At 41.3% G+C, this 1,153,433-nt stretch overlaps 2 protein-coding genes, 1 non-coding gene and 1 pseudogene across 3 annotated transcripts in view; 1 reads left to right on the top strand and 3 right to left on the bottom strand.

The window, feature by feature from the left end:
- Nucleotides 1-271,441: 271,441 nt before the first annotated feature.
- On the bottom strand, nucleotides 271,442-281,466 carry LOC142452477 (small ribosomal subunit protein eS7-like; annotated as a pseudogene).
- Nucleotides 281,467-459,637: 178,171 nt separating this feature from the next.
- Nucleotides 459,638-1,047,866, bottom strand: PKHD1 (PKHD1 ciliary IPT domain containing fibrocystin/polyductin). Its single transcript, XM_075554069.1, has 67 exons — nucleotides 1,047,815-1,047,866; nucleotides 1,046,229-1,046,306; nucleotides 1,045,286-1,045,430; nucleotides 1,043,915-1,044,023; nucleotides 1,036,950-1,037,007; nucleotides 1,029,826-1,029,904; nucleotides 1,028,071-1,028,145; nucleotides 1,026,179-1,026,243; nucleotides 1,025,650-1,025,689; nucleotides 1,024,599-1,024,669; nucleotides 1,021,469-1,021,570; nucleotides 1,016,968-1,017,063; nucleotides 1,012,346-1,012,487; nucleotides 1,006,940-1,007,054; nucleotides 1,005,187-1,005,465; nucleotides 1,004,192-1,004,281; nucleotides 1,003,993-1,004,083; nucleotides 1,000,616-1,000,758; nucleotides 997,385-997,512; nucleotides 995,270-995,445; nucleotides 993,751-993,889; nucleotides 984,247-984,374; nucleotides 975,198-975,382; nucleotides 974,152-974,274; nucleotides 969,746-969,851; nucleotides 968,274-968,549; nucleotides 964,340-964,470; nucleotides 955,183-955,315; nucleotides 947,533-947,728; nucleotides 946,719-946,786; nucleotides 943,253-944,842; nucleotides 938,919-939,062; nucleotides 932,963-933,179; nucleotides 921,534-921,684; nucleotides 862,744-862,900; nucleotides 844,805-845,017; nucleotides 809,797-810,007; nucleotides 808,465-808,622; nucleotides 805,693-805,884; nucleotides 799,254-799,383; nucleotides 797,170-797,187; nucleotides 796,798-796,832; nucleotides 796,421-796,551; nucleotides 774,775-774,887; nucleotides 772,482-772,587; nucleotides 769,583-769,717; nucleotides 757,540-757,675; nucleotides 752,748-752,994; nucleotides 732,662-732,839; nucleotides 731,172-731,367; nucleotides 714,788-714,853; nucleotides 711,079-711,207; nucleotides 670,974-671,114; nucleotides 653,559-653,672; nucleotides 652,258-652,345; nucleotides 633,339-633,493; nucleotides 631,820-631,972; nucleotides 628,374-629,252; nucleotides 627,460-627,628; nucleotides 625,375-625,532; nucleotides 519,504-520,521; nucleotides 507,021-507,156; nucleotides 503,936-504,023; nucleotides 496,158-496,265; nucleotides 487,554-487,712; nucleotides 480,366-480,488; nucleotides 459,638-460,011 (listed from the first exon to the last, which is right to left on the bottom strand). The coding sequence occupies exons 1-67, from the start codon at nucleotides 1,047,864-1,047,866 to the stop codon at nucleotides 459,674-459,676; spliced, it is 12,099 nt and encodes a 4,032-aa protein (XP_075410184.1). The 3' UTR covers nucleotides 459,638-459,673.
- Nucleotides 1,047,867-1,053,271: 5,405 nt separating this feature from the next.
- Nucleotides 1,053,272-1,053,402, bottom strand: LOC142454097 (small nucleolar RNA SNORA18). Its single transcript, XR_012785624.1, has one exon. It is a non-coding gene; the product is annotated as a small nucleolar RNA SNORA18 (small nucleolar RNA).
- Nucleotides 1,053,403-1,141,591: 88,189 nt separating this feature from the next.
- The window catches only part of IL17A (interleukin 17A), a 19,448-nt gene continuing 7,606 nt past the window's right edge, over nucleotides 1,141,592-1,153,433 (top strand). The window contains exons 1-3 of the mRNA XM_075553771.1: nucleotides 1,141,592-1,141,643; nucleotides 1,142,761-1,142,830; nucleotides 1,149,793-1,149,805. Coding sequence (XP_075409886.1) covers nucleotides 1,141,592-1,141,643; nucleotides 1,142,761-1,142,830; nucleotides 1,149,793-1,149,805 — 135 coding nt within the window. The remainder of the gene's footprint in view (nucleotides 1,141,644-1,142,760; nucleotides 1,142,831-1,149,792; nucleotides 1,149,806-1,153,433) is intronic.

Here is a 1,153,433-nt window from a genome sequence, read left to right as displayed (position 1 = left end):
GATTAAAGTTCTAGCAAAAGTAAAGGGCTAACAGGAGGGTGGCGCTACCCAGGTACCTGGAAATGTAGGCTATTAAAACATGTACATATGTAAATATATTTATGATTATGGGGGCAATAGATTTGTATGCATATATTTATAGGTTCAGTAGTAGGGTAGCAGATGGACATTGGGCCTCCTCATACATAATCCCCCAATACAATAGCACCTCGCCCTGCTAAGCAGCCATTGCAGGATACCCATCTTCCCGACATGATCACTGAAGACAGCCGTGTGTGTAAGCAAATGTGGTGAAGAAAGCTGATGGTGTCCGGCTATCAAAAAAAGATATAGCGTCTGGGGTCTTAAAGGCTTGAAGGCAAATAAGCGGCCATCTAGCTCAGAAGCAACAAAGCCCACAGAGAAGAAGCACACGGCCTAAGCGAATACAAGGTGTTGAATGGACCATGTAGCAGATACAAAGGAACAAAAACAATCATTGTGTGATCACCTTCCTCACATAATGGCTGAAGACGAAAGTGTGCATAAGCAAGTGTGGTGAAGAAGGCTGATGGTGCCCGGCTACTGAGAGATATAGCATCTGGGGACTTAAAGGTTTGAAAGCAAACAAGCGGCCATCTAGCCCAGAAGCAACCGAGCCCACACGGAAGCAGCACACCAACATAGGTGACCATGAAGGACAGAGGAGACCAGGTCTCCAACATCAAAGGTGGGGTGGTGGTGAGAATCACATCACTGTGAAAGAGGGGGAGTGCATGATGGGGACCCAATGCCCACCTGTAGACAGCTGAACACCCCTTCCAGAGGGGTAGTGAGGAGGAGATGGGCCACTCAGGGTTCAGTGTAACAACAATGAAACTCAAAACCTTCCTCTAGTTCCTGAACGCTTCCTCCCCTCCCAATCATCATGACCCCAATCCTACCTTGCCTTGCAGACCTGGTTGTACCAGAGGATGTACAGCGGTGCAATGGGGATCTGGAGGCACAGGGAATCTAGGACAGACGAACCCTTCAACACCAGCGGTGGGAGTGGCGACACCAGGAGGGAAGGGCATGTAGAAAGGGAGAACTGATCTCGGAGATCTATGTGTAACCTCCTCTCTGGGAGATTGGCAAGGGGGAGGCGGGTGAGGGGAGACGCCGGGGAGTGTAAGATAAGATATAATAATTATTTATAAACTATCAAGGGACCAGGGGTGGGATCGGGGAGGGAGGGGGATGGGGGGAAAAATAGGGAAACCGAGCTGATTCCAGGAACCCAAGTGGAAGGTGAATTATGAGAGTGACGAGTGCAACGAATGTATAAGGGTACTTTTCTCAATTGATGTATGTACAGATTGTGATAAGAGCCTTATGAGCCCCAATAAAAAGATTTAAAAAAAAAAAGAAAATGATTAGGGCAAAGAATGTACAGATGTGCTTTATACAATTGATGTATGTATATGTATATGTATATGTATGGATTGTGATAAGAGTTGTATGAGCCCCTAATAAAATGCAAAAAAATAAATAAATAAATAATTTTTAAAAAAATGTTAAAAAAAAGAAAAGAGGAGAAAAAATGATTAGGGCAAAGACTGTACAGATGTGCTTTATACAATTGATGTATGTATATGTATGAACTGTGATAAGAATTGTATGAGCCCCAATAAATTGTTATAAAAAATGCAAGATAATATGGGGCCATAACTTTCTTGACTGTCCCTTTAACCTCCTTATTCCTTTCTGCAGAGTGAGTGTGGAAGAGATCAGCTGGCAAATTTCCAGACTCCACTTTCAAAATGCTGGGGTCCCAGGAGATAACTTATAAGGTCTCGGTGTTAGGCTAGCCCAACTCCCTGAAGTCTGGCACACTCAAATGTATCAAATTGTCTTGCTGATCAAATCAGAGTTGGTTAGCACACTTTGTGAGGTCAAAAAGAGTGGAGCTCCCTAATTACAAAAGGTGCATAGGAGTCTCCACTCAAGGTAACGGAAAAGGAAACCTGTTTACATTTGATACTTAACAGAAGGCAACCAGGAAAGGGGGTCGTGTAAAGCAAAAGAAAGGGCACAGAGGATCCCAAGTGGATGTACCCTGGATCATGTATTTTAAAAGAGTGAATAAAATGACTTAAGAGTAGTCTCCATCTCTAATCACCAAGGTTCTCTAGTGACATTACTAGATAATTGTTTGTTGTCAGGCGAGTGTTGGCCTTGACATTGTGGGACGTTAGCAGCTTTCCTAATCTCTACCCACAGGACGCTGGAAGCATCTCCCAGTAAGTCATGTCAGCCCAAAACATCCACAGACCATACCATATGTCTCCGTAAAGACAACCTTCCTTCCAGCTTCTCCCTCTCCCCATAGTCCATGGAGAACCACTAAAGTGGATCAATAGAATTCACGACAGAAAGAGCAGAGACATCCTCCAAACGGAAGCGTCCCCACAGGTCCCTGATAGAAAAGGATTGTGGAAGGTCGCAGCTTACAGCGGGAGCCTTACATCCATGTCGAGTCTCCACGGAGAGTCAACCTCCACTGAGCTCTTTCTGACTACTGACCAGCGATGCAAGAGCTCTCTCGTTGTACAGAGGCGAGCTACCCTGCTGGCTTCTGTAGTCCTTAACGGATTTAAACACATTTAACCACTTACGGTGTTTAAGATGAAGCCCTTTTCCACTTGTGCTCTGGCTAGCTCTCACATTGCCATCATGTATTTGAGGCTTCCGTCTTCCTGGCCCGGACTTGCCCCTTCTCGAGGACTGACTCCTGGAGCTAACACCCCTTGACTTCCATCAGCCCACCCTACGCCATCCCCAAGGGACTGCTGCACTCTGCTGAGACTTGCTTCCACCGAGCCAGTGCAGATGCTCCTCCCTGGAATTTTGATAAGAGGGTGGCTGCACTGAAGCCTGGCCAGAGGTATGCAAACCCAACCCATGCTCAGGTTCAGGGAGACATAACCGGTGGTCTCAACGCAGAGCCCACGGACGTGTGTTGCTCACAAGCAGCATTGAACGGAATCAGAATCACGGCAGCTCCTAACTTGATGGAGCAGCTCTGCAGAAGCACATCGGAGGATTTTAGGTATCGATTAAGCACAGTAATATTAATATGATTCTTGCCTCGAGTCAACTGCTTTCTTCCGAATACTCCCAGCAGAGACGACGAGAGTCTCTCTGATTCCAGCTGAATACTAATGTGGTAAACTTTCAGTGACCATTTGACCCAGGTCTTTTCTGCCTTTCTCCATTCTGCTCCTCCCTCCCCTCCCGGCCACCCCTTCTCTTCTTAACTCCGGAGAAAATAGCTTTCCAGGTTTCATGTGGGGCTCACGTGTCTCCTCGGCTTGCCACTGACGCAGTGACTGATGGTCCGCAGTGCTGGCTCCCTTGACCTCGTCAACATCAGAAACTGCTCTCAAATCTCAGTCATCTCTGACAGCCTTTGAGCAGAGAAATGAGACAGTCTTCCTGAGACAAAGGCTTCTGGCCTGGGGTAAAAAATTCCTTTTGAAAAAAAAATGTGCACACTCTACAGACCACACTGCTTTCCATTCATCTTGCAGTCTGCCCATCCATCCCCAACCCCACATTAGCTTGCAGACATTACATAGCCTTTTCTATTTCTTGCAACCCGGCTCGCAGTAGCTCAGATGTTTTTATATTGTAATGGCTGGTCCTAGACTAGCCTTCGGAGCAGAGAAAGCTAGTGAAATCTACGGCAGCAGCTAATGAATGACTTTTGATGACCAAAGTAAGCGTTAATCACACATCTTAGGGTGACACCCATTAGTCAGCCCAAGTAGGGGGACCAAGGAGAAAGACATAAGAGGAAAGAAAACTATGACCTGAGAAATAATACAGAGAAAAATCAGTTTGAGTCAAAATGATAGTCTGGATTTTTTTTTTTAATGGGGCGAGAGTGAGTAAAAAGGATTCTTGGTGGTGCTGTGGGTAAACATTGGACTACTAACCCTAAAGTCAGTTCAAAACCCACCAGCTGCTACACCAGAGAAAGACCAGGCCATCATATGCTCAGGTAAAGACTAATAGTCTCAGAAATTCTAGACAGGGTTGCTATGCATCAGCACGAACTCGATGGCAGTGAGTTGTTTATTAGTTGTTGGGTTGAGTAGCTTATTTATTTATTTGGTATAATATGTAAATAGAGGCTGATTATGTGATCAGATAATTAAAGCAAATGAAAAACAAGTCCGGACTATGGATACTTATTTTTCCCCATTTAGTAAATATACTGTCCTGATGTATTTAATCTCAATTTTCTTGTCTAAGTAATGAAATAAAACGACTATTCCCCCACCTCTGATGGATTCCAGTCTTTGTCTATTCACGTTGAGGAATGACGAGAGTTATTTAGGTCATTAAAGAAGAATACAGTAAAATAACAAAATACATATCTTTTTCTATTGAGCTCTTTGTAGTCGGTCAGTTGATAGCATCATGGGCCTGTGGCACAGGTAGCTGCCTGTTCTCTAGAGCAGCACAGAATAGTAAGTCTGTACTTGTAGCTGGGAACAGGCTATCCAGCCCGAGGCTACCTCCCCTTCCCATGGATCCATCCTCTGCATCCATGAGAAACCATGCGATTGAGTTCTGATGAATGGAGTGGTGGTGGCCCTGAAGTGCATCACTTAGAGCCAGCAGTTCTCAACCTGTGGGTCGTGACCCCTTTGGGGTTCGAACGGCCCTTTCCCAGGGGTCACCCAATTCATAACAGTAGCAAAATGACAGTTATGAAGTAGCAACAACAATAATTTTATGGTTGGGGCGGCTGTCACCACAACATGAGGAACTCTATGAAAGGGTCAAGGCATTAGGAAGACTGAGAACCACTGACTTAGAGATTGACAGATTGGGTCAATAAAAATACTGGTTGCTGAGTGCAATAAAATTTTGGATAATTTCATGATATATATTAAATATTATTCATTGTTTATCTGAAATTCCAATTTAACTGAGCATCTTTTTTGTACCCTTTTAGCTGACACCCCTACTTCCCATGTAAGATTTTCTCTTGATGTCTACACCAAGAACAACTTGGAAACCGTGTTGAATATACGCGCCTCCACCTGTCTGGGCTCCTGTTTTCCTATGGGTAGCAGAGCTCTAATCCTGCCTCTGACTGGAATTTATGCAAATAAAGAAATCTCCCCATGATGTGTGAAGTCACTGCGATCTCCTCCTTGGTCTTGTCTGGCTTACTTTTGTAAGATTGCAGTCATTTTTTTTTTTTCAAAGGGACTTTTCCTTCAAAGAGAAGCAGAGACTTTCTTTGCTCAAAGAGACCTTCAGGGCCACATTGTCCAAGTCAAGGTTTTCATAGAAGACATAGTTGAGTCTAGACATAGGAAATCACCTCATTCTGTCCCCTCTTTATGACAGAGCCAGGATTCGAACTGTGTTGAGCTAAATTCTGAGCACTAGTGGTACAGATGGTGGAGGTTTACAGTGAAAGTCTAAAGTCCATGTTGATTGCCCACATAGATTCAGCCTCCACTGAGGCTTTTCGCCCCCTTGATGGGCAATGTGAAAATCTTGCCCTATTGCCGAATATATTTTTAAGTAGGGTACCGGCACTTCCTTAGCCCTACCTGGGAGGGTTAATCTTGCTCTGAGGAACTGGCCTGAGTATGTCCTTGGACTCCAAGTCCCATGGTTGTTAGTCCAGGAACCCTGTTGGCAAAGTGGATTATGTTCTGCATTGCTCATCACAAGGTTAGCAGTTCAAAATCACCAGCCACTCTGAGTGAGAAAATTGAGGCTTTCTATTCCCATAGCGATTTACAGGCTCAGAAACCCACAGGAGGGTTCTGCTTTATCCTACAGTCACTATGAATCAGGATCACTCAATGTCAGTGAGTTATAGTTATTAGTTATATCCTGACTAGAAGGACCAGAAGGCCTTGAACCCACCTGAAATTTTTTTCTAATCTGCATTAGTATGCCTGTCCCGAACATGGTCACTTGTCCACTTCTGTAGTTCCACCTCTGACCTAAATGAGTTAATCTGCCACGAATCATACTTTCTGTGGCAGTTTCATTGAGTTCCATGTCCTGTCTAAGTAGTCAAGTGCTGAATTCTTGGGCACCTTTAGGATCTCTTGTTGATGGTCTCCCTCATCCATTTGGTTTGCTATTGTTTTGTCTTTTCACTATTTAAGAATAAACAACTGGGTCTTCACCAATTATATTTTAATTTGAAATATCCTTTCCCCTCTTCTACCTATTTGTCTGCCTGATATCTTTCTCATGTATTCATTTTGTACTCCCAAGTAATGGATATATAAGTAGTACCCACTTCAGATGTTAGTCTTTTATTTGTTTGATTTTTCAGGGGGCTTTTAGGACACAGTATTCATAAAGTCTAAAGTAAAACCTTTCACTCAGGACCATTGGAATGATTCCACACAACAAGGTGAAAGGCTGACGTAGCAGACATGATGGAGACTGTCCTTAGGGTCTCTGAACACATGGGGGTCTGCCCTATGCAACTCCACTCTGCCCTTGAGCACTTAAGGAGCCAATGTTATCAAAGGCAATTGCTTAGCACATTTCATCCTCAGATGGTCCTGTGAGGTGAGTAGTGTTGAGCATTTTTCTTATCCCTATTTAACCGAAGAGAAAATTGCGGTCCATGGAGGTTAAATGACTTGGATAAAGTCACAGGGAGTTCATGGCAGAAAGCAGAGCTGGAGGACAGTCAGAGAGCTCCGATCTTTTGTTCCTGTAAGCCACCCACAGAAACTCTGAGCTGGCCCTTTCAATTTGCCCTCCTGTGAGAGGGAAGGGCCTTCCACGCCACCTCCAGGGGCACATGGGGTGCTGTAGGCACTGCAGCTCAGAGGCTCCATCATGCACTTTGGCCCCCAATGAAGCTGTTGCCACGGTTTCTCCCTCTTTGCCCTGCAGGAAAGCACCGCGATACTGGGGGACCTCATTAAAAGAGACACATTAGCAGGAGGCAAAGTGCAGGGGGAAGAACAGGGAACTGTTCTTCACCACCCCCACCACCACCACCTCACCCCCGTCTGCCTTTACTTCCCTCCAGCAGTTCGGTTGCTCCACTCTCCACGCGATTCCTCCCTCCCTGCTCCCCCAATTCCAAATTCACTAAAAATAAATTCACCATTAGCTCCACCACTGCCTTCTGAAGGGGCACAGCAATAAATTGAATTTCCAATTTAAACTGGAACTAGGCAAGAAGAGGCTGTGCGAGGGCTGTTGGCCCATGCTGCCAAGCTAGAGCAATCGTTCCGACAAAGCAGAGAGGCGCCTGCTACTCGGATTCCCGGTGTTTTCTTCCTAGTAGAGATGGATTTGCATTCTCTTCTAAGCCGGTCCAATTGCCAGGGCCAGGCCCTGAGGCCTTGGATTCGGTCAGGGTTCTGCGGGGTCTGTGCCTGGGAGACTTGCTGGTTGGAAACAAGCAGGGGGCCTGGGAGGCTTGACTTTAATCCTCAGCTGTGCCTTGGTATTTTTTCTCATTAAGTGTATCAGGGTTATCGAAGCTGGGAGAATGGTTCCAGATAAATTCCACAATCCGTGAATGTCGCTTTGTCATTTTCATTCCTTTTTTCCCCCCTCTCCCTGAGAACAACCTGATTATTGTGATAATCATCCTACACCACCTGGAATTTAGCATCCCAGATGAGCTGGGATGAGAGCCCGGGACCCCACCACAGCAGCAACAATGGACTGAGCTCTTACACATCATTTTGAAACTTTTTTTGTTGGTCTATCAAGTTCAGGCTATCAGAGTCCCAGCTGCTTCAGATGCACATGGCTTTTGAGAATTACTGGGGAGGAACTACCCATTTTACAGATAACTGTAGAACTAGAAAGTGCTTAATCAGATGGGAAGGATACCTTTGGAGTGAGTGAGCGCTGTTTCATTTATATCAAACCTATTGTCATCAAGTGGATTCCAACCAGCAGCAATTCTATATAGTATTTATGGGAGCAAATTCATTCTCTTTGCTCCTGCTAAACAGGTTGATGAGTTTGAAGTGCTGACCTTTTGGTTAACAGCTGAACGCCCCACCACTACGTGACCAAGGCTTCTACTTTATATATAGCCTACTAAATCTATGGAAGGTATTTTTTTCTTAAAGTTAAGCTCCTATATTTGATTGGCAGAATGTGTATAAAAACCAATGACACACAAAAAAGCCTGTTGACTCTTAGGAGGGTTTTCTGATCGAGTTTGATGGGGTGCCACACCCTGGCCCCAAAGTCTGACTTTGTTGCTCTGCTCCCCTTGCTGTTCGGTTGCATGCCCTTAGTGTTTCACCTTGGTGGTGGGGTCAGATCGGAAGCAATCCCCTCTCTGTGTCTCCAGTGTTGTCTCCTGTAGCACTGTGGGTCAGTGAGGGATGTTGTGTCTCATAGTGAGGTTGGCCGTATGGTCCTCTCTGTGCATTGGCTGCTCTGAGTAGGAATATTGTCTTCAGGGCTTGGTGGGTCAGGATGTGCTCCACTCTCATTTCCTTCCCCTTCATTTGCTCCCGTGTGCTCTGATCAGGCATGTCCCTCTCCCTAAGCTGTAGCTTCAGTGCTGTCCTCTGAAGTGAATTCTTCTGTGGGGAGGGGAGAGGGAGATGGGGGAATGGGGGGTGGCGGCTGGGATTGGGGTTGGGTTTGGGGCCAGCCCCTCAGATGTTGGGATGTGGTTGGGATTGGGGCCAGCCCCTCAGATGTTCTGGGAACTTAAAGGTGATTAAGATATTTGTTGTGCTTAGGGACAGTTGTTCTCCACAATTTACCTCTCCCAAAAGACTTTTGGCAAGATTAGGAGACAATTTTGCTTTTCACAACTCAGGTGGGAGTGTTGTGCTAGTGGCATCTAGAGAATAGAAGCCAGAGAAGCTAGTAAACTTTTCAAAATGCACAGGTCACTGTCCACAGCAAAGAATTACCTTTGGTCCAAAATGGCAGGGGCAGCAAAGTTGAGAAATTTGTTGTAGACCAAACCTATGGGTCCTTTTCCTACTCAATTAGCCAATTGAAATAAAATGGACACTGCAAAAGAAACAGAAAGGGTTTCTATTGTCTGTGCTGAAAAGGGGCAGTGTGGGAGATCCTGGCTGAAGAGTCCTCTAAATTGGGCCATCGGTATCTGGGTCCTTTATCCCTTCTGATTTCTGGAATTCTGACTTCCTCCCACCTACACTCAATTGGGTTGGCAAGAGAAAAAAAACCAAAGAACAAAGAAGTCAGGCTTGTAAATGTTGCATGTAGAAAGAGATTCATGTCAAGAAATGGCTTACACATTTGTAGAAATAGGTGTCTGATCTGATTCAAACCAGGCTTCACCTGAAAAGTGTAAGCGGATGAACAAGAAGCGGGATGACAAAGCAGAGACGGCCTGAGGTCTAAGCTGGAGGATGCAGAGGTTCAAAGTCAGCTGAATGAATCCACTTTTGGTAGTCCACTGATAGCTCCTGGGATTGGAGCCCCAGGAACTAGATGCAGGCAAGACCCAGCTCCTGCAGAAGGCACAGGATCAGAGAGGCTGGCTCTCCTTGGTCTCTCTCTTTTACACAAAAAGGCTGATGACACCAAAAAGGTGCCACCAGGCTGCACCACAATAGGTTGAGCTCTGCCTTTACTCTTACACAGAAGTGTCTAGTTGACATACTATTTAACCATCATGCTGCCTCTCTCTACCCTCTCACCCAGTCCTGTCTATAAATGGAGATGTTGTTGGTGAGGCACACTTTCCAGGTGTCCCCTAGATGGAATGCTCTATTGAAAATGCCTCAGGTGGAATCTTTCCATGACACCGAGCTGATTCTGACTCATAGGGGCCTTTTAGGATAGACAAGAACTGCTCTTGTAGGTTTGTAAGATTTACCTCTTGGCAGGGGCAGGAAGTTTCATCTGTCTAGCAGCTGGTGGTTTGGAACTGGTGACCTTGAGGCTAGCAGCTGAACTCAGAACCCACAATGCCAACAAGACTCCAAGGCAAGTCATAGCAAAGGGAACATTGGTCTCAGGGTTTCAAAACTATTCTTAGGAAGCTGGGCATCTTCTGAAAGTCGTTTTATGTTTTCCAATAGAGAGAGTTGTTATGTCATTGAGTTGGTTCCAATCCATAGGGACCTTATGCAGAACTAAAAGAAACACTGTCTGGTCCTGTGCCATCCTCAGAATTGTTCCTATGCTTGAGCCCATTATTGCCGCCAAGTGTCAATTCATTTCCTTGAGGCCCTTCCTCTACTTTACCAAACGTAATCTCCCTAGCCAGGGACTGGTTTCGCCTGACACCATATCCAAGGTATGTAGGACTAAGTCTCGCCATCCTTGCCTTTAATGACCTGCTGGCCTTCCAAGACAGATCTGTGTGTCCTTAGAGCAGTCCATGGTAATTTCAACATTCTTCCCCAGAATCACATTCAAAATGCATTGATGCTTCTTCAGTCTTCCATACTCCAATTTTTACATGTATATGAGGCAACTGTGAATGTCATGGCTTGGGCCAGGCACCCCTTAGTCTTCAAAGTGACACCCATGTTTTTCAATACTCTAAAGAGATCTTATGCAGCAGGTTTACCCAGTGCAATGTGTCTTTTGACCTCTTGATGGCTGCTTCCATGAGCCTTGATTGTGGACCCAAGCAAGACAAGCTCCTTGACAACTTTAATCTTTTCTCCATTCATTATGAGGTTACTTATTGGTCCATTTGTGAGGATCTGGGTCTTCTTGACATTGAGTTGTAATCCATACTGAAAGCTGAACTCCTTGATCTTCAAATGTTTCAAGTTCTACTTGCTTTCAGCAAGCCAGATCTTGTCATTTGTGTATCACAGTTTGCTCATAAGTTTCCCTCCCCTGATGCTGCATTCTTTTTTTTTCCCCAAATGGGTTTTTATTAAGGAGAGAAGGTGATAGAGAAGAGAAAGAGAAGCGAGGAGAGGAGAGGAGAAAGAGGGGAGAGAGGGGGGGAGGGAGAAAGAAAGGATTGAGAGAGAGAGACCACAGCAAAAGAGCCTGATGCTGCATTCTTCATACAAGTCAGTTTCTCTGATTATTTGCTCAGCATACAGATTGAATAAATATGGAGTGAGGCCACAACCTGGTCATGCACATCTCAAGATTTTAAAGACGCAGTTTTCCTTGTATGTAATTGCACAACTGCCTCATGATCCATGTACAAGTTGTGCGGGAACACAGTGAAGTATTTTAGAATTCCCATTCATCTAAAAGTTATATATAGTTTGTTATGGTCCTCATAGTCAAATGCCTTGGCATAGTCAATAAAATACAAGTAATCATCTTTGTGTTCTCTGCTTTCAGCCAAGATCCTTATGACAACAATAATGATATCACTAGTTCCATGTGCTCTTCTGAATCCTGTCTGTCAATGGACTGCTGCAACTATTGTCATTCCACTCCCTGTCAATGTACTTCTGCAAATGTAATTGGGTGATCTTCGGCAGAATTTTGCTTGGCCGTGATATCATTGGTATTGTTCCATTCTTTTGAGCATTCTCTGGGCTCACCTTTCTTTGGAATGGGTACAAATATGGTTCTCTTCCTGTCAGTTAGCCATATACCTGTCTTCTAAGTTTCCTGCCATAGACAAATGAGTGCTTCATTTTATTGAAATATTTCAATCAATATTCCATCAATCCTGGAGGCTTGTTTTTGACTAATGTTTTCTGTGCAGCTTGAAGGTCTTCCTCTGAGCAGGAACATCATTGGCTCTTGCTCGTAGACGACTTGAAATGGTGAATGTCAACTACTTCCTTCTATTTGGCACTGTGACTCTGTACGTGTTCTCTCTCCCTCTCTTTATCTGACACTTCCTGCATCATTCAATGTTTCTCATAGAATCTTTCAAGATTTCAACTCAATACTTGATTTTTTTCTTGAGTTCTTTCAGCTATGCTGAATGTGTTCTTTCCCTTTGCCTTTCTAATTCTAGGTCGTTGCACATTTTGTTATAACACTTAGCGTTTTTCCTCTAGTTCCTAAATGCTTCCTCTCCCGCCCCTCCCACTGTCATCATCTGAATCCTACCTTGCAAGTCTGACTAGACCAGAGGATGCGCACTGGTACAGATGGGAACTGGAAACACAGGGAAGCCAGGGCGGATGAGCCCCTCAGGACCAGTGGTGTGAGTGGTGATACTGGGAGGGCAGAGGGAGGGTGGGTTGGAAAGGGGGAACCTATTTCAAGGATCTACATGTGACCTCCTTCCTGGGAGACATACAACAGAAAAGTGGGTGAAGGGAGACATGGGACAGAGCAAAATATGACAAAATAATAATTTATAAATTATCAAGGGTTCATGAGGGAGAAGGGAAGGGGGAGGGAGGGGAACATGAGGACTTGATGCCATGGGCTTGGGTGGAGAGTAAATGCTTTGAGAATGATGAGGGCAACCACTGTACAAATGTGCTTTACACATTGATGCATGTATTCATTATGATAGGAGGTGTATGAGCCCCTAATAAAATGATTTTTAAAAACACTTAGTTTTGTTTTCTTGAACTGCCTTTCGAAATTTTCTATTCAGGGCTTTGATTTCCTAATTTCTTCCATTCGCTTTAGCTAATTTTCAGTTAAGAGCAAGTTTCAGAGTCACTACTGACATCCACTCTGATCTTTTTTTGTTCTTTCCTGTGCTTATGCAGATGTTTTGCTTTTTTCAGGATGGATGTTCTTGATATAATCCCACAGTTTACCAGGCCTGCCATGAATGTTCTGTGGGTCAAATCTATCCATTTCCTTTTTTTCTTTTCTGTATTTCTCTTTTTTCTTTTTTAACATTTTATTAGGAACTCATGCAACTCTTAACACGATCCATACATATACATACACCAATTGTATAAAGCACATCTGTGCATTCATTGCCCTCATCATTTTCAAAGCATTTGCTCTCCACTTAAGCCCTTTGCATCAGGTCCTCTTTTTTCCCCTCCCTCCCCGCTCCCCTCTCCCTCATGAGCCCTTGATAATTTATAAATTATTATTTTCTCATATCTTGCTCTGTCTGGGTCAAATCTATTCTTGAGATGCTCTCAAAATTCAAGTGTGGTAGACTCAAGTCTTAGTTTGGATCTTGTTCACTTGTTTTAATTTTCTTCAGCTTTATCCTGAATTTATAAATTAGCAATTGATGATTTGTTCCACAGTCAGCCCCTGACCTGGTTTTAGCTGCTGATATAGAGTTTTCCCAGCATCTCTTCCCAAAGATGTAGTCAGTTTTATTTCTGTGTGATCCATCTGGAGAAGTCTGTGTATATATTTCCTTTAGTGTTGTTGAAAAAAGGTATTTTCTATGAAAAAGTGATTGGTTTTGAAAAATTCTGTCATATGATCTTCAGTTTTGTTTCCATCACCAAGTCCACGTTTTCCAACTACGATTCTGTCTTCTTTGTTTCCAACTTTTGCATACCAATCTCCAATATATATCAATACATCTTGATTGCATGTTTGTTCAATTTCTGATTGAAGTTGGTAGAGTTCTGCAATCTTTTCATCACTAGCTTTTGTGGTTTGTATATAAATTTGAATAGTAGTTGTGCTGACAGGATTTCCTTAAAGACAGATAGCTATAATCCTATCATAGAGAACATCATACTTCATGATTGGTTTTGGAATGTCCTTTTGGATAATGAATGAAACACCATTGTGTTATTTCCGGCACAGTAAATCACATGATTTTTTTAATTCAAAATGGCCAATCCTAGTCCATGTCAACTCACTAATGCCTAGGATATTGATCTTTATATGTTCCATTTAATTTTTGATGGCTTCCAGTTTCCTTAGATTTATACTTTGCACATTTCAGGTTCTGATCATTAGCAGATTTCTGCAGTTGTTTCTTCTTGCCTTGAGTTGTGCCCCATCAGCAAAGAAAGATTCCAAAACCTCTACTCCCACATGCTTTACCCAACTCAAGTCACTGTGGTTGACTTTATTCAGAGAAATCAGTTTCTCCTCAGTCACCTGGTGGTTCATCCCCAGACACTCTCTCCAATCATGTTATACTTTGATCCATCAGGCCTTCAGTATTCGATAATGCGCAGAAACTGTACATAGAATTTTTAGTGACTTCTTCCTCTGAAGTGAAGAGCCACATCCTCCATCTGTTCTTAGTCCAAAAGCTCCTCTGAAACCTGCTCACTTTGGGTGTTCCTCTTGGCATTTGAAATACCAGCGAAATAGCTTCTCGTCTCAGCAACACGCCAACCACCACAACAAGGCAAAGGGATGCACAAGTAGTGGGGATGGAGATAGAGCATGACATGATTTGAACATATCTAAAACCAACAATCATGGGATGAGGACTGATGTCTTCTCTCTTCTACCAGCCACCATCACTCTCCTGTGCCAAGGGCTATTTTTCTTCTACTGGGCAAGAGGGACACGCTTTTTATTTGTTTTGTTTTTTTCTATTGAAGGCAACTGACAATTGTATTTAGTGATAACACTCCATTTGAGTCTGGAGAAGAAAAAAAGACGGTGATGTGTGAGAAAACTAGGGTTCTTCCTGAATATGCTGAGGTCTAGAACAGTGGGAGCCAAGGATCTTGTTCAATATTCTTTCTTTGTATTCTCTCTTCCTTAAAAAATACTTGATGTACAGTAAGTAGAATCATTAGGTTTTATGTTAAGGGTTGAGAAAGTCTATTCCATGGGCTTTATCCCATCAATCGCTGCTGACATCACACACTTCACCAGAAAGAAGCATTGTAGCCATTGCATTAGAGGTCAGTTAGTGAAAGGTTCCATCAGTACAACACTTGAGAGATGGTATAAATATACAAATGGCCTTGACAAAGAAAAGAATGCCTTACTCCTGCTCTAGGTGGTGAACCTTACTGGCAGAAGAACAGATTTAAAAGCCCTGGCGTCTTATCTTCCATCCACATACCAAGTTACCTTGAAAATTCATTTTCTCAACATAAGCCTGGGATTCTTCATCTGTAAAATTGTCATTGAATAGACGATTACAGTTATCTTCCAATTTATTAAATAGACTAGCTGTTTTTACAGCTCCTAATGCCTTCTGGACCTCATCCTCCTTTCTCACTCAAGAAGTCAAGTAAAAAAATGAGGTGTGTCTATTTCACCCTTTTGTCCCTCTCTCGAGATGAAAACAAGATGCTTAAGAGGGATTAATTGTACGCTAGATGCTGAGAAGAGGAGACTCCCACCTTTCCTCTTGGCCCGGACACTGGCCATGCAGACACTTGAAAAGTATGGAAAGAGGCGGGACCAGGAGAGTGAACTGAAGGCCTCATCAGACATTCTTCTGTGGGATAAGAGTGCCTGCTAATCTGTCAGATGCTTCTTCCCCACGTTGAGGGGAAAAATAGTCATAGAAAGCATCTTTTGTTTTTCTTTTATTTTCCATTTATCCTTAAGGTTAAAGATCCAAACTGGAAAGAAAGGCCAGTGTGGATGTCAAGAGAGACTCTGAAACTTTCTCTTGAGTGTAGATTGTCTCGAGCAAGAGGAAGACGCCATCGATGACTAGATCTGAATGGAAGATTTTTAAAGCTTGATAGGAGAAGAAGGAAACAAATACTCAAAACACAAAACTTAATGCACTTGGGTTGACTTGGACTCATAGTGACCTAAAAGGTCAGGGTAGAACTTTTCCTGTGGGTTTCTAAGACTGTATAACTTCACGGGAGCAGAAATCCTGTCTTTCTCCTGCGGAGCTGACTGTGGTTTAGAACTGCCAACCTTTAGGTTAGCTGCCCCCTGTGTAGCCACACACTCCTAGAGTTCCTTCCATCTTTCTTTCTTCTTCTTTTTATCAAGAAAACAAAATACAGTATTATAATGAAATTTGGAAAGACTTGAAGTTGGAAAACCAAAAGAGAAGAATATGGACATTATTTCTTAAGCCAGAAGACCCGAAGGAAGAAAAAAATAGGCAGCTCTGAGCTGTAATACTGACGAAGCTCAGGCAGCTGCCAGAGGCGTCAAACGAAAATGGAAGGTAATTATAGTCACAGTGTGAAAAACAATTGATTGATATTCAACCATTTCAGGAAAGTGGCATACAATCAACACCTGACGATGCACTATAAGAATGGCAAAAATAACACTGAAAACAAAACAAAACCCCAAAACCACCAGTACACACACAAAACAAAACAAGGCTCCAAAAATGGACAGAATACCAATGGAGATGTTTCCACAAATGGATGCAACACTGGAAGCACTCATTTGTCAAGAAATCTGGAATATAGCTAGCTGGCCAACTGGATGGAAGATTTCCGTATTTATTTTCACTTTTCCCATTCCAAAGAAATGTTATCAAAGACAATATGGAAATTACGGAAAAGAATTATTAATGTTATCATAATATTAATACCAATGATCAAATATGCACATGCAATTATTATAGATACTTCTATATAAATACTAACTATAGTGTTGATGATGTATTAATATTAATGCTAATGTCAATAACTATTAATAATATTTTCTTAAGCACCTAAGGTTTTGCTAAAGATCATTAAAAAACAGTTTCAGCAATACATAGTCAGGGAGCTGCCAGAAACTCAGTCTAAATTCAGAAGAAGACAGAAGAAGTGTCACTGCTGTTAAGAGATAGATCTTGGCTGAAAGCAAAGAATGCCAGAAAGACAGTATCACATAGTCAGTATGATTCACTGATTAGGTGAGATGCATTAGTCTATGTGGATGATAACAAACTATGGATAGTATTGTGAAGAATGGGAATTCCAGAACACTTCATTGCGCACCTATGCAAACTGCATACAGACTACGAGGTAGTTGTGCAGAGAACAGGAACACCTGTGTGCTTTAAAATCTGGAAAGGTATGCGCCGGAAGTTAACCTACATCAGGGTTTGCCAGCCTCATGACTATTGACTTTTTGGATTGGATGGTTCTGTATGGTGGGTGGCTTTCCTATGCATTTTAGAATGTGTAGCAGTACCTCTGGCTCCTACCCATAAGATGCTAGTAGTACCCATCTCAATTAAGGCTAACAAAAATAACTTTCAAAACAAGATGTACTTCCATGAAACACTTATCATTTTGTGATTATTTACTGATTTCTGAAAGATTCATAATGCAAACACAATTCATATTTTTATTAAAAATCATTGAATTCACTCCTACACTTTTATTCACATTCATTCCTTGAACCTCTGCTGTTTCCCAGGCACCATGGAAGGGTGCAATGCTGAGGATGAGCTAGTCCCAGATCCTAAGGATGAATGATTTAGCAATGAAAATAACACATGAACTACACAATGGGCTAACAGAAAGCAAGTTATACACAAGAACAAGACTTCTCAAGACTATATTTTCCAAAAATATCTAAAGAATATATTTTCTAGGTCACTGGGGGAAGTTTATGATTATTTTTTAGCTGGTTCAAGAGCAGAAAAATATGTAAGTGAAACGTATCACTGAACGCATTCTTTTGATCAGCTAAATTTCTTTCTTTCAGAACAAGATTTTATTACTAAAGAAAATACTGACACGATTTACATCTTTGTAGAAAGTCCTCCATCAGCTGGGCTCCTCTGACAAGCAAACAGGGAGAAAGATATTATCCCTCACATAGAGGATGTGTGACAGGCAAATTGAAGAAATGATTGAGGAAGAATTCATGGCTTTGGAGGCAAATTATCTGAGTTTTGGAATATAGGTAGGTATATTGATCAGAAATAACTACGATGTTACATAAATACGTGATCTAATGGTGGATTAACACAATGAAAATGGGTCACTTGTAGCATATATAAAGACATATGTAAAAAAATACTCTTTCAAACATATAGTCTCCCCACCCTCCCATCCCCCAGGTCTGTCTTCAAACCTAAGGTTATAGGTATGTTTGAGATAGAGTCAAGTTCACATAGTGGAGTTTCCATATGGGAACCCTTTGGGAGCTTGGTGTGCCCCTGGAAAATCCGGGATTCAATGCCCTATGGCACTTGGCCTGGGTTCCTAGGGTGTGTGCAGAAACTCTGGCCAACGTGGCGTATCAATGCATATTTTCAAAGATACTCCTCTTGGAGCCTATGAAAGTATTGTTGGCCATTTTCCCCCTACCTGGAAGTTGGTTCTCGCCCCTCTTTTCTACCAATAGATGAGTACTTGTTTTCTCCCAGCTGTGTCTACCCCTTTCCCCCTCTCCTGACTTGGCTTTCTCATCCATATCCCTCATCCCTCTGACAGGGATGTCTATGTGTCTGGGAGGACCTCATCATAACTTTGCACGGCAGTCATTAAACGGTCAACATTTTCTTCCCCCATTGACAATTTGATGCCAGCTTATGTGAAGAGTGGCCTTCAAGATATACACCTAGAGAGGATGGTGCATTGGCACCAGTCAGGCTCTCCCCAAGGCTGTGTGGCCGCCCTGCAGATTGGATGCCCTGCGATCCTGGGCTATGCCGCTCCTGTTGCTTGCTCCTACAGCAGTGTACTCATAAAGTATTTGTTCTACAGCATAAGGTCTTCCAGATCCCTCCAGGTCACGAGGTGTTGTCTGATTTCATCACTATTTTTAGGGACGGCAGCATTCCATTGGATGCATATAATAGTTTTTTAATCCACTCTTCTACTGTTGGGAATTTAGACTGTTTCCAGCATCTTGTTATTTGAACTGTGCTGCAATGAACATGGAAGAACGTACTGCTGTACATAATCTGTCTCTTATTTCTTTGGACCTATATACATTCTTCAGTGTAGTCCCATTCCTCTTCAGCTTTTGTAACCATTTATGAAACACCCATAGATTATTATAACCATTATTGAATGGCTGTTGTTTTTAACTCTGTAGTCCCGCCAGTGTCTTCCTTTAGTGTGATCAATTTTTGTTGACCTCATCTTCCCTGCATATTACTTTCTCGCTCACTTGCCAGTGCGTGCTCACCTCCTACATAGAGATTTCTCCTCCCTTTCTCTTTCAGCCCAGTGGCCATCAAAGGGTGTTTCCTTTCTTGAGAAACCCTTTCTTGACTTTTTATAATAGTGATCTCATACAACATTTGTTCTTCGGTGATTGACTAAGTCCATTCAGCAAAATGTCCTCCAGGCTTACCCACGTTAATGTTTCACATGTTCATCATTATGAATTAACTTTGCAAAATATGTCATGGTGTGTATGCACCATAGTTGGCTTATCCATTTATCCATGGGTAGCATTTAGGTTATTTCTATCTTTTTTTGAAATTGTGAGCAGTGCTGCAATGAATATGAGTGTGCAGTCAGCTATCCATATTGTGGCACTCATTTCTATGAGGGATGAACCAAAGAGTGGAAAAAATTTGATTGTGTGGTATTTCTATTTCCAATATTTTAAGGAAAGGTTTAAACCCCTTGCATTTTTCTTAGCTAGAGAAGAAGATTATCAATATCTTATTGTGTTACCTTGCAATTCTTTGCTAGTGTTGTGCATATGCAGATGCAGTATACAAATGGATATCCCTTTTAGAAAGAAAATAAACACAAACTTGCAATCAGACCTTACACGCTGCATTGTGCTCAACTTTTTCCGTGCACTTTTGGGAGTAAAGGTAGTTCTGTGAAGACAAACTTGGCAATCCTGGGTAAATTACTTTGCCTCTGTGGTTCTGTTAATTTATCCGGTAATTATTGGGAAGATGAAAGGAGAATGTGCACATAGCAAAATCAAAACACGGCTATTACATGCTAAAAATTCTATAAATTCTATCATTCAATTGTGAGATTTCTTTGTTACTACTCTTGTTTTTCCAACAATGTAAAAGTCTTATTTAAGCATTTATTAGGTATCTCATCAATAACCATTTTTTGGAAACACAGGGTTATGTTTTCATGTTTGTATGAGTGTGTGTATATGTGAGTTTAATTATTACTTAAATAATTTACTGGTATATACATTTATGTAACTTAATTAATTTTATAAACTAGCATCATATAAGGTTACTGGGACAAGAGCATATTTAAGGTTTATTGGTACATATTGCTAATTATCCCCCCAAATCAGTGGGATACATTAGCTAACCATTAACGCATTAACTACCATGGTATGAGAATTTCAGGATTATCTCTTTCCCCAAACCTCAGCATTAATATTTATAAGGGAAAAAATGTTTGTCTGCTTCACAAATTATTCTTTCATATAATCTATGAATTCTGATAAATCAATAAATGTGATGGAATTGATATGCCTATTGGTTAATATGCTACTTACAACTTTCAAAACTCTATTTAAAAAAGGCTCTCTAAGTGGGATGTTTATTCTGATGTAAAAGAATGTAAGGGCACTTAATCAGGCATTTGGTAATATACTTTGGTCTCTACAGTTACATTAGATGGAAAACGTGAAATATATTCCTTCAATACAATTCCTTATTTTATAAGCCAGACTACACCTAGACTCCCAGCTGCAGAGGAGACATGCTCAGAGCCACCACAGAACTTGAATAGATATTGTGAGTTAAATAATTCTCTCTTACTGCAAATCACAAGACCTGTAACTGTTTTTGAAAACCCCGGTGGCATAGGGGGTGCATTTTGCCAAGTTGACGAGAGAAACAAACCCAGAGACACTCATATGTGTGTAAGAGAGAGCTTTATATCAAAGAGCAATTGTATGTTGAGGACACATCCCAGCTCAGTCCAGATCAAGTGCATACGTCTGCTGTTAGCCCCTATGTCCACTACTAGTCCATAAAGTCCTCTTGAGACTCATGCAATACATGCATTGATGTCAAATGCATGAAGATCACAGGCTGGTGAGTAAAAAGTCTTGTAATTCCAGTGGCGGTGGAAGAATCTCGGCATTGCCTCCTCCAGCTCTCCGAGTGTGGCTCCTCAACAGGACGGTGAAGCAGAGAAAGAATCAAGAGAGAGGAAGTTCCCAGAATCCTCATGAGAAGGCCATGCACACAAGGAGGGATCACCAGGCTGTGACCTGACGGACAGGCTAAACTCCATCCCTCCATTCTTTTATCAAGTTGACATGAAATTGTGTAACTACCACCGTGGGTCATGCAATGGGATGTGAACCTTAATGCCAACAGTTTGGAACTAGCAGCTGCTCTTTGAAAGAAAAGCAAGGCTTTCTACTCCAGGAAAGAGTTAGACTCTCACAAAACCAAGTCTAAGTTCTTCCCTGCTCTATAGGGTCGTTATGAGTCAGAACTGACTTGATTACAGTCAGTGAGTGTAACTGTCTCTGGAGGTGGAAACAATCTAAGAGACGAGACTGCTAATAACTTTGCAAGGTATTTCCCACCAACCCAGGACAATAATTACACATTGCAGGACTATTTGAGTACAACATGGCAAAGACACTACTGTCTTCAATCCCAGACTATCTGTTGTAGTTTAAATCTTCTCCAGATTTGACGGGGAACCAAGGATAGGAATGTTGGTTTCTGAATGTTACAACTACCTCCTATCAAAGCATCAAGTGGTTTCATTTAGTTTCTGGGTATGATCCAATAATGCAATTCAAGCAAGTTGCAAATTCCTCTTGGCAATTCCTATTAGGACTGCTGAAACCAAAGACCAGGTGTTACCTATAAATCTCCATCAGAGAAATGAGAGGGATCCAGTAACAGTGGGTTTTACCCACATTATCTTTAAATAATAAAACAAGACCACACACTTACCTAAAACCAATATAATAAGAATGTGTCTCTGTGAAGCCTAAATAATCACTTAGAAAGTGAATCTTTCAGTCTGTCTAAACAAGTGCTTGCAACACTTTTACTGATCGACTTAAAAAAGAGAGAGGATGTAGTATTTTCAGAAAGACCAGCTGTTTGACATCATATGATTACAGCATCTGCCAAGGATCATCAAACATTGATTGTGAAAAGATAATATGTAAAAAATTACTATACCCCTTTCAAATCCACCCTCCCAGTGTCACCACTAGTCCTGAAGGGATCATCCACCCTGGATTTCCTGTGCTTCCATTTCCTATCTGTACCGGTGTACATCCTCTGGTCTAATCAGACTTGCAAGGTAGAATTGGGATCATGATAGTAGGGGGAGGTGGAAGCATTTAGGAACTAGAGGAAAGTTGTATTTTTTATCATTGCTACATTGAATTCTCACTGGCTCCTCTCATCCCTGAGACCCTTCTGTAAGGGGATGTCCAGTGGCCTACAAATGGGCTTTGGTTGGGTCTCCAGTCCGCACTCTCCCTCTCCCTGTCATTTACTATGGTAAGATTTTTGTTCTGATGATGCCTGATACCTGATCTCTTCAACACCTCGTGATTGCACAGGCTGGTGTGCTTCTTCCATGTGGGCTTTTTTGCTTCTGAGCTAGATGGCTGCTGTTTACCGTCCAGTCTTTAAGACCCCAGACACTACATCTGTTGATAGCCGGCCACCATCAGCTTTGTTCGCCACACTGGATTATAAGAATCTACATGTGACCTCCTCCCTGGGGTACAGACAACACAGAATTGAGTGAAGGGAGACGTCGGACAGGTCAAGATATGACAAAATAATAACTTATAATTATCAAGGGTTCATGAGGGAGTGGGGAGTAGAGAGGGAAGGAAAAAATGAGGACCTGATGTCAGAGGCTTAAGTGGAGAGCAAATGTTTTGAGACTAATGAGGGCAATGAATACACAGATGTGCTTTACACAATTGATGTATGTATGGATTGTGATAAGAGTTGTATGAGCCCCTAATAAAATGATTAAAAGAAAATAAAATTTAAAAAGGAGAGGATATATACTAAATAAATAAAATATTATTTTTCATTTGAGATAAAAAGGGTGATTAAATGAGAAGGCTTAAGCTTTTAAAAAATTCCTATGTCCAGTGCCATAACTGCTGGCTATGACTATTATTCTCTCATTGCACTGTGTTTTGGGGCTAGGGGAGGAGTTCAGTAGAAGAGGAAAGGGGAAAGGGAGAGGAAACGAAATATAGATTGTGGTATTGCCAGGTGTGGGGAGAGTAAAAGGAGCAATCAAGAAAGGACAGAGGAAGGGAAGCCTGGAAGGAGGGAGGAAGACAGGAAGGAAAAAATGAAAGGGAGCAACAAAAAGTAGTAGGCTTGCCTGGTCTAGACCTCAACCTCTGAGTGATTTTGGTCTAACATCTTTCCTGTCTTAAACCCTCCGTAACACCCATGTCCACAGCCCTCCCCCAAGTCACACTGTCTTTCTCAGAGGGTATTGCTCAAGTGACTCAACTAGCACTCCATAAGAACGCACGGCTGGATGGAGCAGCGGAACAAGTTATCTACCGCTCCTGCAGGAGCTCTCAGGAAAAGTCATTTGTCTTTTCTCACATGCTCATAAATAACACGCTGCTCCAGGTGTTTAAAGACCCTGACACAATTACCTTTCATTCTCTCCCAAACCCCAATCAAAGAGAATGATCAACTTTGAATGACTTTTAGCTTGACACATCCATTTTTATCTACTCCAATTTTTAATTAATGATGAGTGCTGTGAGAATGGGCAGAAAAATTAAAGCAGGCGTGATGTTCTTGAAGAAAACAGAGAGGTGATATAAATTAAAGGGGTGAGATTAGCATACTATCATCAAGATTGGGTAATCACTAGGAAGTGGAAAAAATTAGGCAATTTCAAAATAACCGAGTTCCTCATGTTTCCTGAATACAATCATGGGGATTGCACTATGTTAATTTATCCAATAGGTTGCTTATAACTATTGACCATTCATGGCCAGAAAATTAAAACAAACGTATTTCAGAGAATAGAATCACTGTACCGACAAAATCGTACTAGCAAAAACATAGGTACTGTATGTGTTTACTCTGTCTCCACATATCTTATCTCCGTCCATTCTTTCACAGAATATAACTTGTATCTGTTCGCCATGCTTAACAATGATCCAAGGTACAACCATCTCCAGCCTATGGTAAACCAGAACCCAAATCAAACTCACGGCTGTAGAGCTGATTCTGATTCATACTGACCATATAGGATACAGGACAGGGTAGAATTGCCCCTGTGGGTTTCTGAGATTGTTACTCTTTAAAGAGTAAAAATTCTCATCTTTTTCTCAAGGATTGGCTGGTGCTTCTGAACTGCTGACCGTGCAGTTAGCAGCTCAACACATAACCACTAACTTACAGGGGCTCCTAGGGCACTATTCTGGTATTCGTACTGGTCTGGACCCTCCCATCTATTTCCTATGTGGTACCAAAAATGGCCTTTTTGAAAATATTAAGCTGTAGTTTATTTGTAGGTTACTTACAGTGGGAGTAAATTCTAACAGTGATATTTAGGCTAAAGAACTGAATCGTTGAGGTGACAGCAAAGCACCAAGGAGCCCAGTGAGGCAGTGGCTAAAGCCTTCACCTGCTAACCAAAAGGCTCTTAGTTTGAACCCACCAGCTAGCTGCTCCGTGACAGAGAAAAACGTAGGGTTTCCATGAGTCACAGAATGACAATGGCTAACGGATATGGGTACAAAAAGATCAGCTCAATCCGATATCTGGCACCTTCTTCCATCCTGTACCTCTCAGTATCTTATCAGAGATAATTTCTATACACTGTTCATTTCTTGGAGAGTGCATACAAAACCCACCAACTTATTATTTATTTAGGACTTGAGTTCTGTTGTATTTTTGGCAATTATGAGTAGTACTGTTGTAAACATGCATATGCAAATTTGTGTGTGACCATGACTTGTCATTTCTCTTGAGTAGATATGGAGTCCCTGAGCAGTGCAAATGGTTAACACTCTCAGCTGCTGTGTTAATTTGGATAGACTAGAGAAACAAATCCAGAGACACTCATATGTGTGTAATAGAGAACTTCATATCACAGAGCAATTGTACATTAAGAAAACACCACAGCCTAGTCCAGATCAAGTCCATAAGTCTGATAGTCCATTGAGAGTCCAGTACCAGCCTCTTCAGACTCACGCAACACATGCAATGGTACCGAATGCAGGAAGATCACAGGCCAGTAAGTGGAAAGTCTTGTGGATCCAGTGGCAGTGGAAGTGTCTCAGCGCTGACGTGGGGTGTTTAGCCTCCAGTGAATTATTTACATCCATTGCGCCTCTAAACTAGGTCATCAAGCTGTGACCTGATCAACAGGCTAAACCCCACCCCTTCACTCTTAATATTGTCAAGTTGACATTAGATTATATAACTACCACAGCTGCTAACCAAAAATTTGCAGGTTTGAGTCTGCACAGAGGCACCTCTGAACAAAGTCAAGGTGATCTACTCCCCCCAAATTAGCCCTTCAAAACACCATAAAGCACCTTTATACTCTGACGCACATGAGGAATAAGTCAGAACTGATTTGACAATTATTGGTGGGTAAATGCCCTGGAATTTGAGAGCTGGATTATATGGCCAGCGTATGCATAGATTTACACATACACAAAAATGCTAAATCGGGTTCCAGTGTGGCTGCATCATTTTGCATTTCTATTCTCATTGTCTAAGAGAGCAATTTACTCACTGCCCTCAGCAGCACTTGATTAGATATATTTTATTTTGATCAAGAGGTATACCATTGTGGTGGTTGTTACCTGGGGTCCAGTTGACCCCAGACTCATGGAGCCCCCATGCAAAAAGAGGTTGGAACTTTAAGATCTGTGGATTTTTCATTAGCCGGATCTTTTAAAGTAGATCTCCAGATTTTTCTTCAGTTTGTCTTAGTCTGGAAATTCTGCTGAAATCTCACTCACTCACTCACACATTCACTCACTCAACCACCCACTGCCAGCCAGACTTTTCAGATTCATAGCAACCCAGCAGTGCAGTGGTTTACGGATTGAGTTACTAACCACAAGGTTTGTAGTTCGAAACCACCAGCTTCTCTGGAGACAAAAAATGAGACTTTCTGCTCCTATAAAGATTTACAGCCTCCTACACCCACAGGGGCAGTTCCTTTCCATTCTTTAGGGTTGCGAGGAGAATTGGATCATGGCAACATGCAAATCATCCTAGACAAATGAGATGTGGCAGTTTTAAGCACGGAGGCAGGAATCAAACCCAAATCTCCTGAATGCAAGGCCGAAATTCAACTGGCCACCTATAGGCAATAAGAGCAGGATGTCGAGAAATGGGGTCACGGTTGTACAGCAAATTCATGACAGCGTTTAGATTAGGACCCCAGCTGCATTCGCTCTCCATTATTGAATGATTCCTTATATGCCTCCCACTTTTGAAAGGCACAAGTAGAACGAATGTACAAAATGTCATTAATCTACTGCATGAAGAACTGGTGAACCAAATTGTATTGATACTTGGACATGGAAAATATTCATTTACAACTTCAGCACCATGCTTTGATTATTGGTCATATTTATCAATATTAGGGATCTCTGGGTGACATTAGTACTTGCCTGCTAAATGAAAGGTTGGAGAGACGTGTCTATCTAGAGTCACCTCAGAAGAAAGACTTGGTGATTTCATTAAAGAAACCAGCCATCGAAACCCTTCTGGAAGATAGTTCTACTCTGACTCACACAACGTGACACTGTGAGTTGAATTCAACCTTGGTTCCTGAATTCAAGCATTGACTCAACTTGGTTCCTAAGATTAAAGATAGGAACAATTACTTTCAAACAAATATGTAGGCCTTCAACTGTACTACCTCTTAGTTAGTAAGGTAATGGGAAATTCTCGCCCAGGAATCAGAAAGTTGGGTGGGAGTTTTGTATGACATTTCTGAGAATTTTCCAGAACATTAGCTTCTTCAGCTGGAAACTGAGCAAATAATGGTAGGTGATCTTGGATTTTTGCTCCCATTCTCATGGGGTTTGATTTTGAAGGGAAACATGTGTGATTTATAAAAACAAAAAAGGAAAGAGTCCAAAATATTTTTAATTGACAATAAAATGTAGAGAGTGCTTAAATTGGTTATATTTAAATGACTTTCCACTGATATTGCTTTACGTTCTTTTGCATGGATTATTAGCCATAGTATTATAGAACACACATCTAGAGAAATTTCTCCATGTAGGTAATTTATAAGCCATACATTAGTATTGTGTGGTTGTTAATTCTCCTTTCCACTTGAAAGTGGTGTTTTCAACACTGTTATTTATTTAAGATTGGTTTTTCTTCAGCCAGCAGTTTTTGACTGCGTTTATTGGAGCGATGATGATTATAATAATGATTTCATCTTCTGTTATTAATCTTCGTGTACTTCCCTTTCATTTACTTCCCTTTTCATTTATTATTTATTATACTATTATTATAGAGTCAATATTAAAATAACATTTAAAAGAACCCATTGTAGTCAAATTGAGTCTGACTCAAAGCAGCTCTATTGGACAGAGCAGAATTGCCCCATAGCGTGTCAATAGCTATAATTCTAATGGACGCAACAACTGTCTAATCGCTCTTCCTTGGGGTGACTGGAAGGTTCAGCTGCTCTGCCAACTGCTTGATCACTGTGCCAGCAGGGCTCCTTCAGAGTTAACATTAAGTAGCAAATATCAGGGACAGGTAGAGAGTCTTCTCAAGACTTCCAATGTTTGTCCAAGATCGATTTTATTCTACAAAACTTTTACATTGAATTTACCTGTACCTATAGGAATGCAATGAGACACATGCTCATTTTAGAAAATCAGTAGGGCATTACATCGGCTTCCTGGTACTTTTCACATAGTTCATCTCATGGGAACTATAAAGGGGGGGATACTGTTGCATTTGGGATGGCTATTGATGGCTAGGTTTCCATATGTGTGAAGAAGCCAGATGGCGTAGTGGGTTAGCTGTTGGACTTCTGGCCATGGGGCTGGTGTTCGAGCCCACTAGGCCTGCTCCAGCAACGATGACGCCAGCTGCTCCCCTAAAGAGCTGCAGTCTCAGAAACTTTGAAGGAGCAGGCCTCCTCGTTCCTATCAGTCAGAAGCAACTTAAAGAATGGGTTTGGTTTGGGGTTTTATCCATGTGTGCATGCAGTATTATCAGGACTGTTTTGCTATTGTGTACTCATTCTATATGTACATGTAAGATGATGTAATAAAAGGTGACCTGTGAATAATTAATTATATGTGTCCGAGATCTGCATTTCTATGTGACATCTGTGGGATTTCTCCACTTGGGGGTAGAGGCCATGATTGCCATCCGGTTGCTATGTACCCTCAAGCTGGTCTGACTCATGGAGACCCTGTGTGCTACCATGAAGCACGCCATGACCCAGTCCTTTGCCATCCTCACACTGTGATGTGAGAGCTCACTGGAATAGCCACTGTATCAGGCCATCTTGTTGAAGGTCTTCCTTTATTTCACTGTCCTTTCCACGTCTCTCCTCATCATATTTTCAAAGTACAGGAGACTAAATTGTGCCATCCTTGCTTCTAAGAAACACTGGCTGCATTTCTTCCAAGAGAGATTTGTTTGTTCTCCTGGCAATTCACAGCACTTTCTATGTTCTTCTCCAACACCATCGTTCAAATGCATCCATTGTTCTGTGCTTTTCCTTATGTATTGTCCAACTTTCACATGCATGTGAAGCAATGAAAAACACCATGGCTTCGGTCAGGCTAATTTTAGTCTTCACAGTGACATAAAATGAGGCAATGATAGTGTCTTATACTCATATAACCCTTCTTCAAAACACAATTTAATATAGTGAGTTATTTTGCTGAATGACTTTTTAAATGCAATTGTAAACTTCAGTAATTTAAATACTTCTATTTCTTAATCTAAGTGAGCCTCTCTATGTATCTATTTACATGCAATGTGGTACATGTGCGCTCTGCGCCCGTAGGAATTCTTACTTCTCAAGTCACAATCTTTATACCTCAGTCCCCTTGCTCTTTTTTCCCATCACCTGCCCCCTATATTATTAGAAAAGCCCATTTTACTCATGCAGGGTTTACTGTCAGAGAATGGTGGCATAGTCTCTTATTAAAACTTTATTGCCTTTTCACAAGATTGGTCTGGCCATTTCCAACTCCCTTTGAAGTATCATCATAAATAATTAAAAATAAATATTATACCTATGAAAACAAATGAGGAAAAAGTCAATTCTGGTCGTTCTTTGTGATATTTCCTTCCCGTTTCACATGAGAATTTATTCCCTTAATTGTGACCATTTGTGAAGGATCTTCTGACCCTTACGATCAGTGTCTTTGGGTTTGTGTGTAAGCAAATGTAGGTAAATACAACTATTATATATACTTATATACTTATACTTATATATACTATTATATATACATATATTTTATGTGTTCATATTTATTTGTTTACATAGACATATATACGAGGGCTTTTAAAAGTTCATGGAAAAATCCAATTTTCTTTTAAATTCCCCCTTTCATGGATTTCTTGAAGCCCCCTTAGATGTACTCAGCAATATTTAGGTTTATTCTTCTATCCATTATTTCTAGGAATTAGGGAGCACGTGAGTTTATGCTTATGATGCACATTACTTTATTAAAATATATGGAGTGATCTTGCATAGATTCATCGCGTACGTAAAATGGCATGCTTGTTCTTTTAATTTAGAAGTTTTAACATTATTTAAAGACTTGGCTGAGGGAGAGATTAGAATTTGGAACAAGATCCATTGCCTACCACGATTAATTTTGACCAATAGGCTGAGGGAGCGGGAAGTCCCAGGGATAGTTGAAGGCAGACAGAAAGGGAGCAAGAGAGACAGAAAGCACGCTTGTTAGCCATAGACTCCGCTGCTCTTTTCCGGAAAGGAGGAAGAACAAAAATGCGAAGGACCAACTAACACTGGTCTTTTAGCTTTTCAGGGGGGAAAAGAGAGAGAGAAAAGGAGAGAGCAAAGGGAGGGATGAGGTGAGGGAAGTTAGGGAGAGGGGTGGGTGGTAATGGGGGAGGGAAGAGAAAAACTTCAGGGGAAAGAAAAAAAAACAACCTCAGCAGGCAATTAGACTAATCTTCAGCCAGCCAGGCTTGTGGGTTCATTGTTTGGTATTTGCTGGGGCCCAAGCTGTGTGCCCTGGAGGGAAGACCTTCTAATCATTATCTGTCTGTTTTATTACCCAGCCAAACTGGGCCCAGTTTTAAATAAAATATGCAAAGGTTTCTTAAATTATCACCTGGGGCAAGGCGGATCGCCTTTCTTGCTGTACATGTTGTTAATCTGTGAAATGCAAATTCCCTTCATCTTATAGTTGGGCTTTATTAACTTTTTTGAATTTAAAATTTCTCGAACAATGAGTTCTGTCAGCTTCTGAAATTATATTTTCTCTCTTTTTTTCCCCTTCTCCAACACGGAAGCGAGTTTAAAGCATAAAATCACCAGGGGAAATAAGAAGAGTTTCATCTCGCTTTCAGAATTTAATTGGCTCCTTAGCAATTATTAGTTTTTGCTGTTAAAGTCATTTTTTATTACTATAAGTATTTTCTTAAAGAAGCCACATTACCTTTCTTGGTGGGAAGCAGAATGACACAGATACCACCCCCACCACCATCACCACCAAAAAGAGAGAGAGATTTAGAGAGGAAGGGAGGTTAGGAGAAGGGAAGGTATCCACTTCAGAAGGCATCCAAAGAACTTAAGCTATTCATCTTCCCAGGCTCAGAAGTCGGGAAATTTAACCCTTGCTTCATTGATCTCCTAAGTCAACCAAATGTCTAGTCAAATAAGCTAAAGGTCATTAGCTTTTTTAAAAATTCTGACTTATATCTCAAGCACCGGATCATCAGATCTTGCTTTTTTTGCACCTCTCACTCCTATGGTATCACCACTCCCTTCTTCTCCCGGTCCCTCATTGATTCATAAAATAAGATATGACGCTTGCACTGTTAGCGCTGTTTCCTTTGGAGACCACAACTCTGCCTATGTGTTCAAAGGCCATGTTTCAAAGCCTATGTGATAGTGAAAGGTGGTGGTGGTGGTGGTAGAACGAACGTCTGGGGGTCTGATGAAGAAAGGATCCAACATGTGCTTCTTTCTGACCATGTCCTACCACACCTACGGATGGCATCAGGTGTTCTAGGGGCAGTTCTAGGGGTATAGAAAGACAAAAAGGACAGATCTTTTGGGAAAATAGAAGGCTAAATGAAATATATGTGTATAACACAAACTACCATGGAGAAGGGGTTTGGGAAAGTCTTCTTTAACCTGCTAATGAAACACTATTTAGTTCTAGGTATTGATAGTGCCATTCTATCTAATATTAAGAAGACAAAGACAATATGTTGGAAGATGTTAGTGTAATATTTCCTTTGTTTCATATGCTTTCTTGAGGGAATTTAATTCTGCCCCAAACTTTAACTCTGTAGTTATTTTTGACTGTTTGCACATTTTTGAATCTCAGTAGTAACTACAGAGAAAACACTCACAAAGTTCTTTCCCTCATTTTTGAAGTTAGTGTTCAGACCTTAAGTTGTATACATTGCAAGTCTTTCAAGTTTATCCCTCCCTTTTCACAAAAATACCACTTCTAATAATCTTTCAAAATAAACAATCTAATGTAAATACGAAAAGACTAAGACTGGTAATTATATTTCTGGCTAACTGACTCCCGGCTCCTTGTTTGATTTTCACCACATATTATATGGGCAGCTTTATGAAACATTTATGCTGAATCTCAAAATAACAGAAATTTGGGCTGGAATAAATGTGAAGAATTTGGATAACTTTAGGAAGACACTTTGAAAATTTAGTTGCGATGCATTGAGAATACTCAAGGGAGGTATATCCTAAATTCTCCAATGACACTTCTTTCCAAAAAGACAACCCAAAAAATTGCAGATTAGATCTTTTCTGCTGTAGTAGTGTCAAATATTGATATGTTTGGAAGCATTGACCTATCTGGCCAATAGAAAAACATCAGCCAACATATATTTATAGAAAGCGATCGCCCCATTGTATAATTCAGATAATTAGGAATTAACATATGTACACACACCAACACAACAAAACACAACAAGATATAATAGTAATAAATGTTGCTGTTTTATGTTGTTTATTACATTATCTCATTTAAAACTAAATCACTGTCCAAGTTCCCACCAGCTGCAAGAAAACTTCTAGCCAATGTATTTCCACTGCTTCACATATTTCTTGAGGAGTTTGTAGTCTTGTGATTCCTAGGCTTATGTGAACATTCTTGAGAGAGTAAGAAGCCTCAATTATTTTCTGCCACACGCCAAGTTGTACAGCGCTGCTTGGACCAGGTTCATAAAATCTGATCATCTTTCAATTACCTCGAAGGGATCCAGCCTGCCAGCAGTGATGTTACTTGGAGGACTGCAGTGTGACTGACCCACACCATGGTATTTTCCCAGATGCTTCTGAAGGAAGACTGAACGAGGATGGATGTATTTGAATTGTGGTGCTTAAGAATATTCAACGTACCGTGGCCTGTCTTGGAAGAAGTACAACCAGAATGTACTTTGGCCATGTTGTCAGAAGGGACCCGTCCCCGGAGAAGTACCGCGTGCTTGCTAAAGGAGAGGGTTAGTGACAAAGAGGATGGCCTTCGATGAGATGGTTTGGGACAGGGATTGGGACAGTAGGCTGGAATATAAGAATGATTGTGAGGGCGGCGCAGGACCAGGCCTTGTTTCCTTCTGTTGTAAGAGGGCTGCTTTGAGTCAGGACCAACTCCATGGCCCCTAACAGCAACAGCAATTCTGTCCAAAGCTTTATATCTCAAGCCATGTGCAGTAACATATGAAAGACAATCATCTTGCCTTTTTTAATCCACAGGTATTGATCATATACATATATATGCATACATATATACATATATATACATATAAAAACATGTCGTATGTGTGCTAGAGGTTTTAGAAACATTCTGAAAAATTGGGAGTAGTAATGTTTAGGGGAGTAGAGTTGTTGATTTTGAGTAAATGGTTTGGGGGGTTGGGTTATCAAATAGTGATATCTGATGCAATAGCTGTAAAATTTCTAATTTTATGGAGAGTGTGTGGAAAACAAAATAGGCAGGGGATAAGTAATCTGGAGAACACTCAAGATTTAAACAGGTTCTGTAAGATTCTAAAACACAATTACTTTGTTAATAGTATGGAATTGAAAGTATGTCTTGGTTTCTCAGATACCAGTATCCATGCTTTGGGCAAGGCAGGTGGAAAAGAAGAAAAATGTCCTGCCAATAATAAACAAATGTTCATTTCTAAAATGCATTTAACCTAGTGAAGTACCTTCACATACATAATTTCCTTTTATCCTGAAAATAAAATCATGTAAATTAGAAACTTAATTAATGGTAGCCTTAGAAGTAGAATACAAAGGTTGGAAAAGCATGGATTGGGGATTTACGTAGCTCTTGCTTTGAATGCGCACTCAATCACTTAGCCTTTTGGGACTTTGGATAATTTATGTAAGCTATAAAACGCTTTACTTTTATTAATTTGTAAAAATATGGAATACAAATCCAATCATATAACATTATACTGAGACAAAATTGCAATAGTACTGATCCACAAGTAGATACTTAGGTAGACATTGGCAGAATAAGAGTGGGAGGGTCACACAGAGTATATCTATTAGGTAGGAAGAGGCAGGGATGAGGCGGTGGTGGGGAGTTTTGTCCCCTCTATGCCTGAAGGCCTCCTGCCGGAGGTTGGAGGAGGATCTGGCAAGCCTAAACCAGCCATAAAGACTACTGGGTATTCTCCAGTTCAAGCCTAAGCGAGGTGGATGGTACACCTGGGTGACCCAAACTAGACAACAGGTAGGCTTAATTCAGCCAATGGTATCAATCAATACCTTTTAGACCCCACCTCTCAGCCATAGGCCTCAAATACATGGACCACAAGACCACAGGCTCCTGTTTTCTCCTTCTTCACCCTTCTGCTCTGACTCGCGGCAGTCTCTCTGGCCTCAGACTACCATGAGTGGGTGCACAGTCCCACGCGGTTGCCCATGTTCAGTGACTGTAAAACCTGAAACTTCTTCCGTCCTTTATAAAAACCCATTTGGATCACAAACCAGGCTTGGGAGTGAATTCTTTCTCATGCAAAGCCAAGAACTGAGGTATTTCCCACCCGAGGAATGTAAGTTATCCCCAAATAGATAGAGATTTGGCAAATGGTATTTGTGTCTGTGCATTTACCTCTACAAGGCACCCTGGTGTCACTGTTAGGTAAGTGGAAGAATGCTGACCAATCGTTTGGTGGTGGCTCAAATCCACCAGCTGCTCCAAGGGGGAAAGATTATGTTAACTGCTCCTGCCAAGATTTACCACCTTGGAATCTTGCATAGTCAGGATGCGTCAGAACTGACTTGATGATAACGGGTGGTGTTTACCCTTGCTGGAAATATATCCAGGGGGAAAGATGAAGCTTTCCTTTCCCACAGACAGGTTTGGAAACCCACGGGGGTAGTTCTACCCTGCTCTCTAGAGTTGCTGTGAGTCAATATCAACGCACGGCTGTGAGGCGGGGTTTGTTTTGTTTCTGTAAATATATCCACCAAAGTGGTGGAACGTACAGGGAAAAAAGTTATGAGAATGTCTTGTTGTGGTAGGTTCTGGCTCATGGAGACCCTACGCAGAACAGAATGAAACACTACCCAGACCTGTGTGCTCCTCACCATCATTCCTATGCTGGAGCCCATAGCTGTAGCCGCCTAGGGGTAGTGAGGCCATATTATTTAGGGGTTTCCTCTTTTTTGCTCCCTATTTAATTTACCAACTTGATATTCTCCAAGGACTGGTATCTTCTGACAACATGTCCAAAGTACATGAAATAAAGGCTCTCTAGGAGCATTCTGGCTGTACTTCTTCCTCTAAGGAGCATTCTGGCTGTACTTCTTCCAAGACAGAGTTGTTTGGTCTTTTAGTCGGCCATGACACTTTGACTATTCTTCACCAACACCACAATTCAAATGCATTGATTTGTCTTCAGTAGTTTGCATGCAGATGAGGCACCTGAAAATGCCAGGCACACCATAGTTCTCAAAGTAACATACTTTGATGTTACTTTAAAAAACTTAATACTTAAAAAAACACTGTCTTAGAAGTAACCAAATATTTTAAAGGAATAGTTTGCTGGGCCTGGGGCCTCGGGGCCATAGTATTGCTGGATAGTATAGTTCACAAAGACAAGATTCTACATCCCAATTCAGTGAGTAACAACACTAGTGTTTTAGAAGCATGTGAGCAGCCATCTAATGTGTGATGATTGGTTTCTCATGTTGGGGGAAAGAATTATGAAAATGGAAAGACGTGGAAACCATCCAAGGGAGGGCAGTTTCCACACACTGAAACCTGAAGACCTAGAGGGTGCCCAGGTAGCAACACCAACTTCTCTGAAAAGAACCACATTAGAAGGTCTTAGAGAAGCCAGAGAAAAATGTGACACAAAACCCAAAATCATAAAAGTGACTAGTTTCTTGGTGAGCTAGAGACTGTAGGTACCCCAAGACAATTGCCCTTAGTGACGTTCAGGTCTAGAACTGAGCTCACCGCCCCCATGCTAGAAGAATAACCCATTTCAGGAGAAAAAAAGGCAGCATTTATCCGAAAATAAAATACAGAAGATTAAGAAGAAAGAAGGACAGAAGCAAGAGAGGAATTGCTTCAAACTGACACAGAAAGCAAGTGCTAAGCCTCAAACAATGCTTTTCTTTAAAATTCTTTTTAAAATTCATTTTGAAAGAAGAAAGGAGTTAAAAACAAACAAACAAACAAAGAAAAAAAAGCGAAATAAAGACCAAGCAAGAAACCACAATGATTTTTTATTTCGTCCAGAGTTGTTTTCTACCAAGAGAAGCACCGCGCAACCTCACTGTGTTGTGATTCAGGAAAGAGTCTTAGCCTTGACCCTTCATCACTCATCCTACCCCTCTCCCCAGAGATACCAATAGTGCACATCTATGTAGGTACAGAGTTGCCACCACCATCCAGGGATTGAGAAGTGGTGTCCCCTGTCGCTTTCCAAATTTGCAGCAATGATTTCTTACTCTACATTTCCCAGCTACTCTGGCAGGCACAAGATTCTATGTGTTCTTGACCACTACCCACTAACCTCATTTGCTGGTAATTAACACACTGGAGAAGAACAAAGTGAAAAAAGGAAGGATTGGCAACACAGAAATTATCCCCAAATAAAATCATAAAGAAAAGTAAAACCTAACAGATGTTGATGAGTGGAAAAATAACCAAGTGTCAAAAATGGTCTTCATTAAATTTCCATGATGGTACATGGGTAAAGAATTGTCATCCTCCATAATATCGGGCCCTTCCTAAGCTTAGAGAAACCTAGCAGATGTTTTAGCAAAATGTTGGTTTATAGGACTTGGTGGATTCTAGCTACATGCTGATTTAATCTCTTGCAAAGCAAATCTTAGTAACATTTAGTTGCTATTGTTGACTTTGACTCAGAGTGGTGACATCATGTACAATAGAACAAAACATTGCCTGATTCTGTGCCACCTTTGCAATGATGGATATACACTCATCTACATTCAACCCAGAGAGTTTTCGTCTGTTAATTTTCTGAAGCAGATTGCCAGGCCTTTCTTCCCATTCTGTTTTAGGCTGAAGACTCCACTGAAGCCTGGCTACTAGGAATGATGACTTGACTGGTGTTTGAAATACTGGTGGAATACTCCCAGGATCATCACAACACAGAAGCCACCAGTGCATAACTGACTAAGACATGGTCATGGAAACATTGAATAGCTTACCTAATAGATTATTAGAAATTAGCTTCTTTAACTGTACATAAAAATTAAGACCTATGGAACTGGACTGACAAAAGAGCAATTAAGGAATTCCATTCTTTTTAAAATGTGATAATATATCAGAAAAAGGTTTGAAATGAATCTTATAGCACACTAATCTTAGTCACAACAAAACATTGAATACAAGAATTATGGCTTGCATAATAAAATATGCTTAATCTAGCTATGTTTATTTAAATACAATATATGTATATGTCGAGACAATACACCTAAATTCAGCAATATGCATACAGCATGAAAAAAACTATGTACATATTTTTGCACTTAGTAGCTTGCATTTTATTTGCTTCTCTCTTGTCAAGTGTAATCATTATTTAAAGAAGCCCAATGGCTTGTGGGTTAGGTATTAGATTGCTAACCGCAAGTTTGGAAGTTCATATCTATTGTTGCACTGAAAATGGATAACTGCACAATGCAGTTGTCAGTAAAATATGTCTGTCCCTTCAAAGAAACATACAGTGTCAAATGAATAGCATCAAAAGTGCTATGGACATTGGTGAAGACATCTCTTTGGAAGGCATGCTACAATATTGAGGTGTACTAATATTTTTGAAAGCAAATCTAGACAGAAGAACATAGAGACTTAAGAAATCTACCTTAAGAAGAGTAATGGAGAGGTTTGACAGCCAGAGAACTACTGGCGCAGAAGAAGGATAAAAGAGAATTTCCTCTTAAAAGGCTTTTGGGAAGCTAATAACAACTAAGGAAGGCCATAGTGAGATTAAAAGTAAGGGATAGAAAGGGAGGGTAAAGAATAGTGAAGGCAAAATCCATCTAGCTCTGGTGGCTCTTCAGGTAAACACTGGAATGCTAACCCCATGGTTGATGGGGAAGCTACATGCTCCAGTAAAGAGTTAGAGTCTGGGAAACTTAATGCAGGGTCACCGTGGTCATTACATAATCTGGTGTCAATTTGAGGATTAAGAATGTAGAGGTGGGGTCTAGTTTATCAATCAGGATATAATTTGTGTGGGCATAGTCTTCTCCTGAGGATTCTGGGAACTCTGGTATTCCTCCTTGGAGGTGGGAGATGTGCTCTCTCTCTTTGCTCACTCCTTGTGAGACATCTCTGTGGAGAAGACTCATGGAGAGAGGCTGATGGCAGTCAGAGCTTCAGAGCTGAAGGAACCACTTGGAGACCACTGCCAGCAATGAGATGTTTGCAACAACACTGAACCCACAAGACTTCCCACCCACTGCCCTGTGACCCTCCTGCATTTAGTATCATTGCATGTGCTTTTTGAGTCTGAAGAGGACTTTATAGATTGGTATCAGACATGTGGGCTAATATCGGACTTATGTACTTGATCTGTACTGGGTTGTTTTCTCAATGTTCTATTTCTCTTGTATATAAAGCTTTCTTATACACATATGAGTGTGTCTATGAATTTGTTTCTCTAGTCAACCCAGACTAACAGTCACTGAGTGTCAGAATTGTCTCCATGGAAGTGGGTGTTTTGTGGACATTGAAGATCGTGTTTTGTGGACATTAAGGAGAGAAAATGTGGTTGATCTACGTACAAGAGCACTCATTTGAGACTTCAATAGTGAGCTGAGATGAGATAAAAATGACACATATTCTTAACTCTTTGTTTATGCCGTCTCCTCACACTAAACTGTTTTCTCTAAATCCTTTTCTCTTTATGAATTAACATTATTGTTTTAGCAGAGAATTTCCAAGTTTGTCGGATCATAAGGATTACCAGGTGTTTATTTGAACTACAGATTCCCAAGCGAAATCTCAATCAAGAGGACTGGAACATCCGGTGACTGCACCAGCCAATGCGTGTTTTTAAAAAGTTGTTTCCAAGTTGCTTTGAACTCATAATAACCCCAAGAATGTAAATCAGACTGTTCCATGGGGTTTTCAAGGCAGTGGCTTTTTGAAACCAAAGTTTGAAGCTTGTGTTCCAAGAGACTTCTGGGTGGGTTTGAACCATCAAACTTTGGGTTAGTACATAGTAGTTTAACTGTTTTTGCTACTTCAGGACTCTTGGTAATTCTCATGATTAGATAAGTCTGGGACACCTGAGTTAATACATGAAGTGACATTATAAAGCTAACTTTTCCACCAATTATTTCATATTTTGGGCTTTGCTTTGAATCTAAGAATTATAAATTCCTTAGGGGCATGAGTAATGCCTCATGTTTCTTTTATATTCCATAGTACAAGCAATAATGCCATGTTAAAATTAGATTTACATAATAAAACATATTGATTAGTTAAATTTCTTATTTTAGAAACCCCTATTATTCACCATATGAGTTTGTAATGGAGGTTTTGAGCATATATCAGAGGTATCATAAGAACTATGTTTCTTCCTAATGGCTTTACATATTCTATGTGACAATGTTTATATTAATTATGAAGCTATTCTCAGAATGAGCTGAGAGAAGACCCTTCTCGATGTCCGGGGCCAGTGCATCAATCTCTAAATTTACCTCTAGAAGAAAAATTGAAAATCATGTTTATAAATATAAACTTTCCTATAGTATCTGAATGCATGCCATTGCTGACCTAATGTCCTAGGTAAGTATTCAACCCTGCAGAGCCCTCCTTCTGGTGGACTTCTCCTACTTGGCTGGTAGATGAAGCTATCGATGCAATGAGCACCTCTGAGCTTGAAGCAGACTTGCCATTCTCTGATCTTTTTCGTTTACACTCACTCTACACATATTTGTTGAACAGCTATTAATGTCCAGCATTTTTCCAGGCATTGGGGATGAAGCAGACAACACAAGAAACACTCATGATCTAGTGGGAGAGACAGACAATAAAGAAATAATCAAATTAGAATTTGTTAGGGCACTGAAAGAATGGGATAAGGAGGAAGAATAAATGGGGGGGGGTGGATATCCTAATTTGGATGAGATTGAGAAGACCTTTTGAACTCCAATGAATGGAGAAAGTTCCAGGTGGAACCCTGGTGGGTAGATAGAAACAATATGGCAGAGTCTATACTAAAAACTAAACTGCCATTGAACCAATTCTGCCTCCTGGCGACACTCTATGACAGGGTAGAGCTCTCCCTGTGGGTTCCTCAGACTGCCACTCCTTAGGGAAGGAGACAGCTTTGTCTTTCCCCTGAGGAGTGACTGACAGTTTTGATGAACAACCACTTCATCACCAGATTCCACAGAACTGCCATCTCTTGGCGGTGAGACTACACTCTGCATGGAGTGAGGTAAGCCAAGTGAAGAGAGGTGGAGGATGTTACCAGGAAGCCAACTGAGTGGGAGGGTAGCCTGTAGAATTTAAAAATAACAGATAACACTTATAGGACCTTGAGTATACTTCAGATTCTGTTCTATTTTATAGATGCTGACTCCTTAATGCTGCAAAAGCTCTTTGAGTGTCTGCTGCTATTATCCTATTGTAAAGATGATGTGTCCGAGGTGGAGAGAAGGAAATTTAATTGCTTAGGGTTGTGTCTATGGTCATCCCAGTCATCTACCTCATTCGTCTGAAGACAACTAGTCCCCAGTACAATGGTTGGGACTAGAAGCCAGATCTCTCTGTTGTCATCCACTTCTCACTACATCAGGAAGCAACAGAGAAATGTTCCTCCCACAGCCTACTTTGTAGTCTCAATGTTTTTTGACCTTTCATTTTTCAACTCCTGTCTACTACCTTATTGTGAGGTTTCATAGAAAAATTCAAGATCTTAAATTTGCATAGCCTGTAAGCGTAACAATGGGGATTTGATTTTATTTACATACTTTCACCTATTTTACTACCCATAAAATCAGATTTTGTTTGATGTTTTCTCTCTCTTTTCCCATCCACACTTTGGGTACAGAGCAAATGACACATAAAGGAATAAGGCATAGTTTACAAAATTTCGTTCTCCAAAACCCTAACTGTTAACAGTCAGAGATGTGAGTTATTGGTTATTGATCTAGAGATCACAACCTATGTGTCTAACAGACAGAATTTAAGTATTAATTTAGCCTAAATGCATGTAGCTTTAGTGCACAATTTCTGAGGAGGTTATCATAGTAACCAAACATTCATACTTCACCTACCGTCATTCTTCTGATCCCATTTGAGGATGATCTACTTTCCTTCGTCAGTTCTGGGGCTATCAATGCTTAGAAAATATCTATTGATATCACTACATGAACACAGCTCATCTATCAAAAGTTTTCCCACTTATATTTTCAGAGAGCAAAAAAGGCATTCAGTGTGTGTGTGTGTGTGTGTGTGTGTGTGTGTACGCGCACATTTCTTATTGTCTCCCGGTGTCATTTAGAGGTCATCTTGAGTGCTTCATGCTTTCCTTTGAAAATAACAGAACCCATTCCTTGAAATGAAAACATTGTTGAGGGCAGAGTGTTGGTGAGAAGGAGTTGGAGAAGAACAGAGGTGGTAATGAAGATCTTGCATTTTTCTATGAAACCTCACAATAAGAAGGTAGTAGACAGGAGTTGAAAAATGAAAGGTCAAAAAACATTGAGACTACAAAGTAGGCTGTGGGAGGAACATTTCTCAGTTGCTTCCTGATGTAGTGAGAAGTGGATGACAATAGAGAGATCTGGCTTCTAGTCCCAACCCTTGTCCTGGGAACTAGTTGTCTTCAGACGAATGAGGTAGATGACTGGGATGACCATAGACACAACCCTAAGCAATGTAACTCATCCTATGTCCCCATTTCTTCATCTCTAAAATGGCCACAGTATTAATACTTGCCTCGTAGGATTGGTGTAAGAGGTAACTAATAGACACATGTAAAGTCATTGGATAGTGTGTGACAAATAACAAATGTTCAATACATATCTGCAATTATTATTATTAATTTCCTAAGACCTCATTTTTTCACAGAGAAGTGTGGATTTCTAATTTTATAAGTTGATGGGTCTTGCACAATTTTGAAAAGAAGGAATATAGGTACTCACTGAAAATTCTAATGAGCCTCTCTATTTCTTGTCCAAAGCACACAACTCCTTGTTGTACAGAGATTGGTTAAGAAATATGTGAGTTCCCCCTGCTCACAATAATAAAACCCAAATCATTTATTCAGACATTCAAAAGTTTTAGGAACCTAGAATAAGCTCAACTTTCTAATCCTATTTCCAACTACTTCCTACCGACCAGGAGCCATCTTTTCTTTCTAATATAAGAGGGCTTCAAAACACTTATCTTTTAATTCCATTTTCCCTACAAACTTTTTGAAGCCTCTTTTTACTTGCCTTGGGATATTTGGTCATTTTCATTTCATGTTTACTGTCCCTCCTGTGTTCTCCGTAACTCACATCTCAAACAGAAATTCTGGCCTTTATTCAAGGCTCAGTTCAAATGCCAATTCTTTTGGGAAAACATCCTTGCTCTTCCACAGGGCAATGTTAATCATTTTATTTTTAAAACTTCCCCTGTCCCGGTTTGTGTTTCTCTTAGGAAATCGCTTGTTTCTTTCAGTATAGTCATGTTTGTCTTATAACCCCCTGTGGCTTCGTAAAGGTGGCCACAAATGTTTTGAACTCTTCTCAAGAGAAGGGCTTTGTGTCCCTTTCTTTGAAACCAGTGGGCACTGTAATCCTTGACCAACAGGATATGCTGGAAGTAAGCTTGTACCAGTTTATTGTCGGAGTCTTAGGAAATTGGTGGATTCCACGTCGTCTCTCTCTAGAACATGCTGCTGGGGGAAAGCCAACTGGCATAGTGCTAATCTTCACTGCTGTTCTGGAGACCCATATAGGCTTTCCTTTGGACAATGTTCAAGGAGCTTCTCTATTCAACAATTCCTCTCAAGATTCCAGAGATGGGCGCACTCCGGGTCAGTTATGAATATGCTAACTCAAGGCGACCGTAGAGACTCTGCCTGGCAAAGAATCACCTACCGAGTATTGCCTGAATCTGGGACTGACAAAATTGGGTGATATAAGAAAATGATGGTGAGAACAATTGTGTTTTAAGGAAGTGTGCAATGCAGCCACAAATAACTAGAACGCATTTTCCCTTCTGTTTTGGGTTCTCTGATATCAGAAGCTTTATAGTCACCTTTTTATCTCCAAAGCCACAACTGCTAGTCCCAGGTTCTTGCACGGGTCTAGGTTGTTGAGGGAATGGTGCCCAGACTCTCAAGTGTTTGCTTTCTATTTTGTTTTCCTCAAGCGGTGCTTTTTAAACCATGGTCACTCACCAGAAGCCCAATTTTTAAAGATTATTAAAATCATGGAGTAGGACCATACATATGTGCCATCCAGTTATATTTATCCTTCTTTGAAATGAAAAAATAATGAAGTGACAGGGAAAGGATAGCACTTCTTTAATTTATGTCTGAGAGATAAGTGAGTAGATGAATGAAAATATTTCAATATGATCTCATGGAAGTGTGGACTGTTTCTTTTAAATTAATTAACGGAGGAAGAATCTCATTATTTTGAACTGTGACTTTCTTCTTTACAGGAAAAAATAAGAACAGCTTTAAAATGGATACTAATAATTGTACCATGAGGAGATACTTGCGGACCACCTTTTCTGTGTTTGACCTGATCCTAACTCTGAGTGAAGGCTAGGTAAAATGTCCGTGATCCTGACCTGGTTTCTAAGGGGCTCCTCACCTTCATTAAGCAAAGTTGAGTCATCTGCATATGGAAGGCTGTTTGTAAGCCTTCCCCCAATCCTGATGTCACACTCTCCTTCATATCATCTAGCCTCTCAAAATATTTGTTCAGCACACCGATTGAATAAATACGGTGAAAGGATGCATCCCTGATGCACACTTTCCTGGATTTAAATCACACCTATTCCTTTGTTCTGTTTGCACATCTGCTTCTTGGTCCATGTACAGGTTCTGCATGAGCACAATGAAGTGTTCTGGAATTCCCATTCTTCTCGAGGCTCTCCATGGTTTACTATGGTGCACACGACTGATTACCTTTGCATAGTCAATAAGACACACTTAAACCTCTTTCTGTATTTTCTGCTTTCATCCAAGATTCATCTGACATCCCCAATGTTATCCCTTGTTCCATGTCCTTTCCTGGCATCTCTCATGTACTGCTGCAAATGATTTTGTATGACCTTTAACAATCTCTTACTTGCTTGTAATTTTAATGATATTGTTCTATAATTTGAGCATTCTGTTTGGCTACCTTTCTTTGGAATGAGTACAGTTAGGAATCTGTTGGTCAAGTAGCTATCTTCATAATTTGTGAGCATAAACCTGTAAGTGCTTCCTCAGCTTGTTGAAATATTTCTGTTGGTATTCTATCAATTCCTAGACACTTATTTTTGGCTAAGGCTTTCAAGGAAGCTTGAATTTCTTCCTTTAGTATCATTGGTTCTTACTCATCTGCTACCACCTGAAATGGTATAAGGACAACTAGTTGAAGCACTTGCTGATGAAGGTCAAGGTTTATCACCTTAAGTATGGATTACAACTCTATGTAAAGAAGACCCAAATCCCCCAAACTAGATTAGTAGGTAACAGTATGGTTCAAGAAAAACAAAATCCTCATAACTGGATGAATAATATCACAATAAGTGAAGAAAATTTCAAGGATTTTGTCTTACTTGAATCCATATTGAATATTCATGGGAGCAGCAATCATGACATCAAATTGTGGGACCCATTGCAATGTGTGTATCTGCTGCACAGACCCCTTTAAAGCACTGAAACACAAAGATGTTACTTGGAGGATTAAAGTGTGCCTGATGTGAACCATGGTATTTTTAATTGCTTCATATGCATGAAGGTTGGACATGGAATAAGAAAAATCAAAGAATCCATACATCTGAATTATGGTGCTGGTGGAGAATATTGTAAGTAACATGAACTGCCAAAAAGCAAATATATCTAGCTTGGGAGAAGTACAGTCAGAATGCTCCTTTGAGGCACAGATGAGACTTTTTCTCTCAGACTTAGGATATGTCAGGAGAGACCAGTCACTGGAGAAGGAGATCCCTGGAGAAGGGCATCATGCCTGGTCAAGTGGAGGCGCAGTGAAAAAGAGGGAGGCTCCACAGTAGCTGCCACCGTGGGCTCAAACATTTGTGCGGATGGCACAGGACTGGGCAGTGGCAAAACTCAGTTGTCCTTACGGTTATTGTGAATCTGAATGGAATCATTGTCACCTAAAGACAATAACTCTATGATTAAGTGCAAGTTTCAGAGTCTCTTATGACATCTACTTTGGTTTCTTTTCTCTCCTGTCTTTTTAGTGACCACTCACTTGCTTTCTTAAGGTTCTTCCACAGCTCATCAAGTCTCCTGTGTTCAATGTACCAAATCTATTCTTGCGACATTCTTGAAATTCAGGTGGGATAGATTCAAGTTGTAATTTGGCTTTCATGAACTTGTTTTAATTTTCTTCTATGCCAACCTGAATTTACATATGAGTAATTGATTGTTTCACAATCAAGTCTTAGCTTGGTTTTAGCTGCTGATATTGAGCTTCTCCATTGTCTCCTCCCACTTAGGTATTCATTTTGATTTCTGTGTACTTCATCTGGAGAAGCCAATATGTAGCTACCGTTTATGTTGTTGAAAGGAGATATTTTATATGAACAAGTCATTGGTTTTGTAAAACTCTATCATGTGTTTTCCAGTTTATTTCCTATCATTAAGACCATGTTTCACTTACTGTTCCTTTCTCTTTGTATTTCAGTTGCCAATAATTATCATCAAATCTTGATTACATGTTTTACAACAAATCTTGATCACATGTTTTATAAATTCCCAACTGTAGATGTTGGTAGAATTCTTCCAGTCCTTTATCAATAGCTTTAGTGGCTGGTGGATAAATTGGAGTAATAGTCATATTGATATTATTTCCATGAATGCAAATAGATATAATTCTATCCAGACAGCATTGTACTTCAAGGTAGATCTTGAAATGTCCATTTTGATGATGAATTAAAAGTCATTCCTTTTAATTTTATCATTCCCAGCAGAGGAAACCATATTTTTGTGTAATTCAAAATGGTCAATACCAGTCCATTTCAGCTCACTAATGCCTAGGCTATCATTTTTTTTGTATTCCATTTCCGTTTTGATGACTTCCAATTTTTCCTATATTCATACTTCATACATTCCAAGTGCTGATCTTTAGTAGATTATCGGAGCTGCTCTTCTCACGCTGAGAATGAACAAATGAAGATTCTGAAGTTTTTCACTCTCATAGGTTTGCCTCCAGTCATATCATTATGGTCAACTTTACTTTGATAAGACAGCTCTTCCTCAGTCATGTTTTGAGTGCCTTCTGATCTGAAGAAGGGCTTCTCCTCTGGCACTATCTCTGACAATATTCTGCTTATATTAATTAGAACTTCAGTAAGTGAAAATGTCAATGCTGTTTTCAGTATTGACTGTCTTATTTTCTCTGAAGTGGAAAATTAATTCCTTCTTCCTAGTCTGTTCTTACTCTGGAAGTTCTGCCGAAACCTGTTCACTTTGGGTGACCCTGCTGTCATTTGAAATACCAGTGACATAGCATCCAGCATCATAACAACACACAAGCCATCACAGTACAACAAAGTGACAGACAAGCTGTCTAAAGCTAACATATATAATAGAAATCATAGTAGTCACAATACTAAATGGCTTAAAATTCGTAGATCATGGAATTTCCCCATGAACTTTACAAAGCCCCTTCAAATAGTCTTTAACTAAACTGGATATTGTAAAATATTGATATTCTAAGAAGGAGATATAATGAAGTATAGGATAGTCAAAGAAATGAATTATAGGTATCATTTTACCAAGGAAAGGATATGTCAATCAAACAAAAAATATATATGAAACCATATATATGAAACAAAAATATATATATGAAAATATATATGAAACCATAGACATAGCATATGTTTGGGCATATGTTTTGTTGAGCACAGGAAAGAGCCCAGTCTAGAGTGTGCATGCTGAGAAGGGAGAAATAAGGTTGAGCAGGTTACATGGAAGAAAATCATGAACAAGATTTTCTAAGATCCTTCAAGTCTTTGTTGAAAATACAGGTTTACTAGTCTATGGCTTTGCATAGTTCATAAGTCTTTCCATCCCTGGATACTTAAGCAAAGGCAAGACTTTGCAGAGATAAATGAGCCATGCTTGAGCACAGGGTTTTAATGACTTCTGCTCAAACACTGATATGACCTTTGGCCTTTGGGGGCTTTCATGCAGACACTATCTTCGCCAGAATTGGGTCAGAGGGCAGATGTCAAAGAGAGTGTTTAGCAGTTAGCAGTCTAGCATTGGGTCGGATTTCTGAGTGCAATCACAGAAATGGCTTTCTCCAGATCTCCAGGAATGGGAACCCTAGGGATACAAGCTAGGCATCCAGGATTGAGAAGGAAAAGAGCAAATCTTTGCTGTGACATATTCTAGATGGTAAGGGGGAGAATTTAAAAGTCTGTTCATCTTTAAATGCATACCACAGACCCACTTTTCTGCATCTTTAATGATTGACCTTCATGTATCAGCTGTCTTGCTAGTAATTCCAGCTCAAATCCGATGTAAATACTCTGAGTATCCTTATTTATATTTGGGTATGTTTTTGTTTGTTAAAACCCATGTCTGCTGAAGACAGAATAATGAGCAATGTAGACAGGAGTTCTGCCCTCATGGAGGTTACATTTTATCTATCACAGGTACAAGACATTTTGTGGCTAATATTAATTTACAAATTTGATAAGCAATTTAGGTAAGTATGGGGCATTAACGAGGCTTGTTAAGGGGAAGCTAATGCTCACATCGCAACTCCTCAAGAATCCAGGTTTGTATGAGAGATAACTTACGACAATAGATCATTTTTTACCTCAACCTCAAGAAAGAAAGGAAATTTTCACCTTTGCACAGGTTGAAGCTAAGTGCATAAGCCACGTGTCCCGCCTCCTGGGACAGGGCAATGCCACCACCTTCTCTGGTGACCCACCTCTACGTTATAGGAGATTAGTGAGCCATTTACCTAAATCTCTACACGTAACGGAGGAAAGAGAGCTAATTTGATTTCAAAAGCTGCCAGCAAAAGGGTTAAAAAAGAAATGTTGCTGGGCAAATAAACTAATTGAAAAAGTCAATTGACCAAAACCTATGGTTCCAACAACATTTGGTTAAATGGCATGGGCTTGAATCACATCACAGTGTTGGTCCTCTGAGGAACATGAGTGGTGACTGGAAAATACCAGGCTTATGGAAAATTTTATTTTTATCAATATTTGATACTCTTGTTTAAAAAGGAGCACTACTTTATATGGAATAGAGGGTTTTACAACTGTTATTGCTTGTCTATGAAGTGAATATTCTACTGGCATCAGGAAGTTTGATAAAATGGTCAAAAAGGATTCACTGTTCAAGCGATAACTCTAGAATGTTATCTGTGAGTATCATTGCTAAGAACCCATCTGACATAAAATAGCCAGTAAGGGTTCCATTTGTTGCTAAAGTATGCTTTTAGCTGACTTAATGTAAGTTTTAAATAACACATAGAAACTATTTATAAAGTGTCCATGTAAATCCTCAAAGGAAATATCACAATAGGCTGCAGTTCTGAGGCACGCCTCTTATTACTTGGGTCACATTAACCATATTAAAAAGAATAAACAAACAGCAAACACTTTTGAGTCTGTGTGATCTTCCTTGGCCCTTCTCCTCCTTCCACCTACCCATTTCTAGTCTGTTTCCTTATATACTGGAAAGGGCGTCTTCCTCTTTCTCACTGCAGTAACTTCCTGAAGCTGAGGAAGCATACGCACAGGATCACAGACTTACTACCATAGAACTTTATTTTTTCAGTGCCCTCGAGGTCAGCTCTGGAGGGGGTTGCAAGTTGTGCTACTACTAACCCAAAGGTCAGCAGTTTGGGCCTGGCAGCCACTCCATAGGAGAAAGATGTGATGTTCTGTTTCTGTAAAGACAGCCACAAGATCCCACAGTAGTAGTTTTGCTCTGCCACGCAAGGTTGCTATGAATCGAAACCCAGTGCCTGGCAGTGAGTGAGCTAAAGAACCGAGTCCAAAACCAAATGGCAGTAGGGTCTCGTTCCCTCTGAAGGCTCTAGAGCAGATAGTATGTCTTGGGCTTTCAGTATCTGGTGATTGCTGGCATTCTTGGGTGTGTACAATGACCTTATTCACTGTTTGTATCTTCACATCACCCTCTCCTCTTTTGTGCCTTCTCACCAGTGATCTCTCTACTCTTTTTTTCTTAAAAGACTACTTCTGATGGGACTTAGCACCCACTCGTGATAATCCAGAATAATCTCCTCCAAAGATCCTTAACTTAATCACGTCTGCAAAGACCCTCTTCCCGATAAAGTAACACATACAGGTTCCATTGAGAGGCTTGAGAGGCCCGTTTCTAGTCTACCAGACGTTGACATTCTTTTGCGTGGATAACTCGTTTATATTCCCTAAAAGGATGTAAGCTCCTAGATGATAGGGTAAAACATTTTTTATTTCTTTATCATGTTTTACACAGTGTTCGGTGCCTAATGGTGATGTAATTAGTTCTTTCTAATTTTTTGTAAACATGCACAATAACATTAGGTAATATGGGAGAAACCCACTAACTCTTTGGAACAGAAGAAAAGTCATGTACAATTGCAAGCTTGAGAGTTGCCAAATTTGACTCTCCAGCCCTGGGGAAGCCTCCCTCACATATGCCACAATGAGGCCTCTCACTGCCATTCAGTTTGTGTCAACTCACTCACCTCTAGGACAGGGCAGAATGGCTCTTGTGAATTTCCAAGACAGTAACTCTTTACAGGAGCAGAAAGCCCCATCTTCCTCCTGAAAATGATGCACAGGGATTCTGGAACCCAAGTCACCACACCACTCCTCTCTTTGGTCATATTGCTTCTCTCAGTTCATCAGCAACTACTCCTTACGTTGGGGCAAACCTCATGTCCCACTGAAATGCACATTATATCTTGTACGTGTCACTAGTATGTTCCCCAATCACTGAAACTATTATGACTCGGCAGCTTAGATCTCAATGAGATAATACAATAATATAATCTTCCATTAAGTCTCATATAATAACTATTAAATCTTATGAATAAGAACCTCCAAAGAATTATGCATTTTAATAGCAGTGAAATGGGGATTCAGAGACCTATGGCAACAGCGATGACTTAAATGTGTTAAATCAATTTCCTACTATCACATGTGTCATACGTGACCAAACTTGAACTTTGGTCTGCAGATGACAAGTCCCGTCTTTTCCCATTGTGCTGCAGAGATGCCACTAGTCATGCTACAAGCGTGTTCATGTTTCCCACCTAGGGGATAAACTGGCCCTGCTCCCAAAGGTGGGGGCATTTCACTTTCTCCCACTCACATCAATTTCCTCTTTCCTTTGGTAGATTTAAATGTGACTTGGCCCTGGCTCCATCTCTTTCGAATGGCTTCTCCAGGGGATTGTTTGGCCTCTCCTGTCTATGGCAAACGGCAAACACACTTCCCTACACCTTCTCCTTATTCTTGGAACTTCGGAGCACAAAAGGGAAACTTTTATAACACGTTCCCCCTTACAGCCATAGAGCTCTAAGAATGCCCCGACCAATTTATTTATTACCAAAAAAAAAAAAAAAAAGAAAGTAGGAAATACTCTTCTAGACTTATTTTCTATGTGCAGAGTTTAAGCCTGAAGCACATTTTTTTTTACTGCTGGCAATAGGGGGTTCTAATGAAAATGCTGGCCCAACCTCAGCCATAGAGGTGCTAGCAGGCACTGCAATAATAAATAATGTGGGGACTATTTTACACTTCAAGGCAATTACATGTTCAGCCATCTCTAGGAGAGCTGGCCCATGAAGGGTGGCATCAGGTTTCTGTGACAAGTGTAAAAGACCCATGACTCATGACTGCCAGAAGGCACAAATGAATTACAAGAGCTGAGTGAAAGCCACGTAATCACTGATGCTAGGTTAAAAAAATAGTCTGTTTATTTGCAGGTGAGAAGGATGGCAAAGTCTAGCCAGGGCATTTCTGCCAGCTTGGGATTTGACCAACAAGCCCGGAGGTGCTAAGTGTCAGGCAGTGCTCTCTGTGAACTCAACGGACACTGCCACATGCATCTGGACATGAGTTTTATTCTTGACCTTTCCTTCATCTATAAGTCTGTTTTCGTTGGACAGTAAAGTGATGACTTGTTCCCTGAGGGACGAGGGTGTCAATGGGACCACAGATCGTTCCGTGGCCAGGGGGACACACGGTGACGGTGATGGAGCATTCACTGATGTAGTTTGTCTGTTCAGCCTCTCTATTGATCAACAAGCCCTGTCTTGCCTTTCAGGTGCTAGTCATTTTTTCTGCAGCTGAGAATAACGGCCGTGGTTCAGGTGTCTCCCCCGAAGGCTATTCACCTGTAGGTACAGGAAGTTGGCTTTGACTTCTCTTCTGCCTTAAGCGACTTGAACAAACATGAAGGTATAGGAATGAGTTAGGTCATATGAGTTACAGCACCCCTTCCCCTGCCTAGGTGGCTGGGTCTGTGCTCGCTGACAGTACTTAGCACACTCTACTGCCACTGGGTGTACCTTGGATGCATCCTCAATTTCAACTGTAAGCGTGATGAGAACAGTTGAGCCTAGTTGTACACCTAAAGCAAAGTACTTCCTGAAAATCCAAACCAAACTCCCTGCCATCAAGTTGGTGCCAACTCATGGCTATCCTACAGGACAAGGTAGAACTGCCCTGTGGGTGTCTGACACTAACTCTGGGAGTAAAAAGTTGTGTCTGTCTCCCACGGAGTGGGCTGGTGGCTTCAAACTGCCGACTTGCATCAGTCCAACGCACAACCATGGCTAAATCACAACTTCCAGTGCTTCTAAGTATGTTTAATGAAGTGGAGAAGTGAGTGGTCACATGGGTTAAGTCATCCCATGTATTTCTTTCATGACCATATCTTGCTGATCCTATGTGCAGGGTTGGATTTGGTCATTTTGACATGATTCTGCTCTGGATGAGGTCCCATTGCGGTAGAGAGGTAAATGAAATCAAATGGTCACAATATAGTGACAAAGACTGGATCATAGTGGCATGGACCAGGTAGAAAGTTGGCCAAAGGGAGGGGTGATAAGTCCAGCATATAGCACTTATGAACTCTATTGTTCTGTAGGTATAGATGATCATATTGAAGTTACATTGTTTTAGTGATCGGTTAGTTTCAATTCATTTATTTAAGTCTTCCAAAAAATCATCAGTTGAATCTCTTGTGTGTTATCACTTCAATAATTCCTCATACAGAATGTTTTATCTAGATAGATTTGGAATAAAACCCACAAGTCCACTGCCCTTGAGTTGATTCCAACTCAGCAACCCTGGGTGGGGTCCTGAGACTGTAAACCATTCCAGGAGTATACAACCTCCCAAGGAGCTGGCTGTGTTTTGGAACCAACCACCTTGCAGCTAGCTCCTCCACAAAAACTTAACCCACAGGTGGGTCACAAGACACATGGCTTAACGCTAAATGAAAGGCAATTGAATATCAATCTTACAACTTTAAGTAATTCAACCTTGGTGTACTAATGCAAAAAAGGGAACATAGTTCAGTAATCATATTCTTTAAAGTTTCTGATTGGAGTCTCAACCTGGTTTCCCACAGTCTGAATGGAAAGCAGTCAGAAACTGCATTTCAGGTGAGTGTGTGTGCACATGTGCGTGCATGTAGAATTGTCAGAAGCCTTAGCGAGCAGAGGAAGGGTTCTGTGACCTTAGCTGCAATGTCTTCTTTAGATCATACCTGAGGCCACCATTTGGGGGCTTCTTCTTTCTGGACCATTCTTCTTTAGTAGGCTGAAGCCAACCTGGCAGACCCCTCATGAGAGCCATTTTGGGGCACACGTTTCGTCACTCAGGGAAAGAAGGATGGAAAGCCTTTGAATTGGAAATTCACATTTATTCTATTTTAAACTTTAACATGAGTAGGTTCTGTATCCTAGTTTCAAGTATTATTTGATGAAATGACTTTCAAGTTGTGGTTTTGACATACCGACTTCCTGAAATGTACTATCCTTGATAACAGAAAACCCAGTGAATTAAATAAGCTTAAACTCATCCTTCTGCTGTCTGAGCTATGTGGAGATACCTTTATAAATACTGTATTTAATTTTTGCTTAATAAAAAATCTGAAAGTGAATCACAGTATTTCAGAGAGGATCTCTTTAAATATTTGCAAGGTAGTATTAAGTAACATATCGGAGTACATGTATTATTGCAGATGTATATATTTTTCATTTCCAGACAAAGCCATGATTATTCCAGAGATTTAAAGTAACATGCACTGATTTATTATCACTGGTTATAAAGGCTTTCGCAGTGTGCACCGAGCATCATGTTAGCATTGACGTGTCAATCTTTGAGTTGAAGGATGGCACGTCCAAATCCCAGAACAGCCTTAATTAACAGAAAATAATTAGCATCATTTCCCCAGCAGAGAATATGAGAGATTTTTTCTTTCTTTCTTTCCCCCTCCAACAGGATCCATTGATTGATAATTAAGGAGGAGTTCGTTGTAATAAAACTCCCAGTATTGCAATTTCTAATTGGCCTTTCAGGACATTTTGCAGTTACAGTTACTTTGTTCCAGGCGTTTGCTGCCTTTTGAAGAGTTTTAATAAGAATCTTCTCTTAAGCCAAGGCTCTGCAGGAGATGCAGGACACGTAGGTAGTGGCACACTGGAGCACTTTATGGTCAGGTGGGCCGAGTGGAGGCTGGAAAGCTTTTTGTTTCCTTTGATGTTCTTGGGGACACCATGGGTTGCCCCTTCAGGCCTCAACTTGTTCAGGGGACAATAAGAGCAGCCTGAGGACCTCTCTCTGCAGGATGTATTCTGCAGTGGAAGACCCTTTGATAGTTATCTATGAGTGGGTTATTTATTTCTTTTTTCTTTTTTTTTTAAGCAGAAAACCTGCCTCTTTCTACATAGTGCACAAATCCATATTGAACTCTCTCTTAAATACTTCCAACTTTTCCTGGAACCTAGACACAAGAATGTATCTCTCTGTCAGTCTTCCTAAGGTTTTCTTTCTCTGGCCTTCTGTATGGAAGACACATGTGTGCATATTTTATATTCTTATTGCAGAAAAAAAATTGGAAAATATTCTGATCCAAATATACCTTTATAAAATGGCTATAATTTGGGAGTATTTCCTTCTTCATATGCTTTGTTCCATCTACTTTTCTCCACTCTCCAGTTCATGCTATTTTTTAAAAGATGCATGCATTTCTAAAATTTCAGTTCATTTCTCCTTCTTGAAACCAGTAAAGTGATGCTGAATTTTGACTGATGTGGGAATCTCCTTTTCACGGTAGTTCCTGGACACTCATTTGACTGAGCAAAAGACTCCTATATGTTTATCAAATGCAATTTCTCTATGTGTGGGTGCTCATTTTCATCTCAGATGTGAAAGAGTGAAAGCAAGCACTGACTTCCCATCGCTCTCGTGTAATTTGGAAGATAATCAGATGTGATTTATAAATTTTAGGAAGGAGCGGTCTGATATTAATTTCACAATAGTAATTATTAACTGTTCCTACTCATTTAACTGAAAAAAGAGATCTAGGCGATGCACCACTAACACATACAATCCATGGATTATTTGATCGATTTTTGAAAAGATAATAATCCACCCATAGGCAGAAGCTGAGAAGAAGGAAATTTAAGTGTTTGAAAATCTGTTTTAAGTTATAACCATTCATAAAGTTTCCCATAGATTGTGTCAGGTGTTCAATTTCAAGAGAACAAGAGATTTAAAAATCAGGGAGAAAATGTATTGAATGGACACATGTAATACCTGTGGTCACTTCCTATAGTTGCATAAACTTATGTTGTTTTCTAAAAATATTAACAATCTCTTGGAAGTATTAAATGAAAGTAAATGGAAATTTCTATCTAGGGCTACATGGATTCTATATAACGGGAGCCTGATGAGCTCACTGAGTAAACGCTCTTGTGCTAAACAGAAAGTCAGCAGTTTGAATCCAGGAGCTGTTTTGCAGAAGGCCGGTGGGGACCTGCCTATGTACACATTGACAGCCTTGGAGACTCCATAGGGGGCCCCACTTTGCCTTATGGGATTGCTGTGAATTGGAATGGACTCAATTGACTCAGTGGCAACAGGTTTTTTTTTAATTTGTTTGTTTTCCAGTGTAGTAGATATTCATCATTTTGATTATGAAAAAAAATTTGGAGAAAATATAGTACAAGGAAATCTTGATTTAGAATACATTTGGCAAATAAAATGTGGTCAATGTTAAGACAACCTCTATTGAATTAAAAATTCAGTGCAAGTACACTAGTCGGTACCTTATTTCATTGGCCTGAAAACAACATGTGCGGTACTTCTGTTCTCCTTCAGTGTCCTGTTGTGTAGTGAGTTCCTAAACAGCTTGCAAGTAGACACAATTGGTCTTTATTTGCTTAGAGCAACATAGGATGCAGGAAAGTCAGGTATAGGAGAAACTTCTCATCATTATCATGTGTGGCTAGTTGGCTCCTCTTTTGGCATGAGACCCAAAGAACTGGGTGGTGCCTGGTTAAAATTACTAAATTGTTTGATCCAAGATTTTATACAAGAGTCTCAATCCAAAGGAAGAAAATGAAGAGCGAAATTTCAAATGTTAATGAACTCTAGACTTTCTGGACTCCTAGAGGCTGGATGAACTCCTGAAACGATTGAACTGAGACCATGTTACACCAAAAAATGTTTCCTGAAGTCTTATTAAAACTAAGAAATTGTTTCACTTAACTAATAAAAATATCTACATTGAACATTATATCTTTTAAGTAATTATGTATATTGGGTTCATATGAGTAACAGCAATTCAGAAGATTAGATAGGAGCCATAGGTTCAGTGAGAGTCTGCTACAGGGAGAAAAGAGAGTGAGAATCATTGCATACCTCAAAGAATGTAACCGGTGTCACTGAATTATAAGTATCAAAGTTGTGGGATTTGTGAATATTGAATTAATATGTGGTGCATGCACACTGGAGTCACTAACATCTCTGGAATTATATTACGTGTTTGGTTTTAGGCAGTATTTATAAAAGAAGTTAGCAGTTTCCTGGGCCCATACAAATATCACAATAGTGCTTTATTTGAACAACATAGCTTCCTACTGGATATATAAATCATGGTGATTCCATGTATATAAAATTAGAAATCTGCTTGATAGTGGTCTCCATGGCTGATATGTGTATATATATATATATATATATATATATATATATATATATATATATATGGCTGTCTAATATATATGGCTGTCTAATATATATGGCTATCTAATATATAGGCTGATATATATATATATATATATATATATATATATATATATATATATATATATATTTGAAATATACCACCAGGTCAGAACTTCTTTCAATTTTTAGTTGAACATGCTGACCATTTGCACCACGCGGGGTCAGTAAGATGCATCATTTCTAATGAAGTCTTTCCCTGTAACTAAGTACATTTACTGATCATCACTCCACATGGACCAATTGCATTTGAGAGAGGATGTCTCTCCCACAAATACAAGATCATAGTAGAGTCTTTTCTGTTGAACCACATCTATGTCTTGGTTAACATTCTATAGTGCTTATATTGAGTTAAGAAAATTCAAACCTAATCCCAAGATTAGCCATTTAGATTAGAAAGAAGTAGGTGATTAAAAAAAAAGAATTTTACTTGTAAGTTTCCTTCATTTTAACATTAGTATATGCATATGACTATATCACTAATTAAAACATAACTCATATTAAATGTGAGGTGAAGACACACATTCAATACATTACATACAGTATTGCATTCTGCACGTGAAAAATGGTAAGCGTTGGACTGACAAAACACAGCTTTCAGATAAAGATTTCTTTAGGGATAGGGCCCATATGGCAGGTAGTGGTTCATCCAGGCAGTGAGGGATCGTTCTGTCTCGAGTTCAGAATGACCGGTCACCTGTGCTATTTGTCCTGCTTTGTCTTTGCTTTTCTTACATTTGTTCCTATTTTGCCAAATATTTTGGATCCAGAAATGTTGCTTAAAGGAACCCTGGTGGCATCTTGCATCACACCTGAGCTGCTAACCAGAAGGTTAGCAGTTTGAAACCACCAGATGCTCCTCGGGAGAAAGACAAGCTTCCCACTCCAGTCTTGGAAACTCACAGGAGCAGTTCTGCACTGTCCACAAGGGTTGCTATGAATGGGAATCCACTCGCCATTGTTGTTGTTGGCAGGATTGATAAAGTGGTGTACATGACAGTGCTAGACCTGCCATGCATTTGCAAATATAAATAGTATCAAGAAATCCAAATTCCAGTGGTATAAGCACAATAGGATTTTGTTTTCTCTCACTTGAGAGTCTTTAAATAGACAACCCAAGACTGATGGAGCTTTGTTGTACCCACTCCTCAGGTTGCTGCACTGCCTTGAGCTTGCCACCCATAATCTCTAGGAAGCCCTCCCCAACTTCATGGCTCAGGCTGGCCGTGACTCCATATTAGGCAGCAGGAGCGCCAAAGGATGCAAACCAAGGGCAGTGTACATGATTTATATCGTAAGTAAAGTTCCTTCCTTACTACTACAAAAGAATATCTCTACTCATTCCACATTAGCCAAAATTCCGAGGCATACAACTACAAAGGAAACGGGCAGCATTTTATTCTGGAAGGCATGAGTCCGGTTAAATGTCTAAGATGGTAAGAGAAAAGCGAGACTGGGTCACCGGATCAGCCAAATGCTCCAAAGAAATGACGGAAGAGCTTTTTGAAAAAAATCAGATTCCCTAGAAATAGAGTGCAAGAATGGATCGGTGTGCATGTGCTGATGATGTCTCAGAAATCTGAGACTTCACCTCAGATGGTTATTTTGTTATACATCTTAGCATATAATCTATTTTACCTTGTACCCTCATATACTTCTGTATGAACAAACAGCCTGTTATAGGAGGTCCCCAAACTGCTCTGGCAAGAAGATGCTGAAACAATGAATGATTTCTTGGGAAAAATAAATATTCAAATACTTGAGTCTCTGGAGTGTTGGCATTTTCCCTTCATTTTTTTTCCTGTTAATTGTTTTTGTTTTTTCCCCTTAATCCTTGATGTCCACTTAAAAGAAAGAACTCAAATGGATTATAATTGTTAGAATTTGCTTTCCCTTCGAAACAAAATAAAAGAATACGACTTGTCCATAAGGCTATCAAAAATCATTTGGAACATTTGGAACAATCAATCTACTCCAAAGCAATTTTATGGCTATATAATGAGATCTAATTGCTGCTTTATTAGTCTGGCTAATATTAAAAGTGTCAGTAATTGCTTTGCATTTAAGTTGCTTTTCCAATTTAAATTGCATGTCCAATACATTGCCATTAACTTATGTACTTCTTTTATTTAATAGATTTTCCTTTTCTAGTCCACATTTATAGAATTTCCTTTTCCCAACTATTTCAAATGGAAAAAGGGGAGAGCTGAGAATAAAGGATAATGCTATAGAGTAAACATTTATCTTTGTGGAGTGTGCAGTACAACTTTCCACATTGTGCACTTAGGTGGAGTACATATAGAATGAGGTGTCTTTATGCCATTTTTTAATTGTGACACCCAAACCAGATCACTGCCATTAAATCACTGCTAATTCACAGCAAGCCGCTGTGTGTTTCCAAGACTGTACCTGTTTGTGGGAGTAGAAAACCCAGTATTTTTTTTTTCCAACGGAGTGGCTGGTGGTTTCAAGCTGTTGGTGGTTTTGAGCCACCAACCATCAAGATTGCAGCCCAGCAGTAACCACTGCACCACCAGGACTGCTGTCTAATTGTGATAGTTTGGAATGAAATAATAAGTAATTCAAATGCTATCAGTTAGAAACGCCAGATTAGTCATTCATAATTCAATCAATTCAATGATATTAATAGATAAATTGATACTTTCTGAGATGATCGTGTGACTGGCTAATGTGAGAGGGGGCTCAAAGAACCATTTATACGGTTACTGCAAACTGCAGTATGGGAGTGTATCCCATTTGCTGAGTATGAATCACCAGGTTCATGTTCTCTGGGGGAAAATATTTCCTAAAAACTGCATATCTAATGATGTGTTATCCCATATCACTTTGAGGTAGACAAAATACAGTCTCGTAGAAGTCAACAGGGAGTTCACGTTAATTTTGGAGACTTTTATGTGCGTGTTTTATGGATAGCTTATGGAATCTGAATTTTCACTTCAGGGACCAGATTAAAAATTAAACTGTATTTCAATTTGATCATTCTGCCTTTTAAATGTATATGATATAATTTTCATCATAATTTTCAAAAGAATGGTAGTCTTGGCAAAATTGTTATTCTTTTTGGTACTGAAAACTTTAAAACGCGTTCTCTTTGGGTTGTGGTTCCTTTTTCCAGTATACTTATCGTGACGAAAGCATGCATTCTGTAGTCAGACAAAGCTAAAATGCAAGCTCACAGGCATCCGAAGTTTGGGTGAAAGAATAAGTAAGCACTTTTATATAAGACCTACTTTTATTAATAATATTATTATTGGTATCCTGAAACAAAAGTTTATAAAATAAAATTCAAGTGGATTACTGTTCTATAATTTAAAAATATCTCAATAATATCTGACCAACAACTGGTATGGGAGTCCTGACAGTCATCATATTTGCCCCAAATATTTTATCTGGAGTTTAGGGAGTCTTTGATTACTATCTATGAATGAATGAATTTTCAGACCTAAGATAAATGTTTGTTGAGGGAAATGTAGCATACTTACTTTCAGATATCAATAGCTTCTTCAAATTAGAAGCTGTTTATGATATTTAATGTTTTTTTTAGGATCTCTCCCATAATTTATCACCAAAGATTGTTAGTTTCAGCAGAAATATTGCTCCTGCAGGAGTTACAGGCTCAAATATAACATTTGAAAAGAGCAGGTAGGAGCCACTAAAGAGGACACTGGAAAATAGACAGATGCACTCTCCGGACCCTTTGTAACACAGGTGGAAGAAACCAAGTGAAACCGATGGATGGCATCCCTGGAACCCCAAGTTTCAGAGGAAAGAAATAAAATGTATGTCAGATACGAATGAGAGGAAAAGGCTGACAGAAAACAGCGAATATGGAGTGGCAACCTGCTGACCTGTAGTGTGTAGGCATTATTGAAAAGTTGAGTGTCCAAACAGGGAAAAGAATCAGATCATTGGTCCCACTTACCAAGGACTGCACTGGAACCACATCAATCATCGGAACCAAAGAGGTGTGGCCTCCTCTCTGACCTCACCCAACCTCCCAGAGACTGGCGCTACCTCCCACCCTGCAGCACATCCACTGGCAGAGTTGTGATGCCTGCTTTCCTCTTCACTCTCGTATTAGTTCATACCTCTCGCTCACAGGTTGTTCCTTTTCCACGTGTTCTTTTATTCTGTGAACACGATGTAAGTATCCCTCTTCTCTGCCGCTCTTGCAGGTAGCAATACATATGGAGTGTGGGCTGGTTTCTGCTCAGCTGGCTTTTGTTGCAGCAGCATTTTTGCCACGACTGCGCTTCTTTTATTTTTCCCTATCTTAATCCTTCCCTGTGTCACTCATCATTTTCTTCCCTTTTCCCGCTCCCCGTCCCTTTTGTTTAGAGCCCAAGGAGCAGGAATCCCTCCTTCCCCCGGCTGCCCCCATGGTCCACAGCCCCCCACATCTACTCTCCCGCAGGTCTTCAGAGCGAGCCCTGAGCTTCATGCAGGTAGGTGTGACACTGTGCCACCAGTTATTTATGTATTTGTTGATTCCATTTGTCTTTCTCTTACCCTTTTTTCTTATTATTGTTGCTTTATTTTTTTTCCATCTCTACTAGCAGTTGGGAGCCAGTGATCCTACCCTCATGCCCAACACACCTGTCACCCATCCACTGGGCAAGTGCTGCCAGCAACTCTAGCCAACACCTGCCAAGCTTGCTCTCAGCTGCTCTGCACAATCAAGAATCACAGACATGCATCCACTTCCCCACCTGATACCCTATTCCCCGGAGACGAGTTATGAGGATCCCCGTGTTGCAGCCAAACTAGTGACAGGAGGAACACACCTTCCCTGTTGTCTCGGTGCGATAAAACAAAAGGAAACAAAGCACCAGGGTAAAGCCAATGTATAACTAATTTACAAATGCAATAACACTACAACATCTTGGAGACAATAGAGAACAAATTTCATACACACAAACGTACAAGAGAGTCCAAATACATGACCAAAATACTGGGCTATAAAAGCTTCATGATGAAGAAATACTATGAAACTGCTTGATTTTAGGTGTCCAAGAGAATGATGTTTAGGTTATCTGCAATGGATTGAGAAAAACTTTGAAGAAGCCCCAGACAAAAATAAAGAAAAACACAGATAAACTGGCAGAATTAAAAAACAATAATGACAAAAAAAGAAGAAATTTAAAAATAAATGGAAAAATTTAAAAAGCATACTATAAAAAAGCAGTGCGTTAGAGAAACAGTGTGTCCAGAGAAACAAAACCAGTGGCCTTCATACATGTATAAGAAAGAACTTTATATCAAATGGTAATGTATCAAGAAGGTTCCCTATCTTCATTCAACTCAAGTCCATGGGCCCAGTGCTCCCCAGTGCATCCTTCAGACTCACATAAGTATAGTGCTATGATGCAGAAAGGTGAAGTGAGATGCAGGAAGATCACAAGTCTCAGTGGATATTTATATGCATGCATTTATATTTGCTTCAAATATAGCCATGACTCTAGTAGAGCATAAACCAATACTGAACCCACTGCCATTTAGTCATTTCTGATTCATAGCATCCCCTATACAGAGATTTCAAAACTGAAAATCATTAAGGGAACAGACTACCTCATCCTCTTGAAAACAGAGCACAGGGGGAAATATTATGAAAACTTCTTAGCTATAATGAAACTATTTAACACCTTGAAGTAATAAGTCACAGGCTCCAGGGACAGTGGACCACAGTCTTGGGGGACATCAAGATCAATTGGCATAACATGGTCTATAATATTCTACATCCATTGGAGTGTAGTGACTGGGATTCTAAAAGTTTAAGTGGTCATGTAAGGTCTCTCTGTGTCATTTAAGGTCTCTCCTTGTCCAAAGAAAAGAGAAGAAAATTAAAAATGCAGTGGAATAATTAGTTCAAAGACCAATGCCTATTATCCTGAGGCCAGAAGAATTAGATGGTGCCTGACTACCCATTTAAACCACAGAAATCACAGTACTAGATCCTGGAGAAAATAGAGTAGGAGAAAAATGTGTAACATCTCAAATTCATAAAAATTTTCAGGCATATTGACCTTATGAAGATTGAATCCCTGAGGTTAGGGCCTTTAGACCATACTGATGCTATTTTTCCTCTTATTAGCCTGTCTGTTTGGCTTAACGTTAAGTCATGAAGTAAGTTCAGGTCCCAACTTGAAGAATGTGTTAAGGCCATGGTTTCCCTGGGCAAAGGATGCCCTGTTGGTTTACTTGCTCTGGGATAAACTCAGAAGGCAGAAAGAGGGAGGGAGGAAGGAGGAATGGGATGGGAAGGGCGTGGTTACATAGTGAAGACTGCAATCAAGGTCATGAAGCAACATGTGTATTAATTGATGCATGGAAAAGCAGTTTGCTCAGCAGATGGACTTTGGACACGACTTAAATCTTACCTCAGTCCAAGAATGGTTTGTTCTAATAATGTGGCAATGTATGATACTCACCTTCCGGACGTGATCACTGAAGACAAAATGGGTGCATAAGCAAATGTGGTGAAGAAAGCTGATGGTTCCCAGATATTAAAAGATATCGCATCTGGGCTCTTAAAGGCTTGAAGTTAAATGAGGGGCCATCTAAGAGCACAACAACAAAAACAACTTCTCCCACATGGAAGAAGTACACCAGCCTGTGTGATCATGATTTGTTGACAGAAATAGGTATCAGAAGTTCAAAAACAGGGTGCTGGAGCAGCCATGTGGAAACCCATGCCAGCGCTGAGATGCTTACATGTTCACAGAATCAGCTTTCCTCCTTGCAGTCGGTGTCACTGCGTGTGTTTTGTGAGATGGAGGACTCTGTAGATCAGTGTGTGACATATGGGCTAATGTTGGACTTAAGGGCTTGGACAGCACTGGGTTGGGATGCTTTCTTAATGTACGCTTGCCGTTTCTATAAAACTCTCTCTTATGTACATATGAGTTTCTGTGGATTTGTTTCCCTAGCTTACCCAGACTAACACAGCCGACAAGACCTGTCAATGTCTCAAGCACCTCACTCTGTGTGCCATACACAGGTTTATTCCTAGAGTGCTCTGTTACTCCCTTCTTCAGGTGCCATGCACACACTATTTCAAGAACCCTTCCCAACTTTTTCCCTCTGACCCTCCTTCCTTGCTTTACTAGTTTTTATATCCCTGCCTCCTTCCACTTTATACCAACTTCCTCAGGGAAGCCTTTTCTCTGTTTCCCACATAGAACAGGCTTAGGTTTTATACAACCATTGACGCAAAATTACTGGGGATGGGACAGCATGCGATGTATGTATATATTTATTTATAGTTTTCAAGAAGACGGTTTAAATTACCACTTGTGTTGAACACTAAATTATGAACTCCCCACAGGCAGATTCTAAACTCTGAAAACCTTTCCTATTTTGTTCACTATTTCATCCCTAGAACTTTTCAATGATTTAGCTGCATTTATCGATCAAATACATATTTACTATATGGATAACATAGATGAATAACGCTATGCTAGGAAGAATCAAAATGCATCAATGGTTCATTTCCCAGTTACAGTTGCTTCATTGCGCATTTTTGAGCAAGTCACTGCATGCATCTGGGATTCAAGTTTTGGCTTGTGAAAGAAGATGAGCAGACTAGAGAAAGGTCTATTTCCAGCATTCCATGAGCCTGTGATTACTTCTACTGAAACTTCTCCCCGAAGTGTGGGTCTCAAATAGATATTGGTCGAGCTTATGTGCCTATGAAAAGTAGGTCTGATTCAAGATGATCTTGTATCATTTACTAGTCATTTTCCACACAGTAATTATTCTGACGCGAATGTGGCAGAAACAGCTAAGCATGGGTTTTATGTGTTAGGCTCTCAAAGCCTAGCACTGTGCCTGGTAATTTTTGGATGCTCGCTGATGTGGAGACCTTTAAAATTCGAACGCCAAAGTACACTCAAATTTCCTTATCACTCTTCTCACTGACGCCAAACAGTGGTGACTGAAACCAATATAGGAGTTTAGAAGATCAATATTTTTCATTTTTTTCTTATTCTGGTCTTCTAACTGCTTTTATCATCGAAAAGACCACAGGTCAAGAAAAGACACACACACACACACACACACACACACCCCAAAACAAAACGGAAAAACAAGAAAGGTTAGAACTTACAGCCAGGCATCCCAGGTAATTAGATTCATTCCATCTGAACTCCATCATCAGCCAGGTCCTCAGAGTCAGTCAACAGGAGACTCTAGGGAAAAAAAACAGAGATTTTCAAAAAGTTAGCTGATTTCATGCAGCATTTTTGAAAGCAAGCACTCTGGGGCTTTTTTGTCTCTTTTCCCCCTGCCTGGTTTGGTCCTGCATCTCCATCCAACATGCTGTGATGCTGGCAATTTGTTAAATATCGTGCAGACCCTCACCTCTGAGTGGAGCTTTATATCTTGCACATGTTGGGTAGTAATTGGGGATTTGTGTTTTCCATGGGGAAATTTAACTGAGTAGCAAGGTTTGTTACTCTTTTATGAAAGGATTGCTATTTCTTTCCTTTCCTCCCGCCCCCGCCCTCCCCCCCCCCGCCCCTTTCTTCTCTGGGTGAGCTGTTGTGATCTCAGACTGGGTTTGTTTTAAGAAATGACCTACCCCAGCCCAGGAAAGTGGTTATGATGTTAATGCTGATTATTTATTGCTTTGAATGAGAGATGCCTGGCCCCTACTCTATGGTCAGAAGGACGCCATCAGAACAGAGGTGTGCTGGCTTGTAATTAAGCATAGATGAAAATAAATTGGCTTGACTCTTTTGTAATGCTTAGTCCAGAAAAAGAAAAACAAAAAAACAAAATTTTCTCAATAGTCAAATTTCTTATTCGAATTGAAGCTCCTTAAGAGAGGCTTGTGTCCAGAGAATCGGCCTAACTTGGGAGTCCCTAAGTAGATTTTGTGCTGGGCTTCTAACCACAAGCGTGGCCCTTCAAACTTACCTGGAAGCTTTGCAGAAGGTAAGACTTGGGACCTACTTCTGAAAAACACAGCCATTGAAAACGCTAAGGGGAATGATTCTACTCTGACAGGCACCAGTAGTCCTGAGTAGGAGTTACTGACAACTAATCTTGGCTGTCTTGGTTAAAAGTATGGCGACCTAGGTTCAGCACACATTTGCTAATCGAAATGTTGGTGGCTTGACCCCATCAGCCACTTTGCAGGAGAGATATGGTAGTTTGTTTCCATGAAGACTGCAGCCTCGGAAATCGATGAGGCAGTTGTACCCTGTCCTACAGAGTTGACCATGCGTCTGAATTGACTGGAAGGCAATATTTTTGGTTTTTGCTAAAGGGCAACAGTTCTCAACCTGTGGGTCGTGACCCCTTTGGGGGTTGAATGACCTTTCACAGAGGTCGCCTTATTCGTAACAGTAGCAAAATGACAGTTATGAAGTAACGATGAAAACAATTTTGTGGTTGGGGGTCACCGCAACATGAGGACCTGTATTACAAGGCCGCGGCATTAGGAAGGCTGAGAACCACAGCTAAAGGGAGGTCAATGGGTGGCACTACTTTCCATACTTTTAATCCCGCAAAGCAAAGCGAGAGGCCAGGGCTCATGTGCACGTGTTCATTTGAAAACCGATAATAGAAAAGAGAAATGAAAGACAAGGGGAGAGTGGGATGTGGGCAGGAAGGAAACTCAATGTAAGGGTGCACTAGCATGTTTAACACGGGCCTATACATCTGGTACTCACTGCCATTGGGATGTTTCTAAGGAGTAGTTTAGAATGTCTTTCACATTTATCAACCAAGGTTGGGAAGGAAGAAGCATTTCGCCGCTGTCATTCTCTGGTGACTAAGACTTGCATCCATGTATGTTAAGTAACTTACCATTTAGAGTTTCATATGTAGGTGACAAGTAGGTCCCACAAGCATCCACACCATGGTGTTCCTAAGCACTGGGTCCGATTAAGAAACACAAAGTTCTTTCTAAATAACAGTAATTGTTGGCATACTAGGAAAGTTGTTAACCTTCCTAATGCCGTGGGCCTTTAATACAGTTTCTCATGCTGTGGTGACCCCCAACCATAAAGTTATTTTCTTCGCGACTTCATAACTGTCATTTTGCTACTGTTATGAATTGGGCGACCCCTGTAAAAGGGTCATTTGACCCCCAAAGGGGTCGCGCCCCACAGGTTGAGAACCATTGACTGTGCTAGGGTAGCATAGATTGTTAGGAGTTGAAAATAGCACTTGGAAAACAAAGACGTTTGCACATCGCTGCTCACTAGTCTTGATTGGATCCCCTGGTGAGGCTGAAAGAAGGTAAGGCAGTACACAGCGTATTCAGGGTGACAAGAGGGATTCCTGTCGTTTCCCCAATTGGATTCCTGTCGTTTCCCCAGAGGCTAGAAGCTATATGGCCCTTACTCACAGCAAGGTGGTACACAGTGGGTTGACCTCCATCTCTCCAGCAAGAGTAAGCAGTAAAAAGTCATTCAATCTAATCTAAAAGTCATTCAATCTGTGAAGATGGTCTTGTTATCCAGTCAGGGAACTAGAATTTCCATGGCCCAAAAATAGAAAGGAAGTGCTCAGTGGTATGCTATTTAAAGATTAATCAGATTCCCCAGGGCAAAAGTGAACTCTGATTTTCAGGGTTTGCCAATTTCTATGGGGTAAATATTCTTGTTATGGCCAGTTTCAAGCTCCAACATGTCAACGAATGAATAGATGGGAAGATAGGCACACAAGCTTCTCTTGATAACTGGTGTCGGTCAACCTCAGCTACCATGGTGACGTCATAGTTGCACAGTAGAGCGGAAGGCCTTAAAGCAGAGTTGTTAAGAGCAGAATATTGAATATATGAATGTAGAGGTCTAAATTCTTTCTCAATTACATGGGCAATTTTGACAAATGTCCTGTCCTATTTATGCTGTAAGTTTTATCCCAAACTGGGCATAGAAATAATACTCATTGGAAAAGTTTGTTGTAAAGGTTCAAGGTTGAGTCACTTAATCAAAGCATTTATCTATGTATCTATAAGATTACTTAACCAAAGCATTATCTATGGTGCCTAGCACAGGGTGGATATGGGGTGAAGGAAGCCACTACTGGGTTATATATGAATTGAGAAGGAAGGAAAGAACTTTAAAGTAAAGGTTGCACAGATCAAAACAAAATAAAATAGGTAGGAATATCGCTACCCTGTTCTATTCCACCTACATTGGGCATAACAAAAAATAAAAAATTCCTCCTAGAAAATTATTCTTAGAAAAAACAGTAAGAAAAAATAGAAAAACCTTTTATTAGCTTACATCAATATTAGTAATAATATAGTTTTCTATGGCCCATCTTCTGGGGGCTTGGATATCATTTTGTTATAGGAAAATTATGTGAGGTTTTATGGATATGTGTCAACGAAATAGAAAAAAGTCAGTATATTTAAGAATTGAGATATTTAGTAGTAACAATTACATTTAAATAGTGTGCTTACTATATTTAACATATATATATATATATATCAGTACATTTATAAGAGCTTTTAATACAACTGAAATTCATCAACAATATGCATGTGAAAATAAGGACATTGAATAAGGAATTCTAAAGTCAAATTGATGTATTTGGACCATGGTGTTGGTGTAAACATTGAATGTACTATGCACTACAAAAAAAACAAACAGATCTGTCTTGAAATATGTATAGTCAGAGTGCCCTTTAAATGCAAGGATGTCAAGACTTTGTATCACATATTTTGGACTTGTTACCAGGAAAGACCCGTCCCTGGAGAAATACATCACGCTTGCTGAAATGGAGGGTCAGAGAAACAAAGGCTGTAATAATCAGCTCAAACATATGAATGATTGGGAGGATGGTGTAGGATCAAGCTGCATTTCTTTCATCCATAGAGTGTCTATGTGTTGGAACCAACTTGACAGCACTTAACAACAGAACAATATATATTTTAACTAAGAAGTTTTGACCTGTCAGCTATTTCAGTTTACACACTCAGATAAATATGATTTTTCTTCAAGAGTAATTCAGAATGGAATCACTGTATATTAGTTCCTGGGTTAGAATAAATGGATGAGGGCTGATTATATAGTTTGTTAAAGAAAGAAATAGAACATAAATGTTGTAGCTTTCTAAATGAAAAATATTTTCTCCAAAATGACTTTCTCTAACTTGTATTCCAAGCAATATAAACTTGGAACTTAACTTAGCCTTTTGTCTATCGTTCTCCTTCTAAAGCTACTTCCTACACCCAATCCTGTTGGTCTTAAAAATTGTTTTGCCTCACAGTATCAGTGAACATTAAACAAGAAACAAGGACATAAACACAATGCTTTTTTTTTTAACACAATGCTTTAGAACAGGCCGTGCTACATGGTAAATTGCTTCTCTGTGTATGTGTCTATCTATTTTTCTTTCTATTTATGCATTTATCTATGTAACAATGTATTTATATATGTATCTATCATCTGCCTATTTGCGCACCTATCACCTCCTCAGCTATACATCTATCACCTACTTACCTATATATCTATCATCTACCTTTCTCTCTACCTGCTTACGTAGCTCCTTTATTACACTGACACCATTAATACCTCTTCCATTTAGCTCTGTATGTGTGCTATCACTGAGCTAGAACCTGCCCCCTTTTTATTCAGACTGGTCTCTTATTTTACATTACCTGGAAAAATAATGTTGAGCATGCCTACTTTTGAGGCAACCTAAAGAATTTAGTGATTAATCTTAAATGCTCAGAAATTCTTGAATAGAATGAAAATGACGTTAGGAAGGCATAATGTGAAAATCCAAATATATTTGCCCACAAAGACATTGGAGAATCCCACAGTGTTTTATTAGACCCACAGGAATTTAGATAGAAAAACAAGCATGTTGCTTCTGTGAAGGGAGAAGAGCCATTCTATTCTTTGGTGCAAGCGGACCAGATATTGGTAGCAGACATTTGACATTTGGTTAGCCCCAGTTTCTACTGCAGAGTAAGACCATATTGAGTAAGAGGACCCTCTTAACTTAAAGGTGATTTTTGTTTAACAGATTGCAGATTTTTAACCTGGGGTCACAGTATGCGCTGGAAGAAGGATTTTCAAACCTGTGCCCAACAACACAATCAGCTCTATTATGGGACTCGTTTCGTGTTACATCCACGCTTTATTGAGTCCTGCTCTGACACATTGGTTCTAAAGGGATTTGTGTGTTTGCTTGCTTTTTATCCCCTCAGAGGAGATGTAAGTTTCTGAGAAATATCAGTTTTTTACCCACCATACTCTCTAAAACAAGATTAAATCTGCAGCAGTCTATGTTACGGCACCACCAAGGTATCACCTTAGAATTGCGAAGACCCACTATAGTTTAGAATATTTAAAAATATTCAGAGCCTTTATACCCATTGCTTCCCTAGGAAAGGAGCAAGATAACATAATATAGGTGAGTTGAGAGAAAGGGTAAATTGATTTTATTGGCAAACAGTATTTTTATGACTCTGTGCAACTGCCTAAAGCAGTATATGGAGTTACTTATGTGTGTGCCTGCTTTGTCTAACAGAATTCATCTTTTAAAATTCATGTTTGTATCCTGGACACTCAGCTGGCACATAGTGGGTGCTCTACCAATGCCTGACTGAATAAAACATATTTAAATGCCCTAGTCTTCTCATTTTAGCTCCTGGGGGTACAACAGCAGAGGTATTCATTGATGACCTCCATTCCCATTCAATATCTCCTATTCCATTGAGTTACAACAGGTATACATCCACGTGTAAAGCTCAGTTGTATAGGCACTGACAGTTGATTCCCAAATCCTAAGACATATAAAGATGTGCAGAAGTTGAAGCCCACGATACTCTAAGGCCAGTGTCTAATGCCTCCCAGATACGAATGCAGGATCAAAAGGAACCTATATTGTCACTAGGCAGTTGTATATAAGTACTGGCCTGCAGTCACTTGTGTGCTAACATTTTACTCGAGAAGACAATCATAAGTTACTCATTCCCTGAACATTGAATACTGGTGACTGGGTTAGATAGTGGAGAAGACACAGGAAAACAAAGATGTGGTCTCTGTTCTCAAGAGGCCCACAATATAGCAATTCGTTGGTCTCAATAATGTAATATGAGTCAATATTGTTATTAACCTAAGTTGGACATTGAAGGCATATAACATGCAATGGATTATACTTTAAGAGTCAAATGATGATCTGCTCTCATAGGAGTACAGCCTTGGGAACCATGTGGAGCAGTCCTGAGTTCTTATCTAGGATCACTGCTCTGTCACACAGGCTCACTATGAGGCAGCATCGACTCAATGGCTTACATAGGAATGTTGTAAAAATCAGGAGCTACGGTATCTTCCTTCAAGGACTCACACCATGTGATACACAGATGTGAAAAGTAGGCGTCAAAAGAAGTGGGTATTGTAATTGTGTTCTTTTTCCAAATACAATGTGCTAGTACTTTAATTGACTCAAAGGGATTTCTACATAATGAAAGAACTTGATTTTGTTCAAAAGAAGCTTCATGTGGAGAGAAAATGTTCTGATTCCACTACTGTTTACTTCTTGGGTAAACTTCATCCCTCTGAGCCTCAGCTTTTCCTTTGAGTTAGAGGAGCTCTAAGGCCTCGTGCAACTCTGAGGAAATGCCAATGTACAGGAATACTATATACAATAAATACAACACCATGCACAAAATGTAACCATGTCTTGGGGTGAAACTCAGATCTTAGAGTACAGGCAGAATCTCAGAAACTCAGTGAAACTCATGATCTGAGACGGGTTAAACTGTAAATCTAAAAGAACTTGCTAATTCAAGTATAGTATTCTACAGTTTCCGGATGAGACGTTATTCAGAGAAAACTGGGGTGATATTTACAGTATCAGGCTTTGAAAAATTTTATTAGGTATGAATCTGTAGCTAGAGAATTTCCTTTTGAAGTTGTCAAAAGCACCAGGACAATTATGTCACTAAATTGTGTGGCAAATCACATTTTCCTACGCATACCCTCTTCTCTGTTACATATATATATAACTTGATGCCTGGCATTAACTTGTCAGTAACTGATCAACTAAGAAAAGAAGGTCATAGTGGGAAGCCAAGAGCCTTTTTATTTCTTAGGGCATTGCTTTTTTTGCACAGTTTGCTCTTCTGTTTTCCATGTAGTTAAAAAAATTATAATACCCCCTTGCAAGTTTGACAGTGATTAATGCATATATGAAAAAGAGAGAGATGACTTATACGCTATCACAAAATATCCAGCAATGAGGACAGAATCAACAGAACAACCCTTCCAACAGCAAAAAAAAGAAATAATATAAATCAGTGCAGAGTTTAGACAAGAGAACGAGGTAAAAAATCAAGGCATTAAAGAGTTGGTTCTTTGAAAAGATCAACAGAATCGACAGACAGATGGCAAACCTAACCAGAGAAAGGAAGGAGCAAACATCAATAGCCAGGATGAGGGATGATACTGGGAATATAACAATGGTCCCAATGAGATTAAAAGGATAATCACAAAGTACTATGAAAGTCTGTATTCTAATGACTTCAACCATATGGAAGACATAGACAAATGCTTGTAAAGACAATCCCTCCCTAGATTATCACAGATAGACATCAAGAACCTCAATAGGCTCATTGCAAAAAGAGAAATTTATTTGGTTACCAAGAAATTACTCATGATAAAAGCTCCCCGACCAGATAGCTTCACAGGAAAATTCTACCAAGTATTCAGGGAAAAACTGACACCAATCCTCCATGAACATGGAAAACGATGGCAAATTCCCAGTACATTCTACAAAGCCAGCATAACTTTGATATGCAAACAGGGTAAGGATCCCACAGGAATAGAGAACTACAGAGCAATATATCCAGTGAACATAGATGCAAAAATCCTTAACACAATATTGGCCAATAGAATACAAAAGTATATAAAACATATTCATTATTATCAGATGGGATTCATTCCAGGTATGCAGGGATGGTTCAACATCCAAAAGCCCATCAACATTATCCACCGCATCGATAAAAAAAATGATAAGAATCACATGATACTATCGATAGACACAGAAAAAGCATTCTTAATTAAGACACTCAAGATGGTAAGAAGGGAAGGCAAATTCCTCAAGTTAATACAAGCTATTTTTGAAATCCAACAGCCATCACAATAGTCTATGGAGAAAAGAAAAATATAATACCACTGAACAAGGGGACCAGACAAGGATGCCCCTTGTCCCCACTTCTATTCAACATCATACTGGAGGTCCTGGCTAACAACATGAAGCAGCAGACGGACATTAAAGGTATCTGTCGGGGAGAGGAGGAGGTGACACTATCGCTATTTGAAGATAACATGATTCTATACATTGAAATACCCCAAAGCTCCACAACAGGAATACTGGCAGTGATAGAGGAATAGGGCAGAGTGGCAGGATGCAAGATAAACAAACAGAAGCCTTTTGGTTTGCTATATACCAGGGACAAGACCAGGGAAGAGGAGATCAAGAAGGAAGTACTCTTCACAATAGCCAAGAACCAATTGAAATATTTAGGGATATATCTAACCAAAAAACCAAGAGATTTATACAAGGAAAACTACAGAACCCTCCTACAGGAAACCAAAAGCGATCTCCACAGATGGAAGAATATCCCATGGTTGCGGATCAGATGACTCAATATAGTAGAGATGTCAATCTTACCCAAGGCACTGTACAAGTTTAACACTATCCCGATTCAAGTACCAACAACCTTCTTCAAAAAATTGGAAAATTGACCACCAATTTCCTATGGAGAGGGAAGAAGCCCAGAATTAGCAGAGAACTCCTCAAGAAGGACAAAGTTAGAGGGCTCGCCTTACCTGACTTTAACACCTACTACACAGCCACAGTGGTCAAAACAATGTGGTACTGGTATAATGACAGATACTCAAACCAATGGGAACAATAAGAAAACCTAGAAATAAAACCATCAGCATATGGACAACTGATCTTCTACAAGAGCCCAAAAAGTATCAAGTGGGAAGCGGATGCACTCTTTAGCAAGTGGTGCTGGAAACAATGGATCTCACCCTGTAGAAAAATGAAAAAAGACCTTTGCCTCACCCCTTGAACAAGAACAAACAAGGTGGATCACAGACCTACAAGTAAAACTCCAAACTATGAGGACCATCAACAAAGGAATCAGGACAACCCTAAAAACCTTGCTGCAGGGAATTCATAGGCTAACTGTAATAGGAAAGGGTACACACATAGATGAAGATGAAATCGACAAATAGGATATATTAAGGACAAAACACCTGTGTGTATCAAAAAATTTCGCCAAGATGATAACACGAGAACCCAGAGGCTGGGAGAGGATTTTTATCTATGACACTTATTACTAATATTTGCAATTCCCTCCTAGCCTGCAAAAAGAAGAAAACCATTAACCCCCTCAAGAAGTGGGCAAAAGACCTAAACAGAAATGTCACTAGGGAGGAGACACCAATGGCCAATAAACATATGAAAAAATGTTCCCGATCACAGCCATAAGAGAAATGGAAATTAAAACTTTGAGATACCACCTAAGAACCTTGAGGATAGCCCAAATCAGAAACTCAGAGAGCAGCAAATGTTGGAGGGAATGTGGCAAGATAGGAACTCTCCTGCCGTGTGGGTTGTTTGTAGATACATACAGCCACTGTGGAAAGCCATCTAGTGATATTTAAAGCAAATGGAGATTGAGTTACTTTATGATATAGCAATCCTTCTACTGGGTATATACCCAGAAGAGGTAAGAAATAGACCATGACAAGCTAGTTGTCTGGACCAGTTAGTCGTCTGTGCTTCAATGTTTATTGAGGTGCAATTCACACTTGCCAAGAATTGGAAACAGCCTAAATTTCCATTGATAGAGGAGTGGATTAGAAAACTCTTGCACATACACACAATGGAGTACTGTGCATCACTAAATAGTACTAATGATCCCATGAAACCTGTTTTCTCATGTGAAGAGTTGAAGAAAATTATGCTAAGCAAAGTTACACCAATCACAAAATGACAAGCACAAGAGTCCTAGGTGTAGAAGTAAGGCCACTTACCTCATACTTTATGGGTTGGGATACATACAGGCAATTGGGTGGGGGACAGACCAAACCCATGGACATATGTCATTCCAACACAAAGAAGAGGGAGGGGAGGGAGAAAATAGGGGGGAGAGGAGATGGCACTGCGGGGAGCAGGTGACTAATCCACCCAGTGGGAGGGTATTGTTCATGTCTCCACAGAAATGGGAGTGTGAGTGCAGACCCCACCACAGTGCACCAAACCATGAAGGGAACATAACCACCTGGAGCAACTCATGAATCAAGCAATCTACAGGGCCAGCCCCACCCAGAGCCAAACTGACCCCCTCCCTAGAAGGAGGTGCTACAGAGGACACTAAACCCACAGGCTGGGGAGAGGGGCTGGCCTGCCACAACCACACAGAAGCAAACCAAGAAGGAAAAAGGGAGAATTAAGGCCCAGTCCTAAGGGAACACCAAGTCCTAAGGACAACAACCCTGAATGGAGCTTCTAAGGCACAGAGAGGACTGTTGGGCTGAAAGCAGCTTGAGACATGATTGATGTCCCCTCACTGGAGCATATCATGACAGAGGACGATCCTGGGGACACATGGCAGGGAGGAAGACTGGTCTGACATATGCACCCTGTTAACATAACCGATCCGCAATGGGAGCAAAGCCAAACCACAAAGGCCTTGAGGAGGCCCTCAAACAGAATTCAGGCTCAGAGGGGCAGTTCCGGAATCCCCCAGAACTGGCAGGGAGGTAGTCAGAAAGGTCAGCAGACAGAACTGGAATTATACATGCTTTTCCAGTTTGTTTGCTGGGTTTCTTTTTCCTTTCTTTTTATGCAACGTTTTGTTTTCCATTTTTTTTGTTTGTTTCCATTATTGTTGTTTTGCCTACCAATATAAGATAGGCATGGAAAGCAAGCCTGAGGAGAAAGCAAGGGGCCAATGGTTCCAGAGGGACCTGGGGGGAGGAGAAGGTGGGCGAAAGGAGCGGTGAGCAAACAACACCATAGACAGGGGAACAAATATGGAACTAAAGTCAACAACCAGGAGGATGTAGAGATCCTGCTGGTATCAGAGCAACAGCAGTCTAGCTGAGAGGAATTACTAAGAGGCAGAAGAAGGGTAAGCATGATGGTAGGGCAGAAAGAAAGTAACAGGAAGCAGAGGAAAGCTCTAGGAAGCAAAGCTATGGATAGAGGTATAAATATAGGTGTTAATGCATGTAAATATATTAATTCACAAATATAGAGTTATTTTCTTATGTACATATATTATTATGGCAACACATTGAAGAAGTGGATAGACTTTAGCCACTGCTCAAGCCCTCCCTCATCACAAGAAAACTTTGTTCTAACAACCTGGCATTCTGTGACACTCACCCTCCCAACACGATCAATGAAGACAAAATGGTGCATAAGCATATGTGGTGAAGAAAGCTGATGGTGCCCAGCTGTCAAAAGATATAGCATCTGGGGTCTTAAATGCTTGAAGTCAAAGAAATGGCCATCTAGCAGAGAAGCAACAAGCCCACATGGAAGAAGCACACCAGCCTGTGCGATCATGAGGCGTTGATGGGGTCAGGCGCCAGGCATCAGAAGACCCAAAGCAACAACAAAAATACATAATGTTGAGAATAAGGGGAGTTGGAGCAGAATCCCGAAATCCATCTGTAGATAACAGGACATCCCCTCACAGAAGGGTCACCAGGCAGAGATGAGTGAAGCAGGGTGCAGGACAGCACCAACGAAACACACAACATTCCTCTGCTTCTTTGGGGCTTCCTCATCCTCCATTATCATGACCCCAGTCCTGCCTTTTATTTCTGGCTAGAATGACGGAGCATGTACACTGGTACAGACAAGAGGTCACGATACAGAGCATCCAGGTCAAATAAACCCCTCAGGAACAGAAATAGGACTAGTGATACCAGGAGGGTGGAGGCAAGGTGGTGGTGGAGGAGCAGAAGAAGGGGGAACTGATTACAATGATCTATGCATAACTACCACCCCCAAAACAAGGAGATGAACAGAAATATGGGTGAAGGGAGACAGCAGTCGATGTAAGATATGAAAATAATTTCTAGTTTATGAAGGGCAGGGGTCACAAGGGTGGGAACGAGGGTAGGGAGGGTAAAAAAGAGGAGCTGATATCAAGGGCTCCAATAGAAAGTAAATGTTTAGAAAATGATGATGGCAACAAATGTACAAATATGCTTGAAGCAATTGATGCATGGATTGTTATAAGAGCTGTAGGAGCCGTCAATAAAATGATCTTTTTTTAAAATGCCCCCTTGCTTAAAGCACCAAGGATTTGGTAGATTATTTATTACAAAGGAAATGAGTGTTGTAGCTCCGCACACCCCAAATAAAAATTACCTCAAACTGCACTGTTTTATGCTCTAAAGGCTTCTTAGGTTATGGTCAATCACTCCATATTATTTTCGACCCTTTTCTCAGAAAGAAGGGGGTTGGATATCACAGATGATGCTTATTTCAGTAACTCACTGCCATTGATTCTATTCCAAAGCAGCTGCCACCCTTACCCGGCCTAGCATTAGTAAGGCTGTGTCTTAGATTGGATTCTCTAGAGAAGCAAACCCATTAAGCTTGCTGTGGTTGCTAGGTGCTACCAAGTGGTTCCAACCAATAGTGACCCTCTGCATAGCAGGACGAACCACTGCCTGGTTCCGCGCCATTCTCACAATTGTTCCTCCTGCCTGAGCTCATTACGCCAGCCACTGTGGCCACCCATCTCCTCGAGGGCCTGTTTTTGCTGCCTCTCCACTTTATCAAGCACAATGTTCTTCTCCAGGGACCAGTGTTTCATGATAATATGTCCAAATAATATGTAACCTGAAAGTTGATCATCCTTGCCCCAAAGGAGCAACCTGGTCATACTTCTTCCAATATAAATATAAATATAAATATAAATATAAATCTGTTTGTCCTTTTAGCACACCATGGTATTTTCACATTCTTTACCAGCACCACAATTCAAATACATTGATTTGTCTTTAGTCTTCCTTATTAAATGTCTGACACTTACATACATTTGAGGCAACTGACAATACCATGGCTTGTATATAGAAAGAGAATTTTTTTAGCAAGATATGGCTTATACAGTTGTAAACATAGCTAAATCTCACCCAGTTCAAACTCAGCTTCTCTTGATGCATGGTAATTGATGAAAAAGAAGAAGGATGACAAAACAGAAGCAGTGATGTGTGTGTATTGTGCAGGCTGGTGGATGCATAGGTGTGAAGTCAGGCAAATGAATCCACCATTGATAGTTTGTGTAGGTGATAAAGAGATGATTGAAGAAATAGACCCAAGATCCAGCCCTAACAGAAGATGAAGGGTCAAAAAGTATTAAACTCTCATCAATCTCTCTCTTTCCGGAAAAGGCATGCCATCAATGAGGTGTCATCAGGATATGAACCAATTGATAGGTTGAGCTCCACCCTACCCTTACTCAATTACCAGCTGGCATAATCCTGAACCACCACCATGGCTTAATTTCTGTCTCAAAGGACAATGATGGTGGCCAGGTAGAAACTGAGGACTATAAAACTCTGGGGACACCTAGTTCTACTTTGTTCTCTAAGCAACTAAGTGACCAAATCCCACCACAAAATGTCAGTCCAACTCAATGCGACCTTATCAAAAGTATCCAAGACTGTAAATCTCTATTGAAGCAGATGCCTCCTCTGTCGCTGTCGGGGAATCACTGGTGGATTTGAGCCACCAGTGTTGGGGTTATCCCATAGCACAACCCGTAAGGGCTGGTTAGTTCTCAAGTTTTTCTAAGGATTGAGGTGAAGGGGGCTAATTTTGGTTTCCAGAAGGCCCTTTCCCTTCTTGAAATCGATGCAAACATTTGGCCACTGTAGTTTATACATATCATAGTTTATGGCAGATTTGCTAATATGCACAATTACTTTAAGCCCTTTAGTGATGATGATGGTATGTGGACACTTCATGTCATTTATAGAGTGACCTGGTGGTACAGCGGGTTAAGTAGTGAACTGCTAAACAAAAGGGTGGTGGCTTGAATCCACCAGCTACTCCCTAGGAGAAAGATTGTGGCGGTCTGCTTCCATCAAGTGTTACAGCTTCAGAAACCATACAAAGCTGCTCTATTCGGTATTATAGGATTGCGACAAGTTGAATCCACTCTTGACAGTGGGTTTGGTGCTTGTGATTTATACTCTTAGAGAGCAAGTGGGGAAAATGCTAGCAGAGGGTCATCAGCTGATGGAACACTTTGTTCAGGTCAATTGTGCTCACTCTGATCATCCACCCTTCACTGTTTTTCTCTGCACGCTCACTTCTCCCTCCCACCAAATGCCCCATGGGCTTGACGGAAACTACTCGTCTCTCAAACTTCTGCTTAAGCATGTCCTCATTATGAAGACATTTGACTATCGTCCTCTTTCCAGAAATAAATTGCCCAACTGCTCATGTGTGCTTTGTGTACAGTATAAAAATTGGAACATCTTTTCAATCAAATTCATCTATTGCCTCTCTCCTTTGAACCCATCCAACTCTGTGTCCCTCATGAAACCTCAGTGTGCGTTTTATTTCAAACCTACAATACCTAAAGCACAGAAGACAGAGAACTTATTGCAAGAAGAAATAAATGAGTGAAGGAAATCATTGTAATTCAGCCTCAACCCTCACACACCAAAGATCCAGTAAATATTTTGATCTGGATGCTGTTCCTTCCTTCTTTCTTTTTTAAAAAACATTTTATTAGGGGCTCATACAACTCTTATCACAATCCATGCATATACATACATCAATTGTATAAAGCACATCTGTACATCCTTTGCCCTAATCATTTTCTTTAAAAAAAAAACATTTTATTAGGGGCTCATACACCTCTTATCACAATCCGTACATATACATACATCAATTGTATAAAGCACATCTGTACAGCTTCCTTCTTTATTTCTGCCCTTGTAAATACGAATGTTTTAAAGTGATAGAAAGCGTAATGAGGTAATTTGATATTCTCTGACAGCAAATGTATGCGGTTTCATTTCAAACTATGGTGTGATAGTCACCCAAATGTACATTGTCTGATTTCAAATTTTTTCTTGGACACTTAAGCATTTGGCACGATGCTGTTGCCTTTGCTCACAATAACTGCTTTGGAACTTCTCTTGCAAAATTGCTTTTGCAGTTCTGTTGGACCTTCTCCACGTGGCAAACCTTCATTTTCTGAAGTTGAATTCATTTTCTGGAATAACCAAACCATTAGAATGGAGCCAAAGTTGGCAGATGACTGACTGCTTATAATGTATAATGCCATTTTGGGCTATTTTGTATACTATGCCTCAAGAGAATGGTGCCTTATGTAATTATAAATTATCCTAACTGGGAGAATAATTAGAATTATGATGCAATAACTGGCTTACTTCCTTTCTTCTTCAGAATTTGATCGTATAAAGACTGCTGTGTCCTTTTTACTGCAGAGTTAATAAGTAAACATTTTTTCAAGTGACCACTTTAGCCGTTGAATCCATAGGAACACACACACACACACAGAGACACAATCTATCCAGTTTCGATTCTTAAATTAGCTTAATGTAATATCCATCATGATATAAGAGGGGACTTCAAGCTCTTAAATAAGAGTTGTGCAAAGGACACTTTCTGGAAAAACGGGCTATATCCTGGGCTACTGACTGTAAGATCAGCAATTTAACCCACCAGCCGCGGCACGGGAGAATTGTGGAGTGAAATTTAAGAGGGCTTAGTGTAGTTCCAAAACTGTTATTTTGAGAAAAACTGTTATTGGGAGGCAATAGAGAAAAAATATGGCAAAATGGTGTTAAAAGATAGTTGAAATTTTCCTTGAACTTTTTGAAGCCCACTCATATTAAAGGGGAACCTTGGACTTTTACCTACAGGGCTGGGCCTACCTCCAGTCTCACTGTCTAACAGCTGTCAGTCTTAGGGGTAAATGACCAAGGTTCAGTTTCCCTATCTCTAAAATATATTTTTGTATACATGGCCTACACCCCTGACAGAGATGTTCGAACATTATATAGGGGTAAATAAAAAATACTGTTCTAGATCAGGCATGCACTAGTTTATTTCAAACAAAGCATGTCTGTACATGTCTCTATAATCAGTGATGGCTTCAAGTAAGTTCTCTCAATCATACAGTGTCTTCATCTTGTCAGGATGCTTCTGTAAATATAATCCTGCAACTGTAAATATGATCCTAATAAATGTAAATTCAATCCACACAGTCATTTCTGAGGGGATCTGCTGGGCCACTTAAATTCAAGGCAGAGAAGTCAGCTCAGAAGTCTATGGTGACTGATTTCTAAAGGTAATGTCAGTATATATTCTTGATGGACATAGCATGATCAAAGGACTCATTATGACAAATTCCTAAGAAAACTGGATATTGCATTGGTAAGCTTAAGGCCAGGAACATTGTACTTATGATATAAGTATATTGTTTTTCTCATCATGGCAACATACATACTTATTCTTTGTGGGTAGTAAGGTTGTCTTGTGAGAATTCCATTGGACCCGTGTCTGTCTTTAAAAATCACTGCTTTGTAAACTCTGTAGTCTGACAAAGGTACAATTCTGATACAATCCCACATTCCATATATATGCAGCTAGATTCTATTGGACCAAACACACGACCACAAAACAATGCTCTTATTTTTCATACCATCTTTTGTTCTCTTCTAGCCACCTAAATTTCACCCCACAATTCTCCCAGGAAGAGCCTGTGGGGTGTAAATAGTTTATCTCAAATTAGTAGCATAGCATATAGTCCATTTTGCCGAAAAGGGTCCTTTCCACAACCCTCAGGTAACAATACCTCTCCAAAGTTTCTTTAAAAATAAAATAAAATAAAGCCAATAGGTCTCATTTCTTTCCACCTTCAAAATGACCAATCTGCCCAAGTCTGTACCAGACTCTGTCTCTCACTTAATATGAATGATATAGGTCTACATTCACCAAAGCCGATTTTGTTGCTGTACTTAAGGATCCCCCACTTGATATTCCCCCGGACTTCCTTCTAGTGAAGATCCTGAATGTATCCCTCTTAAATGCGTATTATCAACCAGGAAATAAGCTTGGGATTGTCTCCCTTACTTCAAACATTTTTCATGTCACCTACATTTCCTTTTAAGTACATCTCATTTCTTTATTCAATAACTGTAAAATTCACAGAAAAAATTATTCAATCACCAGACCCAATTTTTAATTCATATTTTCTTCTCAAATCATTCAAACTGGATTTCATTGATAATAGGCTAATTGCAGTCACCAATGACATCTATGTGGACAGATTTACAAGCAACTTATCTCTCTCTCTTTATTCACTCCTTCACTCAGCAGATTTGTGAGTAGGCAACAATGCCATTACATTGGATGGCTGTCATGATGCCACATTCTCTCTGCTTCTTGGTACCTGCACCTGCTCCAGTTCTTTGCTACCTGTTGCTCCTTTCTCATCTTCAAAATTTTGGATGATCATATTGTGACCTCAATCTTGAACTTCCAAATACTCTAGGAATGCCCCTCCCTTCACTGCTTCATTTTCAATATTTCATATAGTTATGACAGCATACCCTCAATGAATACTTCAGGAGTTTGTACCTTATTCAAGCTCTTAAAAAATGTATGAGTATGCAGTGACTCTCCACCTTTATAAATTCAATTTTTGACTCTCTGGACTTTTGTCCACTTAGACTTTCTTCACTGGCTGCTTGAGGCAGACTGGACAGATTGACTCAGCAACTGTCTTTACATGAGTTCACTCTTAATCCTCTCAAATGGACAAACAATTATATAACTCCCACAGATGCTACAGTGCCAACCAAGTAAGCAAACAAACAAAACAAAACAAAATCAATGCCACGGAGTGGATGTTGTCTCATAGCACCCCTATAGGACAGGATACAACTGCCCTTACATAGTAGAAAATAAATTCAATCCATCAACCAGTCTATAAGAATACAAGGTTCAGTACTGTGGTGAGAACTGATGCCTGGCTGCTGTTGTGATCTTGCCTCTGAGAGTAATCCCACCCTGCATCTGTGGAATCCTACATCAAGTGGGCACATCACCTCACTACCTTGAGGAAGAGTTGACACTCCTCCAGCTCCACGGACAGGTGATCAAATCTCACTTATCTCCTATTTACCACTCTATTTCTTCTTTCTTTATTTGCTCACCCTTCTAACTTTACCACCGCAGTTAGTCTCAATAAGCTCAGGTTGGTTTTAGGGTTTGTTTTCTTTCTTTCTTTTTTCTTCTTTATCCCTCTTTTTCCTCTTCTTGCCCTCTCCCCTCTTTCCTATCAAACGCCACTACCGGCCTCCAGGCCACTACTCTCTGCCTAGAGCAAATCATCCCAAATAGCAGGTGTAATTCCAGCCTGCGCCCTGTGGGAGTGCTGTACACCACACGGGGCAGCTGTGACAGCCATCTATAGCATGGCATGCTGCTGAGGAAAACTCCGCGGGACCTCTAAATGATCTCGCAAACCAGGGCAATCCTGGCCAGCATCACTGTGTCCCTCCATTACAGTGGCACACAAACCTGACATCTTGGGGCAGGATTTAAACACCTCTTGCCCCATATTCAGGCAATCCGAGCTCAGGTATTGCTTTATTCTTTATTTCCTCATTCTCTCTCTCTCTTCCCTCTTTATCATCACGGCCCACCTTAATGAGCACAGTTGAGTTTTGTCCCCTTCTTTCTCTTTGTATTCTTTTTGTTCTTTCTTCTCTATTTGTTCTCTTCTCTCTCTCTGCTTTTCTGATTCTCTCTTCTCCCTCTCTTTCCTTCCACATGCCACTGCTGGTTTCCAGAACCCGGCCCTCTGCCTAGGGAAACTGCCCGCCCAGTGGGGAGAGCTGAAGCCTTCCCCCTGTGACAGTCCTGCGCACAGCATGTAACAGTGCTCCACACGGCATGGCATGGGGTTCAGCTATCTCGTTATGTATTTTTTTTAATTTTATCTCCTTCACTTTCTTTTTCCTTCTTTTTCTTTCTTTGTTTAGTCCTTTGTTCACTTTTTCTTCTTGTGTCCTCTTCTTCTATCTTCCCTGTCACAGTCTCATCGGGTTCAGTTCTCCTCTTTTTTCCCCCTGTTTTCACTTTAGTTTAGTCTATGCATTTGATCTGTGTGCGTGTCAGTGGGTTTTAGTTTGCTTGGCATTGCTGCTCCAGTCTTTGTTTTCGTTTCCTTCTCAGCTCCCTCTCTTTCCTTTCACAGGCCACTAGCTACCTTCAGGTCACTCCTCTCTGCCTTTGGCAGCTCTGCAGGCCCAATGGGGGCGCTCGCACCTACATTTGTTGGCTTTACACGCAGCTGGGGAAATCACCCCACTACTCCCGTACACCAAGCAGCAGGGGGTTCTTCCCTTCAAAAAGTGGGGGGAACTCCAGGCTAAAACCTGAGGCCATACAAGTGGCTGAGGAAAACTCCTGCCCACCACTGGTGGGGCTCCATGCCACTGCAGGAACATCCACTCAACCTCCAAGGTGATCTCTCTGTCTATGGTAATTCCCCCTGCCAGCTACAGAGGTCAATTCCAAGGAGGGTACACCCACCTGCCCTCCTCGACACTCCAATTGCATACAGAAACACCACAAGCCACCGAGGTGCTCCAGGCACCGTGAGACTTACTTAGAGATCAGACAGTGAAGCGACACTAGACTATCCAACTCACATTTCAAATACTTTTCAGCTAGGATCAGAGTGAAACCACAGGAAGATATAGTGATATCCTGACATCTCAGTACAGCTACTGGCAGGGAGTTTGTAGAAGCACTCGAACAAGTCCCCAAAGAAAGGGCCCATTGTTCTTTGACTCTGGAAGATGGCTCTAGGCTCCTCAAAAACAACATGTAAACAGCAACAAATCCTAACAGCCTCAAGAAAAAAGCAGGAGAAACAGAAGACAATGCTGGAAGAAGTCATGAACCTAACAATGTGCATAGAAGAAGCAGATATTGACCTGCTACAGAAAGAAATTTTCAGAATGCTGTTTGGAGTCATACAGGATATGAGGGAAGCAATATACAGAAAAAGGATGAAATGATAGAGGAGATCATGGCAACACACCAGGGGAAATACAAGACTTAAGGGATGAAATAACAAAATCCAGTGGCAAATTGACAGACTTTGCCAACGGATTTGAGGAGGCAGAGGATTGCACTAGTATCTTAAAGGATAACCAAGCAGACCTCAGCAAATGGGCAAAGCAGTCAAATAAGACAATCAGAGCAGCTGAAGAAAATTTGACAGCCATGCCTGATGCTATGAAGAGGCACAATATTAGAATAATTGGGCTACCAGAACAAGACACAACAAAAAAGTCAACAGCAAAAATAGCTAGGGAAACCTTAGAGGGAAACTTCCCCAGCTTAATAAATGAAAATCAGGAAACCATTTAGGAGGCTTAAAGAATACCAGTCAGATTGAATCCCTAGCCACCAAGACATAATTGTAAAATTATCTTATTGTGTGGAAAAGGAGCAGACCATAAAAGCAGCTAGGGAAAAGCAAACAGTCACATATGAAAGTATCCTAATACGAGTATGTTCAGACCTATCAGCAGAAATGATGAAGAAGAGGAGGGAATGGAGTAACATATTACAAAACTTGAAGGAAAACAACGCAAACCCAAGAATACTTTACCTGGCCAAATGATCTATTACGATAGATGGAGAAGTAAGTTTACCCATACAAGGACAACCTCAAAGAATACATAAAAAGAAACTCAGTCCTACAAAAAGACCCTTGCTAATCCAGTATGGGCAGAAGATCAACACTCACTGAGGGGAAATAAGAGACAATCACATAGAACAAAACCACCCATAGGGCGACAAAGAGAAAACAGCCCCCAGGATAGCATTGGCTCAATAGTGGAAAGAAGGCAAACACAGACCCCCACACACAACAAAAGTGGATAAGGTAGGTAGGTATGAAAATACCCAACACAAAAGGTACAAGATGACATCACAGAGTCCACAGAAGAATGTAATAACACTAAATATCAATGACCTGAACTCAGGCATTAAAAGGCAGAGGCTAACAGGCTTGCTCAGAAAACATAGCCCATCTATCTATCTGCTGCCCACAGGAGGCACACCTCAAGCTTGCAGACAAAAACAGGTTGAGAATAAAAGCCCGGAGAAAAATATACCAAGCAAATGGCAATGCAAACTATATAATGCCCAAGCATCAATAGAACAAGAAGCAGTGAGCATAATAAATATATATGTGCCCAACAAGAGACCCGCAAAATTTGTAAATCAAACACTCAAAAAGATGAAAAAAGAAATGACAGGCTCAACAACTATAGTTGATGACTTTAATACACCACTCTCTGAAAAAGACAGATCACTGGGAAAGAAACTCAACAAGAAGGCTACAGATCTAAACAGCACAATTGGATGACTTGACTTGATAGATATTTTCAGTGCTATCTACCCACATGCAAGAAATTCACATTCTTTTCAAGCCCACGTGGCACCTATTTGAAAATAGACCACATCCTGGGACACAAGTCGAACTTGAGTAAATTCAAGCACATAGAGATTAAATAGACATTTCTCTCTGTTCATTGTGCCATAGAATGGAAATTAACAGAAAGACAGTGAAGATGACAAGGGAAAACAATTGAAGGATGAACAATGTTCTATTACAAAAGGAGTGGGTATTGCCGCAGATCAGAGATAAAACCAGGAAGTTTCTAGAAAACAATGAGAATGAAAATATAATGTACCCAAACCTTTCGGATACAGCAAAGGCATTTATCAGAGGAAGGCTGATAGCAATAAATGCACACATGACAAAAGAAGAGAGACTCATGGATGATATCGTGGCACAAAATTTACACCAGTTAGAGCAGAGTCAACAGAACAATCCTACTAATAGCAAGAGAATAGGTATAATAAAAATCAGAGCTGAGATACAGCAGAGGGAAAAGAAGGAAAAATATGGAAAAAATTAATGCAGCTAAAAGTTTGTTCTTTGAAAGAATTAATGGAATTGATTGACTGCTGGGAATCCTAACCAAAGAAAGGGAGTAACAAATGACAATTGTAATAATGAGGGATGAAACAAGGGACAGTACAACGGACCCTAATGAAATCAAAAGGATAATTACACAGTACCATGAAGGCCTATACTCTATGAATTCAAAAACTTGGAAGACATGGACAAATATTTGGAAACACAATCTCTCCCTAGTCTACCACAGATGGATGTTAAGAACTTCAACAGCCCATAGCAATGGAAGAAATAGACAAGGTTATTAAGGGATTAACAATCAAAAAATCACCTGGGCCAGATGGCTTCACAGGAAAATTCTACCAAGAATTCATGGAAGAATTCTCACCAATCCTACACAAACTCTTTTAGAACATTGTAAAAGACGGAAAACTCCCTAACTCTTTCTATGAAGCTACTATATAACTCTGATACTGAAAGTGGGCAAAGATCCCAGAAGAATTGAGAACTACAGATCAATAACCCTAATAAACACAGATGCAAAAATCCTTAACAATATACTTGCCAATAAAATATAAAAATATATTAAATAACAATTCACCATGACCAAGTAAGATTCATACCAGGGATGCAGGGATGATTCAACATACAAAAGACAATCAGTATTATTCAACACATTGGCAGGAAAAATGATAAGAACCACATGATAATATCAATAGATGCGGAAAAATCATTAGAAAACATCCAACATGCATTGCTGTTTAAGACACTCAAGAAGATAGGAATAGAAGGAAAATTCCTCAATATTATACAAGCTATATTTGAAAAAACAAGAGCCAATGTGGTAGGTAATGGAGAAAAGACTAAACCAATTCCACTGAAAAAGGGGACTAGACAAGGATGCCCCTTGTCTCCACTCCTATTTAACATTGCACTGGGGGTCCTAGCTAACAACGTAAGACAAAGAAAAGACATCAAAGGTATTCATCAGGGGAAGGAAGAGGTGAAATTATCATTATTCACAGATAATATGATTATATACATCTAACATCCCCTAAAGTCTACAAGTGGAGTGTCAGAAGCAATAGAGGAATATGGCAGAGTGGCAGGATACAAGATCAACAAACAGAACAGAAGTATATAGGACTGCTCTACACATCATACACAATCACAGAAGATACAATTAAAAAGGTAGTCACCTTTATAATAGCCAAGCACAAATTGAAATATATAGGGATTTACCTGACTAAAAAAATTAAAAATTTGTATGAGGAAAACACTCATAAAACACTACTGTAAGAAATCAAGAGTGACCTCAACAAATGGAAGAATTCTCATGCTCATGGATTAGAAGACTCAGTATAGTAAAGATGTCAGTTCTGCCCAAGGTACTATAAAAGTTCAATGCTATCCCAATATGAATACTACCATCCTTCTTCAAAGAATTGGAAAAACTGATTACCAACTTCATACGGAAGGGGAAGAAGCCCAGAATTAGCAGAGAACTCAAGAAGAAGGACAAAGTGGGAGGACTTGCTCTACCTGACTTTAGCACATATTATACGGCCACAGCAGTCAAAACAGTGTGGTACTGGTATAATGACAGATATTCAGACCAGTGGAAAAGAGCTGAAAACCCAGAAATAAAAACATCAGCATACAGGAAACTGATCTTTTATGAGGACCCCAAAAATATTCAATGGGAAGCAGATGCTCTCTTTAACAAGTGGTGCTGGAAAAAAATGGATATTTACCTGCAGAAAAATGAAGCAAGACCTTTACCTCACTCCCTGCACAAGATTAAACTCAAGGAGGATCACAGACCTTGAGTTAAAACCCCAAATAATTAGGGCCATTAATGAGGGAATTGGGACAAACCTGAGAACTTTGGTACAGGGATTACATAGGCTACCTGAAATAGGGAAGAATACAAATACAAAGGAGTCACAAATAGACAAGTGGGATATACTGAAGATAAGTCACCTGTGTACATTGAGATAATTCACCAAGAGAGTAATAAGAGAGTCCACCGAGTAGGAAAACATCTTTAGTAATGACCCATCAGACAAAGGTTTTATAACTAAAATCTACAATACTTTGCAAGCTTACAATGAGAGAAAAACTAACTGCCCATTGAGGAGGTGGGCAAAGGCCCTGAGCAGAAGATTCACAGAGTCTGAAATTGGAATGGCCAATAAACATTCCCTATCATTAGCCATAAGAGAAATGCAAATTGAAACAACTATGAGATACCACCTAACACCCTCAAAAATAGCCCAATTAAAAAAATCAGAAAGCAACAAGTGTTGGAGGGGCTGTAGTGAGATAGGAACTCTCATCCACTGCTGGTGGACCTGTAGGTATGTACAGCCACTATGGAAATTGATTTGGTGATTTCTAAAATGGATGGAAATTGAACTACCATATGACCCAGCAATCCCCCTACTGGGCATATGCCCAGAAGAGGCAGGAAGCAAACCACAGCCAATGGTCATCATGGCACAGTTCACAATTTCAAAGATTTGGAAACAACCCAAATTCCCATCAGAAAAATGGATTATAAAACTGTGGCACATACATACAATGGAGTACTATGCATTGCTAAAAAGCAATGATGAACGCATGAAGGATAGCAACGCATGGGAAGAACTGGAGGAAATTATGCTAAGTGAAGTAAACCAAGCACAAAAGGACAAGGACAGCATGAATCTGCTGAGGTAAGTTTATATATATATATATATATATATATATATATATATATATATATATATATATATATATATATATATATATATAAAATGCAAAAGGGCACAGGGAAAAAGCTACTGTATACACACACTCCAGGGGTGAGGTCCAGGTAGTATGGCAGGGACCAGACCAAATCCAGGGGTACATATGGTAGCCAACTTAAAAGGAAGTGTGGGGGGAGGAAAGTTTTAAAAAAAGGGGGGTGTTATGTGCCAGAGGAACAGGGTATTTATGCACCCAAGGGGAAGGTATTGTTTGTGTCTCCACAGGCAAAAAGGGATCAGACTTAAATCAGGTGTTCCGGGATGTGAATGCAGCATGCCAGCATGGAGAAGGGAGCCAGTTGGGTGGCCTGAGGGTTTGGCCTAATACCAGCTACATGGACAACTGTGCCTCCCTCTAGAAGAATCTATTTTGGAGGAAAGCACTAAAGCTGCAGCTCAAGCAGAGGGACATGTCTGATCAGAGCACATGGGAGCAAATGAATGGGGAGGAAGAGAGGGTGGAGCACAACCTGGCCCAACAGGCCTGGAGGACGATATGCCCACTCTGAATAGGCAATGAACAGAGTGGACCATATGGCTAATCCCAGTATGAGACACAACATCCCTCACTGACCCATGGCCTACAGGGGACATGACTGGCCTGATCTGACCCCGAGACACCAAGGAAAAACACTAAAGGTGTGCTGTAGCGCAACTGGGGGAGCAGAGCTGGGAGCTCCTGAGGGAGTGCAAAGGACAAACTTTGGGGTCAGAGTGGCACCCCATTGGACTTGACTGGAGAACAAGCTTAGAGGTCAAAAATCAGACCTTGATATATTTAAAGGTTTTTCCTTCTTTTTTTAAATTAAAAAAAATTTTAATTAATTTATTCTTCTATGGGCTTTGGTTTTCTTTTTGTTGTTGTTGTTGTCATCATTGTATTCTTTTTTGTAGCTTTGTCTTGCTATGCCTTATTTTCTGGTGCATATTATTATCTCAGCAGATCTATCTAGATAAGATAGGCTGGATGAACAGTCTGGAGGAGAAAACAATAGGACTGATGGTTCCAAGGGGGGCATGGGAAAGGAGGAGGGTGGGAAAGGGAGGTGGTGTTGACCAACCCAGGGAGCAACAAGTGATACAAAGTTAGTGGCCAGGAGGGTGAGAGGCCTGGTAGGGACTTAGCTAGGGCAATGTAACTGAGAGAAATTACTGAAACACAAATGAAGGCTTAGCATGATAATGGGACAAGAAAAAATTAAAAGGAAAAAGAGAAAAGAACTAGGAGGCAAAGGGTATTTATAGAGGTCGAAATACAGGCATGTGCATATGCAAATATATTTATATTTATATAGGTAGGAAATAGATCTACATGCATATATTTATAGGTTTAGTATTAAGGCAGCAGATGGACATTAGACCCCCCATTCAAGTACTTACTCAATGCAAGAACACTTTGTTCTATTAAATTGGCATTCCATGATGCACACCTTCATGACACCATCACTGAAGACAAATGTGTGCATAAGCAAAAGTGCTGAAGAAACCTGATGGTGCCCGGCTATCAAAATATATAGCATCTGGGGTCTTAAAAGCTTACAGGTAAACAAGCAGCCATATAGCTCTCAGAAGTAACAATACCCACATGGAAGAATCACACCAGCCCGTGTGAGCCAAGGTATAGAAGGGAGCACATATCAGGCATCAAAGAACAAAATGTTATATCATTGCAAATGAGGGTGAGTGCAGAGTGGAGACACAAAGCCCATCTGTAGGCAACTGGACAACCTCTTACAGAAGGGTTGTGGTGAGAAGATGAGCCAGTCAGGGTACAGGGTATTAAAAATGAAACATACAACTTTCTTCTAGTTCTTAAATATCCCCCCCCCCCCAAATCCCAATTCTACCTTACAAATCTGGCTAGACCAGAGGATGTACATTGTTACAGATAGCAACTGGAAACACAAGGAATCTAGGACAGGTGATCTCTTCAGGACCAGTGGTGAGAGTGGCGATATCTGGAGGGTGGAGGGAAAGTAGGGTGGAATGGGGGAACTGATTACAAGGATCTACATATAACTTCCTCCCTGAGGGATGGACAACAGAGAAGTGGGTGAAGGGAGATGTCAGACAGTATATTATATGACAAAATAATAATTTTTAAATTATCAAGAGTTCATGAGGGAGGAGGAGAGCAGGGAGGGAGAGGGGAAAAATGAGGAGCTGATATCAAGGGCTCAAGTCGAAAGCAAATGTTTTGAGAATGATCATGGCAACAAATGTACAAATGTGCTTGGCCCAATGGATGAATGTATGGATTATGATAAGAATTGTATGAACTCCCAATAAAATTATTTTTTTAAAAGAAGAAAAAAATTATAAAAATTAAAATACCCAAATGTTAAATATAGAAAATGAATATGGATAACTCAGTTTCTCATTTTCTTTCCCATATCACAGCTTTTAAAAAAACATGAATTTTACAAGCAATGATTATAAGGTGTCCAAAACAGAACAGAGTCTTAGAAGCAGAGAGGTGAAGCACTTGAATATTAAATCAAAGGTCAGCCTTTCTAACCACCATCTGCTCAGTAGGAGGAAGATGTGGCAGTCTGCTCCCTTAAAGATCGACTGTCCTGGGTGCCCTATGGGGTGTTCTCTCTACTATTGGGTGTTATGAGTCAGAATCAACAGAAAGGCAACAGGTGTTTTTTTGTTTGTTTTGTTTTCCCATCTAACAGAACTGTAAATCCTTCCTTCCACGTAGCTCTATTGTGCTCCACCCTTTCCATCTTCACAAAATGGAGAAAGCGCTTTGTTTGCATTGCACTTTGAGGTCAAGACTGAAAGAAGATCTGGTAAGTCCATAGTATTATGAGTACAATGCATGTAAAGTGGCCTAAGCTATTTGCACAGGAAAAGAACATGCTTTAATCCATTTAAGGGCCTATGTAAGTAGTGAGGTCTCCAACCCTTAATCCACCTCATTATGTCGAGGTACTGAAGCAAAGAGGGCTTGATTCCTACAATTATGGGCTGATAAGGTACACTGACTACCAAAAGGCAGATTAGGCAATGATATTCTAAAGACGCCACTTCCAGCCGGTAACCACATGACACTGGAGCTGAGCATATGCTGAGAGAGCTCATTTCCACAAACAATCGGGTCTGAATCTGCCTAAATTGTTTCTGACCAAGTCACCATTTAAGGGTAGGCATTCATCATTCTCACTGAGGGCTAGGCATTTTTAATACCCCAGAACCTCTGGCCATTCTTTTTTTTTTTTTTTACTCCTAGCTATTGATTATGTTAGGCGCCATCACACATTTCCCACTCATAGTGACCCTATGTACAAACAGAATGCAACACTGCTGTGTCCCGTGGCATCCTCAAAATTGTCCTTATGCTTGAGCCCCTTGCTGAGGCCACGGTGTCCATCCTTCGCCTTGAAGGCTTCCCTCATTTTGCTGCCCCTTTACTTGACCAAACATGATGTCTTTCTACGGGGACTAGTCTTGCCCGACATCATGCCGCCCCAAATCCATGAGATGAGGTCTTACCATCTTTGCTGCTAAAGGATATTCTGGTTGTGTTGACTAACGGCCTATTATATTGTTTTTATTAGACACCAGGTGAATTGATTTATTTCACATTTGTAACCTCAAATAATTTCCCCAATATTTTTCACCCAAGACCTCTCTCTGGTTTCCAGTAATCCTTGTTGTATGTTGTAGATAATTAAAGCAGCCCATCTTAAATAAAAGATCATTGACTTCCTGCTGCAAGAGCTTTTTGTTCAAAGTTTGCTTGCTACTGCCTATGACTGTGGCCAGCAACTCCACAGCAAAGTTCACATCTTCATGTATTTGGAAACAAATCAATAAAAATGTCAAGTCTGTATGCCTGCCAGTTTAATGGAGATTCCATTTAAAATATATACCATTATTTTCCTTAACTAATTATAAATTTGCATTTTTTAGTTCAAGATTCTCTTGGAGATAATTGACAAGTCTTTTAGACCTATTTGACCTTACTAAGGTTCAAATACATCGGAAGAGACTCTGAATCTTGTTCTTCCTTTCAGCGCAGCTAATACAAATGGAAGACCTGATGACATCACAGAACAGAATAGAGAATCCCCCAAGGGCAGCTGGAGAAGAGAAAGTAAAACATTATAATGAAACATGCAAAGACTAGAGTGTAGCCTGCTTAGTATCGGAAACTGAAAGAACTCAAGATAATAATGCAAGTCTTCATTTGCAATATCGACAGATTCTATAGGCAAAACATTGAATGATTCCGAATCATCACCAGAAGATGAAAAGAATGCATATACCAAGACGAAGTAGTAGGTTTTCCTCCATTTCAGGAGTTAACTTATGAACAAGAACCAATGCAGGTGAAGGAAGAAATCTGAGCTGCCCTGAAAGTGTTCACCTAAAACATGACTCCAATAATTAATGGAATACCAACCGAAATGTGGCAAGAAACTGATGAAACACTGGATACACTTACTTGTCTATGCTGGGAAATGTATAAGACAATAAGAAGGGAAGATATAGCGACGATGAAAAATACAACCTTCCTCTAGTTCCTAAATGCTTCCTGCTCCCTCCACCCCGACTCCTACTATCATGATCCCAATTCTACCTTGCACGTCTGGCTAGACCAGAGGATGTACACTGGTACAGATAGGAACTGGAAACACAGGGAATCTAGGGCAGATGAGCCCTTCAAGACCAGTGGTGTGAGAGGTGATACTGGGAACACAGAGGGAGGGTGGGTTGGAAAGGGGAACTGATTACAAGGATCTACATGTGGCCTCCTCTTGGGGAACGGACAACAGAAAAGTGAGATGTTGGACAGTGAAAGATATGACAAAATAATAATTCATAAATTTTAATGGGTTCATGAGGGAGTGGGGAATGGGTTGGGAGGAGAAAATGAGGACCTGATACCAGGGGCTTAAGTGGAGAGCAAATGATTTGAGAATGATGAGGGAAATGAATGTACAAATGTGCTTTACACAATTGATGTATGTATGTATTGCGATGAGTTGTAATAGCCCCGAATAAAATAATTAAAAAGAAAAGAAAAAAATCCTCACTATATTTACTTTTCTTAAGGTTCTTCTCTACATGATCCATTGTCATTGGATGGTTTCTAATGAAACTAATATATAACTATATCTTTAATAGTACAAAAGGTGATATATGACATAGTTCAGTCCATACAGTTCATTAAAGTTTCCTATGATTTAAAAAAATAGAATGGAAGATATCCATATTTGTGCCCATTCCAAATAAATGTGACCCAACAGAAGGCTCAAACTATAGAACACTATCATTAATATCACATGCCAGTAATTTTTTTCTTAGGATCACACAAAAAAGGTTGTAGCAGTAATGAACAAAGAGCAGCCAGGGACTAAGGCCTGATTCAGAAGAGGAGTTTTCACAAGGGATTTTGACTCAAAGTAGAGAATATCAGAAATATGTTTATTTGTGCTTCATTGACTATGCAAAGATATTCAACTGTGTGGACCATGATAGACTGTGGATAACTTTGGGGAGAATTAGAACTCCAGAATACTCCATTGTGCTCCTGCAAAACTTGTACATGGATCAAGAGGCCTTTGTACAAACAGAACAAGAGAATATGGCATGATTTAAAATCAATAAAAGTGTGGGTCAAGCGTGTATCCTTTAGCTATATTTGTTCAATCTGTTTGCTAAGCAAATGATATGAGAAGCTAGATTATCTGAAGAAGAATGTGGCATCAGAATTGGAGGAAGGCTTATTAATAGCCTGTGATATGCAGATGACACAACCTTGCTTGATGCACGTGAAGAGGATGGAGATACTTGCTGATGACGATCAAGGATCACAACCTTCATTTTGGGTTACCAAAATTGTCAGTAGGTAACATCATAATCAATGAAGAAAAAGTTGAGTTGTCAATGAGTGTTTTCTTGCTTGGATCCACAATCAATGCTCATGAAAGCAGCAGTCAAGAGATCAAAATAATTTTTGCATCAGGTAAATCTGCTGCACACGAATGACCTCTTTAGAGTACTAAAAAGCAAGTACGTTACTTTGAGGACTAAGATGTGCCTGACTGAAGTCATGGTATTTTCCATTGCCTCATAGACATGTGAAAGTTGGATGCTGAGTAAGGAAGACTGAAAAAGAATCAATGTATTTTAGTTTGGTTCTGAAGAAGAATATTGAAAGTACCAGGGACTGCTCAAATGACAAAACAATCTGTCTTTGAAGAAGTAAGGCCAGGGTTCTCTTTAGAGGCAGAGATGGTGACATTTTGTGTTACCTACTTTGGACATACTGTCAGGGACACCAGGCCGTGGAGCATGCCATCATGCTTGGCAAAGTGGAGGGGGAGCCAAAAGAAGAAGAAGGCCCTCAACAGGATGAACTGGCATTAACCAAGTGACTGCCACAATGGGCCCCGACCTGCAAGCAACTGTGAGGGTGACACAGGTCCTGGCAATGGTTTGTTTATTGAGGATAGGGTCATGATGGGTTGGAACTGACTTGCTGGCACCTAAGAAGAACAACTACAACCTTAATCGTTTCCTTCATGTTTTGCTGTGATATAAAAATTTGGTACATTCTGATCTGCATGAAGGAACACAGTGGTCATGTATGGGACTGATAGCTGCAAGGTCAGCAGTCACTCCCAGGGAAAAACACTTTCTCATTCTGTAAAGGGTTACAGTCTCAGAAACCCAGTTCAACCCTGCTCTATGAAGTTGCTATGCATCAACATGGACTCCATGGTTGTGAGTTTTGTTTTTTAGATTAATAGTCTAAAGACCAATAGAGACTTCTGGTTACCTTGAGAAAAAATGTTTTAAGTGAGTCATTAAGCTTTATTTGACTGTAAAATGTGAGACACTGAGTATTCTTTTTAAAGAATTCTTTAGCTATTCATTAAAACTTTACTTTGTAGTCCAATCTAGACCTAAAAGTTGGTGGTAATTATTCATGTATTTTTTGAAAGTTACTCAATATTTAACTTTTATATTTGACTGAACTTAGTATTAAATTTCTGCCTCTTAAAATATGAAAAAGAGTAAATTATCAATGAATATGTCTTATTACAAATATAAACTTTTTGTGAATGGTTTCATTGATTCATCTGTTATTACTCAGCATTTCTGTGATTGCTCACCTTTTCAGTTTCCCTATCATCTTCATCTTTTATACATTGTCTCAGTAAATTAAAAATATAAAGAACATTGTAAGTCCTGGGAGTGTCACTTCTTGGGAGGTAAATGGTATTTTGTTTGAGTTACTCATTGTCTTGTGTATTTAAATGCAGTGTAACATGATTCAACTTTATATTGAATCAAATTAACTTCCCTCCTTTCCATACATACAGTTACACACTTGCCATAGCATTACATAATATGAATCTCCAAAAACTGTTCAGGTTCTACCTCAGATGTTCAGGTTCTTGGGTTTAGAGGCGTGGTTCCAGGTGAGAGTTGAGGGAGCAGAAAATTGAGTTTTTAAAGGAATTCTCATAGCAAAGACTAGAACATGTGGAACCTGTATAAGGATTTTCTGATCTTTTAAGCATCTTGGGAGCTCAGAGCCTACATAAAGGGGTTATCCAAATTATGAAGACTTCTAATTCCAGTTCTTGGGGAATCTCATTTTTGTAGTCACTGCACCGATGGATGGCACAATCAGACACATCAGTATTTGTTCTATTTCCACCATACTTCTCAGGATGTTCATCTATATTTTCTATGATTGCCAGGGGATTGTTTGGAAAGGAAATGCTCTTCGTTCCAGATTTTCTACTGTTTGTTTGATCAAGAACTACTTTGGTGGTCTCTGAGAAGAAGTACTTGGCTATGAACCTAATGGTCCGTCTTTCTAATTCCACAAGAGAAAGATATAGCAGTCTGATTCCATGACGTTATAGGGCAACTCTGTTTTGTCCTATACAGTCGCTGTGAGTGAGAATCAACTAGATGGCAATGGATTTGGATTTTGGTTTGAGGTCCTAACTGAGCATCTGCTTTGTGTTGAATTACATATTTCCCAGTTACGGTCAGATTGACTCTGACTCATGCCAACCTAATTGTGTCAGCGGAGAACTGTGGCAGATTTTTCACAACTAGATCATGAGGTCTTTCTTCTCAGGCACCTCTGAGTAGACTTAAATTGCCAGATTTTCAGTTAGTGGTCTAGCATAAGTATCACTCAGGGACTGTTAGTTAAATTCATAAACAATTCCAAACAAATAAGAAGGAATGTTATGCACTGAACCCTCCTGACCCTCCTGCAGACAGTTTCCATAAGGACTTACTTTCTGGAGGCAAAGGTTCTTATAAGAAAGCAGACTTCTAAGAGAAACCCATTTGAGTAATCACAGCCTCATATCACCCCTTAAATCATGCCATGTCAGAATCATACAATTGAGTTTGGATTAGACATGGGAAAAGTCACTACTCTGTCCTAAGGAAATTCCATTAGCAACAGAGAGTACAGAGGTCACATTTACCTATTTGGAACAGCTGTGTATTGTTAGATATTGGTAACTGTACACAACACGTGTCAACCAGTTTAAAATTGTACCTGTATTCATAAAACCTATCTGTAAGACACAGAGGAATCAGATGAGGTTTTTCAGGAGTGGTCAGGTGGGATAGTACAAATCATGAAAAAAGAGTGCAGAGAAGTGAGTGTCTTGAGGCTCGGTCATGCTGGATGATCATGAAAGCACCCTCAGCTGGAATCTTCTTCTTGGTATGTGATGGCAAGGTTGCTCATTCTTTGAGTCAGTGAAGGCCTGCTGTACAATCACAATGTATCTTGGGGATGGCCATCGATAGTCCTGCTGGGGATCGAATTGGCACACAACTGAGTACTTACTGAACCCAGTGTTTACCCAGTATTTTGGCCATTGAGAAACCATGTAGTCTGTGGCAAGCCAACATATATATAAAACATCAAGAAAAGAAAGGCAGAAATTAATCAATTTAATGGATAGCACCGATGAGTTCTTTTAATAGACTAGATATTTTACCAAAGAGAGAGTCTTGGTGGTGAAGCGATAACGCTCAATGAGAAAATAATGAAAATGTCCAGACACTCTTAATAGCTAAATTTTCCTTTTATGTGTATATGGTGTGTTACAGTAAACTCTTACAGTGTTCCCTTGGAAGCTTACTTTTGTCTTCAATATTGCCATTTCAATTTCTAGTGCAGTAGTATATGTGATTATATCGTAAAAGGAAGTTAAAATTTTAAGCCATTGTCCTAGGGTTAATTATTCATTAAATAGGCTAGAAACTATCATGATATTATTACAACAGTTATAAAGACATTACAAAGAATGTTTAAGATCTCTGCATTTAAACATATAAAATATTTTGGATAGACTTTTCATATGGCCCTTTGTGCTCATGAAATATATAGTAGGGCACATTTAAGATCGAATAGCTAGAAGAATATTCAAAGTGGGCCATGTTTATCTTCTCGTGCTGCTTGTGCTCTCACAATGGTCAATCTTCATCTACATACTTGGCACTGGCTGTGTTATTCAACTGATAGTTTCACAGGTGTTGGCAAAAGCTTATATCACTAATTACACCTAAATGAGATGCCTCAAAGAAAATGTGAGGAGAAGAACAATATCTGATTGCTCCACCAAGCTTTTAATACCCTAAGGAAAAAATTACTATTTGTAGATTAAGGAAATAATAAGTATACATAAAGCTCAATGCAATAAATGTTGAATACTCTATATTACTTGTCATTTGTAAGCCACTGACTCCTCACCATGTAAAGATCACTCCGGTGTGAAAATGTTCATATTACAATTGATAGTACTTTACATGTTTCCTAATTAAAAGTTTTCTAAGATTAAAACTTGACATTCTGTTTATTATTATGAATATTAAATCAGGGCCAATTTGATTAATCTCATCTACTCAAGGAAAAATATTTTTGTTGAAAGTCGTTTTTTAATCCTTTATAGCTTTCTGTTATTAAAAAAAATCATTAGGAGCTCAGAAACCAAAAAACACAAAAAAATTACCATTGTGTAGACTCCAGCTCTTTATGACCCTATATTGGGTTTCTGATACTGTAAATCTTTACTAGAGGAAATAGTCTCATCTTTTCCCCCAAGGAGCTGCTGGTGAACTTGAACCATCAACCTTGTGCTTATCAGTCTAGTACTTACCATACAATGCTACTAGCTCATAGTTTTCTCTAAATTGTAAAAAGTAGGAGAGCAAGGGGGCGTATACTGTGATGAACATATTTCTATATGTAAAGCAATATAATAGGAAGAAAGTTTTATGGACAATATACTAGCATTTTTTGAAAGATTTGCCAAGTTGAGACATAGGCTATTTAGTGTTTCCTTTCATCAATATAAACACTACATTTCTTTGGTCATGGGAGTGAGGATTTGGGTTACATGCTTTGAGGCGGTTTTGACTCATAGCAACCCACAGACAACAGAAAGAAGCCCTGCCTGCTCTTGTGCTACCAGCACAGTCTTTGCTAGCTATGAGCTCATTCTCCCCGTCACTGTGTCACTGCATTTCGTTGAAGGTCTTCCTCCTTTTTGCTGGTTCCCTAATTTACTGAGAATTACGGCATTCTCAGGAACTGGTCTCCCCTGATAACATGTCCAAAGTACATGACAACGTATTTTGCCATCCTGTCTACTTAGGACTATTCAGCTTGCACTTCTTCCAAGAGAGATGAGTTCGTTCTTATGTTAGTTTATGGTGTGTTCAACATTCTTCACTCACATCATGAATCAAGAGCATCGATTCGTCTTCAGCGGAAGCTAGAGTTCTCTATATCAAACAAAATCCTCCGGGATGCCTATCATGCTGGCCCCACACTGTCTCTGAGCAGCAAAGCTCACAGGCGCTATTCTCAGTATCTTCCTCTGACCAGCACCATTCCCGTCATCTAGAAATGCATTTGAAATCCAGACTCTTGGCGTCTATCCTGGACCTACTGAGCTATGAACCCTAAGGCCAGAGCTCAGCAGTTTGTGGTTTAGCCCTCCAGGTTCACTTGTTGCATGCTAAAGTAGATCCGGGTACATTGATAGGACTGCCCATAGCAATATTGCTCATAAAAATTCTAAAGTGGAAATAATCTAAACATATTATTAACAGTTTAGTAGGTAAATAAATCATGGCACAGTTGCACAATGGAAGGTTACACAGAAAAAAATGAATAAGTGACAGCTACTGACAGCAATATGGAAAAAACCATATAAATGATATTGAACAAAAGAAAAAAGAGGAAATATTCAAGAACTAAAATATAGTTATGTGTTTCATTGGGGAGGGAGGGGATAAAGAGGAGCTGATACCAAGGAGCTCAAGAAGAAAGAAAATGTTAAAAAAAATTTTTAAAAAGAAAGAAAATGTTAAGAAATGGATTGTGGTAGGAATTGTACAATAATGCATGATGTGACTGATCTATGGAATATTATGACATCTGTGAGAGCTCCCAATAACATGATTAATATATTTTTAAATTTATGGTTAAAAAAGAGGCAACATGTAAAAAATGCATATGATTCTATTTATATAAAGTTAAAAAGCTATGAGGTTTGCATTAGTGGTAAAACTATGAAAAGGAAGTAAGGATGTGGCTACTATAAAATATGGAATAGAGATCCTTTCTAGTTAGGGAGAAGCCGTGACGGTGGGGGCACAGGGTGGAATGGCATTAGTACATGGTGGTTTCTCAAGAGATGGCAATTTAGTCATTTCTGACTGAGTAAAGTTATATTGGTAGTTACAAGAATAGTTTCTTTTTAATTACCCATTCACTATTAATTTGGTTTTTGTGCTTTAAACATTGTGAATATATGACAACTATAAAATATGCTTCTTCCATATCTAGTTTGTAATAATGTCCTTGTTAAGTGATTGGAAACTACTCTGGTGAAAATTACTGTGTACCAAAACAAAAAAGAATGTTATATCAAAGCAAATGGAATTTTGGTCTAGTTTTCCACTCTGTAGTATTGGTAAAGTTTATTTATAGTTTAAACAATTTACATATAACTATAAATTGCACACACATACACATATAGAGACAGTTTGTTGTTTGGTATCATCTCATAAGTTTTGACTCATAGCAAACTTATGCACAACGGAATGAAAGAATGAAACCCTGCCCTGACCTGTGACATCCTCAAGATTGACATTGTGTTTGAACCTATTGTTATAAGTACTGTGTCAGTCTCTCTACTCAAGGCTCTTCCTAATTTTCCCTGACTTCTCTTTTACCAAGCAGGATGTAGGCACTGAGAACTACTAATAACTTGCCCAAAATAAGACAAACTGACAGGCAAGTGGTCATGCATATATCATAGTGAGTCACTGAAAAAGTGAAAGACCTGCAATGAGTTGGATTGACAAAGTTGGAGCAATAATGGGCCCCCTAATGACTACAGCTGTGATGGGGTCATAGGATTGGGCAGTGTTTTATTCTGTTGTACAGAGTCACTATGAATCGGAACTTAACAGATGGCCCCTAGAAACATATATTTGAGCCCATCCATACAGCCACTGTGCCAATCCATCTTTCCAAGCGTCTTCTTCTTTTCCCTCCCCCTGTACTTTACCAAGCATGAGGTTCTTTTCCAGGCATTGATTTCTCCTGATAACATGTCCAAAGCACATGGAATGAAGTCTCGCTAACCTTGCTTCCAAGGAGCATTTTGGGTGTACTTCTTGCAAGACAGATTTGTTTGTTCTTTAGGCAGTTTGTAGAACTTTCAACATTCTTCACCCACACAATAATTCAAATGCCTTGCTTTTTCTTTGGTCTTCCATATCCAATGACCAACTTTCACACGAGTCTAAGGCTATTTAAAACGTGATAGCTTAGGTCAGGTGCACTACACTCTTCAAAGTAACCTCCCTTGAAGAGGTCTTGTACAGCAGACTTAGCTAATGCAATGCATTGTGTGATCTCTTAATTGCTGCCACAAGCAAGACAAAGTCATTGACAACTACAACTTTTCTCCATTTATGATACTGTTATCTTTGGTCCAGTGGTGAGTGTTTGAGTTTTCTTTACATTGTGTTGTAATGGGTACTGAAGGCTGCACTTTTATATTTCCATCAGCATGCACTTCATGTCCTCTTCACTTTCACCATGCAAGCTTATCTCATCTGCGTGTTGAATGTGGTTAATAAGCCCTCCTCCAATCTTGGAAGCGACCTCTTCTTCATATAATCCAGATTCTTAGATTAGTTGCTCCATATACAACTCAAATAAGTACGGTGAGAACATAAAAACCCTGGCCCACCTCTTTCCTAATTTAAACAGTGCAGTATTCCCTTGTTCTGTTTACACAATGACTTCTTGATCCATGTACAAGTTCCACATAAGCACAATGAAATGTTCTGAAATTCCCATTCTTCTCAAGGCTATCCATAGATTGGTATGGCCCACATATTCCAATGACTTGGAATAATCAATAAAACACAAGGCAACATCTTTCTGGTATTCTCTGCTATCAGCCAAGATCCATCCGACACTAGCAATGACATGCTTTGTTCCAAGTCCTCTTCTGAATCAGGCTTGAGATTCTAGCAGCTCCTTGTTAATTTTACTTCTGCGACCATCATTGGAGATCACCACCAACATGTTACTTGCATGTGTTGTGATAGCATTGTTCTATGATTTGACTATTCTGCAGGTCACCTTTCTATTCTGCAGGTCACTTGCTATTATAACACTTGCAAGTAACATGTCGGTGGCAATCTCCAATAATGGTCGCAGAAGTAAATTGACAAGGAGCTGCTAAAATTTCAAGCCTGATTCAGAAGAGGACTTGGAACAAAGCATATCATTGCTGATGTGAGATGGATCTTGGCTGATAGCAGAGAATATCAGAAAGATGTTTCCTTGTGCTTTAATGATTATGCCAAAGCATTGTACTGTGTGGACCATAACAAACCAGGGATAGCCTTGAGAAGAATGGGAATTCCAGAATATTTCATAGTGCTTATATGGAACTTATATATGGATCAAGAGGTCGTTGTGTTAACAGAACCAGGGAATACTACATGTTTAAGTCAGGAAATAGGTGTCAGGATGTTATCCTCTCACCATACTTATAAATCTATACGTGGAGAAAATAATCTGAGAAGCTGTGTTATAGGTTGTATTATATGCTGTGTTAGGCCAGCTTTACTTGAGAAACAGATCCAGTGACACTCACACATGTACAAGAAAGAGCTTTATATCAAGAAAACTTCCCATCCCCATCCAATCCAAGTCCTTAAGTCAGATACTAGTCCATAAACCCTTCTTAAGACTCATGCACTTCATACAATGATGCAGACTGCAGGAAGTTCACAGGCTGGTGGGTGCAGAGTTGTATGGATCCAAGGTGAATGGAAAAATGGCAGGGCTCTGGAAGTTTCAGTGTGGCCAACCAGCAGGAGGATGAAGGGGACAAATAGGAGGAGATTCCCAGAGTCTTCTTTGTGACAAAGCCACATCTCTTAGGGGACAACACCAGGCTGCAACTTGATTGACAGGTCCGACTCGACCCATAACCAGGCCTATTTGACATAAAATCTTTTAACTATCACATTAGCAGAATTTGGTGTTAGGATTAGAGGAAGGCTTATTAACAACATACAATATACAGATGACACAGCCTTCCTTGCTGAAAGTGCTGACAATTGGAAGAACTTGATTATGAAGATCAATGATTGGCATCTTCAATATAGATTGCAGCTCATTGTAAAGAAGACCAAAATCCTCACTAGACCAATAGGTGACATCATGATAAATAAAGACAAGTTTGAAGTCAAGAATTTAGTTTTTCTTGGATGCTCTATCAGTGCTCCTGGAATCAGCAGGCAAGATGCATTAAATGATACATTGCATTGGATAAATATGCTGCGCAAGAACTGCTTAGATTCCTAAAAAACAGCGGGGTTACTTTGAGGATTAAGATGCACCTGATCCCAGTTCTTGTACTTTCGGTAGTACAGCACCTTATATGCATGTGAATAAGAAAGACCAAAGGTAATCTATGAGTTTAAATTTGAATGTCTAAGAAAAATAGTGAAAATACCATGAACTTACAATAGAACCAACAAAGGCTGCCAAAGAAATGGCTGCATCATAGAGGCTGCAGCAATGGCCTCAAACTTAGACACAATTGTGAGGATTGCCAAGAACAACCAGTGTTTTGCTCTATGGTGCATAGTGTCACTGTGGGTCTGACCCTAACAATCATATATTGCACACATATGTACCTACATATATGTGTGAATATATGCATATATGTACACACGTGTGTAAATATAGAGGATTCTATTTTAATCAAATATAACACTTCTGCCCTATCTGCAGCAACTAATCCCAATAAAACTCGTCCTTTTGGTAGGCTTGGCAGTGATTTATATTTTGTGGGAGCCTGCATACTTAGTGGCCATTGCCATTTGCATTGGGAAGAAGGTGCTTGAAAATACAGTGAACTTGAATGAAAGACAAGTTGAATGATCTTGGGAAAATAATAAAAATGCAAGTAAGAAAGCATGACAGCATAACGAATGTACTTGGTAATTTTTGCTTTTTAAACTATTGTACTATTCCTTGAATCACTTTGAGAGCAATGTATAATACAACTGAAGAAGCCCTGGCTAATTATAAACACAATATAAGATTTTGCCAGTGTTCATCTTCTGAAATTGCTAATATATATCTATATGAAATCTAATGCTCAATTGTTTAACCATGAAAGTGCTACACAATGAGGTAGTTATATCCTGATGGACCTACCACACTCCAGTTCTTCCTCATCTTTGTGGTCATAGGACTTGACCAGAGAGTAGCAAGAATTGGACAGAGCTACAGCTATGCTTAGTGTTGCCCATTACACCTCTAACGTGCATTGCAATGGCTGCCCAGAACTCACAGACAAAAACATAAAGGATTTATTAAGGAAGTTAACAATCTATAATACCATTGAGAAATGCTCAGGATTGAGTTGCTCATCAGGACATATTACAAAGTGCTTCCAAGTCTGCAGTGCCCAAAGGGGCCACCACTCCACTGTCAACTTAGTCTGGAGGCTTTTAGCTCCAGCTCAGTGTGGGTCAGCAAACCTAGCTCCTTAAATTAAGTCCCCAGAGGCACTTTGCTGCAGTAAACTTCAGTTGGAAGTCACTCAGCCCACTTCCTGGGCCAGTAACTCAATTTATCCAATTAAGCGGCCAGAAGCACCCCACCCCGAAAGCCAGCCCCCTGCACAAAAGCACTCAGCTTTAGTTGCCCATGGGCTGGGAAATCATCACTCATTCCATTGTTGGGATCACTGTTCTCCTGCTGCTCGTCTGGTATTACAGTTGTCCTCTGGATTCAGGAGGCACACTGCGTTGGGGAGTCAAGCCCAGTCTTCACACCACTCCTGGCTCTTGGTGGATCCCTCTGCCTCCTTCTCAGAGGACTCATTTTCTACACAGTGGGATGCCACTCTAGAGAATTCTGTTTGAAATTACTTAAAGGTGATTCCTGTCAGTGTCTTCCACCACTTTCTTACCAGACCCAGGCAGGAAAAGGCTCTTTGATAGGAATCAGACATTGGTAGAAGATCCACATTAAATAATTCATTACCCCTGCACAGCAACAGGAAACAGGGGAAGTCTGCAGAAGGTCTCCTTCTGTTCATTTCATAAACTTTGAAGATTTTGACTTCCCAGTTTGAGAACCTCAATGAAAGGAGTATACCTGGCATAGAAAATGTCTATGCCCACAGGTGAAATCTAAATGAGACTAGTAATGTCTACATGATTTTTAAAACAGACCATAAGGACAGCTTCCCCAAAGAGGGCCCTCAGTCACCGGCACATCATTATCACCCAGAGAGCTTTTACAAACCCCTCACACTAGCTCTCACCCTCAGAGATTCTGACTTAACTGACCTGTGGTCTAACTAAGGCATCAGAACCCTGAAAATGCCAAATTTGAAGTGATGCATAAAGAAAATGATAAGTCAACACAATTCCTTGTTAACTCTTAGCCTCGACTCACAGGTTTTGATAAACTATTGGCGTCCATGAGGACGGAAAGCCAGATTTAGGGGAGTAGACATTCACATCTACTGGGAATGTGTGTTTGCACAAAAGGACACCAACCTTGAGCTCCCTATGGGCCTTACTGGAATCCTGGATACTTGCAAGGGTCCTCAGAGTATCTCACAGCTAATTAAAGAGAACCCCTCCTGGGCCTCTCTTATTTACAGCTTTGCTTCTGAAATCACCCCCCTTCAGACTTCCTTCAGAGCTGCTCTTATTCTGTCCTACTCACTAGAGAAAAAAGAAAACCAGAAATGGAGAGAAAGGAGTGATAAGACATTGAACCAAGGGTTCAGGAACCCCAGAGGTTATCTATGTTCACTTTGGGGTAAGCAAAATTCACCTGAATATACATCTGTCCCTTCTCCCAACCCCTAATCTCCAATATACATTACCTCATACTCCAATAAATTCCAGCGACAAGTCTAAAATGCACACCTGGTATAATCATCATCCATTAATAGGGTGGTGCATGGATAGATTTCAATAATTTTATGAACCACTGCCCTTCCTTCAAATGGTATGTAACATAGCAATTGTGCCTTCCATTTGTGTGTATAACGTGGTCAATTTTAATTAGATTATTTTAAAAACCTAATACATATCCTACATTGGTCACCAATTAGAATCCACCAGCCCTTCAATAGGAGAAAGATATGACTTTCTACTCCCATAAGGAGTTAACATCTTGGAAACCCACCATGGCAGTTCTACCTTGTCCTCTAGGGGCTGCTATGAGTCAGAATCAACTCGATGGTAGTGAGTTTGGTTTAGCCCTTAACAATACATTCTTCGGGGCACTGGGAATATAAAAAATTGTCTTGGTCTTTGGGCGGTGTTTAGTACATTGAGAACACTGTGTGTACTTTAATTTAGGCATAACCCCCTCATTGTTTCCTCATTGTTTTTTTTAGAATCTCTTGTTTTTCAAATTATACCAAAATTTTCTGTAATACAATTTAAATTTTAATATTCTCACCATTTTCTCATCTCCCATTCCTTTAGAGATGGATAATCTTGATAGTATCTTATGTATCAGGCAAGTACAGACACATATTTTGTGTGTATGTGTGTTTGTGTGTGTATAAACACACATATCATAAAGAAAGATGAAGAAAGAGATCCTAAAACTGAAAAATGTAAACAAAAAATCAACTTATATTTCCCATTTAGGAATGTGTATTGGACATGTTTCCAGGTCACAAAACTTCTTCCCAACCCCCACCTCGCCACTCTGCACAAATCCTGACGTCCTCAGTCCTCTACCTTCCTTCTTTCACCTAGGACAAGGCAGAGAGAGCCCTGTTATTGATTCCCTCATCCCGTCCTTTCAGAAAACATTTCCAAGGCTCTGAGGTTGCTTCATATGCAGATTTGCATCTTATACAGATTTGTCCAGAAACCTGTCCTTTTAGGTGTGCCTGCACTTTGTGTTCTCCTTTGTACTCCCTGCTGTTGAGTGTATTCTGACTCACGGTAACCCTACATGGCAGGGTTGAACTGCCCTTTTGGTTTCTGAGACTGTAACTTTTTATGGGAGTAGAAAGCCGCATCTTTCTTCTGTTGAGCAGCTGGTGGTTTTGAACTGCTGAACTTGCAGTTGGCAGCTCATCTCCTGAGGCACTTCCAGGGCTCCTTTCCATTGCAAGGAAAAAAGGGGGTGGTGGATAAAAAAAAATGCAGATAGATTTAGCACTAAAATGTACCATCTGTGTCAATATGTGTCACTATATGAGGGTATAGATTTAAATGTGTGCACATTTCTTTAGTTTTCATGCCAAGGCATCCAGTGCTGCAGCCATGGCTTCCTCTGATCCTCAAAGAAAGTCTTCCTGGAATCACCAAATCCCTTCTTAGAAGTCAGGTGAAAACATCTGTGGAAACAGACCTGCTTTGAGTAGAAACAAGCCAGACCTTCCGAGCCTGGCTTCTCAATGAATCCTTTTACATCTGAAACAGTGCTGGGGTGAAGGCCACTGGAAGCGGTCTTAAAAAGGAGCTCCTTTTATCTTGCACCCCACAAAACCTTTCTCTTATGCTTCTGATTACTTCTTGTTGCAACACAAACATTTGAGATTAGCCTTTCCCCTCCTGGACACGCCCCCTGTGGAAAAGATTCTTTCTGGCTTGAGCCCAGGTACCAGGACTGTGGATGAGCCAGTAAAGTTTTAATTGGATTAAACTTTGTGGGTCCCTCCACCCCACAACCTTCTTGCTGGAAACTTTCTTGGCAACTTAACAGGATAATATGCAAGGAAGATATGTGGGATTCCGCAAGGACCCCTGTCTTTCCCGCGGGAGACTACACCTGGGCCAGCTGTAAGGAGCCACAGAATAACAGGTAAGTAACTAACTGCCAACAACCCCCACTGCAACTGTCACCAACCCCCCGGCTTTGTGCAATTCAGAGAGGAAATTCAAACCTGAAATTTTAGCTGCTCACGCTGATTGGATTCAGCAGGAGACTCCTGAACTTGTGGTGGAAGTGCCAGAGGGGGAGCAAAGCCACTTCCCTGGTCTTTAATTCCCTCCGCCAAGAAAAATCAAAATCTGTCCATTTGGCACGTTTGAGAAGGGAAAGGGGCAATACAAATTTTCCTTAATAAAATAATGCTGGCTATTAAAGAGCAGTCTTGCCGATGTCACTTGACGCCCTTCTCTCACAGAGCTGGCGGGCACAGGGCCAGGGTGTGGGGAAGTGCAATTGGAGACATTAGTTACACCTCCTTAGATAGGGTAGCAAAATCATATTTGATAAATGAAAATAAATCCAGGCAGACACCCTTTCCAAATAGTTTTTAGAATTACCTGTCCCTTCCTGACCCTCTTCTTAAGCGGAACCCTTGGTGAGTGAATCCATTGTGCCGCTTCTTCCAGGCAGAGCATTTCAGTGTGTCCTTAGAGAATGCCGTGTTTGCTGAGCATCATCTTCCTGAGCAGCAGGACTTTCTGTGAAAACTCTTTTCAGGAAGTCCTTTGCTGGAAATAGCGTGTTTAGAGATGCGGGTAGGTAGCAAGTGATCCTCAAGATTTTGTCCAGAGACAGAAGCATGACTGTCCCAAAGAGCAGCCAAAGGAAGATACCCATTACCTGTCTTCATTGGAGTTAAGCTTTTGACGTAGATGATCTTGGGAGGCAGAGAGAGGTGCTTAGATTCCCACTAAGAGGCTGTAAGACGCTGCTTGTGGTCTTGTCTTGGAGGGCAGGCTTTGATACTGACTAGGATAAACAAACTACCGAGCAGAAACCTGACTTCCCTGGAGTTGATCTGTACTCACAGGACAGAGTAGAACTGCCCCTGTAAATTTCCAAGCCTGTCAATCTTTATGAGTCACTTAGAAAGTGGTGAGCAAATGCAGGCACAGTTGAAACCAATGTGCTTAGGATAAATTTCATGTTTCCTTATATTTATGTGCTTTCATATTTCTTTACATGCAAAGAATTTTATCATTTGGAGGACAGTGAATCAATAGTTCTAATTCTACTTAAAAGTAGAGGAACGGGTGAGGATTGTGAAGACATAAAAATAAAATTAGATGTCCTGGGAACAGCACATTCTTTTAATATTTTCCAAGTCTTCATCTTACAGTACCCAACAATACCAAAGTACATAATCTGAGAATTCTGGAAAAAGGATCTCATGGCAGAGTCATCACTGGGCAGTGGAAAGGTGCCAGGAAGTGTAAATTCCACACCTGGGTTAGTAATTGTGTGATCTCTGATTAATCCACTACCAGTTTATCAGTTTGTCCTACGGCAGTAACTTCCATGTTGCTATGATGCTGGAAGCCATTACTGTTAGATGCTGACCAGTCAGTTCCAAGTCATAGTGGCCCGACGTCCGACAGCCAGAAACACTCCTCAAGCCTCTGCTATTTTCACAAATGACGTTATATTTGAGCCCATTGTTGGAACCACTGTGTCAGTCCTTATCCTTGGTGGTCTTGCCCTTTAACACTGACCATTTGCTTAAAGAAGCAGGATGTCATTTTCCAGAGACTAAGCTCACCTGACAACATGGCCAAAGTACATAAGACAACGTCTGTCTGCCATCCTATCTTCTAAGGATCATGCTGCATATACTTCTTCCAAGATAGATTTGCTTGCTTTGGTAGTCCAGACTCCTTTCAATATTCTTCATCAAACCCTAATTCAAATGCATCTGTCTTCTGCTGTCTTCTTTATTGAATGCCCACGTTTCACATGCATATGAGGCAATGGAACAGATCACAGCTTGAGTTAGGCACACCTTAATCTACAAAGTAACATCTTTGTTCTTCAACACTTTAAAGAGGTCTGTGCTGCAGAAGTGTCCAATGCAATGCATCCTTTTATTTCTGGACTGCTGCTTCCATAGGCATTGCTTACAGAGTTGAGCAAAATGGAGTCCTTAACATCAGTCTTTTTTCCATTTATCATGAGATCTATATATCTAGTATGAGCATTTAAAATATATACCGAGTTACAATCCATATAGAAGGCTGTGGTTCTTGATCTTCATCAGCAAGTGCGTCAAGTCCTCCTCACTTTCAGACAGCAAGCTTTGTCATTTGCACATTGAAGTTGTTAATAAGCCTTCCCCCAATTCTGATTTCTTTTTTTTTTTTTCTGTTTCAGATTTGGGAACTTTTGCTGAGAATAAAAAGGGAATAAATATGGACACAACCTTGACCACACTTTTCCAGATTTTTGCACATAGTGTGCCCTTGCTCTGTTTGAATAACTCTTGGTGCATGTGCAGGCTCCACAACAACGTAATTAAAGCTCCTGCAATTACTCTTCTTCTCAACTTTACCCAGAACGTATTGTAATCCACGCAGTGAAGCGCCTTTGCATCATGAATAAAACCCAAGTAAAATTCCTTCTGGTCTTTTCCACTTTCCGTCAAGACCCATCTGAGAAGAGCAATGATGTCTCCACTTAAGCGTCCTCTTTTGAATTTGGCTTTAATTTCTCCCAGCTTCCTGCCGATGTACTGCTGTGACTGTTGATGAACTACCGACCCTAAAATTGTACTTGTATGTGGCAGTAATGACATTGTTCTGTAATTTCTGTCTGCTGTAGGAGCACTTTTCTTTGGAGTGAGTATAAATATGGATTGAGTCCAGTTGGTGTGCTGGGCATCTGTCTTCCAAGTTTCTTGGCAAAGATGAGTGTGTGCTTCCAGTGCTTCGTCAGCTTATTGAAACATTTCAATTAGCAGTCATATCTGGAGCTTTACTTCTCTCTAATGTCTTTGTTGGAGTTTGTTCTTGATTATATGCTGAAATGGTTGACTGTCCATTGGTGCTTTGGATACAGAGACTTTGTATTTTTTTCATCTGTTTTTATGCTTCCTGCATCATTCAATATTTTGCTCATAGAATCTTCTAATATTGCAACTTGGGGCTTGAATTGTTCTTCCCTTCTTTCTGCTGAACCTATGCTGAATGTGGTGGTCCACTTTGGTTTCCAGTTCTAAGTCTTTGCAGAATTTATTACAATACTGTACTTTGTCTTATGTCCTTTGAGAATTTCTGTTCAACTCTTTCACTTCATCATTTTCACCATTTGTTTTAGCTTCTCTACCATGAAGAGCAAGTTTCAGAGTCTTTTCTGACATCCACTTTGATCTTTTCTTTCCTTTCTGTTTAATGGTCTTTTGTGTTGCTCAGGTATGTTACTCTTGATGTTACCAAGCTTGCCGGGTCTTCTGTGTTCAATGCATCAACTCCGTTCTTGAGATCTTTTCCAAATTCAAGGTCGGATTTTATTATCTTAATTTCCTTCAACTTCAACCTTAAATTGTTTGTGAGCAATTGTTGGTCTGTTTCACAATCAGCTTTTGGCTCATATTTACCATCATCTTTTTCCCACAGACATTGGAGAAGTCAATTTGATTCCTGGGTATTTCATCTTATACGGTCCATGTGTACAGTTGATGTTTATGTTATTGGGGAAAAAACCTCTTTACAATGAAGGGTTCACTGATCTTTCAAAATTCTGTCCTTGACCTCTACTTTCATTTTTGTCACCAAAGACATATTTTCCAAATACAATTCCTTCTACTTTGTTTCCACCTTTTATATTACAATCACCAATATTTATCAATGCATCTTGAGTGCATGCATTTTTTTAAAATTTCAAACTGAAGGTATTTGTAGAATTTCCAATTTCACCATCCCTAGCTTCCCTGATTGGTACATACATGTGAATAATATTTGTATTCACTGTACTAAATGCTAAGTGTGCAGATAGTATTCTATTATTCTATCATTGTATTGCAAGATAGATCTTGAAATATTCTTTTTGATGATGAGTATGGCACCATTCTTCTTGAAGCTGTCATTCCTGACATAGTAAACTACACGGCTTCCTGATTCAAAGTGGCCACTAATACCTATCATATTGATATTTATGCATTCTATTTAATTTGTGATGACTTCCGATTGTCCTGGATTCATATTTCATACATTTCATTGTCTAGTGGTTAATGGATGTTTGCAGCTATTTTTCCCCTCATTTTTGAGTCATATTTCATCAGCAAATGAAGTTCTGGAAAGGTCTACTCCATTCCTGTCCTCATGGTTGACTCTATTTTGAGGAAGAAGATCTTCCTAGTACAGTTTGGAGTGCTTTCTCACCTGGGTGGCTCATCCTCTGGCACTGTATCTGGAAGCTCTCTGTTGCTATGCTCAAGAGTGTCAGAGCCTGCTCTGACTGAATATATCACAATTTCCTGCTGCTATTCAGAAAAAATTGTCAATGGATAATTCCTCAGCATTGGATAAACTATTCCTTATTTTAGTCTGTTCTTAGTCTGGAAGTTCTAACGGAAAATTTTCACCTTGGATGACACTGCTGGCATTTGAAATAGAAGTGAATATCTTTCAGCATCACAGTAGCTTGCAAGAGACCACAGTGCAACAAACTTGAAGTTACAACACTGGTATTTTACGCAAATTGCTCATTGTGGACAAGTTTTAGCTAATCTCTCAGACTAAGAAATACTACCTTATGATCTAATTCTGGGGGAAATAAAACCTGCCAGTGAAAAGCTTATGAATAACTGCAAACACCATTGGATATAATGTCTGGGGGTGAGCTCCTCAGGTTAGAAGACACTCAAAGTTCCACTGAGGATCACATGCTCCTCAAAGTGATGCTGACTTTAATGGCAAGGAGGAGCAAAGCTTTGGAGAGCTTTTTATTCTGATATGTTTGACTCACAATAAGAAAAACACACCTTCAAACATCCATTACTAATCAGAACATAGAATGCGCGAAGTTTGCATCTAGGAAAATTGAAAAAATCATAAAAAATGAAATGGGACACGTGAAGATTGATGTTTTAGGTGTTAGTGAGCCAAAATAAGCTGATATTGGCTATTCAGAACCAGATACATACATGACCTCTTATACTGGGAATGTCAACTACAAGAGGAATGGTGTAGCATTGGTTTTAAAAAATCAAGGTCTATCCTGAAGTGCAATATTGTCAGGGATATTATATTTCTACATGCACAAGCACAATAGGGAAACGGAAAGTATTGTATTGTTGTATAGGGTTACTCTGAGTGTGAGTATTGGTCCTGGTGATGTAGGGAGCTGGGCTGTTAGGCACAAGGTCAGAAGTTGAACCCACCACCACTCAGCAAACAGACACAGGAGACCAGCTGTTCCCACGATGGTTTACAGCTTCAGGATTCTAAAGGAGAAGTTCTGTTCTGTCCTAGAAGATTTCTGTTAGTCAGGATGAACTCCATGACAGCATGTGCCTTTTGAGGGTGTGGGATTATGAATCTGAGATAATTCAGTGTTGTTAACAAGAGCAACAAAACAGGAGACCAGGGCTATTACTACTATTCAAATTTATGTACCAACCACTAAAGCTAGTGAAGAAATCGAGGAATTCTACCAACTTCTTCAGTCTGAAATTGATCAAACATGCAACTAAGATGCATTGGGAACTATTGGTGATTGAAACATAAAACTTGTGGTAAAGAGGAAGGTAGTTAGAAAATATGGCCTTGGTGATAAAAACTATTGTAGAGATTGCATGATAGAATTTTGACATACCAATGATTTCTTCATTATACACACATATTTACATTGTGAGCAGCAAGGGTACCTCAATTTTGAGGCCGTCTCTAGAATGGATTTGACATATTGAACAGAAGACCCATGAGCTGTGCGATGACATCAAATACAAAAAGATTATGAGATCACTGAAAAAACAGGAAAGTACAAAAAGGCCAACTACTCTTTAACATAGAGTAGTTAATGCAGACAGGAACAAAAGGAGGGAATAAAAATACAAGTTCAAAGAGTGACATGAGGATACAAAGTAAAATATTACAATAAAATTATAAAAAAAGAGGACATAGTTATCATAGCATAAGCTAAAAGATCTGAAGCAAATGTCCAAGGCTCAAATTGCATTATTGAATAATTACATGAACAAATAGTTGAATGATTCCAGAAGCATCAAAAGATAGAAGAAGACACAGACACTTTGCTAAAATAAATTGCTCAACATACAGCCACTTTAGGAGGTAGCATATGACCTATAATTGAGATGTTGAAGGAAGGAGTCCAAACTGCACTGAAGGCGTGGTTGGAAAGTGAGGCTCCAGGAACAGCATACTTACAATGGATGGCCCAGCATTGCTGACAGGAAATTAGGAAGCTGGCAGCCTGGCTAACTGACGAGATGAAATCCATATTTAAGCCCATTCTAAAGTTAGATGATATAAGGGGTTGGGAAATTATCAAATAATGTAACAAAAATTATAACTCCTGGGTAAAAGTTTGCTAAATACTTTTCAAAAATGATTGCAACAATAGATCAATGGTGGAGTACCAGAGATTCAGTTGGATTCAGAAGAGACTATGAAATAAAGGTTAATTGATATCAGTTGAAATCAGAGCAGATTGTTTGGAATACTGAACAGATATTTACTTTAATTGACCAAGAAAAAAATTAGACTGTGGATCATAACAAATTATGAATAACATTGGGAAGAATGGGAATTCCTAAGCACTCAGTGGCGCTCATGAAGTCATTCAAACTTAGCAAGGGGATATTGCCTACTTTAAAACTATGAAAGGTTTCTGTCCGGCTTATATGTTCTCACCATGCTAATTCAGCCTGTACAGTGGGAGAATAATACAAGAAGCTAGACTTCATGAAGACTAACACTACAAAAGACCAGGACACCCATTAACAACCTGTCATGTGAGAAATGACTTGTTGAAAACCAATAGGACTTGAAACACTAATAAAGATCAAAGGCCACAGTCTTTAGTACGAATTACAGTTCACTTCAACATAAGCATACACACATAGCCCCTGCCCCCCCCCCCACACACAAATGAACCAATAAACATCATGGTATGCAGACAAAAGATTGAAGTCCTTAAGGATTTCACTTTACTTGGATCTACACTCAATGCTCAAGGATGCAACATTCAGGAAAGTAAGCAGCTACCCATTGTGCATTGGAAAATCTGTTGCCAAAGATCTTCTTAAAGGGTAACCCAATGCAGTCTCTTATGAAGGAAGGAAAACACCTGTTATGCTATTGGCACTGTTATGAGTATCCAAATTTTCAAGGTACCCTTCTGTCGCACAGCTGTAACATATGAATAATAATTGTATTTACTCCGGAGTGTTGTGGTGAAGACAGCATGGGGGTGTTTAGCATGGGATAACCAGTAATGCTTGTTCAGTTTTATCAGAGACTCCCACTGCAAGGGTTTGATTATGAATTTGGGTGAGGCTGAGACAGTGAGAGCACAAGATTCTTCTGTGGTCAATGCTTTCAGAATTTGATCTGAAAGTCATCTTCCATAACATTACCGAGTACGAAAATGTACACTAAGTGAGAAGTGTCCAGTCCATTGTGGCAGCTGGTAGCCTGCATCTTTTTAACAGGTGGGAGGCACTGTTTATTCCTTACTTATTGAATAACCACCCCAAGAATAAGTTGGAATTCGTCTTCATTAGAAAGGAAGCCTAGGCAATTCTGGCTTGAGTTGCTAGTAGAACCTTCCTACAAATCAGGAAGGAAAAAGTGAAATGACAAAAAGCCAAGGCATGGGGGAGTGGGGAGGGAGAAACAGAAATCGAGAAACAACAGTTCCTGTCCCCCCACCAAACAAATTTGAAACAAGATTTATTTTGTCATGGCCCTGACATACAAAAATCCAGGGAGTAGTGGAAGGCTGTGGGAGAGTGGTGTACTGTTATCTTACACTGTAAACCATTTTAAAATAAAATATAAAGTCTCTGTACTTTGATGTCAGCTGACTATATATATATATATATAATTTAAAAGAATGCTAAGAACAGGAATTTTCTACCTGGGACTCTAAATCCATAGCAGGTGCACATTGTGACTTCAGGAGTCTCTGAAAGCTAAAACATGCATAAGTAAAATAAGTAAAATGTATGCTTTATTTTGGTGATGAGGTTATGATTCTCAAAGAGTTTTCTGTGTCTTCAAAGGGGTCAGAGCATACTACTTAGGTTTATAAATGAAGACGATATTTTCTATAAAAAGATTATCTTCATGTTGCACAAGACAGTCAGAAAAGGTATTGCATAGGTACTTGGCTTCTTAGTAAGAAAGATATTAGTCCTCACTGTATTAGGAGTCAAAGGGAATTGTAGGAGTGGTGTGTGCTGCAGTTCTTGGGCCTCTGGTCTCCATCAAGGAGTTTGGCTTAGTGACGATTCTTCCCCGCTCTGGGCAATCAATCCTACTTTGGCCATAATTTAAGCCTGAAGATAGCCTGGCATCTCAGAATCATTCCTATTCCCATCAGACTCCCTTTAGTTTCTTAAGTAGCTGTCAGCTTCAGCTCTGTCTTTTCTTTCATGTCTCTGACTTTACCTTGAGAAATGCTATGTCCATCTTCCTCTTTGGTCACAAGGAGAGTAGGATGAGACAGTGAATGGTTCGTTGAAACCGATTTCCACCCGGTGGAGCACTAACATTGAGTGAAGACAGTTGGATTTTACATAAAGTGTATTATACGGAAAGTAGCATAAGGGATCGTCCTGAATATTATTATCTAACATCAGTGAAGTTTTCATTGAGTGTACCAAGCACCATATTGAGAAGTTGATGAACATTTCCACATGTACTCCACATAATTCTCTCAAATTAGTATAATGATCGGTTTTCAAATCAAAGAAATTGAACTCAGAGAGGTTAAGTTACTTGTCTAAGGTAGTACAAGTAGCAAAACCCAAAATTTGTGATGCTTAGCAAAATCTGCTTCACTTCAAAGTTCAAACCTTTTCTGTTATTTTGTGGTAATGAGTTAGATCCTAGTTTAGCTTCTATCTGCTAGATTTGGGGTGACATGCAACTGTAATTCTGAAAAGCCCCCCTCCTCTGCACCCAAGGTTCTTGCATGCTCCTGTGATCCCTCCTACCATGTCTTTAATGGGCTAACCCCAGACACTGACAGGTAGCAGATATAAATAAGGAATGTGGTCTGGGAGGCACCGTGCCACACTGACATATGTAGTGTGTGTATAGGTCCGAATACTTTCAATAATGAACAGAATAGCCGAAAGATGAAAGGACTTTCATTTTCACACTTAATTACAAGTTTATACAGAGCAGATGTGGGGCCTGAAATATGCCTCCTCTCTTCCTATTCCACCAATTCTAGTCTGTAGCTTTTGCTCCTATGTTCCCAAATGATGGCTGCACCTGCTGTCATTGTGCCCATGTTCCAAGAGGAAAGGAGGGGAAAGGAAAAAGGGGCGGTCAGATACAAATAGAGTATAATGAGCATGCCAGCCAACTCTGTCCCAGATCGAATCACCTAGCCACTTGAGGAAGATTGGAGTTGCCAATGATTTCATCTTGCCTGGATCATTAATTAATGTTCATGGACGCAAGAATCAAGAGATCAAAAGATACATTGCTTTGGGTAAATCTGGTGTACTAGACCTCTTTAAACCGTTGAAGAGCAAGGCTGTTACTCTAGCTATTGTATGTTCAAGAGCTGCAAAAGCATGCAAACAATGGACATGTAAAAAGGAAGACTGGTGAAAGATCAATGCACTTGAGTCATGGTGTTATTGAAGAACATTGAAAGTACCATGGACTGCCAGAAGGACAGACCAATTGGTCTTGGAAGAGGGACAGGCAGAATACGTCTTAGAAATGAAGATGGAAAGACTTCTCCTGTTCTTTGCATATCCTAGTAGGAGAGAGCACTCCCTTGAAAAGTGTTTAGTAACGTAGAAAGGTTGTGAAATAGAGGGATTATTGATAAGACAGAGTGATATGGTGGCTGCAGCCATGGGCTCAAATGTATCAACAATCGTAAGGGTGGTGCCGGACTGCGCATTATTTCGCTCTGCTGTACATAGAGGGGCGATGAGTCAGAACCAAATGATTGTCACCTAATACCATCTTTTTCTCTTCCTTCCTTGGAGCATCATTGTTTCCTCTCTTGCATAGTCTAAGAGCTTTCTACTTCACTTCCTTCGCCATAGCTGCTAGAGCCAGACTATCCCAGCTAACATGAAATTGACCAAATCACCCCTTCACTTGACACTTTTTGAAGGATCCCATTGGCATTTCTCTCTCCACGTATTACCTTCAGCTGAAGAAACGTTAATGGTGGAACATTTGGGAGTTGTCCAGTGTGGTCCTCATCTAGTGTGGTATCTACTGAGGTTGGCCTGTGTGTGCCTATGTGAACATTCATGAGGCTTAGTGTCTCAGAACTCTTCGAGTCTCAGAGCTCATAAGCACGTGTCCAGCAGCCCTCCTGAGATGTTAACCCCTAGGCAGTTGTTCTGAGCTGCTTACAGTACCTTGTTGTTCACTCAGATAATTTGCTCAGAATCTTTCTGCTTGGAATACCCTTGCCTTTCTTCCTTCTGGTGGCTCCCTTTCCCAACTTCTTCATTCATCTGTAAGTGGTCTTGGGGAAAATGGGTTCTTTGACTAAATTCCAAGTCATGCTCCCCATTCACAGACTGAGTTGACATTTCAACTTACCATTTCTTTCTTGATAGATTTTCTACTATTTTCATCATTGGGGAAGTACTAGGCTTTATTTATACATTATATCTTCTAGATGATACATGAAAAGTGCACATGTTTGCTAAATTAAGAAACTGATGAATTATTCACTAAATAAATGACATATCTCTGTTATAATCACATCTATACAACAGCCTATGCAATGTCCATCAATATTCTATTATTATAAAATGCTAAAGCTGGGATAGACTAAAGAGGGGTTAAGAGGTTCACTGTAGATGTGCAGAAGTTGTTATGGTAAAATGAGTATTACTATCAAGATTACTAGTTTCCTTAGCCTGAGGGTCAGTCTAGTGGACTGCACTAATTATTTCAGGTGGATTATTGTTAGATGATGTATATTATTTTGAGTTACGCCGAAAAAACATTCTGTAACATTTTTACATGTAAATGGAATTCACTGAAACCGAAGTTTATGCAGACTGAGTCTTTCTGTCGCTTATAACCTATGGCCTCTACCATAGCATTCCAAGATAGAACTAAGTAAGTATATGACAATTACAAGATTCATTATGATACCTCAATTTTTGCAATCACTTGTCTTGCTTTTTGTTTTTTCCCTTCTCTAATACAGTGGAACCCACTAAAATGAAGAGTTTTGGCATAGGAATTAGGCACTCCTCTAAACTGTGAGATGGAAAAGTTTGTCCTTTGATGTTAACTTTACTAAATGGCCCAGACACCTTAACCACACAGATGATTACATCACACTCCTTTGTGTTGTGTAAAAAGCCTAGATTAAGGAGATTAAGAAGGGAGCAGGTCATAAGTAAAAGTGATTGAGTGGGGTTGGGGGGAAGGGAGCAAATTCTTTCTATCATTTGAAAGCAGTCCGAGTGATATTTTTGTTTGTTTTGCTCTTGCCATTATTTGGGGGAGGAGCAGCAGAGAGATTTGTAAATCACTCATTCTGCTCTGGAGTCGGAGTTATTTTTTTTTAATCTCTAGCAAATGTAGGATATGAGTTACAATCACATGGGTTTTCCTTCTTTTTCAACCATAGTGTAAGAAGAACCATCAGGCCATTTTTTTTTAATGGTGCAAAAACAAAAGATACAAACATACACCTTACTGACATGCTTTTACAGATACGAAGGGAACTTAAACTTAATGATTAAATGCATGGCATATTAAGCCACAACCTCTAGGACTGGCATGGTAATGAAGAGTTTCAGCATTCATTTCAAAGTTTTAGACACCTAAGGCAAAATAATATGTATTCTATAGCGTATATAAGAATGCTGTTTTTAAATTATTCAGAAGTCATGAAATTGTATAGATAGATATTCCTTTACTAGGGAGAAGTGTTGTCTGCTAAGTGGACTACTGCCCAGTTGTCAGTTCATTTCTGGAGCAAATGTAATTTGTCCGGAAATGTAAATCTATGGATCACATTTTCTGGTTTGAAACATACCAATATTAATAGGATAACTTCCATGCCTTCTAGCTGATCTAGAAATATATCTGGGTATATCTTTCTATGCTCACTTTCTAACCTAGCCAGATAAAAGTAACCTGCACACACATGCAAAAGTCACAATATTTGAACACATTGGCAGATACTTTTGTGAACATACACTGCTCACACGTATGTACATATACAACAAGAGAAGACATGTGGGCACTAATTCAAGACACACAGGCATGCATAAAAGGATATACACATAAATGTGTACATGAAGGCACTCAGGAACTCAGGAAGTGTGTACATTAGGTGCATGTGCACAGAGTTACACACGAGGATACACATATGCATAAGTCTACAGAAGCACACATGAGAAAATGAGCAAAATACAAATGTACACACTGTTTCAGACACCAACAAAGACAGGATACACATGTGCACACACACAGGGCATGGATTCACACAGGCAAATAAACACACATTCAAACATGGATACTCATGCATGTGCCGGCATGAAAGACTTACACACCTCACACTCAAGGTCATTAATCCTTGTTTCTTCCTTGGTTTCAGTCACAGAAATGTGGTTCTTAGCCTCTCGTTCAGTTCATGTGCTAATCAATCTTCTCTCTTCTCCCAGGAGCTCATTAATGCTCCCCTCATTTTGACTGATTGCTAAAGCATCTGGCTCTTTTCTTCAACCTACACCCAGCCCCAAACCCGCTGCCGTCTAGTTGATTTTGAGTCAGAGCTCATAAATTCCTCATCATAGACTTTGATCAAGGAGCACATTTGAAGTCACCTTCATTCTTTATAGACGGTCATGTTGTAACCTGTGCAGCCCATGCGTTCCTCTAGAGGTAGGCAGACGAACACCTCTATAATGAGAACCAGAATCTCGAGGAAGACATGCAATTTAACATTTTCCGGTAGCTACATTAAAGAAGAGACAGAGGTAAAATTAATTTTACTGATATTCTGCTGTTGTTAGCTGCCATTTGGTAGGCTCCCACAAATAGCGACCTTGTGCACAACAGAGACACTGCCCACTCCTGTGTACCCTCACAATGGTCCCCGTGCTTGAGCCTATTGTTGAAGTCATCTCATTGAGGGTCTTTGTTGCTTGTGTTTCCCCTATACTTTACCAAGCACAATGTCCTGCTCCAGGGACCCATCTCTCCTGAAGAGATGTCTAAAGTATGTAAGGCTAAGTCTCACTATTCTTGCATCTAAGGAGCACTCTGGTCATACTTCTTCTGAGACTGTGTTTGTCCTTTTGACAGTCCATGGAATTTTCAACATTCTTCTTCAGCACCACAATTGAAACGCCTTGATTCTTATACAGTTTTCTTTAGTCAATGTCCATCTTTCCCACGTATATGCGGCACATGAAAAATACCATGACTTGTTTGAAGCAACATTAGCCCTCAAAGTAACATCGTTGCTTTTCAATATTCTAAAGAGGCCTTATGCAGAAGATTAATAGAATTCAACACAGTTTCAATCACTTGACTACGCTGCCATGAGCATTGACTGAGGACCCAAGCAAGAAAAATAAAAATCCAACAATGTCAACATACATGGATAATGTCTATTTATCATGATGTTACCTGTTGACCCAGTTGTGAGGATTTTGGTCTTCTTTACATTGAGTCAAAATCCATACCGATGGCTGCAATCCTCAACCATCATCAGCAAGCGCTTCAAGTCCTCCTCACTCTCAGCAAGCAAGGCTGTATCATCTGCATGTGCAGGTTGTTAATAAGCCTTTCTCCAATCCTGATGACACAGTCTTCTTCATATCATTCAATTTTCTGGTTATGACAATGATTGATGATCTATTTTATTTAATCTGATGCAAAGATGATCAATTCGATCTTAAATCTTTAAAATTATTAATGGCATATTTCATTTTAGTTATTATTCTAGATTTGGAAAGTCAGTGTTTATTTTTACATTTCCAGTTGCTGTTGAGTAAGTTCCTAGCGATACTGAACCCGTGTGTGTGTTAGAGTAGAACTGTGCCACACAGGGTTTTCCATGGCTGGTTTATTTTAAGTTCTAGCACTGGGCTCTTCTTCCAAAGCATCTCAAAGGTAGACAGCAATCGCTTCATTTATTATTCTTTTTCATTTGGAACTTCATGGGTGACTACAAACGAGTTGATTCCAACTCACATTGACCCAGTAGAAGAGAGGAGAACAGCTCCCTAGTGTTTCTGATAGCTGTCAATCCTTACAAGAGTAGCAGCCTCATATTTCTCCCTCAGAGTGGAGGGTAGGTTCAAATTGCTGAGCTGTGGCTATGCCACCAGGGCGCCTTGTATAATGTAGGAACTCGATTTTTATCTTTAACATATTATGATTCAGACTAGCTACAATTCAGACACCAATAGTCATCCTTGGTAGCTAATAGCTAACATAAGAAGGCATTCAACTGTGAAAGTTGGCCATTGAATAAGGAAGACTAAAGAAAAATCAATGCATTTTTATTGTGTTGTTAGGGAAGCATATGGAAGGTAATGTTGCCTGATATGAAATAAAGCAAAAACTAGAACAAATGAATCTGTCTTAGAAGAAGTACTCAAAGAATGGTCCTTAGAAGCAAGGACTCTAAGAATTTCCCCCACAATTTTTGGGCAGGTTATCAGAGACGGCTGGTCTCTGTAAATGGATATCATGAGTGGTAAAGTAGAGGAAATACTAAACAAGATGTGCTGCAACAATGGGCTTCAATATAAGTACAATTGTGAGGGTGGCCCAGGACCAGCAGTGCTTTGTTCTGTTATACAAGGGGTACCCCCACCCCAAAGGAGGCTTTTTCTAAAGATATGTATTTAATATTTTTGTTTTTTAGAAAACCTTATCACCTTCAAAATACTCTTCACTACACTTAATACATTTGTCGAATCTGCAATTCCATTTTGGAAACATTTTTCAAACTCATCTGTTTGGATGGCTGACAGCATGTTTTTCTTCACCTCTTCTAGGACCTTTAATCACTGTCCTTTCACATCCCTCTTCATTCATGGAAACAAACAAAAACAGTCTTAAGAGCAAGGTTGGGTGAGTAAGATGTGTGGGGCAAGAGAGGCATGCATTTTTTTAAACCAAAAACTGCACACTGGCTATGTAAGCAGATGGCAAAACCAGTCTCCCGTTTGCCACAAATCAGGCTTTTTTTTTGACGGACACTGTTACGCTATCTTTTCAGAACCTCTAAATAGAAAGCTTGATTAACAGTCTGACCTGGTGGAAGGAAACCCAAATGCATTCTCCCCCTCACATCAAAAACAAACAAACAAATGAGCATCGTCTTGATCTTTGATATCACTTGCCAAGTTTTTGGGTGTGGTAATGTTGGCGTCTTCCACTGGCTTGATTGATGTTTGCTTTTGGGGGTCTTAAGAATAGTACCATGTCCTATTACCAATAATGACTTTGGGGAAAATGTCTGAGTCACTTCAGAGATGTTTTTTCAAAGCATGGCATATTTTCATTTGATGCTCTTTTTCCTGGTCAGTCAGAAACCAAGGCACAAATTTCTCAGCTACCTTTCTCATTCCCAAATCTTCTGTTAAAATTCATTGAACCAAGCTCCAAGATAGTCCAGATAACTCCCCCATCTCGTCACTGGTCCATGTAGATCTTCAAGTGCAAGTGCATAAATTTTGTTGACAGATCATCTGTTTGGGAAGTTGACAGATGTCCAGAATAATCTTTGTCATCAATTGATATTCCACCTTTTTTGAAACCAGAAAACCATTTGTACACTTGAGTTTTTCCCATAGTGCTATCCTTGTAAGCTGTGTCCAACATCACAGCAGTATTCTGCAGCATTTTTCCTGATCAGGAAACAAAATATTATAGCTGCTTGCTATTTGCTTAAATCAGCAATCACAAAAGCCAAGGTTTCAGCAAAACTGTTTTACAAAAAATTCACCGTGACCAGAGAAAACCTTTCCAGGTGCAGCCCCTAGAAGCACTAACTCAGAGCAAGTTGTTGGATGCTCATTTAGCAAGAAAAAATGTGTACTATGAAATCCCCACCCACTGTAGCTCTCCCCCAGGTATTTTTGTGTACCCCCTCATACATAGGGTCACTCTGAGTCAGAACCAACTCAATGGCATCTAACAACAACAGTGACTAAAATTATATAGCGCAGTTGTAGATATTTCAAAATCCCCTCTAGATCAAATCAGAGTACTAGAGAACCAGACACTCACGGCTGGAAAGCTTAGAGCCTAATATTGCTTCATTACTAGCAATTATTGGTATGAAACTCACCTAACACCAATATTCATCTTGCATCTTTTTACTTTCCCCTCTGCTTAATTTTAATAGCTTTTTATTGTGAATTGAGTACAGGTTTATAGAGCTGATCATCCGTTTTACATTCAACAATTCGAACACATTTTGTTTCTTTTCACTGATCGCAATCCCTCAGTGCACCAACACTTAGTCTATTTCTGACTTGTGTTTCCAGTTTCCATCCCTCTTTCTTTCGTAAGCCTGAATTTTGTCCTTGGTTAAATGCTGTCCTTTTGATCTTGACACATTAATTATCCTAAGGTGTACATACTTCACATATCATTTCTCTTATCTTATTAGATGTTGTTATTCGATGATATCAAGTGGGTTCCATGCATAGCTTCATAGAGATGTTATGTACAACAGAACAAACAGTGCCCCGCCCTCCACTATTCTCACAATTGCTGTTATGCTTGAGCCGCCTTGTCAGTCTATCTTACCAATGGGATCCTTTCTTTATTGCGCTACTTTACCAAGCAGGGGCCTTTGATCCCCTTACAGACTTGCTTATTGTTGAACTGGAAATGGAGCCACAGAGATAAGTTTCAGACCTGAAGAGAGATTGAGTGCCATAGTCAGGTCTCATCATTTCCTAACGTAACTTGTGTGAGTCTGGGTAGACTAGAGAAACAAAAGCATAGACACTCATATGCGTATAGGAAAGAACTTTATGTAAGAGCAATTGTATATTAAGAAAACTTCCCAGCCCAGATAAAGTCCTGAAGTCCAATATTAATCCATATAGCCGATACCAATCTATAAAGTCCTCTTCAGACTCATGAAACACATGCAAAGATGCCAAATGCAGGAAGATCACAGGACAGTGGGTGGAAGGTCTTGTGGAACCAGTGGCAGTGTAAGCATCTCAACACTGGCAGGGCTCTTCATGTGTCTCCTATGGCTTCAGAGCTCTGGCTCCATCAGTCTTTCTGCATGTGTCTTCTCAACAAGGATGTCTCACAGGGAATGAGCCGGTCTCCCAACTCCACAGCAAGCGACTTTTCCACTTAGCGCCTCCAAATGAGGCCATCAAACTATAACTTCATTGACAGGTAAGCTCCACCCCTTCCCTAGCAAGTCTCAAATTGACAACAGAATATGTAACTACCATATAAACATTATAGCTGGTCTATTTTTTTATTATTTAGAGTTTTGTTACTTATTTTTCTTCCACTTCCCAGGGCCTTTTAATAGCATTTGTTTTTAGAGTGGTTGGTAGAGATAGCCAGGCACCATCTAGTTCTTCTGGTCTCAAGGTTTTGGAGACTGATTTTTAGATTGCCTTAATCATAGAACTAATTGTTTCTATGTGTCTTAGATGTTCGTCACTCTTCTTTCCTCCAAACATGCCTAAGATGGCCACTTAGTAGTTTTAACTACCATAATTATTTACCAATGTAGGGCTGTTTTTTGTGGACTATGTTATGCCACTTGACCTTGGTGTCCTCAAAACTATGGTCCTGATCTCTCTGATTCAGTGACTCATTCCCTCGAGATGTTTGGCTATGTGTAAGAAGTCTTTACAATGTTGTCCCTGCATATTTCACCACATTCATGGATATTTTATAGAAAACTTTATATACATATTTATGTCATTATAAATCCTTTGTTGTTCTTATAGTAAGTCATGTTTTAAAAAATGAATAAAAATTACGCCCTTGTTACATATGGCATTGATTCTCCATGATAATTTCTCCCCGAAGGCTTTCCTGACACCTCACCCTTCCCCCAGGTTTAGTCCTTTACTTGATACAGTTCAGTAGGTTGCCATGTAGTCGGTTGACGCTATTAGCATGCATGCATTCTCTAAAACCATAGTGCTGTACAATAACACCCCAAAGTTTATGGGACACAGCTGATCAGAGGCACCACACCCCATAACCTCAGCAGTGACATATTCACAACAACCAAACTATGGCAACAGAATGGAAACTATAGCACAGTTTTCCACATGTTAAGTTGCTAATAGATAAATACTACAATTAATATGTCACTTGCTCAAGAAGGAGCCCTGGAGTTGGCTGTTGGAAGTGGGCACTTGAATGCTTTCATTTATGAGTTCATGTGAACTGGAAGATTTTCTCAAATCTGAAGGAAAGTTGGAGTGCCAGGTGAGGCTGGGTGTGGCCCATAATCGTTTTCTACATTCACATTAGTTTTCACATGGATGAAATCGCATGTATGGAAATGTGAAATCCCTATTATGCTCAAATTGCTCCCTAATATTAGCAAATTCTTGTTGGAACACATCTGCATTTTCAGAAATAAGGGTTTATAGCAAGACCGAATGCAGCTATTTCTATTATCACCATGGTTGCATCTATTTGTTTTTTTTTGCTTGTTTTCCCACACTACCTATACCCTGTTCTAGTTCTTTGAAGAATCACATTTCCTCTTGGTGTCATCTATGTCTTCCTAACTCAGTATCAGGCACACAGGGGAGTCCTCAATGAATGATTCTAATTTCATTAATCCAAATTTCATTTGATAGCCTCGTATTTGACAGTGAGTGAATTCTCCAGGGGGCAAACACCATACTCTGTGCATCCTGGAGCCATGCTGCTGCTTGGAGCTGAATAATCTGAGAATCACATGGAGACCAGACTCTTCTACAGTGGACACATTTGTGGCCAATAGCTGTCTATCCATCGCCTTCAACTGGTTCCCTTTGCTCAGGGAGACATTTCTCGTACTAAGAAAATGTCGACTTAGTCAATGGCTTCAGTGTCTTAACAGAGCAGACTAAGGGGAGCCAAATCAGGCTAAGGACACAATGGCCAGCATTGTTTCTCCAACCTTTCTCCAGTCCCTCCTCCAGTATGAAACCCTTCCTGCCAAGCCATTCGCCCATCAGGGCCCTCCCAGTCCTGGCCGAGTGCACACAGTAAGACACCCAGTGAGATCAGCATTCTTTTCTCGTTGGTGCTGCTGCAATAATTCCTCCCCCCAGGCAGATGGACAAGTGAAAATCCTCATAGGGCAGTTAGGATAGCAGCCGAGGATCCACTCTGGAAGATTCAGAACATTCCCAATGGTCAGGTCCTTTTTGCGTGCATAAATGATGTTGGCAAGACAGTAAGAGAAATGAACACACCTGTTGAATCCATAACATTTGCTTTGTTGTCTTTGCATAATACCAAAGAGTTTTTCACTTAATTTATGGTTTGGGGCTGTTATACACAAAGAATACGAATCTCCATGAGGGTATTATTGCCCTCTACTGGGTGTATGTGGTAATTTTGTTTCACTGGAGCCTGCACATGACAATTATGTATCAAAAGACAGCTTTTATGTGACTAGTTGTTTGGGTTTGTTTTTCATTGTTTTTTTTTTTTTGCCTTTTAATCTTTATTATATGAACCCTTTTCAATTGTCCTTTAAAATAGTTCCGTGAAATGACTAGACCATACCATGCCCATTTTACAGATGAAAAAACTGAGACAGCAGAGTAATGTACTTACTCAATAAAACAACCTAAAAACAAGCCCATTGCCATAAACTTTATTCACACTCACAGCAACCCTTGATAGGATTTCAGAAACTATACATCTTTATGGGAACGCACACATTCATTCTTCTCCCATAAAATGGCTGGTGAGTTTGAACCACCAACCTTGCAGCTGGCAGCCCAATGCATACATGGCATTGCCACTAGGACTCCAATATACTTACTTGAAAGCAACTATGTCCTGGGCATTGTGCTGACAAGTTCCAAAGATCAGGGAACATCTAACATGTTACAGAAAACATACATACAGAAGTAACTCTAATGAGAATAAAAATAATGTAAAAGCTTAAGATTTATTAAATGTCCATAATATCTTGAGTATAAATTATGTGTCCTATCATGAATGACAATATTGAGGTTAGAGGTGAGTAAGGCATTTTTCAGGTTCCCAGAATGCTCTGGGAATTAAGAAGGGATAATTTGCATCTAATGCAAATTGAGGAGGACTTTATGAAGTAGGTGTGGCAGAGGATTTCTGCTTGGTTCTTGAAGGGTGGGCAAAGGGAAGTAGAATGGCGTGGATCTCTTTCTCCTTTAAATACGGCGAAAAGCCTCATTTATTAAGAGTATGCAGGTATGGGATTTTTGCCCGGAGTTTTTCTTTTATGCCAGGGCAATTATGAAAGCCCTGGAGGGCAAATCCTTACCCTATTCCAGATATTCTGTAACTGGTAGCTTCAGAGAGTCTCCATGACAGGATGAATGACAGGGACACAAAGAGTTCTCAGGGCTTACAGACCTATGGCCTTGTGCTCCAGAATATAGGGAACCTGGAATGGTGCTGGGAAACGGGGGAGGGGGGAAGGAGCAGAAACGTAAGGTAGATTATAGAATGGGTCTAATACTTTCATTGATAAAGGAAGAATTGTTTCAACTTTTTTTCCCCTCTGGAGCTTTTCTGTTGATTCTCCTGCAAGTTCATGAAAGAAGGGAAGGAATATGGCTCCCAATGAGACAGAGGAAGAGAGACCCCAAGAAGCAGTGAGAGGAACAGACGCAGGGAAGGGAGAATTGGCAGAGGGAAAGGGGGAGCGACAGAGAGAGGGAAGCAGAGTGATGTGAACAGAGAGATACTGAGGTCCAAATGAACCTTGAGTAACCATGGCATGAAAAGACCATTTCTAAAGAAAAGACCATTTCCATTGATTCAGTCTTAAACCGACGAGACAGCAACATTACATCCAGTTACTTCACCCATATTTATTGATCACCCAGTGCAGCAGTTCTCAACATGTCGGTGGTGACCTCCTTTGGGGACCAAACGACCCTTTCATGGGGGTTTCCCAATTTATAACATTAGCAAAATTACAGTTATGAAGTAGAAATGAAAATAATTTTGTGTTTGGACCACAGCACGAGGAACTGTATTAAAGGGTCGCAGCATTAGAAAGGTTGAGAACCACTGAGCGAGTGGACCTCTGTATCTATTTGTTCACCAAGAATCTAGTAAGTGATTAACATAGTAGGAACTGTGCTACTCACTGCCATCTGAGTTTCTGAGACTACAAATGTTTACAAATTTATAAACTATAAATCTTTACAGAAGTAGAATTCTCTTCCTTCTACACAAAGTGGCTGGTGGTTTTGAACTGCCCACCTTCCAGTCAGCAGCCCAAGGTATAACCCATTATGCCACTGGGGCTCCTAGGACTTATATTAGGCATAGGGAATAGAAAGATGAATACACTAAGTCTCTTCCCTTATATCTCTCGTTATCCTTTGCTTCACCAGCTGCCTACCCATGAGGGTGGATTCAACAAATGCTGGATTCAGTTACCTGGGTGTTGCCTCCCTCTCAGCCAGGCCTGGGCTGGAAGCACCAGTTCAACCACTTTTCCTGGCCATGTTGAGATGACACACAACCGCAAGCAAGACAATGTGTCATTGGGTATCCTCATGACTCAAATCCAACTCTCCTCCTCTGAGGTTAGGAGAAGGAAATAAAGTCCCATTAAAAAGAAGCTTCCTTTCTTTCACTCTGAGTCATACTCTTGTCTCCTCTACAAAGTCACCACCATATTGTCTGTCACTGCGGCCCTTATTGTTGACCAGACACATGTGGCTCATGAAGCTATCATGAGGTTCATTTATTTTTCAAAGTCTGACAACACCCTATCTTCCTCTCCTGATGCCTACACGATATGGTTTGGGAAGAGAGGAGAACCAAGCAAGTTGACCTGGGAAGTAGTTGAAACTGCACTGCAGTTCCACTGTCACCAGGAAAGGCTCTCTGAGGGGGATGTAGGTGGCTTTAATCCTTTAAAATCGAACAATAAGGAGAAAGCACGTGCTTTGAGAATGTTGATGGCAACAAATGTACAAATTCACTTGACACAATGGATGGGTGGATGGGTTGTGATAAGAGTTGTACGAGTGCCCCAAAAATGATTTTTTTTATAAAAGGAAAGAAAAAATAGAATAAAGTCTATCTTAATGCATTTTGCTGAAAGTTGAGGCTTGCTTTCATCTAAGTGGGTTTTATTTCTGCTAGTTGATTTTTACCTTTGTATTCATGGAAGATGGCTAAGAAGACTGATTTTAAATGACAGGCCATATTCTTATGGTTTGGGCAATTTGTCAGATAAAAGTGAATGACTTAGAAATTGGAAATGATATAAAGGAGGATAAAGTGCTTCTAGAATTCTTTTTTTCCTATTAAAAATCCGCTTAAAGTTTCAGAATGTTTTACCTCCCCAGATACATGTAAAGGTTGACCTCAGAAGTATCTTGTACAGATTTTGAATTTCAAGAGTCATTAAAAAGACAATGAGGACCTGACATAACAACAACACTGATCGCTAAGGAGGTCCCTCTGACTCATCATGGACCTAAATGTAAAACTAAAATCCATATTTCTTGAAAAATTGTACCCAAATAGTTACGCTAACATAGGTGGCACCTTCCTTTTCTAAAATATCCTAAATGGTGGCTTATACCCCCCAAATAAGAAGGAAACAACCTCCTACGAATGGATACTACTTTCCATTTAACCAATATAGACTGATTTTAAACTCATAACATTGACGTTGTGTTTTTCATTTTGCCACAAATCAGTGGCACATCATCACAGACCAGTCCTGGACCAACCTGTGATAACCCCACGCAGAATTATTATAGGTTTCAATGATCCCGAAGGAGGCATTGTATGTTGAAAACAAGGCCATGTGGGCCATGTTGCCTTGTTACATAAAATCCTGACTGTAGTTTCATGTGACGCTTGGGTGACACTGTATAAGTGACTCTGAAACTTTTCCCCTGGTAACAGTTACGCAGGGCCCGTTAGTTAGTTGACCAAAGCACCAAACAGAGGTCTTTGTCATAAATCAAATATGATATTAGTCCTGTTATCTCCCTTCCTCCTGGCATCTTTTATTCACTGAGACAGTCAGAAGAAGACATGATATGAAGAAGGCACTCAATATAGGGTTATGGGATTGAATAGTTTTGACTATGACCTCCTAGTGCAACATTTTATTGTCTATCACCCAATTTAATAATTGCTTCCTCTCTTGTCTCCCTTAAAATTGTCTATCTCTTTTTGAATTTAAGGGTAATAGTACTTATATGTCTTCTAACATCTTCCTCGTTAGTGCAGGTTATACACTAAAGATTCAGTGAATACTGATTTTTAGTCAATTATTAGCCCCTTTCTCTGGGTGCATTGAAAAGTCCAAAATGTGTGTGTGTGTGTGTGTGTGTGTACCCATTCTTATAAGACTCCCTCCCCCATCCCGCTGAAATCTCCATCCACCTTGAAACTTCAGCAATAATTCTGAGTTTACAAACATTCAGCAAATATGATCAGATTGCACGTTTGAAAAAAATATTTCAAGTGTGGTAACTTGTGTGCCAAAGGCAAGGGTTTATTTATTTATTTTTCTTTCCTCTCTTTCGTTCCTAATAACTCAGTGAGAATTACAAGAAGTAGCGCTTCATGAAGTTCCATCATCCTTCACGGGTGAGAAGGTATAACATTGCGTTCTGTTGCTGTGGCTGCAGCACTTGAGCCTATTCCAACTCGGCACCCCAAAGCACAGGCTGAAACCCCTCCATGGGGCCTCTAAGACCAAACTCTGCATGGAAACTGACTGCGGCATCTTCCCCTTGCAGCATGCTGGGTGCGTTTGAGCCACAGACGGTTCAGTTAGCAGCCACGTGTTTCACCAAGGTGCCACAAGCCCTCCTTCTACCTGGCACAGGCGACTGCATTTTACTTACTCAGTGATGATCATACTACCTTGGGCTTAAGTATTTTATTTTGTAACATGCATACCCACAAACTTGGGGAAAATGAAAATGACTCATGGAAATACACATATAATTTTACGGTTTAGTTATATTGGTAATTGCAACTTAACCAGCTTTTCTGCCCGTCCTGGAGGGCAGTGGATTTACATGCAATAATAACATTTTCGAGAAATGGATAGAAAACAAGAGTTGTCCTCAATGAATAAACTAATATGCAGTACAAATAAGGAAGCTACTCAATGTGTTTGTTTGTTTGTTTTTAAGATTAAGGATAAATTGTTCACTCATCAAAAAAAAAGCGTAAGTGGGATGTCTGATCCAGAGAGCATGTGCGGTGCAGTGAGTTCTTTGGATGAAAGACATACCATTCTCTTTATGAAAGATTAGAGGGACGTGTTTATAGAGACTGGGATGAGGAAGGATAAGGGCTCCTCAAAGGATGTTTCCAGAACTTTTCATACTTGGAATCTTCATCATTACTTGGATCCAAATCATAGAAATGCTGGACAATTCATAGGAGATAATGTCATGATACTGGCAAATTAAATGAGATTATTATGCTTAGTCTTTTCTTTTCACAAAATCTATTGAATGCTATACTTTGATCAAGGCATTGTGAACAAACAGACCTACTAATTTATAGCACTGGATATAGCACAGTCACGAGTCATATTGGGATATAAAGAGTATAGTCTATGTGTATCAATGTGTATGTTCAATAATACCTACTGGTGGTTGTTCGCTAAATACAGCTTGATTCTGCACAACTTTCCTCAAACTCTTAGCTCACTGCCAATTCTTGGTCACCATGTAATGGGATCCAGTAGCGATTCCCTGTGGATTTCTGAGATTGTAACTGTTTATGGGAGTAGAAAGTCTACTCTTTCTTCTGCAGAGCTGCTGATAGTTTTAACTGATGACCATGTGGATGGAAGCCCAACTTATAAGCACTGCACCACCCAGCTCTAAATATTGTAACTGAGTTATGGTCAATTAATATGGTCCTCTAGCCATGGTTCTTTATAAGATATATTATTATTCTGAACTTTATACAACACCTGTAGCTATCTTCCAGTTTGGGAAGGCATTCTCTACTGTGCTGGACAGGCATGGGTGGGATAGAGAAGTGAACTTGGTTCTGGGTGTGGGCTAAGCCACATCCTTTGTTTCCTTGAAGACTCCACGTTAGTACTGGGTGAGAGTCAGGCCACACCCATGTTGTCCTTGGATGTAGATTGGGGCCGCTATACAGATCTATACACACAATGCTTCACCTGGAAAGTCACACCTCTATTTTCCTGAGCTTGGATAGAAACCAGAAGACTTCCTGTGGCTTTTGAGCATTTGGGCTTCTGGCTCTGGACCCTGAACTTAGTTTGCTTCTGCCTGACCCTTGGATCTTGGACTGAACAGTACCCCCCACCGAGTGAGACATTTCCTCAAAATTTTATGAGTTTCTGTGAAACATTATAGGGAATTATAGAATCCAAGGACACTCAAGGGAGATGTCGGGGAAACTGGGACAAAGCAGTGTCTTGGGAGAGCTGAACACTTTGGAAATATGAAATATCCAACTCCATGGAACTAGTCTGGTAGTAATTCTTACAAGGAAAGTATTACTACAGCAACCAAAGGACATGTTATTGCTAATCAGGCTGCTGGTCTTTGTAAAGAAGTTATAAATCTGAACTAGTCTAATGTGCTTTTAACAATTTGTTATGTAACTTCCATCGTTGGATTTATCTAAACCCTTCCTGAGCTTATTTTTACTTTAACATCATACACAATTAGCATTATAAATTCCATGTTACCCGATTACACGTAAGAAACTCCTTTAAAACCACAAGAATGTCCCGTTAAATTCACTACCATGCTCCTGTTGTTCTTATGTGCCCTCGAGTCGATTCTTATTCACCATGATCCTCTCTAAAAGGAAACACTGCCCAGGCCTGGGTCATCCTCATCATGGCTGTCATATTTAGTCCTTTGTTGCAGCCACTGTGTCAATGTATCTCCTTCAAGGTCTTCCTCTTTTTCACTGCCCTTCCACTTTGCCAAGCATGGTGTCCTTTTCCCAGGGTCTGGTCTCTCCTGATAGCTTGTCCAAAGTTCATGGAAAGTCTCACCATTCTTACCTTTGAAGAGTGTTCTAGGTATACCACTTTCCAGACAGATTTGTTCGTTCATTTGGGAGTCCATGACACTTTCAATATTTTTCACTAGCAAATGCATCATTTTTTTCTCCAGTCTTCTTTATTCAGTGTCTAACTTTCAGATGCATACATGGTGAACAACAAGGCCATGGCTTGGGTCAGGTAGACCTTAGTCCTTAGAGTAACATTTTTCCTGTTCACATGTTAAGGAGGTCTTGTGCGGGACATTTACTCAGTGCAGTCATCGGGTGTCTTGACTGATGTTCCGTGAACATCAATTGTGGATCCTTGACCAGTTCAATTTTTTTCTCTGCCTATCATGATTTTCACTATGGGTCAAGTCGTGGAGATTTTGGTTATCTTTACATTGAATCATAAAGCCTATTGAAGAATCCATTTCTTTGATCTTCATAAGCATGATCTTCAAATCCTCCTCACTTTTAGGAAGCAAGTTTGTATCCTCTGTATCAGCAGGCTTTTAAATGAGCTTCCTCCAATCCTGATGTTTCATGAACTTGTTGAAATATTTCCATTGTTACTCTCTCAATCCTGGAGCCTTGTTTTAGGGTCATTCCTTCAATGCGACTTGAAATAGTTGATTGAAGACCAGTGTGTTTTACTCACTCACTCACTCTCACTCACTCACTCTCACTCTCTCACTCTCCCACTCACTCCCTCACTCACTCTCACTCACTCACTCTCACTCACTCACTCACTCACTCTCTCACTCTCTCTCTCACTCTCTCACTCTCCCACTCACTCCCTCACTCACTCTCACTTACTCACTCCCTCACTCACTCTCACTCACTCACTCTCCTACTCACTCTCTCACTCACTCTCACTCACTCTCTCACTCACTCTCACTCACTCTCTCACTCACTAAAAAAAAAAAAGACCAGTGTGTTTTGTACAGTGACCGTGTTTTCCTTCCATCTGCTTTTGGTGCTTCCTGCATCACTCAATATTTTACCTAAGGGATCTAACATTGCACTCCGAGAACTGAATTTTTTCTTTAGTTTTCTTTCATGGTAAAATATGCTGGGTATGTTCTTCCCTTTTGATTTTCTAATTCTAAGTCATTGTACATTTTATTATAAGACTGTGTCTTCTTGAGCTGCCCATTTAACATCACTGTTCAGCTCCTTGACTTCATCATTTCTACCATTTGCTTTAGTTTCTCTATGATCAAGAGTAAGTTTTAGGGTCTCTTCTGATATCCACTTAGACCTTATCATTCTTTCCTGTCTTTTTAATTACCTTTTCTTATCCTCATGTATGATTTTATTTTGGGGGATGGTATTTTATTCTGAATTGAAACATTTAAAATCAATCATTTTATATACTTCCACTTTTTGAAAACATATGATTAAGACACATGATTGACCAAGGTATACATGTTGAAGGGTCATCTCTGGGAATCACAAATAGTGTTGATAAACTTATTCCCAAGGTTCATTTTAATCCCTTCAGGATGAAGGTCTTAGGCAGCCTCTTGGCTTGTAGGCAGCAGCCACAGCATCATTGATGGTGAACAAGGAGTCGCCCATGAGTATGCCTCCCTCACCCAACCCCTTGGACGAGTAGATGGCTATGGAGTTTGGGAACACATCGTGTTCTGTAAATCTCATTCCCAACACATACATCTCTTTTGGAATCTCACTGGTTGTCGGGATTTTGCGGTCATCTGAGCCCCCAAAATAAAGCACACCTTCTGAGGAGTACATCTGTTCTTATATGGCAGACAATCCTGTGCTTTGGATAAATGCTCCATCAATCTGTCCAATGTGAAGGCCATGTATTATGCTCTTGCTGTAATTCCACAGCTCATCAGGTCTTCTGTCATAATTATTTAATGAGTGAAGTTAGTTCTTGAGATGTCCTCAAATTCAGAGGGGATATACTCAATGTCCTAGTTTTACTCTTATGGATCTGTTTTTATCTTCTTCAACTTCAACTTGAACTAGATATGAGAAATTGATAGACTGTTCCACAATCAGGACTTAGCCTCATTTTGACTGTTGATACTGAACTTCTCAATCTTCTCTTCCCACAAAGGTAGTCAATTTGATTTCTGTGTATTCCATCTGAAGAAGTCTACATGTATGTTTGCTCTTTGTGCTGCTGAAACAAAAAGCATTTGTGATGAAGAAGTGGTTGGTGTTGCAAAATTCTGTCCTTCAAAATTCTATCTTTTGGTCTCAAGCTTTATTTCTATCACCAAGGTCACATTTCCCAAATACTTTTCTTTCCTTTTTGTTTCCAATTATCAATACATATTGAGTGTACATTTGATCAATTTCAGACTGAAGACATTGGTAGAATTCTTTATTTTCTTCATCATGAGTTTTAGTGGTTGGTGGATAAATGTGAATAATAGATGTACTAACTAGATTTCTTCATGTGCAGACATTTATTATCCTGTCACAGACAGCACTGTACTTCAAAATAGATCTTTTTTTGACAAGGAATGTGATGCCATCCTTTAGAACTTGTCATTATAAGCATAGTAAACCATATGATTGTCAGATTCAAATGGCCAATGCCAGTCTTTCAATTTATTAATGCCAAGCTATAGATCTTTATATGTTTCATTTCATTTTCATTACTTCCTAGCTTCCTAAATTCATACTTCATACCTTGAAAGTCCCAATTATTAATAGATATTTACCGTGTTTTTTCCCTTCTAATTTTGTGTCACGGCTCCTTAGCAAATGGATGCACTGAAAGCCTTTCACCATCCTCATCATTAGGATCAACTATACATTGATAATTGGCTCTTTTAAAGTCATATTTTGAGTACCTTTCAACCTGAGGGACTCATCTTCTACCACCATATTTGGCAATGTTCTCCTACACCTCATACTATTTTCATTGCCTAATTCTTCAGAAGTATACATGCTATTCCTTCTTCACAGACTGCTCTTAGCCTGTAGGCTCAGCTGAAACCTGTTCATTTGGGGTCTCTTGCAGTATGTGAAATACTGGTGTGTTAGGTGGGCCTGTCTAAATAAATAAAACCAGGGAGACTCCTACATCTATAGGAAACGACTTTATATCAAAATGACATTTTATACCAAGAAGGCATCCCAGCCCAATGGAACTCAAGTCCTTAAGTCTAACGCGAGCTGAGACCCTCTTTAAACTCGCAAAGCAGCAGGGGCATGAGGCAGAAAGGTAAAGAGGGATGCAGAAAGATCACAGGCTGTGCGTGTAGTCTCATGGATTCGAGATTGGTGGAAACATGGCACAAAACATCTCTCAGGGTTGGGTGGCCCACATGGAGCCACCCTTGGAGGCAGACATAGAGCCCCAGCAAGCAGGAAGGCAGAGGGGCAGGGAGAGAGAGGGACGGTCCCAGTTTGGCCGTTATATATAGGCCCCACATCCAAGCGGGCATCCTCAAGCTGTGACCTAATCAATAAGTTAAACTCCATCCAGGGCCAGGAGTATCTAGTTGACTTAATATTACCACATAATACTACCACAACTGGTGACATTGCTCCCAGCAATACAGCCAATCACAAGCCACCACAGCGCAACAAACTGACAGACAAGTCGTGGATGGTATCTAAACTTACTACCCGATAGTCCCCAATTTTAACATCACTAGGTAAGCTCCAACTCATAGAGATCCTCCTGGATAGTTAAGACTGCCTCCTGCGGGTTTCCAAGACTGTAAATCTTATTCACATATGTAACTTTCCACTTGTTCTCCTCTAGAGTTGCTGGTGAGTTTGAATCACCGACTTTTAAAATTTGAACAGCTGACTATGTTAAATTCTGGGCCACCAGAAATCTCAGATGCTACTACTTCACTTGGATACCAAAAATTCAATAAGATTCCATGTCATTGAGTCAACTTCCACTCACAGTGACCCTGTAGAACAGGGTCGAACTTTCCCCTGTAAGTTTCTGAGACTATTTATGGGAGTAGAAAATCCTGTCCTTCTCCAGTGGAGCAGCTGATGTTTTCAAACTGTGGATATTGCAGCCTAGTGAGCAGCCATGATACCACCAGGGCTTCTAGATACAGACAGATAATGAATTTAGTGAAATATGTCCTGTCATCAGTGAGTTGAAAAGAACTCATATCAGCCACTTTGAATCTGACTATCATATAGTTTACTATGCTGGGAATGACAATCCAGAAAAGGTGAAGCATATAAAAAATGCTGTATCAGCATTTGAGAAAGGCTTATCAACAACTTGCAATATGCAGAGGATACAACCTTGCTTGCTGCAAGTAAGGAGATTTTGAAGCCCTTGCTGATGAATGTCACAAATTTCACCCTTCATTACATTGCATTACAATGTTACATTACAATTCAACACAAATAATACTCTTATCATCACAACTGGACCAACAAGTAACTTCATTATAAATAGAGAGAAAAGTGAAAGTGTCAGGATTTAATCTTACTTGGATCTACAATCAATGTTCATAGAAGTAGCAATCAAGAGCTCAAACAACACATTACATTTGGGTAAATGTGCTGTACAAGAACTTTTTAAAATACTGAAAATCACAGACGATACGTTAAAGACTCAGGTGCATTTGATCCAAGCATGGCATTTCAATCACCTCAGATGCATCTAAAAGTTAGACATGGTAAGAGGAAGACTGAAGAAAATTTGATGCCCTTGAAATATGGTGCTGGAGAAGAATATTGAAAGTATCATAGACTGCCAAAAAAACAAAAACATACCTGTCTTGGATGAAGTGCATCCAGAATGCTCCTTAGAGGTAAACATGGTGAGATTTCTCACACAATTCCTACATGTTATCTGTCCAGCACAATCCCTGGGAAAGGACATCGTACTTGGCAAAAGGAAAGGGCAGTCAAAAAGAGGAAGGCCCACAAGGAGATGGAGTGACACAGTGGCTGCAACCATAGGCTCATGTACAGGAACCATTGTGAGGATGATGCAGGCCTGGGTGGGGCCTCATTCTGTTGTAGATAGGGGTGCTATGAACAGACTTGATAGCACCTCCCAGCAACTATACAGGAATACAATTGACTAAGTGGTCCCACGTGACTATTATTCGAAGAGCTCAACCATTGACAAACATAGACAGATACATGGGCGCAGGCACGTTCATTTATTGAAACCCAACAAGCAAATACCCCTCAGAATAACCAACTACCTTGACCTCTGAGTTTGAAGCCTTATGACTATAGCCTCATGAGGAAAACCATCCAATCTACATAACAATCAACAAGAATTATGGGTTGTAGCCTCGTCAGGTGAGTTGCAACTGAAGCCTTCAAAGCTTGCAAGTGGTCATCTGACACAGCGATTATGAGTCTCCGCTCAGCAGGAGGAAACAGCACGAATACAGCCAGAAGCTCTGAGAAGAAACAAGTCTACATAACTCACAACCTAGTCTGTCCAAAGACTAGAAGAACAAGATGTTTGGTGCCTGGCTATCACCACTCACTCTTTGGATAGGGGTCAAAATGATTGTCATCAAACAGAATGGGAGAGAAATATGGAATAGAACTCACAGTCTCAGAGTCTATTCCCCAAGGTCATCTTTTAGTAAAATAACAGAGTGACACACAAAATGAGGATATTACTCACAAGATTGATGTCCTAATTAAAAATTCCCAGGAGACCAAAAGATAAGCAATTCTTTAAAGCAAAGATGAGAAGACAGGAACACAAGAATTCTGGAAAGGAACAAAACTGAACAGAATGAAAGCAAAAATTGACAGATTTTAATAAATGTTACTAATGTAACTGAAATTTTGTATGGAAATTACCCAATGGGAACCTAGCATACTATAGAAACTTTCTCAAAAATTCAATATAATATTATATTTTAAAATATATATTTGTGCTATAATCCTTTGTCATACTTCATCGCTATCTCGGTAATTTTCCAGACTGATATGTTTGAGTTTTTATGGTAGACTAGAATATGTGTGTATGTGTGTCTGAAACATTTTTTATTTGAAGTTGGGAAAAGGTGCAGTGAAACAAAACTGAATTATGAGAAGAGAATGGGTTTCAAGTGTTTCTCTGCCTCTAATTAGCTGTGGAATTGAATGCGACTCAGTTCACATTCCCAAGTTTCAGCATCGTCCTTTTCATACCTTAATTACTGAGCTAGATATTACATAGCATTCCTTTCTGTTTTATCATTTTAGGTCCAGGCAAATTCATAATCTCATCACACAACACTCTGGAATGTATCATGATGGAAGAAGCAACTATCAGTCGGTGACTTGAAATTAATATAGTTGATATATGTAAACGGCAGCAACAACAAAAAATGAAAACCCCTCCCATTAAGTCAATATCCATCAATTAATATATAAGATATATAGTCATAAATATGGCGATTCTAGCTATGATTCCTTATGTGATGTAACTCTGGGTGTTATGCGGGTGTCTATGACCTCATTTTGTAAGTTCTCTGCCACAGGATTAAGGTGGTGTTAAGTCCTCAGTTTAATAGAGGGTGTGAACCGAGAGAAATCCCAGGACCATGCAGAGCACACACAAGACCTCGGTGTAAAGCGGTAGAGGCCACCAAGACCAGAGACCACTGAGATCAGAGGCAGCAGAGATGGTGGCACCAACACTCAAAGGAGCAGTGCCGTGACTATGGAACCCTTTCTTCCTCTATGGCCCGAGGCTGTGGGGCTGGCAACCAGAGTGACAAGCAGAAGCCAAGGGCCACGTGACCGAGAGACTGAATTCAGGAGAGAGGCTGTTGGCTGAGGAAGATGTTGCTGTGGACCCAATGCATCTGTAATGCTTATGGATTCTGATGTGTGGCACCCTATTAACTTCCCTTATTTGTGAGTATTGTCTGGGAGTGCTGTCATCATTGCAATGAATGATGGAACCCAGCACAGGAATGCCATGGGAGGAGAGGTTGGTGTCAGAATAAGATAAAGGATGGAGGGTGAAGAACTATCTAACCCTGCAGCCACCATAAGGTTATCAGGACTATACAAGTTGACAGGAGCAAATAGCCTCATTTTTCTCCCAAGAAGGTGCTGGTGGATTAGAACCGCCGATCTTGCTGTTAGCAGACCAAAGTTTATCACACAGTACTACCAGGGCTCCTTCCATATGGTGATATTAAAGGTAAATCATATATTATAATAGCTAAGAAGACATGTTTTAAATACTATTATATCACTTGATAGTTGGTACATTTCTACATACATTATTTTATAAGCAAAACGACCCTTCAAGTTGTGTTACACAGGTAACTTTGTACAATTTTTATATGAAAAGACTGATGCCAAAAAGCACACCACAAGTCACACTGGAATCCTGACAGAGATGGAGCTTCAGTCAGTACTTTTGCCCCCTGGTGCGAACTGCTCAGACTAGAGAAGCGAAGGTAACTTTCCTGGGGCAGAAGGAAGCTTACCCACTGTGAAGCTCAAACGTCACCCCAACCAGCACCTCAGTGAACCCTCGCAGCTACGGATGTTAAATGCAATCTATGCCAATTCACAGCTCTCAGGAAGAGGCACATCTGTTCAGGTGGTTGGTTTGTAAGATAAAAATGAATAGATGTCATGTTTGTATGTAACTTAAATTTTTCAAAAGCTATTCAAATGGGTTGTTACATAGAAGTTCTCAAAGACTCAAATTCGGCAGGGTAAACATTCTTGTAGGTGGCGAACTGACGCTCAGGAAAGTTGCCTGATATCCCAGCACCACCAGACAGAGAGTGACAAGGTGCAATCAGGGCCAGGATTGGGGATTCTGACACGGGATTGGGGATTCTGACACGTCACGCAAGAAGCCCAGGAGGCTCAAGCGTTAAGCAACTGGCTGCTGAACAGAGGATGGGTGGTTCGAACTCACCACCCACTCGGCGAGGTAGAGATGTGGCAATCTACCGTATTCCATCCCAGTTCTCAAAAATCACTGCTCTCCAGTCAAGTCCCACTCAAATTGACCTTCACGGGCAGATTTGAACTTCCTCCATGAGTTTCCATGATATGACCACTGATCTGAACAGAAAGGCTTCCTGATTCTCCCAGAGTGCCTGGGAGTTTCAAACTGCTAGCCATTAGCACCAGCTTGTCACCCACTCTGCCAGTAACCCAGCTCCTCCTTAACGAAGAATCCCCAGAGAGATCGACTCTGCCCTCAAGGGTCGCCATGTGTCGGAAGTAACTAGATCGCAACATGTTTATAACACAAGGTCAAGTCATTACAGAGGGCAACCCACTGTCCCAGAAATGCTCAAAACTCCACTGCCATCGAGCTGGTTCAGGTCACGGTCAGGCCATCCTGTGAGTTCCCTAGACTGTAACTGTGGGAGTAGAAAGCCCTGTCTATCCCCAATCGGGCTTCTGGGTGCTTGGAACTGCAGACTCTGTATGAGTCACATTCCAACTTGTGGAACTGCACACCAGCTCCCACTGTCCAAACATGCTAGAACTGGGACATTCCCAAGCAAAGGAGGATGAATCGGTTACTACCACGACATTGTCTAAAATCTACTCAAACTGTCATAATGCAGATTTTACCTCAAGGCAGTCAGTGAACAGGGTTTTTTGGGGATCACTACTTGACCCATCTTGTTATCAAGATGAAATAGGAATAATAATGATAATTGTGTAGCCAAGATCTTGATTACGATACTAATCAAAACATTTGCCATAACAATGTCAATTATCATTAAAAAGCATTTCCTTACTTACAGTATGGGAATGAAGCCAACAATATAATAAACCACCCACGATGGAGTGAGGGGCAGTTTCCTTTGCTCTGGAAAAGGACCACATAAAATAAACGCTGTATAATTATTTCTAAACTGGTGCATTTATTTATTTATTTTAAATTCCTTGGTCCTTTAACTACTGCCGTTGATCCCAAAATAAAAGTGTGCCACTCACCCAGAAAAGGAACTGATTGATAAAATGTAGACGTTTGAAGAAATGGTACCCTCTCCAGTCATAGTCCTAAATCAAAGACAACTGCATAGAATTCTTCCATATGCTACTCCTTCTGAGGTACTCTATAGTTGCAAAATGCTTTACAACTGCCCTTCGACTGTAGATGTGTTGTGTTGCTCAGTCTCCCAATGTCAATAACTTTGGTGAATTTATTCCAGCACTGAGCTCTTTTTCACCCCTGTCAACTTCGATGATATCAAATTAGTTCTCATTTCAATATTGACGAGGATTTTGCTTGACAGCGTGAGTGACCTCCAGCTTCTTCCCAAGGACATCCTCTTTATCTGGAGAGTGAATCGCAAAAGCTCTTGGAGTTCCAGCATTTCCAATGAAACCGAGTCAGGGAACAAAGGAAAGACTCGTGCTGTAGGATATCTGAATTACACCATCGGAAGGACTGTCTTAAGTTAGGGTTTGAGGAAACCTGGATGGGCTAACTTAAGCCAGTGAATCTCTCTTTTTGGAAACTTTGAAGAAACTGCATAGAACTCAATTAATTTAAAGCTAGCTTTTAAAATAAAAGCTGTGGGGAAAAGTTACTCATCGGGTGAGAGTAGCTACATATGCAAGGTTTTCATGTCAGTAAGCATCAAATTCTGTTTTGAGTCTCAGTTCCTAAAGCTAAAAGATTCTTCTAATCCAATTCCTTTCATTGAGGCTGTTTGATTTCATAACTCCTCTATATTTTATATGAGATCATTCATTCTTTTGTCATTTGTTAAAATAACGCATTGTTAAGGTGGAAAGCATCAAGAGCATCTCCTAGGAGCATGTCTTTATTTTACAGATGGGAATGTCAAATGATTTGTTCAAACCTACACAACTGGCCCAGCTGTCAGTTCGTTACTCTGACATGGCATGTGTGTTGCTGGTACAGAGCTCTGAGAGGAGTTGTTAAAACACCATCAGGGCCACCCATGGTGGGCAAGTTTCTGTAGAACATCCAAGCGGAACAATCTAGGGATAATGACATGATAATCTACTTCAAAACAAAATAAAACAAAACGGCCTTCAGGATAGGTGACACTTTAATTTAAAGAAAACAAAAATCTTCAGAACTGGACCAATAAGCAACATCATGATAGAGAAAAAAATGGAAGTTGTTGAGAATTATACTTGATGTAGCTGCACGATCAATGCCCTTAGAAGCATCAGTCAAGAAACTCAAACGACCTATTGCCTGGGGTAAATCTGCTCGATGAACGTGCACCTGAGCAAAGTCATAAGAAATTCGGGTGATGGTGCGGGTTAGACATTGGCCTGTTAAGCACAAAATCTGTCCTCCAAACCCAGGAACCTTTCAGAGGGAGAAAGATAAGGTTCTCTGCTCTGATAATGCTTTAAAATTTCAGAAAACTTACATAGGATCAGCACGTCAGAATCAACTTGATAGTGTGCTTAGTGGGTTTGGCATTTGGACACAATTCACTGCATTTTGCCTCACTAGAGTGGGACAATGAATCAGAGACCAAAGAAGAATTAGTGCAGTTGAATTGCGGCATGAGTCAGGAATATTAAGAACACAGGCATTGCACTTTTCACTAATGGAAGGTCAGGGGCTGCCGGCATCCAGCAAGCACGTCAGCACAATTTTTCCAACAGCACGTGCTTCCTTTGTGTCTCTGTGCTACTGTCGGCAGTTCTCACATTTGAGTCATTTTCATCCCGAAATTGCACAATGATATGCTAGTGTGCAGTACCAGTGTAACCTCCATGTACACTGGAAGCAGACAGACCAAAGATGGTGTGACTCACTGTATTTCTATAATTGGTGAGCCATAGGCCACTGGACGAAGGAACTAATCTGTCTCGTAGTGAGCACTGTTAGAATTCCCCTTAGGGTATTTGACCAGGTGATTTGGTTATTAGGGATAACCGTGGCTCTGGAGAAGGTTATCATTGATGCTAAAATAGAGGTCAGAGAAGAAGAAGCAAATTTTCAATGCGATGCATTGACACTTGGCTGCAACAATAGGCTAACACATAACAATTGCGGGGCTGGCACAAAACACAGCTGTGTTTTGTCTGTTGTACGTAAGGTTGCTATGTTTGAGTTGACCTCAAGGCACCTGACAACTAAACCGGGATATTGAAGTCACCCTAGAATATAGACATACTGCCTCATTTAATTGTGTGCTTTCTTACTACTTCATTCTCCTGGCTCCATTACTGAATTTGAGAGACATCATTCTGTGTTCATGGTTATGTGTTGGGCTGCTAACCACTAGGTCAGCAGTTTGAAATCACCAGCCACCATGCAAGAGAAAGAAGAGGCTTTCCACTCCCCTAAGGAATCAAAGTCTTGGGAACCAACAGCGACAGTTTTACCCTGTGCTACAGGGTCACTACGAGTGGACATTGGCTGGAGGCATTGGTTTTGGAAGCATATACAAGTAATTACAGCAGGCTGATGGGCTGAAGGAAAGAAATCATCTGTTTCTGTACGTTTCCTGTGCTAGGGCTCCCTGCGATGGCTCTGTATCCCTACTCTGAGTTGTCGGTGTCTCTGCGGACGTTTACATCATTCTTTGTGAGCTGCAGTGACTAGGGTGCTATGGAATTCGTAGTGAATAACAGTTTCACTGCCAACTGAGAAGCTAGCAACAGCTCTGAGATAAATTGTGTGAGCAAAGAAAATGTAACTGCAACATCATAAAATGATTTTCTAAAAATAAGTATGACAGCAGACACACGTGGATGCAAATGCTATTCTGTGGATCTACTCTCATTCCATTGGCATGTTTTTGGAATTCTACATTACAAGATCTTCTTAGTTTTGATATTTTTATGCATACAAGTTATTAGTTTGAGCATTATCATCACACTTAAATTTAAAAATAAAAGTTAAATAAATTTAAACTCAGAAATATAGCTTGTTTTTCCACTGATCTTTGCCTTATTTATTTCTATTGAACATGATGTAGGAAGAATATTTTTTACTTAATAGAATTGGTATGATGAAATAAGAGTTAAGGGTAGAAAACAGTTCACTAATATCTCAAAATCAATTCTTTTACATTTGAGAAGACAAAAAGAATGACTGTGGTTACTGAAAACCTTCAACTGTAAATGATCATCAACCAATGGATCTAGAAGAGCAGGGATGTGCTACCATACATAAATTCCAAGTGGGGGCTCTGAAGGCTAGCATTTTCTGATGGGCACCTTCTAGTGTGTTGGTTCTTTGTACCATAGGTTTCCAAACTTATTGGCCTACCATCTGTCCTTGTCAGAAATATTTAAAAAAATTCTCAGTACCCCCGGTGATGTAAAGGTTTCCTACTCTAACCTATAATCCAGTATAAAGTGTAAGTATTTTCTTTGGCAGCACTCCCCCGGCCTCCAACACACACACACACAGAGATACGCACCCCAACCCTGGATCATTACAGGGCCAACCAAAAGGTGGTATCACCCGCTTTGGAAAAAACTGCTCTATATGATAACTTAATTTATCCACCCCTTCAGGACTACCATAAACGTTCCAGCAATGACTACTAATTAAAAGGCTTTGTGGGTGTTTTTATTTGTTTCATTTGTGTTAGGGAAATTCAATTACAATTGAATGGTGGTATGAAGTCAGAGACTATAATCTACTCTTCAATCAGCCATAGCCCTGCATTTTGAAATGGAATTCTATTCAACTACTAGGTGCTGATTCAGGTCCTGTAAATGATGGGGGAAAGATATATTTGAGTCAAATCTAACTTGGACAAATGGTCTGTTTAATAACTAACTGTTTATTGGTTAGAATTCCACATTGCACATAGAATGTAAGCATGGTATTCCTCATGGAGTGGTAGGCATGTGAGAAGGGCCATCTTTGTTGATACCCTTCATCCCTGGCCACACACTAGCAGTCAGAAGGATCCCCAGTGAAAGTGTTGACAACCAAAAATGCTCCAAACATTTCCAATTACTCCTTGTGGGTAGGAGACAAGGCACTGCTGTTCCCAGTTGAAAATTGCTAGTCAGACAAGAATAATACAAAGTGTGGGGACAATACACTACGGGTTATTGTTACTTCTGTGGCCCAGAATAAATTATTTAAATTATTGTTTAAATAATACATATTTAATTGTGTCAATATTTAAATTAATATTAAAATATTAAATTATTATCAGTCTCTGTTTACATAATGAAAATAATTATATGTAATCTCATGTTACTTATTGTTAATTGGATAATAATTAATGTAATAATACATAACGTGAATCATCTCATAAATAGTACACACGTATGCTATAATTAATTAACTCCTATTTTTCTTCTCTTCCTAATTTTAAGTATTCTTATCAAAGAAAAGACAAGACTTAAGTGCTGGGAAATCAGGGCTGTTGTGGCAGACATGTCCAGATGTGACACAAAGGGGCTTAGAAAAACAATTTGGGAAATGAAGCTCTTCCAGAAATGGAATATTGTCCTGACTATAGAATCGGGGATTTAGTATGGTTGAAAGTTACATGAATAGCTCACTTACCTGAATGTTTATAGTTTTTAAATAGAATTTGTATTTTAGAGGGATCTTTTTCTAAAGTTTTTGGACAATTGTGCAGAAAGTAGTGAGAGTTCCCATATGCTCCTTCTCCCCCTTACACAGTTTTGCTGATTATTAAAACATTTCATTCCTGTGGGAGGGAAATGTTACAACGAATGGCTCAGTGTTGGTGCATTCGGGGCTATGTGGTAGCATTTTGAGTTAATCACTGCACTGCTAACTGAATATTTGGTGTTTTAAACCCACCAGCCTTTCCGCAGAAGAAAGATGTAGAGGTCAACTTCCTTAAAGATTTACATCCTCAGTTCTACTCTTATCCAATAGGATCTCTATGAGTCAGAATCAACTCAATGGTAGTGAGATTGCTTTAGTTTGGTTTATTGATACATTAGGATTAACTAAAGTCCATATGTTACTAAAGTTCATATGTTACTAAAGGGTACACTCGGTGTGTTATTGTCCTATGGGTTTTGGTAAATGAATAAGGTTGTGTGCCCATCATTATAGCTTTGTTGGTCTTACTATCAGTACCCCTAGAATAGTGTGTGTCCCACCTCTTCATGACAGAACGTGTAATCTTCACTTCCATAGTAAGTTTGCCATGGTGTCCACAATGTCCAGTTTCAAATGAATAGGTCCTATCAGTTGCAAACTGGATGATAACCATCTCTAACTTCCACGATGTAGAAACGGTCTTTAGATTTAGTGGTTTGGGACACTAGACAATTATGGCAGGGGAAATAACAAAGAATACATATACATATACATATACATATACATATACATACACATACACATATACATATACATATACATATACATATACATATACATATACATATACATATACATATACATATACATATACATATACATATACATATACATATACATATACATATATACAAACCTGTTTACTGATTTCCTACTCAGATGTTCCAGGCAGTAGTCAGTGTATTGTAAGCATGAACTAATTTAGTTCTCACATTAATCATGTGAGAGAGTTACTGTGATTGATGCTGTTTTACACATAAGAACCTTGAAGCCCAGGACTGGTAAGCAAGCCATTTGATGTCAGGTGGCACAGCAGTAAATGGTGGGCCAGGATTTCAATCAAGGTAACACGGCACAAGACTTAAGCTCTAGCATACATTCCCACACTTAATTTGATTCACTGCCCTCTTTTGTCAGAGAGCAAAGTAACAATAACTCAGTGCCCTGAGTTTTTTAGATAGACCATAATCCAAGAAAAAGTGTCTGTATCTGCTTTTGGAGCCTCCCCCGCCCCCGCCCCGGACTGTCCCAGCGTGCCCACAGGGCAGACTCCCTGACCGTGGGAAACATTACAGTCTAGGAAAGCAGTAGGTAAAGTCTCAAAGAGGGGCTATTCTTGTTGGTATGTCCCAAAAGATGATTGGGTATTCTCTAAGCAGACAAGACGAGGAATAAAAATAGAACCCTAGACAAATGTAATAGTTTTTGAGAAGGCATAAAAATGTAAAAGCTTAAAACATGTAACACCTTGTGTGCTGTGGCCCCATCAAAACGGACAACTTGAAGTTATTTATTATGGAGACAATGTTAATGGCGGGAGTGCAGTTTATTCAATATGACACCATACCCAAAGGCCGTAACAGCAAGAAGCTTCTACCATCTCAAGGTCTGAATGAGAAAAGAATGGCCACCTAGGACCCCCAGAATATGGAAACTGGCCTGATAAGAGCCCTTGGTAGAGGAATTCCGTTAACCTACAGAAAGCTAGCATGGAGAAGGGAGACATAAAATTACTATCCCAATTTCACTCTCTTATTGCCCTCTGAGTTTGAATGCTGCCCATTCGTTGAACCCAGCGAAAATCCAGAAGGCAAATTCATCCATAGATTCTGTCCCTAAAGGTCAGCATTCCAGGGCACAGAGAAGGGAGAGAATAGAGGACAGAGGCCCTGGAGAAGCAAATGGAAGGTCTCCAGAACTCAAGGTCATGTGTTATGGAAGAGTTTCAACATATTCTTGAATGGCTTTGGGCAGCCTTAACTTCTGAGTAATTTCCAAAGGTCAAGCGTGCTGACTGACAGTGGAATTACCTATCTATTCCCGAGAGAGAGAACATCATAAACTATAGTTATATTTGATGGAAATCTGTTCCCAGATGTTTCTGAAATTTGAGTCCACACCAATACAGTAGTAACTTAATACTAGCTCATATTGAGCAGGTTCAAAAGCAACTTTTCTCCAATTGCCCCTAACTTAATTAATATTTTCATAATTAGCCAGGAGACTTCCTGAGTGAAGATGAGATATTTGGATACTTTTAGCTATTAGTGAATTATCTGGGCACAGAAACAGCCCTATGTTTCTTTCAGGCCGAAAAATAAAATAAGCTATTATCATCTGCTTCTAATTCAAAACTAGACAGAGTGAATTTGATTCAACATTATAAAAAAAATCACCTTTTGGCTGAGATCATGCATGGAAATATTCAACCCCAAAGGACAGACTTTTGGAATATAATATGCAAGCAAAAAAAAGTATGCTGGGTTAAATGGAAGAAAGAATATTCCAGTTGAAATCTGTAAATAATATGAGCTTACCTATAAATGTTCATTTTTGCAAATTACCTAAGAAGAGGATTACAGTGATACAAACAAGGGAGACAGGATACCTACCCCTATGGAGAAACTGAGTAGGGTTTGGATAATTGAAATATTGAATGATAATTATAATAGATACCATTTGTATATGTCCAGATATGCTAGCAAGCAAACTTACCAAATCCTCTCTTTACGAGGCAGATTTTCTTATTAGCTTTATTTTATGTACAAGAAAAACCGTGCTTTCTAGAGGTTAAATCCGTTTTGAAGGTTTTATATCTAACAAAAAAAGAAACCCTGGTGTTGTAGCAGTTATGCAATTATCTGCAATTAGAATCCACTAGTCACTTTGTAAGAGCAAGATCGCTGCCTTGCAAACCCTGTGGGGCAGTTCTACCCTGTCCTGTCAAGTCGCTGTAAGTTAGGACGGACTTGAAGGGAATGGGTCTGATTTATTAGTTTTATGTCTGGCAAATGACATATTGAGCCACAAACGCAGATCTTTGGGACTCTCAATGTCAGTACGGATGTGTGGAGGGTAGTGAATAGAAGGTAACATGGCAATAGGCATACTGATCACCAATGATCTGAATGAACTGATTGGAATACCCAGCAATGATAGATCACTTTTATGGGTGGATATATAGTGTTGTCCTTCACTGTGTTCCTGTACTTCTTGATTTTCTTGAGTAGAATTCAGAACCACAGGCAGATTTCATTTGTTAAATTGGCCATAGCTGGGACTCCACATAGTGGGAATCTACTTTCCTACAGGCCAAGAACATCAAAGGTTGATAACAGTCCTTACAAAGCTTGTGCTCCTTAAGAAAGTGTTTTTAAAGGTGACCAATCAACTGATATATGGAAAAATATTAAAGTGAGAAGATGTGAGATCAGTCAATTAATACAAGTAAAATACATACTAAACCTATTAAATTTTTAGACTAAACTCTCTCTTGAGATTATTATATTTGTATTTATGCATTTTGCCTAAAACTGGAAACCTCATATGTCTGTTGCTCTGGGATTAGGTAAATAAGTCTTGGGTATAAAAAAAAGCCCGCAACACATGAATAGTTATTGAGTTATTGACTGTGTGAAGTTCATGAGTTCGTGCTTAAAAAAAAATCTCACTGCCCTGGGGTTCATTTCAATTCATAGTGACCTAATAGGATATAACATGCCTACAGAAACAAAACAAAATAAAAAAATCCTTACCAGGAAAACCAGCAAGAGCAATATCTCTCCTATTCAATGCTAGGACACTACGCTCCCAGCATCTTCCTAGCACCCAGGGGAAGCCTCTGTCTATAAACGATATGAGAAGCCCTCTGGAAAGCACGGGAATGCTGTGTTCTTATACTGGCCTTCGGATCTGTCAGGGTACTGCCTTGTTCTCCCATCTCAATCCCATCCGGACATTTGCATCTATGCAGCAATGTAGCTGAATTGCTGTCTCTCGACGATTGTTGTTGTTGTTGAATTGGTTGACTCAAAGCAACCCCATTGGTAACAATGAAACAGCCCAGTTCTGAGTCATCCCCATGACCTGCGGGACATTTGAATCCGTTGTTGCAGCCTTTGTGTCAATCTATCTCAGAGGATTTCCCTTCTTTTCATGGGCCCTCTGTGTATGTTAACAAGCGTGATGTCTTGTTCTAACAATTGATCATTCTTAATGTGAGGTCCAAAGTAACAGAATCAAACTGTTGCCTTCCTGTTTCTGTTTCCCTTGCTCACATATGATCTCTTAATCACCCCGTACTTATTTTGTGAAGATAGAGACCTGGTAGTGATGTGGGTTATGAACAGGACCGCTAACTGCACGAGTTCCAAATCACCAGTAGCTCCAGGGGAGAAAGATGAAGCTTTCTGCTCCTGTAAAGGTTTATAGCCTTGTAAGCCCATAAAACACTTCGACTCTACTTTAGGATGGCTGTGAATTGGAATCAACCCACCAGCAAAGGGTTTGACTTTGGTTTGCATTCTATAGAAAACCCGGGTAGCGTAGTGCCATGGTGAAAGTGCTTGGGTGCTAAACAGAGCTCACTGGCTTGAACCCACTTGGTGACAAGCTGCTTCCCTAAAGATTGATAGTCTTGGAAATGCTCTGGGTCACTGCTACTCTGTCCTATGGTGCTACTATGAATCTAAAGGAACTTGACAGCAGTGGGCTTGGTGTGGGGGTTTTGATGCTTAGTCTATAAGAAGGTCCATTGGTAGTGCAAATGGGTTGTGCTTGGTTACTAATCAAAAGACAGGCCATTCAAATTCACCCAATGGCACACAGAAAGAAAGGCTTGGAAAGTGCTTCCATAAGGATTCATAGCTAAGAAAACCCAATAGAACAGTCCTACTTTGTAATCCATAGGGTCACCATGAGTTGGCATCAACTTGATGTGTTTTGGTTTTTTTCTGCAAGATTCCATACCAAATGTACATTATGTTAGTTGGGAGAAACAGTGAGATCAATGGGCTGCAAATAAATATAAGCTGCCTTTTTTGCTGCTCCACAGTATTTATACTCGGGAACTTAGGAGCATGGGATGGGTCTTTCCTGGGGGCTCAGGGTGTATTGAAGCAGGCAAGGAGATCCTTCTTTACCTGGGAGCTGAGCTTGGTAAAACATGAACCCAAGGTACAATGGTAGTGGTTGAAAAAATGGTAATTTTCCATAGTAGGTGAGTAAATCAAATGTAGGTTAAGAAATAGATAAATAAAAGGACCAAGGATGTGACCAGACTGGGAATATTGAAGGAATGACTGAACTTCCTTTTCTTTTTCCTGGCTTTATCTTGACAAGTCCAATTTTGTAAGGAGAACCTGACTTTTTACCATTTATGACCTAAGTATGTTTCTTTACTCAATGCTTTTCAATAGAAAGCTCAGTATTAAAATACTAAACTCAAATACTTTATCACTAGCTTTCGGTTTTGCGTTTGATCACTCTTTCCATCTGTACCTTTTAAAATTAAGATAACCATCTCTGACTCACACTCTAGCTCACTATGGCAATGATGAAAAGAGTTCTGAGATATTTCAGAAAGTACAAAGTGTTACATTAGAGTATGCAGGGAAGATTAAAACAAGTCCCTCAATTCTCTTAGAACTATTTACTTTTATCTATTTGATCATCATGTTTGCCTTTCATGCAGATGCATATTTTACACATCTTCTTATTTTTATACATGTGAGTATATATGTTATCCTCCTATAGGTATAGGTAAAATAAACTCCACATATGCACTTGGCTTATTATTTCTCCTCTTTTGTACATCCTCTTTACCAATTGATTAAAAAAAGTTTACCATCCATACTTAAGTAACTGGATGTAGGGAAGTTACTTAAGTAACTGGATGTAGGGAAGTATAAAAAGGATGTATAAAAATGACCTACGCACCAGAACTTGGTTAGAAACGTTTATAGATTATTTATTTTTGAGGTTGAAAAAAGAATAATTGTCTTTTTTTCACACTAATATCCTATAGTGGACCTATATAGAAAGCATTTAACCAATCTATAGAATAGAATTTCTGGATGTTCTAGGCTTTTTGTTATATTGGCATAAAACTGTCTTGTCAACAAAATATGTAGAACTGTCATTACCCCTTGCCCGCATTCTATTCACTAGGGCAGGGCCAGCATGCAATAAAATGTAGAGCCAACAGCTCCCTGAGACGTGATTAGAGTTGTAACAATTTCACCCCGCTCGGCTTATTCTCAACCTGTTGGCTCTCAAGGGCCTCGTGCTGCTGTGTGATGAACATGTTAGTGCAATTCCCTCATAGGTGAGAGCTTCTCCTGTAAAATCTGTGCGGAAAGAGGGGTTTTTGTTTGTTTTTAACAAGCTCAGGCAGATACACATGCAACAATGAATTTTTTAAAATGATTTACTCAAAATTGAAAAGAGACTATAAATTTGGTGTCTGAATAGAGAAAATAATGACCCGCTTCTGGAGACAGAGCATTTGAATAAGAAAGCACGGGTCTAAGGAGTGATAAATAGGGAAGGCAGACATGAAAGGGAAGTAGTGATTGTGCACTAGCCTGGACAGCACCAAAGTCCAGGACCTAAGCCTAGCTGTGTGTTTGTGTATATGTATGTTGACAGATCTCTCTGCAACAAAGCAGTTTTGGAGATCTGGAACCCTCAGTTAAATAGCACTACAGATTGGGTAAGAAACCCTGGTGGCCTGTGGGTTAGGAGTTGGGCTGCGCACTGCAAGGTTGGCAGTTCAAGCCCACCAGCTGCTCCATGGGCGAAAGATGAGGCTGTGTGCTTTTGATAAGATTTAGTCTAGGGAACCTTATATAGTGTTTCCATGAGTTATTTTTTAATGAATTGGCCTCAAATATAGTATATAATTAGCAGTTTCATTATGACACCATCTTTATCATGATCTCTCTCTCTCTTTCTATACACACACATACACACACACACACACTCACACAGTCCTGGTGGTTAAGAGATGGGCTACTACTTGAAAAGTTGATGATTCTAACAAAAAACCATTACACCAGAGAAAGATGAGGTAGCTGGTATTCATAAAGAATTATAGCCTTAAAAATCCCAGAGGGTAGCTCTCCTCTGTCCTATAAAGTCTCTCTGAGTTAGAATCTACTCAGCGGCAACTGTTATAATGCATTCTTAAAGGCTAAATAAATACTTTAAGTCTGGAGCGCTCACTCTTTGAACGGCTGGCCATTTGATAAGTATGACCACTAGAACCAGCAGGGTTAGTTCATAGAAAACATGCTGGCATAGAACTCTTAATAAGGGTTAGTCAACATTTCACTGCACAGAGCTGCACTCCCTCCTAAGCTGGAAAACAAAAAAAAAAAGTACAAAATTCCTTGAGACACATAAGATTCCAGAGATTTCCACATCCCTCTCTTTATCTGCACGCACATGTCCCTGTTCAAAAAGTAAGGAATGATAATTCCCACTCCTTTCTGTAGTGATGATATTTCTTCATTGATTTTTACGTTGAAGCTTATATATGTTCTGAACTACCTTGTCTATCTTTGAGTATGTTATCAGGTGCCGTCAAGTTGGTTCCTATCCTTAGTGAACTAATGCCCCACAGAACGAAACACTGTCCGGTCCTGCGCCATCCTCATAATTGTTCCTGTGCCTGAGTCCATGTTGCAGCCACGGTGTCCATCCATTTTCTTGATGAAGTTCCTCTACTTTGATGCCCCTCCACTTTACTAAGCATGATGTCTTTCTCCAGGGACTCGTCTCTCCTGACAATATGTCCAAACTATGTAAGACGAAGTCTTGCTATCCTTGCTTCTAAAGAACCCGCTGGCCATACTTCTTCCAAGAGAGATCAGTCTGTCCTTCGAGCAGTCCCTGGTTTAATATTCTTCCCTTTTTCCACAATTCGACTTCATCTATTCTTCTGAATAAGTATTTCTTATAAGGCTGCATACTCTTTCTTGTTCAGAAGAAAACAATCTGTTCACAAAACTATCTCTGAACTATAAAATTAATGCACAGCAACTTCCAATTTTCCTAGATTCCTACTTCATAAATGCCTCCTTCACATTACTAGACGTGTTCAGCTGTTTCTTATTATTTTGAGTTGTGTCCTATCGTGAAAGAAAGTCCTGAAATCTTTTCTCCACCTCCTTTACGAGGGCTTTCTCTACTTTGAGTAGGTGACTCTTCACAGTGGGGTTTTGAGAGCCTTTCAACTGAAGGGACCACTTTTGTGGCACTTTATCTGTTAATGTTCCTGGCTATGTTTCTGCTGTTATTCATATGGTGTGAGTGACCAGTTCCTCAGGAGTGGGCAGGATATTTCTCCTTCCTAGTCTGTTATCTATAAGTTTTACTGAAATCAGCCATGCATGGTCGACCCTGCTGCTATTTGAAGTATGGGTTAAATAGCTTTGAGCATCAGAAGACCATGCAAGTCATCCAATTACAAAGCATAGTTCTTATTGTTAAAGTTGGCTCTGATTCACGATGATCTTACAGGTACTATATAGAAGGAAAGGAAAAGTTTCCGGTCTGTGCCTTCTTCCCAAGCATTGGAATGCTTGATTCCATCATTGGAGCCACTGTGCATTTTGAATGCCTTCCAGACGAGGAGAAACATCATTCTGTTTGGCAATATTGTATTGTGATCTATAAAGTGTTCATACGTTGATTTTTGGCAGTAGATCACTAGATACTTCTTTCTTTTGAAAAAAATCATTTTATTGGGTTCTCTTACAGCTCTTACAAAATTCATACATCAATTGTACCAAGCATATTTGTACATATCTTTCCATCGTTGTTTCAAAAATATTTTCTTCATGAGCCCTTTATATAAGGTCTTTTTCCCCTCCCTCCTCCAGCCTTCCACCCTCATGAGTCCTTGAGTAATTATATATTGTCATTATTATTTCATATCTTACACTGCCTGTTGTCTCCCTTTACCCACATTTCTGTTATTCATCCCCTCGAGGTGGGTGTGGAGATGCTATGCACAGAGAAGACCATAGGTCTGGCCTCACCACACAATATGACATTCCCTCACAGACCCATAATGCTTGTGGAGACAGCACTGGAGACACTGTGCAGAAAGTGTACCCGTTCTGCCCCATGCACAGCTGGGTGAAACACAAAGGGAATGTAACAGGGCAGCAAGCGGTTCAAAGTAACCAAGTCCCAAGGAATCCTGAAAGTAGACTTCTCGCTTGGGGACAGGGCTTGGCACCTCATCAGACTTGATCAGAAAAGACACCTAAAGGTCAGCAGACAGACTTGGAACCATCTACTGGTTTTTCTTCTTGGGTTTTTGTTATTGTTGTTGTTTTTGTTTGCTTGTTTCTGTCTTTGTTTTCCTTTCCCCTATATCTATAAAAGATAGGCAGGATGAACAATCTGGAGGAGAAAAGAATAGGATCTGCAATTCCAGGGGGACATGGGAGAGGAGAGGGTATGAGGAAGAGTGGGGAACCAACAAACTCAGGGATAAGGGAACAACAAGAGATATATCTTTCCAGTCTTCCTTAGTATGCATCTCCATTAAAATCTGTGACCCTCCTGGTAGTTCAAATACCAGTGGCATAGTTTCCTGTATCATAGCAACATTCAAGCCATCACAGTATGGCACATTGGCAGGAAGCTGATAAAAAAAGTATTTTAACTCCCAAATTCTGAAGTAGAGAAAAGAGAATGAATAAAACTTAATTGATCCCAAAATATAGGAAAAGCGGAAAAGCAGAAAGGTTGACAAACTGAAATACACACTAACCACAATCCAGAAGGAACAAAGTCACTCATATAATTAGTTATCCCTCTAAGGATGAGCAGGATGACATTTTCTTCCCGCTGCACAGGTGGCACCCATCTAATATTGATATGGAGCTCCTAGCATGAGGACAAGGACAAACATATTTTGTTGAACTAGTGAATTTTTACATGCAATTCCGTGGTTATCTTTCCCCAGATTAATTATGACATCAATCACATGCTACCACCCCTTTTTTGACTCCAGCTAAATATTTCTGTCATACATCATGTTATCAGTGGAGCTCCTGAGCCAGCCCTTAGCCGCACCTCTTACTTTCCCTGAACTAGTTCACAGGGAGGGCTGGAAATGGTAGAATGCAGGTGTTATCCTCTTTTTGTTCCCTTCACTGCTGAGTGATGATTTTAAACACGTGACATCATAGCAATGAATTTCAATTTTCTCATCTTGTGACACAAACATGATATTGAATTATGAGTGTGAGTGTTAAATTTCTGAACGCAGGTTGAATCCCTTGGGTCTTTCCAGTACACATTAGACACTCAATGAATATTAGTCATTTTCCCCTTTTTTCTGTCTTTTAGATTCATATAACACACCTTCTCAAACTAAATTTACAGAGTTGGATCAGCGCTTTCATTCAGGCTTCACAAAGCCTAGAAAGAGTACAGGAACAGAGGTCCACATACAGGTTAGAAACCATCTCATTCCTTATCTTTTAGTGACTTCAGCGATGATGAGGGATAGCAAAATGTATTCCTGTCCAAAAAGTCTTATGCCAAATTGGATTTATCCAAAGGAATGCATCTAATTCAGCAGTATACATCCAAATTGCCTTTAATGTTCATTTGTATGTGCTCAGTATTTAATAATGAAATACAGCCATAGCAACAATTTACAGCTCTTATTGATAATATTGCGTTGATATCACTACTTGTTATGATCATTGACTAAATTAAAGCTTATCCCTCTGCCCCCTTTCTTTTGTTATACTTTAGAATTCTTATTATTTTATTCAGAAAATGTTTACTAGATGTGTATCACACACTAAGCCCTTAAAGGGGAAATTTGTATGTCAAATAAAACATCTTCCCTGCCCCATGAAAGTTCAAACTATTAATGATGAGGCAAGCAGGTCCACAAACAAATTAAGAAGAGGAGGCAATAGGATAGAGGGAGTCCCTAGAGAGTGCAAAAGGGGTAATGCTCTGCGGTTTTAGAGATCCAAGTCCACCCACAAGCTACTCAGAAGAAAGATGTGCTGATCCACTTCTGCAAAATCAGTCATTGGAAACCACGATGGAACATAATGTTAACTCTGACAAACACGGGGCCATCGGAAATCTGTGTGACCATGACAGCAAATAGTTTTTTTGCTTACAGGGAAATGCATGCTGCAAGGAGGTCACACAAGAGAAAGTGGATCGTGGAGTGATAGCAGGTAGATCTAAATGTCTACTCTTGAATGTTCAGATCTAGGCAGATGAAATGAATGTGATAAAGTAGGAGGGGCAGAGGAGAATAAAAGTAAGGCAGGCAATTGGTGACAAAAAAAAATTGTGAGGATAAAGGGCCAAGGGTTTTGGTTAGATGTGCAAAGTATATATGAAGGTAAATAAAGTATTCATACTAGAGCAGATTGGCTCCGATAATCCCCCCAAACCTGAGCCCTAGTTGTTCCTCAACAACTTAACTTGAAGAGTCTTTGATTGTGTCCATCAAAATTCCTGAGGGTTTTGCTGATCAGCGACATGTCTTCCTAAAAGACGACTATTAAAATCCCTGGGATGGGTAGAAGTATGTACAATTTTTAAAGCATCACACTTGAGATTCTCTCAAATTAGAGTCACGATTATAGACTTTTCTCAAGGACATATTCCCCTGCTATCTTCCAAATCACTAACTGAATGGTTTCCTTACCCTTCGGTTGAGATGCAGTGGGTGTCTGTCTTAGAATCCCAGTCCATTCTCCTGTATCCATTTCATTTGACTGCCTTCCATTTCCTAAGCCTCCACAGTGGTTGTGTTACACAGTTGTTCCACTTGGTTAAAAAACCTTTGTTATCTAGGGTTACTTGTAAGCTTATGTTATCATATATTGTGCTTTCATTTGCCACATATTCTTTGGCCCAAGTCCTTCCTGTACTGTATCATGGGAAGGCTCACTCATGGCTATACTGCTGGATTTTTAAGCCTTCTCTGGTCAGGACCAAAGGAACAAGGTGGATATCCAGTCAGAGCACACTATAATATTAATAAAAACAGTCTTTCTCACTTACATTGAAGTGTCCAAGTTGCATATTTAAAACTAAAAGTTTAAAAATGGAGGAAGAGAAAATTAAAATGAATTTCATAACACTGGTAACTTTATAGAAATCATATTGCATATATTCAAAGATAATGTCACTTTTGTGCTCAGAAATTATTTATCAAAGTATATGCACATGCACACACACTTTCCCAGTTTGATATGAGAACAAAACACAAATAGAGAAAGTAAACTGTCTTCCAAACAATATTCAAAGGTTAACAGCAGCATCTAGCCTTTACAAACCATGCACAGATTGTTTTTTTAATAAAAACTATGTGTCCTTTTGAAAAGGTAAACTTATAATAATATGTCTCTAAATATAATAATTTTTTCAACAACATAAAACAAATATGTATACTTGTACCTCGCCAGATGGGATACGTAGGAATCAAATGGACTACACGTGAGGAAGGAGACAATGGAGAAGCTCCATAGGGGCTGTCTGTAGAACAGATCACTATTTGCTCATATGTAAGTTCAAATAAAAGCTATAGAAAATAGAATCCATTTGAGATGTGAGTAAAATTACAACCTTGAATATATCCCCATCTGAATTTAGAGATCATCACAAGAATTGATTTGATTGACCACACACTAATGACTAATGACCAGATGGATTATCAAGGAGAGCACACATGAAGAAAGGAAAACACCATTAACAAAATAGAAAAAGGAAAAACAAATTAAATTGACTATGTAAAATCATTAAATAGCATTTATAATAACATATGCTGGACAATATTGTGGAAAATGGGAATTCTAGAACACTTGCTTGTGCTCAGGTGGAACCTGCATTTAGAATAAGAGGCAATCATTTAAGCAAACCAATGAATACTGTGTGGTTTAAAATCAGTAGGTGTTTAAGGTGTAACTGACCAGAATCAGTATTTTCAATCACTTTATATACATTTTGGGGGCAATGAATAAAGATGGCTGATGGAGATTTGATGCCGTTGAACTTAGGTGCTGGCAGAGAATATTGAATATACCATGGACTTCCAGAAGAATAACTGGGTAGTCTGTCTTGAAAGGAGTATAGCCAGATTACTCCTTAGAAGTGAGGATAGCAAACTTACTTTGGACATGTTACCAGGAGAAACTAGTCCCTGGAGAAGGATATCAAGCTTGGTCAAGTAGGGGATCAATGAAATAGAGCAAGGCCCTTGACAAGATGTTTTGACACAATAGCTGTGAAAATTGGCTCAAAAGAGCAGAGATTATGATGTCATTAAAAGAATGATTTAAAAGCAGCTAAGGATTACCCTCCCCACCCAACCCCAACTCCACACAATCAATTTATGTAGCTCTTCCGGGCATTCTGCTTTTTGAGGGAAAGTACCACAGTCTTTTTTCTTATATGTATATATTTCAGCAATTACTGATATGCTGTGAAGTATCTGATGTGTTTATGAAGTGTATTTTCACGGGGCCAGGTGAGGGTCAAATTGATCACATTTCTTAGATGAGTTTGAGTCCATTGAGATTCATGGTGAGCCCATATATGCCAGTGGAAAGGCTGCCTGCCTCTGTACCATCTTCATAGACCATTGAGCCCTTTGTAGCCACTCTGGGGAAATGGAGGCCTCTCCATTTCAGAGAAAGCTTTCCCAAGCACCTTTACCAAGCAAGATGTCCATCTGCAACAATTGACTCTTCTTGACAACACTGCCCAAATAAATGAGTTGAAGTCTTGGGCAATATTTTATGATCCATCGAGAAGTTTATTAGTAACTTTTTTTAAGTAGATCACAGACCTTTCTCAACTGGGGGAAACATTTTGGTTGTTATTGTTTTTGTAGTCTGGCCTACCTGCTATTTCTCACCTTTCTTTAATATGACAGTAATTTAGTGTACAGGGTCAAGCCATTAGTGTTGTCATTTGCAAAGTCCTGGGACAAGTGTTACTAAACTCTTTGGCTTTTCCATGAGATGTACTAATGTGATTTGCTAAAATGGGAGCTTTCTTTCTATAGTCATATCATCTACATCTATTTGAAATGTAAAGACAGGAACACGGGGGTGGAGGGGGCTTCAGTTCACAGGGTCCTCTTTGTTCTATTCTATACCTCTGCTTTACTCGATTTCCCCCCTGGTATTCCATACTTCATTTATCCTTCTCTCTGAAAACACCATGGTATATTTTATGAACAACAATTAATCAGTAAAATCTTCAACTTGGTGTCAGATCAAGCTGGCCCTAAATAAGCACCGCAGCTGTCAACAACACTGAGAGGTGCAGGTGGCCATTGTAGGGGACAATTTTCAAAGGGCTTTCAGGAGATTGTCGCGACACAGATGAATCCTGGAGCAGTAACTGTGCTCATTCCTAAATGTTGGAATAGAGGAAACAGAAGGGTCTTGAATAAGCTTTGATTTTAAGCTTCCTCTAAATTAGGATCTCTTGCAGCTCCATTGCTATTTGGAGATTCATAACTGTACCGTTGATTCTGATAGTGAGTGTGTTGATCAATGGCAAACATGGATTTTAGGAAGGAGCTGCTTCTTACTAGGAGAAAGAGTATTTTGAGAATTGGGAAAATTTTCAAAGGTCTCCTGGATTTCCCTAAATAGACAGGTACATGAATAAATAGGCCCAAAATATTTTTTCAAAGCTCAGGTTGAAGGGCAATTCAGTCGAGCTACCCTAACAGAGACGGTATTTTTGTCTATTCAAATGTGTTTGCCCTGGAGCCAAGCAGCCAGCTGTGTGCTGCTGGGTGATGTATGAAGCAGAAAGAACATTGTCTAATTTTTATATCCAGTTGAGCCTGAAGTACCTTGAGATGAGGAGGGAGGTGGCACATCTGATTCCCACACAGGGATTATTATTCATGCAAGAACCTCTCATCAGCTATCTTTATCTCCATTAACCCCTAAACTACTGGGTGGTATACCAGAGGAACTAAAAAATACTAATTAAAATTAAGTGGCTGCATGCCAATTAAGGAGAAGTATTTTTTACTTGTCTCACTTCATTTGGAAGGGTAGCAGTTGTGCTTTAAGAATACCTGGTGGGGTGGTAGTTGGAGTGCTTGAATGTTAACTGAAAGGTTTGCTGTTCAAACCCACCAGCTGCTCCATTGAGGAAAGATGTTGCAATCTGCTTCCATAGATATCTACAGCTTTGAAAACTCTATGGGGAAGTTTTATTCTGTCCTATAGGGTTATAATTAATAGGAATCGGCCCAAAGACAGTGGGTTTGGTTTCACTTGTAGAATAATTGTGTTTTATTCATTTATTTATTTTATTTTTTAGCTACGGATAAATATCACCTAATTCTTTTCCCAAACATCTTTTTCACTTTTAATTTCATTTGAAAACGTCGCCCATTTTAGGTTTAAGTGCTCTTGTAGATGAAGGAATGCCCCACAATTGTAATTTCTTCTTTAGTGATAGCCTTGGGAAATCCAGGCGTGCTGGTGGCACAGTGGATTACACATTGGGCATATGGACACAGAAGGTCAGAAGTTTGAAATCATCAGTCACTCCTAAGGGGGAAAGATGAGGCTTTCTACTCCTGGAAAGCTTTGCAGTCTTAGAAGCCCACAAGGGCAGTTCTACTCGTCTAATAGTATCACCATGAGTCAGAATCCACCCAATGGCAGTGAATCTGGTTCTGGTTTGAGGATGGCCTCTCTCCGTAGGTCATTTATCTCTGTTTTTATGGGATTTGCGTTTGGTTAGGTTTTAGCTTTCTCATTAAGTTCCAGTATAGAACCTTTCAGTTATGGTCTCAGAAATGAAATCAAATCCTCAAGAAAAGGAAACAGGGCCATGTCCTTTGACAAAGACCCAAAGAGGAGAAGGGACTGGATTGCCCACATCTAGGGCATAATGAATTGCCCTAAAATTATACTTATTTGACTGTTGGTGTGATGGAACTATCTACAATGTATCTCTGTAGCAGAAATAGAGTTAAAGGGGAGATTGAGGCAATATCATGAAATAAATCAGGACTCCAGCATGCTCTGTCCAGTGAACTTGGTCTATGAAACCACTAAATGGAATTGCAGTGTGTTTGATTCAGTTGTGATGCAAGGTATTTCAGGTGGCATAAAGTATATAATAGGTACTAAAATATGTCTGTAAATTTCATAGCTATCTGTAGATACAACTTATGGAAACTCACATGTCAAAAAGAAATGTGGCATATGGGTATTAAAACAACCCGCTGCTTTCCAGTCCATTAGCCACCAGGAACAGTGTGCCCGGCCATGCCATTCTCTGTGTGAGGAAGCTAGTGGCAAGGAGGACGAGCTTTGTTAGTGAAACTGCATACCACATCCTGCTTCTGGGGAGTTGGTATGACTGGTGCCTAAGTGCCACCCAGTTAGAAATAAGCTATGCTGCATTAAGAAATAGAATGCATATACTGTCTAAAAGCATGGGATTTTTGAACCCAGAGTAACGGGATTCAAATCCCAGTACTATACCTTTGTGACTTTGGGCCAGTAGTTTAACCTCTGTGCCTCAGTGTCATCATCGATCGATGAAATGGTGTGAAAAATGACATCTACCTCTTAGAGTTCTCATGAGGCTTAAATTAGTGTTTGTAAGGAGCTTAGGAAAGCACCTGACTCATGCATTGCTGTTTTATTACTTTTTAAATTTAGTTTGTAATTAGTCATGCTTTTATAAGATCTGGATATATATTATTTTTTGTTGTGTGGTTGTGCTAATTTCAAAGCAGTCCCTTGCCCTCAGTGAAATGCCTTTAGCTCAAGTCTTATTTTCCTGTGTGCCTGTCTATGTGCAGAAGGTTCTGGTGAGTCTGTTCCTCGCTGATCTGTTCTATCTTTGGCTCGGAAAGGGAATGGAGCTGTGCTGAGTACACACAGCATGCCTGGTTCTGTGTATTTTTCTCACAATCACTCTGCAAAGTGGTGTGATTGGTTCCATTTGACAAATGAAAAGGTTGAGAAAGATCTTGCTTCTTCTCTGAGTCCCAGCATACATAACATGAGGACAATGAAACCAAGGAATGGGCACAATCAGAAGGCTCTACAGTGACTCTGTCTTTGTGGAGCATCTGTAACGTGCCAACAAAAGCTTGGCAACTTAACCTCCCCAATGGCTCTCTAGCAGGGAGAACAGGCCATAGGTTCCAGGAAAGATGGCAGTCCAGAAAATCCTATAAGGGCTTCCTATGAGTTGAAATTGACTTGATGGCACCTACCAACAAAAGCATCGTTATTCAAATGTGCCCAGTCATTACATATGTAAGACACAGATCAAATACTGAAAAAGCTCTTTTGACCCCTTTCTGGGATCTCCCTAACGGACAGCAGGGAAGGGAAATCCTCCCAATGGCAGAACCTCGAGCAGTGCACCTGGCCATCCAATTTGCATATAAGGAAAAATGACCAGATGTGAGACTGTATACTGATTCATGGGCTGTGGCTAATGGCTTGGCTGGATGGTCATGGAACTGGAAGGACCATGATTGGAAAATTGGTGACAAAGAGGTGCGGGGAAGAGTTATGTGGATAGACCTCTCTGAATGGGCGAAGAAAGTAAAGATAATTGTATCTCACGTGAACGCTCACCCAAGGATTACCTCTAAAGAGGAGGACTTTAATAATCAAGTGGATAAGATGACATGCGCTGTGGAGACTGGTCCTCCTCTTTCCTCTGACACTCCTGTTATTGCCCAATGGGCACATGAACAAAGTGGACATGGTAGCAGGGATGGAGGTTATGCAGTGGCACAACATGGATTTCCACTCACTAAGGCTGACTTGGCCACTGCCACTGCTGAGTGCCCCATTTGCCAGCAGCAGAAACCAATATTAAGTCCAAGATATGGGACCATTCCTCGGTGAGATCAACCAGCAACTTGGTGGCTGATTGATTACATAGGACCACTTCCATCATGGAGGGGACAGTGTTTTGGTCTTACTAGAACAGACACCTACTCTGGATATGGATTTGCCTTCCCTGCACATGATGCTTCTGCCAAAACTACTATTTGTGGACTTACAGAATGCCTCATCCACCGGCATGGCATCCCACATAGCATTGCTTCAGATCAAGGAACTCACTTCACAGCAAATGTAGTGCGGCAATGGGCCCATTCCCATGGAATCCACTGGTCGTATCATGTTCCTCATCATCCTGAAGCTGCCGGCTTGATAGAACGATGGAATGGGCTCCTAAATACACAATTACAGCGCCAACTAGGTAGCAACAACTCGCGGGGCTGGGGCAATGTTCTCCAGGAAGCAGTATACACTCTAAACCAGTGGCCAGTATATGGTGTTGTGTCTCCAATAGCCAGAATTCATGGGTCCAGGAACCAAGGGGTGGAAGCTGGAGTGGCACCACTCACTATTACTCCTAGTGATCCCCTTGCAGCATTTTTGCTTCCTGTCCCAGCAACCCTGTGTTCCTCAGGCCTGGAGGTCCTGGTCCCGAAGGAAGGAATTCTCCTACCAGGAAACACAGCACAAATTCCTCTGAACTGGCAGCTGAGAATACCCCCTGGCCACTTTGGACTTCTCATGCCTTTAGATCAACAGGTCAGGAAGGGTGTCACTGTGCTAAGTGGTGTGTTTGATCCTGATTACCAGGGAGACATTGGACTGGTGTTACATAATGGAGGTAAAGATTATGTCTGGAATCAGGAGATCCCATAGGCCGACTCTGAGCGTTACCGTGCCCTGTGATGAAAGTAAATGGTAAATTACAGCAACCCAATCCTGACAGGACTTATAATGACCCAGACCCCTCAGGAATGAAGATCTGGGTCACCCACCAGGCAAAAAACCACAGCCAGCTGAGCTGCTTGCTAAGGGCAAAGGGAATACAGAATGGGTAGTGGTAGAAGGTAGTTCTACCTATCAATTATGACCACGTGATCAATTGCAAAAGTTAGGTTTATAATTATCAATGTATTTTCTTTTTATGTGCTTATTGTATGCCTTTCCTTTGTTCAGATATGATATATCAGATACAATTGGACTCAGTGTGTTTTCATTTATATATGATTGATGATAAGTGTGATTTCATCAATGTCCAGATATTATAAAAGGATATATGGCTAAAGAATTGTGTACAGATGCCAGGTTGGCAAGGGGTGGATTGAGATAGTTAGTTTCTTGTACCAGCCTGACTGATAAACACGTGTAAGATTAATTGAAGGGCTGAGAGATAAATGGCTTGGAAAGCCTCGCCTTTCTTATCTCTTGCTCTTTGATCATCCTCACTTGTTCTGTGCCTCAGTTTGCAAGCTACACTACCTGTGGGACACCTAACCTGTGAACTGTGTCACTGTAATTTGAGACCCCTTTAAGACCTGCCTCACCAGAGAATTGGAATGTACATCTCTGGAGTTGGGGACTGACTGTTGGTGACCTGGCTGACAGTTGGTGACCTCCTTTGCTGTTGGCTGCCTGTTCCAGGATTACTTGAATCTCTCTACAGAGGACTACCTGGTGGCCCTCAAGACTTGAAGGACTGCCAGTGTCTCACAACTCTCTCACAGGAGTGAGTTGCACTGAGCCATGTGTACTGCTTTATAGTTTAACTGTTCTTTTCTTGTATTATATATCAATCTATCTGTATATAATTTAACAGTTCATTTCTTGTGTTATCTATCTAATTATCAGAAATCTGGTTTTGTCTTTCTAGAGAACCCTGTCTAATACACACGCATTGTCTAGAATAAGTTAGGAGGTAGTCTCAAAGGATTTCCAGGCTCGCTTCTTTAGGAGCAGCTTCTTTCAGAGAGTTAGTACACCCAGGACTTCTGCAGGGATTATAAGAGATAACTGCCCCAAAGACTCTGTTCCCAATCAAAGTCAATAGGAATGGGATGGGTAGTATTGTAATCATGAGTTTGTCTACCAAATAGCTCTAACTCTTCTGTAGCATCCAGCAGGATTGAAGTTGCATGTGGTTGTATGACTCAGCCTGGACTGTGGAAAGAGACATGGCCACTAGTGAGCAGAAGATGAAAACACCTGATGCCAGGTTGAATGAACAGGAGATCAGCCTTTAGTTGCTGTTCTGGTGAGTACAATCCACTTTGATGGTGTTCTATTCACTTAGAACACGGTGTGACCCTAATCCTCTTGTTGTGAGCAGCTCATCTCGAAGGGGTTTGCCTGAGAGAGCTGAGCTGCTCTCCTGAAGGTGATCATTGGCACGAGGAGTCTTAGGGGAATGTGCACAACACTTGAACTTGAACACGACAGTAGCAGCTGGGTGAGTTTTGTTGTTGCTACTATTGTTTGAGTGCTTCTTGGGTTTTAAGGTCCCTATGCATGCCCCATGCATTTCCAATTCCTGGTGTTCAAAGGACAACTGGAGTTACTTTTGAGACCTTCCAGTTCGGGCTGGGGCAAGCAAAAAGTGGGCAGCTTTTGAAGCAGCTTTAGGGAAGAGAGAAACCTCAAGGAATTTGGAAGAGCTTGTTCAAGATCTCTGTCTGAAGCGGGGGAGGTCACGCAGACCTCATGCATCTGAGACTTTGGCAAAAAGACTAGGAGGAGCAGCACCAAGATGGGGTACCTTCTCCTCAGCTGGCTGGAGACTGTGGAATTGTGGAGCACAGAGACAGTGTGTTCACCTGTGGAGAGTCAGGCCAAGGGACCATGTGGGTAAAGACTGAGAATCAGAAAGAGACTTGGCTACCATGTGGCTGAGAGGATGAGAACTGGAGAAAGACACGTGGCTGCTGGCTGAGGAGACCAATGACTTTTTTAGTACTTTCCTACTTACACATGATATCAGCTGACTGGGAGTCTTCACTGTCAAGAGGTGAAGCTATGCAGTATGATGTACCAACCCTCCTGATAGAACAAACTCCTAAGTGAGAACGTCTCTTTGTATTGATTCTTCCAATCTCCCTAATCCTCGGACTCAAAACCAAACTCACTGCCACTGAATTGGGTTTGACTCAGAGAAACCTGATGGGACAGGATAGAACTGCCCCCCCTATGGGAAGTTTCTGAGACTTATGAAATTTTTAGAGGAGTAGAAAGTCTCATCGTACTCCTGATGGATTTGAAGTGCTGACCTTGTGGTTAGCAGCCCAATTCTCTGGGCCCTGAGGGTGTTCCCTAAGCTGTGGCCAGCAAGGTTTGACCACCCTGAAAGCTGTCTGCCTGAGGATTTGGTTAATGGCATTGGCCACGTTAATCTAAGGCTGCATCCGGCTGCCAGAGGAAGTTGTAATTCTAGCCTGCAATAACTATCTCCATGAAGATATACTTTGGATCAACGGAGAAGGTCTTGGAAATTTTTTAAAGGGTTGATTCAATATGCCAAGCTAGCAGGGGCTCATTCAGACGTTACTTCAATGTGAAGCAATGCCAAAAGACTGCTGTGCTGCAGAAGGCGTATTTTTTCTGTTCAGAGGTAGCTCAAAAAGGGCTCAAAACACCTCCAAATATCTAGAACTACCAAATACCTTCTCTCACTCGTTATCAATATATATTTTTCCACTCAGAGCACAATGCATTTTAAAAGTGAGGACACTTCATGTGCTATAATGGTAAAACTAAACAGGTACAAGCTCCCTTATACAACACAAAGGAAAAGTGGACAGAGAGGACAGGAATTATGGGCTTCAGTGGACATCCTAATTTGAGATTAGGTGGTGTGGTGGTTACACATTGGGCTGTGATACGGAAGGTGAGCAGTTCAAGGCACCAGCCACTTCACCGAAGAAAGGGGAGGCTTTCTATTCCCACAGAGAGCTACCCACAGATCTCAGACACCCACAGTCTCAAAAACCCACGGGAGCAATTCTACTCTGTCCTACAGGGTCCCCATGAGTCAGAACCGACTTGAAAACAGTGAGGTTAGGTTTTGGGGTTGGTTAATAGCAGAGTTGTTTTGTTGTTGTTGTTGTTTTTCATTTGGAAAAATTAAAGCCATGTGACTGGCAGTGAGGATGCAAGAATGGAAAATATGACAGCATTATAGTTTGGTTACTGCCAAAGACATACAAAGGAGCTTAAGGTCACTATTGCTGAAAGACCTACCTCAAGTACCCTTTCAGAACTCTGACGTGGTCAAAGGAAACAATGTTATTTAAGATGGACCATTTAATATCCCCCTTACTCCCTCCCATTTTTTCTAACTTAGCTAATCTTTCAGACTTAGCTAAATCTTTGCACAGATAACTTAAAATTAAAAAAAAAAGAAATCCTCTCTGGTTTTAGAAATGGAAAGGGCAATTAAGTCTAGAAAACAGAAATTAAGGTCAGAAATCACATGAACCAATGTCATCAATGTACAGGGAGATATCAGACTAAATATATGGTCTTGGAGTTAAGGAATGAGACTTAAAAACTCAGACAAAGTCAAGAGATATGATTCTGTACCTGTGTCAAGTATAGTATTTGGACTTACATAAAGTCAACACCCTTAAGAGAATACAGCAATCTAAATAAGTACATAAATTCATGAATAGGATGTAAAAAAAATCTAAAAATAAGTGTGTCTTATTAAAACAGCATGAAAGCTGTAAGGAAAAATTTTTTCTTTCTTCTTTTTATTTTCTTTTGAAACAAGAATAGGCAGATTTGTAAAAGATACAAATATATGTAACTAGAATAAGAAATAAAGTCTTTGGTATTTTATGAAATTTAATTTGATATGATAAAGATCTGAATTAGACCTAGAGAAAAGATTAGTCAACAGAAATAGGTCTCCGGCAATTACCCAGAATACAATATGGCAGGGGTGGGGGAAGGCTGGAGAACATGGTGCATAAGTCAAGAGACCCAGAAGTTAACATGAAAAGATTCAGAAAAGCAGAACAAAGTTAGTGGTGATCAAAGGCTATTTAAATCAATAATGACTGAAAATTTACCAAACAAAATTATAGAATGAACCTCCAATCTCAAGACTCACAATGAGTACAAATCAGAACAAAGAAAAATAAGCCCTCACAATTCTCGTGCTAGAGAAACCATAAAACTCTAAACACCAGTGGGCAAGTCTTGTTGAAACACATTTTGGGGATTCACCTGGGAGTTTGCGATTCAGTACTTCCGGGGTGGGACCCAGTAATTTGCATTTGTAATAAGTTCCCACGTGTGCTGCTGCTACTAGCTAGAGGCCACACTCTGAGAAGCTTTGGGCTCTGAAAGACTCTCCTTGTGAAGAAGTCATCTTCTATGTGTTCTCTTTCTTGCACCCATCCAGACTCCCCAGTATATTGTATATAACACAAATAGGCGGTTAGGTTATGTTTTTAATATAAGTGGGATGAGCTGAGGTTAATAACTATACTTGTCTCTGGGTAAAAGTCCTTTATCGAAGTGTGATCCAGATATCAAGAGTATGAGTCAGTTCTTTTCATTTTTGTTTAAAAATATACAACCCAATCTCTGACTGTTGGGACTTCAAGGAGACAGTGGGCATCAGAGGGGGAAACTGTGAGTAGAACAGGTTGCTAAGAGGACCAGACGGGGCACGTGACAAGAAACCTCTGCTTTGTTACAACTTTCTACAAGCCTGACACCAACATGCATTCATAGCTAATACTGCATGTTGCCCATGAGCCAGACATTATCAGCTTGTTTTCCCTCCTGAGACCCCAGGAGGAAGGGGACACAGAGGGGCCAAGAGCCTGCCGAACTATGTGAGGTGATGCCACAGAGTTGGGAATCAAATGCTGGTGGTCTCACTCCAATACCCTTGCTCTTTGCCACCGTGCACTGCTACCTCGCATATTTTTACTTCGTGAAACTATATGGGAATGAGCCACATAGGATTTGTTTGTAAATACATGTACTTCCTGGACATTTCCAGGAACATGAGGTCTTATCAATTAGGGGATTATGGATTAGGAATTGGAAAAGATGATACACTAAGTGGATATTCCACTCTGCCCAGAAGACCATGCACCTAATGACCCCAAGGAATGAATTGCACCCATTATCCATGGGAAAGGACATCATACTTGGTAAAAGAGAGCAGCAGTAAAAAGTAAATAAAAAGAAAACCTTTGATGAATTGACACAATGGCTGCAATAATAGGCTCAAATATAAACAATTGTGCAGATGATGTGTGACCACCCACTGTTCGTACTATTGTACATAGGGTCTCTGAGTTGGAACACACTGAGAGCAACTAACAACAACAACAATTGCCCGTTTTTCTTTTTGTGGAAAACATCCATTGGCTGCTCAAAGGGTGATATTTCTCTAAAACCTGCTTAATTTTGGTAGCTAGAAAATGCCAGGAAAAGCATCCTTCCTGAAAAAAACAATAATTACAGCAGGAAGGAGTGCTCAGAGCAATTTTCTTTGGTGAAACCATCATTGATGGCATTTACTAAGGAAACTGTTGCCTCTTTCTTGACCTCATTTTAGGACTAACAGTAAAACACATCCTGATCCAAAAATAGTCACTAATGTGTAAAAATGCTGAGTAATATCTGAAAAAAATCAGGGATTTTTTTTAACATGAAGAAAAGTCACCTCTATTTTCCCAGAATAAGCTGTTGTGGATTTCTTTTATTTATTTTCGTGGTTGTTATTAGTTTTTCTTTGTAATTTTCTTTGAACGAGAGGAGTGGCTTGAGTGCCATATGTACACCTTCATTCAGTTTCGCTCGATCTTCTTTCAGAGGCTGTGGAGAATTACCCACCTTATCAAAATGCAAGAGGAAAACCATATGCTGGAGAAGTCTTACTCCTTCTTACTCACTGGATAAGAAGGAATTCCACAGATCTGGCCTTCATATCAAGAGTTACATAGGTTTAGGAAAAGCAAGAATCTCAGACTAGAGATATTTGACATTTCTTTAAGGAAGTGGTTCTCAATCCTAGCTGCTCATTAATATTAATATCCAGTGCTTCTACCACAAGACAGATATTCAATTAGTCTGGATTGGACCTTTAGTATCAGTCTCTCTCTCTCTCTCTCTCTCTCTCTCTCTCTCTCTCTCTCTCTCTCTCTCTCTCTCACACACACACACACACACACACACACACACACACACATCACAGAGTACAGATGATTAGAATGACATGGCCTCGCTTCACATTTTTTTTCCTCTCATCCAACACACCCTTGGTGAATGAAAAAAATAAGGAACAATGAGTTGCTAGAGAAGTAAAGAGTAGGTCTCTATCAGGTTTCTTTTTATTTTCCATTCACTACAGCACTTTATTTCTCCTTACACATCTATCAGATTTCTTATACTAATGTTTCTCAGACTCTGGTCCTGACCAGCAACGTCAGCATTACCCGAGACGTGTTAGACATACACCTTCACAGACCTCATCCAACTCCTACAGAATGAGGAACTTTGAGAGATAAGGCATATTTTAAAGAGTGTCTGATACCTCAAGTTTATAAACCATTGTTAACATCTTGTTATTCCAAGTATAAGCCAACCTCAGTGTCATCAATGAAACTCTTAGAAATGCAAAATATCAGGCCCCACGTCAGAATTACAAAATCAGAATTAGAAATGTAACAAGACCCTTGGTTCATTTCCCCTGCATTCTAAAGTTTGAGAAACACTGGGTTAGAAGGAGAACTCTATATATTTAGGGGAAAAAAAACTCAACTTTTTCAAGATGCATTAATCAAAACAACAGTAGCTATTATAACAGAAACATTGAGAAATCTCAATGGCTTAACAAAATGGCACATGTGAAAATTCTATTTAACATTTAATCTGTTGCATGGGGAGTGGAGTTCTATACTCTCATTCTGGGGGCAAGAGATACTACAACCCTAGGCTTCTAACCACTCTGCAAGTCAACATGCAGTGTCAAAAGGGGATGGGAGCAAGAAGGAGGCAAGGACACATTTCTTTGCTGTTGATTTTAGTAGTAAGAGTCAACCCCAACTCATGGCCTCAAACCTGTTCATTCCAATTCAACTACTTGCTGAGAATTTGCATTTCCACCCCAGATACACTGAACCAACATTTATATATTAACAAGGTCCCTAGTTCTAGTCTGACTCCCAGTCAGAACTAATTTAGTAATTATGGGGTGGATACACAAATTTTCAGTTAGAAGTTAATCATAATGAACTATTTTAAAGTCCTGGTGTAAAAGAAGGAAAAGTTTTCTGATCCTCTGTTATTTCCATGATGTTTAATATATTTGAGGTCACTGGAGATTTTTAATGGAACCCTGGTGATGTAGTGGTTAAGTGTTGGGCTGTATTCCTCTTAGTGAGCAGTTCAAAATCACCAGCAGCTCCACAGAATAAAAACTGCTCTGTCTTCTCCCTTAAACCGTTACAGCCTCAGAAACCCCCAGGAACTCACGATAAGTTAACATTGATTCACTGGCAATGAGTGAGAAAAATTCTAAAAGGAGTCTTGATTAAGTTCTCAGCTGCTAACTGAAAGTTGGAGGTCAATCCACTTGGGAATTCTGTGGGAGAAATTCCTAGTGATCTGTCCCTATAAAGTTTTCAGTCTAGAACATCCCATGGGGTAGCTCTACAATGTTACATAAGGTTACTAGGAATCAACATTATGACAAAGGACAACAACCCCCAAACAAAAATCTCACTGTCATAGAGTGGATCCAATTTATAGCAATCCTATTTAGGATTTCTGAGTCTGTAAATCTTTACAAGAACAGGCAGCCTCATCTTTCCCCCAGAGAGTGGGTGGTGGGTTTGAACCACTGAGTTTATAGTTATGAGCTCAGTGTTGAACCGAGAGTATTACCAAGGCTTCCTGACAACAGCAATCAACGCCAAACCAAACTCACTGCCCTTGAGTCATTCTGATTCACAGAGATGCTATTGGACAGAGGAGACCTGCCCGTGTGCATTTCTGAGACTGTAAATCTTCAAGAGTCGAAAGCCTCATCTTTTTTCCTCAGAGGGGCTGTGGTTTCAAACTGCTGACCTGGTGGTTAGCAGCCAGCTCTTAACTATTATGTCATCAGGGCTCCTAGAGAGTCTAAAATCACCACAGAGGAAGAGAGGTGGGGCTCTCCCCCCTTCTGGAGAAGTATATTGAAAGAAACATTCTGTACCTTATAATTGTGTGTTGACATTTTAGTATGAATTGCAGATATCCTCCAATAATTTGTGAGTTTTAATTCTTTTGCCTATCACTTCTCTGTCAGTTTGTATTGTGGTGGTTTGCATGTTACTGTCATACTGGAAGTTAGATCTCCAGTATTTAAAATGCCAGTCCTGTCACCCAAGATTATCAGGTTTCAGCAGACATGCTAGACTAAAATTAGACTACTAAGAAGGAATAGGCTATCTCTACTATGAGGCATTCGCCATTGAAACCGGATGAACAGTAGAAAACTGTCTAAATAAATGGCTAGGCAAGCAGAAGACATCCAAAACATGACTGAGGAAGAGCTGCCTTCTAATAGTAGAGTTGACCGTATGATGTGGATGGAGTGAAGACAGGACTCCAAATGAGAATAAATAGCTGCAAACATCTATTAATAATCAGAACTTGGAATATGTGACTCTAGGACATGTCTAAGTCTTCAGAAATAAAATGAATGAATGAAGCTTGATATCCCAGACCTTAGTGAGCTGAAATGAACGGGTATTGGCCATTTTTAATCAGAAAATAATTGTGTTTTCCTATGTTGGTAATGACAAATTCAAGAGGCATGGGGTCACATGCATTGTCCAAAGAACTATTCAATATCTATCTTCAAGTACAATATTGTCTGTGAAAAGAAAATACATTCAAAGACAACCAATTAATACAACTTTTATTCAAATTATATATCAAACACCGAAGCTAGTGATGAAGAATTTGAAGAATTTTATTAACTTCTGAAGCTTGGCACTGAGGAAACACGCAATTAAGATTTATTGATAATTATTGGCAATCAGAATGCAAATGTTGGCAGCAAAGAGGAAGAAAATGTATTTGGAAAATGTGGCCTTGGTGATAGAAACAAAGCTGGAGATAACATGATAGGATTTTGCAAGACTGAAGATTTCTTCACTGCAAATGTCCTATATCAACAATATAAATAATAATTGTACACATGGATCTCAAGCAGGAATACAGAGGAATAAAATTTACTACATCTGTGGAAAGGACGATGCAGAAACTCAACATCAGCAGCCAAAAAATGACTAAAGGTACACTGGGGAAGACATCATTGATTGTTCATATTTAAGTCTAGGTCAAAAAGTTTAAAAATTAAAACAAGTCCATAAGAATAAAAATACAATCTTGAATATTCCCCAGATAAATTTTGAGAATATCTCAAGAAAAACTTGACTCACCGAACACTGACAGAAAACCTAACAAACAGTGGGATCACACCAAGAACATGATATCTGAAGAAAGCCAAAGTATCATTAAAAAGACAAAACAGAAACTAAGTATCAAAGAGGATGTCAGAAGAGACTGAAACCTGTTGAAAGTACTGGGACTAAGGCAAAAGGAAGAAATTCCAATGGAAGTAGAAGAGTTGAACAAAAGATTTCAAAGGGAAACTCCAGAAAGCAAGTGAAAGTATTGTAATAAATTTTGTGTAAAAACCTATAGATAGAAACACAAAATGGAAACACACAACATACCTCAAGCTGAGAGAACTGAAGAAAAATTCAAGTCTTGAGTTGTAATATTGAAGGATTCCATAGGAAATATACTGAATGCTGCATGAAGCATCCAAAGAAGATAGCAGGAGTACAAAGAGTCAGTGTATCAAAATCATTTGATCAAAGCCCAGTGCTCCTAATGCATATACTTAATGAAAAATGTGGTACTGTTGGGGTGGACAGCCTCTTGGTTTTAACAACTGAGATAGTTAACGTTTATTTTGCCAAACTGGCTAATAAACACACGTGGGGTTAATTGAAGAGCAGAGGGATAAATGACTCAGTGAACCTCTCCTTTCTAGTTCTTGGGTCTCTTCCTTTGAGCTGGTCAGACCAGGGTATAGCTGCCTTAGCTAGTTCCTTGCTTCAACTGGTTAGGCTCACTTCCTGAAAGACATCCCTGAGGAGAAGCTGCATGGACTTACACTGATGCAGCCCTGGGTGCTGGAGCAGCTCTGTAGAGACCCATGTCAGCGCTGAGATGCTTACACTTTCACTGAATCAGCTTTCCTGCTGCATTCAGCATCATTGCATGTGTTTGTGAGATGGAGGAGGACTTTGTGGATTGGTGTAGGACATGTGGGTTAATGTTGGACTTGTGGGCTTGGGCAGCACTGGATTGGGATGTTTTCTTGATGTGCACTTAACCTTTATATAACACTGTCTCTTATACATGAGTTTCTGTGGATTTGTTTCTCTAAAATACCCAGACTAACACAACTTTATATAAATCCCTCCCTTTGAGTGTGCACAGGGCTTGTCATATTCTTTTAACCAAAAGAAAATGGTAAGAAAATGAGTTTTATACAACTTTATTTTGTGAGTTTCTCCTTTTCTCTGATGTGAGCTTTGAAGTAGTATGCTATTAGGAATCCTAAAGTCAGAAAGAAATTAATTCTGCCAACAACATGAAGGATGTTACAAGCAAATCTTTCACCAGGAGAGATGCGAATGGTCATTGTTGGTATCATGATTTCAGCCTTGTGAAACCCTAACCAGAGGATGGAACTAGACCAGATTCTAATTTTTAATTCACAGAAACTGAGAAATGTATGTACATTTTGAATCAAGCTATCAAATTGTGATAAATTGTTATTCTACCTAGAAAACAAAAATAACAAACTAAAATTTCACCAACTCCACAATACGTGTTCAAATCAGTTTTTCCTGATTTAGTCATGACTAATAAAGTAAAACTGGAATGAACCCGGATTTGTAAAATGTGAGTGAACTGCAATAATAACTGGATTTAGAAAAACATGGGACAACACTTTGCTAGGTATTTAATCCCTCTCTTAGAAAACAGGGACAGTGTAGAGTGTCATAGCAACCAAATCTTTTATCAATAGAGTTTGATGCAATGGCGGCACTATTCAAAGATGGCAACCAAAGAGACCACTTTGTTGTTGTTTTACCAACAGTTGTGTTGGCATATAATTCATATAACATACAATTTAATAGTTTAACTAAAACCAGAGTAGTACAATCATCCTAATAATCAGTTTTAGAAAATTTTCTTTATTTTTGTACTCATCAGTATTAGCTATCCACTTCCCCCCAACTACCCTTGCTGTAACCCCAAGAAATCATAACCCAGTTATGATCTTTATAGATTTACCTATCTTGGATTTCATATAATGAAAACCATTAAATAAACAAACAGAACCTAAAAACAATAACAAAGTAAAACATAAAAATGTCAATTGAAGAGAAGGCAGAAAAATTAAAAACTAAAAGAAATTTAAATGAATTACAAGGGAGAGCAAATGATTAGTGCTATATAGATGCCACTTTGCCTGTGTCTATAGAGTCTTGGTAATAATCTAATTTCATACATCAGACTCCAAAAAGGTCATACTTTGCCTTTTCCAAGTCTCCAAGGCTGTATCCAAATTTTAAAGTTTGGAGCCAACTCTGGGAAGAATGTGATGAGGTATGGGTAACTGTTGGGAATTTCATGGGAACTTTAGTGTTTGTGGCCTAGGAGGGGGTCTGAGATGTACAATAAGGCCTGCCTGGAGACGAATCTTCCACAAATGACAATACATCCTGCCCACCAGATGCACCTCAGAGTTGTCACAACTTCTGGCTTGGTGCCTTGGCCACCTCAACCCGTACCAACTATGCTGTGCAGTTCCACCACCTGTGCTGTTTGGCTTCTTGCTGCCAGCCCCCTCCCATACCTCATGGCTACCCCCTGCCAGCCCCGCCCCCAAGTCACCATGCTGCATGCTCCCTGCCACCTGCCCATGCCATGCACGTCTCATGTGATAGGCCTGCCCAGTGCCACCCTCACTACCACAACCACCCTGCCCACACTGCCTGAAAGGGCTATCTGAGCTGCCCTACAAAAAGATAATTCCAGCTGTCTGGGTAGAGAGTATAAACCCAGTGAGACAGATAAATAGCCCAACCCCCCAGCACAGTTGGTACTAATTAGTCCATAGAATCATTCTTACTAACCACCCATAAAGAAAACACAGGGTTCCAGGATTACCCCGAAAATGGTGTCAAGCTGCAGCAAAATGACATGCATACAGCAAGCCAAATCAGCAACTACTACGAGAAAGCAAGAGAAACAAAATGCAACATCTGAGGAGGACCTGTTCCTAGTGACATACATAGAAGAAGCAGACTTTGACCCGTCACAGAAAGAAATATTCTGAATGCTGCTTAAAGTCATACAGGATATGAGGGAAGCAATACAGAAAAAAGATGGAAGAATAAAGAGGATAGAGTCCACATACTGAAAGTATATACAAGAGTTAAGGGACATGCAACAGAATCAATATCAGGTAAGGGACCTCATCAACAGGTTGGAAGAAGCTGAGAACCATATCAGTGATTTCAAAGATATCAAAGCAGAATTCAACAAATGGGAAAGGCAATAAAACAAGATAGTCAAAGAAGCTGGAGAAAACCCAAGAACAACAAGCGATGGTATGAAGAGAAATAGGAATAATATTTGAGTAACTGGGATACCACCGTAAGACATAACAAAGAAATCAATACCGATAATAGTATGGAAATTCCTAGAAGAAAAACCCCAATTTGTTTAATGAGAATCAGACAAGCATCCAGGAAGCAGAGAGGATAACAATTTGACTGAACCACAAGAAAAATACACAGAGGCATGTAAGAGTGAAATTACCCAACTTTGAAGAAAAGGAGAAACGCATAAGAGCAACTAGAGGAAAAAATGCAGTCACCTATAAGGATATTCAGATAAAAATATGCTCAGACTTATCAGCATAAACAAACAAATAAAATGAACAGCAAATACTTTTAGGAAGAATAACTTCCTTCTTCAAAAGGAGTGGATACTGGCCCAAATTAGAGATGAAATAAGGAAGTTTCTAGAAGCAATAAGAATGAGAATTCAACATACCAAAACCTGTGGCATACTGCAAACACAATTATCATAGCATGTTTGATAATGATAAATGCACATATGAAGAAGTGAGAGCGATTTATGGTTGATATTCTATCACAAAACCTTCAACTTTGGAAGAGAGTCAACAGAATAACCCTAATAACAAAAGAAAAGAAATAATAATAAAAGAGATAAATGAGTGGGAAAACAAGAAATCAATGCAAAACTTCAATGCAGTAAAAACCTGGTTCTTTGAAAAGATTAACAGAATCGACAAACCATTGGCAAATCTAACTGAAGATAGTGCAGGAACAGACATCAATATCCATGATTAGGGTTAAACAGGGGAAATTACAATAGACTCTAATGAGATAAAAAGATTAATTATACAGTACTCTGAAGGTCTGCACTCCAATGAATTAAAAACTTGGGTGACATGGACAAATACTTGGAAAAACAATACCTCCCCAGGTTATCTCACATAGATGTCAAGAATCTGAACAGACTCATGGCAAAAGAAGGAATAGGTAAAGTCATCAAGGAACTACCAACTAAAAAATCCTGGCCCAGGTGGCTCACAGGAGAATTCTACCAAACATACAGGGAAGAGCTGATACTAATTCTATACAAACTTTCCCCAAACATAAAGGAGGATAAACTTCGAAATGTATTCTATGCAGCTAGAATAATACAGATACACCAACCAAGCAAGGATCCCACAAGAATAGATACCTCACAAGTAGAGACTGATATTTCTAATGAACATTGATGCAAAAATCCTTAACATAATTTTGGCCAATGGGATACCAAAATATATAAAAAGAACAATTCATAGTGACCAAGTGGGATTCTTACCAGGGATACAGGGGTGGTTCAACATCCCCAAATCCATCAACATTATCCATCAAATTGACAAATAAAAGGACAAGAACCACATGATACATGATAGTGTAAATAGATGAAGAAAAAGCATTTTATAACCTTCAACACCCATTTCTAATTAAGACACTTAAGAAGATAAAATTTTAAGGAAATTACCTTAATATCATTAAAGCTATATATGACAAACCTACAGTCAGTGTTACAATCAATGGAGAAAAGATGAAAACTTTCCCACTGAAAAAGGGGACCAGACAAGGGGACCCCTAGTCCCCACTTTTATTCAACACTGTCCTGGACAATGGAAGGACATCAAAGAAAAGAGGAAGTGAAACTTCCATTATTTGCAGATATGATTTTATAAATTGTGGACCCCAAAGACACAATGGGAGTGCTGGGAGTGATAGAAAAATATGGTAGAATGGAAGAATACAAGCTCAACAAGCAGAAGTCAACTGAATTGCTGTATACAGATGATAGGATTACAGTAAAACAGATCAATAAGGTAGTACCCTTCAAAATAGCCAAGAATAAATTGCAATATCGAGGGACATACCTAACAAAAAAAACCCCAAAATATGTGTATAAGGAAAACTACAACATTATTACAAGAAACCAAAAGAGACCTTCACAAGTAGAAGAATATTCCATGCTCATGTATTGGAAGATTCAATATTGTAAAGAAATCAATTATCCCTAAGACCTTATTTAAGTTCAATGGAATCCCCAAACAAATATCAACATCTTTTTTCACAGAAATGGAAAAAACTCACTATCAGCGTCACATGGAAAGGGCATAAGCCCAGAATTGTAAATGAACAACAAGAAGAATAAAGTCTGAAGGCTTGTATGACCCGATTTTTAAACTTATTATACACCCACAGTTGGTAAAACAGCCTGGCAATGGTATAATGGTAGATGCACGCACCGATGCCATGCATAGTAACAGAAAATCCAGCAGTAAAATCAACAGAATACAGGCAGCTGATCTTTGATAATGACCTTCCAAATATCAAATCAGAAGCGGATGCCCTTTTTAACAAATGGTGCTGGAAAAACTGGATATCTACTGACAGGAAAATTAAGCAAGACCCTTACCTCACTCCATACACAAGAATAAATTCAAGGTGGATCACAGATCTCAAGGTAAAACCCCAAATTATCAGGATCACCAAAAAGAAAACGGGAATAAAGGTAAGAACTACGGTGCACGGAATACATGGGCTATCAGAAATCAGGAAGGATACACACTCAGAAGTAAAAATCGACATACTAAAGATAAAACACTTGTTTACATTGAGAGACTTCATCAAGAGAGCCACAGACTGGGAAAAGATATTTAGCAATAATTCTACAAGTATATCATAAGAAAAAAAAAGAATTGCCAATGAGGAGATGGGCAAAAGACTTGAACAGAAGATTTATAAGGAGGAAATTCAAATGGCCAAAAATATGAGAAAATGTTTTGGATCATTAGCCATCTGGGTAATGCAAATTAAAACAACTATGAGTTACCACCTAACATCCACAAAGATAGCCCAATTCAAAAAATCAGAAAGCAACAAATGTTGGAGATACTGTGTTGAGATAGGAACTCTCATTCCCTGCTGGTGTTCTTGTAGATATGTACAGCCACTGTGGAAAGCCATTTGCCAATTCCAGATTGTAGACTTTGGACTGGGGGTTGGGGGGGTGGGAGGGCTGTGCTAAGCATCTCTTCTGAACTGGTTGGGGTTTACTCACAAGGGGGCCACACTGAAAGCCTTAAGATGTAACTGGGTTGGGTGGGGGCACTAGACTGCTTCATCGCTGACTGCAGGAAGAACACTGAGGGATTTGTAGGATACATGCCTTTCACACATGAATGCTGAGATTTAAAAGGGTATAAGTGCTGTTGGGTAAGCCAGTCCTGGGATATGGAACTCTGAAAGGAAAGGGTATTAGGCTGTTGGATTACATCAGGTCCTGCTCACTATGTAACAGAGAGAAATTCATCTACTTTGGTTAGGGCAATAGTTAGACTTGGAACTCTTTGTATAGTCTCTCGCTCTCGCGCTCTCTGGTGTCTATGTATATAAGATCGATAGAATATGAAATCCCAAGGAGACAGCGATGGTACTGATGGTTCCAGGGGGAGTAAGGGATGGGAGGAGGTAGGGGGTTTCCCAGTGAGTCAATAATGACAGGGACTGGGGAATAGCAAGGGTTAGGAAATTGATGGTGAGGAGGGTATAATTTTCTTGGTCGTGTTTGATCAATCAAAATGTATCTGAGAGGCATTACTGACAGATGAACAATGGGTAAACATGATTGTGGGGTATGAAGAAAGAAAAAGAGGAAATAAGAAGACACTAAAATTATATATATATAAAATTATAAATACAGATATTATATACATAAATATAGAAATTTATAAGTATATGTGTATTTGTCTATATATGTGTATATATATGTAAATACAACAAGGAAGTCGATGGACTTTGAGCCTCTACTTAAATCTTCCCTAAATACAAGAATGGTTTGTTCTAATAATGTGGCACTAAAGGATACTTACCTTCCCAACATGATCGTTGAAGAAAAAAATGGATGCATAAGCAAATGTGGTCAAGAAAGCCAATGGTGCCCAGATATAAAAAGATATAGCATCTCGGGTCATAAATGGCATGTACAAATCGAGAATTTAGGCAAACTGGAAGTCATCCAAAATGAAATGGAATGCATAAAGATCAATATCATAGGCATTAGTGAGAGGAAATGGGCTGGTTTTGGCCATTTGGAATCAGAAGATCATATGGTTTACTATGCTGGGAATGACAAAATTAAGAGGAATTAGGTTGTATTCATTGTCAAAAAGTACATCTAAATATCTATCTTGAAGTACAATGGTGTGTGAAAGAATTCTATTTATTCCCAATCATGGAAATTCAATCAATGCAACTATTAAGCAAATTTATAACCAGCCACTAAAACTTGTGATGAGGAAATTGAAGAATTCTACCTAAGTCTTCTACCACTTGTCTGTCCACTTGTCATATTGCAATGGCTTGTGTGCTTCTGTGATGTTAGAAGCTGTGACCCTGGTATTTCCAATACCAGCAAGGTCATTCAAAGTGAGCAAGTGCCAGCAGAGCCTCCAGATTAAGACTATAAAGAAACAGTTGGCTGTCCACTTTGGAGGAAATGCCACTGAAAACCGTATGCATGGAATGGAAACATTGTAGGCTACTGATGGTCTAAAGAATGGACACAGAATGCTATTTATCAGGGACAGTCCAGGGGACAGGCTCCTCAGGTCACAAGGCACCTGAAATATGACTGAAGAGGAGCTGCCTCAGAGTAGACTTCACCATGGTGACGTGGATGGATTAAACTTTGGGAGAGTAAAGCTTTCCAGATCTTCAGTGGTGATTAGGCACACATGAAAAGCACAAAGCATGATATCCTAGGCAGTTGTCAGCTGAAACGGACCGCTACTGGCCAACTGGAATCAGCATATCAAATGATTTATTATGCCAGGAATAACACAATTATGAACCCACCTTGCAAACTAATGATGAAGAAATTGAGGACTTCTACTAAGGTCTTCAGTCTGAATTGATCAAGCATGCGATCGAGACACATTAACAAATATTGGTGATTGGAATGCAAAAGTTGGAAACAGAGAGGAAGGAATATCAGTTGGAACATATGTCTTTGGTAATAAAAAAGAAGCTGGAGGTCACATGAAGAATTTGCAAGACGAAGAATTGTTCATCGCAAAAACTCTTTTGCAACAATGTTAAGAGGTGACTATACACATGGACTTCTCCAGATGGAATACACAGAAATTGATTGACTACATTTTGGAAAGAGATATGGAGGAACTCAATATCAAAGAAGCCATAAACCATGAGAATGGCATAGGACTGAGCAACACTTTTCTTCTGTTATGACCACCTCACTATGTGTCAGAACCTATTTAATAGCACTTAAAGTCATGCCACTGCCATTGAGTCAGTTCTGACCCAAAGCAGCCCTATAGAACTGAGTAGAATTGGCCCTATGGGTTTCTGCAACTGTAACTCACTCAATGGGAGTAAAAAAGACAAGTCTTGGCAAGTCTAACACACACTGAGACTTCATTAATTACTTCATTAATTTATCTAATATTTATTGAACGTTTGCTAGGGCACACTGTCTGGAAACATCGGGATTTTAAGATATGGATTAACAAAGTAAGGCCTAGGAAGAAAATCTAGCGTCCTGTCTGTTTTAATAAATAAAGTTTTACTGGAACACACTCATGCCCATTTGTTTCCATATTTTGACTGCTTTTATACTCTGACAGCAGTGTCAGGTGATTGTAACATACACCATATGTGTCACAAACCGGAAAATATTTATTATCCTGTGCTTTGAGTGACTATTACAAGGATAATGTAATTATGGATCAAGGCATGGACGGAAGGATGGCTGGATGAAGGATGGCTGGATGGAGACACAGACAGCTTTGTCAAGTCATGTATAACAGAATGAAATATTGCACATTGTTGCATCACCCTCAACATCGCCCGTACATTTGAATCAATCCTTGGGGCAATTGTGCCAACCCATTTCATTGGTCTTCCTCATCCTCATTTGTCCACTAGCTCACCAAACATAATGTCCTCCTCCTGTGATTGAGTCCTCCAAGTGAATGTCAAAAACAAGCAAGTCATACAATATTGCATTTGGATTCACTGCTTGATATTTGGCAGTAGATTGCCAGACTTTTCTTCCCAGTCTGGGAGTGCTACTAAAACCTGTCTAATATGCATGACCTTTTAGATAGTTGAAATACCATCTGCACAGTGCCCAGTGACATGTAAGCCACTGTAGTAGAAGAAACTGCCAGACAGAAGGAGGAAAGTAATTATAGCTCTCATTTTTGAGAGCTTAGCATGAGGCAGATGTTTAGCTAAATCCTTTAGATGGATTCTCTTGTCCATTTCTCACACCTAGCAGAGAGCAACTACTATTAGTTACGTAGGAGGGGTCTAGGGGAGGAGATGAGTCAGTCAGGTTGCGATGTAGCACCGATGAAAAATACAACTTTCCTCTAGTTCCTAAATGCTTCTTCCCCCCCTCTCCCCACTATCATGATCTGAATTCTACCTTGCAAGTCTGGCTAGATCAGAGGATGCATACTGGTACACATAGGAACTGGAAACACGGAATCCAGGGCAGATGACCCCTTCAGGACCAGTGGTGTGAGTGGCAATACTGGGAGGGGAGAGGGGGAGTGGATTGGAGAGAAGGAACCAATTACAGGGATCTACATGTGACCTCCTCCCTGAGGGACGGACAACAGAAAAGTGGGTGAAGAGAGACATTGGACAGGGCAAGATATGACAAAATAACAATTTATAAATTATAATGGGCACATGAGGGAGGGAGGAGTGGAGAGGGAGGGGAAAAATGAGGATCTGATGCCAAGGGCTTAAGTGGAGAGCAAATGTTTTGAGAATGATGAGGGCAATGAATGTACAGATGTGCTTTATACGATTGATGTATGTCTGGATTGTGATGAGTTGCATGAACCTCTAATAAAACTATTAAAAAATATTGTATTATCAAAAGCTTAGTTAACAGAACTAGGAGCACAGTGCAAGCAAGGCAGAGTCAGGTTTGAACGCAGGATGCCTGAATCCTAGCTCAGGAAGGTTCCATGTTCATTTCCCTGATCGGTGTGATAAGAGGCACTTCCTCTCTCAGCAGCGTGCAAGTGGGATTTAACAGGAATGCCAATGGTTTTAAAGGTCTGGCACTGGGTAGTGACACAGTAATGCTAGATTATTTTAAAACAATCATCCAAAGGACTATTTTCCCCATAGCTACCCAAACAGTTTTTCTTTTAAATACATCTGGATAAATAGTCCAACTTTGATCCTCTTTCTACATTTTGCATGCTTGCTTAGGCTCACTCAACATCAAAAAGTATCTTAGAAACTATCTGCAAATAGTGTAAACTCAGGTACTGCTGGAGTGTTTAAAAGCCATAAATTCAGTTAGCTAACTTACTCTGTCCTGAGTGCCTCACAAAGCAGTGAGGGTTACACAATTTCTGCAGAATTCTCAATATTAATATCTCCATTTTCCATGTTCTACAAATCCTAAAATGGCATATGCTCTGAAAGACATTTGGGGGAGGCAGAGGGAGTAGATTGGAAGTTCCCACCCAAAATGATGAATCGCTTTCTGTTGAAGTGCTGTTGTGTTAATTCGAGTGACATTTTGACAATAGCATGCTGTCAGTCCAATGGTTTGACCTCTACAACAACCTCTAATTATTACTAATTAAATAATTAATTATTCATGGACATAGATGCCATTAGCATAGCAGAGATGCGTCAGAATATGAGTTATATGCGGTTTATGAATCTTCAGAAAATAGATTCTTTAATAAATTAATAAAGGGGCTCTGGGGTTTCATTAAAAGGTGGCTGGAGGGTGTGCTTGCCTGTTTCCAAGGAGACCACAGGTGGTTCGTTGCATTTTTTTTTTTTTAAGTTAAACTTGTTTGGGCTAGATGATTTTTTTCCACCCCTTTCTCAGTGCTCTGTCCTCAGGCAGAGAAGAGAACATTTTAATGAAACCCCTGTTGTCTTCATATCACTTTGATCCCCCTGTGTTCTCTCCCGTCTATACATTGGCCAGTCGGATGAAGGGCTTCTGATTTCCGCCCCGGTATTGAAAACTGTGGCATGCCCTCCATGAATAAACCACATTGCAGTGGAGATCCAGTGAAAGAGAAAGACGGAGCAAACAAAGGGATGGAGGAATATGCATAAATTCAAATGACACCGGCCTCATTTACCCACTTAATTACCCTGACTCCTGACTCTTAGCCATTGCGATTATTTTCCAAGTGAAGCCTGATTTAAAGAATTTAGAGGGAAAGTAGACTCATCTCCTTTTTCCTATGCCTATCGCCCAACCCCCCGCCCACCCCACTCCACAATCTTTTTGCCACATGGAGTTCCGCTCCTTCGTTATCTTCCCATCATAATGATCATGGTAATATTAATATCTTCCAGCACTGCTCACTAAATAGTGATAAAAATAGTCATATTAATGTTTTCCAACATCCATTTTTTGATGCTCTGAGGCGCATCATAAATTCTGTCTTTGTTTAAGCAGTGGGGAACCCACAAGATATCATTACAGTTATCAGTAGAACTCAAGGGCATTCTCGGTAAGCTGACGCCTAAGTGAGGCTGTGTCAGCAAGCATTCCAGGCCCATGGATGGAGCAAAACATTTAGAACTGGATAAAATAGAAATTTTATACTGTTTCAATGTTTTACCTATTTGGGAAGAGATAGCTGTTTTTGTTTTTTATTTTTTCCTTAGCCTGTTAGTTATTCTCACATATGACAGAGTTTATTGCCCACACACCACCTTTTCCCCCAACTTCCTGGAACCAGTCAAAACTAGGCCTTAAAAGTTAACTGGGCCCATCCATTTGTTTTTGTTATTTCTTCCATCTTTTAACCCTTCCTCCAGAAATAAGAAGCGGTCAATTTCAAAATGCTCCCTGATTCATTATCCTAATATGATCTGGAATAGTGAAAAACCCCACCCATTGCCCTCAAGTCCACCCGGACGTGTATCAGAGGAGAACAGTGCTGAAGATAGGTTTCCAGGGCAAATTGTTCCAGAAGTTTCTCTTCTGGCCTTTCTTCCAGGATGCCTCTGGGTGGACTGGCACTTCTGACTTAAGGGCTAACAGCTCAGGACATTAACTGTTTGCATGCCCATCCACGCAGATGGGGCAAAAAGACAGAAAAGGCAACTGTCACTTTACTGAGCCGTTGAGAAAGCCACGCTGAGTACATTTTTGTCACTCACAGGGCCTACTAATTGGAATAAAATCTTTCTCTAGAAACCTGTAGTAGAAAATACCTGCTAATAGTGCGCTTGATTTCCTCCCATTTCCGTTTACTTCACCCACTTATACAGAGAACCAGCGCAGTTTCAAGATTTCGAGTGGCCCAATCACAGGGCCAATTATCAGTCATTGAGTGACCTGAGATCACCTGTGTTCACCTGGAGTGCAGATTTAATGGGCCATTCTCCTTTTCCAGTGCCCTGACTTGGTTTTGTTTCGGTGGTAGTTACACAATTTCATGTCAACTTGATAAAAGAATGAAGAGGTGGAGTCTAGCCTGTCAATCAGGTCACAACCTGATCATCCCTTCTTATGGGCCTGGCCTTCTCATAAGGATTCTGGGAACTTCCTCTCTCTTGATTCTGCCATCAGAAGAGGCAAGCCTCTCTCTCTTTTCTCTCTCTCTCTCTCTCTCTCTCTCTCTCTCTCTCTCTCTCTCTCTCTCTCCCTCCCTCCCTCCCTCCCTCCCTCTGCGTCACCTTCCTGTTGACAAGCCACTTCTAGCCAAGCTGATGGCAGCCAGATCCCTGCGATGCTTCCACCACCACTGGATCTATAAGACTTTAACCCACCGCCCAATAATCTTCCTGTATTTGGCATCATTGCATGTGCTGTGTGAGTCGGAAGAGGAATTTATAGACTAGTATTGGACATATAGGCTAATATTGGGCATAGATCTGGGCTGGCATGTTTTTTTAATATGCAATTACACTTTTATATGAAGGTCTTTTACACACAAAGGAGTGTCAATGAATTTGTTTCTCTAGTCAATCCGGACTAACACAGTTTCTTTTTAAAATTCGTTTCTTTTTTAATTCTCACCTTCTCTCCTCAATTTCACAGGCATATTTTTCTTCTGTTCCTCCACTATCTCCAACTCCCTCATTATTCTACCTAGTGATTTTCTTGAAGTATTTTGCTATGTGTATTCATACATATAATCAGAAAAATTCCCTTAACTTTTAATGTCATTTTTCCACAATCTTTTTGAAGCCCCATCATAGATAGAGATGGCACCCTTGGTTTATAAATATCTGGACCGGGACATATAATCAAGAGATGTAAAATAATATCAAGCCATTAATGTTAATTAGTAACACAAACGGATGTTTACTAATACTTGGTATAGGAATACGGATCGTTTTAGGAAAATATTATCAACTTCATAGGCATTCAGGGCTCCACCCCACTTTCTAACAAAAATAACTCAGGGAAGATTAAAGCCTTAATTCAACACATACTTTATTTCTGTATTTAGTTTTCACAAACTACATCTTTTTAATGTAAAACTGACATTCTGGCATCACTCTCATGAGCAGCGGAGTCAGCTAATCAACAACAGTTTATAATAACATTGCTCCACAATAATTAATAAAGGCTGAAGTTCAGTGAACAGAAAAGAGGACTCCCCAATCACAGTGAAGACGTAGTCATTTCCATGTATGAAACGGAGAACGTTTAAAGCTCTGAGCACTAGAAAAAGGAATTCAAGTACTTGGTCCTTGTCTTGATTGCGCCCATTTTATCTATTCTTGGAAATTTTTTTTCTTCTAATATCTTTGTCCCATTTCACTAGATGAAATTTGTTCCTCAAATGTTCTGGCTTTCCAAAGTGCACTGGTCCTGTAACATCCTCATGTCATGTTACTATCATAATCTAATGACGCCTATCCTTTTTTTTACTCCCATTCTCAAGGACAGATCATTGCTGAGTGGATCCAGCATTTGGGAAGAAGGTAATCTCTTGAAATTCTTGCCAAGTGTCCAAGTCCAACTTTAACTTCCCGGTCTCTGACAGTGTCTGTGCAAGTCCATGGAATTACTAGTTTTCCGTAACATGAACTCAAGAGTTTGACTTGTTCATGCAAAATGTTAAAAACACCAAGTGAGCTTTTAGAGATACTGTCTCTACTTTTCCAGGCCTGAAACTAACATTAATTATAAATCATCATATATGAGGGGGCTTCAAAAAGCCTGGGGGAATCCTATTATCTTTTAATTCCATTTTGCTACAGATTTTTGGAGGCCCCTCATACAGCCCACCCAACCATGAAAAGTACCACGTGCTATGAGCAAATCATCATTCTGAATCTTCTTTGCCAACTTGGAAAATGCAAGTGGAAATGAGAAATGAAGACCCAGTGCGGTTTAGAGTTTGTAATTTAGAAGTGCATTTTTGACCCATGAAAGATCTTTAAGATTGGCTTCACAGTGACTCACTGATCTTCCCTTTCAGCAGGTATGTCTTGCTTGCACATACTGTCTTAAAGACTGACTGCCCTGTGCATATTGCCGTCTGACTCCCATTGAGGCAGCAGTCAGAGGGTCGGTGAGAAGCCGAGCACTTTCCCTTCTGTACAGGCTTGGATACGACTGAATCTTCCACCTCCCTCAGCATCTTTCACCACCCTTCCTCATTTTCTTTTCTCTTCCCCTTCACTCAACGAAGCCCTGGTAGCATAGTGGTTATGCATTGGGTTGCCAACTACAAGGTGAGCAGTTTGAAAGCGCTAGCCACTCTGTGAGAGAAAGACAGGGCTCTCAACTCTTGCAAGGAGTTACAATTTCAGAACCCCCCAGAGGCAGGTCTGTCGTCTCCTATAGGATGTCTATGAGTCATTATCGACTCAATGGCCACGAGTTTCTTTTTGGGCACCCAGGCACACATGCTTGTTGCTCAGGTAGAGTGAGGTAATCTAGAAAGCAGCAGCATCATTTTACTTTATTCCTATAATGAAAACAGTCAGTACATCACCTAGCACATGATAAATGTTTGGTGTTCAATAGATACACCAAATAAAACTACTGAGAAGAGCAACACATTAGTGCAATATAGGGGATTTCACAGACTGTTAAAAGGATATGTATGGATGTGCTTTATACAATTGATGTATGTATATGTATGGATTGTGATAAGAGTTGTATGAGTCCCTAATAAAATGTAAAAAAAGAAAAGGGAGAAAAAAAAGAAAGAAAGAAAAGAAAATGATTAGGGCAAAGAATGTACAGATGTGCTTTATACAATTGATGTATGTAAATGTATGGGCTGTGATAAGTTGTATGAGCCCCTAATAAAATGTTTTAAAAAAAAAGGATATTGCCCTTGCCAAGGTGAGGCGCAGCTAAACTTTGAACCAAATACATTTTACTTCTGACCCAGTCATGCTTATTCCTACCCTTTCCACTTTCTCTTATTGTGTCCATAACTTTGTCATCGCTACAAGTCCTCCTGTCTTTATCTCCCCTTGTATCAGGCACTGTTTCCCCTAAGCTGACCTCACACACCATCCCACGCTCTCCTGGATATTCTATTTAGCATTCTTCCAGGAGTGTGCACCAGGCATTTACCTCTCCAGAAAAATAAAAAAGCTACTCTTGTAAAGAATATTATTAACAATGATACTTTACATTTATATACTCATTCACTTTTCTCCATTGAGCTAGTAAATGATAATTGATAATGTATTATTTTTCTCTGAGGCATCAGCCTTTTAATGGGAAATAAGCTCTCATAAAAATTTAGTCTTAAAAGCCCTGTGGTGCAGTTCTACTCTGCCATATAGGGGTCACTATGCATATGAGTGGACTATTGGCAGTGGCTTGGATGATTTGGTGTAAATTCTTTAGTTAGAATTGATTACATAATAATGGTGTTTCATAGTTCTTTGCAAAGGAATCTCCCGTGTTTCTCAAATTAGTATACATATGGTTTGTCCTGATTCCTTCATTAGTGACATTTAATATTTTTCAGTTAGTCATATGGTTAGGTCATTAATTTGTTTGAGAATAGAAAACCCTAGGACTGGATCTCTAATTATTATTATTATTATTATTATTATTATATCTGTTTTCAGGGGTCCTGGAGGTATAGTTGTTATGCATTGGCCTCTGTCGTAGGTACATAATATGTTGTCCATTTAAGATTTATGAGGGAAGGGGTGGAGTTTAACCTGTCAATCAGGTCACAGTTTGATGACCTCATTTGGAGGCATCAAGGAGAGAACTCACTGGAGGTGGGGCACATGCTCAGTCCCTGTGAGACATTCTTGTTGACAAGTTACATGGAGACAGCTGGATGGCAACCAGAACCTCAGAACTGGAGAAGCCAGGTGGAGACCCCTGCCAGTGCTGAGATGCTTACACTGCCACTGGATCCACAAGACTTTCCACCCACTGGCCTGTGATTGTCCTGCATTCAGCATCACGCATGCATTTCATGAGTCTGAAGAGGAAATTGTAGATTGGTATTGGACATATGGGCTAATACCGAACTTATGGATTTGATCTGGACTAGGCTGGGATGTTTTCTCAATATTCAATTGCTCTTGTAAATAAAGCTCTTTCTTAAACACATATGAGTGTCTATGAACTTGTCTCTCTAGTCTACCCAGACTAACACCACAGGCTGTTAATCAGAAGGTCAACAGTTTGAAACCACCAGCTGCTCCACAAGAGAAAGATGAGGCTTTCTACACTCATAGAGAGTAACCGACTCAGGAAAAAGTTCTACTCTGCCATAAAGGGTTGCTATGCATCAGAATTGACTTGATGACAGACGTTGTGTGGGTTTTATTAGTTTTCAATAACTGCCATTTAAAAAAATAACAAATTTGGTAAACTAAAACAACATACACTTCCCACCATCCAAATCTGTTTAACATAGTTCTTGCCAGGCTAAAATCAAGGTGGTGCTAGGACTGTTGGTAGAATCCATTTGCTTTCCTATCCCAGCTTCTAGAGGTAGCCAGCATTCCTTGGATTGTTATTGCCTTTGCCATTTCTTTCCTTTATCATAAAATCTGACAATACCGCATATCTTTGATCTTTCAACCAGTTAATCTCCCTTTGAACACAACCAAGAAGGATGACTTCTTTGTTGTGTATATTTCTGCCACAATTTTTAAAAATTCTCTAATAACAATGAGTACATGGAAGAAGAAAATGTTCTAAACTTGTTTGTTTTAATGATTATAAAACTCTTCCTGATATTATTGAACTATTAAATTGTATGATATGTGGATGAAGTGCCAATAAGTCTATGTTTAAAAATGCACACTGAATATGCTAAAAGCCATTGAATTATACTATTAAAGGATGAATTTTATGGTATATTAAATCTTAGTAAAGCTCATTTCTTAACAAAATAACCCCCCCGCAAAAAAACAACAAAAAAGGAGGATCTTAAGGGATTAGATTAGATAAGTACCTGAATCTCACTGTCTTCTGTGTCTTTGGGCGCTTCTAAAGCTAGTTTTAGCTGGAAAAAAGAAATTGAACTTTGTGGAAATTCAAAAGTACAAGGAAAAGTCACAGAATATTTGTGGAACTTTCCCTCTAACTCAGACCTATAACTGGGAAAAGACATGGATGTTAGCAAACTGACTAAAATGTCCTCATTTCCAAGGTGACTTTGATTACATTATTGAGGATAGATTAGTAAGTACTAAATATATAACCTTGTTTGTGGACCTTAACTATTTTCCTTTATCTTCAAGATATTTCTAGACTTGTTGACTCTTATTTGAAATATGTCTTAAATGGTATCTCAAATGCTGAAGTTTGACCATATGTCACTACCTCTTTGAGGGATGGGATCAGATTAAGCATCACAGTAAGTTCTTTTTACCCCATTGTTCTTATTGAGCATCTCCCACTCATAAAAAGCATATTATAAATATGCTGCCCTTTCTATTGTAACCCAGTTTGATAGTTAGGTTTATTGTGCCAATTAGGCCTTCATCAGAACATGTGGGTAGAGGTTAATCAGGTCATAGTTTGATTGGGAGACAACTGAGATAAATGCTTTCTGAGGCAAACATTACATCTCTTTTTCTCCCTAGTGATCAGATTTGCATGGTGTTGCTTGAGCTAGTTCTTTGCCTCAACCACGTGCTGACCTACCCGTGGTCTGAGCCAACCCATGACTTGCATTTCCTTGCTTTGCATCACTAGAGTGTGAGGCTCCTTTCAGACCTGCTTGGCCAAGCTGCAGGTGGATCGTGTTGATGTGTGGTCCATTGCTAGAGTTGGAGACCCCATCGGGGACTGCTCTACTGACTGTTGCTGCCTCACCCTGCTGTCCAATGCCTTTGGGCTGACTCTGCCTGTCTTTCCTGAGGGCAGATTCCACTGTTTGCTTCCTTGACCTTGGATCGGCAGCCCATGTGAGTAGAAGGATATTCAGCATATTACTGTTCCACCAAAGTGAGTTGAACGGAGTCCTCTGTACTGTTGTGTGGACTACTTGGCAATTATATTCCTTCTCACTGTATATATATATATATATATATATATATATATATATATATTCATAATCCATATATATATGTGTGTATATATATATATAAAATCATAAGTGTCCTGATTTTGTTTCTCTAGAGAACCCTGCCTAACACATCCAGTGATAGAATAAGTGTAGATGGCTTCAAAGAGATTATGGAAAATTCTCTGATATCTCTATTGTATTTTTTCATGAACTTCTTGAAGCCCCCTAGTGTAATATACACCCTCTTCTCATGAATCAACTAAGTTTGGTTCCATAGACAAGGTTGTAATTAAAAACTTAGTGTTATGTGAAAACGGAGGATGAGCACACCAGATCACAAAACAGAGAATATCTGCCTCATTATACAACAGTGAAATTACATCATTATATCAGTGCAGAACACTGAGAATCATGGTCCAGTCAAGTTGACATATAACCTTAACCATCACAATTAGCTTTACTTTTAACTAGCAGCTCTGTTTTCACTACTGCCAGATGTACCTCATCCATATTGTACAATTGTTGCAAATGTGAAATGTCAGATGGAATGGTTGATAAGTGAAGAGAATGAGTGTAGTTCTTGGGTATATAAATTAAAACCTAAAAACACATAATTATCAAGTCAATTCCACCTTGTAGTGCCCAGAAGGACAAAGTAGAAGTAACCCATGGGGTTTCAAGGCAGTCACATTTTTATTCCACGAAGAAATTTGTGAGTACAAGCCCTGACCTTTAGATTGGCAACTGAGTGCTTGAACTACTGTACCACCAGTGATCTCTTGAAGATATATGTATGAAAACCACAAAATGGAATAATTACTATTGAGTTCGTTTGAACACTTTGTGATCGTATGTGTTGCAGACTAGAACTTTACTCAAACCTACAACCTTTCAATTATCAACTAAATTAACCACAGATATGATTCAGGAACTCCTGAGTATACAGAAAGATAGATATAACATATGCACATGCAAAATATATACAGCTATATTTAAAACCATGCATTGTATTACATATATCTAAAGAGCATGTAAGTGCTATGAAATTTACAAGTGGAGATGTAAAATTTCCCAATACACATGATATCTGTTATGTCTGTATAAAACAATATGTGTGTAAATTATGTGAACATGGTACACACCACAATTTCTGAAACTCACTGCTATGCAGTCTTTTCTGAGTCATCACAACTCCATAGAATAGAACTACCCTGAGGATCTCTGAGGCTGAAATTCTTTACAGGAGCAGAAAAACTGATCTTTTAAAGAACAGCTGCTGAGTACAAACTATTGACCTTGTAGATAGAAATCCATGGCATAATGAATTATAGCTTCAGGGTTCCTTACAGTGTATGAGTGTATTTGTGTATATCTGTATTTATATTGGTATACACACACATACAAATACACATACATACATACACACATGTATATATCTCTATATCATGTAAATTTAAAGTAAACAGCAAGAACATGTAAATTATTTTATAGGATATATAATATATGAAGAAGCTTTAAAAAGTTTATAGAAAAATCTCCTTTTTCCACAAACTTTTGAAATTCCCTTGCATAACAATAATGTATGTATTATCTATAGTGAGGCATATTTCATAATATGCATGACAACTTATATATGTAATATATTTAAAATATGATTCTATTGCTGTTATAAGTTAAATTTCATAGATATAAACAATATATTTGCATACCATTTAAAATGTATTAAAATTATTTTTATAATAGAAAACAATCCATTAATGATACAAATATATTTTTAATTCGGAACTTTCTGGACATGAATACACTAGAAATTACAATGATATATAGTTTTTAAGAATAATTTTATTGGGAACTCATACAACACAATCCGTACATACATCAGTTGTGTCAAGCACATTTGTACATTTGTTGCCCTCATAATTCCCAAAATATTTGCTCCCCACCTAGTCCTTAGTATCAACTCCTCATTTCCCCCCTCTCTGACTGCTCCCCTCTCCCTCATGAACCCTTGAAAATTTATAAATGATTACTATTTTGTCATGTCTTACACTATCCGAAGTCTCCCTTCACCCACTTTTCTGTTGTCCATCCCCCAGAGAGGAGATTATATGTAGATCTTTATAATCAGTTCCCCGTTTCAACCCCACCTTCCTTATACCCTCCAGTATTGTCACTCTCACTATTGGTCCTGAAGGGATCATCTGTCCTGGATTCCCTGTGTTTCTGGTCCCTATCTGTACCAGTGTACATCTTTTGGTCTAGCCAGATTTGTAAGGTAGAATTGAGATCATGATAGTTGGGGGAGGAAGCATTTAAAAACTGGAGGAAAGTTGTACGTTTTATCGTTGCTAAACTGCACCCTGACTGTCCCGTCTCCTCCCTGAGACCACTCTGTAAAGCGATGTCCCATTACCTACAGATGGGCGTTGGGTCTCCACTCTGCACTCCCCCTCATTCACAATGATATGATTTTTTTGTTCCTTGATGCCTGATACCTGATCCCTTCAACACCTCGTGATCACACAGGCTGGTGTGCTTCTTCCGTGTGGGCTTTGTTGCTTCTGAGCTAGATGGCCGCTTGTTTACTCTCCTTTAAGACCCCAGACGCTTGTTTACTCTCCAGCCTTTAAGACCCCAGACGCTAGATCGTTTGATATAAAATGTCTCCATTTGGACTAAGAATTATAAAATAGATCAGATGCCATTCTGTTGTTGTTATTTTGTTACATGGTATCTACTTGGTTCTGATTCATAATGACCATGTTGACTATGCACAACCGACTGAAATGTGTCCCAGTCCTGTGAAATCCACACAATTATTCTTATGTTTGAACCCCTTATTGCAGGCACACTGTCGATTCATCTTGCTGAAGGGATTCCTCTTTTATGTTGCCCCTGCACTTTACTAGGCCTGGTATCTTTCTCCAGGGACTGGTCTCTCCTGAAAACAAATCTGAAGAACATAAGACTAAGTCTCACCACCCTTGCCTCTAAGAAGCATTCTGCTGTACTTCTTGCAAGGCAGACGTGTTTGTTCTTTTGGCTGTGCATGATACTTTCAATATTTTCACCAACACCATAATTCATATGCCTTCATTCTTCTTTGGTCTTCCTTATCCAGTATCAGCTTTCACATATGTATGAGGCAATTGAAAATACCATGGCTTGGTCAGGCACACCTTAGTCCTTGAAGGAAACTCCTTGCCTTTCAACATTTTAAATTGGTCTTGTGTAGCAGATTTACCTGATGCAATGCGTCTTTTGATTTTTTGACTGCTGTCTCCATGAGTATTGGTCTTGGATCCCAGCAAGACAAAATCCTTGACAACTTCAATCTTTTCTCAATTTAAATTGTTAGAATTTTGGTCTTCACATTGAGTTCTAATCCACAGTGAAGACTGCAATCCTTGATCTTCCTCAGAAAAGTCTTCAAGTGTTCCTCACCTTCATCAAGCACGGTTGTGTCATTTTCACATCTTTGTATTGCAGATTGTGAAGAAGACTTCTTCCAATTCTGATGCCATAACCTTCTACGTACAATCCAGATTTTCTGATGATTTGCTCAGCATTCAGCTTGAATACGCATAGTGAGAGAATGCAATGCTGATGCACACCTTTTCCGAGTTTAAACCATGTAGTACTCCCTACTTGTACTTGCACAGCTGCCTATTGATGCATGTGTAGGTTCCACATGAGCACAATGATGTGCTCTGGAATTCCCATTCTTCTCAGGGCTCTCCATAGTGTGGTATGACCCACACAGCCAATAAAACACAAGGCATATCATTCGGGTAGTCCCTGTCAGTTAATTGTTGCAACCATTGTTTGCATGGTTTTCAGCAACATTGTATGTGCTACAGTATCAAGGACATTGTTCTCTAACTTGTGCATTCTGTTGCATCGCGCTTCTTTGGAATGAACGTAAATATAGGTGTCTTCCGTATTTGTTGACCTGGTAGCTGTTTTCCAGACTTCGTGACACAGATGAATGAGTGTTATCTAAGGCTTCATCAGCATGCTGAAACATTTTAATTTGTATTCCATCAATTCCTAGAGCCCTGTTTTTGGTTAATGCCGTCAGTGAAGTTTGGCTTTCTTCCTTTAGTTCCATTAGTCTTTGATCATATGTTACTTCTTGAAATGCTTAAATGGTGACTAGTTTTTTTGTGGTAGAGTGACTGCATTTCTCCCCATCTTCTTTGGATGCCTTCTACATTGTTCTATATCCGATCCATCAAATCTTTCAAGATTGCAACACGAGGCCTATTTTCTTCAGTTCTTTCTGCTTAAAACATGCTGAGTGTGTTCTTCATTTTTGGTTAACTCTAGATGTTTGCATAGTTCAGTATAATTCTTTGTATTTTGAGCTGCCCTTTGAACTTCTCTGTTTAGTTTTTTTACTTCATCATTCCTTCCATATGCCGTAGCTACTCAATGACGAAGAGCAAGTTTCATAGTCTCTTCTGACATTCATTTTGAAAATTTTTTTTCTTTGCTGCCTCTAACATTCTTCATATATGATGTTCTTGTTGTCATCCCACAACTCATCAGGTCTCGGTAATTAGTGTTCCTTGCATCAGATTTGATCTTGAGATGATCTCAAATTCAACTGGGATCTACTCCAGGCCATAAGTTGGCTCTTGTGAGCTTGTTTTAATTTTCTTCACCTTCAACCTGAACTTCCATATTGATGGTCTGTTTCACAGTTAGCACTTGGCCTCGTTTCAGCTGCTGATATTAAGCTTGTCCGTTGCTTCCATTTTAATCAAACTAAGTGAAAGATGTGGTACAAGAAAACACTAGACTAAACTATCATTAGTGAGATATAACAGATCAGATTTATCATCATATTAACTAAAAGACTGGTAACACTACCCTTTTGGGGGCACATATGAATGTCCAATGGGATTAACAGGAAAACAGCAAACAAAACAAAATAAATTCTGAAGAACGTGGGTTACTTTTCATTGTACCCGATTATCCTCACATTGCAACACTATTAACATCCCTAGATTTCACTTATTAGATTCCGCTGCATGACCAATCATTGGGAAGGCCAAATTGTCAAAGCACACTTAGGGCTACACTTCTCCTACTGAGAATTGCTATTGCTAATATGGAGTGGATTAAATATGCTGCTAATTCAAATATTCACTTTCAATTTATATGATTTGGATGAATAATGTATTATTTAAAACTTATTTCTATGCTTCTACCCGTTTACTGCGAGATAGTTGGAGGGAAGGCAGGCCACACCTAGGGAGGTACATGAGAGCCCAGCATAAAGAAGGGGAAGTGGGGCAGGTGGAGGGAAAAGTAGGGTAGGGAGAAACCGAGTGGATGGCTTGGGGGGAACAGGGCACTAACCCACCCGGGGGAGAGTATTGGTTGTGTACCCATAAAACTGGAACATGCATACGGACCCCACCATGACACGCCAAAACAGGAGGGCAATGTAAAGTGTGGAGGAATACACAAAGAGACTGGACCATATGCCGGCCCCAACCAGAATTAGCCCAACCCCCACCATCAAAGGGAGTACCACAGAAAATGAAAATAGATTGTCTGGTGTGTGAAAGGAACTGACCTACCACACCACACCCAGAAGGAAGCTTAAGCAAAGGATGGAGAAAGAATGGAGTGGAGCACACCTGGGCCCACCAAGCTCAGAGGATGATAGCCTGGCTAAAAGGGCCCAATGAACAGAGAGGACCAAATAGCCAGCCCCATGGCGAGATGAGACATCTTGCTCCAGCCCATGGCCCTACACGGAACAGCGCCTGAGACACAGCGGGGGGTGTGCGACTGAGCTGACCCCACCACACTGAGGCAAAATACTGGGGGCGTGCAATGGAGCAGTTGGGGAAGCAGAGCAAGGAGGTCCCGAGGGAATATAAAGGATGGACTTTGGGGCCAGGATGTGGCACCCCATCAGACTCATTCAGAAAACACTCCTAGCGGTCAACAAACAGACCTCAAACTACTAACAGGCTTTTTATTTTTGCTGTCATTTTGTGTTTTTTTTTTCTTTTTCTCTTCTTTTAAGTGTTGTATGCCACTGGCTCTTTTGTTTGTTAGCATGTTGGTGCTGCTGCTGTTAATGCCATGTTGCTGCTGGCAATGCCATGTTCTTATGTTGGTGCTGTTGATGCCATGTTCTTTGGTGCTGTCAAAGCCATCCACATTTTAATTCACATATTACTATATCTGCAGGTCCACCTAGGTAAGATTGGCTGGACAAACAATGTGAGAAGAAAATAAAGGGGCCAACGGTCCCAGAGGGACATGAGAGTGCGGGAGGTAGGGGAAGGGAGGAGGTGTTGGCCAACCCAGGGACAAGGGGACAAGGAATGGTTCAAAAACCAGTGGAGGGAGGGCATGGGAAGACTGGTAGGAAGTGACACAGGGCAAGGTAACTGAGAGGAATTACTGAAACCAGAATGAAGGCTGAACATGGTAGTGGGACAAGAGGAAAACCTAAGGAGAGGAAAGGAGTAGGAGGCAAAGGTCATGCATATGTACAGACATGTACATATGTAAATATATTTATGATTATGGGGGAAAGAGACCTATGTGCATATATTTATAGGTTCAGTAGTAGGGTAGCAGGTGGACATTGGGCCTTCTCACGCACACTCCCTCAATACAATAGCACCTTTCCCAGCTAAATGGTCATTCCATGATACCCACCTTCCCTACATGATCGCTGAAGACAGACTGTGCATAAGCAAACGTGGTGAAGAAAGCTGATAGTGCCCGGCTATCAAAAAGATATAGCATCTGGGGTCTTAAAGGCTTGAAGGCAAACAAGCAGCCATCTAGCTCAGAAGCAACAAAGCAAACAGAGAAGCACACAAGCCTGTGTGATCACGAGGTGTTGAAGGGATCAGGTAGCAGACACCAAAGAACAAAAACCATCATTGTGTGATCACCTTACCCACATAAATGCTGAAGACGAATGTGTGCATAAGTAAGTGTGGTGAAGAAGGCTGATGGTGCCCGGCTATTGAGAGATATAGCGTCTGGGGACTTAAAGTCTTGAGAGTTAACAAGAGGCCATCTAGCCCAGAAGCAACAAAACACACATGGAAGCAACACACCCACATGTGTAATCTTGAAGGGCCGAGGGTGCCAGGTTTCAAGCAACAAAGGTGGGGGGAAAATCATATCATCCTGAATGAGGGGAGTGAATGATGGGGACCCAGTGCCCATCTGTAGACAACTGGAAATCCCTTGCAGAGGGGTAGTGGGGAGTAGATGAGTCACTCAGGTTTCAGTGTAGCAATAATGAAACTCACAACCTTCCTCTAGTTCTTAAACGCTTCTTCCCCCCAACTATCATGATCCAAATTCTACCTTGCAAACCTGGTTAGACCAGAGGATGCACAGTGGTACAGTTTGGATCTGGAAACACAGTGAATCTAGATAGATGAACCCCTCAGGACCAAAGGTGAGAGTGGCGATACCGGGAGGGAAGGGGGGAGGGGTAGAAACGTGGAACTGATCTCCGGGAACTACATATAACCTCCGCTCTGGGGGATGGGCTACAGGAAAGTGGGTGAAGGGAGACAACGGGCAGTGTAAGATAAGATAAAATAATTTATAAATCATGAAGGGTTCATGAGGGAGGGGGGATAGGGGAGGGAGGAGGGAGGGGGAGGGAAAAAGTAAAATGAGCTGATTCCAGGAACTCAAGCGGAAGGTGAATTTTGAGAATGACAAGGGCAACAAATGTATATGGGTGCTTTACTCAATTGACATGTGGCTTGTGATAAGAGTTGTATGAGCCCAATAAAATGAATTAAATTTTAAAAAGCAGGTTTCTATGTACAAGCTAAGCCCAACTTTCATCTCATACATATAACAGTGATGCAGATGAAACATTTGGTATATTTGCTCTAATCCCAGAAGTCTAAAAACCATGCATCATGAAATAGTTAAAGATGCAAGTCTACAGTGAAATACATAGATCTTCTCTAACTCAAAGCAGCCTCAATAGGAACATTTTCAGTATGTTCATTGTCTTCATCAATAAGGCTCACTATTGGCCTGTGACAAGTACACTCATGCTCCCTGCCTTGGATAGTCTTCCTCACAAGTATTTGCACAGAGGAAACTTAGAGTTTAAATATATTATGGGACAGCTTTTAAGTGGCCACACCAAAAACTCCCTGCCATTGAGTAGATGTCGCCTCACAGTAGTCACCGAAGCATCATCTAATGACTCAAAGGCCTGAGTACTGTTTACTTCTGTTGCACTTAGTGTCGCTGTAAGTTGGAACCAGCTCAGTGACGCCTAACATAAGCATTACTAATAATTCATCCCCAAGAGCCTTTTCAATGACTTCTCTTTTTAGATCAGCTGACTCTCCTTCCAATGAAGTGTCTACCTGGCCTGAAGAGAAGCTCATTCCACTGCTACCCAGGATAACTGAGGCTATTTGAAGTCAATTCATCACCCTAAAATCTATAGAAAATATATCCTTCTTGTCGCCTGATTTACTCCTCTGTTTGCATTGATAAATACCCTAACTAATTTTCTGACTGGGACATTGGTGATTCCGTGGTAAGATTTTCTTCTATAAAGAACACCAAACTCAAGCACTGGTGGTGTTATCATCATAAGTTTGGCTGCTATCCAGAGATGAGCAGTTTAAAACTACCGGCTTCCCCACAGGAGAAAGAGGAGGCTTTCAACTTCCATAAAGATTTGTAGCCTCAGGTGCCCAAAGTTTGACTCTGTCCCATAGCATCACCCTGAGTCAAAATTGACTTGGTGGAAGTACATTTTTGGATGAGGGAGACAATGCAGGTCTGCTGCTGCTGCTGGGTAAGCATTGAACTGCTAACTACAAGGTCGGTCGTTCAAACCTCCCCTGTCCCTCAGCAGGAGAAAGATGAGGCTGTTTGCTGCCATGCAGATTTTACCCACTCAGAAACCACATTTAGAGTTGCTGTGAGTCGGATTCTGTTTAATGCAGTAGGAGAACTGCCTTTGAGTCCAGTCTGATGCACTTCATGCACAGCCACCGTTCATTTGCCCGGGGATGTTAGTGTGTTGACGTGATAAGGTGCTTTCAGACTAAGACAGACTAGGAAGAAAATTCTGGCAATCTGCTTCTGAAAAACTAGCCCATGAAAAGGTTATGGATTGCAAAGTCTGTCTCCCCAACTGCTTGCTGGCTGATGACACAAGACCAAGTCACATTTTGTTCTGTCATGCACGGAATGATTAATTATGAGTTGAGGTCCAACTCAGGCAGGTAAAAACAACAGCAGCAGAGGTTGAGCATCCGTAACTCTTCCTATCCCTAATTTTTTTTTATATGCATCCTCTCCTCCTCCTTTTAGACAACATTAGCGGTGGGGAGATTTCCAGTTGACTGTGTAACTGACACACTGGGCCCTTCCTGATTCAGCCCAGTTCCTGTCCTCCTCCGCCTCCTGCTTGCTTCTGAGTGGAACGCACGCCCTTCATCATTTTGATTGTATGTGATTTTCCCTTTCATTACAAGCTCAAGGCTCTGAATGGGTCTCTTGTGTGAGAGGAGAGACACTGTTCTTCATTTAATGAGATTATTTACAATAGGAAAAATAGCTTTAAAAAGAGAAGGCCGGGGAGGCTGTTATCGGAAGAGGCCTGAGTGTGAAGCCCTTCTTTTATTAAGAGTCTGGCACCCTCTGCACCTTTTCCTGGCTACCTGCCAACCGCTCCTCCACTTGTGAGTAGCCCTTCGGTTTTGTTACAGTTTCCATAAGATACTGCAGTTGCTAGGCTCTGTGGTGTGACTCATTTCCGCAACAAGAGTGCTCCGGTACATTAACAGCTCTGTCTTCTTTGATCAAATGACACCAGGACATCCGTTCTCATGGCCAGCCTCTTCAGATGATTAGTCTTTTCCCGGGCACAACCTCATGAAGAGCAGAATGCTGGCTGTAGAGGCAGTGGCCCCTGGCTCCAGAGGCTGATTGAAGCCGAGGCTTGAGGAGAAATCCCAGGCCCTGTCCTAGCACAGACGAGGCTGATGTGAACATTTGAAAACCCCGTTCCTTTTGAGCCGATGGGCAATATTGCCTTCTCTTCATGGGCTTAGCCCTCCAGACCCATATCTGGAGTCGGAACTCCCTCTGCTCAAGTGCAGAGCTACACACATACCCTGGGTAGCCCATGGCATTGGAGCCTCAGCCAAACGTAGAAGCAAGTGATACTCTGGTTGGGGCATAGGGCCCACAGTCAGACCGCCATGGATGAGCCGGGCAAGTGTAATATCTTGATTTATTCGTCCACGGACATGGTGATGCAGCCCCAGTACGTGGATCAGAGATCATTGGGAAGATCATTGGGGGTGGGGTGGGAGTCATAGAAAGCATTTAGAACCGTGTTCAGCTTGAAAAAAACGCCCTGAATGGTGGCTATTGCTATTTATGAATACCGGGGGCTCACGTATCTTAGGCTTACATAAAAGCAATGCAAGTAGTTAAGCTCCCAGCTGCGAACAGAGGTTGGTGATGTGAACTCACAGACAAGCCTAGGAACACAAGGCTTAGAGGTCTACTTCCAGACGGTTACAGTCTTGAAACACCCACGGAGCCTAGTTCTACTCCGCAACAAATGGGGCTGCCAGGAGGCAGAATCAACTCAACTGCAACGGGTTGAGGTCCCCTCAAAAATCACTACCATCGAGTTCATTCTGACCTATAGTAACCTTATAGGGCAAAGCACAACTGTTTCAGTGGGTTCCCAAGGCTGGGAATACTTTCAGGAGCAGAAGTCCTCTCCTTTCTCTTATGGCTGGTGGGTTTGAGCAAGCAGTCTTGAAGATAGCAGCCCAGCGTGTAAACCACTCTGCCAACAAAGCTCCCTAAGGTACCCTCAAACCCATACCAAACTCACTGCCATCCAGTTGATGCCAAGTCAGAGCAACCCTATAGGACAGGGTAGAGCTGCCCTTGTGGGTTTCTGAGACTGTAACCCCAGCTTTCTCCCATGAAGTGCTGGTGGTTTGGGAATGCTGAGAGTTCAAATCCTATGGACTACACTATCAGGATCGATCTTACTTAGGAAAAACCTGCCAGTAGTGTTGTGAGCTTCACTCTTCCATATATTTCCAAACATTTCTGAGTATACTAAAACTAATGATGATCCTATGACTGACATGTATTGTGTATTTATCACGTGCTACACACAATGAAGGTGTTTTGCATATATTAAATTATTTAATCATCACATTAGCGCTCAGAAATTGGGTTTTCATTACCTCATTTTTTAGAGGGAGAGCCTGACGCTGAAAGAAAGGAAGCAACTTCACCAATGAGCTAAAAGGCAGCAAGTGACTCAGGGAACACCGGTGTCGGATTGGAAGTATACACAACTGTGGACATCTGCTTACATTCATGGCTGCAATGTGTTGTTGTTGTGCTTCATAATTTTAACACCCAAAACATATTTCTCTTTTTAGTTTATTGCTAATTGGGAGTTAATACATATATCATATTACTTCATAATTCCATCATGTCAAGCAGAATTGTACAATTGCTACCACAATGTTTCCAAATATTCTTTTTCTACATAGACTGCTTCACATTGTCTCCCCATCCTCCTTCCCCCTTTTATCACTGAAGCTCCCTCCCCTGAGACCCAAATTCTACTTGCTGTCCCTATAGGTTCATCAATCCTGGGTTTCATATACTGAAACACAGAAAAACATAGAACACGACTTCAAGAGGGCAGCGTCCAATGATATAACACCTCTGAGATACACTCTACTGTGAACAGACAAAAACAGAACAAAAGTATAGAAGAAGATGTTGTCAATCAGATTAGGTCCAGTATGCATCAGAGGGGGGATCAACTGGCAAAGTTTTAATTGTTCTACAACAAACATGGGGGAGCAAATGTCTGTTCATAATCTGTTTCATATTTCTTGTGGGTATATGCTCATTAATGGTATCACTGAATCACACGGTACTTCAATTTCCATCTATTTTAGGTATTGTCATCTTGACTTCCACAGTGGCTGTAGGAATTTACAAGCTCACCGGAAGTGGATAAGAGGTCCTATCTCACCACACCCTCTCCAGCATTTGTTGTTCTCGGTTTCTTAAAATTGAGCTGCAGTTGTTACGGGTGCTAAATGGTATCTCATGATTGATTTGACTTGCATTTCCCAGATGGGTAGTGAATGGGAGCATTTACTCATGTGTTTATTAGCCATTCCCGTGTCATCCTTTGTGAATTGTCTGTTCAGGTTCTTTGCCCACCTTCTCAGAGGACTTTGAGGGTTTCGTTATTGTTGTTGTTGTAGACTTGCAAAATAATGAAGATTTTAGTTGTGGTAGTTACATAATCTGGTGTCAACTTGTGGAGGGGTTGGGGCTAGCCTGTCAATCAGGTTACAGCTCCATGACCTCATTTGGAGGAGCTAAGGAGATAGATAGCTTATTGGAGGTGGGATACAGACACACCCTCCCTTCAAGGCAAGTCTGATGGGGCTACACTGATATAGCCTGAGCCCTGAAACAGGACGAGCCACATGGAGACCCATACCAGCACTGATATGTTACCACCGCCACTGGATCCACAAGACTTTCCAACCACTGGCCTGTGGTGTTCCTGCATTCAGTGTCATTGCATGTGTTGTGTGAGTCTGAAGAGGAATTTATAAACTGGTATTGGACATATGGGCTAAAGTTGAACTTATGGACTTGAACTGGACTGGGCTGAGATGTCTTCTCAATATTCAATCTCTCCTGCATATATAACTCTTTCTTATTCACATATACTTGTCTTCCTACATTTGTCTCTCTAGTCAACCCAGACTAGCACATAGTAATTAGTCCTTTGTGCTGTTATGACATTACTATCTGTTCCCAATCTGTGGGCTCTCTCCTTACTCTTTGTATATAGTCTTTCGATGGACACAGTGTTACCCATATTCCAGTGTTCATTCTTAAATCTTTGTGGAAACAGAGAGCATGACATAATGGATCCTTGAGGGACTATAAAAATAGGTGGCTTCCCCTGCTGTGTTTACAAATGGAATGGAAGTGACAAACTTTTCATTAAAACATCATACCCACAAAGATATATGTTCAAAATAAAGCATGATGCGTTGCCCCTAAGGTGAAAACTAAGTGGAGGAGAAAGGAATCAATCATATCCTCTCGTGAGTCCCGAAGATCAGTCAAGATGGGTCAGGCCCTCGGCTTGTCCGGTGTCCTAGAAACTAAACACCCCCAGTTCTGTCTACTTGTAAGTCTGTAAGCCCTGTGTCCTGGTTAGTGTATTTTAAAACACACGCGGTATTGATTTTAAAAGTAATACACTACTATTACTGCTGCTTTCTAATATGTAGGTGGCATTGTTAATGGACTACATTTCCCCACCCATTTCTTTCTGGTCTATTGTTTCATTTATCTCCCCCTTATTTTATTTATTCAATTTTCTTCAAATTGCACCGTTTGTTACTTGGCCTCAAGGGGAGCTGGCTATTAAAACTACACTAATAATTTTAATTGACTTAAAATGATGTAAGAATAGCACAGCTGCCAAGAAATAGGACCCTTCAAATAGGTGTTCCAGCAGGAAGTATGTGTTTGTTTGTTTGTTTTTTAAAAGGTGGCCTAAAGCTCTGAGCCCCCCCCCCCAATTTCGCAGCACTTCACCAAAAAATGAATGTTCTCAGCAGGAGGCGCATGTGAACCTTCGCTAGAAGGCGGCGATGTACTCCTCAAGGACACAGAAACGTCGATGTTCACAGCAGATCCCCAGGGTCAGGGCCACCAGGACAATGCAATCACTCATTGTGATAACAGCCTTCCCTGGAATCACAGCCTTCCCTGGAATCACTCTCAGCAGACACGGGAAAGTGACGAATACAACTGTGCACCCTTGTTCAACCATCTCTCTTCACCTTACCATGACACGTGTCTGTCCTTGCCCAGATCTCAGATACATGCTTTCCAAACTACTGACTAGTCACTAAAGAGAGAAAAGAGAGTAAGTGGGCATCTATATCAGAAAATCAACTTATCCACAGATAGCTGGGAGGAGATGGATAATGGGTTTTCCAATGATATTGACTAAAAGCCTTAGCTTTTTTTTTCTTCCAAAAATATGAGAAGAGTAATACTTTCTTTGCAAGGTGTCGTAGAAAGAGATGATACGTGAGAAAATATTCAATAATTACGATGCATGACACCTTAACGAAGGCTTGTATAATAGGTAAGAGGTCTCATTTGGTGGCTCCTAGTAAGTGGAGTCCAGGGGAATGACCCCCCCCCCCAACCAAAGCAGTGCTAGCCACGGAGGGATGGCAGCCATGGACTCTGCCTTAAGACAGAGACAAAGAAAGGCACAGCCCACACCATATTGTAAAGCCCAAGGATTATTAAGTCAGACTCCTTTGTTCTACAGTGAATAAACTGAACTCCAGAGAAAAGTGTACTGACCCAAGACCGTCATCTGTTTATGGACAGAAACACAATCAGAACTCGACTCTCTGTGGTTTGTGATCTATATTTCATTACTCGATGGTATCACTCTTAATGCTTTATGTACTAGAACTAGGAGGCAGTCCCCACTTCTCCAGACCATCCGATCATTGTTGGAAGGCATTGTTTATTCATGTGCAGTGACACACGCGTATAGAATAGGAATTATTTAACCCCACATACCAGCTCAATTGTAATTCTGGTAAGTGAACAACACTTACCTAGTCAAAAGCAATCAGTCCTTTCTCAGTAGATAACAGAACGCAATAGGATGGGTACGTCCTATTAAGATCACAAACGATCTCCTCAGGACAGAAGCTAATAGTTGTCAAGTATTTTGAATTTTCAGAGCGGTGCCTGAGTAGCTAAGTATTAAATAAATGTTTGATGAATTAAAGTAAAATATATCCATGAAGAATGGATAGACTTGAGAATTATGGCCTTTGGGGGCACACAGCAATAAATAAAGCTGGGGATGGTTGTGGGGAGACAGAGGTTTATGTCACACGCTCCATTGCTTCATACACTGAGCTAAGGAGGATGGCTTACACACGATGTAACAGTAAGATGGGCTGAGAAAGCAGTTAGGCATGTCAGGTGCTGACAAATACCCTTTCCTGGTTCGTAAGAACAGAGATTTCGTCAAACTGTTCTCGCTATCTGAATGCGTATGAAAATTTCTACTTGAAAATGTTTAAGAACAAGTTGATAGCTATGAACAAAGAAAGTAAAGAAGAACAGGCGGGAGGAAGAAATGAAGTAGGCAAAACGAAATACGAAGCCTTTAAGATGACACTTAAATACCTATACGTTTTACACTTTGCTTTGAGTTGCCTACTCGATGAATTCAAGAATATGTTCATAGAAGTTGTTCTCCCGGTTGCTAAAAGTGAATGACCCCACTAGTACACATGTGTAGCATGTTAATGAAGAAAATGTTCCCAAAGTGATGGTATAACTCTTCTCAATGTGACGAAACTTTGAATTGGATGAGTTGTGAATTAAATGCCCCCAAAAGCCTGTTTTTCAAACTTGTAACATTTTAGAGTTTACCTCTCTTCTTCAGAAACCTAGCTTTGTGTAGTTCATGCCATCAGACTAGACTACCTGCTAGTTCACTAAAAAAAATGAAAAGTTTCCTCTCAGCATACGTTTGAGTAGGTTTTCACACTGAAGTTAGAGCTGGGGTTGTTGTCAAGATCCGTAGAGTCGGTTCCAACCTATAGCAACCTTACGCACAACAGAACGAAGCACTGCCCTGTCCTGTGCCATCCTCCCCATTGTTCCTAAGCTCGAGCCCAGGAACCGGGTCAACCTATCTCCTTGACGGTCTTCCTCTGCTTTGCGGCTCCTCCACTTTAGGGAACCTGTCGTTCCCCAGGGACCGGTCTCTTCTGACAACGTGCCCACAATATGGAAGATGCTGTCCGGCCATCGTTGCCTCTAAGGAGCACACTGCCTGTAATTAGAGCTAGCACATTACAATCTAGCCTAAGTGTGGGTCGAGTTTGTGCTGAGACAGCACCAGAGAGAGTTCCTGACAGCAGTGGGTACCATGGAGACACACTGAGTTCTTCTACATCGACTATTGTGCCTTTGAATGCAGTCTTCACAGATGTTAGGAGTTTCGGACTTGTTAGAGTATGTCCTCCATCAATTCCCCCCCGCCCCCCAGCACTCTGATGACCTCTAGTCTGCTGTAGTTTTGAGAAGCATGGTGGATACAAGCTCCTAGCCCAGGGTTGAAAGTGTTCTACTTCCTGTTTGGGGTAAAGGATTTCTGCCTCTCCTTTAGGACTTGTTTAAGAGCTAGAGCTTGGCCACCCAAAGCCTTTTCTAGAGAACTGGACCTTGAGTGAAGTTTTGGCAGCAACTGACTGCTGCTTCATGACTTTCGGAAGGTGACTCAGCTTCTCTGTCTTTGTCACCATTTTTAAAAGAGGATACCTGAACCTGATCATGTATGACGCTGTGACAACACAGTGGTTAATGTTTGGTTGCTAATAAACAGTTCGGCAGTTCGAAACTACCAGCTGCCCATGGGGTAAACACAAATTGGTCATGGGTTTTTGTTTGTTTGGAATCTGAGAGTAAATTAATTTTCTTTCTTAAAAATACTTTTTTTGGGGGCTCTTACATCTCTTATCACAATCCATACATTCCCCCAATGTGTCAAGCACATATGTATATATGCCGCCATGATAATTTTCAAAGCATTCTCTTCCCACTTGAGTCCTCGATATCAGTTCCCCATTTCTTCTCCCCTCTCTCCCGCCTGCCCTCCTTCATGAACCCTTGATAAGTTATAGATTATTTTTCCATATCTTACATCATCCTCTGTTGCCCCTCACCCACCTTTCCATCATTTGTTCCCCTGGGAGGGGGTTCTAGATTAATCCTTGTGATTGGTTTCCCCTTTCTCCCCCCACCCTCCCCTAATCTTCTTGGTATTTCTACTCTCCTTGTTGGCCCTGAGGGGTTTATCTATCCTGTATTCCCAGTGCTGCAGACTCTTATCTGTAGCAGCTTGCATGTTCTGGTCTAATCTGATTTGTAAGGTAGAATTGAGGTCATGATAGTGGGGTGAAGAAAGCACCAAAGGAATAGAGGAAAGTTGTGTGTTTCATTGCTGCTATACTTCATGCACCCTGACTGGCTCATCTTTTCCCTATGACCCCGCTGTGAGGGAATGTCCAACTGTCGACAGATGGGCATTGGGTCTCCTCTCCATGCTACCCCCACCCCCATTCACCTTAGGTATGGTTTTATTCTGGGTCCTAGATGCCTGATACCTGATTCAATCTACTGACACCTCATGATCACACAGGCGGGTGTGTTTTTTCTATTTGGGCTTTGTTGCTTCTCAGCTAGATGGTTGCTTGTTTACCTTTAAGCCTTTAAGACCCCAGACACTATATCTTTTGATAGCCGGACACCATCAGCTTTCTTTACCACATTTGTATATGCTCCCATTTTGTCCTCAGTGATCATGTCGGGAAGGTGAGCATCACAGAATGCCGGATTGTCAGGACAAAGTGTTCTTGTGTTGAAGGAGTACTTGAGTTGAGTCCCAATGTCCATCTGCAACCTTAATTCTTAATGTATAGATATGAGTACATAGATCCATTTCCCTCTCATTATATCTCGATACATATCTACATGCCTGTATTTAGGCCTCTACAAATGTCCTTTGCTTCCTAGTTCTTTCCTCTATTTCCTTTTACCTCCCTCTTGTCCTACCATCATGTTCGGCCTTCATTCAGGTTTAGTAATTCCTTGCTTCTACATTGCCCTTGAATGAGCCCTACCAGGCATCCTATGGCCTTCCTTCCATTGATTTTAGTTCATTTGTTGTTCCCTTGTCCCTGGGTTGGTTTACCCCCAACCCCCTTCTTTTCTCCCACCTCCCCTTCTCCCTTCTCCCTTCTCCCCTGGAACCATTGGTCCCATTCTTTTCATCTTCAAATTATGTATCCTGACTCTTATCTAGATAGACATGCAAACACATTAATAAGTGCAAAAACCAGGCAATGTCAAATAAAACAGCAAATGAAGTCAAAACCAACAAAACAGTAACAACAGCAGAAAGCAAGAACAAAATAACAATAACAAAAATAAAGCCTATAAATAGTTCAAGGTCTGTTTGTTGGCCTTTATGAGTACTTTCGAGTTGAGTTGATGGGGTGCCACACTCTGTCTCCAAAGTCTATTGCTGGTATTCCCTGGGGATTGCTTCAGTCTGCGCCCCCTTCTGCTCTGCTGTGTGCCCTCAGTGCCTCGCCCCAGTGTGATGGGGACAGACAGTGAACTATTCCCACAGTGTCTCCAGTGCTGTCTCCTGTAGCACCATGGTTCTATGAGGGACACCATGTCCAGTGGTGGAGTCACTCCTACCGTCCTCCCGTGCATTGTCTGCTCTGAGCAGGAACATCGTCCTTGGGGCTTGGTGGGCCAGGATGTCCTCTCCTCCCTCTCCATTCCTTTTCATTTCTCCCTGTGCTCTAATCCGACATGCCCTTCTCCCCAAGTTGTAGCCCCAGTGCTGTCCTCTGAAGTGCATTTTTTTCTGAGCCGGGGAGTGGTGTTGTCCAAGTAGTTGGGATTGGGCCCAGCCCCAAGGACCTCTCTATTGGCTCCATGGTACATGCCGGTAGGTTGTATTCATGTCTTGCTGCTTCGGGTTGAAGCCTGGTCTCTCTCTCCCTTTCCCGTGGAGATATAAACAATACCCTCCCTTTGGGTTGATTAGTGTCCTGCTCTCCACCCTTCCCGTGTCTTTTTTTCCCCTCTTTCTTCCCCCTCTTATTTACTTGGCTGCCGTATGTGTCCCTGGATTGGGTTGGCCCCTGCCATAGCTGCTAGACCTCACCCCATGCCTGTTTCCCCCACCCCCGACAGTAAATTTCAAAGGCATGTAAGGCATGCGTCTAGTCCTCCCTGTGCCTGTAGTATACATGAGTGATCAATCTCACCATTCTTTGCTGCTGAGAAAATTGTCTTCAAAATTGTCCTCAATGCAGTGTGACAACTGGTCAAATTTGGCATCTTTAATCACATGATTTCTGATTTAACCTTAAATGAGTCTGGTGAACATACGCTTTATCAAAATTCCTCTATAGCCAAAATTCTGGCATCTTATATGCTTTAAGTTAGTCTGGGGTAATAAAATTAAATGACTAAAATGAGATGTTTTTATTCATGTAGTTTCAGACTTTTGCTGATAATGTTCTGGCTTCCTACTTGAAAACTGAACTCATGTCTTGCAGTATCCCAACTTATCTTATGGACTCATATCACTTACGAATGTATAGGAAGTTCTTCCACTCTGCACTGTATCCTATTTCCTACACTTGTAAAAAATGAACTAGACAAAGAGCTTGCCCTCAGGGAGCTTGCTTTCTTGCAGTGGAATGAAGGAAGTTCTATGAATAATGAAAATGCAAGGTAGCAGGTGAGGAGCCACAAGAATGAAACACAGATGGCATGAGTGGGGTTCAGGCAAATGTGTCTCACAGGATTTCAATATCAAAATGTACACAAGATGAAATCTATTAGAAGTGTAAAATGTTTTTATTGTATAATCACCACCACCCCACCCCCAATCCAGGGTGATGAACAAAAGAAACATGGATGAAGGGAGACAGCGGACGGTGTAGGATATGAAAATAATAATAATAATAATAATAATAAATAATAATATATAATGTATCTAGGGTTCATGCAGGTGGGGTAGGGGCAGGAAAAAACAAACAAACCAGGAGCTGATACCAAGGGCTCAAGTAGAAAGAAAATGTTTCTAAAAGGATGAGGGCAACATTTGTATGCATGTGCTTGACCCAATGGATGTATGGATTGTGAGGAGAGCTGTAAGAGCCCCAGAAAATGATTTTAAAACAACCACCACCATTCCCCGCCCCACCGTTTTTTGGGGAGGGGTGTCTGGTTAACCTGATTATTGGCTTCCATAAGTGACAACAAAGAATCTACCACTAGTCAAGGGTAGTACACCAAGTCTGAGTATGTTCTGCTGACTTCCCAGTGACTGTTTCTCCTACAGGGACAAAGTCAGGGACAAAGCTGTGTGAAGGACCTATTGGGCAAGGTTACTTGCTGCAGCTTGAACTCTGGGAGCTGGCTTAGAGACAGAGGGAGCCATACAGCTGAGTAGCTGTTAAGGGTGGCATGTCTCCAGCAGCTTCAGGTAGATTTGCCCTGGGGAAAGAGGGGCATTGGTAGTGGGTCAGGGCGGGGCTTCTTTCTGGAAGTGAAGCAATCAGAGTCAGAAGAATTCTGATACTTCTGTAATATGTATTAAACTCCAATCCCTGTGGTATTTAAGAAACTTGATGCTACCCTCGTCCTTTTAATGAGAAAGCATACATTCAGAGGACTGAGAGAAGAAGACAATTTTTTTTTAAAGAAGCAACTTTCACATCATCCAAAATGTAGTTCCAGGAAGCACAATCCGTGATTGGCTAGACATCACTAATCCTCATTTTGAGGACCATTGCTTTTTCTTGTCTTTCCATTAACTTAAATCACCATCGACTGGCCCCCTCCCACCCACTGACCCCAATCTTTCAGACATCACAGAAAAACTCATTGTACAATTATTGATCCATCCACATGGTAAAATATCTGCCAATCCTTGCAAGCATTGCACGCCTTGTGCCACAGCTAAACCTCTTGTTTCAACTTACTCTTTCACTCCCACCTGGAAAGTTTCAATTACAGGGGCGTTTCGAAGGGGCCCCATAACAGAGCTGTTAACAGGGTGATGAATGGCTGTGCTCAACGGAAGGCGGCTTAGGTGCAATTTTAAATTGCTCTCTCTATGCAGTGAACAAAGTCAGGCTTAACTAACTTGCTGTCAGCCTGTGTCTGAGTTCATTCGCTTTAAAAGGGTGGAAAGCCCTATGTTAGCACTGTTTGGAAGTGTTTAATTTATATACTCAATTTCTTAAAATGTAGAGTGTCAAAATGCTCTCTTAAAAGTCAAACTTGGCTTCCCAACAAATTCAGTTTTATGTCTTGAAAATGGATATAACTCATGACTTCTCTATACCTATGGAAACCTGCCCTCCTCCCCAGGAAACTTTACAAATATATATATATATATATATATATATATACATATATACATATATACACACACACACAAGATACAACTTCATAAATAGAGATATTTCTAAATAGACATAAAAAGAGAGATTTTACAATTATAGAAGTGCATATCTCTTTTTCAGAGATAATATAGAATTCTAGGGTAATGCACTTGTGCTTGCTCTGCTGGTGTTTCTGTACCTGCCATCCACAGACAGAGCCCTAAAAAAAAACCGAATGGGGGGTGTGGGGGTGGGATGGAGCGAATGAACAGGAAGAGGACTGATGAGTGAGGCACCAAAGGAGTGCAGAAAATGCACGATTTCATACCTCTCTCTAAAAATCTCTATTTTAAATTCTTTCTTTTCTTTCTGTGGGCACTGATGACAATGGTGACATTTCTAGACAAAGAAATATAATTGGGCTGAACCAATAAAATCAGGTGAATGTAAAAGACAGTTATTTGTTTTCAGTCACTTGACATTCTCCATACCCTTATCTTTAATTTAACTCTATCCAATTCCCTCAGTACTCACTGAGTGCATACTATGTCACTAAGACTGGCAATGGGACTCTTGACAAAAATGAAGTTAATACCTGCGCTTCCATAGGACACACAGCTTGATGAGAGAAGCGCGCTCACCGGAATATACACATCCACAACAAAGACCTAATCCACACAGGGTTGGTAAAAGGGACAAGGGGCTGGTGGGTGGCTTGGGCAAGGCTTCCAAAATGAGCAGGTATATGAAATAAGTGAAAAACACTCACATGGGGGAAGAAAGGTTGAAAGAACCTGTATCACGGCATATAGTTAAAGGAGAGTCTAGGTTTATACGGAAATGATATATAATCCAGTGGGTTATAATGTAGATTTTAAGGCAACAGATACAAAAACACAGAGAATATGGAATCCAGAAAATAGGTAGCGATCTCCCATTTGGAAAGGGAGCCAGCACTGCCTTTCATGCCTTCTCTCTCCGCCATTCCATATTAGATTGGACACATGGGACAGGACAAATGCTTCGTTTCATTTTGCATTAGTAAGCAGAGCAAAACAAAGAAAGCCATGGGCTACTGCTGAGGTCTACTGCCAATAAATTAGAAGTACAAAGGTAAGTCAGAGAGACTGAGTTTTTCTTCTAGTTTACGTCTCATGTGGATATTCGTAGGCAGAAATGAGCATTGCATGAACTAAACATGTTTTCAGTCAATTGTTAGTTTGACTTTGGTCAAATACATGAAAGTCCCCAAAGGACAACCACACTGGCAAGCCCAGTAATTCCACAAAACTGTGGGAGATCAAAGCCAAGTGCTGGTTGAAGCCACTAAATTGGGGTGGATTGTGATGCAGAAGCAGACAGTCTCTTTGGCTAAAAGAATTCACAATTCCTCCTAACCCGGTGTCAAATCCAGTTCATCAAGGATTTGGTCCCTCTGGATCCTCTTCGGTTTTCGTGTTATCCCCTCTGCTATCTATTTTTTCCAACTTTTAGAGCTTTTCTTGTGAAAGAGAAACCGGTTCAGTTCCTTCATATATTTGCCTCAAATTTAAGAGTAGGTCATCCAGAGGGTTCTAGATGCCCAAGAGCTGAACTCAATGATCTCTCTTTTGAATCATGAAGAAGGCCTCATCCAGAAGTCCTCCATGCCTTTTAATCTCAACAGTTCCCTTTACTTTCTTTGAGGGAATTTTGAAGTTTTAGTCATCTTTATGTAGTAGTTAATAACATTGTCAATTAAGCCAATGAGATTCCCTTTACTGACAGGCAGTTGGTGACTTCTTGCTTTAGGTCAGCATTATTCTGCAGTTCACTAGGTTACCCTTAGGTTAGCTAGATATTCATAGCTCAAAAACAATGAAGTGAAAGCTCTTAACAGAAAATTTTTTTCAAGCACACAGAGTATTATAAGTAAATGGGTAAAAACCCAGATTTAGAAATCCCAAAGGAAAAAAATATACTCAGCATTTGCCAAGGTGAACTGCAGATACAACTCAATGAGAAAATGTTGAACTACACAGAAAACGTCAACAGAAAATGAAGAGAGTATACAGAGTCACTACACCCAAAATAATTGTTGGATAATCAACTACTTTGGGGGAAAATATCTGTCAAAACCAATGTTACTGATGGAAGAAGTGCAAGCAAACTGCACCAGAGGTATTGATGAAAAACAAGACTACAGACTGGAGCATGTACACAGGTCCAGCTATGAGCTCTGGACACACGGAATCCAGGACAGATAAAACCCTCAGGAATGGCAGTGGGGGAAGGTAGGGGAGAAGGGGCAGAAGTGGGGAACCGACTACAATGACGTATAACACCCCACTCCCCATCTCCCCCACTCCCCAGGGGGACCAACAACAGTAACACGGAAGAAAGGAGAGAGCAGACAGTGTAAGATATGAAACTAATAAGAATGTATAATTTATCAAGGGTCCATGTGGGTGGGAAGAAGGGGAAAAAAGAGGAGCTGATACCAAGGGCTTGACAGAAAGAAAATATTTTGAAATTGGTGATTGCAACCTATGTATAAATGTTCTTGATACAATTGATGTATGGGTTGTTCTAAGGGCTGTAAGAGCCCCAATGAAATGGTTCAAAACCAATAGTTCCAAAGCAAAAGATGTCACTTGGAGTCCTCAAGTGTCGCTGTCTCCAGCATCATATTCTTGTGCAAGCCAAACAGCAAATAAAGGGCATCAGAGAGAAAAAAAATCAATTCCTTAAAATTATGAGGGTCATGAACAGTTTTGAATGTACTACTGAATAACAAAAAAATCACTAGCGAGCATGCTCCACAGATGCCAGGAGGTCCAGCATTTTTCTCGTTTCTTTTGAGCACATTAGAAGGAGGTACAAGTTCTTGAAGAAGGACATTAAGTTTGGTAAAGGCCATAGTGATCACAAAGGAGACAGACCCTTCACAAGACGGACCGATGCCCTGGCTCCAAAGACGTCCTCAAGTGTACAGCAACTGTGAGGATGGTCCACGACCAGTGTTACTAGAAGTCAGAATCAACCCAACGGTGCCTAACGACTTACCGACAAAGCACGGGGCACTCTCCTGATCAACTGACCATCTCAGTTCATTTGCTATGAACATACTGTTTCTGTCAGTTGTGTAAATGAAACATCAGTGAATTGCTTCCTGCTTAATTACTGGGTAACGGAAGCCGTGGGTCTTTCACCCTATTCGGATTGAGCAAAGCAATGGGTGTACAGATAAGCATGCCTGGGATGTAGCTAATCCCACTTGTATGAACAGGATAAAGACAGAATTAGGTAGAAGTGAACAAAATAAAATAACCCCCTTGATTTTCCACAACTTCACGTTTTAAGAAATTAAAAAAAAAAAGGGGGCGAAGGCATATCCTGGGGAACTTCCATTCACATCAATTTCGGAGGCAAAGACTGAAGCCAAGAGCCGGCGATGGAAGACTCAGAGTTGCAACTGTTTAGTTTAAATAAACAATTAGCGCCAGTAGTCTGTTGGCTCAGCAGCCAATATGGAAATCAGTCTTAATAAATTATTTTCTATGATCTTCCTAATCTGCACAAAGTAACTCTTGATTGCAACGCTGATTCTTTTTTTCCAAGAGGATCTTAATGGCTGTAAATAGCTATCAATTAACTTTCTATTTCCTGTTATAAAATGTGAGCATTACAATAGTCTTAAGTCACCAGTGGTTCTAAAAGGAAAATTACTTTATTCCTATGACCTCCTTTACATGGGGCATAAATGTAGCCTTTATCTATTACTATCATAACCACAATGGGACTAATCATATTCTGATAGTAAGTTAAATTAAGGAATTATTAGGAAAGTTATTTTTATTTTGAGTCTTAGGAAATCTGGATGTAACCCAGAAATGACCCAGTTGAAGTCTTGTGTTTGGGGACTTGGATATGGTAGGACTGAGTCTAGTAAAGAGGCCTAGTGTGCTTGGTAATATTCTCATGTTTGTTACATATATTATTCTCAGAAAATATTGGAGTTTCTTTTGAATTTGTTTTCCTAATGAAGAAAATCAGCTGAAATGAATGAAGTAAATTTAAGCAGCATCACACCATCAGTCATAAATATCTCAATAGTAAAGGAACATATTACCATTAGCATTCAAAATGATCAACAAAGCTGCTCAAGCTGCCTTGTTTACGGAACCGATTTATCAATTTGAGTTTGTCTTATATTAGTGCTGATCCATTTCCTTTGACTGCAAGACCAACATATTTTTTCTTGAATAACTGCTTACTTCTTAGGAACTGATCTATTTGTGGAGTAGTTGGCCAGAGGGAGGAGTGAGGAAATTGAGTTCACCTAATTACAATATAATGTTTTGTTCTTCTTAGTAATTTATGCAGAATATCTTTAAAAAGTCCTTTTGTGAAGAAAATATAGCATGTTTATTTATCAGGACAAAGTGTGGGCCATCCCTGAGTTACGTTTGTTTGACTTATGGACAAAGCCTCTTTGCTCTATAACGTGATTCAAGTTTGCTCTCACTTTGAACTAACGGAATGATCCCCTACACCCCCAAATCTCAGCACCACGATCATCTTTGCTTGTGGCACATGTAATTTTAAATCACCGAAAATGCTCAAGCCTTGTGCTGCCCTCACTCAAGAACCAAACTCACTGTCTCCCAGTGCACTCCCACTCAGCCACAGTAAGAGGCACTACTGGGGCTTTCTAAGGTCATCGACCTTTGCACAAGCAGAATGCCTTATTTTTCTTGTGAGGATTTGCTGGTGGATTTGAACTGCTGACCTTGCAGTTAGAAGCCCAATGAGTAATGCACTCTGCCTTAGGGCCTCTTTTCCTTTCACAGATGGCTAAATAAGAATCTTATCTATGAACCTGTTCTGATTTATCTGCACATTATAAAAACTTGGTTAAGAATAGATCTCTTTGGTAATGCAGGAACAGCCTATACACGAACTTGCTAATGTATTTCAAAACAAAGATTGTGTTAATTTTCATGTTAGCTGTTGGAAAAATATAGGACTTTTTGAAGTCACCCTTAAGACAGAATGGACTCTTTCAGGGTTTTCATGGCCTGTCTTGGCCTTCTGGCTTTGGCTGCTTAGTTAATGCCTACTCGTCTTTGATGCCCAACTCAGCTATCAATTTTATTAATGGCCTGCTGTGGCAAGGCCAAATACTCTGATGGGTTTCATTGCTTTATTTTCATGTATTCATCTGGCTGTTTTTATAAATACCTAACTCAAGCAGACCTAAATCCTCAGAACTTACACTTATTGCAACTCTAGGAGTCACATTATTGGTTGACACATTATTGGTTTACACAGAAGTATGGTTAACTGGCCCAAGTTCATGTAGTCCGTAACTGGAAAGATTGGCGTTCAAACATATCCTATTTTTTCAGTTCATATTCTTCTCTTTTAAACCATAACTAAGTGACCTTTTACTTGTGAGTTTTCTATACCAGATCAAGGGTTCCTTGAGCAGAGAAGTCATTTTTTAATTTTCTCTGGATTTTGATTTCTTAGCAAATTGCCTATTCCCAAGAGCTGCTCAATAGAGAATATGTCCTTTACAGGGACTTCATGCCTTTGACCATGGCAAGGACCATAGCAGGAACAGCAGAAGCCATAAAAAGACCTAATTGAACCATCCAACCAGAACCCATTAAGACTATCATAGCCTGTAGGGCTGACACAGGGACTTGTGATTTCTGTATTAAGCTAGAAATTAGTAAAATGCAATAGAATGCAACAGTGATTTGTTTTCAGTTGAATTCTAGAAACAGAGATGTGAGTTAGGGATGCTTTGCTTGTTCAGTTTCCTGTAGCTATTTCTAGATTTCTTTGTGGCAAGAGACTTTAGTTTCACCACATGCGGTGTGGGACAGTCAGGCCCAATGCTCAAAGTGCCTGCAGTGTTTTACGCTCAGAGGGCTTCAACTGCCTCTCCTTCAGAGAGCACTCAGATGGCCACCTGAGCTTTAGAACAACTGGGTCTTCCCATCTTTCAGTACATACCTTATCCTGAAGGTATCATGATGCTCCAGTAAGTGATCATCTTTATTTTAACCCAGGCATATGCTGTATGCTTTCTGGTCACATAGAGCTATGCTTAAATTCTAGCTTTGTCATTCACCTTATCTGTGGAATAGATGCTTAGCTTCTCTAAACTATAGTTTGTTCACCTTTAAAATGGAATTAATGAGAGTTCTCATCAGATCATTATGTGGACCAAATGTCAAGATGTGCTTCAAACACGTCTCAAGGCCACATGCTCATCAAGACTGGGGTAGACCATACATTTAGGTTGTCAGTACCTGAATTCAGGGCCTGACTTTATAACCCTTAGTTTCCCAACAAGGCATTCGATAGTTTCAAATGCCTGCCTTTATGAACCTTGCTCCCCTACAGTCTCTGTGCTTTCCCTGCTGAAATCCAAAGAGTGGGAGCGACTCTCCTGCACTGTGCTGTAAAACATTTTTTTTTCTTATTCTGCTATGCACTGGCTGCTGTCAACACCACACCAGAGCAGCTACTCTGTAGGTGGTGACCAATGATAATTGATTATGTTTATGGTTCATTTATCAACTACCCTACCAATAAGGAGCTCTGGTGACACAGTAATTAAGTGCTTTACTACTAACAAAAAGGTCAAAAGTTTGAACAAGGAGTCTGGGAGAAAGGACTTGGAAATCTCCTTTATTAAACATTACAGCTTGAGAAACCCTCTAGGGAAATTCTACTCTACACTGTGGGGTTTCCATAAGTTGGCATCAACTCAATGGAAAATAGTATTTTCCTAATCCAATGACACTAAGTTTTCTGGCTTATCTCTTGATTTGCTAACAGTGTGAAGGGGGTTCGAGGCAGCAAAATGGCTCCACTCCCTATATTCTATGGAAACCTAATTTGATAGAGGAGTTCTTTATCACTTGGGGCTTCTGCTGTGGTCATCATCATCAGTTCAACCAGGAGAAAAGAGCATGGAAGAGTCCAAGGGGAAGATTTTTTATCAATCAGGCCTAGATGTGCATCCCCGGCACACCCAGTCTTTATTGCAGCAATACTGACAAACCATAGACCTGGGAGGAAGAGCAATGTGAATCTTTTAGCAAGATTTAACAGTTAGCAAGTTTTCACTGCACTTATCGAAGAAAGGCAAAACTACTAGTAATTTTAATTTTTCTAATATATTAGCACCTCGAACCATGTCTGATTTTTCTACTACACTATCTTTTTTTTAACATTTTATTAGGGGCTCATACAACTCTTATCACAATCCATACATATACATACATCAATTGTATAAAGCACATCCGTACATTCTTTGCCCTAATCATTTTCAAAGCATTTGCTCTCCACTTAAGCCCTTTGCATCAGGTCCTCTTTTTTCCCCCTCCCTCACCGCTCCCCCCTCCCTCATGAGCCCTTGATAATTTATAGATTATTTTGTCATATCTTGCCCTATCCGGAGTCACCCTTCCCCCCCTTCTCTGCCGTCCGTCAACCAGGGAGGAGGTCACATGTGGATCCTTGTAATCGGTTCCCCCTTTCCAACCCACTCACCCTCCACTCTCCAAGCAAAGCCCCTCACACCCGTGGTCCTGAAGGTATCGTCCACCCTGGATTCCCTGTGCCTCCAGCTCCCTTATGCACCAGTGTACAACCTCTGCCCTATCCAGTCCTGCAAGGTAGAATTCAGATCATGGTAGTTGGGTGGAGGAAGCATCCAGGATCTGGGGGAAAGCTGCTATTACACTATCTTTATGAGACTGCCCACTCTAATTCAGTGTTTAAAATTCCCTTCTCCCCGCTCCCACACCAAAGCCCTGAATGGCAGAGTGCAGTACCATTATTTTCACTAAGCTGTTGCTCAGGCTCCATCTCAGCAGGAAGAGAAAGGTAAACAGCAAATGTTCTCTACCACAGAGCAATTAACATACAATTCTATATGGTTAGCGGATGAAGAGACCAGGCTTATACCAACAAGTGATCCTAAATCAGTGGCAAGGACGGTGTAAGAGGCCTGGTAGGGATTGATCAGGGGCAATGTAACTGAGAGGAGTTACTGAAAGCCAAATGAAGGCTGAACATAATAGTGGGGCAAGAGGAAAGTAAGAGGAAAGAGAGGGAAGAATTAGGAAGCTAAGGGCATTTATAGAGGTCTAAATACAAGCATGTACATATGTTAATATATTTATATATGATGGTGGGGAAATAGATCTATGTGCATATATTTATAGGTTTAGTATTAAGGTAGCAGATGGACATTGGGCCCCCACTCAAGTACACCCTCAATGCAAGAACACTTTGTTCTATTAAACTGGCATTCCATGATGCTCACCTTCCCACCACAATCACTGAAGGTAAATGTGTGCATAAGCAAATGTGGTGAAGAAAGTTTATGGTGCCCAGTTATCTGGGGTCTTAAAGCTTGAAAGTAAACAAGCGGCCATCTAGCTCAGAAGCAAGAAAGAACACATGGAAGAAGCACACCAGCCTGTGTGATCAAGAGGTGTCGAAGGGATCAGGTATCAGACATCAAAGAACAAAAAGTCATATCATTGCGAATGATAGGAAGTACCGATTGGGGACCCAAAGCCCATCTGTAGATAACTGGACATCTCCTTACAAAAGGGTCTCAGGGAGGAGTTGAGCCATTTAGGATGGAATGTAGCAATGATGAAACATACAACTTTCCTCTAGTTCTTAAATGCTTCCTCCCCCACCACTCCCCACTATCATGATCCCAATTCTATCTTACAAATCCAGCTAGACCAGAGCATGTAAACTTGTACAGATAGGAATTGGAAGCACAGGGAATCCAGGACAGATTGTCCCTTCAGGACCAGTGGTGAGAGTAGCAACACCGGGAGGGTTGAGGGAAGGTAGGGTAGAAAGGAGGAACCGATTACAAAGATCTACATATAACCTCCACCCTGGAGGATGGACAAGAGAAAAGTAGGTAAAGGGAGACATTGGACACTGTAAGATGTGACAAAATAATAATAATTTATAAATTATCAAGGGTTCCTGAGGGAGGGGGTGGTGGGGAGGGAGAGGAACAAATGAGGAGGTAATATCATGGCTCCAGTAGAAAGCAAATGTTCTGAGAATGATGAAGTTAACAAATGTACAAATGTCCTTGACACAATGGATAGATGTATGGATTGTGATAAGAGTTTTGTGAGCCCCCAATAAAATGATTTTAAGAAAATAACCTGAGATAAGCAAATGGCACACCCTTGCTTGCTGAAAGTGAGGAGGACTTGAAGCACTTACTGATGGAGATCAAGGATTACAGCCTCAGTGTGGATTATAAATGAATTTAAAGAACACAAAAATCCTCACAACTGGACCAGCAGGTGACATCAGGATAAATGGGGAGAGGTTTGAAGTTGTCAAGGATTCCATCTTGCTGGGATCTGCAATCAGTGATCATGAAAGAAGCAGTCAAGAAATCATTTGCTGAATCCTCTGCACAAGACTTCTTTAAAGTATTGAAGAGCAAGGGTATGACTCTGGGTAGGAGTATGTTTTAGGTATGGCTCTCATATCTTGGATTCAAGCCATGGTATTTTCCATCGTCTCATATGCTTGTAAAAGTTGCGCACTAAATAAGAAAAAACAAAGAAGAATCGATGCATTTGAATCATGGTGCTGGCCAAAAATATTGAAAGTCCTATGGATTGCTATGTTAGTCTGGGCTGACTAAAGAAACAAATCCATAGATATCCATATATGTAGAAGTAAGAGCTTTATATACAAGAACAATTGAATATTGAGAAAACATCCCAGTGCAGTCCAGATCAAGTCCATAAATCTGATATTAGCCCATATGTCCAATACCAGTCTATAAATTCTTCTTCAGACTCACGAAGCACATGCCATGATGCCAAATGCAGAAGATCACAGGCCCGTAGATGAAGTCTTGTGAATGCAGTAGCAGCAGAGGCATCTCAGCGCTAATATGGGTCTCCACATGGCCTGTCCAGTTCCAGGGCTCTGGCTGCATCAGCTTAGCTCCATCAGGCTCATCGTGCATAATGCTTTGCAGGGAGTGAGTGTGTGTCCTGAGGTCAGCTATTTATCTCTCAGCACCTCCACAGAGGTCACCAAGCTGTGACCTCGTTGACAGGCTAGACTCCACCCCTCCATAAGTTGACACCAGATTATGTAACTACCACAATAGCCAAAAGAACAAATCAATATATCTTGGAAAAGGTACGGCCAGAATGCTCCTTAGAATGGATTGTGGCAAGACTCGATTTCGTGTAATTTAGAGAGACCTGGGTAAAAGATATAACGCTTGTTAGAGGGGCAGTGAGAGAGAGGAAGAGCCTCAAGAAGATGGACTGACACAGTGGCTGCAACAGCGGACTCCGGTATTACAACGATGGTGAGGATGGCACATAGGCACATATGGCGCTTCCTGTTGCACATATGGGTCACTATGAATTGTAGCCAGTTTGACAGCATGTAACTAACACACATACCTAGTCTATTGGACCTCATTTCCTGCACTTTCCAAAATGTCATGCCCCCTCTTTGGGTGCCCCCTCATTGGGTGCCCCCTCTTTGGGTGGACAACCAGTCCAACAAGGAAGGTTTTCTCTCCAGACTTTTCAGAATTTCACAAATGAATTCAAAATAAAAGTCATTAAATGACTGGTGTTTGTAAAAATCATACCCATGCCTCTCCACCAGAAACTATCTTCCTGTGGAGACAGAGAGATTGAAACTGTTTTGTTGTTTTCCTATTTCTGCTTCTGCTTCATGATCCTATAAATCTGGAAAGTCACTTAGTTTGTCATAGTGATTGCTCAACTTTAGGGAGAAATACACATACTCATATATATAGTTTTATCCCATGTGTATATGTGTGTATTATATGTGTATGGGAGTTGTAAAAAGTTTGAGAAAAAATAGAATCAAGAAATAATGGAAGTTTTTTCCATGAACTTTTAAATATATTATTTGTGTGTATATATTTATGTATATGTTTAGATATGTAATTTGAAATGTGGATGTGTATATACTAATGTATCCACATGGATGTGCACACCTATGTTTCAAATTTCAGTATTAAAGAAATTTAAGATATGTTTTAAGTATACCCTGTATATACATGCCTTTAACACATATATTGAAGCATTTGAATTATGTATTATTATATGTTAATGAATTCAAGTTATAGTGTCCATTAAGAATATCAAGAGAAGTATAGATTGCCAGAACCAACAAATCTGCCTTGGAAGAAAAACAGGAAGAATGCTCCTTGGAAGTGAGGATGGTGAGATTTCATCTCATGTAATTTGGACATATTTTCAGGTCAGTCTCTGAAAAAAAGCATTATCCTAGGTCAAACAGAGGCTCAGTTGAAAAAAAAATAAGAAGACTCTCCATGGATTGACCCAGTGGGTGCAACAATGAGCTGAAGCGGACCAATGGGGATGAGGGCCCAGGCAGTGCACCCTTCTATGTGCTGTGCACAGGGTCGCTATGAGTCCGAACTGAACTGATGACGTCTAGGACACACACTGCACAGACACAAATGCACACAGAGCTTACTTCTTGGCAATTAAGTCCAGTGATAACTGTTTTTTAGGCATTAGTCATAATCACTTTTTAAGCAGCAAAACCTATTCCTGCTATTGAATGAGTCTCAGATGCCCTGCAGATTTCAGTAATGTTGGGTAATGCAGCTGTGTGCGGTAAAATATTTTACAATGCCTATAAAATGCTGCCTCTTGACATGTTCAGCAGTGAATCTGTGGCACCATAGAGCAATTTCAGGGCTTTTCATTAAAAACCAGATACCATTTACAGTTTAAACAAGAGGCATCTTCAAGATTAGGAGAGTCCGCAAGCTGCAACGCATTTGAGTTCTGAACTGGGTGGAAAGGCCTTTCAGGTGTTTCTCGAGAAGGAGACAAAGGCACAACAAATGTGAAGAAAACATCACAGGCGAAAACTGTATCTGCTCTACACTGGCTTTCGGTGGGTCACAGAGGGCTAGCACTTCCTCCTGCTTCTCTTCTCTGCCATCAACGATCAAAAGCTCTGACTTGCAGTACAGCTTGTCTGAAAATGCCGTTTCCCAGAAAACAACGAGAAAAACCGAGTGGATTCCACAGATTTCATTTTGTTATTGAATCATTCTCTTTTGACTTCAACTATTACTTTTCATTGACTCTGCTGATGAGATCATCAAACTAATCATTAACGCATTCAAATAATTAGTGCACACTTGATTTGTCCCAATATGTGCCAGACAACTGGATGCATGGGGGATATGACAAAAGCAAAGATGATTAAAAAAAAAAACTGTTCCTCCAAGAGTCCATAGTGTTGCAACTATAAATCTGAAACTCTGGCATTTCACTTGATGGAAAGGTCTAAATGATCATTTTTACTTCGTGTGATAGGTAGGTTTATTGTGTCATCCTGGCCAAGGAACACATGCAGGTTTAATCGAAGGACACCATAATTGAAGGGCAGAGAGGTAATGGCTTGGCAAGGCTCGTGTTCCTTGTCTCTTGTTCTTTAATGAATGGACCCGTGTGCGACTGCCATAGCTGGTTCTCTGCCCCAAATTGTGAGCTATACTACCTGTAGGACACCCAACTCAGGTATTGTGGCACTGTAGCTTGAGGTTCCTTCAAGACGTGCTTTGCCATGCTACTGGTATATACATCGCTGAAGCTGGGGAGTGTTGGGCCTGTGGTCTGGTTGACTGTTGGTGACCTGACTTGCTGTCTGCTGCCTGTGGCCGGATCGCCTGAATTGCTCTACAGAGGACTATCTGCCTCCCTGACTTATGCCTGGTGGCCCTTGTGACTTGAAGGACTGCCAGTGTATTAACTGTCTCATGGAAGTGAGTTGCACTGAGCCATTTATACTGCTCAATAGATTAATTGTCTGTTTATTTCATATGTTCTATCTATCTATCTATCAAATCATAAGTGTCCTGGTCTTGTTTCTCTAGACAACCCTGTCTAACACACTTGGGTTTTCTAGAATGTTCCCAAAAGAAACCCGTACAAATCTAAACTCATCTTTTTTTGTTTATTCCCCCTAAACCAACTTTTACCCTTTACTAAAAGAAATTATTGTTAAACATCCACTGCAAACCACCATAAATGTGTCCGTTAGTTCTGGTTATACTTACCTATGACAAAAAAGAAGGTGAGGGTTTAGAAGCATTGCTCTGCAGTGCTCTCAAATGGCCAGTGTAAGCACAGCCTTTCTGGAAGAATGTCCTCATTTTACAATGCCCACTGCCTGTCAGAGGTCTCCTCCTTCAATAAATTATTCCTTGCCATGTAGATTCTGTTTCTCAACCCTTACGGTAACATTGTAAAAAAGTCACAGATTCTTGGAATTCATGAACTCCATCCTTAAATTTCTCTTCTCAGCTCTGATGACTACTGAGTTTCAGTTTAAATCTGAAACCTGAGTTCAAGCCCAGACCCTACTGCTAACCAAATACATAAGCACTTAAATCTAAACAACCTTCAGAACTCAGTTTCCTCATTTGTGATGCAAGAAGAATAAGGCCCAACTAGAGTTTTGCTGACTATTGGAGAAAAAGCAGCGTTTATTTGGATATGCCAGTTGCCCATGAGTCAACTTGGAATCACTGTGACCCCAACATGCTAGAAGAGGACTGTTGTCAATAGATGGGTTTTAGATGTGGCTTGGTAAGCCTTTCTCCTAAGGTATAAATCCCTAACTTTTGGGTTAACAGTTGAGCACATTAACCATTGGATCACCCAGGGACTTCAGAGTATATAATAAAGTCATGTATAGCGGCAGACTCTTTGTAAGTATAAATTATGGGTGTTATGCCTTATTAAAAGAATCATTTATTTCTTGATTTCCAGTCTTGTGTCTCAAAATTACTAAGAGCTCGGTTTAGAACCAATTGTTTTCTTTTACACTTGAAACCATTGCTTTTGACTCTATACGCAATATGGTGTTGGGACATAAGCAAAACTCAACACTCATGCTTAATCCTGAAGTGGCATTCTCCATGTGTTTCCTGGCATTCTACTTCCTCTCACATCATCGTAATATTGAGAGTTGGTCACTTAGGATGAATAGATGTAATAGAAATAACAGTTAACCTTCTTCCTTCATACTTTCATCTGTCAAAAATGTGATGTATGTTAGCGTGTATTCCCTATGCAGTGTCATGCTAGACCCTGGCCTTGCAAAGATAACTTGCACATATGTTACCTGTCCTCGAGGATCTTACAGTCTGGTATTGGACACGTGAAGCACATAAATAACTAAAATACAGTAGAATCTGTCTGCACTCCTCCTGAAGCCCTCTTTATAGCAGCTAGTATGTTCCCATAAACAAGTAGCTTTATCTCTCTGAACCTAAATTTTCTCATTTATTGAATGTGGCTACTGCATATAACTATTTTGAAACTGAAGCTAATGTTAACGAGACACAGAATATTCAATAAATGCTGATTGTTCCCTTCCTACTTGAGTTCATGTACTTGGGCCCAGATTACCCCAGGCTGGACTAAGAATGTGGACAAAGGCACAGGCCCGATTTTAATGATGGGCACAGTTGTACACCCTGTCCAGGTGTCCTTCCCACATTCATTGATGGAAGAGGATGTGTTGGGAGCTTTCCATGCATAGCTGAAAGCTATGATGAAAGCTCCAATGTGTTTCTCAATGGAAAGAAAGCCGGATGATTCAATCATAAGTGGTGAGGGGCAGATGGTAGAGAGTTTGCATGAGGTGGAATCCTAGCATTGCCTTTCGTTGCTGTGTGACTAAACTGGGACACCTTTTACATCACCCCCTTTGTCTTACTTCCTTGCTTTGTAACGGGAAGAGTGATAGCTTCCTCTCCTTCTATGCAAGGACATTCTTCCATTCCCTTGCTCAGTGTTGAACACTTGAACTGTGTCTGGTACACTTTGGGAGCGATAAGAAAAGACCTATACCATTCCAGCCTTTCATCTTGGAAGGTCAGCAGCGCTAAAAGAAGGTAGGCATCACCAAAATATTTAAGAGAGAGAAAAAAGTGGTGATTGTGAAAAGAATGAATTCTCCGGCAAGGTAACTACAGGTGACATTTGAGCCAAGAAGACAGTCGTTCAAAGATTAAAAACAAACAAACAAACAAAAACATTTGTAGGCTTGAGTTCTATGCATATACTAATTCATACAGTACACTCACTACCATTACCTTGATTAAAGAGTTCACTGAGAAACACGCTTTAGAATGAAACTCGGGTCACCCTGGTACCAGAGGCTTCATCTCTTCCCTGGACCACAAAGTAGTGCAAGATGATGGTCCAGTTGGTAGACTATCCTTTGCTCTCACTGCAACCCACTTCGGAAGTAGCGCTGAAGACCTGAAGCAATCCTGCAGGAGAGCGAGAAGCAGGTTCAGTAGCAGGTGCGATTGCAGGCCGTTATCTTTCCGTGCCTGTTTGCTAGATCCGAGTGCCTCCTTTTTCTCCAGACGCTCGTTCAGGATCGTAAGCTGCATGCCTCGGATGGAAAAAGTGAAAATGACCTAGGGGCAATGGATTCGGCATATGTTCAATGGGTCATTCTTTGCAAACGTATCTTTGGGGTTGCATTTTGTGTAGGTCTTGGGGAAAGGTGACATTCAGCAAAATATCTGACGGTGGTCATGATGATGAGGATGAAGGTGATGATGGTGATGAGAGAGAACCGTGATGGAGATATTTTATTTTCGACAGTGTTCCCAGAGATTCTCAGAACACAGCCGGGAAATGTAAATATTGGCCCCACTGCAAAGCTCAGCCTGGTCCACAGAGACATGTATTCATGGTTTTTATTGGGGTGCTCCAGTGCAGCGATGTTTCTGTTTTCCTTCAAAACAAAAACCATAAACTGTATTTCGTTGTGAATGTCTTTCATGATTGGAGATTTCTTTGAACTTCACCAACTTGCATTAACTCCTAAGCTGATGCACTTCTTTCTCAAGTTCTGAAGGTTTGTGAAAACAATTTTTCTAGCCAATGTGTTTGCATTTACTACAAGTAAATTTTGTTTAATCTTTTAAACAAGTAGGCTAATCTTGTAATAAAATGATTTAGTTTTACAGATAATTAAAACCCGAAAGCCTCCTTCTGTAAAAATGATCTATGTAAACCAATAAAAGTCACTTTGGGGCCTGGATAATTATCTGGATAATTATCTCAACTCTTTTAACTCTGCCGTTCCGGGCTCATAGTAGATGCTCAGTGGAAATTTCCTGATTGATTTGCTTTTGACTATGAAGACATGACCACATACTTCTGAAAGCCCAATGCCCTGAGCCTTCAAGAAAAAAACATTCATTTACAGCTGCTTGTCCTAGAAGCATAAAGCCCTATAGATGAAAAAGTTTTGTAATTATAAAAAGAGAAAAATAATCAATGAAGCAAAAACTGAAATAAGACAGAACCTTCGGAGCCCCAAATTATGGGCAGGAACTTCAAATGATGGGAAGTCATTGTGTGCTTTGTCAATGATTTCTGTTGTCCTAAAGCCACTGAATCAAAAGGTGTCTCTTACATAAAACTCCAAACCAAATTGATTAATGATGGCATTCATGATATTTAATGAATATAAGTTTTTACATTTTTCCCATTGAAAAAGATATATATGAAACATTTTCAACATTTGCCTATAGGTTAGTATAGGTCCCGGGAACTTCATGGTGGTTAATAATGCTTTGGTTTTTAGAAATAGAAAATGGAGATAATATCTACCTTAAATAGAATATGAGTCAGCATTGACTAGAATGATAATATGTATTTTAAACGGAATATGCATCAGCACTGAGTGGATCAGGAATATCTATTTAAATGGCATATGAGTCAGAACTGACTACATCTTAGGCATATAACAACAGCATAAACAGAATATGGAATAAAACCCTTTCAGAGCATCCATTTAGGACATTAGACCTCAATTCACTTCTGAGATGATCAGGGTTGATATAAAAAGTTATATTTAGTCCCTTTCCACTCTCAAAATGAAGCCTTATGGGCACAATCTGATTGTATTTTGTTCCACATGCTTTTTCACCTACAATGAAGTGCATAGATCTTAAGTGTTCAACTTGATGAATATTGATAATTATATAACAGCCATATAAACACTACCCCAATCAATATACATATTTCCATTAGCCTATAAAAGTTCCCTCATGTCTGTTTAAAAATGATTCTTTCTCCTTCAGAGGCAAGCATATTCTTGATGTATGAGATTTTCAGTAGTACAAAATATGGGATGATAGTGATGTTGGACGTGTCACGGAATTCAGTTCAGACACTATCACTTCATCTACAGAATAGGAATAGTAATATGCTACTGCTGGAGCTGCCATATTCCTATTTGCATTTTCAGAGTTCTATTTCTTTGTGATTTCTGTTAGAGGCTCTATAAATTCTCCAGTGACAACAGAGAGAGCCCCACTGTGAAGGATCAGTAGAAACTTGGATCAAATGTTTCTGATCACATATTGTTTCTAATTTCTCTCCCTACTATTATGAGTTTCTTTTTTTAAAAAAATAGGAGTTATTTCTTAAACTCTGGTGGCACAGTGGTTGTGCCCGGGACTTTTAGACTAGCAACAAGAAACAAGTAGGTGCTCAGAGGGAGAGAGAGGAGACGTTCTGCCTCCTAAAATGTCACAGTCTTAGAAATCCACCAGAGCAATTCTATCCTGTCCTCCAAGCTCACTTTGCGTCCGAGTCATCTCAATGGCAGTGATTGAGAGTCATTTCTCACGTGTTTCAGACAATGGTAAGCCTAGAGGAATAAAGACCATCAAAGCCTTTAGTGAAATGATTGGCCTTCTTAGACATTTTTGGTTCCACTTGTCACTCACCTGGGTGGGCCTTTCCTTAACAAGTTGTGTCTTTGTGATACATGTAAACATGACTGTGTGTCCAGGGGAACATTCATGTACCAAATACCAAATAGAAGGTCTAAATAACATGGTGTGTCTATTGTCACAGTCATACTAAAATGTTAAATGACAGCCCCAATCTCCAAGTCGTGGGATTATAATTTAAATACATTTAGGAGTAAAAGCATCAACCTGCCTGTTGGGACTGAATACCTACAGGACTTGTGGAAGGACCATTTGCCTTAGTCTCAGACAACCTCAAGATGCCACCTACTAGTCCCTTAGTGCTGCTTTTTGCCAGCTACCTATTGTTAACTGCAGTGCTGTGGTGGAATTAAGGGAAACAATAATGTCTGCTAATGTTGTCAACACCTTGGCAATATCTGCCTTTCTTCAATTACTTTTGTTTACAAATTACTCCTAATTTTGTTCTTAAGAGCTAGTTAAGAACAAATGCTGCTAGGATTGATGGGAAACTAACTGCATGATTAAGTAATTACGTTTTTTAAAGCTTGCCTTACACTAGGACTAATGATATGTCACCCAGTAGCAGAAACCCCAGATAATGAATGAGAAATGTTTATATGTACTTAGTTGCTTTGAAATCTCCCTTCACGCTAGAGCTGGTGCTATGCATGGGGCAGTGGGACAAAGGCCCGGAGTGACAGCTCAGCCTCCTTAGCCTTTGTGCAGAAGGCAAACTCCCAGGAATGCCTCTTTTCTGCCCCAGTCAACACTTTATTTTGTGGAGGGCTGATTGTTCAGTTGGTTTGCTGATGCAAATGGCGCCTCATTTCGTTGAATAAAGACATGGATGAATTTCTCTAGAGGTGGTTGTCCTTTCTCTGCAGGGACCAGACTTAGAGCTGATCCCTGGAGCACATAGAATAGAATGCGGAGTCTCTCAGGGACACGGTTTAAGGGCCAAACTATTAGCTGAGAGGTTAATAGTTAAAACCCACCCAGAGATGTCTTAGAAAACAGGCCAGGCCATAGCCTTCTGAAAGGACAGAGCTTTGGAATTCTGTGGAGAGCATCTCCTCTGACATGCATGGAGCCACCAAGAATTGAATTTCACATGAAAGCAACTAACTACAGAGGAGAATTCGTGACCAAAGAAGCTCTATAATCTGTCTACAACTATGCACTTTCATGGTTATATATCAGGGTGGTGGGTGTTGAGGGCTCAAAGCAAGGAGAGGGGCTAGGAAGTATATTCACATCCACTCCTGATGATTTCTACATAGCTTTAGAGCTAGAGACAAAGATCAACTCTTTCCTGAGCTATGGTGGAGGAGGTAGAGTTGGAACTCATTTTTCAACACAGAAGGTTGATGTGTCTTCAAATATAGAGGCTTCAACTGTCCGGCAGTTGTCTTTTCTAGGTAAAGATAGTGGGAAAATAACTTAAAGTCCATGTGTGTGCATAAAACACTATGTCTCAATATGTAATTTTATATGTAAATAATATTTGAATGTGCATGGTTATAGTTTGTGTATCATTCAATTAGATATGTACTTATGCGTGTCAACGTAAAAATATATCATTGAATAAGTTGATATAATTATATGGCATTTGTTTCCAATGCCTCCAATGTAAATCAGTTTGAGTCAAAAAAACTCTTTTTGAAAAATAGAAACCAGTTTGTATTACTGCTACCCTTATTATTAGTTCCTTTATAAAGCCTATTTTAATGTATCATTGTCAATATCAAAACAATGAAGTTGGAATTGTCATTAGAGTTTTTCAGTATGATTCCTAATACTGACACACATTTCTTTAAACAGTGAACCACAGCCGGCTACAGGGCAGTGTTTTGAACAATAAATCATAACATTGAACATCTGGGAGTGAACATCTGAGAAAGAAAACAGCACAGTGCCTGCCACAACATGGTCATGTAGTGCACATAAGTGTCAGAGCACATGTACAGTAATAGGTGTTTTTTAGGGTGATGTTGAAATCACATCAAGGTGAGATGGTGGATGGTGGCCAGAGGTAAGTGCTCAGCTAGTAACTAACATGCTGATAGCTTGAGTCTCTCCTGGGGTGTGTCTCCGAAGAAAGGCCTACCAATTCTACTTTGGAAAGGTCACAGCTTCTAAATTCCTATGGAGCATAGTTCTCTGAATCGCACGGTGCTGCCATGAGTCATAATCTACTCAAAGGCAACTAGCTTGCCTGCCGTTTTTTAATGTGAGGTTATCATCGATTGGGTTACATTTGCTGTATGTTTAAATTAAAACCGTCTGGCTCACACCGCTGGCCAGCTGCTGCTTGACTTTCTGAACAGCTTTCTCAGACTACTGTGGAGGGCAAATTAAAAGTATCAACCTTGTAGGCTGGCGGTGAGAAGTACATGCGATGGTAAATGGCATTCTTGCCACTGTCCTGCACATAGTAGGCATAGACTACATGCTGATTTCCTTTCACAGGAACCACCGTTTTATTCAAACATTGACTAATAGTGACCTCTCAGAGAAGCAACAGACTATGCGATTTTCTCTACTTGTGAAACGCAGACTAGTTATCTCTTACTGCCAAGTAATAATGACTGCAATAAACCGAGGGACTTCCGTTTAAATAAGCGGATGATTTTAGCTGACTCCAGAAATGTAAATGGACCCTCATTAAGGAATGCCTTAATCGTTCTTCCTGTGTCTTCTTTATAGACACATTATTCCCTGCCTTGAGGTGACTACATTCAATGTATATACATTAGGATATGAATGTACATATGCATATACATTTTCAGTGTACCACCTTTACTGGAGAAGAACAAAGGATAGTCATTAATTCAGGCTACAGAAATCACTTCAAGGCCTCCTATTTGCATCTGAATAAGGTCTCCCTGCCTTCATTATAGTCGGGCACTCAACAAGTCTGATCTGATTTCAACCGTATTTCATAAGCTATTCCCTTTCCCCCAAAGTACTACCCTTTATATCGTATAAATTTTTGGAGCATTTATTTTCTGTACTTTTTGACAATGCTAGCTAGCACTCTTTAAAAATCCATGGTAATCATACTTCTCAGAGAAAGGTAGCTAGCTATTGAATTTAGCTGGTGAATAATTTTCATCTTCATTATGATAGGTAATAAAGCATAATCTAGCTGGACAAAGAATCTCTTAGAATTCCACCACATAGGGACAGCTCTTGATTGATCACAACAGAGATATGCTGATAAAGTTCTTTCTAAGATTGCTTTCATATGTTTGCCAACATGGAATGGATCCATCTCATCTTATTACCCCTAAGTTCCATGAATTATATTTGAACATTTAGGATGTATTAGATATGTTGATATTATATCCTTTAGATTCACACTCTAACAATTGGTCATCGGCTTGTTGGACTACAGTGACTTTCATGTTGCTCCGATGTTGGAAGCTATGCTACCTACATGTTCAATATCAGCATGATCACCCACGGTGGACCTGAGGATCTACTTCTGAAATACATGATGAGGGACAATTATATGAAGAGCAGTGGAAAATTATCTGATAATAGTGTCAGAAGATGAGCTCCTCAGATTGGAAGACAGTCAAAATCCAGCGAGGGAAAAGCTGCCTTTTCAAAGTAAATTTGACCTCAATGGTGTGGACGGAGTAAGGTTCTCAGGACATTAACTTATTGGTATGGCACGATTCAAAATGAGAATCAACCACTGAAGACATCCATTAATACTTGGAACACTGCATATGCAGTATAAATCTAGGAAAATGGGAAGTCATAAAAAATGAAAAAGAACACATAACGCTCCCTATCTCAGTGAGCAAAATAGACCAGTCTTAGCCACTTTGAAATTGGCCATCTGTGACTGATTAGGCTCTATCAACTACCTATAACTTTGCACTTTTGTGGTTGGGGAGATGGGCATTGAGGGAACAAAGCACGAGGAGGGGAAAGGAAGTACACGGACATTCACACCTGATGACTTCTATGTCCCATTTAGGAATGCTTGGCTTTGAGATCTGAGGGACGAAGATCATAATATGATCTATTATGTGGGAAATTAATTACAAATTTGAGAAAAACGGTGTCATATTAATTGTCAAAAATAACATTTCAAGCTCTAACCTAAAGTACATTGTCAGTAATAATATTTATACACTCAGAAGGAATAACAGTTAATATTAATAACATTCCAATCACACACTACCAATATATTGCTGATGGAAGATAGACCTTGGATGAAAAGGGAGTAAGAGAGACTTAGCTGTGTTTTAATAGATGCTTACTGTGTCAACTGTGTTGACGATATAACAACTTTCAAGTCTGTGGATTTGTAATGAACTTGGATGGCTATTTGAAGAATGGGACTTCAGAAACACTTAATAGTGTCATGTAGAACGTACACATAGATCAGGAGGCCGTGTTTGAACAAAATAAGAGGTTTACAATCAGGGAGGATAGTATCAGGGTGCTATCCTTTCACCCTACTTGTTCAAACTCAATAGAGTTTGTAACTGTAAATGCTAGATTATATTAAAAACACATCAGGATTTGCTGAAGACTCATTAACAACTCAAGATGTGCAGATCTCACAGCCTTGTTTGCTGAAAGGGAAAGGGACCTGAAACAGATACTGATGAAGATTGAAGACGACAGCCTTCAATACGCAACTAGAAAAATTAAAAAGCACTTACAAGTAGAATAATGACATCATGATAAACATAGAAAATATTGAATTTGCTAAGGATGCCATTTACTTGGACCCACAATCAATGCCCATGAGAGCAGCAACCAAGAAATCAAACAATGCACTGAGACAATCTGTTACAGCATTACAATGCAAAGATGCCACAGGGAGATTTAAGGTGTGCCAGAACTGAACACTGGTATTTTCAATAGTCCCATGTACATGGGAATGCTAGATAATGAACAAGGGAAACAGAAACAGAGTTAACTATTTTAAAACATGATGGAGAAAAATACTAAATGGCTTGCCAGAAGAATGAACAAATCTGTCTTAGAAGTAGAATAGTATGTTCCTTAGAAGTGACAGTCAGACTTCATCCAACACACAAGTTTCAGTGTATGTTATCAGGAAGTATGAGTCCTTAGAGAAAGACAAGCATCTTGATCAAATACAGGATCAGCAGCGAGGAGAAAGGCCCTTGAGGAGACAGGTTTATACAGGAACTTGAACAATGGGCTCAGTCCAAGCAAGGACTGTGGGGATGGGTCAAGGTTCTTATTCTGTTGCACATGGGGTCACTATCAGTGGGAACAGACCTCATGAGGCTAACATCAACACTTTAGTAGCTCATGCATGATGTGCTTTTGCTGAATGTTGTTAGCATGTGTACCACATTAGAACACTCTCTACCTCAGGCCAGAGCAATGAATCATGTATTTTCACCAGACATTTCTCTGTTTTTATATTTATTGTTATTTATTCTAGAGGCCTCATTGTATATACTATTGCTTTATTGCCCTAAATATGTAATAAGTAGTTCTTTTCTTTTGTATTACACAATGTATAGCACACAGCAGGCACTCAATAAATATTTGATAATTTGCTTTTACACAGCACCTGCATATTGTCATTCCACTTCCTAAATCTGTATTTCAATAAAGGAGGAAGAAGAATATGAGTTAGTGAATATTTCTATAAAAGGACCAGGAACCTAATCCCTCTACTATAAAACCAAAATGGGTGAAAAGAATTGTACTTTTGTGCTGAACTGAGAAAACATTTTAGACGAAGCCCTACGTCGAGCTAGAGGGGATCTTAAAGTTAATTTCCTCAAACTACCGCCTTGAACAAATGAGAAAACTGAAATCCTAGGGTGACAAGTAATTTAATTTTTAAAAATCTGTTTTATACTGTACCTGGAAAAAGTGTCCCTTCTAGTATTTGTATAATCTATTTCATATTTCCCAAGAATTTTTATAGACTTTTTAAAACCTTTATAACTTGTTAAATTCTCTCTTTTGTCATATTAGTAAACTTTGAAAGTTCACTTGCTCAGTTTAGAGAAACTTAGAACCAACACCTACATTTTAAGTCCTCTTTTCTGTGTCCTCTCCCATACTTAATTTTACATTGCCAATTCAGACTTTGTCTTTCATTCACACATGCACACACACAAGAACACATATATGAATCAGCCCAGTGAATAGGAGTTGTTCCAATGGAAATATATGGAAGTAGAAAAGAAACATTCCAAGCAGAGGGAAAAATATGCTCAAATATATGAGTTACAGGAAACATGCTAATTTCATAGAATATAAAAAAGGTTAGGGTTTGGAAGGGATGAGAATCTAAATTTCAATCTATGCATCCGGATCTATATAAAAACTGATCTGTCTGTCCATTTACCTAGTTACGTACTCATCTGTCTATTAATCCTTTGACCAATGCATCTATCCACCAACAGCCCACTTATCAATCACTCTCTTTCTTACTCAATGAACTCAATACAGTACTCAAATATTGACATCGTTAGGTGCCAAAGACCAAGCCATTATGTGAAAATTGGTATTATACAAAAGTGGAGGAAGACCACCGTATATCACTAAATGGAAGATGGCCATACCATTACTCATATAACGGTCAGATTCCATCATTACTTAAATGCTGTATTATAATGTATTGTGTAACTGAAAAGCAGTCAGATAGAATTTTAAAACTATTGTGGTAGATGCAAAATGTTGAGTAACAAGATTGTCATTAAGTAGGGAATAGGTATATATTCAGACTAGGTGCATATTCAAAGCTAAGCACATTATCCTTTTCCAAATAGCACCACATCTGGAATTGCTCCAGTGGTCCCTAGTATAGTGAAGGCTGTTCCATTCATCCAGATGTGCAAGCTGCACTTCATCAAGACGAGGCCTGTGCCTTATCCCTCTCACTCACCATATCAATTTATCACCGAAGCCAGGCAATTCTCCCATCTTAGTTTCTCTCTACTCATTCATAAATATTTAGACAGCTGTTGTCTTAGTCCATGCCATGACCTTATCATACTTCACTGTTACAGTATTATACTTGATGTTTGTAACTTCACTCTGCCCATCTATTCCAACCCATTTTTGACCCTACATCTAGCATGATCTTTAAAAGAATAATGTAAGTTTCATCATTTGCCAAGCTATAAATCATAATAAGTTTGCCAGCCCTGTAATGGTTTCCTATTGCTATAAGCATTAAGTTCAAAACCTTTGGTCAACTTTAGATAGGTATTCCTCATATTTTAATGTGTATAAACATCACCTAGAGATTTTGTTAAAAGCTGATGGTGATGTGGTAGGTCAGTCAAGTATTATTTATGTCATACAAAAGTCGAGGAGGACTTATCTTTACACAACTGGTGTGTCGTTACATAATGTTAAACCCAGGAAATAATGGCTCAGCTGATACATAATCTTAAAAATTACAGTTAGTATTAGCCAGGACTTACATCCCAGTCTCCATCATTGCCAGACACATGTATCATCTGTGCACGGTCAAACAGTAGATTTTAAAACTGTTGTCATACATATAAAATGTTGGATCAGTAAATTTAATAGTTTAATAATCATTGAGACTATGTTTTCAGTAAGATCTCTGGCAATGCCAACCCTGTTGGATGACAGTTGCCTACCCGCTTGGGCATCTATGCCTCTGGCATGATCCAGCCACAGATGGCTACCTCTTTCCAGTTCTTCAGCATGCTCCCTCTCATTCAGGGCTTGGAGCATATTGTTTCCTCTCTCTGGAGAGTTCCTTCCATCTTCATTTCTTTCCACTCCCTACTCCCCTGTGATTCCCTCACATTCATTTCTTAATACTTCTCGGCACACCATATCAGATTCCTGCCTGTATTTTTTTCTTCACTGCATTTGATAGAGTTGATAGTCACAATTTTAAACTGTGTGATTATTGTTAAATTCTGTCATCCCTAAATAAACTCCAGATTCCATGGACATTCAATTTAGAATTAATTCAAGAACTATGCATTGTGGATCTGTCTCTCTCTCTCTTGGGCACTACAAGTTGGTGACATTGATTCCTTTCTGACTCTAGTGAGAGATGAAACCAGAGATCTAGTTACAGGATGGAGATGACACAATAGAGAATTTTCTGCAACGGTAGCTGAATGAGCAAGGCAACATTCAGGTACTGATGGTCAAGTTTGAAGCACATTATTACTGGGTCTGTTTGGCTTATCATTAAATGCTGAGATAGTTAAGGTTTATTGTGCCAACCTGGCCGATAAACCCATGTAGGGTTAATTGAAGGGTATAGGGATAAATGGCTCCGTGAGCCTCATCCATCTAGTTCTCTGTCTCTTGCTCTCTGATGGTCAGACCAGGGTACAGCTGCCTTAGCCAATTCCCCGCTTCAGCTGGCAAGACTCACTTCCTGCGAGACATCCTCGAGGAGAGGCCACACGGACCTACCCTGATGCAGATCTGGGTGCTGGAGCAGCTGTGTGGAGACCTCTGCTAGCACTGAGATACATGCTCACTGATTCGGCTTTCCTCCTGCAGTCGATGTCATTGGGTGTGTTTTGTGAGATGGAGGAGGACTTTGTGGATTGGTGTTGGCCAACTGTGTTAATGGATTAATGTTGACTTGTGGGCTTTGGCAGCACTGGGTTGGGATATTTTCTTGATGAGCACTTACCCTTTATATAAAACCCTCTCTTATATACATATGAGTTTCTGAGGATTTGTTTCTCTAGTCTACCCAAACTAACACAAATACCCACCTTGCTCAATGGCTGATGCATAATTAAAGTTCAATAAACATGCATTGAATAAATAAAACATTAAAAAATAACTTGAACATGTGTCTCCAGATTTTCTGGCTTCCCTAAACAAAAAGATCTAATGAAAATATAATTGAAGCCCCAAATGTGAGCAATGTTATGTAATTTAAATTTTCCTTTATGTTTTTCAAAATGTAAGATGAAACAGGGTCATGAAATTTTAATATATTTTAGTTAAATCAAGCATGTTAAATATTATCCTTTCACATATATCTAATACATTACCGTCATCTTGTCCAACCCTCATTAAAACACAGTGTGTGTTATGCCTCTTATTTATACATTTCAATTTTGACAAGCCACATTGTAAATGCTCAATAATCACATGTAGTTATCAAACCAAAGTTATTGCTATTTAGTCTATTTCAACCCCTACCAACTCTACATGACAGGGCAGTACTTACCTTGTCATTTTCTGAGACTGAAACTTTTTATAGGAGTAGAAAGCCTCATTTTTATCCCATAGTGTGTCTGGTGGTTTCAAACTGCTGACCTTGTGGTTGTGGCTACCATGTTGGAAAGCATATCTCTAAATCATTTGGCCTTTCTCTGGAGTTCTTAAATGATCACATGACTACACACGTGAAGAGTCTAGGAGAGAGTGCAGTCAACAGCTGAAACTGTTTCACCCTTCCAAGACCCACACACAAAAGCATTATTTACCAACTGTGTATGGGGTATACACTGACCCCTAGCAGTTGAGAATCTATTGCATTACAAACTTTGGTGACGAAGAACATCAAGTAGCATTGGAAATAGGGACTAAGTACAATAATACAGCTTTATACTAATATACCTGAAGGGTAGAAAGTTTTAAAAAAATGTATTTAATGTGGAATCTTGAAGGAAAGTGACAGGAGGAGTTCTGGTTTCCTATCATCGGCACACTCTTAATTTAACACTGACAATTCCAGGTTATTTTACGTAATCTGTATATATTTACATGTATTCCCACCTGCTGATGACAAGAATGAGCTCTTTAAGAAACCATTCAAGACAAATTCTCTGTGACTACTGGAAACGTCATTCATACAGGTGTAATTTCGACATTAATCAAGTGCACCTGTTCTGTACTGCACATGGTGGATAATACTGTATGAGTAGTGCACCAAACCTATCATTTCCTTTGTCACTCTGGAAATCTGAAGTTTACATACTAGCCGGTAGGCTTATTAACACACTACCTTATTCAACTCACGTATGCATTCTTTCAACAAGCATTTGTGAAACACCTGTGTGTATGGACCCTTGTCCAAGATGAGGACACAGTGACCGACGAGACATGGGATCCGTAGTCTACAGTGTCATGAGTCTAACATAACGACAGAACGTAAAGCCTTGCAGTGTATTAACTCAATGCATTGTTACATCTAATTTAGAGAAACTGGGAAATAAGTGTGTTTTTGTTGGGCCTTTAGAGATTCTCTATGCCAACAGTGTAAGCCAGTGTTTCCTGGACTCCACCTCCTAAATTCCAGGGAAGGTCACTTTCATGGTTTGTCCTCAAGTCTGTGAACAAACATTGGCATCAGCCATGCAGCAGGATCCCAGCAGCTTCCTGCAACAACATCTGCCGCAGTCTCTGGATTAGCAAGGAGGAAGGAAGCAGAGTGAAGAGATGCCTAAGAGGTTATCAAACGTGTTCTGTCGCAGGCCTTTGTTAGACCTTTCTTATGGATTTCTGCGGTTTAAACTCTTGCTGCTCACCCAATGGGGGAGACCCTAAGTCGAGCTCTGATGTCTCTTTTTTTTAAAAATCTTTTTATTGGGGCTCATAAGGCTCTTATCACAATCTGTACATATATCAATTGAGCAAAGCACCCTTATACATTCATTGCACTCGTCACTCTCATAGTTCACCTTCCACCTGGGTTCCTGGAATCAGCTCGGTTTCCCTTTTTTTCCCCCCATCCCCCTCCCTCCCCGATCCCACCCCTGGTCCCTTGATAGTTTATAAATAATTATTATATCTTATCTTACACTCCCCGGTGTCTCCCCTCACCCGCCTCCCCCTTGCCAATCTCCCAGAGAGGAGGTTACACATAGATCTCCGAGATCGGTTCTCCCTTTCTACATGCCCTTCCCTCCTGGTGTCACCACTCCCACCGCTGGTGTTGAGGGGTTCATCTGTCCTAGATCTGATGTCTCTTACTCTGACTGTCAGCATTGTTCCTCTTTCATTGATTCTTCCTCTTAATCATGATGCTGTCACTCTACAGAGTATCTCACCATCTTTAGATATCCCCAGGTCGCTAGAACTCTTCTTTTCCTTTGACCAAAAGGAAAGCTATACAGACCCTCTTTTAATATCCAATTCTTTTGGAAGAGAGGAAAGCCCCAGAAGAAGCTCTAAAACCATTAACAATTAGGCTTTCTTTTTTTTTAATTCTTTCCACGCATTTTAACAGGGCCTGTATTTCCTCAGGAAGGGACAGAGTTTGGTTGGTTGAGAAGTCCTCTGCAACTCTCTATCCGGAATCACGTATCGTTCCCCATGGTCTGGGTCTACTGCTTAGTATAACCCACTTTGCAATTCACATGCTATAAAATAATGAATATTTTCCTCTGAATTTATCTATTATTCTATGGCAGTGTGGATCCGTTCAGGGCTTCCACCCTCCCTTTGGTGAACTGACACATGGGCATACATTTAAGCACTAATGAGAGAAAGGTTCTTGGTGGTAGAGTTTCTTGGCCTTTGATTGGGCATTTGTTTAAATGTCCCTGAACACTGCGTGACCAGTGAAGAGGGTGCATCTTCCCAGGGAACATGAAGCTTACCCGGAGATGGCAAGAAACTGGTACACTAGATGAACATATGCCAAGTGTATGTGGCATTGGTATTCATGAATTTTAAATAATAAGCCTCCATAGGCACAGCTTTAGTCTGATTTTCATATGTATATTTCCAAGTCTGTTTAAAATGTCCTAAGCAAATAAGGAGATAGAGTATATGTCTTCCTCGGGGGAAGTGCAGTCACTTGGGATGTTACTTTTGGAATGCACGGAGGTTTGGTCCATGCAGTTTCCATCACGTCATCCCAAATAACTGCCTCCTTGAAAATGGAAGGAACATGGATAGAATCATGATTTTAACATATGCAATCATGCCGTAAGAACACACTGATCCATGCTTTTGTTTCTTCTTCTGGTCCATTTTTTAAAAACTTATCTTCTTCACTAGAAGTCAGTAATAACAAGAGGTCTTATGCCCCCTCTTTGAATCTAGGCTTTTATTCATTTAAGTCTGTTGGGATAGAAGGTTTAGATGAGCATGATATTTAAGGTGTCTTTTTTCTGGAGAAAAAGTGGACGGCGATATGCTACACAAAGGATCATATACTCCCCTGGACTTCATGGTCACTCAACACAAAGGATCATATACTCCCCTGGACTTCATGGTCACTCTACACAAAGGATCATATACTCCCCTGGACTTCATGGTCACTCAACACAAAGGATCATATACTCCCCTGGACTTCATGGTCACTCTACACAAAGGATCATATACTCCCCTGGACTTCATGGTCACTCTAAAGACACTTTCTCAGCGAAGTAGAGCCCTAGGTTTCAGAAGGCTACAGGTTACAGGACCCGTACCTACATTCATTTGTAGGCTCCACAAAGATGTAGCTTCTAACGAGTTCTTTCATATCACTGATTGGCCAGTATATGAAAAGCTGTACCCTCAGGCAGAGTGGATATGAAAGTGGATTATGATCACTCTCCAAGACAGCCCAAAGAAGGATACTCTTGACCTCACAGACTTTCCTGAGCAAGCCCTTGGCAAGCCCTGTGGTCTTCTGTCATATCTCTACTTGGGTGGTAGGTGGGCCCTGAACCAATTTTATACTCGACCAAAGTGTATGTAATTTAATCCAATCCTTTCCCTGTTCCTCTTTTATAGCCCTGCCTGTGACCATGTTGAATGGATCTGCCTTCAATCATGATTTTGTGATGGATTTCCTGTTTTGCATACTTTCTGATTTGAGCATGCGGTTGTGAATTCTTAGACACCATTATAGCCTCATGCTGATGGTCTTTCTCATCTGGATCTTTTAGTTTTGTCTTGTCTTCTCTTTGTCTCCTGTTTAAGATTTAATAAACAAGTTTTTTTTTAATAAACAGGTCTTTATAGGATATATTCTAATTGGGCATCTCTCTTCCATCTAAAACATCATATAGAAATTAATAATTAAAAATCATTAGAATTCTCACCATCTAGTTTGAAAATATTCTGTTTTCTTAATAAATCGCTTTTGAGTTTTTGTTTTTTAATTTAAAACAATTTCCTCCCAGCCACTTTGCTAAAAGTTGGGCAGATGGATGGATTATTCACATGAATTTAAGACATTCTCTCAGGATTATCACTATTGATTACTATGTTACTGGATATTTGTGCATACTTCGTGATGTTTGACTAATGAATTAGCAGTTTTAACAAAATTGAACTAGAAAATTCTGTTGAAATTTTATCTTCTAATGTTTCACCAAGTGTGTATGCTTGGGGCATTGACAAAGGCTCTTTTTAAATGGCCAGATTTGATATACAGAATTATCTTATCTTTGGGTAATTAAATAGCAAAATACTGAATGTATCACCTACTGCCAATCTTGGTCAAGTCAGGATGGGTGCTTTGGGGTAGCTTGCTTGTCACTTTTCTGAAAGTTAGCTCCAATCTTGCCATCCTTGTTAGCGTCACCCCCAATCTTCTCCCATCTTCACTCTAAATAAGCTGGCCCCCAAACAGCCCAGGGCACTAAAGATACCCCTGTAGTTTGTAACTATCCATACATCCTCCCTAACGTCTCCTTTCTAGCACCTCCCATAGGCATTAAATTAGATCATTAAATGGGAAAGCAATACACAGTCATTGCTTGCCTTCTTATCCCCCTTCCACTCCTCCCACTTCCAATGGAGGGAAATCATACTTGGAGAGGGTGCCAGTGTCCATGACTCTGGGCACAGCTTCTCTTCCAACCCCTGGATTCCTTCCCAAGCTCTAGTTTTACTACCTACCTGGGAAAGTAAACAAGCAAGTGATTTTCTGGACATTCGTGAAAGACTGCCTTACAGATTTCCTAGCAGAAATCTTCCCCGGGTGCTTGTATGTTTTACGTCTTGAAGGGGAGTTGGCTGAGCCAAGAATAGCTTATAAACACCTTGGAGTGGCTTGGCCAAAAGTCCAACATTCTTTGATTTCCCCCAAGTAATTTTATGTTGCCACTTATTTTCAGTTCCAGACACAGATGGTGTGGTGGCGGAGGAAAACTCTTCACAATCAACTGGCCTGGGCCTGAAGTGACTGCTGATTGAAGCTGATAAGCACTAGGCCTGGTGACAGAGCTTGTCAGAAACACAGGAGGGGCCTAGGGTTGGACGTTTAGGCTTGACCCTTTCAGAGAAACGGGAGCTGACAGGAGTGATCTCTGCAACATGGGACAGAGTGATGACATGAAAACAGGGACATGTTTGGGATTGAAACGCTGGGCACGGTTATGTCACTTTTAATGGCCAGAGAGATGACAGGAGAGTTGTACTAACTTGTCTTGACTTAAGTTGTCCTTTGTGCTAAAAGCCAGCGCTAACTAGGGGCCACATATCAGGAAAACCATTCCCTCTCCAAATAATCCCACCCCCTCCATATAGTCTGAAGTACAAAACAACCGACATTCTGTGCCATCTAACTGTGATTTCTAACACGAGCCTCACGTTAAAGTCACCTCGAGCACTCACGGCCTGGCCCCAGGAGACTCACATTTATATTGATTTGACCCGAGGTACAGGCTCTATGATTGGCATGAGTTACAAGCACCCCCAGGTAATTCTGAAAGTGTAGTAAATTTTTGATAGTCTCTACATTAGATGAATGAAAATGAAAAGTAAATTCCCTGGGAAATGGGCATAATTTCTGAGCCAAAATACAGTGGCTTAAATAACATATTGCCAAGGAGCTCAAACCTGTTCATATTATATTATGATGATTGTATTACTTATTGGGTAATGAAAAATATATATAATATTAAAACCAAACTCACTGCCATCAAGTCTATTCTTACTTTTTGACCCTTCTGGACAGAGTAGAATTATCCCTATGGGTGTCTGAGGCTGTAATCTTTATATGAATGGAAAGTCTCTTCAATCTCCTGTGAAGCATCTGGTGAGTTTGAGTTTTGAGATGCTGGTCTTGCAGTTACCAGCCCAATTCATTATGTCCTATGCCACCAGGGTTCCTTGAGCAATATATATATATATACACCCTGATATTAAACAAAGTTAAAAGAATTAGGAAGGGGCGGCAGGTGCCATGTCGGGCCGTGAAGGTGGCAAGAAGAAGCCCCTGAAACAACCCAAGAAGCAGAACAAGGAGATAGAGGAGGAAGAGAAGGCTTTCAAGAAGAAACAGAAGGAAGAACAAAAGAAACTGGAGGAGCTAAAGGCGAAGGCCACGGAGAAGGGGCCCCTGGCCACAGGTGGAATTAAGAAATCTGGCAGAGTCAGCTGTTCTTGGTGACTGAGACAATGATGGCCCTTGATTCCACTCCTGTGTAGACATCTGGATTCCCTGCTAGAACATTTGTTGACACTTATAGTTAGAATGCAGTGTTGTCTTGGAGCCTGCTGTACATTTAAGAATAAACTTTTGTAAAAAAGAAGAAAAATCATACAATGTTTAGTTCTTCTCACTCAGCCATTCCTGTCTTAGCTGTGAGGTCAGAGTGAACCCAGTCCAGAGCCTTCCAGAGCTGCTCTTCAGTCTTTGTGATGCCCAGAATTCTGTACCATCTGGAATTAAAGCAACTTGTTTGAAATTAAAAAAAAAAAAAAGAATTAACTTAGTGCACCCAACAAGTCATTTGATGCTTCTGGGAAGTTTTTACCATCTTCTTATTCAATGTCCTTGTTATAAGAAAGTAATTTGTTCTCATTGTGAACCTCCCCCAAAACAAGTTTAATTTAAACAGAGTTTTGAAAGATTTGAGAAGTAGAAAATCCATCAGAACAGTTTATGCAGATCCACGGATGGGACCAAAGTCAAGCACCTTCTATTTTTCATCTCAGTATGGGTGGAAGCGTCCACACATTTTTAGCATCTTTATATTCTAACCCAGGGGTCGGATAAATCTAGCTGGGGAGAGTCTAGATCAGCGGTTCTCAACCTGTGGTTCTGGACCCCTTTGGGGATCAAACAACCCTTACAGAGGGGTCACCCAATTCATAACAGCAGCAACATTAAAGTTATGAAGTAGTAACAAAAATAATTTTATGGCTGGGGGTCACCACAACATAAGGAACTTGATAAAAGGGCTGTGGCATTACGAAGGTTGAGAACCACAGCTCTAAATGATGAAAAAAATCAAAGTGAGTTCATGTTCTCCTGTCCCTCTTCCTGGCCTCTTGGGATTTAATTTTCATGTGAAATTATACCTTCCAGGAAGAACCCAAGAGCCATCATTTCTTTAGCCTAACTTTATCAATATATACCTGTCCTTAAAGTTATTTACATTTTAACTATCAACTGTAATAGGGACTAGAAATAATGTCTCAAAAACTAAACAAATAAAAAATCCTAAATTGACTGCCACCGAGTCAATATGAACTCAACCTGACCCTATAAGGCAGGGTAGAACTTCCCCAGTAGGTTTCAGACACTGTAAAGAATGATGAGACTCTCTACTTCTATTAAGAGTTACAGTCTGGATAGATAAATGATAGATAGATAGATAGATAGATAGATAGATAGATAGATAGATAGATAGATAGATAGATAATAGATAAGTTAGATATGTGTGTATATAGAAATTTTTTCTTCCCATCTCACATTCATGTGCCTTTATGCTTTCTTTTTATTATATGGATATTTTACCTCTATTTTATCAAACACATAGCATATCATTCTAAAGTTCAATCACATCAAGTGGAATTGTACAATTGCTACCAAGCATTCTTTTTCTGCATGGATTCTTTGATGTCATCTTCCTTTCTCCCCCCACCACTGTAACCCCTCCACCTGAAATCCTAATCTTACTTGCTGTCTCTATAGGTCCATCCATCCTGGGTATCATATATCAAATACCATATAACACAACTTCAAGAGGGTGGCCTCCAATGACATATTTCCTCTTCCCTCCCCTTGGAATGTTACTTTTCTAACTCCATATCTATATCTCTCCATTCTCACAACTCTAATTTACATGGATCATGCATTCATATGTGTTTACATGTGTGCATATACTCGTATATCTGGAACTTAAAGACAAGGTCTAATTTTCATCATAAATGTCAGTATGGTTACATGGAAAAGATCACCTCAGATGAGAGGGCTTAAGATGTAAGTGTTAGCTCAAATCCCCTCTGAACAGAGCAACTTCACTCTTAAAAATGGACTAATCTGAAGAACAAAACATGCACACACACACAAATTCAACAATAATTGTCTAACAATTTTGTTATGAAAGTAAAAAATCAATGAATATAAAAATATTTTAAAAGTATGGAATATATTACATTATACTAAATACTGTTAAGGACACTTTGCCTAGGAACAGTATAAAAATATTTTTTAAATGAAGTTACTTGTCAACCAAGGATTAGAGTTTTCTCAATGGTTCTACGTGGTAGTTAGAAGAAATTAGCTTTAAGAGCCCTCCAACCTGATATAGGTCTAAGTCTGAAACATTTTCTCAATTTCGCAAAAACATAATTCTATCTACCAAGTTTGGTTTTATGGCATAGGAATGAGTGTCCTGACCCTTTTGTAGAAATGCTTAATAATTCATATTCTTCCTCCTTTTAGTTGAAATACAGATGCGGGAAAGAGAAATAACAATATGCATGTGCCATGTAAAAGAAAATTCCCACATATTTATGGAATGTTGTCTGTGTGCTATTCATTGTAGGATGCAGAAGGAAGGGAATTCCTATTACAGATTTAGGAAATAAGACACAAGTATATACAATACTGCTACTAGAATAAATAGCAATAAGCATTTTGTGACAAGACATGGGCATGGGGATGTTTAGTCTTACAGTACGGTACACATGCTGAGCATGTTCATACAAGCAACCACTCTGAACTGAGAGACGTTAGGAAGATTCCATGTACTCCAAGTGGAAGCAGCTAATGTGGGGCTAACTTGGGTAGAACTGTTCCCGGTAGGGTTTTCAGGGATCGAGTTTTGAGCAGTAGGTGGCTAGCCCTGTCTTCCAAGGTGACTCTGAACAGATTCAAACCTCTGAGCATTCAGGTAGCAGGCACACGAATTTAATATATGCACCCACAAGGTCTGAAGGCTAACTTCCTTCCTCAAGGATAGATTTAAAAAATTGAATTCAAGCTCTTATTCATGTTGACAGTCTCTATTTTTGTTCCATTTGATAATCATAACAGACCCTGTTTTTCTTACATTGGTGCATTCAGATTCTTGATAATCATTTCAATGGAAGGATAATCTATTGCAAGATCTGCATACTTCCCACTGGTCATTTGTTTGGATTTACTCCTTCTCACACTTGCTGTAAGTGATGTGCCGGGATGAATGACAAGTGAGGTATTGATTGGTTCCCCTAGGATTCTGTAAGTTTGTTCTTATGGATGAAAACCCTCGAACAAGGCACATTTTGCTTTCCACAGAGGAGTCTCTTGGTGCACTCAGCATGAAGGCAGACCTTTAACTTTTATGTAGAACTCAGCTTTGTCAAGCAGGATGTGCCATGATTCTTCCAGGGTATCAAGAAGGGTAACATATCCTCCTTCTGTCCAGACAAATACAAGGTGACAGAAAGCATCCTGAGGTTGATACTCCAGAGCTCCATAGGTGCCCCACCATCCTCTAACCACCCCCAGGTCATATGACCAGAGGCATCCTCTCTTATTCACCTTCCTCAAGCAAATAACAGTGGATTAGGGAAGTTTGTTCTTGCAAGCCAACATTATAGTCTGGAGAAGGTTATATGATCATATAATCATTTATTTTCAGGAATTCATTATACTTCCAGGCTAGTGATTTTTGTATGTACTTAGGGTAAAATTCTTCTAAGGCATTTTGCTTTTCTACCTCTATCCTTGCTCTCTCTCTTCAGGGAGTTAGTTGCAGTTTAGTTGGAGATGAAAGGTATTTATACCCCAATATATACCAAGTAGAAGTACTGGGTGATCGAGTGAAGGCCAGAAAGAGAGTCTTCTGCCCAGCGACCTTAGAAAGTGGACAGACAGTTGAGGAAGGCTTTATGGGAAAGCCGGTCTGACAATCGAGAGGCAAATCTGAGCAGAACAAGGGGAGAAATGAGAAGGATAGCAGGAGTTGGGATGGAGATAAAGTGACTCCTGACAAAAGTCCTGGTCCCCATCATAGGGACATTCCATAGTGCCAATCCAGGTGGAAGCGAGCCTCCTTCCTTACCGGTTTTGATAAAGATGGTTAGACCACCTCCTATTTCTAATTTGCCACAAGTTCCACAGAGGGTGGAGATAAGAGGGCCAATGTCTCCCTTTAGGATGAGTCCCAGTAGCCGGGGGAAACCACACACAAACAAGGAGGTTGCTTCTTTGCACCTCCATATATTTATTCATCATCTCCCTCCAGGGAACACGAGTTAGCCCGGAAATGTCCGAAATCTTAAATTCTTCCCAGTTCTTCCAATTGTTTGGGAGTTAACCTGTATCCAACTGTATCAATTACAAAGAGAGAGAAAACAAAAATCACAACCAAAAAATCGAGTCTTTTGCTACCTTGTGGTTCAGCTTGGTGCCCACAGTTCATGCTTGTCTGCTGCTGCGCTACTGCTTTTCATTCCGGTCCCCTCTTCTACAGGAAGTAGCCATCGTACCTTTTGAAATGCACATACAAGTACACATGTGTGCAAACACCCATGCCAGCACACACGAGCGTGCGTACACGCACACACAGGCACGCACGCACGCACGCACGCACACCGAAATTTGGATTCTGCTCTTTCTAATTACAAATCACCACCTGTGGTAAAATTATTGAAAAACAGATGAGCTTTTCATTCCAGCAATAGCCTTAAAACAAGCAGCACTTCCAGCTGCCAGTGTGATGTATTGACACCACAGAGGGCAGATGAGGGATTAATTAGGTCTGTCCTTGCATATTGCCAGGGGAGCACTTCTGTAGAGGTGATTGAAAACTAGAAAGAGTGGCATTAGTCTTCATTGTTGGTTAAAGGCAACAAAAATAAAGATGCAATTGAGTTGACGGAGCTTCAAGGTATGTGGCTGAGTCATTTGGCGGTGTCAAAACGATCAAACGATAATTAATTAGCCAAAGTGCTCTATTGAATTCCTCAATTTTAGTGAAGAATTCCGCATCTAGGAACAGAGAAGACAAGGCATCGTCATTTTCTGCTATTTGCTGGCTTGGAGTGGGGAGGGGATTTGTTGAAGGAGACCTTGAGTTTTCCTCACACTGAAATGATCCGCACCCCATGTTGTAACATTGCTGTAGTTTCCCTTTCTGCTGTAGAACAGCCATGCTCGTCCCTGCATTTCTATGAGGAGAGAAATTACTGGCATGCAACAAGCCTTCCCACTCTGTGGATTTTTTAAGGAAGCCAACCAACCCTGAGGTCATTTTGGCTTTCAACCACTTGCAAATTCCCTATAAGGTTTTCTATTTTAGAGCTTTAGGAGTAGTGCAACGGGTCATAAAATCGTGAATAATATCTAATTATAGTCAGCATCCATTAGCTGAATGCCTACTATGTGCAGGATACTGCTTTCTGATCCGTACTTAGAATGTGCATCCTAGGAAGCATATGATGCAAACTGTTGCCTATAAAGATGATTTAATTTTTTTTCATGTTGTCTGTAAATTTTGTTGCTCACATTATTATTTTCTAAATTGGTTTCTGAGCCCCAAGGGAGCAGGGAACAGGTTTGTGCTGTTCTCTTTGTATGAGACCCAACTCGATCTCTTAATGGTTCCTTGATGAGGCTCATGATTCAACCGGTTCTAAGCGAAAGCAGAACTAAGCTATATTAATATTTTGCATTTTAATGTATTGGCTATAAATTAGCAGATTTCTCTCCTGCTATTATGTGTAATTTGCATTTATTAGCTATAATTTAGTATTGGTTACTGTTTTTGGAATTTGTAAAGTGCTTTGTTTTCTCTATTACAAATTACTACTCACAAAGATGCAGAGAAGGCACCCCGCAAAGAGAAGGCACTGTCCTAGGGAGGTTAACCAGGACCCCAAAGAGCATTTCATGTTTTAGCTTCTCAATTTTCCAAAATATTGTAATTTTCAGGAAATCTTTGAGAATGGGGATTTTCTCAAATGCCATCTAAGAAAGATTTCAAGTAAAATTGGCATTTCGTCTCTTTTTAAAGATATATGTAAAAATCTTTATTTAGTAACTTTTCAAATATAAATCACTATTCTGGAGCAAGGAATTGAACTACATGGATAACTGGTTCAAAGATATGAATTAGTTATGTAGTTTAGATATTTTTGGTAAATACTTTCTTGCCTAGAGTAATCACATAAGATATAACCATAAAGAACTCTGCCCCAGCCCCCAACAATTAAGAATATGGAAATTTATGCCCTATGTATCTGGGAGTTGGAAATTTTTTCTTGGACAAGAGATATTGCCAGAGAAACATACATCCCCTTTTTCAATAAAGAGAGGCATTCCAAATTGAGAATGTTTTCAAAAAGAAACCATTAGGTTCAGTAAGGAACATCCACTGCATTTTAAATGGAGACCTGGAGGCAAAGTTTGCGGTTCAAACCCACCAGGTGCTCCTCGGGAGACCAATGAGGCGAGGTGCTCCAATGATGCTTCAGAGTCTGGGAAGCTATATTGGGTAGGGCACCAGTTAGAATCAAGTTCGTGGCAGGAGATTGGTTTTGGTTTTCCATTTTCATCCCCCTTTTTTCTAGCCCATCACCAGGACTGATAAAAGTATGGGTATAGGGTCTCTGTGAGTCAGAATGTACTCAGTGACAGTGGGTTTGCTTTGGTGAATCTGTGTCACAAAATCATTTGACTGATTGCATTTTTGTTTGTACTTGGGCCATTTATGTTCATGCAATTATTATCTGTTTCCAATAGTAAGTCCCTTAGGGACTGAGACTTATTAAAAAAAAATGCCAACTGGGAAATCTCTTAAAGGAGAAGCCAGCATTAATTTTAAGGACTATGAAGATGTGAATGTAATGAAGTGCTCTGTGATCTTGCCACACAGCTTGCAGCGTGGTCCTTTGATCACATGACAGAATCAAGCCCACGCATGCCAATGCAACCACGCATGCCAATGCAACCACGTATGCCAATGCAACCACGTATGCCAATGCAACTACGTATGCCAATGCAACCACGCATGCCAATGCAACCACGCATGCCAATGCAACCACGTATGCCAATGCAACCACGCATGCCAATGCAACCTCAAGGCCTAAATGGTGTGAATGGTGGTGGGAAGCTCTTTGCACTTACAGAATGAAATTAACCATCGCCACATACAGTACTACCAAGGCCCAGGGTACCGTTGCCTTGTATACTTTGGATGTGTTATCAAGACCAACACTTGGAGAAGGATATTGTACGGTGACTATGGATTGGAATCTTCTGGAAGGCAGAGTTAGATTTGGAAAGTAGAAGGTCATTAAAAAAAGAAGATCATCAATGAGATGGATTGACAGAAACCTTCAACAATAGGCTTATGTGGTAACAATGGTGAGGAAGGCACAGGACAGGGCAGTGCTTCATTCCGTTGCACGCAGGGTCCCTACGAGAGTAAAACCAACTAGAAAGTAAAGCACAACAACAACAAAGGAGTAACAATGAATAAAAACACAGGGCAGGAATATTCACACAACATGCAGCAAATACTGACTTACTTAAACAAGCAACCATGGCTGATACTGAGATGTTTCCTACAAAGAGCTTTCATAGACCATCACATGGAAACCTAAAACAACTCTGTAGAGTAATTCCAATTATTCTGTTTTATGGATCACTACAAAGCAACGTACTCAATTTCTCTCCGTGCTGTATCAGTGGAGGGCATATTGCTCACCTTCTTTCTATCTTGTTGAAAGTAAGTTTGGAGAATAAACATTTTGCCTGCTTGAAATCCCACATGCAACTTCCTTCTACAGTTGTTGAGATGAACCTCAAAGGTGAAACATTTCTTGTGAATCCTGGATGCGTTTATAGTGTGTGTTTATAGATGTGCTTGCTGCTCTTTCATGTTCGAAGGAGCAGAATTCGGCTATGCCTAGAACCTAGAATGGCTGAAAATACCAATAGCGTCTTCTCTTCTCAGCACAGGCAGATCTATAGATATTCTTTGGGGACCCCCTCTGCAAGCTCAAAGAAGCCCTGGTGGCTGTTGCAGGTAAGCATTGGACTTATAACAAGGTCGGCAGTTCAAACCAACCAGCAGGTCAGGGGGAGAAATCTGAAGCTTAGAAGAGCCTCCAAGTCAGTAGTCTTCATTTGGTGGGGAGGGGTCTCAGCGTATTGTATAGCGTCAACATTGTCATGTTCACTTCAAAAAGGGATCTTGTACTGTTGCTAATTTGTGAGCTGCAAACTACATATGTACACTCTCAGTAGTAGTTTAGTAGTGGCTTTTTGACGAGGTTGGAAATGGTGTTTCTAGAACATTTATACACAGAGCATGAAAAGTGCTTTTGAGCAAGGAAAGCAGTGGAACTTTAATTCTGAGCCAAACTTACTTCCACTGAGCCAATTCTGACTCATAGTGACTCCACAGGACAGAGTAGAACTGCCTCTGTGGGGTTCTGAAACTGTAACTCTTAATGGGTATAGAAAGCCAAGTCTTTCTCAAATGGAGTGGCTAGTAGGTTTGAACTGTTGACCTTGTGGTCACCAGCAGGCCTATGTGTGAGCACTACTCCATCAGGGCTCTTTTAGTAGCAAATCTTAAAAAAAAAGTTCTACAAGGAAAAGCCATGCCATGAGAGTTAGCAGTGTGCCCTATTGTTATACTGAAATGAGGGTATTTCCTATTCTCTTTGTGACAGTACTGCTTTTCTATCTGTATTGCACATGCAGACAGGTCTGTGCCTCAAAGTGCAAGAGAGCCATAAGACTGCTGGGAAAGAAGTATGTACATGCGCTGTCAACAACCATTCTATGCGTGCTACTTTCATCTGTGATAGAACCAGCCAAACATATGAGACACGTGGTATTGGCACAGCCAAAGTCATTGGTATTAGTTTTAGAAAATAAACAGTGAAAAACAGCAGACGATTCTCACAAGGAGCCACTTACTCTTCCCCATCAGGTTGCTCAATATCCACGGCAATCTTTGCAGCAAAAGTAGATATCACATCTAAATAGCCATCAAGAAATCTCTATATATTTGCTCTCACCCTATCTCACTAGACCAGTCTGCCTTGGCTGGCCTCATGTTAGCACTTCTTTTGACTCCCCTCCACGGACCTGTCCTGTGGTGCTAACAGAAACCTGGACTGGTTTATGTCTAGCTGGAAAGTACTGCAATCCCTGCATGGGGCTCACTCAGTCCAAAGCCCTGGGTAGACAAGAAGTAGAGCTCTGTAGCTCTCCTGGCAAGCCTCCTGCCCAGAGGCATTCTGGTCTACCATGATCTAAGAAGCCCTCTGGACCAAATCTCCCAAGCCTTGGTCAGCAACCTCTGCATGGGGAAAGGCAAGCCTAAGTCCTGCTGTTTAGTAGCAGACAAACATCTGGAATGAAGGCAGTTCCTTTCTCTCTGTAGGCTAAGAAGCGCAACAAAGCCATTTCTGTGTGCAAGGACCAACCAGCCCAGCAATCTCCCATCTACAGCAGGAGGCTCACAGCAAAGGCATCCATGTCCGCAGGAAAATCGGTACTTCAGACACTCCTTGATGGCAATGAGCCTTCCCTGCCCGCCTCCCCAACAACAGCGACAATAACAAAAACATCTGTGGGACTGTCCTTTCTACAAGGAGCTTCCAAAACTAAAAAAATCTATGAAACTTTTAAATGAAAAGATCATAGAAGTTTTCCATGAACTCTGAAAGCTCCTCCTAGAAGCCCACCAGAATGCAAAACTGACTAACCCCCTACCTGTGTGTTTTGCTGCCATGAGGTCAATCCTGAGGGGTGAATTTTAAAGCCACCATTTGCACAGTCACCCAACTCCTCACAAGATGGGGACCCATAACAACTTCCTGGAAGTCACTAGATGGTGGCCAGAAAAGCCTAATAAAAAGGACTCACTCGTTGCCCCACAAGCTTCTTAAGAATACTTCACTGAATGAAAGTTAAGTCATAAGGGGGGAAGATAAGGGCCTTTCAACAAACGGATCGAGAAATCTCTTAACCTGGTTCCATTTTCTGGTCTCCCCTATCCTCATTTCTAATTTAATTCCACTTGCCTTTATGTATCAGGCGTCCATTTGCATGTTGGGAGTTTGAAACTATAAGCAGCTCCACAGGAGAGAGACAAGCTGTCTCCTCCTGTAAACAGTTACAGTCTCAGAAACCCACAGGGTGGGGGGAGGTGTCCCTTGAGTCAGCATTGACTCTCTGGCAGTGAGTTGAGTTTCTCAGATCACTTACAGAAGCCAAGGGAACCTAAAGACAGGGTTTCCTAAATATACAATTTCTCAGATCAATCCTAGTATCACTTGTAATGAAAAGATGTGAGACACCAATGACAACTGTGAGGGTGCTATGCCAGTGCTTTGCACACGATTGGTGGATAGGGAATGCCACTAGTATTTTTCTGTAGCTGACATGTCACAAGACAGTGCTGAGAAGGCTTGGGCAGGCTGTCCAAATATCTGACAAAATTAACTGGCCAGCAAGAATCTGTGCAAGGAATCAGCTACATTCTAAAATATGCTCTAGAACATTGTAGGCCTTCAGAAAGTACAGAGTCCCAAATAAGATGGAAGTCCAGTTTAACCAGTTTACTATGCCCCCTCCCCTTTGATGGTCTGCCTGGGCCACTTGTCATTTCCCTGCTCCCCTTGTCTTAACCCAGTGACTTATGGCAGATGTTGTGCAATTATTTTCTTTGCATATTTTCAGTACTTTTTTTTTTATTATCTTGACATACTCACTCATAATAAAGCTTAGCTGCCAATCATTCTTAAGAGAGTACAATCTATTTATTGTCTTGGTATTGTGAAAAGTGTACAGGTTTGTTTGTGAGTCAGAATGTGATTTCCTCCTTTGTCTCTAGCTTGGATATGCTATATCTCAGAGCTGCAAATTCCCATTTTAGTGGGGATGCTTGGTGGTTGGGTTTCCATGATACCCATTTTCTCTCTGAATTTTCTAACTGTTGTGTGATTCCTTTGTCTTAATTCATCAGTGAGCTATATGCTGTTGATGTACCTTTCTACCTCACAGACATTAAAGATCAGTAGACACATAATCTCAAAAACGATCAAATGGAAACCTTCTTCAGTCTTCCAACTTCTGTTGTAAAACCCCGAGATACCCCCGATGACCAACATGTCCATACAAATCGCCTTACACTGGGCGTTGTGAACAGAGAGGCAAATAATAGCCACAGATAACCTCAAAGCCAGGCAAACACAAGGCAAACCACAATCCCTTTGCTCTATGGAAACATGTCAACAAGTCATCTTCCACTAGGGTTATTCTCCCAGATGGCTTAGGGAAGGAATGGTTCGAGATAAATGATTCTGAATCAGTGATTTTGCCCACCTGAGGACATTTGGCAAGGTTGAGAGACAATTTGCTTTTCATAACTGAGGGTAGAGAGCTAAGCGTCTTGGTACACAGCCTATGATACCTAAACAGCGCCCTAACACAAAGAATTGTCCAACCAAAAATGTCAACAGTGCTGGGAGTGAGGTTGATTCAATACTGATCTAGATAAATGTAGAAATAAGAATTTAAGTCATCAACGGAAAGATAATTTTATCTTGCATGAGAATTTTATCTATGAGATGCCATTTGATGAGTCATTGCCTTTCATTTGAGTGTTTATATTGGGAGGAGTTGAGAAGATGGGACTGGGATAGACAAATAAGCTGAGCCCAGAAAGAAATAGAGCAGCAGCTGTAACGCCTCCCATCTACCCACTCAAAGTTGAGTTTTCTGTTTTTGTTTTCCTGAAAGTCTCTTCTTTAAGAAGAAAAAAATAATCTGATTTGGAATGCCTTCAGTTTCTTTCTTGCATTGCCCTCAACTAAGGCTTGCCCAAACATCTTCAAAGCATTTTTTGACTGATCAGTCTTTGAATTGAGTTTCTCATAAAGCAGGGTGAACACCCGTGCTTTGTTTAGATGTCAGGTTGTGATCTTAAGTGATTCATACCAAGTAATCCACTGTTCCTGATTATATGGATCCTACAGGAAAGGTAAGTTGGGAATGCAAGAGCTCTTGGTTATCATGTTTTTTGGGGGAGGTGGGGAGAAAGAGGTAATAATTATTCTTATTTTATAAGACATTTAGAATTTATTATGTCCAAGACACTGTACTAGATGCTATGTCCTTGATGTAATTCACACTATACCACATAAGAAAGGCCTGGATATTGACTTCTATAACAGTGATAACCAAGAACACTCAGTTCTGCTCTGTAACACACATTTGACTCTGGTTGGGTACGTCAGAGCAGTTGGCAACACTCCCCTTCCACCCCCAGCCCCCACCCCGCATCCCTGACCCAGCCCAAAGTCCCTGTGGAGGGCACCCACAGTTAAAAAGCTTGGCTCTTAGATTAAACAGTGGCAGTTACAATCCACCCCAATGTGCCTTCAAGAGATGGGTGCTTCCCAATGAAGACATAGCCTTGAATCCCACAGCCTTGAATCCCTTACTTCAACACAGGCCATCGCCGTGACCCCAAATCATGCTTCCAACAACAGCTCTCTGGGACTGCTGAAAGGAAGCACTACAAGATGCATGGTTTATAACCACCACCACCCCCCCCATGGCCTCGTACATTCAGGGAGAGGCAGTCCACTGTAGGAGGGAGCAGAGTTGGGACTCGAACTCCACCCTTTGCGATCTCCCCAAACCTGGGTGCGAGTTCTAGGTCAGAGGACTCTGGTGGGTCATCAATGGAGATTGGAGAAGCCGAGCTGATTGTCCATCGGGTGGAGTAAAATGACACCTGGATCTTAGAGCTCTCAGTTTAAGAATCATATCCTCACAGAGCTAAAGGTTTTTGGTATAGTGGTTATGTGTTCGGGTGTGATCCACGTGGTAAGCAGTTTGAAACCACCAGCAGCTCTTTGTGTGAGAAAGACTGGGCTTTCTACTCATGGAAGCAGTTACACTCTCAGAAACCCACAGGGGTCGCTATGAGTCAGCACACACTCCATCAGAGTTTGGAGTTTGTTACTAAACCCGTATTTTACCGTTGAAATGAGGTCCAGGGAGCAGAACTGGTGGGTATCAAGCCTTACCCTCCCATCCTTGGTCTCCCCATTTGTCCCATCCACGAGTGCTTTGCCTAACTGCTTTGAACAAGATGTTGAAGACTGCATCTCTCCCAGCCCAGCACAGGAAGTGGAAACCTCAGTCAGGTACTTTGCTGAAGTCCATGATTTGCATTTCAGGGAAGTGGAGCCTTTTCTCTGGAATTCCCTTGCTCCTTTGCTTAGACAAAGCCTTCACTTACTTACTTTAAGGCCACCGTCAAAAGCTGTCAGTACAGTAGGAGGAGCACACACCGTACAGAATCTTTTTTTTTTCTACCCCCTACCTACTTTTCAACTTGGCTGGATAAAACTTACCAAGTGCTAAATCATAATATCAACGGGTTAGAATTAATTGTGATGTTTATTTTTGCTATATTTGCCTCAGGTTCTAATGTGTGCTTTCACAAATCTGACAAGCAATTTTTCCTAGAATACCAGACACTGTTCAGTCTCCATTAGCCACGGCTGGATTTGAACCAGTGACCTCTAGGTGAAAGGCCACACATCATATTACTGATGCTCCAGGCCATGGAGTTCACTTGCTGGCTGTTTCTTTAATGTAATTGCCAACAGCAAGCACAGCAGTGGGAATTCTCCTGACTTTGTGGTCCCCAGGTCTTAGAGATTCAGCCTTTGAGAGCTCTTCTTTTATGCCTTGCAGTTTAGACCTATTAACTAGCAGCATTTCTGGGGAAACTGCAGAGGAATAAAGCTGGTGTATATGCAGCCCTGCTCTCCTGGAGAAGGAGGAGAATATCAGGTTAGAGCCATCTGATTTCCTGTCAGGCTGGCTGATGGCTCTAGTCTCTAATGCCCATGTTAAAGGAAATATTTGAGAGCATTAATGATTTGCCAGTACCATGAGACGTGACGAACAGTTTAAAAATACTGCCCCTCGATGGGAGAAAATGTATTTCTATTAAGGGACCAGAATTGTGCTACGCTTGTTGGAATTTTTGCTTGTGCACAGGAATTTAGCTCGAGGTCTATGTCTGTCACTAAAATTGACAACTGCCTATGGCTCTGCACAATTGAAACGTAGATCTTAAATTTCACATCATTATCCAAATAAAATATATCTGCCAAGGGGCACTGGTATTACACAGTTAGAGAACGGTGATACCAGTTGTCTGATTAACATATTGAGAGGGTTGTAAGAATTTCTCAACTATTTTCCAGAGGGAGACTGACTGGGGAGCCCCGATTAAACGAACTAATCGATCAGGGTTCCTTTACTAAGTACAAAGACGCTCAGCAACATAACTCAGTGAAGGTAGTGTTTTCCCTTGTAGATAATAGGAGAAATGCAAAAAAAAAAAAAAAAAGATGATGATGAGGAGGAGGAGGAGGAGAAAAGGGATTGGGGGTGACAATAAACCATTTGCTTAGTCCTGTATTTTAAAGGGGGAGATGGGAAACGTTATCCTCCCTCAGATTATCTGGTCCAGAACGATGGCTCTTGGGTCTCAGGTTTACTCGAAGTACTTCGGAAACTCTCCCTCAAACTTTCTCTTTTCAGAGTTTAATTGAAGTATTTGGTGCGTTTGTTGGGATGGAGCCCTGCAAACTTGTGGTCTGGAACCCTAGTGAGGGGGTTGATCAGGTTCCCCATCCCGCCTTTGGACATCACCAAAGAAGGAGCAAGGAGGGCCACATAGCCTTTAGACTTGGGATACCAATGCACAGAACCTCCTAGACCCGGGTGACAAAGTTAGCTGTAACACTGGTCACCGTGAAAGCCAGGGAGAAGCAACAACAGAGAATCGACAAGTGTGGATCAGCAGAACCAGGAGACAGTGTGCTGGGTTTCCTAGCCCACAGGACGAGAAAGATGAGTGCCTGTGGACAGGAGAGTAACTGGAAGTGTGGCGTGCCTCCGGGCATTTATTGGCAGAGTTAAGGACCTTTGTAATATTTCCCCAAGCAAGATAGAAGCCAGTCTGAGACGCTGAAGGACTGAGAGGCTAAAAGGTCAAGGAACAGAGAGGCTTGATAGGAATGAGGCTATCCAGATAAAGAACTATGTCCTAATAAACCCCATGACAGTTGGTGTGGTCTGACAGTCCTGAGCGGCTATAGAAATGAATGCCTGAAGGCAGTGGAAAGTAGAGTGCTGTTGGAGGTCACGTGGGTCAGACTTGGTCAAAAGGTTGGAGGAAGGAGCAATGTGTGGCCTCCACTTCGCGGAAGTGAGCCTTGGCCTGTTGGTCTGGTTTACCCTTCCCCTCCTGAGAACTTAGAAGAGAGTAGATGCCTCCACCAAACCGTATTTTACAGTTAGGAATATTTTCTAGCACTAAAACACTACTACCCACCATTTTTCTCACTTGATTTTCAGTTTATGGTTTAATTTAAAATATTGGTGGACGGGATCCAAGATCATAACGTGTCTAACACACGGGTTTAGACAAAAGTTAGAGATAAAGAGTTAGAGAATCAGATGCGTTTAATTTCTCAAGCAAAAGTAACCTTAGTGAACAACACTAGTGTAACTTTTTATTGTTTCAGAGGAGAAAACGGGGAGCAGCAGTTGAACTAACGTAACACCAAATGAGTTATTGACATTTATAATGAGCTTCAAGAGCTAATGACTGGAAAATGGATGATACTATTATCTCCATGGCATTTGAGATTTATTTGCCTTAGTTTCAGCCTTGTACAATGTTTTCAGAAGTATCAGTCCTTAATAATTTTTATTAATCTACCCTCTCTTCCTATTTTTCCTAGTGTATTTGTGAAGTTGCTTTCAATTTTTCAACACAATTCTTAAAATGATGGCTAGACTCGTGTTCCTCCCACCTCCAAACCTCGTGTACTTTAAAAAATAATCATTTTATTAGGGGCTCATACAACTCTTATCACAATCCATACATGCATCAATTTTATAAAGAACATTTGAACATTCAATACCCTCATCATTCTCAAAACATTTGCTCTCCGCGTAAGCCCCTGGCATCAGCTCCTCATTTTTCCCCTTCTTCCCCACTCCCCCCCGCCCTCATGAACCCTTGATAATTTCTAAATTATTATTTTGTCATACCTTACACTGTCCGAAGTCTCCAGTCACCCACTTTTTTGTTGTCAATCCCCCAGGGAGGAGGTTATATGTAGCTCCCTGTAATCGGTTCCCACTTTCGACACCACCCTCCCTGGACCCTCCTGGTATTGCCACTCTCACCACTAGTCCTGAAGGGATCACCCATCCTGATTGTTTCCAGTTCCTATCTGTACCAGTGTACAACCTCTGGTCTAGCCAGATTTGTAAGGTAGAATTGGGATCATGATAGTGGGGGCAAGGGGAGAGGGAAGTATTCAGGAACTAGAGGAAAGTTGTATGTTTCATCTTTGCTACACTGTACCCTGACTGGCTCATCTCCTCCCCAAGACCCTTCCATAAGGGGATGTCCAGCTGCCTACAGATGGGCTTTGGGTCCCCGCTCTGTACTTCCATTCATTCATAATGATATGATTTTTTGTTCTTTGATGTCTCATAACTGATCCCTTCAGCACCTCATGATCACACAGGCTGGCGTGCTTCTTCCATGTGAGCTTTGTTGCTTCTGAGCTAGATGGCTATTTGTTTACCTTCAAGTCTTTAAGACCCCAGACGCTATATCTTTTGGTAGCCCGGCTTCATCAGCTTTCTTCACCACATTTGCTTATTCACCCATTTGCTTATTCACCCACTTTGTCTTCAGTGATTATGTCGGCAAGGTGACCATCATGGAATGACCGTTTAATAGAACAAAGTATTCTTGCATTGAGGGAGTACTTGAGTGGAGACCCAATGTCCTTCGGCTACCTTAATACTAAACCTATAAATATATGCACATAAATCTATTTCACCATCCTCATACATAAATATATTTACATATGTACATGTCTGTATTAGACTTCTATAAATGCCCTTTACTGCCTAGCACTTTCCTCTATTTCCTTTTCTTCTTCTACTATCATGCTCAGCCTTCATTTCGGTTTCAGTAATTACTCTTGGTTATATTACCCTTGATGACGCCCTACCAGGCCTCCTACACCTTCCTCACCACTGATTTGGCTCATTTGTTGTTCCCTTGTCCCTGGGTTTGTTAACACCACTTCCTTTCCCCCACCTCCCCGTATCTCATGTCCCCCGGAACTTAGTCTTGTTGTTTTCTTTTCCAGATTGTTCATCCAGCCTATTTTATTTAGATAGACCTCCAGAGATAATAACATGCACAAAAACAAGAAGAGCAAAACCAAGTAACAAAAGAAAACAATATAACAACAACAACAAAAAGGCAATGACAAAACACAACAAGAGCCAAAAACACACTACCACAACAACAGCAAAGAAAAGCTTTTACTTAGTTCAAAGACTGACTGTTGGCCTTTAGGAATGTTTTCTGGTCAATTCTCATAGGGTGCCATGCCCTGGCCCCCAAGTCTATTTTTGGTATTCCCTGGGAACTTCATTGCTCTGTTCCCCTTGATTCCTGTACTTTTTACTAACACCATCCATGGGGTTAGAATATTCACTTTTGCATGGTAGTGTAACTGGTCTGCTAAGGCTTAGAAATGCAAGGCTGCAAGTATTAATCCAACTCTTATGGTAATTCACTGTGAGACCAAAGATAACTTACCCATCTCCTTCTTCTGCTGCTGCTTGACAGGAAGTGGGGTTTCTCATTCATTTCTCAGTTGTGCTGAACAATGAGATTTGCTTCCATGATTTTCAGGTAAAACACAAGAGAACAAAGAGTGTTTGGGTCCAGTAGATCCTCACTTTGACTCAATATCTGAATCTGAAAAAAAAGGAAAAGAGCAATATCATTAGCTGAAATTAATTATAAGGATTAAATATGTGATTTATTTCTGAAAAAAAAATTGGGATTTATTGGAACCTAAGGATCTTTCAGAGTCTTTCCTGCCCTCCTTTTCTGGGTTTCCATCTAAGACATTATCAAAACTTTTGTACCTCTCAGTCTATGTTGTATTACACATAGCAGTGATTTCCTTAAAATTCTAACCAGGTGTAAATGCCTGCAAGATCAAGCATTCCATCTCATATACATTTGCTTCCTTAAAGCATCACATCTATCCCCAATGGAGACACATGTTCAGTATAGTGTTTATTTACCATTGACTAGAACAATAGATTTGGATAGATTCCCAAAGAGGAATGAACTGAAGTGCTCTCCTTTGGATGTTAACTACGACATTGTGTAGGCTTGCCTTGCTGTTAGGTTTTTTATTTCTGTTTTTTGTATTGTATCAACTACTGATGAGAACATTTTTCTCCAGGTCGTGCCTCATAGACCATGGGGTAGGTAAGAGGTTGAAAAACTATAGTTCATAGGGCAGCTGCCCTTGGTTGTATAAATAATTTGTTTTGCAGTATGATCCCATCATTTTCTGTCTTCCTTATGGCTACTATAGTTGGACTGCTAACTAAAAGTTAAGCACTTCAAAACCTCCAGCCACTCTAAGGGAAATATGGGACTTTCTACTACTACTGGCCCTTTACTGAAAAACTTTGCTGAACCCTAGTGCAAACTTTATAATATTGTCTATGCTATGCTATGCTGTGGAGCCCTGATGGTGAACCGTTTATGCACTTGGCTGCCAACTGGAAGGTCAGCAGTTCAAATCACCAGTCACTCCATGGGAGAAAGATGAGGATTTCTACTCCCATGAAGAGTTTCAGGGGCTAAGAGACTTTCAGGGGAAGTTCTCTATTGTCCTGTAGGGTCACTGCAAGTCATCACTGACTCGGTGGCAGTGGTTTTGAGTGAGTATGTTATACTACACTATAAGACACTATACAATTGCTTGCTGCCAACAAGGAAATGAATAAAAACCAAATGGTACAGAAGTCAATATTAGCTTTTAGCTCTCTGGTGACTTATTCAAATGAATTAAGATTTGTTTATCAATATATCTTTTAAAAATGTCTTTAATATACAATTTAAGTGGCTAAACAGACTTTGGAAACTCTCATTAGGCATTCTAATTGTCTTTATAATTGGCAAAGTTACAAGGTATAAGGAACAAGCATAGAACCTTTTCACCGTAAGCATTGGTTTATATTATCTTCTGGCTTTCCTTTGAACCAAGTCTTGAACACTTGAGGTCCTGCTACCTATGTCTACTCACATTTGATTAAATCAGATCCAATGGAAAATCTTAATTGCTTTCATTTGCCAAGATCCCATATGACATTCTTGGATTCCAGAAACCATGGCCTAATTCCTGCTACTCGCGGGTCTATGTGAAAGGAATGTCTTCAATTGGGCCAGTGAGACAGATTCTGTACACAGGCACAGCCTTTGTTTACTCTGACACTTGCTGAGTGTCATTTTGGTTGTTGCCATAACCTTGGGGATTGTGTATCTCCCTAGAGAAATGTTGGAAGATTGGGGGCTAAAGAGTTAAAAGAGAAACAGAGAAAGTGAGATATGAGAAGAAAAAATCCCTGTCCCTTGAGCTTTCTATTTACTTTGCTTTAAAAAAAAATTTCCCCCTGGTTCTTACTGAGCTTCATCAGTAGTTTTTGAAATAATAAAGTGTGTTACCCTGCTAAAGACCCAAAGAATTTTATACTACATACAACTTCCCTGTGGGTCTTAAATTTAGTCTGATCAGTATTCATCGTTTCTCTGAAGAACAAACAAAAATACCATCCCACTGGGAAGACAGAGGACCTCAAGCATGAATTGGATGTCTTTTGTTCTTTCACTCTTTCCATCCCTTGAATCCACAACCAGCTCTGCTAAAGACAAATAACCAGCAAATGACGTGAAACAATAAAGCACCAGCCATTTGAAACTTCCCTAGGAAAAGTGGTAAGATTAGGACAAATATAGATCTCTTTTCCAGAGTGCCTCAAAAACTTTTTTTTTAAGCCATGCCACAAAGATGGAGGAAACTGGGCAAATATGTACAACAACAAAAGTAAGTAGAGAGATACAATGATTTGAAATAGTTATAAATTTATGATATATTAATTTTGACAACCATTACCCCATTACCTCACTTTCCTGTATTTTTACTGTGAAGTTTATTAAAAGACAGAGAAGAGAGAGACAAGACTGATGGCATGTAAAATCTGGCAACGCAATATTTTGTCCTGCCAACAAATTAATTGAAAAATGGCATGAAGACCCATGGCCTTTCTTTGATTGAGAATAAGAATCGTTTTCCTTCACTCAAAATCAAAGACAGTAAGAGAGTTTTCATCAGCCTCAATTCCTCACCCACTCCTTGCCACCAGTTGAGTGAGGGGCTAAAGTTAACTGAGCTGAATGCAATTAAGTATTATTATAGAATGCAAGAATTCTCCAACTATGGTAAAAACCCATTTTATTTCATTTCATTCTATCAGAATCCTAGAATAACTATTTCATTTTCTAAGATGTTGGGAAATTGCCTGTCTTCTATAATTGACTCATTTATGATCTGAATCAACTGGTTTCTTCAAAAATTAAATTTTTGTTTTCAAAACACTTGACCATAGATGTGCTGTGTCTACTTTCACTATTAAGTGATATAGAATCAAAGCCTTGTCAGAAATATCTCTCGAGATTCCAAGCAGGGGGTGAGATGCTTTTCCTTGGCATCATTGTATTCCACTCAGCATAGACTAGGCATCCTGAAGTGACACAGAATTTGAATACACGTTTACCTTCTATGCCTCCACTTGATTTTTGTTGTTGTTTGAAGGACCAAATCGGTTCTGACTCACAGAAAGCCTACGTAGAACCGAGCAAAATGCTGCCCAGTCTTGTGTTATCCTCACAATCATCGCGGTGGCTCAGTTGTTGCAGCCATTATCTTAATCAATCCATCACCCAGAGAGTCTTTCTCTGTGGGAGCTGACTCTCACTGTTTTAGAAGTGAGCGGCCTTCTTCATTGTTCCATTTGCCAACCAAGTGTCTATCACAGTTTTGTTCATATGTTGTAGGAAGTCAAGTTTAATCCAATAGTGAATCTTCCTAATGCATCTTGGCATTATATTAAAGAGCACTGGTGGCACTCAGATGACCATGGATCAAGCCCCATTTTTGCCACTTGTTAGGATGATGAGCATCACTTGAATTCATTTTCACTTTGAGTTGCTTAATCCTTTAATCGGTACAATAGGGAAACAACTCTTTTTTCTATTAGCAGATGGATAATATAAAGAAACGGGTCCTTTATAAGGGCCCTTTAGAAGTGAGGGGGTGCTGGGTAAAAGCAGGGGTGATTTGACTCCATGAAAGATGGACCTGTAGTATAGAATATTGAACAAGAAGGGGAGAAAACATGACGTCCACATGAAATAGCACCCATACGCAGAGACAGAAACGCAGTTGTTTATGCTACTTACTTGGAGGCTCAGGGTGGAAAACATTAGAGCATTATAAAAAATTAAGTTTCTTAAGGTCTTTTCTTACAATTCCAACCTTGTGTACCAACATATGCTAGGTTATATTTTACACCCTTGGGGAAAAGTTTGTCTTTTTAAACTCTCTTAGAAAGAAACTATCTTATCTTAAACATGATTTATTTTAAACATATTTAAGTGTAGAATTTATATTCTCCAATAGCCTTCACCAACATTTTAATATCACCCCCAGAGAAGACAGTCTAGGAACACACACAGTAACGCAATTATATGAACATAAACTGAATTCAGAAGTTGTACAACTCTTTTCGCAAAACTTCTTTAAAACAAGTTTCTTAGCAATTGCAATTGATTCATCTATAACCATTAGGACATAAAACTTGTGAAGCCTGTGGATACAGGTGAAAGAAGTACAGCAAAGACCTGGGATGATCAGAGACATAAACTGATTGAGATATATTGCCAATTAACTGAATGCAGTCCTTTTGGTGAGAAAGACTTGGCCTATGAGTTAGTTCTCTATCCTCAAAATAAGTACTGACTAAGGGTACTGTCCTCTGTCGGCAGTTCCTGATGTGTGCTACGGACATTTTCGCTAACTAGTACCCTCCCTGGCCTCTTTGACGGGCTTGATTATGAAGCATTGAATACCAGAGTTTGAGACAACCATTAAATGACCCCATAGCAGCAAGTAGCCAAGCTTCCCAGAAAAAAAAAGTCAAAGGACAAAAGAGGTAGAACTCTTGTACCTACGATAAAACCGCTAACATATATGACATTATCTAGGTCAATTGTGAAGCATAACTGATTATTTCATCTGTCCTTAAATGTGAGCACTCTCTTACCTCTCTCACTGCCACCGCGTCGATGCTGACTTATATTGGTCCAATAGAACAAGTAGAATTGTCCCTGTGGGGATTCAAGGCTGTAACTGTGTGTGTGTGTGTGTGTGTGTGTGTGTGTGTGTGTGTGTGTAATACTTTATTCAGTCATTTTTGTTTACAATTGAAACTCTGGGTAATTCAAAATTAACATTCTTGCCAGTGAGCTTCTTATAAACTCCAGAAAATGTTCCAACCTTGCAATCTACATTGTCCTGTTGAGTTTGGTTCAGATGAACCTGTATACGCCTACTGCAGTCCGGCTCTACTAAATTCAAGATTCTCTTGGCCACAATTTCACTTGGGAAGACCATCTTCAAGGATGATAGCATCAAGCACAGCTGTCAGAGTACGTCTGGGACACTCTGACATTTCTTTATGGCTTTTCAGAGTTGGTTTAGGCAGAATTCTCCTCTGAGCAATAAAGACATGACGTGCTTTCCACTGAATTTCTCCTCCACTTGACATACTAACCTCTGGTTCACACACCAACTTAACTCAGCTGAGGAACAGGAAGAAAGATTATAATAGCTTTCCTGCCACCACCAACCTCGATTTCCTTGCTTGCTGTTATTTTCAGCTCCCTAAACTGAACCTTTGGGTTTGAGTTCATCTTCAGCTCAAGAAGAGCCTGAGAAATGCTAGACTTCAATTCAACCGAAGTTTTGCTATTGGCTTTTACAATATTTGCCCTTGAACTGAACAGAGCCATTTTCATGCTGAGCACTGGCCTGGGAAGAGGAGTCTGTAATGCTTTAAGGAAGTAGCAAACCTCTTTTTTCGCCCCTGGAGAGGCTGATGGTTTTGAACTGCTTACATTCAGAGTAACTGCCCAACAGTGACCACTGCACTATTATTTCTTTAGGAAGTTTCCAGTGCTTGTACAATTGAACTTGCGTAGTAATTTCCTCATCTCCAGTCAGGGAGCAGAATAATAGTGCAGTCATAATCTGGTTACAGAATTTTGTCTATTAACCCCTAACATTAAAAGATTAGTCAAAATATTTATTTAGAACATATGGAGACCTCAAGGGAACAAAGAAGATCCAAGTAACAGTTTCTTGAAATGTCTGCTGTCCTTGTACCAATTAATTGAAGAAACACAGCTTCAATATCTATACTCTATTACAATAATATAAAAGCCAATGAGATTAAATTTCCAGATAAATCAAGCACATATAATAGTAGGTAGATGTAGGAATCAACATATGAATTGGGTATTGTTATATTCCTTCAAAGACACACTCAAATGAAGAATGTCACTGTGGTATAATTTTAATTCATGCAGTATCATAAAGCAACAGGTATAATAATAAATCCATTACCATATACTGAATTCGTCATGATCTTTTATGGAAAATGTGCATGCATTGGGCTACATTACCCTGCAAAACAGGGATGTCTACTGCCATTTTATGGATGCAAAAACAGAAGTTTACAGAGGTTAAATAATGCTCAAGTTTACCCAGATTGTGAGGAGTAAGCTGAAAGCCAAGGAATAGAAAGGTCAAGTGTTCATTGACAATAGGCACAGCTTTCTTTAGTATAAAATTAACATTGGCTCATTACCATCTTATTTCAAATTCACTTCACTTTGTTTCTGTCACCTTTGACTCTCTTATTCTCTCAACAAATTTCCTAAGTGCCAACTGTCTTTAACTGTTCTCGAATGAGAATACATACAAGAATTTTTAGAGGCATTCTTATTCCCTATGTAAGAGTTCGAGTAGTCAAACATATATATTATTGGAAATATATAGACAAATTATGCTTCTCCTCTGAAATTATTAGCAAAGTTCCCCATTCATGAGAACAAATAAAATAAGAGAAATGGGTAGCTACTAAGGGGATCCAGCGGCAGTATAGATACGCATCGGAATGCTAACTAAAAGGCTACCTATTCAAAACCCAGTTTCTCCTTGGGAGAACAATGAGGCTGTTTGCTCCGGGAAAGATGTGTAGTCTCCTCTAAGAAACCCTATATTTGGCTGCTTGACTGGGAATGGACTTGACAAGGTTGATTTGGATTTGGGGTAACAACTGGGACATACGAAGACCATTTTCTGTGCACAGACTTTAGGGAAGAACTTGATCATCAGATGTCCCTAGAGCAGGAAGGGCACTGGATACAGGCATTTGAATGATGAAATCGAGATGGAGTTTCATTTATTTGCTGACAAAGGTAAACTGACAGCAGGACAAAAACTAGCTCCGAGTGGCCATAAATGAACGGATTCCTTGCCCAAGTAAAACGGACTTGGGAGATAGAATTGCCATGTCCTTCCACGTGTTAATGGATACTTTTTATTGGGGGGGGGGGAACGACTTCCCGTCATAGTATTCAGCTCACAATCACTTCACTATGCAACTTTCATCAGGGAAGAACCTAATAATAGCACATCCAGACAAGCTTGACCCCCTCAAAAAAGAAAAAGTCAGCCTCATCAAAGCTGAATTAATTGCATCTTATTAAAAGTTAAATGTACCTTGCAATTAGACGTGCTCAGTGTTTCTCTTGGAAGACTTTGATAAATATCTGGGTGGTGTGGTCTCTGGCACGCAGGCCATCAAGTCCTGAATGTTTGGCTCTTCCCATGCTCATAGGTTGTTCAGGAGTGGGCGCTGCTTGGGGTAAAAGGTCCATAGGTCTGCTTTTAGATCAGGAAGGACAAGACTACGGATACCATTTAGTTTCCTCACTTCATCCTCAACATTTAGGCTTGTCACTGACACAGGTATGCCAGGTAATAAATAGGTAGTGGTTAAAGGGAGGAGTAATTTGTTCAGCCACAATGATGCTTTACCAGGGTGTCCTAGTAAAAATAATGTTAATTTCAGAAATTAAATAGGTGAGACACCGATATAGATCTTAGTTAAGAACATAAAGGGAACGCACCATTAATAAACTATGAATTGGTTCTGGGATTAACTACTCAGGAAACTCACATCAACACCAAATGTTGACATCCAAAGCTAATGTAAACACTTAACATGATCCAATATATAATACTTTCCTTCTTGTTTTCTCATTAATTTGGAGAACTGAACTCAGATTTAATTTGAGGGTCCACTCACTAAAAGGGAGATTTCACCATGTCTTGCATCAACCTCATTATCCCACAAGATAACTGTCACATCATCATGCGTAGACGACTGGTACTCAGAGTATTATTTATTTTTATTAGAGAAAATTTGTAATTAAAGTAGTATTTTATCTTATGCCAGGTACATGCCACCACTGACTTTAGAGAGAGAAAATGAGTTGCTGTCAGAACCAGCCAGGAGTTCCTGTTTCCCTCCCTTTTATCTCATGTCTGTGCTGAAGGTTGGTACCTGTGCTTTCCCCATTCTCTAGTTGTCATTGTTCCTATTGCCTTTCTCCAGTTTGGGCGGCTGTCACCCCTCCATGCCTTTCTCCCCAGCAACTTCAGATCGGACCGGCTTTCTTCCCTCGAGTGGAACTCACCCTGTCAACCCTAACAATCAACAAAAGACACCCAAACATCCAAAAGCTCCCTCATTACTCACCGAAACCTCACGGTTTACTTGTGCCACTGCCAACTGCGTTCTTAAAAATACACAACACACCCATCCCCATAAACCCACAGCAGCATTTTCACTAAGGGATGAAATCCTGGAACATTTAATTATCTTGAAAGCACATGGTAATTAAACACTTCTCCTAACGCTGGGAAGCTGGGGTGGAGATGGAAAGAAAGCTAGGGATTGGAATCCATTATGGGGCGGAGGGCGGCTTCTGGTGGGTCGATTTAAGCAGATTGAAGCTGGGCAGTCGCACATAACCGCCTCAGGTAAGGGAGCGCTGTGTTCCTGTGGGGTTATCAGACGGGCCAGGCCTTGAAGGCAGAGCAAAGCCCTTCCACTGGGAAGTTCTTCCTAAGTGCTTGCATGGCATCCGTGGGATTATCCCACCCCACTCACACATCATCTGGCTTTAAACTCCAGGCCCTCTGGCAAAGAAGAGGCGAAACCCACTCTCTTCCCTCCTCCCTTTTATCCCATGGTTCTGCCTTCCCCATCCTGTTTCCTAGCAGCCGCTGGCTGAGGCCTGCCCTTCGCTGCCAAGCACCAGGCTGGATTAGCTGCAAGCCAATAGCTGGGGGTCAGGATTAAGAGGCCAGTGTGCACTTTAATACAAGCTGCCTATAATTAATGGCATTATTAATAGCTTGACTGAAAAATTCATTAAAAAATCCATTAAAAATAAATACCCTTTTACAAAAGGCATTGCCTTGGGTAAGAAAAACAGAAAAAAAGATAAAGGAAAATTGATTGGTGGCTTTCAGTTCACAGAAAGACAGACCATAGTTCAAACTGATTAAAATTGAACATTTTAGATTAAGCACCCTTGCCAAAATATTCTCTGTAGTTACCCAATACGAAAATATTATGGTGTATCACATATTTATGCTTTTATACAGCACAGGTTGGGATGTAAGACATAAAGGTAGCTGTTTGAGATAACTTTCTTCTTGAGTTACTCTCTGGGAGAGCAGAACGTCCTCTGAATACTGGTTGATGGTTGTGAAAAACTCAGACCTTTAACCGGAAAGGGTCTGCAGAGAAGGTGGATTATTACTTTCTGCCTGTACATTCTCAACATTCCCCATTGTTCAGCATCCTGACTATTGCTTAGATACAGATCTTTTCTCTTTTTCGTTCCTTTTTTTTTTTTGTAGTCATACCAGAGCTCTCCTCCTCCCTAGATCTGGCTCTGTAACTTGGAATCGATCTTATTGAGTTTTGCCTCAGCCCAAGTAAACAGTGTTGACGGTGATTGGAATGTCGGTGGTTCGTCTGTTTACCCAAAGAAAAGTGGAGACGAAACAGAAAGTCCTGATGGATGCAGGCTTTGCCTCTGAATTCTTCTCCTTAGAGGATTGTTTGTGTTGATAGTAAATCTGATCTTTTGGGTCAATTTCGCTCAGGGTCTAATCTGCTCATTGGTGTGAGAGGAACATTGTCTTTCAGAGGTACAGCCGACCATGCCCTCTCAGGGAAAAAGACCTCCTTCATGAGCCTATTTGCTGGAAGAGAGCTTTTATTCACTTCACCTGTTATGTTGGGCCTATAGAGCACAAAGCCAAGTGGAGATTAGGCAATTATCTGGTTAATAGGATCAACATAGACAAGCAGTTCATTCAATGGGCATTTCTGACTGCACACCACGCACAGCTCAGCCCTGGATGGGATGAGGGGCACAGGGCGAGAGAAAATATACTGCTACTTAGTCTGTAACATGATAAAGGAAATCGGACCGAGACTAGCAACCAATGCACAATCTATAGGCTGGGTTTGTAGGTCTTCATGTCACAGGAAAGAGAACAAGTTAAAATTTATAGCAAGTGATTTAGTTAGGGAGCATTTTAAAAAGAAGATTAATCACTTTCTATAAAGCTTGAAGATGTCATCACCTTTAAACAAAATCATTTCAGAGAACCTACGCAGATTTACTTTTTTAAACGGGTCCAATCCCTCGTGTTGTTACTACCCGGAAGTTCCCACAATTTGTGCAGAAGGTGGCGTTCAACTAACTCCTGGAAACAAGGAGAAGCCTATTTTCATGTGGATCCACTTCGACACCCACAGAGCTTATCTTAAAATGTTTCTACTGCTGCAGCTCAGCTTTCCACCTCCTCTGAATACTTGGTACTTGCAAACGTCTTTAATGGTAGGAGCACAACTGTAAGACGTCAACAGAACTGTGAGCATCCCAATAGAAAGATACCGATCGTAAAAAAACAAAGGGGAAACGCTTTAGCTCAGTGGCTCTCCACTTTGGGAGGTAATAAAATATGACCCTGATTAGTGGGGTTCTGAGGACCTCCCCAAGTAGAAAGTGCTGAGCCCAGCAGCATTCTCATTCCCTACCCTCTCTCTTCCGATCTGGCACTCATGGTGAGTTGCTCCTAACTTACAAAATGTGCAAGTCTCGGTGCTTTGGGTGAATCTCTTGTCTGCTGTCGGCGATCTTCTGATAGGCTCAATGATTAAAAAAAGACAATACACATACCACGGGTTGACATTTGAGAGGGAAAGAAACTACATTATTTGGTGGTCCATGGTAGGAAAGGCATCTGGCTCATTTATTTCTGTATTTGCTCATGGGATCAAGGAGCTATTTTGACACATCTTGGAGACAGACTGCATTTGCGCGATCTAAAGAGAAGGGTAAAGGCACAGGAGGACATCTTCTGGAAGGAGACTCTGCAAGGGTGAAGCAACAGGGCAGGTGAAAATGACTCAGGGATAGATGGGGGCTGCGTTGATATCCCAGTCAACTGTTGGTCTCTGCCTTCATTAGGTCAAAGTTAGGGGAGACTTTGGTGAGGAAGAGAAATGTCTGAGCAACCAGGAAAACAAGGTCTAGAAAAGGCCAAGAAGACTGGAAGTTCCATCTTTTATTGTTCAAATTCTAGCCACTAAGTGAGTAGCTGAGCACTTTACTCTTGACTACCAGGCCTCCTTTTAAAGGGGACATTTCAAGAGCTCTGAGTTAGAAAGTTTACCAGAGTCAAGCACTTAGAATGTGTCCGCTCCTAGCAAAGAAGAACCAAATGATTAAAGATGTGAATTAGGAAGGATGTTCCAGACACAGAGAGAAAAGGTACCAAGGTTTCAGAAGTTTAAATAATATAAGCATTATCCTTCCTCATTTCTACTAAATCAACCCAAATCTGATGAGGTGGATTCCAACGGGTTTTAATCTTTATTCTGGCTCTTCAATTAGTTCAGACATTAAATATGTATATATGTATTTACTGAGCACTACCTTTGGCAGAAAATTATGAAATGAAGAGACAACATTGCACAAAATAGACAAAAACTCATGCCATCAGGTAGCATACATTCCAGTGAGAGAGATAATCAACCAGGTAGAAAAAATGTCTGCTGTGTTAGACAGTGACAAGGACCAGGAAGAATAAATAAATAAATAGAGTAAGATAGAAATGTCATAGGGGATCTTACAGCATTGAAGCAGGCCTTTGAGTAAAGGCCTGAAGCAGGCCAAGATATCTAGAGGAAGACCCTCCAAATACAGAGGAGAGCAGGGTAGATTTCTCAAAGGCAAAGTGGAAAAGCTGTGCTCTTTCTAAATTTAGACATCCCGGAGGGCATCGCTGAGACTTTCTGGTGGCCATAATTGAGCATCTACCCCACTACTAACCGAAGGATTGGTGCATTTGAACCTCTCCCACGGCTCTGTGGTTGGAAGAGCTGGGAACCTGCTGGCATAAAGATTACTCCCACGAGTCTCGTCAAACCCTTTGACTTGGTGACATGGTGTCAATGTGAATCTGAATTGACCAGGTGGCACACTACAACAACTAGGCCATTGGATGCAGGCAAATTGCATTGAAACTTTAAACTGCATCCAACAAACAAACCAGAGTCCTTGAGGAAGGCAGGCGGTGGATAACAAAACAACACGTTTTCAGAATCACTGTTTGAGTCTCATATTAAGGTGGCTGCTGTCATCCCCAAAGACTGTTTTCTGCACTTTTAATAATAAACTGAGTGGAATTGGGGTGGGTAACTATAAAACTGACTTGGTTTTGCTAAAAAATAAAAATAAAACTGCTATAAATTTGGGATATTTATTTTTTTACTTCTCTATAAGATTATAATACTAAAGCATAACTACTGTGGGCAATTTCATCCATCCATTCATCTACAAAGATGCATTGAAATGACAAAGATGCATTGAAAGTCTACTTGGTGCAAGGTTTTCTTTATAGCCCTCAATAAAAAAAGATTAAAAAAAAACAACAGGTCTTTTTCTCAGAAAGTTCTTAGAGCCTAAACTGGGCACAGACAAGTTGGGAAAGGTGATGTAGTACAACCCAAGTGAGGTAGGAACATGACGATGGCAGTCTGCATCCACAGTTTCGCAAGAGAACATTTCTAACCTGAGTCGTGCTGTTTGTCACGGACGGAGCCAGTTGAAGGAATAGGGCGGGACGTTTATTAAATTTGGGGAAGACAGATAAAACTCAGGAAGGCATGAAAGGCAGTTAATGAATAAGTACTCTGGATGGTTTGGAAAAGAACCCATGAAAGATAAGACTGGACAAGTTAGTAGAATTCAAGAAGACCTGGTGCCACCTTAAAAAGATTTCTTAAAAAAAATTGATCAATAAAGTGATATTATTGGCTATATATTCTGGAATGATTACTCTGATAACAGTGTCAAGATTCTTAGTAGTAATCTGGAGGCATAGGAATCAATTAATGAACTGTTGAGGTTGAAGTAATTCAGATCAGAATTAGGTAAATTTGAATTATGGCCTTATAAATGATTCTAGTTCTAAGTGTAGCAATTGAAGCAAGAGTAAAAAGGTTGATATGAAGATGAGACATTTAAGAGATGAAATGATGGACTTATTAGAGAGAAAGCGAAAATTCAAAGAAAGCTATAGAAGCCTGGCTTATCCAAACTGGAAAGATGGCAGTAGGTTTACCAAAGGGAGAAAGAGCAAATTTCAGGGACTTGATGAGAAACCTCATAGGGAGGGCTAAGAGGGAAGTTGCTTATATGGATCTCATGAAGCAAGCTCTGGTTAAAGCTAACACAGTTCCTCTCTGGGTTCTCAGGACACATTCACGGTGCCTCTGTCTTGATGGCTGACCCGTAGGATTTAATTTAGTTCATTTTTAATGCATGCACCACAAAAGAGTAAATTCCTGGTGAATAGCAACGCTGAGAATGTCCTTTATCTTAGTGACTCCCTTGCAGTGTTCTGCAGCTTATTTACATCCTTACACGGATCCACCCTGATAAAGGGTCTTGCTCACCTGTGGAACATATTCTCATGGAGTCACGGAGAGAACAAATTCAAAGTAAAAACATAACCTCTTTCCTCAGGAAAGCATGTTGCAATAAAATAAGTGAGGGTACCATGACTATTAGTAACTTTTGAAAATTCTTTGTGACAAGTAAAAATTGTGTGTAAATGTGTGTGTGTGTGTGTGTGTGTGTGTGTGTGAGGGAGAGAGGGATGGAGGGAGAGGGAGAGGGAGAGGGGGAGAGAGAGAGAGAGAGAGAGAGAGAGAGAGAGAGAGAGAGAGAGAGAGAGAGAGCTGCTATATGCAAGTAATCACTCTGTCCTGTTATACACCCCATCCATATTAACAGATATACATTAAGTTGTGGTGATTACATAAATTTTCTGTCAACTTGAAGAAAATTAAAGTGTAGGGATGGATGTAGCCTGTCAACCAGGTCACAGCCTGACGGTGCTTTCTCGTCAGTGTGATATTCTTATACAGTATGTGGGGGGGGGGTGCGCCAGATGCTTACAGACATCCTCCCTGAGGACTGTTAGTCACCAGACTACAGGGTAGGCCTCGCTCCCTGCTGCTGTTTCTCCCTGAGGCTCTCAACCAAGCATTCTCTCCCTACAGATAATAGTCTCTGTTGTTGAACCAGGGAGCAAGTCAAACCAGCTCTGTGACATCCAAAGTTAAGCTGCCATCCTGACTCTAGAATCTGCCCATCTTGTCACATGTATACCCCCAATCCCTCCTCTTTCTATTGCATGTATGGCCCTAGACCTTCCCATTCCTACGGGCACACCCCTAGCTCATGCCCTGCCTGTCACGCATGCGCCTATCATACATGCCCTTCCTATGATGTGTATGCCTATTGTACTGCCCTTTCCTATGACGTGTGGTGTCCTGTAATGATGCCCCCTGAAGGAGATATAACCCTGGTCAGCAATAAAGTTGAGGCTCCCTCCTGTTCTCAGACTGGGGGCTCTCTCCTGTTCTTGCGGCTGGGCTGCCCCCTCGAGAACCATCACGCGGGGCTGAGGTGAGCATGCTACCATGAATGTGTCTAATCCCATTTATTTCAATACTTCTCTTCTATCTCTCATGCTCTCTATAACTTTACTATGATCTTTACTTATTATCGCTGTACAACTGCGCCTACTGGACCTATGATGATGTGTCAGGGGCTGGCTTCCCCTGATAATAAGGAGGGTCCTTGGAACAACTGATCTCTCTCTGCCTTCACCTACCTGTTGATGAGCCACACGGAGACTGTGTGAGCCCTGTGATGTGGCTCACAGACTTCACACCCACATGGCCTATGATCTTCCTCCATTCTGCATCATTTCATGTGACTGCATGAGTCTGAAGAGTGGTGAATGGACTAGTATCAGACTTACGGACTTGATCTAGACTGGGCTAGGATGTTTTCCTGATATACAACTACTTCTTGATATAAAGCTCTTTCTTACACATATGTGTGTCACTGGATTTGTTTCTCTAGTCAACCTGGCCCAACACAGACTGGAAGATAAGACTTGTAAGACTGACAAGGATTGTGGAATTATTGGCATGTAAAATTGTTGGCTGGATTATAACATTAAAAATAATTTACACAATTACTGAATGCATTCGTGTTTCAGACTATTAACAACACATGAGGGGACTTAAAATTTTATAGAAAAATGGAATTAAAAAGTAATGCCGTTTATCCATGAGTTATTTGAGGTCCCTTATATTTATCTTTATTTGTCATCAACTATAAACTCTATGTCATCAGACAAAATAAGATCAAGGACTTACTGTGGATAGGACTATAAATTGCTCATGGCCAGGTTCAGAGTGAGCTAAAGAAAATTAAAATAAATTCATGAAAGGAAAAATATGACCTTAATAATATCCTACCTGATTGAGAAATCGTCTCAAGAACAGATTTGAGACATTAAACAGAATGACAGAAGACAAGAGGAGTTATTGGATGACATCAAGAACAGTAGATGTGAATAAATCAAAAGGCAATTAAAGTGATGGGAAAGAAGTCAAGGATCAAAACTGATGCCAGATGAAACTCTGAATGTGCTTTTGAACAGAGAGAAGCAAAAGTGATTGGAAGAAATGGAGTAAAAGAGCTGCACAGAAACTTTTTTAAAAATTATAAATGTTATATCAGGAGCTCATACAACTCATCACAATCCATACATGCATCAATTGTGTAAAGCACCCTTGTACGTGCACTGCCCTCATCATTTTTAAAGCACTTGCTCTCCACTTAAACCCGTGGCATCAGGTCCTCTCCTTTCCCCCTCTCTCCCTGCTGCCCCTTCCCTCATGAGCCCTTGATAATTACAGGGATCTGCATGTGACCTCCTCCCTGGGGGATGGACAACAGAAAAGGGGGTGAAGGGAGACATCGGACAGGGCAGGATGTGGCACAGAAACTTTTAACAGGCCTCCCGAGAAGACAAAACATTACAATAAACTAAGTGAAGACCTGGGCTGAGAAACCAAAGAGAAGAATACACTTAGCATATCTCAAGCCTTAAGTTATAATGTTGAACAATTCTATAAGCAGGAAGCAGCAAAAAGATTATGTAAGCAGTACACAATTACTATCTAAAGATGTTCAACCATTTCAAATGGGAGCATATAATCAAGAACCAATAAAACAAAAAGAAGAAGGCTAAGCTATAGTTCAGGTAAAACTCCAGGGATTAAATAAACATAACGGGGGGAAATCAACTGAAGTATTTCAAGAAATTGATGCGGCACTGGAAGCACTCCGTTGTCAATGACGAGAAATTTGGCAACCAGTCATTCGTGCCTATTCCAAGAAAGGAGACCCAACAGAATGTAGAGAATACCAAGCGATTTTATTAATGTGGTATTACATAATTTCCAAAGAATTTGATAAGTAAGTGAAGGGGTGGAGTATAGCCTGCCAGTCAGGTCACAACTCGATGATTCCTCCTTTTGGGTCTTTCATCAGGATTTGGGGAATTTCTTCATTCTCCCGGGAAGTGTGCCTCTCTCTCTCTCTCTCTCTCTCTCTCTCTCTCTCTCTCTCTCTCTCTCTCTCTCTCTCTCTCTCTCTCTGCTTCAGATTCCTGTTGAGAAGCCACACTTAGAAAGCTGGAGGAGTCATGTAGAGACTTGAGCCATCACAGAGATGCTTCCACCACCACTGGATCCACCATACTTTTCACCCACCTGTCTGTGATCTTCCTGCATTCGGCATAATTGCATGTACTGCATGAGTCTGAAGGTGAATTTATGGACGAGTCTTGGACACATGGGATAATATCACATTTATTGGCTTGATCTGGACTGGGCTGGGATGTTTTCTCAATATACTTTTGCTCTTTGATATAAAGCTCTCTCTAACACACCAATGAGTGTCTCTGGATTTATTTTACTCGTCAAACCAGACTAACACAATTAATATGACACAAGAAAAATTTTGTTGAAGATCATTTAAAAACAATTGTAATGGTACATTGATAGGAGCTCCCAGAAATTCAAGACAGATTCAGAAGAGGACATGGACTGAAGGATATCATTGCTGAATCCAAAAGGACCTTGGGGGAAAGCAGAGAGCACCAGAAAGATGTTCACTTGTGTTTTATTGACTCTACAAAGGCATATCATAACAAACCATAAATAACATTCCAAAGAAAGGGAATTACAGAGCACTTTAATTGTTCTCATGTGAATCATCGACAGACACCAAGCATTAATCCTTCTGACAGAACAAGGGAATACATACAGAATTGTTAAAAATCAGGAAATGTTTATGTAAGGGTTCTATCCTTTCACCTGCCTATCTAACCTGTATTCTGAGTAAATAATCTGAGCAGCTGGACTATATAAAGAAGAAGAAAGGATCAGGATTAAAGGAGACTCATTAACAACCTTCGATGTTAAGTTAGCGCAGCACAGTTGAAAGCAAAGGGGACTTGAAGTAATCACTGGAGATCAAATAACAGTATCTTCAGTATGAATTACAACTCACTGTAAAGAAAACATAAATCCCCATAGCAATATCACAAGAAATGGAGAAAAGATAGAAGTTGTCAAGGATTTCATTTTACGTGGATCCACAATCAATGCTCATAGAAGCACCCGTTACCAGCCCTCACTGCTTGTGTAAATAGTATCCAGTTATTTAAGAGTTTAATCTGAACAAGTTAACAATTCTTATATTGCAGTCTGAAGCCAGCCTGTACTTGCATAATTTCTTTTTCTCAACAGTGTTTTAAACTCTAAGCTATTGACTAAATTACCGACACTATCATATAGAATTACTGTATGCCCCAGGGGGATAATTTATAATGTGCTTTATCATAAAATGATAATGATGTCACTAAAAATAACCAGAGACATATACAAACCATAGATGTATGAATGAATGTGGATTCTTGCCCAAATTTAAGAATGACTAGTCCTTTGGACATGGCTGCACTCAATGCTTGGCCTCACGAAGGAATTATTGATGATGTGGATGCCATAGCAAAATGCGGTAAAGAAAACAGAGGGTGTCCAGTTACCAGAAAGAATGATGCCTGGGGTCTTAAAGGCTTGTCTGCAAGTAAGCAGCCATCTCAGTGAGGCATCAACTAAGTCCACACGGAAGAAGCCCACAGGCCTCTGTGACCCAAGGATTGTAAACAATACAATCCAAATCCAAAGGAAAGAAGAGTGTCAGAGCTTTAATTGCGAGCACCAAGTTTGCAGAAGGTTATGGATGACGGTGGAAGCCCAAAATCCATCACCAGATTTCCACATGGCTTAAGCCTCCAGTTAATCACCTGTGAACACAGTCCAAGGATGTGAATATCTTTGCTATCAGGCAGAAAACAGTATAAAGGTGATTGTGGCAGGTATAGTTAGGTTACAATGTAATATTTTATCATTTGATCTCCCTTTTGAACCTTCTTAGACTTGTTTCACTTTTTAAATATTTATTGCTTTCTTTTTGATTAAGGTATATATATATTAATCATTATTGGGGGATTTTGTTTGTCCATTTGCTTCCTGTCTGCATTTTGTATGATTTTCCGTATATGAAAGCCAAGATAGGCAGATATAGAGAGAGAATAATTGGATTGATGATTGCTATAGAGACAATAATTGGATTGATGATTGTCAGGGAAGTCGGGAGTGGGGTGGAAGGTGGGATAGGGAGCTAACAACAATGAGTACAAGAAAAAAATATTGTGAAATTGATTATGGTGAAATGCTTGAACTGTAGGATATGTGAAGAATATGCCAATAAAACTACTTAAAAATTTAAAAAACCCTCAAACGACATATTGCCTAGGGACAAATCTATTGCACAAGACCTCTTTAAAGTGTTAAAAATCAAAGAGGTCACTGAGAACTAAGGTGCACCTGACCCAAGACATGGTATTTTCCATAAGCTCTTGTGCATGTGAAAGACAACAAACAAGGAAGATTGGAGAATTGATGCATTTGAATTATGGTGTTGGCAAAAAATAAATTACCATGGACTGCCAGAAGAACAAATACATCTATCTTGAAAGAAGGACAGCTAGAATTCTTCTTAGAAAAATCAGGAGACTTTGTCTCAAGTACTTGGATGTGTTATCAGAAAGGATCAGTTCCTGGAAAAGGAGAGACTGCTTGTTCCAGGAGAGAGTCAGCAGAAAGGTAAGAGGCCTTCAATGAGACGGACTGACACAGTGGCTGGCACAATGGGCTCAAAGATAACAATGAGAAGATGGTTCCAGGTGTTTCGCTCCGTTGTGCATAAGATTGCTAGGAGTCAGAATCCGCCCCCTGGCACCCAACACAAGGTTTGAGGTGAGGGAAATTCTCCATGGGAAAGTAACAAACAGCTCGCCTATCCTACAGAAGCTGAATAGGTGAGATAAATGGTTTCCTTTGCACAATTTGAAGGATCTGGTCTTCTTTCACCCTAACCATAGTCCCTGATGTTATGTGCTGAGTTCGAAACAACAGGTTTGGTCTTTGTATGCAGCAGGATGTGATCTGCAGTCACCGAATTCAGCTGCTCTCAGCTTTAGTATGAATTCCTATGTAACACGTAAATGAATAAATGTGGAATTCGAGGGAAGGAGCAACCAGGGAACACAAGAAGCCCGAGAGGAGAACCATTGGAAAGAGGGAAAGGGGGCACCATGTGGGGATTACCAAAGGAACAAAGCCAACCCTAGAGGCAGTGGCAAGCTTTCAGTAGGAGGGAGGCTTTGTGGGGTGGGTTTCAGAAGTATTTTCTTGGTATTTATATTTAAATTGAGGAAATTAACTACACCCCTTTTGACCCTATCTGAGAGTTGGAAAGAGACACTGTATTAGTCCTGGTAGACTACAGAAACAATCCATAAACACTCATATGTGTAAAAGAAAGAGCTTTATATACAAGAGCAATTGAATATTAAGAAAACATCCCAGCCCAGTCCAGATCCAGTCCATAAGTCCGATATCAGCCCATATGTCTGAAACCAGTCTATAAATTCCTCTTCAGACTCATGAAACACATGCAATAGTACCGAATGCAGGAAAATCACAGGCCAGTGGGTGGGAAGTTTTGTGGATCCAGTGGCGCTGTAAGCATCTCAGTGCTGGCAGGGGTCTCCACGTGGGTCCTTCAGCTCCAAAACTCTGACTTCCTAAGGGTAGCTTCATGTCTGAAGCGCCTCAGACATGTCTTACAGGGAGGGAGCAGAAAGAAAATGTCTCCCAGAATCCTTAGGAGAAGGCCATGCCCACACAGAGGCCTCATTGGCTATGGCCTGATTGACGGGCCAGACTCCACCCCTTCACTCTTAATCCTCTCAAATTGACAGAAGATTACATAACTACCACAGATGCCATGTTCCAGACTCTCAGAAATTGGACATATGACTCTTTTAAATTATCATTTGATTATGTACTTAAAAAAATTAAAATCAATGGGCCAAAACATGAGGATGTGAAAGTCTCTCTGTAAAGAGTTCTCCTGCAAAAGAATATGGCAGGTCTTCCTTTATAAGTGAGTGAACCTAGAAAGTGGACATAGGGACTAGTCAGTCATTCCTTGCTATAAAGACAGAGGATATGGATATGGGTAGGCTATTGGGGTTGAAGAAGGACAGAGTACAATTTAAGGGACATGCATAGCCTGATTTCTCCAGTTCTTGGCAAGTCACCTATATAAGATAAATTTGTTGCTGAAAGGAATTCCATTCATACTTAAACAAAAGTGATCTTTTTAATTTTGACTAATTGGGAGGATCTAAGCAAGTATTGATCAGGACTTCTAGATGAAAAGACACATGCTCAGTGATTTGGCAAAAGCGTTTATGGAAGCAAGAAAGAGCGTATTCTCAACTTCAACATGCTGAGACAAGGAGAGGAGGCCGAGAATGTTGACTTTCAAGTGAAAGCAAGCCAGAAAACTTCAGAAATAGGAATTAAATAAACACCGGCTTGACGGCACCTGATAGGAAAGACTGAGTGTCTTCTAATTGTTTCAAAACTCGTCATGACGACTGCCTCTCCACCAAGTGTGAACTCTCCAGTTTGGGGTCCTAGAAGAGGGTCCTAAGGCTGTCAGGAGAGCATTACAGAGCATGCCATTCGGCTGCAGTTTCTGGCTGTCTACCTTCCTCTGTGTAATCAACTCCACTTTTCCCTGCACTTGTCAGACCAGCACATCAGCTCCTAAAGCATGTGCCTGTTCTGTATGCAAATGATATCCATGAGTATTGACTAAGTTTGCAAGAGGAATTAGGATCTGTAATAAATGCTTTAGCAAAGAGGCTTTGGGGAATAAAAATGTGTCTTCAGGCAAAATTCTCATAAACTAGACATCATCTTTGATTTACAGTTTATAGTATTTTCTTCACTGTATCCAATATCCCCAGCTTGAGGGCGCCTGCTCCGTGTGGCATGATTGACTGCCCAAGGTGGGAGGGTAGTGCGGTGCACTGAAGTTAAGTCAATGGAGTTAGAAATTGAGGACAATACACAAGCAGAACTTTATTAGTCGAAAAAAGTTGAAAAGTATTTTTCTATCACTTCTCACACTAGGCAGGAAATTATTTTTAAAATGTAACTTCTGTTTCAGAAGAGGGAGTCCCCACCATGACCAAGTACAAGGGGTGGGCAGTGGGCATGCTATATTAATCTCCCTCATGTTATCTATCGTCTTTTTTGTTATTATTCCCACTACGATTTTTGTTATAGAAATTAGAAAAGGCCATGGCAGGGAAGCATACTCTGGGGTATGATTTATTAGAGATTCATGTACCGAGAACTTTAAATGTGCACACAAGACCCCTTCAGTATTGATGGAAAAGACATCATTCAGTATCCCAAGCCTCTCTTGGATATTGGGAATAGACGCTGGAAGGAAGGAAATGAGGTATCATTAAACAAATGGCATTCAGTATCAATTCTGCTCAAGGCACTGTGCAAGGACCATCATTAGGCTATATAAACCAGATGTTCTAGCATACAGTGGAAACACAGCCCAATAACTGAAGCCTATGAAAGAGGGAGCTCTTAACCATGAATCAATAAAAAGTCGAAAGGGTAGAAAAGGACCCCTAAATGGGTGAAAGAACAGCTTGCCTTTCAATGTCACTGAACCACACGCACATATGCAATGAACAGAATTTGCCATGAGAATAAATGTGTAAAATAGATAAGAATCTTATTCTACAGATTCAGATAGATGGGCATAGGCATGGATGAGATACTTGTCTAGAGCAACGCATGGCATTGTTAATTTCCAGTGAGTGGATTCTAAATCATGGCAGCAGCGTGTGTGCCCAGGAGAACTGCTCTCTCTTAAGGCTGTAATCTGTTGGAAGCAGCTGCAATGCTTGCTTTCTGAGAAGTTTCGGACCAGATTTGAACCACCAAACTTTTCACCCAGTAGTTGGGTGCTAAGCCATTTGTGCTATGGGACTTCTTTAAGTTCCTTGTGCCTATTGTGCATTGTTGAGTCAATTTTTCCCTCCTAGTGACCCCATGTAGCCGAGCAGAAATGCCTCATAGTGTTGTCTAGGTGTAGTCATTGCAAGAACAGATAACACGGTCTTTCTTCCAGGGAGCCAAGCGATGGGTTTGAATCACCAGATGATGACATTTGGGTTCATAGCAAGGAGTCACCAGGGATGCTTGTGATTCCTCGCTGTGGAGTTGATCTGGATTCCCAGTGACCCTGTACTTGAACTGCCCTGCAAGGTTCCCAGGCTGCAATCATCTCCAGAGCAGATAGCCAGGTTAGTTCTCCCTTACAGCCATAGGCCATTCAAAGCACTGACCTTTCGGTTAGTGGCTCAGCCTTAACTATCACACCTCCAGTGAGTGCTCTTTGTGAGTTCTTTAAGGTAAAAAAAAAAAAAAAGAAAAGAAAAAGCCAAACCTGTTGCCATCATATCAACTCTGACTCACCGCAATCTTATAAGAAAATAGAACTGCCTCTCAGTAACCTCTGTGGAATCAGACTGCCGCATCTCTCTCCCTCAGAGTGGCTGGTGGTTCCAGCTACTGACCTTTCAATTCTGAGCCAAGCGCTTTAACTATTGTACCAGCAGGGATCCTTTTAAGCTCCTAGGACCCATTTATTCAAAGAGGCAAATAGACGGTCGAAAGTATCTCTGAGTTTGATTGCTACCATTAGTAAGTAATTTGAAGTTAACTGTAATTTCCTTACTTTTCCTCTTTATTATATTTCAAAATTATATGTAGGTGCCTGACAACCATGCAACAGAAATTACTAGGATACGTTCTCGTGAGGAATAAAAAGAAATCTGAAGGGGCAAGATTATGGTTATCGTGTGGGTTGCATAATGTTTCCCAACAAAAATCTCAGAGGATTGCTCCTTGCTCCCCTGGAAGCGTGAGCAGGTGCATTGCAGTGATGAAAAAAGAAGAAAAAAATCCCTCAGAGCAACTTTTCTGGCCTTTTCCTCCCAAATGCAGGTTTTAGTCTTCTTAAAAATTCCTGCTAAACTTCCATTACTGTCCTGTGTCCTGTGAGAAAAATCTATCAGCGTGACCACTTTGAAGTTGCCAAGACAATCAGCAGATCTTTCTGAGCTGACCTCGTTGCTTTGAATGTAACGGGCTCAGCAGATGCCCCAGAAAGCCGCTGTTGATTGGACTTTGCTCTCTGGATCTTATTGATGAATGCACAACTTGTCCCCACCTATGATCTGTTCCATAAAATCGTCTTCAGTAGCTTCTGCCTTGTTGAAAAGATGGATGGGGGGATCAGCTTATCTGTGTGTTCCGTTTGGGGCACTCATTGAGCTGAATGATGGTTCTTCAAATTAGAACGACTGAACCATCTGAGACCCCGATTCCACTGCGCACTCCAACAATGGTCATTCTGCAGTCTTGTCCTACTAGTTCTGAACTCCACTCAAAGCTTCATCCTTTATCGTGTTTCAGTCTGTTGTTTCTTGGTTCGTCTTGGAAATCTTCCCAACCTGCCTTAAAACGCTTCATCTATTTAAACACAAGTGTCCCACATGGGACAGAATTCTGTGAACTTGTTGCAAAACTCCAATCATTTGAGAAGCTGTCCACATGAGTTTCATTAAGGCGTTGATATTAACCCTGGTATTAAAATAGCATCCTCCACTCCACCCCACCAGGGCAGGAAAAAATGATTTTTAAGGCACCCTCAGAAGATCAAGACATATATGACTGCTTATATAACTGAAAGAACTTGTCTGCAGTCATCCACCCATTGCAGAGCCACGCTGAAACATGTTTGGGGTTTGGTATCACCTGTGCATGTATGAACTTGGATCTTAGTGGCAATGTTTTCAATGTCACCATAGGATGTTAGCAGCGGTGGAACTGAAAAGAGGACAGCCAGGGAATCTGCTGGAAGGTAGTCTTCTGAGAAAGCAAAGGTTCTTTCCAGAAGTGAGCACATGGTAAGAGCAACTATCATGCGCTACTTCGGAACCCTGAAAGGTGTGAAAGGATGCCTTTCTGCAGACGGCATCAGAGCAGCCCCCGAAGGGCACTGCTTGACTCCCACCCCCGCCAAAGGCTGGAAACACTTTTATGGTAGCTTTCCACCAGCTTTTGAAAGGACTTCTGTGACTTTGGTACGTATAGTGGTTCCAGATGATCAGCTCTGTTTCTGGATTTAAATTTGGTCATCCTTGAAAAATGTTTATGAATTCCTGGGGAAATCCCTGCTCTCACAGAATTTAGGTTTTCCACAAGTGGATACACTGGCTGGCATGCAGTCTAAAATGGAATTTCTCCTTCTTCAGAGGCTTCTTCCTGAAGAGATGCAATTTTCAACTTCCTTTTTCTAACTAGGCTGGGCATGATCACGTGTGAGGCTCTGCAAATATTTCCATTCAGCGTGTCCTATTTGAACTGCCTATTATGCTTTCACTGGTCTTAATTGCACTGTCTGTCCTGTTGTCTTAATGGCTCACAAATATGCCACATTTTACAGGAAAACATGTTGATGCTAATATAAAACAGCATATTTATCTCAACACAGCTGAGATCATTAAATATGGTTCTCCATACAACATAGCAAGAAAGGTAAGTGTTGTGTCCTATAAAGGAAAGGCAGGAGCTTTCATTTTGATTACTTTGCATTAGTGTGATGATCCAGATGGGCATTACTGAACATTTCCCCAATGACTTTTTTAAATATGAAATTAGGGAGAAACTACACAAATGGTTGCTGAGTGGTCAACACTGAAGCGCTGTACTTCCAGCCAAAGGATGCTGGTTCAAACCCACTCAGAGGCACATTTGAAGACAGTTCTGGTGATTTGCTCCCCAAAGTTCCCAGTCTTGTAAACCCTTTGGAGTAATTTTACTCTGTCCCTTGAATTGTAATTGACTTAATGGCAACTAACACTCAGAATTCACTGCTATATAGTCTATTCTGACTCATAGTGACCCTATAGGATAGGTAAGAACTTCCTCTGAGTTTCTGAGACACGTTAGGGTGTAGAAAGCCCCATCATTCTCACAGAAGCCAGCTCATGGTTTTGAACTGCCGACCTTGTAGTTAGCAGTCGGCCAGGTCACTAACAATATGCAACACATAAAGGACGTCAGGAAAGCAGATGCATCTGGTAGGGAGATCAGTTTCCGAAGGTCTTGCTGCTGGTCTTGGTCACACTCACTGCCATCAAGTGAATTCCCATCATAGCAACCCTACAGCACCGAACAAAACTGTTCCCCTATGGGTTTCCGAAACTGTAATCCTTTACAGGAAAAGGAAACCTCATTTTTCTCCCGAAGAGCATCTGGTGGTTTGGAACTGTGAACCGTACAGCAGGTAGCCCAGGGCATAATCTGTATGACACCAGGGCTCCTCGTTGTTATTAGTAGCAGCTGTCAACACGTTGCCCAATGATCGGCTATTGTGATGCTTGGAGTTTAGCTTCGTTTCCAGAATAAAATTCCCAGGGCTTTCTGCTTAGCTTTCATTCAAAAGTTCCATGGAAACTTTTTAGCACATGCAAGTCTGTGCAGCATGCAAGTCCCTCCATGTAACAGACTGGTGAAACAAGGAATAGAACCACGAGAGAACTCTACCATTGACTGAACCCAAAGTCTGGGGCTTCAGTACTCGAAACCTTGGGAAACCACTGCACAGGTTAACGTTCATCTATGAGCCCGAGAGAAGCAGAAACGATGGAGAAAGTCCCCCTGCAGTTGCATGTGGATGGGGCTGCACACACTGACAGTAAAAACCCTAACCCCAAACTCCACCACTACGTGTCTGTGGAGATCAGTTTCTCCCTACTTGCTCAGGTTTTTATAACATGACCAGCACAGTGAACATGCCTGGATGATAAGGGTTATGAATAACAAGAGGAGGACAGGTTGAAAATAGACAAGATTTCTGCTCTGATGGTAGAACTGGAATGAGGTCAACGCTTTTCCCCTCTCTCCTTTTCCTTTCCCTCTCTGGCAATGACCCCTGAAGGCCAACACAATTTATAAGAAACAAAACACGCATGCTCTCCGACATGTGTGATGTTAGTTCTCCCCTCCCTTTCCTTTCTGTTAAACTACTCACTCTCAGGACTTTTTCCAGAACATTTGTAAAGCTATGGATTCTTCCCCTTTGGAAGTCCCAGTTGAGTCATAAAACACAGACAGTCAGAGAGGCAAGTCTGGCCCGTCCAGGCTGGCTTTTGGCCTACTGAGCAGCAGCTGATTCTGTGAACTTGACTTGCATAAAGGAGGTGCGATCCCTGTTTGTATTGTGTGAGTGTATTAATCTACCACCCATGTCAGATGGCCTTTGCACTGAGTGTATGTGAAAGGTTCAGCCTGTGAGGTTGGTTGAGGATTTGGGGGAGGGGTAGAGAAAACTTGGCTTTTCTTATCTCTTTCAAATTGGTTTGTCTGTGTCTGCTACCATGTGTCTCACTAAAAAGGAAGAGGGGCAATCTCTTGGGGGGCTTTGAGCACAAGGCGCCAAGCCCATCAGTGGAGGATTATAGCTCACAATCTGTCCCTTAGCGCTTTATACACACCCATTTAAAATAACTCCAGTAACAGGATCTTTAATTGACTGCGGGGATGGTGGGGGGCTTCTCAGTATGATTGTCATTTTGGTTCAAAGGAGAAGAATGAAGTTGATTCTGTGCCTTGTGTCCAAGTAACAATATGTGAAAGGATGCATTTAGCCCTTAATCCTGGTGGAGGGCCTGAAAGGAGCAGAGCCTTTAACAGCTACACAGTGTTCTGCTCTGGAGCTGTTTTCCTGATTTATGTCTTGCTTGTTAAAGCCCTAACCGTTCCCTTGATTGTTCCGAGAAGAAAAAGAGAAAGGAAGAAAGAAAGACAAATTGGTATTAGTAACTCACAAAGCAATGACTCCGCACTTCAAAATGAAATCCACTCAAGGCTTGCAGGAGGGGATGTGCGGCCTGGAATATTGTGGGAGCCGTTAGAAATCAGAGCCTTCGTGTGTCACAGCTGATTTCTGGTGGAGCAAGATGGAATCACAGAATAGGGTAAAGGAGCACACCAGCTCTGAGTGAGTTGATGCAGATGAAGAGAGCATTTCCTTTGCTCTGGCTGTGCCTGGTCCCGCCCTCGGCCATGTTTACATGAGTACCACAGAGTTTTGAAACTGGCATGGAATGGCATTGATCTGGATATTTATAGCAAAAGCATCAAACCGTTTGTCATTTCCATAACTGTGTCAAAAGACAACATAAATGAAGATTCCTTATCAATGCCCATTTTCCACCACAGCACCCCAGCATGAAACCGAACTCAGAATACACTATTATAAGAGAGGGAGAGTGGGAAGGAAAGAAACTACACATGTGCTGTAAGCAGGTAGTCTTTCCTTTTATTCAGAAAAAAAAATAAAGGTGTGTCCTACCTTTCTCTCTTCTTGCCAGATCATAGGACTGCTTGAATCATCGGGCACACTGTTAGAAAATACAAGAGTAAGTTAAAGAAATACAAGAGTAATTTAAAGAAAGTAAGTTACACAATCATAGAAACCCTTATTAAGCAAAAATCTCAACATATGAAGCTGTTGTTTCTTGACATCTCCTCTCTCTCAATCTCTACATTTTGGAGGTCAGTGTTGCCATCTATTTAACCCTTTCCCAAGAATTATGCACTCATGTTTCGATTTACACCTTGTCAAAAGGGCCGTTTGGGCATCTTCCCAGGATTCCAATCGTGTTTCTTAGACTAAACGAACCAGTTCAGCCATGGACGGTGGATGGCAATTCTCATAGGACAGTGCTTGCTACCCTCAAGGGCAAGTGCATTATCAATGTGGGGGAAATCCTGTGCTGCTGTATTTCAGATATTTTTCTTACCAACGGAGTTTTCAGTTTTTAAAAACATATTCCTAATAAGCTTGTCCCATGATTATCCTGTTCCTGTTGAGAAGAATCTGTCCCTTTTAGAGTCCCCCGAAATGTCACCACAACCTTCTGAGCTGATATCTTGGCCTCAGATTTGACTAGCCTGGAAGATCCCCTTGGAAGCAGCTGTTGTAACTGAGCCATGCTCTCTGGGTCATATTGGTACTTTCAAGACTTGTCCCCAGTTTTGCTTTATTTCAGAAAATCGTCTTCATTAACTTTGACCTTTCCCAGCAGACCAATGGAAAGATCAGCTCTTTGTGCTAACTGATCTTCATGTAACACTTTTGGGATTCACAAGCTAAAAGCTTGGTGAAGTTTATTGAAAATACGAAACCCTAGGGGATCCTGATTTCAGTCGCATTCCCATCAATGGCAAGTCTATGGTATTTTTCTACCAGTTCTGACAGTTCAGCTATAATTTCTTCATTCACTGAGCATGGCCATCTTCGCTCTCAGCTCTCTTTTAAGGTATTCTCAACTTTTCTAGAAACACTCCATCTATCTAAAAACTGCTATATGTGGGGCAGCACTCCTATAATATGTTATAAAGCTTCACTGATCAGGGGAAATGCCCACTTGAGTGTTGACTTTACCCTGACCTCAAAATTGTTTTCCACACCCCTGACCAAGGTACAAAATGTTCTTTTGGTTAAGAAACTGTGGGAAGTGTAAGGAAAGTCTGTAACTGAGAGGACATATCTGTAGCCATTCACTGATCACAGAGACATGTTGAAACATGCTGTATTTGGCATATACTATGCATGTATGAATAAGAAGAACAATACTGTTAGACTTGTCTGTGTACAATGAATAAAATCTTCCCAAGTTGCAAAGGATAGGGGCACTGTAGGGACTAACTGAAATTATGCTAACAGGTATCATACTCTCTGGTTGTCTCCAGAGTGGTGAGTGACTTACTTACTCATCCGTGTCTCTTCATAGATCAGTCTATGTGGGACAGATCTAGAATTCCATTTTGGCAAGGATATGTATTTTCTTGCCATATCAGATCATGATTCCAGATATGTACATAAGACTATATTTTGATGCATAGTTGGTCAAGGAAGGCAAATACATGAATCACGTCAGAATAAATACCAGTGGCACATTGTACCGTGTGAAGTACTTTCCATGGCCAAGTAATACATACAGGAACAATATTTAAATGACTAAAAGAACAAAATACGTCATCAAACTGGTTCCTGTTGAGTCCATAATGACTTATAGTAACACTGTAGGACCAAATAGAACTGCTCCATAGTTTCCTAGGCAGGAATCTTTATGGAAACAGGAGTGCCATATCCCACCCCATGGAGGGACGGGTGGATTCACGTTCACACTTTTCAGTAGCAGCCATGCACTTAACCACAGCGCCACCAGGAATCCTCTAGATGTTGTTGTTAGGTGCTGTCAAGTTGGTTCTGACTCTTAGTGACCTCGCATGAAACCAACGCTACCAATCCTGGGCCGTCTTCACAATTGTTCTGTTGGAGCCCATTGCTGGAGTCACTGTGTCAATTCATCGCACTGAGGTTTTTCTCTGGCCCTTTAACAATCATGACGGCATTTTCCAGGGACTGGTGCCTCCTGATAACATGTCCAAAGCAAGTGACATATTCTTGCCTTCCTGGTTTCCAAGGAACATTCTAGCTGTACTGTCTCCAAGACAGAGTTTTCTGTTGTTGTTCTTCTGATGGTCTATAGTAATTCACTGTTCTTTGCCAACACAGTAATTCAGTTATCCTTTCAGCTTCCTTATTCATTGTCTAGCTTTCATATGGGTATGAATCCACACTTCCATTGAGACTTACCAACAATTGTGATGCACAGTGACCCCAGGTAGAATTTCTGAGGCTATAGACCTTTTCTGGGAACAGACAGCCTCATCTCTCTCCTTCAGATCAATGGTAGATTTGACCTGCTGACCTTGTGGTTAGTGGTCCAATGTTTTACAACAAAACTAGCTTAAGCAACAGCTTAGTCTTCAAAGCAGCTAGTTTGCTCTTCACTACTTTAAAGACGTCTTATGTAGCAGATTCGCCCAATGCAATATATCTCTGACATCTTGACTACTACTTCCATAAGTACTGATTGTAAATCCAAGTAAAATCACATCCTTGACAGCTGAAATATATTTTCCGTAGTTATGTTGATGTTGTCCATTTGTGAAGAATTTGGCTTTCGTTATACTGAGTGGGGATCCTGAAGGGTGTAGACTCTGAGCTTCATCAGTAAGCACTTGCAGTCCTCTTTGTTTCCAGCAGCTGGGCTATCAAGGAGTCTCACTCCAATTTTGATGCCACATTTTCTCCTTTTCCTAAATTATTTGCTCAGAATACAGATTAAGGAAGTGTGGTGAGAGGATACAACACTGGAGTGTACATATTTTACAATGTTAAACCAAGCACTATTCCATTGCTCATGTCATAAATCTGCCTTCAGGTCTATGCGCAGAGTCGGCATGAAAACAATGAAGTATTATGGAAATTCTATTGTTCTCAATGGTTTCAACATGCCCCCCCACCCCCCTTATCTAAACAGTAGAGTGTCTTTGCATTCGTTCAATAAACAAGTACACATCCTTCTGGGAGCTTTCATTGTTAGTCAAGGTCCATCTGACATCACAAATGATAGCTTCTGGTTCACATTCTCTTCTGAATCAGGCTTGAATTTCTGGCAGCTCCCTGTTGTTCTGTGCTATTTTGTTTTAAACTTCAGCAAAATTGTACTTGTGTGAGATTGAGATAGTAATGATATCGCTCAATCATCTCCAAATGTTACTGCCCCACCTTGCTTTGCATTGGACACAAACATGGATGGCTTCGTGGCTTAAAAACAAGAATGTGCTTCCAAAAAGGCACCCAGGTTTTTAAGCATTTCAATAAATATAGATCAATTCCTTGAGCTTTGTTTTTCACTAATGCCTTCAGGAGAGCTAGGCCTTTGCCCTTCAGTACTACTTGGCTATTGATCATGTGCTACCTCCTTAAGGGCTTGGTTGCCACAAATTCATCTTTAGTCCAGTGAGTTCGTGTATTCCTTTCAACTTCTTCAGATGCTTCCTGGCCCATTCAGTTTTTTGCTTGAGTATTTTCTTCAGTTATTTTAGCCTGAGAAATGCCAAGCATGCACTTCCCTTTTGATTCTCTAATTCTGGGTCTTTTAACATCTCATTATAATACTTTGCTTTGTCTTATAAGCCACTCTTTGAAAGTTTCTCATCTTTTTTTTTTTACTTTATCATTTCTTCCATTCATTTTGATTATATTGTGTGGATTTAATATAGTGAGATCAAATTCCAAAGTAAGTCGGAGATCTAAAACAATATTTACATATGTGCATAGCCCTTAAACCCAAATGAAACACTTGAAAATAAATCCTTAGGAGTCTTCCCCATAAGGTTCCCAAGGTTTAAATCCGTGTGGAAGCAGACTGCCCCATCTCTCTCCCACGGAGTATCTGGTGGGTTATAACCATTGATCTTTTGGAATGCATCAAGCAATTTTACTAGGACTCCCTCAGAGAAATTCCAAGCTATTATTTAAATAATTCCTGAAAATCCAGTTTTGAAAGGAGTCAGTAATGAACTTATCATCCCATGAGGCTACACAATCTGCTATCTAACTAACATCTGTCCAAGAGAAGATCAAATGACCATGAGTTGCTCCGTGTCCTTTGCAGACTACTAAGCTATCCCTTAGTTCTTCCGAGAAGTAAACCCTGGGGATTCTATTAATATTACAAGAACAACATAGCATCTTCATTAAGACGAAATGTTATCATCACAAAAATATGGAATAGAGGGAAAACAATTCATGAGCAGTACTGGAATTGACTCCATGCAGTCGGTTTTGCTGGGTGTTGGTTATGTTGTCTATCCAATCTCATGGATTTCCTAGATTGTGGCACCAGGGTACACAGCCAGCCAGATGAATGTGCAGTAAAGGGGAGGCCTTATTGGGGGGTACTTAATAGAGCTCTGGTGGCATAATGGGATGCATGTTGAGCTGCTAACTATGAAGTCAGCAGTTCAAAACCATCAGCCACTCCATGGGAGAAAAACAAGACTTTTTATTCCTGTAAAGAGTTACAGTGCCCATAACCCACAGAGGCAGTTCTTTCCTGACCTGGAGGGTCATTATGAGTCAAAATGGACTCGAGGGCAGAGAGTTAAAAAGAGTTTCTTTACATTAAAACATATTAAAGGTAGGTGTCAGTAGCCCATTTTCATAGGTACTTTCTAATTTTGTTATATAACATGAAAATATTATTAATGAACATTCTCCTATTCTAGTGTTACACATTGTTTATTTTCATCTCCAAGCTAGACAGGCGTTGGATGAAATCATAGGTTTTGTATGGATACATTGTAAAGTTGGTCACTGCCCAGGGTTTCAGGAGAGGAGTACAAGAGTCTCCCAATGTGGACTGCATAGTTGTTTTGTTGTTGTTGTTGTTGTTGTCGCTGTTGTTCTATTTCATTCTTTTTACTTTGAGAGACCCTACCAGGTCCTTTGGTTGTTAACGAGGAATTGATCAGAGTCTCCCCAAGGACATTTCTAATATTTCTTTTACCCAATTAGTGTATATATGTGTGTGTGTAAGAGTATACCCCCTTGTTAAACCGAGCAATCAATAAAATATTTCCTTTATGCCAACTGTCCAACTTGTACAGATTTCTGCGACCAATATCCCAGTCACTGTTACCTTTTCCTAAAGAGATTTCATAAGTGAACCCTTAAATATAAGTCCATATGGGCTCTCTCAAGCCCTGTCATTTAGGATTCAGTTTTCTCTCTATGTATATTCACAGTGTTCCATCAAAGTATACTCTTGACACACTGGAATGTGACACATTTTGCAACTGTGAAATTTATACACATTGTAAATGAAACTTAAAAAAAAACACTCTCTTTTCTTGAAACCAGAGTAACAGCTTCAACTTATCCCGAAACCTAAAATATTTAACCATGTAACTTGTCAAAGTGCATACTCGGTCCTAAAAAGGTTTTCTATGTACAAAGAACACTCATGAATGTTAGTAAAATGGAACAAGTTTGTAATTTCCTGCAGGAAAAGCTCAATTTTATCTCTCTTTGTAATATTGCATGGTCTTTTTACAGATTGTTTAGAGGTGCCAGGTCGTAGTCTACATCTCATCCTGACCCTCCCTAAAACAGAACAAAATGTCGCCAGAACTTGTGCCATTCTCAACATAATGAGTATATTTCAGACCATTGTTGCAGCCTCCAAGGTAATCTACCTGATCTCTCCTGCTAACAGACAGAGTAAGAAAACAAAATCTCACCAGCCTTGCTTCTAACGAGCATTCTGGCTGGGCTTCTACCAAGAAAACTTTGTGATTCTTCTGGAAGTGCAAGGCGTATTCAGCATCTAGATCATTAAGGTCAAGGCTACTTTGAGGTGGCAACCCTTCACCAGCAACATATAGGTGTCCCATCCATCCCGAAGCCCTCATCTTCTGGCACGGTATCAGATGATGGTCTCCTGTTGTTCATGAGGCATCCAATCGATACCTTCTTTTAGGAAGTAGATTTCCCGATCCTTCTTCATCATCTATCTGAACGCCGCTGAAATCTAGCTGCCATGGGTGACCCTGATGATGTTTGAAGTACTGTTGGTATAGTTCCTAGCATCATTGCAGTATGCAGGCCACAACAATAAGACAAAAATGATACAGAGATGGCACACTTTCCCCTTGAAATATTTTAAATTATTTATTGATTTGAGAATTGAATATGAGTCTATAGAATAAAATAATGATGTAGTGTTGAAGTAAGATATGTTTTTCATTGATTCTGAGTAAAGAGATGCCAGTTTTCTTTGGGTGTGTTAATGTCCCCAAAGGAAACAAATCGAGAGAGATCAGGTCAGGCATTGGAGAAAAATGGATAATTAATTCTCATTAACTTTAAAGGTGCAAAAGGGTGTGTCAATCTAGTGCTACAAGTAATAGACAACAACTAGTCAGTAAGGAATCTTCTAGGGACTTATAGCAGTGAGCAGTATAAGACACAACATAGCCAACCAAGGTCAAAATGTACTCCAGTCCAAATCCATGTACACCAGGCTACATGTTCTAAATATGGGCCAGCACTGCCCTGTTTTCTTTTGAGTTGGTTGTTTTGCCTTGGCAGTCACAACAGGACATTGTACCACTGCCAATCTAAGAAACTCTGTACTGGAATATGCAACAGTAACAACCAGTTCGGTTACTGAAGTAAAGTCATGGAGAAGAGTAGTTGCTGTTGTTGTTTAGGTGTTGTGATCACAAAGACAAAATGAATTCTTAAATTGCCTTAAAAAGAGCAGATCATGCTCCTATAATGTGAAGGAGTCTCAGAATAGAACTTGGGGAATTCTTGAGATCTATTTATCCACTCAAGTACGTTCCAAAAGTATAATTCCTTAGACACATGAGAGCAAACACTACCAAAACTGTCTTTGGGTCTCCTACCCGGGCGCCAGCGTGGGGATGTGCCAGCTGCTCAGCTGCTTATCAGCACTTTTCCTGCTCTAGCGTGAACACCAGGCACGGAAGTCAGCTCAGATCGTGGGTGGAAGGTGTCATAATCAGGATAACACTATTGTTTCATAGCAGCCTGATAGGCTTTAGTCTCAGCTAAGCGCCATGCATAAAATTCCCTTTAGGTATTGTACTAAATCATAACATTTTAGATTCTTTGGGAAAAAATGGAGCAATTTTATGCATACAATGTGCTCTACTGCAGAAGGATGATTATGCACTTGCTCTGTCCTCTTGTGCATGAAGAAAGTGCCAATGTAGATGTGCTTTTCTAGTGGTCAGGATCTGCCTCTCATCTGCCGGTTTGTCCTTCCATGTGTGGCTGTGATGGGAAGAGTCATGTCACTTCCATTTCAATCCCACGTGTGTTACCTACAGTGCAGAGGGTTCAGTGGAGCTTCCAGACTAAGATAAAGTAGGAAGAAGGAAAAGGCAGAGCAGTTCTGAGGGATAAGTCACAGACAACTTTATGAACCACTTAACTTTGATAGCGTGCAGAAGATGAGCTCTTCAGTTTGCACTAGCCCAAACAAAACTCACTGCCATGGAGTCGATGCCAACGCAGAGTGACCCAATAGGACAATGTAGACCTGCCCCTATGGGTTTCTGAAACTGTAACTCTTTAAGGGAGTAGAAAACTCCCTCATTCTAATTCTGGACCTTGTGGTTAGTAGTGTAACACAAAAGCACAATGCCACCAGCGTTGCGAATGATAAAAAAATAATTCTAGCAACTTCTTCAGTTCTATATTAATTAAACATGCAATTAGGATGCATTAACAGATACTAGTGATTGTTATATTAAAGTTAGAAATAAAGAGAAAGAAACATAAGTCGGGAAAACATTCCTTGATGATAGAAATAAAGCTGGAGAACACATGATAGAATTTTGCAAAATAATAACTTCTTAATTGAAAATAACTTCTTTCAACAACATATGGTAACCATGCATATGGATTTCTCTAGCTGAAAGACAAAGAAATAAAACTGACTACATTCAGAAATTCCATTTTATCAGCTAACTCAAAGCCAGAAGCCAGCTATGAAATACATCATCAAGTGCTCATATGCAAGTTCAGGTTGAACCTGAAGAAAATTAAAACAAGTCCATGTGAGCAAATCTACAACCTCAAATAAATCACAACTGACTTTAGAGACCATATTAAGAACAGATTTGATATGTTGAACACTAATGACTTGTGGATTATCATTAAGATGATCATACTGAGGAAACAAAAGAGTATTTAAAAGACAACAAAGAAACAAAAGAAGTTAATGTCATAAGAGACTCTGGACCTTGTTCCTGAATGAATAGTAATAAAAGTGAAACAACTGAATAGAAAATTTCAGTGGATAGCTCAAGAAGATAAAGCATTAAAACTCAAGAAGACAGAGATAAATAGTATAATAAAATGTGATTTAAAAAAACTAGAATTAGAACATCACAAGGGAAGAACATACTCAGCCTATCTTAAACTGAAATAATTCAAGAAAAAATTCAAACCTCAAGTTGAAATATTGACAGATTCTATTGAGTTATCTAGGGTGCATAAAAAGAAGATGTAAAGAACACAGAGTCACTGTACCAAAAAGAACTAGTCAACATACCACCATTTCAGCAGGTTGCATATGAGCAAGAGCCAATGGTGATGAAGGAAGAAGTTCAAGCTGCTCTGACATCATTAACCCAAAACAAGACCCCAGGAAATGATAGAATACCAACCGAAATGTTTCAACAAGTTTATGAAACATTGGATCCTCTCACTCACATGTGCCAGTAAATTTGAAGACAGCTACTTGGCCACCTAACTGGAAGACATCCATATTTGTAGCTATCTCAAAGAAAGGTAACCCAACAGAACGCTCAAACAGAACACTATCACTGGTATCACATGCCAGCAACATTTTGGAGAAGCCTATCAAAAAACAGACATAGCAGTACATTGACAGGGAGCTGCCAGAGGTTCAGAGGAAGATGTGGACTAAGGGATAACATTTCTGATATCAAATGGATCTTGGCTGAAAGCAGAGAATAAAGGAAATATGTTGACGTGTTTTGCATTGACTGTACCAAGATATTGGACCTAGTGGATCATAGCAAACTATGGACAGCCTTGAGAAGAATAAAAACTCCAGAATTCTTCTTTTAGCGCTGGTAGAACTTGTACATGGTTCAAGAGGAAGTTGTGCGAATGGAACAAGGGAACACTGTATGATTTAAAGGCAGGGAAGGTGTAAGACAGGGTTGTAGCCTCTCACTATACTTTTTCAATCTGCATGCTGAGCAAATAATCAGACAAGCTGGCTTATATGAAGACAAAATGTGGCATCAGGATTGGCGGGAGATTTATTAACAACTAGGATGGGCCAATGACACCACCTTGCTTGCTGAGAGCAAGGAGAACTTGGAACACTTGCTGCTGATGATAAAACAGTATAGCCTCCAGTATGGATTACAACTCAGTGTCAAGAAGAAGAGTTACATCATGATAAATGCAGTAAAGGTTGAAGTTGTCAAGGGTTTTTTTCTTTCTCAGATCAGTGCTCATGGAAGCAGCAGTCAAGAGATCAAAAGAGATACATTTCATTGGGTAAATCTGCCCCACAAGACTTTAAAGTACTGAAAAGCAAGGATGTTACTTTGAGGACTAAGATATGCCTGACCCAACATGGTATTTTCAATTTCCTCATATGCGTGGGAAAGTTGGACATTGAATAAAGAAGGCTGAGGAAGAATGGAGGCATTTAAATTGTAGTGCTGCAGAATATTGAAAGCACTGTAGGCTGCTAAAAGAACAAATGAATCTCTCCAAATAAGGACAGCTAGAGTGCTCCTTAGAGGCAAGGGTGGCAAGACTTTGTCTTACATACTTTGGACATGTTGTCAGGAGAGACCAGTCCATAGAGAAGGAGGGTTCTAGAGTAGAGGGTCCAAAAAGGAGAGTAAGGCCTTCAAGGAGATGGATTGACACCATGGCTGCTGCAATGAGCTCAGCCACAGGAATAGTTGCGAGGCTGGTGCAGGATCAGGCAGCATTTCATGCAGTTGTGCAAAAATTTAGTAGGGATTGAAACTAGCATGATGGCACCTAACAACAACCAAGAAGTATGTCCTTTTCCAGGGACTGGTCTCTATTGATAACATGTCCAAAGTACATGAGATGAAGTTTCACCATCGAAGCATTTGACTATGCTTCTTCGAGGACAAACCTGTTAGTTCTTGAAGTTCATGATACTTTAAATATTGTCCACTAACACCGTAATTCAATGCATCAATTTTCCTTTGGTATTTCTGATTCAAGGTCACTTTTCACATGGATACGACTTGATTAAAAATACAAAGACTTGGCTCAAATAAACCTTGACCTTCAAGATAGCATTCTTGCTCTTCATCATCCTTACAGATTTGGACAGTGCCATAGGTCACCCGTTTATTGACTACTTCAATGAGCATTGACTGTTCATCCGAACAAAATGAAATCCCTGCATATCAGTCTCTCTTTATTTATCATGGCATTGACTATTGGTCCAGTTGTGAGGACTTTGTTTTTATTTATGTTGAATTATATTTCCTACTAAAGGCTACAGTCTTTCATGTTCATCAATAGCCGCCTTATGTCTTCCTTTGGCAAGCAAGGTTGTATCATCTGAATATCTCAGGTTGTTAAAAAGATTTCATCCAATCCTGATGCCTTAATTTTCTTCATAGAGTACAGCTTTTTGGATAAGTTGCTTATATATGATCTGAGCAAATATGTATTTCACCAAAGGACACACCTTAAACACAGCTTTCCTGATTTTAAACCATAGAATAGTCACTTAATTCATTAGCATGATGCCTCTTTTCTATATGTGGTTTGAACCTGATCACATTTTAGTGTTCGGGAATTCTCATTAATCACAATACTATACATAGTTTTTTATGTTCTACACAGTCAAATTCCCTTGCAGAGTCAATAAAACACAAGCATACATCTTTCTGGTATTCTCTGATTTTAAACAAGATAAATCTGACATGAGTATTGGTATCCCTTGTGCCACATCTTCTGATTAACAGGGGTTGAATTTCTGAAAGCTCCCTGTCAACTTCCTTGTGAAACCCTTGTTCGTTTATATTTTGCAAAATTTTACTTGCATGTAATATTAATACTATTGTTTTATCAATTGTGCATTTTTAGGTCACCTTTCTTTGGAACAGACACAAATATGTTTCTCTTCCAGTTAGTGGTCCAGGTAGGCGTTGTCCAAATGAGTTGGAATACAAGTGAGTGTTCCTAGTACTTCATCAGCTGGTTAAAGAATTGTATTTGATATTCATTTGATTTCTGGATTCTTGTGTTTTCACTAATGCCTTCAATGTGTCTTGGAATTCTTCCTTCAATACTATTGGCTCTTGATGAAATGCTACCTCTTAAGATGGTTGAGTGTTGAAGAGTTCTTTTTGGTTCAGTGACTCTGTGTTGCTTTTATTATTCGTTGGTGTTTTCTATATCATTCAATATGTACACTACGCAGATAATCTGAGAAACAGAACTCCTTAAAGAAAGATAAAGCACATGACTTGGAGAGAGGCTCATTAACCACCTGAGATATTCACATGACAAAGCCTTACTTGGTGAGAGGGAATCGATTTTGAAGTATCTGCTGATGAAGACCATAAACACAGCCTTCAGCAGAGATTACAACTCAAGGCAAAGAAAGCATGAATCCTCACAGTTGGACCAGCAAGCAGCAGAATGATAAGCACAGAAAAGAGTGTATTTGTCAACCATTTCATTTTATTTGGAATCACGAACAAATTTCATGAAATTCAGAGCCAATAAATAAAATAATGTTCTGCATTGGATAAATTTTTAAGCAAAAAAGACTGGGGAAAAAAGTGTCCCAGAACAAAATGTCATTTTGAAGAATAAGGTGCCCTTGCCTCAAGACATGTGTGTTAGTCTGGGTAGTCTACAGAAACAAATTCATAGACTCTCATATGTATCTAAGAAAGAGGTTTATATATAAGAGCAATTGAATATTGAGAAAACGTCCCAGCCCAGTCCAGATCAACTCCATAAGTCCAATATTAGCTTATATGTGTGACACTAATTTACAAAGTCCTCTTCAGACTCATGAAACACATGCAATGATGCCGAATGCAGGAGGTTCACAAGCCAGTGGGTTAAAGTCTATGGATCCAGTGGCGTTGTAAGCATCCCAGCACTAGCAGGGGTCTCTACATGACTTCTCCGGCTCTAGAGGTCTGGTTGCATGAGGGTACATCCATATGATTTCTCCAGCTCCCAGGGCATAGTTCCACGTATCTTATGAGTAGAGCATCTCTCAGGGAGTGAGCAGAAAGAGACAAGAGTTCCCACCTCCAACAAGGAAAATACAGGAGTTCCCAGAATTCTCAGGAGAAGACCATGCCCACAAAGCGGCCTCAGTGGTTATATCTTGATTCACAAGTCAGACGCCACCGCTTCACTTCTAATCCTCTCAAATTGACACCACATTATATAACTACCACAACAGGGTATATTTAATCACCTGTTATGTCTGTGAAAGTTTGACCATGAATATGGAAGGTGGGAGAATAATTAATGAATGTGAATTATGATGTTCACAAAGAAAATTGAAAATGCCATAGGTGGCCAGAAGAATGTATAAGTCTCTCTTGGAGGAAAGCATCTTAGAAGCAAGGATAGTGAGACTTTGTCTCATATACTTGGAACACATTATTAGGCTTTTATAGTCTCTTGAAAAGGACACTATTCTTGGTAAAATAGAGTCAGCAAAAAAGCAGCAGACCCTCAGTGAGATGTCGTGACACTGTGTCTCTAACAAGTGGATCAAACATTTTGGAGGCTGATGTAAGACCAGACAATGTTCCTTTATGTTGTACACTCAGTACAACATAATGTAACCAACTTAAAGGCACCTAATAAAAAATAATAAATATGTTAATTATGAAGACTTGAAGCATATTTTACAATGGTTAGTCTTGAATAGCAAATTAAAATATTTTAAATGTATGAAACTAGATTCCTTTATCCAACATTATAATTTTCATGACAACTCTGCAGCAAATGTTCTATTATCTCTATTTTACAGAAACAAAATGTTAAGGCTCAAAGTAAGTATTTCAAAGCCATAGCCATTGTTGTAGGAACTGATTATGACTTTGGAGCACTTCAACTAGTGGTGTGGCAACCAGGATCTCGTTTCTTAGGTTCATCTTGAGCTGGCATTTTCAGTGAACCCATGACTTCTCCCAAATTCCTATCCCTTAACCTTTGGATTTTGCAGATATGATAAACTTTGAAGCTATGGGAAATTAAGGTTATTAATCAAGTGATAGTCGAAGAGGAAAATATTCTTAGATTAGGCTCCAATATCCCACAAATGTTCTTAAAAATATAAGGCAGTGCATCTCCTCCCGGCGACCCTTAGGTAAGGTGATATCCAGTTGCCTGCAGATGGGCTTTGGGTCTCCACTCCACACTCCTTTTCATTCACAATGATATGAATTTTTGTTCTGGGTCTTTGATGCCTGATACCTAATTCTATCGACATGTCACGATCACATAGGTTGGTGTGCTTCCTCCATGTGGGCTTTGTTGCTTCTCAGCTAGATGGCCGCTTGTTTACCGTCAAGACTTTAAAACCCCAGATGCTATATCTTTTGATAGGTGGGTACCATCAGCTTTCTTGAAACATACAACTTTCTTCTAGTTCTTTAATCCTTCATTTCCCCATCTCCCCCCAACTATCATGATTCCAATTCTACCTTACAAATCTGGGTAGACCAGAGCATGTACACGGATACCGAAGAGCTGGAAACACAGGGAATCCAGGACAGATAAACCCCTCAGGACCAATACTGAGTAGCCATACCAGGAGGGTAAGAGGAAAGTGGGGAACCAATCGCAATGATCTACATATAACCCCCTCCCAGGGGGGATGGATGTTAGAAAACTAAGTGAAGGGAGACACCAGTCAATGGAAGGTATGAAAAAAATACTAATTTATAAATGATCAAGGGTTCATGAGAAGAATGGAGGAGGGAGGGGGGAAATGAGAAGCTGATACCAAGGGCTCAAGTAAAAAGAATATGTTTTGAAAATGATGATGGCAACAAATGAGCTTGACACAATGGACAGATGGATGGATGGATGGATTGTCATAAAAGTTGTATGAGCCCCCCAATAAAATGATTTATATATATATATATATATGGCAGCAATAGAAGCTAGTCAAACAAGAGATGATAATGCTTACAGAAGAATGGTTAAAGAGATTCAAAGCTGTTGGCTTCAAATACGGAAGATGGGTCATGACTAAATAAATATAAACAAAACGAACGCACTGTCATTGAGTCAATGCTGACTCATAGCAACCCCCTATGGCTTTCAGAGACAGGAAATGCTTACAGGAGTAGAAAGCTCAGTCTTCACCCCAGTAGTTGTTGGTTGTTTGTAACTCCTAGCCCTGAGGATTGCAGCCCAACTCCTAACCATTACACCACCAGGGCTCTTTATCTAATGCCCGTTGAAGAGAAATACGAGTCTTTGGCGTTAGCAAGCGAGAATTTATTCTCTCATTTCTAGGTTAGGAGGTTAGAAATGTAGGGCATTAGCTTTCACTGTCGGTCATCCTGGGGAAAGTTTGTACTATTAATATTCCTCTGGTCTAGGACAGTGGTCCTAAACCTTCCTAATGCCGTGACCCCTTAATACAGTTACCCCCACAACCATAAAATTATTTTGTTGCTATTTCAAAAGTGTAATTTTACTTCTGTAATGAATCGGGTGACCTCTGGGAAAGGGTTATTCGACCCCCAAAGAAGTCATGACCCACAGGTTAAGAACTGCTGGCTTAGGAGTTTGTCAGTGCAGGGTCCGGATCCAACGGATGCACTCCATTCTTGGCCCTACTTTCTTGAGATTAGTGTTCACTCAATCTGTTTGCTTCTCTTCTATTATCTCTTATAAGATAAATGGTGACACAGGCCACACCCAGTGAAATCCCCTGGTATTGGGTGAGGGCTGTGACTTGATTAAGGGTGTTGCATCCCATTCAAATCAATTTATAGTTATTTATAGGTATAGATTGATTGATCACATCGGATCACTCCAGGGGGATGAAAACACCATTATATAACTCTCTACATTTGCCTCATAAACATCATCGAGTTTAGGATTATAACAACCCATAGAATAGTTGCATCATACTGAGAATCATGCTAAATGGTTGACATATCTTTTGGTGTGAAACAATTCAATCCATAAACTAATCTAGAGCCATTTCTCTTGAATTACACTAAGACCCTTTGCCTGGCATTTCTAGGATTTGCTCTCTTTTAAGTTACATTCCCAGCAGTCCAATATGATGACCAGATACTAATTGCAGGGCTTGTAAGAGATTAATGTGGCATTAACAATTCAATGCAAAGTAAATGGAATTAAAATATTAAAGTATGTGCTTTGAAAATTTCACAGCTTTTTCTTTAAGCTGGCAATGATAGTTTAGATTTTCCTTCAGAGGAAGGAACTGACGGTTTCAGAGAGGTTAGGTGATCTGCACAAGATCAGCAACTAGGGAGAAGCAGAACCAAGCGGAAGGTAAGTTCTGATTAGGAGACTGGTATAATCTTATAAACAACATTCAGTGTGAATTTGGAATTGGAGGGTAAGTCTTACAGGATTTTGTGGGATACATTGCTTGTTTCCCCCAGAAGTTTAGCGACAGCTGTTTCTTCTTAATTAAAAAACTCCAGCCCAGTGTTCCTTCCCTGAGCTGAGCATCATTAAGTTGACTTTCTTCTTGCCTCCTCCACCCTATGTAAACTCTGATTTACATCGAACCAGGAAACACTCTCAACAGATATTGTTTGCTCAACAGTGCTTCAGGCAATACCAATAATGAATAGCTAAATAATCATAGATTATGATTATTTTTGCTTTTGAATGTTTACTTTATGAAAGAACCCTAATCCATTATCAAATGGTTAGTGAACTTTTTACTGGAAGGACATTCAGTTTTAAAATGGTTCTCCTTTTTACCAGGCCAGCAAAATCAAACCTTCTCCCGATCTTCTTTAACCACAACCCCTGAAAGACTCTGAGGTGGGTCTATTCGTAAATAATGAATCAAATGTTGATAAATTCAAATGGTCATTTCTTTACACCTATCTGTCAGGCTTATATCTTCCTTCAGTGGCATCTTTGATTTAAGCTCGAGACTAGGATCAAGCTCCTATTTTGTCTTATTTCTCCTATTCACCATCCCACATCTCACTGAATTTCTGCTGGTTTCTTGACTCTGTTGTAATAGTTTTCCTTAATGCCTTTGTTCTTACTCTTTTATTGCTAAAATAAATCCACCCATCCATTCATTTATTTGGAGACTACAGAATTTATTTTCTGAATGCCTATGCTTCAGACAGAAGGCTAGTGCTGACCGGGTTATTACAGAACATAAGATAAAGGGGGATGGGGGACAGCTACAAAATAATAGGTGTAGCGATAACTTAGTACACATCTGCTCTTGGGGAAATACCTAAGTTGCGTTGGTTGAGGAAGTATGCTGGAGGGGGAGATCATGACTTATCCATCATTGTAGAACCTGAGAGTGACTTGCATATAATATGAACTCAATAAATGTTCATAGAATTAATGAAAGGAACCTGTGATTAAATGCCTTCTGGGACACAAAGTTACTATGAACTCTTCGCTTCGATTTCACTTTGCACCACAAATTTTCATTGTCTATCTAGATGGAATTAATTGAAGAATAATAGAAATAACCTGGATATTTTAAGTTTATAGCCTAAACATATTTCCTTTCTCTACTGACTTAACTATACTTCCTGCCCTCACTGAGTAAATGCAATCATTTCAATGCTGAATAAAAGTTTTGTGGTTAGATGCACTAGATTTTGATTTCTGATTCTGCCATGTATGACTAATGTGACATTCGTCAAGTTGCTAAAACTCTAAAAGCCCCAGTGGTCTAATGGGTGTTAGGGTTCCTCATAAGCATTAAAGGCAATATTCTTCAATGGGCATAAAACAGTGCTTGGTAAGTACTCAATAAATGCTAGTCCCATTTGCATCCTTCCATTTTCCTTTGATGATATTGATATTTAGCAAATAAATAACTAGCTGAAAGTTGATGCCATTATGCATGAATTATTGAATGTCTAGTTAGCTTTTGAAAAGTAGTTAAAATCCACATATTAGGTGAGGAATTAAGAATTTAAACTCTTGTCAATTAAATATCCTTCCTGTCCTTTTGTTCTACGGCCTCTTCACTAAACAATAAGAAGAAAACGCAGGCATATGCAGCAACCTCCCTCCACTGATTTTCTTCTATCTTTTTAGGGGTTGGACTATCTATGTGATGCTCTTGGATCTTTCAGGTTACAACTGTATTTAAACAACATAATGGTATAATTTGAAAGTTCATGCATATTGGAAAGTTGATGATGCAGAGATATATCATAGAGGCCTCCAACTAATCATTAAACTCATCTTCTTTTCACTTGTGCCAATAGTTAGACTACATTTCCCAGACTCCATTGCATTTAGGTGAGTTGTAATCCTTGGTATATGCGTGCACGTAACTTATGCCACTTCATGATCTGACCATAAAATCATCCCATGAATCATTATCTATGATATTACATTTCTTGGCTGACTGGAAAGAATAAGTCCACAAAATGAACTTGGAGAGATGGCTGGCAGGAAAGAGCTTGGATCCATGAATCCCCGGAAAGCTTCCCAGGAGCTGTTCGGAATTGGAATGAGAAATATACTTTTTATGCTACACCATGGAGATCTACATACTCTTTTTAGAAATACCTAGTACCATGCCTTTCCAAACATGACCCACAAGATAAAGGCTGAAAGGTGTCATTCTAGCCCTCTCTTTACTATTGATTTTATGTGATGCTTTCCTTAACAAGGTTTAAATACTGTTTAAGGGAATATATTATTTCTCAGTCTTCTTTTGATTCTTGGTTCATAATATAGTGTCTAGAAGATGTTGACCATGATTAGGAGTCGAGTCAATCAAAAACAAGAAGAAAGAGGAGGGGGTGGAGAAGAGGAGATAGTCACTCAATATAAAAATGACAACTCAAATAATTGAATTTAATATGCATTTGTTTTTATAAGGAAAGCAGTCTAGCTAGCCTATGTACATAAACTACTCAGTTACACTTTTTACATTCAGATCTTGGAACAAATACTAAGTTGTCATTAGCCGGGTTACTTAACCTCTCTGTAGCACAGCACTCTCACTTGTCAAATGATAACAACCATCAAAATATACCTTGGCATTACCCCCATCTGTTCTTGTGGGGCTTTTGAAGAAGTTGTAGTTACCAAGCGCTCTGGCCCAATCGGTTGTATTTTTGATCGTCCCATGTTCATGTGAAAGTTGCCGAATAAAGAAGACTGAAGAAGAGCGGATGCATTTGCATTGTGGCACTGAAAGAACCAGGGACTGCTAAAGGAGTCACATGTCTTGAAAGACGTCCTGCCAGAGTGCTCCTTCGAGACAAGAATAGTGAGACGCCTTCCATACTTTGGACCTGTTGTCAAGAGAGACCAGTGAGGAACAAGGGAGGCCTGCGAGGTAAAGTCGAGGGTCCGTGAGGGCGATGAAGGCCCTCCGTGAGATGGAGTGGTGCTGCGCTTGCAACAATGAGCCTGGCATGGCAGCAGTTTTGAGGATGGCGCAGGCCTGGCAGTTTTCTTTCTGTGGACCATAAAGTTGCTGTCCATCAGAACCGACTAGATGGCACTTAATAACAACAAAAGTGCTCCGAGCCAGACCTGGTCACAGCAACTACCCTCTATTGACTCATCTGTGACTGGCAATGTTCTGGTTAGCATTCCGTTTTTAAAGACCGAGGATGTGTTTTCAGAGAGGTCGGTGTTTGTGAATGTAAACTGGAAGGCTGCTTTTCTAGCATGTGTGTTTGTAGAGAAAGACTGACCCTGCTTACCTGAAACCCTTTTATGAAAATAATTTATGAAGAAGATAGTAATTCAGCCCTTAAAAAAGTCATTCTACAATGGCAAAAGCTACCAGGAAATCACAATACATCTTTGTCTAAAATGATTGCATATCTATAGCTGGTTGATCATATCATACCAGTATTTCAAACCTCAACTCAAATATTACCTCATTCCCAAAACTTTATCTAAGGGCCCACCAGGAAGTTATTTGGCCCTCCCCAGAGCTTCTGTATTGTTTATATTTGTCTACTATAAACTGGATTATCTGTAGGCTTTGGTTAGCCCTCTTCCACCCACTAAAATATAAGTTCTTTGAAGTCAGAGGCCATAGTTGCTCACGATTCTATTTCCATCCCCCTTGAGCTGAAAGCACGAATGGCAATGGGACACACAGAAGCTTTCACATGCATATGGCGTGTGTTAGGCAGGGTTCTCCAGAGAAATGAAAGCAGGGCACTTATGATTTTATACATAGATGGATAGGTTTATTCCACAAGAAGGAATATAACCACACAGCAGTACAGAGTGGTCAACTCAATTCCATGGAACAGTTAATATACTGGATGTCTTTTAATTTATATGGGCTGATGGGTCCAAGGTTAAGGAAGTCGACAGCAGAGTCCTTTTTGGGAAATGTAAGCAGCAGCAGCAGGGTGGGTCAGCAACAGTCAGTAGCTGGGAGCTTAGCGAAGCAGGCCCAGATGGGATATCGAATGCAAGCAATGCAAAGTGACAGGCTCTACTAGCCCCAAGCTCAAAGGATGGATGCACTGACAGCGTAGCGAAGCAGGTCTTGAAGGAACCTCAAGCTCTAGTGACACAATCCACAGGTTGGCCTGGCCCACGGGTAGTACAGCTCACAGGTTGACTCAGAGAATTAACTAAAGCAATAGCAGGCTCAGGACACTCTAATCACCAGAGAACAAGGGAGAAGGGGTGGGCCTTATAGAGACATTTATTTCTTTGTCCTTCAATTAAACTGTGACCTGATTAATCCCACATGTTCCTATTGGCCAGGTTGGCTCAATAACCGTACTTATCACTGTCTACCCCTTGCCAACTTGGCACCTGTACACAATTCTTTAGCCATATATAATTTCCAGACATTAATGAAATCACACACCTAACATCATACATCTGTCATACATATAAATAAAAACACATTGAATCTAATTGTACCTGGTACATCATACATGAACAAAGGAAAGATGTTCAATAAGCACATATAAAGATGAAATACTGACAGTCACAAGCCTCGCGTTTGCAATTGATCACATGGTTGTAATTGATAGGGATAACTACCTTCTTCTACTACCCATTTTGTATTACCTCTGCCCTTGGCCAGCACCTCAGTTGGTCGTGGTTCTTTGACTGGTGGGGTGAGCCAGACCTTCATTCCTGAGGGGTCTGGGTCATTAGATGTCCTGTTAAGGTTGGATTGCTTTAATTTACTATTTTCTTTAACCACGGGGCATGGTATCACTGAGAGACAGCCTGCCCGATCTCCTGGATTCCAGACCTATTCTTCTTTATCTCCATTCTGTAGCATCAGTACAATTTCTCCTTGGTCAGGATTAATCACATCAGGTAGTACAGTGACATCTTTTGTGACCTGTTGATCCAAAGAAATGAGGAGCCCAAAGCAGCCAGGGAGCATTCTCAGCTACCAGTTCAGTAGAATCAGTGCTGTTTCTAATGGGAGAGTTCCTTCCTTTGGGACGAGGACCTCCGGGCCTGAAAGTAGATCACTAGGAGTAATAGAGAATGGTGCCACGGTAGCTTCCACTCCTTGGTTCCTTGACCCATGAATCCTGGCTATTGGAGACACAGCACCATATGGGGCCATTAGTTTAGAATATATACAGCCTCGTGGAGAACACTGTCTCAGCCCCGCAAGGTGTTGACACCTAGCTGGTGCCATAATCATGTCTTTAGGGGGTCATTTCATTGTTCTCTCAAGCCAGCTGCTTCAGGATGATGAGGAATATGCTGTACCAGTGGATTCCATGGGCACGGGCCCATTGCCACACTGCATTTTCTGTGTGGTGAGTTCCTTGATCTGAAGCAATTCTGGGTGGGATGCCATGCCAGGGGAGAAGTCATTCTGCAAGCCCACGCATGGAAGGGAAATCCATATACAGAGTAGGTATTTGTTCTAGTAAGAACAAAACGCTGCCCACTCCATGATGGAAGTGGGCCTATGTAATCAACCTGCCCCCAGGCTACTGGTTGATCTCTACTAGGAATGGTTCCATATCTTGGTCTCATTTTTGGTTTCTGCTACCGGCAAATGGTGCATTCAGCAGTGGCAGTGGCGGAAGTCCATATGTTGTGCCCATGCATAGTTGAAAATACCATGACTTGGGTCAGAACACTTGGTAACTATTAATTCCTCTGCCGTCTAGTGGTAGGCCTCCCCCACCCAAAATATCCAACAAGAATAATACAAAGTATTTACTAGAAGAGGCAACTCTAAAAAAATATTGCTTATTGTTTTTTAAAGAAAGCTTTTGGGGTGTTCAAAATATTCTCTAAGTTTTTTTTGTTTTAAAGAAAATCCAAAAGGAAAAAATAGTCAAAAACCATTGTTGTAGGCACTCTGGACTTCTTTACAGCACTGGAAGTAATTAAGGGCACCCTTGTCTAACTTTGAAACATACTTACACAGTGACTGCTGCTTTACGGCCCAGTGCACATAAGCCAACTCAACCTCCACGTCAATGACATGGGTTAGTGATTTTTATATGTGTACCCAGTAGATAACTGGCCATTTGACTCGGAACCACCAGCCTTAGTTCAGAGGAAGATGCACCTGCCAGGAGAGGGAAATTCTTATTTTCTTCAATTGATTTCTAACGGATTTTGGTGAACACTGCTAGTGGTCCTGTGGAACAAAGGTCTACTCTGGAAGTCAGGGGTTCTGAGCTCTGGCCAGGACCTGGCTCCAGATAACTCATTTCCATTTTCTGAGCCTCGCTTCTCCAAAATGGGTTAATAAGGGATGAGGAATGGAAGCGAGGCTAGATAGCATTCCTTTAAATATGGATGACTCCTTGAGGGCACACAAGCTATAAACTCCACCTCTTTAAAATAATTGCGTGAAAGGCATGCATGAGTCTTTGAGTGGTTCGGGTGGTTAAGCGATTGGCTGCTAACGGAAAGCATGGTGGTACTAGTCCACCTGGGGCCTCTGGGAAGAAAATCCTGGTGATCACATCTAAAAATCCAAATCACTAAAACTCTACAGTGAAGCACATCTCCATGCTGACACACACACACACACACACACACACACACACACAGGCTTGCCTTGAAACAACCACGTATTTCCAGTTGCCTTGAGCCTCTTATAAAAATATATAAAGCTCACGAAGAAAAATTTACCACATCTTGTGGGCTAAGTGTATGCGCATCCCCAGGCCTCTGGTAACGCTGAAAGTGAGATTTGAGCATAAGGCTTGAATGAGTGACTCCTGAAGGTTATCAGGTTATCATGGCTGGGACTTCACTTCACTCAAAAGCTGGGCATTGCCTAGAGATGGCTAAGCCATGTGAATGTCTATTCAGTAATGCAATGGTGTAGAGAATAAGCATTCGGTTACTTATAATATTCAGCAAAGCTCCTGTAATTATAATGATGCTGATATTTGAGCTGCTCTCTACAACTGATCATCTTTCTTCATGTATAGAGACATATCTGGAGGGCTTCCACCTATCTATAGATCTGGAATCCAAGATTTTGTTTTCTTACTCAGACTCGCAGTTTTACACGTCTTTGCCAACTAGAAAATCTGGTGAGCGCACAGGCTATTTTATTGGTAAATTGTCAAGTGGAGAAAGATGACTAAAAGGCAAAGGCCTCTTTTATGCTCACACATGCTTGTAGGAAAGCAACTGCCCCCCTCCGTCCCCCCCGCACAGCCAAACTGCAGACGGGGTTGTACACATTAGCATTGATCAGGACAAATGGCCTATTTTCCATCAGCTGGAGTCAGCTGCCTCACACGTGCCTCTGCCCAACTGCCTCCCCATTGTTGTCCAGGCCTCAGCAGCAGGAGGCGGAGGCCATGTGGAGCCGCTCTCACCCTCTGGCCCCCAACCCAGGCCTCTCCATCACACCACAGACAGACACTTTCCAAGAACGTGAATGGGGATCCACAAACCTCCCCACTGGTCGCTCATTAATCTGTCTGTACAGACATTCCTCTGCCTCCTGGCTAGCCTGGCCCATCTCTTCCACCCCAGGAGGAAAAGACTCAGAGTGGAACCACTTCTAATGAGCAGTAAGTACCATTCAGGGAAGTGGACCCGTTACTGACATCTGAGTGTTAGATAGATCTGAGTTCCCTGGGCGGCTCTCTGTAGCTCCAGAGCATATGAATTTCCATGAAAAATTAACTCTGCAAATAGTGGCCACGTCCTCAGTGGGAGGCAGTCACGAGCAGAGGTCTGCTCGGTGCTTGGGGAGGATCCTGAGGAAGCAGCTTAAAGCTGTCCTGTAGCTGCCACAGAGTTGCCCCAAATTCCTGACAAACAGGATGTAATCATGTGATCCCTAAGGTTTTCATTGGCTGTTGAAAAAAAAAAAAAGGTTATTCAGGGCTTTCTTTGTAGTCTATGTGAATCTGAAAGCTCTGACAAGACAAGTTCTGTTTCACAATAAACACACAAGTCACTGCTGACCTTGCCATTTTGAAACTGCCCTTACGGTGGGGAGGGGCAGGGGGGGAGATGGGACATCAGAGGATGCTGATACCAAGGAGTTCCAGAAGGGAGAAAATGTTTGAAATTGATTTTCGCCATAGTAATTGTACAGTGCTGCTTGATATAATGGGCCTCTAGAATGGTATCATGTCTGGATTGGATCCTAATGAAGGGGCTTGGGGGCAAAAAGAAGAAGGAGAAGGTGTTTCAAAGTTCATCTTTACCTTTGTGAAGCTGCCTTCCTCACTGGAGAAATAAAACATAGCTGCCTGAAGAGGGAGGACATTGCCCGTTTCCACCGAATGTCAAAGCCAAACACAGTTTGATTCCAAGCTGGAAGTGTTGGGGAAGTACTGAAGGGCGAAGTTAGATTGGATTCAAACTTTACAGGATTTGCAGAAATAGAGAAAATAGTTTACATAACAAGGGCAGGGAGGGGGAAACATGCAAGCAAGGGAGCCCGGGCAGTTGCAGTGGATTTATGCAGCAGTGAATTGGAAACCCATCTGGAATCCGCTCACAATAGCCAAATGGAAACACAACCTAAACTCCCATCAACAGATAGATGGATGAACCAAACGTGGTGCACACATACAATGGGATATATAACTTAGTAGCAAAAGAAATGGAGTCTGGATCAAGCTGCAGGATGGGGCACACATTATCCTGAGCAAAGGGAGTCAATCACAAAAGAACAAATATCGGGTCACCTCACTAACTTGGTGTGGATCAAAAGGCAAATGTATTAAGTGCTAAGAATTGAATTGCCTCCCCCACAATAATATGTCAGCTTGGCTGGGTGATGGTTCTCGGTGGTTTGGCAATTATGTAATAATGCAGTTTGGCAATTATAATTATGAAATGATGTCGCTTTTTCCCATGATGTTATCATGTGATTGACCAGTCAGTGGCAAGGGGGTTGGGGTGGAATGCCACACCCTTATTCAGGTTCAGCTGGACTGCTTTGACATTAGGGGTGCTTCCCTTCGTTGTAACCTGCATCCCCTTGTATCTTATAAGAGATAAAAGAGGAGAGAAGCAAGCAGAGAAGGAGGGAGTTTAGTATCACCAACCAAGAAGAGCCAGGAGTGGTGCCCCTCCATCGAGAACCTCTTAAGACTAGGGAAGGTTAATAACAATATGCAAAGAGATCTCCAAAGAAGACCAGGTCCACAGAAGCAAAAGGAACAAGGACCTATCACTAGAGCCAGGACAGAGAGAAACATTTTCCCCTAGAGCCTGCAACATTAATGTAGACAGTGTGGATAAAATGATCTGTTGTTAAAGTCACCTACTTGGGGTATTTATTTTATAAGCAGCACTTAGATAACTAAGACTTGGGGCAGAAAAGAATAGGGGTGCATGGTGATAGAAATATTTCCTTGATTAGGTTCACAGTTGTGCAGTTGATTATTAACTGCTCAAAATGAACTGTACAGCTATAAACAAAGAATTTGGAAAAAGATGTGTGATAGATATGTTTACACAGAAAAATGACACGCACAAAGAAAAAAGCTACTGAGGCCATATATGCATGATCTCATGGGATTTGATTCATTGGGGTGAGGGATAGCATGATGGTTTTATGGAATGTCCTAGTTAATTGGCTTAATGATGTGTTTAGTGCTTCTGCTATACTGCCTAGTTAAATGTATAAATGCCTGAATTCTTAAAGCTTGCAAGTAGCCAGCCAAGGTACAACAATTGGTGTCCATTCACCTATAACAACAGATGAAAAGGCAGAGTCATGAACAGAAAGAAAATCTGAAATGTGTGGCTAATTGGTTATATGAACAACTGCCTCCATTGCCCCAAGGTCAGAAGAGGTTCACGGTGTCCAGGTCTGAACATGTTGAGCAAAGATTCTATAGAAAATTTCTGATCAAAGTGGGTGAAATGCAGAATAGCATTTCAAGTTCTCATAGATGTTGGAGATTCTGGAGTCATGAAGGGTAGATGAACACAAGGAACTATTACCCAGAAATAATTTCTAAACCTTAAACTGTAAAAACATACTCTGAAGTCATCTTAAAATGGAATAATAATTCAGCTGGTCTAGTACGAAAGACCATGTAGGAGCTATACATATGGGTTCAACTGGACAATAGCCAATTAGACCAGGGCCTGAGGAGACAGTGAGTTTATGGAACAAGAAACAGATCATTCAGAAAAGGAGGGTGCGGATGGGTTGCATCACTCAAGGAATGTAATCAATGTCACAAAAGTGAATAAGTGGAAATGTCTGTTTTCCTGTATATAATCTCAGCAACAACACAATATATGAAATCTGAGAAGGAACAAATACACAAGCATTTCAGCACCTTCTGAACATCTCTACTAAATCAGATTTTTTTCCTTTTCTGGCCTTCAACCCTGCTAACTTTTGAATCATTTCTTGAAATCAATGCCTTTCACCAGACTGACTGAAGTGACAATATCAGAAGATTAGAAAGCCTGGCCTGTCCCATAGTAGGTGGAAATTACATTTATAAATTTCTGCTTTGAAGCTCCAACAACACTCACTTCAGTCCATTTTGACTCACAGAACCCTACAGATCAGCTAGAACTGCCCCTGTGGGTTCAAGGCAGTAACTATTTATGGGAACAGAAAGTCATATTTTTCTCCCTCAGAGTAGCTGATGGATTTGAACTGTTGACCTGTTGGTTAGAAGCCCAACACGTAACCTCCATGCTACCAGGGCTCATCAAGTCAAAAACTTTTTCTCATAAGAAGCCATAGGGCACATAGAGCTTCAGGAATATTTGTAGTGTTGGTGAAAGGGTCAGGAGAGTTTCGATAAAGTCTCATATCCAAACATGGACTTTTAACCTTTTCTAGATCAATTTCTGCTGAATTTTGGTGTCTTCTCAGTCTTAGTATTTCTATTAAAACTCACTATCAGATCCTCATCATAGAAAGTGGCCCGGTTTTGAATGGATGTCTGTAATTCTTTGTTAGTGATAGATATGAGACGCTGCCTCAAGCATGGCTGCTACTTCCTTGTTAGCTCTTGACCTGACCTGGCATTCAGAATGAAAGTTAAAAGTGTCCACACAGTGGTCTGAACCCGTAAAGCTATTCCGAAAGAAAAAAAGACCTTCTGAACTGATCCTAAAAAGCCTGCCAGCGTAGGAGGTCCTATGTGGTAAGTCTATTTTGTCATATTGGGTTACCATGAGTTGAGCTCCTGCATGGTGCAAAAGACTTGAGCTTGACTATTAACCTAAAGTTTAATGGCTTGAACTCACCCAGTGACTGCAGAAGGAAGACCTGGCCATCTGCTTTCAAAAAGATTAACCTCACAGAGTAGCTCTACTTTAGGGATAAGGTAGCCATAAGCCAACATTCTGTGCAATGATAGTCTCAGAAAATCACAGGGACAGCTCCACCCTGTTCCTGTGCCCTGACATTATGAGTTAGAATTGACTTGATGGCAGTGAACTTGGAGCTGGGACAAAAACAACACCTAATATGACTTTTTATTGCTCAGAGCCATCCAGAAAAATCACAGAAGAAAGACCAGGAGATCTATTTTTGTAACAATGCCAGCGAAGAAATGTCTTATGCCACGGATCTATTCTGTAACGCATAGAGAACCCATGAGTCAGGATTGGCTTGACAGCAGCTGGCAGTGTTAAAAAAATAATCTCATTAGACAGAATGTACGAACAGTTTATTTTTTATCATTTTATTAAGGGTTCATACAACTCTTATCACAATCCATACATACATCAATTGTATAAAGCACATTTATACATTCATTGCCCTCATCATTCTCAAAACGTTTGCTCTCCACCTAACCCCTTGGCATCAGCTCCCCATTTTTCCCCTCCCTCCCCACTCCTCACTCCCGCATGAACCATTGATGATTTATAAATTATTATTTTGTCATATCTTGCCCTGTGCAACATCTCCCTTCACCCACTTTTATGTTATCCATCCCCCAGGGAGGAGGCCACATGTAGATCCTTATAATGGGTTCCCCCTTTCTAACCCACCCTCCCTTCACCCTCCCAGTATCGCCACTCACACCACTGGTCCTGAAGGGATCATCTGCCCTGGATTCCCTGTGTTTCCAGTTCCTATCTGTACCAGTGTACATCCTCTGGTCTAGCCAGATTTGTAAGGTAGAATTAGTATCATGAATGGTGGGGGAGGAGGAAGCATTTAGGAACTGGAGGAAAGTTATATGTTTCACCATTGCCACATCACATCCTAACTAGCTCATCCCCTTCCCTAAACCCTTCTGTAAGGGGATGTCCAGTTGCCTACAAATGGGCTTTGAGTCTCCACTCCACACTTCCCCTCATTCACTATGATATGAATTTTTTTCTGATGAAGCCTGATACCTGGGTGGGTTTATTTTAAAAGATAAAGACAGACATGTATGACTGCTTTACTGTGGTTTCAATTCTCAGGTGAGAGGATAACTTCATATTCAATACATACCCAGGCAGATATTGAATGTATACACAAACATCTCAATGAGTAACTCCTCCATTCCACACTGCCCAGGACCCACTCAGTCTCCATCGACAGTAATGTGAAGCAGAGGTGCAGCCTAGATTCTGATTCCTGGGGGCCCCATGAGTCACCAGGAACATGGCACAAGAAGGAGCCTAATTTTGGATCGTCATTTGGTTCATGGAAGTAGAAGACAAGCTTGCTCCCCATTACAATGGAGGGAGCTAACACCAAGATGTCCAGATTCCCAACATGAGCTGCTTCTCACTACACTCCCTCTCCAGGAAATGTAGAAGGATGGTCGTAAGCGTTGTGCTCTGTTCAGCATCTCACACACTGTGTGCTTGATTATAACTGTTGATGCAGCCCTTTCCCTTCAAGAGTTGAATGGACACCTCATGGAGAACAGGACCCTGGCAGGACCATGGGGGACCATTCTGAAGTTGCTGCTTCACTGTGCTAGATGGTAGCCTAGGGCCCAGCAGAAGTCTCATGCTGTTTCACAAACAGCCTGGTGAACACCCAGGGAGTAGCTTAGGTGAGAAACTGCTTCATTAAACAAAGAAGGCTCCGTTTGAATAATAAGGCGATGTCTTTTTGCTTTTGAGTGGGTTGCATATTTCTAAGAGCTATACAATCAGCTCCCCTGTCAACCCATACACCACTACGAGGGACTGCAGAGGTGGTGCTGTCGTGGTGTCCCTGGAGAGCAAGGGGCAGGGGCCAGACGGTACTTAGGGTGACATTGTCAGAGTGAGCGACATCGAAATAACAGTCCATATGTTTTTCTGCAGTGCTTCAGCAGACATTGATTCTTTTCTAAAATTACCACCTTTCTTTGTTAGTTCTAAGAACAGAAACATGTTCTGTAAGGCCAGCTTACTTGTATCAATATACCTACAAGTGCAAAACTCTATGCCAATTTACTTTTCGGAACTTTTCATGTGCTCCAGGCAGGGCTGTCATTATTACCTAATTATAATGATGCTTCACATCACATGGTTTCCTCTGCCTGAGCTACCAGCAGGTGCTTCTCTGTTCAGTCGCTGCTGGTGTTTTCATAGTTGCTGGTTTTGTCAAATTCTCTGGTATTCTGGCTATAATATGGTGAGAAGTCGTATTTGTGAACCTATAATAAAAGCTTTTTTTTAAATGAACTTGTAATTAAAGGAAACAAATGAAGATTGGTAGTTTTTTCCAAGGACTTTTTGAAGCTCCCTTGGCACATCTGATTTCAGTGGAATTTAGAGGTTTTATACTGTAAATATCTTTAAATGGCGAAACACACTAAATCTTCCATTTGGTAGAACTAAGCTGTTTAATAGAGATATTTTATATTGTATTATTGTTAACACATCACTAATTATCCCTTTTAAAATCATCTAGGAATATTTTGTCATGACACAGGGATTGTGTAAATTGGACGCCACATAGATACCGATAAAGGAAAACAACACAGGCCAGAATTCAATCACACAAAACACTTTCTGGAAATGAGCCCCAATATGTTGCAAGACCGGATGCTGGCCAAGGTTCATCAAAAGGCTCTGCTCATGCATCTCCAGTGGAGAACACTGACCCTCCCGAAGCTCAGCAATGGCCCTGAAAGATGACTTCCAAGTTCCATTGAAGACATCAGAGAAAAACAAGTCACCAGGAAGAGACTGAATATCAACAGGAACATTTTAACAAGTCAAAGAAAGCCTGAGTGGGAACAGCAGAATGGGAAGCTGAAGGGAGTGCTGAAAGCCCTAGCACTGTCAATGGGATGGGGGACATTGAGGAGGAAGACTTGGGAATTCTGTGCAATGTTTGCCCCCGGGGTTACCAGTTCCAGATCATTTTCAGGTTGAACTCATCAAAAGGGGTAGAGCATCCTTCCAGCGCCAAGAGAAGCCCGTCAGTGTCACACAAGGTAAGATGCACACGCAGAGATAAATGTACCCGCTTGCCAAAGAGTGGGGTGACAAGATGATATCCAATGACAAGAACTTTCAGTGGGCATGGATGATTTACTCCTTCAGTGACAAACATGCAGGCTGCTTTTCTGCCAACCATTTGCCTTTCATACCACAGATACACAACATCCATATCTGTAACTGGATTTCAGAAGAGGTGGATACCCAGAGCATGCATAACCATTGTAAGGGCCCCGTGTTGCTTTGAAAAGTGGAAAACATTGGTAGCAAGACAGAGGCTGCACAAACTATCGAAGCTGGAACTATTGCTTTGATGGAAATGGAGAAGCAAAAGGGGAGGGGCATTGTGCAGAGATTTCTCCATATGATATTGTTTTTTGACTAATTGAAATTGATATTCTGCAGACACAGGAGATGGAAACTTCACCGGAGGAAAGAGAACTTTCACGAGGTGGCTAAGCGCCTTTCAAAAGATGATCCAGTGCTGAAATATCCCTAATGAGATGAAAACAGAGTGCATGTAAATGTACCTTGCACCAAAAATAAATGAATGAATAAGTGAATGAATGAATGAATAACAACAACTCAGAATGGGTTTTGTAATGCCCTGGAAACTGAAGGAAAAGTCTGTCATGGACATAAAGTCTGTCATGGATATAAAGTACTTTGGGTTCATGTTCAACAGTTCTCCTGACATATCACCCACTAACTAAATTCTGGCAGTGATAAAATATAAAAGTTAACCTAGGAAAGTTGAAGTGAAAGAAACCTTTCTAAACACTAGCCCAACTGGGCTTATTCAAAAGGACTCTAGGGTCCAAGAGACCGTGGATGGAGTCGTTCTCTAGAGCACTTCTCTATGTTTCTTCCTCTTTCTTATCCTATTTCTGCACCAACCCTCAGCCCCAGAGAGGAAAGTATGCCACAGGAAGACACATTCATCTGGTTGGTGGAAAGAAGCCTTTGCTGTCCACTGCCAATGCTTTGGGGGATGAGGGAGAGTCCACATCTAGCCCTGATTCAGAGGACATTTGCATTCATCACCGATCCCTGTTTCTTCAAACCAATCCCTATGTTTTCCCTAAAGTTTATTGAAAAACTATTTTAAAATATTTACAGTGCCATCTGGAATGGTACGAGAGCTTCTGAAACTAAGCTGATGGTCAATGAGAAGCATCTGGTTCCTGAAGAAGAACTTAGGCCTGACATGCTCTGAGGTATTTGAAATCTCATGCCAAGTCTTCTTGGGCAATATTAGAAACAGCACAAACAGCCATCCGCAGGCCCTGGTCAACAAGTCAAAAAATAAAGAAAAACAACATAGAGTGAAATATCAGAATTCACCTTTGTAAAAAGGTCTGATGATGTTTTATGTAAAGCAGTTAATCTATTTAAACACAAGGTATAATGTGTGTATGCGGAATGTGTGTGTGTGTATGTGTGTGTATGCAGACACGCACTTGGTAATTGTGTAAAAATGCCTATAGAAATTTGACAGAGTTGAAATCAATTGGCGGCAGGTAAGAACTAGGAGCTTTTTTTTCTTTTTAAATTTTATTGTGTTTGAGGTGAAGGTTTACAGAGTAGATTATGAGTTTTACCTTTAACAGTGTATACATATTTTATTTCAACTCATCCAGTTGAATCCCCACAATGTGCCCGTCTTCCTGTGTTTCCTGTTTCTACTCTCCCTCTCCTTACCCCATGTCCTTGGGTACATGCTGTCTTCTTTTTCTTAAATGATTGATGGTTCTAACAAGGACATGGACCCGGTTCCAGACATGGAGGGCATAAGGACCATTGTCTCTATCCAATCTTTTTAATGGTTTTGAGTTGTGATTCTTTTCAGGATCTGCTGAAGGGCAAATGGCTCTACTGCTAACCAACCAAAAGATTGAATACTTTACTTTCTATAAATCTTGGCCAAAATTTATTTAAAGGCACTCAAAAACAAAACAAAATAAAAAAAACATCAACTGTCATCAAGTCAATTTTTGACTGATAGCAACACTACTCATAGTGGATTCACTCATTGCCATCAAATTGATGCTGATTCGTAGCGACTGTGGTAGTTACATAATCTGTTGTCAATTTGAGACTTAAGAATGAAGGGGTGGAGTTTAGCCTGTCAATCAGATTGCAGCATCATGACCTCATTTAGAGGCTCTAAGGACATAAATAGCTGGCTGGAAGTGGGACACCCACTGACTCCCTGTGAGACATTCCTGTGTAGAAAAGACATGGATTCATGCTAGAGCCCTGAAGCTGAAGGAGCTACATGGAGACCCCTACCAGCGCTAAGATGCTTCCACTGATACTGGTTACACAAGACTTTCCACCCACTGGCCTGTGAACATCCTGCATTCACATTCATTGCACATGTTTCATGAGTCTGAAGAAGAATTTGTAGATTGTTATTGGATATCTGGGCTAATACCAGACCTATAGACTTGATCTGGACTGGGCTGGGATATTTTCTCTATATTCAATTGCTCTTGTATATAAAGTTATTTCTTATAAAAATGAGTATCTCTGCATTTGTTTCTCTAGTCCACCCAGACTAATACAATGATCCTATGGCAAAAGGTAGAACTTATCCTGTGAGTGTCAGAAACTGGAGTAACCCTTTTATTGGAATAGAAAGCCCCATCTTTCTCCCACGGAGTGGCTAATGGCTTTGAACAGACATTAATGATCACAGCCCAGGGTGGAACCACTAGGCCTCCAGGGACCCTTGCTTGGGCACTACTCCGAGGTAAATACAGTGACTCGGGGATCCAGATCATAACAAAGGCTGCCCTAGCTCAGCAGCCTAACTCCAATGGACCTCAGAATACAAAGTTATAGTCTATTTAAATCTAGTTAATAAATGAATTGGGCACCACAATATCCAAAAATATTTTCGCTAACTCTGTTGTGAATTAGGTAAAGTCTTGCATAACAGGTCATCTGGTGATACTCAATAATTCGTGCCTATTTGTCTGTACTTATGCCTTGCACTCCCCTCAATGTCCCCTCCCTTACTTTTATAGTATGGTTCCTGTTTCCATTCTGCCTTCTTTCCTAACCCTTTCAACTTCGAGTTGGGGTGAATTCTTCCCTTTTGAGTTTATATGGTTGTGTATTCTACCACAGGGGTGAGTTCAGTTCCTGACTTGAAAGGTTACCAAAGGCCAACATCCAACCCATCCAGCCCATCCCTGTTCAACTGGTAAGCTTGGTCTCTTTTATGATTTTGGATTCTGGTCTACATTTGTGTTCCACCTGTCTAGAACCTTTCGATGTGATCCTTTACATGGAGACTAATGTCTGTATGGTCCATTAGTTCATTGGACGAATGATTCCATTTCTTTTGATTTCCATCATTGTTCTTTTCTCTGGAATGGAAAAGGTTGGTTGCCCCTTAGATGGCTACTCTTTAGCTTTTAAGACTGGTCACTATTCATGCATATAAGATATATAAGATTGTCTTTGTGAACCCTGCTATGCTGCTAGACCTTATTGTACTCCAAGACTCTGATCCTGACTTCCCAGGCCCAGTGGTTATTCCATCAATGAGATTAGTTTTGTGTAAAAAGTATATCTAAGTTTATCACCTGTATGGTCCACTACAGTCATAGGTATATTTACAACAAATATATACATATATATACATAAAACTATCCTCTGTTATCACATGAATACTTCCTCTTACTTATTCAGCCTGTATGTCTATCTAAGCATCTACTCATAGATCACAAATATTGCATGATTGTGTATATAATAGCTTCTGCCTCTTTTGCCTTTAACCCTTGCAGATTTCCCCTATGCCACTGTCATTTTTTTCCTGTCCCCCAAGTCAATACATGACTACCTTCTTGCCTGTGGCTTTCCCTCCTTCCCTTCCCTTCCCACCCCTAGTAATTATTAAAGTATGCTTGTTTTCAGAAAAGTATGCTTCCTTTAGAGTAGTTCTCAGCCTGTTGGTCGTGACCCCCTTGGGTGTTGAAATACCCTTTCACAGAGGTCGCCTGATTAATAACAGTAAGAAAATTACAGTTATGATATAGCAAAGAAAATAATTTTATGCTTTGGGGTCACCACAACATGAGTAACTGTATTAGGAAGGTTGAGAACCACTGCTTTAGACTGAAAATATTTTCTTGAGTTTTTTATAATGGTAGACTTATACATTATTTGTCTTCTTATGATTGACTTATTTCGCTTGGTATAATATACTCCAGGTTTATCTCTGTTATGAGGTGTTTCACAGGATCATTATTATTCTCTGATGTTGCATAGTACTCCATGGTGTGTATGTATCAAAGTTTTCTTACTCGTTCACCACTGATACCATGAGTTTGCTATTGTGATTATGCTTCTGAAAACCCACTAATCTTAATGACTAAACAATTAGTCACATATACTTTACCCACATTGACTCATACCCAAATCAAATATGATCACTTCTAGATCTTTAAAATGGGAATAAGACCAATCCACATTCAATGATGTTGACCTGAAGAATATGCTTTAAATATGTGCATTTCACTGGAGCAATGACTATGTGCTGGCTCTGGGCTAAGCATTTTTATATGTGCCAGGTCCCTTTATTTTACCTCAGTCTTTGGAAAAGGGTACCAAAGGAGTCTATCTGAGCAGTAGTGGGCAAACTCAGCAGAGGGCTTCTTCATGAAGTATTGAGAACACATCTGAGAAACAGCACAGTCAGTCAAAGGGTGTTTGTCAAACTGAACCAGGGAGCAAGGTTTTTGTCCTCTGGGTCTGGTCTTATCGTCCGTCAGCCTTACCTTTGACCATGGTTGCATGGAAATCATGTTTGACTCTAGTGCAAAAGCCACCTGGGAGGAAGAAGCAGAAATAACAACTAAAAAGAGTGAGTCTGAGGAAGTGTTAGCAGAGCCTGAGGGAGAAGAGAAACGTGGTGCTGTTTGTTGACTATGCACGGGGCTTTGAACTGAAAGGTTCATGGTTCAAAACCACCAGACTCTTCTCAGGAGAAACATGAGGTAATCTACTACCATAATGATGTACAGCCTCTATAGGATGACTACTTACAACCTTTATAAGAAACTCTATAAAAGAAGCAACTCAGTGGCAACAGTTTGCTTGTTTGTTTTTGTTTTGTTTTCTTCTCAGGTGACCATGTGGTTTCGACATGGTGAGTGTTCCTGAACTTTTAGCAGCCAAAACAATAGTGCACTGTAGAAGATAGAGTGTCCAGAGAAGGGCTAAAGGTATGTGTCAACACCAGGGATGATAACTTATAGAATTTTCAATAAACTTGTGATACCATACATACAACTATTGATATCTACTCATCTGCAGCAGAGGACAAAGTAAAGAAACCAAAGACTCCAAGAGGAACGATTCTGCAGGATAGTCTGCATAAAGCAGGATGTCATCTCTCCCGAGACCAGAGATGGATGGTGTGTATATGAGGTAGTTAGTTTATTGTGCCAACCTGGTCGATAAACACATGTGGGGTTAATTGAAGGGCGGAGGGATAAATGGCTCAGTGAGCCTCACCTTTCGAGTTCTCGGGTCTCTTGCTTTGTGATGGTTGGGTCAGGGTGCAACTGCCTTAGCCAGTTCCCTGCTTCAGCTTGCAAGGCTCACTTCCTGCAAGATATCCCTGAAGAGAAGCCACATGGACCTACTCCAATGCAGCCCTGGGTGCTGGAACAGCCTGTGAAGACCCCTGTCAGCACTAAGATGCTTACACCTTCACTGATTCGGCTTTCCCCCTGCAGTTGGTGTCATAGTGTGTGTTTTGTGAGATGGAGGAGGGCTTTGTGGATTGGTGTCAGACATATGGGTTAATGCTGGACTTGTGGGTTTGGTCAGCACTGGGTTGGGATGTCTTCTTGATGTGCACTTAACCTTTATATAAAACTCTCTCTCGTACATATGCATTTACATGGGTTTGTTTCTCTAATGTACCCAGACTAACACAACTATTGGTATCTACTGATCTAGCAGAGGAAAATGTGAAGAAACCAATGACTCCAAGAGGAACGAGTCTGCAGGATAAATAGTCTGCACAAAGCAGGACATCGTCTCTCCCGAGAGCAGAGATGGATGGTGTGTGCATAACTTACTCCTCTTTCTAATCAGACTGCAAAGATAGATTTTGATCGAATGAGAGAAAAACATGGGTAAAGTCTGCAAATTCCTAAAACATAATGAAAAAGACTGATTTACTGGACTGCTGGACACTGGAGGACTCCCTGAAGTGATTGCCCTGAGATACTCACCAACCCTAACCAAAGCTAACCTGGAGTTCACCTGGTAATCAACTCACAAAAAGACTGAAACAGAAAGTCCTCCGTAAAAACTCACTTACATGACACCGAAAAGTGAACAGTTACTTTGAAACAAAAACAAGACTGTAAGGGAACAGGTAAACTAGATTAGCGGAGATACCACACCTGGAATGAGACTGTTTACTCATTTTGAAGAATGTAACCCTGGCCACTGAATAACTTATACAACAATTGTGTGAAAAAATATATAGGAATGTCTTTTTTTCTTTCAGAACTTTTATTTAATTAGGTGCTGAGGTGACAGAAATAGGCTAAATACTAACTATAATAGATGATATCTATGATACACACACTGTCTTTGACTGGATTCTCTAGAGACAGAAAAGTTGTATGTCTGTGTATGTTTATTAATTAATTATTTTAAATAAATAATTTTACTGGGGCTCATACAACTCTTATCACAATCCATACATACATCAATTGAGTAAAGCACCCTTATACATTCGTTGCCCTCATTATTCTCAAAATTTGCTTTCCACTTGGCTTCCTGAAATCAGCTCATTTTCCTTTTAACCCTCCCTCCCTACTACCCCCTCCCTCACGAACCCTTAATAACTTATAAATTATTACTCTATCCTATCTTACATTGCCTGGCGTCTCCCCTCACCCACTTTCCTGTTGCCCATCCCCCAGAGAGGAGGTTACACATAGATCCCCAAGATTGGTTCTCCCTTTCCACACCCCCTTCCCTCCCAGTGTCGCACTCTCACCGCTGGTCCTGAGGGTTTCATCTGACCTAGATTCCCTGTGTTTCCAGATCCCTACTGCATCGCTGTTCATCCTCTGGTCTAACCAGGTCCACAAGGCAGAATTGGGATCATGATAATTGGCGGGGAGGAAGTGTTCAAGAACTAGAGGAAGGTTTTGAGTTTCATTGTTGCTACACTGAACCCTGAGTGACTCATCTGCTCCCCACAACCCCTCTGCAAGGGATGTCCAGCTGTCTACAGATGGGCATTGGGTCCCCATCACGCACTCCCTCTCATTATATAGGAATTTTTATAGGAATTGCTATAAAGGTTTACACTAAAGATCTGCGTAAACCTTCACCTAAACACAGAAAATAAGCCAAGTGAAATACATTCTGAAAACTTCCAAATTTACTATAAAACAGATCCTTTGAAATGGTCTAGTGCTTTACATTTGATGGTAAACGAGAGAGCTGAAGATGTGTATATTGGTTATACATATTTTATATGTTGGTATTTAATGGCCAAACCTACTATAATCAAATGTTTGTTTTCAGTGTCCTTTGGAGAATACAACCTATCAGGCTTTTAGCTACTTGTTTTTAGAAGTTGCTCTTAAGGACTGCATAGCATGTACAAGGAGATGTTCTACATAATTGGAAGCTAGATACTGACACACCAATCAGAGAATCTGGGTCACAAAGGAGAAATGCTCCTGATTTCCTGGACATTCACTAAGGAAAACACATTGCTTCAGGCAAGCTCTGATAATAAGTTACTAAGGAAAGAAATATGAATTGATCATTTCCAGATTCATTAGTTTACGGCTGACTCCAAAGGTGCAGAAAGGTGTCAGAGCATTTGAAAATTAAAGATGATCAAATATTAGGTTTTTTTTGAAGCTCTGGCTTCAAGGAATTTGAACAATGTAGGATATCAAAATGCATAATCTAGTTTGCTTGCTGGAATGTTTTCTGTTTATCTCTGAATAATATCTTGATAGGAGATAATATAATATTCTTAGTCATTTCCCTACCACATTATCCCTTCATGCCACTTGCCAATCTTAAGTGTGAACTTCTTTGCGTTCATCCGAGTGGTCCTTGCTGTAATTGATTGTTGCTTTGTTTCCCCATGTTGTGTACTTTATGATCTTGCATTCTGAAATGATCAAATTGTTTGGCAGTTGGGTGAAAATGGTAAATGGATATTCGTGCTGGATTACTAACCAAAACATTGGGGTTTCAGACTCACAGAGGTGTCTTGAAAGCAAGCCTTGGCAATGTACTAATGAAAGGTCACAACCCTGAAAATGCTGTGAAGGATTTCTCTTTGGCACACCTGGGGTGGCCGTCAGTCCAAATGGTAACTGACAGCAATTGCAATCCTAGCGTGGCACACTGAGGCTGATGCAGCCCTTCATAAGCAGACCCCCCATAACTACCAAACAGGAAAGAGCTTTATCAAAGTCATGGGTGGGTGTCCAGAGATATTCCTTGTTGAAGTGTGGCATTCAATAAACTCAGGAAGATGATTGTTCTTCAGGTTTTGCAAACATGATTGGGGCCAAGCAATCATTTTTTACATTAAATCTAGCCCCCTCCAACATCAGTTATTAAATACCTATCGTATAAATGGGAGAAAGACTGGGCTTTCTGCTCCTGTGAACAGTTAAGAGTCTAGGAAACCCCTGGGGGATCGAAATAAGCCGGCCTTGACTCCATGGCGGTGTGTCTGGAGTGGAATCATATTGCGGAGTTCTGCTGACTGTGATGCAGGTAACACTGGGTCAGGAAATATGCCCTCGAAGCTTGTGAGTAGGAGGAGCCAGGTAAAGTGCATCAACCACCACTGCAAGATACATAATGTGAATTTATGCTAAACACAACAGGGGGCAAACCTATACGCCATTGATGAAATTAAGGAAAGCCAAGGAGGAGGGGACATTTGAAGTTTACTTGACAATGAGTTAGAGTCTATAAACATAGAAAGATGCACTTCTATCCAGGGAGTGCATGTTAGCAAAGACATGGAGGGAGTAAAGAGTGAAAAAAAATTTTAATTCTTTGAAACCTTTCCAGCTAACAGGACTCCTATGTGCATATGTTTCTAGATATGGTTTAACATGTGATTTCACATCATTACACAGTACCCATCCATTCAGATACGCTGGCTATTTTTTATTCTATTCTGCTCTGCACCTCCTTTTCTTTCCCCTCTCTCCTGCCTCACACACTTACACCCTAAGATCATCACCACCCAAACTACTATCATTACCAGAAAATGTACTGATATCCTGACTGCTTATTTGGGATTTACTAGCAGTCTTTTGGACATATAATCATAGCGTATCTTTTGAATAGAATTTCCTCTCAGCAAGCACCTGCAGCTAGCTTTCCTTTCTAAACATTGTCCCCAGTCATCCTGTCTGCTCCATCCCATGTAACTTACAGGAAAATTCTGGGTAATACTGGATCATGACAATACCTTAGTTAAAAAGATCATAATAATTTACACAGATTGCGAATAGAGGCCATGAGAATTGTGGACTGCATGAAGTTGTGGTTCAGAGTAAAAAGAAAGTATGGGAATACTCACTTTGGGGGGCCAGGAGAGAGGAATCAATAAAAGAGGCTCAAAGGAGCCATCAGAGAATTGAAAGAGAAAAAGAGCAGGGTAGCACAAGGTCACCAAACGCAAAAGGAGAGTCCCGAGAGGACGGTGAGTTAATAACAAACAGAAAACAGATGCTCAGAAAATGTTCGATGAAGTCACCTGAAGAACATGTGTTTGAGTTGGGTACCAACCATATATTAAAGATGCGTCTAGGTTATCTATGGCTGCCATGAAAGAAATGCCACAAGTTGGCATAGACAGTCAAATTTATTCTCTCACATCGTAGGATGCAAGAAGCCCAAATTCATAGCACACGCTCTAGAGCAGCGCTTCTCAACTTGGGGGTGGAATGACCCTTTCATAGGGGTTGCCTAAGACCATTGGAAAACATATATTTCTGATGGTCTCAGGAACTGAAACACTGCTTCTCTATCCATCTCCAGGCTGTTCCGCCCACATGCAGGTGTGCGTACATACAAGTACCCGGCATGAAAAGTGTTACCCTTGCTACACCATGCCTCAAGACAAAAGTTCATTTATTTGGCACTAGAAATAAATATTTCACAATATATAACCACATATTGTTTGGTAATTAATCACTATGCTTTAATTATGTTCAATTTGTAACAATGAAAACACTTCCTGCATATCACATATTCACATAATGACTCATAACAGTAACAAAATTATAGTGATGAAGTAGCAATGAAAGAATGTGATGGCTGGGGGTCACCACAACACGAGGACCTGTATGAAAGGGTTGTGGCATTGGGAAGGGTGAGAACCACAGCTCTAGAAGAAGACTTTCCCTTTCTGTTTTTGTCTCAGAGACAGTCCTGGTTTCCTTTCTACATCTTTGGCCTTGGGGTTTCTTGGAAATCACCATGTGCTTTAGCATCAATCTTTCCCTCTATCCAGCAGGCACTCACTGCTGGGACCCTGGACCAAAGAACATGTTCTGCCTACTGTAGGTCTTATTTCTTGGTGATTCCGAGGCCCCTCCGTCTCTGATTGCTTTCCTCTCCTTTGATTTCTTCTAAGGTAAAAGCAGATGAAGGCCACAACCCAAGGAAGTTACGCTTCCGTTAGATTTCCCCTGTACCATCAGTGATGGTGTGGCATCCCATCCTAATCCCCTTACAACAAATGGGCTAATCACATCAGAGGGATGAATGCATCAGTGAGAATCATGCAGAGCCAATTTGACATATATTTTTAAGGTGACAAAATTCAATTCATGACAAGGAGGAAACAGAAACTTAAAAAGAGTTAAAGTAACTCATTTAGGTTCATACTGCCAAAAAATGAGGAATCCCACATTTAAACATGTGTACTAGACTAGAAAGTATGTGAACTAAAAGTAACATTGAAGAATGTTCTAAAATTAGCCAGCAAAACTAGACAAGAGCAAATCTCATGTGGCTTTCTATCTTCCTCAATAATGCTTACAGAATACCTACTGTATCAATGGGGTAAAACAGGGCAAACGTGTGGATGGCACAGGACCAGGGAGTGTCTCCTTCTGTTGTACAGCATCTCTATGAGTAAGAACCAACTCCATGGCACCTAACAGCAGCACCTGCGTGGTGTAGTCGGGAAGGGATTTACTGAACTGGGAAGTGTTATACATTAAGAAATCTAGAGGTGGAAATTAATTCAATGAGTTATAAAACTGGAATAACCATGAATAAAAGAGGTGGGGGAAAGGAAGTGGGTTTGACAAACCCAGGGACAAGAGAACAACAAGTGATCCAAAATCAATGGCGAGGAGGGTGTAGGAGGCCTGGTCGGGCTGGATCAAGGGCAATATAACTGAAAGGAATTACTGAAACCCAAACGAAGGCTGAACATGATGGTGGAACAAGAGAAAAATAAAAGGAAATAGAAGAAAGAACTAGAAGGCAAAGGGCATTCATAGAAGTCTAAATATAACATGTGCATATATAAATATATTTTATATGACAATGGGGAAATAGCTCTATGTACATATATTTATAGGTCTAGTATTAAGGTAGCAGATGGACATTTGGCCTCTATTCAAGTACTCCCTTAATGCAAGAACGCTTTGTTCTATTAAATTGGAATTCCATGATGCTAACCTTCCCGACATGATCAGCGAAAATGAAGTGGGTACATAATCAAATAAGTTGAAGAAAGCTGATGGCGCCCGGCTACCAAAAGATATAGCCTCTGTAGTCTTAAAGGCTTGAAGATAAACAAGTAGCCATCTAGCTCAGAAGTAAAAAAGTTCACATGGAAGGAGTACACAAGTCTGTGTGATTATGAGGTGTTGATGGGATCAGGTAGCAGACATCAAAGAACAACAAAAAAAAAACCTATCATTGTGATGAGGGGGAGTGCGAAATGAAGCCCTAAAGCCCATCTGTAGGCAACTGGACGTCCCCTTACAAAAATGTTGCAGGGAGGAGATGAGCCAATCAGGGTGCAGGATAGCAATGATGAAACATACAACTTTCCTCCAGCTCTTGAATTCTTACCCCCCCCCCCTTATCATGATCCCAATTCTACCTTACATATCCTGCTAGATCAGAGAATGTGCACAGGTACAGATAAGAGCTGGAAATACAGGGAATCCAAGACAGATAAACCCTCAGGATCAATAATGAGAGTAGCAATACCAGGAGAATAAGGGGAAGGTGGGGGAGAAGGGGGAACCATTCACAATGACCTACATATAACACCCTTCCTGGGGGACAGACAACAGAAAAGTGGGTGAAGGGAGACATAGTAAGATATGAAAGTGTAAGTTATGAAAAAATAATAATTTATAAATTATCAAGGTTTCATGAGGTGGGAGGGTGGGAGGGAGGGGAAAATGAGGCGCTAATACCAAGGGCTCAAGTAGAAAGCAAATATTCTGAGAATAATGCTGGCAACAAATGTACAAATGTGCTTGACACAATGGATGCATATATGGATTGTGATAATAGTTGTATGAGCCTCCAATAAAATGATTTAAAAAGATGAGATGACAAAATGGAGGATGTCTCTGTGCCTGGATTTGGGTAAAAAGGTCAACAAGTTCGATAAGAGTAAACGAGGTGTCATGATATAAGGCATATTCAGAGAGTGTGATTTTGGAATTTAAGACAGAATCTGGGATGCATTTGCAAAGAATGACGGTGTCTGAGGCAAGGGTACACAGAACAGCTGTTGCTGAAATACAGTGGAGACTGGGGTTACTGCATTTGCGAAACAAAAGCCACAGCAATGGAGTATATGTAAGGACAATATACCAGAACTATTTAGAGATAAAGAATTTTTTCTATATGTTTTACTTTTGCACTTAATTATCTGGAAACATTTTATTTGGCGTTGTTTGGAACAGCTAGGAAAGGAAATGAGAAATACTGAATTCCCTGTAGTCCATCTATTCTACAGTGAAAGTGGAACAATTGAAAAGAAGGACAAACGTTTATAATTATACGTTTCTTCGGTATGAATTTATAAGTTATTTATTTGAATTTAACTATTCACATGACCATTTGATACTTTCTATGAATAGATGAAGGAATTCGGTCCCCATAAGAGAAATTTATGTACAGAGAAGCTGCATGCTATCGTCAAGAATCCCAGCTTCAGCCTGGATGCCAAAATCTCTGCTTCAGGACAAGCCAGGACAGTAATATTCATATATATGATTCATATATGTATAATATATACACACACACACACGCAGAGGGGGAGAGAAGACACATCATAGAGCACTCATTGTCTACTGGGCAAAGTGAACAGTGATTTACAGTGTATCATAGATAACTTTTAAAATATATCTCAATGATCTTCACTTCCTGATATTCATGCACAGTATAATTTTCTCTCTGGTGTAAATTGGACGCAAGGACTTTGATTTTTTAAAATTTTTGTTTCGTTTTTGTTGTTACCCTTTAACATTGTTAATTGCCTTTTAAGTTTTTGTTGTGAATTGGGTAGGAATTTACGTATCAGGCCATCATTTTGCGTTCAGCAACTTACATAATTTATGAAACCTCCCAATGGGCTTCTTTTGTGTTGCTTTTAAGTGCCTTCAAGTGGGTTCTGGCTCATAGTGACTCCTACGTACAAACACCGCCGGTCCTGTGCCATCCTCACAATGGTTCGTGTGTCTGAGCCCATGGTCGCAGCCACCGTCAGTTCACCTTGGGACGGTGTTCGTTTCTTTTGCTGCCCTTCGAACAATTTTATTATCTTTCACCAGGAACTGGTCTCTCCTGATGTGTCCAAAATACAGGAAAGGAAGGGGCATTCTGGCTATATGTCTTCCAAGACGCATCTGTTTGTTTTTTGGACAGTCCATAATACTTTCAGCATTCTTCACCAGCAGCATAAATTCAAATGCATCATCTTCCCCAGTCTGTCCTATTCCAGGTGCAACTTTCACATGCGTATGAGGCTATAGGCAATGCCATGGTTTGGATAAGGGGTACCTTAGTCTTCAAAGTGACATCCTTGCTTTTCAACACTTTAAAGAGGATTTTTTTTTGTAACAGCTTCACCCAATGTAAAACCCATTTGATCTCTTGACTCCTGCTTCCATGAGCATTGATTGTAGATCGAAGCAAGATGAAATCCCTGACAACTTCTGTCTTTTCTCCATTTACCTTGATATTACATAATGACCCAATTGCGAGGATATTGTTTCTTAACATTGAGTTATAAATCTTGTTTACTTGATATTGAGTTGTTCTTAACAAGCCTTCCTCCAATCTGAAAGCCACTTTCTTCTTCATCTCATCCAGCCTCTCTGATAATTTGCTCAGCACACAGATTGAATAACTGTGGTGAGAGGAGACATTTGTTTCACGCCTTACCTGATGTACAGTTTCCCCGTAAACACAATCTGGTGTTCTAGAATTCCTATTCTTCTCAAACTTATGTATAGTTTGTCATGATCCACACAGTTGAATTCCTTTTCACAGTCAATAAAACAAGTAAACACCATTCTGTTACTCTCTGCTTTCAGCTGAGATGCATCTGCCATTATCAATGATATCCCTTTTTCCATGTCCCTTTCTGACCCCAGCCTGAACCTCTGGCATCTCCCTGTCACTGTACTGTTGCAACCATTGTAGGTTGATGTTCAGCAAAATCTTACTTGTGTGTGATATTAATGACATTGGTCTATGATTTAAGCAGAGGAATAGACTATTCACCTCTGAAGAAAACCTATTCTCGATCTCCTCCTTTTATACCCATCTCCCTTCTGGAGGACATTAGCTTCCCCTTCTAACAAGTTGGAACCCTGGTGGCCTAATGGGTTACATTAGCCTTTAGCCACAGGTTGGCAGTTCAAAACCACAAATTCCTCTGAGGGAGAAAAATGTAGCCTTCTATTCCCAAGAAGAGATACAGTCTTGGAAACCCACAAGAGTAATTCTACCCTGCCTTATATGGTCCCTAGGAGTTGGAAGTGACTTGGTGGCAGTGAGTTTGAGTTTTTGAGTTTCACCCATTTCAACCGCTGTCTACCCTCTTTAGTCTATTATTTCCACTGCCGTCCCTCCAGCCCCCTCCTCTGATAACCATCCACAAGTTTTGCTTTGAGAACCATATCTTAACATTTTAAATAACAGTAGTTTCATACTATTATTGTCTATTCTGTGATTGAGTAATTTCACTCAGTAACTTTTACCAATGCAGTATAATGAAAGAGTGGGGATGGTTTTTATTAGACTGGGTTACAAGTCTGTGGTTTCTGTCTTGTAATTACTATCTGGCCTTTTGCTTGCACACTCCGATGGAGAGAGATGCTATGTTGTGAACAGTCTTGTGGAGCAGGATGAAGCGTAAGGAACTTCTAAGCATCGGCAGCCATTCAGGAAGGAAGACTGGCAGTCCAACAGTCCTGCAAATAACCCTGTGATGAGCTTAGAAGTCCATCCTTTCCCAAGTGAGTCTTGAAAGCCTCCTGAACCCAGTCAACACCTTGACTGAAACCTCATGAGAGAACCTGAGAGAGGTAACATAGCTAAGCTGTGCATGCTGATCTGATACACAGAATCGGTAAGATAATAAATCTTGAAAAAGCTACTAAATTATGAGATAATTTGTTATTCAACAATAGATAGCTGGTTTGCAAGGGCCATTTTAGTTACAGTTAGCTATCTGCTATCCCAGCAAGAAAACAGAAGTTTACAAGTTACAGGTATTAAATAAGTACACACTGAGTACCTAGTAGAGGTGGATATTAACCAGAAAGATGGAATTTTACAGGTTTGTACAGTGCTACACAATAGATGGCACAGTTATAAACTGCATATTTTTAACAATATTCCCGATATGCTATTATTGCGCTGCCAATCATGACCCTAGTGCTCCAATAAGGTTGAAGTAATTCATCTTAAAACAAACTATCTTAATGCAAAGTTTTATAGTTCCCAAAAGTTTTCATCATCATTAAACTCATTTTTGGTACTAACTTGCAATTTCTTGAAAGAGCCCAGAGGGTGTAGTAACCTTTCATTTCATTTCAAAAGGTGATGAGAATATATGTCACCTGATCATCTAATGACCTCTGGTGGATGAATCTAAGTGATGATAAATGGGTTGCACTGCAAAACATTTTTGAGTATCTTGCCATATATTTAATATTTCACCACCAAAATTCCAGGCCCAAATTGTGGCTCTTCTTTCTAGAAATCCTTAAGATTCAATTCTCTGACCTACTTTCAGAGAGACCAAGAAAAGGGAAACTTGAATTATCAATATATTCTTAGATAAGTTTGAATGTTCTGGAATTCTCTTCTTTCTTTAACATTTGCACTGAAGTATTTTCCTAAAAGCTGTAATTTTCCTGAAAATATGTGGCTATTTCTATACATATAAATTTTAGATTTTAAATGGACATAGGAAAATAAAACAAAACCAGTTTAGTATGAGCTCATGTGCTGGTGTCTGGTGACAAGAACATCAAGGCATTTTCATAGATGATAAATGTGCATGAAAGTACGGCATGTGTGCTTAGGAGTGTGTGTGTGCATGCGCATCTGTGTGTGTGTAAATGTGTTATTTAAGTATGATAAGTGTGTAAGTGCATGAATGAGGGCTGTATGTGGTGGTGGTCTAGTGGTGTAGTGATTGAGTTGGGCTGTGATTCACAAGGTTTACAGTTTGAAACCATCAACCTCTCTGCTGGAGAAAGATGGAGCTTTCTACTCTTATAAACAGTTCCACTCTCAGAAACCTACAGAGACAATTCTATCCCGTCCTATAGGTTCATTATGAGTCAGCATCCAATCGGTGGTGAGTTTGGTTTGAGTTCTTGGGGGGTGTATATAGTTTGGTGTATGAGTGTGGCTGCATGGTGTGTGTGTGTGTGTGTGCGTGCATGTGTGTGCATGTGTGTGTGTGTGTGTGTGTGTGTGTGTGTGTGAAAACACTCTGATGGCAGTGCAGATGAATGGCCATACTTACTAATTTCATAATCTCTGCTTTTGGCTGAATCTTTCCTCTTAATCACTGCCTTATTCTTTACGCTTCCTCTAATATGCCTTACAAAAATATGCCAAAAGACTTAAAGCTGCAAGGGACCTTAGTTAGGCAATTCTCCCTCTATTTTATAAAGAAAATAAAATAAAACTGCAATTGGGTTCAGAAAGAACAGGCTAATACTGAGGTGGGGGCCCACCATACTAGCAAAGATCACTTACGGGGTATCTGATAAGGGTCGGGTCTGTTCTAAGAGCTTTACCTGTGGGAACTCATTTACTTATCAAGACATTTTACCAGGAGGCACTATAATTATTCCCATGTTCTAGAAGAGAAAATTGAGTAAATGAGGAGACAATAAATCAATATAGGCTTAGGGATGGATCCAGAATTAAAGGTCAGATTTGAGTATCTGAATATTAACCTATACTCATGGCCTATCCATGTTAAGTGCTTATTTGTCTGTTGCCTATATAAATTTCCTTAAGAAAATCTAGACAGGTTTATCAAGTTTTAGTCCCAGTTATTAAATGCTCAGTCTTTAGAAAGACTCCATACTACACTCATCTGATTTTTCTACCCAAATGCTATATTTGATGGGCTCATAACAGCATTTCATAGAGAAGAGCTTTCTTATAATACCAACCAAACACTAATCTGAATACTTAATTCTAGTCCCCATGGTATAAATAAAACTCATGTGGTTCTACAAAATATATAGATGTGTTTCACCTGTGATACATAAACCACAATCTCCAAAATCTTTAAAATGATGCCATGATTGTCTCTGTAGAGTAATAAACGCAGTCATATGTGATGCAACTTGTCATTTTGTAATCTTTGTATATGACTTTTTAAAAATGGGAGAACTGTAAAATTACTTGGAGCATAAAGACAATTTCAGTGTGAGCAAAGTGGCTGAATTCTATTAACAAAAATATAGATATCCACATATCACTAACTCCTGCAAGCTAATTGTTCTCCAAGCTAATTGTTCTTCACATCTTCTAGACTCACCCTATCTACACTAATTAATCAATAAGACAAATAATATCTTATTTACTCTTATAATAGTTTATGTACTGGCATCTCACATTATAGTTTATTCTGTCAGGGAATAAAATTTTGGACAAGTGTTACCTGACAACTGGATCATGGTCAGGGTGGCAAAAGTGCGTGGTACTAGCCAAGAGTTAAGAGGAACATAAGACCACACTACACTACTTTGAATGAGTACCCATAGCAAGCATTCTGTGAGTAAGTCCTGTTAATCACATTATTATTGGTAAGATTGAGCCTAATTTCTGATCAGGTGAGGAAGACTACACACAACAACCTCCATGCAAGAGGAAAAAAGAATCCTCTAAGTCAAGTCAGCAATCATTTTTGGTAAGGTGCTAGGTAATATTTTATAATTTATAGACCATATGGTTTCTCTTACCAGTATTCATGTCGACTATTGGAGCACCCCTCCCAGACTGGCATGGGTTGTGTATGAAACTTCCAATTGCAAAAGTTAACTAGCTAACCTTGGTAGTCCTCAGGCGATGCATATGGTTAACACGCTTGGCTGCTAGCAGAAAGGTTGGAGGTTCAAGTTGACCCAGAGGTGCCAGAAGAGAAAGACCTGATGCTCTACTCCAAGTCATAACAAGCTCGTGAAAGCCCCATGGAATATGGTTCTATTCTAGCACACAGCATGTTAAAAGTCTGAGTCAGCATGATGGCTTTTTCTTTTTTTAAAATTTTAGTCCCCTTAGGGCTATAGTTTGCCAACTTTGCCTTAAGTTACAAGCACAATATTAAATTCCTTTCAACATATATTTATTATTTGATTAGATATCTATCATTGATTTATTTATAGGTTTGTTGACATTGGGTGTAACACCTTGTGGCAAAACTCAGGCAAGAAGCAATTATGAGATCTTAGTCAAAGGGTTTATGTCAAGTCCAACCAAACTGCCTCCAGAAATGTGGCTTCCTTGGCTATTTGACTAAAGCTTTGGAGAGTGCTGGGCCACCATTCTTGAATGTTTTAATCAAATGTCTATGGAAAATCTTGATTACAAGGGAGAAAAATGCAGAACATAACTTCAAATTCTCCAAGGAATCTAGGTTTTCAGCAGCCGCTGAGGCTGGATAGGCCCTAAACACTATTGACCCGAGATACTCTAAATGTGAAACCTTATATTTTTATTTTAAGAAGTCTTTTAATAATAAAATAGATAGATTTCAGTACAGTATGTCTGCTTTGAGCATTGGGCTCGCTTACAGACTGATGTTGGTGAGATCAAACTGACAGAGAGATGGCAGCTCCGTGGGTCGGATGAGACGTTTAGGAGGCAGTGAGGGTAAGATAGTAGTAGGAGGGGGAGAGGGGAGTAGGCAGTGGTCCATTGAAGGGATTGCAGTGATGAGATGAAACAAAGTTGTGATGTTGATGAATGTGAAACTGATGTTCTGCTTTGTCAACTTTCCAGTAAAAAAATTTTTTTCAAAGCTGGTGTAATAATTTGGAAAAGTAGAGTGAAAATAAGACTGCAACTTGAAGAGCACGACCAATGTGATGGCATTGTGCAGATGAAAATTTTTAAAAATGAAGTATCTCTGTGCATATATTTATCAAAATAAATAGAGCATTTATTTTTTGCATACTTTTCTTTTTTTTTAAATCCTTTTATTGGGTGCTCATACAATTCTTATCACAATCCATACATATATTGTGTCAAGAACATTTGTATATTTGTTGCCATCATTCTCAAAATATTTTCTTTCTATTTGAGTCCTTGATATCAGTTCCTCATTTTCCCCTTCCCGCCCCGTTCCCCCCTCCCTCATGAACCCTTGATAATGTATAAATTATTATTATTTTGTCATGCCTTACACTGCCTGACAAGACATCTCTCTTCATCCACTTTTCTGTTGTCCATCAACCAGGGAGGAGGTTATATGTAGATTCTTGTAATCGGTTCCCCCTTTCCACCCCACATTCCCTCCACCCTCAAGGCATCGCCACTCTCACCACTGATCCTGAAGGGATCATCTGCCCTGAATTCCCTGTGTTTCCAGTTCCTATCTGTATCAATGTACATCCTCTGGTCTAGCCAGATTTGCAAGGTAGTATTGGGGTCATGATAGGGAAGAAGCATTTAAGAACTAGAGGAAAGTTGCTTGTTTCATCATTGATACACTGCACCCTGACTGGCTGATCTCTTCCCCATGACCGTCTGTAAAGGGTTGTCCAGTTGTCTACAGATGGACTTTGGGTCTCCACTCTACACTCACCCTCATTCACAGTGATTTGATTTTTTTTTGTTCTTTGATGCCTTATACCTGATATCTTTAAAACCTCATGGTCACACAGGCTGGTGTGCTTTTTCCATGTGAGCTTTGTTGCTTCTGAGCTAGATGGCCACTTGTTTATCTTCCAGTCTTTAAGATACCACATGCTATATATTTTGATAGCTGGGCACCATCAGCTTTCTTTATCACATTTGTTTATGCACACATTTGTATTCAGTGATCATACATGGAAGGTGGTCACCCACTGATATGATTTTTTGTTCTTTGATGCCAGATACCTGGTCCTTTTTACACCTCGTGGTCACACTAATTGTAGATTTTAAAGAGTGGGTTAGAAATTCAGAAGCACTAGTGCTTTATTCAAGTTGCACTTTTCAAATATGAAGAAATGCATGTGTTCCAGCTACTCCCAAAGGGGTAAAGAGATGCAAGTGAAACTTCACAGAGATGAAAATTCTATCAAAGTGACAGAACATAGATGTGCTAGCATTTAAAATCCATCACTCACTCATAGCCAAGGCCCTGCAGATGCATAGTGACTCTACAGAACTGCCGTATCAGTTTCTGAGACCATAACTTTTTACAGGAATAGAAAGGTCAGACTTTCTCCTACTGAGAAGCTGGTAGTTTGAACCAGTGGCCTGTGGATCTCAGTCAAACATGTTACCACTACTCCATTAGGCATCCAGAATCATCAAAATATTATGTAATCAATTCTAAAGCATCATGTGACCCATCCCTCACTTTATACAGACTCTTTTAAAGTTTTTATTCCCTGTTACAAATGAGAGTCAGAGAAACACCTCAAATCACCTATTTGAGGAAGTCCTTCTATGACTCCAGCCTTCAAGAATAAAGCTGTTTCCAAACGATGGAAACAATCCAGGTAATCCAGAGGGATGAATGGCTAAGCAAAATGAGTGCAGATGCACGATGGTGTGCTGCTCAGACACCACAAGAAATGAAATCCTGACGCATGAGACAACATGGATGGAATGTAGAAAACCTATAGTTGGTGAGATTGGTAGTCACAAAACACCAGTAATTGTGAGATTCAACTCATACAAAACAACAAGAAGAGGCAAATGTACTATCTCTGCTGGCAGAGAGAGTAGAAAGGTGTTGAGACCCTCTTATTGGGAGTTACCTGGGAGTTGAGACCAGTGTGTATTGGTAGCTACCAGAGGTGGCCACTATCTGGGGAAAAGAAGCCATTGTATAAGATGCAGTGGGTGTTTCTGGTGATGGGAAATTTGGAAATGGAATAGAGGGTGGCTGCATATCAAGATTAATGTAGTTGATACCAGCAAATTATAGATTTGAAAAATCTTTAATTATAGTTTTATAACAAGGAATGGAGTGTTCCCTAGAAAAGAGAGAGAGAGAGAGAGAGAGAGAGAGAGAGAGAGAGAGAGAGAGAGAGAGAGAGATTGATTGATTTTGGATGTTTTCTTTTCCTCACCTGTAATTTGGTTTTATTTGTGATTCCATCACTCAGATCTGAGAAATGGGAAAAATTTATGTTTATTTTTTTTCTTCTTTGTATTCTGAGTTTGGAAGCCAGTTCCTCTGCAAATGCTGACCGTTTTATCAGCCATTGTTCTTTTATTGTGAAAATGTTTACTTATTATTTGGTTTAGATTTATTTAAATTATATTGTTTAAATTTATCTTCATGATTAAATCCTTTCTTGTTTCTATCTATAGCCAAAAACCCTCAAAATCCAAATTCACTGCCAGCAAATTGATACTCATGGTGACCCTATGGGACAGGAGAGAAATGCCCCTGTGGGTTTCTGAGACCACAAGGTTTCTGAGATTATAACTCTTTATGGAAGTAGAAAGTCCCATTTTTCTTCCAAAGAGTGGCTGGTGGTTTCAAACTGCTGACCTTGTGGTGATCAGCCCAAGGAGTAGCCCACTAAGCTCCTTACCAATAACCAGTGACTGACAAATCTGCTCCTAAACATGGCAGCCCATGTACCTCAGAGTAGAAGCAAGCTCTCCATATGGGTCTCAGTAACTAGTTTTTCAGAAGTAGGTCAGCTGGAATTTATCTTTTGGATGAATTTGGGACTCTGGCCTTTTGGGTAGCTGAGTGTGTTAACAGTTTGCTTTGCTCACAGACACCTTTCTCAATTCTAACACCGTTCAAACTCAAAGGAAGGGGTAACTATTGCTCATCAGTATCTATACTGCTCTCTAGTTTTGTTGGTGAAAGAAACACCTGAACTCACTGATATACTTCTATTCCCTACAGAAACATTTGTTTCAGATTCCTGCTTGAGATTTTAAGCCTGACTAAAGTTTAACAGCCCTGTGCTCACACATGTCTGATTCACACCTGGTTCATTTTTTACCGTCATTGAATAACAAACAGTTGAGTGTCACAGGAAAGAAAGAAGTGATAGAGTGAGATATAAGAAGCAGACCATTTTTCTTCCCCACTTCCGCACTTACTCCCCTTGAAATCTGAGCAGGGGCCAGTTTGTAAGCCACTAGGCTGCTAGCATCCCCATGACAAGATCTAAAAGACAAACTGATTTACACTTCCCACCTATTGAATGGAGCCTGTTTCTTCCTCACCTGGAAGGGTTTTCAGAGACAGTATAAAGGTGTTGAGCCCCTCTTCTCACCTGAGTTGTACAGAAGGGCAGCAGAGAGAAATAAGAGACTAGTCTACCCAAACAAGTCCTAGTAGTGTGTTGGGTAAAGCATTGGGCAGTTCAAAAGCACTAGCGGATCTGTGGGAGGAAGACCAGGCCATCTGCTTTTATAAAAACCTACTGTCTTCAAAACCCTTAAGGGAAGTTCTATTCTGTCCTATAGGGATGCTGTGAGTCAAATGTAATGCTTTCTTAGTCTACCATAAATAAGTTGAAAATTTAGCATCCAGCTGTGAAACTTACTCCTGCCAGGCCTTGGGGCCTTGTTTGACTTCTGCCTCCTGTTCCAATCGCATTTCTAAGGAAATGGGAAAGGTGGGAGAAGAGAGTGCTCACTGACTCCTTATTCCTTTTCTCTCCGCTTCCCTCTCTTGGAAGTTCTATATAATCGATCGTTGGTCATTGAAACTAGACTCATATTCTTAGAGTATGTTAATGATTAGAAATCGGAAAAGATCAACTCTTTGTGAATACAGAAACTGTGAAAGTGATTAAAAATCTGATCCGTGTGATTTTAAGCCCTTAAAGGGACCACAAGGAGCCTTAGTGCCCCTGTTGGATAGGCGCTGAACTGCTCACAGCAAGGGGCCAGTTCAAACCCATCAGCTGCTCTGCATGAGTAAAATGAGGCTGTCAGAGCAGGTAAAGATTGACAACCTTGGAAACCCCGTAGCAGTGGTTCTCAACCTTCCTAATGCCAATGCCGCGACCCTGTAATACCGTTCCTCATGTTGTGGGGATGCCCCAATCATGAAATTGTTCTTGTTGCTATTTTATCACTGTCATTTTGCGACTGTTATGAACCTGGCAAACCCTGTGAAAGGGTTGTGCTGCGACCCACAGGGTGAGAACCATTACGGAGGGTTGCCCGGTTGCCATGTGTTGGATTAGACTCGACAGCAATGAGCGGCAGGCAGACCACATTGCCTTGTAAACTGGCATAGATGATACAACATGTAAAATGAAGGAAATATTAAAAGAAAACAGCTCTTAGGTGTATATAATCAGAATGATAAATTAATAGTGGATAATATAAACCAGAAGTGTTAAGGGTGATTTTCACTCTTTGTTATACTCAGCATACATCATTGGTTGTAATAAAGAGCAGCCAAACATCAATAAAATCACATAGCAATTTAATCCCAATTTTTAAGAAGAAAAAGGCTGGGGTTCAGGGAAATTCTGTTTTCTTGTTAATTTTCTAAAACTCCTGTAATTATGTGCAATTACCTATTATGTCGGAAAATGGTTCTCAAAGATGTAGAACCTATGTTGTGCTCTTAAAAAAAACTGTACAAAATATGCAATTTAAGGAGAGAACAGTTTGAGTGCGGAGAAAAATGAGGCTACAGCTGTAGGATTTTGTTATGCTTTTAGCTCCAAATCACACAACCCATCAAATTATTTATCCTACAGGCAGGCGTTGTACTGCGAACATTGAACACAATTGCAAATTCCAGGAAAAGAATGTGTGCATTTTAATTTCCTCTGATTTAAACAAGCTCTAATTTCATTAGCCTTAATTTTTTTTACCTTCACAAATGGAAAGAGTTCATTTCCAGTTCTAAGACACAAATGACACTAATCTCTCCCTATGTTTTTCCCTCTTTCCTCTATAGAATCAGGCTATCGAGGATCCAGTGCCGTGGGGCTGCATGTCCATCTACACAGGTCAGGGAGCTGCATACACATGCATAACACGCTCGCCCTCACATACAATCTGAGCTTTGCCCCCAAAGAATTCACGGTGCCCCTATGAATGCATTGCTCCCCTCACATGCATAGAGATGGGCTTGCTGTGTTTCACTTCTTTTGTTTCTCTGGCTCCTCTGCTTCAAGCAAATCCATCCTCCAGGAACCCTGCTTAACATGCGAATATGTTCCCAGATGAAGAAGACCTGTCACTGCATCCAGGGTAGGGAGCACGGGAGTGGCGGCGGTGGAGTGGGGTGGGGTGGAAGGTTCTCTCGAGTCATACTTTTGGGTTCGTTTGAAAAAATCTTGACTTTGCAATCCCCTGTAATTAAAACTCTTCTGCTCTAAGATTTATCGGTGCAACAGTGAGCGTGTTTTCAATGTTTCTTTACAGCAGCTACTGGAAATCTCGTACAACGCCTCAGGCAGGCTGCTGCGGCTGCTGTACTTTTTGGGGTCTCTTCTCCCTATGATAAATGATCTTAACTTCAAAGAGAAGTTGCAACAACTCTCCCAGGGGAAACCCTGATTGCTGTTAATATACGTTACTCTCTGTTGCGGCATCTCAAATGCCGCTTAAATCTTCCTCTCTCGATGTCGTTCGGGTGGGCAGATGCAGAATTTAATTGAAATATTGGATAATTATTTCCCCCCAAAGTTATAATTACTTTCATTGTATGTAGGGAAGCCAGCTTACTGAATAGATAGCATGCTCTCCAGTTGCGCCATCTATAGGAGGGACCTTCCAAAGTTAGTGGGAAAATGGAATTAGAAGGTCCTGCAATTTTCCATGAATTTTTCAAAGCACCCTCATACAGGTTGGGGGGGAAATGTCAAAGGCATGGTGGTAATGTGTTTTCTCCTCTCTCGTTCCATCAATGTCACACAGACTTGAGTCTGCTCCACAACCCCTTCAAGTGGAATCCGTGATTTCACCTAACTATAGTCCCTAAATGTCCCTAAAATGATATATGGGAGATAATATGATGACCGTTATTTCATACTTCATATTGTATTATTCCCCTTCAAGTCTTTCTCCAGAGATTCTCTGCAAGCCTGCTTCCTGAAGTTGCATAAAAATGAGAATTTTTTCCTAAAAAGGTGCAAGTGGACATGTTTAATAGTTTTGGTTTATGACATTAGCAAACTCCACCCTCTCCACCCACTCATCAACCCACTCCCAGCGCAGAGTGCATCAATCCTTCTGGCAAGTGAATGTTTATGCGTGTTCCTGGCTTGTAAGCAAATCACGATAAAGATGGATGAGTGTGTACAGATTAGAGCCTGGCCCTTTATCCTTTGAAAGGGTTAAAGTGAAAAGGGGGCTTGTTGAAACTGGGGAGTCGGCAGGGTGGGGTAGGAGGGAAGGAAAGGGGAAAAATAAAAGGTTAGTGTTTTCTGTCTATTAAAAGGGGTATTCTGTTCTGAGACCAAATTGGTCACGCATTCCAGAAGCGTTTCCTGGTGGAGCAGAGTCTGACCAGAGCACCTGCCTTGCTATTGTACTGGGTCTGACTGCTCTCCTCCAGCCCTTTGCTTTATACCCGGCAGGATCTGTCACTTATTATGGACACATTGCTCATGGGCCCAGAACGGCTGTGTGCCACCGGGAGGATGGGGGTGGGGGGCACTTCAGCAGCATGATCTCCACCCACAACCACTACGTCCTCCTCCCCTTTGTTTTTCTTCTCTAAATACCTAAAGAATAAGGACATAGAACCCAATGACATCACGGTGGAGCACACAAAACGAATTAAATCATCTGAACTCAGGGGACAGAGAGGTTAATATCCCAAACGTGAGAGTTACGGGTCCAGCGTTTCTGGAGGACGGAAGGAAAGGGGGTGTCGTGGCCAGCATGCTGCAGGTGGGACCCATTAGCTCTGTAAGACTGTAGGTAAATAATCCGACCTGGCCTGTGGATCCTGGAAGAAATTTCCCGGGCACCCAGCTGTGTTTTTCCGTATCAGAATATCTCTATGGCGATAAGCCCTGGACATCCTCAGCACTGGGGGAAAAACACCTTATCCAAAAAGGATGTCATGAGCCTTATCACTGTGCGTTTCAACTCTATTGTGTTAAAATTTTTTTAAAGACATGGTCCTTAAGAATACCACACATTCAATGTTTTTAAGTTCGGGCTTTAAGGGATTGGTCGGTTCCTCTTTCACCTAGTCATTTTATTTTCTTCATTCAAAAAATAGATCATGAAATAGAAAAAAAATCACATTTAAAATTTTTGTTGTCGTCATTTTAAATTGTATTCTTTCGAATGTGTGTGCATCGGAGGGAACTGAATGTGATGAAATCCAGTTGTGGATGGTTCCCATTGCCCTGTGGCTATCGGGGCAGATGAATGAAAGGTGGTTCTTGTTACCAAGTCTTCCTACTCTAGGGTCACCCTCTCTGGCCTCTAGAACTGTCCCGCTGAGCGTTCGACAGAGAGATATGCTGATCTTGGCTTCTTTGTTGATTTCTCTGGGCAGACGTTAATTGTAAAAAAATGATATTAGAAATAGAGGTAGCAGAGAAAATATCTATGAACTTGTCATTTGCCTCCCCCCCCCCCCGGCCCCCTTTAGTTTATATCTTTTGTCCTGAGTTTTGGCTAGAACAGAGCATCCCTACTCCCTTGTGGCACAATGGCACTTATGAAAAGGAAATCCCTTCCTTTGTGCAAAAGAACTTTTAAGAAGTTTCCACTCAGAAGCGCCTGAATTAGGCCTGGAGCGCTACCAGGCCTGTTGCCGATGAGGATTTGTAAAAAGGGAAGACGGTTCCTCAGTTCTCAAGAGAGAAGGAAAGGCCGGGGACTCGATTTTGAACTGTTCTCTCTTTGGAGCTCTTGGCGCCTGTCTGCTCGTCAACTCTAACTCATGAAGACCCCGCGATGGGTAGGAGAGGGCTTCCCATGTTCTGGAAGTGGACTGCACGCCTTTCCCCCACATAGTGGCCACTGGGTTCAAGCCACTGACCAAGAGCTTGACCACTGCTCCACAGACTCTCCTGTGGTCCTTACTTGTCGCATATGACAATGGACATGCTTTATTTCATCATGGGGGTCTCTGGGAAAAAGAAGAGACCTCATTGAATTTCTAATTCTTCCTAAATAACGTCCCACTCATACTAAAGGATAGCAGTTCGAAACCACCAGCAACTCTGAAGGAGAAAGTTCAGGTTTCCATCTCTCATAAAGAGTGACCTGGAAACCCACAGGGCTAGTTCTGCCCTGACTGAAAGGGTCTGAATAAGTCAGAATGAACTCCATGGCAGTGAGTTGAAAAGAATTTCTTGACATGAAAACACCTTGTGCATATTCCTCTGTGAGACAAAATCGAAGTATTGCAGTGAGTTTTTGGTTTTCTTTAAGTCATGAGTAAACCTTCTTCATAGATTATTAAAAGTTTATACAGCTATTAACTTTTGTAATATTCCTAATCTCTTCTTACTTTGCCATGGGGTACTGGGAGGGGTCTATTAAGGTTTGCCTCAGGTGATAGTTTGCGCTACTAAACTTCCTCAGGGTCAAGGAGTAAATCAGAATATCAACATGGGTTTTTCAGGAGCTCTTCAGAGTAGTTCAGAAATACTCTTTGGTATACCACACTCTCTCTCATAATTTAAGAATTATCTTCCTCAATGCAGTCTAGGAAGGAGATCTGGTTGCACACAGTTAATCTCTCGGCTGCTAACCAAAAGACTCGCTGTTCGAAGAAGCTCCTGCTGCTCTGTGAGAGAATGATGTGGACGTCTGCTTTTGCAAAGGCCTGCCACCCTGGAAGCCCTACCTGCTTGTTTCCATCTCATTTGATACAGCCATGATGATTTGGAGTCTACTAATGGCAATCTGCTAGAGACTGAAGTATTCTACTGAGCTCACTGAGTTCGCTGACATATCCTCTGCACCTCCCCGCCTATTAGCTCCTCACCCAGCTCTTTTTCCTCACTCTTGCATATTCTCTAACATACAAATACAATTTCACCTCCTATAGAAGGCCTTTTCTGGTTTTAATCACCAATTGATAATGTACCCCTCTGTAACCTCTAGTCAACATCGTCTGTGTTTGCAATTCTGATGGTGTGTGGACATCATCGCACTGGTCTTCTTTACCTCCTCATAGAGGTTTCCCTTAGGAAGGGACTTAAGCTATTCATGTTTGTGTCTTAACACTGAACTATGAAACATGGCACATGATTGGCTGTCTACTAGATGTATGGGCTCTGGTCCCCTATACAAGTAGCCCCGTTCAAGTAATGATCCACCATCTGTCTTTCAGTTTGTCACAATGCGGTTGCTTGCATGTTGATGTGATGCTGGATGTGATTTCACTGGTATTTTTAAATACAAATCGATGAATCGGTTTTAGTGGCATTTTCATACAGAGAACATGCTATAAAGAAGGAATAGGTTGTGCACTACTAAGTAATTAGCCATTTATAAATATAATAATAGTTATAATAGCTATCAAATAAAAGCCCCATAAACGGCATCAGAACACTACCAGAAGGTAAGTTCCTCTGATCACAAGGCATTCAAATGATACTGGAGAAGAGTTACCTTCTCAAAGTAGAGTCAGCTACAGTGATGTGGATGGAGTCAAGCTTTGGGAACGTGCCTTGGCCACCAAGGTGTGATTCACCATGAGATGAAACAACTGCAAACACTTGTTAGTCACCAGAACATGGGATATATGAAGTATAGCAAGTTGTGGAATGGCATCAAGAACAGCATACATAAAAACAGCAAAGGGTCATTAAAAGGACAGGAAAGAAAGAAAAAGTCAAAATGGATGTCATAAGAGACTCTGAAACTTGCTCTTGATTATATAGTTGCTAAATTAAGTGGAAGAAAGATAAATATAGTTAAATAAAGTTTCTAAAATTTCCAAGGGAGTTCAGTAAGGCAAAGTATAAAAATTAAAAGAGCAAAGGATTTGAGTTAGAAAGACAAAGGCAGAGACACTGCTTGGCATAGCTCAAGCTGAAAGAATTGGGAAAAAGTCAGGCCTCAAGTTTAAATACCAGAAGACTCCATCGGCAAAAATATTGAATGATTTAGGAACCATCAAAAGAAGAAGGAAAGGATACACAGAATTACTGTGCCCCAAAGACTTGCCAACATTCCATATTTTATGAGGTAGCATATCATCAAGAACCAATATATCTAAGCTGCACTGAAGTCATTAGTAAAAATCAAGGTTCCAAGAAACACCAACTGAATACCAAGAATACCAATGGGAATATTTTGACAAGAAGATAAGCACTAGAAACACTGATTTACCTATTCTGAGAAATATGGAAGCCTGATTGTAAGAGATCTATATTTTACCTGGCAAACAAATTAGAAGAGATCTATATTTGTATTCTTTCCAAAGAAAGATGACCCAACAGATTTCAAAGAATATTGAACAATATCATTAATATCACATGCAAATAAAATTGTGCTTAGGAAAATTCAATAATGGTTGTATTAGTACAATGATAGGGATCTGCGGGAATTTTAAGCTGAATTTAGAAGAAGACATGGCACAAGGAATTTCTCTGATGATTTCAGATGGGTCTTGGCTGCAAGTAGAGAACACCGGAAATATATTTATTTGCATTTTATTGATTTTTCAAAAAATTTCAACTGTGTGGCTCATTAAAAAAAAACCAACTATGGATAACATCAAGAAGAATGTTCTGGATTCCAGAACATTTCATTGTGTTCATTGAGATTCTGTAGATGGACCAAGAGGCAGTTTTCTGAACAGAATAAAGGAATACTATGGGATTTTATAATCAGGAAAGATGTGTGTAGAGGCTGTATGCTTTCACTATACTTTTTTGTGGTGGAGGGAGTATGATGAGCAAATAATCTGAAACACTAGTCTCTGTGAAGCAATATGGGGCACCAGGTTTGTGTGAAGGCTTATCAACATTCTGTGACATGCAGAGGACACAATCTTGTTGCTGAAAGTGAGGGCACTTGAATCACTGGTTGATGAACAGGTCTACAGCCTTCAGAATGTTGATAAATCCTCTGTTTATCATGATGTCACTGGGTTTAAAGCATTGAAGAGCAAGGATGATATTTTGCAGATTAAGGCACATCTGACCCAAGTCATATTGCAAATGACTCATATACATGTGAAAACTGGACTCAGATACATGGGAAACTAAGGTAGACTCAAGAAGAATTGATGTTATTGAGCTATAGTGTCAGTAAAGAATAAACAAATCTCTCTTGGAAGAAGTTCAGCCACAATGTCTCTTAAGAGCAAGGACTGACAGATTCTGTCTCATATACTTTAGACATATTATCAGGAAAGACTCATCCCTGGGAACGGATACCAGGCACAGTAAAGTGCAGGGTCAATATAAACATGGAGGACCATGAAGGAGATTGACACAGTGGCTACCACCTTGGACACAAACAAAACAAGGTGAGGATGGTGTAGGACCAGGCAGTGTTTCATTTTGTTATGCCCAGGGTCATTATGAGTTGGAACTGAGTTGATGGAAGCTATAACAGCCAGTAGTGACATATCCGGAAACCTTAAAAGTTCCTTTCTGTGGATAAGCACCGGAACTGTCCCTCAGACCCCACCTGGTTCTCCCTGCTGTCCATCTCTTTTGTAGCCAACACCATTCATTGATGAATACATCGATTCGGAAAGTACTGAACACTTGTTCCTGGATCAGCATTATGCTATGTGCTGAAAAGATACAGACCAAAAAGAATGAAGGAAGAAATAGCCTCTGCCCTCGAGGTACTCAAAGGCTGATGGGAATACTGCCAGCAAATAAATGAAAAGATGGACATAAACCAGGCACTACAGCTTGCCTTAATGTTCCCCGAAAAGCAAATCTGAGGGGCAGGAGGCTGGTGGCAGGGTAGGTCAGCAGAGCTTCCTGGTGGAGGTTGAATCTGAAGAGTCTGTTGACGCATGAGTAGGCATTAACTAGGTGGAGAATAGTGATGGATCAAGTTCAACTAGGCGGAGAATAAGGATGGATCAAGTGCACAGGTGGGAGGAGTGCTGCCATCAATAAGATCAAAATGGGGAAAGACATCTGCCAATCAGAGAAGACCGCAGAACCAAGGTTTGCAAGTAGTTCAGTCTGACAGTTATGAGATTAGAGGGAAAAAATGGTGAATGACAAAGCGCGTGGAGGAATCAAAGATCCCTGATGATGTGCTGTGTTAATTAATATGGAGGAACTATCCTCAATGAAGGACTGTTAAAAGGGAATGAAGGAATTAAGTGGAATGATCAGATTTCCAGGACAGAAGTGAGAAGAATATGAGGCCGAAGAGGTTGACAGAAGAGACGCAAGCAGGAAAGGATAAAGGTGGAGTTAAGAAAATTGAACTTTATACCAAATTGGAACATGCTCTGGTAATAAATGATGAGGGCTAGCAAATAATAATCATAATTATAATAAACACAGAAGCACTGACATACGAGTATGTGGTCTGGTTTTATATTGAGGGCTGAGTGGAGGTTCCTGGAGAAGGCCGATCCTGGCAGAAAAAAAGAAAGTGCGAAGGAGAATCGAGAAAATAAACAGAAGACCCAGCACTCAAAATATTACTGCAAATCAAGGTTCTAAACAATATGAAAAAGCAAGTACTAGCAAACACAATAGAAATAAAATCCAGATATAATCCAAACTCATTATATTGTCTTTCCTTTACTGTGCTTCCCAGTTGTGATATTTTACAAGCTGTGAGGCAACTGTGCCGAGCAAATCTATCAGTGCAATTTTTCTAACAATATGTGCTCACTTAGTGTCTGTGTGTCCTTTTTTGGTGGTTCTCACAATATTTTAAATACCCAACATCTAACCTACAGCAATAGCAGAGGTCCTTGAACAGACTAAGGTATAATGTAAACATCACTCAGAAGATATTGCTTAAAATCATAGCAACTTTTATGAAAGTAAACTCACCATGGGAGGCCATTGTTTCTCAGCATACAAGGGGTCCCCCACAAAAAACAAAATTTTTTTCAAAGCTAAGTATTTTCACTTTTTTTTTTTTACAAAACAACATTTTCCCATTCAAAGTACTCTCCATTATACTGAATACATTTAAATTTGTCAAATCTGAAATTCCGTTCTTGGAAATATTTTTCAACCTCCTGTTTGGATGGCTGACAGCAGCTCCCTCATTTTTTCTTCACCTCTTCTGCATAATCAGATCTCTTTCCTTTCATGTCCCTCTTCATTTGCAAAAACAAAAAGAAATCACACGGAATGAGGTCAGGTGAGTAAGGTGTGTGGGGCAAGAGAGGCATGTTATTCTTTGCACTGAGATGGCTGTGTAAGCAGGTACATTGACGTGGTGGCTAAACCATTCCGTGTGCCACAAATCAGGCTTTTTCCCACTCCCTCAAACACTGTTAAGTAATCTTCTCAAAGCCTTTCAATACACAGCTTGATTAACAGGGTGACCTGGTGTAATGAACTCCAAATGCACTAGCCCCCTCCCAATAAAAACAAAAAAACAAATTAGCATCATCTTGATCTTTGATTTCACTTGACAAGCGTTTGGGGGATGGGGTGAGAATGCCATCTTCTACTGGATTGGTTGATGTTTGTTTGGGGGGGTTTTAAGAGCAGCACCAGGTCGCCTCATGAGTATTGACCTTGGATAAAAAGCTTGGATCACTTTGAAACTCTTCTTTCAAAGCACGGCATGTTTCCACTCGACGCTCTCTTTCCTGGTCAGTCAGAACTGGAGGCATAAATTTTGCAGCGACCCTTCTCATTCCCAAATCTTCCAACAAAATTCGCTGAACCGAGCTCCAAGAGAGTCCAGATAACTTCCCCCATCTCTTCAGCGGTGCACTGGCAGTCTGTGAGCACAAGTGAACAAATTACACTGATATTTTCATCCATGCGAGAAGTTGACAGACGTCCAGAACAAGATTTTTCATCAACATTTTACCTTTTGTGAAATGAGAAAGCCACTTGAGTTTTGGTTTTATTCCCCCACAGTGCTGTCCTTGTAAGCTGTAGTCAACAAAACAACAGTGGCGGCGCCAATTTCCTAAGCAGGAACCCATTCAGAGGCACAAGCTGTTTTCTTTAATTGGACGTCACCAAAAAATGAGGTTTGAGTGAAACTGCTTTTATGAAAAACTTCACTGTGACCAGAGAGAACCTTCCAAGGTGACACCACTGGATGCGTTAACTCAGAGGGAGTTCCTGGATGCTCACCCAGAGGAAAAACATGCACCACACAAGCTCTGCCCAGCAGAGCTTTGTCTTCATTTTTGTTGTTTGTTTGTTTGTTTGGTTTTATTTTTTGCGTAGTCCCTTGATATCTTTCACCTATGTCTACACACTTCTGCAGACAGCGATTCCATCTCTCTAAACCTTTCCTCAAATAATTTTGATTTGATTTACCTGACACAAAAGGACAAGTATAACATGAGTCCGCTGAGGTAAGTTAATTTATTTATATATAAAAAAGAGAGAATAGAAAGGTAAGTGCAAAAGGGGCACAGGGAAAAAGCTACTGTATACAAACACTCCAGGGGTGAGGTCCAGGTAGTATGGCAGGGGCCAGACCAAACTCAGGGGTAGATACCTTAGCCAATTAAAATGGGGGTGGAGGGAGGAAAGGGGAAAGGGAAAAAATGATGTGTGATGGGGGAATAGGGCACTGACCCACCCAAGGGGAGGGTATTGTTTGTGTCTCAACAGGGAAAGAGGGACCAGATATAAAGCCAGTGCCAGATGACTGCAGTGTGCTGACAAAGACTCGGAAGCCAGTGGAGGGGCCTGAGGGCTCGGCCGCCATACCAACTATGTGGACAACTGCCCCTCACCCCAGAAGAATTTACTTGAGAGGACGGCACTGAAGCTGCAGCTAGGGGAAAGGGGCAAGTCTGATCAGCACAAAAGAGAACAAAAGAAGGAAGAGGAAGAGAGTGTTGAGCACATCCTGGCCCATCAGGCCTGGAGGACGATATCCCCACTCTGAACAGCCAATGGACAGAGTGGACAATATGGCTGATCCCACTAGGAGACACATCGTCCCCTGATGGCCCAGGGCCCTAAGGGGGACAACACTGGAGACTCAGAGCCGGGACTGGCCCAGACTGACCCTGTGACACTGAGGCAAACCACTAAAAGTGTGCGACACAGCACCCGTGGGAGTAGATCAGTGAGACCCCGAGGGAGTACAAAGGACAGACTCTGGGGCCAGAGCATGGTACCCCACTGTACCTGACTGAAGGACACGACTAGAGATCAAAAATCAGACCTTTATCTATTTACAGGGTTTTCTTTATAAAATTTTTTTCTTTTAATTAATTTATTCTTCTATGGGTAATTGGTTTCCCTTTTTATTGTCATGGCTGTGTTCTCACTCATTGTCTATCTTCCAATGACTTGATTTTTGGTGCATATTATTATCTCTACAGATCTATCTAGATAAGATGGACTGGATGAATAGTCTGGAGGAGAAAACAACGGGACCAATGGTTCTGGGGGGACACGAGAGAGGGAGATGAGGGGGCAGGGAGGTGGTGATGACCAACCCAGGGACAGGGGAGCAATAAGTGATCCAAAATCAGTAGCAAGGAGGGTGTGAGTGGCCTGGGAGGGAGTCAGCAAGGGCAAGGTAACCGAGAGAAATTACGGAAACCCAAATGAAGGCTAAGCATGATAGTGGGACAAGAGGAAAGCAAAAGGAAATAGAGGAAAGAACTAGGTGACCAAGGGTATTTATAGAGGTCCAAAGACTGGAATGTACATATGTAAATATATTTATATGAGGGTGGGGAAACAGATCTCTGTGCATATATTTAGAGGTTTAGTGTTAAGGCAGCTGATGGCCATGGGGCCTCCACTCAAGCAATTACTCAATACAAGAACACTTTGTTCGAATAAATTGACATTTCATGATGCACACCTTACTGACATGATTGCTGAAGAAAAATGTGTGCATAAGCAAAAATGGTGAAGAAAGCTGACAGTGCCCAGCTACCAAAAGATATAGCATCTGGAGTCTTAAAGCCTTGAAGATAAACAAGAGGCCATCTAGCTGAGAAGCATCAAAGCCCACATGGAAGAAGCACAGCAGCTTGGCTGACCACGAGGTGTAGAAGAGACCAGTTGGCAGACATCAAAGAGCTAAAAACCATATCAGTGGGTGCTCACCTTCCTGACACAACTATTGAAGACAAATGTGTGCATAAGCAAATGTGGTGAAGAAAGCTAATGGTGCCCGGCTATTAAAAGACATAGCATCTGGGGTCTTAAAGGCTCAAAGATAAACAAGTGGCCATATAGCTCAGAAGCAACAAGGCCCACATGGAAGAAACACACCAGCCTGTGTGACCATGAGCTGTCAAAGGGATCAGTATTAAGCATCAAGGAACATAAAATCATATTGTTGAAAGGGTGGGTGAGTGCAGAGTGGAGACTCAAAGCTCAAAGGTAGCCAACTGGACACCCCTTGCTGAGGGGCTGTGGGGAGGAGATGAACCAGGCAGGGTGCAGGGTAGAAACAATGAAACATATAACTTTCCTCTAGTTCTTAAATACTTCCTCCCCCCCACTATCATGATCCCAATACTACCTTGCAAATCTGGCTAGACCAGAGGATGTACATTGGTACTGATAGTAACTGGAAACATATGGAATCCTGGACAGATGACTCCTCCAGAACCAGTGGTGAGAGTGGCGATGCCTGGAAGGTGGAGAGAATGTGGGATAGAAAGGGGAAATTGATTACAGGAATCTACACAGAGCCTCATCCCTGGGGGAGGGACAGCAGAGTAGAGGGCAGGTGGAGACGTCATACAGTGTAATATATGACAAAATAATAATAAAATATGAATGATGAAGGGTTCACGAGGTAAGGGGGAGTGGGGAGGGAGGGGGGAAATGAGCAGCAGATATTAAGGGCTCAAGTAGAAAGCAAAGGTTTTAAGAATGATGATGGCAACAAATGTACATATATACTTGACACAATGGATGTATGTATGGATTGTGATAAGAATTGTACGAGCCCCCAATAAAATGATTTTAAAAATAAATAAATTTGTTGGGAGCTCTTACAACTGCTATAACAATGCATACATCAATTGTATCAAGCATATTTGTACATATGTTGCCATCATTATTTTCAAAAAAGTTTCTTTCTGTTTGAGCCCTTGGTATCAGCTCTTGTTTTTTCGCCCTTCCCTCCCACCCTCATGGAGCCCTGATAAATTATAAATTAGTATTATTTTTATATCTTACACTGCTGCTGTCCCCTTTGACCATGTTACTGTTGTTTGTTCCCCTGGGGACGTGGTGAGGGGTTTTATGCATCGATCACTGTAGTCCTCTTTAAGTGATTGGAAATCAGGAAGGTGACTGAAAGAACTGAGGTGTGACTGACTTGAGCCATGACCTTTTCAATCACCTTGTACGTATGTGAAAGTTGGATCTTAACTAAGGGAGACTGAAGAAAATCTATGCTTTCAAATTATGTTGGTGAAAAAGATCGCAAGTTCCACGAACAAGCAAATCTGTCTCGGAAGAAATAGTAAGGCCAGAGTGCTCCTGAGAGGCAAGAATGGGGAGACTTTGTCTTCTATATTTTAGACATGTTGTCAGGAGAGACCAATCCCTGGAGAAGGACATCGTGTTCGGTAGTGTGGCAAGGAAAAGCCGGAGCCCTTGGGAAGATGGATGACACTGTGGCTGAAACAATGGGCTCAAGAGTTGGAACCATGGCGGGGCTGGCAAAGGACCAGCAGTATTTTACTCGGCTGTGCGCAAGGTGGCAATGGGTGGGAAATGACTGGATGGAACCTAACCACAACATAATTTTGAAAATAAATTTCATATTTCTTGAGAACATTTAAAACTGTTTTTCCCCTTCTCTTTAGAAATAACCACTGATATGCTGACAGCAGCAAGTAGATTCCTACCCATAGTCACCCAGTAGGACAGAGCAGAACAGCCCCATAGGACTTCCAAATCTGTGGATTTTTATGGGAAGGATTGCTATATCATTCTCCTTGTGGGAGGGCCGCTGGGTTTGAATCACCGACTTTCCTTTCAGAGAGGAGTGCTTTAACTAGTGTGCCACTAGGTTGTAAAAATAATCCGCAGCAGTGCTGGGTCATAGGCCCAAGAAGTCCAAATTTATGGATTATAGTCAGTGATCATACCATACAGCCTCGAGTCCATATTTCCTGATGGCTGACTGTTCAGTGCACACTCACTATGATGAATAGAAATGCTTGAATATAAATATTTTCTTTGGAGAGTCACGCCAAGGTGTGACTTCAGATCTCACTAGATTACCCAGGGTCTCAGTGTCCTCCTCTGTAAAATGGTCACAGAAAGAGACACACCCTCACAGGGTGGAAAGTGACGCAGCGAATCAGGTCAGCTGGTCCTGTAAGCTGCTCCCTGGGAATAAACCAGATGCCTGTGGAAGCTGAATGGTGTTTTCAGTCAATTAGGGGAATTTGGGGCATTGGAGCTCTTATGCCCTAAATGTTCACTTAGCAGGCAGGAAGCCCCATGCACCTGGCCATCATAGGTAGCACTCAGCTCCCCTTCTCACAGCCTCCCACGGTTATATGTGGTGAGATGCTCGTTCCTCAGCAAGAGATTGCCCTTGTAATAAGTTGGGTTTGTTTTTCTTTTTTTAACTTCTTAAGAAGCCTAGTATCAAAACGAGTTCATGGTATGATCTGTCCCTTTTACACAGACCCTAACCCATAACCTTTAATATTTCAATGCATTTTTATAATACTGTATTCATTCAATCATTCAAAAGTCTGCACCAAGAATACGCCATGTGCAATGCACTGTGGTAGCGAATATGAGCTGTTGCGACCTCTGAGTCATGGGAATGGTCAGGGAAGGAAAGCCAAATTGTTGCTTCTTTTGCAGAAACTCAGCACATTCTAGCATGTTTGTAGCAGCGGGGAAGAAAATGAAAAAGGTTTCATTGAAGGGCTATTGAAAGCCTAACACGCATCCGGCACTATGATAGGGTCTTTTCCATATAGCTGATCCTCACTTCAATATAGTGAAATTCATCTCATGCCATTTCATTTCTTATTTACAAATAAGGAAATAGAATGCTGAGAAATTAAGATAACGGGTTCAATGGGAGCTCACTGGCTCCAGAAGCCCACATTCCTTTCCCTGACTACTCTCTCATCTTCATCCCAGTAACTCTGACTATGGATTCTTTGCGCCTATTGTAATGATGAGCTACTGAGAACATAATGACCTTGAACCACCTCTTAGCCCTGTACTGCTACAGTAGAAATACCACAAGTGTATGGCTTTGAGAGACAGAAATATATTTTCTCATAGTACAAGAGGCTTGAAATCCCAATGCAGGGTGCCAGCTACAGGGCACAGCTTTCTCTCTCTGTTGCGTCTGAGGGAAAGTGCATGCCTCCGTTCAGCATCTGTGGAGGCAGCATCTTCGGGAGCTCTCCTTGTTTCTGGGCATCCATCTTCCCCCGGGGCTTGGAGATCTCCAAAGCAGGGATTCTGGTTTCAAATGATCCTCCCTGCTCCTTGCTCTTAGTTTTGGAACCAGTAGGTCCCTCTCTCTGTTTGTTTCTTCCTCCGACTAACTCCTACAGGATAAGAGCAAATGCAGTTCACCTACCCCCAGGGAAACTCTCATTTCTTTTGGGGCTGTCAACTGAGTCTGAATGTTGCAAAAATAAAAAACCAAGCCTGCTACTATCAAATGGATTAAGATTCATAGTGACCCCACAGGATAAAAGAGAACTGTCCCCTGGGGTTTCCAAACCTGTCAATATGGCATGATTTAAATCAGGAAAGGTGTGCACCTGGTTGTATCCTCTTACCAAATGAATTCCGTCTGTATCCGGAGAAAATAATAAGAGAAGCTGGGTTAATGAAGAAGACTGAATTGGAGCAAGGCTAATTAATTAACAACTTGCCATGTGTGGATGCCACAACCTTGCTTGCAGAAGGTGAGGAGGACTTGAAGCATTTTCTGATGAAGATTAAGGATATCAGTTTTCAGTCTGGATTCAATCTCAAAAGACCCAAATCCTCACAAATGGACCTATAGGTTCCCTGGTGAAAAGTTGAGAAAGATTGAAGTTGTCAGAGTCCATCTTTCTTGGAGTCCTGATGAAAGCTCATGGAAACAGCAGTCAAGAGATCAAATGGCACATTGCACTGGATGAATCTGCTGCATCAGGCCTCTTTCAAAGATTGAATAGCAGGGATGTTACTTTGGGGACTACAGTGTGCCTAACCCAAGCCATGGTATTTTCAATTGCCTCACATGCATGTGAAAGGTGGACATTGAATATGGAAAACTGACGAAGAATCGATGTATTTGAATTTGGGTGCTGGCAAAGACTATTGGAAGTAAAACGGACTGCCAAAGAACACAAAATTCTTCTTGGAAGAAGTACAGCCAGAATAACCCTCAGATGAAAGGATGGTGAGACTTCATTTCACATACTTTGGAGATATCAAAAGAGACCAGTCCCTGGAGAAGGCCATCATGCTTAATAAAGTAGCAGGGCAGCGAAGAACAGAAAGACCTTCAGCAAAATGGATGACCACAGGGCTCCCACCCTGGGCTCAGACATGTGCAGGGCCCGGCAGTGTTCCTTTCTCAGGAGCGTACAGTGGCTCTGAGTCAGAGCCAGCATGACGGCACCAAACTACAGGAACAGCAAATCTTTACAGGAGCAGACAGTTACTTCCTTCTACCCAAACGGTGTTGAAGTCCAACTTTTGGGGGCTTTTTTTTTTTAAACGTTTTATTAGGGGCTCATACAACTCTTATCACAGTCCATACATATACATACATCAATTGTATAAAGCACATCTGTGCATTCTTTGCCCTAATCATTTTCTTTTTTTTTTCCCTTTTCTTTTTTTACATTTTATTAGGGACTCATACAACTCTTATCACAATCCATACACATACATACATCAATTGTGTAAAGCACATCCATACATTCCCCACCCCAATCATTCTCAAAGCATTTGCTCTCCACTTAAGCCCTTTGCATCAGGTCCTCTTTTTTTTTTTCCCCTCCCTCCCCGCTTCTCCCTCCCTCATGTGCCCTTTGTAATTTATACATCGTTATTTTGTCATATCTTGCTCTATCTGGAGTCTCCCTTCCCCCCCTTCTCTGCCGTCCCTCTCCCAGGGAGGAGGTCACATGTGGATCCCTGTAATCAGTTCCCCCTTTCCAACCCACTCACCCTACACTCTCCCAGCATCGTCCCTCACACCCTTGGTCCTGAAGGTATCATCCACCCTGGATTCCCTGTGCCTCTAGTCCCCATATGCACCAGTGTACAACCTCTGCCCTATCCAGCCCTGCAAGGTAAGATTCGGATCATGGTAGTTGGGGGGAGGAAGCATCCAGGATCTGGGGGAAAGCTGTGCTCTTCGTCGGTACTACCTTGCATCCTGACTGACCCATCTCCTCTCCTAAACCCCTCTATGAGGGGATCTCCAGTGGCCGACACTGCACTTCCCCCTTCATTCAATGTGGTATATATTGGGGGCTTTTTTTTTTTTTACCAACGATTGATCATGCCAGATCACATACTATGCCGAATTCATACATTTTTTGAGGGGAAATAATTCAATCCGTGACAGCCCCTAAACTACACAACTGTGGTACATTAGAGAAAACCTTTAGGAATCATTTGGCCTATTCCTCCCTTTCATTAAAAAAAATTACACAGTTCCCCTGGGTAATTAAAAAAATCATGTTATAAAACCAGAAAACCAAACTCAGGGTCATGGAGTTCGTTCCAACTCACAGACGAGGATAAAATGTGACTGTCTGCTTGTTAAGCCCCTTGCATTATTCCAGCAGCCACCAGGGGCGGAATGACCCACTTGGGGAAATGTTGACCTAAGGGAATGCCGCAGCAGCCATGCTTTCATTTCTTCCATGAAGAATTCACTTTATAGGAGTTAGCATGAGTCTGAATTTTCTTGCCAATTAGAATGGCCAGACTGCTTAAAGTAAATGGATAAGGATTGCCTGAAAGATATATAGATAATAGCAGTCAGAAGGAATGAGAAACAATAAGATAAGAGAATCAAGAATAAATTTAGAAAAATAAGTGAGATTCTCACACCAAGCCTCACTGATACAGCACATACTCTTTAGGTCATGATAGCCCAGGTATAAAAATGAAGCCACATCAATGTTATCTCTCTGGCTACCAGTTGCATTTGGTACTGGGGACCCACCAGCTTCACTTTCTAAATGTCTAATAGAGATGTCTCACACTTCTCAGACGTCTTCTTCTAAGACTTTCAGCCCTACTCAATCCAAGGCTTCCAACCTCATTGTAGTTCAGGAAGTTGACTCACCACAGTGACTCTTGCCCACTTGACCATTCAGGCTGCCCACTGAGACTCTGGTCCAGGTGCACCTGCTAGAGCAACTCATCACCTAGGAAGAGGATGGTGAGCCTGGCACTTGATATCTAAAGCCGTTGTTCTAAGAAATGTTTCTGCTTGTGCCCCAGTATGCTTCTTTTAATTTGTCTTCTACAAACAAGTACGCATGTTCTGTAGCTGAAATCCATTAGCATACTGATCTTAGGACCCACATCAGAATCCTGGAAGTCAATATTTGCTAGGCATATGACGTTGCCTATCGGAGTAGATATGAACTCCTAAAAGACAGGTCCACAGATCCCAGCGCTAGCACAGCTCATGAGCACAATAAATGTCAACCAGAACTGTGCGCAAGAAGTTTTCCCAAAGTATTTCCTTTAAGGTTGCCTTACTTGTGAGTCATCAATACTCTATGACTCAACTTCCTTACTTGGTTTCCATAGTGACGCACTGGGTCTCCTTTTGGCAAATGACTTCCAAATCATTATACCAGAGCATCCTGGCATCATTGGGAACTCTGGAGACCTCTTGTTCCATTTTACTTATAGCATCAGGTACTGTTGTCGAATTAGAGAGAGGAAGACATAACTCCAAACAGAAGCAGTGTGGTAGCATTAAAACAGGGAATGGGCATGGATGTGTTATTGATATTTCACATAATAGTTTTTCAAAGTTCAGCAAAACTATTTTTTTAAACCATCTATTTTTTGAAAGGCCCATCTAAGGAAAAAACAATGGCAACTTTGGGAGAAAATTTTAATTTATATGACTCCTGGACACAATAATTGTGTTATGCCAGGTTGACTAGAGAAACAAATTTCAGAGACACTCAGATATGTAGAAGAAAGAGCTTTATATAAAAGAGTAATCGTGTATTAATAAAACGTCCCACCCCAGTCCAGATCAAATCCATAGTCCAATATTAGCCCATAAGTCCAATACTAGTCTAAAAATCATCCAGACTTGTGCAGCGACATGAAATTATGCAAGATCACAGGCTGGTGGGTGCAAAGTCCCATGGATCCAGTGGCAGTGGAACCATCAGTGCTGGCAGGGGTCTCTACATGGCTCTTCCAACTCTCAGAGTGTGGCTCTTGAACAGGAAGGTGAACCAGAGAGAGAGAGAGAGAGAGAGCGCTATTGCAGGTCTCAGCAAGTCTCCTGTGGCTTGTCAACAGGAAGAGAGAGAGAGGAAGCAGAGAGAGAAAGGAAGTTCCCAGAATCCTCACAAGAAGGCCATGCCCCCAAGGATCCACATCAGGCTGTGACCTGATTCACAGGCTAGACTCCACCCCTTCATTCTTAATATCAAGTTGATATGAGATTATCTAAGGGTCAAGACCCCCTATAGGAAGACATCTGATTTCCTTCCCTTTATAAATAAGAACGTGACCCTAGATGATACAAACCACTAACACTTCACTACTAATCAGAAGTTTGGTGGTTCGAACTCACCCAGGGCTACAACAAAAGAAGGACCTAGCATCTACTTTTGAAAGGTCACAACCTTAAAAAGACCCTCTGGATCAGTTCTACATTGCACACATGGGGTATGAATCAGTCAACTTGACAGTCGTGGATACAGTTGGAAAAGATACCCACTATAATTAGCCCTCAATGCAACATCTTTGCTCTCTCACCTGTCTCAATATGTCCGGAAGAAAACTGAAAGTCAATTAATCATCTGACTTCTTAGCATGTTAGTTTCTTTTCCAGAAGAATAATATATACAAATTATGAAATAAATATGATACGCATAAAAAACGATACTTCGCTGCCCCACCACATAGCAACAGATCAGCTGTCATTGTATACATAAGGCACAGGACAACTGCACTCAGCGACAAGGGGTGTTCCCTGCACAATTATAGGAGGTTCCCTTTGATTCCAATGTTTGCTGGGGTTGTTTGAGATTCTAGATATTTCCCTCACACCAGCTGGATGGGAACGTCCAATTTCACATTAGAGTTTTAACCAGGTCCTCTGGTTTCAAACTACCAGTTCCATTGCCTTGGACTAGAATTCTGCTCATAGCCTGGTTAATACTTCACAGGTGGCAGTGTTTGGAAACTGCCTTCAGAGAGTGAGTTTACAAAAGCACACCAGGCACCCTCTGTGGAAGTATTTGTGCTAAATTCACAATCGCTTTATTTCTTTTCTTTAGAGTCCGATGTAGTTTACATCTGTTTGCCCCATGAGCCCACTCATAAAACAAGAGTCGAATTAACAGTTTGTGAAGATTCTTGGGGACTTTATATGTTTGTGAAAATGAAACTAAGTCAGCCTAACTCTCATATAACTGCCCCTGCCTGCTGCGCACAGTGCCCAGCACCCAGTGGGCTCTGTTAAATGTTGTTGACTGACTGATAAACAGTTTTCAGGACCCTAATTGGCCAAGGCCCCACCGGTTGCTCTAAAGAAGCATTGGTTTGGGTGGGGTGTGCACCCTGTATCACTCAAACACATGGAGGACTAAGCTAAAGTGACTGTGTGTAGACATAACACATATAACACTGGCAGGTGCCCCCTCTCCATCCTGGAAAGTCCAGGTTTGAGACTGGGGCTCTCAGAGGTTGCACTTTGATCCAGTTAATATGAGCTAACATGTGAGCCCAGTGGTCACGGGGGCAGATGATTTCACTTCAGTCGTTAGGAGAGTCCTAGAACTCAACAGACATGTGTTAAGCAGCATTGTACTACATTGGCTACTGGACACATGAAAATGAAAGGCATGTGTTCTATTTTTCACAAATCACAGGCAGTAGGAGGGATACTGTGTGATGACTCACATTTGAGCAGTGAAGTGTAGATGGAGGCTTGGAAGGATATCAAATGTACATGAGTTGTGTGTCTGGGGTGGGGAGGGTCCCAGGAAGATTTCCCCTGATACATTTGGGAGAAGAACTAGAAGGGATCCTGCTGAAGACCCCAGGGTGACATAAAGTTTGGAAGAGAGGTTGGTACAGGAAAGGGCAGGAGGCTGAGAAAAGCTGAGTCAGGGAGTTTGTCTATATGCGCAGACGGTAAAGGGATGCCCCCCATTCTGTTTTCCAGTCCTTCCTTCTATTTTCCTAAGAGGTCCTGAGGTTGTGTAGTGGGCACTGGACTCGCTCTTATTCTCATAGCTCAGACTCTCCACTGTACTTGGAAAGATCTTTCACAAAATCCTTTCCCCTTTTGACCTCAGTAACTCCCTTGGCTCATTTCCCTCCTCTGTGAGATTCTCTGTTTTACCAGAGAATCTCTGGTTTCCTCTAAAACCCCTCTCAAGGTTGGGGTCTTCCCACATATCTGTTCAGACCTTTTAGATCTATATCTTGTCTCTTAATGATCACATCCAATGCCATATCATTTTTATTACTTTTATTGTGATATATATATATCCCAAACTCCTTGCTACCTTGCTCTTGGGTCAATTCGAACTTAAAGCAATGTTATAACACAGGCTAGAACTTCTCGAGTGGATTTGCTACGCCCTAACTCTTTGCGGTAGAAAGCTTGCTTTTTCTCCCAAAGAGTCACAGGGGGTTTTGAATTGCTGACCTTGTGGTTAACAGCCGAATGTGCAACCATTGTGCCACCGGGGTTCCATATATATATATATATATATATATATATATATATATATATATATATATATATATATATATATTGCAATTCAGCATTTTTTTCATGTACAATTCAATGGCACTAATTACACTCCTGGGGTTGTGCGACATCATTGCGATCTCATCTGTTCTCAGAAACTCGGTGCCCCTAAGCAGTGATCTGCTTTTCCCTCTTCCTCTCACCCCTGTAACCACTAATAAACATTACTTCCTATATACTTCCCATTTTAGAAAAGTGACCTCATCTAATATTTAAACTTTGATGCCTTACTTTTCTCACTCAGCATGCCTTCAAGGTCCATCCGTGGTGTAGCATGAATTAGCACTGCAGTGCTCTTTGTGGTTGAGTAACATGTCATGACATGCATGTACCATGCTTTCTTTATCCATCCGTCCGATGATGGACAATTCTAAATATGAACACTCTCATAGTGAACTTGGCAGGGTCATATCTACTAGGCCTACTTTTATGTTGAGGAATTCTGTTCTCAGCCTGCTCTCTCCCCAGATGACCTGTGCGGATCCTGCTATGGGCTTAATACCCACTCACACCTCCAACTTCATGTGGTTAATTGTCTATTGCCTTTCACTCTCCAATTGTTGCTTCTACATGTTTTGTCTACTTCAATAAACAGCATCACTAACCACTCAAGGACTGAGATAAAAATTTGGGCCTCATTCTTGATTTTCCTCTCTTTCTCATATTTCACATCTAAACCACATTCAATTTCTGTTAACTTACTGCCTCAATAAATGGATATTTTAATTACTTCTTGTCATCTCAATGTCTTAAGTTATACTAAAAAGAGTCATTTTCTCTTGCATGGACTATTGCAATTGTTTCCTAACATTTATTTATTTGTCTTTTTTTCTATCTTGCGAGTCTGCCCTCAATAATTTTTTATACAAATAAAATAAAATGTTGTATTTCCTTTAACATATAGGCATATATGGCTGGGATGTTTCCCCAAATGGCTGAAGATCACATGCTAACATGCAAAAGACCCATATTCCTGTCCCAGAGGGGAGAAGTTGAAGTAATGGACTTGTCTTCTCTCTATTTCTTCTAAGATGTAAAGATGAAATAGTCGAGCTAGATCCTAGCAAGGTTACAGCCTGGATATGCAGATTAACTTCTTTATTAATGTTACTATACCTCACAGGGTACTTCAAGACCTTTTTTATACCTAACTTAACCCTCTTATGAAATTATTTTCAACCCATAATACCAGATCCCTGCAAGAAAGCAGTCCAGTCCTAAGCAAAAACCAAGCAGTAATGGACTTTAGATACTAGAACTGTACTTCAAGTTAGTGATACTGCTAGATGCACCAGATTCTGTATGCTAGAAGCAGATTCATCATCCTGGAGGCTTCGTGAACCAGTTTATATAGTTACTGAGCACTGATACAGTTGGAAAGGTGGCGTGCTATCTTGTCTTACAGGATACCATAAGGAACAAAGACTATCTGTTCTCCCAGAATACCTTCCAGACCCAGGTGATGTCTATATTCAAATGTAAAGTAAAATAAGAACAACAAACAAGCTGAACACTCATCCACTAACAAATACTGATTGAATGCCTTCAGGACATCAGCCCAAACACACACACACACACACACACACACACACACACACACACACAATGAAAAGGGAGTCAAATGTCGCCTCCTCTCCCATACTAACTGTGCCCTCCTGCCCTCCCCCCAACTCTCAGCGTGTTAAAAATCTCTCCTAGATAAGCACCGAGTGGAGACCTTGAATGCTGTGCAATAGTCATTCAGCGAAACCCAAATTAACACTAATTACATTCTGACTTGCTGTGGTGCAACCAGTGTGACTTCAGAAGGGGAAACGGCATCCGTGACACTCGGTGGCATCATTCTGACACATTTACAGACCATTAGCCAGCACTAGTATCATTTCAGAGGGCTTGTGTCAAATCCATGAATCCCAAGTGGTGCATCAGTTAAGTACTCAGCCGTTAACTGTTAACTGAAAGGTGGATGGTTCGAGTCCACCTGCTGGATAAAGAAGAGGCTGCCTGCTTCCCTAAAGATTTACAGCCTTCAACACTCAGCAGGGCTGTTCTACTTAGTCCTGTGGGGTCACTAAGAGTCAGATCGAATTCCACGGCAACGAGTCTGGTTTGCCGTGGTTTTTGTGTCAAAGGCAGAGAGCATTGGGGAGTGCCTCTCAGTCCCGTGTGATTTGAGAATCAAAATGCTGGGCTTTAAGCAGGGCAAGGGTTTGCGCTGGGGTTGGGGATACAGTCCTGACTTACCTCACTCCCTAAATGTAGGTCAGTCACGCAGGATTTGTTTTGAGCCTTCTTAAAAAAATATCTAGAAATAGATTTTGGAAAAGTGGGAGGCTTTATCAGGAAATGCCATTGCCTTGTTAACTCGCAGAAAGGTGACTTATTAGTGTTGAAGATTTGTGGCCACATGAGAGATGCTTCTGGGCAAGATCAGGGGCTTGTTTCTGTTCCTGCAGCTTCAGAATCAGTCCTCCCATGTGCCCAGGCTACTATCAGAGGGGTATGCATGTCGACTGACTCTGGGAACGAAAGGAGATACGAGGCCACTGAGTTTGTCTGAAAACTTTCCTGGATCCAAGAACTAAACAAGAAAGTATTTCTAGAACTAGTCCAGACCCTGGACACTCCCAGTATGGTGCACAGAGCAGAAACATAGGCGCCCTTCAAGTGCTTGTTAGAAATGCAGACTCTCAGGCCTCTCCCCTGCCCCAGCCCCTCTAAATCAAGCTCTGTGTTCTAATAAAAATCCCCAGGTGAATTCCTATGCACATTTTTTGGTTTTAAAATGCACAGTAATCTAGTCTATAATCCACCAAGAGTTTGGTGATTTCGTGGTCGAATTCTTTGTCACCCACCACCACCAACTGCCATGGAGTTGATTCAAACTCATAGTAGCCCTCTAGTAAGGAGTAGAGCTGATCCATAGGGTTTTGCAGACTGAATATTTACAGGAGCAGACCACGTAATCTTTCTCCAGTGGATCAGCTGGTGGGTTTCAACCACTGACTTTACAGTTAGCCATCTTCCAGTGCTTAACCAATTGAGTCACCAGGGATACCTGAGAATTTCATTCCCACCCAATGCATCTCATGTTTGATCACTACCTGCCTATCATTTGAGACTTGCATGATGCTGAAGAGATTTCAGCGGTGCTTCCAAACTAAGATGGACTAAGAAGAAATGACTAGTGATCCACTTGCGAAAATTACCCAAGGAAAACGCTATAGATCAGCCCAGTTCAGTGTGAAGCCAGACACGAGAATGGTGCAGGACTTGAAAGCATTGTGTTCCATTGTGTATGGGTCACTCTATGTGGGAACTAACTCCCAGCAGCAGACTCTGCTCCTGGGTGCAATGCCATTTTTCAAGATAAAAGAGCAGTGAAAAGAATTTATATATTCAAAGTGCCTTACTATACTCCGGGCCAGTGCTCCCATATCTGTCTTGTCTCCTTTTTTGCTGGAGCTAGGGCTACAGAAGAATATGAAAACAGTATGGTTTGCTAAAAGGACAAACTGATCTGTCTTGGAAGAAGCATGGTTACAGTGTTCCTTAGAAGCAAGGATGGTGAGACTTCATCTTTATACTTTTGACATGTTGTCAGGAGAAACCAATCCCTGAAGATGGACATCATGCTCGGTATATAGAGGTTCAATGAAAAAGAGGAAAGTTCTCAAGGAGATGGACTGACACACTGGCTACAACAATAGACTCAATCACAGGAACAGGTCTGAGGCTGGCACAGGACCAGGAAGTGTTTCATTATGTAATGCATAAGGTCACTATGGGTTGGAACTGACTTGCTGGCACCTAACAACAACAACAAAAATAGCAATAATAAACTTCCTATTTCCATCCCCTTTTAGAATCTCCCACATTCCACCCACATAGTCATTTATATCCTGCAGGAGAATTCTGCAACTATAGCACTTGAAATGGGAAAATCAATTAACTTAGTTCCAATTTTCTGAGTAACACCTATTCTGGATGTAGGGATTAAATTAAATAGTGTATGTAAAGATCTTTATGAATACAGCTTTCCTCCAGTTCTTAAATGCTTCTTCCTCCCCCCTTCCCCCCCCCCCCAATACCATGATCTGAATTCTACCTTGCAAGACTAGATAGAGCAGAGGTTGTGCACTGGTGCAGATAGGAGCTGGAGGCACAGGGAATCCAGGGTGGATGATACCTTCAGGACCAGGGGTGTGAGGGGCGATACTGGGAGAGTATAGGGTGAGTGGGTTGGAAAGGGGGAACCGATTACAAGGATCTACATGTGACCTCCTCCCTGGGGGACAGACAAGAGAAAAGTAGGTGAAGGGAGACACCGGATAGGGCAAGATATGACAAAATAAAAATTTACAAATTATCAAAGGCTCATGAGGGAGGGGTGAGCGGGGAGGGAGGGGAAAAAGAGGACTTGATGCAAAGGGCTTAAGTGAAGAGCAAATGCTTTGACAATGATTAGGGCAAAGCATGTACAGATGTGCTTTATACAATTCATGTATGTATATGTATGGACTGTAATAAGAGATGTATGAGTCCCTAATAAAATGTTTAAAAAATATCTTTATAAGCTCTATAAAGCATTAGTTATGCCTCAGGTCATTCTCCTCAAGGGGACTGTTTTAAAGCATATGTCATTCATGAAGGGACTGGAGTCATGCATCTGTCTATAAAACTATGGTTGCCTAGAGTTTGCTGTGATGCGGGAAGCTATGACAGGATTTCAATCCATGGTGGACAGGTATCAGTGGAGAATCCAGGGTGAGAGCATCCAGAAATCTAGGCTTGGAGATCTCCTATTGAAAACACAACGATCAAAGAGAGCGCGCTGATAGAGCACTGGAAGATGAGCCTGTGGCCGGGGGACACACAAAGTAAACGAATCCTCATGATTGGATTATACCTGGCTACAGGGTGCTTTGCAGAGTTTTTTTTTAAAGTAAATTGAAGGTTGTGACAATCCTTTAAGCAAATCTATTGGTCCCATTTTTCCAATATCATGTGCTTGGTGTGTGTTTCTGTCATATGTTGGGAATCATCAACATTTCAAACTTTTCTTGAATGCTATTGCACTTTCAGCAGACCCCTGCATGGTCTACGCATAACTTGTCTAGGTATGAGGGAGCCAAAGTTTTCCTGGACATGTGTTGTTTCCGCATATCCATTATTGCCGTGATCAGGAACTGAATTTTCAGTCTCTCTAACGTGTCCCTGACCCAAACCCAGAGAGAGCCAATGTTTGCTTCTGCCTCACTGTGATCCAATATGGGGCTTCTGAATCTTACAGCACAGATGAATTCATCTGTATCTGGAGGAGCAACTGGCGGGTTTAAATCTTGGGACCTCGTGATGAGTGGCCAAAAACCAACCCCAGAACTTTGAGCACATACAAAAGTGTAAAGACAGCACAGGACACCATGCTGTCACACTTGGGATCACCACAGGTTGGAGTCAACTAGAAGATCATGATCCCAAACCTGTGTGAAGGTGAGGGGCATGGGCTCGGAGGCCATTCTTGTCCAGTAACATCGACTCAATTCTGACTCACGGTGGCTTCGGATGTGTGCGAAGTTGAGCTGCTTCATTGCATCATGCAGGGGGAGATTATCCAGTTTGTCGTCCCAGGTAGCTCTGAGTGCGCTTCCAGGAAATCACTGCTGGGGTTCAGTGCGTTTCCAGGAAATCACTGCTGGGGTTCAGTGCATTTCCAGGAAATCACTGCTGGGGTTCAGATTCTAGCTGTTCCATTTCCTGGGTGTCCGTGTTTGACTCAGATTCCTCAGTGCAACATACTTCTTACCACGATGTCCCTAGGGGGCGCCAACAGTTTGAATCTGCTCACCAGAGGTACCTCAGTAGAGAGGCCTGACATGATGCTTCTGAAAGATCATGGCCATTGAATGCTGTGAAACGGGGGGCACTCCGGGAGCCATGCATCGTCATGACTCAGAATCGACTGCACTGTAAGTGCTTACCACGATGCAGCTGCCATGAGATGTGAATGAGTTAACATAGGTGACATGCTTAAACCTGCCTTGTCCTATGTCACCATGATTACCAGTAGTCTAGTATGTCCAAAAATGTCAACCTTGATTATTACCATATGTGGACCACTACCAGATATCTTTGCCTACCTTGTCCATAAGGGAAACGCCGAGACATTGGATAAATGAAAGAGGAAGAAGTCTCAGAGGCGTTCCAGAGTGAGAAGAGGAGAGAGAAAACAGAATCAAAGGCAGGCTCAGTGAAAGCATCCCTGGGAAGATAAAAAGGTAGACTTTATAAAACTGCAGAAAAACAGAGTAAGCAGATGCCTACTTGTGACTAGGGAGAGCCAGTACAGAAGCAAGGCCTCCAGCAGGTGCTTATCCACCGCCGCGGAGGGAATCGATAGCATTTGTCACAGAGGTTAGTACTCCATACTCTAAGAATAAATCATCATGCTCCAACTTTACATAAATGAACCCAAGTTCAATAGAAGCTCTCTTTACACAACACAGTAACATGATGGCAGTGAACTGAAGTAAGCACCTACCCCAGATCTCCACAAAGTTCTCCATGTAACTGCATTTAATGCAAATCCTCATCTCTCCATGGAGGAATTGTAACTCCAGCCACCAAGTCAGAGCCTAATGCCCTTCCTGATCTCATACGGGAACTTTCATAGGATCCTGTGAAATTCAATGAAGGTCTCTTTCCGGAAGGCCTGGGCCTCTTCATTTCCACCATTGTTCACTTGCACCCTCTCTGCTTCAGGCACGGTGCCTCTCTCCTTGGGTGTCTGTGTATACGTGTGCTCCATGAGGTTTGGAATGGCTGGATTTTCAAAAGCAGGTGGCCACGTCTTTCTTCTGAGGCACCTCTAGGTGGACTCCAACCCCCAGCCTTTGGATAACCAGCCAAGCGTGTTTAGTCTGTGATGAAGTTCCCGCCGCTGTCGTCATGCCTCAATTATCCTCAAGTACTAATTACACAAGAACAGTTCCAGAGTTAGATAGATAAACAAAAGATTTGTGTTTGACTCATTTAAATCTTTCTGAAGTTCAAAGGACTCCACAATCCCCAGAGGAATTTCATGATCAGCCTTGTTCACTGACACCAAGGAGTTGGGACAAGCAATGGGGGGAACACGTGTTTTGGTAGAAAGTAACTGAGTAGCATGTATGGACACTCTGGCCACTGAAGTTCTGGGAGGCACTTTTGGATCAGCTGGTCCATCTGTGTAGTACCGACAGTTCTATGCCCGGGGAGAGACCGAAGAAGTGAGCTCATAATAATGGTGGAGCTAAATGATTACTTCTCTCCCTCAGTCATGGAAATCCTTTCTCCCAATAGACTTGGCATGTGTGAAATGTGGATTCACAAACGAAAAGAAATGAGCCAAGGATGAAGTTCTGCAGACTGGTCTCTCCTTTGGTTCGTAAACCATCTCCCCAAAGCACGATGACACGCACTCGCCCACACACAGTGTTCAAGGTGTCAATATGTTTTTTATTTCATTCGAGTTCGCGCCCTCCCTGTTTCTCCGCTACTCACCTCTCTGTCTCTGCCTCTCTTGAATTATTTAATGCTCTTACCCAGTTAATCTAAATTAGAAGGGTTTTGTGTGTGTTATTTTTTAATGGGGGATGGGAGGAAACTGAAAATAGTCACCGAAGCTAGGATATATTACACCAACTGCTCTCGCCTCTGGTGGTTACTGGAGTTTCCTTTGTTGTCTTGTGTGATTGTTTCATTTATATGGCAGGTTAGACAGCGGCAGACTTCTGTTATTGCCTTTTCTCAGTGGTGGATTTTTTAGGCTCAGATCCCCCTGAGGCAGCCACTCCCCAGCCGCAGCAGCTGCTTACAAGAGGTGCTGTGCTGTTGCGCTCCATGTGCACACCTACTGGAGAAACATCAACAGCGATGCTATTAAGGGGCAGAGAGTGTCTCCAGTTTAAACTCTTTCGGCCTTTGTTGAGAAAAACTGAGAGAGACAGATGAAAAAAAAAATGGCTGAGAGAGAGAAATCATGAACAAGTCACAGCCTCCAGATTTTTTATGTTCCACTTTTGCAGATGCTCAGTTGCATTTTTCTTTGTTCCTTGCTTTCCCTTAGATTTGCCTCCACCCTCTCTGTTAAGGGGGTTCTGATCCTTGCAGCTATCTCTCAATAATCAGAAATAGCATTTTAATCAAATTGCCATATTCTCTGCCATCAGGTTGGCTTTGAGTCGTAGCAACCCAACAGGACAGAATAGAACTGCCCCATGGGGTGGGTGTCCAAGGCTGTAAATCTTTATGGAAGTGGACTACCACATCTCTCCCACAGAGCAGCTTTGAACTGCAGACCTCTCCGTGACCAGTTCAGTGCTGAACTCTGTGCCACCAGGGTTCCTCTGAATTTTCCTAGAGGTTTCTGAAAGTGGAAAAGCCACTGGTAGTGGGGCAAGGTTTTTTGCCACGATTAACCAACAACATAGGAACCCTGGTTGGGTAGTGGTTATGCTTGGGCTGCTAAGCACAAGGTTGGCAGTTCAAAATCACCAGCTGCTCAGAGAGAGAAAACAAAGCTTTCTCCTCTGGTAAAGCATCACCGTCTCGGAAACCCACGGGCGGCTCTATCCTGTGCTGGGTTGCTGTGGGCCAGCATCAACTCCATAGCAGTGGTTGAGTTGAGGTTGAGTTGAGAAAGTACGCATTGTGCTTACTTACCAATCTTAAGTAAACAATTTAGCTTTTTTTTTCCCACAACATCAAAGCTTGTGCTTCAAGGTATAGCCTGCATCTGTTTCCCTCCCAACCCAACAGCACTTTGCTAAAGAATTAAAGCCTCTTTTCCAACTTACAATCCCTGACAGGGATCGAGTACCCAGCAAAAGGTCCTCAGAGACATGCTATAAGACCATGCGGAACTGTTCACTACAGATTAGCAAATACACACAAGGAAGCCCATGCTTACCTTGCTTATTGAGTAATCATCTCCTGTGTATGAGGATCCAAAATTTATTCCTCGGGCTACTTTTTAAAAAGTTTTCCCAGGAAACTTTGGGTCATTAGCAACTTGCTAACTTTCCATTACTCTTGCCGCAAATGTAGCCACAGAGCGTCATCCTTGGCAAAGAACTGCGGGTGAGGAGATTTATAGAGGGAAAGAGAGTGAAACTTTGTAAATTGAACAGATTAGATGGCTGCGGTAACACTCAGAGCGATACATTAGCACTGAAAATTTAGAGGAGACACCAAAGAATGAAATTTGGTCATTAGGAGAGGATGTCCATCCTCCAATTTTGCATCCTTCAGGCACTTTAGCAAATTTTTCTTTTCTTTTAGCCCACTGAACAGAAAGCCAGGGCAGAGTCTCCAAGATGCCACTGTGACACTATTTCATATTTTTGTCTTGTTTTGCTAAGAGCACTAAGAGAGTTTCACAAGAACATCAGGGCTACTGAAAACCAACTTCACTGTGAGCACCTTCTGTGTGCATAGCACTTAAGTGCCTACTACCACACTCCAAAGTAGAGATTTGGAAAACAATAACAACAACAAACATAAGTTACAGGAAGACACTTGGGCCAAGATTACAAAAGAAAGGCAGGTGACGTCTGTTCCCATCAAGGCCAGTCGTCAGATGACTATGAATTCACTCAGTGACCACACAGGACAGAGTAGAACAACTGCAAGTTTTCAAGGCTGTAACCTTTACAGAAAGGTGTGTGAGTGGTCTAGTGGGTGAAAGAATGGGCTGTTGTTAACCACAACATCGGTGGTCCAAACTCATCAGCTAGTTCGTGGGAGAAAGATGAGGCTTTCTGTTTGTGTAAATCTGTGTAGACCCAGAAGCCATTTGAAGCAGTTCTGCTCTTCCCTCTAGACCAGAGTCACTGAGAATCAGAATCCACTTGATAGCTGGGACTTGGGTTCAGGCGCTTAATCTTTGTGGAAGCAGAGGGTCATTTGTTTTTCCTGAGGGGTGGCAAGTGGATTCAGACCACTAATCTTTCAGTTAGCTGCTAATCTCTCCTGCAGGACCAGGGCTCCTTAGGAGGTGGCTAAGGACACAACCCCTAAAGATGGTCAAAGAGGTTTTCTAGCTAGACATGGCTTAGGGGTGGTGATGTGGTAACTGAGAAAAATTAGTTGAATTTGAATAAGTCTAGAAGCTAGAAAGAGACGTTCAACCATGTCTCCTTCCATCTTAAATCTGAGCTCCGCTGCCTCAAACATTAAGCACTCTCCTAAAAGTTAGGGTTCAAGTCCACCTAGAGGCTATGCAGAACCATTAAGGTCATGGCCTAGAGAACCCATATGGGACAGTTCAACTCTGTGACTTGGAGTTTCCACCGTACCTTACAACAAACAAAAAACTTGATGGCATATTTAAGAACATCCCCCAAAGCATGGCTGTTTCCTCATTTGAGTATATGTGATCAATCCCAGTAAAGGTTCCCAACCTATCCTGTGTGCAAACAGAGTCTGCAGTAAGCACGATGACCGGCAGACCATGGAGTGTCAGTAGGAGAAAGATATTCAGTGTTTTGTGACTTCAGTTGCATTTCTAATCTTGATTAGTCTATAAGGAGATTTTGAGACATCTTTTAAATTGCAAATCACTTTCACAGAACTATATTATGCTGAGAACATCTTGAGCAATTTAATAAATAATTTCATTAACTATATATAGAATGGGACAAAGAAGTGTTCTAGGTACAATACATTTGATTTAGAATAATATTTAATTCAAAATTGTACATTCTGTTACATAGTAACAGTTTCATCAAAGCAAACATTTTTATTTTTCCTATTTAGCAAATATATCTTATTTAATAAGAGCCCCGGTGGCATAGTGGTTATGCATTGGACAGTGATCTGTAGGTTAGCAGTTTGAAACCATCCACATATCCATGGGAGAAATATGAGGCTTTCTGATGCTGTAAACAGTTACAATCTGAGCAACTCAAAGGGGCCAGTTATACCCGGTCTGATAGGGTTGCTATGAGTCAGAAGAAGGAGAACAGGAGGAGGAGGAGGAAGAAAAGCAGCATATTTAGTAAAAAAAAAATAGCATTAGTTGGCTGCAAATTCATTTTTTAAATATTGAATTATATTTGGAGTTTTGTGGCATATGTGTTAAAATTTAGATTGAAATCTGACTAACAGCATTATAATCTTTTAAAACATTACAGATTATTATTTTTGAATTCTTGCATTTTGCACAAAATAATTATTTAAATGTGTTTTTTAGTGTTTTTAATGGTCAAATTGAGAGGAAACTAACTTTGGGCTTCTACCTGTGTTGTGTCTCTTGGAGGGAAATAAAATGCCTGTTCAGTGTAAGCTGCCTTTGCATTGATTTGGGATCCTTGGGGAACTCAGGGCATAGTAGAACTGGGCCTTAAGAGGGTCTGAGGTTCGTTACAGAAGCCGATTGTTCCAGCGTTCTCCAAAAGTGCACTGGGAGATTCAAACCACTGACCTTTCTGTCATCAGTTCTACACTTAGCTCACCGTGCCACCAGATGTTACTCCCAAATCAAGCTAAACTCCCTGTCATCGAGTCAATGCTAACTCCTCATTGCTAGTCATTTCGGACTGCGGGCCATACGAAGTGCTGCCCAACGCAACACCACTACAGCACCAGGGCCCATAAGAGAAAACTTGGCTTTCTCTTCCCGCAAGCACAGGGGTTGCTCTGAGTCAGCACTGGTCCAGTTTGCTTTGGTCCAGATTTTAGAGTTCATCTTTATTCCTAATAACTGAACAACCAATGGGCCTTAATCATTTTTTATGTTTCCTATATTTATTCTGAAGGACTGAAGACACAGTGATGATGTTTAGGACAGAGGCAGTTATGTGAACAGAACAAGGGAATAGTGCATGGATTAAAATCAGGAAAGGTGTGCATGAGGATTGTGTCCTCTCACCACACTTGTTCAAACTATATACTGAGCAAATCATCAGAAAAGCTGAATGATATGAAGAAGAGTGTGGCAATGGGTTGACAAAATTTTGCTTGCTGAAAGGATCCTCTGAACACTTGCTGATAAAGATCAAGGATGCTAAACTTCAGGATGGATTACAACTCATGGTAAGTAACATCAACATCCTCATGACTGCACCATCATGATAGATGGGGAAAAGGTTGAAGTCCTTAAGGATTTTATCTTAGTTGCATCTGCAATCAATGTGAATGGGAGCAGCCATCAGGAGATCCAAAGGTGTGCTGTTTGAGGTGTCTCTTCTGCACAAGACCTCTTTAGAGAATTGAAGAACAGGGATGTTATTTTGAGGACTAAGTTGCACCTGACCCAAGCCATGGTATTCTCCTGTGCATCACAGGCATGTGAAGGTTAGACTTTGGATAAGGAAGACTGTAGAAGAATAGATGCACTTGAATTGTGGTGCTGGAGCAGGATGTTGAAAGTGCCATGCACTGCTAAAATGATAAACAGATCTGTACCGGAAGAAGGGAGGCCAGAGTGCTCCTTAGAGGCAAGGGGACCAAGATTTCATCTTATATACTTTGGACATCTTGTCAGAGACCAGTCCCTGGAGAAGGACATCATATTTCTTAAAGTGGAGGGGTGGAGAAAAAGAAGATGGACCCTAGCAAGATGGACTGGCACCGGGGCTGCATCAATGAGCTGCTGCGTAGGAATAACTGTGAGGATGGCACTGGACTGTGCACTGTCTCCTATTGTCTCAGTTGGAGTCAACCCAACGGCACTGAACAAAAACAACAACAAATCACCACTGTCGATGACAGGACATTTTAAGTCAGCTATTTAAAATCTACTTCCCAGGAAAGTGGTTACACATTGGGCTGTCATCCAAAAGGTCCTCACTTTGAAAGGTCCTGATTTTGAAAGCAGCAGCTGCCTCCCCCCCTTTCAGGATAAATCCAGGGCTTTCTACTCCTGCAAACGGTTGGAGTCTGGGAAACTCACAGGGACAGCTCTACCTTGTCTTATAGGATTGCTAATGGATCAGCATTGACTTGATGGCAGTGAGTTTATTATTATGATTTAAAATGTTGGATCAGGCATAATGCAGGATGAATTCCTGTCCTTGGTTAGCAACCTGTAGCCTTTGATTTTTAAGCATCGTCTGTTGTTATGAAACTTGTCCATGTTTTCCCTCTTTAAATGTTTCCCTGAAATCTTACCTCTCCTCATGGCCACCGCAAGAATATTAGAAAAGAATGGTTGCATAGGGCTTGAAATAGCAGTAATCTTACAGAGAAGTTCCTTGGTGGGCCCAGTGGTTTGGAGCTCAAGTACTAACAGAAAGGTTAGTGGTTCAAACTCACGAGAGATGCCTCCTAAGAACTACCTGGTGAACTGCTTCTATGTGGTAACAGACTTGGAGACCTGCTAGTGTACAGCTCTATTCTGCACATACGAAGGCTCCAAAGGAGAGAGAATCAACTGACGGACAGCTGCTTTGTTTTTTACTTGAATCTAAAGTAATTCAGGCAGTCTTTCTTCCTTGGTGCCACTGGGTGGATGCAAACTACCAACCTTAAGTTTGTAGTTGAGTATAAACTATTTGCCCTGTTCAGGAGCTCTCTGTGTATTATATATCCCTAATTATTGGTGAAAGAGTACCCTAAAGAAAGAACTAACTGCTTAGATAATTACTTAGATTGGGTAATATTCTGTTGGTTCTTACTGGCCACTATTATTTTCTCTCAGGATTCATAAGACAGTCTTTAAACAGTGTTGATTCTTTTGTGGGGAGTGGAGCGAGAATTAAGGGCCTTGGTAGGTTGTTTGGAAGATATACCTTTATCTCTCTTAGCCATCACCCCAGAAACTTTAGGTATTTAATTTTCTTGGCTTCTTTTTCGCTCTGTCAAACTTCCTTTAAGACCAAGAGTCACAGTTCCCTCATCCCTCATCTCTGCAGAGATAAAGGCGAGGTCAAGACTATTTGAAACCGGCATGAACATCCCTTGCCTCAGACAGGAGAATCCTAATTAATAATTATCACAATAATATTGTGCTTTGCATTTTGTCCAGGGACATCTGAACAGCTGAATGTTTTATGAACATTATTTAATTAAGCCTTAGGACAACCGTGCAAGGGGTCCTGGGAAACTAAGAGATTGACTTAATCTGTTGGAAGGTAAGGCGACCTGCCGGGAGAAGCAGAGCAATAGCCCAGGAGGAGATCAGCTGGGAGGTTAAGCAGAAGGGCAAATGGAAACCAACATGCACTCAAACAGGTCTATCCAGCCATTCACATGGCGGAATTTTCATGTCTGAATTTCTCAAAAAGGCTCTTGTGGGGTTTGGGTGTGTCACTCCCCAAGAGTGAAAACACTATATTCTAGGGCCATTTACCGACAAAAACGCCAATCTTACACTGTTTGTATCCTCAGTCCCCTTCTCTTTCTGTGTGCCCGTTCTCCCCATGACCACCTCCCATTGTTGGAGTGTCTCAAGATACTCAAATACGATGAAGGGCCAGGTTCCTCTCCACGTCAAGCGCAGAGCACATTTCACCATGTCCCTGTGGTCTGGTCTGGAGAAGGTTCTTCCAAAATCATCAAGACCCTTTCCATTCTTGCCCAAGAAGTGCAGATGCCTCCAGGTATGTGGGTGGGCGGGGGAGGCAGTGTGGGCACCGCGGCTGGTTGTGCTCCACTCTAGGAGCTGGACTCTGGAAAGGTCTAAATCAAAAACAAAACAGGGCCAGCAGTTCCACCTGAGCTTCTAGAAGCTCTCTTTAGAAACATGTCTATGGGACTGGATAAAGGGGGAATAATATTTGACTTCAATGTAACATGTAGAAAAATTTAAATCATAGAAACTTTGAATCAAAATGTTGTTTCCCTGAGAAGTTCTACTGAAATAAGTTGCCTTAACAGCCCAGCGAGACCTCACACTATGCTTTGCTGAATCAAAAGAAGTCTGATGAGACCTTTTCTCCCGAATCAGTTGATTTTCTCCCTTCAAATGTCACCAGCCTGCCCTAACCCTCACACCCCTGTGGAAGTGCTGAGCATGTCCCCTTGCTCCAGGCTTTTTCCTCCTTCGTTCACGGCTCCCACTTGACCTCTCTGGTCCCAGCGCTGCCCAAGGAGAAAGCAGAGAAGTGAACATGCCACTGGACACTGAGGTAAGCATCAGTAATGGATTGTTCTCGTTCATCAATTGTTGCAAACCCATTTGGAGTGCCACTGCCTGCACTTTGAGGGAAAAGACCAGACTTTTCATTCCTGTCTTCCAGTGCTAACAAAGAGAGGTGGCCATCATCACAAGATAAAGCATATTTAGAATTGCCCCGGCTCAGTTGTGTGTGTGAGCTCCCCTCTGCAGAGCGAAAAGCCGCGCAAGCTTAAAGGCAATGATGGTGTGGATGTACACACACATTATATTTTCATTTCTTTTTGCCATCAGCTTTTTGAGGACCCTCTCAGATGTACAAGGGGACTCTGAAAAGCTAAATTAATATTCCATCATCTTTCGATTCTACATTTCCATGGACGTCTCTAAAATCATATAGAACATTTATAACATTACAGATAGAACATTTCCCCATCCCACTACAAATATTGAAGATACTGCCTCGGACACGAGGACATGAAATGCCACTGGGGGTGAGGGCGAGTGCTCTTCCGTGAAGACCCTACAGAGAATGCCTGGCCTGTTGCGCATTCAGGTATCCAGGCATCAAGGGCTGCTTTGTTCTCCTGCTTACCTTCTAGTAGAAGGGCATCCTCCCGAGATTAGACTCGGTGCTGGTGGCCTGGTGGCTACACACCAAAAAGTCCCCAGTTCCAACCCCCTAGCTCTCAGGGAGAGAGTTGACACTTTCTGCTCCCCTACAGATTTGCAACTTCACAAAACCCAACTTAAGGTGACCGTGAGATGGAATTCTCTCCACTGGAGTAAGTTTTGGTTTGGAGTTTTCTCTGAGGCTAAAGCAGAGTCTCTATGGCCAGTGCCGTGCTGCTATTCTTCCCCGCAGCATGTGAGAAAGAATGGCCCTGAGCCCCTTAAACCTCAATTATATATATATATTTTAAAAAGATGTTTTGCTGACATCTAGAGGCATTTAGGTAATAACACGTATTAATAATGATTCTTTGTATTTGCTGGGTATCTTGCATCGAAGGCTCCCCCAGCTCTTTAAACACATTAATTAATTACGCATCACAGCACCCCTGTGAGGTAGAGTAGGTAAAGCATTATTATGTGCGAAGGATTTATTGATTTTTTTTCAAAGCAATATATAGCTGAGGCTCAGGCAGGAGATGGGGGAAGTACCACAGGAGCATGAATTAAGGAAGAAAAAAAATGAGAGCGAGAGCGAGAGAGCGAGAGAGCGAGAGAGCGAGAGAGCGAGAGAGCGAGAGAGCGAGAGAGCGAGAGAGCGAGAGAGCGAGAGAGCGAGAGAGCGAGAGAGCGAGAGAGCGAGAGAGCGAGAGAGAGAGAGAGAGAGAGAGAGAGAGAGAGAGAGAGGAGAGATGAAAAATAGTGAATGTAAAAGGAAACAAATAAAACTCAGAATTACCCCCACTGTGCTCTTTAGAAAGGGATGATCGCTTCGCATGTTCCGAGAGCCTGAACATTAACTAACTGGGTAGTTAGCAACTTTTGCAAGGACTCCTAGGAAACCAGAGGGAATCATCAGTGCAATTCCCAAGCCGGCGCTCTCCATGTTACTTACAGTACACCCTGATCTGGATGGTCCCTGGCCGGGGTGTCACCTGAGGGCCTCTGACAGTGGAAGGGGCCTTTTGGAGACTTGGGGGAGGGCAGAGAAGAGAGGCAGAAGAGAAGGACGGAACAAATGACAAACAGGTTTCTGTGCAACAGCCTGGTCGCTTGCAGGCTGTGGAAGTTAAACTTTCACCAAGCACAGCTACACAAGTTGGCGATCTTTTGAAATTCTTTTAGTCTTGTTTTATGGCAGTAGATCAGCTGCCTTTTTATTTTATTATCTTATTTTAAGGGTAGCTTTTCTAGGTTCTAATTTTAGGCCTCATTCTTATTTATTTTCATGGAGCTAAAACTTCTGGGGCTTACTATTCATTCCAAGCTGAAAGGTACAATGACAATTTAGGAGGGAAAGTGTCATAAAACCAGTAGCTTGCAGACAGCAGGGCATGATGGAAGGCTGAAGAAACAGTTTATAGTCTGCACATAAGTTATTGTACAGCTTTGCTTTTCTGAGCACAAAAGGAAGTTGCATTTCAATCAACTTATTTCCCTCAAAACTCTTAAACTCATTGGACTTTGGCGAAGGAAAACTGGAATGAGGAAGCAAAGTGAGCACAAATTAGCAGAGATGGCTCCTGGGGATCGGGGGTGAGGGTGGGGGGGTGACCTACCTTCTGCAGTCCTGGCGGCAGAGCAGTTGTGCTTTAAGCTGCAGTCTCACAGGTGGAAACCACCAGCTGCTCCACTGGAGAAAGATGGGGCCTTCAACTCCCAGGCTCTGAAATTCGCAGGGATCATTCTATGCTGTCCTATAGGGGCGTGGTGAGTTAGTATCAACTCAACGGGAATGAATTAACTTCTGGAGAGCAGACATGACAAGAAAAAGACCAGCCTTATCTCCATCACCTCACATTCACGATTACTCTTCCTCCGGCTGCCAGCTCCTTTGATCCCATCTCTGCTAACCATGCCCATCTCCGCAAAGCCACTGGAAACTCAAACCCTCAACCGAGGCTCAAAATTAGACAAAGTGGAAATGCAGGACCAAGGGAGGAACGCTGGCCTCTAGGGACACACTTACTACCAGCGTCTCTTCTGTTAGGATTTTGCACTTGATGTTGCCATGCTGAAAGAAATGCTACCAATTCTAGCATGACATTATATATATATAATTTGTGAGTTCAACACCTCTGGTCTACCATGGTAATCATTACATACTTGACAAAGGACTGGAGGTTTGCATCCATCCAGAGACATCTCTACGAAAATCCCAGGCAACTCCTTCCAAAGGAAGAGAGTCACCACTGAAAAAGCCTGTGGAAGACAGTTGTAGTCTGATGCACATGGAGTCACCCACCATGAGTCAGATTCAACTCCACGGTGCTTGGGTTTCTGGGTTCGGGTCCACTAGGTACTCATTCATCAAGCTGAACTCCAGGCATCCTCTACACAGTGGACATTTTATTTGGGCGAGTCATTTTGGATCACGGTCTACTATCAGCGGTTCTCAACCTGTGGGGTGCAACCCCTTTGGGGGTCAAGGGACCCTTTCACAGGGGTCACCTGATTCATAACAGTAGCAAAGTGACAGTTAGGAAGTAGCACAGAACCTAATTTTATGGTGGGGGGGGGGGGTCACCACAGCATGAGGAACTGTATTAAAGGGTCCTAAAGGAATTAGGAAAGTTGAGAACCCCTCTAGATAAAGTTTAGATAGAGACAGGGCTGAGAGTGACATGCTATTGAGCTTAAAAACCCTGAGAACTTCAGACAAGGGCTATGGACAGGGAGGAAAGAAAGGTTTATTGGAATAATGGGGTAAGAAACTAGATGAAGTCATTGATTTCTTGGCCTGTTTCAATGACTGAAATAATAATAAAAATAGAATCTTTCTTCCTCTCTACCTTCTTCTCTATCTTCCCCCTGACCTTTGTTTGATCTGCTGCTCCCAGACAATATATCTGAGCTATAATTCGACCAGGCTCTGGGTTAAGGAGGTTTTAAGAGTTCACATGGGAATGAAAACGCCATCAATAACCTCGTTTCTCAGAGAAAAATGTCTGTAGAGTAGCGACCGTGGGAGGCAAACACAGATTTCCAACCCACAGGGGCCAGCAAGTTGTTTGAGGCTCGCAGCGACCCTGTGTCTGTCAGAGTAGAGCTGTTTTTAGGGTTTCCATAGCTACATTTTGGGGTGGGAGACCACGAAGCTTTGCTTCTGAGGTTCTTCTGGGGGGACTCAAACCCCAGACTTTTTGGGGGAACAGTCAAGCATGTCACTCCACTGGAGACTCCTTCCTCCCCCAAACTGAGGACTGCCTTGTCTTCAAATGAGTAGTGGGAAGAAAGCGAAGGCATCCACAGCTCACTCTGTATGGTAATAGGTTTATTGTCCTCTCGGAAGATGAGCAGAAGTTCATGGTGCCACAATTTATACATGTCCTGTTTTTGGAAAGCAGTAGACAATTTCAAATGTGCTGTGCACTATCTCTTCCCACCACAGCTAGGAAGCCATTTGCCTAAGATAGCAACAATTTACACCAAGTGACTGTTAATGAATGTGGATTTCCCTCTTCTTAGGGTTTTTTGCCTCCTGGGTGAAAAAGCAAACTGGATAGTGAAAACTTTGTCACTCACTAGTAATGTGTTCTGATTTACCAAGCAGGTGGAGCTAGGTAAGAATATGCATAGGTCTTACAAATCAAGAGATTTGTTTAAAATGACTCCTCCTCCTCCCTCCCCTGTCCCCCGCACCCCCCCCCCCCACACACACACACATTTTTTAAGGACCTGCAGCTTTGGAAGATCATTTTGAGTTCTGTATTTTTACAAGCATTTTTTTTTCTTTTCTATAGAACACTTGGGTTTGGTGGAATCATAGAGGGAGTTTTAAAGGGTTTTTTTTTTTACTGTTTGGTTTCACCTTTGTAAGGAGGCAGGGGCTGTAAGGTCTCTCTCTCCGGCCTAAATTCCAACCTCTCTTCTTGGTTCCGCACGAGAAAGATTTCACGCCGGAGCCGGGCTCGTGATCCAAGTGAATTTAATGAGAGTTAAAAGAAGCTTCAGGTTTTACGCGGCACCCATAGGATTCCTTTGACCATGTGACCTGGCAGAGACTGCTCCGGGACACGCAAGAATCTCTTTCCCAAGTTTCCTCCCACAAAGACAACCAGACCAGCCCTTCTCCCTTCCTGTCCTTGCCTTTTCAAGGGTTCCCGGGGGAAGCGTGGTGAAAGACCCCAGGTCGATCCCATTGGCTGAATTGCAATCACCTGGCCCAGGTGGGCTGCTCCAGGTGTAATGCCCATCTGCGCCCACTGGCGGGAAAATCCAGCTTTGTCCTATGCTGGCTCTCCTGGGCATGCGTAAATGGACTTCCCAATTCCCTAGGCTAAGCTACCTAACAGGGCCACAGGTAGGAAAGAGGGTCTGAGTGCACAGGGGTACGGTAGTTCATGACCCCTGCCTCTCCCTGCGCTCAGGCCCTCCCTCTTTGGCCACGATCTCAGCTACGACTGGGTTTGCCATTTGGTTCACTCACCTCACCTAGCCCTCAGGAAGCACTAGTTTCTGCTTCAAGAAACTAAGAGATATTGATAATATAAAATGCTTCGGCTTTGTCCCCAATTCTTCCAATCTCACCATGTTCTTCCAAGAGCCAACCTGGCTCAACCTGGCCTGCTCCCCTTTACTCCTCTGACCCCAGCTCCTAATTCTCCCAAACATGCCCTCCTTTCTATTCCTTGAGAACTTGACACTCTCTCGTGAGTCAGCTACTTCCCTTATTGTGTCTGTCTACCTACTCTTTCTCTGGAACTAGGATACCCTGGCTCCCTGCTTCCTTATCTTCACATTTGGATCAAAGTGTCATGTTCTAACATACTAGGTCAAACATGGGGCTGCTAACTGTAAGTTGGCAGTTTGAACCTACCAGGTGATCTTCAAGAAAAAGATGAGATTGCTCCCCCCAAATTCAGTCTCAGAAACCCCAAGGACCAATTCTACTCTGCTGAGACTTGACTTGATTCGGGGGTGGGGGTGGGGGAGGGTCACCTCAGGGAGGCTATCTCTGGCCTTCATCTGATTTTTTAACTCTCTCTTTCCAAACACTGGATATTTCTTAGCCTCAAGCCCAGCGTTTAGGGGTTTTTGTGTGACCACAACTAGCCAAATGCTAGACTATGAACCCAAAGGTTGGCAGTTTGAAAACTCCACCCACACTTCAGAATCCAAGTATCTGCTTCTGATAGGTCTCAACCATCCAGTTGACCTTGAGCCCATTCCGACTCATTGTGGCCCCACGTATGCAGAGGTTTGCACCCATACCACGGACCTCATAACCCTCCTATTGTTTCTATTTCATTTATTCATCTGTCTTGTTTATTGTTAGTATCATCCAAGTGAAACGAGCACTGACAAGGTCAGAAACTATTGTTCAATTCGCAACTGGCAATACAGAACCTAAAGGAATACCAGGCACGTAGTAGGTGCTCAACAAACACGTGCTAAATGAATCTTGGGCACAGTCCTTGGGAATCAAAGGCAGAGATGATTCACAGAAATCTGGAACACCAGGCAGTGAGATTACGCATACAGAGAAATTAACTTTCTTTAAAGTGGCCAGTTGAACAAATTGAAATCACAGACCAAATGATGCCATCGCCTTTCATGAAACTGCCACACGTTCATGGGAGGCCGCCCAGATGATTTCAAACAATGTGGCAGAGTGATACATACATGTTCTGCTGCTAATGTTTCCTTCAGAAACCTCTTGGAGCTCCAGTGCAGCTAAGTTATAAACCTTAGCTACTGTAGCTAATTTCACTCGCTAATTTCAGACATTGTGTTGAATTAAAAATCTGTACTTTATTGTGCATCATTTTGTCTAATGATAGCATTAATATACTTTTTATAACATTGAGCTATGAACATTTTAAAGGCATATGTATGCTTTAAGAAGCACTTGTGTGAAGCAGATTCTCCCTCTTTATGTGCATGTTTTAGAGGCTGCCCTGTCTGACCAGCTAGCAGGTAGTTTACAAAGTTGCTTAGGGCCTGCATGGAACAAGCCAAGAAGCATACAAGACTGGTGGTCTAATAGGAATTTAGTAAAACTTTCTCATTCATTTCCTCTGCCTTACTGGAATAGCCAAAGAATGTGGTTTGGGAAATATGTATACTGAAAATATTGGCAACTGGTTTCCACATGTGATCTCTCAGACTAAGAAGATGAGAATATTACAGGGCCCGGGTTAAGAAAACAGATAAATAAATCACAGGGTGCTATTAGCAAATGGACTTAATCCCATGTGACTCAGCCGGCCGGCCACATTTGAAGACTGAACAGACTCCGTGTCCAGTTAAGTCTCCGCGCTGTCCCATGGCACTGTGTGTACTGACGGAATGCTCTGTGATCCAGGTGCATCTATTCTCTCTCCCTGGAACTTTTGTCTCTGCCCTCAGCTTCTCCTTCCCTCCCTACTCACACATACCTTCCACACATACCTCTCCACTTTTCCACTTTCTGCTATATTCAAGAGGGCTTTCAGAAGCCCATGGGAAAATAGCCTTTCACTTAATTTTCTTAAGTGCTTTGAAACCCCCTGCTAAAAGGTTGTTCTTGCTACGTGCCACAGACTCGTGGGACAGAGCAGAGCTGCCCGGGAAAGTTTCCTTAGCTCTAATTCTAACGACACCAAGTGTCAAGGCTGCTTTCTGCTGGACAATCGGATGGATCTGAACAGTCCACTGTGCAGTTAGTAACCGAGTGCTTGAGAGTCTGCACCACCAGTGCTTCTCGGTGCATAAAATATGAGTCTTTATATGGAAAATCTCAACAAGGCAGATAGCAGCCCAACACCTACTCAGCAGGGCATAGAAAACTCACATTACTAGAAGGTTATCCATGTCTTTTCATAAATAATCACTAGAAGATAACCCGTGTCTTTCTCATGGGTAGTGACAGGGGTTATCAATGTCTGTGTATGTCCCTTCCTGAGACATAAAAAAATAACCAGGAACATATCATGTGTTTATATGAGTGAAAGTCCCTTTAACCTCATGTCTCTTCATGATCTATTTTTTTTCCAACTGCGAGACTCCATGTATTCATTTGATGTTTATTAGGAGGAAGCACTTGTGCTATGCCATCCACAGATACAAAAGACCCTTAGAGTCCCTGTAAAACAATGGCTCTGTTCTTTGCTGGCAAGTATAATTCCTCCGTTTTACAACACAAGCAGGATGAAGAGTCACACCCCACATTCCCTTCTTAAGCATAACAGGCATTTCCTTAATATCTGTAACATTCCTTTAAGGGCCCTGACCACGTTTTAATGAAAATAATGAATACATAAAAGATCTTAAAAATCGAATAAGGAAGAGACGCTGTTCACAATAAACTGTGCTGGGAAGCACGAAGGTAAAGTGGAACGAGCATGGATTTCAGTAAGTCAATCATGAATTTAAACCTTAAGTTCCCCACTAAAAACTACATGCCACGTAGTAACTTTATTACTGTGTGGGTGGGTTTTTACAGCCAATCTATCAGCTAACAATTGTGCACTTAAAGTTGGTGCCACTGGCGCTACTTGGTGCACAAAATAGTGTTTTGTGTGTAGAAAGAATCCAAATAAGATATTGTTTACTAAGTAACAGGAGAGGGGAGATTTTTTTATAGCTGTATCCACTTTATAGTTGAGTAAACAAAGACTCACCTCGTTACAAGAAGAAAATGTCAGGAGAGAGCCTAACATGCATGAATAGAAGGAAAAATACGAACACTCCAAATCGAACAGAACCAGTTACTGGCATTTGTGTAGTCACTGTCGCACTGTGCTGAGCCTCGTTTAACTCTCATAACAATCCTATCATTTAAACATCATTCTTTGTGAAGTTGGGGAAAGCCAGGCTCCCGAGGTCGGCACTCACTCCTACTGCTAGCCTATCAATAGGGCCGGGCCACATCAGCTCAGCCTGTCCCAAGGACCCATCACAACATCACCATCTGAGTTGAGCTTCCTGATTAATTAATCCCAAGCCCTCACGTGCCCTTTCCACTGCAAAGGACAGTTGCAATTTAAGCCGCCTTTTCAGATGTTTCCAAATAAAGCTCACATTTTCTTGAGTCCGCAGAAGTAAATGAGGCACATTTGTTTTGGAGACGCTGAAACACAGATAGGGAACTGCCTACGTTTGCAAGTGCGTTTACTGTAGCCAAAGATTGGTTGTTATTTTTTATTTCCTTTCTGATTTTTGATTTTCTAAAATACAAATAAGTAAATTCTTGGCCTGGCAGATGTGTAAGTGGTGTTACAGGTTGCCCTCTGCTACACCTAAAAAAAGAGAGAGTGTGTGTGTGTGTGTGTGTGTGTGTGTGTGTTACAGTCCTACCTCCAGCACCTATGCACGTGAACACCTTGGAAATACAGGCTTTCCCCTCTATTTGAAAGCCAAACAATCCTGAGAAAGCTTTGGTAAGCCCACATGACATATAGCAAAGACACAATTACCATTGGAAAACTTATTGAGCTTTCCCAAACCCCAACACAGCACCTACCAAATCATACCAAATAACACATAAAACCGAAAAGAGCATGGTGACACAGTGTCCATACCTCAAAGCTCCAGCGGCTTGGTGCTGAGATCCGGAGCTCAGGCTGGTTTCCAAGAAGGGGCTCAGTGCAGCCACTCCTACCCAGCCACTCAGCCCTCTTGCCTCCTTAGTGGGTCACCGCCAAACAAATACTGAATGCTACTTTGCTTTTTACCTTTTATGAGAAAGCAAAATCCTTTCAATTAGCAACAACAAGCACAGCTATAGGTCTTTTAAAAGCTCAGTGCCACGACAGACACAGAGGGGGCAAAGGCCAAGTGGAGAGAAAGTTTGGGGATAGGCTCCACCAAGCCAAAGAACCTCTGAGGCCACACAGAAACTGAGAGCGACCCGGAGGGATCTTTCTCTTGAGCCATCCGAGACAGCATGGTCCTCTCAACGGCTGCCTATTAGCCTTCTAGCTTCCAGAACTGGGTGAGAATGCATTCTTGTCTTAATCGATCGAGCCTGTGCTTCTGTGTTCCAGCAGTCCTGGCAAGTCAGCGCAGGTGCCTTCCAGTATTAGGGAACAAACACCTGGGAGAACGCCCTGGCCACTTAGCAGTTACCCCGTTCTAACATCCAATACTGTTTCTGATATCCTGATCCCCCAAAGTCAATGTGAAGAAGATGATTCGGATCAGTACTGCTGAGGAAATCATGGTCTCTTCTTGGGACACCAAGAATAATCCAGGAACCTCTTGCGTGGATTTAGGAGAATCCCTTAGTCCAATAGGGATATCACCCTGCCCTCACCCAAATGCCTCAGAGCTCAGCATAAAGTTGAAGTGTCAGAACAGGTTCCAAAGATGGAAATCAATGGCAACAGGGGTGACTGGGGCGGGGGTGAGGAGAGGTGAGGAGTGCAGTAAGAGAAAGGTGAGTTGTACCTCCTTCACCTACCCCCCCCCAAAAAAAATAGCCATTCTGAAAGACCTCACTAGTAGAATCACTTGCTTTGGGTTGAAATAAACAGGAGATTTTCATAGCCATTAAGTTGTTTAGTGACTTCTCACATGATGAATGGTGATTTTGAGTCTCAAAACACCCTGTGGCCCAGCCAGGACTTACCTGCTGGCTTCTCAGATGAGGAGTTGGGGAGCTCAAGATAAAGAATCAAGGAGGGCGTGGATGCCTCTGGAAGGCATTATGCAAACATCACCCCAGCCATGAGAACACCCCTGAGAGGTCAGATTGATTGTCCTCCTTGTCCTGATGAGGAGAAAAGAGCGTGATTGACGTGACTGAGAACAGAACTCATGAGTGACTGAAATGCCCGTGTAGTTCTGCCGGTGGCACGCTTGCCATCCCTGGCCTGTGCTTCTACCGTTTATGTGTGTTTTTTCTACACAGGATCAGCCACACCTGGCAGAGCTGTGTGAGCATCAGCCATGGGATCAGCTCATTTAAGAGATCCAGTTAATCATCAAGAAGGGTTCCAAGAAGCTTGAAGGACAAGACGAGCAAAGTATTGGCTGCCTTTCCTGGTGACCACTTGCCTGTGGAGAACCATAACGCAGAATCTGTCTGAAACACGTGATAAATGCCCATGAAGTCCAACAGCTTGGAGCAAAAAGATGCACATCCTTTTAAAAAAATGTCAGCAAGACAGAAAGACACACGGTCAAAAAATGACCAAAACACTGCTTTGTGCCTCCTGATTTCCTCTTACCCAGGTGTGAAGGTCAGTCTTTTGTTACACGGAAATACGAGGGTTTGATGGAGAGTCTACTGTGTATAAGCATATGCAAAATAAGTTTTGATAGGGAGGGGGTGGGGGGACCCCTACATCTTTCAACTTCAGGGTTTATGGAGAGTCTACTGTGTATAAGCATATGGAAAATAAGTTTTGACAGGGATGTGGGGGCGGGGGAATCCCTATGTCTTTCAGCTTCCCCTAAATCACACCCAAGACCTCAATCCCCCAACACATACTTTGTGCTACTTTTCCCCTAGCTTTTTAAATTTTAGACTGAAATTTACTGAACATCAGCACAAACTTGCCAATGCCCATCTCCAGTGACAGAAAACAAGGTGTGTATAGCTATTCATTTACGTGTCTTTGACTCTATCCATTGAGCTACCGTTCTCTATGTATCTGTAGTTATATAATCTGATCCAAACCAATTAAAGATGGATCTGGACTCACAAAAGCTTAGCATGGCATCACCGGGGAGAGAGCTAAGGAAAGATCCCCACAACACAAGAGGTGGACTTCTCTTGGCCCAGAGAAGGGAGACATTGCTCACATAGAAACACCTCTGTACTGTCCTCTTTGGGGCTGTATCCTATGTGGAATCTGTCACACACAATTCTCTCCTTTCTTTCTCTTATGCACTCTTCTTCTCCAGGGTCTCCACCCTCTTTGACTCTGATTAGGGAGTCTTTGTCCTCTAGCCAGAAGCAGGCCTCCAGGCGCTATCCCACGTTCTAATAAAGCAACCCTTTTGTCAATGGCGGTAATGATTGCCTCCTTCTGCAGCTGCCCCTGGTGTTGCATTTTGTAACACAATTTGGCCTCTTTGGGTTCTGGTTAGCCTTATTTAATGTACTGCAGGGGTCCCCTGTTTGATCTCTAATTGATATAATTGACTGGGAATAATCGGGAAGGCTTTATAGATTTTTATTGATAGCTAATTTTCTTCATCCATTGTTTAATTCGATAAGAGCATAACCTAATTTATTGTCACTCCAATAGGGATCCATTACCCTTTTGATAAATGCTTCTGGGGCCAACTTGTCAGGAACTGATTTCAAAGAGCTGTTAAGCCCACAGAGTCCGTCATTAGTTAATGGTAGTTTAGAAAGCTAATGATGTTATAAATTACAATCAATAAGAACATGGAAATTACAGTTGTTGAGCAAGCTAACACTATATTATTAAGCCAACACTAAACCGTACCTTTGCTTAATATACATGTGGAGGGTTTCTGAATCCATTTAATGATGCTCTGATTAGCCAAGAAAGACATGAATCAGAAGGGAAATTGTGGAACTGGAAACAGCATTCCAGGATAAAGGAATGATGCTAGTCTCCTTCAAACTGGAAGGAAATTGGGTGTGGACACACATGCATGAACATGTACATAAGTTTCCGTCTTCTTTAATCTAATGCTATCACACTTGCTCATAAATCGTAATTTAGCCAAAGTAACACCTTTGCATTTTTCTCCACTGATGCTTAATTTACACACCATAGGAATTTCTAGATAAAAGTCACTTGATTCATTGGAAGGGCTTTATTGACAGGCAGCAATTTCTACTTTGGAGAAAATGACATTGTATTAATTTTGAGTCAAGGTCAAATACTTCATATGTTTATATATATGTTTAAAATGTGTGTGATAGTATATAGTTAAAAATTAAGGTATAGGTCTTTCCTTCTTAATGGAGCTAGAATTGATTCTGACATCATTGTACCTCTGTCCTTACTGAACTGTACATCATTGTAACTGGTGAGCTTTCTATCTGACATAGAACCAACTCATATGCATATTTTATAAAGTCTATTTATTTATCTATTCATCTATTTATTTATTTATCTATTCTTCTATTTATTTATTTAAAGTCTTTGGGTCCTGGCAGTTTGTTCCTCGAAGTCTCCTTTCTTCCACTCAACTACGGAAGAGAACAATTACACACTCTGACCATCCTGAGTCCTGTGTTCCAAATGTAAAGACTGGATTTCAGGGGGGGAAAAAAGAGGACCTGATGCAAGGGGCTTAAGTGGAGAGCAAATGCCTTGAGAATGATTGGGGCAGGGAATGTATGTATGTGCTTTATACAATTGATGTATGTATATGTATGGATTGTGGTAAGAGTTGTTTGAGTCCCTAATAAAATGTAAAAGAAGAAAAAAAAAAAGACTGGATTTTGAGGCCACTCTGCTCTGCGAGCCATCCAACTTCCCGCCCCTCACACACAAACATACGCACCAAATATTTGTTTCTCATCACGGTTATTCACCCACCTAATAAGCGGTGAGCATTAGTGATTAGAAAGCACATACTGAGTTATCTCCAGCAGCATCTTTCTTTGGGGAAAAAATACTTATAGTCCTCCCTTCCTTTTGTTAAGCCCCAATTATTCAATCTAAAATTAGAAAACTAATAAGGCCCTCTGGGGAGATAGGACTCAGTTTATGGAATTGTCATGTTTTTATAAATGTGTTCTGAAAAAGAATAATGACTATGAATGATCAGATGAGATAAAGGATGAAAAGAATTCTCATGCAGGATTCAGTACCAGAAGAATTTAAAAACAGTAAAATATTGCATCTTGTGTATTTGCAACATAGCTTCTGTTATGCTTCTTATTTCTAAAGAATTCGCACATCTTAGACGCTTAAATTTGTTGGCAGCTGCTTACTTCTGCCTTTCAAAGCCTTCTTTTAACTCACTAAATAGATGGCAAAGCAAGCATGCACTAAACACAGACCAGAGCTTCAATTTTCTTGCATGTTTTCCCCCTACATGGGTAATTGTTATTTTTAATTGTGCAGTAATTCTGTGAAGAACTATACAATTTCCAACTAAAGCAGCATTATATTTTATTAACATACTATTAATATAGAAATTTAGGGAGGGATAAATACTCTTCATAAGTGCTCCTAACATTTCAACTTATAAATATAATTTGCAAGCAATGTTTTCCATTTCTATCAGTGAAATATATTTGATATGACTTCAGTAGGTCAAGATTTAAGGTGCAAAGAAAATACATGAACAAAACCAAAAATATGTAGAACGTTCAAAATGCACCTAGTTCATCCGTCGTACTTCAGAGAACTTGCACATAACATGATTCTTCCCCTGCCCTTTGGTGATGTACAAAAGAGAAGGTAAGATACAGCTAAAAGAGTCTGGCTGTGGATAAAATAATGAAATTCCATCAACAGTTTCCACTGGGAATTTTCAGAAAGTGACTGAAACATCATGACTTGGTTCGTCTACTGTTCCTTCCTTTTGGAAGTTGGTTGAATGCCTTTGGGTGGAGTCATCTAGCTGATACTGCAGATAATCCCAAAGTGGTGTCCTTGAGGAAATCATATTCTAAACTAGAGACTTAAATATAAACCAGAATCCAATTAACTATATAAATGGCAATGTGAGGGCTGAAATCACCCATTTCTCCCAAGCATGTTGCAGTATTTGCCGGATGAGTTACAAACCTAGAGAAACCTGGACTTACCTGGTGCTTGGCCAGGAGACACCTCTGTGAAGAAGGGGTGTGCTCAAGCTGTGCATCATTGCATAGTGGATTTGGAGATGAGACAGCCACAGAGAAGGGTTACGGAATGAGCAGAGGTAAAGAGATGGCACTGGGCACAGTAAGTCCAGCAGATTGTGGGGTCACTGCTCCAGCCAGAATCGACCCTACTGAGACTCATGGTCAGACTGCGGTGATTGTCTAACTCTAAGATGCCCAGACTATGGAAATATAGACCGTCAACTAGACGAGGAAGCAAGCGGCACTCAAGGCTGTTGGTGCGTATGAATCAGGATTAAAACAGAACACAGAACTAGAGTAAGGAAAGAAGTAGCTAACACTTTAAAGACAGTTGGGAACTTCTCATTATCTATCTATCTATCTATCTATCTATCTATCTATCTATCTATCTATCTATCATCATCATCATCATCATCATCATCATCTACCCTAATGCAGGAAGGATCCCTAGTGGCACTCTTGGGAAAGTGTTATACTACTGACTAAAAATCAATGGTTCAAACCTACCAGCAACTCTACAGAAAAAAAAAAAAACAACAACGAGGTTATCTACTCTCATAAAGGTTTACAGCCTTGAAAACTCTACACAGGGTTGTTATGAGCTGGAATCAATTTAATGACAACAGATTAGTTTGGGGAGGGGGTGGCAATTTAAAAAAATGTTAATGGAAAACCAAGAAAGCTAAAATTGTTCAAAGAATTGGTCCTAGATATAGTGTTCCACATAAGTATAAGAACTATAAAAATATGAGAGAAATATTTCTCATGGTTTGAAGTATTTTTCTTATTTTACTCACTCTGATCAGAAATGTAAGCACTGTAAAAGTGACCTTTTTGTCTGTCTTTTCACCACGCTATGTGAGCACGGAGAAGAATGACCAAGACATAATAGGTGCTCAGTCATTAATTCTTGAGCAAAGTCATTAAATGTCTTGGAGTCGTACTAATTTATAGTAAACTCTAACACTGTCTAGCCTTTTGAAAAAACAGAATGATATAATTAAATTGTGTATGTATTTTCATTATTTATAGAAGCCTGGCATGTGCTTCTTGGGGATTCAAAAGTGAGAAAGCCAGAAGAGCCCTTACTCTAAGGAAGAATATCATTTCATTGGGAAGACAGCTACCAAGGAAACAAGCAACCAGACAAAACATAACGACACCCTTTGTGGTAAGAACCCTGAAAGAAAAGTACAAGTTTCTCTAGATGGAAAATGAGATATGGTCTCAGTAGAGACTACCAAAAATTGGAAATCACTTTAAACCATAAAAAGCAAGACTTAGTGGTTTTTGTCTTTGTCACAGCATCTGATTAGGACTCTATGTATGCAGAAGTTAGTCAATAAAAATTCTAGTATGATTTTCAAACGGAAGTCCAGGCATCTTCATTGTAAGTGGTAATAGTCAGTAGGTAGGGCACACTATTCCCTAACCATCTTAGATCAACAGGTACTTTCTTTCTCTTCTTCCTCAAGAAAGAGAGAGTATATGCACCCCTCTCTCAGGGTGGTTTGTTTGACTTCACACTTTGCATGGTGCGAAGTCCAAGTCAAATCAAAGTTTTGCAGAAGTCAGCTGTTTCCTATTAGAGTTAGCACATTTTCTTAATTCATCAATTTAATTACTGCTCCTTCGACGGAGGAGAGGATGAAATTCTATGACGTGGCCAGATGGGAAGTGGATAGGACGCATAATGTCTTCCATTGCATAATGCCTGACACAATGTCCGCATCTTGGATTTTCACTGGACCACTGCATCAAAGAAAGTCTTAAGACATTTTGCCTTTACAAAAGCATGAGCATGCCGCTCTGCATATTTTATCTTTCCCTCGGGGCTTAAAATTGGGCTACATCTCACAGACTCTCCATTTGGGAGGGAAATGAAGAGAGGATTTGGGGGGCCAGGGGGATGGAGATTCCCACTAAAGACTTGCTTCATCCTGCCCTCTCCAGTTGTCAGCACCCCTTCCCCTCCCCCCTTCACTGGCAGCACCTAGTCATTGTCACAGAGGCCATTTGTAATCTTGCCAAAACAGATTGTGATATTGGGTTGAGGATAAACAGCAGAGCAGAGGGAAATTTAAAAAATAAATGAAATATTCTGGATTTGGGCATGGGCCATTAACAATAAGCAAGGGCAGCGAGGGGCAAGCTCCACAGAGAGAGTGGATCCGAGGAGAGGACTCATCTATCTTCTGTGAGCCATTGGCTGCCCTGCCACTGTGCATCTTTGCTACTTTGAAGATACAGCCGAGGGGGTAGCAAGTCGCGAGAGGGCTGCTTGCAGATTGATTTCCTTGCTTCGGTGGCCACTTGACACGGCAAAGTTTGGCTCCATTCTGTTTTCAGATTGGAAATGTATACAGAGATGAGAAAAACCACCACACCCAACAATGAATTAATAATAGCTGCCAACGAGTTGGGAGAGCCATTACGGTTCTAATGCTTGCCGATGCTGTGCACATTGCTCGCGAAAGAGAATTTGTCCTTAAGCTGCTTATTTCCAAACTACATGTGAATACAACAAATTGTGTGGCATGTTTATCCAATAAGGCATAGCATGGAAACTAAAGAATCCGATGGGAGGGAGGGAAAAGAAATAGACATTTAACAGCCTGCTCGCTCGAAATAAAGCAGGCAAGATTACGAGACACATGTACAATTCTCCACGGTCCCTAAAGTCTCCAGCGGAAAGGTAGAAATGAACTAATTTATTAGTAAAATCACATCAAGGGGCAGTAATTTCATGTTAGTGAATTTACATGTAATAACATTAGGCTCCCAACCTCCATTTCACCAGTGTGGCCCTCTCGGATGATGAACGAGGTGCCTAAAGAAAGATGATAGTTTGATTGTTCTCACAGCAAACAGATCAGCATTTTAATTTCTTGCCTCTGTGTTTATTGCTTATTTGGCCCCTTGCTCGGCTTGTAAAAACTTGGCTAAATGGAAATGAATAAATGTAATTACTGTGGGTGACAATGGTAATCTGTGTGGGTTTTTCATATTGGCTTTGCCAGCGTTAATCTAATCACCGGAGAATATGTGTCACCGCACAAATACACTGACAGAAAGCAGAGTCCTCAGTCTGTGCCAAGGAGATGCGGCTGCGAAACCCAGGCGCGGGGGCCTGCTTCCCAACCCACTCCTCTCTCCTCTCTGCTCTGTGCGCATGACCTCTCCCAGAGCGTGATGTGCGGGCGCGCAGTGACTTGCAGTTTGGGGGAATCCAAAGGAAGGCTGCGAGGTCATCCTGAAGGGAAACACCAAACCTATGCTCCTCCTGGTGTCAGCATGGAGTGGCCCAGAGCACAGGGCAAGTGAAGGCTGAAATCACCCATTCTCCCCAACACTAAATGGCTGGGGAGAGCTGGTTAATGAGTGGCTTAACCGTTCAGGGCTTTGTTTTCTGTCTACAAGACAGGGATGGGACCAGTAAGATTGTTTGATGTTTGCATTGCAGGGGCACCAGCAGGGGGTGAGCCAGGCAATCAGTGTAGGGTAGAAAGGATGAAATGAGATAATGTATGTTAAAATGTCTTGAGAACTACAAAGCAAAGCTAAATGGAGCAGAAGAGAGTCTTTGCAAAGAGACTTTATTATATGTAAGATTTATTTTATCAAAGCAGCAGGGTAGCAAGGGATTCTTCAGTAAATGACAGTTGAATGGCTGGTTAGCATTTTGGAAAGAAAAATAAATCAAGTCCTGTAACTTTGGATATTGGACAAAAGTCATTCCAGATGGATAAAATAATTAAACGTGACAATAAGATGTTATGGAAACCAGATGAGGAATTTAATATTCAGTAGATTTGGGGGATTAGGAGATGATGCTCTATGCTGAAGAACAGAAAAAGGAATCCTGAAGGAAGAACAAACAAGCGGATGCGTGACAGTCACAAACTTCTCCAGTTCAAAGGAAGTAGGGCAAATGAAGAGCAAACAGTATGTTCAGTAAGGAGGCAGGGACCCCAAACTACTTTATATGACAACCCCCCCCCCCATGTTTACTTTGTAAGGAAGAACTCCTTCATAAATGACAGAGAGGAAATAAATGGGACCTGTCCAAAGAGAAAGTACTATTTCTAGCTAATTAATAATACTCTGGAAACATTCAAATGGACCAGGATTAAAAAAAAAGGCAACTCAGTAAAATGGATCATACCAGATGTTTCAAAAGTGTGACCAGATTGAAAAAAAAATTTTTTTAACTGGTTTTTGGAAACGAATGAACATAAATGTTATCTGACTTTGACCTAGTAATTCCACATCTGGCTGTACAATTTAGAGATTATCTTAAAAGAAGAGACGGTATCTATAAAAATATTTTGATAGTGCAAAGTAAGGTATATTTACACTGTGTAGCTTATTACTAAATGTTTAAATAATTAAGCAAATTAGTCACTCTTCCTGTATAAGTAAAATGTTACTTTAAATGAAAATAATGAAAACTTTGACAATGTGGGAAGTATTTGGTCGACTGCTAAGTGAGGAAGAGAATCTGCAAACTTGGACTTACATTGTTACAAGAACTGTCTGAGGATAAGCAAATGTTGGGAATCCTGGTGGGGGGCGGCAACAAAATAATGATAGGTAGATGTTATGGGATAGAATTTTCTGTGTGATTCTCCCTGTGTTTTTTAAAGTTTTGATATATTTATTTGTAAGGTCCTGGTGTTCTACAAAATTCTGTGATTTTCATTTAATGGCAAAAACAGAAAAAGTCCTGGTCCAAATTCATTTTCAATAAAGCCAAGTGGTGGTTTAGTGGTTACTCATTGGGGTGCAAACCACAAGGTCAGCTAAAACCACCAGCAGCGAGCTCCTCCGGAACTATGAAGAGTTAGTCTCCCCAAATCACAGGGGCAGTTCTACCTTGCCCCCTAGGTTCGCCTCCACTCAAAACTGACTCGACAACTCAATGGCAGTGATTTTTTGGGAAGGCAAACGGTCTGTGTAGCATAAGACTCAGGTGTACTGTATCCTAGCCCAGCTCCTTCCTCCTCTCGGAGTTTCCATCATCATCTCTTCTCTGCTCTGTGGGCAGATTCATCCTCAGATTGCTACAGGATGGCCACAGCTGGCTCTCGCCTCTCATCTAGACAGTGTGACTTCGGAAAGAAAAACCAGGCAAATGTCCATGTCTCTTATGAGCAGAGAACCTTTCCCGGAAGCCTTTATTGAACCTCTCAAACCTTATAGGTAGCACTAGGTTGCATGCCCCTTTCTAATCAAATGGTTGGTGACAGAAACGTGCAAACTGTCTGGTAGTCCCCTTGCTAATCCCTCTTCTGGTCTACTCTAGTCTGCATCTCCTGAGTGCACGGTAATGAGGTCGAGCAGTGACAGCAATACAAGGACAGTGACCACTGGAAGAGAGTCCAGGGCTTTTCTACCGGACTGAGAGAGACCCTGGCCCCATCTTTTCTGGGAAAGCATTTTCAATAAATAAATTCTTTCTGTTTTAGGGCACAGGGTGATTCTTCCAGACATAGACTTCTCTCGCTAAGTTGGTGGTTCAGAGTCTCACATTGTCTGGAAGCACAGCTTGTTTGTCTCCAGTGACACCTAAGAGACTAGAACCAGTAATCCCACGGGCAGAAACTTTGAGCTCTTAGTTGATACCGCTAAACACCCAACTTCTCTGCCAGGGAAAAGAAGGAAAGAGGTTTGACTGCCTCTAGTTTTGAATGTAGGAATTAAAGTACAAACACAGCACTCTTACTTGACAAAAAAAATAAAGATGGGGGAAAGTTTCTTTTATGTTTCAGGAAATTATTACATTTTTTGGGTGAAGTGCTTAGAGGTATAATATGAGCTGGATAATTTTCAGAGCATTTGATGTAGTGAATGTTGTGGGGCTTTTCCATGACACATAATCAGTATTAGGCCAACATTTATAAAATAAAAAATGAAACCAAGTTTCTCACCAAGAAAATTGGTTTCCGTTCAACAAGATGTCCTACGGCATCCTTATAATTTTTTAGGCTTCAGTTCTCAGTACTCCCTTTTACCACAAGGAATGACAGTAAGGAAATAAAGAAACCTCAGTGCCCTTAAAAGGAAGTGTACCAAAATATTAAGAGAGTACCTGACCCCAAATAAATCAGTATTTAATGATAACCATTGATTTGAATGTTCCTCTTGCTCATTTTCTACTATGAAAAGCAACAAATATTGCAACAACATTTCCATTTTCCTTTATGAATAATTTTACTGATCAACCCTCTTCCCAAAATTGTGCTTGACATAATAAAAATAATTTTGATGTGTCTGAGGAAAACAACATGAATTAATGCTCTTCACACTTTTCAACTTCATGCATTTTCAGAGTTGTGTAAGATATACTCTTGTCTTCTAACAGCATATAATTGAACAAGGGAATTAGCACATAGAAACTTTTAAGACCAGCAAATATATAAAACATTATGCTGAGGCTTCTCAATACGAAGTCTCTAGAATATAGTATCAGATAGGTTTGTTACTTTTTAAAAATACATGGTCTCCACAACATCCGTATCAGATACATTTGTCATTTGTTAAAATATGGAGGTCTATGTACCATTTCTACTATGCTGAAAGTATCAGGGACTTCCAGAAGAACAAATACATCTATGTTGACTGAAGTACAACCAGAATGCTCCTTGGAATCAAGGCTTACTCGTGTACTTTGGACATGTTATCAGGAGAAATCCAGGACATAGAAAAGACACTTGATAAGTAAAACAAAAAATGCACTCACAATGACTGTATGAGACAGGAGAGAATTACCCCTAAGTGCTTGTTGTTATTTTGAGACTGTAAGTCTTTACCGGGATCAAAGACTCATCTTTCTCCGGCAATGCAACTGGTTGTTTTGAACTGCTGACCTTGTGGTTAGCAGCCCAACTCATAACCCACTTCCTCACCAGGGCTCCTAAGAAATAGAGAGTAAGTCAAAAAGAGGAGGAGACAGATTAATACAGTGGGAGTAACATGGGCTCAAGCTTCATAATTGTGAGGATGGCAGACCGGGTACTGTTTTGTTCAGTTGCACATAGGGTCCCTTGCATTGCAGCCGACTAGACAGTACCTAACAACAAAGAGCATCATGAATTCAGAAACTCTAGGGATGAAGTCTAGAAAACATCACTTTTGTAGACACTCCAAAGTTGGAGAAATTTTGCATGTGCAGAAGATAAGCACTATAGAGGACAAAGATGAGGCTTTCTACTCCCATAAAGATTTATGGTCACGGAAACCCACAGGCGTAGTACTATCCTGTCCTATAGGGCTGCTATGAGTCAGAACTGACTGGATGGGAGTGAGATTTATTTTTTTTGGAGTGGGGGGTGGAGCGGGAAACTAAGCAGGCACAGCAAGTGGTGATTAAAGCTACCTGGGGTGACTAGAAAAGATAACTAAGTATGTGGGATGAGAACTTGGTTTGAATAATGAATGGTGTTTTGATCATTGTAGGGAGAAAGACAGTACAAAAGGTTTAAAGTAGGTGTTTTTATTGTTTTTCTTTGAAGTTGAAGGAAAGAGGGGCAAATGGTTTGGCTAAGATTAGGAAATGTTTGGAGAAGCTGGAAAGATAAGGCTCTTGGGTAAAGCTAAACTCTGTGTGTCCTCTTAGTTCTTAAAAGAAAAAAACCCAAAGAAAAACAGTTTAAACCCTTGGGTACCAAGTGTGCAGTTAAAGGCAATAAAGTATTGTCTAATTTGAGGATTATCGGTATGTGTGAATTGCTGGGATGGAATTGGCTTTCAGTTGGTTAGTATATCTTCTAAGTTAGCAAAATTTGATAGTGCCATGATCCTTCAAAGCATTAAAAATCATCTTATTGATATAAAATCCACATGTCATATACTCCCACAGTTTAATTGCTTTTAATAAAAGAGGTGTATGTACATCATCACAGTCAAGTCTAGTGCTCCCTCCTCACTCGTGCACTCATTGCTTGCTCCCTGTAGTCCTTACACAATTTCATGTCAACTTGATAAATAAGAATGAAGGGGTGCTGTCTGCCTGTCAATCAGGTCACAGCCTGGTGATCCCTCCTTGTGGGTATGGCCTTCTCAGACTTCGTCTCTTCCTCCTTGGAGGCAGGACACATTCTCTCTCCACTTCACATTCCTATGGGCAAGCCACATGGAGTCACACTGATGGCAGCCAGAGCCCTGGAGATGTGACCACTGCCATTGGATCCACAAGACTTTCCACCCACCAGCCTGTGATCTTCCTGCATTCGGCATCATTGCATGTGATGTGTGAGTCTGAAGAGGAATTATGGGCTAATGTCAGTCTGATGGGCTAATATCCAACTTATGGATTTGAGCTGGACTGTGCTTGGATGTTTCATTGATGTACAATTATTTCTTGATATAAAGATCTTACACATATATGAATGTGACTGAATTTGTTTCTTTAGTCAACCGAAATTAACATACTTCCCAATTCTTACCCCATCCCCGATAACCCATTGCATCAGTTATTGTCTCTGCATCCACTCCTTCTGTGCTTTATAAACTGGGAAACCTAACAGAAACAGGAAAAAAACAAAATGGAAAAAAAGCTTTTAAGAAGAATTCTGTGAAACCAGGAGTTTTGTGAGTATTACAGCCATCATTTCTGTTGTTCTTAAGGCTGCCGCAGTGGCCAGCTGAGTCTCTGTTTCTTTTCACAATTGAAAACTCTGGCTGCATGCATTTGTTCCGCGCTCTGTGCATGGGTTAAGAGGCTGATTGCTGCAGTTGCCGTGCCTGGGCAGGTGGACCGTGATTTCAGTGCGGCTCCCTTCCTTCCCGTGTCCTGCTGGGGGCAGCAGGAGAGTGACAGTGCCCTCTTTCTCAAAACTGCATGCCAGACAGAGGGAAGGGCCTGCCAGATGCAGGGGAAAGCACACCATGCTGCTAGAAAGGTTTAGTTTGGGGATGCCTCATGAATTTTGCGAAGGCTTCCTCCTCGGGGAGAAAAGCAAGATTGAGGTACAGGAAGGAGAAAAAGAGGAAGAACAAGGTCTCGAGACACTAAACGAACTGAACAGAATGCAGTATGTAAACCTGAAGAACGCTCAGAGTGCTAAATCAATAGGCCCATGGTGAAAGTATGTGTCTGTAGCTAAAATCCAGTGAGAATTATGATGTGACCAGACTGCATCCACTCCCTTGTGCTGATCCCTCCCTGATGCACTGCAGCTCAGCTCGTGGTCACTGTATTGTCATGAAGGAGAGGGTACTATGTAGGTATGTGTGTGTATATGTACACATATACATATATGTATACATACATACATATCGCATATATGTACGTATTTGTCATATACAGAGACACAAAAGGGAACTTTGGAAGTCTGTGGAAAATGGAATGAGAAGATCACAAAATGTTCCACAATTTTTTGGAGTCCTCGCACCTCAGTGTGCATCTCACTGTTGTAAAATGATCCTGACTCATTTTCAGCCTCCAGGACAGCGTCGAGCTGCCTCCCAGGGAGCAGCCTGCCACCTCTTACTGCCCCGACGACACCGCAGCACATGGTTTGAATCACCACTTCACTTGCTTTCAAGCACTCACCATTGTACCATCAGGGCCTGTGTGTGTGTCTTTGGAGATTATATATATAACATATAATATATATAGATAGATACATAGATAGAGAGATAGAGAGATAGAGAGAGAGACCTTGTATGCAAATATGTTTGGCAGTTTGATAAGCAGGTGGCAGTTGATCCTACCCAGAGGTACCTCAGAATAAAAGGCTAAAGATCTGCTTCTCAACAGTAAGAGCCTAGAAAGCCCCGTGGCTCCACTCTGCAGCACAAGGGGTGGCCCTGGCATGGGGCCACCTCAATGACAAGCAGTTCGATGATAGAGATAGAGAGAGGGAGAAGTAGATGCAGAGCTAGAGACGGCCATCGTGATAAAGAGACAGAGGATAGAGAGAGGGATAAGGATATTCAGTATTTACCTTCAACCTTTGAGAATATATCCACGCATTTTTGCTATCATCTGACAGGAAGCATAGAAAGCACAGAAGACTTTAAAGGAGACTTGGTACAAATTCAGGTGCCGAAATGGAAGTTTTGAAAACGAAGTAAAAAAGGAAACTAGCAGGAATGGAATGGACCAAAGAAGACCCGTTGACAAGAATGGGGAGGAGGTGGAGAAGCCAGGGGATTTCTTATGGACAGAAAACACATGTGAGCGAGTGACATGGAACACTGGCAAACAGCTTCTCAAGGCCGCCCTCTGCTTCATTGTCTTTATGATGTATTTCCTGCCCTGGAATGAGTGGTCATCATCATCCCCATACCTTCTCCCTCCACAGCCCCACTACAGACTCAGCTCCACCTGCTAAGCTGTCCCTTTTTCCACTTCCACTTCAAGACCTGAGATACACGTGCAAAGCTTATGAGCATAATTCTCTTTTGAGAGACCAGAAGCCATCACTCCCAGAGGCCAAAGCAACTTTTCTGGAGATTGTCCTTCACCGTCCTGTCCTTTTTGTTAACATGTTGTCCCCAAACACACACAAATAAAAACATGTAGCCCACAGACATGAGTGTGTGCATTCTGTCCAGAGATTTTGCCCTGTATGTCTTTCCGCTATTTTATTCACATATCTGTCTGTCTAAAGTGAACTTGAACCTTCCTTTCTACAGATACAATGCCGTCCTGGAGAAGAGATCATTCCTGTACAAGGTTGCTTTCCCATCCGTAAGGCATGAGCATACAGAAGAACTCACAGGAGACTTGGCACAAAGGCATGTTTGAGCTTCCTATTTACCCACACCACACTGTGTGAGACACACATGTCGATAACACGGAGGCAACAGTGATCTGATGTATCCTGGAATCTATCTTCAAATGGTAGGACTAATATTACAGTCTATATTATTATATATGTCGAGTAATGTGATTATGTAAACAACAAGGGCTAATATATTTTAGTTCTTGCTGAGTTCGGGCACTCTTTAAAGCCTTTTTAAAAATTCATTATATTTAACCTTTAGACTATTGAATTCTGTAGCAGGTTTGGCCCAGGATTACATAGCCAGGAATTGATGCAGCCTTAACACGAACCCAAGCAATTTGAGCTCATAGCCCTTGAATTCTAATACATTTAATTAAAATTGAAAAAATTAAGTGGGATGTGTATGCATTTGTTTACCTATATGCCTTGGGTTCTACATTATAAACACTTTTCTGTGACCAAGTGCAAGGCTTATCGAAAACCAGTCAATCATATGACATCGTGAGGGATGTCATAATAGAGTCTGGGAGAGTCAAGTGCTAAAGGAATGCTGATCAGGAGTGTCCAATGGAGTCTAGGATAACATTATTTTCAACGTTGCCAGGTCCAGAAAGGAGCTCTAGTGGCATAGCGGCTATGTGTTAGGTCGCTGCCACAAGGTTTGAAACTACCAGCCACTCCATGGGAGAACGTCTAGGTGTTTCTACTCCCCTAAAGAGTTATCGTCTTGGAAAGCTACAGGGGAAGTTCTATCCTGTCCTATAAGGTCATTAACTGTGAGTCAGAATTGACTTGATGGCAGTGGGTTTGAATCTGGGTGGATGGCCTGGCTGTTCTTCACATACACACACATCAGAATGGTGGGTTAGCTTCATAAACTCTGAATACGATGTGAGCCCTCTCGATATGAAAAATGCCAGGGGAGAGTCCTTCCCCACCCTGAACTTCTCTGGAGCACTGTCATAAGAAGGGTGGCCATGTAACTCCAGGCAAAGGACAGCCAAGACTCCAGTGCCTTTGAGGTCTCTATTCACAGGGGTCAACCCCTCCCTAGCCCTTGGTGACTTAGCATGCATGTGTGCGAAGGTACCAACAATGCCACTGGCAAAGCACAGTGGCATTGATATGCTATGTCCATTGGTCATTGTCTCAGCCAACCCTTCCAAAGGTTTCCATTGGGGAAGGTAGTATTCACTTGTCATTGACTTATATTTAACATCTGCTCCTCCCAGGCTTACTTCTTCTGGCCTGGGAAAAAGAATATAATTAGCACATCCCCTCTCTCCTGCTCTGTCCGACAAAATGGATACAAGACATAGAATGGTGGCAAAGAAGGAAACAGAGTGGTATTCCTTCCTGTCAGTTCAACTGTTTCTTCAGAGACCAGAAGGCAGTATTCACAGAGACTTAATTAGAGCACACGGCAGAGCAAAGAATGGCAAGTGCCCATTTTTATATAGGTATAGAGGATACCCGTTATATGTTCTTCTATAAATGGCATTATCACCTTAGTTTCAACTGGCTCATAAAGGCAGAGAAACTCCTAGGTGGTACAAATGGTTAAGTGCTACAAGCCTAGTAGCTGAAAAGAAGGATGCTCACAGCCTGCTGCCTCTGGTCCCCAGTGATCTGGTTCTGAGAGATCGCCTCTTGCACACTCCACAAGACGCACAGGATTGCCATTGACTTGGTGGCAGTCAGCAATGAAAGCGACATGAAGAAGACATCAAACAGAAATAAAACTCACTAAAGATTTTTTTTAAAAACCTCAGTAACAAGGAATAGAAATAGATGCAAACAAATATGCCATAAAAGCATAAACTGGATATTTCATTAATCCCTACTTTAATAAAATGGATCGCTCCTTCTAATAAAATCAATAGGCAGTTGCCTCACATGCACTTTAGAGATACAGGTCGGCTGATTCAGAGAGGTCACATGGAAAGGATGGACTTAGGCTGATTTTGTTGCCTGGACTTAGGCTTACATTGATTAGTTTACATTAAAATAATGAAATAAGAACTGTCCAATAAAAACAAAATTAGCTAAAGAAAGGCTTCTGGACCCGAATGCAAGTTAAATGCCCACAGCTCCAGGGACAGAATGGGCTACTGGTAATTTGATTTTTTGTTGCTGTTGTTTGCTCATAAGCAATGGAGGAGCGTTCAGGCACCCTCTTTGACTTGAAACCATCATTTCTCATGCCGGACATCATTTCTCATGCCGGACTGTGGAGAGAGCACCGAGATCTTGAACTCGCTGTTTCCCTGTGCAAGAATATCATTTGGGGAAAAAAGTGAAACTGGAAATGGTACACGAAGAAAATTCATTGGCCTTTTCGACAAAACTAACTGGGTGGGTCTTAAAAAAAAAATCACACCCCCCTAGGGAACTGTAAAATAGTAGGTCGAGAAAGAACTTGCCTTTTTAAAGAAATAACCATGTTTCTCTAAGTGGATCATTCTCACAATCAGAACATTCATGCTTATTGTAAAATGCACACACACTCCTTAAGCAGAAACCACGTTGAATGTAATCAAGTGAGGCACTGCATAAATCCACTTTCTATATCGTTACAAGAAAAATATTAATATGATCCTAAAGAGTGAATTTGTAAGAGCTGTCCTCCACCATAATGCACTGGCTCCTATATAGTAAGAAATATTCAGAGTAATTTAGTTCTATGGGAGGATGTTATCTCCATATACACAAAAGTAATACTCTTTGCGAAACTGCATTGGTAAAACACCTCACAGGTATAACAGAGCCATTAGCCTATTAAATACCACTATGGAAAGGGGGAGAATCTAATAACCATAATATTAGGTTTAAACTATATATCATGCAAAGTTGCTAGAAGGTAAGGCTGTTTATTTTCTGCATACTCAAGAGATCACAAATTATCCATTGATATTACATCCAAAAAGAAAGAAAGAAAAGGTTACATAGCATTTGCATATCTAGATATCAGTTGGAAAATATATTTAAAAACATAATTTCTAAAAGCATTCAAAACATGAATATGATTTGGAATAAACCCATAAATTGTGGGGAAGACTTTTATGGAGAGTAGTATTAACTTCATATCACAACATTTTTAAAGAACTAAATGTATGGAGACTCACCCTACGTTTATGAATATGAAGTCTCAATATGATAACATCAAATTTTGCCACATTGATTTATAAATTCCATGCAATTCCAGTCAAAAGTTAAATACTTGTTTTGCTTTGTTTGTTTTTTTAATCGTTTTATTAGGGGCTCTTACAACTCATCACAATCCATACATACATCAACCATGTAAAGCACATTTGTACATTCATTGCCCTCATCATTCCCCAAACTACTGCTCTCCACCTAAGCCCCTGGCATCACTCCTCATTTTTTCCCCTCACTCCCTGCTTCCCCCTCCTTCATGAGCCATTGATAATTTATAAATTATTATTTTGTCATATCTTACACCAACCGATGTCTCCCTTCACCCACTTTTCTGTTGTCCATCCTTCAGAGAGGAGGTAACATGTACATCCTTGTAATGAGTTCCCCCTTTCCAACCCACCCTCCCTCCCAGTATCGCCACTCACACCACTGGTCCTGAAGGGACCATCTGCCCTGGATTCCCTGTGTTTCCAGTCCCTATCTGTACCAGTGTACATCCTCTGATCTAGCCAGACTTGCAGGGTAGAATTGGGATCATGATGGGATGGGGAGGAAGCATTTAGGAACTAGAGGAAAGTTGTATGTATCATCGTTGCTACTTTGCACCCTGACTGACTCATCTCCTCCCTGAGACCCTTCTGTAAGGGGATGTCCAGTGGCCAACAAATGGGCTTCGGCCTTGGGTCCCCACTCTGCACTCCCCCCCGCCCCACCCATTCACTGTGATAAGATATTTTGTTCTGATGATGCCTGATACCCGATCCTTTCAACAGCTTGTGGTCGCTCAGGCTGGTGCGCATCTTCTACTTGGTCTTTGTTGCTTCTGAGCTAGATGGCTGCTTGTTTACCCTCAAACATTTAAGACCCCAGACGCTATATCTTAAGCACAAGTTGATTGAAATTTAAATGAAAAAAGCAAAGAAAAGCATTAAAAATGGCCAACCACTCTTGAAGGAAAAACAAGGGTGCATGGCCATATACTAACAAGCTTATTATACAGCGGTTCTAATGCCAGCCCAGAACTTGAGCCACCAAACAGGCTCTGCCTCTGAGGAACACTGACTCATGACAGAGCCGACTCTGCCGGTCCTTGAATCAAAGCAGGTTATTTAGTGCAAACCCTCTGCAGCTAAGTAGATTCTAACTCATATCCACCCTGTATCGCAGCTTTGACACTTTTAAGTGCTTATTGGAACAGAGAGCTTCATCTTCCTCTCTCGTAGCTGTTACTGGGTTTGAACCATCAACCTAGTTGTTGAATTCAATGCCCAACTCACAGTACCGCCAGGCTGAAACGATCAGGGAAAATTATCTCTACTTTACATTCCTGTGAATTAAAGAGAGAGAAAAATCAATGCCAAAGCGATTAATAACTAAAATGTAGAAGACACAATTTAAAATATTTTGAAGATAAAATAGAAAATATTATTAAGAACAGCACTAGTAAAGGAATTGTTAAACAAAATAACTAGAAAGGATCAATATATTTAAGCATCTTAAAATTAAGTTTTGCTGATTTACAAAATGTACAATAAAACGATATGGTACATGCAACGTATATAGCAAAAGAATTAATATCCAGAATATATAAAGAGGTCCTGAAAATCAGTCTTTAAAAATTATAGTAGCCAGGAATTTCGCTGAAAAGGAAACACCGTTGAATAATAAACATACGAGATGTTTAACATAATTAGTTTATCATGGAAATGCAAATAAAAATAAAGATTAGTTAGCATTTCAGATTTTTTAAATACACCACTCATTTGTCAATTTGTCCTATGATGACAGTAAGTAAAACATTAAACGACATATTGCGTTGAACAAATCTACTGAAAACAAGCTTGTTAAGGTGTTAAAGAGCAAAGAAGTCATTTTGAAGACTGAGGTATGACTGACCCAAACCATGGTATTTTCAATAGTCTCCTATGCATGTAAATGCTGAAGAATAAATAAGGAAAACTTGAGAAGAATGTATACATTTGAGTTATTGTGTTGGGAAAGAATAGTGACTATATCATGAATTTCCAGAAGAATGAACAAATCGGTCTTGGACAAAGTACTGACATAATGCTCCTTAGAAGCAAGAATGCCAAGGCTTCCAGTCTACTCCTTCCAGCAGGTTATCAAGTAAGAGGCATCGCAGGAACAAGAGGCCACTCTTGGTAAAGTAGAAGGCTGGCAAAAGGAAGAGAACTTGACAGGAAGGCCGGAGGGTCTGCAACAGTGGGCTCAGCCACAGGATGTGAGCATGGCAGAGGACCTGGGACTGCTGCCTTCTGCTGTACTTCAGGTCACTAGGAGCCAGAACTGACTGGAAGATGCCTAAGAACTACAATAGTCATTGCATTTGAAAGTGAACCCCTCAAAGCATGGCAAAGACAAGCTCTTAGTGCAAAAGTTAATGCAGTAAAACATCCCAGTTTTCATTTGTCGTATTAATGAGCCAAGTTGTATAAGTACATAAGATGTCACCTAAAAACGCTGCCACTCAATATTACCTGAAAAAGGGCAGAAGAATGATCAGGGCACCTTTTTAGTGCTAGCAAACATTGGAAACACCGTAACTAATTATCAATTTGCAATGGGTAAATTAAATGCATTTCATTTATCAACAAAACTTAATATCATGAAATTAATTCCTGCTCATAAAATGAAACATTAATAAAAATGAATAAAGTTAACAATTTGCTTCGACATAGAGAATCATAAAAACACAATGTAAGAAATAAACAAGCCACATAGGGAAACTTAAACTGTATCATGCTATTTCTATAATGACCAAAAACAGAACTGAACATGGTAGAATTATACACACACCATTATTTGAAAACATAAATTAAAAGTATGTAGATAATTGATAGCAGACTAGGATGGTCATTATCTGAGGAGGGGGAAGGGTCATGGTGATTAGTGGGGAGGACATGGACTTGATGAGACATAGGGAACTGGTGAGTTTCTATTTCGTAAGCTGAATAATGAGGGCAAAATGTTTATATCATTATTATTTCCCAAGCTGTACTTAAAAGACACTGATACTTTATACATCAAAAATATCAAGACAGTGGTTAAGCACTCAGTTGCTAACAGACAGGAAGGCAATTGGAACCAACCAGCTGCTCCAGGGCTCCAGGGAAGACAGAGATGGCAGTCTGCTTGGGGAAAGATGACAACTTTGAAAACCTTACAGAGCATTGTTACTCTCTTCTACTGGGTCAGGATAAGTGGAAATCAACTTGATGTATTTGTATGTATGGATATATAGGTCTATATATATGCTTTCTACAATTGGCATTATGTCAATTACTACTCATAGTCACTTTACAGAACAGAGTAGAAATACCCCATGTTTTTTAATAGTTTATTTGGCACATAATTCATATATCATACAATGGAATCACTCTTTTGTATTAAAAATAGTTGTGCGATCATCCCCACAATCGATTTCAGAACATATTCTTCTCTTATTCATAGTTGTTAGCTCCTCACTTTCCCCCAACCTCCCCTACCAGGCCCCTAGGTAATGATTTCTATAGATTTATCTATCCTGGATTCCATATACAGAAAATAATACAAAACATAGCAAACGACAAAACAAAATATAGAAAAATTTCAATCAAAAAGAAAGCAGAAAATATTTAAAACTGAAGCAACATTATACTGAGTCAAAGGGGATCTCAAACATACGTTATTACATTTTAAGCTCACTACATCTGCCATACTCAGTCTATAGGGCTCTCCCTGCCGGATGGCAAGGCTACTGACTTCCCCGGACTGTGGACAGAGGGGATCCACTGGAGGTTCAATCCATATGCGGACGCTGCAGTGGGACCTGGGGCTTCCACTGTAGCAGGGGATATCATTGTTGATGTCAGATGGAACTTGGCAGAAAGTAGAGAATACCAGTAGGGTGTTTCCTTGTGCTTTATTGATTATGTAAAGGAATTTGATGGTGTAGATAATAACAAGCCATAAATTGTCTTGAGAAGCATGGGAATTCCAGAATACTTTATCATGCTCATATAGAACTTGTACGCGGATCAAGGGGCAGTGTGCAAACAGAACAAGGGATACTGCATGGTTTGAAATCAGGACAGGCGTATGTCAGGGTTAAAAAACATTTTTGCTCAGTATGCTGAGCCAATCATCAGAGAAGCTGGTTTGGATGTAGAAGAACGTGGCATCAGGATGGTTGGAAGGCTTTTTAACAACCGGGGATATGTAGGTGCCAGGACACAACCTTGCTTGCTGAAAGTTAGGATGAAGGTCAAGGATTTCAACCTTCATTATGGGTTACAACTCACTGGAAAGAAGCCCAAATAATTCACAACTGGATTGAAAGGTAACATCATGGTAAATGGAGAAAGGGTTGAAGTTGTCAAAGATCTCTTCTTGCTTAGATCCACAACCAATGATCATGGAAGCAGAACTCAGGAGCTCAAAAGATATGTGCATTAGATACATCTACACAGCATTTTAGAGTATTGAAAAGCAAGGTTGTTGCTTTGAGGACTAGAGTGCGCCTGACCCAAGCCATGGTATTTTCCATTGCCTCATTGGTGTGTGAAAGTTGGAAAACTGAAAAAGAATTGATGCATTTGAATTGTGATGCTGAAGAAAAGCCACTTAGAGCCTTTGGACATAGGGTCAGGATGGAGAAAGACATCATGTTTGATGAAGCCGAGGGACAGTGAAAAGAGGAAGGTCCTCAGGGTGTGGCTTGGTGGAATGGCTTCAATGGGCTCAGGCCTAGGAACAATGGTGAACGTGGCACAGAATATGACACTGTTTCATTCTGTTGTGCACAGGGTTGCTGTTGGTCAGACCCCACTTGGTGACATCTATAACAGCAATCGTCAGCCTTCAGTTCAAAATTTCAACTCTAATACTGCTCTCTACTTCATATTTGGATTTTATTATTTATAGTCCTTGGGTCACAAAGGCTTGGGTGCTTCTACCATATGGACTTAGTTAATGCTTCTTTACTTAGGTGGCTGTTTGTTTTAAGATGTTCTTAAGACCCCAGACTCTACTCTTTCTGATAGCTGAATATCATCTGATTTCTTCATCACATTTTGCTATCACATCCCTATCTATAGGGATCTCTCCATGAGGGCAGGTATTACTAGGGCCATGGCATAAGAGCTAATTGTTCTTAGATTGGGATTAGCATTAAGTGTGAGTCAAAATACATTCATACATCGATGGTCTATATATGTCTCCGGTTCACGTCATTATTATTTTATGGCGGAGAGCATGGTAAATAATTCCCCTAGGTCAAAATGTGATTCTAATTGAGTGTCATTCATTTATTCAATGCTACAGAATTTTAAAAGCTGCTGCAAAAAGGAAATCATACACATAGAGGCCTTTTCAGACTAAAATGCATGAATTGTTGACCTGTGCAGATTAAAAACAAAGGTGACTGAACACTATTCACAAGAACAATGGGGGGTAGCGATAGGACAAAACTTTCAGTCGCTTTCAAAAATGTTCATTACTAGAACAGGACCATGCTTACCAGACCATTGCATGTCATAAGAAAGCAAGGAGACCATTACCTTGTAGATGCCTGGCCGTCCCAGGCCACCCCCCACCACCCCGAGCACCCTCAAAGGAAAAGATCCAAGCCAAACACAAAGACTAGTAATTCCATAACCTCGGGATAGCAGGCGTTTGCTCCTCCTCACACTGGAGCATGTTAGCCTTCACTTCAGGGAGATAAGTCAGTTCTTGCCAGCTGTTATAAGTGGGTTTGAGGTAAAGCCCCGTTAAATAGTAGGGTTTCCACATGGAATCATTCTGATGTGGCCTATGAAGGATATTGTGCTCCAGTCGTCTGTACAAGGCATGGGTTCCCAAGGTCCAGATAAAAAACTAGGTTTAAAGTCTCTAACTAAGGAGCCCTGGTGGTGTACTGGTTATGTGTTAGGCTGCTAACGGCAAAGGCAGCCGTTCAAAGCCACCAGTAGCTCTGAGGAAGAAAGGCTGGGCTTTCTACTCCAGTAAACAGTGACAGTCTTGGAAACCCAAAGGGGGTCCCATGAGTCAGCATTGACTCAATGGCTGTGAATTTGGTTTGTTTGGAAAGTGTCCAGTTTGGGATGGAGTACCAGGTGTGTTCTCCCTTTGCTTTGTTTAAAAGTATTGTTAAGCACTTTTTTTTCCCAATAGGAGTTTGTTTCACCTGGTTTATCCACTTACAGAAATACAATCACCTTCTCTGACACATATATGCCTCCTCCTCCCACCCACAACACCCCCTATGTTGATTTGAATTTCTAGTAATGTTCATTCATCACTCTTGTTGACTTCCTCCACAGGGTTTTAAGACTGTACATCTTTATGGGAAAAGACATTTTCAGGAACTAGTGGGTTTGAACCACCGACCCTAAAGTTATCAGCATAATGCTTAGCCCTCAGGACCATCAGAGCTCTCTGTCATATGTATCTCCTATATAAACCTCAAGCTCACTGCCACTGAGTCAATACTGATTCGTGGCTAGGATAGGGTAAAACTGTCCCAATGGCTGGAGCACCTTATGGGAGTAGAAACCACAGAGCTGCTAGAGGTTTTGAACTGCTGACTTTGCAGTTAGCAAACCAATGCATAATCATCAGAGTTCCTCTAGGCATTGCTAAGTATCCCTAGGGAGCAAAACCACTCCAGGTTGAGAGCCGCTTTCCTTTCACTGGAAAACGAGACCCTGGGTTAAAGCCGTATGCTTGCAGCCATCTACATTTTTATAACCGTGAGTTCCGGAAGGGCCTGTGGTGGCGGAAAGGATTACACTTTGGGCGGCTAACCCTAAAGTCAGCAGTTCATGCCCACAAACTTCTCCATAAGAGAAAGCTGAGCCTTTTTGCTCCTATAAAGATTTATAGCCTTGGTAACCCATAGGGTCCCCATCGTAGACTCTATAGGGCCACTATGAGTCAGCATAGAGTTGATGGCAGTGAATTTGACTGCGTCTAGAATTCAGTTCTTTAGAATTGGTGTGAAAGCTGGATGGTGAATACAGAGGGGAAAAAAATTGGTGCATTTTTTACTAGGGTGTTGATGCAAAGTATGGACTGTATCATAGACAGCCAGAAGCATGAACAAATCTTGAAAAAGTTACAATCTTGTACCTTTTTCCTCCTTGTACTTCCACAGTGCTCCTTAGAAGCAATGATGGCGAGACTTCATCTTCTATCATTCAGTCATGTTATCAGGAGGAACCGGTCCCTGGACAGTCTTGGACATAGTGAAGTGCAGGATCAACAAAAGGGAAGGTGGTCCTCGAAGAGACAGGTGCAAGTGCAGTACCAACCATGACAAGGGTGTCGGACCAAACAGTGCTGTATCCTGTGGAACTCAGAGTAGCGAGGAGGAGAAACAGACTTGACAGGACCTAACAACAACACTGCTGGAAGTAGATAAAATGTGAAGAAGATGTTTTAAGATTAGCTAAGTGCTGCTTATGAGAAAGTGTTCTAGCTATAGTTAGGGAAAACAGCAGAAGGATATAGCTGGATTTTGTTTTGTTTTATTTTGTTTTTATGCACCCAAAGCTGCCTTTTTAGGGATTCCCAGAAACATGCCTGTGGATTGAAGCTCAGAGATTTGGAAATCTGTTCACAATCTCTTTACATACTGTGCTTAATTAAGACTGCAGTTTTGTCATTAAAAACAAAGAAAGCATTAGTCTTTTACCTAATCTCCACACTAGACCAATTTTCATCCCACCAAAAAGAACAGAAAACTGAGAAAAGTGTGTCCAGAGCATCATGAGAGTACTTGTATGTCAGTGTTTCTCTGGATTCTGACATTTCTTTATTGTGCTCTTTTCTGTTGTTTGACTTTACCACTGAAAGAACACACAAACACAAAAAGCTTTCTGCAGGGTTCAGAGCAATAAGCCTCTTCTGTGTGGTTGGAAAATAATAATTACCTTTATCTCAAAGCATACTATAAATTAATGTCATTGTTCTATGTATGAACGTGTGTGTTCACAGATGAATATTTCTGAAGAGAAAGGTGCTATCTCCCTAGTAAGTTGATCATTTGTTTCATGTTATTATGGATACCAATATGCCTTTGCCTTTAAAAGTCTCAATGATCCGTTGCCTACAGATGGGCTTAGGGTCTCCATTGTTCACTCCCTCTCTTTCAAAATGATATGATTTTTTTCTGGGTCTTTGATTCCTGATACCTGATCCTACTGATACCTCATGATCACACAGGCTAGGCAATTAGACATCCCCTTACAGAAGGGTCATGGGGAGGAGATGAGCCAGTCAGCACGCAGGTTAGCACTGATGAAACATAGAACTTTCCACTAGTTCTTTGTTTCCTCCCCCCCCCCCCCACTATCATGACCCCAATTCTACCTTACAAATCTGGCTAGACCAGAGCATGTACACTGGTACAGATAAGAGCTGAAAACAAAGGGAGTCCAGGAGGGATAACCTACTCAGGACCCATACCGAGAGTAGCATACCAGGAGGGGAAGGGGAAGGAGGGTGAGAAAGGGGGAACCGATCACAATGATCTATCTATAACCCCCTCCCAGGGGGATAGACAACAGACACATGGGTAAAGGAAGACTTTGGTCAGTCTAAGACATGAAAAAAAAAAGTATAAAGTTTCAAGGGTTCATGAGGGAGGGAGAGTGGGGGGAGGGAGGGGAAAATGAGAAGCTCATACCAAGGGCTCAAGTAGAAAGCAAATTTTTGAGATTGATGATGGTAACAAATGTACAAATGTGCTTGACACAATGGATGTATGTGTGGATTGTGATGAGTTGTACAAGCTCCCAATAAAATGATTTAAAATAAAAGATCTTTCAGTGCAATTAGATAAATGGATCGATGAAGAAAGTACTATTAAAACTGTATTCCTATGAATTAAGTAATGCTTTCTAAAATTATATTTTATTTATTATAATATGTACAATAAATAGGGGTGAAATATTTTACTCAGAAGATGCTCCATGTGCAGAATAAGTTCTGAAGCACTTGGCCACTGCTCAGATATCAGTGAACACAAATTGGAAAACACTGAAAGAAAGAGAGGGTACAGAGGAGTCTTTTCCCCTAGGATCTTGAAAAGACAAAGGCAATCAAATCCACAGATAACTGTTTCCTTAGATTTCTTAAGTACCAATTTACAAACTGAAAACAAAAGTCATCTAAGAACAAAGACATTTTGGTAACATGGAGATAAACTAATTATAAGGTAAGGTATATTTGAATTAAATTTTAAAAAACTACTGTATGATAAGTCATTATCTTCTGAGTTACTTTAGCCGATGTCACTAATTCAGCACTTTGATATCAAGAGATTTGAGCAGTTTTAAACTTATTGTTTTTCATATGTATGTGATTTACCTCTTCCACCTAGATTGAATAATTCTGGAAGATTTTAAAATATTCTCACAGATGCATTTTGATCATAAGCCTTCTGAACCAATGGAACCAAATAAGCCCATCGCGTCCATTTGGACACCCAGAGACCCTGTAGGGCAATAGGAGCCCCTACACAGGATGGCTAAGGCCAACAGCAGGGGCCTTGGTGGCCCAGTGAATCACACATTAGGTGCTCACTGCAAGGCCAGCAGGTGGATTCCACCTGTTTCTGAGAAGAAAGATGAGGTTTTTTGCTCTCGTAAAGATCTATAGCCTCAAAAGACCAAAGGGACAGTAAATTAGCTTAGATAAGCCTAATATTTACAGGATCAGACTGCTACATCTTTCTCCTTTATAAGCGCTAGGGGGCTTGAACTGCCACATTTGGGTTAACAGCCAAGTGCATCATGACTGTGCCACCAGGCGCCTTCTCATAATCTTTCTGCGGTATGTTATTTGTACTCGGGATCAGTCACTTTCACCTTTAAAGGTAGGTACCATTGGTTCCTACCTCATTCTTCACCTCTGTGGAAGTCCAAAATTTTCACAACATTAATTTTCACAAAATGTTGTGACTTAGAGGTGAACTTAATTCTCTTTTTCCAAGTCTCTCTCTCTCTGTCTCGCTATGTGTTTGCTACTTTGTACAGCAGCTACTTAATCAATTTTCACAAAACAACTCATTCAGGCAGCACACCCAGAAGCAGAATCGATTCTTACAGAAAGCATGACTGGGGCGAGAGCACAGAACGGGGCCTCGTCACAGCGATGCACACATGGATCAGTGGGCGGGGTTGCTTTATTAGTGTCATTCCGCATCCTTTCCTCTGAATACTCTGCTGTCAGGGATTTTCTCTAACGCTTCACTTTCAGTTCCTGACTGCTTCAATTTACAAATTTCTTCCTCCTTCTACTATTTGCCTATCCAAATTTTATTTCCTTGTCATTTCTTATACCACAAGCATAACCTTAGTTGTGTTAATTCACTGGTTTAAAATGGGAAGACTTGTCCTTCAAGGTTGTATCCAGTGGTGGAATTCAGGTAATGGTTTGCACTAGTTTGGCAGAACAGATACTTAATTTTTTGTTGGTTTCCTCAAGCCCATGGTTAAAATGGTACTTGTAATCACTCTTCTCGCTAAGGTGTGCAGCTGGGGAACTGCCCAATGTGGAAATCACATATTAACCTTCTTTACTCTCTGAATATGCACCTGTGCACCCACATATTCTAAGTACCCATAGTCATGTCCACTCCAACTGTAGGTATAAAATTAGACAGAATGGAACTGTGCTTGTAATATTTGTTGATTCATTTCATAAACTGGTTGCACTTTTGATGAAATACTACATCTTTATTGCTTCACGTTGGCTAATCAAGTCAGCAAACAAACATACACTGTGAAGAAAAGAATGCCAAACAGCCAGAGAGTGACACGCTGTCATCTGTTTCCGTGTGTGTTAGCTCCCTCCCCAAATTCCTATGAGACATTACACGTGAATGAATGAAGCAATTTCTGAAGGTGTTCAAAGAGCTAACAATATGGTCAGAATAATTTCCGTGAGTTCAACAGAAGCAGAAAAGGGGTGTTTCAAAGATAAACCTAACATGTTCAGAGAGCAGAAGTCACCTAGCTCTTACTCATCTAGCCGACTTGTCTATTGTGTCCTTGGCCTGCCTCTAAAGGAGTGAGATCCTACCTGCAGGGATAAGATAGTTCGGGGAAAATCGCACACCTGATGATGCGAAGGTAAACGGAAAGAGTATTGAAAGCGAGGACGCCAATTAAGAAGCAATGGGAAAATATCATAAAGAACAGTTTTATTGTTTTTTTCTCGTAATATTGAATGCTTTCTCATTCATATTTTAAAACTCTTTCTTATAGTCTAGTTTATATACCTCTTTTATTGTTCCTATTTAAGTATTAACTGTATGAAATGATAAAGCACCTTTCATTATATTGTTCTTTCATACTTAAAATTGTCAATGGGGCAGCAAACTGCTTATTAAATTATTTGAATTCCACCACTGGTTATATCCTTTCACCATATTTATTCAGTGTCTATATGGATCACACAATTGAAGAAGTTGGACTACATGAAGAAGAATTAAGGATGAGATACTTATGTACAGGTAAATAGATAAGCAAAGTCAGTGTTTTTGCATATTTTATTTTATTTGCTGCTTCATTTTTTATATCATGCATTGCTTAAATACAAATGCATAGAAAATAATTGTAAATCTATGATATTGGAAATACATGTATCAAGTGGTCACTGTGGCACAGCCACATCAAGAGGATAACATAGAGTTATAAAGGAGCAGAGTTTTATATGCCATTGAAGATAAATTTGCATAAATTTTCCAATTTTATTACTATAAATTTAGGATGTTAGAAATAATATACATAGTAACCACAAATAATAATGGATTAAACTCCATAATTTAAAGACTAAAAATGAATTTTAAAAAAGTCATCCAACTATATATTTTCTGCAAGAAAGTCAGTTTATATCTAAAGACAGAAGCAGTCTGGAAGTGAAAGGATGGGGAGAAAAAAGATACATCATGCAAATAGTAAGCAAAAGAACTGAGGCAGTCATACCCAACTAAACAGACTTCATACCAGAAACTGTTACAAGAGACAAAGGTATTGCATATTAATGAAATGGTTAATTCTATGAGAAAATATAATGTTTATAAACATATACACCTTACACAACAGAGCACCAACTACATTATTCAAACATTGAAAGAAGTGAGGAAACAAATTGACAGTTTAAAAGAATCTTTGGAGATTTCTGTGTTAGGTAGAACATTTAGACAAATCATTAATACGGAATAGAGATTGGAACAGCACTATGAACCAACTAGATCTAATAGCAGAATACACATCATCGTCCTGTATACTTTATACACTTTAAACATAAAATAGTTTCCAGAAAAGGCCATATGTTAGCCTACAAAACAAGTCTCGAAAATGTAAAATGCTTGAAATTACAAAATGTGTCTGGCTCTAACAGTGTTATGAAATTAGAAATTAATTACAGACTATTAACTAGAAAATTCACACTTTTATATAACCAATTGGGCAAAGAAGAAATCACACAGGAAATTAGAAAATACTTAAGGTGAGGAAATTAGAAAATACTTAAGGTGTTAATGAAAATAAAGCTACAAGCAGAACAAAATATATGAGATACAATGAAAGAAGTGCTCAGAGGGAAATGTATAGCAAGAAACACCTAAATAAACAAGATTACAAGTTAATAACCTTATCGTATACCTTAAGACATAAGAAAAAGAGAAAATTAGACTCAAAACTAACAGTACAAAAATGAATAATTAAGATTAAAACGGATACAAGGGAGTTTTGAAAGTTCTAGAAAAATTATATCATTGCCTATCATCTTTTAATTCTATTTTCTTACAAACTTTTGGGTGAAGCCCCCGTAACAAAAGAAATAAATGATTTTAAAAAATTAAAATGACCTATATTCCATCCTAGGTGCATTTTCAAAGTAGCTGAAAGCTAGGACTCACACATGTGTTCACCACATCAATATTTGCAACAGCCAAAGAATCCCTATGTCCATTAACAATGCAAGGACAAGCACAATGTGGTCAGTCATAGCCACAGAGAACACCTGAAAAATGCTCCAACATGGACAAACGTGTAAAACATTGTGCTGGGAGAAATAACCCAGACACAAAAAGACAGGTATGGTTCCACTGATATGAAATGCACAGAGTCTTTGACCGTGCTTCCCTGCGTGCACCCAATCTCCTCTGAAAATGCCCAGAAAAGTATGTTCATAGGAACAGAAAATACCAGGAATTTGCCAGGAATTAGTGGAGAGTTCTGTATGGGGTTGTGGTAGTTACGTAATCTAGTATTAATCTGGGACTTGAGAGGATGTTGAGTGAAGAGATGGAGTCTACTCTGTCAATTGGGTGATACCAATGAGGTCTCTGTGTGGGCATGGCCTTCTCCTGAGGATTCTGGGAATTCCTAGTTTTCCTCCTTGGAGGCGGGAGACTCTCTCTGGACTCACTTCCTTCAAGACATTTCTGACAAGAAGCCACATGAAGCTACCCTGATGCAGCCAGAACCCTGGGAGATGAAAGAACCACGTGGACACAGAACTCTGCCAGCGTTGAGATGCTTACAACACCACTGGAGCCACAAGACTTCCCACCCACTGGCCTGTGATCTTTCTGCATTCAGCATCATTGCAAGTGTTTCGTGAGTCTGAAGTGGACTTTATAGATTAGTATCAGACATATGGGCTAATATCGGACTTATGGACTTGATCTGGACTGGGCTGGGATATTTTCCTCAATATTTGTTTATTTGTTTGTTTGTTTATAAACCTCTTTCTTATACACATGAGTGTCTATGAATTTGTTTCTCTAGTGAACCCAGGCTAACACATTATGGTACCAGGAGTGGGGCAAAACCGGCTTTCTACTCCCATTAATGGTTACAGTCTTGGAAATTCTCAGGGACAATTCTACCCTGTCCCATAGGGTTGCTGTAAATCGGCCTTGACTGGATAGTAGTGAATTGGGGTGTTTTTGGAGAAGCACACACTGCTCTTCCATTTCTTTGGAAGGGATATTTGTTTTCCCAGCCATTATTCCTGTACAACTTCTTTTATAATCTATGCTTTATAATTGCCTGCTGGAATGAATTGGATTTACTTTAATAAATGTGAGTAATAATGCAAAAGTAACTTAACTAAACTCATAGGCTTGAGGCTAATGGAATCCAACCAAAAAGATTGGTTTACTCATGTCATAATCCAAAATTCACTACCACCGAGTCAATTCTGACTTGTAGAGATTCTACAGGACAGAACAGAAGAACCCCTGTGAGTTTCTGACACTCTAGCTCTTTACAGGAGTAGAAAACCTTGTCTTTCTCCTGCATCACTGGCTTGCGCGTTCCAACTAATAGTCTTCCTGCATTCAGCAGAATTGCATGGCTGCGGGAGTCTGAAGAGGACTTCATAGATAGGTATTGGACATATGGACTAATATCAGATTTATGGAATTGATCTGGACTGGACTTGGATGTTTTCTCAATATTCAACTTCTCTTGCATATAAAGCTCTTTCTTATACACATAATATGAGTCTCCCTGGATTTGTTTCTCTATCTACCCAGACTGACACAGACTGCTATCTTAAAGATTAGTATTTGAAACAAATTAGCAACTTAAAGTATGAGAGATGATACTGTCTACTTCTGTAAAAATTAAAGCTTCAGAAAACCCACGGGCAGTTCTACCCTGTCCTACAGGACCGTTGTGAGTAGGAATGGACCGAATCACAGTGGTGTTCACTCATGGATGTCTGCATTGATCCGACATCCGGTAAATATCTGTGGAGTATCCAATAAACATCAGTCCCATTGTTTTCCCATTTGCCATGGGACATGCTTTCAGGAGGGACCTGCACCTTGAAAAACACTTCATGCTTGGTGAAAAAGAGTGTGCGGGTAAAAGAGGAAGCCCCTCTACCAGATGGACTGACACAGTGGCTGCAACAGTGGTTGGACCATTTTAAGGATGAGGCAGGACAGGGTAGTGTTGTATGTAGGGTCCCTACAGATCAACACGGATTCTACGGTATCTAACCACACAAGAATGCATTCTAAGCACTGAAAATCTGCCAGTGAATAAGACAAACAATAGTCCCTCCTTTTATGGAATTTACAGATGGATGAAAAAGGCTGACATGAAATAAACATTCCAAATTTCAAGAAATGCTATCTATCTATAGACTATGATAGAGAGACCTAAATTTAACCTTGTGGGAAGGGTATTATTAAATATTTAGTACCTTCCCCATAATCTAAAAGTGAAGTATAGGATTATTTACCTTGGCGCTCTGTCTCTGTTCAGGATGAGCCCAGAACTGCTAAATCCAGGGGATTCCTATTTTCTGGAATGATAACTTGGAATGGTGCTAGCATCACACCAAAAGTAAATAAATAAGCAATGGGGCCCATCTATATGCAGCAGTATGAAAAATCACATTCCACATGTGACAACCCATGATTAAAACAGCAGACTCATAGCTTCAGTCTGCTTGTTGAGATGCACAGTATCACGCCTTTCCCTGTAATGTTAGACTTTATTGCATTTGTCGGCAGCATATTCCATTTTAATATTTGATAAATAGATATAGGAGGAATTACTTCAAAGAACAATCAGGGACTGCTTCAGCTGATCACCTCCTTTCTGAAGAAAACTCTGTATCCTCAAACTAATATTCCCCTAAAAGGAACATCAATTTAAAGTGACTGTGAAAAGTGTTTATTTTTCTACCCTCAGGATTAAAAAGCTGAGAAATGATTAATAATAATTTGTCTGGAAAGATAATGCTGGCATTTTAAAGGGAGGGCAGATAGTGAGCGTGCATCTTTAATTTTCATCAGTTCTAACATTTTATCATTAAAACTGCATGAATATATATAAAGGAAGATAAAAGGAAATGAGAGAGGTGGTAATACCTCATATCTCTTAGGCAGTATTTCCTGTGTTTCAGATTTCTACATTGTCTGACCCCATTTCAGTCAATTTTCCATAGCCTGCCTGTCTCCTGTGCGCGGAGGGAACATACTAGTGTTGTGTTTATGCTAATTTTATGCTCTCTGAGTTGTGTCTGTTATTCAAAGCAGTTGAAGCAGTTATTGCCAGTAATCTTATTTCTGCGGGCGCCGCAGGGCAGACGAGGCCGCAGAATCAGGCCTGCAGACCGAGGCAAAGCCGTCACAGCCTGCTGGTAAATGGCAGCTCTTTCCCTGCGAATCTGATATCAGTTACTTCGCAAACACAGTAATAAAATGAAACAAATCAGATTTTCAAGTAAATAAACCAGACTTCAGTGGGAAGCAACAATGGTCAGGGCAACAGGAGTTTAATAAGTGATACATAGGGGAAAATACAAAAGAGCCATGGCTGGATCCTCCACCGACTTTGCTTTCAAGCAAGCCCCACCATCCCCAACTGGCAGGGGTGTGGTCGTTCAACTCCAACCGGCAGGGAAAGTCAAGTAAAACAAGCAATGAAGTTGAGTTTGACATTTTCTTATCTAAATTCAAGCAACAATATAGACAGTGGTGTTAGATGGCCCTGAAGCGCGGTTCACTCGGGATGCAGTGTAAACAAAAGATTCATGAAGACAAATGCGCCTGCCCATCTACACACACACACACACACACACACACACACACACACACACACACACACACCTACCCCTAAAAAGTAACAGTCTTCCTGAATCTCCACAAAGTGGAGACAATGCTAATGAGCATGCCAGTTTCCAGACGAAGGGACCTTTGTCCTCTGGTGACACAGGGGCGCCATGGAGGTTTTGACGCAGCAAGAACAACAACCAAGGTCTCTTTGGCAGATCATGGGATCATTTACTTCTGGCAATCTCGCCTTACTTTCCAATATGCTAATTCCATCTATTCTAAGCTACTTCCTCAGCACATCCTTCCCTCTATCATCTCCCTCATTTATTTTGGAAAACTGAAATGGCTTGCGAACAATAGAAAATAAAATGGTGTTAGGTGCCACCAAATCCCCCACCCCCATCGTGACTGTACACACGGCACACAACAGAAGGAAGCGCTGCCTTGTCCTGAGCCATTCGCACACCTGACACTGAGCCTGAGTCCATTGTCAGCCACTGTGCTACTCCATCTCATGGAGGGCCTACCCCTCTTCACCGCCTCTCCACTTGACCAAGCATGATGTCCTTCTCTAGGGACTGGTCTTGCCTGACAACATGTCCAAACGATGGATGACAATGCCTGGCTATCCTTGCCTGTAAGTAGCCTTCTGGTGGAATTTCTTCCAATATCACCAGATAAATTAAGAACTGTTAAATCTACATGTCAAGTTAGTAGTATCTTTCCTGAATTTGAAACCAGATATTTTTTCATTGTAAACTAGGTAGGAATTTACATTTTAGATCATTAACTTTGTATTTAACAGTTTAGAACACCCATAAAACAACCAATAATTTACCCATCTCCCTCTTGTTGACCACCATCTGCTACTTCACCAATGTTAGCACCCATCCACCATGTAGTCTACTGCTTTACATTCCCTTCCTAGCCCTCCAACTCCTCAGCAAATTCCAAAGTCTGTTCTCTTTGGTATGAAGTCCCTGGTATTGTTACCCCACCCCATAACAGAATTCTCACATAATATTTGTCCTTCTATGATTGGCTAACTTAACTCAGCATAGTGTTTTACAGATCTATCCATATCATGAGGCTTTATGTTTCATCATTGATTTTTAGTGATGTACAATATCCAATTGTGTGAGCAAGACATTTCGGATAGAAAGAAAAATACATGTGTAAGATTATCTTTATTCATTCTTTTACTGATGGGAATTCAGGTTGCTTCCATCCTCTTGCTATTGTGAGCAGTGTTGCAGTGTGCATGGGTGTGCATACTATGACTTTTACTTCTTTAGGGTATATACAAAGCAGAAAGATTGCTGAACCATATAACATCTATTTTCCCCATTGTTTGAAGTAGTGTCATATCACTTTCCATTGTGGCCGTACTTATTTACAGTCCCACCAGCACTGTATCCATTGAACCTAGTAACTCTTACACGTGTATTTTTTCTTCCATCGGAAATATCTTACTTCAGTCCTGCCTCTCAGACAGCTGATCAATTTATAAATGCATTCTGCAAATGAATAGTGTCTACTCAATTCATGCCAGTCCCTGTACTAGCATCAGAGGATGCAGATTCAGCCTGCAGTGGTGAAGTGTTTACGTAGCATTCACGCAACTATGATGAGCAAGGGAGGTGGAAGATCTTGCGGAGAATTATGAAAGCACCTGTGTTGGCAGGTGCATTTTTAACACAGTGTTTTAAGAGTTGACTATTTCAAGAAAAATAGAATTATATGTTAGAAAATATGAGGAAAATGCTTGGTAGGTCAAGGGTTGAGTTAATTGACTTGGAGAACCTAGATCAGTTTGAATGGGGAAGAGTACATAGAAACAGTAAGGCAGAGTTCTCAACCTGTGAGTTGCGATCCCTTTAGGGGTCGAATGACCTTTCACAGGGGTCACCCAGGACCATCAGAAAACACATATTTCTGATGGTCTTAGCCACCAAGACACCACTCCTCTTTCCCTCTCCAGGTGGGTCTACCCACATGCAGACACGCCCACATATGAGTACCCAGTGTGATGACATTATCACGCCAACACAAATACAGGTGCTGTGACAGGGTTGGCGCCATAATGTACTTATGCGGGCCAGTCACACATGTGCAGAGAGCAGTTACTGTGTTGAAAGCAGCTATTCTGTTAAAAGCAGCTACTGTGTAAAGAGCAGCAGTATTAGAGGTAAAATGACGCTTCATGAATTATCATTACTGGGTAATAAAAAATCAAGTACTGTAAAATCATCAACTACTGCTATATGTATACATATATATTTCTGTACCCTGGGAACTTGATCTGGGTGCTGATCCGTCTTTTTATATTCAGCTGTGTTTGATGTGAATACTGCCCCCTTTTGATAGTAATATGTATGTAAAAAAGACAACAGAGAGAATGGTAAATCACAGGAAACTTTAATGAACTGTATTGACTGAACTGTGCCATGTATCATCTTTTGTACTATCAAAGCTGTTGTTTCATATTATTTTCATTAGTAAACCATCCCATGACAATGGATCATGTAGAGAAGAACGTGAAGAAAAGAAAATACAGTGAGGATTTTTTACAGTATGGTTTTACCTCAATAATAACAGCAGGAATTGAGAAACTGCAATGTGTTATTTGTTGTGAAGTTCTATCATCTGAATCTAAGAAGCTGAACAAACTATTTTAATAGGAAGCATCCAAGCTTTGCTGTCTTAGAAGCAAAGCTGATGGACTTAAGAAAGCCAGACTTGACACTGGTGCCAAGTACCAAAAACAAAATGTAGCAGCCGTTGAAGTTTCATATTTGGTGGCACTCAGAATCAACAGAGCTATGAAACCTCACCTATTGCTGAGAATTTACTATTGTCAGCGGCCAAAGGCATTATTCGAGTTATGATCAGAGACAAATTTGTTATGAAATTGAGTGCAATTTCCTTATAATGACACTGTCCACAGAAAAGATGATGTCTGCTGATATTCTTAATCAGGAATCCAAGAAATTAAATCTGCTCCACTTCCAATATTTAGCATCCAGCTTGATGAATCTACAGCCATTTCACTGTTCAGTTACTGGTTCACGTGAGGTATATTAATGATGGTGACTTTAAAGATGAGTTTCTTTTCTGCAAACCTCTTGAAAAGACAAATACTACACGTGATGTCCTTGACACCGTTGGTTCATTTCTGAAAGAGCATCAGATCTCTTGGGAAAAGGTTTGTGGTGTTTGCACAGATGGTGCTCCAGCTATGCTAGGATGTCGATCTGGATTTCAACATTTGGTACTGAATGAGTCACCAAAAGTAAATGGAACTCACTGTCTGATTCACCAGCAAATAGTAGCAACTAAGGTTCTGCTTGTAACAAAAGTTATAAGAAGTAATGAAAAGCATCCTAAGTTCTGTCAATTTTGTGAAGGCAAAATGCATGTAAAGGCGAGCACTTTGAACAATCCACTGTTTTCGCAACTGTGCAACGAGTTGGATGCACCGATTAATGCTTTGCTATTTCACATTGAAGTGAGATGGTTGTTGAGAGCAAAAGTTTTAAAACGTGTTTTTGAGCTTCATGATGAACTCAGAATGTTTTTTAACCAGAAAGCAAGACCACAGAGCAAAGCATTTTTCAGCGATAAAAGTGAACTGTAGAAAATAGCTTACTTGGCTGATATCTTTGCCATCTTGAGTGAGTTAAATTGATCACTGCATGTACCAAACGCAACATGCCTCGATGTGTCTGAAAAGATCTGATCATTCCAAATGAAACTTCAGCTTTGACCAAGAAATTTGGATGAAAATAAAATGTACATGTTGCCTACCTTATCTGCTTTCTTTGAGGAACATGACATTGAACCAGACAAAAGGGTTACGATGATAATTTATACGAAAGAACACTTGCACATTCTTGCAGATGAAATTTCATCATACTTTCCAAATCTACCTGACACCCCATTTGCACTTGCCAGAAGCCCATGCACAAAGTTGAAGATGTTCCTGAGACAGCAAAAGAGGAGTTCAGTGAACTTAACAGTGTTGCAGTGAGAATTGATTTCTCTACCATACCAGTTACACAAAATTCTGGATCAAGTGTTTGCAGTCATAGCCTGTTCTGTCTGAGACCATGTTGCTCCTTCTTCTTCCATTTCCAGCAACATATCTTTGTGAAACAGGGTTTTCCTGCTTGTGGGTTATCAAGTCTAAACACAGAAGTAGACTTCTGGAAGATGATCTTCATTGTGCTCTTGCAAAGACTGCCCCAAGAATTTCTGACCTGGTGAGAAAGAAGTTATCTCAACCTTCACACTAACGTTGGCTTTTTATGCCTATGGTTGCAAAATGTAAGAATGTAGTTTACATGCTACACCATGCTTCAAGACAAAATTTCATCTATTTGCAATTAGAAATAAATATTTCACAATATATAATTACATATTGCTTTGTGATAATCATTATGCTTTAATTATGTTCCATTTTTAACAAACAATGAAAATACATGCTGCATATCAGATATTTACATTATGATTCACAACAGTAGCAAAATTACAGTTATAAAGTAGCAATGACAATAATTTTATGTTTGAGGGGTCACCACAACATGAGGAACTGTATTAAAGGATCATGGCATTGGGAGGTCTGAGAACCAATGCAGAAAGGGAAAAGTTGAGGAAACTCCACTCATGAAGAACTTAGTATGTCAAATTAAAATGTACCCAATGCTAGTGAGTTAAGGAACTTTATGCATGGTGTTGACAGATCCAGAATTTGCTTTTTTAAAGAATATTCTTCTGCAGAGAGGCTGTAGCTAACAGTAGAGAAGCTGATAGTAAGCAGAGAGGGAAGGATAAAATTCAGAATGGAAATAGACAAAGGAATGAGTTAATCAGATATTTAAGTGGAAGAGGTCTATTTAGGGAACTTGACGAATGTCCAGAATGAGCTTTGTCACCAATTGACATTTCACCCTTTTTGAAATGAGAAAGCATCATACATTTGAGTGTTTCCCCACAGCCCTGTCCGTGTAAGCTGTGTTCAACATCACAACAGTTTCTGCAGCATTTTTCCTGAGCAGGAAAAAAATTTTGTATAGCCATACACTGTTCTCTTAAATTGGCCATCACAAAAAAAGAGGTTCAAACAAAACTGCTTTCATTAAAAAAATTCACTGTGACCAGAGAGAACCTTCCCAGGCAATAACACTGAGTGCACTAACTCAGAGCTACTTGTAAGGTGCTCACCTAGTGGGAAAAATGTATACTACAAAAGCTCCACCCCGTGGCGCTTCTTTCCATTTGGGGGTGGGAGGAGATATCCCCTAGTGCACAAATGGATGATTCCTGAGTTTCATCAGCTTGCTGAAATATTTCAATAGGTATTGGTCCATCCTGGAGCCTCATTTATCACTAATGCCTTCAGAAGAGCTTGAGCTTCTTTCTTCAATACGGCTGGTTCTTATCATATGCTTCCTCATGAAATGAATGAATATTGACCAATCCTTTTTGGTATAATGGTTCACTGGTTTATTCTCATCATCTTTTGATGCATCCTGAATCATTTTATATTTTGCTCAAAGAAGTTTTCAATAGTGCAACCGAAGGCTTGAATTAATTCTTCAATTCATTCATCTGGGTTGTCTAAATCCAGGTCTTTCCACCTTTCATTAGAATACTTTACTTTGTGTTCTCAAACTCTCCTTTGAAATTTTCAGTTAAGCTCCTTTAGGTCATCATTGCTTCTGTTAACTTTGGTTTCTCTACACGCAGGAACAAATTTCAAAGCCATCTAACATTAACTTGGATCTTTTCTTTATTTCTTATCTTGCTAATAACCTTTGCTTAATTGAGTATGATATTCCAAATATCATCAGGACTTTATTCAAGGGGTACGAAACTGTTCTTGTCATGCTCTTGAAATTCAAGTAGAATATACTCAAGGTCATAGTTTGGCTTTTAAGGCACTTTTTAAAATTCTTTCATTTCAAACTGAACTTACATATGAACAATTTATTTTCTTTTCCACTATCAGCCACTGGCCTTGTTTTGGCTGCTGATATTTCTTCCTATAAATATAGTCAAATTGATACCTGTGTACTTCAATTGGCAGATTTCAGGTATATAGTTGCTGCTTATGTTGTTAAAAAGAAAAGGCACTGGAAGTAAAGAAGTGGTTGGTCTTGAAAAATTCGGCCAGGTAATCTCTAACTTCATGTATGACACAAAGATCATATTTTCCAACTACTGCTCCTTCCTCTTTCTTTCCAACATTTTCATTCTAATCTCCAATAATTGCCAATGCATGTTGTTTTCACGGAGCCCGGGTACATAATGGTTATGTATTGGGCTGTGATTGGCAAGGCGGGCAGTTTCAAAACCACCAGTGGATCTGTCAGAGCAAGATGGGGCTTTCTACTCCCATAAACAGGCACAGCCTTCTTGGGACATCACGGGGGTATTTCTAACCTGCCCTAGGGGGTCGCTATGAGCCAGTATTGACTAGATGACACTGAATTTGGTTTTGATGTGGTTGATTATGTGTTTGATCAATTTCTAATGGAAAAAGTTGGTAGAATGTTTCAATAGTTTCATCATTAATGGTTGGTATGTAATTAAAGTAGTTGCATTAACTGGACTTCTTTATAAAGCAAGGAAAGGACAAAATGAATTCCTGGAGACAAAAGAGAAAGAAAACACAACATGTCAAAACCTTTGGTACACATAAGAAACAACAATCAGAGGCCAGTTTACAACAATCAACACACACATGAAAAAAGAGGGGAAATCCCAAATCAACACCTTAACACAATACCTTCAAGAGCTGGAACAGGACAACATAAACCCTCCAATAAAAGAAGGAAAGAAAGCTTAAAGCTCAAAGCAGAAATTAACAGTGTGTCAGGAAGCTGCTTCTCTGACAGGATTAACTTAGGCCACTGGCAAACTTAACAGAGAAAAGATGAAAATACTCAGAATAGAAGATGAAAAGGGTGACATTACAAGAAACCCAAGTGAAATAAAAAGAATAATTACATACTATTATGAAAAACTGTATTCAAACAAATTTGACAATTTTTAAAAAATGGACAGCTACCAGAAATACATCACCCAATCAAAGCAGTCAGATATTAAAAAACTCAATAGATCCATAATAAAAGATGAAATAGAGCAGATTATTAAGAAACTACCAACCAAAAAAAGCCAAGAACTAGATGTGTGCATGTCTCTGGATTTGTTGCTCTACTCAACCCAGTCTAACACATGCCCTATCACCATTCTTATTCACCATCGTGCTGGAAGTCTTAGCTAGAGATATCTAACAACTAAAAGAAATCAAGGGAATACAAATAGACAAATGTGTTAGTCTGTGTAGACAAGAAAAGCAAATCCAGGTACACTTATATGTGTATAAGAAAGAGCTTTATATACAAGAGCAATTGAAATAGTAAGAAAATATCCCAGCCCAGTCCAGATCAAGACCATAAGTCTGATATTAAACCTCATGGGTATTCCGAATCTATAAATTCCTCTTCACAGTCACACAATACATGCAATGACGCTGAATGCAGGAAGATCAGTGGTAGGAAAGTCAGTGGGTGGAAAGTCTTGTGGATCCAGTGGCAGTGAAAGTATCTCAGCACTGGCAAGGGTCTGCACGTGGATCCTTAAGCTCCAAGGCTTTAGCATAGCTCCATGTGTCTTGTCCACAGGAATGTCTCACAAGGAGTGGGGGAGTGTTCCACCTCCAACAAGCTATTTATCTCCTTAGGAGCTCCAAATGAGATCATCAAGCTGTGAGCCAAATGACAGGTTAAACTCCACCCCTTCACTGTTAAGTCTCTTATCAACAACAGAACATGTAACTGCCACAGAAAAGAAGAAATGAAACTTTCACTATTTACTGATGATATGATCCTACATAGAAAACCCAAAAGTCTCCACAAAAAGCCTACTGGAAATAGTCAAGGGATCTGACAAAGTAGCAGCATACAATATTAACCAGACCTTCAGTATATTAACTATCCCACAAAAATGAGCTAGACCTAGTCCTCTGTACTGCTGTGTGGACCAGTTAATTGTTATAGTTCTTCCACTTTTTAAACCTATCTTTTATATATATAATAATATGTGTCCTGGTTTTGTTTCTCTTGAGAATCCTGCCTAACACAGATAGAAAATTATAAACCAATTTCTCTCATGAAATTAGATGCTTAAAACCTCAACAAAATTCTGGCCAATAGACTCCAACATCATATATAAAATAAAAATTCACCATGACAAGTGGAATTCATTCCAGGAATGCAGGAATGGTTCAATATTGGAAAAATAAGGAATATAATCTACCAGTTAAACAAGGCCAGGAGTAAACCATGTGACCATAAAAATAGATGCAGAAAAGGCATTGACACTACTTAACACCTATTTTTTTTATTAAAACACTCAACAAAATAGGAAGAAAAGGGAAATTCCTCAACAAAGTAAAAGCTATTTATGAAAAACCAACAGCCAACATCACGCTTAATAGGGACACAAGCTAAAAACATTTCTGCTGAAAATATGGACCAGATAATAATGTCCCTGTGGTAGTTACACAATTTCATGTCAACTTGATAGAAGAATGAAAGGGGGAATTTAGCCTGTCAATCAGGTCATACCCTGATGATCCCTCCTTGTGGGAGTGGCCTTCTCCTGATGATTCTGGAAACTTCCTCTCTCTTGATTCTGCCATCAGAAGAGGAGGAATTCTTCCCCCTCTCTCTGCTTCACATTCCTGTTGACAAGCCATAGTGAATCATGCTGATGGCAGCCAGAGCCTTTAGATGCTTCCACCACCACTGTAGCCACAAGACTTTCCACCCACTGGCCTGTGAGCTTCCTATATTCGGCATGATTGTGAGTGGTTAGGTGAGTCAAAGAGGAATTTATGGACTAGTATCAGGCATACAGACTAATATTGGACTAATTGACTTGATCTGGGCTGGGATGTTTTCTCAAATTACCATGACTCATTGGTGTCAGAAATACCATTTGTAATAAACATACAAAAGATAAAATAGTTAAGAATAAACCTAACTAAAGAAACAAAAGATATACAGAGAAAACTACAAAACATTACTACAAGAAATCACAAAAGACCAACATAAATGGAAGAATATCCTGTGCTCATGGATAGGCCAAACATGAGCTACAGTGTGATTATAGTGAAAATGTCAATACTATCTAAAACTCTACAGATACAATGCAATCCAAATCCCAAATATATTCTTGAAAGAAATATAAAACCTCATTATCAATTTCATATGGGTAGGCAAAAGATGCAGGGCAAGCAAAGAACTTCTTCAAGTAGGAGTCCTCCCACCACCTGACCTAAAAACGTATCATATAGTCACAATAGTGAAAACCATTTGGTACTGGTACAATGAGAGATTTATAGATCAATGGACTAGAGCAGAGAACCCAGACATAAATGCATCTTTGACAAATGGTGTTGAACAAACTGAATTTCTATATGCAAAAGAATAAAACAAGATCCTTATCTCTCCTCATGGGCAAAAATATATCTAGATGGATTAAAAACCTAAACTTCAGACACATAACTATCAAGATCATCAATGAATAAACTGACACTGACTTAAGGGACTTATTGCAGGGCATATAGAGAATGACAAGTATAAGGAAGGAACACACACAGCAGAAAGCAAAATAGGTGACGGGAACTTGCTGAGGGTACGTCACTTACGCACATCAAAAGACTTCATCAAAAGTAAAACGAGAGCGCACTGATTGTGAACAAATTTTTACCAACACATCAGACACTGTTCAATTACCCAAATCTACAACTCTTCAATAGGAAAATAACAAATGTTCTACTTAAGAAGTAGAAAGAATTATAAATTTTGTTGAATTGGAGAATATTTTGTTGTGTATATTTTTTGTCACAATTTTAAAAAGTACACATGAATGACAGTAAGCACAGGGAAGATGAAGGTGTTCTGGGGTTGGCTGTGGTTGTGATTGCACAGCTCTTCTTGACATGACTGAGCTATTGAATGGTAGGATATGTGGAGGAAGTGCCAATGAAAATGGTTTAAAAAGACAGGAAGTAACATAACAATATCTAATAATTAATTCTCTTATAACTACTCATTATGTGTCAGCATTCTGTGAGCTTCACGTAGATTATTTCTTTTAATTGTCACAGTAATCCTAAGAAATAAGTATTATTATGGGCCTCATTCCACAGATGAGACAACTAAAGTAAATTGCCTTAACCAATATGGCAATGATAACAAAGAGAAAAGAATTTAAACCCAATGACACTACAATCAAAGACTTGGTTGACAACAACTTGATAATTACCCTTGACATCTGCTGTTCTTCCTTGTCACCTCTCTAGACCTTCATCCAATTCCCTATCTTCAGTCACCAATCAACGTCAACAAGGTTCAACTTGGACAAAGTACTAAGGTTGCCTGGAATCTCATGTCTCCATCTTCATGTTTCCAGAGGAAAAAGACCTACAATCTGTTGCTGGAAAGACTACAGACTAGAAAACTTAATGGTGCAATTCTACTGTGTCCCATGGGGTCAGTGTGAGTCAAAATGAACTTGATGGCAGCTGACTACAGCAGCCAAAATAAAAACAAACAAACAAAAAATAAAATAACATGTTCATGACTAATAGTGGTCCTCTAGGCCAGGGTAGAAACTGCCTTTTGGGGTTTCCCAGACGTGTTCACAGGAGTAAAAGGCCTCATCTGTCTCCCAATAGCAGCACGGGGAAGGAAAACAAAAACTAAAAGCAAATCCACTGACAAGGAGCTGATCCTAACTCATAGCAAGCAACCCAATAGAGGATTTCCAAGAGTAAAACCCTCACAGGAGCAGAAAGCCTCATCTTTCCCTGCTGACCACAGAAAATCCACGTGTCCCTCTCTGTTCCGATCTATGGCAGATGAAAGCTTGTTTTCCCAGTCCATACACGGTGTTGAGAGACAAACATGAGCTACAGTCTGATTAATATCATATGCTGTGATGTTCTCTTTATTGGTTATAATATTAAATAATGGCTGCAGTTGATTGAATGTCACTATATTTCCGATATAATCTGGTTCCTTTGCACAGATTCATTAATTTTACTTCAGAACCATCCATTGATGGGTGATATTATTCAGTCAATTTTACATAAATCCATCAATAAATGATAAAGCACAGAGAAGTCATGCAACTCAGCCAAGAGAGATAGCAAAGCCTCAAACCTCAAAGCCTCAAACCTCAGCATCTGACTCCAGAGCATCCATTTTGGATCATGAAGCCACTTCACACCACCTGCATGTGTCATGCCAAGATATGTGTAAACGAATTGCTGAAGAACACAGGCTGAAATTCATATTAAATTTTAGGAGCGCTCTAGTGATTTTTTTAAAAGTCACCACCAGGTCTATTTGAGTGGATGAGAAGAAAGCTCATTGATAAAGAATTCTAAAATCCATCTCTGCCTTTCTTTGAAATCATGGCTATTTAATTATTTAACCTTTTTAGGTCTTATTCCTTATCTCTGAAACAAGGATGTTACACTGGGAGAATTCATAAGTTCCTCACAATTGTGTAATTCCATGAGTCTTCGTTCTGCGAATCTTTGCTTGCTAATCAGGACACTTGTGACTGAAAAACTTTCCAGAATGAAAGGGGACCAATATACTCCGGTAATGTATTTTAGACACTGGGGGAAATCCACAAATAGATACTTATGTATAATGTTATAGAGTTAGAAAGTTAGTATCATTTAAAGACAGAGTAAAATATACTTCACTTGAGATATGATCCTCTCCCAAATGGATATCATTTCAATGAATATATTTGGATAATAAAATCCGTGACATTTTCCTCTAGAAATAAATTTTGGGTCATGTGGGGATTGAACTGACAAATCAAAAAGATGAGAATGAAGTGAGAGCTTAAGAGGCACCAACGTTCTGCAGCCTTGGGAAAGTCACAGCACACCCATGGCTCAAATTTCTACAGTGGAACAGAATGGCTCACCGCCAGCCATTCCCTGAAAAGGAAGCCATCCTGAGTGCAGACCAGGTTCCCTAGAACCATGGGTGTCCCTAGAGGCTCCTTATCTTAAAGATAAGAGATCCACATTCAGGACTGACTGTAACATAATTTATTTTAAGCAAATTGCTTTATATGTTTTATCTTGAGAAATTTCAATGGCAAAAAAGTAATAATTCTAATTTAGCAGTAGGTACATACACTCCATAGTATGGGTTTCATTAGATGCTGTGCTGTTAAAGCTTCTGAATTATCATTTTTATTATTATAAACCATTGTCTTTGTGGAATATAAAGTGGTACTACACTTTTAAAGAACCTATTTTCCTGAGGCTTTCTCTCCCTGGGAGAATACTTAAGTTCCTCACAATTTTATAATTCTGTTAGGCTTAGTGTTAGGACTCTTTGTTAGCTAATCAGGACATTTGTGTCTGATTTTTTCCCAAAATATAAAGGTAGGGATATTGGGCTATGCATATATATTTCTATGGTAAAACATGAAAGCAGCAGACAGACTTTGGGTCTCTACTTAAGTCTACCCACAACACAAGAACACTTTATTCTAATAACGTGGCGCTGCATGATACTCACCTTCCTAACATGATCACTGAAGACAAAATGAGTGCATAAGCAAATGTGGTGAAGCAGGGTGTTGATGCCCAGCTATTAAAATATATAGCACCTGGGGTCTTAAAGGTTTGAAGTTAAACAAGTGGCCATCTAGCATGGAAGTAACAAAGTCCACATGGAAGAAGCACACCACACTGTGTGATCCTGAGGTGTCGATGGGATCAGGGAACAGAATATCAAAAACAATTAAATCATTGTGAAGGAGAGGGGTCTGAGTGGAGACCCAAAGCCCATCTGTTGATAATCAGAAACTCCCTCCCAGAAGGGACACATGGAAGGGTATGACTCATTCAGGAAACGGTGTAGCGCTGTGGAAACACACAACATTTTTCTAGTTCTTTAATGCTTCCTCTACCCACTATCATGGCCCCGATTTGACCTCACAAATCCTGCTGGACCAGCACAGGCACATTGGTACAGATAAGAGCTTTAGACATGCGGAACCCAGGATAGATAAAACCCTCAGAAACAGTAATGGGAGCAATGATTCCCTGTGTGCATGGGAAGAGGGGAGGAGGGAAAGGGTGGGGGGTCTGAGAGCAATGATGGGTGTATAGCCTGGCTCAAGGGGGATGAAAAACAGAACTGTGGGTGAAGAGATACATCGGACAGTGTAAGATATGAAAATAGAATATATAATTTATTAAGGGTTCACAAGGTGTTAGGGGGGAGAAGAGAGGACATAAAGAGGAGCTGAGATCAAGTGGCTTAAGGAGAAAGAAAATGTTTTGAAAATAGCAGCATCCGTACATATTTGCTTGCTGCAATTGTTTTATGGATTGTTTTAATATCTGTAAGAGCCCCAAATAAAATAATCAATTAATTTTTTCCAGAATGAAAGGCATCCAATATATGAATATATGTGAGGAAGCCCTCTATAGTTAATCTAATTCTCCAAACTCAGTGTCGTGAGTTGGTTCCAAACCATGGTGATGCTATAGCGCTGGGAACAGTTACCCTGTGGGCTTCTGAAACTGTAATTCTTCAAAGGAGTACAAAGTCTCTTCTTTCTGTCACAAGAGGATGGTGCTTTTGAACTGCTGACCTTGTGGATAGTAAACCAATGTATATTTTATATATACAATAAAGGGTAAGTCTTAATATGACTTATTGGAAAGGTTAAAAGTGGTTGGTAGGCAAACTCTCGTCATAATGTTCCCTATAAAATGTATGAATTTTTAACTCTCTTAGCTTTCTCATCTGCAAAATGGGGTGTAAATGAATTCTTTACTATGTTTTCCTCATTGTAAAATGTTCTTATAGCTACTGTTATTGCTATTATTAATACAAAGCATGCTACTTTTCAAGGAAAACTATTTCCCTTTAACTTACATATTCTCTTTCAATGAACTTAAAACATTTTTTAGTATTCACATAAACATCTAGAAAGAGTAACAAGAAAAACAATTTATAGAGTAATCTAATTATCACCAGCATCTGTAACCTGTTGCTTTCAATGCTGAGACTGTGATGTAGGCTGCTATCACCAAATGTTCAAGCATTTTAAGTGCTTCTTTTATATTTTTTTCTGACTCAAACGAAAATTACAGAATACAATCCCACATAGGATACAAATGGGTTTTTCTGCCACATAGGGGAAAAAAATCTTCCCAACCCATCTCTAATTAGCTTTGATGTTTCTGAATTATAAAGTATCTCACCTCTTAAAAAGTGAATTTCATTGCCTAAATAGAGAGCTGTCGAGTATTTATCACTATGTAGGTTTTCTTCTGTATTGTAAATCATATTTAAGAAGGCATCCTTGGAGGTGGTCTTGTTGCATCATGATTGGAGTAAATGGGTATGATATTTCATTAGGGAGTGAGCTCATTTTAACTAAACATACTCAATGATAATGTCAGACTAAGGATCATTATTTGTTTTATTTAAAAATCATAGTGTAAAACAGCAAGTTGTCCCAATTCACTTAGACATTTTGACTTATATCCCCTCTATATAATCAACACTGTCTTGCTTAAATATTGTCTCATGAAGTGTGATATTCTACTAATCAAAGGGAAATTCATTTATCTTTCATTCTCTGGTTTTAGTAGGTTGTGCAATGTGTCCCATGGGAACACTGGTGTCACCATGGCCAAACTGCCAGCTACAAAGAGAAAGGTTAGAGATTGTCACCAACCATTTGCTCTCAGGGAGAACGATGTAACTTTCTGCTTCCTCAAGCTACAGCCTTCGAAACCTTCTGGAGCATTTCTGCTCTGTCCTTCAGAGTCACTGTGTCAGTTTGCATACTTCAGAGAAACAAATCCACAGACGCTCATGTATAAGAGAGAGTGCGCATCAAGAAAACATCCCAGCCCAGTGATGCTCTCAAGCCCACAAGTCCAGCATTAACTCATAAGTCTGACACCAATCCACAAAGTCCTCCTCCAACTCACCAAACAGATGCAATGATGCCGACTGCAGGAGGAAAGCTGAGTCAGAGAACGTGTAAGCATCTCGGCGCTGGCAGGGGTCTCCACATGGCTGCTCCAGCACCCAGGGCTGCATTGGGGTAGGTCCATGTGGCTTCTCCTCAGGGATGTCTTGCAGGAAGTGAGCTTTGCCAGCTGAAGCAGGGAACTGGCTAAGGCAGCTGCACCCTGTTCTGACCACAAAGCAAGAGACCTGAGAACTTGAAAGGTGAGGCTCACTGAGGCATTTATCTCTCTGCCCTTCAATTAACCCCACATGTGTTTATTGGCCAGGTTGGCAAAATAAACTAACTGACTTAGTCATTATGAGTTGGATTCGTTCCAGAACAATTAGTGTGTGTACACCTACCCACTGCCTTTGACTTGACTTGGCCTCATAAAGGAGGCCATGTGGGACAGAGAGCTGCTGTTTAGGATTCCAGAGACTTTAACTTTACGGGAGCAGAGAGGCTTATGTTTCTTCCTAGGAGTGGCTGGTGTGTTTGAACCTCAACCTTTTAGTTAGCAACCCAGTACTTAAAACCCACACTGCCACCAAGGCAAGAGTCTGGGTCCTGAAATGTTGCCAAGGGTCATAATGAGCGTCTTTTGTATTTTAACATTCTCCTTGCCCTCCCTCCTTCCTCAAAATAAAGTGTATTTCCCTTTTTTCTAGCCACAACAAAGCCGAAAAACATATATTATTGAATTTTGTTTAAGAAACCCCAAACATCGTGTTCAAACCTTTCTCCCCCTCACATAGAAGCATAGGAAGAATTTAGTGCTAAATAAATGCTGCCTCAAACCAGGAAAGATAAAACATAAATCACTGCATTAAAACCTCTAACAAGTCTATCTGCTTTTTGAAATGACTGGGAGATGAAAGAGAGGAGTCTCATTTAAGAAGGCCCAGCGGATCATTTCTGCATTTATATAGCTGTTATCAAAAGCAATTCATTTGGAGATCAAATAGACTGACAGATAGGACAAGCAGGGGATCACCACTGCCTTCGGGCAGCCCAACGCCAGGATGACTTCCCAGCACCATCACGAATATTGGGTCTAGTCAATGTGCGTGTTTATTATCCTCACTTCATCCTCTGCTGACTGATTGGTAACACACACTTCTTCCATCGGTTTCTAGCGAGGCAATGGTAGGGAGAAGAGTAATAAGAAAAACGTTTCTCCTATTGGGCGAGTGGGAAACCCTGCTAGAACATCCCAGGTTTAGCGTAACTTTGGATAAGAATGATAATGGTGAGAAGGAATAACAACAGAAAAAGGACAGACTTGCCAATGGCCAGTGGGCTGCATGAACTCCCGATGTCTGGCTTGTTCTTGAAGTCTACCTGAAGTTTCAGGCTGTGCTCAATTCCCTGCAGCAGCCACTTCCCCAGAAGGCCTGGAGGGAGACAAATCCACAGGACGTGAGTGTGTCCTCGTGGACTTTTCCAGAGTTCGTTCTGTGGAAATTTGTTTGTTAATGCACAGACCAGTTTTATCGATTTCTCATTTAAATAAAACTCGTGGGGCATTATCCATTTAAAAAGTGACACATATTAATTGTTTTGAAATTATGGATAAGGTAAAAATAAAGGGGAAAGAACTCCACACAGCATCATCTTTCAGACGTAGCTGCTCATAACACCTACAATACAATCCAGTTACTGCCTGGCTGTTCTGACTCACGGTGATGTCTTGTACACAGAGTAGATCTGCGCCACAGGGTTTTCACGTCTGGGACCGTTCGAAAGCAAATGCCAAGCCTTTCTCCTAAGACACCTCAGTGGAGGTTTGAAGAGCCACATTTCTGGTTAAGTAGTTACAAGCTAACTTGTTTGCTCCACACGTGTCCTCCTTAGCCCGTGCATGCGCACAACACACAAAAGTCAGTGGTATTGTATACCACCTGCATTTTTCACTTAATATAAAAGAAAAAGAATTTTGCATGTAATGATTCGGCAAAAGCATAATTTTTACCAAATGAAAACTTTGTGGATATTTTATATATGATTTAAGTCTTCTTTATAGATAATTGGAAAAGTGTGTGTGTGTGTTGCTTTTGGTATATGAACACAGTGTATATATTTCATAGTAAAGTTATGATAAACTATTTGGGGGGAAATCTAGTCTGAGATAACTTTGACAAGTATATATACATTTCTTTAAGCTCCCTTAAGTAATGTTTAATATGGTGTCTCTAAAACTTATACCAGATAATAACCATACAAAGAATGCATGGGAATGCTCATTTGGCTGTATTTTTTGCATGCAACTAGGTACAATTATATCTGCAAATGCTTGCCAGTTTGATGGGTGAAACCTGACATCCCCTGTTACTTTCATTTGCTTTTTTGATCATCATTATGGATTCAATTGCATCTTTTCAAAAGTTATGTTAGAATCCTTATTCTACCATGTGAGAAGATGGCACTTGCTGTCTGCTCCTACGAAGATGGTAGTTTCAGAACAATTATATGAGGTCACCAAGTGTCGAAATTGACTTGATAGCAGTGAGCTCAGTTTTGGTTTTGGCTTCCCAAATGGCAAAAATATTGTCTATGTGAGGTTCGTGAGGGTAGGATGTGCCCTAAGCGCAATCATTTCTGAGTCACAAATAAAACATCGGCACAGAAGGCAGCACAAGGCCGGAGAGCTGTTGGTGCCCTGCATGTTTCATTGATCGTGGATCCACGAGAGCCTGCACCCACCAGCCTGTGCTCTTCCTCCTTCATCTTCCTCTATCACAGGCCTGCAGCTACGAGAGTCTGACGAGGACCCAGCTTGCATCAGACTTATGAACTTGAATTGGACTGGGCTGAGATGCTCTATATAAAGTTACTTCTTGGAATTAAGTTCTTTCTTATGCATATATGTGTGCCACTGATCTTGTGTCTCTAGACAACCCAGCTTAAGACACATTGTGGGCATCTACCAGAATGCTTTTATCCATTTCTTCACAGACAGATATTTTGGATGCTTCCATCTTTTTTCTATTGTGCATAGCACTGTGATAAAGATGAGTGTGCATATATCTATTCATTAAAACAGAAAAACATTCTAAAAGTAAAATAAATATCCAAATAAACATTATGGATTAAATATGAAAAATATATTCTAAAAGTAAAATAAATATCCAAATAAACATTTTGGATCAAATACGAAATATCCAAATGAACATTATGGATCAAAGTTAAAAGTTCTACCTTGTAGCCTTGTAAACACATGTATCTGTTTTTCTTTTACTAAGAGAGTGCTCCTTCATTTCTCAATTGTGCATATGGCATCTGAAACCTCAGGAGTCAGGTATCTGCTAGGGGAAAGATGTTATTTTTTCTGGAAACAAATGCACACTTTAATACAACATTTGATTGGACTATCTTCAGATTTAAATGCAGAAATACATCTGAACTGTACTGGGTCTTTTAGCAATATGCATTTGTTGGGCACATCCAGCACATTTCTAAGTATCTGAGAAGCAAAACTTAGTTTATCATTGTGCTTTTTGCTGATTTTAGCTACTATTGAGTTAGATCCTGAGAAGGGACCCCGTGGACAAAGCAACAAAATCTGCTGGTGGGTTGAGTGAGCTGTTGCGATGAACCATTGGGGAATAGCCATTCTGATCCGTCGAGGTTTCATTGACTGATTCTCTGAAGTAGATCACCAGTCCTTTCTTCAGAGCCTATCTCTGTCTGGAAGCTTGACTGAAATCTCCGTCAGTGTCTAGTATCATAGCAACATGCCGGCTTCACTGGCTAATGGGCGGTGGCTGCCCATGCGGTGCATTGGCTGGGAACTGAACACAGGCCTCCCGCATGGAAGGGAACAAATCTGCCATGGAACCACACTGGTTAGCAGACACTGAGTCTTCTTGATCAGATTAGGAAGAACGTTTATAAAAACTTAGCCTGAGCTAAGGGAAAAGAGTAAACCCGCTAATTTTCCAAATAATGACAGTCAATTTTCAGCTGCGGTCTCAAATCTTTTGGAAGCTATTTTTGCCAAATTTGACCTAATTAAGGAGATTGCTTCCAGGTACAGCGTAAATTCCTTTAACTCAAAATCCTTCACCAAAAATACTGATTTTTAGCACCAAACCGAACCCAAGGCGCTGATTCCAGCTCGCAGCAGCCTTAAAGGGCAAAACGCATAGGGTTTCCAAGGCTGACTATTGTATGTAAACACAGCGCTATCTTTCTCCCTCAGAGGGGCGGGTAGATGCTAACAGCCAGTGTTTCTTAGAAACCAAGTGCTTAAGCCGCTGCACTACTTGGGATGCTTAATGTTAGCACATAAGTACCCTACCGCAGGAAATGCCTCGGTTTTAAATGCGGACACGTTGGTGCTGACCCAGAGAGACGCTATGAACTACAGTACCAGACACTGCCGCGCCCTGCATCATCCTAACAATCATCCCATGCCTCAGCCCATCAGCCCGTAGTTGCAGCCTGTACGTTAGTCCATCGCATTGGTGGCCTTCCTCTCTTCACTGCCCCTCCACTTTAGCAGGGACTGGTCTCTTCGGACAACGTGTCCAAAGTATGTAAGGTGAAGTCTCTCCATCCTTGCCTCCAAAGAGCGCTCTGGCTATTTCATACCAAGTGGTCCAAATACACATATATTCTTGACAAAATGCAGTGTCACAAATGGTCTTGCTCACTTCAAATGAGGAATTTAAAAATACCTTATAATAACTATTTTTAATCACAGAGTATTTAATTTTTAAAATTAACTAAGAGGAATGTGGACGCAGTTTTTTTTGTATTTAAAAAATGTATTTGAGTTCTATTTTACATTTTAGCTTAAGTAAGATTTTAATTAGTTTTATTTTTACCTCAATGCACTATCAATACACACATTCCCTTCCTTTTTAAATGAACCACCCTTTAAAAGCCCTGAATTAAAATGTTCTCTATGTGTAGGCAGATATCACAAGCTCAAACCCCAGAAGACCAGGCAGCATACATCTATCTATTCATACACAGAATGAAGCTCGTCTATTTCTAATGCTACTGCAGGGCAGTGTATCAGATTTAAGATCTTTATTATCTAAGACAGGGCAGCATGTAGATAAATGTCCTGATGGCCCAGGCTTTCAAAAAACGTCACCATTTATGCCATGGTTCTGCGTCCCTGCACAGGCACTAGACAAGATTGCACACAACATAGCTAATCACAATTCCCTTTTTCCAATCCCTTATCCTTCCCCTTTGCCCCTAAATCCTCCCTCTCCTCTTTTCAAATGCTTCCTTCAAATATTCATTTTGAAGATAGACTTTTCACTGGGATTAAAACAGGGTTTGCATTTAAAATTTTCATTTACCAAACAGAAAAATATTTTACTAGACGGGATGGTATTAAGAAGAAATGATTTTCCGCATGCCCCGAGGGCTGGCATAGACAGGATTTGATTTGCTATGTTCGCCTGGAATCTGGATTGATACGCAGAGATGAGAGGGAGTGCTTAATAAAATTTACATTTCATTTTCTCACTTGACACCAGTCTCCTGTCACTCATAGAACGGATGGGAAGGCGGCAAATAACTTTTGTCAGAATCTGGTTGGGAAAACAGTGAGAAGACAAAAGGGGAGAGGGAAGAGAAAACAATTGAGTTTGTTTCCACGTGGTGGTTTCAGGGGTGGAAATAAATTCATGATCGGCTGGGGGCCCTATTAGCAGACCATCTCCAGGCTGGAAGGAACAGATATGCCGGTGGGAACTTTGGGCCAGACACCTGGATACTGACGTGGCCTAGCTTGCGTCCAGTGGGCTAACATGCTGATGGAGAGGGATCTGTGGATTGGATGACATGTTGAAACTTCTGAGTGACTGGAAATAAGCTGTCTTTATTGAAAAGCTGAGCAAGAGAGATCCACGAGACAGGAGCAAAGGCAAGAAACGAATAAAACCATGCATCTGTGTTACTTCTCTACAGATGCAGAGCAAACAACCACAACTTACCGTATGTGCTGGCTTAGAACAGCAGTGCATAGAGTTTTCTAGATGAGAAGACTGTGTAGGCACAATTGAATTCTCTTTCAAGGGTCTCACAGGGCTGAAATCAAGGTGTTAAAAATTCAGGGCTTTTAACTAAAAGCTCTGGAGGAGATTCAGCTTCTAAATATACTCGCTTTTGACAGGATTCCTTTCCTGGGAGCTATAGGACTAAGGCCCCCAATTCAATTGCTAGTAGTGAAGTGGAGATCATCGACAGCTTTAGAAGTTACCTGCAGGGAGTCCTGGTGGCATAGTGGTTACACATTGGGCTGCTAATTGCAGGATCAGTAGTTCGACACCACCAGCCTCTCCATGAGAGAGAAAAAGGTTTCTTCCAGTCAGAAAGAGTCCCAGTCTCAAGCACTCCCACGGGCAACCCTACAGGACCACTAGGAGTCAGAATTGACTCAACAGAAAAGGGAGAAAGAGAGAAGTCACCTATATCACTGGCCAAGTAGCTGCCTCCATCTTCAAAGCAGCAATGGCACATTGAATTCTTCTCACATCTCGAATTTCTCTGATCTCCTACTCTGTCAGTAGCCGGAGAAAACACAGTTCTTTTACTAGAGTTCATGCGATATATTAGGCCTACCCAGATTTTATCCTTTTCCTGAGGTCACTTGATCAATAACCTTAATTACATCTATAACAACCTTTCATCACCTTACTGTCATCCTAGTTGTATCACCGGGTGGTGGAGACAGTGGGAGATATCTTAGAATTCTGCCTACTATACATTCCCATGTGGCATATGGGTGCCATCACAGGCTGGCACATTACTAAGGCTAGCAAGTCATTGCTGAGGAGTCTGGAGACCCAAAAGGCTACAGAGCAAAGGGTTTCATGGGGACCCCTACTGGTGACATCTAGAAATCACAACAGTATAAAGGGTCACTGTGAATTCCAAATGGAATCCAATTGGAGACTTCTTTTTGTTGGCAATGGTGTGGTTGATTCTCAGAGATAATAGAATCTCACTGGAGGAGGAGGTTGAGGCCTTTGTAGGTAGGTGGAAGCCTATCAAGCTCAAAGATATTTAAGTAATCTATTTTAAAATGTCTAAATTTGTGTTCTCCACAAGAACAAAATGTAGTATGAAACTCAAAATTATCCTTTATTGACCACCCGTTTGGCAAGTTTCTCGACACTGTAGTTGCTGTTAGTTACCATTAAGTGGATCTCTACCCATAGTGCCCTAAAGAATCCATGGATGACCTGTTCCACGGGGTCTTCATTCCAGTGACTCTTTAGAAGATGGTTGCTGGTGTTTCGAGGCTCCTCTAGGTGGCTTAGAACCACTAACCTTTAGACTAGCAGTAGGACACTTCACAGTTTGAGCCACCTATGGATTTCTCAGCACTGCCTCACTAAAACCACTTCTTCTTTCACTTGACCAGTGTAATAAGTAAAGAAAGCAAGGAAACAAGCCCATGTACACCCTGGTCGTGGGCTTTGTGTGGTTTGAATATATCTTAAATACAGGGTTAAGAGTATTTCCAGTGAGAACTTCTTATTTCCAAAATTTTGTACAGTATTAGCTTCTGGTCAATTATAACTTGGAAAACACTTAAAATTATCATAATAATAGTATATAATTTAGAAGTATTGAAGGATATAAAATTTAAAGTGCAAAGCAACCCATTTCCTTTATTGAGTTGCCAGGGGTAATCACGGTTTACAAAGATCCTAGGCTCTTCTCTTCAGAAGTTTTCTAAGCATAAACAAATCACCTAGAGAATCATTGTATACATAATGTTTTGCAATTTGCTTTATTTATTAGCCTAACAGTTTATTTAGAAATTTTTCTATGTCAGTCATTCTCCTTATGTATTGGTGAATATGCCAATAAATATAGAAAAATTTAAAAGTGAATAGGGTACCATCCAAATAGATTCCTAGTTTTACTTTGGGCCCTTGTCAGAGGTCAGCCAATGCACCCATGATTCCTCAGCTATAAAATGGAAAAAAAGAGTGGATCTTTCTTACATTTTTCAAACAGCAATGGGTTCACTTGCCTTATGTGAGCTAAAAAATTTTGAAATCTGACAATGGTGACAGTCATAAATAAGATTATCACATTGATACTCTGAAATAAGAAATTCTATAGAAACATTCAAATCATTGAATTCCAGGAAGTTGTACAAATAGACCTACAGATGTCATGCAATATATACCTTCTATCTCAAAACAGACCAGACTGATGGACAGAATCTACTCTTTTCTGAAATTGTTCCAAGCTAGGGAACCAAAATTATTTTTAGCACCTATTCCAGGCTTAAAATAACAAATGCTAGAAGGATATTACTTAACACCCAAATATTTGGACAATATTATTTTAAATTCATTTAATTTTATAAACATATTTTATCTCTTTTGAAGAATTGCATTCTGGGAATGTATTTTTCTCTCAAACATATCTCTGATTGGTCACAGTGCTACAGTGTAGGTTAAAAATCAACTCTTCTACAAACACCAGAGCTCAAATATTTCTGCTTACTGCTGTTACAAAGTTAACATCAAATACATTATCTATTCTAGGAGCAAAATATGGAATAAATGCATGAATTTCAAATGACAGAATTAATTAAAACCCTTTACTGTTATTGGCATGTACAATTTTATAGAAGCTTGGTTGAATAATATTTGCATGTAATTTACATTCAGTTTCTCTATACTCATTTTGCATATAGTTTGCATACATTTCAGTGTATAGTGATTTCATACATTCAAAGTTAGACAGCTAGATGGGAGTTACTCAATTGAATAATCTCTTAAAAGGGTGGTCCCAGAGGGAGCTCAAACTTCCTTGTCCTCTGCATCCTCATTGAGCAATAGCATGGGGAAGTCTGCTCTAGGACATGACCTGATTATATTCAGGGGTCCTCAAACTATGACCCGCTGGCCACCTGCGGCCCGCCGAGGACTTTCATCTGGCCCACCAGCTGTTTTTGCCCCATTTTGTTTATTACTTCAAAATAAGATATGTCTACTGTGCATAGGAATTTTTCATAGTGTTTTTTTAAACAATGGTCCGGCCCTCCAACGACTCTGAGGGACAGTGAACTGGCCTCTGTTTTAAAAGTCTGAGGAGGCCTGGCTCTCGCTTTGGGAGAGACATGAAGTTCTGCCAAAGTCAGGTACTTCCCTGAATATAGTCCCCAAAGCATGATGAGACAGTCACAACTACTCTAACTACTTTCATACCGATCCTTCCATTTTACAGCTATGCATATTTACAAACACTTTTAAACTCTCCATAGTTTGGGCCTGTTCATTCTCTTTGGGAAGAACAATTTCATCTTGTGTAGAAAATCAGAAATGGAACTCATTTCAAGAAGCAATTCTCTAATGCTTGTATCACATTGGAAAAAATCATGTTTCAATCATGTATTTGGATAAAGGGTTAGACATCATTGTGGTCTGTGCATATGGAGGGCTGACCTCCAATGGTCCTTTGTTTAGTTATTTCATCTCCAGGCCTGACTATATCTATTGTTGCCCTTTTTAGTTCTCGTATTACAGGACAAGTTTACCTGCAGAGCGAATGATTCCAGCTATTCTCTGAGACTCCAAGGCACAAGCAAGAGCTCTGTAGTTAGCTCTTGTTCCTTCGGGCTAGTCTGAAAACCTCAGTTCTGGCCTCCAGAATTTGCCTTCCCAACCCATCAGTCTTGTAGATACAATCAACAATGTATCAGTAGTTACTTATAGTAAAGACCTGCTATCAAGAGTAAAGATGGAGCAAGGAGCTCTGGAGGCTAAAAAGCAGAATATTAGGTTACTAATCCAAAGGACAGTGGTTCAAACGTGCCAGTCAGCCCTCCACAGGAGAAAATATCTGGCAATCCATTCCCATAAAAATGACAGCCTAAGAAATGCTATGGGGCAGTTGTATCCTGTCTTATTGGGTCCTGCTGAGTCAGGAACTACCTGGCAGGACACAACAGTAACAAGAAAGACTGACAAAGAGTAAAGACAGGGCAGAAGTAACATAGCTCATCATTGCTTTGTTAGAAGGGAGAAATGAAGTCACGTGTCATGGTGGACTTCCTGGAGTTTGGGCCTAGCACAGTCAAGGTAGGCATTGAGTTGGAAAGTCACAGGAAGAACAGGTTTTAAGACCATGTTAACTTTATAGGAACTGTAGGATAGCCCAATGTTGGTGTTTAGTAGGCCGCTTATTGTATGTACATACTCATTGCCATCGAGTCGATGCATGCTCATTGCGACCCTATTGGACAGGGTAGAACTGTGCCTGTGGACTTCTGAGAGTAGAACTGTTTACAGGAGAAAGATCACAATGAGTAACCACCAATGTTTGTGGATAGCTCTCACGAAAGAATATTTAGCTGGAAGGAAATAACCTTAAGCTAGTAAGATTTACTAGTGGAAATCAGAGGGCAAGGATGAAAATTGCTACTATTTCATAATTCTCCAAAGTGTCAACTTTTGATATATTTGACCAAATGTAATAACATATTTTTAGAGGACCTCATGGATGCCCTGGGGCCATAGTGGGCTGCGATCTGGAAGGTCAGCAGTTCAAAACCACCAGCAGCTCTGCAGGGGAAAGACTGGGCTTTCTACTCCCATAAACAATTACAGTCTCAGAACCCCACAGCGGGTCGCTATGAGTCAGCACTGACTTGGTGGCAGTGAGTTTGGTTTGAGATGCATGCCCTAAAGGAGAAATCACAAATGTCATAGACCAAGAAGCTATAGGAGTGAAAAAAAGATCTCATCATAACAGGGATTAATTAAACTAGAAAAGGTGTGCTCTAAGACATTCTGACTATTTATTTTGTTATGTTTTTCAAGTGTTAATAAACAAAATACATTTACAAAGAAAGCTTACCTTTATAGAAGTTAGTTTGGTCATCTAGATTATGTACATTTCTGTAGACCAGGGTGTCCTTTAGTGCATCCTTACACCCTAAGAGCTTCAATGTCTACTTGTATCTCCCTCAAAATCTAAAACGATGACAGAGAAAAGGTGTCTGAGCCCATTAAAGAACGGCCATCAGGTTAGAAATGCCCACAGACAACAAAAGAATGTCAGTTTGTGACAAAGTTAAACTTATTTCTCATTGATGCCTTGAAGATGGTGGTTCTCTGCCAGTGTCTCCTATTGCCCTATTCAAGGGCACAGTGATTTGAAATTTAGCAGAAGAATGTTTCTTTTCTCTGTCACAGGTCAGTCAAACACAGGACAGACCTTTCAACCTCCTTGTTATTGGAAAATACTGCTTTATAAACAAGAAGATGGTTTTAAAAACTTCTCTGTACAAACTATCCTCAAGTCTTTGATGAATTTGCTTCACACACTGGGAACATAATGTCATTTGCATCCAAAATCAAGGTTCCATTGAGGCTGTTTATGTCTACCTCAATCTTTCTTTACCAGTTCTGACACAAAGTGTTCCACAGTGATCTACAGCTATGATAGGTTCAAACATGGCAGTGCCTACACAGAACACACAGAAAAGTATCACATTTATGGGGGAGAGGGGTTTATAAGGGAATTTAATAGGTTACCACAAGTCAGGATCAGTAAATAGTAAGGATGTAGTCATTGGTCCACAGCAACAATTGTCAGCCAGGAACCACACCTTTCTGGTCCTTAGCCTCTCAGCCACGTGGTCCCTTGACCAGGACGGCCACCCATCCCTCTGTCTCATAGCCCATAATCTTGGTGCTGCTCCTTTGCTCTGTCTCCTAGTCTATTTTTAACTTCTGGTTTCAGCCTGAGTCTTTTGCCATGTCCAGTAGTCTCTATGCCACTGTCTCTGGTGTCTCTTGTCTTGGGCTCTGTCATTTCAGACCGATCTCAAACAAGCTCTTTTCCCAATGGCTCTTATTCACAGAAGAATGATGTCGATGGAGGTGTGGTTTTTGTCACTCAACCAAGCATCCCCTTGAGGATTCAAAAGGTATGACTTCATTCATACCCTCTACTAAGACCAGCTTAATTCTACCTAAATCCAATCATTAGCATAGCAGAGAACTCCCTGCAAAATGGGATTATGGCCATAGGCAGAGAGCCTAGAATTATAACATACTACATGAGGAATTATGGCTCGCAGGGCCATATTAATTGAATACAGATGGTGCCCGAACAAATGTATTGATCAGGTGAAATTACTTTAGTATCCTTACTCCATTTAGCATCGCTAGTGGACTCTCGGCTTTGGTGCCCATAAGGACCCCCAGAATATGTTTATGGTTTCTCCCTCTTATTGGATAGCTCTCTACATTACCTTCTCCAAAAAGCAGATTCTCTGAGAAAAGAGTTAACTGAAACTACTCAGTCACTTTTCTATCTCTGTTTTCCAAAACGGTTCTCTTCTGTTTGTAAGTTTAGCACAGATACCAATGAGCCAATGGAAGAAAACATAACTTTAAGCCATGGACAATTTACCCACATTTTCTACTTATATATCTTTTTTCAAACCAAATTCTCAGCACAGCCCATGAGAATATCAATTTTCATGTCCAAATACTCATGAGGTGCAAGCTTGATATGGTTGCACTACTGTGAGCCCCAAATAATGATTGAATTTAAACCTTGAAATAAAATCAGCTTATGAGAAACCAGGAAGTTTCCCTATGAATGGAAAGTATGCTCTGATAGATCATGGTACAGAGGTGTATCTCATCCTTCCAATGTTCTTATAAGATAAACAAATGTTTTGTTGTAATATTTCAGAAATAATTATAGCAGTCAAGACATTTGCATGGTTTTGTTATAAAATAACCTGAAAGGTTCAAAGTAGGGAAACTGTGGAATAGAATACGAAAATCAGGTTCACTACTCAGATTGAGACTGGTGGAACCCTAAAATTGTGGCTTTTCATCAAGCCTGGAACTGAATTCACTCTGGTGGCTCATATTTCCAGCAAACAATAATCAGGTCTGTAGGAAGAACAATCTCACTAGTGAGTTACCAAACCTTAGAGTAATCAAACATCTCACATCAGAAAGGCAACGTTTGCCCAGGGTCAAAGTTCAGAAGAGTTAGGAACGATGGAAGAAAGGAAGCAGAAAACGTGGAGAGGAAGTGGGATTGCAATGGATGAGATGAAGCGAAATGTTTATGACTTGTTGAATGTAAAACTGGTGATTTGCTCACTAAACTTTCATACAACACAAAATAAAAATTTAATAAATAGTATTTTTTAAGCTGAACGAATTCATTGCATAGATACAAAACAGGAACAAAACGTCTGATTCTGACTCAGGACAAACTCATGTAGAGTTGATTCACAAGTTTTTAAAGGGCCAAATTTTATTAAGGGAAGGGGATCACCAGAAGTTTTCGCTCCTATAACTCTGACTATACTTGAAGTTCCAACCTTTTAATTAGCAGCTGAGTACTTTAACTGCTTGTACCATCCAGGGACAAAAACCAAAATCGTGGCATGGGGCCCATTCAAACTCATAGAAATGAGTGTGTGTCAGAACACACTGTGTGTGTCAGAACAGATGTAGACTCTATAAAGTGCTCCATAGTTAAATTCTGGAAGTATATTACCAGGTATTTCTTCTTCTTTTTTTAATCATTTTATTGGGGGCTCATACAACTCATATCATAACCCATACATGTTTCCATTCTTCTGAAGGGCCTCTTGATACACTGGAGCCACTTCCATTCACTTAGGAGCCCAGCTCATGAACCATTTATGCCACCCAGTGATGCATGTGGCATCCCAAAGGAAGCTCAATGACCATTGCTACTGGTATAAATCAGTGTCGCACTATCTGTAAGACGGTGTGACACAGATAGTCAATAAGGAAAAACAAATGAAAGTGAAGCAAACATATTTGAAAGCCTATTAAATGTACGGCATTATAGTAGGATTAACAGTACAAAAACTACACGAGGCATGCTTAATCTTTCAGCACTATACGTCATCTTCCATGTTTTTGATTGAAAAACATATTCCAGAATGTATATTCCTCCTTAGTTTGTTGATTGTAAGGGAAATGTTTTTATCCAGAAACCAAGGGGAAATATTGTGTTTTAAACAATGCAGAATAATATTAGATACAGAAATAAACACTCTGCCTTGAAGCCCCAATGCCCACACCACTCCCTGATTACAGCTGCTCCTGTCCTGAATGAAGGCAGAAGGTCTCCGTCGCACCACAGGTGGCTTGCTTCTCTTGGGAAAGGCACAAGCTGCCACGATCCTTGCTCAGTCAACTCTGACCCTGCAACTGCTGTCTCTCTTGTTTCAGGTCTGGCCAGAGCATCAGCCTCTGATCTTGCCCTGCCAGCTGGTATCCAAGCAACTGCTCTTGAGTTTCCTTCCATTTCCCTGTCGCTTGTAGGTACACCTGCTGAGTGGGAGGAACTGGGGGGCAGGTGTGTCCATGGGATGTGATATTAGCGATACTGGGAGCAGACACACTGGCCTCTTCTCGGCTACTGTCTTCCTCCCTGGCGGCACAGTGGGTAACTTTTCTTCTGCACACTCCATTCACTGATTGGTGGGGAAGTTGGCTCAGCTTGCCCAGCATAACCTTCATCTTCATATCTGGAAAAGCAGAGGAAGAAATAAATTTAGTTGTCATTACTTGTTCACATAATTATCATATTTAACAAAATTCAATATGTTAAATATGCATTCTTAAAATGATATTGCAAAATAATTAAATATCTACTTGTGTCATCTTATAGTTTTCTAAATACCTTTTTGTTATTCCTAAAATGATTCAGTATCTAATGCCTATGGGAAAAAGTCATAGCATAAGAGTTTTGCTTGGATAGAGAGGTACTTGCCTTGGTCACTCTTCAGTATTTGGTGATTAATTTATTTAAGGAGTAAACCTAACCAAAGAAACAAAAAACCTGTACCAAAATATGCCTATAGAATATTAATACAAAAAATTGAAAGAGTTCTACAAATGGAAGACTATGCTATGTTCATGGATAGAAAGACACAATATTGTGAAAATGTCAACATTACCTAATGTAATAGACAAATAACAATGCAATTCCAATCCAAATCCCAACATCACTCTTTAAAGAAATAGAAAAATCTAATTACCAAGTTCATATAGAAAGCAAAAAAAAAACTAGGATAAGCAAAGGAATTCTCAAAAAGAAGAACAAAGTAAGTGGTCTTGCACTAACTGATCTCAAAACCTACTACACAGCCACAATTGTCAAAACAGTCTGTTACTGGTATAAAGATAGATACATAGTCCAGTGGAACAGGGAAGAAAATGCAGACATAAAACCATCCACCAACAGCCAAATTTTTTTTTGTCAAAAACCAAGGAACATTAAATGGGAAGGGAATGCCTTCTTCAACAAATGGTGCTGGAAAAATAGGAGATCCATATGTAGAATAATGAAACAGGACCCATACCTCACCTCATGTACACAAAATTGATCTCAATGTAAAACTCAAAGCTATCAAGATAATGGAGAAAATTGAGACACAAGCTACCAGATACAACAAAGGAAGTGCACACGTTGGAAGATAAAATAGAAGACTGGGCCCTATTAAAAATAAAACACATATATATCAGAAGATTTCATCAAAAGAGTAAAATGACTGAGAAAATATATTTACCAATGACAAAACAGACAAATGACTAATCACTAACAATTACAGAATTCTGCAATAGCACAATAAGAAAAAGACAACTAACCCTCTTAGAAGGTGGGCAAAGGACCTGAATAGACAATCTACAAAGAATGACACCTCAATGGCTAACAACCACATTAAAAATGCCCTCTGTTCACTAGCCATCCAGGAATGCAAATAAAAATAATGATAAGGACATGTATAGAGGTCTAAATACAGGAATGTACATATGTAAATATATATAATGAGAAGGGAATAGAACTATGTACTCATATTTATATGTTAGGAATTAAGGTTGCAGATGGTCTTTTTGGAAATCATTTTATTGGGGCTCATACAGCTCTTATCACAATCCATACATACATCAATTGTGTAAAGCAGACTTATACATTCGTTGCCCTCATCATTCTCAAAATTTGCTTTCTGTTTGGATTCTTGGAATCAGCTCCTCATTTTTCTTTTTTCCCTACCCCTCCCTTCCCCCTTCCCCCCGCCCTCATGAACCCTTAATAATTTTTAAATTATTATTTTATCTTATCTTACACTGCCCGGCATCTCCCCTCACCCACCTTTCTGTTGCCCTCCCCCCAGAGAGGAGGTTATATTGTAGATCCTTATGATCGGTTCCTCCTTTCTACCCCTCTTCCCTCTCAATATCACCGCTCTCACCGCTGGTCCTGAGGGGTTCATCTGTCCTAGATTCCCTGTGTTTCCCATTCCCATCTGTACTGCTGTTGATCCTTTGGTCTAACCAGGTTTGCAAGGTAAAATTGGAATCATGATAGTTGGGGGGAGGAAGCGTTCAAGAACTAGAAGAAGGTTGTGAGTTTCATTGTTGGCACACTGAACCCTGAGTGACTCATCTCCTCCCCACTACCCTCTGCAAGGGATGTCCAGTTGTCTACAGATGGGCATTGGGTCCCCATCACACACTCCCCTCATTCACAATGATATGATCCACCCTCCCCACTCCCCGCCTTTGGTGCTTGAAACCTGGTCCCCTCGGCCCTTCATGATCACACATGTTGGTTTGCTGCTTCCAGGCTAGATGGCCAATTGTTTACTTTCAAGCCTTATGACCCCAGACGCTATATCTCTCGAAAGCTGGGCACCATCAGCCTTTTTCACCACACTTCTTATGCACACATTCGTCTTCAGCGTTTATGTGGGAAAGGTGATCATACAATTATGGTTTTTGTTTTTTGGTGTCTGCTACCTGATCCCTTCAACACCTCCTATTCACACAGGCTTGTGTGTTTCTTCTCTGTGAGCTTTGTTGCTTCTGAGCTAGATGCCCGCTTGTTTGCCTTCAAGCCTTAAAGACCCCAGATGCTATATTTTTTGATAGCTGGGCACCATCAACTTTCTTCACCACGTTTTCTTATGCACACATCAGTTGCAGACGGTTTTGGGGCCTCGACACAAGCACTTCTGCAATACAAGAACACTTTGCTCTAATAATCCGGCATTCTGTGATGCTCATCTTCCTGGTATGGTCACTGAAGACAAAATGGGTACGTAAGTAAATGTGGTGAACAAAACTGATGGTGCCAGCTATTGAACGACATAGCATCTGGGGTCTTAAAGTCTTGAAGATAAACAAGCAGCCATCTAGCTAAGAAGCAGCAAAGGAAACATGGAAGAAGCACAGCAGTCTGTGTGATCATAAGGTGTCTATGGGACCAGATATCAGGTATCTAAGACCCAGAATAAAACCATACCCAAGGTGAATGATGGAGGAGGGGGTGTATGTAGACAATTGGGCATCCCCTTACAGAGGGATCACAGGGAAGAAATGAGCCAGTCAGGGTACAGTACAGCACTGATGAAACACACAACTTTCCTCTAGTTCTTTGGTGCTTCCTTTCCCACAATATCATGACCTCAATTCCACCTTACAAATCAGATTAGACCAGAATATTCACACTGCTACAGATAAGAGCCTGCAACACAGGGAATGCAGGATAGATAACCGCCCCCCCCTGAGCCAACAGTGGGTATATAGATACCAGGAGGATTAGGGGAGGGTAGTAGGAGAAAGGAGGAATTGATCACAAGGATCAACCTAGAACCCCTCTCAGGGAACAATGGAAAAGTGGGTGAGGGGTGACAGAGGACAATATGAGATATGAAAATAATAATCTATAACTTACCATGAGTTTGTGAGTAAGGGAGAGTGGGGATGGGAAATGAAATGGGGAGCTGATATCAGGGGTTCAAATAGAAAGAGAATGCTTTGAAAATGATGATGGCAGCATATTGCAAATGTGCTTGACACACTGGATGAATGTATGGATTGTGTTAAAAGATATAAGAGCCCCCAATAAAAGTATTTAAAAATAAATAACGATATCATCTTACATCCACAATCAGAGCCTAATTAAAAAACAACAAATGACCAAAACAACAGAAAATAACAAATGCTGGGAAGGGTGTGGATAAATTGTAATTCATACATTGTTGGTGGGCTTGTAAATACATACAGCCTCTATGGAAATCGATATGGAGAGTCATAAAATAACTGGTGATATAAATGCCATAGATCCAGCAATACCATTATTCGGCATATACCCCAAGTATCCTGGATCTTTCCATCATCTTTCAGGGGACAGTGTTGCCCATATGCCCATACACTGAAATGCATGGAGTCACTAAGCCAAAAAGAACTGGTTAACATTCAGCTATATTGAGAGGCAGCATATGATCAAACCAATGGTCCTGAAGAAAGAAATCCAATCTGTACTGAAAGCATTAGTGAACGACAAGCTTCCAGGAACTGATAGAATAGCTATTGAAATATTTCAATAATCTGATGAAGCACTGGATATTCTCATTATTCTTGGCCTAGAAATTTGGAAGACTGATACCAGTACAACAGACTGGAAGAGATCCAAATTTGTACCCATTCTAGAGAATGGTGACCCCATAGAACATGGAAATTATCAAGCAATATCAATAAACTTTTGCTGAAGATAATTAAACAGTAATTTTGGCAGTATCTTTATAGAGAGCTGTCAGAAATTCAAACCAGATGCAGAAGAGGACTGTGAATGAAGGATATCATTGGTGAAGTCAGATGGATCTCATTTGAAGGAGGAAAATAACAGAAAGGTATGTGTGTTTATTGACTTGTGTTTTAGTGACTAAACAAAGGCATTTGACTGTATGTATTATAACAAACTATGGATAACATTTACAAGAATAGGAATTCTAGAATGTTGTCTTTGGGTAAATGATGTACCTCTGATATTAAGCTCTTGTTTTGAAAAAGGTATACTATTTAATGACTGCAATATCTTAAAATTCTTACAACTGAATGACCCAATACAAAAGATTTTACACAAAGCCTTTAAAATGTTTCCATGTTAGTTAGTACTTTACCAGTAGGCTCCACATATTCTAAGCCTGGATAGTTTTATTCTTTACACTCATTATTCTCCCTCTAATAGCACACATTACTACACATCTGAGCCTGAAATAGTGTTTCCATCCTAACTTTCAAAGCTCTCTTCTTTCTTTTATTCAACTTCACAAAAAATTTTAGCTCCTTCAAAAACTATTCCCTAACTCTGAAGAATAGCATATTGTGTTGTGAGGGTACCAATTTAATTGTTATAAGCAATAAGAGTTCAGTTTTTAAATGATTTCATCAAGTAAAGATTTCTAAATGAACTGTAGATAATTTAAGATTTTATTCCTATATATTAACAAAATCATTATTTATTTTCCATCATGTGTTCTTTGAGGAGAGAAAAAGTTAATGAAAAGTCAAAATGACATGTCATATGGTATTCTAATATCATTCAATCCATAAAAATAACGATAAGGACATGATTAGAGGTCTAAATACTGCGGTGGTTTGTGTGTTGTCAGTTTGTCATACTGCGGTGGTTTGCGTGTTGCTGCTATGTCAGTGCTATTACAAATACCAGAAAAGTCATTCAAAGTGAACAGGTTTCTGCAGAGCTTCCAGACTAAAAACAAACAATAAAGAAGAAATATGCTCTCCATTTCTGAGGAATTAGCCACTGAAAACCTCATAAATAGCAGCAGATATTGTCAGATATAATGTCAGAAGATGAGCCCATCAGTTGGAAAGCCTTCAAAATACGACTGAGGAAGAGCTGCCTTCTCCCAGTAGCATCAATCACAATGACACAGACGGAGGAATGGCTCCAGGCAGAAAGCCTTGGGTACCCTCATTGCTGATGGGGTATGATGCACAATGAGAAGAAACAACTGCAGATATTTATTAGTAATTGCAACTTTGAATATACTAAACATGAATCTAGGAAAATTATAAGTCATAAAAATTGAAATGGATTTCACAAGATCAATATCTTAGGCATTAGTGAACTGAAATGGACTAAGATTGGTTATTTTGAATCAGCCAATCATACTATGGTTTGCATTGCCAAGAAATGACAATTCTTGGAGGAAGGGTGTCACATTCATAGCCAAAAGAGACATTCCAGGATCTGTTGTGAAGTACAATGTTGTCTATGATACAATAATATCTATCTGTATGCATGGCAATCCAGTCAGTATAATTATTATTCATATTTATGCACCAATCGCTAAAATTAGTGATGAAGAAATTGAAGAATTTTACCAACTTCTTCCATCTGATATTGGTCAAACCTGCAATCAAGATGCATGGATACTAATTGCAATTTGACTTGCAAAGGTGGGAGGAAAAGGGAAGGCATAGTACTTCAAAAACGGGGTCTTGGTGATGGAACTGAAACTGGATATCACATGAGAGAATTGTTCAACCAATGACTTGTTCATCCCAAATGCCTTTTTTCAACAACTCAAGGGGCAAGTATAATGCAGATTTTTCCAGATGAATTGCACAGACACAAAATTGACAATATCAATGTGAGATGATGGAGAAGCTCAATATCAGCAGTTGAAAGTAGATCAGGGGATGCCTGTGAAGCAGACCATCAATTGCTCCTATGTAAGTTCAGGTTGAAGCTGAAGAAAATTAAACTAAATCAATGAGAGCCAAAATATGACCTTGAATATCTACCACTGGAATTTTGAGAATGCCTTAAAAATATTTGTTGCACTGAACATTAATGACAAAAGATTTGATGAGCTGTATGATGCCATCAAGAACATCATACATGAAGAAAGCAAAAGGTTATTTAAAAAGTAAGAAAAAATTAAAGATCAAAGTGGATGTCAGAAGAGAGTCTGACACTTTCTTTTAATCACAGAGAAGGTAAAGCAGAAAGAACAAATGAAGTCAAAGGGCTGAATGGAACATTTCAAAGGGCAGCTTGAGAGGGCAAAGCTAACTATTGAAATAAATTGTGCAAAGAATTAGAGGTAGAAAGTCAAAAAGGAAGAACACATTCAGTATATCTTAAACTGACAGCATTCAAGAAAAAATCCAAACCTCTAGTTGCAATATTAAAAGAGTCAATACGCAAAATATTTAATGTTTCACTAAGCATCAAAACAAGAGGAAAAGAATACATGCAGTCAGTGCACTAACAAAGCAAACAAACGCAAATCCCCAGTGCACATCCAGCCATTTAAATAAGTAGCAAATGGTACAAACAAACAATACAAAAACAACAACAAACTAATGGTCCCAAGTGAAGAAGTCCAAGTTGCACGTAAGGCATTAGCCAAAATATGTCTCCAGGTATTGATGAAATATTTCTACAAGCTGATGAAGTACTCGCTTCTCTCTGCCACAAAAATTAGGAAGAGAGCTCCCTGGGCAACTGGCAGAAAGAGACTCATATTTGTATGCATACCAAAGAAAGGTGACCCGACAGAATGTGAAAACTGTAGAACGATATCATTAACGTCCCATGAAAGTGAAAATTTGTTGAAGATAATCCCACAGTTATTTCAGTAGTAAATTGAGAGGGAGCTGAGAGAAAATCAGGCTCGGTGCAGAAGAGGCTGTGAAACAAGGGAAATCATTGCTGACATCAGATGGACCTTGACTGAAAGCAGGGAATGCCAGAAAGATGTCACATGGGTTTCGTAGACTGCCCAAAGGCATGAGAATGTGTGGATTAGAACTACTATGGATAGAACTGAGAAGAATGAGAATCCCGCAACACTTCATTGTGCTCACGGGAAACATATACTTAGATCAATAAGCACTTGCAGGAGCAGAATACTGAGTGGTTTAAAATCAGGAAAAAATGTGCATCAGAGTTGTATCCTCTCACCTAACTTATTCAATATGTACTCTGAGCAAAAACAAAAAATCAAAGCAAATGGATGTTATAGAAAAGAACTTGACATCAAGATTAGAGGAAGGCTTATTAACAACCTCCACCTTGTTTGCTCAAATGAGAAGAACTTGAAGCACTTAGTGACTAATATCAAAGATTAGTTTTCAGCATGGATTAAACTTAAAGTAAACAAAAATCATCACAATTAGAATAACAGGTCTAGAGAAAAATATTTAAGTTCTCAAGGATTTCATCTGGTTTGGATCCATCATCAATGCGCATGAAGTCAGCAGTCAAGAGATCAAGTGATTCATTGCACTGTGCAAATCTGCTGCACAAGATCTCTTTAAATTGTTGAAATGAAAGTATATTACTTTGAGTACTAAGGCATGTCTGGCCATGGTATTTTTATTCACCTCAAATGCATGTGAAAGTTCGACAGGAACACCTACAAAGAATTGATGCATTGGAATTATGATGCTTGGGGAACATATTGAAAGTCCATGGACTAGCAAAAGAACAAAGAAATCTGCTTTGCAAGAAGAACAGCAGAGTGTTCTTTAGAGGCAAGGATGGCAAGACTTTGGCCATTCTCAGAAATGTTGTCAGGAGAGACTCGATCTTGGAGGATGTCATGCTTGGTAACATCAAGGGGCAGTGAAAAAAGAAAGGCTGTCAATAAGGTGGATTTCCACAGTGAAACATCAGTTCTGGCATAACAAAAAGTGTGAGATGGTACAGGACTGGGCATTGTTTCCTTCTGTTGTACATCGAATCATTCTCAGTCAGAACCAAGTATATGGCATGTAAGCACCACCACCACCCTCAGAAGTGAGTGATGTTATTAGCACTAATTTAAATGGGAGGCTACATTTTTAGAATTGAGGCACAAAGAGAATAAATAACTTCTTCAAGACCGTGCAGAAAATAGTGGATTCCTTTATAGGATCCAATTACATTTTTTTTGTCTTTAGAGGAGTCTGTGTCCTAAGCACCATACAACACTGTGTAAAATTAAACTTTGAATGTGGAATTGAGAAAAATATCCACTTGGACCTATGCAAGTTTGATGGATAGCTACCCGGGATTATGCCATGCATTCCAATGTCAAATTTCATATATATTACACAGGGAAGAGGCTGAGAATGCTACGACCCTCTTGGAAGGAGGTGTCATCTATAAGCCATATCCCTCGTTTTCTCATCCTTCACCACCAACTTCCCTAACTTTTCTTCAATAGAAAATGAAAACATGAATGAATTAACCTGTTTATTATGCTCCTTCCTCAGTCTGAGAGTTGCTTTGGTTTTTGTATGAGACAATCTCCTTTATATCACACTATAAAAGGCAGCATTACTATATAGGGTACCAATTTCCTTTTTCAAGTTAACTGAATAATGAATGGAAAATGAATTGAAGAGAGACGTTAGCAATATGAATGCATGCAATATGCTTTGATTTGGGGATTTATAATGAGATCAAGTAACCACATGGTGGGTCCTATTGTGTCCATGATGCATTGACCAAAATTCTGCTAATTTATCTCTCCGACAGTATTTTTGCTTAACCTGGATCTGTCATAACCATATGAATGATTCCATGCCTAAGATCGATGAGGATTTTCTAGTTAGCTACCCTCCCGATGAGACCCCTTCTGAAAGTGTTCCTTGACAACACAAATGACATTTTTTGGTCTCAATTTATGCCTCAACTGTGAACTGTGACTTCTCACTTGACCCGTGAAGCTCTTTCTATTGTTGGTAGAGGGTCTTTCCTTCCTCTTAGCACTCTGAATTTTGGTAGAAAATGATATTTTTAATGGCTCAACCTGGTTCTCTCACTATCCTTTACTAAACAATGAGGTTAATATTATCTCTACAATTATACTAAGCAAAAACATCATTTATTAGTCTCAGCAAATAAACAAAGATGACAAATAATAAATTGTTGGGTAGAAGCAAACATAAAAATGAAAAAAATGGATGTTCCTTTGAGGACTAAAGCTTTGAATTATATCATTTAGTAAAAGTAATACCAATTCACATAGAAGGAATCAAATTCTGCAAGTCATCTATTTTCAATCCATTGAAGATATTGTTACCCTGTTTCTTAAAGAGCTTCATTGAGAATCTGTACGTTCTTGTTCGTTAAGTCTGTGTCTAGTCATAAAAGACTAACAGGGGTGCCTTGGCTTTGCAGGCCCCCAAACATTTTTGAATCTCCCCATGAATTATTTACATGGTAGTTCCAATCAGCAACATACCTGACAGACACCCTAGCCAAAATGAAAGTTCATGCTAAAGGTACCCAGGAAGGCTGGCCACCTCCCACTGTGAGGTTATAGACAGAACTAAATCAGCACACATTATATGTCAGTGCCGGCATGAGAAAGAATCAGATCCTTTGATCTCGGACCTCCACAAGAAGCTTAGATCTCAGACAAATTAGATAAAAAATGAATTTACAGCAGCTATGTGTCCTTAGGCATTCCGCTGAATGCTTGAAATTTTGGAAGGAAGAATAGTGAGTGCCAAATATCTGACCAGGCATGTTTCCTTTCCACCTCCATCTTCTTGATGACAACCCATTAAGATGGAAAGGTGGAGCTTCAAACTGCCTGTCCTTCTTACAGAGGGAAGATGAGTCAAACAACCATTCTTGAAGTAGACCAGAGTTTCGGGAGAATGTAATAAAACATAAGGTATATCTATCACATCTTTATAAAGAGGTAGACTCACTGGTTTCTTTTTACGTTTAACAGTGGCTAGCTGTAATTATTCTATCATTGACCCCTTTTGGCCTGCAAAATTTCCTAGGCAACAAATAAAAGCTATGCCTGTCATTTTTAATTATGTGGGAATACTTCTGTTCTTATTGTGAGGGGCCCTCCAGTGGTTTCCGACCTCCAGCAATCTCTTCTATATAGCAGTACTGTATCATCTTCACAATTGGTGTTATATGTTTGAGCCCATTGTTGCAGCCCCCGGATGAATCCATCTCCTTGAGGGTTTTTACTTTTCACTGATCTAGCTTACCAAGCACGATGCCCTTTTCCAAGGACTGGTCTTTACTGACCAAAGTACCAGAAATGAAGTACCTCACTTCTAAGGAGAATTATGGTTGAAAGATTCTGCCGTGCTTGGATCCACAATGAACCCTCAAGGATGCAAGCAGTCAAGAGATATATTGCTCTGGATAAACCTGCTGCACAAAACGTTTTTTAATAACTAGAAACATGGATGTTTCTTTGAGGACAAAGGTGTATCTGGCCCAAGTGATGGTATTTTCAATCATCTCATATAATGTGAAAGTGGGACATTGAGTCAGGAAGACTGAGGAAGAACTGGTGCATTAAAATGATGCATCTGAACGGTGGTGTTAGTGAAGAACATTGGAGGGTCATGGACCGCTAAAAACAAGAAACAGATCTGTCTTGGAAGAAGTACAGCCTGAATGCTCCTTAGGGGCAAAGATGTCAAGATTTTGTCTCATATGTTTTGGACATGCTGTCAGGCAAAACTGGCCCTGCGAGAAGGCCATCATGTGAGTCAGCTACTTTAAAAGAGGAAGGTCCTTGACAAGATGGATTGACAAAGTTTCTCTAACATTGGAATCAAACATAAGAACAAAATGAAATACTTGACATTTTCAGGCTTTTTTTTTACCATGACTTTGTCTACCGGTCCAGTGGAGAGGGTTGGGGTTTCCTTTACACTAAATTGCAACCCATACTGAAGTCTATAGGCCTTAATCTTCATCAGTAAGTGCTTATGGCCCTCCTTTCCTTCTGAAAACAAGGCTGTTTCATTTGCAAATTGCAACTTGTAGATGAAGTGTCCTCCAATCTTAATGCTACATTCTTTTTCATATAGTCCAGCTTCTCATCATTTTAATCAGCATACAGATTAAATAAGAATGGAGAAATGATCCAGTCACGGCACACACTGTATAGCTCATGTATAAACCAAGTTTGTCAGCACTTTTTTAAATGCAGTTTTTGTGGTAAAACTATTCAGGTCAGCTTATCCTCGAGTATACACGGTACCTCTCCGAATTTTAAACCCTGCAGTATTTCCTTGTTCTTTCTATATTATTTCTTCTGTTCCAGGTACAAGGAGGTGTTCTGGAATTCAAACTCTTCAAATGTAACCCAGACTTTTTATCATAAACATAGTCAAACGCCTTTTCAGAGTCAATAAAACATAAGTAAACAATTTCCTGGTATTCTCTTCTTTCATCCAAGATCCATGTGACTTCAGCAAAGATATCCCTCATGCCACTGCCTCTTCTGAATCTCGTTTAAATTTCTGGCAGCTCCCTGTCATGTGATGCTTAGCAAAATTTTACTTGCTTGTGATGTTAATGATATTGTTGTATAATTTCCTTATTTTTTTAGTTTTATAAAATTCACAATCATACATTTCCATAGCTAAGTTGCTTTTAAAGAAAGTTCTATGTGCATCATTACAATCAATTCTAGTGCACTCTCATCCCTTCTGCATGCACTATTTGCTCCCCAATTCTCTTTCCGCTTCCCCAATAAACCATTATATCAGCTATTGTCTCTATGTCCACCCCTTCTGTGGTTCATAAACTGGGAAGTATAATAGAAATGATAAAAATAAAAATAAAACAGAAAGAAAAAAATAAAAAGGAAGAAAGATCACCAGCAATATTAATATTAGCCAGGGAGAAAATGTCTGTCATAAAACAAGGGAGAGATAGTTAAGCATAAAGCAAATTCAAGGTAAAGAGGGTAGTCAACTGACCAGGTATCCTACTATACCATAATTCCGTCCACCATAATCAAGTTTGCAATAATCTGTCTGATAGTAAAGTTGTTTAAGTTATCCCTCAACTGGATACATTCCTCATTCTATTGAATCACCTTTCTTTGGAATGGATAGAAATACAAATTTCTTCTAATTGACTGACTAGGTCTCTGTCTTCCAAATTCCTTGAGCTTTGTTTTTGTTAATGCCCAAAGCACAACGCAACTTTTTCCTTCGGTACTCTTTCTCCTCCATCATGTGCTGCCTCTTCAAATAGTTGAATGCCAACTAATTCTTTTTGGTATATTGACTCTATTCTTTTCATCATCTTTTGATAATCTGGCAACATTCAATAATTTGTCCACTGAATCGTCAATATTGCATCTGGAAGCTCAGATTTTTTTCTTCAGTTCTTCCAGTTTGAGATATGCTGACCATGCTGTTTCTTATTGACTTTGTAACCACAGGGCTTTGCACATTTCTTTCTTTCTCTCGCTTTTTTTCTTGCAGATCTCATTGTAATATTTTAGTTTGTTTTCTTCAGCTGCGCTTTGAAATTTTCTCAAAAGCCTTTTAACTTTATTATTGCTTCCTTTGGCTTTAGCTACTTTACAATCAAGAGCAACTTTCAGAGACTCTTCTGACATCACCCTTGATCTTTTCTTTCTTTCTCGTCTTTTTTTGTTGTTTTTATCATTTTACTGTGGGCTTGTACAACTCTTATCACAATCCACACATACATCCATTGTGTCAAGCACATTTGTACACATGTTGCCCTCATCATTCTCAAAACATTTACTTTCTACTTGAGCTCTTGGTATCAGCAACTCATTTTTTCCCTACCTCCGCAACCCCTTTCCCTCATGAACCCTTGATAATTTATAAATTATTACTATTATTTTAATGACCTTCTGTTTTCTTCATGTATGGTGTTTTTGATGGCAACCTGAATTTTGTCAGGTCTTGTGGCCAGTGTTCAACCATCAAATCTGTTCTTGATACGTTCTTGAGATTCAAGTAAACTATATTCTAGGAAATCTTTTAGTTATCAGGGACTTGTTTAAATTTTCTTCAAGCCCAACCTGAAATTACATATGATTAATTATGTTCCACTATAAGTGTTTGGCCTCATGTTGGATGCTGATATTGAGATTTTCTATTATATCTTCTGAAAGATGCAGTCAATTGAATTCCTGTGTACTCCATCTGTCTATGTCCCTGTGCATATTTGATGCTTATATTGTTGAAAAATGTATGTGCAATGCAGAAGTCATATGTCTTGCAAAATCCTATCATGGTCTCTGCTTCATTTCTACCACAAGGCCATAATTTCCAACTACTATTCCTTCCTCTTTGTTTCCAACCTTCACATTCCAAGAGCCAATAACTATAATTGAATCTTGATTGCAAGTTTGGACAATTTCAGGCTGATGAACTTGGTAGAATTATTTAATTTCTTTATCACTTGCTTTTGGATTGGTGCTAAATTAGAATAAAGGTTGTATTAACTAGACTTCCTTGCAGACATATAGATATTATCCGATCACAGATAACATTTTTGCTCATAATAGATCTTAAAATGTTCTTTTTGACAATGAATGCCATGCCATTCTTCTAGAATTTATCATTCCTGGCATAGTAAACAGTATGTTTCCGTTCAGCTCGCTAATATCTAGGATATTGATCTTTATGTGTTCAGTTACATTTCTCATGACTTTCAATTTTGTTGTGTTCGTACTTCATACATTCCATGTTCTGGTTATTAGTGGATGTTTGCAGCTCTTTTAGTCATGCCTAATGAAGGTTCCCAAATCTTTACTTCATCCGCATCAGTCTAACTGACTGTACTTTGAAGAGTTAGTTGCTTGAGGGACTCTATAGCTGACAATTGTACAGTGATATTTAGAAGGTTTTAGGAGCTCCTACCTCATAAATGGACGGCCTATTTATTATCTGTAGTTTGTTCTTATTAAAAATCTGCCCCTAAACCTCTCATCTTGGATAATGCTGTTGATATTTGAAATGCTGTTTACATAGCTGCTAGCATCAAAGCAAGATCGGGTACATAGCACCCACCATCACATCAAGACCCAAGCCAAGACATTCTGCATAGTGACAGATAAATGGTGGAGTGAATACTAGTTTTTCACTTTTTGACAATAGGACATTAACAATGAATCCTACTGATATTTTTTCAGTCAAATTTCTATATCCTGCATTAAGAAATTGATTACCTGAATTCAGTAGTAAACCAAAATCCAAGCCGGTTTCCATAGAGTCAAATCTGACAAATGGTTATCTTTCATGTGTCACAGTAGAACTGATGGATCTGATGTGTATCAGAGCAAACTGTGCTTCATAAAAATTTCAATGATGATGACTTTTTGGAAGTAGATCTCCAGACCTTTTCTCCAAGATACCTCTGGGTGGATTTAAACTATTAGTCCTTGGGTTAGATGTCAACCACTTAGTCATTTGCACCACCTAAGTGGCCAAATTCAGCTCCAAAGATCCCAAAATTTTCTGAATTTTTGAGACAAATAGCTTCTGATGTAGAGAAGTGACAGGGTGATCAGTAGACATAAAAGTTACTCCACCTTAGTTTCTCATTTGTCAATATGGTGACAATATGGTCCAGATGTGTGTATATGTGTATGTATTTGTATATGCAATAATAAATAACATTCCCTATGACTTGTATATTTACTTTTAATAAGCAATACATTGCTTACAAGATAAGATAAACAATTTTAAAAAGAGAAAAATCCCTTGGTTTACATTTATGTAGCTCTATAATATTCCATCAATGGTATTTTAGTAAATTGAATTTAACTGAACTCACTAATCCACATGTAAACACTTTGACATGCAGGTTTCTTCTGATTTTTAAAAGTTTCCCCCCAAAAAAACATTTTATTAGGATCTTATCCAGAAATCAATCTTTCCATAATTCAATCTTAGCTTGTGTATTTGCTATAACAGTTTCAAAATATTGTCTTCCTTCTTGTACTCCTTGATATCAGTGCTCCTTTATCACCCCCACCCCACCTCCCCCATCATAGTCCTCAGGAACCCTTATCTGAGTTGTTGTCTCTATGGATTCACCTGTCCTGGGTTTTAAACACTGAAAAATAGAAAAATGTGGAACAGAGAGTCAAGAAGGCTGCCAATAATGACAAAATACAACAGAGATAACCCCAATATAAACAAACAAACAAACACAGAAATATTTTTAAAAAACAAATCAAGCCCAAAGTTGCTCAGAGGGTAGATCAAATGACAAGGTTTTAGATATTCAAGTCAGATTTATCATTTCACTATACTATTGTCATCTCGTTAATACTCTGTCTGATAACTAGGTTATTCTTATCCCTCAATTATTGCTACTGGAGACTTGTTCCCTGTGTAGATCCTACAAGTGTATTTTGGGCTTTCACTGTCATCCATAGTTTTATGCACACCAGAATCTCACAATTTAAGCTCTAATACTATTCCCTCCTTTGCATTTGGATTATATATTTTATAGGCCTTGGATCACAGATGTTGATGTGCTTCTTCCATGTGGGTTTAGTTGATATCTCACTTAGATAGATAATTGCTGGGAAATAATCCTTTAAGACCCCAGGTGCTGTTCTTTCTGATAGCCAGGCACCATCAAATTGCTTCATCGCACTTGGCTATAGCACCCGTATCTTTTGTGTTTCCTTCATGAGGGCAAGTATGGAGCTGAGCCATGTTGTAAGCACTAATTGTTCTCAGATTGGAGCTAGGCTTAAGCGCAAGCCCAGAAGCTATCCCTGTATCTGTGTTTTTGGTTGTTTTTTTTTATCTTACTCTCGTTCACTTTAGAGACATCCTTGTTAATATGTGGTAGAGGATCTTTTGAATCATCTCCATTGCGCATAGGATTTTCTGTTTATAGTGCCATTGATTATCCCACGGTACTAATTTTTAAACCCTATTGAGAGAGCATCAAATGTTAGCTTTACAGAGCATTTGGACTTTATAAAAAAGAAAAGGAACTAGAATTCAGCATGGGTTTCAGCAGTGGTAAATTAAAGAGGCAATGCTCATCCTGAACAGCAAGAGCAGCATCACCCCAGGAAATACACTTAAAATCTCAGCATCAAGTACCATAGCTTTGATATGGGACTGTAAACATGGTAGGCAATTGCTATTTGGTTTAATTTGATAGGTTATTTTTCCAGAACTTGGAATGCTATAAAAAGATATCTATATACATGGGGGTATCCAAAAATAGCTGGAATTGTGCTGGGCAGAGAGAAGCTTTCGTAGTGTGTATGCAGGGCTACCTCCAGGGAACATTTATACCAACTGGAAAGCTTCACATATTTTCTCCAGCATTATTTTTTTGATTTTGTTTCCCATCCAATTATAATTCTTCGTATTTTAAAATGCTGATGGGAATTAATTTATATACTTTGTCTTTGTTTGAGCAGACTTCCCAGCATTCGCTTATTCAGTGTGATGGGAGGCCAGTTACAGATACAGCAGAACCCGGTACTCCACCGCCTCAGTACTCCACATAATCGGACTTTGACACGAAATGTCAAGACAGTTTTGCACTGGTCCTCCAACAAAACATCAGAATCTGACCCAACGCACGTCATTTTGTTTTCAGGCACTCAGCGGCAGTCAGCATTGCTTGTATGTGTTGCTTAAAACTTGCGTGGTTGTGTGCTAAGTGTTTTGCTATAATTTTCTTAGTTTTCGAGGGTTTTTACTATTTTTAGATAAAAAATGGGGGTCTCAAGGAAGAGTTTTTTAAGAGAATCATCATGATAAGGAACTGGTTAACCGTGTCATCGATATTGATGATAATTTAGTCAACCCTTTTAGAAAACAGTTAAAGAAACACCAACAGCAGACCACATTAGAGAGATTTTTTTTGTAAGAGAAATCCAGCCAGCTCCTAGTGCAAAAAGTCAAACAAGGGGAAAAAAAACTCCAGAAAAGCAGCAACCATTTGATTTCATGGAAGGCGAGTCCCCTTGCAAACAATGGCTCTCTCCATCCCTCCTCGCCACATCCGGGTTCACCGATCCAGACCCTCATCCATCTCAAGGGATGGGCCATACTGTAGCTGTTAAAAACTTTTTAAACGTTATGTCTCTTATTTAAATTATATTATTTAACCCTGAACTCATTTACTTTGAAATTTCTGTGTAATGTTTAGTATAAAAATGGCAAGGTTAGGGTAAAAACGTCGCGGTCGAGAAAGGATTCATCTGTTTTCAGTTATTCCTTATGGGAAAAATTGGTTCAGAACTCGACTGCATCACATCTTGATGCTCCCTACAGAATGGATTAGCGTCAAGGCCCAAGGTTCTACTGTAATGTCAGAATTCCTCATAGTGTTTGTCAGGCAACCTCTTAATTCTTATTATTTTACTTTTTTAACTTTTTAAAGGAATAAATTCTGGATTTTCATGCACACTTTTAAATAAGTTTTTCTTGTATAACTTGGACATCATATTTATTAATAAATTCCAAATAGAACTTTGCTTTCAAGGTAATTTTGTAATAATGTCTAGTCGTTAGACTTCGCCCTGCTATCAGCTCATCTTTCTCCCTGCCCCATATATTAGTAGTTCATTCCTTTTTATTGTTCAATAATACTCCATTGCATGAATGTACTACAATATGTGTATCTATTCTTCAATATTTACCAGATTTATTGACATATAATCCATGCACTATATAATTCAATAATTTAAATATATGTTATAAAGGGTTGCTCCATTATCACCACAATCAATTTCACATCACTTTATTCATTCTTGAATTCATCATTATTAGCTCCCCATTTCTTCCTAAACTCTCCTGTCATGACCATAAGAAACCATTAATTTACTCTCTATAGATTTACCTATTCTGAATTTCATATATAGAAAATCATATAGTACCCCCATCACCAACAAAATAAAATAGAAGAACTTCAATCCGAAAGAAAACAGAAAAATAATTAAATCTAGAACAAACTAAAAATGAATCAAAGGGAAAAACAAAAGCGATTGCAATTTAACATATCTCTGCATTAATTTACTTTCTGGTGCACTATGCCTGAGAGCAAGGCTATCTTTTCCCCTGGTCAATGGTCCAAGGGAATTCAATAGAGGTTCAATTCCCAGGGATGCTGTGCTTGTCCCTTGTCTTGATACCACCTTTCCCCTCCCTACTGACCCTGGCGTTCTCATGGGCTTATACTTAAACAACACTAAGTTTGAATGATTATTTTTAACATTTTTAGATTCACAAAATACACCCTATATATGTCAAAGGTTTCTAAAGTGGTAGAGATAAGAAATTTCTGAAGTCCATGTTTATAGTCACATATTAGAGTGTCTAGCCCTTTCGACCAGTTTGTTTGCCATCCCTAGCACAGGAGGCATGGATTTTCGGTCAAAGTTACAATGTGGTGAGTTTACAGTCTCAGTCTACCAGACATGGGTGATGCTTAGTACCATTAACTAAGTAATCTGAGTGCCAAGGTAGTGCTTAGTGAAAGCAAATTGCTGATGTGCGAGACGGAAGAGTCAACCACGGTTTATCAGCAACTGTCAAAAGTTTAAAACCAAAGCGGGGAGAAGGAAACTAAAGTACTGTGGAAACGATGGAATTAAGAACGAATTTATTTAAAGCTAGCAACAATTAGGTATTTTCTAGCTGACAATAATTTCCAAAGAAAAGCAGGAGATGCCTCATTACATGCCTTGGAAACGGTGTTCTTAAGATGCGCACAAAGCTGAGACGATAAGGAAGCAAATCCTGTAGGATCCCCAGGGGAGAATTTGAATAACACATCTTTCTAGTTTTCACTGGCTGTCCTAATAAAATGGCCTCTTTGACGTTCCCATCTCTTCAATCTAAACTCGTTCACAGACACCCTGTCCCTTTGGTCTTCTTCCTGATAATTTATTAATGAGCCACCATATAAAAATGTTCCTTAATAAAACACCCAGGCATTGTGGACTGTTTAATGTAGTTAATTTAAGTGGGCAACTGAGATTCATGTAGATGGCCATATTGGATCAGAGGAGAGATTAGCATCGCTCCAACCCTCTGCTGAAGAATTCAGCTGCCTAGGCTGATCTTCACAGAGCTGGGCTCAGACAAGAGTTTTCAAACACCTGTCTCGAACTTCCATGCAGTCATACAGACAAGAGGGTTCTAGAAAACAAAAATTAAAATAGCAGTAGATGGGAACAAGAAAGAGCCCCAGTGTCTTTCTGTCTGTCTCTGTTCTTCGCATGCATGCCTGCCCCACACCCTCAACCAGTTTTGATGTCAGCGCAGAAGCCAATACTGCTGGCCAATTTGTTGAGAAAAATATAAGACATTTAAAACAATAATTTAATTTCCCCTATGAGGAAAATACAAACCAATAGGCAAACAATCTAACACAGACACACAGAAAATTCAATCAAATTGCGAGAGCCAGAACTATGGGTGGCTATTTGTTGGTTAATCATGCACTTGGAACTAGGAAGGTTGGTATTCCTTTTAAAGAAGAAAACGTCAGGACCACTGGCTTTTACTTAGGGCAAAACCCGAATAGTCTTCGATTGACAACATATGTTTCAAAGGGTTTGGACCCATGGAAAGTACGTAAATATTTTTCATATGTCATCTTCATATTTGGCAGTCATTTGGTGTTCCGACCCACTGGCTTCATGTTTTCTGAGTCATGGGTATAATAAGACCAAAGCATTGGTTTGGGGCAAATGCTTATCTCTTCTCTATTTGGTACCCATGCTAATGACAATTGTACAATAGAGCAAGTAAGATTATCTGGTACAACACACAAAGTAGGCGAATAATACATTTTGCTAAAATATATGACTAAACAGCAAAGCAGAGTTTCACAAAGCCTGCTTATTTCTTGCGGGTCCTATGTTCAATCTCGCTTTCAGAGTCAGAATTTGGCAACTACACCCTGTTCTTTCTCAAATTTAATAATGTTGCCAAACTGGCAGCTTTGCAATAGCTAAAGGAAAGATTATATGCCTATAGTCTATTTTCCCTTTCTCCCTGCATCAAATTCAAATGTTAAACCAATAATCTACTGAGGGGGAAAATACAAATGTCACCTTGACTAATTGGTAATAACTGAGTGGATCGACTGGTTTTGCATATTTCTCTGCTAGGGTATAATTTCCTTGAGAAGAAGGCAGGCGGGATAAGGAAGGGATTGTAAACATATTTGCCGCAGAGATGGACAGCCAGGGGTAGAAGGAGGTGAGGGCTCACCCACAATTGGTGTCTCTGGGAAATCGTCCCCATGGTGTGCACTTACCTTCTTCTTTCAAGGAGGTGTCCTTCTTCTTCTCTATTTGAGACCCCTGGCGGTTGGTTAAGACAGGAATATGATTCCTCTGGTCATTTGTCTGGGACTCAGAAGTCTCTTCAGCTTTTGTTTCTGTGTTAATGAACACACACGCACAAATCAGGTGATTGGCTATTGTGTTTGTTTGTTTGTTTATGACTTGTTTTTTAGAGGAAAAGTACATTTTTATTAGTGGACCCTCTGCATTAAGTGCTTCCTTGTTATCTCTCCCCTAATGATTGCTATAGATACAAGGGAACCCTTCAAAAAGGTTGTGGAAAATGCCGTTATCTTTTAATTCTATTTTTACATGAAATTTTGGAAGCTCCTTTGTGCAAGGAGCCCTGGGGGGTTCATTGAGCTGTTAACCACATAGTCAATGGTTGGAACCCACCAGTTTTCAGGAGAACAATGAAGTTATCAGCTCCCACAGAGATGTCAAATTTCACAGACCCCAACACAGCTCTACTCTGTCCTCTTGAGCCAATATCAGAATTGACTTGATGGCAGTGAGTTTTGTTTTTTCTTTCTATAAGTACAATATAGAATGCATGTAAGATATTTAAAACTTTTACTGTTCATGGCTATTGAGTTGGTTCTGACTCATAGCAACCCGATGTATAACTGAACGAAATACTGTCCAGTCCCATGTCATTCTCATAATTGCCATGTTTGAGCCTTAAGAAATAGCAAATAAAACCCTATGTACCAACCCTCAGCCATAAGATGTAAAACTGTGCTTTCCATTAGCATAGTCATTAAGTAGCTAATGAACACTTGAAATGTGGTCAGTTCAAATTGAAATGGACTTTAAGTCAAAATATATACCTGATTTTTAAGACTTTGTAAAAATAATGTAAACAACGAATGTTTTCATACTGATCATATTGTCCTTTGGGGTCACTGTGAGTTGGAATTGTTACGATTACAATGAATTTGGTTTTAAGTTTCTACTTTATATCTGCCTAAGACTGAATTTTCTTCACTTAGAAATCCCAAACCAAACCTATTGCCAACTAGTCAATTCTGACTCATAGTGACACTATAATAAGACCGGGTAGAAATGAGCCCTAGGGCTTGAAAGGTTGAAATCTTTTATGGATTTCTCTGATGACATGGCTGATAGGTTTTAATCACTTTCTGTTATTAAATCACTACTAGCACTAACCACTGTGCTGGCAGGGCTTCCTTTTCTTCATATAATTCAACCAACATCGAATAGAGTAAATGTAGAAGCTGCTATGAGAAACCAGGTGATATTTATTAAGGCACATATAAAAGACATTTTACAAATACACAAAACTGTAGCAAAAGCCACACTGTTCATTAATTTCCTTTTTTTTGTTGGTGGGTTGGGTTGGATTACAGTCTTGAAAAATAAAAATATATGCCTTACATAAACATATAATGAATGTGTTTTTGCTACTGTAATTTAAGTAACTAAATTTGTCTTCACTGCTAATTTTGAAATATTGATTGATAGATTCCATATAGCCTAAAGCTTTTGGGGATTCTGATGAATTGTTAAGGGTGTGAAGGGGACTTGAGACAAGACTCTTAAAAGGACAAGAAATTACTAATTCTGCACAGTTACCACCTGTCTACCTGTTCACACTACCAGTAGGTTTATAAGTTGAAGGATTTGGGGGAGGTAGAGAGGCAGTTAACTTTTCTGATTCTAAAGTAATGCTTGCAGATTTCAGAAATTTGACAAATACAGAAAGATTAAAAAATAAATAAAAGTGACTACGGTGCATTTTTTCATAAATGGCTTTCTGATTCTTTCACTGTGCATTTTTAAAATATAACTAAGAGTCTGTGCCGAGTCATGAAAAGAAGGAGAGGATGTTTAACACATGGAAATGTGTCTACAGGTAGCTAAGATTGAAAGTGCAAAACGAGGGCATGGAGGTAACCGACATAGCAACAGGTGTGAAGGGTCGATCTCTAAGACCAATGAGACAAAAGGATAAGGCCCCAGCATGGCTAGTAGGTTGATTTAGAAAATGAAGAATGAGTGTTACTCATCTTCCTTTTTCACAAGGTAACATGATATAGAAAAGCTCGAAAAGGCTGCTTACCAAGCAGAAAGCACTACAAAGCCAACAAAAACTAAGTCGCAAGAACGCTAGATGAAAAATAATAACATACTACCAACACCAAAACCGAAAACGTTCTGCTCAACAAACCACAGACAATATCGGGCAGAACCAAGGTGAGATCTTATTCCTTCTCCAAAAGACAAAAGGTGTCTTCGGCTTTCCTTGTGAGTTCTACAGCTCCATCACCAGACAGGAAGAGAAAGAAGTGACTAGAGAGTGTGTGCCTCTGTGGAGGATTCCCTGCCTGCCTGCTCACCAGGAGGCTGGGGCAGAGTCACCATGAGTCAGAATGACCTCAAGGCATTTGGCTTGGTTTCCTTTGAATTAGATGGAGCTTCCTTTCCTCCAGCATCTCTTGGCATTTAAGTACAATTGAAAGAAGCCCAGAGGGATAAGAAACGACCCGATATCCCCCACAGCAGAAACAGAAACTACAAAATATCCTTGTGTGAATATAATGCATAAAGCCATGGGATTAAGAAGGCTTGAACTACGATGGCCTTTGGAGAGCACTTTCTCCAAACTCTCATTTTCCTCGTGCATAGCCTGAAGTCTAGCACGGTGGAATGTCCAACCAAACAAAAGAAAGAGCAGAGTTACCTTTGACCTAACTCAGGATAATGGAGGATTGGATGGAAATTTGAACAGTGGCTGTTCCAGAGCTACCTGACAATAGCAGATTAAAATAAACAACAACAATAACAACAAAATGAGTTCAGTGACACATTCTCACAAACACATCATTCTTTCACTTTAAGAAAGACTTTCCTCCTAGATGTTCCATCCCCTTTGAGCCCTCTCTTCTTTGACTCCTAACAACCTTAGGCTGTCATCCAAAAGGATGCAAACATAGAGACAGGAGTAAAGTCACTGTGGTTGTTATAGATTTGTAGATGTTCATGTCAACTTGAAGATATAGAAAAGTGTAGGTGTGGTTTTCAACCTGTCAGTCAGGTCACAGCCTGATGGTGACTCCTTGTGGGCGTGGCCTTCACATAAAGAGGATCCTGAGACCCTCCTCCTCTCACTCTGCCTTCACCTTCCTGCTGGCAAGCACTCTGGAACCTGCAAGAGCCCTGTGATCTTTCCAGTGCCACTGGATCTACACTCTGCACCCACCTGCCTGGGACCTTTGTGCCTAGTACATCACTGCATGTGGCTGGGTGAGTCTGAAGAGGGACTTATGGACTAGTATCAGACTTGGTTTGATCTGGACTGGGATGTCTGCTTGCTATATAATTACTTCTCGATATAAAGCTCTCTCTTACACATATATGCGTGTCACTGGATCTGTTGTCCCAGCCAACCCGGCCTAACACATTATTGACTCTCCCTCGTTCTTTCTTTCATGGATATTATTCTCTACAACTAGATTGTTACCTTTATGAAAGTGAGGACTCTCCATATCTTCCAGAAAATATCAATAGCACCAAGAACTGAATCACCCCCACAGAGCACTGATGGGTCAAACAGGATTTATATGATCACTGGGAGCCAGAGGCTTATATGACTTATATGACACTTCTCTTGCCTCCACAGGGATGTTCAACAGAATGAGGTCCTCGCCATTTTCCCTCACTCTGGTGATCCTATCAACAAAACAATGGGCAACACCGGGCATGTTACCCTGGTTCCTGATGCGGTGACTGTAGCTCTATGGTATTTGTGGTCCAAAATAATTTGGTTAAAGGGAAAAGAGCAGCCTAGTCTCTTTTCAGCCCCAATGTACCCCAATTAGATCTCTGAGATGATGAGCTCTCTCTATTCTCTCATTCAATGCCTTTCAGAAAATGAATATGATCTATTCTGTTTCACCAGAGTGTGCATTGTTTTACCAGAGAAGGATCCAACTAGGAGAGCTTGTGATCATCTTGTACTATCTGAGTGGGCTAAGTCGCTGTAGGTCTGAGAAGCCCACTTGACCATATCTGTAATTTAAAACTCCCATATTAGCCTCATTAATAATAAAAGGGGGTTCCAGTACCCCAATTCGGGTCCCCCAAAGGAAAGAGTGAACAGATGAGTGTCCTCTTCTCCAGCAAGTGCCCAAATGACAACTAGAGAGCTGCAAGTTCTTCATCACGGATCATCCAGGTGGGAAATAGGAGCTGAAGTTAGGACCGAGTGTTAATTAAGGACCTTGTTAAGAGCTTTTCATTAAATTCTACGTTGGCTTAGGAATTCTGACTGTGCAACAGTTAAGCACCCATATGCTAGCCTAAAAGTCAGCAGTTAGATCCCACCATCTACTCCTTAGAAGAAAGATGTGGCAATCTGCTTCCATAAAGACACGCCACCTTGGAAAACGTATGGGAGAGTCCTGCTCGGTTCTGCAAGGTCACTATACAAGGAATCAGCTCAATGGCAATGGTACAGTTAGAGGACGGGTCTATTACCCACAGTGTTTCTGGGATAATAAACAAAGCAGAATCCATCCCCCAGATACTCAGAACATACCTGTTTGCTGTAATGAAATTGTGAAACACTATTTTGCAATATTAGATGACACTTTTAAGATTCTCAAAGCATTTTACTTGAGAAAATGAATTTAACATCTGCACGCCTCTCTTACACTGCTTCATTTTACAGATGAGGCAACTGGACCAATACACGGTTAAATGGCTCATCCACAGTCATCCAGACCAAGAAGAAAAGCTGGATTTAAACACTGGTGTGATGTAAAAGCCTGGCCCTGTGTCTCCTCCGCTGGTCTATGTTAGCACAAAACTGTTTCATGATGGTCATGATGGTGCCACTGAATTTCCCACTTTTTCATTTAGACATGCACTTCAGAGCATACGGATTTATATAAGGCATTCAATGAAGCTGGCTGTTGAAAGCAGCTGAAAATGTTCAAAATATCATACAGAACGACAAGCTGGAATCATTGTTGCCATTGCATTCTTTGAGGGAATCATTTGAAAAAGCAAAGGCAATCACAACAAAAAAAGCCAAATTACATCCAAAAGCTTCACCTATAAGACAGGCTAAGGGATCATTTTCTTTGCGATGGGTGATTTAACTAAGAAGCCTTTTCCTTTGAACATAAAATCTAAACCTTTTTAAAGTCTTCTCATGTTACCTAAGTAAAATGAAGTACGCTTCCGTTTTTTAAAGACAAGTGGGTGGCAGTTAAGAAACCCTGGTGCTGCGATGGTTAAGTGCTCAGCTGTGAATGAGAAGATTGGCAGCTCTGAACCCATTAGCCGCTCTGCAGGAGAACCTCTAGAGATGTGCTCCCGTAAAGACCCCAGCCTAGGAGAGATTATGGAGCAGTTCAGCCCTGTCCTACAAGGTTTCAATGTGCTGGAATCAGCTCAATGGCACATGACAACAGGTGGCAGGTATTTCTTGGATCTAAGATGGGGCTAAGATAAAACACTGTTGGTCCCTATTATACCCTGCTGAGAGGATGGTGCTGCCAGGCAGGGGTGGTGACTAGTAGCAGCCAGTCTACAGAAGTGGTGTGAAGTCTACTTCCTGTGCTGTCTACTCTTAAGCCTGGCTTAGTGATCCTCCAGCCTGTCCCTTAGTGAGCCTCTCACTGCCTCCAGAGAGTGAGGCTGTGGTTTCCCTCTCACGGACCTTCAGGATGTGAAATGACCATGGCTAGTGAGAACATTCTCAAAGCACCTTCACTTGAGAAATTCACTTTGCCAAGGGTACCTCTGCCTTACAGTGTGTCCAGCAGCCCGGGCTGGTGAGGAAGCTACAATACAGCAAGCATGTTGCTTGTCTCACTTGACACAATTTAGAAATAGCAGAGCAAGAACTAAATGTCAGTTCCAGATTTCATTCCTACCCTGAATTTAAAAAATAAAATGTTTCTCCTGTTGGAAATGTTCTCCAATGCCCAAAAATTGTCACAAGAGAGAACTTTTCCCTATGAAGTTACAATTGTACAGAAGATGCTATCATGTCTGGACTGTTAATCACATGATGGGTAGGCAAGTCAATTCCTTTTCATTGCAGGTTATACTAAATTCGTATAATTTCTTCTGTAAATGTGTCAACAAGATCATGAAACAATGAAGTTAGCCTACTTCCCAGGGTGATAAGGTGGGGACTCAGTGGCAGAAGGAACCATGGAAGTTACCAGGGGCCCCATGAGGCTTTCTTCGACTTTCTTTGTTTCTCCCTGTTTTATACTCACTCCCGCTTATCACATGGGTCTCCTAGTGTCATGAGTGGTTCTTCCACCAATTCAGCAGTTTGGAATATGGAAGCATGCAGGATACAGAAATTTCCATCGCCTTACCATTGCCGTTCGTTTCTCCACTCTAAGCACAAAGTACAATGATATCAAGAAGCCTCCTTCACGCAACCCCTTTCCCTCAGTAGTTCTTCATGTCTGCACCTCAAAAGTTGATCTCCTGCTGCTGGGAAAATATTCCAGGGTATATTTATGTTCTATACTTCTGGAGAAGAAACCCCGAGCTTTCTCTGAAATAGAGGAGGGCATTTCCCCCTATTGTTTACTTACCTTATGTGAGGTGCACTCGGCTAGTGAAACACAGAGTGTCACAATGTGGTATCAAGAACAAAACTGTCTGATTTCTTCAGAGCTATGTGTCCTGGGCAAGTTACTTAACCTTCTGTGCCTTATTTTTCACACTTATAATAGAAGAATACCATTTAGCACTTACCTTAAAGATTATTTTTTACAAGATACAAATAAATTCCTGTACCTCAAATACTTAGAAGCTGGCCCCCTGTGAGAATTTAATAAATATAAGTATACATTATTATTGTTATTCTTACTTAAAATTGGGTAAGTCTTCCTCCTACTCTTAATAAAAACCACTACCATCAAGTCAATTTCTATTTGGAGCAGCTGGTAGCTTTGAAGCACTAACCTTGTCATTAGCAGTCCAACACAACGCTGCCAGAGATCCATTTTGCTTTACTATAGGCATTGAACTATTTAAAGCCATGTGACTTGTATGTTACAGTCGCAGACATTTCTCTTTGGGGAAGAAAATCAATTTATTTGACATGGTGGACTTTTAAATCTATTTTCATTAAAAAAATAATAAAATGAAACAAAACCATGTACTTCTGCTTTTGCTTTTCCTAAACCAGCAGCACACCAGACAGCATAGAGCCAGCCACGAGACCGCCGAGCACAGGGCAGCAGACAGGAGGATGGCCGACCTCTCAGACTGAGTCACAGGCAAAACAGCAAATGACCTGGATCGAGCTGTCAAGTTGACTCCTGGAAAGAAAGAAACAAACAAAGAATAGTAATGTAAGAATTATATGCTAATGTATGAAAGGAACCCTGGCTTAAAAAAGGCATGATGGATTAGACTGCTTGTTGGGCTGCTAACCAAAACTACCAGCAGCTCTGTGGGTGAGATAGTTGAGGTTTATTATGCCAACATGGCCAATGAACGCATGTGGGATTTATTGAGGGGTGGAGAATTAAATGGCTCAACGAGCCTTGTCTTTCTTGTCTCTCTCTCTTTGATCATCAGACCAGTGTGCAGCTGCCTTGCTTGTTCTGTGCCTCAATTTGTAAGCTACAGTGCCTGTGGGACATCTAACCCATGGACTGTGTTGCTGTAATTTGAGGTTCCTTCAAGACCTGTTTTGCCATGCTACTGGTATATACATCTCTTGAGCTGGGGACTGTCAGAACCTCTCGTCATCTGGCTGACTGTTGGTGACCTGACCTGCCTTGCTGTTTGCTGCCTGTGTGTGGATAGCCTGAATTGCTCTGCAGAGGACTACCCTGCAGCCCTCAAGACTTGAAGGACTGTCAGTGAATTAGCTGGCTCATGGAAGTGAGTTGCACTGAGCCATTTGCACTGTTTATAGATTAATTAGCTGTTTATTTCTTATGTTATATAATCATTTATCTATCTAAATATATATAAAATTGTTAGTGTTCTGGTTTTGTTTCTCTAGAGAACCCTGTCTAACATAGTGGGGGAAATAAGAGGCTTTCTCCTCCTGTAAAGATTTAGTCTCAGAAATGACAAGGGCTGTTCTACTCTGCTCAATAAAGTTGCTATGAGTCAGATACCACTCAATGGCTGTGAGATGAAATGAGATAATTTATTAAAAATAGAATACAGAAGATAAAAGTTGTATGAGCCCCCAATAAAATTATTTTTTAATTTATTTTTTAACATTTTATTAGGGGCTCATACAACTCTTATCATAATCCATACATATACATACATCAATTGTATAAAGCACATCCGTACATTCTTTGCCCTAATCATTTTCAAAGCATTTGCTCTCCACTTAAGTCCTTTGCATCAGGTCCTCTTTTTTTCCCCCTCCCTCCCCACTCCTCCCTCCCTCATGAGCCCTTGATAATTTATAGATTGTTATTTTGTCATATATTTCCCTATCCAGAGTCTCCCTTCCCCGCCTTCTCTGCCGTCCGTCTCCCAGGGAGGAGGTCACATGTGTATCCTTGTAATCAGTTCCCCCTTTACAACCCACTCACCCTCTACTCTCCCAGTATCACCCCGGATGATACCTTCAGGACCAGGAGTGTGAGGGGCAATACAGGGAGAATAAAATTAGTTTTTAAAGAAGATAAGTTTAGAATTACTCTTATTGCTACAGTAGGCTGTCACTTCCAAGACATTCATACCCCAAAACAAACTCAATGCCATCAAGTCGATGTCAACTCATAGTGATACTATAGGACAGCATAGAGCTGCCCCTGTGAGTTTCCAAGACTGTAACTGTTTATGGAAGTAGAAATTCCTGACTTTATCCCTTGGAGCAGCTGATGGTTTCAAACTGCCAACCTCATGGATTTCAGCCCAAAGCATTACCTCTAGACCAGCAGAGCTCTGGTTTCACAGTCATATGGACTCAATATGAACGGCCTCCCAGGGTTTTCTAGTTTGTAATCTACAGGAGTGGACCGCTGCTTGCATGGTTCTCTCACTGCCTGCCACCCAGGCAATGCTGACTAAAAGAGACCCTGTGGGACACAGTAGAACTGTCCCTGTGGATTTCTGGGACAGGAACTTTTTACTGGAGTCAAAAACCAAGTCTTCCTCCCAGGGAGCAGCAGGTGGGTTTGAACGGCTGACTTTGTGGTGAGCAGCACAATGTGCAATCACTAGGCTCCCAGGGCTTGAGCAGTTGTTGGGCTCAAATTGCCAATCTTTTGGGTTGCTGCTAAGTCTTGAACCATTGAAGCATGAGGGTTCCTAGTGTTTAGAATAGTGTCTGGCATATAACAGGTGTGCAGCAAATATTTACTAAATTAAATTATTAGATCAATGAATCAACAAACCCAAGGTTTGTATTTCTGGAGAACAAGATTTTAACAAAACCTATAATCACTCTTCCAAAAGTTGTCTATTATGGAAAGAAGATTTTTCTCATTTTCTACTTTTATTCAGGTCAGGACTAACTTCATGAACTACTTTGTCCACCAATCTAAAATTGTCCCTTATTTCTTACATTTCATTAACTAGAACAGAAATGTTCTCTGCCTCAGAGTGGATAGACCTGCATGCTGTGAAACATGCATCCTATTCAAAACAGGGAGACCGTGCTTTATTCTGCAGTGATTATCTTCTGCTGAACTGGCAGCTTAGTTCAAAGTCACAGTCAGATCTTTAATCCCTTTTCTGCTAACTGACCCAGTCCCACAGAATTATAACTACTTCCACTAGAAATGTATCTCGCAAGGGTATACCTGACACTTGGGCCCCATTTGCTTGCCTACTGTCAATTTCTTTTCAGGATCATCTGAGTGAGCCCAATCTAGCCCAGACACAAAGGAATAGATTTCACTAGCTTCATAGAAAACCAAACCAAATTTATCAAGTACGTTCCAACTCCCAGCGACCGTATGGGACAGTGTATGACCATGCCTGTGGCTTGAAAATACTGCAGCTCTTTATAGTAATAGAAAGCCTCATCTCTTTCCGATGGAGCAGCTGATGATTTTGAACTTCTTATCTTTCAGTTAGCAGCCCAACAGATAATCTACTATAATACTAGGCCTCCTTCGTTTCATAGAAGGAAACAAAGACGTCCTCATTCTTTTACTAATTTTTAAATGATTGCTTAGGATAAGCCTTAGTTGTGGATAGGCAACTGTCCCCATCTTTTAAATAATTCCAAGGTAGTAACTCATGTAAGTTAGATAGATGATAGATAGATACATACATACATACATATACAAATGTTTTTATACAGATCAGAATGTGAGATACATCAGCATGATAATACAAATCCTGAGCCTTTGAAGGTGATTTTTTCATTTATCTGGCCAGAAAAAGCGCTTCTCAGAAAAGGAAGTGTCCACACAGAACTGCAAAGGCCAAGAATATGGCATAAATAAAGATGCAAAAGAGAAATTATCCATTCACATTCAGAAAATTGATACTGAGAATTCACTAGAATTAATGGTGGTAAGCAATTGAGGCAGATTTGAGTGAGCATTAAATGTCAAACTAAAGACCCTGGTGATACATAGTCTGTGCGCAATGATATGTCCTAGAAAAGATGTGGTTTGTTTGTTATCTGTTTGCTGGTTAAGCAGGGATGTGATCTGAGCCATACAAGTTACAGAAGAGAAAGCCATAGAAGTTCCAAGATAGATGGAAACCAGAGAGACCAGTTTGTACTCAGAGAAATAGTCTATGCCTTAGGGTAGAAAGGGGGCCCTGGTGGTATTGGCTATGCATTCGACTGGCAAACACAGTTGGTAGTTCAAACCTACCAGCTGCTCCCTGGGAAAATGATGGAGTTTTCTGCTCTGATAAAGATTGGAAACCCTACATAGAACTTCTATGAGTCAGACTTGATTCGTTGGCCCTGGTGTTTGGGGGTTTGGTTTTAGAGTGGAGAGCTTTGGCTTTCAAACATGTTTACGAACTGAATTTTTTTTTAAAGTGCTACCTTAAAAAGTAAGGATACACTTTGAGGACTAAGGTGCACTTGACTTAAGTGGACGTAAGCCATGCTCTTCTCTCTTGCCTCATATGCACGTGCAAGTGGGACGCTGGATACGTAAGACTGGAGGAGAATTGATAAATTTGAATTGTAGGTCTGGACAAGAATATTGAAAGTATGGATTGCTAAAGGCCAAAGAAGTCTGTCTTGGAAGAAGTACAGTCAGAGTGCTCCTTAGAGGAAAGTATGCCAAGATTTCATCTTGCATACTTTGAACATATTGTCAGGAGAGACAAGTCCCTGGAGAAGGACATCATCTTTGATAAAGTGGAAGGGCAGCTAAAAAGAGGGACACTGTCTATGAGATGGATTGACAGAATGACTGCAACAAGGGCACACAACAATAACAACAACACATAATCTCAATATATTCACTCATTCAGAAGTAAATGCTTATTTGTGCTCAGGGTGCTCCAGATACTTCTACACCTTAAAGAAACTCCCCTGAACCAGACAAAAGAAGTTCTTCATTTGGGAACTTATGTTCTCAGGGGTAACATAGCACATAGGAAAGTGACAATCCAGTAAATACCTGGATATCATAACTCTGGGTGGGAGACCCTGGGTGGCAAAAGGGTTACCAAACTTGGAGGTTCTGGTCCACAGAGAGGTACCTGAGAAGAGAGGTCTGGAAATACACTTGTGAAAAGTCAGCATTGAAAACCCTAGGGAGGACCATTTCACTGACACACAGACTTCACCACGGGATAGAGTCGCCTCCACAGGAGGTGTTTATAACTCCAGGCATTGACAAGTGCCCAAAAGAAGACTAAAAATGGATCAGGTGGCAGAGAATGATTGGAGGTGGAGATGAAACTAGTGATGATATTTTAGACTGAGTGATCCAGATAAGTCCTTTCTGAGGCCACATTTAAGGAGAGGCTTGAATAAATTGATGAGTGGAAAATGTAAATTGTTGGATGAAAGAATATTGCAAGCAAGGAAACAGCAAAGACAAGTCCACTGAGTTTCTGTACCGAGTGAAGGAGGAGCTATCCTGTCTGTACTGGTTGGGGGTGAAGCTCTCTCTAGCACTCTCAAACTCATCTAACTTCAGTAGTCCCTGAGGTCATGAGAACTCCACAATTCTGGAAAATGGTAAGAAACCTAAAGCCGACACCATGGTAATATAGTGATGGAGAAGAGGGTTGGGGTGGAAGAGCTGAATAGGTAATCAGCGGGGCACACATTTTAAAGGCCATATCTTAGGCTCCTGTATGGATCCCACTAGGTGAACTAGACTCTACTTGTAGCTTGAGGACTTAAGGCTGAAAATTAGAGGGTGTATCAAGAAGCAGAAGACAGCTACATCAAAAGTATTGAACTGTCAGTGGATTAACATTTAATTACTATTCCAATGTCCTACTTGGCGTACTAAGCTATGTATTATCCTGGCAAACTTGTGACTGACATTGTCAATGAATATTATTGTAAGTTTCCCTACCCACCAACTCCCATTGTTCATGTAAATAGCTTCCGTGCATGTGAGGATTTATTCTGTACAAGTGAATAGTACAGGTATTAAGATATGTAGCTATCCTACACTCCCTCTCTCAATAGTGTTGTAAAAACTAGTACCACAGGGTAATCAATGACATTATAAACAGAAGGTCCTGATGCCTTGGGGAGATGATTGATCAGATTCTCTACCAAGTAAATCATCATCAACAACAACAAGCCTAGATTCAGGAGTGGATTGAGGGTTCACACTTAGTGTTAGCTTCAATCTAAGAACAATTATTTCTGATGATAGGGCCCAGCTTGATACTTGCCCTCATGAAAGAAACACAGAAGATATGGGTACTATAGCAAAGTGTGCTGAAGAAATTAGATAGTCTGGGGCCATCTGACAGAATAGTGTCTGGGATCTTAAAGGCTAGTTTCCAAAGAAGCAGCCATCTAACAGATGTCAACTAAGCTCACGTGGAAGAAAGGTACCAATATCCATGATCCAAGGATTGCAAATTATATAATCCAAATTTGAAGGAGGGAATAGTATAGGAGCTTGAATTGTGGAATTCTTGCGTGTTCAAGGCTGTGGATGACAATGGAAGGCCAAAATACATTTTCAGGATATCCACAGGGAATAAGCCTCAGGTGATTAAGAATAACCTGATGATCAGACAGAGTGTATTGGAAATGATCAATCTGACTTGAAAAGTTAAAACATTGTCACTTGATCTCCCTTCTGATACACTTTTGGCTTGATTTGCTTTTTAATATATTCTGTGTTGGTTCTTGTTTGTTGAAAATATATTGGGATTTATCTCTGCTATATTTTTGTCATTGTTGGTAGCCTTCTTGAATCTTTGTTATGTGTTTTTCTGTGTTTCTCGGTATTTAAAACCTAGGATAGGTGAATCTATTGAGACAAGAACTAGAATAAAGATACCTGGGGGTCCCTATGGGGAAGGTGGAGGGTAAGGGGGAGCAAATATCCAGGATTATAAGAAGGGAAAACTCTTTTGAAATTGATTATGGTAGCAGTTTACAATACTGCTTGATGTGATTGAACTATGAAATGTTTTGATGTCTAGATTAGCTCCTTAAAAAAATCATTCAAAAAATAAAAAAGCAATGAAGGAAATGTTCTAAAGTTGAATGTGGTGCTGACTGTGTAATTCTTCTTGATGTGATCTAACTGCTTGATGTGATCTAACTATTTGATGTGATCTAACTGCTTGATGTGATGTAACTGCTTGATGTGATCTAACTGCTTGATGTGATCTAACTTCTTGATGTGATCTAACTAACTATTTGATGTGATCTAACTATTTGATGTGATCTAACTTCTTGATGTGATCTAACTTCTTGATGTTCTAACCATTGAACTGAAGGATAAGTGAAATACATGCCAATAGCATTGTTTTAAAAAAAGTCAATTGTGCAAACTTGCAGAGATCCTTATCTCTTGGCAGTGTCTTGGGTAGTGCATAATATGAAGCTGGGTAACAAATTTATAGAGCTGGGTAACAAATGGTGAGGGAGCTCTATTCATTAGCATATAAACATGATCTATATGGATTCCTATAGTGGGCTGAAGGGTAAGGGGAGTCCAATTCCAAAACCCTGAGGCCTGTGAATGAAACCTAATTTCATAAAAAAGGTCTACATAGATTTTTAAAGTTAAGGATCCTGAGATTTGATCATGAATAACCTGTGAAGACCCTAATCCACTAGGACTTGTCATTTTAAGGGACAGAAGAGAAGAGGCAGTCATAAAGGAGAAGATGATATGAAGACTAGACACAGGAGTGATATCATAACTCAAGGAATCTACCCAAGAACAGATTCTGCCTTAAAACTGAAGAGGAAGCATGGCTTGCTGGATTTTGGGTTTCTGGTCTCTGGAACAGAGAATACATTTCTGTTGTTTAGCCAGCAGTTTGTGCCACTTTGTTATGGAAGCCATACGAAATAAACACAGATTTTTATATCTTAAAGCTGAGGTTCCTGGATTGGTCCTGGGTTTTCTGGAATTAGTTCTTTAATAGGATTACATTTTAAGGAATTAGTGACTATTATCCGGAGTACAGTGAGCACTGGTAGTCTATTACATAAAGTGGCTGTTGGTCCAACCCGTAAAGACCCCATGTTCAATGAAACACAAACTGCCCAGACCTGGGCCATCCTCACAGTTGTTCCTATGCCAGAATCCATTGTTGCAGTATCCATCTGTCTCCTTCAGGGCCTTCCTCTTTGTCACCTCCTATCCACTTTACCAAGCACGATGCCCTCCTCCAGGGACTGTCTCTTCTGACAATATGTCCAAAAATTGCAAAGTCGCAATGTGAGTCAGCAAATTTTGGTGTGATTTATTAACTTCACATTCAATTTTTATTTTATACACACACTATATTCAGACACAGGTTCCCAAACTTATTTGGCCTATCACCTCCCACGCCTCATTTGCAGAACACAAAATCAGAAGCAAGCTCAGTGCCCCTGCTGATAATGAAAATGTTTGCACTGAAGCCCATACTCCAGGAAGAAGTGCAGGTATCTGAGGTTGCAGCTCCTTCAAATCATTCTAGCACCTGTCCAACCCCCTAACCCCTATAGTATCACTACCCCTGTAGTATCACTCACTTGGAGAAATACTGCTCTACAATATTGGGGAGAAAAAGATAACGTGAAAATCGTTGCCTTCTCCTTGCTTGATCCCAGATGAATGAAAAAAAAAAATGGTCATGGTTGCCACACCCATTGTCGGGAAACCCATTGGAAAGAACGCATTCTATCGGCTGGCCTAAACACGAGGAAAGCTAGATTCTTAAATAATCCAAGCTGTGGAAAATCATGGAGTTGGAAAAAAGGAATTGCTCTCATGTATCTGGAAGGGGTCACAGAAGTGCACGGCTCTTATGTTTACATCCGCCATTCTTATGCTTTTAAGTTTAAACGGTTTCAAATCACGTTCTAACAGAGCTTAATCTCACTGGAAATTATGAAAAGTAACTGAATGGAAAGCACCTTGAACACAAACATGGCATCATGATCCCCCTGTTAGTGTACCTCGCAAGTTTAAGGGGAATTCGAAGGAAGAAGCCAACCAGTCAAGTGCGCTCACCAAGCCCCATTCAATGTCAAAAGTGTTCCTCAGAGATTCTGTTGACAACACATTTTACATTTTGAAGAGAACTCTCTCTCTCTCTCTCTCTCTCTCTCTCTCTCTCTCTCTCTCTCTCTCTCTCTCTCTCTCTCTCTCTGCTTAAATTACCTGGTGGAAATGTAACTGTAAAAATAAAGTGCCAGTTTGACCCAGAGATCAAAACCGTCAAATTGGAGAAGCTCACGTAGCCATCTTGAGTTTCTGCCCAGGTATGTCCTACAAGAAAGAAAGAAAGGTAGATTGATGTTATTTATCCATTTGAGACCCATTTCTTCTTGTCTTCTCTGCAGAGAAGCAAATGAACAATATAGTAAAATAAAACCAAATAAAGCTGTTACATAACCCATCAAGGTTTTCTTCGACAAAGATTTGAATCAAGTAATCTAATATGGAATATTAAAGCAGCAAGTAGATTTTGAAAGCTGATTATGTAAGACATTGTACTTTTCTTGTACAGAACACAATATGTAAACTTTTTAATAACTCTATAAAGCATAATGTTATATATATTTAAGAAACAGAAATCAAGTTCATGACAGATTAAATGATTTTCTTACTGAAGTTACAGCCCAAATCTGTCATACTTCAAAGTGGGTCTTCTTAATCATTACTATATATTGATTATTTTATGATATATCAAGAGAAAAATTCTTCTGTATTTCTTGGTAGTCAGTTTCAAGGGCCTGCTTTCTTATCTACTTGGCTTTTGTAGATCCTTGGGTGCCACAACAAATTTGTACTTGCCTACTAACCTCATAGCTGTTCCAACCAACCCAACAGTGCGGAGGAAGAAAGGTCAGGAGATCTTATCACAGCCAAGATGGAAATATGAAATAATATTATGGAAATATCATGGCCAAGAAAACCTACTGAGGCAGTTTACTCTGTAACATGTGGTATTGCCATGAGTTGTAACAAACGAAACTGGGTTTGTTTGTTTGTTTGTTTGTTTGTTTGTTTCCACTTTACATGGCATCGGAGTTAGATAATAGATCAGGACTACTTCAATTACCTGAGTACGACTGATAACGCTTCTTGATTTAGCAACTTGGCTAGCCATGTTCTGAACAAAATGCAAAAAAAACACACACAAAAAACAAGTTCCCCTATAACAAACTGTAGATCATCCATTCATGATATAAAGGAAAGCAAGTTAATTCAATATCATATTTGCAGTGTCATTAATTAGTTTCTGATTCCACTGCCCCTAATTTCCTTTACTAATTAACAGCTGCTACATTTTACTCTGGAAATGTCACTGGGATGGGCATGGTGGGCAAAGAATTTGAAGAGTTGTCTTAAAGTTTATAAATTGGTTTGAGATATCTGAGGCTGAAAGGTACCATAAAGATATAATATGTTTGGTGTTAACATTTTTCAATTCAATTGCTCAATCCTTTTTGCAGAAACATTGTCTTTCATCATCAATTTTGCAGAGCTGCCTAACACTTCCTTTTTCAGAAACATCATTTCCTTCAGCTCCCTAGAGTCCCAAAATAAATAAAGTGCCCAAGAAAACAAAAAACGGAAATAAATAAGCCTAGCCTCAAATAAATGATAGGCGCCCAAGATAAATGCAGTTTATACTCTTTAAAACCTATATGCATCAAAATTATGGTCAATAAACTCTTGCAAACAATGAACCGCAGAGTACAGATGTTCACCATGAAATCGTTTGCTGCAGTTTTTGCTGTGACAAACGTCCTTATTGTTCCCATCTTAGGAAGAATACAAAGCAGCATTTAATCGACATGTGTCCGTCGAGCACAGTGAGTCTGCCTCATAGAACAGCCGCCAAACTGCCTGATGGAAAGTGCTTTAGCTCAGAATGGGTTTGCTTTTGCGTTAAATACCAGCTTGCCTCCGAGATCACTAAAAAGATTCCCATATATATCTATGATATTCTCAGATTTGAAGCATATGTGCCCAAAAGCTTCGGCAGTTGCTGCCAAGTACAGTACATCACTCCAGGGTTCATCAAATCCCTGGAATATAAAATATACAAATGCCATTGACGGGCTCCCTGATCAAGCTGGTATAAACAATGTACTGGCAAGGGGAAGTTGGGTTGAAGTGGGATTCTGAGTTTGAAGCATGATTGAAATTGGTTACATGGCTACCAGGAAGTGCTACTGGAATTGGTTTCGACATGGTGCATGTTCCTAAAATAGTTTCTAGCCCAAATATTCTCCACAGGGATTTACCCTTCCATCCAAAGCTATATATATATATATATATATATAATGATTTTTAAACTATTTAGAATATGTATATATATATAATTTAGAACATATAGTTCTGGGGCATCCTTAAGTACTTGTCTTTGAATGTATAAATTTTTCTTTGGTGATAGATGGTAGCTTATATTTCCAATGAAGAGTGGCTACTACAACAAAATAATCTAAAGTTAAATGGAAGCATAAAAGATTTCATTTACTAGACAGATACTAGAAGTAGAAATATATTGGAAAACCTATCCCATGGGGGTGTATGGTTTTGTGTTTGTGATTTTGTTTTTCTCCAGGAAATACTTGGACAGAGTTAGAAAATCCATCTCAAAAGATTTGGGGCCATTCTTTCTAGAATTAAAGAGAAGTACTTCATGATAGCTTTAGGAGAAACTTTCAAGCAGATGAAATAGGACGTTTGGTAATATGAGCTAAAAACTACACATGGTTTGTTCCACTTCATTACAAAAAACAAATGTGTGTGTATAAAAGGTACTCTTTGTTCATCCAACATATTGTTCCAGTGGCTATTTCTGAGAGGGACAAAAGTGACAACACTGCTTCAGGTGGATCCACCGGCCTAAGTGAAACCTAGTATCAGTAGAATTAAATAGCAAAAAGCTTTCTGTTGCTTTCATTTTGCCTGGTCATAATATGATTCTAGGTAAGTCAAGATAACATTCTTAGAGCATTGTTACTTTATCACTTAGCTGTAATCAAAAGAAACATAATTAAGAATGAGTGTAATTATCAGGGATATGATAATGTTAAGCATAGATTTGAGTAAGATATTATATATGCATATGATATGAAGCATAAGCAGAGCATAGACTATGAGTAAGTTAGCAAGAATGAGTAAGATATGGAAAATGGTAGTGTATGACCGATGAGTAAGGGATGGAGTATCAGTAAAGGATGGAGTGTGGTTAAATGTGTGAAGTATGAGTAAAATATGGAGGATGGGTAAGATGTGGAGTAGGAATAGGATAGCATGCATAACTAAGTTGTATGCACTGTGGTAAGGTATGTTGTTGTTAGGTGCCTTCAAATCAGTTCCAACTAATAATGATCTCATGTGCAACAGAACAGAATGTGACCCAGCCTCACAACCATCGCTGCCTGTACTGCAGGCACTATGGAAATTCACCTTGTTGAGGGTATCTCTCTTGTTCACCAACTCCCTATGTTCCCAAGAATAATGTCCTTCTTAGAAGACGGGTCCTTCTGATAACACATCCAACGTTTATGAGACAAAATCTGGCCATCCTCATTTATAAGAAGCATTCGGGTTATCCTTCTTCCAAGAACAATTTGTGTGTTCTTTTGGCAGTTCATAGTGTATTTGAGATTCTTTACCAATACCATGGTTACAACACAATCCTGCTTGTTGAAAATGAAGAGAACCCGAACCACATACTGAGGAAGATAAAGGCCAACACCGTCAATAAGAGCTATAGCTCAACATAAAGAAATCATAAATCCTTCCAACCGGATCAGTAAGCAAGGTCATGATAAATGCAGAGAATATTGAAATTGTAAAGGATTGTACTTCAATCCATAATCAATACCCATTGAAGGAAGCAGCAGCGCAGAAATCAGTGTTTTACATTGGGAAAACTGCTACGGAAAGAGCTCTTTAAAGTGTTTCAAGGGAAAGATGGTCCTGTGAAGATGAAGGTGTGCATGGTCCACACTGTGGGATTTTCAGTTGCCTCGTATGCGTATAAAAGCTGGAGACTGAATAAAGAAGACTGCAAAAGACCGGGGGCCTTTGGAGTTGGGGTAAAGCATAGAGCATGGGTAAGCGACGGAATGCGAGCAGCCATGACAGGTGAGTGAGGCACTACTAATGGGAAATTGTGGAGGATGGTAAAATACAGCCTAGGACTATGATTGTGGAGTAAGTATGGACTATGAGAACACTGGGGACTGTGGGTAAATTGGTGAATAGAGCAATGTGTGCATTAGAGGGCAGAGGTACATGCGTTTCCCTAGTTAGATAGGGTTGCACATATTATTATGATATGAAAAGGGTCTGTAAGTAAAGAGTGTTTTAAATTAGTTTGTTTTTGAGAGCTTCCTCAACCTACAATTTACATAGACATTTAACTGGGTCAATCACATTCCTAAAAGTTGTACAGCCATCACCACTATCAATTTCAGGATATTCTTTTTTAGACTCAATGCTGTTAGCTTTTCATTTCCCACCAACCTCCCCTGTGGTTTCCTTTGGAAGCTGTTAATCCGGTTGTCTCTATTAGTTTACATATACAGAAAAGCATACAATTTTTAAATTTAAAAAATGGCTCAATAGCAATGGCAGAATGAAATAGAGAAAAACAAAGTAGAAAATATTAAAATCTACAATAATTCTACATTGGATCAAGAGGGTGATCAAATGATAAGGTGCCACGTTTTGTCCTAACTGTAACTACAGTAATCTGCCCTGCATGTGCTCCGTCTGACAAGACCTTTCCTATCGCTGGTCCATTGTCAGAGGGCATTCACCTGAGGCTTGATCTGCCTGGGGACCCTGCAAATGGGTTTTTGGCTTTGACTGTCATCCATAGCTTTCTGCAGGATGGGTGTTTAGAGTGTAGACTCAAGTACTGTTCCCTCTTCTGGGTTTACCTTTTAAACTTCTTGGATCACACAGGTTGGTGTGCTTCTTATGTGTGGAGTTCATTGACACAACTCAGGACTACCATATATGAGCTACTTCAATACTTTGTACCTTTTATGGCATATTTAGGCCAGTTCTACCTTTCTAAATGAATATCATTGGAAGATTTACCCAATCTACAAGCGTCCATTGTTTATGCAGCATCAAATTGCCTAAATTGTTAATCTGTACAAATCAATAATCCATGTATTTTGGTCTATAAAACTGCCTATAAAGGTATATTTTCTTTTTCTTCACAGTGTTTTATATTCTACACCATCAGCTAAATAAGGGTAATATCAATAGCAGTACCAAATGCCCCACAGGGATGATTTATAATGTCTGTGAACAAAAGAAGAATGATGTTTTAAAAGAGAACCAGAAACATATGTAAATCATAGATATGTGAACGGATTTTGAGCTAAAATTTGAATAGCAGCACTAATCTAAGAACAATTCATTCTTATAACATGGCCCTGCTCAAAACCCACACCCATGGAGTGATCTCTAAAGAGATAGGTGCTATGGGAAAATGCGGTGGAGAAAGTAGATGGTGCTTGTCTATCAGAACCAACAGCGTCTGAGGTCGTTAAGGCTTATTTTAAAACAAGAAGCCATTGAAGCTACAAGTTGATGCTGCTCTGTTGTTTTAATATCAGGTTATATCCTATGCACTTTTCATATATACATTCTACAACACCAATAGAAAGGCAATGAGATGGTACAAAATGACTACACCATAACATTTCTGTGCTCATAATTTATGTTTGAAAGTTTAATTTTCATAGGGCTAACCATAGATAGCTTTATTAATGATGTTGGGTCCATCTGAAATTTTAGCAGGGAATATTTGGTGCTGTCCCTCTTCCCTTAGGATTTTATACCCAAGGAGATTCAAATTCAATTTTCTGTTGTTTTTTTTTAATCAGGAAGTACAAAATAGCATCAGCAACAGTTGACCAAAATGAGCAAAACATAGATTATGCAAGTGGGAGTTCTGTAGGAAATTCTGTGAGATGATCTTTGCAGAACGTGCAGCAATATCTGGGCATTTAGAAGTAGATTATACAAAGAGAGAAGAGAGACACACTGAGTCTATGAATATTGGAGGAAGAATTACTTTTATGCGGGTATGAAATGATTTTATTTCTAAGGGAGTAGACATCATAGGGCATTTATAGGCTAAAATACTTGAAAGGCAACTTGATAAGGGATAGCAGACAAATTTATAGATGACATAAGAATGCGACAAGATGAAACAAGCTCTAAACAGTAATGGCTTTGAAACTTTGACATGTTAGTGATGGGATGTCAATTGTCTGCTCAAGAGAATTTTAAGAATGGGATCATTCTGTGTTTTGTAAACAATTTGTGGGCGAAATATATAAGGTAAATAAAATGGTGACGTGAAAGAGCAAAAAACGCTGGGGAAATTTCATTAAAATGACATGTAATGATAATTCCTATCTTGAAAATTTTATCACATTTCATAGCTTCCTCTTTTCAGAAGCAAATAAAGAATGAAAGAATCATATCCTAAGTAAAAGGAAAGCCCATGTACCAAATAATAGTGATAGTTTTAGGAGAAGATTCAAGAGTTAACAACTTAATGGTTGACTTATTCTTATATTTTTGGTATTTTATATTGTTCTGCTTTAAAGGAACCTGATGACTGAGCTTAGACTTGTAACCAGGTGGGAGCAAATGGTGACTGTAACTCCTGGCCTGTTCTTGGAAACCAGTGACTTGAAAATCGGATGATGATGCTTGAACTGAGAGACGAGTTGTGTGAACATCTGAAAAAATATGCTAGACAACTCAAACCCACAGACATGCCTTAGTTGGATTATGACATGGATCAGAAATATGAATATTTTTAAAATGTTACATTTTATGCATTCTCAAACTTTTATATGAATATAGATAATTGACCACATATTGATAATTTTATACATATCATAGCAACTTATAATTGCCAACCACTTGTTGGTATGGACCCTGCCTTTCATCAATACTGGCAAGTCTCAATGATAACCTTCCTGAAACCGCAAAAATATCCAGTGCATAAAGCCATTTTTGTACAAAAAATTTTTTGAATTTAGGAAGATTCTCTATTTTTTCCTTAGTATGATATGCAAATATCACAATAGTAACAGACCGTTGTGATTAACCACTATTATTATCCCTTTTGTTTCAGGAATAGCATCTTTCTATAATACATAATTGAAAAAGTTGTCATTATTTTCGATTGAGCCAGTGGGTTTTCTAACCTGGAACAAGAACAAAAATTTCATTCAAAGATATGCTTAAACCAGAGTTCTTGATCAATGTTATTCAGCAATTCTGAATTCAAACTGACAGAATAAACTCATTGATTCTATGCTTTCAATGTGATTATCCTGGAAGGATGTGTGACAAGCGTTGTATGAGATAGAGATTGTGGGGTGTGGGGTAATGAATTATATATTTTCTGAGAATATTTTTGCATGACCTACCTTTAAAATGCACTTTGAGCTTGAATTTTGATACACTTTATTAATCAGAGGAGTTCTGGTGGCATAGTGTTTACATGTTGATCTGTCAACTGCAAGGTCAGCAGTTCGAAACCATAAGCCACTCCAAAGGAGAAAGCTGTGACTTTGTACTCCTGTAAAGAGTTATGGTCTCAGAAATCCAGTTTTATCTTCTCCTATAGAGTCACTATGAGTCTGAATCAACTCAATGCCAGAGAGTTTGATTTGGGGGTATGTTGGTGTGATAAAAATGCTTCCCCTTCAGGGGAAGGGAAAGAAGAGGAACAAGGACCACCTCAGGTATTTATTTCCAGGGTAACTTTCCTTTTCTAAGATGATGGCACTACCGATTAGAATAAGGAGAGGTCTTGTGAATTCCTTAAGAAATCGTGTATCTGCACACTTGACTGAATTGCTAATAATTTTAAGCATTCTCTGCACAAATGCTTTACACACAGGTCTCTGAGAATGACAGATACCTACCTTTTAGTGCTGAATCTGCGGTCCCTTCCAAGGAAGCTGAAATGGCCCAAGGCTCTGAAGGGGCCCCCAAGGGCTCCACTCGCCGATTCTAGAATTGGGGTGAGGGGAAGAAATGATCTAAAAATGAAGATAATTCAGACAGCAACTTTCACAAAGCACATATTCCAAGGAAATAAACACATAAGAAAGAAATAATAAATAAACATGCTCTCTTTCTCCTGATAGGAATATAGGGAGATTAGTTTAAGAGAAAACAAGGGGGGGGGAGGTTGTTGTGTGAAATGTTGGGACCAGATCATGAAGAAGAGTAGGGGAAGCGAGAGGAGAGTGCTGCTTTGTGCACTGAACGTCTGTGGGAGTCTAACAGTTCAGAGAGGAACGCAGGAGTCAGATGCGTGTCCGGCTGGATAAAAATTGACAGACTTCCAGGTGTGGACCTCAGACTCACAGTTTTCCTCTCTGCAAATAGGTGAGGGGATACATTTTTAAAAACGAAGAGTGGAAAGGATTATTTAGTGATCACTCCCCCCCCCCTATGAATTGTTGAAGTGCAGTGGAACTCCGGTACTCGACTGCATCCGTACTAGACATAATCGGATTTTGACTTGAAATTTTGCCTCGGAGCTCAAACCAAACATCAGAATCCAACACGATGCACGTGATTTTTGTAAACAAAAGTGGCTCGCATTTCTGTCACCAGGAGTTAGTTGGAGTTGTTAGTACAAGTTGTTTAAACCTTTTGCAGCTGTGTTTCAAGTGCTTTGCTATAGCTTTCTTAGATTTCGTGGATTTTTGTACTGTTTTTATTTTTTTTTTAAAAAACCATGAGTCCTAAGAAAGTATTTTTTAAATAATCATCATGATAAGGAACTGACTGGTTAACTGCTAGTAACATTGATGATAAACCCTTTTACAAAACAGTTAAGGAAACGCCAACAGCAGACCACATTAGATGGACTTCTATTTATTTCTTTATTTTAGAGAAAGCCAGCCAGGGCCTAGTGTAAAAAGCTTAGTGTAAAAAGGCTAAGAAGGCGGGGGGTGTGGGTGGGGGGCAGCAAGGTGGGGGGTACTCCTGAAAAGCAGCTACCAGTTGATTGATTTTTATGGATGGGGACCCCTTGCAAACAGTGACTCTCTCTCCATCCCTCCTCTCCACATCCGTGTCCACAGATTCGGATCATCCTCAATCCAAGATATGGGCCATACTGTGAGTAGCGATACCGGGAACATAGAGGGAGGGGGAGTTGGAAAGGGGGAACGGATTGCAGGGATCTACATATGGCCTCCTCCCTGGGGGATGGACAACAGAAAAGTGGGTGAAAGAAGACATCAGACGGTTCAAGATATGACAAAATAATAATGTATTAATTATCAAGGGTTCATAAGGAAGGGGGGAGTAGGGAGGGAGGGGAAAGACTGAGGAGCTGATGCCAGGGGCTTGGGTGCAGAGCAGATGTTTTGAGAATGATGAGGGCAATAAATGTAAAAATGTGCTTTACACAATGGATGTATGTATGGATTGTGATAAGAGTTGTATGAGCCCCTAATAAAAGGATTAAAAACAATAATAATAAAAATTAATTATATTATTTAACTCTGGATTTACTTACTTTTAGACTTCTGTGTCATGTTTTGTATAAAAAGGTAAGGTTAGTGTAAAAACTTGGTGGTTGAGAACAGAGTAATCTGTTTTCCCATTTTTCTTATGGGAAACATTGATTCGGAACTCTACCGCATCCCTTCTTGATGCTCCTTCTAGTACGGATTAGCATCGAGGTCTGGGGTTCTACTGTAGACCAAAGCAACCAAACCCAATGCCATGAAGTCCACTCTGGCTGATAGCAACATGAGAAGATAACATAGAATGCTCCCTCGGGGTTCCATGATTGTAAATTCCTGTAGACAGAATGGCCTCATAGTGGGTTATGCCTTGGGCAGCTACTCACAAGGTCAGTGGTTGGAAACCTCCGACCCCTCATTGGGAGGAAGATGAGGATGCATACCCCCATGAAGAGTTACACCTCAGAAAATGACCAGGCCAGTCCTGCTCTGTCCTCTATGGTCTCTAAGAGTTTGAATCGACTCTCTGGCAGTGAATTTTTGTTTGTTTGCTGGTTTGTTTAATCTGTATGTGAATAGGCTGCCTGATCATTCTCCTGAGGAGTGGCTGGTAGATTCGAATGCTGAGCTTTTTATCAACAGCCCAACATTTAGGAAAGATCGAATTGCAGAATATACACAAGAAAGTTAGAATACAGCATTAAAGTATCCTGTTGATTATTTTCTTAAGTACATATTAGATAAATATTTGAATGTAACATAAAGCCATGATAATATGCGATTGTTGTGTACTATTGAGATAATTTGGAATTGTTAGTAAGTTTAACACAGAGTAGAACTGTCCTGTAAAGTTCCCTAGGCTATAATCGCCATGGGAGCAGACTGCCCGCCCCCCCACCCATGGTGGTCCTAGCCGGGTTCAAACCACAAGGCTTTGAGTTAGCAGCGGAGTGCTAAAACATTGCTCCCATCAAAGGTCTTCCTGCCCCAAACCAAAATCACTGCCATTGAGCTGATTCGGACTCAGAGTGACCCTATGTGGGGTTTGTGAGGCTGAAAATCGTTATTAGAGCAGACGGCCTCATCTCTCTTTCCTGGAGTGGCTGAAGGGTTTGAATCGCCAATGTTATAGTTAGCAGTCCAATGCCTAAGCCTCAGTGCCACCAGGACTCTTTAGGGACCTTTATTAGACCCCATAAATTCTTTCCTTTAGTATGTTCACAGACTACTTTTGATTTCATTATTTGAGAAGGCTAGATTTTAAAGAGGATATGAATGGCTTACTTGAAAAGTCTACTTGGGGAGAAAAAATCTCACAATAAGATCTATGTATGGTTTTATCCCTGATCAAATTATGATCACGTGGGAAATGTAAGGGAAATGAAGACAGCAGTTCTAAGTGTCATGTGCAGCAAATGCCACACAATGGGCATCCTGGGAATTCATGTTAACGAGGATGCGGTCTAAAGCATATTCGACTACCGCATGCTTCCCGGCTCTACAGAGAAATGTCAAAAGGTACCTGCTCATCCAGAAAAACAAGCCGTGGCTGGATAGGGAGTTCTTTTCCCACCTCCCCATCCGAAGGCTGGACTGAGATGAAAAGCACATGGGGCCGAATATATATTGAATCCTCAGTTTTGTCAGTGCTGGTATTTCTGCCACATGTGAAAGTAAATGAAAGACAAGCAGAGCTTACACATACCACTGCAGTCGGTGTTACTTATAATACATTATTATCAGTGAAAATACTTACATGAGTCTATGTTTCTAGTAGATTAGTATTACGTGCCATGTGTGTATATCAAAGAATAACAACTTGTAGTTTATTTCAAAGATTTCATTAGCCATAAAAAATGATGGACTGGAAGTGGGTTGAAAGAAGTGCAAAGTATGAACTTGGATTTTATCACCGTGTATTATTAACCCTGCAAAACTCCAGTGCCATCGAGTCAATTCCACATCATGCTGTTGTACATGCCATCAAGCCGGTTCTGAAAAATCACAACAAAATACTTCCCGCCCCTCTGCCCTCTTCAAACTTGTTATGTTTGAGCCCACTGGGGTAGCCACTGTGTCTATCTGTCTTGTCAAGAGTTTTTCTCTTTTCGCTGCCTTTATACTTTACCAAGCATGGTGTCCTTTTCCAGAGATTGGATTTTCCTGAGGAAGTGGCCAGAGGAAGTGAGACTGCATGGGGCTGCACCATGCGCACAAGGGTTCCTAGGCCTAGCCCACTGACGCAGCCATTGTGTCAATCCCTGTCATGAGAGCCCTCTCCTCCTTCATTGCCCCTCCACTTTACCAAGCATGACGATGTCCTTCCCCAGGGACTGGTCTCTCCTGACAACATGTTCAAAATATGTAAGATGAAGTCTTGCCTAAGGAACACTCTGGCCTTGCTTCTTCCAACAAATCAATTTGTTTGTTTAGAATCTATGGTACTTTCAATATTCTTCTCCAGCACCACAATTCAAGTGCAACAAATCTTCTTCAGTCTTCCTTATTCACTGTCCAACTTTCAGTGCGTATAAGGTAATGGAACATAGAATGGCTTGGATCAGGCACACCTTAGTTCTCAAAGTAACATCCCTGTCCTTCGAGACTCTACAGAGGTCTTCTGCAGCAGGTTTACCTAATGCATTCCATCTTTTGTTCCCATGACTGCAGCTTCCATGAACAGCGATTGTGGATCCACCTACCTCAAAAGAGGTTTAATTAAGTTGCCCCAAATCTTATAGTTCATAAGTGTATGACTATGAGTTGTTACCACTGAATGAGCTATATTGCCTCTCCCTCCTTCAAGTTTATTCACTGTAATGTGAGTTAGAGACAAAAAAGGAAAAATATAAAATAAAACACAATGAATATATAATTCATGATACAACGTTTACTGAGTTTTTGATTTGGTATTTTTGTGGAAAGAATATTTACACTTCAAATCCATGTGCAAACATGACCCTTTAGAACCATTGAGACCAAAAATCATCTAGTCCTTGAACTGAAACTGCCCCATGGAGCCATCATTACACTGACCATTTTAGTCCAACTATTAAAGAATGTTTTATTTGAGCTTTTAACTCTTATAAAAATGATCTCTATGAGTTTAAACTGACAACAGTTCATCTAAAGCTCAGATCAGAACATTAAGGGTCAGAGAACCTACATTAAAGGCATTGAAATGATCTCAATAGAGATATTGAGAATAGTAACAAAACGTGAAGTATGTAACCAATGTCATTGAACTGTTCATCTAGAAATTGTGGATGATTTCTGTTTGTTTGTGAATGTTGCTCCCCAACAAATACATTTTTAAAAAACCTTTATACATTTTTAACTTATTAAGCTTCGTATACTCTAGGCACAAAATAGATATTTGACAATTATATGGATAAGTGATAAAACCGCAATGTAGACCATCTCTTGGTGACTTATCCTCTGCTCTCACAAGGCTTTGATTAAAACAAAACAAAAAAGAGATAGCTTACCAAATATTTGGTAGTCCACTATTTGAGGTGTGAAGGAGAAACTTTTTTTTTTTTAAATAAGGAAGGCCACATGCCAGGTAAAGGCGCAAAAAGGTCCGAAAGGTATCCAAAAAAAGTAGAAAATCAAATGCAGATAAGTAAGAAATAAATTACATCTGTTTGTGGAAAGTGCTTTCCTTTTTCCCTGGAGAATTCAGGGAAGTGAAGGCAGAGTGGGGACACGTGGTCCTCAGGAGCCACTTCGGTTGGCTATCGGGTAAGGGCCTCATCTCAATACTACAAGAGGCCGCTGTAAATTCACATTCACTAATGAGTTTGCTTAGTCTAAGTAGTCAGACTCCTTTGCTTCTTCAAGGGATCAATTTGAATCAGGTGCTTTATATCCATGCGATTCACTCTCTCCTCCTCTGGGTCCTAGGCTACTGGAAAATTATAACAACATCACCAGGTCCTAATTCCCCCTAGATCCATCCCTCAAACGCTTTCTGATGCAGAGCCAAGATTCAGGCAAGCTGTCTGGATACAGAAACGGAAAAGTCCCCATCAAGGAGTCTGCCATCAGTACATGGAGGATTCTCGACCGAGGGTTTGGAACCAACTGCCTGAAAACCTGCGGAAAAGCCCCTGCCTGACACACTTTAAAGTTTATTGTGAGCAAATATCTTTTATTAAATGTAAACAGCATCTCACTGGAGGTCAGAGACTTGCTGCTACAGCATATCCCAAGGTAATACCACTTTAAGCTCCACATAAACTCTTAAGCAGTTTCTATCCTAAAACCTGACCGTAGGTGGTACAGTTTTTTACGATATGTTATAATAGTGCAATAAATCTGTTAGCTTAAAATCGAATCTCCGTGGCCTTTTAGAGAAATCATCATTAAATGCAGGGTCCTGTTAATGATGCCATCGAAGTGAAATTGTTTAATCTGCTAAGGGGGTGAAAGGTCACCAAATGAATTTTTTATAATACATCAACTTGACACGCAATAGGGAAAACTGTAATAGATAAAAGAAAAGGAAAAGGGCACTGTCTTCTTCTGATAGGTCAATAGCAGCCAAGAGAGTCACTCATCCACTTTCCCTTCACGGTGGGGCTCCTTTTGCATTTAATATGGACACCCAATTAATACCTCAGCACCACAGACAACCTCATTCTAGGTGACTTATAGCAATTTCTCCCCCTTCCCTGAAATGAAAGTGATCACAATACATCATAGCATTGTGCGAATTAACGTTAATTGATTCAAGTTACCAAGCAATGATGGGCCACTTATATAATCTAGGCGTTATTGGGTGCTAGAAGGGATGGAGGGAAGATTAGATTCCAGTGTCCGTTGCTGTGACGACGGGAGTCACCTGACGCCTTGTTAGACAGTTGTAAGGTTCTATTGCTGGCCCCAGTGGGGTCGTCAGTAAACTGGAGTGATGTCCAAACATCATTACACGCTGCTCCGATATTAAAGCAAAGGGATTAGCAACTTATTGCCAGCAACCTGGATTTGTCATTGTGGCGTCTTTATCCAATTTCCCACCGCTAATGTGACTGTAGCCTGCAGGCAGAAGGACCAACAGCCAAACTTTAAAAATGGGGGAGGAAAGTTCCCTGTCATGCTCCCAGTTTTAACCACTACTTAGCACCTTCCAATACCCAGTCAGGTAGGTGGAAGAATTGTTTTCTTTCTGTACAATGCTGAATGGAAAGCAGACAAAAAAAGGCCAAGAACAGACTGGCCTTTCCTAGTTCAGAAATCACCACTTTCCACCCAACGTTGAGTTTGGTGAACCTGCCGTAGTGAAAACATTCACTCTTTGGTGCACGAGTATTTGCATTTGCATGTGCATGACGAACTCAGCAAACAAATGATGATCTGGGGTCCTCACAAATGGACTCCGGGCGAGCTTTGTGCTGGGCCTGTGAGAGCTACTCTCTACATCCCTCATCAGCCATCTCTTCCTAACATCTCCTCAGCTGGGCACCCACTAAAGAGCTTCAAGTCTTGGTTAAATATTTCAGGGTGTCCTGAGCATCTTCACGTCTCTTGTTGTAAATAGAGTTGGTGGCGGTGGCTTGGAACCAACCCATCGAGAGCCCTTTGAGTCCCCGGTGCATAAGTGTTGTGTTCAAAGCACATCGTGGTCCTGTACCACAGCCAGACAGACGACAGGGTCCTGATTTCCTAAAGTGGGGTGCCAGGCTTTTCCCCCTAAGTCTGTCTGAGTCTGGAACTTCCACTAACACCTGCTCTGCATCATAGTAACACACATGGTAGCTCCATTGGCAGACGGCTAGTGGCTGCATGGAGGGTCCCTGAGTGGAAATCCAATCCACGTTTCTCACACGGAAGATGAGAAGTCTACCACAGAGTCGCCACCACCTCCTTCACACAGGCGAGATAATGCAGAACAAGTGCGTGCGTGACGGGAATTGGCTTACCTTCCAAAGGTGTGGGGGGGGATTCTGCAGCAAGGAGAAGAAAAGCTCCCTAGTCGACTCAGTTTAACACCATCTGTTAACCTTCTTAACTGTGGACACACTATTGTTCAGTGTACTCTAGAGATACACAACTATAAACAAAACAACAGGATCTGTGCCCCTCAGGAATGCTTTTCTATGTGTTTGAGAGAGGGGAACCAAAAAGGGCTTCCCTGGCTACCTTTCTGGCTTGACACATACCATCTAAACATGGAGGTCCTTATGCTCCCCATTAAGCTTAATCGGGTGTCCTTAGAGCCTATCAACTCAGGAGGAAGCAATGTCTGGCCAGCAGTTGGTTCGCTGTGGAATAGTGGTGCTGAGGCTGGAATACTGGTAACACATTCTATGTTATCGAAGCAACCCTCTTGCCCATTATTGTCCGGCGTGTGCTTCTTCTCTCTTAGGCTATAAAATACTCCTGAAATGTTATTGCCTTCCTTGGCCTGCCAACTATAAGTTCTAGTGCACGCCTCACTAGAACATGCTCACGGTTGTACTATAGTACATCTTATTAATGTTTGTAATTCCTTGAAACTTTTATTTCTAATTAAAATATTTGCTTATCATCCAGCAAGATCATCCACACATCCAGCAATGTCAAGGGTAAGCAAATACTTGTGGGGCAAAATATAATTGATAAATCTGGATAATAAATTATTAAAATGCCATTTTATAATACACTGAGCATGAGTGTTTTTCCTAGGAAACACTGGATATCTTTTCTTAGATCATACACAAATATAACAAATTCCAATGCTATAGCATTCAGAATCTAGCTAGAACAACAGAGATTTTTATAATGAAAGAGATTTAACATGAGATATTGGTCATAAGAAGTATTCGAACAGTGGAAACCCAAACAGGATATATCTCACTATTTTTAATAAATCATGTAATAGTGCCTACTATTGTGTTGACCTATGCTAAAAGAAACCATAGTGAACTGGAGCCTTGAGAGTATAATACATTATGCAAAGGTTAAAATATACTCCAATTATATGAAAAAGTATGTTAATAGTAGTCTCAGTTCTCGAGTATGGTTCTAAGAGAAATATCACAAGTGGGTGTCTTTAACAAATAGAGATTCATTCTTTCACAATTTAGGCGGCTAGAAGTCTGCATTCCTGGCACCGGCTCTAGCCACCCTCTGTTGGCTCACAGTGTAAGAAGATTCCTCAGCATCTGTGGGCCTAGCATCCCGTAGAGGTCTCCATGTATTTTGGCATCAGTTTTGTCCTAGGTCCGGGAGGTATGCAGAAAAGAGAACTGGCCTAAAGGATGTACTTCACTCATGGCTCCACTTTCTTTCAGGTAGCAGGTCCCTCTCTGGAGCTCTGCTTCTTTGTGTTTGCTACCCCTCTTTTAAGATAAAAGATGATGCATGCCATGCTCCAGGGGACATGTTCTTGTGTCTGGTTAGGACCGAGTACTAGTGTTGCCCCCTAGTCCTCGCATATCCTCTTGTTGACCAGATCAGATCACATCACGGAGGATGATTACATCAGTGCACACATTATATCATTACTGCTGCCAAGCCATTGAGAATTGTGTCCCACCCAAGTCAACTCACACTTTTGTGGGACACAATTTAATTCATGACAAAAGTTAATTGGGTGGGGAGGAGGGGGGAAAGAGGACCTAATGCAAAGGGCTTAAGTGGAGAGCAAATGCTTTGAAAATGATTAGGGCAAAGAATGTACCCTTGTGCTCTATACAATTGATGTATGTATATGTATGGATTGTGATAAGAGTTGTATGAGCCCCTAATAAAATGTTTTTTAAAAAGTTAATTGGGTGTATATTAACATAATTCTTTATTTTTATATATATACAAGATAATGAAATGCAGATACCAATTCTTCGTAAGTAATTGAGTAAATGTTTGCTTCCATTAATTTTTAAATCTCTAGATTTTCCTGGGTCATGTAAGTTTTTAACATAATACTTGTTTAATTAATGTGTGGAGAAAAATAAACAAATGTAGCTTTATGTATCTTTATTATATCTACCTATGAATTCATGATATCTACTCCCGTAATGAGTTACAGTCTCAGATATCTACACGGGCAGTTTAACTCTATCCCATTGGGTCGCCATGAGTCAGAATAGACTCAATGGCAGTGAGTTTGGGGTTACTCTAATCCAGGACAGATGATCCCTTCAGAACCAGTGGTGAGAGTAGCTGTGATCCTGGAGGAAGAGGGAAGGTGGGGTAGAAAGGGGGAAGTGTTATAAGGATCTACATATAACCTCCTCCGTGGGGGACGGACAGCAGAAAAGCGGGACACAACAGGAGACGTGGGACAGTGTAAGACATGAAAAAATAATAAGAATTTATAAAGTATCAAGGGTTCATGAGGGAGGGGGAGCAGGGAAGGAAGGGGAAATGAGGAGCTGATACCAAAGGCTTAAGTAGAGAGCAAATGTTTTGAGAATGATGAGGGCAACGAATGTACAAGTGTGCTTGACACAATGGATGGATGGATGGATTGTGATAAGAGTTGTATGAGCCCCCAATAAAATGATTATTTTAAATCTTAAATTGTTTACTTTTAAGGCAGTGTGGTCCTAGGAAAAGACCAATTTTGAAGCTGGAGCTGCAGGAACATGAGGGCAGAGAAGGACTGGTTCATAGACCTCAACAGTAGCAACAGATTACAATTAGCATCCTGTTCACAGGAAAACAGCACACAAAACACAAACTGCGGAACAAGAACCAAAGGCATAGTGGTCCGAGGCCACTTAGTCTAAGAACAATAGCCCCCGGGGGCATCTCTGCAGAAACAGGGTGGTGAAATGAATGATGGTCTTAATGACAACCATGAATCATCCATTAACATGTGATTGGTCTACATTATTACCCATTTAATAAGGCAGGATAATATATAACCTTTTTGAAAAATTAAGACAAGAACTAAAGGCTTTTAAAAAATGCTAGTAGTTAAAGAGACAATTTTTAGTTGTCAGGAAAGCTTACTTATTCAGAGCCCCTTGCTCTCCCATAAAGTCAAACACATGGAAATGTTATTACGTCATTTTGAACCCTCCCTAATGCAACAAAAGAATGGATCCGCATGGTGGTGCTATGTGCTGTCAAGTCGATTCCAACTGCTAGCAACACTCTAGGCCGGAGAGAACTGCCCCAGGGGGCATTCTAGTTTGAGATCTCTATGGCAGCAGATGGCCAGGTCTGTCTTGTTGCTGTGTTCCTGTAGTTTCGAACTGCCCACCTTTCAGTTGGCAGTGGAGCACTCGATCATTTTGCTACCAGGACTCCTATCGTGTGGAAGAATTCTTTCATGCTGAAACTGTGATTTTTGCCATATGGAGGAAAGAGAGAGCTGGTAACACGGCAATCTCTTCCAGAATTCTGCAAGTCACAGCCTACCTTGAAGAGTGTTCTCCCATTGACAGGAAGGCTCTTAGATACTCCAAAGGGCTCTTCCTGGAAAACAGTTGCCCAGAGGCAGGGAAAGGTTTGCAGAGGAAATGCTAAATGAGGCTGTGAGCCAAGAGACATGTCTCACATATATCTCTCCTAATTTTCTGCTCTAGGCCAAGCTTCCTTGGACAAAGGAGGAAGACTTACAAAGCCACTGAGGTGAGAAGTACACGTACATGTAGATCTATGTATGTGACATGCCACACCTTCCCTGGAACATGTTAAGTGCCCGTCACACGTGGCGGGTCCATGGCAATGTCATAAACAAAGGGCCTCACGTGAAATCATTCGTTCCTTTTCCAATGGCTGCATAGCAAATGACACATATTTAGGGTGTAAAATCACACAAACTCTTCTCCCAGTTTCCCTGGGTCAGAAGTCTGGGCAGGGCTGGCTTTGTTCACTACTTAGCTGAAACTTTTCAGAAAGAATCCACTTCCAAACTGCTTTGGACTGTTGGCAGAGTTGGTCCCCTTGCAGTTGGAGAACTAGGGTCCCTTTGCCTTTATGTCTGTCAGCCCAGGTCCACTCTCCTCTTTGCCCACGGATGTTCCTTTTTTTCATGTGATGCCTTCGATTTTCAAAGCTGCATTGACATACTGTGCTTTTTTCTAACTGAGAATTTCTCTGATTTCTTCTACCAGAGCAGGAGAAAGTTTCCCTCTTTTAAGGCCCCATAGGAAGTGGTTACCTGGAATAATCCATAGATTTCACCTATCTCAAAGCCAAAAGTATTACATATCATAATGCAATCATCGGGGTGACTAAGTTTCCAGGGGTTAGGGCAGCATATATTTGGGGAAGCTTTTTAGGAAATCTCACCACCATTGAAGCTATAAATATTTAAGGGAGCAGACACCTAATCTCCATGAGCAGCTAGTGGGTTTGAACCATGGACCTTGAGTTTATGTGACATAGACAAGACCTCAGTGTGGACCTCTAGTTTAAAAGGGCATGGAACGCAAGCATTTATCTTTGATCTCTACAAAGTATACTGAAATGACTCAGAGGTATAAATATAATGTAAATCTGCAACAATAACTTTCAACAAAATGTTGGAAGGTAGACAAAAGGTTATTGTAACTGACTTAGTCAAGCATAAGAATTATAACCCATGTGCCGATAAGCCACTAGCATTGAGTTGATTCTGATTCAGAACAACCCTGTCAGATTGAGTGTAACTGGTCCAGGGGGTTTCCAAGGCTGTCAACTTTATGGAGGAAGCAGACAGATACATCTTTTCTGCCATGGCTGGTGAATTTGATGCATTGGTTTGATGAGCAGCCAAATATATAACCATTGTGAACCAGGACTTCTTTAGAGAAACCAGAAGCGTCCAAACAATCTGAACAACCATAAAAGGCTAGAACTTTGAGGCATGAAGTGTCACAAACAGTGGGGATGAGGCTCACAGGTGAAGAGATAGCAGTTGATTACTTCCTAGTTTGAGAGAACAGGTAAAAGAAGGAAGAAGCGTGGGAACAGGACTACATGAAAAACTAAAATTTAACAATTACTGAAAAACAATATGTCTCATGTTGATGAAACAACCCTGGGGAAGTACATTCTTTCGAGACAGAACATTAAATAACCAGGGGAAATACCTCAATTTTCTTTAGTTGCCTTTGGAGAGGGAAACAAAGAGGGAGGATGGCTGAGGTGGTGCTATAATTTGAATCCTTATGATCTGAGTTTTTAATTGTTGTCATATAACACTTTGATGTGTGTGTGTGTACTTCATATATATATATATCAAGTGTTTTATATGTATGTGTATATATATATATATATATATATATATATATATATATATATATAGTTACAATTGGCCTAAGACTAATCAAGATTTTGTCATGGTTTTATAATTATGAGCTGTCTGACTTAGACATGTTCCCAAACATCCCTGGAATTCACATTTCTCATTTGTAAAGCATTAATAATTATTCCCTCATAAGATTGTTTGGAGAAGAAATGAACTATATATATGTGTGATACACACACACATGAGGGGGGCCTCAAAAAGTGTGGGAAGAATGTAATTAAAAAATAATGGAGTTTGTCCATGAACTTTCGAAGCTCCCTCATATAAAACCACATGCGTAATTTGTTCTTCCCTTTCCTCCACAAAAAAAAGTTTTGTAATATTTTAAACATGGATTAAATAAAACAATATAGAATATGAACTAAGACTAGAAAGACAAATAGAAAAATACACCATTACCAAGCCTGAGAAGAGGTGTACTGGGCTACACAGATCTATAAAAATGGTGGTATTTAGCTGTCTCCTTGGTTTGAAATTCTCTTAACTTGGGACCACTATGTACTTAGAAAGGTCTATGACCACTTCATTTCTTCCAACAATGCACACAACCCTGCAAGTGTATTCTGACACATAATGACCGATACAGGGTTTATGAGACCGTAAATCTCTATGGGAGCACCTAGCCTCCACTTTCTCCTGCTGAGCTGTTGGGCACTTTGAATCTCCAGCTTTGGGGTGAGCAAGCCAGGGCTTACCTGACAATGCCACCAGGGATCATTAGGCAGATTATCAATAAATCAGAAAGGTCTGAGTCAAATGTGAAAACATAGTAGCTTTAAGAGGTGATGGGGGTCTTTTTTCCTCATTTCTCAAGACAAAAAGATATGCCATATGCAGGCCATTAGGTTTTCATATTTCACTTTTCTTGCTAATGTTCCTCTGCTATACCTGTCTTGATTCTGCAAGTGCATACTTTGCATAAAAGTGGTAGACTGGTTAAATACAGAAAACCATCCACCAAGCTACCATGCAGGCAAATTGTTCTAGGACTAAAAAGATATTCATTGTATTAGCTGATTATACCCCAATGTGTGGAGGCGTCTCTTTTATTGTTTTGTTTTGCTTTTTTACTTGTTATAGTGAATGCCATATCTGTTAGAGATGGCTATATAGAAGTAATTACTTTCCATTAAATATTAATCACTTACTTATTAGCACCACCACAGTTAAGATGAAAAATCATTAACAGTATAATTACTTTTAAAGAATATGCACATCCTAAGAATTCCTTGAGTCAAATATTCCAGGAAGTAAGCAGTGTTACCTATTTCAGGGACCCACGATCAGCTCAAACTGCATGCATGTGTTTGCACCGATTTTTCAGTGGTATTGGTGAGTTGGTATAAACTATGCATGTCCCTCCAAGGTCTTTTATCACCAATCTGTATACCTTTGTGAGATATCCGAGTTATATGTTTGTTTCTAACCACTATGACCTGTTCATATTGACTCTCAAATTTGGGTAGAATGTCTTTTTTCCTGTGTATTTCTATGGTGGCACAGTGCTTAAAGCATTCAACTGCCAACTGAGCGGTTAATGGCTGAACCCACCAGTTGCTCCACTGGGGAAAATGAAGCAATCCGCATCTGTAAATGCTTACATCCTGGGAAATAAGATGCAGCACTGATATCCTGTCTTACAGGGTCATCATAAGTAAGAGCTGACTTGACAGCCATGCACTTATTTGGACTGCATTGGCTGAAAAGTGAAGTTGCTGACTTGATTGTTTTGTCTTTGTGACTAATGTCTTAGATGAATTTGGCCTGGGCCCTCATTGCTTGTCTAACTCCGTCTATGAAAAGTGAGAGTAATTCACAGTTATCATTCCCTTCTGGTATATTTCATGTAACTTTTTGTTTCCTAAGCACACAGAGACATCCAGGGAAACTTATTTCTGAAATATATATTGGATAAAAATATGGTGGAAAATTTAAAAATGTACAGATTTAGAGGGTAACACAACACAGTACATTGCAGGTACTATAGAGATATATGGCATAAACATAGTTGGAAACTATGAGATTCCTGCCTGACACAATGTGACAAAGGTACCATTTCAGGATCATTGTAATCCTCTATTAAATAAAACCCAAACAGGATGGATTTACAGGGTGGCTGCACCGATAGGCTCAAGCATAAGGAAGGTTTTGAGGATGTCACAGGACCAGGAAGTGTTTTGTTCCTTTGTGCACAAGGCCCTATGAGTTAGAACCAACTTGGCGGCACCTGACAACAATCAGAGATACTGCTTTAGCCTCATAAATTTCTGGCCATCTCTCCAAAATATTCCTAAAGATCCTCTCCAGTCCACAGACGCAGAATTACTTCTCCCACCTCCACTGTTCAGGTTTTTAGCTCATAGCTTTTTGGCATTCTGAGAAACAAAGCTTTTATCTCCTAGGTCAAGGATCATATCTGTTTTATTTCTGCAACCCCGGAATCTAGCCTTTTGTGTAGATTCATAAATGAATGACTATGCAAACTAATGAACTGAAAACAAATTACTTTAGAACAATCTCTTTCTACCTGATTTTTTTCTTTAAGGTACCAAATAATAACCACTTCAATACCCTGAGAAATAGAATGATCATGAGAAACGTAGATTTGAACAAGAATTTTAAGGCTAAGATTTTTAAGTCTGTGTGATTAATTAAATTTTTATTTGTATCTTATGAAGCAAACCTATTATGTGATTAAGTATACGTAGACTGGCATATATAACACAGGACAAAGAAAGCTGCCCCCAGTTAAGAACTGTAATACTTAGGACTTACCCATTGTCACAGATTCCCTGTGACTGGATCACCATTAAGATGCCAGTAGTCACATTCAGGATGTTTCCTAACACTCCAGTCTGGTGGGCCTTAATCACCTGGTGAGCCAAATTCTGTAATCTGTTACTTGTTAGAGATGTAATCAGTCCAATATTCTCGATTGTTGGAAAATCACCAATTTCAAAGACCATCACTTTTGAGAGAGTCTCTTCAGTAGCTGGTGGTGGGCCACTACCTGAGATCATTGGCATCATGAGAGGTCTACGTCGACCAGCACTTCTGTAATGAGTGCCACAAGCTACAGTTGGGCAATTGAGTCTTCTCTTTGCTCGATTGTCAGCAATGGCTCTTATGGTCCCTTCATCACCAGGGATCTCAAGGACAATTCTGATTTGGTCTTGTCTAACCTGTAAGAAATCAATGAGTCTTTGAAGGATGACTGCTTCCCAGCCTTTTTCCAGGACTGAAGACATCACAGCAAAAGCCAGGTGAATGGAAATGCCTGAGCGTATTTCAATAGGCTCGCTTCCTTGTAGAACAACATACAAGAGATTATTCATGATGTTGAAATAGTTGGCACCAACCGATTCATCCAGCAGTGGAGAATCTGACTGACCCAGAGTAGGTGGAATGAAATTTTCCCTGATAAAAACATGTGGTCTCTGGGGCTCATGATAGAATATGGCCAGTAGAACCTTGGAGGTACTTTCAGTCCCCAAAAGAAAAAAACGTAAAATCTGAGGCGTCTGTCCCACAAAGCAGACCTTGGTGATTTGCGTGGTTGGTAAAATTGTATAAAACATAGATACAGGCCCTGAAGTAGAGCAGACAGTATGAGCATTCACACTACTGAAGGTATCCACAAAACCACCAGTCACAGACACGACTGGATATAATTTTCTGATCATCCAAGAGGCATCTGGACTGTCAAGAATTAGGATCACTTGGTCAGTCTGTTTGCAGATGTAGCCTTGCATCAGAGATTGGTATGTGCACTTCTGTTCATCTCTAAAGGTACCTATAAAATAAAGCAAAATAATCAACTGACGTATTAGCCACAATTTTCCAAAGATGATTTGTAATCCAGCACTCTCAGCAGCATCTGTAACATGTATTCTCCATCTGAAATATCCTCTCACTTCTCATGGATATTGAGTTGATTCTGACTCATAGTGACCCTCTAGGACAGAGTAGAACTGCCTCTTTGCATTTAAATCTTTATGGGAACAGAGACTCCCATATTTCTCTCATAAAATGTGCTAGATACTAGAAATATAAAGATGACTAGGACTTAATCCCTGTGTTTAAAATGCCGAGAGTCTAGGGTGATATGTATAAAAAGACAAGAGACTCTTGTACCTAGTTGATTGACATCATGATGACTCGACAGCACAGAGTGAAACTGCCCCGTAAGGGTTTCCATCAGCTGTAATCTGTATGGATGCACACAACCACATCTTGATTTTGAAGAGCTGCTAGTACATTTGAATTGCTGACCCTTACAGCCATTTAATATATGAAGGCTCTTTTCATTGTTATACATGTTATTTAAATTTAATAATGCATATAAAGGTTCAATGTAAAAATAAGTTGAATAAGAATAGAAAAAAATATCACTAAGGACACCCAAATCAAAGAAGAGTAGAAAAGAAGGAATTATAAAATTCGAGTCCATGGGAGGTAAATTGATGGGCTGAAAAAAAGAATTTATAAAAGTATATTCAAATTGAAGAAGTGTGTTTTGACTGGATTGTAAAGGATTTGAAAGGGCAGACCATGTCATTTTCTCACACCTTGTCTGTTTCCCTATATACAAAAGTACAGGAATACAAGAAAAGAAAAATACCATTTTAGGGAATTGCCGACTTTGAGTAAAAGTTGAGGACCATTGGCGCATACAGAGCACATGTAAAGAAAACATTGTCTCTTGACCTAGACTTTTTTTTTTACTTACTCATTTTGTTTAAATCATTTTACTGGGGACTGTTGCAGCTCTTATCACAATCCATACATCCATCCATTGGGTCAAGCACATTTGTACATATGTTGCCATCATCATCTTCAAAACATTTTCTTTCTAATTGAGCCCTTCAGTTTATTCCTCCCTATCCCACCCTCCCATCCTCATGAATGCTTGATCATTTATAAATTTTTTCATATCTTACACCAACCGCCATCTCCCTTCACCCACTTTTCTGGTATTCAACCCCAGAGGGTATTATATGTTGATCATTGTGATTGTTTCTCCCTCACCCCCCCCCCCCCCGTACCATCCCTCTATCCTCCTGGTATCACTACTCTCATTATTGGTCCTGAGGGGGTTTATCTGTTCTGGTTCCCCAGTGTTTCTAGCTCTTATCTGCACTAGTGTACACACTCTGGTCTAGCTGGATTTGTGAGGTAGAATCAGGGCCATGACAGTTGAGAGGAGGAAGCATTAAAGAATTAGAGGAACATTGTATGCTTTGTAGGTCATATACTGTACCCTGACTGGCTCTTCTCTTCCTTTGACTCTTCTGTCAGTGGATGTCCAATTTCCTACAGATGGGCTTTGGGTCTCCACTCCACCTGCCCCCTCATTCATATCAATATGATTGTTTGCTTGGGTCTTTGATACCTGATACCTGATCCCATTGGCACCTCATGTTCACACAAGCTGATATATTTCTTCCCTGTGGGCTTTGTCGTTCTAAGCTAGATGGCTGTTTGCTTATCCTCAACCCTTTAAGGTCCCAGGTGCAATATCTTTTCATACCTGGTCACCATCAACTTTCATCATCATATTTGCGTATGCACACATTTTGACTTCAGTGATCATGTCAGAGAAGGTGAGCATCACAGAATGCCAGGTTATTAGAACAAAGTGTTCTTGTGTTGGGGGAGTACTTCAGTGGTGGCCCAATGTCCATATGCTACTTATGTACATAGATATTTCCCTATGTTATATATAAATATATTTACATATGTAAATATGTACATATATATAAATATATGTACATATGTACATGCCTTCACTTTCTGTAGCTCTATAAATGTCCTTTGCCTCCTACTTCTTTCCTCTACTCCTATTAATTTCCTCTTGTCCATTATGTTTGACCTTCATTCAGCTTTCATTAATTCCTCTTGGCTACATTGCACTTGATCAAGCCCCATCAGACATCATACTTCCTCCTTGCCATCAATTTTAGATCACTGTTGTTCCTGTGTCCCTGGGTTTGTTTCCCCTACCTCCCCTTCTCCCGGGCCCTCCCTCACTGCTAGGATGCCTCGGGCTCATTTTTTCTCCTCAAAATTGTTTATCCCATCTATCATATTTAGATAGACATGCAAAAAGAATAACAAACACAAAAACAAAAAAGAAAAACCTGTAAATAGTTCCAGGTCTGTCTGTTGACCTTTATGAATGTTTTCCGGTCCAGTCTGATGAAGTGCAATGCCCTGCCCCCCAGTGTCTATTTTTGGTATTCTTCAGGGACTTCATTGTTTTGCTCCCCTTGCTGCTCTGTCTCATACCCTTCGAGTTTCGCCCAGGTATGGTGGGGTTAGAGCGTGCACAATTCCTACACTTTCTCCACTGTAGTCCTCCTTAGAGCTACGGGTCAGTGAGGGACATCATGTCTCATGGGGTTCTGGCCCTATGGTCCTCTCTGAGCATTGGCTACTCTGAGGAGGAATATGGTCCTTGGGGCTTGGTGGGCCAGAATGGGTTCCTCTCTTTTTCTCCCCTTCCCTCTCAGTTTACTCCTGTGTGCTCTGAACAGTTGTGCCTCTTCCTTCACCAGATGAATATTTTTTATGTATTTTCTTTGCCTTATGTTGTTATCTAGTACCTCCAATATAATGTTCAATGAGAGTAAAGACAAGAGGCATCCTTACCTAGTCCCCCTCTTGAGTAGGATTATCTTCATCTTTCTCCATTGACTACCACGTTGGCCATTGGATTTTCATATATAGTTTGTATTATATTGAGGAATTTTCCTTCCATTTCTATTTTCTTGACTGTATTAAACAAGAATGGGTGTTGGTTTTTGTCAAAAGCTTTTTCCTCATCTATCGATATTATCTGGTGGTCCTTATAATTTTTCATATTAATGTGATGAATAATGGTAATGGTGTTTCGCATGTTGACCATCTCTGCATCCCTGGAATGAATCCTACTTGGTCATGGTGAATTACTTGTTTTATATACTTTTGTATTATATTGGTATTTTGTTAAGGATTTTTGCGTTGATGCTCATTTGAAAAACTGCTCTGTAGTTCTTGATGCTTGTGGGATCCTTGCCCACATTAGGTAGCAGTTATACTAGCTTCAAAGAAAGATTTCAGGAGTTTGCCATATTTTTCTATGCTCTGGAATAGTTTGTGTAGGATTGGTGTCTATTTTTCCTTAAATGCTTGGCAGAATTCTCCTTTGAAGCCATCTGGCCTGGGGGATTGTTTTGCTGGCAATCTCTTGATAACCTTATCTATTTCTTCTATTGCTATGGGTATGTTGAGATTCTTGACATCCATATGGAATAGTATATGGAGGGATTTTCCCCCCAGTATTTGCCCATGCCTTCCAAGTTGTTGAATTCATTGTAGAAGAGGCCTTCATAGTACTGTGTAATTATCCTTTTGATTTCATTAAGGTCTGTTGCAATGTCCCCTGTTGCATCACTCCTCCCTGATATTAAAATGTGTTCCTTCCTTTCTTGTCTTAGGTTTTCCAGTGATCTGTTGATTCTGTTAATCCTTTCAAAAAACCAGCTTTTAGCTGCATTAATTTTTCCCATGATTTTCTTGTTTTCCCTCTCACGTATCTCAGCTCTGATTTTTATTATTTCTTTTATTTTTCTATTAGTGGGATTTCCCTGTTGACTCTGCTCTAATTGCTGTAAGTTTTGTGCCAGGATATAAATCATAAGTTTCACTTTCTTTTTCGTGTGTCCATGTATTACTATCAAACTTTCTCTGATAACTGCCTTTGCTGTGTCACAAAGGTTTGTGTACGTTGTATTCTCATTCCCATGGGTGTCTAGAAACTTCCTAATTTCATCTCTGATCTGGCCTAGTACACACTTCTTCGCAATAGTTATGCATCCTCCAATTGATTGGTATTGTTTTCTTAATCATATTTTTGTTGACTTCCAGCCTTATGGCATAGTCATCTGCAAAGGAAGTCTGTATGATTTCTACTTGTTTGAATTTACACAGACTGAACCTGTGTCCCAGCATGTGGTCTATCTTTGGGTGTGTGCCATGTAGGCTTGAGAATAATGTGAATTTATTTCCATTTGGATGGACAGCACTGAAAATACCCATCAGGTCAACTTGCCTGATTATACAGTTTAAATCTGTAGCCACAGTGGGTGCAAGTGTGGTCTGTTCCCAGCTAGAGGCACTGCAGACAGGTGGGTGGGCAGGAAAAATGCTCCAGCAGCATCTGTTAGCTTAGCACACAGCTTGCTACTCTTAGCATACATGGCGGGGAGTGCCGGTCAATATGCATATCAAATCCTGGCTTGCAAGAGTCTCTGCTGGGAGGATGGTAAGCTTGGAGCACAGAGGTCAGGAAGTGATTTCCAAGGTGGCCAGAGCACAGGAGGACCAGGGTTGCAGCATGGTGGTGTTGCGGATAGATTTGACCTATTCCTAACACTCTGTTCCATGAATCTAGATTCTAGCTTCTTATTCTGAATGAACAAAAAGATTTTATCATCAAAAACACAGTCCTTTGATTCAAAATTTATATTTACAACATTATTTGTATTGTTTTCTAGCTTTTTGAAACTTGCCTTACACCAAGTTCATCAAAATAGTCTAAGGTTTGGGACAAAATAATTGGATGACTGTTGATAAAATATTACATTTGAGCATGATCTAATCTTTGCTTATATCCTTCATTCCAAACGATATGATAAGGCATATTTGACAGTTTCCCATTGTATCAATAAATTAATTGCTAAAATTTTACTTCATAAATAGGATCCATGTCTTCTTTTTTATCATCTTCATCACCATCAACAACAACAAAATACCAAAACATAATCAAGCTTGCTTTTATTTGTTTCTATATGGTATTCCTCATTACAGAGCATTTAAAATGCATACTCCATATATGAATGCAAAGTATCTAGAAAGAAGTGCTAATGCTGTTCTAAACCCTTAAAGAATAAAAATATGGGTGTGCATGTTTTCATACTACTTAATTATACAATTCTGTTTAAAATATTCACTAGCTCTTTATGACTTTTAGGAGACATTCTAAATTTATTTATCATTATAGGGAATTACTCGTTACTCCATCAACTGGGCTTAACTCATTCTTCTGCCTCAGCTCAAAATTGAAAATCAAACTCACTGATAATGTTTTGATTCTACCTCACAGCAAGCCTATAGCAACCCAATAGGATACAGCAAAATTATTCATCTTTATAGAAGTAGAATGCTTCATCTTTCTTTCACAAAATGGCTGGTGGTTTTGAACTGCTGACCTGTGGTTCACAGCCTGATGCATAGCACAATATGCCACCAGGTATCTTCCTGTCTAAGCTAGTTTCTACCTACTTACCATTTATACACTAAATTTCAAGCCAATTGGCCTGGTTTCTGGTGTTTTCATGGTTGAAGCCTCTTCCATGAAAAGATCTGTCAGAATCTAATCAGCCCCCTGATGGAATCTTCGGAGAGCAGCTAAGCAGTTGTCGGAAGATTAAGGTGGAGAACTACTCCCTCAATCAAGTCACAGTCCTGATGCAATGGAAAGTAAATTTCTTCCATGGAAATCCTTCTCCCCTTCTTGCTGGCTTGGACCATGCACTTGGCTTTGGGCCATATTTTCTGCCAATGCTGGGCACTAACACTACCCTGACATATATCTTGCTGAACTTACATTCACTAACCTGCAGCCATGGGCCTGTGGTTTTACTGTGTCTTGGTTTGCCTTCCTTCTTCTTGGCTTATCAGCCCTGGCAGATACTTGAGATGAGAAAAGCCTCCACCTTAAGATCTGACCCACAGGCTTGAACCAGACTGGATTTAACTTACACTACTGTGAGAGCCACTGTCCTGCTACAAAATAATCTATACATATGTAGAGACAGAGACACTGTTCTTGTTTCTCCAGAGAACCCAGCTGAATACATATATGCTTGCAGGATTTATATGTTTTACATAAAATAATACAACATTATCTCTAGGTAGAGTATACAAAACTCTACTTTCTAGGCTCCCTGGAGAAATCACTAAACTATTGACACAAACAAGTCAACAAATTAAGCAAACAAATAAATTTAACTAGCTGTATAAAAATTGTTAAATATGCTACAAGAAACTATGATAGGTAAACAGAAGAACAACCCAACAATAAAAACAACAACAGAAAAAACCAGAAAACTGAGATAAAATGGTAGGCAATTAACAAAACAAAATGTAACAAAATTAAAAGGAGTAAATAGAAAGTTACATAATCACAATTAGAGAGTTTAATACTTTTCTGTCAGCAGCTGTCAAACAAAAACCAAAATTACTTACAATAAGTGATTTGAGCAATGAAACCACCCCTTTGGCCGAATTGCTCTCTATAGACACCAGTCCCTACAACTGTTGAGTAGATAGCCTTCAAGTAAACATGGCATTTTCACCAAGATAAACATAACATAAATTTTAAAAGACAGAAAATTCAGAGTATGTTCTCCAACAAATGCTGAATTAAATTGGAGATCAATAATAATCGGATAATCTAGGTAAACCATAAACTGAAAGGGAGCAGATGATTGCAAATAATCCATTGACCAGAATCCAATGAAGAAAAAAACAAGGAAATTAGAAAACATTTCAAACTTGATACTGGCAAACTTATAAAATATATTTAGAAGGAAAACACATAGCTTTGAGGGAACACATAGTGTTGAATCTTTGTATCAGAGAAGCTGTACCTAACCTCAGTGGTCTAGAGTGGTACTTCAGGGTAGTTGTCGGCACAGTAATTAAATGCTGGATGCTAACTGACAGATTATGATTCAAAATCCACTAGCCAGTAAAAGATATGTCAGTCTGCTTCTGTAAAGATTACAACCTTGAGAAAGTTATGGGTCAGTTCTCTACGACCCTGTAGGCTTAATAGGAGTTGGAATCAACTCAATAGCAATTGAATGGGGTAGTAGCATTTTAAGAATCCATAAAAGAAGAGTACAAAAACCCAACAGAAGCAGAAGGAATGACTGTTTAAAATTGGCATAAATCAATTACATAGAGGAGAAACTTAAGAAAGCATAAACAATGATATGAATGAAGAACTCAATAACAGTAAAATTGATAAAGAAAACAATTATGAAATTTGGTTCTTGGGGAAAAAATAAATTGAATAATTCCTCCTGAGATAAGTCCAGATAAAAAGAGAGGACATAAATCAGTATCAAGAATAAAAGGGATTATCACTGTATATCCTATAAAGATTAGCAAATGACATTACACCTAACTCCATGCCAACAAATTCAGCAACTTAGATGAAATAAACAGATTTCTTGAAAATTAACATAAATTTAAACAAAAATGTAAACTTCACAATCTCATAAACAGAATTTATTAAAGTGAATGAAATACCCAATTAATTTTAAATAAAAATGCAATTATCCACTACAACAGAACGCTCACATTTTTGTAATGTGCTTTCTTTCTGTAACCATAATAAGAATATTCAAATGTAAAATCAATAATTATCTTCAAAAGCATGAAACCAGGAAGAAAGGAATTGATTGCGTGATCTTAATGATCAGAGAAACCGTATGTTGAAATCCTGGTGTGTCATTGCTTACTACTGTATGTCTTTTGTACATGAGATAAGCTAAGTGGTTTTCCCTAATGGACAACTTCTGAATCACACTGATTCCCTGTTTCTAAACTGTCGAGGCTACGCTCCATTTTATATGACCTGCCCCCCACCTCCAGCCATGTTGAGGCTATTGATTAAATCACAGACATCATTCGCAATGTATCCACTGTGAAAGATATCTGACTCTGATTTTTTCCTGCATCTTTCCTGAAAGACATAAGGTCTTTTAATTTGACTTCTACCAAAACAAAACAAAAATCACATTGCCAATCATTTGATTGTGGTTTCTGGAGTCAAACTGCCCTATGGGGCGGGGGGCACATCTTTCTCCTGGGAAGTGCCTGGTGGGTTCCAGTGCACAGCATTTGGTTAGCAGCCAAGAGATTACACTGCTTGACTTAGGTTGATAGCTAAATTCTTGAACTTACCACTTGAACTTGTCACCAGTCACTCCAGGCTATTTCCTCTCATAAAGATTTACAGCTTCAGAAACCCAACGGGGGAGTTCTAGCCTATCCTTCAGGCAGTTACGAGTCAATATGAACTTGATAGCAGTTCTTTTTGTTTTTGTTTTTTTCTTTATCCCTAAATAAAAGTATTTTTGTCCTACTTGATATGATTCACAATTATTTTTTTGTTATTAACTTACTTAAGAAAAACATATAGTGTTTCCTACATGTTTCTATTCACTATACTGGTTACCCATTAGGTTGCTAAGACCAAGGTCAGCAATTTAAAAGCTGAGGCTTTCTACTGCCATAAAGAATTACAGGCTCAGAAACTCACAGGGGTAGGTTTATCCCATCCTGTAGAGTTGCTGTGATTTCGAATCAACTTGATGGCAGTGTGAACTAACTGTAATCAATCCTGGTGGTATAATGGTTACATATTAGGTTGTGATCCACAAGGTCAGCGGTTCAAAACCAACAGCAGTACCATGGGAGAATGACTGGGCTTTCTACTTGCATAAAAAGTTAGTCTCAGAAACTCACAGTTGCAGTTCCACTCTATCCCACAGAGTCTCTATGATTCAATATTAACTCAATGACAGCCAGTTGTACTAGAAATTAGTCTGATCAGAAGACTACTTCTCAATGTCAGTCAGAGACTATATCTTATGTTAGCAACAATTAAGTGAGCTTAACACAGCATCTTAAATACAATTATTAATATGTATTACTTGATGGTATGTTAGGTCTTTTTGAAAAGTAAAACTTATTATTCAAGTCCTTTTTATCTATTCTTATCTGGCATCAAGTTATAAGATAATTATTCTATAGCTCAAGTACATTTAAAGCCAATTCATCCTAACAACTATATTATCAAACTTTATTATGAATATTACTACTGAATTGCTGATAGATTAACATTGAAAAAATCAACTAAAACACATAATACTACAAGATTTAAATTATGGCTGACAATTTATAATCATTTAAAGAAAGAACAAAATCAACACATTCCAATATGCATATGGACTTAATGAATGAAGGAGTCAAGGAGGGGAAAAAGCCTTATCACACTATGTACTTCTTTAAATGAACTAGTTATGTGATTCAAGAACAGGATAAAATTTCTATAAAAACTCTCAGCCATAATTAAAATCTTGTGGTGTCGTGTGTTATAGCTGATTTCTTTTCAATGTTGATTTTGTTCTACCTGTACTTCCATTCTGGATGGCCGGTGCCTTCTAAGGCAAAGAACAAAAAATGGAGCATTTATAATGCAAGACAAGTAAACTTTTTTTAAAGTAATGACATACAGTCTTCAAGACACTAATTTGAACAGTAAAGTATAAAATAGAATGCACACTTTCAAAGAGATGCTGTGATAGGCTCGGTGTGTTTCTTTGTCTTCCTGTATATCAATCAGGTAATTTAAAAAATGCTTTACTATTTAATTCTATTTCCACAAACCTTTTGAAGCAGTCTTCTGTTGATGTCTGTTTGTCCATCTATCTATAAACCCACATACACATTTATCTATTCATCCATCTTTGACCCAGAATTCAGCTGACCCTAAACGCTTTTTGTCACCCATCTCTATACACAGAAGTTAAATATTTCTACCCCTATTTTACTTCTATCCTCAGAAGTTAAATATTTCTATTTATTGTCAGTGTAATTAGAGGAAGTAGAATACGTATCCTCCTAGAGACTGGACATGGAAGAGACAGCATCTTGACGGGGAGACTAATACAAGGGGGAAGGGAGGAGTCTGAATTGGCGAAAGGAGCAGAGCGTTTGAAAAGGAAAGTTCAAGAAAGGCCCAGTCACTGTTGATTCCGTGTGTGGTGGGAGTCTTTGCACCCTTTCCAGAATCTGGGACTCAGGCCATGTGTCCATAAACGAGCTCAAAAACACGGCAGGAGTGTGTGCAATGTGACTGTCAAATCTGTGTGCTGTCATTAGCTTGGGTGAATTGGTACCAAACTCATGTCATCCTTCCTACAATGGATGTGAACATTGCAGTCCCAGGAATTTCTATTGTTTGTTTTTTTTCTTTTGAAGTATTATTGTGAGCCTTCCTTCCTAGTTTGTCTTAGTCTAGAAGCTCTGTAGCAACTTATTCAGTATGACAATAGTACATGAATCCCAAATAGCCGATGTGTGTCATTGGCCCTTTAGATGCCTTCACCAGGAATAAAACCTGGGAATCCCACATGGCAGAACTTCAGAGAATTCCATCCCTGGACCACGATTGCCTCCAGCAAGTCATTATGACCCTCTGGAATTGAGTAGGAGCTATATTATCATCCCTTGAAACTGAGGTAAGGAAATCAGTATTTATGAGGGTACTTTGTGTGAGCTTAACCTTCTAACACATTATTTTGTTGCTAACTCTATCATGTCTCTATTTGATGATAAAATGTGCTTACTGCTATGATGAAGCATGGGGCTAGGACTCACTCTACTGCCCCTGAATTGATCCCTACTCATAGTGGCCCCATAATACAGGTAAAATTCCCTTCCCCTGTGGGTTTCCAAGACTGTAACTCTTTATAGGAAGGAAAGCCTCATGTTTCTCCTGTGAATTAGAAGGCAGTTTTGAACTGCTGACCTTGCAGTTAGCAGCCCACAGTGTAATTACTGTGCTAGCAGAGCTCCTATTGTAAATACAAGGGCCTAAGACTAGAGATTACTTTCCAGGCACAGATGGGTAGTGAAATATGTGTTTATGTTCTTATTTTAACTCAGCCATACGCCTCCCTGATGTCTTAGGAACTAGTGCAATGCCAAAAACAAGTACTGTTTCTCTTCCCAATTTCTCCCACTTTTGTATTTTGAGCTCTGTATGAACATCTTCCTATGAAGAACCCCACATGTACTATGATTTCTGTCACATATAACAGGAAGTGTTTAGAATTATTGTCAAATGTGGGAAATTTCTAAGCAAGTCCTTACCCTGTCTGAACTGTAATATTTGAATAGATTTTCAAAGAATACCTTTTTATTTTGCAATTGTATGTCACATCTTAAAACTCTTCCACCTCTGTGTGTGTGAATGTATGTGTGTACTTTCAAAATAAAATCATGGTCCTCGAGTCAATTCCATCTTATAGTGAAGCTGTTGAACAGGCTAGCTACCCCTGTGGGGTTCGGAGGCTAACTTTTTGCGGGAGTAGAGAGCAGCCCTGTCATTTTCCTGTGGAGCAGCTGTTGATTTTGAACTGCTAACCCTGCAGTTAGCAGCCCAACACTTAACCACTATGCCACTAGGACTAAGACCAGTGTGGCCAAGGGTCCAAACTCTCCATGTCACTGCATGATGTGAGTCAACACAGATATGAGTCAACATAGCCATGCACCACAAGAACCACCTTCTTCTCAGCCTAAATCAAATGTGTGCCTAACTTAACGTCAACTTTGCTAGGTCTCAAAATGTTTTATGCATGTTGCATCGCCTCAAAACCCCTCAGTACGTATGAGGAGGGGGAAGTTAAAGTAGTAAGAAGGTGCTCTCTGAATCAACTACATCTAAATTATTTTCGTGTTGAAAATCCCACAAAAACAAAGTGTCCTGGGAAAACATTTCGTGGACTCCTTCCTGGCCCCTGGAAGGGACCTGGTATAAGTGAGGGACCTGAAATTGAAATGTTATTAGCATCCCTGGAAGCCGTCGGTATTGTGAAGAATGCATTAAAAAATGCTTTGATATCATAGGCAAATAGGAGAACTGGAGTTATTTACTGTTGGGTTTCTGGAAGAGGGACGCCATGAGGTAGGAACGAGAATGCTCTAAACCATGAGCTTGGTGGTCCATTAACCATTCCTTCACTTTCTCCTTCCCTCCATCCTAAATCTACACCATCCTCATGGAAAGCTGTAATAATAAATCTCTAGTTCATAGAAATAGGGAATCAAAGCAATTTCTGACACACACACAGTTACCTTTTAGCTTTAAGGAGGAAGAGGAGAGAGAAAAAGAGCCTGTTTCTAAACTTCTACCCATGCCTCTGGTAGACGGAAACATTACTAATTTTATTCTAGGCTTGCGTTGAAATGTAAAGTTCAGGTACAATGCTTGGCAAGAGGAAGCCTCCTAATCAATTGGCAGGAGCATACAGGAAGGTGTTTGCTTGTCGAATCACATATCTGGGGTAGGGGTGTTTGCTTTCCATAGTATCACGTGGCCTTCTTAATATTCCATCATACTATTCTATGAGTATGAGAGTATAGCCACAATTTGGAAGTATGGTGAAGGTACCAAGGCAATGACCTAAGGATTATCAACAGGTAAAATGCACCGGGCAACTTCCTGGTATAACTTGGAATCCTGGTCTTCATAAATGAGAACTGTCATTTTTTCTTTCTCAAGAAGTCACTGATGACTAAGAGATGAGGCCTATTTTCCTATCTCATTATCAGAGTATGTTAATCTTAGTTGAGGCAAACAATGAAACATGCATAAGCCACACATGGGGTTTCTAAGACCCTAATCATGTATGATTATTAATGGGGCATAAAACAGACATGAACGGCTGAAAGGAGGGCTATGCATCCGACCATACAAACCTCAGAGCACAATCTCCCATCCACAGCCAATGGCGACAGAGCCAAGCTTCTAAATCCTGTTCTATCTGTACTTCCTTTGGCTTTCCCCCTCCTGCATCTTTCTCTTGGGGCAGGTTTTGAGCAACGGTTCTCTTTCTCACTTGCTTTAGCCTTTTCTTTCCCCATTTCTCTGAATGGCCTTATCTGCCAGTCACAATTTTTGTGGTCTGCAATTCTGATCACTTTTAAATGAAACCCATGCTGGCTTTAGTAATCATAATGTCATTTACAATTTACCATTAAACACGTTTATTCAGTTAGTAGCACACTGGAGAAAGAGAACTCCATATGAACTCACCGTGAAAGGCCTAATCTGATTATTTCCTCATGAAAATCCAGGCAGGGGTGCTTGTAAGAAGGACAGAGAGAAGAAGGGGGGAAAAGCAAGGTCTGGCCACAGCTGACTTTCATAATCACGGTGAATAGATAAGTGACACAGCCTGGTGGGGCTGCCGCCCAGTCACCCCAGGGCATTCTTCTCAAAGAGGCGAGAGTGGACAGGCCTTCATAATGCCGAGTGACCAGTGAGCCTTGCCTTAGCAGATGCTATTTCATTCCGGGTGGACACAAACGGTGATAAAGTCCAGAAGCTGTCTAAGTGAGGGAAATTAGATTAAGCAGGTTTATTTGTGTGCATATGTGCACACGAACATGTTTTGTGTATACATTAGCTTTCTAAAATATGCTAGGCATGCGATATGTTCTATCTACCTTTCCCAAGACTGGAAATCATAGACCTCAAATGCAAAAGTAAAAAAAAAATAAATAAAGAAGCGAGTTAGGTATATTTGGTGAAAGAGGGGAAAGGAGACAGTGAGCGCTGTGTGTGTGTGTGTGTGTGTGTGTGTTAGATTACTCAGGTTGCTTCCAGGGTTCTGACAAATATTAACTTTGTGTCAATATTTGTCCTTCCTGTCGTGAAATGAGGATTTTCCACCTCATTTCACGTTTGAAAAGAAAATATGCCAAAGGGGTCGTCTTTGCTAGGAAAAAAAGAAAAGGAAAGGGGGAAAAAAACCAACTCCTATCCTTTATTTAGAAAAATGGATCAGAAGAAAAGAAAAAAGTATTTTTAAAATAAATGTTTTGACTCAAAGGCACATAGAATCCTTCCATCTTCTCCTTTTCAACAACAGAGAAAAATTTATATGTTTAAAATTGAATGAAATACATCAACATTAATGATTTTTTTTCCTTGAGGTTAACACTACCATTTCCCTCAATAATTTGTTAGCCTTTTGGTGATAGATTTCACAATTCATAGTACAGTAAAATATAGGAGATTTTGACAAAAACAAAATATATAATCATTCTCTTACTTTCAAGAAATGAAAAGAAATCTTTTGCAATTATTTTCTGTCAAACTGCATTTACACCTCATTATTTCTAATTTAACAAGTATAAATGGCCGCAGATCAACTACAATGAAGGAAGGTTGCATTTAACTGCACTGATGTATGTTGTGAGAGACCCTCCGGCTCGAAGAAGTGACACTCCAGAATCTCAAATCTGTTCTCCTAAATTTACAAAAACAACCAAGTTCGAGCTTCAAAAGAAGCATTAAAAAATACGTTTGGCCATCTTAGAAATAATCGAGCTGAACAGTCTACTGTTTTAGAATGGGGATTCTTCAAACTATTTTCTAAGACTTCAGAAACAATGGGTGTGTGCCATGTTTGTAAAGCAAAGGGGCAACGCGATGTTCTTAGGCAGGACAGCTTCAAGATAGATGACAGCTGACATAACCCTGATAACTTGGAGGCCAGAACTGGGGGTCTTGGACGTCTATGAAGGAGTCCCTGGGGGCTTTGGGTAGTTACATAATTTGGTGTCAACTTGAGAATATTAAGAGTGAAGGGGTGGAGTTTAGCCTGTCGATCAGGTTGCAATTTGATGACCTCATTTGGAGGTGCGACAGAGATTAATAGCTCACTGAAAGCCAGACCCACACACTCTACTTGCTGACAAGACACATGAAGCTAAGCTGAAGAAGTCAGAGCCCTGGAACTGGGGTAGCCACATGGAAACCCATGCCAGTGCTGAGATGCTTCCACCATCACTGGATCCATAAGACTTTCCAGCCGCTGGCCTGTGATCTTCCTGCATTCAGTGTCATTATCTGTGTTGTGTGAGTCTGAAGAGGAATTTATACACTGATATGAGACATATGGGTTGATATAGGACTTGATCTGGACTGGGCAGGGCTGTTTTCTTAATATAGAATTACTCTTTATATAAAGTTTTTTCATATATATATATCTGGATTTTTTTTCTCTAGTCAATCCAGACTACCACAGAGGTGTAAACGGTTAAGTGCTCAACTAGTAAACAAATAGTTGCTGGTTTGAACCACCCATAGGCACCTAGAAAGAAACAGACAAACGTGCTAACCTGCTTGCTAAAGGTTGCAGCCCTGTAAACCCTGGGAGCACAGCACTACACTGCAGCACACAGGGTCACCACGTGTCTGGAACAGATGGACAGTGACTGGAGGTTTTGTTTTTTTCCTTATTTTGACTGTTTAAAATCTATTAAGTGATTGTCATTTGCTATTTCCAGTCATAATAATAGAGAAGGGCACCCATGTTTGTACACACATACAAACACAGAGATCGCCAATTGAATAAGGAAGTGTAATTCGAGAAACAACCAAGAGCATTTGAGGAACTTCATTGAATTTTATAGTATGTCTTTAGGTGACGTGCAACTCACGGAGTCATAGGATGGCAGAAAAGAGATGCCCGAGTTGGAAGACATGGGAACCAGCAGCTGCTGAGTGGGGAGGGCACACGCATCGGCAAGCCTAAGGGGCCAGTGGACTTCAGCCAGCGAGAGTTCACTAAAAACACACCGGGCATATGGTATGAGCAATGCCACTAAGGTCCGCTTATTTGAGTCATTATCATAGGAATATCTTTCCAAATCAATCTGAGGGAAATGGAAAGCCACGTAAATCCAGCCTTTACATAAAGCAACAAATGCTTTTCAGGACTTCTGCTGAAGACTTTCTGCCTCATAAGTTATGCTGATAATGTATTAAAATATTTTGTTGTCTTTTTATAAGACCATTTCAAAAATAATCAGGAGATTGAAGAATAAGATGAAATGACAAAATAGATGGAAGGGTCAGGTAGGCATCAAATAGATCTATGCCCCACGCCCTTTTCCCCACCGAATCAACCATTTTCACTTTTGAAATGCTGAAACTTAGGTATACTGACAAAAGTCCATTCAAACAAATTCCAGAAGACTTGTTTATCATCCTTTCTGGTGCTGAAATGTCATCATCTATATATCGCTTGAAATAAGTAGCTTAGAAGGTGGTTTGAGTTTATTTTTGTGTGTGTGATTTTATTGTAATGTGATTTGACCTGCAAACATCAGTGGATATGGTCTCAATTATGATTTTTATTCTTTAAATACTGCATTGAAAACAGCCAAGGCAAGCTCAGGAAGTACAGCTTAGTGGGCAAGAGAGATCAGGTTTTCGAGTCAGAGATTCACATTGCATTCCAGGTCTGCCACTTTCTAGCTGCAAAATTCCCCTCCTCTCTCAGTCCGGCGTTGTCACTTGTAAAAGAGGTTGTGGATCTCATTCGACCCATAGGCTGAAGGTGGGGATCCACTGTGATCAAGTATGTCCATAACCAGGGGCCAACACATACTAAGAGACACTAGCTAGTGTCACTGTTATTATGAAAGAATAAAAGTCATTTTTAAAAAACCTCCACACCCCTTTCTGTTTTTGCTAGTCTTACACCATCCTCATCACATCTGACTCACATTTGCTTTAGAGTCTCAACCAACACCTGGAAGTGCTGCGCATGTCCATCAATCATGCTGAGACAAGTTTCAGCGGAAGTAAATGTTAACCTGTGGGCAGAAGATCCCAGGTTTCTGGGAAATATAGGCCTATACACACGTGTGTATAAGGCAGGCAGCATGTCGATTTTACTCCACCGAGCAACAGAAATGAATCCAGAGCCTTTGGTGCACACCTTCACCTGATCTCAAGTCGCTCTTCACTGTTTGGCACTGCTCTCCTCTCTCCAACCTTCCCTTTTCTTACCACCGTCTTCGATCATTGTTGTTTAAACCACCTTTGCCTGCCAGATTTAGAGGGCGATGCTCACGGGTTAATTTTAAAGGCAGGGGCAGCTAACAGTGTTCTCTACAAATACAAATCCTAGAGCACTCCGGCCCCAGAATGATAACCTCGTCATCTCTTCAGCCTTCGGTTTGAAGCGGGAGCAGTCATTGTGCTGCATGCCAAAGCAAAAAGGAATGTGCGTGTGCCAGGCCCTGCTCTGAGCTGTGGCTATAATGGGATTCGAATGGGAAGCCCCGGACACAATAAATCTGCGCCATATGTGACCATTTCCTGTGTCAGTTCCTTTCTCATAACCAGTGGAGACTTGTTTTTTTCCCTCTCCTGACCCCACACCATGACTCTGAAATCTTTCATGGCTGCTTATGGGCCTCGGGCTTTTTGCAGCAGTTGTATAAATAAATGAATTTGACAGCAAACATCATAACAGTTAGCAGTAATGTGTGTTCGCCACAAGTGCCTATAGTACTCACTGGAGAAATGGCAGAGGAAACAGCTTGTTTTGTTACCTAAACAAAAGTAGTTTCATTTGACAAGTGGTGAAAGAATTAGTCAAATAAACTGGAAATCCACTAGGACTATTTTTGCCAACTCTCCCTGCCAGTGAAAAGTTCCCAGCTCCCCAGTACCCTTGACTCATAGGTCTTAAGGAAATAAATTCAGCCTTTTATTTCGAGATAAAAATCTGGGCTGGGAATACGGAACCTTTGACTGGCATTTTATATTAATCTTCATTGGAAGTCGAGACTGTCGCGTATGGGAACACGGGTACAGAAGAGAACTTTCCAGGAAGTGTGAGCCATCCAAGGTAAACAGGACTTTCCAGTAAAAGGGGTTGTTGTCGGCTGCCACTGAGTGTGTTTCACCTGCAAGCATAGGCGAGGTCGTTTGGCTGGCACTGTAAGGACATGCTGGTCCCTCAGGGGTGCGAAGGGCTTGTTCTTGACCACCACCCGGAAGGGCTCACTTTTCATCATTGCATCAAGGTGTTAGTGCTATCCATCTCAAAGCACAATGACGTCACTTTAAAGACTATGGTTCTTCTAACTCAAGCCGTTCTTTCCAATAGCCTCAAATGGAGGTGAGACTTGAACTAACAGGGAAGCGCAAGGAAGAATGCGTGCATCGGAACGGTCTGGGCAAAGAATATTCAAAGTACGTGTCAGAAGAACAAAGAAAGTCACCTTAGAAGAAGTGCAGCCAGAATTCTCCTCAGAGATTTGGTCTCACGTACTTTGCACATGTTTACAGGAGGGGCAAGTCTCTGGAAAAAGTCACCATGCTTAGTAAAGGAGAGGGCGCCGAGGGAAGAGGAAGACGCTCACTGAGTAGACGGACACAGTGGTTATTAATAGGCTCAAACAACAATTTTGAGGATGGTGCCTAAGCAGGGAGCGTTTTCTTCTATAGCACCCACATGTTGAAAAGCACCCAGAATACAGCTGGGGGAGCACTACTTCCTCACCGTGGATCTTAATGATGTGAATGGAAAGAGGCTGTCAGGGTCTTCATTGGCTGAGAAAAACGGCTTGAAACAATAATCAGATGTGGAATGTACAAAGTATCAAGCTATGAATCTTGCAAGAAAAAAAGGCAGAGAGGTTGAAACGATGACCTACCTAATTGGCTATTGAAAATGAATAAAATTTACACATTTTCTCTTTATCAAGAAGAGAAAGAAGAAAGGAAATCCACATTGTCTCTACATCTGCATATTGATTCAGTTGTTAGTTGTCAGTTGGTTCTGACACATGGCAACCCATGTATTAAGAATAAACTGTCCCATAGGGTTTTATTAACTGTAATCTTAATGGGTACAGATTGCCAGGCTTTCCCCCACTATGTTTCCGATAGGTGGTTCAAACCACCAACTTCTAGGTGAGTAGTCAAACACAAACCAGTTGTGGCATCCAGGGACCGGAGTATCCTCATAGTCCCAATAAATTGAGGTAGTATATGTTCAGTGGTTTTCTGTTCCATTCAGATAAGTAGAAAAATAAAACATGGATTCTTACCAATTATATAGATGGGCTACTTGCAGGATCTTAAGTTTCACCATGCCTCTTCAGAGATCTCAGTGCTATCATGGACAGTGATGACGCTTACAGGGTCTAATCATAGAGACTCTAGTGCTGGTTGGGTTCAAATCCAGGTTCTGCTACTTAATATACTAGTGACCATAAGCAAGTAAGTAACTCAGCCTCAGTTTATTGCAAAGTAATGATGCTGTATCACCCTCATAAGGTGGCTGTGAAAATGGGATGTGGAAATGAGGTTCAGAGCAGTACCTGGAAAACAACCACTGCTGTTATTTTAATTTATTATGCCAGAGAAACAATATTAAAGTTGCTTAACAAGAATAAAGCACTTTTTTAATGCTAGCTAGATAGTAATCAATATTGGCAGTTAATATGGGGCATGAAATTTAAAACTTTCTGGAGAAAACAATAATAATGTCTTCATTTAAGCCAATGACAATTACCTTCAAGGAATAGCACAGCAGTACTTGAAATAAAAATGATTACGTGGATGTTAAAAATGTGGATAGTTTCAGATGAAAAAATATATTTGTTCTTTTAAGATGCTGTTTTTCACCATGCTGGTAATCATTGGCTTTAGAATTGCTCATATTCACAGAAAACATCACTGATTAGAAGGAAACTGCTACCACCTAATGAATCTACGCCCATGTGTATGTAGGCTCTATCTATCATGGTTCCTCTTCTTTTAAAAATATAATTATTAAATTGGGTCAATGATGTATCTTGCTTGTGTACCAATGTAAGACCCTGAAAAATTGTATTATAACCAATTTAGAGAATTACTACTTCAATTTACAAAGACCCTACTGCCTACATAAGAGATGCCCAGGTTTTTTAATTGAACTAACCGAATCTTCCCACTCAAGACTCATGTCTTCATATCTAGCCAAGCTATGGCTATTGTTAAAAGTCAGAAATTTGGATTGAACTGTGTAAAATAAATGCACTATTTAAGTTTCTCTAAAATTAGAACTAATATAACTTGAAAAGGGGGGGAGTGTTAATTGGCTGTGAAGGAACATGTGCCTTTACCAAGCAAAGACAAATCATAAGAGAATAAAATAAATATACAGTTCAAAATAGGTTAGCTTGTGCACTAAGGGGAGGGGACTCAGAAACCAAATATATAAGTGATATCCTCCTGTGACAGTTTGAGTGAGACTCCATTTATAGTAAAATAGACTGGAGATCTCCAATCTCTTCGATCCCAATAGTTAGGTGACACTGCTATGTGTAAGAAACTTCTCAGAAATTGGTCTGTGAGAAAATGCCTTTTTCCACGAAGCAGCTCTACACTGTGGACTATCGTCTGACATAAAGCTTCCCCTGCTACTGCCAAATGCTACTTCTAGAACGTATTTCCTAATTCACGTTAGGACTCTCAACGGTAAACATTGAATTCTATGAATAACTCCAGTCAGTCACACCAGTTCCGGCATGGCCACCAAGGCTGAATAGACAGAGGACTGGCAGTCTCCCGTTTGATTGGACAGCCACTTCCATGGCCTCTTAAACAGCAAATGTGTACTTGGCACCTCATAAAGTCTACTGCTGGGAGTTAAAGTAAAGCTGAAGTGACAGAGAAGCTCTAAAGGACCAGTGGGTTTAATGAAGGGTGTAGGGTTGTGGACAGAATGGTTGAGCTCTTTTATTATGATTTATGGGCATGTCTATGAATACACCGGGAAAAAGATCAGGCTAGCTACTCAGTAAAGAGTGACCGTCTCAGAAGCTCCCAGGGGCAGTTCTACCCTGCCCCACAGGGTTGCTATGAGTCAGAATTGACTCAAGGGCAGTGAGTTTGATTTTGAGTTGAGTGTGAATACACACCGGCCTAAGCTTACCTCAGGAAGTGTCAGGCTTGCACTTTCTGGTGCTCTTGCAGTTGAATGGAATCATCAATTCATTATTAACCCTTTAGTTGGAAAAGCAAATGTTCCTTTTGGTCTATGAAGTTTCCTTGCAAGAATAAAATCCCCCAGAGCAGTGGTTCTCAATCTTCCTCATGCCGCTACCCTTTCATACAGATCCTCATGTGATGGTGACCCCCCAACCGTAACATTATTTTTGTTGCTACTTCATAACTGTTATTTTGCTACTGTTATGAATCAGGTAACCCCTGTGAAAGGGTCACTGGACCCCCAAAGTGGTCATGATCCACAGGTTGAGAACTGCTGCTCTAGAGCAATGGGGTCAGCCAAGTATAGGTCATGGGCCAAGTTCAGTCCATTGCCTATTGTAAAGTCTTATTGGAACAGAGCCATGCCCATTTGTTGACTTATTTCCTGAAGTTGCTTGTGTTACAATATCAGAGCTATATAATTGTGACAGAAACTCTGGGGCCTGCAAAGCCTAAAATATTGACTGCTTGACCCATTAAAAGCAAAGTTTCCTGAGCCCTTATCAAAGAGTTCTAAGTTTTTCTTTAGACAACTAGTCATGGAAAAAATAGGAGCTGATCTCTCAGCCTGAGTTGCTGACAACCAGAGTTGGGCACGGAATGTAAACAAAACCACTTGACTCTTAACTGGAAGGGTTGCAGAGGTAGCCAGAGCTGCTGGAGAAGAAAGGCCTGGTCATTGCTTTAATAAAAAATCAACCTCTGACAAGGACAAAGGGATAGTTCTACTTGGACACACATGGGTTGAGGTTGATTTGATGGCAGTTGGTGTGTATGGTGTTTTAAGCTCTGGAAATCTGTAGGTTGTTTGTTATCACCTCCTAATCTAGCCCAACCTATGCTATTTCTAAATATATCTTTTTCTCAGGACATTTTCTGTCTGGGAAAAGGGAACAAAAGACACGGGACTCTTTGTCATCAGAAGATCTAAATTCACTGCCATTGAGTCAATGGTGACTTACAATGGCCCCATGGGAAAGGGTAGAACTGCCCTTGTGGGTTTCTAAAATTGTAAGTCTTTGCGGGGTGCGGGGAGGGAGGGAGGCTCTGTCTTTGTCCACTGCAGTTTCTGGTGGTTTCAAACGGCTGACTTTACCCTGGGTAGCAGCCCCATGCATAAACACTATACAACCAGGGCTCCACATAGGTCTAAGAAGAGGATAGACATGGTTGGAATTCTCAGCCAAATGTAATTTTCTTTACAGGATGTAGCCCAATATTTGTTTCTACAAATAATACTAGAGAATCAATCTTGCTTTAAAACATCTGAAACACTGGTTCCACCTATCTCTGTAAATTTACCCAGTCATTGTGAAAGATGAAATTTCCTCCAAAGAGGCTGCTAAAGAGATTGTGGAAACATATTCTTGTAAGTCCCCAATTGGAACCCTTTCAGAATATATTCATTTGTTTGGTGTTTTGATGCTTTTGGTGAAAATGCATGCAGTAGATTTACTTGCTCATTTTGATATTCCAGGTTTTTTCCTTTAGGGGTAAAAGAAAGAGGTAATTTTTTTTCTTCCGGAAGTAACAAGGTCCCTTTCCACTTCACATCAGGACAAGTGGAGTGACAGTCTGATGTGGTGGATGCTCTTTGAAAGCAGGAAAGGGTACAGACCATAATGAGAGCATCATGTTGTTGGTATCAACCACAAAAGGCAGAGTGATGCAGACAGTGCTTGCCAAGAGAAGTACTGTGGTCTGGTAAATACAGACACTCATTTGAAGATGTAAATTCCAATTTCTTTTCTATCTACTATTGGTGACCTTTGACAACAGACAAGTACCAAGCACCTGGGTTTCCTTAGCATGCATTCAAAACAACACACACGGGTATTTATCCAATACAGGAAATCCCAGGAAAGTTAACTGTGCTGGTGTGTGGGAAATAAAGCATGGAGAAGTAGGTTGAAAGAAGGAATAGTCACCCAAGCACTCTTTTCTCTGAGACTGGGAAATACTCACCAACAGGGAAAGAGGATGGGACACATCAGTAGATCACCCAGATATCATTTAGTCAGTTGAAATAAATGGTTACTAAAGTTTTTAAAAACAAGATACTGACAAATCCAGGTCATATCACAATTCAGCAAGGTAAGAGGGATTGTTTTTCTTACAGGATAATGTGAAATTCAATATTGAGCAAAAAATATACCTAGATTACTGAGATACAAGATTGGAATTGAATGTTGAAAGGCAGACTGGCTTTTTGTAGCAAAGCCTTTTTTATAGATGACAAATAATGGCTGGAGTTAGAAGAATCAAGAAAATAAACAACAATCCCAAACTCACTGTCACTGAATAGATTCTGACTCATAGAGACCCCATGGGACACTGTTGAATTATTCCTGTGGATTCCTGAGGCTACAAGTCAGTTCAAGAGCTGAACACCTCATCTTTCTCCTGATGCACTGTTGGCGTGTTCAAAATGGTGAACTTGGACATAGCAGCGCAATGCATAACCCACTACATCAGCAGTGTGGACAAGCTATAGTAGATCTGACAACAATCCCAATTTGATAGCTTACAAAACATTTTGTTGGTGTTGTTGTTGTTGTTGGGTCCCCCTCATGGTTCTGACTCATACTGACCCTAGGTATAACAGAATGAAACACTGTCTAGACCTGTACCATCCTCACAGTAGTTCTTATGTCTGAGCCCATTGATGAAACTACTGTCAATCCATCTTGTTGAAAGTCTTCCTCTTTTTTGTTGCCCCGCTACTTTTCCAAGCATGTTGTCCTTCCCCAGGCAATAGTCTCTCCTGACAACGTGCCCCAAATACATAAGATGAAGTCTCACCTTCCTTGCCTTTAAGGAACATTCTGGCTGTACTTCTTCCAAGAGTGATTTGTTGGTTCTTTTGGCAGTCTGTGGCACTTCCAATATTCTTCGTCTGCACCATAATTCAAATACACTGATTCTCCTTCAGTCTTTCTTATTCAACGTCCAACTTTCACAGACATATGAGGCAAATGAAAATACTATGGCTTGGGTTAGGTCACCTTATTCTTCAAAGTATTGCTCAAAATCATTCCTTATTACTCAAAAGTTCTCCTTGCTTTACCATACTCTAAAGAGGTCTCGTGCAGAGGTCTGATTTAACCAGTGTACGGCATGGTTTTATCTCTTGACTGCTACTTCTATGAATCAAGATTCCTACTGCTTGATTGTGGATATGAGCAAGATGAAATCTTTGACAACTTCTGTCTTTTCTCCATTTGTAATGATGTTACCTACTGGTCCTGTTGTGAGGGTTTGGGTCTTTTGTACATTGAGTTGCAATCCTTACTGATCTTTATCAGCATGTACTTCAAGTCCTCCTCATTTGCAGCAAGCAACTTTGAAAATGGCTAAAAGTAGTACATTTCAGCTCACTAATGCCTAAGATGTTGATTTTTATGGAGTCTATTTTCATCTTTTCAGTCATGCCCAATCAGCAAATGAAGGTCTTGAAGGCTTTACTCCCACAGACTTAACTCCATCCACATCACTACTTTTAGGAGGCAGCTTTACCTCAGTCATACTTTTCCAAAAGTTACCATGGAAGAAAACATTAGAATCGGTATAAACGTGGATCTGATTCCACAGAACTTTCAACCAGATGAAGATACTGTTGGAGTTCAATTAGTAGGTAAATAGTAAATTGAACTAACCAAAGTGGTGACAAGTCTATTCCCTCATTTGAAAACAAAAACAAAACAATTCTAAGGGAACTTATACATGTGGCTGAGACTCACTTGATCTCACCAATCTTGTCTTATTTAATGGAGACTGAAATGCTCTTTTCCAGGTTCACTTGCAATTATGTTGAGGTCATATAACTTAGTTATTACTGGTAGAGTAAGAATGAGTATATTGCTCACAACTTCTAAACCAGGCCACAGCCTCCTATATAAGATTGTATATACGCTTTCCCCCATTTTTGTAGCTGGGCTCAAGCACTTCAAGAAGGAAGGAGCCCACAAAAGAAGCAGCCTGGATCCTAGGCTACCAGAGAATAGCTGCCAGGAGAGCAGCCAACCTTCTTCAGACTGAGAAAGAGACTGTTCCCTTTGGTTAACTTAGATTTGAGATTATTTTTTAAAACCTGGCATTAATTACTCTCACACATAGTTTAGACAAGTAACCTCAGGAAGATGTATTGACCCAGTGACTTCAACAATTTTCTCAAACAATAAAACAGCTGTGAGGGTGGTGCAGGACCAGGCAGAGTTTCTTTCTGCTGCACCCGGGTTCACTATGACTTTGAACCAACTCGACAGTGCCTACCAAACACATGAAGCACATCTTTAGAATTTCATAAATCACGGGCAAATAACAAACACTTTCTCATCCAGACGAAATGTACCATATAAGGTTGTGTGGACTAAATGTACCAACTAAGACTCTAAGGGGGATGTGATGTGAATTGTTTCCTGTGTTCATCTGTGAAGTTCTCTGAGAAGTGATTTCATATGTGCTGTGGCCTCCTAGGAGTCTGCCACTTGGTGGTCAGTTCAAAAACTAATCTGAGATTCCTTGGAGACCACTAAGAATTCAGAGCTCCCCCAATGACCAGGAATACAATCCCTCAGATAAGCATTCTGCACTGCCAAATAACAAAGTCAGAAGCTACTTAGCTAGATATAAACTCTGAAAATGTTTGGCAAAAGGGCACGATCTTCCTAGGGGAGAGATCAAGTGATTTCTATGATCTGCTCTGTGTCCATGGCCAATCTTCATCCAATATGATACGTTAGATGAATATTATGCCTAGAGACATTCTCTCACTGGGTCAAAAGCAAACTCATACCATATTTACCATTGGGAGTTTACCACTTCCCCAACTATAAAATTCTTTTTTCCCTTGGATTCAAGCCTGATTTCCTCTGAAATACAGGATTTTCCAGATAAAACCAGCCACTGGTCTTTTAAGAATGGTTTTTCAGATTAATAGGAGTTGTCCCCTGGGAAAATATTACACTCCACAATGCATCTGGCCAGTTCTGTAACGCCATTCAAATGGTTAGGCTGACAGTGGGAGGACTCCTCCTTGTCCTTTGAGACGATCATTTTATGCCCCAAAGCTTCAACTTTATTATTCCTATCTAGGTGCATAATTGAAATGTTATTATTTGTCATAAAATTAGTCAGATTTTCCTCTCTTTTCTTTTCCTCTTCAGCATTTGACTCTCTGACCTTCTTCATGAAAAAATTCTATGGTCTGATTATACGCTAAGTGTAGAAGTATTTCCTTTTATTTGTTTAAAAAATTCCCGCTGTTATTTCATTGAGAGCATACTTGTTCTCATATAAAATTTGGGAAGAATAAAAGAAAATAGTAAGATTCTTTTTCACTATTCCTAGGAAGGTGAATACTTTTCTACTTTCTCTCCAGATGCTTCCTTAAAAGACAGTTGGTTCACTTTTGTTACTCACCATCCAGAGGTTGGATGTAACCTGTAATTAAATGATTTGGCTAATAACCCATCGCTCTTTTAAATTATCCTCTATTCTGTGAAAAAGGAGCCCTGGTGGCTCAATGGTTAAGCTCTGAGCAGGTAGTCAATAGTTCGTCAATTGGAGCCCTCCGTGGGAGAAAAGATGAAACAATCTGTTTACCAACAACATTAGGAAACCCAGTAGAGTGACCCTACTCTTTTATATAAGTTCTTTGAGTTAGAATCAACCCATTAGCATGTACCAACTCATTGTAAACTTCAACTTATTTTCAAAAGCAACTGATTTGCTCTAGCTAACTTAGAATGGCAAAGAGACTTCACTTCAAGGGTCAGAGTCCCTGTGCTACAGTGGCTGTCTAGGTATGGTAGGTGTGGGTGGAGGGGGAAGCACTTCAAAAAATTTTGAGACAAGATAATGAAGTTGTGGTAGTTATGTAATCATATGTCAATTTGGAGATTAAGGATGTAGGGGTGGAGTCTAGCCTGTCAATAAGATCATAGCCAGTGAGTCCTCTGTGTGGGCATGGCCTTCTCCTGAGAATTCTGGGAAAGCCAGTATTTCCTCTTTGGAGGTGAGTGACGCTCTGCACACACCCTGGGAGACAGAGCAGCTGACAAGACACATCAACCCACCCTGATGCAGAGATCCCTGCCAGCGCTAAGATGTTTCCAATGACACTGGATCCAAAGACGTTCCACTGACTGGCCTGTGATCTTCCACATTCAGCGTCATTGCATGTGTATCCTGAGTCTGAAGAGGACTTTATAGATTGGTATTGGACATATGGGATAGTTTCAGACAGATGGACTTGATCTGGACTGGGCTGGGATGTTTTCTCAATGTTCAATTGCTCTTATATATAAATCTCTTTCTTATACGCATATGTGTGCCCACGGATTTGTTCCTCTACTCTACTCAGACTAACACAGAAGTTTTTTCATAAATGTTTTGAAGCCCTTTTGTAGGAATGTTGGTGGTTTCATGGTTACACACTGGGCCACTAATGGTAAAGTCAGCAGTCTGAACCACTAACCACTTTTCCGGAGAAAGCTAAGGCTCTCAACTCACATAAAAATCTACATTATTGAAGTCAAGAGGGTATCCAGGTAGAGTCACCCACCCAGCACTCCTACTGTCAGACCAGAAAATTAAGAGGTAAGGAGGCCAATTCTAGGAGACTGGGTGCTAAAAGTAGATTCAGTATATGAGGGTCCAGTTCAGACCTCCCCCTTGGATTTTCACCCTTGAAGTTATTTGAGAACACACTGTAACACTCTAAGTTCTATGTGTCTGTATGGGTCTCTGCTAACACCTCACCAAGTCAAGAAGGATGGCATCTGCCACCCATTCCTGCACCCTAACCTTGCAGCAAGCAGTAATTTTCCATCTGCTGTCTAAAAGTGGTCATAAGCACAGGCTCGCAGAAAGCCCTGAGAGCTATCCACAAAAGCTCACACTGGAGTACCCCGCACTACTGGAGTACCCTGCACTCCTGGCCACCCTGCATTTGCAATCCATGACTTCGCAAATCCCATTCACAGCCAGGAACAGAGTGACTACATCATCCTTCCCCTTCCTGCCTCTCCCCAGCCCTATAACTGCCAGCATGAGTAATGATAGATTATAGACAATAATTTGCAGCAATTGAAGAGCCACTAGGATATTTACCTGCGACAGAATGCAATTCCAAAGAGCACAACCGAATAGAGCCAGCAGGGACTCAGAACAGTAGCTGGGGGGTGAATTCAGATCCAATTAAACCCAAACACACTCTGATAAACTGGTCCCCCTCTGCTATGGGACAGCACAGCACAGCCCCAATACCAGGGCACCCCGCAATCAAATTATAAAAAAGGGGGAAATTTTTTCTTTGTAAAAATGCTTTCAACACCATGTTGGGTCCTTTGTGTAACTTTGAATGTAAACTTGCAAAACTGTCCATTAGCATCTATTAAAATACCAAGGTAGCCAGAGCTAATCTCTAGAGCACAACCTAGGGTTTTCATCATAAAATAATGGGAAAAGCCAACATGCCTTACTACTCTTTGAAAGGCTTCAAATTGTGGCCTGTCAGCCCAGAGCAGACCTGAGCCCAAGCTGCAGGCCTGCCCCAACCTGGACCAGGATCATACCAACAGTCACCAGCTTCACCCCAGACTCTGAGGCCCCTTCCACCACCACCAGCCGCTGAGTCACCACAGGATCTCGTCTACATAGCAGTCTGATCCACCACATAGTCCCAGGCAACACTTGAAAACACTCCTACCAGTCACAAGAGAAAGAGCTCAGGGCCCCTTGGTCTCCAAGAAACATGGTGCCCTGATCTTCCAAAATGACATGCAAACAACATACCACACAACACACTCAACAAGAACGCAAGAAAAATGAAATACAACAGCAGGGCTAATGGTGCTCATAGAAGAATCGGCTGCATATTTGCCACAAAAGTAAATCTTCAGAAGGTTGCTTGGGACTTCCGGGAAGATGGCCACAGAATGAAACATACCAGAGGGACTCCGCATAATCCAGCCTAGGAGAGTTGTAAGAGGGAAATTTAACACTGCTGGAATGCAGGAGGAGCATCATAAAGATAAGTGGGCACAGACCCATGGAGTTTTGAGGGGCTGGGGGCTGTTGGCTTACCTCAGTGGAGGCCGGCTGTATCTGCCAGAGCTGGGACCATTTGGAGCCTGTAGTGGTGCTTGGTCTCAACACAGCCAGTTTGCCGCCACAAGCTTCAGGGCAGGGACAGGATCCTTGCAGCTCCAACAGCAGGGATTGGGGTTCAGCTACATTGTTGCTTCTGTTTACATCTCTGCTCTCTGTTCCCAAACAGACCTACCGCTTGCCCCTGCCCCATCTGGGCGGGGACTAAACTCAAACCCTTGCAGCTCCACCTGCAGGAATCGGGGTTCAGCTACAATGTTGCTTTTGTTTACATCTCTACTCTCTGTCCCCTTTGTTTATATCTCTGTTCTCTATCGCCCCATCGTCTTTGAGGGCTGCTCAGCAGCTTGCTCTCCCTTGCCATGCTGCCTCAAGGTAGGGACTAAACCCTTGCAGCTCCGTGGGTGGGGAGTGGGACTCAGCTACATAGTTGCTTTTGTTCCCCTCTCTTCTCTATATTCCCCCAGAGTCTAAGCAGTCTTACTTTTAATTTTTTTCCTCCTCTTCATCTCTTTCCTCTTCTCTCACACTCCACTGCTTACCTACAGAACTCTCCCTTTGCCCTAGGGCATTTACGCCTGTACCACATCCAGCTAGGTGAGCTCCACCCTGTGTAGCTACCCCAGGCTATGGAAAGCCTCGCTTTCCCTGCAGGGGAACTCTGCCCAACTTCTCATCTGGGAATTCCTGCCTGTTACAGGAACCCCTGACCAACCTCCACAACACCAAAGCAGGCAATTAACCAACCTTCTGGAGCACTCCCTTGATAGGGAAGCCACAGGAGGATAAAGATTTAGGTTAATCCCATAGTAAAATTAGCTATAGGCATTTCGAAGAAGCATTCCTATAAGTCTCCCAGAGAAAGACAGTGCTCTTCGACTCCCTGGAAAACGGCACCTGATCCTCTAAAGCAACCCAACACAAACAGTCATCAGCCCCAACGACTTCAATGAAAAAACAGGAGAAACACAAGGCAATGGCAGAAGATTTCCTGAACATAACAACATACATGGAAGAAGCAGACATTGAGCTGCCACAAAAAGAAAGTTTCAGAAATCTCCTTGGAGTCATACAGGATATGAGGGAAACAATCCAGAAAAAGGATGAAATGATAGAGGAGATAAAGGCTATACACCAAAGGGAAATACAGGAGCTTAGGGAGGAGATCACAAAAACCAGTAGCAGAAACATGGACTTTGAGAATCGACTGGAGGAATCAGAGAACTGTATCAGTGACTTGGAGGACAGCCAAGCAGACTTTAACAAATGTGAACAAAAATCTAATAAGATCATCAGAGAAGCTGAAGAAAACCTAAGAGCTATGTCTGATGCTATGACGTGGAGCAACATTAGAATTATTGGCTTACCGGAGGAAGACACAACAAAGAAGTCATCTGCAACAATAGTGAGAGAATTTTAGGAGGAAAACTTCCCCCAGCTTAAGCAATGAAAACCAGGCAACCCTTCAGTATGCTGAAAGAACACCAGCTAGGCTAAATCCCAAGAAGTCACCAAGGCACATAATAGTTAAACTATCCAACTTTGAAGAAAAGGAGAAAATCATGAGAGCAGCTAGGGAAAAACAAGCAATAACATATAAAGGTTCACACATAAGAATATGCTCAGACCTATCAGCAGAAACTATGAAGAGGCGAGAGTGGAGTAACATATTCAAAAAATTGAAGGAAAATAACGCAAACCCAAGAATACTCTACCCAGCCAAATTATCAATCAAGATAGATGGAGAAATAAGAGTCTTCACAGAAAAGGAAAAACTCAAAGAATATGTTAGAAGAAACCCGGCCTGACAAAAGATGCTTGCCGACCCGGTATGGGCAGAAGAACAACACTCACCAAGCATAAATAAGAGACCACCACATAGAACAACCTCACCAGAAGGCAACAAAGATAAAACAGAACCCAAGATAGCATTGGCTTAAGGATAGAGAGAAGTCAAGGATGATACACACACATTCACGACACACTAACGAGAAAGGAAAGAATGAAAACTCCCAATACAAAAGGTATAGATGACATCATAGAGTCCCCAGATGGAGATAATAACCCTGAATATCAATGGTCTGAATTCAGGCATTAAAAGACTGAGACTAGCAGACTGGCTTAAAAAACACAACCCATCAATCTGCTGAATACAGGATACATATCTCAAGGCTACAGACAAAAATAGACTGAGAATCAAAGGCTGGGGAAGGTCCTACCGAGCAAACAGCAAAAAGAGCAGGGGTTGCAATCCTAATCTCAGATAAAATTGACCTCAAAGTGCAAACCATAAAAAGAGATAAGGAGGGACAGTATATAACGCTGAAGGGAATGGTAGGTGAAGAACCACTAAGCATTGTAAACATATACTCCCTAAATGAGAGGTCCGCTGAATACGTCAAACACTCCAAAAGATTAAAAAAGAAATCACAGACTCGACAATTATAGCGGGTGATTTCAACACACCACTCTCTGAGAAAGATAGATCACAGAAAAAGAAACTCAACAAGGAGGCTAGAGAGTTAAACAACACACTTAGACATATTAACCTGATAGATATTTACAGAGATTTTCAGTCAAATACAAATAATTCACATTCTTTCAAGTCCATATAGCACATATTCGAAGATAGGCCACTTTCTGGGGCATAAGGCAAATCTACATAAATTTAAGTACATTGAAATAATACAGACCTTTTTCTCTGACCAATGTGCCATAAGGCTGGAAATCAATAAAAGGAAGACAAAGAAAATAAGAGCAAACAATTGGAGGATGAATAACTCTCTACTGCAAAAGGAGTGCGTACTGGCACATACCAGAGATGAAATTAGGAAATTTCTAGAAATCAACGAGAATGAACACACGATGTACCAAAACTTATGGGACAAAGCAAAGGCAGTCATCAGAGGAAGATTCATAGCAATACAAGCACACCTAAGAAAGGAAGAGAGAATCATGATGGATACGATGACACAAAATTTACAACAACTAGAGCAGTCAGCAGGACAATCCTACTAATAGCAAAAGAAAATAAATTATAAAAATCAGGGCTGAGATTCAGGAGAGGGAAAATAAGAAAACTATGGAAAAAATTAATACTGCTAAAAGTTGGTTCTTTGAAAAGATAAACAGAATCGACATACCACTGGCAAATCTAACCAAAGAAAGGAGGGAACAGATTTCAATAGAAAGAATAAGGGATGAAAGAGGTGTCATTACAATAGACCCTAATGAAATCAAAAGGATAGTTACACAGTACTATGAAGGATTGTACTCCAATGAATTCAACAATTTGTAAGACATGGACAAATTCCTGGAAAAACAATCCCTCCCTAGACTATCCTCGGTGAATGCCAAGAATCTCAACAGACCCATAGCAATAGAAGAAATAGAAAAGGTTATCAAGGGATTACCAACCAAAAAACTCACCTGGACCAGATGGCTTCACTGCAAATTCTATCAAGCATTTAGGGAAGAACTAACACCAATCCTACACAAACTCGTCCAGAACATAGAAAAAGATGGCAAACTCCCAAACTCCTTCTATGAAGCTAGTATAACTCTGATACCAAAACTGGGAAAGGATCCCACTAGAATCAGGAACTACAGACCAATATCCCTAATGAACAAGGATGCAAAAATCCTTAACAAAATACTAGCCAACAGAATACAAAAGTATATAAAACAAATAATTCACTATGTCCAAGTGGGATTCATACCAGGGATGCAGGGATGGTCCAACATATGAAAGACCATTAGTATTATTCAACATATTGACATGAAAAACTATAAGAACTGCATGACAATGTCCATAGATGTAGAAAAAGCATTCGACAACATCCAACACCAATTCCTGTTTAAGACACTAGCGAAGATAGGAATGGAAGGAAAGTTCCTCAAGACAATACAAGCTATATATGAAAAACCAACAGTCAACGTGATAGTCAATGGAAAAAAGACTAACACAATCCCACTGAAAAAGGGGCCAGACAAGGATGCCCCTTGTCACCACTCTTATTTAATATCGTGCTGGACATTTTAGCTAACAGTATAAGGCAAAGAAGAGACATCAAAGGTATTCATATGGGGAATGAAGAGGTGAAACTATCATTATTTGCAAATGATATGATTTTATTTATGGAAAATCCCAAAAGTTCCACAAGGGGAGTACTGGAAACAATAGAGGAGTTTGGCAGAGTGGCAGGATACAAGATCAACAGACAGAAGTCCATCGGAATGCTGTACTCATCGGATAAGACCACAGAAGAGATAAAAAGGTGGTACACTTCACAATAGCCAAATACAAATTGAAATAACTAGGGATATACCTGACTAAAAAAACAAAAGATCTAACGGGAAAATACAGAACACTATTGCAAGAAACCAAGAGTGACCTCAACCAATGGAAAAATATCCCATGCTCATGGATTGGAAGACTCAATATAGTCAAAATATCAGTTCTACCAAAGGCACTATATAAGTTTAATGCAATCCCGATACAATTACCTGCATGTTTCCTCAAAGAAATGGAAAAATTGATTTCCAACTTCATATGGAGAGTGAAGAAGCCCAGAATTAGCAGAGAACTCCTCAAGAAGGACACGGGGGGGGGGGGGAGAAGGGCTTGCTCAACATGACTTTAGCACATATTATACAGCCACAGTGTCAAAACCACATGGTATTATTACAATGACAGATACTCAGACCAATGGAAAAGAGCTGAAAACCAGAAATAAAATCATCAGAATACAGACAACTGATCTTTGATAAGGGCCCCCAAAATATCCAATGGGACGCAGATGCCCTCTTTAACAAGTGGTTCTGGAAAAAATGGATATCCACATGCAGAAAAATGAAGCAAGACCCTTATCTCACTCCATACACAAGAATAAACTCAAGGTGGATCACAGACCTTGAAGTTAACCCCCAAACTATTAGGGCCATCAGAGAAGTAATTGGGACCAACTTGAGTACTTTGGCACAGGGAATACATAGGCTATCAGAAATAGCGAAGGAGACAAACACAGAGGAGGCACAGCTTGACAAATGGGATATACTGAAGATAAAACACTATGTACATCGAAAGAATTCACCAAGAGAGTAATAAGAGAGTCCACAGACTGGGAAAATATCTTTAGCAATGACACATCTGACAAGGGCCTTATTACTAAAATCTACAATACTCTGCTAGCTTCCAAAAAGAAAAAAAACACTAATTGCCCATTTGAGAGGTGGGCAAAAGACTTGAACAGAAGTTTTACAGGGGAAGAAATCCGAATGGCCAACAAACATATGAGAAAATGTTCCCGATCTTTAGCCATAAGAGAAATGCAAATTAAAATAACAATGAGGTACCACCTGACACCCTCAAAGGTAGCCCAATTCAAAAAATCAGAAAGTAACAAGTGGTGGAGGGGCTGTGGGGAGACAGGAACTCTCATCCACTCCTGGTGGGCCTGTAAGTATGTACAGCCACTATGAAAATCAATCTGGAGATATCTAAAACAGATGGAAATAGAGTTACCATATGACCCAGCAATCCCCCTACTGGGAATATACCAAGAAGATGCAAGAAACAGACCAAGGCCAGACATCTGTGCTCCAATGTTCATTGCGGCACAGTTCACAATTGCAAGGAGTTGAAAGCATCCCAAATTTCCATCAAACGATGATTGGATTAAAAACTTTGGTATCTACATACAATGGAGTACTACGCATCACTAAAAAGCAGTGATGAACGTATGAGGCACATAGCGGCATGGGAAGAACTGGAGGAAATCATGCTAAGTGAAGTAAGTCAGGCACAAAAGGACAAGTACAACATGAGCCTGCTGAGGTAAGCATTAAATGAAAAAATGCAAAAGGAACATAGGGGAAAAGATACTTTATACAAATATTCTTGGGCTGAGGACCGTGTAGTATGGCAGGGACCAGATCACATCCAGGGTACATGGGAGACAAAGGGGAGGAAGTGGGTAAAGAAAAAAAGATGAAAATAAGGAAGAGATGGGTGGTGGGGGCATGGGGCGCTCACCCACCCAAGGGGAGGGTATTGTTTGTGTCTCCACTGGGATGGAGTCGAGAGCCAGTGGAGAGGTCTGGGGGGCTGGCCCCAGTACCAAATACTGGGTGGATGCTTGCCTCATCCCCCAGAAGAATTTATTTCAAGGGACGGCACTGAGTCTGCAGCTATGGGAGAGGGTTGTATCTGGTTGGAGCTCACAGGAACAGATGAAGGAGGAGAGGGAGAGAGTGGAGCACACCCTGGCCCGCCAGACATTGAGGACGATGACCCCAATTAGACTGCTAGTCCACAGAAAGGACCACATGGCCAGCTCCACTATACGACATGACGTCCCGCACTGACCCATGGCCCTGCGGTCAACAGCACCGGAGACACAGTGTGGGAATTGTGCATGACCTGATCCCACCACACCAAGACAAAACACTAAAGGGGTGCAACAGAACAGCAAGGGAATGGAGTGGCGAGGTCCCCAGAGAATGCTGAAAGTGGACTTTGGGGACAGGGCCTGGTGCCCCAACAGACTGGACTAGAAAACACCCCTAAAAGCTAACAAACAATCCTAGAACTAACTACAAGCTTTTCTTTCTTGTGTTTTGTTTTTATCATTGGTTTGTTGTTGTTTTGTTGTATATTGTTGCTTGGTTGTACTCTGTCTTGTTTTTGTGCATGTTATTATCTCCACAGGTCTGTCTAAATAAGATAGGCTGGATGAACAATTGGAGGAGAAAACAACGGGACCTATAGTTCTGTAGGGACATGGGAAACGGGGAGGTGGGGGGAAAGGTAGAGGTGTTAATAAAGCCAGGGACAAGGGAACAACAAGCGATCCAAATTGGTGCTGCAGAGGGTGTGGGAGGCCTGGTTGGGCATGATCAAGGGTAATGTAACTAAGAGGAATTGCTGAAACCCTGGTGGGGATTGAACATGATAGTGGGACAGGAGGGAAGTCAAAGAAAATAGAGGAAAGAGCTGGGAGGCAGAGGGCATTTTTAGAGGTCTAGATAAAGACATGTACATATGCAAATATATTTACACACAATGATGGGGAAATAGATCTATGTGCTTATATTTATAAGGTTAGTATTAAGGTAGCAGAGGGACATTGAACCTCCACTCAAGTACTCCCTCAGTGCAAGAATACTTTCATCTATTAAATTGGCATTTTAGGATGCTCACCTTCCTGACACAACCGCTGAAGACAAAGTGGGTGAACAACTAAATGTGGTGAAGAAAGCTGATGCCCAGATATCAAAAGAGGTAGCGTCTGGGGTCTTAAAGGCTTGACGATAAACAGGCGGCCATCTGGCTCAGAAGCAATAAAGCCCACATGGAAGAAGCACACCAGCCTGTGTGACTATGAGGTACTGAAGGGATCAGTTATCAGTCATGAAAGAACAAAAAAATCATATCATTGTGTTATCACCTCCCTGATATGACCCCTGAAGGCAAATGGGTGCATTAGCAAATGTGGTGAAGAAATCTGATGGTACCTGGCTATCAAAAGAGATAGCATCTGGTGTCTTAAAGGCTTGAAGGTAAACAAGCGGGTATCTAGCTCAGAAGCAATGAAGCCCACATCGAAGAAGCACACCAGCCTGTGTGGTCACAAGGTGTCAAGGGATCAGGTATCAGGCATCATCAGAACAAAAAAATCTTACCATAGTGAATGAGCGGGGGTGTGCAGAGTGGAGAGAGACCCAAAGCCCATTTTTTGGCCACTGGATATCCCTTACACAAGAGGCTTGGGGAGGAGATGAGACAGTCGGGGTGCGATGTAGCAATGATGAAAAATACAAGTTTCCTCTAATTCCTAAATGCTTTCCCACCCCTCCACCCTCCCACCCCCACTGTCATGATTTGAATCCTACCTTGCAAGTCTGACTAGACCAGAGGATGTACACAGGTACAGATGGGAACTGGAAATGCAGGACATCCAGGGCAGATGACCCCCCTCAGGACAGTGGTGTGAGTGGCAATACTGGGAGGGAATAAGGAGGGTGGGTTGGAAAGGGGGAACCTATTTCAAGTATCTACATATGACCTCCTTCCTAGGAGACATACAACAGAAAAGTGGGGGAAGAGAGATGTGGGACAGAGCAAGATATGACAAAATAATAATTTATAAATTATCAAGTGTTCATGAGTGAAGGGGAAAAAAAAAGGACCTGATGCCAGTGGCTTTGGTGGAGAGCAAATGTTTTGAGAATGGTGAAGCAACAAATGTACTTTACACAATTGATGTATGTATGTATGGTGATAGGAGTTATATGAGCCCCTAATAAAATGATTTTCAAGTAGAAAGCAATTGTTTTGAGAATGATGGCACAAATGTACCAATGTGCTTGATACATGGATGTATATAAAAATTGTGATAAGAGTTGTACAAGCCCCCAACAAAATTATTGGGAAAAAAAAGAAGGCTGCTTGGAATAATACAAGAGACGAAGGGAGCAATGCAGAATAAGCCACACAATGATAGAGGAGATGAAGTCCATAGAGGGATCATGTCCACATTAAAGCCATTGAAAGCCATACACAAAAGGGAAATATGAGAGCTAATGGTTGTGGAAACAGAAGCAAATCACAAACAGATTGAAGATGAGGAGAATCATACCAGTGATCTTGAAGACAATCAGGCAGACTCCAATAAATGGGAAAGACAGTAAAACAAGATAATCAAAGAAGTGAAAGAAAATCTGAAATTAATGACAGATGCTATGAAAAGGAACAATATTCGAATAATTGGTCTACCAAAACAAGATACAACAAAGAAATCAACAGCAAAATTCACGAGGGAATTTCTGGAAGCAAACTACCCAACATTAATGAATGAAACTCAGACACTCAGACAGGAAGCAGAGAGGACACCAATTGGAGTAACCCCCCATAAGAACTAACCAAGGCATATAATAGTCAAATTATCCTACTTCAAGAAAAAAGAGACAATGGTAAGAGCAGCAAGAGAAGAAGGAAGTTTCATATAATGGTATCAGGTAAGAATATGCTCAGACCTATCAGCAGAATGGTGAAAGACAAGCAAAACCAAACCAAAACAAAACACAATGCCTGCCCGAGAATCCTTTCCCCTGGAAAACTATCTATTAAGATAGCCAGCAAGGTAAAAGTTTTTCAGAACAAGGAAAAACTCAAATACACTGTAAGACACCCAACCCTGTGGAAAATCCTTGTTGAATCATTATGGTCAGAAGACCAATATCCACCAAGCACAAGCAAGAGACCACAACCATATAGCCAAACTCTACCCAGAAGCCAACGTGCCAGTAACAATTATGAAGATAACATGGCCTCAGAGGGAAAAGAAGGCAAGAATAAAGCCACACACACGAACAAAGCACACTGATATGAAGGGAGATAAGAAAACACCCAACACAAATGGTATGAGATGACATCAATGAGTCCACTGATCGTGATTAAAATTTTGAATATCAATGGCCTCAATTCATCCATTAGAAGACCAATGCTAGCAGGCTGACTCAGAAAACATAACCCGTAAATCTGTTTTCTGCAAGAGACACATCATAAACTCACAGATAAAAATAGACTAAGAATAAAACGCTGGCAAAAAAATATGCCAGGCAAATGTTAACTTAAAAAAACAGGAGATGCAATCTTAATCTCCAGCAAAATTGACCTCATGGTGCAAACCATAAAAACAGACAAGGGGGTGAGGCACTATAAAATGCTCAAAGGATCAGTAAACCAGAAACCGGCGAGCATACATATATATACACCTAATGAGAAACCCGTGAAATTAGTCAAACAATTCCAAAGATGAAAAAAGAAATCACCGATTTAACCATCATAGTAGGTGACTTTAATACACTCCTATCAGAGAAATATAAATCACTCAGAAAGAAGCTCATCAGGGAGGCTACAGAGGTAAACGCAATTAAGAAACTGGACCTGATAGACATTTATAGAACTTTGCATCCAAATGCAAAAAAAAAAAATCACATTCTTTTCAAACACACGTGGTTTATTTTCAAAAATAGACCACATGCTAAGGCACAAGTGGAGCCTGAGGAAATTAAAACACTTGAGATTACTCAGGCATCCTTCTTGCATCATCATGCCATAAAGCCGAAGATCTTAAAGGATGAACAGAAAAACAACAACAAATGGGAGAGTGAATAATGATCTTTTGTGACATAAATGAGTACTGGCCCATATTAGAGAAGAGTTTAGGACTTTTATAGAACTAATGAGATTAAGAATACAATGTACCAACATCTATGGGATATGCATATCAGAGGTAACTTGATAGCAATAAGTGCATATAGAGAAAAATAAGAGAGACTGATACACTAACACAACGTCTTTCTTTTTTTCTTTTTTTACTGTCTTTCTCCTTGTATTGCATTAAATTCTGCTCTTCAAAATTGCATGTGAACTTTGCTCTGTCATGAGTCTCAGTAGTTTGACAGTTTTTCATGATGTGAAATGATGTGATTAGCCAAGAGGGTCAGTGAAGACTGCAACAGGCTTGCTTTGATCCTAGTCCTGGTATACGGAGAGTTCCCCGGGCTATTCCTGTTACTTATCATCTTACCGATATAAACGTAGAGAGATGTGAGCTGAGAAAGGTGGACCAACCTCTTACCATTAAGAAAGATTTCCTGGAAGAGAGCGCATTATTGGTACCCAGGGTCCCTGTGCTGAGAATTTCCTAGAGACAAGAGAAGAGAGATGCTAAACTACATGAAAATCACACAGTAGTAAACGTTTGGGGGGTGGGGGGTGGGGAAGGGACCTTATCCAGTCAACACAGAGGGAAAATCTTCCCCTCAAGACAGTATCCTGAGTTAGATCCTAAACTGTGAGCAAATACATTTCTGATAGTTAAAGTCACCATTTGGGGATATTTGTTACAGCAGCGCTAGATAATTAAGATATTCATAAACTGTTGTGTGTGTTGTTGTTGTAGGCACTATGGCCAGTAATTTGGAGATCCCAGGTTGCATAATGGTTACATGTTGGGCTGTAATCTATATGGTCAGCAGTTCAAAACCACCAGCCGCTCTGCAGGAAAAATAACAGGGCTTTTCTACTCCTGTTAACAGATACGGTCTCAGAAACTCACAAGGGTAGTTCTGCCTGGTAATGCAGGTTGCTATGAGTCAATAATAGTGATAAAAACAGAAAATGGTTACTTCATGTATCTTCATCCAGTCACTTAAAAAGAAAAGGTTATTTTCAGGGTTTAATTCTTTGCCCTTTTTTTGTTCCATATGTGCCCCTTAGCTTACCCTATACACACACCTAAGCACACAATCATATGCTAATTAACTCCAAACTTATCATGTCTCCTGAGTGTCAGAAAGGAACCCCCAAATACCCTTCTCTGTTAAGGAACTTCGCATTCACCCACATATACCTCCCTTCAGTCGTCGCTCCAAGCTTCCTGTGTCAGCCACATTCTCATTGCCTATCATTTAAGACACACTAGGTTTAAGAGACACAGGAAGTCAAGAATTTGCTTGCTCCCTTCTTATACATGCAAGTTCATAGGAGAAGACTCATGTAGAACAAATTTTGATATTTTTGTTTTGGCATTGGACACGTGCCTGAGACTGCATCAAGTGATTTACAAAGACTGTAGTTCATCTAATCCACCCAGTAAATTTCAAAAGTCCATGCCATTTTTCAAAAACTTCTATCTAAAGGTAGACCCAAGAAAAGCTCAGAAATCTAATAGACAAATAAGATGGAGACAGAATTGCATCCGGCCCATCTGGTTCCAATGTTTCTCAATTTGCCATATATTGTTTCCAGAAGATATCGGTGTACGTTTAGGTATGGTATTGGATAGCCGTGGTGCAGTCTCTAACTTATTTAATCATTTTAAGCACTAAGAACAACCACAATAGCAGACTACATTCAATGTCTACCACAAGCTCACTTTTAAGTGTTTTATAAGACTTAACTCATTTACTTTCCATGTTAACTCTGTGAAATTAGTATTATACTTCCTATTTTACAGATGAGTAAAATAAAGCATGGAGAGTTTAGGCATCATTTTCTCTTTTTAAGAAACTTAGGGAGTGGACACCAGGTAGTCTGATTAACATTCTCTCCTTATGACCGTCTATGCTAAAATGACAAGATGAGGGATTCAAACTGGAAGTGCTTCTGAAAGATGGTGCCATTTCACCTATGCTGGGAGTCAAAACCAAACTCACCACCGTCGAATTGCGGCTGACTTAAAGCAACTCTATAGGACAAAATAGAACCACCCCTTTGGGTTTCCAAGACTTCAAATGCCTACAGGATTCCATAGTCTCATTTTGCTCCCGTGCAGTGGCTGGTGGCATCAAACCTCTCACTTACAAGGTCAATGTGTAGTACACTCTGCCGCCAGGGCTCCTCTATGCTGGGAGAGTAGGTGTAAACTTGTACCGTCCTGGACAAACAGGAGGTACAGTCACATTATTTCTGAGCAACAAAACAATGATGGAGGACACACTGTTAACTGAAGGGATGTCCTTCCAAGTATTCTATCAGCAAGGCCAACAGAGCTTCTTCTAGCCATCCTGCTGAATGGAGAATTAAAGTCTGCTAGACCTTCAAATAAGAGTGAGCACAAAGAATACAATCGTGTCTAAACTTCAGACATAAAGTGAAATATTCAAGATCAAGATCGAGTATTCAGAAAGAGAGAAAGCAACTCAATTCCCTGTTGCAGGGATCAGACAGCTAAGGAGAGGACTGGCCAACCAGGAGACTGCAGGTGAAACATGGCATGATCACCTGGAAAACTGTGGGTGGGGCAAAAGGACCCTGGTTGCTGGTACCTCAGCAGCAAGAAATGTCATTGAGAATGTGAGATGCACAAAACCATAACAGAGAAGAAAACAACATTTGGTTGCACAAGTTAAATAGTCCTCTTGATGAGTCACTATGCATGTGTGCTAATTAACAAGGTGTGAAATAATTGCAATGCATACCCTGAAATTTGTTACATTAACATTATTTTTCTTTTTAAAAAAGTCATTTTATTGGAGCTTGTACAGCTTTTATCACAATACATCCATCCATCCATTGTGTCAAGTATATTTGTAAATATGGTGCTTTCATCATTCTCAAAACATTTGCTTTCTACTTGAACCCTTGATATCACCTCCTCATTTTCCCTTCCCTCCCTGCTGAACCCTTGATAATTTTATAAATTATTATTATTTTGTCACATCTTACGCCAGCCGACATCTCTTCACCCACTTCTCCACTGTCCATCCCCCAGGGAGGAGGTTATATGTAGATCCTTGTAATCTGTTCCCCCACTCTCCCTCACCTTCCCTTCACCCTCCCGGTATTAACATTTTTTCAATTTGCTTGATTACAGTAATACTACCATGCCTCTACACCCTGAGTCTGATGTGAGAAGTCTCATGTGAAAATTCCACCAGCTCCTTTCCTGCATCCACAATGTCCAAGGCCCTGGGCTCAGTACTAGCACACCATGCTTCTCATTTTAGAATGGGATTTGCCGACCTTGGACCTACTGACATTTTGGACCAGACAATTCATGATTGAAGGTGGGCACCTGTCCTGATCCTTTTAGGAGGTACAACAGTGTCCTACGCCACCATCCATGAAATGGCTCAAACTCCCCCTCACCTAGGAGTGACAGCCAAAAATGTGCCCAGACATTACCAGACATCTCCTGAGAGATCAAAACCATCCCCGTTGAGAACCCACGAAACGGTGCTGTAGAGGGACTCCGTGCATGGTCCATCTTTAGGTCAGTGTTCAGAGGGCATGGTTTCCTGCTCACCAATTAAAAGCCCTCAGCCAGAACATAGCTTGGAAACAAGTACAGCAGCAAGAAGAACCCAAACCAAATACCATCCCGAGTATGATGCCTACATCTTAACTGCTGGGCATTCGCAAAAGTCTTTCTCTCAGCTCACATTCATTAAAAAATTAAGTCCTTATAAAGAAGGCATATGTGCTAATTCAACACCTATCAAGAAGAGAAGATATAAACAGCTCAAACTATATAAACCAATTAAACTGTGCCATTCTTAAGAAAAAAATAAATGTATTAGAAAGATAAATGTACAGGTATCTATCTAAAGACTTATCAATCACAATTATTTATAAATAATTAGCTCTAAGACCACAGCACATAAAGCACTGACCAGCCTTGTTGCACATGTGGGGAGGTTAATTTTCTTTCTTATAAAATATGGGGCTTCCAAAAGTATAAATTCCTGTGAATTAGAAGGGATTGTTGTCTACTCCTTGAAGCGTCATAGCAGAGGAGCAAATCCTGGAGAATTAGATCAAATGTATCAAACTCATTTTATATTCAGGGGCTCTCACCAGTATCACCACAATGCACACAACTGCATTTTAAAAGTGTAAAATAACTCAGCTGAGCGTTATTGTTATCTTTAACCTGTATTTCTCATCTCTGTCTTAGCAATGAGAATTTACACAAAGTGGAACAGTGGTCAAAATGCGTATAGGAAAGAATTAAATATCCCTCAAAAGCATCAGCTAATTACCTAAGCCAGAAGCAAGATGTTAGACTAGGCAGACTAATGATCTGATCTTGGATGGTAATTCCCATGGTTCCTAAGGAGCACAAACATCAATCATTTAATAAATACATGGTTTCCATTGGACTCCAGACTGGGTGGGGGAAAAATTTCAGTGGTGGGAAAATTGTCCAAGCTTTCCTGGCATATCAATATGCATGTCCCTTAAAGCAAGGCTATTTCTAACATAACACATTTATAATCTTTCTGGCAATTCCTGGTAGATTCAATAATGCCAGAATAAGCATTAGAATATGGTGGGGGAGAGAAAACTCACACAACTGGACAATACAGTGATGGGTGTAAATAAGATCCCACAACTTGCGACAAATTTATAACTTAATCATATATATGTATTTATCTTATTTATGTATATATAATCATATATATATTAGTTTTATTCTTCCATTTTTCAAGTAACTATGCCATGGCTCTCAAAATTCCATGGTCTCTAATTATGATATATGAGAAGATACTACCTGGATATAAGTAAGACTCCATCAGTTAAACAAGAATTGAAATATTATAGGTTAAATAATTTTTAGTAATTATCATGTAATAATTTTTTTCTTTGGGTCTAAAGTTATGTGACTTTAATAAATGTTTAGATTCATGATACACAACAGTTTTCACCCTCAAATCCCTAAGTACTGCCAATGTACAGTGACCCTCTCAGCAGCCATGTTGCTAGCTAATCTTTTTTCCATGTATCTTTTCAAGAATGTCAAATATTTATTTGTCTGATCCCATTTGAGATCATACAGTGTTTAATGTTCTGATGCATTTTTCTCGGTCAGCCTAAATACCTATGTGCTCCATCCACATTGTGACATATATCAACGTTGGTTCTTTGTACTGTTGAATCGTATTCTGGTTTACTATTTTTGAATAGTATTTCTGGTGGGTATGCATGTTGTTTAGGCATCAGCACGTGTTATTTCATGGTTTGGGTTATCCTAAATAAAGGTGCTAGGAATGTTCACGTACAAGTGTTTCTTTGAACATTGATTGTTATTGATTACGTGCTTGGCTACTAACCAAAAGGTTTGGGGCTTAGACTCACTCACTCACAGCCTCCTGGCCAGAAAGGCCCAGCAACCTGCTGCGGAAAGGCAGTGGGAATCCTAGGAAGGATGATTCCACTCTGCAGCACATGGGATGGCCACAGGTCAGAGCCACCTTGACAGCAACTGGGTTGTTGTGTTTTTAGGGTCAACAACCAGGAGTGAGAGTGCGGGAACATAGGTATGTGAATGTACAATTGTATAGGGAACTGTTAGTCCATTTTCCAGCGTGTCTATATCATTCTTTACAGTGTTCCAGTGGCCCTTACATCTTCACCCAAATTTTGTACATCAAGTCGCTAGCTTTAATCAAAGGATACTAGCATGTCTTAATGACACACATATCTCCATCCGTTTTTATGGAATGTCAGTTGCTGTTAAGTTGTTTCAAATTCAGGATGACCCCATTTGTGCAGTGTCTAGTTTTCCAAGGCTGTCAATTTTTGGAAGTAGATCACCAGGCCTGACTTCTTTTGATTTTTAAAAATCATTTTGTTGGGGGATCTTACAGCTCTTATCACAATCCATACATCTATCTACCGTGTCAGCACATTTGTACATATGTTGCCATCATCATTTTCAAAACATGTTCTTTCTACTTGAGCCCTTACTAGCAGTTCATTCCCTGCCACACCCCTCCCCACCAACCAGGCCTGACTTCTGAGGTGCCTCTGGAAGGATTGGAATTCCCAACCAATAAGGGAGCAGTCAAACACTTAACTGTTTGTGCCATTCATTGGCTCCTGTTGTAAGATTGGACATATTAATATAAATAGTTTTTCAATCCAATTTGGAAGCAACATCATTTTATTCTCCAATAAGGAGTTTTGCAGAAAATACTTTGGTATCCCATGGAAGCAATAGTCAAGAATTCAAATGGCATGTTACATTGGAAAAATCTGCTGAAAAAAACTTCTTTAGAGTATTAAAAAGCAAAAATGTTACTTTGATGACTAAGGTACACCTGTTCTCAGCTATAGCAATTTCATTTACCTCAGATGCATATAAAATCTTGGAAGTGAATAAGGAAAACTAAAGAATAAAATCATATTTTTGGTGTGAACAATATTGAACATATCAAGTACTGTCATAAAAATGTACCAATCTGTATTTTTGAAGAAGTATGGTCAGAATAAGCCTTAGAAGCAAAGATAGCTAGACTTCCTCTCATGCTCTCTGGATATGGTATCAAGGAGACCAGTCCTTGTGAGGAGCACTGTGCTTGGGAAAGTAGAAGGTCACTGAAAAAGAGGAAGCGCTTCCATACGATGGATAGCGGTTGCTACTATGAGCTGAGCTATAGAAAGGATAATGAAGGGGTGCATGATCGAGTATTGTTTCATGCGGCTGTCCTTCGCACTCTGAAATGAAACCAAGTCAACAGCACCTAACAACAACACTATGGTATTCACATTGGAAAACGTAGTAAAGTTTTTCATTTGATACTATCTGGCAAGACCCTTTATAATTGGGTCACGTATTTTTCAGAAGAAAGTGTAATGGATCCCGTTCACTTTGCATGTGTGGTGAGCATCAAATGTGCCCCAGACTACTGAGGCTATCACAAGGACCAGAACCACGTTCATTGAGAGTTTCAATGCAAGGAGTGGTCATGAACAGGCCAGGTTTAGCCTCTGTGTTCATAAGCCTTCCCTGTAGATTGATGGGGATAAACACAAACCTCAATTACATGAGTCACTGTTCATACTAAAGAAATGCTAATGCACCACATTAGCTGGGGATGATTTAAGAGAATTTGGTCATAGTTTGATCAATTCCCAGTACTTTCCCATTGAAAGTGTAAACAGAAAACATTCGCTGTGCTTTCAGTTCAGATTTCATAGAAAACAAATGAGGCAAAATTAGAAGAAAAATAAAATACAGTAACAATTATGACAACTGAAGCAGAACTTCTAATTCCATAACTCTGGAAAACAGATTTAGGATGCAGGGAGAAGGAAATTTGTGAATGGTATGTCTAAAATCAAGTAAATAAATTGAATATGATTGTCACCATCCCTTGTAAATTCTGTCTCTAAATAATCTATTGCGTGTCTGTTTTGCAGTTCATGATGTGGAATCCTACCCAGGCTCTTAGTCTTCGTTTACATTTCTCTGGAATCATGACTCGCTGACTCTGGGTCATGCCTGCAGCCTCTCAATGGAAGGTAATAGCAATGAGGAAAGAAGTTTGTCTCCATTTAGACTCCTGGTTTACTGTACCCCAGTGCAGGTTGGGGTTCACCATGAAGGATCAGATGTGAACGGTCCATTTGTAATTCATGAAGAAACCGATAATATGCCAGAACTGTGCGCTCCACACTGCTCTCCTTGGTAAAATGCAGCCCATTCCATTAAAGCCCTGTGAAATTTGTGGGGAATCAAAAACCTCATGCTTATAGAGAAGGCTGAATCGTTTTCTAAGAGTTTTACAAGTAACTCAGGGTTCAGCTGCTAACAAGATTCTTCCGAAATAAAGCCAACTGAACATAATCAGTTCACCCTAATTGATTGAATACAGTTTTAGTACATAACTGATGGTTTTAAGCTCCCAGCCAATTAGTTTGTCAAACAGAGGTTAAATTCTTGACTGGTTTATTCAAGCTAGATTTAGGCGGGGTTTACAATACAACTTGCCTTATCTAAGCAGCCAGAAAATACATTATCCTTAACAAGTGAAATTACTGGGGGCTTCCCTATGAGCAGGAGGAGAGACTCACGAGAAAGATTTTACTAAGTTGGTGTCATTAAATAATCGAGACATAAACTACAGATTACATATTATGGAATGCAATTCTTTTGCTATCTGTAGTAACCTACTTTGGATTTTTTATGATATTTTTGTCATCCATGTCACTGGTAATGTACCATTTGACATTATTATATTTAGACACAATCACCCTATTCAGGTCAAGCAGGATTCTTGGACTGGGAGAATTATCAACTCCAGCTCTTTAAAGATTTGTCCTAGAATTAAGTCTGTCTGCAGATTCTAGGATTTATTCCTGAATATATTCTTCAGATTTCAGTGAAGTCATCAAATAAATACTTATTTTAGATGTGTTTACACGACATTTTTCATCTCTGCAGTTGTTGGGTGTCACTGAACCAGCCCATTGCAACTCATGGTGATCGAAGTACAAAGGAGTGAAACACTGCCTTTTGAAATCTTCTCTTCAACAAGGCCATGTGATCTCCCATTTGCTTTATCTATTCTATATTCATGAGTAATATTCAGACTCTGCTGTCATCCACTTTTGTCACTTCTTTCTTCTTGTCTTTTTAATGGCTTTTTGGTTACTTCATGTATGCTCTCCTTTATGTCATCCCAAAACATGTGTTGTCTTCAGTCATTCATGTTCACTATATCAATTTTGTTATTTAGATGATCTCTTAATTCAGGAATTTGGGTGGGCTATCTTCCAGGTGATACTTTTGCTCTTGTGGACTCATTTTAATAATCTTCAGCTTGAACTTGAACCTGCATATGAGCAACTGACGTTTGTTCTGCCATCAGTTCCTAGCTTTGTTCTAACAGAGGATATAGAGCTTCTCCATTTACATAGTAATTTGATTCCTCTGTAGTTCAGCTGCTAGAATCCTTGTCTCTTATCCTGTATGGGTTTTTTTTGTTGTTGAGGTTTTTCCAAATAATAGGTAATGGGTCCTGCAAAAGTCCGTCATCCAACGACACAGTGTCATTTCAATCACCAAGTCCATAGTTTCCAACTTTGTTTGCCACCTTTGTGGCCACCTTTCAGATTCCAGTCACCAGTGATTATCAATGCATCGTTGTCCATTTATTCAATGCACTTTCATCCAATTTCACACAGCAGAAGATGGTTAAAAACTCTTTAACTCTGATTGGAAGAAAAGTTTTCAACTTCTTCATCTTTGGAATTGTGGTTGGTGCATAAATTTGAATATTAATTGTATGAGCTGGTCTTTCTTGTAGGCTTATGAATATTATCTTACCACTAAGCACTGCACTTCTGGATGGATGATGAAATGTTCTATTCGACAAATATCCGATGCCACTCTTTTTCAATTTGTCATTACTGACTTAGTAGAGTATATGAGTGTCTGATTAAAAATGGCCAATACCTGCCCATTTCACTAAAGCCTAGTGATCTATTTTCATATGCTACATTTCATTTTTGACAACTTCCAATTTTCCTAGATTCATACTTTATACATTCCACCTTCCAGTTATTAATGGAAATTTGCAGGTGTTTCTTCTCACTCTGAGAATTTTATTAAGCTAAGTTGAAAATTTAATTAAAATACTAATAGGATAAATCTTTCCCCCAAACTGAACAGCTATAAAATTAAATCTATTAACCTGTTTTTTCTAAGCTCTAATTATATTCTTATGCTAAGACAAATGAGACACAGAAAGTTAATTAGACATAGATATGGATGAGGTAAAGAGGCTAAGATTTCCATGTATTAAAATATTGCATTTGGGAATTTTTTAGAAACTAATTGTGCTCAATTTATATGACGCATTTCTAGAGCAAAGATCAGCAAACTATTTTTGTAAAGGGCAGGTTATTCTATATTTTAGGCTCTTTAGAGGTTTTATAAAAAATACTTAGATAGAAAGATAAGCACCTCTAGCATAAGGGTTAAGGGCTTATCTGGTGATCAAAGGGTCAGTGTTTGAACCTACCAGCCACTCCCCACAAGAAAGATGGAGCAGTCTGCTTCTGCCATGATGGAGGCCTTGGGAACCAAGGAGAAGTACGGGTCTATCCTATGGGGTCACTACAATTCAGAATTGATCTAATGGCAAATGAATTACTTCGGGTTTTAACTCAAGCAGAGGGAAAAAGAGTCCAGAACTTTTATTGATGAAATACAAAATTGTAGGTGCCAATAAATATGAATTGTATTACAGTTTAAAAACGTAAACATCCATGGGCCACTAGAACAAACAAGTGAACAGGTGAGAAGCTGGGTTTGGCCTACAGGTAGTAGTCTGCTAAGGACTGTTAGGGTGGATGAGAACTTCAATAACATTTATTTTATTTCTTCAAATTGTTACTTAGAAATAGCGCGTAATTTGAGTTTATTTTTTGACTATATTTTCAGTAAGCAGCATCTTTCAGTGCATCTCCCCCCCAACCCCACCTCCCAGGACAAATCTCTCCATTAAAAAACTAGTTTTAAAGCAATTTCAAGCTCCATTCCATTTAGGAACATTTCCATGCTGGTTTTGCTTTCCACTCTGGGCAGAGCCTGTTACTGGCCCTTTACTCTTCCAGAATACCATTCTTAATACGGGCCCAACTTATACAATGATTTTTTTTCATTCTTTCAGAAGATGAAATTTTGGAGTTTGATTTCATGGATGATATATATTTTTTCTTCCTGCCCTGCCCCTCCGCCCCCATTGGCCAGATCATGCAGAAGCATGGATGATATTTTTTAATTACTCTTTTGATCTGAAGAGTAATTTATATTGACCATGTATCAGAGAATGCACTTGAGAGAAGTAATTCCTATTGCTATTTACTTTACCTTCTAAGGTCGTATGTTAAGCTGGGTCCTTTAGAGAAGTTGACAAGTGACACATAAGTATAAAAGAGAAAGTCAATATCATGAAAACTGGCTCAATCAGCTGTAGGAGTATATAAGGCTAATTCAATTCAAGTTTGTGGGTCAGATGGTAAACTGGAGATTTCTCCTGACTGATGTAAGTGTGGGGGCAGATTTTCCAAGAAGCAAGGAGATGAAGCAGTAATTCCAAAGGCAGGCAGATGCAAAGTAACATGAATCTAAGGTTGGCTGTCCACTGGTGGCTCCATGGATCAGCTGGCAATATGGCAGGAGGTCAGTGAACCAGATGCAGGATATAGAGCAGTGTTCTCAACCTTCTTCATGCCACCGTCCTTTCATACAGTTTCTCATGTGGTGGTGACCCCAACCATAACATTATTTTCATTGCTACTTCATAACTGTCATTTTGCTACTGTTACAAATCAAAATGTAAATATCTGATATGCAGGATGTAGTTTCATTGTTACAAATTGAACATAATTAAAGCATAGTGATTAATCACTAAAATATGTAATTATATATTGTGAAATATTTATTTCTAATTACAAATAAGTGAAATTTTGACTTGAAACATGTGTAACATGGGTTCTTAATGCTGGGTACTCATAGAGATGGCGAGAGGAGCAGTGTCTCGGTTCCTAAGACCATGTTTTCTGATGGTCTTAGGTAACCCTTGTGAAAGGGTAGTTCGACCCCCAAAGGTGTAGTGATCCACAGGCTAAGAACCATTGATCTAGATCCAGGAGCCGTGAAACCTTTTCCATAGAGTCTGCTTTAAAAAAGGAGCAGGTTATACTCCAAAGGAGTCTTCCAGTAGCATCAAGGCTGTGACCTGATCAAAGTAGCTGCACCCTGCCACAATTGTTGATGGCTCCCATAATTTATTACATTGTGCTGTATCTCATTAGGAAGTTGATTACATTGTGTTAGTTACTACCATGAGGAATTACTGTCAAACTACCAAGAACACTGAAGCAGGCAACTAGACACAAAACTTAACTATGACAGGCCTTAATAAAGCATCATGGATTGCATAATAGTTAAGAACCCTCTAACTGAAATGTTGATTTAAACTCACACAGCAGCTCCATGGGAGAAAAACATAGCAATCTGTTCCTATAAAGATTACAGATCGGCAAACCCTATAACAGTTGTGGTAATTACATAATCTGGTGTCAATCTGAGGAGTCTTGTCTGTCAATCAGGATATAGCCAATGAGGCCCCTGTGTGGGCATGGCCTTCTCTGAGGGTTCTGGGAACTCCTGTATTTCCTCCTTGGAGGCAGGAGACACACACTCTCTCTGCTCACTCCCTGAGAGACATCCCTGTGGATAAGACACCTGTAAAGAGGCTGGGGGAGCTAGACTCCTGCAAGCCAGAGAAGCCACGTGGAGACCCCTGCCAGCACTGAGATTCTTCTACGACCACAAGATGTCTTCTCAATATTCAATTGCTCTAATATATAAAGACTTTCTCATACACAAATGAGTGTCTCTGGAATTGTTTCTCTAGTCTACTCAGACTAACACAATAGTTCTGTTCTGTCATATGGGATATCTATGAGCTGAAAATTGACTTGATGACCTCTAGCAACAATAAGACTGCAATCAAGAATCAGGAAATAAAATGTACCATGTTTTTTATGTGATTCAAACATATCAGAAATTCTACTTCTTTTTTTAATTTTTACTTTCAATTGCCTTCAACTTAATACATATCGAATAAGTAGTCATTATTTTTGCTAGGTAATAAAAATTCAAAGATAAAATTCTGTCACTTGGCTACAAAGAACTAAATCCAGAAAAAGTAAACAGAAAAATCATGAAAATGATATGCAATGTGTGCTGCTTTTAGAACATATACAAAGCTACATAAATGTTTGTACTAAGTGCTGCATAAATGTAAATGGAGAACTTACACAAATATTTTGAGGGTTTTGAAAATAATATTTATTGCCTCCTTGTATTAATAATTAGAATGTTGAAACTTATTAATATTTCTTAATTGAGAACTCTGTGTTGCTTCATAAAAATTATTATCCTGATCCATTTTTGTTGTATCATTATATAAAGAAAAGTGTTCCAGGTAATTTGCTTGAATCTGAAGATATTAAAGAGATATAATCATGGTATATTTTATTTACATTATGTGTTATATAACCAATACAGTAAAATTCCTCTTCAGAATTAAAATTCTGACTTCAGGTTCTAGCTAATGTAGAACTTTCCCCTCGAAGTCTCAGGAACTATAAGAATGATTTATAAAGATCTAAATACAGGCATGTACATATGTAAATATATTTATATATGATGATGGGGAAATAGATCTATGTACATATATTTATAGGTTTAGTATTAAGGAAGCAGGTGGACATTGGGCCTCCACTCAGGTACACTTTGTTTTAACAAAGTGTTAGGAAGTTTAACACAAGAACACTTTGTTTTAATAATCTGGCATTCTGAGCTCACCTTCCTGACATGATTACTGAGGACAAATGGGTGCATAAGCAAATGTGGTAAAGAAAATTGATGGTGGCTGAAAGCAGGTGAACAAGTAAATGTGGTGAAGAAAGCTGATGGTGCCCGGCTATCAAAAGAGATAGTGTCTGGGGTCTTAAAAGCTTGAAGATAAACAAGCGGTCATCTAGCTCAGAAGCAACAAAGCCCACATGGAAGAAGCACACCAGCCTGTGCGATCATGAGGTGCCAAAGGGATCAGGTATAATGCATCATCCAAAAAAAATACCATAGTGAATGAAGGGGGAAATGCAGAGTGGAGACCCAAAGCCCATTCGTCAGCCACTGGAGATCCCCTCACAGAGGGGTCTAGGGGAGGAGATGAGTCAGTCAGGGTGCAATGTAGTACCGATGAAGAATACAGCTTTCCCCCAGATCCTGAATGCTCCATCCCCCCCAACTACCATGATCCGAATTCTACCTTGCAAGACTGGAAAGAGCAGAGGTTGTACACTGTTGCATATAGGAGCTGGAGGCACAGGGAATCCAGGGTGGATGATACCTTCAGGACCAAGGGTGTGAGGGGCGATACTGGGAGGGTAGAGAGTGAGTAGGTCGGAAAGGGGGAACCGATTACAAGGATCTACATGTGATTTCCTCCCTGGGGGACAGACAACAGAGAAGGGGGTGAAGGGAGACGCCGGACAGGGGAAAATATGACAAAATAATAATCTATAAATTATCAAGGGCTCATGAGGGAGGGGGGAGCAGGGAGGGAGGGGAAAAAATGAAAAAGAGGACCTGATGCAAAGGGTTTAAGTGGAGACCAAATACTTTGAAAATAATGAAGGCAAAGAATGTACAGATGTGCTTTATACAATTGATGTATGGATTGTGATAAGAGTTGTATGAGCCCCTAATAAAATGTTTTTTAAAAAGTTGATGGTGGCTGGCTATCAAAAGATATTAACGTAGGGTCTGGGTCTTAACGAAATGAAGAGAAACAAGCAGCCATCTAGATGAGAAGCAACAAAGTCCGCTTGGAAGAAGCACACCAGCCTGTGTGATCACGAGGTGCTGATTGGATCAAGTATCAGGCATAAAAGACCCGAACAAAAAATCCTGTTATTGTGATGAGGGGTGGGAGGAAGGGGGGTGCCCCACACAGAAGGATCACAGGGAGGAGATGAGTCAGCCAGGGTGCAGTATAACACCGATGAAACATACAACTTTCCTCTAGTTCTTCAGTGCTTCCTCCCCCCACTATCATGACCCCAATTCTACCTCACAAATATGGCTAGACCAGAGCATGTACATGAGTGCAGATAAGAGGTAGGAACACAAGGACTACAGGACAGATAAATCCTCAGGATCAATACTGAAAGTAGCCATACCAGGAGGGTAAAGGGAAGGTGGGGCGTGGGGAGCGGAACCAATCACAATAATCTACCTCTAAATCCCTTCCAGGGGGGTGGACAATAGAAAAGTGGGTGAAGGGAGACCTAGGCTAGTGTAAGACATGAAAAAATATTATAAAATATCAAGGGTTCATGAGGAAGAGAGGGTGAAGGAGGCAGGGGGAAATGAGGAGCTGATACCAAGGGCTCAAGTAGAAAGAAAATATTTTGGAAATGATGATGGCAACAAATGTACAGATGTGCTTGACACGATGGATGGATGGATGGACTGTGATAAGGGTTGTATAAGACCCCAATAAATGATTTATTAAATAAAACAAGAACCCCCCCAATTGTTCAATATAAATCAAGCCAGAGGAAAAGGAGGAAAAGACTCTGATATTATTTGTCTTTGAAATTAGTATTTCACACGATAAGCAATAAGTTATCCAAACAACATACTAATCATAAGAATCTGAAGGATCCCAAAGTCCCAAGATTCATCTTTTACCAGAGATTTGTGGTGAGATATGATCTAAAACATGGCGACATTCCCCATTCACCAAGTACTCCTGACTGACAACCTCTTCCTCTTCAAGTACCAGACAGATTCTCACTTCAACACACATTCTCTATTCTACATGAATAGATAAGACATGGAGGTCAGGGAATTACCCAGTATGGAATTTCTATTATTGTTCCAAAAAGGACAGACTTCTTTGTCATAAAGCCAGCTGTCCTGGATTGCGCCTGTCATTACTGGACTTTTTAAATAGAAGATTCCATAGAAGAATCCTGATCAAAAATGGAAAATGCAGAACAGTATTTCAAACTCTCATAAACTCGAAACTCCCTGAAGCCATAAAGATTGGATGAACCTCTGAGAGAATCTTTAAACTAAACCATAAATACCTTTTGAGGTCTTCTTAAAACTAATGATAGTTTAACTTAAACAGTAAAAAAAATCCCCGCCTAAAGGATCATATTCTAAAAAAACTTTAGGAAATCAAATCGACAAGATCATAGCTGGGAATTTTAGGGAGCTGTGAATTTCTGTTAAAGAGGGAGGAGCAACCCTGGTTAAAGGGGGGTGAGAATGACTTTAGAAGTCCCACAATGCAACCAATGTCACTGCTGAGGAAACTGGTGAACTGGTGCGTGTTTGCCCTGCTCATGCGCCGCACCAACAGGAAAATAAGTAAAATTGTACTAACAATGTGAAACAGATAGAACACTTAAGGGGCATGAGTGTTTACTTATGTTGGCAGAGGTGTGATGGCTGACTAAGAGGCCTATTCTAAAAGACATCCCATACGCTAATGAACTGAGCCCTCGTTCTGTAGGATGAAGAGAAGCCAGCTCACAGTTTGGTGCTAATGTACACATCAGTAGTTTTGCATGCCAGAAAGAACATTTCCTCCTTGTACTGACTGCAGAATTAAAGAGTTACATACCCAAGAGGGAGATCCTGTGTGGTTTGTACAACTAAGTGCCTGGCTAGCAATAGTCCACTCAAAGGTACGTAGGAAGAAAAGCCTGGCAATCTGTTTGGCACAATCAGCCACTGAAGCTGCTCTGGACGACAGCTCTACTCGAACACACCTGGGGTCTGCATGAGTCCACACTGAGCTGATGGCAACTGCTGTTGGTTTTAGTACCCCAAAGGAATGAAGCTGTAGCCCACACAAAACTTTGTACGCAGCTGTTCATGGAAATAATTATTCATGATAGTCAAAATGAGGATAGCCCAAATGTTCATCAATTGAGGTGTAAATTTTTAAAATGTGGTATATTCATATAATGGAGTATTATTCTAGAAGAATTCGATTTCTGATACAGCATGAGTGAACCTTGAAAACATTATTCTGGATGAAATAAGCCAGTGTCTATACAGGCTAAAGGCTATACAATGTGAAATTGTATAGCTAAAGGCAATACAATGTGAAATGTCCTATAGATGACATGTCCAGGATGGGGAAGCGCAGAGACAGACAGCAGATGAACAGTGTGGGGAGGAGGGAGCTAGAGAAAGGAAGGGAAGGGGAGTGACGGCTCCTTGGCACAACCCTGACAATGTTCTGGAATGGATGGTGGTGATGGTTGTACAACAGTGAGGATGTGCCAAAAGCCATAGAATTAGTCACTTGATTAAAATGATGGGTTCTATTGCCATTATAAAAAAATGAAAAACGTTTATTACTAGAGATCAGGTAAAAACTCACACAATGGCAGTAGCAAGAACAAAGAAGAGAGAGGCTGATTTTAATGTTTTGAAGATGGGATGGGCAAGAATGTGTGACTGCAGCAAGAAGAGGCTGAGAGGGAGCGGCCACCAGTGGACTACTAACCAAGGACAACCCAAACCCAACTAAACGAATTGCCCTGGAGTCAATTACAACTTAAGCAACCCTGTGGGACAGACTACAACTGGACAGTAGGGAGCCCTGGTAACGCTGTGGGATAAGAATTGTGCTACTAAGCGAAGGACTATAACTCAAGCCAAACAGCTGTGGAAGGAGCCGTCGGTTCACTGAAAGACTTACAGTCTGGGAACCCTGCATAGAGACCCTATGCATCAGAATCCACTGGATGACCGCTGTACAGAAGCAGACTTCCACGCCTTCTTCCCAACGAGCGGTGGGTGGGTTCAAAGTGCTCGCGGCAAGGCCATCTAACACATGTAGGCTGGATTTATCTGCTGTCCGTGTGTGCCACTGGTTGAGCCTCTCTAGAATTGCAAGAGATACTCACCCGGATCCAGAGATGCACTACAGTGCAAGCAGCACAAATGGATGGCTGCCATGCTGTAGAAGGTTGCTGTTGGGCTGCTAACCACAAGGCCAGCGATTTGAAACCACCAGATGCTCCAGGGGAGAAAGATAAGGCATTATCTTCCCCTAAAGTGTTATAGTCTCAGACACCCACAGGGAGGCCTTCCCCCTCCTTACAGGAGTGAGAGGAGCCACAATAGATTTGAGGGAAGTGAGAGATGTTTTAGAAAAAGTCTTGCTCAAAGGGCGCCATTTCCTAGAAGTCTGTCATGAAAGATTCATTTAGTGGGACCTTAATGACTTTTAATGATAGCAGATTTCTAGAAAGTTAGTAACAGGAGATGAAACCAGGATAGATGCTTGAAGGTGAATGTCAAAGCAAAGCTCGGGGGCTTGCCAGTTGTGTCGGAGTTGGCCTGGATTCAAACACATGACAGTAGAAAATTGCATCTCCTGGGGTGGACAATTTGGATTAATCACTGGTGCTAATTAGATCATGCCATACATATAGGGATGCAGTCACCTCAGCATTTCAATATCTATGGACAATACTTCAACTTAATGAACATATTGATTTGGATCAAAGTCAAGTCTATAAGATGGTACAGATGGCACATACAAATGGTAAGTGACTGAGGTGGCTATCATTTGCATGTAGGAGAAAGATGAAAGGGTTTTCTCTTTAGACTTTTCTGATGTGAAAGCAAGAGATGTCTATCTAAATCATTCAGACATTTGAAACCAGGGGGTGTGGGAGTTGGGACCCTCCTTGATCAATTAGTAATATAACCCCATAGTTTCTCTTTTTTCCTAAACTGGAAGTATTGGATACATTTCATATGAGTTCTTGGAAGACCTCATAGGATCAAATACCTCCTGTAGACATCTTATGTAGCTGTCTTCCCTTTTCTGCTTCACTACTGCAGTTCTTCAGGCTCCTTTGAGTTACCTTCCAAACATGCCTCGAGCCCTGTCTTCAATGGAATCCAGGATAAAAGGACACCATTTCTCACCATGTGAAATTATCTTTTCTCTGTTTCTGAGCTATCTATCACTCATACAACAGCTAGCATATTTTATTTGAAGAGGAAATCGCCTGCCTCTGATGGACCTGACTTCTTCATTTCCTGTGAATAGCAGAACTATTTGCCTCTGTAGGGTCTCAGAATATTTGTCTACCTCTGTTAGAAGCCCTTCTGATTAGTCAGGCTCCTTGAGTTGGAAATATAAGGATTTATAATGAAAAAGAATCACACAGTAAAAACAGAAAGAATGAAAAGAAAACAAACCAATAAAGAACCTATCCTATCATAACATTGGAGGTTCTGGTATTTGCTGGCTTTGGAGAGAGTTCAAAATAAATGAAAGAAATGTGTATTTTATTAAATCCTAATATTTAGAAGATGTGGAGGGGAAAAGGAAAGATAAAGTTCTTCCAATCATATTTGCAAATATGAGGCACCTCCTACTTCATTCAAGATGATTACATGTTTTCCATATATTTGAGATACTTACCCCCTATGGAAGAAACTCCTAGGTCCAATTTAAAAAATTGTACCAGGAGTAGCAAGGTTGCACATGCACCCAAACATCAGAGATAGAAACCACACTGCATTTTCAGGATGGACTGTAACCCAAGAAGAAAGGCGTTCCAGCCAAGTTGCAGCTGCCCATCCTACTTCCTCGGCAGGAAGAGTCTATTGCTTCTGACCCCACATAGATCAACCTGTAATAAATTTTTTCCTTCCTTTGCAACATCTGCTCTTGTTCACATGATATCTGTTTGTCTTGAAGTATAAATAGGCCCCCAATTTTAAGAGTTCAGAATATACTGAACCGTAACAGCATAGCTTCTTCCTTTTCTTCTTGGTAAGATCCGTATCCTCTCTTGGGCTTTGGAATTCACTTTAAGAACAACAAGGAAAAAATGAAATAAAGTGGAGAGGAAAAAGGTCTAAGCAGGCCAGGGATATTCAAAGAGGTCAAAAAATGAAGAGCTGCCCCTTGATTTTTATTTTCTATGAATTTTGTAATATATGTTGTCTGAAATTTTAAGTAATTTTCTATACATTTTTTGCTCTGTACTAATGTTAAGAGTTTAGAATGACTGACAAAATAATTCAAGAGAATAAACTACTTAGCCAAAGTAGTTTACAGTGGCCAAATCTATCAACTGATTGTTTTTCTTTTTTAAATTCATGATTTTTTTCAGGCGATTGTTAATCATTATATTTGACATACAGAATTGGCCAAGAAAAAAAGTATTCAAAGTCAAAAGCTCTAGGTTCTCAACCTACTCTTGCCATTGTGTAGACTGACTTAAATTCTCAGGAAATGAATTAACTTATCTATAAAATGGATGAAATAATAGGGATAATTCCATGGAATCATTGAAGCACTGAATGAAATAATGCATATGAACAGTTTAATAAGTGTACTTAATAAATATTAGGCGATTTTCCCCCCAGTAGGCACCCGTCATTTGAACAGTGGCTCAGTGGAAAATTTGTTCCCTGCATAATTCCAGAGGCGTTGAAACAGACAAAAATCTAGAATGTTTTAAACACTTTATAAATGTTAGCTACTCATTCCCATCATTACTGGCGTATAGTTAATGGTGAACAATTATTAATTACCTGGACTCAGAAGGTGCGATAAAAAAATTTAGTCTTTCTAACCAATTCCTATTTTAAGTTACTCTGCCAAATGATTTTTCTCAGGTGCTGGATGAAAGCCTATACAGATTACAATTTTAGTTATTACTGAAAAATGAAAATGTCTAGTCCAATAGAATACAATTTAAAATATTTATGAATATGTCTTCTTTCCCTCAGCTAAAGTCTGCTTTTGGCTGTGAAATCTGTGATGGAGAATACATGTATGGTCGGCTTTGTATCATTTCCCTAACTTGATGTTCTAGCCCTTTTCTCCCAGGGAGAAGCCTCTTGTCCTCCAGGACTGAAGTTGGGGCTTAGAATTGGGAAATAGAAAATAACATGGGGAAGCTTCAAAAACCTTTTGGGGAAAAATGGACTTAAGATATAATAGAAATTTTCCATAAACTTTTGAAGCCCCTTCCATAGGACAGTAGTTGTTCTTTGACTAAGAACAACTTTCTACTAGCATTGTCTTTTGAGTATTGCAGATGTTTCTAACTACCTTATTCTAGTGAAATCCTTCTTGGGGTTCCTGTGGGATTTGCACTAGACATTTAAAGTTGCCTGCCTGGTGTAGGTGACTCTTGCCCCTGCTGGACACTTAAGACTTCCACTATACCAGACACCCAGTGTCACCTCATACTTCTTGGGTGAGTCTTTTTAAAGCGATCCATGATACACTCCTCTAAAGGGTCTATACTTGGTCTACAAATGATCAACAGGAAATTCAGAGCAACCGAGTCTCTTCAACCAGTTTGGCATCTAAAGACTCTTCTTCAGTGAGCATGAGAACATCTAGTTATGTTGTTGTTAGGCGCTGTCACGTTAGTTCTGACCCATGACAACCCTATGTACAACAGAAGCCTGTGCTCTTCAGTCCTGTCCTATCATCACGATTGTTACAATGCTTGAGCCAATTACTGCAGCCCCCGTGACCATCTATCTCCTTGTGGGTCTTCCACTCTTTCATTGACCCTTCGTATGATGTAATTTTCCAGAGAATTGTTCTCCTTGACAATGTATCCCAAGGATGTGAGACAGAATACATGACAATCCTTGTTTGTGAGGACAATTTGGGTTGTAGCTCTTCCAAGGCAGATTCAGTTTGTTCTTCTTGAAGTCAACAGTACTTTCAATGTTCTGCACAACATTATAATTCAAATGAATGTATTCATCATCCAACGTTCACATGCATATGAGGCAATTGATAATAACTAAGGTGTACCTTAGTCCTTACAGTGACATCGTCAGATTTCAACATTTTAAGGAGGGCTTGTGCAGCATTTTGCTCAATGCAATATATCCCTTGATTACCTAATTGCTGCTCCCTTGAGAGTTGATTGTGGAATCAGCAAAATGAAATCAGTAGCTTCAATCTTTTCTCCATTTCTCATAGTGTTACCTATTGGCCCACTTGGGGGATTTTGGTCTTCTTTACACTAAATTGTAATCCATACTGAAGGCTGCAGTCATTGATTTTCCCGGAAAACTATGAACTTCTTCAAATGGTCCTGTACAGGATAAACTCATTTGGCATATATCAGTGGTTCTCAGCCTTCCTAATGCTGTGACCCTTTAATACAGTTCCTCATTGTGGTGACCCCCCAAACCATAAAATTACTTCAGTTGCTACTTCCTAATTGTAATTTTGCTAATGTTATGAATTTGGTAACCCCTGTGAAAGGGTCGTTCGACGCCCAAAGCAGTCGCAACCCACAGATTGAGAACTGCTGGCATAAATAGATGGAAATGCATCTTGCTATTTTCTCTATGAGAAGAGATGGAGGATTTATTGAACACTGAAAACTGTCTCTAAGGATGCTCTTTCTCTTCCACCTCCCAATTAATGAATTCTCAGGTCTCTTGGTTTACAATCAGAAAAGATGTGCGTAAGGGTTGTATGCTCTCATCACACTTTTTCATTTGTCTCCTGAACAAATAATCAGAGAAGCTGTATTGTATGAAGGGGAAAGCAGCCTCAGGATTGGCGGCAGGTTCCTTAGCAAACCTGCCGCATGTGGAGTATACGACCTTGTTTGCTGAAAATGAAGAGGCCTGGAAGTGCTTGCTGATGAAGATCAACAATTGCAGCATGGACCACAACTCGATGTAAAGAGGACCAGAAACAGCACAACTGGACCAATAATTAAAAAATGGAGAAAAGATTGAGGTAATCAAGGTTTTTGTCTTGCTTGGCTCCACAATCAGTGCTCATGGAAGGAACATGCAAAAGATCAAAAGATGCATCACTTTGCGGAAAGCTAATTACTACACAAGGAGACTTCCAAGTGTTGAAACGCAGAGAGGCTACTTTGAGAATTAAAGTGTGTTTGACCCAAGACATCGCATTTTCAAGTGCTTTATATGCACATGAAAGTTGGACATTCAAGAAAGAAGACTGAAGAGGAATCAATGTATTTGAATTGTGTGGGATAGCAATACTGAAGTACCAAAGACTGCCAGAAGGGCAAATATGTCTTTGGAGAAGTGCAACCCATTATGCTCATTAGGAGCAAGGACGGTGAGACCTTATCTGACATGCTTTGGACATGTTTTCAGGAGAAACAAGTCTCTGGAGAGGGACATCATGCACAGCAAAGTAGAGAAGTTGCAAAAATGAGAGAGGCCCATAATGAGATGGCCTGACTTAGTGGCTGATACAATTACTTCAAGCCCAGGAACACTCATGAGGATGGCACAGAACTGGGCAATGTTTCGTTTTGTTGTCCACAGGGTCACTGTGGGTCAGAACTGACTAGATGGCACCTAACAACAAGAACGACACATTTCATACATGTTTTTGAAGGAGATAAAAAGTGAATTCTAGCTGCATTACATTTTAATTATTTCCTCTGCAAGATTAGCATAACAACCACACAAAGCAATAGTTACTCACCACATGAGGCTATGTAAATTTTAATTAATAAAAATTAAAGAAAATGTTCAGTTTCTCAGTCTCACTAGTCACATTTCAAATGCTTAATAGTTACATTTGATTAGCGGCTGTCATTCTGAGCACACATAAAAAATGTCTATCGCTACAAAATTTCTGTGAACAGAGCTGAGATTCTGGAGATATGTACTAGAAGGTAAAGGTTTGGTTTGGGGGATAGAATGGTTTTCTCTGATCTCATAGAGCTGCTGCGAAAGCTACAATTCAGGAAGGAAATCATACTTAGCATTAAGAAGTATATTTTTACATCAGTTTTTGTACTACAACTATGAAAAGCACATGAATAAAAGATTGGTTTGATAGTGGCTGAAATAATTGAGAAAAGTGGAAAAAATTAGAATTGTTAAGACAGAAACACTAGTCAAAATATCCACTTATAGAGATTAAGTATCTCTATAATTTCTATCCCTATAATGGGATACCACATAGCAGTCACTGAAACATTATCCTTCATATTTATGGTATTTTATAGTCATGGATTATCTTTTTACCTATATTATTTTTACCTAAAAGGAACTCTGACAAGTAAACTGAACAGGTATTATTGGGATTATGTTAAAGAAGAGGAGCTAGGCTCCTGGAATATAAATATCCTCCCCAGGTCACTTACTTGTGAAATGGAATATAAATATACCTGGGATAAAAAATGTACTTCTCAGATCATTACTAGGAGAGTCAGGTCTCAAGGACATTAGGTGTCCAATCACATTAGCTCTTGTGATCTTTAGCATTTTTGTAAACTTGGATGGGCAAGCATTCTTAGTGTTTTGGCAGTCAAGGCCAAATAACAACCCCCCCCCCCCAACTGTGAGCTAATGCCATGTAATCAGTGCATAATGGGATCTGCCAAAGTTGTAAGAAATTTAGAGTAGGATGCCCTGAGCTCCAAACTTAATAGAATGCATGCTCCCTGAATCCTTAACTTGGCCTTTAGGCCTGCCTTCGAAACCCCCGGGGATAGCTACTCAACCCCGTTTGCTTTAGCTGCCCCCATTCTCCAAGTGCAGTGATTCTCAGCCTTCCTAATACAGTCCCTCATGTTGACCCCCCTAACCATAAAATTATTTTCATTGTGACTTCATCACTGTCATTTTGCTACTGTTATGAATTGGGTGAACCCTATGAGAAGGTCATTCGACCCCCAAAGAGGTCGGGACCCACAGACAGAGAGCTGCTGTCCTAGTCCATCTGAAAAGACAAACAACTCCAGTAGGTTCCATCCCCCTGCTCCTAGCACCTGGGAGCTCCTCTCCCTCAGCTCTGGGTGGTGCCTCCATATTCTCGACACACCACAGCAATGGCCTACACTTTGACACTCAGGGTCTAACTCTGGAACCCCAGAATCCTTGGCTTTTTGAAAACTAACAGATCTTGGTTCTATTCATTGAAACTGAAGCCTTACTCCTAATCTCTGAGCAGCTATAAATTGATCCGTAAATTGCTCCAAGAATGGTCCCTTTCTTTTCACAAAGATCATCAGATGTTTGGAACCAATTTTTCCATTGGCCCATTTATTTCCTGTACAATTCCAGGGAGCAGCAAGCTTTCCTTCATTTTGTATCATCTCATTCTATTTCAGCCTAAACTGGGAGGATTTTAGTTTGGGTGGTTGAATGTAACTATTCATCATTGGCATAATCTGTTTAGAAATGGTAGTATCGCCAAATCCTTGGATAGAGTCTTATGGCAAGTGTCCTTACTTGTAAGATAGAATTGTCCAGAGATTTAGGTTTGGGTTTCATGTTGAACCAGTTCATTTGCAAACCCATCTCCTTTTCCACCTGCATTCTACTGCAAGTAGCAAGAAATCTCATTGCCCCTTTAAAATCTTACTTAGAAATGTTCTCAGTTAAATATCCTATTTCATCACTTTTAAGTCCTACTGAGTACATGAATGTAATTCAGATAAGCTCCTTGCTGTTTCATAAAAAGTGTCAACTTGCCTCGAATTTCTAATCACGCATTCATCATTTCCTCTGAAAGCCTCAGTAGGATATGCAGTGCCCTCATTTCTGGCAACATTCTGTTCGTGGTCCCGTGTGCATTCTCTAACACAGCAGAGACATTTTCTATAGCCTCTCACTTCTTTCTGACCCCTCCCCAGATTTGACTTTGATGACCACGAGTGTACCAAACAGCTCTCTAAGGCACTCTAGGGCCTTCCTATGAAGACACCAACGTTGCTCCAGATGGTACCCATTCCCCAACAGTGAAACAACCTCTTCACTTTATGCATTTGTTAGAAGAACAGCCTACCCCTGGAACCAAAATTTACCTCAATTATCTAGTGGACAGCTATGAAGAACAAAAATATATTTTCTCAGGCCAAACATTTAAATTCATTGGCTGCCTCTAGAAGAAGGCTCTCTCTTAGTCAACTCTGAGGAAGGTCCTTGTCTCTTCCTGGGTTCCTTGATTATCTCTAGAGTCTCTTCCTAGGTTCTTTGAAGAACATATTGTATGCATATGTGTTTATAGTTGTATATGTACAAACTTATATATGTTTAATCTGCTCATTTATATTTCTAAAGAGGTTGCCATACAAACAACAACCTTCACGAATACTGCCTTTCCCATAACAAAGAACACCAATGCCTAAATGGGATTTTAACTACAGGTGTAAGGGTCTATACCGCACATACTTTTAGGGAACACAATTCAACAGATAACTCTCATGTTCAAAGCCTATAATTGCTGTTTTGGTTATGTTACTTTAAAAAGTAAAATTTTAAAGGATACAGAAATATTTAAAACTCCTTTTTGAATTATTGCTGTGAAATTTTAGAAGAAAGGAACCAGTAGGATTTGAAATTAAACACAAAGAGAAGATTATACTACTGTATCATGTCAAGATCAAGAAATAATATTTATTATATGCCATCTAATCTATAGATTCATAATGATAGCCTCAAGGGAATTGTTTTATGATATTTCCTGCTACTTTTACATAAAAGTAGAACAAATATGTAGAGATATAATAAAAAAATTGAAAAGTGCATTTAAAGTTGATAATGCAGCTCATTGTGATGATATATACACACATCCTGCATCAGACAGGGGAGAGTCAAATGCAATGTTCATGTATTTGGAACAAGGGATCAAACCTGTTCTTTCTGATCTCGTCCTCTGCTGAGAATTTACATTTATTCCCTCATAACCTTACGTAGCAGAATCTATATTTTAACAAGATCGCCAAATGATTCTCACAGATTCTGATTCAGCATATCTGGGTGAAAAGGTAAATTCTCAACAGCAGGTCAAATATGGACAAACAGAGATGAAGCCCTAGTTTGAAGACTTTTTTTTTCCTTTTATTTAAATTGTGGGAGAACATCATTTAAGTATTTATAATAGGAAATCGAGGTCATACATTTTAGCAACTTTTTATTGTGCATCAGTTGAAGATTTACCGAGCATAACAGATTTATAGTCAATGCATGCATATTTTCTCCCCCATTGCAGTCCCTCAATGCACATGACTTAGCTTACTTCTCCCCTGACTTTCCTGTTTCTGTTCCTTTCCTTCATACCCCTTTGAATTTTGATTGTACATTTGTGATGCTTCAGTGGTTCAGAGATGTCACCACTTTATTTAATTCAGTGTACAGCCCACACAAGATTATGATAAGCACATGACTAGAATGATCAGATATTAACATATCAATGTGACTGCTTCATAGACATACACAAAATACAAATAATTTATGAACCTATACATTACACTGATTTTATTTCAGTAATATATTAAAGCATGAGACAGATAATGTAATATATGAGACAGTGTAGCAAATTGGGAATCATATTAAGTTTTCAGAAATGTTTTATAATAGATGTATGTGAAATAAAAATTAGAGTCTTGTTTTAGAGGCCAGCATTGTCATTTTGGTCTGAATAACTGTTTCTGGTGGAAACTATCCTGTGTATCTAAGAGCTTCAGCATCAGCCCAGCTTCTACCAACTAGATGTCAGCAGCATCCCCTTTGATTTTAAAAACAAAACTGTCTCCTAACATTGCAAATTTCCCTTTGGGGAGCAAGACCCCTGACTTGGAGGTTATTGTTTCTACACATATTATCAAAAGCCACTGTATGGCATTGCCTATGTAAATGATAAATTACAAGTATCATAATAAAACTATTGTTTCCATCTTTTAATTGAACTAAATTTTTGCTGTACAATAAATAGCATGCCTTCATTGTAGCAATGGCTTAGTCACATTGTTAGCAGCTCTTCAACAGCAGGACTGATTGCTACTTTTCACCTTGCTATCCCAAATGCCTCATAGAGATCCTGACATATGGCAGGTCTCTATATATCTTTGAAAATAACAAAAATAGCCTCTTTAAAGTGATGTTACTATAAAAATTTTTAAGAATGCCTTCACTCTTATGAGTCCCAATAAACTATATGCATTTGGCATGCCATGCCTTGAGAAAGTTTCAGGAGTTATGTGCATGGACGCAAGGACAGGGGAAATGGTCAAAATAACAGAATGTACTTAATTCCATGGACATTATATTTTTATATCTTAAGGACATTCACTGTTGGTTCAGTGTTAGACTCTCACCTTTTCATGCCATATACCCGTATCTATGTTCTACTAATGCATCTCATGTGGGGCCACCACCTCCCTATCAGTGGAGACCTGCGTGTTGCTATGCTACTGAACAGGTATCAGTGAAGCTTCTGGATTAAGATGAAAGGCCTGCCAACCGACTTCCAAAATTCATTCACAAAAGCCCTATGGATACGATGGTCCAATGTGAAACTGATCACAGGGATAGCACAGGACCAGGTGTTGTTTAGACCCATCACGCATAAGGCCGCCATGAGATGGGGGGATGGGGTTGTCTCCATGCAGTTAATGAAAACAACATTATTATATCTGGGCTTAAATACTTTCTAAATTAATAGAAAATGTCCAGCTAACCATTATCACTGATAATAACATATCACTATTATTTCTTAAATGGTTTAAGCCATAGATTTGCTAGTTTACCTCTTTCATCCAGTCTTGCAAATACCCATTCATTTTTCCAGTTAAAAATAATTTATGTTAATCTCCATAGCAAACAATAGCAACAACAAACATGTTCCACATGATGATGCATGCTCTGGGTCTTCTCCATGCATGATTGGCATGTCCACCACGATCAATCCCTCGGGCCTTCTTCCTTCACTGCGCCTACCCTCTTTGCCTTAAAGCTTCTATGGAGACTGCAATATATGTCAACAAAGCTTTCTTCTCCTCACATCAGCTGGCCAACTCTTAACATTTTGTCTCACAAAATGTGATGTCTCAGAGCCATCAATGACCACCCCCATCCCTGTATTATTCAAATTTATGATGCACCAATGTCCCTGTTTTTATAGCATTTTTCATGACCCAAAATGATATATTTACGTTTTTGCTTATTTCTTTTCACTAATAATATATGAGCGATTAAGTCATTTTGCAAACCGTGCTTTTGTAGTCTCAACTGGCACATAGAAATGGCTAATAAACACCTGCTGAGGAGTGTATGAATGCATGCATGAGTTAGTGAATGTGCACAGTTTAGCATCGCCTTTGTGGTAGAAAAGCTCTTGCAGCAAAGGTAGCAATATCAGACGGCAAAGGAGACCATAGCCGGGGTACCGGAGGCCTTAGGTGATCAGTAAGGCCCTGGGATAATACAGTCCTTTACATCACATTCTATCTGCACCTAATATCTCCATTAATGTACAAAGCTGGGTAACTTCTCTGTTCCTCTTAAAAACAAACATTATTGTTTTCCTTAAAACATGGCAGAATTCAGCCAGTAGACACAACGAGGTCTTCAACTCCCATGATGGGTAGACCTTCCTTTGTGACCAATGACGTATGTGACAGAAAAATTTAATGAATCATTCCTCTCCTTTTACACATTTTCAACCAAAGCCCTAAATACCATGTTTCTCCCAAGCTTTTGCATTTGGTTTATTTTATTTCTCTCTTTTGTAACAGTTGTTTTATCTACCATCTTGTTCCCGATACTTCTTAATTTTACCTCTTTCTCTAGTTAATCTCTGAAGCTCTAAGCACAGAGATTCTATCTACCCATCACTATATAGGGGCAAAACTTAACCGATCTTCCTCTTTCTTACATCTCACGTAAGTTCTTGGAAACTCTGTTTCCTGACTCTGGCCAATGTAGACACTATTGACTTCCTCTCCTCTGTCTCCAACAGCCAGGAATTGGAAAGCTCCTTTAATTCTCTGTCTTTTGTGTTTCTTTGATCTAGTCCACGCTCTCCTTTCTGATTGCCATCAATCTCCTTCAGGTTTTCAATGAATTTCCTCTAAATCTAAACAATTGAAGTAGAGTTCTAACAAGTCTTTCCAATTTAGTCTGTACATCTAACTCATTCTTCACCCTTTTACTTGCTGCCTGACCTAATCTACTTACAACTCAGTATCCTATGTGTGTGTGTTTTCTATTCTGAAGTCTCCAAAGGATTCACAAAGACTTCTGAAGCACATAGATGCTCTTTAGTTTGGCATTTAAAGCCCCCCCCCCAAAAAATATGGGTCCCATTCCCGCTATCCTCCTTATGTTTCTCATATTGCAGTCAAATGGAAAACAACCCACACATTATGATATATGTATTCTTTATTGACATTTTCCCTCAACCTGGGGAACCCTTTCCTCTGTCTGACAAAATCTCACTCATAATAAATAAAATCTCACTCATCCCCTTAACAACATTTTCTTCATGAAGTACTCCGCTCAGAGATCTATTTAGATATGAGCAGTGGCTTTTCGTATTTATTTTTATGTTTTATAAAATCAATTCATTTTTTTCTTTTCCTTCTGCCTCTATTTCCCTACCCCTCTTATAATATTTTCTCATTTTATAGTTGGAACCTGGATTTTCTTTTGCACTAATTTGTCACATCTTGAAAGTCAATGATGAAACCCTCTTATATCTAAAACTTTCAGAGAGCCTATTTACAGGAAGGTCAATAACATAATCTTTCCTGTCCTCTGAGAGATTATCATCTAATTGTAGGAGTCACCAGCACCTGCTAACATAATTAAGCATTTTAAGGAAAATGTAACACAAATTAATGACATCATCAGTAAGTCCCAAGATTATCTGACAAGGAACTCCCCCCGCCCCCACCCGACTCCCTTCTTGCTGGGAACACGGAACACATGATTCCTGAATACCACCCAGCACCTCTTCATATTCCCTTGCAACATTAAACATCCACAGGAATGAGCCGAGTCTGACCAGGAAAGGGTTACACTGTTTGGTATGTTTTTTTAAAAACAAAAAACTCTGCTTTAAATGACTCATTAATCATTTATTATTTCACTAATTGCTTTACTGCTAACTTTCTTAATTACCTTTTAATTAAAAGGCCTCCTAATACTGGGGGGGGGGGTACTAGTTTGAAGAAGGGACCAAGTGCATGGTTTGAGAGGCTATGAGTCACCTTGCCTCTGGGGCTTCCAGATGATCAGCTGTAAAACAGAAAAGACTAGATATGGTTCCTACAAGGAATTTCTGGAAGGGGTGAGGTGATGAGGCTCCTTTTACAATGGAATCAAAAATGAGGTCTAAGTGGCCTTTCTCCTGGTCATAAACAGGCAGCCTTTGATAGCGCTCCATCTCCCGTGTCATTCGTTTTCCAGGACAGATAGCTTGGTTTGGAAGGAGAAATATGAAGGATTAGAGAGCCCTTTCTAATGGCCAGTTTTTGGTAGATCCAGTGCCCTGAGGGGTACTGGAAAGATCCAGGAGATTGGGGGCCTGCCAAAACAATACTTATACTTTACCCTGGCTTATGAGCTATAATACAAATGTTTTTAAATTTCCAAGGAGGCTCTGAGCAATACTTTTGTTTCCAAAAGGGGGCAGTAAGTCAAAGAAGTTTGGGAACCCATGAAGACAAAGGTGCTCTGGTTTCACTTGTAGTTAAATCACTTGGCTACTAACTGATAGGTCCAAGGTTCAAATCCACTAGCTGCTCTATGGGAGAAATATGGAAGTATGCTTTTATAAAGATTTATAGATTTAGCCTGATGGGACAGTTTTACTCTGTCCTGTAGGGTCACTGTGATTTAGAGTTAACTTGACATTAGTGGAATTGGGTTATGGTCTCCTTCAGAACAGTGTGATTAGAGCATATATCCGGATACTGTTGACTACTGGAGAATATTATCCAAGTTGAAGTGCAAACATTTATGAATATTAATGGTTGCGAATTTCAAAAGCTGATCTATTTTTTAATTGGATGATTATTTTGCTACTTAAAAATTGAAGATTTTAAAGCACATAAATAAATCCATGTGGTACCTATAAATGTGTTACCGCAGCTTTAAAATCATTGCCCATGTTTTCACTTATCTAAATAAGTCATCTCTATGCCATCGGCTATGGGGAATCACACAGCTCTGCCACTTCACTGCCAAAGGTGATGGAGGGAGTCATGAGTCAGTTCCAATGCTACCCCAAGAGGGATACCCTGGGATAGGAGGGCTGCCTCCATACTAGGCGAATGTGGACAGCTCTAGAATCCTGCAAGTTTTTGTAAAAGCCATTGTTTTCCATGATTCTATAGCCAGATTTTCACAAGTTCTGGTTTAGTAATTTTTGGATAATTCAGCCTTTGTATCCATCCCTCTCAAAAGGAGAAATTGGAGAGAACATCTCCTAAATCACTACTGATGACACACATACTAAGAATATTCATTTTTTTAGATTGGTGCTGTGTGTCTGAATTATCTGCACACACATATAGAGCAGCTTAATAAAGTTCATGGAAATATATATTGGTCTGTGGCTATATCGTTTTACATTTTCCCATGAATATATGTAATTATATAGTATATATAACATTATATATGTGGCCCATATTTTAATTATACGTGAGCATTAAATTACATATATTATACACATACACACATATGATCAAAGAATCACTAATACATAGTAGGGTAAATAATGGTCTTCCAAAATGTCCACAGAAAATCCATAGAAAATGATAATGTTACATGTATGGTAAAAGGAACTTTGCAGGTGCTATTAAGTAGTTGTTAAGGGCCATCAGAATGAAACATTGACCAGTCTTACGCCATCCAAACTCTTGTTCTTATGTTGAGCCCAGTGTTGCAGACCCTGTGTCAATCTCTGTCAATCTCTCTTGTCAAGGGCCTTCCTCTTTCCCACTGCCCCTCTACTTCATCAAGCATGGTGTCCTGCGGCATAGAATGTTCACTTCTAGCAATGTGACCAAAGTGCTTGAGACAAAGTCTCTCCATTCTCACATTTTGGCTGTACTTGTTCCAAGATAGATTTGTTTGCTCTTTCGGCAGTCTGTAATACTTTCAATATCCCTTGCCAGTACCAAAAGTCAAGTGCATTGACTCTTCTTCAGTGCTCCCTATGGAAGGTCCAACATTAACATGCATAGAAGGCTACTAAAATACTAGGGCTTGGATCAGGCTAATCCTAGTCCTCAAAGCAGCATCCTTGTTTTTCAACACTTTAAAGACATATTGGGTTGCTTCCATGAGTACCGATTGTGAATCCAAGCAAGATAAAGTCCTTAACAACTTCAATCTTCCTCCATTTATAGTAATGTGACACCTTAGTCCAGTTGTGATGATTTTGGTCTTCTTTACATCAAGTTATAAGACATACTAAGAAGTGCACTCCTTGATATCCATCAGCAAGTGCTTCAAGTCCTTCTCACTTTTAACAAACAGGGCTGCGTCATCCATGTACCACAGGTTGTTAATAAGCCTGCCTCCAATTAATGCTGTATTCTTATTCATAGGACCCAGCTTCTCCATAATTTGCTCAGCACACAAGGTGTATAAAGATAGTGAAAGGATACAATCCTGATGTACATCTTTTATTTTTAAAATGCAATTTCTCCCATTCTATTCAACCAAGTGCCTCTTGACTCATGTATAGTTTCCACATGAGCACAATGAAGTGTCCTAAAATTCCCATTCTTCCCAGGGTTATCCATAATTTCTTGTGACCCACACAGTTAAATGCCTTGGCACAGTCAATAAAGCACAAATAAACATCTTTATGGTATTCTCACTTTCAGCCAAGATCTGACATCAGCAGTGATGCCCCTTGTTCTTCATCCGCGTTTGATTCTGACTGAACCTCTGACAGCTCCCTGTCAATGTATTTTTGTAATTATTTTTGCATGATCTTCCGCCAATTTTACTTTAGTGTTACAGTCATGATATCGCTCTATATTGGGCACATTCTATTGGGTCACTGTTCTTTGACTTTCTTTCAGTCCATTAGCCAAATAGCTGCCTACCAAATTTTCTGGTAGAGTAAGTGCTTCCAGTGCTTCACCAGCTTGTCGGAACATGCCAGTGGGTCTCCCATCAATTGCTGCAGCCTCATTTTTGACTAATGCTTCCAGGGCAGCTTGACCTTCTTCCTTCAACACCATTGATTCTTGCTCATAGGCGACCTCTTGAAATGGTTGAATTTCTATGAATTATTTTTGGTAATGTGTTTATTTCTCCCTCATCTTTTGATGCTTCCTGAAACACTATTTTGCCCACTGAATCTTTCAATATTGCAATTGGAGGCATGTTTTTTCCTTGAATTCCTTTTAAGATCTACTGAGAATACTCTTTCTTTTGGTTTTCTAACTCTGGGGAGGTGCACATGTCATTATAATATTGTACTTTGTCTTCTCGGGTTGCCTTTTGAAACGTTCTGTTCAGCTCTTTGATGCCAACGTTTCTTCCAGGGGCCTTAGTTAGTCTACGGTGAAGAGCAAGCTTGAGAGTGTCTTCTGACTTCCACGAAGTGCTTTCTTTCCCGACATTTCATGATGTTGGGGGAAGACAAATCTTCCTCAGACATCTTGAGTGCTTTCCAGCCCGAGAGGCTTCTATTCTGCCATTACCTCTGACAATATCCTGCCTCGATTCACGAGGTTTCCAGTATGTGGTGATAGTTTGATGTTATCCATAACATTTTCAATGGCTAATTCCTCAGAAGTGGACAGCCTATTATTCCTTCTTCTTCATCTGTTCTTAGTTTGGAAGCTCAGTGTGGGTGAGCCTGCTGGTATTTGAAATACCAGGGACAGTACAATAAACCTACAGACAAGTGATGGGGAATCCATTAAAGACCTAGAAATGGGATGAGTAGCATGTGGTGTACAGGTGATCCCTAAATGCAATCAGAATGCCCGTATTAGACGAAAGTAGAGGGAGATTTGACTACGAAACAAAAGAAGGCAAGGGGGTGATGAGAGCAATCAAGATGAGAGTGATATAGTTGCAAGTCAAGGAATTCTGGCAGCCATTAAAAGGGACAAGCAGCAAGAAAATTGCATCCGATGCCGGAGCTTCCAGAAGGAATTCATTCCGCCAACATCTTGATTTTGACAAAATCGACTCATTGTGGACTTTGGGGTTCCAAAACTAGACGATAACAAATTTCTGTCATTTTAAGGCACTAAACTTGATGAGGTATCCTCTTGGGAGCGTATCCTATGAGGCTGTTCTACCCTTTAGGGTCCCTATGGGTCAGAATCAATTCAACAGCAGTGAGTTTGGGTGTTGGAGCTGTCTGATCCCTTTTTAACTTTAAACTTGGTGAAATGCATTTCCCTCATTTGTAAATTGGGGATGCCAATAATTACATTTTAGTTCTCTTGTGAGGATTAAATTAACATGTGGAGGTCCCTATTGTATAGTGTAACACACACATAGGAAGAATATGGTGGTAAGAATACGTGCATATCATGCTTTCTTCTTTAGCATAATGTAGCTCCAAATTAACAACCCCAATATACCATCGAGCCTCTATTTTGCTATATAACATACATTCATTCTACTATTTTATGCTTTTTAGTGGTTTTGGTTTTTTTTCCTCTCTGCGATATAAAAGCCAGTGATAGTTAGCCTTTGTGTCAACTTCAGAGTTGAGGTCTCCCTCACGATGCTATCTAACATAATATAACCTCCTCCATGAGGGGATTTGCTGTGAATATCGAAGCAGTTGTGGGAAGATGGGGTAAAATGCTACCCTTTAATTAGGTCACAGCCCTGATGACACTGGAAGGAAGTTTCATTGGAAATGTGGCTTACTATTATTTACGCAGACTCTGCAAAGACTTGCTTCCTGCTGGCCTGGTTCCTGCATCTGGTTTGTCAATCTCAGCTCCTTTGAACTTTAACCAATGCCAATGTTGAATTCAATTCATTTGACCGCAGCCATGAATCTGACCTGTTGGTATTGGATTTATCTGCCTCTGCCTCTATCAGCCTGTGGTCTTCCTGCTTGCCTAGTTCATCACTGGAGCGGTATAAGTCAGAAAAAGTCTCCAAGTTACCTGCTTCTACAACTATATGAACCACTTTCTTGATATAATTTTGTTTACGTATACATGGAAATATGTGTCACTGAATTTGCTTCTCTAGACCACCCAAGCTAACACAGGGCCCTACTTTATATCCATCAAGAATATTCTGAGTAGTGCAAATGGTTAGTGTGCTCCGCTGCTAACGGAAAGCTTAGAGGTTCAATTTCACCCAAGCTTATTGGAGGAAAGGCCTGGCAATATGCTTGAGGTAGTTAAAGTTAATATGGCTTGAGGTAGCCAACCTGGCCGATAAAACACGTGGGGTTAATTGAAGGGAGGAGGGATAAATGCTCATTGAGCCTCACCTTTCTAGTTCTCAGGTCTCTTGCTTTCTGATGGTTGGACCAGGGTGCGGCTGCCTTAGCAGTTTCCTGCTTCAGCTGGCCAGGCTCACTTCCTGCAAGACATCCCTGAGGAGAAGCCACTTTGACCTACCCTGATCCAGCCTGGGTGCTGGAGCAACCGTGTGGAGACCCCTGCCAGCGCTGAGATGCTTACATGTTCATTAATTCAGCTTTCCTCCTGCAGTCACTGTCATTGTGTGTGTTTCATGAGATGGAAGAAGACTCTGTGGATTGGTGTTGGACATACGGTCTAATGTTGGACTTGTGGGCTTGGGCAGAACTGGGTTGGGATATTTTTCTTGATGTGCACTTACCTTTTATATAAAACTCTTATACGTATGAGTTTCTTTGGATTTGCTTCTCTAATTCCCGTAGAATAACACAATGCTTCTGAAAATTCGGCTTTTAAAATTCTACACAGTGTAGTTCTACTCAGAGTGGCAACTGGTTATAACCATATTAAGGAATAAGACACTGGAAACAATGATGATATTCATGGATATCTGTGACATGGTTACCAAGCTAATATTAAGGGTCAAAAGAGACAGCAAAAATTATTACCCTAGAGTGAAGTAAACTAAGAAGACTGTGGTAGTGAGGCTTTTGCACCAACACGGCACCCGTAAGAAGACAGGAGTGAATAGCATGTCAGTCAGGTCACAGCTTGATGACATCCTTTGAGGCACAACCAAGATACATGGCTCTCTGGAGGCCGACCTCTCTCCTTCTGCCTTCACCTTCCTATTGATGAGCCACACTGAGACCTGTGTGAGCCCTGTGATATGGCCACAGTCTGGGATCCACACAACTCTGCACCCACCAGCCTGTGATTTTACTGCACTCTGCATCATTGCATGTGTTTGTGTGAGTCTCAAGAGGGACTTATGGACCAGTATCAGACTCATAGACTTGACTTGAGTTGAACTGGGCTGGGATGTTTCATTGACGCACGATTACTCCTTGATCTAAAATGCATTACTATACATTTATGAGTGTCTCTGGATTTGTTTCTCTAGTTAACCCGCCCTAACACAAACAGCCTCCACTGTGAGATTATAGTGAAATGTGCTTAGTAAAAAGAAACCCAGCAGAACTAACTCTCATGTCATATGCCTTAGAAGTTCTTGGTGGAGCCTTTACATAGGAGTAGGCCTGGTAGTGTTAATGGCTAAGTACTTGACTGCTTAGAGGTCAGCTGTTTGAACCCACCAACCACCCCTGGAGAAAGATGTGAAAATCTGCTTCCATAAAGATTACCGTCTTGGGAACCCTTTGGAGACAGTTACACCTATCCAACAGGGTCAGTATGCATTAGAATGACTCAACAGCAATGCGTTTCCCAATGTGTTAGCTCTGGAAATTGAGAACAGGTCCAGGAGCAGAAGGATGCGGTTCAAAACTAATCGGGCTCCTGGAGAACAGGGTGCTTTCCTACGCTTTGTGTGTGTTCCCATTGGTGAGCACCTCCAGCCGCAGGTCGGTGAATCCATTTAGTTCTGCTAAAGGGCAGCGATCCCAGGCATGGTGATTTAGAACACCCATATGGGGCTGGTGTGTCCACCCATTTGGAATAAGCATATGGATGTTTGTAAACTGGAGTCAATAACAGCCCCTTGTATGAGAAAGCTGCTGTGTCTGTAGCTGTGTTTCCAACTGAGGTAAATGGAGAGCCAGGTGGATGCACATTCGTGTGCTCATGCCCCAGTTTTGGAAGAAATGCATCCCAGTGTGTCCTCCATAGGATTTTTCCACCATGTGCCCAAAAGCATACGAATTGTATTTGGAGCAATGGCGAGAAAGTGAAAGAAAGAAGAAAACACACAGAAGAAGAAGAAAAACAAAAATCCAGGGAGGGGGGCGGCAAGAAAGTCTGAGAAAGAAAGAAAGAGACCATAGGTTGCTTGTGCATGACTCTCTTTCATATGGAATTAATGGTGGTTTAATGGGGTATGAAAGGATGTTTTACTGGAAACAATGAGGAACAATTGTCTAGCTCACGTTTCATTTCACAGGTCATTATTGCATTAAGAAGTAAATCGACCAAGTCCGGTAAATAACAGTCTGTGTATTGCCGAGAGCTTCAAACCAACAATTTTCGCCATTATCAACTCATATCTCTGTCACTTTAACCCTTGCAGGGTTGTGCTAGGGGGCTAAACAATTACAGCCTTCACCCAGCTCTAGCAGGTGAACATAATTCATTGCCCCTCGATTCCCTTCTTTTGCAAAACCCAGGAGGCCATATTTTAGCATTGTTGTTTTGTTGATGAGCCAGCCTTAGCCAACTGCAGCTCGGGTGGCCTTGAAAAACAACCCCCATTTTGTGAGTGCTGCAGGCGTCTCTAAGCAGACTGCATCCTCTGCAAAATTAATTGCTGCAAAATGCAATGCTCCCTCGTCTAAGCTTCTGCAAGCTCACACTCAGCTATTTGGGTGGGCCATAGATGGGTCTGAAAGATCCAGGGAAAATGAGCTTCTTCTCTTTATTATAGACATTTACGGTTGTGTCCCCAAGCATCATCAGGCATTGGACATCCAGGAGTTGCTAATGCCTAAGTTCTGATTCTATTAACTCAAGAGCAATGGGTGGAAAAAGAAAATGCTGGCTATATATAGTTAACAAATATAAAAGCAGAGTTTATAGTAAGTAATCACATTTAAAATACATAGAATATAGCAAATCAGTGTCTCAAAATAACAATATTTTTTTTTGCTTCGATGTGTGACAAGAATGATTAGGTTAAGCATCACTGTGTTATGCAACCACAACAAAGACAGGTTGTGCTGAGAAGCTTTATCATCGGAGCCTGATTTCCATTCTGCAGAATGGATAGGGAATGTCTTTCATTTCCTCGGTCCCTCTGTGAAGAGACATCTTCAGGGATAAAGTCAATATCGCAATGCACTATTTCCTATTTCTTATGATTTCGCCTTACACAACTAAAACTGAGTCCTTAAATAAACACAGATGAAACAACAATTCACTATGGAAGGCATAATTCTTGAATGTGTAAATATAGTAAAGTGGCTTTACAGATGTGACGGACATTAAGGATTTTAAAGTAACGAGATTATTTTATATTATCCAAGTGGTCCCAGTATAATCCCATGAGACCTAAAATAAGACCTTTAAACGCCTCTGGCTGGACACAGATACTTGTGGTAGCAGACTAAGCAAGAGAGATGCGAGCCTGACGAAAGGAGCTCAGTCATTGTCGCTGGATTTGAAGAGGAAGAGGCCCCCCAAAGGGAATTTGGATGGCCTGTAGAAGTTGACCCTGAGCCCTCACTAACTACAGGTAAGGAAACATGGGTTTCAGTCCTACAGTCACAGGGAGCGACATGCAGCCAACAGCATGAGTAAGTTTGGAAGAAATTTTATCTCCAGAAGCCCCAGAAAGGAGTATTGTTCTGTCGACACCATACTTGGGCCCTTACGAACCTCAAAGCAAAGACTACGAAAGCCACTGATGACCCCTGAAGAGCACAGCTGTGAGGCAATAGTGGTGTAGCTATAAGTGATGGAATTTGTGGCCATTCCTTACAGGATCAATATAAGAAGAGCAGAGTGATATTCAAATGATCGAATCACCACCCCAACCAGAGGCAGGATAGCAAGGGGCAATGATAGAAGCTTAATAGAAACATTTATCTTGCGCCTTCCTATGCCTGGCACGATGCTAAAATTTTTATATCGGTTGCCTCTTCTGCGGCTCACGATCTGGTCCTGCGCCCCTAACCCGGCCGGGATTTAGAGGATGTGGCCTAGATCTATGAATAGGCTGCTTTCCACACAAGCAACCCTCTCAAAAAGGGCCGAGAGTGCTGTTCTCACCAACGTAACAGCATCAACTTCAACTTCCTTCTTCTGTGGCGAACTTGCTTCTGCAGGAATTTACATTCAATTTGTATTAGTATTTCTCATATGTGATAGCTAAGCAAACCAGAGGCAGCTTCTATAGAGTCGCCAATTCCTTATTGGGGAAGCTGTCATCTAGCTCTAGGACAATGTTCTTTCCTTCTGTGTCCCATTTCTTGATTTACGTAAATAATAATTAACTCATTTTTAGGGTTTCCATGTGCAAATCAATGTCCATTGGTTAAACATTGTTATCATTATTCTTATAAAAATAATAACTTATGCTTACTAAAGTAATAACTAATACAGACACATGCCCTTTTAAAATGTCAATAGCCCAGTTGTTTCCGTTGGGCAAGTAGAATTGAAAACATGGACGCTGTAGAGGCAGGGAGTGTTTTCTTGTCATTGTATCCTATTACTGTTTTGTTTATTCCTTCAATTAAGAAAACTATTAATGTATGCTGAGTCACAGCTCTGTGCCATGAGATGGCGAAGAGACGTACACAAGTTGAGTAAAGGCATATACATGAATAAGATTTGGAGAATTGTTATTCCCATATTTTTCCATTTACTGAGAATTCATTACCAATCTAATGGGTAAAATAATAGGATGAAGAATTATTGTAACCAAGTAGAATGAAGATGTTTTGAAAATGATGATAACATATTTACAAATGTGCTTGAGACATTGATGTATGGATTGTTGTAAGAGCTGTAGGAGTTCTCAGTAAAATGATTTAAAAAGAATCATTATAAAAGCAGTGGTTATTCTGATCACAACAGTGATAGTCCACATTTCCAATGAAGTCTTACAATATTTTGGATGCTCTGCTGTGTACTTTAAGTACTTTATCTCTTTTAATTCTGATAAGAATCATATGCATAACGAATATTAATATATCCTTTAAGTGAGATAAATTAAGTGAGGAAACTCAGGCTCAAAGAGTAAAAGCTACTTTCTTTTACTCATCTAACCACGCATAAGTGGATGCTATCTGATAGTTGGACTGAGAATCTGAGCCCTTACGCTGGGCCCTCATTATGGGAAGTAATTGGTCTTGTTGTATGTTTATTGGGACTTGCATTTCTTTCTCTGCACACTACCTTTTAGAATACTGTGCATATTTTTTCAATTAATATGCTCTAAAAAATTAAGCTGGTGATTTTTGCCTACTAAAGATATCAATTTTTGCATTATAAGTTCTAAAATTATTCCTAGTTTTATAAATGTTTTCCTTTGCAGACATTTTTAGTTTTATTTAGTTTAAAATTTCTAAATGTTTCCTGGATTTTGTTTCATGCTCATGAACGGTTCCCTCCTATTTTAAGACTATATATCTATATTTTCTGGTATTCTTATGAATTCAGTTTTCATCATCTTAAATTCATACTGAATTTTTGTGAAGAGAAAAATATAAAATTCCTAAATCTTTTCCTAAAAGATAGATCAAATACTTCACTATCATTAATTGATTTTTCTTTCTTTCTCTCATGTAATTTAAATGCTGTCTTTTACTACAGACTAAACTATAGCCAATGAATTTGGCTCTTTTTCTAAATTTTAAAATATATTCTACTAACATATCTAGGATATTTTCAATGCATGCAAACTTTCACAAACTAAGAATATTTTCACAGTTAGTGAACATATAAACATATGGAGGAAAAACTACAGAAAATTTGGAAATATTTCAAATCAATAATTTTGAGATGAGAAAGTCTGAATCATGACTTGTTTAGTACTTGAAATTTTTTTTTGGTAGCATTTCGTATTAAAATGAATACACACATGAACATATAAAACAAGCTATTGAACCCATGTCTATTTTTCTTTTATGAACAAAAGTTTAAGATTTCAGTTTCTAAATAGTTCAATATTATTGTACCAAAGGAATGACAGCAGTCTTTCAGGGTCCTCCACTATTAACACTTAAAGAAGAGTGGAGCAGCTAACTATTCAATACCTACTGAGAAATAATACAGCGTGCTACCCGAAAGGCTAAACTCACTTCCATGGAGCCAATTCGGACTCACAGCAACCCTATAGGACCAAGTAGAAATACTCCTTAGAGTGTTCCAGACTGTAAATCTTGAGGAAGCAGACATCCTCATCTTTCTCCCAAGGAGTGGTTAGTGAGTTTGAACTCATGACCTGGAGGTTAGTAGTGTACAACTTAACCCAATGCAATACCCAATGCAATGACCCAATGCTCCTTCACCTCACTACAGGACCACTCAAAATGGTCCCTCTTGTAGAACATTGGTATTTTTATGTCTCAACACATAAAATCTGAGTTGACTTTTCAATAAAATATAGATTTAGTAAAATTTTCCATCTTAGAAGATCTTAAAGCTTTTCATGGTTGCTCTGGCAGATACTCTCACCTAGACAAATGTCTTACTTTCACGGGGTTATATGCTCAAAATCAATTAGATGGTCTAGAATATCTGCTAATGCTGGAATTAGTTTCTAATCTTAGAAACCCAAACTACCTCTCATGATAAATTATTTATACAATATAATTTTAAAAAGAGGAGTTCTAACAATTCAAGTTAAATTATTTTTGTGTGTGCAAACAGATCCATGAATGTGGCGGAGCATACAGGAAAGACAGCTGTGAAACCATCTTAGAGCCAAGCACTTGGAGAGAATGAATTACCAGACCTGGGGGATTAGGACCATAGTTTTAGGGGTGACAAGCAAAATGGCATAACGTAATACACAAGCATACTGTTCCATATCCTACCCTGGTGAATAGCAACTGAGGGCTTGAAAGGTGGTTAGTGGGCATCTAAGGGGCTATCATTGACCTCTCCCTGTCCAGAGGAGTGAGGAACATTAAAGATAGATGGAAATAACTTGTCCATGGCTTAATGGGCTACTTGGACATCAGTCTCCACAAGCCTCGGACCAGAAGAACTGTTAGGCAGCCAGATAGGGGATTATTCACCTCCATGCCTAGGCCCTCCCTACAGGCAGTGGGAAGCCATTAAAGGCTACAGGGCATGTACACATTCAGGCCTTTGAGACAGGAAGCCACTACAATTGGGAGGGTCCCAATCTAGGCCAAGTGGGCTTAATTCACCCCATGGGGTCAACCAGTACCTTCGACCACCCCTCCCAGCGGAGGGCCCTGAAAAGTTGGAATCAGGAGTCCACCACACTCCTTTCTCGCTGCCCCTCCACCTGCGCTGTGGCTTCTCTGGCCTTAGGTCGCCACATGTGGGTGTGCAGTGCCATGAGGGTACCTGTGTTCTGTTTACTGTGATGCCTGACTGCTTTTATTCTTTATAAGAACCTACTTGAATCACAAACCAGGCTTCGGAGGGACTGGTCAGATAGAGAAAGGTGGAAACCTTGAGACTGTGGCCGCTGGATGAGGAAGCCTGCAGAAGAGTGGATGCATTTGAACGGTGGTCCTGGAGAAGAAGACGGAAATTGCTATGGACTGCGGAAAGGACAACCTAGCTCTATAGAAGAAGTAAGGCCAGAGTGCTCCTTGGAAGCAAAGATGGCGAAACTTTGTTTTAGATACTTCGGACATATTTGCAGGAGACACCCATCCCTGGAGAGGAACATCCTGTTTAGTGAAGTGGAAGGGTGGCCCGAGATAAACTGACCCCGTGACTGCATCCATGGTCTCAGACATTGTGAGGATGGAGCAGGACCATGCAGTGTCTCCTTCTGCTTTGCCTAGATTGGGGCACTATGGATTGGAACCAACTAGATGGCATCTAATAACAATAGCATGGCCCTTAGTGACCGTTCAGGTCTTGAGCAAACTGAACTTCCCCCAATAATTCTATTTTACAAACAATAGACAGGCTTATAAGGAGACAGATAACTGTAGGAATGTATACACAGCTTAGAATAATCAACCATTTGAGATTTTTTTAAAAAGTCCATCTTCCCCATACTTGCCCTCAGGAAGGGAACATAGAAGATTTAGGTGCCATAGCAAAGTGTGGGGAAGAAATTCTATGGTGCCTGGCTATCCAATAAAATAATGGCTGGGGTCTTAAAGGCTTGTTTCTAAACAAAGCAGCCATCTAAGGGAGCCGTCCACTTAGTCCACATGGATGACACACACCAACATCAGTGACTGAAGGATTATAAATCATCTGAAGCTGAAGGAGGGAATAGTATCAGAGCCTAAATTGTGAGAATCTGGTTTGCAGAAGGCTGCGGATGAAGTGGGAGCCCAAGAATATTTGTGGGCCATGCATAGGCAATAGCCTCCTGTGGTTTTCCCCTACTCGCCATAGAGGGATGAGAGGAAAGTGGTCACCAGACAGAGTTCATTGCAGAGATACTGCTACAGAAGGTCAAACTGATTATCTGACCTGAACAGTAAAAATCTTGTTATGTGATCCACTTTCTGATGCACATTAGACTTGATCTGGTTTTTGACATGTTATATATATATATATGTACATATATATATATATATATATATGTGTGTGTGTGTGTGTGTGTGTCTTTCTTCTCGGGGTCTATCTCAGAGGTGTTATGTCATTGGGAGTCACCCCATGAATTTGTGTTACAGATTTTTCTGTTTCAGTATATGAAATCCAGGAATGATGAACCTATAGGTGCAGCAAGTAGAATATGGTTTTGGGAGGTGGGCACAGTGGTGGGGAGGCAGAGGATGGAAGCTAAAAGGGAGCTGATATCAAGGAGTACAAGAAGGAAGGGAAGGTTTTGAAATTGTTTGTGGTAGCAATTGTACAACACTACTTGATGTGATTGAACTATGGAATGGTATGATATCAGTGTTAACTTCCAATAAAATGATTCAAATATTTAAAAAAACAGGCAGTCTTTATCCAAGGAAAAAGTTCAGAAGAGCTAGGGAAGAAGGAAGAATGGACAGAGTGGAAGTGGAATAAGTGATATTACATTGAGGGGGTCATAATCAAGAACAAGAAAGTAAAACTGTGTAGCTTGCTGCTGCATTTAAACTGATTTGCTCCGTAGACAGCCATGTAAATAACTGAACCTCCATTCCTGAAATGCTAAAGGCCAATGCAGTATATACACTGCATGGGAAGTGATGCTGATTTGGGCAGGGGTGCTCAATTCAAAGTTAATGCCGTTTTGTAAATTTTTCCAAGAAATGTATTCTTTAGTCCGATGAATAATGGATTAATAAGACATTATTTCCCAAAATATGTTACTCCAGGGACTACTAATGGCCATAAAGGACAAATTCCCTAGTCACATGAGTTTTGTAAATATTGAATATAACAAAGATAAACACTTTTAATTTAATTGCAGGACTCTGGCACATGTATTCCTTTATTAATTCACTTGTTAATTCACTCATTCAGAAAGGAATGAATATAATCCATATTGCAACTCAAGGTTTGGAATTTGTCTTTTTCATTTATTTTAGCTTTTGAGAACTGCTGAAGAAGCTCTTCCATTTAAATTTATAACTTCAGGTCTCTGCAGATTTCATTATAAAACAACACTTTGTTTGATCAAATTTCTCTTTGGAATCTTCCATTCAATTATTTTCCTTGCATGATTTCTTCCGTTTGCTTTAGCTATTTTCAAGAGCTGCGTTTAGAACCTCTTCTGACAGCCATTTTGATCTCTCTGTCCTTCCATCTGTTCAGTGACCTTTTGCTTTCTTCATGTATGACGTCCACATTATCATCCTTTGACTCAACTCTTCTGTAGATATTAGCATTCAGTGTCCCCAATGTATTCTTAAAATTGTCTACAAATTGAGGTGAGATGTACTCACGATTGTATGTTGACTCTTGGTTATTTGTCTTAATTTTCTTCAGTTTCTACCTGAACTTTCATAGGAAGCAAATTATAATTTACTCTGCAGTTGGCCCTTGACCTTGTTTTTTTTAAATCGTTTTATTAGGGGCTCATACAACTCTTATCACAATCCATACATACATCAACTGTGTAAGCACATTTGTACATTCACTGCCCTCATCATTCTCAAAACATTTGTTCTTCACTTAAGCCCCTGGCATCAGGTCCTCATTTTCTTCCCTCCCTCCCCACGCCCCCTTCCCCCCATGAACCCTTGATAATTTATAAATTATTATTTTGTCATATCTTGCCCTGTCTGACATTTCCCTTCACCCACTTTTCTGTTGTCTGTCCCCCAGCGAGGAGGCCACATGTAGTTCCTTGTAATTGGTTTCCCCTTTCCAATTCACCCTCACTCTATCATCCTAGTATCACCACTCACATCACTGGTCCTGAAGGGATCATCTGCCCTGGATTCCCTGTGTTTCCAGTTCCTATCTGTACCAGTGTACATCCTCTGGTCTAGCCAGACTTGCAAGGTAGAATTCGGATCATGATAGCCGGGGCGGGGGTGCGGGGAGGCATTTAGGAACTAGAGGAAAGTTATATTTTTCATGATTGCTACATAGCTCCCTGACTGGCTCGTCTCCTCCCTGAGACCCCTCTGCAAGGGGATATCCAGTGGCCTACAAATGGGCTTTGGGTCTCCACTCTGCCCTCCCCCCCACCTCATTCACTATGCTACGATTTTTTTATTCTGATAATGTCTGATACCAGATCCCTTCAACACCATGTGATCACACAGGCTAGTGTGCTTCTTCCATGTGGGTTTTGTTGCTTCTGAGCTGGATGGCTGCTTGTTTACCTTCAAGCCTTTAAGACCCCAGATGCTATATCTTTTGATAGCCGGGTACCATCAGCTTTCTTTGCCACATTTGTTTATGCATCCATTTGTCTTCATTAATCTTATCATAGAGGTGAGCACACAATGATATAGTTTTTTTTGTTCTCGGATGCCTGATAACTGATCCCTTCGGCACCTCGTGATCACACAGACTGGTGTGCTTCTTCCATATGTGACCTTGTTTTAACTGATGGATAATCATTTTAAATATTCTTCCAACCAATGTAGTCTATTTGATTCTGGTGTATTTCACCTGGAAAGATCCACATGAATAGTCATAGTTTATGATGTTGGAAAGAGGTATGTGCAATGAACAAGTCATTGTTCTTGAAAAATTCTATCATTCAATCTCCCATGTCATTTCTATCAGCAAGTTCATGTTTTCCAACTACCAACTTTTTTGGTTTCCAAGTTTGCCATTCCAACAACCAATAATTATCAGTGCATCTTACTTGCCTGTGTGAACAATTTTTGACACAAAATTTGGTTAAAAAAATTAAATTTCTTCATTTTAAGCATTAGGGGTTAATGCCTAATTTTATTTATTTTAACAATTTTATTGGTACTTTGTCACATGTCATACAATTCAATAATTGTCATATCAAGAAGAGTTGCACAATTATCACCACAACCAATTGTAGAACATTTTCTTCTTCTTTGTACTCATTGTTATTTGTGTAATTATTTTTTTAATTGCGGCAAAAAATTTACAAAACATTCTCCAATTCAACAAATTCTATACATATAATTCAGTGCCATTTATTATTCTCATTAAAGCATAACTTTTAACAATTGGTTTTATTAATGGGTCTTCCTTGACGATATGTGGACATTGTATTGTAATTTAGAGCATTGCACTTCAGAATTGACCTTGATCTTTTTTATGATGAATGTGGTATTTCTCTTCAATTTGTCATGTGTGGCATAGTAGACCATATGATTGTCTGATTCAAAATGGTTAGTACACGTCCGTTTCAGCTCAATAACGCGTAGAATATTTATTTTAAGGAGTTCTATCTTATTTTTGACAACTTCCATCTTTTCTTGATACATATGCTGCACGTTACAAATATTAATGGATATTTGCAGCTCTTTGTTCTCAGTTGAAGTTGTGCCATATTAACAAATGGAGTTCTCCAAAGCTGTCTTCTATTTTCATCAATAAGATCAATTATGCATTTAGAAGCCAGCATTCCCCACTTCCCTGGTTGTAATTTGATGGTCTTCTAAACTGAGGTACTCATCTTTTGGCACTTGGTTCTACAATGTTCCACTTCTATTTGTAAGATTTTCAATGGTTAACATTTTAGAAGTATATAGCCAGGCTATCTTTCAAGTTGGACTTAATCTGAAAGCTCCATTGAAACTGTTCCACCACAGACAACCTCGTGGGTACTTAAAATATTAACAGCATAGCTTCCAGAATAGGAGCAAAACATCGTCACTACATTTGGATGAAATAATACACAGGTGGTGGAAATGATGGCAGTGTAACAGAGGAGAGTGATTGCTACAGCAAGAGCAAAGTATAGGCAGAGCTTCATACTGCATGTGAAAGGCAGGATACAGAAAAGTGGGTGAAGGAAGACATTGGTCAGTGTAAGACATGAAAAAATAATTGATAAATTATCCAGGGTTCGTGAGGGCTCAAGTAGAAAGCAAATGTTTTGAAAATGATGATGGCAACAAATGTACAAATGTACTTGACACAATGGATGGGATGAATGGATTGTGATAAGAGTTGTACACGCCCCCAATAAAATGATTTAAAAGAAAGAAAGAAAGCCTGGATAAACTCCACAGGGGAGACACACAACCTCTGTCTCCACTTTGATCTCCAACTTCCCATGATCTTTCCAATGTACTTTGAGCCAAAGTTATGCCAATGATATTCATTCACCTCACAGACTGCTGCTCTTCTGCACTGTTACAACTCAGTGAGAGCAAGAATTGTCTCTTATTCACTCTTATGTCTCTTCTTTGTTACTCTAACAAAACACAGTGCCTTACACATTCTTAAGTCGTACAAAAGACCCTATCAATCCATTGAGGAAAATGGGGGCAGTGCTACAGAACAATAGAGCATCAAGTAACTTATTGATACTCATACTACCCTGTGATAGAGTAGAACTCCATTATAGGGTAGACTGTAGTGGTGGCATAGCAGGTTCATGGTGTGGCATTAACTGAAATGTTAGGATTAGCATTGTAGTCATTCCCTGGAAAAAGAAGAGACAGTCTACTTCTGTAAGATTTACAGCCTTCTGTTCAACCCAGTGACCCAGGCAATGTAAGATAGACAAGTTGGACAACAGACTCTGATCATCTAAGAGGCAAGGCATCCTACCTAGGCCACACCAGAAAGTCACAAATTGGAAACTCCACTAAGCAAAGTGAACTTTAACTTAAAGTCCAAGGAAAGGGTTCTTAGGGGTCTATGGGTGGGTTTGGATATATTGCTTTGAGGATGTCCAACCAATGGCAACCAGGGACTGACATATATTTGCTTATTTCATGCTCTCTCTACCTTTATGCCACAAAAGTTAGTCTATCAGACAGGGCTCTGTCCTCATAAATGAGCATTCATCAAAGTATTACCATATTTCCAACCTCCACAACATGTGTAATCAGTAGCCAGTCGCTCACATCTTGGAGCACTATACAAGCTAACTGCTCAGCTAATGGAGTCTGCTAAATCCTAGACACATGTGAAAGACTCTGTTCAATAATAACATACCATGGACTAAAATAATATTCCAAACAATAGAATGGTTTTGAATGCTAGGGTGATAATGTAGGATGTACAATAAAATGAAACTGATATTCCAAAAATAGAACCAGGGACTTATAGAAACAATTATACGAATGGATTTTGAGCTATCACTTGATTTTTAGCCCTACAGCAACCATCCCTACCTGGAACTCACCCCAGGAAGACAGAACTTGGGATGTGATAGCAAAATGTGGTGAAGAAACTAGATGGTTCCCAGCTATCCTGAGTAAATAGTGTCGAGGTCTTAAAAGATTATCTGAAAGCAAGAAATCTTCTAAATGAGGATTCAGCTAGGCTCAATCTGTGTGATTCAAAGAGAGCTAACAATAAAATCCAAACCTGGAAAAGGGTCTGCTGGCAGTGGCCAAACCCCAAATACCCAAACCATCAAAAACTGCAGAGGATTGTGGTAGCTCAAAATTCATGTACAGCGTCACTACATTGGAGGAGCCTCCAGTAAATCACCCACGCCCATTGGCTAGCAACAGCAATAGGTCAGATGGTGAGCACTGCAAAGAAGGTTTTAGCAGCTCTATTCTGCTTGAACATAACACTTACAATTTGATAAAGTGAATTAATTCTAAGCCTTTAATAGTTTCTGCTTTCTATTAAATTGAGGTTGCTACTGCTTTTGAATGGCCATTGTTGATGGGTCCTTGCTTGGTGCCTTCCCTAGTCCTGCATCGTTAGCTGTATAGAGAAACGAGGATTGATGGAAATAAGAAGCGAGCAAAGGGATTAGTGATTGCCTGAGGACATGGAAGCAAAGGGAGGAGGAAATGCAGAATCAATATGAACATGTGAAAGAGGAAAAAAGTCAAGTTCCAAAGTTGATTGTGCCGATCACATTGCCCTTCTTGATATGATTGAACTGTATGATATATTTTATGATATGTTAATTGAATTGTATGATATGTTAATTATTCTTTAATTATTTTAAAATTATAAAAAAACCCAAGGCACATTTCTACTCTGTCCTGTCCAGGGTTGGTATGCATTGCAATCTACTTAATGGCAGCTGGTTATGATTTTGGTTTTATTGACATATAATCCACATATCATATAATTTAATAGTTCAGTCACCTCAAGACAGGTTGAACAATCATCACCTTGACCAATTTTAGAACATTTTTCTTTCTTCTACTCATCATTATTAGCACCCCATCGCTGCCCTTTCATGCCCCTAAGAAATAATTTATCTAGTTACTAACTCCATAGTTTTTCATAATCTGAATTTCATATACAGAAAGCATAAAACTTTTTAAAAACCTAAGACTAAAGTGAAACAGATAAAGACTTTAATGGGAAAAAAAGTAAAAAATTATTAAAAACTAGAACAAACCTACAATGACTCAAAAGAGGTGAAATAGGATGTTAAGCTTTCCCATCTTCAATAATCCACTTTCTAATGCATTCTGAATGATAGCAAGATTATTCACATCCCTGGTCAGAGGGTATTCACCAGGCTTAATCCATGTGTATTTCCCCTTAACTTTTGTTTTCTTTTAAACTGAATCACTTTAAAATGGGCCAAAAGGGAGATAAAACCAAAGGATATTATATTGTAACCTAACTACATCTGCTATCATCAACTTTACAAGACAGTTTGTCTCATAACCGAGTTGTGCCCATCACTCAACTACAACACTCGCTGCCATTGAGTCAGTGCTGACTCAGAGTGACCCGCTGTGCGTGTCTGAGACTGGAACTCTTTAAGGGGTAGAAGCCCAGACTTTCTCCCTCTCAGCTGCTGGTGGTTTCAAACTGCCAGCTGCGCGTAGGGCAACCCACTGCGTAACCACTCTACCATCAGGGCTCCTATCTCTCAACTACAGGTAGAGGAAATCCACCCAATGCAATCCATGTGCTGACCATGCAAATGGATTTTGGACTTCCGCTGTCATGGAGAGCCTTTTGCAAACCAGGTGTTCGCAATTTAAGCTATAATATCGTTCCTTCCTTCAGATTTGGATTTATTTTTAATTTATAATCCTTGGATCATACAGGCTGGGTGCTCCTTCCATGTAGACTTTGTTAGCACTTCACTCTCAGTGGTTCTCAACCTTCCTAATGCTGCGGCTCTTTCATACAGCCCCTCATTTGTAGTGAGCCCCCAACCATAAAATTATTGTTGTTGCTACTTCATCACTGTAATCGAACCTTTAAGACCCCAAAGACCATTTTTTTTCTGATAGCTAAGCACCATCCAGTTTCTTCACCACACTTTATTATAGCACCCATATCATCAGTGATTTCTTCATGAGGTCAAACATCAAGCAGGGCCATGTCATAAAAACCAATTGCTCTTAGATTGGGGCTAAAATTAAGTGTGAACCTCAAATCCATTCATATATCTGTGCTTTATATGTTTGTCTGCTGTACCTTAGTGACATAATTGTCATTTATGTTAGAGAACATTGTCAATCATTCCCTGGGGCATAAGGTAATTCTCGTGACAGTGTCATTAATTTAGCCAAAGTATAGAATTTAAAATACTGTTGATAAAAGGAAATTATATAAGTAGAGGCCAGTTATGAACTAAAACACATGAATGGTTGATTTGTACAGATTAAACTCTTCGGTGACTGGTCACTACACAAACAAATGGGGTTGGTGATAGAACACATGGCTCCATCATATCTGTTTTACACGACTGAGGCTCATCTACCACATTAATACATGTCATAATGAAGCAAGGGGAGATTTAAATAGCAAACATATGGTTGTATATAATTTTAATCTTTATATGAGCAGATGACCACGTCTTTCCTCACAGAGGAGTTGGATGGCATTGAACTGCCAGGGTTTTGGTTAACAGGCAAGTGTTTAATAGTTGTGCAACCAAGGTTTTTCAAAGTAACGCAGTGCCATCTATCTATCTATCTATCTATCTATCTATCTATCTATCTATCTATCTATCTATCTGGCATAGCATAGATCTATGTGCTTCAACCTCATGGTCACAGTTACTGCTCTGTACTGCTTCTTTGCCATCCCAACTCCCATTGGTTAACATTGTTAAAACGCTTTTCTTACATGGGACATAGTTCATTTATTTTGTACATTGAGAAATGGCAATTAAAGATGTGTATGTGGCAAAGAAAATAAACTAAGTGGGGTTTCTTTGTAGTTTTTACTTTGCTTTTCAAAATCTTTTTAAAAAGATAGTTAAATTTTTTAAATCCTCAAAAGTATTTGCTACAAATATGTGTATATGTATGTGTTGGTGAATTTTCCAGTCAACTATTTCTGGGCACAGAGTCCCAAGAGATGAATCAGAACACACAATGACAATCATCTAGGAATGGTTTAAGCTCTGATTATGCAGATGAGCAAATACGGATTTAAATCTTTTTTCTGTCCATTCTGGCTGTTAGACCATGAAAAGTTAGTTAACCTCTTTAAACTCATGTTGTCTCAAATGCTGAATAGGGAACACAGATCCTTACATGTTAACATTTTTGTTGTTGTTTGTTTTTTTTAAACTCATTTTATTAGGGGCTCATACAACTCCTATCACAATCCATACATACATCAATTGTGTAAAGCACATTTGTACATTCTTTGCCCTCATCATTCTCAAAACATTTGCTCTCCACTTAAGCCCCTGGCATCAGCTCCTCACTTTCCCCCTCCCATCCCGCTCCCCCCTCCCTCATGAACCCTTGATAATTTATAAACTATTATTTTGCCATACAATTCTCTGTCCCACGTCTCCCTTCCCCCACTTTTCTGTTGTCTGTCCCCTAGGAAGGAGGTCACATACAGATCCTTGAAATAGGTGCCCCCTTTCCAACCCACTCTCCTTATTCCCTCCCAGTATCACCACTCACACCACTGGTCCTGAGGGGATCATCCGCCCTGGCTTCCCTTTGTTTCCAGTTCCCATCTGTACCAGTGTACATCCTCTGGTCTAGTCAGGCTTGCAAGGTAGGATTCGGATCATGACAGTGGGAGTGAGAGGAAAGGAAGCATTTAGGAACTAGAGGAAAGTTGTATTTTTCATCATTGCTACATCGTACTCTGACTGGCTCATCTCCTCCCCAACACCCTTCTGTAAGGGGATGTCCAGAGGCCTACAAATGGGCTTTGGGTCTCCACTCCACACTCCCCACTCATTCACTATGGTAAGATTTTTTTGTTCTGATGATACCTGATATCTGATCCCTTGACACCTTGTGATCGCACAGGCTGGTGTACTTCTTCCATGTGGGCTTTGTTGCTTCTGAGCTAGAGGCCCGCTTGTTTACCTTCAAGCCTTTAAGACCCCAGATTCTATCTATTTTGATAGCCGGGCATCACCAGCTTTCTTCGCCACATTTGCTTCTGCACCCATTTGTCTTCATCGGTGGTATCAGGGAGGTGAGTACACAATGATATGATTTTTTTTTTGTTCTTTGATGCCTGATAACTGATCCCTTCAGTACCTCTTGGTCAAACAGGCTGGTGTAATTCTTCCATGTGGGCTTTATTGCTTCTGAGCCAGATGGCTGCTTGTTTACTTTCAAGCCTTTAAGACCCCAGATGCTATCTCTTTTGATAGCCGGGCACCATCAGCTTTCTTCACCACATTTAGCTGTTCACCCACTTTGTCTTCAGTGATTGTGTCGGGAAGGTGAGCATCATAGAATGCCAATTTAATAGAATAAAGTATTCTTGCATTGAGAGAGTACTTGAGTGGATGCTCAATGTCCCTCTGCTACCTTAATACTAACCTTATAAATATATACACATATATCTATTTCCCTATCCTCATCTATAAATATATTTGCATATGTACATGTCTTTATCTAGACCTCTATAAATGCCCTCTGCCTCCCAGCTCTTTCCTCTATTTCTTTTGACTTCCCTCCTGTCTCACTATCATGCTTAGTCTCCACCAGGGTTTCAGCAATTCCTCTTAGTTACATTACCCTTGATCATGCCCAACCAGGCTCCCACACCCTCCTCAGCACCGATTTGGATCTCTTGTTGTTTCCTTGTCCCTGGGTTTATTAACACCACTACCTTTCCCCACATCTCCCCGTCTCCCATGTCCCCACAGAACTATCAGTCTCATTATTTTCTCCTCCAATTGTTCATCCAGCCTATCTTATTTAGACAGACCTGTGGAGATAATAACATGTACAAAAACGAGACAGAGCATAATCAAGCAACAAGATAGAACAAAACAACAACTAACCAATGACAGAAACCAAACCAAACAAAACACAACAAGAAAGAAAAGCTTGTAGTGAGTTGTAGGATAGCTTATTGGCCTTTAGGAGTGTTTCCCAGTCCAGTCTGTTGTGGCACCACACCCTGGCCCCAAAGTCCACCTTCAGCATTCCCTGGGGACCTCGCTGCTCCACTCCCTTGCTGTTTTGTTGCACCCGCGTAGTGTTTTGTCTCGGTGTTCCGCTGAACTCCCCCAATGCCCTACCTCGGTGTGGTGGGATCAGGTCGGGTGCAATTCCCTCTATGTCTCTGGTGCTGTCCCCTGCAGGGCCATGGGTCAGTGAGGGACATCATGTCTCATAGTGGAGCTGGCCATGTGGTTCTCTCTGTGGACTGGCTACTCTAATTGGGGTCATCACCCTCAAGGCCTGGAGGGCCAGGATGTGCTCTACTCTCTCCCACTCCCCCTTCATTTTTTTTAAGGATAAATGAGAATGCTTACTTGTATTAAAAAAACTTAACGTAAAGTCAGATTCATTTATGTGTCATAAATATATCAGGGAATGATAAAAATGCTTACTACTAGCTTGGTGGATACTGGCTGAAATAGTTGTACAATCCCTGTTTTGTGCTCTGTAGACAGATTTATGTGTGCATCAAAGAGAAGGTATAGAACACAGAGAACACCTGGAAGGAAGGTGCAGAGTACAACGGCATATGTTGTTTGCCTTCAAATTCCCTCCAATTCATGGCAAGCCTACAGAACAGAGTGAAAATGCCCCATTGGGTTTCCAAGCGATAATCTCCGTGGAAGTAAATCACTAGATCTGTCTCCCACAGAACCTCTAGTGGGGGCGAACCATCAATTACTGTGTTAGTGCTAAGGATTGTGCCACATGTGCTTAATTCCTTATTACTATTTTGTTGTTGTTGTTAACTTGTATCATTTGGAGAATGGTACTTAGAGTATGTATCAGTTTCCACATCTACAGAGGGGTTAGGGATACCTGTATCAAAGGCTAGAGTCAGTTGATGAGATGCTTAATCTAGATGTCTTGGCACAGAGCCAGGAAATAGTGACTCCTGTGTTAGTTGTGGTGACAATTAGCAGAACTGAAGAACAAGAGGGTCAGTAATAAGCTGTCTAGTTTTAGGAAAGGAAGACCAGATTCTTCCCATGTATCATATCCCTGTTAGCATCTTCCTTAACAAGTCACATATGAAAATCATTCTGAGTCACTGCACACTCTTAACAAAATACAATCAACTATTGATATGGCATCTCCTGCCCTGATCCAGGCAAGGCACTTCGAAGTGCAAGAATGAGGTGGAGGAAAGGTGTTCTTTGGGTTTTACAAAGTGTCTCTGGAAGCTTTAACTCTCTTCTGTTCGGGATAGAAATTGCTTGCAGCTACATATACCCAAGATTCTAATATTTTCTGAGACTCCACTGTGCCTTTATATTTTAATACCCTGACATCTGGAATCCTAAAAGTCTAATGTTTAACCATAAATATCTGCTGAGATTAAAGAGCTATATACCAAGTTTCAATCTTTGGGTCCTATAATTGCTTGGGAAACGAGAACGGTATTTCCCCCCTAGCTAGAAGAAAAAGACCTTGGCAAAGCACAGATATTGGCAGACAAATTTTCTAACAACCGTTTCCTCTCTCCATTCTGTCCTCTCATTTTCTCCCTCCCGCTCTGCTCTCCCATTTTATAATACCATCTTGCTGTCATTGCCAGGACAAATGGGGAGAAGGCGAAGCCTAGAAAGCTTAAAGATGCCATGCATTTCAAAAGCTCGCAGCAAAGAGTTGAGGGAAAGCAAGCCCCTCCGTGTCTGTGAAAGCGCTGGGCAGCGGACTCCACATGGCTCAAGCTTTTCCATCACTCAGTCAGACACCACTTCATCACGCAGGGGGCTGACAGTCAAATGCCAGCTTTGTTTTCTTTCTTATCAACCTAATCTTTTGTTTTTGATTCGAGAGAAGTCATTTTTAAAGTCCACACCTTCATTTGTTAAGGTCTTTCTCAAGAAATTTCCAAGAAGTGCCCGCAACATGAAAAATATTTCTTACATTCTTGAGCCAAAGACTGAAGGAAACGTTACCTGCCCTGAAGGTAAATTTGGACAGAATTCCTAGTCAGACCACTGTACTTTACTGGGAACGATGTCAAGGAAACTGTGGGAGAAAGCTTATCAGTAGTGTAGCTTTGTAAACTGATGACTTAATGTGGAATTTTAAAAATAAACTTGGATTTGTATTAAAACCATTTTTATTCAGGAGGGTATTATAGAAATGACATAGCCATGGTCTTTCAACCTACTAGAATGCTTGGAAAATTTATATTTTACAAAAGATTTAAGTTAAGCCAAGGACTTCATTTAGATTGCACATTTACCCAATATCTTTTTGCAAACAATTTCCCATTTATAAATTGCCTAGTAAATATATATATATATAAGCTTAATAGATACATGTATATTTATATCTGTTGGGTTTTGGCACAGAAAGCTAAATCTTGATTATTCATAAGAAACCAACAGCGCCCCACTTTTTAGAATACCAATATTATTTATAGGTATGATTCTCAAACTTAGCACAGCAGACACTTGAGGAAGTCTGTGTAGGTGCTAAATATGAATTTCCGGGCTTCATACGCATATAATGGATCAAAATTACACACATGCAAATACATTGTTGATGTCCTGGATGAGTCTCATGATAGAGACTTTGTGAGCTGCTGTCCTAAGGAAGGGCACGGTGGCATGGGGATTTCACATGGAGCTGCTAAGCTTGAGGTCGGCAGTTGGAAAGCACCAGCCACTCCTCAGGAGAGAGAAGAGGCTTCTGACTCCTATAAAGAGTTACAATCCTAAAAACAAATGCACGGGGGCTCTTCGATATATAGGTTAGCCATGAGTTAGCACTGACTCAATATTTTTGGTTTGCCCTAAGTAAATTAAATTTACCTCTTCAACTGAAAACATATAGATAGAAGAGAAAAAATTTTAAAGCAGGTATGCCTGGAAGGTTTCAGAGTATGCAAGGACCTTGCTAGCTTTCAAATGTTCAATGAAACATTTAATAAAAACATCTTCCTAAGAAAACCTTATTTGGATAAGCCTTGGACTGCTGACTGCGAGGTAGCCAGTCAAAGCCACCAGCTGTTTTGGGAAGAAAGGGGAAGCTACCTGGTCCCATAAAGAGTTACAGTCTTGAAAACCCTATGTATATAGAATCAACTGGGTGGCAGTTGATTTGACTTTGGTTTGGAAGGAGCAAGATGATAAAGATTTTTAAGAATATTTACTTATTGAAACGGAGTAACACTGTCCTCATAATAATTCTTGACATGTCATAATTGCCATGGGAGAGGCTCAATCCTTTTGTTTTTCTTCTCTCTCCTTTCCTGAAAGTCTTTCCCCATCACAGAAACGACTCGGTCGGATGGGTGATGCCACTCGTATACGGCACGGGAAAAAGAGCAAGCAAGCGAGGAGCCAAAATGGAACATACAGATATCTCGTCACTGCTGCCTAGGTGGGGTATTCATTTCAAGACTTGGTTGTCCTAGAGATAGTGATTTGGGATTTTCAGGTGATTAGAAGCACCCACAATCTAAAGAAACCCCTTTGGGAAAGAAATGTAACTGGTTCTTAGAGGACCTCCCGGTTGGGATTAGGTGCCTTGCTGTCTGTTGCCATGCATTTTGCAAAGCTGGCTGCAAATGCAAGCTCACAAACCAAAACCACCAGCTCCCATGTCCCCTGGCTACACACCGTGCCCTGCGCAGATAGCAAAGCTCACTGGCACCGTGCTCCTCGGAGCTGAGCAACAGAGCTGGCTCTTGCTCCTGACGCCAGAGCATAAGGCCGTACGCTACCACAGGGGCTCTCTGTCTGAGTAGGTAATTCGTGTGTGAGAATTTACCTGTGTAAATGCAACCTCGTATTTTTCAAATGAAAAAATAACCTTCCAAGTCCATAGACAGCAAACTGTTTAAAGAGGTTTGTTACTACAACCGAATGGACCATCGGTCGTGTCAACGTGGATGGCATTTAGGACAAACATGAGAATTGGTCCCTGCAGTCTCTGTTTCCATCTTCCCTACACTGACTTTTCTATTTCACAGAAGATCAGAGGTTCCTATTTGGAAGAAGGAAAATACAAAGTAGTCATTAATTCTCTTGAGATGTGATTCCTTCTTTTCCCATCCGTTGGAAAGTCACATAGGAAGAAATGGTTTAATACCAAAAAAAAAAAAAAAGAACTTCAATAAGGATCTCCCTATATTGTGGAAGTCAAAGGAAGTCAAATTGAAATCCTGCTACCACCCAGAAGCCATGGTTTACTATGTGCTGGTGCCCACGTTGCAAGAGGGCATGGCTTGTAGTTTTAGTGTCATGAAGAGTAGAGTCCACTATGGCAGTCACTGAAGTTGACGCCAATCACAACCTTCTTTTAAAAGTTATGAAGTTTCAATGTCTCAGCTGCTTAATGTCATCATATACACCTCCACATAAATGCCCAAATCTTACACACTGATGGTAAAGTATTGTGGAATATAGTACTGCTGCTAGAGGTTTTACCTTTGAATCACAATTCATATCCAATACATAAAATTAAGAAAAGAAAAATATAAGGAAAGCAACAAGCATTTCAGTCCCTAGGAAGAGTCTAATCAGTATATTACATCACACAGCAAAAGACCATTCATCCAAAGAACATTCTTATTATTTAAGTCCTATGCATTTGGTCAAAATTTTGGTGTCTAGTCTTAAAACAATGTTGTTGGTGCTGCCAAAATAATATATATATTTTGGCACGTCCTTTCAGACCAAGCATTACTTACTGCAACAATCTAAGACTCTGTGATAGAGTTTTTTTCCTGACCATGAAGCAAACTTCACCCAGGTTCAGTGAAAGGTAAAGGCTGGCGAGCTAAATGTACCCAGAAGCAGCCCTAGGGCCATGATGGGTGGATGTCTGAAAACTAAATACATTTGTTCCCTCACTCTTGACGGGCTTAATTTTGAACATATTCACCATGGCTTCCCAGAGTTCCCATCAGACTTTAGCTCCAGCTGACAGCTTAGTAGAACACCTTCTCCTGGCTCCAGTCCTATCCCTGGTATCTCTCCCCCACTTCCCTACAAGTGTTACCTGGTACCACTCATATAATCATTAGCTTTTGTGTCAACTTGACTGTGCCAGGATTTTGAGCAGTTTTATAGGTAAGACCTACTAATTCCCCATGGTGTCACTTAAAAATTACAATCAACTTGGCAATGGAATCTGCTGTGAGCAGACAATCAACTCTCAAAAAGATGGATGCCATGTTCTGATGTAAAGAAGAGGAGCACTGAGGCAATTTAAAGATTATTTTCTTGGGTGTGTGGCCTGCTCCCAAAATAGGTGGATGCAGAGGAAAAGCTTATTTTTTGCTTTCAGCTGGGCCTAGGTCCTACATCTGGCTCACAGAACGCCAGTTCTTTGGACTTGAACCAACGCCCTGAATTCATTGACTACCAATCTGAAAAGTTGGCAGTAGCCTGTGATCTGAGCAGCTGACCTTGGGTTCACTCCCCCTGCAGCCACAAACCTGACTTTCCAACCTTAGAATCATTTGTCTTTGTAGTCACTAACTGGTGGTATTCTAGAATACTTTGGCGATCTGAGTTAGAAGAAACCTCCAGACTAACATCTGATCCAGAAACTTGGAACTTGCCTGGACTTGGACTTTCCCACTTATACAACTGTGTGGCCCCATTTTCTTGATATAAATGATTTTGCACGCACACACACATATTTATGTGTCACTAGTTTTGCTTCACTAGTCAACTTAGCCACAGACAACTGACCCTCCCTAACCCACACCACCCCGCCATATAAAAACTATCATTACTTTGAACTTTATGTTGGTATATGCTTCTATGACAATTCAAAGTAACATCATATTATTCCTTTTTCTTTTATGATAAGATAAAATGTTTTTGCATGAAATATTCTAGGGTACATATCCTTCTTACTGATTCCAGAGAAACATAAGGATCACCAACAGCCACAGTTAAGAGAAGCCCTCACATCATTTGCATATCTATCTTGTATAAATATGACTACCTTAACAGTGAGATACATTTTAGAGTCAAGAGAAAATTGTGTTTGGAAAATAATCTCGCTAGCCTTTTTGGTAAATAGAAAAATAGAATAGTATTTCTCTCTCTCTCTCTCTCTCTCTCTCTCTCTCTCTCTCTCTCTCTCTCTTTCCCTACTACTTCCCACATTATTTCTCATTGAAATATATGTATCTCCAAATTTAATCCTTCAATGGAAAAATAAATTGATTTTCTGGTTTCAACCAACAGTTTTAACCAACATATCAAAAGGAATATTTACTCAGCATGTTCCATATATTCATCACAGACTTTAAAAGTCTATGCTGTAGTCCCCACAGCATGTCACTCTGTTGCAAAGATAAGCCTTTAATATATGAGAACTTTTAGGAGCAATGTAAAAAAGTATTCGAGCATAAAATGTTATGGTAATTAGAGGAATGAAGGTGGGATTATATTTTAAATGCTATAAAAATAGTTTGTGGCAGTAGTTCAGGTTGAAGAAAGGTGAGAACATGGCAAAAGATACCTGGGAGTATTTTACCTGCAAAGTCAAATTCCATCACAGATAAATCTTTAAACCAATGACTTATAGACCTCAATTCTTTCGGTATGTCCTTGAATGATTTAAAGCAAAGAGCATTAGAATTCTTCATGGTTATTAATGACCTGTTTCTTTGATATAGCAACAAATAGTTATTGAGGATGCACAGAATTTTTAGCAGTGGGTTGGACAAAATCTATGCCCCCATCAAAAGGAGAAGCAATAAATCAACAAGCAAACACACAACCTAACTTCAGTAGTGGGGCTCTGAAGAAAACTAAAGCAGATACAGTAAATCTAAAGATTAATAGTAGCATGGTGGTTGTAGGTAGGATGGGTAGAAATTACTTCTCTCAGGAGTTGTCTTTGGAACAAGGCAGCAAAATAAGTGAGAAGAAGCTTTTCTAGGCAGAGAAAATAGCAAGTGCAAAGGGCCCTGAGGGGTAAGCTTAACCTGTTAGAGGGAAAAATGCATACGTGAGAAAAGCAAAGAGTTCTGACAATGTAATGGTTAAATAGTAAGTTGTTAACCATTGTTAACAGTAGTTAGTTCACACTCACCCAGCGCTTTTGTTGAAGAAAGATCTAGAGATAGAAAGGAGGAACAGTTGACAAGGTCTACATATAACCTCCTCCCCAGAGGACGGACAGTGGAGAACCGGGTGGGGGAGATGTCGGATGGTGTAAGATATGATAACAATAATAATTATTTACAAATTATCAAGGGTTCAGAGGGAGCGGGAGGAGGGAAGGAAGGGGAAAATGAGGAGCTGATACCAAGGGCTCAAGTAGACAGCAGGTATTTTGGGAATGATGATGGCAACATATGTACGAATGTGCTAGACACAAAGGATGTATGTAGATTGTAAAAGAGTTCTAAGAGCCCCTAATAAAATGATTTTAAAAAGATTACAGCCTAGAGTATGTTATGGAGGAGTTCTATTTTGTCACATAGGGTCACTTTGATCAGAATCAACTTCGTAACTGGATGGCACCTGTGGTAGTTACATAATCTGTTGTCTATTTGAGACTTAAGAGTGAAGGGATGGAGCTTCGCCTGTCAATCAGGTTGCAACTTGATAACCTTCTTGGAAGCATTAAGGAGCGAATTAGCTTGCTGGAGGTGAAATGCAGCTTCACTCCCTGCAAGACAATGCAACCAGAGCTCTGGAGCTGGAGGAGCCACATGGAGACTCCTGCCAGTGCTAAGGTGCCTCCACTGCCACTGGATCCACAAGATTTTGCACCCACTGGACCTGAGATTTTCCTGCACTAGGCATCATTGGATGTGCTCCCTGAGTCTGAAGAGGAATGTATAGATTGGTATAGGACATATGGGCTAATAATGGACTTATGGATTTGATCTGGCCTGGGCTGGGATGTTTTCCCAATATAAAATTGCTCTTTTATATAAAACTCTTTCTTGTACACATATAAGTATCTATGAATTTTGTTTCCCTGGTGTACCCAAACTAACACAGCACCTAACAAAAACAGCACCAAGTAAAGCAAATAAAGCCAGGTGAGTGAGCAAAAGAAGTATCAGAGGAGATTAAGTGGGAGAGGCACTCAGGAACCAGAAATTAGAGTTTGTAGGCTTATATTTTATTCTGAGAGGGTTGGGAAAACATTAGAAAGTTTAAGAGATCACACTAGTTGTTTCATGAGGAATAGACTATAATGTTTATGAGAAAAATAAAAATCAGTTCGGAAGCATATCTTTTGTTAGCTGAGAGATGATGCTGGTTACACTGCAAAGCAAATAAGAATGAGAAATGGGGCAGGTTGAGTTAAGTAAAAGAAGAAGACTGTATGTGGTGGTATTACGTATTGAAGTAGGATGGCTAGTTAAGAAGAGGGAACCAGAGAACCAGAATCCCACTAGACATTTGAGTCTACATGCCTACGACTCCTGGCCCATGGAGTAGTTATATATATATATATATATATATATATATATATATATATATATATATATATATATATATATATATATATATATATATATATATATATATATACACACACACACACACAAAACCAACATCTAGGGTTGCAGCGAGGCTGGAGATATAAATTGGAAGTCATCAGCATTAGATGGTATTTTACCCTTGGGCCCAGGGTGTGATATCAGCGAGAGAGAAACAAAGAAATTTGAGGGCATTACCTTGGGAAATTCCTAAACACTGTACTTAAAAAAGGACAAATGAGACTAGAAACAAAATCTGAAGAGAATAAAGCAAATTATTTGGATTACTTATAGCATATTCTGATGAACGGACATGTGAATTCAAGGTCTCATTGTTTCTGAAGCAGGACAATGATGTCTCTAGAAATCTCTACTATCAAGATGATTCCAAGTCATTGTGACCTACAGGCTCAAGTAAAGCTGCTCTGAGGGTTTCCAAGGATGTAGATCTTTACAGAGGTAGACAGTTTCATCTTTTCATCCAGGAACTGCTGGCCTTTCACTTAGTAGCCTAACTCAAAACTCTGTACACCACCAGGGCTCTTATGATCTCTCCAAGGTTATAAAAATTGGCACCCAAAAGGTTTTGATAGTAAAAGCAAGAACATCTGAGTTTCAAGCATAGATCCTTGGAGATAAGAGAAAATGGAGAAAAGAGAAGAAAACGATATGATATCTACCACTTCTCAGAGACAGCCTTTAGAGTCTATTGAAAGAGCCAGGTAGACTCAGAAGCCAGAGGGGTTTGTTCCACTGCAGGCGTTATAAAATCCTGAGCACAAGGAATTCTGTTCCATATCCCCGTAGAAACGCTAGTGACAGGTTTATTCTCCCTACTTATACACAAAGATGGGTGGGAGATTCTGTATCTTTGGTATGGACACAGGAAATTTCATGGAGAACACACAGTTATGTCAGGGCATATCATAATCTCTCAATATGCCTTTGAGGCAGGTGCATTGAAGAACATATTAGCACAAGCTCTAACTCTACAGCTCCTTTAGCTCCTCTTCAGTGTACTTCTTGAACAACACAGCTGTGTTAGTCTGGGTTGACTAGAGAAACAAATTCATAGGCCCTCATATGTGTGTAAGAAATAATTTTGTTGTTTCTCAGCTAGATGGCCACTTGTTTATCTTCAAGCCTTTAAGACCCCAGACACTATCTCTTTTGATAGCTGGGCACCATCAGCTTTCTTCACATTTGCTTATGTACCTGCTTTGTCTTCAGAGATTGTACCAGGAAGGCGAGCATTTCACACTGCCTAATTGTTAGAACAAAGTGCTCTTGTGTTGAGGGAGTACTTGAGTAGGGGCCCACTGTCCATATGCAACCTTTATACTAAACCTCTAAATATATGTATATAGATCTATTTCCCCCCATCGTATATAAATATATTTACATCTATATGTTCCTGCATTTAGATCTATATAACTGCCCTTTGCCTTCTAGTTCTTTCCTCTATTTCTTTGTACTTTCCTTTTGTCCACTAGCATGTTCAGCCTTCATTTGGGTTTCAGGAATTCCTCTCAGTTACAATGTCCTTGATCCAGCCCTGGCAGACCTCCTATACTTTCCTTGCCACTGATTTTGGGTCACTTGTTGTTCCCTTGTCCCTGGGTTTGTTAACACAACTTCCTTTCCCCTGCCTCCCCTCTCCCATGTCCCCCTGGAACTGTCACCCCGTTGTTCTTTCTTCCAGCTTGTTTATCCTGCCTATCCCTTCCAGGTAGACATGGATCTACATATAACATATGTAGCTACATATATACATATATATATATACATATAACATCCTCTCTGGGGGACGAACAGCAGAGAAGTGGGTGAAGTCAATGTAGGATGGTGTAAGATATGAAAAATAATAATAATTTATAAATTATTAAGGGTTCATGGGGGAGAGGGGGTATAGATGGGGGAAATGAGGAGCTGATACCAAGGGATCAAGTAGAAAGCAAATGTTTGAGAATAAGGAGGGAAAGAAATACAAAAGTGCTTGACACAATGAATGTATGTATGGTTTAAGAGTGGTATGAGCCCCCAATAAAATGATTTTTTTAAAAAGAAAGAATTTTATATAAAAGAGTAATTGTACATTAAGAAAACACCCCAGCCCAATCCAGATCAAGTCCATATGTTCAATATTAGCCCCGACGTCCATACTAGTTCATAAATTCCTCTTTGGACTCATGAAGCCATGCAATAATGCCGAATTCAGGAAGATTACAGACTAGTAGGTCAAAAGTCTTGTGGATCCAGTGGCAGTAGAAGTATCTCAGCATTGGCAGGGCTTTCTAGATGGCTCCTCCAGCTCAGGGCACTAGTGTAACTCCATGTGTCCTGTCAGCTGCAATGTCTCCCAGGAGGTGAGTCTGTGTCCCATCTCCGGCAAGCTATTTATCTTTTTAGCACCCCCAAATGTGACCTGATTGATGGGCTAAACTCCACCCCTTCACTCCTAAGTCTCAAATTGACAGCAGATTATGTAACTGCCACAACAGCCTAGCCAGTTCCTTCATGTAAATCAGTACTTTTCTTACTCGTACCAACTGACTGACCTGTGTTGAAGAAAGACCCAGTCCATTCTCCGTCTGTGTGAGGAAATACAGAAACAGGTGGAGGCAGACCCAGGGTGCTCCCATCCAGATCCTTAAAGAGATACTTTCTTGGACTTTCACAGTCCGCTTCAGGGCAGAGCACTGTTCCCATGTCTCTCCTGTGAAGGAAGATAGAAAGCAATGCTCTCATTTCATAATAAACAGCAAGAAGAAAACGTACACTCATCTTACCGATCTTCTGAAAACTAACACTTAAACATTTTAGTATTTATAATGTGCTGCACAGATAGAGAATAACTCTCTCCACAAAATGAATTGTTGTTCAATTATATGGTCAGGTAAAATAATTCCCATTAACTGAATAGTGTAGATATCTGAATATGTGATCTTTACACAGATTTCTAATTTTCTAGGATGCAAGATAGAGCAAACTTCTCCTCACTGCAACATCTCTGGTGACACAGTGTCTCAAGGCTTGAGAAGCTAACTACAGGCTGACTCCTTGTCCGTTCTCATAAAGATTTAGACTCTAAATCTGTCGCAGAAGCTCAAAAGAGCAGTTTTATTCTGTCCTATAGGGTCACTATGAGTCAGAATCCACTTGATGCCACGGCTTTGGGTGGGGTTTAACTCTCATTATCTATGGAATATAATATAATGTTTTCTCATAGTACTTCAGAGTCTACTGGTACCTTAGAATTCTCATTATAAATACCAATTTCATTTGCACTATAGACAAAGCAAAGACAAGTATTCTTATTCAACAGATACCTATTGAGAACGCATGAGTGATAGGTTTAGGGAAGATAATGGTGATAATCACAGTTCTGTGCTTTTGGAATTTAAAGTCAAACACTATATATAAATAACTAGTGGTAATCCAAACAGAGAATATATTTTACTCCATGGTACAATTCTGTTGGGTTACATTATGTAATTACAAATTACATGACAAATATCTGTTCTATGCCAGTCATGTGTCAGGTGATAAATAGAGAAAACTTCAGATACTATTATCAATTAACTTCATATCTAATTCACCCTATAGGCTGGACCTGACTCAGGACAATTGGACAGCAGAAGGAAAGTAACAGAACAACACAAAGTCCAAACAACACAACTGTGACTCAGGAGCAGCCATCAAAAGAGACTGGTATTAAGTCAAATGTGAACTACTTTCATTAGAATAATTTCTCGGTTATATTTTTCTAAATTCCTAAGAATTAGCCTAAAATTAAGATGGGGAACAGAGGTGACCCAATCTCCCTGCTCTTAACTTCCTCACTCCCTTACCGTGCCCCCAGGATCAGGAGACCAGCCTGGGCTTCTCTTCATGCAGCGAAACCAACATTGCCAGAGGACACCTGGACACTAGCTAAGCCTCATGGGATCATGATTTGAAACTTGCATTCTTAACTTCTCCCTTCCTTCAGCTAAGGAAAAGTGCTGATTCCTGATTCAAATGATAGAGAAAAAACTTTGCCAAAATGTATAAAGCCAAGGGTATGTGTGTAAGAGAGAACAAACGTGGTATTTGCATAAAACCACCACGCCTCGCTTTTGCTCCCATTTTTATTTTATTATTTTTTAAATGTTCAGGGATTTTAGAACGGGCTTTTTTTTCATAATTAGGATGTATCCATACTGATGGTGTAGTGGTTATACGTTGGGCTGCAATCTACAAGGTGGGTAGTTCAAAACCATAAGCTACTCCTTGGGAGAAAGATAGGGCTATCTAATCACAATAACAGCTAAAGTCTTTGAAATCCACAGCAAGAGTAGTAACCTGGCCTTTAGGGTTGCTATGAGTCAATGGTGATTCAAGGGCAGTGAGTTGTTGTTATTTAATCCATATAAAGACCTGGGTGCACAGTGGGTTGCACACTGGTCTGCTAACCCAAGGTCAAGAGTTGAAAATCACAGTGACTCTAAAGAAGAAAGATCAAACTTCCTGTTCCACTAAAGACTTACAGCCTCAGAAAAGTGAGAGCGGCATTCCTCTCTGTGCTATAGGGTTGCCATGAGTCAAAAGCATCTCTAGGGAAATGGATGTGTTGTTGGGGTTTGTTACACATATTAAAGTACCTGCGTTGTAATGGAGAGAAGTAGAACTTGTTTTTGTCCTTCACCTTTAGCATCCTGGTCCTCTCTGCTATTATTGGATGCATGATTCCAGTGTTCTCTCCATTTGCCAGGATGCAAACATCTACATCATCGCTATAGCAACTCTGCCCAAAACTAGAAAAGGTGACACCTGAAATTAAAAATGAAAACATAGATCATAGAAATTGCCAACTATGAGCACAGATTACACAACATAAAACTCTGATAATAATTTATGGGGAAGAGTTAGTTTAAGGTTCCCAGGGTATTTCGAGTAGCTTGTAGAAATCTTTACTTAAAATACCTGTAATTGTTCAACCAATGGACACTATAGAAAACAGAAGAATATTCTAAAATATTAAAGTCTTAAATGTTCTCGGTTAATCATAGATTTTATCAGAATCCAGAGACTTTATAGAATCATAAGTCAACTAACAGAGAGACCAAGTATATGACGAATGAGCACAATAGTACAAAGGTGCCCGAAAGAGACTGCACAAGCGACTGCACATTCCTTGTAATCCTTGATGTGCCACCAAGTGCAAAGCGACCCCACATAAGGAATACTTTTCAAGGCTTAGTCTTCTTAATTGCTTAATGGGAACAATAGCATCTAAGACAAATAGAGATCAAAATTTATGAATCAATTATACAGCTCAAAGTCAGTAATTGCTATGGAAACTTTCCGAAACGTATCTCCAGCAGACTTTATAAGGAGGAACTCACTTTCATGGTCAACCAGCATTGTAGTTCTCCGTGGCCACAAAGATGGTTCTTTGGACAGCAAGTGTTAGACTACACCATACCATTTGGTTGATATAATGTTAAAAGGCTGTAAAAGATTCTGTGCACAGGCAAACACAACTAAACTGCTCCGATAGTTCTAAGTGGCCTACCTTGAAGTTTCATGATTCCTGCAACGGAGTGGCTGTTCCTGATTCTGTGCCAGGGTTGCTGAGGCCACTGATGTGGCTCTGAGCTGAATCCAGGCCACAGAATTCCCACGCGACCGCCTCTTGGATTGGAAGGAGCGCGATATGACGATGTTAAGTTGGCTGAGCAAGGCTCAACTCGGTCTTGGATGCAGTCAAAAGAGGAGCTCGTGGCCACAATGGCTGCATTCCTCAGCACAATCTGAGCATTGCTGACACTGCTTCGGGGAGCAGAGGACGTATCTACGACTGCCAGAAGGCCGATGACATTGTCGATCAGAGTGATGTTCTCCATCTCCACGCTATGCTCCACGTGGAGCATGGCACCGTAATCAAAGTTCTTGAAAGCCAGGAAGCCTGAGATTCCCGTACAGTTGTCCATTCCAGTTTCCTTATAGACATGAAGGCCATGGAGACATGAATGGGCTACATTGTCTGACCAAGGAACTTCCAGGAGGGAACAGCTGTGGCCCCGGATGTGAAAGCCAAGCCTCTCAGACCCAGCCACCGCGTTGCCGCGGAGTTTGACATCCTTTGCCAGGTTCACTTTGATTCCTGCCACCCAAACCGTGTCCCTGGTTGATTGGGTGGTGAGAACCACAAGGTTATCTGTAAGAGAATAGGCTTGGCCCTCCAAATCAATGCCATGGCCAGCTGTGCCAAATACTACATTGTCATTCAAAATAATGCCTTGACTGGCACCTGCACGGATGCCCCCGCTGCAGCTCTTGTGCACCGTGGAAGATACAATCCAGGAGCCGAAGGACACGTTAGTGAATTCAATAGATGAGTGTTCTGGTGTTCCAAAGTTCCGTATTTCCACATTTAAAAGCTGAAGGACACCTGCAAAAGAAAAATGCATGCCATCAGACACTTTCTTCTTCTTCCCAAAGGCTAAAGAATAATCCATTTGTCCCGAATGGAACAAGATGATTTTTAGTTAAATTCATTCTTAGCATTGGCATTATTTTTCATGCAACTGAGGTTCACTGACAAAATATGGGCCATCAGAAAAATCACCTTGATGTCTTCAACGGTTTCAGGCCCAAGCTGAAGAGACTGGCAATAGGGTGGAGACAGAAGAGAGCACAGAAGGAGCAGAGATGGACTTTGGAGATGGGAACAATAAGAATCTGTGCATTTGTCTGCAGGGCTGGGTCCAAAAAGTAATGGGGGAAGTGGCTCATGTCCCTTCATTTTCAAATCACACCTCCCACTCCATATTTCAGTGACCCCCATGTGAAAAGATACTATCCTCACAGGTATTGAATGAATGACAAAATAACCAACTCTATCAAGTATTGCAGGCATTTCTGAAAATAGTACGATGTAGGTGTGAAAGTCACTTTGGTCCAATAATGTACAGAAATATTACATTCAATAAACATTTCTTGATCAAGATATGATAGAAGCAATAATTATTTCAAAAACAATTTTCAAGATCTTGTGATTGTTTTTTTTGGTATTTTCTTTTACCAAGTTTCACTTTTATATTAAGTGTTTCCAAGTTTCACTTTTATAATAAGTGTTTCTACATATTCCAAGTTTCACTTTTATAATAAGTGTTTCTACATCTTTTATATCAGTAGAAGACAGTGAATTAGCAAGTCTCATTAATGTTGCCATTTGTATTTTAAGAATATATTATTAAAATACAATATAAAATGCATTCAATAGGTGAACTAAAAATATAGTCAGTGCGCATACCCTTGGCAAAACAAATAACAACATAACTACAGTGAAATGAGGCCAATTGATAACTACAACACTAACTAGCATTCAGGACAGTGCAAGAAACTGTTCTATGTCATATAAATGGGAATACATATGTTTTAGAAAATATATAATTTTCATACAAACATATGAGGTAGATATGATCATTACCTGAAATTTCCAGATAAGACACTTGAGGTGAAGGAGAGCTAACAACAAACTACAATTTTGACTTAGGTAGATGGATACACCTATAAAGAGAATCCAGTACAGTTTCTCTTTCCTTCATTCAGGCATGATTTAAGTAGCCCTGGATGAGCAATGTCATAGCTTCAGTCTCAAGTCAACCCTGGCATTGGTTCCACTCCAGCTTGCTAGATAGTCCTAGGAATCGGCTTCTGGACTGTTCCTGTGACTCTTCTCCAGCTTGACCTCCACGTTCGGGTACCTAGGACCCTGTTATGCTTTCCTGTCCCTGATGTTCTGCCTCATAAACTGCAGGATGGTCTCCCAGCTTCAGAACCAGTAGCCCCCTTGTTTTTGTCTTCTAGGGTCAGGTCTCTGAACCTCAATACTTCTGTGAGGTCATTTGCTGTAAGGACAGTCTTAAGCAATGTAGGATGTTGAGTTACAGCTCAGAAATCTACTAGGTAGATGCTTGAAGCAACCCCATGGGAAATAAGCAAGAACAACTCCAGACATTGCCAAGTATTCTCTGGGATGCAAAAATCACCACAACTGAGGATTTATGGAAGTAGAAACTACATAAGGAGAGAGAACTCTTCTATGGTTTGGAAATCCTGAACTTTTGTACTATAGTTCAAGCACTATCCTTGATCAAACTAGAGAAATAGATATTAGATGAGAGTGCTCCATGCTTCCTATATTTGGGAAGTGGCTAGACCTTTAGTCCAAGTCTGTCTGGAATCTTTATTATGCTCTTGTGCCTTCAAAGATAAGGCCATGTAGTGGCTTTATCAATAAGATCAAACTTATTTAGTCAGGAAACAACTTTGGAATAATATTTAGGGAATCCAAATTTAAGAAACAAAGTTTTAATCAAATAACTTTGTGGCATTCCAAAAGGGCTAAAATTGGAAAGAAATGAGAGAGATTAAACTGATCCTTAAAGCAGTCTGGAATATGGAAATCATTTTTATTTAAATTTATGCTATTAATTTATAGCATGAGCTAATGCCTGCCATCAGATATAGCATGCTACTGGGAAAGAGTAATAGGAATTCAGGAAAGAGATAAAATTCAAGTGGTCATTAAATCATCTATAATTTCAAAGCAGAGGAAATTTCACATCTGCTGAAGATGTTTTCTTGGAGGGAACATTGTGCATATGTGCCAATCACTAGTATATTATTTTAACATCACACTGATAATTAAGCACACATCAGGACTGAAAATCCTGAGTGTCTCAGAAACCAAAGCAGCCATCTAACTCAGACATTATGTTTCACAAACAAAGTATCTCATTTGAAATAGCTAATTGTCCCAGATGAGTAGTGGCCCATTGGTGATGTTTGCTGCTGTAAAGTGGCATTGAGTTGGTTGCAAGTGACCCTAGGTGGAACAGAATGAAATGCCACCTAGACCTTCACCCTCTCCACAACAGTTCTTACGTTTGAGCCCATTGTTGCAGCCCCTGTGTCAATCTCTCTTGTTGAGGACCTTAAAATGCCATTTACCGGAAAATTCGCCTCTGCCTGGCTTCTTAAAGGACCCCACAAGTATTCTCCCCTTGCATGATATATCAGACTGAAGCTGTATATTTCGGGACAATAATCCAATCTCAGCAGCCAAAGGAATGGCTCGGCCATCTTCTATAGCATGGGCACTTCCTAGAAAGAAGAAAAAAAAACAACAACAAAAAACATTAAAAACCTATTTCAGAAAACTGCCAGCGTGGGACCCAGCAAACTTGATAAATGAAAACACTCCTTCCCTTTGGAAGTCCTACCCACATGAAGGCCTGCTTTTCCTCGGGCATTCTCCACAAATGTCAGCTGAGAAATGAAAAGCCCATTCACATGTCTCTCTTTGGGATCACAGTGAGAGCGTGCGAGCAAGGATTCATTTCCTCGCAATAACAGAGGGTCCAGGGACAGTCCACTGGTGCAGAAAGCCAGGGCAAACATGGCTAATTGGCAGGCTCCCCAACCTCCTTGCAACATGCATCAGCGTGAAGCTTCAGCACTGGGCTCATTCTTGTCCATGGACCACTTTCACGGGATCAAGGGGTTCCAGATCAAGTAGGATGGTGACAGGAGGGTCAAGGCAGCAAGGGATTCAGAGAACAAAGACACCGAGAAGCAGCAGTGGTAGCAGTAGCGTCTTCTCTCAGCCCTGCTCCTGAACAAGCTTCCTCAGTAGTGAGAACTGAATCAGCTTATAATATCATTTCCCTGTCCTTGGTTTGCAAGTCCTCTTGGACCTTATTGGCACTGATTTCCGAAGATTCCATTTTTCTTGCTACATTTTTAAAAGTCAGCTTCTGGGAAACCGTTTTGGGTATCTTGTGTTAAAAGCACGGCTTTCCTTGCCCCTTTAGTTCCATGTTCTACTACTTAGTCGCTCCATTTCCTGGATCATATTTAGACTCAACCGGAAGTTCATAATTATTTTTATGTATATGCAGTGCATTTTTAAACTGTGTGTAGTATGTAAAATATTAAGGACATTTCTCTTTAAAGGAAATAGAATTGTTATGGTTTGGGTTTTTCATAGTCGGAGTGGTTGTCATCATTAATACATAAAATATGCTTCCTGTCAACAGGAACATATGCCTAGATAGGGAAAATGATGTAACTTTTTACAACAATTACTTCATCCTAAATGAGTACCTGACTCAATGTGTCAGGGAAGGAACTGGAAATAGGGTATCCATGAGTTTTATTCTGACTGAACCATATGATTTCCCATGTGACCCTGGACAAGAGTCCCCAACCCTTCTCCTTTGGGACTTAGCATTCAAAATAAAAGGCAAAAAAAAAAATCCCCTCACTTGCAAATATTCTTTACAAATTAGGCAATAAAATTAGTGAAGGAATTGAGATAAAGCCTCTCAGGATGAGTCTAGGGCTCCAGTTGAGTAGTGGTGGTCCACCTCCCCCTGGAGTTGCAATCAGCTCCAAGGCACCTCAGCAGGTGGCTGAAGCCATTCCTCTGGCCCATTCAGTTTCTGGAACCAACAAATCAAACTCTTACCCAGGTGCCGGTGTTTGAGACGTTCCTGAATCCTAACTTGGTGGCTGGTCACTTCTTTCACAGTGAGGACCTCTGCTTCGTGAGGTTCATAAGAGGAGGCGCTAAGGACGATCTTGTCACTGGGTCGCCAATCCACTGCATCCTCTACTATAATTCTGTAACAGCAAACAGAGAGTATCAAGTATACTGACAGTGCAGCACCGGTCCTTACTTACTCCACTGAGTGGTGTCGGGATCCAGTGTGGCAAGCAATTCCCACAAGGGGACAGGAAAGTATGACAAAGAGAAAGGGCTTCTGGGAAATTCTTCATTTTAATGGAGTCCACTTGTGCCCCATAAGTAGATATAGTATAGAGATCACAATAACATTCTATGAGATAAAGGGACAAGAAAACTTGCAGATCCCAGGGTTTAGTACGCACCTTATACTCAGGATGACCCAGAAGAGACTCTCGCTTGTGAACTGGGAAACTGAACAATAAGTGTGTTTCCGAAGGGATCTTTTTTCTCAAATATTATGAAGAACGATAGATAATGCCACTCTAAATGATGTCTCCCCATGACATAATACTCATGCCGTTAGGTCAGTTGGCCCTTGAAGGTCAAACTCTAAATTCAGCGGTGCTGCTATTTATGTACTAGCTGGATGACCTTGGGAAGTCACTTCACTGGGCTGAGTTTCATAGGCTTATCCGAAAACTGACCGCTCTTTCAGCTTTCCTCCAGTCTCCCAGTCCTATCATCGGGCCTAAGGGATATGTTTTCCTTGGTTGGACTATGTCCCAAGCCTTATGATTTCATTACATTACAGAACTATGAAGGTTCTGTTTAGTGTGGTTTTTTAAACTCATAATTAACAAAATTTCTACTCAGTTTTTTGCTGCCGCCTAGCTTTCCCTAGTGACAATGAGTGCTTTATTCTCCATTCACTCATTGCCCTCATCCACAGTCTCTGTTAGTTTTAATTGCCTGCCTCTTTAACTAATGCTCAAATTTTAGCAGGCTTCAACCGTAGATTTGCCTCTACCAGTAAATAATTACCCAGGCAACAGAGCCTGTGTATAGGCCATTCAATTGCATTGACCATTTTGATTTCGGCTTTCTAGTAGGTGTGAGAAACATAATGACAAATAAAGCATGTGTCACTTGCATTTTTAAAATGACAACTTTGATTTTGGACTAGTCTACATCCTTAAAGTTGTGTGAGTTGGAGCAGGGGAGCTTGGAGGGGCGAGGGGGTGTCAAGGTAAGAGAAGTGTTCACAAATGTATAACATCATGTATTAAAACCAAATAAGGAAACAAATAAAGGATAGTATTCATCGGTCAATAGAATGAATAAAATATATTAATTATATGATTAACTCATGTGAAGTTAAAACATAGGAAAAAAGTCACAGAGGAAGACAATTATAAGGTGATACAGTTTTAACAAGCGGATTCAGTATTAACTCCGTTTGTGATTTGCTTTCACATTCTAAGGAACTCGTGGTTACAGAGTACTGGAGCAACAGAGCGCTTTCCAACGGGAGAAAGTAAGATGGACAGAGATTACATAAGAAAGCTCAAGACATGAGCGCGGGTCCAAAGGAAGACTCCTGAAGACTCTTTTCCAAGAACCAAGGGCACCTCGGAAACCAATTGGAGTGATCTGGAGTTTTTCACCTGTGAACTGCCAATAGTACACTATACATGTTGATTCTAAATGACATTGTACTAATTTATAAAATAATAAAGACAGTATGATCCACATAAGTAATTAGCTTGTACTCACTAGTATGTATATTGTATCAAGTGTTGCATTATTAGAAAAACTATTTGAGATGTACAGTGTAGCCTGTAATCACCAGATTTTGAGGTGATTGCTTGTTTTGGGGGGTCTCTCAATCAGTCTGCCTTTGATAAGGTGTAGTCTTGGCACTTTTCTACCATTCTCAATTGGTACTAGGATTTGAGTTTTCCTTCTCTGATAGGATTGTTGGCTTTACACAGATTTCTGTTTTGACAGACTAGTCTATTACTAAAGCAATAAGGATATATAAATATGCCCTGTTTTTTAATAAAGATAATAAGGTAGAACACACAAAAGGCCATGTTATCATATTAGCCCACTGATGGATGATGGACTCTGGTGATTTTCATGTAAATGTAAATTCCCTAAACTTATAATGGGGTGTGCGTGTGTGTGTATGTTTGAAAATAAAATAAGTCCATGGATATAATGTTATATCAAATTCAATTAGCAGTACAAGGAGGCTTTTAAAAGTTCATGGGAAAGTACAATTAAAAGGTAATGGAATATTTTCATGAATTTTTGTAAGGCTCTTATCAGTTTAGTGACTCTTTTACTTCATTGTCTACATGACCTAGATAGCATCCTTATTATTCATTATAGACAGTTGATCACCATAATGTTCTGGTAAATTCCATGAAGAGATGAAAGGTTATTCCTGACAAGTTCCTGAAGTAAACACACTCCTCCTGTCAGGTGAAACAGTGTATTCTCCCAAGACAGAGTTATGTGTTTCTTACATATCACTTAACCTTCTCTTCACTTACTTCATTCTTAAAAATGAAGATAACTGTCACTGCCCGGCAACAAGGACTCCTTTGGGATGCTCGATTCCCCCTCAGTATTCCTGTACTTTGACAAAGCTGATACTTCCACCCTGCGAACCATAATGTGCTCTTGTTCTCTGTGCTTATTCAGTGTTGATATTGGTTGTTCATATTGAATGAAAATGGGTCTTTCTTGGTATACAAAACTGAGAGCTCTTAGCATGGTTCTAAGGAGCCACTGAAAATATTCATCAAAACTTTGTATTAAACATGGAATGAACTCATCAATCTTTCCCACTTATGTTTCCCAAACCTAGTTTCATGAACATGGTGTCTACACTTGTGTAGCTGCGGGTGCAAGACCTCATCAGGACCCCATGAAAATGTCAAGAAAACCTTCTGCCATTGTGATGTCCATGGAAAAAAAGTGATCACTTCAGAGAAAACTTGTAGAGCCATGATCAGTAGCTCCTTTGGTTCTTCTAACAAAGTATCAGTCTTCCTTAGACGCCAATATCCACGCTTCTTAGTCCGAGTCTTCCTTCCTCATGGTTATTGTTGAAGCATTTCCAAAAACCCTAGGCTACAAGACTGCTCAACTCTAGCGTTCCCCTGCTTCTGATGGACACTAAAGAGGGTTCTAAATAGGATAGGCTACAGGGAAGAGGAGAGATCTGCTGGTCATTCTAAACAAAACATATCTAAAAAATAAATAAACAAAATTAAAAGAGCTGTTTGTGTTCCTGTATCTAAATGAAAAACAGATGAGAAAGCAGAGGAAATTACAAATAATCACTTTGGAACTCCCCTTAAAGATAACTTTAAAAAATACAAACAACATATCAGCACAGATTCCTTTATTTTTCCATTAATAGTTGACCTAGTTTTAGGAAAACATAATACCTACTGGATGAAAGAAAATAATTACAAAGATCAAAATGGAATATATGCTTCCAAATTTGACTTTAAAAGTTTCCTCAACCTCGTCTGAGGCATTCATAGATAAGCACCAACAATTTAAATAGATTTGTTAACTAAATTCTAAGTTGGATCTTAATGATATAATCGTGGCATTTCACCACAGGCTCAGAGTTGACAAACCCCAAAAGTTTTCCCTCAAGGACCAAGAATGGCCACCAACTTCTGGTCTCTACTAGCATTGAGCTTAAAAAAAGTATCCCAGCTTAAATATGTTCCCAGTTCCATTCAAATGCAATGAGAATGCTCAGACTGAATAGAACTGTGTTGATCTTGATGACATCAAATTTGATAATAATGATGATGATGGAAGCAATACTCTAAATCAAACTCACTGCTACCAAGTCAGTTCTGAGTCGTAGGTGCCTATAGGGCAGAGTAGAATTGCGCCGTGGGTTTCCAAGACTGTAACTTTTTATGGGATTAGTAAACTTCATCTTGTTCCTGCGGAGCAGCTAGTGTTTTTTTTTTAAACTATTGACCTAGTGATTAGTAACCCAAGGTGTAATCTGCTATTCCACCAGGCGTCCCATGGTGGAACAATAATAGTTACTAAACCTACTGCCCTAGCTCTGAAATGATTCACAGTGACCCTGTAGGACACAATAGCATATCACATGGGGTTTCCAAGATCTTAAATCTTGATGGAAGCAGACCGTATGCTCAGTAGCTGCTAGGTTTGAATTGTCAATCTTCCTGTTAGCAACTAGATGATTAGCTACTGTTCCACAAGGACTCCTTAATAATTATTAAAAAGAAAAACAAAACAAACAAAAACACTGAAATTAAGCTAATTCTCACCTACAAAGATCCTAGATAGGATTTTCAAGACTCTAAATCATTATGAGAGCACAGAGCTCTATTTTTTTTTCTGTGAATTGGCCAGGTAGAATTGAAATATTGGCTTTACAATTAGCAGTCCATCACTTAACTCATAAGGCCAAAGAGGGCTTCTTAAATAATAGATGAAGTGGGATATCACGTATTTGTCTACTTGGCCTTTCTTCTCCCTTATTCTGGAGCATTCACCACAATTTCCGCTCTAGTCTGGAGAAACTAAGAAGAGAGGCCCCTAACTCTGGGGTCGCCTACGACCTACATTGTTTATGGAAGTTCCATATGGGATCTTGAGCTCTTGCCACTAAATGAATAAGATCACCAACTCTACATTTAAATACTGAAACTAAAGTGATTTTATAATCATACGATTTAAGTAATAAGGAAAATAAATTCAACAATTCCTAAAATTAAGATACAAGAGTTCTTATCTATTAGACAATATGGCAGTGAGCCAAGATGTCCAACACGTTCTGATTTGCAGAAAATAAGCATAAATTAAATGGTGCCTATAATAGTTAAGGTTGTATGTCAACTTAAATGGGCCAGATCCTCAATGGTTTAGAAGTTAAGATGTAGTCCTTCCCATGATGAGATCTAATAAAATGCAATCCCTTCTATAGTGAGATGTCCTGAGAGCAACCAACCAATTGAAAGCAAGTGTCTGTGGGGTTTTTGTAGCTTCCAAAATATGTGGACAATCTAGTAAAGCAAGTTTTCATTTTCCTAAGTCCAACTTCTGCATCTGGCTTACCATCAGACCTAAGGTTTCCAAGCTTATAAATCTTTATGGAAGTAGACTGTGTTATCTTTCTCCAGAGGAGTAGCTGGTAGGTTTGAACCACTGACCTTTCGGTTAGCAGCTCCATGTGCAACTATGGGTCCATGAGATAACAGACCAAAGGCCTTGGAACAGTTCTCTCTGCTCTGTAAGGTCATTATGAGTTCCTATGAATTGGAATCAATTTCATGACAAAGAACTTTTATGTACTAGATGCTAAATGAGATACCAAATCAATAAAAGGCACTTTGCTACCCTACTGAATCCTTGGGGGAAATAAACACCTTACACAGTTTAGTATCACTTACTAGGGAGGCAGATTGTTATTAAATTTATGAATCATAAAAGCATGTTTTAGAAGTTCAAATGGGGCAAAATTAATGTTTGCTTGAGGGAATAGTGAAATCCATGTAGGAAATGTAATGAAATCTTTAAGGGAAAGTGTGAAATGTAAAGTGTAAGAGGAGATGCAAGGAACCCCTTAACCACCTTATTTCATCTACCAAGTATTTACAGAGCCAGTTTATAAATCAAAATATGGAGCCATTTATTAAGTTCTGAGAGAAGGAATATAGTAGAAATAAGAGGAGTGAGAAATATATATACTTTTAAAAAGTATATCCATAGAACACCACCACAACTTGGACTCAAGAGGTAACAGAATAGAATCAATAATGATTTTTAAAATTAAAGATCTAGGTCAGAGCTACATTTTGTGAATGATGAAACTCAGTCACTGCTATCAAGCCCTCTCAACTCACAGCAAGGCAGAATTGCCCCTGTGAGCTTCTGAGACTGTAACTCTCCACAGGAGGAGAAAGCTCCTCTTTTTCCCTCGAAGCAGATGGTGATTTCAAACTGAACTGCTGACCTTGTGCTCAGCACCCCAATGCAAAACCACCACACCCCTCAAAAACACAAACTCACTGCCATGAAGTGGATTCTGACTCATAGTGATCCTATAGGACACTATGGGTGTCCAAGACTGTGGCTCTTTACTGGAGTCGAAAGCGCCATCTTTCTCCCACAGAACAGCTGGTGGTTTCGAACTGCTGACCTTGCAGTTGGCAGCTCAGCACATAACCGTTCAATCTGAGCCACCAGAGCTGGTTAATTACGTTTTCCAGGGAACTTTTTAAAGCCTCCTTGTGGGTAATCAATTTCTTTTCCTCTATCAGCCCCACATTAAGCTAAGCCACCATCATCTCATCAGAAATATTTTCCTGACTCTTTTACAATTAGTAGCAGCAGCATAATTCTTCCCAGGGTTGATATTAAGAGATTGTGTTGTCTTTTGGTTTAATACTTGTAACAACTCAAACACAAGTATTGAGATCAGACCAACCAGGATTCAGTTCCAGCCTTAAGAACTTCTAGCTTTATGAGTTTAAGAAAAGTTTGCTTAACTTGTCTAGCCTCAGTTTCCATATAAGTCAAGTACTGATACCAATGCCTCCTTTATAGCACTGAGATTTAAATGACATAAAACCTGTAGACTGCTTATTAGGATCCTGACATAGCGCAAGCCTGCATGATAAAAACCTCAATAATGGTAGCTCGTTAATTACTATAGATACTTTTAATTAATAAAATTGAGTTTCTTTCAAATTAGCCTGTAGCTTAGATTCCGAATTAGGTTTTTAACACATTCTTATAAGAAAAATCTATTCATATGGTTCCTGCCAAATTCCAACTCCACTAACCTTACAATTATAATTAAAGTTTCTTCTTGATCGCCCTTAAAAATAACTGTTTCACAAATCCTGTTGGGTGTCAGGAAGGCAATTCAAATTCAACAAAACTGTATCCAGATCCATAGTCTTTCCCCCTTAGCTTGGTCATCTTCTGGTGAATAGCACCATTGTTCAACCATGCAGACAAGAAACCAACAAGCAGCGTTAAGACTGCTCCCTCATATTCAATCCGTCTTGTGCATTTTATCTCCTGTCTCCAGATCTGCTCACCCCTTCCCATTCCCATTAATACTCTTGACTACAAATTATGTGGACTTCAAATCGATGTCCTGGATCTACATCTCTCTCCCCAGTTGCCCCTTTTATAGAGGTAGACATTTTCAGGAAAACAAACAGTTATAATTACTAACTCCCACCCATTGCAGTTGTTAGATGATGTTGAATCAATTCTTAATCCTTTCTTTTAAAAATCTTACTATTACCAGTAAATATGAACCTAATTCCCATGCTCCCCACTTGGTCCATCATGTTCTCTATACTTCTTACCACTAACTACAAACTCTCCACCTGGCCCCCTGCTTCTTAATATATGCTAGATGTTCCTCTGTTATCTTCTAAATATTTCCACATGCCCCATATTTCCTTCCCAGATTCAAAATTTTCTTCCCAACCTGTGTCCTCTCCATCAGAAGAATCCTCAATGTCTAGAATGCCCACTACCCGTCCCCCTTTTTATCTTGAGACCTAAGTTATTTATCTGATGGCCTTATTGATACATCTGTTTAATGTCTATTGGGCACTTCCAATTTAGTATGTCTCCAGCAGGACTCATACCATCCTCAACCCCGACCCTCCTGACCTTGCCATGCCTGCCCATCTCAGTGGAGCTTCCCACCATCCACCAGGCTACTCAATGAAAAGTACTCTTTGCCTTTTTCAGTTTTCAATTCATTCATAAGCCCAGCCAGTTTCATCTTTGAACCACATCTAAAATCCATTTCTTCTCTGCACCACCACTGCCAGCTCCAGAGCCCTTGTTACCATGATTCCTTATGAATTTGCCTCCTACTTAAACCCACGACCCCCCCCTACAATCCATCATCAACAGAGCAGACAACACAGTTTTTAAAATATAAATTGGATTCCATGACTCTCCTACTTAAAACCCTTGAGTGGTTCACCCCACCCCACCCCTGGACCTCTCATGTTCTGACAAATCTCCTATATGCATTTCGCCTGGTTGTGCAATGCAAGTCTCCCCTCTGCAATTCTGCTCCAGCTCCAGGGAACTCCCGCCTGTCTTCCCCACAGACCACCTAGGAGACAATGCAGGACTGGCTCTCAGGAAGCACTCTGGCCTTCTCATCACACCGATGGCTTTCTTTCCATTTTCAGGTCGCGACTTCAACTTCCCCTAAAAGACCCTCAAGGAGTTCTGATGGTGTAGTGGATTATGCATTGAACTATGCATCGAACAGCTCGGTGTTGCAAACCCTCCAGCCAGTCCTCAGGAGAAGATGGGGGTTTCTGCTCTTATGAAGACTGACAGCATAAGAAACCCACAGGGGGCAGTTTCACCCTGTCCTGTATCCGGTCCATGACCATGAATACAGGAGGCCTTTACAGTCTATTCAATGTGAAAGTGTGCACTTGGCATGCTTCAGTTGTGTTCCATTTTACCAGTCAGATTGTTTTGTAATCTTCAACTTTATTGCTTATACAAGGGGATATCCACACCCCCAAAAAACTGGAATGTATTTTCAAAGTTATGCATTTAATTTTGTTTTACCACACAACTTTATCACCTTCAAAATATTCTCCATTACACTTAATACATTTGTCAAATTTGCGATTCCATACTTCGAAAAAAATTTCACTCTTATGTTTAGATGGCTGACAGCATCTTCCTTGTTTTGTTCTTCACCTCTTCTATATCATCAAATCGCTGTCCTTTCATGTCTCTTTCCATTCGTGGAAACAAAAAGAAGTCACAGGGAGTGAAATCAATTGAGTAAGGTGCTTGGGGCAAGAGGAGCATGCTGTTTTTCGCCAAAAACTGGCACACTGAGATGGCTGCATGAGCAGGTGCATTGTTGTGGTGGCAAAACCAGTCCCCTGCCTGCTATAAATCAGGCCTCTTTTGGTTACACACTGTTACACAATATTTTCAGAACCTCTAATAGAAAGCTTGATTAACAGTCTGACCTGGTGGAACCAACTCCAAATGCACCGAGTCAACATTTTCAGCCATTGGTGAAGTTGACAGGCGGCCAGTATGAGGTTTTTCTTTAAGCGACATTTCACATTTTTTGAAATGAGAAAACCACTCATTCACTTGAGTTTTTCCCACAGCTCTATCCTTGTCAGTTGTGTTCAACATCACAACAGTTTTCTGCAGCATTTTTCCCAGGCAGGAAACAAAATTTCATAGCCTCGTGCTGTTCACATAATTCGACTATCTCACACACACACACACACACACACACACACACACACACACACACGATGTTAGAGCAAAACTGCTTTTACAGAAAAATTCACTATGACCAGAGAGCCTTCCCAGGTGATACCACTAGGTGCACTAACTCAGAGTTGCTCGATGCTTGCTAATGGAGGAAAAATGAGTATTAGGAAAGCTTCACTCAGTGGAAATTGTTTCCAGTTTTGGGGGGTACCCCCTGGTATTTCTGTATTTTCTTATTTGTTTATCTCTTTCCATAAAGATGTAAGCTCTCAGAAGATAGGGATCAGATCCTTATTGTTTAAACCGCTATTTTATATGCAGCAAATACTAGTCAAATCTTTGTCCAATGATTGGTGTTTTCTCCAAATATTCTCCAAAAGACCCCTACAGTGTTTTATCTATGCACACTCATATTTTTTTCCACCCAGGGGAGTGAAATAACCCTGCAGGGAAGCCTTCTCAGCCTTCAATGAATGCCTCCACTTCCCACATTCGCTCTCTTCAGAATCCTAGCTACTTCCTGCTTCAAAGCATCTATCACATACGTACTTTTCTATCCATTTTATATTTATTTGACTAATGTCTAGGGATGGGCCTTATATAGTTTAACTCCTAGTTGTATCTCCAAGTCATTATTCGGTGTTTGACATAGGGCAAGGATTCACAAATTTTTATTGACTAAATAATTCACATGATGACTAAGTAATAACTGCTTCTGAAAGGAAAAAATTGTCTACAGAGAAAAACATATCAAAGAAGTATCATCTCAGCACCAGGGACCACTGTTTTCAATAATCAACATGATGGCAACTCGTTGGTGTTTTCAAATTTTAAAAATTTCCCTCAAGACATTTCCCTATTCACATATATGCATAAATTATTTTACTTATTTTATTAATAAAACTCGGGTAGTATGTAATATTAATTTCCACCAGAGTATCCACATCCCATTCCCCTTTTCATCTTTTCTAATTTGAAATATAACAATGGTATTTCTTTGTTGTTTTAATTAATATTTGCTTTGACTCTCTATGAATGGATCGTTTCCCACATGTTTATTATTAGTCAGATATATGTGTCTTTTGTGTCTCATGTATTCATGCTCTTTAGCAATTATTGTTCTGGTATGTTCGTGATTTTTTTTCTTTTTACCCCTCAGAGTTCTTTACATATATAATGTAAGTCTCCCATCTGTAATATCATATGTCATGGATACTCTTTAGTTTACAATTTGCATTTACATTTTGCTATTGACATAGAACAATTTTATTTCAATTTTTATGCACAAATCTCTTAGTCCTTGTATTTATGGATTTTGATTTTCAGGAAACTCTTCTCCAGTGTAAGATTTAATAAAATTCACTTAAATTGTCTTCAAGTTCTTTTAAGCTTTGGATTTTTTTTAACATTCACTTTTCAAAACCATCTGTAATTTATTATTCAGTAAACTACATAGTGATAATTTAATTATATATTTTTCCAAATTTTGCAGCACAGGTTTTTCAATTCAATTAAATGCCAATTTATTCAAAATCAAAGTAATAATACATTTCTAAGTCTATTTCTATGCTTTGTTGGCAGAGCACAGTCTATGTCTAGTGACAATAGTACTGATGTAGTCAACATACTGGTATATCAAAAAACTAACTGGCAGGATGTGAATATTTTCATGTTTATTTTACAGAAAATTTAAAAATCAATTAGATTCCAGTATATATAGCTATATTTTGATTAAAATTGTATTAGATTTAACATTGTAAAACTATTGAATCTTTTCATTTATGTTATGCATCATCTTTTATGCTAATTTATTATGCATCTGAATAGTGTTTTGTAGTTTAACTTTCCTGGGACCTGCAGTGTTTACTCAGTATTATTTCTTTATATTTTAAATCATTATTCTAAACTAGATTTTATTTTATGATTTAATGGATTATACTCACACAAATGATGTTGATCATGTGCATTTATTGATATAAATAATAGTTTTCATACAATTTTTATTTTTTTAAATCATATATATATGATCTACCAAAAATGGGTAGCTTGGATTCTTTTTGATGGTTAAAATTAACATATATTTTTATTCATTACACATTGGGTAATATTTGATAACAATATTTATTGGCTTTTTAAGATATGGTATATAGTATTCCATAAAGATCAGTAAAATAAATCTTTTCTGAAAAGAAATCTTTATTAGTTAAAGCACTGATTCTCAAAAACTAACATACACACATTATTAAAAAACATTAAGAGAAAGTGTCCTTAAAATCAAAATTTCATATGTATATCACAAGAATTCATTTTGAATATATAAATTATTATTTTTTGTATTCTGCCAACATAATCATGTTTTAAAACTTTATATGTGAGGTTAATGAATTATATTAATATGTTACTGCATGGTGAACAATATTTAATTAACTTAATTATACATTATGATATTTTTCTCCTAATGAATTACTGGATATGATCTACTTCTCTTTTATTTAGGGTTTTTTCACATTTACAATGGGATGGTGTGTCAGTTTACTATTTTTATTTATAGATGCTGTTTTAAAGTCTAATTTTATGCTTGCTACATAAAATTATTTGAGAAGCTTGATATATTTTCCCATATCATACGATACATTTTGTAAGGTGCCTGATTCGAATGATTGAAAGAATCTGTTATACATTTGAGCAAAATTTAGTCTTAGAGATAAATCTTTGTTAACATTTTGTCTTTCACTATTATGAAGTCTTTCCATTTTTTCCTACTTTAGGCAATTGTGATCTTTTATATTATTGTAAGTAATGCATTTCTCCAAATATTTCTGTCAATATATGTTGCTCTTGTTGTGAGGTGCCATAAAGTAATTTCTGAATCATATTGATCCTGTGCGCAACAGAACGAAATACTGCCTGCTGCTCCCACGCCATTCTCACGACTCTTACTGATTTTGAGCCCATTGCTGTAGGCACTGCGTCACCATGCATGATGTCCTTTTCCAGGTTCTAGCCCCTCCTGACAACATTCCCAAAGTGTGTAAGAGAAAGTGTTGTCATCATTTCTGCTAAGGAGCACTCTGATTGAACTCTTCCAAGGGAGATTGGTTTTCCTTTTAGCAGTCCATAATACTTTCAACAGTCTTCTCCAACACCACAATTCAAATGCATCAATTCTTCTTCCGTCTTCCTTATTCAGTGTCCAACTTTCATATGGATGTGAGGCAATTAATAATACTATGTCTGGAGTCAGGGCCATCTCAGTGCTCAAAGCACTTCCTTGCTTTTCAATATTCTAAAGGGGTCTTGGGGAGCAGATTGACTAATGGAACACATATGTTGATCTCTTGACTGCTGCTTCCATGAACATTGACTATAGATTCAGCCAAGACAAAATCCAGGACAACTTCAACCTTGTCTTCAGTTATTATGATGTAATCTATTGGTCTAGTTGTGAGGATTTGGGTTTTCTTCACATTGAGTTGTAATCCACACTAAATCCTTCTCAATTTCAGCAAGCAAGGTTGTGTCCTCTACACAAAGCTGGTGGGCAATCAGCCTTTCTCCAAGTCTGATGCCACATTCTTTTTCTTTACTCCAGCTTCTCTGATTATTTACTCCGCAGCAATAGATACCCACGTTTTTGTTACAATTTTAATCTCTTCTGCCAACTGTTCCAATTGAATGTTTCTTCCTGATATAGTCTACTTTGTATGATTTTGTCCCCATAAAATATTTTTCAACTTGCTTGGGTCATGATTTTCAATGACTTGAGAGTTAATGTAATGATCTGATCATTCCCCACATTGTGATTTGAGGTGATCAAGCAATTAGTGGGTAGGATTAGAAGATGACATGTCACCTTTATTCAGCTCACCACCTTGATTCAATGTAGGGAGATTTTTCCCTGGGAGGTGGCCTGTATGAACTTTTACCTCACAAGAGATGAAAGGAAAGAGGATTGAAAAGATACCAAAAAAAGAATCAGGAATGGAGCATGTCCTTTGAACCAGGAGTCTCAAGAAACTCCGATACCTAGGCAGAAAATCGATGGTACGGACCTTCCCCAACAGTCTTCCAAGAGAGAAAGTTTTGCCTTGAGCTAGTGCCTGAATTCAGATATTCAGTGGCTTATATAGTTACTCATTGGGCTGCTAAGTGCAAAGCCATTAGTTCCAACCCACCAGATGCTCCTTGGGAGAAGAATAAGGATTTCTGCTTCTGAAAAGAATATATAATGATGGGGAAATAGATCTATGTGCATATATTTATAGGTTTAGTATTAAGGTAGCAGATGGACATTGGGCCTCTACTCAAGTACTCCCTTAATGCAAGAATACTTTGTTCTATTAACCTGGCATTCTGTGATGCTCATCTTCCCAACATGACGGCTGAAGACAAAGTGGGTGCATAAGAAAATGTAGTGAAGAAAGCTCATGGTACCCGACTATCAAAGATATAGCATTTGGAGTCTTAAAAACTTGAAGGTAAACAAGTGGCAAATCTATCTGAGAAGAGGCACACCAGCCTGTGTGATTGCGGGGTGTCGATAGGGATCAGGCATCAGTCATCAAAGAACAAAAATAATATCATTGTGAATTATGGGGATGCAGAGTGGAGACCCAAAGCCGATCTGTAGGCCAGTGCACATCCCTTTACAATAAGAGTCGCGGGGGTGGGGTGGGGGCAAGAGTAGGAGACACAAGCCAGTCTAGTTCTTTAATGCTTACTCACCTCCATTATCATGACCCCAAGTCTACCTTAGAAATCCAGTTATACCAGAGGATGTACACTGGTACAGATAAGAGCTGGAAACACAGGCAATCCAGGACAGCTAAACCCCTCAGGACCAATAATGAGACTAACGATACCAGGAGGGGAAGGGGAAGGTGAGGGAGAAAGGGAGAACTGATCACACTGATCTGCATATAACCCCCTCCCTGGGGAACAGACAACAGAAAAGTGGGTGAAGGGAGATATCGAACAATGTAAGGCATGAAAAAAATAATAATTTATAAATTATCAATGGTTCGTGAGGGAGGGTTGGGGAGGGAGGGGGGAAATGACAAGCTGATACCAAGGGCTCAAGTAGAAAGAAAATGCTTTGAGAATGATGATGGCAGCAAATGCACAAATGTGCTTGACACGATGTATGGATGTATGTATGGATTGTGATAAGAGTTATAGGAGCCCCCAATAAAATGATTAAAGAAAGGAAAAAGAATTAGTCTTGGAAACCCAAAGGGAGGTTCTACTGTGTTCCATAGGGTGGTTATGAAAAGGCATCAATTCCGTGGCAGTCACTCTCCCCGTATGTGAGAGATTAGATTTGTTTCTTAAAGCATCCTCTTACACTATTTCTGTTATAGCATCGCTAGACAGCTATGACGATGACTGAAGTTGCTGTCGCTGGGTGCCTTGGGCTCTGACTCAGTGTTCATGTGAACAACAGAACTAAGCACTGCCTGGTCCTGTGCCCTCCTCACACTTGTTCTCCGAGCTCACTGGTGAGCCATTGTCATCTCAGCAAACTTCATGGAGTCTAATTTCACAGTTGATCTTCCTACTTTCTAACTTACTGATTTCTGCCTTCACTGTGCACTAACTGATTTCCTTAGGAGTACTGACACTTTTTCATCTGGTTTCTCATAGTGATCGCTTAGTCTGTTCACTTCTGCACCATCTTATTCAACGATCACAGTGTCTAATGGTATGGCAAGCTTGGCCCCCATCTCTCATCGCTGTCCCTGATAAAGGTTGATCTCCGTTTTTGACATAAAAGTCATTAAGGAGTAAATTTTCTTTTCTTTTGCTATCTTCTAAAGATTGATATTTTTACTTATATGTTGTCATAATCTATATATGTAATATATTGTGGTCATGCCTACATCATGTGATCCAGCTTGCTAAAATTTATTAAAATAATTAAATTTGACTAAATACAATTTAATGAAATAACTATCACATTGATTGCATAAAATTAAACTGCATATAAATGATAATAATTTGATCATAAATAATTCTCCACCTATTTATAAATACTCATACTTCAAATAATCAATTGTTGGTACAAAAATGTGTGATCACTGGCTCTAAGGTGTTTGAGTCCTATCAGTGCCCTTGATTTTAGTATTTTTACATTTTCTTTTTCCTTTTAAGCCAAATGAAATAGTCAAGAACTGAAAGATGCTGTTCTTACGTGTCGCTGAGTCAGTTATGACTCATAGTCACCTTCTGTACAACAGAATGAAATACTGCCCGGTCCCCCACTATCCTCAATTGTTATGGTTCAGTCTATTGCTGCAGCTTTTGTGTTCCTTTGTGTTACTCTGGCTTAGGGATATCTTCTTTTTCCGGGACCCTCCACTTGTACTTTTTCCAAGACAGGTTTTCTCATTTTTCTGGAAACCCATAATATATTCAATAAGCAACATTATGATAACTAACGGACCATTAAGCAACATAATGATAAACAGATTAAGTAATGCCATCATAAAGACTTTATTTAACTTAGAGCCATAATCAGTGGCCATGGAAGCAGCACTCAGGAAAGTAAATGACTTACTGTATTGGGAAATCTGCTGCAAAAGGGGTTTTTTAAGTGGAAAAAGCAAGACAAACCCCTAAGAACTATGGTGCCCTGACCCAAGCAAAGGCTTTTTAAATTGCCTCATGTGTATGTGAAAACTGGACAAGGAATAAGGAAGTTGCAGAAGAATTGATGCATTTAAATTGTGACTGTCCAAGATTATTGAATACAGCATGGACTATCAGAGAGGCGGCTGAAAGATGTAAGTGAAAGGCGTTCGTTACTATTTTTACTTCTGTAAATTCCTCACATGTTTCTGACAGATTTTACTTAATATATTTTTCCATGTTATGTTAGCTAACGTAAAAGTTTCCTGAGTGGGTGTTAACAAATCCAGGGACAAGGGAATAGGAGGTGATCTGAAATCTATGGAGAAGAGGGTATAGAAGACCTGATAGGGCTTGATCAAGGGCAATGTAACTGAGAGGAATTACTGAAACATAAATGAAGGCTGAACATGATAGTGGGACAAGAGGAAAGTAAAAGGACGTACAGGAAAGAACTAGGAGGCAAAGGGCATTTATAGGCATGTACATATGTACATATATTTATATCTGATGATGGAGAACTAGATCTATGTACATATGTTTATAGGTTTAGTATTAAGGTAGCAGATGGACAATGGGCCTTCACTCAATTATTTCCTCAATGCAAGAATACTTTATTCTATTAATCTGGCATTTCATGGTGCTCACCTTCCCGACATGATAGCTGAAGACAATGTGGGTGCATAAGCAAATGTGGTGAAGAAATCTGATAGTGCCCAGGTATCAAAAGATATAGCTCCTGGAGTCTTAAAATCTTGAACAAGCGACCATCTAAATAAAAAGCAAAACGTACACATGGAAGAAGCACACCAGGCTGTGTGATCAGGAGGTGTCAATAGGATCAGATATCAGGCATCAAAAACCCAGAACTAAAAAGCATATCTTTGTGAATGAGGGGAAGTGCAGAGTGGAGACCCAACGCCCATCTGAAGGCAATTGGACACCCCTCAGAGGAAGGTCTCAGGGAGGAGAGGAGCCAGTCAGGGTGAAGTATAGCACTGATGAAACACAACTTCCCTCTAGTTCTTTAATGCTTCCTTACCCTCCATTATCATGATGCCGATTCTACCTTACAAACCTGGCTAGACTAGAGCATGTACAAGGGTACAGATAACAGACGGAAATATAGGGAATCCAGGACAGATAAACCCCTCAGGACCAATATTGGCAGTAGCTATACTAGGAGGGGAAGGGGAAGGTGCGGGGAGACAGGGAGAACCAATCACAATGATTTAAATATAATCCCCTCCCAGGAGGATGGACAACAGAAAAATGGGTGAAGTTAAGACAATGGTCCGTGTGAGGCATGAAAAAGTAATAATGTTCTATAAATTATCAAGGGTTCCCGAGGGAAGGAGCATTGGGGAGGGAGAGGATAAAATGAGGAACTGATACCAAGGGTTCAAGTAGAAAAAAAATGTTTTGAAAATGATGATGGCAACAAATGCACAAATGTTCTTGATACAATGGATGGATATATGGATTGTGTTCAGTTATATGAGTCCCCAATAAAATTATTTTCAAAAATAGACAGATGAGATATGAAATAATAATATACTAAGACCCAATATTGGCCACGTTTACAAAACAGTACATAATAAATACTTTCCTATAATGATAAAAAAGTTACTACTCTAAAATATATTTATTTGACCAATTTTTATATGTTTATTCTGATTTTTACCTTAAAAATGTTTTGAAAACCTGGTAGGAAACCTATGGAACTTGATTTACTTCCTATAGCTGGAATTCCTATAGGAATCTAGTTCATGTCTTTAGTTTATTATCATTTAATTACTGATTTTAAATCTACATTTTGTATCTAAGAATTACAGAATTAACTCTTCCAGTTTTATGTAGTTTCTTTCCAGGAGAATTACTAGAATTTGTCTTGTTTTAATAACCATTTGACAGCATCTTATATTTAAGTTATTTCAATGCTCACCATTAGTTCTTAATATTATGCCATTCTTATCCCTATTTCTAAATTTTATACTCAGGTTCAGTCTCTTGACTAGAACTCACTTGCATTTTTCTACTTCTCTCAAGCCAAAGACTATCTTTTCTTTGATTTCAGATGTTAATGGCATCTCAGGAGAATCTCTGGTTCTTTGGCTCAATCTGTTTTCCCCTGTTGTTATGGATGCAGCATTAAAATCCTTCTATAGTTGTTAAAAAGACAAATTCTAAGGTTATCAAGCTTTTAATGTTCCTTTTTCCCTCCTGTGTTTTCTCTTCTTATGAAGCTATGTCGCACTTATCATTCTTGACACGGATGTGCTCAGATTAATTTTAACTACTCCCAGGTTCAGTATGTGTATTCCCATTATAGTTTTTATTATCTTTTCTATTGTAGGTACAAAACCTGATTTCTTATTAAACAAGAATAAATTTCCTATGTGTGGATTTCCATTTCCTGTGCTCTATTTCTTATACCTTCTCTTTTGTCATATATATCCTTGAGTGTCTTCTATATTCACCAGTTTATTCTTTATATCAAATATTCATTTTGATGTAGGGCGATCTTGTCCCTTATTGCAACCAATGCACTATTTACTTCTGTTACTGCACCTGAAATTCCTTAAGATTCTTCACATGTTTCATCTCATTCCCACTTTACTTCTGTCTTCCTGTACACCAGCTACCTTTTCAACTATGACTATTATGCAGTCATCTCATTTTTCAACCCTTGCCTCATAGCATATAGTGTTTTTAAAAAGATTATATTAACAGTTAACAAGTATTATCTCAAATTTAATCCTGGAATAAACTACATTCTTTCCCTGATTTTGCTTAGCGTGTTCGCCTTCTATTATACCTCTCCCTTTTGTCCCTTCAGTCAGTGACTTGAAAAAATGTACCCATGAGTTATCATTGTTAATCTAAAGTTTAATTTCATGTTGCAACAAAATTTCAAGCTGAAACAAAATAAGTTATACACTATATATATATATATATAAAACTTACTCTTATTCCCTACCTCTCATTTCCCGAAGCAATGTCCGCTGCAAGATGTGTCCACGATTTCTTGGGATAAGCACTATGAAGTTGAACTCTTCCATAAACTCCTGAAAATAGAAGGCAGAGCGCATGAATAGCGAAATTGTTCAGCGTAATTCGTATACATAGGTAAAATGGGTTCTTGGTATTAATCAAAATATATGATAGAGAAACTATATACGAAAGTGACCACCTTTTTAGAAAACTTGGCAACTCTTTTATAGCAAAGGAGCCTTGGTGATGTAGTGGTAACGGCCGCTGTTACGCTCTTGGAAACTGACATGGGTTAGGTCTACACTATTGTATAGAGTCACTATGAGTTGGCATTGACTAGATGGCAGTGGATGTGGGTGTTTTGGTTTTGATTATTTTATTGCAAGTCAAATATATTTCAGACAGCTGTGAAACTCAGGGTCTAGAAAGAAATGAATGCCAGACCAAATAATCAGTTCAAAGCTGACTGGGATTCCCAAGGACGTACAAACTATTACTGTGCTTAAAGACTAACTGAAAGGTGGATTATGGATTGTTTACCTAGAGGAGCCTGAGACAAGTGGCCTGGTGATGCAGTTTTTAAAAACTCTCCATTGAAAACCTTGTGCAGCATAGTTCTACTTTGTCACACAGGGGTCACGATGACGTGGAAGTGATTCAACAGTGAATTTTATATTTATCTGTAGTTGATAATATGAATTCAGTTCAATCTTTGATATTTGGCCAGTCTGGATGTAAAGCCACTTTCTACACACACACACACACACACATCTATCATTATAGCTTTCAGAGGGTAAGTAAAACAAACGAACTATAGCTACTAGGATTCCTGTTCATGGTTGTGTGGGTCCTTTGCAAACATAATGTGTCTGGCTATGTCTCTGTGATTGCTGGATGGCTATGATCCTCTCAGTAACAGAACTTTTTAGGAGAACACAAGCTGAGTCCCTTAAGGTTGTCAAAAGGACCGTTGCGACATGATATAAATACAAAAATGTAGAATTCTTCAGAGAATGGCTGGAAAAATTAAACACTGCCTTTAGAAATATATAGTCCTAGATGAAGGACAGTAGAGAAACAATAGCTTCACATCTTGATATTTTTATTTAATAATGGTTTTTATGATTTGGTAGCAATGCATTTTACCTATCATCATGGGTATGTATGTGTAGGTGTAGGGGTAGGTAGTTTTTGAAGGCCTCTCACATAAAGTTTTCAGTTCTTCTGCATACTATTCCTCCTCTCTGCATGTTAGTTTAGGCATGTGTGACCATAGTATCCTCTTACCAATAGTTCCAGAGTCAATATCAATGTCCTGTGATCGATCACAAAGGACCCCCTCGGAAGCCCGAAGGAGGATCAGAAGCTCTTGTTCTCTAGTCAATGGATTGTCCAAAGTACCTGTTGGCAAAGAACAGCATAATTTGAAATTAAAAGAAAATACGGGAGGGGGAATTGTGATACAATTTAGGGACTGTCAAGGTGGGTCATATCGACTACATGAGCCCTGACAGTTAGTGTGTAATGAGTCGGGCTGCCAGCTTCAAGATGAGCAGTTTGAAACCACCAGCTACTCGGAGAGAGAATGGCAGGGCTTTCGACTCCTGTAAAAACTTGCGGTCTTGGAAACCCAAAGGGCTGCTCTTGCCTATTCTCTAATGACTCGGTATCCACTTGATGGAAGTGAGTTTGCTTTTTGGTTTTGTTTTATTTGGGGTTTGGCTATAAAACTGACTGAGGATTAGCACCCACAGCCTGTGCCTTTACACTGAGGAGTTGAATGCACCCGGGCAGGTTCCGCTTTGTGTAGGTAATGCCAGTCCTTGGCTGAGCCCCTGGTGCCATCCTCTCGGTCAGCCTAGGGATGCGCTCGAGGACAAAGGGGAAGCAGGGAGGAGCAGGCTGTGAAAGAAGCTGTGTGCTGTGCTCCTCGTATCACACAGCTCGAAGTCTGTCCAGTAAGCTGCTTTCCAACTGTGATTTCATTTATTTCACGGAGGGCAGTTGAGAGTCTTGGGGAAAGAACGGCCTGCGCTAAACAGATAGTGGAGAGGAAAAAGTAGGACAGTTTTTGCCCTAGAGAAATGTGTGCCGAGTCCCACAAAAAGAGTTCAGCGTTCCTCTCAGATCAGAGATTAAATCAATTATGCAACCCCAAACTGCAGCACATGTGGAGCGTGGGCAAAATGTCTGTGCAAAATTAGCCAACCTGCCGCGATCTTTTGGTATCTGCTTTGACCAGAATTGGGGCTCTTTCTTTCTTTCTTTCTTTCTTTCTTTCTTTCTTTCTTTCTTTCTTTCTTTCTTTCTTTCTTTCTTTCTTTCTTTCTTTCTTTCTTTTCCCCTCGGTTTGGAGCAGCGAAAAGACAGGGGACGGGGACTAAGAAGAAAGGAGAGAACAGGGTCTAAGGGGAGGAAATAGATGGTATTGCAACATTAAATGCAGGGCCTCTTGAATCTATAAAATCAGATGAAGAAATGCCCCGGAATGGCAGGCTCAATTTATTCTCCTCTCTAACGCTCAAAGAATGGTTGGGCGTTCTCTCAAAACTGGACTTTGTCCCCAGGTTGGAGTAGCTGCCTCTGAGAAAATCCCAGCAGAATGCAGATTCTTCCTGGCTTTCTTCTGTCAAGCTGCTCCAAGCTGCACATGGCTGTTTGTGTTGTTATTGTGTGCCGTTGGATCAATTCTGACCCGCAGGCACTTGAGTCGGGACAGAATAGAACTGCTCCACGGGGCTCCCTAAACTGTCATCATTCTGAGAACCGACTACAGCCATTCTCCAGAGGAGCTGATGAATTTGAACTGCCAACCTTTTGGTTAGTAGCCAAACACTTAAATCTTGCTCCAAACAGTAAGAGGATGCATTTTGAACCTGGGTTAATTTAAATACGCATGATATGAGGATAGTTGTTATAGTGTTTCAGAGACATACTTTTTTATTGTATTTTAAGAGATGGTTCTATTTAATTCACACAAAAAGGTATTTTTAAGAGATGGTGTTATTTAATTGACACAAATTATGGTATCATTGAGGTTCTCATGAGGAAACCGGGAGAAAGGGAGGTTAAAGCACCTGCCAAAGATTACACAGCAGATAACTGATGGAGTTGGGCCTTAGATGGAATAAGTACCACCCTATGAGGTCACGGAAGAATAGGAAAAGGAAATTGGTGCTGCCTAGCCTGATGGTGGGCAGTGAAAGCTATGCTCAATACATTCCAGATGCCAAAATCACCTGGGGAGATGGAAGAAAATAAGTTCTGGTAACGAAAAGATAACCATTGTAATGATTCAGGGTCTGTGATACAAATGGCTTCCGTGAACTTCAAAAGGTAAGAAAAAGGGGGGGGGGAAAGACTTTATTATTATTATTATTATTTTGTTAACTGAGCATCTTTGAATGATTCAAATAGAAACCTAGTTTACACTTAAGCTCACCTCTAACAATTCAAAGGCATCATTTCTTCTTCAGTCGTCTTATTCATATCCTACTTTCATATGCACATGGGGCAATTGAAAATACATGGGACGGGGGTGGGAAGGAACGGGGACCAGGGGAGGGGGGTACAATGAGGTCACAAATTAGAAGCATCTGCAGAAGAACGAGCAAGCTTTCTACTCCTGTGAAAGAGTTACAGTCTCAAAAATCCACGAGGACAGTTAGTTCTCACTGACTACAGGGTCGCTATAAGGCAGTGGTTTGCTCGTTTGTATGTGGTTGTTGCATTTATACTTGCCAGGGGAAGCCCAACAGCAACAACATGGGCACATAAGACAGTATAAGACAAGGTTAATAAAAAAAATTTTTAAGACAAGGTTGTAGATAAAACACATGTTAATGTAATGTATAAAAATCCCATGAACTTTCTTGTTAAGATAACTTCATCTGTATAAATGAAATGATAACATTAGTAATCTTATATAGCCCATCATACCAGTATTTTTTATATCTATGTTATAGGAGAAAATAAAATAAATTTCATGGAGACAACAATATTCAATTTGCTGGTGTTTGTTTGCTTTTCATTTATTTAGAAATAAAGCCTTCTCATACCCCAAAAGAAAAGCTTAGAAATAACTATTTTAATTCAGATTAAATCTATATGAACCTAAATAAGCAAACATATGCACACACATGCACAGACTAGAGCCTTTAACTACTTAACCTTATTTTATCACTTATGGATACATGCACACACACCTTTAAAAACAAAGAGGCTTTCTGAAGCCCATATTATATTACATAAATATGTACTATTTATGTTATGAAAGACAGGCCCAAAATAAAATTTCAGATCACTCTCTCATAACAAGTTTGTATGTGATATAATTTTTCTTAAAATTAGTTTTTTATGTAAAAAAATAGAATTATTATTAAATGTCTACAACATCTTATATCTCAGTGATAGAGGTTCATGAGAAAAAAATTAAAACTACATCTTTAGAAACACTGAATTAACAAATACTGAAGTAAATTAGCTTTTGTGTTCAGTAAAGCACCCAAGACAGAGGAACCATTTCATTGCATAAGTGTTTTTGCTTGAAATTCACATATATTTGAAAATAATGTGATGTTTTACTATCAAAGAACTAATATGCAATCATGTATTTCTACATTTAACCTCAATATGAAAAAAATACTATTTAACTGTGAGCGACCAGCCTCATGAGACGTAATCAATAAAATGGGGGTTAGTGTTTCCTGAACTTGTAAAGGATAATCCTGTTAAGCCTTTGCTCTTATAATTAAGTAAATGCAATACTGAAAAGTCACATCCCCTGGAAGTCATCTTTTTATTTGAGTTGGAACAAGTCCGTGTAAATATATACCAAGGTTTTCACCAATGACCCGTGTTAGATAATCTGCAGCATTCTTCAATCGTGTAAATAGCAATGCATACTTAAACACGTACATTAAACGTTTGCCTTTGTGTATTGTTTTCTAATCACAGTTCGACTCAGAAGAGGAAGTCTTAGAATAAGCATACTTAAACTATCTTTCCAAGCATCGCTGCACAAGATCCTTTCTGGCTGCTCAGGGGACGGTCTACTAGGTATTGTGACTTTAGGCCGGAGGATCTGCTTTAATCTACACTTTTTTTCTGGTTTACCTCCTTCTTATTACTTAATCATCCAATGAACCTTACAGAACTGTCCGTTTCGAAGGCAATAAACCGTGTATGGATTTTTCTTCTTCTTTAGGATTGAAAAAGTCCCACTTATGGAAGCATTGGAAGAAACTTCCATACACCCAGTACTTCATTTCCTGACAATCAAAGGCATGTGCTAATGATACGGTGAAGCTGCAGGCTATGAGTGTGAGACAGGGCTGACAAGTAACCATCACTGGTCCTGAAAAACAGTAAGTGACAAGATTTCGGCTAAAAACCCAAGTTCTTAGTATAATTACTGAGCCACAGTGCAGCCACATGAACTGGTTGTGGCAGGCCAAAAAAATAAAACAATAAACCACAGAGTCCCCAGGGGGACCAATGTTTGCAGCATGTCACTGCTTATTTTGGGAAGCAAATCAAGTTAAATTTTAAAGAAACAAATGTATCTTTACTGCTAAGTCCTCTGATATTTTCCTAGAAACCTTTATAAGAGTATCTTCTGTTCTCAATTTCAAATGTACAAGATGAAAACACAGTTGAACAACTGCGTCAATAACATGTTAGCATCACCGATAACTAAGAGAGATCAAGGGCTACCAAGTCAAACCTGTCTCCTCTGATGTCTCATCTAAAAGGAGACAATTATGCCAGGAATAAGTACAAGCAGCTATTTCATTGTATGGAATGTTTAAAAAGTAAAGCTATAAACTGATATGTAGGGACCAGACTTTGAGCTAGGAATTTTAAATGTTTTTCTGCCCACAGATGACCGTAAAAAATACAAATATTTTTAATTTGGACATTATCATCAGATTTTCCAGCGTGCCTTATTTTTTTCATAAAGTTAAAAAACTATTGTGGTCATTTATACATAAATACTTTAACTCCTTCCTCGCCCATCTTGTGCAGGAAAAAATATCAGCGGGCTGAAAGACAGACCTAGACATGCCCATTCATTTATGTCTACACTAATCAGCCATACACACAGTGCTGGATGTCTACTTTGCACTAAGTACAACACAAGATGTTCTGAACCAGCCTATCATTTAATGGAAGACCTCCATGAAAACATGACATTTCATAACCATAAAATGACTGCAATGGTGATAACATGATGTGCAAGATCAACAAGGACAGAAACCCTAAAATCAATTGAGTGGCGATAGAAAAGGCTTTATCCATAATAAAGGTTATACTAAGGTAAACGCATGAAAAAGAATGTGCGAGGTACCGAAGACCCAGTTGCTCCTTGCTGGCTATGAGATTTGGGAACAACTCAATAATGGTTTTGGCTCTCTTTCATCACTGATATAATGAGTCAGATGATTCACATAATCTCTGAGGTCTGAAATATGAATTATAAATCTACCATTGGGGAACTTGCCAGTAATTGCATCAGGGTTTGCAACAAAGTATTAAAGTATTACTTTGCAACCAAGTATAAAGGATTAAAGTATTCGTGAAAGTAATATACACATTTCTGTTCCGTAGGAATTATACAGGAGAGGCTATCAAAAAGGTAGCAATTGACCACCTTTGTAACCTTCAATGCTTTAAAGGCAATGTTATCCATCTCAAACTCCAGCCCATACCAGGAACGTCATGTCTGGTGGTGTTTTGCTCCATCAGGTCACTTCTGACGCATCGTGATTCAGTGCGTCTCCATAAAACCCAGGGGGCTTCCTAGCCTGCAATCCTTATAAAGTCGCTTGCGGGATCTGGTCTTACACGGAGCTGCTGGTGAGTTCAAACGACTAACTTCCAGGCTAACAGCTGAGGGTATAGCCATTGTCACCAGGGCTCCAATCTCATATCTCCTACTTATGATTCTGCAGCTACACTGGGTGTGTTTTGGCCTTATAATTAGAGAGAGCATGTGAACCTCCTTTCCAATTTTTTTCAAAATGGTTCTTTCTTATCTCTATGGTCTAAGATCACAATTCCTCTTTAGAAAGAGCTCCACTTTTTAACCTATGGGTGCCAACAGTGAACTTGAACCTCTGTTTAACCCACAAATTTACTTAGTTTCCTTCACAGCACGCATGGTTATTTAAACATAGCCTGTCCTGTCAGTTTGGTTGAATGTCTCATTGTCTTTCCTCATCACAAAGGAATGTAAGTTCTGTGAGGCAGGGACTGCTGAATATTCACATTCCAGGAGCACTGTCTGATGCTGAGTTGGGATTCAATGAAAAAAGAAGGAAAATAAGGAGGAAGAACAGGAGGGAAAACAAATTTATGAATAAAATGCCAGAAAACCACCATATCAGAGAAGCGCTTTTTAACACATACCTATTGCTCTAGTTTATCATCTAACATGTTATGTGTGAAAGACTTGCTATAAAGGGTCAAAGTTGATGATATCACTATTCTTAATATTGGCATGTTTTCCTTTTAAACATAGCTGAATACCTTCAAGGATATTGACAACTATATTACAGCAGCAGCAGCAGCAACAAATACCTTGTTAGGCAAATGGGACTGATGTTTATTAAAAACTACTGTCCTCGAGGGAGTAAGCTTTGCTGTTTTTATATGTGTCACCCTCACAACAAAAGCATTTTGTATTAAAATGATGCTAACTATCAGGCCAGCAGTTCAAAACTACCAGACGCTCTGCAGGAGAAAGGTGAAACTTTCCAGTCTGGTCAAGATTGGCAGGCTTGAACCCACAGGGGCAGTTCTCCTGTCCTACGTGGTTGCTATGAGCCAGAATCGACCAGATGCCGGTGACAAAAGAAAATGAGATGGACATTTTCAGAGTCCACTCGTAATTCTGCTATATGTCATGTTATGTGACCACTTCCTCTTCCTCAAAGATATCTTTTATTTCAGGTTGGAATAAATGTCTCTTCCAATTGCTTGAGTATTTTCATTTGTTTATTTTAAAGTAGAATTTAGAGTCAATTACTCAACTTGTAATACATTGATAGCTGGCTTTTGATTAAAAGAGCAATAGATTTGGCGATTAAAAAATATTGAATCTCCCCATTTATGTTATGCATCATCTTTTTTTCTATTTTGTCTCTTTTTCACTTATTTTTTTTACTTATTTTTCTCTATGATGTTAAAAGACCCCCTCTTGAAAGCTAGCACGTATGACCTCCGTTTCTATACATTTGGTATCTCCCTGGCACTTGACACGTGGTAGGCACTGAGGAAATATACGCTGAATGTAAGAACGGACACATCAGTGAAATGTTCACCCCGAGGTTTTATCCGGCTAATGAAACAATCATTGAGCAAAGAGTGACATTGAGTTAGGTGTTGGGGGATGCAGCTTTAGGCCTCAGAGCTAAGCTCTGATTGTCTTTCTTTTAATTGCAGCATTCTAGGATTTTACTGTACTGAAAGTAGATGGACACATTTTTGGCCAATAACAGTTGTCTTAAAAGCAGAATTACCAAGAAATGTAATTCCCAATGTTGGGAGTTTGATCAAATGGCATTGAATAGACTCTGGCAATCCCCTGTGCTACTGTCCTCATCTGTTAGGTTTTCTTACTAACTAGGCGATTATCTATTTCATGTTGGAGTTTCTTCAGGGTGTGGTAGAACTGGACAGCTGGGTTGAAAGTCTTCCTTCAGGCAAAATGCCCATGGAAGTGGGCAGATGGGTGCCAGTAAGCAACCCCTAGCCCTGGGTCACGTGGTCAAATAGAGAAAATGACGATACACAATCTTCTAGTAATGGGTTAAAATATGATTGAAAATAGGCAAATTTAAAACTATGATTTTATATGCATAAAGCAATACGAGATGGTGTTACCATGTCACTTCCCTTCCAAGGTGGAGACTTCCAGGAAACAAATTTTATAATAATGAGTGATCTCAGAAAATGCACAAAAAGAGGCCAGTGCTAGCAATTCTAGTCGGTACTGAGTAGGTTCCAGTTGATAACAGCCTTACATGAAACAGACAACCCACTGTCTGTCTGCTATGCTTGATCCCACTGTGTCAGTGCATCTCCCTGAAGGTCTTCTCAATCACGGACTCTCTCATTTAGCAAGTGTGAGGACTGGTCCCTTCTGGTAACATGCCGTAAGTACATGAGACAAAGTCACGCCAGCTTTTCAGGAATGCCCTGACTGTGAGTCTTGCAATGTGAATCTGCTTATTCTATGGTAGTCCATGCCATATTTACTCTTCTTTGCCAACACTATCATTCAAATTCATCAATTCTGCTGGTCTTCTTCACTTACTGTCCAGCTTCATGTGCATATGATGTAATTAATCATAGTGTTTGGTAGCTTGGCTTCAGGACTGTGGCATCCATTATGCATGCTCAGAAGGGGTGGCACACCTAGGTGGGCGTTGCACCTGGATTGGCCCATGTGGGCCAATTGAGTTTGATTCAGCCAATGGGGTTGACCAGTATCTTTGACCACACCTCCCAACGGGGCACTGAAAAGGCCAGAGATTTTGCTCTGGCCTCTCCTTTCCCAGCGGCTGTTACATAATGTAGCACAGCTGGGCTGCGGTTCCAGTGGCGGCCAGGCTGCAGTCCTGCAACTGTGCCACGGACTCTGTCTGGCTTGTGTTCCATTTACTGTAGGACTTGAAACTCCTTCTAACTTTCCTACAGCTCACTTGGATCATAAACCAGGCTCCAGCGTGAATTCTCTCTCACGTGGGTTGAAGGACCGAGGTACATCTCTCCCATGAGAGATCTAACAATACCGTGGCTTGGGTCAGACACCCCATGTGCTCAGAGTAACATATTTGTTCTTTAATACATGAAAGAGCATTTGTGCAATAGATTTCCCCAGTGAAAGGAGTTGCTCGATTTAATGACTGCTGATTCCATGATCACGGATGGTGGAACCAAGTAAAATTAAATAATTGACAACGTCAATCTTTCCTCTGTTCATTGGGGTGTTGTTTATTCATTCTGCTGTGAATATTTTTGTTTTCTTCACATTGTCAGAATTTCAAGGCCTCTTCTCTTTCAGCATGTAAGGCTATTTCATCTTCATGTCAAAGGTTATTAATGTGTCTTCTTCCAGTGCTGATACCATATTTCTCATCAGATAGTCCCAGTCTTCCTGGATTATTTGCTCAGATTACAGATTAACTAAGTATGGTTACCTGACACAACCCCGACACACACCTTTCCTAATTTCAAGCAATACACTCTTATTTTGTTCTGTTTGACAGATTGGTTCTTGATCTATGTTTTGCACAGGCACGTTCTGTTTATGCATAAATAAATGTTCTGAAATCTTGTTCGTTGTACCACTGTCTGGAATGGCTTGTGACCCACACTGTTAAATGCTTGGGCGTGGTAAGTAATAACCAGGTAACCATGTAGCTGCTACTCTCTGCTTTCACTCCAAACACATCTGACATCAGCAATGATATCCCTGTTCCATTGCCTCTTGATGAATGTCTGACAACTCCCTGCTAATGTCCTGCAACAATGTTTTTCAAATATGTTCAGTACAATTCTACCTGTGTGTTTTATTGATGATATTGTTCAGTAAGGTCTGCATTCCCTTGAGTCACTTTTCTTTGGAATGGGCACAAATGTATATCTCTCCAAGTTACTTGGCCAGGAATCTGTCTTCCAAATATTCTGACCTAAATAAGTGAGCATTTGCAAATGCACTGTATTAGTTTGATTAAACATCTCAAGGGTAGTCTGTCAGTTCCTGGAGGACTGTTTTTCTCCAATGCCTTCAGTGGAAGCTGGGCTTCCTCCTTTAATACCATGAATATTATCAAATAATGAAATAAATATTTTAATTGGAACAGATATAACTTGGTCTCAGTTAAAATTTCTATCAATTAATTACAGGATGGTTTAATAGAATGTTTAATGAATATGCAAATAATATTACTCTGGAAATAAATTATCAATGTTTAAGGTTTTTGAGCAAAGGGACATGAGATTACGCACATACACACACAAAAGGAATAGAGTTGAAGGTGGCAACTTAATTGGAAGACCAATAGAAAGAAATGGCTGGTAAATTTTAAAAAGGTATTTTAACTCTTTAAACACAGTTTAACCAGTGTTAATAGAATAAATGTATCTGAGGTAGTGAGAAGCTAACTACCTTACAAACCCGGCTAGACCAGAGGGTGTACACTGGTACAGATAGGAAACGGAAACACAGGCAATCCAGGACAGATGATCCCTTTAGGACCAGTGGTGAGATTGTCGATACCAGAGGGTGGAGAAAAGGTGGGGTAGAAAGTGGGAACTGATTATAAGGATCTACATATAACCTCCTCTCTGAGGAATGGACAGCAGAAAAGCAGGTGAAGGGAGATGTTGGGCAGTGTAAGACGTGACAAAATAAGAATAATTTATAAGTTATCAAGGGTTCATGAGGGAGGGGAGAGCAGGGAAGGAGGAGGGGGAAATGAGGATTCCAAGGGCTTAAGTGGAGAGCAAATATTTTGAGGATGAGGGCAACGAATGTACAAATGTGACTGACACAACTGATGTATGCATAGATTGTGGTAAGAGTTGTCGAGCCCCCAATAAAATGATTTTTTTTTAAGTTACAGTCTGGAATCCCATAGGGGCAGTTCTATACTGTCCTTAAAGGTTACTATGAGTCCTAATTAACTTGATTGCAGTGAGGTGAGTTTACCTTCCTCCATCCAGAACAATGGCCCAGGTGACTGCTTATCTGTACATACTACACCAATACCTGCTTTTCTAAAGAACAATTTTTAGTTTATATTGGGTGGGAGCCTTGCACTTCAGATCCTCACTGAGCAATCCAATAATCCAAACTGTTCATCAAACCCTCTAATAATCTACTCTCACCCACTCCCTGACACCACCCCTGTTCCATGGTCTACCACCCTCCATCTCACCCAAGTCAACACCAATCAAGAGTCCAACCCATTGCTTATGTCTCCTTTCCTGTCTCCTCTACTCAGCAATTCCCCGAATCTGATCCCTTTGCATGAGATTCTTTGTCTTCTTTTTTTCCCCCTGTTTTCTGTCAGTGGTCCTATGTAATAGTTTTCCTTTTGTCTTTTGTGATTTGCTAATTTCACTCAGCATAATGTTCTCTAAATGAGATGCAAGTATGTGATAAAATGAAAGAGAATAAGGTCAAGGTATTGATTATCTTAGGTCCCTCCTTGTACATATAGGTAGAAAAGAGGAAAAGAGGAAAACCAATTTTCAAGCAATTCTACACAGCCTTCTCCACCTCTGTATTCTAGAAGTGACTCTCTTCTCTTGTTCCTTTAGAGAATGAGTGGCAAGGATGTCTTGTTATTACTAGTTCCATCTGACCTTTTTGGGGGGTGGGGTGGAGAGAAATCCCTTAATTATTCTCAAACTGTCCAGTACTATGATATATATTTCCTGTATCAATTTTCCTGATTAATAAATCAATATGTATTGAACATTTTCTCAGTTCTATGATATAGTTACCAAGCTGATAGCTGATGAACTCATCTCATTCTGTTCAAAATAACTCTGGTCCCAGCAGAGAGGAATATTTTCACTCACTTTTCAGACATTCAGAGCAATGAGCACAAAGACATTTATGAGAAGACCTCAGATCTCTGAAAAATGAGAATGTGTGAATCTGTAAAACAGACCTGGGTGGCAAGTTAGAAAGATGAGCCAATAAACATTTAAAAAAAGGACTTTAGTCTTAGACCCAATAATTTCATGTACAAAAGTTAGTCTTAAGCAAATAAGAGCTATGAGATATGAATATGAATAATGCTGGTAAGTTTATTGCAGAGTGAGTTAAGAGAAAAAATCTGAAATAATATATTACATGATTCTACAATTGAAAACAGGAAAATAAAATATATGAGAGGACTTACAAAAGTTTGTGGAAAATCCCACTATCCTTAAATTCCATATTCCACAAATTCCTTGAAGTTCTTTCATATACATATTTATATATTCACATATATGTTACTGAGTATTCAAGCTACAGAAATTGTGTCTTTGAAGATATGAGTGATGGAAATTCTCATGAAGTCAGTATGTATAAGACATCTGTGTTTAAGTGTTCTTTGTATTGTAGTGCAAAACCATATTAAGCTTAAAACACCAAAATCTTAATCACAGTTATCTTTATGTTCTGGGAAGATGCATGACCACTTGATTTATTTTAAGAGGGGACTTCAGCAGGCTCTTGAAAAAAAATGCATTATCTTTCTAGTCCCTTTTCCAACAAGCTTTTTTAAACCTTCTCGTAGAATGTAAATAGACTAAGAGACAGGGGTTCAAATAGGCCAAAAGGATACCGGGTAGTTTAAAATCAAGAACGAAGTGCCACGGGGTTGTATCCTTCCAGCATACTTATGTAATCTGTATCCTGAACAAATAATGAGAGGCTGGCCTACACGAACAAGATGGTAACAGGATCTGAAGAGGATCATTAACAACCTTTGATATGCAGACGACATAGCCTGGTTTGCTAAAAGAGAAGCATTTACTGATAAAAGTCAAAGAGTGCTGTCTTAGGTCTGGATTACACCTCAATGTAAATCACACAAACATCCTCGCAGATGGACGAACAAGCAACACCCTACTATACAGAGAACAGATTGAGGTTATCAAAGATTACATTTTACTTGGATCTCTAATCAATGCTCATGAAATCAACAGTTGAGAAATCAAAAAGCGCACTGCTCTGGGCAAACCTGTTACGTAGACCTGTTCTAAGTGTAAAATTATGCAGGTATCAGGCTGAGGACTAAGATGCACCTGGCCCACGCCATGGTGTTTTCAATTGTCCCATATGCATGCAGATGCTGGACAGTGCACAAGGAATACCTGAGAAAATGTATGCATTTTTCTGGTGCTGGTGCAGAATACTGACTATACCACAAACTGCCAGAAGAATGAAGATATTCATTTTGGGAGAAGTACGGTGACATTGCTCCTTAGAAGTGAGAATGGTGAAACTTCACCTCGTGTACTTGGGACACGTTTTAAAGGAGGGTCCAAGAGTAGGACATCATATTTGATGAAGTATATGCTCAACAAAAAAAGAAGACAATATGCAATGAGATGAATTACCATACTGGTTGCAACCATGGGCTCAAACATGACCATTTGGAGGATGGAGCAGAACCAAGCAGTATTTGTTTCCATTGTGCACAGAGGGCTGAGTGAAAACTGGTTTGACAGCCCCTGAAGCCAACATTCCACAAGTTTTTATATATTTTAAAGTTTTGTATAGTACTAAAGAATTAAAACTCATTTAAAAAAACAATAATGATAAGCGACGGTTAAAATGACAGGAACCAAATGAGCAGGGAAGGAGAGCTTGAAGGGAGATGAAGTAAAGGCCTATATAATCTAAGTGACAAAACATGCACCCACAATAATTAGAGAAAGACAAATGTTGGCTTAGTACAAGGAAACAATCCCAGTGTGATTTCAAATCACGGGAACAGTTGTCCTAAAGGGTTTTTGGTTTGTTTGTTTTCCTGTCACTGGAAGTATTCCAGAAGTTTGACAAGACTTTGGGCATCTTCTTACTGTGATGTAGTGGGTGACAAGTTGTTATGTCATTAGGTATCATTCAGTCTGTTCCGACACATAGTGACTGTATGCACAACAGAAAGAAACACTGTCCAGTCCTGGACCGTCCTCACAATGGACAGTAGTTGCCCAAAATTCCCTCTTATCAGAGATTCTAAAATTTTCATGCCACTGAATAACAATATCTAAACATTATTGCCTGATCTCATCATCAGAAATGTATTTCTTTATGACAGGTTTCATGGAAAGGTTTATAGGTATTCTCTTTTAGTCTTGTTAGAGCCAATCAGAATACCCTGCTCTGTTCAAAATTAGTTCTTTTAGAGACTGGTTATAGGTTTCTTGGTATTACATACTTATAACTTAGAACCATTTCATAATGTATACCCCAAATATGTATTTTTATTATTGAGTTAGCTATTTTAACAGACCTGGCTAATGCAATCTATAGATCCATTCACCCTGTCTTCTGCAGGTATCAGCTAATGCCTCCCGTCCCAGCTGCTTGAGCCTCATCCCCGAGCACCCACTGACTCTCTGGTGCCTTCATGAGTTTCCTGGGGAGCTAGGAAACATAACAACAGCAAGGACATTTTTTGGAGTTGCTTTAAATAAAGAGAGTAAGATTGAAAAGATGGGGCAGATAAATTACTTGCCCTTCTCTTGGACCTCTCACCCCATAGTAATACCTCAAGAAGGTTTCTCCTAAGACATCTCCTGTAAAATTGACCTGCCAAGTCTTCTTAGGATGCTGTGGCCACCTATGCTTTCTTTCCCACCTTTTCTCCCGCCCTTCCTTCTCCCATGATTTCTTCTCTGGGATTATTTGTTCTAATGAAGTATTCCAACATAAGCTTTGCTCTAGGTCCTGTTTTTCTGAGGTACTAGGTAAAGGCAGGTTAAATTATATTTTAAGTTCATTGATCAGAGGACTTCAAGTTCAACACAAATGATGATGTCTCCGGACAGAGTGAGCCACTCGTAAATTCCGATATGGAAAAACAGAGGGAAAACCAATCTGCAGCCCGTGGAAACAAAGAGAAACCTGCAATGAACCGCAACATAAAGGCTCAAAACATGGTCTGATGACAATCATCTGATAAGGTGCTATGATAACAGATGGGGCGTGAGGATGATCAGTAAAAGTGTACTCTCCCTACATCTATATCTTGCCTATGGAAAGTTTTAGTAGCACACTCATTTCTTGTCTTAGCCCTCTCCAAGGCCCATTAAGAAATCCACTTGATGGGCAAAAGAATTGAAAAGAACTTTCACTAGGAAGGAGACCCATATGGCCAATAAGCGTATGAGAAAGTGTTCGAAGTCCCTAGCCATAAGAGAAATGCAAATCAAAACACCCCTGAGGCTCGTCCAAATCAGCAAATTAGAGAGCAACAAGTGTTGGAGGGGCTGTGGTGAAGTAGGAACCCTCCTCCACTGCTGGCGGTCGGGTAGATTTGTACAGCCACTGTTGAAAGCAATCTGGCGATACTTAAAGAAAATGGAAATTGATCTACGTTATGACCCAGCCATCCCTCTACTGGGCATATACCCAGTGGAAGCAGCAAATAAAACACAACCAGTCATATGCACTCCAATGTTTATTGCGGCACAATTCACAATCGCAAAAACTTGGAAACAGCCTAAGTTTCCATCAATAGATGAGTGGATTAGTAAAATTTGGCACATACACACAATGGAGTGCTATGCAGCACTGAAAAGCACCAACGATCACATGAAACACGTTGTTTCGTGGGAAGAGCTGGAAGGAATTATGTTAAGCAAGGTAAGCCAAACTCCAAGGGTTAGGTATAACATGAGTCCCCTGAGGTAAGTACAATCAGCATGCCAGGAATATAAGAATAAGCATCTATCTCACAACAAACGGGTGGAAGCATAGATAGTTGGAGGGAGGGCAGACCACACCTAGGGAGGTAAATGAGAGACCAGCATAAAGAAGGAGAAGTGGGGCAGGTGGAGGGAGAAGCGGGGTGGGGAGAAAATGAGTGGATGGCATGGGGGGAACAGGGAACTAACCCACCCAGGGGGAGAGTATTGGTTGTGTCTCCACAGAACTGGAACATGCATACGGACCCCACAATGACACACCAAACAAGGAGGGCAACGTAAAGTATGGAAGACTACAAAAAGAGGCTGGACCATACACTGGCCCAATCCAGAATTAGCCTGACCCCCACATTCAAAGGGAGTACCACAGAAAATGAAAATAGATCATCTGGTGTGGGAAAGGAACTGACCTACCACCCCACACCCAGAAGGAAGCTGAAGCAAAGGAAGGAGGAAGAACGGAGCCGAGCACACCTGGGCCCCCCAAGCTCAGAGGATGGACGATAGCCCGGCTCAAAGGGCCAATGTACAGAGAGAACCATATGGCCGGCCCCACGGCGAGATGCGACATCCTGCCCAAACAATGTGAGAAGAAAATAATGGGACCAATGGTCCCAGAGGGCCATGAGAGTATGGGAAGTAGGGGAGGGGAGGAGGTGTTGGTCAACACGGGTGCAAGGGAACAATGAGTGGTTCAAAACCAGTGGAGGGAGGGATTGGGAGGACTAGTAGGGAGTAACCAAGGGCAAGGTAACTGAGAGGAATTACTGAAACCAGAATGAAGGCTGAACATGGTAGTGGGACAGGAGGAAAGTGTAAGGAAATAGAGGAAAGGAGTTGGAGACAACGGGCATACATAGAAGCCTAAATACAGACATGTACATATGTAAATATATTTATGATTATGGGGGAAATAGACCTATGTGCATATATTTATAGGTCCATTAGTAGGGTAGCAGGTGGACATTGGGCATCTTCACGTGCACTTCCTCAATACAATAGCACCTTGCTCAGTTAAACAATCATTCCATGATACCCACTTTCCTGACATGATCTCTGAAGACAAACATGTGCATAAGCAAACGTGATGAAAAAAGCTGATGGTGCCAGGCTATCATAAAGATATAGCATCTGGGGTCTTAAAGGCTTGAAGGCAAATAAGCAGCCATCTAGCTCAGAAGCAACAAAGCCCACAGAGAAGAAGCACACAAGCCTAAGTGAACAGGAGATGTTGAAGGGATCAGGTAGCAGACACCAAAGAACAAAAACCATCATTGTGTGATCACCTTCCACACATAGACACCGAAGACGAATGTGTGCATAAGTAAATGTGGTGAAGAAGGCTGATGGTGCCCAGCTATTGAGAGATATAGCATATGGAGACTTAAAAGCTTGAAAGTAAACAAGATGCCATCTAGCCCAGAAGCAAGAAAGCCCACACACACAAAAAAAAAGAAAGCCCACATGGATGTAGCACACCAACATGTGAGATCATGAAGGGCCAAGGGGACCAAGTTTCAAGCAACAAAGGAGGGGAAAACAATCATATCATTGTGAATGAGGGGAGTGCATGATGGAGACCCAATGCCCATCTGTAGACAATTGGACATCCCTTGCAGAGGGGTTGTGGGGTGGAGATGAGTCACTCAGGGTTCAGTGTAGCAATAATGAAACTCAAAACCTTCCTCTAGTTCTTAAACTCTTCCTTTCCCCCAACTATCATGATCCCAACTCTACCTTGCAAAGCTGGTTAGACCAGAGGATGCACAGCGGTGCAGTTGGGATCTGGAAACACAGGGAATCTAGGACAGATGAACCCCTCAGGACCAATGGTGAGAGTGGTGATACCGGGAGGGAAGGCGGGGGCTAGAAAGGGGGAACCGAGCTTGGGGATCTACATATAGCCTCATCTCTGGGGATGGGCAACAGGAAAGTGGGTGAAGGGAGATGCTGGGCAGTGTAAGGTAAAATAAAATGATAATTTATAAATTATTAAGGGTTCATGAGGGAGGAGAGAACAGGGAGAGAGGGGGAGGGAAAAAGGAAAATGAGCTGATTCTAGGAACCCAAGTAGAAGGCAAATTTTGAGAATGATGAGGGCAACGAAGGTATAAGGGTTCTTTAGTCAATTGATATATGTATGGATTGTGATAAGAGGTGCATGAGTCCCAATAAAATGTTTTTAAAAATAAATTTAAAAAAAAGAAATTCACTTGATAATTCCCCAAATGCTTAATCCTTACCCCCCGTACTCACCAACTTTCAGCTCCCCACCACCTGCAATGACCATGCAGGCGATACTCAGCACGTTGCTTCTGTCCACAGGGAATTCTAAAGTGCCCAGTACATAAAGGCCTTTCAGAAGTGGAAGATCTGTATCCACAAGGACAGTCCTGTCTGCGGAAGAAAACAAACAACAACTGATGCACAAGCAGAACCAGAGTTACATTCTTCTAATGATTTATTCTGAGATCATGCAGGTAATTCAAGAGCTGCTCAGCTGTAGGTGTGTGTTAGTCCGGGTAGACTAGAGAAACAAATCCAAGGACACGCATGTGTGTATAAGGATGAGGTTTACATACAAGAGCAATTGTACATTAAGAAAACACCCTAACCCAGTCTAGTCCAAGGCCCTGAGTCTGATATTAGCCCATATATCTGATACCAATCTATAAATTCCTCTTCAGACTCACAAAGCACATGCAATGATGCAAATGCTGGAGGATCACAAGCCAGTGGGTAGAAAGCCTTTGGGTCAGTAGCATTGTAAGCATCTCAGTGCTGGCAGGGGTCTCTCTGTGGCTTCTCCTGCTTCAGAGGTCTGGTTGCATCCATGTGGTTTGTCCAGCTCAGGGCACTAAGGTAAGTTCCATGTGTCAGCTGCAATGTCTCCCAGGGAGTGCAGTAGTGAGAGAGAGTCTCTCCTGCATCCAAGGAGGAAGTACCAGATTTCCCAGAAGTCTCAGGAGAAGGCCATGCCCACACAAAGGCCTCATTGGCTATGATCTGATTGACAGGCTAGACTCCACCTCTACACTGTTAATCCTCAAATTGACGATTATATAACTATCACAAGGTATAAGAACAGGAAGAGAAAAATAGACTGAAAAAGGTTAGACCTTAATAAAAAGATAGAAGAGCCAAGATTACTATATTTGGTTATGACCTTAGTCTCTAAGGTTGGCATATTTGAATGTGAATACTCGGTCTGCCACTTAGTAGCTTTGTGGGACAACGATGATACCTTCTTTCGCCTCAGTTACCTCATCTGTAAAACGAGGCACAATAAAATATTTTATTCATAAAATTTGTGTGTGTGTGTGTGTTTAAAGCTATATGAGCCAATACATCTTATAATGTGAGACATTCTGAATTTCCCACTTCCTACTTCCAAGAAAAATGAGATTATTATAAGGAGCATAGTGATTATGCATTGGTCTATAAACCACAATATTGTCAGTTGAAAATCACCAGCTACTCTGCAGGAGAAAGAAAAGGCTTTCTACTCCTATAAAGAATTATAGACTTGGAAATCCACAGGGGCAATTCTACCCTATCCTATGGGGTTGCTATGAGTTGGTATGGACTTGATGGCAGTGAGTTTCATTTGTTTAGGATTGATGGCATAATGACTACTCTTTGGGATGCTAACCACAAGGTCAGCAGTTTGAACCCACCAGCTAGTATGTAGGGAAAAGATGAGGCTTTCTACTGCCATAAAGAATTGCAGTCTGGAAACCTTAAGGGGGAAGTTCTACCCTGTGCTATAGGGTCATTTTAAGTAGGAATTGATTCAAAAGAGTGATTTTTTCCCCCAATAATTGTGGCACTGTTGTCCATTAGCTTGGCGTGCTTACAGGGCTCATCAAGAAAGTTAAGACCATTGATTTTGTTTTCTTTTTCACAAAAGCAGTTTCCAAATAACTTCAGAATAAATCATCATGACTTTTGACTGGAAATAGTGACAGAGTAATATAGCCCTCACTGAAGCCAAATTAGATCCTTTATGCATGCCAAATCTTAAGTGTTGTTTTCTAGAGTTTAAATTCAATATGCACTTAAGATATCAAATGAATGTTTCTTTGTAAAAAAATTTTTTAAACATAAAATACAATCATTAGAACCTGACCATTTTCTTTTTTTTTGTATAACATACAAAAGTTTTAAGAAATTATTTTTTAAGTATGTCAATTCTCATTCCAGGAAACAGTGCAGTTGATAAACTCCTGTTCAAGCAGAAGACGCACTTTTTGTAAGTTATATTTTTAAAAGACCGCCTGCTTCTCCAAGTTTAGCAATATAATCCTGTGAAGGAGAGCGTATGCTTGTAAGCCAAGAAGCTTCTTTTTCCTTCCAGGGTTCACAGATGCATTTACTTGTTTATTTTGAAGTTAGGTGAAACCATGTGGCTTATTTGTAGCCAACAAAATGTAGGCAAAATTGAAATATGACATTTCCATATTTGGTTCATAAAGTCCTCTTGAGTATCATTTCTTGCACCCATTGTCTATCACAGGATCCTGGGTTGAATGTAGAACAGGGGTTCTCGGACAATGTCACGATCCGGCAGCAAGACTATCATTCACTTATCCATCAACACCCATTCACTCCATTGGCCTCAGCACTCCCCCGCTGGAAACAATCCTGTTAAGCCCAGTACATACTTACGTCAAAGGACTACAAAGCACTCTGAAAAGTGCAGCCCTCTCTCCTACGATTACATCCTTAAAGGAAGAGATCATTCATGTTTTTAACCTCCCCAGAGCTTACAGCAATGCCAAAGATAAAAATAGTTGCCTAGATCTGTTGAATTTAGTCCCCCACATATTTTAAATTCAAGATTCCATAAATGACTGATACCAAGCGAATGGTTAGGGTCAACAGAAATAAACTAAACATACGAGGTTCCCATCCCTAGTACCTTTCAAAGCAAACAAGCAAGAAACTGAATTATACAGCAAACGACCTACGCCGAATGACTTAGAACATGTTTGTAGGCTTTTAATTTTAAGGTGACTTCAAACCTAGATGAAAAACTATTTAACAGAAACAAAAAGGAAGTTCGGTACCAATGGTCTTTTCTATTCTCACTAAACTGATGAGGGACAGTTGAACCTAAGTGTACAATAGAAAACAATTACATTCATTCAACAAATATTTTTGTCATATAGTTCTCACTTTAAAAAATATTAAAGTCCCATTTGAATACCTGCCAGTTAAAATATGAAAGCTGCACAGCAATCTAAATTACCTGTATAATTTTTGAATCCCTGGGGACATAGTGAGTTATAAATCGGGCTGTTAACTGCAAGGTCCATGCGTTCAAAACCACCAGCCACTCCTAGGGAGAAATATGAGACTCTGCTCCCATAGAAGGACTAAAGCCCCCACACCGCAAAAAAAAATTAAAGCAATGTATTTAATTTTTAAAATACTTTTATTGGGGGCTCTTACATCTCTTAAAGGAAGAGATCATTCATCCAGTGTGTCAAGCACATTTGCACACATGCTGCCATCATCATTTTCAAAGCATTCTCTTCCCACTTGAGCCCCTATCAGCTACCTATTTCTTCCCCCTCCCTCCCACATCCACCCTCCCTCACAAACCCTTGATAAGTTATAGATTATTATTTCCATATCTTACATCATCCTCCGTTACCCCTCACTCACTTTTCTGCTATTCATCCCCCTGTGAGGGGGTTCTAAATTGATCCTTGTGATCAATTCCCCCTTTCTCCCCCCACCCTCCTCTAATCCTCCTGGTATCTCTACTCTCCTTGTTGTCCCTGAGGGGTTTATCTGTCCTGGATTCCCTGTGTTGTGGGCTCTTATCTGTAGCAGTGTGCATGCTCTGGTCTAATCTGATTTATAAGGTAGAATCAAGGTTATGATAGTTACTTTGTTTTTGTTTTGTTGTTGTTCTTAGTGTTTTTTGGCTTTGACTTCCTTTGTTGTTTTATTTGGCTTTGTCTGATTTTTGCACTTATTAATGTATTGGCATTTCTATCTAGATAAAATAGATGGGATTAATAATTCGGAGATGAAAAGAACCAGGACCAATGGTTCCAGGGAGATACTGGAGAAGGGGAGGTGGGATAAAGGAAGGAAGGGGTGGGGGAAAAGCAACCCAGGGACAAGGGAACAAGTGAATTAAAATCAATGGAAGGCAGGTCATAGGATACCTAGTGGGGCTTAATCAAGGGCAATGTAGCAGCGAGGAATTACTAAAACCGAATGAAGGCTGAACAGGTTGGTGGGACAGGGGAAAGTAAAAGGAAAGAGAGGAAAGAACCAGGAAGCAAAGGACATTTATAGAGGCCTAAATACAGGCATGTACATTTGTAAATATATATAGAACTATGTACTCATATCTATCTGTTAGAAATTAAAGATATAGCGTCTGGGGTCTTAAAGGCTTGAAGATAAATAAGCTACCATCTAGCTGAGAAGCAACAAAGCCCACATGGAAGAAACACACCAGCCTGTGTGATCCCCAGGTGTTGATGGGATCAGGTATCAGGCATCTAAGACCCAGAATAAAATCGCACCCAATGTGAATGGCGGGGGCGGGGGGAGGGCATGGAGTGGAGACCCAATGCCCATCTGTAGACAATTGGACATGCCCTCTGTGAGGGGTCACAGGGAAGAGATGAGCCAATCAGGGTACAGTATATCACTGATGAAACATACAACTTACTCTGGTTCTTTGGTGCTTCCTTCACCTCACTATCATAACCTCAATTCTACCTTATAAATCAGATTTTTTTTACAAAGCAACCTTATCAACTTCAAACTACTCTTCATGACACAATGTATTCGTCAAATCTGTGATTCCAGTCTTGGAAACATTTTTCAAACTCATCTGTTTGGGTGGCTGACAGCACCTGCCTTGTTTTTTTTCTTCATCTTTTCTACATAGTCAAATTGCTGTCCTTTCATGTCCCTCTTCATTAGAAGAAACAAAAAGAAGCCTGAGGGAGTGAGGTCAGGTGAGTAAGGGGCATGGGGCAAGAGGGGCATGCCGTATTTTGTCAAAAACTGGCACACTAAGATGGCTGCATGAGCAGGTGCATTGTCATGGTGGCAAAATCAGTCCCCCCACCTGCCACAAATCAGGCCTTTTTTGGTCACAGACTGTTATGCAATCTTTTCAGAACCTCTAAACAGAAAGCTTGATTAACAGTCTGACCTGTTGGAACATACTCCAAATGCACTGGGTCAACATTGTTATCTGTTCGTGAAGTTGACAGATATCCAGAATGAGGTTGGTCATCAATCGACAGTTCACCTTGTTTGAAATGAGAAACCCACTCATACACTTGAGTTTTCCCCATAGCCCTGTCCTCGTAAACTGCGTTCAACATCCCAACAGTTTCTGTGGTATTTTCCCCAAGCAGGAAACAAAATTCCACAGCCATATGTTCTCTTATGTCAGCCCTCACAAAAAAATGAAGTTTGAGCAAAACTGCTTTTACAAAAAAATTCACTGTGACCAGAGAGAACCTTCCCAGGCGCCTCGTGGGGAAAATGCATACCATTAAAGCTTCACTCCACCCAGTACAATTCCAGTTTAGGGTGGTACCCCCCAGTTTGTGCACCAGCAATAGATAATCACACATAGACATTTAGAACGAGGGTAAGACGTGTTCTAGATAATAGTAGATTCTTTCATTATGGGTATGCTAACCCTTCCTTACCCCAAACAGTATGAAATTGAAAAGGCTCTGAATGTGCCTGTTCTTGTAAATGGCCACTCAAATTAAAGTAAATATAAACTGATAAAGAAATTTATCAGGGAAATCTAATATTCCCACATAACAATACTCAGTGATTATGCCCGTGGCTCCGAGAAACATAAATGGGAAACTCCACCCTAACATGGTCTCCACAGCAGACCACCTCCAGGTCCCAACAGACCAATCTTCAGCTTCGAGCTACTTGCAGAGACGCTCCCTTCTTCCCAGATGATGGAATTGGGGATCAATATGCCACCTTTTCTAAAAGTAATATCCTTTCCAAGAAATTACCCCAACCATTTCAGAGTCATTATTCACCAGGACTTACTTGGACAACCCATTCAGTAAACGCTGGGCCACCTCTGAACTAGCTGTGGCTCAGTGCTTGCCTTCTTGCCCTGACTCGGCCGCAGCTCTTCCATGCGTTCTGTCTGTGACGCATCTATCCTACTTGAGAGAAGGGGCACTGGCATATGGAGGGAACCATCTAGAATTTCTGGTGCTCTATGGGAGGCTGATGGGGGAGCTGATCCGGAAAGAGGCTTCCAAAAAATCATTGAGTTCCAGATGTAATTAAAAACTGCTATTCCCACCCCACCCCCCTTCCCAAAGGGGCTGTAGACCAGCCATGGGGTGGTGCCTCTTGGTTCTGAATTATGCCCTTTTTACCACTTGTCTGTCTATCATGCACTAAACATCCCCCATCTCTATGCTAGCATCTTTTGTAAAGCAGTGTTGCTCTTATTGTTGTGTTTCAGAAAGGGTGGCCTTTTGACAAAGATAAAGAAAGATAAAGATTTAGAGATGACTGGACAGTGAACACTAAGGAGTAATCACCTGAATCCCGCCCCCCCCCCCATACACACACACACACCCACCAGGACAAGAGCAGCAACAAAAAACCTTTAGTGTTCCACAAATGCATTAGAAGTCCTCAAGACAAGCAGGACTCAGACAAACCAAGAGACAGGCATCTCTGGCAAAGGGCAAGTGTGTTTCTTTATGCCAGGAATAATTTGAATACCAGAGTTACAACGCATTCCATGTAATTTCAACACCCAGTTAACATTCATTTTATTTTCCCCCAAATCCAAGAAATCAAGGTCACTATTGTATAGCATTCCCAGGGCCTGACACGTCTAAATTCTGTTCAAACAAGAGCAAGGGCAAAGGGCACAGATCCTGGGAATGATGATGAACTCACATGAATACGCACAATTTAGCAGGCCCACAGCTTGTATGACATTCCCTGTATCACACCCCATAACTTAGGTGGACAAGACGGTTTCTACTACAACCCTGCTATTGTGGGGAACACGGCCCACCACAATGGTGGACAGACTCAGACTTCCGAGAGAGTGCGTTAGCATGCAAAGGGGGGATCAGATACACAGGCCTATTTGTAGGTTCCTTATTTTCTGGCCCCTTCTATAATTAATAGGTTTGCTGCAACATTTAGTCTTGGCCGCAATGTTTTCCTAAAAACATGTGAATGGAAGGAAAAATAAATTTAAATGCCATTTGAATGACGATTCAATGACCCACTTTTCCTTTATAAAAAGAGAAGAGTATTTTTTTAGCTCAAACATAACTACTTTAAAACTTTATATAAATCTTTTAATCAATGATTGGTGGTGTTTTCTTTCTTTTGTGGTATTGTTTGACTTTCAGAGACTCTAGCAATTTATCTGAATATTCAAGCTACCATAATTTATGAGAATGGCTGGTGCATCCAAGAAAAGTATTCCAAAAATGGATTAAAAGCTGTTGTGCGTACATAGCTCACAGGGATCAAGGTTAACACGATTGAAATTCAGTGTCAAGTGGACTAATTTATTGGTATGCCAAAATGAGGTTCTCAAGAGATTCTTATAGCAACATGTAACAAAAAGGGCTACAGAATAAGGCTCTGCTCTTTCTATAGCTAACGTCTTTTCAAACAGTCTTCCATTTTCATGAAACCTATAGAGGTAGTTTTCTGATTTTATCACTTTGTATTAATTGGTATTAAAAACTGGCAAAAATATACAGCTTTCAAAGTGCCCAATGGCATGTTATTCAACACTAAAAGCCAAATATATGCACCTTAAATGAAACTCGCCTGCCTGCCAGGAGTGGGCACAAGGAGGGTGGGGGTAGATGAGGAAGTACAATGTGAATTATATGTTTTTTTCCAGCTCATTTTCCTGATACATCTGGGTAGAGGAGGGGAGAGATACTGATTGTAATTGTCATCTTGCTGTTTTTAAAGCGAGCTATCTTAAAAGTAGTGAGTGGAGAACTCACTCTGAGCAAAAGCCAGGAGTGGATTGCGTCCTCTGGGCCCTGAGATCCCTGTGTAGTGAGTGTCCTGGGCCTGGAAGACAGCTTGTGAAAAGGGGAGTGAAAGAGGATCAGCCATGGCAGCTGCATAACCAGGAGTCAGGGCATGAGACAAAGCAGTGCACTTCCCAGCCCACAGTGCCAGTAGAATGCTTTGGGGCAGGAAATTGGCCTGTGGAGTGGGGTGTCTCTGGTCACTGAAGTCAGGGAGCTGGGTTTACTGATGGAAGGACCTGGAACTGAGTGCCTGCAGATTGGGGGGATCAGTGGAGTGCCTTTGATTGGCAGCCTACATGAATTTGGGGCATTTATTAGCATCCCTAAAAGAACTTTGTAAAGTGTCCTAACTCAACAACTGCATCCTGAGGATTTCTCACCTGACTTACAACCTGTTTAATTAAATAACTTACAACCTCTAATTAACCCCATGATCGTGAGCATTTTCTATTATTTCCATGTGGTCATTGTGATGCATTATAAGAACTAGCAGAAAAGTCTAGGGTGCTGTGGAAGACAGAGCCACAAGGAAGGATGGGTAGAAAGTGCTAGAGGAGAGAGCTACAGAATGTGGGTGTTTTTGAATACACATGGAGAGGGAGGGAACCCCAGGGAGGAATCTAGACAGAGAGGAGAGAAGAGCTGGAGAGGGAAGAGAGAAGGCAGGGAAAAAAATTCCTTCCACATGATGGAGAAGAGGCCAATTTAAACTTTGGGCAGTAAATCCCCACTTCCCGCCCCACACACCGATTCTCTACATCCCACATATGTAGAAACACATAACTCCCATAGTAGAAGCAACATTTTAAATTATGATATTTTAATTGATCAATAAAGTGCTTAACATACAGTGTTTATCTCTTTCTCTAGTCTAGACCATCTGTTCTTCAAAATTATTTTGAATCTATTTAATAGGAAGGTTTTTAAGTAAAATTACCAACTGCATCAGATCCATCCTCTGCATCCCAAATTCTAAAAAGAAAATACCAGAAGGTGCTGCTGTTTTCATAAATCTAGGAGGGGACGTGCCTCTCACCCCAGGCTTCCTTGTCTGTTTGGGAAACTAAATCTTCTTTTGTGCTGGTGTTTTCTCTACCAGGTCTCAAAGAATCCATAGGGGCAAACTTGGTGCATCATTTGAGCCAACATCTGTGGCTCTTTGAGTGCATACATATTCAAATCTCAAAATAAACATTTTAAAGATCAGGATTTCAGTTGCAAAGAATTGGAAAATTAGTTCCATCTACACATGAAACTTTGCAATATATATAAGATTTATAATTAAGGTATATACATTCTGATAAATTTGAATTAATTTTGAAAAGAAACCAATTCAGTGTTTCAACATGAATGAGCCTTGGCATTATGCTTAGTGAAAGAAGCCACTCAGAATGGACCATGTAGCATATGATTCCATTTATGCCAAATATCCACATGAGGCAAATCTACTGAGACAGTGGATGAGTGGTGGGTTAGAAGTGGGAGATAGGATCGAAAACTTAGAGTTGCGGTTAAGGGGTGCACATTTCTTTGGGGGATAATAAAATGTTTTAAAATTGATTGGGGCGATGCCTGCACAGCTCTATGATTCCACGAAAAGCCATCGGACTGTACACTGCCAACGGGTGAGTGGTGTGGAAGCCACAAGCTGCTCCATGGCCTGGGACTTTCTACCCCGATAGAGATTTGCTGTGTCGAGTCGTGGAAGGCCCGTGAGTTGTCCGATCTGGAGGAAACTCCGGGCAATGAGTTGTGCAGTGAGTAGTACAGGATAGGAATTATAACTCAATAAATATGCTGAAACCTAAGTTCCTTTTGTACTCGCATGGAACAGTTTTCAAATTATGTATTTTCCAGCAAAGGATAGTACATAGAGCACATGATCATTTTTAAAGATACGACTAAAACACACACAAGGGGACTTCAAATAGTTGATGGGAAAAAATGGATGAGAAGATAATTGAAATTTCCCTGCATTTTTTCCTTTTAGACTTATGTTTTATTTTTTACATGCAGCGTAGAATGTGCGCTGCGCTACACCCAAGGAAACAGTAACATTGCTGTTGCTGAGAAATGAAGCCAGGTGGCTGCAACACAGGCGAGAAGCAGAATGTGTAAGTGACAGGCATTCTTCCCTGCCTCTTGAAGTTGAATCTGTCAATTCGGGTTAGCCTTGTGAAATGCACCTAGGCGTACAATATATATATTTTTAAACTTGGCTTTCTTTCTCTGATTTTCTTGTTCTAATGTATCCTCCTGGACATTTTGGTATTTAATGCTGCCAATTGCATTGCCCATTGTATCTCCGCCTTGAGCCTGCTCCTACCTGGATATCTGGGAAACGCTCCACACCACGGGCTGAGGCCCGGAAATGCTGAACGGATGTGGGGAACGGAGTCTGGCCCACGGCTTTGATAGTCATGGCATCTCTTGCTGCTGCTGCTGCGCTGAGAGTTGGGAAAGCAGAGCACCCTGCAGAGACAGTCCTAGCTGCTCTTGCTCCACAGAGCTTCTCAGATGGGAGTGCTACCCCCACAGCAGGTTTAGAGGCAGCTTCCCTTGAAGTGAAGCAAGGATTTCGGGGCAGGTGAATGAAGGATTGTACCCATGATGATAAGAAGAGTCATGCAAGTGAAAGATTTGATGGTTTAATAATTCTAAAACTAACATAAAAAATGTAAGAAATAAAAAAGAAAAGACCTAAACCAGGGCTGCTGTCACTGAGTAGATTTCTCCTAACAACCTTGTAAGACAAAGCGGAACTACTGCACAGGATTTCCAAAGCTCTGTCTTCGTGGAAGCAGAATGCCAGACCTTTCTTTCACAGCCCAGCTGGCGGGCTCAAACCCCGAAACTTGCAGTCAGAGTCCCAGCTGACTGAAGCACAACATAGAGCAAAGAGCAGACCAAAATAACAATGGCCCCAGAGCTATTTTAGACATTGCACCCACCAAAAGGAAGCCATTATATACACGTTAATTGAAAATAAAATATATTTTTGTTGTTACTTTTGCATCAGCAGATTGAGTAAATAGCAAGTAGTTAGAGTGCTGGAAGCTTGAGGTAGAAAAACAATTTCTTAGCTTGTTCTAGAAAATATAATAATAAAAAAGAATGATAGAGTATCATAATATACCCTATAATATACAATACATATAGAATACCCATAGATTTAGAAGTAAGAAGAAGGGAGATAAGCAACCAGGAAATAAATGATCAGAAATCAGAATTAAAGAAAGATATATCCTCAGATTAAAGGGGTCCCCTGAGTAAATGAAAATCTTAAAATATGTCAAAGATTAAAATTAATTCTGTAAAAATGAAATTTTAAAGTATGCAGTCCAGTCTTGTGTGCTAGAAAACAAGACCTCAAAATCTGTGAATTGCTCTGTGAAATAAAAAAACATACTGTGAGAGAAAGAATATGTATGTCGGCTGGTAAGATAACAAAATTTTGTTTTTTCTTGTTTTTGAAATGCAGAGGTAGACAAGCGTCCCACATCATTTACTGAAATCTAACCCTTTCCTCACTGTTTAAAAATGTCATCTTTTATCCTTACATAAGGCATAGTAATAATTACGCTATACTCCATTCAAAGGGAGATGGATACCTTTCACAAAGACAAGAAAGCATGGGATGCCTTCAGAAGTCTTCCTTGATACATCTAGTTATACATCATGTTTCTTTGCCTAGAAGCTTTGCTTCTGTGAAATAACCAAGACAAATGTATTCCCCTGCTTCCAAAAAATGTTGATTTACCCAACCCACTCCATTATATTCTTTCTCTGAATCAGTTACCAAGAATAAGCTCTGCCTACTCTCTCAGCCTTAAAATAGGCAAGACTTCTTTCCAACGTGCCTATGGCCCTTGGACAGTCTGAACTACTAAAGAAGTCTAGGCTCTCACACTGAGTCAGCACAGTGTAAGTAGAGGCTGCATATGATAAAGTGAAGATGGAGGGGGAATCTGTGAGGCCTTTCGCTGACTCTTCAAGTACTCAAATTTTGCTAGGATCAAGAAACATCAGCACTAGTTAAGACAATAATATTGATGTGTTTCCTCTTTAAAGAATCATTACAATAGAACCATTCTTACATTAAAACAATATTTCATAATTTTGATTCTTCTAAATCACATGTACATTTGATTCCCATCAATGTCAGATTATCCACTAGGTTTTATACTCCCCTTTGTCTAGTTGTACAATCAACTGTGTAAAATCAAGAATGAATTTGGAAGCAAATTGGGACACTTCTCCAAAACTCTTTTCATGAAATTATAACAGTGATTAACTGTTCTGCATTTTAAAGAAGTACCTTACATGATTTAAAATATAGGTAGATAGTGGATTGCCCTTTAGTAAACAACTAGCTTAGAGAAATTATCTCATATGTTCAAGGAGACATCAATACATTTATATTGTTTTATTTGTGTAAGTGAGAAATTAGAGAGAGGGGAAACTGGACATAAGTAATATAGGCCAATAAATCATGATACATCCCTATGCAGCCATTTAAAAGGATATGGTGGATTTCTCCTTACAAATGTGGTAGTATTTCCATTGTTGATATAATAAAAGCAATAAGTATCTAAATATTTACACCACATTTTTCCTCCAAAATTTAAGGACATCTTGGTATGGTACACAAGAGGTAGGGATGCCAACTATTACATTCAAATCTGGCTCCCCCACGAATTTCAGTTTCCTCAGCTGATCGAGGTTACATCAGGTGGTGTTGAAAATTATAACTGAAGTTATCTAAAATGTCTAGGAGAGGTATGGCATAATAAGCTTCTCAATTAGTTAATATTTTAAAATTTTAAACAAGACCCATTGGATCTAGCCCTACTCCTGGCAACCCCATGAGTCAGAGTGGAAATGTGGGGTCAGAGGGCTCTCTCAGTGGATGCTCTTTTGGGAGTGTGAGCTTGACTTCTTTTCTGTGGTCCCTGTGGGTCGACTCAAACCATTAACCTTTAGCAGCCAGGCCCTTTCCCTGTCCACCCACGAGCTCTGGGACTCCCCATGAGAGAATGGGACCCATCTCCCTTGTTTCAGGCAGGGATCCTTAGAACTGCATATATATTGAAAGAAACAATACATTCCCAGTGGAGAATAACAAGTATCCATGGGAAGCCAAGAAAAAAGAATTATATAGCCTATGACATTTTACTCTATGTGTTCTTCTATTGATTATTTTAGGAAACGGTGTCAAGAATTATTTATGATTTAGTAAAAAGTTAAGGTTATTTACCTTAATACTTATTATAAAGATATCCAGCATTCTTATAAATTGAATGCGTAAGAAATAAATGATAGTGTCAAATGTCACTCACGTGCAAAGCATTATGAAAAACAGAATATATAGGGCAGTAGTTCTCAACCTGTGGGTCGCGACCCCTTTGGGGGTTGAAAGGCCTTTTTACAGGGGTTGCCAAATTCATAACAATAGCAAAATTACAGTTATGAAGTAGCAACGAAAATAATTTTATGGTCAGAGAGTCACTATTAAAGGGTCGCGGCATTCTAAAGGTGAGAACCACTGGTATAGGACAACAGGACGAGGAGGGAACTGGACTCAAGTTCTCCTTGATTCCCTTGCTGGCAGTGCGACCCACGGGGCGGTCTTACTCTCTAAGCCAGGTTTTCAATAGTGTGGTCCATGGTTCCGGCTTCACTGATCATGGCAAATTTGGTTCCAAGGGCAGATCACTTTAATTCCCGCGAGCGTCCAAAGACTTCTGCTCTCAGCTTGGAGGAGAACGGAGTGCAGAGTCCATGAACAGGACCATCGTGTCTATGAAGCGACAGTGATTTCTTTTTTAAGTCAGAACTGTGTCTGGCAAGGGCGTGTCATTCCTGAAAGTTCTACTACTCTGGAGCCCTGGCGGTGCCGTCAGATAAGCGTGGGACTGCTAACCCCAAGGTCAGCGGCCCAGACCCACCAGCCACTTCACGGAACAAAGATGAAAGTATCTATTCTCATGGAGATTTGTATCTATTTAGAGTTCCTGAGCATGAATTCACTTGACAGCTGCGGTTTACGGGGTGCAAAGTTAAGCACTCCCCTGCCCAGTATAATGCCAGGGACTTGAATCCATTTAGCAGTTCTGAGGGAGAGAAAAACATGTGGACTCTTTTTTTAAATTTATAAAAAAAATATTTTATGTTTTAAAAGTATCCAAACCCCCACGAGGGCAGTTCTATTGTGTCACCTGGGGTCACGACGAGTTGGGACCCACTAGATGGCATTGAACTAGGACTGGAATGATCTCTAACCCTGTTATCGCTGTTACTCCAGGGTGCCTATGAGACAACACGGGCTCGATGGCAGTGAGCTTCTTATTACTATTACTATTATTGCCTGCGGGATCTGATATCTCCTAAAGGTGCTCTATCCATCAGTGACTGAACAATTATGTAACAACCTGTTTCTTTTATTAGCTAAAATATATAATGAACTGGAGGACTATGAAAATTTCTGCCTCATTTTTGGCCAATACAAATTTATCGCCTGCACATTACCTAGGCCCTCTGACCACAAATATTCAAAGAACCGTGGATCTTTAAAAGGCAAGTCCAGCACATGGTACTGAAATTTCGTGCCTTTTCCTGACTACAAAAAAACGTGATTTCCATGTAACGGTAAACAGTAGGAGGGACATGTAAGTGACAAGGATAGCAAAATGATAGCATTTGTAAAGTGTCGTTTAAGTGTTCCTCTTTGGGCGAGGTTTGGAAAAAGTGGGGAAAGATTACTAGCATGTTATCAATTAAAATTTATTGCGGCAAATCAGCCAATCTTTCCCTCTCCTTAAGGAGACAAAAAAGAGACACAGCCCCCACTTCTCACACATCTTTAGGGAAGAGATTCAAAACCACAGAGCATTTTTATGAAAATAACACGCAGGATATGTTTTTGCATACTGCCCCCTGTGCACTTATTCTTTTCATAAGCATGCTAAACTATCATCTTTTTCATATATTCTTGTTCTGTCTAGTGGATTTGAAGCTAAGTCATTATCTTGGTTTCTGTTGGCAGGGGCTTAGCGCCCAGCAGCCGGCCCTCACCTGCCTACCTTCTAGTTCCTGGTAGGATTTCTTTCCTCTCTACCAAGTGCATGCTACAGATGCTAGAAGAAACCACTTTTTTCTGTTCTGTTTGGAAACCACCCTCACCAAGGAGACCAGCCCTAGCCCAGGTGTGCACCCTGGTAGATAGGCCACTAGGTGGAGAAGCTACTCCACCCACAGCAACCTGCTTTTTACGCCTGTCCTCTGGCTTGCCAGTCCTCACACTAGGACCATTTGACTCTCTGTCCTATATGCACGCTGTGGACTAGGGGTGACAGCTGCAGGCACAGAGGAGTTGGGTTTCCCTTACTAAGGTCTGCCTGCCTCCTCTGATTTCTGCAGGACTGGGTCTGTGTGTGCCTGCACCCACATGTTCCGGCCATCTTCAAGTGAGTAGGATACCGAAGGACTCAGGCACATGCAGGTAAAGGTTCATGTCCACTAAGGGAAAAACTCGTGTTCAGGCTGGGATGGCCCTCTGTGTAGCCCTGTGCCCTGCCCTCAGTTGGGAGCCTCTATTGCAACCTACTTGGGTGCAGATCAGCTAAAATCCACTTCAACAGCCGCCCCAGAGCAAAGGCACATTTTCAATTGTCTACCTTCCGACGCCCTCTCGCACAGACCACTTGTCCCAGGACATTTTCAGTGGTGAATAGTGGTCTTGTTTCCCCGCACTCCATTGTCCACAAATTTATTTGTATGACAACAGTGTAAACCATGGTCAAGAAGTCATGGCAGGAGGTTAGCTGTACCCTCTAATGAAAACCAACCTCACTGCCATTGATTCAATTCCGACCAGTGACTTACAGGATAGCGTGGAACTGTTCCTGGGGGGTGCCAAAACTGCCACTTTAGGAGAGTAGAAAGCCTGATCTTTCCCCCAAGGCGCAGCTGGTGGTTTCAAACGGCTGACTTCAAAACTAACAATCCAATATGTAACCCACTACTCCAACAGGGCTCCCAGCAGTGCAGTACCCTAATTGTCAGGAAATAAAGAGTTGAAAATGTGTGTTTACACTGGCTGAGGATCTTTACCTGAATGTCCCTGCGTCCTTTGGTGCTGGTGAAGTTAGGTAGCAGGAAGATGCGGGCGCAGGCACACCATGACCCAGCCCCACAGGGATCTGAGTGCATAAGCAGATCCTAGTATGGGACACACACTCCCTCTTTCCCTGCAGTTCTCACCTCCACTCCACAGCATGCACGCACGAGACAAATGTGGAGTATGCATGTGTGAGCTATGCCAGATCTTAACATAATGTTATTAGTCCCACAGTTATACCTGTGAAAGTACTGTTTACGTGAATGCCTGAGGCTATAAATATCTATGGGAGCAGTAAGCCTCATTTTTCTGCAGCAGAGTGGCTGGCAGGTTTGAACCACTGACCTTGTTGTTAGCATCCCAATTCATAACTCACTACGCCAGCAGGGAGAACTCCTTGCAAACCATTATGGTGACTGGTAAAGCTGTGATTCCTGTACAAACTGCTGCCTTCCCAGAAAGGGTTAAAAGCGCTCTCTCACAGTTTAAAATTCTCTTTATTCCCTTCGCCATTGCACTGGCACCACCCAGGCCCCAGCTTGCTCTGCCTAATGCCTCCCTTGGAGTGTTATTTTCTGATGAATAAGATCATTCAGGAAGTGTTAGGAGCCATTTTAATTCAGTCAAACACTCAAGATAGCATTGTCTACACACCAGGTATGTACTCCAGGAGCCTCAAAGACTCACGCACCTCTCCAGTTCCCTCAGTCACAAGCAATTTCCTCACCAATATATGAGGGGGCCTTAATTCTTTTCCAAACAGCCAAAACTTGGACCCTTTCCCAGTCGTCGATGTCATAGCTCTAAGCAGGCATCGACATTTTCTCATTTACATATTTCTCTCTATAGTTTCACCCACTCCCCAAAAGAAAACAAACAAAAGCAGGTGCATCCATACGATGCAAATGAGAGACGGTAACCTCTGTAACCATTTCCACACAAACAGGAGATCGCACAAGCTGCTCACATGCTGAAAACCACAGGAGGTGTGTCAACCACCTACACGCTGAGCCCTGGGAGGCCTGCAGGCTAGGTACGTAGTAAATTCCCAGAGAGCTCTAAACTCCTTATTGGCAAGCCAAACCAGGCCCTTCAGTAGCTCAGGTGCTGAGCCTCGGGAGGCCTATCACCTGCGCAGGTGGAAGCAGGAGGGAAAATGCAAGCTGTATGGAGAAGTAGCTTGAATGAAAGGCCACCAGCTCACCAGGGGAGACGGGAAATGAGAGGCATCTCCTGGGAACACTGGAGTTCAAAGAACTCCATTAAGAAAAGGAACAAGTGATTCTTCCGTACACAGAATGTGTTCTTACCTACGGGAAGTACATCACTCTCCCAAGGAGTACCTTCCTAGTCCAAGGATTCTAAAGAAATGCTGGTGTCTAATGAGGGCAGTGTCTGATGAGTGTCTAATGAGTGCCATTGGAGCTCCCTGCCCAGACCAGTAACTCATCAGACTCTAACGAAACCTACTGCTGTCCACTGGAACTCACAGTCACCCTCCGGATAGAACAGAATTGCCCCAATAGGTTTCTGAGACTATCAACTTTGCAGGAGTCAAAGCCTTTGCAGGAGTAGAAATTCTCATCTTTTTCCTATAGAGTAACTAGTGAGTTAGAACTGATGAACTTTCAGGTAATCGCCCAACACATAAACCACTATGCCACCAGGGCTCGTTAGCACTGCCCAATGTGTCAGACAAGGTCTTAGGGATGATCCCATCCATGATGCCAAAATTCTCAGTGTGGACGTGACACCTCCCTCCTCACCTCAGCTTCCCAAATCCCAAGAAATAATAGTTCAATAGAGACTGATTAGTCAGAACTTTTGTCACACACTTACGTTGACTCACTGACGTGTTTACTGAGTATGAATAATGTGCCAAGGGAGGAACCGTGGTGACCTAACAACTAAGCATGCAACAGAAAAGGTGAAGGTTCAAGCTCACAGGGGGAAGCAAAAAAAAAAAAACAAAACACCTTACTATTTGCTTCCTTAGCGGTTACAGCCTAGAAACCTCGATGGATAGAGTATCCTAAGTTGGTCAACTCAATGGTCATGGTACCTAACATCAACAACACTGTCGCATTTCTTTGCTATGAGTCCTAATGGACTTCCAGCCACGACACAATGTGTGAAACCTATTTTGCAATGAAGGTATGAAGTAAAAAAATATATAGCTTCTGTGCTCAAAAAGTAAATAATAATTATGAGAAAGTATGACTTTAAAAAAACGATAGAAATATGCTCCCAGTTTCCAGCAAGATGGCACCCAGGTAAGCAGCCTACATTGGGAGCTCTGTGGCCATCAGTGAACCTGGTGTCTAGATGGGTGGGGGGGTGGGGATTCCGGTAAGTCAAAAAGACCTTCTCGACAACCCAGAGTATTTCCTCACTCCAGGAGGCAACCTTCCACCACATCTAGGCCCTCGGCAGAGCCCTGGGGATCTGAGTCCTGGTCCCGAGGACTCTCTGGATCACATAGGCCAGGCTATTTCAGACACCACTGCTGCAGTCAGCATCCACCAATTGACCCCTGTCCCCACTCCATCCCTCCACTACCAGCCTGATCGCTGCACCTGTAGATGGCCAGCTTTTCTACTGGGTCCCCCACAGCCACGGCTGGATACCCACATTGCGACTGTCTGTCCATAACACTCTCCATGGCGAGCTGAACCCTCCTCCAAAGGATCCCCTTTCCCCACATGGCAGTACAACCTGCTATGAAGTCCAGAAATCTGGGTCCCTCCCACCACCCACCCGGGGCCCAATGGCCAGCCTGCAGTCCACCTTCAGTATGTTTAGTCACCTGCAGCTACGGGGCTCTCCCCAACACTGCCTGACCCCCACCCCTATAGCAGCCACGTCTTCTCCCACTACCACATGGCACTCCCACTCACAACAGAGGTAGCCTCTTCTGCATCTGTGCAACGCTCCTCACGCACAGCTCTGGCATTTGTCCCACTGTTGCTCAGACCTCACCCTGTGCCAGTGGGACTTTTACTACTCTCACCTGGCACCCCCTCCCATGACAGAGGGAATTTTCCTCCCTTCACCCAGCACCTCCACCCTCAGCAGAGAGACTTTCCTGTGGTAGACCAGCACGTCTACCAGTGGCAGCAAGGATTTCGAAACTTCACTCAGTCAGCAGCTCTTGCTGGTAGTAGCATGGCTTCCCTCACCTTTGTCCAGTGCCCCGAGGCACAGAGATATACTTGCTGCCTGCAACATCCCCACTTGTGTACCCTGAGAGGCCCACCAGACCTGCCCTCTAAGGAGAGTAAAACTCTAGTGAGATAAAGAAGTAGCCCAACTCTCAAGCACAGTTGGCTTTAGGTAGCCCTCAGAAGCATTCCTACCAGCCCCCAAAAGAGAGAGCCCAGGGCTCTTTGACTCCCTAGAAAATGGTGGCCAAACTCCTCCGCAGACAGCAACCACCCACAACAACGTCCATGAAAAAAGAGGAGAAACAAAATGCATTGTCAGAGGAAGGCATGAATCTAGTGATATGCATAGAACAAGCAGAAGATTAGTTACCACAGAAATACATCTTCAGAATTCTGTGTGAACAATACAGTACATGAGGGAAGCATTGCAGAAAAAGGATGAGACATTAGAGGAGATAAAGGCCACACACCAAAGGGAAATATAGGTGTTAAGGGGCTAGGTATCAAAACAAATAAGCTATCAGGCTTCAGCAGCAGATTAGAAGAAGCTGAGAATCAAATCAGTGACTGATAAAAACCAGGCAGACTCCAACAAACAGGAAAGACAGTCAAACAAGATCATCCATGAAACTGAAGAACACCTGAGAATACTGTTGGATGCTATGAAGAGGAACAGCAGCAGAATAATTGGACTACCAGAACAAGATACAACAAAGAAGTCAAAAATAGCAAGGGAATTCCTAAAGGAAAAATTCTCCAGCTTAATGAATGAGAATGCAACCATGCAGGAAGCAGAGAGAACACCAGCTAGAATGAATCCAAGGAAGAATTCAACCAGCCTATAATAATTAAACTATCCAACTTTGAGGAAAAGGAGAACATCATGAGAGCAGCTAGGGCAGTCACCTATAAAGGTGTCCAAATAAGAGTATGTTCAGCCCTATTAGTGGACACTCAAAAATATGTTAAAAGAATCCCAGCTCTCCAAAAATAAAAATTCTTACCAACCCATTAGGGGCCAAAAAACAATACTCACCAAGCACAAATAACATGGAGCAACTCCACCCAGAGGTCAACACATTGAAAATAGCTCCAAAGATAGCTTTGACTCAATGGTGAAAAGAAGGCAAGAATGAACCCTCCACACACACGCGCGCATGCGCGCGTTAGCACACATACAATGCACTGATAAGAAGGGAAGTAAGAAAACACCCAACACAAAAGGTATAAGATGACATCACAGGACTCTGCTACACAGTACTATGAAGGTCTTACTCCAATGAATTCAACAACTTGGAGGACATGGACAAATACCTGGAAAATCACTCCTTCCCTAGATTAGCCCAGATAGACATCAAGAACTTCAACAGACCCACAGCAATAAAAGAAATAGATAAGGTTATGAAAGGATTACCAACAAAAATATCTCCTAGGCCAGACAGCTTCACATGAGAATTCTACAAAGCATTCAGGGAAAAACTGACACCAATTCTACAGAAACTCTTCAAGAGCATAGAAAAAGATGGCAAACTCGAACTATTTCTACGAAATTAGTATAACACGGATGCCTAAAGATGGCAAGGATCCCACTAGAATTGAGAAGTACAGATCGGTATCTCTAATGAACATTGATGCAAAAATCCTTAACAATATATTGGCCAATAGAATACAAAAGTTTATAAAACGAATAAATGAATAATTCACCAGGACCAAGTGGGATTCACTCTAGGGATGCAAGGATGGATTATCATCAGAAAGTCCATCAGCATTATTTACCACATTGACAATAAAAAGGATAAGAACCACATGCTATTATAGATAGGCACCAAAAAAGCATTAGACAGCATCCAACACTTATTCCTGTATATGACACTCTAAAAAGATAGGAATGGAAGGAAAATTCCTCAATATAACAAAAGTTATGAAAAACTAACAGCCAACATGGTAGTCAATGGAGAAAGACAAAACAATCCCACTGGTAAAGGGGATCAGACAAGGATTCCCCTTGTCTCCACTTTTATTTAACATTATACTGGAGATCTTAGCTAACCTAAGGCAAAGTGAAGACATCAAAGGTATTCATGTGAAGAAAGAAGAGGTGACACTATGGATATTTACTGACGATATGATTTTATATATGGAAATCCCCAAACTCTCCACAAGAGGAGTGCTGGCAGCTATAGCAGAGTGGCAGGATACAAGATCAACAAACAGTCGTCTATTAAACTGCTAGATATATCAGACAAGACCTTGGAAGAGGAGATCAAAATGGTACTACCCTTCACAATAGCCAAGCACAAATAGAAATAAATAGGGATATACTAACCAAAAAACAAAATTTTTGTATGAGGAAAATTACAGAATACTATTACAAGAAACCAAGAGTGACTGCCAAAAGTGGAAGAATATCCCAAGCTGGTGGAGCACATTTAATATAGTAAAGATGTCAGTCCTGCCCAAGGCACTATTTAAGTGTAATGCTATCTCGATATAAATTCCAAAATCTTTCTTCAAGGAATTGGAAAAGCTGACTACCAACTTCATATTCATAAGAAGCCCAGAATTATCAAAGAATTCCTCCAGAAACAGGACAAAGTGAGAGTGTTTGCTTTACCTGACTTTAGCACCTGTTAAACAGCCAAAGTGGTCAAAATAGCGTGGTGCTGGTATGACAGAGATCTAGACTAATGAAAAAGAATGGAAACCCCAGAAATGAGATAATCAGCATGCAGACAACTGATCTTGAAAGGGGCCCCCAAAATATCAAATGGGAAGCAGATGCCCTATTCAACATGTGGTGCTTGAAAAATAGATATCTATCTCCGGAAAAAGAAAGACCTTTACCTCACTGCATGAACAAGAAGAAACTCAAGGAGGATCAGAGACCTCCATGGAAAACCCCAAACATTAGTGAGGGAATTAGTACAAAGCTAAGAACTTTGGTGCAGGAAATATGTAAGCTATAGGAAATAGGGAAGAACACAAACACAGAGGAAGCACAAATTGACTTTTGGGATGTACTAAAGATAAAACACCTGTGTACATCAAAAGAATTCGCTGGACGTAATTGGAGATCCCACAGACTGGGAAAACATCTTTAGCAATGACACATCAGACAAAGGCCTTATTAATAAAATGTACAATACTCCGCTAGCCTACAATGAGAAAGAAACAAATAGCCCATTGAGGAGGTGGGCAAAGGATCTGAACAGAAATTTCACATGGGCATAAATCTGAATGGCCAATAAATATATGAAAAAAAAAGTTCCCAATCATAAGCCATAAGGGAAATGCAAAACCAAATATGAGATACCACCTAACACATTCAAAGATAGCACAAATCAAAATATTAGAAAGCAACAAGTGTTAGAGGGGTTAAGGTGAGATAGGAATCCTCATCCACTGCTGGTGGATCTGTATGTATGTGTAACCATTATGGAAATTGATTTGGTGATACCTAAAACAAATTATAATTGAGCTACCACATGACCCGCAATCCCCTACTTGGCATACACCCAGAAGAGAAAAAAAAAAAAAACAGACCACAGCCAGACATCTGTGCTCTAATGTTCATCGTGACACACTTCACAATCTAAGAGATGGAGACAACCTAAGTTTCCATCAATGGATAAATTAATTTGAAAACTCTGGTACATACATACAGTGGAGTACTACACATCCCTAAAATGTAGCGATGAACAAATGAAGAATATCTTTGCATGGGAAGAGTTGGAGGAAATTATGCTAAGGGAAGTGAGCCAAGCACAAAGGGTCAAGTACAGCATCAGCCCACCGAGGTAACTTAAAAAGCGCAAGGAGTATAGGGGGAAAGCCATTAAATGTAAAAAGTCCTAGGACAAGGCCCAGGCATTCTGACAGCAGTCAGACCCAACCCAGAGATGCAAATGGCAGCCAACTAAAAAGGAGGGGAAAAGAAGTGAAAAAAAAGAGGATGTAGCTAATGGGAGAACAGGGCACTAACCCGCCCATGGGAAGGGTATTGTCTATGTCACCACAGGAAAGGGAGAGAGCAGACAGGGAGAGAGCAACCAGACCACAACCTGGTATGCCAATCCTTGAGGGGAAGACACCACATGAAGCAGGGAACTAATGGGGCTGGTCCTAATCCCAGCTATGTTGACACCCTATCTTTGAAGACTGCACTACAGAGGCAGCACTGAAGATATGGCCCTGGGTGAGTAGTGGGTCCCCCAACACCACACAGGAACAAACTGAGAGGGAGAGAGGGGGAGAGAGAGGACCACATCCTGGCCCACCACATTCCAAGGATGGTATTGCTTCTCAGAGCAGCCAGTGCACAGAGCGGACCATAGGGCTGACCCTATCATGAGGCATGACCTCCCCTCACTGACTCACAGTGCTTCAGGGGACACCACTGAAGACACAGTGGGGAAATTGTGTCTGGTCTGCCTCCCACTCCCCAACCATGGTGAAACACGAAGGGAGTGCAACAGAGCAGCAAGGGGAGCAAAGCAATGAAGTCCCCAAGGAATCCCAAAATAGACTTCAGACTCAGAGAGCCGGGCTTGGCATCTCATCAGACTTGATCAGAAAAACATACATAATGGCAGGCAGGCAGACCTGGAACTATTTATAAGCCCTCATTTCCTTCTTCTTTTTCATGTCTATCTATATAGGACAGATAAGAGAAACAATCCTGAGGCGAAAGCAATAGGACCTATGGTTCCAGGGGACAGGTGAGATGGGAGCTGAGGGAAAGGGAGGGGGAAGTCAATAAATCCAGGGATAAGGGAACAATAAGAGATCTCAAATCAATGGGGAGGAGGGTGCAGAATGCCTGGTGGGGTTTTATCAAGTGCAATGTAGCCGAGAGTTGAATGAAGGTTTGAACATGATAGTGGGACAGAAAGAAAGTAAGGAAACAGAAAAGAACTAGGAGGCAAAAGACATTTATAGAGGTATAAATATCATCATATATCAATACAGAATGATAGGGTATGTCTATGTACATATATTCGTATGTTAGTTATCAAGGTAGCAGATGGACTACTCAAGTCTGCCCTAAACACAAGAACACTTTAACAACCTGGCATTCTGTGATGCTCACCTTCCCGACACAATCATTGAAGTCAAAATGATGCATAAGAAAATGTGGTGAAGAAAGCTGATGGTGTCTAGCTATGAGAAGATATAATGCCTGGCTTGAAATTAAACAAGCAGCTATTTAGCAGGGAAGCAACAAAGCCCACATGGAAGAAACACACCAGCCTGTATGGTTACCAGCTGTTGACGGGATGAGGTATCAGTCACAAAGGATCCGAAACAATCATACCAATGAGAAGGAGAGGGGTTGGAGTAGAGACCCAAAGCCCATCTGTAGACAATTGGACATCCTTTCACAGAAGGGTCTCAAGGAAGCACAGCTAACCAGAGTGCAGTATAGTATTGATGACACACACAATATTCTTCAAGTTTTTAAGGTTTCCTCACCCCCATGATCATGACCCCAGTTTTACCTTACAAATCTGGCTAGACTGCCACTTGTACACTGAAACCATTAAGAGCTCTCCGCACATGGAATCCAGGGCAGATAAACCCCTCAGGAACAATAATGGGAGTAGTGATACCATGAGGGTAGGGGAAAAGTGGAGGGAGAAGGGAGAGAAAGGGGGAATCAATTGCAATGATCAACGTATAATCCCCCATCCCACCATGAACAACAGAAGCTTGGGTGAAGGGAGTCAGTGGACACTGTAAGATATGAAAATAATTATTTGTAATTTATCAAGGGTGGGAAGGTGGCGGGTGGAGGGAAAAAGAGGAGCTGATACCAAGGGATCAAGTAGAAAATGATTTGAAAATGATGATGACAACATCTATACAAATTAGCTTGTGATACAATTGATGTATTGTTAGATTGTTCTAAGAACTGTAAGAGCCCCCCAGTGAAATGATTTATTTTAAAAAGCACCTGCTTTGAGAAATGCTGACTAAAGTTATGACTGTTGTTGTTGTTGTTGTTAGTCGCTGTGAAGTTCATTTTGACTCACGGTTCCTGTTGCGATGACTGCCCCATTGGGTTTTCTAAGCACAGAAGCAATCTTGCATGTAGTTGGATGCTGAACCACTTTAATAACCAGGTAGTCCAAGTTATTATTAGTAATAATAAATATCTAAATGGCTGGTTTTAGCCTGACAACAACATTTCACTAAAGTCTCTTCTCTTTCAGTCCTGATCGCCTGTCACATACTTTTATCCCATGCTACATGCTTCCTGTAGCATAATTATTGGCTCTTTACATTTATCCCTGTACATGTGGTGGAGCAAGTTCTGTCTCCCCCCTCTGGATACCACAGCTGTTTTTCTCACCTTTGTATCCTCAACATGAGGCAGAATACCTGACGCCTAACACAGGACTAGTACAATAATGTGTTGTTGTCTTTAAAGGCCATTGATTTTACCTGACGCATAGTGGATTTAGCAAAAGGCTGCCCATCCTGTATCACTTTTATGACTGCTAGCAAGTTCAAGTGTTTTCATGTGATAATCACATCCAATCTATCTCACCAAGGGTTTCCCATAATATGTTGACCCTCCACTATGGGTCGCCCTGTTGATCTATTACCTATCAATGGCCCAGTTTCTGACATCATAGCAATATCCAATCTATCACAGTAAAACACACTGACAAACAGGTGATGGGTCCAATAAATAGTTACCCATTAAAAGTATACTTTCTGAACTCGGCTTTAATATCAGGCTTATGTACAAACAGGATTGATGGGGTTTGAGTCTCCCTTAACTTTCTTAGGTATACTGAAATAATTAATAATAACAACTAACTCTTCTAGGGCTGTAATGTAATCCCAGTAAACTGGAAAATGGATTATCCCTCCCACAGGAGCATTATTTAAGACTCATGTGAAATACCAAGTATTGTTGACTTACAGATTAAAAAGCAGTTATTTCTGTATGCATATTTGTAGGTCAAGGGAAGAAAACTTCAGGATAGTCAGTCAACAGGATCCGTTACTGAACACAGCTGGTCTAGATGCAGAAAATGGACCACTCCAAAGGCTGGAAGTTGACGGTAGCAACTAAATGGAACTCACATTGAGCTGTTCACAACTATGTCCATGAGTGGCCTTTCCACGTGGTTTGAGATTGCTAGAGCCCAAAGACTGCACTTCAGAAGGGTGGGAAGGCAGCCCCTCATCTCCGCTGACTACACCAAAGGGAAGGAGAATCCCACTCATACTCCCAAAGACAATTCCCATCCAACCTCCTCTACCAATTCTGACACCAACCAGGCCTTCCACAGCACCCTCTACTTCTTTGCCGGGTTTAATAGTTCATTGCAATGACCACATGGGGCTCAGAAAATATCCACATTCATGAAGTTTACTAGGGAAATTCACAGGTCCTATCCAGGATCAGAAATGCTCAGCACACAGTCCTTCGATCAGGAAAGGAGCTTTCTCGCCGGGCCTGCAGGCAGACCTCGCTCTGGTCGTTGATTTCTCAGCTCAAACATTGTTCAGCTTCTGCTTCGCAATGTTACAATATCACTTTAGTGCAGCTGACAAGTGTTCAAGGGGCACTTCACTGTGCCATGTGCCTCAGCCCTAAGCAACCTAGCTTCCCCAGTTAAGTAGAGGCACCCACCCTGCAAGTGAGCATCTTGCCCAAAGGCACGCAGCTTCGCTGGCTTTGTAGGCCCCAAAACACACTGCTCTCTGTCCCTTGCTCTGCTTTTGCTTCTGCTGCTGTCACTCCTCGATATTCTTCTGTTGTCACAGTTCTGTCTCCTGGATCTAGAGGTTCAGCAACCAGGAACCTCAGAGGCCAAAAGACATGCTCTGCGCTTCTGGCTCTTCCATATTGATGGCAATGAAAGTCCAAACTTCCTGCTTCTGAGATTGCTCATAGTAAATCCAGGTAAATTTAACCATTTGCTACTTTAGAGACACACGTTTTTACAATCACAATGAACCCTACTAGCAATCCCTCAGAAGAGCATCCTAGCAACACCATTTTCTGCCTACTCTTTTTCAGATCAAGAAAAGAGAAAATAACACCCAATCTCACCCATGATCTCACTCAGTCATTCAGTTGGAGTTAAGATAGGGTTAAGCCATAGCAAGTAAACCACTGACTGCCCCATTCAGCATGTCAAGAGGAAGTATCCCAAAAGCAAGTGAGACGCCAAGTAGGGTCTTCTCTTATGACTTAGCCATGGAAGTTCCAGAACATGGATTCTACTACATCCTATTGGCTAAATGCCATCAACAAGATGAGATGCAAGTGAAGAAGGGGGAGCCCCCACTTCTCTCTCCATGGGAGGGGCAGCATGACTTTACCATGAGGAAGGACATTTGTGGCAAGCATTTTTGGATAAATAATGATAGCTCTTAGGCAAGGGGTATTGTTACTTAATGCTCTAATTAAGACAGTTACAAGGCTCTATCACAAATTTGATTTTTAAGCATTTGATTCAACTGTTTTTGTATAACCCCATATATTTTAATTTAGGCATTAAACGCATTATTTTGAGAATGGATTGAGGCTTCATCAGATTGCCAAGGGAAATGAGAGCGCACAAAAACTTAAGAGTCCTCCCCACACTCCCAGGCTGTGTACAAGTAGGGGAACCCAAGGGTACATTCCATGCCACATCTGCTGCTGCTGCCCCTGTTGGACCATCTGCACCTTTCAAGGCCTCCTCACACGGGCAAACTTCTTATCGTTCGAGCACCGCATATGAGAAAACTCTAAAACTTCCCTCAAGGGGGCATAATCAACTCAAGAAATGGCAGCTATACCTAAACTAATAATTGGGAAATCATGAATTATTTAATTCTACATTCCAAAAAAATATCTACATGGAAAACAGACCATAAAGTAAAGAGAGAAAAAAGAAGTAATTCAATTAGAGCAAGCGAAAAAAAGAAGAAAACGGAAAAGCCCTGCTCTGTATTAAGGGCCCGCATGGGCAGCTGTTCCCCGCTTGGCCGCTGCTTCCCGAGCAGGAGGGAAAACACATATGCTATCACTCAGGTTCGCTTCTCTGGTCAGAAATGCCTGGTCTCCTCCAGGAATATTAATTCCATGAGACAAATTTCTTCGGGGAATAAAACTAGGTAAAGCACAAGTTTATACATTTATCATGGAAAAATTTCATTAGTTCTTAGAAAATGTGTTGCAGAGCGGAGAACATAAAGTTGGCCAGACTTTTCAAATAAGGTACCCTCATGGCAGGGTGGTCAAAGTGCTTGGCGGCAAACGGAGAGGTCAGTGGTTCCAACCTACGAGTCACTCCACGGGGTAAGGATGTAGCAGTCTGTTTCCATGAAGATTAATAGCCTTGGAAAGACCATGGAGCGATTCCATACTGTCCTAGAAGATTGCTGGGAGCTGGAATTGGCTAGTTACCAATGTGTTTGGATTTTGGTGGGAAGAGTTTTAAAGATGATTTATTCATTGGGTTACCAACTCCTTCTAGCTTACCTGGACCTCTCCCAGTTCTAACACTGAATCTTCCATGTCTCAGGAGGCTCCTCAGTCCCAGGCAACCCACTACAATTGTGTTTAAATTCGATTTACTAGTGATTCTAAATAGATTCATTTTCAATATCAATATCCAAAAAATAAATAGCAACATATTGAGATGCTGTTCACCGTATCCAGATTTTGAGAGAAATGCACCAATATGTTCCAATCAACTAATTTTGCCTGCTTTAAGTAACAACATGAACTTTAATTTCTAGCTCAAGAATTAAATTCAAGAGATACCTACAAAACCCGGAGTCTTTTTTAATAACATATTTACGTGCTATCATGATGGTTTATATCTTTTAAGACTATGCCCCTTTAGAAAGTGACAGTAACATCTTACAGGATTAAGCCGTACAAATCAGTCAGTTCTGTGGGTCTAATCCTAAATCATGATCCTATTAATTTAAAACATGCCAGTATCCTAAACAGAGGAGGAACCAGGAACTCTCGGGCTGCCAGGTCACTGCCTCAGGATAAAATTGCTTCTTGTTTTAACAAAGATACATTGTTCTTTGAAGACATTGATCTTTCAGATAAAAAAAATTTTTTATAATGATCCCAATCCAAATCTGTGAAGACAAGCAAAAGACAGCGCAGAACATTTGCATTCGAGTGTGAGAACGTGCAGAGTAGCAAGTTCATTCTCCAGCAATTTCTAAATCGCGGTCTCCAAGTCCTCCACTAGCGTTCCCACCGTGTGCAAGCGGTCACACTCAGTTGTGGGCCACATCTCCCAAGAGGTGCCTCAGAAAAAAAGCCTGCAATTTTCCCCAAAGCCAGTTACCAGAATGTCTTCCACAAGAGCCAGCTCTCCGAAGGTTGGTGGGTTCAAACTGCCAACCTTTTAGTTAACAGCTCAGTGCTTATGAGCCACTGGGCCGTTCTTCAAGCTTAGAAAACATACTTATACTTTTCCAAAGCAGCTATCATTGCATTTTTTTGCTACTACTAAGCTTGAAATTTGCTAGATCCAAAATGTTCTTAAAAGTCCTGAAGAGGAGAATGCATGATTCTTGTAGGAAGTTGTGGTACGTGCATATGGAAGCATACAGAGATGACGTAAGGGAAAGGAGTTACTACAGTAGATAGACAGTAGACATCACACCTACTATAAATGAGGACAAGCACCGTGGGTGCTGTACAGTAATACCAGCCCAACTCTTTTCAGCCTGGGAGAAAAGGTGCCCACCGGTGTCATATCGCTGGGAAACTGGAAACAGTAGTGGACAAAGTCATGAAGGTAATGATTCCTGAGGCTGAGACAAGTACCAAAGTACTATTTGGGTCTCTTACATAACTCCCACCTGCCAAGATCCCCCTTTCAAAATTAGGATATGTGTACCCCGGGATGTATCCCCGGTGCTATGGTATTGATACTAATGAACTATGACGAAGACGTGTGTTACTCAGGTGAGTGAAGCCAGAAGAGGGTCTGAAAAACCACTCAATTACAGTAAAACGCTAATTAGTTCCAGCAAGTTAGCAAGCCATAAAGAGTGGCAAGGCCTACAGGACTTTGGGTCCCAAGAGAAGATCCTAAGTGAGTTCTAATTAGCCCAGAAACAAATGCCAGGATTGAGCTAAACAGAGATTGACAAATTCAGATTAGACAGAGGGTGCCCAAATGCTTCAATATATTTACCTTTTTATTAGGCTTTTATTGTGCTACAGGAAATTAAAATAGCTGGTGTTGTTTTACTTCTGATTTCCTCTTTATGAGAAAATATATTGAGTTATAAAATTACTTTAAAAATATTTTCCCAAAATATATATTTCCAATGCTTTGATCAGATATTTAGGGCATTACTGTAATTATTTGTGAGAAGTATTGTGAATCATGCCTGATACAAATTGAAGGAATTTCATAACTTCCAAATATTTGTCTTACATTTGCAATTCTGTATAGGTGCATAAATAGTAACAACAAATAAGGCACTAGCATTCTTTCTCATTTTTCCTTAATTTATACGCCTTTAAAAAGTTTTATTGTCACATGATTAACATATCATATAATTCAAAGTTCAATCACATCAAAAAGAGCTATATGGTCATCTTCACAGTAAACTTTAGAAAATATTCTCCATTCTTATACTCATTATTATTAGCTTTCCCTTCCCCTCCCCATCCTCCTCTGCAATGACCCCCCCACCCCCCCCCACACACAAATCACTTATCCAGTCAGTAGATACAAATCTACTAACTATAGATTTGCCTATCCTGGATTTCATATTCAGTAAAACATTAAAAAAAAACAAGCAACTTAACAGCAATAACAAAGTAAAAAATAACCTAAATTAAAAAGCAAGCAGCAAATATTAAAGATGAGAACAAATTTAAAATGGAACAAAAGGGAGATCAAATGACAAGGCATTAAATTTTAACCTAACTGTATCTGCAATAATCTACTTTCTAATGCACTCTGAATGAGAGCAAGGCTCTTCGAATCCCTGGTCTATGGTCAAAGGGTATTTAGCAGAGGCTCAATCCATGTGTATTTTTCTCTCTCTGTTTTTTATAAGCAGAAACCATTTTAAAATGCATCAAAAAGCAGATCAAGTGATAGTACTTTTTAACCTGACTGTGTCTGCCATAATCGGCTTTACAATGCCCTCTGGTTGATACCAAGACTGGTCACACCCCTCAACTATGGTCAGAGAAGAGTCACAAGAAGATTGGTCTTCATGTGGACCCTGCAAATGGACTGTGGGTTTCCACTGTCGTCTAACCTTCTGTAAATCAGTGCTCACAATTTAAACTCTGATGCCATTCCCTCCTTCAGATTTTGATTTTCTTGCTTTCAATCCTTGGATCACACAGGCTGGTTCGCTGCTTCCATGTGGAGTTCATTGATGCCTCACTTAGATGACTGCTTGTTTGAAGTCAAACTTTTAAGACTCCAAGACACTATTCTTTCTAATAGCCAAGCATCATCAAGTTTATTCAACACATTTGCTATAGTTTACATAACTTCAGTGATCTCTTCCTGAAGGCAAAAATCAGGCAAGGCCATGTCATAAGAACTAATCATTCTTAGATTGGGGCTAGAATTAAATACAAGCCTAAAATCCATTCATATGTCTATGGTTTTTATATATCTCTGGTATGTTTTAGGAGACCATTTTCAATTGCACACTGGAACCAAGGACACGAAAATTCTACTCATCCTTGGTATAAATTGTCATATATCTCTGGGTAAACATAACTTATAACTCACAGCATTTCACTATTATAAAACGCATTATCTTAACTGGATTACATTGCCACTAAAATGATTGGAAAATGAATAAAGAAGAAGGTATGTCTTTGAATTATGGTCCTGGTGTAAATGTCTCATTAACTACCAAAATAAAAAGCAAATCTCTTAGAAAATGTCCAGCCAGGATGCTTCTTAGAAGCAAGTGTTATAAGAGTTGGCGGCATGGGTTTTGAACTTCTTTAAAGGAGGAATCAGCCTCACGAAAAGGACATCCACCTGGAGAAAGTAGAAGGTCGACAAAAAGTAGGAAGACCTTCAACAAGATGGATTGACACAGCATCTCCAACAATGGTCTCAAGCACAGTAACAATTACCAGCTGGACATGGGAACGGGCAGTGTTTCATGCTGTTGTACAGAGGGTGGCTAAGAGGAAGAGCCCACTCGGTCCATCCAACAACAGATGGCTATGAAATGGCTTGTCATCTCAACAGTTCTATGCATCTCTATATTTTTCATCTATACTAATATCTACTTAATGCAAGTAATTCAATGTAAATATAACTCAAAATATAGCAAATGCAATGTAATATTTATTCAGTTCATCAGGGGACTCCATATTACAAAGATATCATAATAAGTTTCCTTTACAGATTGTGTTATGTTATAGTAAGCTAAAATATAGTATTTTTGTCAAATACTTGATTTTTTTATATCAAGAATGCTTTTTTGTTTTTTTAGAGAATATCTTGTTTTTAATAATGCAAAGCATTAATAATAGGGTAAATTGGATGTGAGGTATATGGGAAATTTATATATTACCTTCAATTTTTTTTTCTGTTGATGTAAAATGCTGTAAAAAGTTTATTTAAAAACATTAAAAACCTTTGGGATGAAGAACCAGTGGTCCTTGGTTGGGTTTAATTGGCTACATATCAACTGCTAACCAGAGAAGGGGGTGGGGGAGGCAAAAAAAACAACGCAGGGAATTAAAATCTTTTGTGCCATAGTCACTAATCCAGACTAAAGTACAGGCCTCTGCTTTTGTAGCACCTTCTGGTCATTCCATCATCCCCCAGAGGGCAGTATTGTCCACTTTGGGGAACACTGCTTAGGTCAAGAAGCCAAATTGAACCATAGCCTGGTCACCAGCTAACTGCAATATTGAAAAACTATTGCAAAATTGAAAAACTACTATTTCCCCACAAAATGTGGGCAAAATAAAATGTGGGCTTTAAATGATTACATTTCTAGGTGCTCCAGAAATATATAATAATTTCCACAACAAACATATTCCAGTTGTCACCATTCAAATGTCATGCGTTATCAAAGGGACGGTAGTAATTCGAGCCCAAATTTATTCCCCATTCCACTTACAACTAGTCCACAATAAGTCTTCAGAATTTTTCTGTCTTGTCCACACATTACAAGATAAAAAATTTAAGATCTACTTAAACTACAGAGATAATACTACGATTTATATTTGGTTTCTAATTGATGTTGCAAGCCTATATTTCTACCCATGTCTATCTAATCCTACATAATCTGTAATCCAAATCAATTATAATTCTAATATCACAATCTTTAGCAAAATACATCTCCTTCCCCAAAATGAATTCTGACCCTCTCACCTCATATCACCAACCACAAAGTTTTGTGACTAAACAAGGATATGGGTTGAATATCGCCATGCCTGCACCTAACATGGCTTTGATGAGCTTTTCGGCCATTTAATGTACCCAAGTATGGAAAGTAAGAACAAATGGAAAACTATTATAAACGAAAAATAGTATGCCCCCATTCATCTCTTCAAATAAGTACAGTTCAAAGTAATACAGAAATGAAGCACAGGGAATTTCACCATGAAAATAAAATGCTGGAAGCGATATGATCTCATGTCTGTAACCCTCCCAAACAAGAATCCCATCACTTGGAATTATCGCATATATTCCTTCTATTATGTCTACTTTCTGTGAAAAGGGTGTCATTCTGCTAAGGCTGATGCTCCTTCAGAGAAAGCTTTGGAAGCGTCTTCTTCAAACACACACCCTCTCAAGGCAGTGTAGGTTAGACCACGGAGTTTCCACCAAATGCCCACCTGTGCTTTAAGAAGGCTTTAGATTTTCATAGTCAGTTAGATGGACCTGGTTCCTACTTGTTGACACGTCTAGAATACATTTAGGCCAACTCTCCCAATGTTTAAAAGGTTCAATAGTTTACGTTATATGATGTAAAATTAGCATCTACTAAATTACAAAAGACAATTCTTCATGTTCATTTCAGTTTACTCCATGTAACATCGCCGAGAAGAAGGTACACTTCTTTCAAAATCTAATGCCTACAAAGCCTCAAAGGAAAATGGTACCATACTTAAGACAGTGATATCTTTCATTAGTACAGTAAAGCCCTATTTTTATGGAATAGATGGGTCTGGGGTTATTCCATAAAATTGATTTTCCAGAAAATGGAAAGAGGCAATTTACCCTAAGAATTTTATTGAAAAATTATGCTATTCTATTTGAATAATGATGGGAATGTTCTACACTTTTCCTTTATTAATGAATTAAAATACACAAAACACCATAAAATTATATTAGAGGTTCAAGAGTATCACTTACATCGTCTTTACCAGTCACTTTCATTTCGTACAATCAGCAGTTCCATTAAAATCGTATTATGTAAAGATGAGTTTTTACTGTAATAATAGTTATTACCTATTTAGCTCCCAAGGATGTTGTGAAAATTAAATAATAAGCCATTGCAAAGCAAGTACAAAGTGCTGCTAATACCAGGGGCCAAGAAGGGCAGTGAGATGCAAAAAGGAAGGATAAGAGCCAGCGATGGTTTAAAAATCACTGCTTTCATCTGTACTTCCATTCCTGCCAACAATCCACAGAGCGGCCGTGTGCACTGATGCGCCATCATTTAAGTTCTCGACGTTCTGCTCTATTATTTATAGATCTCAACCAGTTCAGTGTAACACAGTTGGGAAAGGTCAGAGTTGAACTGTGATTCCAGGTACCTCCTCAATATGGCCTTGTGCTTCAAATTCTTACCCCTGGTCCCTGAAATGTGTACTTTTTTTTCTTCCAAAGTTCACTTCAATTGCTTCTTTCCTATGAAGCTCTTTCTCTTCAACTCACTTGAGATAGTCTGATTCTACACACATTGTCTTCTATTGCATATGCTTGCTTTATTATTATGAATTGTATATGTATATGTGTATATATGTGTGTATGTGTATATGTATATACATATATATGTATATATGTATAGCACCAGCTGTTTAAGTGCTGGCTATTTCTCCTTTGCCGCTGGAGTCTCAGATCATTGCTACATGGACCTCCCATTGCTATTGAGTCGATTCTGACTCATAGCAACGCCATATAAGGTGTGTGAGACTGTCGGTGTTTAAGGGGAAAGACAGTCTCACCTTTCTCCCATGCAATGGATGATGGATTTGAACTGCAGCTGTTAATAGTCACAGCCCAACACCTTAGCCTACAGTGCCCCAGGGCTCTTTAAACTGAATTGGGAAAGGGTATTAATTTGAATTACAACTATGTTTTCTGTCATATACAAAAGAAATGCTTTTTATCAATGGTTCACTCTATCATCATACCTCTTTGGAAAGTTGCTCTAGTTTTTCAATAAGTATGTATTAAATATAATTAATGACAGAACCATGCTACATGAAGTGCAGAGTACTTGAAGAACTTGCTGATGAAGATCACGAATTGTAGCTTTCACTGTAGATGACAACTCACTATAAAGAAAGTCAAAATCCTCACAACTGGGTCAATAGGTAATATCCTGATAAGTAGAAACAAAGTTGAAGTTGTCAAGATCCACAATCCATGCTCATGGAAGTGGTTGTTAAGATATCAACCAATGAATTGCATTGGGTAAATCTGTTTCACAATATTTTTTCAGTGTTGACAAGCAAGGATGTTTCTTTGAGGAATAAGGTGTGTCTGACCCAAACCATGGTATTTTTCCCCCATTGCTTCATATGCATGTGAAAGTTGGACATTGAATAAGGAAGACTAAAGAAAAATTGATGCATTTGAACTTTGGTGTTGGCAAAGAATATTGAAAGTCCAGTGAACTGTCCAAAAGAATAACTAGATCTCTCTTGGGTGAAGTACAACCAGCAAGGATGGTAAGACTTTATTTCACGTAATTTGGACATGTTATCAGTAGAGGTCAGTTTGGGGGGAAGGGCAGCATACTTGCTACAGTGAAGGGGCTTGAAGAAGAGGAAGGCCCTTGATGACTGGATTGACACAATGGCTGCAACACTGGGCTCAAATGTAAGAACAATTGTGAGGATGGTGTTGTGTTCCATTGTACACAGGGTCGTTATGAGTCTTAACCGGCTCAACAGCACCTAGAAACAGCAGCGGGCATCTAGGAAGGAAGCCCGGCGGTGCCGTGGGCTGCTCACCTAAAGACTGACAGTTGGAACCCACCTGGAATGTCACGAAGACAATGTGAAGGGTCTGTACAAACGGATACCAATATACCCTTCATCGAGCAGTTCTGAACTGCCCTGCATGGCTCCTCTGCGTGGGAGTCAACTCAATGGCAGTGGGTTTGGCTTGGGGTTTATATGGCTCATGGAGATATGGTAAGATTGGATCCTCAATCAGACTTTCTGGCATATAGAAGATAATAAAAATAGATTTATGCATAATCCAATGTGAAAGCGATGACCTGAACAGTGGACAGAGAAGTATAAAGTCCGTATAAAGTGTAATATGATTTGGGTAGATCCGAGAGGACATGGAAGGTGAACTTTTGAATGATATGGTTAAAGGTAGGGTTCTGAAACCAAGCTATTTGACTTCCACCTGTTTAACTGACCACCTGAGTGAAATCTGGGCACATGCTGTAACCTCTCTGTGTCTGAGATGCATGTGTGAAAAGAAGGGTGGACACAGGATGCATTCAGAAAGGGAGGCTGGAGAATTAAAGGGGAATCCATGGAGAGCACTTGGCACACCCATGACTCAGAACATAGATGCTGCTACAGTCTCCATGCCCATCACCATCTCATCGTCATCAAAGCCCTTCCATCCTTTGTAGGGATCTACCCAGCGTTTAAGGAATTCTTTCCCATGGACCTGCAAAATCTTAGACCTGTACTGTATCAAACGCAAGATTCAGCCTACTGGTAATTTATGAATGGCATCACTGAAGGTGTGCACTGCTTGCAGGCAATGCTCACTAGGCATTTGTTTTGTGCAGGACTCTGGTGAACGCAGATGTTGGTGGAATGAAAGAATCCAGGAGAACCGGGAACGTGGTCAAGAACACAGAGAGTGAGAGAGAAGGAAAAATAGTAGAAAGAGATAGTAGATTCTACACAAAGGTTTATCGAACGTCAAAATATCAGTGGGGGGTGGCCAAAAGCAGAAATAAACATTGAGCCAGATAGGGAAGAACAATGAATTAAGCTGCTGAACAATGTAAAGAAATTTGCTGGAGCTAAAATAGGATTTATTAGGAAAGCGGAGAAAACACCCAAGAATTTCATTTATTATATAGTACATATAACATCTGTTTCACTAACCTGGCGAGTTTCCATATGCAAGCAAAAATAATGAAAAGTACTTCCTTAAAACATCTGAACTTTCTCAGAGTCTCATAAAAACATAAATGGAACAGGCCTTATTCTGCCAAAGACTGCTGTAGCCCAGTGCTTACATATTGGGCTGTGAGCCGCAAGGTTAGTAGTTTGAAACCACCAGCCACTCTGTGGTAGAAAGACAGGTCTTTCTACTCCTATAAGCAGTTACAGTCTTAGAAGTTCATAGGGCCAGTTCTACCCTGATCTACAGGGTCACTGTCAGCTGGCTTCAACCCGACGGCAGTTGCCGTGCCCCAACAGTGCAGTGACTTGAACTTTAAGAGAGAAGCCTCTTGGAGAATTGATACCCACCTGCTGAACAGACCAGGAACAAGGGAACAAAGGGTGATGGGGGCTCCAGGGGCTCCCGGAAGCCAGGATGCACAGTAAACACAATTAGCTGCAGTGCCAAGTGAGATAGCTAAGACGGCTCCTCTCTATCTGGGCATAAAAGCCCCAAAGGATCCCCAAAGCTTGGCAAGCTTCAAAAGCTTCTCTAGCTTCCTGCATGGGGTGGTGGAAAGGCCTGCTCAGTGGGAAAACCATAGCCCAGGGCCATTCCCCTGGCAAGATTCATCAAAGAGATGACTGAGGCAGAACAGATTTTTCCTTTCCGCATGGGAATGACTCATGAACTTGTTTATTTTTTAAAAAGAGAAAAAAGAAAGTTATATCCTCCGCATTGGGAGAGGTGGTTCATGGGGGAACTAGATCATAATAGTTAAAATTCAGATTGGTCAAGCTACCAGAGAGAGAGGAGCCGTCTTAGCTATCTCACTTGGCACTGCAGCTAATTGTCCCTCCTGTCTGCTCACAGAGTTATAAGGAGACAGTACTAATTTCCAGAAGGTGGTTAGTATGTTTTGTTCATTCGGCCTTTATTCTTTTCATTTCAAATAAAGCAAACAGAACCATCACTTTCCCCTTGTTAATCTTCTAGTCCTTAGAATGGGAACACGTTTTTTTGTTTCCAATAAAACAAACTCGCTGCCATCGAGTCAATGCTGACTCACAGGGACCCTTCCTAGTTGGTTTCTGGGACTGTAACAGTTTAAGAGAGTAGAAAGCTCAGTTTGCTTGTTTTTTTCCCCTATAGAGATGCTGGTGGTTTTGAACTGATGACCATTCAGATGGCAGCCCAATGTTTAACCACTATATCGAATTGCCTGGGCTAAATCCTGGCTACCAAATTGCAAGCTGTGTGACCCCTAAAGCAAACTACTTAGGTTTTACTGTCTATAGACGTGGAGTCAATGTTATTTACAGTATAAAGTTATTTTGAGTGTTAAATTAAATAATACATGGAGAACAGTCCACAGCACGTTGTCAACTTCTCAATCTTTGTCACTTCACAGATGCCCACGTGGTCTTCTGTTACATGCCTTCCTTTATTCTGCATTACCTTAGAAGGTTCAAAGTAAGTCATAAATGAAAATAAATATTTGGGGATAAATCTATGTGTCCTATAGACAACATTTCATCCCGTATTATGGAGGTTTTATGAGAGGCTCAAAAACTCTCAAAGGAAAAGAACCTTACAAATAAATTAAGTGTTTTTATATGTTTGAGAAATAATCATTTTGCATTATGCATTTATACATGACCAGAGTTATGGATGGAGGGAGGAGTGAAGGGATGGATGGAAAGAAAGAAACTGAAATAGAGAGATGACAATTGGTCAGGTGCCCTTGAGTCAGTGCCAACGCATAGCGACCCTGTGTCCCACAGAAAGGAGCACTGCTGAGACCTGGGGCATCCTCACAATTGTTGCTATGTCTGAGCCCCTTGTTGCAGCCCCTGAATCAATCTGTCTCTTTGGTCCTCTTCCATTTTCCTTGCCCTTCTACTTGACTCAGCACGATGTCCTCGTAAAGATAGATTCCCAAACTCACTGCCATCAAGTGGGTTCCTAAACCTAGTCACCTTATATAGAGCTCCCATGGCTGTAATTCATTATGAGTTTGAACTGCCAACCTTGTGATTACCTGACCAATGCCTAATCCACAGAACCTCCAGGCTCCTTATGATGGTAATAAATATACCCAAACCCACTGCCATTGAGTCAATTCTGATGTGTAGTAATCCTGCATAGGGTTATTGAGACTGTCAATCTTTACAGTAGCAGATAGCCTCTCTCACAGATTTGCTGGTGGGTTTGAACCACCAACCTCATGGTGAGCAACCCAATGCCTAACCCACAACATTACCAGGACTCCTTGTTAAGGCAATAGAAGACTGTATTTATTATTTTTCTTCAGACCTACATGTAAGTGCAAAATATATGAGGCCATTTGCAAATTCCTTCCTTCACCTCTTCTGTCCTTATACCCATCAGGATTCTAGAAGTTGCTATAACCTGTGGTCTAACATATGACGAAAAATTATCCAGCTAACGGGGTATTCTAATTCATTTCAGCAAGGTGAATATCCATTCTATCTTTCTTGAAGGAAGGTTGGGCTCTTTTTTATTATTTCACTCATCTATAAAATGTGTCTCAAGCATCAACCCAGTAAAAGACATTTGTTGACCTCAGTGTGTATATTTTTCCTTACCCATTACTATGTTTTACAATACATTTAAAAGAAAGATCACCTCCAGTCAGATTGGTTCTTGTTTAGTCTGTCTTTGATTATTTGTCCTTAAAGTTGTTTTACTCACTGGGTAAAATCAAGACATCATCTCCTGGGCCTGGAAGGGTGTGATTATGTCCTCCCCAACCGTCTGGGACACCTTGCCAGGTGTCAAGGTGGGACCATTTTAAAGCAGGTTCTGGTGCAGAGGTAGAAGCTAGAAAAGAAAAGGAGATATAGAAAGTACAAATATGGAAATCTGATTTGCTGTGGTAAGTTCCATTTCCCCCTCTTATTTGAAGATGCTGATTTTAACATCACCTACCAAAGTAGTTGTCTTTTGAAATCTTGTGAGCCTCTCTATAAAAGCAATTGTCTAGCCGGAAAAAAAGGAATTGCTCCATGCATAAGTGACCACCACTAACAGAAAAATGTGTTCTACTTTAGTTATTAAGCATTTCAGTTTTATTCTATTGTAACCATCCACATATACTTACCATGGAAGACTTTGAACATGGAAATAAGGAAAAGGAATAATTTCCAAAAATCTCATCATCTGGAGATAACTCCTATTAACCTTTTATAATGCTCCTTTTCAAAATTTGACAGCATTCTTTGTGTAATTGAGACGACATCCTATCTGTACCTTTACATCCAGTTGTTTCTTCATTTGCCTAACAGTTTTTCACCTGAATTTTCTACCACCATTAAAAGGTTCATATATGCTTACTTTTATTGACTGTCTAATATTTTCTTTTCCAGAAGTCCATCATCTATTCAATCCCTAACATTTGGCACTTGGGTTCTTGTCACATCCTTTAAAATCATAGATAGTGTGGCATTAAATATCTTTACACAAATCACCACATAATTCTGGTCATTTTATTCAAATAGAGTCTTAACCAGGGAATTACTGAATCAAAGGGGTATGATCCTGTCATATATTAAAGACTGAGCCATATTCTCCACCTCTCTCATTGCAGTAAATTACATATATTTATGTTCCAACTTGTTTTTCATTGATTCTACCTTTGAACATTGAATAGCATTTTCTTTTGACGATTCTACTAATATTTCTATCACAGAATGAAACCTAAATCGAATAATTTCCAGTGACAACTGCCCAGCATCACATATGAATGGAGCTCTGTTAATCATTCTGTTTTTGTGCTACCCAGAACTTTTGACATTATGACTTTGCTGTTTTCCATACAGATCTTCATGGAACAAAACACACATATTCAAATTTTGACATTAGCACAAAATAGGCCTCATACCACAAGAACAAAGCAAAGCTTGATGGATGCTAATATATTAATTTTGTTCACTCCTGTGTTTTGAAATCATTTCCTATATTAGTATAAGAAGACTAGCGATAGATATAATTATTTTTAATTAATATATTTCCTTCTCCCACTGGCCCCCACCCTAAAGAGAGAAAGGCAACCTAGATAATTCATGATGATATTATTTTTTGTTCTTTGATGCCTGATAACTGATCTCTTTCTCACCTCGTGATCACACAGGCTGGTGTGCTTCTTCCATGTGGGCTTTGTTGCTTCTGAGCTAGATGGCCACTTGTTTACCTTCAAGCCTTTAAGACCCCAGATGCTATATCTTTGATAGCTGGGCACCATCAGCTTTCTTCACCACATTTACTTATGCACCCACTTTGTCTTCATTAGTTGTGTCAGGAAGGTGAGCCTCTTAGAATGCCAATTTAATAGAAGAAAGTATTCTTGCATGGAGGGAGTACTTGAGTGGAGGCCCAATTTCCTTCTGCTACCTTAATACTAAACCTATAAATATATGAACATAGATCTATTTCCCCATCCTCATATATAAATATATTTGCTTATGTACATGTCTTTAGTTAGACCTCTATAAATGCCCACTGCTTCCCAGCTCTTTCCTCTATTTCCTTTGACTTTCCTCCTGTACCACTATCATGCTTAGTCCCCACCAGGGTTTCAGTAATTCCTCTTGGTTACATTATCCTTGATCATGCCCTACCACCCTCCTCACCACCAATTTGGATCACTTGTTGCTCCCTCGTCCCTGGGTTTGTTAACATCACCACCTTGTGTGCTCACCTCCATGATACAATTGCTGAAGACAAATAGGTGCATAAGCAAATGTGGTGAAGCATGCTGACTACTGGTATGACTAAGTGAACTAGTTAATCCCTAGGCTTCCATGTATGCATTTGCAACATTAGTGAACTGGCTAAGATAGAAGTTAGAGTCCTTCTTTATTAACATGCTGTACAGCTATGAAGCATCAGCTTTCTATTTATTCCGCATATTGTAATTATCAGGTCAAGGGAAGCATCCCCCAATTAACCTGTTCTCTTTTTGAAAGCCACTGGCACTGGCCACCCACAGTGCCCTTCCTAGAAGATTTGTACCCAGACATCTCTAAACTAAGTGCTGAGCAAGGTGCAACACTGAGCGCAGCTGGCTGCAGCAGGAATGGTCACTGTGGATGCTCCAGTGTCCTCTAGGGGACCCTGACAGGGGAGCCTCATGAATGTTTTTGCCTCTACAAGATGGAGAGTCATTTTGTTCTCTTATGGAATTTGAACCCAACAATTTCAGAAAAGAGAGGAGAAGAGGGTATGCTGTCATGGTAAAGGCGCCCTTGTGGCATAGTGGGTTGCATGCTGCGCTGCTAACCGCAAGGTCACCAGTTTGAAATCCCCAGCTGCTCCCATGAAGATTTGCATCCTCAGAAACTCAAAGGAGCAATTCTAATCTCACTCATAAAATGGCTTTGAGTCAGAACTGACCCAATGGCAGTCAGTGTTTTTTTTTTTATAAGAGAGTATACTAAAGGAAATTTGCTCATTGATTATTATTTGATTGATATCCCTAGGGGACTGTAAGTCTTCCTGAAATCAAAGACTATCCCCTCTTGGTCACCATTACAACATCCAACCTCACTCAATAAATATTGTAAGTTGAGCCACTGCAAAGGAAATGTATAATAACAAGTTGGGGGTATAAAGACCAAGTACCATGACAATTCAGAAATAGTTAAGAAACCAGCTTTAGAATCCCATTATTCATAAGCACAGAGTAGTAACCACGAGGGCTTCCCATTTCCAATTTTAGTCCAAGGAACTTTACCTCATGTATTTATTAATTAGAGAAATTCGATTATTTTCTGTTTGGTATGGACTATGCTTTGACGTAAAGGTACCCTGAAATCAAAGGAAAACTCGGGCTTTGAAAAGATTCATCCCTGTTACAAATGTCTTTTTTAATGGACTTAGGATAAACCCAAACCAAACTATGCATCACACTGGAAAGAGCTCATGAGACTTTGGGCCTTTGAGAATTTTGACTTTGATGAATTTAGAAAGACTTTACAGAACTATCTGACTTTTGGGGGACATTTGTTCACCTTGATTTTCTGAAATTACCAGAAACAATGAAAGGACGGAGATGTGTCCAGTTTTCCTTTCCCTTTGGGGGTGGGGGTGGGAGGGCTAATGGCCCGCCTGCAGGTCTGTGCTCCGATGTGCACATGTGGCCTATCATTTATAAAGTGTCGTTATTTGCAGGTTTCACTTCTCACTTTCCATTGTTTTAAACAAATAAATGTGCCCCTATGTCTCTCTGGGACATGCAGACACATATACTCGATCAGAGGGGTGACACAAAGAGAGTGCTATCAGGCATGAAACTTGAGGACTGACACCTGTCCATCTATCAACAATAGACAGTGAAAATCTGAAGAATGGCTGAAGAATAGACTGCTATATTGGCCCCTCTATTTGATAGATAAACACTCACCTGAAAGAGTTGGGGGAACACCTTCCTTCACCTGCAGGGTCACTTGTACTTGGCCTCTACCTGAAACTGAACATATACAAGTTACAGCTGCAAATCAGACACAGGGCAAATATAGTCTGAAGATGAAAGATATTCACTTGAGAGGGTAGCTTTATGGTCAATGCTCACCTTCCAAACAAAACTGTCACACACACACACACACACACACACACACATATGAATACCCTGAATTCCTCACAACTGGGAACAGGATGGGGAGTGGGTGGTATTACTTAAACAATATAATGAATGTCGCTGCATTGCACATGCAGACATTGTTAAATTGACATATTCTGTTGTGCATATTTTCAGCCAAGAAACTAAATGTATTTTAAAATGAACTGAAGTCCCAGTTCATCGATACCTTAACTTTTTATGTCCGTTGCTTTTATTTGATTAAATCTAATGGAGGTGTGGGTCTCCTGTAGAATCAGCATATAAATAATGAGGAAAAATAAAGTAAAACCATTAGCCAGATGTTCTTGGGAGGACAAGCATGGCCAGCAAGGCACTTCGGGTATCCTATTTCCTCTCCATCATTTAAAAAAAAAAAAAAAAAACCAGCTTTGGGGATTCATGTGTTTTTCACCAATGGAGTTCAGATCACCCATGAAATGTATTTGCTTTACCTTTATCCAAACAAATTGTCCTTTTAATGAAGTCTTTTCACCACCACCCTTCCCCCTCCCATCTTCCAAACCAACTGAGCACATTTAAAAGGCCTGGGGTTCATTAATTTTAAGTGTTCAATAAATTAGTTGAAATAATCAAAAGGCCTGATTCTTTCTGATAATGACAATTTGATGTCAGTATAAACCAGTAGATTAAGCTGGGAACATATGCTCTTTTGACAAGAGAGGCTGCTATAATTAAATAGTGAATGCATCTACAAGGTGCTCTCACGCCTGATTAATTAGTAATCAGGTGCGTGAACTCCACTTTTCAGTAACACCTTGTCTCTTATTGGTTAATTACCTTTCTGCCTTATCAAAAGCCACATGAGCTGGCACCTCCCACCCACCACTGGAGGGCCCACTGTTGTTGCAGTGTGTAGATTGAGGGCCTTGGCCAACCTCATCTTCTGTGATCATGTGCCTTTCCCTGGAAGACCGAGTCCATGCCTACATCACAGACTAGAGCACCTAATCAAAGAATAAGCTTCAGAACATGATAGAGAAAATGTCTAAAGTGATCATTGCTTAGGCTTCTTCGGCTCTCCATCCCAAAGACCTCCCCAATTCCTCAAATTTTATTTAGATGGTTCTCAGTTTGAGGGGTGGGATTGGGCGATATTGGTTCAGTGGACTTCCATGCAGGGCACCCAGGTTTGATTCCTTGCCAATGCACCTCAAGTACCATCAATCATCACCCATCAGTCTTGAGTGTGGCTATTATGCTTTACAAGTTGCAGCAGAGCATCCAAGAAGAAAGGCCTGGTGAGCTATTTCCAAAAACCAAGCCAATGAAAGACCTATGGAATACAATGATCCGATGTGCAACTTACTCCAGTCAACCCGCTATTCCATTGTGCAGGCCATCCACTGCAGCCCGCTACCACGACAGTCTCATTTTAAATATCTACATTACAAAAAGCAGACGTCTGTGGTTTGCTCTTTATAGCACGCCCATCTTAAGACCAGGTACCCTGGCCAATATGTTCTTTATGTGTTCCACAGGCAGTCCCATCTTACCACTGGGGTCTAATCAGAAGACTCTTTTAAATCATTTCTGTCTGATGTTGAAACCTAGTTTTTTGTTTGTTTGGTTGGTTTTAGTTTTCATGTAGTTGCCTGTTATCGTCAGCATCTTTATCAATCCAATCTTTGTCTTTGGAGTTGTAAATATTATGTATAAACTTGCAGATATAATGTCACCAGTCAATTACAGGAAGCTACATCATACTTCACGCATATTCTGAGCAATAGGAGTAGAGATCAAAACACACAGATGATGACAGTGTGACTTTTGGTAACTTGGATACATCATAATTCGGGGGCTACCTGTTCTTTTATCCCTAGTTCCAAAATTTTCTTAGGATGTTCACTTACCTTATTAGATATCTCACTTGCTTTTCCAAGTTAAATATATGTATAGGTATAAATAATCACTAGTCAGACATCTCTATAAGGTTTGACTCATTCACTATGCTCACACTAATTTCTGTATCACTAAAGTAGAAAAGGATTTCTAAGTCCATACAGTGATAATTATCCCAAACTAGTTCTCAATGTAAAAAAATGTATTGGCATCACCTTTGAAGTTAAATTGCATCATAGTTAGCTTTGTTCCAAAATCTTCCAGGGCAGAGTTTTGAGTTGTGTTTTTCTCATATACCTTCTGAAACAAAATATCACTGGACACATAGATACTTAATTTTCATGAATCGGTTCAGAAACCCTAGTTGGCATTGCTCTGCTCTAGGCACTTACTCCACACCTGACAATTCAAACCTATTCTGCCCACTCTCTTAGAGGCAAGGAGCAACACACTTTGAGGCATCACATGCAACATAGGAAAAAGGGTTCATCAGCAAAAAAGGGATGGGGGTGAAAGAGTCACGATAACATGTAAAAAATATGCAAAATGCTAAAGCAATAGAATTCCCATTTACACAAGAAAGAAACTGAATATTATAATAGGATCACATTTTTTAAAACAAAGCAACAGTATACAACCAGACAACAAAACCACAAAAACTGACAAACCACTGACAAAGAACAAAACACTTCACAAAAGAAAAGCTTGTAGTTAGTTCAAGGATTGTTTCCTGGCCCTTAGGAGCGTTTTCCAGTCCAATCTGTTGGGGCACCACACCCTGGCCCCAAAGTCCACTCTCAGCATTCCCTGGGGACCTTGCCACTCCATTCCCTTGCTGTTCCGCTGCACTCCCCCAGTGCTTTGCCTCGGTGTGGTGGGATCAGGTCAGGTGCAATTCCCACACTGTGTCTCCGGTGCTGTCCCCAATAGAATCACTTTTTAAGAAGGGAAACTAGAAAATAATTCAGAAAAGATTTGGAAAAGAGCGTCTGTACATCTGAAAGTGTTATGCCGTCCATCGCTACCACGATGTTCAGTGGGGATTTCAGTACATTTGTGCCCTCTTTCCTAAGAGCCAAGGAAGTGAAAATAACAATAATAATATCCAAAAATGTTCTTTTTATCTTTTTCAACCCTAGTCTGGTCGTTTTATGGTCCAACCCCAAATAATAATGAATTATACTTATAAGAAGAGTAGTTGGGGAGAAAAGACAGAATATATTTTTCTCCACTACAGGGTAAAACCAGCAACAACAATAAACATATCCAAAATGTCTTGGGATAAAATACATATCTCAAGCATTCAGGCCTAGTATCTATCACTGAGATGATGAACTTAGACTGAAGCCTCAAAGTATATCCTTGTTGTTTGTTGTTGTTAGATGACCTCAAGTCAGCTCTAACTCATGTGACTTTACATACAACCGAACACAAGATCTGCAGTCCTCCGCCATCCTCACAACCATCGTTATCTTTAAGCTGGCTGTTGCAGCCACTGTGTCTATCGATCTCCTTGACAGACTTCTTTTTCACTGCCCTGCCATCCACTTCACTAAGCATGATGTTATTTTTGCAGAGCCATCTTCTGATAACATGTCCAAGGTATGTGAGATGAATTCTCACCCTCCTCACTTCTAAGGAACATTCTGATTGTACTTCTTCCAAGACATATTTGCTTGATTTTCTATAATACACTGTATTTTCAATATTCTTTACCAACACAGTAATTCAAACCCATTGATTCTCCTCCAGTCTTCCTCATCAATTATCTGAATTTCCCATGCAGATGAGGTACTTGAAAATACCATAGCTTGTGCCAGGAGAACGTTAGACTTCAAGGAGACATCTCAGCTCTTCAACACTTTAAAGAGATCTTGTGCAGCAGATTTGCCTAAACATTGCATCATTTGAATTCTTGATGGCTACTCCCATTAGTGTGGATCCAAGCAAAATTAAATCCTTTGCCATTTCACTGGCTCTTTCAGTCACTCAATCATTCACTCAGGCTGGAAGAGGTGCGAGACACTACACATCCTGCTCTCAATAAGCCAAGGCTTCCTGGGCCAATGTTCTATCTTGTCTGTAGGCTTCTATACTTCATTGTACCCGTGGCTTCTGGACTAGATGGTCAAATATTCTTCATCTCCCAGAGAACCCCTCTGAACACTGGAAAACTAAAAAAGTCATTGAAAAGCTGCCATTCACTTTATTAACATTAACATCAGGAGACATGGGGGAATTACCAAAAGTATGAAGAACTAGAAGAATGTTTCCTACACCATCACTTAAGTATGTCATTCTGGAGGGCGGTTCTAAACACATGAACTTGGGTCCAATGTGCTAGTTCTTCTGAAATGCCATTGCCTGGCCATGTGAGGCAGTAGAGAGAAATGGGTAAGAATGAGTCCACTAGGTTGGATTTGAATTCCCATCTCTTCTAGTTCCTAACTCTGGATCACATGACAAGATATTCACCATTTAATCTGAAAATGAGAATAAAACTGTAATATCTACTTCAAAGAGTTATTGGGATGGAAAATTGTGATAATCCATGCAGAATGCTTAATACGGTGCTTAGCACAGAACAAACAATATATACCGTAGGTATTAGCAGCATGATAGGCCATCTATCTATAAACAGTGATGGGGGTGGTATAAGACTGGCCAAGGTTTTATTCCATGGTACAAAGGTTTCCACGGGCTGGAGGCCAACTCAGCGGCCGCTAGCACCAATAGCAACACTATTAGTATTGTTACTGTGGCTTGTCCATTACTCTGACCGTCAACAAGACTCAGGGAATATGCTTTTACTCTTCTGACAGCTGCAGCCAATCATGAGAACCCATAGGATGCCAGGTTTGTAAGCAAATTAATCCAATCCGCCAAAGTCTGCTACATGCTTTGACGCCATAAAAGAGAGTGTAATGTTAAGTGTCATTTCCAATTTGGATAAATACAAAGAGGAATGAAAATCATTTCAGAATAAAGGTGTTGACTTGGGAGGAGTCTAAAAGCCTTACACAAGCTGTGATAGAGCACATGTGTTTTCTCAGTGCTTATGATTTCTGCTTTTGTATTTGTAATATGAGGACGGTTAATCTACCTTGCTTATAAATGAAACCCTTTGTAGTTGAGCTTTCCCAGATTGTAAGAAATCTGTTCCTCCAAAGGAAGAGCTGGTCTTTGGGTCAATGATTGTCAAATTGTTTTGAAGAGCGCTATGATCTAAACTTGCTATAAACACAGACATCGAAGAGGAAGAGAGAGATGTGCTGAGAAAATGGCTCCTGGTAAGAAAAAGGATTAAATTACTTAGTTAGACATCATGCAAATGCCTGCAGGCCCCATTCTCTCTTCATACTATGGAAGGAGAATGGCCAATGAACAATACAGATCTTAAGCTCTGGTCCCACAAATGTTCATCGGATTAGACAATGTTGTCCCACTGTGCAAGAAGTCACCATGATTTAGGAATGGACTTGGCTGCTAATAACAACATTTAAAAAAAACAAACAAACCAAAAAATGTGGCATCTTTGCAGACTATAAACTCCATACCCAATTTCTCTTGCTCCGTGAGAGTTTTGATAGTTTGCATCCATAAGGATTACTCTCTTAAAAACTATGACTCAGTTCTACTGGCCATACAGGATGACCATGATTTGGAATCAATTTAATGGCAGTGAGTTTGGTGTTATAGGTCAGGATATCCTGGTCAGCCTGTGATTAGTATGAACCAACCACACTTGGAAAGGAGCTGAAATAGTTTTTCCCAGCTTTCTCTGTAGATTCTGTCCAGTGTCACCCTGATGTTGGCTTCTCCTTTTCTGTTTCTGCCTGTCAGGGACCCAGACTCTGAATGATCCCTAAGCTAGCAGTTGGACTTAACCCCCTCTCTCTGTATTTTCAATTTAGCTTGTCCTATCCTCAATCTCTACTTCATCTCCCCAATCTACTTGGCATCTTTGCATACTTCTGCTCTGCATTTCCTTATCTGTTCAGTAAACTTGAACTTGACTTTGCTCCCACAACGTGGCCTCTTTTAGCCACAGAGAAGGTGTTCTGACGAACTCGTGCCCAGGAAGGTAGGGCTTGATTCCACGTGCCTTCCTGATTTCAGCCTCACAGATGTGGGCATCAGGCAGGGACTTGGTCCTCTTAGGACATGGTTTTCAAGAGATCTTCCAGAACTATTGTTTCAAACCCAGAGGTCACCTTTGAGTTTCTACTATTCCCAGGAGAATTCATTCACCAATGTGTGAAATGGTTTAAATATCAAAGGAAAAAGAGAAGTATAAGATACCAACATCTGCATGAACCAGACCTGAGAGTTAGCACAATTAAGCCTTCTTCATTAACTCAGGCAACAATGATTACTGTTATTCTGGCCCAGAGCAAAATGTGCCACATGTATGTGAGACATTTATGCTTTTCTGAACTTTATCTCCCGCGTAGGGAACCCTGTTGGCACAGTAGTTAAATGCTCGATAGCTAACAGAATGTCCAGAGACTCAAACCCACAAGGCACTCCATGGGAAAAAGAAGCAGCAGTTGGCTTTCAGAAAGATGAAAGCCTTTGAAAATTATATCAGGCTCCATATTTGCCCCTGACCTAAAATAAACCCAAAGACACCATGTGCTTGGCACAATGTATGGATGGATAGATTGTGATAAGAGTTGTATGAGCCCCCAGTAAAACGATATTTTTTAAGTGCTTGCCTGTTAACTGAAAGCTCAGAGGTTCAAACCCATCAACTGACTCTATAAGAAAAAATGTGTCTGCTTCTATAAAGATTGTAGCCCTAGAAATCCTATGAGTCAATTCTACTCTGTTCTATAGGGTTGCTATGAGTCAGGATCACATGACAGTAATTGGATTTAATGGAATCCCAGACCTGTTAGATCTCTAGGAAAGGACTTGGAAGCAAGTCTTCCTACTGTTTTCCAATGAACCCAGTTTACAAAACCCTGATTTAAGGATTTATATTGGCCCCACTATGAGACACAATGTCCCTCACTGACCCATAGAGCTATGAGGGACAACACTGGAGACCATAGTACAGGAATCATGCCAGATCTGACCCCACCACACTGAGGCGAAACACTAAGGGCATGCAACAGAACAGCAAGGGAAGCAGTGTAAGGAAGTCCCCGAGGGAGTACCAAAAACAGACTTTGGGGCCATGGCATGACACTCCATCAGACTCGACTGCAAAACACTCCTAAAGGAACAGACCTTGAACTATTTATAGGCTTTTCTTTGGGTTTTTGTGTTGTTGTTTTGCTTTCTTTTGTTGCTTTATTTTGTTCTGTTTTATTTTTGTGCATATTATTATCTCTGCATGTCTATCCAGATAAGATAGGTGTGATAAACCATCTGGAGGAGAAAACAATGGTTCTGGGAATACATGGGAGAGCAGGTGGTAGGGGGGGTAGGGGGTGGCAGGAAGTGGGTGTTAACAAACCCAGGGACAAGGGAACAACAAGTGATATAAAATCGATGGCAAGGAGGGTATAGGAGGCTTGGTAGGGCTTGATCAAGGGCAATGTAACCAAGAGGAATTAATGAAAGCTGAACAATATAGTGGGACAAGAGGAAAGTAAAAGGAAATAAAGGAAAGAACTAGGAGGCAAAGGGCATTTATAGAGTTCTAAATACAGGCAGGTACATATGTAACTTATATTTACATGAGAATGGGGAAATAGATCTATGTACATATGTTTATATGTTTAGGATTAAGGTAGCAGATGGATATTGGGCCTCTAATCAAGTACCCCCTGAATGCAAGAACACTTTGTTCTATTAACCTGGCATTCCATGATGCACACCTTCCGACATGATCACTGAAGACAAATGAGTGCATAAGCAATTGTGGTGAAGAAAGCTGATGGTGCCCAGCTATCAAAAGATATAGAATCTTGGGTCTTAAAGGTTTGAAGATAAGCAAGCACCCATCTAACTGAAAAGCAACAAAGCCCTCATGGAAGAAGCGCACCAGTCTTTGTGATCATGAGGTTATGAAGGGATCAGGTATTAGGCATCTAACACCCAAAATGAAAAATAATATATTGTGAATGAGGGGGGAGAATGGAGTAGAAACCCAAAGCCCATCTGCAGGCAACTGGACATCACCTTACAGAAGGGACTCAAGGAGGAGATGAGACAGTCAGGGTGCAGTATAACACTGATGAAACATACAAGTTTCCTCTAGTTCTTTAATGTTTCCTCCACCCCACTTTCATGATACCAATTCTACCTTTAAAATCTGGCTAGACCAGAGTATGTACATGGGTAAAGATAAGAGCTGGAAACACAGGGAATCCAGGACACATAAACTCCTCAGGACCAATATTGACAGTAGCCATACCAGGAGGGTAAGGGGAAGGATGCGGGAGGTAGGGGGAACCAATCACAATGATTTACCTATAACCTCCTCCCAGGGGGGTGGACAACAGAAAAGTGGGTGAAGAGAAACATCCGCCAGTGTAAGACATGAAAAAATAATAATTTATAAATTATCAAGCATTCATGAGGAAGGTAGGGTGGAGTGGGCAGGAAAAAATGAGGAGCTGATACCAAGGGTTCAAGTAGAAAGAAAATATTTTTAAAATGATGATAGCAACAAATGTGCTTGACACATGAATGGATGAATGGATTGTGATAAGAGTTATATGAGCCCCAATAAAATGATTTAAAAAAATAAGGATTTATGCACCATCTCTCATACTATATCATAATTTTTCTTTTTCCTCTATAGCAGGTATTTTGAGTAAGTGAAGACTAAGGGACCTGGATGAAAAAGATACCTTGTACTTGTACTTCTTACTTCTCATCAAATATATCAAACATATAAGACCACAGGATACCCCTAAAACATTAATTGAGTGGTGATTTTCTTATGTGTTTTACAAAAAAAATTTTTTTATTTTTATCATTCTGGACTTTGATCTATGTTGAGAAAAAATCTGATTAACTCATCAAGTCCATGATTGTTTATATTTGAGTCAAATGTGGTTACATTTTAAAAATGCAATGTGTAGGGGTTGATTTAAGAAAAAATCAAGTATGTAATACTGTGGAGGCATAAAGATATAATATGATTGCAAAGACAATACTCAGATACCTATAGTTTAGGAAGCTCGGTGCTAATTAAGTACAAGTTTTTCCTAAAAAATAGAAGAGAAATTGGCTCATAAGCGTGCGTTCTAGAGTGAATAACAAAGACGGGCCTGGCGTGAGCATGGACTTTGGAGTCGGAAAGGCTGGGTTTGAACCATTGTGCTGCTTCCCACCTTCCCACTAAGACTAATCTGCTCACACTGGATGATTCCCAGAAAAAGTTTTCTGACTTCCAGGCTGTCTTTCATGAGCTCTGGAAGCGGAGGGATAAAGAGCTTGACCATTAACCGGAAGGTCAGTGCTTCAAATCCACCAGACACTCTGGGAGAATATGCTTGGACAACCACTTCCATAAACATCACACGAAAATCCTATGAGCCGCTCTGCTCAGTCACCCAGGGTGACTATGAACTGTTTACACTCCCTCCCCTTCATTCCTTTGTTCTTTCATGTTGATATTGAAGAAGTTGCTTCGGACTGAAAGACAGTCTCCCCTTTCACATCCCCGGCTCTGCTCCATTATCTGTATTTTTGTTGTAAAGGTTAGGGCATTTCCCTGGAGTCAAGCTTCTGTATTACTGGTAAAAAGTCCTTAGGGATCTTTGGGGAATGAGTTTTCTATAAGAATGTAAATTAATTTATTAACTAGATTACTATAGATTGCCTGCGAGGGTCTCAGCATGGGATGGCTGCAGAGTTTTAAAGGCCTAAGGTTCTTCTGTTCTGCCTCCAGAATCCTCCCAAGGAGCTTTGGGAATCTGCTAAATCCCGGTTCCTTCTCAGATACCACCAAAGTACCTACTCAAGGACTGATGCAGCATCCACTAACCCGGCTTTGGAACAGAGGGGTCTCTAGACGGTCCGCTCCATCCCAGCCCCTCTCCCAGCTTTGAGAATAGAGAAGCCTAAGGTAGTCGTCATCAATTCCTAATGCCAAACTCCGGGAACGACGTCCCATTTGCAGGATGTCCCAACTTCACCGCATCCTTTTTTGGTCCCGTTGCACGACGGAACATGAGAAGTCCTGGCCAGTGACACACACCAGGGCACAAAGAGAGTCCATCTGTCTTTCCAGCTACAGCCCCTCGCCCTAGTAACAATTCCGGCTTCTTGCCAAAAGGCCTGCTTGATCTTTGCGATGGGACTTTCAGAGGCAAGCATTGGCCAGGCTTGCTAGATGCGTCTTTTTTTGAATGGGATCTGCAGTCCTCCCAGGTGGACCTCCTCAGCTGCCGCCTCACACAATGCCCCAGCTTGGCTGCACCTCCGCTGTGAGTGGGGACTGAGTGGACTCGGGAGAGCGGCTGTGAATGGCCCAGAGAATCTGATATGAATTTATCACCGGCCACGGGTGGGGGAGAAGCCAGGGGAAGAGGCTGGGAGTGTTTAATGCACCCTGCCACAACCCAACCGTTCCTCTTAAAGAGTCCTTTACCCATACAAAAGGCCAGGGTCAAAAGTAAGTTGACCCCTGACAGAATGTACAATTACTAGAGGAGGGCTGTGTACCAGCAGCTGCTGGAACCCCACGGCTTGAGGCCGAATATGAATAATCAACTCAAAATTGTTTTCTCCACCCCTCTCCACTCCCTCCGCCTCTCCCTTGTCTTCCTCTGTTTGGGGCAAGTCCGGTTCGATGTCCACAGGAAGAAGCATAGCCGTCCCTAGCAGCTGCAATAATTGTGTTCCCATTGTGATGAAGACCTCCTCCCGGCCGCCCCCTGACAAGTGGCCATTGTCAGAGGAGGGTCAGTGATTATACGCTCCACCTGATGCTTTGGGGGACCCAGCTGCCTAAGTGCTGACAAACGAGTGTGCGGAAGGCCAGGGCAGGGGCTGGTGGAGGCAGGAGGTGGGGGACCCACGTCTGGGAGATGGGACTGTGACATACCAGACCTTTTGCATAAGTCAGGCCCAGAACAAATGAGGCTTTATCGGGCCCAGTGATGAGGGGTCTCATCTCCCTTTGAAGTGGAGCAGAGCGTGGGGCCTAGCAGCTTTTCCCCCTTTGGACCAAGAAAACATCCTTCTTTTGATATGCTACATGCTCATTATCTCTGCTCCATTTAATGATTTTTGATTGAAGGGTGGCGGCTGGGATGCTGAGAGGACCATTAGGGAGGCTCCGTACAGCCCGGCCCATAAGAAAGGCTTTCCTTGTGCCTAGTCCTAAATTTGGAATTTCTCAACAGTGTGCGCTTGTTCTTAGAGGCAGATAAGGGCTGAGCGTGAAATTCTTAATTAAGCAATAAATAGGGAGTGGGGTGTCAGCAGATGTAGCCAGTAGCCATGGCAACAGGAATCACATGGGCGAGAGAGCTGAAACTAAATGTAGGCCTCGGGCCGGGCCTGACTGACAGCTGAAGAATCCGACAAAGCTTGTAAACCAGATTAATTAGCTGACTAATTATTTCATAGCGTTAATGTAACTAAAAAATAAAAATAGTTCACCATGAACGGAAACCTCCCTGGGAAAGAAACAGCAGGAAAAGAGGCAGTGGGGAAGCAGCACGGTGCTGGGGAGACATGAGCTGCCGGCGAATCCAGTCATGTCAATGGGAAAGTGGGCTCCTCTGGTTTTGCGCTCGACTCTGAAGGTACCGAAGAAGGCTGTGTGGTAGTCGTCCCGTTCCCAAGCACGGCAGAGAGGCTGCAGTTGAGAACTGCCATTCAGAAGACTCTAGCTCCTCAGCTATTGACAGAAATCCAACCCCATGTGCACTGCCATCCAATGGATTCTGACTCATAGTGACCCAAGACAGAGTTTCAGCCCATCCAGTTCGCACTCACTCTATAAGAGATGTCCATAGGTAACCTAATTAAGCCCCTACCATATAGTCAATTCCAATTCATAGTGACCCTACATAGAGTTACTGAGACGATAAAGCTTTGTGGGAGCAGACAGTCATAGCTTTCTGCTGGCCGGTGGGTTTGAACTGATGATTTGGGGGTTGACAACCCAACACTTAATCCACAGTGCCACCGTACAGAGCACCCTGGGTTCACACACAAATTAGAGCAGATGAATGATGTATATGTGCTGTGATTTATGAGTACACTCATTGGGCAGAGTTCTCAATGATTTTAGAAAGACAACCTCAACCGTTCACCTTGTAAGAAAGGTTGAAATTAGTGGCATTAACATTATCTATAACTGTATATGGCATAGTTATAATTATATTAGTCTCACAATTATATTGCATATAATTATATACTATATTATATAAATATAATATCAACTATGATACTATTATAGTTCATGAATAACAACAGCTTAAATGGTATGAGATTCCATTCATGGGAACCATCTGTCATATACACCCTGTCTTGGAGGATCTTCGGTATTCCATAAAGCCTAACATAAGGAGGTGGAGCAGGGCCCTTTCTGAAAGGTGAAGGCATGTACACTTTAGTCACACAGCATTGCTGATCTTCTGGGTAAAAGACAACTTCCAGATACACGGTCCAACAAGAAACTTTTAGTAAAGTAGCATGGCATTCTAATTACACTTGGAGGTGGTTAAGGGTTTGGGGGGCCATAATTTCAAGAGACAAGTAAACATCCTTCGTCTCATTCTGCACATGAAGTCATTGAGGCACGGAGTGATGACTATGCCATGCCCAGGTAAAATTGCCAGCGACTGGTTTAAACCCTGTGCATGACCTAAACTCTGCCTCAGAGGTTCCCAAGGGACCTGCATGCTATCACAGTATTTGCCAAACAAAGACAAAACCCGCTGTGGTGGAGAAGAGAAATGCAGGGGCCGAAAGAGCTCTATCCCCCTCCCTTGGTGAGTGATCCAATGATTATTTAGTGGGTAGCACACCCTAGTGGAGAGCCCCATAGGCAGGAGCTAGGACGCCTGGGTTCTTTCTCCCCCTTGCTCCCATTCTCCCAGGGCTAGGCATCTCAAATCTCACCAAAGCAGCCAAATGGAGGAAATGAAGATAATTGGGATGTTTTACAGCCTCCTATCCGGGGGGATGCAGTCAGGTTGCAGACAAACAGCAAAACAAAAGATGGTCCGCTTAGAAGTGGTCAACACAGGAAGGAAGTGGAGCCCATTGCCGGTCAAGCAGTGCTCCAGAAACCGAAAGCCAGCCAGGAAAAGGAGCCACACTCTGCCAGGCAGAGGGGAAAGGCTGAGCCCCGGGAGGAGGCCTGGCACTTTCCCCCAAAGAAACCACAGCCCCGTGACTCGCCCCTCTCCCCATGTTTTCACAGGACCATCCCACGTAGACACGGAAGCCTTCACTGACGCCCTCTTCTTGGATGAAGTGTGCTTGATGGAAATGGTCCCAGGTGGACACCTTGGAAGTCACATGCTAGGAAAGGCAGTTACATGAAACTAACTTTCTAACCAATATAAAACGCGCACTATACACAACACGAAGTCTACACTGGAAACATACTGGATTCAATACTGTCTCCTGTCTCCACCCCTACCCCAGTGCCTGCCTACACACCCCTCATGTATAGTGTTGGAATCGAGGTGCAAGAGCGGTGTTTTCTGTGTTGTCTCATAAAGGGAACAAACAACCATCAAATGATCCCGACTCACACTCACCCTGCAGGACAAACTCGAACTGTTCTTTAGGATTTCCAAGACAGTCAGTCGTTGGGAAGAACAGTCTCCTCTTTCTACCTTTAAACCACCAGCCTCTTGGTTTGCAGCTCAGTGATCAACGTGCATGACCATAGGACTCATTACATCAGGTGTGTTAAACCTAATCCCATCTGAATGGTACAAAGAGCAAATCACCAGAATTGAATGGTGCAAACCTTGTTGGTTGATCCCCTCTCTGATGCACATGAGGCAGAGAGAGAGAGAGAGAGAGAGAGAGAGAGAGAGAGAGAGAGAGAGAGAGAGAGAGAGAGAGAGAGAGAGAGAGAGAGAGAGAAACAGTGTTTCATATTGGAGTTAATCTCAGATGTATTTTATCATTGGGAGGTAACCCTCTTGAATTCTTGTTACCTGTTTTCTGATTTGCAGTATATGAAATCCAGATTGATGACTCTCTAAAGGCACCAAGTAGAATAAGGGGTCCTGGCAGGTACAGTTGGGGGTGGTCCGGGTGGTAAAGAGGAGCTGATGTCAAGGAGTTCATTAATTGTGATAGCAATTGGAGAATATTGCTTGATGTGACTGAACTATGGAATGATATGGTATCTATATTAGCTCCAACAGGATGATTTCGGGGGCCGGGGGGGGAGAGCAAATTAGACAGAGGCTGGAGCCTACAGGATGAAGACAGGGCTATTGAACGACTGAGGCAGCAAATAAACCAACAAGCACAGGAAGCCCCAGGATGGACGTTTCCTAGAAACTGAATTAGGCGGAGAAGGGCCTTGGCTGCAGCCACACTCTGAACTCAGACCTCTAGAAGTATGAGCAGGTGTGTCGATGGAGAACTCGGAACAGCATTCTTGACCTCTTTCTGACCAAATGCATTCACACTTTTCCTAAAACTTCATAATAAATCCTGTGATCATCCTGGGTCCTTAGAGAAAAATCTATTCAGATTATCCATTTGGAATTTCAAAACTAAAGTTGCCATAAATCGGCCTTTGGGGCTTTTTTTGTCTTGAATTTAACTGGCTCTTTCGATCCCCTCAGAAGGCCCTGTTTCAACTAAACCATTGTTCCCCCTTTGAAGGCACGCTCATGAAACTAACACAGGGGTATTGCCAAAAGAGCTTGTCTGCCACCTCCACCAGTCACAGAGGCATGTTGAAATACTTTTTATTTGGAATAAACCTGCGAATATATGCGCTGGAGCCCTTGCAGCAATGGGGTTTTATTTTCTTTGATAGGCGCATACACAGTCCAATATTACAATCAACTATACTAAAAAAGTAGAGGGCAGCAAAAAAAAAATGATGGAGGGCCTTGAGGACCTAGATCTGTGCTGTGGCTGCAACACTGGGCTGAAAGAAGCAGCTGCAAGGACGGCACAGGACTGGGCGGTATTTCGTGATGCTGTATCCAGGGTCGCCCTGGGTGGAACCAACTTGATGGCACCCAGCAACAGCTCCATGCTAATAATGAGGAATCAAATGCATGAAAGTGTCCCTTTTGCGGTCACAAAGTTTCTTGCATCAGGCTTGCTTGGCTTATCTGAATATTCATATTAACGAGTGAAGACAATCTGACCAAGGGACACGCCAGGCTTTTCAGAAGCATGCGATGTAGAGAAGACAAACCATTTGAAAGGAAACTGTTATTCCATAACATATACCGACGTTTCCTAGAGTGGGCGATCTCTCCCCCAGAGGGGTGCTACAATGATCCAAAGGGGCTGCTCAAACAATGAACTGTGCTTAATCTTTGATTATTTTGATTATGGGCTATAGTACAAAGGTTTATAATTGCCAGGAGGTGTTGAGTATTATTCTTTCTGCAGAGGGGGCAGCTGCCCAAAGAACTATGCTAACAGATGACTGAGAACAGCTTTACCACTAAGCTAAAGTCGATGTAGGAAACCAGTTGGCTCAGTGACCTCCATCCATCCCCCTGGTTCACAGTTTTAGGTTACAGCTATGGGTAGGTCAAATCAAAAGTACAGTACAAATGGTACTTCATATTCAGTACCTCGATGATATATAGCAATTCATTTGTCCGGTTGTTAAAAAAATACCAGGGAAGCACCAGGCTCAGCACGATAATGCTACTGAAATTTAATAGTCCCAAGGCTAACTACAGATCAGATTACATTAGCATATGGCAGGGCACTCTTGAGAGGGACAAGGGAATCAAGGCAATTTCCCAGTCCTCTAAATCCTTATAGGCCCGTCTGGTGTGGCAGGGCTGGGACTGGCTGAGTGAGTGATGTCCACGGAAACTGCCCGGGATCTGGTAAAGACCAATTGTCATTCTACAGACATGTGCGGCCAGATCTTCCTTCTGACCAGCCTTCCCTGTATTTGACACCTTGATACGTCTGCTTTCCCTTATATCTGTGACCACAACCAACCCTCCTCTCTTCCCACATGCAGCTGTACTTTCACTGTAAGGACACAAACACAACAGCATCCTAAAGCAAATCAAACTGATCATCGGCCCTTACCACGCACACTGCCAGCAGCCCCCTTCCATTCACATCTCTTCCTAGCACCAAAGTTGAGAATTAAAAGTGAACAGTGGTTTCTGACTACCTAACCTCAGGACACTCACCCAATTATACTTACCCAGATAGGTGAGCTGCCTCAACTGCCTGTTGAAGAACCAATCACAGCTGTGGTTATGAGCAGGTGAAGGAAGTGAAGAAAGCGATCGGCCCTCTTGACTCCCGCAGCTTAGGAGGATGTCAGGGTAAGGTGGGAGGTCTGGGTGCACCAGCAGGAGGTGATTCCCAGGAGCGAAGTTGTCAAAGGTTGCGTAGAACTTTGAAAATAAGAAAAGAACAATAGTGCTCATTCAGTAGGGATGACCGCTCCCCCCCAAAAAGGGAGGAGGGGACTAGAGAGGATGCAGATGGAGTAGCTTAGAAATCAGACAACTTTCTTAGCAAGGGAAATGGAATATCTACTTGATCATTATTATTCATTGCATTATTAAGGTTATAAATTCAGAGAGCAATGGGAGGACTCAAAGATGTCATCACAACCTCAATTAGCATCTCAGAAAACCAAGGCCTAGAAAGAACTTGTTCTGGGCCACAAAGCTAGAGGAAACAGAACCAGCCTGGAATTGCTTCCTGTTGTTTCTCCCTAACTTATGGCGGCAGACGATGGCAGGCATATCACCCATACGACCCCCCTTAGAGCTAAGCATGAAAGCGTTCCGCACATGCTCGTCTTTGAGTCGCTCAATCTTCCCAAGACCCTCTGCCACAGCATCGTCCCATTTGACAGAGGAGACTGAGGCCCACAGAGGCTCAGTCAATTGCTCTGCGCCCCAAAGCTGGAGTCGCGAGGGCCAGGAAGCAAGCTCCAATGTCAGTCAACACCCCTCTGCTTTCACCCTAGACTAATCCCCCAGACTGCTCTCCCCGAAGCTCAAGAAAAGGCCAGTGGAGAGCACAGCCTCTCTGGAAATCCTTACAAGAGAATAAAGAGATTCGACTTTGAGAGTCTCTGAACAAGAGCTCACCCAAAGCAGCTTCGGCCTCCTTCAGCCCTGCCCTCGTGACCCGAAGGGGGAAAGTGCATTGAAAGAAGAGAAGAAAGAAATGTGTGGAGAAAGAAAAGAAGTTTGAGGAAACCCACGAGGTTGCTCCTTTTTCACAGAATGCATCTATTTTCCTGATGACCAGTCTAGCCCTTCAACGCCACCCTGGCCCTGCTTGACCACAAGGTGGCAGTGTGCAATGTACAATAAAAACGCACATCTATAGCTGAGCCCTCTTCTGCCAGGGGGCGACATTTCTAACCCTCCCCTTTGGGCTGAGTTGGTTTAAGGAAAGAAATAATTCTATAGAAAGCTTAGGAACTGCTTTTCCTGGCACCAATAAGATTAAAATTTCAGGAAGAGCCATCATTCTGCATCCAAAGTGAGATGTGAGCAAATTCTAAAAGTACCAAACTACACAGCAACATATATCTGTCCACACTGTTGCCGCAGAGTTTTTCTTATGGTACCAGAAGATGCTAATACCGAACTCGCCATTTCACAACAGGAAAGATAGCAAGCTCCATTAGAGGGTCAGCTGCAGAGCTGAGTGGATGCCTGAGGTTACCTGCAGAGGTCTGCTGATGAGCGGAGTTTCGAAGCGCAGTGTGTAGGTCTCCTGATCCAGGAGCAGAGCCATCCAGCCATGGGAGCTTGACAAGGTGTCATCTACATAGTTGACTGTGGTCGTCTTATTTCTGCTGTCAGTCATAGTTAAATCGTAAGAGCTATCCGGGGCGCTCGCTCTAGGGTAATTACAAAAATAAATGATATTTCCAGTCATTTTCTGATTCTAGATCAAATGCACTCCTCCTTCATCAATTGTAATTTCATTTGGGGATTTTCTTCGAGAATGTCTTAGGCCTTCTTTATACACATGTCCATGGAGGGTCTATCCTCGGAATCAAAGGGGCTCTGGAGGAAGTGGCTATTGTCTTACTCACTGGCCTGTTAGCGGAAAGGTAGCACTTTGAAACCACAAGCTGCTCCAAGGACTAAAACGAGGCTTTCTAGCCCCATAAATAATTACAATTTCTGAAACCCACAGGTGCCCTTTGAGGGGGATTCAAAAATTGTGGAAAATTACATTATCTTTTCATTGCATTTTTCCACAAAGTTGGGGAGTCCCCTTATATGATTATCCAACAGGTGGAGTCCCTGAGATTATGTCTCCATGTTTTTCTTCAGACTCTTGATGTGAAATATTCCCAGAAGTCATCTAAGCTAAACACACACACACACACACACACACGTTCATATGGGAAAGGAGGATTGTGTCAGTCTGGGTCGACTAGAGAAACAAATGAATAGATACTCATATGTATATAAGAAAGAGTTTTATATACAAGAGTAATTGAATATTGAGAAAACATCCCAACCCAATCCAGATCAAGTCCACAAGTCTGAAATTAGCCCATATGTCTGATACCAATCCATAAAATCCTCTTCAGACTCATGAAACACATGCAACGATGCCATTCAGGATGATCATGGGACAATGGGTAGAAAGTCTTGTGGATACAGTGGCAGTGTAAGCATCTCAGCGCTGGCAGATATCTCCACATGGCTTCCCTAGGTCCAAGGCTCTGGCTGCCATCATCCTGTCTCCATGTGCCTTGTCGACAAGAATGTTTCACAAGGACTGAGTGTGTCTGCTGCCTCTAAAGAGCTATTTTATCTCCTTAGCTCCTCCCAGGAAGGTCATCAAGCTGCCACCTGATTGACAAGTAAACACCACCCCGTCACTCCTAAATCTCAAATTAACAACAGATACGTAACTACCACAAGGGTCAACAGCTATTTTAAAGCACCGATTAGCTAATAATGGGTGAGGGAGAATGTGTAAGTGGAAGTGAAACAGAAGTAAGGGGTCTGTTGCACAATGTGAGTCTAATCAATATCACTAATTATTATTTCCAGAAACTGTGGGTTGGGGACGGGTTTCGCTGTGTGTATTTTCACTCACACTATTTTTTAAGTGCATTGGTAAAAATTTCTGAAATTAGTTGGTGCCTTTTCCTTCATTATAAAAAAGATTTCTACAGAAACTACATTTACCAGTTGAGAAGACTGAGGCAGAATATGGAGAGCGGTATCGATATATACCACAAGGTAGAGTTAAAGATTGATAGTCCAAGACCCTCGAAGCACTCTGCATAGCCATGCCCAAAGGTTATTTTTAAGACTTCCCTAAAACGTAATTAGACCCAACCACATGCTAAAAAGAAAGTCAAAGTGGACCAAAAATAAATAAGTAAATAAAGCAAAAGTGAAAAAAAATCAATATACTTTATGACTGCTCTTCCCCTTGATATGGTTTTCATGGGAATCTTTAACTGTGGCATTTTGCTGCAGGCAGACCATTAAACTATCAAAGTAAAAGGAAATGAGATGAATGAGGATGTTGGGTTTTCAAAGTGAGGTGTGGCATAACTCCATCCAAAGCCAATTTATAATCCAGTGGCATTTAATAAAAAGAAACTTTCTTTGCTTTTTTGTTCATTTAGAGTTAAATGCTTGGCTTCCGGTGGCAAGTGAGTGCAAATTAGAAATCTAATCCTGCTTACCCTGAGTTGGTGAATTTGAGTAAATTACTGACCCTTTTTAAACTTCAGTTTCCTTTCTTTTTAAAATAAAAGTGTTGTCAAAAGCAAACATACTGTGATCTCATTTATATGATATAAGCAAATATCAAGAAACCGCAGAGGATCAGTGAGTACAACAGTAATGAGGAGATGAGATTTTGTTTAGGGGCATTCAGTTTATGGTAATGATGTTGGATTGATTTGAAAGAAGGATGACATGAATGTTGCACACCTTAGAAATCTAATCAATGTCATAGGAAACTACTGAGCTGGTGTGTGTGTGTGTGTGTGTGTGTGTGTTTGTGTGTGTGTGTGTTGTTGTACAGATTTGATTTAGGAGACAGGGTGAAGATCTGCTTTGGAATAATCACAGCCTTGAACACCCTATGGTAAGTGGGCGAAGAGAGACATCAGACAGTGTAAGATATGACAAAATAATAATAATTTATAAATTATCATGGGTTGGTGAGGGAGGTGGGGCGGGAAGGTAGGGGAAAATTGAGGAGCTGATACCAAGGGCTCAAGTAGAAAGTAAATGTTTTGAGAATGATGATGACAACAAATGTGCCTGACACAATGGATGTACGTATGAATTGTGATAAGAGTTGTACAAGGCCCCAAGAAACTGATTTAAAAAAGAAAAAACAAAGATTGAGAGTCCCAAAATAGAAAGAAATGTTTTATATGTTAATAAATGTACAGTAAGTTAAAAAAAAGAGCAATAAGATAAGGTCTAGCTTCAGCAGGTCACTTGAAGGGATGACTGCATGCAGAGATGGTATTAATGCGTTAGCTCCTCTCTGGAACACAGCATAGATCAGTGTTGGTACAGCAACAATGCTTATATATATATATATACATATATATAATTATACAAATATATTGCTAGGCTCTATAATTATTAAGTAGTGTGATTTTAATAATATTTTGCTACATGGTTATGTTAATTGATCATTAATTATATTGTATTTTATAAAAATAAATATTATATTCTATTAAAAAGAAAAGAAAACTCTATGGGACAGTTCTCCTCTGCTTGTGTGGTCACCATGAATCAGGGTGAACTGCAAATAACCTCAGGCCACCACCCTAACCATCTACATCTACCAACTGGAGCTTCCAGCAAGTTCAGCCCAATCCAGTCATGACCAACAAAGCAGCGCTGAAGTGTATTCAAATTTGAAATGTAGGTGAAGTAGAATAGGAATATAAAAAAGAGTTGAAGCCCTTCTAGAAATGTACTCTCTCTTTTATAACGCAGGCAATGTGTATATGGCATAGCAACCAAACTCTTCAGCAGCTGCCTGGCTCAAATATATGTTGCTTTTAATGTCGGTGGCTTTCCATAATCTTGGCAATTATCCTATGTGAGTATAGTAGGTTTTGTGTCATCATCACTGAGCCAGAATTCTCAGGAGTTTGACACTTAAGATCTTGCAAGCCCCCTTGGCCTGACCTAACACAATGTAACGGCTTCCATAACGGCAGCCAATCAGTTCTCAGAAGATTAGGGCGGGTTTCAACTCCCTTACTCAGATCCTAGGCCTGATGCAATCAGGTCTAGCATGTTTCCAATATAAATTAATACTATGGAGAAGCCTGCTTACCTATTTGCTGGGTCTGTAGCTGGATCTGGCTCATTGGCATCCAGTTATTTGACTTTAGCCAAAGGTTTGGCTTGCCATATTACCAGTTGATCCTAAGAACCATCAGCAGCCTGCCAAGTAACTGCTGGCCTTAGATGCATTCACCTACCCAACCTCAAGCTTGACCTGCTGACCTTAAATTCCTTTGACTCTTAGCCACCAAGCTGGTATCTTTCTGCCCTTCTTGGGTTCATCAGCTCTGCAGTTACCTAAGTCAGGAAAGGCTTACTATCTGACACCCACAGACTTAAAACCTGCCCAGACCTGGACTTGCCCACTGCTAGAACTGTGTGAGCCATTTTATCAATACAAATTTATATATCCAATGAAGTACCCTCCTAAATAACGGAATTGTGTTAGGCAGAGGGGAACTTTTGTAGTATGCATTTTCCCCACTAGGTGAGCATCAAGCAACTCATTGTGAGTTAGTGCACCAGTGGCATCACCTGGGAAAGTTCTCTCGGTAACAGTGAATTATTTTGTAAAAGTAGTTTTGCTCAAATCTCATTTTATGTGATGGCTGATTAAAAAGAACAGCGTGTGGCTGTGAAATTTTGTTTCCTGCTCGGTAAAAATGCCGGGAAAAACTGTTGTGATGTCAAACACAGCTTACAAGGACAGCACTATAGGAAAAACTGAAGTGTATGAGTGGTTTTCTCATTTCAAAAAAGGTGAAATGTTGGTTGATGACAAACCTCATTCTGGATGTCTATCAACTTCGCAAATGGACAAAAGTGTCTACTGGTAGTACATTTGGAGTGTGTTCCTCCAGGTCAGACTGCTAATCAATCTTTCTATTTAGAGGTTCTGAAACGATAGTATAACAATGTGTGATAAAGAGGCCTGATTTGTGGCAGATGGAGGACTGGGTTTGCCACCATGACAATGCACCCGCTCACACAGCCATCTGAGTGTGCCAGTTTGGGGCAAAAAACAGCATACCTCTCTTGCCCCACGCACCTTGCTCACCTGACATTGCTCCAAGAAACTTCTTTTTTGTTTCCACGAATTCGGAGTTACAGTTGTTTGATGACTTAGAAGAGGTGAAGAAAAAAATGAGGGCAGTATTGGCAGCCATCTAAAATGATCAGTTTGAAAAATATTTCCAAGAATGAAATCTCAGATTTGACAAATGTATAAGTGGAATGGAGAGCTCTTTGAAGGTAATAAGTTTGTTTTATTTTTTTAATTTCAATATATAACTTTGAAAAAATTCCATTTTGGGGGTTATCCCCTCATATATGAAAAACCAATGAAGCTGATACATATAGATGCATGAGTGTGAGTGTGAGTGTGTGTGTGTGTGTGTGTGTGTGTAAACTTTACTGGTTTTGTTTTTCTAATGAAACTGAACACAGCCTAGGGGTTCACTGATATATCAGGCTCCTAACTGGGCCCACTATGCCTTTTCTAAGGCTCTCATTCCATGGCTTTGACCCATAATTGTTCCTATTCTAGCTAGCCTTCCAGATCACCTAAATATAAAAATTCAAATCTGTTGCAGTTCCAATTCATTGGCCATTTGAATGGGTTCAATCTAGTTTAAAGCCCAGCCACCTACTATCCTTTTATTAAACAACCACAGCTTAGCCAAGTTTGCCATCTTGAACAACTTCTATTTATCAAGGGTTCCTGGTCATTTACCAACACACCTAAACCTTTCGTGGTACAGGAAATTCATTGTGACAATGTAACCCTTGATAAATTGATAAATGTATATATTTCTTGCAAGATTAAGTGTGTTTGTTTCAATCCCCAGTTAAATAAAAAATTAAAGGGAAGAAAATTATTTGGGGTCCTTGAGAGTTAAATATTCTTCCCTCAAATTTCCCTTTGCAATACAAGCTAAATCTTTAGAAATCTATTTTTTCAAGACTACGAAGAATATTTATTTCTCTCTTTGTGTTTGGAATACCTGTTTTTGTTTTTGCTTTTCACAATTATGTCAGAATTCATTCCAGAGCTAATGAACTCATATCCCTAAAATCAGAATGGACATAAATGTCATCTCTTTTAAAAGTCCTATCTGTATGTTTTCTAATGGTACTATAACACAAATAAAACAAGTGGAGAGCTTTAAAGAACTAAAACCCAGAAATTTGTCTTCTTACTAATTTGGAAGATGATATCCCAAATCAGAGTCTGCTCCACGTTGATTTCTTCCTGGCCATAGCCCTGCATTCCTTTGTGCCCTGGCTTGCAATGAGTCCTAAGTAGACGCTATCTTTCCTAGCATATGGTTGCTTCGGTGTTTAACCTACTCTTTTGATAATTTACAGGTGATTAAGTTGAGGACAAATACTACACTGATCGACCTTCATGAGCATAACAAGAATCCTTTTCCTAACAGGGTTACACTAACAGGTATTCGTGCTGTTGGGTGCTATCAAGTCCTTTCTGCCTCCTAACAACCCTATGTACCCCAGTCAAACACTGCCCGGTCCTCGCAATGGTTTATGCCTGTACTCATGATTGCAGCCACTGGATCAATCCATCTTGTTAAGGACCTTCCTCTTTTTGCTGACCTCTACTTTACCATGAATCATGTGCTTCTCCTGGGACTAGTTTCTGTGAACACATGTCCTAAGAACCTGAGATAATTCTCCCCATTCGTGCCTCCGTGGAGCAGTCTGGCTGTATTTATTCCAAAGCAGATTTATGTGTTCTTTTGGAAGTCCATGGTATTTTCCATAATCCATGCATTGTTTCTTCTTCAGTCTTGACAACTTTCACATGTTCCTGAAGCAATTTAAAATACCATGGCTTGGTTCAGCCATACCTTAGACCTCAAAGGAACAGCCTGGCTTTTCAAATTTACATAATTCAATGTGCCCTTTATTCTCTTGACTGCAGCTTCCATGAGCTTCCATGATTGTTGATCCAAGCAAGGCAAGGTCCTTGAAAAGTTCCACCTTGGCTCCACTTGTCATGATGTGAACTATTGTTACACTTGGGAGAATGTTGGTCTTCTTTACACGGACCTGTTATCCGTGTTGATATTCAGAGGATTCACACCGGCTCGGCACAGAACTGATGCCTAATTACCTTGTTGAATTTGGTGAACGGATTGGTAGCATGTCCCTTGTAATCAGGATTCTCTCTAAAGCTGGTGGCTGTACTAGCACCCAATGAGGAAATCACAAATTTGCTTTCCTTGCCCTTTCTTAATGCTAATCTGTGCAACAGCATATTCTAACTGCCCATTGTAATGTTCATTCCATCCATAAAGATTAAAAAATTAGATGGGGCTATGCTTGTAATGTTTATTTATTCATTTCATAAAACTTGTTATACTTTTGATGAAGTACGACGATTTTATTCTCTTGTGTTTGTTACTTCAATAAACAGCCATATAATGTAAACAGGGAAAGTGCCGAACAACTGGAGGGTGAAAAGTTGTCACTCTTTCAGCATTGTGTTACACCCTAAATTCCCACGAGGTGCTATGAGTGAATTATGCAATTCCTGAAAGTGTTCAAAGAGCTAAAAATGTTGTCAGAACCATTGCTATAGGTTCAGCCGAAGCAGAAAGGGTCTTTCAGAGACAAAAACATATGTTCAGAGAAGAGAAGCCATGTGTTTCTAATAGATCAAACACAGTGATTATTCTCTGACTGGCGTACCTCTAAAGGAATGGGATGCTGCTACTCCAGTGCAAAGATAAAATAAAGGATAAATCACACAGCGGATGATGGAGGATAAAAGCAGACTATTATGAGGACACCAATTAAGAAGCAACATGGAAATGCCCGAAAGAACAGTTTGTTTGGGGTTTTTTGGTCAGGTATTATTTAATATTTTCATTAATATTTTAAGATTCTTATAATCTCATTTTTATTCTTTGATTGCTCTTATTAACTGCATGACATAATGAACTACTTCTAGGTATATATATTTTTTATACTTAAAGTAGTCCTTAGGGCAGTGAACCAATTGCTAAATTATTTGAATCCCACCACTGCTTGTAATCTGTACTTGAAGCTGCAATCCTGGATCTCTCATCAGTAAATGCCTCATGGCCTCCTCGCTTTCAGCAAGCAAGGTTGTTTATCTGCACATAACAAGTTGTTTGATAAGCCTTCCTCCAATCTGGAATGTGCATTCTTCTTCATGGAATCCACTTTTTCTGATGGTTTGTTTAGCTTACAGGTTGCATATGGGTCGTGAGAAAATACAACCCTGACACACTCTTTTCTTGCTTTAAAGCTTGTAGTATCCCTTGTTCCTTTTGCACAACTGCCTCTTGATCCATGTACAAGTGTGGAAGGAACATAATGAAGAGTTCTGGAATTTCCATTATTCTCAACGCTACCCATAGTGTGTTATGATCTACTCAGTCTAATGCCTTAGGATAGTCAATGAAACACAAGTAAACATCTTTCTGGAATTTTCTGTTTCTGCCAAGATGCATCTGATATCAGCAATGATATCCCTTGTTCCACGTTCTCTTCTGAATCTAGCTCGAACGTCTGGCAGCTCCCTGTCAATGTACTGGGGCGAGTACACTGACAGAATGATCTTCAGCAATATTTTATTTGCATGTAATATTAACAATATTTTCTACAATTTGAGTACTCTGTTGAATCATTTTTTGAATGGATATAAATATGGATCTCTTCTAGTCAGTTAGCTAAGTGGTGGTCTTCCAAATTTCCTAGCACAGACAAGTAAGTGCTTCCAGGTCTTCATCAGCTTGTTGAAACATTCTATTTGTTATTCCATCAATTCTTTGAGCCTTGTATTTGGCTAGTGCTTTCAGTGCAGCCTGAACATATTCATTCATCAACATTATATCTTGCTCATATGCTACTTCCTGAAATGAGTGGAAATCGACCAGTTCTTTGTGGTAGGGTGACTCCCTGTATTCTTTTTACCTACTTTTGATGTTTCCTGTATCATTCAATATTTTGCCCATAGAAGATTTCAACTTGAAACTTGAGTTTTTCTTGAGTTCTTTCTGTTCCAGATATGCTGAGCATACGCTTCCACTTGGGTTTTCTAGCTCTAGGTCTTTGCACACTTCATTATAATATTTCATTTTTGTCTCCTGGAGCTGCTCTTTGAGATGTTCTATTCAGTTTTTGACTTCATCTCTTTCATGTGCCTTAACTAGGCTATGAATAAGGGCAAGCATCAGTCTCTTCTGACATCCATTTTGATCTTTTCTTTCTTTCCTATCTTTTTGAAAACCCTTTCCTTTCTTACATGAATGAGGTTCTCGGTGTCTTCCCACAGCTCATCAGGGCTTCTGTCCTTCGTGTTCAATGCAGCAAATCTGTTCAGGAAATTTCTTCAAACTCAGGTGGGATGGACTCAAGGTCATATTTTGACTCTTGTGGACTTGTTTTCATTTTCTTCAGCTTCAAATTAACTTAAATATGAGCAATTATGTTGTATTTATTAAGTTTCCATGAGGGCAGATAAACATAATCCTATCACAAACAGACTTGTACTCCACGATAGACCTTGAAATGATCTTTTTGACAATCTAATGCAATTCTTTTGGATTTTGTCACTCCCATAATAGTAAACCTATTTTTTTAATTCAAAATTACCAATACCAGTCCATTTGAGCTTACTAATGCCTCACATGTTGATCGTTATTAGGTCGATTTTATTCTTGACATCTTCCAATTTTCCTAGATTACCTTTCAAGTTCTGACTATTTGTAGGTTTTTGTAGCATTTCACTTTACCTTGAATTGTGTCCCATCAGTCAATAAAGATCCGAAAGTCTCCACTTCCACAGGCTTTGCAGCATTCACATTACCCTGGTTGGTGACTTTGGGAAAACACCTCCTCATCCGTCACATCAGGTGTCTTCCAACTCAAGTGGTTCATCTTCCAGCCCTAGCTCTGACGATATTCTGCTTTCATTCATTAGACCTTCACTATGAGACAATATTTAAATGTTGTGCAAAAGATTTTCAGCAGCTACTCCCTCCAAAGAGGGGAGTCAATTCCTTCTTTGTCATCTGCTCTTAGTCTGGAAGCTCCTCTGAAACGTGTTCACTTTGGGTGACCCTGCTGGCATTTGAAATACCAGTGACACAGCTTCCAGCATCACAGCAACACACAAGGCACAGTATGACAGAATGACCTAAAGACGTAGAGATAAGGATTTCAACCCCTATGTTTGGTGGACACACTTCAACCCATAGACCATACTTTCCAAAAATTGTTCCCAACAACTTTACCTAGTTGTTTCTAAATTCCATTCAGCTAGGGGAAGTCCACATTATCAAATAAAAGATCTTATAGAACTGATTTTAAAATTTCACTCTTTAGGAAGCCAGTTGTCCCTTTCTGTGTTTTCTAGACACTTATCATCATAGACTTCATAGGTTTCTCATCTCCTGCTTGAAACCATGAGTTCCAAAGTCCCAGGAGATCATCCATTTAATGAATACAAAAAACTCATTGTATTCATTCCTAGTCAAGTGCTCTCAAACCTTTACAGAAAATTCCATTTATTTGTTGGTGTATAAACCAAACCCTCCATGGCTACTGAGCTCGCTTTGACGTATATTGATCCTATATAACATTTCCCAAGTTGTAAATGTTTAGGGAGCAACGGCCTCGTGTATTTTTCCATGGATGGACTACTGGCTTTGAACTACATATCTTTCAACCATTAGCCCAATGCCTAACCTAAAGATGGAAAGAAACACAAAGGGAAAGAAAGAGTGGAATGTGATTTGATCCACTTCCATCGATTCACATTGAGTTTCTCCTACCTTAGACCCATCATCCTCAAGTCCTGGTAACCTTCTACCTTACCAACTTATATATTGTCACCTTTTTCTTAGCTGTTATGAACACCTCCTTGATAATTGACAAGATGCTACCTAGATATCATAAAATCCACTTGGAAAATATTTCCAGAAATATTTCTACTATCTAGCTAAGTATCCAGAAGGGTTCTCTTAATTACCTTCATTAGTCTTCCGTTCCCTAGAAGTTTACTTCTCAAACTTCCATAGTTTTTTGGGATGCTGATTTTCCTAGGTGAGCCTACTTTCTGTAGTCAGACATTTCACTTCTGGAAGATACAATAATTTCCAACCACTTCCTCAATTTCTGAAGGCCCTTATAATTGACACCCTTTTCAAATAATTTTAAGTAGCTATTCAGCTTTGATTATATTCTATTTCTCTGGCACATTCACCTTCCAAGAAAGTTCCAGAAATCTGATGTCAATCTATTGGTCAAATGGCCACACACCATAGCATGCTGTGTTCCTAACTTGCCCTTTTTTGCTTCCCCTGTGTGCACTGCCCTTGCTCTCAAAGGCCTGCTCCTATCTATCGAGCACCCCCAAGCATGGCAACCCAGGTTTGGGCACGATGCAATTTCACAGGGACTCGTGGACAGCAGCAACTTTCTAGCATGTAATACAGGTAGAGAAGGAAGTTACCAAATATACCTTTACCCTAATTGGTAGTGGAATGCATTGCATTCTGAAAAGGAAATCAAAATGCAAAAGACTTATCTCACAGTAGGTAAGATGCCTTTCATTGACCATCGCCTGGGGTCAAAATTTTAAGTGAGGTCAGCGTCCATCCTTATAGGCCAAATGCCAGCAGTGACTGTGGTGGGCTCTTTTGAAAAACATCCAAAGAACATCAAGAGTCAGAGAACACCACGAAGAGAATTTACCAACCATAACTACTACAATTTCCCCGTGCCCTAAATAGCCACCAATCTCCCCGTGCCCTAAATAGCCACCAATCTCCCTCTCTTTACTGTTAATGAAGCAAAGGAGCACAAAAGTCTTTCTAATTTGGAGGAGCCAAGGGAGTCTGCATGGGCCATTAGCAGCAGAGAGCTTCATTACTAGGGGAAGAACTCTCTCGCTGAACTTCTCGTGGCTTTTATGTGCAAGAAATCAAGAGGCAACCAGTCCATTTTAAATATTAACCCTTGCCTCTGCAAAGACAAAAGGACTCTAAGCCTGCATGTTGCATTTTATTTTCTAAGAACATGATTTTTGTTCTTCTAAAAAGAGAAATACCAACCTTCTTTTAGATTCAGGGACCTGTTCCTTTAGAAATATAGCAATATCCCTCGATAAAAGTTCCCAGGCTAAGGACCAATGTACTGTAAGAGTTGCATAAACAGTTATGTAATTTAGTATCCGTGTACTTCATAGTACTGTTGAATGTCTACTGCCCACAAAGGATTTGTGAGGCAATCAGCAATAGCAATGAGAAAAATATTAACGTCCTGGTTTGTGTTTACTAGTAGCTTACTTTTCCAGGGGTTTCATGTCTCCACATACGAAAACAAGCGCTGCGTCAGCTCTAAATGCTCTCTGTTCAGACGAGATGTGAAGTACACCCTTTATAAACACACATCTCCTAATCGGATCCATCACAATAGCTAGCTGCAAAAGGTGCTGGAAGTGTCTCTTGGATATTAGTACTCGCTGCCATAATGTTGGCACAAAGAGGATAAGATCACAGTTTGGACCAGATCAGCACCTTTGTGTGGCTTAGCTTTTCCAGGGTAACTTGTGAAAAAGTTCACTCAGTTCACATCAAGTCTTGTCACAGGACCACCAGCCATCTACTGCTGATCTTCCATAAAACTGTGATGCTTCACAAGTATCATATCTTTCCAGGCGTGCCCTTATTGATTCAGAAACACTTAAACATTTCTCCTCTCAATTACAGTTAAAATGAGAAATGAAACCATACTATTGAGTTCCCCAAACTTTTAATAATCCCTAAACTCACATACAAAGTAGAACTGGAAGACAGTCAAATCATGTGATCTATTAAGTGTTGAGTTTCTGGCAGACATATCTCATTTGCAGCCCTTCATGAATTTGCAAATATATATTTCTGTCTGCTTTTTCTCAGAAATGACCAAAACAGTAATTTATTTTAAAATGTTGAGAATTAACCTGATATCTCTTTAAAGGGAATCCATGTTCCAACATCTATCATATTTGCAGCATACTTCTTTTCTATTAGGAAAACACTCCTGTCCATTCTATCTTAATTAAAAAAAGATATTATCGATGTGAAAAAAAGATATTGCCGATGTGCATAACGGCACTTCCATAAACCATTGCATTTCTCCTCTCAACCTGTAGAACTCAAGTGAAAGGATGGCTCGAGCATAAGAACCAACCCCTGTTTGTCAGTTTGTCCTACTTTGGAGATTGGTGTGTTACTATGACAACAGAAGTAATGCCACTGTTATTTGAGATACCTGCAACATCACTCATAGTGGGCAGGATTTAGCAGAGCTTCCAGACTGAGACACACCAAAAGGCCTACCACTGACTTCAGATTAGTGGTTAAGTGGCTACAATACTGGACCAAGCCTAGCAAAGATTGGGAGATGGTACAGGACAAGGCGGTGTTTTTATTCTTTCGTACTTGTACGAAAGAATACTCAAACTTGTGCTTGCCAGGAGACAGTGACAACTCAATGACACCTTAGAACAATCCAGAGGGCAATCAGTGGAACTTGCAACCTGAATGTAGATTTATCAGGGATAATTAAAAACAATTTTATGTATCAGGTAGGGAATTAAGTCATGTAGTTGAGCTGATTTATTACCGGCTCCCAAAAGCCCACTGTCAGCCCTTGTTTCCTGTCCCGTGACATCATGTTGGTAGCGTAAACCACAAAAAATAAACAAATGCTACAAATAAGGATTTTTTTCCTATTGGAAAATTGTTGAGCACTGACCAGCATATCATTGTACCCCTTTTTTATTCATGAAACTTATTGTCCATATAATATGCTGAAGGTATTCCTCCCTTTGAGGTCCACATGAATTTTAGATCTTTTTCTATTTTATTGTTGTAACTTATTTGCCAAGAAAGGCTACTGCTGGGTACTTTCCTGTATCAGAAGGTTGTTTTTCATTGTTGTTGTTGTTTATTTTTGTTTTGTTTTTGAGGACTGCAAAGATGCAATTAGTGATGCCAAGCCTATTTTATCCCTAGGAAGGTGATTATTAACAGAAAAGCTAGGCCAAATTTTCCATTTGAACTCTTCTTTACTTCTGCATGCACAAAGGCAGGGGGTGCCTCATACTTCGAACATTGACACATTAAGAGCAGTCACATTGGTAAACACTGAATGCAAGCACTCCAGGAGAGGATATTAAGCAAGATCTAAGAACCAAGGTGATCAACAAGAGCATTAACCTCTTACTTTCCAGTGGAGTGGGAAAAGCAGAAGGTGGTAGGGAACAATGAATATCTACATGCCTCACGAGCACCTTCCAAAAGAGAACTGGATAATAATAACATTGTCTCATCACAAATTCTATTGAGTGATTATGTGTTCAACATGTCATCATAATACAAGAAATAATCCCACTTACCACCATCCCACTTGTCAATAGAAAGAAAGAAGGAAAATGGACAATATTATGTAGGAACCATGAATGTTAGTTACAGCAAGGGATACTGTAAGAAATCTTGGGGAACTGTGCCAGACAAAATGACCTCTGTACAGAGTTCAGGAAACAGAACTTTATGAAGCAGTTGAGCATGGCATATAGTGCAAGGAAAGGAGGGGAGAGCGCTGTGAGATGGCGCTGTGACTATTAGTGGAGATCGGAACCAGAAGGGCCTAGAATACATTTAGAATGATGTCTTTTCTTCAGGAGGCTGGGAAAGCATCTCAAACCCAGGAGGGACAAATCGACATTTAGCAAGCTCAAAGAGAGAACACAGGCGGAAGACAAGTTAGCAACTTCTGTGGTCATCCATGTGGGGTGTCATGGACATCTGATTAGAGAAGAGGCAACTGGGAAGAAGAGGAACAGAGTCCAGAGGAATTGGGTTGCGACCCCTTTGGGGTTCAAATGACCCTTTCACATGGAGTTGCCCAATTCATAACTGTAGCAAAATTAGAGTTATGAAGCAGCAATGAAAATAATTTTATGGTTGGGGCATCTCCACAACATGAGGAACTGTATTAAAGGGTCGCAGCATTAGGAAGGTTGAGAACCACTGCTTGAGAAGATAAAATAGATCGCACTTGCTACATGACATATATGGGAAAGAAGATGAATCAGAATTGGCTGCCTAATCCTGGTGTGAGTAATTGGCAGGTGTACCTGAGTGGGATTGTGAACAATGAGAAACTCTAAATTCTAATTTTTGTTAGTTGAATTGCATTTTCCTATTAAATGTTCTAGAAAAGATATTGAAAGCCTTGCTATTCATTAAAAATAAGACGCAAGCTATATATCTAACTTAAAATGTTTATAGCAGTCATGTTAAAATAATAAAAAGAAATGGTTAAAATTAAACCTAGAATAACTAGACTGTTAGCATTTCAATATGTCGATTTATTAATTATTGAGTTATTTTATACTCTTTATTTTGTACTAAATAGTTGTGATAGAGTATGTAATTTACACTTGCAGGACACATCAATTTGACTGAGGTGCATTGAGAGTGCTTAGTGACCACGGATGGCTAGTGGAAATTTCACTGGACAATGTTGATCTTAAAGATAATTGGGCAGTTGGCTATCTGGCTGTGGGATCTAGACTAGAAGAAAAAATCCTGGAATGATCAGTGAAATTTAGCTGAAGTTGTAAGTTGTGTGTGTGTGTGTGTGTGTGTGTGTGTGTGTGTGTGTGACCACCTGGGAAAGAACAGCTCCTCACTGTATCCTAATACACACCAACATTTAAGGAACAAGTGAAGAATTTACACAAAGGGATACTTAGAAGAACACAAGAATGATAGTTGCTTCATGCAATTAGCTCTATAAAAAGAAAGCATTTATTTAAATGCTTGGATTGGTAAACTCAAGAAACATGCAGAGAACCAAAGTGTCATGCGGGGAGCTGGAGAAGGGCTGCGGAACTGAGGGCCTGACTTCCCTCGCACTAGCACCACCCCCATGTAGGGTGTACAGGGAGCTGAGATTCCCTGCTAGAGGCTCCAAACAAGAACAACCCCAGGAATCAATCAAAAGGATCTACCTATAACCCCCTCCCGGGGGATGGAGAACAGAAAAGTGGGTAAATGGAGACATCAGTCAGTTCAAGATATGAAACAATCATAATAATTGATAAATTAGCAAAGGTTCATGAGGGAGGGAGGATGGGGGAGGGAGGAGAAAGTGAGGAGCTGATACCAAGGGCTCAAGTAGAAAAAAAAATGTTTTGAAAATGATGATGGCAACAAATGTACACATGTGCCTGAGACAATGGGTGGATGGATTGTGATAAGAGTTGTATGAACGCCCAATAAAATGATTTATTAAAAATAAAAAAGAACAACCCCCAGCACACACATCTTTAGCACTGGTGTGAGAGAGAAGCATGTAAGGGCTCAGGCAGAGAAAGGTCAACATTATGTTAAGACAGACACTGGCTTGTAGACAGTGGATGTTTCCTCTTCACCAGCCTCAAACGCTGCGAACAACTGCACATGTGTACATGTTTCTGTCAACCCAACCACTAGGACTGAGGCATCGTTGTTTTTAGCTGTCATGGAGTTGGCTCTGACTCTTGGCAACACTATGCCCAACGGGAGCAGATTTAAAAAATATATTTTATTAGGGGCTCATACAACTCATCACAATCCATACATACACATACATCAATTGTATAAAGCACATCTGTACATTCTTTGCCCTAATCATTTTCTTTTTTTCATGAGCTAATTTTCAGAAGTAGGTTACCAGGACTCTTCAGGTCATTTTTATCTGGAAACCCTTGTAAAATGTGTTCAGCATCATAGCAACATGCAAACCTCCCCTGGCAGATGGGCAGTGACTGCAGAAGGGATACATTGGTCAAGAATCAAACCTGGAGGGCCAACCCTGGGAAGGAAAGAATTCTACCGCAGAACTGCCAAAGCTCTCATGAAAACCTATAAAACAGGACATACCTCGACTGGGGGCATCTGTCATTGAGGGGTAATAATAGAATGTCAACCAAACCAATGTCAAACAGAGAACGTGCAGCAAAAAGGACCAGAAAGGAGCCTACCAAGGGGAAATCACACCCCAAGGGCAGGGGCTCTAGTGGTCCTTTGCCTGGGGGGCTGTCTTATTTATGCAGCTATGTCAGTCCTCAGCTACTTTTACACCCAAGGGACCTCTTGCTGAGGGAGGGAGTAATCGTTGAAAATGAAGACAGCAGGGTGCTTGTGCCATACCAGACCTCCATCAACACACAACCCCAAAAGATCATGACTGCGAGAGCTTTGTAAATCAATTCTTAGGGTGCTTGCCCTAGGGCAGATAGCACAACAAATTAATCCTTTTTTTCCGTGAAAGGCAGCAAAGTTTGTATCTGCACTGAATTCAAATTGCTCATTAGCTCTGACATGTTCCTAATGAGGTTATAATGCTGTGGGACAAAGATCAAGTCACTGAGCACAGACAACTAGAGAGAGAGTCGTAAGATAAAGTTAGAAGGACCTTCGAAGACTGGGTCTCAAATTCTCACATGAATCACCTGGGGGTAGGTTCTGATTCACTAGGCCTGGGGTGGGGGACAAATAAACGCTAAGATGCTGCTGATGCTGCTGATGTGATGCTGGCCTATGGACCAACCTTTGAATTGCCAACGTCTTAGCAACCATCTCATTCAACTGCCTTTTTCCTAGAGGGGTAGACACAAACAGAGAGGAGAACTGTATCATTGAGAACAGGCTGAGACTTCTTTAAGGGGTCATGGGGACTGTGGGCACTCCACCATCCATGTGTGGGTCTACTTGAAGTTTAAAAAAAAAAATCCAAGGAAGTAGGAATGGCCATGTGTTCTGGATGTCTTGGGACTGAGCAGAAAGCATTTCAAGATAAGAGATTTTCATTTTAAACTGGGAAAGTGCTGGGCAGACTGTGGCTGGTTGTTCATTCTGCTAAAACCACGGAAGCCGCCAGGTGCTGTGGAATGGATGGCCACGCATGGAGACACTAGGCATAATGGGGAGCAAATTCTCTCTCTTTCTTTTCAAAGATCATTTTATTGGGGGCACTCACAGCTCTTCTAACAATCCAAAAATCCCTTGAATCAAGCACATCTGTTGCCATCATCATTTTCAAATCATTTTCTTTCTACTTGAGCCCTTGGCATCAGCTCCTCTTTTGGCCCTGCCTCCCCCACCCTCCCACCCTCTTAGATTCTTGACAAATTATACATGATTGTTACTTTTATATCTTACACCACTCACTCTCTCCACCCATATTTCTGTTGTTCATCTCCGTGGGGGTAGGTGAGGGCAGTTATACATCTGTCATTGTGATCAGTTCCCCCTTTCTCCCCGCCACCCCACTACCCCACTTCCCCTCATAGTAATGCTAGTCCCATTGCTGTTCCTGAAGGGGTTATCTATCCTGGGTTCTATGTGATGAGAGAAATCTATTGTCTGTACCAGTGTGCATGCTCTGGTCTCGCCATATTTATAAGGTAGAACTGGGGTCAGAATAGTTGTGGGGGGGAGAGCATTAAAGAACTTGAGGAATGTTGTGTGTTTTGTCATTGCTATACTGCACCGTGGCTGACTCGTCCCTTCCTTGTGACCCTTCTGTGAGGGGATGTTCAATTGCCTAATTGTCTATACATGGGCTTTGGGTCTCTGCTCCAACCCTCCTCATTCGAATTGACGTGATTGTTTGTTTTATATCTTCTGATGCCAGATACCTAATCCCATCAACATCTGATGACCACACAGGCTGCTGTGCCTCTTCCATGTGGGTTTTGTTGCTTCCCTGCTAGAGCCAAGCCTTGTCTTTAAGACATCTCTGAGTGGGTTGGGGCCACCAACCTTTCCATCACTTGAGTAACCCACCTAGTCAATGCTTGACCAAGTGGAGGCACAGTGAAAAAGAGGAAGGCCCTCATTGAAATGGATTGACATGGTGTCTGAATAACGGACGCAGATATAGGGATACCCGTGAGGATGGTGTAGGACAGAGTGGGGTTTCATTCTGCTGTGCATGCCTAGAGTCAAAATGGATCAGAAACAACTGAAGGCACATAACAACACAATAGCCCACCTTTTAAATCTGCTTAGAATATGACATCGGATCATTGTCTTATGGAAATAATAAAGCTTTGAGTGGCTGGGACCATTTAGCAGCTACATAGGTAAGCACTTAATCCTCTTCTGAAGCTCTCAAAGAATAGATGCTCGACAGGATTTCCCCAATAGGACCTTCCAAAGCTGCCTCTCCAGTCCAAGAGACCAACTCCTAGTAGGTCTCAAAGACATGAGTACTAAAGGAGTTTCAGTTAGAACCCTTGGAATAAATACCATACGAGCCCATTACATGCCTTTGAACTACATGAGGAGGTTTTACTTTCCTCATTTGTAGGAAGCAGGCAAGAAATAAATATTAAGCTTTTATAAATCTCTAAACATACATAGACAACATTCTGTGGTTAAATATCACTGGAATAACAATAAAACCCAGGCTGCGTCCTAGAGAATAAGGACATTACAATTAGCAAAAATACAAACAAGTCCTATCGTATTTCACTTCCTGAACTTGGGCCCATTCACATCAGACAGAACAATAAGCCATCTGGAAAGAAACCCACTCTACGGCTCCAGCACAAGATGTCAAGATGCTGATGCGATGTGCGGTCAAGGTGCAGGCACTTCAATCCTAACCACATCCACTCGCATTCTCTGGAATTCACCGGTTCCGGTAAGATGCCAATGTGGCCTGGTGGAATCACTTGACTTAATATTCATGAAGTTCGGATAGTTAAAACAAAGGAGAAAATAAGGGGGCCTAAATATATACAATGCATTTGAAATAGGTAAAAGAGAGACCCCTAGACACTCAGCAATCATTACCTGGAAATTAAAGAGGGCAGAAGCAATCCTATCATGCATTATAAACAGCCCAGCTGCTGACTTAATGGCAGTTTGAGCAGCATAAGCAAGGAGTCCTTGCTTCAATATTAATAGGAAATGTATCGTACGGATCCAATAGTTCATGAAATTAACAAGGAAAATGAACAGGAGTGAAGCACCTTTGCACGTAATGGGAGGCCTCAGCAATTGCTTTCCTGGAGCACACTGAACGCTTAAAAAGGGCTTGGGGAGCTTACATGCATATAAATGAGAATGGACCTTATTGGGAATTTTTTTAATGAGACTTTTAATTTAAATATATTGCAACTTCTCTGTAGGTCTCGGGTCTTTTCAAGTGGAAGGTATTAGTGCACAATATCAATGAGAGGCCACAGCTCTGAGACTGGGCCCAATGATCTCAAAAGTCAGCTGCCATTTGACTCAGCCTACCTAAAACTCATGATCTGACAGCTGTCAAAGTGTTCCCTCATCACTTTTACGCAACTAAATAGTTTCAGTGGAGAATCAAGAAAATAAGTTCCCCTCTGCAAGTCTCAATAGCCAGAATGATAGATGCATGCTTATTGACGAGCTAGATAAAGCACAGCTAATGGGACTCACAAGCCAATAGACATACGATGAAAGAGTACGTCTTCCCCGCAGACACTACCCTGGGCCAGCTGACTGAAGCTTGCATTGACCAAACAAGATGCCGGCAGAGTGTCCATTGAAGCAAGGATGTGACTTCTCTTTTTCCCAGACAGAGACCCGTCCATGTCTTCCAGAATTGCTGCATGAGGAAATGGAAATGCTACCATGTTTGGAGAGTTGGGAAACTTTAGCTGTTTGGCCTTCACAGTAAATCCACCTATAAATAGGGAGACAGAAAGACTATTAGGTCACAAAAAGCAACTATGCCCACTGGGGTGCTCTAAATACTTTAAATTGCATATTTATACAGTTTTAAAGACAACCACTTATTCATTCAAGAAAAAAAATGTTTTAAGTGTTTACTATATGCAGGGCCTCTGATAGGTGTTGGAAATACAAAGATAAACAAGACTGCCTTCATGCTGCCTGGAGCAGTGGTTTTCAACTGGGATTGAACATTAAAAACAATTTGAGGGCATTTGGGACCTACAACTGGAAGTGTGGGGGAAGAGAAAGCTATTGACAACTAGAGGGGATTTTGTGAACCATTCTACAATGTACAAGACAAAACAATAAAATTATCTAGACTTAAAAATCCACCATGTTAAGGGTGAAAAACTGTCATTTAATGAGAAATAGAGACGTAGGAGACACATTGACTAATTACTAAACCCTAAGGAGTTCTTAGAGGCAGGATGCAGGGACTGCATCACACATTGTTTTGGACATGTTAGCAGGAGAGGCTAATTCTTGGAGAAAGACATCACGCTTGGTAAAGTAGAGGGACGAGGACAAAGAGGAAAGCCTTCAACAAGAAGTGGTGACACAGTGGCTGAAACCCCACACCCAAACATCAGAAAAATTGAGGCAGGTGCAGGACTGGGTGGCAGTGTTTTGTCCTGCTGTACATAGAGGGTCACCAGGAGCCACAATAGACGTACCAGCACCTAACAACTACAAGGAGCTCTGTTGCCATAGCGGGTTACAAGTTGGGCAGCTAACCACAAAGGCAGCAGTTTGAGCCCACCAGGAGAAAGAAGAAGGTTGCTGCTCCCATAGACGTACACCCTCAGAAACTTACAGCGAAGTCCTACTCTGCCCTATAGGATCACCGTGAGTCCAAGCTGACTAGATGGCAGTGAGAAAGGGGCTATAAGCTGCCCTGGTGGCACCAAAGTTAAGCTCTTGGTGATGCCAAGAGGTCGGCCATTCAAACCCAGCTAGTGGCTGTTTCATCAGAGAGAGACCCGGTGGTCTGCTTCCATGAAGATTGCAGCCAAGAAAGCTTGATGAGCCACTTCTGTCCTGTGTGGTTATGATGAAGCAGAACATTCTAGCCAACAGCAATAATAAAGAATATTCTACCCAATAGCAATAATAAGGATGCGATCATTTAATCTTTCAATCTATCATCTCTAGATTATGGCATGCCTAATTCTATCACTAATACCTCTTTTGTGGTTTATTCTGTAGACATTTACTCTCAAAAACAGCATTCAATAATGTGGGGAAATAGTAATAATAATGCACTCTTTCATTGGTAACTCTAGAGTCATACTTCTTGGAGTCTTTGTTTCACACCCCTGTCATGTGATTCGTTGGGTCTGCTAGTCCAGTAGCCTGCAAAGGCACCACAGCAGAGCTGTTTTCATACACGCGTCCTTATCATTAAAAGGGAGCCCTGGTGGTGTATTGGGCCATGTGTTGGGCTGCTAACCACAAAGCCAGTAGTTCAAACACACCAACTGTTTACAAGGAGAAAAACGAGGCTTCCTGCTCCCATAAATATCACAGCCTGGGAAAGCCACAGTGACAGGTCTACTCTAACAGTCACTATGGGTCAGAATTGACTCAATGGTAGTGTGTTCTTTTGGTTTTTCATTAAAAGGAAAACAATTGATTATGCATCCCCCAGGACATATAGTAACAAACTGCTTTATTATATATACCATAAAATATACATGTGGCTAAGTAGTATAAAATTTCAACTATATGCATTTAAGAAAACTATCCAGGCAGCTGACATAAATTCATGGTTTCTCAGGGCTGTCAAGGTGGCTTGAGGGATGACATGGTAGAGTGAAGGATTCTTTTGTAGAGAAGTGTGATATTCTCTATGATACTAAAATAGTGAATAAGTGACAATACACATTTGTCAAACACAAAGAAGTGTACAGCATGAAGAATGAATTTTGATGCTAGAAAATTCAAAACTAAATCCACGGTGGTCAACTCGATTCCCACTCATAGCAACGCACAGGACATTTCCTTTCCACGGTCATGTGTGTTTATGGCGGCAGACTTCCACGTCTTTAGCCCATGGAGCTGCTCATAGGTTCGAACCGCTGACCTTTGGGTTAGAAGCCTAGCACCTCTGCTACGGTGCCACTAGAGTTCCTATGACCTTTAGTGAGTAATCTCGTATAAATATAAGTTCATAACATGTAGCAAATGTAGCACAAAAAAGCAAAATGTTAACAATAGGGGCAGCTAAGCCATGCAGCCACGTTCCACGGTGCCACCTGCTGCAAGTCGTCTGTAAGTCATCACACAGCACAACCTCCTATAGTGCTACACGCCGTCGCACTGGACTGCCCTGCAGTGGCGCAAGCACAATTTCGTCCTTTGATCACCTAGATGTAAACGTGTGTGTATTGTTCATCCATATCCACGTTTTGTTCCCACTACCCAGCAGGCTTTCCTTGCCTCCTCCCCTGGCAAACTTCTGCTCATCTTCCAAATGGTTGAAATCCCAATGAATTCTTACTGGATGCCCTTCCTCAGTCCCTTCATGGACCACTAACCCTGCACTTATCACACTATATGAAAATCACTGACCTCCACACTTCTCGTGCCTGGGTTACGAACTCCTTCAGGACACTCGGTGGATAAGCACTGGACTATTAATCTGAAGTGCAGTGGTTCAAATCCACTAGCTGTTCCAAGGGAGAAAGATGAGTTTATGTGCTCCTGCAGAGGCTGACAGCCTCAGAAACCTTATTCCAGGTTGCTATGAGTCAGAATCAACTGGAAGGCAGTAGGTGTTGTTGTTGTTACTTGCTTTGTGCATGTGTGTATATACGTAGAGAGAGAACAAAGGAAGGAGACCCGATGGCACTGTTGGGTAGACATTGGACTGCTGACCACAAGGCCATGTGTTCAAACCCACTAACCACTTCAAGGGAGAACGATTAGGCTATCTGCTCTCATAAATATTTACTAACTCAGAGACCATAGATGGGGTCATTATGAGCTGGAACTGACTCAATGGCTGTGGATTTAGAAGAACTATTTTGGGCTCCACGCCTGTTGGAATCAGTCCAATAATAGCTGATCAAGTAAAACCATAAGAGACCTGAACTTTTAAAACGTGGGAGATCTGGAATGCGAACCAGAGTGGGAAGGATTACCAGTCAAAACCTTGAAAGGGGAGACTCAGAAGAGGCAGTCTTCCGAGCTATTTCAGGAGCCTGGCGTGTGACACTGGATCATTGCCTGAACTCTGGAAAGCAATACACAGTCAAATGGTGTGGCTGGTCTGCAACTTTGAGTCATATACTACCATGTTCGCCTCATCCGGGGAAGAGATTTGGTTGCTATTCAACATGCACACTACCTTTATTTTCTCAGACTCGGGAGATTAAGTTTCTAGCAGTGTTTGATCCCATAATGTTTCCCATACCTATTACAGTAACAGCTTCCCCACACTTTAAAAATCTGAGTCTATTCCACATCGTTGTGTTAATCATGACTAAACCAGACAGAACTGGTTCAAAGACCTGATGTTTTCATCTTTTATCCCCAGTTCCTTAAACAAAGCCTAGGTCAGCCTCAGACAAGGGATTAATGCTCATAAGTAGTGTGATATTTCTCACTGTCTTGTGAATAACATACAACAGTGAAGCTATTACAAAAGCGAGGAATTGTGATTTGAAATGCTCATCAATAGGTATCTTATGTTCCTATTGTTATCCGCACAAGCTTAAACCCAGACACCGCTCAAAAGCATTCTTTGGCTCTGCCTACATAGGCAAAGGAAGAAGCAGCAGCAAAGTGGAGACTTTCTGATTATTCATTTAATTAAAAAAACAAACAATTATCTAAATTGGTGATTCAAACCACAAGAGCATATGGACTTGAATTACTTGGTTTGGCTGTTTGCAATGATCAAATCACTTAGATTGCTCTCTACCCCCTTTCACCTTGGACGTGGGTCCTCCAAGGTGTTTCTCACCCCTCTGAGATGCGATTAACAAGTGAACAGAACCCCATAAGGTTCTCTTTATGCACATAACAAGCCTCGGGCTGTTGAAAACGTTAAGTGCCTGAACTCTGGCTCTTTCAAGAAAGGTTGCATCTGTGTTAGGTTATATGCGTGGGCTCATCCATCCAACCCCATGCATTTATTTAATCAGTGAACTGCCCATTAGGCACAGACTCTCTGCCACATGTTAACTATATGACCCCGAGCAAGATAGACAAGATCCCCAACTTCAGGAAGCTCAGTCTAACAGAGACAGGACCACAAAGACAGAGTGTGACAGGTGCCAAAACAGGGAGAGGGTGCAGAGCCTCTGAAAGCCCGTGGGAATGCCTGACTGCTTCTGGGGATTTTTTTCCCAGAAATTTGAGCAGTAGTTTCTACAGAAAAATTCCTATAACTGAAAGAAATAATGGATCACCAAAGTGTTGCCGCTCTTGATCATATTCACTTCAGGATTGCCCTTATTGAACATGGGTCCTGACCGTTCAAACAACTTACCCTGTCCTCTGGAACATCGTGAACCTGTCCGGATGGCTGTGCAGTTGCTGAGGTCAAAGTTAACAAAGGTTGTGTTTGATATCATCAGCTCCCACCTTTTGGGAGTTTTAATCCCTGCAGCCATGCACACACTCTCCTGGGATGTAGAGAGAGGGGGAAGGAGAAGGAACGGGAGAAGGGGAAGGACAGAAAGGGAGCGAGAGGAAGAGAAGGGGAAGGAAGAGGGAAGGAAAGAGAAATCAAACTAAGAAAATTGCCACGTGAAATACCATTTAAGGAACAAAATTAAAAACTAAAGACAGCGAGAAAATATTTGCAAATCACATCTCCAATAAAGCGCTTGGATACACAATATGGAAAGGAGTCTGAAAACTTGAAAGGTAACCCAATGTAAACATCTGGAAAGGCCCCTGAAAGACACCCCATCAAAGAGAGTGTTGAGACGGGAAATAAGCACATGGGGGCAGAAATTCATCATCAGTAACCATTCTTGGGGCGGTTGGGTTAGTGCCATCTCACAGGAAGTGACCCTGTGGGAGCAGAACTGCTTCTGAGTGTTTCCAGGGATGGCACTCTTTATGGACGCATGCTGCCACGTTGCCAAAGAGTGAATGGAGGGTTTGAACTGCTGGTTTTTCAGTTAACAGTCAAGTGCTGACGAGTGTATCACCAGGGATCCTATTAACTATTGGGGATATATACTGAAGACCACAATGAGATACACTACACATCTATGAACACCCAGATCCCATTGCTGTCTCAGAGATTCTCACTCATAGCCTCTCTATAGGGCAGTGGTTCTCAACCATCCTAATACCATGATGACCTTTTAATACAGTTCCTCATGTTGTGGTGACCCCCCAACCATAAAATCATTTTCATTGCTACTTCATAACTGTAATTTTGCTACTGTTATGAATCATAATGTAAATATCTGGTATGCAGGATGTATTTTCATTGTTACAAATTGAACATAATTAAAACATAATGATTAATTACAAAAGCAATATGTAATTATATATTGTGAAATATTTATTGCTAATTACAAATAAATGGAAATTTGTCTGGAAGCATGGTGTAGCATGGGTAACTGTTTTAATATAACAACAGTAAACTATATTGCTACATTTTGCAACAGTATGCATGAAAAGCCAACATCAGTGCTAAGGTTGAGATAGTTTCTTTCTCACCAGAGCAGAAATTCTCAGGGCAGTCTTTGCAAGAGTACATCTTCCACAAGTCTACTTCTGTATTTAGACTTGATAACCAACAAGCGGAAAAACCCTGTTTTACAAAGATATGTTGTTGGAAATGGAAGAAACTGCAACACAGTCGCAGACAGAACAGGATATGACTGCAAACACTTGATCCAGAATTTTGTAACTGGCATGGTAGAGAAATCAATTCTTGCTGCACTGCTGTTAGTAAGTTCAATGAACTCCTCTTGTGCTGTCTCAGGAACATCTCAAACTTTGATTGTGAATGGGCTTCTGGCAAGTGCAAATGGGGTGTCAGGTAGATTTGGAAAGTACGATGTAATTTCTTCAGCAAGCATGGGCAAGTGCTCTTTCACAGAAATTATCATCATAACTCTTTTGTCTGGTTCAATGTCATGTTCCTCAAAGTAAGCAGAGAAGGTAGGCAACATGTAAATTTTATTTTCATCCATTTTTTGTTGTTGTTTCCAAAGCTGAAGTTTCATTTGGAATGATCGGAGCTTTACAGACAAATCGAGGCAGGCAGCATGTGGTCCTTGCAATAATAAATTTAACTCATTCAAAATGGCAAAGATGTCAACCAAGTAAGCTATTTACTGAAGTTCACTTTTACCGCTGAAAAGTACTTCTAATTGTGGTCTTGCTTTCTGATTAAAAAAAAATTTGAGTTCATCACGATGCTCAAAAACATGTTTTTAAACTTTTCCTTTTGACAACCATCTCAGTTCAGTGTGAAAAAGAAGAGCATTATTCAGTGCACCCAACTTGCTGCACAGTTGCAAAAATAGTCAACTGTCTACAGTGCTCGCCTTTACAAAATTGACAGAATTTATTATGCTTTTCTTTACTTCTTGAAACTCTTGTGGCAGCATCTTCATTGCTAATACATGCCGATGAATCATACAGTGAGTTCCGCTGACTTTTGGTGTCTCAATCAGTACCAAATTTTGAAATCCAGATCGACATCCTAGCAGAGCTGGAGCACCATCTGTGCAAACACCACAAACCTTTTCCCAAGAGATCTTATGCTCTTTCAGAAATGAACCAACTGGGTCAAATACATCACGTGCAGTAGTTGTCATTTCAAGAAGTTTCAAAAAAAGACACTCATCTTTAAAGTCGCCATCATTAATATACCTCACGTAAACCAGTAACTGTAAGCAGTTTGCAAAGTCTGTAGATTCATCAAGCTGGATGCTATATATTGGAAGTGGAGCAGATTTAATTTCCTGGATTACCTAATCAAGAATATCAGCAGATGTGTTATCTAGTCTTCTGTGGACAGTGTCATTAAAATAAGGAAACTGCACTCAATTTCATAAAAGATTCATCTCCAATCATAACTCGAACAATGCCTTTTGCCACAGGCAACAATAAATCATGTGGTTTTGTAGTTATGGCGATTCTGAGTGCCACCAAATAAGAAGCTTCAATGACTGCTATGTTCCATTTGTACTTGCCACCAGTGTCAAGTCTGGCTTTCTTGAGTCCATCAGCTTTGCTTCTAAAATAGGTGGAATCCTTGCCAGCAAAGCTCAGATGTTTGCTACCAAAATGGCACTTTAGTTTATTCAGCTTGGCAGATTTGGCTGCTGTAGAACTTAACAACAAATAACTCATTGCAGTTTCTCAATTTTTGCTGTAATTATTGAGGTAAAACCATACTGTAAAAAATCCTCACTATATTTTCTTTTCTAATGTTCTTCTCTACACAATCCATTGTCATTGGATGGTTTGCTAGTGAGAATATATAACAATGGGATTAATAATACAAAAGATGATAGATGGCATAGTTCAGTCAATACAGTTCATAAAAGTTTCCTATTATTTACCACTCTAGTGTCCCATGGTACACTCATATATATTTATTTTGCAGTAGTTGGTGATTTTCCAGTTCATGGTTTTACATTTACCCAGTAAGTATAATTCATGAAGTATTGTTTAACCTTCAATTCTGCTGCTTTCAACATAGTGGCTGCTTTTATCAGAGTAGCTGCTTTCAACACAGCAGCTGCTTTCTACACAGTAGCTGCTCTCCACACATGTATGACTGGTCCGAATCGGTTATGGGGGCACAGGTCAGTAACCCACACAAAGGGAGAGTATTGTTTATATCTCCACAGGGAAAGAGGGACCAAACTTCAACCCAGTGCTCCAAGATGTTAATGCAACATGCTGGCATGGAGTAGGGAACCAGTGGAGAGTTCTGAGGGGCCAGCTTCAATCCCAACTATTACATGGACACCTGCCCCTTCCCCCAGAAAAATTTATTTCAAAGGACAGCATTGAACCTGCAGCTCCAGGAGCAGGACATATCTGATCAGAGCACATGGACACAGATGAAGGGGGAGAAGGAGAAGGAGTGGGGCACATCCTGGCCCACCAGGCCTTGAGGATGATGTTCCCGATTAGAGCAGCCAGTACACAGAGAGAACCATATTGCCCACCCCACTATGAGACATGACGCCCCTCACTGACCCACAGCCCTACAGGGGACAACACTGGAGACACAGTGTGGTAACTGTGCCCAATCTGATCCTGCCACACCAAGGCAAAACACTGAGGGGTGCAACAGAACAGCATGGGAACAGAGCAGTGAGGTCCCCAGCAAATGCTGAAGATGGACTTTGGGGCCAGGGTGTGCTTCCCTAACAGAAATGGAATGGAAAACACCCCTAAGGGCCAAACACACTCCTTGAACTAACTACAAGCTTTTCTTTCTTGTTGTGTTTTATTTTGTTTGTTTTTTTTTTGTCATGGGTTTGTTGCTGTTGTGGTTTTGTTGTATATTGCTGCTTGGTTTTGCTCTGTCTTGTTTTTGTGCATGTTATTTTCTCTGTGGGTCTGTCTGAATAAAATAGGCTGGATGAACAATCTGGAGAAGAAAACAATGGGACAGACAGTTCCAGGGGGAACTGGGGGGAAAGGAAGTGGTGTTAACAAATCCAGGGACAAGGGAACAACAAGTGATCCAAATCAGTGGTGAGGAGGGTGTAGGAGGCCTGGTAGGACGTGATTAAGGGTAATGTAACCAAGAGGAATTACTGAAACCCAAATGAAGATTGAGCATGATAGTGGGACAAGAGGAAAGTCAAAGGAAATAGAAGAAAGAGCTGGGAGGTAAAGGGCATTTATAGAGGTCCAAATAAAGGCATGTACATATGCAAATGTATTTATATATGAGGATGGGGAAATAAATCAATCTGCATATATTTATAGGTTTAGTATTAAGGTAGCAGAAGGATATTGGGCTTCCACTCAAGTACTCCCTCAATGCAAGAATACTTTCCTCTATTCAATTGGCATTCTATGATGCTCACCTTCCTGACACAACCGTTGAAGACAAAGCAGGTAAATAAGAAAATGTGATGAAGAAAGCAGATGGTGCCGGCTATCAAAAGATATAGCATCTGGGGTCTTAAAAGCTTGAAGGTAAACAAGTGGCCATCTAGCTCAGAAGCAACAAAGCCTACATGAAAGAAGCACACCAGCCTGTGTGATCACGAGGTGCTGAAGAGATCAGGTATCAGGCATCATCAGAATAAAATATCATATCATAGAGAATGAAGGGGAGTACGGAGTGGAGACCCAAAGCCCATTTGTAGGCCTCTGGACATCCCCTTACAGAAGGGTCTTGGGGAGGAGGCAAGCCAGTCAGGGTGTGATGTAGCAATGATGAAACATACAACTTTCTTCTACTTCCTAAATGCTTCCTCCTCTCCCACTGTCATGATTCCAATTCTACCTTACAAATCTGGCTAGACCAGAGGATATATACTGGTACAGATAGGAACTGGAAACACAGGGAATCCAGGGCAGATGAACCCTTCAGGACCAGTGGTGTGAGTGGCGATACTAGGAGGAAGGAGGGAGAGTGGGTTAAAAAGGGGGAACAGATTACTAGGATCTACATGTGACCTCCTCCCTGGGGGACCGACAACAGGAGAGTGGGTGAAGGGAGTTGTTGGACAGGGCAAGATATGACAAAACAATAATTTATAAATTATCAAGGGTTCATAAGGGAGGGGAGTGCGGGGAGGGAGGTGAAAATGAGGAACTAATTCCAGGGACTTAGGTGGAGAGCAAATGTTTTGAGAATGATGAGGGCAATGAATGTACAAATGTGCTTTACACAATTGATGTATGTATGGATTGCGATAAGAGTTGCATAAGCCCCTAATAAAATGATTCTAAAATATAAGTACATTATGATGCCAACCCTGTCACATACACCTGTATTTCTATGGGATATATGTGATGGGGTTGGCGTGATGATGTCATCACACTGGGTACTCATATATGTGGGCATATCTGCATATGTGGGTATATCTGCATGTAGGCGGACCTGACTGGAGACTGACAGAGGAGAAGTGTCTCGGTTCCTAAGACCATATGTATATTCTGAGGGTCTTATGTGACCCCTATGAAAGGGTTGTTCGACCCCCAAAATGGGTCATGACCCATAGGTTCAGAACCACTGATACAGGGCATAGTAGATCTTTCCCATGAGGTTCCAAAAGTTATCATTTTGTATGAAATCAAGCAGCCACATCTTGCTGTGGCAGACTAGTGAGTGTGTTAGAACAACCAGTTTTCTACTAGCTTCTGAACACGTAACCATTGCACAACCAGGGCACCTCAGACATTTATTAGAATGGCGAAACCTGAAAACCGTGTTTCTGCTCACTGGTAATGAAGATGAGAAGCAAGTGAAACTTTCATACACTGGTAGTGGGAATCCAGAGCAGTCCAACTACTCTGGAACATAACTTGGCAGTTTCTTATAACGTTCATTATATTCTTCCCATGCCAAAAACTAGTCAAAGTCACTGTCACAGAATCAGTGCTGACTCATGGAGACACTACAGGACAAGGTAGATCTACCCCCTGTAATTTTCTGAGATGGCTAACTCTTACAGGAGTGCAAAACCCCGGTTTTTCCCCAAGCAGTGGCTAGTGGTTTCGAACTGCTGACCTTGTAGATAGTAGCCCGACTCATAACCATTACCCTCAGTAATTCAACTCCTCAATATAGATCCTCATCCGCAGTCATCCAGTTAGTTCTGGCTCATAGCCACCCTACAGGACAGAGTTGAACTGTCCCACAGGGTCTCCCATGTTGGAATCCATGTTCAAACTGCCAGACATTCGTCAGCTGTTGAGTGCTTAATCATCACATTCCCAGTGCTCCTTTTAAATGGAATATGCCTTATAAAACTTTGGCTTGCTTACTTTGCACACATCATTAGGAAAGACCCATGGAGAGAGGACAGGTTTGGTAAAGTAGAAAGCCAGAGAAAATGAGTAGAACACTACTAATAAGATGGATTGAAACGAAAGCCTAAACATATAAAAGATCACGGAGATGAGTTATAATTGAGAACGCTTCCTTCGGTTGTAACACAAATTCACCATGAGTCATAACTGACATGAGGACAACTAATAATGACATTAACACTAAAAGAGCAAATTACTTCAACAAACAAAAACAGCCTGACATAAGAGTTTAATAATTTTATAACCATTTATATGAACTTTCATAATTTCACTTATATGAGGTTCAAAAGGACTATATTACTAGAAGTCGGATAATGGTTCCCTTTGCCTGGAAATTGGGACATGGACTGGAAAGAAACTCCAATGGACTTCCGAGAATCTGGTAATATTTTCTCTGTTGATCTGGGTGGTTCATTTATAATTTGTTCGCTTTTCTCCATAAATATTATATTACTATAAAACATTTGTTTTTAAAAGGTAAAACAAATAACAAAGAAGAGTAGTATGAAAGATTATAATAGACTAAAGAAAGAAATTAATGAAATATAAACCCCAAATGCAAACTCACAGCCATGGAATCAATTCTAATTCATCGCAATCCCACAGGACAGAATGGAACTGTCCCTTCAGGTTCCTGAGACTATAAAGGAGGCACCCTCATCTTGCTGCTGTTGAGCAACCAGTGGGTTTAAACTTCCAATCTTGCAATAAACAGTTCATCGAATAGCTCACCAGGCTACCAGGGCTTCTTAAAGAAATGTAAGCCTTTATTTCTCAGGTGAAGCTTAATAGTAGTGTTAATTTGAATTTCTTTCTGGTAGATGCTGCTGAAGCAGTTCCAACTCACAGTGACCCTGTGTGCAACAGACAGAATCACTGCCTGGTTCTCTGCCATTCTTACAGTTATGTTTGAGCCTATTGTCACAGACACCGCATCAGTCTCTCAAATTGAGGGTCTACTGCCTCTTTGCTAAATCTCTACCATGCATGATGTCCCTTTACAGGGACTGTTCCCTCCTGATGACTTTTTCCAAGTATGTGAGACAAGTAGCACCATCCTTATGTCTTAGGAATAGTCTGGCTTAGTTAAGGCAAATATCCATGTTAAATAATTGTGACAAATAATACTCATAACAGAGTAAATAGCTTTCAAAATATATATACATATTTACTCACTGGAAATTATTTCTTTATATAACATATAATGGGATAGATATATGATTCAATGCAAGACCATTTACATTCGGAAAATAGAAGGACAAGGACAAGAAAATAGACTGTCAACAGGAAGCACAAAGTAGGCTGCTAGAAACAAATGCAAATATATGAGAGACATCAGCATGTGGATGGTAATTGAAACCACAAGAGAAAATTAGATTTCTCCCAGGGAGAGCAAGTATATTGAGAAGAGAAGACACTATGCAATAGAAAAATTTTAAAGGAAAAAAAAATCAAAGGTCCAGATTGAGGAAGACAAAAACGCAAGCGAAAATAAGAAGCAAGTCCTAGAAAACAAGAGGGAGAATTAAGCAGCCCCATCAGCATGCTTCTAAATAGATGTGTTTTTAAGCTCAAAGTAACTACATGAACAATGAAAGACAATCATCCTAAAGGTAGTTCCCAAAGTAGAATGGCAATAATGTAGATCCAGGAACATATTTTAGGAAGAGGAAGGTGATGGTGGTTAGACAGAACAATGGAACAGGTAGAAATGCTGACCGCCCATCAACCAGGATGCATAGTGATGCTGCAAGCCTCCTTTTGTGTCTTGTACTCTAATTAGCGCCATCTTGATAATTATCCTCCCAGGTACACCAATGGGAAAAATAAAATCCTTTTAATCATGAGAAAGTTCTTCCAGAATTAGAATTTACTTTAGAATATGGCTTACTGATAATTGTGGACCACCAATTATAGGTGGGCAGGTGATTGAAAAATGACCAAATTCTCTGAATATCTGAATGCCTAAAGAAATGGCAAACACATAGACAATAATAGGTCAAGTAGGATTTTTTAGTAACAAGCAGATTTTATGTATCTTTTTTAAGCAACTGACATAAACACATAACATACTGTATTAAAAATTAAACTCACTGCCATCAACTGGATGCTGACAAATAGAGACTCTATAGGACAGAGTAAACTGTCCCATAAATTTTCTGTTAACTCTTTACAGGAATAGAAACCTTGTCTTTTCCCCGAGGAGTGGCTGGTGGTTTTTAACTGCTGACTCTGCAGCCGGAAGCCCAATGCATATCATTACACCACCTCAAGTGAAAATTAATAAATATTTTGTTGTTTGCATTCTAGATTACTCCAAACCATTCATTGGCTATTATGTAAGACCTATTTCAAGTATGGGGACAAATGTTAAATGGCATATCCTATATTCAATTAACCCAAGAATCCTCTTTTCCATGAAAGCCATTTGTTTTGAGAAAATAAGAGTATTGGATAGAGTACTGGACCAGGAGTGGGAGGATATGAAGGTGGTCCTAGCTTTATGGGAGCTTGTCTAGCAATAATAGGCATGAATCTTGAAATAGTCATTGGGCTTCTCAAAACCTTCCTTTCTTCACCTGTAAATTCAAGAACTAGATGTCCCTGGGTAGTACAAACCCTTATACCCTTGGCTACTCACTGACAGGTAGGTGGTTCAAATCCAGTAGTCTGCTTCTGAGAGGTCATAGTCAGTCAGCTTCTGAGAGGTCGCAGTCAGTCTGCTTCTGAGACGTCATAGTCAGTCAGCTTCTGAGAGGTCACAGTCAGTCGGCTTCTGAGAGGTCACAGTCAGTCAGCTTCTGAGAGCTCATGGTTTTGAAAACTCTGTGGCGGGGCTCTACTCAACACCAACTGGCTCAATTCAGGAATTCGAATTTGATCATCTCTTAAGTTATATGCTGAAGTTAGCTTTAAAATTTCATGCTTTTGAGATAAGTATGGATAGCCCGCATCCACATTTCTGCTGCAATCAAAGTTAGAAGTTAGCTTAATTCTTTCCTTCAAGATCTATCTTCTTGTATTATTACTGTTAAGGGATTGAGACCTTCCGCTGCCCTGCATTCCTGCTGAGTCAGGCCCTACAGATATGATTATATTGTAATATCTCATAATAAACACATTTTTGTCACAATATGCCAGTCCTCATTAATTATGATATCTTTTGAATGCCAATTAAGATATTGTGACATTGATTTAACAGGGCAGTTTAGATATTCAATTTAATGGGATTTTGTTTTTAGCATAAACTATAAAGTTTCTAAGTTTAAGGACCTTTGCTCTGCAAATATTATGGATTAGCAATCTGGGTCTCCTGTCTTAAAAAAAAGATAGCCTAAGTAGAAAAAATGGAGCCCTGGCAGCATAATGGTCATGAATTGGGCTGTGATCCACAAAGTTAGCAGTTCAAAACCACTAGCCGCTTGAAGGGAGAATGGGCTCTCTACTTACTTAAGGAGTTACAGCCTCTTTAACCCATCTGGACAGTTCTACCCTGTCCCAGAGAATCACTATAAGTCGGCTTTCACTGGATGGCCGTGAGATTTGAGTGAAATAGAAGAGAAAATGAAAACTGGCATCTACTGGCCTCCTAAAAGGGTGGCTTAAAGGACATTTAACTAGGACAAGTTTGGCAATGAGCACAGGAAAACATAAGCTTAATAAGAGAATGATTTTTATAAGCATGACTAGTAAATAATCTCCACAGGAAAGTACACACATCGATAATTAGCATTCCAATGGGAAAAATACTTCAGAAACTAAAGAGTGTCCCTTCCTTTGTTCCAAGCCACCCTGTAGAAAGGTCTCTGTATGTGAGATCTGTGTGGCAATGTGATGACCAATCGATGTCCACACAAGAATGTAGGGCGCCCTAGGTTTGACACCTAAGCAGTAGCCATGACTTTCTCTTCAGGAGAGTAGTACTCGGTATCGGAGAAGTATCTGCCTAGTCTTCATTCTGGTTCTAGAGCCATCAAATGCCTGAGAAACTGTCTATAGTAACAGTAGGACTTTCACAATATAAAAGCAGAAGTGATGGGCTACTAACCACAAAGCTACCAGTTCAAAACCACCAACCATTCCTCAGGAGAAACATGAGGCTCTTTACTCCCCTAAAGAAGTCCAGTCACCGAAACCCAAGGGGTAGTTCTACACTATCGTATTGGATAGCTGTGATCTGGAATCAGCTTGATGACCGTGAGTTTAGAGCTTGGTTTAAGAACTTACATAAATCTGAGTACACCATAGCAAACTCTAAGTATCATCATGCGCTTGGATCCTAGTTTTGTTATACCTGGTTAGGGTATAAAGTTCCAGTACTCAGTGGCTATCCCCAAAGTGGGAGGTTTGAGTCAATCGGAAGAACCCAGGAAGAAAGACCTGCAGATCTCCTTCTACAAAGGCAGCTGTTGGAATTTGTATCGAGTACAGTTCCTGCAATGAAGGGGGTATTTAACATGGCTCTTCAACACTGCCTTTGCTATTCCCGCCATGCAACTTTCCTAATAAGCCTGGGTAAGGAAGTAGTGGGAAATACTGATTGGATTGTATGATGTATCTGAATGTTAATGGGGTTCATTGCGATTGCCATCGTACAAGCAGGGACGGGGGATTTCCCTACCAGCAAGCAAGAAGAGCCAGGTGTAGAACAGTGGCATGCCCCTCAGGCATTTATTGGTAGCCCTTCAAAAGTTTTATAACATTGCTCTAGCAGAGCAGAGGCCAGGCCAGGCCAGGAGGTTGAACACCAGGGAGAAACGTGTCTACAGGTACACTAGAGAAGAAACAGCCCTGACACAGCCCTGACTGAGCAACTGTGTCCTGGGCACTTTCCAACTGAATTGTACCTCTGAACTGTAACCTGTTAACTTCCTTAGCAAACTCCATAGTAGTGAGCCTTGTCTCTGTGGCCATGCCCATGAACTATCACCCCCAGCCACAGAAGTAGAGTGCTTTGAGAGGAATAGTTGGTGTCCAAATAGGGGAAAGGAATGGGGAGTAGCTGGCAGCATGTTTGACCTAGTGACACTCTGTCTTAGGTGCCAGAAGAGGTCAAAGTAGGCTCCCACCCCATTTTCACAATCCTATTCTGACACATGGGGTTGACTCAACAGTAATGGGGGGCTGGTACCTTTCTCTTGGAGGGTATCCTGAATGGAGCAAGTTCTCCATAAACAAAAGTTTGATACAGAGAAGTGACATGGAATCATGTTACTCCATAATCCAGTGAGGGTAGAGAAAAATGACCTAAATAAATAGATTTATTACATCATTTGCACAAATATTTTTAAACTCTATGTAAATAACTTGGAAAATAAGTTAGGCCCTGTATAACTTCTGTGAACCCATGTCATTAAAACCATGTGCATATTTGAAAGATCAATATTTTACCGCTGCTACAAGTGAGAAGCTCCTCTAGCTTTTACCAGTTAAATATGAGAGTTGCTAAAAAATGCTATTAAATTGCACATCCAGATCCACCAGGGAGCCCAGAACATATGATTCTGTTTTTATTGAACAACTTAAAACCACCCCACTAATGCACTTACCTTGTGGGCAAAGCGACCAAGGAATAAGCTGTCAGTAACTGAAGTGTTCGCATCGCTTTCCAAGATGTCAATCCCAAAATCTCTGCATGAATACACTTGAAAGTTGTTTAAGTGAAGATTGCTACTTCTAAAAATCTATAAAATAACAGCATATGTTATGGCTAAGGTCTTCTGCTGAGTATTTCTTTCAGGATTCTTGTAGCTTCTTGAATTATTGATCATGTATAAATAAGCATATGATACTATATTCAAACAGCTTTTGCCTATCAATATCTTTACAGCCATCCCAAAGTTGCCACGAGGTCAGTACTAAGTGGTCCCCTTTGGTATCATCCCTCCACACTTTTCAGTTCTCCTCATGATACTGATTATGAAGGTCAATACGAAGTCCCTACATATCTAAAATAAAGCTGTAGTAGCCAACTACATTACAAAACTAATGAAGAAAAGCAGAACACCCAAGAATTTAGAATTTCCCTCAGTTTAATGCTTATTAAAATTGTCAGAATCTTACAAATGTGAGATAGATAATTCAGCATGAGGACAGAGGCACTGTTGCCTAAACAGGGCTGGAATATTAACAAGATGTTGTCAGCCTGATAGGCAGAAACCTGGGTTTTCAGTTAGTTCTTGAAATAGGTAATTATGTGATTTGAGGCAAGACATTTAACCTCATTTAGGCTTCTGTTTAAACAACTTTAAGATCTGGGTGAAGATCCTGAGTAGCATATAACCTCACATAGTCATTCCGTGTTCATTAAATTAATGATTACATTCATGTCTTTTGCTGGAAATGTTGCATTAAGACCAAATTATCTTTGATTTATCATGGTATAGTTCTTCTAGTTGTCAACTGGTCTGGCTTGAATTTTCAAGTACTGAATAACTCCTGTTCCCTATTATACATACATTCATCTAAAGTATTTTTTTTCTTTTTGGTTAAATACAAAGATAGCTCATTGAGAGACACAGGATTATTTAAGCAATCCATATGCTATCTAAATGGAAGACTTGATCATTGCTATAACCTAATTATAGGCATCAGTCCAAGTGCTATGAATTAGTCTTACATTCAATAATATTATCCTACAATTACCTGGGAAACTGCTGATTTACCAGGAAATCAAAAGATAAAAGCAAAATGCACCAATTTTTGGTGTGATTGTGAGCTTTCACAATGTAATTGCATCTCTCTCTTCATTTTCTGAATTATCACTCTGCATTTCTGAGACGTGGTGAAAATGGAATATTTTTCTCAATTCCAGTTAAATACATACAGAAGGATTACATTGCCAGAGTGGGCATCCAGCAACTTAACTGCATAATCTTAGCAAATCAAGCATCTCCTTCGATGTTTCAACAAAAGGATGGGACCCACAGTCCAGCGTTCCCATAAAGTTGTTAGGATGGTTAAATGAAAACACATGTAAGCATTAGTATTATCAAAGAGATATCAATGCATGCGTACAAAACTGGAAGTGTTATCTAACTGAATATTCTGTTCAAGAATTTATATACCCGACCTTTAATGTCTAAAGGACAATGATACAGTTAGATTTTTCTAAGATTAAAAGTTGATGAAATGCAAAAACAATATGTCTTTAAAAACCTTTTGTTGTGAATTGGATACAGTTTTGTAAAGCAGACCAGTTCTCCTTTCAACAATCCGTACACATTTTGTTTCATGTCATTGACTGCAGTCTCCACAATGTAACATCACTCATCCCACTTCCTCCCTATGCTGTCTGCTTTCATTTCTCCTTTTTCCTGCCTTTTCTGCTTTCTGGTCCTTGGTCAAATGCTGTCATTTTGATCTCAAATAATTGTTCCAAGGAGTGTCTAATCTCCCTAGTGTTATTATCCACCTTGTAGACCTGTCTACACAATGTACTTTTTGATGATTGAAAAGTCACTGTGCAGAGACATGTTTATCAACACTTAGACATATCAGCACCTTGTTTTGCCTATTAACAATGATAACAGTAACAGCTAATTGTACTAAGAATTCATAAAGATCTAGTTCTGTTGACAGAGTCTGACAAGATATGAATTGCTTCTTGACACAAGAGGAAATTCAACAAATATTTCTTGCTTGTATGAACATAGTGCTTAGGGAAACAATATGTTTTATAAAATTAAATGGGAATAGAATGGAAATAAATGGGATTTTTCCATTTTTACCCTATCTATGATTTTTGGTGTTTTATCTTGGTGAACATATGAAATAAATATCTGACTTCCTTATCATGCTTTAGTTTTATATTTTTATTCTTTTTCTCAAATTCCCTGTAAACAGTTCCTCTCTTTTGTATATGTGGCATTAGATTCCTAAGCAGCAGAGAACAAGTATATGTGCTGTTATTCTTTTTTTTTTTTTAGTATCATTTAGAGCCTATTACTATCTACATTTTACAAATGAGATAAGACAATTTAGGGGATTTTCATCAGGTCATAAAAAAGGTAACTGGGAAAAAAAAACCTAACTGTGAACAACTGGGTGTTTATAATGACTATGTACTTCAGAAGGTACCTTAGTGGAGCAATGGGTCACTGAAAGATTAGCAGTTGAAACCCACTAGTCACTCTGCAAGAGAAAGAGGAGGTCAACTGCTTTTGTACATCTGGTCCCCATGTGTTTAACAGACTAACTGATGAACTGGTGAGCGTTCAGATTTCAGCCCAGCACATCCTCACTATGCCACAAGTGCTCTGAGTGTGAATTGGTTCATTCAGCAACTATCTCACACACACTTATGATGCTTTTGGCTCTCTAAAATTATGATGATGTTCAATGATCCCCTTTTGCAGCAAATCACTACCTTTTAAATAGATATGCACAGTAAATCACTGGAAGAAAATAAACAAAGGTTCTACTAATAACAACTAAGGAAACATTTACCTGGGCACCACCTGCACTTCCCCAAACTGTAAAGTTTTGAAATAGGGTAAGTCCAGTGTCATTATCCCACGGAGGCTGAAATTCAGGGTATACAAAGAGACCGTATCTAGAAAGCAAAATAAAGAATGAGACCTAGTTAATACTGATGCTTCCTCTTCTGCTCATTGGAAAATAAAAAAGCAAAGAGAATGAATGAGGAGAGTGGAGATGAGACCTGTGAGTTCTTTGCACATGCCTCAGCCCAACCACTAGGTTACCCTCCATGACCTGCCCTGGATTGCAATAGAATGTAGGTGGCCGTGAACCCCTATTAGTCAGCCAGCCTATTTCTAGGTTGATCTCCTTCCCCTCTAGGAGAGTGGACACCTCTGCCTAGCACTTTAAGACATGAGCTTCTCTCTCTACCTTCTCTCTCTCTCCTTCTCTCTCTCTTTCTGTGTCTCTATCACACACACACACACACACACACACACACCTTAGCCCCCTACTAGAAAAGTTCCCAAACCTATAATCCTCTCACCTTCTGTTTCTCTACCTGCCAAGCCCTTCCATTTCCAGATACCATCTTCCTTTATATCCCAGGGCTACTGAGAGCTCCTGAATAAAAGCCTTAGGATGCTGAAATGTCATGACATAAACACTCATGCCCGCCTCTGAAAGCATCTCAAAGGTATTTAGCAATCTTTCATCCTCTAGTCCACGTTCCTTGTCATTTCCAGGATGGCAAGGCGATTGCACTATTATTCTCAGAAGTATTGGTAACTATTCATTATTGACGTACTAGGTCCCCAAAGCCCCCCTGGTAGTGCAGTGTTTAAGGACTTCACTGGTGACCAAGTGGTCTGAGGTTTGAACCCACTATCCCATCCATGGGAGAAAGATATGGACATGATTGTCTTCTTCCATAACGATCAGACCAAAAAGAAGATCCATTGTCAACTAGCTGTTTTCAACTCATATCAGCCCCAGAGAACTGAGTAGGACTGCTCCCTAGAGCAGCAGTTCTCTACCTCCTGATGCCTCCACCCTTTCAGACAGCTCCGCATGTGGTGGTGACCCCCAACCAGAACATTATTTTCGTTGCTACTTCATCACTGTCATTTTGCTACTGTTATGAATCGGGTGACCCCTGGGAAAGGGTCCTTTGACCCCCAAAGGTTGAGAACTGCTGCCTTAGAATTCCCAAGGCTGTCAATCCTTGTGGAAGCCTTGGAAGCTCTATGAGACCATTTCACGCAGTCATACAGAGTAGCTATGAGACGGAAACAACTCAAAGGCAGCAAGTTTGAGTGTTTTTGCTTGTGTACTCGGTTCCAAATGCTGACTTAGGTCTACTCTATGACTCATTCCTAACTCTCAGACCAAACCTTCATTCCCTCCACAGAAATAAAGGATTTGACTATTTTTTAAAATGGGAGGGAATTCACTAGAACCCACCTCAATGAAAACAATGGTGAGGGTGACGCATGGCCAGGCAGTGTCTCATTCTGTTCTGGAAGTTAGAATCAACTCAATGGCAATTAACAACAACAACAGACCCCAGATCTGAACAAACTTTGAAGATGCATTTTTCCCATGCTTCCTGACTCTTATGCCCTACTGCGCTTCCCCATTCCCTTGTTCTTAGTAATGACATGATAAAGAGGTCAACATGATTGAAAGTCCCTCTATCCTCCTCCTAATTATCAGAAGCATCACTCCCTCTTTACAGTGTGTACATTATATAAGCCACAGACGTCAAGTCTGTCCCAGCTCATAGTCACCCAATGGGGAAGAGTAGAATGCTACCTTTACCAAGGCTGCAATTTTTTATGGGAACAGCCAACCTCATTTTTACCCAAGGAGTCGCTGGGGCATTATAACTACTGACCTTGCTATTAACAGCCCATTACATATCAAAGGAGACTACCAGGACTCCATTTCAGATTACATAATTGCATATTTATATTACTGCACCATTATACTAGGTAATATGCAGAATCCAGGCACAAAACCACTTCGGTTCCAGACCCCATGCAATCAAGCCTCCCAGTGCCAGCCCTCTTTGCCTGTTAATCCATATCTGTGGTAGGTTTAATTGTTCTAACTATTGAGTTCTCCTCTGGCCACAAAGGTGCATTCTGCCCTGTTGTATTCTCAAGGGACTGCTCTCTCTTTTCTCTTCCCTTAACCACCAAAATTCTTACACAGGAACAATGCCAAATCTCACAAAATGATGACCATGGTACCCTCTGTGTCTTGTCTAAACCATAAGCCCTATACTTCAAATACAAACAGATTCACCAAAAATTACCTTGTACAAGAATGTGCAGTGTTCTCAGTAAAGGAAAGAAGTGGAGATTGGGATGTTTGAGTAGACACAAGATGAAAGAAGTAGCCAAAGCCAGCAGCACATACTCGGTTCCCCTACAGAAATGAAAGAAGTTGAAAAATTAGCTATTTCAAGTACAAAACGGTGACTGGTGAAATAAAAAGACTATTTGGTGTGCTCATTCAACTTTTCCAGTCAATTGATCATTTTTATTAATCCATTTATTTAAAACAAACAAAAAAGAGACTTCCACTCCCTTTATCCCAGTCTTCTCAACAAACCTGTAATTTGCACCCCAATAATAGACATTTTGTATTTAAAATGCCATGTGAGCTTGCTGGTTAGAGAAGGTTGCTTGTGACATCTATCTAGGTCTCTCCTCATTCATTAGTTCATACTAGAATATGCTCAGGGGTCTCAGAAAGTTCATGGAATATTTCCATTAACTTTTCATTACATAGTTCCTCCAAATTTTTTGAAGACCTTCCTGTAATGGCTTTCAAAGGCCAAAGCTGTGTCCCTGAAGTCATGTCTTCCCAGTGTGTTTCTCTGATACGGAACAACTCGGGGAGTTTTCCTGTGAGATGAAAATTACAAGCTTAAACCGCTGATGTCTTAGCCCTGGGGTGCAGTGGGTTATTCCAAATACAACTCAAACATCCTCACTGAATTATGGTCTTGAGAGGACCAGAAGGCCAGCCCCACCAGAAGACACGATGTCCCCTCATTGACCCACAGTGCTGCAGGGGACAGCACGGGAGACACAGTGGGGGAATTGTGCCAGTCTAACCCCTCACACCAGGGCAAAACACGAAGTGAGCACAACAGAGCAGCAAGGGGAGCAAAGCAATGAAGTCCCCTGAGGAATTCTGAAAATAGACTTCACGCTCAGAGGGCAGGGTTTGGCACCTCATCAGACTCGATCCAAAAGCATACATAAAGGTCAGCAGACAAACCTGGAACTAATTTTTCTTCTTCTTTTTCATGTCTATCTATATAAGATAGGCAAGATAAACAATGCAGAGGAGAAAACAACAGGGATTGGGGGAGAGGGGGAGGTAGGGGAAAGCAAGAGGGAGCCAATAACCCCAAGGACAATGGAAAACCAAGAGATCTAAAATCAATGGTGAGGAGGGTATAGAATGCCTGGTGAGGTTTGATCAAGGGCAAAGTAGCTGACAGAATTACTGAGAACAGAAAGAATGAACATGATAGTGGGACAGGAGAAAAGTAAAAGGAAATAGAGGAAAGAACTAGGAGGCAAAAGACATTTATAGAGGTATAAATATAGGCGTGCATATATGTAAATGTATTAATATATAATGATAGGGATATAGGCCTCTGTACATATATTTATATATTAGATATCAAGGTAGCATTGGGCCTCTACTCAAGCCTACCCTCAATGCAAGAACACTTTGTCCTAATTACCTGGCATTCTGTGATGCTCAACTTCCTGACATGACCCCTGAAGTCAAAATGTGTACATAGCAAATGCAGTAAAGAAAGCTGATGGTGCCCAGCTATCAGAGGATATAGCTTCTGGGGTATTTTTTTTAATACTTTTATTAGGGACTCTTACATCTCTTAACACAATCCATACATTCATCCATTGTGTCAAGCACATTCGTACATATGTTGCCATTATCATTTTCAAAGCATTTTCTTTCTACTTGTGCCCTTGATATCAGCTCCTCATTTTGCCCTCTCCCTCCCTTCCCTTCCCTCCCTCATGAACCGTTGATAAATTAAAGATTACTATTTTCATATCTTACATCATCCTCTGTCACCCTTCACCCACTTTTCTGTTGTTCATCCCCCTGGGAGGGGGTTATATATTGATCCTTTTATTGATTCCTCCTTTCTCCTCCCACCTTTCCCTTATCTTCCTGGTATCTGTACTCTCATTGTTCGCCCTGAGGGGTTTATCTATCCTGGATTCCCTGTGTTTCAGGGTCTTATTTGTAGCAGTGCGCATACTCTGGTCTAATCTGATTTGTAAGGTAGAAATGGGATCATGATCATAGGGGGGAGGAAGCATTAAAGAACTAGAGGAAAGTTGTATGTTTCATCAGTGCTATACTGCACCCTGACTGGCTCATCTCTTCTTTGTGACCCTTCTGTAAGGGGATGTCCAATTGTCTACAGATATATTTTGGGTCTCTACTCCACGCTCCCCCCACCCCGGCCCCATTCATATTTGTATGATTTTGTTCTGGGTCTTAGATTCCTGATACCTGATTCCACAAGATTTCTGGGGCCTTAAACACTTGAAGTTACATAAGCAGCCCTCTAACAGGCAAGCAACATAGCCCACACAGAAGAAGCACACCAGCCTGTGTGATCAAGAGGTGTGGAAAAGATCAGTTACCAGGCATCAGAAGACCCAAAATATTCATACTGATGTGTACAAGTGGAGTCAGAGTGGAGGCCCAAAACCCATCTATAGACAATTGGACATCCCCTCACAGAAGGGTCACAAGAAAGGGACGAGTCAGCCAGAGTATAACATAACACCATCAGAACACACAACATCCCTCTAGTTCTTTAATGCTTCCTCCCCCAACTATCATGACCCCAGTTCTACCTTAGAAACTGGCTAGACTGGCGCATGTAAACTGGTACCGATAAGAGCTTTTGCCACAGCAAATCCAGGACAAATAAATCCCTCAGGAACAGCGATGGGAGTAGTGCTACTATGAGATTAGGGGAAAAGGTGCTGTCAGGGGTGGGAGTGGGTGGGAAAGTGGGAACCAATGGCAAGGATCAGCATATAACCCCAGCCCCACCCTGAGGGGGACAAACAACAGAAACATGAGTGAAGGGAGATAGTGGACAATATATGAAAACAGTAATAATTTATAATTTACCAGGGGTTCACAAGGGTAGGGTGTGGGGAGGGAGGAAAAACAGAGAAGCTGAGACCAAGGGCTCAAGTAAAAAGATATTGTTTTGAAAATGAGGATGGCAACATATGTAGAAATGTACTTGATCCAATTGATGTATGAATTGTGATAAGAGCTGTAAGAGCGCCCCGATAAAACAACTTATTTAAAAAAAAATAAGAATTACTGTTGTGATTATATAATTTAATCACCTGAATCTTTTTGAGACTTGTTTTGCAAATAATTACCTGTATTTTATACATTCATATAAAATCTAAATTCATCACCAGAGCTTTGGGTTCTGATTCCGATCAAACTGAACATACAAAGGTCATCCTACTCATCCAGTGAAGCGATATGTTCACGCAATGAAGATGATAAATTCGTCGTTATGAGAAGTACTCTAAGACAAAGCAGACAGTAGCTTGCTCAAATGCTTTAAGGAGTACACAGGGCTATTTTGCTTAGCCTTTTCAATATTTGAAATTAAAAAAAAATTTATTTACAATATTTTAAAATCAGTATGCTTTATATAAAAATGCCAATCTTCCAGCTTTTTAAAAATACTCCACCCAAACTCCTGTGAGGTAGAAAGCAGAAGCCGACAAGTGCTGCCTGCCTGGATTGTGGGGTCTTTTGCTAGCATCCCACCCTTTCCACTGCACTCACTGTGACGCCAGCCTAGCTCCTGGGCACTTTTTGATTTGGAAACTCACACTGCAGAAGGTGAAGGAAATTTCAACAAGTTGGCTGTTGTGTGGACACTTTTCGTCATTCCTTCCTGAATTACACCCAAGTCCTCTGAACGCACACACTCACATATGAAAGAAAGGTAGCCCTCGCTTTCTGTGGAGACCACAAATGAATATGAGGGGTCTCTTCAGGCTGCTGCCCTGAGGTGGCACTTACAGCAGAAGGAAGAAATCAGTTGTGTGCCCCCTCAGCCAGAGAAGGCTGGTCTTAAGCTTGTGTCTACTTAGGGAGTAGAAGTTCAGGGACAGGCTACTCAGTAAGTCCCTGGCAGAGGCATTGCACTAGAGAGACAATGGGAGTCCCAGCAGTCCCATGGGTTCAGCCTAGATCATGTGGAGGATCTGGCCAGGACTCAATGGTGTGAGACCAAGACACCTGGATTGTCCCCTCTGTGCGCACCTCAGACTCTCAGGAGCACACAGTCTGGGACTATGATAATACAACTTGAGGCAAAAGCCTTCAGGACAGGAGCATCAAGAACAGATAGGCTCATGACGAGACTTCATAATCCAGCAAAGCACTGAATAGCAGAGCCTTTGCGGGGAGAATCCCCCTAGAATCATATCTCAATTTTTAACATGCTCTTTGGGTACATTTGCCAAATTTAGCAAATAAATTAGAGACGCTCACTTAAATTTCATTTTTCCCCAGATAAACCAAGAATTATCTTCTTAGTGTAAGTATGTTTCAAATATTGCATTAATACTTTCAAATGTTATTTATCTGAAATTCCAATTTAACAGCATCGTGTATGTAATTGGGCAACTCTAAGCTGGGAGACTGTCCATTTATGGGCTCCCTGTCCCATACTCTGACTTAGTATTTATGTGACTTGCAGAGGGGGAGAGCAGTTTAAGCACTACAGATCCTTCTGAAGCAGGTGGTCTTTTGTTCTCATTTTCAGAATAATCACTCCTGAGATGACCAAGGCAACAATAGCAATGTGTCTAGCCATGAACGGTCTTGGAGATGTTCTAAGGGACGCATGGGGAAGACTACTTTTCCTGGAAGATCTGCCTCGAGTTGCTTAAAATCAAATCAAATACAAATCACTATTGATAATTAAAGGGGAACGGAGATCAAGAAAATCAGAATGGAGGCTTAAATGTGGTGACCAAATCCCATCAAAAAGGCTGCCTTGCAGCGAGACTTTTATTTCTCTAGAATTTTTCTCCTGGAAGTATTTAAGTTACAACCAACTAATAATAATTATGATAAAACTAATAGTTAAAATTTGTAATAAACTCACTACAATTCAGGTCCCAAATTCGAAACTCTCATTATTTTCACAGTTCAGTAAATTCTGCATTGTTGTTACAGTTTCAGAGAGAGCAAACTCGGAAACGTGGAGATGCTGAGTAACTTTCCCAAAGAGAAAGAGCTCATAATTGGTAGCGTCAACTCCATCCGTATCCAAGTCCCAAACTGTTCGAGACTGTTGGATAAACTAGAGGAATAAAAGTGGGGCTCAGAGCTAGAACTCCTGAACAATAAGACGCTTCGTGCCTGGAAGGACACACAGAAAAGGCGGTCTGACAGCCGAGTGTAATGCGAGCCTCTCTCCAGGTTTGCAGAGCAGGGGGATCTGTTGGGACCTCATCCCATGTCCTAAGCAACACTACTTGGAGGGACTCTAACGGAAAAAAGAAGTGCTGGTGGCATAAGGGATTACTCCTTGAACTGTCGAATTCAAGGCCAGCAGTTTGAAATCAGCATCCACTCTGAGGGACAAAGATGAGGATTTCTACTCCTGAGAATATTGCTAGTTTCAGAAACACGCAGGGGCAGTTCAACTCTGCCTTTGAAGGTCACTGTGAGTCACAGACAACTTGATGGCAGTGCTTTTGGTTTGGGTAACCTAGACGGAGTCCCAGTGGCCCTGAAGGAGGTTCATTGTGGCCAAGGGAAGACAGAATGCTGAGCAGTACCAAGTGCACAGAAACTACTCCTCTTCTAGGAGCACCTAAGATGTGTGCCACAGTTTAGAGAGGCTTCTGCCCCGGCATCTACAGGAAAAACAAGAACAAAGCATCCAGATCTCTATAAAAATATAGGAGCATGGAGAGAGGCAATCACTTAGCACTTAGGTAATCAAAGCAGTCCCTCAAAGGTTAAGAGGGAGTGTAAACTGTGATTTACATAACATTACATGGCATTGTATTCAGGGTTTTTAAAAATCATTTTATTGGGGGCTTGTACAATTCTTATCACTATCCATTCATACATCCACTGGGTCAAGTACATGTGTACATTTGTTGCCATCATCATTCTCAAAACATCTGCCTTCCACTTGAGCCCTTAATATCAGCTGCTCATTTCCCCCCTCTCTCCCCACTTCCCCCTACCTCATGAACTCTTCATAATTCATAAATTATTATTTTGTCATATGTTGCACTGTCTGACGTCTCCCCCTGCCCTCTTCTCTGCTGTCCATCCCCCAGGGAGGAGGCTATACATAGATTCTTGCAATCAGTTCCCCCTTTCTACCCTACATTCCCTCCACCCTCCAGGCATTGCCACTCTCATCACTGGTCCTGGAGGAGTCATCTGTCCTGGATTTTCTGTGTTTCCAGTTGCTATCTGTACCAATGTATATCCTCTGGTCTAGCCAGATTTGTAAGGTAGAATTGGAATCATTATAGTGTGTATAGGGGGGAGGAGGAAGTATTTAAGAACTAGAGGAAAGTTATGTTTCTTCATTGTTACCCTGCACCCTGACTGCCTCATCTCCTCCCCACAATCCTTCAGTAAGGGGGTATCCAGTTGGCTACTGATGGGCTTTGTGTCTCCACTCTGCACTCACACATTTACAATGATATGATTTTTTGTTCCTTGATTCTTGATACCTGGTCCCTTCGACAGCTCATGGTCACACGGGCTAGTGTGTTTCTTCCATGTGGGCTTTGTTGCTTCTGAACTAGATGGCCATTTGTTTTTCTTTGAGCCTCCAAGACCCCATATGCTATATCTTTTGATAGCCAAGAGCCATCAGCTTTCTTCACCACATTGGCTTATGCACATGTTTGTCTTCAGTTATCATATCAGGAAGGTGGGCACTCACTGATATGATTTTCATTTCTTTGATGTCTGATAACTGGTCCCTTCTTCACCTCATGGTCAGACAGACTGGTCTGCTTCTTCCATGTGGGCTTTGATACTTCTCAGCTAGATGGCTGCTTGTTTATCTTCAAGCCTTTAAGACCCTAGACACTATATCTTTTACTAGCCGGGTACCATCAGCTTTCTTCACCACATTTGCTTATGCACACATTTTTCTTCAGCAATCCTGTCAGGAAGGTGTGCATCCTGGAATGCCATTTTAATAGAACAACGGGTTCTTGCATTGAGTAAGTGCTTGAGTGGAGGCCCAATGTCCATCTGCTGCCTTAATATTAAGCCTATAAACATATGCACATAGATCTGTTTCCCCACACTCTTATATAAATATATTTGTATAATTACATATTAATTATATTTACATATATTTATATGATTTATATTTTATATAATAAATATAATTTATATAATTTACATATATTTATACATTCCAGTCTTTAGACCCCTATAAATACTCTTTGTCACCTAGTTCTTTCCTCTATTTTCTTATACTTTCCTCTTGTTCCACTACCATGCTCAGCCTTCATTAGGGTTTCAGTAATTTCTCTTTGGTTACCTTGTCCTTGTTGAATCCCTACCAGCACTCTCATACCCTCTTTGGCACTGATTTTGGATCACTTGTTGTTCCCCTGTCCCTGGGTTGGTCAGCACCACCTCCTTACCCCCTTCTCTCCCTCTCCTGTGTCTCCCCCCCCACCCCAGAACCATTGGTCCCATTGTTTTCTCCTCCAGACTCTTCATCCAGTCTATCTTATCTGGATAGATCTGTAGAGACAGTAATATACACCAAAAATCAAGCCATAGCAAGATAGGCGATGGGTGAGAACACAGTGATGACAACAAAAAAGGAAACCAATTACTCATAGAAGAATAAATTAATTAAAAGAGAAAAATTTAGAAAGAAAGAAAACCCTGTAAATAGATGGAGGTCTGATTTTTGATCTCTAGGCATGTCCTTCAGTCAGGTCCCATGGGGTACCATGCTTTGGTCCCAGAGTCTGGCCTTTTTACTCCCTCAGGGGCTCCCTGCTCTGCTCCCATGGTTGCTCTGTCACACACTTTTAGTGGTTTGCCTCAGTGTCACAGGGTCAGTCTGGTCCAGTCCCAACACTGAGTCTCCAGTGTTAGCCCCCTTGGGGTCCTGGGCCATCAAGGGATGGCATGTCTCGTAGTGGGATCAACCATATTGTCCACTCTGTATTCAGTTTTATAGGTACACTAGAGATGATTTAAAATACATGGGAGATAGCAATGTTGGGTAAGTGTTGGACTGCTGTCCTCAAGGTCAGCAATTCAAGCCCTCTTCATGAGAAAGATGAGGCTGTCTGCTCTTGTAAAGATTTACAGACTCAGAAACCCTACATAATGCTATAAATCACAATTGCTTCAGTGGCGGTGGATATGCTATTTTATGTAAGGGACACAGGCATCTGAGGATTTTGGCATCCACAGCAGTTCTAGAACCAATTCTAGATCCTAAGGAATGATCAATCAGAGGAGAGTGTAGGTAGAGATAAATGATAAAGTTGCGGGTCAATTCCCAATAGGAAGTAGCAGAGATGATATTTTGAAAAGTACATTTAAAGGGGAAAGGGTTCTCAAATTACAGCACAATTAAAGACTAGTTAATAAAGCAGGAATTTTAAGCAATGAATGACAAATGAAGAGACTGATATCATCTGCAGCTCTGATTTCATTTCAGTGCAGCTAGTGTGGGGTGTCGACATGGGCGGGGTATAGTAAAGGGCTAGGTGTGCAAGAGGTTGCTCTGATATACTCACTGACAGAGCTTTTTCCTAGAGTCAGTTAGCCCAGGGACCGCCCTCCTTCTCAGCAAGGACCAGCTGAGCATGAGGACTTTAATCCTACCATTTTTGTTGCAGCTCTTATCTATCTATACAGTCCTAGGTGGGATCAACTCATTTTATCCTGTGGCTCAATCATTCTACACTAAGGTGTCATTGAATTTAATGGCTTAAGTGAAAAGACAATTTGGGGAATCATTAAGGTAATTAGTATGACCTCTTTGAACATGGGTAGCCTACCGACAATCATAATTCAGCTGTATGTCTACAGAAATACCAAACCGGGTGCTGCTCACGTGATCCCGACTCCTGGTGACCCCATGGGTTTCCCAGTTGAACTTTACTGCATACGCTTTTCATGCCTGTGACCTGTGTGGAAGCAGGTCTCAAAGGCTTTCTGCCAAGGAGCCTCTGAGTGAACTTTCGGTTAGTAGCCCAGCACTTAATTGTCTAATTAATTTATTAAGTAATGTAGTTCATTATTAATTAATCTGATCAGGATTCCTACACGCTACAGAAGAGGACCCTAAGGAGCTTTATCCCTCTCTGGGTGTGCTACATGTCCCAACTGAGAGCACACATCAGCACAAATACATACATGTGCACAAAGTAAGTCACAGACGAAAAGTCGATATGGGAGAAAAACTCAAAGAGGCTTCTTGGAAATCAATAGTACTAAACCCTGTCGCCTGTGGGATGAACAAATGTACTCATGTTCCAATGCTCCAGGCTTCCAGCCACCGGAGAAGCGGGAGTTGGCGCCAGAGTCGATCCCGAGTCTAGAGGCCAGGCCAGCAGGCAGCAGCCAAGATCCTGGTCAGCAAAGGCAGGCTGACATACAGTCTGGTGTTGTTTATTTAACTTTAGCTTATTAGTCACCAGGGGCCCCAAGCCTCTTTTTATTCCACCTGGGAGTTTCATAAAGAGTGTAGAACAGTGGTTGTCACGCAAGGATGATTATTCCCCAAGGACTATTGGAAAGTCACTGGAGACATTCTGGGTTGACACAACTTAGGGATACTAGTGGCATCTAGTGGGTAGAGAATGGCGATGCTGCTCTGTGGAGAGGAGCCACAGCCAAGACCTGTTGCTGCTGCTACTTCCCTGACGCCAATTCATCTGCCCCGACATGGCAATGCTGCCACCACGAAGGAGCTTTCTTCTACATAGCACAACCCTTTGTTGTCCCTGTATCTCAGTATTTCTTCCCCAAATTTTCATGGGAAGACCAAGCTAAATATGGACAGCTGGCTACCTACAATAAAACTGTTCTAATAATCATTACTTAGAGGGTACTGATTATCTTTTTATAAAATACCATTTCTTGTTGTTATAGTAGCTCTAATCTAGCTATATATTCCTAGGTTCAATCAACTCGTTTTATCCTGTGGCTTCAATCATTCTACATTAATGTCTCATTGAATTTAATTCCTAAGTGAAAAGACAAGTTTGGGAATTATTAAAGGAAGCTCTTTGGACCTGGGCAGGCTACTGACAATCATAATCCAGCTGTATGTCTACAGGAAAAACAAACTAGTGTCGGTCTAGTTGAAACTGACTCCTGGTAACTCTGTGGGTTTCACAGTAGAACTTCACTGCCGAAGGAGAGATTAACTTTGTTCTCCCAAAGAAAATATGTTCTCACAATCCCCAGTTTTAGGAAGAATCAATAGCTCTGAGTTGAACAATAGGCATGCCTAATGTATCCTCCTTATAGATGCCCAAAGTCTTAAAATAGCTGCTGATTCTCCACCCTCCCCCTACCCCCGATTACACAACTGAAATCTACACTGGTTCCGTACATATCTAACTCCATCTTCCACATCACCTGCTACAACTATGAGCTCCAGAAAAGGTTGTGAGTACTTAACATCTGTGTATCAGGCAACAGCTAGCCTCTTAAATACTCTTCTCCCAAGAAAAATGGAGTCAAAGACAAACACTGTTACAGAGTCGAGTCTGACTCAACCCAGCCTATAGAAGAGAGTAGAGCTGCCCCTGTGATTTTCCAAGACTTCAACTGTTTGCATTAGAAAAGCTTGTCTTTATTTTGAGGAGAGGCTGGTGGTTTCTAACTATTGACCTCTCAATTAGCAGCTCAATGTTTAAACACTATATCACCAGGGATCCTGAAAAAGTGGACTAGAGGCCAAAATTGATCATCTATCTCACTTAGCCACACACCTACCTGCATGGCATTATCAGTGAAATGCTAGTTCATCACCAAGGCTTTACCAGGAGGGAAAAGATCCATCCATTTCAAGAATGTATTGCAGGAGCAGCATCTTGGTTCATTACTTTTGTCAGAGCAGGTGTTCAGAATGCAAATATCTTTAAGAACGAACTAATCTACCCTCGTGCCAATGGTCTTTATGATGCATCGGAGTGGTCATGTATAAACGCTTTCCAAGTAATGACCTTTCTAGGTGAGTAGCTGGTAAGTCTCACATTTCTTTGAAAGAAGCATTAAGCAGTCAGATCACATTACTCCCAGCCCCTTTTACTCTCAGTTCCTATTGGGTATGCTACAAATGATTCATGAGGAAAAACCACATATTTATGCAGGCAGCTGGCAGCTTGCGGGAAAGGGTTTAAGGCAAGCAGGGAATTTTGTGTGGAAATCAATTCTTTTCGGAAGTCAATGTATTATGGACAGTCAAGCAAGAGATATTCCAGAGAGAAATTAACTGCCCAAGTAAGCCAGCTCCTTGAGCTGTGCATCTATAGTCACTAGAAGAAAAAGTGAGTTAACCCTTCAGGCAACTCTTAAATATACATTACCTATTGAGTTTGGGGAGTTAGACACCTGAAACTGGGCCTTTAAACACAGTCTCCCTTACAAAATTGATTCACTAAACCAGAACAAATTCCCCTCAAATTAAATGGATGTTTCCAAAGGGCTCTACTTCAGGGTTTTTCACAGAATATCCTATAGGAATCGGGCCTTTCCAATGCCTCCACTTAGAAGATACTCTGGACCTCTGGAAGTGATCAGGCACTCACCGGTCAACAGCAAGGACGTTGCAGCCTGAGACGTGAAAGAGGCTGCTGGATGTTATATCTTCAGGGAAGCTGGAGCCTCTGAGCAGATAAAACAAGGAGGTTCCATAAAAGGAAGCCACGACTCAGATGCTGGAGTTTCTAGGCATCAGTGTGCTATAGACAATGTCGTGCTATAAGAAGCTACAGAGTGTGCGAAGGAATACTACCAAGGGGAGAAAAGAAAAATCTACTGCCATGGAGTCAACCTGTTGAAAATTTGAAAAGGTATCAGACATAAATCCACCCCAAGAAGAAGGCACCTAGCTCATGTTTTGCTTCTCAGTGACATTGCCCCAAACTTTAGGGCACTCTGGCCATGAGGCTGAGTCCATGTATGCTAAAAAGTAAGAAAAAAAAATAATATCACGCTTGAAATCACCTTGTACTGTGAGGGGTTGAAGTTCGGTGAACCATAAAGGTAACTAGCAGGCGGCCTGGGTGAGTTTCGCAGACTGTGACCATGAGTTCTGGTCCTAGGATCTGAGTCAGGGGAATTCTGGACTACACCATCACAAATCCCTGCTGAGACTAAGGGTCTCACCATTCTCTTGCCTTCCCCTACATGCCAGGTCAGAGATGCCAAGGCCAGATTGGTGTACACGGGAGAAAGGTTAGGGTTACCCATTGGGATTAGGTCACCTTCTTCGTGTCCAAAGAAGGTTTACAGTTTAGCAAATAGGCCAAGAGCGAGTAAAAAAGTATCTGCAAGCGCATGTCCGTCTAAGTGTCACTGATTCCGTTCTGATGAATAGCGATGTATCACAGACCAACTGGACCACGTCCTGCACCATCCTCACCATCATTTCAGTGTCGCCAACATTCCAGTGTTGGAGCCCATCGTTGCCGCCACTGCATCAATGCACCTTGTTGAGAGTTTTCCTCTCTTCTGCATTGCTCGGCATGGCAGCCTTCTCCAGAAAATAGTTTCTCCTGATAAGATTTCCAAAGTACCTAATCTAAGGTGAAGCCTCATCATCCTTACTTCTAAAGAACACTCTGGAAATATATCTTCCAGGACAGATTTGTTTGTTCAAGGCACTTGCAATATTCGTCACTAACACCCCACTTCGATTCTTCTCTGGCTTTCCTTTTTCACGGTGCAGCCTTTATTCTTACATGAAGCCATTGAAAATACCGGCGCTTGAGTCAGGTACACCTTGGTCACCAAGAGACGGGTTTGCTTTTGAACATTTCAAAGAGATGGTATCAATCAGATTTGCCCAGTAAAATATATAGTCTTATTCCCTGACTGCTGATTCCATGAGCATTGATTTTGATTCCAAGTAAAATGAAATTATTAACAATATTCATTGGTTCCCCTTATTGCTATGTTGCTTATTGGCCTCGCCCCAGGATTGTAGTTTCCTTGCTGTTGAGGTGTATTTCATATTGAACACTGTGGTCATTTCACTTCATCTGTCAGTGCTTCAAGTGTTCACGTTCAACAAGCAAGGTGTGTCATGTATATGGCACAGGTGATTAAGGGATCTTCCTCCAGTCCAATTGTCAAAGTAGCTGCTAAGTATATAAGTTGAATACATCCTTAATACACCTTATTCAACTGTATTCTGAGCAGATAGTCTGAGATAGACAAAAGCATGGAAACTTTTATTAAACAAAGGTATCACAATGTGCAGTTATTGTTTCTCAATATATTTTTCATCTAGGTCCGCACACTTCTGAAAGTAGTATTTACATCCCTCGAACCTTTTTATGAAGAATTATGCTCGCTCTGATTCACATCAAAATGGCATCGTTAAGAGACTCAAATCATGGTCCACCTAAGTAGTTTTAGGAACAAACTATTTCCAAGGGCAAGATCAGGGATGTGGGTGAGTAAAGTGATGCATCCCGATGACACGCTCATAAGACACAGTCCTTACGACCCTAAAAGCACAAGTGAGTGAAGTGTTGAGACGGGAAAACAGATACTCAGCATAACTTCCCTGGCTTTTTTTCTTTCCAATGTAGTGTTTTAATTTTCTTAAAACTTCTTCATAACTACCATCTATGGTCATCCTTTGTCCATTAATAAAATCTATCAAAATTACCTGTTTGGGATCCCACAGAAGTCACCATAACTTTCTGAGCTGACCTCTCAGTTCTCAATGTAACTGCACCCTCCGATCCTCTCTAAAGACACTCCTTGGATCAGATCTTTTTCCAAAGGCACCCTAATGAGACTCAGCATGAGCCCTGGTAGCATAGTGATTTTGCATCCGCTGAGATCTGGGAGGTTGGAAGTTTGAAACACTCAGTAACTCCACATAAGAAAGACCGGCTTTCTTCTCCCATAAACAATTTGAGTCTTAGAGACACAGGGGCAGTTCTACACTATCCTATGGGGTTGCGATAACTTGGCATCGACTCAAAGGCAGTAAGCTGGGTGAGTTTTAATGAGGCCAGGATGGCACTGTGGGTTAGGCACAGGGCTGCTAATCATAAAATGAGTAGTGGGGATAAATCAGCTGCTCCTCAGGAGGAAAATGAGGCTGTTTGCTTCTAGAAAGCTTACCGTCTCAGTGGCCCTCTGTTGCTATGAGCTGTAGTTGACTCAATGCCAGTGGGTTTGGTTTGGTTTGGTTTGGTTTGGGCCTCGTTTAATAAGACTAAGGTGAGCGCATTACTGAGACACTTGCTACAGCCATCCACTACCTGCAGAGACATGTCTAAATACTTTTTTTTATGGTAGGAGCAGGGAGGAATACACCTGCTCGTGTACGAACTGAATATATGAGCATTTCAGTTCATAGTAGTAACACTTTCTTTACTGAATCTTACTCTGTACTAATGACAGTCATCTAGATTTGATAATGTTCTAGGCTATGTATGTACAATATTATTATTGGGTAAATATCAATGAAGGGTACATAGAAACTATTTTTGCAACTTCCTGTAAATATGACATCATGTTAAATAAAATGTTTAAAATAATTAGAAATGAAAATTACATATTAATCATAGCAATCCAAAAATATATTTTATAAATTCCCAACTGACATGAAGTGCCCTTCAGCAAAGCGACATTCAATATCAATACTTAGAGAGGATGGTGTACGGTCCCTTGCCCGAGTCAGGCTCTCTGTCAGGGTGTCTGGCCATCCTGGACAGCAGACTGGACGCCTTGCAGGCCTGAGCTTGATCCCACCCTGTTGCTTGTGCCTACAGCAGTGGATTCAGACATTAACCATCCTTCGGGGATGAATTGTTAAGGGATGAGAATAGGCTGTTTTCTACTAAGTGGCTGCCATGCGAAGCTATTTATTATGAGGTCCCTCTGATAGATCGCCCTATCAGAGGGATGAGGGAGACTGATGGGAAGGAAAGTCAAGTCAGGAAAGGGAGAAGGGAGAAAATACATCTGGGGGAGCACATATGCATGACTGCTGTTAGAAAAAGCAGGAGGGCCAACCTCCAGGTGCAGGGGAAGAACGACTGAAAATCCTCTGAGGGACTCTGGGGAGGAGAGTCCCTGATGGTGTGGGCTCCATGGACCACATTGCCTGGACTTCTGGGAGCATTCTGGGGACCCGGGCTGGCTTCTCTGGCATGCTGTGCATGGAATCCTGGATCTTCGGGGCTCACAGCCTGATCCAGGGGCTGCATCAGTGAGATCCAATGTGAAAACTACTGGGTCAACTGGACTCTACCTCGGATGCACTTGTAATCTTTAGACTTTAGAGTGAAAATACACGGGGTCTGAGAAAGTAGAAGACAGCTGTCCCAAGACTGTTGAAAGGTGGGTAGCTGGACAAACCTGGTCTTGCTACATCAATGCCCTTTACACTGTATTAAGATATGCATGATTCTGACATTCTCAGTAAATAGTATTATAATTTCCCCTGTTAGCCAACTCTCATTGTTTGTGTAAATAGTATTCTGCCATGAAAGGATTGTTTCTGTACAAGTGAATAATTCAGGGACTGCAATAGGGCGTTAGTCTATATTGGCCCAATATCCCTTTCTCAGCGGGGATTTAAAAAATTAGTACCACGGGCTACTTATACACAATACTAACCAAAGATCATTATGCCCCGGGAGGATGACTGATAAAGCTCTCTACCATAAACTAAAAAGGAGGCGTGTAAAGGCAGCCAAAGGCAGATTAAAAGAATCATGGATTCAGCTAGCACTAAATCCATCTCTAATTTAAGAACAATTAGTTCTTACATCATGGCCCTGCTCGATACTCGTCCTCAGGAAGGGAACACAGAAGATGTGGGAGTTATAGCAAACTGTAGTGAAGAAATTAGGTGATGTCCAGCTATCAGAGAAAAGAACAGCTGGGATCATAAAGGCTTCTTTCCAAACAAGCAGCCAGCAAAGTGAGTTGTCAAGTAAGTCCACATGGAAACAGCACACCATCCGCGACCGAAGGACTGTAAATCATCTCATCTGAAGCCAAAGGCAACAATAGTATCAGAGCCTAAAATGTGAGACTCTGGTTTGCAGAAGGCTGTGCATGACAGTGGGAGTCCAAGATACACTGTGGGATCTCCATAGGATATAAGCCTCCAATCATTCCCCTTGTCCATAATAGAGAGAGGGGAGGAAAGTGACTGCCAAATAAAGTGCAGTGACGTGATGACTGTAGAAGTTCAAAGTTATAAACCTGACTCAAAGGGTCAAAACCTCGTGAGCTAATCCGTCTCGGAGGGACTGCCATTCAAAGCTATTTATGACCGGGTCCCTCTGATAGGGCTTTGGTGTTCCACATTTTCTGTGTGGTTTGTTTGTTTGTTCATGTTGGGGATTATCCCCTATATGTCATACCATGGGGGTCACCCTCTTGAATTTGTGTTACAGGTTATTTTCTGTTTTTCAGCGTATAAAACCCAGGAATGATGAACCTAGAGAGGAAGCAAGTAGAGTAAGGGTTTCTGAGGCGACAGTGGTGGTGGGAGGGGGGCAAAAGGGAGTTCAAGAAGGAAAAGAATGTGGGGGTGGGGGGAGGAATAAAATTTTTTTTAAAAAAAGAATGTTTGGAAACTGAATGTGGCAGCAGTCGTACAATACTGCTTGATGTGACTGAACTATGGAATGAAAAGATATCTGTATTAATGCTCAGTAAAATTGCTCTGAAAAATAAACAAAAAATTTTCAAGCTAAGAGAAAATTGAAAAACAAAGCAATTGAAACAGCACGACAACTGTGCACACGGGCCTAAGTATGTTCCCTTACGGAGCGGCCCACGCCTGTCGGAACCACTCACACAGCAGACCACAACATCCACCACCTTGCAAACCATTCCTCAGTAGAAAGGAATCTTGCTTCAAAGTAGCATAACATAGAACAAGCTAGAGGCTGGTAAACTTTCCTACTAATCTCTGTCTGTTCTATACATTACACACACACACGCACAGCTTTGTTGTTATAACTTCCTTATTTGGGGGGAAAATAAAGGACTTTTGTGGATTTCAATGTGCCTCCCCAAAATGTATGTGGAAGTCCTCATTTAAGAGCAGGGTATATCCTAATCCAGTATCAATATCTCCCCATCAGGAGGAAAGAAGAGCGATGAAAAATCAAAAGACCTCTGGCAACCATTTATCTAATACACTAAGGGACCACACAATTTCACAACCTAAGACTAGAGGAACTAAATGGTGCCTAGCCAGAGCTAACAACTATTTGGGAAAGGATCTCAGTAGAAGATCTTGGATCTGAGAAAATGTAGAACAGAACTCAAAATCCTAAAATAGGTCAGACTTACTGATCATATAGAGATGAAGGGGACACTCAAGCCTGTGGACTTAGTCACCTTCATATTTTGTTCTAAACTCACTCCTGTGTTAGAAGCAATGATTTAAGATCTAAAAGGCAGCAATTACACAAGGACAAATAAAGTCCTGAAGGTTAGGAAGGAAAAATAGACACAGGAAACACAGAGAAGACATAAGATTCGTGATAACACCTTGAGGGAATTACATTGAATCAGTTGAGACAAAATGTGCATGAATTGTTGAGTGGAAAACTGCAATCTACTCTCTAAACTCACAATAAAAAGGTTTTAAAATTAATTTTTAAGAGGTTAAAACTTTATTTTTAAACAAGTCTCAATGACTGCCTCCCGAAATCTTTAGTTATAGAATCATTCCTAAATTTATGTACCTCACTCAATTTTACTATTTTTTTAAATTAACTGTTCCTGTGTGCCAGATCCTGTACTAGCTAAGGTCTAAAAGAAATTAGCTCAATGTCAAAAAAACTACAGAAATTTAAGTTAATCAAAAATGACTATGTCAGAAATATGCCTATGACATCTTTGTTTTTTATGATTTTAAAGAGATCTTTTTAAAGCAGTTTTGTCAATTAAAATACATTGTTTGATTTCTTGACTGAGACTTCCATGGGTGATAATTTGAAGCAAAATGAAATCCTTAACAACAGCCATATATTCTCCTGTTATCAGGAACAGTGATGGAGGACGATCAAAGAGGAACGGACACACTTGAATTCTAATGTTGACAAAGAATATTGGCTATGCTCTGGATTTCCTAAAGAAAGCAAAAATTTGTCTTGGAGGAAGTATAGGCAGAATACTCCTTATAATTGATCGTGGTGAGGCTTTGGTTAGCTTGTTTTAGACAAGTTATCAGAAGTGGCAAAACAGTGAAGGTGATATATGTGCCTGGGTGTTATATATTGAATTGTCCCCCGAAAATATGTATGTTGTCACCCCTAACCACTATGTTGAGGTTCATAGCAACCCTGTAAGACAGAATAGAATTTCCCCTGTGGGTTTCTAAGACTATGCATCTTCACTGATTTAGAAAACTTCATCTTTCTCCTTTAACTTGGCTGGTGGTTTCGAAATGCTGACCTTGTGATTAGCAGCCCAACTCACCTGACAGCAACGAATTTGGTTTTGATTTTGCCTGTGGTTATGAGTCAGACTCAAAACTGCAGTGAGTTTTACTTGGCGAGTTTGGGATGTTGATAGCTTTAATCCCACTAGAAAATGGATAGTCTTTGTTTGCTAATGAGAGATGATTAGTGTTGGGTCTGTCTTCAATCAATCTCTTTTGAGATATAAGAGAGATTAAACAAGGACTTTAGAGAAGCAGAGATGGGGGAAGAGAAATGCCAACATGGATGAAGATCACCAAGAACCACTGACCCAGAGGAGACAATGAACTTCTATAAGAATAGACGGAGAAATAAAGTTTTCTCCTACAGCCAGGACCCCGAATTTAAACCTCTAGTTTCCTACATAAAACTTCATCTCAAGTACGATGAATGTTACCAGGAGGGAATGGTCAGTCCCTGGGGAAGGACATCCTGTTTGCTGAAGCAGAGGGTGAGCAGTAAATACAAGATGTTCAAGGAGGAATGGATTGACCCCGTACCTGCAACAATAGGCTCAAACAGAAGAACCACTTTGAGGATGGTGTCAGACCAGTCAGTGTCTCGTTCTCATGTGCATAGTGGCACTGTGAGCTACAACCAGCTGGACACCACCTAAGAACAACGATAATCTTCCTAAACTGTAAGAAAATACAATTCTGTTTGCTAAACCACCCACTTGCAGTATTTCTGTTACGGCAGCACTAGGTAACGGAGGCACCTGGTAAAGTGGAGGATCAGTGGAAAAGAGGAAGATCTTTGACAAGATCAGTTGACAGACAACCGTGGGTTAAAATGCACCTGTTACTGCGAGGATGACACAGAACTGAGCAACATTCCATTCTGACATGCGCAGGGTGCTTATGAGTTGGAATTAACTCAACGACACTTAAAAAGCCACATGCATAATGAATCTACATTAATCTAAAATTTCATCTCAGACTACATTATGGACATTGTATTGTATTCAGTTTTATAAAGTGAAAAAAAGAGAAAGAAAGTAAATGGAGGGAAGCAGAAGGCATTCGAAAGGTGCCCGAAGCCCGGTTTGCAGTCCAGAGTTTCCTTTGCCAATTGGGCATGTTCTACAGGTCAATTTTCATAGGCTCAGATCACTCAGTTTTTTGGATGGCCCTCCAATCCGAAGTACCTCCCTTCTTCTACCTGCTGGCCGCTTATCGCACCTGCCCAAGAGATAGTGAACTCCCCCAGGGAAGCGAAGTCACGCGGAGAGCACTCCCAGCCCTGGAAGGTGGATTTAGAGGCTTTTCAGGCTCAAGCAGGAAAACAGCCTGGGGGGTTGACTTCCTCTGGGCATTCCAATATTGTTAAAATAGGACACTCATGGTGACTCTTGGGCTGCTACCCTTGAGGTCAGAGGTTTGAAACGGACAGCGACTCCTCAGGCGAGAGATGAGGCTTTTTACTCCTGTCAAGTGTTGGTCTCAGCAACCGTCAGGGGCAAGTCTAATCTGCACTGTAGGGCTGCCACGAGTCAGAACTGATTCAATGGCAGTGAGTTGGGTGATGTTTGCAATCATAGGAAAGAGTGAGTTTTAAGAGCCCCTCCCTCCACCATCACCCGGTCCCACGTGGTGCAGAAAACAATCTTAAAGCAAAGAATCACTCTTCACTCTTCACTGTATGACTTACATAAGTTAGCCCATTGGTGATCCTTGCAAAAGTCAGACAGCCCTCTGCACTGATGTGGGACAAAAGTCTTGTTCATCGACAGGTTGAGCTTTCCCTTTGTTCGAGGCCCTAACAAGTGATCTTTCCTCTCCCTGAGATTTTCCTCCGTGTAAGCCATTTTCTGACCGACTCACACCACGCTTTCACCCCATGTTCTCGACCCTAGCTCTTTCTAGCTTTGATCATTGCTCTGTTAAGAAGAAACAAAATGAAAATCTCTCCTCTTCATCCCTGAGATGTGCTGATCTTACGATTGGAGCATTCTGTTTGCAATAGCCCACCCCTATCACAAGCATGTTTCTCTGTTTGCCATATAATCTCTTCCAATACAATCTCTTCTGACTAAACTTGGGTTTGCTTTTCCTTGGACAATTAGGATACCAAAGAAGACCTGCCCAAACATGGCTTCTTTGGTATCTTCTTAAGGATCAAAACTGGCTGGCCAAGCTACAGGATGAGCCTTGTAGTCGTCATCAAGTTAAATACAGTTTCGACTGTTCCGGGTCTAGAGGCGGGTTTTCTGAAATCTGTGCTGTTCTGCCTCCTTTCCTCACTGGCATATTAGCTGCCCCTATTAGGCACCTAAACAGTGTGTAAATGCTGCGCTCGGAATAAATGTAATTAAGAGTCTGGGAGAGGGTTGAGAAGATAACCACAACTTTTATGAGGGGTTATTCAGCTGAAGGTAATTGAAAACAGATGATCAGAGGGAACCAGAAAAGTGACTTCTCTCAGTTCCTCTGAAAGAGGACATTCTTGTCATGACAAGAAGATGGCTCAGAGGAAAGAGACCGTGAACCATTTCATAGAGGATGCACAGGATAAAGTAAGTGGGGAGGGATGCATTAAATGGTGCTTCCCATTACTCGGAAGCAATTCCTCACTTCCAGATCTATGATTACACTGCACCCAGATATATTAATTTCCTAAAGTGTCTAGACAGAAATTGACCAAGAGACAGTCAGGTTCAATTTTACTAAATAATGGAATAAAAAAATCAGAGCCATCAAAGTGTACTTTATGCTCTTGGAATCTGCCAGGATCTAGTGTGCATTGTAACTTCACAGACCCCATTTTGAACCATAAGCAGGCAATGGGACGGCTACATTTACACTGCATTACATAAGATAATGACGGTGACGTAAGCAACGGGTATCTGGATCCACATACATAAAAATCAGCACCCAGAACAGACAGTTGTGAATGATGCTGCAGTTCATATTGCTCAAAGCAAACAGAAAATACCAGAAGCTATTTTGATGGCTCCTTATAGATTCTGCTTCCAAGAAATTCACAGGAATTCTAAGGGAAATGATGAGTGCATTGTTCCTAAAGCACTTGTTTAACATAAAATCATAAATTATATTCTCAATACTCGGTACAGCATCAAATATTTCATACCAAACCAATGAGGCTGCTACTCTCACTTTGGGAATTCACTCTTTGGCATCTCAATTCTGACCTTCTTCACAAGGCGGAAGATCTTACCTGCACAATATTGGTGGGATTGCCGATGTAGATGCCAGATGGAGCCAGCAGTTCAGGACTGGAGAGCCCCTCGGCACCAGAAACACTGATGACCACATTGTTTCTTATTATATTCCCCTGTTCTGATGGGTCTGTTTATGTAAAAGATTAAATCACAGGGATTAATGAACATAACTGAAATGTCCATAACTCAACACTCTTGATTATACCAACATACATCACAGTGCACACACACATGAGAAACAGAAAATATCAAGAAAACATGTCGCGTGTTCAACAAATTTAAAGGCAAGTAATTTTTGCCAACAGACCAATCTAAGAGCTGCAAGATCATTTAAATGGAATGTAAAAAAATGAAAGCCAGTTTACGTCGTTACCAATTTTTCTTCTCAAACTTGCTTCCCAAGAGAGGCTGCTCATCTCCAGGTATGTATCTGAGGACAAAAGACCATGTGAGTTCCATGCGTCTCAGGTGATCCAGGAAAACAAGTGGCATTTGTACTCTACTTCTTCTTCAGCGTATGGAGTTGTTTTATTTTTGCTTTTGAGATTGTATCCACGAACCAGGCATAAACTTTTAAGTTTTAGAGATTCTTGATCAGAAATTAAATTGAGATGATAACTATTATCACACACAAAAAAAACGTATAGACAATTTTTAATAAAAACTCAATTTTCTTTGTAAACTTTCACTCAAACTACAATAAAAGGCAACCCTACAAAAGAAGCAAACCAATAAATATATCTACTATTTCATTTCTGAGAAACTGTCCAAATGGTGTCTCCACCCTCAAATGCCACACACCCTAATGCCAGCCTCAGCCCCATCCTGCCAGCCAATCACTGTCATGCCCCCCCCTCCTGAATCATCTATACTACCCTGAAGGAGCAGACTAGGTGGCACTTGGACGCCTGATGTCCAAAATACTGAGGTTTAGACTCTAAGAGACGGGGTATGTGAAAGAGATACATCAGTCACTTCCACAGAAAGAATACGGAGGAGTTTCACAACGCCCCTCCCGGCTTGGTCTTTAGGTCACAATTCCAACTCCGCGGGACTACTAGTGTGGTACTAATTCTTCTAAAAGAGATTATTGCCACCGTGGGAAAGTAAGATTAAAGATAAGGGAATTTTTCATGAATTTTGAAGCACCGTGTGCCTATATAGATGCACTTCACTGGCTGTGCTTTTGTAGAACCCCCGGCCAGAAGCCTTCCTGAATGTCCTCTCAATCAGCAAACTTTTCCTTTTCACAGGCCAAAGTAAAAAATAAATAAGTAAAGGCACTCTCGAGTCTGTTAGTTTGTCTCCTCTATAGCTCTTTTTCTACACTTGTTCTTTAACCAGTCACCTCTATTTTCCTTAGTTGTCTGATGTGGAGAGCTAGAATGGTCTTTGAAAGCAAGTTTATACAGCCCACATTTCCTCAGTCAATAGTTTTCCCTCTCAAGGTTAGAACCTTTATAAGCTTTTATCTCATCAGATCATTCTTAAGAAAAACACATCACAGAAGTAATGCAAATATGAAAAGCTAACAAATGTACTTTATTCTTAGTTTCAGTGAAAACCTTTACTTTGATTTTTTTATTTTGATTCCAGGTTCCCTTTGTTTTGGGTTCTTTCAAAAAGATAGCTGCAATGAGCTCATTAATGTGTTAAGAACTAAGGATTTGTCATGGGTAAATAAGTATATATTAATTAATCAGAATGTCACAAACATGACATATAATTTTTAATTGATATATGCTAACTGGTGTTCAAAGGCCTGAAACAGCAGGACTTGACCTGGGGACTGTTGGAAAGCAGGAATTTGAAATTAACACAAGAGTAACAAGTTTGTTCTTATTTCTAGAATAAGGAAGAATAGTATGAACAGAGGGGGTTAAAATCTGGGCAAAGGCCCTAAGGCAGGAGAAAACATATCCCTTTAAAAGAATTACACTGCAACATATAATATGCTGGTGTCATTAGCATATTACATGTTTAAGTTTTATTCTCTATTAAAACTAAAGTGACACTGGTGTATACAAGAAAAGGGAAAAAACAAAAATAGACTCAACTCATAGTGACCCTGTGGGACAGAGTAAAACAACCCCATACAGTCATCAATGCTATAATTCTTAGGAAGGCAGACCACCCATCTTTCTTCCACTGAGCAGCTAGTGGGTTTGAACCACTGACATTTCAGTTAGCAGTTCAGTGCTTAACAACTGGGCCATGAGGGCTCCTAGGAGAGTGGGGGACTAAGAGCAAAAAGTGTGCCAACTTAAGAACTGGTCAGGTCACTGTATTAGGAAACTCAAGGGGTTTAAATGAAAGGGATGATGAAATTGAATTTTCGGAATAATGCTAGTTTTCTTGTATGGGTTTTGCTGTTTGTTTGTTTTTCTGATAGAGGATGATCTGTAAGAGGCAAAAACAGATGAAGCTAGCCAGTTAGGAAAGCTTGAAGCCCGGGCGGCTATAGCAAGCCAATGGAACAGTTGAGAACAAAATCCCTGGCTTGAACATCTATGAGACTGTAAAAGATATATTTACTTGACTGATTTTGCATTGTGAACATGGTTGGTAGGAAATTTTAAAACCTGCCCTTTGTATATTTATGAACCTGAACTAAAAATATTAACTTTAAAAGATCAGTTTCCTATTAGCAACGGTTAGTAAGTAAAATAATCATAACTGAACTTAAATTTTGAATTTTGGACTACGATCTATTTCCAATGACCAGAGGCTGACTTTTTATAAATAGGAAATTCACAATTTTAGGCTAATTCTTTTTGAAAATCTCTGGGTCCTACTCAAGAATACCAAAAGTCAGTAAGTTGGTTTCACTTACCCACCAGCAGTGCATGACCTAAAATATTGTAGAACACGTTACTGTCCACTGCCAGACCCATTGTCCTCGACATGCGGAGCCCTCTACTGAAGGAGTTCCAAACTGAGCAGCCCTGGATGTAGGAATCTGAATAGGAAAGATCAAGGAAAGATTGACAATACTGTCACTTCCCTTGCTAGAGAATTGCTTCCAACTCACAGCTGATGCCATGGATGTCCAAGAAGAAATGTGCTCAGCAAGGCTATTATATTTGCTGAAGCAGATTGACAGACCTTTCTTCCTGGATACCCCTAGATGGACTCAACCCACCAACCTTTAGGCAAAGTGTGTGCAGTGTGCACCCCCTAGGAAACTTATAAGAATGGATTCCAAAGATTTCTCTGGTTTTATTCATCACATCGATAGCATTATCCCACATAGCATAATGAGATTCAAAAAACAAAGAGCTAGAAGCATCAATCAATTTAAATCCAGAAAAGCAATCAACTTCAAAGTCACTAGTGAGTTAAACAAAGTGAAATCCAAGGGTCAATGGTTAGGGGAGAAACTACTGGAGAATGAAATAGTATGACCATACTACAGAAAGACACCTGACCATCAAATGTTATTATTGACCACTCTCGTCAGTGCCACCTTTCATCTCAATGTGGCAGACAGCAGCTGGAGAGAACTTGAGGACAACATGAAGGCTACTTCGCATGGGCCAGGCCTGATCTTTCAGAACTGATTTTGACATGAGGAAACGTAGTCATGATTTCTTGAGCTGTGAAATCAGTTCTAACTTGTGAGGCATCAATATTTCTGGCTCTAAATGCTTAGAGATTCTGACTCTGCTGTGTAAGCAAAGTGAGAGGATGGTCTGAGGAAGGCAACGCTCACATTTGAACATCGCAGATTTTTAGATAAAGAGGCAGAATACTGTTCTCTTAGGGGCCTTCCAATGGGTTCCAATCCACAGAGATCCTGTGTCCCAACAGAACAAAGCACCACCTGGTCCTGCACCATCATCACATTTGTTGTGTTTGAGCCTGTTGCTGCAGTCCCTGTGTCAGTCCATCTCATTGACGGTCTTCCTCTTTCTCACCAACCCTCGACTTGAAGAAGCCTAGTATCCTTTTCCAGGGACTGATCCCTCCTAATAAAATATCCTAAGAATATTAGACAAAGTCTTGCCAATCTCACTTCTCAGAAGCATTCTAGTTGTTCTCCAACCATGATAGATTGGTATGTTCTGCTACATAGTCCAGGTTACTTTTAACATTCTTTGCTAACAGCATAATTCAAACTCATCAATTGTCTTCTAGTCTTCTTTATTCATTTTCCAGTTTTCACAGGAATATAGCATGTCTTGAAAATACTATGGCTTGAATTGGGCTTGTTAGCTCCCATCAAGTCAACTGTGACCCATGGTGACCCTATGTACAACAGAACAAAACACTTCTCAGTCCTGTGCCATCCTCACATTGTTCCTACGTTGGAAGCTTTGTTGTAGCCATGGTACCAGTCCATCGCATTGAGGGCCTTCCTCCTTTCCACCGCCCTGCACTCGGCCAAGCATAAAGACCTTCTCTAGGGACTGGTCTTGCCTGATGACATGTTCAAAGAATAATAGACAGTCTCTCCATCCTTGCTTCTAAGTAGTATTCTGGCTGTATTTCTTCTCAAATCTGGTCTTTAGACAGTCCATGTTACTTTCAAAATGCTTCACCAGTACTGTAACTCAAATGCATCGATTCTTCTTACATCTTCCTTATTGGACATTCAACTTTCAAAGCACATAAGGTCATTGAAAATCCCATGGCTTTTCCCAGGAGAACTCTAGAACACAGTGTAACCTTTATTGCTTTTCAATACCTCAAAGAGGTCTGGGGCAACAGATTTTCCCAGTGCAATTCACTGCTTGAGCCCTTGGATTAGGAGAACCATGGTCCTCAAAGTGACTTGATTGATTACTAAACTCTATGATGTGCGCATAAAGTGCTAATAAAACTGTTTAAACATCTTTAAAAAAAACAAAGTGACATCCTTGCTATTCAACACTTTAAAGAAGCCTGGTGCAGCAGATTTGACCAGAGCAATATGTCACGTGGTTTCTTAGCTACTGCTGCCATGTGCATTGACTGTGGATCCACATAAAATTAAACCCAGGTCAATGTCAATCATTCCTCCATTTATCAGGATGCTACCTATTAGTCCCATTTTTGTTTGCCTTACATTGAGTTAATAGTCCATACTGAAGGCTGAAGTATTGGATATTCAACACAAGTGCTTCAAGTCCTCCTCACTTTTAGCAAGCAAAGTTGTGTCATACACAGGTTACAGGTTGTTAGTGAGTCTTCCTCCAACAGTTGTGCCATACTATTTTTAAATATAGTCCAGCTTGTTGTAATATCCACTCAGCATATAAATTGAGAAACTGTGATGAAAAGATATAACCCTGATACAAACCATTTTTTATTTTAAACCATGCAATTCCTTTTTTTTCTGTTTGAACTGGCTCTTGGAGGGTGTGCAGGCTCTGCATGGGCACAATTAGGTGTTCAGGAATTCCCATTCTTCACAATGTTTTCCATAGTGTTACTCCACAGAGTAGAATGCCTTTGCATAGAAAATATCTTCATGGTATTTTCTACTTTCATCCAAAATACATATGATATCTGAAATGATATTTCTTATTGCATATCTTCTGAATTAAGCTTGAATTTCTGACAGCTCACTATTGGTGTTCTACAGCAATCACTTTTTAATTATCTTCATCAAAATTTTACTTGAATGTAATATTAGTGATAGTGTTTGATACTTTCTACATTTGGGGGGCTATCATCCTTGACAACTATGAATCTGTTCTACTTGCCTTGTCAAGTAACTTATCTTCCAAATTTCTTGCCATAGCCAACTGAATGCTCCCAGTGCTAAATTAATTTTGGGTATTATTTAGTATTCAGTCAATTCTTGGAGATTCCTTTTCCATTAACAACAACAACCCTCACTGATACAGAAGCTAGTCCCCGTGTGAAATATCCTGTTTCTTTGTAAGCACTAGAGCCCAAAGAAACAGAGAGGAGAGTGCACAGACACAAATCATTTCAGTATGCTAGAGAAGGGTCACGGTAGGAACCAACTCTGTAAATGAATTTTAAAATAAACAAAGTTGAAGCCTTCTGGAACCCTGGGATATAGAGACATACTTGGTATGGAAATAATTTCCATACCAAGGAAAATGATGAGGAAAATTTGTCATAAGCTAACCAGGATGCTTCCTTGGTATTACTATATCGTCACCAAGAAAAATCTTACTATCTCCCAAACATCACATGCTCCACATGCCCTGGGTTAACCCTCAGAAGACCTCTGAACCTCAGAATGGCATTCCTTTAGCAGGGCCCTTAGAGACACAGCGAGTAAATGTTGGACTGCTAAAGGAGTGGTCAGCTGTTCCATTCCACCCGGTGATGCTGGGAGAAAGACCTGGTAGTCGGTTGCCATCAAAGATTACAGGCAGGAAATCTACGGGTCGAGTTTACTCTGTCACAGGAGATCCCAATGAGTCAACCGGGACTCTGGGGCCTCAAACAACAACAAAAGGGAGGCCACACTAGAATGTGATCGTGTTGGAGGTGGCTGAGGGTGACTCACAATGAGGCGTTGTCCCCACTTCTCACTACTTGGCAGCTGTACCTCAATTTGGTGATGCTCTGTGTTCCAGCTGCTAGTACCGGGTTTTTGCTTGGGACCTTCCTTCCATTCTAGTTTGGATTTAGAAACTTTTTTAGGTGTATCTAGTCATAGTCATTCCTTCCTGTTCTGATCTTGTTTTCCACCTAGTTGCTCTCCCCTGGAGGTTCCTGTGTGGTACAGCCGTTTGTACTCAACTTCTAACAGAAAGCTCGGCAGGTCAAACTCTCCTAGCAGTGCTGCCTGCAAAAGACCCCGGTACCACATACCACAAGGCCGCATCACCCTGCCGGAAACAGATACGGTTATTTCTGAGTCTCTCCTAGTGAGGATGTTTCCTGCCTTACAAAGCCCAAGCACCCACATGCTTAGCTCTGGTTCTGATTCACACAGTCTCTCTGCGTTCTGTTCCCAGGATAAACCTCTGGGTCTCACTCAGCCTATGGTTGCCGATCTCCCTGGTAGAAGATTCTGCTGACCTAGGACAACACTTTCTTCTGGAGTTGGATTCACGGCATTGATTATGAAGATGTTAAAAATCAATTTGGCTGTAGTCCAAGGTGACCAGACGTCTCGCTTTTGGTGGGACAGCCCCAATTTTTAACAATTTGTCCCACGTCCGCAGCATTTTTAAAAAGTCCCGATTTTTTGAAAGAATGCATAACAAGCTAGGGTATACGGTTTTTGGCTGTCATGTGGCTATTTCACCAGGATATGAGTTTTATCAATGGTGTCCCACGTTACCAATGTTAAAATCTGTTCACTTTACCGTAGTCACAAAGTTAGTAAATGGTAGAGGCAAGATTCCAAATATGAGTCTGTCTAGTTCACTCTATTTGGCAATATCTACAATGATATTTCTCAAAATGTATTTTCAGGGCTACTTGTACTAGAATCATAAGAGCTGTTTGTTTAAAAGTGTTGTTGTCTAGGCTCATCTTAGATTGAAATTTTTCTATAGAAGGGTCTATAATTCTGAGTTTAATCAGCACCTTTAGTGATTTTCTTCTACACACTATTTCCTATAGCACAGAGTAGACTGCCCCTGTGGGTTTTCAAGACGGTGCCCATTTGCAGGAACAGAAAGCCTCATCTTTCTCCCTGAAAGCCACTAATGGTTTTGAACTGCTGGCATTCCAGTGGGCTGTCAGATGAATAGCCTTTCACTATGCCACCAGGACTGGTTATGAGCCAGAACCGACTTTCTGGTCATAAGTTTTTGGTTTTATTTATTGCAAACACATAGGCCTATAAAAAGAGCAAGGGGGTGATGCATGGTTTAGAATCAGGATAGATTTATATTGGGGTTGTATCCTTTCACCACACTTACTCCCTCTGTTTGTTGAGCAAACAATTTAGAAAGCTGGACTACATAAAGAGGAACACAGCATCGGGACTGGATTAGAGGAAGGCTTGGGAACAGTCTGTGATCTGCAGATGAAACAACGTGACTTGCTGAAAGTACAGACTGGAGACTTCTGCCGATGGAGATTAAAGGCTGCAGCCTTCCGTATTGATTACACCTCAAAATTAAGGACACTGAAGCCATCACAAGGGGTTCCATGAGTAACATCATGATAGAGAAAACATGGAAGTTGTCAAAGATTCCATCTCACTTGGATCCACAATCTCCACTCATGGAAGTTACAGGCCAGGAACTAAAACACGCATGCCCCGGGCGGTTGCCCTCCAGCAAAAGAACCTTTTGAAGTGTGAAAAAGCAAAAATGTCACTTTGAGAACTAAGATGCACCTGGACAGAGCCACATGATGTTTTTAATTACTTCATAGGCATTCAAAAATTGGAAATGAATAAAGAAGACTAAAAAATGTGTGCTTTTGAATTATGGTCTTGGTGCAGAATATTGAATATATCATGGAGTGCCAGAATCTTCCGTCGAAGGGAGACTGATGAGACTCCATGTACTTTGTACTTGCTGTCAGGAGGCTTCCAGCCCTGTGGAAAGAAATCTGGCTTGAGAAAGTAGAGGGTCCGTGGAAAAGAGGAAGACCTTCCACGAGCTACACTGAACGAGTGATTGCAACAAGGGGTTTGGATGCAGCCACAATCGTCAGGATGGCACTCACCTGGGCAGTGTGGTATTCGGCTGCACAAAGGGTTGTTCTTGGAACCAACAAGACAACACCTAGCGACAACCACCACTTTGCTGGCCAGGCGCATCTGGTCGGTACAAATTGTGAGTGTCCTGGCAGCTAACAAAAGGACTGGACTTCAAAATCTATGCAGACATATCATGGAGGAAAGGCCTGGCAGTGCCCTTCTAGAAATTAAGCCGCTGAAACTCTAAGGAACACCTGTTCTACTCTTAATACACACGTCTCCCAGGAGCCGGGGTCTGCCCAAAGGTAACCAGGGGCTTGAGAACAGCTGAGCCATGCTGAATACTCAAAACCCCACACGCCCTGCCAGTGAGGCGACTCCAACCCACAGGGTCCGTGATGGACTGAAGATTGCTGCTCTGTAGTGAGCTGAGGCTGCAAGGAAAGAAAGACGGCCTCCTCCTCTGTCTGCCCAGGAGGACTGATGGGTTCCAATGACCAGCCTTTCAGTTATAAGCCTAAATGTTTAACTCACTGTGCTACCATGACTCTTGAAGCTGCAGTATAAAAGGCTTCAAAATAAATAACTATCCATTTCTGAATCCTTCATACCCCACATCACAATCCCTTGTGCACATGCCTTCGACATGGGAGGCGAGAGGAATAAAACGTGAGGAGTCGTGGGCCTGCACCCTCTTACCTCTCATAGCTCCCACCAAAGCCAGGGAGCTCAGATGCTTCTGGAAGGCTTGCCCCAAATCCCGGAATTGGACGCCTCTCAGCCGGACCTGGCTGGGCTCTTCTGGAAAGGACTGGATGATGACTCTGGCCCCCAGGTCCATGGCCCCCAGCCTCTTCTCACTCTTGGAATACAAACAGTCCCGTGGATGACCTGAAGCACAGAACGAAGTCAAGGGGACCTGAAGCCCGCCGAACGAGCTTCTAGACAAACCTCCCAGTTTGAACGGCGCAGCCAGCACCAAGAACAAACCAGACTTGTTACTTCACTGAATGCTTTACTTCCTTCTCACTTTGATTATCCTCTGTAGATTATTCATTAAAAGATTCAATAACTGGGACACGATGCTGCCTTCACTCTATCATTTCCAGAAAGCCTCAAATCAATCATCTTCATTTACTGTCACAAAGAGGCAGACTGTAACCCACAAGCCCAAGCTAAAGAGATGCTTATTCCAATCCGAAGGATCCCCTGGGGGAAGCGTGCAATAAAACGACCTTGCAGGATTGATAATTGCAGGGAGGAAATGGGAGCACAGAATGTAATCACAGCACCTTTGAGTCTGAAGCTGTCCAATGGGGGTTCCCTTTATGAGCAGCTTTAGGGTTGGAGAGATTAGCGATCAAGCCCCTGCAGAAATGACAAAGGGCCTCGAGAAAGAACTGAGTAGCACCTTCTTCCTGAACCTTGCTGCCAGCACATCTTGGGGTCATTCCCGTGATCGGGGACTACACGAACCAACGTAATGCCCACCGCTACTGCTACTACAATGTGCTGTGGCCTCAAGAGCCAGGCCACTTTCTGTTGACACGCGGGCATGGAATTTGATTGTGTAAGCTAGCCTCAGATTGGAGAAACGATCGTCTTCTGACCCTGTACTATCCAGGCTGAAGAATCAAAGAAGTGCCAGTTACCCACAATGATGTATTAGCCCTGAATAAAAACCCAACCCACTGCCACCGAGTCAATTTTCTGCCCCATAGCAATCCCATAGGATTTCTCCTGTGAGTTGCTGAGACTGTGAGTCTTTACTGGAATAAGAAGCCTCATCTTTCGCCCACAGAGTGGCTAGTGATTTCAAACTACTGACCTTGTGCTTAGCTGCCCAACACATATACCACCATACCACCAGTGCTCCCCAGTCCATCCCCCAGTAATCCACCATCCATTTCAGAATCTCCACAGAATGAATCCAGTAAGAGGCAATTAAAGATGTGTTTTGTGTTTGCTTTATCACAATTCTGATGACGACTCTATGTGGCGTACAGTATTTTTGAGTATCCAAGCCTCTTATTGTTTTATCTAGCTGCCTCACTTCCATATTTGGCGCCATACAAAGACAGGTTGAGGGATATAATAGATATTCATTAAGACCTATGAATTCCATTCATTTTCAGACTTCTATAGTAACATTTAAGAATGTGTTGAACGTAAAGTTCCCACCCCTTCCCACCATTTGGGAGCTAAGTTTATAATGGCACAAGCCTCCCAGCTTGGTCTCACAGCATGATTGAACACATTGCTTCACAAATGGTGATTTGAGAACCACTTGTATGAGAAATTACCAGGAATGTTGAAATACAACAGCTGTTATGACTCAGCAGATGGCTAAAGTTTGATGGTCACTGAATTCTAATCCAGGGTCACCCAAACGTCTGGCAAACAATGACAGGTTTTTGATGGCTTGGGAGTGAAAGAAAGTGGGTGTCCAAGTAATTCTTCCTATGAACACCTCTCCGCACCCAACCACATCCCCAAAGTATACCCACATCTGCACCTCTATGAAGACACATGCCCGGTTTTTATCTTCAACTTGGACATTTCTTCCAGGCTCCACATACTCTAGCGTATCTCCACTTAGGTACTGACCTGGCACCTCAGTCTCAACATGCACAACATTAGACTCGTGTGCTTCACCCTCTCACCCCGAAACTCTGTGTTCTTCCCATCTCAGTAAACAGCCTTGCCATCCATCCAGAGTTCATGCCTGCGAGTCATCCCTGACACCCACACCACCCTGCACCAATGTTGACAAATGATGTCTCCACAACATGTGAAAACCTCATAATCTACAGGCTGGAAAACCAAAACATAACCTACTAAACTACCCATCCCTGAAATAGATGCTTAATAGGCACATCAGTGTGATTCAGTGCCTGTTATTCTACTAGAAGATAAATTGACTTTTCTGACCACATGCCTATAGTATGTGGTAGTTCACTCAGAAATCATACTGAAAAAACACACACACACACACACACACACACAGAGAGAAATAGAAGGGGAGGAGCAGAGCAAGAGAGTCCCGTAAGTCTAATGGTAAGACTGTGCTGCTGGGGCTAGAACTCTGGCTGATGGCTTTCCTGAGAATTTTAAAAGCGGGCCTGGCAACAAGTTAAGATTTCATTATAACTAGGGAGTTTATTTTAAAAGTAATTCAGATTTTCCCGTGAAGATCATCAGATGGAGTACTTAAAGGGAAAAAAAATTCCCCTAGAGATGTAATTACTTTTTAGAATGGATCTTTTGGTCTATATCTTTTAAAATAGAGTGGGGAGAGATGAAGGAGGATAAAATTCCAACTTCTCAAGAGTATTCAGGAAGCTAGAGGATCTTATGGATGTGCAAAGGTTAAGGGTTCGTTGGGTTTCGACCCTGTGCCACTTATCAGTGTGACAATGAGAGAGCAATCTGGTTCACTCATTGAATTCCCCAGGAAAAATACTCCTCTACCTTCTGAAACAGTATCCTCCTGGCATGAAGCAAGGTGTGTCCTCCTTGCCATGGTGAGATTTCCTCGGATGGTAATACTCCTGCTGAGTAAGGCCACTGTGGCCTTGAAAACAAGGTGCTTCCCAGCTACCCAGATCTCTTCGAAGGCATGCGAATATCTAGTGGAAACGAAAGGAGAAAGACACAGGTGAAGCTGTCACATTCTGAGTCATTAGGAATAGTGACGCGTTAGGTGAGTGCCATTGTTTGTTGGAGGGCCCAGGCCTTTCGAAAGATGGAAGGGCAGACAATGGATGCAAGGACATGAACATTAGAAACTGCTCTGATTGTTACACGGACCACATGCGCTACAAGGAAAGCAGGGCTAGCCTCTTACAAGAGAAATTTATGTCAAGATCTTCTTAACAAGATCCTTAGAGCCACAAAAAGCAAAATTGCAAACCAATACGCGTACGTTGCACTTCGGTTTCCTTAGATACAAATCAAAAATAACACTCTCTTACTTTTATGAGTATAAAAGATCAAATGAGAGAAAATCTATGAAATATCTATGAATGCTCATTATTTAACATTCGCAGTAGTCAAACAAAATCCAATTGTCTATCAGCAGATAGTACATAGTTTTGGAGGCATTTTGGGTTATGCATCAATCTGCTTACCACAAGGTCAGCAGTTCAAACTCACCAGTCCCTCTTCAAAAGAAAGATGAGAGGGTCTGCTCCTATAAGGATTTAAAGTGTGGAAACCCAAAGGGGTAGTTCTACTGAGTCCTATAGGGTTTCTATGATTTGAGATCGCTCAATGGCAGTGAGGTGTTTCTATTGTTGTTGTTTTGGTTATTAGCAAATTAATAAACAAAAGGGGGTACATACATACAATGAGATCAAAAGAAATAGGTCTTGATACATACTACCTTACTGACAATTCATGTGAAATAACTCAGGCACAAAAGAACAAACTGTGATTCCAGGTATAGGTAAAATATTTAGAAAAGGCCATTGTGTCATAGTCAGGTTTATCCGTGGTCACCAGGACTGGGCAGGAGCGAGGGTGAAAGGAAGACACATTGCTTATGGATCCTTGAGCATCTGTTAATGGTAATAGAGGGCTACACAGCGGAACAAACAATTAATGCCATTGAATTATTGTCCAGGTGAAGACTGTTGAAATGGCAAATGAGATCATATATATATACATATATACATATATATATAGTCTAGCATTATGTAATGTAAAAATGTATCTTGAAACATCAACAAATATCCAGATGCATAACACAGTTAAGATCCCATCATTTTCCATCACCATGTAGCCAAGCTGACAGCGCATTACCTCAAGGGTGACCGGAGATAAAGGTCAGCCTTGTGCACAGCTTCCACAATGACGGTCTCTTCCATTGGTTTGGCACCCTCGATCCCTGTTCCACTGATGATGACAACTTCATCTCCAGGGTGCCAGTCCACAGCATCTTCCAAAGCCAACACTGAGTCAAAGGCACGGGCAGCTGCTCGAAGATGGGTGACAAGTACTCCTGGTACAGGACCTAAAGAAGCCCAAGAAAAAAATGCTTTGAGACATTTTACTGATCAATAAGAGGGTAGTGTTATTTAGGCAAAGAAACTTGTGCAAGAAGAGCCTGAGGAGGCAAGCTTCTGGATTAGTAAGTGTAAAAGCCTTCATTTCTTTGAATCTAGTTTTGGTTTGTGTGTGTGTGTGTGTGTGAGTGTGTTTTTCATATTTAACACAGTGGCCATAAAAACAATTCAGAGTAGGGCGTGGTGATGTGTAAAATTCCCATTTTTTTCCAAAATCTAAACCATGAAACCTCAGATAATATAATTAAGGATGGCCGTCATCTTTTTCATTTGCAAAGCAAAAGTAGTAGCAAACTCGTATCTCATTGAAGTATTCAAGATTAATGAGAAAATATATGAAATACCTAGCTTGGTCCTCGACAAATAATAGACCTTCAGTCTTTCCCCACTTCTCTCCAGTTGGACCGTGATCTCCACCCCCCACCCCCACCCCCCACCCCCCGACCCCTGCCACACCATTTTCTAATTCCAAATAACAAACAATGGTTCTTTGACTCTTTGATGGAGAAGCCCACAACTAATTTCCACTCAGAGGCTTCAGTTTACTTCTTCATGTATAAAGAGAGTAGAAACTCAAAATCACCTTAAAGAGGCTGTCCTTGGTGCGTTACATGGTCCCTTCTGACACCAAAATATGGTCTATCCAAGATAGGGTTGTTAAAAACAAAACAAAAAAAGCGTAGAAGAAGGAGGTGCTTGGACTCTACAGATCTTGATTTATATTAGGCCCAAGCACACACACATGTCCCTCTCCACACAAGCATGCTACTCCTTAACTACTGAAGATTAAAGAAGCTAGTCTGTCTCATAGTTTACTCTGGCCTTTTCCAGTAAGAGTCAAGGCCAAGTGCTTTTTCAAACCATTATCTAAAGCTATACCTCAGAAAATACATAGCTTACTTCCAACTCCTTCCTCTTGGCTTAGTACATTTCCCTCCTCCTTTGCAATAGATCATAATTTACCCTTAGCCCACAGCAAGTTACTGTCCTCCCTTGTTGCACTAAAGTAAAGTAATAAGACTTGAATCGCTAACTACAGAGGTGGCCTACAATAAATCATTTTCAAATTATTTTAAACTTTCCTCTTTATTTATTTGTGTGTGAGCAGGAGCTTATGCCAACAATGTTGCACGAGGCTGAGAAAGGTCTTGGGGTTAATGAGATAATTTCTAAAGTTTACTTGGGCAATAATTTTATCATAATTTTTTTTCTTCCAAAGTTCAAAATTTCTAATTATAGGGCAGGTGAAAATTGAGGCATAAATCATCCCAAAAGAAAATAATTTTAATTTTATTCTGTGTTTATGTGTTTTAACCTTTGGGAACAATAAAATGAAATAAGGTTTATTTGTATGTATATGTGTACACATGCGAATTTCAATGATCTACTCTTGAATGTCTGCAAAGAAAAAACCAAGCGTAGGAAGATATTTATAAAAGGCAAAATGCTGTTAAACTTTGTGATCAATTGTTCACAACCAGTGGACAATAAACATTTACTGCTGTATGCAAACTACACATAACAGAATCAATTGTAGAAGTAAGAAAGATATTTCTCAATAATCATTCTTACAAAAGGATAGGGAAGTTAAAATGAATAAACACAATCAGGGAAGCTTTGAAATTCATTTTTAACAATTGACATAAACCAACATCCTTCTAAGGCGCCAGTGTGGCACAAAGAGTTTTTACTACCAAACTATTAATTGGAAGGTTGGTAGTTTGAACTCAACCAGCAGTACCATGGAGGAAAAGATTGGCATTCTATATCAGTAATGATTACAGCCAAGGTGACAATACAGAGCTCAGTTCTAGCTGTAACACAAGGATGGGGTGGGTTAGCATGCAGAAATATCCACAGGCTGAAGCATCTCAGGGGACTCTGAGGAAACTTGAGTTACATAACTTATAGTCAGTTCCATATATTTCAGACTAAGTTATTTGGTAGTTAATACAGTAATATATCTTATCATCCCACAGAGATAGTTAGCAATTTAAATGCAGACCCACTGCCTTTTATTTCCTTTACATTGTCACAATTCCCAACACAATCCAGGGTATGTGATTAGCATTCAGCTCATTGTGATTTAAATTATTTTAATTTTATTAGTTTGATATATTGTCTTCTGAAAATGGAAATACATAATATGCTGAAAATTACAAGTATGAGGGGAAACATACATACAACAAAAATTAGCCCATAGAAGGTAGCTTTACACTAAAGTAAGGGTCCTTCGTTCCTCCATTCATTCCTTCCCTCCTTCCTTTTTCTTCCAACAGAGTACATAGATTAGGAAACTAATATTCTTCAAAGACAAGATTACACTGCTATGAGAACCCAGTGCCAGGCTCAGAAATCAGGTCTTTTGAATTCTGGACCAAGAACTGGATAAGGAATTGAATTCCCAGGGTCTGGAAATAACTGTAAATTAACTGTACCAAATTAACTTTGATGCCTCCAAAATTATATTAATTACTTTGAAAACAGTATTTAAATGCCACACAAGATTGACCTGCCAGCCACTCAGATGAAGGAAGTACTGTGTTCATTTCAAAGGTGAGTGAGTCACCTCCTCACTTCACAGAACTCTTAGGAAACAACGATGGGGCGGCTTTCTGCCTCTGCATACCACAAATCAAAACACAGAGAATGAAAAGCTCAATAATTTATGGATTTGCCTAAATTAAAAAGGGTCATGCGCTTAACTTGTAATTTAATACGATGCTTAACCATTCTCAGCTTTCAAAGTTGACCTGTTAACCAACGAACTGCCCATTTACTCCCCCTAATGACTTCTGCTCATAATTGTATTTCCTACAAATTATTGTCAACCATTTCAGTGTCATTCATCCATAATTACATAGTTCTGGAGAACCATTCTTCCCAAATGTGCATGAAGCGAAAGAAAATCATCTGTGTGGGCTAGCACACTTTAAAATCACTAATCGTCCTCTCTGCTCATTTTGTAGCTTCCATCTTTATCCTAAGTGAATCACTGCCAAAATCTCTCCAAAGAGTTTAGAAAAAGAACAAAGGGAGCACGAATTTCCTGAAAGAGCAACCACGTTAGAAATAGAAACCTAAAGAAGCTCACACAATAACTAAAAATAGTTTTATGCTGAATATGCAAATTATTTCCCCTTTGTTTCTGGTTGCAGCTTCACCAGTATCCATAGTGAAACACCAAATGCTGTCCTTGCTGAAGTATCAATGAGCATATGTCAGGTACTAGGGAGACAAAATAGAGAGACCTTGGCCTCCACGGTCCCAAACTCACTGCCACCTAGTTCATGCCGTGCCACAGCAGCTCATTAGGATAGGATCTGAGAGACTTAAAATTCATTGTGCCAACCTGGCCGATAAACACATGTGGGGTTAATTGAAGGGTGGCGAGATAAATGGCTCACTGAGCCTCGCCTTTCTAGTTCCCATGTCTCTTGCTTTGTGATGGTCAGAACAGGATGCAGTTGCCTTAGCCAGGTCTCTGCTTCAGCTGGCAAAGCTCACTTCCTGCAAGACATCCCCGAGGAGAAGCCACATGCACCTACCCTGCTGCCGCCATGGGTGCTGGAGCAGCTGTGTGGAGACCTCTGCCAGTGCTGAGATGCTTACACACTCACTGACTCAGCACTCCTCCTGCAGTCGGTGTCATTGCATGTGTTTGTGAGATGGAGGAGGACTTGGTGGATTGGTGTCGGACATATGGGCTAATGTTGGACTTGTGGGCTTGGGCAGCACTGGGTTGGGATGTTTTCTTGATGTGCACTTAACCTTTGTATAAAACGCTCTCATATATATGAGTTTCTGTGGATTTGTTTCTCTAAAAGACCCAGACTAACACAGGGTCCAACTGCCCCAGCGAGTCTGAGATTAAAACTGTGCACGGAAATAGGAAGCACCACCTTCTTCCAGAGGAGCAGCTAGTGGCTTCAAACGGTTTTCCTTGCAGATCACAGCCCCGCATGTAACCACAGTACCACCAAGACTCCTTGACCCTTCTGTATGACCGATATAGGTAAAGACAAACAACAAAATCACAAGCACGATGGAAAGATTCCCTGTCACTAGGAGCATGGACACCCAGCACTTCACTCATACCAAAGGAGCGGGTCTGTCTATATCAGCAGTTCTCACCTGTGGGTCGTGACCCCTTTGGGGGTCGAACTACCCTTTCATAGGCATCTCGTTTCCAATGGTCTTAGGACCAAAACACTGCTCCTCTCTCTGTCTCCAGGTGGGTCCACCCACCTGCAGATACACCCACATAGCAGTACCCAGTGCAAAGACTTGTTACCCAAGCTACACCATGTTTCAAGTCAAAATTTCATTTATTTGTCATTAGAAATATTTCACAATATATAATTACATGTTGTTTTTGTCATTAATCACTATGCTCTAATGATTTTCAATTTGTAACAATGAAAATACATCCTGCATATCAGATATTTATATTATGATTCCTAACAGGAGCAAAGTTACAGTTATGAAGTAGCAACAAAAATAATTTTATGGTTGGGGTCACCACCACATGAGGAATTGTATGAAAGGGTCGCAGCGTTAGGAAGGGGGAGATCCACTGATTTATATCATGGCTTGAATTGAGCCCTCCAAAAAGGTAGGCGGAAGTTCGGACTTCTTTCCTCTTATTTGGGGAAAGAGGTTTTCCTTTGCAGATGCCATGTTGTCACATAAGCAGGCATCTACACATTTTGAGAAAGAGTATACTTCATGTGAAATGATATTTAATGCCAAGCTTAGTGAGTCGCGAAAACTAACTTTATGTAATGATTGGTTTAGCTTTTGCCCTCAGACACTTGAGGGTGATCTCTAGGAATGCCCTGCCTGATAGGAATGTCTTCATGTGTGTGGGGTCTTTGCCCACCAGACCACCTACCCATGTGATTTATGACAGGCTTGGGATCACTTCATAGAAGAACTGGAGGCGGAAGATAGGAGCCCAAAGTGTGGGGCCATGGAAGGAAAATTTAGCAATCTACTGCCAACAAAACTATAGCCAAGCAAATGCTCTAAAAAGTTCTCTTTAACATGCGGTCACCTTGAATCATAAGTGACTCAGCAGCAACAAATGTCTTACTTTGGAGTTTTGCTTGGACAGACATATTATTTTTGTGAATTATGGAGTCTGAGAGTAATTTGGGAAAACCTTTAGACTTACAGTTGGTGTTAGACGTGTTGAGCAGACACAGAAGTCTGGGGAACTGACTCCTTCATTTCCAAGTTTGACTGACTGCTGCCTGTAGAACCTTGGTTGTAATGGGAATCTAGCCTAAGGTGAGAGTGATTTCGGTACCTTCTAGGCCCTAACAAATAACAGTGTGTGTGGAGCGTGGGAATGAGGTGGCATGATGTGTGTCTAAGTTATCGAGTGCTTTGTAACCAATACCAGGAGTGGCTTAAGAAAAGGAAGGAGACAAGGATACCCATGATCCCCCCTCGGATTTAAAACAGCACTGGAAGTCCTGGCCAGAGCAACAGGGCAAGAGAGAGAATTAAAGGGTGCCGGTATTGGACAAGAAGAATTAAAACTATTTGCAGGTGACATGATTCTATATATAGAAAATACCAGAGATGTCACCAGATATTTACTAGAACTAAAAGAATAGAATATTGAACAGCAAGGATGTTACTTTGAGGACTGGGGTGCGCCTGACCTAAGCAATGCTATTTTCCACGGCCTCATATGCATATGAAAGTTGAACATTGAAAAAGAAAAACTGAAGAATTGGTGTGTTTGAATTTTGGTGCTGGCAAAGAATATTGAAAGTACCAAGGACAACCAAAAGGACAAAGAAATCTGTCTTGGAAGAAGTATTGGCAGCGTGCTTCTTAGAGGCAAGAATGGCAAAACTTTGTAACAAGTACTTTAGGCATGTTATCAGCAGAGATCAGTCGCTGGAAAAGGACATTATTCTTGGTAGAGAGGCAGCACAAAAGAGGAAGGTCCTCACTGAGATGAATTGACACAATGGCTGCGTTGATGGACTTAGTTATAGCAACAATTGCGAAGAGGGCAGGTCACTGTGGGCTGCAACTGACTCGATGGCACCCAACAACAATAGGGTGACTCAGCAAAGTGGCAGCGCAAGAGGGACATGCAAAAATTAGTTGGGTTTCTAGACACTAAAAAGAAAGATTCTATGGTAAACCTTTGAGTGATGCAGAGAACAAGTCTACATTTCACCATTTCAAGAGATAGCATATGAGCAAGAACCAATTGTACTAAGGGAAGAAGAAGGGTTTGCGGGTGGGGGGGGTATCGGTCGTGGAGATAGAAGTGGGGTAAAAGGGAGACGATGTCAAGGAGTCCAGGAAGGAACAGAATGTTTGGAAACTGATTTGGGGAGCAATTTACAATACTGCTTGATGTGATTGAACTATGGAATGATATGATATATGTATTAACTCCCAATTTTAAAAATATTAAATAAATAAGTTTTTTTAAATATATATGCTTTAGAGGTCACTTTGGATCTTGTATAAGGAATAGATTTCAGGAAAGCAAATAAAAGTATGAAGTCAATGTAGAAGGCTATTTATTGAAGTAGTTCAAGCAATATATTTTGGATGTTTGGATCAGTTAGGCAGCAACATTGAGGAGACTAATACAAAACTTCAGATATACCTGAAGAATCAGGAGATCTTGGGCATTGGATCTAGAGGTCAGAGGGAAGATGTCCATGAAGTCTTCCAGATACAAATCTTGAGCAATGTGTTAATTTAATGGGATATTTGAAAGAGAAAATGAAGTATCTATTCAATGAATGTGTATTAAGTATCTACTGTGTGCAAGTAGCTTCCAATAGAAAGGTGGGGGGTTCAAACTCCTCCACTGGATCTGAGGGGAAAAAAAACTTGGCTATGGGTTTCCTATAAAGATTTCAGTCCAAAAAGAGTCCTTTGGAGCACATCTGCTCTGTTGCACGGTGTCTTCACGAGTTAATTATCAATTTGATGGCCTCGAACAGTAGCTAACACTCTAGGTGCCGTGGGCTGCTCAAAGAACGATGTGTGTCAGCAATGCTTGTCTTCTTATTGGTTCTATTCTAATGGGATTACATTTTAGACATGTTAAGCTTTACAGGACAATTTTATTAGCTCTAACCCAAACAAACCCCATTGCCATCCATTTGAATACAAGTCAGCAACTCTAAATCGGGTCTTCTGGGCTATGATGCAAGGAACCTGGGAGGTGTTGTGCTTATGCTTTGCACTGCTAACCTCAGAGTCAGCATTTCAAAACCACCAGCGACTCCATGGGAAAAAGATGAAACTTCCTACTCCCATGAGAAGCTACAGTCTGGGAAACCCAGAAAAGCAGTTCTGCCTTATCCTACAGGATCACCATGAGTCAGAATTTACATGATGGCAGTGAGAAAGAGACTGAAAATTTTACAGGAACAAATAGCCTCCTCGTTCTCCCTTGGGGAAGTTGGTGGGTTTGATTAGCCAATCAGTCCAATGCTTTCTTTAGGAAGATTACACTTGACATATTAAAGAGAATATTGAAGATGACAGTTGAGACTGGATCTCAGAAGAGAAGGTTGGAGATGGATAAACCAAAAGAGGTTAAACTATGAGGACAAGTTTTCTTTCCCGAAGAGAAAGTATAAAGGTATAAATAAAATCAAGCCCACGGGAATATCTTCAATTGAAGCCTGGGTTGATTTAAAAAACAAACAAACAAAGAACAACTAGAAGGATTGTAACAAAGTAGAAAATCAAAATATAAAGACACACACACAAACAGAAGCTGTCAAGTCCATTGTGACTCCAGGCATCCACATGTGTTTACCCAGAAAACTACTTCATAGGATTTCAAGACTGGACTTTCAGAAGAAAGCTTTTCTTCCACAATGACTCTGGGCAAGTTCAAACTCCAGCCTTCAGCTCTAAGTCAAGTTCTTATCCATACATGAACAAAGCAATGCAATGGAAAAGAAAAATGCATTCCTCCATACTTAGGGTGGAGGATTTTGTGTCAACTGGGTTAGGCCAGAATTCTCAGCAGCCTGGCAAATAATCCCCGTGTCTTAACCAAAAATAATGTAAACAAAGCCAATCAGTTGTAAACCTCTATAATGGGACAAATTAGGGTGGAATAGAAAATTTTCTACTCAGGTCACAATCTTGATACAATTAAAATAAAGTTTACTTGTGTATGTAGCCTGCTTCCAATATAAGGACGGTGTGTGTGTGTGGGGGGGGGAATGTTTTGCTTTTTGCTGGATCTAGACAGTCTCAGAAATCTATGCCCTGGAGGGTTTCTATGAGTCAGAATTGGCTCAGTGGCAGTGAGGTTTGGGATCCTGCATCCACTCCTTTGACATCCAGTTCTTTGGATTTGAGCCAATGGCCTGCTGCATTTCCTGCCAACCCTGAGAGTCATCAGTGTCCTACCATCTGACTGCCAACCTCAGAGTCACTCAACTTTCCAGGCACAAGCCTGACGTTCTGACCTTGTGTTCATCTTCCTTTACAGCCACCAACTGTGTTCTTCCTGCTAATCTTGGGGTTTTCAGCCCCCAAGCTACTTGGGTCCACAGAAGCCTCTAGCTTATCATCTGACCCAAAGACTTGGAATGTGCCTGGACTTTGACACTTGTGTCTACAACTGTGTGAGTGAACCATTTAAAATTAAAATCTCTTTTTTTGATAGATAGATAGATAGAGCTTCTCTACAGAACCCTGCCCAAGACACTTGAGAATCCATTCTCTACCACCTTGCTTTTTGGTTATAGCTAAAATCTGGATGCCCCACCCAGCTTCTTGTTCCAAAATCTGCTTCTCACTGGTATTTTATTGTTCTGTTAATAGAAGGTAGGGTGCATACTATTGGGGTATGAGATTGAGGAAATAAAGATGAAATAACAACCAGTCCTTCCACACTTTGAATTCTCAAGTCATCTACTACCTCTAAAATAGAAGAAAGTGATAAGTACCTAGGGGGATTAGGTCAAGGTGTGGTGGTTACACAACTTCATGTCAACTTGATAAATAAATGTAGGAGTAGAGTCTAGCCTGTCCATCAGGTCACAGCCTGATGATGCCTCCTGGTGGGCATGTCCTTCTCCTGAGGATTCTGGGAACTTCCTCTCTTAGAGGCAGGCCACACACTTGTTCTCTGCTTCACCTTCCTGCTGAAGAGCCACACTCGGAGAGATGGAGAAGCCATGTAGAGACCTGTGCCAGTGCTGAGATGCTTCCACCGGCCTTGGATGCACAAGACTTTACACCCAGCTTGTGGTCTTCCTGCATTTTGCATCAATGTGTGTGACTGCGTGAGTCTGAAGAAGGATTTTTGGACTCTTATTGGACTTATGGAATAATATCAGGCTTATGGACTTGATCTGGACTGTGCAGGGATGTTTTCTTAATATATAACTACTCCTTGGTATAAAGCTTTCTTATACGTATGTGAGTACCTCTGGATTTGTTTCTCATCTACCCAGCCTAACACAAAAAACTAAATGTAGAGTACCTTATCTTGCATCTGTGCTGGCTCTTTCTGCTGCCAGAATACAGACTGTACCAGAACCCCTTCTCTGGGCTAAAGAAGCCCTCTAGGGTAGAAACTGAGAATGTTCTGCAACTATTATAAAGCAAAAAGAAAATTGGGATTGTGCAGCCAAAATAGGGAGAAATATGTCCCAGGCTGGCATCCTAAATTATAAATTGACCTACTTCCCCATACAATTAGTACAATGCACCGCAGTCAGATACTATATTCCCTTTATCACTTAAGTAAAATACACGTTTCAGGGCTTACCTAAGTGGTTCACCGTAAGGTTTAACAATATTTCTTTAAAAAAAATAAAATGTATTTCACATTCCAGACAACCAACTTACAGGAGCACTTTTTTAATCCAAACCATTCATGAATTGGAAGCTATCCAATTTGTTGCACTTCACAAAAGAAGGCTGTGACATTAGAATTAATCTAAGACTATCTGCTAGACCAAAGAGATGGAATGGGGGCACTTTTCATGTACCATTTCCCTCTGCCTTTGAGAGCTAGTTGCTGTGATATCTTCCTTAGAGAAGAACCTGGCGGGAGAAATCTTGCCTAAACTCAGCTCTGTGTGTGCACTGTGACCCTTCTGCATCATTACTGGTTCATCTCTGGTGGCAGGAACTGAGGGGGGAGCATGTGCCTGCAGGACGGAGAAGGCAAGTCAGAGCAATCCTCTAAATGTGCAGAACAGCTGTCTGCATCCACCGCTGATTAGCAAACATTTCTACACTGTGATGAAAGTGATTTGGGAACAGAGTCATTAACAATGCCAAGATACAAGTCCACTGCTCCTGACACAAGGGCTTAGGCCATGGCTAACCAAGGTTATGTGGATAGTGTAATGAGCCATACTTGACTGAAGGCATTTTTCTAGAGGTCTATTTTATTTCTTTTTTAAAACAATTTAAAAATTTTATTTCTATAGACTGAGCTTCAGTCTTGCTACTTTGATTCAAAAGAAGTGACTGAGAAGACTAAAAGGATAAGGCTCAAAATATTCAGGAAATAGTGCTGTGAGATAAGTGGAAATATATGGCACACTGCTCCTAGTTCTTATTAGGATTTCAGGACAACTCAATTAACAGCAAATGTAGGACATTACACAACTGGAATGACAGTCATTCCAATCAAGCTGCAAAGACTATTTTGTGAGTGACAGGATCTCATGGAATTTATTTAACACTTCTGTTCACTGTCTCCAAAATATGTATAATAATTCTGTTTCATTTTTTATAAGATTGAGAATAATTTTTGATAGATAAAATAGGGTTTTATGCTTTAGAGTAGAGATGACAGCATGAAAAGGAAGGAATGTTTTTTAATAATAATTTGATCTTATGCAGACAATAAACACATAGTTTAAAATAAAAATGTAAAGAAGTAAAATGAAGACAATGCAACCATCCAATATCTTACGTGGGGACTTCAAAACGTTTGTAGGAACATTCCATTGCATTTTGATTCCATATTTGCACTAACATTTTGAAGCCTTCTTAAACATTATGTCTTATTGTATGATAATTTTTAAAATTTCATCAAAAATACTATATTATATAAACGATTTTTGTAAATTATTCTTATTTGATATACTGAGATATATGTTTATAGTATATTATGTATTTGTTCTTATTGGGATCCGTTACATATTACTTAACGTCCTGATGGTTATATATTTTTAATTTATTTATTTTATATACGAATCCTTTGTTTCTGCATATTTAATTTGTTCCAAATATTTTGATCTATCAGAAATGCTAATGTGAATATACTTGGGTCATAATTTTTTGTGCATATACAAGGTTGTTTCATTAAGGTGGAATTGCTGTATCAAGGCATATGCCTACTTCTAAATTTTTTATATAATTATCAAGCTGTCTTACAAGATCACTGTACAAACTTCAACTCCCATTAGAAGCAACTAACAGTATTGAAAATTCCCACAAGTAAAACAAACCACAACAGTGTAGGAAGTCATAAACCTAACGATGCTCATAAAGGAATCAAACGTTGATTTACCACAAAAACAAATCTTCAGAATGCTGCTTGGAGTAATACAGAACATGAGGGAAGCAACGCAGAATAAGGATACAATGATAGAGGAGATGAAGTGCACGATAGAGGAGTGAAGTCCACAATGAAGGGGATGAAGTCCATGCACCAAAAGAATTAATGGATGAGGTAACAGAAGCAAAACATAAGATCGCAGACCTCACCAATAGACTAGAAGAGGAAGAGAATCACTCCAGTGATCTCGAGGACAACCAGGCAGATTGTAAGAAACAGGAAAGACAGTCAAACAAGATAAAGAGGCAGAAGAAAACCTGAGAACAATGACAGATGCTGTGAAGAGGAATAATATTTGAATAATTTGTCTACCTGACCAAGACACAACAAAGAAGTCAGCAGCTAAATTATCAAGGTAATTCCTGGAAGCAAATGTTCCCAACCTTAATGAATGAGAATCAGACATTCAGATTGGAAGCAGGGATGACACTAATTAGACTAAACCCCAGGAAGAACTAACCAAGGCACATAATAGTTAAACTATCCAACTTTGAGGAAAAAGAGAAAATTTTAAGAGCAACAGGAGAAAGAAAGTCACATACAATGGTGCTCAGGTAAGGATATGCTCAGACCTATCAGCGAATACCATGAAGATGAGGAGAGAGTGGAATAACATCTTATGAAAGGTGAAAGGAAAAAAATGCCAACTTGAGAATCCTATAACCTGCCACACTACCCACTAAGACAGACAATGAGGTAATAGTCTTCCAGGACAAGAAAAACTGAAAGAATATGCCATAAGACACTCAACCCTGTGGAAAAATCATTGCGAAATCACTGCGGTCAGAAGACTAACCTCCACCAAGCACAAGTAGGGCACAACTCCATCAAAAAGTCAACACGTCAAAAACAATTACCAAGATAGCAATGCTTCAGAGGGAAAAGAAGGCAAGAATGAAGCCCCCAATATAAACACAGCACAGTGACATTAAAGGAGATAGGAAAACACCTAACACAAAATGTACGAGATGACAGCAAATGAATCCACAGAAGGTGAAAATAACTCTGAGTGTCAACGGCCTGAACTCGCCCATTAAAAGACAAAGGCTAGCAGACTGCTTCAGAAAACACAATTCATCAATCTGTTGCCTGCAAGAGACAGATCTTAAGATCACCGACAAAAAAAAAATAGATTAAGAATAAACACTGGCAGAAAATATACCAGGCTAAAGGCAACTTAAAAAAAATCAAGGGTTGCAATTGTAATCTCTGACAAAATTGACCTTAAGGTGCAAACCATGACAAGAGACAAGGATGGGCACTATGTAAAGCTGAAAGGATCAGTAGATCAGGAACCATGGAACATAATAAATATATACGCTCCTAGCAAGAGACCCATAAAATTTATCAAACAAATTATTCAAAACATGAAAAAGAAATCACAGACCTGGCAGTCATTGTAGATGACTTTAATACACCACTAACAAAGAAAAATATACAACTGGTAAAGAAGCTCAGCAAGAAGGCTACAGAGCAAACACTACAAGTTAGCCAATAACAAAAGGACAAGCACAACTTGAGTCCCCTGAGACTCAACACCATAGGTATAGAAGGTATAATCAACACCATAGGTATAGAAGAAAAGCCACTTATCTCACACTATACAGGTTGAGGTACAGGCAATTGGGCAGGGGACACGCCAAACCCAAGGATGTACATGTCGTCCCAACACAAAGAAGGGAAAAAATGGGGGAGGGAAGGACTAGTGGGGGAGGCAGGGAGAGGGAGAATATGGCATTGGGGGAACAGGGCACTAACCCAACAAGGGACGGGGAGGTATTGTTTATGTCTCCACAGAAATGGGAGTATGTGTGCAGGTTCCATCACAGCTCGTCAAACCTTGAGGGCAACATAATCAGATGCAGTAACTCATAAACAGACTGGGCTAAGGGGCTGGCCCGAATCATAGCCAAACTGATCCCCTCCCTAGACGTATGGGGAAAGGGAGTGGCCAGCCATACCCACACAGAAGCAAACCAAGAAGAAAAAAGAGAGAATGAGTGTCTAGACCCAATATCAGCACACCAATTCCAGAGGATGAAATCCTGCACTGATCGGCTAAGGCACAGCAAAGACTGTGGGGCTGACAGCAGCTGGAGACATGATTTCCCCTCAATGGAGCACACTATGACAGAGGACAATACTGGGGACTCACGGCGGGATGTGAGTCCACTTTAAAACCTCCACAGTGTGGCAAACCAAGAAGGGAACATAATAGATCAGCAACTGGAGCAAAACAAACCACAAAGTGCCCGAGGAGGCCCCTAAATAGACTTCAAAGGAAGAGAGACAATTCCCAGATTCCCCAGAACCGGTGGGAAGATAGTCATAAAGGACTATCACAAAGACCAGGAATTATGTATGCTTTTTCAGGCTGTTTTTTCCCCTTTTTATTCAATCTTTTGTTTTATCTCCATTATTATTGTTTTGCCTACCTACATGTGATAGGCATGGGAAGCAAGCCCAAAGAGAAAGCAATGAGACCGATGGTTACAGAGGGACTGGGGGAGTGGGGAGGAGGGCGGAGGAGGTGGGGGAAGGGAGAAGTGAGCAAACAACACCATAGACAGGGGCACAACTAGGGAATTAAAATCAACAATGAGGGAACATAGAGATGCTGGGAGGTCTGGCGCAGGAGCAATCAAGCTGAGAGAAATTACTAAGAGGCAGAGGAAGGTTGAACGTGATGGTAGGGCAGAAAGAAGGTAAAAGACAACAGGAAGGATTTAGAGAGCAAAGCTATGGATAGAGGTATAAACATAGGTGTATACATATGTAAATATATTAATTCATAAAAATAGCGATATTGGCCTATGCACATATATGTATATGGAAATACATTGAGGTAGTGGATGGACTTTGGACCTCTGTATAAGCCCTCCCTTAAGCAAAAACACTTTGTTCCAACAACCTGGCATTATGTGATGCTCACCCTCCTAGCCCAATCGCTGAAGACAAAAATGGGTACACAAGCAAATATGGTGAAGAAAGTTGATGGTGACCTATCAAAAGAAATAGTGTCTGGGGTCTTAAACGTTTGAAGTTAAATAAGTGGCCATCTAGCAGAGAAGCAACAAACCCACTCTAAAGAAGCACACCAGCCTGTGTAATCATGAGGTGTTGACAGGATACATAATAGGCATCAGAAAACCCAAAACAAATAAACAAACAAAAACCATCGTTGAGAATAAGGGGGACCAGAGCATAGACCCCAAACCCATACCCATCTATAGACAATGGGACATCCCCTCACAGAAAGGGAACAAGGAAGGGATGAGTCAACCAGGACGCAGGATAGCTCCAGTGAAACACACAATATTCCTCTGGTTCCTTGAGGCTTCCTCAACCCCCACATTCATGACCCCAGTCCTACATTTCACTGCAGGCTAGACTGGAGCATGTACACTGGTACAGATAAGATCTCAGAACACATGGAATCCAGGTCAGATAAACCCCTCAGGAATAGAAATTGTAGTACCAATACCAGTATACCAGGAGGGTTAGGGGAAGGTGGTGGACAGAGGGGAGGAAGGGGGAACTGATCACAATAACTATTGCATAACACTGCCCCCTTCCAGTGGAAGGAACAACAGAAATGTGGGTGGAGAGGGACAGCAGTCAGCATAAGATATGAAAATAATAATTTATAATGTATCAAGAGAAAGGATCATAAAGGTGGGAAAAGGGAGAGGGAGGGTAAAAAGAGGAGCTGATACCAAGGTCTCATCTAGAAAGTAAATGTTTAGAAAATTATGATGGCAACATATGTACAAATATGCTTGATACAATTGATGTATAGATTGTTATAATAGCTGTAAGAGCTCCAAATAAAATGATCCTTAACAAAATTTCGCCCAGATTTTCTATGCCATTTTTTTCTCTTCTAATCTTGGCCAATTTGATGGTGTTATTAGGGTCCATCCAATTATTTGACTTATAGCAATCACATGTCATATACCAACAGAATAAAACATTTTCCAGTCTTGTATCATTGTCTGTTTGAGCCCATCTTTACAGCCACTGGGTCATTCATCTTACTGAGAATCTTTCTCTTCACTGAACTACTACTGGACATGTTGTCTTTCTCTAGAATCGTTCCATCGTAAAACCATGTCCAAAGGATGTAGACAATGTCTCTTTACCCTGTCTCCTAGGGAACACTCTGGTTTTACTTTATCCAAGAGATATTTGTTTGCTGATCAATGTTCATGTATAAGAATATTTATACTTTTTAAAAATCATTTTATGGGGGGCTCGTACAACTTGTATCACAATCCATGTATCCATCCATTGTGTCAAGCACATCTGTACACTTTTCAAACACCATAATTCAAAGATATCATTTCATCTTCAGGTTTCCCTTTTCATTGTTTAACTTTCGTAGGCACATAAGGTAAATGAAAATACCACGGCTGCACATTTTATTGCTTAAAGCAACATCTTTGCTTTTTAATATTTTACAGAGGCCTTTTGCAACCTATTTTCTGAGTGTTCTATGCCATTTGGATTTTTTTCATCTGCTACATCTATAGTACAAACTGAGGATCTAAGTACAATGAGGTCCTTGGAAACCTCCATCTTTATACAGTGCTAACTGGGCCACTTGTGAGGTTTGTTTTCTTGTGCCGAGGTCCAATCTATATCGAGGGCTGTAGCTTTGTATTTTCATCAGCATACACTTCAAGTACTCTTCACTTTCAGCAAGCAAGGCAATGTCATCTACATACATCTACATTACAGGCTTATAATACGTCTTCTCCAATATCGATGTCACGTGCTTCTTCATAAAACCTAGCTGATTCATCTTTGCTCAGCATGTAGACCAAGTAAACAGGATGAAAGGACACGACCTTGAGGCACACCGTTATTGATTTTCAACCATGAAGGATCTCTTTGCTCTGCTAGAATGACCGCCTCTTGGTTTGGGTACAGGTTCTACATGAGAACAATTAATTCTGCAATTCCTATTCTTTTTTTAATCATTTTATTGGGGCTCCTACCACCCTTATCACAATCCATACATACATCAATTGTGTAAAGCACATCTGTACATTCATTGCCCTCATCATTCTCAAAACATTTGCTCTCCACTTAAGGCCCTGGCATCAGCTCCTCATTTTTCCTTTCCCTTCCTGCTCCCCTCTCTCTCATGAACCCTTGATAATTTATAAATTATTTTTTGTCATATCTTGCCATGCCTGACGTCTCCCTTCACCCACTTTTTTGTTTTCTGTCCCCCAGGGAGGAGGTCACATGTAGATCCTTGTAATTGGTTCCTCCTTTCCAATTCACCCTCCCAGTATTGCCACTCACACCACTGGTCCTGAAGGGATTCCCTGTGTTTCCAGTTCCTATCTGTACCAGTGTACATCCTCTGGTATAGCCAGATTTGTAAGGTAGAATTGGAATCGTGATAGTGGATGAGGAGGAAGCATTTAGGAGGAAGGTTGTATGATTCATGGTTGCTACATCGCACCCTGATTGACTCATCTCCTCCCTGAGACCCTCTGTAAGGGGATCTCCAGTGGCCTACAAATGGGCTTTGGGTCTCCACCCCGCACTCCCCTCCTCATTCACAATGATATGATATTTTTGTTCTGATGATGCCTGATACCTGATCTCTCCGACACCTGGAATTTCTATTCTTCACAATATTATACATGATTTGTTATGGTCCACACAGACAAATGACCTTGTAGACTCAATAAACCAAAGGTAAACATCTTTCTAAATCTAATAGTCTCTTCTTTCAGCCAAGATCTATGTGACATTAGCAATGGCAATACTCATTTTATGTCCTCTTTTGACTCAGGCTTGAATTTTGGCAGTTCCCTCATGATGTACAACTGAAAATGTTTTTTTAATTATCTACAGGACAATTTCACTTATATATTTCATGGAATTGTTTGATAATTTGGGTCATCTCTCTTTAGAATGGGCACACATCTAGATCTCTTCCAGTAGGGTGACCTAGTAGCTGCCTCCCTCATTTCTTTTTACAGAAAAGTCTGCAGTCCCAGCACTGAAGTGATTAGTGAAAACACCTCAGTTGATATTCTATAAGTTCCTGAACCCTTGATTTCACCAACTTGTTGTTATTGACACAATGCCTAGTCATATACCATCCTCCAATCAGTGCAACGACTGTGTCAATCCTTCTTGTTAATCCTCCTTTTTTGGTTTACCCTCTACTTTACCAAACAATATGCCCTTCTACAGAGATAACATGTCCACAATATGTGAGACAAAATCTCACCATCCTCCCTTCTAAGAATTTCAGCTAGTCTTCTTCCAGCACAGATTTATTTGTCTGACAGTCCACTTTCAAATTAAGACATTGATGATTTGTACTTAAATCTGAATTTCTTGAATTACTATTGAGGATAAGGTAGAAAGGACAAACTAAAATGCACATTCTTCTTTCGTATTGCTCACTCACTGAGAGCTCAGGATAAACTCAAGCCTGGTCTGCATGAGTTCATATTGACTGGCCATTTACCAGACTTGGATTCTTCAGTAATATTCAGGGCCATTTTCAACAACAACAAAAAAATGTTAGAAAGGAAGCCCTGAGAAATATGACCCACACGAGAACCCAAAGTAACTCAAGCAAATTAAAACTGTAAGTGAAATATAGAAAATGTCTCTGTCACAGATATGCACCAGCTATGTGTGCACAAAAGATAAACAATTCTGACTGCATCTTAAACTTATGAAGAGAATGGAATAAGTGGTGTTTACTTTCCCCTGTGAGTCCCACTTTCATCATTTCTAAAATGAAAAGAATGATCCCACTCTTTCCTACTTTACAGGGTTTTGTTGTGAGATTAAGCTAGAGAAAAAATAGAAAGTTGCTTTAAAAATTGTAAAGTGCCTGGATCTAGGTAAAATCCAATTTTAACAAATACTGAATATCATAATACACATTTCAATGACACTCTTCTTCCATGACCAAGCTGAAAGCTATACTATTAATAGTATTGCTTTGATGATTCATATGGTAGAATTTTCTTTGAAGGAAATTCATAAGCTCCTGTCTGTGTAGCTTTCAATATCTTGAACAAAGTTGAGGTTTTTTTGGTACTAAAAAGTTATATATATATATATCCACACCCTCGTCAGCATTTTTTGTTCTCTGCTTTTGTTTTGGCTTGTTTCTAAATCAGCCTGTCCTTGTGGGTGTAAGGTATCTTACCTTTGTTTTGATTTGCATCCCCCAGATGACTAATGGTCTGAGCATTTCCTCATGTATTTAGCCATTCAAGTGTCTTCTCTACTGATTTCTCTGTTTATGTTCTTGGACTACTTTTTAATTGGAATATTTGGGGTATTTTTCTTACTGAGGTGCTGCAGAATGGTACAGATTTTAATGATTGGGCCCTTGTTCGTTTGTCATTGCTAAATATTTTTCCCAATCTATGAGTTATTCTTTTACCCTTTTGATGAAGCTTATGATGTACATAAGTGTCTTATTTTAATGTACCAATCATCTATTTTGTCTCCCACTGGCTATTTTTTTAATTATCTTTAATAGTATGTATATGCCCTGCAATACATTTGTCCCAATTTTCTCTTTCATGATCCTTATAGCTCTGGGGGTTTATATTTAGGTCTCTACTCCACATTGAGTTATATATATATATATATATTTGTATATCTATATATAGAAATAGATATACACATACACACATATATCTGTATATATGAATCTATTTTGAGCTCTCACATCATTATAATTTTAATATTAGGACAATTCGTTCTTGTGCCATGACCCTGCTTCATGCCTTCATGAGATCATTGATATGAGTGCTACACCAGAGTGAGGTGATGAAATCAGACGGTACCTAGCGAGTGGAAAAAATGGTGTCTGAGGTCTTCAAGGATCATCTCAAAATAAGCAGCTATGTAAGTGAGGAGTCAGATAAGCACACATGGAAGAAGCCCACCAGCCTGTGTGATCCAAAGATTGTAAAACACAAGCTCAGAGGAAGGAATGATACCAGAATCATTCTGAACATCCAGATTATGGAATGGTAAGGGTCATAGTGAAAACCCAAAATCTATTTGCAGAGTTTCACGTGGATTAAGTCTTCAGTAAACCTCCTCTGACCATAGTCTAGGCATGTGAATAAAAGAAGACATATAGAGCATTCTAGAGCACATCATAGTAATTAGGCTGAAATGTAACACCTGTCATTGGACCATCTTTTAGAACCATTTTCAATTTATTCTATTTCTGTCTATTTGGGTTTTTTTCTGTTGCGGCTTTTCTCTGTATAATTTGGCCATGATACTGGGACAGTGTTTGTTTTCTGTCTTTGATTTTCTGTACAGACAAGCCAGGGTGGGATGGGGGCACACAAAGGGAGGAGGGAGATTCTGTCTGGCATCATGACACAATAGTTTATGCTGGTTCAGTGGGTAGTGGAGGTCAGGGTGTTTGTTCCAGAAAGAACTCTTTTAGACCCGTAGGACGGTTGATAACGGAAGTTCTTGTCTGACCCTTGGTGGCCGAGGACCGGGCACAGCAATTTCTGCTGGTCTGATGTGGCAGAGTTCACACACCTCCAGACCCAGGTAATATACCTTGAGGGTAGCACTTCCAATTCAGAAGGAGCTGGCGCTTTGCTCCGGGGAGAAAGGAGAGTTGTCACTGGTGAATGGGTGGGTGAAAGTGGGAGATAATCATGGTTCTGGTCACTGGGAGGGTGTGGAGAGCAAGGAAAGATCGGCAGCTTGAAATCACCAGCCAGTCCTCGTGTCAAAGGTGGGGTTTTATACTCCTGTCAACAGGTACAGTCTTAGGAACCCCCAGGGTCAGTTCTACCCTGTCCTCCTGTGTTGCTATGGGGCAGTATTGGTCTGATGGCAGTGAGAATGTGCACTTGGATTGTCAGGCTCCTGTCTGGATCAAATGCTGCTTGCAGAAGTTCGTGATAGTTGGGGCCCACCAGGCCAGGTGACAATCCAGCCTTCATACTGTTTTTGTTCACCTTCTAGACAGTATTCAATCGACTTCTCTCTCTTCCTCCGAAGCTCAGAGTTCCAGGGCTTTTGTCCAAATCTGCTTCATTTGGTCTCGAATGTCTTTGTTGTAGAGAGTCTGGCCAGTGGACCTTCCGAGTCTGCCATCTGACCAGAGTCCTCTGGATTTCATCTTCTGAATTTCCAAATATTTTAAAAGTTAAAAATAAAGCTATTGCATGTCCTGCCTATTCTCATTTATTCTGAAAAGAACACACCTCTTAACTTAGAAACCACCTCCCTCATGCACAGACCATGTAGTTATCAATGGTTCTAGCAAGCCCATCCTGGATGAGAGCGTCACTTCTCTTAGGCAGACAGCTGGTTTGGTGACAGCTTGGTGACTCAAAAGGCCAAAGTACATCCTGAGACTTTACTAAAGGTATCAGTTGTCCATACAACAAACATTTCTGGAGAGCCTAATATGAATCCAGACACTGCGCTGGGCACAGATGAGGTTGTGGGTGGTTGAATTCGGACATCATCCCCAACATCTTGTTGAGCACATTCTACTGGAGCCAGCACTGGAATACACATGATAATGGAATACACATGCTAACAAACTTATATAAAAAGTGTTGGTTCTAAATGTTAAGGGGAATAACACAAAGAAACTATGTGAAATATTTGCATAGGGGAAGAAATTGCCCGAAAACGAAACCAACTCAGCGGAAAACAGAACCAAGAGTTGCAGAGAAACAAGTCCTTGTAACATTATCAGAGCACCTGGATTCAACACGATTCGTGAATCAGACCTCCCTGGGGACTTTCAATTTCATGAGGCAATACATGCCTGTATTTTTGGTTTAAATTGGGGTTTCTGACACTTAACAACCAAAATAGACCTGACTAATACCAACATTTTCAAGTAGATCTAGAAACTGAAGTACGCTGCAATGTGTTTCTAAGTGGGGTTCCTGCTGTACCTGCAGTATTGAATAGCTGGATTTCATTTCTAATTAGCAGTATTCATTTACATGCAAACACCTAAAATCCTACAGACCTTACAAACAGCATGTTCACTTAAAAGTACTCAAACAAGTTCCTTAAAATGTGGTCTCTACTACTGATTTAAGAAAGTTATCGGTATTTTCAAGGTCATGCTTGTCTTTTAAGACTATTATAAACTCTTAAATTATCTGAGTTATAAGTGAATGCAACATCACAAGATACATTTCTGCCATTGTGCCTAGGATGACTGCATTGTTACTTTTTTGAAGCATCATTTGAAAAGAACAGAGAAAATCTCTACCCTTGTTTGTTGTTGGTGGTGGTGACATTGTCTATAGCAGAGGTCCTCAAACTTTTCAAACAAGGGGCCAGTTCACTGTCCCTCAGACCCATTGGAGGGCCGGACTATAGTTAAAAAACAAACTATGAACAAATTCCTACGCACACTGCACATATCTTATTTTGAAGTAAAAAAAAACAAAACAGAACAAAAACACCCGGCGGAACGGATAAATGTCCTCGGTGGGCCACATGTGGCCCGCGGGCCGTAGTTTGAGGACCCCTGGTCTATAGTTTCAAAGGATAGGTATTTAATGGTCATTCCTCAACTTTGAAGGCAGAGTCAGGTATTCTCTCACTGGCCACCTTACCACACGCAGGGTTCCAAGCGTACAGCAGATCCTTGCTCAGAAGGATCTAGTCAAGCGACTCTTCTTTGTCAACGGCTAACCAAAGGGTAAGAGCTTAAAACCCATCAACCATTCTGCAGGAGAAAAGAGCCAGTCATCGAATCCTGTCACAGTTGCAGACTAGGGAACTCTATGGGACAATTTTTTTTTTTTCATATGGGGTCCACTATGAACTCGATCCATTTGAAAGCACTAAATAGCAATCCAAACTCAACTTCTTAATTATGATCTCCCACAATACGTATATGGAAGTGAGTATTCTGGGGAAAACTCACTCTGTCTCTCAAGATAGAACCCTGCTCATCATGTGACCTCTGGTTGTGGGGACACAAACCTGCAGAAGTCTTGAGCGTCAAGAGCTGGCCGAGATCGCCACCTTGTTACTGAATCAGTAGATTCGGAATTGCCAGTCCCCTTCGCTACGTCAGATATTTCCGTGAAGTCAATGACATGCTGTATATATCTATAGAAGGGGCTTCAAAATGTTGATGGAACAATTGAATTTAAAGATAATAGGATTTGTCCAAATCCTTTTGAAGTCCACTCATAAATGTTTCACTGATTTCGCTCCTCTACAGAGACAGATTGAGACACTATTAAACTTTAAGGCACCAGATAAACTTTGTGGTGATAAGGGTTAGTGAAAGACAATGAACCTAATCAACATTGAAGAAATCTAAAGTGTAAGAGACACTAAAACATTTGATTCCAGCAGGCCCTGGGTTAAGATAGCTTTTGTTATTTAAGGATAACCACATCCTTGGGAGGGATGCCCAATTAGTGCAAAAGTTTCCAATGTTTCTTTTCACCTTTTCTGCTATTTGGCAGGATTCCCTCTATGTTCTAAGAAGCTCTGTGCTGGAAACTTAATAGATATTTTCATTTACCTTTATCTCAAACTAGTGCTTCCTGTCAGTTGCCAGGTAGACGTCGTGGCACAGAGGAGTGAACGCTTCCAATGCTACATCAGCTGGTTAAACCCTTTCAACTGTCCCAACAATTCCTGAAGCCGTGTTTTTGTCCATCCCTTCAATGAAGTTTGAACTTCATCTTTCACTACCATTGCGTCTTGATCTTATGCTACTACTGAAATGGCAGAATGCCAACTAATTCTTATTGGTACAGTGATTGGGTGTCTCCCCTCATTTTGCTTATAGAAGACTTCAATATGACAACATGGTCTGAATTTTTCTTCAATTCTTTCAGTTTGAGAAATGATGACTATGATCTTTTTGGTTACTAATTACAGGCCTTTACATATTTCATTTTAGTATAATTATTTATTTTGTTTCCTCAAGCTATCCTTTGAAATTTTCAACTCTTGTATGTCGTACTGAAACTCCACCACCACCTCTTTTTACCAATATAGATAACTTAACATGCTTATTCCATCCACTGAGTTCTTTTAAATAGTTGCCTCTTATGATTTGAAAAAAAAATTATTTTCAATGAATAAGTTGTCGGTCTTAAAAAATTCTATCATGCAATCCCTGGTCATGTTTCTATCACCAAGGCCATATTTTCCAACCACTGGTCCTTCTCTTTGTTTCCAGTGCTCACAGTCCAATCACCACTAATTATAAATGCATCTTGCTTGCATGTTTGGTTAATTTCAGACTGCAGAATTCGGTTAAAATCTTCGATTTCGTTATCTTTGGCATGAGTGTTAGGTGTGCAAATTTTAATAGTAGTTTTATTCATTCATCTTCCTTATAGACATATGGCTTTTATCTTATCGCTGACAACATTGTACTTCAGATAGATCTTGAAAGATCCTTTTTAATAATAAATCAGATGCCAGTTCTCTTCAATTTATCATTCCCATCATAGAAGACTATATCCATCTAACTAAAATTTAGCAATACCAGGCCATGTCAGCTCACTGATACCTAGGATGCTAATCTTTATGTATTCCACCTAATCCTCAATAATTTCCAAATTTCCTATATTCATACTTTTGTACATTTCATACTCTGATCATTAACTTTTCCTGTAATTCTTTTTTTTTCAATTTTCAGCCATGCATATTAATAAGTAATAGGATTTAAAACAGTATGCCATCACATCATTAAAGCCATCTCTGCTGTAAGAAAACAGCTCTTTTCCAGCCACATTTTGAGAGAGTTCCAACCCGGGGGCTCATCTGCCAGCATTCTATCAGTTTTCCACTACTGTGCATAGGTTTTCATGGGCCAGCTTGTTCAGAAGTAGGTCACCAGGTCTTCCTCTCTAGTCCATCTTAGTATAAAAAGCCCACTGAAACTTGTACATCTGTCCAATACAACATTGCACATTGGAAAAGTTCTACCTATGGGACACTATGAGTCAGAATTACTTGATGACAGTGAGGTAGTTTATGGGTTTTAGTCATCTTGAGACCTCAGAGATTGACTCTAAAAGTCTAAAGTCTATCATTTTAGTTTAAATAGCTTAGAGTTTTCCCAGTAATCTTCGCTCGTGGCACTGGCTACTGCTCCTATTTCTGGCAAACTCCTCTGCAGTACAAACATACAGACATGTGTGTGCATACCATGGTCTTTCATGGTCTTGCACCCCTGGTCTTAATGAGTGATAAAGAAACAAAAACAAGAATAATAACCGAGCTAAAATAGTCTCACTGCCTTTCCCACTGGACTCTACGCCTCCTATAAAGGAGAATTAAACTGGATGTTCTGAGACCTCCGTTGCTTGTTTTCTTTAACTAATAAAATACTTGCTGGGGAGTTTGCCATACTGTGGTAGCTTCTGAGTTGCTGTGATGCTTGGAAGCTATGTCACTGGTATTTCAAATGCCACCAGAGTCACCCACAGTGAACAGGTTTCAGCAGAGCTTCCAGACTAAGAGCAGATAATGAGGAAGGACCCGGCTCCCCATTTTGGAGGAAGAGGTCCCTGAAAACGTTATGCATTGCTTCAAAGCATCTTCAATTACTGAAAGCTTAAACAAAGGAAACATTTTGAGAGAGGCTGCTGGGGCTTGGGACCCTCAAGTGTGAGGGCGCTCAAAATGTGACTGAAGCAGAGATTATTTCTTGGAGGGGAGCCAACTATGGTGACAGGAGTCAGGTGAAGCTTGTTGGAGTGGAGCCTTTAGGGTCTTCATTTATTGATGAGGCACGGTAAAGGGACATAGCTCCAAAGATCTTCTAATAATTGGAAATTGGAATGTGCAAAATATGAGTTTAGGAAATCTGTTAGTGATCAAAAATTAAATGGAATACATGAAGATTGGTATCCTAGGCATTAGTGCGATAATGGAATAACATAATCAAGCTGAATGGCATAGAATTCACTGTCATAAAGGATCTTCTAAATCTATCATAAAGTACAATGCTATCTGTGACCGATTATATCTATCAATACAATCAATAAAGCTGCTATTCAAATTTACACACTAAACACAAAATCTAGTAATGAAGATATTTGAAGAATTCTGCCATCTTCAGTCAGACATTGATCAAACATGCACTCAAAATGTATTGATAATTATTGGTGATTGGAATGCAAAAGTTGGGGGGGAGTAGAGGAAGGAAGAGTAGTTGGAAAATAAGAGTACGGTGATCGAAATGAAGCTGGAGATTGCATGATAGAGTTTCACAACACCAATTATTTGTTCCTAGCAAATACCTTATGTCAACAACACAAAAGGCAACTATTTACACGGACTTCCCCAGATAGAATTCAGAGGCATCAAATAGAAAACATCTGTGCAAACACCTGACAGAGAATCTCACTATCTGCAGCTAAAACCAGATTAGAGGCAACTGTGGAACAGATTATCAATTGCACATATGTAAATGGAGGATAAAGGTGAAGAAAATTAAAATAAGTCCACAGGAGCCCAAATACACCTTGAGCCTATCCCACCTGAATGACAAGAACATCTCAAGAACAGATTTGCTGCATTGAACACTAATGTCGGAAGACCTGATGAGTTGTGGGAGGACATCCAACAGCATCATTCATGAAGAAAGCAAAAGATAATTTTTTTAAAAACAGCAGGAAATAAAGAAAAGTTCAAAGTGGATGTCAGGAGAAACTCTACAACTTACTCTAAATCATAGAGGAGTTAAAGTAAATGGAAGTAAGAATGAAGTCAAGCCTTTGAATAGAAAATTTCAAACGGCAGCTCAAAAGAAAAAGCCAAACATTATAACTAAATGTGTAAGGACTTAAATTTAAAAGCCAAAAGGGAAGGGTATTTTCAGCATATCTAAAACTGAAACAACTCAAGAAAAATTCATTCCTCAAATTGTACTTTTAAAAGCTTCTACTGGTAAAATATGGAATGATGCAGGAAGCATCAAAAGCATATGGAAACAATATGCAGACTCACGGTACCAGAGAGTCCTAGTTCACAGGCCATTTCAGGAGGCAGCATATGAGCAAGACCCAATGGTGGTGAAAGAAGTAGTGAATGCATTAGCCAAAAACAAGGCTCCAGGAATTGACAAAATACACACTGAAATGTTTTTAAAAGCTGAAGAAGCACTGGATGCATTCACTCATCTTGCCAAAAAGTTTGGAAGACAGCTCCCTGGCCAGCTGGCTAGAAGAGATTCATATTTATGTCAATTCCAAAGAAAGGTGGCCCAAGAATGTTCAAACTATAGAATGATATCACTGATATTGCACACAAGTAAAGTTTTACTTAAGATCACCCGACAATGGTTACAGCACATTGACAGGGAACTGCAAGAAGTTCAAGCAAGATTCAGAAGAGGATGTGGGACAAGGGATACCATTGTGGATGTCAGATGGCTCTTAGCTCAAGGCAAGGAACACCAGAAAGATTACTTGTATTTCATTGACTATGTAAAGGCATTTGACTGCGTGGGCCATAATAAACTGTAGATAATATTGAGACCAATGTTGCATTAGACAGGGATCTTTACAGAAACAAAATCAGGATATATATATACAGTGAGAAGGCTAATTAATCCACACAGTAGTACAGAGGGCTCAATTCAACTCACTTTTGTGGGACAGTCAATATGCTGAAGGTCCCTCAAATCACAAGGGCTGCGGGTCCAAGGTCAAGGAAGCAGTCATTGGAGTCTGCCCTCAGGCAACATAGGCAGAGTCATCCAGCAGGCAGCAGACAGCAGGGTGAAGCAGCAACAGTCAGTAGCTCAGGAGCATAGCCAAGTAGGCCCCGATAGGGTCTTGAGCTCTAGCAATGTACGCACAGCTACATGATCCACCAGAAGGATGGAGAAGCAGGTCTCAAAGAAGTCTCATGCTCTAGGCATGCATGGCAAGGCTACATGATGTGCAGGCTGGCCTGGCCCACAGGTAGTGCAGCACATGGTTGAAGCAAAGAACTAGCTCAAGCAGCAACACATGGGTCCAATCACCAGGTAGAAAAGAGATGGGGTGCCAGCCTGAAAAAGCATTTATCTCAGTCACCCTCCAATCAAGCTGTAACCTGATTAAATTCCACCCACGTGTTCTTATGGAAGCCTACTTGGCACATGCACCTATCACAAATGGGAATTCCAGAACACTTGATTAAGTTCATTTGGAACTTGTGCATGAATCAACAGGCAGTTGTGGAAACAAAACAAAGGAATATTGCATGGGTTAAAATCAGGGAAAGTGTGCATCGGGGTTGTATCTTTTCACTATATTTGTTTACTCTATACGCTGAGAAAATCATCAGAGGGCTGGACTATAGAAAGAAGAGTGAAGCATCAGGAGTGTAAGAAGGCTTATTAACAACCTACAATATGCCGTTGACACAACTTGCTTGCTGAAAGTGAGGAGGAATTGAAACACTTGCTGATGAAGATCAAGGTTTGTAGCCTTTGCTATGGATTACAACTCAATGTAAGAAAGACCAAATTCCCCACAATGGGACCACTATGTAACTTCATGCTGAATGAAGAAAAGGTTGAAGTTGTCAAGGATTTTTGTCTGACTTGTATCCACAATAAATATTCATGAAAGCAAAAATCAAGAGATCAAAAGACATAATGCATTAGGTAAACCTGCTATAAAGACCTCTTTAGTGTACTGAAGAGCAAGAGTGTTTTTTTGAGGATTAAAGAGTGCCTGACCCAAGCCATAGTATTCTCCATTATATCATATCCATGTGAACGTTGGACATTGGATAAGGAAGACCGTAGAGGAACAACCACATTTGAATTGTGGTGCTGGAGCAGAATATTGAAAGTATCACGGACTGCTAAGAGGACAACCCAATCTGTATTGGAAGAAGTAGGGCCAGCGTGCTCCTTAGAGGCAAGGATGGAAAGACCTTATCTTACATACTCTGCGCATATTGTCAGGAGAGACCGGTCCCTAGAGAAGGACACCACCCTCGGTAGAGTGGAGGGGCAGTGGAGGAGGGGAATGCCCTCAAGGAGATGGATTAGCAGATGGACTGACAGTGGCATCAGTGCTCAGGCATAGGAACACGTGTGAGGATGGCACAGGACCAGGTGGTGTTTCGTTCCGTTGTGCATGGGGATGCTGTGGGCTGGAGCTGATTCAATGGCACCTGACAACAGCAACAACAATAAGATATTGCTGTCTTCTTCCCTATGAGAATTCCTAAATCTATGTGAAACCGGGAAATTTCCCTAGTGGAAATCCTAAATCCATGTGAAACCCGGTAGAAAAAGACCTGTAAGGAAGTAAACATGCGAACAGACCCCAGAGATGAGAGACTGAAAGAGACCCCAGATGCTACCTGTGGAAGTTACATAATCTCTTGTCAACCTCAGGAAGGGGTGGAGTCTAGCCTGTCAATCGGGTTGCAGCTTGATGACCTCATTTGGAGGCTCAATGGAGATAAATAGTTCCCTGGAGGCCAGAGTCACTCTGTCTGCTACACGTTCCTGTTGACAAGCCACATGGGGCGACAATGATGGAGATGGAGCCCTGGAGCTGAAGGAGCCATGTGGAGACCTCTGCCAGTGCTGAGATGCTTCCACTGCCACTGGATCCACAAGACTTCCCACCCACTGGCCTGTGATCTTCCTGCATTTGGCATCATCCCATGGCTGCATGTGTCTAAAGAGGAATTTATGGACTGGTATCAACATATGGGGTAATATCGGACTTACAGACTTGATCTGGGACATTTCATACTACACCAGGAACGGATCTTATAGAAAATACTCAGAATCTCAGTCAGTCTTAGAGAAAACTGGAATTATGAAAAGAAAGGCTCTGCTCTCCAGAAAAGGGCATGACAGTTTAAAGGATGGCTTAATAGAGTTGTTCTGGATTATGATTGAACAATACAACTCTTTTTTAATGAACTTTTTTAATGCTGATGCATACGAGATAAAAGCAATTAATGTATGATTTGAGCAACTTCAACCTTTCTTGTTTGACCTCTAAGCACTTCATTGTTTGTGGGACTCCTGAGGCTTCTTTAGCAAACCTTCAGCTTCTGCAGAGGACAATAGGAAAACCACTGACCACTGACTGGCCCTGCTCTGTGCTCCGAGTCACCCCAGTGCTCTTTAGCAATTACGGTAGCGTTGCCAGCAACACAGTGCTGATGAAAAGCACAAAACTGAAATACAGATCTTTGAGATCTGTTTGAGAAGGAAAACAAACCCCAGGTTTGCTTGTTTAGACCACATTTTCTTATTTATTCCTAGACCATTATATTCATGTTTTCTAAATCATTGCCCAGCTACTCGTTGTCCTGAACAATTTCCATTTATATTTAATGCCTGGATCTTGTAATTTCTTGAAAAGGACAAAGACATAAGTCCAGTCAAGGCCATAAGACGGCTTTTCTCCCAGGAAACTGTCAGCCAAATTTCTCAGGGAGGAACTGGAAAATGAAGTCAGAGACATTGATAAATTTCCCTGCTGAACAATCAATAAAACCCCACCATCCTGCTCAGACTCCCACTGTGGAAGCAAGGGCCGTAATTACATTGTCAAAAATTCAAGTTGCTCAGGCTGACAGCGAACCCTTTGAAAAGTGACATATGATTGGCACTGGTTTGGACTGGGGAACCCGGACTGGCAGGCTGAGTAACGGAAGCAAAAGGCTCGAGTGAAATTTCCACGTTGGCTACAGCTCCCCTAAACCCCCAAACATCCACTCTGGAGGAATCCCTTGACCCTGTGTCATATTAACATATCAGAGCAAGCAGCTGACAGAAGGAAAGAAGCCGTCTAAACTCCACCAGAGAATCAGAACATGCCCTGTTCCTACCCTCACCAGAACAGGTAGAAAGCACCCTCTGTATAGTGTGTGTATATGAAGTATAGAGGTGTGTGTGTGTGTGTGTGTGTGTGTGTGTGTGTGTGTGTGTGTGTGTGTGAGAGAGAGAGAGAGAGAGAGAGATTTTCTACAATAAAAAAAGTGCATTCAACTCCATCTTTCCTCTCGACAGCTGAGCAGCAAAGCCCGTTAGCTTAGCAATTTTAATCTATGACAAAATCAGCTGGAGTTGAAGGGTTGCAAAGGGGCAACTGTGAAGAATGAGGCGGGAGGGAGAGTGGAGAAAGCGATATTATTGTGCGATTCCATATACCCCGAGCTGGAGTTAAATTAGAATCCGTCAGTCCCCTGACCGCTGGATGTTACGAATAAAAGGCAAGCAATAGGCCTCGCTGGCTGGGCAGCGATCTCCTTCCGGCTATGCTGGGGCCCATGCAAATGGTTTCCAAGAAGCTTTATTGTAACCATGCCCAGCCATGGCAGTTATTCCCTACTAGGAAGCAGCTGTACCAAGAGAGATTAAAATCAAAAGGTGTTTACTCCCTGGGTGGTAGGAACAGAGCAGAAGATGTCTGGGAATGTAGTTTATGATTTCCAAAGTGAGAAAAAATAATCTTTCCTCCTCTGATGAAAGAAGATAGAGGGGAAAAAATTATCAACAAGAGAAATCTCTAGGCAGAATTTATCCCATATCAAACACTGGCACATGAACTAAGTGGTGTCAGGGACTCAAACTCTGGTGTGTGGGTGGGTGGGTCGGGTGGGGGAGGATAACATCATTAAAAGAGAAATCGTGAATACTTACTGTTTACTGTGTGGCCACACTGGGACTGGCCAAGTGCCACAAATCTCTGAGGTGGACTGATTTTTCCTGATTTTATAGAGATTAATTTGCCCAGGGCCCTGCCTACTAGTGGCAGGGATGGGCTGCTTTCTGGTTCCAAAAGTATTAACCACCGAAGCAAGTGTTTTATAAGTGTTGTCCATGGAATACCTGGACCCTAACACTGGAGGGCTTCACTGACATGCGTCCTTCTGGACACACACTTCAGGAAAACACGAAACAGACTCTGGAGGTGAAGCCCAGAAATCTGAATTTTAGCCATTTCCTTAGAAGAGTCTCCAGACTTCAGGAGACTCTGCTCACTCCCTTGTCCTGGGAAGCTCAATGAAGGCTGGGTCATTAGGGACTTTCTGGATGGGAAGCAGTGAATCAAGTCATTCACTGTCTTTCATAGTTGACAGCAAAAGAAAATTAGTTTTTTCCCTATGTTCCCCCGGTGTCCCCAGGCCCACCTTTGGCCCTGGGAAAAGGCCAGTGAAATTACTTAACGATTTCAACAGTGATAGACCACCATGCCGGAGGGGAAATCTGTTAACTCTTTGTGCCTTCAGTAACTCCTCCTGTAAGACACAGTAGTTCTGAAATTAGAAGGTCCCTGCTAATCCTTCAGGTCCTTCAGGTGGCTGATCTGTGCCCTCTTGTCCTCCAGCAGTTCCTAGTGATAAACACCAGCCTGTTGGGTTTGCGGCTTAAGTGGACTGGAGTAAACAATTTGAAGCTCATACAGAGAGAAGCCCTTCACAGATTGTAGGCTACCAGATCAATAGTACTTGCAGATAATGATAAGGCCACTTCCATTGACTCAATATTGACTCACAGTGATTGTGTAGGAGAGGATGGAACTACCACCGATGGGTTTCTGAGACAGTAACTATTTATGGGAATAGAAATGCTATTGTTTCTCCTGAAGAGCGGCTGGTGGTTTCAAACTGCTTACCTTTCTGGTAGCAGCACAAGTCACCACTATGCCACCAAAGCTCCTCAGATAAAGACAGCAGAGCACTGAGTCGATGTTCTAAACATTTGGTAATTCTCCTCCAGTTTGTTACAGGTTTTCAGAATCTGCATATGTAAAATGTGATCCCCCCAAATCTGTCTACAGAATGTTCTGCCTGGCCAACACTCAACACTTCATAAATGCCTAATGGAAAATGGAGAGAAGGAATTAAGAGATTACCATTTACCTAAATCCACCCTCCCTTAGTTATTTTAGTAGATGAACATTTTAATAGGCTCCCTAACAAGGCTATAGGTGTGGGAAACAGAAAGATGTCTCCCAAGGTATTTCCCCCAAAGATATGCCAAACATTAGAGGCTATTTGCCAACACATGGTAGGAGGTCACATTCAGTCAGCCTCCAGACTACTGTCTGGTCCCACCACAAGAAGGTCCCACTCTCTACTGTTAAGCACAATGGATTAATTCTCACCGAAGGTATTTGGCCATCAGTTTGGTCCCTGTAAGTGGGGTTCACACCCTACTGTTAATGGTATCAATAGAGAGCCAGCCAGCGAGTGACCTGTTTCAATAGAGAGTCAAACCTGCTAGATGACATCCAAAATTAGGCTTCCCTGAATCTAGGATCCAACCATCTTGTCACATGTGTGCACCCAATCCCTCCCCTTCTTATTGTGTGTATGCCCCCAATCGTCCCCCTCTCATTACTATATTACCCATAGCACAACCCCTTTCTGTGATGTATGTCTTTACCTGTAATCATTATTTCAATCTCTCTTCTTTCTCTCTTATTCTCTATGACTTTACTACAATCTTTACTTATCACTGTACAATTGCGCCTACTGGACCGGTGATGATTTGTTAGGGGCTGTCTACCCTGACATACAGGTCAACGGTTAGAACGGTAGTTACGATGGAAACATGATGGTGGTCAGGTTCTACGGAGACCTGGTTTTGAGTCCCAGCAGTGGTTAAAGTGCCTGACTGTTAAAGAATCTCTATGGAGTTGTGCTATTCTTTCTTATCAAGTTGTTCTGAATAGGAATTGACTTAGTTTGGTTTGGGTGGGGTTTTATCTGGGAGCTCAGAAGTGTCAATGAGGATGACAAGTGTTCTGGAGCTGGGTCACCATTGAAGCCCGTATGTCCATATGTTTTATCTGCCTTCCTCTCATGCCATGTCACCAAGTGTACAAACCTCCACTGTGAGACCCAGACTCATAGCTCAGCTATGAAAGCTTACATTTTTCCCTGTTGGGACCAAGGTTTTCCGACTACCAGTCCATTGGTGTCTAAGGGTAATTTCCTGACTCTAAGAAACTATCCATTCTGTGACATGGGATTAGGTCATCAGAAAGCTGAGTTGAGTAGAAACACACTGTAGTCTCATCCCTGTCCTCTCCTAGGAACCCGTGGACACAAGCCCATCTGTACATGAGCTCAACAGACCTCTACCTAAACGTTCACAGAGGGGCAAACAGTGATGAAATGAAAGTGTCTTTGGTTGGGATGTCAGGCGATGACATGCAGAAAGCGTCAGTGTAGGCTAGGCCGCTGCACAGTCAGTTACCCCAGGCTAGCTTCAGTGACGAACAGAAATCTCAGTGGATTATGTCAACGAAGGCTTATGCCCTACTCCATGCCTGACGGCAGTCGGTCTACCCAACTCTGCTCCCAGTTGTCTTCATTTGAGTTCACAAGGTGAAGGAGCTGCCCTGATCTGAGGCAGGCAAAGGGGAAAGGGCAACATGGCCCAAACATGGCATTGACTCTTAAACCTTCTGCTGGGTGATGGGTTATATCATTTCTGCTCCCACTCCATCGAGCAAAGCGAGTCCATGGCGAAGCTCCCTTTTCACAGGGGTTAGGACGAGAGCCCCACTCACAGTGAAGCACCACACCCACAGGATGGTGCACGAAAGCCATGCAAGCCCCACATCCCTCCCCTGTTGACTTACAGCGACCCTGCGAACTATCCCAGCTTTCTCCCCAGAACGGCTGGTGGGTGTGAACCCCCAACTTCTCAGCTAGCAGGCAAATGTGGGTTAATCCTCTTATGGGAAGGGGAGTGGATGAATGGGAGCCAACGCATAGTTTGTGACAGGAATCAGGACAATTAATATTTCTTATTTAAGGAAATGTTACCTGTGTTCCAGTTGACCTTGTTTCCTCAGAATCTGGTAGCCAAAAAGTGGGTGATGTGTTTGTAATAGCTTTTGTAGTTTTCTTCCATGGTCCCACATGGGCTAGACAGGCGGTTTACAATCTGTGGGTTGCGACTCCTTTGGGGGTCAAATGACCCTTCCACAGGGGTTTCCCAATTCATAACAGCAGCAAAATAACAGTTATGAAGTAGCAACAAAAATACATTTGTTTGGGGGTCACCAGACCAGGAGGGACTGTGTTAAAGGGTCGCGGCATGGGGTAGGTTGAGACCCACTGGAGTAGACACACTCTAACTCATTCCCTCTGCTCTAACTACCGCACTCACCATGCAGGGAAAGGCTTCCGTTCCTCACAGCCAGAAACTTAACTCCATAGGGGAAGACGTGGGAAGAGTAAGAACTCCCGTAGAGTGTGATCTGGGCTTTCCCTTGGAAAGGCTTGTCCTCGGATCCCATCCGGAGCTCTCCACCTTCAGACACAAGGATGGAGTGGGCCCTGAGCTCAATGGGTCCCGGAGCCACGAGAAGCAGCTTACCTCCTGGTAATCAGAAAGAAAACTGTCAGTCTCTGGGAGGATGAAGTGACCCTCCTTTCCACACTTCCAAAGCTTGCTAAAATTATCTCTGTTTATAGGCTTCTGCTCAGATTTCAACTTATTTTACTTCATTCTCTCTTCTAGAAGCAGACATCTTGATAAAATACCTGGCAGTGAACGTACATTATCATTGAGTCAGTGTAGGTTAACTATCAAGTACGAGTGGGTCTACAATACGCCTTCCATTCCAAAGTATTCCTGGTGACAATAAAAGGGGGAACTCTTTGTAGCTCAGGGACTCTGCCTGTACCAGCCCCCCAAGAGGACATAGCACCATCCACTAGAGCCGCATGCTCTCTCTCTCTCACATGGACAGCACGGTCAGATTATCATAAGATACTCAGAGACTCAAACATTCAACTTCTATCCTCTCTGGTGAAAGCACCATACAACACATGCAATGAATTTTATGTTTATGCATTGTTCCCTGCAGCTTTATCTAGAATCTTTTTTATTGTAGCAACTATCTACATGTCCAACCCTCTTGGATTGGTTAAATAAAAGATGTGAAAAGTTCTATTTTTACCAGATATCATCAAGGGAGAGAAGATAAATGTGTGCATTTGGGGGCTGGGGACTAGGGAGCAAGTGTCCATGAAATGGAAGAAAATGTATTAAAATCACAAGTAGCATAACAAAAGGAAGTATACTGATGCAGTGACATCATCCAAGTTTGGTTGACCAGCATCACTCCTCCTTTAGATAATGGGCCCTTATTCCCTTGAAGCATTGCACAGCCCCAGTGCATGGAGCTGAGCGGGACTGTCAGGCACAGTGCCCTGTGCTACCAGAATCCAAGTCACATACACAGCCTCCCAAAAGGAATATGGAGCAACAGGCGAGAAGGGCTGATATCTCATTGATTGTTGTGCTGTCATCCTATCAAGTCAGGGAAAAGCACTGCTTCTGAAGCATCCACTCCACATGCCTCCAAAGCACAGAAGTGTCTATGTCTTCATCTGCTTTTCCAAACTTCCCATTGATTCTGTAAGCTTCCAAATACTTCTCCAATAAATTCCCTTTGGGAGAAAGTGTGGAAGAGTTGCTTTCTGTTCATTATAATCAAATCACCTGAAATGATATTATTTTGCCCTAAAATCCAATTATTCTGTAAAAGAGGAATATTAATTTTTAAGAGATTTTGAGAGTAATATTTAAGACAGTAAAGTAGTACTTTCACCTTTGTAAACTTTTATTCAAAGTGATTGGCATATTTATATTTCACACAGATTTTCTCAACACCAGCTTAATCAAACCATCTCATATCAATAAATACTTCAATATTAATGAGTAATTCTCAGTCATTCCCCTCATTTAAGTGTTTTGCAAGAGCATTGGACTAGACCTGACCCACAATGATGTTTTCAGAGTTATGATGTTATACTAGAGACCCCGCAGTCTGGGGGATAAAAGGAGGAAGAGGGTTGGTGTGGGGGCTGTCCTCTGTACAGCCCCAGACCAAGCAATTTGGCTTCTATCACTAATAAACTAAAAAAGTTTATCATTGATGCTTTGGTTTCCCACATGAGTATTACTCTTACCTGATTTTAAGTATCTGACTTTCCTACATGCACACATTTTCTCAGAGATAAACATCTATGTTGTCTCCATGATCTAAAACATCCATGGAATCAATACTGTCTCATAGCAGCCCTGGACCCTCAGTGTAGAATTTCCCCTGTGGGTTTCCAAGACTGTAACTCTTTAAGGAAGTAGAAAGCCACAACTATTTCCCACAGAGCTGATAGTGGGTTTGAACTGCTGACCTTGTGCTGAGCAACCCAACACGTAACCACTGTGCTGCCAGGGTTCCTGATCTAAAAGCAGATGGAGGACATGGAGAAAGCAGGATGTCAGTGACGGCTGTCTGGGTGGGGAGAAGTAGAGAGCACAGACCCTAACCTCCTAAATCCAGTCCTAAGTCCAATGTGCCAAACTGTCCAATTGCATTGGTGTTGCCGTCCAGAAACCACAACTGTAAGCAGTTCAACGTGCCCTGAGTAATGCGAAGTGAGAAGAAAAGGGAAAACGTACCTAGTACGGAAAGAGTGATCAGTGCATGTTTGACCCAATGGTCAGATTTGGAGACCATTTCTTCCCGGAAGGGTTCTAAAGTTTCTCTTCGGCTTTCTTCGGCCTCCGCATCAAACTCTCACGTCTTCCATCCTGAAGCCCAAACCACACACCATCCGTGAGAACCACAGGATGTTTATTTAAACGGTCTGTGCATGACTTCCAACCTGAAAGTTGGTGGCTGCAACCCACTGGCTGAGGCCAGCAGACAAAGGCCTGGAAATCTGCGATCACCACAATTATAACCTACAAAACCCTGCGGAGCAGCTCTGCCCGGTCAACCCACGCATCTCCGTGAGTCTGAAAGGACTTGACAGTTTGATTTGGTGTTTTGCTTTGTTCTGTCTCGGGGTGGGGTTTGGGGGTGGGGGCGGGTGTTGATTTTCTGTTCAGGCACAATTTAGAGTGACATCTGGTTTCCTCATCTGTAAAATGTGAATATTCAGCGATCCCCCCTTCAAAGAATCGTAGTGATGTTGATTGAAATAATGCGGGTAAGTCCCTGGCATTGGGTTTGACACCTAGTAGGCATTTCGTGCGACAGTGTCTTCTGCTGCTATTTCCAGTTGTCCTCGGTCTTTCTCCCACTTGTCTCTCGTACCGCGCAGGTTCTACCACCGCTCCGCTACTTTAGCACATTTCTTCTGAAATGTGGGCTGTGCCTCCTACTCGAAGGAAAACCATCCAAGAAGCGAGAGACTATCATTTGGTAAGCTACTGGTTTAATGCCAGAGTGACATCACACTGCTTCCCAGACATTCAATGGGCTGTTTGTTTGTTTCTACTTTAAATACGCCTCTGTTGTAAATATGCACACGTTGTTACCATCCAGTCAATTCGACTCCTAGTGACCCTCTATAGAGTTTCCAATGTTTCGCAAGTCTTTATGGGAGCCAACAATCTCATCTTTCTCCCAAGGGTTTGAACTGTCCACCTGGCAGTTAGCAATGCAATGCTTAGCTGCCAGCAGATCATGCATGTGTCAGCATACACAGAAATGCCGTAATAGTCATGAACCCTGCTGTTAATGACACGAAATAGGACCTATGCTTCAGGTTCAACTTGATTCTATCTATCGAATCAAAATTCATCCAAAGTCACATAACCTTAACGTTCCAGGTAAGTACCTGAACTCATTGTCTGTGGAGTTGCATGGCAAGACACCCTCTGTGATAACTACTTTGGACATCTGAGCTGACCTTTATGAGCAAATATTGGAGGCAGGGTCTCTGTGCTGACTCTGCTACTGGCCTCTGAAATGATCCTCATGAAGTTTCTTAGGTTGCTGGATTTCAGTTTCCTCAGGTTCCCATTTGGCACCTTGTGATGGACTCATCTTTAAGTGGAAAGTAGAGTTGCATCTTCACCGAGGCACCTTCCAGCTCCAGAACACTTGGGCATCCACTCCTTGGACCGTGCATTGGACAGCTATGACAATAGTTTGAGTTTTCCTGACATTGCTGATGCTGTAGTGAACTTAGAAATCTATTACAAGTACAGTCAGGTAAAACGAGGTGATCTACTTCCAAAATATTAGCCATTCAAAACTCAAGGGAACACAGTTCTACTCTAACAACATGCATGTAGTATCTATGAATTAGGAATGACTTGAAGAGAACTGCTTTATCAGGCACCTACTATGTGCCTCGGTGGTACAAACGGTTGGTGCTCACTCTCAAGAGTGGCACGTCTCTTGCGCAGAGGCTCTTTAGAAAAAGTCTTGATAATCTACTTCTGTCAAGATTATAGCCAAGGATAAGAGGTGTAGGAGCCCCCCATAAAATGATATATCAAAATTAATAAAAATATATTTTTAAATATTATAACCAAGAAAGTCTCATGGGACAGTCCCAAGATATAATTTTGCTTTAAAGATTTAAAGGATCGCATATAACTCTTAAATTCAACTTCTGAGCTAAGAATTAAAGGTCACTGAATTTAAAGTAAGAAGAATTTGGTCTCTCAGAATATATTGGTTCATTCCTTTCGACTTCTGGATAATCAGGACAGTTTGCAGAGATTTTTGCTGTTTATCTTTTGAATATGAATCCTAAGAACTAATATCTTTAAAATCACTTGTAAATAGAGTCTTCCAGCAATTGCTGGATTGCCTAGGACTAAGGAGTGTTCTGGGACGCAAAACTTTGTTCATCTTGAACCTGGAAAAGTTCCACATCAGCCAGAACCAGTCGGTCACCCAATTAATAAATCATCCTTAACATTCTTCCCTCTCAAATCCAAATCATTGCCATCAAATTGATTGCAATTCTATAGAACTCTAGATTGAATTGTATAGATTGAAATTCTATAGAACAGAGTAGAATTCCTCTGAAAGGGTTTCCAAAACTAGAGATCTTTATGGAAGCAGCCCACCCACCCTAGCTGTCTCCTGAGGAGCAAGGGGTGGGTTAGAACACAGGTCATTTCCTTCTCAGCTCAGCACTTTAACCACTGCGCCACGAGGGCTCCTGATTTTAAAATTCTCATGAGCCTTTTATCCTGTGATCTGCTCTGCAACAAATTCTCTGGGAAATAATTTTAAAAAATAAAAACCAACAGGCTTGCTTTAACTGTATTAACTTACATCTTACTTAGTGTTATCCCCCCTCCACATGTGTCTCGTGGAGTTAATACTCTAGGAGGAGACGGGCATTCCATCCAGAAGGAGCAGGCCTGCGTTCTGGTGCGGTTGACTCATCACTGGCCTGTGCACAACAGAAGTAAACCTTGCAGCCCTGCGCCACCCTGACATTGTTCTGCTTGAGCCCATTGACGCAGCCACTGTGTCCATTTGTCTTGTCAAGGGCCTTTTTTTTAATGCCCCTTCAAGTTACCGAGTGAGCAAAATGTGCTTCTTCAGGGACTTGTCTCCCCTGATAACACATCCAAAGTACATGAGACGAAGTCTTCATAATTACATTCAAGGAAATGCAAGCTCACATCAATGAGTTTTGCCTTTGGCTGGCTTATATATGATTTCATTTTTATGTTTTTTTAATTATAGATGTTTATATGTGATTTCTTATCTCCATCCAAAAAAGGAATTGGGGCAAACTGCAAGGATTAGTTTTCAAAAAAACAAAACAAAAAACCCACATAAATGTGGGCTGTGTCGCTTGTACCACTAAGCAAACCATCAGAGACACAGAGACAAATTTGGGGAAAAGTAAAGAGATCATTGAGTGACAGGGGGACTAATAATGCTGCTGTTGAAGGGAGAAAAGAGCCCAACCCAAAGACAACGGATGCCTTGTGTTGACAATAGTATCATCACAGGGATAATTAATTAATGTAGTTGCTCATCCCTGCTGAAAAGCATTCCCACCTCCCTTTGTCCGTGGTGTGTCTGTCGGGGAATCTAAGCAAATGAAGAAGAGCGAGCGTGAAGAGGAAGAGAGCCATCTGCCTGCTCACATTTCTAGAGCTAACCCAAGGATAAGCTTCCTTGTGTGAGAGAATGTGCAGATTACATTTTATCTTGCTCTGTGCCAGAGCCCCAAGTTTCCGTCCTCACACTTTATTAGCTTGAAACAAATACGCAGTGGGCTGCTTTAAAGGAGAGGTGCTTAGCAGTATAGAAGGGGAGGGCAGGGGAGGACTCTATTTCTCCACTTTATGGGGCTTGACCCCATTTCTGAAAGCTGAAATAAAAAGCAGGGAGCCTTTGGCTGTGACCCTGAAATTGCTTGTTATGACAGTTCATGAAAGCTGAGTATGTCCGACAAGTGACCTTGGAGAATTTTATACAAATCAAGCCACCGCCATTATTGTCCCTTCCTGTTGAAAATAAACAAATGAACACAACTTTGCATGTAATCACTTTGTCCCATTAACCAGCTCTTTCATTTTCTCTGAAAGGGAAGTAAAACAGACTTTTAGCAGCTAGCTGATATTTGCTAAGAGCATCAAAACCTGCTTTGTCTAACCCTACAATTAGCCGTCTCACCACAAAATAATGTAGTCGTGTGTGTGTGTGTGTGTGTGTGTGTGTGTGTATTTAAGAGAAATAATCACAACGTTGTAGTTACTTTTGCCCTTGCTGGGGGGGAATAAAGAATGAAGTGTAAATGTTTTACCATATAGTAATATTCTTCAAAAAATCTTCTGCCTATCCCAGCTACCTTCCATTCCCTCCTCCCCTGCTCTCATTAAGGTGCTCCGGTTGGGTCAATGCCGGCCCCCTTTCCCCCCCTAAATCTTCCCCCATCTGATAACAAATGGCCACCACTCCTCCGAATGTCAGACTCGGTGGTGGACGCTCCACTTCCCTGAGTGGGTACCAGCATCTGACCCTCACCTCACGGTCGCTCGTTCTTCCTTGAAGCTCCTCCTTCCTCTTGCTTTCCCAGCTCTCAACCCTCCTGGCTTTCTTCCTGCCCCCCAGGATCCCCGTCTCCAGCTTCCTCCACTGACGACTCCTCTGCACCCCTACGTCTAAAGTGTTTGAAGACTCACTTCTTATGGCCATTCATTCTTCTTTCGCTCTGAGTACCCCACTTCGGCTGGCTGTCTCATCTTGTCTTTATGTCTTTAAGCACCAGCAAATGTGTATCCCTTACACAACTTTTTTTAAAATTCATCTTCCCCCTAGATACTAATTAAACCTAGCAAAGATTATGTTTCTTGATTATACAAGAAAACCCCAGGAGACCACAAATGTTTGTATAGTTTGTTCACGATTATAGTCCCTGTGCCTAGAAGAGTGCCTGGCAGATGTGGCTAGCTCTTAGTCAATATTTATTGAATGAATGGGAATTAAGGTTACAGAAGTAAATGAGATCTCCTAGGGAGGATACGCAGTAAAAACACATGAAAAAATAAGAAAGGAAAACACCTTAAAATATCAATATTTCAAGACTAGAATAAGAAAATGAAGTAGCACAGTTCTCAAGAGCGGGTCACGGACTTAAAGAGAATTAAAAGAATAATCCGATTATGGAATCAGAGGCTCCTGGAAATCTCATAATGGTGAACGTTGAGCTGATGGTGTCAGTAGAGTCAGGGAAGAAGTCCGAGCTAGACTTAATGTTAGGATGCAACTACCAGGTGGTAAAATGAACTCAGAGATAATGACACCTGTGTTCATGCATTTATTTTTATATGGCAGGACAGCCACAGATGGATGGAGGCAAGGTCAAAGGAAGGCTCCAAAAACTCCAATTAATATGATCAATCTGCAGGCTCGGACCGAATACTTCATTTACCCAAAGCTTGAACTATCTAAAGTTTAATTGTGTACATGGATTAGCCCCTATTCAACTTCTGTGTCAACTCTAAATACTTCCTTTCAAACTTTACCAACCTGCATCCCCTTGCTTTTCAGCTCCTAAGAAATCGGACAGATAGTCTGGTGAGCCTTTGGGATTCCCATGCATGGGGATTCTGCTCTACCTCAGCAAGCAGGGCTGGCTGTGTGATCTGGCATGTGTGGGGCGCATGGCTACACCAACCTGCCCTGAGCTGCTATTGGGAGTGCGGGCCAGGAGGCGGTGAGGCAGAGGAGAAAGGTTGCATGTGGGGAAGGCAGCTGCAGCCCGCAGCCTGCACTGGGATGGGGAGGCACATAGCTCCCTTTGTTGGCAAGATCCGGATTAGACTTGTGCCTGATCCACTGGAGCAGAGCCTGGGAAGCCTTCGAGGTGGGCTTGTCCCCGGCCAGAGAGGCGGAAAATCAATTTGGCTGGCAAACGAGAGCCCCCAAGAGCTCAGTCCACGCTCCATAATCCTATCTCCCAGCAGCTCAGGAGAGAGATGCCGGAGTCCTCGCATATTCATGGGGGACGTGAGGCATAAATCAGGCTTTAAGGATTGGGGGCAAAGAGAATGGCCTCTCTGGCTGGACACTAATTAATCAGGCACAGAACACCTAAACCTAGCAACCTGGGACCGAGCTACGCACACACCGACACAGGCTGCTGCTGCTGTCGCAGCTTCTCCTTTTTTTGTTTGTTTGTTTGTTTCATTTCAATTAAAATAGATATTGCATAAAAATGTACCCCTTTAGCTGGTGCAGCTTATGCATCCCCCTGTTCTTCCTTTAATTAAAAAACATGCTTGCTGCAATACTTGCCAGAATCACTTTAACGGTATTTTAATTGCAATGTCTCTGCCTGATTAAAAAAAGAAAATATGAACTCAAAAGTGTGCGCAAAAATGGTCTCCGAAGGCAGAAAAAGAATCAGAGACACCCCTGGAAGAGATACTATATACTAATTCCTTAATTGCGCTGGTCCAGCCATCAAATGGGCAGCATGGAAGTGGGGAATAAAATAAATGTGAAATAAAATCACCATTTTGGAGTTGGCACACAATAGCGGTCAGAAGAAATTGTTTTCATCCGCTCAGATGTCCCTGACAGGACAAGGAACCACATCCACCTAAAAATGTCATGAGCAGAGTAAGTACATTTAATGCGGTCGGCCAACGTCCACTGTTCTTTGCAAAGGGTAGTGTGGCCTTTGGGAGGAGAGTGACTGGGGTGGTTGAACTGGCTTCCTGTCCCGACAGTTTTATCTGATTCCCTTGATTGTGTTGGGCCAGTGAATCTCAAAATGCTCCAGTAATATCTGAAGGGATTGGTATATCAAGTGTGGAATTATTTACATGTCTAGAAGTTTGCTGGATGCAGATGATGATGCCAACTAAAGGCCACACTTTGAGAACCAGCTAGTGGTAAGTTGATAATGTGCCGATCATCTTAGGACATAGGCTAGCTTCTGAAAGAGGTTGAGAACTGTAAGGCCAGAATTACAGATTAATGCTTGCATTTGTTTAATCAGCAAGGATCTACTTCTCCCAGGGACCGCTGACAGATGCTGTAACGAAAACGAAAAGAGCAGCAACAGCCAAACTGTCCCCACCTCCCGCAGGTGACAGTGGAGTTCAACTAACTCAGCCTCTCCTTTTTTGTTGTTTTAATAAAAAGCAAAACTCATTAAGTTAACCTTATAACTAAATGACATCTACACTAAATACTAAGTGTAAACACGGTCATGGGAGACAAACTATACAGAAATATTGAAAAGAACTTAAACACTGAGATATAAACAAACACCTTTCTCATTATAGCTACTGTTACCAATTACTGCTTAAGTAAAACCGTGGGTTTCCTTCCGGCTTCCAGAAAACCATTACTTCCTTTTAGTAGCAGAGCTCTGGGCACTAATGTGCTCACAGCGCTCGGACTTTCTGTGGATTTCTAAAAGGGCACCTAGAACACCAGGGGGGGAAAGAAGAAGAAGAAACTATTTCTCAACAGAAGCAGGCAAAAGAGCGAGAGAGAGAGAAAAATCTGTCTTTTCCCCACAGGCTGGGTCAAGCAGGTAATTCTCTCCCTAGCTGCCACATAACTAATTTGTTCAAATAATTTTCCTCCTTCTCTTTATCAACATTCAATTAAGGATTGACCCAGTCCTCTTAGGGGCCAGTCCTACAATTTGATACACTTCTCTGAGTACATGTTTTCCAAAAAATAATTAATTAAAGGTCCCAAGTATAATTTTTCTTTCAACATGGTTAATGCTACTTGGCTATAGCCCAATAGTTTTAAGCAATGAAGATCATCATTATTTCCAAATAATATTTCCTTATTTTTAAAAAATGAAAATAATCCTACCTGGGCTCAGGAATGTTACATTGTAGTTACATGCCATCCAGTAGGTTAGAACTCACAGTGGCCCGAAGTACAACGGGGTGAAACCCTCGCTCTGCACCATCCACGCAATCTTTGCTGTGTGGTCCATCTTTCCAGCCATTGCATAAATCCGTTTCACTTAGAGCTGTCCTCTCTCCTTCACTAAGCATGATAACCTTCTCCAGTGACTGGTCCCTCCTCCTAGCACGTCCAAAGTACACCAGACTGTTTCTCCATCATTTCTTCGAAGGAGCATCCTGGCAATATTTCTTGGAACATAGCCTTATTTATTCTTTGTTTCATGATATATTCTTCTTCCTCAACATCATCATTCAAAAGTGTCAGCTATTCTTTGGTCTTCCTTAGTCATTGTCCAGCTTTCACATGCATATGGGGCCATTGAAAATACCTGGACTTGGTTCAGGGTCTTCTTTGTTTCCAAGCCCACATCTTGCTTTTTAGTACTTTAAAGAGATCTTGTGCAATAGATTGGCCCAATGCAGTGTGCACTCGTTTGATTTCCTGACTCCTACATCCATCAGCATTCATTGTGGATGCAAGTAAACTGAAATTCTTGACAAGTTCAATATTTCTGTTTATCATGAGGTTACTTATTGGTTCTTAATATTTTTGTTTTTATTTTCTTTATGTTGACATGTAATCCACGTTGAAGGCCGTCATCTTTGATTTTCATCAGTAAGTGTTTCAAGACCTCTTTGCTTTCAGCAGCAAAAGTTGTGTCATCTATCTATCACAAGTGGTTCATTCACCATCCTCCAATCACTTTGCCATGTTTATCTGTGTATCATGCATTCTCTTGGATGATTTCTCAGTATACATAGTGAACAAACACGGTGCAAAAATACAGCGCTGACACAAACTTTCCTGATTTTAAACCACACACTATCGCCTTATCTGTTCAAACAACCGATTCTTGGTCTATGTACAGCTTCTTCGTGAAGTTCTGGGATTCTGAGTCCAATGTTATTCATAATGTGTTATGATTTACACAGTCAAATGTCTTTGCATAGTCAACAAAACACAGGGAAGCCTCTTTCTGGTATTCTCCATTTCCAGCCAAGATCCATCTGAGAGCAGCATTGATATCCCTTTGTCCTGACTCTGACTTGAATTTCTGGCAATTCTCTATGGATATACACTACAACCATTTGTGAATTATCTTCAGCAAAAGTTTACAGGAATGGTATAGTAAATGAGAAATAATAACAATTAGTAGCTCAGTCTCCAATACACTTCAATATGCATAAGAGTCCCACATCCACAAGTGCCCCAGACTTCTACTTAAATGCTCAACTCTAGGTAAACAGGGTTTGGGACTCATTGACCAATGAAGGAGGCCCAGAGGGGAGGAGACACCCATCCTAAAGGACCCTAGAGGCTAGACAAAGGAGTTCAGACTTTCTCTTTGGGGCTAATGGAAAGGCACTCAGGGGAAGTGGTAAGTAGGGAAGTTTGCAAGATTATCTTTCATTGCTGAAAATATTATAGCTTCTGTGCTAGGAAGGGACTGGTCCCTGCGGTAGCATTTTTCATGTTACAATATCCAAGTTGTCAAGACATAAAACTACAAATTGTTTACGATCTATCTTTCTGTCTGTGTGCCCATGTATTAAAAGCATGTCCTTTCTCACAGCAATAGCTTATCTTTCATTTAAGGCTAATCAAGTGTGTCTGAGTCCGTTCTCTGGAGGTAATAACGTAAGTCATTGTCTGCTGGGGGAAAACCAGCGATTTTAAAGACAAGTGTCCCCCGTATTAAAAAGCCCTCGTCTGATCCCCTGATACACAAATACCAAATAAAACTAGTCACTGTCTGGGTTACTCCACTGATATCTGAGGCCACCAGGAAGGGCTCTGATTGTAGAGACGTTCTCTGGAAGTCTGATCTGCTTCTGCAGATCAAAAACTCAGTTAGCAGCTGATTGACCCACTCTCTGAGTGCCTAGGCTGGACCTAGAGATGTTGTGAACATAAACAGAGCCGGGTTCTGTCTTCTTCAGCTTGTAGCCTAGATGACTCCCTCTCACAAAAGTAGAAAGGAGGGGAGAAATTGAGTGTAGTAAACAATTGATATAAAATTAATTCAAGTTATTAGCCAATTAAGACCATCGGTGTGTTTAGCATTTTTTTAAAAGTTAAATCTTTCCAATTCTGGTTTCTTAATTTGGACTCCACTCTAAGTTAAATGGCTTACATAACTGCAAAGACTAATCCCTTCCAGGGCTCAGTGCTGTCTCCCGATGATTACACATACGAAATACATGAACATCTTTAAAAATAAAAATATCCAGAAACAATGCTGACTCATAGCCACCCTTAGGAGAGGGCTTCCAAAACGAAAATTCCTTATGAGAGTAGAGAGCCTGGTCTTTTCCCCGCACAGTGGTTCAACCTTGCAGTAAGTAGGCCAATGCATAACCACTAGGCCACCAGGGCTCCCTTAACGTCTAGTAGAGGTCTGTTCCCTGCAAAGGGAAGGGAGTCAACATTATTTCTATTTTGCAACAGGATTTAAGGCCTATAGTTCTATCCAAAGCCACTGGAGACTCTGTGGTTGCCCACATTTGAAAGTAAATTTGCTGAGTCAAGTTCACGTATTGCCTGTTCGTAACCCTTCCAACCTTTGGCTTAAAGGGTTGCTATGGTTAAGTGAGAGAGAAGAAAATTCCATTAATCTCTTAGAGATCTCTTTCAAATTTGTTACCTTAAATTTAACAATTTTCAGGAAGTTTTTCTATCCACAGAATCCTTTTGTATTGACCAAGATAGACTACGGTTAGGAGAGAAATAAATATTAGTACAGAACATTTCACTTTAATCAAAACTCCAAGATTCCTTCGGTTGGATTTTCCTTTTATACCCAAGATGGTATTGGTGAAGCCTTAAAATTCAGCAGTGAGTTTACAGACACGCAGGCTGGTGTGCCGAAGCCAGCGTGGAGCACCGAGCAGAGAAATCCTGCTTCATAGCAGCCCCGGATCATTTCATCGTAAATACTGATACCGAGGATGGTGTCAACCTAACTAGGAGGGACCAAATACATAGAACCCTTGAGCTAAAAGAGACTGTGCCGGGCGCAGCACTTCATTCTCTGCTCTAACCCTTCCAAACACTTGCGAAGGATGAAAACCCTCTACAATGAGCCTGACCAAGGGAAGATGTTCCATTTCCATCAACAGAGGGTATGTGTTTCTGTGACACAGAAATTTCGAGCACGATGGGTCAACGAGTTGTCCTCAAAACTGTGGATTAAACAAGAGAGCTTGGCTAAAATGACACCACTTCCAAAAGGGCCCTAGAAAACCAGGTCTCTAAGAAGTCCGCCAAATGAGAGAAGGCAGAAGCAACAAAACACAGCGACAGTGCCATTTCCACCTCTCTTTCCTTTCTCCATTACAATCAAACATGCTTCCGTATTGTGCACCCAGCAGATGATGGAGACAAGAGCAACTGAGGGTGGCCACTCCCTAACTAATTTTTTCAGTCTTCCACTTTACTTCATGCAGAAAAGCAGTCACCGTCTGTGAGTAAAATAGTGAATCAGGCTGGATGTTCAGCCATCACCTCTGTAAGCCTTTCAGCCCCAACTAATAACAACTACCATGGAAAAAGGGCTTCCTCTGGGGCAGGCCTTATGCTCAGGGCTTCACAAATACATCCCACTTTTGTTCTCAAAACACCCTTAACAGGCGGACAAGACGTTTGTATGATGACATATAATTATAAGCAATAGATGTTAGCTATCATGAGTAATGCTTCTGTTATTATAACCAGGCATGAAACTCATGGCAGGAAATCTGGGCCTTATAGACGGTGTTGTACCCACAACTGCATCTCCCCCAAGTATGTATTAGAAGCCTAACCCCTGTCTCTGTGGACGCATTCCTACTGGGAAGCAGGTTTGTCTTTGTTTTGTTCGTTCAATCACACGTCAGTAGAGAGGGTTCTAAATCGAATCACCCATGAGTTATAAAAACAACAACCAAGACACAGATACGTAAACACTGGTGCGGGGAGACACGGCATGTGAGGATCATCTATCTGCAGGCTTGGGAAACAAGGAACCCGGGACTGCTGAAAATGAAGGAATCCAAATGGCCAAGACCCCGATCCGGACGTGCAGCTTCCAGAACTCCTGTGAGAAAGTGCATTTACGTTCTTTAAAGCCATCCGCTCTTAGGGTGTCTGCTCCAGCAGCACAAGGCAACAAAGACAGTGGCTAAGCCACTTGCCCAAGGTTACAGAGCTACTAAATCAATTCAGACTCCGTTCATTGTGGCTTGAAAGTTTGCCAACTACGTAACTCCTGTAGTACATACCAGTCGACCAAGAAATAGAAAATCACATGAAAGGAAACCAGGCCACTATTAAGCAGCAACAGAGACTGGATACAAGGTTCTGCGTAAGCATTTGGGAGACAGAACACTGTGAGCTATAAGCAAGTGCCAAAGGAGGTCTTCCGGCAAGGCCAACTTTGAGGAGAAGAGCATTTCTAGGGTCCCTGCCCTGATTGACCCTTAATGAATCACTATCCCTACACCACTTGATGTCAAGCAGCTTGGCCACCAGATCAGAGGGTGATGTATTGGTTAATTCTGGAACTACAGATACCTCCCCACTACAGACCACAAGCCTGAGCCCCTTGCCTGGGATGCTTAATAGCTCTGACAAGAGGGTAACACATTTCTTCTTTGTTATTATGCCTCATCATAATTGCTTGGAATAAAAATAATAAATTTTAATTCAGCGACGCCTATGGCCGTTGGGCATCTTAACATAAAAGACCGAAAAACATAATTAACTAAACCAAGGCAATATGCCTATTTCCATCCCAGCTCATTAGTATTAATTGATTGGGTTAATTCTCTTCTGTGTTTAAAAGTACCCCTAAAAATAATTTTTTTAAGAGGAAAGGAGGGAAGGGAAAAAATAGACAAGAATTCTGGATCCTACATTCATTAAGGTAAGATCAGAACAAGCATAGCTGAAGCTCTTGGCATGGTCTCCGAGCAGTCTGCCATTTTCCCACGACGTTCATATAGACCAGTACATATCACATCATAAATAACAGAGCAAAACTCTGTCTCTGGTGCCATTTCCTCATTGCCTCAAAGAAATGTAAAACCCTTCTTCCTACTATGTAAATTGTGCGTCTAAGAAAGAAATGTCAGTTCTATTATATAGATGGAGACATGAGTACAGCATAGGGAGCTCAAGAAGTTGGAAGGCTCCTACGGTGGACTGTTGGTTTCCCTCATCTAAGAACCATGTGCTCTCTCTATACTGGTTTCCAAAAGTGTAATATTACTAGAGAGGATGTGACACCTTCATAAAAGAGTGTCTAATGTAGTTCTGAGGTGATCTAGTTTCTCTTAGATTCTCTTAGGAAAATCTTAGGATTATTCCTTTCCGACATGTACATTAACTTCCTGTGGAATATATTCTTCATAATATTGTGGAAGTGGGCAAGAAAGCACTTCCACGGTAACATTCTATGTTTGAAAAGCTTCATATTATTTGATCACTCCAAAGAGGACACCAAAATAACAAAGTAAACTCTATTCAGCTATTTGTCTGATGCCATAAATGGATAGAAAAAGATAGCTGGCAACAAGATGCTCAAAGAATGAATTGTTGACGGTCATGATACTAATTCAATCTTCGACCGGATACTTTTCATAATCCTTCAAGTGCTTTCACCCATATAACAAATTGAGAGAAAATATTAGAAATGTTGTTGCTAGATACTGTCAATTCTGTTCTGACTCAGAGTGACCTGATATATAGCACTGCTCAGTCCTGCAACATCCTCACAAGTGTTGTTCCATTGAAGCCCACTGTTTCATCTTATTGAATATTTGAAATTCAGATCTAGGCAATGCTAGCCAGCTATTCAAGAGTTGGCATTCTTTACAAAATTAGGGTCTTCTCCTTTTATTTATACAACTATTTCACTTAGATGGCTACTGGTTTTAAGACAAGTCTTTTAAGATCCCTATTCTTTCTGATAGCCGGGCACCATCTGATTTCTTCCTCACACTTGGCTATAGCAGCCATATCTCCAGCAATCACTTCACGAGCGGGAGTATAGAACAAAGGCACATCGTGGGTGTGAATTGTTCTTAGATTAGGGTTTACGATTAAGTGATAGTTCAAAGTCCATTTGTATATCTAATATATATATATATATATATATATATATATATATATATATATATATATATATATATATATATATCCCTGGTCCAAATAATTTAAGTAGTCTCCATAAGACATTTGGCAATCCTAATAATTGTATCATCTTCTATGTAATATAAAAATAGAATACTGCCTAATCCAGGAATATTCAGGAAAAACCCTATCGGCAGGTGACAGGTTTGGGTTGCTAAGATCTGTCAGAGTGAGAAGCCAAGTGTATCGTGCACGAATGCACATGCCTCTGTCTCTCCCCTTCCCCTTTCTCTCTCTCGGATCCTTCCTTTCCATCTTTGTTTCTGGTCCTCTTGACACTTGTTTCTTGACTAAACTTTTAACTGGAACTAACTCAAGAAGAAGCTTTAGCCGAGAAACTTCTTTCAAAAAGCTGCATAAATAAATATAAGGGAAAGACACTATCCTATGGAAGGACAGGGCATGACATAACACAATTTGGCTTTTATAGGTAGGTCTAAATTAAATGCCTGCAAACACATCTTTTCTCTGACCTAAGGCTTTGAAGGTGTCCTTTTAGCTTGCCACTGTCACGCGGTTTATGGGTGTCCATGGGGTAGCAAACCTCAGAGCTCCTGGCTACATGAATGAACCCATACACAAACACAGGTCCACATGCAAATATACAAGCCCACGTGTGCATACAAATACAATCATATATGTGCACACATATACAGACCACAAACATAGGACAAGAGGCCAACCTAACAGACCCATTTTCCCTAAAAGAACACTAACTAACTGACTTAGCTGGAAACTCCACTCGACCCTGCAGAACAAAGCAGCTTGCTGGGTACAGAATGACAAAATGCCTAATGCAAAAACTCTACTTCAGTCTATAAAGAGAAAGTGTCCAAATTGCTTCAATTTATGTCTATTGAAAACATCCTATTTTCCCTTCATACAGTCATGACTTCGCCTCAATAGAACAAATGCTTGTGTAAGTATCAAATATATGTATAGTAAAGAATAGTGTTTGGGTGCAGAATTTTATCAGCAGCCACAACTAATCACATTTCCCAAGCAATTTTCATTTGCCAATGAAGAGAGTCGCTTTGATAACCCTTCCTTACCCAGGAAATGTTTTGTATTCCCTACTATCAGTCACTGAAGAAGACAGTGGTTTTTATTCTCACTTCACCGATAAGGAAACAAATGCCCAAAGAGATGAAATAACGGACTAAGCCATTTGATGATATGGTGGAAAAGTTGAAATTTGAATTCTTAGTCTATTCCAACTTCCTGGACCCTAGAGCTATGTGACCGATTTTGCAATAAGAAAGCCTATTTATATGACTTTCCATGGGACCAAGAAGTCAAAACCACAGCAGGGTAAAAGCAGGAAGACATGGCTTTCTTGGCAGGAGATTTCAAAGGCAGCAGCATTAACCAGTTTCAGGGCATTTTGCTACATTGTGGGGGCTGCCCTGGATAAGCATGACTACAAAGTGCTTGCATGAAGAGGCGTATTCTTTGAGAAGACCGTTAACCTTCTTTGGTTAAAACAACAATAATAAAAGAATCAAGCAACTGTGCTTACAAGAGGCAAAAGAAAGGGCTGCCACTTCGAGCCCTCTGACCACTTCTTCCTCTTCATAGCAAGAGCGCCATTGATCCGCAAATAAATTGTCAACCAAGTTCTGGAATGTATCCAGAACATTTCCCTCCCTCCTGCCCCCTAAGAGCAGTAGCATTACAGACACAATACCAGCGATTTGCAAACTTCACAAACCTTTAATGTGCAGTCTGTTGAGGAGGCTGGTGTTGGTGTCAAGCAGAAGCCACCGGCCACTCTCCACCGTGACGTTGTCGCCATCTTGTGGCACTCCTTCGGGAAACCAGCTGTGAGCCCTGGACCATCTCTGGCAAAACTGCAAGGCAAAGTTGCCCTGGAAAACAGACAGGGTTGCTCCTGTGCTTGCTTGTTTTTCTTTGGGCTGTGCTGTCTTGTTCTGCATTTGTGGGTTCTAGATGGGATCTTATGAGTGATCCATCAAAAGAGAATTTCTTAAAGGCAACCAAATTCATTTAAGTGTCTCAATAAAATTAGTCACCCCTCTCTTCTTCATGCAACCAACTCAAAACCGAGAAAATCAATGAAGGGGCAAAGTTATATTTGAAACGTCCCCGTGAAAGTCCCCTGGAATCCTCCCACAATGCACTGTTTGTTTTTGCCTTTCCCTTCCCTCCAGTGCAGGACTGCTTCCATCTAAGAGAGGGGTCGATCCCATTTTTTATTTTCACAGACATGTATTGAGTCTTGGACGCAATGTCATAAATAGACTGGAATAGGTAGAATTAAAATGTTCTGCTTGATGGGTGGCATTTTGCTTTATGTAATTGGTATCATTTTTCACGGGCTCTACTGCCAAGTGTTCCCGTATTATAGGAATATCCCTCTTTGCAAGTCTTCCGATTCATTCTGCCACTCCAATTTGTTTAATGCTACCCTTGCCTGCCCCTGGATGCTGGTTGTATCCGTGCTGAACACAGCCCATGCAAAGGCAAACTGCTAGCTGGCTTCAGATGACAAGTCATCAGTCTGGAGCCATGGAGGCAGGAGCAGGAGGAAAGTGGAAAGAGGTCGCCCTCGCCCTAAGGACTGAGGGGTGAGAAGGAAGCAGCCCCTGTCCGTCCCAGCCTTCAACCCCTCTCAGAGAGCTCAGCTTTCCTTCGAATTCACCGTCACACTGAAGTCGTGTGCTTTTTTAAACAAGGATAGAAAACCACAGACAGCAGTCCACCTTCGGCTTCTGCAGAAAAGCCTGGAGGCTCTCTAAATGCCCTGTGTGGCTGTAGCACTGTGATGATGATGTCCGCTGCTCTCAAGTCAGCCCCGAGTCATGGCGACCGATAGGGTTTCCACTGGCCAATTTTCAGGAAGAGATCACCAGGCATTCCTTCCTAGGCTGTCTAAGCATGGACACTCCACTGAAGCCTGTTTAGCATCATGGCAACATGCAGACCTCCCCTGGCAGGTGAGCGATAGCCATGATTCAGGTTCATTGACCAACAACTGAACCCTGCCTGCCATGTATGAGAGAATTCGACTGCGGAACCATCACTTCCCTCAGAATTATGATAAATAAAATGAAATCAATATATGCTATGCGCTCGAAGGTATTCATATACAAAGCATATGTATGCCCCTCTCCACACAGTTTTTTTCTCCCTTCATCCAACTCACTGCAAAGCCTGATTTCCTGTGCTAACACTACCCAGAAGGCCCTCTTGAGGGGTGTTAGGGGCAGAGCACACACCGGAAATTGTGCCCCGGGGTATTTGTGAGAGGGGAACGGGACAATGCATCGCCAGATCTGTTGACTTTCTGCAAGCACATCCTGCTCCCCAGGAAAGTCCTCCTGAGGACTACGCGTCACCCAACCACCTAAAGTCCTGAAAGCAACAGTCTTTTCCTTCTCTGTGTCTACAAGGGAGAAACAAAAGCCTGGCTTCATCCCAATTTAAGAGATGGAAGGATGAGAAAGTGTATAAGCCATCCCAACACCCTAGGGTGAAGAAGGGGTTGTATGCGGACATGCACGTGCGTCGTTGTGAACCCTGCCTGCTTGGTGATCCTCCATAGGCTGCAAGAGAAGAGGAGTAGTTCAATGCTAGATAATCTCACAATGGAGCGCTTGTCATATGTCAAGTGAAAACCAACTCAGCCACAGGAAGGAAACATTACAAGCCCTGGTGGCATAGTGGTTATACATTGGGCTGCTCTCAGGGAGAAAGTTGGGGCCTTCTACTCCTGTTAAGGGTTACAGTCTCAGAAACTCACAGGGGCAGTTAGTTCTACCCTGTCCTGTAGAGCCTCTATGAATTGCTGTTACATGTTCTAATCATCTCTTCATTCACTCCCATAGAATGTATGAAGAGGAAAAGAGGGGAGCAGAAGAAACTGGAGGGGAATAAAGTCGGGAGAGGATGGGAAAGGCTGAGGTGGATCAAAAAGGGACATCATTTCCACAGGAGAATGAACCTTTGAAGAAGCTGGGAATTCTAGAAGGTCACGTTCTAGAGAAAGTCAATGTCTTTGTTCTAATGACTCTGTTTCAGACAGTGCTTCCTAGCTTAGACCGTTTAAAGCACAGATTCCCCAATGCCATCACAAACCTGCTGAATCAAAAATTTATGAGGTAGGGTCCAGGAATCCACAATATTTAATAATCTCGTCAGATGCCAGGCATTAATACTTGAGGAAAAACTCAAGACAATGATGAGCTGTGGGGGTGGGGGGGAGTGCAGAATAGAACCAAGATGTGGGCTCTGAGCTCAGGAGCTTCATGAAGACCAGCAAGCTGAATGGGTTGACATGTGGAAGGGCTGTAAGAACCATGAAGAATCCACCAGTACAGCTCCTCCCAATGCAACAACTTGATGGTAGGTCCACAGCCTACCCTCAGAACTACAAAGTGAATGGAATGTATGGTCTCAGGGAAACCCTTTGGCACAGTCTGACAGTAAGGAACCTCCTGATCTTCCTCTTTCATGAACGACTTTACTAATATGTTTATCTCTTATAATTAGGGTGGGTATCTGGCACCACATAAACCAGAGGTTTTCAACCTGTGGGTCACGACCCCTTTGGGGGTCAAACGACCCTTTCACAGGGGTCGCCCAATTCATAACAGTAGCAAAATTACAGTTATGAAGTAGCAATGAGTGCAATTTTATGGTTAGGGGGTCACCATAACATGAGGAACTGTATGAAAGGGTCCTGTGCGCCATTAGGAAGGTTGAGAATCACTGTAAGAACTTTGTCTTATAATTAGGTATATCATTAGGTATATTTTCCAACATCTTGGCCTGGCCTGTCAGCCTTAAAACATTACTCCATTCAATCGCAGCACAAAGAATGGGAAGTCAATGTGGTTAGCTGTTCTCTATGGACGGGAAAATAAAGGCTCAATGGGCAGGATGGCAAGAGGGTCATGGTGGTGGAGACAGCCTGGCACCTAGCAGCTCCCACTTCCGGCTTCGTCATAGACTGGTCTCTCTTGGAACATTCTTCCCTAAAATATGAGGAGACTTTTAAAAGTTTATGCACCATTATCTTTCCATTCTATTTTCCATGACCGTGTGAAATCCCCTTGCACCTGCATGTCTCACTCTTACTTTATTCGAGCCCTCTACTCAAAGGTCACCTCCTTCCTGTCTCCTTGTCTCACAAATAACACTTCTAATCTCTCACTCTCCCTCAATACTGCTCCATTTTTCTTCCTAACACTTATCATTACTCGATTAGACAATTCCTTGTAGATGTGTAGGTCCATTGAACTTCTTCAGTGAAAGCAGAGACTTTGTTTTGGCCCTAGTTATTTCCCTACCTCCCAGAAAAGTCCCCCGAACATAGTAAGTGTTAAATAAAATATTGATCAGTTTATTAAATGAAGCTTCTCTCTGCTAATCCCATGCACACATTTTCAGATAATTTATACACACACCTCTTCTTCATAAAATAGATGTGTTGCTCTTTGGGTTTGGCCTGTGCATTCACGACCTGTACGGTGTTTTCAAGCTCTCTCAGTAGCTTAAATCAAATGATGGGAAGTGCATCTGGATTAGAGCCCGAGACGAATTCATTTTTCCTCTGAAATACTCCACAGGTTTTTTTTTCCCTTTTTGCTTGAATTCCCTTATTCAATGTGATACATTTCAAAAATATATGGTTGTGAAGCAATCACTTTAAAGAAATCTACATTTCTCCGTGTAAAAACTTCTCTTCAGTATAATGCAATTATTCTAAGATGCATAAATTTTACAGGCGATTTATGATTTAACACAAAGCCAATCATTAAGTTCTAAAGAGAATGTGTGGGTAGCACAAAGTGTTAGCACACACCGCTGACATCTGAAAGGCGGGGGTGTCTAGTCTTCCCACTGGCTTCTTAGAAGAAGGCTTGACAATCTCTTTCTAAAATATCAGCCATTGACAACTCAACAGAACCTGGTTCTACTTTGACACACTTCTGGATCTCCCTGAGTCAGAATTGACTCATTCTGTGTGTTTGTTGGTTTTGTAATACTAAAAGGTCCCCCAAATTAGCCTCAATTCACTTGCCAAGTAGCTGAAGAAACGGGAGAGCTAGTTACCTCCATACGAACCCATTGGCAGTCCTTCGATGATTACAGGCATGTAGAGTTAGCATTTTAACATCTCGTTTCACAGTTAGCATTGCTGGTGGCATCATTTCTACCTGGACCCTCTACCAGGATGCCTCATCAAACGCTGAGGAGGGCTCATTTTCTAGTAAAAGGGATTGACAGTGATCATCCTAGAGCAATGACTGGGAGAGGGTGGCAGGACCAGGCAGCACTTCTTACCATTGTATGTAAAGTTGAAACCAACTCCATGACCGGTAACAGCAACAATGTTTTTTGGACATCTTTATCCTCCAATCCCTTTACTTGATTGACCCAATCAAGAAAAAATGGATCTTAACTGCATTGATTAAAAAAAATGCCTTTTCCAGATATTTGAATGTCTATCTGTTAACACCCACATGACTTTCGGTTGAAAGTCATGCTCTGAATTAACAGCACAGAACCTAATAGAAGTTCTTTCCACCATGTCCCCGAAGGTATACAGCCTGCACTTCTATTTTCTCCTTTGAGCATATGGGTGCAGGGATGGAAATGGAGGTCTGAGAACTGTGCAGAACATGGCGGCATCTTGACTTCGATATCTACAGCCTCAAATAGACAAACAAAAACAAATCAGGAACAACTTTCCTGCCGCAGCTAGGAAGCGTGGGCAATCTGTTTCCTTCTTCCAGCACGTTAGCATTCTCTGAACTTCAGGGAATGTGCAGCGTCTGCAAATCCTACGTATCACCTTAAATGTACTTGCAACGCCCCCAGAGTGATCTTGAAAGAAGGCGTTGCTCAGCGAGTTGGAACGCCAGGCAAAGCAAAGACCTATCTGTGAGCGTATGTGTTGAACTGGGGTGCGGAGGAGTGGGGATATGGGAATCACTCTAGTCACCATGTCTTGTGGGTGACAAAGACCAGGAGGAACAGTTAGACCCTTCAACAGAATGCATTCTTCCCCAGCATGTAAGACCTCAAAATAGGAAGGGACAGGCCCTTGTAGTCACCGTTCTCTCCACCACCTGTCCTGTTTTATTTTCTCCAGAGTATTTCTCAACACCTAGAGCACTGTGTGCAAGCTTCATGGGACCACGCTGGCTGCTGCTATCATGTCTAGAACAGTGACTGGCATATGGTAGGCCCTCTTAAATATTCTCAAGTTTCTAAATGATCAACTGTTGTTTAGGCTTCATTTCACTAGACTATAATTAGAAATACAATTTAAATTAACTAATGTAATTCAAGATGAAGCTGTAAATATATGTATTATTTTTCTTCAGTGCTCTTTCATGTGAAAATATTTTAAATTTGTAGAAATAAAATTTTCTTTTCTGTTATATCCTCCATTGTCCCATAATGGAATTCCCTTCCCTCATTCTGAAATAAATATAAATTATTTTCTCCTTGGTTAGTATAGTCTTATATCGCCTGTTCATTTAGCATTTATGTTGATAGATATGACCATTTTTCTTTGTGTTTTGTTTTGCTTTTTTTATCTAGTTAGATGCCTGCATGGGCACCACTTACTGAATATTATTTGCTCTCCCAGCTAATACCTATCACTATTTTAATAGCTATAAGCACAATGGCGTATAATATTAAAATTATTGACCAGCTAAAATCCGAACACTTTTATCAATGAACTAATGTAAAGGTATCTGTCTGAAATAAGTGTGACCTTGTCCTCTTTCTGAAGGTGACCACTTTAAAACTGAGAGACAGCAAATAGCCAGATAATTCAAATAAAGTGTGATTAATTCAATAATTAAAGACATAACCAAAGAACTGTGGGAAGTCGGAGGATTAGATGCCTGACTCTGGTGGAAACTGCCTTACAGGTGAGCACCAGTACATTAATCAATTAAAAAAAACAGAGAAAAAGAGAGAGGGGGCGTTATGTGTAAAAATTAACACTGTCTGAGATTATTTTAGCTAGTTATGAAATAAAAGATGTTCATCATTGAAAATTCAACTATCTGCAAACCCAGGATTAAGGATAGAGCCTCTGACCTATAATTCAATAATTCTTTAGGGAACAAAAAGGAAATTAAATTAGCTTGGCATAATTTGTTCTCGCTGAGCTCAGGCTAGCTTTCAGAGATTACTGTCATCTTCTGGTGTTCATAAACCATGGGCGATTACAGGATAACAGCAGAAAGTCTTTCCACACCGACCAGGACATCGGCCGCCCAAAGAAGCATCAGCAACGTGGTTTCACAAAGACTGTGTCCAATTCAGATTTGACCTTGGCTCCTCCATAGAAAACCAGACAATAAGTGGCTGATCTCCCAGGCTGTCACCGTTCCTACGCTCTGTGCTTTCTCCGAGATTGTTGATACAATTCAGTGCTTTGTATTTGTAATCAATTTTAGCACACCTGAGCTTCAGAGGACTCTGACAATCTGCAAGCAGAACAAATGTACAAAGTCTTTCTTGGGCTTCTTGAGTCTCCACTTAGCCTCTAACAATATTGCTTCGCAGGTCATTCATTTTACTTATTAGAGAAAAAACAATGATGAGAGCCCTTGGTTGTTGAATGCCCCAAAGTCCCAAGCACAGTGCTAGGCATTTTACTTAGTATTACTGATCCTCACAACAGAGAAACATAGCCAAAAATACGTGGCTAAGGCTCCCTGTTCAGGAAAAGAAAAAAAAAAAAGGTTCAGTGCCCTGCTGGCAATTTAAAAGTTCTGTGTACATCCCAGGCAGGATACAGCATAGACCTCTACTTCTGCAGTTTCCCTGGATTGTTCCAAAAATCCCCATCCACCCACCCTCACCCCCACTAGGGAAGGCAATAATGCCTATATTGGGAAACACTGAGTTAAAGTATAATCTTAAGATCAATAATACTAGCTACGGTTTATGAGCTCGATACTCAGACTATTTTTGGACGTCTTGCCTGGAACTGCAGCGTGTTTGCTCATTGAATACAACAAGCATTTCCTGTGCTCCCACTGCAGAGCAGGCACTGGGCTAGGCCGTGGGGATACGATTGCAAGCCAAACAAATGCCTGCCCTCGTTGGGTTTACATTTGAGGGGGGAGAACTGATAAATATATAAAACAGGGAGTGTGCTAATAAAAAGGAACTAAAAGTAGAACAGAACCCAGCAACCCCACTACTAAGTACAGAGCCCAAAGAATTGAAAGGAGAGATTGAAAGAGAAATGTGTACACCAGTGTTCATTGCAACACTGTGCACAATCACCAAAAGGTGGAAGCAGTCCACATGCCCATGGACAGATGAAAGCAGGTTTGATGTTGTAGGAAGTTGCTGTCAGATTGGAAGACAGACAGATACATACCTAGAAGCAGAATATCGGATGTGGTGAAAACAAATGTGAGATGGTCAAGTACAGATTAGTAAGGACCCACAGTAATTTCATGCTTAGTCTATTAGGTACTCTGACACTGTCCCGAGTATATGCTAACTTGTACTCTTAGTACAATAATAAGTGACATTATCCAAAGCCCTACAGTATTCTTAGTGCAACATATAACTCACTCCATCAATATTGAAATATTTTCAAAGTAGAACTCTGTGTAAGTAAAAATAAGAAATTACAATACAGGTAAGTAGGACTTTAAGAATGGGCAAGCAAGAAGACTTTATAAAAGATAAGCATTTAAGGACTGGAACAGCAGGCTCAATTTTTCTTATTATCCGGTAAGCAGTAAGTCCCGTGTAAGCAATGGCCCGGTAAGCAATGATCTAGCAAAGCTGATGACAGAAAGGCAAGGAGAGGCATGGGCAAACGTGTGTGTGTAGAGTGTGTGTATGAAAGCCGCGTGTGCACACACAGCCAAATCATAAGATTGACATATACACGCTAGCCTGCTCCGCAGAGCTGACAGACTGCCATTTAACCAGCAAGCACAGAGCACATGTTCTGCTCCCAGTCACCAGTAAGAGACAAGGTTAACATTTTAAGTGATGGACGATCGCGTGTTATTTCCCCCATGCAATGGACCCGTGACTGCACCGCCTTTGAAAACACTTAATTTCCAGGATTGAATACATGGGGTGCACTTTCCCTGCCACGGACCTTTGACAGCTCCTCAGTTTCATATACCATGGGAACGTGCTTTTTTTTTTTCTTTTAACTTCTCTTTTTTTCCCTCCCTTTTACACCTGACGGGAAACAAAATGAGTACGTGGTGGCAGAGGGAAAAGGAGGCGGCCTGAGAATGAGAACCAGTTTCTAAGCCTCACTGTATCCTGCAATAGAAGAATTCACTGCCATCTGGTCTAATTACGTCTAATGTTGGGCTACCATCTTCATACAATAGAGATAATGATCTCCTCAAGGGCAAGGAAATATGTTTTCATGAGCAAACAAAAGTTGATTACATGTAGCTCCCTCCCAGGCCAAAGACACATCACGCTACTTTGGAGTGAGCAATCAATTAGGGAAGTGGGAGGTCTCAGATTCAAACAAATTGGGTCCCCATAATGTCACCTCCTTTTTTCGGTTTGCCCACCTCTTTGGGGAAGTTTTATCCACAGCTCACAGAGCAAAGAATTGAGGAGACACATGTTTGGGCTGAGGTTAAAAAAAGACTGTTACTGTCCTTTTGGCTTTTTGTTTTCTTTTGTTGTTATGTTTTGCTTTTTCTTGTTTTATTTGTGCTCATTATTGGCGCATGTCTATCGAGATAAGATAGGTGGAATAAACAATCTGGAGGATAAAACAATGGGATTGATGGTTCTGGCAGGACATGGGCAAGGGGGAGGCGGGGGAAAGGAATAAGGGAGCCAATAAACCCAGGGACAAGGGAACAACAAGTGATCTGAAACCAATGGCGAGGAGGGCATAGGATGCCTGGTGGGGCAAAGTAACAGAGAAGTTACCGAAACCCAAATGAAGGCCAAATATGATAGTGGGACAAGAAGAAAGTAAGAGGAAATAGAGGAAAGAACTAGCAGGCAAAGGACATATATAAAGGTCTAAAGACAGGCATGTACATATGTAAATACATTTATATATAATGAGAGGGAAACAGATCTGTGTATACATATTTATTTGTTAAGTTGTAAGGCAGCAGACAGAAATCAGGCCTCCACTATAGTACTTCCTCAGTGCAAGAACACTTTGTTCTAATTACCTGGCATCCTGTGATGTCACCTTCCCTGATACAGTCCCTGAAGACAAAATGGGTTCATAAGCAAATGTGGTGAAGAAAGCTGATCGTGCCCGGCTATCAAAAGATATAGCGTCTGGGGTTTTAAAGGCTTGAAGATAAACAATCAGCCATCTAGCTGAGAAGCAATAAATCCCACTTGGGAGAAGCACACTAGCGTGTGTGATCATGCAGTATCAATGGGATTAGGTATCAGGCATCAAAGAAAGACCCAGTACAAAAAAAATCATATCAATGTGAATGAGGGGGAGGGCAGGGTGGAGACCCAAAGCCCAACTGTAGACAATTGGACATTCCCTCACAGAAGGGTCACAGGAAGAGATGAGCCAGTCAGGGTGCAGTATAGTACCAATGAAACATACAACTTTCCTCTAGTTCTTAATGCTTCCTCCCCCCACCCCCACTAAAATGATCCCAAATGTACCTTGAAAATCCAGAGCATTTACATGGGTAAAGATAAGAGCTCTAAGCACAGGGAATCCAGGACAGACAAATCCTCCAGGACCAATAATGAGAGTAGGGACACCAGATGGTTGGAAGGGAGGAAGGGGGAGACTGTTCACAATGATCTACTTATAGCCCCCACCCTAGGGGCCAGACAACAGAAAAGTAGGTGAAGAGAATCAGTGGTTGGTGTAAGACATGAAAACAACAATAATTTATAAATTATCAATGGAGCATGGTGTGTGGGTGGGATGGGGCAAGCTGATACCAAGGGTTTACATAGAAAGAAAATGTTTTGAAAATGATGATGGCAACATATGTACAAATGAGCTTGACACACTGGATGGATGGATGGATGGATGGATGGATGGATGGATGGATGGATGGATGGATAGATGGATGGGTGGGTGGATGGATTGTGATAATTTCTGTTAGAGCCCCCAATAAAATGATTTTTTAAAAGATGAGGAAAACACTGTTACTGGGGAGTCAATTCAGATTCATGGCAAACACAAATGGGTATAAATAGAGCTATGTTCCATAGAGTTTTCAATGGCTTTGACCTTTCAAGAGTAGATTGCCAGACCTTTCTACTGAGTGACCTCTGAGTGGATTCTAATCTCCAACCTTCTGGATGGCTGCCAAGTCACTAACTGTTGGTGCCACCGACACCACCCTAATTCCTTACCTTTGTATCAGGCGCAGACAAAATGAAGCCTCTATTCTGCTTGTCGGCATCAGACAACTCAAGTAATAAGAAATACTAGAAAACGAACTGATTGTTTTGCCAAGAGTTTAAGTCCCCTCACCAAGTGGTCTCCCCTGAGCCACCCCACACCTGGACACCTCAAAGGAACCTGGAACCAAGGTAGCCTCGCCCAAGTCCCCAGAAGAAAGAAAAATTATGCAGATGGTATCCCTTCCTGAGCGATCCATCTAGGAGGCATGGGAATAAGTGCAATGCATGGAATGAAGAAGATGTCGATCCCTGCGATGCTCAGCAAGATAACTGATTTTCACAATAGTTATGTCTAGAGACCTTCCCACGTCGCAGAGTATGACCTGTCACCAACAGAAATCTGAGACGGCTGGCAAGCTTCTCACCTACACTATCCTCTTCCCTTGAGTGAGGGCTGACACACGTGGCTGTGGAGCAGAGCCTGGCCCTGTGTGTAGAGTGAAATGGCACTCCAGTTTTGTGATTTCACCAGGCCTTTCTTTCGAGGTCCCTCCGGGCAGATCTGAAGCACCGTCTTTGTCATTGTTGTAAGGTGGGTGATCATTTACAGAGCAAGTTAGTTTTCCGGTCAACAGCTTATGCACCTTCTGTTTCGTGGCCTTGAGTGCACTTTCCCCAGTGTAGTGAGGTAACAGTGCTGGTCTCACTTACTCCCTGGGTGACCTGTTTCTATTTGTCCTTCTCGCTTACCCCTCCTGCCTTTGAGGTTGGCTCTGCTGTCCTTAGATGGATTGTTCTGTGGAGAGCAGTCCCCCCGCTGTTACTGTTCACTCTGTAGACCTGCCTCGTGTTTGTGTGGAAGTTCGTCAGGGGCACAGGAATTCAATTCCATGCCTGAAGATGTCTAAGGGCCAAAATGTCAGGGCTTCCCAAAATTTCTATCAGACCAGTAAGCCTAGTCCTTTTGATGTTTTGAATTTTGTTCTTTTTTCCCCCTTTCCTTCTCTGTCCAGGATTTTGTACTGTGATCTCAATCAGAATGATCAGTAATAGCAGACTCCATCTAGTTCTTTTGGTCTCTGGGCAGTGGAAGCTTCTACTAACCTTTAATTAATAGTTGCATGATTAACCATTTGATTTATCCCACAACTCTTTGAGTCGGAAAAGAACCCGTTGATACGTTGGGCTCTTATTCCCAGGATTAAGTAACATTAGAAGGCACTGGTGGCTATATTTTGCCAATGTGAGTAAGGTTCTCAGTCAGTTGATTCTGAGTTCATCACAGAAGATGGGCCTGACTTCATCAGGTGAGTGTTTAAAAGAGAGCTTCTTCCATTGACCTTGACATGTCAAACTACCATACTAAGGAAGGGTTGCACGGAAGTAAAAAGAGTCTCAGCAAACAGCCAGCAAGAAGACATGGGCTTCAGTCCTACTGTCTCCAGGAACTGGCTCGACGTGAGAGGGAGTGAGCTTAGAAGTAAATCCTGTACTCCACAAGAGAAGGCAGCCCAGTCACACCCTTGACCTCCATCTGAGCAGAGGACAGTGCCTAGGCCCCTGACCCCTGTAACTGAGAGAAAATAAACGGGTGCTCTTTTAAGCTGCTAAGATGTTGGTCATTTGTTACACAGCAATACAAAATTAAAGCACAACCATAACAACTATATTTGGAAAGCAATCTTCTCAGCAGAACAAAATCGGCATCAAAGCCATTGCTTAAAAGGATAGACAAGAACAAGACCCAAGTTGGGATGCAAGAGCTGGGCAGAAGGTCAGGTTCTTTCCTGAGAGAAAGACTCTCCACACATTGGACATGCAACCTGGAATATTTGAATTTTTGATGCCACGGAGTTTAAATTAAAACCTGACTCATGTCTTTCACTTACTTACAAAGACTTAAAGATTACTAAATATAAACTTGAAATGCCACAGGACTGCTATATCTACACCTTCTCTTTCTATTTAAGCTAAAAGAATGGTTAAAACCCTCGTGATCTGATCTCCGCCCCCACCCCCCACCCCCTGCTTACAATACGCGTCCTTTGGGGGATAATAGAATGTTTTAATGTCCATATCCCAACTCTGCCTTTGAGTTATTTAAACGTGATTGGCACTAGTAGCACTCCTCTTTCTCTCTTCTTGCTATTGTGAAGAGTGCTAGGAAGAACAAGGGTGTGCAGATGTCTGTTTGTGGCATGGCTCATACTTCTTTAGGGCATGTACCCAGCTGAGGGATTGCTGGATCATATGAAATGTCTACTTCTCTGTTGGAGGTAGTGCCACACCGTTTTCCACAAGGGCTGAACATAGGTATAAGCCCATCAGCAGTGGGTGAGAAGTCTGATCTCTCCACACGCTCTCCGGCATATGCTACTTTCTGCTTTTTTGAAATTGGTTGTCATGGTGAGGGTAAGGTGGTACAGCAAGAAGGTGGAAACACCAGAGGAAGAGTGGATAAGAAATTTGGGTACGTGCACACAATAGAATACTATGCATCACTGAAAAATAATAATGAAAACGCAAAGCTCCTTGCGGCATGGACCACCCGGGAGACCATTATGCAGAGTTAAGTTAGTCAATCACAGAAAAAGACAAATACTGTAGGAGATCACTGTTATACAGAGGGAAAATAAAAGTCAAAAACTTTAATACCAATGGAAAAAGACGTTGGGAGGTTACCAAGAAGAGTGGGCAGGGGAGGAAGAATGAAACAGTAGGCTAGAAGATGAATAGCCATTAATTTGGGTGAAGGGGACAATAGTTCATCACAAGAGGGAGAAGAGAAATCAAAGGAAATGGGTCAGGGTACGCTAAGAGGGGTAGGGGGTGGTGAGATCAGTAGCTTCAATGGTTGAATATAAAACTAATGATCTGAAAGGTAAACTCCAACCTAACTCACAATTCAAGACATTTTATTAGTATTGCTTCCTGATAACAGATGGGAATCTAATTTTTTTTTTCTTCCCTGAAGAAACAGGAAATGCACTGCAGGGAAGCCCAAGTTCAGAAATCAGAGAAATCTAACCTCTACTTGGCATTGCCACAGGCCTTGATTAAACCAGTCACCAGTAAAGCTATGTCAAAATACCACTGTGATCCGCAGGTTTTACAATGGCTGCTTTTTGGTGGGGTTTTCTTTTTTTTTTTCAAAAATCGATTGCCAGGCCTTTCTCCTGCTGTCCCTCTAGGCGGACTCCAATCTCCAACGTTTGTGTTGGCCGCCAAGCGTAGTAATCATTTGTACCACGCACGGACTCCCCCGACTGAGTTACTTGTTGCTAATTCTCCAAATGTCAGGGTGGGAACTAATATAAGGAGGGAGGACAAAGGAAACGATTCGCTTTGTTTTTGAGATCTCCTGATATCAAAGCGCTTTGTCATTAAGCGTATATGCCTGCGCTGCCTGTGATTTCATCCTGTACACAGTTTACAGTTTTGAGGCTAACCCCACAGAGTCACCAGTCCTATTTTAAGAAAAGACGAAGCAGAGAAGGATGAAATGATGTGTGTCAGAGCTGTGATGAAAATTTGACATCTCAGAATGTGGAGGCCTTGCCTGCTCACTGGGGTACAGATGCTTTCTTCAGGAACAGACTGTGTCTCCTCATGGCCGTCACCGCTGCTAACAGTTCCTGAGTGCTCTCGATGGGACAGGCATTGTTGGAAGGACCCCTGTACCCATGAACACATAATTCAATTTCTAAGCTCTTAGAGGCCAATTTCAAATGCATTGTTCCCTTTCATCCAAATGCATCCGCCACACATTGTCCCTTTTCTGCCAAACTCTGTTTATTGGTTCCAGATGCAATGAATCATCTACTGACTTGAGCAACATTAGAGGTAAACACCAAGCTTAAAATGTAGAGATAATTGAATAACACCAACTACCAGTAACAGCAGTCCAGCAAAGGAGGAAATAGACCCGGAGATTTCAGATAGGGCAGTCTGATGGAAACCCTCCACTCTCAGGATCAAAACCACATGCCACTTTGACATGAAAGAAGAATAGCAGCGGTTTATTTTTCCAAATTTTCATATGCCAGTTGTTAACATGGGAGTGAACTAGCAAGCAGGTGGAAGCATCGTTGAAATACCCCCATGATCAAAAACAACATCCAAAAGCCAATTGTGATGTATTTAGTACTTCAAAGCATAGTCGTGCATTAGTTTAGGGGGTAAAAAAACACACGCAAAAAAAAACCCTAATATGTTTCCTTGCCTGATATATCAGCTTAATGAACTCTGTGCATCCCCCTTTGCAATAAGCTTTCTTCAGAGATCATTCTAGGAAGCAAAAGTTTTCCAGTCATGGAACAAAAATGCATGAAATTCTAGATAATTTCCAGAGAGCAAAGTGACACTTTAATCATTTGCTTCACAGTCACCTGGAATCCATTGTCTCCAGCCCACATAAGGTCTAAACATGAACATACAACATATACACGAGTTTGTACAAACACTTGAACAGCTTCCTGTGTGATGTGTCATTAAAAGCAGAAAGTTCAAAACCCTTCGTGAACACTAAACAACCCACAGGCACAGTCATCACCCAAGAAGCCCCTCAAAGCTTAGAGGTTCTAAATCCAGAGACCCATGTGGAATCATCCTGAAAGCAGTCATGATCAACTACCTCATAATTCAAGGCTGGCCTAATTCAACAGCAATACAGGACAGCTAACAGAGGCCACAAAATTTCTCTGCAACATATGCAAAACACCCCAATTCTCACTCAAAGCACCTCAATTTAGAGGGATGGCACCCCAGATGAAAATCCATTGCTCATCTTGCTGAGGGTTATTCGTGTGGCTTTGTTTTGCTTTAAGAACATAGAGAGTTCTCTTTTCCCCATGGGAAGAAATATTGCCTATAATAATTTGGGACTAAGGAAAACTGAGATATCGAGTCCAATATCTTTTTTCCAAATACAAAATTACAGGATTCCTACAAGACTACCCAGGATACTGAGGAGAGACAGATAAAACCAAAATCAACATTTTTGCCACCAAAAGAATTAGATTTCATTTGTAAATCAACCTAGTGTGCGGAGTTCTTAAGGAGCCCTGGTGGCAGAATGGTTAAGCACCCACGAGAATGCACATGTTTATAGGGCAGGAGGTGAAAACAAAAAATAAATCACACTCAGTGGTATTCTACAAATTAAGTAAGAGATTGGGATTTTCAAAATAGAACGATGGCTAAATTATAATTTACGTCCCTGGATGGTACAAAAGGTTGAGTCCCCAAAGGCTTTCCGAAAGGACAGCAGCTGGAAGCCATCCAGAGGTGCCTCAGAAGACAAACTTGGTGAAGTTCTTTCCAAGGTCACATTCTCAAAAACTGCAGAGAGCAGCTGGACTCTGCATAGATGGGGGTGTCGTGACTTGAAAAAGAATGTACTGCAACTGGCAATGCAACTTATATAAGAGATGGTTCTTTGTGTTTAATAAAATCGCAGACATTTTTAGATGGACCAGCTCATCTAAAGCCTAACTTAGAACCAAGGAGAATCCCATCTCCTCCCGTGTCAGAAGAGGACACTGGATCCCTCTGAGTTTAAGTGGCTTTCTCAAGATCCTGACTCCAGATGAAAGAAGAGAACACAAGAAAAGAACATAAGTCTCAGAATACTTTGTCTCGTAACTGAGTGGAATGTGGTTTGTATCCTTGTTTTCTGTGAGCATACGTGTATCCACAAGCCTGCTGTGCTCTGGTCCCCATTCACTTTCAAGTAACCCATCTATAGCTTGCAGCTCCCTAGACACCCTGCTACTTCATGTCCACATGCTTTCATGTGTAGCGATGACCTCTATTACCACAATGTCAAACTCAGCACCATTAAATCAACACTGACTCGCAGTGACCTTATTCGACAGAGCAGAACTGCCCTCTTTGGTTTCTGCGACTGTACATCTTTATGGAAGCAGAGAGCCTAATCTTCTCCCCTGGGAGTAACTGGTAGGTTTGACCTCCTTGCCTTCTGGTTAAAATAGAACCCACTACACCATCAGGGCTCCTTAGTACCACCATCTGGTAGAGTTTTTTGACTATATTTTACTGGGAAAGTTCATCCTTAGTCTTCAGAGACCATGGTCATGCTGTTTCTCTGTGCAGCTTTTCCCAGTCCTCTTGCCTATATGTTTGCTGGACGTTTTACATGCCTTTATATCAGTTATCCCACACTAAAATGCTTGCTGTGTGGGAGTCTATCTAATCTCCAGCCTCACATCACATAAGCCACATAAGAGAGACTGCAAGATAACCCCTGCAGGAGATCAATGGGAAAGGTACTGGTATTTCATTCATATGTGGAACGTCTCTAGGTAGGAGATCAAGAATGAACTTGCCCCTGCTCAGCAGGAGTCGGGAGGAGACTGGAGACACAGAAGTGGATGCATTCTGGGGAGAAAATATGGACCTCAATCTAAGGAAACAAAGCCGGGGTGCTTTAACAGAATCTTGTCCAAGTGGCAGACTGCGATGTTAGGTTAGAAGCAAAGAACACCCCCTCACACGCACACACACACACCTCAAAGAGTGATGTGCGTGTCAGTACAAGTTGCAGGCCAAGGATCCCAGAAGTAGAATTTCGGATGTATCCACACTGTCCATGAGAAAAGGCTTACAATTGTACATCTCCCCTCCAGAGGACATGTACCTCAGGTAACAATTGTATCTGCCAAATATATGTGTCCTTTTACTTTAATCTTCTCTCCCCCTGGGCCAGCTTCTAGAAGTAGGGAAGGAAATATAAAGAAGAGAAATAACCATTTCCCTACTACTAGCCTCCCAGCCTGGAGCATACATCTGGATGGAAAGGCAGGGACGGGGGAAATAAAGTCTTTAAAACATGGAGAAAGAACTGAGGTTTTGAAATTACATTGGATTGAATTCTAGATTAGTGATTATTAGAGTCCATCGAGTCTAATATATTCAAAAGCAGATCAGCCAATAAGAAACAAGAGCAGCCCTTGTATACTTTTGAGGCAGCTTCCGGGTGACCCTGGCCAGTGCCTGTCCAGTGCTACAGGGTTGTCAAAGCCAAGCCACGTGGAGGAACCATGGCCCAGATGGGCGACCAGTAGCAGCCAGTGTCACAATCTTGCAACATAAGTGGCTCTGGAGTAAAAAGAGGACTCTACCACTTGGGAAAAGTGGCTACAAGGTCAAAGGCAGATTTGGACCATGTTTGGAAATCTTTTCATTAAGATTAGACAGGTATGTACTTAAGAAAAGGCGGGGGTAGGTGTTACTATTCAGAAGGAGGAGCCACCAATGAAGTGAGGCATTGCTGAGGTGGGAGAGGGTGCCATCTAAAACCCAAGGTGAACCCAGTGCCTCTCTTTACTCATCTTCCAGACACTCACCATCCTCGGGCTTTCTACCTGGGCTTTCATCTGCAGATGGGTCCTGGATCAGGCACCCTCACATTGATATCTCAAAATTAAGAGAGAGTTCAACACTCAAAAACCAACCAACATAATGTATGTAACCACATAAATAGAACAGAGGGGAAGACGAACACATGACCATCTCTAGAGACACAGAAAAAAACATGGCATGAAATCTGTTTTCTTAAAGAAAATGCTAAAGATGATTAGGATAGAAGGAAAAATCCTCCGTATCATTTGTAGTCTAGATGAAAAGCCAATAGCTAACCTTATACTTAATGGAGTAAAACTGAGAGCATCCCCTCACTTGAAATCAGAAACAAGAAAGGGGGAGCCACTCTCACTGCTTCACTTCAATCATGCATCAGAAGCCCTAACCAGAGCAAACAGACAAGGGGCAGGGGGAAGGTGGCCAGAAAGAAGTGGAAGGATCTCAATTCATAGATGATATGATCCTACATGCAGAAAATTCCAAAGTGTCCACAAGAAAATACCCAGAGCTAATGGAGAGAATTAGCAATGTTGCAGGGCTCAAAATCAACAAATAAAACTCACATGAGGTGTAAGACACCAGCCATGAGCTATCTGAAAGAGAAATTAACAATAACATCTAAGAAAAGAAAATAGCTGGGAATAAATCTAACCAAGGACTTAATGGACTTCCACAATGAATACGATAAAATGCTTCTTAGCAAGATTAAATAAGATGGAGATATGTTTCAAGTTCATGGATTGGAAAATTTAATACTGCTAAAATTACACTACAGCCCAACGTGATCTACAGAGTCGATGCAAACCTAACATTTAAAATTCTGAAACCAAAACTCATTTTATTCGAAATGACAAGAAGCCCCAAATTCCTAAAATAATGTTTTAAGAGAAAAATAAATTCAGATGACTCATATTCTCAAATTTTAAAACATACTACACAGCTACTGTTGGGCTGGCAACTGCAAGGTAAGCCAGATGAACACAGCAACCACTCTGCAGGAGAAGGAGAAGGCTGTCTACTGCTGTAACAATTGGCAGTCTCAGAATTCCTATGTAGAGTTCCTATAAGTAAGAGTAAACTCAATGGTAAGGGATTTTATTTGATTTTAATACACCAAACAGCCTGGTCCCAGTTTCATTATAAATACAGAGCCACATGACATAGAATTGAGAGTCCAGAAATAAACCCACACTTCTCTGGAGATTGTGCTAAGTCTATTCAGTGGAGAAAGAAAAGTTTCTGCATGCTAGGTATGCAAGGATAGTTTAGTATTAGGATAACAATCAGTGTAATCTACCATATAAATAAAATAAAGGGAAAGTACCACATGACCATATCGAACAACACAGAAAAGGCAATTCCAACACCCATTCTTGATGAAAAACACTCAGCAAAACTGGAATATAAGGAAAATCCCTCGACATAATTAATGGTGTATGTAAAAAAACAAAATTAGTTTGGATGGAAAAAGACTTGAAAGACTTCAAATTTTTGACCAGGAACCACAAGAGAATGGCCTTTATCACCATTCCCATCGATGCTGTATCGGAAATAAAGGTACAAAAGGCATCCAAATTGACAAAAGAGGAAATAAAACTATATTCAGATGATATGATCCTATGCATGGAAAATCAAAAAGTCTCAGGAAGAAAATGACTAACTAATAGAAAGATTCAACATCGTGGGGAAGTTCAAGGTCAATGAACAAAAATCTGTGGGTGTTGGATTCCTATACAAGAAATGAAAAGGACTCAGGAAAGCAACAGTGTTTGAAACAGCCATGCCAAAAGAGGAAATACTAGGAATAATTTAACCAGGGATGGGAAAAACTTATCCAAGGAAAATGACAAAACACTACTACAAAACCTGGGTAATGTGCAGAAAAATCAAACCAGATTCACATCTCTCACCATATACAAAAAATATCTCAATATGAATCAAAGTCCTACATGTAAAGTATAAAACTTGAAAGATCATAATTTTAATAAAGCAAACTCAGGATCCCTAATATATATTATAGATACACTATCAAACATAAGTAAAAGTGTACTGAAAGCATACTGAAAAAGTATACTGAAAGCAAAAGTATACTGAAAGCAAAAGATGACTGGGGCTTTCTAAAAATGAAATACTTGTGTGAATTAAAGGATTTACCAAAACAGCAAAAAGAGTGTCTACAGACTTGGGGGGGTGGAGTTTGGGCAACAACCTTTTGGACAAAATACATACATGCAATAGAATACCACTCAGTCACTAGGAGAAATGAAGTCTGAATGCATGCTACAACATGGACGGAGTTTGAAGCTATTATGCTGAGTGAAATAAATCAATCACAAAGATTGCATGGTCTCATTTATATAAAAATAACAACAAGGAAAGGTAAATGTATAAGAACCAGAGTTGAAGAGTTCATTAGTGGTCACCAGGAGCTGGTGGGAAGGAGAGGAAACAAGGTGCTTAAGAGTGAAGGAAGCCCACATTGATGAAGGGTCTGGGCGCACCGTCAAGCGTTGCAATTGCTGCCAGTGCGCCGTACATCTGTGAAAAGTTGTAAGAAGTTTTTTTTTAAAGAATGGACACTGAGGCTGCTTGTATACAACAAAACGTCTTGTGGAATTTGGTCCTTGGTTGGAAGTTTAGAGTCATGGTTTCATGAGGCATCCCAGTTAACGGGACTAACAATGTTGCCAGTGCTTCTGCTCTGCTTCCCACTTTCATAATGCCTGGGGGCTTACAAGCTGGCGACCGGCCAGACAAGGAACAAAAAGTCATCACTATTTACCGAGAGCCACCGAGGAAGACGTCAGGAGCAAGAGAAGGATACGGAATGCACCCCTATGTGTCTTCTTTTCCAAGAAAACAGGAAAACTAGATGGTGCCCAGATATCATGCCTGAACATTTCGATCAAAGTTCCACAGAAGAACTCTGATCACAAGAGGGGAAATTAGAACAGCATTTCAAAACCTCGTGGACGTTAGGCTTTCTAGAGCCATGGAAGGTGGATGAACCCATTAAACGATTGCTCTGAAGTGACCTGGAAACTGCAGCTACAAATATTCCTGAATTCATCCTAAAACTCAATAATAGTTTACCTGGAGAGGTGAAAAGACCTGCCTGGTACATATGTGCCTTTAAGAACTGTCTAAGTGAGATTAAATTGACAGCAATAACTCAAAAGAGTAGCTAAGAACCATCGGGGCCAGAGAGTTTATGTCAACCCAGGAAAGGATCATGAAAATGGCCGTACAACCAGAGGACATCACTGTTACTGACTTGGGTAGAAATGCTGAGTTAATGTATCCTTTGCCTTCTATAGTCTCAACAACAGCATCATAACAGTAAATAAGATTTGGGATCTGTACACAATCACCACTCACAGCTCTTTTCTCCCCTTCACCTCAGGCATCCAATAGATGATCAAATAGTATATTTCCCTCATCAGTGCCTTTCATTCCTATCTCTAGGTGTGGAGCTTCAGTCTTAGTCAGAGAGATACTCGTCTCCCATTTGGATCTAGCTTTACTCCACGAGGGCAGAGAGCATGCCTGTGTGTGCATCTAGCATTCAGCACACCCCTTAGCCCATTGCAAACTTCTCATACATACATATCAAATGAATGAATATACGTTGAATGAGTGCTCTCTGATTGCAATAGCTAATCGAGTCTCTCTGCTGTCAGTCAGCACTGACCTCTCTCGTGTCCTCATCACTGTGGACAGAGCCTCCCTAGATTCATTCATCACTCCCTCACTTAATCTCTCTCACACATGCACGAACTCACTCACTGACACATATGGCCTCGCCACCCCCGATTAACACACTTAGCACATGAGAACACAGTAAGAGAGGGCTACTTCACATTCAAATAAACTCATAGGACTCCCACCTCTTCCATTGATCACTCTACCCTCGTCTCCAACTCCATCCTCTGTTCCCATTGGGACATACCATTCTCAAACGCCACCAAAGCAACGCCATTCCTTGAATGCATCGTGACTGCACTCATGCACGTACTGTCTCTCTCCTGGCCAATACAACCATCTTTCCAGGCAGGGTTCATTTCAAGTCTCCCTGTGAGAATTTCTCAAAGCCTCGGGCAGCTCTCCTGTCATCAGTGCCCGCCTAGCCCTCTGCTCTAACCACTTTTGTGGGTTCCACAAGGGCAGGGATAATATTTTAATCAGCTGTGTGTTCCCAGACACTTGCAGGGTGCCTGGCACATAGTAGGCATCTGCCACAATCCTTAGACTGAGTTAATGATTTCCATTTGGTTGATTGACTAGGTGCAGGAGGCAAGTGGCAACCAGGCTATGCAGTGACACCCCAAAAATGCTTTCTCTTGAGTGAAATTTCCCAATGTCTTTGTCCTCAGTTACAAGTGTGTTTTTCTTTAAGGATGTAGAAAATATTAATCGAGGCATAACTCAAACTGCTGGCAACGCGTCTCCCAGTAGAGTGCCTCCAGACCTGCTTCAATAAATTGATAGCACTTATTTGTAATTTGCAGCTTCCATTTGCATGCAAATAATTAATGTGCTAGAGTCCATAAAATTGATTTTTTCTCTTAAGTTAAATATTCCTTCCCCAATGTTGTTAGTGTATCAATTACTGAGGTTTTACTATATTCAACCAACAAGCGTATATTGAGCTAGGTACTATGCTAGGCCCTGGGGAAAAATGATAAATAATATAATTCCCTGCTTTCAGGAAGCTCTCTGTCTAGATCAGTCAACCTCTTTAAAAGTACAAGCAAAAAAAATTGGGGGGGGGGTATGTGAAGGAGGCTAGTAAAATGCCCTCATTTGGGTCAAAAGCACAAGAAGTCAGAACTAACATTCTCCTTCCTGCAGAGAAGAGGAAATCATCACAGAAATAAACTTCTCATACGAGACCCCCCACCCCAATACACCTACCCCCATACACTTCCCACCCCACTCTACCTCGACTTTGACTGGCATCACCCAGAAATCTCAGTACTACTCCAGTTCAAATTCTTTAAGGGAATTGTAGCCCCAGAGCCCTCCCTACAAGAGAGACTACAAAGTGCCCACACCTGGTAGACTTCTGATGCATTCGCCCATTCTCCTTGCACTTCCTGCACTATGAGTTGAAATTCAACTGCTTGCTTGGTTCCCAAGAAGCTTTGGAAAGACTCCAGGAGGGAGCCCAGGCAACGCTCTTGCTAGCAAATTTCCCAACCAAAGGGAGAGAAGCCAGGCCCGGTTGATGTTGAATTTGAAACTGATAAGCTCAACTGTGAATTGAGTGTGTCAATGGAATTTAACACAGGAGCCTGACTCAAAGTCACAATTGCACGAGTAAATCCATAACAGATATAAAAATGTATTTTTCCATTTCATCTTCCAGGTAATGAATGGCATTGGTATGAACAGGCCAGATGATAAATAATGAGGGTGTTTGGTTACATTCTGTATTTGAATGCGAAGCATCCTCCTTGTATAAACAGAATATCCCTTTACATTTGTATTCAGACGGGGCTGTAAACAGCATATGAACACATAACCATATTACAGTATAGTTCTCTCTCCAAAGCTGAGCCTTCTGCCTCAGCACTTACGCAGACTCCTCCAGGCCCACTTCAAACACACAAAACACTCCTCTGAAAACTCAAAGAAACATCGCAACACCTTTGTAATAGGCCTATTTCCCAAGGGGGGATAAAAGGCCAAGACAAATTAAGGGAAATGCAGAGTATAAACTTGAGACCTACTGACAATAAAACCAAACACAAAGGGGAGGCGGAGGTGAAGAAGGCAGGGGGAGGAAAAGCAGTGTTAAATGGTCATCTTTCTTCTCCTTTTATTTGAGGAAGTGTAAGTTTGCACAGCTCCTTACAAGTCGGCTTTGGCTAAAATCACTATTAATGAGCTTTGACATGTGAAATTTAACTGAGCATGAGCTAACAGCTTCCAGCACTGCACCACCCATGAAGGCAACTGGAAATATTTTGCTAAGGCCTAACGGTGTGTTTATTGAAAAGACACAGCTTTCAAGAGAAAGTGTTTATAACCACCACTTCACCTGCTATCCCTGCCCTGTGATGTCTGTTTGGTTTCAGCATCTGGGGGGTCCTCTTTAACTCCTTCTAGGGGCTGTGCGAATTGTTTTCAAGTGTAGCAGAAAAACGTTAACGATGCCCTTTGCTCTGCAGCAGCCTAGATTATAAGGGCAGATTGAAAAAATATATTTTCAGTCGTAACAATGGGATAGGCCACAAGGAAGAAAGAAATGAGCCCAGAGGAGATTTGGATCTCAAGTCTGCTCATTAGAAAGACAAGATAAAAATATTCATTTTTTATTGGGAATGCCATTAACATAATCCTTTCCCTGAAGCAGATCAATGGGGTTGGAATATTTTATTCTTGGCAGTTTCTATTTCACTTAGTGTGAAATGCGCCATGACTCTTTCCACTAACTGGCCATACTGTATTGTCAGCTTCCCTAGCAATTGGATAGAGATAGTTTTAAAACAGCTCTTCATAGTAAATTAACTGAGTGAATGTCTCTCCCCTTGGAAGATATACAAGGAAGCCAAGGCACAAGAATAAAACTCTCATTTCTAGGAAATGATGGAATGGCCAAATTTGGGTTGGTTGCTCAGAGGCCCAACAACTGCAAATCTATAAGTAGATATTTCTCCTGAATATTGACTTTTCGATCAAATAAGTATAAAGCCATTTTAACTTCCTACAATCTTTTTCTTCTGAATTATGAGATGAAGTCCAAAGAAGGACATAAAGATACAGTCACGATAAAATGCAAATGTATACTTTTCTTTTGGTTTGGGTGGCACATTTAGTTTTGAGAAGAGTTGTTTTTGCTACATTAGCATGTTTAAAATACCTTTAAACCTGTTTTTCCCCCGTTAGAAAACAGGCAGGAATTCTTTTTCGTTGAACTCCTAGGCCATCAAATGAGAATGAATCTATTGCTAACCAAGTTGACATAAACTAGTCCCCTTACCCCTGGTAAAGAAAGCCTCTAATCCATGGTCACGGCAATCAAGTCGATTTCAACTCGTAGTGACCCTATAGGTCAGCATAGCACTTCCCTATGTGGGTTTCCAAGACTAATCTCCCCCAAACCCCCACCTGAAGGGGATTATTTAGGGACATTAACAAGTTACCACAGTCAGAATCTGCAAACAATTAGGATCTGGTCACTGGTCTCTTTAGCTAGCAACTAAAGCTAACAGTCTCACTCTGGTTCTTGGTCTCTCAGTCACATGGTCCCTTTGCCTTTGTCCCCTAGGCCAAGAAGCCAGCCCTCCTGTTCCTCTGTCCCGTAGTTCCAAAGTCTCAGGCCAGATTAGGAGTAAGTACCTCTGAGTCTCTGCACATGTGGTCCCTTCGGTCTCTGTACTTCAGAGATCTTGAACATGCTCTTACAAGGGCCTTGGGATTTCTCTCTTCTCTGCTGTCTCAAAGAAGGCTCATCTTGACGGTTTGTGTGGTGGAAGCCAAACTGAACACCCTCTCTCTATTACTGCTGCACATCAACAATCACTCACGTATTGGGTGAGTGTCACAGAAGAAATTTCACTGGGAGGGTGGCAGTTCAAACACACTCAAAGGCACTTCAGAAGAAAGGCCTGGAAATCTACTGCAAAGAACACAGGTTTGGGCTACTCTCTGAGCGCATAGATTACCATGAGTCAAAATCAACTCGAAAGCCACTGGGACAGCGGGAGACTTAGGATGAAATACTGCCTCCACTGCCTCTTAGTTCTCTGACTACAGACGAGCTAGACCATCGCAGTTGCTTTCTTTTACTAGCCCTGGGTCAAACTGTTTGTTGTGAATTATGTGCAGATCTGCAGAGAAAAAAAATCTGTTTTCCACTCAACACTTCATACGCACGCGGCGCCATGCCACTGACTGCAGCCTCGACCTTGTAACCTCCCTGTTTCCCATTTATCATCCCCCTCTTCTCTCTTAACCTCCCCTGCCTTATGAACTGTGTCTTTGGGCACACGCTGCCCCTTTGATCACAAACGGCTGGATCATTCCAAGAAAAGTGTATCCTTAGTGTTACTATGTGCCTTACAGACCTGTGTACCACTTCGCTGAAAATTGAGCCATGGGGTACCAAAGTGTGACCGTCTTAGGGCTTCCACCAGTCTCGATCTGACTCATCAGCTGGTGTTGTATTTTTAATTTATGATTTTGAGTGTTTGTCTACAAGTCCCTCCCACTCTACCCAAGCCTTTCTATTGTAATCCTATCAGAGGAGTAGGTCGTGGTGGCCACGCACCCTCCTCTGGTCTCACGGTCATGAAGGCTGGTGTTTGGATGGTCCCTCCATCTACTGAACTCATTGCTCCGGCGAGTCTGTGATGTCCTTTACCATTCTTCACTTGGAATGGAGAGACACCAGTGGTTGCCTCTCAGATAGCTGTTTGAACACAAGCTTTTAAGGCCTCCGTCACTCTTCACCAAAGAGCCATGTAGAGCCCTGCTTGGGTCACTGTCTTTGTCAATTGACCTTGGTGCCCCCCAAGACTATAGCCCTGAACCCCGAAGCCCAGTGGCTCCATCTCAGTTCCTTTACCTGAAAAAAATGAAGACAGTAATAACAGTGCCAAAGCCTGATAATGGAGGGTCCTCTGGCAATGTCTGTGAAGAACCTAGCCTGGTGCCTCAAAGAAGCAGTTTTTGATATTATTAAGGGCCTTTATTGTCACTTGGAATGGACAATTTTAGTTCATTCAATAAAAGGAAACTATGAGTATAAATAGTTCAATTTATTCCATCACCTTAAATTCCTACATGACTTGTGTGTGACTGCTCAATCATTTAAATTTGGAAAACAAAAACACCAACACAAATTTTTTTCTATTTCAAAATTCCTATTTTGGGCCCCTCTGTGGGACCCAGGAGTGTTTGTGAGGAGGGTGATAGGCCTGCCCTGAGGGGTGACTGAGAATAGAGAACCAAGGGACATATGACCACAGTACCAGGTCACAACATGGGTAGAGGGGTGGAGGGAGGGGGGCGGGGAGGCTGAAGTTAGTGATTCTCTTATGTGACTATAGCTACAGATCTCCAAAGAGCAAAACCTCCCTGGAGATTGGTCCACAGCTTTCAAAGAGATCCCCCACCCACCCACCATTCCCCTGTTACCTATAGCCTTCCCCTAGCCCACACCCATGCCCTTACCCTCACCCCAACTGGAATGAGGGGTAGGTTTGGAGAAATGGAGAAGTATTCACCATCGCCAAGAGTACTGAAGACCCAGATCTGCGATCCAGGGCCATTTTGAGAGGCAAGAGACAAACATGTAGTCGATCCATAGCAGGTCGGAGCAGGGTCAGAGTTCATACTGGGAACCGCCATAGCCGTTCCTCCAAGATGAACACTTTATGGGAGTAGAAAGCCTCATTTCTCTCCTGAGGAGTGGCCGGTGGTTCAAATTGTTGGCCTTGAGGTTACCCACCCAACAGTAACCACTATGCCCCCAGGCTCCTAAGGAAGGCTTAGGGACACTAATTGGTTTAGAAAGAAATGAAATAGAAAGGAAGAAATGAGCCTGAAACAAAAATACTTCCGCAGACATTTTGCTCTTTCTAAACAAAATTACATGTTGCCAGTTTCCACCTCCGTGACATATTAAAATGAGAATCTGACTAGGAATGTCATACCATGATCCCATGAGTAACATTTGGTAATGTGTCAAGACCTTAATCAGACCCGGACACTAACATCAGTTAAAGAAAGACAGCAAACGAAATCAAAACCATTGTCCTGTCCCTGAAGCAAGGGTTCCTCTGGAGAAGTCACATGAACCGAACGCTTCCACTGAGACTTTTCTTGACCAAGTAAAAGGACATGCAGGAACCAAAATCTACTCTGGACTATCTATAAGGAGTGGAGAAACATCTCAGTTACAAAAAGAAAGCTTAGAATCTATAAACTAGAAATAACGTAATTTCAAATATTTTCACTCCGGCAACCAAGGTGGGTCTACTTGTACAATGTAACAGAGGCAATGCCTGAGAAAAGACACAGAGAATGAAGATGGTGCAGACAGGTTAGAACTGCAGCAGGGAATGATACAGGGAAGGAACGGGAGCCCTCAATCCAACTACGTTGTTGCTGTTACTGGATCTTTTTCCTCCGTAGAAAAGTTTAAAACTCCTTTGTAAATTGTTAAGTGGAGTCTTGGTGTTTTATGATCCTTGATTCTCACCTGTAGAGCCCTGCCCACATTGGGCTATAAGCCCCCAGGTCAACAGTTTGAAACCAGCAGCCACTGCAAGGGAGAAAGATGACACTTTCTACTCCCCTAAAGAGGCATGATCTCAGAAACACACAGGGGCAGTTCTACCCTGTCCTATGAGGTCATCAGGAGTGGAATAAATTCGATGGCAGTGAGTTTATTTAGGGGAGTGTTTTCACATGACTCATGACTTATAAACACACCTTCTAAATTGTGCAATGGGTAATATTGAAAAAAATAATTCATGATAATAGCCACTAGTATTTTGAGAGTTGTTATGTTAACAAATAAGAGTGGTCACATTATTTATTTTCTTAATATGAAACCAATTATTTGAAAGGAAAAGTAACTTTAAAATCTTAATTGATAAACCTTCCATTTGGGGAATCCATGCAGTTATACTTATCTTCTGTCTCAAGTATTAAAAAAGCAGAAGTTTAAATAAGATATAGCATCTAGCTCCAGTATTATAGAAGCAGCAGGTTAGGACCTGATGGTAGAGAAGTGCATGATTTATCACATCATCGCAGCTACACCGAGGACTACTGAGAAGTAAGGAAGGAGAGGGAGAGATCACAACATCCACACACTACAGCTTACTCACTTCAAGATGAGTTGTTCAGGGAAACAGAACCTTTGCATGCTGATTTTGCATACATAGCTAATTTAAATTTTTGGGATCCTGTTAGTTGACAAAAATAACAACAACAAACAAACAAAAATTAGAGAGATCTATTAGATGAAAGTAGGTCTGTTGTGAACTGAAGCTTGAAAGCAAAAAAAAAACAAAAACACAAAACCAACCTTACTGTCACTGAGTTAATTACAGCTCACCACAACCCAATAGGACAGGGTAGAACTGTCCCTGTGTGTTTCTGAGCCCATACCTCCTTACGGGAGAAGAAGATCTGTCTTTCTCCTACAGAGTTACTGATGGTTTTGAACTGCTGACCTTGTGGTTAGGAGCCCCACACCAAAGCACTATGAAAAATGTAAGTATCGTCATGGGCAATGTGATAAGGAACTGCACCATCCTGCCGTTTCAGAACCACCTTGGCCAGAGCTTATTATTGTGAAAACATAAAATGACTACAACTTATACTGATGAACCAGAAGCATCAAGAAAATTTACTCTATTGGCTAAGCTCCACTTGAAAAGGCAGAAAAGCTTTCCCTTAATTTAGAAGATAATTACTAAAATAAGCATGCTCTGGGACTTTTAGGGGATTTTTCAGTTTCCTTTATAACTATCTCCTATGGTATTCTTCATTCCCCAAAGAAGACAGAAGAATGAGATGTCTCAGTACTTTTAAACTGGATAATATATGACCTACTCAGGAGTCTGGCCAAGGACTGACATCTGATCTATGTCACTAACTCAATAATTAGTTGGGGGGGGGGGGGAGAACACAGAGATTGGTAACAAAATGTTTGGCAATGATATATAAGATAAAGGATTCACTTCAAAAATGTATAGAAAACTACATCTTCATAAGAAAAATACAAATTACCCAATCAAAAAAATGGGCATAGGACGTGTTTAGAGAACTTAATAAAGATGATGTCCAAAAAGTCAAAAATTAAACGAAGTGCTTTAATCCATTAGATAGAGAAATTAAACAATGAGATACCACCTCACTCTTAACAAAAGTTTTTAAAAAACAGAAAATAATAAATGCTGAATATGGAGAGCGATCAAAACGCTCATACACTGTTCGTGGGGGTTGCAGAATGATGTAACCACTATGGAAAACCGCATGGCGACTCCTCTAAAGGATGCAACCAGAAATGCCTTATGCTCCGGCAATCTCTCTGTTTGGCTTAGACACTAAGAAATAAACAAAGGACAAAACAATGAAAACCACAGATCTACACACATCCATGTTTACTGCAGCAATTTCTATAATACCAAAAAGATGGAAACAATTGAAAGCCCATCTATAGAGCAGCGGATCAATTAACTATGGTATGTAAGCACAGTGGGGTTTTATACAGTCTTAAAAAATAATGTTGAGTCTGTCAAACACCTCATGAGATGGACATAATTAGAGGACATTATGCTTAGCAAAATTAGTCAAGCTCATAAAGATAAATATTTTATGACCCCATTATAATAAAGGAAAAATTGGGTAAAAAATTTATTTCACACTTTGAAGACTATGAGTCCAGGAAGGGTGGGGGAGGGGAAGTGGAAGGGACAAGAAAATAAAGGGGAAGGGTGGTTGAGTTACAACTAATAATAATAAAGAAGAAATCAATTAGTGAATTTGTGGTAAAGGACCTAGTAACATGAGGCCGGTGCTCTGTGCTAGGACTACCCACTCACTCACTGTCATCGAGTCAATGCTGATGCTTCATGACCCTTTAGGATAGAGTAGAATCGCCCTTTTGGGTTTCTGAGTCTGTCAATCTTTATGGGAGTGGAAGGCCTCATTTTTCTTCCATGATCGACTGGTAGGTTCAAACTGCTGACATTGCGGTTAACAGCCTACTGCGTAACACACTATGCCACCAACATTCCTTGGGCTACCCAAAGAGGCCCGTAATCTAAAACAAACCAATACAGTATCAGGTATAGGACATGGAGGTAGGTACATCGGATACGGAGTCCCTTGGTGATGGGAACCATTAACACACCTGACTGCTAACCAAAAGGTTGTAGAGTCAAGTCCATACATATGCAACCCAGAATAGAGGGTCGAGTGATCTGCTTCCCCAAACTTAGCCATGGACAACAGAGGCAAATACTGTCATATACACAATTCTGCAACTGTGGTGATTTATGAGTAAATGCTTTAAAAGATACAGAGGCTTTACAAGTGTGGGTGGGAGTGTACCCACAGATAGATAGATGATAGATAGATAGATAGATAGATAGATAGATAGATAGATAGATAGATTTGGAAAAGGTAAATGCATACTTACCTTAGTAGCAAATATATCCATGAATATGATGGAGCATGCAGAGAGCAAAGTTATGAGAGCTTCTTAGATATAATCAAATATCTAGAGCAGCAGTTCTCAACCTGTGGGTTGTGACCTCTTTGGGGGTTGAACGACCATTTCACAGGGGTCACCTGATTCATAACAGTAGCAAGATTACAGTTATGAAGTAGCAATGAGAATAATTTTATGGCTGGCGCAGGGGTTATCACAACATGAGGAACTGTATTAAAGGGTCCCAGCATCAGGAAGGTTGAGAACCACTGATCTACAGGGAATAAGTCACTGAACCTGAGGGACCAAGTCCAGCTGTTCAAGTACAGCTGGTATAATATAGTTCACAAAGATAATATTCTGCATCCTCCTTTGGTGATTAGTGATTGGAATCTTAAAAGCTCATGAGCAACCATCTCAGGTCCAACTATTGGTGGCTCCCTGTCAAGAGGAATGAAGAATGATGAAAATTCAAAGACCTGAAAACATTTAGTCCAATGGATGAATGGCCACACAGAAGAACTAGATGGTGCCTGGCTACCACTGCCAACAACTCCCAAGAGGATCATATTAGAGAGATTCTGGATAGAGGAGGAGAAAAGGTGCAACAAACCTCAAAATCCTAAAATAGACCAGGCTTCCCTGTCAAATAGACTAGTAGCACTCCCAGTACTGAAGTGGAACTCACTCCTATGTTAGAATCATCAACCATTCAACATCAAATGGGCTCCAGTCACCAAAACACCAAGTACAAAAGGTTAGAAAAGAAGGGGAGATGGAAACAGGAAACACAGGTTCAGGAAACACAGGAGGAAGCGGAATATGCAATAGTACAATGAGGAAAATGCAAATGATGAGTTGAAGCAAAACATGCACAAATTTTTTAATGTAAAATTGATCATCTGCTCTAAAAACCTTCCCCCAATTCACAAGTAAAAGTTTTTCATTGTTTTTGTTTTGTTCTGTTTTAATCAGCCACTGGAACCTATAAGCTGCATCAAAATAGATTCAACAACCCTCAACACCAATGGAGAACCTATGAAGAAAAGTTCTATTCTGACACCTACAGTCACCATGAGCCAGAAACCACTGGATGGCAACTGGTATGGTATAAACAGACCTATAATAGAGCATAAAGCCCAGTCACCATGGCTCAGAAACCCCCCAGCAGAGGGTAGAAGGCTCATCCAGAGCATTGTCTCTGATTGTTCACTTACTTGCTCTGATCTCCTACCACCAGCATCATAATCTTTAGCAAATTTGTCTGTGTTTGGTAAATAACACTGCAAAGCCCAGAAAAACATGTAAAATATGTAAAGATAAAGACACGAGACTGGGAGGAGGGATAACAACAGAAACAGCATTAAAGGTAATAACATACATTGAGAATTTGTTTGTGTGCTGACTTTTGCTTCCATAAGTCGGTTTAACCTTTACAACCACCTTGTGAGGGAGCTAGCTCATTACAGACTTAAAAAGGAGGAGACAGAGGCCTGCAGAGGCAAAGCAACGTACCTCAAGACAAAGTGCGGGAACGGAGCGGAGCCAGGGCTTTGAACCTCTGCTCAGGTTTTGAGAGTCTATGCCCTTGATCAATATAAAAGCTTGTCTCGATAATGACAAAATTGTCATAAATTCAAAATGATGGTAAAAATGTGACCCTAGAAACAGAAGGGTGCTCAAATTATACTGAATCACCACTCAAAAGTTACAGCCAATCAGTTGTCTCCCCTCATGGGGGAGAAGTCCATTTACTTCAATTATTTTTTTCTGAAAATGTGGGCTTTCACCATCTCTTCCATTGAGTGAAGTCTCCCAAGTCATCAAATCATAGTAATGTATTTTTAATTTTGGCAGTTACAGAAAATAGGGTTTGGAGGCAACCATATGCATCCAGATCCCAACTCCACCAGGTCCTCGCTGTATGACCGTCCATGGCCACTGAAGTTCCTGGATGCTCAGCCCTGCAGCCATATAATGGAGATTTCTCAAGGACTGCTATCATGATTTCATGAATGTAAATAAGGACTGACCGACTGTCTGACACACAGCAATAACAACAAGAAAGAAAGCTCTCATTGCTGTCAAGTCTGTTGAACTCAAAAGGGGGGGCTGTTCCAGGTCAAATAAAAAGAAAGAAGGCGTACTGATTGAAGCCACACTCTTTCAGGACAAGAATAAACTACTTCTGCTCTCGTCTGTTCTTTTACCCTTGCAAAGTGTATTTCAAGTCCAAGAGGAACCAAATAAAGCCTCTGTTATCATGAAGTAGAATTCTGTTGGTGCAGCAATACTGCGGAAAAGCAATTCTATTCTTGCACTTCCACACGCGTGTATGGGTACATGTGAAAAGAACTAAACATGTGGCTGTGCTTGCAGGCGTGTGTGTGTGGTACGTGTGTGTGTCCCTTTGCGTGTGAGTGACAATACCCAGGGAAAAGGGACAGGAGAGGTATGGCAGGCCTGGATGCACATATCGACCAAAAATAAATTAATCATGATATGTCATTAAGGTATGTTGCCCATTGTCTAGAGAAATTTCTTCTTATTATTCTTATTATTATCTTTCACTCTTGAATTGTCATTATTTTACAGGCAGAGTGGGGGGCTAATTAAGACCTTTAATTTCATGTCTCCTGGAGATTTTTGTTGTTGTTGTTGTTTTGAAAGACTTAATGATCCCAGCCAGTCCATTTAAAAAGTTCCAGAGGAAAGCAGAGAAGCTACAGCTGCATCTGCAAACTTCCTCATCGCCGCTCTAGGTCTATTTCAATTAAAAGAAGCGGGAAGGAGGGCGGTTGGAGAAAAGAGAGGGGGACACAAGGACAAGAGGCGGGGGAGGGAGGCAGAAGGCAAGAAGGGTAGAGAAAGAGAGAAAAGGAGCAGGAGGGAGAGAAACAGCAATTCCACTTAGCCCCTCCATGCACCCAGCCGCCGCTTTTATTGTTATTTATTTATTTCCTCCCCTTTGGAGCGAGACCCTTTCTTTTCTCATTTAGTCCGACAGACACTGTCCTCCTGGTGTGACCTTTCATTCTTTCCCTCCCTCCCCCCTCAGGGCTATTGCCCTCGTGCCCGTAACGAGATAACACACTCTATCAAAGATTTTTTTAAAAAATCATTGGGAAGGTACTAGGGCTGATAGTGGCATCAATCGTAGCCTGACACAGGCTGGGGTCAGCCATTTATCTCTCCACGTAGCCTGTGGTTACTGCAGCGGCCATCCTGACCTGCTACAGCTTAACCACCTGGTGCAGATGTTGCCTCCTCTGGCGCTGATAATATCTGCTCCCAGAGTCCTTTGGCTTCCCTTGTTTGGAATACTTCTTTGTCTTATTCCAGGGGATGCCTTTTCATACAAAATGAGGAGAGGAAGGAGTGGGAGTCCCCTTGCAGCTTCCCTATTTCAAGGCCAGGGAATTGGCTCTATATTGTACCACCCCCCCCCCAGAAAAAAACAACAACAACAACAACAAACAACCTGCCTTTCTGGAGAAAGATTTACAAAAATAAAATTAAGACACTTTTCATAAAATGAAAATACAGCCGTGCCGTGAAGTTGAACTGAGTTCTCAAAGTAATGTTTTAGCAAAAGATTTTTTTTTAATTATTACTACAAATTGGTTTTCCATTGAACCTCGCGGTACCATGAGCTCTCATATCTGGTAACTCACCTAGCAAACAGCATCGTGGCTGCCAGCGATCTTCCACGTGCAGCACATTGTATTGCAAAAGTCCCTCATTCTGCATTGTTAGCCAGGAGGCACTGGGCAAAGTCTGTAAGTTTGGAAGTGTCAATATCCTTATGTATGAAATGGAAAGAATAATATCTTCTCCACAATTCTGTGAGGACAAATATGAAATACTTAGAAACTGTGTGTCACACAGAAGAGCTCAATATACTTGAGCTACTATTTCTGTCCTGAAAGTTAATAAATATTCTGTTGCTTGGGTGATGGAATTTGATAGGTTACCAAGCATAGTCCGTACAGAAGATTCATTCTCCTCGACTGTTTACCTATTATTTTAACATCATTTATTTGGGTCTCCAAGAATTCTGTTCTAAAATCCAAATACACCTGGAAAGTATAACTCTTATGAGCTTAAATCTTACACAGGATTTGAAAAAAACTCACTGCCTTCGAGTCAATTCTGACTCCCAGCAACTGTTAGACCTGGTAGAATGGCCTTTGTGGGTTTCTGAGACTGATTTTTGGCTAGAGGAGAAGAACTCATCTCCTATAAAACAGCTGGTGGTTTCGAACTACTGACCTTGCAATTAGCAGCCACCAGCGCTCCTAGAGGAATAGCAAAAGTATATGTAAAAGAAAGACAAAATGAAAGGGCAGCAAAGTAAAATGTTGTTTCTCTAAGAATTTTGCTATAAATGTTCATCTTAACTCCCGCTGCCTCGTGATTACACAGATTCAAATAAATACTCACACATGTGAAAGGAGTATCATTTTAGGAGTGTAGTAGCTTTATTACACTACTCTGTACTGAGTATAATAAAATACTAAATTATATGATATTCCCCATTAAAACTTGCCTTCACCCTTATATTCCCATTAACAGGTTCCCCTTTTCCAAGTGTGATCAATAGAAAAGAGTTATCGATTAATTTTTCTTAAATTTAAGTTGATAGATGAATACATGGAGTTCATTATAGTATTGTCTCTTAAGTATTTGGAAATTATTTATTGTAAAAAGCCAAAGAAAAATAAAACCAAAAGTCAAACCTGTTGCCATTGTGTCTATTCCAATACCTATGGACGGTGAGGTACTCTAGTAGAGCGGAAACCTGCCCCATGGAATTTCACTTTGTGGAAGCAGACAGCCACGTCTCTAACCTGTGGGACTTTTTAATGTCATTTCAAGAAACTGTTTCTTTCAGCAATATGGAGAATTGACTATTTTCTAGGTTTTCACATATTTCTATGGTAAAATGAGACCTTCCTATTTGACTAATTTAAGTTAAAAGGGTGGTCTTTTTCATTTTGCCATAGAGATATGTGACACAAAGAAGTCTTTAAAATATTATCTGAATGAGAGATTTGCTACATAAAGCAAACTCATTGCCATGCAGTCTGTTCTGATTCCTAGGAAACCTCTAGGACACAGTAGAAACACCCCTGTGGGTTTCGGAGGCTGTTAATGTTTACAGGCTCAGAAAACCTCATCGTTCCACTGCAGAGCAACTGGCAGGTTTGAACTTCTGACCTGGAAGCTATCAACCCAACTCATAATCCAGTACACCACGGTTTTGTGGATTTTAGATAAAATGAAAAAGATCGGCTAAGCCATGGACCATTGTGCCATCATTTCAGTTCCGATGCATGGCGATCCCATGCATTGCAGCACAGAACTGAGGCTTATCTTAGAAGGTGCCTCAGGTGGCTTCACACTGCCAGCCATTCACTTATGAGCGGTTCACAATGCTGGCCATCCAAAAAGTCCAGCATCAGCATAGCAGTAGCTAGATAAGCTTCAAAACGTTCGTGGAAAGGGGCATTAAAAGGTAGTGAGATTTTTTCCACAAATTTTTTGAAGCTCCCACAAGTACTGTCAGTATTGAATTTATGACCTTTTAATCTATCTAGTTAAAACTAAAAAAAAATTTAACTCAATGCTAATGAGTCAATTCCAACTCATAGGACCCCATCGGTCAGAGGGGAATGGCCTTTATGGGGTTCTGAGACTAAATCTTGACAAGAGTAAAAATTACCAGCTGATAGATTTGAACTGCTGATCTTGAGGTTGCAGTCGAACATGTAAGCACTATGCCACCAAAGCCCATTATCTATCCAAAATATAGAGGGAGACTGAATTACTTCAGCAAATTACCCTACTTAAAACCCAATGTCTATAGACACTGAGCTCAGTAGTCGTCACATCCAGACTCTCCAGCCTGAAGGTCACGTAGGCTGGGGGAGATTTCGAAAGGCTCCTGGCAACCCTGGACACCAGTTTCTTGGCGAAATTATGGAGGGTTTCATTGGGCTGCCTTTTAACCCTCTCTTTGCAATCTTTCTACACCGTGCCTGTATCATCTTTGAAATCAGACGAAAGGGTGTTTGGTTTGGTTTGAGCACTGGAAGTTTTGAAACCTCACTTTAATCTACTGACCTTTCGTTTTAATGCCGCTTAACTCCAATGTCCATTCAATAAAACTTTACCGATGATTGCAGTAGTCACAGAAAGGCCGTACATGTAATACCAGCCCCCCCAATGCACAAATTACAAAGGAGGACAGATTTTTTCTTCTTTTTTGAAAGAAAATTAGAAGTGAGAACACAGATAGGTAGGGTCTGAAATTCCGCTCCCTCAGTTTGAGTCCCTGCTCTGTCATTGACCGGCTGTGGGTCCGGAAACTAAACACTGGTCCTCTCTGAGCAGTTACTTAATCTGTAAAGCGGAGCAGATAATGATGGTGACGTCAAAGTTTCTGTCAAAGCAGTAAACTGGGCACATCAAGTGCAAGAATTCCCACAGTGCCTGACAGGAAGCTAGCATTCAGCTCATGTCATCTCTTTCTATTGCTATTATCGTTTCTATGCATTTATACTAAAAGACAGAATACACCCCCAAAAGGCTATGGGGCAATGGAATGAACAGATAAAGGGGTCTTCCCACAAACTGTTTGAAGCCCTCCCATAATTCCCCATATGGCCTCCTACCTACTGCTATAAACACCTCGTATGACTTTGCCATCCATTGTTCTAAATCTTCGCCAAACAGCCCTTGCAAACAACGGCTGCTTCACTTCCATGTCTGAAAGCGAACAATCTGTCCAGGTGGAGCTATGAATTCTGGGAACAGAGGCAGAAGGTTAGAGCGGTCTTGACCCACTGGTCCCTGGATCCCTGGCTTCGACTGGCTGCCTGCAGGGTGGAGAGGAGTCTTGGCTTGGGAAGGGCCCTCACCCTCCTTTGCCGGAACACAAGAGGATGGGAAAGACTGACAACAATTTTAACCAGAGCCAAGGAACTGAACCTCCCTCCCCATGTTCTCAAGACTCCCCTCAAGGGTGGGCACTGGGGGCTTTAGCATGCATCTAGAGGAGGCCCCAATGTCGCGCCACGTGGCCGGCTGGGGTTCTTTTCCGTGAGAAGGTACATGCTCAGCACATAAGAAACACAAATCCACCCCTAGGTCCGTGAACGGAAGCCTCACACTGATGGGAGAAGCCAGCCGGTCCTGGCCCTGCACCCTTCTGGCTCTGGGCTAAGAAGGGTCCCGGTTCAAACCTCCAGCGCCTGCCCCCATTAAAATGTAAAAGTAGATTCTACCCATCATGGAGTGACACCAGAGGATTGCAATTTCATCCAGCATGATTTTTATTAGCCTTGCAACCTCGTAATGGGCTCCCCTGAGGGCTGGCTGGTAGACTCCTGTACTACCAGTTAGGATTTGCTACCGGCAGCTCCATAAACATGGCATCTGTGCGTGGCAATTGTCAGAACATCCGACCAGGGGGCAGAAGGCAGCGCTAAAGGTTAACAAAACCACCGCTCCGGTGGCAGCGAGGTGAGCGTGGGGAGAAGGTTGGACACTGTCACCGGACGCTGCTCAGGGCACGGTGCTTCCAGCCTGGCCAGAGTTCCCGGCGCTGAGCAGGCAGCTTGCCGCCTCCTGCAATCAGCGGGCTTCCCACATCTCATCAGTGTCACCGCTCCTGACACCTCATTATGCACCCGAGGTGGAAGTGGACAGGTACGGGACACCAGAACTTTTACTGTTCTTGTTATTGCTGCGGCACACCATGGAGCTGGGAGTTAATTAAGTCCTGTGGGACAGACAATCAGTGTCTTTTTTTTTTGGCTAGGCTAAATTACATTATATACAGATGCAAAAGAGAAGGAAAAAAAATCCCTCAGCTCTTTCCTGGTTCATAGAGTAAGTCAGAAATATGGTGATTGCAGATGGGAAGCTGAGTTGACGACTCGTTAGCATGCAAGGTTCCTAATGAAGTCATATGACAAATCCCCAAGGAGCCCCTTCCAGAGAGACTCTCAAAGCACTTTGAAAGACACTTTTGTAGAACTCAGTGGCTCAACTCGGAGAGCAAGTTGACTTGAGGTTACGTATCCTATACGGTAGTTGGGAAAATGCACTGTCTCAGATGGAAGGAGCAAACTGCCTCTGGATGTAGAAAATCTCAGACAGACACTGACCCTTCACAATTAACACAGGATCGGAGTACACCCCGGCGCCCTCACTCATGACAACTCTATGTACGAGAGAGGAAAACTCCAAGTTTTCGATGCCATGACCTTTGGGAAATAGCTAGTCAGGCCTTTTTGTAAGGGGCTTCAGGGTAAGTTCTGATTGCCGACCTTTTAAAGTTAATAACTAAGAGCTTAACACGTGCCAATCAAAAACCAAACTCAATGCTACCAATGCTGACTCATAGTGAGCCTATAGCTCAGGGTAGCACTGTCCCTGTGAGTTTCTGAGACTATAACTCTTTATGAGAGTGAAAAGCCCCATCTCTCTCCTGAGGAGCAGATAGAGGTTTCAAACAGGTGACCCAGGGAATCGCAGCCCAGTGCATAACCATTTTGCCACCAGGGCTCCTCAAAATGATCAAGTTTAAAAGTTATCAATGTTTCACAGAGAAGCAGAAGATGATGCATGGAAGGAAAACATAAATAGGGAAGAGTCTTGGGATCACAACAGTTTGTGAAATCTGGGTTCAGCATAGAACAACTGTACACACCATGATTCCCGGAGTGAACTCTAGTTTACAGAATTTCCCATATTTGGCCACCACACCCAACCCAACCCACTATCACTGAGTCCATTCCATATCATGACAACCCTACATTTTCTTTCTAAGACTGTACGTCTTTAGGGGACAGCCTCTTCTTTCTTCTGAGAGGCAGCTGGTAGATTTGAACTGCCAAACTTGCAGCCCAACAAATAACCCACGAGATCCTTTTTAAGATTGAAAATTCCTTTGCTACAAATGCCCACACTGTTTGCATTGGAAAATGTTCATTTCATCTGATTTCTTCTTTCAGCTGGGAAAACTCAGACTGCATAGTTTTTTCAAGACTGGGTATAATCACACCAGTAGGTAGCACCAGCACTAAGAGGCAGCCCCCAAGTCCCCATTTCCAGACTACTAGCCTGCCTCTGGAACTTCCAGCATTGCCTGCCTCTGGAACTTACCAGGAATCTAAAACGCTGAGCAGAAATCACATGCATCTCTCTGCCACTCAGTTAACCATTTCTCCATATGAACTTCAGAATAGCATCCACTCTTGTCTGCAGCACTAAGAGGCCTCATCTCCTTAAGTTCTAGCCTCAGTAGACACCACTGCCCTTCAGGTCCTTGAATCTGGGCTCAAGAGGATGGCAGCCACGTGTTAGGTCAGCCTAGCCACGGGCACAATTCAGCCGGGCTAGCCGTCTGAAGCTGATGCAGGATCTGTAGGGAATGTCACGGGGCAAAGTGGCAGCCACAAAATAAATCTTCCAGTAGCTCTACATTCCCTTCTGGATGCGAGCAGGTGCCTTCACTGGCACTCCACACTGCTCATCATCTTTTCCAGACAAGTTTCCCATATTCCTGGTCAAACCATGTCTATATGTGTTCAGTTCCTATATATGGAACCAGCCCTGCGCTCCCACTTTCTGGACTTTGTAACGCTGATGTCTTTGTCATTCATTCACTTGGTCCAAGTGCTGGCCATCCTTTCTGGCCCAGAGAAAATGCCATCCCCGCCAAGAATTTCCGGGTGATTTTTCCCATCAGAAACTCTGCCTTCGTGGATATGTCAGGTAGAAACGCAGATGTGTTTATGATCACATTTCTCATACGCGGTGCAGAGGATAACTATTGGAAGGTCCTGTGTAGTGCAAACTGAAAGGATGGAAGTTCAAACCCAACCAGACCTGCCTCGGATGGAAGACCTGGTGATCTGCTTCCAAAGGTCCCAGCCTGCAAAGCCGTATGGAATGCAGTCTACTCTGCATGCATGGGGTTGCCCTGCTTGACGTCACCTCCACAGCAGCTGATTGGGTTTGGGAGAGGACAGTTATCGACTTTATTTCCTGTCTTTCCTCTACTGGAGAGTAAATCCAACGAGGCAGCGGTTGTGTCTTATTTATCTGGAGAGTTGCATATCATTCTGAGACGATCCAAGTCCAAACGTGCTCTCTAGATGTAACATTATGGACTTTTTAAGCACATCCATTTTTATCCAAACCCTTCGTAGGATCCTAGTCTTGTACCATCTCTCAAAACAATCATCTGGGAATCCTGCATAGCGGCTAATATAATAACTAGCATCTTCTGAGCGTTCTGTAAATAATAGATGCTCCATTCGTTCTGCATGTCTTAGTAAAAGCAAAGCATCAAGGAGTGTCCTTCCAACTCATATTAATCGGTGCCAGGCAGAAACAGAGCAAAATCTATTTGCTTCTGCTTGGCTGTGCACACTTTCCCCCTCTGGGAACGGAGAGAAGTGAAATGGCAGTGCTGTCAGGTGACTGGTGGTGGAGCGGGAAGTCCAACAGTCAAAGTCTTTGCTTCTGACATTAATTCATGGAGGAGCTTTGGTCAGTGGGCTCTATCTTCCCTACTCTGTATAAATAGCTATTCATGACACAGAGATGCTGGGAGGTTTAATTAATATTTGTAAAGTGTTTGAGAATAGCCATTATGAGAAGCAAACACTATAACAAACCATTTCTGTCCCGAGATTGCTCTTTCCTTTATTGTGAGAGGGTTGTCTCCAATACAACAGAGTGATGAGCCATCCCCATTGGGAGCTGGTCCATCATGCAAACAACTACTGTCATTTAGAATCAGGAAGATGCACATCACACAGAAACACATAACTGATTTTGAGGTCCTGCAGGCTACAGAAGGTATGTGCATTTTATGCAGTTATCATGTTTGCTTGTTTATTTGTTTGTTTGTTAAAAGCAAACACATCTACTGAATTTGAAGGGAGTCTAGAGCACAAGGAGTGTTCTTTTCATTTAGCCAGCTTTCTTACTCAGAAAGGTGCTTTGTTCTCAATACCCATGGGTTCCAAAAAGTAATGGTTAAGGATAGTTTAGATCTGTGAATAAAATGCCATGCCATTGTGGGCAAATATTGCCTGACTTCCCTTGCACCCTGCTGCATCCCCTCCAGGCCCCACGCCCCGAGTTTCTCACCCTTGAACAGGCAAGTATTTTCCTTCCAAACATCACTGGTCCCATCTTCTTAACCTGGTGTTAAGCCACAGTACACAGAGACTAGAAGAAGTCAATCCATAAAGCTGCTGACATACAAGGCAGTGTGGTCTATTGATGCAACCTGGACTAATAAGTCATGAGCACACGCTTGAGGAAATACATTTTCTTCCTTAGAAACTGTGTTCATAAAAGACCCTCTTATTTTGACAAAATCCAAATAAGGGAGAAAGTAGCCCTAGGAGGTACTGGCAATGATCGTGCAGCCACAAAGAAAGCAACCGTGGGTTGCAATCTGGCCCTTTGAAGGCAAGGCAGAGACAAGAGAAGAGCTGGCACTTTAAGGAACACAAAGGGCCCAGATCAAGATGCCTACCCTGGACTCCTGAGCTTTCCAGTTCTGCAAGCCAATAAAGTCCCTCTATCATTCAATAGTCAACCTGATCTTTATCACTAAGCCTGATCTGAATCAGGTTTCTTATTTTCCTTGTAATTAAAATCTTCATCATAATACTTACTAAAATCCTAACGTAAAAGTTGAAGGGAGAGATAAGAGAATATGTGTCTGGGAAAAATAGCTGCGAGTACATTACATAGGCAATATAGATATTGATGACATACATGATAGCGATGAGTCTAGTTCTTGGGAAATTCCATTATCATATTTTTTCTTTTAACTGTTACTGTGCGTGAGTTTGAAGAGAAGGTTCACAGGGAAGATCATCAGTGCCATGGTCAGCAAGTCATCCACATCTTGTTGCAACTTATCCACTGCAATCCTCTCCACTTCCCACCCCTTATCCTCCTTTCTCCGTGTTTCTGGTTTCCATACTTCTGTGGTCATAACTCTGTATTTTGTCCTGGGTAAATGCTGCTCCTTTGATAGTAGACAGTTGATTATTCTACATTGGGATGAGTTCAATGCCAGACCTGTAGAGAGACTAAGGTTCATTGTCTTGAGGTTCTAACTGTCTCTATTCAACCAGTTAACCTGTGTTTTTTGCTTGTTTTTAATGATTTTGAGTTCTGCTCCATATTTTTCTATCCAGAACTTTTTAAAATATATTCGGGACTTTCTAATACGATTCTTAAATAGTAGTCGGTAGTGGTAGTCAGGAATTATCTAGTTCTTAGGTTCTCCGGATTATAAGACTAATATCATTAGACTAAGCTTCCATGTGCCTTTTTTTTTTTGCATCACTCTTCTTTCCTCTGGACCATGACGGACAAATTCATGCACCTTAGATTGGCTCTAATGAGCTTTTACGATCCCAGATGCTACACGCCACAGCAGGATATTGAACACTGTCTCTGGGAACTGTGTGTGAGTCTGGCTTGACTAGAGAAACAAATTCATAGACACTCATATGTGTATAAGAAAGAGCTTTATATCAGAGTTATTGTATATTGAGAAAACACCCCAATCCAGCCAAGATCAAGTCCATAAGTCCAATATTAACCCATATGTCTGATACCAGTCTGTAAATTCCTTTTCAGACTCATGCAACATATGCAATGATGCTGAATGCAGGAAGATCACAGGCCAGTGGGTGGAAAGTCTTGAGGATCCAGTGGTGGTGGAAGCATCTTAGCACTGGTATGGGTCTCCACGTGGCTCCTCCAGCTTCAGGGCTCTGGGTCCATCAGCATAGCCCCATATGGCTTGTCAACAGGAATGTCTTACAGGGAGGCAAGCAGAGAGTCTATCTGGGCTCCAGGGAGCTATTTATCTCCTTCGTGCCTCCAAATGAGTTCATCAAGCTGCAACCTGATTGACAGGCTAGACTCCACCCCTTCGTAAATCAACAGGAAATGATGTAACTGTCACACTATGTGATACAAACTGACCTTGGTGTCCTGAGAGACTATAATTCTGATTTCTCCCAAACCCAGTGACTCATTCCTTTAAGGTGTCTGTGTATGTCTAATAAGTTATTATATTGTCTTCTGCAAGCTCCACCATACCCATGGAGATATGATTCAAAGGAAATACACATGTACAAATATCGTCTGTGAAATCCGTTTGTTCACGTGTACACTGTCATTCACCGTCCCATAAGTCTTCAGCCTGCTGTCTTTCTACACATCTGCTCATGCATCACCACTATTGCTGGATTGTTTATACAGCCACATTTGCCTCTGTTGCCTTTAACTCGTGTAGACCTCGCGGGGCATTGCCCTGCTTACATTTGTTTTTGATCCCCCTCTTATTGTATATGGCCTTTCCTTTCACCTAAGGTAACACTTATCTGCCCGCTAGCCAGTGTCCATTCTTTTTGTTCTGTTTTTCCGTGAATTTTTTGAAGTCCCCTTGTGGCTAGAACTACAAATACAGATATGGAGTCCCTGAATGTTTGCATCTAATTAGTAAATTTAGCTGCTAACCAAAAAGGTCGGTGATTCTGGTTCATTCAGAGGCAGCTCCGTTCACCCAGAAGCACCTCAGAGGGAGGGGTGGGGGGAGTTTGGTGATCTGCTTTGAAAAATCAGCCATTGATAACCCTATATGGGAGAGGTCTAGCCCGACGTGTATGGAGGGTTACCACGAGTCAAAGTCGACTTAATGGCAACTAGTTCTTCATAGATACAGAGATGAAGTTGGAGACAGATATATGATTGCTTTGTAAAAGTTTTCTTTACAAAGTTCTGGAGGGTTTTTTTACAAGAAAGTAAACAGAGATCTAGCAGAGATGAAAAGTAGCAACAAATTTACAAAAGAAAAAGACTAACTTTTCAGCACTAGAAAATTCCACAACGGATTTTCAGGGTACAGGGAATGTGGTGCAGTTGTTAGGGGTTGGAGAGCAAACCAAAACACCAGTGAGTACCATGTATACTCGTGTATAAGCCAAGTTTTTCAGCACAAAAAATGTGCTGAAAAACTGGGGTTCAGCTTATCCGAACCCGCCCCGAGGTAACAGGACGAGCGCCCATTATCTCCTGGGTGATTGCCGTTTCTCCGCTGTTCATTCAAAGCCCCACTGACACTGCAGGGCTTTGAATGTTTGTTTACTCACATCTAACCAATCAGAGCCGTCCTATGACATGTATCTTTGAATAAGCTTTTTAAAGACTGTGTGCGAAGGATGTGGCATGAATGGATGTCATTTGGTCAAGTCAGACTAACAAAAGGAGGAAATCTCATGAAGCCTGATATAGAGTTAATAGCAAAGTGGGTTCAAGATGCATGAGAAAACATTCCAGAAGACGTGGTGTGATGTGCCTTCCAGAAATGGAGTATTAGTAATACTATGGATGGCAGTGAAGACTGCGCTTTGTATGAAAATGACAGCAGTGACGGTGATGACGGCGATCTCAGTGAGGACAGCGTCTATGATGACCTCACACCAGCTGAAGCTCTGCATTGGGATACGGATGATGATGAGGAATCCAGTTTTGAAGGATTTTTAACTCTTTACATTTTAGCTTGGTTGCTGATTGAGCTCAGGGTATAGTAATCTTAAGGTATCATTGTTGATACCTTATTGTTTTTGTTGAACCTATTTTCCACTTACTGCGCTGGTTTACTAATATTAACTGACTTGCTGTCCTTTTATTTATGTTTTTATTTAAAATAAATATTTAAATACATTACCCTACTGATGTCTCAATTTTTAGTAATTTTATTTTCATTTGTTTTGATTATTGAAACTCACCAATAGCTTCTGCACTTTCCACCCTAGGCTTATATGTGAGTCAATCAGTTTTTCTGGTTTCCCAGGTAATAATTAGGTACCTTGGCATATACTCGGGTCAGCTTATATTCGAGTATATACGGTAGTTTAAAGCCACCAGCACTCTGTGGAGAAAGATGCCACTTTCTACTCCCACCATCAGTCAGAGTCTCAAAAACCCACAGTGGCAGTTCTACTCTGTGCTGTAGGGTCATTGGATGTAGGAATCGACTCTATGGCAGTGCGTTTGTTCAGTTAGTTTGGTTGGTTGGTTTTCTGGGGGTCAGTGAGTGAGAATAGAAACACACAACCAAGTACAGGAAAATAGGAATCCAGAGGATGGAAAGAGGCTGCCAGCAACATGATGTCTGCTCACTTGCCCCCACTGAAACCACCCAGTCAGAATGTCTGCTGAATGCTCCCATCCCACAGTGTAGCCTGGCACACCTTGCTACCGAGAATGTAGACCCTGCTATGGTTCCAAGTGGACTCAGGAAGAAGAACTAAAGGCACCATGTGTGAGCAATGAGATAGGCAGATTACTGCAAAATAACTTATGGAAAGGAGTGTCATTGGACAAGACTGACTAGATGTTGTGCAGTAACCAACAAAGGCCAAATTCTCAGTAGGGTAAACACATGTTAGAATAATATTGCTGTCATTGCTCTTGGTTGCTGAGAATCCAGTGAAGACTCATAACAGACTCATGAACAACAGCACAGAACACTGCCCAATCCAGTGTGATCCTCTCCATTGTGATGTTTGCGCCATTTGTTTCACTGCTGTGCTAATTCATGTCATCCAGGGGCTTCTGCATTTTCAGTGACTCTCTATTTTACCAAACGTGATACCCTTTTTCCAGAGACTGGCCTCTCCTGATAATATGTCCAAGGTGTGTCGGATGAGGTCTCACCTTCCTCACTGCTAAGGAATGTTCTGGATACACATCCTCCAAGACATACTTGTCTGTTCCTCTGGTGGTCCTTGGTATATCCAAAGCACTTCACCAAGGCTATAATTAAAAGACTGTTTTCCATATTCATTATCCAGCTTTCACATGTATATGAAGTAATTGAAAAGGCCTTGACTTGGGTCAGGCCACCTTAGTCCTCAAAATGATTTTGCTCTTCAACACTTTAAAGAAGTCTTTAGCAGCACATTGGCCCCATGCAGTGCGTCATTTGGTTTCTTATGGCTGCTTCCATAGGTGTCGATTGTAGATTGAAGTCTATACATGTATATAATTTTCTATTGACTAAAATTAAATCCTAGTCATCTCCAGTCGTTTTCCTGTTTATTATGATGCTACTTGATCATCTAGTCATGCGGATATTGAGATGTAATTTATATTGAAGGCCGTAATCTTTTGTCTTCATCAGTAAGTGTTTCGAGTCCTCTTTACTTTCAGAAAATAAGCGTCAGGTATCTGCTTATCACAAGTTGGCAGTGAGTTGTTCCTCCAACCCCGGCGTCAGATTCTTCTTTTTATAGGCAAGCTTCTCCTATTACTGTTGACCATATGGAATGAATAAGGGTGGAAGAAGGATGCAATACAGATGTAATATTTAAGGTTTTGTGTCAACTTGGATAATGAAGACTCTCAGTGGTTTGGCTGTTAAGACCCGGTTCCCTGATAATAAGGTTTAAGACCATGTAATTAGCGCCATAATGGGATCTACTACGAGCAGCCAATCAGTTGTAAGAAGATGAATTTGAGAAGCCACACCCCAACTCAGAGAACATCCCTGAACTAATTAATTGAAAGGCAGTTTCCTCACTGGTATAACTCCTAATATACGTGGACAATAGCAAAGTTTTCTTTCTTTTTATTGGTTCTGGGTCCTACATCAAGCCCATATCTGACCTCCAGTTCTTAGGACCTGAGCCAGCTGCCTACCACCATGAATTTATTCACTTCTGCAGCCAGAAGCCCGCTGGCTGATGTGACTATCTTGGTATCATCAGTCACTGCAGTTATGCTTGTCAAAAGATGCCTCCAGCTTGACATCTGATTCCTGGATTTAAAACTTGCCTACCTCTATGATTATGTGAGCCATTTCTCTGATATCAAATGATATGCATGTATAGACTTCATTAGTTTTGCTTCTCTAGAGAGCCAGCCTAAGGCATCTGACATACACCTTTCCCGGTTTTCAGATGTTCAGGATTCCCTTGTTTCATTGGAACAACTGCCTCTAGGCCTATGTACAGGTTCCTCCCTGCGTAAAATGAAGCTAATTAAAAATAGCAACGCATAAGAAATGTTTATATCATGTTCACATAGAGACTACTAAAAATGTTGACAACACTCCAGAACAGAGCACGTGCCCTTTGTAAGTTGACTCTGTATTCTGTTATGATGTAGTCACTGTGACAAAGGGAAAAAAGGCTTCGATAGTTGGGTCCAGAAATTAAATGCCTCTCCCTACATTCTTAAGCCCTGATGGTTTAGGAGTAGAATTCTCACTCTGCTTGCAGAAGGCCTGGATTTGATTCCGAGTCAGTGCATCTGATAGGTAGCTACCATTCATCTGGCAGTCAGGCTTCCACTTGGCCATGAGGGGCAAAGGTTCCAGTAGAGCTTGTACACTAAGACAGACTCGGGGCAAAGTCTGAAAATTTACTTCCCAAAACCAGCCAATGAAAATCCTATGGACCTCAAAAGTCTTAGGTGAAATCCATCACAAGAGTAGAATCAGGCAAGATTTTGCTCTGTTGTACATGAAATTTTCATGAGTCTACTTTTATTCCCTTGACTTGAAGTTATCTTGATTCCATAGAGAAAGGTAATAAGAAATATGCCTAGTGCCAGTGTTGGGATCAATAATTCCTCCATCAACACCCTGCTGTTGCCTGGTTGTCTTAGGCTATGTTCTGTACAGAAGAACAACCAGTGACACTCATATATAGAGATAGATTTGTATCAAGAAAATGGCTCACATTGTTGTATCTGGGGGACACTAAAGTTCAGGTAAGTTGTAAGTTTATTGATCAATTGTTAAGCTGGAGGCATCTCTGATTTCTACTTGTGGGAAAAGATATGCTCAAGATTGGCAGGAAGACCACAAGCTAATCACTACAGAGACAGATGAATAGAAGGTCAGTAGGTCAGGATTATAACTAGAGAGGTGAATGAATACAAGGTCGAGAGGTCAGCTAGCAGGCCATGGATGACTTCCAGGACCAGCAGGCGATATGGCAGCCCATTGGCTCAAGTCCAAAGAACCAGAGGTTGATGGGCCAAAAAAGGGCCCAGATTTAACAAAAATAAAAACATTTTTCCACAGCATCCATTGGTACCTCCCAAGGCCATTAAGTGCATCAGGGTTGTCTATTGAGGAACAATTTATCACATTGTGGAGGCTTACAACTGATGAACCATGGTAACATTGTATTAGATCAGGTCATGGGAATTACTACATGGTAACTGCCCCCAAACTGAAGATTCTCTCCTAGCTAAGTGGACACAAACTCTTAACTATCATACCTGTCATAAACTGACTTTAGCTAAAGACAATCAGGGGTCAAGGAAAACCACAAAGGCAGCAGGAGGACTTCACTAAATGAAGTGCTATATATATATATGGTACTTCATAATTACACTTCATACTGATAGCCAAATCTTCATGTTTAACAGGTCCTGTAAAGGAGCTACATATCCAAACTCTTCTGAGGCTCATCTTAAGCCTTCCTTACAACACACACACACACACACGCACACACACACAACCATCATCACTACATATGCAAAGTGGGACTACATCCTAATCTCTGAAAACACATTCATCTACTATCTGAGATAGATATGATATATATATATATATATATGTCATTGAGGTGTTTCATGAGATTATGTCAATTCCCTCACAGTTATGACAAACCAGGGAGGAATAAAGAAAATAAGGAAAAAAACATTTTTAGAAAAGAGCTCTTTTAATTCTATCCAACATCCCTCCTTCTCTCTTCCTGTTTCCCCTTTTCTTCTTTTCTAAAACAACCTTCTGAGAGAAGAAAGTTATTTCTCTCTGAGATGAATTCTCAATTTAATGAAGTCAGTTCCCATAACACTTTCAACATTTGAACAAGCACGTTCTCCCTAGGAAATTTAGATGTTTTTCCTATTCATTTTCATCCAAATTTTTCTATTTACTGACTTCCAATTTCTGCAGCCTTTTAGGCAAGGCTTCCTACATTTCTCTCACAAAGAAGTACACTTGAAGGACAACTACAGAAAGATAGGTCTGGGCTTGGCGACATTTTATTGTGTCCTGCCTAATGTCTCCATGAATCAAGCTGGCTTCACGGCACCTGAAACCATGGCCCTTGAAAGAAAGAGCAAACTTCAAGCAGTGACATAAACAACAAGAACCTTGGGAGAGGAAGATGGATAGCTGAGCCCGTAATTTTTTAAAGAGAATACCACTGAGGTAAACCACACGTTTTCAGTATTTAGTATATTGATGATCACACCTCTAGACAGAGATGATCATTTGCTGTTGCAAATAAAAATGCCGTATTTATTAGATTAAAAAATGATGACACTTCAGAATTACAGCAAAATCTTCATGTTTAACAGGTCCTGTAAAGGAGCTACATATCCAAACTCTTCTGAGGCTCATCTTATGCCTTCCTCCATCACACTCACACACTCACACACACATCATCATCATCATCATCATCATCACTACATATGTAAAGTGGGACCACATCCTAATCTCTGAAAACACATTCATCTACAATCCGAGACCCCTCATCCCTGGAAAGAGGACCAAGTCATAAGTGGACCCTTTGAATTTTACGTGGGTTCTGTAAAGATGTGATTCACTGCAGTCTCGTCAGAAAATGAATTCATGGACCTCTGGAAAACAAGCTTTCCTTTCATCTAGAGCATTAAATACACTGTTAGCTTCATTCCTAAGGACTTCATTTCATCCTGCCATGTCACAGACCAAGAACTTGAGACTTGAGATTACAAAATTTAGTTGCCAAAAATGGCCAGATGAGTCAATAACAAAGAATTTGAATAATCGTGGGTCTTCACTCACCAATTTCACTTCCCCTGTCAATCCAAAGAACCTTAATGGGTTGGCTTTCCACCACCCAAACCAATTTCATAGCCTGCCAGGTTCACAGCCAAAGCATGCCTATCTGAGGGCAAAATAAATCTCATATTTGTAAAGGCCCAGAAGATACCTAATTATTACATTCCCACAGTCAAATCCAAAATGAGCCCATGTATTTCTGCACGATATTAGGTTTCACTGAGAAAATTCCACACAGTATTTACTTGGACTAGGATGAGTTGTACTTTAGAAAGAAATAACCATGTCAAGTCCCAAAGGGACGGCTCTCTGTTATTAATAGGATAATTTTTGCAGAGCTAATAAAACTCATTGTTTTCCGCTGAGAGCAGAAACTTATTTTAAGATAAAAGTTAATAGCAGAGTACTTGAAATGGTTTCAACTCCCGTATGATGATCTAAGGGCAGCCTAGTGGCACAACAGGTCAAGCACTGGGCTGCTTTACCAAAAGCATAACGAGGTAATGTGTTCCTGTAAAGTCACAGCCCTGGCAACCCTGCGGCACATGTCTCCTCGGCCCCGTGTAGAGTCAGACTTGACTAGACAGCAGTGAGTTTGGGGTGGGGAGTCATAATTGCAGCGATATATGAACTGAGAATGATAAAGGTTTTTTTTTTAGCCAAATTATAGCAAAGTGTTCTCATCGACTCATTTTTAGAAGAACTGACTATCATGAACCCATTTAATAGAGACGGGGCGGCACACAACTCACTCACTCAGAAGTTACACCTTCATTCAAGAGTAACCATTTCCTGAATTCCTTCTTAAAAATTAGAAAAACACAAGAGAGACCCAAACACACAGACGTCATGGCTTAAAATAAGTGGCAAGGCCACTTTTCCACGGCAAGATCTGTCTGTGGTAACACACAGCAAACAATGGAATAAATTGTAATGGCTGGACTTTGCATAGCAGGGTCCATACAGTTTGAGAAGTAGTGACAGATTTATCCTCTGGCTTAATTTCTTCAATACAACCCAGTGATCAGGACACAAGCTACTCACCCATCACGGCCGATGAGAAAAACGTGCTTCAAGTTCTTCTTATCGTTTCTTTCTCCGTGCCCACAAATGGATTTTGAAAACATGAATTCCCCTTGTGCTGTAGTCTGTTACATTTAGAAACATCCCCATGTGTCTAAGCAGTCTTTGAAAATAGATTCTTAGTGGTTGTCATTTCTTGTATAGTTGTCCCTTTATGGATTTAACCAAAAATAGCAAAGCTATATTTTGAGGATTTCCAATGAATGAGTTGCTCTGTTAAAAGCTCAACATGCATTGTCTAATTCTCAGAGCTCCATGGAGAAGGAATTAACTGGCCCTGAAGGAGCCCTGCTGGCATAGTGGACCGAAGGATGTGCTGCTAACCACAAGGTCAGCAATTCAAACCCACTGAGGGAGAAAGGAGGCTTTCTGTGCCCATAAATAGTAAATGCCTCAGGATCCCAAAGGGGAAGTTCTACATTGTTCTATAGGGTTGATATGAGTCTGAATTAACTGGATGGTAAGTGTGTGTTTTTTGTTTGTTTGGGGATTTTTGTTTGTTTGTTTTGTTAATTTTTTTAAGCTAAGGAGACTTTTCCCAACATTGTAAAGGGAAAAGCCCCAGGATTAGCTTTAAATCCAGTTTTATTCTAGAGTCAAGACCATCACCACTATATCATCATGTCTCTATTCAGTCTTCAGCTTCCTCATCCTCCTATATTTTTATATGTATTGGCTTTCCCCAAAAGCTGGTGTCCTGGCTATCAACAGACTTGCTGTACTCATTGACTACAGCGAGAATCCAGCTCATTGTGGTCTTACGCATGGTGAGTCCTCTTTTTCCCTGTTGTCTAGGGAGGTGAGGTTTCTTGCAGATCTGCAACCCACTGCCTCCCCAACCCTCACAGGTGGCTGCCAGATAGTCAGACTCATTCCACCCAGAGCGTCTCCTCCAGGTCAGCCAGCTCAGGAGGAGTGATTGAGTGCTGCCTCGTAAAGTCCCTGGTCTAACAACCACCAGCTCCACCCTTTTTCCAGATTATCTCCCTCCACACACCACCCTGAAAATTCGATTAAAAAAATCTGCTTCCATCAAGTTGACTCATGGTAACCCTGAAGACTTTATTTTAAGGCAAAAGTTGCCACTGCCGTTCAGTTGATTCCAACTCCGCGTGACCCTATAGGACAAAGTAGAGTTGTCACTTCCTATATACATCTGTAAGGGAGCAAAGCACTTCCTCTTTCCCCCAAGGAGCCACTGGTGGGTTTGAGCTACTGATTTTGCAGTAGCCGCTCACGGCCACGCTCTCTGTGCCCTGAAGACACACGATTGAAGAAGAAGACAAAAAAAAACAAACAGAAAGAACTCAGGATGGGGGAGGGGCAGGGTGGAGACGAGTGTTTTCACACATCCCTTAGAGAATAAAGTTGATTAGGGAATAAAATGTTTTTCTTCTGAAAGAGTGAGGTTTCATTTTCTATTTCTGAATTTTCTATTCAGGAGGTTTCTGTGTTGTTGTTATTGTTGTCATTTGGGTTCTTGTATTTCCTCTCTTTTTCTTTTTCTATTAAGTTAGGCTCTAAATAGCTATGCACGGTATGAAGAAAATGTCAAATTTGTCACACTGCAATAGTGCATAATTTGGGGGAGTCAGCTTGAATCCCATTTCCATAGCGCCATTCCCAGCTCACAGCCACACTGCAGGGTACCTATGGCTTACAGAAGCAGGGTGTCACATCTTTCCCCCAGGGAGCTGCTGGTGTGTTCAAGCCACTGACCTTTCAGTTGGCAGCAGAGCATTGAAAGTGGGTTTTGATTAAGTAGCGTGCTTTTGTTTTATTATCGACAACTCAATGCCAATAGACTCCTGCATCCATTCATTACTGTAAGATGAATCAAATATGGGTCCTACCCTCAGGAAGTTTGAAATCTAGTAGGAAGGGAGGAAATCCAAATAAAAGGAGTAATTTTAGAGTACAAAAAAACATCAATTCTATAAGGCAAGTAATGAGGGAAGGGGGAGCAAGGAGGGAGGGGGAAAATGAGGAGCTGATATCAAGGGCTCAAGTGGAAAACAAATGTTTTGAGAATGATGAGGGCAACAAGTGTACAAATGTGCTGGACACAATGGATGGATGGATGGATTGTGATAAAAGTTGTACGAGCCCCCAATAAAATGATTTTTTTTAAAAAAAGACAAGTACAGTAAAGTATTATGAGATTTCCTGTGGGAGAAAGATGAGGCTGTCTATCCCTGTAAATACTTACCTGTAAATCCTGTATACCTGTAAAGCTTTTACCTGTAAAAATTTTACCCTGTGGAGCATTTCTGCTCTGTTCTATAGGGTCATTATGAGTTGGAATTGACACAATGGCAGTAGGTTTGGGGATTTATGGGGCTTTGTAGGAGAAAAACATTCATTTTAAGAAGAGAAACATCTTCCTGAGGGATCTGTATATTGAAGAGCCCAGAGGAATTTCTTAACTATACATATCAGGGTGTGGGTGTGATATAATCAGTCAAACATGAAGGCTTGTCTCAAAGCTGTGTTACAGTGACTAGTATGATAGGAGGGGCCTGGGTAATGCACTGGTTAAGCTTTGGGAAGCTAACCCAAGAGTTAGCAGTTCAAACCCACCCAGTGACTCCGAGGGAGAAAGACATGACAACTGGTACATAGAGATCACAGCAAGAAAAGCCCTATGGAGCAAGCCTTCTACCCTGTCACATGGAGTCTTTATGACTCAGAATTGCTTTCACTGCATCCGACGAGAGAAAAGATAAGTGTTGATCTCGTCCAAGCATCCACAGATGAAGTTACACACTGTGAGCACGCAGCTTTAATCGAAGTATCTTTAAGGTAAGGAGCCCTGGTGGTGCAGCGATCAAGCATTCCTTAGCACGGCTGAGCGTGGGCATAAGGAAGATGCCCTCCAACTATGATACCTATCTGCATTTCATTAAACAATAATAACGTGAACCACATTTCCAGGCTTATTTTCATTGGTGTTATATATTTTTGTATATGAAGATTTTGCTCCAGTTATTGAGCCATTCTTCATTAGGTTGTCTTTTTGTGATTGAGTTATAAATGTTGTCTGAATAAAAGTCCTCTGTCAAATACATGTTTTGATGGTTTTTCTCCTTGTCTATGGCTTGTGCATTCATTTTCTCCATGGTCCCTGAAGATAGACCAAAAAGTGTTTCATTTTGTTCCTGTTCAATTACATTTTCTTTCTCTTTTATGTTGCTGTTGTTGAAGGACTGATGGGGACCTTCGACAACAGAGTAGAACTACCCTTTCCTAGAAGGTAGTCTTTATGGAAGCAACTGCCTCTATCACCAGCTTCTCCAAGTGAGAAAGATGGGTCTCTCTGCTCCTAAAAGATTTACAGCCTCACAAACCCGCAGGGGCTGTTCTACTCTTGTCCTAGAGAGTCTTCTGAGTTGGAATCAACTCAATAACAGGGAGTAAGTGAGTAGGTGGGTGAGTGAGTGAGTGAGTGAGTGAGTGAATGAGTGAAGGTCCTCAAAATGTATTGTTATTTTTCAAGATAGTTTGACTAGCCTAGCTATTGCATTTCAATAAAAGTTTTTGCATCATCCTGGAAACTTCAAAAAATCTTTGGATATTTATTAAATTTATGTTAAATATGAAAATCAGTTTTGAAAAACTAACATTTTAATATTGTTGAAATCTCCAATCATGATCTCTTTCCTTTACTTTGAATTCATTAAGCTTCTTAATAAAATCTATAGGTTTATAATGTTCATCACATATAGGAACTTTATAACTATTTTTTCTTTAAATATTATCTCCTTTGCTTTCTGACTGGTCTAGGTCAGAGGAGGTAGAGAAAGGTGGTTGATAGGATTATATAATTGAATTGTGAGTGGTTGTTAATAAGGTCGATTGTGATTATAGAAACTTGGAACTCTAACATAGGGATGGGTCCATTTTGTCACCCTGCTGGGTATAAAATAACCTATTGTTGCTGCAATAGCAGACTTACTGCCATCAAGAAGAGAGCCAGGAGATGCATGCCTTGACCCTGAGAGCCCTGTCCATTGCATCTCTTAGATCCAGGAGACAGAAAGCCTGGACATTAGAAGAGTGGTCAGGGAACAGTACAAGCAGGCGGACCTAGGGCATGATAGAGAGTGGTGGGTTTTCTGGTCTATGGAACACATAAAGCTGTTTGTCTTTAGGCAGGTGGCTTGCTTGTGGAGTGGGATGCCTCCAGGTACTTAATTGGGGGCGCTAACTATAGCTGAGCTAACTATAGCTGAGCACCTTCATTTGAAGCTTTAGGAGGAGTGGCATGCCCTATGGGCATTTATCAGCAGTGCTAATAGGTTTATAACATTACTGGGACAAGGCAAAGACCAGACCAAGGAGCTGAAGCAGAAAGAGGCCTGTCTTTGGACATGGCAGAGAAGAGGCTGTCCTGATCAAAGTGCTGTATTCTGAACATTTCTAATCCAGAACTATAACCTGTTAATATTCCCAATAAGCCCCATAATCATGAGTACCGTGAGTGGGTTTTTTGTGGTCATTGCCATGAATTATCAAAGCCGGCTGAGAAACAGTGCTGTGGCGGTGGTAGTTGATATCAGAATCAGTAAGGAACATTGGAGATTGGAGGCCTACCTAACCTCCACTCAGGAATTGACCTCAGACTGATACTTTTGATTCTCCTCCCCCTTGTTAAGTCAGAGGATGTCAGTACCACTCCCACATCCTTTTGCACTCTGTTCTTAAGAGCATCCGTTTAAAAAAAAGAGAGAGAGAGCATTCTTCAAAGTATGGTGTGGTGTTTGTAATTTGTGTTTTGTCTTGGCAGGCAATTAATTTACTGAAGGAGCTGGTGTATTTACTCAAGCCTTTGTTTCTAGGCTCTGTCTCAAGTTCTCAGAGTAGCATTGTATAAGGTCTGCCTGTATTTTGTTCCTAACTCCAAATAACACTGTTATGCATTGGGCTACTAGCCACAGAGTCAGTAGTTTGAACCCACCAGCAGCTCCATGGGAGAAAGATGAGGTGCTCTGTGTCTATAAAGATTTACAGTCTTGGAAACCAAAGGACAGTTCTAGTCCGTCCAATGGGTTCGCTGTGAGTTGGAATAGACTGGGCACCAAGAGAATTCTTTTTCTTTTTTCAATTACCATCCCCACTTTATAGATGACAAGACTAAGGTATAGAGAGGTTAAGCAACTTGCTGACGTCCTCCAAGTAGCAAGCCATGCATTTGAAGCCAGGCAGTCTAGCTCCATAGCCCACACACTTACCCACTGTGCTGGCCTGCCTCTCCCTCCTCCCTTCCCTGAGGGTTTGTCATTAGCCAGGGACAAACGGAGCCCCGGAGAAGTGTGGAGTGCACAGCTCACACAGCCAGGGATGCACAGTCTTCTGACCACAGATCTCTTTCCACACCCTCAACTCTGACTCAGCAGTCCCAGCCCATTCCAGTGAAAAACCCCTGGGGCATCACTGAGAGTCAGCTGCTGAAAAAGGGACACAGAAAGGAGGTGGAGGTTGTGACAGGAATGGTTGGTTTCCAGGATAAAGGATTGAAATGGGCAATGGAAAATAGAGGCCGTATTCTAGGGGAACAATGAAGCATTGTGGGAGTGACCCTTGTGGGCAGGTTCAGGAAGGGAAGGTAAAGGAACATTATGAGCTTGGACAGGTGAAAGAATGGGCCAGCCAGGGCCCAGGAGGGTGGAGAAAGTAATTCAGGAAGGACGGGAGAGCGCTGTGGTTGTGATTGTCTACAATAGATGCTTCAGCACCAGGCCAGAAGCAGCGGCAGGAACAGCATGCGTCAGGATCCTGGGTAGAAGAGTTTGGGATTGGGAATGTTTCCCTGAGAGAGGCGGGTAATAAGCACTCCATAAATGTTTGTTCCAAATAAAGCAGACAAAAGAGAGGAAACTCTGGGGATTGCTTTCATAAAGAGAAAGATACCCAAGGGGGTAGGTGCTCAATAAATACTATTTTTTTATCGGAGTACAGTAAGAAGCCTGGGGAGTTGTAAAAGATTATCCGCTACATTCCAAAGAGCCTTCAGCCTCTGATTTCAATGCTGGAAAACTCCCTGGGGAGGCTGTGGAATCTCTCACTGGGGAGTTTTGAGAAAACATTCTTAAATCCGCCACTTAGCGAGAGTGGTGCAGACGATCAGAAAACGGAAGGATGGAGGAGCTGGGCGAAAGAGCCCCAAGGTCCTTTTTCAGAGCATCCCCTCAAAAGCGGCAGTTTCCCCTCGGCCTCTCCCCGGGGAACAGACGCTGCTGCGCCACCAGGCTGAAGATGGCCGAGTCATCTGGAGAACTTGTAGCCCATTTATTCCATGAAGAAATAAAGCCGCAGAGATCCCTTTTCGGATGTGCGCACGGAACACAGGACAAAACGCTCAGCAGATGATTTGTTCAGGATTTGCTTTAAAAGGAGCCAGGCAGTGCTCATTTATTTTGGAGAAAATATATGATTAACCGTAGTTAACTACGAATTTAGATGCTGTGCATTGGACCAGCTCCTCAAACTTTGAGAGCATTTAATATTATATATCGCTGCCATTTGGACTAAATGGTTTTTTTAATGTACACAATATTACAAATTTAATTTGAGCTGTTTGAATCAGTCTGTAAAAAAGATTTGATTATACCTGAGTGTTCTGGCCCTGGCTTTTCCATATCTCAGTAATCTTGGCGGTAATTGGCTGATTAGGCGTCTCACACTCCATCTCTGCCTCAGTTTCCATGGTAATGTTACAGGAGCTATTATAGATGAGAACTTCATCTCTTTCCACTTTAGGGCTGAAACGAGAGGGGAGGTTAAATGGGGTGTCATCAATCTTAATGAAATGCAATTATTTTTGCTCTTATTAATCATTGCAAGCCATTAGCTTGTGGCAACTACAGGCCACCATTTGTCAAATTTTGCAAATTTCTGTAATTTTGTTTCCATTCTTTTATTGTTTATTTGTTTTCCCTTTATCTGTACACCCTGCAATGAAAATGCACGTGGTAAATATATTTCACGGGGGGGCCTTTTTCTTTGCCAAATCAATTAGGAACATTAGTAAGAGCCCCCCCCAAGCCCAACTAAACACGCAAAGCCAAGCACTTCCAGTTCTTAAAATGGAAGAAAATGTTAGCGATGGTTTTGGGGGGTTTGGTTTGGTTTTCTGTCTCTCTTCCTTTCTTTCTATCCCCCTTCCCTCTGCCTGGGCGTACCCACACTTGGTGCTGGGGGAGTGAATTGCCTGAATCCCCCCAGGGCAGATGGAGAAATTGGAAAACCCACACAACTGGCTAACTGGTCCCTAATTCCAACTGTGAAAAAATGAGCTCATTTAGGCTTTCAATTCCCTCTCCCCAGCTGATGGCAATGAGGCTCTGTTGCTAGCAGTGGAACATTAACTTAGTAAATTAATTAAACTTACTTAACAGCCCAGACTAAGGAGATTCGATATATGTGCCAGTTATACTACCAGCCACTCGCTTTAAAAGTCTTCTGGCTTTAAAGAGAGAAGCCAGACTGAATTGAAAATGAAAAACAGCAGTGGAGCATTACAGTCAGTCTACAAATATGCAGTCTAGAGCAGGTGAGAGCCGAGATGCTGAAGGCTACTGTCCCCAACAGGTGTGATACTCATTCACAAGTAACCCTGACTTGAGGCTTTGCTACAACTAATTGATGAATTGTTAGTGAAAACGGTTAGATTTCAACTCATAGCGACCCTATGCACAACAGAAGGAAACCCTGTGTGGCCCTGCCCCACCTCACAATCGTCCCCATGCTTGAGCTCATTGTTCCAGCCACTGCGTCTGTCCATCTCCATGGACACTGTCCTCTTTTTTGCTGACTGGGTCCTTTAGCAAGCATGGTGTCCTTCTACAGGGGCTAGTCCCTCCTGACGCCATGCCCTGGGGGCCACCATCCTCGGTCTAAGAGCATTCTGACTGGGCTTCCTCCCAAAAAGACTTACTCGATTTTCTGGCAGTCGATGGTATGTTTAATAGTTGCCACCAGCACTATTGTCCAGCTTCACGTACATATGAAGCCATGGATATGACCACGGGTTAAGTCAGGCACACCTTCATCATCGAGGTAGCATCTCTGCTTTCTCAGACTTTATCGAAGTCTTTTGCAGCAGATTGGCCCGTGGTTACCTATCGGTTCTGTTGTAAGGATGTGTTTTCTATTTGCTCTCCTCAGGTGCAATCCATACTGAAGGCCGGAGCCTCTGCCCTTTATCAGTACGTGCTTCAAGTTAACTTGTCTTTCAGCAAACACAAATGTATCATTTGCAGAGGCATTAATGAGTGCTCCTCTCCAGCCTAACGCCAAATGATTTTTCATAGAGCCCAGTTTCTTAGGTTATTTTCTCAGCATGTTGACTGAATGAATTTTGCAAAATGATACAACCGGATGAACATCTTTCTTGATTTTAGACTGCAGAGGATCCCTTTGCTCTGCTTGGAAGACTGTCTTGGTCTAGGTACAGGCGCCCCATGAGCACACTCCATGCTATGGTATGCTCACGCTTTACAATGTTATCCATAATTGGTTCTGACCCACAGAGTTGAATGCCTTTGCACAGCAATGAAATACAGGTAAACATCTTTCTGGTACACCCTGATTTCAGCCGAGGTCCATCTGACACAAGCGATTGCATTCCTCATTCCTCGTGCTCTTCTGAATCTGGCTTGAATGTTTTACAGTGCCTTGTTGGTGAAACATCTCCAGCACACTTTTATGTAAATAGTGTATCAATCACATGGCTCAATAACTTCCATGTTGTGCTGAAACACCGTCCTTTCGAACAGGCAAGGATATAAATCTCTTACGTTTGAGAGGCTAGGTTGTCTTATAATCACTTGGCACAGATAAGTTAGCACTTGAATGTTGCAGCTGTTTGCTGAAGCATCTCAATTGCTACCTCGTTGGTTTTAAGTTCCCCAGTGTCGTTGGGGTGCAGCTCAGACTTCTTTCTTCAGTGTGTCAACACAGAATCCAGGAACAGGAATGGGAGTAGTGATACCAGGAGGGCAGGAGTGAGGGGGAAGGGGTAGAAGAGGCAAGCAGGGGGAAGGGGGGGGGAGGGGACATTGTCAATTGCAATGATCAACACATAACCACCATCACCCGAGGTAGGCAAACAACAGAAACCGTGGGGGGAAAGCGGGTCGGTGTAATATGTGAAAATAATAATAATTTCTAATTTTTTAAGAGTCAGGAGAGTGGGAAGGGGGAGGAGGGGTAAAAAAGCAGCAGATACCAAGGGCTCAAATAAAAAGTAAATGTTTAGAAAATAATGGTGGCAACATATATACAAATATGCTTAATGTAATTGATCTATGGATTGTTAAAAGAGTTGTAAGAGCCACCAAATGAAATGATCTTTTAATAAAACACAAAACAAAACTTTTTCCTTCAGTACCCTTAGTTCTTGATCACATGTTACTTAGGTGAACAGTAACCAATTCTTTTGATACGGCGATTCTTTGTCTTTCTTCCATCTTCTTTTGGTACTTCCTGCATTGTTGAAACCTGGGACTTAAATTATTTTCTTCAGTTCTTTCAGCTTGAGAAATGCTGAGCAAGCTCTTCCTTTTTGCTTCTAACTTCCGGTCTTTGTAGACTTCACTCCTATATAATATTTTACTTCCTCTTCTTGAGCCACTTTTTGAAATGGTCTGTTCATCTCGTTTACTTCATCATGTTTTCCAGTTGTTCTAGGGATTCTCCCTTCAAGAACAAGATTTAGAGCAGTGTCTCCGAAAGCAAGTCATACTTCCCTTGGGCTGGGGGCAGTGGCATGATCCAGGGATGCTGCAAAAGCAGGTGCGCATGCTGCATCTGGAGTGTAGACCGTAACAGAAGCTTCAAATGGCCAAGAGGCACGGAGTAGTTATTTTCTCCGAGAACAGGGTTTTCATCCAATGGTAGGTATATTATAATAAACATCATAATTAGCAATGTTTTATTGTTTCCCACAATTTTATAAAAAATGATCTCATTTCAGTCTGTAAGTCAGGTAGACTAAATAAGTTTGGGAGCCTATGATTCAGAGATTTCTGATGTTGATTTTGGCCTTTTCTATCTTTGTTATTTTAATGACCTTTACTTTATCCGTGCATGATATCCTTGATGTTGTTCTACAGTTCATCTGGTCTTACGCCATTTGTAGTCAGTGTGTCGACCCAAATCAGGAAGAATATACTCAAGACCATACGTTGGCACTCAGAACATGACTCAGTTTTCTTCAGCTTCAGCTCGAATGTGCATATGATCAAATAATGGTTTGTTCCTCAGTCAACCCCTAGTCTTGATCGGACTGATGACATTGAGCTTCTCCATGGTATCTTCACAAAGTATGGTTTCCAACTGGCGAGGTCCATGTGTGTAGTCATCATTTATGTTGTCGAAAATATTTCCAGTGAATAGGTCATTGGTCTTGCAAGGTTGTTGCGTCCCATCTCCAAGATAATTGCCATCACCGGGGTTCTATTTCCAATGACTGATCCTTCTTTGTTCTCAACATTGGCGTTTCCATAAATGGTCATTATAAGAGCATCTTAACTGCTTGTCTAATCAATTTCAGACTGCCAAAGTTGACAAGGGTCTTTAATTTCTCCATTTTTGGCATCCGTGGCTAGTGTGAATTTGAATAGCCATTGCATCCACTGCTCTTACTTGTAGACATACGCATATTATCCCATCACTGATAGCACTTCTTTGGGATAGATCTTGAACTGTTCTTTTTGACAATGAATGTGAGGCCGTTCCTCTCCAGTTCGTTATTCCCAGCATGGACCATATGATCACTGCCGTCAATATTTCCAGTAGCGTCCATATCAGTCCACTGAGGCATGTAATATTACTTTTATGCATTCCATTTTATTTTCTACAACTTCTAATTGGCCTAGATTCTTAGTGGTACATTCCACTTTCCAATTACTGGTGGATATTAGCAGCTATTTCTTCCAGTTTTGAGTCACGCCGCATCAGCCAAGGAATATCCTGAAAGATTTACTCCATCCACATCACTCGACTGTGGGGAAGCAACTCTTCCAGCTTATTTTGAATGTCTTTGAACCTGGAAGGCGCATTTTCTGGCTCTGTATCAGACAACGACCTGCTGCTATTCATAAGGTTTTCATGAGCCAACATTTTCAGAAATAGATGATCAGGTCCTTCTTCCCAGTCTGTCTAGAAATCCTGCTGAAACCCATCCACCACCGGTGGCCTTGATGGTCTTTAAAAGCCCCGTGATATCGTTTCCAGTAGGTCACCTCAGAAAACCAACCTGATAGATGAGGGCTGGGTTGGTAGTAATAATTAATAGAAAGTACCATAATAACTTTTTATAAACTATTATAATTTAGTCATAATTACTAACACTAAATTATTGTAAAACTCCAAACCAATTTAATTTCAACCAAGTCAATGCTGACTCATAGCAACCCTCTGTGGAAGTCCGAGACTGTAACTGCTTACTACAGTAGAAAGCCCAGTCTTTCTCCCGAGGAGCTTTTGGTGGTTTAGAACTGCCAACCATGCAGACTGCAGCCTAATGAGTAACCACTACACCACCAGGGCTCCTTATCTATCATTATACTACTATTCTAAATGGTCTCTATTATGTCCTGGTGACACGATGGATTAACGATTCGGCTGCTAACTACAAGGTTGACAGGTCAAATGTACCAACTGTTCTGTTGGAGGAAGATGAGGTTGTCTGCTCCAGAAATTACAGCCCCAAAACTCTCAGGAGTAGTTCTGTTCTTTGCTATAGTGTTGTTACAAGTTGGAATTGACTCGACAGCACAGGTAGGTATATTTTAATAAGTTATCATTGGCAATGTTTTATTGTTTCCAACAATTTCATATAAATGATCTCATTTCAGTTGCAAGTTTCATAGAAGTGTCAAAGAAGTAGCTCAAAAGATCAGGGTGTTCGCCCAGAGTGAAACACAAAATTCTGAAAATACTGGGATTAGAATCCTGGTAGTTCTGTCTCCTGGAGCAGAGCTTCAAGTTTTGAAAAGGCAACCAAACCTCGGACATGAGCAAGGCAGATCCAGTGAGAAAACCAGGACGAGAAGACACCATAAATCACATCAAACTGTAGACTATTTTCAAATCTCCCACAATTTGCCAGAAATAATTAACAAGATAACTATTGTGTCTCACGCATTTTCTTCTGTTCTTCGTGCTAAACTGTCCTCTAGGTCCACCAGACGAGCTGCACTGAGTCATCTCCAACTCTCAGCAACCCCATGTCTGGCAGAGTAGAACTGTGCCCTATGGGTTTTCAAAGGTTGATTTTTTTTTTTCCAGCGTAGAAAGCCAGGCCTGTCTCCTGAAGTTAAGTCCAGTTGGCTCAAGCCTTCAAACTTTCAGCACTCAAATGATTTAAATGTTTGTATCACACAGGGACCCCAGACTAACCTACCAAATCCAAAGCCAAACCCACTACACCTAATGGACCCCGAAACAAACCCGCTAGACCTACCCTACCAAACCCAAACTAAAACTCTTGAATCTGCTCTGACTCGTAGAGATCCTATAGATCAGAATAGATCTGCCCCATCAGCTTTCCAAGGCTGTAAACCTTTCCAGAAGCAATTGTCAAACCGTCTGCCCTTGGAGCAGTTGATTCAACTGCTAATCTTTAAGTTAGCAGTGAGTGCTTAGCCATTTTAACATCGCACCAGTCAGAACTGAACACAGATCATTTTGACTGACTACTGCAGTAAAGGTCTCCTTTTAGCTGAGCCATCCGTCCCATGGCACCTCCAACTGTGTTCGTCTTTAGCCTCCACACTGAAACTCGGAAGTCTCAGCGATGCTATGGTGTGAGGATTTCACCATTCTGTATTTAGACAGCTGGTTTTCTGAGAAGAATTAACATGTAAATAGTTTTGTATCAGACCAGCTGATTTGAATCCCAAGGCAAAACCTTACCAGCAATATGACCTTGGAGGCATTACTCTCTGACTTTCCATTTCCTCACTTATAAAGTAGAGTTATGAATAATGGAGTGTTTATGTCATAGAGGTGCTGCATGAATTGAAGGACATGAAGCACATGAAGTGAAGAGCAGAGAAGCTGGTACACAGTGTTTAATAAGGGTGACTCTTATCAACAGGGTTGGTGGTCATGGTGGTGGTGGCTTTATTGCTCAGATTAAAAGTAGGACCTCACATTCTTAACTGTGAGATTCGTCTCACTGATTTGGACACATCACTTAAATATACTTTTAATCTGGATCCTGTAGTGTATCTATAATTCTCCTTCCAAAACCATTACCCAGGGGGTAGACAAAGCCTCGGGTTAAATAAAACATTTGCTCCTGTAGATTCTGTTTCACTCAAAGATCCACACAGGAAAAGCAAAGTAATTTAACTCCGTAATTAAAAAGTAAAATTAAATAAATGTGATAGAGCAAAATGCAAAATCCTAGAGATTTTTAAAATCAAAACACTCGACTTCAAAACAAATTAAGGCTGGCACAGACCACTTTGGGCTTATCTTTTGCCCAAAGATACTGGGGAAGGAGGTGGTTGGAATAGTTTGAGAAGCTCCATTATAAATCACTTCCAAACACATCAGAAGGGAAATGAGGTTAGTTTCCAAAGCCATCAGGTTCCCAGATAACTAATTTCACTTTCGAAGGCTCACAAACCATCTGATTAATCACTTGTTTGAGAATTGTGTCAGGGATCACGTCATGCTCCACGTTGTTAGTTTCCATCGAGGGAATTCTGACTCATGGCAACCCTAGGTGTGCCGAGTAGAACTGCTCCTTAGTTGTTGTTGTTGTGTTTGTCTGTGTGTGTGTGTGTGTGTGTGTTTAAGTCTACAACCTTTCAGAAGCAGATGACCAGAGTGATCATCTGAAGTATCTCCAGGTGTTTTCAACCCGCCGACCTTTTGATTAGGAATTGAGCCCTTATCCGCGTGCATCACACAGGGAGCCCTTCCCGTCAAGCTTAGTTATGGCAGTTCTACACGGCTCGTTCTCCACACTGGATCCTCAATCACCCAGAAGTACAAGTTCTTTTTACCTGGGATCTAACCGATCGAGGACTACAGGTCTGAACTCAAAGGAAGGCATGACCAGCATGCTTTCAGCAATTCTTGGCCTTGAGATTCAGTTGTCTCAATGAGCCTCCTTCTGAGTTCTTGAGGCCCTGTGATGGCCAGAGTGAGAACACGCGAGGATGGGTCCCTCTGTCCTCCTTCGCTTTTCCTGTTGGCAGTGCTCTATCATCGTTGAACACGTCTCTCATCGGCTAAAGAATTTAAACTCTTCTCTGCTCACCTAGATCTTTTTCACAAGTCTAGCTCACACTTCCTTTTTCAGGTTTGTCCCTGATTACCTCATTAGAGCTAAGTAATTATGGCTAGAAGGCCCATATTTATGGACTCCATCCCAGTTGCTAGCTGTAAGATAGGCAGTTTGAGAAAAATGAGGCTAAGAAACATCCTGGGAAGCAGTTCTTACACTGTTCTACCTTGGATGAGTTGTGATGAGTCAGAATCAACTCCAAGGCAATTGGGGTGTGGTTTGGGTTTAACTGCTTCCTTAACATAAAATCCTGGACTGGCCTAGTCACAGAATATGAAAATTGTAAGGTTTGTCATTGTCCTCCAAAGGTTGTGCGAATTTACCATCTGCTGGCATCTTCATGTGTTGATCAACACAAAGAGTCAATGTTGTGCAGCACCAACGGGTCACTTGTTTTGCTTCTTGCTCCAGTGAATTATATCTGCTCTTGTCTGGTGTCCTGGTTAGAATGTTGGCAGCACATTTTAAATGACACCAGCAGAGACGTTCATAACTTTTCTTTGTTAACTTTTTGCTGCGAGTCAGGTGAAGGTTTACAGAGCAGCTCGTTGACTTGATGTTCAACAACTCCTCCAGCCTCCCAGGATCATGCCCGTCTCTCCCTTGTGGGGTACTGTGTCTTTCACACAAGTTAACATCTATCTGCCCCCTAGTGTGTAACTCCCCCTTACCTCCACTCCCCTCCTGCCCTGGTAACCTCCAAAGTCTATGTTTTGTTTTTCTTTAGTGTGAAAACTTTTACAAGACTTTAAAAATAATAATAATCTCACGGAACATTTGTCTTGCGATTGACTGATTTCAAATGAAGGATACCACTTTGAATGGGGTCTGAGATTCAGAATGAAAAAAAAAGGCATGGGGCAATATCAGGGAATAGTTCCAGGGAGCCAGATAAAATCCTATTTCAGAGAAGCCAGGAACGGAGAGCATGCGCTTCTCGGGGTCTGACGGGAATGTGTTCTGGTAACCAACCCTCCTGAGTTCCAACTGCAGCTCTCCACTTCCAGGGTGACCCAAACAGGCTTCTCCATGCCCTTCCGGGAAGCAGCCAGCCTGGGAAGTTGTCTGTTGCTCAGGTTAAACATACACCTCTGATGGGAACTTCACGTGGAAACATGGAGTGTCGCAGTTCATCAGGAAGCCAGGCAGCTCTGAAAAGGTCTGCCTATCTTTCCATTGGTCTTGTTTAGTTTGGACAAAGGGGCTAATGGGAAAAAAGGGTCTTCATGATCTAGTTAGGTGCAAGGATTCTATCTAGATGAGAACGAAGGCAGACGCAAGGCAATGGTGTGCACTGAGATAGCACACTAGGTAAAGGTTTGGGTAGCATAGTTGTTACTAGTTGGGCTGCAATCCCCAAGGTGAGCAGTTTAAAACCACTAGTCATTCTGCAGGAGAATGACAGGAACATTTTACTCCCGTAAAGAGTTACAGTCTGGGAATCTCACAAGGGCAGTTCTACCCTATCCTGTACAGACTAGATAGCACTGAGTTAAGTTGTATCCCTGTATTGGAAAATAAATGTTGCTAAAAATGAAGACCACGCAGAGTTACTAGTATAATCACACTAGTAACATTGTTTTGCTAACTGTAGTTGTTGTTTAGAGGAGAACGGGGCTTGTTTTCCATTTGTTTGGGGATAAAAGTTTCACCTGGAAAGTTGTGGCTCATTTTTTTCTTTTTAAAATCAGTTTATTGGGGCTCATACAACTCTTATCACCATCTATACATCCATCCACTGTCTCAAGCACATTTGTACATCCATTGCCATCATCATTCTCAAAATATTTTCTTTCTACTTGAGCCCTTGGTATCAGCTCTTCAATTTCCCCCCTCCCTCCCTGTACCCCTTGACTCATGAACTCTTGATAATTTATAAATTATTATTTTTCATGTCTTACCCTGTCCATTTCCCTTCTCTCACTTTTCTGTTGTCCATCCCCCAGGAAGGAGGTTATATGTAGATCCTTGTGATTGGTTCCCCCTTTCTACCCCACCTTCCCCTCCCCCTTCTGGTATCACTACTCTCATTTTTTTCCCCCGAGCTGTTTATCTGTCCTGAATTCCCTGTGTTTCCAGTTCTTCTCTGTACCCTTGTACATGCTCTGTCTAACTGGATTTGTAAGGTAGAATTGAGATCATGATAGTTGGAGGTGGGGGGAGCATTAAAGAACTAGAAGAAAGTTGTATGTTTCATCATTGCTATACTGCACCCTGACTGACTTGTCCCCTCCCCACGACACTTCTGTAAGGAGCTGTCCAGTTGCCTACAGATGGGACTTGGGTACTCCCCTCATTCACAGTGATATGATTTTTATTCTTTGATGCCTGCTACCTGATCTCATCAACACCACATGATCACACAGGCTGGTGTGCTTCCTCCATGTGGACTTTGTTGCTTCTCAGCTAGGTGGCCACTTGTTTACCTTCAAGCCTTTAAGACCCCAAATGCTATATCTTTTGATAGCCAGGCTCCATCAATTTTCTTCACCACATTTGCTTATGCACACATTTCTCTTGAGTGATGGTGTTGGGAAGATGAGTATCATGGAATGCCAATTTAATAGAACAAAGTGTTCTTGTATTGAGGGAGTACTTGAGTCCAGGCCCAATGTCTATCTGCTACCTTAATACTAAACCTATAAATATATGCACATAAATCTATTTCCCTATCATCATATATAAATATGGTTACATATGTAGATGCCTATATTTAGATCTCTATGCATGCCCTTTGCCTCCTAGATCCTTTCTCTATTTTATTTTACTTTCCTCTTGTCCAACTATCATGTTCAGTCTTCATTTGGGTTTCAGGAATTCCTCTTGATTACATTGCCCTTGATCAATCCCTACCAGGCCTCTTTCTATACCCTCCTCACCATCGATTTTGGATCATTTGTTGTTCCTTTGTCCTTGGGGGTGTTATTATCCACTTCCTTTTCCCCCACCTCCCCTTCTCCCAGGACCCCCAGTATTGTCTGCCCTGTTGTTTTCTCCTCAAAATTGTTCATCCTGCCTATCATATCTGGATAGACCTGCAGAGATAATAATATGCACAAAGAAACAAGACAGAGCAAAACAAAGCAACAAAAGAAACAAAAAAAAATAATGACAAAAAATAAAAGCCTGTAATCATACTGATGACATTTTTTACTAGCTGTTGTTGTTTGAAGGGAAGGAGGAGTTGTTTTCCATTTGTTTAGGGATAAAAGTTTCACCTGCAAATTTGTGGGGTTTTTTTTACTTAAAACAATTCTTATAAGCTTATAGATTGAAAATCCAAACTCTATGATACTTCTGTCCATGCATCCCCCTTCTTTTGAATAAACACTGTACAATCAGGTTTTACTGTGACATTTTTCTCCTACTTGTGACTCTGTTTGGAAATAAAAAGAAAAGAGGGGAAAAATCCTTCTGCTTTTCATAATGTCTAATCTTTTTCCCCATTGGCACTCACCAGATGTTGCTTTGGATCAGAAGATAAATATTAAAATCTAAGCAAGAACAAAGCGAGCTGTTTACTGGGCAGATTTTTTCAGATGTTCTCTTGAACACTTGAAAAAGACAGGAGATGCTTTGATATGCAGCTGGCTGGAGTTCACAATGGAGCGGCCTCTCCACAGAGCGTTGTGGGACCCAGGCAAAGTCCACTCACCCTAACAGCCCAGAAGGCTCTATTGGCCATCTAATCTAATCCGGGGAAGGTTCAGAAGCAGAAAAGGTAGGTTTACCTGATGAAAAGTCCTGAGAACAATAGAAAGGATGGCTCCGTCCAATGATCTGGCTCAACGAAGCATTGAGAATACTCTTCACAAATGTAGACATACGGCCATGAGCTGGGCAGTCTCTCTGTCCCCACAGTGACAGTCAACTCACAGTGCACATAGGTGTGACTGGTGGCTTCACAGCTCCCCTCAGGCTCCAAGCCACACAGGAACGCCAAGGACACTACAAGAAAAGGACACAGTAAGTTGAGGTCATTGCCACCAAAAAACACCATTCATAAATGAAGTTCATGCATTTTCCTTTGACCAATCAGAAAATGCAGTTAACTTTCCATTTAAACACACACACACACACACACACACACACACACACAGAGGATCCTCGTAACACAGGGGTCAAGTGCTTGGCTGATCACTGAAAGTTTGTCTGTTCAAAACCCCACCCAGTGTCTTTGCCAGAGAAAGACCTGATGGTCTACTACCTTAGAGATTAACTTGAAACAAACAGACAAACTTGCTGCCATCGAATCAATCATGATTCATCGCGACACTAGAGGACACGGTAGAACTGTCCCTGTGAGTTTCCCAGACTGTAGCTCTGTCTGGGAGCTGCTGACCTTGCAGTTAGCAGCCTACCATGTTACCCTTCCACACCACCAGGCTCCAGCCTGAAAGACTGCATGCAGCCCGGGAAACCCTCCGCACCAACTGACTACACAGGGAGGAGGGTGTGATTTATAGACAAGGACGGGAGTATCATCTTTTAAGTCATCAGCCATTATAGTGTGTTGGGAATGAGGGCGAGAGCAGAGTGGAGACCCAAAGCCCATCAGTAGTCCATTGGACACGCCCCTGGTCCAAGTGGCCACAAGGGAAAGAAGAGTCAGGGTGCAGTATAGCGCCAACGAGACAGAGAACCTTCCGCTAGTTCTTTCCTGCTTCCTCGCTGTGCCTCGCCCTCACTACCATGACCCCAATTCTATCTTACCAATCTGACTAGACCAGAATAGGTATACTGATACAGAGAAGAGCTCGGAACACAGGGAGCCCAGAACAGATAACCCGTCAGGGACAATAAGGAGAGCAGTGATACTGGGAGGGGAAGGGCAGTGAGGGGGGGGTGGAGTAAGGGGGACCCATCACAATGACCAGCATATGGCCCCCATCCCAGGGGGACGGACAGCAGAAAATGAGTGAAATGAGACAGCAGTCAGTGCAAAACATGAAAAAAAGAAGAATTTAAAAATTATCAAAAGGGCATGGGGGAGGGAGGGAAGGTCGGGGAGGGAGAGGGGAAAACAAGGAGCCAATGCCAGGGGCTCAAGTGGAAAGAAAATGTTTTGAAAAAGATGATGGCAACATATGTAAAGACATGTTTGACAAAATGCATATATGTATGGATTGTGATAAGAAGTGTAAGAGCCCCCAACAAAATAATGTGTGTGTTGGCAGCTCAAACCCACCCCCAGGTGCCCTGAGCAAAAGGTGCCTTGTAAGACCCGGGAGGGCCTCTCCTCTGCACGCGTGGGGTCGCCATGGGTCGGATTGCCTCAGAGGCAAAGTTTTGTCTTTGTTTTCTTAGTGACAGAAGTTCCTGCAAATCCACAGGCCAACCAGGGATCCAGCAGCATTGCAAGTGCCCCCCTTCTTCCACGGGTCGCGAAGTCGCCCATGGCCTTCCTGCCCTCCTTTGCATCACAGTGATTTCTCTTCATCAATGAGATTGATTTTTGCTTGCTTTTTAACGTTATAAAGTAGAATACACGGTATAATATTCTCAGACCTGGTTTTTTCACACAAATGTCTGTTTCTTAGGTTGTCTATTATATTGTAGCTAGCCCTTATGCATACATTTTCCCTTCTCTTCAAGATCGTATTAGATGAAACTATTATGATCTAGTTCTCTAGTCTCATTCTAGCAGAATGGGGGGAGTGGGATTAATCACTTCTTGCTATTCCAAACATGGGCAAAACTATCTGAAGAGTATATACCTATAAAGAGAATTGCTCGTACAAGTTCAACTCTACAAGATGGTGCCAGATTGTTTCTGTAAGTGGCTGTGCCATTCTGCACACCTGTGTGTGAGTTCCTATTGCTCCATGTGATGCAAACACTGCAAACTGATTTTTGCCAGCCCTACCGTGTATAACATGGCATATCATTGTGACCGACATGTGCAGTTTCATCATGACGTTTTAGGTCAATCAACCTTCTATTTATTAAAAATTCCCATTTCCTCTTTTGTGAAATTACGATTCTTATCATGTGCACATTTTGCTATTGGGTTATTGGTTTTTTTCTGACTAAGTTGTGCTCTTAATATATTCTGAGTACTAATCCAATGAAGATTACATGACTAAATTGTTTACTGTCATCATGAGATCTCTTGATTAGCACAAGTCCTTGATTTTAACATAATTATGATTATTAACATAAGAAAATCAGTTGCTTGATGCCCTGTGGCACCCAGCCATTTACTTCTGGGTTATAGACAGTAGACAGAACATCACCAAACAGACTCACAATAACCTCCGCAAAAGATGATTTAGAAAAATTTTGTTTGAAGCATTAATCAAGTAAGAAGGAGGAGGGGGGGGGGAAGGGGGAAGAAGAAGAAGAAGACGACGACGAAGACGAAGAAGACGAAGAAAACAATACACTGCTATCTCTGTAGCGATGGAAAGCTAACTTTTCCATGAAGGTGTGTAACAAATGTTACCGACAGTTTAAACTAGCAGCCTCACAGGATTATCGCCTGGTAATAATCAGACAGTACCTGTGAGAGAGGTTGTAGTTATTCAATAACACCCAAACATCATTGCTCATGTTGCACCTAGCACCTGACACCTATAGCATGTTTTCGGTGCACGCATTTCCAATGAATTTCAGTGATAAAAAATGATTGACAGTAGGACTCTAATAGAGATAAACAAAACTTTGAGGAATATCATGAAAAGTCTCCAGTCAGTAAGACCTACTGAGGATAAAATCAAGCTAACACCTACAGAACAATAAACCCATTACAGGGGATGGAGGAAGACCATCAGCAAGATGGGTTGTAAAGCGCAGGCGGGTGGGACCAGAATCCTCAGGTTGTACTCAGAGCTCTGCACTCAGTGACTATGCGCAGCCTTCATCAATCGAGCCTCTCTGACCCGTGGGAAAGACCAAGACTCCTTTTGAAAAATCCAGTGGGTTAAGACATATGAAGCAGGCAACTTGAAGAGCAAAGGTTTTGATGATGTTCGAACCCACAGCAGAGGTCATGTTCACCTAACAGGATGCTTTAGCAAGCCAGCGTAGGAAAGAGTAAAAGTCTTCTGTGTTAGGAGAGAAGCTTGAGGGTAAGTCGCGATTGGCGATACTGACTGGTAGCAAAAGAATTCCTTTCAAGCCCTTCCTAGAGCTGCCCCGCTCGGGAAAAGAAAGCTCACTCGCACGGTGGCACTGGGACAAGCCAAAGGACAATTAGACATGTTCTAGGCCAACATCTGTCACCTGGAACGTAAACCTCCATTCTCTTTAGTGTACAGAGTTCAACAGAAACTCAAAATGAGGGTCAAGGTTCAAAATGACTGTGCGTAAATTAGAGAAGGTAAAGGACAGAAAAAAATGAAAATCGTGAAATATTAAACCATGGGCGAGAAATGAATAGTAAAGAAAAAGGAAGGGGCATATATGAACATATAAAGTGAGGACAGCCCAGCTGTGCACAGACAGAGGCATCATGGGAAAACATACACACCTGCACGCACTCCTGAGGATCTCAGTAGGACCCATAATAACCATATAAAAAAAGAGTATTGGCCAGTGAACTGGCAGGGCAAAGCTTTATGGTGCTAGATGATGTGCAGGGGTAGTTGATGATATGACCCCTAGCATGGTGAGTGAGGTAGAAGATGGAGCACTCAGACCCATAACTATGACAGTCTTCTAAGGGTTGCTGCCACGAAGAAATTGTCCACGGAAACCATTTGAAAACAGAGCCGATTCTTCACTATGTGTGTTCTGCGCAGTCCTAAGCGTGGAAGAAGTCGTAGCAGTGTCTCCTAATTTATGAGATGCACTCCCTGTGTTCCTTTGATGCACATAGTGAACTTACTTCCTAGCAACAAATGGCCCATCACCTACTCATCTTCAATGCCATTTCTGGGAGTTGATAAAATGCCCACATGCCACCCTTCCTGTACCTTCAGGAAGGGGCCTCTGGAGCTGATGCTCTGACACTGTGATGAAAAGCCTGTAAAGTGTCTTTTGTGGTGGTTGTTTCGGTTTTGTTAGTAAATAAAAGTAGAAATAATTCAAAACATTCCTTTCCCCCAGTGAAAGGGTCCTTTCACAATCAATGAGTGTTTGCTGCCACCTCCTGTTGATGTTTAAAAGTTACAGCTTCCCATTCATTTTGCTCTTAAAAAAATCAAGGAAGTTTGAGAAATTATCTTCTAAACATTAATCAAATATTTTAGTGCGGAACTCCTGTCTTATGTTTCTACTGTGCCCCAGCCCCTTCATTTACTTCTCATACCAACCATTAATTCTACACCTGCACGGCACCCACGCTGTTCTCTGCACGGCCGGTAGACGGAGAAGGAAATGCCAGTTGGTTGAGATCCACTTGACTCTGATTCACCACATAGGGATTTCAAGGTGTGACCTTTCAGAAAAAGCTCACCCAGATCTCCCACCTCTGCGTAGGTTTAAACTGCCAACTTCTCTGCTCCTAGTTGACTACTTAAAATGTTTGAATTAAGTTAACCCCAATGTAGACATACATTTCCATCTTTGTGGATCTTAGGTCTTTCTGTTGTAGAATCGATCTCCCTCCCATAATACTCTCCTTCAGTACATAATGATTTCAGAGTATTCAATCTCTTGGAATGAGCAAGGAGACTTCAAAAAAAATCTGTGGAGACCATCTAACATCTTTGAATTGTATTTATCCACATTTTGAAGCCTCCTTGTGTTTGAAATAGGGATTATGTTTCCTTCTTTTTCTTGTCTAAGGAAAGGCATAATCATAATCAAATTCTCCACCCCAGCATTATCATACAAGCTCAAGTCAAATGAAACTCAAATCACCCGGTAAATCCTTGGCCTAAGCACAGAGTTCAGGGCGGAAACTTAGTGACGTCATGGACTGAGCTGCACGGAAGGCATGTCTCTACGTGCACAGCGACAAGATCTCTGATTATGCAAACAAGGTAATCCCCTGGTGAGTCGGTCCTGTGATAATAATGATCATCTCTTCCCTGGGATGTCTTTGTGTTTTTAACTCAGGGAGTGACTGTCCCGTGTCTTTACACCCTCACATGAGAATACCAATGCTTAGTACTTTCCTCTCTAATCTCTCCACCACACAAACATGTATCTTCCAGTACCATACTTAGCTTCATGGTACATGGCTTAAAACAGCTGAGTGACCATGGTGCTTTGCAGCTGGAATTTGGGATCAGGTAATTACTTGGCCCGTTACAGAACGGGATAAAGTTAACATTGGTTTGCTTGCCTATAATAAGAATTCGGAAAAAAAAGTACACAAGGCCAGCATTCCAGAAATGCCTGCCTCTATCTACTCTATCACTTTATCAGTCCTGCTACAGGCAGATGTCTTCAATAGCCTGGCCTCTGACTGGGCTAGGCTCCACGAGGCCTCTGACTGTCACGGAAACTCATATTCTGATGCCGCATCACCTGCTCCGTCACTGTCTGACTGCAGTCAAGAGCACGGGTGACACCTTGTCGGTTGTTCATTTACCATCGACCCAGCACGAGGACAAAAACATTACCATAGAATCATTTTCATATATATTCTAACAACAGTTGATGAGTTTTCCCAGAAACTCATCAAGAATCAGTGCTCAGCGTGCTAATCAGTCCTAATGATACTAATTACAAAATGGAATCAATCGAAATAGTATTCTCATGGATCTTGCATTTTAAAAATCCTGCCTTTGTACTGACCGTCCAGTGGTGGAACCAAGCAGCTGAAGGCAGACACCGTAGCATTCTCCAGGACTCGGCAGGGAGCACCACACACCGCAGCTGAGATATTCCCCGGAGAAAATCCAGCTCCAAACACATGCATAAGCCTTCCTCCCAGGCAACCTTTAAAGACAAAATTTTAAGTTGATGATCTACGGCTCAAGCCTCTAGAAGGAAAAGCCCTCTTTCTCAACTCAAAAATCAACCCCTGCTTTCTGGGTGTTCGCCCTCCTTACCAAGCCCTCTGGAACCCAACATCGGCTGAGGTCGCAGATAGCCTCAGTTTCCTCTTCGCCAAGGTTCTGGCTTCTGGGACCTGGACCCTGTTCTCTCTGAGAAAGCTCACTTTCAACAGCCTGGTAGGTGAACAAGTATTTTTTTCACGTACGAATTTCTCTGTCACTGCCATCGGGTCGAGTCTGACTCAGAGACCCAAGAGGACAAGGTAGACTGCCTCCGTGGATTTCAGAGATGGTCACTTTCCTGGAGTAGAAATCCTCCTCTTTCGCCCCATGGAGTGACCAGTGCTTTCTAGTCACTAGCCCTGTATTTAGCAGCCCCATGCATAACCCACTCTGCCACCTATGATAGGTACAGTTTTAAAGTTTCACCGAGAGCCGAACGCTTCCCCAACCACCTATCCCATGGCTCATGGGTAGGTGTCCATACTGGTTCTCGGGAATCCCTCTAGAATTTTCTAAGAACTTTTCTTATATATACAATAGGATCATCCTGTACATATTATTCTGCGAGAGGTTTGTTGGACTTAAAAGTATACTTTAAATATCTTCCTCAATCAATTCACCTAGATCTAGCTCATTCTTTAAAGCTCTTTAAAATCCCATTACATGAGTAAGCCACAATGTTCTGGCAGTTTTCCTACTGATGAATATTTCAATTGCTTTTCCTTTTGAAAATTTGGGCCAAAATTAATGGTGTTGTCATGGACTGTGCACATTTAAGGGGGGGCGTTTGTACCTGTTTTGTAACAGTTCATTACAAACTCTGAAGCGCTCAGTCATGGGAAAAGTGCATTTTTAAACTTTGGTGGGTATTGTCAGGTGTCCTCAAAAACAATTTTGCTCTAGGTAATATGGTGTGAGGGCTCTTGTCTCAAAAAAATTAAAAAATTAAAAGCATGTTCTGCTTCAGTCGGAGAACCAGAAAAGGAGTCATTGTTGAAGGCCCACTTTCACCAGCACTCTCAGACCCGTGGGACCCTCTAGTCCACAGTAAGGTTTCAAGCACCAGCTGCCTTCGGGTCCAGTCTCCCTGGCACTCACACAGCCCCCGGACAAGCTCACAAATGCCACTTTAGGAGGAAGGGTGCATTTCCTATCTCTGCTCAGTACTTTAAATCATGACCCATAGAGAGCAGAAAGAGCACTTTAGGAATCTTCAGGTCCAAGCCCCTTTGTCCACTAAAGGAATCTGAGGTTTATATGGACAGCATGGTCTCCATCACCCCACAGAGTGAGGGAGCAACACAGAACCCCAGCTTTCCATCCAGCAGCGGCCCGAGAAAGGTGTTCTAAGAAATAGCGCGGTCAGTGCCTCATCGGTCTAAGATTCTAGCTCCTGGATCTCTGTTAGGGGAGCCAAAATCAAAACTATCATTGGGGAAGAAAAGGTAAGGCACATTTATATCTTTGCTTTTTTTATGGCATGTATTGGTCTAGAAGGCATAGTCTGCCTCTGTGAATGAGTGCTATTGAAAGTGCTTCCCTGAGGAACCTCTCAACACCAGCGGTGGGAGTGGCGACACCAGGAGGGAAGGGGGTGCAGAAAGGGAGAATGGATCTTGGAGATCTATGTGTAACCTCCTCTCTGGGAGATGGGCAATGGGGAGGCAGGTGAGGGGAGACGCCGGGGAGTGTAAGATAAGATATAATAATTATTTATTAACTATCAAGGGACCAGGGGTGGGATCGGGGAGGGAGGGAGATGGGGGAGAAATAGGGAAACCGAGCTGATTCCAGGAACGCAAGTGGAAGGTGAATTATGAGAATGACGAGTGCAATGAATGTATAAGGGTGCTTTGCTCAATTGATGTATGTACCGACTGTGATAAGAGCCTTATGAGCCCCAATAAAAAAGATTTTTAAAAAAAGACAAAAAGCATTGAAGGTAGTAAATTTCCTAACCAAGCCTGGATAATTAACTCTGAAGAGAATATTTAGATTTTTATTGAAATTAAAGTATAACTATTTATAGTAAAATACTTTTAAGTAAACAATAAAAATTTATCTTTGGAATATCAAAAAATAAATAAACAGTTAACTTAAAAGTAAAAAAAAAGTGCTGCCCTACCTCCAGCCCTCCTTGTTTGCATAAATAATGTCTGACCATGCAAGTCTTTAATCTGAACATGTACACTTTCCTTTTCTCAACAGTGTTTTAAATTCTATAGCATTGACTAAATTAATGATACTGTAGAAGAATCAACATATGCTCCATAGAGATATTTTATAATGTCCCTCAAGGGTGTTGCTAGAGAGGATGAGGAACATATATAAACCATCAATACAAGATGGATGTTGAGCTTGGACTTAATCACTGACCTAATTCAAGAACAATTAGTTCTTATGACCTAGCCCTACTCAATACTCACCCTCATGAAAAAAATCACTGAAGATATGGGTGCTATAGCAAAGTATCCTGAAGAAATAAATACAAAGTATATCAGATAGTGACTGGTTATCAGAAAGAATAGTGTCTGGAGTCTTACAGGCTTTTCCTAAAACACGCAGACATCTAAGTGAGGCGTTAGATAAGTCCACTCATAGGAAGCAGACCAGCTTATGTGATCCAAAGATTGTAAATAATAAAATCCAAGATACAAGGAGGGACTAGTATTAGAGTCTAACTTCTGACCACCTCGTTTGCAGAAAGATATGGATGACAAGGAAACCCCAAAATCTGTTAGCAGAGTCCCCGTGTGGATTAAGCCTGTGGTGAATTCCCTCTGAGCACTGAGTGGGGACGTGAATGGCCTTGTTATCAGAGTGCATTGCTGATGTAATTTAAACCTGATCATTTGTTCTTCTTTTTGATCCATTTTAAATTTGTTCTAGTTTTTATTATTTTCTGCTTTCTTTTTTATTGAGGTTTTTGTGTTATATTTTCTTAATGTTGTTCAGTTGGGGTTGTTTTTTGTATATTGTTGTTTATGTGAAATCTAGGAGAGATAATTTTAGAGACTACTGTTCCTGGATTAATAGTTTCTTAGGATTATAACAAGGAGGTTGGAGGCAATGGGGGCTAATAAAATAAATATAATAATGAGGAAACCATTCTAAAATTGATTGTAGTAATGATTGAACAACGCTTTTTAGTATGTTTATGCCATTGAATTGTATGATATACAAATTATGTGGCAATAAAATTGCTTCTTTTTTTTAGTATTTCTAAAAGGGGGAAAATTCATCAAAGGCAATGGCACTATGCCATTGGCTTATTATTGATAAACTCTGATCTCTAAAATATTACAAATTCATAAAACTTTATAGTTCATAGGTTTAAAATAATGCAAACTGGGTCATTGACCTAAAGACAAATGATGTCCATAAATGATTAAATGATGAGCACGCATGTTATCATCTGAGTTAAAACAAATTAGATCAGGTTACTATATTAGATTAAATGAAAATCAAACACTTAGAGAATATACACAATTTCCATGATAAAAATAATAATAATAAAATCTTGTAAGTGGAGCACAAAAAGACAGGTCGCAAAAGGAGACCACAATGGTAAGAAACCAGTTACTCTTCTTTCTCCTTCTAGCTTTCAGATTAACGATTCTCTCTCTTCGAAGTGCGCGTCCCTCCTCATCTGTCCCCTTTGCTCGGCTTATACTGTGATCTGTGTTCCCCAAAACTAGTTGAAGCCCCACCTTTTATACCTAGGAACAGGACCTTGTTTGGGGAAATGAGTTTTTGCTTTGAAAATGTTTTCAGGTAAAATGGTCACGTTCTACCAAAGTCAGCTGCCTAAAAAAAAAAGAAGAAGAAGAAAAAGAAAGGGGGGGGGGGTCCTCCTAAAAACAGAAGAACGGTCCGGAAAGCAGATGCACCCATGGGGGAAATTGCATGTGAGGGTCTATCTAAGCACAAAAGAATGCCAAGACATCCCTGGGGCTGCCGGAGGCTGAGAGAGACAGAGAGGAGCCCTGAGACCAAACTACAAAGCTTGGCCCTGGGGACACTTCGCCTTTGGACCCCCTAGCCTTCAGAATGGTGAGGAGATCAAGTTCAGGTTCTTAAAGTATGTGGCATTTCTGTCACGCAGGACCAGGGCCCGGGGACCCTTACCAAAGTTCTTGGTCACGGCAGTCACAGTGGCTCTGGTGGTGAGCAGCAGAGCAGAGGAAGCCCACCCTCTCAGGTGGTCGTAGCCTCTGACTCGGTACTCCCCTGCAGGAAGCGAGGGAACGCTGCAGCGGAGAGCGGTGTGGTTCCCGGAGACACCCACGCAGGGTGACAGCCCGATAAAAACGTCCATGTGAGCCGCTCCTGTGATCTGAGCCACCACCAAGGTTAAGACGCCATCCGTCTGAGACACAGAGAGCAATTCCGGGGTGAAGGCCTGGCTGTAACCAATGATGCCCAGGTGGTACCAGAGCCCATCTGCTTCTATCTCCAAGGCAACGGAGCCATTGCCTGCGGGGACGATGCACTGGATGGAGCCGGAGCTGATGTTCATGGAAAGGCAGGCCTGCTGGCCCACGTGGACGGATGTGGCCTTCTGTCCTTGCAGGGCCGTTCCCTCCAGGGTCAAGAGGCCTCCACCATGTATGCCGAAAGTCTTGGGGAAGTAACGAGACACTTGAGGCACGATGTCGAAGCGTCTGGAAACATTTCTCCAACAAGCATACCCATTTCTCTTGTGAACCACTGACAGGTAGTGCGGCCCAGGAGGCAGGTCCCTCACCCGGCACGCCACCTGGCTTGTGTTCCAGAAACGGACACCACAAGATATGTGGTCATCCACAAACACCGTCAGTTGGTCGGAGGTGGAACCGAACCTCTGCCCCTGAATCAGCACCGTGGTGAGGGGCCCACTGGTGGTCGTGGTGAAGGAACTCACTGTGGGAGTGGTCTCTTCCCGCATGAAGAAGGTACAGTGCCCCTGGCAAGCGCTCAGCAACCCATTGACCAGAACGGTGACGTTCCTGGAGATGGAAGCTCCAGGCAAGCGGTCGTCCACCCGGTGAAGCCGGCAGCGGATGGTGTGGTCACTGCAACCCAAAACGGTACACGGCACCAGGCCGGAGAGACCCACCCGCACTGCCTTCGTGCTGGAGCGGAGCACCAGGCCCCTCACGGTGAGCACCGTGCCCCCACAGATGGAGCCCCGTGTTGGGGAGATGGTTGTTACCCGAGGTGTCACCACCAATCGCTGGGTCACCGCAGACATGTCAGCAAAGCCCATGGGCCGCTGGCGGACCTGTAGAGGATAGACACCTGCCTCCACAGTGCGGAGGGGAAGGGAGCACCCGGCTAGGCTCCCGTTGCAAGATCTGGCCTGCAGCTCACAGTGGAAGCCCCCCAGAAGGATCGCCGAGGGGGCGACGTGGCTCCCTAACACACAGAGCTGCAGGCCGCTGCCCGTGAGGTCTGCTCGCAGGGCGGTGACCACGGGTGTGGCGGCTGCTTCATACAGGAAGGTGAAGTTCTTCTCTGCCGGTCTCTGGGGGAAAGACAGGTGGCCCATCTCGATGTGCAGGGGAGCGGCGACAGCGAGGGCGTCCGCACCGGGCCGTAGAGGGGCCGGCGGGGTCTCACAGCAGATGGTGGTCTCTGTTGAGTTCACGATGTCACAGGATCGATTGCCCACTAGGACCCGCACCAAGGTGGGGTCCTGAAGGAACCCCGCTCCTGAAATGCTCAGGATGGTTCCACCTAAAGCAGGAATATCGAGGAATAAAATGCAAACGTGAGATTCGGAACCAGCAACCCACAGAGCCTGAGTAAGCCCCACGGAGAGTGAAAGGTAGACTGGGCCCTAAGGGAACCTCAATTCTCTCACCTCTCCCCAACAGCCTCAAATGTGCCACCATTGTACAGGACCACGGGGGCTCAAATGTGCATCACTAAACAATGTGGGGTGCTCTGTAGGAGAGGTGTAATCGAGTCATTAAGATCAACTTTTCAGTGAACGGTATATTATGTTCTGAAAGAGCTTGTTTCTATTCACTAATGAAGTATGAAAATGCTTGGAATCATCGGATGCACTACTATCTTAGCATCCACTGTCCAATGCAGGACCTCTGGTAGCATTGGGCTGCTGACTGCTAGGTCCGCAGTGTGAAAGCGCCAGGCTTTCTACACGCATAAAGAGCCCGGTGGAGAGTCTCTGAAATCCACAGGGGAAACTCGGCCTTGTCCTGCAGCATAGCCGTGGGTCAGAATAGACTCCGTGGAAGTGAGTTTGGTTTGGGTTGTTTTGGGTTTATGGTTTTGTTGTGTTGGCTTTTTAATACTATATTACAGTGGCCTCATATGTTGGTTGGACATGGGGTAGGGCAAACCGAACTGTGATGCATTTGAACTACGGTCTTGCCGGAGAATATGTAGAGTGCCAAAGCAACGAACGCATTTATCTCGGAGAAAGTACAGCTACTGAGCTCTCCAAAAGCAAGCATGCGAGACTTGATCTCATGGATTTCAGGCATGTTATCAGCAGAGAGCAGTCCCTGGTAAAGGACATCATGCTTGGTAGAGAGGCAGTGAAAATGAGGACGACCCTTGAGGAGATGGACTGACCCTGTGGCTGCAGCAAAGGGCTCTCACACAGAGTCATATTGAGAGTGAAACAGGACCAGGCAGTGTTTTCTTCTGTGGGCCATGAGATTGTTATGAGTACGCTTCAACTTTACAGCACCTAGCAACAGCATGCAATTTTGATTCCTCACAGGGATTCAACTTAAACATTAAGTTAAAAAATCAAATTCTTTGAAATACACGTATCTATCACTGTAGAACCTATATTGGGATGTATTATAGGATATGTATGATATATATATTATATATGTTAGATCAAGAATCATTTTAAAAATGCATCATTGAGTCATGTCTGTGAATTTCCTGCTATCTTCCCAGAGTTTTGCCTTGCTCTCTGGGCAAGGAACCATAGTCCGACACCTGCAGGGAGGAGGTTGCATCAACTGACTGCACAGCATAACCCAGTCTTTGGCAGAGCCTAGCATCTTCTTAAGAGGACTTTTCTAGACTCAAAAAGGGATAACGTGGTATTTCTTAAATGGTCCCAGTGATGACTCTTATGCAAGTACATTGATTCTTTAGGGATTGTAGAGAACTCTCCCTGTTTATCAAGCCCTTGCTTTTTCCTTATAGGGACTCCGGTTTCTAACTCTTTCTGGACCATTCATCTGTGTCCCGAGAGAAAAATGAAGATGCCAAAGACTGCTCCCTCCTTTTCTCACATGACCTAAAACACTAACACAGGAAACCATCCTCTTGGTTTTCTAATAGCTATCTGAGATGTGCTATTCCACAGCCTCTTTCCATTAGGAAAAGGAAAACTAGGCACATGTCTTTCTCATAAAATTTCTTTCATCTACTCGGGTAACTGGGCTAAGGAATCAGTATGTGTTGGCACCCTTCGAAGTCCACCCATGAGTTCACAGATCTTGTCACTGGCCTCACTGGTCACTGCTGGTTAGCTGCAAGGGTTAATTAACCCAGGAATGATGTGTGGGTGTCTCTGGAACAGACTCCCTGGATACAAGACACCAGCCAGGTCAGAGCCACTCACCCAGGAGGGATCCACAGCAAGGCTCTATGCTAAAAACTTCTGTGAGGTAGTGGATGTGGAGATCAACCCTAGGGGAGAGAGAGGGAGGTCGTTATAAAATAACTAAGAGATGCAGAAGAGGAGGACAAGGAAGGGCGAGGAGATGGATAACTTGAGAGGGATAAGGAAAAAGAGAGGGGCAGTGGCATACATGTGAAATATCCAAAGTTTAGCAACGGTCTCACATATGATGATTGGGAGGATGGCACAGGATCAAATCATTGTTCGTGGGGTTGTTTTGACCCTAAGTCAACTCACTGGCACTCAACAATAACAACTACCAACAGCAAAAGAAAGAAATGGTGGGGGAATCGACTAGGTGGTGCCTGCCCTAGGCCAGCATCACATAGTCCCGTCAATCCCATAGGATCCAGCTATTTTCTAGAGAAAAAACTAAAAAAGAATTTTTAGAAAACTACTGTGCACAGGGCCCTCACAGCAGAGTGTGGCATGGATGAGGGTGGGGAGACATGATATGATCTTATAGAAAATCTAGAACCTATAGACCCCTCTTCTTTTCACATATACATGCCCACCCCATCGGCACTCCAACCATGAGCCAGGAAATCTGAGTTCCAGCAAGTGCCTTTTCCCTAGGAAGTAAATCCCTGGGAGAGTGCTGGTCAACAGGGTCTCTAAGATTTGTTCAAATATTGTGACTCTCATATTGATCCCCTAAATGAAGGGGATGAGGGGAAAAAGGAGACTCAATGGAATTCTCCAGCCAAATCGCGAGAGTAATCAATAGATCTGCCTTGACAGGTGTCCACCTCACCCTTGCGAGCGAATGCTGATGCCATTGATGGAAACCGAAATCCCATGGAGGCCAGCTGGCAGTGGGGGCAGCACCACCTCCAGGCCGTGAGGCGTCTGTGCGTGGAGCTGAGCCCAGGCATCCCGGACATGGACTTCCACATCCAACTCAGAGGAGTTCTCCAGCCACGTTGTTCCGATGAAAAGGCTCCCTCCTCCTGTGTGTGTGCAGAAGAACCCATTAGTCTCTCCGCCATGTGGGACCGTGGCATCAACCACCAACTCCATTTCAAAATGGTCTTAAATAATTAGACACAAGCTAACCCCTGTGCCTAATTCCATAATTTAGAGTGCAATGTCATTTTCTTTCCTTTTCCATGGAATTTTAGGAAACTGTCTGAATGGAGCTGTAGCCTATAACCTCAAGGACATCAAAAGCAAAGCTGTCAGACCAAGTGTACTCGAGAGACAGTAATGTATATTCCTGCAATGACGATTCAAGTACTTTAGAGGCTGAGGGGACTCCAAGCCAGCAAACAGTAATCTGCATCCGCCTTCTTACCCTTGTCTTTTCTACTGGTCTAAGTCCAAAACTCTACCCTCAGCGAGCCCTACTTGTAATATATCGCATGTGAGAACAGTCCTTCACAGCTGACAGAGAATTTTCCCATCACCCCTTTTGATCTCCCCTCCATCCTGCTGGCCTGGAGGGATAGACAGGAGAACCAGCAACTAAGGCCGTGCAGGCAAGGCCTACAAGCTAGTTCATGGAAAAGTCAAGGCCTCGGCTCACTCTTCTGCTCCCTATTTCAATTCCTTGATAGTTTCATTATCCACTGTACTAAACACCATGTCTACTAGGTTCCAAGGGAGAAAGTTCTGACTGTCCTTTTCTGAAACATCAGCCAATGAAAACCCTGCAGACTCCAGCAGTCTAATCCCATTGGACATCAAGCCACTGGCACTCACAACCTGCTCCTTGGCAGCTTACAATCTACTTGGGACAAGACCAAACCCATTGCTTTCAAGTCAGTTCTGACTCACAGTGACCCAACAAGACAGAGCAGAACTGCCCCTCTGGGCTTCCAAAGCTGCATCTTCTATACAGAAGCAGACTTCCTCAAACCCCTAACCTGGCTCTTACATTATAGACTCTGCAGTTCAATTCCTTTTCGCTCAAAGATTCGTTGTGTACCATCAAGAGACACAAAAGTAAAGGACACATGTGCCCTGTCCACATATGAATGTACCCAAATAACTCAAGTTGAAGTTCTCAGAAACCAAACGCTCTGCTGTCAAGTTCAATTCCAACTCATATTCACTCTACAGGGCAGAGTTAAATTGTCCCATAGGGTTCCCAAGGGTGTCTAGTTATGGAGTCAGATGGACACATCTTTCCATAGGGAGTGGTTGGTTAGAAGTGCTGACTGTTGAAGTTAGCAGCCAAGTGCTGAACTGCTGTGCCACCACGGTGCTTAGTTCAAGTTCCAGATCATAAAACAATTAAGTAGTTTGATTTAAAATAACTGTCTGGATAGCAGAAAAGGCCTCGTGATGTAAGCCGGTGCTGGAAATTCGAAAGATAAATCCGCCAAGGAAGTGAAACAAAAGAGAGATATTTATCCTTCTATTTTAAATGCTTTGCCACTTTACGCCAACCTTGTAAGGGTTTCCAGATTGATCAGCCAGTGGCTGAGAGAGAAGAAAGGGAAAGTGAGTGGCTTACTAGAAGACAAGAGACAGGTAGAAACAGTACAGGGCCAGGAGCACAGAAAGCTGTTGGTGGTTGAATGGCTGGTGACCAAAGAAGGCAAACGTAAGGGGGGTTAAGTTACTTCAGTGGGCTGTGGAGACCACCAAATTTTCTAAGCAAGAGAAGACTCTGAAGTGATTCTTCCCATCTCTAAGACACTGGAGAGAAGTAAGAAAATCCAGTCTGTACTCACGTGGTGTTTCCGTGAGGAGAGGCACGTGTGAGACAGAGTGGAGGTAAGCATACTAACCGTTCCTCAGGGATAAAGCAGCTCCAAAGTTCCTTCCACTACTATTGTTCTGGGCCTTCCACTTAAGACTAACCCCTAACCCGTACCTATGGCAGAGAAGAGCTGCCCCCAAGGATGTCTTAAGCTATAACATCTAGTGGAGTAGAACATCTTTACTCCTGTGAAGCCACTGATGAGTTTGAAGCACTGATCTTTCAGTTACCAACTGAGCGCTTAAACGTCCTATCACCAGGACGCCTTCTTCCAGCCACTAGCATTTGAGGGTTCTCTTCAGCACTAGAAGGAAGCCCTGGTGGCAGAGGGGATTCGGCTATGAGCTGTTATCCACAAGGTCAGGAGTTCTAAATCACCAGCTTCTCTGAGGGAGAAAGAGAGGGCTTTTTGCTCCCTTAAAGGTTTACAATCTTGGAAACTCACAGGGACAATCCTACTGCGTCATCCAGGCTCACTGCTCAACAGCAGCAGGGGCTTGTTTGGTTCAGGGCATGTGCCTACAAGACGTCACAGCCAATGAAAAGGAGAAGGACAAAGAGGAGACTATCGTTTGGTGAGAATGCTGTTCATAGATTAGTTACTTGTATAACTTCAAGGAACTCACTTTGAGTTCTCAAATTCTTGGATTTCTCAGCAAGGAAAAAGTCATAAAGGCTGTCCCATATTATCCACTGTAAGGATTGAGTTAACTATTGTACAAAAAACATCTAGAACCACACAGTACCTAAAGCAGCCCCAACTAACTTCATTTTCTTTCTTTCTCCTTGTTTCTTCCTGAGTTTTCCATCTTGTTTCTCCTCTGAAGTTTGAAGCCTCAGTAGCTGCTAGAACAGTGGCATTCATTTCCACAAAGCGTTAACCCGGTGCCTGTTCATGCAGGAGTCCCTGGGTGACGCCAACAGCTACTGGGCTGTCCGCTCCCTGGAAAGCAGCAATCGCAAAGCTACGAAGCACAGTTCTACTTTGAGACATAGATGAAGTTACCATGAGTTGGGTTGACTCTATGCCAACTCAGTTTGGCTACTCCATGCCAATCCGAGATATTCTTACTCTTGCTCCATCTGCAGTTTTCCCAATAAAGATGGAAAGTGCTGCCCGCTGACAAATGGAGACAGTGAAGAAAATAAGGAAGCTCAAAATCCTGCTCAAGAAGAGCTTCAGCTGAGATTCATGCACATTCAGCTCTGAGTGACAGCAAAGACCACATGAATGGCCCTGCACATCCAATTCTCCCTCCTCCTCCTCCTCCTCCTCCTCCTCCTCCTCCTCCTTTTAATCCTTTTCCTCCTCCTCTTCCTCCTCCTCCTCCTCCTCCTGTTCTTCCTCCTCCTCCTCCTCCTCCTGTTCTTCCTCCTCCTCCTCCTCTTTCTCCTCTTTCTCTTTCCTTCACTTTCATCTTAGCTTCATTGTCCTTATTAACATGGCATTCTGAATGGAGAGATGCAGCACTCTGGCTCAAAGGAGACATTCCCAGTAGGCTGCCACCTTTGTGGATTTTATGAGTCATATCATGCACTCTTCTTTGTTCTGCTCAGAGAAAGATTTAAATACAAGTGTAACCTCTGAAAATAAATGCATCGTATTGTTTACATCAATAACATGAACTCCTTGGACTCTTGGTCAATTGTCAATCTAATACTAGATGCCTTTGAGGCAGTGGTGCAATGAATTTATTCTTTTCATTATAGGTAGAAAATTTTATTAAAAGCCCAAATCACTGAATTCTGAATAGAACACAGATCTCCCTCCTCCCTTTTCTACCTCTTTCGGAAGAATCTATACCACTAAGGAATTTTACATACTTTGGTAGCCTGAGGCAGCAAATTCTTCTTCTGCACAATCCAATCTGAATTATATTGAAAAGCTAAAGGACATTTCCCTTTATTTATAAACTCTTGAGCAATGGCAAATGAAAAGAGTATCAGAAAAATCAAGCCCAGTTTTTTTTTCTTGAGGAAATATGGTGGTCTCTTAAAGGAACCAATTAGATAGAGTTGCCATAACTTCCTGTCGTCTAGCATTCAATTAGAGGATCCCAGATGGTATAGTGGTTACCCTGGGCACTGTGGTTCACATGGTGAGCAGTTCAAAACCACCAGCCGCTCCATGGGGGAAAGGTGCACCTTTCTACTCCCTCAAACAGTTACAGTCTCAGAAACTCACAGAGCAGTGCTACCTCGCAGAGGCTTGCTAACAGTCAGCATTGACTCGGTGACTTTTGCTTGAGCATTCAAGTAACCAGAAAGATGCATTATCTGTTACCCTTCCAAAACTGTGTGCTTTGTGTGAGTTCGATATTATGACCACTTCGCTGAGCATCAGTGGTTTAGCAGTTAAGACATAGTAATGCAGCATGATGTGACCTAACACAATATAATCCCTTTTATAACAGGATCTACTATAAGCAGCCCATCAGCTGTAAGAAAATAAGGGTGCGATGCAACAGCCTTACTGGATCACAATCCTCCCTCATACGATCAGTTGAAAGGAAGTTTCCTTTGGGGCTTTTTCTGCTTCCAATGTAAGTGGAAACTGTGGGAAATCTCACTTGCTTTCTACTGAGTCTAGATCTTGTGTCTGGGTCTTCAACCTCTGATTTTTTTTCCTTTGGAGCTAACAGCCTACCATATTGCCTGCTAATCCTGAGAGGCATCAGCAGCCTCCCATCTCACCTGCCCATCTTGGATTCATTAGTTTCTACAGCCACCAGCTTGTCATCTCCCTGTGAATCTTGGGTTCATCTGCTCCCCTGGGTATACAAGTCAGGAGACACCTCTACCCTAACCTATGACGTTGGAACCTGACAGGACTTTGACTTACCTAGTTCTACAAGTGTGATCCCTGTTCCTGAAATGAACTTACACACATATATATTCTTGATAAAAACTTACACACCTATATGTACATACATAAGTATATGTACATATACCCACACATACACCTATATAAGCTTCACTGATTTGGCTTCTGTAGAGAATCCAGTGTAAGACATTATGACATAATTATTATTCATTCCATCCTGGAAATATCACCTGGAATATCAAAGAAATCTTAAATCATTTCCTGTAGTTTGCTACTAAAAAGTACATTCTTTTAATACAGTGTGTTTCAAAGTCTTGTTCAGAACTCTTTTTTAAATCATTTTATTAGGGGCCCATACAATTCCTATCATAATTCATACATACATCAATCATGTAAGGCACATGTGTACATTCGTTGCCCTCATTATTCTCTAAACATTTGCTCTCTACCCAAGCCCCTGGCATCGGGTCCTCATTTTTCCCCTCCTTTCCCACACACCCCCCTCCCTCGTGAACCCTTGACAATTTATAAATTACTATTTTGTCATATCTTGTTCTGTCCCATGTCTCCCTTCACCCTCTTTTCTGTTGTCCGTCCCCCAGGGAGGAGGTCACATGTAGATCCTTGAAATTGGTTCCCCCTTTCCAACACACCCTCCTTCTACGCTTCTAGTATTGCCACTCACACCACTGGTCCTGAGGGAATCATCCGCCCTGGCTTCCCTGTGTTTCCAGTTCTCATCTGTACCAGTGCACATCCTCTGGTCTAGCCAGACTTGCAAGGTAGGATTTGGATCATGAAAGTGGGAGGGGGGGTTAAGAAGCTTTTAGGAACTAGAGGAAAGTTGTATTTTTCATCGTTGCTACATCGCACCCTGTCTCGTCTCCTCCCTGAGACCCTTCTGTAAGGGGCTGTCCAGTGGCTGATACATGGGCTTTGTCCAGAACTCTTAACTGTGCCCACAAGGACTCTGCAGGGAGTAAGAGACGGTTGTTTGAACATAACAAGGGGATGCAGTGGGGTTTGAAATTAAAAATGTGTGCATACGTATTGTATATTTTCACCATGCTTATTCAATCCATGTGCTAACACACAGTTTAAGAAGCGAGGCTGTGTGAGAAGAACGCCACATCAGGATTAAAGGAATTCTCATTAACAACCTGCACAGTGAAGATGCCGCAACCCAGGTTTCTGAAGGTGAAAAGGGCTGAAGCCCTTACTGATGACGATCAACGATCACAGCCTCCAGCCTGGGTGATGCCTCAACACAAAGGAAACAGAGATGCTCTAGGTACACCACTAAGCAAAGACTGGTGCTATCGAGGACTTCTTTTTCTTGGATCCACAATCAATAGTCATGGAAGCAGCTGTCATGAAATCAAATGGCATGTTAACGAACGACGTATGCCTGACTCAAGCCTTCATATTTTCAATCGGTCTCCTTTGCAGGGGACCGCTGGACAACGAATAAGAAAGACTGATGATGAATTGACGCCTTTGACTTACAGGGTTGGCAAAGAATATTGAACATGCTGTGGGCTGCCAGAAGAAAGGGCTGCTCTTTCTGTGCTACAAGAAGTACAGCCAGAATGCTCCTTGGAAGCAAGGATGGGGAGAGTTTGTCTCACGTTGGGCATGCTACCAGGAGAGATCAAGGCCTGTCAAGGAACATTATTCTTGGTAAAAAGTGTCGGCAAACAAAGAAGACCCTCAGCTTGCTGGATTGCCACAGTGGTTGCAACAATGAGCTCCAACATGACAATGATTGTGAATATGGTGCCGAACTGACCCGTGTATTGTTCTGCTGTCCGAGGGGAGGGGAGGGGGGAGGGGTCAGGGGGGAGGGGCGTAGCTAATGATTTAGGATCTGCAATCAGATTGCCTGGGCTCAAATCCTAGCTCCGCTACTGACTAAAGATGGATCTTAGGCTCACTGGTCAGATAGAATCAGTGAAACCCTAAGGACTGTCGTCAATGAACGTACCCCCCTTTTTTTTCCAGCCAAACAAGGGACAGGTGCAGAAAGGCAACAACAGCACTCGGTGTGTATTCGCACCTTAGAATAACTGACCAGTTGCGACCAAAGGGGTAACATTGGCTCAAGAACAAAGTTCCAAAGATGTTAGGAGAGAAGGAGGCATGAAAACAGGAAACGCGGGAGGCAGGCGATGCTACATTGTGAATCAACGGCATGAAACGAAACATGTCCTAATCGTTGAATGAAAACCCAATCTGCAAACCTTCACCCAGGTCACAACAAACAGCTTACAAATAAAACAAAATCGAGGTGGAATTTTAGGCAAGTCACTTATTCTCTCTGTGTTCAGTTTCTTCGTTACAAAATGGGGCTAGTGCTCTTACACACTTGCAATGAGGATCGCATGAAGTCCACAGTGCATTTATACCATTCATCTTGACAAAGCGAAAAGCCAAACAAAACCCATCGCTATCAAGCCCATTCCAAGGCATAGGTCAGAGTAGAACTGCTTTGTAGGGTTCCTGAGACTAAATCTTCACACGGCGCAGACAACCTCACCTTTCTTCCGTGGGACAGCCGGTGGGTTTGAACAAAACGTGGCAATTAGCAACCCAGTATTGAACCGACTGCCCCGTACTGTAGTTACTGAATACTTATTGAATTAAACATGACCTATGCATGCCCACATTTCCGTGATGAGATTGACCAATTTTACAGAGGGAGACTGGCTCTGAGAGTTCAGATGAGAAAACTGGTTTCCTGGTGTTCACAGGAGGGCGGGGGGGTGGGGTAATAAAAAGTTGCATCCAAAATATCTTCAATGAAGTCCACAGACTCCTGTGTGCCACTTCTATCAGATCACTGCCCTGAAGCAAGCGTTCTCCATGCTTGTTACCTGCTAAGTTGCTGCTGTTCCTGCTCAGAGACAAGATGACTGGATTTAAAGAGGAGTCATATGCAAATGCTGCTGGAAGAATGGTCGATTGGTCTCCTCTGGTCACAGTCACATTCACAACGGATTCATTGCCCTGGAAGTCAATTTTTAAGATCAAACCTTAGTAAATAAGACTTACTTGAGGGAAGAAGAAAAGTACAAATTGAATTAACTTAGAAGGCTAATTTCAAGAAATGTGTTTATAAAGGGTGTGTTTGCTACATTCAAGTGTCTCTCTCTCTCTCACACACACACACACACACACACACACACACACAAGCACACACACAGTGGCAAGTGCTTGGCTAACCCAAGCACAGGCTTGACTAGATACAGAGGAGCTTGCTCTGAAGGGCAAAGAGATGTTTGTGACATGTTTGTGGGAGACAGAGAATAGTTGGTTCTCCCAAGATTGCAAGCATAAAATTCCCCAAGGCCACCCACCTCTAAATACAGATTTGTACAATAAATGCTGTCTTCCAAACTACTGAAAAGGTACATTTCAAGTAAATCCCCTTTAAAGTATGAAAAATTTCTAAATTGTGAAGTGTGAAATGAATCGCATTACAGTTTCTAATTTCAGAAACACGTGATAAAGGAAAAATAATGTTAGGTGTCTATTTATTTTTTTTCAACTTTAAATGTCTATCATCTGGTCGGACAATCATCATTTTGATCTTTTAGTAGCATCCTGCCTTCCAGGAGAAGAGATCGGTGACCTTTTTATAGTCCTTTCTAGAAAATCAATAATTTAATACGGGTTGATCAAAGAGTACCATAAAAGTAGAATTCAAATTGTCAGGGGCTGGCAAACTTTTGACATGGAAGAGTCAAGTCCTGTCTCTCACAACAATTTATAAAGTATTCGAAAGTCATAAATATATTTTTAAACATTTTATTAGGGGCTCATACAACTCTTATCACAATCCATACATATACATACATCAATTGTATAAAGCACATCTGCACATTCCCTGCCCCAGTCATTCTCAAAGTATTTGCTCTCCACTTAAGCCCTTTGCATCAGGTCCTCTTTTTTTTTTCCCCTCCCTTCCCACTCCCCCCTCCCTCATGTGAGCTTGGTAATTTATACATTGTTATTTTGTCATATCTTGCCCTATCCGGAGTCTCCCTTCCCCCCCTTCTCTGCCGTCCATCTCCCAGGGAGGAGGTCACATGTGGATCCTTGTAATCAGTTCCCCCTTTCCACCCACTCACCCTCCACTCTCCCAGCATCACCCCTCTCACCCTTGGTCCTGAAGGTATCATCCACCCTGGATTCCCTGTGCCTCCAGCCCCCATATGTACCAGTGTACAACCTCTGCCCTGTCCAGCCCTGCAAGGTAGAATTCAGATCATGGTAGTTGTGGGGAGGAAGCATCCAGGATCTGGGGGAAAGCTGTGTTCCTCATCGGTACTACCTCGCACCCTGACTGACCCATCTCCTCTCCTAAACCCCTCTATGAGGGGATCTCCAGTGGCCGACAAATGGGCCTTGGGTCTCCACTCTGCACTTCCCCCTTCATTCAATATGGTATACACACACACACACACACACATATATATATCATAAATATATTTTTACAAGTGAAATCTGAATAATATCCTTATTTTCCATTTTACTTCAGAGCCACATGTATGCACTGAAAGTTTGCCAACACTTGCTCTCTGTGAAAAAAAATCCAGACTCTTTAACAGACTGTAGAAGATAATGAATCTTTTAATAAGTTCTGTGGCTGCCTGAGGAGCCCTGGTGGCCCTGGGGGATGAGCCACGGCTGGCTAATCCCACGGAACTGCCAGAAAGAAAGGTAAGACTGTCTGCTCTTGTAAAGAGGAGCACTGGTGGAAATTCTATGTAGCGTCACTATCAGTCAAAAAGCAATTCGATGGCAGTCGGTTTGGGCGTATACACTCTCCATGGATCGCTGGGGGCACAGTAGCTCAGCTCACCAAAAGGTTGGGTGTGTGAAACCACCTCACAGTTCTGTGAGAGAGAGACCGGGAGATATGTGTCCACACAGAACACAGCCAAGACATATTTGTGATGCTGTCCTCCTCTGAAATTGACTCCATAGCCCCAAACAACACAACATGCACTGGTCACGCTCCTGGGAGCACAACCAGTGTGAACACAGCTACTAACCTAAAAGTCGGTGATTCGAAACTGAGACAGAAATGGACCTCCCGGACACCTGGTGAAATGATTAGAGGAACTCCAAGAAGCCCTCACTAAATGAATCATAAAGAATTACAAGCAAGCCGAGCAGCTGAAACCCACACAGGGATGCTGAAACGCACATCCAGGAGCTCACAGGCAAACCGAGTTAGTCACCGATAGCTAACCCTTCTAAAGGTGTTTTTCTGGAAACCAGGTGCCAACAACATACCGTGAAAAGTCCATTGTGTAGAGAGGAGGGGAGGTGCCCACCCAGGAAAAGAGGCTGTACAAGCTCAACATCCCATAATGAGTTCTGCATAGCATCCTAGAAGCCTGCAGAGCTGACTGCATCTTTGAAAAACAAGTGCATGGCCACCCCCGTGGCATGGCCCAGCCTATTATCAGAAAACATCACTTTCCCCATGAAATTTTGTGAATATGCATAACTTTCCTGTTGCACCTGGGGAGGGATTAATAACCCTGAACTCCTTAGCTTTCGTAGGACAAGGGTCAGCATTGGACAGCGCCTCCTAGCTTTTGTAGGACAAGGGTCAACATTGGACAGCGCCTCCTAATCTCCGAAAACTGGCTCTTTCGCTAATAAAACTTTGCTCCTGGTTATTCTTGGTAAGTAGAAGGCAGGAATCCTCCTTTGCAGGGTTAGGCCAGGACCAGCACTCCCACCAGGAACATGACCACACAATGGTGCTGCTGAAAATGGCTGGTGATTTGCTCCCATAAATATTACAGCCAAGAAATCCTTATGGGAGAGTTCTCCTCTGACACTGACAGGTCCTCATGAGCCAGACTCAACTCAATGTTTGTTTGTAGCTTTTATCTTTTCTGGATACACAAGCACATGTATTGACCTCTTTTTTTTTTCTTCATTTTGACTGTAAGAGATTATCAGCTTAGTCTTTTCAACCGGTACTCTTTACTGGTCCCAAAACTTTGGGAAGTTTAAACAAACTATATAAATTGTGGCATGGTGCCATTGAGGCGGTTCTGAAACCATAGCAACCCTGTGCACAACGCAACAAAACACAACCCGGTCCTGCACCGTCCTCAGAATTGTTCCTCCTTGCCTCTAAGGAGCGTTCGGCTATACTTCTTCCAAGACAGATTTGGCAGTCCATGGAACCTTCAAGATTCTTCTCCAGCAATATAATCCAAGCACATTAATTCTTTGTAGGTCTTAATGTGAAATGTCCAACTTTCACATGCATATGAGGCTACTGAAAATAGCCTGGATTTGGTCAGGTGTGTCTAATCCCAACGTAACATTCGAGCTTCTTAATACTCTAAAGAGGTCTTGTGCAGCAGATTTACCCAATGTGATGCGTGCTTTTTTAATCTCTTAACTGCTGCTTCCATGAGCATTGATTGTGGATCCAAATGTGATAAAATCCTTGAGAACCCCATTTATCAAGATGTTGCCTAGTGATCCAGTTGTGAAGATTTGAGTCTTCTTTACATTGAGTTTTACAGTGAGCTGTAATCCAGCTGAAGGCTGCAGTCCTTGATCCATCATCAGCCCTGCACAGTTTTACCTGCTGATATTGAGCTTCTCCATTGCCTCTTCTCAGAGGAGTACTCAATTTGATTTCTGTGTATTCCATCTGGAGAAGTCCACATGTATAGTCACTGTGTTGTTTAAAAAATATTTGCTATTCCAGGGTGGATACCTTCAGGGCCAGGGGTGTGAGGGGCGATACTGGGAGAGTGGAGGGTGAGTGGGTTGGAAAGGGGGAACTGATTACAAGGATCCACATGTGACCTCCTCCCTGGGAGACGGACGGCAGGGAAGGGGGAGAGGGAGAGTCCGGATAAGGCAAGATATGACAAAATAACAATCTATAGATTATCAAGGGCTCGTGAGGGAGGGGGGGAGCAGGGAGGGAGGGGGAAAAAAAGAGAACCTGATACAAAGGGCTTAAGTGGAGAGCAAATGCTTTGAAATTGATTAGGGCAAAGAATGTGCAGATGTGCTTTATACAATTGATGTATGTATATGTATAGATTGTGAAAAGAGTTGTATGAGCCCCTAATAAAATGTAAAAAAAAAAGAAATAAATTATGATGGTATGGCCTATATCAATAAAAAGGTAAAAAATAGCTTTAGGAAAAAAAATTTGCTATTAACAAGTCATTGATCTTGTGAAACTCTATCATGTACTCTCCAGCTTCATTTCTCTACCAAGATCATATTTTCCAACAACCGTTCCTTCCTTTTTCCAAATTTGCATTCCAATTGCCAATAGCTATCAATGAATCTTGATTGCATGTTTGATCAATTTCAGACTGAAGACATTGGTAGGATTCTTCCATTTCTTGATTACTAGGTTTTGTAGCTGGTCCATCAATTTGAATAATAATTGTATTGATTGGATTTCCTTGAATTAGTAACATTCAAGTTAAGCTTGACTTATGGGGTCCCTTTGGTGAACCAGCATATAAATTCCTAAATGTTACTCTCATCCTATATAACTTCTCCACCTATAGAATTTCCAACTATCATCTAAACTCCTCAGAGGAGAATGATACCTTCTGAATTGTCTGTATCTATTTTCTTCAATTTCCCCCTACCATTTATTATGTGACCCATGATAGTCTTGGCTTGAAACTGGAGAATCCTTTAGCCTGCCTCTCTCCCTCATGAGACACCTCATGACATTTACTCAATCCTCAATCACCACCAAGTTCTAGAAATATAACCTGGGAATATTTACCTGTGCAAAACCCATTTAACCTTTCGTTACCCCAACTGTGACTTACAGGAGAAAAGAGATGATGTTTCAAAATATTCTAAACCCTGAAAAGCAAAGCAACAGATTCAGATGAAAATAACTGAAATTTTGACAAAGAATTCATGTACATAATACAAAAATCAGTAAGTAAGAGATAATTACTTCAATGGGGATAAACAAAAACAGAAACGTGTGCAATGAACACACACACACACAAATCAAACTGATTCTTTCTTGATCAGATCCCAACTCATGCTGACTTCATGTTGGTTACAGCGTGGAAAAGAAAAATTACAAATGTGCAGTGAATGTTTGAAAATGTATTCTAGACGAAAGGAAAGATCTCAGAACCTAAGGACATAAGTCCCCAGATAAAAAGCCCAAGCAATGCTCATCATAATAAATAAGATCCTTACTAAAATGTGTCCTTGCCAAATTAGAGAATCTTTAGCATTTGCAGAGAGAAAAATGCAAGTTACCTGGTGGGCAGTAAAGGGTTAACCCTGTCCACAGGAATGCCAGCCCTTGATCAGCTGCTGGGAGGTAATCTCTAATTCTGCTTGGTAAGAGTGTCTCTGTTTACTGGACAGCCTTGGGCCATACTCCAAAGTCAATACTAAGAATATTATTTATTTAGGGGTCTTGGGCTATATGGTATCAGCTGAACCTCTGGAGGGGGTGGGGCTGGAGACTACAGTCAACCATAAAAGTGGTCACCCAAGCTTACATGACTAAAAAGAAAAGAAAAATAGGGCAACCCACTGCCACAGAGCTGAGTCCACCTCATAGACCACTTACATGGCGCTTCCAAAACTCTGACCCTTTATAGGAGCAGACAGCCTCATCTTCTCTCCTGAGGCTGCTGGGTTCGAACAGCTGACTTGGAGGTAGCAAGTCAACACTTACCCAACACCACTAGCAGGGCTCCCTGTGCTTACATGATAGACCCATAACGAAAATCCTAGACATCAAGGCTCAGATGTATACCCCTCATTTACAATACTCATGCAAGCTGCCAATGTCACTGCTGTGTGAAATTAACATTGTCTATACCCATCAACGGGGAGGCTTGGGGGTGTCGTGGTTACTCATTGTGCTGCAATCCACAGGGTTGGCAGTTCAAAACCACGACCAGCTCTGTGGGAGAATGGCTAGGCTTTCTACTCCCGTAAATACTTATAGTCTCAGAAAGCCACGGGGGGTTGGGGGGAATGGCACTATGAGTCAGCATTGACTCGATGGCAGTGAGTTTTTTTTTTGTTGTTGTTCTTCATACCAATCAACCAGAGGATGACAACTAAAAGCGTGTGCATGCTGCCTCCTGAGCCCTGCCCTGAGCGCCCTTCCCATGGTGAATTGTCCTTTGCATCCTTCACTGTGACAAGACATAAATGCGAGCTCGTCTGGGGTCTAGGAGAGCTTACAGCAAGTCACTGAACCGGGGGATTGTCTAGGGCACCCAGAAAGGACTGGAAATCAGGATTACATGGAAGCTTAGTAGCTATATTGGATGCTAAATGATAAATGAGCTATACTTTTAAAATTCTGGGGGGGGAAATATTTGTTATCTAACGGTTGAATCATATCAAATCGACAACATTCAATCATCTAAGACATGTCCTAAATGCCAACTTCGAATGAATATATATTCTCACTTAAATACTTCATTGAGTGTGAGAGTTTCCGACATGTGAGGACTCAGAACCTTTCCTTCAATATATTCTTTCTTGGAAGGTTTTGTAAGGCTCACTCTCTGCCATCAAATGGATTCTGACTCCTGGAGACCGTATTGGACAGAGTAGAACTACCCCAGTAGATTTCGGAAATGAAAACTTAACAGGAGTAAAAGGCCTTATCTTTCTCCAGGGGAGCAGCTGGTGGTTTCGAACCGCTGGCCTTGCAGTTAGCAGCCCAACTTATAACCAACTCACAAAACATGGAAGTGGCCAATACACCGTGCCTCGACCAGGAGTTCAGCAAAGGGAAACACAAAGGAGAAATTTGAAGAAGTCTACAAGCAACCAATCCAGATTGGAGCAGGAGAATGAGGCTCTTCAAGGGAAACAAGTAAATGATGTGATGAAACTTTTTAAATGATGAAAGATTGTTTTATTATAAAGAATACATTCTGGGTGGGAGAGGGATTTGAGGAAAATAACATAAGAAAACAAAAGCTTTTTAGGGGGGAAATCAACTGGTACTGCCAGCATCATTTAAATAATTATGATAATGTCAACCGTGTCTATTTATTTAACAAAAAGGGTATGATAACTATATTTAAAAGAACCAGAAGTGCTTGTTTCTAAAAGGAGACTTGAGGAAGGATGAAGAGGGTGAAAGAGCATGATTGGTTTACTATTTCTAACTCTTTTCACATGTATTTCTTTGATCAAAATAAAAGTATGCTTTCTTAATGTGCGTCTTCTCTAGTAAAAATTTTTAAAAATCCAAACAATATAGATGCTACTCATTATCATGGTAAATACATATTAAAGTGATACTATCCAGGACTGGCGAACGCCCAGCAATCAGACACTTGCATAACGAGAGTGGAAGGATAAACGGAGACTTTCCAACAACTGCGTCTCATGTAGCACAAGCTTTAGAATTTAGATTCATTTATCCTGAGACAATAAATGTACCCCAAAGTGTATTCCTGGGATGATCAAAGTTCTATGGTTTACAATAGGGAAATTTTGGAAATTATCTCAATGTCCACTAGTAGGGAGCTGGTTAAACAAACGGCAGCACTGCCATATATCAGAAAGCTGCAGTTTACATGTAAAAGCTAACGTTTCATAACATTTAAGGAGCTAGATGAGCTTTAAATGTGGAGCTGGTGATCAAAGACTACGCTGAACGCTCCCTCTCAGTTGTTCAAGAGACAGTCCTCAGAGATCACAAGAAGCTGAACTTACATGACGCTTCAGAGATCCTAATAAGCCACAGATTACATGTTTCTACACGAAAGGTTCTACAGAGTTCTTATGGATTGGTTTCCATAGAAACCAAGGCCTTGGCTAAGTAGGAAAACAAATATTTATATATATAATATATATTTGAAAGCAAATACATATAATATTTTAGAAGTGCACAGAACAGTGCCCAAGACTTTCAAGTGAAATATATATATTTCACTTGAAAGTCTTGGGCACTGTTCTGTGTACTTCTCAAATATGGCAAGTATAATAATTTTACCCTCTTTATAACCCCAGGAGATAATGTCACACTATTGGTAAATAGTGGAGCTGGTTTTTAAACCCAAGGAGGCTGACTTGCTAGTCTGTGAGATTAAAACCACGCTCTCACCCAGAGCCAGAGAAAAATAGGAAGAGGAAAAAATGCTGGAAAGAAAAATATAAAATGAGACTGCATAGGGTCCATCGCTAATAACTCACTCATATCTGGAAAGGATTTTGTGCTAGGAACGTCGCTAATCCTGATGTCAACTCTTAGGAGAAAGTTTCACTGTGTGTGTGTGTGTGTGTGTGTGTGTGTCTTCTCGCAGCAGCCCCGGGGAAGCTCCTCGATTCAGTTCCCTTAATAACCACCTCAGTCTAGTGGATGCTGACTTAGCTACCCCGACAGGATGGAGTGTAACTACGCCAGGTGGTTTCTAAGGTATAAATTGTTAGGGGAGCAGACAGTCTCATCTGTATCCCATAGAGTGGCTCGTGGGTTAAAACTGAGGACTTTCAGTTAGTAGCCTAACACTTAACCCACAATGTCACCGAATAATCCCTTCCCGGGCTCTGAGTGAACTGAAAAGGAAAGGAAAGACCTGAGACTTGGTTTTACAAGAGGCAGTGGGGTAACTGGGAGATCCTGAGTCCCACCATCATACCCTCAGAGAAAACTAAGTTCGTTTGTTTGTTGAAGAGAAGGGTGAAGTCATGAGTGAATCTTGGGAACCCACACCCAGCATATGCACTAGATAAACGTGTTTATTCTGTGTTATAACACTCAATAATATTGTGGACTGGGATGGCCTGGCTGTCTTTCTTTTTTTAAGCAACTAATGTCAATTACAAGCCCCACTATGCAGGGGTTTTCCCACTTCATAACAAGACAGGAAATATGAACATATTTTCATGATGAGAGGTTATGTCAGTTAATTTTGTTCCAAGAAGTGATTCACTCAAAGCTTTATGCTCTGTTTTAATACTAGTAATCCATCCCACAGGAAGGCGATGCCAGAGAATTCCACTTACCCTGGGCGGAACTTTACACTGGATTCTTTGTGAATTGCTTGTGTTGATGTTCACGGCACAAGACTGGGACCCGAACAACACCAAGCTAGCCCCTTCCAAACCAGAACCTCGGATAGTGGCCCAGAGTCCTCCTGTAACAAAACCACATTTCCAGATGGACTCCACAGTCTGACAGGCAGAAAAAAATTAGGCATCCCCAAGAGAGATGAAATCAAATTAATAAAACATGAGTCCGCTTAATGTGTCAAAACAAAAGACAATGCTCATGCTGTGGGAAAAAACTGAAGCTCAGCATAAAGCTAACCACATACAAGGAGAGAAATGGTGACTAGAGGGCCAAAAGGGCAGTAGGACCTTCCTGGACTTTCTTTTATTTTAAAATAAAACATAGAGGCAAATAGATGGCCTCTGGCCTAGAATTTGAAGTACTGCCCCTGCCAGTCCCAAGAGATCAAGCACAAGGGAGCATCACTGTGGCACAGGCAGTGAGTGCCGAGTCAGAGCCCAGGTTCAAAGTGGGTCTTTATGCTATTGATCTTTGGCCCACAGCTCGTTTCCCTCATGCAACAGCTTTGTGCTTTGATGCCACACACCCCATATTCAAGGAGCCGTGGTGGATCGACTCGGTTAAGTGCATAGTTGCTATTCAAAAGGTTGGCATGGGAACCCTGCCAAGGGCTTCCTGGGAGAAATTTCTTCATATACACGGGCAGTTCGGCTCTGCCACAGGATGCCACCTTAGGTGGGAGATAGACTCAAAAGGACCCAACAAGGGCAACATGCTGGAGTAATCATGGAAATGTTCTAGACTGTTTTGAAATCCCCTCATAAAGTGACTGGAATCACCAAGCACCATCCATTGCATTCAGGGTATTTCTGCTGACCAGGGAAGGACACCCACTCTGCTCCCTGCAAAGATGGGTGAGACGGGAATTGACTCCAGTCATACAAACTATCCCTTGAGAAAAACAGACCCCTATAAAATTCTAATCACCACTGATGGAGACCCAATGTGGACCCAAACGCCCACAGATTACTGATGAAGGAAAGGATTCTGGTCTACCATCTCCCCAAGCGGGTACAAGAGAGGCTACTAAATAGGTACTACCTCTGAGAGTGGGGAGGAAAAGGTTCACACATCCATGTGAAAGGGACATTTAACAACCCAAGGGAAACTTTTCAAGAGAATTTGGATAGGTGAAATGACAGCCTAAAGAATTAAGATAGACTACGATGTTGTTGGTGCTAAACCACTCTGTAATTTCCCCGCTAGTAAGCCTGGCTGGGTCTGATTCTCTAATGCTCCTATTACCATTGTCCTCAAGTCAATTCCAACTCCCAGCAAGCCTATACTATACTATACTATACTATACTATACTATACTATACTATACTATACTATACTATACTATACTATACAATGCAAAGTCAAGGGCGGGGGGCGAGGGAGAGACTGAAACTCTGCATTGCTACAACATCCCTTGGAGATGGAATCCTGCTGGTCCAAAATCACACTTCATAAAGCAAGGTCTTTAGCACTGAACCCAGAATTGTACCTGGGGCAGTGCAAGCAGTGTGGTCTGATAGGTTAACTAGTTCAAATTGTGCAGGTGGCAGTGCAGAAAGAGGAGTAAGTGGGTAAAGTTTAAATCCGGTAACAAAAAGAGTGACAGACAAGGTCTCTCCTTCAATCTCTTTCCCTTTCTACTTAGTCTTGCTAAATAATCGAGATGCGCCTTTTGCTAAAATCTAGTGGGAAGATGCATAATCCTCCCAGACCACTGAATCCCTGCACTGCGCTATTCAATGCACAGAACAGCCAGGATGCTGCTGAGAAGAGAGGATGGTGAGGCTATCTCAAGACCTATGGACATGTTATTGGCAGGGACCAGTCTCTGCAGAAAGGGATCCTGGTTGGTACTGTGGAGGGTCTGAGGAAAAAGAGAGCCCTTCAGAGAAATGGACTGACAGAGCAGCTGGAACAATGGGTTCAAACAGAACAGTTGCTGGGGGTAGAGGACAGAGTCTTGGCCTGTGGCACACAGGCTCACGACGAACTGGAATGGACTAGAAGGCACCTGATAGCAACAACAACCTAATAGTGTGACCTCCTTTTCTCATGTACCTGGGAATCTGCTAGTTTTCAAATCTCATGTCCTGGGAAATCCCTCACTTCTGGGAAAATGTGAGTAGTTGGTTACCCCACTGAAGCAGGGCTCTCTGGATAGGGGATACGATAAGGATTTGGTCACCTACATGCCCTGACCTCAAACCTATTGCTCTCAAGGTGGTTCCAATTCATAGTGAACCTATAGGACAACATACATCTCCAACAGGGTTGCTAAGACGTTGATGGTTGTGGAGGCAGACAGCCTCTTCATTCCCCTGCAATGGCTGGTGGGTTCAAAGTGCCAAGGTCTTGGTTATCAGCTGAGCCTTATCAACTGCTCTACCTCGCCCGCCCGTAAGGGCCTGTTATGGAGAGGGGTGGGAGTTGAAAAAGGTTTGTGTAGCCTGAACTACCAAGGCAGTGTTGTAAATCAAAGCACCTCATAAATCTCATGGAAAACACTATCATCGTCCCTGAGCCCAAAGCAGTCATTATTAAGCTCATCCGAGCCAGGCCCGTCTACTCTCAGTACCACATATCCCCTGGCTCCTTCCTCAAATCTCCAAGAAACAAGAGCAAGTGCTGCGGTGGCCTTACGCATAGTGACAAGGTGCGGTGGATCTCTTATTCCACTCTTCTGGGTTACGTCAGTTCAGAAATGAATCGCTCCTTTAGACAATGTGTGCCCAGAACACGCAGGTTTAAATAATGGTCTAAGCTGGGGGGGTGGGGGTGGTCTCTGAACAACAGAATAAACCGCAACAGCCCCCAGCAGGGGAGGAGGAGTAATCCAGAAGTTAGGGCAAAGCGCTTTATGCTCCAAGAGCATGCTTCATTTGGCGGCCATGAACTTGAATGTTGCTATGCCTCCTGCAGTCCTACTGGGCCAGTTTTATCCGGTCCCACTCCTCAGAACCTGGCAAGTCATGGAGAGCGCCCGGTTTTTGACAGCATTGAGATCGGCCCATGGGGCTAAATATTAACAAGACGAGCCCTCCACTTCTCTGCAACGCCAATGGGAGTCGACTTTGTGTGCCCACCGCTGTCCATCAGGGCGCCGCCGTTTGTGAAGTGCCCACTATGCACGGAGCTTGTAGTGAGCAGACCCTCGATTTCACTTTTCCAGGGGCTTCCCTCTCAACTTAATCTTGACCCTCCCACCAGTTTAACGTTGGCTTATTTTAGTCGCCCACAAAACTAGATATGTCCCCCAAATGCAAGTCAAGCTTTTTTAGGCTCCCTGACTGAGTAAAATAGGATGGGCCTATAGAACAGAGGAGAACATTGGCGTCCGTCTGAGTATTTGGGTCCGAGGGCTACCTCTTTCCCTTGTGACACGTTGGGGCAAATCATTCGCCTTGTGGTACCAGCAATATCACACCTGGAAAATGTGGATAATAAATCCATCCTTAGGGGGTTCCCAGTGTTTACAAGAGGGGTTCAGTAAGTGAGACTGGGGCTATCTGCTTCGTTCCTTAGAAAACGAGTTTCACAGCAGTAACATGGGGGAGGACTAAAGCCAAGCATAGGCCCTCTCCCCCAGTCCTGGGTTATCTCCCCTAGACTAAATAGTCCTGCTGACTCAGTGACTGACCCAGTTATGCCTGGCATCGCCAGCCAAACTATGATCCTCTGTGTGGCAAGAAAGTTGGTTGAAGGGCCCAAGTGTCTGTTGTTCATTAGTACATGCTCTGATGGCAGAGAACAAACAGTTATGAATCATAATGGATACAGAATTTATCACAGGGCCAAACAAGATTCCAGCCTGTTGGCCAGAGGCTGGTTTTAGGGGGGCAGATGGAATGTGATACCCTCCCCTGATTACCAATCTCTGCAGCTCTGGAAGGCTCCACAGCATCCAGCCTGGGCCCCACATGTAAGAAGGGGCCTTCCCCACTGGTGGTGATGGCAAGACCAGAGGGCCTCACCAACACCGAGAGCTGATGTACTCCGGCTGGCAGCAGGCCCATCTGACAGACCACACACGTTAGGTTGGAGAAAATCACTGGGCAACTTGTTTTGTTCACCATAACCTGAAAGGCCTGGGAGTCATCAGAGAAGCCAGTTCCAGTAATATAAACCAGTGGGCTGATGTCATCGTCTGAAAAATGGAAAAACAAACAAACAGAATCATCTCTCCATGATGTCACTCCATTTGAGAGACCAGACTCTCATATCCAGTGTCTATTCTCTCTCTCCTCTCTCTCTTCATTCCCAGGACTTGGGGAATCTGAATGCAGACTCAACTCTCTGACCTCTGCATTTACTTGGAAGACCTATCCTGCACCTAATGTTTCCTCAAACTAGTCCTCAGAGATCCCAGCTCAACAAGAACTGAAATAGAATCAAATAAAGAAGAATTCTGAACAAGGGGCAAAAGGATATTTTAAGCCATCAATAGCCCATTTGTCTCTATTTCCATTTCATGATCATATTATCATTTTGATTATGATTGTTAGGTGCTGTCAAGTCCATTCCAACTCATAGAAGAAACCCATGTGACAGGGTAGAACTGCCCTTGGGGTTTCCTAGGCTGTAATCTATATGGGAGAAGATGGCCCCAGGTCTTTTCTCCCAGGGAGACACTGGTGGTTCTGACCTGCTGACCTGCTGACCTATGATCTCCAAGTTGAGTGCTTACTCAGCACAAAGCAAAACAAAACAATTTCTTCTGCTGCCATTGCTCGACCTGAACTTCATAAACTGATGCTCTTCTACCTGTCCCACCGCCAGACACATGTCCTCTGTGGCAGTTACACAATCTGTCACCTTCCAAAGGGGTCAAGTCTAGCCTGTCAATCAGGTTGTAGCTTGATGACCTCATTTGGAGGCACAAAGGAGATAAATCGCTCAATGGAGGCCAGATACACTCTCCCTGCAAGACATTCCTGTTGACAAACTACATGGAGCTATGCTGATGGCAGCCAGAGCCTTGGAGCTGGAGGAGCCACGTGGAGACCCACGCCAGCACTGAGATGCTTCCACCGCCACTGGATCCACAAGACTATCCACCCACTGGCCTGTGATCTTCCTGCACTCAGAGTCATTGAATGTGTTGTGTGAGTCTGAAGAGGAATTTACAGACTGGTAACAGACAAATGGACTAATATTGGACTTATGGACTTGATCTAGACTTGGATGGGATATTTTCTTAATATACAATTACCCTTTCATATAAAGCTCTTTCTTATACACACACATATGAGTGTCTATGAATTTGTTTCTCTAGTGCACCCGGACTAACACAGCCTCTAAAAAAATTATTAAAGTTTCCTCCCAGCAAGCCACAGCTCATACCAAAAGAATACCATGCCGAGTGGATCTGAGGAGTTGAGCTTTGGAGGTACTGAAAAGAACAGGACCCTGAGCAATGAGCCGGTATGTCATTTACTCTCACAGCCACCTGAAACACACAAAAGAATTAAAAACAAATGTGTGCACTCCATATGCGCAAAGGTATGCATAAAATACTTCTGCACAGTTTTCTGATATTAAAATGTGTCATTGATTTACTTATCCTCACCTCTTTTATTTTCCTAGTAATAAAACCTAAATTACAATCAATGGCTTAAAATATATCAAGCTTTATTAAAATAATGGTAGATACTGAAATCTGGTATTTATGCAATTAAATATGCTAAACCTTGAATATATAAATTCCCTTTCTATTTTATATGGAAGTAAATTTTATGTAATTAAAACTGCACAAGGGCTTAGTAATACCCTATGTTTTCAATAAGCACTGAGAACTTGTAGCAACTACTTTCATAACTGCCAAATGCCAATGAAGCAGATGTCATCCTTATACTTTCACTACATGTCTATATGAGAATTTCTGTTAGGTATTCAAAGGCTGATGGTTCAAGCCCACTCACTGGCACTCAGGGAAAAATTCTGGCTTACACAAAGATTACAGACAAGAGAGAGGACTCTTGGGGATTACTCCTACTTTGTCGCAGCAAGTCTAGACATACTCGGTGGCTCCCAAGAACAACAAGAAAGTATATTGGGTCTTTGGAGGCTTAGCATGATTATATTCAACCCGAATTTCAAGACCATCTCAAGAACAGATTTGACATTCTGAATATTATTGATAGAGCCTGATGATCTGTTGGATGACATCAAGAGCATCATTCATGCAGTAAGCAATAGGTCATTACAAAAACTTGGGGGGGGAATTAAAGTGGATGTTGGAAGACACCCAGAAATTTGCTCTTATTCATGGAGTCACAGAGGCACACGGAAGAAATGATGAAGTAAAAGAGTTGAACACAAAATCTCAAAGGGAAGCTCAAGAAGATAAAATAAAATATTATAATGAAATGTGCAAAGACCTAGAGTTAGAAAACCAGAGAAAGGAAGAACATACACGTATACCTTAAACTGAAAGGACTGGGGGAAAATTAAGCCACGGGGTGTAATACTGAAAGATTCTATGGCAAATATTGAATGATGCGGGAGCATAAAAAAATGGAAAGACTATGCAGAGTCACTGTACCAAAAAGAACTCATTGACATTCAGTAATTTCAAGAGATAGCATAAAAGCCAGAACCAATGTTAGGAAGGACTATGTTTAGGTATACTAAACACACTAGCCAAAATCAAGGCTCCAGGAATTGATACAATACCAGGAATTGAAAAAGGTCAACAAGCTGATGAAGCCCTGGAAGAATTCCCTTGTCATAGCCAGGACATTTGCAAGACACTTGGCCAACTGACTAAATGAAATCCATATGTGTATTAATTTCAAAGAAAGATATCCCAACAGAATGACCAAATTATAGAACAATATCAAAATAAAACATAGAACAAAATTTTGCTGAAGATCCTCCAACAGTACATTGACAAGGAGCTGCCAGAGGTTCAGGCTAGATTCAAAAGAGGATGTGAAATAAAGGATCTCATTGCTGACATCTGAATTCCAGAGCACTTTATTGTACTTATTTGGATCTTGTCTGTGTATCAAGAGGCAGTTATGCAAACAGAACAAGGGAACACTGCATGGTTTAAGCCAGGAAAGGTGAGCATGAGTAGTGTATTGTCTCACCATACTTATTCAATTTGTATGCTGGCCAAATAATCAGAGAAGCTGGATGATATGAAGAAGAATGCAGTATCAGGATTGGAGAAATGTTTATTAAAACCCCATGTGTTAGACCAGGTAGACTAGAAAAACAAATCCAGGGATGCCCATATATGTGTAAGAAAAAGTTTTATATCAAAGAGTAATTGGATATCAAGAAAACATCCCTGTCCAGTCCAGATCAAGTCCATAAATCTGAAATTAGCCCGGAAGTTCAATACTAGCCATAAATGCCCCTTCAGACTCATGAAGCACATGCAATGATGCAGAATGCAGGAAGATCACAGGCTGGTGGGTGAAAATTCTTGTGGGTCCAATGGTGGTGGGAGCATCTTAGAGCTGGTGCAGGTCACCAGGTGGCATCTCCAGCTCTCTGAGTGACTCAACAGCAGGAAGGTGAAGCAGAGAGGGTGTGGCATACCTCCAGGGAGAAAGAAAGGAAGTCCCCAGACTCCTCATGAAAAGGCCATGTCCACAATGAGGCATCATCAGGCTGTGACCTGATTGACAGGCTAGAGTCCACCCGTACACTTATTTATCAAGTTGACATGAAATTATGTAACTACCACAACCTGCAATATGCAGATGACACAACTTCGCTTGCTGAAAGTGAGGAGGACTTGACACACTTTGTTGATGAAGATCAAGGATGGCAGAGTCAGTGTGAATTACAACTCAATGTAAATAAAACCAAAATCTTCACAACTGGGCCAACAGATAACATCATGATAAGCAAAGAAAGGTTTGAAGTTGTCAAGGATTTCATCTTGCTTGGATCCACAATTAATCCTCATGGAAGCAGCAGTCAAGAGATCAAAAGACACATTGCATTGGGTAAATCTTCTGCATAAGACATCTTTAAGGTGTTGAAAAACAAAGATGTTACTTTGAGGACTGAGTTGTGTCTGACCCAAGCCCTGGTATTTTCCATGGCCTCATGTGCATCTGAAAGTGGGACATTGAATAAGGAAGCCTCTAGAAGGATTGATGCACTTGAGTTATGGTGCTGGAGAAGAATATCGACAGTACCATGGATGGCCAAAAGAACAAACAAATCTGTCTTAGAAGAAGTACAGCCAGAATGTTCCCAGAAACAAGGATGGTGAGCCTTTGTCTCATATATTTGGGACATGTTGTCAGAAGATACTACTTGGGAGAAAAGCATCATGTTTAATAAAGTGGAGGGACAGCTCAAAGAGAAGGCTTTCAATAAGAGGAATTGACAGAGGACTCAAACCTAAGAGCAGTTGTGAGAACCGGGCAGTGTTTGGTTCTGCTGCACACAGAGTAGCTCTGACTTGGAGCGGACTCAATGGCACCGGACAACAGAGTGGTGGGCGCCTAAGAAAAGACCCTGCTTTTCCCTCAAACTGTGCTCAGAGATGAGGACGGTGAAGTAGCTGTGACACAATTACCTCTCTGTAACCTTGAACAACAAAGGATTAAAACACACACACTAAAGTCATGAACCTTGACTTATAGAAGGGAAGGAGGCTGGTGGCACAGAGATTAAGTGCTCAGCTATGAACTGAAAGACCGTTCAAATCCTCCAGCTGCTCCAGGCAGACATATACAGCTGTCTGCTTCTGCAGACGTCACAATCTTGGAAACCGTAGGGGGCAGCTCTAGTCTGTCCGATAAGGTGCTATGAGTCAGAATTGACTAGAAAGCAACAGATTGTAGTAGTAGTGGTAGCAGTAGTAGTAGTAGTAGTGAAGAAGGGGGGATCTGAATAGCATGGGTGATAAAGAACACTTCAGCTTTACCTGTAACATTTTAATTTGTTTATAAGGACAACAAAGACAGAATAGATGTATCAGATCATCGACAACGGTCAATTGTCAGTTTGGGTCTCGGAATTTGAGCCTGCTGGAGGAGCGTTTCCACATTGGGCTGTAACTGCAAAGTCAGCCATTTGGAACCATCAGTCGCTTCATGAGAGAAATCCCTCTTTACAGGGACTTTCTTCTCCTATAAAGAGTTAGTCTTGGAAACTCACAAGGCAGTTCTACCTATCCTATAGCGTTGCTCAGAGTCAGAATCAATTCAATGACAGTACATTTGGGCATTTTTCATTTGTTTGTTTGTATTCTTGGTAGTTTTTTCTTTTTAAGATTGTTTTATTGGGGACTCATACAAGTCATCACAATCCATACATACATCCATTGTGTCGAGCATATGTGTACATTTGTTGCCATCATCATTCTCAGAACATTTTCTTTCTAAATAGATGACTTATAGGAGTCTGGGCAGAAAAAGAATATTTGAAAGTAAAAAGGAGTCAATTTAGCTTATTAACTATCTAGATCTACTGTAGGGAGGCATAAACCATATGAACATAAGCCATTTCTAGCTATCAGGTTCTCTATTATCCTGATACCATAATACTAGCAATAACTACTATGATAATCAAGTGTTGGGTTGTATTTACAATGCACTTTCATATATTCACAGAATTTTATGGGGTCTATGGATGCAGAAAAAAGACAACTGTTACTGTCCCTGCTTTACTGACTGGAAAAATGACTCTTGAGAGCTAAGTCAATTGGACCATATGACAAATCAGTGAGGGGCTGAGTTCGCCTGAGGCCTGCAACCTGGGTGGCCCATCACTCTCACCTGAGTGCGCTGATTGGCAGTAACCAACATGTCTCCAAATATAGGTCCAAGAAAAACTCCACCATCATACAGAACACGAGTTGTTATAGCGGGGCTCACGCCAGTCAGATTTTCATCAGAGACCTGAGACAGTTACATTTCTGGTGAATTATGTCATCGAACACAAGTCTAACCTTGATCAAAGCAAATGATTACACATGTTCTGTTTGGGATAACCCGGCAGCCAGAAAGATGAAAATGGGGTGGCCTAGGATTAAACTCTAGAAACATAACAGTAACTAAAGTCTAATGAAATCCAAGTAGACTAGTAGAATATTTATTGGCAATTGAAAATACTGAAATAATTTTTAAAGGTACTGAAAGAAACACAGCACATCAATTTTTTCTGTAGGTTGAAATACTTTGTCTCCATGCACCTCTCTATTTTATATGCGTTTGCAACCCAAAACATTAGAATAAAATGTAAAGAAAGTAAGCATTGTGAAATAAACACAAAGGCCCCCCATATTTCTTCTCTCTTCACCCAATGTGTCTTGTTTGAAAACCAGGTGACAGAGGCAAATGTCATCTTGGGCTCCCTTTGACAACAACCGAATGCTAGAGTAGTTTATTTTTTAAAACCCTAAATATGCAACTGCAGCTGGCTTTGTCATTACCCAAAGACAGCAAATCCTTCTCCAAACTTCCTTCTGCTGTGCCATCTGCCTCCAGGATAATCTACGCTGATCACATCTGCTTAAATTGCTCAATCACAGCTGTAGCATTAGTGTATGGTGGACACTGACCAACAGCTTCTCTACAGAAACTGAGTTAGGAGAGAAGATGATGAGCTTAAATTGCTTCGTCAGATATATGAGATGCAAAGAAAGAAAACTGTTGGAAAATGTCCAAGAAAAAGAGATCACAGGACCCCGTGTCCTGATGGTTCCAACCAGAATAACAATGCATAACAGTTTTCACTTGTATAATTGAATTATCTTTTTGTTTCACGTAAATTGCTCAAAGGCACCAAGTATCCCTACCATCCAAAGGAAGATGATACATACCCTGATGGAAACGGGTAAATCCCCAGTTTGGGTGGACCAGGAGATGGTCCACACATGCTCATAGCAAGAGCTTACATCTTCCTTCACCATCAAGTCACCCACACTGAGGTACATGGATGTGAAGCTGGCAATACTGTCCTGCAGGAGCTTGCGAAGGCGCCCAGCAGAAATGTGCGCAGGGACACCTGGAAGGAAAGATTTTGATAAAGAAAATACAAAGCACTAATTAGTCCATCATGCAGAGTCTCATGACCATCGTGAGGCCAAAATATAGCTTCAAGTCACTATGGCAGAAGGCCCCTCGTGTCAACCGGGATCGAATTGTCAAAGGAGGATGAGGGGATGTTGACTACCGGTGGCTCCATGCAAAGTTATGACATGTATCCATCCCCATGAGAGGTAGACATCCCTATCAGAGGGATGAGGGATACTTATGAGGAAGTCAAGTCAGGAGAGGGGAAAGAGAGCAGGCACATCTGGGAGAACACAGGTGCATGCCTGCTGGTAGAGAGGGAAAAATTATGACGACTATTTTTAAGGACCCTACATGGGAAGTATCCCAGGGAATATGCACTAAATAAGTGACATTGACCCCAGTTTGTGGGCATACCAGGGACCCAGGCCAAGTGCCACAGGATACTCAGGCATGGAACCATGGATCTTCAAGGCACACAACATACTCTGAAGGTCACACGCACTGCAGGGATCCGATAGGGAAACTCAGCTAGGTGAACTGGACTCTGCCTCAAACACACATGTAACCTGAGGTCTTCAGACTGAAAAGTCATGGTGTTTGAAGAAACAGAAGACAGCTATTCCAAAAGTATTGAAGTGTAGGTCGACGGACAATTACTGACTTAGTAGTAAGATATGTATGATTCCAGCAAACCTGTGACTGACATGGTCAGTGGATATTATTGTAAAGTTTCCCTGATAATAAATTCCTCTTGTTTGTATCAATAGCATCCACTGAGGAAAGGACTGATTCTGTACAAGTGAATAATTCCAGTATTGTGATAGGGAGCTAGCCTACATTGGCCCAATATCCCTTTCTCAACTGGGCTTTAAAAAATTAGTACCATGGGGCTAATCGATGACAATATTATATTAGTAGGATATCTTTATGCTACAGGGAGATGATTGATAAAGACTCCCTACCATAAATTAACAATGAGGTCTGTAAAGGGAGCCAAATACAGATTAAAAAAAAAAACACCGAGGCAAAACACTAAGGGGGTACAACAGAACAGCAAGAGAATAGAGCGGTGAGGTCCCCAGGGAATGCTGAAGGTGAACTTTGGGGCCAGGGTGTGGTGCCCCAATGGACTGGACTAGAAAACACTCCTAAGGGCCAACAAACAATCCTTGAACTAACTACAAGCTTTTCTTTTGGTCTATCTAGATAGGAGAGGCTCCTTGGACAATCCGGAGGAGAAAACAATGGAATCGACAGTTCTGGGGGGACATGGGAGAGGGGAAGGTGGGGGGAAAGGTAGTGGTGTTAACAAACCCAGGAACAAGGGAACAACAAGTGATCTAAGTAGGCGGTGAGGAGGGTGTGGGAGGCCTGGTAGGGCATTACCAAGGGTAATGTAACCAAAGGAAGTTGCTGAAACCCTAGTGGGTACTGAGCATGATAGTGGCACAGGAGGAAAGTCAAAGGTAAGAGCTGGGATGCAATGGGCATTTATAGAGGTCTAGGTAAAGACATGTGCATATGCAAATATATTTATGTATCAGGATGGGGAAATTGATCTATATGCATATATTTGTAGGTTTAGTAGTAAGGTAGCAGAAGGATATTGAGCCTCCACTCAAGTACTCCCTCAATACAAGAATATTTTCTTCTATTAAATTGGCATTCTATGATGCTCACCTTCCCGACACAACTACTGAAGACAAAGTGGGTGAATAAGCAAATGTGGTGAAGAAAGCTGATGGTTTCCAGCTATCAAAAGATATAGCATCTGGCGTTTTAAAGGCTTGAAGGTAAACAAGAGGTCATCTAGCTCAGAAGCAACAAAACCTACATGGAAGAAGCACACCAGCCTGTGTGATCACGACGTGACGAAGGGATCAGGTATCAGGAATCATCAAAACAAAAAATCTTACCATAATGAATAGGGGGGGGGGTGTGGATTGGAGAACCAAAGCCCATTTGTAGTCCACTGGACATCCCCCTACAGAAGGGCCTCAGGGAGGAGACGAGCCAGTCAGGGTGCAATGCAGCAACGATGAAAGATACAACTTTCCTCTAGTTTCTAAATGTTTCCTCACCTCCCACTATCATGATCCGAATTCTACCTTGCAAGTCTGGCTAGACCAGAGGATGTACACTGGTACAGAAAGGAACTGAAAACACAGGGAATCCAGGGCAGATGATCCCTTCAGAACCAGTGGTGTGAGTGGCGATACTGGGAGGGTGAACGGAGGGTGGGTTGGAAAGGGGGAACCTATTACAAGGATCTACATGTGACCTCCTCCCTGGATATGGACAACAGAAAAGTAGGTGAAAGGGGGCATCAGATAGGGAAAGATATGACAAAATAATAATTTATAAATTATCAAGGGTTCATGAGGGAGGGGGTAGTGGGGAAGGAGGGGGAAAATGAGAACCTAATGCCAGGGGCTTAAGTGGAAAGCAAATGTTTTGAGAATTATGAGGGCAATGAATGTACAAATATGCTTTACACAATTGATATATGTATGGATTGTGATAAAAATTGTATGAGCCCCTACTAAAATGATTAAATGAACAAACATAGATCCGTGAATGGATTTGGATCTTGCACTACATTCTAGCTCCAAATTAAGAACAATTAGTTCTTACATCATGGCCCTGCTAAATACTCACCCTCAGGAAAGGAACACAGAAGATACATAACTATGCTATAGCAAAGTGTGGTGAAGAAATTAAAAAGTGCCTGGCTAATAGATAAAATGGCATCTGGGATCTTAAAGGCTTGTCTCCAAACAAGCAGTCATTTAAGTGAGATGTCAACTAAGTCCACATGGCAGAAACATACCATCATCAGTCACTGAAGAATTGTAAATCTTATCATCCAAAGCCAAAGGAGGGAATGGTGTCCAAGCCTAAACTGTGAGATTCTGGTTTACTGAAGGCTGTGGATGACAATGGAAGCCCAAGATACATTTATGAGATCTACACAGGAAATAAGTCTCCTGTGACTTCCCTCTATCCATAATAGAGGGGTGCAAAAAATCTGGTAACTAAACAGAGTGCATTGGAGAGAAGTCTGTAAGAGATCAAAAAGATAAACCTGAATTGAATGATTAATTCCTTTTGTGATGCACGTTGGGACTGATCTGGTTTTCAACATTTTCTATGATTTTTGTTTTGCTTTATTTTCCTATTGGAGTATATCTCTGATGTATTTTGTGATTGGGGGTAACCCTCTTGAATGTTTGGGGTTTTTTTTCTGTTTTTTGTTTGTTGGTTGGTATGTGAAAGCCAGGATTGATGAACCTATAGAGAGCAAGTAGAATAAGGTCTCTGGGGTTTACATTGGGAGTAGGGGTGCTGGGGTGGGGGAGATGATGTTTACGAGTTCAAGAAACAAGAGAATGTTTTGAAACTGATAGTGGTAGCAAGTGTACAATACTGCTTGATATGATTAAATGAGGGAATTATATGACCTCTGTATTAGCTCCCAATAAAATGGTTTGAAAATATAATAATAAATATGAAGACCAAAAAATACCCCATAACTCAAAAAAAGAACATAACCCAGTCTTAGTTAAACCATTTTTCCCCCGAAAATCAAATATAAGGAGCAACTTACATTGTGGAATCCCTGGGGAAGCAAATTGTTAATGTGTTATCTGCTAACCAAAAAAGGTTGGAAGGATCAAGTTCACCTTGCCTTTCAGAAGAAAGGTCTGATGATCTCTTTCCAAGAAATAAAGAGAGCAAGGTTCTATTGTGGCACATGCAGGTTCTATTCTGAATTGGCTCAATGGAAACTGGTACTGGGTCCATTTATACCATCATGATGCCTTTCATTAACAGCACAAGCAGAGAACATGGCCCCATCAGACAGAACCAAGATGGGCAAGGCAGAGCACACACTCCAGACACCTGGTAATGCCTGACCGTCTCATTAAAGAGTGGGTTTTCCCTGGAAAAATCTAGCTGGCTCTATGAACAGAAGAGTTGGCTACTTTACACAGGGAGTGGGGGAGCCACATAACAGCTGACACCCATAAAAACTTAGTCAAGCCAGCTGAGGAATGTTGGCACCCGACTTCAGTTTCTCTATTAGAATTTCCTCTAAACCCACCACCTGCTTCCCCGTTGCATACCCCACAGAGAAATAATAACAACCCTCTGTGTTTGAACCCTGCTTCGTGCTTGACCAAAATTTTCCATTTCATTAGCTACGCACCACAGCAGCCTGTGAGGGGGGTCAGGTGGGTATCCGAAAGCTGGCTTTGCAGAGGAAGAAAATGAAACACGGTGAGCTTTAGAAGCTTGCCAACTAAGGGGGAGCGGTTTAGATGAAAAGCCAGGTTGTACCTTCTACCTCATCAACAGCCTTGCCTTACTGCACTCTGGCCCCAGGGCTAACACAACACTGCAGGCTGTCCTCGGCTTTGCGGACTCACGTTCCCCCACAATTCCTAGGAGACTCTCCCGGAACCGAAATGCTGTCAGAGGGAGGAGTGCTTGGGAAGGAGCCCCGTCCAGCCACTCCTGGGGCGCAAGCTGCATGCTGCCCCGGTCACTGGCTGCTACCAAACAAATGCTGAGCCCTCGTTCTGCTTTCTCCCTTTCTTCCTAAAAGCAAAAGTCCTCTTTGGGGTAGCAAAAATAGGTACAAATGTGTATCTCGTTCCTCAAACCAATGGGACAGAAAACGCACGTTAGAAAAGTAGAGACTACCGCGACTCTGCTTCTCAAGCAGGCGCCCTGGTGGCATGGCCCCGGCAGTCTGCCGCTGGAAAGCTTGGGGAGCACTCGGCCCTGGCCTACGGCAGAGCTGGGTATCGGCATTGACTCGATGGCAGGGGATTTTTCTATTTCCAAAATGCAACCAAAATGGCCATCTTTAGAAAAAAACAACAAACAAGCCTGGTATTTGTTTGGTGGCACCAAGTCAGTTCCAACTTGGGGTGCCCCCGCGTACAACAGAACTAGCCCCTGCCCGGCCGTGCACCTCCGCACCATGCGCCTTCCGATTGAGCCTCTGCTGCAACTACTGTGTCAGTCTGTCTCCTTGAGGCCCTTCCTCTTTTTCTCTGTCCCTCTTCTTCACCAAGCGTGATGTCCCTCTCCAGGGACAGACCCCTCCTGATAACAAGTCCAATTACATGAGGCAAAGACGAGTCATGCCACTTCTGAGCAGCATTCTGGCTGTATCTCCCCCGAGAGAGGTTTCTTTGTCTTTTGGGAGCCCATAGTCCTTTCAGTGCTCAAATACGTTTGTAAACATTCGAAGATGACATGCGTACATAAGTTGAGGGACATCGGTATTTCAAAAGGTGGGGTGACAGCTGACTTCCTCGGACTGTGTTGGGGGCAGTGATGTGAGGAATTGTATGATTCTGCTCACTTGATATAACTAGGACAGGCAAACGCAGAAGATGATGGCAGGTCAAGTCTCTCCATGCCAGAGCAGTAGCTCTTTCTCGGGAGAGGCCATGAAGGCAGAGCGCTCTTATTGCTTACTCATTCATTCATCGGGCTCTAGTAACTGAGGCCAGGTTGTCCCATCACAGTCAGCCACCCCATTCCCCCCACCCAAGAGAATTCCTGGTAAACCAGCATCTTGGAAGGGCAAAAGACATCTAGGCCAGTGGTTCTCAACCGTCCTAAAGTCGTGACCTTTTAATACAGTTCCCCATGTTGTGGTGACACCCAACCATAAAATTATTTTCGTCGCTACTTCATAACTGTCATCTTGCTACTGTTATGAATCGGGCAAGCCCTGTGAAAGGGTTATTTGACACGCCCCCCCAAAGGGGTCGCGACCCACAGGCTGAGAACCACTGGTCTAGATCATGAGTTAATTCATACACAGGTTCTAGTGTGCTTCTGAATTTCCCTTCTGATGGCTCTCTGTTTCTACAAGATAATAATAACAACATAGCATCACTTCTGGTCTTTGTTCCTTGTGAAATGTGTGTATTTTTAAATGTCTATAAATTGTTCTACTCTAGTTGCTTCTAAAAGTTCTTTTCAGTAGCAGATGGACATTGGGCCTTCACTCAAGAACTCCCTCAATGCAAGATAATTTGTTCTATTAAACTGGCATTCCATGATGCTCTCCTACCCGACATAATCACTGAAGACAAAGTGGATGCATAAGCAAATGTGATAAAGAAAGCCGATGATACCCAGCTATCAAAAGATATAGCATCTAGGGTCTTAAAGACTTGAAAGTAAACAAGTAGCCAACAAAGCCCACATGGAAGAAGCACACCAGCCTGTGCGATCACAAGGTGCCAAAGGGATCAGTTATCAGGCATCCAGAGCAACAAATAAATTCATTGTGAATGAGGAGTAGTACAGATTGGGGACCCAAACCCCATCTGTAGGCAACTGGACATCCACTTACAGAAGGGTCACAGGGAGCAGATGAGCCAGTCAGTATGCAGTGTAGCAACAATGAAACATACAACTTTCTTCTTGTTCCTGAATGCTTCCTCCCCACCACTGCCATTATCCCAATTTTACCCTACAAATCTGCCTAGACCAGAGGATGCACACTGCTACAGATAGGAACTGGAACACAGGGAAACCAGGACAGATGATCCCTTCAGGACCAGTGGTGAGAGTGGCGATATCGGGAGGGTGGAGGTAGGTTGGGATGGAAAGGGGGAACCGATTGCAAAGATTTGCATGTAACCTTCTCCCTGGGGGACAGACAACAGAAAAGTGGGTGAAGGGAGATATCGTACAGTGTAAGATAAACAAAATAATCATATTTTTTTAATTATCAAGGGTTTATGAGGGAGAGGGGAACGGGGAGGGGGAGAAAATGAGCTGATACCAAGGGTTCCAAGGGTTCAAGAGGAAAGCAAATGTTTTGAGAATGATGATGGCAGCAAATGTACAAATGTGCTTGACATAATAGATGGATGTATGGATTGTGATAAGAGTTGTACGAGCCCCCAATAAAATTATTTTTTAAAGTTCTTTTCTAGGAGCTGATAGCAAAAGATTTTTTTTAAAATAATGTTTATAAATTATTCACACCAACAATTGTACATGTCTGCCTGATGTAATGGGTATATAGATTGTTATATGTAAGAGTCCCCAATAAAGTAATTTATTAGAAATAAATACATCATTTATTTAAAATAAAGGGAATGAGTATTTCTCTGCACCCCACCTGCAAAAAAGTTCTTTTTTGCACTTGTTACACTGGTGGTGTAGTGGTTTGCCCGTTGGGCTGCTATCCCCATGGTCAACAGTTCAAAACCACCAGCTGCTGTAGTGGGCTTTCTACTCACATAAACCGTTACAGTTTGGGAAACCGACAAGGGGTCACTGGGAGTCAACACTGACTTGATGACAGCAAGATTTGGTTTTTTTTGTTTTTGTTTTTATAGCCACTGAAATCCTCAGCTACGGCGTCACATTGACTATAATTCTGAAACACGTTATCTACCACAGAGCTTGGCTGAGGGGGTCAAGAGAGAAGAGTATGGAATGAAGCTCCGACATTCCCATCTGGGCAAGTGTCCACATCAGGCTCAATGGGAGTGCCTCAGAAGGCAGGCCCCTCATCGTCACATCCCTAGGACCCGTGACTATTCCTTACAAGTGAGAATGCACATTACTATGTATGGCAAAAGTGTGATTTTAAAAGGGACAAATATGGAATAGTTCCATTTATTTAAAATACCTAAAGCTGGCAAATGTATAGAGACTAGAGATCATTAGGAGTCACTAGGGGCAGGTGGAGAGAAGAGAGGAAAAGATAGAGTTAGATTTACAGCCTAGGAGACAGTGGGCTTCTATTACGGATGATGAGAAATGGGTAAGAGTGATGCTGGACCATGTTAAACAACCATGTTAATCATAGGCATGAAAAATTTGAAAAAGCAAACAATTCTCATATATTCGTGTGTATGTATGTTTCTATACTGTATTATATGTGTACTATATTCTACCACTATACAAACACACACACACACATATATACAGGCATATATATATATATATATATTGAAAATGTGATCATTTTTATGAGTTTACAAGCCCCCAATAAAATGATTTTTTAGTAATTCACTGTCATTGCATCAATGCCATCTCAATGCAGGGTAGAACTGCCCCTGTGAGTTTCCAAGGCTGTAACTCTTCAAGGGAGTAGACAGCCCCAGCTTTCTCCCCAGTGATTGGTGGTTTCGAACTGCTGACCTTGAGGTTAACAGTCTAACGCTTAACTGCTACAAGGGTCTTCAATTTGTTCATGGAAAAATGGGCTGAAAAGATCATGAAATTTTCCCACAAACTCTGTATACCCCCATGGGGGAGAGACAGAGAGCATGGGGACAGAAAGGAGAGGTAATGTGACCACTGAGGCAAACATGCGAAATGTTGCCACGAGCCAGGGAACACCTGTAATTGCCAGAAGCGGGACAAGTCCATAACAAATTCTCCCCTGGAGCCTGGTGCAGGCCGTGTGGCCCGGCTGCCGTCTTAGTATTGTCCCTCAGACCCGCCGGACTGTCGGGAACCAAATGTCTGTTGCTTAAAGCCACCAGGTGCGGCCGGGCGGTACAGCAACCCAAGGAAGCTAAGACACCCCGTTTCCACATCTCTCTGATCAGATGGTTGGGATGCTGTTAACTTGAGAATGTTCCTTTTGAGCAGTGGATAGTAAGGGCTCAAGTAGAAGGCAAATGTTTTGAGAATGATGATGGCAACAAATGTGCATGTGTTCTTGACACAATGGATGAATGGATGGATTGTGATAAGAATTGTATGAGCCCCCAATAAAATGATAAAAATGTAAATAAGAAGTTCTGCATCCCCACCTCCCACCCCCAACCCACACACACACCCCAACTGCCTCTTTACCAGTGATCACTGTGTCAGAAAGCTGAATCCGGAAGTGTCCTCCTAAGGGTGGGCTCGCCCTCTGCAGTTTCCGAGTTGTCGCCTGGACAAATCCCGAGCCTTCTTCTGATCCTTCAGCCTGCAAAGGGCTGTGGCAGATCAAAGACAGCGTGAGCGGCCACCGCCTTCCAGAAGTGCCAGCTAGCTTTCACAGAATATGGCCCCAAAGACCAGACCACTGCCCGCATCTCCAGGCCATGAGCAATAGCTCCCCAATACGGGGCGTCCTTCTCCCATCATCGTAGGAAAGGGGTCTTATCACAACTAGAATTTTCCAGGAGTGTTCCACCTTTGAACTGGCATTGACCTTGAAAGTCCAAGGACATCGAAGGACGAGGAGGTCAGTCTCCACTGACCTGATCCTGGCACACACAAGCAAAGGGGTTCTCGGTTTTCACAGGTTTATATACACAAAAAGAAATTCCGTGTTCCTCAGGTGCTCTGCCTGCCAACTTTCCCACCTGAAATACAAGCCACTCTTTCCAGCAACCATCTTAGCTAGTCCTTTTTTACCCACATGTCGTTGTTAGGTGACATGGAGTTGGTTCTGACTCATAGCAACCCTGTGAACAGAGCAAAACCCTGCCCAGTCCTGTGTCACCCTCACAAGAGTGCTTAGAAACAGACGCTCTGCTTAATGCTACTTTTATTAGAAGATGTTTACCAAATAAACTATAACACTCTGTGCACTGGGATACTACTCAGCCATGAAAAAATCACATTTCATAAAGATGTTTCAGGAACTGGGGACGTACTCAAGAAATGCTCTTAGTGTGAACAGTGGCAGGTAATGCATACGGTATGCAATGTATGGTCCCAATCTGATACCTGAAAAGTAAACATGTACAGTGTGTATGTATGTGGAATGGATTGGGATAAGTTATCAGCCAATGAACCCAAGGTGGTCATCAATGTTGTCTCCAAGAAGAGGGATTAGGAGTGATTTTTCGCTTCCTCTATGTGTTTTCCTTCTGTACCTGATCTCATAGCAACATATTACTGCTGATGGGATGACCATGGAGTCAGTTCCAACACATGCCAACGCAACGTGACAGAGGGGTCCCTAGCTGACCATCTTTCCAAACAGATGGCAATGTCGTTTCTTCCCAGGACCATGGGTGGGTTTAAACCACCAACCTCTTGATTTGAAGACAAGCACTTAACCATTGTACCATGAGGTCTCCTTTAAAAAGCACTAGGAACTGCATATTGGCAGGCATGCCTGCAACCATACTAAGTCAGACAGGGTGATATCTGGGAGGGGGTGGGGAAATCCATCTGGGGCATCTGTGTTAGTCTGGGTACATTGGAGAAGCAAATCCACAGAAACTCATGTATAAGAGAGAGTGTTATATAAAGGTTAAGTGCACATCAAGAAAACATCCCAACCCAGTGCTGCCCAAGCCCACAAGTCCAACATTAACCCTTATATCCACAAAGTCCTCCTCCATCTCACAAAACACACACAATGATGCCGACTGCAGGAGGAAAGCCGAGTCAGTGAACATGTAAGCATCTCAGTGCAGCAGGGGTCTCCACACAGCTGCTCCAGCACCCAGGGCTACATCAGGGTAGGTTCATGTGGCTTCTCCTCCGGGATATCTTGCAGGAAGTGATCCTGGCCAGCTGAGGCAGGGAATTGGTTAAGGCAGCTGCACCCTGGTCTGACCATCACAAAGCAAGACACCCAAGAACTAGAAAGGTGAGTGAGATAGTTTTTATTGTGCCAGCCTGGCCGATAAACACAAGTGGGATTAATTGAAGTGTGGAGCGATAAATGGCTCTGTGAGCCTCGCCTTTCTTTTCTCCAACTCTTTAATCATCAGACCAGTGTGTAGTTGCCTTGCTTGTTCTGTACCTCAATTTATAGGGTACACTACCTGTGGGATGCCTAGCCTGTGGACTGTATCGCTGTAAGTTGAGGTCCCTTTAAGACCACATGATTGGAATTTACATCTCTGGAGCTGGGGGCTGACAGTTGGTGACCTGCCTTGCTGTTTGCTGCCTGTGCTGGGATAGCCTAGCTCTTTCTCTCTCTACAGAGGACTACCTGGCAGCTCTCAAGACTTTAAGGACTGCCAGTGTCTCACAACTCTCTCAGGGGAGTGAGTTTTACTGAGCCATTTGTACTGCTTTATAATTTAACTGTTCATTTCTTGTATTATATATCTATCTATATGTATATAATTTAACAGTTCATTTCTTGTGTTATATATCTATATTTATAAATATTTATATAAAATTATCAGCGATCTGGTTTTCTCTCTCTAGAGAACCCTGTTTAACACAGTGAGGCTCACCGAGCCATTTATCCCTATGACCTTCAATTAACCCCACATGTGTTTATCAGCCAGGTTGGCACAATAAACTTTAACTATATCAGCATCCAATCTAAAATTTCTAAATGCTATCTGTCTTTATTAGACTGCTGACTCCCTGGAGCTAAGGGGCTTGAGGAAAACTCAGAATGGTTATCATAACTGTGGCGGTTATAAAATCTGTTGTCAACTTGAGACTATTAAGAGTAAAGGGGTAGAGTCTAGCCTGTCTCTCAGGTCTCAGTTTGATGACCTCATTTGGAAGCACTAAGGAGATAAATAGCTCACTGGAGGCGGGACACAGAGACACTTCCTATGAGACATTCCTGTTGACAAGCCGCATGGAGCTGCCCTGGAGCTGGAGTAGCCATGTGGAGACTCACGCCAGTGCTGAGATGCTTCTACCACCACTAGAGCCACAAGACTTTCCACCACTGGCCTGTGATCTTCCTGCATTTGGCGTCATTGCGGGGCTGCATGAGTCTAAAGAGGAATTTATGGACTAGAATCGAAATATAGGGTAATTTCAGACTTAGAGACTTGATCTGGACTAAGCAGGGAAGTTTCTTAATATACGATTGCTCTTTGATATAAAGTTCTCTCTTACACACATGTGTCTATGAATTTGTTTCTCTAGTCAACCCAGAATAACACAAAAACCATCCTAAGTGGGTGCCTGTTCAGAGTAAATGAGCCTCAATTGTTTCAGAAGTTGTAAAGGTGGCACTTGGAGCACAGGACAGTAGCTAGCCAACATGGTGGGCTCTTTCTCTGCCCTGGAGTGTGCTCACCTCTTCATGCTGTGTGAAGCATTTTACTTCTCCGCCCCTCTCTCTCTCCCACCCCCACCCCACCCTATGAACAGGATAAGGCACTAAATCGAAAAGAGTGAAGCACAGATTCGTGTTTTGTGTGCCTGCCTTTAACGAGCGGTCCCAAGCAAGTGAGGGTATGAGCACTCATTTTGGAGCATAGTACAAAGAGACTGGATTCCCCCCCTCCCTTTTTTTAAGGCAGAGTATCTATTTTTCCTATCTGTATTAGGTCGAGTTGTCTAGAGAAACAAATCCAGTGACATTCATGTAAGTACAAGAAAGAATTTTATAGTAAGAAGCAACTTTACATCAGGGTGGTAGGCTAGCCCAGTTCATCTCCAGGCCATGGATCTGCTGCTGGATGGGCCCTCTTTAGACTCGTGAGCTGTGGGCTGATCTCACAGAACCATGAGGAAGGAAACAGGAAGATCGCTGGCAGGCTGGGGCACAATCTCATGGACTCAAGGTCAGTAGAATCATGACAGGCTTCCTATCATTCTCAGGGTTGGGTGGCTCATCTCACCCTGCCTCCACTCCTACTTCACAGAGTCACAGTGAAGGCCCAGTGAGGAGGAACGCGGAGTGGCAAGGAGACAGCTGTTTCCAGGGTCCCTTACTGTGGTACAACAGGCCACAACCCAAGGAGTTGTCATCAAGTTACCACTTGACTGACAGGTCTGCCTCCACCCCTAGCCATGAGTGTCTCAGCCAAATCAAACTCTCTGCCATCCATCGCAGCCAGCGGTGGCCAGCTACATAGCGTTTAATCTTCCTAAGTACATGCTTCAAGTCCTCTTTGTTGCCAAAGTTGCATCAACTGTATTCCAAACCAAAATCCATAACCACCTTGTCAATTTGCAATCATTGTGACCTGAGGTACTTAGTGTACCAACCTGGCCGATAAACACATGTGGAGTTAATTGAAGGGCAGAGGGATAAATAGCTTGGTGAGCCTCGCCTTTCTAGTTCTCGGGTCTCTTGCTTTCTGATGCTTGGACCGGGGTGCAGCTGCCTTAGCCAGTTTCCTGCTTTAGCTGGCAATGCTCACTTCCTGCAAGACCTCCCCGAGGAGAAGCCGCATGGACCTATGGTAATGCAGCTCTGGGTGCTGGAGCAGCCACATGGAGACCACTGCCAGCGCTGAGATGATTACACGTTCACTGACTCGGCTTTCCTCCTGCAGTCAGCATCATTGCATGTGTTTTGTGAGATGGAGGACTTTGTGGATTGGTGTTGGACATATGGGTTAATGGGTTAATGTTGGACTTGTGAGCTTGGGATGTTTTCTTGATGCGCACTTAACCTTTATAGACAACTCTCTCTTATACATGAGTTTCGTGGAATTGTTTCTTTAAAGTACCCAGACTAATACATGACCCTTGAGGTTTCTAAGGCTGTACATCTTTCCTAGAGTAGAAAGCTTCATCTTTTGCCTACCATGTAGCTATTGGGTTTGAACAACGGACTTTGAAGTTAGCAGCCAGAGCTTCTTCATCTACATACCCAAGAAAGCAACCCTTATGCCAGGGAGTCAATGCCGACTGACAGTGCCCCTATAGCACCAGTTGAAACTGCCCCTGTGAGTTCCCTAGACTTAACTTTACAGGAGTAGAAAGCTCGGTTTTTCTTCTGGAGAGCAAGGGCAGGCTGTTTAGCATTGTGGACCTTTTGGATGGACGTTTGAAGCCTAAGATATAACCACTGCGCATGCCACAAGGGCTCCCTCCCCATCTACATACAGCAAGTTGCAAATTCATCTTCCTCGAATTCAATGCGTCTTCATGTAGTCCAGCTTCTTGGCTTATTTGCTCAGCATTCAGAGTAAGGAAATATGGGGCAAGGATAACACCGTGTCAAAGACTCTTCCTATTTGAAACCACACAGTAAGGCGCCTCTGGTTCTATGCAAGCAGTTGCCTCTTGCCTACATGCAGACTCCACGTGAGCATAAGTGAGTGCTCTGGAATGGCCGTGTCTCAGGACGGCATCCGTAATGTATTATGATCCACACAAAGAATGCCTTTGAACAGTCAGTTAAAGCACAGTGGGAAATTGAACAGAGGTGGGAACAGGTTGTCCACAGAAAGGGTGGATTGGAAAATAGATGACTGCAGAGATAGTTTGGTTTAAGTCTAACATCTTACTATTGGTTTCACCCTCTTCACCCATTTTTAACTTGTCTTAGGTTTTATAACTTTCTACTTTCTTTTGGAATGAGGTTTTCTGTGGTTTGTCTGATTGTTGTTGTTGTTTCTTCTTCTCCTTGTTGGATCATTTTCTTTATGAAATCCGAACGCAAAACGAAACTCACTTCCATTGACTTGATGTGGACTCGTAGTGACCCTATACATTGGTAAAGCGGGACACCATTGATAAAACTCATATCCCGGCGAAATAGCCACGTGGCAGCCAAAAACCATATACCCTAGCTTGTCGTGCATTCTTTCCAAAAATTGGGACTTTTTAAAATGCCGCGGGACGCAGGACAAATTGTTAAAAATCGGGACTGTCCTGCCAAAAGCGGGACATCTGGTCGCCTTACCTAAAGAACATAACAGAACTGCCTCTTTGAGTTACCAAGATGATCAGTCTCTATCGGAGTAGAAAGCCTTGTCTATAGAGACACCTAGATGAAAAAATCAAGGAGTGGCTGAGGGGATAAAAGATGCTAATAACAATGGATACAAGAATGAAGAAAATATTTCAAAACTGATTGTGGCAATGATTGAATATTTTTTCTGGTGTATTTGAACCATTGGTTTAAATTCCATGTGAATTATATGTCAATATAACATATATATGTCAGTATATCTGTTAATATGTCCAGTAAACACACACACACACATACAAACAGATTTCTGGTGGTATTCCCTGCATTTAGTCCAGATTCATTGGATATCCTCAATGCTGTCCCTTGTTCCATATCCTCTTGTGAATCTAATTAGGAATTCTGGCACTTCCTCGTTCATGTACTGTTACAACCTATTTTTGTTTCCGTTTTTTTGTTTTTTATCTTCAACACGTATAGTAACAAGAGGCTAGAAATAGTTGAAGCTTAGGAGCAAGCAACGTTTATGGGGCTCTTCTGCCACCTTGTGGTTGCTTCTTAGAAATACCAAAGTACATTCCAAACTCGGATAGTTTGGATAGGGTAGAAGTGACTCTGGGTTTCTGAGAATGTAACTCTTTACCAAGAGAGTAGAAAGCCTCATCTTTTTCCCATGGAGTGGTTGATGGCGTCAAACTGATGCCCTTCCAGTTAGTAGCCCAACACTAATGTCGTTTCACTTTAAAGGCTTGGAAAAAGAGGAAATGGAATAAAAAGGAAAGGTAGATCCGTTGGACTTGAGACTGAAACTCCTAAGTATGGGAAACAGCAGATGACAACTAGCCCAAAGGAACATAACTGGTAGACATTGGATTTGGGTTTAAATATCTTGCTCTGGTAGTTACATAATCTGGTGTCAATTTGAGGATTCAGAGTGAAGGGGTGGCGTCTAGCCTGTCAATCAAATCATAGCCAATGAGGCCTCTGTGTGAGCATGGTCTTCTCCTGAGTTCTGGGAACTCCAGTATTCTTCCTTGGAGGTGGGAGACACTCTGTCTGCTCACTCCCAGAGAGACATTCTTGTTGACAAGCCACATGGAGACAGGCTGATGGCAGTCAGAGCCCCAGAGCTCTGACTAGAGGAACCACGTGGAGACCACTGCCAGTGCTGAGATGCCACTACTGCCCCTGGATCCACAAGACCTTCCACCCACTGGCCTGTGATCTTCCTGCATTCGGCATCATTGCATATGTTTCGTGAGTCTGAAGAGGAATTTATGGATTGGAATTGGACATATAGGCTAATATTGGACTTATGGACTTGATCTGGGCTGGGCTGGGATGTTTTCTCAATATTCCATTGCTCTTGTCTATAAAGCTTTTTCTTCTACACATATGCCTGTTTATTAGTTTGTTTCTCTGGTCTACCCAGACAAACACACTTGCCTTGAGGGTGCCCAATGAATGCAGCTCAGGAACTACCATACATTTACTAGTTTAATGCTCTCCTTGCTTGATTAGGACATGTGTCCATCTAGTAAGCATGGATCTGCTGCTGTGAGTAAATATTATTGGAAGTTTTCCCCTTTCACCAACCTCTGTATGTGTAAATAGTGTCTAGTCACTTAAGAATTTAATCTGTACCAGTCAACAATCCCTGTATCACAGTTTATAACTGCCCTGTACTTGTATAATTTCCTTTTCTCAGCAGCAGGGTTTTTAAATTCTATACCACTAGCTGATATTCTATACCATTATTTACATTCTATAGCATTAGCTGACGACACTATCAATGCACAGTGATCATGCATTGGGCTACTACCACAAGGTCAGCAGTTCGAAACCACCAGCCAGCTATGCAGGGGAAGGATGAGGCTTTCTACTCTTGTGATGATTTGCAGTCTTGGAGACTCACAGAGCCAGTTTTCCCTGCCCTGTGAGCTCACTATTGATTTGATGCCCCGGGGGGATGACGGATAATATTTTCTAACCTAAAATGACAATGATGTCTCTCAGGTGAACCAGAGACATATAGAAACCATAGACACATGAAGGGATTTGGGAGTTGCACTTAATTCCACCACCAATCTAAGAACAATCCATTCTACGACACAACCTTACTTGATACTTGCCCTCATGAATAGATCGCCGAAGACATGGGCGCTGTAACAGAGTGTGGTGAAGAAGTGGTGAAGATGGTGCTCAGCTATCAGGTCTTAAAGGCTTATTTTCAAACAAGCAACCATCTAAGTGTCGTGTCAACTAATTCTAGATGGAAGAAGCACACCGGCCTATGTGATCCAAGGATTATAAATAATATAATCCAAATCCAAAGGAGGGAATGGCATTGGTTTTCAGAAGACTATGGAGGACAGTGGAAACCCAAATCCCATGTGCAGGGTCCACACATGGGCTCAACCTCCAGTAAATCCCTTCAGATCACAGCTGAGTTTTGTGAATAGTCCTGTGATCAGACAGCGAGCACTGTAAAGTTGATTAAGGCAAGCATAGTTAGGCCAAAATGTAACAACACTTGATCTCCCTTGGACCCTTTTTAAAGCTGTTACATTTTTCTTTAACTGCAGGGGAAATATATGTGGATTGAGCCCCTAGGGTAATGGTTCTCAACCTTCCTAATGCTGCGACCCTTTAGTACAGTTCCACATGTTGTGGTGACCCCCAACCGTTAAATTATTCTCGTTGCTATTTCATAACTAATTTTGCTACTATTATGAATCATAATGTAAATATCTGATATGCAGGATGTATTTTTATTGTTACAAATTGAACATAATTAAACATAACTAAAGTATAGTGATTAATCACAAAATAATATGCAATTATATATTGTGAAATATTTATGTTTTCTGATGGTCTTAGGCGACCCCTGTGATAGGGTCATTCAACCCCCAATGGGGTCTCGACCCAGAGGTTGAGAACCACTTCCCTAGGGGATCCCCTCTACCCATTGACCATGGATGTGAATAGCCTTCCTAACTCCCAGAATGCATTAGAATGTAGATTGTTGCAGATGCAGTTAGGTTAACATTTAGCACCCTGTCATTTGATCTGTTTTATGATCCATTTAAATTTGTTCTTGTTTTTAATATTTCTGCTTTCCTTCTGATTGAGGGTTTTATCTATTTTACTTGTTTTGTTAGTTTTGTTTGGTTGTTCGCTTTTAAAGATATGTTTTTCTTTATTTGAAATCCAGGCTAGATAAATCTATAGAGACAGTAACTGGATTAGTGGTTCCTTAAGGGGATGGCAGGGGAGGTCTAAGGGAAATGGGAAGCTAATGATGATGAGTACAAAAATGAAGAAAATGTTCTAAAACCAATTGTACAACTCTTCCTACTGTGGTTGAGCTATTAATGGTATGATATGTGAATTATATGAGAATAAGAGTGTTGAAAAAATAAGAACACGGTGGTAATATGAACTTGTGAAAGGCTTAAATATTCAAATATTTTCAAAAGATTTCACTAGAAACTAAGGACTCTCGCCCTTGAAGCCCCATTAGTTCTCAAGGGAGGGTCTCAAGATTTGCAGACTGAGCATCTCTTTGGCCCTCATCAGAACTACACATGCTCAGTTCCCCACCTCCCAGACCTACCCACCGGACGGCACACTTTAGGATGGAGCCCAGTTGTTTGTGTTGTAATAAGTCCTCAGGATGAATCGGACACTGCTTTACACAACAATACAGGTAGTATGACCAGGTAAACACCTCCCCTCCCTCTGTACCCCTCAACCCAACTAGCAAGCCAAAGACCACTCCGTACCGTGCAGTGATGAGCGGGAGCTCCGAGCCACACCCTGCCAGCCAGAACGTTGCATTGTAGACAGGAGAGGACCCAACAACCGAGACGGATTCCACCAGATTCCCGCCTGGTCTCGTTGTTGCAGAATCTGCCTGAGAAACTAGAGAGCACAAGCCAAGTCTCAGTAACCAGGATGGGAGAGCTGCCGTGTGGAATCCCCCAGGGAGATAGGAAGCTACTGAGACCTTCGTACCCACCGCCACTGAGTCTGTGCTGACTCATTGTCACTCTACTTAGGGTTTCTGAGAATGGACATCTTCCCGGGGCACTCGAGAGCCCCCCCCCCCAAGGGCTCCTCTCTGCAGCTGTGCAAGGTCCAAGCACAAGAGAGAAGAGGGGTCTGGTTTATAGATAGACTTCAGTCACAGGCTTAGTAACCCTCGGAGTCTGTGCTTGGAGAGAACGAGATGCTACAAAGAACAGCATAGTTAAGCCCCAGTATCGCACGAGATTTGGTGGAAAAAGGAAAGTGAGTGAAAGGTGGGAGCTTGAAGTCCTGAAGGCAAATGACATTACTTTGTCTTGGTGATGGGCCAGCACTGGAAGGACCTCTCATGAGCATGCTGTCCCAAAGCAGAGCGGTCAAGAGACGCGGCCAGTCTTGCACTCTGAATGAGCAGAATTGGGATAGACGGAGAGAAGGATGGGGGCATGCTCTTGAGAATTTACTCATCCTCCAAACTCTCACTGGATCCGCCTCAAGCGCCCTGATTCAGACCCCCTGTCCATTCTCGATGCCCAGATTTGGCTGTGTTCTTCCAGTCACTGTGTTATGCAGCAGATAGGAAGGGATAACGTGGTGGGAAAGGCCTGATGGATCAATAATGATTAATATCAACTGTTTCTATTAACTGAGCACTGACAGGGACTTTGAAAGGTGCTCTGTATTATAATTATGCTCCAGTTTATCTTTGGAGAAATCCAGGGGGACTTGGTTCTCCACACCCCATTTTATAGATGAGAACATCAATGTTACCCGTCAACAATGAGGACCTTGGGGTAAGAGCAGGGTACTTAACATGACCAAGGGGCAGTACCAAAGCAAAATAAAACTCACTGTCCCTGAGCCCACTCTGACTCCTAGCAGAGGCCTGCTGGTGAAGTGGGCCACTCACTGGACTGCTAACCACAAGGTCAGCGATTCAAATCTCCCAGGGAGAAAGATGAGGCTTTCTGCTCTCCTAAAGATTTAAAGTCTTGGAAACCCACAGGCAATCTTACTCTGTCCTGTAGGGTCGTTTTCAGTGCCAGCACAGAAGCCAGTAATGAAGGCAGGCATCATAGTTAATCAGACTGAAGAGGGACTGGCAGGTTAAGAGAGGCCCTAAGGTTGCACTATCTCCCTTGCTGAACAGAGCCAGGCACCATGGACAAGGCCTTGCCTGGCCTCCCCTCATTCAAAGCACAGCAGCCCCAAGCAGGTGAGTTCAGGTAGGCTTTTGGTGGGTGGCCCATGCGAGAGAGAGGCTCTGGCCATCACCTGTTAGGTTTGTGTCCGTGAGGATGATTTCATCCATGCAGAAGGGGCCCGTCTCCTGAGTCAGCGGGAGGAGGTCTATCCGATGAATCAGCATGGGGCCGTTTGCTGGGGGAGGCTTCAGAGCCCCAGAGGCATGCACACAAGTCTCCCAGAGGTCAGTGCAGGTGAAGAGCCAGCTGGAAATAGCAGTAAGCCTCTCAGTGTACAGCCCCAATCCTCCCCACCACAGCCCTGCATCCCAAATCTGAGAGTCTGTGCACTGCAAGGCCAGGAGAGCCCCCAGAACCCCTCGGCACAGGTTCTCCTGCATGCAAACAAGCCCTCCCCCAAACCCCACCACATCCAAGTGGGGTTCAGCTCAGCTTTTGCTCCACGACACTCCTTCCACTTGGCAATGACTCCAACTCGACTCTCAGAAGCCTTAGTGTATCGGGATAGAGCCATCTGCCATTCAAAAGCAGATCTCCAGGCCTTCTGTCAGAGGAGCCTCAGACATTGAAGCTTTTGCTTCTCCGCTGCGCCTCCTTGCTGACTGCGTCACCCAGGGCCTCCTGGATGTCACTCTAGGGAATTACACTGTAAGTCAAGCGTTCCCTCTGGACACTCAAAGCCAGCCGTATCTTTAAATTATACCGTAAGTGTGTGTCTAAAGCAGATTATATCTTAAGGATCTAACCACAGAGAAGACTGGTACACCTCAGCGTCACTGAACTCATTTAGATGTAAAACCGCGAGCAAATCTCCTGAGAGGCCTTTGGAAAGAGCATTGAATCAAGGGGTCATGATGTCTGGATGGTCCTCTGGTTCTTTTGTTCTCTCACTGAATGAACTTTCTGAGGCCCAAACCAAACCCATGGCTGAGCCAATTCCAACTGCCCCCTAAGGTTCCCAGGGCTGTCATCTTTATGGAAGCAGACTGCCTCGTCTTTCTCTGGTGGAGCAACTGGTGAGCTTGAACTGCCAGCCAGCGGGGTTGGCAGCCAAGCACTTAACCCCTGAGCCACCCAGGATCCTGAATGAACTTTCATGAATCACAAAATCTCTCAGCCCCCAATTTCCTCCTCTGTAATGACAAGGGCTGTTCTCTAAGGTCTCACAAGTATGATGTTCTGTGATCGGATTTTTATGAGAAATGCCATATTTCTAGGAAATACTAGATTCTTAACAGGGGCCCTGGTGGTGGAGTGGGTGGTTGCGTGTGGGGCAGTGATCCTCACGGGCAGCAGTGTGAAACCAACAGCAGCTCCTATGGAGAAAGACTGGGCTTTCTACTCTCCAAAAGAGGCACAGCCTCAGAAACCCAAGTTACAGTGGTGGTGAGTCAGCATTGACTCGGTGGCAGTGAATTTGGAGTTTGGTTCAACTGCTGAAAACAAACACAGTTAGTAGAGTCCACTGTGGCTCAGGGTGACCCCGGGTGTCTCAGAGTAAGCCTGGTCCCTGGGGGGTTGTGGCTGTGGCCTTCAGGAAGCAGATGGCCAGGTCTGTTTTCCAAGATACCTTTGGGTATACCCCAATAGCCTCTCCCCTTTCATTCAATAGCCCAGTGTTTTAACCATTAGCACCTCGTAACAACTAACTGTGGTCAAATCTAACTTCTTTGTCAAAGAAAATTTGTCCAAAACCCAGGTTGAGGACCAGATGGAAGAGCCCTAGTACACAGGAGTTATCCCCTGAGACGTTCACCACAAAGCCCCTGGATTCATCCCACCAGCGGTGAGTGCTGTGGAGAATGAGGAGGTAAGGATTCAGAGTCTCGGAAAAGCAAAAGGACCGCTCTACACCATCCTACAGCATTGCTGAGTCCAAATCAGCTCAATGACAAGGAGTTTGAGGCTTTGGGTGAGTACCTCCGGTGGACCTTTGTCCTCACAGAGCTAAACAATCACAGTCAGCTGCACTCCTTCCATAACGGGACACCAGCGGGACACCATTGATAAAACTCCTATCCTGGCGAAATCGCCACATGGCAGTCGAAAACCGCATACCCTAGCTTGTCGCGCGCTTTCCAAAAATCAGGACTTTTTTAAAACGCCGCTGGACGCGGAAAAAAATTGTTAAAAATTGCGACTGTCCTGCCAAAAGCGGGATGTCTGGTCACCTTAGCTTAGCTACCTGTCAGATCTAGGCTCCGTGGGACTCCAGTCACAGGTGATGTTCTTTATGAGGCTTTGGAATTCTACTGTGAAGGTCAAGGTCATCTTCAGGGTGTCCTTCCTGGAGCCTTTGTATGCAAAGCAGAGCTAGAGACATCAAACAAGTCCATCAGTCCTACCAGTGCAAAAGCAGCCACGCAGCCAGAAAACCTATACACCTAGCATCTTATGTCTGACTAAAGAGTTAAAGGGCACAGGCCCCCCTGCCTGCCCTGCCCTCCCTATCATGCACACTCCAGCTGGAAAAGCAAACAGTTTTGATTAAATTCTTTGTTCGGTAGAGAGTTGTTCAGTTCCTAGTGCTGTGCTTAGCAGTGAAGATTTGATTGAAAATAAAGAATCTTGGCTTCCTGGCTCACATAGAAGGTAGCTGTTCTTACCCACTTACCTGTACAACTTGACATGTGACTTCCGTTGTGACTTCTCTAACCTTCAGTTCAATACTGCTCCCAGGCATTCCTGCTTCCTAACTCTAGGTTACGTTTGGAATTGTTCAATGTAAGAAAACATTAATGCTGCCATTGTCAGTGTTGGCATTTAGGGCGTTTTGAGTCAATCCTTTGCTATGAAGGCTATCCTGTACATTGCAGGAGTTTCTTCAGCATCCTTGCCTTCTACCCATTAGACAGTAATAGCACCCCAGCCCCAGTTCACTTGTGACAACCAAAAACACTTCCAGATATGGGCAGGTCTCTCTTAGCAGGCAAAGTCTCCCTCCTTTAGAATGGCTGGTCAAGATGGGGAGCTGGAAGGTGGGTGTTGGTCCCAATTTGAGTATACTGGATCCCACTGCAGCCCAACTAGAAGGAGACTTTAAACCCCTGCCAAGAGCTCGGTGGCCCAGCAAGGCTTGCTCTGGATTTCAAAGGCCAAATGACCAGTGTCCAATTTTTAAAAGGCACCCCAGTTGCCAAAGCAGACGATTTAAGCTGTGCTCAAAAGATAAGCCAGTAAACCTATCAATTATAACGGTTACGATGATACGAGTCACAGAGGATTGTTGCTAGGGTTCCAACTCTTAAAGGTTGGTGTTGTTGTTAGGTGCCATCTAGTCAGCTACAACCCACAACTAGTCTATACACAACAGGGTGAAAACCGCGTGGTCCTGCGCCAACCTCACAGAGATGGCTGTGCTTGAGCCTACTGATACAGCCACTGTGTCCACCCATCTCCTTGAGGGCCGTGCTCCTTTTAGCTACCCCTCCACTTTACCAAACATGATGTCCTTCTCCAGGGACTGGTCTCTCCTGATAGCATGTCCTTCTCCAGGGGCTGGTCTCTCCTGACAACAGTCTTGCCATCCTTGTCTTTAAGGAGCACTCTGGCCATACTTCTTCCGAGACAGATTTGTTTTTCCATGTAGCAGTCCATGATACTTTGAATATTCTTCTCCAGCACATTAAAATGCACCCTTCCTTATTGAGTGTTCAACTTTCAAATGCACGTGAGACAATTGAATATACCATGGCTTGGGTCAGGTACATCTAGTCCTCAAAGTGACATCCTTACTTTTCAACTCTCTTAAAAGATCTCATGCAGCAGATTGACCTAATGCAACAAGCCTTTTGGAAATTTTCACCAAGGTTTTTTTTTTCATCACAAAAATACACCTGCTTATTTTTGAGCAGTGCTGTCCTTTGAGAATTTGTTGGAAAACCTTTCCCCATCCACCCTATGGCTAGAAGCTGACCCCTTCAAACTTCTTTGTATTGCCAAAGAACACTGAAACAGAACACAGCATGAATCCCTCAAAGATACCAAAACTGCCCTTGTGATGTGGTATTGATTGAAGAACACAGCATTCTTAGAAGGGTTTAAGAGATGGAAACACCTCCTTCAGGAGACTATTGACCTAGATGGGCTATATGTCCAAAAGCATATGTGGTAGTTATATAATTTCATGTCAACTTGATAAATAAAGTCAAAGGCTGGAGTCTAGTCTGTTGATCAGGTTAAAGCCTGACGATGCCTCCTTGTGGGTGTGACTGTCTCATGAGAAGGATTACGGGAACTTTGTCTTTCCCTCTGTTTCACCTTCTTGTTGAAGAGCCATACTCGAGAGCTGGAGGAGCCACGTGGAGACCCTCACCAGGGCTGAGATGCATCCACCACTGCCACTGGATCCACAAGACTTGGCACCCACCAGCCGTTGGTCTTCCTGAATTTTGCATCACTGTCGTGACTGTGTGAGTCTGAAGAAGGATTTATGGACTAATATTGGACTTATGGGCTATTATCAGACTTACGGACTTGATCTGGCCTGGGCTGGGATGTTGTTGTCTTGATATAGAATGAATCTTTGATATAAAGGTCTTTCTTACACATATATGAGTGTCAATGAATTTGTGTCTCTAGTCAAACTGGACTAACACAGCATAGCTTCACATTTTTTTCATTTTCCTTTAGTAAAAGTGTCTATGATTTTATAGCAACACTTTTTGACTTATCCTTCTATAACAAATAGAAATACCCTGCTGGTTCTCCAGTGCAAATATGTCACTAGATTATCTCATTGAATCTTTGCCACAGGAGCTGCTGCTGTTGGCAGGTGACATCAACTCAGTTCTGACCCACAGCTTCCATTGTTGGACGATCTTCAGCAAAATTTTACTCTCATGTGAAATCATCCATATTGTTCTATAATTTGTGAATTCTATTGGGTTATCTTTCTTTGGAATGAGTACAAATACGACTCTCTTCAGTCAGCTGGCCAAGCAGCTACCTTCAAATTTTCTTGGCATAAGTGAAGGAATAATAAGGTGCTCTACCTTTTTGTTTGAGTGCTTTGAAGAGGCAGAGCCCCTTGTTTCAAAGTTTATGGACACGTGATCTAACATATAATATACTGAGGGGAGACACTGGGAGCATGCAGGATGCAAACCCAGATAGTCTGACCACAGATTTTGAATTTTGTGCCTGGAGGAAAACAAACTACTGAAGCCTATGCAAATGTCTTTAAGTGTCACAGCTGATACAGAGGCCTTTCAAGTAACAAAGTACTCGTGTGGGCGGGGCTGTCTATTAGGTCCATCCCTGAAAGGGAAGGTAGGAGGCGTAGAACTTCAGCCAGAAACCCCATCAGCAAATCACAGAAATCCCTATTTGGTGCCTCTGGCTTTTTCAGTCTCAGAAAAGTAGAACCCATCCCCGTCTATCCACCTTGCCTGGAAACATGAGGACTGCTACTTACATGTGTGTAGTGGTCTAACAGATAGCCCTTCTGGCCAGCCGGGGGTGTCAGGACAAGGTGTCGGGGCTGACAGAGGCTGAACCTCCCGCAGAAGGACTCCGAAGCAGTGAGGAGGTCCCTGTCATAGCTGGAACCTTGTGGGCCTGGAAGATGGTTCACATAAAAGAGAATGTGGTTCGAAATCACAGACAAGGAGAAAGGCAGTCATCAATGTAAAACCCGACAGACTTGCCCAACATATGTGCAGAGGATGGATTGCCATTTCACCTTGACATTGGCCTCTCGGTCACAGGGAGAACTGTCAGGTCATGGGGTGGTCTGTTCCCAGAGCCAGAAAGCTCTAGTCATGAAAAAGTATTGTCTGCTGCAGAGAACTGAGAATGTATCACCATTGCTATACATACCGTGACATTAAACACTGTTCAGAAGCAAAGATATAAAGAGTATTGATTGAAATTATCCAGGGCTCATGAGGGAGGGGGGAGCAGGGAGGAAAGGGAAAAAAAGAGCACCTGATGCAAAGGGCTTAAGTGGAGAGCAAATGCTTTGAAAATGATTAGGGCAAAGAGTGTACGGATGTGCTTTATACAATTGATGTATGTAAATGTATGGATTGTGATAAGAGTTGTATGAGCACCTAATAAAATGTTTTTTAAAAAATTTTAAATAAAACCTCTAGTCAATAGCAGTTAAAAAAACAGAAATATTTGAAAAGAACTAGGTATTGTTGACAAATAAAATCTGTCACACTCTCACTTTAAAAAAATAAATAGAGGCCCAAGGTCCTTCCGCCACCTTAATACTTGACCTATAAATATAGACACATATATCTATTTCCCCATCCTCCTATATATATCTACTCAAACACTCCCTCAATGCATGAATACCTTCTTTTATTAAATTGGAACTCTATGATGCTCACTCTCCCGACACAACGGCTGGAGCCAAAGTGGGTGAACAAGTAAATGTGGTGAAGAAAGCTGATGGTGCCCGGCTATCAAAAGAGATAGTGACTGGGGTCTTAAAGGCTTGAAGATAAACAAGCGGCCATCTAGCTCAGAAGCAACAAAGTCCACATGGAAGAACACACCAGCCTGTGTGATCAAGTGGTCCCAAAGGGATCAGTTACCAGGCATCAAAGAACAAAAAATCATATCATTGACTGCACACCTCCATGATAGGATCGCTGAAGACAAATGGGTGCATAAGCAAATGTGGTGAAGAAAGCTGATGGTGCCCGGCTATCAAAAGAGATAGTGTCTGGGGTCTTAAAGGCTTGAAGGTGAACAAGCGGCCATCTAGCTCAGAAGCAAATAAGCCCACATGGAAGAAGCACACCGGCCAGTGCGATCACGAGGTGCCCAAGGGACCAGGTATAAGGCATCATGCAAAAAAAAAAAAAAAAGATATAAGTGTGTGTGTATGTATGTGTATATATGTGTATATGTATATATGTATGTATATATATGTATATATATCATATTAAATGAAGGGGGAAGTGCAGAGTGGAGACCCAAGGCCCAAGTGTCGACCAATGGAGATCCCCTCATAGAGGGGTTTAGGAGAGGAGATGGGTTAATTAGGGTGTGAGGTAGTATCGATGAAGAACACAGCTTTCCCCCGGATCCTGGATGCTTCCTCCCCCCAACTACCATGATCCGAATTCTACCTTGCAGGGCTGGATAGGACAGAGGCTGTACACTGGTGCATATGAGGGTTGGAGGTACAGGGAATCCAGGGTGGATGATACCTTCAGGACCAAGGGTGTGAGGGACGATGCTGGGAGAGTGGAGGGTGAGTGGGTTGGAAAGGGGGAACTGATTACAAGGATCCACATGTGACCTCTTCCCTGGGAGAGGGACAGTAGAGAAGGGGGGAAGGGAGACTCCGGATAGGGCAAGATATGACAAAACAACGATGTATAAATTACCAAGGGCATATGAGGGAGGGGGGAATAGGGAGGGAGGGGGGAAAAAAAAAGAGGACCTGATGCAAGGGGCTTAAGTGGAGAGCAAATGCCTTGAGAATGATTGGGGCAGGGAATGTATGGATGTGCTTTATACAATTGATGTATGTATATGTATGGATTGTGGTAAGAGTTGTATGAGTCCCTAATAAAATGTAAAAGAAGAAAAGAGAAAAAAATGATTAGGGCAAAGACTGTACGGATGTGCTTTATACAATTGATGTATGTGTATGCATGAACTGTGAAAAGAATTGTATGAGCCCCAATAAATTGTTAAAATTAAAAAAAATACATATTTTTAATCAGAATAAAAAATAAATAAATAAATAAAGAGTATTGATTGGATTTTAGTTCATCTTAGTGGTAGTTTTAAAAATGCACGCTCACATTTTAAGGATTTATTAAGGCCGTGCGCTCCTGTTGGTGAAGAATACTGAAAGTACCATGGACCACTAGGACCATCTGTCTTGAAAGAGAAACCCATCTGTCTCAAAAAGACACACGCAGAGTGCTCCTTCAGGCAAGAATGAAAAGGCTTCATCTTGTCTATGCTGGGTATTTGGCAGACCTTGGAGAAGGAGAAGGACCTCATGCTTGGTAACATGGAGAGGCAGGGAAAATGAGGAAGACCTTCCACAGGATAGACTGGCAAATGGCTTCACCAAAACCACCCTCAGCAACTCTCTCAGGTAACAACTCCTTCGGATGAGATTCAGACATTAATTGGGCAAGAGCTGTCCTGTCTTGCTGGTTGCCCATTTAGTCAATGGGCACAGTGAGGAGCATTGGGTGGCAGGGTAGTACAAACAGTTAAGCACCTGGATACTTACTTAAAGGTTAGAGGATCAAGCCCACCCAGAGACACTTCAGAAGGAAAGCCAGACAGATGTAAAAAACAGCCGCTGAAAATTCTACAGAGCATAGGCCTACTCTGATACTCAATGTCCTTATGAGTTGGAATCAGCAACTGAACTAACTGCTCCACTGGACCGCTCAGGAAGAATGCCTTCCTTCCTCCTGGTATCCTCACCAAGCATCTCCCTCCCAGCCTCCCAAGCACCTAGCCAAGCCACTGGGCTGCTCCAAAGCCAAGTCCAGTTTCCATAGCTTCGTTTGACTCTGTTGGCACCCTGGAGAGGAAGTGAAACTTGCTCCCATTTTACAGAACAAGGGTGAAAGAAGACAACATTGGGAAACCAAACACATGCCGACCCACTTAATTCTAATTCATAGCCCCCCTGTGTAGGGTTTCTGGGTCGAAATCTTCACGAGAACAAACAGCCTCATCGTTCTCCCCCAGAGAGGCTAGTGGGGTTGAACTGCTGACCGTCTGGTCACCATCCCGAAAAGTAACCCCCTCTGCCACCAGGGCTCCCAGGAAAGTCAGAATTTGTCACACTACAGATAACACCTTGTTCGAATCCAAGCCGAAGGAGGATGCCAGCTGAAAGTGGTTCCAGTTTGCATTTTACTCCAAGTAACTCCTCTAGGGCTGCTTGAATCTATTCAGAGGGGGAAAGCAATCATGAATAAATAGATAAATACCACAAGTTCCTCCTGTTGCATAAAGACCACCTGTTGTTATCTCTACCACTAAGGAAGGCTCTCACCTGATGGGCTGTGGCATTTGCAGGGATCGGCTGGCTAGAGACACTGTCCCAAGTAAGGAGAAAGTTCTCTGCACCAGACACATTCAGCATCTAGAAAGCCAAGGGGGAAAATCAAGGAGACAGTCTCATGAGGTAAGGGAGCCAGAGAGACAGCTGAAGAGCCTGGGACATACTTTCTCACCTTGCTATTTACTTTTTTATTTCAATTCTAAGTTTCTAAACCATCGTCTAAAAATTGCTGGAGAACACAGGTTCCAAAATCATCTTGTCTTAAAGTACTATGTGTGCGTGTGTCTGTCTGTCTTTCTGATTCACCAGCCTCTCTCCCTTCACATCAGAGTGAAACTTCGTTGTTGCCATTGAATGCCAAACATTCAGCTTTGCTGCCAGTTTGGTGCCTCCTGGGGCACCTTGCACGATGCTATGGTTTATAGTTTTTAAATCTCTTATTATTTTCTACTGTGTTCTTTGGTCCTTTGTTTGCATGGCTGATATTTTGACCGTATGCGCTAGAGGGCAAAGTTTGTGTTGAATCATCCTTGTCCACCAAAAAAGGGGCAAAGACGAGTTGGCCAAGAGTTTTCAATGGAAACCTGGGGAGCAACTGAGAGAACCCAAGGCCTGGACTGCTACAAAATAGTCTTAGAAAACAAACATATATGTGCAAATAGGAAGTGAGTTGGGTAGAAGCTGTGGCATTGTGGTGTGTGTTTCTGTGGGGAGGTAATGGAGGTGGTTTGGAGGCCCTCATCTAATACTGGAGGGGGGTGGGATATTCCTAAAAAAGACTTAACTGGAAGTTAAATTTCTAAAATGAATTCAATGGATGACTTTGCATTTTGTCAGGCTATCCTCACCACTCTATTGGATATATGCCATACACCTTAGTGGGCACACACTTTAGTTCTGCTGGCTCCCAGCCAGCGATCCCTCTGCTGGGGTTGAGGCTGCTTTCCTCCAGGTAGTTCCGCACAAGACAGAGAAGAGACACAGACCTGAATTTCAGGTTGCCTCTCTACACGGACTCGGATCTGGTGCTTCTCCCGGAGGTAAGTGCTGACCACGTCGGGATTCAGCCAGGTGTTGTGGATCTGGACGCCAATCTTCAGGCCCCTGCTGGGGGCTATCCCATGATGCTCGGCTTCCAGGTAGTACTTGGCTCCACCTAATAGCTCCAACTTGGGAGTCTTCCGATGTGAGGTCCCTTCCTTCCCATTCTCCTCCCAGGAGTCAAACCAGTCATCAGTGCCCACCTTGAGGGAGGCCATTTCTACCTGTGTTCAAGTAAGCATAGCACAATCAACATGATAAAGTTTCTGGCAGCTCTATCGTGACCAGGAAATGTCTGGGCAGCCACAGCAAGGGAGTTTTGGTCTTCTCCACAGTGGAACTTTCTCTAAAGAACCAGAAAGACTGGCTTCCAACGTCTCGCTGTTGCTAGGTGCTGTTGGGTGGATTTCGCCTCGTAGCAACTCCGTGTGAGTAAATAGAACTGCACGATATGGTCTTCTAGGCTGCAAGCTCGATAGATGCACATCACCAGGTCTGTGTTCATGGAGTCACTGGGTGGGTTAGACCACCATCCTTTAGCAGCCAAGCACTTGACCATTGGGCTACCAGGGCTCCTTTCTCCTTCCCAATAGATGAGCCAACTGCAAGTTGATCTGTGATTGGGTGTAGGCTTTGTCTGTCTGTCTCTATCATCGTCAGAACAGAAATGACTAGCATAAACCTCGAGGTTTATTTGAGGCTATGGATAAAGTGGTATTAAATTTTGAGAGCTCTAGGATGATTTTGTCATGACAAAAATCTAGGGCATTTGTTTCTAACCAACCAACAGGGAAGTTTCATAGAAACATATGAAGAATTCAAGAGAAAAAGTAATTATGGTTCTTTGTCAACATCCCTAATAAATGCTGGCTGCTTGTTAGGGGTTCATTGGCTAACCCTTTGAACTTGATAAGGATAGTGCAGCATAGGACTAGCTACCTGAACTGCCAAAAGAACAAAACAAATCTGTCTGGGAAGAAGTACAGCAAGAAGGCTCCTTCCTTTCACATACTTTGACCAGGTTGTCAGGAGAGACCCCGCCCCTGGAAAAGGGTATCACACTTGGTAAGGCAGAGGGCTGGCAAACGAGAGGAAGACCTTCCACAGGAGGGACTGACACAGTGGCTGCAACAACAGGCTCCAACGTAACAACCGTGAGGGAGAAAGGTGCTGTACCAGTACCGGGAATTATTTCATTCTGCTGTACACAGGGTCTCTGTGGGTCCGAAATGACGCAACGGCACCCAACAACAACAACCACCTCACTACCCAAACTGAGTGGGAAAGGTACACAGTTGGAATCAGGCAAAGCTGGGGTTGAAACTGAAGTGAGCAGCATATACTATCTAAGAGGCTCTGGATTGGCCATGTCATTTCTCTAAGCCTATATTACAAGTTCTCACCTGGAATGCAGAGCTCAGCATACAGACCTGGCCCCCAAAAAGTTGAGATGATTTAGAGTTGAAGTAGGTGAAAGCTCTAACATGATGCCAACCAGGCTCATAGTAAGTGCTCAATAAATAGCAGGTGCCTTCACAGGCAGCCACCCGCTTTCGTACCAGCTAAAATCCCTAGTCGCCTAACAGCAGGTCGCAGTCCTTAGTGGGATTTCCAGCTTTAGATTCGGTTCTTTCTCTTCACCCTTCAGAAGTGATAGACAGTTGAAGAAAAGAAGGACATTGAAAGGAAGGTGGATACCTTGGTCCTCGGATCCTCTGACCGACTGAAGTACAGGACAGCATGACTGTCTGCCTGGATCCAGAAAGTATAGTTATTTGTCTCTGGGGCCACAAAGAACCCGCTGAGTCGTGCTCTGGGAAGCAGAGGAAGGAACACCAAGTCAGGAGAGAACAACCAGAGCCTGTGCAGTGGCCACTCGCTTTTGCTTTTCTTTATGACGATGAAGAAGAAGCTCTTCACCCTGGAGGCATCTGATTGGCCAGCTGACTGCCATTCAGACATCCCAACTCGTAGCGACCTCCCCTGTGTGTTTCCAAGACTGTAACTGTTTATAGGAGTAGAAAGCCCTGCCTTTCGAGGAAAGAGTAGCTGGTAGTTTTGAACTGCCAACCTTGAAGATCGCAGTCCAGTGCATCACCACTCTATCACACGGCCCCCTTTGATTGGCCAAAGTGCTCTATAAATGACTGTATATTCTCAACAGTCCATTAGGTCCTGTTACGCTGTCCAAAATCCAGACATCCAGGAATGTGGTGGCTGTGGCCCAAGGCTCTGGAGAGAGGCTTGGCTGAGAACCTGCCTACACACGCAGTACAGGACCCGCCCCGGTAGAGTCTCAACCAATAGCACATACCATTCCCATTATGAGAAATGAAGACAGACCACCCAGTAGAACTTGCTCTGAGCTCAACAGGTGCCACGTTGCCCATAGAGAGCATTTTGGGGAATTAAAAAAAAATGGACCACAGAGAAGGGAGAGTCAATTGAAGGTGTCAGCACTCTCAAATTTAAAAACCATCAAATGCAGCTTTGAAGATTTCAGGGAATTTTATGGAACCTTTCAAAACCAAAATTTTTTTAAATGTGTAACTGAAATTCTACTATTTATTAGAGAGAGGTGTCACCAAGATACCTTCCTAATTAAAGTGTTCTTCTTATGTTATTTTTTCATATCTTCACTATAAAGAACTTTTTTAAAATTTTGTTTTGCTTTAATGTACACACGTTGCTTTGTCCCTAGAAGGAATTTTATTTTTTTTGTTTTTTTTAATTTATTTTAACAATTTATTGGGGCTGATACAATTCTTTTCACAGTTCATACATATACATACATCAATTGTATAAAGCACATCTGTACAGTCTTTGCCCTAATCATTTTTTTCTCTTTTCTTCTTTTACATTTTATTAGGGACTCATACAACTCTTACCACAATCCATACATATACATACATCAATTGTATAAAGCACATCCATACATTCCCTGCCCCAATCATTCTCAAGGCATTTGCTCTCCACGTAAGCCCCTTGCATCAGGTCCTCTTTTTTTTCCCCCCTCCCTCCCCATTCCCCCCTCCCTCATATGCCCTTGGTAATTTATACATCGTTATTTTGTCATATCTTGCCCTATCCGGAGTCTCCCTTCCCCCTTCTCTGCTCTCCCTCTCCCAGGGAAGAGGTCACATGTGGATCCTTGTAATCAGTTCCCCCTTTCCAACCCAATCACCCTCCAATCTCCCAGCATCGTCCCTCACACCCTTGGTCCTGAAGGTATCATCCACCCTGGATTCCCTGTACCTCCAACCCTCATATGTACCAGTGTACAGCCTCTGTCCTATCCAGCCCTGCAAGGTAGAATTCGGATCATGGTAGTTGGGGGGAGGAAGCATCCAGGATCTGGGGGAAAGCTGTGTTCTTCATCGATACTACCTCACACCCTAATTAACCCATCTCCTCTCCTAAACCCCTCTATGAGGGGATCTCCATTGGCCAACACTTGGGCCTTGGGTCTCCACTCTGTACTTCCCCCTTCATTTGATATGATATATATATACACATATATATGTACATATTCACATATATACACATACATACACATACTTATATCTTTTTTTTTGCATGATGCCTTATACCTGGTCCCTTGGGCACCTCGTGATCGCACTGGCCGGTGTGCTTCTTCCATGTGGGCTTATTTGCTTCTGAGCTAGATGGCCGCTTGTTCACCTTCAAGCCTTTAAGACCCCAGACACTATCTCTTTTGATAGCCGGGCACCATCAGCTTTCTTCACCACATTTGCTTATGCACCCATTTGTCTTCAGCGATCCTATCATGGAGGTGTGCAGTCAATGATATGATTTTTTGTTCTTTGATGCCTGGTAACTGATCCCTTTGGGACCACTCGATCACACAGGCTGGTGTGTTCTTCCATGTGGACTTTGTTGTTTCTGAGCTAGATGGCCGCTTGTTTATCTTCAAGCCTTTAAGACCCCAGTCACTATCTCTTTTGATAGCCGGGCACCATCAGCTTTCTTCACCACATTTACTTGTTCACCCACTTTGGCTCCAGCCGTTGTGTCGGGAGAGTGAGCATCGTAGAGTTCCAATTTAATAAAAGAAGGTATTCATGCATTGAGGGAGTGTTTGAGTAGAGGCCCAAGGTCCTTCTGCCACCTTAATGCTTGACCTATAAATATAGGCACATAGATCTATTTCCCCATCCTCCTATATATATTTGCATGTACATGTCTTTGTCTAGACCTCCATGAATGCCCTTTGACTCCTAGCTCTTTCCTCCATCTCCCTTGACCTTCCTCCTGCCCTACTACCATGCTTCATCGCCACCTGGGCTATTTTTAATAGTGTTTTTTCATAATATTTTTAAAACAATAATTTATAATAAAATTGATTTCTTAACAAATAAATAAATATTCTTAAGTTTTCCTTTTTAAATAGTAAGCAAATGAATGAGAAGAAAAATAGAAACCAAAGAACTTTCTGGTTTGTAGTTCTCAAAATGGTCATTAAAAGAAAAAATGCTTCTGCTGGTTTGGTTTCCCTCTTTTTTGGTTTTCCTCTTTTTTTGGTTTCCCTCTTGTTTCTTGCTTGTTTGGGTCTGTTCCTTTCCTTAGCACCCTAGATGCACTAAATACAAGGGGGGAGGCGATAAAGTTTATGGAGAAATGTGATTAAGAGATTATGAAATTTTTCCACAAGATTTTTCAAGTCACCTCATGTAGCTGAGTTTTCCATTCAAGCAGCGTTCATTAATGGCATTGTCGGTGTTGGTAGGAGCCGCCACATTGGTTTTGACTCATGGCAATGCTACGTGGCACAGGACACTGCCCACAGGGTTCTCTGGGCTGTAATGTTGATGTAAGCAGCTCAGCAGGTCTTTCTCCCATGGTGCCAGGGTGTGGGCTGAGTGCCGTTGTTTGGTTAGCAGCACACGGCTCACCAGCCTCTGAGGTACATAACCAACCCGTGGCCCTCCAGCCGATGCCGCCATTGTCAACTGCCCTCTGTTCTCAAGCACCCCATGGTCTAAGAAAAATCCTCTTTGTAAAGTGCACACAGTAATGGTCCCTGGATGGTCAGTAAGCACCTGCATGTACGGTGAGGGAAGGGAAGGGAGCCTGAACACACCAATCTTTCTTTTTATAGCCAAGCCCTTATCCGATCTACCACCAAGCCTCCTCAAAACGATGGGGAAGGCATGTTAATGCTAACAAAGGGACCACAGACTCCTACCACTTTAGAACCATCAAAACTCACTGCCACCAAGCTGAGTGCAACTCACAGTGACCCTATAGGACAAAGTAGAACTGCCCCTGTGGGTTTCCAAAACTCTAACTCTTTACAGGAAAGGAAAGAGCTTCTATTGGTGTTGAACTGCTGACCTTGAGGTTAGCAGTCCAATGGGTAACCACTGTGCCACCAAGGCTCCTGTACAACCATAAATGGGTGGTTAAATGTTATCAAGAGTACAACACAGCCTGGACCCAAAGCCTAGCAAGTAAAACTGAAGGTGCACTGGTGATGCTATTCAAGAAGTTCACAGAATACCTTCCTTACCTTGCTTCTTCAATACCCAACAATTCTCTGGACGGGGAGAAAAGCCTCTTCCCTCACCATTTAGTTGAGATATGGGGTTCTCAGGCCTGTGGAGGGGTCACTGATTGGTCAAAACCATCCTCAGGGGAGGCGACCAGCATCAAACCCACTTCAAGGAGGATTTTTAAAAGAGGAGAGATCCCTCCTACAGGAAAGGAGCTGGCTGACTCCATAAGCACCGAGAACACCCCAAGGGAACAGCAAGTCTAAACGGGCTGCAAGATTTCTGTTGTTTTAAGTCCCCTGTGGGTCATTCTGAGTCAGCAATGACTTGATGGCCATGAATTTGGTTGGGGTTAGGACGCTAGAAATTTCAGCCTAATTTTTTAACCCTAGCAATTAAAAACACCAGAAACCATAATCATAATGCAGTCACAGAAACACAACACCATGTCTCTGTGAGCCCACGAGAACTCCCCCAGCTCTGCAGTCCACTGGTCATTGCGTCGACCTTCAGCACTGGGAGTTGTCCAGGAGGACTTGCTACTCAGTCTGTGCTCCCTTACATGCCCACAGGGTGAACTGTTGTATCTTCTTTTGGCGTCAGCCCACTTTAGCTTCACCCCACGTGGCTCTCTGTCAGGGATGGGACAGGGACTTCTGCCTGCTGAGGGAGTGAACATTCTGTTTGTTTGCTAAGGAAATGGGCCCTCTGCTTGCTAGGAATGGACATTCTGTTGACAAGGGAAAAAGCATTCTGCCAGCTAGGAAAATAAACAGTAGGCCTGGAGACACCAAGCTTGGTCAATATCTCAATGTGGAGGTCAGGCAGGGTGGACATCCTGAGACAGCTTACCCGCCCCCCCCCCCACCTTCCACTCCAAAAAAAGAAGTCTAAGGGAAGACTCAAGACATCCTGGCATAATATTATAACCTGAGATAAATTATAAAGAACTGTGTAGAAGGACAAACTTGGTAAATAATTAGAAAGTGGCCTCTGCAGAGGTTCAGTCCCCCTTCCCTTTGAATGTGCCCTTTAAAAACTAGACAGCATCCTCTGCTCTCACCTTGAGAGGAGACCTGCTTCATCTCTTTTGAAGCGATCCTGTGCATCAAGAAACCTTTGGCTGACTTCTTTTCTGCATTGTGCACGTGAGTACGTGAGAGTGGTTTATCTCTGGCTTCTTCCTGCTAGCTCCCCCATGAAGACTGCCCACAGTTATCTGCAGGACTTGGCAAGCCCCTTTGGGCCTGAGCATCACACTCTCTGCCCAATCTCCTGACCCATCTTCTCAGCTCATTGTCTAGTGGAGAGACATCTCCCAAGCAGATGATAAATGGAGTTGGAGAAAGTACAAACTTGCAAATGGATCAAAATTTGAGAGTGCACCTCTAAAGGGCCTGTGAGATAACTAGCATGATGATCCCACAGCCATTGAGAGCATCAGTCAACCTGTTCTGCTGTTGAGCTGGTCAGTAGTACTAATGCTACCCTGCAAACCCCACGGCTTTGCTTTCCATGGCCTAGTCTCGCATAGGCAAGGGAAGATGCTCACGATATACAACACGGGTTTTTCTTGGCATATGTAACATACCTGAAAGGTTGTCCTGACTTGGACCAAAATCCAGATGGAGAACTGGCATTTGGGACAATCTGCCACCTGTACCCAGAGGTAGCTTCAGTCAGGTCCACACCCTCAGCATCATCTCCAACTTCAAAGAGAAGCCCCCGGTTGCCTGGAAGACATACACAGTGCATAAACATCAGGAATAGTAAGGGTTCTAAAATTGATGGTGAGCAGGTCATGTTTGATCAATCGAATTGGATCTGAGGGAAATTACTGAGAGGTAAATGATTGGTAAATATAATAGTGGGTGGGAGGGGAGGGGATAAGAAAGAAGGAAATAGATTTGTATATTTAAGATTGTTCAGTACATGAAAGTCAAGATAGGTAACCCTACAGAAACAGCAACAGGAGTAATAGTTCCCTGAGCTTACTGGAAGGAGTGCATAAGGGGGTGTGAAGGGGGGAAGCTGGTAGCATTGATGATTGTATAATGCCACTGTGTTAGTCTGGGTTGACTAGAGAAACAAATTTATAGATGCTCATATGTGTAGAAGAAAGAGCTTTATATACAAGAGCAATCTAATATTGAGAAAACATCCCAGCCCAGTCCAGATCAAGTCCATAAGTCCGGTATTAGCCCATATGTCCAATACCAATCTATAAATTCCTCTTCAGACTCATGAAACACATGCAATAATGCCTCATGAGGACGATCACAGGCCAGTGGGTGGAAATTCTCATGGACCCAGTAGTGGCATAAGCATCTCGGTGCTGGCAGTGGTCTCCACATGGCTTCTCCAGCTTCAATTCTCTGGCTGCCATCAGCCTGTCTCCATGTGGCTTGTCAACAAGAATATCTAGCAGGGACAGAGCCTTGTCAGTAGAGTCTCCAAGGGAGTGAGCCCATGTCCTGCCTCAAGTGAGCAATTTATCTCCTTAGCACCTCCAAATGAGGTCATCAAGCTACCACCTGATTGAGAGGATAAACTCTAGCCCTTCACTTGTAATCCCTCAAAATGACAACAGATTATATAACTATCCCACCTCTCAATGGGATTGAATAGCAGAACTGTGTGTTAATGAATGTATTGTATTGTGTGAGATATAGAGGAGAACAAAAAAGAATAAGGCTTCCTAGGAGTACGGTGGGGGAGGGCAGCGACAAGGGGGAACAAATACCAAGGAGTTCAAGAAAAAGAAAATGTGTTGAGGCTGATTGTGGCAGCAATTGCACCATACTGCTGTATGTGACCAAACTGGAATGTGGTGATATCTGTACGAGCTCTCAATGAAATGAGTAAATAATGATGATGATAATTTTTACAAAACCATCAGGAGGCGTTCCTCCCCCAGCTGGGGAGCTACTTGACCTTAGATTACCGAGTAGAAGGTGATGAAGGTAGGGGAGCACCAACTGAGCTCCAGGTGTGAAAGGGTCTTTGCTTCTTTTATCATGAGTTCCTACCCAGTTGGTTCTGACTCTTGTGACTTGAAACCAGAACAAACCCTGGCCAGTTCTGCTCTGTCTTCTTACTCTTGGACATGTTAAACTTGGTGCCAGTGGCTATTGCGTCTGTCCAACTCATTCAGGGGGCCCCTCGTTTTAGCAGGCCATTTCCTTTGCCTAATAATGTGTCCTTCGCCAGTGACTGGTTCTTTAGATAACACCAATGTCCTCAGGCTCAAACCTCACAGCCTCCGAATCAGTTCTGACTCACCACGACCCCAGGAGGCAGAGTAGCACTGCCGCTTCATGCTTCGGAGGCTGGAAATCATTACAGGAACAGAAAGACGCATCCTTCTCCCCAGGAGCCACTGGTGGGACCTAACTGCTGACCCTCGGGTTAGCTGCCCAACTTGGAAAGCACTACACCGCCCCTAGGGCTCCTTATTAATCAGTGCTCTGGAGGGCAGGAAATGGTGCTTGCTGAAGGAGTTAGCCTTTTAGAAGGTGAGTTTCCGTAAGAAACAGAAAAAGGAGAGCTCTTCCCAGAGGACAGGGAGTTTTTGCTAACAGCAGTGCCAAGGGAGAGAACGGGCCCTGCACAACATGTAACTGCAGATGCCAAGGCTGTGGTTGAGTGAAAGGACATGAAGGTGAGATGGCCTGGTGGTGCTTCCCAAAGTCTGGAGTGGAGTTCAAAGCTCCAGTTCTACTGGAGCATCCCATTCCCTAAAACCCCTTTCCTTCAGTTAGTTGGATATATTTTTTTTCCTTCCCCCTCACACAAATGGGCCATGACCTAATTTGTAGACCAGACCTTATAGCCAATTTCATGGCATACCACTGTTATATTATATTCGATATGATGTTGTATTTCATCATATTGATGGAGCTCTGGTGATTCTTTCAGGTAAGCATTAGATTGCTAACCACACGGTCTGTGGTTCAAGCTCACCAGGTACTCTGTGGGGGGAAAGGTGAGGCTATTATGGTCTTGTAAAGTTTTACAGCTCAGAAACCCTATCAAAGGTCCCAGCGAGCTAGAATTGGCTCCGTGGCAGTGGATTTGGTTTGGGCGTTACTGGTCAAACCCTGAGGGCAAAGGCACAGGTGCAATAAATTGGATGCTAGCGAGGGTTCGAAACCACACTGTTCTAGGTTCCAGTTCTGGCATTTATTGGACATGAAGCTTTGAAGAATTGCTTACTATCCCTGTGTCTTCTCTTTTTCATGCATTAAAATGGGGCTAATTTTTAATAGAGGCAATAACCTGAGGACCAAGGGATCCAAAACTCCCTTCAGAAAGAGCCTGCAGCGTACTGTGTGCTCACACGGGGCCGCTCTGGAGCCCCTGGGTGATTTAAACCAGTTGCCAATCAAGCAGTTGATAAGTGGAGCCCCCAAGAGGCATTTTGGAGGAAAGACCTAGAACCCCATTCCCAAACCTCAGCTATTGACACCTGGGGTGTTGCTGTGGGCCGGACGACTGCTAGCTTGCTTGTTTTCATGGAAATTTCTGTGATTTTAAAGTACACGAGTTGCCTGCATGAAGTACTCCAACTAGGAAATCGAGACAAGCAGAAAATAAGACCCACTGCCAATGAGCCCATTCCAACTCATAGTCACAAGATCTGTCTCCTAAACAAATATATGTTACAGCCAAGACTATAAACTGAACGAAGGCAGTCTCATAGTTCTCCCACAGCATGACTCAAGGGTTTGAACCATGAACCTTGTGGTTAGCAATCTAATGCCTAACATGCAGTGCCACCAGGGCTGCTGGTGGGAGGTAGATTACTTTAGATTCAGGTTTCTCCATCCTGGCACTGTTGACATTTGGAGCTGAATTACTCTGTGGAGTTTCCCCGTACACCAAAGGGAGTTTAACGGGATCCCTAGCCTTAGTCACTAGATGCCACCACCAACCTGAGCGAAAACCACCGACATCTCCCCAGACGTGGCCATAACGTTCCCCAGGAGCCAAAGCTGTCCGTGGTTGAGAGCCACTTCTTTAAATGTAGTCATTTTCCTCAACATCCAGGGAAGAAACATCGGTCTTCATGTAAGACATTATTAACTCGCTCTCCAAAACAGCTGCGCACGGGGAATAGCCTACGACCGCCCCAGGAGCGAAAGCAGGAAATGCTCCAGGAAGGGACCGACACTCCTGTCTCCTGACAGCGGATGCACACCTCCTCTCGCGCACTTGTTTCTGCCCTTCCGTTTCCTTGAATGGGCGCTCTCCCTGAGTGCCAACAGCAGATCCGGGACCTGGGGAAGTCTCCAGCCAGAGCTTTCCCTGCATTTCCACACCTGAGTGGCCTTTCCTTCGACAGGCTTATTCCCCGCCTGGGCCACTTCCCTTTCTCAGTGCCGAGTCTCGGGAGTTGCCATGTACCTGCCTGTAAAACTACGGGCATTAAGTCCGCCTCTCGGGGGCACAGGTCAGCAATTCACAAAGCAGCCTGTCGTTGCCCTGCCCTTACTCTCTAACTTCACTTGTGTCTCCAGTCCTAGAACTTAACAGAAAAACCAAAAGCCACGGTGACTGCCACTGAGTTAATACGGACTCCGAGGCACGCTGTAGGACAGGGTAGAACTTCCCAGGTGCGTTTCCAAGACTGTCTGTGGGAGTAGGGAGCCCCGCCTCTCAGTCATCTCTTCATCTGCAGGCCTGGCATGAAAGCTTCAAGCCTAGAAGGACTGCATGTGGAACTCGCCGCCTTGGCTCTGCCACTTCAGGCATAAGCTGGTGGCACCATCACAGATGGCTGTCTGCAGGGGGGAAGAGAGGGCATCGAACTGCACTCACTGAGCCCCGCTCTCAGGCTGCTCTCGTGCCCGTGGCTATGCGTGGACTCCAAAGCTGCCATCTTCCTAAGCAATGGACATGCCACCAGCCCATCCTATATGAGAAGACATTGTGGAGATTTCTTCCAGTCGTTATAGCTCAAGATAGTTACGCTTTCTGAATAAGGGTCATTACTAAACCCAGTGACAATTGGTCAATGGGCTAGTTGGTCTAGCATCTGAATAATGCCAGGAGCCTCCTTGAATGGAATCCTCGGACAAAGGTGAGATTGAGCCAGGCTGCGCTGAGCTATGCAGCCCCATGGCTGAGACAGAATGTAGATGTTTTCATTTCTGCTCCTGGCGCCATGTGACAAGAATGCAGGCAGCAGGTGGTAGAACGTGACCCCCTTACCTGGCTGAGGAGCCGTGAGCCTTGCGCCTTTTCCTGGAGACCTTGTGGTACACTCTATCTTCCTGGGAGACACGTGTCTAATATCACATGGAATGCCTGACAAGAACAATTAATCAATAAATGCACATCCACACGAGTAAGGCTTCAAAGAATTCACCGAAAAATACCATCATATTTTATTTTGCCTTATGGTATTTTGTTATGTTATTTTACTTTGTAAGTGTTGTTTGAATTAGGTTTTTTTCTCCATTTTTTGTAAACTACAAGTCTATTTTCTTTGGTACAATTTTTTTAAAACCTCCATTAATCACTGAGACTTCTGTGATTTCAAAAAAAATCCATGTTAATTTCCTTTTTCAAAAGTCTTGATTCTTTGAAATAAAACAAAACCAGCCATAGCAAGTTAGTACCTAGAACCCTGAAAAAACAATAACCACCCTAACAAATAAATTCTGGTTACTTTCCATTGACTTTGGGGCCAGGGCATGGCATCCTATCAGACTGGTCCAGAAAACACTCCTAAGGGTCAATAAACAGACCTTTAACTATTTACAGGCTTTTCTCTCTTTTTGTCATTGGTTTTTGTTGTTGTTTTCTTTTCTTTTGTTGCTTTGTTTTGCTTTGTACTGTTCTTGTGCATATTATTACTTTTAAACATTTTATTAGGGGCTCATACAACTCATCACAATCCATACATATACATACATCAATTGTATAAAGCACATCAGTATATTCTTTGCCCTAATCATTTTCAAAGCATTTGCTCTCCACTTAAGCCCTTTGCATCAGGTCCTCTTTTTTTCCCCCTCCCTCCCTGCTACCCTCTCCCTCCTGAGCCCTTCATAATTTATAGATTATTTTGTCATATCTTGCCCTATCTAGCATCTCCCTTCACCCCCTTTTCTGTTGTCCATCCCCCAGGGAGGAGGTCACATGTAGATCCTTGTAATCAGTTCCCCCTTTCCAACCCACTCACCTTCTACTCTCCCAGTATCCCCCCTCACACCCCTGGTCCTGAAGGTATCATCCACCCTGGATTCCCTGTGCCTCCAGCTCCTATATGCACCAGTGTACAACCTCTGCTCTATCCAGACTTACAAAGTAGAATTCGGATCATGGTAGTTGGGGGGGAGGAAGCATTTAGGATCTGGGGGAAAGCTGTATTCTTCATCGGTGCTACGTTGCACCCTGACTGACTCATCTCCTCCGCTAGGCCCCTCTGTGAGGGGATTTGTGAATATTACTATCTCTGCAGGTCTATCTAGATACAATAAGCTGGATAAACAAACTGGAGGAGAAAACAACAGGACTGCCAGTTCCTGGGGGTACATGGGAGAGGGAAAAGTGGGGGAAAGGAAGTGGTGTTAACAAACCCAGGAACCCTTGATAATTTATAAATTATTATTAGTTTGTCATGTCTTACACTGTCCAACATCTCCATCACCCACTCTTCTTTTGTACATCCTCCAGGGAGGATCCTTGTAATCAGTTTCCCCTTTCCACCCCACCTTCCCTCCACCCTCCTGGTATCACCACTCTCAGGACTGGTCCTGAAGGGATCATCTGTCCTGGGTTCCCTATATTTCCATTTCCTATCTATACCAGTGCACATCCTCTGGTCTAGCCAGATTTTTAAAGTAGAATTGGGATCATAATGGGGGGGGCAGCATTTAGGAACCAGAGGAAAGTTGCATGTTTCATCGTTGCTACACTGCACTCTGACTGGCTTGTCTCCTCCCTGAGACCCTTCTGTAAGGGGATGTCCAGTTGCCTACAGATGGGCTTTGAGTCCCCAATCTACACTCCACCTCATTCACAACAATTTTATTTTTTTTCTTCTATGATGCCTGATACCTGATCCCTTTGATATCTCATGATCACACAGGCTGGGGTACTTCTTCCATGTAGGCTTTGTTGCTTCTGAGCTAGATGCCGGCTTGTTTACCATCAAGCCTTTAATACCCCAGATGCTATAGCTTTTGGTAGCCAGGCACCATCAGCTTTCTTCACCACATTTGCTTATGCACCCACTTTGTCTTCAGCCATCATATTGGGAAGGTGAACACACAATGATATGATTTTTTTGTTCTTTGATGCCTAATAGCTGATCCTTTCAGCACCTCGTGATTACACAGGCTGGTGGGCTTTGTTGCTTCTGAGCTAGATGGCCCCTTGAATACCTTCAAGTCTTTAAGACCCTCAATACTGTATCTTTTGATAGCTGGGCACCATCAGCTTTCTTCACCAAATTTGCTTGTGCAATTGATAATTTATAAATTATCAAGGGTTCCTGAGGGAGGGAGGGCAGAGAGAGAGGGGAAAATGAGGAGCTGATACCAAGGGCTCATGTAGAAAGCAAATGTTTTGAGAATGATGAGGGCAATAAATGTAAAAATGTGCTTGTCACAATAGATGCATGTATAGATTATATTAAAAGTTGTACAAGCCCCCCAATAAAATGATTTTTTAAACCTCCATTAATCACTGAGACTTTTCTGTGATTTCAAATAAATCCATATTGAATTCTTTCTTCAAAAGTCTTGATTCTTAGAACTAAAACAAAAGCAGCCATATCAAATTAGTACCTAGAACCCTGATAAACAATAACCACCCTAACAAATAAACTGGTCTGGTTACTTTCCATGGACTTTGCAGCTAATCACAGTCAGGTCTTTCTTTGCATTTTATATCCTGGGGCTCTTGCTTCCTCCTTGGAAATGGGGTCCTTGAAGACATCTGCTTCCAAAAGAGCCCCTTTTCACCATTTAAAAATACAATCAGTTGGTTTAAATACAATGATAAATGTCTTCCTAATTTCTCACCAGCATGTTCACTTTCCCAGATAGCTTCATCTAGTCTGAAGGAGAGACCGAGGTTCTTGAAGCCACGCAATCTCTCACTAACTCCACTGAAGGAAGATAGAGCTGTGAGAGTTGCTTCCTTCTCCTTAAACTCTTCACATATGCTGAGGACTCGCTCTTGGTTTAAAAAAAAAAAAGTTGACCATGATCCCTTCAAAGCTTGAAATGGTGTGCAAGGCTTTTAATTTCATTTTCCCCACAAACCTTTGGAAGCCTCCTGGTACGAGGGATGGCAGAGCCAGGTAGAAGGAGGCAGGGTCCTATCCTAAGGCACAGGGTTAGATGGAGAGGGAGCACTGCAGAGGTTGACAGGCCAGCTGAAGGAGGCCAGGAGAGGCAGAGTGCTGAGCACGAGCCCATAGACTTGCTGAGAGTACTCCAGCAGAAAGGACGGCAGGGAGAGGGTGCTGGACGTGCCCAGCGGCCATCCACTCACTGGGCTCAGGCCGCCCAGGGAAACTGGGCTCGGACAGGGTAAGGAGGAATACTTTAACCTTTGGGGACACCAGCTAAGGGAGCAACCCACCACCGGGCAGATGAAAGGTTCTCAACAGATTCCACAAAATTATTTGTCGGGCAATAGTCTAGAAGAATCTGGAGCAATAAGAGCTCTCGACACATGAAATCCAGAACACATAAAACCATCAGGAACAATCATGGGGGCATCGATACCATGAGGGTAGGGGGCAGGTGGGGGAGAAGGGGGAGAGTAGGGAGAAAGGGGAAATCGATTGCAATGATTGATGCATAACTGCCCCCCTCCACAAGGGAGATGAACAACAGAAACATGGGTTAAGGAAGACAGCAGATGGTGTAAGATATGAAAATAATAATAACTTATAATTTACCAGGGGGTCACAAAGGGTGGGGGAAGAGGAGCTGATATCAAGGGCTCAAGTACAAAGAAAATGTTCTGAAAATGATTATAGCAACATATATGCAAATGTGCTTGATACAATGGATGTATGAATTGTTCTAAAAGCCATAAAACCCCCAATAAAATGATTTTTTTTTTAAGGAAAAAAGAAAAGCAACTCTGTCCTAATGGCAGCCCACTCTGAGGGATGCAAACACCATGCTCAGATGTCAAACAAGAGATTAGAGGTTGGAGTTTACTCAGAGGAGCCTTGAAAGAAAGGTCTGGAGATCAACTTTCAGATAGTCAGGGATTGAAAACTCCTGGAGGACAGGTCTACTATGGGGCCCATGGGATCGCCATGATCTCTAGAGCCAACATGACAGCAAATGATTCCTGACTAGAACAAAGAGAGCGAAAGGCAGACCTCCTTTCCACTGAAAGTAAAACCGTTAGAGTGAGACAGCTGGATGCTTCCTGTCTCTTCTCCGTGGGGAAGGAGGAAGTCACTCAGCTTGTCCCACCCAGATGACAACACCTGAGAGAAAGAGCTGCCCATGACCTGTGAGCATGTCTGCAGGAAGCGACTAACCTAATGTTCCCACATTTACAAAGCTGCAGGACTTCTATCTACCCTTTCCCAGCCAAGCAGATGTGAAGCGGATGAGCCTGAGGGGGCCAAGGTGGCTTCTCCCACACACAGAATCCCCTAGCTACGGGAGGTGCATAATCGCCGACAGCATTGAAAACTATCAACTATTTTCAGTCATTTCAACTTACTTACCTGCAAGGGTCACCTGGGCAGGGTTGTCAAAGAAGTCTCCGGTAATTGTGATGTCTGTTCTCCCCCCAAGGCTCCCGGTTTCTGGAAACACAGAGAGTATTTCTGCAAGAGAAATAAAAAGTAAGCCTCTGAATACAGATCAGGATGTGACCCAAATAATAATATAATAATAGAAGCCATCAATAATACATTTCTTGCTTTAACTTTCGAAGACCAGCAACAGTTAGGATGAGTATCTCCCAGTAAGAATTATTAAGATCCCCAACTAACTTAAAGGTTGACAATGCAAACCCACCCAGCAGCAGCGTGAGAGAACGTCCTGACTAACAGCTTCAGTAAGGGTTACAGACCCTTACTGGGTTACAGACCCTTAGAGAAGCCTGTGACTAAGTTTGCTTCTGTAGTAGTCAGCTCATCGTTAATCAGCTGGGTTTTTCTTTAGTCACTTAACGATGCACATACTATGGATTGTAATCTAAACGCAAACCACACGTACTGCCAGCCAGTAGATTCTGAGTCGGAGAGGCTCTCAAAGGGTTCCTGAGACTGACAATCTTTTCTAGAGAGGACAGTCTCATTTCTCTCCCCCGTGAGGGTGAGATGCTAACAGTGGGGTTAGCAGTCCAGGGATTAGCCCATGGTGCCACTAGGTTGAAAATGACTACATACATTTTCAAGATGAAGGTATGATTGTTTTGAGTTACTTTTTAGGAAACGCAGAGACTTTCCTGGTATTACAGAAGCCCCACAGCCCTATACCATGGTGTTTTCCTGGGAAATCGGTTTTCCCAATTCAAGGACCTACTTGTAGGTCAGAGAAGAGTAGGTGACCCCACATAAAGGAGTTAACCTTGCTGTACCAGACAAGACCTTGGTACACCCATGTGAGTCTGCAGTTTGCTGGCTCTTAGCAAGCAAACAATGACAACATCATCAATGCCCTCCCCGTGTGCACTTCCTACCTCATCAGCAGTTCTTTCAAGCTGCCTCTTGACTCATTCATTCCACATCCATAAACTCTGTTTTTTAGCTTGTTTCAATACAGTAACTATGATGGATTGGGTTGTACCCCCACTCAAAAACAAATCTGTGTGTAAACATGAACCCCTACATCTGGGGACACAATTCCATTTGGAAATAGGGTTTTTCTTTGTTATGTTAATTATATCAGACTCAAGTTGTGTCGATTCTAAACCTACTCATTTCTGTGTTGTATAACTACATATATATTTTAAAGCAGATTATAGACATACCCAGAGGAAATCAAACACCATAGGAGCCACATGCCATCTGCAAGCCAAAGAACCCAGGAACGACTGCACTAAGGGAAGAATCGGCAAGGCCCGGGCCCTGATTTGATCTGTGAGCTTCTAGAACTGTGAGGACATATTTATTCTCTATTCTCCAGTGGCATCCACTTGTGGTATCTGTTACTGCAGCAACAGGAAACTAAGAGAGTAACTATAGCTGATACTCATAAATCAATGTATTTTCTTTTTCTTCTTTAATCATTTTATTGGGGCTCGTACAGCTCTTATCACAATCCATAGATACCTCCATTGTGTCAAGCACATTTGTACATTTGTTGCCATCATCATTTTCAAGACATTTTCTTTCTACTTGAGCCCTTGGTATCAGCTTCTCATTTTGCCCCTCCGTCTCCAATTCTTCTTCTCTTATGAACCCTTGATGATTTATAAAAAATTTTTCATGTCTTACTCTGACTGATGTCTCCCTTCACCCACTCTTCTGATGTCGGTCCCACTTGGATGGGGTTATATGTAGATCATTATGATTGATTCCTCCTTTCTTCCCCCACCTTACCCTTATCCTCCTGGTATCACTACTCTCATTATTGGTCCTGAAGGAGTTATCTGTCCTAGATTCCCTGTGTGTCCATCTCTTATCTGTACCACTGTACATACTCTGGTATACCTGGATTTGTGAGGTAGAATTGGGGTCATGATAGTGCAAGGGGGTAGGGGAAGCAGTAAAGAACTAGAGAAAAGTTGTATTTTCCATCAGTACTATATTGTCCCTTGATTGGCTCGTCTCTTCCTTGTGACCCTTCTGTAAGGGGATGTCCAATTGTCTACAGATGGGCTTTAGGTCTCCACTCCACACTCCCCCTCATTCACTTTGATAGGATATTTTGTTCTGGGTATTTGATGCCTGATACCTGATCCCATCAACACCTCATGATTACACAGGCTGGTGTGCTTTTTCCATGTGGACTTTGTTGCTTCTCAGCTGGATGACCACGTGTTTATCTTTGAGGTGGTTAGTTTATTGTGCCAAACTAGCTGATAAACACATGTGGGGTTAATTGAAGGGTGGAGGGATAAATGGCTCAGTGAGCCTCACCTTTCTAGTTCTCGGGTCTCTTGCTTTGGGATGGTCGCACCAGGGTGCAGTTGCCTTATCAGTTCCCTAGTTCAGATTGCAAGACTGACTTCCTGCAAGACAAACCCAAGGAGAAGCCACATGGACCTACCCCAATGCAGCCCTGGGTGCTGGAGCAGCTGTGTGGAGACCCATGCCAGTACTGAGATGCTTACACATTCATTGACTCAGCTTTCCTCCTGCAGTCGGCATCATTGTGTCTGTTTTGTGAGATGGCAGAGGACTTTGTGGACTGGTGTTGGACATATGGCTTAATGGGTTGTTGGATTTGTGGGCTTGGCAGCAATGGGTTGGGATGGTCTCTTGATTCGCATTTAACCTTTATATAAAACTCTTATAAATGAGTTTCTGTGGATTTGTTTCTCTAAAGTGCCCAGACTAATACAATCTTCAAGCCTTTAAGACCCCAGATGCTATATCTTTTGATAGCCAGGCACCATCACCTTTCTTCAGCGCATTTGCTTATGCACTCATTTGTCTTCAGCAATTGTGTTGGGAAGGTGAGCAACACAGAATAGTAGATTATTAGAACAAAGTGTTCTTGCATTGAGGGAGTACTTGAGAAATCAATGTATAACCATTCTTGGTAATAGGGCAGTTGGTGAGCTAATAGCCCTTCAAGGAGTTAATGGTCATAGAGAAGTTGCCAAGAGAAAGAAGAGGGATGGCCACTGTTGGCTGAGCTGAGAGGGAAGGCATAAGCAGTCTAGTAAGAAAGAAATCGTACCTGAGTATGTCTGGTACAGGAAAAGCTCCTGTTTGGCACTGATCAGCCATGCTTTCTGATGGACCATTGACCTTCAGAAAAGAGGAGGTTGCATTTGAGATGAAAGCAGTAACATTCACGGGGATGCATGTTGTAGTTGGCTACTAGAGAGAAGGTGGTGGACCAGCCTCTAGTGATCTTTAGTACAGTTTAAAGATCAGCTCCTGATGAAGATCAGGAAACAATACCAAGCAGCAAAGTTTGTTTTCTGACCAACAAACACTCAATACACATCCATTTTATTCCTTCCTAAATTAGAAAGACGGTGGCCGTACTTGGGGCTGTGTGGATAGAGGCAGTATATGCCTTTACCCTTATGATGAGATAGCAACTACATAACTCACTTTGAGTGAAAGCATTAAGAATTTACACAGTGACAGAACATGAGATAAAGCACATTCTTAAGATTTGGATGCCTACTTGAAATAGGGACACAGCCACACCACTAGGAAGTAGATTTAGAATCTTGTCTTGAGGCTGATCTTTAATTTTTATTTCTGGTCTTTCATATCTTAATAAAGATATGGATCATTAAATATTCACCATAATATTGTCTAAAACATAGCCAACGTTAAAAACAGGTATAATCAAATTGAACCTTTTGTGTCTAAAAATAAACTTATCTCTCCACAACACTGTGAAATTTGACCCTTCCAATCTTGCTGCTATCATTTCCTGAGAAGACAGAGTACATTTTATGAATCTAGAGTTCACGTGAGACCCATGTAACAGTCCTACATTGATAATAGTATGATATTTCTTAAGAGGTCACTTCTAAAACTGTGTACCTTAGTCACATTGAAAATTTGCATCATATCTGCGGATGCATCATGAGAGCACAATAATAGTCAGTCAAATAAAAGAAGTCAAGTAGGTACATGAAGCTCATTATACTATTCTCTGTGTATACATCTGAAAGTTTTCGTTTAAATTAAAGGCTAAAGAAAGAAATCGAGATGAGAAAGATGACACTGTCACGTGAAGACAGATGTTCATTCTCCCAATTACTTACTTTCCTTTATTAAATATGGAGAAGCTAACATTCTGGGAACCTGTAACAAAAAAAGCAGGGGAGAGGGCTACATGAATTTCCTCGAACTGGCTATTGCTATCATTAACCCAAGAGCTCCTCGAATCAGCCTCCCTCACTGTAATTCCCTACCCGTGTCCCATAGCAACCCTTCACTTGCTTCGCACCAAGCGCACCACTGACTGGCAGCAATAGAAAGACAAATGTGGGAGAACAGAAGAGATAAGAGCTCAGGCTTGGAGTGAGACTGAGCTGGATTTTAATCCTGTTCCACCAGTTACTCATTTCAATTTCCTCACCTGGAAAACGAAAATAATTCCACCTACCTCACAGGCTTGTGGTGGAGGATTAAATTAGTTTATGTATAAGCTGCTTCCCACAGTGTTAATTATTCCCAATGTTAATTATTATCAACACCTTCACAGGTCTCAATTTCTGACTTTGTTCTTTTTCTCATATGCAGTGAAAAAAACATGGACATGAATTTAAAAATGTCATTTATCCAACAGACCGATGTAGCTGCCTTCCACACGGCACTGGAGGGTCCCAAGGCCATGGTCCTCCTGCACAGAATAACTATGAAAAAACGCAAAAGTGCAGATAAGAATCACCCAGCTGCACAGCCTGGCCATTCACCTCTTTAGCTAGGATGGTGAAGTCAAAGAATAAAATACAACAAATCAACCAGAAAAATTCCATGGCTTCATAAGGTCAAATGGAGCCCGTTGGAAGAAACACTTAGGGAAATAACAACTAGTTTCATAACTGATACATATACTACCAAGCAAACACACAATACGAGAGATAAAATATAACTTATTCTTCCCTCCATCCAGATCTCTTTCCCCAAAATCTTATATGTGCAACGAAAAGCATATCTAAGACATAGGGAGAGAAATGGTGGGGAGGACTGTTATCAAGGGCAAATCCAGAAAGGGAAAATTCTGAGCAAGCCAATTAATGAAGCCACATTATAGAAGGTGACACTACTCAACCCTCGTCTCCAAAAGCTGAGCCATCGAGTAGAATTCTCATAAACAACAACAACTCACTGCCACTAATTGGCCCTAGTGAACGGGACAGAGCTGCCCCTGTGGGTTTCCAAGACAGTAACCGTTACAGGAGTAGAAAGGCTCATCTTTGTCCCACTGTGCAGTTGGAGGTTTCCAACTATTGCCCTTGAGGTTGGTTAGCATTCCGACCAGCCTGCCAGCTAAGTCTCATGTGAGTCTCGAGGAAAGATTAATCCCCCCAGTTGAACCCAGAGCTAAGTGAAAGTCCAGAAAAATGCTGGTTATCAGAACAGTGGATGTATGGGTACTGAAGAATAGATATTCAATTCTACACTCGCCCCCACTATAACTCCCTGCCAGGGAGTCAAAGCCAGCTCATAGCGACCCTATAGGACAGAGTATAACTGTCCTGTGGGTTTCCGCATCCGTAACTCTTCACTGGAGTCGCAAACCTCGTCTTTCTCTACAGTGTGACTGGTGGTTTCAAACTGCTGACTTTGCTGCAACAGCCCAACCCGCAGCCCATGGTGCCGCCACGGGTCCTATAGCTCATGTTTATAGTGACGAGGCTGCCAGAGTTCAAATCCCAGCTCTGCCGCTCATCCTCTGTGAGATGGTGGGCCAATTACTTATCCTCTCTATGCCTCATGTTTCTCATCTGTAAAGTAAGATTAATAAGCATATGTATCCACAAGGCTACTAGATAATCTAAATGTAAAGCCTTAGAGCAGGACTTGGCTTATAGAAGGCTAATAAGACCAACCTGCCTGCCATCTAGTCAATGCTGACTCATAGCGACCCCCTATGGTTTCCTGAGACTGTAACAGGTTATGGGAGTAGAAAGCCCAGTCTTTCTACCTGGAGCTGCTGGTGGCTTTGAACTGCCTGCCATGCAGATTGCAGCCAAACCCATAATTGCTACACCACTAGGGCTCCAGTTAGAAAAATAATAGTAAACAATACGTATAGTTATTTGTTTTCAATGTCAACATCAATTTGTGTTCTTAGCGTCCACTTCAGTTTGTATTTTGAAGCTATCCTTGAGCATATCCAGTAAGTTTTGAGATAAAACAAATTATGGAGCACTTTTATTTATAGATAAATAGGATGTGTGTTCAGGAGCCCCAGTGTCATGCTAGTTGTGTGTCGGGTTGCTAGTCAAAAGGTCAGCAATTCGAAACCACCAAGGCTCCCCTGGAGAAAGAGGGGCTTTCTCAGCCCAGCAGAGTGCAAGCGTCAGAAACACGCAGGAGCAGTTGTAGCCTGTCCTCTAGGATCACTCTCATGGGCAGCAACTCGATGGCAGTGAGTTCGGCTTGTTGGCTTGTTTTTATGTGTGTGGGGAAGCACCCAAAAGCCTATTTGTCGGGAAGAAAAGAAAAACACTCACCAACTCGCTGTCTGCCTGTTTACCAGAGAGCAAGGAGTGAGCCACTGGTCTCTTTGAGCTTCCAAGGTCAACGGGCTGCATGAAAAGTAGCAAAGAGAGACACAGGCACCAGTGCACTGTTCCCAGCACACCTGCCAGAACTCAGGGGAGGACTTAGGAGCATGCCCCTGCTGATGTCGAGTCATTATTGCATGTGGCAGAAAACTACCTCAGGGAACCCTGGAATCAACTGCTTAGCCCGAGAGTAGGGATGCAGGGCACCCGGCTACAGTCTGCACTTTGGCACAGCAGTAGAAAAATTCCTCCTTCCTGGAAAATCTTTTTTTAATCACTTTATTAGGAGCTCATACAACTCTTATCACAATCCATACATACATTAACTGTGTAAAGCACATCCGTACATTCATTGCCCTCATCATTCTCAAAACATTTGCTCTCCACTTAAGCCCTTGGTATCAGCTCCTCATTTACTCCCCTCCCTCCCCGCTCCCTCCTCCCTCATGAACCCGTGATCATTTATAAATTATTATTTTGTCATATCTTGCACTGTCTGGCCTCTCCCTTTACCCACTTTTCTATTGTCCCCCAGGGAGGAGGTTATATGTAGATCCTTATCATCGGTTCCCCTTTTCCACCCCACCCTCCCTCCACCCTCCCGGTATCACTACTCTCACCACTGGTCCCAAAGGGATCATCCGCCCTAGATTCCCTGCGTCCTGGAAAATCTTTAAGGACCTCACACTGCTCTACTGAATCTACCCAGCACAAGCGTGGTTCTTGTGGCTTTATTTCTCTTTCAGAGGCTGCACCACAGCCTCACACTGACATGGGACTGAACACGGCATATGGTCAAGAATGCTCTTAGGGCTTCTGTCCCCTACAGGAAAAGCAAGCTCTTTCCAGACAAGCTGAGCTCTACTTAAAGTATCGGACCAGAAATGTAGGTCTCAAACGTGATCACCTCAGTCTTCAACGAAGGCAGAACCAGAAAGATACGAGTAGAACACGTAAGAAAGATGCCCCTCCCCCTTCTAGGATTGAGTCAGTGCGTCGAATCTACTCGGCCTGTCGTATAATAGGATTGCCCCCTTACCTTGGAAATCCTCACGGTACTTGTTTCAGACGTCAAGCAATCACAGCTTCATATATTGAGTAACAGAGCTTTCCAGAAGGGCCATAGCCACACACTGCCCCTCCTTTTCTCCTCTTTCCCGAGTATGAATGATTTAATAGCATCACTTTCCCCTTAAGTCTCCAGTGGAGAAAAGTCATTTGACATCCAATTCATTTCCAGAAAACATTAAAAACTCCACAGCATATAGTGCCTACTTCCACGATTTCCCCTGGTCACACTAATAGAATTTCTAGATGCGCAAACTCGTGACAACCAAACCAGGAAGGCAAAGTGGACATTTGGTCTTAAGGCTTCATTTTATAAAGAATGTACTGCAGCCTGGAAATCCAGAGAGGAGGGTAAAGAAATGGAAAAGAAAATCCACGGGGGCAATTACAATACAACTCACAGTGAGCCGAGCGACTGGTGGTCAGTAACTAAATGGACCAATTTAATCGACCAGTCACGATTGCATTAGCAAAGTTAGCTGAAGCCCAGCTCACCAGCGACCAGAAACCCCATGGGGTGAATAACAATTCTGTGCCAACTGCTTACAATGTATTGCTATCATGAATGCAACATAGGGAGCAATCCGGTAGATTTATAACCCCTTCCAAGCAGAAGTAAACAGACGAACTTACCTATCAATGTATTCAGCATCAAAATCAAAAGTTTCCACTCTTCCAGTGATAATCCGACCATGCACGTGTATCATGTTTCCTGTTTGACAAATATATTTAAAATGCTAATGGACTCGACTCAAATTCGAAATGTATAACTGAAGCTGAATTGTTTTCTTGAAAACTCATACCCAATATGGCCCCCACAGATAGCTGCCATTGAGTCAACGCTCACTCATGGAAACATATGCAACCAGTGTCTGGTCTGACACCATCGTCATGATTGCTGACATGTTTCCTTCATGGGCTTTCTATACAAGGGGGTTTCAAAAATTCATGGAAAATGGAAGTAAAGGGTAACGATTTTTCTATGCGCTTTTGGAAGTCCCCTTGTATGTGGCGCACACAAGGAGTGATGGCTCAAGGTTTTCAGGAGGGTGGGCTGATTTCCACACACTGCCCTGGCCCTTGCTCTGGGCTCTATGTAAAGATTCACTCAACAGAAAGACTAGGAACGACATGGCCTGCAGTGCTGCTCCTGGCTTGGTGGGACTTTTCTCTAGATACTTGCTGGCATGGAGATAAGGAGAGTTATGCCATATGACCTGGATGGCTATTCAGAGATCCTACATTTGTTTCCAAAACGCCTCATTGTGCTCAGGTGGAATCTGTACATGGGTCAGGAGGCAGTTGTACGTTCAAAACCAGGAAATCCTGCATGGTTTAAAATCAGGGAAGATGTGCATCAAGGTTGTATCCTGTCAACATAGTTATTCAAACTATATACTGAGCAAATCATCGCAGAAATTGGATTTTATAAAGAAGAGTGTGGCATCAGGATTGGAGGAAGGCTTATTAACAACTGTGGCTTACAGATGGCACAGCCTTGCCGATGAACATCAAGGATTGGAGCCTTCTGAATGGATTACAGCTCAATGTAGAGACCCAAATCCTCACAACTGGACCAATAGGTACCATCATGATAAAGGGAGAGAGGATTGAAGTTGCCAAAGGATCTGGTCTTGCTCGGATCCACCATCCATGAGTGCTCAGGGGAGCGGCAGCCAAGAGATCCAAAGACACATTTCACTGTGGGAACTCGGCTGCACACAACTCTTTCAAGTCTTGAAAAGCAAGGATGTTGCTTTGAGGACTAAGGTGCGCCTGCCCCAAGCCATGGTATTTTCAAATGCCTCGTATGCATGTGAAAGTTGGACATCGACTAAGGAAGGCCAAAGAAGAATCCGTACATTTGAATTTTGGTGCTGAAGAGGAATATTGAAGGTACCATGAACTTCCCAAAAACAAATATACTTTGGAAGAATTGCAGTCAACACGCTCCCTAGACGCCAAGGTAGTGAGAATTGTCCCACCTACTGGGACGTGCTATCAGAGAGACCAGTGGATGGATAAGGACATGATGCTTGGTAACGTGGAGGGGCAGTGAAATAGAAGAAGGCCCTCGGAGAGATGGACCAACACATAGGAACGACTGTGAGGATGGCACAGACCAGGTGATGTTGCACTCCACCTATCTCACTACATAGGTCAGAACCAACTTCTTGGCATTTAACAAAACTACCCTATAAACTCATGCATAAGCTGAGGTTTTCAACACAAAAAATGTGCTGAAAAACTGGGGTTCCGCTTATACACGGGTCAGTGGTACCCCAGTGAGGTGTAACATCTCACTGACCGCCCCCCAAGGTAATGGGACGAGAGCCCATATCTCACAGGTGATTCCTGTTTCTCCGCTGTTCATTCAAAGCCTCGCTGACACTGTAGGGCTTTGAATGTTTGTTTACTCACATGTAACCAATCAGAGCTGTCCTATGACATGGATAGCTCCAATTCACAGAAGCACCCGTGGTGATTCACTTACGCCAGCAGCTGAACTGGTAAGGATGTGTTTGTGGCTGTGCTCTGTCTCTCCCCTCTGGTCTCTGTGTTAATTCACATCCTGCATCTCCCACCTGTAGGACTCCCCCCACTCCTCCTGGCTAACACATCACAGGGTGAGGGGGGGCGCATTACCATGAAAGTTCTTTTTCAAAGTCTTGCTTTTTTTCATCCTATTAGAAATGGATACTCTTGAACCAAAACAAAAACGACGGTCATATGAGGCTGGTTTCAAAATGAAGGTTGTGTCAAGAGCAGAAGAGAGCAATAAGAGTATTGCAAGTAGGGAATTCTGTATTGACGAAGAGCAAGTGAGGGAGCCTTCGCTGACTTGGAACAGATTCCAAAAGCTAAAAAAGCTCGTCGTGGTTTACGTCTTTTTATGAAGCTCTAGAGAGTGAATTGCATAAATGGGTTATGGAATGTCGTCAAAATGGTTACTGCGTAACATGCATGTGAATCCACATACGTGCTCTACAAATGGCTGAGGATGACAAATATAAAGCACCAGGCATTGAAAAATTTGCTGCATCAGCAGGATGGTATACCCACTTCATGAATAGATTTGGCCCAATATGCTTGAGACAAAGAACAAAGATTTCCCAGAAATTGCCACAAGACCTTGAAGAAAAATTTATGTCATTCCAGTCATTTACTATAAAATAAAGAAGAATTTATAATTATGACCTGGCAGATATTGGGGATGTGGATGAAACTGCCATGGCTTTTGATCTTCCAAGCAACAGAACTGTGGCAAGTTTAGGAGGAAGAAAACATTTTTCTCACAACCACAGGAAATGAAAAAAACACTTTACAGTTGTTCTATCATGTTTTGTTAATGGAACTAAGATGCGTCCTGTCATATTTTTGAAAGAAAGGCCTTGCCTAAAAAGATCAATTTCCCACCAAGAATTACTGTGCGTGCACATGTTAAAGGCTGGATGGATGAAGATGGAACAAAAAAAAGGCTGGAAGAAATTTGGAACCGATGACCAGGAGCAGCCTTAAAAAGCCATCATTACTTGTTTGGGATATGTTCAGAGCCCACCTATCAGATGACAAAAAAATTGGCAAAATCTAGTAAAATTATTTTAGCCATTATTCCAGGTGGGCTTACATCTGTACTGCAGCCTCTGGATGTATCTTTGAATAATCCTTTTAAAGACCATGTGCGAAGGATGTGGCATGAATGGATGTCATCTGGTCAAGCCCGACTAACAAAAGGAGGAAATCTCATGAAGCCTGACATAGAGTTAATAGCAAAGTGGGTTCGAGATGCATGGGAAGACATTCCAGAAGACATGTTGCAACGTGCCTTCCAGAAATGTAGTATTAGTAATGCTATGAATGGCAGTGAAGACTGTACTTTGTATGAAAATGACAGCAGTGATGGTGATGACGGTGATCTCAGTGAGGACAGCGTCTATGATGACCTCACACCAGCTGAAGCTCTGCATTGGGATACGGATGATGATGAGGAATCCAGTTTTGAAGAATTTTAACTCTTTACATTTTAACTTGGTTGCTGATTGAGCTCAGGGAATAGTACTCTTAAGGTATCATTGTTGATACCTTATAGTTTTCGTTGAACCTATTTTCCACTTACTGTGCTGGTTAAATGACTTGTCCTTTTATTTATGTTTTTATTTAAAATAAATATTTAAATGCATTACCTCACTGATGTCTCAATTTTTAGTAATTTTATTTTCATTTGTTTTGATTATTGAAACTCACCAATAGCTCCTGCATTTTGCACCCTAGGCTTATATGTGAGTCAATCTGTTTTTCTGGTTTCCCAGGTAATAATTAGGTACCTCGGCTTATACTCGGGTCGGCTTATATTCGAGTATATACGGTATATTTGTCTCCAGATTTCAAAATACAGGAAGTGTCACAGAAGGCCCAAAACAACAAGGCCTAAGTAAGAAAGGAGGAGCCCTGGTGTGGTGGTGGTTACGGGTTGGGTTGTTCAACATAGGGGTCAATGGTTCAAAATACCCAGCTGCTCCGAAGGAGGAATATGAGGCTTTCTACTCCCCACAAGATTGACAGTCTCAGAAACCCTCCGCTACCATGCCATGAGGGTTGGTTGCCATGAGTTAGCAGAGACTCAAAGGCAGGGAGTTTGGAGGTGTTTCTGGAGGAAGGACACAAAATAACAACAAAGTTGCACATGAGAGGGTTGGCAATTGGCACATATCATTTATTCAAAACATTGTACTGAGCACCCGTACTGTGCTGCTCAAGTACAGGGCCAATCATGGCCCCACAAATAGCTTGTGTGTGCCTTCTACTCTCTGTGCATGCTGTCTGTGACTTGAGGGATTAACATTGGGTAGCAAGACTCTCCATAATACTCCCTCTTTTGAGGAAACAAGAATGAGGATGAAGTCATCTGAAATCCCCATCCAGCAAGATGTACAACCTTCTAATCTCATGACTCATAATGATTGGGGTCCCTTACCAAAATTCCACAGGCACCCTGGTAACAGTGTAGGGCAGGCATTGGGCTGTTCACCACGATGCCAACGGTTCAAACCCACCAGCAGTTTCTCAGGAGAAAGATGAGACTCTCTGTCCCATTAATATTACAGCCTTAGAAACCTTGTACAGGATCACTGTGAATCTGAACTGGTTCGATGACAGTGAGACCCAAGATGCTATATGCCTGATTCCTTTCACATTTGGCAAACATCGAGACTCACTTCCATAGAACGCCAGGGGCGAATGTTCTAAGCACATACACCATAACTGTGATACAGCTAAAGTTCACCACACAATGTCACCACCCGAAACTACCTGCATTCCAAATAACTAAAGGATGTAACCACTTTTCTGTAGCACCCCAACCAAGGCGTCAGGATGAGGGAAGTGCTGGCCAATGAGGTCAGACCTTGAACATGGAAGGAATACGGGTGCATATGGGACTCATGAGGTCTGAACTCACAAGTACATTGAATTCTTTTCATGGAAAATTAAGACCTCCAAAACAAACAAACAAACAAACAAAAAACCTTTACTAAAAAAGACTTTATGCTTCCCACTGGGCTTGTTTCCTTCTTTATAACAAGGACTGTTCATCTACAGTCATGGGACGCCTTTGGAATTCACTGAAACAATGGGGCTTTCCAAGTATTCGTGTAACTATTTTCCAGGAGGCTAAGTAGAAAGGGAGGGAACCAAATGACTTAAATAAAATTCCCAGAATTGTCGAAAGCCTGACTCTGACATTCTCTGGTACTTCGCTAACAATAGGCAGAAGAGCTCTCCTTATTTTAGGAGAACTTAAGAATCAACTTTCCAGCTTTGAGTGGGGGTGGGGGGAGTTCTTGCTTTGGCGGGCACAATTTAAACGACTATTAACAGATTGCAGAAATCAGGCGTGCCTGTGAGTGTAGGCTTTCTTTCTAAACAAAGACTCCCCAACAGAGACTGACTAAATGCCAGGGCCACGTCGTGGTGCCAAGGGATTCTGCGTTACAGTATGAGACTGTTAACCACATATAGGCATGCCGCTGCTCATAAAACGCCATCTCTTCCCCTCTCCCCAACACCTCCCCCATCTTCCTGGCTGCTAACTCTGGGCAGGCTTCCCAAATGAAATGAAAGTAATCGTCTGGAAAATGATTGCAAAGATGCAGCTGTGTGGATCCTGCCCGGAGGGACCACTCCAAAGGAGGCCAAACACCAATCGTTCCCCACGAAGGTGGAGGAGGCAGTGTGCGGAACTCGGACTCAATGGAAGCAATGGGCTTGACAGATCTGGGTGTCGACTGCTAGGCCATTTCCCACCTCTGGAGGCTGGCTCCATCCTCATCCCTCACCCTAACAAGACTTCTGCTATCTAGCCTTCTAACGCCAGAGCAGCAGGAACCCAAACTACAGCCTGGGATTTTCACACACCACATCTTCTTTTAATAAGCATGATCTTGTCTTAGTCAGACGAACAGAGAGGAATAGGTTTGTAAACAGCCCACACTGATAAGATCATTCTTAGTTCACATTCCTTCATAGGAGCCCTGGGGGCATTGCCAGGTTAAATGTTGGACTTCTACTAATAAGGTTGTCAGTTCAAACCCCCCATCGACCCCTAGGGAGAAGGGGGAGAGTGTGTTCTAGTACGGATGTATAGCGTGAGAGCCCAGTACGGGGTCATTATGAGTTGGAATGGACTCAATGGCAATTTGTTTGGAGTCTATCAATTTCCATCCTTCAAAAGATAATGTAAGCACAAATACATAACCTGCTTCTGTGTGCACACACAAAAGGGGGGAGGGGTTTCAATAACTTTGTTGATATTCTTGGCCAGTTAAGCCTTTTAAAACCACTTGATCATTTTATGCATTTAGGCACAACAATATATAAACACTGTACAAGTTGTTTTCACACCTTTAGGCCATTCTGAAAAACCATCTGAACAAATGGACTAGAAATAGGAGATTGCAAAGAATCACACAGCACATCTGGCTGTACAATCCTGGCTGTATTTGCTACTGAGTTTTAAGTAAGAATTGGCAGTTCCAGAATCTATTTCTTAGTTGCAATTCCTTCTCCTTTTATATACATTCCTGAGCTTTCTCTATCTCCTTCTCTTCTGCCTGCCTAGCCTCTACATATATGTGTGTTTTCGACTCAGAAATAAATTCCCCAGATGAGAAGCAGAGTTCAAGATTTCTCAAACAATATCCAACAGGGCTCAACACAGCACAAAATGGTGTGCATGTGGGCCTACACTGAATTCCGACTGGGTTTAAATCTCAGCTATGCCACTAGATACTTGATTTTAGACCAATTACTTAAGCTCTTGGTACATCGATTACTTAACTTGGAAATGGGTACAATTAAAAAGAGTCCCTCTATTGTTAGGATTTTGTGGGACCCTAACAAGACAATGCTTATCAAGGGCTTCGAATAGAGCAAGCGTTGGGTAAAACTTAACATGACATAAATGGCAGGTAAGTTTAAGAGTTATGATGGCTTCTGTTTCCTTCATACTCCTGCATTGCCTGGTCTGTGTCTTTGCAAGTTCGGATTCATTTTGCTCTCAGTGAGATTCAAGGAGGAGGGCAGTGGTGAAACCAACCCATGAGAAAAATAAACCAGAGATTGACACTGATTTTCAAAATAACCACCCAGGAGGAGCTGAAGATACCTGCTTACAAAGACCATCTTCTTGGATAGAAGCGTTAGCAAAACACTGCAGCCAGAGCATTCTTAATTATTTCTGTTTCAATAGAAACTCTTACCTGGAACACCACTTGATGGGTAAACTTGGTAAATAACGGGTGTCTGCGCCTTGGAAAACTGTTTAGAAAACATTTTCACAAGTGAATATTTCATTAGACCCTAACAATCACAAACACAAGAAGTGCAAGTCATTTCTCATAAGACATTCGTCTAGGTTAATAGGTAGTTACATTTCTCCAAATTACTTTCACATCGATTTCTTTTTATCCTCATTGTATATCTAGGAAGCTGAGATGACAGATATGATTAGATCTCTTCTCCAGAGGAGGCAGAGGGAATTTAATCAAGGGTATACAGCTCTTTAGCCTGAACCATATGGCCCTAAACCTTGGCAAGCCTATTTCTACCTGCCCATCTGCCAGGAACACATTTTACCAAAAGGGAATATAGCCCACCATGCTTCAGAAGATCAACTTTTAGATTTCATTTTGAAATGCAATTCCTTTGAGCCTTCAAGTTTTGTAACTTTTGTTTTGCCAAACAAAAATTTGCCTAATTTAATTGGAAGGATTGCAACTTAATTCTATATATACATAGAATATTATATATAATATAATTATATTATAATATAATTCTATATAGAGACTATTATATAATATATAATTATATGTATAATATTAGCTCAGGATCTAGATGAAGAGCCCTTTAATGTCACCAAAGATGGTTCCATTAAAATTGGCTAGCTAGCCAATGTGCTCCATTGTGGTAGAAATGCCCTTACGGAGAAAGCCGGCCCTTGCCATGCTCTCTCTGTGATGCATGGTCAGTGAAGGAGGATGGTAAAACCTCCAGCCAAAGAGATCCCCAACAGTTCCCAAGTAATGCATGAAACAAATCTTTTCTTTTCTTTATTAGCCCTTGAAGTCCATTTCAGTGTTAGTTTTCCTCCTTTTGTCACCCTGCAGACCAGGGTTCAGATCCGATGAGTAAGGGGTCTGGAGGGCTTTCAAGGCTGTAGCCTTTCTCTAGTGTAGTAGTTCCATGATTTAGTGTCAATTTGAGGATTCAGGATGAAGGGGTGGAGTCTAGCCTGTCAATCAGGTAGTAGCTTGATGACCTCGTTTGGAGGCGCTAAGCAGATAAATAGCTCGCTGGAGGTGGGGCACATGCTCACTCCCTGCTAGACATCCCTGTGGAGAAGACACATGGAGAGAGGCTGATGGAGCCAGACCTCTGGAGCCAGAGAAACCACGTGGAGACCCCTGCCAGTGCTGAGATGCCTCTCCCACCACTGGATCCACGAGACTTTGCACCCACTGGCCTGTGATTTTCCTGCATTCAGCATCATTGCATGTGTTTTGTGAGTCTGGAGAGGGCTTTATAGATTGGTATCAGACATATGGGCTAATATCAGACTTATGGACTTGATCTGGACTGGGCTTGGATGGTTTCTTGACATTCAAATGCTCTTATAGATACAGCTCTTTCTTATACACATATGAGTGTCTATGAATTTGTTTCTCTAGTCAACCCAGACCAACACATCTAGTCCTTTCTTGCTTTCCTTCCTTCTTTCTTTCCTTTTATTTGTGGAATATAATAGTCTCAATGAAACAAACAAAGCATGGTTCAACTTAAACTATTATCCACCAGCATCTAGATAGCGTTTATAGCCAATGAAAACTGGAACGTTGGATAGCTACACAAGTGAAGTGCCCATTGGGAGACTGGAATGTGCCCACTGGCAGGAAAATGATTCAAATAGTTCAAAGATTATATGTATATTAGTTTAATAAGGAGGAAAATGACACTGGGAGAGGTTGGCACTTGTAAGTGCCTGGCCATAGCACTCCAAGTTGTCTTGCAATGTCCCTTGTCCCCAGGGGCACCATCTCCATAAAACTCCATAAACTCTCTAAAGGGGGAGACAATTCCAGACTCAGTTGAGCCCAGTGTGTAGAAGATCCTCAAATTTGTGTTAATAAATGGAATTGTTCCATCTCGAATGTTGATGTGCTGCCTGGACGCAGAGAGGAGAATGAGGAGTCTCAGGAGCTGCATCTCACCCATCGGCATTTGTGTGAGTCTAAGGTTCGGCACTGATAGAATGCTTACCTTTCATGTGAAATACTGGAATTTCATTCCTAGCAGCTTAATTTGATCCCTAGCAACTGAATTGTATTCCTAGTATCCACCCATCCATCTGTCCATGGAGGCTTAATGTTGAATAGGCTTCAATAGAACTTCCATATTAAGATGGAATAGAAACAAAAGCTGAATGACTTCTTCCAAAATCAATCAATGAACATGTGATGGATCACAATAATCTGACCTGCAACCAATCATGGGAATGGTGTATGATTGAGCAATCTATAGCCTGCCTGTGCCTGGGTCACCATGCGCTGCGGTCCCCACTCCACAGCAACTAACTACAACAAGGAACACACAACTCTCGGGAGATGGAGCTGGTGGGGTGGGCGGTGGGGGGACAGTAGGAAGGAAAGGACATCAGGATGGATGACCCAGGCCAAGGTTTGACCCGAAAGCCAATGACTCAATGTCTCTGGCTTTCACCACCACCGCTCCCAACCTCCTGCAGATACTTAGGCCTCCGCCCCAATCAGCTACAGTGCTTCGTGAAATAAATTACAGCAGATTGTTTTCCTTGGTCTGCTTCCACCACCCGGGAGTCTACCTTCCCGGAGAGACTACGCCCGAACAATAACTCTGTTGTTAATCAACAACCCTAATCAGACATCTAAAATCAAAACTTTTTAGCAGAGCTGCTGGTGGCTTGGCGAGTTTGGGGTTTAAGTATTGATCCACATAGCTGAACAGTCAGTCTTCTGTCAGGGTTAGTGTTCCCCACCTTCTCTGGGAAAGGGTTAGAAAAATAGGTCACGGAAATATGTGCATCCAAGTGGTCCACATAAGCATAATGTGACCTCAGTGATTTGGGGCTGGCTTGGATCTCACCAGAAGATACAGATTAATACAATTCCACACATACCCACCAAACATACAACTCCCCATCCTCCTCACCACCCCCACACGGGCCCTTTGTTTCCTTCTGGGAAGGGCTTTCCTATCGATGTTATTGCCAATCAAACTTGATCGTCGCAGCCTCTTGAAGTAGATCAGTAGCTATTGCCCCATCTCAGGGGGTTGGGAACGGAAGCAAACAAATGAACGTAGTCTAAACCAAAGAAAGCATACCTCCAATTCCACTCCCTAATTTCCAACTTGTAATATAAGACCTACCACTCAGGAAAGCTGGAATTCTTTTACTGGAAGTTTGTGGGCCATACAGCGACGCCTTTGTATGTGTTTCCAAGGCCTCAGTGTGGTGGAGCAGGCTCAGGGCTGAACTTCAAAAAGGGCTCCCCTTGAGGGTCTGTCTCTGGGCCGACACAGCATAAAATGGTGCACTTCTGAGAGACCCAGGCCCCTGACCACCCACCAAGCCGGAGACAGGGCAGAGGGAAAAATTAATAAGCTTCCAAATCAAGCTTCCTGCCTGCCGATTCCTGAGCTGTCGTGAGGTCAGCAGCACCAAGACGGGGAGAGGAGCAGAGCAGAATCCAATGAGAAAGCCCCAGCCTCCGGCTGCGTGATCGGCCTTCTCTTCTGTGAGGTGCTCAACCTGCCGGTGCAGTGCCAGCAGCGAGCCCTTTGGAAGGGGCTGGCGAGGTGCAATGAATTTTATACTCATGGCTCTCCCAGTCCCAGTCCCCAAACAAAAGGACACGCTGGGTTTTATTTAGCTTGGAATGCCTCTCATGAACTACATTCCCTGGTGATGTTTCATCAAGTCCCCACGCCAGCGGAACCATGGAAGGATGTGCTTCCTTTAATGTGCAATTTTAGGGAGAGTTTCTTTCTTTGCCCCTCTTTCACTCCTGACCAATCTAGCCCTAAGTAGAACAACTAGTGACTGGGGGTGAAAGGAACATCAGGACCAGACTCGGCACGGTGGTGGAGCAGCAGGTTAGTTATCTCCCTTCTGTCTGGGAGACAGCGGAGGCTGCTGGTGTGGGTTCTAATCAGAAGAGTGGACATTCTCCCTCACTCAGAAAAACAAGGTTCTCTTTGACTGAGGAATAAGTGGTTCAATGTGAATTGACAAAAAAATTCCAAATTTCAAGATAAGGTCTGTGTACCTATATTTATATGTTACATATTAAGGTAGCAGATGGACATTGGGCCTCAACTCATGTACTCACTGAACACAAGAACACTTTGTTCTATTCACCTGGCATTCTGTGATGCTCACCTTCCTGACAAAATCTCTGAAGTCAAAATGGGTGCATAAAGCTGATGGTGCCCAGCTACCAAAAGCATCTGGGGTTTTAAAGGCTTGAAGATAAACAAGTGACCATCTAGCTGGGAAGCAACAAAACCCACGTGGAAGAAGCACACCAGCCTCTGTGATCATGAGGTAACAATGGGATCAAGTATCAGTCATCAAACACCCAAAACAAAAAATCCTATCAATGTGAATAAGGGGGAGTGTGGAGTGTAGACCCAAAGCCCAGTCAGGGTGCAGCATAGCACCAATGGAACATACCCCTTTCTTCTAGTTCTTTAATGCTCCCACACACACACTATCATGGCCTCACTTCTACCTTACAAATCTGACTGACCAGAACATGCACACTGCTACAGAGAAGAGCTCACAGCACAGGGAATCCAGGGCAGATACACCCTCAGGTCCAATCATGAGACAAGAGATACCAGGAAGGGAAGGGGAACGTGGGGGACAAAAAGGGGCCCTGATGACAATGATATACATATAACCCCTTCCTAGGGGGATGGACAACAGAAAAGTGGGTGAAAGGAGACAGCAGTCTGTATAAGACATGGGGGAATAATTTGATCAATTATCAAGGGTTCATGAGGGAGTGAGGGTGGGGAAGGGGGAAATGAGGAGCTGCTATGAAGGGCTAAATCAGAAAGAAAATGTTTTGAAAATAATGGTGGCAACATGTACAAATGTGCTTGACACCATGGATGGATGGATGGAGTGTGATAAGAGCTGTAAGAGCCCCAATAAAATCATTTTTTTAATGTGGTAGTTATCAGCGGTGAATCCAGGGGATGAAGTCCTACCATAAAGAAGCACCGACGACTGACTAAATCGCACTCTCCGGAGCAGCTCTTAAGCAGAGAGTCTCTGCGTGTACTGATAATGGTTGCAAGTCAGACTCCCACCTCACAGTCCCCCGACACAACAGGAGCAGACAGAGAGGAGCCATGGTGTTTTAATAGGCTGATGGTCAGAACTAGGCCACCATGCCCCTTTTCCAAATCTGCCCGTATAAATTACAACTATTAAAGTGGGGAAACTGACCATTTTCTTTCTTGTATGCAAAATCAAAGACTTTATTCCTTCAGACAGTTTTAATATAAAATTAATCTTAAATGGATAGTAGGCTGAACCAAGTATTTAAAAAGTCCCATTGTCATGGTTATACATTAGACTGCTAACTGCAAGGTCAGTGGTTCAAAACCACCAGCTTCTCTCTGGGAAAAAGGCAAGGCTTTCTACTCCTGTAAAGAGCTACAGTCTCAGATCTCACAGGGGCAGTTCTACCCTGTCCTAGCGGTTGCTGTGAGCCGGCATCGACTCAATGGCAGGCTGTGGGTTTGCTTAGTTTTTTTATATGTACCTGAGGAGCCCTGATGGCAAAGCGAGGTACATGTGTTAGGCGGCGACAGGCAAGGTCAGCAGTCGGACTCCACTAAGGGTTCCAAGGGAGAAAAGCGGGGCTTTCTGCTCCTGTAAAGATGGGCAGCTTTGAAAACCAGACGGAACAGTTCTACTCTGTCCTGTAGGGACAGCGTCAGAATTGACTCAATGGCACCAGGGTATATGTAGTTAGGTAGCTAAATAAATCATGAATCAATCTCTCTCTCTCTCTCTCTCTCTCTCTCTCTCTCTCTCTCTCTCTCTCTCTCTCTCTCTCTCTCTCTCTCTCTCTCTCCCTGCCTCCCTCACTCGCTCTCTTCCTCATTCCTGCTATGCATCCATCCCTCACTCTCTCTGGCTCGCTCTCTCTCTTTCTCTGCTCTGAGTTTGAAGTTCAGCTGCACCAGCAAATGCCTCTGTGTTCTACTGTTGGCAAGAGCAGCAGCAATAGACCATAAAGTAGCAAGGAAGGTGCCCCCTGAATCCCTTTACCAAAGACGTGTGTCCGTGAGCCCCTTCTCCCCTCTGAGACTTAAGAGGATCTCAAGTGTAACATGAAACACCGATCTATAGCGGTCATCTCTGGGGCTCCTCGATGGGCTTCAGTGTAGGAGAGGACTTAGAACCGGGTTCAGATCTCACTTGAGCCAGTTACTACCTGGACAACCTGGGGAAATTATTTCATCTCCCTGAACCTCACGTGACTCATGTGTGAAAGAATGGTGGTGATAGCTGTGACTTGGTGGCATGGCAGTTACACGTTGGACTGCTAACTACAGTCAGAAATTAAAAACCACCAGCTTATCTTCGTCAGGAGAAATAGGAGGCTCCTGTAAAGAGTTACGGTCTTACAAACATACAGGAATGTTTCCACCTTGACCCATGGGGCCATTATGAGTTGGAATCCACTCCATGGCAGGGGGAGTCCCCATAAGACGGTGGTGAGCAGTAAATGAGACAATATACTTCAGCTGTTTAGCTGGCGTTTGACCTACAAGTTCTCAGTAAATAACCTTTCATTAGGATAGCCTAGGAGCACCTGTCTCGGCCACCCAGTTCTCTGCTTACCCTGTCAAAGCAGACTCCTTGACTGGTGGGCATTTGCTTCCGTCACTAGTACAAGCACACTTTCATATTCCTCCACGGTGACCAGACGTCCCGCTTTTGGCAGGACAGTCCCTATTTTTAACAATTTTTCCCGCATCCCGTGGCATTTTTTTAAAGTCCCAATTTTTGGAAAGAATGCACGACAAGCTAAGATATATGGTTTTGGGTTACCATGTGGCTATTTCACCAGGATATGAGTTTTACCAATGTTAAAATCGGGTAACCTACCTTGAAAGTGCAGCTGTCACATGGTCCTTGGCTCAGGCTGCCTAGAAGCTGACCACCAGAGTACACCTCCAGGGAGTACAATCCCTCAGGGGCTTCAGGCAACTGAGATCTGAGAGAAGTGAAAATCCTTGTAAATCAAAAACCCATGAATCCTCCGAGCTGACAGCCCCACTCCACCACTTCCAATGGTCTTCTTTTGCCTCTGAAACAGAGCCAACCAAGATGTATATGTTTCACATGTCCCCTCCTAGATTCACTCGACATTACTAGACTTTAAAGACTGAATCCTGCAGCAAAACAGATTATTAGAAATTATTCAAGTAAATTTAAAATCAGAAGGGTGAATAGTGCAGAGAATGTGCACAGACGGGCACCTAGGCACACTGTGCATTCATGCCAAAAACATTCCTCAAAACTGATGCAACCACAGGCTGATGTCAGGTCCCCTCAGTCTCTTCTCGAGGAGTCTTGCTGTCTCTGTGGTTCAGCCATTGAACTGATCTGCTAACCACAGGTTGACAGTTCAAATCCACTTGCCTCTCCTTGGGAGAAAGATGAGACTGCCTGCTCCTGTGAAGATTTACAGTGTCCTAAACCCTAACGAGCAGTCCTCCTCTATTCCATTGGGTCTCTCAGTTGGAATCTACTGAAAGGCAGTGGGTTTGGTTTGGGGGTTTAGTTTTTGTCCCCCTTTCGAGGAAGTAAACTCTCACACTTAGTGGGACATTTGAAGAAGTAGTCTTTGCAGACTGGGAGGTTAGGATCTCATCACACAGAGATTGGACGGGGTGAGGCTGGCTAGCAAATGGAACAGAAAACAAAAGGACATGGTGTTTTTTTCTTGCTTGTCGATGATCCACGTCATGTAGCATCTCTAAGAGATGAGCGAAGAAAGAATGGGCTAATGGGAACTAACTGGGCCCCCGGAATAGGGCAACAGGTGACCTGGAACTTCGTATAATGTGTCCTAAGCCGAGGTCGTCTCAAACACGGTAAACACGCTGAGGACCAAAGCAAACCTCCTTTGTTGGGGTTTATGCACAATCACTGCAATTATCCCTGTTCCAGTGGACGAGTCCTGTTGGTGTCAAACGTGGCCACGTTTGTCGAAATCTTGGGGATTTCAACAAGAGGAAACGACAGTGCAACCCATCCCGTTTTTATAAATAACTCGACCTCTTTGTGCTCCCGTCCTCCTGTGAGCCATGGAGCTGTGATATGAACCACTGAAGAAGTGTATTCAAACTTTGAAAAAACGGTAGCTGATCATTGCGATCACAGTGAGGGTTGCTTTAGTTTGCTAGCAAGAATTACTGAAATATATCAAAAACACATGTCCTTTCTGGTCTTCTTATTCTCAGACAGGCCTACCTGGTCTGACACCACACCACAGGCAAATCCAAGAGCACGGGAGCGACGTCACAGGGGATGGCTGGCAGTGCAGGCGCCGCCACGTTCACCAGGTTCAGCTCCAGCTGAGAGCCATTGCCGAGACAAAGAAGATCCCACTCCAAACCTAAGTGCAAGAAAACAGGGAAAAGCAAACTGAGCAGCGCCAATCCACATGTGAGCATATAAAAGTGTGGCCACACGGGGGCAGTGTCACATACCAAGTTCACCTGCAATTAATTCGCACTCAATTCCACAAGCACTTAGGGCTGCTGTCTCAAAGATTTTTCTCTCATCAGATCCATGTATATGCAGTGAAGCATTTTTCAACATTCAAACTAAATCCTTCCTCACATAACATGAGTATGCTAATTTGGGGCTTGGAAGAATGCAAGTATATAACTGTTTACAAGGACAATAACCAAGATACTAGAAAATGCCTTAATAAATGCTAAGCTGCACACTTCCATCTTATCATTGGGTTTAGTTTTCGTAGATACATAATAGTGTGATGTGCTCTGCCTCTGTGGCTTTAGCAAGTGAGCATCTACACAAGGGTGCCCAAATTTTCCAACCCCTCCCTTTCATAAAAAAAAAAATTACTCAGCACCCCTCTGGTGCCTAAAACCTGTATGATAAAGTGCAGGTATCTGCTTTTGCAAAACACACCCCCTTCCGTCTCTTCACCCCACTCCCCTCCATCATTCTAGCAACAGCCCTGCAAGGGGTGGTCACATCCCCCATTATGGGAAACCCTGAAACAAGTCCTTGAGTCCTCCCTTCCATGTCACCACATCAGGTTGTCCAAGAGCTCCACGTGTGTCAGTCCCTTATTTTCCACAAGGACAAACACTCAAGTCCCATCCTCATTAGGATCATCATTCCATATCTAAGAAACTTGCCTTTTGTTAAAAACCAAACTTACCATCAAAAGTGACCGTGATCCACGTTCCCCCGGCAAGACTGCCTTCTTCAGGTTCAATATGCAAACTCAGAACAGGCACTGGAAGTAAGTGCAAAAAACACTGGATTGAAGGTCAGGTTAAATCCAACTTCCCCAATGCTTTACAGTGAAATTGAGCAAGCATCAGAATCACTAGAAGGATTTGTAATAGACAAACTGGTCTGAAGTGGGCCTCCTAATTTGCATTTCTAGTACGTCTCCTGGTGATGGTCTCCCACTTTCAGAGCCCTAATTTTCAGAACCCTAATCCTGACTTTCTCCTGGGAAGGAGAGCCTCAACAATACATTCAGTTCCTAGCTAAATCCACTCACCTCTCCTCTCCTCTCCACTGTTTGTTCAGTTGGCCATGTGTCAAATCCCTTTTTTCTTGTATTTCTACTTCCTAGAGATGAGAAGAGATGTCTAGCGGCTGTCTCCATTTTAATTCCCCCACTCATTGATTGTATCGTCTTCAAGTCTCTTCTCCTCAACACATGGCCAGACTCACTCCCTGCACCATCCTCAAATGGATACAATACTTCCCGGTTTGTTGCCTGACTACCTGACCGTCCATATTATCTCCGTTTTCATCGTCTACCTTTGCCTTGCTGACTCAGAGAGGATTAAGCATGTGGCAGTAATGGGGTTTCTTTAATTAAAAACAAACAAACAGTTATGGCTTTCACATGCCAAGTTACATTGGATTCTTCCATGAGGGTTCTGTTATAGCCCTTTGAGTTTACCAATAGCTTATTGCAGTCATTTTTAAAATTCCCTTTGGGGCAATATGATGCCCTTTCTTTTAGATGTCCTTAATGGATATTTCCAAAAGGAACCAGCTGAGCATGACCTTTACCGATCTGTCCGTCTTGAATGATGGTCCTGGACATACAACCATCCCGGTCAAGGTAAAGGTAACTCAAGAACACCAAGAGAACCATCAGTCTTTTCCTCAGGGGAGTCATAGGCAAAGAAAGTGTTATCGGTGGAATCCTTTTCAATTTCTGTATCAGAAAAAGTTAAAGGATAATCCAGGGCACCCTCACCCTGGACAGTCCAGGGCAGCTAGGGGCAGCTAGGTATCCCAGTGGCACACTAAACACCAGAAGGACGGCAAGAAACCACTCCCAGCTACACAACCAAAGCTGGCCAGCCCAGCCCATCTCTAGCCCTCATCGGTACGTTAGGTGTTTCCACTTAAAGAACACAGTAAGCCAGTACTACTTTAAAATACAGAAAATACCCGGATATGTAAAGAAAATGGAGGACCTGCTTTAAGAAAAGGAGGTCTTGAGGCATGTGTCACTATAAGGCAAAGGGGAACTCTGCTGGTATAGTGGTCATGGTTCGGTTCAGTTTTGCAAACCGAAAAGTCTGCAGTTTGAAACCACCAGTGGCTTCATGGGAGAACGAAGAGGCTTTCTATGCCTGAAAAAGAGTTACAGTCTTGGAAACCCACACGGCTGTTCTGCCATGTCCTGTAGAGTCGATTATGAGCCAGAATCCACTCAACAGCAATGGAGTATAATGTTTTACCTGTAATCCTTTAGAAAGAAATCTTGCTCACCTGTCAAAAGTAGTCCTTCGATACTCAGCAGAGCGAAAAGCCAGACAGTCATCTCGTCCTTTTAAAAGAAGATTACTAGACATTAAATGTCTTTCCAATTCTATTACAGCAACATAGTGCTTGTTATCTTTTTAAACTGAAAAGTACGATCATTGGTTTGTTTTGATTTGCTTAGATGTTTTCTCTGCTGTGGTGAAACTGGAAACGTTAGAGCAGTGATCAGAATATGGTCCTGGAGGCTTAAAAGGAACCCATCATCTATCCAAGCTCTGCAGAAAAGATTCATCTAAGAATCATATGTAAAATCACCAAGAGTCCCTGTTGCGATGGTTAATGGTATGAGTTCACTTGGCTAGGCCAGGATTCTTGGTATTGCATAATTTATATATATGGATAGTCTAGCAAAGCTCTCTCGCTCGGAAGCATCATTATCTGACCTCTGGTTCTTGGGAGGTGAGCCAGCCAGCTGCTGCTGCCCATCCTGTAAATTTGGAGATCCTCAGCCTCTGTCAAACCATGATTTAGAAGAAGCGGAGACTGTGTCCACAAAAGGAAAGACCCTCCACGTGGCCAAAAAATATACTACAACAGGAGTTAAGGCCTTTTATAAGAGTGACTTTTCACTGAAGAAAAGGGAATGATCATACTTTGAGGGGATTGCTGGGCACTGCCTCTGGACTGACACTCATGCCAGAGCCCCAAAACATCACTGTGGCCCACCAGTCAGAGTAGGCACATATAGAGGTACCTTAGTTATCTAGTCCTGCTATAACAGAAATACCACAACTTAACAGCTTTAACTAGCAGCAACGTGTGCTCTCCCAGTTTACTCTAGACGTTGAATTTCAGAAGGCCAGCTCCCAGAACCCCTAGTTCTGTTCTGTCCAATTAGGTAACTAGGAGATGAAATTGACTTGATAGCGATGAAGGTTTTGTTTTGGGAGCAGAGCGGGTTGGAGATATATAAACATATGCACCAAACAGACTAAATCAACACAAAATGTTCTTCAGAAAACACTGGCTGAAACAGCAGACATTGCAGTAAAAGGCCATAATGAAGTCCTAGAAAAAGGATATTCACCAAAAAAAACACCATAAACGCATCTTTGAGAAAATGTCATGAGTAAACATGTAAAATAATTTATATTTAATTCAATTCTATAAGCCTATGTTGTATTCCTACTATAATCTGGGCACGCTGCTGAAAACCCTCTGCCAGCAAGTCCATTCCAACTCAGAGTGACGCTGCATCGGGCGTCCGAGACTGTGCTTTTTCATGGGAGCAGTCTCATCGTGCAGCCCAGCAGGGCTCCGTGGGCACTAGGCCAGCTTCTGGGGAAAGAGACAAAAACAAACTCTGGGTTTGCCCTCAATGCACCAGCTAACAAGACTGGGGAGGGGGGAGGCATTATGAAAGAATTCTCAATTGCCCAGTTGGATTCAGCAAGCATTCCTTTACATTGTTAAATTTTTCCTAGCATTTTTTACCCCGTTGAAAAAGAATTTAATCTGATTCACAAACATCCCATTTAAAAAAAAATGCATTGGCTGCAGAAAGAAAAGTACCCAGGTGTATTTGCTGCTTAACCCAAAATCTGCTTTGCTTGTTACACTCATTAAGGTATACTTGGCCCAGGAGAGTCTATTTCCTTCCGTGACTAGTCATGAGGTTAAAACAATAGAAATGTGCATTCACACATTGATTTTCAGACCTGTACTTTTCCTCTAGAATAGAACAATCAAATGAGTAAAAAATATAATTTTTCTTAGCATGTTTAATCATCTAATTCTCCCTAAGGTTAAACTCAGTCTACATGTTTTTTTTCCTTGTAAGCATAATATTTTCAGTCCCAGAATAAAGCTATGTGCATCTGGTCCCATTTTTCTCTGCTCTTGCCTGTGTCTGCTTCATTCCCTCCATTTCCTCTTTGCCTCCTTCCCACTAGTAGGCACCTCCTTGAGACAATGAGAGACAGGAGAGCAAGGCTGCTGTTAAGCAACCCCGTTTCCTTTTGCACGCCACATTTACTGAGAAGCAAACTCCGGGAAGCAGAGACAGAGAGATGCATCTGAATCAGACAGTACCTTTTTCTCTTTCTGCCTCGTTGTGACTCACGGGAGAAATTATCTTTCCTTTTCAAATCACCTTGTTCCTCTGATGGCCGAGTTATCTGGTTAGAGGCCAGCCTGCAGCTACCATGCAGGTAACTCACTCAGGTTGGGCTGTAACTCACCTAACTCGTTTGTGTGCCAAAGTAAAAGTCCGGTGCTATCCATAGGGCACGCTTAATGATTAACATGAGCCACTTAAGCTTTTTACCTCAGGGGGCTTTATTAATGACCACGGCAAAAGAGTCTTACATTTTTCTGCACTGACAACATGTGCCCCAGACAAGAATTTTAAGTAAAAGTCCAACCAGTGAGATAAGCATTCAATGATTGAAAGAATCTGCCAGTGAGTCAATAACCGAGCAGAGCAGCCATGAGACAGAGCCATCAGACGATTCTTCACCAACAGGAAGAACTCGTGAACACTGTGTGCTGGCCCGCATGGACCCACTTTACGGGTGTGGATCTGAAGCCCAGAGCAAGGAAGAGACTTGTACAAAGCCATCCTGAGACGAGCTGAATCCGGAAGACATGGATCAGTTCCCACTCGTGACGACCCCATGCATGTCAGAGCATGTCTACTGGCGTGGTTTTCAGGTGGAGTTTTGGAAGTAGATCATCAGACTTCTCTTCCACGGGGCTTCTTGGGGACCTGACACCCCCAATCTTTCACGGCTGAGCACCTTCACCAGCTGCCCAGCCCGGGGACTCCAAAGGCTGACTGTTTTTTCTTTTTTTTTCAAACTTTCTGCCCTGCTCACCTACTTTTCTCATGGATGCAGGTCATGGTCTTAGTCATTGGGAAACTCTCCTTTGATAAATAATTAGAGAACCAGTAGCCCAAAAAAGGTCAATGCCACCTTCCTGTGTGGTCCCCTTCTGACTTCTCTATCCCTGCCCGACTGGCCAGTCCAAATGATATCAGGTGCTCTCTGATTGTGTCAGGCTGTGTCCAAGAGGTCCTGACAGAAAATGTTCTCATCTTTTCCTTTGGGAAAGGGGCCCTTCAGGTTCCGTTTGGCAGCCCGAGTCTTACTGTGAGACTGAAGATTTAATCCATGGAAACTCAGCCCAACTCTGTTAAGATTAATAAAACTATCCTCCAGGAAGAATGGGAACTTATACCCACCCTGGCCATGGATCACAGCCTGGCAGCCAGTGATCCCTGAATGAATTCCATGGCACCGTAGCCAAGAGTGCAGAGAGAGGGTAGCTGGCCAGGTTGGGCAAGTGGGTGCAACCTAAGGTCCTTCCTGGCCTACTTGCCTACCTACTGCCAGCCTCCAGAAGCTCAGGTTGTGCTCTTGGCGTGCCTATTGTTGGTCAACAAGCAGCATATTAGCCTCCTTTGTGTGCCTGGGTGATGGAGAGAAGAGGACAGACCAGGATTGGGGACCACAGGCCAAAGAGACTTTAGCATTGTTGATCATTTCTATTCCTCAAAAGAAAAAAATTTTTTAATCATTCGGACAATTCAAAATTATTTTTTAATACAGCCAAGTTTCTGCGCTTACAATGTTTGCTGCCTTCCAGGAAAAATAAAAACATAATGAGAACATTACTTTTCTATGATATCGCAGAATCTCTTCGTAAAGATTCAAGTCATTTTTGTATTTCTTACTGCTTCAACAAACTATTCTGAAACCAACCTCATCTATCCTTGGGTACCTATTGGCAAGTCAGTTCCAACTTCCAGCAAACCCTATCGCACAGAGTAGGGCTCCCAGGGCTGTAAACTTACAGAAACAGAAAGCGGCATCTTTCTGCCATGGAGTAACTGGTGAGTTCGAAGAGCCAACCTTGTGTTCTTTCTAGCCAAACCCTTAGCTATTGCACCACCATGGCTAGCAGACTTCTAAATGATCACAGAGGTTGTGTTTCTGTGCTCTGTGAGTTTCCTGATAGACGAAGCGATGCTACTATTAAAGAAATGAAGTAGACAGAGTTGTTTCCTGTTCTGAGACCGAAAAAGAGATGTGGCAGCGCTCTAATGAGCAGGAGGGGGTCTACCAAAGGCAGGCTTGGAGCTGCCTCTTCCTGAGCTCCATTATCCTCCTGAGAGCAGCCCAAATATACACAACGAAATATGGAGGTACAGAGTACTCGCCACCCAAACATGACTTGCAGCAAGCACAACGCCTCTGCTCCCCCACTTTCCATCTAATCACCCCAAAGCCACTGCTACATAGAAATGGTAAAGAAGGTCCTGAAGAGCACGGTGGCCTTGCCACCCAACGGTCCATAACCATGCCCACACCCAGACGTTGGCATAGGCCATGCCGACACTCAGCAGCACCTGTGATAACACTCTTGCACACAGAACGAATTCTAGGAGATTTCATGGAATTCTGGGCACAAAGAGGGTTGCTTCAGGCCTTTGTAATAAACTCCGGAGAGGCTGAGAGGTCAGTCTCTGGGTCCTTTCTCTCGGATCCTAGTATTACTCTGGATCGCTGGTAACTAGCAATTTGGGAGCTGGACAGCCATAAGGACGCACTTCATTGGTTTCCATTTACAGGAAGCATAATTGATCAAGGGCCAAGCTGCTGCTCTCTGAAATCTACCACATTTGGGCCATGGCCATGCTTCCTACAAGCTGTTCTCCATCAAGGACTGACAGCCGCAGAGCTGCTAAGGCAGGACCATTCAAAGGAGACGCAGGATTCCTCTCACAGGTGACTTGGCTTGAGGATTCCTTCTTCACTTAAGGGCAGACCTATTCTCACTGCCTTTCCAAGCACCCTCCTCATTTTTTCTTATAAGCACGTTGCCTAATAAAATCCTTGTACTTAAAAAAAAAACAAAAAACCCTTTCTACAGTAGAAACATTTTTATTTTACAAGTTTCTTATTTAACGTCAATTTTATTTAAGAAACTTTATCTGTCTTTCGTACACTGTTCATTGATCACAGTCACCTTCGTTCCTCCAAAGCTTATAAAGGGTCATGATGAGAGCCCTTTTTAAAAGAACCCATGCTATTCTTCCACCGTTATCCGTATAAAGTTAGATTTTCAGAGAGCATCAGGAAGTTACTTTGAATACCTGTGCTGTGTAGTAGCCGTTCATCGCAAAAAGCTCACAATTTTCTAGGGGTGATGCTGCGTTAATCTCAAATTAAACGTGGACAGTTTCAAGCATATATTGCCTAAGTCTCTTCCCACTACGCACTTCAGGGCCATTTTCGGATCAGAGTGCACAGAGGCGGACTTGCTCTTAATTTTCAGGCACCCCTTATCATAATGAGTTGAAAACCCCTGCGCTCCCAAGCAAAGTGCCGATCTGCAGGCTATGCCAATTCCCAAGGTCCAAATCATGTGTCTATTGCATCTTTCATACTGTAAACAAATTTCTGTCTTAGAGTTCTTTCTCTCAGATTCAGCAAATAGCTCTGTGAGCAAAGCACACCACATCGCTACTCTGCGAGATGTTGCCAATGATGAGGGTTCATTGAGAAAGCCCCATCGAGAAAGACCTGGGCACATTCAACCTTGTCTTCGTGGAGGACCCAGGCTAACAGGAACACTGGATGAGGACTCTAGAGACAAGGACTTTGGATATCTCTTGAATGTCCCTTTTCTCTCCCGATCTCTCCATCTGTTCTTGACTCCTTTTGTTCTAAGAGTGGTTGCACATCCTGTACACCCCTTACCGCTTCCCTAAGCCTTGACCACGCCTCTTAGAAACAATCCTGAATGAATTTTCCAGCCTGAATGCGACATCTGTTTCCTACTGGTCCCTAAACTGATATTTAAACTTTAAGAGACAACTAAGCTCCCACCTGGGGAAAAATGTAGAGTTCAAAGTCATCTAAATTTGGGAGTGACCAGAAAAAGGATTCATCAGGATGCATAGGCTGGTGATGGCTGGCACCATGGAGATTGTACATTTTTCATTCTCCAAGCTACATAGTAAATTCTGGAAGGACAAGAATGAGCGCTGTCCTTTTGTACCTCAAACCCTTTCAGTGCACCTTCGATCAGTAGGCTTACGAGGAAACAGCGAGAAGGCCAGTTAGCAAACACACTCTGGAGTGGGCGAGAGCAACAAGGATGAAAAGGACTCTAGGTATTCTGTGTATAATTTTATTATTCTTTTTCCTTATCAAATTTGTTTTATTATGGCCTCCTTGACTTATGTATTATGGACTCCTAGGGGGGGGTGGAGAACAATCTGTCTTCAATGTACAGTTGGAATTCTCTTTAGAAGCAAGGAGAGTGCGACATTTTTCTCATGTGCCTTGGACACGGCATCAGGAACAGCCCTAGAGAAGGGGATCATACTAGAGACAGTAGAGGGTCAACACAAAAATGAGAACGACTTTCAAGGAGGTAGATTGACACAGTGACTGAAACAATACGCCAAACATTCCACTATCTTTTCAGTTCATGTTTCCCCCAATTTTTTTAAGATTGAGAGGACGGGGCAAGATCAAGCAGTGTTTCATTCCGTTGTACCTACTGTCACTGTGAGTTAGAACCAACGAGAGGTCGTCTGGCAAGAACTTCAATTTACAGGTGCGTGTCTGACAGCGGGGGCCTCATTGAAGAAGAAGAACATTGTAATGCATTGTCCTTTCCCCACACGTGTGCGGAGTTCTAGAGCAAGCTTCTCTTACTCTCCAGGATCATCTCTTTTGTGACTGGACATGGAACTATAGTCAGGGTCACCCTAATATTTTCTGTCTTATCAGAAACAATGACTCTTCCACCTGTCAGTCTCTCCAGCTCCTTCCCTACCTTTTCCTCAAGATCCGCGACTTTCCCTCCTTTACATAAAACTAAGGCACTTGCACTCTCTCTGGTTTAACATCCCATTCTGCCCTACATTGGGACCCTGAGGACAATCCTAAGGGTTGTGGTTGGGCCCCATTTGCAACCTAATAAATCAGAATCTCTAGAGAGAGGAGTCCAGGGATCTGAAATTTTACTAGATCCCCAGGTGATTCCAGTGATCAGTCAAGTTTGGGAGTCTAGGGTCTATGGTCAGCTCTGCCCGTTAAGTTGCTTACTATGAGAACAATTACCCCAATTATTCAGACGCCAAACTGGAGTGGCCTCTATCATTCTAATGAAAGTCCTCGAACCAAGGCTTCTGATGGCAGAGATGACAATAGTTTACAAAGCATGTGCACCATGAGAGGAGTATTGAACTATATGCCAGTGGGTCCTCATTCAGCCTATCAAGAGGTGATCGGGATGTAGCATCATTTGGTCTGGGGACAAAGAGTGCTATGTATCTGTGATGGGTTGAGTCATGTCCAGCAAATTGTACTGTGATGGATTGACTTGACTATGTTAAAGTCCCAACCCCTGGTGATTATAAACATGAGCTTGTTTTGAAAGAAGGCTTTTGAAGATGTGAATTGTTACATGTGGTTATATTGGAGTAAAGTGAGGCTTGAAGAGGCTTGATGGTACTTTGGGTTAAATTGGAAACTAGGTCAGTGTTCAAAGCCACCAGTGCCTACAAAGGAAAAAATTCAGACTGTCTGCTTCCATAAAGATGTACAGTAGTGGAAACTCTAATAATCAGTTCAACTCTGTCCTCTATAAAATTTCTATGATCTGGTATGAACTGGATGACAGTGCATTTGTATGTTTGATGACTTGGTAATCAATTTGATTAGAGTAGATTTAATAAGGATCCTAGTGGTGTAGCGGATTACATGTTGGACTGCTAACTACAAGGTCAACCATTCAAACCTACCATCTGCTCCAAGAGAAAAAGATAAAGACTTCTGCTCCTGTAAAGATGTGTACCCTCAAAAAGTTCAAGTGGCAGTTCCACTCTGCCCTGTAAGCTCACTGTGTTAGACAGAGTTCTCTAGAGAAACAAAACCAGATTGCTAGTTATTTTTATATATATATTTATAAAGGTAGATAGATAGATAGATAATACAAGAAATGAACAGTTAAATTATAAAGTAGTACAAATGGCTCAGTACAACTCACTCCCCTGAGAGAGTTGTGAGACACTGACAGTCCTTTAAGTCTTGAGGGCCGCCAGGTAGTCCTCTGTAGAAAGAGCTAGGCTATCCCAGCACAGGTAGCAGCAGCAAGGCAAGTCACCAACTGTCAGCCAGGTCACCAACCATCAGTCTCCAGCTCCAGAGATGTACATTCCAATCGTGTGGTCTTAAAAGGACCTCAATTTACAGCGACACAGGCTAGGCGTCTCACAGGCAGTGTAGCCTGTAAATTGAGGCACAGAACAAGCAAGGCAGCCGCACACTGGTCTGATGATCAAAGAGCGAGAGACAAGAAAGGCTAGGCTCACCAAGCCATTTATCTCTCCGCCCTTCATATAATCCCACTTGTGTTTATCGGCCAGGCTGGCACAATAAACTAACTCTCTCAATCACTGTGTGTGGGAATCTAATCATGGCTATGGGTTTATGTTGTTGTTTCCTGTTTTCGTTTTCCTATCTGTGGGAATCCGCTTGATGCCAGTGGGTTTCAGTAAAGTAGGTCCTGATCTAATAGAGGCGGGGGGGGGGGGATCCTTATAAAAGAGAAGAGATGCAGATAGAGGGAAGCTGACCATGTGGGAATTAATGCTACCAAAAAGAAAAGAAAACAGAATCCCTGGAGCTACCAGGAGCTAGAAGGAGCCTGGTGGCACTGCCAGCTAAGCCTGGGCTGCTAACTGTAAAGTCTGTGATTCAAACCCACCGCAGAGGCTACAGGAGAAAGAGCGTCTTTCTGTGCCCATAAAGGCTTACGGCCTCAGAAACCCTCCGCAGGCTTGTAGTGCTTTGAGTCAGAAAAGACCCAGTGACGGTGGAGGACCAGAAGCGGGGAGGGACAAGAAAGGATCTTTCTCTAGAGTCTTCAAGAAAACATGATTCCAGAAATCCCCTGATTTCTTATTTCTAGCCTCTAGAACTGTGAAATAATACAAGTTTGTGATTTTAAACCACCCCGTTTGTGGTATTTGGTGAAATCAATCTGAAGAAACCAAGGCAATGCCTCGCTTATCCCTCCCTGAGGGCGCCATTGAACTTCAACGTTCAGCGTCTTCGCCAAAGTTCATCTTGGTGAGCCCTTGTCAGAAAACTCTGAAAGGAGGTTCCCTCTAACTAACTACAGGGGAACTAACTCTCTCTGTTTGCCTGACTGGGGTCTTTCTTGCAACAAGGAACTGTGGGCCCTACAGCAAGGTCTATGCCAGGCCAACCAGGAGGACGGAGAGGAAGGGAGAGTTACTGTCCAAGACACAAAGACAGAACAACAGGAAATTTTAGACAAGATTTCACTCCCAGGAAAATGTAGCACTTTCTACAAGGCTTTGACATTCGTAAGGAGTGAACGTTAATTCCTCATACAGTTCACTTGTGTGGAGTAACTCAACTGCTGCCCCATCAGATAAAATCAATGTTGCAATATCTACCCCACCACACCCTCCCCACCACCCCTCCAACCTCGGAAACATTCTTGTCTTTGAATATGCAGCATCTGTAAGAGCCGTGGGCAAGGCATCGTGGGTCCGTGTCTGAATCACAGTCCAGCCCCTACTCCCTGAGTTCAGGAGAATTGAAGTTAACCCTTCCAGCAGGGAGCAACAACACGAATGTGATTAATTTGCTTTCTACTTGGAGGCCACGTTACTACCGGAATGCAGGAACCCAACTGAGAGTTCTGAAGGATCTCATACTTAAGTTGAAAATTATGAATGACGTTGAAGTCATGTATGTCTGCAGCCAAATGGAATCTTTGCTCTGGCCTCAGAAGGTTCTGAGGCTGTCAAGTTCTATGTCTGGAAGGAAGCTGCTGGAAAGATGGGAGAAATGCGTGCCATCTTTTCTGCTGAGCGCTGCACAGCTGAGGAAAGAGCCTAGAACGAATGGCTGCTAGGAGGTGTATCCTGGCAGTGAAAATAAGGGGGTCCGACATCTAGAAATAAGATAGCCTTCTGAGATAAGAGTGGAAACAACAAGTAATGGATCAGAATGCTCCACAAGTCTTAAAGTGATTGTTGTGTAGAAAGAAAATGACTCAGATGGCCTATTTGTGAAGATAGGTAGTGAGGTGGCTTAAAAGAAAAATCACACGTTCTTTGATCATAACTTCATTGAAAAGCAGAATTATGATGTGCTCAGACTGTGGCATTGTCAATGAATACTGAATGTACAGTGGATTTCCAAAAGAAAGAATAAATCAAGAATAGAAGAAATACAACCAGAACCTTTCTTGGAAGCGAGTATAGAGATACTGCAAATTGTCCGCCATCAAAAAAGACTGACCTCGGACTTTGGGGCCAGGGCGTGGTGCCCCAACAGACTGGACTGGAAGACAATCCTAAAGGCCAACAAACAATCCTAGAACTAACTACAAGCTTTTCTTTCTTGTTGTGTTTTGTTTTGTTTTGTTCTTTGTCAGTGGTTTGTTGTTGTTGTTTTGTTGTATATTGTTGCTTGGTGTTTCTCTGTCTTGTTTTTGTGCATGTTATTGTCTCCGCAGGTCTGTCTAAATAAGATAGGCTGGATGAACAATCAGGAGAAGAAAACAATGGGACCGACGGTTCTGCAGGGACATGGGAGAGGGGGAGGTGGGGGAAAAGGAAGTGGTGTTAACAAACCCAGGGACAAGGGAACAACAAGTGATCCAAATTGGTGGTGAGATGGGTGTGGGAGGCCTGGTAGTGAATGATTAAGAGTAATGTAATGAAGAGGTATTGCTGAAACCCAGGTGGGGATGGAGCATGATAATGGGACAGGAGGAAGGTCAAGGGAAATAGAGGAAAGAGCTGGGAGGCAAATGGCATTTATAGAGGTCTAGATAAAGACACGTACATATATGAGGATGGGGAAATAGATCTATGTGCCTATATTTATAGTTTTAGTATTAAACTAGCAGAAGGACATTGGGCCTCCACTCAAGTACTCCCTCAATGCCAGAATACTTTCTTCTATTAAATTGGCATTCTATGATGCTCACCCTCCTGACACAACCACTGAAGACAAAGTGAGTGAATAAGCAAATGTGGTGAAGAAAGCTGATGGTGCCTGGCTATCAAAATATATAGCGTCTGGGGTCTTAAAGGTTTGAAGATGAACCAGCGGCCATCTAGCTCAAAAGCAACAAAGCCCACATGGAAGAACACACCAGCCTGTGTGATCACAAGGTGTCAAAGGGATTTGTTATCAGGCATCAAAGAACAAAAAAAACATATCATTGGATGCACACCTCCATGATACGATCACTGAGGACAAATGGGTGCATAAGCAAATGTGGCGAAGAAAGCTGATGGTGCCCAGATATCAAAAGATATAGCATCTGGGATCTTATATGCTTGAAGGTAAGCAAGCGGCCATCTAGCTCAGAAGCAATAAAGCCCACATGGAAGAAGCACACCAGCCTGTGTGATCACGAGGTGTCAAAGGGATCAGGTATAATGCATCATCAGAACAAAAAAATCTTACCATAGTGAATGAAGGGGGGAGTACAGAGTGGAGACCCAAAGCCCCTTTGTCGGCCACTGGACATCCTCTTGCAGAGGGGTTCAGGGGAGGAAACGAGCCAGTTAAGGTGCAGTGTAGCACCAATGAAAAATACAACTTTCCTCTAGTTCCTAAATGCTTCCTCCTCCCCACCATGATCATGATCCGAATTCTACCTTGCAAGTCTGGCTAGACCAGAGGTTGTACACTGGTACAGATAGGAACTGGAAACACAGGGAATCCAGGGAGGATGATACCTTCAGGACCAGCGGTATGAGTGGTAATACTGGGAGGGTAGAGTGGGTTGGAAAGAGGGAACCGATTACAAGAATCTACATGTGACCTCCTCCCTGGGGGACGGACAACAGAAAAGTGGGTGAAGGGAGGCGTCGGACAGGGCAAGATATGACAAAATAATAATTTGTAGGTTATCAGGGGCTCATGATGGAGGGGGGAGCTGGGAGGGAGGGGAAAAAATGAGGACCTAATGCCAAGGGCTTCAGTGGATGTTTTGAGAATGCTGAGAGCAATGAATGTACAGGTGTGCTTTACACAATTGATGTATCTATGGATTGTGATAAGAGTTGTATGAGTCCCTAATAAAATGTAAAAAAAGAAAAGAGGAGAAAAAAATGATTAGGGCAAAGACTGTACAGATGTGCTTTATACAATTGATGTATGTATATGTATGAACTGTGATAAGAATTGTATGAGCCCCAATAAATTGTTTAAAAAAAAAGAGTTGTATGTAAAACAAAACAAAAAAAGACTGACCTCAAGAGAAGAGCATCATGTTTGATAAAGAGGAGGAAAGGTGGAATTGAAGCCCTCATGTTGTAGTGGCAATGCATTGAACTGCTAACCAGGAGGTCGGCAGTTGGAAACCACCAACCACCTCTCAGGGAAAGATGAGGCTTTCTACTCCCAGAAAGAGTTACACTCTTGGAAAGCCGCGGGGGCAGTTCTAGCCTGTCCTGTAGGGTCCCTATGAGTTGGTATCGACTCGGTGGCAGTGAGCTTGGTTCTGGAGTTAGTGGGATGGATTGTCATAATAGCCCCAGCAGCAGACTCAGACATACTAGCCATGAGGAACACGGACCAGGCCTCAATCCATTCTGCTGCACATACAGTCACCATGAATCGGGGTTGACTAAGCAACAACTAATAACAAGAAACATAATGTCAAATAAACCATAGGCCATTTGCACTTAAAATGGCAGCTAAATTTGGTGAGTAGACATCCTTAAAAAAAAAAAAATCTACTGTGGTGTAGGGGAGGCGGGAGGGTGCGGGTGGAAGTGTTCATAGCTATTTAATATAGACCATTAAAACCAAGCAAAAAACAAATAGATTCATGGACCAACAGTGTGAATCTTGCAAGAGTCATGTGTACAAGGCCTATGTAGTTTGCCCCAAGGAAATGCTTATTGCTCAAGGAAATGCAAACAAGCTCAAGTGGCACGGTAGCGAAGTGCTGGTCGGTTAACCAACGGGTCAGTGATTCAAACCCACCAATATCTCTGCTGGAAGGAATTGTGACTGGCTGCTTCTGAATAGGTTTGCTCATTCACTCACTGCCGTCAGGCCATTGCTGACTCATAGAGGCCCTAGGGGACACCATAGAACTGCTTCTGTGGGTTTCCAAGAATGTACATCTTTATAGGAGTGGAAAGTCCCACCTTTCTCCCTCAGAGCAGCTGACTAGTGGTTTCAAGCTGCCGACCTTGCAGTTGTCAGCCCACCTTGAAATGTAACCGACTATACTGCCACAGGTCCTATAGGTTTGTGGAGAGTAGAAAGCACATCAACAGCCATGGGTTTCGGTTTAAGAAGATGTATGGTTTAATTTTTCAGAGAGGAAGTTCCTTTAAATGCTGAGTCCTTCACACCATTTGTGCTTAGTTTACCATCTCAGGAACCAAATATTGGGTCACGATAGCAATCCCCTTTATACAGCGACTCACTCATTGAAAGTCCATCCCCCGTTACTTTGTGGGCTCCATGAAGACTGTCTTCATTATCTAGTACTGCTGTCCTAGAAATACCACAAGGATTTTGGCCATCAATTTCCCCAGAGGGCCAATTGGGCATTTCTGGCACGGCCCAGAGTGTGGTCTGAAAAGTTTTCCTTCTATGAGCTTTGGAAAGCTGTTGGTGCTTCTATGCCATCAAATGGCATAAATCGACAAAAAGGGATGGCACTCGTAGCTTTTGGATCCAAGGAGAGGAAAATAGGTGCAGAACAGCTGGATACAGAAGCATCAGTGGTCATGCAAGGGGAATGGTGTACAGGAACATGATGACGACCCGGACTGCAGTAGCAGCATCCAAAGAAAAGAAAACAAATTTGAAAGGAATTTTGACAAAGATTCAAGAGGACTTCACCAGTATCAGAGATGAATCTGAGGTTTCAGTTGGGGCAGCTAAGTCTATGGTGGTGTTATGACTGAGTTCTTGTGGTGGATGGTTGTTGATGCCCAGCCAACTCCATTTGCCAGGCTGATTCACTGTCTCCCAGCTGCATTTAGCGTAGACTCCCTTATCATTCCACCACTCCCTCAGCAAAGGGAGTCACCTTGCCCTGAAATGCCTGAAAGATCACCGCCCCCTCCTCTAACTCTAACGCATTATCATTGAGTCAATTTCAACTCATAATGACCCCATAGGACAGGGTAGAACTCCCTCGTGGATTTCAAAGACTGTAAATTTTTATGGGAGTACAAAGACTCATCTTTCTTCCATGGAGTAACTGGTGGTTTTGAACTGCTGACCTTGTGGTTAGCAGCTCAAGAGTTAAACCACTAGACTACCAGGGCTCCTTCACACACACACACACACACACACACACACACACACACACACACCATCCCCACCCACCCCACCCCTCCAGAAGAGTTGGCAAAAGCACCCTTCCAGGCTTTAAGGTACCTTCCCTCTCCAGAGTTCCTTGAGGTATCAGGCTGAGGCTAGACTTCCGCTAAACTACATCTTTGCTTGCCTTCCCCGGTCTGGCCCATTTGTCTTCCCTCATTTCCTCTGCAGTTTATCTCCTGATATCACTCCCTCAACAAACTTCTGGTCAACCAAAGAACTCCCCTGCTACAACTCCACTTTTAGGGACCTGGCCTGACATCATCAGATAGCAGCAATAGAAGACGACTTCAGAAAAACATACCATCACAAGTTGATTTTGACTCACAGAAGAGGGCTTAGAGGAAACCAAAAACCAGTCATCAAATCCACCCCCAGCCCCCCAGAACGCTCTAGATAGGGTTCCCAAGACTAAATCACGCCTGTGGTAGACAGCCTCATCTCTTTCCCTCAGACTGTCTGGTGGGTTTGAACTGCCAGTCTGTGGTTAGCAACCCAATGCTTAGCCCAAGATGACAATTTCAGTTTGAGATGTTTCCAGAAAAGCTAATATTAAAAGAAGGGAAGAAATGAGACGCACCTAAATTCAAAAGTAATCTCTGCAATGTACTAGTCTTAGCGTCTTAAACGAGTTAATTACTGCTACATGAGTCACGGTCTCATACTGTCTTTGTCAGCACCGTGGCTGAGTGATCCCTGGACCAGCTGGAGACCTCCGTCTCAGGCAGCTTTATCAGTTTACTCAGGAAGATTTCAAATAGTATGATTTTCTATGTATGCCTAGGACTAAGGTGGTGAGGGAAGCAGGAGCTAGCCTCTCCCCAGCTCTAGTGCTCATGTGTGAAGTGGAATAGCTAGCCAATGCCATTGTATAGCCCTGAGGATGCCATAAGATAACTCGGGGGTTACAGCCAAGTGTACAAATACCAGTGGCCATGGGGTCAAAGTCGACTCATAGTCGCCATATGTGCATCAGAATAGAACTGTGCTCAAGGTGGTTTTTAATAGTTGATTTTTTTTTCAAAAGTAGATTAATCACCAAATTTTTCCTCCAAATACTCCTGGGTAGACTCCAACCTCCAGCCAAGCATCTGCACCACTCAAGGATCCTGTACATCATATTACTGTTGTTGTGTATCATCAGATTGATTCTGACTTATAATGACCCCATATAACACAGTAGAACTACCTTATAGGGTTTACTTGGCTGAAATCTTTATGGAGAGGCAGTGGGTCTTTAATCTCCACAGAGCGGTTAGGTGGGTTGAAGCCATTAACCTTTTGGTTACTATCCAAGCATGTTACCAGTTGGCACCCCCCATGGACACTGGCTACAAGAGCACCAAATAACCAAGGCCATTTCCACTGAGTTGTCTTGACTCGTCACAGACTCGAACTGCTTCATAGCATTTTCAAAACGGTATATCTTCACGAAAGAAGACTTCTCTGTCTTTGCCCTACCATAGCTAACCTTTCTGTTAGCAGTGAGGTGAGCACATTAACCATTATGCCACCAGAGTTCCCGGAGACATGAGTGAACCTCAGGAGGTGTGGTTATCATTCGTGTTACTACTTGGGGGAGCCATCCGGGAGGGCTTGCTGCTCAGGGCTTAAAGACCCATATGTGAGCTCCTGAGCTCTTATCCGAACTTCATTCCTTTTGTCTCTTTGTGTTAAGGGACGTGAGAATGCATGCCAACAGTGACAGAGCTTTGATTCTTCTCTCGGGGGCCTTCATGTATTTTTCATATGAGGCTGGAGCTGAGAGGATGGGGGCCATGGGGGAAGACGTGTGAAACGAGGATCCCTCTCTGACACTCTCCTGCACTCTCAATGTTCCTGTAAGTGAGCTGTGCCCTTCATCCCGGAGCTTTGAAGGCACTGGGCATGCCTTATTTATAGACAACAACTGCCACCGAACTTCAAAGGGGGCATGTAGCCAAGCCAGAGAGGTGGAGGGCACATTCTGAAGCGCTAAATTCTCAAAATCAGAATGGGAAATGTGGTCCACAGAAACTTAGACTACGCTAGGAGCCACGCCCAAAATACCCAATTGGCCCTCTAGGGAAATTGATGGCCAAAATCCTTAATGTCGATCCCAGAATGCAACTTTCAGCCAAGGCCAGCCATATAAGCAGGTTTAACTTCACATTCTCCTACTGTCTGACACACTCCCGTATTACAAACTAATCCATGACCTTTGGGAACCATGACCTCCAGAAAGTGAAAACCCAATTCTCACTTTAAATTCTTCAAAAATAAGAAGCTAGTGTGTGAGGAAGAAAGCGGACCCCCTACGTGATTCGTGCATGACCCTGTATAGGATTGCCCAGGTTGTAAATCAATACTGGAGCCCGTAGCCTCAACTGTATTCCAAGGAAGGATTTAAAATACCAACATTGCAGACCGAAGTCCAATGCTTACCTGACAGACACCACCCCCCGACCTCCTTAGAAATAGATCGACATCCAAACCCCCAGAATCTGTGAATAGTGTCACTCGATGGGGTAAAGTGGGCACTGCAGACGGGATTGAGGTAAGGAATTTGAGAAAGGGACATGCTCTTGGATTATCCGGGTGGGCTCCATCTAATGATAAGGGACTTAGGAGAGGGAGGCAAGTTTATATGTGTTAATAATACATTACTTCTAAGTAACCCCTTTAAGGGATCCCTAGTGGCATCATGGTTATGCATTGGGCTGCTAACCTCAAGGTCAGAAGTTCGAAACCAGGAGTCTCTCCCAAAAAAAGAAAGAGGAAGATTTCTACTCCTGTAAAGAGATAATATCTTGGAAACCCACAGGGGCAGTTCTGTCCTATAATTTCTGAACCCTGTACTGTAGGTTCATCATGAGTCACAATCAACTTGATGGCATTGGGTTTGGTTAATCAGAATCAACGTGATGGCAGTGAGTTTAGGTTTGAAGCTGGTTCACCTTCTCTCTCATCTTGCTGCCTTCACAGAGACCAAAATTACTCCAGGATCAGGTTCATGATTCAAATTCAAATAGACTATGTATTAAAAATATTGGGAAAATATTATTTCCGTTTATAGGTGTAGATATGCATTGTATGTACATGCGTGGGGAAGATGGGTAGGATATTCATATGGAAATGTTAAAAGTTAACTTTAAAGGACTTTATTTCCTAGAAATTTTCTTTCCAAAGCTACTGCTCGAGTTTAGGGAGAATGGTGTAGAGGACTTAGGGTCTGACTGGACACGGTGTAGAGGTGGAGGGTGGGGCCACACTGAGCCTTGGAATTGAACACCAACCCAGAAGGCTGCATTAGGAACAGACAGCCTCTCTACATGTAAAATTACAGGCACCTTACTGACCAGGCTGGACCCAAACATCTTACCAGCTATTTACCAGCTTCTTTCATTTCAATAGTCACCCAAAAACATATTCGGTGAAAATCAACAGTTCAGAGAGGTAATCCATGAAAAAGAAAAAACGACAAGTTTGTGATCAAATAAGTTTAGACGAGGCTAAGAGCTAAAGGCCTTTCTTGGAGTATTACAAAGTGAACGTCTTGACTTATTAAAAGCTTTAAGAACTTCTAAGAAAGGAGTTTTATTTAAATTTGTTTAAGTATTTCCCAAACATTTATTCCATCACAGATTCGTCACTTCGTTTAGAAATACTATTCTTGAACATTATGTTACCTAAGGGAAGCAACATATTCTAGAAATACTGTTTGGAAGTTTCCACATTCAATTTTTTTTCTGTGATTGGTAATTTGTAATCATTTCCAGGACTAGCTACATGGTCTCTGTGGTTTATCTTTTTGAGTGTCAATGCATCCTTTTTTCACCAAATAACTTGGTAGATGAGCCAGGAGCACAGTGATTGGATTGTAAAAGTTCAAGCATGAAAAATAAATAGATAGATAGATGATAGATAAAATAAATTTTTTTTTTAAAGTTCAAGCATGTAGGACCAATGGAACTGCTGAGAGACATCTGAGCAGAGAAGCAGGTAGAGCACATCCCTCGCTTTCAGAAGGATCATGAGACTCTTCTTATGGGACTCGGAGCTGGAAGCTCCACCAATTCTGCAGAGAGATGATATAAGAAGGCGTGCTGGGCCCAATATGCCGCTTCCTATGGGTCTTCTCTGTCCTACTAGAAAAGCAAGGCCGTTTAGTGGTCATCACAACCAGGTATCCTATTTGCAAGGATTTACTCCCTGAGAATGCTAGTGTCAGAATGAAAGGGGTTACTTGGGTGTGCCAGGGGAGCTGTGTGCAGCTGGGTGGAAAACACTAATGGATATGGAAGGGAAAACGATCCTGAGGAGTCAAGGGAGTCCAGGATCTCCAAAAGCAGAGAAGTGACTTCCCATTGCTCCACTATTACAGATACATAAATGTAAATATATAATACCTGCCGTTAAAGCTATTCTGACTTCTAGTAACCCTTTGTGTGTCAGCATGAGAAGGTCCTCCACAGAGAACCATGCTTGGCAAACTTGAATGTCCATCTTAATTATCTTAAACTGGTCTCCTTTCCCATCAGAGACACTCCTTAAAAAGGACCACTAAAGCACGTGATACGTAATTTCCTTTGTACCTTTGGTATTAGCTCCTTTAATTAACCTGGGCCTCAGTTTAGTTCATGCTTTAAGAATGCTTTGTTTTCCCCAATTTAACTATAATGAGAATGAGAGTTAGTTAAATTAGATTTCAAACATAGAGTAAAACAAACTCAGGCAAACTCCATGCCATCGAGTTGATTCGACTCATAGCAATCCTGCATGATGGGGTAAACGTCCCTACAGCTTTCCGATACTGTAACTCTTTACAAGAGTAGCAGACCTCATTCTCCTTCGGAGCAGCTGTAGTTTAGAACTGCTGACCTTGTGGTTAGCAGCCCAATTGTAAACAACTACACCACAAAGCTCCTTACCTCCCACCCAGCCAAAGAAGAGGCTCCAGTTCAGTTTGGCCCCTTCTGACGGATGCAAAGCTCAGGACAAATCAATCTCATGGTTTTACCCTCATTCCCCTAACTTCTCTCTAGTCGAGGTGAAATGTGGGTAATATGAGTTTCAGGTACTGACTTAAAGAACTTAGAGACAGGTGAAATAGAAGTCGGGGGCGGGGGCTGGGTAGAAATGGAGAGGACCCCTCTCACCCACTTGATTTGCTTGTGACCGATAATGAGCTGGGCAAAGCGATTTCGGTAGAGCTATGGACATACGATATGTTTATGATCCCCTGTGCTTGTTGTCTGGCTCTAGCTAGCTGCCGCCCTGTATCATTGTACATGCCCTGATTTCCAAATCAATGCAGTCTCCATTCCCTTGCCCCCAGGTATGGGGACCTAGGAAAGTCACCCTGATTTAAGCAGGGTAACTGTAACGAATGTGGCCAAAGTGAGAAGCCCACAAAGCATCCTGGGAAGGGATGTAAAAGCACAGAGCCGAATTAGGAGCCAAACCTGATTTGTGTCTGGCCTCTGGGCTCCAGCCACTTCCTCTTTCTTCTTTCACCTTCTTACCCCACACGTGTTCTGGAACTGTCTGCCTGCGAGGGTTGTTTTCACACGGTCTTTCCGAAGATAGGCAGATGTGCCCCGTTAGCTGAGAGCACCTTCTAATTAGAGAGCTCCTCTAGCTTTAGTGTCAATGGGACCCTGATAGAGGACTGACCCTTCTCTGCTTTGTACCTCGAGATAAGGGTACCCCACTTCTGAGAGTGGGCCTGGGCCTAGTTTCACCCCTGCTTCAGCATGAGCACGGGTATTGGGATGTTCCTCCATCTCTGTCTTTCAGATTCTCCTTTGCAAATAAGGAAAGTGCTGTATTGGTTTATTTTGCACATCTGGTGAGATAAAAATCACAACCATGCTTTTTCAACTACTAATGTGCCCTCAGAGGCACGGGATCCTGATTATGTGAAAAATTTACCAAGATGCTATGTCCTGGGGTAATATTGGTGCCTCAAGAGAAAACAGAGATGGATGGTGCTAGGAATTGAGGTGTTAAAGGCATGTTCTAGAGTCAAATTCTGATTTTTTAAAAAAAGATAGAAAACGGGTCCTGCAATGTTGTTTACGAACACGTGCCTACTGTTGTTAATTGCCATGGAGTTCATTGGCATCAAGACTCCAACTCTTAATTTTGACAAATTATTAAATTTAAATTCAATTTCATGATACCCCATTTGCCACTAATTGGAACCTAAATTGAAATGAGATAGAAACATTTAAGTGGGAAAAGGAAAAAAAAGAAGATGGAAGGAAAGAAAACAGAATTTGTCAAGGAGCAAGGTGCTGTGATTTTGAGCATTCATTCGACGAGAAGCTGAGCAAACGCTCAAACGCGGAGGAAAAGGTCCCTACCCTTGCCCCTCCCACCAGCCCCCAGCCAGCCTTTCACCCCAGGGCCTCCTGAGTCATGACTCCTCACCCCTCTTTGGCACTTTCTGATCCCCTGCGCGCACACACTTGTGGGCCATCTGCACAATTCGCAAGGGCAATTCGAGATTCCCGAAACACTATCCCTGGCTCAGCTCAATGTCCCGGGGACAGTTGTTCACAGTGGAAAAAACAAACAAAAAAATCTCCCTCTGGTATTCAGCCCGGTTGGCAGCCTCTGCTGAGGAAGGAGGGAAATTGCAAGGGATTTGGTGGTACCTCATCCTTTTGCTCCACCTGCTCCCTCTCCTCCTGCCGGGAGGCAGCTGCAGGGTCTCAGAGCATGCAATCCTCCGCCCAAGAATTAACAAAGCTGCCTATACTCCAGGTGCTTCGGAGGCAAAAGCTGCCCGGAGAACCACAAAGCAGACCCCAGGACAAGCAAGACATTCATGCGGGGCAGACAGCTGCAGCTAAGAATCTAAGTGGCATCAGGCTGCAGTATGCTGACTTGCTAACCCTAACGAAATTTGATTTTTCAATCACACTTGAACGAGATAATCTGTTGAGCCAATTTAAAACAGAAATAATAATATGTGGAGCGAGAAACAGATGTTTCCCCCCCCCCTTATACTCTGAACCTCTTGCCATAAGTATAGAAAACGTTAAAGTGTTTTGATTGTAAAAGAGATAAACACACTCAAGACTTATTTATAAACTATGAAGGGGGAAGGGGAGAGTGGGTAGGAAGGGAGAGGGAAAAAAAGGAAACCGAGCTGATTCCAGGAACCCAAGTGGAAAGCGAATTTTGAGAATGACGAGGGCAACGAATGTATAAGGGTGCTTTACTCAATTGATGTATGTATGGATTGTGATAAGAGTTGTATGAGCCCCAATAAAAAGATTTATTAATAAAAAAACACACTCAAGACAAATGTAAATGTGTGATTATTAATTCAGAAAAATGAATAACTTTCTAATAGATGCCATGTCATGAATGAAGCTTAAAAGCATCACGCTAAGTGAAATAAAACCAAAACAAACAAAAATTGAGTCATTCTGATTTACAGCGACTGTATTGGGCAGAGCAGAACTGCTTCTGTGGTTTCCCAGGCTGTCATGCCTTATGGGAGCAGACAGTGTCTCCCAGGGAGCCACCAGTGGGTTGGAACTGTTGACCTTGTTTGTAGTTAGCAGCCCAACTTGTCACCCACGAGGCCATCAGGGTGCCCTGACACACAAGGAGAAATGGAAATATCTAGCATAGACAAATGTATACTGACAGAGAGTAGATTAATTACCATGAGTGGTGATGGCAGAGGAGCGAGGAGGGATTTCATGCTTAACAGATCCGGAGTTTCTTTTTACGGCGATAAAGTTTGAAGTTTTGAAAACAAGTAGTGGTGATGCCCGCACAACCTTATGACTACAAGTAATCCCAGGGAATTTTTCACTTAGAAATTATTAAAATGGTTGGTTTTGTTGCGTGTATTTTGGCCCCAATAAACTAAAATAAATGTATGTCTTGACCGCTATTGATTCCAGGGGGGAAGAAAAATGAAAACCAAAGATATTAGAATGATCATCAAATATACCCAAACCTTTTACCACCTTTACACACTCCTATTTGCCCCACTTTCCTTATTTCATGAGCCAACTGGCCAGCCCTGCTCCCAGGTGGTACTTCACAAGTCTAAAAACCCCAAGAGGAAATTACTCCCCCTCACAAATGGATTGGCTGATTGTCACCATGTCCTTCACCTCTTTCACAGCCAGTTTTGTTGATGGAACAAGTTCCAGAACAATGCAGTAGATAAACCCCGAAACAGAAAGACGGAGTCGCAAGTAGGTTCAGAGTAACTGGTGGGAGGGTCCCAGGTAGCCCTCAGAAAGAAGAGGTCAAGGTTGCACTTTCTAGTGGGGATTTTGAGTACTCTGAGATTCAATATGAGTTACCTAGTAAAGGACTCTTCCCAGAGAAACCGACAGGCTGGCACCGTGAAAGTATCCTGTGAATTCCATTCTCACGGCTGCATCGTGATACTGGGTTGTGTCGATCATCTGCTTCCATGTATTCATGCGCTATCTATGTGCTGATGACTCAAATCTCCTTAGCTCCTGACCTCAATGTTCAGCTGCCAACACAAGATTTCCACTCGGCTCTCTCTCAGACTCTTGAAACTCAGCAAGCCTGAAGACTTTAAGCCCTTTGATCTTATGCCTGAAATCTCTTCCTGCTCCAGTGTTTTCTGTCTCCAGGAAGAAAGTGACCATTCACACAGGTTCTCATGTTAGAAACCTTAGATTCACTTGTTTCACAGCTTTCTCCTTGACTTCTCACATCTATCCAATCATTACATTTTATAATCCAAGCTCCATGTTTCAAACCCAAATCTTGGGGATAATCCTAGTACAGGCCACCATCATCTCTCCTTATACTACTGCAAGAACCCCCTAATATTCAATATTCACTAACTCTCTCACCTTGATGGCCCCGGTCTTCAAACCAATTGCGTGTGTGTGTGTGTGTGTGTGTGTGTGTGTGTTTGTGTGTAAAACCGATCATGACACTTTTTTTTACCTTTTATTAGGGGCTCATACAACTCATCACAATCCATACATATACATCCATCAATTGTATAAAGCACATCCGTACATTCTTTGCCCTAATCATTTTCAAATCAAATGCTTTGAAAATAATCATGACACTCTTCTCTTTAATATCATTCCCAATAAAGTTCAGAATTTATCATAGGCCCTCCCCAATTTTCCATTTACGTGACCAATGTTAACTAAGATAGTTCTATTATGTGGCAGGTACTGTTGACTCACTAGACTATTAGAAAATGAAAAAGAGGGAGGAAAATTCCTTGCCCTCAAAGAACTTAAACAACCTAATAGGAGAGAGTAAGCAAGCAAACTAAGTTAAAAACATCACAGGTTAGAAAAATAAGGATCCTAGAGTGGGGACTATGATTGATATATTGGGGAACAAAGGCAGCCCCTGACAAAGTCATGGAAGCTGTGGAATACGGAGGAAGATAAAGCAGAGAGGTGGTGGTGGTGTAGGTGGGGAGGTGTTGTAGTTAGTTATATGTGTCATCAAAAAACAAAACAGCCCTAGGAGACTTTGGGGAGCGATAATTATGCTCACTAACTGGAGCAGGGTGATGGTTTCGCAGGTGAATTTATCAAATTACACTCTTCAAATGCATGTAGTTCGATATATGTCACTTGTACACTATTCAAGTGATTTTTTAAAGTATGAGATCTTTATTAATATTCTACGAAAAGAAGTGAAGGCTGATGAGAAAGGAGTGACATGTGAGCAACCACTAGATGCCAGGCATCATTCTGGGCACTGAGAGCTGCACCCTACATAAGACAGTGAAGGTCCACACTCCCATTTGGATACAATGGTCGATGATACGCAAGTGAGAATAAATGAATCAAAACATTTCTGATAGTGAGAAGCGCTACCAGTAAAAAAGGAAAACAAGATGATGTGACAGAAAGCAACACGGTTACCTAGCAACAAGACTTTTAGCTATTCAGGAAAGGCCCTGCTGAAGTGGAGATGTGTCAGCTGAGGCCAAAATGACCAGAATAGCCGCATGATGATCTGGGGCAGAGACTCCACTACTGAGGACCAGTGCAGAGACTCTCACGCAGGCTTGAGACGAAGGATGAAAGAACGGAAGGTGTGGCTGCCACATTGTACAGGGATTGACGGGAGAGGGATTCGGGGTCCTGGCAAGGCTTTGTGGTTTTATTTGAAATAAAATGTAACTCTACTGGAAGATTTTCCACCACCCTGTGGCTGGCGTGATGCAGTGATGTTGGGAATGACGTTATCAGTATTTCAAATATCAAGAGGATGACCCATGGTGGACAGGTTTCAACAGAACTTCCAGACTAAAACATAAGACTAGGTAGTGAGGCATGGAGATCTACTTTCCAGCCTAGGAGTACAGAATATAGTCCAACAGAGTGCTAGAGGATGAGACCCCTAGATTAGCAGACACTCAAATATACACAGTCACTGGATCAATGAGAGCCTATCAACAATTAGGGAAGCAGCATAGGAATAGGCCATGATGGAACGCAAACTCAACAACAACCAACAACTAATTACAGGATTCAAAATTGTGGTCTAAAGTAATCTGATTTATGCATTATGTCTCTTGAGGGTCAGATTAAAGGAGAATGGGGTGGTCATGGTAGAAAAAAGAAACGTTGGTGGCTTTGAATAAGATAGTAACGGACTGGACATGACAGGGAATATGCTTTGTACGACACTTTGAAGGACTTCTCTCTCGCTCTTGCTGACATTGACTCCAACTAGAACTGCCCTTTGGGGTTTTCTAATCTTCTTAAATCTCTAGCAGGGCAGACAGCCTCATCTTTCTCCCTCAGAGTAACTGGTCGGCTCAAACTAATGACCTTACGGTTAGCAGCTATGCCAGGAGGGCTCCTTTTATTTTATTGTTTTTCTTGTTTTTGTTCTTTTATATTGTGAAATAGGTGAGTGCTAAATTTTATTTATTTTTTATTATTAATCATTCTATTGGGAGTTCTTACACATAGCATAGCATTCCATAGTTCAATCACATCAAGAAGTATTGTACAATTGCTACTACAATCAGTTTCATAACATCTTTTTCTTTCATTTTGAACTCCTTGGTATCACCTCCCCTCTCTCCCCTCCCTTCTCCTTCCCCCCAGTAACCCTTATTATTTTTATTATTTTTACATATATATACTTGCCACATCTTACACCAACCAACATATGCATTCACATATAATCCTGTTGTTTGCTCCCCTTTTGATATAGTCACCAATGCTATCAGTTTCTGTTTCCCCTCTCCCCCAACCTCTCTTCCCATAGCCTCAGAGAACCATTACTTCTGTTACTGTTTCAAAAGAGTTATCTAGCTTGACTTTCATATATATATATATATATATATATATATATATATATATATATCTCAAATCACTTCAACTATACAAATGAACATACACAAATCTAAGGTACTTAATGAGGTAAAGCAGAAAAACATATTAGAAGGGGAGGAAATATTAGAGAACTGGAGGATAGTTATGTTTCATCAGTGCTATGCTGAAGCCTGGATTTATGATCTCTTCCATGTGGCCCTTTGAGAGAGGGACTGTCCAATTATCTTACATGTGGGTTTTGGGACACCACTACATCCACTTCCCTTCACATCAATTTGGTTGCTTGTTTTTGACTTCTGATACCTATTCCCATTGACACCTCATAATCACATAAGCTGGTGTATTTCTTCCATATGGGCTTTGTTGCTTCTCTGCTAGATAGCCACTGTTTAACTACAAGCCTTTAAGACCCAGATGCTGCATCTTTCAATAGCCAGGCACCATCAGCTTTCCTCACTACATTTGCTTATGCACATAATTTGCCTTCAGCATTTGTGTTGGGAAGGTGAGTATCATACAGTGCCACTTTTTTGGTTCAAACCGTTCTTGTACTTAGGTAAGATTTAAGTAGAAGCCCAAAGTCCATCTGCTTCATTGTTGTATTTAGATATATATACAAATAAATATGCCTATATTTACATAGGCGAGGATACCCAAATAAAACATAAATTTGTTTCAAAGTTGTGATAGTAAGATTTATTGTGCCAACCTGGCTGATTAACACATGTGGGATTAACGGAAGGGCAGTTTAATTGAAGGGCGAAGAGATAAATGGCTCAGCGAGCCTCACCTTCTGGTCTCTTGTTCTCTGATTGTCTGACCAGGGTGCAGCTGCCTTAACTCTGCCTCAGCTGGCAAGGCTCACTTTCTACAAGACATCCCTGAGGAGAAACCACATGGACCTACCCTGATGCGGCCCTGGGTGCTAGAGAAGCCACATGGAGACCCCTGCAAGAGCTGAAATGCTTACATGCTCACTGATTCAGCTTTCCTTCTGCATTTGGCATCATTGCGTGTGTTTTGTGAGTTTGAAGAGGACTTTGTAGATTGGTGTTGAACATATGGGCTAATGTCGGATTTATGGGCTTGGATTGGACTGGGTTGGGATGTTTAATGCACAATTACCCTTTATATAAAACTCTCTCATAAAATATGAGTGTTTATGAATTTTGTTTTTCTAGTCTACCCAGACTAACACAAAAGCTATATAGTTAAATTTTTACAACATAATCTTCTCCCCTTCAAATTACTCTCCATTACACTTAATACATTTGCCAAATCTACAATTCCATTCTTGGAAACATTTTTCAAACTCATCTGTTTGGATGATTGACAGCACCTTCCTTGGTTTTTTTTTCTTCACCTCTTCTATGTCATCAAATCACTGTCCTTTCTCATCCCTCTTCATTTGTGGAAACAAAAAGAGGTCACGCAGAGCAAGGTAAGGTGAGTCAGGTCTCATCGAGAGAGGCTTGCTGATTTTGACCAGAAACCGGCACATCAAGATGGCTGCGTGAACTGCTGCATTGTCGTGGAGGCCCCCATTTGCCAAAAATCAGACCTTTTTGTCACACACTGTTATACTTTCTTTTCAGAACCTCTAAATAGAACATTTGACTAACAGTCTGACCTAGTGAAAAGAACTCCAAATGCACTGTGCCCCTCACATAAAAAAAAAAAGAGCGTCATCTTGATCTCTGATTTCACTTGTTGAGCTTTGGGGAGGCAAAGTGTCTATGGCATCTTCCACTGGCTTGATTGATGTTTGCTCTCATGGTCGTATGAATAGCCAGAATGTGGATTCACTCCCTCCAAACAAAGAGAGCAATCTATGGGAAACAGATGATCACTCTCAAGCCTGGTTGCTCCAGAAGATCCCTTCCCCTAAGCTTTGTCCATAGGACATCCCTTGACCTGTTGGTTGCTAGGCAAAGCAGATTTAATGGATAAGGCCCACACTGTCTTCCTGTCTTCCTTTTGTAGTGTTGTTGTTGTTGTTATGTGTAGTTGAGTTTGTTCTAACTCATGTGTACCCTATGAATAACAGGACAAAATTCCACTCAGTCCTGTGCCATCCTCACAATTGTTCTGATGTTTGAATCCATTTCTGTACCAGGATATCAATCCATCGTATCTAGGGTCTTCCTCGCTTTTACTAACCCTCTACTTTATTAAGCATAATGACCTTTTCCCAGGGATTGTTCTCTCTTGGAAATATATACAATGTATGTGAGATAAATTCTTGTCATCCTTACCTCTAAATAGTCTTCTGGCTGTAGCAATAAGACAAATTGTTTTGTTCTGCAGCAGCCCATGGTACTGTCAATATCCCTCACTAGCACTATAATTCAGATGCATCAATTCCGTCATCCTTACTCAATATCCAACTTTCAGGTACTATCAAGTTGATTCCAATTCATAACAACCCTGTTGAATAAAGTGGAACTGCCTTTGTGAGTTTCCAAGACTATAACTCTTTAAAGAAGTAGAAAACCTCATTATTCTACTTCAGAGCAGCTGTGGTTTTGAACTTCCAACCTTGCAGTTAGCAGACCAACTCAACCCACTATACCACCAGGGCTCCTATAACACCGGCAAAAATACCTGGCTTGGTTAAAGCTCACCTTAGTCCTCAATGTAATATTATTTATTTCCAACACTTTAAAGAGTTCTTTTGAAGATTTACCCAATGCAATGCATTGTTTGGTGTCTTGATTGTGGATCTAAGCAAAGTGAAACCCTAGACAACTCTAATCTTTTCTCCGTTAATTATGCTATTACCTATTGGTTCATTGGATAAGATTTTTCTCTTTCTACATTGAGTTGTAATCCATACTGAAGGCTGCAATCCTTGATCTCCATTAGCAAGTGCTTCAAGTCATCCTCACTTTCAGCAAGTAAGGTTGGGTCATCTATGTATCACAGGTTGCTAATAAGCCTTCCTACCAGTAGCAGGGAGTACGAGTACTCCCTAATTATTCTCACTCTCCCTTCGGCCCCTGTCTCATGAATTGGCCCAAATCATCAGAGCTGTGTGAACATTTTATTCTACTGTACATAGGGTACCATAACTCAGAACCAACTCAACGGCACCAAACGATGTCAAACAAACATTCTAACATTGATATTCTGAACCAGACTTAGGTTACTCAATAAGCATGTTAAAAGTGGACTTACTTGTGCTTATTACTAGTCTACAGTAAACAGTTGCACATCAGAACGTTTGCTTCTAGACACTGCTGGCACCTGTCTCTCTCCCAACCCAACAACAACCACCCTCTTTTCAAATTCACAGTCCCCAAGAGAGATTGTGTCCCCAATAAGCATGGGTGTTCTTGTGCTTACTTGCTAATCTGTAGGGCACAATTTCACAAGGGGTTTCAAAAACCGTGGTGAGAAATTTCTGAAATTCTTCACTGCAGCTTTGTAAGTATAAAATAAACCTGTGCTCACCAGCTTCTAGAGTAACACACCCCTGCATGCAGGGGAATAGACCGCCTGGGTGGGGGAGCCCACCTGCGTGGTAGAGCCCACCCGCTTACACTTGCCTAAGGGGCTCCAAAGGAAAATGCAGCTAAAAAAAATTGTTGTTGTTTTTTTGATGGGGGGGAGTTGTCTCTAGGAAGGGCCTAGGATCCTGTGGCTGTGAACTGGGGGCTGATGAAACCCAGAGCTGCTCCTGTTTCGCTCCTTCCCTGCAACAACCACAGGGCTGCTTCCACACACGATTTATGGCTCAGACAGCTGCTCTGTCGACAGGTTTGGGGCTTCTTTGGTTTCAGTCATCAGCCCAGCCCCGTGCAGCCCTCCTTCTGTATCCGCAGGGGCTTAGAGGAGTGTTGCCAGCCACGGCCATCACCAGAGCAGCAGATGGTCTGGGTGTGGGGAGGGATGAGCTCAATGGGTCTCCCTCTCTGGCTCCCGTCGTCCAAAATGACATGGAGCATCAGCTCCAGCTTCTGCGGATATCATCAGAAATCAGCGAGAAGGTTGGCTTACCTCCCACAGTAGCAAATAGTGCTCCTCACATGTCCGTTATTCTGTGACATAGATTTACAGCAGCAGAAGGGGCAAACCTACTTCCTTGCCTGGTTATCTGGTAGCCAAACAAAATCGTGCTGATGTGCAAGTCTTGTGTACTACAGTTTCACATCTTTTTTTCACTACGTCCAAACACCCAAGTTCGTTCTCTCTCTCTCTCTCTCTCTCTCTCTCTCTCTCTCTCTCTCTCTCTCTCTCTCTCTCTCTTTCTCTCCCAATCATTATCAAGCATCTAAACTGCGTGTTCCTTAATCTACCTTTATGTCACCTCCACCAAATGGGCAAGAGCATAAACTTGACCCTCTCCCGAACCTCTTCGCAATAGAGAAGCCAGTCCAACATCTCTCAAATTCTGCCCACTCTTACCATCTCCATGGTCACCCCTTCTCGCAGGCCTCCGCCATCATCCCCGAGCGGGCCCTGCTTCCTGCAGCCTTGTCTCCTCCAAGGTCCCTCTCATTTCTCAGCCAGCACTGACTTTCTCAACGTGAACCCTTCCTCAGCACCCCAGGTTCCCCCAAATGGTGTGTTTGCTTTCATTTTTAGGCAAAGGCTTGGATGTGCTGCCTGGAATGTTCTCATTTCTTCATCCCGTCCCCTACTGACTCCCACTCACCTTTCATTTCTCTGCTGAAATGTGGGTTGCCCATAACCTTACTCCTGTCTGCTCCCACTATCTCCGCCCTGGTCAATATATAATTGTCCTTTTGCTCATGTGTACCTTCAGCTTCATGCACAGAGCAAGGTGGATACTCAATATTTCTTAAGTTAATTAATTAATTAATTGCCCTGTCTATTCTCTATATTCCTGAAAGAGAGAGAGGGAGAGAGAGAGAGAGGGAGAGATTACATGAAGCATGCTCATCCCAGGTATCTACTTTCCCATTCAAAACTGGCAGGTGGGAGTGAAGTAATATAGGAAAATCATAAACCCCAAGACCCCATGTAATGCCAGCCAGCCAATTCTGACTTGTAGGGACACTATATAGGGTTTCCACTGCTTTATAAAAATAATAAAATAAGATGGGGAAGACAGCTTCATTTTCTCTCAGAGTGGCTGGTTGACTTGCACCACTGAGCATACAGTTAGCAGTTTAACACCACCAGGGCTCCAGGGCTCTCACCACCTTCAAACACACTGCAAGATTCACCAGAGGGGTAAAACCCCCTCCACCTGTACTCTTATCTCTTGATGCTCCCATTTCCCCATGAAGTTTGTTCTATCAATTACCTGAGTGACCCCAGATGCAGGAAGTCAGACTGGGCGGAGTGCTGTGCCACTCCCAGTGAGATTCTTGAATTAGACCTCCCCCTTCCCACAGCTCCGGTTCTTTCTGCATACCGATCCCTCTCCACCTACAGTGCTCATGTCCTGAGTACTGCAAAACAAGGCTCTTCTTTGGTCCTATGAACCTCGAAGGTCTGTGGGTGGCACAAAGTGTTTGCATTCGACTAGGACCTTAGAAGTTAGGGGTTCCAACCCTCACAGTGGCTCCAAACAAAGAGCAAATGGGCACTTTTATGAAATATTAGAATTTATTGAAGGAACAAAACAATCCAGGATTGGACAGTACTTTCTAAGGATTCACCAAGTTTGACAGGGAAATGAAATTATCATAGATCTTAGATTCAGGAGATCCTGGAACTTACTAAAACTTCTGGTCGGCTGGCATTAGACCAAGACAATGAACTACCCTTCAAGCACGATTTTGCTGGTCATAGAGTGTGACTCTATGCCAAGAAATACAGAAGACAGCTACCTGGACAACGGACTGAAAGAGATCCATAGGTGTGCTCGTTCTTAAGAAAGACAATTCGAGAGAATGTAAAAATTACCAAACAATACCATTCATTTCAAGTGCAAGCAAAACTTTGATAAGGAGCATTCAGAAATGATTGTAGCAGTATATTAACGGGAACTTCCAGATATACAAGCCAGATTCAGAAGAGGATGTGGCATGAAAAATAACCTCACTGATTAATGTCAGACAGCTTTTGACTGGAAGCAGAGACTCCCAGAGATATATTCACTTGTGTTTTATTAACTATGCCAAGACATTCAGCTGTGTAGATCATAACCAACGAGGGATAGCATTGAGAAGAATGGGAACTCAAAAACACTTCATGTGCTCATGTTGACCCTGCACCTGGATCAAGAGCTGGTCATCTAAACAGAACAAGGGGCTTATGAGTGATTTAAAATCAGGAACAGTGTGTGTCAGGGTTATATCCTTTCACCATATTTATTCAGTCTTGGAACAGATAATTAGAGAGGCTGAACTATATGAAGAAGAATTTAGCATCAGAATTGGAGGAAGGCCTCTCAGCAATGGCAATATGCAGATGGCGCAATCTTGCTTGCTGAAAGTGAGGAGGACTTGAAACACTTGCTAATGAAGATGGAGGCCTTCAGTCTGCAGTATGGATTACAACTCAAAGTAAAGAAAGCTCAAGCCTCGCAGCTGTAGCAGGTCACATCAAGATAAATGGAGAAAAGAAAAAAATGGTCAGAGAGTTTATCCTGCTTGGTTCTACAAACCAATGCTCATGGAAGAAGGGATCACGAAATCAAATGACACATTGCATTGAACAAGTCTGCTGCATGATATCTCTTGAAAGTGCTGAAGGGCAAGGATGTCACTCTGAGGGCTATGGTGTGCCTGACCCAAGTCATGGTATATTCAACCGTTTCATTTGCGCCATGAATAAGGAAAAGCAAAGAAGAATTGATGTATTTGAATTGTGGTGTTGGTGAAGAATATTGAAAATACCATAGGCTGGCAGAAGAACAAAGAGAGCTTGTATGGAAGAAATACAACCAGAATGCTCCTTAGAACAAGGATGGGAAGACTTGGTCTCATGGACTTTGGACATGGTCGCAGGAGGGACCAGTCCCTGGCAAAGGAGCTCATGCTTGGTAAGTGAGGAGGTCCTTGCAAAAGAGGAAACCCCTCAACGAGAGGGATTGACCCCGTGGCTGGAAGGATGTGCTCAAGCACAGGAACAATTACGAGGATGCCACAGGACCTGGCTGTGTTTCATTCTGTTATATGTAGACCGCATCGACAGGTGTTGAAACGTAATGGCACCCAACCACACAACAAAAAAGGTAAGAGTCCATTAAGAGGTTCAGTTTTTGTGGTTGGCTTTTTTGATATTTCAAGGGCCAGCCTGGGTGAACGCTTTTCCAGCAAGCATGCTGTGAGAGACCTGGGGAAGAAAGGAGAGTGCCTGAAGGCTTCCTGAGGTATGCTGACTTTTCGAAGTCGGCTCCGAATACACAGCAGACATCAACATAAACGGGAATCTGGCCTGCATCTTGGTCAAAGAGCCTCTCCTTATGCGAAGAGACTGTTTTATTTCTCTGCGGAAGAAAGGCGTGGCAGCCTGCTTCCATAGAGATTGGAGCCCAGCAAACCTTATGAAGCAGTTCTGCTTACTCTCACAGAGGGTCGCTGTGGTGCTCTTCTGTACCGCTGGCCCATGCTGGCTTCTCTTCACTCTGCTATCACAATGAAGTGAGCATTCCCAAAGTTCCTTTTGGTATCCCTCCCTTCCTGTCCGGATATCTGACCTGAGAAGAAAAGGTGTGGAATGTTTCATGTTCTCTCACGTTTGTAGAGCAACTCAAAATAAACTATTCCCTGGACTCGTCTTAAAACCCAACAGTAGTGTAACCTAACTAGTAAAGAATGTCTGCCTAGAGCATAGTGCTCTTTATTTATTATTATTAATAATTTGATTGGAAGTTTGTGCAACTCTTATCACAATCCATCCATCTATCCATTGTGTCAAGCACATTTGTACATTTGTTTTCCTCATCATTTTCAAAACATGTTCTTTCTACTTGAGCCCTTGGCATCAGCTCCTCATTTATTCCCTCCCTCCCTCCCCTCCCTCCTTCCTGAGCCCTTGATAATTTATAAATTATGATTATGTTTTCATGTCTTGCACTGACCAATGTCTCCCTTCACCCACTTTTCGGTTGTCTATCCCTGCTGGGAGGGGATTATATGCAGATCATTGTGATCATTTCCCCTTTTCTCCCCCTCCTTCCCCTTACCCTCCTGGTATCACTACTCTCATTATTGGACCTGAGGGGTTTATCTGCCCTGGATTCCCTGTGTTTCCAGCTCTTATCTGTACCAGTGTACACCCTCTGGTCTAGCTGATTTGTAATGTAGAATTGAGGTCATGATAGTGGGGGATTGGGAAGCATTAAAGAAATAGAGAAAAGTTGTATGTTTTCTTGGCACTATACTACACCCTGACTGTCTTGTCTCTTCCTTGTGACCTTTCTGTAAGGGATGTCCAATTGTCTACAAATGGGCTCTGGGTCTCCACTCTGCACTCCCCCTCATTCACAATGATATTCTTTCTTCTGGGTCTTTGGTGCCTGACACCTGATCCCTTTGGCACCTCATAAGCACACAGGCTGGTGCACTTCTTCCATGTGAATTTTGTTGCTTCTCAGCTAGATGGCCGTTTGTTTACCCTCAATCCTTTAAGACCCCAGATGCTATATCTTTTGATAGCCAGGCACCATCAGCTTTCTTCGCCATATTTGCTTATGCACCCATTTTGTCTTCAGCGATTGTGTTGGGAAGGTGAGTATCATGGAGTGCTAAGTTATGAGAACAAAGTGTTCTGGCATTGACGGAGTCCTGAATGGAGGCCCAAAGTCCATCTGCTACCTTAATAATGAACCTATAAATATATGCACATAGATCGATTTCCCTATCATCATATATCAATATATTTACATATGTGCATGTCTGTATTTAGACCTCTATAAATGCCCTTTGCCTAATTGTAATATGTTCTGCTGTGGATGTTTTCAACGATGAAAATAAATGCTGCCTGAACATAGGAAGGAAAATTACAGTTTCAGTAGTGCTCTATCGCCCCCACCCCTCCACTCGGTCACAGTAAATGCCAAACATTTCCTTAGTTATTTGTCCTAGATGCTCACATTCGCTACATTTGACCACAATTCCAAAGCATTCTTTCAGGTTGGTTAGTGCAGGTTAATGATTGCCATGTCACGAGTGTGACTAAAAGTATGACCTTTCTCAGAGACTATCCTGACCCAAGACTGCGCCATTAAACATCCTGCTGTTTGTGGACTCATGTCATGGTCAACCTCGGAACTGTTTGTCTTCAAAGGGCCAAGACCCTCTTCTAGACATGTTGGTGTCCGGAGCTCACTAACCTTCTCATCCCCGTACCCCTTCCCTGAAAATCTGGGCTCTGTCTAAAAACATTACATTTTCTTACAATTCCACAACACTGACCACGTTCTTCTCATTGTAAGAGCATTCCCACCCTTCCCTTCAGGAGTTGCTCTCTCCCATTAGTTAACATAAGCTCACCGCCCTCCAAAGTATCCAGCTCAGCCATCTCTGAGTTGAACAGGCATTATCGGAGATAATTTTCTCGTTTTCTCTGCCAGGAAGAGATTTCATAGAGGATTTCAGTATGAAGGTCATTTGTCCTGCGGGGAATTTCCTTCTGTTCAACAGGTTTTTGTTTTAAACATTAACCAAGCAAATTGCCAGGGTTGGGCTTTGAGGGCAAGGCTAAGCCAGCAGAACAGGTGGGACTGCTAGTATGTGTGGCTGGAGGGAGGCCACACAGTTGGCACTGGCCATTCCCCTTTGCCATTGTGAAGACCACCCTCCCACGGCTACTGCAAATGAGCCCCAAGAAAGCTAGGGATGTGTTTCAGCTAGGCCATCAGGAGCCTTAGAAAGGAGAAGCAATTGGGGGCTTTAGAGAAAAAGCAAAGATGCAAAGGCTTGGTTCATGTAGAGTCATTAAAAGAGTACACTATGCCAGTCCTCGCTTGTGGAAATTGTGGGGAGCAGGGGTGACAGCACAAGGAGCAGCTGATAGTGAAGAAGAACGTGGCTCCAGATGTTTCTCAGAAAGAACGAAGGCCTTTCTATGTAGCCCACGTTTGGCTGGAACCATGTCTATATTGGAATGTGCTAGCTAACAGGGAGCCATTAACCCAGATGCCGCGGCCTCGTGCCTTTCTCTACTTGCTCAGCAGAACCAACCTTCCCCCCCCCTACTCGATTCTACTCATCATTCATCCGTGGACTGAGCTCCTTTGTGCTTGTGACTAAGACTGTAGCGTTGGGAAAAGCTGTAAACAATCATTGTGAGAGGACTGCTGTTGGTGCAGTTCTTTAATGATAAATCCGTTAACAGTGTGAGAACTTGCATTGTACCAATCTGTTTAACAGTTTTAGCACTGTATAATTTCTGTGCTTGCTTGTTTGTTTGTGTTCCCTGAGTAAATTAGACAGAGGAGGCAGCTTCAAATCAGTTATGGAACACTTCAGGGGGTTCTACAAGAGGCGGGGGTGGGGTGGGGAGTAGAGAATAGAGCTTCTCCTCGTGGGAAGTTTTACATGTTTTATTAGAAATCTTATCAAACGTATAGGCTTAAACATATAGGCTCAAACTGTGTCATTAGCCAATGTCTCCAAAAGCCCCAAATACATCAAATGCCTATAAATACATCAACATTTCTGAGATCCCCCTCGGGAAAGTTTTTATTATTATTATTATTATTATTATTATTCACAAATAAATGTACCTAGCTAATAATGACTTCTGCCAGGGGCTCCTGACGTTTCTTTGAGCATTGCCGTGTCCTCTAAATCCTGCCTCTCTCATAGCCGCCACCTGCCAGGCAGCCCACTCCTTTTCCCTCTCTTTTCAGCCATCAGTCAGGCAGGCTGTTCTGAACATCACTGCTTCCCGTTGAAAACTAGCCAACATTGCCTGATGGACTACATTAAAACAGAGCAATCAGGGTCGAATTGTGCCCACCCCCACCCCCCCAAAAAAAGGCACACTGATTCCTAAGCCTATACCTGTGGATGTGACAATTTTTTAGAAATAAGGTCTTTGAAGAGGTAATCAGTTAGATTAACATGAGGCTACACTGGAGTTGGGTGCATCCTAATCCTATACAGCTGATCTCTTTATGAAAAAGAAGACTTACAGAACGAGGCAGACAGAAGGACAGCCATGTAACCAAGGAGGCCCCCGCAGCTACAAGCCAAGCAACATCAAGGGTTGTGGGGGGCCAGCAGAAGTTAGGAAACAGGGATAGAAGTAGAGTAAGGTTCTCGCTGGGGTCCCTCAGAAAGAGCCAACACAACCCACAGCCTGAACTCAGACTGAACACTAGACCTCAGACAATAACTTTCTATTCTTTAAAGCCACCTTCTTTGTCAAATTTTGTTATGGCAGAGCCCTATGAAAGCACTATGTGGTCTCCACAGATAGAGAGTGTATCTTTGTTTCAAAGTACACACTGCTCTACATCGTGCTTTGGAGATTGGTACTCGGGGTCTTAAGTTTCTGTATGGCATTCTAAGGGGCAACTATTGATCTTTCTCCTCCAGAGCAAAGAACAGCGAATAAAATCAAAGAAACACAGACACAATTAGTCCAAAAGCATACCGGGCAACATAAACCTGAGCCTCCAGGACCTTGAATCTAAAGGACCTAGATAGTGCCCGGCCACCTCTACTAACTACTATGAAAGGGAGGGCACAGAAGGTCCTAGATAGCATGCCAGAAAAACGTGGAACAAAATCCAAAATCATGAAAAAGATGAGCCTTCCAGGTCAGATAGAGACTCATGGCATCCCCAAGACTATGACCTGGAACTGAACTTGCCTCATGGCTCAATTTTCAACCCTACCATAGACAGGTGTATAAGGGGAAATACCAACAGAAACAATAAATCACTTCAGATCAAAATACTAACACTGGCCCAAAGGCAGAGTTCAGAAGACAGAAAGGGTTAGGGAAAAAAAAGATTAGAAATAAAAAACATAAGGAGGACATGAGCTGGATGCTGTTACATGGTGGAGATCACAATCAATGATGTGAAACCAAATGTATATGAGTTTTCAATGGAAAACTAATATGCTCTATAAACCTTCACCCAATTCACAATAAAAAGTGAAAAAATAAAAGAAAAATAGGATAGCTTGGGCCCAATTGTTTTCAGTGCTTGTAACAATTAACTAACACAGTTCATTAATTTAGTTAATTAACCATCGCTTGTGTGGTAGTTACCTAATCTGGTGTCAAGGTGAGACTATTATGAGTGAAGGGGTGGAGTTTAGCCTGTCAATCAGGTCACAGCTTGTTGACCTTATTTGGAGGTGCTATGGAGAGAAATAGCTGACTGGAAATACATACACCCTCCCTGCAAGACATTCCTGTTGACAAGCCCCACGAAGCTAAGCTAATGGAACCAGAGCCCTGAAGCTGGAGGAGCCACACAGAGACTAATGCCAGTGCTGAGATGCTTCCACACCACCAGATCTTTTCCACCCACTGGAAACATTTGGCCTCATTGCATGTACTGTGTGAGTCTGAAGAAAATGTATAGACTAGTATCATACGTATGGGCTAATATCGAATTTACTGACTTGATCTGGACTGGGTTGGGATGTTTTCTTAATATGCAATTACTCATTGATATAAAGCTCTCTCTTGTACACAGTATCTATGAATTTATTTCTCTAGTCACCCAGACTAACACAACTTGCCAGTCAGTTTCACATTCTGGGGTGGCGTTCATGTTACTATGATGCTGCAGGTTATGTCACTGGTATTTCAAATACCAGCAGAGTCACTCAAAGAGAACAAGTTGCAATAGAGCTTCCAGACTATGAAGAAGCAATAAGCTATCCGCTTCTGAGGAATGAGCCACTGAATAGCACTAGGACACTGGCAGATACAGAGAAAATATTGCCCTCGGGTTGAAAGGAGCTACCTTCTCAAAATAGAGTGAAATGTAATGACATGCCTGGAGTGAAGTGTTAGGGATCTTCATTTTCTAATGGGGCACAACTCCAAATGAGAATAAACAGCTGCAAATAATGGAAACTTGGAGTGTGCAAAGTATGAATCTAGAAAAACTGGAAATCATCAAAAATAAAATGAACCACTTAAATATCAAGATACTAGGCTTTATTGAGCTGAAATAGACTGATACGGCCATTTAAAATCAGACAATCATATGGTTTACCATGTTGACAAGTTTAAGAGGAATAGCATCATATACACCATCAAAATGGACATATTAATATCTATCTTGTAGGAGAAGATCTATTCACATAAAGGAAACTCAGACAATACAACTACTATGCACATTTACTCACCAACCACTAAAGCTAGTGGTGAATAAAATTAAGAATCTTACCAACATCTTAAGTCTGAAATTGATCAAACATGCAATCAAGAAACATTTATTTTTTTTAAATACATTGATAATTATTGGTGATTGAAATTGAAAAGTTGGGGACATAGAGGAATTTACAGTAGTTGGAAAATAAGCCTTCGTGATTGAAACAAAGATGGAGATTATGTGATAGAATGTTGCAAGACCAATGACTTCTTCATTGCCATACCTTTATTCAACAACATAAACGATGTCTATACACATGGACCTCTCCAGATGGACTACATAGAAATTAAATTGACTACATCTGGGGAAAGAGATGATGGAGGAATTCAGTATGATCAGCAAAAATGAGGCCAGGGACTTACTGTAGAACAGACAACCAATTGTTCATATATCAGTTTCTATTCAAGTTGAAGAAAAATGAATCAAGTCCATGACAGCCAAAATAAGACCTTGAATATATTCCACCTAAATTTCAAGACCATCTCAAAAACAGACTTGACTCACTAAACGTTAATAACAAAAGACCTCATGAGCTCTAGGGTGCCATCAAGAACATCACACATGAAGAAAGAAAACTTTAAAAACCCTCATTGACCCCATAGGGCAGGGGAGAACTGCTGCTGTGGGTTTCTGAGACTGTAACTCTTTATGGGAGTAGAAAGCTGCATCCTTCTCCATTGGAGCATCTGATGGTTTTGAACTTCAGAGCTTGCAGCTCAACCTGTAAGCACCATGCCACTAGAGTGCTTTAAAAAGACAAGAAAGAAAGAAGAGATCAAAGTAGACATCAGAAGAGACTCTGAAACTTGCTGTTGACCACAGAGTGGCCAGGACAAATGGAAGAAAGGAGACGTAAAAGAACTGAACACAATATTTCACAGGGCGACTGGAAAAGAACAAGTCATGTAATTAAATGTCCAAAGTATTGGTGTTAGAAAAACCAAAATTAAAAGACATGTTCAAAATATCTAAAGCTGAAAGAACTTGGGGGGAGGAGTAGGCAGGGGGTGGATTCAAGCTACACATTTTCTTGGCAAAATATTGAGTGATTCAGGAAACATGACTGAACAAGGGAAAAGTGCATGGTTCAAAATCAGGAAAGTTGTGAGACGAGGTATATCCTCTTATTATACTTAATGATTTCAGAAGTTTATTTTTAAAGTTTCTAAGAATAAAATTGTTCTAAACATTGCCAAAAAAAATCAAAGGAATACCCAGAGTCATGATATCAAAAAGAACTAGCGGGCATTCAGCCATTTCAAGAAATAGCACATGACCAAGAACCAATGGAAGCAGTCCAAGCAGCACTGAAGACATGAGGCAAAAACAGGTTCCAGGAATTGGGGGGTACCAATTAAAATGTCTCGAGAAGCTGCTAATGCACTGGAAGTACTCATTAACATAGATACATATCTGGTCAAATGACTTAAAGAGAATCCATGTTTGTCCCAATTCCAAAGAAAGGTAACCCCACAGAATATGCAAATAATAGAAAAATGTCATTGATGTTGCATGCAAGTAAAGGTTTGCTAAAGATCATTCAAAAACAGCTACAATGGTACATTGACAGGGAGCTGCCAGAGGTTCAAGTTAGATTCAGAAGTGGATGTGGAACAAGAGATATCGCCCCTGGAATCAGATGGATCTTGGCTCAAACAGGTAAGACAAGAAAAAACATTCACTTGTGTTTTATTGATTATGCTGAGGTATTCCACTGTGTGAATCATAAGCAACTATGGACAGCCTTGACAAGAATGGGAATTCCAGACCACCTCATTGTGCTCATGTGAAGCCTGTATATGTAGCTGTATAGGTAGTTGTTTAAACATAAATACTGCACAGTTTAAAATATTTTTAAAAGGTGTGTATCCAAGTTATATCCTTTGACCTTACTTATTCCATTTCTATGCTCGACAAATAATTGGAGAATCTGGACTCTAAAAAACTGCAGCATCAGGATAGGAGGAAGGCTTATGAAGAACCTTTGATAAGCAGATGACACAATTTTACATGCTGAAAGTGAGGAGGACCTGAAACACTTGCTGATGAAGACAAGGCTTGCAGCCCTCAATGTGAATTGCAACTCAGTGTAAATCACAAATTAAACTCATGGGCACCGAGCCATTTCAGCCTCATTGTGACACTATAGCATAGAATTGCCCCCCTGTGTGTTTCTGTGACTGTAACTCAATGTAAAGAAAAACAAAATCCTCACAGCAAGGCCAATTACATCCTGATAAACAGAGAGGAGAATGAAGTTGCCAAAGATGTTGTCTTACTTGTATCCCTAATCTATGCTCACGGAAGCAGCATTTAAAAGACCAGTGGGAGGGAGGGGGAAGCGGGGAGGGAGGGGGAAAAAAAAGAGGACCTGATGCAAAGGGCTTAAGTGGAGAGCAAATGCTTTGAGAGTGATTGGGGCAGGGAATGTATGGATGTGCTTTATACAATTGATATATGTATATGTATGGATTGTGATAACAGTTGTATGAGTCCCCAATAAAATGTAAAAAAAGAAAAGAGGAGGAAAAAAAAGAAAATGATTAGGGAAAAGAATGTACAGATGTGCTTTATACAATTGATGTATGTATATGTATGGACTGTGATAAGAGTTGTATGAGCCCCTAATAAATTGATTTAAAAAATAAATAAATAAAGCTATAAAAAAAAGACCAATGGATGCATTGCATTGTGTAAATCTAGGGCACGAGAACTTGTTAAAGGGTTGAAAAGCAAGGATGTCACTTTAAGGACTAAGGTGTTCCTGACCCGAGCCTTGGTCTTTTCAATTGCCTCATGTGCATGGAAAAGTTGATCTTGCATGAGGAGGCACACAGAAGCATCACTGCATGTGAGTCATGGTGCTGGTGAAGAATATTCAGAGAACCATGGACTGTGCCACTGAGCTACAAGGATGGCAAGGTGTCATCTGACATGCTTTGGACATGTTAGCAGGCCAGACCAGTCTTTGGAGAAGGATGACATGCTCATTAAAGCAGAAGGGCAGCAGAGAGCAAGAAGGCCCCCAACAAGACGGATTGATAACAGTGTTTTCAACGACAGCATCACTCAGAACAGCAATTATGAAAATGGCACAGGACTGGGCAGCGTTTCATCCTGTTGTACATAGACAAGGTCGCTATGAGTTGGAACCTACTCAGTGAAATGTAACAAGTTAATTAAAATAGTCTTGCAATGGTTATGCAGAGTTCCCCACCCCTCGTCCCTCATCTCCAAACTGGGCCAAAAGTCCACGGGGGCTAAAGGCAGGAACAAATTCAACAACAGGTGTCATACTCATCCCCTCGTTTTGTGACTGAATAACTTCACTCCTTGCCCCAGTGATGCAGTCTCCTCCTTCTTTCTGTGGTTAGCTGTCGGGTAATCAATCCTCAAGCAAAATGCCAGTTGCCACCCAACCAGCTCAGGCAAGCCCTGGCACTTCTCTTCGCCACGTCATAAACCCCACCCCACATCTCTCTTGCCAAGTCCCAGCATCCCTTTCCAAATGTCTATCAGGCTACCGATGCCCTGGTTGTAGTGTCTATTTACTTAACAATGATTTCTGGTGTTCATGTTAACTAAATTTCATCAGACCTTGTAATATGAGTCTCCAAAGGACTGAAACATCTTTGCATATATATTACTACTTTAAAGTTCACCTAAAGGTCACTTTCACAGCATAGACATGTACCTATTTTTTTAAAGGCCTAAGGAGTTCTTTAGCTAGTGGCTTTGTAAAGACATAAGGATTCATTGAGAATGACTAGCCCCACATTATAAAACAGCAGCTACGTACAACTTACTAACAATGTACCCAGGCACAATGATCTGCTGAACCTGCTGTAAATAAATGCACCATCCAGCATTTGATGTTAACCTTCAACTCCTCCAAAGGAATTACTGAACACCCTTAACTTGGAATGTCTCTTTCTAGTCTCTGTCCGTCTTTCGTGGTCCATGCTTTGCCTTGCTGATTTACCTTTGCTGTATCCATCTGGTTCCACATAGGCCACGCTAGAAGTGCCACTTTGTGTTAAGATGTTTAATGTTCATGGCAGGGGCTTTTTGAGTCTTTCTGACTGTGGTAAACTCTAAGCTCAAAGGTCACCAATAATATTCCCATGGATTTAGCTATATGGTATGTGGTTCTGTGTTGGCCTGCAATCTGCATGGATGGAGGTTCAAACCCAACAGCAGCTCCATGGGAGAAAGACTGGACTTTCTATTCCTGCAAACAGTTACAGTCTTGGAAACCCACAGGGGGTCGCTATGAGTCAGCATTGACTTGACGGCAGGGAGTTCCCCACCTCAATCTTATTGGAGTGTACTTTCTCTGTTTTCATGGCCCCATGCCTTGGCTCTCACCGTGTCCCTATTCTGAGGGTGAAAGTTTCCACCAAGTTCCAGCTGGATGGAAAAGGGCTATTTCCCCTTTGATCATAAAAGTGACTTCTGAATTGAAAGTGACTAGAAAATCATTCCGTGTAAGACATGGAATGAATGCTTTACCTCTTTCTGCACAACATAATTAAATGTCTCCTCTGACTGAGCATTCTACAAGTTTAATCTTTACTCCCATTCAATATTATAGCCATTAAATATTAATCAATAGTTGTATGTGTAGATCTAGTTAAGACACAAAGACTGCCTAGATGCCAATGTCTGAAAGATCTGAGATTTTTCTCTTCCTTAACATGCTAAGTTTGGGGGCTGTTCCTGTTTCATGGATGCTAGCAGAAGATATAAGATTCCTAGGTGTGAGACTACAGCCTTTATTGCTCTCGACCAAGCAAGAGACTTGGGCATCATATTGAATGGTGTCCCTTTCCCATAGTCCCCAGTTCCCACCGGGGCAATGCAAACAGCCCTTGCTAGATGCTCTATACATTCTGGGTTTGCATCACTCTGCGTTTGAGGGGTTCACAACTCGTAATAGCACACAGAAGAAAAGCTTGCCATTTGGAAAGAAATGTTGCCTCATTTCAAGGTTGCTCCCTGCAACACATCCCAGAGAAATGGCTGGGCTTCAGGCGATCAGGATCCCACATTCTTGGCATGCCCAGCAAGAATGCAGTGACTCTAGTGGCCCATGTGGATCACCTCTCTCACGACTGGGTAACAAATTCTTCTGCATGCTTTTATTTCTAAGTGTTCAACCATGTTGAAGAACCACCTCATTGAATGGTCACTTATAATAACCTTGATAATAGAATACTATAGGAGTTCTGTTATTAAACTCAGAAGTAATTCAAATAATTTTATAAATTTGCCATAATAAAATTCCTTCCATTCCTATCTTCATACTTGCATGAACAAATGTTCTCAGTGTTTGTCTCCATAAATGGAAAAAAGAAGAGTCGGTGCCTAACCCTCACCCTAAATCAGTGATATTTGTCCCTAGAAGTATGAACTTATGGGAATTTTTTTAAAACCAACAAATTCCATAAGAGATATATACCCAAAAGATAAATGTTAATTTTTATGTTTAGTGAGTATTCATATTTGCAAACTTTTATGCTGTTTTGAGTAACTATGTAACTGTTATTAGTAATAACTAAAGTGATCATTTAACTTAAAAGAAAAATTTTCATAATTTAACTGTATAGTCATAAGAAATTAAAAAATATTTTTATAACTGGAAAGCTTTCATCTTAAAATTTTTTCCATAATTGTACATAACATCTGTTGTAGCAAAGTTTGAGATGGTGATAAATAAAACAGTTCAAGTAACACATTACATGAGGATAAAACTTGCCATGGAAAATGAAATGGGTCAATCAAAGTCCCAGAAGAAAAGGAAAAGGTACAATTTTCCAGTCGTATAAAAGAGCTTGGTTTTGCAGAGGAGTGGGCGAGGGGAGATGTCAGACAGTGTAGGGCATGACAAAATAATAATTTATAAATTATCAAGGGTTCATAAGGGAGTGAGGCCTGGGGAGGGAGGGGTAAAAATGAGGAGTAGATACCAAGAGCTCAAGTAGAAAGCAAATGTTCTGAGAATGATGATGGCAACAAATGTACAAATGTGCTTGACACAATGGATGGATGGATGGATGGATTGTGATAAGTGTTGTAGGAGCCCCCAATAAAATGATTTTATTTTAAAGAGAGCTTGTTCACAAGAATTGTACGAGCCCCCAATAAAATAATTTTTTTAAAAAAGAATGAGATGTGAGAAAAACAGGAAAATATTTCTTGACAGCTAACGAATACCCCCATTACCACTCAGTTCAAGCATGCTCTCTTGTTTTTACTTTGCATTAAGTAATTTTTATGTAAATACTCTTATTAAATATCTTTGTTCTGGCAAAAATACCTTGTTTTTATTGTTATTATTATTGTTCTTTTGTGTTTCTTACACTTTTAATAAAAGATGTTGATTAACAAATTGCTATAAATTTGAAGTCATTGGACATACTTACAAGAATAATAGAACATTTTAATTTAGCATGTGAATTGTCTTAATTATCTAGTGCTGCCATAACAGATCTATCACCAGTAGATGACTTTGGCAAACAAATTTGCTCTATTGCAACTCAGAAGTCTGGAAGTGCAAATCTAGGAACCCAGCTCAGAGGAGGGCCTTCTCTTTCTGTGGGTTCTGTAAGGAAGTCCTGGTCTCCATTCAACTGCTGTGGACCTTGCATCTCATGAAAATCTCCATGTGTATTGGTGTCAATCTTCCCTGCGTCTGCGAGGTTCTCGGCATAAACAGCCTCTGTCCACAGCACATACTCAACTTTCTTGATGGTAGTCAGGTCCCTACCTCCCTCTTTGCTTCCATTTCCCAAGGAATTTCCCCTTAAATCATCAGTTCAGGCGAGCATCTTACAAGTAAATGGCTAGTCACACCATGGAGCATGAATACATCATTAAATAACTGTGAGATTGCATCGTTATGTAACTGCCAAACCACAGAGAAGCAGGGCCCGTCCACATGGACACGTATTTTGGGGAAGTACAATTTATGACATTAATATTTATAGTAGACTAGAAATTGTTGTATTTGTTGTTGTTGGGTGTCTCCTAGTTGATTCTGATTCACAGAGACCCTATGAACAACAGAAAGAATTGCCACTTGGTTCTCTGTTGTCCTATCAAGAGTTCTCATGGTTGAGCTTATTGCTGCAGCCACTGTGTCAATCCATCTCATAGAGGCAATCCTCTCTTCCACTATCTGCCTTGCCAAGCCAGGGACTGGTCTCTAATGACAATATGTCCAATGTAGGTCAGACGAAGGGTCTCCATCCTTGCCTCTAAGGAGCATTCTGGTTGTACTTCTTCCAAGACAGATTTGTTTGTTCGCTTGGTGCTCCATGGTACTGGCAACATTCTTCTCCAGCACCACAGTTTAAATACACCAATTTTTCTTCAGTCTTCCTTATTCAATGTCCAACTTTCCCATGAATAGGAGGCCATTGAAAATACTATGGTTTAGATCAGGAGCATCGTAGTCCTCAAAGTAACCGCCAAGCTTTCCAAAGTTTTAAAGAGCCCTTGTGCAATAGATTTGCCCAATGCAACCCATTGTTTGATTTCTTCATTACTGCTTCCCTAGGCATTGATTGTGTATCCAAGCAACATGAATCCTTAACTTCAACCTTTACTGTACTCCTTAGGATGTCCAGTTATGAAGATTTTGGTTTTCTTTACCATTTGAAGGCAGCAATCCTTGATCTGCATCAGCTTTTTAATCCATCCATCACTCCTTTTTTTGTACATCATGAAGACCACTTCTCCAGGAGAAGCGTCAACTCAGTTAGGGACAGTTTCTCATTAAGGGAGTAGTATGAGAGGACTAAATAATCCATGACATGTGGCAATAGCCTACGGTCACTCTAATTGGGTGGGCACTCCTACATCAGTGTTCAGTATACTTTGTTGGAGACTCATGACCAAAAAGGGGGCGGGACGGGGAGGTAGAGGGGTTGTGTCTATCTTTAAGAAGATGATCACACATCTGTTGATGGGTGGGTGGTGGTTGGCTTGGCTTGGCTTAGGGAAAACACTTGGCATTGCTTTTATCAACCTCTCAGTGAAGACTTCCCCTGTGTTAGTCTGGGTTGACTAGAGAGACAAATTCATAGGCACTCCTATGTGTGTAAGAAAGAGCTTTACATACAAGAGCAGTTGAATATTGAGAAAAACATCCCAGCCCAGTCTGGATCAAGTCCATAAATCTGATATTAACCCATATGTGCGATACCAATCTATAAAGTCCTCTTCAGATTCACAAAACACATGCAATGATGCCGAATGCAGGAAGATCACAGGCCATTGAGTGGACGGTCTTGTGGATCCAGTGGCGGTGAAACCATCTCAGCACTGGCAGGAGTCTCCAGGTGGCTCCTCTGGCTCCAGAGCTCTAGCTTATAAGGCTCCATGTGTCTTGTCAACGGGAATGTCTCACAGGGAATGAGCATGTGTCCTGCCTCCAATGAGCTATTTATCTCCTTAGTGCCTCCAAATGAGATCAGCAAGCTGTGACCTGATTGACAGGCTAAACTCTACCCCTTCACCTGTCTCAAATTAACCACAGATTATGTAATTACCACCCACCCCCTGCATAATGTGGCTAATCATGCATTTTTTACCAAGTTTCTTTTCCACCAACCCTTGTTGACCTAGACCCCATACTATAGGTCAGTGGTTCTCAACCTTCCTATGCCTGACCCTTTAATACAGTTCTTCATGTTTTGGTGAACCCCCAACCATAAAATTATTTTCATGGCTACTTCATAACTGTAATTTTGATACTGTTATGAATCAAGTGATCCCTGTGAAAGGGTCGTTTGACCTCCACAGGGGTTATGACTCACAGGTTGAGAACCACTGCTATAGGTTATCTAGACTTTAGATTTTGTCTTCTCGAGGTATACAGCATACTATAAGAGTCACATCAGAAAGATCTGAATTAGAAAACTCACTAAGTGAACCAGTTGTTGCTAGGTGCCATCAAGCTGACTCCAGCCCGTAACAACCCTATACACAACAGAATGAAGCACTGCCTGGTCCTGCACCATCCTCACAATTAGTCCTGTGCCTGAGCCCATGGATGCAGCCCCTGTGACAATTCATCTGCTCGAGGGCCTCCCTCTTTTTGGTGTCCCTCCACCCCTCCACTTTACTAAGCAGCATGTCCTTCTCCAGGGAATGCTCTCTCCTGACAATATGTCCAAAGAATATAAGAAAAAGGTCTTGCCATCCTTGCCTCTAAAGAGCACCCTAGCACCTTGATCTTACTCCTAATTCAGATCAGTTTGTCCTGTTTAGCAGTCCCTGGTACTTTCAATATTCTTCTCCAGCACCACAATTCAAATGCATCCATTCTTCTATGGTCTTCTTTATTCAATGTCCAACTTTCACATGCCTGTGATGAAATGGAAAATACATGGCTTGGGTCAAGTGCGCCTTAGTCCTCTAAGTAACATCGCTGCTCTTCAATACTCTAAAGACTCCTTGTGCAGCAGATGTACCCAAATGCAATGCTTCATTTGATCTCTTGACTGCCGCTTACATGAGCATTGATTGTGGATCCAAGTAAGATAAAATCCTTAACAACCTCAACCTTTTCTTCATTTATCATGGTGTTACCTATTGGTCCAGTTGTGGGGATTTTGGTTTTCCTTATATTGAGTTGTAATCCATACGGAAGGCTACTATCCTTGATCCTCATTAAGAAGTGTTTCAATTCCTCCTCACTTTCAGCAAGCACATCACGGGTTGTTAACAAGCCTTCCTCCAATCCTGATTCTGCCCTCTTCTTCACATAGTCCAGCTTCTCTGAAGGTTTGCTCAGCATAGAGATTGAACAAGTATGGTGAGAGGACACGACCCTGACACACACGTTTCCTATTCTATACCATGAAGCATTCCCTTGTTCTGTTCTCACAACTGCCTCTTGATCCAGGTACAAGTTCTGAATGAGAACAATGAAGTGTTCCAGAATTCCTTTTCTTTCCATGGTCACCCACAGTTTATTATGGTCCACACAGTCAAATGCCTTTCCATAATCAATGAAACACCTGTAAATATATTTCTGGTATTCTCTGCTTTGAGCCAAGATCCATCTGATATTAACACTTATATCTCTTGTTACATGTCCTCTTCTGAATCTGAACTGAACTTCTAGAAGGTTCCTGTCAATGTACTGCTGCAACCATTGTTGGATGATCTTAAGCAAAATTTATTTGTGTATAATATCTGTGATATCGTTCTACAGTTTGAGCATTCTGTTGGGTCATCTTTCTTTGGAATTGATACAAATATGGGTCTTTTCCAGTCAGTTGCCCAGGTAGCTAGCCATCTTCCAAATCTCTGGCATAGATGAGGGTTTCCAGTGCTTCCTCAGCTTTCTGAAACATCTCAAGAGTATTCCATCTATTCCTGGAGCCTTGTCACTTTGCTAATGCATTCAGTGCAGTTTGAACTTCTTCCTTCACGATCTTTGGTTCCTGCTGGGATGCTACTCCTGAAATGGTGGACTATTGACTAGTGAACCGGAGCTTCCCTTAAACATACATATTACAGATTAAAGGAACTGACATACCCCTTTGGACTGAAAGTTTCAATGTTCTAGTAAGAAAAAAGAGGACTGCTTGCCCAAGATCATGGATTTGGAATTCATTGAACTCCCATTGGTTCAAGCCTCTTGCTTTTGAGTTGCCCCAAAATAGGCAACTTAAGATTATGATATATTTGTCACTTACATGTTTTCTTAGCTTTTTAACTATGTCTTAGTTCCGTAGATATAGTTCTGCCACATTGAATAAGTGTTACTCAACTTTGTCTTTTGTGTTCAACACTCATTTATTTCTTAAATAGAATTCAGTCCCTTAAGCTTTTTAATATGTATAACTGAATATCCCCATATATTTTAATCTAAAAAGCTTTCCCATATAGGAATATTTTCCTTATCTCATAGTATTTTAAATTCTATACCAGTGGCTGCTTTAACAGTACTATTGTTAGAATTACCAAAGGTCCCATGGAGGTTACTTATATTATCTCTCAAAAAACTGTAATATTTCTAATAAAGTGGAACGAACAGGGACATACATAGACCTTATTTATATGAATATATTTTAAGATTACCCTTAGCCAAAAGTCCAAACCTAAGAATAATCAGTTCTTATCATGCAACTCTGCTCTATACTTACCCTCATGAAGGGACCACTGAAGATATAGGTGCTATAGCAACATATGGTGAAGAAATCAGATGGTGCCCACTAACCAAAAACAAAAAATCTAGGATCTTAAACACTTGTCTTAAAAGAAGCAGCCATATAAGTTAGGTATCAGCTAAGCTCACACAGAAGTACACCAGCCTGTGTGATCCAGGGATTGTAATAATAAAATCCAAGATCGGAGCAGGGATTGTATTAGAGCTTCAATCCTGAGCACTCTCTGTGCAGAAGCTTACAGATGACAGTGAAAGTTCATATTCGTTTGTGGAATCCCGTGGGATGTGAATAGCCTTGTGCTCAGACAAAGTGCATCAGAAAGAAATTAATGTGGTTGTTATATTTTAACATCTTGTCATTTGTTTTCCCGTTTGCCTATTTTTATTTCTCCTAGGTTTACCCTACTTTTTCTGTATTGAGGCTTTTCTGTGTTTTATTGTGTCATTGTTATTGGGGCGGGGTGTATGATTTTCGTTATATGAAATCCAGGATAGGTAAATCTATAGATACCATAGCTAGGTTAATAGTTATGGTAGGGAAGATTGGGGGGAAATTTCAAACCAATAACAATGAGTACAAAATGAAAAGAAATGTCCTAAAATTTACTGTGATGATCCTTGCACAATTCTTTGTAATCTATTCAAGCCATTGAATTGTATGGCATGTGAATTATAATATATATATATATTTATATATACTATTTTAGAATAATGATCTAAATGCAGAGGACTGTGACAGATTATGGAAGATTAAAAAATAGCCTTCACCCTTAAGGTGTTCAGCATCTATCTGGACAAATACCTATGGTACAATGATTAAATGAGAAAAAGTGTTTTAAAGTATCTAGCATGGAGATGGCTGTCCCAGGTGAGGGCCTCATAAGATTCTACATTGGAATCACATACCAGTATTTTATAGAATGGGGGGGGGGGATCACATGACTGATAATCAATTTTCATTTAATGTCTCTTTATAAGCTACATGGATAGATAGTTGCCATTATATCAACTCTGAAATGATGCACAAGAAAAGAAAAGTTGCCTTGGATCATCCTTAAATTGCCAGTGTGTTCACTTCACTTGTACCAATCCTTCTCATCAAAGTTCTCCCACGTGTTCTTTGGCCCTTTATTTCACTGAACACGATGTCCTCCTCTGGCGATTTATAACATGTCAAAGTAGCCCTAATGATAGAGTATTTATGAGTTAGGCTGCTAACCAAAAGATCAGCAGGTCAAAACCACAAGCCACTCTTCAGGAGAAAGATGAGGCTTTCTCCTTTCATAAAGAGTTACCATCTTAGAAAGCCAAGAGAGAAATTCTAACCTGTCATCTAGGGTCACTGTGAATCTGAATAGACTCAGTGGCAGTGGGTTTGGTTTTTCAGTAATAGTGTGTCAAAGTAAACAAGCCTGTCAATGTTCTATTGTGATTTATAATGTTTCCACTGGCTAATTTTTGGAAGTGAATCATCAGGCTTTTCTTTCCAAACTGTGTTAATCTGTGAGCGTTCTGCTTAAATTTGTTCACCATGGGGAACCCTAGGGTATGTGCAACACCAATTTAATGGCTTCCAGAATTGTAACACCACCCAAACCATCACATTACAACCAAGAGAAAAATAGAGGGTGGCTTCATAAGCTAAAGAGAGTTTAATCACTTTTCCCGAATTTCTTTTTTCTGAACAATAAGCTATCAGTGTCAAGAAAGAAAGAAAGAAAGAAAGAAAGAAAGAAAGAAAGAAAGAAAGAAAGAAAGAAAGAAAGAAAGAAAGAAACAAAAGGAGGGTGATAGAAGGAAAGTTTTATAACACTACATGCACTGTCTTCCAAAACCAAGCAACTGGGATAGCTTTGTGCTGGTTTAAGAACACACTCAACCACATGAATTTTCCATTGTGTCCATCTGTTTCCCAAATAACTTCAACTATTTTGCTTTTGACCTGCTTCATCCAGATCTTACATAGAATCTGTGCTTTTGGAATACCCCACTGCTGGGCTCCTCTTCCATGGAACTGGCCTGCGTAGCAGCTGGGAAAGCCTCTTGTGGAACAGCTGGTCCCCAAGCCTCCTATCTCTGCCCTCACCCAGGGTGAATCTTAGTTGTCTGCAATAACAGACATTTAGAAGCACATTTAAATAACACTTTGCATGTGTACACCATGGACAGATAAATTTCACAACCATTATCACATCTGGACTTATTTGGTATTCAGAAAATCTTGGTAGATCCTTAATTTCTAATTAGTTAATAATTCAGAACATAGTGAATCAGGATCCAAAGGCTTGGGTTCAGACCGCAGCTCTGAAGTTTGTCAGAGAAAACAATCATTCTTTATCTATCAGGCCTCTATTTCTTTACCACAAAATGGGAAGACTGGGCTCATTGTTGTGCATTTTATAACTCAAAGCAACAGTACCCTCTGGCCACCAACTCAATTATTAATGTGCAATTACAATATTATGTCTAATATTGCTCTGCATGTCATAATGCTTTCATTCCCCAGCTTTCAACAAAATTGAAGCAACTCCTCAAGCTGTCATTGATTTATCATTGATAATCATTTTTATAATAGAGTTCTATATGACTTGTGCTATAAAACTCAGAATTAGCTCAAAGAAATTTCTGAACTTGCTGTAATAGAATTTATTCCATTTGATCTTATTTATATGAACTTTCCCCTCATGAAATCCCAACAGGTCCCTTACATTAATCACAATCTTCATGGATCACTCACTCGAATGACATTTAAAACAAACCAACCAACTTGGGATATTTCTGAACAAGTAAGCTACTTCACTGAATCCTCTCAACAAACCTAATGAAATAGGTAGTTCAGCTATAAGCACCTCTCATTTTAAACCAAAATGAGAGAGAGAGAGAGAGAATTGTGGATCAGTGATTTCTGGCAAATCACATAGTAGGTAGCAAACATCTCACCTTTAAACTCTTAAGAAAGCAGCCCATTTCGGAAACAAAGTCATTAACATGTATTTATTGTCAATACTCCCTTAATGAGTGTCCAGCTACTGAATACTGACAACCGTCAGCCAATTATTTGAAAGCAGGATAATGAACAAGGACGCATTCATTTTATCTCTGATCCATGCAAGCCAGTTCCTATCTCTATGTCAAACTTGAAATGCTGATCAAATTTTCAAATTCTCCTTTCTCCAGAACACGGATGGTTCTAAATGGGAACATTCTTCTACACGTGGTTCTTCTCCAAGCGTGTCCTGTGCATCCCTGTTGATTTGTTTCTCATGTATCAGGGTGGGTCTCTCCGGGACAACTGGGGGCCACATTTAGCCAAGCAGCTGCCCACTGGCGTCTAATGCCTGCAATATGCAGTGTTGGCAGCATCTCAAAGGATTTATTATTATCACCCCATGATTTCATTATTATTCTTACCACACTTATGAAATGCACTAGCTGAGCCCACTACAAAGCATCTTTAAAGGGCACATTTTAACATGGAACAGCCCATTTTTTGCATTCCCCCAGAAGGTGTAAGGCTTCCCTCCAGTTTCTGCTCTCGGTTGGGGCCTCTGACAGGTGGCTTCCAGCAACGAGTAAGTCAGCCTGAGTATCCTCCTCACCACAACCGCTCTGCCCCACAACCACCTCAGGAAAGAGATTCTTCAAAGGGTCCTTACCAAACAAGAGGCAATTACAATTGTGACCAAAATGACAAGGAGCAATGACTTAGAGTCAGGAGGTGCTGGTTATGTAACCTATATTAACAGTTTCCTCATCTTGTAAATGATGCAACCAAGTGAGGTCATTCGAAGAACACTCTGATTCTACACTTTTCCTGGCTTGCAATTTTCTACGTCTAATAAAAACAGACCTCCAGTAACAAATAAATGTCTGAAATAATGAAAAGGAGAAAATCCCATGTCTTAGGAGGTTGGGAGAAGATCTCTTTCGCCCTAATATAAACACACTTCAGATCATGGCTCTCCAGATGATAATTATCAAAGAATCCAAATTCCTATTCATGTGAGTTGTAGAGAGCACGTAAACCTTGTGGCATTAGTCTTTGTACATGACATTGCCTGGAAATACACAGGTAACTACACATCTCCTAAAAATACAAGATCTCCTACCATCAATAGAAGGAGCCCAGGCAGCATGACAAGGGTCAAGTGCATGACAGCTAACTGAAAGGCCAGAGGTTCAAACCTGCACTGACACTCTGAAAGATCGAGAAATTTCTGCCCCAAAAGACTATGAAAAACCCTAGAAAGCTCTCAACTCTGGCACATGGCATCGCTCTGAGTTGAAATCCCCTTTACATGAGTTAACCACAACAACAACCTCATGTGTATTTTCTCAGACTGGTGGGGCTATTTCCAGGGAGACGCCCCACCCATCCTTCCACTCTAATCTAAAGCTGCCCTTTGGAAAGCATTGGATCTAGTGCCCAGTGATCAGTATTTCATTGTTCGTGTGCATCTTCCCATCTCTATGCCTTTGCTTAAGTGCCCCCTGCCCAATGAAAGGCCCTGCTTCACTCCTCCAAGGATTTAAGCCTTCCCTATTCTTCAGGACCTAGCTGGAACTCCACCCGGCCCACCATCTTTCAGTGTCTGCTTCCAAATGCCAATAGTACTTATTTCCTATGCTATATTCTTCTTTATTGTTTATTTTTTTCCAGATTCAAGTTTTAGCCCCAAAAGAGCCTAAAGGTGTTTTACAGGTGGGTGGGGCATATAAACAATTCTTTGTATTCATGGTGCTTAAAGTGATGCACTACAATCTGTTGATATTCACTAACATATATGTGATCGTCTGTAATCAAGACCCAAAGTATGCATATTTCCCATAAAATCTACCACAACCACCTTCCCATTGGAAAAATGGCCCAAATAAATTATAAACAAGTTACAAGAGCTCTATCTGAGATGGGAGATATTGCCTCATCCTGAAAGAAACCCCACATTAAGAGATGGCGATTCATTCATTTGGTGGGGGGCAGGGGGGGCTGAATGGATGTTCACACTCTTTAAAGAGCTATATAAATCATTTCCGTGTAGTCTATAAACAGAAACATGAATATAGATCTGCGTATCTGAAAAAAGAACTGAGCAAAGGACATTTCTCCTTGCCATGAGACAGCTGAAGAGGTGTAATTTAACAGCTTTCAGAGGCCCGTCACTGGGGTGATTGAGGTGGACAGAAGGCATGGACATGACCAAGGCCCTTAAAAGACACAAACAGGTGGGAGAATATGCTGGGGGTGGGCAGAGAGTTGGAGAGTACAAAAAGGAGGAGGCTTTCCTTCCAGGGCAGAGACGCATGACAGCAGGGAGGGACAGTGACAGAGCCAGAGTCACCTCAAGAGGAGAGGAGAGAGATGTGACATAATCTAGGCAGGGCACAAATTAGAGTTTAACAGAAAAGAGGAGAGAAGAGGAGGGGAGAGGAGAGGGGAGGGGAGGAGAGGAGAGGAGAGGAGGGCTCTAGCCCACCTACACAGAATCAGTGAGCAAGAGAACTGGACCTCAAAGACTGAAAGATCAACAGAGAGACAGGACAGGTGCACTCAGAAAGACAGACCCTCCTGTGAGCACAGGGAAGGCGAATCAAGGAGTGATCCCGTGGATTTATCTCCATGAGACCAGGAGGAGGATGTTTCACAAGACAGAGTGAAGACAAGGTGATCAACGGAAAGGGGGAGTAGATAAGAAAAGAAAATAAGTCACACATGTGCAAGTCCTGGTCTACGTGGGGAGAAAATCACCAGGCAGGTAGGCTGGGCCAGCAGGAGAGCCACAGCGGACCTGAGAGGAGACTATCGGAAAGATCGAGGCAGGCAATTTAAGTAGCTAGCTCCTCGGGTGAACGTGAAAAATGATATCTATTTCTATGGAGAGAGAGGGAGAGAAGATGGAAAAGGTGAGACGCAGGAGAGGGAAAACCCAGAGGAGACACTGGCCCAGAAACCTTGTTAACTTTCTGTAAGAATCGTCAAGGCCCCAAAATAGGCCAAGATTCTGACTGACATTTCGGAGCTCACCAGCTGCCGTTTCCTTGAGAGAATTCTGACAGGAAGGCAGAGAGAGGCACGCCAACACTGCCAGCTCAGAAAAGAAAAGAAAGTCAGATAGCCGACCATACTCTAGACACCTCCATGGGGGCCGGCCTGCTGGGAAGAAAGCCCGCAGAGAGGAGGAGGAGAAGGAGGAGGAGGGTCCCGCCTGCAACTTGTCCCTCAGGTACGTGCTGCCCTTTCTCTCCTGCTGCTTTCTCCTCTAATTGTCCTCTGGCTCTTCCTGCCTGGCCCATCTGCCAGTCTTTGTGAATTTTCGGGGAGCCCTGTGGGCGATCTGCTCCTGTCCTCTGAAGCCAGCGTGGCCGTGTCTACACTGTCAGGAGACGCTCCAAGCTCTTGAGCAGGATGGGTAGGACCGCCTGACTCCAGGTCCACTAGGCAGAGCTGGGCTAGGAGGAAGGAATGAGAGACAGCCGCATGGTGAGGTTGTGAGCATGACTTATTCCAGGCTGGTTGTGATAATGGACTTGGTTCTGGATGCTGGGGTTTGAAGCCAAGGCAGAGTGGGAAGAGGGGGGACCACGGTGAAAGGCAACTCAGAAAGTCAGCTCATCATCCTCGATCGCCCTGGGGACGAGTCATTGACCTACAGAAGGCCTCCAGCCTCCAGGAGCAGGAAGGCGTGAACTTACAGGAAGCTGCAAGCACGTGACCTTGAACTTATAGCTTGCCTTTCAGGGTAATGGCAAGTTAGTTTCCATATGTGTTCGCCTTTCCCTCAAACTAACTCAATGTAATTTATTTTTAATATGTACCCTGTCATTTATTTTTCAGCGGGTTTCTGTATTACCCCACAGACATCCCCATTTAAGCAATGTTAACTGTCCTCTCTTTTTGAGAAATTAAGATCCTAACTCTCTGAGCATTGTGTTGTTGTTTTGTGGCTGCTGTTGTGTTTTGTTTGATTTTCTTGGGAAAACTGGGACAGGGAATCATTTTCCTGACTTGCTCCCTGAATTCATAATCCCCTCTCAATTGAACAGATAAAAAGTTTAAAAAAGATTTCAGGGTTAAATAGCTTGATCATGATGCTGTATACGCTCATGTTACATACCATCATCTTTATAATCCTTCTGAAAGTAGGGCAGTATGAGGGTATGGGCCTGCTACTGGACTGTGTCCTCAAGGAAAACACTCTCCTCCGTTTGCAACCAAACACCCCACTTCAGATGGGTGGGTCGGGACTGAGGGCAAGGAGATCATTCCCAGAAGAGTGTAGCGCCTCCAGCTGAGAGGGCCTAACAGTTTCCCAGCTTCCCTCGTTTGGCAGTGCTGGCCTCCTGTCTCCACCCTCACTAGCGAAAGCCCCTTCAACCCTGCTCCTGGCCTCTGCAGCTCTTGCTCTGGTTTCTCCCTTCCTCGTGCAGGGGTGTCTCCGAAGACTCTAGCCTGAAACCGCTGAGCATGAGAAACAGTGAATTAGAGTCGTGATCCCCGGACAAGAAGTGTCCGCATCACTCGGGACCTTGTTAGAAATGCAGCTTCCTAGAGCACCCCCTCCGCCAGGCCACCCCAAATCTGGGGGCAGCGCCCAGCAATCTGAGCTTTATCAAGACCACCTGCAGACGACTCCAATGCGGACATTCAGACAGTGAAGATTAAATTGACACCGTTTCCCAACTTCACCGAGCGCAGGTCGGCTTACAGCTCTGAAGGCTCTATTTCAGTTCAGCAGCCTTTGGGACCATTTTTTTCATTTAAGAATCGGATTCTGTCTGACGCGTGACAGTGTTTAGAACAGGGGGTGACATGTAGCGAATGCTGTCACGGTGGTGGTGGTGGTCTTCATTTAATCAGCTTCTCTCTTAGTGTGTAAGAGTTGACAGGAATCACACATTGTAAGTCATCCCTTTAGAATGGAAGAGGAGTCCCTGACTGGTAGAAAATGGTCTGCCTGTTCGACTATGAACTGAAAAGGTTGGAGGTTCGAGTCTACTCAGAGACACCTTAGTAGAAAGATTTAGTACTCTCATTCCAAATAACCCAAGCCCATTCTGACTCACATGAAGTCACCATGAGTCAGTAAACTGCAGGAGGGCTGGAGGGTTAGCAGAGGAGAAGCGTCCATACGCAGGTATTAGACTATAAGGTAAAAAAATAACGTGTGCGCAAAGGCAAACACAAACAATAGGAAGAGAGACAAGGCAGAGAAGGGGGCAAATTCTGTTATGAAGTGTCTTTGGAGCTAAGCCTTTAAGAAAGAGTGATTTTGATATGTGAAGATGGGGCGAGATAAATTCCAGGTGGCATCCAAGCATGGGAAACATTGGAAAGGTAAGCCGCGGGTGTCCAGCTGTGAGCAGTCGTGCCTCTTCCTTTCTCTGTTACTAATATGTTAACTGCTCACATTGCTTAGGGGGGGGGGGGTGAGTGTCACTCTGCTCTTGGACCTGCTTGTGACCAGGTGTGCAGTTTCAGGAGTCTCCCTTCCATCTAAACTAAGTTCACTGAGCATGCTTGTGGGAATTCTGAGTCAGTAGCTCTTGCGTAGGGTGAAGGCACACTTGTAATTAAGTGCCTAGGTGATAGGACAGTTGGGAAATACCACAACGTAGATTGACTGTTACAGCAGAATGAAAGGTGTCCTGGTGGTGGTGGAGTGGGTGAGGAACTTGGCTGCAAACTAGTAGGCCAGCAGTTTGAATCCAGCAGCCACTCCACAAGAGAAAGATGAGGCTTTCTGCTCCCCCAAAGATCTACAGCCTCAGAACCTCAAAGGGGCAGGTCTACTCTGCCCTTGGGTCAGAATTGACTCGATGGCAGGGAATGATGAGAGAATAAGTACATGCTTTCAGTTACAGAGAAACATCTCACGAGAGGTCAGCCAAAGCTGTGTGATTGGGCATTTCTTGTACACTGCCTGTCCACAATTACTTAACCTAAAACCATTTTATCCGATGTAAAATCAAGTGTTATGTCACAGGATTGACATAAGCATAAATACTTTAAATAAAAGGCTCAGTATGAGGTTGGCTCCTTCTGTGTCCTTCCCAGAAGTTCTAGCTCCATTCTCCTAGATGGGACAACAGTGATGGTCCAGTGTCACCAGGACCCACCTCTGTCCAGAGGCAAGATGGCAGAAAGTCACAAGGACACAGGTGGGCTTTGGGAGTGGACCTTACTCTTGGCTGTCCCTGGGAAGTTCAAATGGAACTCACACGCATGGCTGAATCAACATTCAGAACCAAGCAGGCCTCTAAAATTAGCCATGTGCTCTGGCGGAGCCTCTGGAAAAATAAAGCCCCATTCCAACTCACTATCCATACTTGCCTTAAAAGGCAGGACCTCTGGTCTGTTTCCTACCTCCCCAGCCAGATGACAGTAAGCCCCAAATGATTTGGCTTTTACCTTGGTGAGCTCCAGAACAGCTTCTGTTTCATGGACAGCTGTCAAAAACGCCAGCAGCAGATACCAGCGCATCAGGTCACCAGGCCTCAGCCTGTGGAGTGGGCATATCGGCGCCCCTTCTCAGGGCTGCAGGCACTGCAGGGCTCTAATTCCCACGAAAGTTCACAGTTTGGATTGCGTGTCAAGAAGCAGTGATCAATCGATTAAAACTTCTAGGCATGATTGTGGAGCGTAAAGGGGAGAATGGGAGCTTAGATGCCTGTACCCCAAATTCCAAGAATGGGATACAAGAGACTTCCAGCCACAGAATCCTGGTTTTCTCCCTTCACCAAGCAAGTGACTGACTAAATACAATCAGATCAGTCCTGAGAAGCTAACATCCCTTGTGGGCAATAAGTGACAAGCTAAACATCTTAATATGTCAAGCCAAATGATTGTAAGGGTGACAGTCTGATTCCATAAAGATTTCAAAACACTATGGGGCAGGTCTAGTCTGTTTGAAAGGGTTGCTATGAGTCAGAATTGGCTGGACGGCAGTGGGTTTGGGTTGACCAAAGCCAAGAGATCCTGGCAAGTGGGAAAATCAGTAGTTAAATCCTCTGGGAAAATTCACATTCACTCCTCTCCGTTTTATCACGCTTTGCCTCAGACAAAACTCAGAGAAGCGTGTCTCTGTGACCAAAGTCCCCTCTTTTTCTCTCTCATTTTTGCTTGGTCTGAAATAATTTGGTCCTGTTGTCATCGTTTTCTGTTTCTTTTTCTAGCTCATCTTTCACCTTTTCTTTCCTAATCTGCTCCATGAAATTTCTTCCTTGAATCTTAATCAGGGAGAATGGTAACGTGGGCTTGTTTGAGATGTTAGTGATAGAAATTCTCGTGACAAACTTTCCCTTGAGGTTCAAAATGAACTCTGCTGACAAGAATGTATTTTCCTGGATTCAGGGATTGTCGAGGAACTAGGTTTTAAAAGGCTTTGCTGTTGCTGCTTCTGCTGTGGCTTTGCTCGTTTGTTTTGTTTTGTTCTTTCCCTACAGTGTTTGAAGTAAACACAATCTAATCTTTTGGCCTTGTGAAGTTGGTCTTTGCAAAGAAAAATCAATCTATACCCAAATGGTCTAACACTCTCACAGGATGATTAGCCTGGTTGTCTATGTTATCTTAAATCTTTCTCTTGGAAACCTATTTCTTTGTATTCATACATGAATTAATCACCTTCTGGGCCTCAGTCTAGCTCGTGGATTGAAAGAGTCTTAAAGCTAGTTCTTTATACTTCTGTGGACTCTGAAAGTCTGTGGTCTCCTTCATCTATGGGAACACTCACTGCTGGCAACTCACATGCCATACACTTCTGAGAATCCTGATCGGAGAGACTGAAGCAGTTAAAATAAACATTTACTTAGTTGTTCAGTTCCCTAGTTTACTGATGAGATGACATTTTAATCTTTTCAGGGGCTAAGCCAATCTCCTATGGCTCCTCTTGCTCCCACCCTACCAGTCCCCGACACGGTATTTTGGTAGATCACTACTTTTGATTGATCCTCCAAACTGAGAGGAGGAGGGACAGCCCACATTCTCACTCTGGGGAAGCTTGCACAGGACTCTGGGAGAGAGCTGAGTTCTCCAAGCAGAAACATGTATAGATACTGGATTGATCGAATTATTGAATGATTCTCAAGGTAAATCAGGAAAATGCAAACTGATTACATAGGATATTTTTCTCTATTTTCCTGGGGCGGGGGGCGGGGGGGAGATGGTTTCCAGACCACTACCATCCCACATGCAAAGTTACAAAGGAATAAATGTGCAAAGAACGCAGACCCCATGGAGTTTTATTTCCTTCCTTCCTTTTTAGCTCCACTTACCTTCCTAGGTTGTCTTTCCAATTTGATTAGTGTGTGTGTATGCCATTTATATACTCATATATGTAAATTAATTCACTTCCATGAATCTCATCATCCTCATTGTTAAAACCAGCTAAAAACAATGTGACTGCATAGAGCAATGGTGATCAAAGTTCACAATTAAAGCACTGAAAGTACCTGTCATTGAAAAATGTGGGCTCTCATTCTATCACCGGTAGTATTCGATGTAGTCAGCCACCTTTGTCAGCGCTGGGGACTTGGGGGGAGGAGGGGGCCCTGCTCTTTCTCTTGGCATAGTTCCCCCTCTTTTCTAGCAGGAGTCAGATGCCATGAAGCCGTTTAGCCAGGGTGGCTCCACAGCTGCCAGTGTCCTTCACGCGTCCCCAGCTCAGGCCTCACAGAAGGAATGGTGGGGCAGGTGATGGGCTAGGGGCAGCAGAAGTCTAACAAAGGGATCCTTCCCACAAAGAACAATTGGGTTTGGAATGCTAAGCAACAGCTGCGGTTCCTCGGCCCACACCAGGACAGACAGACAGTAGAAAGTACAGCAGGCCCTGGGTGCATTTCCAAGAGTTCATTCCTTCTGCGCATCCGCATAATGTTTCCTATTGCGGTCTCTATTTTTAAATTAACATGAAAAAGTGTAAAAGAATGCTGTATTAAAATGAACAAAGCAACATCAGCGAATTCTTTAATAGTAACAAAAGGTTTAATAGATCGCTATTGCACCAGAATAAACCAGTGAACTCTGATGTCGCTCATCAAGCAGCAGGTGAAGAGATGGGGTCCCCAAAAGCACAGTCACTTGTTACAGCGAATTTAGTCCTTAATCACAATGATTATCACTTGTTGACCACATAGGGCTATACCACAAATGCATTCTTTCCACTCAATTTACTAATGTCTCATTAAATTCCCAAAAGGACTTGAAAAACTACAATGAGCGTGTTCTTTTTTGTTAATTAAACGTGCAATGACTGTCTCCACTGGACAACAAATGCTTCTAATGGACACAGAATTAACAAATCCTCAGCATCAGAGGACAACTCTGCTACTCTTTTATCTTATTTTTTTTCCTTTTTATTGTGAGTTTAGTGGGTCATCGGTTTTACATTAAACAATTCATATGCATTTCAGATATGATTTCCTCAATGTGTCATGCTTATCCCATCCCCTCTCTGTGTTTCCTCTTGTCTAGCCCCCTGAACTCTGTCCTGGGGAAACTGCTGCCTCTTTGCTCGTCAGTGGTTGACTAGTGCCATCCAGGGTGAGTTCGGTTCCATCTGAAGGGTGACAAAGGGCCGTGGTCCTGGGAGTCCCAGTCTCTAGCAGACAACTCAGTCTGCTCTCCTCTATGATTGAGTTCTGCTCTCACGCTCTCCTGGACCTTCGACTGTGATCCTTGTCAGAGTGGATGGCGTGGCAACCAGGCACCGTCAGTTCTCCGGATCTAAGGGTGGTGAGAACTGATGTCGGACCAACTATTCCCATGTGTCTTTCCATTTTCATCACGCTTCTTCCTTCTGGGTGAGAGAGACCGATTGTTGCTTCTTAGAAGGCCGCTCATGAGCTTCTAAGACCTCGGTTGCTATTGACCAAAGTTAGAATGTAGAACTTTATTCTTGGGAACGATGGTATGCCGACTGACTTTGGTGTATACCGAGACCAGAGTCCTAATCTACCAGGCTCAGGGTAGCATAAATAGACTGATCTATAAAACTAAGAATCCAGAAGTAAAACTATTTTGGATGATGAGACCATGAGCATGTACCCCTTTCCGCCAGCCACTCTAAACTGTCCACACTTTCTAGGATGCCTGTGTTATTAGTTGAGTCGTGGAGGGACTAGCATTTAAGAATAAGCATAAGGACATTGCGTGAATTGTTCAGAATCACATACCATCACATATAACGAAGCTTAAACTCTAGGGCGCTCTTTCCACACTCCTGTTCCATCTCGCACACCAACCTGCTTCATCCTAAATAACAAAAAGTACCTCTTGATTCTCAACTGTTAAAAAGTACTGTGGTAGATACTTTGAAAGTTCTTTTATTTATTTGTTTGTTTGTGTTTGGTATCATTAGCTTTTGGGGTTTTTAAAAACAATTTTACTGGGGACTCATATAACTCTTATCACAATCCATCCATCCATCCATTGTGTGTCAAGCACATCTGTACATTTGTTGCCATCATCATTCTGAAAACATTTTCTTTGAGCTCCTCATTTTTCCCCTCCCTCCCTCACGCACCCTTGATAATTTATAAATTATTATTATTATGTCATGTCTTACACTGTCTGACGTCTCCTTTCACCCACTTTTCTGTTGTCCATCCTCTAGGGAGAGGGTTATATGTAGATCCTTGTGATTGGTTCCCCCCCCCCCTTTCTACCCTACTTTCCCCTTACCCTCCTGGTATTGCTACTCTCATTATTGGTTCTGAGGGGTTTATCTGTCCTGGATTCCCTGTGTTTCCAGCCCTTATCTGTACCAGTGTACATCCTCTGGTCTAGCCAGATTTTTAAAGCAGAATTGGAATCATGATAGTGGGGGGGGCATTAAAGAACTAGAGGAAAGTTGTATGTTTCCTTGGTGCTACAGTGTACCCTGAAGGGCTCGACTTCTCCCTGTGACCCTTCTGTAAGGGGATGTCCATTTGTCTGCAGATGAGTCTTGGGTCCCCACTCCAAACTCCCCCTCATTCACAATGATATGATTTTTTTGTTCTTTGATGCCTGATACTTGATCCTTTGACACCTGATGATCACACAGGCTGGTGTGCTTCTCCATGTGGGCTTTGTTGCTTCTTAGCTAGATGGCCTCTTGTTTATCATCAAGCTTTTAAGACTACCAGATGCTATATCTTTTGATAGTTGGGCACCATCAGCTTTCTTTACCACATTTGCTTATGCATCTGCTTTGTCTTCAGAAGTCATGTTAGAAAGGTGAGCATCATGGAATGCCAGTCTATTTATTTATTTTTGTTTGTTTGTTTAACATTTTATTAAGTGCTCATATAACTCTGATCACAATCCATACATACAACAAGTGTGTAAAGCACATCTGTACATTCTTTGCCCTCATCATTTTCAAATCATGTGCTCTCCACTTAAGCCGTTTGCATCAGGTCCTCTTTTTCCCCCCTCCCTCCCCGCTCCCTCTCCCTTATGAGCCCTTGATCATTTATAAATCATTATTTTGTCATATCTTGCCCTGTCCGACATCTCTCTTCACCCTCTTTTCTGTTGTCCGTCCCCCAGGGAGGAGGTAACTTGTAGATCCTTGTAATTGGTTCCCTCTTTCCAACCCCCTCTCCCTCTACCCTCCCAGTATCGCCACTCACACCCCTGGTGGAATGCCAGTTTAATAGAACACAATGTTCTTGCATTGAGGGAGTACTTGAGTGGAGGCCCAATGTCCATCTGCGACCTTAATACTAAACTTATAAATATATGCTCATAGATCTATTTCCCCATGATCAAGTATTAATGTATTTACACATGTTCATGTCTGTGTCTAGACCTCTATCAATGCCCTTTGCCTCCTAGTTTTTTCCTCTAGTTCCTTTTAGAAAGTTCTTTTAATGGGAAGAATGAAACTTTATTTCAACTCTTTTTCAAATAAACTATGCTTTTCTTACAGGAAAACGAATTCATGTTCATTTTAGAAAATTCAAAATAAAATCATCTAAGATATTTCATATTAGTATGAAAGCATTTTTCCTCCAGTATTATGTTCTGTTCCCAGATGTAATAAAATTGGGCCTATAGTGTATAGAAAATATGTACCCTGATTTTTTTCCACACATTTTATCATGAGTGCTCCTCTAGACCATCAAAAGTCCTTTGAAAACCTGCAAGGCTAAATAACATTGCATTCCATGAGTAACTCATAATTGGTTTAAACAGAGTCGTGTGCTCACATGTGTTTCCTTCCCTTTTTTAATATTTGAGATGAAAATCCTTACTCTTATAATTCACTCTGCCTCTTCTATTAGTTCTGAAGAATAGATTCCCAATGTGAAACTATGAGAATGCAAAGAGAAGAAACATTTTAGCATCTTGATGCTTAAGGCCAAACTGCTTTCCAGAAAGTTAACTCTCACGGACACTGCCTGTGCCCAGGAGGGATCCTGACAGGGTTTCAGGGAATGGTAGGAATGGTGAGATAAGGTCCCCATGGCTCTAGCGCTTAGAAGTTAGAGGTGTCTCCAAAGATGAGGAAGACATGCGTGACTCCCAGTTGATACTCCACCCCGTCCGGATGATGGCGGAAGTCAGCCCGGGCCCAAGACTGCTTCCCGGGGCCACATGCTTCTTTATATCCCCATATGGATCACATGGCTATGGAATGTAAGGAAGTGTGTGGTTACGGCGAGAGCCTCGTCGCTGGACGCATGGTCCCACCCAGGACACCGGCTTGGTGACTTACTCCATCAGGGCCAGCTCACCCATGTAAAAGGGACCCAGGTTTCTCCTCGCGCCTCCGCTCTGCCCTCCTCAGGTTCCGTCATGCGGAGGCCCTTGCAACCGCAGCTGGGGCCTTGCACCTCATTTCCACTTGGAGGGGAGAGCCCACATCACCCACAGACTGTTCAAAGTCCTCACCCTCCTGGTCTCCTTCCTCTGACCATACTGTTCCTGAAATTAGATGCATCCGCTAAGGACTGTCAGTCCTGGTGGGGTAGCAGTTACAAGCTGGGCTGCCATCCTGATGGTCAGCAGTTCAAAACCACCAGCAGCTTCACGGGAGAAAGACTGGGCTTTCTACTCCCGTAAACAGTCATGGTCTCAGACAACCACGGGGGGTCACTATGAGTCGGCATTGACTCAATGGCAGTGAGTTTGGCATTTGGCTAATGGCAACAGCAGCAAGCACAAGAACAGCCAACGGCTATTGAACCCTGGAGCCTCGGTGGCACAATGATGAAGTGCTCAGCTGTGGGTTTGAATCAACCAGACACTGCAGGGGAAAAAGGAGCTGCTGTCATCAAGATTTCAGCTTAGTCAATCCTATAGGGCAGTTTTGTTACGTCTTAGCCAGTCTCTAGGAGTTCATATACCAACGTCACCTCAACCAACAACAACTAGCTCCCATCTAGAGAAGCGTTTACCAAAGTGAGTAACAGTGTCCTGATGGGGGCACTGGAATGGTCCAGGGGGGCTCCCAAAGCAGACACCTACACTTTATCTTAGACGGTGGGCTATAGTCCAAAAGTTTTTCATTGCCAGGGTGGATGCTGAGTACTGTTTTTATTTTCCAGAAAGGGGTGGTAGGCCAAATAATTTTGAGAATGTATGACTGAGAGGGCTTCAACGCATGGGGACCCCGTGAGTCAGAGTAGAACTGTGCTCCACTGGCTTTTCAATGGGTGATGGTTTGTTTGTTTTGAAGAAGCACTTCACCAGGCCCTTCTTGCAAGATGCCTCTGGGTAGACTTGCCCCTCTAATTTTGGGGGGTTAGCAGCCAAGTATAAAGACCATTGACACCATCCAGAAACTCTCTGTTAACCGACCTGAATCATAATTTCTGTTTAGTCATTCATATCCTGTTTCTATGGCCATTTTCCCGTTCTATTGTCAGTAGAGAGGTAAAGAGAATGGGCTCAGGAAACAAAGAGCAGGGTAATTGATTCACCACCAGTCGCTCAGTCTGTCTAGATGGAGCTGGAATGATTGGCCCCTGCTCTGCCCTCTTTCCACGTGTAAGTCTAACCCTGTCAGAGCGATGCTTCTAAGTGAGTTTGTTGCTTCTAAGTGATTTCTTCTTCTAATACCATAAGTTTCTTTCTCCCCTCTTCCCTAGAGTTCTGTGCTCCCAGCTCTCGCCCCCCAAGAAACTGACCTAAGAGAGGGAAGCTGAGTGTGTGGGAGGCGGCAATCTCCCCAGGTTCTGCCATCCCTAGAAAGAGTATGGAGTTGTAATCCCCCTCCCTCCCTCAAACTCAGCGACAGGATGGCTTTAGACCTGCCACGGCTCTGCTTCCGTGTTTGGGGCATGAGATGGGGACCGAGACAACACTAGATTGATAGTGTGTGATCTCAAGCAGAACCCCAAAAGGTAGCGCCACAGGACTTGACGGATGTGTGCTGAGCAGCAGAGGTGCCAGCGCACGGGGAGAGGGGGGAAGGAAGGCAGATGGGAGGGTGCACCTCCCAAACACGGCAGGTGGGAGATGAATAGAGAGGGTGACTGGAGACCAAGGGTCCCATCCCTCCAGAGGTTACAGCACATGCATCACCCTCAGCTGAAGGTCCCTACTGCCCATGGCTGGGCTGCTTCATTCAGATGACACCACCCACCTGCTTTTCCAGGCCCCTAATGGTCATCTACTCACATTCAGGTTTGCTCCTCTCTGTGCCCTGGGGTGGGAGTGAGGGGTCAGAATGAGGAGTGGCACGGCTGAAGGACTGAACAGCAAAAATGTACAGCTGCTGATCAGTGATTCCCAACAGGATGGGATTTTACCCCCCAGGGGACATGATGCTGTCTGGATACATTCTGGGCTGTCACATCTGGGGAATTAGACTGGCAGCTAGGTCCCTAGGCATTTCTGGAGAAGGGCCCAGGAGCTAGGTGGGGTTGGCCAGAGGAACCACCGCAGGCAGCAGCCCCAAGACACACACACACACACACACACACACACACACACACACACGTGTCATTGGTCGAAGTAGGAGAGGGAAGGTAAGAACAAGCAGGGCGCAAACCAAGGAAGATGGGCCTCCTACCTAGGGAATGAGTGCCCGAAAGTTTACAGGTCAGCCTGCACAAACCACACCACAATCAGCCCTGGTTTCCGTTTCTCCCTCTTTCTCACCACCACCACCTTCTTTGCCCGGGTCCCCTCTCTAAGGGTGAACGGCTTGCTATCTGGGATACCTCATGTCTTTCCAATCTGAACTTCTAACTGGGCTCTCTTGGTGGCACACTGGCTCAACACTGAGCAGCAAACAGGGATTCAGCAGTTGGAACTGACCAGTTACTCCTCGGGAGAAAGATGAGGATTTCTCTCCTGTAAAGGTTTGCACTCTGGGAAACCTCCCAGGGCGGGTCTCCTCTAGCCTAAGGAGTCACTATGAGGTGGGATCAATTCAATGTCAGTGATTTGGGTTTGGCTTTAGATGATAGATAGATAGATAGATAGATAGATAGATAGATAGATAGATAGATAGATAGATAGATGATTGATAGAAGATTGACAGATAGAAGAAAGATGATAGATAATTGATAGAAAGAAAGATGATTGATAGGTTATAGATAGATACATAGATAGATAGATAGATAGATAGATAGATAGATAGATAGATAGATAGATAGATAGATAGAGATGTGTCTATATATGTCACAAGAGAACATAGCCGAATGTTCTACAGGGTTTCCAAAGCTATAAAGCCTTACAGAAGCAGAACAATGGGTGGGGTCAAGCTGAGCCCCAGTTAGCAGCCATATGTTTACCCCGTGTGTCATCAGGGCTACAACGACAGAGGTGGGCCCAAATCTATTTCTCTGGAACATCCTTCAGCTCCTTGTGCCCTGCGGAGCACCCGAGCCTGCCCTCCCTATGCACGGAGAGTATGATGCTGCCTGTCTGGAACGCCCTCGCCCTCAGAGGCAGAAGACTCCCTGCTGGTTATCCCTGAGTGAGGGCATGGCAGACGGATGCGGACATGGCCCCTCACCTCCTGAAGGGGCCAGGCTGCAGAAGAGAAAGCAGCAGCAATGTCACCAACAGGAAGATGGCGACTTATTTGTCACACTCTTCTGCTCCTGGGGTGATTCGCTGGAGGTGAGGCTCTCTTTGGGCCTTGGGTGGATTTAAAGTTTCCTTCAGGAAGCGTTTTCTGCTCTTTTCTAAGTAACACAAGACGTGGCTTTGGTGAGTGACTTATTCTCTGCGCCTCTTAGGTCAACTTTAGAAAAGAGATGGAGGTGGATTGCCCAAGTGAAATTGTGCACAGCAGATTAGTGAAACCCACAAGCCAAACGATAGTGACCGTGCTTCCTGGGCACTTCATTCCTCTCAGGAACTGTGCATTTGAAAAGTTGCTATGGGATTGGAAATGAAACGGCTGCCAGTCATAGCTAGAAGGAACATCTTTGATGTAGTGGAAAAAAAGTAAAATTGTTCATCACGTGTTAGCAAATAACTACAAGCGACTTTGAGCTTCCTTTGGTCGTTGGTAATATTGGTAATACCATAAGGATGTGCTGTGAATAATACCAGCCTTGTGCCATTAGCTAATAGTGATAACGTATGTATCGCTGAATTCTGGGGGCAGGGTGGTGGGGGCAAACCACTGATGGGGATGATATGGAAGTCAAGTCAAATAGCAGGGTGAGAGAATCTTTTCTTTGAAGGCCAAATTCCCCAGAGGAAGACCTGATTGTCCTCCTTTAGGCTGGGTGGCCATCTACCTCTAGCCCACTCCACTGCAGCCAGGAAGGTGGGCCGGGGGGGAGGGGAGGGTTTAATATGGCTCCTTACCTAAATCTATCCCCATGGGCAATGAAAGGAGGAATTCTCCAAGAAAGGAGGTCTGTGTACTTTTAGTTTAGACAAACACCAAAATTGTTTCCTCTAACTTCTCATATCAAAAGATCAAACACATATGAAAGCTTGGTTTCAACCACTGCCTCAAAACCCAGTGGAAGTGGGATCACCACCACTGATTATCTCATTAGATAATTCCCCTGGAAGATCACAGATCATCTAATTAGTCACTTCACTGGTGGAGGAAACACTGGCCCTGCTTCACGTGTTCTAAGAAACTAGCCAAGAATATGAATCTTTATTCTTCTTCCTCTCAGTGGGAAAAAAAATAAAGCTATCTAAATAATAGGTTTAGTCAATGATGTTTTTCAAACTCCTTCCTAGTCACCAGGATCCAGGTCTTTCCTTAAAACCTACAAGAAGCAAAGATTTTCCATGAGAAACTATTCAAAAATCTTAGCCATTTGTCACACCAATAACCCCTGAAATTCTAGCACCAGGAGAATGAATAAATAAATTGTCAATTTATGCAGTTTAAAACCTTAAATAATGAAAATTAGTAGATCACAACTAGCACATCAATATGAATGAATCTTACAAACATTATTTTTAATGGGATTATCAAGTCACAGAAGTCTTTACCATGGTACCATTACCTCCAAATATAAACAATTTGTTGTTTAGAAATACATACATAAATGATCAAAAAACTGTAAAGCAAAACAACTGAGTGATGAAGAATAAAAATAAAACAATTACCTTTAGGGTAAAATACAAAAGGAGACATTGAGTCAAGTATGCAGGAAGCGTCAGTGGGATTAGTAAAGTTCTTTTTGTTTGTCATCGATGGTTGTTTTCTGGTTATATCATTATGTGTCATTCCTCACCCATACAGCATACTTAAATTAAGATTTTACAAATTTAAATAAAAGCTATGCCAAGACTGAGCACCAACGTTTCCTCTGGGAGATAGGGAGAGAGAATGATGGGTGACTGAATACGTTCCTGGTAGTGCAATGGTTAAAGTCCTTGACTATGACCAGAAAGGCATAAGTTCACTTAGAAGCAAGGCCCTGTCACTAGGCACTGAAGGCCCTTCACACAGTTCTACCCCTAGGATACCTTGAGTCAGAATCAAGTTGAAGGCAACTGGTTTGTTTGTGTTTATTCGTTTGTTTGTTTCAGATTCCACATTCTACACTGCTGTATCAGTTAATATTTGGATTTGAAAAAAAACAATAAAATTTTCAAAATAAAGCAAAATTATGAGATGCAAACCATGAATCAAGAATGGTTTTCACAACTCAGTGCAAGAACATTCTGGACCAGGCAAGCTACTGGGTTATTATGACAAGCCGCATGCGTATAACAGTTCTCTCTGTATTGCAGGGATGGACGGACGATGCCCACGGCAAACCCAGGCATCTTCACTCTAGAGGCAGCAGTCGTCTCTCCCAAGGGAGCTGCCCCCTGCTCTGGCTGGTCAAACGGAACCAAGTCCGTCTTCCTGAGAGGTTTGGTCCCCTTCAACCAGCTACAGCAGGGCTGGCAATGCCCAGTCCGCGGAACAGCAGAAGAGATTCGCCTGTGGCTGAAATGACCACTTAAAGAGCTCCTCTGGTTCTGTCATCATATTCCCATGTTCCCGAAAAGGAAGAAAAGTGGAGCCCGGGGTTCAAAAATAAGCAAAATGCCCATGCTCAACACCTGTAGCTCTGTGCCTGGCCACCCACCATATGGCCTATTCACATGAGCTTAACATTCATCCAGTAAAGAGCCTGAGGATGGGGTTTGGCCTGACCAATGGAAGAACAGCAGACATAGAAAATGGGGCTTCCACTTATAAGGGGCTAGTAGTCTAACTAAAGAAATTGGGCTTATTAAATATGATACAACCCAATGAGACTGAAACTTAGAGGATAACTAGGCATGATTTTCCTTACAGAGCTCACAAATACGCCCGGTCACGCTGTGCTATCAAGTTTCCATGTAGCTATTCTGCCCAAGAGCTCTGTTCACTAATTAAGATGCCCAAGCCCCTGTTTCCTGGGCTGTGACGTGGGGATCACAGTAATAGCACCTACCACCTAAGGCTTTTGTGGGATGAAATGAGAATCTCTGTGAAGAGGTTAGAAAGCTCTCAAAGATTCTTAGCTATAATTAGAGGAGAATCTTGACCTGGCCTTCTGCTTTCCATTGATCAAGATGAATATCTTTATTATGTGATAAGGAGTAGGTCTAGAACTTATAAGCATTGATTTTTGAATCTGTAAGCACATGTATCCACATTCCCTCTGATGACACAAAAGTAACCACATAAATGCCACCACAATCACAACTCTGCAGACAAAGGCAGGGCTTCCCTGGCCGTGCTATGGCACCAAGGAGACCCACGCTTAACTCCTGCCCCTCCCATCTGCTAGCTGTCCGATATCCTCTCTGGGTCACAGCGAACATGCAATAAACCTTAGTCATATCGTCTTTAAAATGAGAAAGATGATACCTAACCCAAAGTTTATATAAGGATCCAAAGAAAGATGTACGTCCCAAAGGTACAGCAAGCACACAAGGGTGTTTATAAAGGCCCAATACCAGGCCTCCAAACATGGTACCTGCTGCTGTAAATAGGAACATTATGGCCACACCCACCCACACCCTGAACGAGGAAGACCTGAAGCCGGAGAAAAAGAAGGTCCTTGCTTGTGTACATGCATACAACCTTGTAACCGGGTGTTTTTCTATCGCCAGTGTCGCTAGTAGGAAATAAGACTTCCTAAAATGTACACGTCACAAGTGAGATTGCTATTAGTGTCTCAGAGAAACGGCCTGTCTGGAAAACCTTCATTCGTGACTGCTGCTGGAGAGAGTAGGCTCTGACCATGGGTCCCCTCGAGTACAGGAAGGCCATCAGGAGGCAGTGTAGATGTGGCCACTGGACTGCCCCACTCACCACGGTGTCATCTGGAGTAACTTGCTTGACTCCACTGGGCCTGGGTTTCCCTCCTCTGTAGAAAGGTCATTCTAAAACAATATCTGCCTCTGTGAATGAAATGGAAATGTACATAAACTTCTAATAATGTTGAGCATATAATAAGCATGCAAAGGTTGTTATATTTGGCAGTGTACCTGAAGTTAAGTTGGCTTTCAATAAAAAATTGTCTTTAATAAATCATCACTTTCTTTATTGTTATTTTTCATTCTAAAGGCAAAATATGGGATCTTGTCTTCTCTAGTTTGGCTATTTCTTTCAGTATCCATGTACAGTACATTGGCTCAAACGGGTATTATGGAAGATGGGCGTCAGACCTCCACCTTGCTTCCCAGTTCTGCAGTGGGACAGAACTTCTCAAGATCCAGATGTCCTGCTCCGAGGGCAGACATGCTCATGGAAGGAGAGTCAGATGTCTGGAGGGATTAAAGCATGTGACACAAGTCATTCTATGACTAGGCCAGATACCTGAGGTGGTTTAACAGAAGAGGCCTTCTCTGCCTGGGAGGGCAGAGCCCGTGCAGGTGAAACATTTGGTGAGCCATGGCAGGGGGGAGCAGTGAGAGAGGAGAGATGACTATTTTGAAATCTAGGATCCTGTGGCTCAAGTGGTAGGTAAGGCCTGACCTTAGCAAGTTAAGATTAAACAATTCCCTCCTCTGTGTTAGCAAGGGACCGGTACACACCTCGCCATCTCCAACTCTGCGTGGTCTGGGAAGCAGATGGATGGCAAGTGATGCAGAGCACAGGGTGAATGCTCTCCTGCGGATGCCCCCCAGCCTCGCCCCTTGGCAGGAGCCCTGGTGGTTTGGTGGGTTCTGACTTGGGTTGCTTCCAGCAAGGCAGCCATTGGAAAACACCAGCCACCCCGCCGGAGAAAGGGGAGGTTTTCTGCTCCCATAAAAGACTGACCGTCTCAGAAACCCCTTCCGGGGCCGTTCTACTCTGTTCTATAGGATCACAAAGAGGTGGAACGGGCTCAGTGGCAAGGACTTTGGCTTTGAGTTTGGCCGTGACCACAGCGACTCTCAGGACCACGGGAGGGTAGCCCTTCAGGCAGCACTCTCCCTGCAAACTCAAGATGCTACCCTGACCCCCTGATTCAACCCTTAGAGAACACAACTGTCATTTAAGTGGGCTTGATAGTCAGTAAGCCAGAGCGAAGCAAACCTATTCCAGCTCCTCTCACATGCTACCAAATGGAGAGGTGGAGCCTGGGGAAAGGTTTGTTTGTTTGTTTGTTTTCTGGTACATTTGAACAGTGTTGTGCAAAGGTTCTATATGAACCAACTTTATATTTTAGTAAAGAATCCAGATGAATGAAAGAACTGGGCATCCTGCCCAAGGCTACAGTTGTTCATCCTGCCACAACGTCTTTTCAGGGCAAAAATCTAGGTTAGGCCACACAGCGTGGCATGTGGTTTTGCTCTTGCTGCCGTGTCGTTTCGTGGATGTTACTGTACAATCAGCGTTCCTGTGCCAGGAAGCAGCGGCCCATGGCGTCACACCAGTCAAGTATGACAAACCGGGGTCTCCTTCAAAATGGACCCCACCCCCATGTCCGGCCACCTTTCTTTCTAAGAGGGGGAGAAAGAAAATGATAGCACGCAAGGGCCCAAGGCATTCTCCTGCAGGGATCCGTGGGAAATGGCAACAGTGCCATCCAAGGGGGCTTCAAAAACGTCGTGGGAATTTCTCATTATCGTTCAAATCCATTTTCCCATGAACTTTTTGAAGCCCCCACATATATCTTGCAGGAATTCAAAAGCAATGGGAAAATTACACTGGGCACAGTTCATCAAAGATTTTCTCATGGGTGCTATTTTCCAGTGTTGACGAGGTTGACACGGTAATTCTTAGACTACTGAACCAGAGATGGACTTTCTAGAATATAATTTATTGACACATATCCATCTAGAATGTCATTATTTTCTGTGCCAAGAACCCCCTCTCTCCCCTTTCTTTGTTGACAACTTAGCCCTGTCTTGGCCATTCTTCTTAAATGGACCTCTTCCACCCTCCAGTCACTGCATCCACACATCAGCCTTTCATCGCCCTCAGATCCACGGCATCTCAGTGAGACCTGTTATAAGAGTTTGAACTTGTGGCCTGTGAAATCAGAGGTGTGTTTCCTGAGAGGGCTAAAACAGAAAGGTGTGAAGCTTGGCAACTATTCTCTATGTTTGCTGCCAGCGCTCAGGACGAGAGAAAATGAACATATTAGACAAAAGAGACTCAAAGAGAGAAGAAATGCTGGCTTGGTTTCGGTTCGAGAGGTACTTCCGTCCTAGACGTAAGCCTAGTGGTTACCAAGGCCTTGTTCCTATAGCCTGTATCCCCTTTGACCTAAGACCTGAAAACCAAAACATCTTCACTCATATAGCATCCCCTAACTCCTTGGATCTAGGAAGCTATTCCAAAATCATATGTTAACAATCTGATATTGGAGTAACTTCTTAGGTCAAAGGAAAATATTCTGAACTAGTTTCTTTTGAAAAATTATGTGGACATTGATAAAAATATAGAACAAAGATCAATAGTAAATGTGTCTAGATGGGTTTATTTGTCTTATTTTTTAGCATCTCTGAATTTTTTAGATTTTGTTCGATTACTATGTATTATTTGTTAACAAATAACAGTAGGCTACCCCACCCCCAAGTTAGAACATACAAAGTTTATATTTTTAAGCACTTATACTGAAAAATGGTCTTCTGCCTAATGCCCAGTGTCAATTCCCTAAGGGCATCCACATTCCAAAATAAAATAAAAATCATTATAGAGAGAACGCAGGTCATTAGTGAAAAAAAAAAAATGCTGATAGCACTTATTTTCTGTACTATATTCTCTTTATTTGTATATTTTTCTAAAGCTATGAGGAAGCATGACATGCCATTCCTACTCTGAACCTGACCATGACTTAGGGTTCAAGTTCAATGGTTCTTCCAAAGGCAAGGTTGGGTCCTCACACTGACCCCCATGAAACTGGCAAATGGGAATCTGAGATAGGGGTGGATGGGAGTCACTACAGAGGCACCTCCCCTCCTCAAAGTCTAGTACGGACCTTGTTCTGAAGTTTGGACACATCCCACATTCCCAGGAAAGAAGCTTGCTCCTGAAATTCTCCCTTTTTCTGGGTGCCATCTAGTCAGCTCTTCCTGTTTTGATGCCCACATACAACAGAATAGAAGTTTGCCCAGTCCTGTTCAGTCCCCAAAAATATCCCCTTCTGTTCCTTGGGCTTTTCGCTGGCTGATTATCTGAAGGAGACTGTGATGCCTTTCTTCCTAGGTTGCCTCACACAAATCTCCCACTGTTAGGCCAACCCATTCCTCAGATTTTCTCTAGGAAAACCAAGAAAAACATTTACAGCCATCCCCCTCAAACTTTTTCAGTTCCTTCTTTGTCAAAGGCCAAAGATCTCCTGAGCTTAGAGTTTTCAACCAAGCTATCAGACACTCATTGTAAAAACAAAAAAAAATCCTCCTAACTGGATCAATAGACAGCTTCATGATACACAGAAAAAGGATTGAAGTTATCAAGGATTTTACCTTGGTGGACTCCACAATCAATGCTCATGGACGCAGCAATCAAGAAACCAAATACCACATTGCATTGGGCAGATTTGCTGGACAAAATCTCTTTAACGTGTTGAAAGGAGGTCACTTTGAGGACTAAGGTGCACCTGACCCAACCCATGGGATTTCCAGTCACCTCATACGCGTGGGAAAATTGGACATTGACTAAGGAAGACTGAGTGAGAATCAATGTGTTGAATTATTGTGCTAATGAAGAATACTGAAAGTTCCATGGGCCATCAGGAGAACAAACAAACCCATCCTGGAAGAAGTACAACCAGAATGGTCCTTAAAAGAAGGACGACAAGACTTGGCCTCAAATACTTAGGATGTGCTTCAGGACATTTTTGCTTGGTAAAGGAGCAGCAACCTAAAAAAAGAGGAAAACTCAAGAAGATGAAAGGACATGGTGGCTGCCAACAATGGGTCCCAATATAGGAACAATTGTGAGGATAGCAAGGGACCCAGTGGTGTTGCCTTCTGTTGTCCATCGGGTCTCCATGAGTAGGATATGACGCAACGGCGCCTAACAACAGCAACTTGTTCTGTGTATAGAAGAACTTACTGCTGGAAATAGAAAGTCCTTTTATGGAGCCGCGTGTCTGAAGCATTCACCCTGAACCCTCTGACAGTCTACAATTCATCTCAGGACACCAAGCCACACAGACTTTCTTCATGAGATAGTAACAACCTGCCTTAAGTGGTTCATTCATTTAGCAATGGCTTCTCGTAATCTTGGAAGGGAAAAACGGGATACGCGTGAGAAAATTAACTATGCGTTTTTAATACTAAATTGTCCTGGTTTTCCACTCTTCCCACGTCAGCCTGCATCCCCAGAATTGTATTGTGGCCATTCTGACACGGCGCTCAGCTCCCAGCGATGTTTGAACGTTTGCATCTCTGCCACACCTTTTACATCTGTCTCTTCTTTCCCTTTTTACCAATTATGATGGTTCAGCTTTATGTGTCACTGGGGGTGCGTCACTTAGTCAAATAGAGGATGCTCTGAAGGCATTTGGGTAGACGTGGTTAATTTTTTCAGGCGGCTGATTTCAAGAGAACATCACTTTCCATAATGTGGCTGAGCCTCATCCAATCAGTTGTATGCAAACCCCGACATTTCCCGGAGAAGATACTTTCCCTACAGAACTGCAGTGTCAACACTTACCATCTTTTCAGCCTGCTACCTGCCCTACAAATTCCAGACTTGCCACCCCCACAGTCACGTCATTTCATAAAATAACAAAAAACAATCCAAACCCTGCCGCCATACAGCTGACTCTAATTCTTTGAAGCCTTATAGAGAGTCTCTGAGACTGAAACCCTTGTGGGCCCTCACAGCCTCGTTTTCCTCTTGCCAAAGCAGCTCGTGCTTTGAACCAACCTTGCGGTTAGCAGCCCAACGTCACATCCACAGCACCAAATTCTTCAGATAAAGAAATGCACACACATGTGCACGGGCGGAGCAATCCCTGGTGGCACTGTGCTTAAGTGCTAGCCTGCTAATCAAAAGATTGGCAATTTGAACCCTTGAGGGGGTTCACATAAGAAACATAGTGGCAGCCTGCTTCTGTGAAATAAGACAGCCCAGAAGCCCTGGAGAGCAGTTCTGCTCTGTCCTGTAGGGCTGCTATGAGTCAGACTCTACTTCATGGTGATGGGAAATAAGCACACACACATTACCGGTTCCACTTTTCTGTAGAGCCTTTACTGACACGCCAAGTTACATGTAGAGTCACATTCACCCCATCCCTAAACCCTAACTCCTCCCAGATACTGCCCACACTTCCTCCCATCCCAGACTCTCCACTGGGCAAGATGAAAGCAATGAAAGTGATGTGGGTATATGACTTGATAACTTTTTTTTAAGCTAAAGATTCATGATTCCTTTTCAGTTCTTGTTAAAATGTAGAAATGATCACATCATGGTGGCCTTGAAAAGTACTCCTTTGACATAGAGGAAAGAACTAGGTGGTAAAGGACACTTATAGATGTATAAATACAGGCACATACATTTGTAAATATATTTCTATATAATGATAGGGACATAGATTTATGTACATATATGTTAAATACTAAGGTAGCAGATGGACATTGGGTCTCTACTCAAGTCCTCCCTCTACCCAAGAACTCTTTGTTCTAATAACAAAATTCTGTGACGCTCACCTTCCCAATGTGATCACTGAAGACAAAATGGGTACATAAGCAAAGGCGGTGAAGAAAGCTGATGGTGCCTGGCTATCAAAAGATATAGCATCTACGGTCTTAAAGGCTTAAAGATAAACAAGTGGTCATCTAGCTGAGAAGCAACAAAGTCCACATGGAAGAAGCATACCAGCCTGTAAGATCATGAAGTGTCGATCGGATCAGGTATCAAGCATCAAAGACCCAGAACATAAATCATGTCAATGTGAATGAGGGGGGGGGGTGTGGAGTGGAGATTCAAAGCCCATATATAGACAATTGAAGATCCCCTCATAGAAGGGCCACAAGGAAGAGACGAGCCAGTGAGGGCGCAGCATAGCACCGATGAAACATATAACTTTCCTCTAGTTCTTTAATGCATTATTTTTCAAGTCTTATACTGTCCAATGTCTCCCTTCACCCACTTTTCTGTTGTCCACCCCCCTGGGAGGGGGTTAAATGTAGATCATTGTAATCGGTTCCCCCTTTCTCCCCCCACCTTTCCCTTCCCCTCCAGGTATGGCTACTCTTATTAATGGTCCTGAGGGATTTATCTGTCCTGAATTCCCTGTGTTTCTAGCTCTTATCTCTACCCACGTACATGCTCTGCGGTAGCCAGATTTGTAAGGTAGAATTGGGGTCATGATAGTGGGGGGATGAGGGGGGAAGAGGCATTAAAGAGCTAGAGGAAAGCTGTATGGTTCATCAGTGCTATGTTGCACCCTGACTGGCTCGTCTCCTCCCACAACCATTCTTTAAGGGACTGGAAGACTTTTTTTTTTTTAATCCACAGGATTGCTTTCTTAATAAAGAAAAAGGATTCCCCAAGGGTCTCAAGGAGCATTATGGTGAGGTAGAAATTGAGAAAGAGAGAAATAAACCCTAATGGAAAACATAACCATTAACCATTTCAGAAATTGTTGTTGTTGTTTGCTTCTCTTGCCTCTCTTGTTCCCTCTCTCCACACTCTTTGGGTCTCCCTGGTTCCCTGCAAGGTCGCTGCTTCATTATGCACGTCACGACAGAGGACAGTTTCCTCTGACTGGGCTGAGTCTCTGAGCGTCAACCTCAGGTGGAGCACCGGGTCTCTCTGGGTCAGGGCTCCACTTAGCCCTCAGTGAGTCCGTGATATGCAGGAATGTGAGTCCTCTCACATTCCGGGAGGGAAAACTTCCGGGAGGGAAAACCAAACTAACTGATTTCCTTGGGGTCCACTCTGACTTAGAAAGTGACCCCATATGTACCAGAGTACAGCGGTACACCCAAGGGCTTTCAACGGTTGATGGTTCAGAAATGGATCAGCAGATCTTGCTTTCAAGGTGCTCTGGATGGACTTGAACCTCTGCGCACACCTTTACTCCTATGCACTCAATAGGCATGCATGCTTGTCTGTCGTTATGCCACTCCCGCTTCACCCAAAGAATGCACACTTCAGGTATCTGCGGTTTGACATACCCGTCGCTGTTGAGTCCATTCCAACTCATAGCAGCCACGTAGCACGGAGTAGAACTGCCTCATATACTTCCCTGAAGTTTTACTGAGGCAGTCAGCCGCCTCTTCCTCCCAGAGCTGCCGTTAGATTTGAACTATTGACCTTTCCATTAGTAGCTAAGGACTTTGCCACAGTGCCACCAAGACCCCTCTTTCTGACATAAGTGACCTAGGCCCATGACATGGCCACATGTAATTTTTCTCAGAATGGAATTTGTGTGGGAAATGAGTCATTTAGCAATGAGTGAGCCCAGAGGGCTGCCCTCAGCCCAGGGCTTCGAACGTCTGCCCTGATCTCATTTCGTCCTCGCAACAACCCGCGAGGTGGGTGCCACTTGCCACTCCGATGATGAAATCACAAAATCAAAGGCTATAATCGTGAGTTTGAGTGATTGGTATTCCCCAAGGTCTAGGCTACATAGAAGCAAAGTCTGTGTTATCAGCCACAACTTCATGAGGAAAATAACCTGAAACATGGAGAGGTCATGTGGTAAGGCATTACACTTCACCCAGCAGCCAAGACAGAAGGAAAATGTCACCGATAGCAGTAACAGGCTTTATGCTATTGCTTACAGAGTCACTATTGTGGCTTATTACATCAGAGATAGGTTCAAAGAAATGTCTTCAGATTCAGGACCTCCGCAGAGTTGGAGCAGCTGCCTTGACAGACTCCCTCACTGAAATCTAGGTAGCCAATCTCACTCTCTACATCATACTGTGGATATTATAATAGTATTGGTATTCTCATCAGCAGCATGAAAATCAATACAACACTTTATTTCAAGGGTATATTGAAAAAAAGTACTTTGTAATATTATTCCCCTGAAAATAGCAACAGGACAGAGCTCAGTGTACCAAAAATATAAACCTCAATGCATAACCAAAATAAAAAACAGACTGATCAACCAACAGGCCAAATGATCAAAACATTCCCAAAGGGGTGCATTCTTATTATCCCTAAATATATTCTCCTACAAATATATTCATGATAACTATAACCATGAAAAAATAAAATATTAAACAAATAGAAGTGACCATCAAAACCATCAACATGCCCAGAAGGTTCTATAGGTAAGCATACCATGAAGAGTTGATCCCCATTGTGTTAAGGATTTCACATAAAATAGAAAAAGAGCAAATGTTGCTCAGTTCACTGTATGTCATCTTGTTTCTAAAATATTCAAGTCTGCTAGTCAGGAGCAAAGAGTAAAAAGGCAATTAAAATCTCAAAGATAAGTCAACAAGGATAATAGCCTACATGAGCCATGACCCAACCTACCTAAGACCAGAACTAGATGGTGTTCTACTTCCAACACTGACCATTCTGATCAAGGACATAGTTGATCTCCGATATAATGGAAGGAAAATGCAGAACAAAACTAAAATTTTCACACAAAAAAACCAGACGAATTTGAACAGGTGTGACCAAAGGACTCTCTGAAACGCTGTCTTGAGACACCTTTTAAACCTTGAACTGAAACTATCCCCTGAGACCACCTTTTAGACAAGGGGCAAACAGAACAAAGGATATTATCTGTAAGAGTGCATCTCTACTGGAAAATGTCTTTATTAGACCAAAGAGTGAACATTTCCTCTGAAGTAGAGTTCCAGATAAGGGGACAAGGAAGAGAGAGTGTGGAAAATGGAACCATCACCGATGAAACACACAACTTTCTTCTAGTTCTTTAATGCTTCCTCCCCCACCTCCCCGCCACTATCATGACCCCAAATCTAGCTAGACCAGAGCATATACATGGGTACAGATAAGAGCTGGAAACACAAGGAATCCAGGACAGATAAACCCCCAGGACCAATAAGGAAAGTAGCAATACCAGGAGGGGAAGAGGATGGAGGAGGGAGAAACGGGGAACCTGTCACAATGATCTATATATAACCCCCTCCCAGGGGGATGGACAACAGAAAAGTGGATGCCTGGAGACAATGGACAGTGTAAAACATGAAAAAATAATAATAATTTATAAATTATCAAGGGTCATGAGGGAAGGAGGGAAGGTGGGGGAGCTGATACCAAGGGCTCAAGTAGAAAGAAAATGTTTTGAAAATGATGATGACAACCAATGTACTTGACACAATGTGCTTGACACAATGGATGGGTGTATGGATTGTGATGAGTTGTATGAGCCCGAATAAAAAGATTTTTTTAAAAACACCATGAAAGAAAATAACATAATGTGAAAAAGTCACAACTGTCAATGAACAATTTGCATGGAAATTGTCAAATAGGAGATTTCTAAATTGAGAATGTATAATTAGTCTTCACAGACTAATCTTGTGTCAGAAATTTCACGTTCACAACAATAGTTTTAAAATGTTCATGAAAGATGTATACCTGGCCGTACCAAGCATTGAGGTGCAAGGGGCGTGTAACAGTTAAAGTCGGGCATCAACTTGGCTTGGGGTATGATTCTCAGTGATCTGGTGACTGTGTAACCATGTCATTTGGCAATTACGTAATGATCAATTTCAGCAGGTACATAATTTGGCAGTTGTAAAATCCCATAGTCATCCTCCATTTTATAATCCGATCACGTAATGCTGGTTTTCACATAACAACCTAACTATGTTGACAAATGAGAAATGGGTGATTAATCTTTTAAACACAATTTCTCCTTCTGAATAAGCCCACCCTCACCTCTTCCTCAACCTCCGCCTCTCTCTCTCTCTCTCTCTCTCTCTCTCTCAACAGACAACTCTAGCATTTGAAACTGGGACAAGAGAAAATTGAGCATTTCTTAAAAAGCAGTTATGAAAGTAGAATAAAAGTAGGTCACCCATGGCTGAATAGTTTTCAAAAGTAACTGTGGTGAATTGATCAAATGACAAATGGTGTTTCAAAAATTTATTTTTTTGGGAGACCTGATATAAAATAATCAAGTAGTTCTAGGTTCTGATTCGCTGGTGAAATTCCTATTTATAAGATGAGGAAACTGTTGATTTTTAACCATCCATTTTATAAGTAAATTAATCTTCCATGTGCCCCAAATCAAAACTGCTTCCAATGTTCCTTCACTCAATGAAAATAGTATTCTTTCAGCAGCCTCTGGCACCTGCTGTACAATTGGAGTCTTGCAGGGCACACCTTGTTAAGCTCTGGAAGGTTAACTGAAAGCTTGGCAGTTTGGAGTCACTCAGAGACATCCTGGAAGTAAGGCCAGACAATTTGATTCCAACAGGTTAGCTATTTCCAAGGACAAAGATCTAGGCAAAATTTTAAGCATCTGACAGTGAAACCTGTGTGAACTCAATGGGACTGTTTGTTTTTCTGGGACTTGCAAGTTTCCCACCCTTAACAGGGTGCAGTCTCATCATTTTTTCATTTGCTTTAATGGAAAATATGTGAATTGTTCTTCACTGACGAGTTTCCATCAGGCACCCAATTTTTGCAGACTGTACTGTATAAACCCATATTCTGCATATTCCACTAAAGTAACTGCATTTTAGAACATCAAGGGGAAGTTTCTACTGCCTCGCTGCTGAAGATCAACGGAACTCTGTCTTTAGTGACTCTTCCCATTTACAATTGCCAGGCATCTTCTCTCCACAAAGTATTTCCGAGGTTTACTGCTGTTGTTTCTAAGTTTTTCTTTTACCCATTACATTGTGAGAAAACTATTATGCAAGAGAAGGGAAAGAGGCGGTAGTGCTGGTGATGAGAATCTCCAACTCCAGCCACCGTTTGCTCCCATCCCGTTCCCACTGGGACCACCACGTGCGGAACTTTAAGTGCATTAAAAAAAGGCTAGAGTAGAAACCATGGATCAAGTTCAATCTAAAATGAGAAAATGACACCCAGAGAAGGTAAGGGTGCCCGTGATGATTAGGTTTTGTGTCAGCTTGACTGAGCAAGAATTCTCAGTTGGGCAGTAAGACCTCCCCCTTAATGTGACCTAATGTAATGTAAACAACTCCATGAAGATTAGGATGGAGGACAGCCTTTTCCTCAGGTCACAGTCTGATGATATGTCCTTGGGAGTGAGGTCTAGTTCATGTCTATAAAAAGACTCTTGAGAATTCACTCTTCTTCTTCCTGATGACCTGGATCTTGGGTCTAGTTTCTTGGGACTTGGGCCAGCAGCCCACCATGTGGCCTGGTGGCCCTGGGAGCTGTTAGTCACTAGTCATGTTGCCTACTGATTTAAGTGCACTTGACTGTTCATCTACCCGTCATGGTCTTCCTGCTTCCTGCTTCATCAGCCCAGCAACTGGAGTCAGGAAGGGTCTCCAGCTTAGCATCTGACCCATAGAACTCAGCTGGACTGGGCTTGCCCACTTTGGCTGTGTGGCCTACTCTCTTGATATAAATTTCTTTCTTTATATAAGTGTCTTTCTTATATATGAGTGGGTAACCCCCCCAAAAAAACTGGAAATTTTTCTTCAAAGCTATGTATTTAATTTTTTTAACAAAACAACCTTATCACCTTCAAAGTACTCTCCATTACAATTAATCCATTTGTCCTATCTGTGATTCCATTCTTGGAAACATTTTTCAAGCTCATCTATTTGGATGGCTGATAGCACCTCCCACGTTGTGTTCTTCACCTCTTCTACATCATTAAATTGCTGTCCTTTCATGTCCCTCTTCATTCATGGAAACAAAAAGAAGTCGCACAGAGCAAGGTCAGGTGAGTAAGGTACACGAGACAAGAGAGGCATGCTGTTTATTGCCAAAGAGTGGTGCACAGAGATGGCTGCATGAGTAGGTACATTGTTGTGGTGGCAAAACCAGTCCCCAGTCTGCCACAGTTCAGGCCTTTATTTTCACACACTGTTATGCAATCTTTTCAAAACCTCTAAATAGAAAGCTTGATTAACAGTCTGACCTGGTAGAACAAACTCCAAATGCACCACAAGTTGACAATTTCATCCCATCAGGAAGTTGACAGACATCCAGAATGAGGTTTGTCATCAGTCAACATTTCACCTTTTTTGAAATGAGAAAACCACTCCTACACTTGTGTTTTTCCCATAGCGCTGTCCTTGTAAGCTATGTTCACCACCACAGCAACTTCTATGGCACTTTTTCCCAAGCACGAAACAAAATTCCACAGCCACACACAATTCTCTTAAATAGGCCATCACAAAACCTGCCGTTTGAATGAAACTGCTTTTACAAAAAAATTCACTGTGACCAGAGAGAACCTTCCCAGGCAATGCCACTAGGTGCACTAACTCAGAGTGAGTTGTTTGAAGCTCACCTAGTGGGCAAAATGAGTGTGCAATACTCCGCCCCACCCAGCACAATTCTGGGTTTGGGGGGCACTCCCTCATATGTGTAAGTATTACTGATTTCATTTCTCTAGAAAAGTCCAGCCTAACACAGTGACCAAGACCAGATACCTATCAAGGTCAGATGTAAACCATTTTGGAACAAAGCCTTGATTAGTTAGTCTAAAACAAGGGTACTCAATATGTCGAACACGATCTATTAGTCGATTGCAAATGTAGTTTGGGTAGATCACATGGCATTAAACAAAATAGACATAAGCCTGTCATCAATTCCTTCACTTAATTGATATATAGCGCACCAATCAGATGCAATCTTAGGTGTCAAACTCATGCTCAAACAACTGCGCTAAGTACAGCAAAACTGACATGCTAAGTTATCACCAATTTTTAGGCCTTGTTTTTTTTCTCTCTTAAATGTAAGAAAGGGTAATAAAATGAGTGGGGGACCTGGACCAGGTAAGAAGACAAAAACCTCTTGATAGCTGGGCCCCATCAGCTTCCTTTGCCACATTTGCTTATGCACCTGTTTGTCCTCAGAGATCATATCATGGAGGTGAGCACACAATGATATGCTTTTTTTTTTTTTTTTGGTGAATAAGCAAATGTGGTAAAGAAAGATGATGGTGCCCAGCTATCCAAAGATATAGTGTCTGGGGTCTTAAAGGCTTGAAGGTAAACAAGTGGCCATCTAGCTCAGAAGCAACAAAACCCACATGGAAGAAGCACACCAGCCTGTGTGATCACAAGGTGTCGAAGGGATCAGGTATAAGGCATCATCAGAACAAAAAATCTTACCATAGTGAATGAAAGGGGGAGTGCAGATTGGAGACCCAAAGTCCATTTGTTGGCCACTGGAGATCCCCTTGCAGAGGGGCCTAGGGGAGGAGATGAGTCAGTCAAGGTGCGATACAGCACCAATGAAAAATACAACTTTCCTCTAGTTCCTAAATGCTTCCTCCCCGCCTCCACCCCATCATGACCCAAATTCTACCTTGCAAGTCTGGCTAGACCAGAGGATGTACACTGGTACAGATAGGAACTGGAAATCCAGGGAATCCAGGGTCAATGATACCTTCAGGACCAGGGGTGTGAGTGGCGATACTGGGAGGGTAGAGGGAGGGTGGGTTAGAAAGAGGGAACCGATTACAAGGATCTACATGTGGCCTCCTCCCTGGGAGACAGACAACAGAAAAGAGGATGAAGGGAGACATCGGACAAAATATGACAAAATAATAATTTATAAATTATCAAGGGCTCATGAGGGAGGGGGGAGCGGGGAGAGAAGGGAAACAAAGAGGACCTGATGCAAAGGGCTTAAGTGGAAAGCAAATGCTTTGAAAATGATTAGGGCAAAGAATGTGTGGATGTGCTTTATACAATTGATGTATGTATATGTATGGATTGTGATAAGAGTTGTATGAGCCCCTAATAAAACGTTTTAAAGAAAAAAAACTAATCAAACTTAAAAAGAAGACAAAACCATGTCACTTTCATATGGAATGGGAGATGGTGGCACTACAAGCCGACATTCAGCTGAAGTCCAGAGCGCATGAACCGTTCTGGAACTTACTCGCAGAGGGAAAGCATCCAAACAGGAGACCATGTGCTGCCTCCTTGACTGCATGATTCAGCTCTACTTTATTGATGTGAGTCAGCCTTTCCCCACATAAAGATCATTAAGTCCACCTACCGTTCCACCACGACTGATGATCATTTGGAAGTGTGCTTGAGACTGGCTGCATCCCTGGCTCATTCCATTCAGTGCAAGTCATCAGAGTAAACTCAGGTAATGACAAAAAAAAATGTGCATAGTGAATTGTGTTGTGTTGTGCAATATGGACTCGTGCAGTTTGCAAGGTACATAAGCGCACTTTGTACATATAAAGAATTCTCAATGCGTTTATGAATAATTGTAATAAATAAATAAAATATAAGTTTTGCATTTTTGCGGTTGGTAGATCATTTTGACTTGATCATTTTATAAGTAGCTTGCATGCTCACAAAGTGTGAGCGCCCATTGTCTAAAAGCACCGTTCTACTCTGATACACAAGGGATTTCCATTAGGTGACATCTAGTCAGTTACATCTGGATTTCAGTAAAGATAAATTTTCTCCAATGTGGGAGGGAGAATGGGAATACACCCATCAGTACATATAAGTGTGACAGAGAATATTTATCCATTATTTTAGTTTGCTACAAATATATCCATGAATATGGCAGAGAACACAAAGGACAACATTATGAAAAGTCTTAGACATAACCAAACACCTTCCAGGAATGAGTCACTGGGACTTCGAGGTCTCAAGGTCCCTGGCCTCAAGGAACACCAAGGTCTATTGGCACGGCATAGTCCACAAAGACAATGCTCTCCATCCTCCTTGGGTGCGTAGCGAGAAAGTGGCGTTTTAAAAGCCCATGAGTGGCCATCTGAAGTACATCTATTGGTCTCTCCCTGTCCAGATGAAAGAAGAGTGATGAAAGCCAAGGGCACATGCAAACAGTTAATCCAGTAGAAAAATGAGTCACAAGACCAGAGACCAGAAGACTAGAGTGGTCCTGGCCACCACTCCCAATTGCGCAGAAGAGGATCGCACTAGAAGTTTCTTGAGAGGAAAATGATCCCTTCGGCACCTCGTGATCGCACAGGCTGCTGTGCTTCTTCCATGTGGGCTTTGTTGCTTCTGAGCTAGATGGCCACTTGTTTACCTTCAAGCCTTTAAGACCCCAGACACTATCTCTTTGGATAGCCGGGCACCATCAGCTTTCTTCACCACATTTGTTTATTCACCGAAAAAAAATCATATCATGTGTGCTCACCTCCATGATATGATCACTGAAGGCAAATGGGTGCTGAGAGGATAAAAGGAAACTATAATCCCAGGAAGAAAACTGGGAGAGCATATTACCTTTTGAGCACTGAAACAAAATGTGTGTGAAGCATTATATGGAAAATAAATTACAGCGTAAATTTTGAGCAAAATGAAAATATAAAAAGTTTTTGTTTTACTTTTAAAAAGAGAACCCAATATTATGTGTTCAATAACTATTTATTATTATTATTAATTAACAGAAAGGAGATGAGCTAAGCTGTTAGTTGGTAATAAACCCTAGCTTTGGCAAGACACACAAACCTTGACCCTATACTGGAGGCAACCTCAGTGACGCTATTAGACCCATTTGCCAAACAAACTTGTAGCTATAGAAGGCTTCTGCTATACCTCATATTTGCCAGCAGATGGCAGCACTTGATAAGAGGATGGCCTGATGACCTGTTCCTCCCTCGGAATCCTCAATGAGAGCATATTTCATCATCCTTCGTTCAGTGCCAATCTTTGTAAAGCCCTAGTAAAGAGTTTGGCCACTTCTAGAGTTTCTTCTCTTCAATGGATGCTACCCATAAGGATGTAAACGTAGAAGAGCATGTCCTTATTAATTAATGTAAGCATACATGTCGTCATTGCCGTTATTAGCCAGGGTCTCTCGGTGGTGTAGGTTAATGGACTTGGCTGCCAATCAAATTGTACGATGTATTTGACTTCTCTAAGGTTTTGTTTCCAGATTTGTAAAATATAAAATAACAGTATCTTCCTGAAAGAGTTGTTATTTAACCTTATAAAAACTTTAATTAGTGAGTCCTCAGTAAAATTAAGCTGATGTTATTTTTATCATGACCGAAATATTATATGCAGACTCTACGGACACAATTTGGGAGAATAAATCAGATCTGTGCTAGCAACAAAGATACAGACAAACAAACAGACACATCCAAAACTCAGCACCATGCAGTCAATGCCGACTCACGGAGACCCTATAAGACAGGGGAGAACTGCCCCTGCGAGTTTCTGATACTGTTAACTCTTTGTGGGAGTAAAAAGTCCCATCTTTTTCCCTTGGAGCTGCTGTGTGTTTTCGAACTTTAGACCTTGCAGTTAGCAACCCACTGCTTCGTAAGAGAAATGTGACCAAGTGGCCCTGCTACGCGGTGTGGCTGATTCAGCATCCCTCAATGCAAACACAGCTTGGACTTTGGTCTCTGGAGCTTTGAACAGTCTCTATCCTTTCATGCTGGGCAGTGAGAAAGTTTCCCTCTTGCTCTCTTAGTCCTGATACGGAAGATAGACCATTTGTCCACCTGGTTTACCAGACTCCCTACCCTGATCCTGTCATCTCTACCATCTCATCCTGTCAGTTTCTCATCATTGAATTACGCTCTCTCCTCATTTGCATAGTTTCTGTAAGTAAACGTGAAACTTTTTTTCCTTAGAAAATAGGTCATAAGATCATTTTAAATTGCTCCATCTGTTTCACTAATATTCAAAGTTAAACACAAAATCTAGCCATTTAAAATAAAAGCATATTTTATTAACTTGGCAACATTTGGTTTTTTTTCTAAAGCATAGTAAACTACAAATTCTATCTCTCTTAATAATTTTAATATTATCACTCCACAATACAAATTATAATCCTTATCTCATTTATATTTGATTACTGGAAACCTATAGTCTACTTTTGTACCTTTCATTTTTTAATACAGGATCTAATTTACCAATAAATTCTATCTAGCAAAATCAGGATTCATTATTTCTGAAGTGTCTCTTTTGGAAAAGCCTTTCTTTTTAAGATTCACTACTACAGATATTTTGGTCTTAATATCATTCTTTGGCCTTTAAATGTTGTCTATTTCAATTCTCAGTATTGATTATTTCTTAAATACTTTCAATATATTTATTATGTCATAATCAGTTATCAGTTAATAAATTAAAGCTGGAGAAACATGATTTCTCATCTTATTAGGCCTTGTCACTAAATTGGTATTTGGGCTTAGAAACTCTTGTGTTGGAACTGATTCACGTCTGAGGGCGTTAGAAAGTCCTAACTTTCTCAATTTCCCCGCTCAGTGGGTTCTCTTTGTACTCTTGATAAGTCTTTGGATGTGTCTCATTTTTATGGGTCCCAGTCTATTTTCTTATCATGTCTTCCTTCATTATATTTATTGTGTATTTATGCCCTGCAGTATGGCCCTTAAGTTTGTTCCTATTTTCACATTGATGATCTTTATGGTTCTGGAATTTACATTTAAATCTTTTATCCATCTTTTTTTCCCCATCATTTTACTTGGGGTTTTTACAGCTCTTACAACATTCCATACATCAATTGTATCAAGCATATTTATACATATGAGGCCATCATAATTCCCAAGACATTTCCTGCTTGAATTTGAGGTAAGCTCTTTTTTCCTCTCCCTCTCCCACCCCCTTCCCCTCCTGCATCCTTGATTAAGTATATATTGTTATTGTTATTTCATATCTACACTATCCTTTGTCTCCCTTCACCCACAGTTCTATTATTCATCCCCTTCGCAGGGTGGGCGAGCTATATATCCAATCTTGTGATGGGTTCCCCTTTTCGCACCCTCCCCCTCCCTACCCATCCCCCTACCCTCAGGATGTCGCCACTCCCATTCCTGTTCCTGAGGGGTTTATCTTTCCTGAATTCCCTGTGTGGAGAGCTCATATCTGTACCAATGTGTGTTCTCTGTCTAGCCAGACTTGAAAGTTAGAATTGGGTCATGGTAACTGGGGGGATGGGAGGGAGAGGAAGCATTCAGGAACTAGAGGATGGTGAGTGACTTGTAGGTGCTGTAGTGCACCTTGGTTCGATCATCCCTTCCTTACACTGCTTCTGTGGGGGTATCCAATCACTTGGATCTTCACTCCAACCCCCATCTTTTGCATCAATGTAGTTGTTTGTGTGGGTGTTGATCCATCTTGAGTTTCTTCTTGTACATGGGTTGAGATCTGGAGCCTGCTGTATTGTTCTGCAGGTGGAGATCCAATTGTGCTCACACTATTGATAGAAGAGACTCTCTTTCCCATTTAATGCTTTTGGACCTTTCTCAATATCAGTTGCCTGTATCAAAAGCTGAATTTATTTCTCAGATTTTTCTGTTCCACTTGTCTATGTATTTATCATTGTACCAGCCCAGGCTGTCCTAATATTGTGGCTGTCTGAAATCTAGAAAACTGCCACACGCCAATAAAAAAAGACAAAGGACCCAATTAACAGGTGGATAAAGAACATGAGCAGACAGTTCACCACAGATGACACCCAAGTGGCCACAAATATATGAAGAAATAAATGTCCACCATCACTAACCATCTGGGAGATGCGAATCAAAACGGTGGTGAGATGCCACCATACACCGACAATGACAGCTGCGGTAGGCTGGGCTCTCCAGAGAAGCAAAATCAGTGACACTTGTATGTATATTGAGAGAGATTTATATCAAGAAATGGCTCATACCATTGTAGAAGCAGGTATAAATCCAGTCCAGGGAAAGTCCTTGTGTCCGATGTAAGCTGAAGCGGAAAGCCTCTCCTGACTGCTGTAGCTACCCAGGATGACAAGGAGGAAGTTGAAAACAAAAGACCAGAGGTGGACATGTGCCAACAGGAAGGAATCCAAGATCAGCTAGATCGGCCATTCTCAACCTGTGGGTCGCGACCCCTTTGGGAGGGAAGGGGTCGAACAATCCTTTCACAGGGGTTGCCTAAAACCATCAGAAAATGCATATTTACTGAGACACTGCTCCTCTATCCCTCTCCAGGTGGGTCCGTCCACATGCAGATATGCTGAGCTAGTGAAAAAGAAGCTATCTGTTGCCTTTTTAAGCATATTGTCACAAAACGTAGCAATGTAGTTTACTGTTCTTATATTAAGATGGTTAACTATGCTATACCATGCTTCAAGACAAAATTTCATATATTTGTAATTGGAAATAAATAATTCACAATATATAATCACAAATTGTTTTGTAATTAATCACTATGCTTTAACTATGCTCAATTTGTAACAATGAAAATACATCCTGCATATCAGATATTTACATTGGATTCATAAAAGTAGCAAAATTATAGTTATGAAGTAGCAATGAAAATAATTTTATGGGGTGGCAAGGGGGAACTGATTACAAGGCTCTACATATAACCTCCTCCCTGGGGGATGGACAACAGAAAAGTGGATGAAGGGAGACATCGGACAGTGTAAGATATGACAAGACCATAATTTATAAATTATCAAGGTTTCATGAGGGAGGGGGGAGGAGGAAGGGGGGAAATGAGGAGCTGATGCCATGGGGCTTACGTAGAGAGCAAATGTTTTGAGAATGATGTGGAAAACAAATGTGCTTAATACAATTGATGTGTATATGGATTGTGATGAGTTGTTTGAGCCCCCAATAAAATGATTTCTTTTAAACTATGACTGAAAAAAAGAAAGAAAGAATAAACTACCTCTTGGTAAAAAAAAAAAAAAAGACTGTTATGTCTGGGGGTCACCACAACATGAGGAACTGTATGTATTAAAGGGTCATGGCATTAGGAAGGTTGAGAACCACTGAGCTAGAAGAATCCAAAGTTGGCAACGTGCCGATGATTCCTGGAATTGGCAGGCAGTCTAACGGGAGCTTGACAAACCAAATCCAAATCCAGCAGTCAGAGAGAGCTAGCTTCCGCAACGTTCCAATTTATACTAAGAGGAGGCCAGACCCTAAATAAAACCTCCCTCCGTAGTATCAAGCCTGTGACCAGATTCCAAGGATCTGCTCCTCTCACAGCTGCGTGGCTGCTTCACGAAAGACCTCATCATGGGGTTGACCACACTCTTAGATCAGATCAGGGCAGAATTCTGGCTCATCCAAGTTTTGACATAAAATCAGATTATGTCAACAGTCAAGTACTGAAAAGAGAAAATGACAAATGCTGGAGAGGCTACGGAGTGATTGGACACCGTCCTCACACACTGCTGGGAGGATGGCGCATATGTACACCCACTGAGGAACACGTATGGCACCACCTCAAACAACTGGGAATATCAATTCCACACAGTCCAGCAACCCCTCTGCTGGGCAAATATCCTAAAGAAGAAAGAGTCATAGCATAAACAGACACGTGCACACCCATGGTCTTCCAGCACTATTCACAATAGCAAGAAAACAAAAAATAACCTAAATGCCCATCGATAAAAGAATGGATAAAACACGCACAAAGGAATACAATGCATTGCTAAAAAAAAAAACTTTTTAAAATTATTTTTAAAAAGGCAAAACCAACAACTTCTTGACATGGATGGACCTGGAGAACATGATAATGAGGGAACTCATTCAATCACACAAAGACAAATATTACAGGAGCTAGTGATATAAAGGAGAAATAAAACCAAAAATAAAGATGGCCATGCTAAAGAGAACAGCTGTGGGGCTTTCAGGGGGTGAGAACGAGGGAAGGAAGGAAAGATAAAGCAAGGGGCTGGACTTCAGATGGGGGTAAACGTGGGCGTGATGGACGACGGTAGTCCACAGGTGGAAGAGGAGGAACAAGGAACGGTGAAAGGTAAACTATTGAAAGTGGGACAGGGAGCAGGGGATTGATTAGTAGATTAAACCGATGAGTACAAAGCTGATCACCTGAAATGTGAACCTCTACCTAATAAAGAGGAGCTGATACCAAGGGCTCAAATAGAAAGTAAATGCTTAGAAAATAATGATGGCAATGTATGTACAAATATGCTTGATACAATTGATGTCTAGTTTCTTATAAGAGATGTAAGAGCTCCCAATACAATGATCTTTGAATGAAAAGAAATTAAAAAGGAAAAAAAAAGACACGGAAGAAACTTAAGTGCATATTGTTAATTGAAAGGCGCACGTCTATAAAGACCATGCTCTGTATGAATTCAATTATACAGCATTCTAGAAAAGAAAAGGGACAGCTGTAAAATGATTAGTGACTTGCAGACGTTTCTGAAGGAGGGGGAATCAATAGGTGGGGCACAGGGGGTTTTCAGGCAGTGGAACCATTCTGTGTGGCACATGAATAAATACATGAAGATTTTCATTTCGCAAAGCCCCTGGAACTGTGCTACGTGGAAGGGGGGAAACTATCTATGAGCATTAGTCAGCAACAAGGTACTTTTCAGACATAACACATATATGAATGTAAGATATTTATAATAGTTGAAGCAATGTGCAGAGGGAAGGGAGACCCATGGGAATTTTCTATATGTTTTGCTCAATTTTTCTGTACACCTACATGCAAACCTATTTCTTTGGAAAAAAATGGTCTTTAAAAAATAAATATATATATGGGGAAATATTTAGAATATGTTGTGATATAAGGAAAGCTGGTTACAAAGTAGTATTATGCACAGCTAAGTCAAAAGGTGTTGCTTCTGGAGTTCCAGTTGAAGGATGCACGTATATGTGTATAACAAACAAAACATGAGTAAACATGTCTGTGAGATCAGTGGATGGCTGAAAACAAGTTCTCTCGGTAGCACGTGGGTCGTAGTCTCATGAGGATGTCTTTTTGTAAAATGGTGCCAGGGTGAGGTGGGGCGGCAGCTGCTGTCAGGGCCCATGTCAACTTTTAACAAAATGCAAGGAGATATCTTCCCAAATCATTGAAGCTTTGCAAAAGGTTTCTGAGAATATGGCCCCATATAAAACAGTACCTTTTAGACGGGTCAAGCATTATCAGGAAGACCGGGAAGATCTCAAAGATGGATTTAAGGCAGAGAGGTGAGCTGAGAAGTTATGGCAACCATTTGTGGGTGGTCCTAGTTGACTTTCTCAAAGGCCATGGGGCGACCATGGGGACTTATTATGAAGAAGTTTTAAGAAAACTGAAAACTGTGTTAGTGACAAAAAGGTCAAGAAAGTTGTCCCAAGAAAATGTTTTTCCATCAAAAGAATACAGCTACCCAAAAGAAGCAAGGGCCATCCTACAAAAACTGCGTTGGCAGCCATCCCCCATTCCTTCCCACAGCTTCTCGGATGTCTTGCCATGAACAGAAACTTTACTATTTTATCAGCACTCACTGAGCCCACAGTCCATAAAAGGCCACATGTATCATCTACTTATTATGTATTAGGTAAGCATATATTGTCTCCTCACAGCTACCTAAAAAGCATGTTCTTTTCATTTCCGTTATGGGGGTCTGGAAACCACCATTTAGATTATCAAAGACATCCAAAGTCACAAAAGCACTGAAGTGAAGGTAGGGCTAGATCATAGGAATGTCTGGTGTTGGAAATGTAGCCCTATATTAAACAAGTACCTGTTATATACTCCATACCAGAATTCTACTTCAAGATTTATTGACAGGAAAAAATTCACCTCCTCTAAGGGATTAGCCTGCTTCTTCCTTTCTTATTATAAAAAATGTATAACTGAGCATGCTTCCCTTTTCTCTTTGGCTGTCAGGAAGCTCAGAGGCGTATAGAAACTTCAAGCAGAGTAACTAGGTTGGCCTTTATAAGCTGTTGATTGTGAGGTTGGCTTTTCCCAGGCGTTGGCTTTTAACTGTTTTTATGTGTTTCCCAGGTCTGGTTCCTGCTATTTCACTCCCTGGATGTTTATGATCACTCCCTGCCCTGAAAGCCATTCCGTGTTTCGCCACATTTTCAATTTGGGGAGTAGCGACCCCGCCCTAGCATCCTCTACACTGTCTCTGCAAGAAAAACCAATGAGCAATTTGTTCCAGGTTCACCTGCTATGAATTTCCTTTCAAATAATCTCGTGTGGTGGTCTCTCAATCATGATGACTTAAAAATTGCTGAAAAGCCCTTAGTTTGTAAAATCGAGAGGCTAACCAATGTGTGTGGTTTGTTTAATTTTAGACCTTCCATTTCAGTGACATCCGTTCAGTCTTGAAACCTCAGTCACTCAGTGACCTTAATTTTTGGGGCATCAGGTGAAGTCAGCTGTATCGAAGGGAAGGCCACCCGCAAGACCAATTTGCATGCTCCCGCTCATGGATTGGGGTAGAATTCTAAATGTATTTCTTTGAAGAAGAAAGAAAAAAAAAAGGAAAGTTGTCTGACCCACTTTAAATCAGTGTTTCAGTAAAAGTCTACCAAGGAACCCACCTAAGGAAGACGCTTGGTTTCCATGAGGTTAGTCGCCACTCCTCCGAGGAGAAGTTGACATGCTCATACATTCTGTGTGTGCTCTTTAGTACAGGGCTTAGGGGAAGGGCGATAGGCTGTGGTTGTTTGCAAGATGACGTGAAATGATGTGTCTGCCTTCTTGCACAGCTCAATCTCTTACACGGCTTCCAGGCACTGCCTCGTGTTGGGGCGGGCAAAGAGGCGGGGTAATAGCAAACCTCATCTACCGAATGGCTCATGGAATTCCTATCATTTGGAAATTACCAAGTGATGTGATGCCTTTCTATCAATACCCCCTGTGGCTAATGTAACAGCTGTATTGTGTTTTGTGGGTCATATGGATGATAAAGATTAGGTTTGTTTGCTTTTTCAACATGTCCAAACAGTTCTGTGACCCGATCTCATCTGATGAATGCACAGGTCTAGACTGAATAGGGGCAGCATCAAAATTCAAAAGTATAAGAAAGAAAATGAGTTATTCACAGGAGTTGTTGACAGAGGGGTTCTGTCAGACAGAAGAGCATTTGATGAGCTAGGATGACCAGTTGTGAGAAAACAGAATCCAATTTTTTTTTTTAAGATTCTGCCTTCCATCTCTCACCTCCCACCAGCCCATTGACAAGGACGCTGTTACAGTGTTCTCATTCCAAATCATCCCTCATCTCATGCTATCACATAAGGAAGGGGGCAGTTTCACCAACAGGGTTTCCACTGATGTCTGTATCCATCCATAGCAGTGTTCCCATCCCCTATTCACACTAGTCTGCATGGCCTTGGGAGCAAACCCACAAGGAATACAGAGCAAACAGTGTTCCATTGGCGAGGTACAATGATACTGTCAGAGCAATACTGTGATGGTAATTTCCTATTTAACAAACCATGTTAATTTCATGTGTATTAAACTAGACAGCAACTTTAGCCTTACATGAATTTCTCATACAGACAATATGAATATCTTCAAGACATGGATAGATGATCCAGAACATGATTTGAAGAAAAAAAAAGTTGCCATCAACTAGACTCCAACTCATGGTGACCCCATGTGTGTCAGAGTATATGGTTCTGTATAGTTTTCAATAGCTAACTAGTGGGAGGTAAATGGCCAGGCCTGTCTTCTGAGGTGCCTCTGGGTAGACTTGAATCACCAACCTTTCAGTTAGCAGTCAAGTACATTAACTGTTCTTGTTTTTTTGTTTTCACCTGTGTGTTTGTGGACTTTTTTTTTTTTTTACTGTGGATTGGTGAAAGTCGGCAGAGCAAATAGATTTTCAACCATTTATATACACTGATTTGTGACTATCGCTTTGATGGAACAATGCTTCCCCGTGTGTTCCCTGTTTCCGTCCGTGCCTTCTTAACTTTGTGTCTAGGCAAATGCTCCCTTTTGGTCTCATGCCATTGATGGTAAGGAACGATGCCTTTATTCATAGCTGGTGTCATTGTTCATTTTATAGGCCGTCTATTGTTTGGTCGAACATTGATCCCAGGGGTGGATTCAGCTCTGGACTTCAAGGGCATCTGAGGGTCATGATGTTGGGGGTTTCATGAGCCTCTGTCGGGTCAACAGCACATTGACCCATTCTCCCGGAGCTTGGTGATCTAGATCTCAATCTGGATCTCCACTCGATCCTGACTCCTTCAGGCCCTCACTGCTCTCCAGGTGACTCTCAATTGCAGAGAGGCTCCCTTCAACCTCCTCGTCCTTCCAGGTGTCTGACATTGTTCCCACGGGCTAGTTCATTTTCAAAAGGCTAACTCTCCCGGCTCAAAATCCAAGAAATTCTCTCCAGCTACTCATTGTCTTCTCGATATTAGAACAGCACTAGGAAAGAAGAGCTTTAGAAAGGCCCAGTGAAAATGGGAACAAAATGCATAAAAACTCATATTCATTAAAAACAAACGAGCAAAAACACCACGTTTGCTGACTTGCTATAGACTGGAGGAGCCCGTGAGATTATTACTGTATGACACTCTCTCAACCTGAGCTGAAGCCACTCCTTAGTCACCTTTCAGTCAAATAACAGAGTGACCAATAAAATAAGTAAGTACACCCATGAGGAATGTGCTCCTGAGAACAACCAGCTACATGGGAGCAAATGGGCAACCTTTGCCTAAAAGAAAAGGCGAGCTGGCAAGGAGGGCCTGGGAAATTGGATGGATGAAAGTAGAGGGGGCAAGTGACGAGGAGAGAGTGCCGACATATTGGGTGGAGTGGGAGAAGCCACATGTCACAGAACCCTTGAATATGAGTTGTTGGAGGGAAGCCTGTGTGCTCTGTACACGTGCACCTGGAGCACAAGTCATGTTAGATAAAACAGAGAGAATTGGTCTTGCCTAGCGGTGTACACTTTATAACACAAAAGAGCCCATTACCTCTTCAAATAGATACTGTCTCTTTACACTATAACACTACAAAATAAGAATGCCTAAAGATTATTATTAAAATAATAATAATTTATTGTGATGTGAAATGAGTGGGAGGTTTACATTTCAGACCATCAATGCTGCATTCAATAGGTTCAAACCACTGACAAAATCCAGCCCCCACCCCCAATTTCTTTTCTCCATCTAATGAATGCCCCCCCCCTCCAGCATCCCTTTCTTGTCAATACCTGTCAGCCTTCTAATCCATAGCTTCATCTTTTCACCCTTCCCCTCCCACCCCAGGGACACCCCAAAGCCTGTTACCCCCAAATGTGCTTGACACAATGGATGGTTGTATGGATTGTGATGAGCTGTGCGAGCCCCCAATAAAATGATTTTTTAATCCTTTTATCTCTGGTCTGCAAGCCTTTGTCCTGGTTTTTATCCTTACAAGGGTGCTCTCATACAATATTGTCTCTTGCGATTGACTCACTTTGTTCAGCACCATGGTTTCCAGGTGCATCCACATCATGAGGTCCCTTATGATTTGTTTTTAGCAATGCGTACTATTTCATTGCGTGCATGGACTGAAATTTCTTTATCCCCTCTTGTGCAGATGGCCATTTGGGTTGTGTCCAACTTCTTGATTTTGTGAATGGTGATGTGCATTTTCTTACACTGAGAATATCATTATGTTTTTTTAATTAAAAGGCTGCAGAAGAGAAACTTAAAAGACAATACTTTCTCAAGAGGAACCCTGCCACCTAACAAAGAGAAAAGGATATATTGTTGATTTTAGTTCAACGGTCTCAATTTCCACCATATTGAGACCAAAGACTCCATAACGTTCTCTCCTGGGAACCAACGGAGGAAATACTGGTCTAATGCGAGCAGAAAGGAATGTTGTCTACCTGTCTAACGATTTTAAGATTCATTGAAAAGCATTGCCTTCCATCAAAAAATCCCACACGTGTCTCACCAGTCTTCCTCCTTTGTGTGCACTTGATTCCTGTCTCTGTCTGTACCCCCTTCTTCCCATCCCTCATAGCTCCCAACTTGTTGCTCCATCCTACTGTGCCCATCTGCTGCACCCATCCCACAGAAGCAAGACTGATGAGTGTGAAAGCAATGCTAAGTAAAATTGGTGCTTTGAATTGTACTTTCACTATTTTCTTTCTCTAAAATGTCATGGACCATCAAAGGGTACACAAAGGCCTCTTTGTAAAGAGCAGGCAGCTGAGCCTGGAAGAAGAAAAGAACCCAAGAACAAAGCCACAACTCAATCAAAGGAGTCCTTAGGATGAAAAGGGTGGCATGTACCTAAGGACAGAGGTTAGGAAAAAGAAATAGAAACAGGAAACACTGCGAGGAAGTGGATATGAGACATTACATTGAGAAGATCTAAAAGGACGGATTGAAACTAAATGTAAAACTGATGATTTTCCCTGTAAAACCTTTACCTAAAACATAATAAAAAGGTTTTTTAAAGAAATAATTACATAATAAGATTTTTCAAAGGAGTCCTCTCATCATATGTTCTCTATACCCTAGTTCTCAGTCCAGCATTTCTTCCACCTCAACAGTTTGGGATCCTAACCCGAGCCAGTTTCCAGACAAAAAGAGGATGAGGCCCTCCCAATTGCATCCCCAGCTGGGCCTACTCCTGCGCTTCCAGCTGCCCATCCAGGACAGACAGGCTTCTAGCTCCCCCAGATCGGGTCACCACTTTGAAGTGATCACTGCCACACTTTAAAGGAAGCCCAGCTTGCTTCACCATGTGTGTTAGTCTGGGTAGTTTAGAGAAACAAATCCACAGAAACTCATATGTATAAGAGAGAGTTTTACATAAACGTTAAGTACGCATCAAGAAAACATCCCAACCCAGTGCTGCCCAAGCCCACTAGTCCAACATTTACCCATATGTCCAACACCAATCCACCAAGTCCTCCTCCATCTCATAAAACACACGCAATAACACCGACTGCAGGAGGAAAGCCGAATCAGTGAATATGTAAGCATCTCAGTGCTGGCAGGGGTCTCCATGCAGCTGCTCTAGCACCCAGGGTTGCATCAGGGTAGGTCCATGCAGCTTCTCCTCAGGGATGTCTTGCAGGAAGTGAGCCTTGCCAGCTGAAGCAGGGAACTAGCTAATGCAGCTGCACCCTGGTCAGAAAGCAAGAGACCTGAGAACTAGAAAGGGGAGGCTCACTGGGCCATTTATCCCTCTGCCTTTCATTGAACCCCACAGGTGTTTATCGTCCAGGTTGGCACAATAAACTACCTCACCATGCTTAAAACAAAGGTTAGCTTATCAAAGGATAGCACATGGAGTCAATTAGCTTATCAAAGGATGGCACAGAGGAGTAGGAGGCAGGCTAGAGAGAAGAGCCAGGCTCTACGTTTCCTTTTTTTTTTTTTTTTCCACAAAAGAAAAGGTTATTGTTCATTCAAGGATCATTTGCTGGCCCTTAGGAGCATTTTCCAGTCCAGTCTGTTGGGGCACCACGCTCTGGGCCCAAAGTCCACTTTCAGCATTCCCTGGGGACCTTGCCACTCCATTCCCTTGCTGTTCCACTGCACTCCCCCAGTGCTTTGCCTCGGTGTGGTGGGATCAGGTCAGGTGCAATTCCCACACTGTGTCTCCAGTGCTGTCCCCTGTATCGCCCTTAGTCACTGAGGGGCATCATGTCTCAGAGTGGGGCCAGCCATCTACGTTTCCTTTACACCATCATCTGCGCCCCCTCAGCCAAGGAACAGGAATCCAAGTTACACCGTTTCCTCGGATACAGCTTTGTCAGGCTACTTTTTAGAAGATCAAGTTAGCGAGTCAAGTCTCTAAACAACCCACTGGGGTCCTTGGACCGCAGCCGTGCCAGGAAGACTATGAAAGCTTCTGCAACTCTCATTTAGCATCGAGACTATCAATCACTCTGCACGCTGAGTAGGCACTCTTCACTGGACACAAGGTAGGTGACGGAGTTCCTGAGTGGAGCAAACAATTGACATGCTCAACGGCTAACTGAAAGTTCCAAGACTTGAGACCATCCAGAGACTCTTCAAAACCAAACCAAATCACTGTCAGTCGACTCCCAAAAAATCAGCCCCAGAAAACCTAGTGAAGCACAGCTCTGCTCTGAACCCATGGAATCAGAAAAAACTTCAAAGCAACTGGTGATGGTAGATGCTGGGTGAAACAAAGACTAATAAGATTATTTCCTGCCCTGCAGGAAAATGAGATACGTGAGTACACGACATACTTTGTTGTTGCTGTTGCTGTTAGATGCCTTTGAGTCAGTTCCGATTCAGAGAGATCTTGTGTGTACCAGAGCAAAGCACTCCCCGTTCTGCATCATCTGCACAAACTTTCCTATGTCTGGGCCCATTGTTTCAGACACTGTGTCAATCCATCTCTTTGAAGGTCTCTTTGTTTTTTGGTGACCCTCTACATTGCCAAGCTTGATACCCTTCTCCAAAGACTGATATTTTCTTAATAATATGTGCAAAGTACGGGAGACTAGCTCTCACCATCCTCAAATCTAAGGAATATTCTGGTTGAACTTATTCCAAGAGAGGTTTGTTTGTTCTTCTGAAGTCTACAGTGTCATCAATATTCCTGATCAATACCGCAACTAAAAGGCATCGATTTTCTCTGGTCATCTTTACTCATTGTCCATATCTCCCATGCACAGGAGGCTATTAAAAATACCATGGCTTGGGTCAGGCTCATGCTGGTACTCAAGGTGGTATCTTTGACCTTTAACACTTTAAAAATGTATTTTGCACCAGCTTTGTCCAATGTTGCTCATCATGTGGTTTCTTGAACACGACTTCCATGCGTATTGAGTGTGGATTCAAGTCAAATGGATCTTTGAAAACAGTGATCTGTGCTTCATTTACCAAAATGCTTATTGGTCTAGTTGTGAGGGTTTTTTGATTTCTTTACCTTGAGATATAATCTATACTGGTCGATAGTCTTTGATCTTCATCAATAAGTGCTTCACATCCTCTTGGCTTTCAGCTAGCAATGTTATGTCATCTGCATATTTCAAGATGCTAATGAGTCTTCCTCTAACCCTTTCATTATTTTTCCTGTAGCTCAGCATCTCTGCTTATTAGATCAGTCTGAATAAGTAGGGCAAAAAATATATAATCCTAATGAACACCTTCCCTGATTTTAAGCCATTCACTATCTCCTCATTTTGTTCAAATGACTGCCTCCTCATCTATGTACAAGTTCCCCATGAGTACAACTAGTTGTTCGGGAATTCCCAGACTTCTCAGTATTGTTCATAGTTTCTGTCAGGGGAGCCAGCCCCTAACAAATCATTACAGGCCCAGCAGGCGCAATTATATGTGGGATACAAAAAGACCATGCCCCGGCAAACTCCCCCAAATATATATGTTAGACTTAGGACACTGCTTGTAACTGATGGTAAATGATTGTCAAGTTATCTCCCGGAGGACTCCAGCCATCCAGAGCAAGCAAACACCATTGTTTCTCCCATAGTAGGTAGGGCTCACTCCCTGCTGTTAGGGACTGTGGATTGCTTCCTCTGAAAGCTCAGGCTAAATGAAAGTCTCCAGCTCTAGGGCAATCCAGGTTAGGCCGCCAGCATGAATCTAGAATCCGCCCATCTTGTCACATGTGTACCCCAATGCCTCCCCTTCCTAGTGCGTGTATACCCCTAGATCATCCCCCTCTCATTACCTATAGCACAACCCTTTCCTGTGATATATGTCTTTATCTGTAATTAGGGGGCTTGCACATCTCCAAAAGATATATCACCCTTGGTATATATCTCTCTCTCTTGCCCTGTACTACCAAGAGAAGCTGAGGTGAGCATGCTACCATGAAATGGGTCCTACTCCATTATTTCAATCTCTCTTCTATCTCTCATGCTCTCTATGACTTTACTATAATCTTTACTTATTATCGCTGTACAATTGCACCCACCGGACCCGTGATGGTTTGTTCGGGGCTGGATACCCTGACAAATATACAGCAAAAATAAGTGAAGGTTATAGTAAAGTCATAGAGAATAAAAGAGAGGAGAGAGGGAAATTAAGGAATCGGACACATTTCATGGTAGCATGCTCACCTCAGCCCCTCTTGGTGGTCCATGTGGAGATGGGAGATGAGAGGGAAGGAGAGAGTGGTTTGTGGTTAACCAAGGCTTATGTATCTATCTTTTGGGGACATGCAAGCCCCCTCATTACAGGCAAAGACCTACATCACAGGAAAGGGTTGAACCCTAGGTATTCCAGCAGTGGGAGAGGGGCAATCTAGAGGTCTACATGCAATAGGAAGGTGAGGGATTTGGGGCACACATGCGACAAGATGGGCAGATCCTGGATTCAGGACCTGGATGTCACTGAGCAGGTTTGACCTGTTCTCTGGCTCTCCATGGAGACAATCATCAGTAGGGTGTGAACCCCGCCTTCAGTGGACCAGACAACTGAATGCCTGCAGGGAGAATATCTCTGAGCAGCTGACTTCCCACCATGTGCTGGCAAACAGCCTCTATTGTTTGACATACCTTAGGGGGAGACAAAGCTGAGGAAAAGTCTTTTTACATCCTCAATTTGAGTAGACATAGACAGAATGTCTGTGTATCAGAAAAGAAAGGACAACATAAAAGGAACCTGTTAACGCCTCTCTTCTGTGGAAAAAAAAAAACAACAGACAGTAGCCTTGCTGGAGTTGTATGATCTCTAACTTTGGCCTTAAAAAATTGCAAGACGAATCTAAGACAGGAGAAAATGTATAGCTTATGAATATTTTTAAAGTGAAATAAAGGTTACTAGAGAGGGTAGCATAAGTTAGGTGTGATGGGAGCTGTTTGTTCTGACTCAGGAAGTCAGGAGAGGCCTTCTTCAGAGCTAGAGGATACAGGATCTGGGGGGAAAGAGTGGCATTTTCATAACCTGAAGAAGGGAAATAGCATTTCAGAAGCAACATCTTAACAAAAGGTGTGTGGGTATAAGAAGGATGCCTGGAGGAAACACAGGAGCCCATGAGCCAGGCTATTCAGCAGTAAGCATGGTAGGAGATGAGGGTAGACAAGAAGGTTGCAGACAATCATGGAGAAACTCTTGGACTAGCTCAAACACACTAAGGGGGTTACGTTTCACTCTGCATTGGCCATAAAGGAAGGGGAACAAAGGCACAGTGAGAGTTCTATTTGGAGAATGGCTGTTGCAGACATATGAGAAATGCAGACGGGAAGTCATTGGAGCTAAGAGAAAAAGCAGACTGCCATTTAGTTCGTTCCAGCTCATGGTGATCCAATGTAGGGTTCCCAAGGCTGAGCATCTTGACGAGCACAGAGAGCCTCAACTTTTCCCTGCAGAGTGGCTGGTGGGTGTGAACTGCCATTATGAGGTTAGCAATCCCACCCTTATCTGATAGCGCCACAAGGTAACTGTTAAAACAGTCCAAGTGGGTAAGTCTAAGTTACAGGGATGACCGTGGACCTGGGGTAAAAGTACAGATATAAGAGACACTGCGGTTTCTGGGATGGCTACGTGGTCCCACATGGAAAAGGAACAGGTGGACTCTCTGACTCTGTCTTATAAGTAATATGGTGGGGCCAACACTAGGAGTAGGAACACTGGAAGCAATTCTATCTTCTTTGTTCTTCTGTTGGCTTAGTCTGTCAAGATGATCTACCATCACGGCTGAGACTCGGCTGCTCATGGCCTCCTACAGAAGATCAGACAAGTCATCTCTAATCTGGGAAACGGAAGCTACCTCGGGTATTTTTAACAGAGAGAATTAAATACAAGGAAGAGGTGACACCTGTAATGGAGATTAGTTTTATCAAGACCGAGGAGACACAGGGACCAGGAACCTCTCTAGGAAAACAGG

The sequence above is a fragment of the Tenrec ecaudatus genome, chromosome 7 (genome assembly GCF_050624435.1).
Source record: "Tenrec ecaudatus isolate mTenEca1 chromosome 7, mTenEca1.hap1, whole genome shotgun sequence".
Classification (NCBI taxonomy): domain Eukaryota; kingdom Metazoa; phylum Chordata; class Mammalia; order Afrosoricida; family Tenrecidae; genus Tenrec; species Tenrec ecaudatus.
This window is presented reverse-complemented; position numbering and strand designations above follow the sequence as displayed.

Excerpts from the sequence above, each read along its gene's own strand:
- PKHD1 (XM_075554069.1), bottom strand. The coding sequence starts at position 1,047,866 with ATGACTGTCTGGCTTTTCGCTCTGCTGAGTATCGAAGGACTACTTTTG. Across the intron at positions 1,028,146-1,029,825 it reads GATGCTGAATACATTGATAG|CCCGTTGACCTTGGAAGCTC; the intron begins GTAAGTTCGTCT and ends CTTTTCATGCAG. Across the intron at positions 810,008-844,804 it reads CGGAAGCCTTTCCCTGCATG|GTCCTGTACCAGGAGTACTT; the intron begins GTGAGTGCGGTA and ends GGGCTTCTTTAG.